Source organism: Rhinoraja longicauda, chromosome 17 (assembly GCF_053455715.1).
Source record: "Rhinoraja longicauda isolate Sanriku21f chromosome 17, sRhiLon1.1, whole genome shotgun sequence".
Classification (NCBI taxonomy): domain Eukaryota; kingdom Metazoa; phylum Chordata; class Chondrichthyes; order Rajiformes; family Arhynchobatidae; genus Rhinoraja; species Rhinoraja longicauda.
This window is the reverse complement of record NC_135969.1, coordinates 26,444,021-27,597,453: the sequence shown is the minus strand read 5'-3', so window position 1 is coordinate 27,597,453 and position 1,153,433 is coordinate 26,444,021. Positions and strand designations below refer to the sequence as shown.

The 1,153,433-nt window shown below is 42.8% G+C and overlaps 10 protein-coding genes and 1 long non-coding RNA gene across 28 annotated transcripts; 4 read left to right on the top strand and 7 right to left on the bottom strand.

The window, feature by feature from the left end:
* Positions 1-41,235: 41,235 nt before the first annotated feature.
* Positions 41,236-70,235, bottom strand: edem1 (ER degradation enhancer, mannosidase alpha-like 1). 2 transcript variants are annotated; one of them, XM_078414448.1, is made up of 12 exons: positions 69,647-70,235; positions 65,236-65,308; positions 59,803-59,906; positions 58,849-59,020; positions 57,901-58,084; positions 56,307-56,481; positions 54,521-54,641; positions 54,255-54,425; positions 51,127-51,200; positions 48,507-48,603; positions 45,771-45,956; positions 41,236-44,188 (listed from the first exon to the last, which is right to left on the bottom strand). In XM_078414448.1, exons 1-12 carry the CDS (start codon positions 70,147-70,149, stop codon positions 44,099-44,101), a joined length of 1,950 nt encoding a protein of 649 aa, XP_078270574.1. In that variant the 5' UTR covers positions 70,150-70,235; the 3' UTR covers positions 41,236-44,098. The 2 variants fall into 2 exon arrangements, 1 of the variants encoding a protein (XP_078270574.1); XR_013548385.1 differs by lacking the exon at positions 48,507-48,603.
* A 2,143-nt stretch (positions 70,236-72,378) lies between these two features.
* On the bottom strand, positions 72,379-105,394 carry LOC144601906 (ADP-ribosylation factor-like protein 8B-A). The gene is made up of 7 exons (XM_078414447.1): positions 105,105-105,394; positions 93,549-93,629; positions 90,935-91,008; positions 87,715-87,808; positions 77,397-77,464; positions 76,029-76,099; positions 72,379-74,733 (listed from the first exon to the last, which is right to left on the bottom strand). Exons 1-7 carry the CDS (start codon positions 105,225-105,227, stop codon positions 74,684-74,686), a joined length of 561 nt encoding a protein of 186 aa, XP_078270573.1. The 5' UTR covers positions 105,228-105,394; the 3' UTR covers positions 72,379-74,683.
* Positions 105,395-186,466: 81,072 nt separating this feature from the next.
* On the bottom strand, positions 186,467-190,756 carry bhlhe40 (basic helix-loop-helix family, member e40). The gene is made up of 5 exons (XM_078414446.1): positions 190,495-190,756; positions 190,323-190,389; positions 189,959-190,066; positions 188,944-189,067; positions 186,467-188,441 (listed from the first exon to the last, which is right to left on the bottom strand). Exons 1-5 carry the CDS (start codon positions 190,569-190,571, stop codon positions 187,609-187,611), a joined length of 1,209 nt encoding a protein of 402 aa, XP_078270572.1. The 5' UTR covers positions 190,572-190,756; the 3' UTR covers positions 186,467-187,608.
* A 13,403-nt stretch (positions 190,757-204,159) lies between these two features.
* Positions 204,160-650,397, bottom strand: LOC144601899 (inositol 1,4,5-trisphosphate-gated calcium channel ITPR1). Of its 12 annotated transcripts, none has more exons than XM_078414430.1 (60): positions 650,378-650,397; positions 596,817-596,908; positions 593,726-593,796; positions 514,448-514,563; positions 500,785-500,871; positions 496,796-496,954; positions 495,642-495,740; positions 493,860-493,943; positions 492,706-492,852; positions 491,887-491,991; positions 491,754-491,798; positions 483,398-483,552; positions 478,982-479,081; positions 478,423-478,583; positions 476,872-477,013; positions 474,944-475,102; positions 472,984-473,156; positions 471,692-471,811; positions 468,321-468,512; positions 466,805-467,056; positions 465,627-465,792; positions 463,834-463,987; positions 463,546-463,733; positions 461,903-462,053; positions 460,560-460,614; positions 459,570-459,735; positions 455,987-456,169; positions 454,618-454,707; positions 454,393-454,530; positions 453,547-453,672; positions 449,773-449,973; positions 447,627-447,968; positions 447,201-447,326; positions 443,434-443,562; positions 432,350-432,470; positions 430,532-430,716; positions 429,141-429,289; positions 427,406-427,517; positions 422,112-422,147; positions 405,042-405,089; positions 400,033-400,165; positions 384,147-384,337; positions 354,355-354,538; positions 350,264-350,517; positions 342,607-342,807; positions 341,466-341,576; positions 335,638-335,733; positions 335,435-335,557; positions 332,892-332,999; positions 329,739-329,931; positions 315,754-315,876; positions 307,080-307,255; positions 297,213-297,377; positions 295,890-296,085; positions 290,508-290,606; positions 290,213-290,346; positions 287,603-287,768; positions 285,749-285,909; positions 221,912-222,073; positions 204,160-204,537 (listed from the first exon to the last, which is right to left on the bottom strand). In XM_078414430.1, the coding sequence occupies exons 1-60, from the start codon at positions 650,393-650,395 to the stop codon at positions 204,451-204,453; spliced, it is 8,406 nt and encodes a 2,801-aa protein (XP_078270556.1). In that variant the 5' UTR covers positions 650,396-650,397; the 3' UTR covers positions 204,160-204,450. The 12 variants fall into 12 exon arrangements, with proteins under 12 accessions (XP_078270556.1, XP_078270557.1, XP_078270563.1 ...); XM_078414431.1 differs by having other exon boundaries at positions 465,627-465,786; XM_078414437.1 differs by having other exon boundaries at positions 447,717-447,968; positions 650,378-650,396.
* Positions 601,447-703,383, top strand: sumf1 (sulfatase modifying factor 1). Its single transcript, XM_078414443.1, has 9 exons — positions 601,447-601,990; positions 606,703-606,876; positions 610,575-610,649; positions 626,867-626,949; positions 630,989-631,111; positions 647,121-647,235; positions 649,835-649,948; positions 677,607-677,666; positions 699,012-703,383. Exons 1-9 carry the CDS (start codon positions 601,676-601,678, stop codon positions 699,123-699,125), a joined length of 1,173 nt encoding a protein of 390 aa, XP_078270569.1. The 5' UTR covers positions 601,447-601,675; the 3' UTR covers positions 699,126-703,383.
* A 4,217-nt stretch (positions 703,384-707,600) lies between these two features.
* setmar (SET domain and mariner transposase fusion gene) lies at positions 707,601-727,721 on the bottom strand. 2 transcript variants are annotated; one of them, XM_078414444.1, is made up of 2 exons: positions 727,342-727,721; positions 707,601-709,027 (listed from the first exon to the last, which is right to left on the bottom strand). In XM_078414444.1, exons 1-2 carry the CDS (start codon positions 727,468-727,470, stop codon positions 708,227-708,229), a joined length of 930 nt encoding a protein of 309 aa, XP_078270570.1. In that variant the 5' UTR covers positions 727,471-727,721; the 3' UTR covers positions 707,601-708,226. The 2 variants fall into 2 exon arrangements, with proteins under 2 accessions (XP_078270570.1, XP_078270571.1); XM_078414445.1 differs by having other exon boundaries at positions 707,603-709,024.
* A 103,059-nt stretch (positions 727,722-830,780) lies between these two features.
* On the bottom strand, positions 830,781-976,381 carry sema3h (sema domain, immunoglobulin domain (Ig), short basic domain, secreted, (semaphorin) 3H). Of its 2 annotated transcripts, XM_078414428.1 has the most exons (18): positions 976,162-976,208; positions 975,454-975,756; positions 921,108-921,262; positions 913,338-913,400; positions 911,214-911,333; positions 886,361-886,454; positions 866,626-866,745; positions 865,324-865,469; positions 863,626-863,740; positions 860,988-861,057; positions 852,100-852,244; positions 851,291-851,510; positions 850,596-850,684; positions 846,395-846,436; positions 844,080-844,237; positions 840,171-840,232; positions 838,553-838,695; positions 830,781-835,322 (listed from the first exon to the last, which is right to left on the bottom strand). In XM_078414428.1, the coding sequence occupies exons 2-18, from the start codon at positions 975,629-975,631 to the stop codon at positions 834,861-834,863; spliced, it is 2,382 nt and encodes a 793-aa protein (XP_078270554.1). In that variant the 5' UTR covers positions 975,632-975,756; positions 976,162-976,208; the 3' UTR covers positions 830,781-834,860. The 2 variants fall into 2 exon arrangements, with proteins under 2 accessions (XP_078270554.1, XP_078270555.1); XM_078414429.1 differs by having other exon boundaries at positions 844,080-844,234; positions 975,454-976,381.
* A 12,074-nt stretch (positions 976,382-988,455) lies between these two features.
* On the top strand, positions 988,456-1,030,252 carry zmynd10 (zinc finger, MYND-type containing 10). Of its 2 annotated transcripts, none has more exons than XM_078414426.1 (12): positions 988,456-988,587; positions 989,831-989,939; positions 991,982-992,098; positions 995,008-995,061; positions 1,003,240-1,003,374; positions 1,009,960-1,010,048; positions 1,011,540-1,011,643; positions 1,013,655-1,013,827; positions 1,022,398-1,022,523; positions 1,024,074-1,024,195; positions 1,026,919-1,027,044; positions 1,028,488-1,030,252. In XM_078414426.1, exons 1-12 carry the CDS (start codon positions 988,478-988,480, stop codon positions 1,028,558-1,028,560), a joined length of 1,338 nt encoding a protein of 445 aa, XP_078270552.1. In that variant the 5' UTR covers positions 988,456-988,477; the 3' UTR covers positions 1,028,561-1,030,252. The 2 variants fall into 2 exon arrangements, with proteins under 2 accessions (XP_078270552.1, XP_078270553.1); XM_078414427.1 differs by having other exon boundaries at positions 988,459-988,536.
* Positions 1,030,253-1,038,017: 7,765 nt separating this feature from the next.
* LOC144601894 (ras association domain-containing protein 1-like) lies at positions 1,038,018-1,102,132 on the top strand. Of its 3 annotated transcripts, XM_078414421.1 has the most exons (7): positions 1,038,018-1,038,489; positions 1,076,190-1,076,314; positions 1,083,200-1,083,313; positions 1,093,310-1,093,414; positions 1,094,879-1,095,182; positions 1,097,770-1,097,885; positions 1,099,592-1,102,132. In XM_078414421.1, the coding sequence occupies exons 1-7, from the start codon at positions 1,038,168-1,038,170 to the stop codon at positions 1,099,736-1,099,738; spliced, it is 1,233 nt and encodes a 410-aa protein (XP_078270547.1). In that variant the 5' UTR covers positions 1,038,018-1,038,167; the 3' UTR covers positions 1,099,739-1,102,132. The 3 variants fall into 3 exon arrangements, with proteins under 3 accessions (XP_078270547.1, XP_078270548.1, XP_078270549.1); XM_078414422.1 differs by lacking the exon at positions 1,083,200-1,083,313; XM_078414423.1 differs by lacking the exons at positions 1,038,018-1,038,489; positions 1,076,190-1,076,314 and adding an exon at positions 1,082,137-1,082,363.
* Positions 1,096,989-1,122,652, bottom strand: LOC144601896 (uncharacterized). The gene is made up of 3 exons (XR_013548384.1): positions 1,122,314-1,122,652; positions 1,106,132-1,106,186; positions 1,096,989-1,097,855 (listed from the first exon to the last, which is right to left on the bottom strand). It is a non-coding gene; the product is annotated as an uncharacterized LOC144601896 (long non-coding RNA).
* Positions 1,122,653-1,122,669: 17 nt separating this feature from the next.
* LOC144601895 (tumor suppressor candidate 2-like) lies at positions 1,122,670-1,137,676 on the top strand. Its single transcript, XM_078414425.1, has 3 exons — positions 1,122,670-1,123,027; positions 1,132,766-1,132,886; positions 1,133,805-1,137,676. Exons 1-3 carry the CDS (start codon positions 1,122,879-1,122,881, stop codon positions 1,133,868-1,133,870), a joined length of 336 nt encoding a protein of 111 aa, XP_078270551.1. The 5' UTR covers positions 1,122,670-1,122,878; the 3' UTR covers positions 1,133,871-1,137,676.
* The last annotated feature ends 15,757 nt before the right edge of the window (positions 1,137,677-1,153,433 follow it).

Sequence of the window (1,153,433 nt, the reverse complement as noted above, 5' to 3'; positions counted from 1 at the left end):
TCTGAAACAGAGCATGCTAAACTAAAACGACTGGGCTTTAAACATCAGTACTCCTCATCATATAGTGCTGGTCATAGGAGGGGGGTGGCAATATTAATCTCTAGCAATATAAGTTTTGATCCCACCTTTGAAAAGAGAGATCCAGAGGGGAGATATATCTTCATGAGAGGTAATTTAGGCGGCTCATTGGTTACTCTGTTAAATATTTACGCTCCTCCCAACTCGGATTGGAAATTTTTTAAACAAGTGTTTGATTTGATAATATCTGAAACCCAGGGAGTATTAATCTGTGGGGGGGGATCTTAATGTTAGATTAAATCCTAAACTGGACTCTTCAAATGTTCATATAGCTCAGCCGAAATTGATAAATAAAAAAATTAATTTGGCAATGAATGATATTGGATTAATTGATGTATGGAGAGAACTAAATTTGTCAAAACGAGACTACACATATTTTTCTAATCCACATTTGGCATATTCTCGGATTTATTATTTTCTTACCTTTGGAAAAGACCTTCATAGGGTTGTAAGCTGCGAGGTGGGGAGCATGGACCTTTCAGATCATAGTCCTGTGTATTTAAAACTACTTCTTGATCGGTATCAAAGAGACAGTTTATGGAGATTAAATACATATGTACTGACTCATATGAAAGAACAGATTAAGAACAATATTACAGTGTATCTGGAACTAAATGACAATGACGAAGTTTCACCTCTGAAACTGTGGGATGCATGTAAAGCGGTGCTTCGGGGCAAGATAATAGGATACAGTGCTCACATAAAGAAAGCTAGACATGAAAAGTTAGATCGGCTGCAAGTGGAACTGAAACAACTGGAACAAAACCATAAGGATGCAAATGATCAAAAAATCCGAGAACTACTTGTGAAGAAGAAGAATGAAATAAATGATATTTATACAAAAGATATAGAAAAAAAGTTGATTTTTGTAAAACAGAAATATTATGATGGGGGAGGAAAAGCCAGTAAATTATTAGCCTATAAACTAAAAAAACAACAGGCAGAGAATACAATTCATAAAATAAAACACCCTGTAACTAATTTTACACACTATAAATTGAAGGAAATACAAAATTGTTTTGATATATATTTCAAAAGATTATATTTACAACCTCAAATCAGTGGGGAGAAAATGGAGGATTTCTTTAAGGAGATTCATTTGCCAAAATTGACCAGTGAACAGAGTAAGTCCCTTGTAGCTGAAATAACAGAGAAAGAAGTTAGGTCTGCTATAGTACATCTTAAACCAAATAAGGCCCCGGGCCCAGACGGGTTCCCTTCAGAATGGTACCGGGTAATGGTGGACTCATTGGTCCCTACGTTACAACGTACTTTCAATTGGGTTCTCAAAGAGAACGTAATACCCCCCTCCTGGAAGGGGGCAGTAATCTCATTGATTCCGAAAGAGGGAAAAGATAAATCTGTATGCAGTAATTTTAGGCCAGTGAGCGTACTCAACCAGGATTACAACATTTTTACTCACATACTAGCCAAACGATTAGAGTGTTTGCTACCACAAATTATTAGCCTGGATCAGACAAGGTTTGTTCGAGGGAGACAAACCCAAGACAACATTAGAAGGACATTGCACATAATTGACCACATAACAAAATTTAACTTAGAAGCAGTCCTAGTGGGGTTAGATGCTGAAAAAGCTTTTGATTGTGTAAATTGGTCTTTTTTGCTTAGAGCTTTAGATAGATTTGGATTTCACAATACTTTTATTAAAACAATACAGGCTCTTTATGATAGCCCAAGTGCAAGAATTAAAATTAACGGAGTAGTTTCAAAACCATTTTTGCTAGAAAGAGGAACAAGACAGGGATGTCCAATCAGCCCCCTTTTATTTGCGGTTTTTATCGAACCTTTGAGTCGGTGGATTATCCAGAATAATAATATCAAAGGAATTGTAATGAAAGGAGGGGAACAAAAGATTTTCTTATTTGCCGATGACGTATTGGTGTATTTGTCAGACCCTGAACAGTCTTTGTTACAGTTATTTTATGTTTTGGAACAATATGGATCCTTCTCTGGCTATAAGTTAAATGTTATAAAAACACAAATTCTTAGTTTCAAATATAGCCCCTCAGTAAAAGTAAGGGAAAAGTTTAACTTGAGGTGGGATGCTGAATCCATGAGATATCTGGGAATAAACATTCCAATAGATCTGACTAAACTGCACTTGCTTAACTACCTCCCATTGAACAATAAGATCAGGGAAGACATTAGGAGGTGGGACCTAATACCTTATCTTAATTTTGGATCTCGTATTGAATCGGTCAAAATGGTTATGTTACCGAGGCTGTTGTATCTCTTTCAATCACTTCCACTAGATATATCAGACCAACAATTTCAAGAATGGGATAAACATATCTCGAGGTATATTTGGCAGGGACAAAGACCAAGAATCAGATACCAGGGGTTACAACTGACCAAAAATAAAGGTGGGGTTGCACTCCCGTGTTTGAAAGACTATTATGCAGCTGCTCAGCTGAGAACATTAATTTATTGGTGCAACCCCGACTATTGTGCTAGATGGGAGGAGATTGAGATTGCTGTAACAGAGGAATTTCCGATTCAGGCTGCAATCGGAGATAAGGAGTTAACAAATAAGTTAATTAATTTGGGAAACTCATGGATTCGATTATCACTTAAGGTATGGAATAAGGTCGTTACCCAAAATTATCTGAGGGATGCTGTGAAGGTTTTGAGATGGTGCACGTTTGATCCAGATTTTGTACCAAAAAGACAGGACACTAGTTTTAAAAGATGGAGTTCTCAAGGTTTGACATCATATTGCACATTTTTATATAAGGGGTCTATGAACAGCTTTGAGAATCTGAAGAGGCAATTTGGTTTGAATAATGATGATTTCTATAGATACCTTCAAATTCGCCATTATATAGTTCAAATACAAAAGGAATGTGCAGAAGTAAAATGGGATAATATTTTGTTAAATGTATTTATTGATGCTTACCATGGAGGCTCAAAACAGAAAACCATCTCAAAATTATACAAGGGTTTACAGCAGAGAAAAGGCAACTCACTATGTAAAACAGAAATGGGAAAGGGAAGGTAATCTGGTTCTAAAGGAAGAAACCTGGGAGAGCTTATGTGAGACACAATGGAAAACTTCAAGTTCAAATGTTTGGCGGGTGTTTTGCTGGAAAACCCTTATTAGGTTTTTTATTACACCAGTTCAAAAAAGGCATTACACAAATTCTTCTTCATGCTGGCGACAATGTGGGTGCCTTGAGGCAAACCATTTTCACATATTTTGGTCTTGTGTATCAGTGATCCCATTTTGGCAGGAGATTCATAAAGTTTTACAAAAAGTTTTTTATATGGATATTCCATTTAAATTTGAGTTTTTATATTTTGGTGCTTTACCAGTACAAAATGCTTCTATTAAAGATAAGTATCTTTTTCAGATCTTAAGTGCTGCCAGCAGGAAAGCTATTACTAGGAAGTGGTTGAAACCTGGAAAACCTAATGTGGATGACTGGATTAACATTGTATATGATATTTTTATAATGGAAAGAATAACTTTTGCTTTAAGATTGCAACAGGGAATATTTTTGAAAAGGTGGGAAAAATGGATGTTGTACATCATGCCCATACGGCCATCATTCGTTTAAAGCGGATCTTTGTATCCTACTTCCGTGTCCTATCTCATTTTCCTTGATTTCATACCGCTCCAGAAGTAGTGATGAAATATTATAGAGGTATACCCCAAATGTTGGTTTTAGTTGTTTTTGTTTTTGTTTTTGTGTGTAGTTAAGTTTTGGATATGATCAAATGTCCAGTAAGTCATTACCCATCCTTGTAGTGCTTCCAATACCTGTGGTATGCTTTATTTTGGGATATGCAGTATTTGTTAACTAAGGAGGGTTTAAGGTGAATGAGAATGTGTATCATTGCGGAATGTATGGAACTGGAAAATCAAAATAAAAATAGAATTTTATTTTTTTTATTTTTTTTTAAAGACAAAAAAGTATATATTTTTATCTAAGCTTTAATCTTGAAATTCAATTAAAACTCTCCAGGACAAAGCAAGGTTAAAGCAATGGGATCTGTGGCTTCCCTTACAGGATAAAGGGGACATGTTTGAGTGGGGACATTCATTACCAGAGAGAGTCGGTCACAAATTAGAGGCGGTTGGATCAAGCTCTTGGTTTCAGATTGATCCTTATCAGCCACAGGACAACAAGGCAGGAAAATGGTGGCTACACTATAAACTCAGAAGGACAGGGTAACGTGGGTGTGCAGGGCAATTTAATGTCCATGCTGTTAAAGGAACTGCTACAAGACAATTGACCCAAGGCACAAGTTCTTGTCTCATGTAGGACCAAGCTTGGACCTTGGTCCTACAAGCTTAGGACCAAAGTACTTTAATTTGTTTTGATATCCCCACTATGATTGTGACTGAGTGTTCAGGCAATAGTAATTATTCCATCATCAAATCACAATAGATGAGATATTACCGTACCCAGCAATTAACTTCCATGCAAAGTTCAGCGGGAGCTTTCAGAGAACATTGATTGGGGGCAATCATAATGTAGATAAATGAAGTTTATTAATAACTGTTCTAAGAAATAATAAGTCACTGTGTATTTTAAAAAAAACGAAATAAATTGTGTGGAAGGAACCAATATGTTCACTAAAAGCACATTTTTCTCCACTTGGAAAAGAATATTGATGGTAAAGTAAATGGTGAATTATTTAACCGGGAGAACAAACAACGAAACACTGCAACTGCAGGCAACCTTAAATAAAATCAGAAATTTCTCTTAAGCAAAAGAAAATGCTGGGAGCACTCAGTAGGCAAGGTGACATATGTGGAAAGAGAAACAGAGTTAATGTTTCGGATCAATAATCCACCATCAGAATTGAGAGAGAGGTTAGTTTTAAGTTGCAAAGGGAGACATTAATCCTTTATGGTATTTTTTTCCATGGATCTCACAGTCCACTGGCCCATTTTCATCTTATCAGCGCAATCCAGAGATATTCGGAAGGTTATCATTCCTGGAAGAAATGCGAGAAAGGGACAGGAAAGAATGACATTGGAAAGAATTTAAGTTTAAAGTATTTTGTTGATCTAAGTATATAAAGAAACTTTGAAACAATTGAGCATTGAAGCCTCGCCCAGAGATTCATGTTTACCTTCACTGTACCTTGCAGATGGATGGACAGGACAAAGGGAAGTTCTCTGACAGGATGGGAGCAGGATTTCTGTGCTGAAAACCTGTTCCATTTAGTTTAGTTTTGAGATATAGCACGGATACATACACCTTCGGCCCAGTGTGTCCGCAACGACCTGCAATCCCCACACACTAACACTATCCTACACACACTAGGGACAATTAACATTTATACCAAGCCAATTAACCTACATACCTGTACGTCTTTGGAGTGTGAGAGGAAACCGAAGATCTTGGAGAAAACCCACGCGGTCAAGGGCAGAACATACAAACTCCGTACAGACAGCGCCCGTAGTCAGGATCCAACCCGGGTATCTGGAGCTATAAGCATGTAGAGCGGCAATTCTACCGCTGCGCCACCGTGCGGTCCTCATGTAGCCATCAGGTCGATAGATTAATGGGGGCATTTAGAGGCATCAAAACCAACACTCTCACATATAGAGCTGTAAAATACATTTTCTGTTGCTTCACTGAGAAGTTCAGAGACATATTTGCCCTTAAATTGTATTCACCATGGTACGTTAAGGCAGTGGAAGCATGGATGGTACAGTTGAGAATAACTGAAGTCACCATTAATATGTAGGTCACCTACACACTGTTCACTGAACACAAGATGCTTTCTCAGTGGATGTAAGCACTGACTCTCCAACAGCGCTCTTGTACATTGTGACAATACTCAAAGGGTTCATTCTGCACACTCAAACCTCACCGTCTGTGTTGATCCACAAACTCCTGGACAGGTCCAAAGAGATTTATCATAACATTCACAAAGCTGCTGCCATACCAGTATGACAACATCCAGAAGAAATCCTCTAAGCCTCTACAGAAGGAACGATGACAACTGCAGGAATGCAGATTTAGACTCATCGAGTATCATCCTATCCAGCTGTGACCCAATTCCCTTTTTGGAAGCCACTGGCAACAAATGAGACAGCAGTTTTAGTGCTGCTACCTCACTGCTCCAGAGATCCAGGTTCAATCCTGATTTTGGGTGCTGACTGAGGAGGGTTTGAACATTCAGCCCAAGCAGCAACCAGCAGCTTGGGAAGTATTGTGTGGGGATAGTAAGGAGTAAGACCTGCATGATCTCCCGGACAAGTTTCGATCGCCTAGCTTGGGGTCGGAGAGGAATTTCCCGGATTTTTTTTCCCAAATTGGCCTGGGTTTTTTATCCGGTTTTTCGCCTCTCCCAGGAGATCACTCAGTTCTTTTGGGTGGGCGGTTGGAGCGGGTGGAGCAGCGGCCGGGCGGTAGGTTTAGTAACCGAGCACGGGGCTTTGTTTGGAGAGTATGAGTGCCAGGGCAGTTTATTGTTCTGGGTGTCAGATGTGGGGAATCTAGGAGTCTGATAGTCTTCCAGACATCCACATCTGCGCCAGGTGCGATGAGATGGGGCTCCTAAGGGACCGTATTAGGAACCTGGAGCGGCAGATTGATGACCTCCGTCTGGTTAGGGAGAGTGAGGAGGTTATAGAGAGGAGTTATAAAGAGGTGGTCACTCCAAGACCACGGGAGGTAGACAAGTGGGTCACGGTTAGGGGGGTAAGGAGCAGAGGAAGGGACGAGAGAGTACCCCAGTGGATGTAACCCTTGTACCCCTTGGCAATAAATACTCCTGTTTAGGTGTTGTTGGGGAGTACAGCCTACCTGGGGGCAGCGACGGCGCCCGGGCCTCTGGCACGGAGTCCGGCCCTGTTGCTCAGAAGGGTAGGGAAAGGAAAAGGAGAGCGATAGTAATAGGGGACTCTATAGTGAGGGGGTCAGATAGGCAATTCTGTGGACGCAGTCGGGAGACCCGGATGGTGGTTTGCCTCCCTGGTGCCGGTGTCCGGGATGTGTCTGAGCGTGTCCAGGATATCCTGAAAGGGGAGGGAGAGGAGCCAGAGGTCGTGGTACATATAGGTACCAACAATATAGGTAGGATAAGGGAAGAGGTCCTGAAAGGAGAATTTAGGGGGCTAGGAAGAGAGTTTAAAAAATGACTAGGTAGAGGATTGAAGTGTAGGACATCTAAAGTTGTAATCTCTGGATTACTCCCTGTGCCACGAGCTAGTGAGTATAGAAATAGGTGGATAGAGCAGTTTAATGTGTGGCTCAGGAGTTGGAGCAGGGGGGAGGGATTCATTTTTCTGGATAATTGGGCCTGTTTCTGGGAAAGGTGGGAACTGTATAGGCCGGACGGTCTCCACCTTAACCAGAGGGGGACCAATATCCTGGCGGGGAGGTTTGCTAGCACTGTTGGGGAGGGTTTAAACTAATTTGGCAGGGGGTTGGGATACAGCATGGAGCTAGTATAGGGGGTGAGGAGAAGGAAAATATAGAGGAAAAAACTGGTCAGATTGGGAGGCAGAACAAGAAAGCCCCAGCACAATGGGGTAGGGCAAGTCTGAATGGCATTTATTTTAATGCAAGGAGTATTGGAAGCAAGGGGGATGAATTGAAGGTGTTACTGAACACATGGGAGTACGACATTGTTGCCATTACGGAAACATGGTTGAAGGAAGGGCAGGACTGGCAGCTCAATATTCCAGGATATAGAATCTTCAGGAGAGACAGAGAGCAGGGAAAAAGGGGAGGGGGTGTTGCAGTATTAATCAAAGAATCTATTTCTGCTGTAAGAAGGGATGACATATTAGCGGGTTCCTCAAATGAGGTTATTTGGGTGGAATTGAGAAATAGAAAAGGGACATGCACCTTACCGGGTGTATACTACAGACCCCCAAACAGTCAGAGGGAAATAGAAGAACATATTTGTAGGCAAATCTCGGGGGTGTGTGAAAACAACAGGGTAGTAATAGTAGGGGATTTCAACTTCCCAAATATTGATTGGGATAGCCAAAGTGTCAAGGGCCCTGAGGGTGCAGAGTTCCTAAAGGTCATCCAGGAGGGCTTTTTGAGCCAATATGTTGAAAGTCCAACAAGGGAGGGGGCGGTATTGGACTTAATCTTGGGAAATGAGGCCGGACAGGTGGCTGAAGTGTCAGTGGCAGAGCATTTTGGTGACAGTGATCACAATTCAGTGATATTTAAGGTGGCAATGGAAAAGGATAAAGAGGGACCAGAGGAAAGAGGAAAATTTCTAAATTGGGGCAAGGCCGATTTTAATCTGATAAGGCAGAAGTTGGCCCTGGTGGACTGGGATCAGCTTCTCGTGGGGAGGACCGCATCAGAACAGTGGGAGTCATTCAAAGGAATCATTGAAAAAGTACAGAGGAAGCATGTTCCCCTAAAGTTCAAGGGTGGGACAAACAAGTCCAAAGAACCTTGGATGTCGAACAATATAGTAGGATTGATTCGAAAAAAAAAAGGGGGGCTTTAGGAAGGCATAAAGAACTTAAGGCACAGACATCATTAGAGGAATACAGAAGGTGTAGGGCGGTTCTTAAAAAAGAAATTAGGAGAGCAAAAAGGGGCCATGAGATAGCACTAGCGGGCAAAATAAAAGAAAATCCCAAAGTGTTCTATAAGTATATCAAGGGTAAGAGGATAACGAGGGAAAGAGTGGGGCCCATCAGGGACCATAGTGGAAAGCTGTGTGTGGAGCCAGAGGATGTAGGAGATGTTTTAAATTAATTTTTTGCATCTGTTTTTACGAGGGAGGAGGGCGATGCGGACTTAGAAATGGAGCAGGTGGGTTGTGATGTTCTTGAGCATATTGCTATTGACAGGGAGGCTGGAGGCTCTGGCAGGCTTAAAAGTGGATAAGTCTCCGGGCCCTGACGAGATGTATCCCAGGATGCTGAGAGAGGCAAGGGAGGAGATTGCGGGGGCTCTGGCACAAATTTTCAGAGCCTCTCTTGCAACAGGGGATGTACCGGAGGACTGGAGGATAGCTAATGTGGTGCCATTATTTAAAAAGGGCAGTAGGGATAAACCTGGGAACTACAGGCCGGTGAGTGACATCGGTGGTGGGGAAGCTGCTAGAAAAGATTCTGAGGGACAGAATCAGTCTTCACTTGGAGGATCAAGGGTTAATTAAGGATAGTCAACATGGCTTTGTTAAGGGAAGGTCGTGTCTGACTAACTTGATTGAATTTTTTGAAGGGGTGACCAAGGAGGTAGATGGGGGTAGTGCAGTGGATGTGGTATACATGGATTTCAGTAAGGCTTTTGACAAGGTCCCACACAGGAGACTAGTCAAGAAGGTAAGAGCCCATGGGATCCAGGGCACCTTGGCAAAATGGATAAAAAACTGGCTTAGTGACAGAAGGCAGAGGGTGATGGTAGAAGGGTGCTTCTGTGACTGGAGGCCGGTGTCCAGTGGGGTGCCGCAGGGATCGGTGTTGGGTCCCTTACTGTTTGTAATCTATATAAATGATCTGGATGTCAACGTACAGGGCATGATCAGCAAGTTTGCAGATGACACAAAGGTAGGGGGGGTGGTGAATAGCGAAGAAGGGATCTGCAAGCTGCAGGAAGATATAGATGAGATGGTCAGATGGGCGGAGCAGTGGCAGATGGAATTTAATCCTGAAAAGTGCGAGGTGATGCACTTTGGCAGAAATAACTTGGAGAGGGAGTACACCATGAATGGAAGGACCCTAGGGAAGACAGGGGTACAGAGGGACCTTGGAGTACAGGTACACAAGTCCTTGAAGGCAGCAGGACAGGTGGATAGGGTGGTTAAAAAGGCATATGGGTTACTGGCCTTCATTAGCCGGGGCATCGAATATAAGAGTAGGGGGGTAATGATGGAATTGTACAGAACACTGGTGAGGCCACAGCTGGAGTATTGTGTACAGTTCTGGTCACCACATTATAGAAAGGATGTGATAGCTTTGGAGAGGGTGCAGAGGAGATTCACCAGGATGCTGCCAGGGATGAAGGGCCTCGGCTATGAGGAGAGACTGGGCAGACTGGGGTTGTTTTCCCTGGAGCAGAGAAGGCTGAGAGGGGACATGATCGAGGTGTACAAGATCATGAGGGGCATAGATAAGGTAGATGGCGGGGAACTTCTTCCACTGGTGGAAGGTTCAACAACGATGGGACATAGATACAGGGTAAGGGGAGGGAGGTTTCGGGGGGATGTGAGAAAGAACTTTTTCATCCAGAGGGTGGTTGGAGTCTGGAACTCACTGCCTGGGGTGGTGGTGGAGGCGGGGACACTCACAACGTTTAAGAGGCATTTGGATGGGCACTTGAAATGCTACAACATTCAGGGCTACGGTCCAAATGCGGGAAAATGGGATTAAAATTAGATTGTGTTTGGTAACGGGCGGCGCGGACACGATGGGCCGAAGGGCCTCTTTCTGTGCTGTAGGACTCTATGACTCCATTCTCCCTGTGACTGCGTGAATTGCTCTTGTTTCCTCCCACATCCCGAATCATTTGCTGGGTAGTGGGCTAATTTTCTGCTCTAAATTGCCCCTAGTGTAGGTGGATGGCAGAAGAATCAGGACAACATACACAGATGCAGGAGATAAAGGGATTTGTTCCGAGCATGATTGCAATTAGCCGAATGGCCTTTACCCGTGCAGTTTAGTATAGTTTATAGATTCAGCGTGGAAACAGACACTTTGGTCCACCAAGTCAGCGCCGACCAGCAATCCCTGTACATTGCCACTATCCTACACACTAGGGACAATTTACAATTAATCTACAAAGACAATTAACCTACAGACTTGTACGTCTTTGGAGTGTGGGAGGAAATCGGAGCAACTCTAAGTTTGCGGAACATCTCTAAGTTTGCGGATGACACGAAGCTGGGTGGCAGTGTTAGCTGCGAGGAGGATGCTAGGAGGCTGCAGAGTGACTTGGATAGATTAGGCGAGTGGGCAAATGCATGGCAGATGCAATATAATGTGGATAAATGTGAGGTTATCCACTTTGGTGGCAAGAACAGGAAAGCAGAGTATTACCTGAATGGTGACCGATTGGGAGAAGGGGAGATGCAACATGACCTGGGTGTCATGGTGCACCAGTCATTGAAAGAAAGCATGCAGGTGCAGCAGGCAGTGAAGAAAGCGAATGGTATGTTGGCATTCATAGCAAGAGGATTTGAGTTTAGGAGCAGGGAGGTTCTGCTGCAGTTGAACAGGGCCTTGGTGAGACCGCACCTGGAGTATTGTGTGCAGTTTTGGTCTCCTAACCTGAGGAAAGACGTTCTTGCCTTAGAGGGAGTACAGAGAAGGTTCACCAGATTGATCCCTGGGACTTTCATATGAGGAAAGACTGGATAGACTGGGCTTGTACTCGCTGGAATTTAGAAGACTGAGGGGGGATCTTATAGAAACATATAAAATTCTTAAGGGGTTGGAGAGGCTAGATGCGGGAAGATTGTTCCCAATGTTGGGGGAGTCCAGAACCAGGGGTCACAGCTTAAGGATAAGGGGGAAGTCTTTTAGGACCGAGATGAGAAAACATTTCTTCACACAGAGAGTGGTGAGTCTGTGGAATTCTCTGCCACAGAAGGTAGTTGAGGCCAGTTCATTGGCTATATTTAAGAGGGAGTTAGATGTGGCCCTTTTCGCTAAAGGGATCAGGGGGTATGGAGAGAAGGCAGGTACAGGCTACTGAGCTGGATGATCAGCCATGATCATATTGAATGGCGGTGCAGGCTCGAAGGGCCGAATGGCCTACTCCTGCACCTATTTTCTATGTTTCTGTTTCTATGTAACTGAGGAAAATCCTCGTGGTCACAGGGAGAACGTACAAATGCCGTACAGACAGGACCTATAGTCAGGATCAAGCCCGGGTCTCTGGTGGTGATTGGCAGCAACTCTACCGCTGCGCCACCGTGCCGCCCTACCCTAGGGCAGTCATTCCGAATGCGCCAGGTTCAACCAGATTCAGTTATACCATTTTCAGCGCCGAAGGAATTTGTGGCACATTCATGGACGTCAGTAGCATTTCCCTTTAAAAGGAAAGAAATCTTGGCAGCAATCCTCTTTAATGAAAGGCCCTGCTGAAGAAAACGAAGGGCGTTTGATCTGTGACTTTTTTTATTATTGTATTAAATAAATAGAAGACAAGGAATAGGATTGAATTTGCCCAAGGAGTTTGTGCAATCAAAATGATTTTTTTACACCACTGTTTTCAAAGGGCTTTAATAATTTATTAATCCTCTACAGCATGTTCTTCCACTGGATCTCACAGTCCACTGACCCATTTTCATCTAATCATCCCAGTCCATCCCAGTCCAGAGATACTCAGAAGGTTATCCTTCTTGGAGGAGATGTGAGAAAGAGACAGGAAAGAATGTCATTGGAACAAACTGAAGTTTAGAGTATTTTTGTTGATCTAAATACATAAAGAAACTTTGAAACAATTTGGCATTGAGGCCTTGCCTAGAGGCATATCATGTTTAGCTTCACAGTACCATTGAACTCAAATATCATCTCATTTTTGAATCAGTTCTATTTGCAAAGAAGGTCCGTTGAGAAATCTTTCAGAAGAAAACATTTGCCTTGAAATGTAAAAAAATGCTATTTCTGTTCAGGGACACCATTAATAATATTGATGGTGATTGATGATAACCAATAAGTGGATGGATGATGGTTTTAATCTGTTGGAGGGAGACATGAATAGATTACAGTGGGATGCCAGGCCCTGTGAGTTCTTACCAGCAACAGGTCATCTCACTAATGAACTATTAGAAATCAAGGGGGGGATTTAAATTCATTTTATTCAAGCTAAAACACATCCAAAGTGCGGCAACGTGTTTATTTCTGTAATTAAGTGAAATATATCTCTTGACCTGGATTTTTTAATATTGGGAGGCACGGTGGCACAGCGGTTCAGTTGCCGCCTTGCAGCGCTTACAGCGGCAGAGATCCGAGTTCGATCCCGACTATTTTTGCACGGAGTTTGTACGTTCTCCCCGTGACCGAGTGGGGTTTCTCAGAGAACTTCGGTTTCCTCCCACACTCCAAAGACGAACAGCTTTGTAGGTTGGTTGGCTTGGTATAAATGTAAAAAATTGTCCCTGGTGTGTGTGGGATAGTGGTAATGTGCGGGGATCGCTGGTCGGTGCGGACTCGGTGGGCCGATGGGCCTGTTTCCGCGCTAAACTAAACTAAACCACCCCTGAAATGCATAACACACCTTGTTCACACTAAGGACCACATGAGGAGTACATTTTCTGCAAATTCCCTTCATCCTTGGCTGACTGAATTAATCGGAATACCAAGACTCGGGACAATTCTAGTCCAGATATTGCTTTAAACAAAAGTCTCGGCACCTGCGGGAAAAAAAAGTACTTCAAATCATACAGTTTCCTCTTGTGCCATTCTAGCTGAACTGCTTTTTGATTAACAGTGAGGTCTGATGACAGTGCTATCAGATTGGACTCGAGGAAACTGCTGAGTTTGACAGCACAGGGGAGGTGAATTAGCATATAAATTGAATTGACGTGCTGCCGAGGCACTGTGTTAATGACTCCGTTTTCACCAAAATTAATTTGCACTGTTTGCCTCAGTAACTCCTGTGAGTCAGTCCACCAATTATGATCGAAGCACTCTTTCAACTAAAGTATTTAGAATCAGTGTGATCAGCCAATAACAACAAAAAGAGCTGTTTTAAGTAATGGTGCTAGGTGACTTTAAAGGAATCCTGATTGGGAGAATTAACCCGAAACTTTATTTTTTTTAAATTCGGAGCAATTACCATCTCAAATTAGGAAAACGTCTGACAGAGGAGTCATTGATATTCAGAGTAGACAGCATCTCTGTTATTGCCTCGGGGGAAGAACTGAAACTGGCAAGATTAAGGTCAATAGGTTTTTGTCAGCTGGAAATATCACGGCATATCGGACAAAGAGATGCCCGAGATGCCTGTTGTTATAGTTCCTTCCAAGTGCTTAGTCATGGAGTCATGGAGTCATACAGAGTGGAAACAGGCCCTTCGGCCCAATTTGCCCACACCGACCAACATGTCCATCTATACTAGTCCCACCTGCCCACGTTTGGCCCATATCCCTCTAAACCTGTCCAATCCATGTACCTGTCCAATTGTTTCGTAAACTTGAGATTGAGAGTCTCAAGCTTGTGGTTTGAGATGGTTCATGTTAACATGCTAGAATCAGAGTCACAGCACGTCAGCTCAACGCGTCTAGGCCCACAGAGATGCCCACCTGCACTAAATCCCATTTCTCCACATTTGCCCCATATCCCTCTCAGCCTTTCCCATCCATGTACCTGCCCAGATATCCCTTAAATATTGCTAATATACCTACCTTCCTATGAAATCTTTGCCTTCTCATCTTAAACTCATGTCTCTAGTTCTTGGTTCCCCAGCCCTGGGAAAAGGACTGTGTGAATTCACCCTAACTATGCCCCTTATGATTTTATAGATCTTCATAAGATCAACCTTCAGTCTCATATGCTTCAAGGAATGAAGTCCTAGTCTCCTAGTCTGCCCAGCCTCTCCTTATAACTTTGTCCCTTATGTTCACAAGTTATAGGAATAGAATTAGGCCATTCGGCCCATCGAGTCTACTCTGCCATTCAATCATGGCTGATCTCTGCCTCCTAATCCCATTTTCCTGCCTACTCCCCTTAACCCTTGACACCCGTTCTAATCAAGTTATGTTCCTGAACTCATATTTGTGAATCTATTGTGCACGCTTTCCAGCTTAATGACATCTTTCCCATTGCTGAATAGCCTAAACTGAACACAATACACCAAGTTCAGCCTCACCAACATCTTGTACAACTGCAACAAAACGTTCAAATTTTTATATTCAATATCGTTACTGATTTAGACCAGCACCACTTCAACACCATGTCCCCAAAACAGAAAATACTGGAAAAATGCATCAGGTGCTCACTTCAGTAACTTCTACCTCAATGTCAGCAAGATAAAGGAGCTGTTATCACCTTGAGGAACCGTAGCGGAATATATGGCCCAATCAGCATCAATGGTGTGGAAGTGGAAATGGTTGAGAGCTTCAAGTTGCTTGGCATAAATATTACCAATGATCTGTCTGTGACCAACCACATTGAAGTGACAACCAAGATGGCACACCAGCGCCTTGACTTACCTCAGGAGACTGACATTTGTATTTTTATTGTCCAAGTGGTCCAGCACAGAGTGGAGTACCTGTGAGATTGTATCCCTCATTTATCTATTGTGGCAGTAGGCAAATAGTAGTGGGTCCATGTTCTTGCTGAGGTAGGAGTTGATGTGCACCACAACCAACCTCTCAGAGCACTTCATTACCACAGTAATTACATTAGTGCAAGTCGATAGTCACTGAGGCATATCACCTTCCAAGACACCAGTTTTATTGATGCTCTTTTAAAGCAGGTGGGAACCTCAGACCTCAGTAATGAGAGGTGGAAGATGCCCACAAAAGCTTTGATTAGCCCTCATTAGGAGTATTGTGTGCAGTTCTGGATGCTCCATTACAGGAAGGATGCTTTGGAGCAGATCCAGAAGAGGTTTTCAAATGTATTCTCGATATCTCAATACACTTGAACTATTGATTGCTCATTATCTACTCTGCCTGTTACAAGCTGGGAACTCCAATAGATTTGTTCAACATGATTGCCCTTTCATTAATCCATACTTCATTGTGTTATAATGAATGAAATATGCCACTTGACATTCCACGATAAACATTGCACCCTTTTTCCAATGACAGCGGTGACGCTACTTCTGGATTTATCTTTTCATCCTTTTTTGAATCGTGTTGTTGTAGCGGTGTCGGGTGTGAAATGAAGCAAGTCGCCGGTTGGAATCAGGAAAGCTGTTTATTTACCTCTACTCAACTCCAAGCCATGAAGCAGACTAAGGGAAGATCTCCGCCCCTTCCAGAAACTCCGTAGCTCAGGGCCATCCGCCCGACCTGTCCATCTTGTGCCAAGTGGTTCGACCCAGGGAATGGCCTAATCCCCAGAGACCGCCACAGTGTTATATTTGCTGTTATCTCTTGCTCTAGGACCTTTTCAGAACCTAATGAATTTAGGGGGAACATAACCTATGAAGCCATTGATGCTGCATTCTTTTTTTAAGATCCTAGGATTCAGGCCAACAGACAAGGAGAGCTGGGAATCATTAGGTACATTAATTTTCCACTTTTCTCTAGTGATTGTGATAGTTTCATATTTCTCAGTCCTTTCCCTCTGCATGTATTTTCTATTAATATTGGGTTGTTTTTAGAATTTTCCACTGTGAAAACAGTCGCAAAATACATTCACCGTCATTTTTTAATTTCCCATTATTAATTCCAGTTTCATTTTCTCAGGAATGTTTACTCACAATACCTTTTCTCTTCCATTTTAGATATTTGCAGAAACGCCTTCCATATTTCCATTTTAATCCATTTTCTCCCTTCATATCACTTTTTCACTCATCCTCCAACATTTTCTGACCTTTCTGAAATCATTGTGTTGATTTCCATTCAGTTTGAAGCAATACACAACTTCCCCAGTTGGTACAAACAAAGAACAGCAGGTGCTGGTTTATACCAAAAATAGACACAAAGTGCTGGAGAAATTCAGCTGGTCAGGCAGCATCTCTGGGGAAAAAGGATGGGTTGTATTTCAGGTCGGGACTTTTCTTCAGACTGAAGAAGGGTCCTGACCTGAAACATCGCCCTTCCTTTTTCTCCAGAGATGCTGCCTGACTCACTGAGTAACTCTAGCAATTTGTGTCTATATTCCCCCGTTAGTCATGGACTGATCATCCTTCTTGTAAATCCTACTTCTAATCAAATACATAATTGTTGAAAATTAGGAAATATCACATTAAAAATCTGCACCTATTTATCTGTTCATCTTATTTTTAATATATTTTCCCAATTCACTTCAGCTAATTCTGCCTTCATACCTTTCTTTGGGTTCAAGCCTACATTCACCACCCTCAAACAAGACATAAAATGTGACCATGTTTAGTTTAATTTAGTTTAGAGATACAGTGCGGAAACAGGCCCTTCGGCCCTCCAAGTCCGCACTGACCAGCGGTCCCCGCACATTAACACTGTCCTACACACACTCAGGGCAATTTTACATTTATGTCAAGCCAATTAACCTGTGAATCTGTACCTCTTTGGAGTGTGGGAGGAAACCGAAAATCTCGGAGAAAACCCACACGGTTACAGGGAGAAGGTACAAACTCCATACAGACAGCACCCGTAGTCAGGATTCAACCCAGGTCTCTGGCGCTGTAAGCGCTATAAGGCAGCAACTCTACCGCTGCGCCACCGTGCCGCCCTTGATGTTATCATTGCTCTTTTCCAGGGGATCCTTTACGATAAGGAAATGATGAGGAATTAATCCAGCCTCACTCATTTACATGTGACCGGATCTAAAGTTGCCTGATTCCTGATTTGTCCCACAATGTACCATTCAACAAGACTATCCAAGCTATATTCATCCTCAAAGCTTCCTGTTCAAACTTAATCTGTCCACAAGCCCCTGCAAGAAATGCACTTTTGCAGCAACCTGTGTGGAGATGCTGTTCAGCAGCGTATATTCGAACACCACCAGTGACTTCTTTCCTGTTGTGTTATTTTAATCTCCACTCAAACTGGTTCTATACCTTGATCTTCTGAAACAAGATTGTTTCTCAGCACTGCACTGACTTCATCCTTTATTAACAGAGATAGTTCCCTTTAAATTTCTGCCTATCCTAAAATGTCAAATGCGAAATAGAGATTGGAATGAAAGGTGATAGCTGAAATATAACAAGTGCATCGTGCAGTGAGAAAAATAACGATTTTAAATCCATCATATTTTAAATTATTAATGAGTTACAATACAACAAAACTATTTTTAGGGCCAGGTATTTTGGTTAGCAGCAACTAGGACACAGTACACCAGTGAAAACTCATACAGCATCTCATATCATATCATATCATATATATACAGCCGGAAACAGGCCTTTTCGGCCCACCAAGTCCGTGCCGCCCAGTGATCCCCGTACATTAACACTATCCTACACCCACTAGGGACAATTTTTACATTTACCCAGCCAATTAACCTACATGCCTGTACGTCTTTGGAGTGTGGGAGGAAACCGAAGATCTCGGAGAAAACCCACGCAGGTCACGGGGAGAACGTACAAACTCCTTACAGTGCAGCACCCGTAGTCAGGATCGAACCTGAGTCTCCGGCGCTGCATTCGCTGTAAAGCAGCAACTCTACCGCTGCGCTACCGTGCCGCCCGCACCATGCAATATTGTTACATTGTTTTTAGCAAAACTACTTCCTAAATATTTGAGAACCAAAAAACTGCAGATGCTGGTTTACAAAAAAGACACAAAGTGCTGGAGTACCTTAGCGAGTCAGACAACATCTCTGGAGAACATGGACAGGTGACGTTTCTGGACAAGACATCTTCAGACTACTACTTCAGTCTGAAGAAGCGTCCCGATCCAAAATGTCACCTCTCCATGTTCTCCAGTAATGCTTAGATTAGTTTAGTTTAGTTTAGTTTAGCTTAGAGGTACAGTGCGGAAGCAGGCCCCTCAGCCCACCGAGTCCACGCCGCCCAGCGATCCCTGCATTAGGAACAATGTTCAATTCTACCGAGCCAATTAGCATACAAACTTGTAAGTCTTTGGGGTGTGGGAGGAAACAGGAGCTTCCAGAGAAAACCCACTCAGGTCACGGGGAGAATTTACAAACTCTGTACAGACAGCACCCGTAGTCAGGATCAAACCCAGGTCTGTGGTGCTGTAAGGCAGCAACTCTACTGCTGCGCCACCGTGCCACCTGCCTGACTCGTTGAGTTACTCCAGCACTTTGTGTTCTAAATAGTTGAATTGTTCACCATTCCCCGAATTGCTGTGATTGTCAATTCAAAACGTTGCTGGCCAAGGGAGGATTGAACCACTAACAGCGACTTTGCGATTTTTACACTCGTTTACTCTTGCGTGGCAATCCAAACTGTTGCTGTCAGATTCACAGAACAATGACAGCGATGCTGATGATTTTGCTGTCATTTTAACAGAAAATCTGACTCCAAATCCAAGATACGTCTCAGGTGGGTTGCTAGGTTTAGAGGTTGCACGCTGCCGTCCATTCAATCTGTAAAATTTTAAAAGGCTTTGGACACAAGACAAAAAACAATTGATTATTGGTAAAAGTGTGAACCCTTTTGGGACAATGGCCCATTCACTGTTCGGTAAGCAAGAGCTGAGCCATTAACTTAGTGAGTAAAGGAAGTGGAAACCCAAACAGTCGTGGGCCAGAGTAGCACACGGCCTGAGTCAGGAGCATAAGCCCAGTCGCAGAGCCACCGTTTCACTCCTTTCATTTCTTGAAGCACAAGCTTACAGAAATAAAACCCATCAGATCATACATTGTAAATCTTCAATAAAATAAACCTGCTCTCTCCTCTGTCACGTTTACACCCGATGCTGACGCCTGGCCTTATAAGAAAATGATCACAAGTTAATTTTATGACTTGCTGCTATTCATAATAAAAACGTGCACACAAATCCTCAACACTTCCTGCAGATATTGACTCCACCCAGGCTTATAAATCAGTCTGAAGAAAGGTCCTGACCCATAACGTCATCTAGACATGTTCTCCAAAGATGCTGCCTGTCCCACTGAGTTACTTTATGTCCTTCCTATAACTCAAAATATGTCTTGTTTTGTTTAGACTTTACTTAAGACTTTAGCGATACAACGTGGAAACAAGCCCTTCAGCCCACCGAGTCCCGCCGACCAGTGACCATCCCATACACTAGCACTATCCTACACACAAGGGAGAATTTAAGAAGCCAACTAAACTACGAACCTGCACGTCTTTAGTGTGTGGGAACTTACTGCACCACTTATGTTCAAACATATTCAATATCTTTTTTAATCAATTTTTTGGAAGGTATATATTTATATATAAAGTACATAAATATACGTATAGGGCATTGCTGGTGTACATGTTAACATATTATGGCTGTCAAAATTTATAGCATTTATTATATTAATACTAAACCAACCCATTAGTCATATCCTTACATGCTAATCTTTCACCAGTCAGGTATGAGACAATGACCTGCTGCTTGCAAAGTTAATCTGGGAAATTGTTTTTTATTACTGTCAAGAGAGCTTTCTAAAATAATTGTACATCAAATCCATCCCATTCACAATTCATTGCGATGAGATGCAAATAAACTAGGCATAAATATTAATGTTGTCTTTACTCTTTTCAATTATTATAAGCTGTGTACAACATTTAGTGCTTCCATATTTCTGAGAAATGATTCATGTATTCTTAATGTACTTAATTGGGTAAACATTGACATTATGTTGCCTGCCCCATTGAAAAATAAACGGTAATGTATAATAGACCATAAACCTGTGCTTTGTATAAACCTTCTTTCTCTATACTGTATTTTGAATGACCATATATTGATATTAATGAAGGCTGTATACTATACGCTGTATATAGACAATAGACAATAGACAATAGGCGCAGGAGTAGGCCATTGGGCCCTTTGGGCCAGCACCACCATTCAATGTGATCATGGCTGATCATTCTCAATCAGTACCCCATTCCTGCCTTCTCCCCATACCCCCTGACTCCACTATCCTTAAGAGCTCTATCTAGCTCTCTCTTGAATGCTTTCAGAGAACTGGCCTCCATTGCTGAGGCAGAGAATTCCACAGATTTACAACTCTCTGACTGAAAAAGTTTTTCCTCATCTCCTTTCTAAATGGCCTACCCCTTATTCTTAAACTGTGGCCCCTGGTTCTGGACTCCCCCAACATTGGGAACAGGTTTCCTGCCTCTAACGTGTCCAGGTGCAGCTCCTGAATGGACGTGTGGTGGAGTTGGAGAGGCAGTTGGATGACCTCAGGGCCATCCGGGAATGCGAAAGTTTCCTCGACAGGACCTATTGTGAGGCTGTCACGCCAAGGGTCCAGGTCGAGCGAAGGTGGGAGACTGTTTCAGGGGGGAGTGGACGTGGACGTGGACTACAGGAGACCCCAGTGGCTGTGCCTATTGCAAATAGGTATACCCTCTTGGGAACTGTCGGGGCAGAAGACGTTTCCAGTCCGAGTGGCGGACCTGTTGGCAAGGATACTCGACAGGGGAGACCGAAGTCAGGAAGAGCCGTAGTGGTGGGTGACTCCATCGTCCGAGGGACGGACAGAAGATTCTGTGGCAGCAGGAGGGACTTGAGGATGGTCTGTTGCCTCCCTGGTGCCAGGGTTCAGCACATCACGGACCGGCTTCAGAAAATCCTAGTGAGGGAAGGCGATCAACCTGAAGTCGTTGTGCACGTGGGCACGAATAACGTCGGGCGGAAGAGGAAAGAGGTGCTACAGCGGGAGTTTAGAGAGTTAGGAAAAAGACTGAGAAGTAGGACGTCGAAGGTGGTTATCTCTGGACTGCTACCGGTACCTCGTGCTGGTGAGGCCAGGAACAGAGAGATAGAGGGTATGAATTTATGGCTGAGGGGCTGGTGCAGAGAGCAGGGATTTAGATTTCTGGACCACTGGGATCTCTTCTGGGCTAGGGGTGACTTGTACAAAAGGGACGGATTACATCTTAACAGCAGGGGGACAAACATTCTGGCAGGCAGGTTGCTAGTGCGACACCTGTGGCTTTAAACTAAGTAGTGGGGGGGAGGGGTTAACAAATTGGGAATATGAAGATGAGGTTAAAGGGAATACAGGAGATATTGCAGAAGACTCTCGGAAGAATGGGAACAGAAGTTCTAGAGGGGAAAAGAGATTAAGGGCAGGGCCATTTGTGACCGATGTGAGAGGGGAGGTAAATACAGAAGTTAAAGTGTTGTACTTAAATGCGCGTAGTATAAAAAATAAAGTGGATGAGCTTGAGGCTCAGTTAGTCATGGGCAAGTATGATGTTGTAGGGATCACTGAGACATGGCTACAAGAGGACCAGGGCTGGGAACTAAATATTCAGGGGTACACAACGTATAGAAAAGACAGACAGGTGGGCAGAGGGGGTGGGGTTGCTCTGCTGGTAAGGAATGATATTAATTCCCTTGCAAGGGGTGACATAGAATCAGGAGATGTTGAATCAGTATGGATAGAAATGAGGAATTGTAAGGGTAAAAAGACCCTAATGGGAGTTATCTATAGGCCCCCAAACAGTAGCCTCGACATAGGGTGCAAGTTGAATCAGCAGATAAAATTGGCGTGTCACAAATGTAATGCAACGGTGGTTATGGGAGATTTCAACATGCAGGTAGACTGGGAAAATCAGGTTGGAAATGGACCCCAGGAAAGATAGTTTGTAGAGTGCCTTCGAGATGGATTCTTAGAACAGCTTGTACTGGAGCCTACCAGGGAGAAGGCAATTCTGGATTTAGTGTTGTGTAATGATCCTGATCTGATAAGGGGACTAGAGGTAAAAGAGCCATTAGGAGGCAGTGATCACAACGTGATAAGTTTTACTCTGCAAATGGAAAGGCAGAAGGGAAAATCGGAAGTGTCAGTATTACAGTATAGCAAAGGGGATTACAGAGGCATGAGGCAGGAACTGGCCAAAATTGACTGGAAGAAGGCCCTAGCAGGGAAGACGGTAGAACAGCAATGGCAGGTATTCCTGGGAATAATGCAGAGGTTGCAGGATCAATTTATCCCAAAGAGGCGGAAAGACTCTAAGGGGAGTAAGAGACACCTGTGGCTGACAAGGGAAGTCAAGGACAGCATAAAAATTAAGGAGAGGAAGTATAACATAGCAAAGAGAAGTGGGAAGACAGAGGATTGGGACTCTTTTAAAGAGCAACAAAAGTTAACTAAAAAGGCAATACGGGGAGAAAAGATGAGGTACGAGGGTAAACTAGCCAATAATATAAAGGAGGATAGCAAAAGTTTTTTTAGGTACGTGAAGAGGAAAAAAATAGTCAAGGCAAATGTGGGTCCCTTGAAGACAGAAGCAGGGGAATTTATTATGGGGAACAAAGAAATGGCAGACGAGTTAAACCGTTACTTTGGATCTGTCTTTACTGAGGAAGAGACACACAATCTCCCAAATGTTCTAGGGGCCAGAGAACCTAGGGTGATGGAGGAACTGAAGGAAATCCACATTAGGCAGGAAATGGTTTTGGGTAGACTGATGGGACTGAAGTCAGGCCGATAAATCCCCAGGGCCTGATAGCCTGCATCCCAGGGTACTTAAGGAGGTGGCTTTAGAAATAGTGAAAGCATTGGAGATCATTTTTCAATGTTCTATAGATTCAGGATCAGTTCCTGTGGATTGGAGGATAGCAAATGTTATCCCACTTTTTAAGAAAGGAGGGAGAGAGAAAACGGGTAATTATAGACCAGTTAGTCTGACATCAGTGGTGGGGAAGATGCTGGAGTCAATTATAAAAGACGAAATTGCTGAGCATTTGGATAGCAGTAACAGGATCATTCCGAGTCAGCTTGGATTTACGAAGGGGAAATCATGCTTGACAAATCTACTGGAATTTTTTGAGGATGTAACTAGGAAAATTGACAGGGGAGAGTCAGTGGATGTGGTGTACCTCGACTTTCAGAAAGCCTTCGACAAGGTCCCACATAGGAGATTAATGGGCAAAATTAGAGCACATGGTATTGGGGGTAGGGTACTGACATGGATAGAAAATTGGTTGACAGACAGAAAGCAAAGAGTGGGGATAAATGGGTCCCTTTCGGAATGGCAGGCAGTGACCAGTGGGGTACCGCAAGGTTCGGTGCTGGGACCCCAGCTATTTACGATGTACATTAATGACTTAGATGAAGGGATTAAAAGTACCATTAGCAAATTTGCAGATGATACTAAGCTGGGGGGTAGTGTGAATTGTGTGGAAGATGCAATAAGGCTGCAGGGTGACTTGGACAGGTTGTGTGAGTGGGCGGATACATGGCAGATGCAGTTTAATGTAGATAAGTGTGAGGTTATTCACTTTGGAAGTAAGAAAAGAAAGGCAGATTATTATCTGAATGGTGTCAAGTTAGGAAGAGGGGATGTTCAACGAGATCTGGGTGTCCTAGTGCATCAGTCACTGAAAGGAAGCATGCAGGTACAGCAGGCAGTGAAGAAAGCCAATGGAATGTTGGCCTTCATAACAAGAGGAGTTGAGTATAGGAGCAAAGGGGTCCTTCTACAGTTGTACCGGGCCCTGGTGAGACCGCACCTGGAGTACTGTGTGCAGTTTTGGTCTCCAAATTTGAGGAAGGATATTCTTGCTATTGAGGGCGTGCAGCATAGGTTCACTAGGTTAATTCCCGGAATGGCGGGACTGTCGTATGTTGAAAGGCTGGAGCAATTAGGCTTGTATACACTGGAATTTAGAAGGATGAGGGGGGATCTTATTGAAACATATAAGATAATTAGGGGATTGGACACATTAGAGGCAGGAAACATGTTCCCAATGTTGGGGGAGTCCAGAACAAGGGGCCACAGTTTAAGAATAAGGGGTAGGCCATTTAGAACAGAGATGAGGAAGAACTTTTTCAGTTAGAGAGTGGTGAAGGTGTGGAATTCTCTGCCTCAGAAGGCAGTGGAGGCCAGTTCGTTGGATGCTTTCAAGAGAGAGCTGGATAGAGCTCTTAAGGATAGCGGAGTGAGGGGGTATGGGGAGAAGGCAGGAACGGGGTACTGATTGAGAGTGATCAGCCATGATCGAATTGAATGGCGGTGCTGGCTCGAAGGGCTGAATGGCCTACTCCTGCACCTATTGTCTATTGTCTATTGTCTATAACCCCTTAATAATCTTATATGTTTCGATAAGATCCCCTCTCATCCTTCTAAATTCCAGTGTATACAAGCCTAGTCGCTCCAGTCTTTCAACATATGACAGTCCCGCCATTCCGGGAATTAACCTAGTAAACCTACGCTGCACGCCTAGTAAACCTATGCTGCACGCCCTCAATAACAAGAATATCCTTCCTCAAATTTGGAGACCAAAACTGCACACAGTACTCCAGGTGCGGTCTCACTAGGGCCCTGTACAACTGTATATGAGTTACAGATACTGTGTAGAGACGTGTCCCCTTGTTCTATCTCATCCATGAAGACAATCAAATGCCTGTTTACACTAATCCTACGATAATCTCTTTTTCATTGGGTTTTCACCATATTCTCATCAGCTCCCCCAGATTCTACCACTCATCCACACAAAGAACAATTTACAGTGGACAGTTAACCCACCATCTGCCCATCTTTGGAATGTTGGTGGAAACTGGAGCACCCATAGGAACCCCAGGTGATCACAATGAGAATGTGTAAATCCACACAGAGAGAACCTGGAGACAGGACAGAGCCCGTGTCTCTGGCATTGTGAGACAGTGGCTCCACTTGTTATCATAATCTTGCAGGACTCTCTACAACTCACTGGAGACATGCCAAACTCCCTCCTAAGGAAGTAGAGGCGTTGGTGTGCCTTCTTGGCTGTCACGTGAGTGTGGTTGGTCCACGACAGATCATTGGTAGTATTAATGCCAAGGAACTTGAAGCTCACAAACATTACCACATCTGCACCATCGATGCTAATTGGGGCATGTACTCCACCATGCTTCCTGAAGGCAATAACTAGCTGCTTCGTCTTGCTAACATTGAGGGAAAGGTTATTGTCCTGACACCATGTCACTAAGTTCTCTTTCTCCTTCCCGTACTCTGACCCATCATTTTTTCTGGTTTGGCCCACCACAGTGGTGTCGCAAACTAGTAGATGGAATTAGAGCTAAATTTGGCCGCACAGTCGTGAGACCGCATCCTTGCTGGGCACTGGTGTTGAGAATCATTGTGGAGGAGGTGTTGTCACCTATCCTCACAGATTGATATCTGTGGGTTAGAAAGTTGAGGATACAGTTCCAGAGAGGGGAACAGATTCCTAGATCCTGAAGTTTGGAGATGAGTTTGGATGGAATTATGGTGTTGAAGGCAGAGCTATAGTCAATAAATAGGAGTCTAATGTAGGGGTCCCTCTTGTCTCGGTGTTCCAGAGATGGATTTAGGGCCAGGGAGATGGCATCTGCTGTGGACCTGTTGTGACGGTAAGCAAACTGCAATGGAGGCTGGAGTTAATGTGCACCATCACCAGTCTCTCGAAGCACTTCATGATGGTGGATGTTGAGCCGCAGGACGGTGGTCATTAAGGCACGCTACTTTACATTTCTTTGGCACTGGGATGATCGTGGTCTTTTTGAAGAAGGTTGGGTCCTCAGAATGGAGTAGCAAGAGGTGTACCCGAGAGTGGCGAGACTGGTGACATTCCTCCATCAACCTTCTGTTCAAAGCAAACGTAGAATGCATTGAGTCCATCAGGGATGGATCCCTTGTTGCCAGCGACACTGCATGCTTTTGGTTACATTCTTAAAACTCTGCAACTCCCTTCCCTCCCTCCCCCTGTCAGAAGATATGTCTTGTCAATATTGGAGCCATCAACTCTATTCTTTTCAGCATAGTTGCTATCTGGTTTGCAAAGCACCACTGACATTATTCTGTTTGATCTTCAATTTTGAGTAAATATTGAATCAACGATCTAAAATCGATTAAGTCTATGTGCGGTTTGCTTTATTTGTACTAGAGAAAGCAAAATTGTCCTATTTTAATTCTGACCATCCCAGTGGACTCTGCTTGTTTGTCTTATTACTGCTTGTTAGGAAAGAGCTCCTACAGGATCAGAATCCTTTAACACGCTTAAACTCATTATACTGCTTCTTATGCAAATAATGTTAATTTCTATGCACAAATCGCACAGTCTAAATATCAGGCAAGGAGGTAATAATGCTAATCTCCCAATAGCGCTCCCTCAAAAATATTTACTTTCTCATTATTCTTCATAATTAAAACGCAGTGGCTGCAAGTTGCTGCCTGAGATCTGAGTACGCTTGGCATACATGTATTTCCATTCGAGATCCAATTTGAGATATCGCCCCAAGACCTTTTCATACATATGGAGAATGACCCTGTTTGACAAAGCCCCACCTGCCCCTTCACACCCTCACACACTTAAAACTACTTCAAATGAAAGATAGACACAAAATGCTGGAGTAACTCAACGGGACAGGCAGCATCTCTGGAGAAAAGGAATAGGCGACATTTTGGGTCGAGACCTTTCTTCAGATGGAAGGAGGGCATGGTCTGAAGAAGGGTATTTTTGCGTCTATCTTCAGTTTAAACCATCATCTGCAGTACCTTCCTACACTACTTCAACTCTTGCAGGCACCTCATAGTTTATGAACAATCCGAAATATTGTTAGGGGAAGTACTTGAAGAATATCTCACATATGCCGAATTTTCATCTCTTTGCCAAATTTTCCACGCCCTCCTTCCATCTGAAGAAGGGTTATGACCCAAAACGTCACCTATTCCTTTTCTCTAGAGATGATTCCTGACCTGCTGAGTTACTCGTGCTTTTTGTGTCTCTCTTCGGTGTAAACCAGCATCTGCAGTTCATTCCATTCCTACACACTCCTTCCATCTCTGTTAGCTTGCTGGAACTAATCACACCATCCATTGTTTACAATTTGCAACCGATTAATCCTTTTCACTCACACCTTTTATTGTCATCTCTGGCCTATCTCCAACCATCCGCCTATCAAAACCCCACGTCGCCTGTGTTCACCTATTTCCTGCCACACTTTATCCTGCCTCTTCTCTCTTCCTTTGAAAACCTCCCACCCCCACAATCAGTCTGAAGAATTGTCCCGACCTGAAACATCACCTAATCATGCTCACCAGGGATGCTCCCTGACACGCTGAGTTACTGCAGCACTTTGTGTCTGTTTTTGTAAACCAGCATCTGCAGGTCCCGGTTTCTATGTCCATTATTTCCTTATTTGTCCAGGTTTATTTTGTTTTTGCATCCACCTTTATCCTTTTCATCACTTAATCAATTAACCTTCAACTCTATTATAGGCTTCTTTGTCCATCCCTGCATGCTTCTTCCCTGCCTCTATACTCACCTTAATCTGTTTTAGTTACAATATATTCTGCTTCTGCTGGAAGGTCAGAAGCAAAAGATATTGTAGCTGAAAATTATTTCTCTCCAAGGAGGTTTCATAAGTACATTAAGGGAAAGATGGTGACTAGGGAGAGAATAGGGACCCTCAGAAGCCAAAACAGTCATCTCTGTGTGGAGTCACAGGAGATGTGCAAGGCCCTCAATGAGTATTTCTGCTCAATGTTTGTTGTGGAGAAAAATGTGAAGACTGAGGAACTTGGGGCAGTTAAGGGAAGTGTCTCGAGGACAATCAGTATTATATTTGAGGAGACGCTGAACGTCTTAAGATGTATGAAGCTGGATAAGTGTCTCGGGCTTGATCAGATATATCCAAGGATGCTGTGGGAAGCTAGAAAATAAATTGCAGGTACCCTGGCTAAGATATACGAATCGTCATTAGATACGGCTGAGGTGCCAGAGGACTGGAGGGTGGGTAATATTGTGCCTCTATTTAAGTAAGGCTGCAATGAAAAGCCAGGGAACTATGGCCCAGTGAGCCTAACATCTGCGATAGGTAAATTACTGGAGAGTATTCTGAGGGATAAGATATATACGCATTTGGAGAGATGGGAGCTCTTTATGTATAGTCAACACAAGTTGTGTACGTAGGAATCAGATTGAGTTTTTTTTAATAAGTAACTAAAGAGATTGATGAGAACTTCAGCAAGCCATTTGATAAGATTCTGCATGGTAGGCTGCTCTGGAAAGTTAGACTGCATGTGATCCAGGAAGAGCTAGCCAACTAGATAGGGAATTGGCTTCATGGAAGGAAGCAGATGGTGATCGTGGTAGGTTGTTTTTCAGACTGGAAGCTTGTGACAAGTGGTGAGCCTTAGGGATTGGTGCTGGGCCCTTTGCTGTTTGTGATTTATATCAACGATTTGGATGAGAATGTACAGGGCAAGTAAGTTTGCAGATGATAGTTGGTGGCAACGTAGATAGCGAAGGTGGTTATCAAATTGCAGCAGGTCTTGATCAGCTGGGCAGGTGGGGTGAGGAATGGTTAATTGAGTTTGTAGATGGAATTGAGCATTGAACATCCCCACATTTGACCTTATAGAAAATGACAAACATTCACATGTAATGGAGAGAATGGCATTTTACCTTGATTTTGGTTACAGTTCTTGTCCTGGGAAGTTTATTGTTAAAATTCAGAGACCTGTCGTATTCTTGTTCCATTGATGACTTCAGGTAGACTCGCCAAATTTAAAGATATTTGCTGAGAGAATCTTCTCAAAACTTGGCCAGAACAAGAGAAATATAAATATGTGTCCCTTACATGTCAACAGTGTTTCCAGTGTATTCCAACAAACTGCTTGTACCAAATGGCTCAATACTTTTATGGACTACCTATTATATGTATACTGAGCTATTGCCAGTAAGGAACCAGGTGTGTAACGGCAAATCAATAAAACAACAGGATGAAAGAAGCAGTTTTATGTCATATTATAAACTGAAAAGCTTCACTGTTGTCAAATTCACTAATGTTGCTCCTAATTATATATCTGGTGTATACTTAGCAACACATTAATCACTGGTACAGACAAATCCACTTAATTTTCCCAGAGAATATTTGATCGTAAATCTGGAAAATCTATAAATTTGTTGGATATAATTGGAAAGGTTTGTTGAAGTACTGACATATTTGATTTATGAGCAGGCTTTTAACTTTACCCACTGCATCACAAATATCACAGGTATTTGCTTTGTAACTATGCATTAGGAAGTAAACCTTTGATAAACTATGAAGTGAGCAAGATGACATTTCTATTAATGTGCAACTTAAAGTCAATTGTGCTGGATGTACTTTCTTACTTAAAATCAAGAGTCAGGGGATGTAAGGTGGAGTAAGTTTGACAAATTGGTAGCACTGGGCACCCCTCCAAGAGCCTGAGTGCAGCCGGCAGCGGTGGAGCAACGACAGAGGAGTGGTGGAGGACACCATGGTTACGCTTGGCCAAGCCGACCCTGCAACGCCACCAGGACAACGGGCCTTCACAGTCAGGGCAAGAACCCTGCACTTACGTCAAAAGGGATTTTAAAATGGCGCCATATCAGGCGACTCTGTATACTGTCTCAGTGTACTGCTGCTATACACCGTATATGAGATGCTTACCGAAGATGTATAGTTATACTGGTACTGAACTGTATACAAACAATGAATTTTGCCATTCATCGGTACATGTGACAATAAAGAACCATTGAACCATTAACTCAGCGGGTCAGGCAGCATCTTTGGAGGGAAGTCAAGAGAAGGGTTCCGACCTGAAATGCCACCTATCCATCCCTTCCACTGATACAGCCTGACCCGCTGAGTTTACTCCAGCACTTTGCTTTTTTTAAAAATTTAACAACCCGGGCTTGCTAAAGTCACAATATAAATGATGGCTGTTCCTCTCTATAAGTATCCAAGCTGGTTAAAAATAGCCCACTATTGTTATATATTTGAAACCCAGAGGTTAGGTTTCTGACTTGGGATACAGAGTGTAAAGTGAAGTCATGCTTCAGACTTCCATCCAATTATCTGCATGACAACAAATATAAAATCTTCCAAAAACCAACAAGCTCAGCCAATGTTAAAAAAATGGTGTTTCTCTTCACATTAATAAATATTCCTCGATGCATTGAGAAATGACAATGTGTTCCTTTACCAGTTTGCAGAACCCTTTAGAAAGCATGCGAAACATTTGTCAGAGAGAATGAAAGACCGAGGCACTTTTTAATCCAGTGGTTACCCACTAGAATGTCCCTGATGCAATTGATTGTGTTAGCAAACACCTGAAGAAGAACACAAATAACCCATCCGTGAAATTGAGCCTGCATCCATAACATCTGAGTGTGGAAGAGAAACTCATTCCTTTTGCTCCCTATCACTCCTGGAATTGTAAATCCCCACTAAAAAGCGTGAGGTTAGAATCGATAAAAAAAAGCACAAAGAACTCTGTGTTGAACTGGAACTAAATGATCATGTTTTCACAGCTCTGGTACAGGAGGCCTTCATCATCTCCATTTATATAGTTTTTGTACGGTCGCAAAGACTTGACTTCATGTTATCACTTTGTACTGTACCCCCATGATTCATTAAAAAAAAGAGGGGTTTTCCATTGCACTTTTCATCCTTGTAACAATGAGACCCTTCTTCACTCTGAGAGGCAGGGGAGAGGAAGATATCAAGATCATATGACAGGAGCAGAATTTGGCCATTCGACCCATCTAGTCTACTCCGCCATTCAATCATGGCTGATCTATCCCTCCTAACCCCATTCTCCTGCCTTCTCCCCATAACCTCTGATGCCTGTACTTATCAAGAAACACCCGTACTACTCAAGATATGGAAGGGTAAAGTGTGAAACACAGATCAAAGGGGGTCAGGGGAGAGGGGGACATAGAGGTATGGAAACCCTGTCTGAAGAAGTGTCTCGACCCGAAACGTCTCTCCAGAGATGTTGCCTGACCTGCTGAGTTATCCAAACATTACTCCAGAATTTTGTATCTATCTTCGGTGCAAACCCGCATCTGCAGTTCCTTCTGCACATTCTGTTTAGCTGGTCGAGGGAGAAACTATAGCTAGTGCACTGCAGAGAAATCATCTGGAGTTCTTCAAACTAGAATGGAAAAGCAAAAAACTGCAGATGCTGGAACTCTGAAATAAAAACTGAAAATGCCCTGTCCATCCAGCGGTGTAAACATTGACCTCAAACTTCAAGTAACTCTTGCTATCCCTCTCTCTCCATCCCCTCCCCTCTCCAATTCTCCGACCAGTCTTACTATCTCCAACTACATTTTATCTCTGTTTGCTTGGTTGTTACCTTCTCCCAACTAACAATGATCTATGTGTAGGAAAGAACTGTAGATGCTGGTTTAAATCGAAGGTAGACACAAAATGCTGGAGTAACTCAGTGGGACAGGTAGCATCTCTGGAGAGAAGGAATGGGTGACGTTTTGGGTCGAGACTCTTCTTCAGACTGATGTCAGGAGTGGGTGGGACAGAGATAGAATGTAGTCAGATCAATGATCTATTCTACATTTTCCTTGATCTCCATTCCCTAGTCCTGTTTTCACACCTTACACTTCTTTATCTATACACTTCCTTTTCTATGTACCTCTCAGTCCCCTGACATCAGTCAGAAGAAGGGTCTCGACCCGAAACGTCACCCATTCCTTCTCTCCAGAGATGCTGCCTGTCCCACTGAGTTACTCCAGCATCTTGTGTCCAGCTTCTACAGTTCCTTGTTTCTGCATCTTCAGTAGGTCAGTCTGCATCTGCAGAGGGAGAAGAACAGAGTCGATGTTTCAGTTTCACGACCTTTCTTCAGAAGTGAGGAGAGTTAAAGACAAATGGGCATCTATGACAGGGCGTCCAATAGTACAAAACGAGAGAGTGTGGGACACATACAGGGACAAAGGTGCACAACTGACAGCGAACACAATGCAGCAGTTCTGGAGCTCACTTTACAGAAGAATGAGCCAGCAAGTATTCAGTGTTGAAGCACTGATGTTCTGCCCTGGGGTGCTGATAGGGATTAAGGAAAAACCTGTTCCAACATAAACATCCAGCAAACTTGTACGGTTTACTGTCAATGGCCCAGTAGCCTTGAATTTATTTATATTTTTTCATGGGATGTGGCTGGCAACACAATTTCCATCTCTAATTCCCTTCAGAAAATGGTGCTGATCTACAGTCTACAGTCATGGAAACATAGAAACATAGAAAATAGGTGCAGGAGTAGGCCATTTGGCCCTTCGAGCCATTACCGCCATTCAATATGATCATGGCTGATCATCCAAAATCAGTACCCCATTCCTGCTTTCTCCCCATATCCCTTGATTCTGTTAGCCCCAAGAGCTGTATCTAACACTTAAACATCCAGTGAATTGGCCTCCACTGCCTTCTGTGGCAGAGAATTCCACAGATTCACAACTCGGCACTGTAAGTAAAGTACAGGAGGAGTTCTTCTGTTAGTCACTCTGTCTCGACACTTGTTCCTCTGTTAGTCACTCTGTCTCGACACTATTACACCCAAAGTGTTGCAGGAAGGTTCAGGAGTTCATCCATTGACTGGACCAGTTGCCATTTCTAAGTCAGGATTGATACATCAGTCTGAAGGATTGGTATGTCAGACTAAAGAAGGGTCTCGACCCGAAACGCCACCCATTCATTCTCTCCAGAGATGCTACCTGTCCCGCTGAGTTACTCCAGCATTTTGTGTCTATCTTCCGTTTAAACCAGCATCTCACTTGTGTGAATGGGTGATGACTGCTCGACGTGGTCTCAGTGGGCTGAAGGCTCTGTTTCCATGTCGTATCTGGCAAAACCTGACCTTGAGTGAGAATTTCACTCCAAAAATCTGCTTGAGACATACTTTCCAGATTTGTATCTGTTAATTGGAACAAGGTACAAAATAATGATTCCAATATCAATTACAGAGATGTAAAGGCCACACTATTACCAAAATACATTTATGTTCGCAATAGCCACCTCTCCTGAGGCTAATGTTTGTCAAATATTAATAATTCCATTACTGGTTTGTATTGATATATTTCCAGAATTCTTTCGTGCTCTGAATAAGACCCTTTTGCATTAAACCCTTATGTGTTATACTCTTTCATACAGCTACAAGCAAAAAATATATATAAATCTCTTAATGACAGGTCTGCTATTTATGAAGAAAATTTAAAGACAAAGTAGAAACTATTATGTTTTTAATCATCATAAAGTTATTATAATTAATGAAACAAAGTAAACCTATCTTCCCAAACTCAATGAGTGCATGTATTGAGATTAATATTGAGCCATTTGAAAGATATATGTCAGATTTGGTTCATGTGCTCAGTTGATTTTTGTCGAGATGACAACTGAACTTAAATGAGGTAACAGGCAGCCTGTTTGATGTTTGTTTCTTATAATTAATCACAAATAACTCACTTGAGATTATCAGTAGGTAAAGAGTTAACATATTTACAAAATATTTATAAAACTCACTTGATCATGTCTGCTGTTGGTACCTGTCTTGCTTTGATTATATAAACACCAGTTTGCAATAAGTAGCAGAATAAATTTTGTGCCAGCTTCAAATTCACAATATTCCTAGCCTATTTAGTGCACAGGACATGCATTGTAGATCAAGCTACAGGCAATATAAATAAATGGCTGAGTAATTAAACTATGGAAATGGAATCAGATTTGAAAGCATTGTCGTCTTTTCATTGACCTTTATGGATAGAATCTTGAAGCATCAAAACCCAATGATAAATATTGCATTAAATTTGTCATTCAATAATATAGGCTCAGTTTGACTGAAAGCACTCTGCAAAATCCTCACTCCATAATATTGGCATCTTTATGCTTAACACTTTCACATGCACATATTTGCTTTTCTTATTTACATGGAAATATCAGTGCAGTTGAAATCAAGAAGGCTACTGACCCAAAACATCATCTGTCCATTTCCATCCACCGATGCTGCCTGGCCTGCTGAGCTCACCCAGCAGATTGCTTTTTGTTCATTTACATAGCAGACAACTGTAAAACTGTCCAGACCAGAGAGCTTTTAAAATGCAAAGTAACCACGTTTTACTATTCACCTTCAATGTTCTCAAAGCAATGGTGTGGAATGTAGTCAGTCTCTTTTAGATGGTGTTTATTAAGGGAAAAATTTGGTTGGGATACCAGAAATTCTTGCTTTTAAAGTGACGTCAAATACTGTTGAACATTATCTGAGCTAACTCATAGCATCTTGATTTGACATCTCATTTGGAGGTTATTTAATGCTGGAGCACTCATTCGGTAAACCTCCTTTAATCCAGCACACAGAACTTTGGTAGATATTCTGGACTACTAGATTCAGACTTTAGAGATACAGCGCAGAAACATGCCCTTCGGCCCACCGAGTCCGTGCCGACCAGCAATTTCCCAGTGCACTAACACTATCCTACACATTAGGAACAATTTACAATTTTACTGAAGCCAATTAACCTACAAACCTGTAAGTCTTTGGAATGTGGGAGGAAACCAGAGCACGCGGAGAAAACTCACATATTTAAAGGGAGAACATACCAATTCTGTACAGACCACCCATAGTCAGGATCGAACCCGGGTCTCTGGCGCTGTAAGGCAGCAACTCTACTGCTGCGCCACTCTGCCACCCTGTTATTCCATTATTGTTCCATCACACATGTAATTCGCTTTTCCTTTAAATGTTATTTAAACATTTCTTCAACAGCAGGAAATCTCACAATGAAGGTCAGCATCGTTGCTCAAACTTACCTCGTCATGTAAACTGGTAAACATGTAAACATTCGTATCATGCTTGTCATAAAGGGTACACACCTAAAGCTACATGTTACAGATGGGCACCTAAACCTAAGATAGACACAAAGTGCTGGAGTAACTCTGAGGGTCAGGCAGCATCTCTGGAGAAAAGGTGCAGGAAAAATGTTCCCAATGTTGGGCGAGTCGAGAACCAGGAGACACAGTCTTAGAATAAAGGGGAGGCCATTTAAAACTGAGGTGAGAAAAAACTTTTTCACCCAGAGTTGTGAATTTGTGGAATTCTCTGCCACAGAGGGCAGTGGAAGCCAAATCACTGGATGGATTTAAGAGAGAGTTAGATAGAGCTCTAGGGGCTAGTGGAATCGAGGGATATGGGGAGAAGGCAGGCACGGGTTATTGATTGGGGACGATCAGCCATGATCACAATGAATGGCGGTGCTGGCTCGAAGGGCCGAATGGCCTCCTCCTGCACCTATTTTCTATGTTTCTATGAATAGGTGACGTTTCAGGTCGGAACTCTTCTTTAGATTGAGTCTTCAGACTGAGTCCGAAGAAGGGTCTTGACCCTTTGTTTCCATCTTTGGTATAAACCAACATCTGCAGTTCCTTCCTAAACCTGTCTTAGTAGAATTTATGTGAAATGAGGAATTAATCTCTCTACATATTCCAAGACCCTTGACACTCTTTTAAGAGTTTTACAGAATGACAAAACAGGGAAACAAGCACCTGATATATAATTATCCTGCTCTAAACTGGCATTTGTTGTTTTATCAGGCCAAAGAAAGCAACATGGATAGCTTCATATTGCCTGCTAATAATTAGAAGATTGTAGAAAAAAAAATCACAAGCTTTTAAAGAACAAAACATGTTGATGTATAATTTCTATTTTTTTATGTTTGTTGTTAGAATACTTCACATAAATTTGTTAAATCTATGAAGAGCTGCATTTTCAGGTAAAAAATAAAATGCGTGTAAATTCCCAGCAAATTATTAGATTATCGGGGTAATAAATTGGTGGCACTATTCAGCTGAAAATCTTTCTGAACTGAATAAGATTTGGTTTATTTCTGCTCTGAAGGTACCTGGAAGGCACAATTTTGCTTTATATTAATGTAATATTTAGACAATTATATCTGTAATTTGCATATATAAATTACTCAAATACTCCTACATTGCAAAACTCCCTAATTAATGTGTTAATAAATTATTCTAATTAGACAATTAAAAATACAGATTAGGAATGTTTTTCTTAGAACTCTAAACAAAATCATGCTTGAAACTGAATTGCATTCTCTTGGTGAACAAAACATGTGTTAACACTCAATGGGATCCCTGGAAAAAAAAAATCAAGAAATTGGGAAAAGATGCATCGTAAACATAGCAATTAAATTCAATGACAAAATCATACACCTGAGCAGGGTCTGTGATATTTCAAACATCATTTCTTTAAGAGCATTAGATATTAAAGTCACCCTCTGCAGAAGAGCTTGCAAATTGCAAACCACTCAGCTCTTCAAATCTGTTCTGTCATTTAACAAGATCATTAAGGTCCACCTGATATTCAGAGGACAGCAAAACCATAAAGGCATGTATAAATAGTAAATAATAGGAGAAACCGCCGAGAATACTCAAGAGCTCATGCAGCATGTGTGGAGGGAGAAACAGGATTTACATGGAGACTAAAGGAACTGCAGATGCTGAAGGGTCCCGACCCGAAACGTTGTATATCCATTGTCTACTGAAGGGTCCCAACCTGAAACATCACCAATCCATTCCCTCCTCAGATGCTGTCTGACCCACTGTGTTACTCTAGCACTTTGTGTTTTGAACATTTCAAATCAAAGACCTTTCATCAAAAGTCAGCACTAAGTTTGCAGAACAGACAGTGATTGAAAGTATAGGAGGCTTTGCAATTGAAAACTAAAGTTCCAGTAAGCTAGAAGAGTGTAGATGCAAAGGGGATAGATACAGAAGTTATTAAACGCCGCAGCATAAGTTAGCAAAGCTATTACAGGTGAAAACAGCCAATGTGGTTACTTTCCACCAAAACAGAATTCAAAGTTAGGGAATTTATGTAAAAATAATTTAGAGCATGGTTAGCTCACTCTTATTGTGTAGTGCAGAGTTCGACAATCCACATTACGGACATCAGCACTGGAGAAAGGGCAAATAAGATTTACAGGGCATATATCCCTCCAAACCTATCCTATCCATGCACCTGCCTGTTTCTTAACTTATATGATACAATACGATATGATACAATAGAACTTTACTAATTCCAGGGGGGAAATTGATCTGCCAACAGTCATCAAACACAAGATCTATTTCTGTACAACTGCTAATTAGAGGTGGTATGGTGATGCTCCACTGGACTGATTGTAAGAAAATGATTTCACTGTGCATTTGCATTTTGCACATGTGACAATAAAGCACCATTTCTTTATGCAGAGAGTGGTGCTGACCGCCACATGATACGGTGCAGAATATTAACACGGATGCCCTAAGGAAGGGTGGTGCAGAAGGCAAGATGGAATGGGATATAATGAAGGGATGAGATAAGTTAGATTGGCAAACCATACACTTCAGCAATGAGCAAGTCCACTAACAGTTAGATTCTACACAGTAGATTTATGAAGAGGGGGAAAAAAGTTGTAATTTCCTTTGATCCAAAGTTTAATAGGGAAGCAAAAAAACCCAAGTTTTAAAAGCAGTAAATCTGAGCATTGGTCTGGCACGTTGTTCATCTCCGCGCATCAATAAAAGGAGTGAAAAATTCAGCGTCATAGAACATGCTCAAGTGTAGCAGGTGCGTCTCCAAACCAGCAAAAACGTCAGTGTGACATTACAATGTGAGAAGCGAATTTTGGGACTCATTTCATGTTATATTTGAAATATTAACTAATTTTGCCAAACTGAAAATACTGGTCCCAGGTTTACAATTAAAAAAATAGACCCTTTTAAAAGAAGGAACAAGCTATCTGATGGCCTGGACAGATTCTCTGAAACATTTCCTTCGCTAATATTTTTGTTCAGTGAGCAAGGCTCGTCTGACCTCTGCTGGAAACGGGTTGTAACTACAGGTGTAGGGAGGTGCACAAGTTATGCGGCTGGCTGGGTCTGACACATAGGATGGGAACAGGCCTACCTGCACCCATCATTATTGTCCCACTCGTCATCTCCAAAGCACCATAAGGACAGTTGCTCTCCCATCTCACTGACCTATTTGCACTGCCTGGGTTGCACGCAAAGTTTACCTCCAGTCCGTACTCCAAAGTATTTGTGTTACTCACATTCCAGTCTTGAGTGGTTAGTGACTGGCTTCTCATTTGAATGGCAAAGTCAGGAGACTGTGAAACTCATGGAACAACCCAGTACTGCTGGGTTTTTGATTGAGCCATTCAAATAAAAAAAACTTTCCTCCTCACCAGAGGCTTAAATGTGTTTTAAGAAGCGAATGGAATACATTGTTGACAAAGTGGAAAGAAGTACCAAAGCCAAAACAGATTGCAGATGCTGAAATCTTGAGCAAAAAAACAAACTACTGGGGGAATTCAGCAGATCCGGAAGCATCTATGGAGGGAAGGAGATAGACTGGGAAAACCCGGATAGGCGGCGCTTTGGGTCAGGACCTTTCTTCAGACTGATTGTTTCAGTCCCACCCCGATACATCACCTATTCATGTTATTTAGAGATGCTGCCTGATTCGCTGAGTTACTCGAGCACGTTGTGTCTTTTTCTGATAAACCAGCATCTCCAGTTCTTTGTGCCTCGGCTGTTCAAGAGCCTGAAGGTTTTCTTGAAATTGGGGGTAATGGTTCCCAGGGTCCTGTACCTTCTTCACAATGATAGCAGTGAGAGCCCGTTGCCATGCTGTATCTTTCAATCAATCACACCCACACCATCCTGACCACCACACTCTCTGGGCAACAGTCTCATGAGTCCCATTCATCCATTCTTCATTTGTCTGCACATCTGAAATGTATTCTCAGACTTAATCGGGCGTGGAAGGAACTGGAGCACAGTGCAGTCATTGAAAGAATATTGACAAACTCCACAGACATTGACTAAGGTCAGTCAGGCCTGCATTGCTGGAGCTACAAGACAGCTTAGATTTGCTCATTGCAAATTACATTTGACCAATCATTCGAAGACTTTTGATTACACAGCACAGAAGGCTGATCAGGGGAATGCAACGGATATGGCCAAAATGCATTTTCAGATTATGTTTAAAACATTTTAAAAGGGATGCTTGCAAAATGAGGCCCTGAAATAAGATCAGTAGCAAAGTGTATAGGAAATTGCTGAAGGAAAGCAACAAATCAGTGGTTACATTAACGATCGAACGACAATGCAAATAACATTGTTAGTAAATTTGCATGTGACACAAAGATTGGTGGTATAGTAAACAAACAAGATCAAAGTTTACAACATTATCTAGATCACTTGCGAATTTCAGTGTGACATGTTAACACTGGAATGTCAAACCAAGACTGGGCTTGCACAATAAATGGTAAAGCCCTAGAGTGATGTAGTACCGAGCAATCTAGGAGGTTCCATGAAAGTGGCAAGTCAGGTGGAGAATGTGGTGAATAAGTGTTTGGCACACTTGCCTTCATTGTGAAGGTTGTTGAGTACAAAACAACAACCTTCACAAGGCAGTCACGGTGGCGCAGCGGTAGAGTTGCTGCCTTACAGCAAATGCAGCTCCGGAGACCCGGGTTCGATCCTGATTACGGGTACTGTCTGAACGGAGCTTGTACGTTCTCCCCATGACCTGCGTGGGTTTCTCCCACATTCCAATGACGTATAGGTTTGTAGGTTAATTGGCTTGGTAAATGTAAAAATTGACCTTAGTGGGTGTAGGATAGTGTTAATGTGCGGGGGTCGATGACCAGCGCAGACCCGGTGGGCCGAAAGGGCCTGTTTCCTCGCTGTATCTCTACACTAAAAGGTTGGGACATCATGATGCAGCCTTACAAGTCATTGGCAAGCCCACATTTGAAGTAATGTGTAGGAAAGAAAACTGCAGATGCTGGTTTAAATCGAAGGTAGACACAAAATGCTGGAGTAACGCAGCGGGTCAGACAGCATCTCTGGAGAGAAGGAATGGGTGAATGGGTAACGTTTCGGGTCAAGATCCTTCTGAAGATGGGTCGCAACCTGAAATGCTACCCCTTCACCCATTCCTTCTCTCCAGAGATGCTGCCTGACCCACTGAGTTACTCCTGCATTTTGTGTCTAGCTTTGGAGTAATGTGTGCAGTTCTGGTCTCCCAGCTATAGGAAGGATGTAATTAAACTGGAAAGGATGCAGAAGAGATTCACAGGGATGTGACTTTGGCTTGTGGGCATAAGTTAAAGGGAGAATGTATAGACTGGGATTTCTTTATGTAGAGCTACTTGATGTTATTCTAAAAAGTTACATGGTGTTTGTGTTTATTTCTCTAAGTCCCTTGTAAAGAGACATTGCAATGTCATATAATTGGTTGAATATTAAGATTACTGTCACATTAGAATGGTTCTGCAAGATACACATAAAATGTAATTTGAGGTACTAGAGAGCAGGAACTGATTTTTAAAATTAGCAATGGGTGAAATTTGGAGAGAAGGTTGGATGTTAAATATTGACAGCCTGACAATGGACAACATGGGCGACTACATAAGACCAATAATTAATGGAGCTGGCATGGTTTTAGGGGATTCCTGTATTTGTGCAGCTGGTGAGAAAAAAGGTGTAATCCATTGCTTCAGATATGTAGCGAGCTTTGGAAATAGACCATTCAGCTGTGGAAAAGCCTGTGATTTCTATGTAAAACTATTAGTGAGATTAGAAGACACAGAGTGCATGTTTAGGCTCAGACACTGGAGAGGAAAAAAATAGCAGCAACAAAAAAACAATGGCATTGCATTTTTATTGACATTTGTTTGGTCCTTTGACAATTTTAATACCATTGCTCATTTCTGGGAAAATAAAATTTATTTTATTTAAAACTTTTTCTTCTATACAACAGTGTATTGCACATTGATTTTGGTAAACATTGATAGTTTAGCATTGTTCTTTATATTAAACATCCTGCTTTTGAGTAAATACTATTATCTGTAAGAAAACAACATTAACGATTCTTTGACAAGAAACCTTTACCTACAAGTTAAAAATGAGGCAGATCTTTTGCACTTTGTCACCTCTACCGCTGCAATTGCTCAATTATGCAAAAGGTCCAATAGGAATAGAAATCATAATTTTGGCCATCATACCTAAACATTTGGCATCATCATTGCACACATTACAGAAAGGAGAGTCTTATATGATCATGCCCTAATCAGACATTTGTTTACCCTCACATAAGTATGGGGATCTGGAGGTTTCTGATGATTGCACAATGGTTAGCATAAAGTCATTGATAACATTAAAACAGCAGGTAAATTATGGGCTGGAAAGGAAACAGGTAAACATTCTAATATATTAAGTAATAATATTTTAACGCAATATTAATTGAACTGCAAAGAATAAATGACATTCTTTAGTGAAGATTGCAGCTCACTCCTGGAGGGAAGGAACAGGGCTGGGCCATGATTTCCCAGTCTCTGGGAAAGACTGAACAGAAACCAAATTATTTATCTTTGGGGAGAACGGATATGGGCCACGATGGAGTGGGGAACAGAGAGAGGGAATGCACAGGCAAGAAAACAAGTTCAGGATCACGGTCAGAACAAAGACGAGGGCCAGGAAATGAACAAGGAAAGGATGTGGGGAATAGGGGAAGTCAGTTTGGTGGAGGGGGGGCTAGGGGTGAGAGAGGTGGGCAGGGCTGTTAATGACAGACTGCATGGCGAGAGGAAACCCAAATTTAAAACGTGAATGGGAGGGGAGAGCAGAGGGGTGTTAGAGCAACAATGGCAAACTGAGAATGCGGTTGAATACAAGAATACAAGCCACTTACATTTTGGAAATACCATGAATGAGCAATGGAGCATTACTAACGTTGGCAAGAGATAGCTGCTGATGCTCAGTTAGAGGTAATCACAGACTGGAAGTAACAGGTGTTGCCATGTGGCGTCATCAATGTTCACCCTAATTTCCTTTGACTAATCTGGATACCCCAAGTCAACTTCCACACTAAGGCACACCATCACCGCCACAAACTACACCAATGTTTGTTCTTAAAATATTAAACTGTAGCTTATGGACTCATCTAGACAGACTTGGGATAAGTTACCTTCCTCCACTCTCTTCACCCTCCAGCTTAGAAAAACACACTAGTAGTGTGGTTGAACACAGACTAGACGTCCTTAAGTATTCATAATTTCACACATGGATTTTATAATGACAGAACAGAGCAAAAAGGTGGGCACAAATGCATGCTCGGACACCCTCACTCAAGAAGAATTATGGTTTAATTTAATCTGAGTGCGCAATTTTAAAGACAGTTGGTCAAATACAATATAAATTGGGAAATTACCAATCAAATGTGCGGGAAATGTAAAAATTCTGCTTTGTGAAGCGGTTAATAAATATTCCACTGCAATAGCCTGATCTATTCCACTTAAACCATCCCCATCCAAGGTCAAAACAACACACACAAAATGGGGATTGTAATTAAGTAATTGCTTATTTGTAGAAAGTTAATTTTCATCATGACGCTTGACAGGTTGATTATTGATGCAGAAAAACATAGAGTGAGTGGTGGAGTTCGCAATTAGCATTTATAATTTGACAGAAGTTATGGGAAGCAAAATGAAGCAAAATGAAATCCAACTATTTTAAGATGGCCTTCTGAGGGAATTGTAAACATGTTGATTTGATCCAAATTTCAGCGCACTCAAACATATTTGCATCAATGTAAGTGAAGTAATGAACAGAATTCCAAAATTCACTTCAAACAATCAAAGTTATGGATGCTTTGTGCCACGTTATAGCACTCAGTGACACCTCAGCTGTTTTTACATATGTATCAACAAGATGCAACCGAGCTTTACTTTCTGAACACAGATCACATAAAATCATCCATAAAAATAAATCATAATGAAGTTAATGAGTATGATTATGGCATACTATGTTATAAACAGTCTTCAATTAGCCTGGAACTGAACAATCTAATTAACGTATATTAGAGTGCTAACATAAAACAATGTCGTTTGTTGCCCAGACAGACATGACACTAGATATTTTTGTTAAATACACTGATAGTTTGAAGGCACATAAACCAAAACCAAAGTTGATTACATTTTCCTTCGCTATAGACATTCAGCACCCTACATTAGACTGTTAGACAAAGTGACTCATGGCTGTATCAATGCTCTTTCCAGTCCAGTTCTTGAGGGCATTGCTTGATTCTTACAGCAATGCAAACGCACCAGTAAAAAAAATTGGATCTCAATGTTCATTGAATCTTTCTTATTTCACGCTGCTGCATATTTAAGATAGGGCACAATTACAAAAGTGGATTTCAACAAATATCTAGCACAAGTCTTTTACTTTTTTTTTCTAGATGAGCACTGCAGACAAATGATTAATCTTATGCCTTCATAGAAGACACCGTGCATCAAAATCCAATCTATTTTAACAAAAACTTTTTCCCCCTTGCATAGAAGCAAGGTGCAGATGTATTTTCACCTCTGCTTTGATATTACAAGTCCTAGAAATGTTTTCAGAGAAGTTGTAAAAATCAATAAATAAATGCTAACACATTTATATACATACAAAAAAATAAAAGTTGCATAGCTGAAGTAAGTCCCTGTACATCTGTGCATAAGAGATGAGGTTGGTTTAAAGAAGTCCCACCATCTGGTCAATCTGCTGCATGTAAACTCCTTTCAAGGGTAGTGCATATCTCCGCTCACTGGGGACTCTGCTACACTGTGGAGACATTTTCAAAGCAATTAGTTTTCATTATAGCAAATTGCAAAAAAGAGCACCCTCAAAAATAATTTGAATTTGGAATATGAATTAAGATTGTAACAAAGTGACCTTGTCACTTATTTTACAAAGCAAATATGTAAATAGCTGTACCTTCTCATGAAGATCATTATTATGTTTAAAAAAACAGATCAGTGTACATGATACCACAGCAGCTTTATGTTACATGCACACAAACTAGAACATAGAGCAGTGCAGCACAAGACCAGGCCATCATGTCTGTGCCGAACATGATGCCAAGACCACGTAGTCCAGATCCCTCCTTATCCAGGTGCCCATCCAATAGTCTCTTAAATGCCACTATCTTAACTGCGTAAAAAATTTGCCCAGCACATCACCTTTAAAGTTTGCCCCTTTCACCTTAAAGCTACGCCTTCTAATATTTGATTATTCCATCCTGAGTAAATGATTATGACTGTCTATCCTATCTATGCCTCTCTTAATTTTATGTACTTTATCAGGACTTCCCACAACCTCTGGCGCTCCTGAGAAAAAAATCTAAGTTTGTCCAACCTTTCACTGCAGCTAACATCCCCTAATCTAGGCATCAGTCTGGTAAACCTCCTCTGCACCTTTTCCAAACCCTCCACATCATTCCATTAATAGTGCGTCCAGAGCTGCACGAAATACTCCAAATGCAGCCAATCCAAAGTTTTATAAATATGCATCATGACTTCATCTGCATTGTACTCAATGCCCCAACCTATGAAAGCAAGCACGCCATATGCATTCTTTACCACTGTATCTATTTGTGTTGCCACTTTCAGGGACTATGGACTTGGATCACAACATCAATGTTGCAACGAAAAGAACAAAAAAGCAGATTGTCCTCAACCAGTGTAGAAGCATCAATGAAATGGATATACTACTAGAACCCACCTCCCATGCTCTTGTCAATCTTGTACCTCTTGCACAATGATAGCAACTTGAAGGGAACATGGCCCGGATAGTGGGGACCCTTGATGATAGTGGCCTAACGGAAGTTTTATAAAGCAACTTGATTTCCTGACTCTTATACTCAATACCCTGAATGCTGAAAGCAAACATACTATACGCCTTCTTTACCTCTCTAACTACTTGTGTAGTCACTTTCAGGGAATTATGTACTTGCATCCCAAGATCGCTCAGTACATCAACACTGTTAAAGAGTCTTGCCATTAACTGCATACTTACCACTTGCATTCAACCTCCCAAAGTACAACGCCTCTCGCTCCATCTGCTATTTCTCTGCCCATATCAGTTAACTGATTTACATCCTTTGACAACCTTTCTCACTGTCCGCAACTTCACCAATTTGGCACCATCTCCAAACTTACTAACTATCCAACTGCAGGAATTGAGTAATTTCATGAAATGGTTCAGGTAAATTATCCCTTTGCCATGAACCCATTGCAATTCAAATATATGGAAACAGTATGTAAAAAGCTGATTTCAAGGAACAGAACTTCACTGCCTAGAAAATATGGCAATATTGTCCAATAATTTTTTTTAAAGTTGTGCATACACAACCCGACTTACTTACATTAATGCTGGAATTGGCAGGTCTGTGGTCCAGCTCACCAGAGTTATCTACAATACCCTCTTGTTTTGAGGTGGTATCTTCCCATGACTTTTCTCTGAAAATTTTATCTATTGGCAAAATATGGCCTTCTGTTGTGAAAAGATATTTGCTCCCTGATCTGTGCAATGGGTTATCTTCATCAAATAGCTATTCATTCATTCAAAACAAAGAAAATATTAAAAGTTAATTTCAATTAGCATCACAGCAGCAAAGGCATCCGATTTAAACAGATATATTTAGAATTAGCATAAGTAACCATCTCAAATATTTAACCATACATTTTTAATGGGCACCAAAAGTAAAATTATTAAACTACACCTCTCACTGCAAGAATGAAGAACTTTCAAATGAAGGTTCCCATGCATGAAATAGATTTTGCTATGAGGAAGGAAAGGAGCTGGAAGATCGATGAAAGCCAAAGAAATTGAGCAGTTTGGCATCTTTACACTGTCCCATGTTTAGACTGTTGTCTAACATTTAAATCTTCAAATTAAAGCCTCTAGTGCCTTTACAAAAGCTCTTTGCAAAAGATCACAGATGGGAATGATGAAGTAAAAAGGACACCCTCAATAAGGGGACTGTGTATCAGAACTAGACCATTGCTGTTTGCAGGAAATGTATTTTTATCTGTTATATGCAAGAATGATTTGGCATTTAGACAAGAATGATTTGATTACAAAGAATCATTGTGGATATGCAACGTGTAAACAATGCTAACATAAATGCTTTTTGCTTTGAAGGATGACAATTGTTGTACATTAATGGCATCAATGAAAGCTATTTCCAGTAGACGTTCAAAGCTGCATACAAAATTATTAATGAGAAATGAATTGGAAACAACCTATTAGTTTACACAGGTGGCACTGAGATGAATGTCACCCAAATCTCACCTACATCTTATTGAATGGCAGAGCAGGCATGAAGGACTGATTGGCCATTTTTTTGTTCCTATTTCTTATGTTGCACTGCAGAAAGATTTGTTAAATGGAAGTGAGATCTGCATATTTATTCTTAATTGTTAACTGTATGTTTGCGTTGTCATTTGCGAGCGGGGCACCAAGGCACATTCCTTGTATATGCATACTTGGCCAATAAACTTATTCATTCATTCATAACTGACGCTTCCAAATACACAAGTTAGGGAACCACAGATGGGGGAAAGAGAATGCACAGCAACAATGGACTGGTAAAATGCAGCCCCAGATTGTGACACATAGAATTCAAAGTGGGGAAAGTACAAGAAGACTCAGTTTGGATACATAAGCATAGTATTTTCTAAATGGTATGAAACCAGATTGCAGGATAAGTAGAAATTTAGGAGTCTCAGTTTTTAAAGTTAATGCAGATTTGCAAACAAAAAGCTTAACTAAGTAGTTTTAATCAACAGCACTGGAGCAGTGGACGTTACACTACAACTGTGTAAAGCTATTGAATACAATCTGAGGCACTGTATTTATTTCTGAGCAAATTTCAGGCACGTTACATAAGCTTTGGAAGAGGTGTAAGGCAGATGCACCAGCATGATGCGTGGGATAGAAAGTAGGATAGAATTATAATTAATGGTTACACCAACTATACATACGTGCAACCTTGGAAAGGAGGCAAGAGTATGCTCGAGATGTCTGCATGAAATAGAGAACATAAAGTGAGAAATTATTCCCTCTGAAGAGAAAAGAAAATAGGGAACTGTGATAAGACATCGTAAGCCACAACGATACTGGAATAGTAACCAAATATCCAGACTACTAATCAATGGTTAAATCCCACTTGGCAGCTGAGGAATTAAAACCAAAGAAAATTAGTCAATATGGACTTCAACAGATAAATTGAAAGGGTATGATGACACCAGCAGATTGCTGTAAAATTCAGCTGGTCTGCTGATATCCCTCAATGAAGGAAATTTCCCTTCCTTTATTGACCTGTCCCATGTGACTCCAAAATTAGGGGCAATGTGGTTAACTCCTGAATGCCCAATGAAATTACCAAGCAAGCCACTCAGCTCAGAAACCATAAAAGACTAGTGACAAAATCCCTTTAACTGGTGGCACCCGCATCCCCCAATACATAACCATTGCAAAATCAGTATTACATTACTCTTAGTTGATGTCTGTAAGTTGTTTCATACAAAGATAGTTCTCATCCTCAAGAACAATATTGTTAGAAAATTCTGTATAAATCCCCAAAGTTGGCGAGTTTCTTAATTGGCATGCACCCAAACCAAGGTTTTGTCATCACGCAACTAAATAATTATCTCCACAAACACGATTCCTTTCTTTGACTCACTTAAAAATCTTCAAAGTATTTAATTTGTACATACCATGCCTTTGATACACGTGCCAAATTTTTATCTCAGAAATTACATTGTCCTCTTTCACAGTGCACATTTTCAATGCAAACTTGTGACATCGCAGTTACAATGTCCCACCATTAACAGCAATGTCGGGCTTAGTTTCATCTCAGTCTTACAGCGATTTCTCTAGCGTTACAAGCTATAATTCAGACAATGCCCCTTGATGGTTTTGTAAACAATAAAATCATTTTGAACGATGCAACACATTAGTAGGCCCTTTGTGATTATTTATCAGAGTTATTACTGAATTAGTTTTCACCACTGGATTCCAAATAACAACAGACTGCATTTACTGTAATAACCAACTACTTAAAGAAAAAATAGAAATGTTTACAGGAATAACATACCAAATACAAATATTTACAGGTCTCACTGAGAAAGAAGCTCTCCATTCGATCTTCCTTTGACTTGTCTATTACATGATGAAGTGTAGCATAACCACATCTGTTTCCAAATAAAACAGCCAACAGTAACTTAAGTACCACAAAATGACATAGAATAGGTTCAAACGATAAGCAAATTGCAGAGAATCAGAGCTAACAGAATCTTGGTCTGCTTTATTATCCTCTGCAATCATGAGTTAAGAGTTGGCAAATCAATTTTTTTTTAAACTGCAGATGCTGCAAATTTAAAACAAAAGCATAAGTTGCTGAAATCACACAATACTTTGGGGAATACCTGTGGGGGGAAATAAAGTTGATGTTTCAGGACAATGAAATTCTGAGATGCAATACCAAATCAATACCCATGTGCTGTCTAACCAACGAAAGAATGTAGGATATCTTGTGGCTGGAGAAAATTTTGAAGAAGTAATGGTAAAAGATGATCATGAGAAATACTGTAGGTAAGAGGAAGCATGAGGTTCTACTGATAGATAATAAATTGATACAGAGCCCCCAATAAAACAAATCCTGAAATAAACGGAGTCTAGCAGTTTAGTGGAAAGAGAAGCCAAGGAGTGACAAAAATTATTGTTTTTTTAAACTAAAATGCTGGAGGAACTCAGCAGGCCAGGCAGATTAGTGGAGGGAAATGGACAGATGATGTTTCGAGATGGGACACATCTATGGACATGAAGAACTGCCCTGATCTAAAACTTCTGTGCAGCTCAGTGGCCCGGTTGGTAGATGTGCCACCTCACAGCACCAAGCTTTTGGGTATTTTTAAAGCAGAGATTGATAGGTTCCTGATTATTAAGAGTGTCAAAGGTGACAGGGAGAAGGCAGGAGAATGGGACTGAGAAGGAAAGATAGATCAGTCATGATTGAATGGAGTAGGCCCGATGGGCTGAATGGCCTAATTTTGCTCTTATGACTTATGAACACGGGTTTGATCCTGACTTTGGGTACTGTCAAAGTGAACTTTGTACCTTTTCCCTGTGACCACGTAGGTTTCCTTCGGGTGGTCCGGTTTCCTCCCACATCCCATAGACGTGTGGGTTTGCAGATTAATTTGCCTGTAAACGTGCTAATGTGGAGAATAGATGAGAAAATGTGATAACATGGAACTAGTGTGAATGGGTAATCAATGGTTGGCGTGGACTTGGCCTGTTTCCATGCCATATCTCTAACCTAATCTATATGTCGTCTATCCATTTCCCTCCATAGATGCTGCCTGACCTACTAGTTCCTCCAGCCCTTTGTTTTTTTGCTCGATTCCAGCATCTGCAGACTCTGGCAAAGATTCAACATTGGTAAAGAAAGGAAAAGGGCTGAGTAGGAATAATCAAAATCAAACAAATCTCTGGAGAGCAGTGAACTAAAGAACAATAATTGCCAGATAATTAGTATGCCAAAAAATATTATAAATCTTTAGAAATATTGAGGAATTGATGTTAAAATCTAATTAAACTCTCTGTAGCGCACAAATTTTCCGTTAACAAACAGGAAAGCTTGCAGCTACAATGCATTGCAAGGAACGAAACAGGCCATTTAATAGTGAAAGGGAAATAGAAATGAAAAAAAGATTAATGGGCAAATGTAATTTACTTTTTAAAAATAAGAATGCCTTCTATAATAAACGCCAATTCTCGCAAGAAAAGTAAAGCAACCAAAAAGCTCCGTTAAGGATGCAAATTAAAAAATGAAGCCATCAATAAATATGATGGTAAATGGGAAATCAACTGCAATACTAATTTGGGGTTGGGACATGCCACTTCTGTCTTTCAAGGGTCCATGAAATAATAAAATAAATAATTATTCCTAGATCACGAGATACATTTCTTATCTTGCTTAGATGGCCTTAATCTTATTACCTGCTTACCATTTACTAGTTACCTACTGAGACAGCTGGTTAGAGGGAGAACATGCCTAATACAAGGCACAAGGAAATGGCAATTTGAAACTTGAACAGCCAGGAAGTGTGAGACATTAGTTTTATGTGGGAGTGGATGGCATTCGCCATATTAACTGTTAACCTGTTTAGCGGATACAAAAGCAGTCCTATATTTTTTCTCTCCTTCCACATTGCAAACCATTTTACTCAGTTGTATCTATCTGAATTTCTCAATCTCATTAGCCTAATCCAGTGAGAAGTGTCACAGGAGTTTATTTCCTATAAAATCCTATTCAGAAAACCTTCACTCTGATAATTAATCTAAAAGTTAACAATACTAATCCAGCAATCTCATGGAGTTTTTACAATCATCTATAGGATTATTAAGCAAGAAACAAAGTGCTGGAAGAACTCAGCGTGTCAGGCAGCATCTGTGGAGAGAATGGACAGATGACATTTTGGGTTGAGACCGTCAGTCTAAAAGAAGGGCCTTGACCCAAAATGTTGTGTGTCCATTCCCTCCATAGATACTGGCTGATCTGCTGAGTTTCTGTAGCACTTGTTTTTTGCTCAAGATTCCAGCATCTGCAGTTTCTTGCATCTCTGTGACGAAGTCAAATTTTAAACTTTTAGAAAATATCACAAATGAACAATAACTTGGAAACAATTCATAAATTATATTCCAACACTGACCTAACTTTGGTGTATTTCTCCAGACTCTGAAGGATATCCATTCCCACATGCAAGTAGAAAGGGTTTTTTGTTGCCTGATATCAAAATAAAAACCAAACTGCATGTCAATCAAGGGCATTAACTCAATGAACAGTGATGCAATAGTACAAATTCAACTGCATAATGTTTAATTCAATAAGTCTGTTTTGTACAAAATAACATACAGATCATTGCCAAACAAAAACACTTCAAAGTTCGAAGGAGACAATTGATAATGGATACCAATTTGCATTGCGCTGAGTGTTCGTAATATGGTATTTGGATACTTCAATCAAGTAATTCAATGGTTTCAGGCCAAGGAAAGTACCCAGAATGATATCGCAATATGAAGGCAAATCTTGCAAACCACAAATGAGAAAATATGGAATTTGTAAAAGCCATCTTTTTCCAATTTTTTGCAGTGAATAAAAGTCAACCTATTTTCCAACATGTTCAGTTACATGGGATCAACGTCAGCAAATTAAGTTCAAGTGGGATCTTAATTCACAATGTATTCAATGAGTGTAAATAGTCTTGGGTAGAGGTACTGTACTCTATAGGTGCCATTGTATAGGTGGGATCCACATATTGGCTTACCCTTAGAAAACAGAGGGTGCTAATGGAAGGGTGTCCTTTTAGTTATCCTTTTTCACTTGGACAAAAATATAGGCGGAATGGCTAGTAATATTGCAGATAATACAAAAAATGGAGTTGCAGACAGTGAAGAAGGCTGTCAAAGCACACATCAAGGTGCTTTTGAGGGCGTGCAGCGTAGGTTCACTAGGTTAATTCCCGGAATGGCGGGACTGTCGTATGTTGAAAGGCTGGAGCAATTAGGCTTGTATACACTGGAATTCAGAAGGATGAGGGGGGATCTTATTGAAACATATAAGATAATTAGGGGATTGGACACATTAGAGGCAGGAAACATGTTCCCAATGTTGGGGGAGTCCAGAACAAGGGGCCACAGTTTAAGAATAAGGGGTAGGCCATTTAGAACAGAGATGAGGAAGAACTTTTTCAGTCAGAGTGGTGAAGGTGTGGAATTCTCTGCCTCAGAAGGCAGTGGAGGCCAGTTCGTTGGATGCTTTCAAGAGAGAGCTGGATAGAGCTCTTAAGGATAGCAGAGTGAGGGGGTATGGGGAGAAGGCAGGAACGGGGTACTGATTGAGAGTGATCAGCCATGATCGCATTGAATGGCGGTGCTGGCTCGAAGGGCTGAATGGCCTACTCCTGCACCTATTGTCTATTGTCTATTGTCTAAGGTCTACTATCAGTTATAGATGTAGACAGGAGAAATGGCAGATGGAATTTAATTCGGGCAGACAAGGTGTTGCACTTTGGAAGGTTAAATGTAAGGGGAAAATATACAGCTAATGACAGAACTCTTAACGGTATTGATGTACGGAGGGATTTTGGAGCCCCAAGTACATAGCTCCCTTAATGTAGCAACACTAATAGTGATAAAGAATGCATGATATGCTTGGATTCATCAGTCAGGGCATTGAGTATAAGAGTCAAGAAGACACAAAGCAGCTTTACAAAAAATTGGTTGGGCCACATTTAGCGTATTGTGTGCAGTTCTGGTCATCCCAATGCAGGAAGGATGTGGATGTTTTGCAGCATGTGTGGAAGAGGTTTATCAGGATACTGCCTGGATTTGAGAGTATTAGCTCCAAGAAGAGATTGGACAACTTGGATTGTTTACGCTGGAGTATTAAGGCTGAAGGGAGAATTGTTTACTGAATTATGAGAGGCATAGATATGATAGACAGCAAGAGTGGATCTTCTTAGGGTGGAAATGTCAAATACTAGAGAGCAAAGATTTAAGGTGAGAGGGGGAAAGTTCAGAGGAGATGTGTGGGATAAGTTAAGTTTTGTCTTACACTGGGAGTGGCAAGTGCCTGAATGCCTAGCTATAGGGGAGGTGGTGGAAGCAGATATGGTTGTGGTGTTTAAGAAGCATGTTGAAGATCTGGATTCCAAATGAGACATGTTTAACTTTAATGCATTGAATTTGCCCTGCTCAAAATTCCAGGGTAGTTGAATCATCATTAGACAATCTGGAACAAAACTAAAGCAAGTGAAAAGACCGCAGGCAAGGATATCATCTTATGGATGTTGCACTTTCACTCATGAAGAAATTCCATCTACATAATAATTCTGTCATTAAACTGACACTGATAGTATTTTTATGGGCTCCAAATGCAGCTAATTCATCAGTCCCCAAACCTGCTACTCCAACTCTTTCCAGGAAGGTCTGACATTTATCATCATGCATAAATACCTCAACTTATTAAAAGTCCTGATCACTAATCTTATTCGCTCATTACTGGGGGGGAGGGGCATAACTTTATCCAGTGCTTTGTTTTGTGACGGTATGTGCCAGTATGGTGTCCGGCCCCTCTAAATAGTCAAATTGTTAGTATAAAAAGATTACTGTCGTTTACCAAATATTTCTGAAGTAAATTTGGCCATCAGCTCCTTAAACAGCTTTAGCAGCTTATAGGATGATGATCCACCATAGGCATCAATGAATGATATGCATACTAGCATCCTTTTGTCTACAAAAAAGCACTGATTTTAACTATCTCAGCTAGAAGGGCTGCAATTCCCTTCCTAAACCACTCTATTAAACTCATTGCTCCTCCTTTAATACACTCTTTCAAACCTACCTGATCTAGCTTCTTGTCCTTAAATGGCTTGGTGTCAAATGTGATTTTGTTGGTATAGCTTGTTAAGGTCAGTAAAGGCAGCTTTTCAAGTGTGAGCCGTTGTTATTGTTCTCTTCTTCTGAAGAGGAGAGAAGGATGAGTTTCATAGGAAACTACTTTGAGACAACGAGAGAAAACTTGATTGCCCAGGGTTTCAACAGGTTCACTTGTTGTTAAAGATCTCCTTTACATTCACACTATTGTGATAACGTTAAAATGAAGCCCAAATACTGCTCTGTAAAGGAGCAATTCTATTCTACTCAGTCAAACAGAAAGTTCTAAGGAGCGAGGTGGGATTCGACATGGCATAACTGGCGATCATAAAAGGGATTTTGAACAGACCAAAGGAATTCTGGTTAATCACTATGAAGTAATATTACATTACTGGTATCGTACCTGATACAGTAGATAAGTCGATTCAACTAATTCAGGCCTTAGTGGGTAAAACATTACATCAGGTGCTTGAAGCTGCCAGTTATATCGTTCCGGAAGAGCTCCGTAACGTTTCCATATGGCATAATAGAATGCATGAAGGCAAATAGCATCTTCTACATCACCTGTCAAAACCTAAAATTTAAAAATATCTTTAGATTTAAAAATCCATACAGGGAAAGATTATAAAATGTCTAGAAAAATAGCCATTTTAAAAGCAATACATATACCTGAAGACCAGGGAAAAACGCCTGTAGTGAATCAATCCATGTATTCATTAGTTGGCCGTTGAACATATTCACATTAACATAAAGCGGAGGATCTCCCTCTCCCTCATTACAAGCTTCACGCCTGTATGTTCAGAAATATTGATACAAATTTAAAACTGCAATCTATCAGTTGTCAAACTAAAGCTGGAGCAGACAACAGGCTCCAGTATTACCTCATAATATTTGTTTCAAATGTTTCATTGTGCAAATAAATATGGCTACTTCATCAAATATTAGTAAAGGCAGCTACATTAGCTACACATGGGTATATATCAGCAATATATCATGCAGTAATTTCTTGTATACTTTGAAAAACGGAGACAAAAATGTTGGATGGGAGCATTCTGATCTTAAGACCAAAGTTGTAGATATAGCATGCATTGAACAGCAGAACAGTAAAATTACGAGGTAGTCTGAATCTACTATCAATCCTATCTTTGTTCCTCATAATTTTTGCCTACCCGTTTAGGCCCCCCTCAGCCTAATCCATTCTAGGAGAATGAACGGTAACATTTGGGATTCAAATAAATTGCTAATTTATTATTCCATGCCTGAAGTCACAACTGGTCCCTGAATATATTGCTAATGGATCATGTTGATGTTTAAGAATTGATTTGATTGATTGAAAGAGAAAGCATGGTCCACAGTCCACACTGACCATCAATCATGCATTCACACTCGTTTTATATTATTCCACTTTCACATCCACTCCATGCACACACACTGACCAATTAACCTACAAACCCACACGTCATTGGAATGTGGGAGGAAAACCACATGCTCACAGGGAGAAACCATCAGAACCAAACCCATGTTTCTGGCAATGTGAAACAGCAGCTCTACCAGCTGTGCCACTGTTGCCCTAAGAAACCGTGTACAAATCAGGCAGCCAGGTCTCAGATATTGTTGTACAGAGATCCTGACAGGCTTCAACATCAGGAAAAATTGGGGATGGAGGTTTATTGAAAATGACCGGCACTTTTTAAACACCTCTGTCTCAGTGTAATGCTAAGACAAGACGGGGCCTCACTTGGGTGTCCAATAACAAGGACTGTTATTATCTGTCATTGATATGGCACCATCTCTCATTCAACCCAGGACTTGCTTTCATTGGAAGAGGTGAATGACAGTTTAAACAGGAGGATTTACCCAGAAAGAGGATTAGGGAAAGGGCACAAATTAGACAGCAGGAATAGATGAGCAGACTGTTAACAGTGGAGTGACTAATGATCAGCAAAAGATCCTCAGGTCTTTCCAACAAAATGAATTAAACGATAGTGCAAGCCATCGCAGATGCTACAAAGCCTGTAGACTGTGAAAAGGAAACCGTGCCACATAGGCACGTTATGGCATGTGGCATAATGTGCATTGGCATGAATGCAGAGAAACATGGGAGAATAAGATTATATGCAGAATGAACAGAAAATAAACATTTTAAGTTACTTAAGAGACTAGTAAAGGTTGTAGTACAAAGGGATCCGGGTGTGCCATTCCACAATGTATAGAACATTAAGTGAAGTTTTTATACTGATTCTACTTTCATCACTGTTCTCAAAATGTACCAGTAAAACTCAAGAAAAATTGCAGATATAACATGAATTATCATTATATTTACTACTGCAGTGAAATCTGTTATGAACAAGGTATCACATTTTATGCATAAAATTAAAAATATTCAAATCAAGGTTGATTGCTTGCAGCAAAAGTAATTGTCCCCAAAACACTCAGAACACATGGAATATCCTACCCTCTTCTCAGATGATTTTGAATGCTCTCATATGCAGCATTAAACATCTCCAGGTCTTCGCTTTCTCCAAACAATATGTAGGATTTCAGAAGATACTCATAGAAAGAGTCCATTCCTGCTCCCAATCCACTCTGTTTCTCAACCCATTGTCCAGTCTGAATATTTACCACATTCCCTGTGTAAAAGATGACAGCAAACTGAATGTTCAGGTGTTCAAGTATACATATCTAAATAGATACAAAAATATATAACAACTACAAAGGATGGTGCATTTGAGATCTTAAAAGATTACTGGCCATGCTACATAACCTGTGTATAGCTGACACCAACTTGGTTATGAAATAGACTTAGCCAAAAGAAAACTACAGAAATAGCCAAAGTCAATTCAATCAAATGATGTGACTGTATATCGTAAGGATATGATGTATTGTCTTCCATTCCTCTTTCTGTTATAAGTACTCACTCACTTTCAAGGTCTCTGAGAACTGAGCGCAATTATCCTTATACAATGCTGGTCTCATCCTTCCCAAGATACGCTTGTTTATTATTCTCATTTTTAATGTATTGTTTAGCAAACAATCCTTCGTGAAATATATTATGTGGAAGAGGAGGTGCTATTCTTCCAGTTTGCTTGTGGCTTAACTGTGGCAATGGTGGAGGGCAAGGAGAGAAAGATTGGCATGGGAAGGACAATTAAAATGGTGAGCAACCTGGAACTCCAACAGGTCTTGGCAGAGAAAGCTCGTGTTCAATGAAACGGTTGCCAAGTCTGTGCTTGGTCTCGCCAATGTAAATAGTATTTTACGATGATTCTCTGCCTCTCTCTCAGACTCTGCACATTCTCAAAAACAGCTCCGAGTTCTGTCAAGCATTGGAACATTAAGGGGACACAGAGAGCATTTCAGTCAATCTATTTTGTTTGGATATGGATTACCAACAGGTAATCAAGCAGACCTTAGCTAAGGTAGACGGTGACCTACTGCAGAGGATCCTACATGAACAAGAGTGAAAAAGACTGAGAAAGGACTGGATGGCAGCAGGGCAATACAACAGAAATAAACATGGCAAAAATCTTGGAAGCGCGCAATTAGATTTATAGCCAGTTTTGGGTGGCATCAGCACTAGCAACGGGTGGGAAAGAGGCCAGCTCCTGAAAAGGGTTTAAACAAAAAGAGCTCTCCAGCCTGAAACTTGCATTTTTGTGGAATAATTTACAATTGAGGAAGGTTTAAAAAAAATAATGTTAAACACGTCACAGATGTAGATACGTTAAAAATATTGATAATTGATACCGTAACAACATAAAATGGTTATCACTTATAATTATTAGCATCCAATTTCCTGCCAAAGTCAACAATTCAACTGACCCATTAAAAAAGGCGATCCTTAAAAACTGCTTCCGTCACTTCTGGTATTCAAACAATGAAAAGATGCCACAGGCGACAGTCCTTTAATCCCCTCTACAAACAGCAATTTGATTTTAAAACAGTTCCAGATTTAGAAAGAGTGACAAAAATGTTGTATTAGACTAGCATTTATTTTGAATTACATAATAATGAAGATATTGTAGTTTTGCAGGTAATGCATTACATACCGAGGAGTCCCGTCTCATCACTTCTCAGCTTCCAGAGAGCTCTCACGGCTTGGCGAGCTACCCACTCAAATGTAGAATCCCCAATGAGGTGGCTGAGGATTCCAAACTCCACAAGCAGAGAACCAGCTCCAGCAGTGCAGGTTTCATTAAGACAAGTAGAAGGCACTCCCTTCTTTAGATTCACCTAAATAGTTTTTTTAAAAAGAAAAAAAAACTCTTTACCAAGATGAAACATAAATTAAATCAACAAAACGTTAAAAAATAAATAAAAAATCTGCATGTGGGTAAAATCAGAAATGAAAACAGAAGACTAAAAATGTCAGTTAGTCATTATCCATGGTGGATAATGTTTTACTTTTTCAGTCTGTTTTTTCTCACTCTCGCTCTCTCCAAGCTTTGACCTACTCTTTTTTTATATCTGAAGGTAGAGCCTTCACTTCACTGTCACAATCAGCAGCTACACGTCATTGCAGTCCGCGCTGTTCTAAACATTACAGATATTTTTGTTCCCTTTAAATGCAGGATCTTCTCATTTTGTGAAATTGTAACTTTAAGCATCTTTCTAGTCAATCTAAAAAGCAGCGATAATGATGTCCAAAAGCCACAAGTCTGTTCTTTGAAGGGGCGTTCTAGTAATTTACAAGCTCTCTATAACATGCTTGTCTTCCTTTCTGTTCTCTCACCCAAATATTTTCACCACCCAACAACAAACAAAAATCAAGCTTGTCAAGTTAAGGTTTTGTCAATACTCTGTAAATATATTATTTGCCAATCTGACATCTTGGTGGCCTCTAAAATTGAAAAAGATTGCTCATATCCCAAGTGCAACTAATACAGCAGCTCAACATATTTGTACTCAATAAATCCATAATCCAGAAGGCCCTTTAGTTTTACAGCTTTTAGCAGTTCTAACAAACACACCGTTTATAAATGAAGCATGTCACATACCCTTGGATGAGGAATGCCAGTTTTGGTGTTTTCAAACGCTGGCAACAATCTCACAGCCAAATCACGAGCTAGGTGAAGCAACTCATCATCGTAACCCTCTGGAGCCATGTTTCCAAATGGCTGAGCAGGATCCATTATGATCATGTGAGCAGAAAGCAGGCTTCCTAAAATCCTAGTTTAACAAACATATTGTTAAAATAAAACCAAAAATAAGAGTTATGAGGAAAAGGGAAGATAGGTCAATGTTACCTTGTGCTTGTAATTAAGATTAAAATTTAAACAAAATATTATGAATATCTATCATTACAGAGAAGGGTGTTTGATGAGGGAAATTCCCTTCCAACAATTTCTATTTCATTCCTTTAACCTCTTAGCACAGGTTATTTACTGCTAACCAGGCTCCAAAACGTAAATCCAGTGGTAACTCTTCATGTAATAGACAACATATCAAGTTTCTAAGGTCAAGGAATGTGACTTGAACGAAAAATCGACGGGCAGGAAAATAAATTTAAAAGGTTATGGGCATATTATTCTTCATCATAAGGAAGCTGGAATACAAAGGAATATGTTTTGCTAATTCTATTGCATTTAAATTTGGACACATCTTTTAAAAGATATGTTGAACTTGGGAGAAGATTCATCAGAAATTACATTATGGCAAATTCTAAAAATAGGGAATACCAATTTGGTTTTGCATTCAAGAATAAGCTGTGATTCAGCAGTAGCCTAACAGATCTTTTAAAATAACTCAATTTAATTCACTTGCATACAATAGCAAATCTACTCCCTTTGTTGGGGAAACTAGAATTAGAGGGCATAAAATGAAACTTTATAATGAAATCATAAAAAAGGTTTTTAAAGTTACATTAAACTGGAACTTGCTCTCTGAACAGATGTTTGGTCAATTGAAATTTGAAGATTTAAAATGTAGGGATTAAAAGATTTGTGGCTCACCTGATTGTTGCTTCAAAGACTTGCACTGTTGAATCTTTATTAAAGGAGACTGTGGTAATTACAAGCTTCACTGCTCTTTTGAACTCTGAAGCATTGCCCAAAACCTGCAAAGTGAAAATAAAAGTTTGATATTAAAAAAATGCATTCATAACTAAAGAAGTCTTAAATAGAAATGTTATCTAATGAGTATTGCCCTTTAAAACCAGGAACAACTTTTTCTTTTACCAAGAATTTTCATGACAATTCAAAAGATACAGCCATAAATTTCAGTAGTAGTTACTAAGAACTGCAGATGCTGGTTTACCAAAGAGACACACAAAATGCTGGAGTAACTCAGTGGGTCAAGCTGCATCCCTAGAGAACATGGATATACAGTATTTTGGGGAGGACATTTAGGTCTGAAGAAGGGTTCCCACCCAAAATGTCACCTATCCATGTTCTCCAGGGATGCTGCCAGACCTGCTAATTATGCCAGCAATGTGTGTCTATCGTAGCCACAAATTTCCACTGTACAACTCGTTTCCTCGGATTTAAATCCAATTTAGCATTGTGCTTGGCATTTCTAGGAGAAAGTATAAAACTAATCAAATTCTGAATTTACAAACTATAATAAATACAACTTTAACCTCTAAGCCCACAGGTGAAGATATGAAAGCAAACACATTAAATGAAGAATACACAAATGCTAGTTTTGGAGTCAGTGGACTTCATAAATGTTAACACATCCTGGGATGGAAAGATATAGGTTTGCTTTTGTTTTCAATCCCCACCGGGAGATGGCCGTCCTGAACACGCTGTCAAAGAAAAACTAGACAAAAAAAGGAAAAAAGGAAAACATCTTCCAATTATCAGATTATGGATTATCACTGCAGACATCCAGTTTCAAATTTTCATATTATAAATTTCATAGAATTTATATGGTTCAACTGCACACTGGTAGGTGAGATCAAAACAGAAACAGTTAAAGTTACAGGACTGCATAAACAGTAAAGGGAGACCTTAAGTGCAGAGATTAAGGTTATTCTCTATCAATTTATCAATGAATAAAAAAGATACCTTTAAGTCATATACAGACGTTGTTAATGAACATTACATTAACCACTACTGCAATTTTCACCATTGCTGCACCAAAATGAAGTTTCAAATTAACCTATGCCCTTAACCCGTCTATTTTGCTTTCTGTCGCAGACTTCTCAGAAGCAGATGGCAAATTCACTTTGTGAAATTCATAAATAAAAAAAACTATGAAAAATCAAATTGCCATATTTTCTGGCAGGCGGCTTTAATGCCAGATGAAATGTGGAGGAATTTAACCTAGGCAGCACTGTCTCATCAATGTCATACGTAATCCAAAAACAATTTAACTACGGGGGAGTCCCTACAAAGGATTAATATTTTCAATAGCTCAAAATCACCAAAGCCACAAACTTTGCATGTTCAGCTGTGATATGAAAACAAACTATGTTAATGATAACCACCACAGTTAGGAAGAGTTATGATGTAATAAGTACAAATTTTATACACTTAAAAAGCAAACCTCGGGTGTGTGATCAACATCTAAACATAAACATTTAAAAAGCAAGACATGTTTTGCCGCGTTAGTTATATGATAACCATTTTACCTGTGGAGGATTTCTGGTCAGTTATGTTGAGACACAACATATTGCTCTTTCACAAGTTTCTCTTTCACATTAAATTTTTAAATAGCAGAGCCAGATTTCAAAACTGTCATCTTCAGTTATAAAAGATGCAATTTTCTATCTTAGTTCCATTGCAGTTATTTGGCTGACACAGCCTTATCTGTCAGGTGACTGCTTCACATTTGAGAAACGGATCAGGAAGTAAATATAAAGTGTTTAGAAATTAGTTGCCATCAGCTCTTTACTTACCAAAATGTATGGCTTGACCACCCCCGACAAACTCCACCACCAGTGACACACAAACTTCTGAATCATTGAATCAGATGGCCGCTGATTCACTTCTAAGTTAAAACCTCTTCACCTAAATCTAGGGTCCACTCTAGATTACCACCATCGGATGGTATTGATTTATTAGCATGTGTACTGAGATACAGTGAAACGCTTTGTTTTGTTAGTTATTCGGGCAATCACACCTACATAAGTATAGGTGATGTAAAAGAGGAAATTAACAGTGCAGAATATTAATGTCACCGCTACAGAGGAAGTGCTAATAGAAAAAAGGGGCAAGAATCATAACAAGGTAGATCCAAAAAAACAGGAATTAGCATTGAGGTCCATTCAAGAGTCTGATAAAAGCAGGAAGGAAGTTGATCTTAAATCTGGTGGACGAGAGCAAAAAAGTCCCCCCTTGTTCTTTCAGGTGGAGAAAAAAAGATCACATGGCTCTCTTTGGAAGGCCAACTGAGTTATCCTGCAGGTGCACAGCAAACTACTACAAATGACATTAGACCATTATTAATAAGTAACGGTAATCCTTGGGCAACTTCGCTTAGGAAAGCAAAGTTTCCCAGGGATTAACTTTACATTAATAAATGGGTTGAATGTCATTTGTAGTAGTTTGCTGTGCATAAGCTGTCTATGTTCAACGGTAATTGTACTTCAACTGGATAGTTAATTGCTCAGGTTGTGGAAAACGCTATGCAGTTGAAACAACAATGCCTATTTGCATATTCCAAATTCAATCCCTGTTGCAGCTCAAACCATCTGCTGAAACTGTTTAGGCCTTTTCGAACTAGCATTTCTCCATAACACTGCACATACTCTAGCATAGGATTGCTGAAATAAAATGTGATTAAATTTTATTTGGTTCCTGATAATGGTTCTAGGTAAATTGACCCCACTGAAAAACTACATCCAATAAATAAAGTGATTTATTCTACACATATTGCAGATTATAATCACAACAAATCTTTATACTAGTAAATCTCCCTTGACACTAATCACCAGTAATTTGCCGAGGCCTCAGGTAGACACTTACCCTCAACCGCTGCTGCTCACTAACCGGCTGCTTCTAATGCTCAGGTTGGAGCCCTGCCACTCCAGTAAGCTGGATTACCAGGCATCACAATATAACTATCGTGGTCAGTTATTCCCCCCCTTTGGCTCTCCAATCTGATGGTCACTGCACCAATTTGAAAGCAATCCTACAATCCAAGAAAGACACAAAAAGGAAAAAAAAATCCAATACATTGGTGTCACATCATTGAAGAAGCATGGCAGGTACGGTTAGCCCTGGCAATTTTTTTCTTTACACACAAATGTAGATAATGAGTTTCACCTATGCTGTTTCTATTGAAAAATTTGACGGTAGTTCCATGAAAATTTACATTTCAACTTCACCATGAGGAAGAAATCATAACCAAAGCTATCAAAATTTAAGTTAAAAAAGATAAAAATTAAAGGCTCTTTATTCTTATGTATCCCCGATAAGATAAATGATGAAAACACATATTTTTAAAACAATTAATGATCAGTTGCATGAGTTTAGTATGATGAAAAAAATTGTTGATCCCAAAAAGAACCAATCACATCACAATGGGTGTGGGACCCAGTACAAACTCAAACACTTCAGTTGTCAGTCGTTGAGAATGCCACAAGCTTCTTTTATGGGTGTGCGAATTAAATCATTGAACAAGTATCAGGGTGTTACTTAAGCACAATGCAGCTTCAACAAACAGAGATACAGAATAAAGAACCCGTGGTGATAGAAAAGTCTGATTATGCTAAAATGAGTATGTACTCTATGTAATTATTTTAATAGGTCACAATTGTTCATCTGCACGATTCCAAAGCAGTTTAAAGTCAATCACCCACTGCCACACTGAAATGGGCAGTTTCCAATTGCCAATGTGGCAGACGTCATGGATTAACTTCTCTTTCCCACCTTTGATCATTTCTTTAACTATTGTACACCTGGTGGTGTTGCTATCAGAAAAACAAGAGCATCAAACGTGATGAAAGATCATTACCAAAACATTACCTCTGCTTCTCTCTTCACAGATACTATCTGATATGTATGCTTCCAACGTGTTCAGTTATTTGTTCACATTTCAAAAAGCACTGTATGTTTGCAATTAATGCATCAACAGATGATCAAAGATTGAATACAAACAATATTGAAATTGTCCATGGTTTCAGGAACATTGTATAACTGACTGTAAACAGGTTAAATATTACAAAAAAAAGGTGAGCTGGGTTATTGACTGGAGAAAAATTCCATCTAGGCAAATATGTTTTTATTAAGGATTTCTGTGTGAGATTTGAAAATAAAACACACAGAAAAACTGCTTTTAATAGTCGCCATGTCAATTTCCAGGTGCATCTTCCCACATACTGTCTGAGCATTTTGTTCCTTCAATCTTGGAGATAAAGCACAGTTCAAAGTTGCTCAGTTGTTCATACCAGTCATTACAACCGCACTGATTCAAGACTATGATGTCAATTATCAGATCTGCACTGTCGAGCAGCTAGTCAGAAATATAAACCACTTGCCTTGCAGCTGAAACTGGGTGGATAGGATGACAAAAATCAGTTACAGCAGTCAGATAGAGTCTATCATAAAATAGAGCTATATATATACTTCAGTTTTGTCATTTTCCAACGGATAAATATCCACGCGTGATTAGGCTTACATATGATTAATTTACTAAAGTTCCTCCTAATCCTGTAATATTTTGCAATAACCCTAATTATTCAACATCTACAGGTTTAACAGGAACATGAATGAGTCATGGCAAAAATACTGCCATTATAACTAAAGAAAATATTTAGACCTCTTAGAATAATCAATAGCTCCTGCAAAATGCACCAGAATTCCAATCATTCCCTTCCTTGGCATCAAAGATTCAGTACCATTGCAGAACAAAATACGAAATTATAGTTTGGAAATATTACGAGACTACAAGTATTTAAGCTACTGAAAACATCTTTTACATATGTGGAACTTCATCACAGAGAGACAAAGCAGGATTCTGCAATTCTTTTAAAAATTCAAACAATAAACCCCTTTTAAGTCAATCGACTTCATAGAACTGGCAAAGCCAACTGTCATGCAAAAAACAAGATGCTGATCCATATACAAGGCAAAAACAGAAAACGCTCAAGTACTCAACTGGTCAGGCAGCATGTGTGGAGAGGGCAACAACAAATATTTCAGGCTGATCACATTTCACCAGATGAAACATTGTTTTCCTCTCTACAAATGCTGCCTGAACTTCTCAGTGTTTCTACTATTTTGTTTTTTTAATAGATTTCTAGCCTGGTTTTTTTTTAATGTTTTTTCCAATTTAACTCATGATGATACCGTATGAAAAGGGATTTCCGTACAAAAACATTTCCAATATTGTGTATAAAATATATCTGAAAAACAGAAAAACATGCACAATGGTGAACACATCATAAAAAAAATCCCCACAGAGCAAAATAATTATTAAATCAAACATCTTTCACTCACCGCAAGTGTATCAAGTGCATCGATCAGTGTTAAAGAATAGTTCCCAAGGACATCATTAATGTTTATGTTTGAACTAGAAGGAAAACAAAATCAATTACAGGTTCCAAAACCAAATTAACTCAAATTGTGAACAGAAGAGAATTACATATTATCAAATCTTAAGGGAGATACCAAAATAATAATCAAACCTCCCTGCTTGAATTTTTGTGATGAAGATCTTGCAGTCTCCATTCTATTCCATTAGATATCAGAACAATTTATAAATTAGAAAGGTATTAAATAATTGCATCAATTCAATTTTTTTCACCTAGCTACACAAATGCAATGGCAGATACTTCAGGGATTGGAGAGGGAGGGGGAGTTGGGAACATTGGAAAGGGAGCGGAACAAAAGCTCAAATGCTTCCTTCTTTTCTGCAGTATCACTGCTGAAGAATTGCCAGAGCTTTTCACTGTAACTGACACAATTGCTTTACAGAAATATATGGCAGCCTGAAATTGGGTTTTCAAGTTGTGATACATGGTCACAATAATTATTTTTGCTCTGTGGTAACATTCCAGTTGAGGCCTTTACAGAATTCAATCAGTAACGCAAGAAACAAAATAGAAAATATTGAAAAACATAAAATCATGCAAGAGTTCAAGCAAATTATCAATTCAGGTGTGAATCATTCTTCAAAAGGGAGTTCTGATAAAGGGTCCACACATGAGAAGTTAACTCACGTAATCATTCCACAAATGCTGACTAACTCCTGTTACACTTCACAATGGCGGCTGCATTTGTAAATCATTCTCATTATTTTCTTGTCCATGAAGCATTACTGCCATCCAATAACTTATGAAGTGATGATTGTAATTCCCCCCCACAAAAAAAATGAGTATCTGCTCAAGGAAAGAAATAGCATTCTATAGTTCATGAACGTACTTTAATCAGTTAAACATTCTACATTCACCCCATGCACACTAAATATTAATTTGGCTATCAATATCAAGTCAAGTCAAGTTTATTTGTCACATACATGTACAAGATGTGCAGTGAAATGAAAGCGACAACGCCTGCGGATTGTGCTAAACTACAAAACAGAATACATTTTTTTTTTAACACAAAAATTAATTAATACAGTAAATTAAATTAGTCCCTGGTGATATGACAGTTAACAGTCCTGATGGCCTGTGGGAAGAAACTCCGTCTCTTCCTCTCTGTTTTCACAGTGTTTGCCTGATCGTAGCAGCTGGAACAGTCCGTTGCTGGGGTGGTAGGGGTCCCCCCCCTCCTGATGTATAGGTCCTGCAGGGGGGCGAGTGTAGTTCCCATAGTGTGTTCAGCCGAACGCACTACTCTCCGCAGAGCCTTCCTGTCCTGGGCAGAGCTGTTCCCAAACCAGATTGTGATGTTCCCAGACAAGATGCTTTCTACAGCCCCAGAGTAGAAGTACTGAAGGATCCTCAGAGAGACTCTAAATTTCCTCAACTGTCTGAGGTGGTAGAGGCGCTGCCTTGCCTTACTCACCAGTACGGCAATGTGTGTTGTCCATGTCAGATCCTCTGTGATGTGGACTCCCGGGTAATTAAAGCTGCTCACCCTATCCACAGTAATATATATTTATTGCTGCTATAATTATATCAATCAGCAAAACTTTCTTAAGGAGGTGTATTTATAGCTTTGTGTAAGAAAATAACTGCAGATGCTGGTACAAATCGAAGGTATTTATTCACAAAATGCTGGAATAACTCAGCAGGTCAGGCAGCATCTCAGGAGAGAAGGAATGGATGACGTTTCAGGTCGAGACCCTTCTTCAGACTTTTATAGCTCAGGATAACGTAAAATTTTAACAGTAAATAAATATTTTCCTGGTGCTCCGACCCAGAATTTTATGCAGATTACCGAGCACAGAATTGGACCATAACATAATGCAGCGTTTATGCCCAACAAGAGCATGCTCCTATATCATTTCACCTAATTCAGTGTTCTCTCATTTATCCTGTGACATTCCATAACAATCCCTTATAATTATGATTTTTGTTGGAACATATGGCATCTTTTCGTTAACTTAAACCTTAAAACGTACCTATTAGAACTTTGTGGGGAGAGGGAGAAATAGGAAAGGATGCCATTCAGTTAAACTACAGCCTTCACATCGCCGATTATGAACAGATTCTGATTTTAGGCATCCAAAAGTCACTTTTGTCCATAAATCAGAAAATCACAAGCACCATGGTGACCATACAGCCACAGTCTTGTAATGAATGGTGTTGAAAAGGGTCAATTAACATAAACATTTGTCTTCCCCGCCTAGTTACCAAGTAGGATTTCCCACAGTCAGCAGCTGGTAGTGATGGGTTTCAGGGGTCAGTGGATGAAATGTTATTTTTAAGAATATTGTTGCACAAGTTTCAAGTGCTTTTGAACGAGCAAAGACACTATCATAATTAGGGTACATCAGTGAAACTGGTAGACTGGTTCTCAGGAGATAATGGTGTCTGATTACAGCAGGAAGGTAACATGTGAACCCATTATTTTTCAAGATTGGTATTGAATTGAATCATATTTATGAAAGTTCATTCCTATGTGCAGGTGGCCATTATTTGGACTTTCATAATTTGCGGACGGCCTCCAGAGTACTAGAATATATTTATTACACAGTGTGTGCATTATTTCAGACAATACACTGTAAAATAAAACTTGATAACATTTGATGATTTGTATTTCCACTTGCTCAACTTTAAAATAGCTCAACACAGCAAAAATCTGCACTGAAAGAAATTTTGTCATTCACAATGTGAATAAAATTCAGATTTTTACGAAAACAAGTGAATTATTTTCCATTTTTGCATGTATATATTAAAAATTGTTGCACTGTGTACTGCACAAAATCTCTGCTGTAAATATTTGTTCTCACAATGCTCCTAGCACAGTCAATTTACATTTAGCTTTGGGACTTCATTTAAATATGTGAACAAATTTGCATTTTCATCTTTCAAATGGTGTGGTAATGTAATCACTGAAGTGGTCATGCAAACTAAACTGAACATTGAATTTTACTAACCACAAAAGAAACATTATCAGTAACAACTAAATAGCAAAGATAGATATAAACTGCTGGAGTAACTCAGCAGGTCAGGCAGATCCCAGTTCTCTGGAGAACATTAATAGTTGATATTTCTACGTACACTAGTTCTACTAAACACACGAGGGATAATATGCAGGTCAATTAACCTACAAACCTGCACGTCTTTGGAATATGAGAGGAAACCAGAGTACCCGGAGAAAACCCCTAACTCCATACAGGCAGCATCAAACCCGGCTCTCTAGCACTGTAAGACAGCAACTCTAACGCTGGGCCACACTGACATCCTTGGGGCCCTGATAAGTTAACCCGTTAAAGCTTCACAAAATGTGATGTTGGAACTCCACAGGCCTCCAATTGCTGCCTGCACTGAAGATTTACATCTTGTGTTACATGAACTAACACACCAAGATCCCACCAACAGTTTCTCGTTATTTAAAAGAGATCAGCATTGCCCAAGGAAAGGGCACTTCCGGCCTATTCAAGTATTGTAATCATTGAGAAAGCACTCATTAGTCTCATCGCGACCATCAATATACAACCCTTGCCATTTACCCATCCTTATCCCTACCACGTCTCCTGATCATTCTCAGTCAATTGCAATTATCCACCTCCCAATTTTTCAGCCACCTTACTCTATTCTCACCCTCCTATGCCGTTGCCCCTCACCACTTCAGATTTTCTCAATCTCATCAGTCCTCCTCAGACTCTCAATTCCTTATCCTTTCTAGACAATCAACCTTCTATCTTTCTCCAGCCACAGGCCTACTCCATACTCTCCAGATGCTATTCACCTCAATCGTCATCCTCAACTCCCCCTAGATTATTAACCAACTCATCCCCAGAATTCAGTCCACCTCACTCATATCTTTCTCACCCCACAACTTTCCACCTCCTACAGAAGCCCTTACCAAACCAATCCCTTTTCCACAATGACGTAAATCATCCACCAACATAACCCACCTACCCAATACATCTTCTTCATCCTCTCCAGGCAATCACATCACCCTTGTCCAACCACCGCCCCTCTCTCCCACCCCACTCCACCTAACCACCTCTCTTCCAACTTTCTTCTTGTCTCTCACTCCACTCGAACATCCACTCTCCCTCTCACTCCATGCACTCTTCACTCAACCCAACCACTCACTCTCTACCCACCAGCTTTCCCTCCCTCTCCACTCCATCCAATCACCCACCCTAGTAACCATTCTTCTTTCATTCCACTCTAACTAATCTCCCTCCCTCTCTCCACTCTGCTCTATCCAATCACCCAACTTCCTTCCCTCCCTCCAACCACCCTCTTTTTCTCTACCCTCATTTCCCCACCCTCCCCTCTCCACTCACGGGTTATCCCGGTCAGGTCCCCGGCCCCGACACTCGATTGGATTGAGTTCGTCCTGAGGGAAAGCGTGCTCCATGTAGTTCTCGTAGCCAAAGTAGAACATGCGAAGGGCGGCCTCCTTCATGCGTCGGCGCTGCAGCTCAGGGAAGGCGCTGTACTTGCGGCTGTACTCCCCGAAACTGTCCAAGAAATTGTAGCCGGAGCCAGCAGCGGGCCTGGGGACGGGGGGCGGGCGCCTCTTACACACCATCGGGTCCCCAATGGTCAGAGGGTGGCCTCCGGCGGCCTGGCCCCACACCCAAGTCTGGTCGAACCATGACGTCTGCTTGGCGGCCTGGGCCTGAGCCTGGGCCTCGACCTGCCGGACCACACTGAAGCCAAAGCGAAAGGGCACGAAGCTCTGGTAGAAGCCCATGCTGGGCCCGAAGCCGAAGAGGAGCCATAGCGTGAGGTGGAGGCCCAGCCTCAAGAGCAGGAGGCCCAGCACTATCGAGCGCCATTGCATTGTCGGATCAGCGGGGGAGACAACGGCATCGCTCGGAGGGCCGGAGGCGGACGCCCATTCCCAGCTCCAGCTCCGCGTCGCCTCCCGCCCCGGGCCCCTCCCCCTCCCCACGTCCCGCCCCCCTGCTCCACGCTGATTGTGCCAAACCCCCGACGCGCCGCCCGCCGATTGGCTCGTCACCCCGTCAATCTAGCCCCCCCCTCTCCCGACAACTCCCCACCAATGGGAGATAAGCACGTCTCTGTCGTCATGCGGAGCTGCCGCTCGCCACACCCTTCGGCCCATCCGTACCTTTCTCATCCGTTCATTCCCTCCACAAATGCTGCCTGGCCCGCTGAGTTACTTGGGCCTTTTGTGCCTATCTTCACTGTGCACCTACTTATTTGTTCTCCGACACGGGTCACTGTACGTGGCAACTTCCCAATGCTTACGAGTGTTTGAAGAAGTGGAAAAGTCCAACAACAAGCAAAAGTCCAAATGTCCAACAACAAGCAAAACAAAGATTGGAATGCAGTTAAGGTTACATAACATGACCTTTCAAATGAATTTATTAAAGTCCTTACCCTAGTTTCCACCTCACATCCTACAGTCCAAATACGTGGTGATGTAAAACTTAAGTCATAGAGCATGCAAACAGGCCCTTCAGCCCAGCCTGCCCAAAACAACCAACATGTTCTATCTATACAAGTGTTGACACAAAAAAAACTGGAATAACTCCACAGTACAGGCAGCATCTCTGGAGAGAAGGAATTGGTGACGTTTCAAGTTGAGACCCTTCTTCTCGATCTGAAACATCACCCATTCCTTCTCTCCAGATGCTGTCCGTCCCGCTGGGTTACTTCAACTTTTTGTGTCTATCTTCAGTTTAAACCAGCATCTGCAGTTCCTTCTTACTATCTATACGACTCCCACCTGCCCATGTTTGGCCCAAATCCCTCTAAACCCGTCCTATCCATGTACCTGTCTAAATGTTTCTTAATCATTCCGATAGTGCCTGCCTCAACTATCTCATCTGGCAGCTTGTTCCATACACCCACCATCTGTTATTTGGAAAAGATTACACAAAAAGTGGTGGGTACATGGAACGAATTTTCAGATTTTTTTTACAAAAACATCTGATCAGTGATAAAAAAAATAGGATTTAAGCACAGACTTGATATTAAAAATTCTAATTTTCAAGGATCTTGCCAGCCTCATCGTCAGGCATATTATCTACATAGTTTCAGGCAAAGTAGACTAGCACAGAATGCCAACATGGTCAACAAGTACACGGTGTGCCATGGGGCTGCTTCCGTTCTGTACAGCTATGACGCCTTACTAACCCATAATCGATTATACACATGGGCAATGCCACATCTTTCACGTTCTCAAACTCAAAGTCCATGGATCGCTAACTTACTTCCATATTCAAACTATGGATTCAAACTATTCATAGTGAACTTGTTCAGTGAATCTATATTTAGTTTTGGCAGTATATTGTAGCCATCTTTCACATGCACAAATGTGTTAGCTTAACATTTAATCTTCAGCACGTGAGCCAATTGGTATCACACACAAGAAAAGTTAAATGAATATAGTCCAAATGCAGCTGCAATCACATTCTCAGTTAGCCTGTTGGGCACTCAGCAGTAACTTAGGTGTGAAATGCAGGCTGACGCTAAGGTACCACTTTAGATATAGATAATACTTTGAACAGAAGCTTGAACACTTTGGGAAGATTTTAATGATTGCATTTCAAAGAAATGTTTTTGTCTCGTCTTGAGACCTCAATTGACATGACTTTAATTTCCTGTATATTTTTAAAGAAAAGCTGATCATGTGACTATTCATTCTAGATGATTAAACTCATGGAATATAGAAAAGCATTTACAATTAGTGCCCGCAAAAAAAAAAATCATCTTTCCGTGTCTTCTCCATTGTTCAAAATATCATTAAGCAGATGCACCAGTTTCATGGGATGTTTGGGTCTGATGTGCAACACTATGCACCCATTTAAAACATGCCTCCTTACAGAACTGGGATTCAAAGATCATGAATAGATTTTAATCTTTTCCAATGACCAGGTGGACTACTGGTTTGTAATGAATCTCAAGGTGTCTTATTCAAGATCCAAGTTTCATATTTCAGGTTTCAACTTCAACATATAATTATTTAAATCTCTCAATGAAACACTAACCAACAATAACTTCACCCACTTTGAGATTAAAATACTTTGTTCAGACAACCCTGTTTGAAAGCAGAAAATCACTTTATTTTTTATACAGTTCAAATAGTTAAAGTGAATATGACACTCACTTGACCCAAATCCTTGTGATACCTTTGTTTCTGATTGCTTAATAAACCAGTTATTTGTTAATGGAATCAGTCGTGCCCCCCAAAATACAATGCACATGATCGCAAACACACAGCTAAATTAAACAGTAAATTCAAACAATTCAGGTGGCAATTGATCTCATCAGCATTCTCCAAGGTGTCAAAATATCAAGGATTTCACCGGAATCATGTCTGTAAATTTCACCCAGATATCAAGGGCAAAACGAAATAGTGCAAAATCTTTTAAGAATTTAAAATGCTTGTTATGCCCAAACAACGTATACTAAGTTTTGTTACCTTTTACAATCGCTCTAAATAACATCGAGGCCTGCAAGTTGATATGATACATTCATCTATCTTGAGTGTTGTGTTCGTCATATTATGTCCATAATTTCCATTGTACAGGCATGTGATCATGTTAATCCAGTGTTAATGACCTTCAGCTAGAGTGACCTACAGATAATGAAGGCACAAGAGACTGTCGATGCTGGAATCTGGAGCAAAAAATGGAGAGCTGCTGGAGGAGTTCAGGTCATGCAGCATCCGTGGAGGGAAATGAACAATGTTTCGGGTTGAGATCCTTCAACTGGACTGCCACGTGAAAGGTTTGGACCCAAAATGTCAACTGTATATATCCCTCCACAGATGCTGCCTGGCTTGTCGACTTCCCCCAGCAAGCTTTCCTTATTTTTGACCTACAGATTATCCAATCTTTTAGTTCCATTTTTAAAACTCATGCTACAATCATTTGAAATCAGTTCAAATTTAGGCAACTGATCTGCCTTTCCTAAATAAGACCTGTGAGGCCCCAGATGGTAGCTGAAGAACCAAACTGATTTCAGTTTAATTCTTAAACTAATAACATCAGCCAAGTGAAGAATAACACTGCTCAATTCCATCAGTTTGTGAGAGATCTGCACTCAGACTGTGTCAAATTAAAGTAATGAACTTGATCTAACAATCTCCGTAAAACTACGGCAATTTTCAGTGCAGTTTCCAGATTGTATTTCTAGCAGAAACTCCAGGCTCAGTCTTCAATTTCCACCCGTGTTAGAGTTAGTAGGTATCACAAAATGCTGGAGTAACTCAGCAGGTCAGGCAGCATCTAGGAGAGAGTGAATGGGTGACGTTTCGGGTCGAGACGTGACCCACCTGCTGAGTTACTCCAGCATTTTGTGATACCTTCGATTTGTACCAGCATCTGCAGTTATTTTCCTACAGTGTTAGAGTTAGTGATCATTACTGGACATTTTATGTGGTCCAGATTATTCACAAGTATCTATGAGCAGGAAGGGCAAATTCAAGTCTCAAAAATAAATTAATGTTGCCCAACTCTATTCAGGGAACAGTTATACAGCGGGCACCTTTGAAACAGAAGTGTTCACTTTAATTTTTTTGCCTTGAACAGATTTTCTTTGCATATAGCTGAAATACCTGCAATACCTGCACAACAACAAATATAACATGACAATATGCTCTCGATAACTCCATTTATTTCAACAGAAGTGAGAGGAGAGCACAATTATTCACAAGTCAACTAAATAGAAAAGTAAACTAATTCCACATAATATTTACAATCTTATAATTGGAAATTTTGCATGCATGTTTGCAGGAAGTTCACATGTTGCCCAATAGTGCCAAGACTTTAAATGTTGAAGCAGTGTATTCAACCAGCACACCCACGTATAAATTTCAGTTAAAGCTTAAGTAAATGCAAGTGATAGCCCCAAATTACAACATACATATGCCACTTAAATGCAAAAAGTTAATGTCTTAAATACAGAGACAGTAAACATTTTAAAAATCCTAGTGATATCTACAGCACCAACACAAAGGGATGCAATACAACATGCTCCATATCCCTATTTGTAAGGACATTAATGGTGAGATCAATAAAAGCTATAAAAAAAATTTACTTGTGATACTGCTGACTCCAAACACGAGGCTGAGAAATAAGCATGATTATTTTCATTGGCTCTTCCTTGTGCTTTTATATCACTGACTTCAACATTTGTTTCAATCATGATTTGTATCTAACTGCATTTGTAAAGCGAGTTTGTCTCACAATGAGAACATACTTTTCAGCGGTATGCGTCACAGGGGATTGGAAATATTTTCATATATTCAGAATAGTGTATTTCTGCTCTTTATCCCATGAAGAATGAATAGTGAATGAAGAAAGGACAGTGGCTGCTCACACACAGGTTTTCACCATTAAATTTCAGCTTCTTCTGGATTTTGAATGCTGAATTAGCCATTGCAGAGTGATATCTAAGAGAAAACAAAAATGCAAATTATTAACTTGAATAATTGTATTTTTTGGTAATAATTAGCTCTGTCATACAATATCAAGATCAATTGAATCTTTTAGTATTTTGATAAGTCAAAGCAACTAGATCTACTCACTAGAAAGGAACATGCATAAAACACATCTCGGATTACAAGCAAAGTAAATGAAATTGAGCCAAACTTAAGTATTGACACATTTATGTTGAACATTACTTACAGAAAATGTATGATTTCAATAGCCTCACAGGTACAGCAAATGCCACAATTAGTTTATATTTTAAACCATCTGCAGCACTTGAGCATCAAGTCTGGGTTGGCCATGCTACATTTATAACAGTTTATGTGGTAATAGTTTGAGGTTAATATTCAAATTGATATTAAATATAACATCCTCCAGTTCATTATGTCAGTTGGCCAACAAAATTGACATCAACTGGCTTCCGCTATTTTTCGAAGCCAGCAGAAACCAATTCACAAAGGGCATAAAACCAAAATTCTTTTATATCATTCACAGTTCCACTCTTAGTCTTACTTTAGTTTAGTGATAAGAGTCAGGGGGAAAAAAAACTTTAACCAAGTGCCCAGTTAGTAAATTAATAAACAGCATCTCTGGAGAAAATTGATAGGTGACGTTTCAGAGTCTGAAGAAGGGTGCCAACCCAAAATGTCACCTAACCATTTTCTTCAGAGATGCTGCCTGACCCGCTGAGTTACTCCAGCATTTTATGTCTACCTTTGAGATCTGTCTTTGTGGTTGTGGTGGTTTATGAAGGTACATCAAAGCAAGCATAGAAAGCATTGAACTCAATAGGGAGTGATGAGTCTGTCACTTGAGTTACTTGGTTTTAGTTTGTAAGAATTGGTGGCATGCAAGCCCTGCCACAGCTGCCTTTATATGTTGGGCATTAATACAAAAGAAAACCGTTTTTTAAAGAGATTAAAACTTCTGCAGATTTTTACTGACACCCAAGTAAAATTTAAGAATGTAATTGAACTGCTTTTAGCCCAAGACTTCTTGGCAGAATTAGCCTTACATTTTCACTGCTGACCCAACTCAATTTGGTATTTTAGTTGGATCTCTACCCCGATCCCACACATATAAATAAGATCCCATGAGTTTGGATTATGCAGAAGTAGTCACGCATGACCCACTCTTTGCAAATCCATGCCAACTCTTGGGTTCATTCAGTAAGCTTGGGATTTAAACCAAAGTTCCAATTAACATTATTCTTTACTTTATTTTGGCCCATATTTCCAAATAGCCTCAAACCTCTTACCTATGTTATCCTTCTCTTTGCATGAAATTGAATAGCAGCAGATTTCTCGGTCCTGAATAGCAGCCAGATTCCTACAATGACATAATCAATTTAATTCTCAAAACACACTGATACAAGTTATGCAATTAAGCATTGATACAAGTCATGCAATTTGTAATGAAGTTTGGGACTGACCATGAAAATACTTCAGTTACATGCTGCCAGACTAACGATTCACTTTACCAATGCTTCCCAAGAACCAAAACATATGATAAAGAAATGAATAATCTACCAACACATTTAAATCTAATTTGAAAAATAGATCACTAACATCCAGCTTCTCCATCAGATTGGTCATAAAAAATTACTAATGTTAATATCCGATTAGCATTCAATAAAAGTGACATACTGCATTATTGCCCATTGGGCTGCAATCAAATGCCTTTTGTATTAAGCAAAATCAAGGTACAAATAATACCTTGGTCTTAGATTCTTAGGAATAGCACTAAAATGGCTTCTGTAATATGACAAAATGATCACATGAGTTTGACAGTAGTGGCTGGGCAAATAATAATTATACTGTCAGCAGACACAGCTAATCTGAACTATGTGTATAACATTTCTAAAACATCATAAGATGAATGTTATTTTATCAACGTGGCTTGGTGCATACTAGCAGTTTCCATACAATAACCAGGACTGCTGGCTCAACAGCAAAAGACATGGCTCAAACACTGTGCTGACTGACAAATTTAGTGTTTCATGTTAGATGGCAAGAGCTCAACACCCAATTAGCTTCCTGGAAGATGCATTTGAGAAAGAACTCACTAAAGCAGTGTATGAGTTTTTACTGAAGCAAAGTAAAATGTGATGCAATGTAGACGGAGGAATTGAGACTACTCAAAAATGTGTGTTACTGCAACTATTAAGCCTTGATACAAAGCAGGAAATGCTAAATCCAAGAGATCTGGTACTCCGAGATTAGACTACTTCAGAATAAAGTGAACATAAATTAACCTGCCATATTTAAAACCTCTGAATTTTTCCTGAACCTTCAAAAGAATGAAATTCGACATGTAATAATATGAAAATAAGAAAGATTTCCAAGCCCCCTTGAGAAATGAGCAACCGCAATTATAAAGTTGCTCCCCTACTTTCTTTAAAGGCACTTCACTGGTTTCTGCTAATGATTGATGATCGTAATAACATTTCTGGCATAACCTCAGATAATTGAGGTTTCCTTGGATCCTTGAAAGTATTTTAATCAGATACTGAATAAATAATTGTGGAAATTAAGCTTTCATTCCCCAACATTATTATTCTTACCACAATTTTGGAATTCTGTAAAGAACCAAAAAAAGGATGCCACCATTCAAAACAACGACTTACATTTTTTCAATGAGCTGTTTTTCATCCAAAGCATTTTGTAGATCTCTCTTATTGCCAAGAACTAGGACCTGAAAAGGTAAAATGAACAACATATATTATTTAAAAGATATGTTTGTCACTAACCTCTCAAAATTTACCTTTTACTGCAAGGTAAAAATAACTTGCATTTCTTTCCACTACAGTCATATTGGTAATATCGTACTGGTTACAGGGGGTTATCATTCTTGTACTCGTTATTCTCTGTTTTTAATCAAGTTGAATAGATCATTCAAAATCACAGTTATAGAGTGATACAGTGTGGAAACAGGCCCTTCGTTCCAACTCGCCCACACCGGCCAACAATGTCCCAGCTACATTAGTCCCACTTGCCTGTGCTTGGTCCATATGCCTCCAAACCTGTCATTTCCATGTACCTGTCTAATTTTTCTTAAACGATGGGATAGTCCCAGCCTCAAATACCTCCTCTGGCAGCTTGTTCCATACGCCCACCACCCTTTGTGTGAAAAAGTTACCCCTCGGATTCCTATTAAATCTTTTTTTTTTTTTTTTTTTTTTTTTTTTTTTTAAATAAAATTTTATTGGGGATAGGTACATAACCTGTTTACATCTTTACAGTCATACATTTTTGAATTGATAATATTGTCAATTATTATTATATACCTTTTACCCCTTTTTTTTAATTTATTTTATATAAACTAAATAAAGCTAACGAAGTAGATGAAGTGAAGAAAGAAAAGAGAGAGAAGAAAACTAAAAACAAAAACCAATTTAAAAGAAAAAATAACTAAAAACAAAAAAAAAAATAAAAATAAGGAAAAAATTAGTTAAAGAAGAATGGAAAAATTTATTAAAATAACAAAAACTTCATTCGAGATATATTCGTACATTCCAAAGTATAGCATTTCATTCATTCTTTAGTCCGAGTGCTAGTCAGGTTCCTGTGCTGAACTATTCTGACCCTTTAAGTAATCAATAAAAGGAGACCATGTTTCAATGAATAATTCCTGTTTGTCCAACAGGGAAAATCTGATTCTTTCCACGTTTAAGGTCTCCGTCATTTCTATAATCCACATTTTAATTGTGGGGGCCGTAGGGCCTTTCCAAAATTTTAGAATTAATTTTTTTCCTGTTATTAAACTATAATCAATAAAGTTTTTTTGTGTTGTTCTGAATGTTTTATTTAATTCTAATTCTAATATTCCGAGTATAATTAATTTTGGATCTGGGTCCAATTGTGTGCTGGTTATTTTAGATATTATACTAAAAATATTTACCCAAAATTTTTTAATTTTTATACAGTTTGCAAACATATGAGATAATGTAGCTTCTAAATGTTGACATTTATCACATTTAGGTGAAATATGTTGGAAAATTTTATGTAGTTTTGTTTTTGAATAATGTAACCTATGTAATACTTTAAATTGTATTAGAGAATGTCTGGCGTTTAGTGAACACTGATCTATATGTTGCAAACTTTCTTCCCAAGTATCTTTCGTTATTACTTGATTTAATTCTTTTTCCCATTTTTGTCTATATAAATCCGTAGAAGGCATGTCACTGTCTAATAAAATATTATATATATAAGATATTAATTTTTCTGTATTAGGATGTTTGTTCCAACATTCGTCAAGAATTTCTGAATTTCTAATTTGAAAATTTTGGGAGTTCGACTTTACGTAATCTCTAAGTTGAAGATATCTGAAATAATCATTTCCACGAAGACCATAAATCTGTTGCAACTCCTGAAATGTCAGAAAGGTGCCTTCCTTATAAAGTTGTCCCATATTTTTAATTCCATAATTCTTCCACTGTGTAAAAGATTTAAGATTCCTATTAAATCTTGAACCTACTGTATGCCCTCTGGTCCTCGAATCCCCGACTAGGGTTGCCGGGCCCACAGGATCGTCAGTTGGGGGAGGGTTGCCCCAGGAGAGATTTGGACCTAACAGGTCTATCTCAGTCCAGTACACAAACAAAATTACTTAGGTTGCCTACAAGAACAACTTACTGAAGGGCAACTCCAAACATTGCATTATGAATTCATCAACAGCACCTGTACTGTTGGTTTTTTCCCCAGTAACAGTAATTGCACCTCTCAAACATGAACATTAGATGCCACACTAGCATTAGGTTACATCAGACACCACTTGATACAGTACAAAAGACACAAAATATCAAATGTTTGAAAATTATGTTTTGTTACTTTGACCTAGTTGGCATTTTTGAAACCACAGAAAATGATGCACCTTGTATCTATATCTTGAACTGCTGTCAATGCCTTCTACACAATGGTGTTTGCACTGAAACAGTTTAGCAATGTGCATTAGAGAGTGGAAAGGAACCAATATAACTCATTACATGCATGTAGCAGTACAGAAGGTGCCAGTTTAACATATAATAACATATATAACAACTACAGCATGGAAACAGGCCTGTCCGGCCCTACCAGTCCACGCCGACCATTCTCCCTGACCTAGTCTCATCTACCTGCACTCAGACCATAACCCTCCAATCCCCTCCTATCCATATACCTATCCAATTTACTCTTAAATAATAAAATCGAGCCAGCCTCCACCACTTCCACCGGAAGCCCATTCCATACAGCCACAACCCTCTGAGTAAAGAAGTTCCCCCTCATGTTACCCCTAAACCTTTGTCCCTCAATTCTGAAGCTATGTCCCCTTGTTGGAATCTTCCCCACTCTCAAAGGGAAAAGCCTACCCACGTCAACTCTGTCCGTCCCTCTCAAAATTTAAAAAACCTCTATCAAGTCCCCCCTCAACCTTCTACGCTCCAAAGAATAAAGACCCAACCTGTTCAACCTCTCTCTGTAGCCTAAGTGCTGAAACCCAGGCAACATTCTAGTAAATCTCCTCTGTACCCTCTCCATTTTGTCGACATCCTTCCTATAATTTGGCGACCAGAACTGCACACCATACTCCAGATTTGGCCTCACCAATGCCCTGTACAATTTCAACATTACATCCCAACTTCTATACTCGATGCTCTGATTTATAAAGGCAAGCATACCAAACGCCTTCTTCACCACCCTATCCACATGAGATTCCACCTTCAGGGAACAATGCACAGTTATTCCCAGATCCCTCTGTTCCACTGCATTCCTCAATTCCCTACCATTTACCCTGTACGTCCTATTTTGATTTGTCCTACCAAAATGCAGCACCTCACACTTATCAGCATTAAACTCCATCTGCCATCTTTCAGCCCACCCTTCCAAAAGGCCCAAGTCTCTCTGTAGACTTTGAAAATCTACCTCACTATCAACTACTCCACCTATCTTAGTATCATCTGCATATTTACTAATCCAATTTGCCACACCATCATCCAGATCATTAATGTAAATGACAAACAACAGTGGACCCAACACAGATCCTTGGGGCACTCCACTAGACACTGGCCTCCAACCTGACATACAATTGTCAACCGTTACCCTCTGGTATCTCCCATTCAGCCATTGTTGAATCCATCTTGCAACCTCACTATTAATACCCAACGATTTAACCTTCTTAATCAACCTTCCATGTGGAACCTTGTCAAATGCCTTACTGAAGTCCATATAGACAACATCCACAGCCTTGCCCTTATCAATTTCCCTGGTAACCTCTTCAAAAAATTCAAGAAGATTAGTCAAACATGACCTTCCAGGCACAAATCCATGTTGACTGTTTCTAATCAGGCCTTGATTATCCAAATAATTATATATATTGTCCCTAAGTATCTTTTCCATTAATTTTCCCACCACAGACGTCAAACTAATAGGTCTATAATTGCTAGGTTTACTTTTAGAACCTTTTTTAAACAAAGGCACAACATGCGCAATGCGCCAATCTTCCGGCACCATCCCTGTTTCTAATGACGTTTGAAATATTTCCGTCATAGCCCCTGCTATTTCTGCACTAACTTCCCTCAATGTCCTAGGGAATATCCTATCAGGACCTGGAGACTTATCCACTTTTATATTCTTCAAAAGTGTCCGTACCTCCTCTTCTTTAATCCTCCTAATTTCCATCACTACTCTACTTGTTTCGCTTACCTCACATAATTCAATATCCTTCTCCTCGGTAAATACCGAAGAAAAGAAATTGTTTAATATCTCCCCCATTTCTTCCGGCTCAGCACATAGCTGTCCACTCTGACTCTCTAATGGACCAATTTTATCCCTCACTATCCTTTTGCTATTGACATATCTGTAGAACCCCTTGGGGTTTACTTTTACATTACTTGCCAAAGCAGCCTCATATCTTTTTTTCGCTTTTCTAATTTCCTTTTTAAGATTCCTTTTACATTCTTTATATTCCTCAAGAACCTCATTTACTCCCTGCCGCTTATATTTATTGCATATCTCCCTCTTTTTCCGAACCAAGTGTCCAATTTCCCTGGAAAACCATGGCTCTTTCAAATTATTATTCTTTCCTTTCCACCGAACAGGGACATAAAGACTCTGTACTCTCAAAATTTCACCTTTAAATATCCTCCATTTCTCTATTATATCCTTTTCATAAAACAACAATTTCCATTTCACTCCTTTTAAATCCTTTCTCATCTCCTCAAAATTAGCCTTTCTCCAATCCAAAATCTCAACCCTTGGTCCAGATTTGACCTTCTCCATAATGATATTGAAACTAATGGCATTATGATCACTAGACCCAAAGTGCTCCCCAACACATACCTCCGTCACCTGACCCATCTCATTTCCTAACAGGAGGTCCAACACTGCCCCTTCTCTGGTAGGCACCTCTACGTATTGCTGCAAAAAACTATCCTGCACACATTTTACAAACTCCAAACCATCCAGCCCTTTAACAGAATGTGATTCCCAGTCTATATACGGAAAATTGAAATCACCCACAATCACCACTCTGTGCTTACTACTAATATCTGCTATCTCCTTACATATTTGCTCTTCCAATTCTCGTTCCCTATTTGGCGGTCTATAATACACCCCTATAAGTGCTGCTAAACCTTTCTCATTTCTGAGTTCCACCCAAACAGCCTCCTTAATCGAGCCTTCTAGTCTGTCCTGCCAAAGCACTGCTGTGATATCCTCCCTGACAAGCAATGCAACACCCCCACCTCTTGCCCCTCCGATTCTATCACATCTGAAACACATACTGAAGAGCAAAAATCCATACATCTGGAAAATGCTCAAACTTTACAGGCCAGCACAGTTTAACCTTTTGACAGCCCCTTTGAATGGCATTGGCATGACACCTCTTGGCATAAATATCCATGAGCCCGTCTTCATCGACAGGTGGTGGTGGAGAGTCAAGAACTTCAAGTTCCTGGGCTTGGATATCTCTGAAGTCTGTCCTGAACCCATCACATTAATGCAATCACAAAGTAAACTTATCAACACCTCCACTACCTTACAAGATCAAGGACTTTTGGTGTATCGATGACCATTGAGCTTCGACATATGCAAGGTAGAAAGGGCACAGAATGATTGAATCAGGGTCTGTTTCGGCAACTCAAACACAGGAAAAGCAATTACAGAGAATGGTAGACACTGCCCAATGATATTGGCATCCGCATCATCAAAGGGTTCTATAGGAGATGCTACTTCAAAAAGCCACCCAATATTGCAGGCCCATAGCACCCTGTCCACACTATCATTTGGCTCCAACCAGGTTCAAGAATAGCTTCTTCCCATCAACCATCACGCTCTTGAACACTACACCACAGTAACCTCAGAAACTATGAACCTCTATGGACTGTCTTTGGTTGCACTTCAGACCGTTTCTTTTTGCACATTAGGGCTATTAATTTATTGAACTATTTTTTGATTGTTTTATTTGCATGTATTATATTTACAGGCCAGTTAAGCTGCAGCAAATAAGAATTTTGTTGTTGGTACGTATGACAATTAAACATACTTCACTCTTGAAACAACTTCCCTTCCTGACCATGAAAATAAAGTTAAAAATTAGGAAGCTTTGCTCACATAAGCCAAGTACACAATTTAAAACGAATTAATCCATTACTGAAGGACACACTGCTGGCTGTCATCCGCTAACAGGGATTTTAGTTGGTTATTAGTTTTGTGGTTGAAATTAAAACTAACAAACCTGCAGAGGATATAGATAAATCTCATTTACAAGGCAGTGAACATAGTTCCAGATATCTTCAGAAATAACTGAAGGCAAGAGGATTTAATTTTGCAAAACGTGACCAGAATCCAACACATAAATGTATAGGTAATTTTCCTATTGCCTTTGTTAATCAACACTAGCATATTGAAGTGCAGAATCTCATGGACAAGTACAACAAAGCTATGCAAAATTACTTCATTTGAAGGAATTGTTTTGTGATGTAGGACACCTTTTAGAGCAGTAAGTTCAGCTATTTTTTTACAAATAAATCAGCCTCAACCAAGTCTCAACTCAGCCAATGAAGTATTGTGACATGCTCAAACACAAGTAAAGGTATGCGTCAGCTTAACTGGAGTTCTTTTAAAATAGGGGTTCTTTTGCAAGGAGTAACTACTCTGATGTCAATCCTCTAATAAAATACAGTGACATTATTCAATAAAGAGATGTGCTGCCACATGTACTGTTGTGACAGGTTGCTTTAGTACCTTATTATCATACACCATATGAGTAACTAAATAAACTACCCTTTTTAAATATTTGGATTAGGTCACACAGATTGAGCCTGATGCTCGCCTAGTGGTTTATGCTTTAAATTTGCCTGTAGCTGAGAGATGTTTTCATTAATCCCAAAGTTAAGCAAAGGTGCCCTTTAAGTGCATCTTTCCTGTAGCAGAAGATTACATGCAGTTGAAGATCAGAAAAGCCCCCCTGGGCACATTTTCTAAACTGAGCCACACCCTGCGACAGAATAATGTCAACTCCGCACTCAAAAACAGCAATAATATATGACCATTTACCATTGGTTAAGAAGGGTCTCAACCCAAAACATCACCCATTCCTTCTCTCCAGAGATGCTGCCTGTCCCGCTGAGTTACTCCAATGTTTGGGTCTATTTACCATTGGTTGTTGAGCATGCTACATTAAAACCCCCAATCAATTTTTAAACTTTTTCAAGCTACAAAATGTTTCTGCAATTGGCTATACATTGAACTCTTGTGATTTCCTGTATTTTAACCGACTATTTGGCAATACATCCAGCCCTTAATTGTAGCCTTTGGAATTTGTTACTTGCACATTTAGAAATACAATGTGGAAAGCGTTCCTCTGGCCCACACCAACCATTAATTACCTGTATACTCATTCTAGGTTATAACATTTTCGCATCCTACACACCAGAGGCAATTTACAGAAGCCAATTAACCTACAAACCGGCACGTCTTTGGAATATAGACGGAAACCAGAGCACCAGAGAAAACTCACAAGCTCTTAGAATAAAGGGGAGGCCATTTAAAACTGAGGTGAGAAAAAACTTTTTCACCCAGCGAGTTGTGAATTTGTGGAATTCTCTGCCACAGAGGGCAGTGGAGGCCAAATCACTGGATGGATTTAACAGAGAGTTAGATAGAGCTCTAGGGGCTAGTGGAATCAAGGGATATGGGGAGAAGGCAGGCACGGATTATTGATTGGGGACGATCAGCCATGATCACAATGAATGGCGGTGCTGGCTCAAAGGGCCGAATGGCCTCCTCCTGCACCTATTTTCTATGTTTCTATGTCTGTTTCTATGTCTGTTTCTATGTTTCATAAGGAGAATGTACAAACTTCAACAGACAAGGTCAGGATTGAACCCGGGTCTCCAGAGCTGTGAGGCATTAGCTGTACTGCTGCGCCACTATGCCACCTTTAACTGCTGTTTCAATGGAACACAATGTAATGGCCAGAGCCTAAACTGTGACAACTAACGAAACTAACATGCAAAAACACTCATGTCAAATAGAAGTCTGTACTCACAAAGGGAGCAAGCTATTTTAGTCTGAAGAAGGGTGTTGACCCAAAACGTCACCCATTCCTTTTCTCCAGAGACGCTGCCTGTCCTGCTGAGTTACTCCAACATTTTGTGTCTACAAGCTATTTTATAAGATCCATGAACTACATTGGGGCATTTCAATAGCACAACTGTAATATACCAGCACAGAAAATGTCTAAATGCTAAATATTCAAACTGGAAACTGCAATAATTTACTTTACAAAGAACCTGAGACATAGCATAGACATAGCATCCTCTGCTGTTCCATTAGGCATACTACACTCATTTCAAACTAAACAAGCCTAGACACAAAATGCTGGAGTAACTCAGCAGGACAGGCAGCATCTCTGGAGAAAAGGAATGGGTGATGTTTTGGGTCGAGACCCTTCTTCAGTCTCGACCCAAAACATCACCCATTCCTTCTCTCCAGAGATGCTGCCTGTCCTGCCGAGTCACTCCAGCATTTTGTGTCTATCTTCGATTTAAAACAGCATCTGCAGTTCTTGCCTAAACAAGCTTAGATATGAATTCATTCATCTGAACAATTGACCGACAACCAGGGGTCTTTTTGCCAGCACATTTGCATATCTAGTTGTAAAACAACAAGATTAGAGTGGTTTGCACGATTATTGACCCAGCCACCCTCTGAATGCAATTTTACCAGCCCCTCAATCACCATGCAGCCAGAATTTAAGCATTACCCCACCATTGCCTAGATTTTTTTCCCCTCACACAGCCCAACTGTTGAATAGGAAGAAGCCATGTGCTGTGGGTTGAACTGGAGGGGAAAATAACTGAATTTGGTAAACAGTGTATCCATATAAATTGCTTGTTCACCATGCCAATCAATATGACAGCTATTGGGCTTTGCAGGGCAGGCCTAGATCCCCAAAATGGTAGAACTCCCCCAATTGATATTGGGTCCAGTTGCACTGTATTCAGGGGGTGGTCTTTCCGGTGAGCAAGTAGTTGGCAAGGCCAGTTGTGACCTTGCCAACACCCAACTGGAAATAAAAATAAGTGCTAGGACATGATCCCAGAATTGTTAGTTTCTGCTCCCCTGGTAGATAACTGACATGGAAACTCAGTGGCATTTCACAGGCATGTCCTTTCCAAAGGGAGGGTGGGGCTGGTGGAGAGAGGAGAAGAGTGGAAAACATGTCAAGTAACGCCCAGTCTCAAAACCCAGTACAGCAGAGAAATGCCAATGTCAATCATGTGAATAAAGAGAATTATGTCCTCAACTGATGCAAACACAGCCACACACCAGCTGATGCAGTTAGTCACAGTTGCTGGATGACTGATAGATGTAAAGTCAGATGATCCAGCACTGTATTGCAGCCACATTACTCCTGTCCAGCCCACAAAGTTTTATATAGCACTGCAGATTCACGAGCAGATATAAAGATGCAGAGTCATGACACTCTACTGACATCTCGTACATGTGATACCAATAATCCAATACCAATATAATCTCCATTTTCTACTTCAATTGTGTATCAATCAGTCACATCATATAGGCATTTTGTTACCTTAACTGAAGCTTATAGTTATCTCCTATTACCAAAGTACCAGCCTTGTCATCAATGCCATGGATGCTTTTGGGGGTGTTTTAGATTATACCCATTATTTCTTATCTCATTGCAGCTTAATGACCATGTCCCAATTCGAGACTTCTTACCAAGGCAAGCAAATTTCCCAATTTCAGACGGTTGCTTTGTTTCTTATCACACGCTGAACTAGTTCAGCCCATGATTACTCAATGCCAGAGGTTCATTCCTTCCTCCTTGCTTACATTGTTATGACATTCTCAGAGAAGTTGCAAATCATTAACCATTCTTGTACTCAACCACCAATTGTTCGTTCAGAAAACAATGTCTATTATTCAGCTGTTTTGAACCCTTTATAAGTCCTCCCCCTTCTGTCGTGTGAGAGACTGACTCCCCTTCCCCCTCCCCAATTTTTGCACATGCCGAATCCTGGACTTTCAACGCGTCACTTTAATTTCATGTTTCATGCATCTTGTTGTGTTCTATGACTGTTGGCAGACCAATTTCCCCCCCGGGATAAATAAAGTTCTATCGTATCATATTTACTACCAAATCCATAAGAAAAATGTAACAAACTCCCACGTTTGTGACTCAATGAAAAAAGTTCTTCAAATTTAAGAACCAAGGAGTCTCATTTAATTTCTAACTTGAAGAGTTGAATGAAAATCTGTCTAGTTTATTGTAGGCACCTTTAACAAGTCAAATATATTTGCCAGATTTAAAATTACATATGCTCTTGCCACAATACATGTTTATATTAATAAAACTGCATTAAGTAAATCTTATGAAACTAAAATATGTAAACAAAGACTGCTAATCAGTTTAATGAAGTCATATGTTCAAGTACTCACAGGGATTCCTTGCAGCTGTGGTTTATCTAACAGATTGTGAAGTTCATTTCTAGAAGCCTCTATTTTATCACGGTCTGCAGCATCCACCATGTAACTTTAAAAGGAAAGACAGCACACACTGAGTATTTATTCTACACAAGTATTAGGCCACATTTTGATTAAATCATATACAATTTAACGGCATAACTCATTTATTTGCAGCCTGCAATTTTGCAACCTGACAAAGATCAATAGGCACAAAGCATTCAAATTATGGAGCTGCAGTGGAAGTCATCTGGTTATTTTTAAACTGTGTAGTTTTAATGCCAGGCTCGATGGCAACTTACCATGGTTTTGTCGAATAAATTAGTTATCAGACTCCTGTGGATAGCTAGAAATCTAAATGGAAATAATCTCTCCCATTTTTTAATTTAAATATTATTGGTATTAGTATATATAGAAATATATATAAAATATATTTATATTACTAAAACTCTCATTGTATATATGTTTGTTTGTTTCTGAAATACAGCCAAAACGGTACACGATAGCGCAACAATTTTAGGCCCACCTTACTCACCATTGGCCTGCGGTGTGCAAGCAGCAAATTTCGTTCAAATTGTTTTATATTTTAAAAGTTATTGACATTTTAAACTTTATTAAATCCCTTTTCCACTTGCCGTGCCCGTCAGCCGTGCCTGCGCAGTAATACCTCTGTGTTCAACGTCACAATGGGAACCCAACGGGTCCGCGCCTGCGCGGGGCCCGTTGATCTAATACTTACGTGATCATCTTGCGTCACAACGGTAAATTAGCCGCCGGATCCACGGGTGCGCAGTTGGGGGATGGTTGCCATTTTGACATCGACATTTTGAGATTGCCATTTGATTGGCTCTACCACCACCCCCCAGTGCTCCAGCACTGATCCTTGTGCCAATCCAATTATAATCCCTTTACCAGAATAATCTGACAATGATAATAATGACATCAGTTTGCCTAGTGTCTTTCTTCTTATAGCTGATTGTTTCAAGTTTCTTCCTCCTTTGCTCTCGGTTTTCTAATTAAAAGGGATGTTTCTGGTGCCTACTGCCATAGAGAAATACAAAATATTTGTGCAAAATCTCTGCCTTTTCCACATATTCCAGACAATTCTCCAGACGCATCCTCCTAGGAACCAAAGTTTACTTTGGCAACTCAATTATTTTTATGAATTTAGAGGAGCCATTTCAAATTTATTGACAGTTTTCTCAATCTATATAGATTAAGAGGGCTGAGGGGTAATTTTATGGAGGTGAATAAAATCACGAGGATAATAGATAAGGTACATGGACAGAATCTTTTACTGTGGAAAGGGGAATCCAGAACTGTAGGTTTAAGATCAGAGGGACAAGATAATAGGAACTGGAAGGGCAACTTTTTCACAATTTGTGTGGTGGGTATATAGAACAAGCTGCCAGAGGAGGTAGCCTAGGGAAGTACTTTTACAGTATTTAACAGACATTTGGACAGGTACATGATAGGAAAAGTTTAGAGTGATGTCGACCAAATGGAACAAGCTTAGATAGGGCAACTTGATCGACATGGACGAGTTGAGCTGAAGGGCCTGTTTCCCTGATATATGACTCTATGGCTATGTGGTCTTTTTGGTTAGAACATCCTTTGCTGTTTTCTCAAGTTTACACAATCTTCAAGCATACCACCAGCCTATTTTTTCATTCAATTTGACAGCACCTTCAACTTCCTCAGTTCATCACAGATAAATATCTCTTATAACATTTGTTGCAATGGAATACTTTTGTTGGAAGCTATGTAATAGATCCATAACTCTTATAAACTGTCCTCATACTTTTAATTCCTTTCATCTAGGTTTATAAGTTTCAGATCCATATATTGATCACCCTTCTCCAGAGGATCCTTCATTACACGATCACTAATTAACACCATCTCACTTCCACATTACCAACTCTAAAAAGGTATGTTCCTCAGTTAATTCCACAATGTAATAGACAATAGACAATAGGTGCAGGAGTAGGCCATTCAGCCCTTCGAGCCAGCACCGCCATTCAATGCGATCATGGCTGATCACTCTCAATCAGTACCCCGTTCCTGTCTTCTCCCCATACCCCCTCACTCCGCTATCCTTAAGAGCTCTATCCAGCTCTCTCTTGAAAGCATCCAACGAACTGGCCTCCACTGCCTTCTGAGGCAGAGAATTCCACACCTTCACCACTCTGACTGAAAAAGTTCTTCCTCATCTCCGTTCTAAATGGCCTACCCCTCTTCTTCACCCACTCACCCTCTTCTTTCCCCTCCCCCCCCCCTGCTGGGAGGGCGAGCTGCGTTGTCGACGCCATTCCGCGCGTGCGCAGTTGGGGCCCGTCCATCTATTACAGATGCTCCCCGACAGTGGGTGAGTGAGGGGGGGGAAGGAGGAGGGGGAGGGGGCTGTTGAGCCCACGAGCTGCTGCTAACTGTAATATATGCGCTCACACCCCCGCCAGGAGTACCGGCGCCCGTCCCGGCGTGCCCTGTACTTGACCTTCCTCCTGTGGTGCAGCGCGGCAGCAGTGGGTCCAACAAGATGGCCGTCGCCGCTGTTCGCCGACGATCGCCGCCGTGCTGCAGGAGAGGCTTTGGGTCCACGGCTCGCCCTGACTGCAGCGCTGGTGGCATGAGCCGAGGTGAAAGGGTCCCTCTCCCCTTCCCTATTCCCCCCCTCGCCCACCCACGGCCCCGGGGGACACTCCCCACCCGGCAATGGGCTTCGCCAGTTGGTTGCCAGGCCTGCAGGATCGTAAGTTGGGGAGGGTTGCCCCAGGAGAGGGCCGCAGGAGAGATTTGGACCCAACGGGTCCACCTCAGTCTAGTAATTTATAACAGTGGACTGATGAAAACTAAACAAACATGTCACACTACTAACTTATAGTGAATCATGATGTAAACGGTTTCCTTGGAAACTTTAAGAGTGTGTTACAGAAAAGTTTGATTGCCTGGTGAAAAGCATTCATGCAAGTACTGAAAGGGGTAATTACATTTATCTATAGCCATTTCAAAGACCACTAGTAATCCAGGACTGACAGGATCGTGGTTTAATTTACTTGTGGTGCAGAAAAAGTGGCAAGGTTTTAATTAAACCTTATGTTCAATTACTTGCACCATTTTCTTGACAGGAACTAAATGATTTCTCCATCACTATGCACCTGGACCCAGAGACTATATAGCAAAGATGCAAGATACTTACACAACTGCATTTACTCCTCTGCAATAACGTTCCCACATACTCCGAAACCTGGGCTGTCCACCAATGTCCCAGATCTTCAAAATATAAAATAAATGAAAATTAAAGACTGCAATATGAATATTGCTATGAACATTTAAAATTTAATACATACATGTGGACATGCCCAGTTGTCTTACATGGGGCTTACTGAACCCTGACAGGAGAAAAGTATACCAACTCAGCAGAGTCTGAAGTAGCCTGCCCCAAAGATTCATCTCAAGATATGCATGGTCATTTAAAATCTAAGTCTCATCCTTCACAGGAATGCTTTTGCAGTGACAAAGAGGCTCCATCTTTCTTATTTCCTGTCCTACGACACTGAAGAACTTAGAGGTCGTACATTGGTGATTGACTACTACATTGATCACGTTCTCTACTAGTATCTTCCGGTTTGGCTTGTCTCCCTCATTTTATCCCAACCTCCCTTCCAAATCTTACTCTAGGCACATAAAGACAAGATTACACATAAAATGCACTCAGAGAGGATCATCCACCATAGCGACCACAGTGCAATCTTCAACAATGTTTACTCATTAACCTGCCAGACTGTTGAATGTTTTGTAAAAACTAGCATCTTCTACCCCTAGAAGGATGTGATGGTTGGCACAGTTATACAAATACCTCCATTCTTCCCCAAAAAGAAAAAAATCCTAAACTGGAAAGATATTGGTGCCGACTGTCATCACTACACCAATATCATGCAAGTTTCCCACAACAACATGAAATTTCCTTTGCCACAAAATTCAGGGTATATTCCAGTTACCAGAAGTGGGATTAGTGAGGGGCTCATATTTTAAGAATCAGTTGCCGAGTAGCACCCAATGAAGTGAAAGCTTCTTATCTTAAATAGGGAAATGAACAACATATTTAGGAAGTGTATACCATTTCCAAGCTAAACAATACAATCATAGGTAAATTTAATTACGTTTTTGGAAACACCCCCTGGGAAACTTCAACCTGCATAAATTCAGACTGGAAAACCCTACTCAAACCTATGAGGAACCGATTAAATGGACTGTGGTTACCTTGGCTTCCAAACAGTACAAGTAAAATATGAGTAATCAATTACATTCACATTTTCAAAGTTACAGCTAAACCAGCATCTGCAGTTCCTTCCCACACATTAAAGCTAGAAATGATAGGGAGAGAAAAACTTGAGATATACAGGTATCTGTTACCCGATTCACAGAATCACTACCATGTCCTACAAATCAAATATGTCAGTTTTCCTCTTAAAGGTTATTTCTGCTTCCATCGGTATTTTTATGACTATTGAAAGCATAGCCCATTCACTTCATTCTCTTGCCCAATTGACAGTTTCTTAATTCCATTCCCCTCTTTGATTGAATACATTTTATAACCATCAATTTCTATCAACCGACAATATAATCAAATATTTCACAAAGATTCAGCAATGTCTGTATAGAAATTCCTTGATTTAACAAGTTAGAGCGATATTTTTGTTAAACAGATAGAAGTACTCTGTTAACTCTATATTCAGATCAAAAATGCACATTTGGTTTCCCAGATTCTTATAGTATGTCTTAAATATTCAACCAAACTAATTGAGACAAGCACAAGGATCCAACCATCCAGCATAATTCTCATGATTGCACCACATTCCAAAGGAAGAAAGTTGCATTATTTCCAAATATATTTCAATAGGCATAACTACTTATAATCCCAAGAGAGATGGAGTATCAATAAAAGTTTTAATCCTTTTTTAAATTAAATGTGTGGTGTACCAGAGTAAAACGAAAGTAACATACCTTATGTTATATCTTTAGATTATATACTTTAGGTGTATAAAATCATGAGAGGAATAGATTGGGTAGATGCACGGAGTCCCTTGCCCAGAGTAGGTGAATCGAGGACCAGAGGACATAGGTTTAAGGGGGAAGATTTAATAGGAATCTGAGGGGTAACATTTTCACACAAAAGGTGGTGGGTGTATGAAACAAGCTGCCATAGGAGGCATGGGCAACAACTGCAGATGATGGTTTAAATCGAAGGTAGACACAAAATGCTAGAGTAACTTAGCGGGACAGGCAGCATCTCTGGAGAAAAGAAATGGGTTACGTTTCAGGTCGAGATCCTTCTTCAGGCAGATCAGTCTCCAGAGATGCTGCCTGTCCTGCTGAGTTACTCCAGCATTTTGTGTCTGCCATAGGAGGTAGTTGAGGCAGGGATTATCGCAACGTTTAAGAAACAGTTAGACAGGTACATGGATAGGACAGTTTTGGAGGGATATGGTCCAAACACAGATGGGACGAGTGTATCTGGGTGGGCAAGTTGGGCCGAAGGGCCTGTTTCCACGCGGTATCACTCTATGACTAACATATATTTAATAAATATCATCAAAAACAACTGAAACAAATTAAACTGATTTAACTTCATCACCCTGCAAAAGGCAGCCTTAATCATCTAAATTTGAACAATGATAATTTACTTTACGTTTAAAAACATTTCTAAAAGCAAACAGCAGCACTGGACACATCCTGCAAATGATTGTTTCAACTGAAACATATTGAACACAGGATGACTATACATTGGTTCTGCCATTTTCATCACATACCTTTATTGTTACGTTGCCTTTGGTGACCTTTCTCATATTGAATCCAACAGTTGGAATCATATCTTCACTGAACTGACCACTCTAGAAATAAAAATAAATGATTAAAATTGGTTATTTTGAAGAGACATCCTTTCAAACCCCTCTGAAAATAGCAATTGTGACTAAATTCAGTATTTTCTTCATGTGATTAACAATTATAGTTTTCACTTGCAAAGTTAAATAATTTTACAAGCAAAACTATTTCAGCATCAGAAATAATTGAAGTGGCATGAAATTGGATGCCATTGTTTTAGCTAGGATGGTCAGATTGCAATCAATATAATGGTCAATAAAGCTGCCCAAGATAATCTTAAGTTACATTCTGAGCAGGAATTATGAAAACCATATCTGGCTTTGATATGGTAAAATACTACAGATAACAGTAAATTTGACTACAGGCAACCCAAGTTACAGGGGCATGGAAGGGGATTGCATTCCTAGAAAACTGCATGTATTGCAATTTTATAATGCAAAGCCACATATTCTATAAATGTGTCAAGAACAAATAAATGGTGTTCATTTTTTTGTCCACAAATTCTGCGAGAGCAAATATTATTATATACCTCAAATTTTTGTGCTGTGAATTCTGTACGGTCGAACTTACACAGTACATGTTCAAACAACCATAATACAGTAGTAAGTGGGGAGGTGGCGGCAACAACATATCCGTGCAGCTAAAGGGAAACAGAGTGTAGGAAAGGTCACGTTTAAACTAACAGGGCAGGGGATGGGACCCAATGTAAGAAGACAGAGGGTCATAAAAGGAGGACAGAAGCAAAAGGTAGAAGGGAGATAAGAAAAACTAACCTGAAAGTTTTGTGCCTTAATGCGAGGAGCATTCGAAATAAGGTGGATGAATTGAATGCGCAGTTAGTAGTTAAGGGATATGATATAGTTGGAATTACGGAGACGGCTCCAGGGTGACCAAGGCTGGGAGCTAAACACACAGGGGCATTCGATATTCAGAAGGATAGACAGAAAGGAAGAGGAGGTGTGGTGGCATTGCTGGTTAAAGAGGAGATTAATGCAATAGCAAGGAGAGACATTAGCTTGGATGCTGTAGAATCGGTATGGGTAGAACTACAAAATAGCAAAGGGCAGAAAACGCTTGGAGTGGTATACAGACCACCAAACAGCAGTAGGGAGGTTGAGGATAGCATCAAGCAACCAATTAGGATGCGTGTAGCAAAGGTACAGCGGTTATCACGAGTGACTTAATCTACATATAGATTGGGCCAACCAAATTAGTAAAAGCGCTGAGGAAGATTTCCTGGAATGTATACAGGGTGGGTTTTTAAGCCAATATGTAGAGGAACCGACTAGCGGGTAGGCCATCCTAGACTGGGTATTGTGCAATGAGGAAGGATCAGTTAGTGATCTTATTGTGCAAGGCCCCTTGTGCAACAGTGACCATTATATGGTGGAATTCTGCATTAGGATGGACAGTGACACGGTTAATTCGGAGACCAGGGTCCTGAACTTGAATAAAGGACACTTTCAAGGTATGAGACGGGAATTGGCTAGGATAAACTGGCAAATTATACATGAAGGGTTGGCAGTGGAGATGCAATGGCGAAGATTTAAAGCTTCAGAAATTGTTCATCCCGAAAAAATAAAACTGGGAAGGTGAATCGACCATGGCTGACGAGGGAAGTGAAGGATTGTGTTAAAAAGCCAAGGAAGAGGCAAAAAATTGGCCAGAAGAAGTGGCAAACAGAGGACTGGGAGAAATTTAGAACTCAGAGAAGGACAAAGGGGTTAATTAAGAGGGGGGGAAAGAGCATGAAAGAAAGCTTGCGGGGAATAGAAAAACTGACTGTAAAAGTTTCTATAGGTATGTAAAAAGGAAAAGATTAGTGAAGACGAATGTAGGTCCCTTGCAGTCAGAGACAGGTGACAAAACCATTTAAAAGTACTCCTTCAATACCCTCTAACAAACATCCACCTCAATCTAATCAAGACCAATCTCCAAACCAGCATCCTGCTTCCCACAATATCAATCCAGCACTACACCACCTTGGCAAAAGCCAAATGCCATTGTTCTCTCCTTCACTATGGCAACTCTGCTGTCCTTAGAACTTAACCAAATATAGGGGTTAGAAATCTCACTATTTATTTTCCATTTCAGCTTGATATCTGTAAAATGTCTTAAGTACACAGGAATTCAAACTCATAGCCATTATACAACACAGCTGCTCGGAGGAAATGGTTATGCTGGAGACTTTCACTTCACACTAACCACCGGAAGGAGGACGTTTTGTCAATCCTGCCAACAATTTGTTTGATGACAATTGAAAGACAAAGAAAATGCACAAAATTTCAAATTAAAAGAACAGAAAAGGACAAGCCAATATAAACTGACATTTCATTTAGAGGTTTTTAAATGCGGTGAGTGGGGGACGGAGGGGGAAGAGGGGAGGATATACAATTTAGTGAAAGCAGTTTCATGACAACATTTAACATCATAATTTCTCTGTATGTCAGAATTACCAAAAATGCAGAGAGTGCAAAAATGTAGAAGTCATAATTAACTAAGTGAATTTGAGCAGAAAATATGTTAGTCATGGAATGAGGTCAAATTCACAAACACATGACTATCATCTGACCAAGTTAACATGAAATGAATATGCAATTTGAATACTGTGGCTACACAGAGCAGGAGCAGTTTGAGCATTAAGATACATTTAAGAACGCAAAATAAAGATTTGCAAAGCTTTTGAGAATCAAATTTAATTTTAACAACGCAATATTGAACATAATATTACTGAATGTGTAGGAAGGAACTGCAGATACCGGTTTACACTGCAGATCGACACAAAATGCTGGAGTAACTCAGCAGGACAGGCAGCATTTCTGGATAGAAGGAATGGGTGACGTTTCGGGTCGAGACCCTTCTTCAGACTCGTCTGATACGAGTCTGAAGAAGGTTCTTGACCCGAAACGTCACCCATTCCTTCTATCCAGAAATGCTGCCTGTCCCGCTGAGTTACTCCAGCACTGTGTCCAGCTTCTCTATAATACTAATGAAATTTAGTGAGTCACTAGACCAAGTGGACCCGTTGGGCCCAAACCTCTCCTACATTGGTGCAGCACTCTCTCCTCCGCCCCCTCCCCTCTCTCCCCCTACCCTCCACCCCACTCCATCCCCTTCCACCCCACTCCATCCCCTTCCACCCCCCTTATCCTCCTTCCTCCCCCTTCCTCCCTAGGAGATAGATTTAAACTTTAAAATGTGAATAACTATAAAAATATAACACTATCATGTACCTTTTTGGCTGTAATTCAGGAACAAACAAACGAGAGTTTTAGTATATAGATGTTGTTAAGACCTGACTATAGAGAAAATAAAATGTTCACCAAGTCGCATTACAGCTCACAAGGTACATCGAGATGGCAGCGAAAAAAGTGAAGGGAAAGTCAGTGACTGTGAACAGCCTGTGATCTCACCTGCTCACAAGGTCATAAGTGATGGGAGTAGAATTAGGCCATTCAGCCCATCAAGTCTACTCCGCCATTCAACCATCGCTGATCTATCTCTCCCTCCTAACCCCATTCTTCTTCTCCCCATAAGCTCTAACACCTGTACTAATCAAGAATCTATCCATCTCTGCCTTAAAAATATCCACTGACTTGGTCTCCACAGCCTTCTGTGGCAAAGCATTTCACAGATTCACCGCCTTCTGTTTAAAGTTGTGCGTTAATGTTCCTTGGTAGGCTCAGGAAGAGGGCCATGCAGCCTCAGTACACAGAAACAGCATAAGGGTTGGCTGGACCAAGCCCGAACTACATCGATCCAATGCTACCAGAACACCCAGATTTAAACTAAGAATATAAGTATTCTCTATCTCCTTAAACAAAGATAGGACTTTTCAGAGACTCGGAAGTTGCAAGATGATGCAGGGGTGTGGCACCTCTGCATGCCTCAAGCAGAAGGGGATTTATTGTACTTATGTATAATATTATTCGACTGGATAGCATGCAGAATAAGCTTTTCAAAATATCTCTGTACATGTGACAGTATTAATAAACTAAAAACTTTAAAAGGCAGTGCTCAAAATGCAAAGGTGGTCAGCCACATACATGGAAAAACAAATGTTTCTTGGGAGAGGGTGGGTTAGAGCAAGAGACTTGGTGGAGTGAAGTATTCTCTTTGGAACAGACTTTAGATGGAGGTTTAATGGAAATGACAAAACAGCACAGCAAATTCCTTTGAGCCAAAAACCACTTCCTCAAAATGGTGGTGGAACTTCCAGAAATTAATATATTAAACCTCCAATAATGCAGCATACTTGGGACTTGTGTTACCAAACTGATGCATTTTCCAGACTATTGGAGAGAGGTTTTGTTGTCACATTTTGTAGTGAAGCCCAAGTTTCAGGGGTGCACAGTGACAAACTATTACCTTTTCATTGGTACAGGAAAAAAAACTGCAGATGCTGGTTTAAAACGAAGGTAGACCCAAAATGCTGGAGTAACTCAGCGGGTCAGGCAGCATCTCTGGAGAGAAGGAGTGGGTGATGTTTCGGGTCGAGACCCTTCTTCAGACTGATGTCATTGTGCGATGTGACCATCCGGCTCAGCAGGACCGGTTCATAGCAGCTATGGCCCTGGGGATGAAGCTGTTCCTGAGTCTGGAGATGCGGGCGTAGAAGGCCTTGTATCGTCTGCCGGATGCAAGGAGTTCGAACAGACTGTTTCAGGGGTGTGAAGAGTCTTTCTGGATGCTGGTGGCTTTTCTGAGGCATCGTGTGTTGTAAATGCCCTCCAAGGCTGGTAGCTGTGTTCCGATGGTCCTCTGAGCTCTATGGACTACCCGCTGAAGAGCTTTCCTTTCTGCCTCCATGCAGCTGAGGTACCACACAGGGATGCCATGCGTTAGGATGCTCTCTATGGTGCAGCGGTAGAAGGTCGTCAGCAGCTGTTGGGGTAGACCAGACTTTTTCAGTGTTCTTAGGTAGAACAGTCGTTGCTGTGCCTTCTTGACCAGCGCAGCAGTGTTATTGGGCCATGTTAGGTCCTCTGAAATGTGAGTGCCCAGAAACTTGAAGCTGGACACTCTCTCCACACTGTCCCCGTTGATAAAGATCGGGGCGTATTCCCCGCTATGTGACCTACGGAAGTTGATGATCAGCTCCTTGGTCTTGGTGGTATTTAGGGACAGGTTGTTATCAGAGCACCAGTCCGCCAGGTTCTGCACCTCCGCTCTGTAATTTGTTTCATCACCGCTGGTGATAAGCCCGATCACCGTTGTGTCGTCTGCAAACTTGACAATGGTGTTGGTGTTGAATGCAGGAACACATTCGTGTGTGAAGAGGGAGTAGAGCATGGGGCTCAGAACACAGCCCTGTGGTGTGCCGGTACTCAGGGTGATAGTGGAGGACAGGTGCGGGCCCATTCTCACTGCCTGCGGTCGCTCCAGCAGGAAGTCCAAGATCCAGTCGCATAATGACGAGCTGAGACCTAGCTGGTGGAGTTTGGTGATGAGCTTGGTGGGGATGACCGTGTTGAAGGCAGAGCTATAGTCAATGAATAGCATCCTCACTTACGTGCCCTGTCTCTCCAGGTGAGTCAGGACAGTGTGAAGAGCCAGAGAGATGGCGTCCTCTGTGGATCTATTTGTCCTGTATGCAAATTGATGTGGGTCCAGTGAGTCAGGGATGCTGGATTTGATGTGTGAGAGGACCAGCCTTTCAAAGCACTTCATGACTATCGGCGTTAGGGCAACCGGACGGTGGTCGTTCAGGTTGGTGATCTTTGCTTTTTTCGGCACCGGCACTATGATAGCCGACTTCAGGCACTTGGGAACCGTAGCCAGAGATAGTGACAGGTTAAAGACCCTGGTGAATACCTCAGCCAGCTGTTCAGCACAGTCCTTCAGTACCCTTCCTTGAACTCCATCCGGGCCTGCAGCCTTGCGTGGGTTGACCCTTTGCAGAGCGCGTTGTACCTCCTGTGTGCTCAGTTGCAAGACCAGTCCCTCCTCCTCGGCTGGGGTTCTTCCACTCAAGGTGGTGTTGCCAGTTTCGAAGCGGGCAAAAAAGGTGTTTAGCTCGTTGGTTAGTGTCATATCGCTGTGGGGGCAGGCAGGGCTGCTTTTGTAGCCAGTGATGTCCCTGACACCCTGCCACATGCTTCTGGTGTCCGTGGTGTTGAAGTAGTCTTCCACCCGTTGCCTGTGGGTGTCTTTGGCCCTTTTAATACCTCTGTTCAGGTTTGATCTGGCAACACTGTATGCTGAGGTGTCACTAGATTTAAAGGCATTGTTGCGTGCCCTCAGCAGGTTCTGTACCTCCTTATTCATCCAGGGTTTCCGGTTTGGAACATCTTTATTTCCTTGTCCTCCGTGACATTCTCCACAGCAGTTGATGTAGGAGAGCACAGTGGATGTGTATTCCTCCAAGTCTACCTCTGAACCGCAGGTCGCCCGTTGTGCAAACAGGTCCCAGTCGGTGCGATCAAAGCAGTCCTGGAGTTGTAGGGTGGCATCCTCGGGCCATATTTTGACCGTCTTTATTGTAGGTTTGGTCTTGCGGATGAGGGATTTGTATGCGGCCAACCCCTGTGGTTGGCTATTTTGGACTCAGCAACATCATTAGTTACAGTCACACACCAGCCCTCTGTTGCAAGACCATCAATGTGCAGCAACTAGAATTGTGGCAACTTTATAGGTGAAAGAAAAATATTCGATTGAAGTTAATACCTGTAACTAAGAAATATTGTTAGTCTTTACCAGTGGGACTGGATAACAGTTCCTTACTGCACTTATACAAGACCCTGGAGTGACAATTGCAACAGTGTGCATAGACTTGGGCCTCCTTATCCATAGGAGGCAGTATCTGTGTTACAGGATGAAGTTTCTATAGAATCTGTGATTAGAATCCTGTGGACCCAGGATGAAGGGTCATCGACCTAAAACATCAACTGTTTCTGCTCCCTCAGATGCAACCTAACTTGCTGAGTGTGTCTGGCATTTTCTGTTTTATTTTAGATTTTCAGTATCTGCATTTTGTTATTTTCACTTCTGTGAATTTGCCTTCAAAGTGATCATAATACTTCTTGCATTTTAGAATTCAGGTGATCACTTTCTAAGAGACTGAAGGAGACAAAATTCTAAGAGACTGAAGTGAAATACAGGCCATCTATTTAAGAATGAGAGGACAAACTATTTCTACACTAAAATGCAAGCGAGGGAGAGCATCTAAAACCTTTCAATTTACAGAAACTATCTACAATGGAAATTTGTGAAGCACAATTAGGAAACAAGACAAGATTTTATTGAACAATTAAATGTCTCAACAGTTGAATGGCTGATTCCTGCTACTTCCTACATTATAACCATAACAGCTTTACAAGATATTCAACATAAGATCAATACTTTAAGATGACCTTAAATGCACAGGCTCGTTTACCCAAGGTAGGCAAATCAACAAACAGAGGACATAGGTTTATGGTAAGAGGGGCAAGATTTAAAAAGGGACTTGAAGGGCAGCTTTTTTGTTAAAAGAGGAAGTAGTTGAAGCATGTACTATAACAGAATTTAAAAAGACTCTTCAACAGGTACATGAATAGGAAAGGTTTAGAGGGATACCAGACCAAGTTGGGCCCAAACTTCTCCTGCATTGGTGTGCAGCAGCCTCTCCTTCCCCCCTACCTCCACCCCCCTCATCTCCCCCCACTCCCCTCATCTCCCCCCCCATCCTCCCTCCCTAGGAGATAGATTTAAACTTTAAAATGTGAATAACTTTAAAAATATATCACCGATTTCAATGAAACTTCTTCCATTAGCACCAAAGGGACGACAGTGAGTAAGGTGGGTCTAAAAGTGCCGCACTATTGTGTACCGTTTTGGCTGTAGTTCAGGAACAAACAAACAAACGCGAGTTTTTGTATATAGATGAGCCAAACACAGTTAAATGGGGCTAGCATAGATAGGGCATCTTGGTCTGCAGAACAAATTGGCCCAAAGGTTTCCATAAAAAAGATTTCCAAAACATGAACATTCAAGAGGTCGGAGTTTGACCAAGACTTTTGATGCTTTGGATATTAAATGACATGTTGGGACTTTACAAATGTTCTGCCATGATCTTCTGAATTAACCTATAATCCTTTACTTAAATTAATTTACTGGGTGTGGGCTTGTCCAGCAAGGCCAGACTTTACTGTCCACGAACAGAGTCTGAACATCTACAGTCCTTTTGCCTACAGTGTTAATAAGTTCAGAACTTCTAGCATTTAGACACAATGTAAAAACACTATATAATGATGTGGATGGTGAACTGCAGCTGAGGGAGCTCCAACGCTTCTGCTGCTCTGGTCCCTTTGGGCAGTATAGGTGATGGGACTAATAAGGTTGCCATAGCCGCCTTGGCAAGTTGCTGAATTGCATTTTAGTAAACTGAATACTCTGTGGTAATTATTTGCCAATGAAGGAGCAAAACAACCTGAAATGTGGCAGAAAGAGCACCCCTCAAACTGACTACTTGCTGTTGAAGTTCTTGGTGCTACACTTAAACAAGTATAGATAGAATACTACTTCATTCTTGAGGTACATCATACAAGCAGAAGGGCAAGAGAATCAATAAGTGAGAATACCCTGTAGATAGACACAAAATGCTGGAGTAACTCAGCGGGACAGGCAGCATCTCTGGAGAGAAGGAATGGGTGATGTTTCGGGACGAGAAGCAAGAGTCAGAGATGCTACCTGTCCCGCTGAGTTACTCCAGTATTTTGTGTATATTTTCGGTGTAAAGCAGCATCTGCAGTTTCTTCCTACACAGAATAGCCTGTGTCTGCTTTGCTCTGATCAGCTTCGAACTGATAGCAATCTCAATGCACTTGGTGGGCAACAAGATAATGTTAATGCCCTTAAATAATTACAGACTATCTTATGGCAAATATTCATTTCCTAGCATTTCTGTGCACCACAAATGTTATTTATAGGTACCTGTCCAAACATTTACAGGTCTTCCTGCGTGCACCTAAAGACTACTTCATCATAAGGTGTTACAAATGAAATTGACTATCGCATTAAATATTCCCACTAATATTAAAACAAAATATTGATGGAGCAGCTGAAGTTGGCTGGGCTAAGAACATTGTCCCTTGGAATTCCTATCGTCACATCCTGGAGCCTGTGACTGACATCCACATATTTTTTGTGAAAAAGAGATATGTTGTTAGGGACAAGAGCCTGCAGACGCTGGAATGTTGAGCATAAAGCAAATTGCTGGAGGAACTCAGTTAGTCATGCAGCATCAATTCCCTCCACAGGTACAATTCTACAAACACCTCTCAAATTCAGCTTGTTGGCCCATGTTTGGCCCACTTCTAACATGACTAGTCCAGAATAATTTGGCAAAATTACAACTAAGTAGTGAGTAGGTTACCAATAATTAAATGCCTCCTGAAAGCAGTGACGACACCAGGCATTTTCCTTATAATTCATAGCAGACTGATATGGCACAGGTTCACCCATTTAGATGTCCCTTGCTTTTTCTGGACAGGGACATAAGTGGATGCTTTTATACATAGTTGGGCAGTGGTGCTCCAACTGTCCTTGAGCAGCTTAGCTTAAGACAATACTTCCAGAGCATGTTTGTCAGTCAATGAGCTTAGTTGCATCCAGGCTCTCAGTCTTTCATGAAATTAATTGGCTGACAACAGGCTTTTGTGATACTGTGCACCCCAGGATGAGGCATTAATGGACCATCCAGTTGGCATTTCAAAATACAAGGATGATTTACACTCAAGATACACACAAAAAACTGGAGTAACTCAGCGGGACAGGCAGCCTCTCTGGAGAGAAGGAATGGGTGATGTTTCGGGTCGAGACCCTTCTTCAGACTGGTTAGGGATAAGGGAAACGAGACATATAGATGGTGACGCGGAGAGGTACAGAACAATGAATGAAAGATATGCAAAAAAGTAACAATGATAAAGGAAACAGGCCATTGCCAGCTATTTGTAGGGTGAAAATGAGAAGCTAGTTTGACATGAGTGGGGGGATAGGGGGGATAGAGAGAGGGGGAAGGCCAGGGCTACCTGAAGTGAGAGAAATCAAAATTCATACCACTGGGCTGTAAGCTGCCCTAGCAAAATACGAGATGCTATTCCTCCAATTTGTGTTTAGCCTCATTCTGACAATGGCGGAGACCTAGGACAGAAAGGTCTGTGCAGGAATGGGAAGGAGAATTAAAGTGTCCAGCAACTGGTAGATCAGGTAGGTTCAGGCGGGCTGAACGAAGGTGTTCCGCAAAACGATCGCCCAGTCTGCGTTTGGTCTCACCAATGTACGAGTCCACATCTTGAACAACGGATACAGTAGATAAGGTTGGAGGAGGTGCAAGTGAACCTCTACCTAACATAAAAGGACTGTTGGGCTCCCTGGACAGAGTCGAGGGAGGAGGTATCACGACAGGTGTTGCATCTTCTGCGATTGCAGGGGATTTACACTAAATGGGCATCAGTGAGTGCAGAAACTCGTGGAGATGGCTCTTTCTGTTAGAGATTCCTTGTCTATGAACTGAATGCAACAGGGCAATTGTTTGCAAGACACTTTTCACTCTTTTGCAAGTACATACGTTTTACCGTTAATATCTCATTTTTAGTTCCATCTGCACTAATCTTAACATTCTTCTTACTCAGTATAACAGAGTTAGCTCCGTGGCTTGCTATCAAAATGTAGCTATCAGGTTGCAAATTCAAAAGAGTAAGATGTTTTCTCATCAGTGCTTACCCTGCTGTCACAAAACTTCAAGGAGTCAGTCAAATAGGGCTCCGAAAACCATTTCCTCCCAATTATTGTGTTGCTGACCTTTGTAGATCCTTCCTGTCAGTTGGACTCTAGTTCCTATTTTTACGATCTCTCCATGTGCAGAGATGTAGATTATGAAAAAATGTCACCCAAGACAAGATTTTTCTACTTAATGGAGGTGAAGCAAAAAAAGGCAAATTAACTTTCAAGATTACAAACCAGCCATATAGAGAATGTTCTTGTCCATACCTGTGGTTACCCTAACTTTTCATCTTATTTGAAATACAGTTCTATTGGTGTCAGCAACCATACCGTATGGATACATTTGGCACCATGAACATGTTATTAAGCTTTTAAGTGGAAAAAAAGCATCTTAACTACATTGTCGGGCCGGGAGCCTTCTCGAAGGGGGCAAGGTAGATACCGAGGGGCAGAGGGGGGCATGGGTGATACCGAGGGGGGGGGGGATATTGAGGGGCAGATTAAAGGCAAAGTAGGGATTGGGAGCAGAGGGAGGGGGGGGACTAGATATTGAGGGGCAGAGGAGGAGCTCGGTAGATACAGAGAGGACAAAGTAAATATTGAAGAGCGGCATCGGGGGCAAACACGACACTGTTGGGGGGGGGGGAGGAGGGGGCAAAGTGGATATTGAGGGGGGGGAGTAAATACTGAGGGGGCAGAGCAGATATTGAGAGATTATGGACAGCTGAAGCCAGCAGAGGAGATCAAGCGGACCCCCGGAGCAGCCGGGCCGCTGCACTCACCGCGATAACGTTGACGAAGGTGGTCTTGCCCGAATACTGCAGCCCCACCAGCGTCAGCTCCATCTCCTCCTTCCAGAACAGCGACTTGATCCAGTCCAGCACCCGGTTGAAAAACGCCAACATCGCGCGTGATACGGGGAGGGTCGGGTCGGAGGGAGAGACGGGGAGGGAGGGAGTGAGTGTACGAGGGAGTGACGGAGAGAGAGCGCTGGGCCTCGGCAACGACCACAAGCGGCCGCTCGCAACGCCGGAAGTGCTGGCGAATCAGATGACGGGGCGCGGGGGGCGCCGGGATCGCGGAGGACCAGACCCGGAGACCAGAGATACTAGAGGAACAAGACAGACCACTCGACCCTCAACACCGTAGTACGTCATGGCGCCATTTTAGTAGGCAGAAACTTGCAAAAACACTTAAAAAGAAAAACAACAAAAATCTGTGAATTAATAGATGAGATATATTCTGCACTTTAATAGTATTATCACACATACTGTTCCCCCAAAACACTGATTACACTGCTAGAGGCATAACGAATGTCAGGTTTTGCCTACTAAAATGGGTCCTTTGCGTTCTACACTTCAGTATAGGCGATTTCAACGGCGTGGTCCATCTTGTTCCTCTAGTATCTTTGCCGGAGACCATGGAGGATGCTGAGGCCGATGGGATACTGGAAGAGTCGCCGGTCTCCAGCGCTTCCCCCATGACCAAGGGCGCAGCGCCAGTGGCCCGGGTTCGATCCTGACTACGGGTGCTGTTTGCACGGAGTTTGTACATTTTCCCTTTTAATCGCGTGGGTTTTTATCCGGTTTCCACCCACATTCCAAAGACGTACAGGTTTGTAGTTAATTGGCTTTGGTAAATTTGTAAATTGTCTCTGGTGTGTGTGTAGGAATGGTTAGTGTACGGAGATAGCTGGACTCGGTGGGCTGAAGGGCCCATTTCTGCGTTGCATCTCCAAACGAAACCTGTTGCCTTTTCATCTTCATTAATTTTTTTAATTACTTTATTTATAACAAGAAAAACACTTAAATTAAAATCGTATCCTCTTTGTCTTTTTTGTAAAATAAACTTTACAATTAGAATTAAAAGCGTGCATGACTTTCTTCACGTTCCTAGTCTATACTTTCATATCTATACCTCCCTTCCATTGACTCCATCTGCACCTCATGCTCCCTCGGCAAGGCCAGCAGTGCAATCAAGGACGTGTCACACCCGCCTAGCCACTCCTTCTCCTCTCTCATTGGGCAAATGGAGTAGAAGTGCGAAAATGCACACCTCCAGATTCAGGGACAGTTTCCTCCCAGCTGTTATCAGGCAACTGAGCCATCCTACCAACAATGAGAGAACAACCTGAGCTACTATCTACCTTGCTGGAGACCCTAGGACTATCTTTGATCGGCCTTTACAGGACTCTATCTTGCACTAAACGTTATTCATGTTGTGCAGGAAGGAACTGCAGATAGACACAAAATGCCGGAGTGACTCAGCGGGACAGGCAGCTTCTCTGAATAGAAGGAATGGATGGTGTTTTGGGTGAGCCCCTTCTGGTTCATGTTATTCCTTTTATCGTGTATCTGCACACTGGATGGCTTGATTGTAATCTTGGAAACATAGAAAATAGGTGCAAGAGTAGACCATTCGGCCCTTAGAACCAGCACAGCCATTCAATATAATCATGGCTGATCATCCAAAATCAGTACCCCATTCCTGTTTTCTCCCCATGTCCCTTGATTCCATTAGCCCTGTGAGAAACAGGATGATTAAACCACCAGGGACAGGACAATTGGACTACCACTCTACCAGGGACAGGGCTATTAAACCGTCAGGGACAGGATGATTGAACTACCACTCTACCAAGGACAGGGCTATTAAACCGTCAGGGACAGGATGATTGAACTACCACCGAGTTCGTTGGGGCACTGATAATGTGGTACAGGGACAGAGACAGGCTGGACAAAGGGCCGTAAATTTAGGAAAGTGTCTAAGCAGCAGGGAAGGGTTGAAATGGGTCATGAAGGTAACTAAGGGTCATGTGGATAACTACTGCGCTTGCTCAATGAGGTAAATGAATATTGCAAATACGCCCCTGATCGGGGAACTGCCAATTTCCATGCACATACAATGTATGATCTGGGGGGGTACCCGGGGCGGTACAGAAGATTGTGCACCTCAGCGCTCTGATTGGAAGGAGCCCGAAGGGGAGGGGGATTCAGCGAAGGGGAGGGAGATTCAACGAAGTTGTACTGTATAAAGATAAGGCACTGTCTTTGTCTCGGTTTGGAGAGGCACCCGGCTCTGCAGACTCGTGAATAAACTTGTCTTGTTTCCACGACTTTGTCTCTGGCATCATGATTGTGAGCACTCACATTTGCATCTCACAGCCCAAAGGGCTAAATCTAACTCTCTTGAAAACATCCAGTGAATTGGCCTCCACTGCCTTCTGCGGTAGAGAATTCCACAGATTTCCAACTCTCTGGGTGAAAACGTTTTTCCTCATCTCAGTCCTAAATGGCCTACCCCTTAAACTTAAACTGTGATGCCTGGTTCTGGACTCCCCCCAACATCGGGAACATGTTTCCTGCATTTAGCCTGTCCAATCCCTTAAGAATTTTATATGTTTCTATAAGATCCCCTTTCATCCTTCTAAATTCCAGTGAATATAAGCCCAGTGGACCCATTCTTTCATCATATGTCGGTCCCGCCATCCCGGGAACTAACCTGATGAACCTACGTTGCACTTTCTCAATAGCAAGAATGTCCTTCCTCAAATTAGGAGACCAAAACTGCACACAATACTCCAGGTGTGGTCTCACCAGGGCCATATACAACTGCAGAAGGACCTCCTTGTTCCTAAACTCAAATCCTCTTCGCAATGAAGGCCAACATGCGATTGGCTTTCTTCACTGCCTGCTCTACCTGCATGCTAGATATACTAAACTTATATACCAAAGATATATATATATATTGAAACAAAACATATATATATATATATATATATATATTGAACTTAATAGTGCAAAGACAAAAAAAAAGGCCCCCAAGTCTATGTAGTTCGGAGTTTATTTGGACATTGTGGTGTTTAATAGCCTGATGGTTGTAGGGAGGAAGTTGCTCCTGAACCTGGATGTTACAGTATTCATGCCCCTATGCCTTCTTCCCGATGGTAGGAGTGGAATGAGAGTGTGGCCAGGGTGGTGTGGGTCTCTGATCATGCTGGGAGCCTGGGAGATCAGTCCCTGATATGGGCCACCACTTTTTGCAATCTTTGTCATTTCTGGGTGTTTGCGTTGTGGTAATGCAACCAGTCAATATCCATTTTATGATTTCAAAGCCAGTTATGACTATACATGGCCCTCGATGAAAAGTTGATGCTAATCACGTGGTTCTTTGCTGCCACGGGAACCATGACCTCTCTGAGGAATAAACTCCAAAGAGGGCATATAAGGCCATGGTAGGTTGAGATGAAAGTTCAGCTCCACTCTGCCCCTTGTATAGTTCACTCAACCTCCATCCTTCAGGGAATTAAAAATGAGGTAAGAATCCATAAGTATAAAGTGTTGCACTTTGCAGGGAAGTGTTACACTAGGCCAACCAGATGGCAGTACGAAGAACTCTTTACCACCCTATTCACGTGCTGCCACCTTTAGTGAGCTATGAACTTGTGGCCAAGCAACATGTCAGTACTTTAATATCAGTAGAATGTCCTTTTAAGTTGTCAGAAATTACCCACACTGACATAATATGGTTCTAGATAAACAGACATCAAAGAAATGCAAGAATGATATACTTAAAATGTTGATCATCATGATCATAGTCATCAAAATCATACTTTATTAGCCACAAGTGCTTTGTAACATACGAGGAATTTCATTTGCCATACAGTCATACCATTAAAAAACAACAGAACACACAAAATACATTTTAACATAAACATCCACCACAGTGACTCCTCCGCATTCCTCACTGTCATGGAAAGCTAAAAAATAGTTCAATCTCTTCCCTTCTTTGTCCTCCAGCGGTCAGGGGCCTCGAACCTTCCATTGACGGGATAATCTTGACTCTTGTAGCCGGCAGTCGGGCCTTCCTCTTCGGGGCGATCAAGCTCCTGCATCGGGGGGAATCTCAGCTCCCCCGCGCCGAGCGATCTGACCCTGGTCGGGGCTAGTCGAACCTTTCTGCATTCTTTGGAGCTTCCCGACATCAGTCTCTACCCGAGACTGCGAGCTCCTCGATGTTGATGTCCACAGGTCGCGGTTGGAGCGTTGATCCCAGGTAAGGGATCGCACGCTCTGATGGTAAGTTCACGGCCCCACGGTGGGGCCCAAAGTCAGTCCCGAGCAAGGCCTACAGCTCCATGATGGTAGGCCGCAGAGCGATCGGCGATATGATCCGAAAAATAATCGCATCTCCAGCAAGATAAGAGATTGAAAGCAAGTTTCCCCCGACCCCCTGCCCATCCCCCACATAAAACAAACGAGAAAATATTAACACATACTTTTTAAACACACTAAAAATAACAAAAAAAACAAACGTAAAAGACAGACAGACTATACTGTTCATGAGCATGAGGATTCCATACATATGAAATGGGAGCAGGAGTAGACCTGTTTGCCATTCAATACAATTATGGGTGTCCAATTATAACATCAGCTACATGTCTCCATCTACCAATAATAACCTTTCACCTCTCTATCCACCTCTGCCTTAACAATATTCTAAAACTGCTTCCTCCTTCGAGGAGATGCAACATTACAGCAAGAAAGATTGAGGAACTGATGGGGCCACAACACAAGCTTGTTTGACATTGGTCTGAAAATATTTGTAAATTATAAAATTGTCCTTTGCCTCCAATACTGACTTCATCTGAAATTCAGTTTTGGTTTAATGGTTCCTACCCTCTTTTACCTGCACTTCCTCTGTAGCTGGAGCTTTGTCGCTCCATGGCACAATATTCTACACTCTGGTTATTTTTCTCTTTGTACTGCCTGTTGTACTTGTATAAGGCTTGATCGTACTTATTGCTATGACTCTATGACAAATGCCGGACAATGGAAAACCCTTAGACATTGTTATTTTAAAAATAATTTAATGGAATTTAAACAGTATTGACCCATTACATGTTCTAACAGCTTCTAGCATTTAACCTTAGACACAACGAATGGCACATCTTGGTTAATACAGAAAAGGACACGAGATGCTGGAGTAACTCAGCAGGTCGAGCAGCATCTCTGGAGAACATGGGGAGGTGATGTTTTGGGTTGAGACCCTGGCATTTAACCTTGCAGCTGTGATCTCAGCAGTCACAGTATAAGTGGGAATCTTCAAGTTACTGGGGATTGTGCTCATATTTAGTATAATTTAACTGGACAGCACACAAACTAGGCTTTTCACTGTATCTCGGTGACCGCAACAATAATAAACCAATACCAATATAAGATGGGATGGAGAATCTTAAATCCATGCATTGGGAATACACATGAGCCCTGATTCATTGTCAGGAGAGATGCATTGCATAAACTGCTGCTGCCTCTGGGTGGCAGTATTGTGCAGCAGACAGTTGAACTCTGGGCATGTGCAGGCATGTGAATCTCACTATCAGTAGCCCAGTCATGCTCTCCACCCTTCTGATTCTTGCATAGCTGTCATTGTGCTGGTGCCCCCGAGACTGCGGTCCCTCAGAACACACCCCCTATAACAGTACATCCAGCACATGCAAAAGCTTAATGTGACTCTCCCTGTACACCGAGCCCATCAGCCTGTCCTATCTACGGAGGAGTCAGTGCCTCTTACATTGCCCTCACCATAGTGTCCAGAGTGGAAGTAAGTCATTTTCGACCCGAAGGAGTGCGTAAGAAGAAGAAATAATAATAAAAATATTATTAGATAAAAATATTGAAACTGGTCATATTTTGCTTGGACTTATCCTAAATGTGTTGGTCCAAAGATGATTAAAGTATGTGACAAATACATTCTCTAGGACCAGGGGCCATAGGCTCAGAATAAAAGGACATATCCTTAGACAGGAGATGATTCCCATGAACAAAATAGTTCACTATTCATGCAGCCAAGGTTTAAAGGTTGACCTGGTAGGTAATTTGTATCAACTTGATGGCCAGAAGGCACAAAAGCTTGAAAGTACATACCACCAGATCCAACAACAGATTCTTCCCTGCTGTTAGGATCATAAACGGGCCTATTATCTGATGAAGATGTAATCTGGATTAGAGGACCACACTGTGGCGCAGTGGTAGATTTGCTGACTTACCACACCGGAGACCTGGGTTCGATCCTGACTACGGGTGCTATCTGTATGGAGTTTGCACATTTTCACTGTGACCGCGTGGGTTTCCTTCAGTCGCGCCGATTTCTTCCCACATTCCAAAGACATGCATATTTATAGGTTAATTGTCTTCTGTAAATTGTCCCGAGAGTGTAGGACAGAACTAGTGATTGTTGGTCAGTATTAACTCAGTGGGCCGAAGGGCCTGTTTCCATGCTGTGCCTCTAAACTAATTTCCCAATCTACCCTGTTGCGGCTCTTATGGGGTTTTAAGTTTTTCACTGCATCTTGGTACACGTTGATAAGAATAAACGAATCACATTTTCAAAAAGTCTCTTATGCTTTATTTGTTGCAGTTGTAATGCCAATTGAACTTGATATAGAGGCAAAATAATTAGATTTAAATGATAAATATTTATATTCCATGCTCATCCAGTGACGTCAGTCATCCTTCAGTGGAAGTCATTAGGAATGTGTGCTTGGTGTCGGAGGATGTAGGTGAGGCACTTGGCATCTGTTTTCACAAATGAGAAGGATATGGGGGACAGTGAGATCAGTGCGGAGAATACCAATGATATAGAACAGTTTGAAATCAAGAAGAAGGTGGTGTTGGGAATCTTAAAGTGCATTAAGGCAAATAAATATCCAGAATGAAATGGGATCTATCCCAGGTTATTAAGAGGAGCATGAGAGGAGATTGCAGGGGCCTTGATGATAATCAAGAGTAGCCAACATTGTTCCTTTGTATAAGAAGGGACGTAGAGAGAATCCAGGGAATTATCGGCCAGTGAGTTGTAGGGATTTACCTCCACTTGCAGGGGACTGGGTTAATGAGAAACAGTCAGCATGGCTTTGTACATGGCAGATCATTGTCTTACTAACTTGATCAAGTTTTTTGAGGAGGTTAATGTCCATTAATGGGAAGGCAGACCTGTGAGGAAATCCATCAACCTCCCTAATGCTCAACCCACTGAATCCATTTGGTGGCCAAGATTAGAAACTTGGGACTGAAGTGTGGTGAAAAATTGAAGAGAAATCTATCAAAAGAAGGATTGTAACATACTATGTAGGAAGGAACTGCAGATGCTGGTTTAAACCGAAGGTAGACACAAAAAGCTGGAGTAACTCAGCGGGAAAGGCAGAATCTCTGCGGGGAAGGAATGGATGACGTTTTAGGTCGAGACCCTTTTTCAGCCCCGACTGAAACGTCACCCATTCCTTCTCCCCAGAGACGCTGCCTGTCCTCCAGTTACTCCAGCTTTTTGTGCCTATCTCGATTGTAACATTCTGTTCTCCACATCTATTTGAAACATGGATTCATCCAGCAACTAAAACTACAGACTCTCTGGAGGATAACAAAGCTGATTAAAATGTACAACAAAGTACCATCCCAGCAGCAGACTTCACCTTCTAGCAACAATGCTGTTTTAATGGCGACACTGCGAACTGCAGATGCTGGAATCTTGAGCAAAACAACGCGCTAGAGTGACTCAGCAGGTGAGGCAACTTCTGTGGAGGGAATGAACAGAGGACATTTCCTGTCGCGGCCCCTTCTTAATCTGTTTTAATTCTCAGCTAAGAATATTAGCAAATTATTTTAATCATCGGGTTTTGGATGTGGCATGAATCAAACATGAAACGCCACAGTTTAAAATGATGAACCATTATGGGAGCTGATTATTATCAAAGCCAAGGAAATGTGTAAGTATTTTCACAAATCTAACAAAATGTACTTAAAGATAGGTACAAAATGCTGGAGTAACTCAACGGGTCAGACAGCATCTCTGGAGCAAAGGAATAGGTAACGCTTTAGGTCGAGACTGAATCATGGGAGTGGGTTTTCATACCTCCAGCTTCCCTCTCTCCTGACTCTGTCTGAGAAAGGGTCTCGACCCAAATTCCTTTTTTTCCGGAGATGCTGCCTGACCTGCTGAGTTACTCCAGCATTTTGTGTCTATCTTCGGTATAAACCAGGATCTGCAGTTCCTTGCTACACTCCCTTGATCTTTCCTCAGTTTATATCCTACCAGCAGCCAGAAGTCGTAGTGCATGTCGGCACAAACGACGTCGGGAAGAGGGAAGATATTCTGCAGCGTGACTTTAGAGAAGCAGGACCTCCAGTATGGTTATCTCCGGTTTGCTTCCAGTTCCTCGTGCTGGTGAGGGCAGGAACAGAGAGATAGGGGATCTGAACGTGTGGCTGAGAAGCTGGTGCAGGGGGCAGGGATTTAGGTTCTTAGACCACTGGGATCTGTTTTGGGGTAAGGGTGAATTGTACAAAAGGGACGGGTTACACCTCAACAGGCGGGGACCAGCATTCTGGCAGGCAGGTTTGCCAATGCTATACGGGTGGTTTTAAACTAAATAGTGGGGGGGGGGGGGGGGGGGGGGGAGATTGGAAAGACAAGGATGGAGTTAAAGGGAAAGAGGGTAGAGGAAAAGTTAAGAAAGACCCCAGAATTAATGGGACAGAAAGCTCACAAAGGGATAGGAGAGAATGGCCAAGTGTAATATGAATTGATGTGAAAGGTGACAAGTGCAATGGATTAAAAGTATTATATATGAATGCGCGAAGTATAAGAATTAAAGTGGATGAGCTTGTGGCTCAGTTAGAGATTGGTAGATGTGACATTGTGGGGATTACAGAGACGTGGCAGCAGGAGGATCGGGACTGGGAACTGAATATTCAGGGTTATATGTCCTATAGAAAGGTCAGGCAGGTGGGCAGAGGAGGTGGGGTAGCTCTGTTGGTGAGGGATGAAATTCAGTCCCTTGGGAGGGATGACATAGGGACTGACATAGGGACTGTGGATAGAGTTGAGGAACAGTAAAGGTAGGAAGACACTAATGCAAGTTATCTACAGGCCCCCAAACAGCAGCCCGGATATAGGGTGTACGTTACAGCAGGAGTTAAAACTCGCATGTAACAAAGGTAATGCCACTGTGGTTATGGGGGATTTCAATATGCAGGTAAAATCAGGTTGGTTCTGGACCCCAAGAAAGGGAGTTTGTAGAGTACCTCTGAGATGGATTCTTTCAGCAGCTTGTACTGGAGCCTACCAGAGAGAAGGCACTTCTGGATTTAGTGTTGCCCAATGAACCAGATTTAATAAGGGAACTCAAGGTAAAGGAACCACTTGGTGGTAGTGACCATAATATGATTAGTTTTAATCTGCAATTTGAGAGGGAGAAGGTTAAATCAGAAGTGTCAGTGTTGCAGTTGAACAAAGGGGACTATGAAGGCATGAGAGAGGAGGTGGCCAAGGTCGACTGGAAAAGGATCCTAGCAGGAATGACGGTGGAACAGCAATGGCAGGAATTTCTGAACATAATCCAGAAGATGCAGGATCATTTCATTCCAAAGAGGAAGAAAGATTCTAAGGGGAGTAAGAGGCAAACGTGGCTGACAAAGGAAGTTAGGGATGGAATAAAACTAAAAGAAAAGATGTATAACAGCAAAGAGTAACGGGAAGCCAGAGGATTGGGTAACTTTCAAAGGACAACAGAAGGTAACAAAAGGGGCAATACGGGCTGAAAGGATGAAGTACGAGGGGAAGCTGGCCAAGAACATAAAGAAGGACAGTAAAAGCTTCATTAGGTATGTTATGAGAAAACGATTAGTAAAGACAAATGTGGGTCCCTTGAAGGCAGAAATGGGTGAAAGTATTTTGGGTAACAAGGAAATGGCAGAAGAATTAAACAGGTACTTCGGATCTATCTTTACTAAGGAAGACACAAATAATCTCCCATATGTACTAGAGGACGGAGGATCTAGGAAGATAGAGGAACTGAAAGAAATTTACATTCAGCAAGAAATAGTATTGGGTAGACTGATGGGACTGAAGGCTGATAAATCTCCAGGGCCTGATGGTCTGCATCCCAGGGTACTCAAGGAAGTGGCTCTAGAAATCGTGGACGCATTGGGGATCATTTTCCAATGTTCAATAGATTCAGGATCAGTTCCTGTGGATTGGAGGTAGCTAAAGTTATATGATTTTTCAAGATAGGAGCGAGGGAGAAAATGGGGAATTACAGACCAGTTAGCCTGACATCGGTGGTGGGGAAGATGCTGGAATCAATTATTAAAGAGGTAATAACGCATTTGGATAGCAGTAAAATGATTGGTCCAAGTCAGCATGGATTTATGAAGGGGAAATCCTGCTTGAATAATCTTCTGGAATTTTTTGAGGATGTGACAAATAAAATGGATGAAGGAGAGCCAGCGGATGTAGTGTATCCAGACTTTCAGAAAGCCTTTGATAAGGTCCTACATGGGAGATTGGTGAGCAAAATTAGAGCACATGGTTTTGGGGGTAGGGTATTGACATGGATAGAGAATTGGTTGGCAGACAGGAAGCAAAGAGTAGGAATAAACGGGTCCTTTTCAGAATGGCAGGCAGTGGCGAGTGGAGTGCCGCAAGGCTCGGTGCTGGGGCCGCAACTGTTTACAATATATTTTAATGATTTGGAAGATGGAATTTGAAGTAACACTAGCAAGTTTGCAGATGACACACAGCTGGATGGCAGTGTGAACTGCAAAGAGGATGTTAGGAGGTTGTAGGGTGACTTGGACAAGTTAAGTGAGTGGGCAAATGCATGGCAGATGCAGTATAATGTAGATAAATGTGAGGTTGTCCACTTTGGCGGCAAAAACAAAGAGGCTTTTTATTATCTCAATGGTGTCAGATTAGGTAAAAGGGAAGTGCAACGAGACCTGGGCATCCTTGTATAACAGTCACTGAACGTAAGCATGCAGGTACAGCAGGCAGTGAAGAAAGCTAATGGCATGTTGGCCTTCATAACGAGAGGATTTGAGTATAGGAGAAAAAAGATCCTTCAGCAATTGTGTAGGGCCCTGGTGAGACTACATCTGCAGTATTGTGTGCAGTTTTGGTCTCCTAATTTGAGGAAGGACGTCCTTGCTATTGAGGCAGTGCAGCGTAGGTTCACAAGGTTAATCCCTGGGATGGTGGGACTGTCATATGAGGAATGATTGGAAAGACTGGAGTTTAGAAGGATGAGAGGGGATCATATAGAGACGTATAAAATTATAAAAGGATTGGACAAGCTAGATGCAGGAAAAATGGTTGTTTACCAGGGCTGTCACCAGATGGCGTGAGTGCACTTTGGACTACCCAGTCCAATGGGACCACCCAGTAATATTGAAAGCAGAGACACATGAGATACCACGTGAAAAATAAATACTGGCTTCCCACATTCACTTTAGCACATTGCTTTCATGGGATTTTTTAATCAGCTACATCACACAGTGTTGTTTTTGATATTCAGTCAGTTTCAAGCCTTCTAACATCCTCACTGATGTGTATCTTGTGATGTGTGGATATTTACCCCATTGCCTTGACTAGTGTGTGGCTAGATCAAGGATCCTAGAGCAAATTCCTGAATGTTTGGGAGTTTTGACCATTCCACGCTTGGAGATTTTTCAGTCTTCTTAAAGAAGCTAATGGCTAGTCTGATTCAGCGCCAAAGGTCTTAAAACAAAAGGAACGTAAAAGGACCTTTTGTTTAATTTAGAGGCAGCACCCTCATTTTCTACATGGTTGCCTTATTAACAGCACTATCAATCAGACTTGCTACCTCATAAGGTCTCCCATTTGTTAAGCAAGGGACACTTTGAGCCCAAGAGCCTGTATTCTGCAGTATGATTCTATGATTCTTATTTCTTCTCTTCAAATACTCTCCTCAATTCTTCAAATATGGTGTCAACATCCCTCTCCTTAATCAACGATAGACGCAAAATGCTGGAGTTACTCAGTGGGTTAGGTCTGGAGAAAATGAATTGGTGACGTCTGAAGAATGGTCCCGGCCTGAAACGTCACCTATCCATTATCTCCAGAGATGCTGCACGACCTGCTGAGTTACTCCAGCATTTTGTCTCTATTTTTGGTTAAAAACCAGCTCCTGCAGTTCCTTTTTATTACTTCTTCTTGATCACTTTGTTTTTGCGAATGTCTTTCACCTCTGAAGTCTTGGGATTTTTAGTTTTCCCAGCCAAATCCATGGCAATCTTTCTTGCAACTCCATGTTTAGACATCAAGTTTGGGCTCCACATAACCTTTGTATTGCAGCTTTATCAACATTTGATACCTCAGTGTAATTGGTTAAATTAGCCATCCGTGTCCTCTCTCTCCTTAACCTGGCCAGAGGTTATTGCCAACTGATCCGATTATCCTCCTACAATGTTTCTTCTCCATTATCCAGATGGATGGGATTGTCCTAGACTGGTTCTATCAATATCTATCCAGTTACCACCATGCAGACATCTGCACTGAACTATTGTTGGCCACTTCTACCATGTAATTGTAGGCAACTGTACCTCAGCACCAACTTTCCACTGTCGCCTTCACTCCTCCACTGCCCAATACCCAGTTCTGGTTGAGCATTTATTTCCTCCTGGGTCGATATTGAGAGGACTGAACTATTGTCTTCATTATCTCTTCGAGAACCGGACGACATAGGTTTAAGGTGAAGGTGAAAAGATTTCATAGGAATCTGAAGGTTAACTTTTTCACACGAAGTGTGGTGGGTGTATGGAATGAGCTGACAGAGGAGGTAGTTGAGGCAGGGACTACTGCAATGTTTAAGAAACAATCAGAGAGGTACACAGATAGGACAGGTTTAGAGGGATATGGGTCAAACATAGGCAGGTGGGACTAATGTAGATGAGATATGTTGGTCGGTGTGGGCAAGTTGGGCCGAAGATCCTGTTTCCATGCTGTATGACTCTATGACTCTACCTGGTCACTCTCTGAAGCTGAACTAATCACAAACTTGAGGTCATGTTTGACCATTGGCTGAACTCTTGATCACAACTGCATTCCATTTCTGAGACCAGCTGCCTGTCGTTATGTTATAGTTTACTAGCTTAATTTCCTTTTAAGAACTTTGTGTGTGCCATACCTTTAAGGATAGTATGTGTGGTACTGAACATTCTTGGTAGCTCAGGTGTGGTAATAAACAAAAGCAAGCATATTACTATTGTGTTCAGTCATGAATCTGTGTAATTAATCAAAACTACAAGGGCTAAAACAGTTGGAGCTGAACCGTCCTTACTTACATGCATTGGCTGTGCAGCAATACAACTGTTAAACATTGCCAGCAGCTAGCGTCTACCATGGAATTTATCCCTACTGCACACACTAAAATCCTGCTGAATTCAGGCTACAGATTCCCTACTAAATCTCCTTCTATGTCTCAGTGTACAATTTTGTTGGTGATGCTTCTAAACACTGGAATGTTTTACTATGTTAAAAGTACCACATGAAAAAAGTTTGTGTTGTAACTGGATATTCCTCAGAACCAATGGCAGGTTAAGAGGCAAATAAACCCTGTTAGCGTGTTTCACAATAAGTTACTCACTAATGCACTATAAAACAGGAGAGCCAATTAATGTATTGCGATCAATGCCATGGCAACCAGTTAGTTTCACCAAATTATTTTCAGGATGAAACTGTGTCTTTTCATCCGTGTCCTGGTTGTTCAACTGCAAAGCACCATGACTTAACGGCTACATAAGGCAAAGTTGATTGTGACTATTTACACTATTTCCAAACATTACCAGCCTAACCATATCGACAAGATTCAATGGTGGAAGACCCCCAAAAATGGTACAGAAGAAGTTGAAAATACCCAGTAGGTCAGGCAGTATCTGTAGAGAAAAAAATGAGTTAACATTTCACGTTGATCACCTGTCACAGACCACAATCTATCCAATTTATGAGTTCAGTTAAATCCAATTCTGAGTTTCCTGCTGACGACCATGAGTTTTTCCGGCACTTTCAGATTTTGAACACTTGGACAGGTTGACGTATGGACAGATATATGAATGGGAAGGATTGAGAGGGATATGAGACAAATGCAGGCAAATAGAATGAGCTCAGAATGCCAACTTAGACAGCATGGACGAATTGGGCTGAAGGGCCCCGTTATACGCTGTATGCCTCTTTGACTGTATGTCTCTATAACAACTCATTTTGTTACTATTCAATAATAAATTCATTTTTTTAGTTCATTGTAATATATTCTTTTTTATAAATAGCAAACTTTTGGGAATTTCACCTTTGGCAATAAGTGATGTTGGTAACACACACTGTTAGCTCTCAAAATTGACCTTGAAGCTAACCCGACTCTCTGTGTATTGCAAGGGCCGTGTGGCATCACAGTCTAATCAGTCCCATGATCACACCAATTCCTCAAGTGTCAGTGGGTTCAGCTTGTTGTACTTATCCTTGTAAATTGGGAAGTTGCGGTTTCAAGTGTCAGTCCTGGGTTCACAAATTTAATTTACACTGACATCCTGCTGCATTGTCCACCTTTGAACCATGCACCGAATTAAGACTCCACCTCTCATTCAGGATGTTAATTATTAGCCGTTGCTCAGTTGCAATAGTATTGCTTGTAAATCAATAAGTTCTAGGATAAAGTCTTCTTCAAGAAATGTGAGGCATAGACCAGGTTGGCCATTCAGTACAGCAACGAGTGCATAGGGAACATTATTAAGAGCTCCCACAATGGCCTCATCAACCAACTCGGGTCACAGAACCAGAGGGAAAGCAAGTCATTTTCAATCCTGGGGACTTCATATAATGAAGAATCTCTGTCCCAAAATTATAATATTGCAACCCAACAAATACAATGTTCACAGTAAAAGATAATAAAATTGCAAGTGTTTTGGTTCTTTTTAATTGGAAGAATAAACGAATAATAGACTAATTGTCAGAGATGTCTATTTGTGCTGGGCCTCACTCTGACAATGGAGGAGGCCCTGGACCGAAAGGTGTGTGTGGGAATGGGAGAGGAAGTTAAAATGTTTAGCAACTGGGAAATCTCCGGCCCAGCGCAAATTGGAGTAACAACACCTTATATTTCGCTTGGGCAGCTTATACCCCAGCGATATGAATATTGACCTCTCTAACTTCAAGTAACCCTTGTTTTCCCTTTCTGTTCACCCCCTCCCCCTTCCCAGTTATCCAACCAGTCTGACTGTCCTCGATTACATTTTATCTCTGTTTGCTTCATGTTACCTTCTCCTAGCTAGCAATGATCTATTCTAACATTCTCCTTGATCTCCATCCCCTTTGTCTCATTTTCACACCTTACACTTATCTCTGTATCTCCCTCTCCCCTGACTATCAGTCTGAAGAAGGGTCTCAACCAGAAACGTCACCCATTCCTTCTATCCAGAGACGCTGCCTGTCCCGCTGAATTACTCCAGCATTTTGTGTCTATTTTTGGTTTAATCTAGCATCTGCAGTTCCTACACAATTAGAATGTAGAACATACCACCTCCTGAAATGCTTGTGGTGAATAGCAAAGATGTGTTTCAGGGAAAGGGAGATGCAGAAAGGGAGAAAAAAGACTATATTGCCAAGGTTAGGTGGAGAGGTTTGAGAGGAAATAAGCGCGGAGAACAAATATTGGCATGAATAAATACTAGTTGGGAAGATTGGTTCTAAGTACCTCCAATAATGTAAATTACCGATTATAACTAAATTAATGCTAAGTTCTCATTAAACCCCTATTTATGTCTATAATGAAACAATTCAAGCTCAAAGACCTTATCAAACTCGCAGCTAAAATAAAGCTAAACTGCTATCGCAGACGAATTTGCAGTATCTGCGCACATCATGAAATTATAATGCCAAAAGAATAATTGTTTTGTCAATGATTGCAGAAGCACAGAGCTAATTAACCTTGGTGACAAAACACTACTGCACTGATTGTAATAAGTGAATAGGATCTAGTGGAGGAAGAAGAAACAAATTTTGTTTTGGGAGCCTGCAGGGAGGGAGGTCTCAAGTGAGTGGAAACAATAAGAGTGTTATGATGAGCGACCAGAACCTGTGAGGTCTGATGATTGCCTCCACAACCTTATTTTTAAGATGATTTAAAATAATCAGACAGTTCAATATTTCATGCTGAGCACAAACAACACTGCTTTGCACGCATTAGATAAACAATCATTACACTGCTTTTCTCTCTGAATAAGGTCAGGCATGGAAAGTCTCAGGACTAACCTTGACCTGACAGAACTCCAGCGGACATGGCGTTTGTTACACTGCAGATTATAAATGGCTGGAAGTGAATACAAAGTAGTAATTCGATTGATCAGTTCTGATACTAAGCAAGCAGACACCAGAGACCGGATTACCACTCTCAGCTCACTGATTGATGTTGACTATTATTATCACTGATTTTTAAAGCTACGTTACTATAAGAAGGCGCCTGCGACTTGATTTCATTGGGGCACCTGAGATTATGTGGTCACTCGGAAACCCACAGCGAAAATGGAGCATCGGAAAACATCACTATTTAAATCACTTTTGTTTCCCTGCCCCACACAGCTCGAGATCCAGCAAATCCCACAAGGATTAAATGGTATTTTGTTTTCCTCGTGTTTCAGACACCATGCACATTCTTCACAATTGAAACAGGCTTTTGTTCGCCCTTCTTGTGATGTATGTGTAATTGGTAAGCCATGCATTTGTTGTCCATTTCGTGTTGCCCCAAGCAAGTGGTGGTGAGACTTCATGACTTCTGCAGTTCATGGGGTTGAAATGCTCTCACGAGCTGTGGGTGTTCAAAGAGTTGCATGGGTTTATTCACCGGACAATGAAGGCAAAATGATGCATTTCCAAGTCAGGCTGAAATGTAACTTTGGGGGGAATTAGAGATGGAGCTGTTGTTCTTCCTCTAGCTCATTGTGTGTCACTGGTTTCACCAAAGTAGCTTTGAAGACTTGTCACATGGTGTCCTATAGAGATCAAAACAGGGTCCGACCTTCCCTTGCAACTAAACCCCAGTGTGCCGCGTTATCACCTTCCCCTCAGCTAACAATGATCCATTCTATATTTCCTTATGCTTTGATCTGTTATTTTCACATCTTACCCTGCTATATTTCTAGATTCCCTCTCCCCTGACTCTCAATCTGAAGTTGTGTCCCGACCCGAAACGTCACCCATTCCTTCTCTCCAGAGATGCTGCCCGTCCCGCTGAGTTACTCCAGCATTTTGTGTCTATCTCCTGTAGATGGTGTACAGTGTGGACATAGAATGTTCATCAGTTCTAGGAGCAGAATTAGGCCCTTCAGCCCATCAAGTCTACTCCACCATTCAATCATGGCTGATCTATCTTTCCCTCTCAACCCCATTCTCCTGCCTTTGCCCCATACCACCTTTCCTGATCAAGAATCTGTCAATCTCTGCTTTAAAAATATCCATTGACTAGAGGTCTAGAACCAGGGCTGCAGTGAATTGTAAGGGAGTACAGGGACCATGGCTACGGTGGTGAGGTGGAAGGGAGGGTGGGCACAGGGGTCCCAGATGAAAGCACATAAACAAGAGACCTGGTAAGCTGTACGAGAGCATGGCTAACAATGCTGAACCATTAGAATCTGAAGTTGGATCAGATTGGGCGGCACGGTAGCGCAGCGGTAGAGTTGCTGCTTTACAGCGAATGCAGCGCCGGAGACTCAGGTTCGATCCTGACTACGGGTGCTGCACTGTAAGGAGTTTGTACGTTCTCCCCGTGACCTGCGTGGGTTTTCTCCGAGATCTTCGGTTTCCTCCCACACTCCAAAGACGTACAGGTATGTAGGTTAATTGGCTGGGTAAATGTAAAAATTGTCCCTAGTGGGTGTAGGATAGTGTTAATGTGCGGGGATCACTGGGCGGCACGGACTTGGAGGGCCGAAAAGGCCTGTTTCCGGCTGTATATATATGATATGATATGATGATATGAACCCGAAACATCACCCATTCCCGTTCTCCCGAGATGCTACCTGTCCCGCTGAGTTACTCCAGCATTTTCTGTCTATCTTCAGTTTAAACCAGCATCTGCAGTTCCTTCCTACACATTAGGATTTCAAAATGGCCAGGAAACGGCTTATACTGTAGTTGCTTTTCTACACATTTTCGTGACTAGGTGTGACAGGGCTGGGTGCTTGGAACTGACCTCAAGAGTGGTGAATCTTTAGAACTCTCTACCTTGGAGGGTTGAGGATGCTAGACTAATGGAGGTACTTAATGATGAGATAGATAACTTTTTGAAAGATCGGGTAATTGAGGGCGATGGAGAACTGGCAGAGAGGAAGCGTTGAGGCCTGGGGCAGATCAACCACAATCAGATCAAATGGTGGGGTGGGCATGAGGGGCAGAGTGGCCTACTCCTGTTCCTCTTTTCTTCTGTTCTTGCGATCCTGGTGTACTGATTGTGAGACTGCTTACTTCTCTCTTTAGCTGCAGTTCCCTTCTTCTCCAGCCTTGGGGTCATGACCCGATTTGGAGTCACAAAAATAAAAACACACGCAGTTGACAGCGTGATATTTATTTGACGTTTTTGTTTGTCAGGATAATTGATTTCCTGTCAGCACAACAACCTTCTCTATTCTACAAAAAGTTTTAAATTAATCCGTTTATATACAGTACCAAGGCCATGCCTGGCATTTGCAACGCATATTTAAGGCAAGTTGATTTCTTTATTATGGGTGCACAGAAGTTTTCCATGTTTAGGTGGGACGTGCCAAAGAAATTGTTGGGAAGCACTGCTCTATAGTGTGCTAGGTTTACACTTGGTTTTATTGCTGTTACATTTATTTGGAGGTAATAATTGAGGCATATAAATATCAGTTTGACTTTTGCCTTTGCTGCAATGAAAGAACTGCTGCTGAAAGCATACAATGGTCAGATCTGTTTGGACCCATGGGTGTATCAGACAATGGTAACTCATTGCAACGTCGCTCCACTTTCTACTCCTGTCAACCTTATCGCTAAAGCTTTTGGGGGAAAAAAGGGAACTATTGAGTGATTTAGCAAATTAGAACATAAAGAGTATTTTGTGATTTATTTTCTGTGCGAAATGGCTTAAGGCAGTTATGAGCACAGAATGAAAGAGCTTTCAGTCCACATGCTCTGCACATCACATACTGACACCCAACCTTAGACTTATCAGCTGTGGCTCAGTTGATCGCCCTCATCCATGAATCAGAAGGTTATGAGCTCAACTCCCACTCCAGAGAGCTGAGTAAAAAAAATATGTGCAAGTAGGAACTGCAGATGCTAGTTTACACCGAAGATAAATGCAAAGTGCTGGAGCAACTCAGCAGTCAGGCAGCATCTCTGGAGAAAAGGAATAGGTGACGTTTTCGGGTCGAGACCCTTGGACAAAATTAGATGGGAACTCTAGTGTACTGGTGAGGGAGGTATAGCCTTCTCAGCAACATTTTAAAGTTTGTCTGTTACTGTGCGAGTGGATGTAAGAAAATCAATGGATACTATTTCAAAAAACATTTGAAGGAGGACCTTATAATCTCTTGGCTATTATTTATCTCTCAGCCAACATTAACAGAAACAGATAATCTGAGTAATTGCACATTGTATGAATTTAATCAGTGCAAATTGGTGCTATGTTTCCTGCATTACAATAGTGATTATACTTTAGAAGCATTCACAATCATGGTCAGCCAGAAGTGCCTCATAAATGATCCCTCTCGGTTTCTCCTGAGATCCCCACATGACAAAAGCCAGTTTCCGTCTGATTGGATTCATTCCAGATGATATCAGGAAATAGCTGTAAGCACCAGATACACAAAAGGCTATGGAACTAGACAACTCTATGGCATTGCATGACTATCTTTGGGCAGCAATGATGACTCATTGTGGATAGGATCATGGATAGGAATGTTTTAGAGGGATGAGGGTCAAATGCAGACAAATGGGACTAGCTTAGGAAATCACCTGGGTTGGCATGGACAAGTTGGGCTGAAGAGCCTATATCCATGATGTTGTAGGGACATAGGGATTGGCTGGAAGAGTTCGAACCCTCGGATTGGCTAGCGATGTCACCAGGTGTGCTAGCGCGGGAGGGACAAGCAGTCTAGTGTTGAACTCCGTGTAGAGAAGACGTTTTGTTGGTTGTCTACAGTTTTGACAGATTGTCACGGAGGTTTTTGCCCATGCAATAAACTCTGTCTGCAACACCCATCCGCTTCCAGACTCGCCACATTGGTGACCCCGACGTGATCAACGATCACAAGAACATGTCGCAAGAAGGAGCGAGCAGTGGGCAGCCGAACGCGGTCGGCGTTCACCTACCCCCGTTCTGGGCCCATCAACCGCACCTGTGGTTCGTGCAGGCAGAGTCCCAGTTCCACATCAAGAAAGTCTCGGAGGACCAAGAGAAGTTCCACCACTTGGTAAGCTGCCTACAGCCCGAGGTGGCCGCGCGGGTGGGACGGTACCTGACCAGCCCCCCCCAAACCGAGAAATACGAGGGACTCAAGAAGCTCCTGCTGAGGACTTTTGGTTTTAGCCAAAACCAGCGGGCTCTGAAGCTCCTGCATTTACTGGAGCTAGGGGATCGGCTACCGTCTGTCCTGATGACCGAAATGCTAACTTTGATCGGCGACCACCAACCTTGTATGATGTTTGAAGCGGCATTCCGGGAGAAATTGCCTTGGGACGTCAGGTTAGTTTTGACGGACGTCTCCTTCGAAGACCCGGTGGCGTTCGCGGAGAAGGCTGACGCGCTCGTAACAGAGGACTCGGCGGGAGACGATTCGGTCAATCGGGTTTCAAGGACTAGGAGCGACCGGCCGCGCGGCCAAGATGGCGGCGCATCGGTCGCCATTTTACAAAAAGCCCGCCAAGACGGAGCGGCAGCGCCCGCCATTTTGCAGCGGGCCCATGCAACAGAGCCGCACAGGCACGGCTGGTGTTTTTTCCACAAGCGATGGGGCAGTGAAGCCCGAAATTGCAGGGCCCCGTGCAGCTTTTCGGGAAATGCCTCGGCCGATCAAATATAGAGGCAGTCTCGGTCGGCCGCAATCGCCGCCTCTACGTCATGGATCGAGGTACTGGCACCGTTTTCCTGGTCGATACGGGAGCTGTCAGCATTGTGCCTCCCTAAGGCTGCGAAGTTCGAGCAGGTAGGAAAGGTCCGTCCCTCATTGCGGTCAATAGACAATAGACAATAGGTGCAGGAGTAGGCCATTCAGCCCTTCGAGCCAGCACCGCCATTCAATGCGATCATGGCTGATCACTCTCAATCAGTACCCCATTCCTGCCTTCTCCCCATACCTCCTCACTCCGCTATCCTTAAGAGCTCTATCCAGCTCTCTCTTGAAAGCATCCAACGAACTGACCTCCACTGCCTTCTGAGGCAGAGAATTCCACACCTTCACCACTCTCTGACTGAAAAAGTTCTTCCTCATCTCCGTTCTAAATGGCCTACCCCTTATTCTTAAACTGTGGCCCCTTGTTCTGGACTCCCCCAACATTGGGAACATGTTTCCTGCCTCTAATGTGTCCAATCCCCTAATTATCTTATATGTTTCAATAAGATCCCCCCTCATCCTTCTAAATTCCAGTGTATACAAGCCTAATTGCTCCAGCCTTTCAACATACGACAGTCCCGCCATTCCGGGAATTAACCTAGTGAACCTACGCTGCACGCCCTCAATAGCAAGAATATCCTTCCTCAAATTTGGAGACCAAAACTGCACACAGTACTCCAGGTGTGGTCTCACCAGGGCCCGGTACAACTGTAGAAGGACCTCTTTGCTCCTATACTCAACTCCTCTTGTTATGAAGGCCAACATTCCATTGGCTTTCTTCACTGCCTGCTGTACCTGCATGCTTCCTTTCAGTGACTGATGCACTAGGACACCCAGATCTCGTTGAACATCCCCTCTTCCTAACTTGACACCATTCAGATAATAATCTGCCTTTCTATTCTTACTTCCAAAGTGAATAACCTCACACTTATCTACATTAAACTGCATCTGCCATGTATCCGCCCACTCACACAACCTGTCCAAGTCACTCTGCAGCCTTATTGCATCTTCCTCACAATTCACACTACCCCCCAGTTTAGTATCATCTGCAAATTTGCTAATGGTACTTTTAATCCCTTCATCTAAGTCATTAATGTATATCGTAAATAGCTGGGGTCCCAGCACCGAACCTTGCGGTACCCCACTGGTCACTGCCTGCCATTCCGAAAGGGACCCATTTATCCCCACTCTTTGCTTTCTGTCTGTCAACCAATTTTCTATCCATGTCAGTACCCTACCCCCAATACCATGTGCTCTAATTTTGCCCACTAATCTCCTATGTGGGACCTTGTCGAAGGCTTTCTGAAAGTCGAGGTACACCACATCCACTGACTCTCCCCTGTCAATTTTCCTAGTTACATCCTCAAAAAATTCCAGTAGATTTGACAAACATGATTTCCCCTTCGTAAATCCATGCTAACTCGGAATGATCCTGTTACTGTTATCCAAATGCTCAGCAATTTCGTCTTTTATAATTGACTCCAGCATCTTCCCCACCACTGATGTCAGACTATCTGGTCTATAATTACCCGTTTTCTCTCTCCCTTCTTTCTTAAAAAGTGGGATAACATTTGCTATCCTCCAATCCACAGGAACTGATCCTGAATCTATAGAACATTGAAAAATGATCTCCAATGCTTCCACTATTTCTAGAGCCACTTCCTTAAGTACCCTGGGATGCAGACCATCAGGCCCTGGGGATTTATCAGCCTTCAGTCCCATCAGTCTGCCCAAAACCATTTCCTGCCTAATGTGGATTTCCTTCAATTCCTCCATCACCCTAGGTTCTCCGGCCCCTAGAACAACGGCAGTCCCATCCGCACCTACGGCAAGAGGGCCATGCCCCTGTCCTTCGGGTCCGAGACCTACCGTTGGGATTTCATTGTTGCCGACGTGGGCCAGGCCATCCTGGGCGCGGATTTCCTCTGGGCTTTTTCGTTTGTCGCAGACGTCCGCGGGAAGGGCCTGCAACCCTCGGGTAGCAGCATGGAGCCTGCTACTCCTCCACCTGCCACCCTACCCTGCCCGTCGATCCGGGCCATCGCCATGGCTCCCGATCAGTTCGCTGCGGTCCTCGCCGACTTCCCGCAGCTCCTCGTACAGTGGTTCGATGCCCCTTCCGCTAAGCACGGTGTCGTCCACTTCATCACTACCGAGGGGCCGCCTGTATTCGCCCGGCTCGGCGCCTGCCTCCCGACAAGCTGGCCATGGCACGGGAGGAGTTCCTGAATTTGGAACGGCTGGGGATTGTTCGTCCTTCAGACAGCCCGTGGGCCTCCCCCTTGCATATGGTCTCTAAAGCATCTGGGGGGTGGAGACCATGTGGGGATTACCGGCATCTTAACGCTGCCACCCGGCCTGACCGCTATCCGATCCCTCACATACAGGACTTCTCTGCCAGCCTCGAGGGCGCTACGGTTTTCTCGAAGATCGATTTGGTGCAGGGATATCATCAGATCCCTGTCCACCCACCGGACATTCCCAAGACGGCTACGATTACTCCGTTTGGTTTATTTGAGTGGTTGCGCATGCCGTTCGGTCGAAAAAACGCGGCTCAGGCATTCCAACGTCTCATGGATCATGTGGGTCGCAGATTGTCTTTTGTGTTTATTTATCTCGACGATATCCTGGTTGCTAGTCGTTCGGTCCCAGAGCACCTGGTCCACCTCCGCACTGTGTTCCAGAGGCTACAGGACCACGGCCTGATCCTCCACCCATCCAAATGCCAGTTCGGCCTGTCCTCGGTGGATTTCCTGGGTCACCAGATCACACCGGCCGGTGCCACTCCCTTGCCCGCTAAGGTGGACGCCGTCCGCTCTTTTCCCCGCCCTACCACCATCAAGGGCTTGCAGGAATTCGTGGGCATGGTGAATTTTTATCACCGGTTCGAGCCTGCGGCAGCCCGGATCATGCACCCCCTTTTTCAATGCCTTGCGGGTAATCCTGCTGAGTTGGTCTGGTCCACAGCTGCCGAGACGGCCTTTGATGCGGTCAAGCTGGCCCTCGCCAACGCCACCATGCTCGTGCACCCCCGCGCCTCTGCCCCCACGGCCCTGACGGTGGACGCCTCAGACGTGGTGGTGGGTGGGGTCTTAGAGCAACAGGTCAATGGTCACTGGCAGCCTCTGGCATTTTTCAGCCGGCAGCTCACTCGACCTGAGCTGAACTACAGTGCCTTCGACAAGTAGCTCCTAGCCCTCTATTTAGCTGTTCGCCATTTCCGTTATTTTTTGGAGGGCCGCTCTTTTGTTGCCTACACGGATCACAAACCCCTCACGTTTGCTTTTTCTAAGGTTTCTGATCCGTGGTCGGCCCGCCAGCAACGGCATCTCACCCTCATTTCGGAGTTCACCACAGATGTTCGCCACATCGCGGGTAGGCTTAACGCCGTTGCTGACGCCCTGTCCCGGCCGGCCAGTTCCTCTGTAGCTGCGGTGGCGAGCGAGGTGGATTTTCAGGAGCTAGCGGAGGCTCAGCGCCTGGAAGATATTGCCTCAGCGTACGCCTCGACCGCCTCAGGGTTGCGGTTGGCCCAGGTGGCGTGCGGCCCCACAGGCCACACTTTGGTGTGACGTTTCCCTTCCCCGCCCTCGCCCGGTTGTGCCGACCGCCCTGCGGCGTAAGGTTTTTGAGGCCATTCATGGCCTGGCACACCCGTCCATTCGGGCGACCTCGGCTATGGTGGCCGCCCGATTTGTCTGGCACAGCCTGCGGAAGCAGGTGGCCGCCTGGGCCCGCGCCTGTGTCCCGTGCCAGACCTCCAAGGTCCACCGCCACGTCCACGTTCCAGAATTTCGTGGTTCCGCCCGTCCGTTTTTTCCACATTCACGTGGATTTGGTTGGTCCATTGCCTTACTCTAGGGGCTACACTCATCTCCTGATGGTGGTCGACCGTTTTACTCGTTGGCCGGAGGCTTTTCTGTTGTCGGACACCTCCGCGGCCTCCTGTGCACGGGCCCTGGCGTTACATTGGGTTGCCCGTTTCGGCGTCCCGGCCATCATCACTACCGACCGGGGCGCCCAGTTCACCTCATCCCTGTGGGTCGCGCTTGCGCAGCTGTATGGGTCCCGCTTGCAGCAGCCTATCATCCCCAGGCTAACGGGTAGAAAGCTTCCACCGACAGCTGAAGGCGTCCCTCTGTGCCCGACTGACCGGCCCTGACTGGGCTGACTAGCTGCCTTGGGTCCTCCTCGGTATTCGCACGGCCCCTAAGTCTGATCTGGGTACTTCCTCGGCGGAACTCGTCTACGGCTCGCCCCTGCGGGTGCCGGGTGACATTCTTCCCTTATCCTCCGCCCTGCCGTCGTCCGTACCGGCAGTTTTGGCTTCTCTCCGGGCTCGGGTAGGTTCCCTGGCCCCAGTCCCGGCCTCCAGCCACGGGAGTACCGCAGCGCACGTACTGGCGGACTTGCATGACTGCGAGTTCGTTTTCCTCCGGCGGGATTCCCATGCTGAAAAGGGGGACGGTCACCTTCACTTTACAAGTGGGCACCCGACAGGAGCTCGTCTCTGTCTCCCGGCTGAAACCGGCCCACTAGGACCAGGACTGTCCCGCGCTGGTGGGTCAACCTCCTCGCCGGGGCCGCCCTCTGGCCGGCCCACCTGGTCCCCCAGCCGCGCCCCCATCGCCTCCCCCTCCAGCGGCGCACCCATCGTCACCACCGGCAGGGCCCTCCCCGCCTCCTTCGTCGCTGGCGGTACTGGCCTCCCCTCTCCGTACTCGTTCAGGGCGGGCGGTCCGGGTGCCCGTTAGGTACGGTATCGAGGGTTCTGGGGGGGGGTCTTGTAAGGACATAGGGATTGGCTGGAAGAGTTCGAACCGTTTTTGCCCATGCAATAAACTCTGTCTGCAACACCCATCCGCTTCCAAACTCGCCACAATGTATAACTCTGTGACACTGTAGCACTGAAGACCTATGCTCTAGGATTACGTACATCTATAGTCAAGCTGTTCCAGTACAGTTACAATATGGGCATTAACTTCACAAGACAGACACAAAATGTTGGAGTAACTCAGCGGGACAGGCAGCATCTCTGAAGAAGAAGGATTTATCATGGTATCACAAAATGCTGGAGTAACTCAACGGGTCAGGCAGCATCTCAGGAGAGAAGGAATGGGTGACATTTTGGGTCGAGACCCTTCTTCAGATCGATGTCAGGGGAGGGGCCGGGACAAAGATCCAGAGATGCTGCCTGTCCCGCTGAGTTACTGCAGCATTTTGTATCCCCCTTCAATTTAAACCAGCATCTGCAGTTCTTTTGTACACATTAACTTCACAATGTTGAAAGTGTGCCCAGGTATGTCCTGTTCACAAAAAAAAGAATTCAAATCCAAGCTGCCAGAGGAGATAGTTGAGGCAGGCACTCTGACAACGTTTTAAAAAACATTTGAACAGGTACATGGATCTTTATGGATTTTTTTTTAACAGGTACATGGATGATTTAGAGGGACATGCTGCTCCACTCTGCTTACCGTTTAGCACGAATGGTGTCCAGTGTTGCTGCTTCTTTGGATTGGCACCTCATTATCAAGTATGCCCGAGGCTGCACTCACCAGTAGTGCTGCAACCTCAGCTTTAAAAAAAAACCCTTGTTCAATCCTGACCTACAGGATTCTGACGGTGTTGGAAACTCTGTCCTCACCGATCTACCCATCCTGGTGGGTAGCATTGGCAGGCATAACATTTGCAGACAGTATTGCAGGCAGATGCACGCAGAACTTCTCTCAGTGAACCTAATCTTCCTCCGAAACCTGGAGGATAATTCCCCCTTTCCACCAACATCTCAGCACAGAGTTTCCCCACCACCCCGTCAAGATTATATCAGGGACTCAAGCCAACCCACGTGACAATATCTCCCTCAGCTCACTGTGATAGTATATCAGGGAGCCCCCCACCCTCTCAGCTCATGTCAGTCCCTATTTTGAAAGTGCAGGAGTTGAAACTAGATTTATATCATCTTGATTTCTCCCACACTACTTCGGTCTCAAGGAGATCCTTATCGCAATTTCTATTCACTATCAACTGAAAGTGGAACCTCAGCTTGAGTCTTCAGCTGAGGACTTGGTAAAGAGCGTATGCACATCTAATAGAGAACACGCCAGTATTTATCCAATTGAAAATGAACAATTGCTAAACTTTTATCTCAACCTACGAAGCCTGCTTGTCATCAGCAAACATGGACTGAACGATTTTGCCGAGCAATTATTAAGGTAACTTTGCCTCCTGCCAATTCTGCTTCAGAAACTGTGATCAGAGATAGTGCACCGCTGGCTTCAAATCAGCAGAACATTAAAGCAATCGAGTCCAAGGTCATTAGGATTAGCTTTTGACATGAGAGAGCTGTTGTGCAAAGGGGTGGTTGGTTCTTCACTCAAGGGAATAGTGTGGTGCAGGTCATTCGACAGGCAATTCAGTAGCCAGGGCTAATAATCCGTAGAATGTGAACATAAGGATGTGAGTTAAGGTCCCGCGGTGACAAGTGAGGTGGTGATTTCAGCTTTTGAAAAGCTGGTAATACCAGAAATGCTCGTGAAGCTGTTGAGCACTAAAATCACAAAAGGTTCTTCTGTGTGGGAGGAAACTGCAGACAGACGCTGGTTTACAACCGAGGTTAGACACAAAATGCGAGAGTGACTCAGCGGGTCAGGCAACGTCTCTGGAGAGAAGGAATAGGTGAGTTATCATGGCATATGTGCATTCAGCATATCGCCAAGAAGTATTACTGATTTTTGAAAGATGCACCCTAGAAAACATCCTATCGGGATGCATTGCTATTCGGTTTGGCAACAACTCTACCCAAGGCCGCAAGAAATCGCAAGGAGGTGTGGATGCAGCCTATCTCCCATCCACACCATTTACGTTTCACCCTGCCTCAGGAAATCAGCCAACAATCAGCCATCACAGAGTCAACGAGCTCATCAGGAAGGCTGGCTCCGTCCTGGAAGTGGAGTTGGATTCATGTGAGGTGGTCCTGGAGGGGAGGATGCTCCTCAAACTGCGGAGCATCCTGGACAATACAGCTCACCCCTTCCATGACACACTGGTCAACCTGAGGAGCACCTTCAGCAACAGACTGGTTCCACCAAGATGCAGCACAGAACGCCACGGGAGATCCTTTTTCCCTGTGACTAGCAAACTGTACAATTCCTCCCCCTCCGGTCGTGGGGTAGACTGACTCGACTGACTCCCCTTACCCCCCCCTACCCCCCCGAATCTTTGCACATCCCCAATCCTGGACTTTCCACTCGTCACTTTAATTGCATGTTTCATGTACCTTGCTGTTTTATGACTGCTGGCGGACCAATTTCCCTCCTGGGATAAATAAAGTTCTATCATATCGTGTTATCAAGAACCACTCATACGCGGGCATCTGATCTTCTCCCCTCTCATTGGGCAGAAGATACCAAAGTTTGAAAGCAACGGCAGCCAACCTTCTTCCCTACTGATTTCAGACTACTGAACAGTCTTTTCATAATCTATCCCTGACTCCCTGTCTATCTCTTGCATCTTTTTTAATCTGCACTTTTGCTTGGTTATAACACTATATTCTGCACTCTATCTCCTTCCTATTGTGAGCAGTTTTGGGCCCCATATCCTAGGAAGGATGCATTGGCATTGGACTGGGTCCAAAGGAGGTTTTTGAGAATGATGCCAGAAATAATTGGGCTAACGTACGATTAGCATTTGACGGCTCTGGGCCTGTACTCGCTGGAGTTTAGAACGATGAGGGGAGACCTCATTGAAACTTATCGAATAATGAAAGACTGGATGCAGAGAGAATGGTTCCACTAGTGGGAGAGTCTCGGACCAGAGTGCATGGCCTCAGATTAAAAGGACGTACCTTTAGAAAGGAGATGAGGAGAAATTTCTTCAGTCAGAGGGTGGTGAATCTGTGGAATTCATTGCCACAAACAGCTGTGGAGGCCGTCACCAGATATTTTTAAGGTGGAGATTGACAGATTCTTGATTAGTAAGGGTGTCAAGGGAAAGCAGGAGAAAGGGGTTGAGAGGAAAAGATAGGTCAGCCATGATTGACTGGAAGAGTAGGCTTGGTGGGCTGCATGGCCTACTTCTGCTCCTATGACATGAATTTATGAACTTTTGAAGTTTATCTCTTTGCACCATCAATTGTACTCGTGAACATTTTGATGTTCTAATGGTATGATTTGCCTGGATAGCACACAAAGCAAAGCTTTTTCACTGTATCTCGGTACATGTGACACAATGGCAAACTAATTCCATGAAACTTTGCCTATCCATTACCTCTACAGATGCTGCCGGACCCATTGAGTTACTCCAGCAATTTGCACTTTGCTCAGGTTTCCAGCATCTGCAGTTGCTTCTGTCTCCGTTGTCAGTGATGAAGTTTGATAGCTATTTCACTGATGTTTTTATAATCTTTATTGGTCATTTTTGGCAGGGCAGGAATTCTTCAGTCTCAGAAACACTATGTTTCCTTAACCACATGACACTCATTTCCACTTGCCTGTTTTCTTCAGGAAATTTAGGGTTCTTCATGGGTTGTACCTTGCCTTTTTTACTGAAGATGAGACATTGGTATCAAATATCAGCATTTTTTGTAGACTTTGGTAGCGCTTTTAAGGCAGGGATAGATAGATTCTTGATTAGTACGGGTGTCAGGGGTAATGGGGGGAAAAGGCCTAAATCAACACTTATGACGTTATCACCTTATGACTATGGTTGTTTGGACATTGAACCCTCGCCACCGCTGCGAGTGAAAGTGAAAACTATTTTTCTTTCCCTTTCCAATCTCCAGATGACACTGCTGGAACTGAATGCTCAGTCATGTGCTGTTGGCAAGGATTCCTAATCTTGGGTGGTTGCGTGAAATTCTCATTTATAGCATGTGATAAAGTTTGTAATCCCCAATGTATCAAGGGACACGAGTCACATGCACTGGAAATGAACTGGAACAATGTAATTATTACTTGCCGCAGGTTTACCAGGCACATTGGATGCAATAACAGCAGCAATAAATATATAATAAATTATCAGTTACTTCCACTGTACTCTCATCGCCCCATCCCCAAGTCCCATATTATCTTTTACCCCATTTTTCTCCTCCCCCCTGCCCTACACCACCCATATCTTCCCTCCAGCTTTACATTTCACTCCTCTTCTTCACTCCCACTGTGGCTCTAACATTGAAATAGACTCAGTCAACAAATCTAACGGCTAGCTTTGGAAATCTCCCACTGCTATACCTTCTTATCTGTGTTAGAAGTGAAATGAGAGTGTGGCTCGGATAGTGGGTCTTTGTGGCATTATGAGACTGTGCCTCCTATAGATCCCTGCGATGATGGGGAGATCAGTATCCCTGATGGCCACTGCACAGGGTGCATGATGGCAGCTTAATTTAATATTGTGTAACATCCCACAATCCACTTGGGTTAGAAATCAAGGGATATGGGGAAAAAGCAGGAACTGATTTTGGATGATCAGCCATGATCATATTGAATGGGGTGCTGGCTCGAAGGGCCGAATGGCCTTCACCGGCACTTATTTTCCATGTTTTCATGTTTCTATGAAATCTGATGCCAGTCACAATCATGACAAGCTTTGCGAGCTTAATTTCATAGGTAAAAATAATAGAATACAAAAGAAAATGTATTATTCCTAGAACCACAGAATATTCATTGTTTTTCGGGAACTCTGAAGATATATTCAGGGTTATTTTCATTTCCCCACTCCAGTTATTATTTGATAATGGGCGTGCAGCATAGGTTTACTAGGTTAATTCCCGGAATGGCGGGACTGTCATATGTTGAAAGACTGGAGCGACTAGGCTTGTATACACTGGAATTTAGAAGGCTGAGAGGAGATCTTATCGAAACGTATAAGATTATTAAGGGGTTGGACACATTAGAGGCAGGAAACATGTTCCCAATGTTGGGGGAGTCCAGAACAAGGGGCCACAGTTTAAGAATAAGGGGTAGGCCATTTAGAACTGAGATGAGGAAAACTTTTTCAGTCAGAGAGTTGTGAATCTGTGGAATTCTCTGCCTCAGAAGGCAGTGGAGGTCAATTCTCTGAATACATTCAAGAGAGAGCTAGATAGAGCTCTTAAGGATAGCGGAGTCAGGGGGTATGGGGAAAAGGCAGGAACGGGGTACTGATTGAGAATGATCAGCCATGATCACATTGAATGGCGGTGCTGGCTCGAAGGGCCGAATGGCCTCCTCCTGCACCTATTGTCTATTGTCTATAATTACTCACTGTTATTCGTTAGGTAATTGTTATTGCCTCAGCTCAGTCACTTCCTGCGATTTGCCAACATGAAATGAGTCAGGGATCCACCCGTTCAGCTTCCAGAAGTCAGGAAAGTTTGATGAATTCCAAGAAAGGGGCATTTTGTAAAGAATATCACGATAGGATCATGTGCGGAGAAGCCGACGCGGAGCGAGTGGTCGAGGCGAGGTGGTCGGGTCGAAGTCCTGAGGTCGGGTGGGGCTGAAGATGAGTCGGGGCCCCGAGCTCAAGTTGAAGCCCAGAGGTCAAGTTGGAGACCAGTGGTCAAGTTGAAGCCCAGAGGTCAAGTTGGAGACCAGTGGTCAAGTTGAAGCCCAGAGGTCTTTGGAGCCCAGTGGTCAAGTTGGAGCCCAGTGGTCAAGTTGGAGCCCAGAGGTCACGGTGGAGCCCCAGTGGACGAGGTCAGGTCGGGCTGAGGACAAGGTTGGCTCGGAGCTTCGAGGTCGGGGCAAGGATGAAGTCCCGAGCTCGGGCCGAGGTGGACGGGCTGAGTTGCTGTGAACAAAGGGGGAGCCAGGGTGGGGGAGGGGGGCTACCGAGCACAAAGCGGTACCCGGCATGGGGGGGGACGGGGGGGGACTGAGAACTAAGGGGGACATGATGGTGCGGACGAAGAAAGGATGAGTACTTTTTATAACTTTGTCGGCACCTCCGTGGCGACTCTTTTGTGTACTTTGTATGCAAAAAGAAAGCATTTCACTGTACCTAGCTACGTATAAGGGACAATGAAGCATCATCGTCATCATCATCAGCTGCATGTGGAGCTGAGGGAAGATAAATGTCTGCTGACATGATCATGCTAAATGATCAGTGATCTTTTCGAATAACAGACCAGGCAGGAGGGACTGAGTGCCTTATTCTTAGATCTATTTCTATCATTACATACCATTGACAACAGGATGTGGCAAAATTGCAAAGAATTGATCTGATCTGGCCGGCTGTGGGATCATAACCAATATTTGTGGGGCTGAATCATGTGATAGTTTTTCTTTATTTTACTCTATCAACACGCAAAATTATCAACAACGAGAGGCTAGATGCGGGAAGATTGTTCCCGATGTTGGGGGAGTCCAGAACCAGGGGTCACAGCTTAAGGATAAGGGGGAAGTCTTTTAGGACCGAGATGAGAAAACATTTCTTCACACAGAGAGTGGTGAGTCTGTGGAATTCTCTGCCACAGAAGGTAGTTGAGGCCAGTTCATTGGCTATATTTAAGAGGGAGTTAGATGTGGCCCTTTTTGCTAAAGGGATCAGGGGGTATGGAGAGAAGGCAGGTACAGGCTACTGAGCTGGATGATCAGCCATGATCATATTGAATGGCGGTGCAGGCTCGAAGGGCCGAATGGCCTACTCCTGCACCTATTTTCTATGTTTCTATGTTTCTATGTTCACCTAGTGAAGATGAATCTTTCATTATATAATCACGCAAAATTATCAACAACTAGCCAATGTTGCTCTCCATCATAATTTAACCGTTAGCTGGGAGAAAGTGCAAAATGACTACAACTTTATTCATATGTTTTATACAATCATTAGCACCAATTCTTATTGTGCCTTCAATACCACCTTTGAGTTTTTTTGCAGCTTACAGCCCAGTGGTATGAATATTAATTTCTCTAACTTCAAATAAGTTGCACCAATTGTGATCCTGAAAAATCATGGATTATCTTTACTGGAACCTTGAGACAGAAAAAAAATAATGAAGCTGTATAACAAACCTTCTAGCTTCATAAGCAGGGTACTCGGGGGATCACGTTAAGCAAATCCACCACTGGAACAAAGTACATTCCCTTTTGATACTGTGCACTCTAGTGGTTTTAACTCCTATGTTTTTGGTTCATTAATGAGATTTACTACTAAGTGTAATGGTTACAAGGTGGTGTTCTTTATTGCCATACCTGAAATACTGGACCTGCTCATTACAATTAATGGAGATACATACACAATCATCTTCAGAGATAGTATAACGTCGTATTACAATAACACAACAGCACAAGAGATATTTCTTTCTGAGTGTTTTCCTATACTGCCCCTGTGTTTCAGCCATTTGTTATTCATATGGTGAGAAGCAAGACCTGTGGGCTCATCCTTGGCTCCAGCCTGGGAAAATTGGAATTTTGTTGCGCAGAACAGAAAAACTGTGTTTTCGTATATGATAAACATTTAGGTAACAGTGTCGTAACACGCATAGCAACTGACTAGGCAAGGACCTTTACTCCAAGAGATTTTGCATACAAGTGTAAAGATGTCTTACTGCAGTTGTGGTCTAAAGTCTGAAGGATCTCGAGCCAAAACATCACCCATTCCTTCTCTCCAGAGATGCTGCCTGGCCTGCTGAGTTACTCCAGCAGTTTGTGTCTATCTTTAGTTTAAACCAGCATCTGCAGTCCCTTCCTACACATTTACTGCAGTTGTGTTCAGGTCTGACCTCCTTACCTAAGGAAGAATCCCTTGCGATTGAGGGAGTGCCACAAAGGTTTGCCAAATTGATGCCTGCAGTGGGGGGTTTTGATCTGTGAAGATTGGGTCAATATTCTCGAGTTAGAAAATAAAATGGAACCTTATTGAAACATAAAATTCTTATAGTATCTGGCAGGGTAGAAGCAGGGGTGATATCTCACATGGTCAGAGTATCTAGAGTCAATGGTTACAGTCTCAAAATAAGGGTTTGACTATTTAAGAATGAGATACCACAAAACGTCTTCACCAAGTGAAGATGAATCTCTCAAATTCTCAACTCAGGAGTGCCATGGAAGCTCAGTCCACTCAATATATTCAGATAGACTTTTGGATATTAAGGAATTGGGGTTAGTACAGGAAAGAGCTGCAGAGCTAAAAGATCAGTGATGATCTTTTCGAATAACAGACCAGGCAGGAGGGACTGAGTTGCTTATTCTTAGTTCTATTTCTATCATTACATGCCATTGACAACAGGATGTGGCAAAATTGCAAAGAATTGATCTGATCTGGCCGGCTGTGGGATCATAACCAATATTTGTGAGGCTGAATCAAGTGATAGTTTTTCTTTCTTTTACTATATAAACACGTGTGGCGGCTCCCAAGGGTCGGGCCATACCATACCACTACCGACCCCTCGGCACGGGAATGGACCAGTCCAGGGGGGCGGTCCTGTACTAGGTATATAAGGACAAGGTTTTGGGCGCAAAGCTATTCCAGCAGACTCGCCCAGCCTGATAACTGAGAAATAAACCGAACGCCCCAAAATACCCGGCTCCTCGCCTTTATTTCGGGACTCTCTCGACGCGCCACACACGCAAAATTATCAACAACTAGCCAATGTTCACCTAGTGAAGATGAATCTTTCACTATTTTCATCACGCAAAATTATCAACAATAGCCAATGTTGCTCTCCATCATAATTTAACCGTTAGCTGGGAGAAAGTGCAAAATGACTACAACTTTATTCATATGTTTTATACAATCATTAGCACCAATGGAAGTAAGAATAGAAAGGCAGATTATTATCTGAATGGTTTCAAGTTAGGAAGAGGGGATGTTCAACGAGATCTGGGTGTCCTAGTGCATCAGTCACTGAAAGGAAGCATGCAGGTACAGCAGGCAGTGAAGAAAGCCAATGGAATGTTGGCCTTCATAACAAGAGGAGTTGAGTATAGGAGCAAAGAGGTCCTTCTACAGTTGTACCGGGCCCTGGTGAGACCGCACCTGGAGTACTGTGTGCAGTTTTGGTCTCCAAATTTGAGGAAGGATATTCTTGCTATTGAGGGCGTGCAGCGTAGGTTCACTAGGTTAATTCCCGGAATGGCGGGACTGTCGTATGTTGAAAGGCTGGAGCAATTAGGCTTGTATACACTGGAATTTAGAAGGATGAGGGGGGATCTTATTGAAACATATAAGATAATTAGGGGATTGGACACATTAGAGGCAGGAAACATGTTCCCAATGTTGGGGGGGTCCAGAACAAGGGGCCACAGTTTAAGAATAAGGGGTAGGCCATTTAGAACGGAGATGAGGAAGAACTTTTTCAGTCAGAGAGTGGCGAAGGTGTGGAATTCTCTGCCTCAGAAGGCAGCGGAGGCCAGTTCGTTGGATGCTTTCAAGAGAGGGCAGGATAGAGCTCTTGAGGATAGCGGAGTGAGGGGGTATGGGGAGAAGGCAGGAACGGGGTACTGATTGAGAGTGATCAGCCATGATCGCATTGAATGGCGGTGCTGGCTCGAAGGGCTGAATCGCCTACTCCTGCACCTATTGTCTATTGTCTATTGTCTATTGTCTAATTCCTATTGTGCCTTCAATACCACCTTTGGGTTTTTTTGCAGCTTACAGCCCAGTGGTATGATTATTAATTTCTCTAACTTCAAGTAACCCTGGCATTCCCTCTCTCTCTCTCTCTATCCCTCCCCCATCCAAGTTCCACTAGCTTCTCGTTTATACCCAACAAACAGCTAACAATGGCCTGTTTCGTTTATCATTGTTTCTGTTTTGCCTATCTTTCATTCATTGTTCTTTATCTCTCTACATCAACGTCTATATCTCTCATTTCCCTTATCCCTAACCAGTCTGAAGAAGTGTGTCGACCCAAAACGTCACCCATTCCCTCTCTCCAGAGATGCTGCCTGTCCCGCTTAGTTACTCCAGCATTTTGTGTCTACCTACTGATTTTAGATCATCAGCCATGATCATATTGAATGGTGGTGCTGGCTCAAAGGGCTGAATGGCCCACTCCTGCACCTATTTTTCTATGTTTTTTGTATGTTTCTGTGCAAAAATTCTAATACCATACTCGCGGGCTTTACATGCATTCATTGGCGCCGTATTGTAGTATTCACAGAAATATCCTTATACCCGGCACCTTTGCCACTCATGTGGCCCTCTGGGGTGTTATCCCTTCCCTTGTTTGAGGGGCATCTCCACCACACCTGCCCCCCAATGTCCAGCAGTGGAAGAACCTTTGTCAGGGGTCCTCCTCCAGAGAGCCTTGGCATTGGCTGCTCTAAGCTTCAGTGCGACCCTCAGCACGTACTCCTGTGAGTGTTTTGTAAACATAGAAACATAGAAAACAGGCGCAGGAGTAGGCCATTCGGCCCTTCGAGCCTGCACCGCCATTCAATATGATCATGGCTGATCATCCAACTCAGTATCCCGTACCTGCTTTCTCTCCATACCCCCTGATCCCTTTAGCCACAAGGGCCACATCTAACTCCCTCTTAAATATAGCCAATGAATTGGCCTCAACTACCTTTTGTGGCAGAGAATTCCACAGATTCACCACTCTCTGTGTGAAAAAAATCTTTCTCATCTCGGTCCTAAAAGACTTCCCCCTTATCCTTAAACTGTGACCCCTTGTTCTGGACTTCCCCAACATCGGGAACAATCTTCCTGCATCTAGCCTGTCCAACCCCTTAAGAATTTTGTAAGTTTCTATAAGATCCCCCCTCAATCTTCTAAAATTCCAGCGAGTGCAAGCCGTAAAGGAAAGAGTAAAAGGAAAGAAAGGAGCAGAGGGGTTCAGGAAAGGAATGCAAAACCCCCTGCGGGTGAATGGATGGTCATCATTGTGGGGATAAAGGAAGTCAGGGGCGCACAGTGGCCAGCTTTGGAGCAATCTCGAGATTTTGGAGGGTTGTCGGGCCAGAGAAGGCTACAGAGACGAAAGGGCAAGCCTTTATTTAACTAATAATTATTTAACTAAAAATGAAGCCGACCCCGATACTCAGTCAAACTTATTGAGCAATAATTGAGCATTGTGCAATATATTGAGCATTGTGCAATATTGGCCTGTTTAATTAACACAAAATGGAAGGTACTTTACACTCAGAATGAATGTATAGCACCACAAAAATGCTACTTCGGGGGCTTTCCTGCACCAAGGTAAATCATACTGAGAATGCAGTGGTTGAGTGCGACTTGATATTATCCTTTAACCATATTTTCCAGCGCTTTCACAGCCTTTCAGACTTGAAAGCATCTTAGATGACCCGACAACTGATCCGAGAATGGCAAACGAGTTCAGCCTCGTACACGGATAATTAATGACCCAAATCCTCACGAAGAAGGATCGACTCTGACCCTTCTGTGCAACCATATGGTAAGATCACTAACAATCTGATGCACATCTACCAAGTAGTGGTATGCAGCAGTATTTCCCATAGAGCTTTGGCTCCATGCTGATGTTTCATTATTGTATTCTGTGAACGGCGCCAACATGCTTGTTACTGATGAAGGCAATGATTAAAGTATTATTTTTAATTAGTTGGAGCCGGAAACACCAATAGATGGCAACAGTGTCATCTAACGACAGGTCTGTGCGGTTTTGCAAACCTTTGGAATTTATGTACCGTACAAGAAGTTTCATTGATCCAGTAAGGAATCCTGAGATACTTCATGGAAGCTTAATCCCAGGCTGAGCTAGTGACGTGTATGGAGTGCAACAAATACGAATATTGAGGATGAAGGAAAGCAATGCTTGTAATTGAAATGGTTTTCAGGTCAGCCGATATCAGCGGAGAGGAAACAGAATTAACCTTTCTAGCTGTTGAACAAGTTTGTGTTGACCAAGTCATTGTTGAATTAAGGTGGCATGGTAGCGCAGCAGTAGAGTTGCTGCCATACAGCGCCAGAGATCCAGGTTTGATCCTGACTACGGGTGCTGTCTGTGCGGAGTTTGTACATTCTCCCTGTGATCTGCCTGGGTTTTCTCCGGGTGCTCTGTTTTCGAAGACATACAGGTTTGTAGGTTAACTGGCTTGGTAAAATTGTAAATTGTTCCAGGTGTGTGTACGATAGTGCTAATAGATGGGGATCGCTAGTTGGCGCGGACTCGGTGGGCCGAAGAGCCTGTTTCCACGCTGTATCTCTAAACGAAAAAAAAGTTACCAAAGGGCTTGTTTGGTGAGGTAGGCTTAATGGAGAGTAATAATGGAATAAGGAGAGGAAGAGAACTTCAGGGAATGTTAGAGCTTGAGTCTGAGCTACTGTTGCATGGATGGTCTTCCGGTTTGAAAATTCTGACAGTAAAATGAAACTTCACCCTTCTTTCAAATCTGTGGAGGAAGTTGCCAATCCCTCACATTCCTGTTCCACAGCCAATCTCAATTCTACTTAACTGCTCATTCCACATTGCTGACATTCATTCCGAGTCAGATGATGACGGTCCAATCTGCCATCTTTTGGCAAGACCGGACAAGAAAGGGGCGATTGTAATCTCCATCCAATCAGAAAAAATTGGCACATTAGCCCATTGGCAACGTCTCTCTGAAAGGATACCATTGGAATTTTGCCAGTGTGAGACTGGCAGGCCTGGCAGAGATCCAGTGATACCTGGGCTCGGCCATTTTCTGTTTGATGTATCATCATCTGCGGAGCTGGCTGCCTTCGGAGGCTGTGGTGGTCTGCGGGAGCGGCTGCAACTCGTCTCCGGAGGCTTCTTCGGCCGCAGGCCATGGGCCGTGTGGGCGTCGGAAGCTCGCAGGCCCCTGGGTGGGGGCCGACATCGGGAGCTCCGGCAGCGGCAGCGTCTTCGCCTGCCCCGAATCGCGGGGCTTGTGTCGGCCCGGCGCGGCCTGAAATAGGCCGCGGGATTTTCTCTGCCCAGCGGGGGCTTCAATGTCAGGAGTCACGACCGCCCCGACATGGCAACTTCAACAGCCTGACCGCGGGAGAAGAGGGCAGGGGAAGAGAAAAGACATTCTGGCCTTCCATCACAGTGAGGAGGTGACTGGAGGAGACTCAGTGTGATGGATGTTTCTTTTTGTTTGGTGTTGGTTTATGATTGTGTTATTGCATATTTTTATTGCTTATTCTTATTGGTCTTATTGTTGGACTGTGGGTAATCTTTCATTTCACTGCACATTTATGTGTATGTGACAAATAAATTGACTATTGACTATTGATGAGAATGAGAAACACAAATAAAACTGTTAGAGACATCAACCAAACCTTAGACTCACCAAAATCAACTGTTTGGAACATCATTAAGAAGAGAGCACTGTTGAGCTTATTAATCGCAAAGGGACTGGTAGGCCAAGGAAGACCTCCACAGCTGATGTCAGAAGAATTCTCTATAATAAAGAAAAATCGCCAAACACCTGTCCGACAGATCAGAAACACTCTTCAGGAGTCAGGTGTGGATTTGTCAATGACCACTGTCCGCAGAAGACTTCATGAACAGAAATACAGAGGCTACACTGCAAGATGTAAACCACTGGTTAGCTGCAAAAATAGGATGGCCAGGTTACAGTTTGCCAAGAAATACTTAAAAGAGCAACCACAGTTCTGGAAAAAAGTCTTGTGGACAGATGAGACAACGATTAACTTATATCAGAGTGATGGCAAGAGCAAAGTATGGAGGAGAGAAGGAACTGCCCAAGAGCCAAAGCATACCACCTCATCTGTGAAACATGGTGGTAGGGGTGTTGTGGCCCGGGCCTGACTAGCCCCCAAAACAAGCAGAAGCTAAAGATGGCTGCAATACAGGCCTGGCAGAGCATCACCAGAGAAGACACCCGGCAACTGGTGATGTCCATGAATCGCTGACTTCAAGCAGTCATTGCATGCAAAGGATATGCAACAAAATACTAAACATAACTACTTTCATTTACATGACATTGCTGTGTCCCAAACATTATGGTGCCCTGAAATGGGGGGACTATGTATAAACACTGCTGTAATTTCTACATGGTGAAACCAAAATGTATAAAAATGGCCTTTATTAAAATCTGACAATGTGCGCTTTAACCACATGTGATTTTTTTTCCATTACAAATCTCAAATTATGGAGTACAGAGGCAAATAAATAAATGATGGGTCTTTGTCCCAAACATTATGGAGGGCACTGTACATCCTTTTTTGACTCAGAGGCACAAGTGTGACCAACTGAGCCACAGTTCACACATTTGAGGACAAGGTATGAGGTGAAATATAATGGCCTTTGACAAAGGATGCTCATGTTCAACAAAACATAGTACGTTGCTTGAAGAAATAACAGGAAGTCTAACAAAGCATAGGCCATGTGATGTAAGGGGCCAGGTAGGAGAATGGTTTAAAATATTATTACAAAGCAAAGCGCAGTGATTGTTATGAAAACTTTATCGGAAAACGAGGACGGGAGAAAAAGGTTCAGAACTCAAAAGAATAGCATCAAAGTTTGCAACTGATTAACATGCTGTGAATGTAAGACTAGTAACGTGGAGGCCTACGCAATTATTTGGGACAGTTTAAATGGCCACAAAGAATGGATAGATAAATATAGCAACTAAAATCTTATCTCGTGAAAGATAAGAGGTCTGTTGTGTAGGTGGAATTAGAAAGGCACATTGGAAAGGCCATGTCATGGAAGAGAGCATTCACAGAATCGAGATACACATACATTGCTGAAAGAAAGGCCATGTCATGGAAGAGAGCATTCACAGAATCGAGATACACATACATTGCTGAAAGTATCATTAAAGAAGTCAAATACAGGAATGCGGAAAGGTGCCAGGCAGGATGAAAGGAGACGATATAAACTTATTGACACAACTCTAAAGGGAATGCGAGTGCGTATGTGCACATAGATTTTGAAAGTAATAGGGCCTATCACAAGTCTAAGTGAATAACTTAGAATTTCTAAATGGAAGCATGAAACAATAAAGCAGATATGTTAGATAGACACAAAACGCTGGCTTAACAACGGGTCAGGCAGCATCTCTGAAGAAAAGGAATAGGTGACGTTTCGGGTCGAGACCCTTCTTCAGACTGAGAGGGAACCTACACAAGCAGATATGTTACATTGAACCGATGCAAAGGCACTGGTTAAACCACAACTGAGGCGTGACACCACTTCTGACTATCACACTCGTAGATCCATGTGAACATGCTTGAGAAGGTGTGAGAAAAGAACCTACAAGAATAGTCACAAGGACAAAGAATTTTACTTACACTGCAGATTCTGGGGCTGGTTCTCCTTGAGGCAATGTAGCTGACAGGAGATTTGATTGGGGTGTAAAAGACCTGGGTACAACGGGAAAAAGCAGAGGTGTGCGGAAAACCTTTTTACACTGAAAACAATTATGATCAGGCACGTCCTGCTTGCAAGGGTGATGGGAAAAAATTGCAATGAAGGCATTCAAAAGGGAATTAGAAAGACATTTGAGGGAAAATGGTTGGTGGAACTGTCAAGAATAAAGAGGAATTGATTAGATTGCTCCACAAAATGGAGAACTGATGGGCCAAATTGCCATCTCCTACGCCCATAATGAAACTATGATTCCATCACAAGTGTACAAAAGCAAGGGAACCTGTAGACCAGTCTTCATAGTCAAAAGCTAAGTAACACCAAGGGTCATTAGCCTCAAATAAACTAATAAAGTAGGTCACATTCTTGTGGTCTGGATTTCACCACCACTCCCTCTTCTCCCGTCTCCCATCGGGCAAAAGGTTTAAAAGTGTGAAAACACACAGCTCCAGATTCAGGGACTATTTCTTCACAGCTGTTATCAGGCAACTGACCTTTCTTACCAACAACTAGAGAGCAGTCCTGAGCTACTGTCTACCTCATTGGAGACCCTCGGACTATCTTTGATCGGATTTTACTGGACTTTATCATGCATTAAACTGTATTCACCTTATTCCCTTTATCATGTATCTATACTGTGGAAGGGTCGATTGTAATCATGCATTGTCTTTCCGCTGACTGATTAGCGCGCAGCAAAAGCATTTCACTGTACCTCTAGTGTAAGAAAATAACTGCAGATGCTGGTACAAATCGAAGGTATTTATTCACAAAATGCTGGAGTAACTCAGCGGGTCAGGCAGCATCTCAGGAGAGAAGGAATGGGTGACGTTTCGGGTCGAGACCCTTCTTCAGTTTGAAGAAGGGTCTCGACCCGAAACATCACCCATTCCTTCTCTCCTGAGATGCTTTCACTGTACCTCGCTCGGTACAAGTGACAATAAACTGAACTAACTAACTCAATTCATTCTCAATGTTGGCTCCTTTCACACATCGTTTCACACATCTCTGATGCCAACCAACAAACTGTGTGACAACTCGTAATACTGAATAACAAGATGCAAACCTGGAATTAAAAAATTTGAATTTTAAAATAAGATCTTAATTATTTGACCGAGTATAAAATAATAGATATAAATACTGAAACATCATAACAAAGGTTAAAAAATAAATCTAATATAATTATTTTGAATAGCATTAAAATATCCATAAATGTAACAGTATTTGGGGCTGAGCAGTAGTTAATGCAGCTTAGTACAGCAGTGGCCAATACTTGAGACAACACTGATGTCTGCCCATTCAAGACTTCCTTGTCTTAACCTAACACATGAATTCTGGATTTACTCTCAGTGGCAGCCCTCTTCCACATGCTCTGCAGTTCACACAATTTGCACCTTTCCACAAGTGATACCCACTCGTTCACATCAAGGGGAACTCATTTACAAATAAGTTCCCACCCTAACATATCTTAAAATATCTGTGGTTCATGCATACGAGGTTTGTGTTAAGACACTCCTTTCCTATTTATTTGTTTTGGGCATTTGAGCATTGTTGAGAAAGCCACCATTTATTGTCCATCTTAAGAAGGGTCCCAACCTGTGAAGGACTATCTTCAGAAGGGCCCATCCCCACTGTGGATGGTGTGATTGTAATCAGGTATTGCCTTTCCGCTGACTGGTTAGCGCGAAACAAGGTCTTCGGACCACCGGGTCTGCGCCGACCAGCGATCCCTGCACATTAACCCTATCCTACACACACTAGGGACAAGTGTTACATTTACCAAGCCAATTAACCTGCAAACCTGTACGTCTTTGGAGTGTGGGAGGAAACCGAAGATCTCGGAGAAAACCCATGGAGGTCACGAGGAGAACGTACAAACTCCGTACAGACAGCACCCTCAGTCAGGATCGAACCCGGGTCTCTGGCACTGCAAGCGCTGTAAGGCAACAACTGTACCGCTGCGCCACTGTGACCGCCCTATGGACTGTAGTCTATCCGGTGAAGGTGTTCCTGTGGTGTTGCTGGATAGGGAGCTCCAGCTATTAGATTATGTGAACTTGAAAAGATGGCAATGTTTTTTTTAAATATTGGGACAACATGTGGGTTGGAGGGGAAACTGCAGGTTGTGGTGTTCCTGACACCTTCTTGATGGTAGAGGTCACAGGTTTTGGAAATAGCTCACATAAGTAATGGCAGAGCATTTTGTGGCTGGTACACACTGCACTCACTGTAATAGTGGTGGAAGGAAGGAATGTGATGAGGTGTAAATCAAATTGAGCTCCTAATCCTGGCTGGTGCTGTGCTTCCTGAGAGTTGTTGGAGCTGGACTCATCCAGGCAAGTGCAAATTGTTTCATTACTTTCCTGAACAGTGCCTTGTTGATGGAGGAAAAGTGTCGGCATGTTAGGGGGATATACCACGGGATTCCCAGGCTTTGACCGCCACAGAATGTATACTGAATATTGACACAAAAAGCTGGAGTAACTCAGCGGGACAGGCAGCATCTCTGGAGAGAAGCAATGGGTGACTTTTCGGGTCGAGACCCTTCTTCAGACTGTCCCACTGAGTTACTTCAGCTTTTAGTGTCAATCCTCGGTTTAATCCAGCATCTGCAGTTCCTTTCTACACAGAATTTATACTATTCCAGTTTTAATGCCTCGCTAACAAATTGGCCCTAAAAATAATTTCATAAATGCATATTGAAATTCCCCCATACAAGCGTTCCAAAATACAGTATTTATGTTTTAAAGTTTAAAACAATGGAAATGTTTACTTCCAACGTTTTTCCTTTCACCTTCAGTTGAGATGTACAAGGAAGTTACCAGAATTGGGGGGATGAAACCTTCTGGCAACATTCTGTAGGCCCAGCTTGTTTGGAATAGACAGTATTTAAAATTATGAAGAAATTGTGAAGAAAATTGATTCTTCAATAAAATATCAAGGGATGCCATCGAGTCATAGAGTTACACAGCACAAAGACAGGTCCTTTGGTCCACCATGACCTCGCTAATCATCAAAAACCCATCTGTATCAATACCACATACCACATACCAGCATTTGCTCCATAGTCCTCTGTGCCTTGGCAATTCAAGTGTTCATCTACATACCTAAATGTTGTTGGAGTATATGCCACCACTACCTTCTCAGGCAGTGTGTTCTAGATTGCAAGCAGCCTCTGGGTAAATAAAACTTTCCTCAGACCCTCTCAAACATTCTTACTCCTCACCTTAGATGTCTGATTAATGGAGAATAGTGTCTCACTCTTCACCGCATCTAAGCTTTCCATAGCCTTCTCATTCCCTCCACCTTTTACAATACAATTCAATTCCTCCACCTTTTCTGCTCGAAAGAAAAGGAAATCCATATATCCAGTCTCTCCTCAGAAATTAAGGGCGGCACGGTGGCGCAGCAGTAGAGTTGCTGCCTTACAGCGCTTGCAACACCGGATACCCGCGTTTGATCCTGACTACTGGTGCTGTCTGTACGGAGTTTGTATGTTCGCCCCGTGACCACGTGGGTTTTATCTGAGATCTTTGGTTTCCTCCCACACTCAAAAGACATACAGGTTTGCAGGTAAATTGGCTTGGTTTTAGTGTAAATTGTCAGGCAACATCTCTGGAGAAAAGGAATAGGTGACGTTTCAAGTCTAAATACTTGCGCCTTCCATCACAGTGAGGAATGTGGAGGAGTCACTGTGGTGGATGTTTATGTTAAAATGTATTTTGCGTGTCCTGTTGCTTTTTATTGTTAATACTCCTGTTTAGGTGTTGTTGGGGAGTACAGCCTACCTGGGGGCAGCGACGGCGCCCGGGCCTCTGGCACGGAGTCCGGCCCTGTTGCTCAGAAGAGTAGGGAAAGGAAGAGGAGAGCGATAGTGATAGGGGACTCTATAGTGAGGGGGTCAGATAGGCGATTCTGTGGACGCAGTCGGGAGACCCGGATGGTGGTTTGCCTCCCTGGTGCCGGTGTCCGGGATGTGTCTCAGCGTGTCCAGGATATCCTGAAAGGGGAGGGAGAGGAGCCAGAGGTCGTGGTACATATAGGTACCAACAATATAGGTAGGATAAGGGAAGAGATCCTGAAAGGTGAATTTAGGGGGCTAGGAAGAGAGTTAAAAAAAGGACTATGTAGAGGATTGAAGTGTAGGACATCTAAGGTTGTAATCTCTGGATTACTCCCTGTGCCACGAGCTAGTGAGTATAGAAATAGGAGGATAGAGCAGTTTAATGTGTGGCTCAGGAGTTGGAGCAGGGGGGAGGGATTCATTTTTCTGGATAATTGGGCCTGTTTCTGGGAAAGGTGAGAACTGTATAGGCTGGACGGTCTCCACCTTAACCAGAGGGGGACCAATATCCTGGCGGGGAGGTTTGTTAGCACTGTTGGGGAGGGTTTAAACTAATTTGGCAGGGGGTTGAGATACAGCATGGAGCTAGTATAGGGGTGAGGAGAAGGAAAATATAGAGGAAAAAACTGGTCAGATTGGGAGGCAGAACAAGAATGCCCCAGCACAATGGGGTAGGGCAAGTCTGAACGGCATTTATTTTAATGCAAGGAGTATTGGAAGCAAGGGGGATGAATTGAAGGTGTTACTGAACACATGGGAGTACGACATTGTTGCCATTACGGAAACATGGTTGAAGGAAGGGCAGGACTGGCAGCTCAATATTCCAGGATATAGAATCTTCAGGAGAGACAGAGAGCAGGGAAAAAGGGGAGGGGGTGTTGCAGTATTAATCAAAGAATCTATTTCTGCTGTAAGAAGGGATGACATATTAGCGGGTTCCTCAAATGAGGTTATTTGGGTAGAATTGAGAAATAGAAAAGGGACATGCACCTTACTGGGTGTATACTACAGACCCCCAAACAGTCAGAGGGAAATAGAAGAACATATTTGTAGGCAAATCTCGGGTGTGTGTGAAAACAACAGGGTAGTAATAGTAGGGGATTTCAACTTCCCGAATATTGATTGGGATAGCCAAAGTGTCAAGGGCCCTGAGGGTGCAGAGTTCCTAAGGGTCATCCAGGAGGGCTTTTTGAGCCAATATGTTGAAAGTCCAACAAGGGAGGGGGCGGTATTGGACTTAATCTTGGGAAATGAGGCCGGACAGGTGGCTGAAGTGTCAGTGGCAGAGCATTTTGGTGACAGTGATCACAATTCAGTGATATTTAAGGTGGTAATGGAAAAGGATAAAGAGGGACCAGAGGAAAGAGGAAAATTTCTAAATTGGGGCAAGGCCGATTTTAATCTGATAAGGCAGAAGTTGGCCCTGGTGGACTGGGATCAGCTTCTCGTGGGGAGGACCGCATCAGAACAGTGGGAGTTATTCAAAGGAATAATTGTAAAAGTACAGAGGAAGCATGTTCCCCTAAAGTTTAAGGGTGGGACAAACAAGTCCAAAGAACCTTGGATGTCGAACGATATAGTAGGATTGATTCGAAAAAAAGGGGGGGCTTTTGGAAGGCATAAAGAACTTAAGGCACAGACATCATTAGAGGAATACAGAAGGTGTAGGGCGGTTCTTAAAAAAGAAATTAGGAGAGCAAAAAGGGGCCATGAGATAGCACTAGCGGGCAAAATAAAAGAAAATCCCAAAGTGTTCTATAAGTATATCAAGGGTAAGAGGATAACGAGGGAAAGAGTGGGGCCCATCAGGGACCATAGTGGAAAGCTGTGTGTGGAGCCAGAGGATGTAGGAGATGTTTTAAATGAATTTTTTGCATCTGTTTTTACGAGGGAGGAGGGCGATGCGGACTTAGAAATGGAGCAGGCGGGTTGTGATGTTCTTGAGCATATTGCTATTGACAGGGAGGCGGTGCTGGAGGCTCTGGCAGGCTTAAAAGTGGATAAGTCTCCGGGCCCTGACGAGATGTATCCCAGGATGCTGAGAGAGGCAAGGGAGGAGATTGCGGGGGCTCTGACACAAATTTTCAGAGCCTCTCTTGCAACAGGGGATGTACCGGAGGACTGGAGGATAGCTAATGTGGTGCCATTATTTAAAAAGGGCAGTAGGGATAAACCTGGGAACTACAGGCCGGTGAGTCTGACATCGGTGGTGGGGAAGCTGCTAGAAAAGATTCTGAGGGACAGAATCAGTCTTCACTTGGAGGATCGAGGGTTAATTAAGGATAGTCAACATGGCTTTGTTAAGGGAAGGTCGTGTCTGACTAACTTGATTTAATTTTTTGAAGGGGTGACCAAGGAGGTAGATGGGGGTAGTGCAGTGGATGTGGTATACATGGATTTCAGTAAGGCTTTTGACAAGGTCCCACACAGGAGACTAGTCAAGAAGGTAAGAGCCCATGGGATCCAGGGCACCTTGGCAAAATGGATAAAAAAACTGGCTTAGTGACAGAAGGCAGAGGGTGATGGTAGAAGGGTGCTTCTGTGACTGGAGGCCGGTGTCCAGTGGGGTGCCGCAGGGATCGGTGTTGGGTCCCTTACTGTTTGTAATCTACATAAATGATCTGGATGTCAACGTACAGGGCATGATCAGCAAGTTTGCAGATGACACAAAGGTAGGGGGGGGTGGTGAATAGCGAGGAAGGGATCTGCAAGCTGCAGGAAGATATAGATGAGATGGTCAGATGGGCAGATGGAATTTAATCCTGAAAAGTGCGAGGTGATGCACTTTGGCAGAAATAACTTGGAGAGGGAGTACACCATAAATGGAAGGACCCTAGGGAAGACAGGGGTACAGAGGGACCTTGGAGTACAGGTACACAAGTCCTTGAAGGCAGCAGGACAGGTGGACAGGGTGGTTAAAAAGGCATATGGGTTACTGGCCTTCATTAGCCGGGGCATCGAATATAAAAGTAGGGGGGTAATGATGGAATTGTACAGAACACTGGTGAGGCCACAGCTGGAGTATTGTGTACAGTTCTGGTCACCACATTATAGAAAGGATGTGATAGCTTTGGAGAGGGTGCAGAGGAGATTCACCAGGATGCTGCCAGGGATGAAGGGCCTCGGCTATGAGGAGAGACTGGGCAGACTGGGGTTGTTTTCCCTGGAGCAGAGAAGGCTGAGAGGGGACATGATCGAGGTGTACAAGATCATGAGGGGCATAGATAAGGTAGATGGCGGGGAACTTCTTCCACTGGTGGAAGGTTCAACAACGAGGGGACATAGATACAGGGTAAGGGGAGGGAGGTTTCGGGGGGATGTGAGAAATAACTTTTTCACCCAGAGGGTGGTTGGAGTCTGGAACTCACTGCCTGGGGTGGTGGTGGAGGCGGGAACACTCACAACGTTTAAGAGGCATTTGGATGGGCACTTGAAATGCTACAACATTCAGGGCTACGGTCCAAATGCTGGAAAATGGGATTAAAATTAGACTGTGTTTGGTAACGGGCGGCGCGGACACGATGGGCCGAAGGACCTCTTTCTGTGCTGTAGGACTCTATGACTCTATGACTCTATGACTGTATGGCAAATGACATTCTTTGTATGTTGCAAAACATACTTGGCTAATAGAAGGTATTTATTCACAAAATGCTGGAGTAACTCAGCAGGTCGGGCAGCATCTTGGGAGAGAAGGAATGGGTGACGTTTCGGGTCGAGACCCTTCTTCAGACTCTGTACCCATACTTGGCTAATAAAGTATTATTGTGATTGTGATTCTGTGGTGTTCTAATAAACTCACACCAAAGTCTTGCTTTCCTAAAACCCCTTTTCAGTTCGCAGGATGATATCAACTGTTTTGGAAGCAATGAAGTACATGTTTTGTTGATACAGTCACTATATTTCATTGAGATCCTGGTCATTCTGTAATGCTCTGGGCTGAATGTTAACTTTACAAACTTTAACTATCCTCCCTTATCTTCTTTCTCAAACTATTGTTTGCCTCGTTCTATTTTGGTCCTTTTCTGTTTTTCAAATGCCTTTATAAATTCAACACCTTCTGAAGGCGATCTCTTTGATCTAATTCTTAGCACACTTTGCCAATTGCCCGCAACTCTCTCCTGCACTCTGCCGACCCGTTTCAATTATGATCAGCCATTCATTTATCATAAGACAATAAATAGACTCGCTGCTCTGCTGTTTTTATTTCTGATAAGTTAGTGTCGTGATAGACCGAGAACCTTTTGCAACGCTGGAAGTTACTTTAGGTCTGGCTTTATGGTTAGAGATTCAAACCACTTACTGTTCAGCCTCAAAGGCTGGTGGAAGGTGGTATTTCCTGTAAGCTAGTGAGTTGCTGTTCTAAACCCCTTTTTGTGTAGAGTTCAGGTCCAGAGGGTGATAGTGGAAGACACTATAATATTACTATGGAAATGACTTTCAGCTGCAATTTTAGAGCCTTTGAAGCTTGCAAAGTGTCACCTCTTAGGCACGTATTTTGCCTCTGCATAGAGTTCAACGACGTAAGCATAGACCATGCAACTCCCTGTCACGCCATAGAAATCTGAGATGCTACCTGACCCTCTGAGTTACGCCAGCACTCTGTGTATATCCGACCTAATCTGATGTCTTTAAACGAGGCCATTCCTTTCATAGAGGATATTATATGTCCCCAGCAAAATGCAATCAGGAAAGAAGCAATAACCCAAAATGACAGATCTCCAGGAGGTTGCAAGCCGTTTGCAATCTACAGTATCAAAGGTATCACAAAATGCTGGAGTAACTCAGCGGGTCAGGCAGTATCTCAGGAGAGAAGGAATGTGTGACGTTTCGGGTCGAGACCCTTCTTCAGACTGATGTCGGGGGGGGGGGGGGGGGCGGGACAAAGAAGGGATATAGTTGGAGACAGGAAGACAGTGGGAGAACTGGGAAGGGGGAGGGGAAGAGAGGGACAGAGGAGCTATCTGAAGTTAGAGAAGTTAATGTTCATACCACTGGGCTGTAAGCTGCCTAAACGAAACATGAGGTGCTGTTCCTCCAATTTGCGGTGGGCCTCACCATGACACTGGAGGAGGCCCATGACAGAAAGGTCAGACTGGGAGTGGGAAGGGGAGTTGAAGTGCTCAGCCACCGGGAGATCAGGTTGGTTAAAGTGGACTGAGCGAAGGTGTTGAGCGAAACGATCGCCGAGCCTGCGTTTGGTCTCGCCGATGTAGAGAAGTTGACATCTGGAACAGCGGATACAGTAGATGAGGTTGTAAGAGGTGCAGGTGAACCTCTGCCTCATCTGGAAAAGGTATTAAAGGTAATGGTAAAATTAAAAATTGAAGGTAATGGAAAAGGTATTAAAGGTTAAATTATCAACGGTAATGGGGCTTTAATGGTTTGCCTCTGAACACAAGCACAAGGCAATAACATGCCCATTGATGGAATGCTTGCTAGCATTAGCCCATCTGCTTATCACAATAGTCTCTGTACCTGCCACTTCTGCACTCCCTCTATTCCCTACATGGATCAACTAAGAGCTAAAAAGGAAGGTGCGATTGGCTAGAACACCACTGGGAAATTGCTCTGGGAATGAATTTGCCTTGACTATGGATGATGTGTTTGTTAGACTTATTTAGGATAGCACAACAACACCACAACCTAGGGCCCATCATGGCATTGGACCAGTTTGGTCCGCTGAAGGGAGCTCTTCTTTTTTCTCATCATCTGGCACGTGTTTTGCTCTCCTGAGCTGACACATGTGAAGATACATTGCACAACACCAAATGAACCACGACTGACTGCAGGAATGGCCTCTTTTGAAGCCATCAGAGTGACGCTGGGAATCCACACAATTGCAACACCTCACAAGCATCAGAGAGGTTCTGAGCTTTGCCTCCTTCTCCCCCGTAAGTCCGGTGTCAATGGGATGTTCCACAAGGCCATTAGTATCCGCAAGCAGCTCATCTGTACACAAGCCTTTAAGGCACTGAAACTGCGGTTCAGCCGCTGATGGTTCACCAATTCTGGATGGTGCAAGCTCAGCTCAAGTTTGGAAACGTCCTCAAAACGCACAACCACAGCCACAGTCTAAAGAAATAATGCAGCAACCAAACTGTAAATAATTGATGATCCCTTTAAATAGAACTGGTGCGCGGAGGTAATCAGTCAAGCTGTGGGAAGTGTAACCATCGGCGTGAGTTTACATGTCATACAACCATAGAGAAATACAACACATCGAATCTGTGCCCCTTTGCCCATCGAATCTGTGCGACTATCAGCCACCTATTCACACTAATCCTACATTTCAATGAACTATTCACAGATTCTACCACTCACTTACACACCAGGGGCAGTTTACAATGGCCAATTAACCTACCTAACCTAAGGACGGGTGTCAGGGGCTGTTGGGCATAATAGACACAAAATACTGGAGTAAATCAGCGGGTCAGGCAGCATCTCTGGAGAGAAGGAATAGGTGACGTTTTGGGACGAGACTCTTCATCAGATTGAGAGTCGTGGAAGGGGAAACTGGAGATATGGGAAGGTGCAGAACAAAGCAGAGCCTGCATCGATGACTCGGGAAAGGTGAAGCCCACAGTGGCGCAGTTTACAAACGTCGACTCTGCAAAGTGAAATTATTGCAAGTTACAGAAATGAAATAATCCTTCCATTGAATATCGAAACATTATAAACAGGAGGAAAAAAAACCCTCTCCTAATTATTGCAACATACAGCTTTAAAAAGAAATAAAATGAAATATGGCAATGCAACTAAGCAGTTGTGGCTCGTTGGAAATGGCCTGGCCACGACATCTTGTTGTTGATGGTGCTCTGCTTCCTGTGGGTAATGTTTTTCCCCTTGAAGCGTTTACCGAAGCACAGTGGGCAGACAAGGTCAAAACTTACCCACGCTAGCAAAGTACTCTTCATTGTGGAAGCTCTGAGGTGTGACTCTGCAGGTGGCCAGACTGAGTTCTTCATTGAGACGACCCATTCCACGTGCGATGTGCCACCGAGTAGACATCAGATGAACTCAACTCCATCTGCCAGGTTGGCACATCAATCATTTCTCTGTTTAGCTTAGTTTTAGTTTGGAGACACAGCGTGGAAAACAGGCCCACGCCGACCAGCGAGCGATCGCCGCACGTTAACATTATCCTACACACACCGGGGACAATTTTACAGGAAACCGAAGATCTCGGAGAAAACCCACGCAGGTCACGGGGAGAACGTACAAACTCCGTACAGACAACGGAGTCTGGATGGAACCTGGGTCTCCGGCTCTCCAAGCGCTGTAAGGCAGCAACTCTACCGCTGCGCCACCCATGAAACACATCACATCTCAGAAACCAATGCTTCTTCTAAGCGCCTGCTAGACATCAGTCAGGAGATCATGAGTTTTGCTTATTTACGAAGTTGCTGAGATTGAAGGGGGGGGGGGGGGGGGGCTCGGCTGGGGGACACATGCTGCCACATGCAGGAGGCAGGCCTGGTCTGCCACTGCCAGCAGAAGATCGGACAGTTCAATTCACTTTTTGTGACATTGCCGGCGCCAGAAACGTGGTGACTCTTGTGTACAGCCGAGGTGTGGTCTGCCTTATGATTTTACCGAGCTGTGTACACAACAAATAATTTCACTGTACCTAGGTACATGTGATAATAAAGTATCATTGAATTTTCTCCTTTACACTGAGGGTGCCAACGTTTGCTTGGCAAGCAGTGTGTCGGGTTTCCTCAAAGAGGCGGCTCAAACTGCCCTGTGCTCCGAAAAGCCAAGTTTCGTGAAAGTAGGTAAAGAATTCTCAAAGATAGACACAAAACTGACTGGAGTAACTCAGTGGGTCAGGCAACATCGTTGACGAAAACGAATAGGTGACGTTACTGGTCGAGACCCTTGCTGGTACATTTTCTCAAATAGCACAGTTTTGCAATGCAACTGTAGTCATCGATGATTCTTCTTTCTCAGTAGCTTCTTCTGTCTCACGAGAGGCAATTATTGTTTCTATCCACAGCAAGCCCCAGTTTGGTGCAAGGGTTGTTAAAGGTGTTTTTCAGTGGTATTGAGCACATTTCTTGCAATGAAACAATGCATAAATTCCCTCAAAAAATCATTAAAATGCTGTCTCATGCTGGTCCACGTGATAGGACCAATCTACTGTAATGTTCTGGCAGGGTTGAACCAAGTATTTTGGTTCTTCTGCACAGACAGTGCAAATGCAAACATACCCAAAATCTTTCTCAGCAAAACATTCCAAGTCAAGTGGAAAACAGCCAATTGTTTGTGGACTGTCACCACAACCAAAATAATTTGATCTGTCCTGGGCCTCCATTGCCGGAGTGAGGCCACATGCAAATTGGAGGAACAGCATTTCATATTTTGCTTGGGCAGCTTAAAAGGGAATACCCTGAATGACGTTTAGTGCAAGATAAAGCCAGTAAAGTCCGATCAAAGATGGAGATCGTCCATTAGATCCTCCAATGGGGTAGATAGTAAGTAGCTCAGGACTACTTTCTAGTTGTTGGTAGGATAGTTCAGTTGCCTGATATCAACTGGGAAGAAACTATCCCTGAATCTGGAGGTGTGCGTTTTCACATTCACATACCTTTTGCCTGATTGAGAGGGGAGAAGAAGGAGTGGCCAGGGTGCGACTCGTCATTGATTATGCTGGCGATGAGACGGAGTACAGGAAAAAGATTGAGAACCTTCAGAAATCTTCATTGACTTCCACTGCTGGTCCCAGCCACAGTGAAAGCTATCTTTAATCATCCCAAAGACGTGCAGATTGGCAGAGGTTAATTGTAGTAGCCAACCCTTATATGGGGGTCCTGTGATAATGCACTAATGTGGTAGCACTGGGCAGTCTCAAAGGATAGGATAATAAACAGGCAGCATGAATTTTAGTTTGCAGCCAGGTCAACCAGTCAAGGGTTAATTACACATTGCAATGCCAGCACAGCATACCCAGTACGATCCAAACCTGCCCCAGAGACATGTCCTTCTGGGCTGATTGAGTTTCAGTGCTATTTTAAGATTGAAATAGAACACAGATGAGAGCCTAGCTTCCAAATGAGATCACCTCTGAAAGACAAATGATCTAGTTTTGGTTCATTTTTGTCATTGTTCGGCCCAAAGTCTAAATAGTGCAACAACCCAGGTTACCGTGAAGTCTTCATGGGGTCTCGTTGTGCCCCTATGGGCTGTGTCTACAAGTTATTAACCTCAATCCTCTTCAGAAACGGATCGGGAGAGTGCCCTTTTAGGAACTGTTAGGTGTGCAGGGATGTGCAGCTGAAATGAATCTACCTTTTATGCTGCTGAATTTTCACGTCTTAGCCAAGGTGTTCCAGTACAAATATAATAATGGCATCTTGCCAACATCATGGAGTACAGTTCCCAGGAATGCCCTTTCTTCTAAAACAGTCACAAATCCTACCTGGTCAGTTAATATTTTATTAATTTACTTCCAATCGTTGGATAGGGTACTTTATACAAAGAGTATGGAGCCAGCACAGTGACATAGCTAGTAGAACCATTGCCTCACAAGGCCAGATACCCCGATTCAGTCATGGCCTCCGGCACTATCTGTATGGACTCTGCAAGTTCCCCTAGCGACCGCATGGGTTTGCTGCGGATGTTCTAGTTATTCCCACATCCCAAAGACATGCAGATTGGATGGGGTTAATTGTTTGCTGTAAATTACCGCTGGTGTGTAAGTGAGTGGTGGTATCTGGGGGAGATGGTGAGAAGGTGGGGAAAATAAAAGATGAGATTAATGTGGGGTTGGTACGAATAGACATTTGATGCTCGGCATGGGCTCGAGGGGCTGAAGAGCCTGTTTCTGCAATATATTTATCTATATTGTGGCACAGTGGTGCAGTGGTAGTGTTGCTGCCTTACAGCACCAGAGACCCAGGTTCAATCCTGACTATGTGTGCTGTCTGTACGGAGTTTGTACGTTCTCCCTGTTCCGTGTGGGTTTTCTCCGGTTGCTCCAATTTCCTGACATATTCCAAAGACTTGCAGGTTTGTAGGATAATTATTTTCTGTAAATTGTCCTTAGCGTGGGCGGCACGGTGGCGCAACGGTAGAGTTGCTGCTTTACAGCGAATGCAGCGCCGGAGACTCAGGTTCGATCCTGACTACGGGTGCTGTACTGTAAGGAGTTTGTACGTTCTCCCCGTGACCTGCGTGGGTTTACTCCGAGATCTTCGGTTTCCTCCCATACTCCAAAGATGTACAGGTATGTAGGTTAATTGACTGGGTAAATGTAAAAATTGTCCCTAGTGTGTGTAGGATAGTGTTAATGTGCAGGGATCGCTGGGCGGCGCGGACTTGGTGGGCCGAAAAGGCCTGTTTCCGCGCTGTATCTGAAATATGAATATATATATATATGATAGTGCTAGGTGTACAGAGATCACTGGTTGGCGTGGACTTGGTGGGCCGAAGGGTCTGTTTCCACGCTGTATCTCTAAACGAATCTAAACTAAACTTAATTCTTCAGTTGACTGCCATCAAGACAAACTCTGGAACCCGCCTGGACTAGCCTTCATCTGTGACAAGAACTGTAACCCAGAGAGTGGCAACCTCTCGTGACGGCATTCAATCCAATGGTAAAACTGCTCAGTATGAGGCATGGTGTGTGACCGCTGGTATCAAGGGGAAACTCTCACAGGTTAAAGTCACACCTCTCAGAAAATCATTTGTTGCAGTCACTTCTCTCAGTCCCAGCTTATGATTACGGTAGTTCCCCAGAACAGCATCTTAAACACACTATCTTCAACAGCTTTATCAATGATCTTCCTTCCATCTTAAGGCTGTAGGTACAACAGCCTCACTGAGGAACAGGCAGTGCATAGTTTTATTTGTAGTTATCTAGATAGCAGTTCCATTCAGTCCGGACATGAACAACATTCAGCCTTGTACGGATGTGAGGCAAATGACAATTCACCATCTACTGTCCGAATGGCTGAATTCTGCTCCTATAACTTATGAACTGATAAATCCTCCCTCTCCACTTTGAGTGGCACAGGTCAATGAGAGGGGATGTTTTGAAGGAAGCTCTGAACAGATCCTTGAATCTTTTCCTCTGTCTATCTGTTAAGAGCATGGAACAGAGTGACGGTTTGGGGAGTCTGGTGTGACACATGAAAATGACATGACCTGTCCAACAGTGCTGACTGGCAATCTCTGGAGAAAAGGAATGGGTGACGTTTCAGGTTAAAACGCATCTTCGACCCGAAACGTCATCCATTCCTTGTCTCCAGAGATGCTGCCAGACGCAGTGAGTTACTCCAACAGTTTGTGTCTGATATCGGTGTAAACAAGCATGTGCAGTTCCTTCCTGCACGTAGACTGTAGTCAGCTTGTGAACCGCCCTTGTCCATTTACTAATTCTCTTCTGCATGTTAACAGCACAGGGATAGAAGTTGACTCATTCTTTAGCATTTGTGGTGTTGCTTCCCATAATCGGGACAATTCTCTTGCCGTTTGTGCAGTTTACCAGAGTATTTGCATACTTTAAACCGTCGCTGACCTTCTGTATTTTTGATGAATTTGCATGGGCAGAATTGCAACTTTTACTGTCCAACTCTTCAGCTTTGGCTTTGAGGCCCTCCATGGATGTGACACACTTGACCAGGTCTGAATCTACTGCTCTCAGCAGACGGTCCCTCAATGCTGCATCTCAAATGCTGCCTACAATCCTGTCACAGAACGACGAGCCTCTCAGACCTCTGATGTCACCATTTGCAGCCAACAACTTGAGTTCAGTCAAGTATGCGAGGAATATCAGCCCATTCCCCTGACGGCTACTTAAAGTCTTGGATCTGTCCAACGTCTCATTTAGTGGGAGTATACAGTACTGCTCAAATGGTTTGAGAACCTCCTCTGTGTCTGATTAGTTGGCCTTATTATTTAGTCAAGGTCAAGTTCCAAAAATAAAACATTATCTTCTCTGTTGTTTTCTCCACTTTATTAGTTGTTGGCAACTTACTTGATTCGGCAGGTTACTTGACTTAACGTCCAGATACTAAGGTGGCTTAATCTACTCCATCCCCCAACAGAGGTGAACTGTGTAATGGACGTAAACCAAGTCTGGTGTTTCCAGTCACTTGGCCATATGTCTACCATGTGCTGTCTCACCGGGGCTTTTTCACTCTGGAGTCTAGTCACACAGCTGACGGCACTCCATTCCAGCAGATGAATCAAGGCCCAATCTCTTTCAAAACTCACCATACACTGTCTCTCTCCTGCAGTTATCCACATGTTATTTCCCAACACCAAGTCTGTTCCAGTCAAACCACACCTAAAGTCAATACAACATGCTCAGCCACTTCCTAACACCATGTTGCATTATGCTGTTCCCAGTAGCTGTACTTTCTGTAAATAGTGAACAAACTGTTACATTCTGTGGGTTGTAGGTGAGTCATTTAATAAGATTGTTTCTGAACTATTCGCAAGCCTGCAATGCGTTCATCCTAATCTGATTAGGCCAACTATTCAGAGGTTCTTTGAGAAGCACTGTAAACTCTCAAACCCAGAATTGTACAAGATGGCGGCGTGTCTTACAAATGCTTAACAACATGGAAACCTGAGGACAATTTTCCAGTAAGTATCCTACAAACACCAAGGCATAGTGAAAATAAATTCACAGACCCATTTGGGTTTTGACGAAAGATACACACAAAATGCTGGAGTAACTCAGTGAGTCAGATAGCATCTCTGGAGAAATGGAATAGGTTGAGACCCTTCTTCCGGTCGAGACCCTTCTCCAGACTGAGAAACAGGGGAACGGCTTTGACTTTTTGGTTTGACTTTTAGGTTTTGACTACTTCGCTCAATATTTCTATCATACTTTTCTTTCAAAGTCTTCTCACACAGTATTCTCACAAGTAAATTATTATTTGCTCTGAATAGCTAAATAACTGACAATTAAAAGAGATGGGGCTGATGATGCAACGTCATGATACCCATGACTGAGAGTTTACAGCAAACAAACAGGCACCAATTGATCCAGAGGAAGAAGGCATGAAAATACAGAACACTCATTCATTACAACTAGTGCAGGATGAGAGAACTGATAACACACAAAACTACACCAGGTTCATACATATATTTACCAAATGCTTTGGATCTTGTGAAAGTGTATACTTGAACTTCAATGCCCAGCTTGAATGCCCAGGAGAGAAGAAGACTGCAAAAAGTTGTGAAAGCTGCCCAGTCCATCACTGGCTCTGACCGTCGAAGGGATTTACCGGAGTCACCCCCTCAAAAAGGCAGCCAGCATCATCAGAGACCCACACGATCCTGGCCACACACTCATTTCACCCCTGCCATCGGGAAGAAGGAACAGGAGCCTGAAAACTGTAACGTCCATGTTCAGAAAAAGCTTCTTCCCTACAGCCATTCGGCTATTAAACTACAACTTCAAATAAGCTCTGAGCTATGTAGACTATTATTGTTATTGTTGCACTTTTATTGTTTGTTTTTTGTGAGCGTGTGTGTATATGTGTTTATTTGTGAGTATGTGTATATATATATACACACATTGAACTTGTTTTTAATCTCATGTATATTATATTGTTTACAGTGTATTTATTCACAAAATGCTGGAGTAACTCAGCGGGTCAGGCAGCATCTCGGGAGAGAAGGAATGGGCGACGTTTCGGGTCGAGACCCTTCTTCAGACTTTACAGTGTACTATGTTTACATATTCTGTTGTGCTACTGCAAGTAAAAATTTCATTGTTCTATCTGGGACATATGACGATAAAACACTGTAGACTCTTGACTCTCTTACTTGTTGCATGTGTTGCATGTAATGTGATAACAGCACCAAATATCAAGAATGGAGATGTCACCAGTGAGGTGAAAAGTATGATAGCCATGAATGGGAAACTGAGAGTGCAAAGTAGCAATGGGAGATAAGTTTGTGACTGAATCCTAATTCATTCCTTCCTAACATAGATACTTTTGATATTCCGTGCATAATGAATAGAAAAAAATAGAACAGCAAAAGGGACTTCATAAACTAGCATCTGCAGTTCTTTTTTCTATACTTAGGTACTTCAGGATTTCATTTCTTTCTGACCTGACATCAATGACCTGCGGTGTTTTACATGGTTGATCATTATTGTCATGTAAGTGTAGGAATATAGCTGTTATCTGTTGTTTCAGCAATCCTGAAGAGCCCTAGTTTGTTTCTCTCTCTCTCTCTCTCTCTCTCTCTCTCTCTCTCTCTCTCTCTCTCTCTCTCTCTCTCTCTCTCTCTCTCTCTCTCTCTCTCTCTCTCTCTCTCTCTCTCTCTCTCTCTCTCTCTCTCTCTCTCTCTCTCTCTCTCTCTCTCTCTCTCTCTCTCTCTCTCCTCTCTCTCTCTCTCTCTCTCTCTCTCTCTTTCTCTCCCCCTCTCTCTCTCTCTCTCTCCCCTCTCTCTCTCTCTCTCCTCTCTCTCTCCTCTCTCTCTTCTCTCTCTCTTTTTCTCTCTCTCTCTTTAGTCTCTCTATCATACCCTCTCTTTATTCCCTCTATCTATCTATCTATCTATCTATCTATCTATCTATCTATCTATCTATCTATCTATCTATCTATCTATCTATCTATCTATCTATCTCTCTCTCTCTCTCTCTCTCTCTCTCTCTCTCTCTCTCTCTCTCTCTCTCTCTCTCTCTCTCTCTCTCTCTCTCTCTCTCTCTCTCTATATATATATATATATATATATATATATATATATATTCTCTCTCTCTCTCTCTCCCTCTCTCTCTCTCTCTCTCTCTCTCTCTCTCTTTTTCTCTCTCTCTCTCTCCATCTCTCTCTCTTTATCTCTCTCCCTCTCTTTATTTTTCTCTCTCTCTCTTTCACTCTCGCTCTCAATTTATCTCTCCCTCACAAGTTGTGATGGATCTGTTGGGCAGTCATGTAGAGAGCTCTCTCAGGTTATCACGAGAAACTGAGAGCATACAGCTCTGAGCCAGCTGACATGTTCAGGCACAGTCATGTAATTCCACATTAACCAGGCAGAGATGGATTCACCAAGCAACAACAAAGCTGCATTTGTCTGGAAGTTAAATAACAATGTTAGCGTTAAGGTTGCTGTGGGTGCCAATGGGCTTAGAAAGGATATTGGTTAACTTCTAAGGGGATAGGGGTAGACTAATCAAGGAAGTAAAAAATAAATTGTGGGAACATGAAGGTGAACAAAGAGGAGAAATTGACATTAAGATGGTGATCTTTTCCAGTGCAGTTTAGGAAAGGATGCGACTGACTGTCAACATGTGCAGGACGGAACTGCAGATGCTGGTTTATACCAAAGATAGACACAAAATGCTGGAGTAACTCAACGGGTTAGGCAGCACCTCTGGAGAAAAGGAATATGTGCCAATTTGGGGTCAGAACCCTTAGAAACATAGAGAAACATAGAAAATAACTGCAGGAGGAGGCCATTTGGCCCTTCGAGCCAGCACCGCCATTCATTGTGATCATGGCTGATCATCTACAATCAGTAACCTGTGCCTGCCTTCTCCCCATATCCCTTGATTCCACTATCCCCTAGAGCTCTATCTAATTCTCTTTTAAATTCATCCAGTGGATTTGCCTCCACTGCCTTCTGTGGCAGAGAGTTCCACAAATTCACAATTCTCTGGGTGAAAAAGTTTCTTCTCACCTCAGTTTTAAATGGCCTCCCCTTTATTCTTAGACTGTGCTCCCTGGTTCTGGACTTCCCCAACATTGGGAACATTTATCCTGCATCTGGCTTGTCTAGTCCTTTTATGATTTTATACGTCTTTATAAGATCCCCTCTCATCCTTCTAAACTCCAGTGAATACAAGCCTAGTCTTTCCAATCTTTCCTCATATGACAGTCCCTCCATCCCAGGGATTAACCTCGTGAACCTACGCCGCACTGCCTCAATAGCAAGGACGTCCTTCCTCAAATTAGGAGACCAAAACTGCACACAATACTCCAGATGTGATCTCACCAGGGCCCTATACAACTGCAGAAGGACTTCTTTGCTCCTGTACTCAAATCCTCTCGTTATGAAGGTCAACATGCCATTAGCTTTCTTCGCTGCCTGCTGTACCTGCATGCTTACTTTCAGTGACTGGTGTACAAGGACACCAAGGTCTCGTTCCACTTCCCCTTTACCTAATCTGACACCATTGAGATAATAATCTGCCTCCTTATTTTTGCCGCCAAAGTGGATAACCTCACATTTATCTACATTATACTGCATCTGTCATGCATCTGCCCACTCACTCAACCTGTCCAAGTCACCCTGCAACTTCTTAACATCCTCCCAGCACTGCCACCCAGCTTTGTGTCATCCGCAAACTTGCTAGTGTTACTTCTAATTCCATCATCCAAATCATTAATATATATTGTAAATAGTTGTGGCCCCAGCACCGAGCCTTGCGACACTCCACTCTCCACTGCCTGCCATTCTGAAAAGGACCCGTTTATTCCTACTCTTTGCTTCCGGTGTGCCAACCAATTGTCTATCCATGTCAATACCCTACCCCCAATACCATGTACTCTAATTTTGCTCACCACCCTCCCGTGTGGTACCTTATCAAAGGCTTTCTGAAAGTCTAGATACACTACATCCACTGGCTCTCCTACATCCATTTTACTTGTCACATCCACAAAAAAATCCAGAAGATTAGTCAAGCAGGGTCTCCCCTTCATAAATCCATGCTGACACGGACCAATCCTTTTACTGCTCGCCAAATGCACCGTTATTACCTCTTTAATAATTGACTCCATCATCTTCCCCACCACCGATGTCAGGCTATACTTCCCATGGTCTATAGTTCCCCGTTTTCTCTCTCGCTCCTTTCTTGAAAAGTGGGATAACATTAGCTACCCTCCAATCCACAGGAACTGATCGACACGAATCTATTGAACATTGGAAAATGATCACCAATGCGTCCACAATTTCTTGAGCCACCTCCTTGAGTACCCTGGGATGCAGAGCATCAGGCCCTGGGGATTTATCACCCTTCAGTCCCTCAGTCTACCCAATACTATTTCTCGCCTAATGCAAATATCTATCTGTTCTTCTGTCTCCCTAGATCCTCTGTCCTCTAGTACATCTGGGAGATTGTTTATGTCTTCCTTAGTGAAGACAGATCTGAAGTATCTGTTCAACTCTTCCGTCATTTCCATATTACCCATAATAATTTCACCTGTTTCTGCCTTCAAGGGACCCACATTTGTCTTTACTAATCTTTTTCTCTTAACGTACCTAACGAAGCTTTTACTGTTCTTCTTTTTATTCTTGGCCAGCTTTGCTTCGTACCTCATCAATCTCTCTCTGATATCTCTCAGCCAATGTGTCACTGCTCCTCCATGTCAAGAATCATTTGGGAGCAGTGCTGAGGGAAGGGAGGTCACAGAGTGAATGCCTTATGGGGATTATATTGTCCATCACTAGGAATCATTAGATAGCACGATTAATACGAGACTGGTCAGTTCCTGCATGGCATAGCTAGAGGTGATTAGACAACCATTATAAGCAAAACACTTTTTGAACTCATTTTTTCACATTCACCTGTTTCTGGTGCACTGACTCATAACATTATTCATAGAAATGGCAACCATGCAGTTCTTCTTGAGTCACACCCTTCCTTGGAACCAGGACACACATTACTGTGGCATGTGGCACTGCCACCTTACACATTCCTTGTGACCACATGGATTTCTTCCGCCTACGCTACACCTGTAGACGTTCAAGAGAGTATCCGTCGACATACCAAATCTTCTCAATTTTCTCAAGAAAGAGTTAGATTTAGCTCTTACGGCTAAAGGAATCAAGGGATATGGGGAAAAAGCAGGAACGGGTTCTGATTCCAGGGATTCTTTGCTTAGCAACAAAGGGGCAATATTACTCAAGGTCGACAGGGTCAAAGATCTCACATCAGCAGCTTCCTAAGATTAGTTAGAGATGGGCTATGCATTCTGGCTGTGGAAGCAATATGTATGCCTTCTTCTTCTTGCGTTTGAGGCAGCAGAAATTATGTAACGCCCTCCAGGCGCTGTAGCCAGTGCAATGTGCTGTTGTCGAGGGCCGTGAGGGCCCACTCCCTCCACCAGGGAGGAGGACAGTGCAGTCGAACATGACGTGCTGCGCTGTTTGCTGGTCTGCTCCACACACGCAGGCTGCTGATGAACACAACTCCCAACGATGCGTGTTGGCGTTGAACCGGCCGACCCCTGTGCGGAGACGGTTCAGGGCGACCCACTCTTTGCGGGGCATGTCCGAGCCGGGTGGAGCTATGGTGTTCGGTGCGACAGTGAATTGAGGAGGTCGCAAAGTCTGTTCCCAGCTGGTTCTCCATGTTCCTAGTATGTTGAAACCGGAGCCACAGAGGGTCGCTGCATGACGGGAGAAAGGGTGACGAGATGACAGGCGTTGAGGTCCCAGTTGCTGTGAATCCTGGGCGAGGTGGTGCAAAGGATGTTTGTCCGATGGGGCCTTGCACACCAGCCTATGAGTGAAGAGCTCTCTGCGAAGCTTGGCGGGTGCGATACCTGCGAGCACCAGCAGGAGATCCGTCGGAGTAGGGCGTAGGCAGCCGGTGATGATCCGCATGGTGTCGTTGAGGGTGGCGTCTAGCTTGCTGGTATGAGCGCTGCGGCACCATGCTGGGGCGGCGTACTCAGCGGCGCTGTACACGAGTGCAAGAGCACTGGTTCGGAGAGTAGATGTCCTGGCGCCCCCTGACGATCCAGCCAAGCAACGCAGGAGGTTGTCCCGTGCCAAGGCTTTAGCACAGAGAGCTTCAAGGTGTTGCTTGTAGGTCAGCTGCCGATTTAGTTTCACCCTGAGGTATGCAGGAAATGGGTTGTAGAGTAGGAGTGATCCATTGAGGGTGACGGTTAGCTGGCGTTGAGCTTCCTTGTTGTTCAGGTGAAAGGCCGTTGTGGTGGTTTTTGCCACACTCAGTTTTAGTCTCCAGGTCTTAAGGTAGCCTGCGACAAGTTCCATAACCGCCGATAGCACATCCTCCACATTTGACCAACTCTTGTCCGAGTGCAGTAGGGCCAAGTCATCTGCGTATCCATACTGGCGCATATGTATGCCTCAAATAGGAATATAAACCTCTATTTTCACTGCATTTTAATAATTTCCCATCCTTTCACCAGTCCAGACATTCATGAATCATTTATGTTCCTTTGTATCTTTTTGACTCTCCCAACATACAAACATCTTGCTTGCAGCTGTGCAATCATCCAAACTTTAAACCTCAAAACAGAAGATAAACCTGTGCCAAGATTTCAATGCTCTTTTCAATACCTTTCATAGAGTTTGGAATGAGTCTGCCTGCAAAAGATGCACTATCAGCTTACACCAATACTTCTCTGCAAATCCCTGAGAACTGTTGAAATGCCCAAAGATATTTTCTACTGATCCACAATGAGAGGAATAGCTAAGTGAAAGCTGCTTATGTCCCATCTACTTTCCATGCCAAACAAGTGAGATTTGACAGTCTCCGTAGTTTGAACTATTGTAAAGGAAGTGGAACAAGCAGAGTCAAAACCACCTGTTCTCAAGGTGTCTAAATCAGGTTGATAAAAGCTATACGCATAATGCTATTCAGAGTAGCTTCTCTTCTTTAAGTAATATCTGCCTTCTACATTTTCGTGGGTTCTTGGTGAGTCATGTTACAAGATTATTTCAGATCTATTCTGTCCATTTTGGCATGGTTCTTTAATCTGGAAATACTTGAAGTTCACATTTGATGCTTTACTATGAGAAAGCACAAAGTTACAGACCTTTTATGACATCCTTTTTAAATGATTTAGGAGTGTTGTGTTCCCAACAGAGTAGACCTGCCAAGTCGACTCTGCCATTCAATCATGGCTGATCTATCTCTCCCTCCTAACCAAATTCTCCTGCCTTCTCCCCATAACTTCGAACACCTGTACTAATCAAGCATCTATCTCTCTCTGCCTTAAAAATATCCAGTCTTGTAATATCTGCCATCTACATTTTTGTGGGTTCTTGGTGTCTCCATCAATTTAGGGGGAGAAGTTTAGAGATCAGAAGTTAGAAGAGAAAATTGGTGTAGGGGAGAAGACGTTGGTGGACTATGGAGAAATTATTTTAGTATAGTTTAATTTAGAGATACAGTGTGGAAACAGGCCCTTCGGCTTACTGAGTCCACGCCCACCAGCGATCACTCATACACTAGTTCTATACTACACACTAGTGACAATTTACAGAAGCCAATAAACCTATATACCTGCTTAGTTTTGGAATGTTGGAAGAATCCGGAGCTCCCATTGAAAACCCACATGGTCACTGGGGAAACGCACAAACTCGGTACAGACAGCACTCGTAGTCAGGATCTCTGATGCTGTGAGGCAGCAACTCTACCGCTGCGCTACTGTGCCTCCCTTAAAAATGAGGGTAAGGATCTTTGCTTTTGTGATGTTAATTAACGGTCAGCATTGGTCAGTGAGATCTGGTGGGACAGTCTAATATAGATTGAGATCAGATTCAGATTAGATTTCTGATGCAATGAAAGTTCTAGTTTGTAATTAGTTGGAAATGTCACCACTCCAAGTCACACACTATCCTGACTTGGAAATATATCGACAATCCTTCATCTTTGCTATGTATACATCTTGGAACTCACTACCCTGATTATTAGGAATGTAGAGTTCAACTTTAGACAATTTGGAATTTGATGAAAGTGAAGAAGAATATAGAGTAATCAGATCCAGATGGTCAATGGCAGAAATATGATATTTAAAGTAATATTGGGGATTGAGTAGTAGTGAAGATATGGAGTTTGAGCTCAGTTTCATAATCATTTGTTTGAACATGTTAGTGGGATGGGATAAGTTTGTCTGTCGAAGGTTTATCAGTTGACTGACATTCATGTAAGGGAAACAATGAAAATGCATAAGGGCTAAGATAGTAGCTCGCACCACAGTCACTCTGACTATATTGGGGAAGCAGAAGAACTGGAGGGAAGCCATCACAGGATTTGTGCTGATGTTTTCAGTCAAGGGAAAGCATCAGTGTGAATGAGTATGTTGCATGCAATCCATTGAATAGAATGAGAGAGGAAGATAATGGTGCAGATTCCCTTTTTGGTTCTATACTGTCCAGCGTTTAATGCCCATCTCTGGTTGCCTTTGAGAAGATGGTGATGAGCTGACTTCTTGCACCACTGCAGCCTTTCCAGTGAACATTCTCCCACTGTGCTGTCAGGTGAAAGCTCCAAGATTTACACCCAGGAAAGATGAAGGACCAGTGATACATTTCCAAGTCACAATGGTGCAGGGCTTGGAGGGGAACATGCAAGTGGTGACATTCCCAGTCACTTGCACCTCATGTGCTTCAAAATGGGGAGGTTCAAAATTTGGGATTTGTAGCCGTGCATTTTGTAGGATGAGAATAAATGAATCAAAATTGAATGAAAGGATGCAATAGTGGGGGAGTTAAGCACAGATTTAGCTTGCAATCTGTTTAAGACTTGCCATAAGCTGAATATTTTTATCTCATTCTTCTCAATGGATTGATGCCCATTGAGTTACAAATCCATGGTTGTTCATTACCATCTGGTACTGTAACTAAAAGGAGTTCCATGATGATGATTGTTAGTACCATTTTACCATAGGACACAACACAGGAAAGCCCAATTGTACTCTCGCCCAAGAAACATACACCATACCTGACCTAGAAGCATTATCATATCATATCATCATATCATATATATACAGCCGGAAACAGGCCTTTTCGGCCCACCAAGTCCGTGCCGCCCAGCGATCCCCGCACATTAACACTATCCTACACCCACTAGGGACAATTTTTACATTTTACCCAGCCAATTAACCTACATACCTGTACGTCTTTGGAGTGTGGGAGGAAGCCGAAGATCTCGGAGAAAACCCACGCAGGTCACAGGGAGAACGTACAAACTCCTTACAGTGCAGCACCCGTAGTCAGGATCGAACCTGAGTCTCCGGCGCTGCATTCGCTGTAAAGCAGCAACTCTACCGCTGCGCTACCGTGCAGTCAGTTGGAGTCAACAAGCTAAAAACTGAACCTCAGGATTGAAATCTGAGATTGTGGCCACTTGCACCAGATTGCTTATAGGTGAGATATTAATTTTGACTGTGCAGTTGGAAACGTTGAGTAAGAAGTGAGGAAACATTGTTGGGTGAATCACCCCAGATCATATAAGGAAGTTATAAGTCCCCTTCTTTGTACATTCTTTATTCTTGCTATTGAGGGCGTGCAGCGTAGGTTTACTAGGTTAATTCCCGGAATGGCGGGACTATCATATGTTGAAAGACTGGAGCGACTAGGCTTGTATACACTGGAATTTAGAAGGATGAGAGGAGATCTTATCGAAACGTATAAGATTATTAAGGGGTTGGACACGTTAGAGGCAGGAAACATGTTCCCAATGTTGGGGGAGCCCAGAACAAGGGGCCACAGTTTAAGAATAAGGGGTAGGCCATTTAGAACTGAGATGAGGAAAAACTTTTTCAGTCAGAGAGTTGTGAATCTGTGGAATTCTCTGCCTCAGAAGGCAGTGGAGGCCAATTCTCTGAATGCATTCAAGAGAGAGCTGGATAGAGCTCTTAAGGATAGCGGAGTCAGGGGGTATGGGGAGAAGGCAGGAACGGGGTACTGATTGAGAATGATCAGCCATGATCACATTGAATGGCGGTGCTGGCTCAAAGGGCCAAATGGCCTCCTCCTGTACCTATTGTCTATTGTCTATTGTCTATTATCTACATGTCCAAGACCAAGAGAACCTTGTCGGGATAGGCAGCACCTCTGGAGAGAATGAATAGATGATGTTTCGGGTCAAGATACTTCTTCAGTCTGAAGAAGGGTCTTGACCTAAAACATCACCCATTCCATTTCTCCAGAGTTGCTGCCTCTCCCGCTGAATTACTCCAGCATTTTATGTCTATCTTCCTACACAGAGCATCTTGTCTGCAGTAAATCTGCCATTTCCATTCCATAGAATTTATTGGAACCATGCAATTATATCCTGCATCTTTGAAAGATGATTGAGACACTATTCGCTAATGAATGTTATGGGGAAATGAACAATTAACCTTGGTGTTGAAAGGTTATTACGAAGATATAGCCTAATAATTTATAACTTGCGTCACTGCCAGAAACAAAAGGGTATATTGTTTGACCTTGCCACGGGTAAGAGTGCTGGGTAGAGTATGACTTTACATCTACAAAACAGAAAACAAATGCTTGCTATTTTACCTTTAAAAACCCCTTACAGCTGGTGAAATGCATCCAAATGTAGTCACAGTTGAGATTTGGGAATAAATGGAACAATCACCATCAGGTACTTCTGTGACAATTGTAGTGTCTCGGTTACTAGTGTCAAGAGAGTCAAGAGACAAGAGTAAAGAGTGTTTTATTATCATATGTCCCATAATGGAACAATTAAATTCTTACTTGCAGCAGCACAACAGATATGTAAACATGGTGCTCAGTAGATACTGTAATAAACAACAAGAAGAAGAACAATATGTAAAAACAAATACACATTATAGTGCAAAGACAAAAAACAATGCCTCGAATCCCTGGTGCAGTCATGGCAGTTTGTAGTTCGGAGTTTAGTTGGAGTTCATGGTGTTCAATAGCTTGATGGTTGTAGGGTAGAAGTTACTTCTGAACCTAGATGTACAGTTTGCAGGTTTCTATACGTTCTGGCAGGTGTGAAATTAGAGTGTGGCCAGGGTAGTATTGGTCCCTGATGATGCTGGCTGCCTTTTTGAAGCAGCGACTTCTGTAGATCCCTTTGATGGTGGGGAGGTCAGTACCTGTGATGGACTGGGCAGTGTTCACCACTTTTAGCAATCTTCTTCAATCCCCGGCATTCGAGTTGGTGAACCAGGCCATGATGCAGCCAGTCGATATGCTCTCTACCGTACACCTGTAGAAGTTCAAGAGAGTATTTGTCGACATACCGAATCTTTTCAATCTTCCAAGGAAGTAGAGGCATTGATGGGCTTAAAATTACCATGCTGTAAATGTTGCATGTAGCACATGTAATTAATGTTATATATAAAAAAAATTAACACCATAAAATGGCATTGAAAATGCAAGGCGACCAAACCTTTTAATATATTTGATAAATAACACACAAGTTAATTAGGTTTGGTTGGGGAACAAATCCCATTCAGCAGAACAAAGCCAGGAATTATGACTTCACCTTGTGTACAGTGCAGCTTTTGTATTCTCCGGGTCATCCGAGGCCTCTGGTTGGTGATAAATGAAAGAGAAAAAGCTCCCCTTTTATTAGCATCTAAATTGGCCGATTTACTTGAGAAGAAATGTTGCAGGGCTCAATCAAAAACTCTGTTTCTCAATGCCAGACCGCATCACAGGCTCTCGGCAATTTGTTATTTATCAAAGTGTATTTAGAAGGTGATTATTATTTGTAGGAAAGTTAAGATTATTAAACGAGACGTCAAAGAATGGAATCCGTTTGTGAGCCAGGGACATAGCTTAGCATTTTAATTAGCACTAGATCAAGTGGACCCGTTAGGCCCAAACCTCTCCTGCATTGGTGCAGCACCCTGTCCTCCCCCTTTCTCTCTGTCCTCAAACCCCCCTCCCCTCTCCCTTCTCCCCCACTCCCCCCTTCCCCCCTCCCTCCCTCCTCCCTTCCCCCTCCCCTCCTTTTAAACTTTAAAATGTGAATAGCTTAAAAAAAGTAAGACCGATTTCAATAAAACTACTTGCATTATCACTAAAGTGACAATGGTGAGTAAGGTGGGCCTAAAATTGTTGCGCTACTGTGTACCGTTTTGGCTGAAGTTCAGTCACAAACAAGATAACAAACGAGAGTTTTAGTATATAGATGTAAAATCTTATGCATTCCAAGTTGCTTATGAAATGCTACTAATATATAAAATAGGGAATAAAAATATCCCTCACGCAAAACTTTGGTGTAGCTCCCAATTAGTGGAAATGGCCATAATTTGTAATGCAGTTTTTTTAATACCTTACCACCAAAGAAAAACAAAAGTAGTATTTTGTTTACAGGGAGAGAGAGGTGGGGTTAATGTTACTTGCTGCTGGTCATCATATCTGAGATAAACTGGAAAGGCTAGTTGTTTTAAGTTCTTGAATCCTGAGGGCGTATTGTATCAAGTCAGAAGATCAGACGCTGCTCCACATGTTTATATGTTGTGTGTGCCTGTGACTTGTATACAACACAAGTGGGGAGCTCTATAACAGGTGGTGCAACTTTGTTGCGTGCTCTGTAGCTTCCCCCATGTGACATAGAGAGCAAGGGAAAGGCAGGCCGGAGGGAGTGAGGGTGCCAGCATGCTTTAGTAATTCGCTGCACTCATCTATTTTAGTGAGTGTCATAGAACAGATACCAATAAAAGCATTTAAGTGCACACACAGACAAGCATGCTTGAAACCACAAGAATACTCAATACTGTGTCAATACATTCAATTGTGCTCACACATACACAGTTAAATGTATTGACCTAATGTTGTCACAGCTAGTGACCAGAGTGCTGCCTGTATAGAGTTTGCACATTCTCCCTGTGGCCTCATGTATTTCCTCTATGTATTTGTTTTCCTGTAACATCGCAGGTTGGTAATATAACTGACCACTGAGGATTACCTCTCATGAATTATACATCTGGGGGGGGGGGGGGGGGGGAATGGATGGTAATGCCGGGACAATGTTTTAAAATGGGATTTGTGTAGAATGTATAAATGGCTGTTTGATGGTCAGTGTGGGTTTGAAGGGATCAAGGGCATGTTTCTGTGCTGTGTGACTTCATGACTCCATAACTATCATATGCATGTATACAAGAACAATTGCCGCCATAACATGTGTAGGAAGGAACTGCCAATGCCAGTTTATACTGAAGATAGACACAAAATGCTGGAGTAACTCAGTGGGTCAGGCAGCATCTCGCGAGAAAAGGAATAGGCGACGTTTCAGGTCAGAACCCTTCTTCAGACTGAAAGAGAGAGGTCAGGACCAAACAGGGCAGGCAACAGATGACCTCAGGAAGGGTGGAGTCCATAATGGCCCCCTGTTGGCTGGGGAAGATCTGCTAATGACAGGGATACAGGGATGTGAACAGTGGAACTAGCAGGACGTCTAGGGTGGGGGAGAGAGGGGGGGGGGGGGAAGAATGAAGTTACTTGAAATTAGATAAATCAACATTCATACCCTTGGATTGCAAGCCACCCCAGCGAAATATGTTGCTATTCCTGTAACTAATCGCATAGAATGGCCGATCAAGTCTAAATAGAATATATTGCTGGGGATGGTGAAATACCTGGTTGTGCACTTGATAAGTAGTTCAGAGATTGAGAGGCATAAGTCAAATTATATTCAAATCCTGAGCAGGACGTTTCAGGTCGGGGCCCTTCTTCAGACTATCTTCGATATAAACAAGCATCTGCAGTTCCTTTCTGCGTGCTTTGTTTTTGTTTGCGTTTGGCCTGAACATCACAGAAGCACAAGTTGGAAAATGGTGGATAATATTTAATGCCTCATAAATGCCAGGCTTTACCTGGTTTTAGCGGAATGGATAGTCAACCCATTTGCCATTGACATTTCCATGACCAAATTCCTCATGGTTAATATCCTCTGATGGGTTACCATTCAAAACAAACTTCATTGCATTGGCCACATAAATACTGTGACTTTGAACACGTCAGAGGTTGCCTGCTCTGCGGTGAGTAACTCACCTCCAGATTCCCCTAAAGCTTTCCCAAAATATACAAGATACAAGACTGTAGTCTGAGGGCATCGTCTCAACCTTCATTGATTAGTGAACTGCAACGATACTTTTAGTTTAGTTTAGATATAGTGCAGGAATAGGCCCTTCGGTCCACCAAGTCCATGCCAACCAGCCCCAAACCGAAGCACCCGGAGAAATCCCATTTGGTCACAGGGAAAACTTACAAACTCCATACAGACAGCACCCATAGTCAGGATCGAACCTGTAAGGCAGCAACTCTACTGCTGCGCCACTATGATATAATGTGACTAAGATATAGTCCAGACACTTCTTGACTATATCCAGAACAAAGAAGCCCAGTTATTATGCATCCCTTTACGATGTTTATTCTCATTATCACCATAAGGATACCACCAACAGGATGCCCGGTAACAACCTACCAAGGTTATCTCCAGAACACTACCCAATCACATGGCTTCCATATCCAAGCAGGCACTGAGGAACAGCATCTTTGCAGCTTCCTTTCTGAGATATGTATTATATTAACTTGCAAATTTGTTTCTAATCATCCAACATTGCTGGCTCAAAATCCTGGCACAGTGGTGCAGCCAGTAGAGCTGCTGCCTCACAGTGTCAAAGATCCAGGTTCAAATCTGACCTCGGGAGCTGCCTGGGTGGTTTGCACATTCGCCCAGTGACTGTGTGGTAATCCTCCAGCTGCTCCCCTTCCCTCCAACTATTGAGTAGGTGAGTGGTGGAATCCAAGACAGTTGATGGGAATATAGAGAGAATAAAATAGATTCAGTCAGGATGTAAAGTCAGGTGTAGGAAAGGGTTCTTGATGGTTGCTGTGCATTTGGTGGACTGAACGGTCTATCTCCAGGGGATGTTGTATTTTGTCAAAGAGGCACTGAGCACTTACACATATCTTTTCCTCGTTCACCTGCTAAGTCCTTTTGTGACAGAGCTTGGAAAAGAGCTCGTTTCAGGCGCCAGGCATTGGGCAGAAATGACATGAGTTGACTGAGTTAGGGCTGTGATGCTGTGGATGTTGCCCTGAAGAGTCCATTAACACTTGTTTCCTTAAACTCAGTGACACAAATCTTCAAGTCCACATGTACACAGACCAACCATATCTCTCTCTCTCTCTCTCTCTCTCTCTCTCTCTCTCTCTCTCTCTCACACACACACACACACACACACAGCCATGTCCAAGGTACTTAGACAATCATGTCCATACATTCACAGACTACTGATTTTGATTATTTTGTTCATACTCATGTAGACTGACTGCTACATTGTAGGGGTATGCACTAATTATAACACGTAAGCAGTTTTTCACATGGGCACAGTTGATAATCATCTATATATATAACATCTAGACAGAGTTCCAACTACTTTGATGTGGCTCACTCACCAATGAAAGAAAATCATTGCAGGTCAAATCACGTATAGATTAGAGTACCATTGTGAATGATCAGCCATGATCACATTGAATGGCGGTGCTGGCTCAAAGGGCCGAATGGCCTACTCGTGCACCTATTGTCTATTGAATTACTGAATCACTATTTGAAGACCTATTGTCTAGCAACAAGAAGCATCTGGGATTATTTTTGCATGTTGGTGTGCATATCTGTCCATGTTTCCATGTGATGCTGTGTACATGCATGTGTATCTTTGCATGTATTGTACCTCTGTGTATCCATGTTTCAGTGTGAGTGATGCATTGGAATGTGTGTGTGTTTTTATGTCTGTGTCAATGTGTATTAATCTCTGTCTCCTTCATTAGTGAGAGTCTGTCTTACCCCCTCAGTGTGCGTGCATGAGGAATAGAGCGTGGATGTTAATGTATGAGTATTCTGCCTGTATGCGTGTGCATCTGTGTGTGTGTGTCTCTCTTCCCCCCTCTGTTCATACGTCTGTGTGTTTATCTCTGTGTGGCCGTACATCTGATTGTGTGCATGTTTGTGAATATGTTCTCATGTCTGTGGATCTGTGAGCATTTGCACGATAATTTATGTTTGTTGATATCCCTGCTGTTTGTGTATGCATTGTTAGGCTTGTGTGTTGGCATTTTTGTATTGTAAAGTGTCTGTGAGCCTGTATCTGTGTACGTCTATCTGTGCGTACGTGTGCATGTATTGGCGCGTTTCTGCCTTTGTGAGTAAGTGCATGTTTCTCTATGTGCATGACTATTTAAGTGTTTTATTGTGTCTCTATATTATTTTACGCCTGATGATGTCTTTCTCCGCCTGTAGTGTATGTCTATGTGTGTGAGAACGTGTCCCCTGTGCTGTATCGTCCAGTCTTAACGTGGGTGTTTCTGTGTCTACTTGTCTGTGCGTGGGTGTGTACTTAATGCCTGGCTACATGTATCTGTGTGAATATCTATTTCAAAAAAGTCCGAGTCGGTCGTTGTGTGTTGAAAAGAGTGTATGAATCACACTCTGAATCTGCCCGTGTCTGTGTGCGGTGCTTATCTCTCTCTGCTTCTAATTGTGTCTGGATCCATGTGTACGTGCACGTTTGTCTTTATCTATGTGGGTGTGGAGAGGGTCACAGAGAGAGTGAATGTGCCCCTTCGCCTACTGTGTGCCCATGTGTTTGGGTGTGCACGTATAAAAAAAATATGTGGGGCTATATCTGTGTATGTATGTATGTAGGTGCTTTACTTTGTGGCTGCTCTGTGTGAGTGCCTGGATCTGTCTTGTTTCTCTGTGCAGCTGCCCAGACACGGGGTTGCTGGGAAAGCTTGCTATGTGGCATTAAGGCGATGTTGAAGCGATGCCAAAGCACGCCTTTTCCAAGAAGCCGAGCCGCCGCTGCGTTATAATACATTCCTTTATTCGCCCCACACCGGGGAGGTTTACATGTAGTCAGCTTGCACGTGAAGTGACCGAGCAGGAAACGTGACATTGTCGGGGCAGCGAGAGCAGGTCAACGCTGGGTGAGGCTGCTAGAGTGCGGATGGGCAGCGAGCGAGGGCCGGGCCGGGCTGGGCTGGGCCGGGTCAGCGGCACCTGCCTCCCCCTCCCTCCCCCCCCCCCCCCCCCCTGGCCCGGCCACAGGTCCCGGGACACTCCCACCCAGCCCGGAGCAAAGCCCCAGCCTCCCTCCCTCCCTCCCTCCCTCCCCTCCCTGCACCGCACCGCTTCTCTGCGCCCCTTGTTATCGACTCAAGACTGCACAAAGCAATCCGAAACGTGTTTTGTTTAATTATAGGGAGCTTATGTTGAAACGTGTAAGGCTCCAGGTTGGCTTTTTTTTCGGTCTTGAGTGAGGAACATTGAACCATTAGGGGTAGGGCGACGGGCCGGGAGGCTCGGAGAGGACAAAAAATGAGGGAGGGAGAGGGGAGAGAGGAAAGGAGAGGGAGGGAGGGAGAGAGGAAAGGAGAGGGAGGGAGGGGAGGGGAGGAAGAGAGAGGGAGGGGGAGGGAGAGAGGGAGGGGGAGGGGGAGGGAGGGGGAGGGAGGGAGAGAGAGAGAGAGAGGTGTGTGCATCCAGTCTGTGCGGTAGTGACTGCCCCCCAAATGTTAGTCGCCTCCTTGCCTTTGGACCCAGGCCTCGCTCTGTTCAGTCTGTGTGGCAACCGGTGCATAATCTTCACCATTCACCTCTTCCACTCCATAATTAACCACTGTGAAAGGAAGTCACCCCCCACCCCCAACGGGAGAACTGGAGGAGAAGCAGTGGTCGAATCTGGGGGGAAGTGATGAGAATGTGGAGAGAAATAACAAAAAAAAGTAGTCGTGTGAATGGGTGGTTGCGAATGGAATCGATGGACCTGTACATCCATACTGTATTCTCTGTATGTCTCTGGAATTTCCATCAAGGCTACATATGTGCAACGGTGATGCTTATCTGTGTGGCAACCATTCTGTACCAATGTGGACAGGAGAGCCTGGTCCTCATTTGGGTTCTCGCTCCTCCTGATGTGTAGCAACCAGATTGATATAGATATATAGCACAGTTTGGGAATTTATCAGCTGCTTCAGAGGAATGTTAGTTAGCAAACCTCCACATGAGGAGATGTTGATGGCCAAGGAATTCTATTCACAGGAGAAAGGAGAGTGAAGGGGGTATGGAGAGAGAATAGTAAGACTTGGGGCGCTGTTGCCAAAGATTGGCAATTCAAGGAATATTCAGAGGTCAAAAATGGAAAAAGTTCATGGCGTCATACAGCATGGAAATAGCCCTTCAGCCCAACTTGCCCACACCAATCAACATGTCCCATGGCGGCACGGTAGCGCAGCGGTAGAGTTGCTGCTTTACAGCGAATGCAGCGCCGGAGACTCAGGTTCGATCCTGACTACGGGTGCTGCACTGTAAGGAGTTTGTACGTTCTCCCCGTGACCTGCGTGGGTTTTCTCCGAGATCTTCGGTTTCCTCCCACACTCCAAAGACGTACAGGTATGTAGGTTAATTGGCTGGGTAAATGTAAAAATTGTCCCTAGTGGGTGTAGGATAGTGTTAATGTATGGGGATCGCTGGGCGGCACGGACTTGGAGGGCGGAAAAGGCCTGTTTCCGGCTGTATATATATGATATGATATGATACACTAGTTCCACCTGACAGCATTTGGCCCATATCCCTAAACCTGTCCTTTCCATGTACCAGTCTAAATGTTTCTTAAACATTGTGACAGTATCTGCAATATATGTAGAATCCACAGATATATAGAAACAAGGAATTGTGGATGCTAGTTTATCAAGGAAAGACAAAATGCTGGAGTAACTCAGCTGGTCAGGTAACACCTGGAGAACATGGATAGGTGACGTCTCGGGTTGGGCCCTTTTTCAGACTGATCATATATCTCAGCTTTATGGGATTTTGAAGGATTGTGTACATTTCCATTGCCCCATTACAGGAACAATGTAGAGGCTTTGGAGAGGGCATAGCGCAGGTTTACCAGAAAGCTGCCTGGATTAGAGGGAATTAGTATTGGACCAACTTGGATTGTTTTCTCTGAAATGGTGGATGTTGAGAGGAGACCTGATAAAAGTATATGAAATTTAGGAGAGGCATATGTGGGATGGACAGAACCTTTTTCCCAGTGTGGAAATGTCAAAATGTGGAATCGTTCCCCACTGTAGGCTGAGCTTCACCATGTTGGCATCCAAAATAATATCTACTCAAAATGACATAAACTATCTTTGCAATTGGGAAACCATTTGGCAAATGGGTTTCAATTACACCAAATGCTTTTCCATGAGAGTTACTCATAAAGTCAAGCTGATCATAAACCGGTACAAGATGGGAGACAACCTGCTTAAAGAAGTTGATCACCACCCATACCTGGGAGTAGAACTCACATCTGGCCTGGCCTGGAACAGACACATAAACCAGATTGCCACAAAACAAACAGAACTTTGGGCCTTCTTTGGTATAAATTTATCCGGTTGTGACAAACCAACAAAGGAGGTAGCATACAAAACACTTGTCCGCCCACTGTTGGAATATTACCAGACAATATGGGACCCTCACCAGAAAAATAACATTGACACCCTTAACAAGGTTCAGAGGGGTGCAGTACGGTTTGTTTGTGACGACTACTCAAGACAGTCAAGCATCTCCGATATGTTAAATCGCCTTGGCTGGGAGTCGCTGGAGTCAAGACACACCAAAGCTCTCTTATGTACTGTCTACAAAGATACTCATGGCATCATCCCCTGTAACATATCTCACTTCATTCAATCCAATACCCAGAAATTTACAAGACAGTCCTCAGGTCACTTCATTTATACTAGAATTTAGAGTAAACAAAAATAGCTACCTACAGTCACTATATGCATGGACTATCCCAGAGTGAAACATCCTTCCTGATACCACCAGATGTGCACCAACCTTGTCACTCTTCAAAGTCACAGCTCGACAACTTGGACATGGATCATCTCACCAAACTTGCCCACATAAATATCTAAATAACCTTTATGCACACGAGTGAAACCTGCACGAGATAGCCCAGCTGTTGGCGGTCGTGCAGTAGAGAGCAGAAAAGCAGAAACATTTAAAAAAAGATTACAGGAAATAGTTTTAAGGTAAAAGAGACAAGGTTTAAAATAGATGTGCGGGGTGGGTTTTGAAGGTATTGGGTGTCTGGTAAGTGGTGCCTGGGGTGGTGGTAGAGGCAGATACAATGGTGGCTTTTTAAATAGCAAGAGTCAAGAGTGTTTTATTGTCATATGTCCCAGAATTCTTACTTGCTGCAGCACAACAGAATATGTAAACATAGCACACTGTAAACAATATAATAAACAAGAGAGAAAAAATGTCCAGTGTGTATATATACACACATACAAATACACACACACACACATACATATATATATATATACACATATATACATATATACACAACTTTTTCAGTCAGAGTTGTGAATCTGTGGAATTCTCTGCCTCAGAAGGCAGTGGAGGTCAATTCTCTGAATGCATTCAAGAGAGAGCTAGATAGAGCTCTTAAGGATAGCGGAGTCAGGGGGTATGGGGAGAAGGCAGGAACGGGGTACAGATTGAGAATGATCAGCCATGATCACATTGAATGGCGGTGCTGGCTCGAAGGGCCGAATGGCCTCCTCCTGCACCTATTGTCTATTGTACACACAAAAACCAAACAATAGTACTGCAATAATAACAATAATAGTCTATTGTAATTCAGAGCTTATTTGAGGTTGTAGTGTTTAATAGCCTGATGGCTGTAGGATAGCACATGGATATGCTGGGAATTGAGGGTTATGGATCATGTGCCATCAGATATAATTGGATTATCTTGGCATCATGTTTAGTTTAGTTTCGAGATACGGCATGGAAACTGGCTCTTCGGCCCACCAAGTCTGCGCCGACCAGCAATCACCCATACACTGGTTCTACCCAATACACACATCGGGACAATTTTACAGAAGCCAATTAACCTACAAACCTGCTCATCTTTGGAATGTGGGAAGAAACCTGAACACCCGAAGAAAACCCACGCGGTCACAGAGAGAACATACAAACTCCGTAGAGACAGCACCCATAGTCAGGATCAAACTCAAGTCTCTTACGCTGTGAGGCAGCAACTCTACCTCTGCGCTACTGTTCTGCCCTTATGTTCAGCACAGACATTGTGGGCTGAAGGTCCTGTTCCTGTGCTGTGCTTTTTCTATGTTCCATCTCAAGGGAGTTGCAGGGCTGGACATGATTGCAAGGGTAAGGGGGGGCAAGGCTAAGATGGAATTTGAAAACAAGGAACACAATTTATGCTCGAGCTATAACCCAAGTGGGATGTAATAGGTCAACATTCCTCGCCTCTTAAGGTCTACACAGTTAAAAAGAAAACAAATTTTCATAACAAAGCAAGTGCAGATATTATTTCTCCTTGCAAATCTGTCTAGACATCACCAGTAAATTACAAAACCACCCCTATGCATTGTTTGCAATGCCAGCTAGACTGACTTAAAGAGCAGGAAGTATTCACCGACAGAAAGGCACCTGAATCTATCTGACACTAGTACATAGTTAATGTCAAGGATTCTCTCAAGGATGTAACCACCTAACCTTTCTGTATATGTGCCCAAGGATTTGGAATATTCACTCATCTATCTTTGTTATCTTATTCTGTTGGGAGAAAGGAACAATGCCCAGCATGACCGTAACCGCTATTAAAAGGGTAGGAGGGGCATCATTGATTGCCCATCAGTACATTTAAGGCATCAGACTTACGTTTATTTCTCCTTCACCTGTTAAAAGAACTTTTAGCTATCTTGAGGTACCTGATTTTCCAGCTTTGCCAGTAGACCTTTGCCAAGAGAAAGGTAACAAAAGCTGCTCAAGCAGAGCCTTGGAGCACTGCAGCTAATGAGGAGCCTTTAACAATGTGAAATTGCTGAAGAATTCCTTGGCTTGGGAATTCTGATAAATTGCAATGTCCATAGTGGAATTATGGGTGATAGACATTGTTGGACGCAGAGAGACGGAGTAACTTAGCAGGTCAGGCAGCATCTCTGGAGAAAATGGAAAGGTGATGTTTCGGTTCGAGTCCCTTCTTCATACTTCCACTTTAGACTTTAATGATACAGCGTGGAAACAGGCCCTTCAGCCCACCGACCCGTGATCACCCCATACACTAGCACTAAGCAGACTCACTGGGGACAATTTAGAATTTACCGAAGCCAATTAACCTACAAATTTGAACGTCTTTGGAGTGTGGGAGGAAACATGAGCACCCGGAGAAAACCCACGTGGTCACAGGGGGAACGTACAAACTCAGCACGGACAGCACTCATAGTCAGGATCAAACTCTGGAGCCGTAAGGCAGCAACTCTACTGCTCCACCCACTGTGCCACTTCCTCATATTTCCATGAGCAACTGGATTATCCTACAAAGTAATTAAAATGTCTTAAGTCTTGAAATTTTACCTCAGGTTTCACCTTTTATGAATTGTTGTTTGAATGTAAACTTTGGCCATTATCAAAGAAAACTGAGATTTTCCAGTATAATTTCCTCTCTCTAACTGCTTTGTCAGTTCTAAGTTTGATGTGAAATTAAATGTCACATTATTTATTGTGACAGAAAAGTGGAAACAGGCTGCCATAATAGTTTGCTGGTGAACTCATTCTTCGCGGAAACTCAAATCCAGAACTTCAATGGGGGTTGGGGGGGGGGGGGGGGGGGGATGGTTGGTGGGAGTGTTTTCTAAATACTTCTGATGGAGTTCGGGCGCTGATGCCGCAGTTCGACCGGCTGTTTTATTTATTCTCCGTGATACCCGTGTGTTTTCCTTGTCTGATTTAATCCCACGTGATGCAGCAGGCATTTTTTTCGTTGCACTGAACTTCCTTCTGTTTTGTTGAGGGCCGGTACACGTAGTTAGTTGAAAAGAAAAACCTGTGTTTCCACAATGCAAGTTGCACATAACACCATCAATGAACTAGGGACCTAGCTGCTGTGAGCCTAAACCCATATACCATGCACCCTTTTATCCACCCATCTTTACACTCCACCTCATTCTGCTGGCACAGTAACGAGAACAATGAAACGCCACATTGTGGTGCTGTCCCCAATCAGCTGATTATTGTGATTTTTCTCAGGAAGCCAAGGATGACAGTGCAGTGATAAATTTAGCTGGCCTTCTTTCTGTAGCGTCAAATCCACTGTTTGTTCTCCTTCGTCCACTCAATACCATCCTTTGGCTTTTCTAAATCTATATTAGATTTTGAAATAGGAAACAGTCTATGCATATCAAATTAAATGATGGCACCTGATTATGCAATGAGCTGTAAAGTGGCCATCACACGGAGGAAAATATTAGCCCTGGGCACAAGATCTTTGCACTGCTTTAGTTACTCGTCTATGTATGATATTTTTAAATGATTTGCCAACTCAAATTATATAAATCAATATTTAACTGCTTAGACACAGATGCTGATGCATGTAATTTTTACTAGTAATTTGCTTAATTGACAAGTGTGGATCCAGTGGGAATGAGCTGCCATATTTTAATTGTACGTACAAAATTCCACCGGAAAAATATTTTATTAATCATATTTTTAAATGAATAGTAACATTTATGTATAAACAAAATATGTACAATACAATATTCCATCTGCTGTAAGTTTCCAAAAATAGTCGGTTTACCTCTCCCTATACAAAACTAATCTTCATCTTTTTTTTCAAAACATTACATTCAACTTTCCCATATTATCTGCAATCCATTATTTACACAAATACAAGCATTTACCAGCAGATCTATATCGGATATCGGAACCTGAAAGGCAACATCTTTTACGAATGGCAAAGAAAATAAAAAGATTCATTATTTTTAAATACATCTTGTCAAAGTACTGTGCGTTAAACAGGCTATCCAGTAATTACTTTGGCATTCCCAAAACCTTGACCAGCTCACCATTCACACTTTTAACACCTCAAAGTTTTCAGCAATTTCTTGCATGTCTCTCAGAACAGCATGCTGGCGCGTTTAAAATACCACTTCATTCATCACTTGCTCACATTATGGTCATCGTTTTGACACAACATCCTTTTTAAGAGCCTGCAAGAATAGCTACTACTGACTTTTATCAATCCTGCAAAAATACAGGTATATACAGAAGCAGTTACATCTAATATTTGGTGCTTTTAAACTGGGTGGGATCATTTAGCAGCATATCAGTGCTATAGGAAGGGCACAGGTCAGTTCCTTGGCTATTATTACAGCAGAAAGCATAAGCAGCATTTATAATTTCACCATTTACATTCATTTCACAGACAGTGCGTATACACCTCTGAAACTATATGAAAACTTTGGAGGTTTCGTTTAGCTGGAGAATAAGAACAGTGAAGGAAAGTTTATTTGTATTTTAATCCATTGCACTTTAAAGCCATTTTATGCAACAACTTCACATCTGAAGAAATCTGCTGTCCTTTTCCTATAATTGTGAATGAATTATGGTCTCGACAGCCATTTCAAACTGTTTACATTAACTGTCAGAAAATGGCGTCAACTCTAAATGTAAACACTAACCAACCTGGGATTACATTATTTTCAAACTAGATTTAAATTGAGGGATTTTTTTTTTTGTAAACACACAAGATCAAAGTTTCTGTTATGAAAATAAATCAGTCTTTGGTTTCCAGGCTCAGGGACGGGACTTGCTTAGCGGCTTGAAACAGACCTGATGTATCCATTGATGGGGAGATGGAGATTGGGGAAGCCCCCCTCTGAGAAATTAACAGAGGGGAGAGTTTATCGGGGTTCATCAGCCCAGTCAGCGCGGCTGAAGCAGGGATCCCAGGGTACAAGACTGGCATGGAGGTCGGGTACCAGCATTTCTCTAGCATTGGCATGTAGGCGGCAGCCGACGGTGGCAACAGGTAAAAAGGCACGCACAGTGGTGGTGGGTGATGGCCAAGGAAGCTGCTGCTCCCAACGAGGTCGACGCTCATCGCGCGCATGTCCTCCTCACGTGACAGCTCCATGCAAGCTTTCTTGATGGGAGGCTCCTCGTACTCTTGTTTAATGGAGCCGATCCTCTCCGCCAGAGGGTGCTTCAACTCGTTTTCTCTCTCTGAGCCCTCCAGGTCATGCTTGGAGTCGCTTTTGTCGGGCTCCCCGCCGTACCCGCTGTCGGTGTCGGTGTCACTGCCACTCTGCTCACTGATGGTGGGACAAGTCCGCTGGATCACAGGCACACAGTTTTTGGCGGGTCCTTCAGCCCTGGACCTGAAATCTCCATCCAGGAAGCGCACTGAGCTCTGCCCTAACCCATTAACGTATGGCCCTGTGTGAATGTCTGCTCCCATCTTCTGCAGGTGATTCACCAAGTGTGCAGGCTTCACCTCTCTCAGATTTTCATACTTTGCCAGGTATTGGAGCACCTCTTTGGCACACAGTTGGAATCCAGACTGAAACATCTCATGATTTGATTCAGATACCTTAGCTGTGTGTTCACCTAGAGAAGTGAAAACAAATTTGCATTAAACACCCGACTCATTTTCTCACAAATAGACTAATCTTCAGTTGCAGCTGAAGGTTGGGTCTGAATTGGGTTTTTTTTTTTTTAAGACTTGGGATTTCTTTCAGAAAAGCTACTTTATTTGTGGCAGTAGATTATCTGTGGAATGAAGCAATGAGCAATCAGTTCAGATTCCAATGGAAGTTAAAGTTGTTTTCTGGGGGAACTTGAAAGCATCAAAACAGCTTAAAGGGAATACGCCAAATGAAATTACCACCATTTTGGACTGTGCCAATCATGTCACTACGATAACATGTTGCCACACTTGCGAATGAATTAAAATTGCAAAATGAGAATCAAAAGAAATCACCAATCTGCTATCGTGTATGGAAAATTAAATGCTTTGTAACCAAATCCAGTATTGCATTAATAAAGGGATAGCATGTTGTATTTATGAAAACAAAAATAGAATGGAAACACGGTTCCGGTCTCCGCTTACCGATTTGTAAACCATTCTGCAAGGCGAGTATTTTCTGTTGCTGCTGTTCAATCAGGCCAGTTAATGCCTTCACATGTTTCAAGGTAAGTTCAAGAACCACAGCCTTTTCCAAATGCCCCAGAGTCTGAAATGGAAACGAGTGTATTATTAAAATCTACATTCAATTTTGCATCCTGCAGAAAAAAAATATTTGATAACTCCCCGGCTGAGCTCCATTAATCCAGTAATGACTTTCCCAACACACATGTGTGAGGGATTCCTAATGATCATGACCAAGCAAACGGAATCTAACTAAGTGGCCTGTAATTAAATGAATAGTTTCCCACCTTTCCAAACTTATATAATTCAGTGAATGTAAGTAACCAAAGTCCTGCGACTGAACCATTAAAAGCCCATATAGCTGTATAAAAATGAACCACTAAAATCCCCTGTAACAAACAGCATCTCACCATTAACACCTCTATAATTAAGTGAATAACAACTTATAGTTATGCTAGTTTATTGTAAACGTTGACCGTACCACACCAGTGCCAGTTTTCTGAACAGAATATAACAGCGAGGTGCTGCATCTCACAGATTTAGAAACCTTTTCTTGGCACCATTTTAACTGAATAATTTAACCCGTAGTGCCAACGAACGACGCTGCAGAAACTGACGAGGAAATCCCAGAAGTCTAACATAAGACTGTTTTCTCTCCCTCTCAACCCACCATCCAAAACACAAGCGAACCCTCCTCCCTGACCTCCCCCGACCCTAGCAAATGATTCTTTACTCAAACGCCGAATTTTGCAACTCTCCCATTCAAATTCTGAGCGCATTCCCTCTCCACATAATATAAACCTTCGGTTCACTTAAAGACAAGACACTGCTGGATAATTTCAGCGTTAAATAAACATGTCCCCCCCACTCACCACACCACACCACATATAAAACACTGACGCGCAGACAGACGGCGCCTTTAACACTAACCCTTTAACGGTTATGCCAAAGCACGTTTAATTTCAGTGTCTCTTACCGTCAGTTTGAGATGTTCGGGCAGCATGTCCTTTAACTGTGCAATGCATTCATTAATCCTGTCACGCCTTTTCTTTTCTATCAGTCGGTGCGGCAATTTATATGTTTCCTGTAATTAAAATAAAATTGGTTACCTTTCAGTTCAGATCTATCAGCAAGAGCTGTCTAGTCTGTCTAGAAACCTAATGTAGATTCAACGCATAGAGAACGCCTGTCCGCCAGCGACACGGCAACGGAGGAAAAAGGAAACACGATAACAGGGGCGAATAAGGATAAATGGTAACAGGGATAAAGTGACACAATAACAGAGAGATTACAATAACAAGGAGGGTCCGCGGCAAGGAATAAAGCAATATAATTAATACCTTGTTATCATCGCCTTTCTTTAGTCCCCTCTTAGTCTTATAAAGAAACATATGGGAGAATTCAATTCTGTGGGGTGAAAAGCAAAATTAGGATTTTTTTTTCTTCATGAGAAAGCCCCTTTTTTTTTAATAAAGAGCAAATAACCTTAGCAATTAAAACTGCGAAGCGTACCCTTGCATCTCGCTATTTTCAAAAGTTGAGATTTTTGCCATCCGAGGGGGAGGCTGTGCGCTCGTGATTCTTTCCATTTCAGTAATTTTGACTTTCTGCCGCTGCTGTTTTGTTGCCGGGGTTTCCTTCCCTATCTCTGGCTCGCTGACTGATCAGTCGAGAGTTTGCTGCAACACACTTGCCTTTAATGAACGTGTGGGTGTTAGAGAGCTACGTGTTAAACCCTGTGACTCCAGGCACGTCTTTACCCTTACAGTAAAAAAAAAAGAGCTCCAGTCACATGAGGCTCACGTGTACAGGAGTCTGCTCACATCTCTCTCACTCTCTCTCTCTCTCTAATCCGTCTCTCCAAAACAAGAAGCGGTGGGGGTTGGGAACGGATCAAATGTTGTTTTTTAAAAAATCACGTCTCAGGATGAGGATTCATCAAATTGTTGACCGGAATGCAGCATATTCAATACATAACGATTAAAACAAACACAGCGACATTTATGCACACGTCAGTGGATATGCCACCTGGAACAGTGATCGGCAGTCGATAGCTTTTATGAATTGATCATAATACCAGATGTCGAAGGTATTTATTCACAAAATGCTGGAGTAACTCAGCAGGTCAAGCAGCATCTCAGGAGAGAAAGAATTGTGAATAAATATCTTCGATTTGTACCAGCATCTGCAGTTATTTTCTTATAATACCAGATGTTTGTGCTGGCGTGGGATATTGAACCAGGATATTGGGGAGGGGGGAAGGGGGGGTCACGTTTTCCTCTTTAATATGAAGAGGGCACTGTAACAGTCCAAGAGCCGGCCACGAACGGCGAATAAAAAAGCTTCTCGTTACTCTCCGAGCCCAAGGGAATCGGGCGCACAAAGTTAAAACAAGCAATATAACACGCAGCCATTACATTAATGGGTGTTGGACACGGGCTTATCTCACATAAGCCTCACCCTTATGTCACATTGGACACGGGCTTATCTCGCCCGCTTGCCATTAAGCAGTGTTTTTTTATTTATTTCACCCCAGTTGCAGTAATTACGAGCCAAGTCTGGCCGTGTCAGTTCAGGGTTGTGCATGGACGGGGTTATTCCAAGGTGCCCCGACTGTGTCTGATTAAAGCCAGAGTGGGCGCACAGCGATGGGAGCACAGTCTGCAGACTGACCGCGGGGTCATGGAGCTGGCAGGCTCAGCGCCGCGGGGAACGCGAGAAATCATCATGAAATGTAATCAGACTCAGACAGTAAACAGGCCGCTGCAGCCTCGCAGAAAGAGGCGTCTCGGGGAAACACCAAGGGACAGGCGGGCAGGCTCCCTCCGTCACGTCGCACCTTGCCGCATGCTCTGGGAGAACCCACTCGGTGTTATTTCAGGGGATTAGCGGGATTGAAGTGTGTTTATTCTACTTTGGAAACTGTTAGTTCAGAACTGCAAACTGAAACTCGCTTTAAGCGCTAGGGAAGCGCCTCTGGTGAAATGAGCCGGGTGTTGCATTAGGGCGGGTTTATAGGGGGTGGGAGTGATTGCATGGAGCGAATGGTTGAAGTGTTAGGTTTGAGGATGTTTGCTGCGTTAGGTTTGAGGATGTCTGTTCCAGTCTCTGGCCCGGGGTAACGCGAGGTCCCGCTGGCTGCTGGAGACTAGCGCCCAGGCAAGTCAGGCACAAACATAACAGGCTTGACCAGAAGGACTCATACTGCTGGCTGCTGGAGACAAGCGCCCAGGCAAGTCAGGCACAAACATAACAGGCTTGACCAGAAGTACGCAAAACGTGACGGCAGAGACTGGAGGCGGTGCAGCAACGCAAGACAAACCTCCGCACCACATCAATAACACAGGCGGGGATTTCAGAACCTCAGCTCTCCCGAGCAAACACGGACAAAAGAAAAATCCCACAGGGAAATGAAAAGAGAGACGACTCTTAACCATTTAAAGACCGCACTGCCTCCGGTACTAATGGCAACAACGCCTTTCCCTTGTCCTTCCCGCTGACATTCATATTATGTTTATGCGGCTGGACTCTGAGCTGGTTAACTCCCTTTTAACCCCCCACCACACACACACCCCTCACACCCTCCCCCCCTCACACACACCCCCCCCCCCCCCCCCTCACACACACCCAAGACAGTCCGTGTGTAGGTTATTTTGAAGGGACTCAATAGCCCGTAGTTAGAAATTCTCCAAAGTTGTTTATGTTGTGCTGGGATGTTTTTTTCCCGAGCGGCGCATACTTTTCGTTGGAGATACACTTGGGTTGTTTTAGGAAGGAACTGCAGATTCCGGCTTACATCGTAGACACAAAATACTGGAGTAACTCAGCGGGTCAGACAGACAGCGTCTCCGGGGAGAAGGAATGGGTGACGTTCCTGGTCGAGACCCTTCGGACTGGCACGTGTATTTACTGCTGCAGTCGGGGAGAAGGGCAGACAAGTGGCAAAAGGCAGTGGCAAAAGACAGTGTCTCACAACGTTTACATTTAACGTTCACTCTCTCGCCCGTTTGACATTTCCGCGGTGGTGGGGAGGAGAAATGGAAAGTTAACCACGCGAACCCCCAATTCTTTCACAGCCCAGAAAAGGGGGGAAATCGGGGTAAATTGGCCATTTGGGCAGAGATGCCAATTTCCTCAACGCCCACACACAGGCACCTAAATAAGGACTAGCTGCGGCGACGCTTCCGGCCCCTGCGATTTCGCCACTAGCTGCAGTTACCATGAATTTTAGTCACGATCCCTGTTCTGGATTGCAGCCAGCGATTGCAGTGCATCCGAGGTAGCCGGCTCCCCATTGGCCGTGTGCACGGAGTGGCTTCGTCGCCTGACTTGCAGTTTCCAATTGCTTCATCCACTCAAAACAGCCTTTTCCACCCCGTTTATCATTAATAAAGTGGCGTGCTTAATGCCGATGATTTTAAACGCTCCAGTCATTTGTATTTGTTGTCGCTTGGAAATGTGTTTAGGAGATGGTTTTTAATCCCAGGAGGATCCTGGAGAGGTGTCACAGATTTATTCCACGCGGGGGCGAGAGACTCGACTCGGCCATGCAGTGAACTCATGAAGAAGGGTCTCGACCCGAAACGTCACCCATTCCTTCTCTCCCGAGATGCTGCCTGACCTGCTGAGTTACTCCAGCATTTTGTGAATAAATCGCAGTGAACTCATTTCTCCCCGACCTTTTCCAACATTTCTCTCCTTAACCAGATTTGCTCAAGGTTGCCAGCTCCCGGCCCACATCACTCCGTGAAATGTTCCCCAAACGGCACCCCCTTTTTGAAAGGTTTCACCCCAAGACGCCACGGATGAGGACGGACGTAGCAACAGACGAGTACTGTCTGCGTGCCAGCGACCCCGGGTTCAATCCCGACCCCTAATCATGTGTGTGTGTGTGTGTGTGTGACCGCCTGTTGTCTCGGTTCTCTCTCCCCCCCCCCCCCCCCAACCCCTTTCCCACATATATGCTGTTGGGTGAATAGCCCGTTGTGTCAGTGAGTGATACAATCCGTGATTAGCCGAAAGGAATAATATGGGTAAACATGTTCCAGGGGTTTAAGAAAAAGGAGAATGAGATTGTGAGTCGGTATGGAGTCGATGGGCCGAACCGGCTGCCGGCAAGGAGATACGGTGGAAGAAAGGTTGGTTCCCTTATCTGCCCACCACTGCACGCATCTACATTGTTCAAGAACATGAATGATCACGTTCTCACAAGCTTAAACTCGCTGTCAGTCCGGGTAGTCCTCCCCCCCACAAACTCAATGGACAGAACTTTCTGGGGGATTTCCAACTGCAGTCGCCGGGGCCACATGAGGCTGAAAATAGCTGCTCTGGCCAGCGCAGTTGTGAACGTGCTTACAACCCCGTCCCGTCTCTCAACTCCCCCCCCCCCCCCCCCCCTCCTCCCCTCCTCCACCCCAACCCCTCCTCCCCAACCCCTCCTCCCCAACCCCTCCCCTCCTTTGGCAACGGAACAGCGTCTTGCCTAACTCGTGTTATGTTTTTATCATTTATCACACCTCACATCCAGCTTTCTACTCGCTGCCCGGGTGCAACTGTTCACCGAAGTCCCTGCGAAATGACATTTGCACTCTCTCTCTCTCTCTCTCTCTCTCTCTCTCGCGCATTATTAAAGTGTTGCAGACACAACAACGGGTTCCCCGCACAGTTTGGCCGGTGCGTTTATTTAGGTGCGTTGAACGTGTTTGTTAATGAGTGAGTGTACCGATGTGTGTTGGGGCTGGTCACGCCCGCTGCACATGTACGCCTGGACTCGCACATTGTCGCCACGTGAAAGTCACATTTCACAGCCACGCGTCAACACAGCGATAATTGGAGTTACTTATTAACCGACAGATATCTTTCTTATCTTTCAAGGAACTGCGCACTTTAATAAACATGCTGTCACCCTGCACATATCCCCTTTACAGCGGCACCTTCAGGGTCTCGAACCGATACCTCACCCCTTCTCTCCAGAGATGCTGCCTGTCCCACTGAGTTACTCCAGTCTATCTTCGGTTTAAACCAGCATCTGCAGTTCCTTCTTACACATTCAGTGGGGAGGGTATTGGATTGTTACAGAGTCGAAAGGTCAGGCTGCAGAGAAAGTCATTCGCCTTCACACGGCGACTCACCCTTCAACTCACCCATTGACACGGACCCCTTTTTTATTCTCCCCACCTTCCCACCAACTCTGACCGGGCACCTCCACACCAGGGGGAAAGCTATTGTGGCCAATTAGCCCACCGACCAGCACGCCTTCGTAATGTGGGTGGATATCACAGCAGGACACCAAGTGTAACTCAGGCGGTTAGGCAGCATCTCTGGAGAACATAGGAAGGTGGCGTTTGAGGAAAGGTCCCCACCCGAAACTTCACCTATCCGTGTTCTCCTGAGATGCAGCCTGACCCGCTGAGTTACTCCAACACTTTGTGTCCTTGTGTGTAAATTAGCATCTACAGTTCCTTGTGTTCACAGGAAATCAGAGCACCCGGAGGAAACCTGGAGCGTCGACACTGAGGTTCATAAGTTCTAGGAGCAGAATTAGGCCATTCGGCCCAATCAAGTCTACTCTGCCATTCAACCATGGCCAATCTAGCTTTCCCTCTCAACCCCACTCTCCTGCCTTCTCATAGCCCCTGACACCCTTACTAATCAAGGTCAGGAACCCCAGTCTCTGGAGCAGGGAGGCGGTGGCTCCACTGACTGGACCACCGTTGTCTTGGAATTTCGAGGGGTCTAGTAATCATAGCTCCAGGGATGAAGTGTGACTGCCTCCACCTGCATAGTTAGCTCACGCCTCCATGTTACAAGTGGAAAGTCTCCGCTTGTGCTGGATCATTTGACCACTGCCTGACAAATATTCAACAGCCTATTGTCGTTTTGATGACTGTGCCTCCAGGATTGAGATAGAAGATGGATATTCTGTGCTCAGTGAATCTTCACCCCAAACAATCTCCACGAATAATGGGAGATACTATGTGACGAGATACTGTTTGCTTGGTTGAGTCTGACAGGACTCAAGATCAACTCCACCCAGCACACAACTATTCATCTGATCCAGTCAAGAATGTTTTATTGTCATATGTCCCAGATAGAAAAATTCAGTGTGTGTATCTTCCTGCACTCCAAGAAATAGAGGCATTTTTCACCGCCCAGCGGGGGTTTCAATATCGGGAGCCCCGACCGCCCCGACGTGGCAACTCCAACAGCCTGACCGCGGGACAAGACGGCAGGGAAGAGAAAAAGACATTCTGGCCTTCCATCACAGTGAGGAGGGACTGGAGGAGACTCACTGTGATGGATGTTTCTTTTTGTTTGGTGTTAGTTGTGATTGTATGTGTTATTGCATTTTTATTGATTAATCTTATTGGTCTTATTGTTCAACTGCGGGTAATGTTTCATTTTACTACACATTTATGTGTATGTAACAAATAAACGACTATTGACTATTGACTATTGATAGCCTGCTTAATCTTTCCCTGTAGCTCAGGCCCCCAAGTCCAGGCAACATCCTCGTAAATCTTCTCTGCACCACTCTGACACCTGATTTTATATTACAACAGACATGCTAATCAAGGTCCCTCAAAGATCAACAAGTGATCGACCAGATAACAGTGACCCATCTCTTACGGGATAGGAAGGGTTGAGGTTGACATAGATAAATTGGGCCAAAGGGTCAGGTTCCATTTGTTTGTATAATCTAATTCTTCACACTGAATGATTCATTTTATAAATGGTACTTGTAACACTGCAGGTCTCCAGGAAGCTTTGGCCTCGATCTGTGTTCCTAGGTTGGAGTCCTTGAACTCAGGGGTGAGTTCTACTACTGAGCTGCAGTTAATACTGGTGAAGAGCGATCATTTTGAAATGTAAAACTAATCAGAATAGTAAAACATTTTCACTCTTTCGTCCATGAATTTTCTTGCTACCTGTCCTGGTCTTCAGTTACTGATTCCTGCCAAGGAACATCAGAAGGAGGGTTATTCCAACTTGAAATGGAATATGATTGGACTATTTTCAACATAGATCTGATAAAAAAATATATACAAGTGCAGAGTCAACTAATCTTTGTTTTCTTAACCAAAGCTGCCCAACCTACAGGGTGTTTCTTGTGGTTTCTGTATTTGCTTCAGACTGTCAACGTCGGAGGTATGGCTCAATTAGAGCACCCTCATCTTTGAATTGGCAAGGTTGTGAGTTTCAGCATGTTCTGGGGACCCGAGTATAATGTGCATGTCGATGCGTAGGAAGGAATGTTGATGTTCCTGCACAGTACAAGAAATGCCATCGTAGGACGTCATTCTTCTGATGAGAAAAAAAGACCTCCCCTACTTTCTCATGTGGACTTTAGCAGAATTTGATGATAAAATGGTCTCGACCCGAAACATCACCTATTCCTTTACTCTCGAGATGCGGAGTTACTCCAGCACTTTGTATCTCTCTTCGGTGTAAACCAACATCTGCAGTGCCTACCTACACATAGAAGTTAACATGTTTTGTGGTCATTTGTCAGATCCCTCTCCCGAAAACTGAGTTGAGTGCACGTTGGGACATACTAAGGTGGTGAAGGGCCCTAAATTAATTCAGATGTTTTCTTCCATCGACAGTATTTTTATTTTCATGCAGAGCTGAAGAAACATCAGCCCGTGTTCCTTTCTCAGCTCTTGGCATTTCTGTCAAATCCATCACTTAAATCAACACAGAAAATGTCCCAGAAAGGAAGTGTGGGTGACTATTCATGGAGATGCCGGGAAGGCAGAGAAGAACATGAGACCTCAAATAAGTTAACCGTTTATTTGTTTTGGTTGCTCCATGTTAACTCTATATTCTTGCCTGCCAACAGTTAACCAGTTAAACCGCTTATTTGCCTTGGCCACTTTTTTAATTTACATGTCTGGATATCAATTATTCAAATTATAGTTCCACAAGATAATATCCCTGTGGCTAACTGCAGATTAATCCTTGAAAAAGTTACTGATTATTTTTTTCAGTAAGGCCTTTATATTACAAAAGGGAAAATCACCCACCAACTTTAAGAAATTAAAAGCTTCTACATAATCTTTCATTACTATAGAAACAAGGAACTGCATATGCTGGTTTACAGAAAAGGACACAAAATTCTGGAGTAACCAGTTAGTTCAGGCAGCATCCCTGGAGAATACGGATAGGTGATGTTTCAGATCGAGGCCCTTCTTCAGACAATCCCAACCCAAAAGATCACCTATCCATGTTCTCCAGAGATGCTGACTGACATGCTGTGTTACTCCAGCACTTTGTGCCTTGTTTCAGTATGATTACTACCTGCTTTCTCTTACCATCATTCTTCTGGTGTAATTTCTATGGAGATAGATAAGCAGTTTTTATAAAGTAAGTAACGGATGCATAACCAATCCCTTGAATAGATCTCAGAAGGTAATAATAGGCGAGGAAGGCCATTCATCCTTCTAAAGATAGACTAACATTCATATTTTGGTCTTGAATTGTTTTTCTAAGTTTGTTTCAGGATTTGTGCATTCCCGAGTTTGAATTGAATTGAATACATTTTATTAGCCAAGTATATTTACATACAAGGAATTTGCCTTGGTGCTTTGCTCGCAAGTAACAACATGATACACAGTAGACAATTAAAAATAAAACATTATAATTTAAACATGTGAAGAATTAAATAAAATACCAGAGCAAAAGGAGGCTACAGACTTCTGGCTGTTGAGTAGAGCTACTGCTCATGGAAAAAAGCTGTTTTTATGACTGGCTGTGGCGGCTTTGACAGTCTGGAGTCGCCTTCCAGAGGGAAGTGCTTCAAAGAGTTTGTGGCCAGGGTGAGAGGGGTCAGAGATGATCTTACCCGCTCGCTTCCTGTCCCTTGCAGTGTACAGTTCGTCAATGGGCGGAAGGTTGCAGCCAACAACCTTTTCGGCTGATCAAACGATGCCCTGCAGCCTCCGGATGTCGTGCTTGGTGGCTGAGCCAAACCAGACCATGATGGAGAAGGTGAGGACAGACTCTATGATGGCAGTATAAAACTGGACCATCATTGCCTGTGGTAGATTGTGTTTTCTCAGCTGCCGCGGGAAGTACATCCTCTGTTGGACCTTTTTGACTGTGGAGTCGATGGTGGCCTCCCATCTAATGTCCCTGGAGATGATGGTTCCAAGGAACTTAAATGACTCCACAGATGTGACAGTGGTGCTGTTGATAGTGAGTGGGGGGAGGTGAAGGGGAGCTCTCCTAAAATCCACAATCAATTCCACTGTCTTAAGAGCATTGAGCTCCAGGTTGTTACGGAGGCACCAGGACGCCAGCTGTGTCACTTCCTGTCTGCAGGCAGATTCCTCCCCATCCTGGATCAGTCCAATCAGGGTTGTGTCATCTGCAAACTTGAGAAGCTTGACAGACCTGTGGAGGTACAGTCGTTGGTGTAGAGAGAGTAAAGGAGAGGGGAGAGTACGCGGCCTTGCGGTGCTCCTGTGCTGAGAGTCAACGGGTCCGAGATGTGCTTTCCCAGCCTCACGTGCTGTTTCCTGTCTGTCAGGAAGTTGGTGATCCATTGACAGAGGGGTTCAGGCACTGTCAACTGGGAGAGTTTGGAGTGTAGTAGCTCTGGCACAATGGTGTTAAATGCAGAGTTAAAATCCACAAACAAAATCCTTGCATAGGTCCCTTGGCGGTCTGGGTGCTGGAGGATGAAGTGCAGGCCTAGGTTGACTGCGTCATCCACTGATCTATTGTGTTCCCCAAGTCCAACTTCCTTCACTCAGGTGAGCCTTCAACAGCCCACCTTGTAAGCCCTGGATTTCCTCTCTCTTCCACCTCCCCCCCCCTACCAAAAACCTCTCGGACTGCTCTTGCTCATTGAAGTCCCAAAATCCTATCACCTTGATTAATCTTTCAGTCACATGTGCTGTTATCTCTTTATGCACTTCAATTTTAGTTTGTTTTCTTGATATCTCTTCTGTAGAGGGCCTTATAAAACAGCTTAATTTAATATCATGTACATAATGACTATTTCCCTATGCTGTGCACAGGTAAAATATCCCTCATCATGTACTCAGAACCAGCATAGGTGGGCTGGCGGGAAAATTAATGGACATCTTCAACCTCTCCCTACACCAATCTGAGGTTCCCATCTATTTTAAGACCATTATCATCCTGTTGCCAAAGAAAAGAATGGTTGTGTTCCTCAATGACTGCTGCCTAGTAGCTCTGCTTTCCGTTGTCATGAAGTGCATTGAAGGGTTGGTCATGACACACACCAACACAGGAAAGAAAATGACGCTGCCTTTATAGGTTTGGTTTGTTGGCTTTCAATACGTTCACCAATTATAGAGAGGGAAGAGGGGTTGGTTCTCGCAAACCAAAGTCCTCCATAAACTAGAGAAGGTCAATCATTTTCTTAAGAATTCTGTAATTTAAAAAAAATACTCATAACTTATTTCTGTCACGAAGTTTAGTTTCGAGATACAGCATGGAATTAGTCCCTTTTGCCCACCGAGTCCATATCGTCCATTGATCAACAGCACACTAGTTCCAGGTTGTTCCAAATTCACACCCGACACACCGGGGGAAATTTACTGAAGCCAATTAATCTGCGAACCTGCATGACTTTGGAAAGGTGGGAGGAAAACAGAACCCCTGAAGAAAATCCTTGTGGTCACAGGGAGAACGTACAAATACCGCACAGACAACACCCGTAGTTAGGACCGAACGCGGGTCTCTGGCACTGTGAGGCTGTAGATCTACCGTTGCACCACTGTGCCACCAGTTCTCAGCTTCGAGATGGTGACAAAGGAAACAAAATGGCAGATGGAATGATTTTATGCTCTCTATTTTTAAATTGTTGTTCAGATGTTTGATTCTTAATTGGTAACAACATTAATGTCAGTTTTTATTTTAATCTATTCCATATGTTCTCATGTGATTGTTACTGTTTTCTAATTGCTGGGACAAATAATATATCACAAAATGTTTAAGGAAAATCAGTGGATATGGGATATGTGTAGTAAAGTGGCATGGTGGTAAAAATCAGGTATGTTGTTACAGAAGTGTAACATCATACCTGTCATCATGATGACAAGGCAGGTGCAAGGGCTGAACACTCTCCTGCTTCCATTTCTTGAATATACATACATATTTGTACGATTATAAAAAAGAGATTCAAAATTCAATTTCAATCATTGTTGAAACTACTATTTATAAAAAAAAACAATTAGGCCCTCAATCAATTGATTGTCTTTTCTGGCTTCCAGCTATGTTTATTGATTTATTTTGCAGAAAACGTATTTTAATCCCGTGTAAACACGAGTGAATTGAATAAATGTTGTGAATGAATATTGCCCAGCTCCCAATTAGCCCACATTTTGCCTCAGCGGATCCAATCCAATATTGAACATTCTAAAACACCATTAAAACAGATTATTTTCTTTGGTATTGATATTTTAAATTGATTAATTGAAAGATATAACATTGAAACAGGCCCTTCAGTCCACTGAGCCTATGCTGACCGTCGATCACCCATTCCCATTAGTTCTACATTATCTCGCTTTCGCATCCACTCCTTACACATTCGAGAATGCCAATTCACAGAGGTCAATTAACCCACAAGCCTGCATGTCTTTGGATGTGCAAGGAGACTGGAGCACCTGGAGGAAACCCACATGGTCAAAGGGGGAACATGCAAACTCCACAGAGACAGCACCCGAGGTCAGGATCGAACCTGGGTCTCTGGTGCTGTGAGGCAGCGGCTCTACAAGCTGGGCCACTGTGGTGGGACCTTGGTGTGCATTCTTGCTTTATTTTCCACATTAATAGTAACTATATTTTTAAAAATGTATTTGGCTTTACAGTAGCTTGGGAGATGAAGATTACACATAAGCACAAACCTTTCTTTCCCTGCACACCAAAGGCAACCAAACAACTTCAGCGCGGAAACAGGCCCTTCGGCCCACCGAATCTCAGCCTACCAGCGATTACCCTTACACTAACCTACATACCAGGGACAAAGTTATACCAAAGCCAATTAACCTACAAACCTGTCTATGGACATGTGGGAGGAAACAGGAGCACCCGGAGAAAACACATGCAGTCACAGGGAGAAAGTACAAACTCTGTGCGCTCTTGGATTGAACCTGGGTCCCTAGCGCTGTAAGGCAGCAACTATACTGCTGAGCCACTTACTATTCAATTAACAATTCAATTTATTAGTCTCATTTCCCAACTCCCTCATCCCTCCAAAAATCATTCTCTAAACCAAACTGCACTTCCAAAAGTCTTAATTCATAAAGTTTCACAAACGCTTGCTACCTCTTTACATGAAGACATTTCCTAACTTCCCAGGAATGAATCGTTGATATCTTGTATCATTCTGATACACTATCACCATGCCTTCTCCACGACTTTTGCATTGGTCCTAAAATCTTCACCAAAGACTTGCAGGTTGGTAGGTTAGTTGGCCATTGTAAATTGCAAAAAGTGTTCAGATTAGTGGTTGAATTTGGGGGGGGGGGGGGGGGAGCTGATGAGAATGTGGGGAGAATAAGATTAAATCAGTGCCGACTAGTGGTTGAAGCTAGAGCGATTTGATAGGAATGTGGAAGAATAAAATGGAATCAGTGCCATGGGTTCTTGATGATTGATGTGGACTCAGTGGGTCAAAGTGCCTTTTGCTATGTGGTATGACCAGAATATGAAGCCAGAATAAATAATATCACTGATGAGATTTCACACGTACTCTTGATTTTTGTACTCAATGCCCCATTTGTAAGCTTAAAGTTCTAATATTCTTCCTTACCCATTTCACCAGCATAGAATATCCTGGTCCGTGTGTCACAAAACACTTAAGAATGGTGTCCATGTTTCGCAACTTTCCCTCCACACATCAAGTTACAATACCAAGAGGCTTTGTTTATAATCTGGCTAGGGAACTGTGCCTTGCCGGGGAGAAGGAGTGTTCTTAATGTAAAGTTCGGGAACTCCCTTCCACAAATGGCAATTGATGTGAGGCCAATTGTATCAAAAAAATTAGAGATTGAAAGATGTTCAATCATATAAACAATAGAATCAAGAATAAGCCATCTGATCCTCTGAGCCTACACCACCATTCAAAACAATCTTGGCCAATGTTGCGTCGTGGTTCGATTTTGCTACGATCCCCAGAGCCTATCAGCTGTCCAAGTGTTCCAAAATCTGATTGATATTATCCTTGATTATGATTAATGAATGAACATCTACTGGGTAGCAGGCAACAAAAGCTTTTCACTGTACCTTGGTACACGTGACAATAAACTAAACTGAACTGAACAGTCACCAAAGATTTACAATACCCACATGTAAAGATATTCTTTCTCTTCTCAGTTCTAAATATATATATTCAAAGTATTTGATTGTTGTTAATTAAAGGAAATGGACAAGGGCAAGTGTGTGAAGTAAAATTATAGATTAGCTGTGATCTCAATGAATGGTAGAACAAGCTGGGGGCAATATGACCTACTGTGACTTTAAAATGAACTAGCAGTAAAGCCACACACCAAAGCAGCATTATATATTTATTAAATAGCTTTTTTCTTATGCATTGTACAACTGTCATATCACACTTAATTTGTATAATATTAGTGCTTTGTGTATGCTTTCAGTCATTAACACTACTCCCTTGGTCACTGACTCGTCTGCCATCTGTAAACTGAGGTACTTATACAAAACTAAACTAAGGCAGCAAATGTACAAAAAGTTTTCCATTCATCCTTTTTCAGCTTCAATGAAAATAAACAAGTATATATTCATTTAGCAAAAGACAATGTGGCTCTTCACAGGTAGTACACTTCAGTGTTCATCTACAAACGCAAAGTTATACTGAGTATTTTGCATATTCATTAGTCATATTGCACATCAACTTACAAAAATAGGACATTAAATACTGGTTACACAGTTTTTTTTTCTGTACATACAAAAACCTCTGCCCTACTCATTATCCTGACAGTCAGTTCTTCAAATGTGCTTTATTTTACTTTGCAGCCACAATGGAGTTAGCAGGGGTGGGAAATCAGAACCCGGTCTTTTCAACCCTCCAGCCTGAAAATTAAAGGGGGTGCATCATTTGCAACTCCCCTCAGTTGTAACGATGGGGCCTTGGAATAAAACTGGACCCCCACCTACCCCCAACTCGACCCCCTCCCCCCCTCGCCTCCCCAAAATGAGAAGCCGCTCCGCCACTGCCCACAACCCTGCTGCTTTCGAATGGAGACTTTAAAGAACATCTATGATTCCATCTTTGGAAGCAATGGAAGCAGAACATCCCGATGAGTGTGACAGGAAACAGTTCCTTAGGAATCTAGGTAACAGTAGCAAGAGACTAAAAACTGTCTTTTATTTCCTATGGTGCACACAAGTAAACATTTTGAACATTTTATACTGGTTCAGTAGTCGGGTGATAGGTTCTGAGCCAAGCTATTTCACTCCAAAATGGCAGCGTCTCCGTCAGGCCGGCTGCTGTGGGTTAATGTTCAAGTGCGGAGGGTGCCCGAGGAGACCAATACGTTGCTTTTGTTTCCTTTGCTCAGTCATCTACAAAAGAAGACACACACACACACGTAACACAACTGAAGTTCCATCAGAGCCCTTGAGAAATTATTATTCTCAGAAACACAACATATTAAAGCTGCTCAGAGGATTTGAGTCAGATGATTTCATAACAGTTTATGTTGGCGTATCAACCTCCTGACATTACTAGTATGCAGCCCGTTTCAACAGATCGCTGAAAACAGGGAGAGGCTTTGATGAAGTCTTGCGTGATCCACATTATAGCAGTGTGAATAAACAGGCAGATGTTATTGCAAATGTACACTCGAGCAAGGCAAATTATAATAATCTTTTTTTAATAAAAGCAGGCATTGCAAACAGCTGCCTGATTATAATGCGTGAGCAATAAGCAATTTAGATTTTTGGAGGAGTCTGTAGGTTTATTCATATCCTCAACTACAGCAGGCGAGGAGCTGCAGTTGTGCATACTATCCCTGAGTGACTGTCTGTTAATACATACACTCTTCCTCATTATGGACAATAGGTGCAGGAGGAGGCCATTCGGCCCTTCGAGCCAGCACCGCCATTCAATGTGATCATGGCTGATCATTCTCAATCAGTACCCCGTTCCTGCCTTCTCCCCATACCCCCTGACTCCACTATCCTTAAGAGCTCTATCTAGCTCTCTCGAATGCATTCAGAGAATTGGCCTCCACTGCCTTCTGAGGCAGAGAATTCCACAGATTCACAACTCTCTGACTGAAAAAGTTTTTCCTCATCTCAGTTCTAAATGGCCTACCCCTTATTCTTAAACTGCGGCCCCTTGTTCTGGACTCCCCCAACATTGGGAACATGTTTCCTGCCTCTAACGTGTCCAACCCCTTAATAATCTTATACGTTTCGATAAGATCTCCTCTCATCCTTCTAAATTCCAGTGTATACAAGCCTAGTCGCTCCAGTCTTTCAACATATGACAGTCCCGCCATTCCGGGAATTAACCTAGTAAACCTACGCTGCACGCCCTCAATAGCAAGAATATCCTTCCTCAAATTTGGAGACCAAAACTGCACACAGTACTCCAGGTGTGGTCTCACTAGGGCCCTGTACAACTGCAGAAGGACCTCTTTGCTCCTATACTCAACTCCTCTAGTTATGAAGACCAACATTCCATTGGTATTACTTAAATAATACCAATAATAATAACTTAAATTTAAGTTATTACTTAAATAACTCGTGCATTGCATCAAAATTAGCGGAAGTCAAAGAGAGGAATCAATGTCTCCGTTTAGTAGCTGATGTCTGTTTGGATGACTCGTTGTCACCTTCCCCTCAGCCAACAATGAATCATTCTACATTTCCTTGCGTTTTATGTGTGTTATATGTGTTATGTCTGTTAGTCAATTTTAGTCATGCAAACCAGGCAAATCAGGCAAATCCTACCTACAACCGAAAGGATCTTCTGATCATAGGATTCCAGTGCAATCGGGACCTTGTGCGCGAATTTCCACACCCGCGAAATATACCGGAAGAGATAGCCAGGACACCGGGCGCTCCGTGGATAGTTGTCGGCGCGAACAGGCGTCGCAGGCGGAGGAGAAACAGGAAGCAAAAGCGAGGATGCCGGTCCGGTATACTTGCCAAGCTAAAGAGACAGCCACACAAACCACCGCTACCCAGCATGTTCCTCACCAACGCCAGATCCATCATCAACAAAATGGACGAACTAAAACTACAGATATCAGCAAACAAACTCGTGGAGGACTGTTGCATTCTCTTAGTAACAGAGACATGGCTTCATCCACTTATCCCAGACGGAGCCATTGAGCTAGCCGGGCGTACAGCGTTTCGTTGGGACAGAAACATCGACTCCGGTAAGAGCAAGGGGGGGGGTTATGCATTTACGTGCACAACAACTGGTGCACTAACATCCAAATCATAGATAGCCACTGTTCTCCTGATCTGGAGTCCCTAACAGTTAAATGCAGGCCTTTTTACCTTCCTCGCGAATTTACAGGGGTTATAGTAACAGCAGTCTACATCCCACCGAATGCTAACGCTAGCACAGCTTTAGGCTACCTGCTCGGTGCAATAAACTCACAACAGAGCACATATCCAGAAGCAGCCCACATCATAGCCGGGGACTTCAATCATGCAGACCTAAAGTCAGTTCTCCCGAAACTTGAACAACACATAAGATGTGCTACCAGGGGGAAAAACACACTAGACAAGGTTTATTCAAATATTAAGAAGGGTTTCAGGTCAGCACCATTACCACACCTGGGGCAGTCAGATCACCTGTCCATATTCCTAACTCCAGCATACACCCCACTCAGGAGGAAAGCTCCAGTCACCATAAAGACTGTTAAGACATGGCCTGAAGGAGCTTCCTCGCAGCTGCAGGATTGCTTCGAAAGGACCAACTGGGATATTTTTGAGGATCAGGACTTGGAGGAGTACACATCAACTGTACTTTGCTACATCCAAAACTGTGTTGACAATGTCACCGTCGACAAACGCATCCGGTTGTATCCCAATCAGAAACCCTGGATGACAAAGGATGTCAGGTCTCTCCTCAAGGACCGTAACACCGCCTTCAGGTCTAGTGATAGAGCTCTATACAGTGCTGCTAGAACCAACCTGAAGAGAGGCATCAAGGATGCCAAAGCGTCCTACAAGAGGAAGATTGAGGACCACTTTACCAACAATGACCCACGGCGGGTATGGCAAGGCATCCAGCACATCACCAACTACAAGACCAGCAACCGCACGACTGCCGACGGCGACGCCTCGCTGGCAGAGGAACTTAACTGTTTCTTTGCTCGTTTCGAGGTGAAAGCTACAGTGGCAGACATAACACCCTCTCCAGCACCTGACAGCAACACCTTCACTGTGCAGGAGTATGATGTTAAGCGCGTGCTCAGAGCAGTGAATCCCAGGAAAGCTGCAGGCCCCGATGGTGTGACGGGCAGAGTGCTGAGGGAATGTGCAGACCAATTATCTGAGGTCTTCACAAAAATCTTCAACCTGTCCCTTTTAAAATCCACCATCCCTCCCTGCCTGAAGTCCGCCACAATCATCCCACTGCCGAAAAAGTCTGTCATCAGCGGCCTTAACGACTACCGTCCGGTAGCACTCACCCCGGTCATCACAAAGTGCTTCGAGAGACTGGTCCTGCAGCACATCAAAGCCAGCCTCCCACCCACCTTCGACCCACACCAGTTTGCCTACAGAGCAAATAGGTCTACAGGGGATGCCATCGACACTGCTCTTCACACTGCACTGATCCACCTTGAACACCAGGGGAGCTATGTGAGGATGCTCTTCCTCGACTTCAGCTCTGCCTTTAACACGGTCATCCCGAGCAGACTGGTCACCAAACTTTCCGACCTTGGATTTTCCCAAACCATCTGCCAATGGATCAAGGACTTCCTGACCAACCGCCCCCAGACCGTCAAAATAGGCCCTCACCTCTCCTCCACCATTACACTGAGCACCGGCTCACCACAGGGCTGTGTGTTGAGCCCCATCCTTTACTCCCTCTACACTCACGACTGCGCCCCCACCCATCCCACCAACACCATCATCAAGTTCGCGGATGACACGACTGTGGTTGGACTCATCTCAGGAGGAGATGAGACAGCCTATAGGGATGAAATCCAAAGGCTGGCAGCATGGTGTTCAGTGAACAATCTGGTCCTGAACTCCTCCAAAACAAAGGAACTTATAATTGACTTTAGAAAAACCAGTGTAGAATACGACCCACTCTACATCAATGGGGTCTGTGTGGAAAGGGTACCCGCTTTCAGGTTCCTGGGTACGCACATCGCAGAGGATCTTACCTGGTCTACCAACACCATCACCACAGTAAAGAAGGCACAGCAGAGACTCCACTTCCTGAGGATCCTCAGGAAAACCAACCTGCAGGAGAAGCTCATGTTGTCCTTCTATCGCTGCTCCATCGAGAGTGTGCTGGCATACTGTATAACCACATGGTATGCCAGCTGCTCAGAAGGCCCTTCAGAGGGTCATCACGACGGCCCAGAAGATCATCGGCTGCTCACTGCCCTCCCTGGAGCACCTGTTCAGCCTACGCTGCCTCAGTAGAGCAGGCAAAATAATAAAAGATCCATCCCACCCCGGCCACCGTCTGTTTGTTCATCTGCCCTCTGGTCGACGTTTCAGGTCGATCAAATCCCGAACAAACAGACTTAAGAACAGTTTTTACCCCAGGGCCATACGAGAACTGAACACTACCTTTGCACTAGGCAACACCGTTAAAAAATCTTGTACTTAATATAATTGTATTTATGTATTTGTTTTTGCATTTATTGCATATATGTTTGTACGCACCGTCAGGATTGGCTATTTTTTAATTTCGTTGTACTCGTTGCAATGACAATAAATGAATATTATTATTATTATTATTATTATATTATTATTATTATTATTATTATTATTATTATTATTATTATTATTATTATTTTATTATTATTTTATTATTATTATTATTATTATTATTATTATTATTATTATTATTATTATTATATTATTATTATTATTATTATTATTATTATTATTATTATTATTATTATTATTATTATTATTATTATTATTATTATTATTATTATTATTATTATTATTATTATTATTATTATTATTATTATTATTATTATCATAGTCTGCTTTGATCTGTCGTTTTCACACCTTACCCTTCCAGTTATCCCTGGTTTCCTTCTCCCTTGACTCTCAGTCTGAAGAAGGGTCTCGACACGAAATGTCACCCTTCCTTCTCGCCAGAGATGATGCCTGTCCCGCTGAGATACTCCAGCATTTTGATGTCTATCTTCGGGCTATAATATTAAATAGCCATCCATAATATCATTATTCACATCATCTTCAAGTGCTTTGACTCCTTTTAAAAGGAATGGGTTTGGGGGTTGCTAATCAGTGTGTAAAAAGACCAAAATAATGAAACATAAGTAGACAGGAAGCTGGAAATTGGAATGCAGTTTGATAGAAGTAAACAAAAACATGGGACCTACTTTAGTGGAGATTGGAAGTGGAGAACTCATCTTTAGTTGTGACTAGACGACCCGTGGACCTGTTGGGTTCCCGTTGTGATGCTAGCGATCTCAAAATGGCACTAACCTTGTATCTTTATATGTATGTTCCCGAAATACAGACAAAACGGTACACGATAGCTCAACAATTTAAACAAAACTTGATACTGCACACCACAGGCGAATGGTGAGTAAGGTGCCCCTAAAAATTGTTGTACAGTTTTGACTGTATTTCAGGAACACACACACACGTTTCTATAAATATATATATATATATATACATATATATATATATATATACACATACATACACACACATAGATATATACATACATATATATACACACACACACACATATATATATATATATTCATATATACACACAAGATGAGACTTATATATATATATATATATATATTATATGTATATATATGTATATATATATACACTAGACCAAGTCAACCCATTGGGCCCATTCCTCATAGAGGGGGAACAGGGAAGGGGAGAGGGTGTCATTGACATCGGCCCCGTGGCGCCAGCGTTGCAGCCAGAGTGAGCCATGGATCCAAAGCCTCTCCTGTATGGTCTAGCACCCTCACCCCCCTACTCAATCCCCCTTATCCCCCCCTCCTCACCCCCACCATACCCCTCTATCCCACCTCCACTTCCCCCTCCCCTCCCCCCTACTCCTCCCCACTCCCCCCTCCCCCCACCCCTTACAGGAAGGTTGAAAGCTTACTGCCTCAAAGTTCAATGCTCATGAAAATCCAGGATGCCAATTAACTACCTGGCAGTCTGTCAGACGGAATGCTCAGCATGTTGTACATTGTCCTCAATAATTGCACAAACAAGTTTTTATTTCCTGATACTTGAGAACAAGCTTGGACGTTCCTTCAGTAAATAAACTCTGAGCCAGACTCTTTGTGAGTATAAAGAGTGAAAGTTAAAAAGAATGAATGGCAATATTGCTATTTCCCGACCTGGCTTTAACATGGAGGCATTGAAGGTATGAATGGAGTTGACTAGATGGATACAAATAACCATTACATCTGGTGAAGTAATCAAGATCACAGGGTGTAAAGTAGAACAGTCAGTTAGGAGAAGGAAAAAAATGAAAGATTTACATTTAATAAATCTATTTCATGATGCCCCACAGCAATTTCCAGTCAAAGAATGACATTATTGACCATACTTCAAAAGTAATGCAGGAAATGATCCAGTTAATTGATTCTAGGCAGACTGCAAAAAATAGCCTTGTGGTAATAAGCAAATAATCTGCATTGTAAATGCTTAATCACAGTAAAATATTGACCAGGGTACAGGGTCAAGTCCTACATACTTTAAAATGCAGGTGTGGGATCTTGTATCTATGTGAGAGGAGAGACAAATCTTTAGTGTTGCACGACACCTGTGGTAGTGGAGCATTCCCTCGATACCTCAGCTTAGATACAGATATTCAACTCTCTGGAATGTGACCTGAACACAGGATGGACACAGACACGGAAGCACATTATGTTCCATAATTGGAACAGCTTTGTTGGACAAGGATCTTGAGGAACCAAAGTCAGAAAATGGAGTTGAGGAGGTGAGCTGGGATCTAAATGAATGATGGAAGATGCTGGAGGGACCACATGGTCTACTTTGGTTCCCAGAAGGAAGCATTTACCTTATATGTAAACAATGTGGATATGGTGTAAAAATCCCTCCCATGCCATCTGACAAGGATTCCCCTGAGCTGATGCATGCCCTGAACAAACTTAGTTCATAAGTTACAGGAGCAGAATTAGGTCATTTAGTCTATCAAGTCTACTGCGCCATTCAATCATGGTTGGTCTATCTTTCACTCTCAGCCCCATTCTCCTGCTTTCTCCCCAGAACCCCTGACACCCGTACTAATCAAGAATTTGTCAATCACCACCTTAATAATATCAGCTCCTTCAGATTAGGAGATCTGCGAACCGAGAAACAGCAATTTGGGATATACTTCAGGCAGATTAACCTTTTGATGTAAAAGACTCAACTGCAGGGGTAGAGGCCACCTGGTGGACAATAGTCACAGACCCAAAACATGTCCCTCAGCAAACATGATTGGAATAGATTTTCTGGTCCTCAACATGGGGCAGTTTGATGGGATCATGCTGTGTATAATTGGCTGCTGCGTTTTCGACGTAACAGTGAAGCGTTTTTGAAAACTATCTAAAGATGCCATGAGATCATGAAATATGCTGTATTGAAGAAGAGTAATTTCTAACAGCATTTTTGCCGCCAAAGTAATCTCAAGGCCCATGACAGATTGCAGCTCTTATCCTCTTGTTTGTAGTGCATTCTCAAGCATTAGATCTGTTCTCAGATTCACAGGCCTTTATCAAAGAAGAGCTACACCCACATCTATGGACTCCTTTTGGCCAAGTTGAACACGGGTTGTGAAAATGCAAACGTGTTAAGATTGGAGGTGGTTGGTGCAAGAGAAAACAGAAACCAAGCCTTTACATTATCGTCATGCAGCATAGAAAAAGGATCTTTGGCGCACAATATCCGTGCTGACCATTTTGCCCATCTGCCATTAGTCCACATGAGTTCTGCAACTCTCCATACCTTCCTGATTCAAATCGCTATCTAAACGTATCATTAACGTAGGGATTGTATCCAAATTCATTGCTCTTCTGGCAGTGTGTTCCAGATAGCAATCACTGTTAAAAAAAACTTACCCTTCAAATCACATGAAAAACTTCTCCCACCCAAGATGTCCATCTAAACTAGTTCATTTCTATGTATAAAATCTACCTTTCTACATCGAGCTTCAAACATTTGAAGTGTTTTATTTCACATTTCAAGGTGAAATGCTCTTAAGGCCTGCAGCAAATCTTTCAACACAGTGTTATTTTGAAACCATGGTATAGCTGATTCACCCCGCCAAGAGGAACTCTATTTCCTTCGATAAGATCTACCACACAGAGCTAGCTAACGTGACATGCCTTTGAAACAAGCATTGACTTTAAATGGAGTTTTGTTAGGGTTTCCTGAAATTTCAGGGTGGTCTCCATAAATCTCAAGAAAGTGCAGAAGGTTTGGTCTGAAGATGGAACCTGGAAATTCTTCAATGCTAACAATTTGCAAATTAGGAACCTTACGTTGTTGTCCATTCCATCATCTCAAGTGTACTGGCAGCAAAATTGTTGGCATTAGTTGGCAATGACCTCTGCTATCCAGGGTATTAGAAGATAGAAGTTTTCTTTTCAAGAAGGTATTCAGAAATAAAAACAAATTGACACTGATTCATACACCAACCTTTTTCATGATCTCAGGACATTCCAATGCATATTTATTTTATTTGTTATATGTTTTCTACGTGATAGCTCCAAACACATGGTCAAATCCTGCAAACAACCCAATTTTGAAGAACCAATTCTTTGCCTTTACAGGGAGTTGCAGAATATACGACATTGGTTAAGCTTGTATTCGCTTGGATTCTGAAACATAACAGAGCATAACAACCCTGGAAAGGACCAGATAATGGTTGGCTCATCATAATCATTACTGGCATCTTTCTGCTTGTGGTCACATTTGCCACGTCTATAGTTAGACAATGAAGAATGAAGCCAGCAACAATTTGCCCTGGTTCACAATAGTACCAATGAGAAAAGTGTTTTTTTCAGTGGCTATTTTAGAGGTGTCTTTTTTGAAGCTAATTAGCACTGAGGTGTTGGCCTTGATGACTATTCTGTCAGAACCCATCAAAGATCTTAGATCTTCTTCGCCTGTCCCTTGAGATTGAGGATGTTGCTTCCACTCTGTGAGTTCTGGTTTCCAATACCATCTGATGACGCCAATACCATAGACTCTTGCGTGGATGAGGAAGCTGGTGCCTGATGGAGGAGCAGGTGCGCTAGATTCTTCAAGAAGGCCTTGAGCAGATTCTTGATTATTTTCTTCTGTCCACCTGCTTTATGTCTTTCGACACGGAATAGAATGTCCGTTATGGTAGTCTGGGGTCAGGCATACAAACGACGTCTAGGAAAGAACTTCAGATGCTGGTTTAAATCGAAGATAGACACAAAATGCTGGAGTAACTCAGCGGGACAGGCAGCATCTCTGGAGAGAAGGAATGGGTGACATTTCGGGTCGAGACCCTTCTTCGGCCAGTGATCGGCCCCTTCTTCGGCCCAGTGTAGCCGAGTGTAACGAGGGCCTCAATGCTGGTGATATTGGCCCAGGAGAGGATTCTGATGTTGGTTTGATTATCCTACTGGTGAATATACAAGGTGATGCAGAGATAGCATCAGTGATTCTTTCCAGTGCTTTAAGGTCCCTGCTGTTTGTAGCGCAGGTTTGAAATGTATACAAAGACATCATCGGTGCACAGAAGTCTTTGTCTTTTGTGCCATGTCTGAAGACTTGATCTTCAGGCACCATTCTCCTTAATTGACCATAGGCAGTGCTGGTGCACTTATGGATGCGGTGTCTGCCTTTTCTGGGAGATGTCTTGTGAGATCTGAAAAATGACTCACTTTTGTCAAGGTATTTACATTTGGTGGGCTGTGTGGTACAGTGGAGGCAGGTTGGGTAGAGGACCTTGGTCTTGCAACTGTTGAGTGTACAGACCACCCGCTCAGTGAACAAGTTGACAACGACTGGTACCCTAGCCTCTGAGTGCAAGCAAATGTCATCTGCATGGTCATGGTTTACATGTCATCATTAAGCAAAAACAAGATGGAAAACAATTTCCGTGAATAGCTGTATTTGAGGAGAGGGCTTTAGAGTTCCTTCTTGCTGATGGAAACAAAAGCTTTAGTGACATCGCAAAGGGCTTAGCGATGTAGCAAAGGGTTTAGTGATATCAATAGAGGCTTTTATGATGTCAACAAAGGCCATGTACCATAAAATGCTGGAGTAACTCAGCAGGTCAGGCAGCATTTAGGAGAGAAGGAATGGGTGACATTTCGGGTCGAGACCCTTCTTCAGACTGATGTCAGGGGGGCGGGACAAAGAAAGGATATAGGTGGAGACAGGAAGACAGTGGGAGAACTGGGAAGGGGGAGGGGGGGAAAAAGAGAGAGACAGAGGAACTATTTAAAATTGGAGAAGTCAATGTTCATACCATTGGGCTACAAGCTGCCCAAGCGAAATATGAGGTGCTGACAACAATCATTTTTTTGCACTTCTGGAACAACATGAGGCATACAGTCATAGACTCACACAACATGGAAACAAGCCATGTCCTGCCTCATGTCCATCTGTACTAATCCCATTTACTTGGTCCCCAACCTTCTCTACCTCGGCAATTTAAGTGCTCATCCAGGCTCTTCTTAAATATTGTGAGAGTCCCTGCCTCCACCACCTTCTCTGGAAGTGTGCTCCAGAGTGCAAACACCTTCTGGGTAAGAAACATTTCCCTCAAATCCTCTCTAACCCTATTTCACCTCAATTGAAACCTATGCTGCTGGTGTCAGAACATCTCTGACACAGTGAGAGGCTTCTCAAAATCCACCCCATTTATGCCTTTCATAATTTGGAATACCTCTGTCAGGTCTCCACTCCAAGTAAAACAAACTCAGCCCTAATTTGCCTCTCCTCACAGCTGAAATGTTCTATCTCAAACAATATCCTGGTGAATCTGATCTGAACCCTCTCTTGAGCATGTGCATCTTTGACCACATCTGGACTATCAGCATTTTAAGCCTTTCCAATTTCCTTACTGGTATGCTGGGGAGCAGAGGATTTTAAAAGGGAGAAAGCATTTAACGGTGCTGAAAAAAAATCATAAATTAAAACTCAAATCCACGACATTTGAGCTGGGGACTAAAACAGACATAACAAGTCTCTAATAAAAATCCATTCAGACAAGTGGAGAGGATTATCCACCTTTATCTGCTGAAAGAAATTCTAGTCAGATGTTGAAAATCAGGATATTGCAGATGTTAAATATCTGAAGTGAAAACCAAATACTCAACAGATCAGGCAGCATCTATAAAGACAGAAACAGAGTTAACATTTCAGGCTAATGATGTAAATCAACCTGAAACATTAAACTATTTCCCTCTGCACAGCTGAAACTCGGTTCGCTGAGTATTTCTAGCAGTTGATTTTCACTTCCGGTCAGTTGTTATTTACTTCAGGGCAGGATTCATGGAAGCAACACTGCTGACCTATGAAACAATTGGCTTTACATTTAAGATTAAATTATGTAATAGCCGACCCTCATTCTTTCATTACTTTTTCAAGAAAATTAACAGGTGAAAGTTATGTCGTACAGATAGCACAATGAGGGATGAGAATGGAAACCTTTCTTTATTTCATTCTGACTATCTCCACTCTTCACTCCTTTCACCTCATGTAAACTTTGGCTGGACAGCCATCATCCAAATCATAGTTTGAACATGGCCACTTAGGACAACAGTTTCACGCCATCATAAGTCACCAAGAGTCAAAAATAGTATATTTGGCTAACAAATTTGGCTGATAATATAGGACTCAGTGGCACTGTGGAATGTGAGGAGAATACAGAGTAGCTTTGTGGTGATAAAGAAATTATAATGTGGAAAAAGGTCATAATTTTTTTTAAAGGTCAGAGATTGAAAACTTTTGGTCTTCATACTTGGGTGTCCTGTCAGAGTGTCCACCAACCTTTGCTGCAAGAGGGTTTGTGGATTAAAGTAGAGACGGCCTGCTCTAATTATATTGGTCCCTGATGTGTCCGTGTCTGGAAGATGGTGCACAGGTCAGAACCTCCATGTTTAAGGATATACTTGTGACATGGAAGGCGACAGATGTTTACCTGATTGATTCTTGGGATGGTGGATATGTAATGTCAGGAGAGACTAAGCAGAATGAGTTTAGAAAAATTCAATGTGATCTCACTGAAACATGTAAAATTCTTGGAGCTTAGCAGGGTAGATGCGGAGAGGACATTTTCCTGGCAAGACCATCTAGAACTGGGGGAGCACTGTCTCAGAATAAGCAGCCAGACATTCAGGATGGATGTGTGGACAAATGATGTCATCCAGAGGATAGTGAATACTGCTATTCTCTGCCAACGTGGACTATGGAGGCACAATCACTGACAATGTTCAAAACAGAAAGATAGGAATTGCCTACTATGGAAATAAAGGGATGTGGGGTTATTACTGGAGAGTGGGGTTAACTGTGATCTCATTGAATTGTAGTTTGATTAAAGGGCCAAAAGGATCCTGATGTAATGGACTTTGTTGGTATTTTGTGATTTCCCACCCTCAAAGCTATTCTTTCCAAACTGATGGCAGCTGAATTCGTAAAATCTGTGGCAAAATGCACTCATAAATAAAATGCATCTTGTATGTAACGGTAATTCAGAAACAACCTTAATAGTAGGTGACTCATTCCTTAACCTGCAAAAACTGAAAATAAATGGCATTTACAGTAAACTCGAGCCTTGAACGTGTAACGTGAAACTGAGGATCTCCTGCCCAATCTTACTCTTGCATCAAATCACAGTTTATCTGTTGTCTCAATGAGCATAGCAACTACAAATTCCTTCACAGTCTAACACACCAAATTGCAGCCTGCTGAAAACCTAACCAAACAAAATGGGTTCCCCATTATGCAAGTCATTCTACTGATTATAAAAGCTACATAAACACTTTTATTCCCTCCTCCCCATTTGCTGGGGTAGGTTTTTTGATTGTGCTATCAGTTGTCTTTGATCTTAATTATTAAGACAAATAGAGTTTTCCTTCTCACCTCAAGAATTTTATAGCATTTTTTTACAAAAGGGGTCCTCTTCCAACTTCTGAAATACATCCTTCATATGGTTTATGGGTTTTATACATCTTATTCTGCTAAAACTAAATTGCATACCGATATTGGTCAATAACAATCGATATCCATCAAACAATGAGGTTTGCTTCAGCCATGGAAGGTTTGAAGTCACTTGCTGAACATAAGGTTTAGAGTGACGGTGTATACGAGTTTGTGGGTCAGATTGGATATAATGTTCCAGGTTACGCTCCCTCACTTCTCTTGCTGTGTCATACAGGTGTACATTACCATCTATGGAGGGAGCGGGGTTATAAAAAAAAAGACAAGGTTTCCAAGATGGCTATGGTCAGATCGTCGGAAATGGTGACTAATTGCAAAACAAATGAAATGAATAGGACTTGTTAGTTTCTCAAACATTACAATGGCACGGAGAAAAGGTTTCTCTCTTTCTTCACTGTCACTGGAAAGTGAACGCTGACTGGTCTACAGTTCCAGTAAACCAGCCTCATGCGAAATGTAGGAGGAACTCTTATTCCATCGTACGAGGAAACCAAAGTCCTGTGCACCTGCTCCATGACAGTGTGGCACCGTTAGTCCATGTCAATGGTGTTTTTATTTTTGAAGAGGAAAAGAGGAAAGGAAAATAATCATGCTGGCAGTTCTGCAACATCTGAGGTCTCGGTTAAAATCTGAGGTTTGCTTATGGCATTTCACCGTTTGATCTCAAAATATCTTTTTATTCCGATTCAGTCACCTGAAATCACCTGGCCATTCTAGATAGAGGACTTGGTGAATTTAATTAGAGTTTAAAAAAAAATTAGGGTCTATTGACTTCATCTCTAACATAAAAAAATGGGACGTCAATTAACCTGCATTTCATCTGGAATGGACATTTCAGATACCATCTACCTTTTGAAAACTATCAGTCACAGCCCAGCCTGTACTTTGTTGCATCTGATGAAAGCTGAATTAAAATGATTGCCAGAAGAACGATCTATTTGTCATTGATCTTGACCCCAAGAAACCTCGAGGCTTACAGGTCATCAGACATGTTAACGAACTCGAATTTGAACTGTTAACTCTCTTCATAGCTGACCCACCAATGAAAACTGGCACATCGTCTCCCTTTCCCCGTCTTTATAAAGTCAACGATTAGGCCCTTGGTCTTTTAACGTTCAGAAGTTATAGGATCAGAATTAGGCCATTCGGCCCATTAAGTCTACTCCCCATTCAATCATGCCTCATCTATCTTTCCCTTCAACCCCATTCTCCTGCCTTCTCCTGCCTCTCCAACCGACCTCCCTCTCCTAATCTTTTTCCCTACTTTTCCCTGTGCACTTCCTGAATACGCAGCCAATTCCCCAACAGTCCTGCCCCCTTCCCCGATCCCTTTACACCTGCATCTCTTCCTCTGGTGTCACATTTCTCTCCTAATCTCAGAGTCTTTTGTCTTCTTTTCATCCGTGGCTTTTGTCCACCCATCTGCGAATCAAACCCACCTCACCGGTATCCACCTATCACTTGCCAGGCTTTGTCTTGCCCCCATCTCTTTTCCTGCATTCTTCCCCCTACTACATTCAGGCTGAAGAAGGGTCCCGACGTGAAACGTCACCTATCTATATCTTGCAGAAATGCTGCCTGACCAGCTGAGTTACTCCAGTACTTTGTGTCTTTTTTGGTAAACCAGCACCCGCAATTTCTTGTGTCTACATCCACCTATATCGCTTTCTTCAATATTGCCTCTGACCCATTCGGTAGTAACAAATCCAATAAAACGATTAAATGCTTTTTTAATAACGGAGCAATTGATACCACAAATTGAACAGGAAAGGACAATAGCTTTCCCAATGTACTCAGCAACGATAAAGTGCCTAACCTATAAAATCCACAACAATAATTTTTTATCAATATAGACTCTGGGGAGGGACAGAGTTGTGAGGATCACAGGAGACATCTTTTGAAATAGCACAAAATTCAGGGAGTTTCTCTATCATAACAAACTCTCAGCAAACATTTTATTTTCTGACTAAGTGCTTAGAATTTTTGAAATCATTTCCTCTTCTTTACAAGAAAGCGCTGTTGCATTTTTAGTGCTTGGTTTAAAAGGCAGAAGGAAGAATCCAAAGAGTTAACAGTAGACAGTACATAGAGAGTAAAATTACTTTTAGGGAAGTATGTCTGGGTGGTAAATATAGGGAACCAATCTGTAGGTTCTGTCGCAGTTAACGTATCACATGAGGTACAACGTCTTGATCCCGTCTAGATTATGTGGCAGGTGAGAACATGCACAAAACCATTTTTAGCACCGTGAAGACGGACAATTTGTAGATACTTCCCTTTTCCTCTTAAATGGATTTTGTTTTATGCGTATTTAGAAAAACTCTGGAAACTGAACAGAAAGTTACTGCAATAGAAATCACTTAAATTAAAGTGAACTCACCAAATTAGAAACACCAGTGCAGCACTGTTAGATTGAATAATTAGCAGAGAGAGCTTGATAGAGCTCTTAAGGATAGCGGAGTCAGGGGGTATGGGGAGAAGGCAGGAACGGGGTACTGATTGAGAATGATCAGCCATGATCACATTGAATGTCGGTGCTGGCTCGAAGGGCCGAATGGCCTCCTCCTGCACCTATTGTCTATTGTCTAAAGCGAAACTCCGTGTTTAAACAAAATCAAGAAAACGTTGGTGTTGGAAAACTGAAATAGAAACAGATAATGCTGGGAACACTCTGCAGGTTAGGTGGCATGTGTGGCAAGAGAAAGAGTTAATGTTTCAAGCCTGGGATATCTTCATCGGAACTTTTGCCTGACCTGCTGAGTGATTCCAGCATTGTCTGTTTTTATTTTGGATTGCCAGCCTCGAAGTTGTATACCAAATTTCTGCTGTCCTTGGTGGGGGAAACACATTAAGCCCTCTTTAGCTGGATATAATTTTTGCTCACAGTTAACATATTCACCTGTTTCCGAAAGTCATTAATTCAACATACCACAGGGCAAAGACGTTAGGGCAGTGCTGTATTATTAGAGGCACTACTTTTCAGATTGGAAATGCCCAGACCTCAACCACCTGCTTGGGAGGATGTGAAAGATCCAGTGTTTAAAATAATAGCTGAAGGAGCTCTCCTTAATGTCTTTGTTGATTTTTATATCTTTCTCAAAGATGCTCATCCCATTAACACAAAAGTGACCAGCAACATTAACACTAAATGATCAGTCTGAAGAAGGGTCTCGACCCAAAACGTCACCCATTCCTTCTCTCCTGAGATGCTGCCTGACCTGCTGAGTTACTCCAGCATTTTGTGTCTACCTATTAACACTAAATGAGGTACATTTGACTATCCCAAGCAGGTAACCAGATCACAGAACAAGTGCGCATTTCTCGTCTTACTGTCACGCTTTCAACATATTCGAAACTGGATTCCAGTGCTATCTCGATAATCAAGTGAAAAGTGTTATGGATACTCTTTTAGATAAAGGGCAATTTGTCAATCGTAGTTTCAAAAGAAAAGGTAAAGTAGGTTCTGAGTAGTCTGTGCATTGACTTCCATGCTAATTCAGGAGAAATTTATTCCTTGCATTACACTTTTTTAATCTATCAATATTTCCGTGCCTCACTATTCCACAATGCCAAATGAGAAAGTTAATCAACACTTATTAGCCTTTGTAGGTCAAATGATGCATACAATAGTCCGCACCCAAGCACCAAAGCTGAACTTTATCCTGTGGAGGAAAGAGATAGTTTCACATCCACTAAATACTTCTGCAACAGCACAAGTCATGATCAGGTGATTGCAAATTCAAGTGAAATGCCATAGATGACTATGACCACAGCACAAAAGCCCCTTCAAGCACTTTGCTGCAGGACCATTGAGAATCTCGTTTTGACACCAATATTCAATCTGAATTGGCACATATGGAATTCTTGAGTGAATCTACAACACAGGAGCAAATATCTGACCCATTGTGATCAAGTGTATGAACCCAATCCCACCATCCAGCAATAGTTTCATAAGCTTGCAATTCGTGGATTATCATAAACACATCCAAATAGATTTTTCAATATAGAATTATAATTATTGCTGTTGGAACGGAGGACTCTTTGGGAGAGGTATCAAGGACCTGAAGAGATGGAAGCAAAGATTTCTTAGAATGGAACAGTAATCAATGACCGCCGGACAGACACAAAAAGCTGGAGTAACTCAGTGGGACAGGCAGCATCCCTGGAGAGAAGGAATGGGTGACCTTTCAGGCCGAGACCCTTCATCAGAATAGTCTGTGAGGCAACAGCTCTACCAGCTGCACCACTGTGCCACCACTGAGTGTTATGCAGCTACCTGGGAACTTGCAATTATTTTGTTTAGAGCAGAGAAGGTTAAGAAGAAAATAAATTAAGATTTTTTTCAACGATAATATTAAATGATCAGAAATTGATTTGAACAGCCGGAAGGTCAGTAACCACAGATTATAGACCCAAAACAGCAATGGCACAGGATCAAACTCGGGTCTCTGGAGCTGTAAGGCAGCAACTCTACCGCTGCACCACTGTGCCGCCCTCTTAGTTATTTGTATCAACAATTCTTGTTGATAGTTGACGCAGAGAAACATGAGACACCACTGTTTACCTGCTCCTTGAGCTCTAACAGTTGGCCAGATAGGTTTGCAACCAGCTTCATCGTAGACTCCAGCTTCTCCTGTAGGTTCCTCAGCTCATTTTGCTCCCCCTCTGCGTCACTGCTAACAAGTGACATGGCACGCATACGCGGAAACCAGTCCAGGTTCCGTTCCTGAAACAGAAGGAGATATCGGAGGTTGTAATGAATTTTGGTATGAAGATTTATAAATGAATGGACCATTGAGAGGACCATCTGCCATAAGGCTGCCATATTCATGGCATGACAGAACATGCTATTCAAGTAATGAAAAATTATACAATTCTGATGAAGGCCCTTTGGCATGAAACGTTAACTGTTTCTCTTTCTACAGCTGTTGTGCGACCCATTGAATGCTCCCAGCATTTGGCTTTATTTCATAATCCCAAACCCACCAACCTTACCTCCTGGAAGATCAAGGGCAGCAGATACAAGGAAATCCCATTACACGCAAATTGCTCTCCAACCCATAAATTGAAAACCTATTTCCCATCCTTCGTCATTAATAGCTCAAAGTCCTGGAGCCCCTTGCTGAACAGTAATGTGGGATCCTATTCATTCATGGGTTGTAGCTGTAGATTACTCTCAGCTTCTGGGGCATGTACACATGGGCAACAGATGCTGGGTTTGCTGGCAGCATAGTTGGAGACGGAACTTACAATCAAATTAGATTTCTGATTCCAAGTATTCCTGCTTGTCCTTTTTGCAAAATGTCACGGAACGAAGAGTAAATGAAAACATTTAACTGCTAAAGAGGAAGTGTAATGACACTCCCTCGATGACTGGTGATGTGCAAGTGCCTCACATTTTCCATAACACTACCTGGAAAAGCCAGCAAGTTAGATCGTGACTGGTGACATCAGCCAAACCTCCTCCAGTATCACTTTCTTTGCCAAAACAAAACAAGGTATATGTGGCATTTTTTGTTCTTCTGCTCATGGTTTAACCTTTTAAACTCTGGAAGCAGAGTTCAAGGGAACTTGAGGGAATGGGGTTAGTGCAGGGAAATAAGATATTGCTGAGATAAGAGATCTGCCATGGATTTATCTAAGTATTATTTCTTGAAACTGTGCAAGGAATTGGCAAATGCAGGACGGGTAAATAATGGTGTAATGCAATTCAAGAAGAAATTATCACCAGATTCACCAGAGGAGATGGGAGTGTGGAAGCTTGGATGATGAGGGAAATTGAGGCTCTGGTCAGGAAAAAAGAGGCATGGAACAGGTGAGGCAGCTGGCATAAAGTTTATCCCTGGACGATTTTCGGGAACTGCGGAGCATGCCTAAGAAGGAAATCAGAAGGGCGATAAGGGGGCAGGAGATAGCTCTGGCAGATAATATTAAAGAGATTTTATAAGTACATTAAGGAGAAAAAGGGTAACTAGAGATAGAATAGGGCCCTTCAGAAACCAAAGTAGGCATCTCTATGTGGAGCCGCAGGAGATGGACAACGTCCCCAATGAGTATTTCTCTGTTTTTACGGTGAATAAAGTTCATGTGATAGGAGCAGAATTAGGCCATTTGGCCCATCAAGTCAACTCTGCCATTCAATCATGGCTGATCTATCTCTCCCTCCGAACCTCATTCCCCTGCCTTCTCCCGATAACCCCCGATGCCCATACTAATCAAGAATCTATCTATTTCTGCCTTAAAAATATCCATTGACTTGGCCTCCGCAGCCTTCCGTGGCATGGATTCCACACATTCACCGCCCAATAAAGACATGAATACTGGGGATCTTGGGACAGTTGATGGAAATGTCTTGAGGACAATTCATATTACAGTTGAAGAAGTGCTGGAAGTCCTAAGACATATGAAGTTAGATAAATCTCCAAAACCTGATCAGATGTATCTTGATCGGATACGATGGGAAACTAGAGAAGACATTGCAGGTTCCCTGGCTGAGATAGACGAGTCATCCTCAGACACGAGTGAGGAGTTGGAGGCCTGGAATAATGTTGTTCCAATATTGTGCCTCTATTTAAGAAGGGGTGCAAGGAAAATCCTGGGAACTATAAACCAGTGAGCCTAACATCTGTGGAAGGCAGGTTACTGGTGAGTACTCTGAGGGTAAGAAGTATATTTATTTGGAGAGACAACGGCTGATCAGGGATTGTGAGCATGGTTTTGTACGTGGAAGATCGTGCCTTACAATTCAGATTGGGTTTTTGAAGAAGTAATCAAAAAGGTTAACAAGGGCAAAGCAAGGCATTTGATACAGTTCGCATGGTGGGCTTCTCTGGAAGGTTAAATCGCATGGGATTCAGGGAGAGCTAGCCGATTGGATGGAGAATTGGCTTCATAGAAGGAAGCAGAAGGTCATGACGGAAGGCTGTTTTTCGGATTGGATGCCTGTGACTAGTAGTGTGCCTCAGGGATCGGTGCTGGGCCCAATGCTGTTTGTGGTTTATAAGGGATGATGTTATAAAGGTGTATAAGATAAGGAGGGGATTCAATAGGGTAAATGCACAGTCTTTTCCCCAGAATAGAGGAATAAAGAACCAAAGGACATAGGTTTAAGGTGAGAGGGGAAAGATTGAATAGGAACCTGAGGGGCAACCTTTTCACACAGAGGTTGGTGGGTATGTGGAACAACCTGTCAGAGGAAGTGGTCGAAGCAAGTACTAACAACATTTAAAAGACATCTGCGATTCCCCTCTTTATCTTTTACACCTTTATAAGATCATCCCTTATAATCCATAACCACAAAGGCATTTGTACAGGTACGTGGACAGGACAGGTTTAGAGTGATATGGGCCAAACGCGGTCAGGTGTAGATGGGACATTTTGGTTGGCAAGGGCAAATTGGGCCGAAGAACCTGTTTCCTTGCTGCATGGCTCTTTAGGATTAATGCTCAATAAATTGTTAATACAAACTACAAATCCAAAGACGCAAGAGAAAGGAGTCTGGTGGGCAAGGCTGAGAGGAGCAAGCACAGGATTTCGGTGGAGGTGGTTAGGTGAGGGGCAGAGGAGACAGAGTGGAAAGGGGTGGTAGAGATTGAGTGAATGGGTGAAGGGAGCAGAGCAAGGGAGGCAAGAGTGAGGAGGGCAGAAAGTGCGATGGTCAAAGGGAGATGACAAGAAGGGGAGGAAGGTCAATTTGTTAACTCTTCTACAAAGCACCTTGAGCCATCTCCCTCTGATATGTGCAGGGTTGCAATGCTGAGAATCTCACTTTTGGGTGTCTGTTTGGAATCTAAGCCAGGTGTCACTGAATAGAGCCGCCTGTGCTCGTCTTGAACCGTTCCAGGTCCAGGAAGTCTGCAATAGTAACACGCTCAAAAAGGTACAATCGGACAGTGTTTATTTCACATCTGGCACTCTCTGAATAATTTTTGCCCTTCCAAGCTACTGTCAAGTGTTGCATTGGGCTTCTCCCTGCAACCCGTTCACAAAGCATTTAGAGATACAGCGTGGAAACAGGCCTTCAGCCCACTCAGTCCGCAACGACCAGCGATCCCCGAGCACTAACACTATCCTACACATACGGGGGACAATTTACATTTCTACCAAGTCAATCAACCTACAAACCTGTATGTCTTTGGAGTGTGGGAGGAAACTCTTGGAGAAAACCCACGCAGTTCACTGGGAGAACGTATAAACTCCGTACAGACAAACACCCGTAGTCAGGATAGAACCCGGGTCTCTAGTGCTGTAGGCAGTAGTTCTTGGAGGAATTTTCAGCAACCCAGCATGAGTCTTACTTGGGAAGACTGACTGACACTGTTGCAAACCTACTGAGATGACCAAGTAACTTGAGTATTGCAACATCTTTACACCTTTGACAGAATACAATAAGATGGAAATTACTCAGCTCTTGCATGAGCTAAACACGTAACATGGTAGCACTTGTGCGTTATTACCCGTTTCCAAAATTTGGTTCCATTGAATTAAATTGGCTGCTTGCCTTCACTGCATGCTGTAACAAAATCCTACCCCAATGTTTTTTCTATGTCCTGTTCGTAAGCAGACCAAGGAAATAATCAGCAAGGCTAGACTAGATATAAATTCTAAAGCTGTTTACTTTTAAAGAAAGCAAGCAAACACAATGAACAATGACTGTATTTGTCTAATTCACCTGATCAAACACCTACTAACAAATAGTATAAAATATTGAACATGACGAACTTGCTCATGTTAGTGGCTTGCCTCGCCTTGCTTATCTTAAAGCAAAATTAACATTGCAAATTCTCATTTCCCCAACCAACCTGTGCTGGGCCTAAGTCCCTTGCAGCCTCCTGTTTTTAAAACAGAGTGACCTTGAGTGCCTTAGGGAGGGCTTGTGCCAGGCAATCCTTGCCATGCAGAAACAAGGAACTGTAGATGCTGGTTTACCAAGGAAAGACACAAAATGCTTGAGTAACTCAACAGGTCAGGCAGCATACCTGGAGTACATGGATAGGTGACGTTTCGGTTCAGGACCCTTCTTCAGTCTGAGTAACGGTCTTAAACCGAAACGTCCCCCATTCCTTCCATCCAGCGATGCCGTTTGTCCCACTGAGTTGCTTCAGCATTTTGTGTCGATCTTCAGTCAGAAGGGCAGTTTTACCCTTTTACTGTTTCAATGCAGTGGTTATGATACAGCTGAACGGGTTGCACGACCAATTCTGAGGGCAGTAAAGACTCAAGAAGTTCTATTGCGATCCTGGTGCCATGCAAGCTGCCGCCACGTGTGAACTAGCTGTGTTTCTGGCAATTTTTCCTATGACTAGTTATTTTGAAAATTCCAAATGGTTAGCTGAATTTACATTCCAAAGCCGCCATAGTAGGATTTGAACTTGCCCGCCTGGATTGTTAGTGCAGGCCTTTGGGCTACAAATATGGTTATGTAACCACTGCATTATGACTCCAGCCAAAGTGCGACACTCAATAAGAGCAGCGTTTTTCAACAAGAGAAATACTCTGCTCGGGGTACGTTGGAACAGGGAACAAAATGACCTCCCATCACGTTATATAACTGGAGTAACCAGGTTGCTGGCAGTCTTTGCAGAGTACTGGAAACTGGTTTCAGCAATGTCAACACCCTCCATGGCATCGAGGACGCAAATATGAAAGTATTTTGTGCTTTTGTTGTGTACATAACTTTGGATGACATTGAAACACCCTGTGGATCAAATTTTGTGTAACTGCCAATGGAAAGTAACTCCACCTATGTTCTATAAGAGAGTTGCTGACTACTTCACTTCAGTGTGCAAGTATAGTTTCAGAGAACACCTTGGAGGTGCAGCACATGTTAGGTGACAGCCACATGTTGGGTGTGAAAACCAGGTGGATCCTACTTTTGGCCACACTGGAATATTCCCCATTCATCACCACCACCCAAGTTTCATCTTGCTGCATCATTGAGTCAAGAATCTTGTGACGAAGTTGCAAACCGTAACCGAAGTTGATAAGCTCATAAGTGATGGGAGCAGAATTAGGCCATTCGGCCCATCAAGTCTATTCCGCCATTCAATCATGGCAGATCTATCTTTCCCTCTCAACTCCATTCTCCTGCCATCTCCCCATAACCCCTGAAACTCATACTAATCAAGAATCTATCAATCTCTGCCTTAAAAATATCCATTGACGGCCTCCACAACCTTCTGTGGCAATGAATTCCACAGATTCACCACCCTCTGACGAAAGAAATTCCTCCTCATTTTCTTCCCTTTTAATCTGAGGTTATGGCCTCTGGTTCTCGATTCTCCCACTAGTGGAAACATCCTCTCCACATCCATTCTCTCCAGGCCTTTCGCTATTTGGTGTAGTCTTGTTAAATCTTTATGAAATAGTAAGAGCATGCCTGATAGAAGAGAAATCATACACCCCTTTGCATCAATCCTCCCTCCACAATCTATTTTTGATAAAATACACAGACTACATGTACAAGATGCAACAACATTCAAGTTCTTGGGGTCCTTTGCATTTAGACAATGCAAAGAATTTTCGTCTTATGTAAGATACTAATTTTATAAATGCACAATAATACAATGGTGGCCCATTTAAAAATCATGTGTACAGGGACACACACCTCTTAACTGCACCTGTCATTATCATCCAAAGCAAAAGAATTAGCAAACTTTCAAAGCGCAGAGTAATCGGTAACCTCTCGAAGACACACAACATCCTATCATGCAGAAACATTTCAGTGGCACTGGAAAAATAATAGAAGTTATGTAACTGATTTTTGGCATGATACATTTCATTGTTCAGTGCCTTTGTTCAACAATCCTGAGGACTGAAGAGCTATGAAATACATTTATTCCACAGAATTTAACTTAAAGACACAAAGTTTTCAACTATAGTACTAACTTTGAGGAAAAATAACTATTATTGGATTGACTTAATTCAATCAATACTGCTTGACCACGTTAAAAACAAAAATATACCCTCTTCGGTCCACATGTTGTAATTGTGGAAAAGTGGTGTCTAACTTCAGTCCACAATCATCCTTTGGCCAACTGCAACCACTGTATTGATGAATCATGCATCTTAAATGAGAAACATACCAAGGAACTACTGGACTCCCACTTAAAATAAATTATTTGCAGCAGTGTTCATTGGTTGTCACTGAGTCCATAGCTTCTTAAAAATGGTGACGCGCGGGTAGATCAGGTGGTGAAGGGGGCATTTGGTATAGAAACATAGAAAATAGGTGCAGGAGTAGGCCATTCGGCCCTTCGAGCCTGCACCGCCATTCAATATGATCATGGCTGATCATCCAGCTCAGTAGCCTGTACCTGCCTTCTCTCCATACCCCCTGATCCCTTTAGCAAAAAGGGCCACATCTAACTCCCTCTTAAATATAGCCAATGAACTGGCCTCAACTACCTTCTGTAGCAGAGAATTCCACAGACTCACCACTCTCTGTGTGAAGAAATGTTTTCTCATCTCGGTCCTAAAAGACTTCCCCCTTATCCTTAAGCTGTGACCCCTGGTTCTGGACTCCCCCAACATCGGGAACAATCTTCCCGCATCTAGCCTCTCCAACCCCTTAAGAATTTTATATGTTTCTATAAGATCCCCCCTCAGTCTTCTAAATTCCAGCTTCTAAATAGTATGCTCGCCTTCATGGGCCCAGGCATTGAGTATAAGAGTTGGGATGTTGAATTTTGTACAAATTGATTCGAGTGGAATTAGAGAATTGGGTATAGTTCAGGACACAACACAACAGGAAGGAGGTGGTAATAGACAGAGTGCCTTACAGCGCCAGATACCCACGTTTCGATCCTGAGTACGGGTGCTGTCTGTACGGAGTTTGTACATTCTCTCTGTCACTGCGTGGGTTTTCTCTGGGTGCTCCAGTTTCCTCCCACACTCCAAAGACGTACAGGTTTGTAGGTTATTTGGCCTCAATAAAGATTGTAAATTGCCTCTCGTGTGTAGGATAGTACTAGTGTACGGGGTGATTGCTGGTTGGCACAGACTCAGTGGACAGAAGATACTGTTTCCGCACTGTATCTCTGAAGTCTAAAGTAAAGATTTATCATGTGTTGCCTGAAATGGAAGTCTTTACTTATATGGAGAGATTGAAAAGGCTGTTTTTTTACCTTATAGGTATAAAGGCAGCTTATAAACTTGAGGGGTATAGATGGTACAATCAGAATCTCTTCTCCATGGTAGTGAGTCTAGAACTACATGGCACAGATAGAGTTGAGAGAACAAAATAACATCCGATGTTGTCCAAAATAACAAAATAATATAAAGGACTTCCGAGAGACAAGATTTTTCCACAGTAGATGACGGTTGTCTGGGACAAGCTGCAGAGACTGATAGAATAACTGCTTTTAAAAGGCATTTGGACAGATGCTTATATAGGAAAAACACAAAAGGATATGGGCTTAATACAGGCAAATGGGATTAGTGTAGATCGGCATCATGAGGTGGGTGGAAGGTTCAATTTTGTGCTCTACGGTTCTCTGATAGGTGCATACAAGCCTGCAGTGCAATATTCACACAGCTGCAGACAAGCCCACAGTTTATTGGCATATTGGCAATGCCATTTTCTCAATTTTAGTTTAATGAAACCGTTCACCCTGATGAAGGTTTGCAGCAGAACCTCACAAACTTGAAGGTTCTAGCTTTTCATCTTCAATTTCAAATGGGTTTTAGAAGAAGGGTACAATATAGAGCTCCTATTAACCATGGGATTCATTTCTTGACACACAATTTCTGGCATTTAAAATCGATCTACCTCACCAGAGATTCCCCTTTGGTTTTTTCCTTCCCTCCCATCATAGCTCAAAATGAAATAGCATCTGAAATCTTCTGGTTGTGATAAAAGGTCATGAACCTGAAACTTTCACCGCTTCTCGGCAGAAGCTGCCTGACTATTTCCAGAAGTGTCTGCTTTAATTTCAGATTTATGTAAATGATGTACTTTGTTCATTGCAGCGCAGGAGGATGAGGGGCGATCTTATTGTGGTGTAAACAATCATGAGAGGATTAGATAGGGTAAATGCACAAAGTCTTTTACCCAGAGTAGAGGAATCAAGAACCAGAGATCATAGTTTTGAAATTGGGGGGGGGGGGGCGAGATTTAAAGGGAACCTGAGGGGCAACGTTTTTACACAAAGGATGGTATGTATATGGAATAAGCTGCCAGAGGAGGTAGTTGAGGTAGGTACTATCACAACGTTTAAAAAACATTTGGACAGATACATGGATAGCATAGGTTGAGGGATGTAGGTTAAACACTGGCAGATAGGACTAGTGAAGATGCGGTATGTTGGTCAGTGTGGGCAAGTTGGGCCTAAGGGGCTGTTTCCATGCTGTAAGACTCTATGACTATTGTTTTTTGCTGTGGATTTTTTTTTCCCCACAATTTGAAAATATTAATGTCATTTAAGTCTGGAGACAACACATTTTATAGTTTTGCCTTTGAGAATCTAACTAGTACATGGAGCTCATAAGATGGAAGGAAGTTCAGTTAAAGAACTCGTGTTTCACTTAGAAATCACAATTAGTTCCACACTCACGTGACCGAGTGTCATTTGCTTTTGATTTAGTTGTTTGGAGATTAGATAGTTTGTGTCATGAGTGGAGATGAATTTAAATAGAGATCAAAAGGACAAGATCAAATTGGGGCAGAGAAGGGGGCAACGTGGAGCTATAACACAACATAATCCATGACACAAAGTGATGAAGGGACACAGGCCCTACCTTTGATAGTGTTGGCCTTATCTCCAATATGAAGGATGGGAAAAGGGAGTAAAAACATGGAAAACAGGGTGCGTGGGTTGTACCATAAGCGAACTCTGGATTTGCAGGGTGCCAAGCAACAAACCCAGGTCACAGCGGCACGTCAGCAACTGGTGGGTGAATGCCTTCCCAGGGCAATAATAGTTTAGCACATTTCAATAGTCCAAAGTTTGTCACAATAGTCACCTGAGCAGAATGTGTGAGAAGCCGTTCATTTTTGAATAGTAAATGTATAGGACACGCACACCAGGATGCAGACACCCCTTTGAACTCCCACATACCAATGTTATTGTGTGATGTCTGATTAAGTCCTCCTACTCTCTCTGCATGCGAGCCCGAGCACAGTGATTAAAAGCCGGTAGACAACCCTCCTCTTTCCCGGCAGCAGATGACTTTGCTAAAAGACTAGAGAAGCCACAAGAGGAAGTTGGCTCACCACAATTCCAGGCTTGGGTGAGTTGCTGCGTGATAGAAAAAAAAAAAGTTGGAAAAATCCCCAGAACACAACATATGTTTACAGATGTGGGGGCGGGTTAACCAGGCTGTTTTTCTCTCCACAGCGTGGGATTATTTGGCAGCTACCACAGTTGCTCAGCTCGTCTGACGCATGATCATAGAGGAGCCTCCTTCAATACATTGGCTTAATTTGTTTTTCCAGCAACTCGACAATTACTTGAAAAAAATACAAATAGCTTAGCTGTCTTACAATGTAACACCAACTTTCCACCATCCACTCTGTCCCACACTGGGCTGTGACTCCACCGATATCCCTGTCTCCACCCACACACACAAGTCGGGATGGATGGAATTATTTAATTTTGATCATAAATGTTGTCAACAATGACCTTTTAAGGTTTGGATCATGAAGTAGGACAAATGAAAAGTACTATGGCAGTTTGGAGAAGAACATTTGCCAGTCTTAAATTGTCACTTTTTTTAGAAAGAAGCCAGACTGAGCAGCAAAAAAAAAAAAAAATCATTTTGTTCAAATTTCTTGCAGAAATTGAGGAAATCATATGCATTTGACCCAGTGATCAATACTACTATAAAATACATTCTGGTTAAACAAATTGAAAATTGTAGCTTTACTTCGCAGAGAGGAACAAATCAGTGTGGTACTGGGTGACTGAAAGAAGACAAGTTCTGTATCTCACCTCCTGGATGTGCCCAGCCATGGAGACTTAATAATAATAATAATGCATTACATTTATATAGCGCTTTTCAAACACTCAAAGACGCTTTACAGGGATTTCTAGAACATAGAGAATTGAATAAATAGATAAATAAGTAAACAAACAGAAAAAGGAGACAGAAGGTGAGGTGACCTTCAGTGGTTGAAGGCAGTGCTGAACAGGTGAGACTTCAGTGATGTTTTGAATGTGGTGAGTGAGGAGGAGTCTCTGACGGTTTGGGGTAGTGAGTTCCAGAGGGTGGGAGCAGCGATGGAGAAAGCCCTGTCCCCCCAGGATCTGAGTTTGGTCCGGATGGGGGGGGGGACAGGAGATTGGCAGCAGCAGAGCGGAGGGTGCAGGTGGGAGTGTGCCTGTGGAGGAGGTCAGTCAGGTAGGATGGGGCCAGGTTATGGAGGGCTTTGTAGGTCATGAGGAGGATTTTGACTTGGTGGAGATGAGGAGCTGGATATCATCGGCGAAGCAGTGGAAGTTGAGACCATGACGGCGGATTAATTGACCAAGGGGGAACAGGTAGAGGATGAAGAGGAGGGGGCCAAGGACTGAGCCTTGGGGGACACCTTGGGGGAGGGGAGCGGTGGGGGATTTACAGTTGTTAATGGAGATGAACTGGTGTCTGTCAGAGAGGTAAGATTTGAACCAGGATACGGCTGTGCCGGTGATGTTAAAGGAGGTTTCAAGTCGGGTGAGAAGAATGGAGTGATTTATGGTGTCAAAGGCGGCGCTGAGGTCAAGTAGGATGAGGATGTTGAGGTTGCCAGCGTCGGAGGAGAGGAAAAGGTCGACTTCACTATTTGGCTGAAATATTGAGAGTGGGATGGAAGAGATCAGCCAATGTTTCTTCTTCCATTCTAACCATCCACATCAGGAAATATGTACATGCGGCAACAGGAATTAACTTGACAGTGCCAGCTACTGGCATATGCTATTCAGACTTTCACAGTGAATGTTACCCTCTGGGAGGCATCTGGATGTCCAGATGTTCAGGAAATATTAGGCAGGCAAAAAAAAAATCAAAAGGAGAGGAACAGCTGAAGAACAAAGATAGAGTTGGGGTTGGGGCGGCCAGAGAAGAAACAATAGGTTAAATATTTCATATTGGAAAGGGTACAGAGAAGATTTACGAGGATGTTGCCAGGACTCGAGGGTCTGAGTTATAGGGAGAGGTTGAGCAGGCTGGGACTCCTTGGAGTGCAGGAGGATGCGAGGTTATCTTACAGAGGTATATAAAATTATGAGAGGAATAGAGATACACAGTCTCTCGTCTAGTGTAAGGGAATCAAGAACTGGAGGACACAGGTTTAAGGTGAAGGGGGAAAGGTTTAATAGGAATTCACACAGAGGATGATGAGTGTATGGAATGAGCTGCCAGAGGAGGTTGCTGAAACAGTGACAATTGCAACGTTTAAGAAACAATGAGACAGGTACATGGATAGGACAGGTTTGGAAGGATATGGCCAAACACAGGCAGGTGGAACTAGTGTGGATGGGACATGTTTGCCGGTGTGGGCAAGTTGGGCCGAAGGGCCTGTTTCCACGCTGTATGACTATGACTCTCTATGACTATGAGTGGCTGCTCATTGTGTGCTCTGCTCATTGTCAATAACTGGAATCTCTATCAGCCATCACTGCGGGAGATCTGTGGAGAATAAGGAGGTACAGCAGCTTCATTGTCGAGGCAATTATGTTGGACACCAAATAGTGAAGTCTCCATGGCATTTAAAAAAAAACTTACAATGTGACTTTAGACAGCATTACAGCAAAGGACAGAACTGCAAAAGGTAGGCTGGGTGTGACTTCCTCGACTGACACCATTTAACCAGGGCCGATACTCAAGCATGGGAAACTGAAAACACATGTGTTGCATTCAGTTTATCTTCCCCTCCTACTACCACACGTCCTCCCCCAGACTCAAACTGAAAACTGGTCACAAATGGCGAGAATAAAAACTGAGCTGAAAGGTTAGAAGAGCAACTGCAGAAAGCAGCTCAGTGAGAGGCAGGATCAATGCATTCAGTGAGGGGAAGAAGCTTCACCCATTTGTAAAGCTAAAGAGCTTGCTGGCCAATGGATAGTCATGCGCTTCTCAGCATCATTTTAAAGGCACTACTGAAAGATTTTTTTAAAGTGCAAATTCAATGTAAAACAGTTGACAATGTGTTTCAGAAAGACTTTTTGTTTCAGTGGGGTAGGAATAAATTGTGACATTCAACGTAAGGGTCGGCGAGCATTTGACTGGTATTCAAATACCAAAGAACAACACAGGACCCAGTTTATACATACTAGTCTGCTTTAAGCGGTGGCTATGACAGGGATACTGCCCTTCCGCAGTAGCTGGGTGTGCCCAGCTATCACGAGGGAATCTCAGCCACTGGCAACCATGCACTTCATGACCCAACGAACTATGTCTCGGGAACATGACTGATCCTTCACCGGGATTATTGCAGGGGGCAACTCTGAATCACGTGACAAGCTATCCAGCTGGCTAAAGAAAGCATTGTTATTTAAAGCGACAGTTTCCAAGTTCCCAGCCCTTTACTCATCCCAAAGCAATTGTTCACAGTTAAGCTGAGATAAGCCAGTTGTTCTTTTCAAACCTTTGGACCACCCGCCTACCAGCATAACAATTTACGGATGCCTAGGTTTAAATAAGTTCTCTTCGGGATGAGTAAATGACTATTCCTCTACTTTGTTTTGTTAAGAGATATTCATGGAGGATGCGGGACTCAAATTCAATCCATTGTAGAAATTCAAATAATCTCCACAGAACAAATTTAACTAAAATAATGGAAATAAAAATGATAGAGGAATTTCACAAAGCCAACAGAACCAAATCACATGTGGGGAAAGTTGCTGCAGGAGGATCATAGGAAGGAGGATTGTCCACATGATTACCTCCATTTAGTGATCAATGATAATTTTACTCAGACGGTAAAGACCCCTTCATTTTCACCTTGTCGTGAGAAGAAACCTTGTGACTCATAGAAATGAATCAAATCTACTTTTAAGACCTGGCATGTCGGAAGGAACTGCAGATGCTGGTTTACACTGAAGATAAACACAAAATGCTGGAGTAAGTCAGCCGGACAGGAGAAAACCAGCATCTCTGGAGAAAAGGAATGGGTGACGTTTCAGGTAGAGGCCCTCCTTCTTCAGACTGAGAGTCAGGTGAGAGGGAAACTAGAGGTATGAAAATATACAGAACTGATCACAGCTCGCACCGATGACTAAGGAAAGGTGGAACCCACAATGGTCCATTGTTGCCAGTTGAAGAGGTGATAACAAAGGGATACAAACAGTGAAACTGGCAGGACGACTAGGGTGGGGGAGGGACGGAGAGAGAGGGAATGCAAAGGTTACTTGGAATTAGAGAAATTAATTTTCATGCCGCTGGGTTGAAAGCTGCCCAAGGGAAATCAAGTACTATTCCTCCAATTTGTGTGTGGCCTCACTCTGACAGTGGTGGAGGCTCAGGACTGAAAGGTCAGAATGGGAATGGGAAGAGGAATTAAAATGGGAATAGGAGTTAAAATTGCTTCCTTAACTAATTTGGCAAAGAGGTGGCACGTGTTAATAAACATAAGCAACGGGATCAGTGACGCAAGATGTGCGTGGGTGAAGGGGCTGATTGCTTTCTCTTCTTCCTCTGTTCCAATAACTGAAAATACAAAAGGCTTTCATCAGACTTTCCTTTCAGTGTTCCATTCTGCAGAGCCTCACTTAAAGTTGGTGATGCCAGTGATGGAAATGCAAAAAAATAAATAAATACACATGCACAGAACAAGATTACATAGTTAACTATGATTGAAATCAACAACAAGCTAATGAGTTAGAAAGGCCCAGCTCTCCAATGCTTATCCTCCGTGTCCCTGGATTTATACCATGCTGCTAAATAGATTTTGAGGGGAATGAGCCATGAAGGCCTGGACAGTGTGGATGTGGAGCAGATGTTTCCACTAGTGGGAGAGTCTAGGACCAGAGGCCATAGCCTCAGAATAAAAGGACGTACCTTTAGAAAGGAGATGAGGAGGAATTTATTTAGTCAGTGGGTGGTGACTCTAAAATTCATTGCCAGAGAAGGCTGTGGAGGCCAAGTCAATGGATATTTTTAAGGTGGAGATTGATAGATTCCTGATTAGTGCAGGTGTCATGGGGAGGAGGCAGGAAAATGGGAAAGATAGATTAACCATGATTGAATGGCAGTAGACTTGATGGGCCGAATGGCCTAATTATGCTCCAATAACTTATGAACTTATAAGAGGTATGATTGTGAGCAAGTGGTTCATATGCCGTAATATACAGTTGCTATTCTGTGACCAAGTCATCTAACATTTCAACTTAGTGTGACAACGAGGAGGAATGTAAAATACAGAGCAACAAATGGACTTTCTGGCTACTGCCTTTCCAACAGTAGCTTTCAGAAATTAGATGCTGTTGATTATATAGCAGATACGAGGACGAAGCAAAAAAAAAAGAAAAGAAAAATTTCAAAAGCGGCTGCAAATAGTTACTGGCAAACATCAGCACAAGACCTTGGAAGTCAAAGTACAACTTGCACATGATATTCAGCTCATGTGGTGTTTTGCTGCTGCACAGCAAGAGAGAGGAAAAAAAAGACACAGCAGGTCTGGCAAATGTTACCCAGAGAGGTTGAATTAGGTCAAATGCCTGAGGAGATTTGAACTCGTGAGTTGCTGGATACGTAATCCATCAACATCACAAGTGCGATCAGGCTCCCTATGCAAGAGAACCCATAACATTGCCAATTTATTTAACCGCTGCAGTTAAAAGTATCCTTTCCACACATCAGTTTTAATCGTTGCATGATACAGCACGGAAGGAAGCCATCCAGCTGGCATGCCTCTGCCAGTTCCCTGAAAGAGCTAACCAATTAGTACCACTTCTTCATGTTTCCCTTATAGTCCTACATTTTGTTTCCACTTCAAGCTTCATCGAATTCCCTTTTGAAGTTCCTACCAAATGTGCTTCCACCATCCCTTCAGACAGTCCCGCAAGATCATCACCTCCGCACGAGAACACAGGAACACGAGCCAGTCATTCAGCCCCTTGTTCCCATGTAATGATTCAACAAGATCTTGGCTGGTCTTTTCCATTTTCTACTCGTCGGTATCACTTTCCTGCATTAGTCTCACATCCCTTGATACTTTCTTTTTAATAAATCTCCCCCCCCCCCCTTTCCTGTTCCCACCCTATCCTGTGTGCACCGATTTCTCCCAGTATCCCGGCTTTACATTTCACTCCGCTTCTCTCTTTATCTGACACGCTTTTGTCTCCTTTTCATCTCTCGCCTTGTCACTTACTCCACCCAAAATCCAATGAAACCCCCTCACCTGTATCCAACAATCATTGGTGAGGGGAGAAACTGGTGATGCTGGTTTATACCGAAGATAGACATAAAATGATGGAGTAACTCAGTGAGTCAGGCAGCATCTCTGAAGAAAAGGAATAGGTGATGTTTTGGGTTGGAACCCTTCTTCAGACTCTGATGTCTGAAGAAGGGCTTTGACCCAAAATGTCACCTATTCCTTTTTTTCCCAGAGATGCTGTCTGACTTGCTGAAATACTCCAGGATTTTGTGTTTGTCTCCACCTTTCACTTGCCAGGCTTTGTCTTGTGGCTCTTTTTTCCCAATTTCTTCCTTCCTACTATAATCAGTCTGATGAAGACTCCCAAACAGAAACGTCACCGATCCATTCCCTCCATAGATACTGCCTGACCCACTGAATTACTCCAGCACTTTGTGTTTTGCTCAAGATTTCCAGCATCCGAGTTCCATATGTTGCCAAAATGCATTGATCTTTATCTTGGATCTTTATCTTGACCCGACCCCGTGGCCGGTCCTCCACAGCTCACTTTGGGAAAGAATATGAAAGCTCCCCAACCATCTGGGTGAAGAAATTTCTTCCATTCTTTCTTCTGAATAATAAGAGCACTATTCTGAAACTAAGAAATTAAGAACTCTAGTTCCAGGAAACACAGCCAGGGAAAACAATGCCACATTGATCCTGTAAATTCCTTGACGAATCTCCGAGATGATGTCTTGTTCTTCCAAGCTATGGTGGATAAAGACACAGTCTGTCCAAATCTTTCCTCACAGAAAAGATCTGACATTATGACCTGACGAGCCAAAACATTATGACCACCTGCCTAATATGCTGTTGGTCCTCTGTGTGCAGCCCCATACACAGCAGGGTGCGATGCACTGTGTATGGTGACACATTCCTCCCGTGACCACCATTAAAATTTTCTGTGACTTGTGCCACAGTGGACCTTCTGTCGGTTCGGACCAGACGGGATAGCCTTCGTTGCCCTCGCGCATCGATGAGCCTTGGGCGCCCAACACTTTGTCGCCGGTTTGTGGTTTGTCCCTCCTCGGACCATTGTCGGTAGTTACTCACCACTGCTGATTTGGAGCACCCCACAAGCCTTGCCGTTTCAGAGACGCTCTGACCCAGTCGTCTGGCCATAAAAATTTTGGCCCTTGTCAAAGTCGCTCAGGTCTTTACTCCTGCCTATTTCTCCTGCATCCAACACATCAACTTCCAAGAACTGACTGTTCACTTGCTGCCTAATATATCCCACCCCTTGACAGGTGCCATTGTAACAAGATAATCAATGTTATTCACTTCGCCTGTCAGTGGTCATAATGTTTTGGCTGATCAGTGTAAACATAAAAGCATGAACAGTGATCCACATGTACTGGGGAATTGTTAGGTGCTATGGAAGTCTATAGCAAAACAGTCAGAACTTTAGACCATCATTAAAGAAAGTCCAATACAGAATTTGAGCACGTAGGGGGATAAGAGAGATTGTTAATCAGAAACCCACAAAATAAACTCATCAGGTGAGATAGCTCTTTAATGTGTAAAAGACCAAACTAATAATAGATATGTTAAAAACAACGTCTGAGGACAATTTTCTTTGAGAGGCAAGATAGGTTAATTGGCTGGGTAAATGTAAAAATTGTCCCTAGTGGGTGTAGGATAGTGTTAATGTACGGGGATCGCTGGGTGGCACGGACTTGGTGGGCCGAAAAGGCCTGTTTCCGGCTGTATATATATGATATGATATGATATGATAGGCACAACAACACAATCGTCCAATTAAATAAAACTTAAGACAGTCAAGTGGTTTTCAATGGGGACCGCCACAAAAGCATGTTTGTGTCACGATCAGAGGCCAAAAGCCTCACATAAATAAATATTAACGGAAAGAGACTCGAGACTACTGAAAGAAAATGGAAGATGGGTTAACCTTATCAAGATAGCAATCAATTATCAAGTTCAACTTGATCTGCGATTCAGAAACATCAAGGCTCTGGAGCTATGGATGATAACAAAGATGTCGGCTGGTTGGGTGCCTTCAGCGATATTTAAGAAACAGTTCACTTACACTTTATCAAAAATATATCTGCTGAGGATGAGGAACAATAATGGGATTTGAAATAGTAGACTGAATAAGGAAAATCTCACAAGTCATACAGTCGAGAGATAGCCACTGAATCCATGCGGACTATCGAATAGCCATTTACAGAAATACAGAGCCATTGTATTCTCTCCACGTTCCCATTGACCACCCCCAGATTCTCCAATGTACACAAGTGGGACAATTTACAAAGGCTAATTAACCTAGCAGCTCACTTGTCTTTGGGACATGGGAGATAACTGAAGCAACTGGGGGAAACCCATGCAGTCATAGGGAGATTGTGCACACTCCACGCAGAAAGCACGAGAGACCAGGATTGAACCCACAGCATGAGAGCTACGAGATAGGTAGCCTTACTAGCTGGGCTACCATGGTGCCTGCACCAAGCTAATTAAATGGGATTAGCATGGCAATCAGAGGGGAAATAAGGGACAAGAGCAATCTCTACCAACCTGCACGAAGATGAAAAGTTCATGGATGTTATCATGTGAACACACAGAGAGTGGCTCTAGGGGTAATGAAAGAAGAGGGAACAAAGCTAGACACATGGTATGTCAGTGAGGAAGTGAATTAGCATTGTAATAATAATGCATTGTTAACAGACATCAGTGAAGATGCATTCGCAGGAACGAGAGCGTTAATAGAATTAGCACTTAAAGGGGTTATCATATTATTCTCTAGAGAGAGAGAGAGAGAGAGAGACATGTTGTTATCCGGTCTGCAGTGCTGGGGAACGGGGTTCGGAGGGAGAGATAGATCAGCCATGATTGAATGGCGTAGACCTGATAGGCTGAATGGCCTAAATCAGCTCCTTTCACTTATGACCTTATGACCAAGACTTGTTCTCCCCTGTTGCTGCTGAGCAAGGAATCTGTCACAAACCCCTGCCCTCTGCTGGTGCTTTCACAGCGAAGCCCCACGGTGCAGCGACTACCCATGAAGGCTGGCACTGGATGGGCTGGGCTAAGTGGCACCAAGGAAAGGGGCTCAGGGCTGTACACTGGCTGCTATGGTGAGTATGTACCACTGTTGTGCATTGGTAGACCTGCCCGACAAGTTGACAGAAGGCCCGAGTCCTACAGTTTCACCCATTGACTCCTACTGGATGCAATGGAAGCTGATGCTACCCTCCCCTCATCCCACCTCTCTCAGACTGCACTGACCCAGAGATTTCCCAGCGGCGACGTTCAATAGCCCCCCATCACTGTTTAACCAGCACCCATCACCAGTGCAATGCAGAGGGAAGGACACTACGCTCCAAGCATATGACAGCATAGATTAATTTAGTTTTGAGATACAATGCAGAAACTGTGAACTACAGTCGACAAGTCCATGCCAACCAATGATCCCATTCACCAGCACTATCCTACACATCCTAGGGACAATTTCGATTTTTTTTTTAAACCAAAGCCAAACTAACTTACAAACCTGTATGTCTTTGGTGTGTGGGAGGAAACCAGAGATCTTGGAGAAAACCCATGTAGGTCATTTGGAGAACATACAAATTCCATACAGACAGCACCCGTAGTCAGGATCGAACCCGGGTCTCTGGCGCTGTTAGGCAGCAACTCTACCACTGCGTCACCATGCTGCCGTTATAATGCAAGCAGAATGTCTTTCTTAAATACAGTTTCAGACTGGAGGCTCAAGAGTGCTGTAATGAAGTATTACCCTGCAAGGTATCGTTAGCTATAGAGAAGGCCATCGGAGAGCACAAACCTAAAAGATTTTGCTGGAATTAAAATGAAATATTACTGAATTACTAGTTAATCTCTAACTCCTCCTCTGTTCATTTGCAATACGTGATAAGTAGCAGAAATCCACAAGCAATTAACAACTTTGATTTTAAGCTGAAAGTCAATAAACAAGTAATGGACAGCTTTACCCTCAAATGCTAAATGAAAGCTGATGTGACTTATGCAGCACATACACCACTATAAAGGACCAGGGAGGAGAGGATCTTCTCCAGTAGAAATAAAAACCTGATTAATGTTAACCAGATATGCTTTAATTTCTGAAACAGCAAAAAAAAAATCAATTGGTTTCATGTTACACATCTGAATGCAATGTGCCACAGAAGATTGAGAAATGAAGCCCTTCCGTTAACTGAAAGTTTCCTCAAAGAAGTGGGCTTTCAGGTGGTTTCGTAGGAGAGAAATAAAATGGCCGAGTCTAGGCACTGCCATTTATAATTGGTTAGAGGGAGCAGAGATAGCATGAAAAAACACAAAAGTGGTAGAGATTACAGATGATTAAGAAAGCTAGTTTAGTTTAGTTTAGAGATATAGCATGGAAATAGGCCTTTCAGCCCACCGAAGATGGACACAAAATGCTGGAGTAAGTCAGCAGGGCAGGCAGCATCTCTGGAGAGAAGAAATAGGTGACGTTTCGGGTCGAGACCCTTCTTCAGACATCATCTCGACTCGAAACATCACTCATTCCTTCTCTCCAGGGACTTGGGAGGAAACCCATACAGTCACAGGGAAACGTGCAAACTCCACAAAGTCAGCACCCGAGGTCAGGATCGAACGCGGGTCTCTGATGTTGTGAGAGAGCAGCTATGCCACCGAAAGGAGACATGATGGCCAAATGTATGTTGGCAAGAGTTGGATGGATAGACTGAAAGCAGAAATTTGGGCATAGTGCATTTTGTGATAGGTGGAATTTGGAAGGGTGTTGAGGAAATAAAGGGCACAGCTGTGAAAAACATGAATTTGAGCATTTTACTGCAGAGAGGGAAAAGACAGAGATGAGTGATGTAGCAAAGATGGAGGAAGTGGTTTTGCTGATGCATTAGATACCCAAGCCCAGGCATAGGGACCTCCACCTACTTGCTCAATCAAACCAATGAGCAGACAAATAAAGCTCTGTTGAACTGTTGAACTGTTGACAGGAAAGGATGAGAACGGGGCAATTTTTTTAGTGAGGAAAAAAAACTTTTCATCTAAAAATTTTATTATCAGATAAGAAAGATTAATATCAGGCAATCTTGCAGCATGTTAGGTTGCGGGCGGTATCACCAGCTGATTTTAGGTACAAACTTTATCTATATTGTATGTTATACCTATGTATACTTTAGCATAGATCAAAAAAGCACAAGTGGGCCTCGATAATTGAACTATCTTATGGTAAAGAGAGAAACAGCAAGGACATGGGCTCTTTTGCCTACTGAATCCATACCCACCATCAACCATCCATTTACCCATATCTTATATTAATTCATTTTTTCTCCTCAAATTCTCTTCAAAATATTACAACTCACCTACACATTTGGGCCAATTTACAACGGCCGATCGACCCACCAATCTACCTGCACATCTTTGGGATGTGGGAGGAAAATGGAGCACTAGAGGAAACCCTCAGTCATAGGAAGACCGAGCAAACTCCACACAGACAGCGCCAGAGGTCATAATCAAAGCTGCCAAGCTACCAGCTACACCACTGTGTCGCCATGAAAGCTCCAATTTATTAGTATCAACTTAAGTCATGGAGTTGTACAGGGACAATTAATGTCCATCATATTCTGCAAGTTAATCCAGTGCAAGAATGTATTTAACCCCAAGTCTGTGCAAATTATAACTAATTATCTTCTAAATTTAAGTCAAGGTATGGCAGAAGATTAAACCAAACTGAGAGCAGTCACAAAATGGAAGCTTCAGTTGACAGGCACCATCCAGAGATTTCAACTGTTAAAACAGTTTTCATAAACCCTTGCAGTCCTTCTGGGCTTATTTTGAAGCGAGGCCTCATGGATTGAATGTAATGTGACAGCTGTTTCCATCATTTATGCTTCGGACACATTTCAAACCCCTATAGGTGTTAATGCAGTCTTCAGCTCAGCTCATCATATCTAACTATATTAAGCCAGGTGACAGCTGCTTTGCATAGGGTGGCAGATCGTTGCATCTGTTTTATCAACACTGTGGGGAATCAACAGGAAACAGACGGATTTTGAAGCCATTACTGGCATTCCCCAAATCCTTGGGAGCAACAGATACCGACAGGAGGAGGTTGAAATCTGTATAAATCCCGAGTGCAGTCATATTCCAGGCTCAGAGGCTTGTGTTCTGAACATGGAGGAAACAATTGCATTGCATCTCACATGTGCTGGCTGCTGAAGACCTGGTTACCATTAGCTCATTGCATTACAGTTGCCACTTTGCAAATCATTTCTGCTGAAGAACAGCTCTTCAAGGAGTTTGTCTATTTTACTGAGAAGTATGATTTCTACAAAGTGTAACTGTAGTCCTAGCCAAGGTCTCTTCTCCTCACATTGTGAGTCGCCACTGACAAAATGGAGATCTTTAACAATCACATGTCTTCTGAAGATCCCACTGCTCCGCGCACCTTATCCGTCCACCCTTACTAATGACAACAAACTTTGTACCCGGCTCCTGTCAACCATAGCCAAGCGAGACACTTCCAGCAATAACTTTTGTCTGATCCTTTTCTACAAAATATGTTCTTGCTCACCTAACTTTATTTTCAAATCTGTTTCAGCCACCCTCCACATATCCCTTAAGGGACCCAATCATTTATTACCAGTTCTGTTACAATCCCTGTGCACTACTGTCTCTCAAAAGAGGGACACCTTATAGGTCGAAACATAAAATGCATGGCATAACTCAGCGGGTCAGGCAGCATCAATGGAAGAAACAGATAGGTGGCTTTTCAGGTTGAGACCCTTCTTCAGACATATTCCTTGCAATTCCAGTTCCTTTTGTTTCACCTTATTGATCTTTCCTTTCTTCCTGATCAATGGGCTCATGAGTCCTCATTTACAGTCACCTGCCTTCAACAAGTTTAGCTTAGTTTAGAGATACAGCATGGAAACAGGCCCTTCGGCTCACCGGGTCTGCAACAACCCCCAATCACCCGTAAACTAGTTCTATCCTACACACTAGGGACAATTTGCAGAAGCCAATTAACTTACAAACCAGCTTGTCTTTGGAAGTTCCAGTTTATTCCAACTTCAAAATCATGTTGACACAGCATTATATTTGAATTCCAATTATACATGTTTTTTTAATCCAGAATAAAGATATATGTATATACTGACTTTCATGACATCCTGAAGCGCTTTATATACAATAAAGTAATTTTGCATTGTGATAATGCTGGAAATAGAGCAGATCCATAATCCTACTTACAACAATGTGAAGATACATGCAATAAAAATAAATGTTTTATTAAAGTTGTGAAACAGTGGCCTGGACACCATTGTTCTTCTCTTCTGCGTTCCATCCTTTTTCACATCCAGTCTACGAGAGTGCTGGTTTAATAACTCCTCTCAAAGACTGCCGCGTTCCCTTAGCATTCCAGGGAAACACCCTAGCCTTGCTCAAGCCACTGGAATGAGACATGATCCCAGAACTCTGATTCAGAGGCAATAGTTCTATCAAGAGAGCCACAGATGGCAGACTAGCAGAATACTTTGATCTGGTCTCCACTGGCTCTTTCCTTTATCACTGTTGAATGAACTTGGCTTTGCTTCTTGGTCTTAAAACAATTTTTACAGTTTCAAGCTTCCCATTCATACTAACTCTCATGCTATCTATTCCCACTGCCTCAGATTTTAATATGATTCCTGCAACACTCTTCTTGTCTCTGTTTCTCCAACCCTAACAATGGGCTGCCCATGGGCACATTAGAAGATGAGACAACCATACTTGCTTCTGCGTAGGAAGGAACTGCAGATGCTGGTTTAAACTGAAGATCAGTCTGAGGAAGGGTCTCGATCTGAAACGTCACCCATTTCTTCACTTCCGCACGCTGCCTGTCCCGCCGTGTTACTCCAAAATGCCTGATTCTTCCTACTTTACTTTTTCTTTTAGTTATTCTGTCCTCTTAACTTGTAACGATGGTGTCATTTTCCATAAAACGTCTTTTATCTCTGGCCCAGGTTTATCTTATTTCCTTGTGGCATGGCTGGTGCTCAGTCGTTCCATCAAGTGAACGCCAGCTTTGAGAGCAATTCCATCACCATTACTTATTTCTCTGCCACCTATTCACACTCACGTGCCCATCACTCCCCAAATTCTCCTGCCACCATTTTAACTAGGGAGTAATTTTCAGTATCCAATTAATCTGCTGCCCAGCTTGTCTTTGGAATATTTGAACAGGAAGAACTTGCAAACTCCATGCAGACAGCACTGGGGGGGAGGGGGTCAGAGTCGAATTTAGGTCACCGGAGCTGTGAGGCAGCAGCTTTGCACTTGATGCCACAGTATTGACTCTAGACTATGTGTACCACATTTAGCACAGCAGAGGTCATCTTGTCCTAATCCTCCACACACCCAACCATTGTCATGTAAATCACTCAGGACTTGATCGTTCCATTTAAGACGCCTTCACTACAACCTGAACAAATCATATACTTTCCCCCTCCCCCTTGAAGAATGCAGTTTCCAACCGATTCTTCGCAAGATATTCTCAAACCTTTGTCACCACCTTACGTTTCGGCCGCCCAACTTACCTCATTACTTTCTATTCCTCACATCCCCACTTCACACATTGCTACCTCTCACCCCACCCCTTTCACAGCACCACACAACCCCCCCATCCATCCTGTATTAAAAACATTGACATTCATATAATATTCACTTATATTGAAGTATATCAGATATATTTTGTTCACAGTTTCAAGATGATCAACATGTTTTTTGTTTTTTATGAAATCGAGGCTGCAACTCGATAGCTGGGTAGTTTGATAATTGTCAGATGCGTAGAACTTTGAAGAAGTTTGAGTACAGAAGTTGGGAGGTCATGCTGCAATTGTAGAAGACATTGGTGAGACCGCATTTAGAGTATTGTGTTCAGTTTTCTGGGCACCATGTTGTAGGAAATATATTGTCAAGCTTGAAAGGGTTCAGAGAAGATTTACGAGGATGTTGCCAGGACTAGAGGGTCTGAGCCATAGGGAGAGGTTGAGTAGGCTGGGTCTCTATTCCTTGGAGCGCAGGAGGATGAGGGCTGTCTTATGGAGGTATATAAGATCATGAGAAGAATAGATCGGGTAAATGTAGAGTCTCTTGCCCAGAGTAGGGGAATCGAGGACCAGAGTACATAGGTTCAAGGAGAAGGGGAAAAGATTTAATAGGAATCTGAGGGGTAACATTTTCACACAAAGGGTGGTGGATGTATGGAACAAGCTGCCAGAGGAGGTAGTTGAGGCTGGGACTATCCCAACGTTTAAGAAACAGTTAGACAGATACATGGATGGGACAAGTTTGGAGGGATATGGACCAAGCGCAGGCAGGTGGGATTACTGTGTTCGAAAGAACTACAGATGCTGGTTTAAATCGAAGGTAGACACAAAATGCTGGAGTAACAGGCAGCATCTCTGGAGAGAAGGAATGGGTGACGTTTCGGGTCGAGACCCTTCTTCAGAACGATGTCAGGGGAGTGGGCGGGACAAAGATAGAATGTAGTCGCAGACAGTAAGACTGGTGGGAGAACTGGGAAGGGGGAGGGGATAGGGAGGGAAAGCAAGGGCTATTTGAAGTTAGAGAAGTCAATGTTCATACCGCTGGGGTGTAAACTACCCAATATAAGGTGCTGTTATTGATCGCGTTATATCCAATTTGCATTGTGGAATCAAACATGATAACAGAACTACCTGTGTTTGCACTGCTTATCACACAATGGAAGGAAAGTCATCGATGAAGTACCTGAAGGTAATTGGGCTGGACGTGTGCGGCTCGGACAACCTTTAACAAGCTTGACAACATCGAGGAAGAAACATCCCACTTGACAGGCACCCATTATGTTATCTTAAACATTCATATATCCCATCAGTGATGCGCTTGACCAAGTATGACATCAATGAGACCGAGTAAAATTAAAATGAAATGGCATCAATGCAATTATTCCAATAGTTAAGAGTTACGCCACTTGCAAAAGATGGATTTTTTTGAGGTTGTTTTGAGGTCGTGTAGTTCTCTGAGGTCAATCATCCCAGCCACAGGATATCATTGACGTTCCATAGAGTCATACGGTGTTGGAAACCGGCCCTTCGGCCCAACTTGCCCAAACTGACCAACATGGTCCGTAGTGCAGTGCCCAGGGCTCAGTTATCTTCATGTGCTTTATCAGTGACTTTCCATCCATCACAATGCCACAAGTGAGAATGTTGTCTAAGGATTGCATAATGTTCAATTCATTGCTCAACTCAGAAAATAATTCAGGCCCTACCTGCACGCAGCAGGACTTAATCAACATTCAGACAGGAATTAGCAAGGGACAAGTAATTTTCATATCACGGAGATGCTACGTAATGGCCATCTAAAACACAGGAGAATATAACCTCCTGCCCTTGTATTGAGCGACCTTCTCATTGCTGAGCTCCCCACCATCCACCTGCTGACTGATCAGTATTAACCAGAAATTCAACTGGACTAGCCTCACAAGTACCACACCACAAAAGCAGGTCAGGGACAAAGTATCCTGCATCAAGTAACTTGCCTCCTGACACCCCAAAACCTTTCTAACAACTACAAAGCACAGCTCGGGAATGTGACTGAATATTCTTCAACTTGCCTGGTTGGGTGTAGTCCCATCGACTTTTAGGAAAGTCGACACCATCCAGGACAAAGCACCCCACTTGATTTGCATCTTAATGCCAACTTAAACATTCATTCCCTCCACCACTGGCACACAGTACCTGCAAAGTGTATCGTCTACTAAATGTTCTGTTGTTACTTACCTAAGCTTTCCATCAGTTATCCTGAATTCACAATCTCTACCACCAAGAATGATAATGGCAGCAGTTATTGCATATCACCCCAACTTGGAAAAATATCACCAGAGTTTCATTGCCGCGCCCAACTCCTAGTATTCCAGGACAGGCTAGATGCAAAGAAAGTGCTTCTTCTAAATGCACGGTAGCGCAGCGGTAGAGTTGCTGCTTTACAGCGAATGCAGCGCCGGAGACTCAGGTTCGATCCTGACTACAGGTGCTGTACTGTAAGGGGTTTGTACGTTCTCCCCGTGACCTGCGTGGGTTTTCTCCGAGATCTTCGGTTTCCTCCCACACTCCAAAGACGTACAGGTATGTAGGTTAATTGACTGGGTAAATATAAAAATTGTCCCTAGTGTGTAGGATAGTGCTAATGTGCGGGGATCACTGGGCGGCGCGGACTTGGTGGGCCGAAAAGGCCTGTTTCCGCGCTGTATCTGAAATATGAAATATGAAAAATATAAATAAAATAAATATGATATAGGACCAGGGAATGCAGTTTGAAAATAAGGGGTTGGCAGTTTAGGACTGAGACGAGGAAATGTTTCTTCAACCAGAAGACAGTGAACTTAGGAATTCTCTTCCCCAGATGGTTGTAGAGGATTAGTTGTTGAGTTTGTTCAAAACAGATGGATAGATTTCTTGGTATTGAAGGAATCAATGATTGTGGGAATACTGCTGAGGTAGATGACCAGCCATGATCCTCGTCAACTCTAAGGACTAGGTGGTCTAAGCCTGTTCCTGTTTCTTATGTTCCTACCCAACAGCTCTCAGAGTGCCTTGACCTTTCGGACTACAGTGGTTCAAGATGACATTCAAACAGCAATTCTCTGAGCCCATAAATGGTAGCCTTGCCACCAAGACCTAGATATCAAAGAGTGAATAAAAAACGCAAAACATCTACACAACCATCTCACTGACAGCAGCCCAAAAGCCCCAAAGCCAAAATTCACTGTCAAATAAAGAATATAAGCTATTGGAAATTTCCAGTGGATAAGTGTCTGGGTACTTTCAGACAGGAATCTATGGAGAGTGGTCTAAGACCCATTAGAGGGCACTGTAGGAGATGTTGATAACAAAGAACATGCAGGGCAGACTGCTGACTTGATATTACGCACTTCACACAACTGTGCAAAGTTAAATTCTCCATTTTATTCACATTTTAAAACGCTTCACATTTTATTTTTATTTCGGCAGCACATTCAAAATCTGTTCAGAAAATGTATAATAAGTAGATTTAGCCATAATTAACCACTTGAGATTTGTACATGAATTCATTATGCCCACTGATCAAAAATTCATAAGGACAATGGGAACAGATTCAATTTTGAGACTGATTATGGACAAGGCTAAATTGAATTTGCGATTTTACAGCTTGCAAAACTGCGCGGCCAAATGCTTGTTTCATGTTGGTCACTGCTTTCTGTAGGATGTGCGCTTAGCTGCCAACCATTCCCCACCTCCTCTTGTTTGTTCATAAACAAATGCTCTGCTGAATAAACCAGAGTGTGGTTAAATACCACAAGGGTAGTCGTGCTGACTTGTACTGCACACGATGTCGGCACTGTTGTTCTGCCATGAAGGTTTGGCCAAAGTTTATGCAAATTTAAGCTCCAAAAGAAATAAGGAAATGACCAAATTTAAGATTCTGTGATGGGTTGGTTGCAGATTTGGCTTTCAGTGGTATTTGAAGAGGCTCCTTCTATTCGAACCTTGGGCTTCCTTTAAATCCAGTCACATGTGTCTAAACAAGGAGATCTCCTCTGACTGAATGCAATGCCGCAAGTATTTTTACCATCGCTTCTGCCAAGGTGGCCTGGTAATCACCGTATCTGTATATCTGTATCTACTTCTAGGCCTGCCCTGCTTGGGAATGACAGACATAAATAACCTTCTCTCATTGAGCAAACACAACTTGGGCAAATAAACTTTGAAATAGGATCCATTTTTGGGCAATACTTCAGTTTGACCTCCACGTTATCTCAGCTGGCTTTTTCTTTCTCTCCCTGCCCTTGGTCACCTGGCCCGCTACATTCTTTTTTTGCACAGGTGTACAGTTAGCACAGTTGAATTTTTTTATCATTAACCAAGGCTTGCAACCCGATTCCAAGCTTTGTGACCCTGAATTCTGTATCCACAACTTGCACCAGACGTGGGAGGAACATAGCAAGCTTTACCAAAACATGATCAGCCCTTTGAGACACTGGGATCTTGTGGCAAAGCATGACACATGATAATCTGTGAAAGTAGGCCAAGGTACCATACCTATTTATTTCCCAATTTGCTTCTTGTAGATAAAGGAAATGTTTCTCTTCTCTAAAAAGGTCAGAATCTTTCACAATGACACAGCATCTGTCTAAATGTCAAATTTGTTATCTGTTTGTTCAGATGAAGAGAAGGTTTCACATCATGCATTAAGATGGCAAAGAACACCGTGCATTTATTACCAACAGCGGGACAAGGCAAACTGTGTGTTTAACATGCTGACAACAAGGGACTGCAGGGGTCGGTTTACAAAAAAAGACATAAAGTGCTGGAGTAACTCAGTAGGTCAGGCAGCATCTCTAGAGGATAGGAATGGGCAACACTTTGGGTTGGGACCCTTCTTCACACCCATTCTCGTAGGAGGCAAAAAGCTACAAAAGAGGTGGGGCCCGGACAGAGCCAGGCAAGTGATAGGTAGATACAGGTAAGGGGAGGGGGGCTTTGATTGGCAGAAGGTTGGACAAAGGCCATAAATGAAAGAAGACAAAAGGCTGTGAAATAAGAAGAGAAGAGATGTGAAATGTGAAGCCAGAAGAAGGGACGGAGATGGAGAGGATGGGAGTGGTGTGGGGGGTGAGGAGGGCAGGATTGTGGGAGAAATGGTTGCACATCCAGGTGGGGCAAAGGGAAGAGAGGGGGGGAAAAAGGAGGGCTAAAGTCTTTCCACATTGCTTCTACTGTCGTGAGTACAAAGGGGAGGAGGAGCAATGATAATGGAAAAGAAAGGGGGAGAACGAGAGAAAAAGCACGTGCAAGAGAAAAATCAATTGAAAAAAGAAAAAGCTGAAGATAGAGTCATAAAGCCAGACACAAGCTACTCTGCCCAATTTGTCCATGTCGACCAAGATGCTCTAAGCTGGTCCCATTTCCCGTATCCCTCTAAACCTTTTCTGTACAAGTACTTTTAAATGCTGTTAAGGAACCTGCCTCAACTATCTTCGCTGGCAGCTCATTGCATTCACTTACCACCCTCTTTGTGAAAAAGTTGCCCCTCAGTTTCCTCTTAAATCTTTTCCCTCTGACTTTAAACCCATGCCCTCTGGTTCTTGATCCCCCTATTCTCAGTAAAAGACTGTGTAATCACTATGTCAACCCCCCTCATGGAAACACGAGAGATGCACAAATAGGCAGTCATGGGAAGAGAAATCTTGAAGCATTATTCCAAATTTATTTTAAAAAATTGATAAAATATCTTTTTTTTTGTGCTGAATTCTTTCTATGCATTTTTGCACACTTTTTGCCATGAAACACGATGACAAGAGCCAGTAACCTTCCAGTGAGCAAAAGCAGGGTTGAAAACCTTCTGCAGGCACTTTCACACCAAATACATCGAACAGAAAGGTTCAAGAAAATAATTGTAATTGATAGTAATACTCAGAGTCCAAGTGAAATTAGCACTGCAAATAGTATCAATCCTTGCAACCTAGCTCGTAAACGTCACAATAGTCCGCGTCTATCAAGATGTGCTTTTTGATCAAATTCATCTCTGGTTTTAAACTGACCTCTATCTGTTAAAGTCAAACAAAACCCAGACTGAAATCCAAGCAGCAAGTTGTTTCTTATCATCAATTCTAATTTATTCTTATGAAAGATTTATTTTTTATCCATTTTGTACTGGATGTTATCAGAACTCAACAATTGTGTGCCTTCTCCACCCTCAAAGTCATCTTTAACCTAATTTATCAAAAATAAAGGGTAATAATTTTCTGAGTTAATATTGTCCAAAGGTTTGCTGTCTGAACAATGGCCAGACCAAAACGACTATCATTTGTGAGCAAATATTGAAGCAACGTCAGGCGTTGGTGGATGTGGCTTGAAATAAAACTATTCAAGAATGTCTACCACTAGTGCATCTTTATCTTTTGAGTTGTGAAATAGCATCATATTCTCTATAACCTCCAACAAAATAAATCAAACGGTAAGGAGACGACATGAACTAAATTCTCCCAAAGAAAGTTGGGACTACTTTGTTTCAACTGATGCAACATTTTAAACAATGTGATGATAATTAATTTCTGCAAGCGAATCTTTGCCAGCACTGTAAAGGAACTATTTAATTGACAGATGTTTTAAAAAGCAAATGATGAAAATTAAACCATGCCCTTCTCTCTCTTTCCCTCCCTCCCTATCCAGTTGTTCTTTCCCTTTCAACACTTGATTTGGCTTCCATTTCTATCACCCATATATACCTGTCTCTTCATGTATTCATTTTACAGTCCTTCAGTTTGGTTGGTTGAGACATATACAGTTTAGACTTTAGAGACTCAGCGAGTCCGCGCCGACCAGCGATCACCCCGTACACTAACACTATCCTACACACCGGGGACAAATTACAAATTTTACCAAAGCTATTTAACCTACAAACCTGTACGACTTTGGAGTGTGAGAGGAAACCGGAGTACCCGGATAAAAACCCGCGTGGTCACAGGGAGAACGTACAAATTCTGTACAGACAGCATCCATAGTCAGGATCGAACCTGGGTCTCTGACGCTGTAAGGCAGCAACTCTACCACTGCGCCAATGTGCCACCCTAAATAGCTGCCTTCTACTTGGTTCTCTGTCTTGGACTATCAACCCTTTCATCTTAATTTTAAAGAACTTAAAAGGGCAAGAATAAGCCTAACCACCAACAGATCCTATTAAATGCCACTGAAAACTATGGCCCATTAAATCAGCATAACTAGGTGCTGCTATTTTCTCCCTTATCCTCATACTGTTAATTCTCGAAAAATGAGGGCACACTTTTCCCACTGATCGGTTATTCAATGTATAAAAGATACACATTTAAGACAGCAATGAAGCCAGAAGTGAGCAAGGCAGATGATTCTTCAAAAAGCATCTCAATTCGAACATCTACGATGCACGACCTGATAAAGGGATAGAGCATAGAAGGAAGAGGAACTGAACATTAAACTGTTAAAAAGGCGAGGATAATGGGAAAGAGCTGGGAAGTGGTACTAATGGATCTCCCTTTTAGATAGCAAGCACGGGCAAGGTGAGTGGTGCAGTCTCTTTCTAGGCTGCAAGCTTAGATGAGGAGGGAGCCTTTCATAGGCAGACTCTTTGAGAGGAATTGATCGGGTAGATGCACAGTCTCTTGCCCAGAGAAGGTAAATCGAGGACCAGAGGACAGGTTTAAGGTGAAGGGGAAAAGATTTAATAGGAATCTGAGGGGTAACTTTTTCACACAAAGGGTGGTAGGTGTATGGAACAAGCTGCCAGAGGTGGTAATTGAGGCTGGGACTATCCCAATGTTTAAGAAACAGATAGACAAGTACATAGACAAGTACAAGTACTGAAACTGCGCTCCTCAAAATCACAAACGACCTTTTCCTCTCCTCTGACGCTGGCAACCTCAACATCCTCATCCTACTTGACCTCAGCGCCGCCTTTGACACCATAAATCACTCCATTATCCTCACCCGACTTGAAACCTCCTTTAACATCACCGGCACAGCCCTATCCTGGTTCAAATCTTACCTCTCTGACAGGCACCAGTTCATCTCCATTAACAACTGTAAATCCCCCACCGCTCCCCTCCCCCAAGGTGTCCCCCAAGGCTCAGTCCTTGGCCCCCTCCTCTTCATCCTCTACCTGTTCCCCCTTGGTCAATTAATCCGCCGTCATGGTCTCAACTTCCACTGCTTCGCCGATGATATCCAGCTCCTCATCTCCACCAAGTCAATCTCCACCACCACACACTCTACACTGACAAACTGCATCACTGAAATAAAATCTTGGCTTCAATCAAATTTCCTCAAACTCAACTGCAACAAATCTGAAATCTGAAATCATTGGTCCAAAAACGCTCACCAAATCCACCCAAAACTTCATCCTCAATATTGATGGTCTCCCAGTATCCACCTCCCCTCACATCCGGAATCTTGGAATCATCTTTGATCAAACCCTCTCCTTCGACAAACACATCAAACACATCACAAAGACACCCTTCTTCCACCTCAAAAACATCGCACCGTCTCCGTCCATCCCTCTCCTCCACAGCTGCAGAAACCCTCATCCACGCCTTCATCACCTCCCGTCTGGACTACTGCAACAGCCTCCTCTATGGCTCACCCTCAAAAATCATCGGTAAACTTCAATACATTCAAAACTCCGCTGCCCATCTACTCACCCACTCCCCGATCCGTGACCATATCACCCCCGTCCTTTACAAGCTCCACTGGCTCCCCATCCCCCAGAGAATCCAGTACAAAATCCTCCTCATGACCTACAAAGCCCTCCATAACCTGGCCCCATCCTACCTGACTGACCTCCTCCACAGGCACACTCCCACCTGCACCCTCCGCTCTGCTGCTGCCAATCTCCTGTCCCCTCCCCCCATCCGGACCAAACTCAGATCCTGGGGGGACAGGGCTTTCTCCATCGCTGCTCCCACCCTCTGGAACTCACTACCCCAAACCGTCAGAGACTCCTCCTCACTCACCACATTCAAAACATCACTGAAGTCTCACCTGTTCAGCACTGCCTTCAACCACTGACCGTCACCTCACCTTCTGTCTCCTTTTTCTGTTTGTTTACTTATTTATCTATTTATTTTCTTCTCTATGTTCTAGTAATCCCTGTAAAGCGTCTTTGAGTGTTTGAAAAGCGCTATATAAATGTAATGCATTATTATTATTATTATTATTATTATAGATAGGACCGGTTTGGAGGGATATGGACCAAACATGGGCAGGTGGGACGTGTAGCTGGGCAGTGTGGGCAAGTTGGGCCGAAGAGCTTGTTTCCACACTGTATCACTGTATGTTTCTATGACTCTTGTGAAAATAACTTGCCCATTAGTTAGATCTGGGGATGGGGTGTAGTCAAAGGGGCTTTTATTACAGAAAAAACAATACACCATCACAAAGTAAAATGACATCTGAATGTCTCGAAAGTTTCCCCATTAATTACCATCTCAGAAGATTTACCTGTGCTTCAGACTTCAATTCAGAGACAAAGTAATTCAAGGGAATTTGTTCTTACATCTGTTTAAAGCTAAATGATCCACGTGGGCGGATTAACACGCATGTAAACCAGAAAAGTGAGTCATGCCAACAAAGAGCTCAAATTGCACCCCCAGGTAATAATTGGAAACATTCAAAAAACACAGCACAAATTCAACACAGATTCAGACTGGGATCATGTTCAGCAAGTATCAACAGCAGCTTTCAGTCTAGCAGAACTGTGTAGGAAGGAAATGCAGATGCTAGTTTATACCAAAGATAGACACAAAATGTTGGAGTAACTCAGTGGGTTGCTCTGGAGAAAAGGAATAGGTGACGATTTGGGTCGGAACCCTTCTTCAGACTAAAAGATAGAGAAGGTCAGAATAAAACAGGGCAGGCAACTGATGACCTCAGGAAGGGTAGAATCCATAATGGCCCACTGTAGGGCCATTCCTAATGGCAGGAAGGACTCCACCCCTCCAGAGGTCATCTGTTGCCAGCCCTGTTTTGTTCTGGCCTTCTCCATCTTTCAGTCTGACGATGGCCTTCCACCCGAAATGCCACCTATTCCTTTTCTCCAAAGATGCAGCCTGATCTGCTGAGTTACTCCAGCATTTTGTGTCTAACTCTAGCAAAATTGTGTTCTCATTTTCACAAGTTTACCCGCAGTGTAAAATGGATGACAAATGAGCTATTGAGCTAGTAAAGCAATTAGTTTGACTGCAATTAAATATTGTGGTGGAACAATGGAAATGGCATCAAAAAGGAAACTTGAAACTTTAGGAAGAAATAATTTCAACAACTATTTTGCACTGGTAATTATGAGCACCTATCATAAAACGAATCATATTTATGCGAGGTATAAATGGCCTAGGAAGAGAAACATCCAAAGCTCCACGGCCATGGAATCCCTGTATATCAGGCATCATAGACTTCAATGTAGGTACTATGCAATGACATCTCTGTAGAAGCCATTCTATGATCAGCAGCCCCTAGTTTGTGTGTATACTCTAGAATCTAAACCAGATGATAACATTTATCCATTAACAGGCAAGTGACTTCCATGTCACGAGCATTAAGTAAATTAGTCTTTTAATGTTGTTTTCAACATTAAGTTCAAAGATGCTCAGTAACTTTATTGTTGAACCCAGATTTGTATGAAAGATGCCAAACCAACAAATCATGGAAGATACAACAAGTCATGAATGTTTTTTTTTTCAAACTTTAAAATTCAAAGCAAATACAATGCGAGACAAAGAAAAGCACAATATCCATTAGGATGATTATTTCTTTTTAGCTCCATATTTGGGATGGATAGCATTAAACCAACAGTTATGCAGCACTTTAGATGGCGATTACAAAACTAAGCAGATTAAGTCCATTATATTGAAAGTTATTAGTTCTGGTGACCATGTTTCCCGCAGTGCTTTGCCACCTTCACATTGTTTGCATGATGATAAGCACTCAAACGTACATGGAGTTAGCTCTTCACACAGCTCCAACCACCTATACCTTCCACGTGCTTCAAATCACTCTTGCTGCGCAAACTATTTGAAATAGACTGGATATTATTAGCAGTCAAATCCAAGATACAAAATTAGTTGTGGCCACAAGGAATTGCAGATGTTGGTCTACAAAAAAAAGACACAAAGTGCTGGGCTAACTCAAAGGTTCAGGCAGCATCTCTGAACAACATGGATTGGTGATGTTTTGGGTCGGGGCCTTTCGTCAGACCCGATCTGAAATGTTGGCTATCCATGTTCTCCAGAGATACTGCCTAACCAGCTGAGTAATCCATCTCTTTGGGTATTATCCAAAGTTAGTTGCACACTTTGCCTCATTTCAATTCAATTCTGATTACAGCACTTAAACAACAGTGTATCAACTGGATTACTGCTTAGTTATTTATTTCTCTGCATCGTTTGTTTTATAATTGGTCATATTATGGATCTCACTCTCTCGATTCATATTTTCTCACTTGCCTTTGTTTTGCATTCCTTATCTGCCTTTTTTTTCCATTTCTCAGTTTCACCTGATAACTTTCCACTATCATCCTTTTAGATTTCTCTTTCATTTACCTTTGCGGCAGCACACTTCTACAGGAGACGGCGGTGGAGAGAGTTAGTAACTTCAAATTCCTTGGCATTAACATCTTGGATGACCTGTCCTGGACCGAGCACATAGGAACATAGAAACATAGAAAATAGGTGCACCGCCATTCGATATGATCATGGCTGATCATCCAGCTCAGTAACCTGTACCTGCCTTCTCTCCATACCCCCTGATCCCTTTAGCCACAAGGGCCACATCTAACTCCCTCTTAAATATAGCCAATGAACTGGCCTCAACTACCTTCTGTGGCAGAGAATTCCACAGACTCACCACTCTCTGTGTGAAGAAATGTTTTCTCATCTCGGTCCTAAAAGACTTCCCCCTTATCCTTAAGCTGTGACCCCTGGTTCTGGACTTCCCCAACATCGGGAACAATCTTCGCGCATCTAGCCTCTCCAACCCCTTAAGAATTTTATATGTTTCAATAAGATCCCCCCTCAGTCTTCTAAATTCCAGCGAGTATAAGCCTAGTCTATCCAGTCTTTCTTCATATGAAAGTCCTGCCATCCCAGGGATCAATCTGGTGAACCTTCTCTGTACTCCCTCTAAGGCTGGAATGTCTTTCCTCAGATTAGGAGACCAAAACTGTACACAATACTCCAGGTCTCACCAAGGCCCTGTACAATTGCAGCAGAACCTCCCTGCTCCTATACTCAAATCCTCTTGCTATGAATAGATGTAATCATGAAAAAGGCACACCAGTACCTCTACTTTCCTATGTTAAAAGTGATCTGGCATATCACCGAACACTCCAATAAACTTCTACAGATGCACAGCAGAAAGTACCCTGACTGGTTGGATCATGGCCTGGTTTGGAGATTCCAATGCGCAGGAATGTAAGAGGCTGCAGAGAGTGGTGGACTCAGCCCAATCCTTATAGGACACAGCCCTCCCCAACATCCAAAGCTTATAGATGAGATGGTGCCTCATGAAGGCGGCATCTATCATCAAGGATTCCCACCATCTGGGTCATGCCTCTACTCAATGCTACTGTCGAGTAGGAGGTACGGAAGCCTGAAGTCCCACACCAGCAGGTTCAACAGCAGCTACCTTCCTACATTCATCATCTTCTTAAACTGACCCGCACAACTCTAATCCTACCTTAGCAACAAAACACTGTGAACAACCTTTTGCACTGCCATGCACTTGAGGTCTTATTGTGTTTTGCATTAACGTCTTGCTTTTTTGCACACTCTTTTTACTGTCTTGTAGAATTTACATATAATTTGTGTATAATTTATATTTTGTGTACTGCCTGAATCTATGTGCTTGTGATGCTGCTGCAAGTAAGATTTTTATTGTACTTGTAGCCCACTGCACTCATGGACATGACTATAAACTCAATTTGACTTGACTTAGCAAAACACAGAATGCTGGAGGAACTCAATACGTCAGCCAGCATCTGTGGAGGGAATGGGCAGATGACGTTTCGGGTCGGGACCATTCTTCAAACTCTGACTCGACTTGACTTAGACTTTCGGTTGGTGACCTTTTGCAGTTTAATGATTAAACAAGGCTGATCCTCCTACGCAGTACTGAACACTGTTGGAGATACTACTTTCAGAGATGTTAAACAAACATTCCACTGGCCCTTTCAGAAGATCCCATGGCACCCTTTGAAGAATACGATGAGGGAAAGTTCACCTGGTGTCTTAGGCAATATTTACCTGAGCATTCAGTTCACAGTTCAGACATTGCTGTTCATAGATATTACCATAATTCCCACCTGCATCAGTGACCCCCAGATGTACTTCTCTGGTTTTGGAAAATAATCTTCCTGAGTTTAGTGCAGATGCATTTAAATGCACATTAATTTATTTGTTTCCTTTTCCAAGGTTCATAAGCTAGGCAAAAATGTCAATCGACCAAATGTAAAATACTTTTACAGATACAAGATATAGCCAAATGGAAAATCATATGGAAGAATTGCACCAAGCCACAGAGCAAATAAGGTTGTCTGGAATTATGGTTCAAAACTATTTAGTACCTTGATAACAAACTCTAACTACTCCAGCCTCCATCCATATCTACTGCTTCGCTCTTAATCAGCTCATTGCACAAGATTATGTAGTCATTATTTCTGAACTTTCTATAGATGTAACCCTGTTGTTTGACTGTATTTATATAAAGTAACCTTCCAGGTAACTGCACGTTTTATCAGCCTACCCAGCACCAACCTGAGCCTGACACAGAGCAGCGATCATCCTGACTTGGACGATGAAGCTTTCAAGTTCAATCTTATTTTATGTTTTCTTTTGCTGTGTTTGACATCGGAAACCAAACAAACAAAGTGGACACATCTGGTGTAAAAATAAAGTGCATCCACTCCAAATGGACAGAGCCAGATTAAGTAAAACAAAGTATTCTCATTGATATTAAAAGGGCAAATCTACAGATGAACATTTACAAAATGAGTATTTACACCATTATAACATATAGGGAGTGGAGGCAGAACAAGAATGATGACCAGTCTGTCAGATGTTACATTACTCAATACTTACACCCTTTACAAAATTACTCTTTAGGAACTCGTGACTTAAACAACAACAAAGGGAAGTCAGGGACAGCATAAAAATTAAGGAGAGGAAGTATAACATAGCAAAGAAGAGTGGGAAGACAGAGGATTGGGACTCTTTTAAAGAACAACAAAAGTTAACTAAAAAGGCAATACGGGGAGAAAAGATGAGGTACGAGGGTAAACTAGCCAATAATATAAAGGAGGATAGCAAAAGTTTTTTTAGGTACGTGAAGAGGAAAAAAATAGTCAAGGCAAATGTGGGTCCCTTGAAGACAGAAGCAGGGTAATTTATTATGGGGAACAAAGAAATGGCAGACGAGTTAAACCGTTACTTTGGATTTGTCTTCACTGAGGAAGATACACACAATCTCCCAAATGTTCTAGGGGCCGGAGAACCTAGGGTGATGGAGGAACTGAAGGAAATCCACATTAGGCAGGAAATGGTTTTGGGTAGACTGATGGGACTGAAGGCTGATAAATCCCCAGGGCCTGATGGTCTGCATCCCAGGGTACTTAAGGAGCAAATGTTATCCCACTTTTTAAGAAAGGAGGGAGAGAGAAAACGGGTAATTATAGACCAGTTAGTCTGACATCAGTGGTGGGGAAGATGCTGGAGTCAATTATAAAAGACGAAATTGCTGAGCATTTGGATAGCAGTAACAGGATCATTCCGAGTCAGCATGGATTTACGAAGGGGAAATCATGCTTGACAAATCTACTGGAATTTTTTGAGGATGTAACTAGGAAAATTGACAGGGGAGAGTCAGTGGATGTGGTGTACCTCGACTTTCAGAAAGCCTTCGACAAGGTCCCACATAGGAGATTAGTGGGCAAAATTAGGGCACATGGTATTGGGGGTAGGGTACTGACATGGATAGAAAATTGGTTGACAGACAGAAAGCAAAGAGTGGGGATAAATGGGTCCCTTTCGGAATGGCAGGCAGTGACCAGTGGGGTACCGCAAGGTTCGGTGCTGGGACCCCAGCTATTTACGATATACATTAATGACTTAGACGAAGGGATTAAAAGTACCATTAGCAAATTTGCAGATGATACTAAGCTGGGGGGTAGTGTGAATTGTGAGGAAGATGCAATAAGGCTGCAGGGTGACTTGGACAGGTTGTGTGAGTGGGCGGATACATGGCAGATGCAGTTTAATGTAGATAAGTGTGAGGTTATTCACTTTGGAAGTAAGAATAGAAAGGCAGATTATTATCTGAATGGTGTCAAGTTAGGAGGAGGGGGAGTTCAACGAGATCTGGGTGTCCTAGTGCATCAGTCAATGAAAGGAAGCATGCAGGTACAGCAGGCAGTGAAGAAAGCCAATGGAATGTTGGCCTTCATAACAAGAGGACTTGAGTATAGAAGCAAAGAGGTCCTTCTACAGTTGTACCGGGCCCTGGTGAGACCGCACCTGGAGTACTGTGTGCAGTTTTGGTCTCCAAATTTGAGGAAGGGTATTCTTGCTATGGAGGGCGTGCAGCGTAGGTTCACTAGGTTAATTCCCGGAATGGCGGGACTGTCGTATGTTAAAAGGCTGGAGCGATTGGGCTTGTATACACTGGAATTTAGAAGGATGAGGGGGGATCTTATTGAAACATATAAGATAATTAGGGGATTGGACACATTAGAGGCAGGAAACATGTTCCCAATGTTGGGGGAGTCCAGAACAAGGAGCCACAGCTTAAGAATAAGGGGTAGGCCATTTAGAACGGAGATGAGGAAGAACTTTTTCAGTCAGAGAGTGGTGAAGGTGTGGAATTCTCTGCCTCAGAAGGCAGTGGAGGCCAGTTCATTGGATGCTTTCAAGAGAGAGCTGGATAGAGCTCTTAAGGATAGCGGAGTGAGGGGGTATGGGGAGAAGGCAGGAACGGGGTACTGATTGAGAGTGATCAGCCATGATCGCATTGAATGGCTCGAAGGGCTGAATGGCCTACTCCTGCACCTATTGTCTATTGTATATTGCCTCCCAACAACAGCAGGGTTTTAAAAAAAAATGTAGTGATAAATTCAGATCTAGTTGGAGGCGTTGCCTTCCAATGTGACCAACAGCTGAGTAACCCAATAATCTCCGAGTGTTTTAGTGTCACGGCATGCAAACACCTAACTGCAGATTAGATTGAAGGTAGACACAAAATGCTGGAGTAACTCAGCGGGCCAGGCAGCATCTCTGGAGAAAAGGAATGGGTGACATTTCGTGTCTCGAAACTTCTTCAATCTCGACCCGAAACGTCACCCATTCCTTCTCTCCAGAGATGCTGCCTGTCCCGCTGAGTTACTCCAGCATTTTGTGTCTACCTTCGATTTAAACCAGCATCTGCAGTTCTTTCCTACACCTGTGGATTAGATTGAACGCCTTTCTAAATAAAAATAAAAATAGAAACGCGTGCACAGCAGGCCACCTTCTCCTCTTTCAAATGTGTGCAATCTTCTTGGCCAGGATTGTACTTGTGTAACTGGGGCAATCTATTTAAGTCATTGTTGCAGTGCTGAAGCAACACAGGGCTACTTGTGTCCTACTTTAGTTCAAGGCTTTAGATTTAGCTCTTAGGGCCAATGGAATCAAGGGATATGGGGGAAAAGCGGGAACGGGGCACTGATTCTGGGTGATCAGCCATGATCATATTGAATGGCTCGAAGGGCCGAATGGCCTACTCCTACACCTATTTTCTATGTTTCTATGTTTCTAAGGGTTAGAGATGAAAATGTTGACTAAAGAAGCAGAGGTGCTCTCTACTCAAATTTATAGTTTTTTTACTTGCGGAATATAGTCTCTTTAAGTAGACTTTGCCTGTTTTTTTTATTCAGCAGCATTTTCATTTGTAGGAAGTTTGTGATTTTCATTTGATTGTCAAACTATCGGGAAAAACAAATGGCTGTTTGAGACCACAATGCTACAACTTTCCAACCAGGGGGCCATGCAGAAGTAAACAAATTGCAGTTGAACCACTTTGCTTCCTTTCGGCTATACTCGACAGCCCTGTGTGAGTGAAGTTATCTATAAGGTTTGAGATGTCAGATAATCTAGTCAAAAGAGAGAAATGTAGATTTACTTTAAAACGATGCCACTAAATACTTACATTTGAAGCTTGTCACTGTGAACTACAGACAGCAGAGGGAACGTCAAGCCACCAACAGCCGTTAAAAACTGTACTAGCAACAAAATGAGTGGAGGGGAGCAGAAGTAGCATTGTGATTCAATGCAAGTTTAAGACTACGTTATTGGGGTCGAGGTGCATGTTGTGTCAAGTTTCAACGCTTCCCGTTAGCAAGGCTTTCTACCACAGGGGAAAACAAAATTGACACCAAGAGTGTTTCCCTTCTACCCACAGAGCAACGCCAACAGCACTTGCAAAGCAACCCAGGTCCGGTTCTGCTCAAAGGTACTGATGCAAAACATATCTGTGCAAAATGAGGAATATTTGAATACAACCTCATTCTTTAAAAGATATGCTCCAAATGCAAAGCGGCTAAAAATGAATAAATGGTAAAACATGGATACTAAACGGATCATGGTTTCATTGTGGTTAAGTTTTACAGCCTATTCTAAACGCGAGGCCTTAATTTGCAATCATGTCTGAGGAGATGGCAGAATTCAAATTAACACAACAAGAAACAAAAACAGTGAGAACTTTGTACGTGTAAATAGAGTCACATTCAAATTTCTTAATCCCTGATAACAGTCTTTATTCTGACCATTGGACCACACATATATAACACGTCTGAGATATGTTGAGATAGGACCAGCATTTGAGCCTGTATAATGCACAATTAACAAAAACATAAAATGCTGGAACACTCAGTAGGTCGGGCATCATCTGTGGAACGAGAAACAGAGTTAACATTTCAAGTTAAAGACCCTTTTGTCATAACCTGCTGATTCCAGCATTTTTTTTGTTTGTTTCAGATTTGGAGTTAAATAAAATTGAGCTAATTAACAAAATAAACAGAGGGAATATACATTTACATTTAAAAAACTGAATTCTTAGATCTAGTGATGGAAGAGAACTTTCAAATTGGCATTGGGTCAAAATTAAATAAGGGGAAAAAATTGCAAGGTTTTGAGAAAAGAGCTAAGTACAAGAATAATTGGTTAGCTTTTTTTAAGAGGGCCAAAAATGCATTGAAAGGCTTTCATATCGTACAACTCTAAGCAGTCAATAACAACAGTAATAATTGTCATCCACATAGTTCATGAGGATATCACTGAGTTCAGTGAGACCCTGTACATAATGACCGTCACATAAAATGTCATCCCTGGTAATTGATTAAATGAAGGGTGAAAGTTGGGTCAAAGTGCAGAGACCAACATAAACTAAAGAAAGTCAGGACAGAAGCTACCAGTAAGATCTGAACCAAAAGGATGGATTGAGTGGCTGCCAAATATCCCTCAAGGCACTGAATGCTGAAACCCATTTATTTTACAAGGAGTGCTCATTCTATAATACAGAAGAACTGAAAATAAATCAACAACAATTATAATCTAGATGACAATTGGAGTTTTTGTATCATACTTTCAAACTTTAAAAAACCCATTAAAGCCTTGTGGGGAATTTGATACAAGCGTTCAAAAAACATCAATGACCGAAGCACACCACTTAAGCCCAGGTCCATGCTGTTGTCAACAGTTCTGCTCTTAGAATAAAACGAACCTAAGAAGACTTTAACATTCTTCGTGATCTATCACAGCTTGGGTACATTCAACTCCAGCTTATTTTATGTGCAGAAAGGAACTGCAGATAGAAACATAGAAACATAGAAAATAGGTGCAGGAGTAGGCCATTCGGCCCTTCGAGCCTCCACCGCCAATCAATATGATCATGGCTGATCATCCAACTCATTATCCCGTACCTGCCTTCTCTCCAATACCCCCTGATCCCTTTAGCCACAAGGGCCACATCTAACTCCCTCTTAAATATAGCCAATGAACTGGCCTCAACTACCTTCTGTGACAGAGAATTCCACAGTTTCACCACTCTCTGTGTGAAAAAAAACTTTCTCATCTCGATCCTAAAAGACTTCCCCCTTATCCTTAAACTGTGACCCCTTGTTCTGGACTTCCCCAACATTGGGAACAATCTTCCCGCATCCAGCCTGTCCAACCCCTTAAGAATTTTGTAAGTTTCTATAAGATCCCCCCTCAATCTTCTAAATTCCAGCGAGTACAAGCCAAGTCTATCCAGTCTTTCTTCATATGAAAGTCCTGCCATCCCAAGAATCAATCTGGTGAACCTTCTCTGTACTCCCTCTATGGCAAGAATGTCTTTCCTCAGATTAGGAGACCAAAACTGTACGCAATACTCCAGATGTGGTCTCACCAAAGCCCTGTACAACTGCAGTAGAACCTCCCTGCTCCTATACTCAAATCCTTTCGCTATGAATGCTAACATACCATTCGCTTTCTTCACTGCCTGCTGCACCTGCATGCCTACTTTCAATGACTGGTGTACCACGACACCCAGGTCTCGTTGCATCTCCCCTTTTCCTAATCGATGCAGGTTTATACCGAAGATAGACAGACAGTGCTGTCTATAGTAGGTCAGGCAGCATTTCTGGAGAAAAGGGATGGGTGACTTTTCGGGTCGAGACCCTTCTTCAGACTAACTGCTGACTTGGTATTACCCCCTTCACACAACTGTGCAAAGTTAAACTCACCCCCACTACACATTTCAATTTTACTTTGGCAGCACATACAAAATCTGCTCAGAAAATGTAAAATAAGAAGTATATTTATCCATAATTAACCACTTGGGATTCATACATGAATTCATTATGTGCACTGAACAAACATTCATGAGGACAATGGGAGCGGGTCGGGATCCTTCTTCAGACTGAAAGTGTCAGCTTATTTTATCCTGGGCCATATAATTTGCACTAGTTCAGCTTTAATATAACTTTGTCAGGTACCCATTTAGATGAGAAAATGGAGAGCTCAGGGCTCACGCTGTGGATAATGTTCTTTACCTCCCACTCTAATGAGAATATATTTGTATTGGTGATGCAACATTTGTGACCCCAAGTTCCTTAAACAGCAATGCGATAATAGTCAGATCACTTGCTTCAAGTATTGGTCTGGATCAACTCGGGCATTGGGTAGACAGTGAGGGACAGCCACTCTGCCCCTATTCACAATATTGAAGTGCCAGTGATGGTACATGGGCCTTGCTTTCATTCATATTGTATGCAGAGTAATTTCCCAGTAATACCCAAGATTCTGTGTTTATATGCCTATTCTCTAAGCCTCAGTAATTGCTTGTCATTTTGCCCTATTCTATTTGCAATTCCAATACAGATTTTATTTGAATATAGAGCGCATTTGTTAAGGTTAGCCCCCCCCCCCCCCTCATTGCCCGCAACTCCCTGCCCCCCTCCCTCATTGGCCGTCATTCCGGTGGGTCCCATTGTAACATCACATGCTGAACATGGCAGGCAATCGGTTTAATAAGGTAATTTTTAAACTTTAAAATCTCTCTATAACGAAAAATATAAGACCAATTTGAATGAAGCTTTGTTGAACACACCCCAGGATAATAGTGAGTAAGGTGGGCCTAAAGTTGTGTGGGTCAAGTACCGTTTTTTTGTGGATATGAAGGGCATAAGGGACACAGAACATGGGGAACAAACACACAGAACAAACAAGATGAGAGTTTTAGTAATATATATATATATATATATAGATATAGATATATAGATATTCTAAATGTAATTATTTCCAGAATCAGAATTACAGAATTACAGCAGGGTTAATCAAATATGGGATGATTTTAAGCTTTAAAAAAAACGACTGCATTATGTGCAAGAGTAGACTGATCAAAAATCTCTCAGTCCCCAGTAAACTGAATTGAACGAGTTTTGTAATTTAGTGCAATGAGTTGTTCTGCTCTTGAACTCATTTACAGAAGCAGTTTGAATCATATCTTCCAAAAGAGAATTTGATAAATATCTGAAGGGGAAGAACTGTAGTATCACAGAGTTTACGCAGGGTAAATCCTTCTCCCTCCCCCCCCTCCCCCGCGCCCACTTCCTCCCCTCAAAATAAAACCAGGCATGATGAGCCAAATAGCATCCTGCAGCTTGAGATTGTGTAAATTGTGTCATATAATTTTTTTTAATTCTGAAGACGCCTGGAATGCATCCACACTCGCAATTAGAAATCAGGTTACACACTTCCTGTAGGAAATGCATCATTGACAAAAATTAAAGAAAAATCCCCTTCAGAATTCTGAGGTCATTCACATTACGGAGGAGGAGGAGCTGTTTTCTGACCATGCACTTCATTACTCCCCACAAATACCCAGTGCTATGCATTTCCCTGCAAAAGCAGCTACTTGACATAGTCCTTGAACAAGAAGCATCTGTTCAACCTTCTGAGGCAACGTCTCCATTCTTGTAAACGTTTTAAATCACAGTACCAGCATCCATCTCTTTAAGAGTCAGGCTGACTGGACAAAAAGTAGAAGCCAAGCATAAATAGACAGGAGCTGTAACCCTTCAGTGCTCTTAATGTGCATTGGCAAACAGACTTTCAGATAACTGTTTCATGAATACATTTTTGGCAGATTTAAGCCAGGAACACCTAAATTAATATATTTCAATAAGCAGGAAACATGCATCATTAAGTTTCTAAAACACTGCATCATGATTATAAAGATTTTTTTCCCCTCTCCCCCTAACGATGAGAGACTAAAGATCAAAATCGAAATCATCAAAATGTTTCACAGTGACACAACTATGGAATTATACTTCATGGGTCGTTTGACTTCATTTTCAAGTGCTGTGTTGTCACTTTGAGATCTTAGTTTTCATTAGTGGGACGTGGGTGTTGCTAGTGAGGCAAATGGCATTGCCAGGGCAACAAGGGATGGGAAGTGCTCTGGGGTAAGGTCCACAACAGGTGCAGAGTTGCCCTACCCAAATGTATCCTGCCCAATTCCCTGCACTGCAACTCTTCCAAACCATTGGAACAACTTCTTGTATAATCATTAAATTAAATCTCATGACTTGATATGATGAGATTTGAACACTTTTTAGATACTTTTTCAATCGCATTACTGCAGTTATTCCTCTTGAAAACAAAAGAGTGTGGAGTCAAGAGTGTTTCATTGTCATTTGGCCCGAAACAAAACAATGAAATTCTCATCTGCGGCAGCACAACAGATATGTAAACAGTACTCTGTAAAACCCAAGTTAAACAACATAAAAATCAGTATATATACATATATGTATGTAAAAAAACAAACAGACAAATAAATAGACAATATAACGCAAAAATAATATCCCCAAGTTGATATAGTTCAGAGCCTATTTGGAGGTTGTAGTGTTTAAAAGCCTGATGGTTATCGCGAAGAAGCTGCTCCTGAACCTGGAAGTTACAATTTTCAGACTCCTATATCTTCTTCCCGATGGCAGGAGTGAAATGAGAGCATGGCCTGGGTCGTGTGGGTCTCTGATGAAGCTGGTTGCCTTTTTGAAGCAGCTATGCTTGCAGACCCTTTGATGGTGGGGAGTTCAGCACCCATGATGGACTGGGCAGAGTTCACCACTTCTTGCAATCTTCTTCATCCCTAGGCATTCGAGTTGCCGCACCAGGCCATGATGCAACCGGTCAATATGCTCTCTAATGTGCACCTGTAAAAGTTCAAGAGAGTATTCGTTGACATTCTGAATCTCCTCAAACTTCTAAGGAAGTAGACACTTTACTGGACTTTCTTTATGATTACATCAATGTGATAGGTCCTCAGATCTTCAGAGATGTGCACACCCAGGAATGAAAAGCTTTTGTCTCTCTCCACCACTGTCCCGTCGATGACGACAGGCTCTTGGATCATCGTTCATCCTCTTCCAAAGATTCAGATCAAGCTTCAAAAGATTTTCCAGTTACAACGTTGGCCTGGTGATTTACACTGCACTCCATATAAATGTATTCAAGAGGCTAATTCGTGGGTCAAGAAGGTTGTCTCATAACGTGGTTTTAGAAATAAGATCTATATTACTTGGAGCTTAAAAGAATGAAGGGCGATTTTATTGAAACAGTAGACTGACGTTGGGTCCAAATCTCTTCTGGGGGCCTCTCCTGGAGAAACCTTTCTCCCATCGCCCCTCAACCCCCTATATCCCCCCCCCTCTCTCCTCCCTTCCCCCACCATATATATATAACAACATATAACAACTACAGCATGGAAACAGGCCTGTCCGGCCCTACCAGTCCACGCCGACCATTCTCCCTGACCTAGTCTCATCTACCTGCACTCAGACCATAACCCTCCAATCCCCTCCTATCCATATACCTATCCAATTTACTCTTAAATAATAAAATCGAGCCAGCCTCCACCACTTCCACCGGAAGCCCATTCCATACAGCCACAACCCTCTGAGTAAAGAAGTTCCCCCTCATGTTACCCCTAAACCTTTGTCCCTCAATTCTGAAGCTATGTCCCCTTGTTGGAATCTTCCCCACTCTCAAAGGGAAAAGCCTACCCACGTCAACTCTGTCCGTCCCTCTCAAAATTTTAAAAACCTCTATCAAGTCCCCCCTCAACCTTCTACGCTCCAAAGAATAAAGACCCAACCTGTTCAACCTCTCTCTGTAGCCTAAGTGCTGAAACCCAGGCAACATTCTAGTAAATCTCCTCTGTACTCTCTCCATTTTGTCGACATCCTTCCTATAATTTGGCGACCAGAACTGCACACCATACTCCAGATTTGGCCTCACCAATGCCCTGTACAATTTCAACATTACATCCCAACTTCTATACTCGATGCTCTGATTTATAAAGGCAAGCATACCAAACGCCTTCTTCACCACCCTATCCACATGAGATTCCACCTTCAGGGAACAATGCACAGTTATTCCCAGATCCCTCTGTTCCACTGCATTCCTCAATTCCCTACCATTTACCCTGTACGTCCTATTTTGATTTGTCCTACCAAAATGCAGCACCTCACACTTATCAGCATTAAACTCCATCTGCCATCTTTCAGCCCACCCTTCCAAAAGGCCCAAGTCTCTCTGTAGACTTTGAAAATCTACCTCACTATCAACTACTCCACCTATCTTAGTATCATCTGCATATTTACTAATCCAATTTGCCACACCATCATCCAGATCATTAATGTAAATGACAAACAACAGTGGACCCAACACAGATCCTTGGGGCACTCCACTAGACACTGGCCTCCAACCTGACATACAATTGTCAACCGTTACCCTCTGGTATCTCCCATTCAGCCATTGTTGAATCCATCTGGCAACCTCACTATTAATACCCAACGATTTAACCTTCTTAATCAACCTTCCATGTGGAACCTTGTCAAATGCCTTACTGAAGTCCATATAGACAACATCCACAGCCTTGCCCTTATCAATTTCCCTGGTAACCTCTTCAAAAAATTCAAGAAGATTAGTCAAACATGACCTTCCAGGCACAAATCCATGTTGACTGTTTCTAATCAGGCCTTGATTATCCAAATAATTATATATATTGTCCCTAAGTATCTTTTCCATTAATTTTCCCACCACAGACGTCAAACTAATAGGTCTATAATTGCTAGGTTTACTTTTAGAACCTTTTTTAAACAAAGGCACAACATGCGCAATGCGCCAATCTTCCGGCACCATCCCTGTTTCTAATGACGTTTGAAATATTTCCGTCATAGCCCCTGCTATTTCTGCACTAACTTCCCTCAATGTCCTAGGGAATATCCTATCAGGACCTGGAGACTTATCCACTTTTATATTCTTCAAAAGTGTCCGTAACTCCTCTTCTTTAATCCTCCTAATTTCCATCACTACTCTACTTGTTTCGCTTACCTCACATAATTCAATATCCTTCTCCTCGGTAAATACCGAAGAAAAGAAATTGTTTAATATCTCCCCCATTTCTTCCGGCTCAGCACATAGCTGTCCACTCTGACTCTCTAATGGACCAATTTTATCCCTCACTATCCTTTTGCTATTGACATATCTGTAGAACCCCTTGGGGTTTACTTTTACATTACTTGCCAAAGCAGCCTCATATCTTTTTTTCGCTTTTCTAATTTCCTTTTTAAGATTCCTTTTACATTCTTTATATTCCTCAAGAACCTCATTTACTCCCTGCCGCTTATATTTATTGTATATCTCCCTCTTTTTCCGAACCAAGTGTCCAATTTCCCTGGAAAACCATGGCTCTTTCAAATTATTATTCTTTCCTTTCCACCGAACAGGGACATAAAGACTCTGTACTCTCAAAATGTCACCTTTAAATATCCTCCATTTCTCTATTATATCCTTTTCATAAAACAACAATTTCCATTTCACTCCTTTTAAATCCTTTCTCATCTCCTCAAAATTAGCCTTTCTCCAATCCAAAATCTCAACCCTTGGTCCAGATTTGACCTTCTCCATAATGATATTGAAACTAATGGCATTATGATCACTAGACCCAAAGTGCTCCTCAACACATACCTCCGTCACCTGACCCATCTCATTTCCTAACAGGAGGTCCAACACTGCCCCTTCTCTGGTAGGCACCTCTACGTATTGCTGCAAAAAACTATCCTGCACACATTTTACAAACTCCAAACCATCCAGCCCTTTAACAGAATGTGATTCCCAGTCTATATACGGAAAATTGAAATCACCCACAATCACCACTCTGTGCTTACTACTAATATCTGCTATCTCCTTACATATTTGCTCTTCCAATTCTCGTTCCCTATTTGGCGGTCTATAATACACCCCTATAAGTGTTGCTAAACCTTTCTCATTTCTGAGTTCCACCCAAACAGCCTCCTTAATCGAGCCTTCTAGTCTGTCCTGCCAAAGCACTGCTGTGATATCCTCCCTGACAAGCAATGCAACACCCCCACCTCTTGCCCCTCCGATTCTATCACATCTGAAACAATGAAATCCTGGAATATTTAATTGCCAATCGCAACCCTCCTGCAACCATGTTTCACTGATCGCCACAACATCATACTTCCAGATGTCAATCCAGGCTCTAAGCTCATCCACCTTTCTTACAATGCTCCTAGCATTAAAATATACACATTTAAGGGACCCATCATTTCTTATTCTCAGTTTATTTCTTTTCCCTTCTTTCTCTCCTACATATTGGGTCTGAGTGTTTCCCTTTTCTGCCTCCTGCCTCACACACTGCCTATTAGCTATCTGTGTTTGAGTCCCTCCCCCCAACCGTACTAGTTTAAAGTCTCCGCAGTTATTTTAGCAAATCTCCCCGCCAGGATATTGGTTCCCCTCGGGTTCAGATGCAACCCGTCCTTTTTGTACAGGTCATACTTCCCCCAGAAGAGGTCCCAATGATCCAGAAACTTGAAACCCTGCTCCCTGCACCAGTTCCTCAGCCACGTATTTATCCTCCACCTCACTCCATTCCTATTCTCACTATCGCGTGGCACAGGCAGTAAGCCTGAGATTATTACTTTGGAAGTCCTTTTTTTTAACTCTCTTCCTAGCCCCCTGAATTCTCCTTTCAGGACCTCTTCCCTTATCCTACCTATATTGTTGGTACCTATATGTACCACGACCTCTGGCTCCTCTCCCTCCCCTTTCAGGATATCCTGGACACGCTCAGACACATCCCGGACACCGGCACCAGGGAGGCAAACCACCATCCGGGTCTCCCGACTGCGTCCACAGAAACGCCTATCTGACCCCCTCACTATAGAGTCCCCTATTACTACTGCTCTCCTCTTCCTTTCCCTACCCTTCTGAGCAACAGGGCCGGACTCCTTGCCAGAGGCCCGGGCACCGTCGTTGCCCCCAGGTAGGCTGTCCCCCCCAACAGTACTTAAACAGGAGTACTTATTTCCAAGGGGTACAGCCACCGGGGTACTCCCTAGTCCCTGCCTCTGTTCCTTGCCCCCCCTAACAGTGACCCACTTGTCTACCTCCCGTGGTCTAGGAGTGACCACCTCCCTGTAACTCCTATCTATAACCTCCTCACTCTCCCTGATCAGACGGAGGTCATCAATCTGCCGCTCCAGGTTCCTAATACGGTCCCTTAGGAGCCCCATCTCGTCACACCTGGCGCAGATGTGGATGTCTGGAAGACTATCAGACTCCCAGATTCCCCACATCTGACACCCAGAACAAAAAACTGCCACTCCACTCCATCTCCCCGAACCCCCCATCTCCCCCCCAGTCACCCACTCCATCAACCCCCTCCTCCCTCAACTCCCCCCCACTAAGTTGGGGAGCATCTATATTACATGGACGGGCCCCAACTGCGCACGCGTGGACTGATGTCGTAAAAAGGAACTCGTCCTCCCGGTTGGGGGGGAGGGGAAGCGCATCCATTGCCGGGCGGGGAGTGGCCCCCAGGGCCATGGGCAGGCGAGGAGGGAGAGGGAAGGGGAGAGGGAGCCACTCACCTCGGCCTCGTGCCACCAGCGCTACAGCCAGAGCGAGCCGCGGACCCACGGCAAACGGTGGCGACGACCATCTTGTTGGACCCTCTGCCGCCGCGCCCTTCACCAGAGGCAGAAGGTCAGGCGTGAGGCACGCAGGGACGGGTGCCAGTCCTACCGACGGGGGGGGGGGGGGGGGTTAGCGCATCTATTAAAGTTAGTGGCGCTCAGCAGTGCCCCCTCCCCCCTCATTGGCTGCCACTCCCATCACTCTGACCAATTTGAATGAAACGTGTTAAACACTCCCCAGGACAATGGTGAGTAAGGTAGGCCTAAAATTGTCTCGCTATCGTGTACCGTTTTTTTGTGGATGAAAACCGCACAAAGAAACAACCGCACACGGCACAAACATACAGGAAGTGGGGAACAAACAAGAAGATAGACAGACAGACAGACTGATAGACAGTTAGATATAAGATCCTTGTGGCCCTTTTTGCTAAAGGGATCAGGGGTTATGGAGAGAAGGCAGGTACAGGCTACTGAGCTGAATGATCAGCCATGATCATATTGAATGGCGGTGCAGGCTCGAAGGGCCGAATGGCCTACTCCTGCACCTATTTTCTATGTTTTCTATGTTTTCTATCCTGAGGTAACACGACAGGATGGGTGGCAAAATGCTTCCACTCATAGGAGAATCTTGAACACGGGGACATAGTTGCAAGATGTTGAGATGGTTAAGCTGAAGTGTGTAGGAACAACTTCTTACAGAAGGTGGTGAAACTCTGGTTTATACTGGAAAGTTGTTTGGTTGGGGGTATTTAAAGAAGAGAGAAATACATTTTTGATAGATCAGGGAATTGAGGGCAATAAGAAACTGAACCAGAAGAGATGAGGCCTGGGGGCAGATCAGCCATGATTGTATTGAATGGTGGGGCAATTTTGAGGGAATGAGTGGCCTAATCGTGCTCCTGTTTTCTTATGTTCTTGAATCCACATATTACAAATTATTGATCAATTATAATCTATTGTGGCTAGTCAAACTCAGTACCCACGATAAATCTGGCTCTCAGTATTGTCAGTCCTAGTATCTCTACCACAGCTCGACCAACAATTTTCCGGCAACTGATGGACCACCACTCCTTTAATCCAGACAATATTACGAGAGTGCACTTGAAATGCCCTTCATCCCCCCCCCCCCCTCAAAAATGTGACACTTTGGCATGGTGAGGTGGCTTCGGCCCAACCTGACATGCCGACAACTTGACCACCTGAGTAAGTCCCATCTGTCTGCATATGACCCCTTTTCTCTGAACCTTTCCCTTTCCATTGAAGAGCCTTATCCTACAACTACAAGAGGCGGGAACTGGCATGAACCTAACAGGGTATTTTTTGGCTAGAGTGGTCCAGGTAGCACAAATGGGCTTCTCCTGTGCTATGATTGAATCATTTTCCAATGGCTGCTCACAGCAGTAGGCAAGAGATTTGGTTTTAATCTAACAAGATGACATTAGAGTCTGAGAAGACATCTCAGTCGAACCTGGAGCACAGGGAACTTTTGAGGAAACACAGTGGTAGAATGGTAGTGATGCTTCCCAAGGTTCTGTCCCGACCCCCGGTGCTGTCGGTGTGGAGTTTGCAGATTCTTCCCGCAACCACAGGGAAACCACTTTTCCCACAGGAAAAAAATCCTGTTTCTTTCCTAAGGGTCAATTGGTAACTGTAACATTATTCCCAGTGTGAGTGGAGAGCCAATGGATTTGAGAGAGAGAACATGGTACGGAGAAATAAATGTGGGAATTACATTGAATGGATTATTCAGCGGCATACTTTCAATGAGCTGACTGATTTCCTGCGTCGTAAAGAACACGTGCAATGAAAGACACAAAAGTACATCATTCCTGTGCACCATGTCAAATCTCATTTTACTGGCTCGAAAAGTGCACAGTGGCATGAATCATCGGAAATGATCTTCGATTGAATTCAAGTTTCACACTTAGGTTCTTCTTTCATTCAGTAACCAATTCCCCCCTTCCCCACAACCCCCCTGCCCACCCATCCCAATCACACCTCCAACAACCCCCATCCCTTCACCCAACTCTCCTGCAGTCTGAACTGCAGCATTACAATTCCATCCATCATCTGTACATGCAAAACCATGATAGCAAAACCACAATCTTGCAGAAGCCGAGTACTTGCTGAGTACCATGCTAATCTGCTCAAGGCACTGCGAACAGTACAGCAACAGCAATGAATTAGAGGTCATCTGTATTTGCTGAAATAGCTGCTACTCATTGCAAATGATATATTATACTTAAATACTAAGTTAAAAAAAAAAAGATTTATCAAATTAAAACCTTATGTCCCAAAAATCATGCCCATGGTGGATTAGTCACCCTGACAAACATTTCTCACCCTGTGAGATGTGAAACTGGACCACAAAACTAGCAGCCAATTTCAAGGTGCGAACGTCAAATACAAACCAATTTCAAATTCAGAAAGTGCAAACGCAGCAAAGCTTATAAAAAAATAGAAATCACCTATTCTCTGAATTAATCAAATGTCTGGGAAGTCATTCTGAGGGTACAGCCCACACACTGGTACCCGAGTGCCATTTGCAAGTTACTGAAGATTCATTTTCAAGTTGTTGGGCAGAAAGAATGGCTTCCTTAGTACACTCATATCAATTACATGGAAATCTTATCAAAGCACTGTAGACAGGTGATGTTTCGGTTCGAGACACTTCTTCAGACTCTGGTCTGAAGAAGGGTCTTGACCTGAAATTTTACCCATTTCTTTTCCCCAGAGATGCTGCCTGACCCTCAGAGTTACTCCAGCATTTTGTGTCAAACTTTGGTGTAAACCAGCATCTGCGGTTCCTTCCTACACAAAGCATTGTAGCCCAGGACTAGCACCGAATATTGTCAAATGCATTCAAAAACCAGGTTCCCCTCCAGCTTGCATTCTATCCTTAACTTGGAAATATATTTCTGTTCCCTCGTTGGTGCTGGGTCTAAATCATGCACCTCCCAATTTTGTAACATTGTGGGTTGCATTCATCTGAAGGTGTACAACGAGGGAAATTTGGGATGGGCAACATACACTGACATTGCCTTTAACCTGTGGGCTGCACAGTGGCACAGCTGGTAGAGCTACTGCCTCACAGCATCAGACACCCGAGGTCGATGCTGACCTCAGGTGCTGTCTGTGCAGAGTTTGTAATTTTTCTTTGTGATGGTGTGGGTTTTCTCCGGATGCTCCGGTTTTCTCCCACATCCTGAAGGCGTGTGGATTTGTAGGTTATTTGGTCTCTGTAAATTATCCCTTGATAGTAGGAAGTGGATGCGAAAGTGGGATAACATCGAACTAGTGTGAACGGTTGATCAATGGTCGGCGTGGACCCAGTGGGCCCAAGCACCTGTTTCCCTGTTGCATCTCCAAAGTTAACATTCACTTCCTGTAAAATTTGTTTTATAACAGTTAGTGCGCACCTCATATTCGATCACTGCCAGACAGGATCTCCGGTGTTGGGCCGTTTGTATTCGTTTGAAGCACTATTCGCTGATGGTTATTCAGCTAAGACTTCACGATTCAAGATTTTAGTATCAGTAAAAAAACAATTGCACTTGATGCCATAAAATCCTGTATCTTGAGTGGACCACACTGCAAAGTATGTGTGCAGAGCAGAATTCCTGTTTCCATTACAACCTTCGGGCAACGTAAGTACCAGCTCCAGTTCTGCGACCAGCCACAGATCTGACTTTGGACAAATAGAACGCACAGGCAACATAGAGCAACAGATCCACGGCAGCCAAGAGTTCAATCACATTCATTCGCCCCACAGCCTCTTGTTTATAGCAAACCGTATCAACCTTCTACGTCAAAGCGGACAGGTCTCTACCTCTACTATGGAAGTGAATTCAACAATCTGACTCATGTCGTCAATTTTCCTTTCCATGCATTTAATCTCATATTCATGGCCACTTGATCTTTAACCAACATCGACTGGAAGCAATCTGGTTGTTTTCATCCAGTTGCAATTTTAAACACCCCTATCAGTTCTCAACATAATCTGTGATGCCTGTGTTTGCAAGTCCTCCCGTCAAGCACTATCCTGGTGAATTGATGTTGTGTTCCACCACAGCTCCAATGTCCTGCTAAAATATGGAAGTTGATACGACACACACCAACCTTGGGTTGGAGATTAATCTTTACTTTCCATATATAGTGATAAAAACATCAGCATTTTCTTTTGAGGCAGCTTTTTCGACATAGCTGCTGCCATTAATGACCAATGAATCTCTACTCAAGAGAGTCAAGAATATTTTATTGTCATATGTCCCAGATAGAACAATGAAATTCTTACTTGTTACAGCATAACAGAATATGTAAACATAGTACACTGTAAACAATATGATATACGAGAGAAAAAAAGTTCAGCGTGTATAAATACACACACTCACAAGGACACACACATATTATATATATATATATATATATCAATACAATCCTATGTTTATGACTGATTGCCAGCATTTGGATTTGTCAGTCTTGTCAAGCGGAAAATTGTTTGGTTCCAGCACCCTCATGGAGTTTTAATGCAAAAGACCTAAAATGTTCAAAATACGCCAATATTATGGTAAGAAGAAAATAAAACGCTACTTTAAAAATATTCAAAATAAAACTATGATATAGATCATTCTGTTTGGCCTCCACCATTGCCAGAGTGAGGCCACACACAAACTGGAAGCACAGCACATCATATTCCGCCTGGGTACCTTAAAACCCAATGAAATGAACTTTGGATTCTCCATTTTCAAGTAATAATCCTCTCTCTTTCCTAAATCACCCCCTTCCAACCATATCTCTTCCACCGGCTTTATATTTAATTCATCTGTTTTTTTCATTGTCTGACACCCTTTTGTCTCCTTTTCACCTCGCCTTTGTCACTTTCTCCACCCATCGTCCAAACAGCAGCCATCTCTCCTGTATCCACCTAGTACTTGCCAGGCTTTGTCCCGCCCCACCTCTCTTTTACCAGCTTTCTCCCCTCTATTTCATCAGACTGAAGAAGGGTTCCAGCCTGAAACATCTTCTGTCCATGTCCTCCAGTATGCTCCCTAACTCGTTGGGGTCCTCCAGCATGTACGTTTTGCTGATATTAATTTAGAATAGAGGCTTCATTTAGCAAATCACCTTTAAAAGGACTTATTGCATATGCACCAAGAAAAGATTCTCTTGAAATAAAAAAATTGAAGAGCATATCACTTATAAGAGTCAGCAGTTACCTAATAAGACTATCTGAAAATGTGATCTTCATTCAGGTTATACTCCCACAGATAAGGGCGGCCATGGTGCTGCCTGACAGCACTTGCATCCCCGGAGACCCGGGTTCGATCCCGACTACGGGTGCCATCTGTGCGGAGTTTGTATCTTCTCCCCGTGACCATGTGGGTTTTCTCCGAGATCTTCGGTTTCCTCCCACACTCCAAAGACGTACAGGTATGTAGGTTATTTGGCTTGGTGTATGTATAAATTGTCCCTAGTGGGTGTAGGATAGTGTTAATGTGCGGGGAATGTTGTCGGTGGGAACTCGGTGGGCCGAAGTGCCTGTTTCCACACTGTATTTCGAAACTAACTAAGATGTCTTGTGGCAGTGGTGTATTTGCTTGCATGGACTCGTTTAATTTAACATTTAGGTTTTAAGTTCCCAGGAGATTAATTTTTTCACGTTTATCATTCGAGTTGGCAAGAGCTACGCTGCAGACACATGAAACCATGGACCTGTTTCCCAATTTCCATTTGCATATTTCGATTCTAATCCCTTTATTCAATTTGCTGATATATACAATGAACAAAGACAGTTCTGGGACTGAATTTTGATGGACTCCTTATGCACATCCAATCAATCTACAATTTTTTCCCTTAACCCAAGTGCCCTACTTAAATTTCATCAGAATCCCAGAAATCAAAGGCACATAAATAAGCTTTTTTACCGTGCATTTCACTGTGCTTTGGTGAAGCTGCTAAGCAACAAGACCAGCACACTTTAGCTTTGTGCAAAACTGAAGGAGTTACCATACCAGAAAAACATATCCCCCAAATTTTACCCTAATACCAAGTGAGGCCCCTGTTTATTCACTGGGAATTTAGTGTTGCTTGATTAAAAGTGATTAAAAAAAAACCCAAACAGAAACCAAAGGGGTTTCTTATTTAAAAACAAGCCTGGGAACTTTAACCAGAATGTACAGATCTCAAATGGAACAAGACCAGATGTCATACACGAGAGCGTTTTCTCAATATTGATGAACCCACACTAACGCAAGAATGAAAAAAAAAATCTTATCATCCTGTTTACATTTATCCAGCCTTTGTACGTTAAGGTTATGGTCCTGATGCAACTGGTCTGCACGCCCACACAATGGGCGCAATAGTCTACAGCAATTACGAATCAGTTACTTTCAAAGTGTCACTACTGTATGAGCTCATTTCTGAAATCTATTCGTGGAAATCCCCTGGGTGATGTCAAGTCTGGTCGTTCCTGATTTAACTAATACTTTAAATGAAACACACTGACTTCTCTATACAGTCCACGAAAGACAAATCCTTAGAATTCAGATTATCCTTTACGTCATCAACCTGAAACATTAAATCTGTTTCATTTTCCAGAGTTATTCATAACCTATTGAGAATTTCCAGCACTTGTTGTAATTCCAAATTATCCTTTTATTTTATAGAACCATAGAGTGTGGGACACTCTTCGGCTGTCTCCAATTGCTCTTTGAAAAAACTATCCAATTAGTCCAATTTCTGTTTTGTCCTTATTGTCCTGCAAAATTTTCCTTGAGTTTATAGCCAATTTTCTGCTTCAAATTTGTTACTGACTCCCCTTTCATCAGCCTTTCAAGCAGTCTAATCCAGATTGCAACAAGGGGAAAAATTAAAAAGTCATTGGTTGTTTTGCTAATTATTTTAAATCTGTACACTCGTTATAGAAATTGGTTTCATCAGAATCGCTCGCTCTCTCTGTCTCTCTCTCTCTCTCTCGCTCTCTCGCTCTCTCTCACTCTCTCTCTCTCTCTCTCTCTCTCTCTCTCTCTCTCTTCCTCCTCATCACAGCTGCATTGCAGAATTTAGTTGAACTGTGCTAACTTTTGGAGGTAATAAATGGAGAAAATTAGATATCTACATCTTGTAGTGAACAGAACTGGCAGGAAACTGCCCGTCATTAATCAAAATATGTTGTTAATAGAAATGTCATGGGTATACTAGGTATTTGGAAATATTGCATTTTCTTTTCTATTCAACACCCATATGAAGTAATTTCCCTCTTTTCCACCACCGCAACACATCTTCCACAACTCCCAACTGCCTTCACATGACTGTTACTGAATTGCCACCTCCCTACATCACGAACCTTAGATTGCTATGGCTGGAGAAGGTTAATGTACCAGAAGACACAAATTAAGTCATCATTTGATGTTGGTAGGTCTGAGCTATAGGGAGAGGTTGTGCAGGCTGGGACTCTATTTCTTGGAGCACAGGAGGAAGATTTAATGCACCCTTATAAGGATGCATAAAATCATGAGAGGAATAGATTGGCACACAGTCTCTTATCTAGAATAAGTGAATCGAGAACCAGAGGACATAGGTTTAAGGTGAAGGGGGAAAGATTTAATAGGAATATGAGGGGTAACTTTTTCACACAAAGGGTGGTGGGCATAAGGAGCGAGCTGCAAGAGGAGGTAATTGAGGCAGGGACGATTGCAACATTTAAGAAACAATTAGACAGGTACATGGATAGGACACATTTGGAGGAATATGGGCCAAACAAAGGCAGGTGGGACTGGTGTAGGTGGGTCATGTTGGTTGGTGTGGGCAAGTTGGGCCAAAGGGCATGTTTCCATGCAGTACGTCTCTATGACTCCATTTGAAGTCATCAATAAAGTAAACTAGGTTTGTCCATATTCCAAGGCATTCTTCAAAGATCTACAATTGCCCTAAAACATTAACTAAGTGTCTTCAGTGATCGCTCAGGGTTGAGGATGACTTGCTCCATTCCAGTTCTGCAGGTTCTCAGCAGGCAGATGAGGCCAACGTAGGTCCCGCAAACTCTGCCACAGGCGGGGCAGACGGTACCTGACAGGGCAGCTGGCTGGCTCGTTTGAGAGGTTGCATATTAATTCCAACACGTATACTGGGTTTCTGTGTGCTCCAGAAGGTTCCCAACCATTAGTGTGTGCTCCGTCAACTCTGCTACTTTGAGATTAGCATCACTGGCCTGACTGAGAGACACTAAGCAGAAAATGGACAACAGAACAAGGAGTGGACATATACATCTTTCTCTGAAGCAAAGAAGACAGCCATACGCTCAAGGCAAAGATGGTCCTCTAATGTGGCCCACTGCATGGTTACTGCTTTCCGTTTTCGTGTCTCTCAGTCAGGCCAGTGATGCTCATCACAAGGCAGCAGGGTTTAGGCCTGCTGAGGGTCAGCATCCTGACCCTCCAGGTCTCAAACATCACATTGACTATTTAAACATCCAGTTACGTGACTGCTTTTAACATGGGATGGCAAGTTCACTTCATCATTGAAACCCCAAGGTCTTATTCCAAGGGCAATTACAAAATAAATATTGTGATTATATCACTAATCATGAATCTTAAGCGCCTGAATTTTTAAGGTTGAAAGATTGCATGGCATGGAAGCTTGGATTTGAATCAATATCTAAAAAGGTGGGTCCAAGCAGGCCGTTAATATTATTATACTCCCCGATTCCAACATACCCTATAACCCTTTAACCCAAGAACAAGAAGGCAGATTATTATCTGAACACAAGAACAAGAAGGCAGATTATTATCTGAACACAAGAACAAGGCAGATTATTATCTGTATGGTGGCAGATTAGGAAAAGGGGAGGTGCAACGAAACCTGGGTGTTCTTGCACATCAGTCATTGAAAGTAAGCATGCAGGTACAACAGGCAGTAAAGAAATCAAATGGCATGTTGGCCTTCATATCGAGAGGATTTGAGTATAGGAGCAAGGAGGTCCTACTGCAGTTGTACAGCGCCCTGGTGAGAGCACACCTGGAGTATTGTGTACAGTTTTGGTCTCCTAATTTGAGGAAGGACATTCTTGCTATTGAGGGAGTGCAGCGTAGGTTTACCAGGTTAATTCCAGGGATGGCGGGACTGACATATGATGAAAGAATGGGTCGACTGGGCTTATATTCACTGCAATTTAGGATGAGAGGGGATCTTATAGAAACATATAAAATTCATAAAGGATTGGACAGGCTAGATGGAGGAAAAATGTTCCCGATGTTGGGGGAGCCCAGAACTAGGGGTCACAGTTTAAGAATAAGGGGTAGGCCATTAGGACTGAGATGAAATAAGGGGTAGGCCAATTTAGGACCTTTTCACCCAGAGAGTTGAATCTGTGGAATTCTCTGCCACAGAAGGCAGTGGAGGCCAATTCACTGGATGTTTTAAAGAGAGAGTTAGATATAGCTCTTAGGGCGAACAGAATCAAGGGATATGGGGAAAAAGCATGAACGGGGTACTGATTTTGGATGATCACCCATGATCATATTGAATGGCGGTGCTGGCTCGAAGGGCTGAATGGTCTACTCCTGCACCTATTTTTTCCCCGTTTCTATGTTTCTATAAAGTTTCCACATTGGAAGAATTAGTTTTCTGCTATTTGAAATTAAAGTTCAAATATTTGTCCTTTACAACTGCAGAATTCTTGTCCTGTGAAAGTCATTAAATGGCACTAAAATAGCCCCCTTACATTCAAACACCTAGCTCAAACCAATGCATCAATTTAACAGGCCAAATGCACATGGAAATATACATCAGCATTAATGTTCAGTGCACTTCATGAACGCAGAAGCTGTCTGAGATTCCGAAGTGTAGATCATACAGAGAAGTCATTTCCACTGGAATATGCATTTAACACAGAATATCGATGGCAAGCCTGGATGTATAAAGCAAACAATGATACATTTTTACCACCCCACCCTGCACCCTCGCATAATAACACAGAACAATATACTTGTTGCACGTATAATAAATGATTGATGCAGCTGTCACCTGCAGGAAGCAACATAGTGATAGGAGTATTTATAACCTCAGCTAAATGATAAGTTAAGGCAATAATGTGCAGACATGCTTTGAAAAACAATCATTCGGGAAGAAATAGCAATGTTGTAAGTTTCAAGGAGATTGGTGATACCAGAGGAACTTGCATTTATATACTGAACACCAAGCAAACTCCAAAGAGATGTCTGACATTTGAGCTGGTGGCGAAACCACACAAATAACTGCCAGGCACCTTCACCAAATGTCACTGCCACTACCACTTGGTTCTTTAAAACTTTCTAATGGAGCCTATGTAGTAAAAGGTTTCAATTTTGGGCATTAGAATGTAAAAAAAACAAGACGAAAGCTAAGCAATACCTAACCCTACTGCAAGAATTGCAAGATCATGGCTTCTCCCTTTCTCATATCCATGTTTTCATCCAATCTCTCCATCCCTCAATTTCCTCACTGTCCAAGAATGTGCAATCTCATTCTTGAGTATTCACCGCAATGAGCCTCCACGGACCTCGTACCACAGACCAGAATTGTAACTGCGCACAGTTCGCTGAGTGACCTCAACAGTCAAAAAGGGTTAAACGCGAGGCTCTAGCCCAGGTTTCAGCTTCTCCTGAAAGGGAAAATAATCTCTCTGCATCTCCTCAGTGACATTTGTTCAGAATCTTATCCGATCTCTCCAAGTACATTCTTGCTTTGTAATGGAGGCCAAAACAGCACAAAGAACGTGTTGTTTCTGAAGACAACTTTTCAATTAGGTCGGCCACTTGCTACCAAGATAGTTCTCTATCCAAGAGACCCATCGTTCAAAAGAGACCCATTTTTTTCAAGACAAAATGGATGTTAGGATAAGGGGTTAGTGAAGGCAAGTGGCAACAAGCTAATAGTTGAGCCTCAGTCTTGCTGAATGGCAGGGATGGAACGAGGAGATGAGCAGCCTCCTGCTGCATCTATTGTTTATGTTCTTGTGTTACCATATCATAATCTGCCTGCATCTCATCCTTCACAATAATGCCCAGAACCCGCTCTGGAACATCCTGGAAGGCATTGAAAGTCTCAGCCTTTTCAGACTGCAAGTACACTCCCCCTTTCCTTCTTTAGTAGGTCTGCAAGATTTTAACCTTCAGTCAACACAACGGAGGCTTTTAGACCAGTTTCCATTGCCTCTTCAATGCATTTCCGGGATGCCAGTCCATGTCAAATCCGAGCTCACAGTTTGTCCAGTCAGACTTATAAGACACAATTCCTGATAAAAATGGATGGCTAAAATGGTGGATAGAAAACATTCACAAGGGGAAATAAACCATCACCAACTAAACTGCACATCCAAGTCTGTGAGAGGCATTTCAACTGGTATCAACCATACTCTTTGTTGCATGCCCAACATTCTAGAGTTTGAAGTGGCTTCATCATCTATAGGCCTTTTGAATTCAATATCTTGGTACACTTGCCTTTGAATTAATTTTTACTCCATGCATTTTACTTTTCAGACATAAATATCCGAAATATATATCATTAAAAAATCTTACCACAGTTCTTGCTGGATGAAATAAGGAGGGAAAAAGACTCTTCTTAAAACAACTTATTGAAAACTGCAAATCATCATTTGTAGCCTCAAAAATTCATTTTGCTCTTTAATTTCAAAACTATTGACTGATACCTTGAACAAGCTTCTTTTGGTGCAGGTAGCTTGATGGTTTATGCTAATTTGCTTGGATCCGAAGAAGCTAAAGGCATCAGCTACTAGAAGTGGTGAACCACTCATACAGTGACACACTCTCTGACACATAGGCAATCTTTCATTGTGGACCAGTGCAAACTATGCAAACTGCAATATCCACCTGATATAATTTGGTGGATTTTCTCTCCTCCAAGGCTCTTAACATGATGGCAGCTGCATAACGTATTGTGCTATACCAATCAGAATGAAAATCATCTCTGCATTGCAGAGCTTTTACTGACCTTGATCATCTCTGCTACGTAGCTCTCTGGCCCAGTGTACTCTGTGGAGTCCTTGACTTTCACCAAGACAATAAAGCACAGATAATGCCACATGTTGTGCTCTTCCTTGATATGTTCTTCAAATGTCACCGTCTTGTTGTCAAATTTATCCCTTTCCAAGCCTAGAAAAGTAAATGAGCTAATCAACAAATCTAAGATTAAATGCATGTGCAGGCTGTGTAAATAGTAGCAGCTCATCATCATTCATGTCGCAAGTTCCCAACTGATAGATGAATCCATTACCTTAAGTCGATTCATTTTCAAGCGTTGGATATTTTACAACCAAGGTTATGCATAAGATATATGTATCATTTGGAAAGCCAGATCATGTAATCCAAAAAAGTAGATGCCTCCTTTAACACCACCCTCAGCAGCTCTGTGTTTTTGCTTGTAACGTTTGATATTGCGACATCCGCTTTTACTGCATACTACTATCAGTTCTAGCAATGCTGAAAAGCTAAATGTATTGCACACAATAAGCTTTCTTGGTATGAGTAGATTATTCTGAGCTTCCAGCAAATGAGAAATTGTGGATTCACGTTTTAATTCCAATTTCCAACATTTGAGTTTTTTTGCAGCTTGACTCAGTAGAAGATAGGAGTACCCCACTCAGCCGACCCCGCCATTCAAAACAATCCTGACCGATCATTTACTTTGAAAGTATTCCTGCTCTCTCCTCATACGCGTGTGACTGAACATTTACCTGTCTTCATCTACATAGTCCAATCAGTCGTTTGGCCTCTACAGCCTCCATGGTAGTGAATTCCATACTCTCACCAATGCTGAGTGAGAAATCTCTCCTCATCTCATTTTGGAATGACTAGCCTTGCAACATGAGGTTGTGAGCCCTTGCTTTCGACCCAAAGGCAGGAGAAACATTCTACTTGCAATGAATCTGCTTAGCCCAGCCCAAATGAAGCATATTTCAATTCAATCCCCCTCCTCATTATTGCAAACTGCAGTGAAGAAGAAAACTCATCAGCTTAATCTCTTCATTGACTGAAGGAGTGTCATGTATGGGCTACACGGGAAAAAGTTAGTTAACATATTTTAACTTGCATGTTTTTCTGAATTGGTTGGGTTCGGCTACTTTACTGGGAGAATTCTTGATAGACGACTGAAATTTCACAAGACATTTTCTTAAGTTTCTCTCAAAAACTATTTGAAATACTTTACAGGAATCTTAACATTTCTGAAGGTATCACAAAATGCTGGAGTAACTCAGAAGGTCAAGCAGCATCTTGGAGAGAGGGAATGGGTGACGTTTTGGGTCGAGACCCTTCTTCAGACTGATGTCAGGGGGCGGGACAAAGAAAGGATATAGGTGGAGACAGGAAGACAGTGGGAGAATTGGGAAGGGGAGGGGAAGAGAGGGACAGAGGAACTATCTAAAGTTGGAGAAGTCAATATTCATACCGCTGGGCTGCAAGCTGCCCAAGCGAAATATGAGGTGCAGTTCCTCCAACTTCCGGTGGGCCTCACTATGGCACTGGAGGATGCCCATGACAGAAAGGTCAGATTGGGAGTGGGTGGTGGAGTTGAAGTGCTCAGCCACTGGGAGATCAGGTTGGTTAAGGCGGACTGAGCGAAGGTGTTGAGTGAAACGAAACGATTGCCGAGCCTGTGTTTGGTCTCGCAGATGTAGAGAAGTTGACATCTCGAGCAGCGGATACAATAGATGAGGTTGGAGGAGGTGCAGGTGAACCTCTGTCTCACCTGGAGAGACTGTTTGGGGATGAGGTTGGAGGAGGTGTTAACATTTCTGAAGATACATTATTTTCTGGCAAGACTGTCCCGTGACCTTTATGAGCTTACCACATATGAAGCAAGTTGTTTTCAAGACTTCTTCCTTCTTCTGCTTCTCGCTCCTCAAGTCAGCAAAAGTGTCAATGATGACACCAAAGATCAGGTTCAGGACAATGATGATGACCATGAAGAAGAAGAGGAGATCGTAGACCACACGTGCAGCAAACAGTGGTTCCTGCAGAAAGTGACAGTCACCTAATGAAGGTAGACTTTACAACAGACAAATGCTGCAGAACATAAGAATCAATGAAAGTGAAATGGGAGTAGACCATTCAGCCCCTCATGTCAGCCCTGCTATTCAATTAGATCAGCGCTGATCGATTAACGCAGCACCACTTTCCAATGCAGGGCAGCTTCTTATCCCTTCAATCCCTCAACAATCTCAGTCAGTTTCGGTACTCCATAGCCCTTGCAACAAAGGCTCTGTGCCTTCACAGCTGCTTGGACAGAGATTTGGACAAAGTGTCATAGGCCTCAGAGAAAATGTTTTGCCTCATCTTTCATTCTTCGAAACCTCAATGAGTGTAGTGGAGATACCCCATATCTGTACCCATATGACCTGTTCTCCTTTCTTATTCCTTTTGATCCCACCCACGTTCCCTCACTTTCCTTTTTCGAAACTCACCCACCAACCCGTCACCCAGTTTAGATCCTCTTCCCCAACCTGGTTATGTATGCCTAAGACGTACACACTTGGGTCTCCTAAGCTCCTTGAACTTGTTTATCTGTCCATCACCTCTCCCTTATCATTACACCTTACCGACTTGTAACATTCCAGCACCCGAAGCCTCCACATCTCCTTCCAGCCTCTGTCTCTAGACCTTTCATTGTATATCAACCCTCCATCTCAGGATTCAACTTGGTGAACTTCTCTACATTTCTACGGCAGCACAGTGGTACAGTTGCTGCCTTACAGCGTCAGGGACCCAGGCTCGGTCCTCATTACAGGTCCTTGCCTATACAGAGATTGTACATTCTCCACGTACAAACCTGTGCGGGTTTTCTCCGGGATCTCCGATTTCCTTCCACACTGCAAAGGCATATAGGTTTGTAGGTTAATTAGCTTGGTGTAATTGTAAATTGTCCCCAGTGTGTGTAGGATAGTGTTAGTGTGTGGGGATCACTGGTCAGCGAGGACCCGGTGGGCCGAAGGACCTGTATCCGTGCTGTATCTCTAAACCAAACTAAACTAAACAATGTCTTCACAGCAAGGACATCCTTCCTTAAATATGGGGATCAAAACTGCATGAATGTCTCACCAGCACACTGTAAAGTTGCATCCAAACTTCCCCACTTTTATAGTCCATAACCATTACAAGTTAGGTCAGTTCAATGAGCATTTATAATTGCTTCTATACTTGTATGCTAACATCTTATACTTCATGTACAAGCAACCCAGGTCTCTTTGTACCACAGCATTCTGTTTTGTCACTCCATTTTAATAGTAATTTACTTTTTCATTCTTCTTTCCTTCCATATGCTCTGCTAACTTCTTACATACTCAATTATGTGATTTATATCCTTTTTTACATTCTTTGTCTCTTCCTCACAACTTCCTAATCCACCCACCTCTGTATCATTAGCAAGTTTGGCTGCAGAACAGGCAGTTTGTCAACCTAAGGAGGACATCTAGTTATAGTAAATTTCACACATCCATAGATTTGACATACTGGCACCATTTTCTCCAAGCCAACTAAAGCACTCAAATGATGTGTGAATTATACATCCTTGAACCATATAATAAAGCGTGCTGCAGCATTTGTGAAAGTAGTTGGTATTTTTAACAGATACAAACAGATGACTTAACAAGGAGTACACAGTATCAATTATTGAACCTCAAAAAGCCCTACAACATTTAAATAGAGAGATCTGGCTATGTAAAAAGGTTAATGATTAAAATTCAACTGGGTGCACTAAAACAATGTTATGCTATAAATTATTGACCGGTTGCTTCTTTGGAGAGGTGGGGCATGCTCTACAAACTGCGCAGCATATCAAATGGAAGCAATATCAGATCCTTGGATTGCAAAAGTAACTAGTTATTTTAGGTATCACCACCAATTTCCTAGCAACCGATGGTCCGGCACCTCCTTTAATCTGGAATCACAAAAGTGCACTTGAAATCCCTTCTGAAAGTTCCCCCGAAAACCTGGTGCCTAGGCCGGGTAAGACAGCCGATCTCAACTTCATCGGGACATCCGCGCATATCGGCAGGTCAAAAATTTGTCACCTGTGGCCGGTGCTCTGGAACTCTGGAGCGGCCGGAGCCGGCAGATCTGTTCTCATAGCCAACTCCCATGACCGACTGACGGATCAAATTTGCCCCCTCCGGCCGGCCGGGGCTCTGGAACAACAGCCTGGCCGGAGCTGGCAGATCCGTTCCCATAGCTGACTTCTGAGGCCGACATTGCGGGCCAGTATCTCGCTCCTTTGGTGGCCTAGGCGGACCGTTCCAGTACCGTAGGACTCCTCTTGGAGGCCATGACCTCTGTTGGTCTGGCAAAATGGAAAGGCTCTGGAACCAACGGTGCTGGAAAATCGGTGGTGAACCTGCATATGATATGGTGTTGTGGTGTTTGTGTCGAATGATTATTAGTTTACTAAGCAGTTGGTTCATACCTCTTTGGAAGGTTTCCTGAGCACATCTCCCACACCTCCTCCACTTCGCAGTCCATGACTGAGCACAGTAATGATACACATAAACAGGGTTTCACAGGTGTGCTCCGAGTCCTCTTCATTCTCAGCAAGCAACTCTGATGGAGAACAATTCGTACATCAGATTTGAGACCACTTCAGACTGACAACTTCAGACTGACAACCAAACTAGGAACTAGCCTTATACCTAACTCACAGCCCAATAAGTAGGTTCATGTTGCTAATCAAATAGAGTGGCTAGTAGCCAAAGTCACCTTACCGTTACTCTCCATGGAGTAAAGTGTAGAACAGTTCTCTCCATTGCCCAGGCGACAGACATCGGCGGTGAGTAATTCTTCGGCCATCGATGCAGCTCCTTCTGAAGAAATATAACAAGCGGGAAACAAACATTAGATCAACACTATTTAGGAAACCATAAAAATATGGTTTTCTCATCCTTGAAGAAGTAGCACACATTATAAAATATTTGTGCCATCTTTAAATAGTGGATGATGACCAGAGTTTCACAAGATCAGAACATTAAATTCTGATTTATCACTTCATGTCAGTTTCATATTTTATACAATACAGTGTGACGCCAACTATCTTGAATACAAGCTCAAAAGAAAATCACAGAAGATGTGCTAGATAAGGCACTGGCATCTTCATATCTGGTCATAATTGAACAACAGGTTAACTTGTTTATTTAACTCAACATTTATGAGAAAGAGGATGAAGGAATAAGTTTAAAAGTTGGTTAAAACATACTCTGTCATTTACTTGACTGATATTCAATTTAGTTTACGGCTTACAATTTGAGTTTCCACCAGTAATTCCCATTAAATGGTTTGTTCTTTCTGTCAATGTATGTTCCTGAAAATAGGGAGGCAAACTCAAGCTAATATTGAACTTGGCCAACTCAGGTCTTGGTGAAACCAGGGTGATTTAACCATTTATGGCAATATGGAACATTTCTACATATTGATCAGCAGAATAGGCATGGCTGAAGAACAGAAGTCCAGATCAGTTTTACCCAACTGGAATTCCCCTATAGATGTTGGAGGGAACCGCAGTGCGATTACTGCAGAGGAGATTGCGCTGATCACTTTATCTTGCATGCATTTTCCAAGCACTTATTAAAGACCAAGTTCCTTCACCAACTGTTGCAAACAAAAATATACAAGAAGCCAGTTGAAGGTTGAAAGGCAATTAGGGATCTTTTTGTAGAAATACGTCAAGGGGATTTTCTAAATCACTTCTTCCAGTTTTATTTTGTTCCCATTTCCAACCATGTGGTCAGAGCTGCAGCTCCACTGACGGCATGTCTCGTTACATCACGGTAACAATAGGGAACACCAAACATCCTTTGCTAAAGAAGATAAATTGTTGTGGGCAGAAGACTGCTCTTTGTACTTCTGCTTCATGCATTGCAACCTTCACCTTGCCATTTCATTGTTAAACTTGTCCTCAGAACCAGCTTCCTGCACCTTTAACCTTGGTGTAGAGGCAGAGAAATAAAACTAAATAAACCTCTGGTAATCCCACACTCCATAGACTTTGGTGGTGCCGGACCAGCGGGTTTTCTGGGTTAATGGATGTTATTCAGATTTATACTCCAACACACTTAGGAATTACTCCTTTTACATAAGACGTTTTCCAAGAAACCCATTAAGTGTACGGGGAACGTGGAAACCATAACCTGACAAGCCAGACCATTGGGATTTCTGATCAATCGGAAACTGGATGATTGGAGTTTTACTGCAGCTCTTTCAGTCCTTTCCTGTACTTCAGTGATGAAATAATACCAATTGTGAACAATAATTACCACTTTAAATCCGCAGTCTGGTCTGCAACTTTAATAGAAAGATGCAAGCAGACGGTTTGTGAACAGCCTTCAAATAAAGATGGCGCTGTGTGTTCTGAACTCCTTGTGTCTCGGGCATATTTGCCTGCGCACTCCGCAAATAAATGTTGTTAGAAGTCAGCAAATTGACAGAGAACACACTCTACAAATCATATCCTGGTCAAACTTAATTTACCCATCGTTGATCTTTTTCCAACATAGGACACCCAACCTCTGCAGCGTGCAAAAAGTGGTTGGGGGTGGGGAGGTGGGGACAGTGGGTGAGTGACTTCTTGGTTTGCAAAACGGTGGGAAGAACGGTTCCTTCATAGACATTACAACTCCAGGTCAGTGACTGTATCTGCTCCCAAGCCTAAATTAGCCTTCTGGAGGTGCAGAGTTTAAGAATGAACACAATCTGTTCAGCAATGCTGCCTGCATTTGTCATGAGGTGGAGCAAGAGATGTCTCATATTACTATATCTCCAATGTAATGAGGTGCTTTCAATTCATAGCCAGGTAAGTGATCTCAACCTTGAGCCTTGTAGACAGTGAAGAAGATTAGTAACTGGTGAATCACTCATCTCAGGTGATGCCGGTCACTCCTGTGTTATTGCAGAGTAGTGTTCATCTGCATGCTTCAGATACATTTCTGATTAGTGGTGTACACCCAAGATGTTAATGGCACAATCTTTTATGAGCATCATGCCCTTAAAGATCAAATGGATGTTATTGGAGCAGCAGGTCCTACCTGACATTTATCAACTGTAATGTTTACTGCCAGGCCTATACAGATCCTGCCTGGATTGGTATGAATTGCTTCTGTACTACAGGGACCAAGGCAATTGCCTTCCAAATCCAATGGTTTCATCAGCCCTGAGATAAATGAGGAAGTAATTCCAAATGAGGCTCGCCACTACTAAAACTTCTCCAACTTAAGTAGTTGTAGGAAATTAACTCTGCGCTGATATTTCTCGCAGCACCCCAGCCGCACGGCTGAAAACACTTTTGTTCTTGAATTGCAAACTGCAGAACCTAGGTGTTCTCTCGACTTGGGTGAATGGAGAGTGTACTTAAGACATACAGGGCAGAGTCCATGTGGGACACTGATATCCTAAATTTCTTAGGTGGATACCTTGGGGATTCAAACATAATACTGATTTAAAATGAAATTGTCAAAGCATTAACACAACATGCTAATTATAGATTGATGGAAAATTTACCCCTGCTGATTTTCTGGCTTATATGAACTGTTCTTTGGGAGCCCAGGATTTCCCAGCATAAGCAAGCGTGTTATCTGATTTCATATGAGCTTGTGTTGACACCAACAGCTTGCATTCAATTCCCCAAAATTCTAACCTTGCCCATGTTGAAGGAACAACACGAACCTTCGAATGGATTGGATAGTACACTGTAGATGAAACCTAATCCTCTCAGCTTTGAGCACCTATAATATTACTTAAGTTCCATTATACTGTGGCTCAGCCTTCATCTCTTTTTAACCTTGAGAGCAGATTTATTCTTGATCAAGTGAACTTGGCTCTTTGCTAAAGGACACAAATAACATACGCTGCTCTTTGCCTGTTCAAAACATGTACCTCAGTATGCATTTGTTAGATTTTGTTCTTTAATCTACTGCAACTTCGGTATTCATGCTTAAGAAGTTTCCTACTTTTAGCATATATTAAACTTCACAATTATCTCATCCAATGATGTCCTTCAAAATGCACGAATGCTGCAGTACTTCCATTTTTATTTTCAGCAATACCAACAACAGAGTTGTCAGCTAGAATCCAAGGCCTTTAATTGGCAATAATGTTCATGGGACTAAAAGGGTAATTAGATTTATTGTGTGCATTGCAAGGGAACATCAAGATTAGGGTTTGAGTTTTATTAATATTATCTGACGTAATGGCTTCTTATGTGCTTTAATTTGTGAACAAATTATTCAGTCAACTACAGTCTGTGTGAAAGATTAGTTCTGTGTTTGAATATAAACACTGCCATATCTAGATGACTCAAAATATAGAGCTTGCAACTCTAAATCACAATTGTTGCACAGGGTAATTCTTATCATTGTAACATTTCTAGATTACATTGGAACAGAAGCAGGCTATTCAGCCAGCTAATATTCAGCTAAAGCTTTATTGACCAATTACATTTACTTAATTTTGATATGTATCCCTTGCGTAACTGAAATGTCCTAGATCTCCACTAACCAATGTCCAAATTTCTTATGCATGATAAAGTAGTTCAGATAGAATTTTGGAATGGATAGCTCTAATTTCAAAATTGTCCTTCATCCTTCTAGGTATAACTGGGCAAAAGGAAACAGCTGCAAATGCCCACTATAAGAAATATAATTTTTAAGGCCTTGATTGGATTGGCTTTACCTTCTAAACTCAAAAGGGCTAAAATTAATGTTTATGCAATGTTTTCATAAGATAACAAATAAGTATAGATGATTCTGATGTATCTACACTGGACCTACCCTAGGCCAATAGATCCATTGGGGTGTGTCACCCACAACTGGTCACAACACAAGAGATTAATTTAGTTTAGTTTAGAGATACAGCGTGAAAAAAGGCCCTTCAGCCCACCAAGTCCGCTCCGACCAGCGATCCCCACACATTAACAATATCCTACACATACTAGGGACAATTTACACTTATAGCAAGTATACAAACCCAAGCCAATTAACCTACAAACCTGTAGGTCTTTGGAGTGTGGGAGGAAACTGAAGAACTCTGAGAAAACCCACTCAGTCATGGGGAGAACGTACAAAATACGTACAGGCAGCATCCCCAGTCGGGATCGAACCCACTTATCTGGCGCTGCAAGCACTGTAAGGCAGCAACTCTACCGCTGCACCAGCGTGCAGCCCAATGATTGTATTTCTTTCCATTTTAAACTCAGTTTTGAAAAGCTCAACTTTTCCAGTAGATTATTAGCACCTATGCATTACGTTTTTGTTACATTTAAAGCTGAAAATGCATTTAGAATTACATGACTTTGATGTGTCATTCCATCACATTCTACCAACTCCAGAGTATTTTAGTATAATGCCGTTGTACAGAAAATCATCAGAGTAAATATTTATGTCATTTAGATTATCAAAGGATGGTTACAAACACCAAGAACCAATGATACCCCAAACAAAAAACAGAACCATTGGGTACAGACATTACAAGTTCTCTATTAAGGTTGAGGGCATATCAGACCTACTTTACACATATTTAGCAAAGGGTGTGCTTTGCCTAGTCTGCTCTGCAAATTTAGAAGTCCATTGATTGCCCAAGACAGTACAAGAGTAGGAACTCATTTTGCAGAGAATCAAGATAGGGAAATGCCAAACTATGGAAATGGTCCATTTAATGAAATACCTCATCTCTTTGCAATAGTTGGCAACCTTCATAAACCCTAACCCTGTTCCCAATGTTGGGGGAGTCCAGAACCAGGGGCCAGTTTAAGAATAAGTGGTAGGCCATTTAGAATGGAGATGAGGAAAAACTTTTTCAGTCAGAGAGTTGTACATCTGTGGAATTCTCTGCCTCAGAAGGCAGTGGAGGCCAATTCTCTGGATACTTTCAAGAGAGAGCTAGATAGAGCTCTTAAAGATAGCAGAATCAGGGGGTATAGGGAGAAGGCAGAAATGGGGTACTGATTGTGAATGATCAGCCATGATCACATTGAATGGCGGTGCTGGCTCGAAGGGCCGAATGGTCTACGCCTGCACCTATTGTCTATTGTCTATTACCCTGCAAGAACTTACTCCATCTGAAAGCACAGTTCTCCCACTTGCTCAATATGGTGATTTTACCTGCCCAAAGGGTCTTGTTTGGCACCTTGTCCACTGCCAGGATGAAGTCATCTTTGAAAAACAAAAAGCCAACTATAGAAAACAGGTAGACTAAGATGAGCGCCAGTACAGCGGTCAGAATGATGGAGCGGCCATTGCGAGTGACACTCTTGATGACATTCAGTAATGTCTCCTCTCTGTAAACCAGGTCAAAAAGCTGAAAAATAAACAGACTTTATTATTCCTATCCTCCTGCTGCCTTAAGAAGAAATCTATTTAACAATTAATGTTAAACAAAAAAACTGTCAAGAAAGGCTAATCAATTCTCGTAATTGCAATTCAGAATTTATCAGCCAACACAATTCTTCCTGTAGTCTTAACACACTTTCCTTCGATTGACACATGTCTTTGTAAAAGTTATTTTAGGATTTGCTTATACTTGTTTATACTATGTAGAAGTGTTACACTAGTATTTGCTTATATATTGTTTGTCCCTTTATCTTAATCCATTTAGGTCCTATATATTGTTGCACAAGGCAAGGAAAGTTAAAATAACTTGAAAGGCAGAAGAAGAAGGATAGCGATAGAAACATGGATAGTACAGAGAGTAGTAGATCATTTGACTTCATCCACCATTCAATAAGATAATAGATGATCCTCTGTCTCAATACCATCTTCCCACCCATACCCTTGATTCCTTTTGTGCCTGGACATCTATCTCCTTATTAAGTATATTTGGTGACTTGGCCTTCAATGTTTTCTGTTGTAGAGAATTCTACTGGCTCACCACTCACTGAACGAAGAAATCTCTCCTCATCTCAGTCCTACACATCTTGCTCTGAGTGCTGAGAGCACTATTCCCAGCCAGGGTTAATACCTTCCATGCATCTAATCTGCTGATCCACATTGGAGTTTTGGTACATTACAGAGGTCTCCTCTTATTCTTCTAAACGTAAGTGATTAGAGGTGTAGTTGATCTCTCTTCAGAAGCCTTTTGGTAAGAATATCATTTTGTTTTAGTTATGGAGATCAAAACTGCATACCACGTGATGCTTAATTTGACACCTCTTTCGGGAAAACAAGCAGGCAGAATAGTGCCCTTTATGCTGTGATCCAGCCTAAGTTACAGTACCACATGAAACCAATTACATTGGAGACAAGCCAACAATCTAATCTTCATCATCTGTGAATAGAAAATTAACTCATTTTTCTGTACATCCTTCCGATGTACATAGTTTGGCCATGTTTGAAGCTTGTTACTGCCACGAGATATAATCATGTCATAAAAGACATTTGTGATTTTATATCTGAAGTAAAATTGAACGAATCTTCCTCAATACATACCAGCAAACTGTAGAAGAATTCATGGGCAAAAAGCCCCATGACAGATATTATTGTGTATACTAGATGATAAAGAAACTCCACATCCAGGATCATGGCAATGTAACCTTTAGTGAAAGTACCTCGATTTCCCACAAAGCTGGTCAGGAATATTACTTTATTACCAACCTGTTAAGAAACATAAAAATCATCGATTAGCCATTCTAATCATTGATCAGCCATTCTAAATCAAGAGATATAGGAGTCCAGAACCAGGGGCCACAGTTTAAGAATAACACGCATAAATGTACTGCTATTTACAGCATAGTTACGTGTGTGTTTAATTTAAGTGTTTTTGAATTGCATACTGCTATTCAAGCACGTGACCCCTGTTTAAAACGTGATGTGCCTGTACTAAGAACTTGCCCCAAGTGTTGCAATACATTAGCTTTACAGCAACTGACTTAAACTAACCAAAACTGACCCAAACTAACCAAAACTGGGACAAGTGCAATAAAGAGAATTTTGAGACTAGAAACATAGAAAAATAGGTGCAGGAGTAAGCCATTCAGGCCAGCATCGCCATTTAATATGGTCATGGTTGATCATCTAAAATCAGTACCTCGTTCCTGCTTTTTCCCCATATCCCTTGATTCCTTTAGCACTAAGAGCTAAATCTAACTATCTCTTGAAAACTGTGCTCTGTATAAATATCTGCAAAATTTGTCTTGACACGAAAAGCATTTCCCTTTAAAGAAGCAAAGTAGTTTAGGGCCAGTTTTCGAAATCAACAGTACTGCAGATGCTGGAAATCTGAAATAGAAAACGTTACAAACACTCAGAGAGTCAGGCAGCAATTGTGGAACAAGAAACAGAATTCATGTTTCAGGTTGAAGACATTTTGTCAGATAGTTAAAGGGCAATGCTTCACAATCTACAGCAACATACATGACTTTGGTTAAGCCATGTACACTGGCTCCAATTCATTTAAAATATATTTTATTTTACAACCCAAGTTCAGGAGCTCAACCTCACACAACAAAATCTGGTTGTATTTCTGTTATTTGAAGCACTCGGGCTTTTTGTATGATTACCCATCCTCAATAAGACAGTCACTGAAAAGTTTATCAGCCACAAATTACTCTGGAAACAACCTGGATCCAGAGCCTCCAGAATATTAAAGTTTTGTTAAACTGCACTGAAAAATGACCATAATCCAAATTAGATGAATCCTCCATGCACCAAGCCCACAGAAACATTTAGCTCACTGGCCAATGTTGGTGTTAAAGGTCTATAATCTACTGCTCAACTCACTACTTCCACATCCTTCGAATCTCTCCATATATGCATTGCTTTTCCTTGCAAAGTAAAGGCTGATCGCCTGAAAACTGTACCTCCTAAATTATTAAACAGATTCTATTTATTCACAAAATGCTGGAGTAACTCAGCAGGTCAGGCAGCATCTCAGGAGAGAAGGAATGGGTGACGTTTTGGGTCGAGACCCTTCTTCAGGCTGATGTCAGGGGGGCGGGACAAAGGAAGGATTATAGGTGGAGACAGGAAGATAGAGGGAGAACTGGGAAGGAGATGGGGAAGAGAGGGGCAGAGGAACTATCTAAAGTTGGAGAAGTCAATGTTCATACCGCTGGGCTGCGGGCTGCCCAAGCGAAATATGAGGTGCTGTTCCTCCAATTTCCCGTGGGCCTCACTATGGCACTGGAGGAGGCCCATGACAGAAAGGTCAGAGTGGGAGTTGAAGTGCTCAGCCATCGGGAGATCAGGTTTGTTAAGGCGGACTGAGCGAAGGTGTTGAACGAAACGATCGCCGAAATAGATTCTATTAATGATTAACCGATATTTATGAACAATTAATCTGTAACTCAAGCACAATTGGAAGCTGGAAATTAGATGAAACACTCAGTAGAGTGAACTGATGGTCAATGGGTTAATATTTTAACAGGCCAAAATATAATTAACCTGAAACATTCACTCAGCTTCCTCTTCTGCATATTGCTCCTTCCCACCCACCCCAGACTTTTCTTCCCTCTGCACTTTAATTTAAAAATATATATATATGCCTGAATATTAATAGGCCTGAATAATGAGTTAACCTTTTCAAAGCAGGAGATCATTTCAAACTCCAGCCTGCCTTATAGTTTATTTTTAAAAATCCCAATACTGACATGTTACATTAAATTAAATCCAAATGGCAGAGGGAATGTTTCTTTTTTTATAAGGTGTGTGAATGTTACTTCCTTTCATGTGCAAAAAACAGGCACAATTAAATGTTGGAAATGCAACAACTAAAGATCAGTGCATACCACGCGCTTAACAGCACCCCCGCATCATCTCACCTTGGCCCTCACTAAGCCACCAAGAACTTCTGGAAAACAAATTCTTCGCTGAGAATACTTTGATGTTATCTGAAGATAGGGTTTACTTTCAATAATAAGATTGTGTGCAGTGGCAGCTTAAAGTAAAGGGGAGTATCCTGCCACATCTACTGTGCAATTGCCTGGCTTATTTCGAGGACACTTAGTGAGAGGTCAAATATTTTAGTTAGGTGGGAGGGTAGTCATGTCAGTTCTTATAAAGCTGTTGCTGCTGTGGTTCCTATGCTGACCAGGCACTTAGTTTAATAAAGTGAAAACACAATGTTGGAAGACTCAGCTGCTGTAGATCAGCCAATTGTGAATGGACTTATTCCAGAGGACTTGATTGTACGCTTGGCTCCAACTGCTGTACTCTCCGCCCCCAACTCCCCCAACCTCCTTGCAACTCACCATTAGACACATGTCTGCCATTTCCCCATGGAAACCCAATTAGCTTTTCTTAATTTGTGTTAGAAGGAACTGCAGATGCTGGTTTACACCGAAGACAGACAGAAAATGCTGGAGTACCTCTGGGTCAGGCAGCATCTCTGGCGAAAAGGAATAGGTGACGATTCGGGTCAAGACCCTTCATCAGACTTCTTGACCCGCTGAGTTACTCCAGCATTTTGTGTCTAGCATTTCTTAATTGATAGTCAAACTCCCTTTTTGCAGCTAAACTATAAAAAAATGTCAGAGTTTAAAATAAAACTTGGTTTAATGCTGTAATGTTTTATATTTCGTGACATGTACCACAGAGTCCTGTTTAGTCTGCAAGTTCAGAAGACTTGGACAGTCTGTTGGAAACCCTAAATAGGAAGATATTTAACAAGGTTTGAGAACAAGTGCTAATGTTACCCAAAATACTGCGGATGCATGTTCAGTAATTCAGTTTGATGGTCTTTCTTTCAAAGTGGACGTGGTAGACTTTTAAAAATACAAATTACAGGACCAGGGAAGGAAGCAAAGATTATGATCAGTGATAGGGCAACAGGAGTGAATAAATGATCAAAGCAACAATGATACAAGGCAAAACTGGGGTGCAGATGTATCAGGAACCGTGCATGAACTTGGTGGAGATGTTGATTTTAGTTTAGTTTAGAGATACAGTGCAGAAACAGGCCATTCGGCCCATCTGGTTCGCACCGACCAGCGATCACCCCGTACACTAGCACTATCCTACACACTAGGGACAATTTACAATCTTTACCGAAGCCAATTAACCTACAGGCCTGTACATTTTTGGAGTGTGGGAGGATACCGAAACACCCGGAGAAAACCAACATGGTCACAGGGAGAATGTACAAACTCCATACAGGTAGCACCCATAGTCAGGGTCGAACTTGACTTGACTTGAACCCGGGTCTCTGGCGCTGTAAGGCAGCAACTCTACCGCTGCGCCACTATGCTGCCCAACACTGGATGACTAAGAGAAAATGCTATCAGTGGTTTTAAAGTGGTGAAGCGCCATTAATTTACCTTGGCTTTTGTATAGTTTAGAAAAAGACAGCAAGGATCCAAGTTATGCAACACTACTCTAACATATTCGTGGGCACATGTGGATTTAGAAGACTTCTGTATGGCTGAGCTCTGAACTGAAATAAATTCTTTTAAAAGAAAAGGATGCAGGCCTCCAGTGTTTAATCTGGCATTATCATACTCTTGTGCAGTGGAAACCTTGGTGAACTAACGAGGGGCTATTTTATCCCACTACTCCAGGGAATGCATTCACAGTCTGTTCCTAATCATGTCATTTCTTCTTTCCCCCCCCCCCCCAGCTGTTGCCAAAACCTTTTTTGGCTGTAGGTTTTTCAAATAGTTATGCTGTGGGATTCTTAAGGTGTTTGTAACCTTAGTGGCCTGAAAGGATGTGCCTTGAGTTTAGCAGCTTGCAGTCATTACTTCCAGAGCATACCACAGCTTATAAATTATTTCACATAATTGCTACTAATAAAGTCCCGATAATACAGAACACAAGCGTTGAGCGGGGAAAAAAAATCCTTGAACCTAGGCCTGGTACAGGGATGTTGCACTGAATTGTTTCCTCTCTTCTGCAATCTCTATGATTCTCGGGGGAAACTTAGTTCCTGAAATAGAAATGCTTTAAAAATCTGGGGTGGGGCAAAGGAAATCTGTTAAAGATTTCATGGATTCATTTTTAACTGCTGTTTCTATATTCTCTTTTTTTTCTGTCCATCCCATTCAGACCACATCCATGACCCGAAAAACATGTTGGCACTGCTATGCTGTATTAGATGGGTGGGGAGTTGATGCAGGTGATTGATTCTGAGCAGCAGGTCAGCTAACTATAAAGTTTAGTGTGGGAAGGAACGGCAGATGCTGGTTTAAACTGAAGATAGACACAATATACTGGAGTAGCTCAGCAGGACAGGCAGCATCTCTGGAGAGAAAGAATGTTTGACTTTTCAGGTCGAGTTCCTTCTTCAGTCTGAGCTGAAGAACTCCAGTGATGCTGCCTGTCCTGCTGAGTTACCCTAGCATTTTGTGTCTATCTTAGCTATAAACGTAGCTGCAAACGTCAGAGAAACCAGCACCCGATGCCTGTACTGGAGCTGCAGGGAAAGCCCACCTTCCAAAACAAGCCCAAGTGCTATTAAGCAAACACTTGCTATTGAGGGCGTGCTGCGTAGGTTTACTAGGTTAATTCCCGGAATGGCGGGACTGTCATATGTTGAAAGACTGGAGCGACTAGGCTTGTATATACTGGAATTTAGAAGGATGAGAGGGGATCTTATCGAAACGTATAAGATTATTAAGGGGTTGGACACATTAGAGGCAGGAAACATGTTCCCAATGTTGGGGGAGTCCAGAACCAGGGGCCACAGTTTAAGAATAAGGGGTAGGCCATTTAGAACAGAGATGAGGAAAAACTTTTTCAGTCAGAGTTGTGAATCTGTGGAATTCTCTGCCTCAGAGGGCAGTGGAGGCCAATTCTCTGAATACATTCAAGAGACAGCTAGATAGAGCTCTTAAGGATAGCGGAGTCAGGGGGTATGGGGAGAAGGCAGGAACGGGGTACTGATTGAGAATGATCAGCCATGATCACATTGAATGGCGGTGCTGGCTCAAAGGGCTGAATGGCCTACTCCTGCACCTATTTTCTATTTTCTATTGCCTAAACCATTTAGTCAATGCTACTCATTTCTCACTCCACAGATGTGCCCCACCTGGAACGATCACGAATTCTTTCTTTCGATTGACGTTAATTGTCCTGTTGACCATTTCCATAATTTTCTGTTTTATTTCACACTTCTATAATTTGCATGTTTTGCTTTCTTTTCTTTCAAAGTGTTTACTTTAGACTTTAGAGATACAGCATGGAAACAGGACCCTCGGCCCACCGAGTCTGCGTCGACCAGCGATCACCCCGTTCACTACCACTATCCTACACATTAGCAATCATTTTCAATTTTACCGAAGGCAATTAACCTACAAACCAGTACTTCTTTGGAGTGCGGGAGCAAACCGGAGCACCCGAGGAAAACTCACATGGTCACAGGGAGAAAGTACAAACTTCATACAGACACTACCGGAAGTCAGGATCGAACTCTGGCGCTGTGAGACAGCAACTCTACTGCTGCGCCACTTTTACCGCCCTAGTTGAGGCAGAGTAGTTAAGGGAATGGATTTCAGAGCTCAAGGCACAGGTAGTTCCATCCATTCCTTGCAAGTATTGGAAGAGTCCAGAGATGGGGCAGAGGATTTTAGGTATGGGGTTGATTAGAGATAGATGTTTGAAGGCTTTGAAAACAAGGATGAGGAGAACTTTAATTATCCAACATAATAACCCCAGCACCCACACAGTGTTTGATCTCATTCTCATGATATATTTCTGTATCCTATTCTCCCGTGCACACTAGCCTGTTATATTTTTCAGTTAAATTAAAATTTCAATGGCAATTTAATACGTCAAGGCTGCACAGTGGCTCAGCTGCTAGAGATGCTGCCTCACAGCACCAGAGACCGAGGTTGAATCCCGAAGTCGGCTCCTATTTGTGCAGAGTTTGCCAGTTCACCCTGTGACCATGTGTGTCCTCCAGGTGCTCCATCCGGTTTCCTCCCACATTCCAAAGCCGTTCCGATTTGTAGGTTGATTGTCCTCTGTGAATTGCCCCTTGTGTGCAGGGAGTGGAAGAGAAAGTGGGATAACATGGAACAGGTGTGAACAGGTGATCAATGGTCGGTGTGGACTTGAAGGGCCCAAGGGTCAGTTTCCATGCTGTATCTCGAAACTAAAACTGAACGTAAGCCATTGAACACTCTGGTTGATAAACCTTGAAAGCAGTGCAAAAACACTCAAAACATTTACAAAATACTAATTGGAACTCATAACATGATGTAGCAATACTATAATATAACTTTGCTCTATTATATCTTGGAGGAAAAACAATTTGCACATGAGTTTGCACGTGAAAGCAGGATTCATTGCGATGTCACAAGCAGATGAGTTTATGAAATTAAGATCCCTGGGACTAAAATTATTTAAATTGCCAATTCTTCCAGAAGTTCATTATCCTACAAATTTCAGCCACAGTTAACGTTTTGCAGGTCAGATGTGAACTGAGGGTCAGCGAGAGAGATTTAGATTTAGCTCTTAGGGCTTAGGGAATCAAGGGATATGGGGAAAAAGCCAGAACGGGATACGGATTTTGGATGATCAGCCATGATCATATTGAATATGGCTCAAAGGGCCGAATAGCCTACTCCCGCACCTATTTTCTATATTCCTATGTTAACAGTGGCTGGAATGACGAAGAAGTGGACTGGAAGCATGTTACTTCCTCACTTTAAGAACAATACTCAGCACATGGATAGTTTTATATAGGTGATTTGTGCATCAAGCTCTGGCAGCTTATGGTGTATGCACCTGGCACTTGTGCTTGGCCATTAAGGTGTGGACTGCTTTTACTTCACAGTCCACATCTTCACTCTCATCGGCATGAAAGAGAGGGAAATTAAATTAACCTTATTTTTGAAAAGTAATGTTACTTTTAATTTCTTCATCTAAATCATTAATGTATATTGTAAATAGCTGCGGTCCCAGCACCGAGCCTTGCGGTACCCCACTAGTCACTGCCTGCCATTCTGAAAGGGACCCGTCAATCCTTAGTCTTTGTTTCCTGTCTGCCAACCAATTTTCTATCCATGTTAATACCCTACCCCCAATACCATGTGCTCTAATTTTACCCGTTAATCTCTTGTGTGGGACCTTATCAAATGCTTTCTGAAAGTCCAGGTACACTACATCCACCGGCTCTCCCTTGTCCATTTTACTTACATCCTCAAAAAATTCCAAAAGATTTGTCAAGCATGATTTCCCCTTCGTAAATCCATGCTGACTCGGAACGATCCTGTTACTGCTATCCAAATGCTCTGCAATTTTGTCTTTTATAATTGACTCCAGCATCTCCCCACCACTAATGACAGACTAACTGGTCTGTAATTCCCTGCTTTCTTTCTCCCTCCTTTCTTGAAAAGTGGGATAACATTAGATACCCTCCAATCTACAGGAACTGATCCAGAATCTATAGAACATTGGAAAATGTTCACCAATGCGTACACAATTTCTAGAGCCTCCTCCTTGAGTACCCTGGGATGCAGACCATCAGGCCCTGGGGATTTATCAGCCTTCAGTCCCATCAGTCTACCCAACACCATTTTCTGACCAATGTGAATTTCCTTCAGTTCCTCTATCACCCTAGATCCTCTGTCCCCTAGTACATCTGGGGGATTTTTTGTGTCTTCAGTGAAGACAGAACCAAAGTACCTGTTCAACTCGTTTACCATTTCCTTGTTCCCCGTAATAAATTCACCTGTTTCTGTCTTAAAAAAACCCACATTTGTCTTAACTATTTTTTTCCTCTTCACATACCTAAAGAAGCTTTTACTATCCTCCTTTATATTCTTGGCTAGCTTACCTTCGTACTTCATCTTTTCTCCCCGTATTGTCTTTTTAGTTACCTTCTGTTGTTCTTTAAAAGTTTCCCACTCCTTTGGCTTCCCGCTCATCTTTGCTGTGTTATATGTCTTCTCTTTTATTTTTATACTGTCCTTGAATTCCCTTGTCAGCCACAGTCGTCTCTTACTCCACTTAGAATCTTTCTTCCTCTTTGGAATGAAATGATCCTGCATCTTCTGGATTATTTCCAGAAATACCTGCCATGGCTATTCCACTGTCATCCCTGCTCGGGTCCCTTTCCAGTCAACTTTGGCCAGCACCTCCCTGATGCCTCCATGATCCCCTTTGTTCAACTGCAATACTGACACTTCTGATTTTACCTTCTCCCTCTCAATTTGCAAATTAAAACGTATCATATTATGGTCACTACCTCGTAATGGTTCCTTTACCTTGAGTTCCCTTATCAAATCCACTTCATTAGACAACACTAAATCCAGAATTGCCTGCTCCCTGGTAGGCTCCAGTACAAGGTGCTCTAAGAATCCATCACGGAGGCACTCGACAAACTCCCTTTCTTGGGGTCCAGTACCAACCTGATTTTCCCAGTCCACCTGCACATGGAAATCTCCCATAACCACTGTAGCATTACCTTTGTCAAATGCTAATTTTAACTCCTGATGCAACTTGCACCCTATCTCCAGGCTACTGTTTGGGGGCCTTTATTGCGAAATTGACTGTTCCTGGGTGAAAAGTAATAAAAACTGCAGGTGAAAAAACAATGGAAAGCTCTTTATAATTGAATTCAATTTTCAAAGTTAGATTGAAGAACCTGAATAATATTATTACTTCTTCTGAAAATCTAGACAGTTTCTGGGATGTGGTTTCAGACTGTTATTTATGCGTGAATACACAGTCTTGTCGTGCAGGGTGTAGATTGGGGCTGAGAGGCAAGGTTTTAGAAGAAGGAACTGCTAGAAGGGTCCCAACTCGAAACAACACCTATCCATTTTCTCCAGAGATGCTGCCTGACCCGATGAGTTACTCCAACACTTTGTGTCCATCTCCGAGAGGCAAGGTGTTCGATGAATCCATCAAAGCAAAGTCTTTGCTCACTTGTAGGAATTCACCAATTAAGGACTACAGCTGCCATTTCAACACACACCATGGCCCAAGCAACGAACCTGAATTAAAGCACCCCAACAGATATTCAGTCACAAATGACCCCTGCTAAGGTCTTAAAACCTGCCACTTTATATTTTCAAGATAGAAACATTAACTTTGACTTCAAACATAAACTGTTTCTCAATCCACAGGTGTAGCCTGATCAGCTGACTGTTTCCAACAATTTATTTAGGATTCTCAGTATCTGCAGGTTTTTTTGTTTGATTTCCACTTTTATTTACATAGTACTTCCAAAGTAGCAAAATATTTCAGTTTTCTTCATGGAACTGTTACCAAATTAAAAAAAACTGATTCAAGGCACAAAGACTAGGACAGGCAAGCAAATATTCAGCTAGAGGAATATTTTAGGAAGAAAGTTAAAAGAGAAGGATACATTTACTCATAAATGTGATTTTTATTCTATGTAAATGGAATACTCACATTAAACGCTCCCAACAAATACAAGGTTGGCTCCAAGCCAACTGAGAATATAAGGCGTAAAATTGTAGATGCGATCAAAGCTCTAATACCATGGGGTTTAGGAAGGGCGATCACAATGGCAAGAGATATACACACTGCTGTCCACAGCAGGCCTGATAAATGTGCCTCCAACGTACCTATACACAAAAGGAATCAGTCAGTACGAGATACAAAACTGCCACTGGCACATGTTTCACAAGAGGTTAATTGCAATTCACCAAGCTCAAATGTGTAACCATGGATTGGATTTTCCTATTTCAGAGTACGTCAGTGAGAACAGTGCATTTCAAGCATTCACAGCAAAAGCTCCCATCTACATTTGAAGAAGTTAAATGTACATCCTTCCACCTCCAAATTCAACATTTTACTCTTAATGTAGAACTACTAAAGCAACATTTTAAGATGTTAACTAGTCATTAGATTATGAAATTATCATTCAAGTGCGAGTTCATTCAGACTCAATGATAATCCTTAGCAGCAAACAAGGAATCAGAACTGTAGCAAAGACCTGTGTCATTGTTAACTCATTCATAAGAGACAAGGTCTAACCAGTGGACTTGTCAACCACTTGATTATTTAGTCATGTGGAAAAAAGGGGAGTAGGATTTCAAAACAAATCCCCCTTTCCCTCTAATTTCAAACTGGTGAAAAAAACCTAAATACATCCATTGGGCAGTGCAATGCTAAAATTCATTCAATGTGGGGAATAGACCATAGGCCTCAGCATAGAATGCCAATCTTCAACTCCTAAATCTACTAAAATTAAAAGACATACAGTGCCAGTACAAAGACCCATCATTTATTTATTTTCCTCTGTACTCCACAATTTGAGATTTGTAACAGAAAAAAAAATCACATGTGGTGAAAGTGCACATTGTCAGATTTTGATAAAGGGTATTTTTATACATTTTGGTTTTCACTATGTAGAAATTACAGCGGTATTTATACATAGCCCCCCCATTTCAGGGCACCATAATGTTTGGGATACAGCAATGTCATGTAAATGAAAGTAGGCATGTATAGTATTTTGTTGCATATCCTTTGCATGCAATGACTGCTTGAAGTCTGTGATTCATGGACATCACCAGTTGCTGGGTGTCTTCTCTGGTGATGCTCTGCCAGGCCTGTATTGCAGCCATCTTTAGCTTATGCTTGTTTTGGGGGCTGGTCCCCTTCAGTTTTCTCCAGCATATAAAAGGCATGCTCAATTGGGTTCAGATCGGGTGATTGACTTGGCCACTCAAGAATTGATCAGTTTTTAGGTTTGAAAAACTCCTTTGTTGCTTTAGCAGTATGTTTGAGATCATTGTCTTGCTGTAGAATGAACCGCCAGCCAATGAGTTTTGAGGCATTTGTTTGAACTTGAGCAGATAGGATGTGTCTTTACACTTCAGAATTCATTATGCTACTACCATCAGCAGTTGTATCATCAATGAAGATAAGTGAGCCAGTACCTTCAGCAGCCATACATGCCCAGCCTATAACACCCCCACCACCGTGTTTCACAGATGAGGTGGTATGCTTTGGATCTTGGGCAGTTCCTTCTCTCCTCCATACTATGCTCTTGCCATCACTCTGATATAAGTTAATCTTCATCTCATCTGTGCACAAGACCTGTTTCCAGAACTCTGGTTGCTCTTAAGTACTCCATGGCAAACTATAACCTGACCATCCTAATTTTTGTGGCTAACCAGTGGCTTGCATCTTGCAGTGTAGCCTCTGTATTTCTGTTCATGAAGTCTTCTGCGGACAGTAGTCATTGACAAATCCACACCTGACTCCTGAAGAGTGTTTCTGATCTGTCGGACAGGTGTTTGGGGATTTTTCTTTATTATAGAGAGAATTCTTCTGTCATCAGCTGTGGAGGTCTACCTTGGCCTGCCAGTCCCTTGCGATTAGTAAGCTCACCAGTGCTCTCTTTCTTCTTAATGATGTTCCAAACAGTTGATTTTGGTAAGCTTAAGGTTTGGCTGATGTCTCTAACAGTTTTATTCTTGTTTCTCAGTCTCATAATGGCTTCTTTGACTTTCATTGGCACAACTTTGGTCCTCATTTTGATAAACAGCAATAAACGTTTCCAAAGGTGATGGAAAGACTGGAGGAAAGGCTAGGTGCTGAGAGCTCTCTTATACCTGCATTAAGGAGGCATTTAAACACACCTGAGCAATTACAAACACCTGTGAAGCCATGTGTCCCAAACATTATGGTGCCCTAAAATTGGGGGACTATGTATAAACACAGCTGTATTTTATACATGGTGAAACCAAAATGCATAAAAAATACCCCTTAATAAAAGCTGACAATGTGCACTTTAGCCACATGTGATTTTTTTCTATTACAAATCTCAAATTGTGGAGGCAAATAAATAAATGATGGGTCTTTCTCCCAAACATTATGGAGGGCACCATCCACTACTTTGTCCCTGGCAAGTAAGATAATGCTTTTCTTTGGTAACCACTGATATGCTACACTCTGCAATGGTCAATGTATTATTCTGTAGCAAGTCTTTAACACCACAGGTTCTAGTTGTTATTAAATAGAACATTAGGTGCATTTAAGTATAATTCAGACAATGGTGCAAGAGAAAGTAAACTACTGATTAAGAGGCTGCTGATTCTGACTTTGACTTTTATTCTCTAATATAATGGTCAAAAGTACAGTGGGGTGGGGTTTCTCTCAGCATAACATCCTTTTTTTAAAGTTTAGGGTGCTATCATAGGTTCACAAGTCTGGAAGGTATCCTACAGCATTCTACTCTGCAGTTCAGAGCTCAACACTGGTTAAACAGGTTAGACATATGCAGCAGATGTCAGAACCACTCATATGTCACTATAATTCACAGTTGACTGGTATTAACAGAATTCCAGCAACTAGGATATCCGGATTCTCACTAATCTCCCCAATGGAGTGCTTGTATCATTATTTGGATGTCGTTTCCCATTTCCATCGATTCACAAATGCTGGAAGTCCATGGTGTGAAGGTGTAGATGGCAGGCTGCATTTCAAATCGCTAATGACAGGAACCATATTACATAATAACACAACATCACAGCGAGCTGACTTAAATAGACCCTTCTGGCATAGGGAAAAAATAACTGCCCTTAAATTAAGGAAAATTAGCAGATCATGCTCTATTACATCTCTATCTAGAGAGCACTGCAAACGATGGAGATTTTTTTTAAAAAGAGTACATATAATGAATGCAGCATTGTGACCAGAAACTAAACGTATGGATGAATACTTCAGAACTGAGATGTAGCCAGACTGGATACAATCTACATTAATGAACACAGGGACACGAGATGAACATGAGTCTTGTCAGAGCATTGCCAATGCTGTTGGTAATGATCTGTCAGATTTATACCGATCCTCTCTGGTTAGTGAAAACAAACACAATGGACAATCTTAAATAGGAGCAACTTAAATACCTGGACACAAGCCGGGGGGGGGGGGGGGGGGGGGGGTTGATAGGCAGATGGTTGGAACATAGGGCAGAGTGTTGTTAGAAGTTACCTTAAATTGGAGAATTCAATATTCATACCATTGGGTTGTAAGCTACCAGGACCAATGAGGTGCTGTTCATCCAGTTTGCACGTAGCCTCACTCTGGCAATGGAGGAACACCACCTCATATTCAGGTCAGTATGGGAATGGGAAGGGGATTTAAAAAGGTTAGCAACCAGGATATCTAATAGACCTTGGCGGACCAAGTGAATGCAAGATGTCCTTGCTCCCTTTCATATCTTATTCGTGTCTTTGCCCGCTGATCGCCGGTTAATCAGTTGCATCTTTTCTTCCTCCAAATCAATATATTGATTATCACTGTCTTCAGCCTTCACAATAAATTCCCTTCCTAAGTAACAAATTGATCTACCGTTCTCCTGGCCACTGTTTAAAGCTTAGTCTGTTCGCTTTCTTCATCCTAGTTGACCCTAACTGAGCTACTGACCCCATTTCCTCACCATAGCACTGCCTGTTTACTTTGAACCCTTTAATAATGTCCACCTCTACCTCTTACTGAAACCCTTTACTGCTCTCAAAACCTCTGCCCTACTCATTTAAAGCTATGCTGCACATATTTAATTTCACAGCAACTCCAGTTATCTTCTTTGCCCGGTGTTGATCGACATACATTGGTCCTGGTCTGGCCACATCTCCGATTTAAAGCATCCATATGTTGTTTGTGCTGTGATCTTGCCCTTCCATGTCCTAACTCTACAATGCTACAGGGGCACTCTTTATTTCAGTCTGGCCTTCTAAGCATCCCAAATTTCCATCTCTCCACCACTTGTGGCCATGCCTTGCCCCGTCACATCATGTTTTCCCTAAACTACAGATCTCCCTCCTTCCTTAAGGTATTCCGAAAAACATTCCTCATTGTCCAAATGCTGGCTCTTTACATGGCTCGGAGTCTGGTTCTATTTGAGAATGTTCCAATAAAACACGGGATGATTAAAAATGTTAACGTTGCAACAGAGTTGCACATTCTTATTGTCCATTACGATTAACATTGGACAATCTGGGAGAATCCAACCTAAGTCTTTCCTCTCGCTCCAGAACTTAATGCTCCTAAAAAAAATACTATTCACATTAAAAAAAAATACATGATTTACAAAACTGAAGAACAACTTCAACCATGATAGAAAGGAAATGTACATTAGACATGACGTACATTTCATTATAGCGCTGTGTGAACCTACCTAAAAGCTCAACCACAAAATTAACATCAAAACAAAATAGTACTTTGGAACTCTTGAAATGAATAATGAATTCTGCACAGGCTGCTTTTCAAGCGTAGATTACATACTCCGCATATGGTTTGAGGCAGGGCTGGAGATGCAAAATGCACAGCATAAGATTGTCAACCATCACTTCGGGCTAAAGGGAATCAAATATTTACAGCAGCCCTCTACAGATCGAGCCGAATTGGCAAGGAAGGTATGCATTGAAGCTTCTCAGAAAGAGTTTCGAGTGGATTCATGCAAATTCTTCAGTAACATGCATAAGCAATATATATATCTCTTTTAAATGTTCGTGCATTAGTGCTGCAATGTACTACTCCACGACAATTAGAAGATTGCTTCATTGTGCCATCAACTTTACGATGGCCTAGAACATATACAGGTCCCACACCGTTGACATTTAAGACAATTATTGGGAATTAATTCTAAACCTGATGAACAATTTTCTTTTAATCCAGGATGAACTGACTTTGGGATATTACATTCATGTCGAAAGTTAGCCCACGTCCAGATTTTTTTTGGAGAGGATAGTGAATAAATTAAAAGAAAATTCCCCAACTATGACGACAGCAATCAACAAGAGGAACAGATTCATGAAACGCAATAGTTTCAGTTCCTCTCCGCTAGAAAGAAATGTGCAGCAATCATTTGAATAAAACCAATCATTTCTGTAAAGGACAAGTCAAGGAGAGTTTAGTAAATAAACATTTCACTTTAGGGAGAGTAAGCAAAGAAACTGAAGAAAATAAATCCACAAAAGTATATAGGAAACTATGAGAACTTTCAAGCCATGTGTGTAGTTGCTTGGAACAAAGCCACAAGCAGTACGCCCTAGGGCAAGCATTGTGCATGAAGAGACTGGCAGACAGCATAAGAAGCATTTCTTTGGTCTGTGCTTGGGGAACCAGAATGACTGCTATCAGGTTTGGTTCAGATTTCTCCTTCCTTATCCAGATAACAATTAAACAGAGAATCTGAAATGCCACCATTATATTGTCGTAGGCTATATATTGGTCAATTTGTAATCATCCTCACAAACAGTAGCAAAATAATGGTTAGCTTGGTTAATGACATTGGATGAGGGTGTGAATGTCAGCCCAAATACTTTTGATTACACCCTAGTTTTTTGAAACAATGCCATGGAATATTATGCTTCCTTTCAAGGCGGCAGACAGGATCATAGTTTAATGTCTCGTGCAGAAGACAAAAGCTGACAGTGCAGCATTCACTCAGTACTTAACTAACTTGAATGTTTGCCAAAGATTTTGGAGGGAGACTTCAGCCTTCAGATTCAAAGACACAGAACTATGATTGAGTCTAAAATCAGAAAATATTCAACATGGTCATAATTTAGTTTAGCTTAGTTTAGAGATACAGCATGGAAACAGGCCCTTCGGCCCCATCGAGTCCGCACCGACCAGCGATCCCTGCACATTAACACTATCCACACACACTCGGGACAATTTTCACTTTTATAAAGTAGCCAATTAACCTACAAACCTGTATTAACAGCATGGTAACAGGCCCTACAGCCAAACTCATCCATGCCGAACGAGATGTCCCATCTAAGCTAGTCCAATTTGTCCGTGTTTGGCCCATATCTTTCAAAACATTTCCTATTCATGTACCTGTCCAAGTGGCTTTTATATGTTGTTAATGTACCTGCCTCAATTACGTCTTCTGGCAGCTTGTTCCATATCTCATCACTCCCCGAGTGAAAAAGTTGTCCCTCAGATTCCTATTAAATCTTTTCCCCTCTCAACTGAAACCTATGTCCTCTGGTTCTTGATTCCACTACTCTGGGTAAAAGACTTTGTGCATTCACCCTATCAATTCCACTCCCGATTATATACACCTCAATAAGATCACCCCTTAGCCTTTTATACTCCAAGAAATAAAGTCCTAGTTTGCCCAGTAACACAGTCCTCGGTTCCTGGCAACATCCTTGTAAATCTCCTCTGCTCCATTTCCAGCTTAATGACATCCTTTCTATAGCAGCCAAAATTGAACATAATACTACAAATGCGGCCTCAACAGCGTCTTGTACAACTGTAACACACAGTTTCAGCGTCTATAATCAATACCCTGACTGATGAAGGCCAATATACCAAAAGCCTTCTTTACCCTATCTACCCTTGACACTAGTATCGAGAAACAATGTACCTGTACTCTTAGGTTCCTCTGCTCTACAATACTCCCCAAGCCCTTCCATTCACTGTGAAAGTCCTGTCCTGGTTGGATTTCCCAAAGTGCAACACTTCACACTTATCTGTATTAAACTCCATTCGCCATTCTTCAGCCCACATGTCCAGCTATTCCAAGATCCTGCTGTAATTTTTCAAAGCCATCTTCACTCTCTACAATACGATCTATTTTAATGTAATCTGTAAACGTACTAATCATGCCTTGCGCATTCTCATTTAAATAGTTTATATAAACCACAAACAGCAATGGGCCTAGCACTGAACCCCAAAGTATAACATTAACCTTCCACCACCACCATCTGCATCCTTCCATGAAGCCAATTCTGTGTCCGGGCAGCTAGTTCTCCCTGGATGCCATGCAATCTAAACTTCCAGAGCAGCCTACCTACCTAATCAAAGGCTTTGCTGAAGGTCTTACTGACGTCTATGGCCATGCCCTTGTCAACCTTCTTGGTTACTTCTTCAAAACTCAAACAAATTCATGAGACACAATCTCCCTCCTACAAAACCACGTTGACTATCCCTAATCAGTATGTGTCTATGCAAATACATATATATCTTTTCCCTCAGAATTCTCTCCAGTAACATGCCTACCACAGATGTGAGGCTGACTGGTCTTTAGTTCCCAAGCTTTTCCTTGCAGCCATTCTTCGAGGCACAACATTAGCCACCCACGAGTCACCCGGCACCTCATCCATGTCTAATGATGATTCGTATATCTCAGCTAGGGCTCTTGTAATTTCTTCTCTAAAAGGTGTATGGTGTTACAATTTTATATATTTTTAAATCCTACTGGCAATGGTCAAAGTTGTATTATTATTATTCTGGAACATACTAAGTGATCTTATTGAACAGAGCTGTGGCTTAAACTGACAATGCATGACATTATGATAAACAAATCCATGAGATTCAGTTATAGGAATTTACAATCTCAAACAACTACCTGCATGCATTTGGTTCTAACTCATTGCAAGCCATTCTGAAAGAAGACAACTTTCCTATCTGTAGGAGAGTTAAAACATCAATCACCTCAGTGCTGTCAGATTGTTTATGTGCCCATCTTGGTCTAAAGCCGATTAATGACAGAGCTGCATGTTTTCAAAATATGTGCTGTTTTCGATATTGCATCGAAAATGATGGTGCAACTTCTGGATAATTAAACGCAACTTTTTCGTGGCAGTAAATCAATTCCTTGGATTATTAATTAAAAATGCTGAGTTATTTAAAACAATGAACATTATATTTAAATACATGTGATGTGGAAGATTAAAATGTAATGTTTATCAAAATGAAATGTCTTTTTTTTCTGGTTCTCTCTCTGCGAGATTGGCTATTCCATCATTTAGATAACAAACCTTTTGCAAGCCTCAGAAATCCCCTTTTGCTGGTATATGACACAGACTCATTTTGGGAACGGTGAAATCCCAGGCACTGTGGTTGATTATTTAGACTGCAAGCCATTCAACCCACCGCGTTACAGTTTAAACCATGCAGTGAGGAAATGTCTCATGTTCTACAAACTGCTTCCAATCCACATCCTCAATGATGAAATACATTGGCATAATCCAACAACTGAATGTTACGAAAGAAGTCTAAAACACAGGTCAATAATTTGGTGTTCCAGTCCCCTTAAGTTAAATGGGCGGCACAAAATATCACACTCAACGAACACACATTAAGTTGACAGTACCTCCTCGGACACCTTCAAAGGGATAGAACAGTGCAACCAACAGGTTCATGAGAACGGCTAGGTTGAAGGAGATGCTGCTCCAAAACGTCATGTTACGGGAGCACCAATACAAAACTGGCTGTCCTGTTTAAAAAAAAAAGAAAATAAGTTTATTGTGGGTTCGGGGCTACAATTAAATACAACATTTTAATTGTAATCTTTGTAAACAATATCTCAAACAGCACAATGACCAGATACAAGACAGAGAAGTAGGATTTGGGGTAAGAATATCATAAAAGGAAAAAATGTTGCATTTCCACTGGACCTCTCCAGACATAGGTTATCCAAAGCACACCGGAGACAAAGTACTTTGAGAAGTGGAGCCAGTCTTGTATTGTAATGTAGCTGAGAGGACATCTGATGTGCACAGCATGCTCCCAAAATTATCATTATGATGATTACCAATCTGTTTTAATGATGCCTATTATCACAATGATTAAGGTGAGGAAAAGGTAAACTCCAATCATTATATAAGTGGCGTTTCATATGGGAATGAAGAGAGGATATTTAGGCCCATGGGCCTGTTCAACTACACCTTGGCTCTTCCACAACTTAATTTAATTTACATGCTCTAGCTTCCATTTTGAATGCTCCCTGGTTTCACTCCCGAATAGTCCCGAAGATAGACACAAAGTGCTGGAGTAACTCAGCGAGTCAGGCATCATCTCTGGATAAAAAGGACGGATGACGTTTCGGATCAGAATCCTTCTTCACCTTCAGTCTGGAGAAGAGTTCCGACCCAAAACGTCACCCATCCTTTCTCTCCAGAGATGTTGCCTGACCCACCTGAGTTACTCCAGCATTTTGTGTCTATCTTAGGTATAAACCAGCATCGGCAGTTCCTTCCTACATATTCTATGGTATCCCCTTTGCCCTGGGTTCCCTAACAAAAATATAGCTTCTCTGTAACCTCCCTTACAATTCTTTTTAACACTGTCTCACTTATAGCAACCCTCTACTTCATCAGTTCAAAGATGTATAAACAAAAAACTTTCAATAAAAAGTATATTCCACAAAGGTTCAAAACAACAGGAGCATCTACCAAGAGAGCAACAGAGTTAATGTATAAGAAATGAAGGGAAGCTGTTTGTAATTTAACTCTTTACGCTGCTTGTATTATTCATTCGCAAGCTCTCTAAACAAAAGCCCATTATTATAATTGCTGAGTGGACCACAGCAATTCAAGGCAGCACCAGTTTAACAGTGGCTATGGGCATTGAATACTGGCCTTGTCAACAGCAACTGCAACCTATAAATGATCGAAAAGCAAATTTGTACGAGGATGTTAGGGACATTCACAATGCTTCATTACTAACGATCAAATGCAATAGACAGAAATCCCAACCTCAGTCTCTGGTTTGTGCTGATACAGCTCAGAATTGACCAAGTCTGAGGGGAGAGTGAACACAATCAGCCACACCACCTACCATTCCCAAGCCAAAAATATCCTTTGAGTTTCAGTACCCGAAAGAAAACACAGTTTTCCAGTTTGACCAAAAGCCTGAATAAATTGAGGAACAAACCTCCTCATTACATGTCCACTGCCTTAAGATTTTGGCCTACCTTTAACAAATCCTACTGCCATTCTGTACTCATGCAGCTCACTAGAGGAAGTGTGAAGGCAGGATTATTAGCCACATCATCTTTGGGTATGTGGAGGACCATGAATTATCTGCTATATTTCCTGCTCCTGACCACTACTCAGATTGGCTATTTCATCTGTGCACCTGGATTGCAAGCAATGCTTGGCTTTCTCGTCAATGAAGGCCAATGGGATGGAATAGCCTCCAGAAATTCATATTAATAAGGCAGAAATAGTAGGAAAAAAGCTGCAGATGCTATAAACTGGAAATTAATATAAGGTGCGGAAATTATTTTGCAGGTCAAATGTTTGATCTCTAACTTCTCCCAGTTCTGATAAAAGGTCAAATTTTAACCCTGCTCCTCTCTCCACACATGCTGCCTGACCTGCACACATGCTGCCTGACCTGCCAGCATTTTTACTGCATGTTATCAAACCATTAAAAATGGCTATTGTGTGAGGTTCTAAAGCCTTATGAGAACTAAGAGTTGGATCTGAGGAAAGAATTCAAGAAAAAAACATTTATGTTTTCTGAAAACTCATTTCATCCCTATTAATTGGAAACAGAATTGTGTGAATTGTGGTTTGCCAAGATGTGATTTTTTGGAGATACCAACCCTGTATTTTTGGTGCTGGCACTATTTTTGAAGATAGAGTAATACATGCCCATCACTTTGCAATATATATTGTAGAATAAAAATCAGATCCGAGCCAATGTTTTCAACTATACATTCAATAGACAGTGTTATTAACTAAATAAACCATTCTCCACATTGCAAAGGCAAATGGCAAACTAAAAAAAGGACCAATTGATAAACGATCATTTCACGAAAAAAGTATTTTATAGCTGCATGTTCTGATTGACATAATTGGAGCTAAATATTAATAACTGCACAGGTCTCCACTCAAATTGCCAAATACACTTGGCAATTGACTGGAGGTTTTGTATTAAGGGTTTTACACTGCTATTACACTGACATTGCGTACAATGTGCTCGAGTCCCCAATCCTATGTTGTTTCCAAATTCCTATTGACACAACAGAAAATAACAATTTTCCCTCAAAATTACGCAGAGAGAGAGATTGAATGCACGGTTTTTGAGTGGCATATTTTTTAGCCAATGTCCATTTTTCCTGATGATGTTGATCTATAAATATCTAACAGTCAGTAATTGCCCAAATGAACTTTACCATTGACTATATTCAATCCAGCAAACTGAACTGGGCCGAATCTGTGTGGTTGGTGATACAAAGCTGGGTGGTAGTGTCAACTGTGAGGAAGATGCTATGAGGTTGCAGGGTGACTTGGACAGGTTGTGTGAGTGGGCGGTGGCATGGCAGATGAAGTTTAATGTGGATAAGTGTGAGGTTATCCACTTTGGTGGTAAGCATAGGAAGGCAGAGTATTATCTCAATGGTGTCAAGTTAGGAAAAGGGGATGTACAACGAGATCTGGGTGTCCTAGTGCATCAGTCACTGAAAGGAAGCATGCAGGTACAGCAGGCAGTGAAGAAAGCCAATGGAATGTTGGCCTTCATAACAAGAGGAGTTGAGTAGAGGAGCAAAGAGGTCCTTCTGCAGTTGTACAGGGCCCTAGTGAGACCTCACCTGGAGTACTGTGTGCAGTTTTGGTCTCCAAATTTGAGGAAGGATATTCTTGCTATTGAGGGCGTGCAGCATAGGTTTACTTGGTTAAATCCCGGAATGGCGGGACTGTCATATGTTGAAAGACTGGAGCGACTAGGCTTGTATACACTGGAATTTAGAAGGATGAGAGGAGATCTTATCGAAACGTATAAGATTATTAAGGGGTTGGACACGTTAGAGGCAGGAAACATGTTCCCAATGTTGGGGGAGTCCAGATCCAGGGGCCACAGTTTAAGAATAAGGGGTAGGCCATTTAGAACTGAGATGAGGAAAAACTTTTTCAGTCAGAGAGTTGTGAATCTGTGGAATTCTCTACCTCAGAAGGCAGTGGAGGCCAATTCTCTGAATGCATTCAAGAGAGAGCTAGATAGAGCTCTTAAGGATAGCGGAGTCAGGGGGTATGGGGAGAAGGCAGGAACGGGGTACTGATTGAGAATGATCAGCCATGATCACATTGAATGGCGGTGCTGGCTCGAAGGGCCGAATGGCCTCCTCCTGCACCTATTGTCTATTGTTTCCCAGAATGACTAAAATAGGATCAACTGTTATCCTCACTAAATTGTCTCACATTTCATAGATTCTAGGAGCAGAATTAGGCCATTCAACCCATCAATTCTACTCCATCATTCATTCATGGTTGTTCTATCTTTCCCTCTCAACCCCATTCTTCTGCCTTCTCCCCATAATCCCTGAAACCCTTAATAATAAAGAATCTGCCAATCTCTGCCTTAAAAATATCCATTGCCTTGGCCTCCACAGCCGTCTGTGGCAATAAATTCCAGAGATTCACCACCCTCTGACTAAAGATATTCCTCCTCATCTGCTTTCTAAAGGTACGTCCTTTTATTCTGAGGCAATGGTCTCATTCTCCAAGACTCCAAGACTCTCCCACTAGTGGAAACATCCTCTCCACATTCACTCTATCCAGGCCTTTCACTGTTCGGTGTGTTTCAATGAGGACCCTAATGGGAGTTATCTATAGGCCCCCAAACAGTAGCCTCGACATAGGGTGCAAGTTGAATCAGGAGATAAAATTGGCGTGTCACAAATGTAATGCTACGGTGGTTATGGGAGATTTCAACATGCAGGTAGACTGGGAAAATCAGGTTGGAAATGGACCCCAGGAAAGAGAGTTTGTAGAGTGCCTTCGAGATGGATTCTTAGAACAGCTTGTACTGGAGCCTACCAGGGAGAAGGCAATTCTGGATTTAGTGTTGTGTAATGATCCTGATCTGATAAGGGGACTAGAGGTAAAAGAGCCATTAGGAGGCAGTGATCACAACATGATAAGTTTTACTCTGCAAATGGAAAGGCAGAAGTGAAAATCGAAAGTGTCGGTATTACAGAATAGCAAAGGAGATTACAGAGGCATGAGGCAGGAGCTGGCCAAAATTGACTGGAAGGAGGCCCTAGCAGGGAAGACGGTAGAACAGCAATGGCAGGTATTCCTGGGAATAATGCAGAGGTTGCAGGATCAATTTGTTCCAAAGAGGCGGAAAGACTCTAAGGGGAGTAAGAGACACCTGTGGCTGACGAGGGTAGTCAAGGACAGCATAAAAATTAAGGAGAGGAAGTATAACATAGCAAAGAAGAGTGGGAAGACAGAGGATTGGGACTCTTGTAAAGAGCAACAAAAGTTATCTAAAAAGGCAATACGGGGAGAAAAGATGAGGTACGAGGGTAAACTAGCCAATAATATAAAGGAGGATAGCAAAAGTTTTTTTAGGTACGTGAAGAGGAAAAAAATAGTCAAGGCAAATGTGGGTCCCTTGAAGACAGAAGCAGGGGAATTTATTATGGGGAACAAAGAAATGGCAGACGAGTTAAACCGTTACTTTGGATCTGTGTTTACTGAGGAGGATACACACAATCTCCCAAATGTTCTAGGGGCCGGAGAACCTAGGGTGATGGAGGAACTGAAGGAAATCCACATTAGGCAGGAAATGGTTTTGGGTAGACCGATGGGACTGAAGGCTGATAAATCCCCAGGGCCTGATGGTCTTCATCCCAGGGTACTTAAGGAGGTGGCTCTAGAAATAGTGGAAGCATTGGAGATCATTTTTCAATGTTCTATAGATTCAGGATCAGTTCCTGTGGATTGGAGGATAGCAAATGTTATCCCACTTTTTAAGAAAGGAGGGAGAGAGAAAACGGGTAATTATAGACCAGTTACTCTGACATCAGTGGTGGGGAAGATGCTGGAGTCAATTATAAAAGACGAAATTGCTGAGCATTTGGATAGCAGTAACAGGATCATTCCGAGTCAGCATGGATTTACGAAGGGGAAATCATACTTGACAAATCTACTGGAATTTTTTGAGGATGTAACTAGGAAAATTGACAGGGGAGAGTCGGTGGATGTGGTGTACCTCGACTTTCAGAAAGCCTTCGACAAGGTCCCACATAGGAGATTAGTGGGCAAAATTAGAGCACATGGTATTGGGGGTAGGGTACTGACATGGATAGAAAATTGGTTGACAGACAGAAAGCAAAGAGTGGGGATAAATGGGTACCTTTCGGAATGGCAGGCAGTGACCAGTGGGGTACCGCAAGGTTCGGTGCTGGGACCCCAGCTATTTACGATATACATTAATGACTTAGATGAAGGGATTAAAAGTACCATTAGCAAATTTGCAGATGATACTAAGCTGGGGGGTAGTGTGAATTGTGAGGAAGATGCAATAAGGCTGCAGGGTGACTTGGACAGGTTGTGTGAGTGGGCGGATACATGGTAGATGCAGTTTAATGTAGATAAGTGTGAGGTTATTCACTTTGGAAGTAAGAATAGAAAGGCAGATTATTATCTGAATGGTGTCAAGTTAGGAAGAGGGGATGTTCAACGAGATCTGGGTGTCCTAGTGCATCAGTCACTGAAAGGAAGCATGCAGGTACAGCAGGCAGTGAAGAAAGCCAATGGAATGTTGGCCTTCGTAACAAGAGGAGTTGAGTATAGGAGCAAAGAGGTCCTTCTACAGTTGTACCGGGCCCTGGTAAGACCGCACCTGGAGTACTGTGTGCAGTTTTGGTCTCCAAATTTGAGGAAGGATATTCTTGCTATTGAGGGCGTGCAGCGTAGGTTCACTAGGTTGATTCCCGGAATGGCGGGACTGTCGTATGTTGAAAGGCTGGAGCGATTGGGCTTGTATACACTGGAATTTAGAAGGATGAGGGGGGATCTTATTGAAACATATAAGATAATTAGGGGATTGGACACATTAGAGGCAGGAAACATGTTCCCAATGTTGGGGGAGTCCAGAACAAGGGGCCACAGTTTAAGAATAAGGGGTAGGCCATTTAGAACGGAGATGAGGAAGAACTTTTTCAGTCAGAGAGTGGTGAAGGTGTGGAATTCTCTGCCTCAGAAGGCAGTGGAGGCCAGTTCGTTGGATGCTTTCAAGAGAGAGCTGGATAGAGCTCTTAATGATAGCGGAGTGAGGGGGTATGGGGAGAAGGCAGGAACGGGGTACTGATTGAGAGTGATCAGCCATGATCGCATTGAATGGCGGTGCTGGCTCGAAAGGCTGAATGGCCTACTCCTGCACCTATTGTCTATTGTCTATTGACCCCCCTTTCAAGACAAGTGAGCTGTAAAGATGTTCTTACTGATTCCTTGCAGCAGAAATCATCTTTGACAGTGCACTAACACTTGGCTGATCTCCTTCAAAGATTTCATCTTGACATGCTCAGGTGATGCTCACATGGGTGTGAAGCGTCTTAAGCCAGCATTCAAACAGAGCAACAGCAAGACCTATTCAGCCCAGCTGTCCAATTCACAGCTTCATGCGAAGGCCCAGGAACTCCAGTCGTGGGACTCCTCTCCCAAAAAAGCAGCACAGTTAAAATATCTTACATCACTGCGGACATCTATAAATAAAACGTAATCCCCTTACACTTACTCAAATTCCAATATTTCTTAACGACAAGCAGAAAACTGCTGATATTAAAAACAGAAATTGCTGGAAACACTCAGCATGTCAAACAGCAAGAGAAACACAGGGTCCGAAATCTGACATACACTGTCCTACTTCACATCAAGGACCTTCTTTGTATGATAACCTACTAAATCATCACTCGTTACATAAGGGTTAGCTCAAATAAGTTATTTTTATTTCAAATACGCGTGAAGAAGAATCCCGACCCAAATCTATCTATTTTCTCGAGAGATGCTGCCTGACCCACTGTTACTCTGGCATTTTGTGACTAACTTTAGTATTAACCAGCATCTGGAGTTCCTTGTTATAAAGTTATTTTTATTGTTTCGCCCCCAAAGGAAATGACTTACTTACTAGAAAAATATGTACAAAAAAATGAAGGGCAATATTTAAAACAAAATATAAATAATAAAAAGTAGAAGGTGAGAGCTTTCATCATGTGAAATAAATCTTGACGCTTATAGCACAGAAGATAGTTGGCCCATCATATCCTTTTTGGTTTTCAGATGTAAAATATATCCATTAAGTTATATTTTCCTTAAGCTCTATTTTCCTAACGTGCCAATTTTTCTTCAACTATTTATTCTATTGCATTTTGATTGGTATTATTGAATATTCCACCATCCTTTCAGATAGTGCATTCCAGATCATAACAACTGTGCAAAAAGAAATCTTCATGCCTTGATGCCCTTCCTTCCAACCATTTTTAACATGCATGTACTAAACTAAAATTGCTTCAGTCTTTAAATCAAGTCAGAGTTTTACATTTCAGGAGTCAAAACAAATTGCCTCTGTGCAAGAGTGGTTGAAAATTGCCTTTGATAGTTTTTCTGGAATAGCCTGCATGAAATGAAACAGAATTCACGCAGCCTGCGTCGGGTTCCTCCCGCAACTCTCTCCCCACTATATTGATAACTGCATCGGTGTTGCTTCCTGCACTCACATGGATCTCAAAAATGTCAGCCTTCCCTGCCAATTTCTATCCTGCTTACGCATTCACATAATCCATCTCTGACTCTTCTCGTCCGTTTCTTGGCTTCTCTATCTCTATCTCAGATGATTCATAAAAAGGCTCAGAGGGACATCTGGACTACACACCAACCACCACCCCCTTCCCCCTCCTTCATGCTTCCAGCATGGATCCCATCCAGTTCTTCTAGTTTCTCCACCCCCATCATATCTGAATGACGAAGGAATTTTCAGTACCACTGCTTCCAAGATGGCTTTAATTTTCATTAAAGCCTTCTCATCACCATTAACAAGATTTTAAAATATATACCTATTTCCCATTCTCACCCTCCCTCCCCCAGCAGAACAAATTGGGGCTCCCCTTCTCCGCCTTCAATCCAACAGGGTCCACATTCAAGTACCAGTATCACACCAGATTCATCTCATTTCAATTTCCAAGGATTCTGTTCCCTCCAAGACTCAGTATTGCTATTCCATCTCCAGCAACTGCTTCCCCTTCTCATTCCACTTTTCCCCATGCAATCACAGGTGGTGCAACACATGTACCTTCACATCCATGCTTTCCACTATCCTGGGGGCCAAACAGTCCTGCCAGGTGAAGCAGCAATTCACTTAAACTTGGTTCAAAGTGTGTATTTCCATTGGTACTCACAATGTGATCTCACAATGCGATCCTGAGCTTCCAGTTGCCCATCACTTTAATTCTCCATCCCATTGTTACCTCCAACAATATTTAAAGGCAGCTCCTCATCTTTTATCTAGGCATGCTGAAGCCCTTGAGACCCAATGATAAATTTAACAATTTCAGACAGCCATCTTTCTCTTTTAGTGTCAGAGCTGACAATCTCTGATGCAGTCATCCACCTGCAATATAACTTTTTTTTCTCCCCCTTGCTTTTGGGCATTTCTAGTTTTCTCATTTGGAGCCATAGAGACATACAGCACAGAAGTAGGCCCTTAAGCCCATCTTGTCCATGCCAACCAAGATGCCCCATCTAAGCTAGTCCCATTTGCCTGTGTTTGGCTTATTCTCTCTAAACCTTTCCTATCCATGAATATGTCCCAGTATCTTTTAAATGTCAAGTCAAGTCAAGTCAATTTTATTTGTATAGCACATTTAAAAACAACCCACGTTGACCAAAGTGCTGTACATCTGATTAGGTACTAAGGAAAAAAAATGAAACATACAGTAGCACGCAAACAGTTCACAGCGCCTCCTCAATGAACCTCAAAAGCTAGGGAGTAGAAATAGGTTTTGAGCCTGGACTTAAAGGAGTCGATGGAGGGGGCAGTTCTGATGGGGAGAGGGATGCTGTTCCACAGTCTAGGAGCAGCAACCGCAAAAGCGCGGTCACTCCTGAGCTTAAGCCTAGACCGCGGGATAGTGAGTAGCCCCAAGTCGGCCGACCTGAGGGACCTGGAGTTAGAGAGGGGGGTTAGAAGATTTTTGATGTAGGGGGGGGAATGTCCATTTAGGGCTTTATACGTGAATAGGAGGAGCTTGAAGTTGATTCTGTACCGTACAGGGAGCCAGTGGAGAGGCCAGAATCGGGGTGATGTGGTCCCTTTTACGGGTACCCGTCAGGAGTCTCGCTGGGGCGTTTTGGACCAGTTGCAGGCGGGACAGGGAAGATTGGCTGATCCCAGTGTATAGGGAGTTGCAGTAGTCTAGGCGGGAGGAAATGAAAGCGTGAATGATTTTTTCTGTGTCGTCGAATTGGAGGAAAGGTTTGATTTTAGCTATGGTTCGAAGTTGGAAGAAGCTGGCTTTTACCACAGCGTTGACTTGCTTATCAAATTTTAATGCAGAGTCAAATATCATGCCGAGGTTTTTGACATGCGGTTTGACTAGGCAGGATAGACTTCCAAGACTGCCTGTTATCGATTTGATGGAGTCGGGGGGGGGGACGGGACGGGGGGACGAATAGGATGACCTCAGACTTGCTCTCATTTAATTGGAGGAAGTTCTGTGCCATCCAACATTTTATGTCCTCAAGGCAGTGTAAGAGGCTGTTTAAATTTGACTGGTTGTTGGGTTTCAGGGGGAGGTAAAGCTGAGTGTCATCGGCATAGCAGTGGAAAGAAATGCCGTGCCTTTGAATGATTTGGCCAAGGGGGAGCATGTATAGAGAGAAGAGAATGGGGCCTAGGATGGAGCCTTGTGGAACTCCGCAGGAGAGGCTAGCTGGAGCAGAGGAATAACTGCCTATGTTGATGGCGAAACTCCTATCTTTGAGGTACGAAGCGAACCAGCTCAGGGCAGTGCCATCAATGCCAACCGTGTACCGGATTGTGGTTATAGTACCCGGCTCAACTATCTCCCCTGGCAGTCCATGAGTAATCATGGGAATTCTTGGGAAGCGGATACTGCGGAGTTCAATGTTTGCACTTGCCCGCCTGTTACCAGGTGTCAGTTGTGACATCACCTCCACTGCATGCTTATGGTGAGAAACCACAGAGAGCAAGATTAACTGCAGTGGCCATCTGGTACTAGATGTTGTGTTTGAAGGTGGGTCAAAGGGGCTGAAGGAAATTGCAGAAGGCTGAATCTTGAACAATGCAAACATCAACATTAAGATGTGGAGGGTAGGGTATTTCTCCGTCCAAGTGCGGTGAGGCCGAAAAATGATTTAAACATCCATTTTAAATTCAAAGCATTGTTAGAGTGGGAGTCTATGCAGATTATAGATGGGCGAGTTGGAACATAACTCGGATCAGTTGCAAACAGAATGATATTAATACACTTTTAAGAAGAAAGTAAGCCTGAAAATAAAATATGTCAAATTTAGAAATTGGTATTTTTCCCATCAATGATTTAATGCACTAATGGTTGTCACATGCAAATTATTTTTTTTTGTTTAAAAAAAAGCAAATAATTGTTTAAAGAACTGTAAGAGAGGCTGAAATCAAAATGGAGACTGGTGAAATGAAGGATATATGAGTTTAACTTTGAAATGGTTGCATCATCAGTGGCGGGGATGAGAAATACAAGTCAGGCGAGGTCAGACATCAGTTTTAGATTTCCAGGAACAGAAGAGGAGGAAGCAGACAGTGAACAAATCTGGTGTTGAATAGATGAGATATTTTTTGCAACGGATAAAGTACAATTCACATCCACAAGTTGCAAAGGAAATATGGTGAAATACATAGGGAGACACATTTTATAAGTTCATTGAGATGCCTCAGAACTGACAGACCAAAATATATCTACTCCTTACAAACCTAGAGCAAATGCACATCCAGAAGATGCTGGTTAACAGTGCTGTAGAAAGGTTTCTCCTTCACTTTTCAACGTTGGACATTCCTAATAAGGTCAGCATTTAATGACCATCCCCAATTGCTTCTGAGAAGGTTGTGCTGACCTGCCACCTTAAACCTGCTGTCCTAGTAAAGGTTGTCCCACATAGCCGTGGAACAAGGAGTTGCAGCATTTTGAACCAGTGACAATGAAGGAAGGGCTATTTATTTCCACGTCAGGATGGTGTGCAACTTGAGAGGGGATCTTATCGAAACGTATAAGATTATTAAGGGGTTGGACATGTTAGAGGCAGGAAACATGTTCCCAATGTTGGGGGAGTCCAGAACCAGGGGCCACAGTTTAAGAATAAGGGGTAGGCCATTTAGAACAGAGATGAGGAAAAACTTTTTTAGTCAGAGAGTTGTGAATCTGTGGAATTCTCTGCCTCAGAGGGCAGTGGAGGCCAATTCTCTGAATACATTCAAGAGAGAGCTAGATAGAGCTCTTAAGGATAGCGGAGTCAGGGGGTATGGGGAGAAAGCAGGAACGGGGTACTGATTGAGAATGATCAGCCATGATCACATTGAATGGCGGTGCTGGCTCGAAGGGCCGAATGGCCTACTCCTGCACCTATTGTCTATTGTCTATTGAAGTGGAATCTGCAAGTGGTGGTGTTCTCATGCACCTGTTGTACCGTATCCTTCTTGGTATAAAGGTATAGGGTTCAGGAGATGTGGTAAGAGTATCCTATACTTATCCCTGCATTTTGATCTTGGCATGAATTGCAGTCATGTGCATTGGTGAAGAAGAGACTGAATGCATAGGCCCATTGAAGGGGTGCCAAATAAGTGGACTGCTTTGTCCTGAGTTTCACGATGGTTGCTGGTGCTGCACTTAAAATTAGGCAAGTGGAGAGTATTCAGTCTGAAGAAGGGTCTCGACCCGAAAAGCCACTCATTCCCTTTCTCCAGAGAAGCTGCCTGTCCTGCTGAGTTACTCCAGCATCTTGTGTGTATATTCCATCACACTCCTAATTCATGCCTTGTAGATGATGGAAAAGACTTGAAATAACAGGTGGTGAGTGTAGCGCAATTGTTACTATCACGTTCTCAGCCCATGTCAGAATGTTCTGGCCTTATAATGGAAGATCATTGATGAAGCAGCTAAAAATGACCAAACCTAGGACACAGCCCCGAAGAGCTCCTGCATTAGGGCATCCCTTTGTGCCAGCACAAAGACTTCAGCACAACGTCCAGGTCAGCATTTCAGGGAAGCTTTGAAGGAGTGCCGCACTGTTGAAGGACCCTGTTTGGGCCGAGACATAAAACAGAGGTGCTCAGACATAAACAATCTTTCATTATTTTGAAAAATATTAATGTCTTTCTCCTTTAAATGACATCACTATGTATATGGAGCTTGAAGTGCACAAAGTGACTGCCACAGATTCTTGTGTTACAGCAACTGCTCTGAAGTTGTAAAGCATGCCAGACAAATACAAGACTTCTTTATCCTCCCCACCTATGTGAAATATGTCAATTTTAAAATAGGCATAAATAACTGGTCACAGAGATAACACCACAATATTTATTATTTGTTGATTAAAATTAAGACATTCAACTTATTCAATAGCCAGTGATATGAATTAGCTGCTGCATGTATCACTTCTCAATCTATGAAGCAACTTGCATCATAAGAGTGCATTCAAATAAAGCAAGTGGAGAGGAAGCCACCGACAGGTTTCGAGACTTTAAAATGAATAACAAAATTGCAAATGCATAAAAAATTCCTCAAAACATAAACTGAAAAAACAGTTATGAAGCAAATAGCTACAGGCATGAGTATTATCAAATGATTTAATTGAAAACCATTTTCCCATGATCATTGCATGTGTGGGAGAGTTCTCAAAGATGAGCCCATAATCTCCATCACCAATCATTGCCCTTGGGCTGTGCTTAGTTTGCCTATGAATATTTACTAACATTGTTACTTCTACAAATTGTGACGTACAATTTGACTTCCATGGTTAAATACCATAGCTTAGTTTAGTTTAGAGATACAGCACGGAAACAGGCCCTTCAGCCCACCGGGTCCATGCCGATCAGCGATCCCCACACATTAACACAAGCCTATACACACTAGGAACAATTTACACATACCAAGTATACAAACCCAAGCCAATGAACCTACAAACCTGTACGTCTTTGGAGTGTGGGAGGAAACCGAAGATCTCCGAGAAAACCCACGGGGAGAACATACAAACTCCATACAGACAGCACCCGTAGTCGGGATCGAACCCGGGTCTCTGGCGCTGCAAGTGCTGTAAGGCAGCAACTCTACCGCTGCACCACCGTGGTTGCATTCTCATTTTAATATTTGAGAGAAAAGTACAATGGCAGACATTTGTCCTTGCTGGACTGCTTCTGTTGTTAACGTGTTATCCTGGTAAGTTTCAAGGATATGTCTTGGGTTTATTAATTGGTAATAATATCAGGAGGATGTTGTGGTGTGGAAGGTGTAGAAGAGGGACTGTTTTTTTAATGCATTACTGCTTATCTTAGCTTAAAAGTAATTAAACCAACCTCGAAGCTTCTTTTGCCAGTTCATTTCATTGAAGAGGTCCTCAGAACTCAGGAAGAAGTCATTTATCTTGCTGCCTTGCTCGTCTCGCTCAGTGGTATAGTACACACGCAATTTGGATTCCTTGGTGAGAAACTCGCATATATTTGGAACAGGAAAGACAATCTGTTCCATTGTGCGATCCTGCCTTACAATCTACAGAAAAGGAGGACATTAAAAAGTTTACCTGTGATAACCATTGCATGTGTAAATTTACTATATACATTATTCAATATGTTCAACCTCAGCACTATGAAAAACTTTGCACTGCAGACATTTCCTGTTGTGTGTTATTTCAGGTAACACCTTTCCAATTACTGCTTAAGAATGAGGCTGTACGTTCGCACTTACAATGAAGAACATTTCCCTACCAACCATATGACTCCAGATAGTTTTAGAACATATTTTTGTTTATCTTTCTTTCCCCAATTCCCCTCAGTTTCTGCATTTTTGAAATCCAAGTTATATTTAAAATAATTATTGGGAAAATAAAAATTCCCATTGTCATAGTTATCAGACAGTAGTTCCATTTACACCAGTCACAGTCCTTCCTGGACTCATAAGAACATCAACCAGTAACTTAAAGTAAGAAAATAACTGCAGATGCTGGTACAAATCGAAGGTGCTTATTCACCAAATGCTGGGGTAACTCAGCAGGTCAGGCAGCATCTCAGGAGAGAAGGAATGGGTGACGTTTCGGGTCGAGACCCTTTTTCAGACCGAAACTTAGTAACTTAGTGTCTACAAACCAATATCGCAACACAATACTTCTTCCAATAGTAGATGGGTACACTTACAGAATGCTGTCACAGGATGAAGCTTATATGGGAATTAGGAAGGTAAGAGGATCACAAAATATCCCTGCAGAAAGGCAAGGGTCAACTCAAAGCAATTGTAAGCATATTAAGGACAAAAGAACAAGCAGGGAAATTGTTGGAGCCATTTGGGGCAAGTCAGCATGTGGAGCCAGAAGATGTAGAGGAGAGCTCCCAAATGGATACATTGTATCAGTATTCAGAAAAGGAAACAGACTTTGTAGTTAGAGAACTCAGCAAAGAGGAAGATGAAATCCCCAAAGCCAGATGAGATTTATTCAGGGACAGATCTAAGGAAAATAGCGCCTATGGCAAGCACTGAAATTGCGCCCCTGGCCAAACATCTGACACAGACCAGGTAGGGCCTGTCCTGTGCGTATTTGGTGGTTTAGAGATACTGCGCGGAAACAGACCCTTTCGGCCCACTGGGTCCGCGCCAACCAGCGATCCGCGCACATTAACGCCATCCTGTACCAACTGGGGACAAATTTTACATTTACAAAGCCAACTATCCTATATACCTGTACGTCTTTGGAGTGTGGGAGGAAACCGAAGATCTCGGAGAAAACCCACGCAGGTCACGGGGAGAACGTACAAACTCCGTACAGACAGCGCCCTTAGTCGGGATCGAACCCGGGTCTCCGGCGCTGCATTCACTGATAGGCAGCAAATCTACCGCTGCGCCACCGTACTGCCCACAGGTCCTACAGGTGCTACTGGTCCACCGCTGATTTTCCGGCAAGCGGTGGTCCAGCCCCCCCCAATCCGGACAGAGGGCGCACTTGAAATCTCCCCCTGGAAGTCCTCCTCCCCCCATCCCTCCCCCCCGAAAATGTTGTGCCCAGGCTGGGTGAGGCGGTCGACTCGACCTCATCGGGACTTCCATGCCAATTGGCGGGTCAAATTTGCTCCCTGCGGCTGGTGCTCTGGAACTCCAGCCCGGCCAGAGCCGGCAGATCTGTCCCCATAGCCGACTTCCGAGGCCAGCTTTGTGGGCCAGTATCTCGGCCCCATAAGACCATGACCTCTGTTGGTCCGACAAAACGGATAATTTGGCAAGGCTCTGGAACCAAGGGTGCCGGAATATCGGTGGTGGACCTGCATTCCAACAACAGCCTAGATCAGAGGTGATCTGCTAGCCTTTGAGAAGTCTATATGTGCATAACTGTGGAGTGGAACAAAACCTCCAGTTAAAAAGCACCATTTAATATTTTACTATGACTTGCGTAAAGGGCTAATGGTATCGCAGATCAGTTGGACTAAAGCACTCATTATCGGCAACGTAGCAGTGGAGCTACTGCCTTACAATCCTGATTACCGGCGCTGTCTGTACGGAGTTTGTACGTTCTCCCCGTAACCTGCATGGTTTTTCGCTGGGTGCTCCGGTTTCCTCCCCCACTCCAAAGGCGTACAGGTTTGGAGGTTAATTGGCTTGGTATAAAATGTAAAATTGTCCTTTGTGTCACTGGTGCCCCCCTTCAAGTGGCATCCAGGGCACGTGCCATTCCTGCCACACCCTAGATACGCCACTGGATTTATTCCAGTTTCATGGTCAGGAAAGCCTAGTGGAGGAGCAAGATTTACCCTTTCCTTCCCACTCACAAAATGGTACTTCCTGTCCAAGTTATTGAGCATTTGACTGGGCAGGTAAATGAAGTCTGGTGGTTACAAACTCCTGAACAGACGCAAACATTCAGGCAAAGTATGCAATCCTTCCACCTAATACTTTCCATGTGTTAAAACTACACCCTGATTAAGGCCATTCCAACAATTTACATTTTGTGTTTGATCACATAAAAACATTTTAAAGCAATTAACCTTGTCTGTTGTCTCCTGCATTTCAAGCAGTGTACTCTTCGGGATTACATGAAAATGGAAGTTCTTCTTTATCTGTTCATTCCATTGCTCTTCAGTCTTTTGCTTTGGCATTTATTTGCCAACCTAATCAATTATTACTTCTCCTTCATTGCTGGGAACATCATATGTGAGAACTGAACGTTACTATGTGACTCAGGCTTATCTTGTGTTATCTTGCTCCACTTCCCAAGATTATTTACTCATTTCCCTCCCTCCCTCCCACCCCCCCCCCCCCCCTCCCCAATCTTCTGAGTCATAACCCAAATGAGAAGGCTTGTCTGATTAGTTTTTTGTTTTGGTTTCCAGACCTTCACCAAACCCTTCATTGGAATGTTTCCGAACTGATGTTAAACATCAGTGCATTCCTCTGTACAAACCAAGGTTGCAACTAAGGATTTTGCAAATATGCCAATATGCCAGTATGATTTTTTTCTGTTTACTGACCTCAATCTGAGCTGTGTGCTTGGCATAATACTCCAAGGCTTCATCTCCCTCACCCATCTGACTGCCTGGTTTCAGCATTTGTTGAAGCTCTTTGTTATGACGTGCCAACTGCAAGAGTGAAGGAGATATTTTTGGGTTAGGAGCACAGGACCAAACCTGTCACATTCCTTAAAGCACGTTAAAAAGTTATCTAAAAGACCTTATTTAAAAATAAGTCATGTCTCATCCGTTACCTCTCGACCACTGATCCTGCAGACATGGGGTAAGCTGATAATTATCACGTAGAACTCTTTGATTTGTTGAACCCAGTTACTTTTCTTGACAAAAAGCCAATTTGCAGTGAATGTTAATCATATCACTGCCACGTTATCACTTCAGTACATCTAACAGATGCTGGAAATACTGGTAACACTCAAGAGGTCAGGCTGCTTTGGTGGAAAGAGAAATAGAGTTAATGTATCAAGTCATGGGTCCTTCATCAAAACTAGGAAGGAGAGAACCCAGAAATTCCTTGGCCTACCTCTTGAATCCTCCATCCCTCTCCGAACTATCTATCGGTGGGCTCTCGCACTGTTTCAAGGAGGTCCCAGGCAAGCTTAAGGAACAGCGCCACATCTCCTGCCTAGGCATGTTGCATCTTTCTGGACTCAATACCGAATTCTTCAATTTCATCTAACTTTGTTTCTGACTGTATTGGTCGCCCATCTGCAACATTGATTCAGCTTGATAGTTTATCTTTTCATTTTCTTTTCTCTTGCTCTGGGAGTGCAGGGTACCCAGCCTGACCATGCAAACTTGTCTCACCACTCTGCATTTCACAATCTGCACTCTGCATTTATATCAATGACCTGCCATGAAATGCAAGGTTTCCAAGTTTGCTGATGATGTGTAAATAGGTGGAAGGCCACATTGTGGTACATTATGATTCTGCAACAGGATATGGAAAGAGTGAGTGCTATAAATGGGATCATTCTTACAAACGTCCATAAGTTGATTTTGTCCATAAGCTGGAAAATTTGTCCACACATCGACAAACTCAGTCTAGAGACGTACAGGTCTGTAGGTTAATTGGCTTGGTATAAATGGAAAAATTGTCCCTGGTGTAGGATAGTGTTAATATGCAGGGATTGCTGGTCAGTGCGGACTCAGTGGGCCGAAGGGCGTGTTTCCTCGCTGTATTTCTAAACTACAAACTAAACAAAACTAAGATATGGTAAGTATATCTCTCCAGTAGTGAGGTAAATGTAACTGGGCTTTAAAGATGCTGCCGAGGTGAACTGAAAAAAAACATTGAACAAAGATTGAATTTTTGCTTCTTTCTTTCCTAGAACTTCTTTGCAACACCGAATATTCATGATTGGCATCCCTGGAAGCATTGGTGTATCTTGCCAAGTTAAGGTCTTGTGTTTTATCAGCATGAGATTCAAGTCAGTCACGGAATGAAAGATCTCTATGTAAAAGCAATGTCTTGGGGTGCTGTTTATCCTGGTGTATTAGGTTGCAACCTTCCCTACTGTAGTTTACATCAGGCTGTGACGACAAAACCGTCACATGGTGATAGTTTTACACTTTGGAAACTAGCATGAACATTGGTGACCAACTTCAAAAAAGGTTGTGGTTGCGGGAAAATGGCTTGCATTTCAAATTGTTTTGGTTTGAAAAAAATAAAGCTCATCCCAAATGTTATATCACAGAGATAAGAGAGGATGTTGGAGGGATGGAAGAGGTTCTGCTGGTGGTATTGGAGAGATGGAGGTGGGAGTCAATGTGTGCATTTGCAAGCGGAGAGCAGCAATTTCGATGAAGAGAGTAGTAATTTAAAGGTGATTGCCGAACACTCCAGTGGGTGTCAGTGCAGTTGTGGACGTTGGTACTGATACGCATATTGTGCAATGTTTTTGAAAAGGAAACAATTAGCTCTAGCTGGATGCAAGGTTGCAGAAAAGTGAACAAAAGAAAAGTAAAATCAAGCCTCCCCTTGTGTGGAACAAATTGCACATCACACCTGATATCAGGAAGGGAACACAAATGGGGTAGTCTGAAGTGTGGAAAGATATTATGAGCATTTTACACAGAGATGAAAATTCAAAAGGAATATTTATCTGTATTGACAGCAAATATTTAATATAGTGGACAATAAATAGCTTTCTCAACTAAAAAATGAAAATCAATTTCGGCTTTTCAATGAAACAAAAATTGCAGGAAACAATCAACAGGTCATTCTCAAAAGAGAATTGGAATTAACATTGGAGGTTGAACGCCCTTCACTCAATTTCTCTTTCTCCAGACACTGTCCTGCTATGCTCCCAGTATTTACTCCTTTTATTTCAGATTTCCAGCATCTGCATGTTTTCCTCTCATTTTCACCCATTTAAAGTCATGCTTAATAAATAAGAAAAAAGTGGAAGAAATATATATTTTTAATCTTGTGCAGCGAGACAGAAACCTAACCAACATCCTGTTGTTCCTGCCACTCCCACCAACACATCCTTTTCCCACCGCATGAACATTTGGTGGCCCCATGTTTAACGTCATTATATTACCTGATGAGCCAGGATGTAAATGTTATGGCCAACATTCCTGGGGGAGGCGGCATGATCCTCACCGTCCTCCGTTTCCTCAAACTCCACCTCTCCCTGCAGATAGGCCTTCTTTATCACCTCCACCTTGGGAATAAATAACTTCATCAGAAATCGTTCTAGGGGAGGCAGGAAATAATATTCAAGAAAAATAAAGACTTCCCTACCAGTTCCTTGGGCCTCATGTTATAGAGTATTCTTTCTGCATTTTCACTGTCATGTCTACTTTCCATGATTGCCAGCAGCAGCTTGGATGCATTATTCTGTTGGAAAGAAAACACACCATGTCAGTGTCCTGAAGACTGCTGTTTCTGGTGTCTTGCTGCACTCTTAATCTTTGACAAGAATGGTGACATTTTAAGATTAACATCAGACCGCAAGTAGGTTTGGCAAACTAGTCAGGTGATTTCATAATGCATTATCCAGAGTTTCGCCCAAACCAGAGGGTTAATAATTAACAAGCCAAATTGAGAGATTTAATGAATAGATGATAAAAGGTTCCATTCATGAAAAAAATAGAATACGGAACAGTACATTCACACAGGAACAGCCCTTCAGCTCACCATGTGTGCCAATCATGATGCCAACTTAAATTAATCCCATCCGCCTGCACATGGGCCATATCCTATTCCCTGCCTGTTCATGCACCTGTCTCAATGCCCCTTAAACTGTGATAACCTATGCGTTATTGTCACCTCACCAAGCAGCAGACTCCAGACATTTTACTCTGTGTAAAATAGCCTTTAATCTCTCAGTTATAGTTCTATGAAAATTAATTGCAATCAAGTATTTCACGTAAAAAGAAATTAAATGTCCATCCGGCAGCTCAGCACAAGGATGGGGCTGTAAGAACTAATTCCACTATTGTCAGTTCTTCTTCTGCTTAGGCAGTCCATTGGGTTTGAGGACTTGCTTCCACTCTGTGCCAAAGTGATTTCATATCACAGCACTTGCATTGCAGTTCAACACATTTTCCAGTTATTACGTTGCTTGCTGAAGTAAGTCCAGAGGTGGCTGATGAGACAAATGTGAGAACTGCAGTCGGCCACACACAGGATGGATTGTGGCTGATGGTGTGTGTGCAGGTCAATGGTTGCTCTGTCCACCAGGGCAGCTGTGTTCTCCCAGTGCATGAAACATTGAAAATAGGTGCAGGAGTAGGCCATTCGGCCCTTCGAGCCAGCACCGCCATTCAATGTGATCATGGCTGATCATCCTAAATCAGTACCCTGTTCCTGCTTACTCCCCATATCCTTGATTCCGTTAGCCCTACCAGCATGGTCTTGTGGTTCCTCACCAGCAACTCAAATGACCCTTCTCCACTTTGAGCGGTTGTAGGCCAGACTATCAGGAGTCAGTATAATTCCTTCCGTTATCTCTGTCTCTTTCTGTGGTGTTATTCCTGACAACCTCAACCCAAAGAGAATCCTTGGTATTCCGTGCATCCATCAATCTTGGAAAAATGCATTATTGGCCCGTCAGTTGTCCTTGGATGCAGTTGAAAAGGCGAGCATCCTGCTGCATTGCCTGAGAATTTCATCACCAACTTATATATTCACTGCTTCCTGTATAAAAGCTGCATAGACTACACTCAATTTGAAAATCCAGATGAATTATGTCAAGTAACCCATCAATTTTGATTGCCTGTTTAGGACACCTCTGCCTTGCTTATAGTTGTAGAGTGATGGATGATGGCAGACATTTATGAATCTTTGGGATGCAAAATGCTCAGGGCTTGAGGTCAGAGTGTAGGTGGGGGGGGGGGGGGGTAAGGGAGAGAAGAGAAACCAAATGCCGATGGAGAAAACGTGCATGGACAGCACACTAAGGCTGGAATCAAACCTGGGTACCTGAAACTGTGAGGCATCTACACTGACATCACAGTTCCCACCAATGTTATGAATGAAAGTAATAAAGAACAGCAGGAAAAATAACGCTAACATTGATGGGATGTTTTCCAAAATGTTAATAAAACAGAGGAGCTGTTAATAGAATGAAAAAAAAGAAATCAAGCCCAGGGATCAGCATTAAGAACACAGTTTTTCTCCAAAGAGAGATCTGGACTTTGATATATGGTGCATGGTCTGAAGATTTACAAGCAACATAATAGCTAGAAATTATTGTTAATTACAATGGAAGCACAATGATACAAAATGAGATTGCTACACTGGACAGACGTCAAATTAAACTGGCAGGAAAGAAAAAGGAAATTTACCACTTTGGAGTAATGAAAGAAAATATATATTAAATAATAACATTTTTAGATATTAGTCAAAATATTAGGTCCAGTGACAAATTTTTAGGTGGATGAAGCTTCACAGAGAGCATTCAGGTTGGGATTTAACTTTCATTTGTTGTCTGCCTAGCCTTTCTCAACATCGGAGGAGCATAGGTGAGTGCATAAGCCTCCCATCACCACCGGGAGCAAGTTGACATTTGGCACTTTGGATTTCTAACATCTTGTCCTGTGTATTTGGAAACAACTAATACATTGATTAAGTCAGAAGTGTGCTGAGATTGGAAGAATATATAGGCCATGAAGGGATACTTGCTAAAACAATATATTCTTAGGCCCCCTCAGTCATGGCTGACCATGGGTGATGCATCCTAGTTGGCTGCTTGCTCCACACCTCGGCTAGAGCAGCATCGCTTGTGGCTGAAGAGACCAATGCGGGAGTGACAGTCTCTGTCGCGAAGGTCACATTTGTGTGTGGACTCTGGTCTGTTGAAGTCGATGCACTCCTTTCTGCGTGCCCGCTTTTCTGCCGCTGCGTTCATCAGTTTCTCTTCCCCCGTTTTGAGATGTTGGTTCAGGGTACCTCTCCACCTTGTACGGTCAGCTGCAAGGCTCTCCCAGGACTCCACATCGATGTCGAGCACCTTCAGATCTCTCTTGCAGACATCCTTGTAACGTAGCTGGGGGCGGCCGATGGTTCTCCTCCCAGATGTTAGCTCTTCATAGAGGATGTCTTTTGGAATACGGCCATCCTCCATGCAGTGGACATGGCCCAGCCACCGAAGCCTGCGCTGCCTGAGTAGAGTGTACATACTCGGAAGGCCAGTGCGAGACAGAATCTCGGCGTTGGGCACTCTGTCTTGCCAGGATATACCCAGGATACGGCGGATGCTTCTAAGATGGAAGGTGTTGAGTCTTCTCTCCAGTCTGGCATATGTAGTCCATGTCTCACTGCCGTACAGCAGCGTGCTGTTGACACAGGCGTTGAAGACTGTTATCTTTGTCTTCACTGTCAGCTTTGGATTGGTCCACACTGGAGTTGTGAGGCGAGCGAGAGTTGTAGCTGCCTTCCCGATCCTCTTGTCAATCTCTGTGTCCAAGGAGAGGTTGTCGGTGATGGTGGAGCCGAGGTATATGAACTGATGGACAGCTCATTGATATGAACTGATTGAGTTCGTAGTCGTCGATGGTGATGACTCTGTATCCTGTCCCATGACATTCGTCTTCTTCAGGCTGATGGTCAGCCCAAAGTCCTTGCAAGCCCGATGGAAGCGGTCCATCAATGACTGTTGTTCCTGCTGGGTGCGGGACACAACTGCTGCGTCATCGGCGAACAACATGTCTCTGATGAGAGCTTCACGTACTTTTGTCTTGGCTCGGAGGCGGATGAGGTTGAAGAGCTTGCCGTCTGATCTAGTACGCAGGTAGATCCCCTCTGTTGCGGTGCCGAAGGCATGTTTCAGGAGCAGAGCGAAGAAAATCCCAAAGAGTGTGGGAGCAAGGATGCAGCCTTGTTTGACGCCATGGCGGATGTCGAAGGGCTCCGAGAAACTGCCGTTGAACTGCACTGTCCCCTTCGTGTTGATGTGGAAGGATTCTATCATGCTCTGCAGTTTTGGTGGGCAGTTGATCTTTGGGAGAGCTTTGAATAGGCCATCTCTGCTGACGAAGTCGAACGTCTTGGTGAGGTCAAGGAAAGCAATATACAGGGGCATCCGCTGTTCTCTGCACATCTCCTGGAGCTGGTGAAGGGAGAAGACCATGTCTACTGTTGACCTTCCAGCTCGGAAACCGCACTGTGACTCTGGGTAGACACGTTCTGCCAGCTTCTGCAGGCGGATCAAGATGACCCGAGCAAAGACCTTGCTGACGATGTTGAGGAGGGAGATGCCTCTGTAGTTGTTGCAGTCGCTTCTCTCGCCCTTGTTCTTGGAGAGGGTAATGATTGTGGCATCCCTCATTCCTGTGGTACAGCTCCTTCTTGCCAGCACTGGCAGAGGACTTCATGCAAAGGAAGCAGTAAGGTAGTCTTGCAGTGCTTGATCAGGTCAGGGGGAATCCCGTTGCTGCCTGGGGCTTTGCCTGAGGCCAGGCTGTCAATGGCCTTGCTGAGCTCTTCTACCGTCGGCTCTCCATCTAACTCATCCATGGTCGGCAGGCACTCGATGGCGTCAAGGGCTGAGGGGGACACAGTGTTCTCTCTCGAGTAGAGGTCGGAGTAGTGTTCCACCCATCTCTCCATCTGCTGGCATTTGTCTGTGATTATTTCCCCAGTGGAGGATTTGAGGGGGGCTGTTTTGCTTTGGATAAGTGGGTCAAGCTTTTTTTGTTACACAGAGTGGCGGGTGCCTGGAACACACTGCCAGGGGCTGTGGTGAAGGCAGATAAAATAGTGGTATTTTAAGAGGATTTTAGGTGGGCACACGGATATGCAGGGAATGGAGGAATATGGATCATGTGCAGGCAGAGGAGATTAGTTTAAGTAGGCATCATGTTCAGCACGGACATTGTGGGCCAGACGACCTGTTCCTGGGCTGTACTGTTCTACGTTCTAATAGCAGTTGTCAGCTGCGATGAGAAACAATAAGAGAAACGTGGTTTTTTTTTTAGACAAAACAGTAGATTTAAAACCAAATTCTTTTTTTTGGTGACAGCACAAGCCAGGGCACAGCATTTCCACTGGTCATAAGTCAGTAATTCGAGTATCTAATTACAACACTGGAAAGATTTGGAGCATATTCATTTGCCGAGTTGTCGTGACATAGATTAGAAGAACTGGGGAGGAAGCATAATTCTTAACAGCAGAGAGAATAGAAGAAAAACATTACAGAGAAAGGAAATATTTAAATGGTTACCAGGCAAAGATTGAAAAATTGAATTAACAGGGCACCACTGTGGAGACCAATGTAAGAGCCATGGGCTGAATAGACTTCTACTGTGCTGTCATATCTTAATTTAGTGTTTTCACAGGCAAACACAAGAACCTAATGACTATTAAAGCTCCACTTATAATAATGAACATATTGACATTTCAAACAATTATATTTTTGGTTTCATATCACACAACTTTCAAAAAGAAAATCTTCTACGTTCTGGAGAAGTAACATAGCTTAGTCTGATTATAGAGGATTCTGAAAAAGATTTAAAGATAAACTAGTAAATAGTGCTGTCAGTTCAGCTGCCAGCTACGCCCAATGTGCACGGTGGTGCAGCAGTAGAGTTGCTGCCTTACAGCGCCAGAAAACCAGGTTCGATCCTGACTACCGGTGCTGTCTGTACAGAGTTTGTACGTTCTGCCCATAGGTTTTCCCAGGGTGCTCCAGCACTATCCTACACACTGGGGCCAATTTACAATTTACAGAAGCCAATTAACCTACAATTTTGTACGTATTTGGAGTGTGGGAGGAAACTGGAGCACCTGGGGAAACTCATGCGGTCACAGAGAAGGCACAAATTCCGTACAGACAGCACCGGTAGTCGGGATCGAACCCGGGTCTCTGGCGCTGTGAGGCAGCAACTCTACCACTGCACCTCCATTATATTTTCCCGATAAAGTATTCAGTTTCACTGACATCAATGGAAACAAATACCAGACAGGACAAATACAAGGCTATCAATACGAGGGTGCTCTACCTTAATATCCATTATCGACCAATATCTGCCCTTCCCAAGATTAAACAATTTAACAGAGGATTGGAATTCAAGGTTTGTTGATCTCCCAATAACATATCTACACCATTAGCAGCCCACCCGACTTACCTTCAGTTCCAGCACAAGGTCCATTCTCTTCTTGCCCAGTGGGTTGATATCATTAAGAATTAGTGCAATGATGATGTCGATTCCATTTGATTCATGGGTGGCAATGCAGTTCTGTGCAAAAAAGATTACATACAGCAATTTTAATTATGATCCCTCTTCCAAATTGGAGAACAGCAGCTCAGGAAAACCAAGACATTTCTTTAACAATGCTCCCATTTATGGAAACAATACTGATAGGACCTATACTTGAAGCTTGAGATTTGTTAACCATCTGCCTGGGAAGAATGTAACAGGATTTCACACACTCCATTGAAGGGGATTGACTCAATTAAATCATGCATGGCTGTAGTCAGTCTTAGTTTAGTTTTGGAGATACAGTGCAGTACAGGCCCTTCGGCCCACCAAGTCCACGCCGACCAGCAAACCCTGTCCACTTATGCTATCCTACACACACTAGGGACAATTTACAATTATACCAAGCCAATTAACCTAAAAAACCTGTACGTCTTTGGAGTGTGGGAGGAAACCAGAGATCCACGCAGGTCATGGGGAGAATGTACAAACTCCGTACAGACAGCACCCGTAGTCTGGATTGAACCCAGGTCTCTGGCGTTGTAAGGCAGCAACTCTACCGCTGCACCACCATGCTGCCCTTCTCGTTACTAATCATAATGGTGGTAGTGGGACTCTTGACTAAGGAGGCTGTGGATAGACACAAAAAACCTGGAGTAACTCAGCGGGACAGGCAGCATCTCTGGAGAGAAGTAATGGGTGACGTTTTGGGTCGAGACCCTTCTTCAGACTGAAAGGAGGCTGCGTGTTAACTTCCCACTTTGGAGGTCCAGGAACAGAATCCAGGATGTGTCACTCCTATTGTAACATTGAAAACATTGTCATATGGATCAGTTCATGTGGTTTAACAGAAACGTTTCCCCTTCAAACGATTAGGGATGGAGAGAATGACGTTAATAGGGCTCCCTGTGCAGCAAACTGTTGGGATTTGCACACTTGTGTAAACATGCTCACGGACTTGGCTGAACCTACTGCAAGTAATTCTGGATTACTAACAAAGAAAGTCTCAAGAAAACAAAGCAGCATTAACAGTGTTCCAGCAGTATCTGGGTGTGAGTGCAATGGATACCTGGTTCTCATGGCAGGGCCCTTGACAATATTCAGTCAAGCTTTCCAGTGTCTGGTTGATGAGGGCCACGTTCTTCTCATTGATGTAGAGTCCCAACAGGCCCAGCCCACCAGTGGTGCTGCCACAAATGCAGTCCAGGAACTGCAGTGTCTCACAGACCAGATTATAATTGGCCTTGTTGTTCTGGCAACGCAGGAAGTTCTGAGGGGATATGAGAGAAAAGAAAAATCAGGAGTGATTAATACATTCAAAAATTTCTTATTTGATTTCCTCCGTCCATTTTCAGACGGATTGTCACAGGGTTAAAAACAATCAGTGGTAGCAGATAGATGAAATGAGAAGCCAATAGACAATAGGTGCAGGATTAGGCCATTTGGCCCCGAGTCAGCACCGCCATTCAATGTGATCATGGCTGATCATTCTCAATCAGTACCCCGTTCCTGCCTTCTCCCCATACCCCCTGACTCCGCTATCCTTAAGAACTCTATCTAGTTCTCTCTTGAATGCATTCAGAGACTTGGCCTCCACTGCCTTCTGAGGCAGTGAATTCCACAGATACACAAGCCGGTACACTCTTTTAAAAATAAAGCTCTGGCAGGGGGAAAGTGATAATATAATTCAATATTATAACATTCATTTCTGGCTAATGTTTATCTTTCAAGTCAACTAACATAGATCATTACTCGTTACTTCATCTGCTCATTACTTCATTGTCGTGGGAACTTTCTGTGATAAATTGGTGGCTTTTCTCCATTTTCTCCACAGGGGCACACTTAATGGGATCAGTAGGGTTGTGAAGCATCTTAAGATTGGGAGCGGAACCCCAGTAAAGGAAAGACTCTTTCCATTCAAGCGTACTGGAATATTAATCAAAAGTATACACTAAATTGTGCTCAAACAGTTACACCGCTAGGGATCCTGTTTTTATTTATTCAAGGGATGTGGACTTTGCTGGCTGATCCCGCAATTAATTGCCCATCTCTAACTACTTTCATGGCATGTCATGGAAAAGCATCAACTGGTCATGCACAGCATTAACAGAAATTCCTGGTTGGGCAACAAATATTTAGTTCAAAACAAATTCCATTGAATTTATTGTTAAAAATGCCCAGCCAATAGTTTATACCCATTATATTTCTAAAGGTACTGAATTACTTTTCATTTCTAAATATTAAGTTTGTATGCCCAAATGATTCCATAAGCTGCTAATTTAGATGAGAGATACACAACCAACAACAATATAGCAAAAAAACACAAAGTGCTGGAGTAACACAGCTGGTCAGGCAGCATCTCTGCAGAACATGGAGAAGCGGCTTTTCGGGTCATGACCCTTCCACTGACTGAAGAAGGCCCTATCTTGAAACGTTTCCTATCCATGGTCGCCAGTGATGCTGCCTCACCCACTGAGACACACCAGCACTCAAGATTGCAGCATCTGCAGTTCCTTGTGTCAACATGTCAACAAAGAAAATTACCTATTAACGTCACATCAATCTTCACTTAGCATTTCATGGTCTAACAGGCTTGACATGGCAGTGCTGGATAAAAAAATCCCCCATATACAGTGCTTCCCCAGGGCTACCGGTTGCTTAGTCACCCTCATTGATAGAATAACAACCAAAGGTGCACTTTGTAATCCCATTGTTATTGTCTCGATTAATTACAGTTCATTTTCATTCTGCAGGCCATATCTGGGAGAGCAGTCAGATAATTATCAGTGATGAGGGAGGCACAATGAAAAAAAACGACACTCGTCTATACTGATACACAGAATGCCTTCACACTGTGAACTGTCAGACAGGCCAGCTACAAGGCAATGTTCCTTGTAGTACAGGTGTCCCTGCGATACAGCAGTTTGAAAAGCAAAAATCCGCCCTTGGGAAATTCACAAAAGTCCCGATCCAAAACCTCACCAATCCACTTCTTCCAGAGATGCTGCCTGAGCGGTTGAGTTACTCAAGGCCCACTGAGTTACTTCAGCTCTTTGTGCATTTTTAAAATATCCAATATACTGAATTAAAATCTGTTCTCGAAAATTTTATGTGAAAAAGGTAGAACACCTTTTTTTTCAACCCTTATTTCTTGGTGCATGCAGAAATGACTTGGCTTCAATGTCACAGAAAAGTCCGATATCAGTTTATTGTCATAAACAGCAAGCTGCAATGAAATTTCTTGCTCACTTGAAGCTCAGAGTACACAGTATACAAACAGTAACGATAAATACAACAATAAATAATACCTGTGCAAAGCAGCAGAATGATAAAAAAGAATATTAAAAGTTCAAAGCATAATAATGGAATGAGGTGGAGTTAAGTGTAGGAATGGAGTGATTGGTTCGGGAGTCTGAAAGCAATGTAGAAAATAGCCTGTTTTTTCAACATGAAAATAGGTGGTATTGTAGGCAGCGAAGATGGTCATCAAGAATTGTAGTGAAATTTTGATTGACTGGGCAAGCAGGCCAAGGAACAGCAAATGGAATTTAATTCAAGGAAGTGCAAATTGATGCACAATTGGGAAGACAAACCAGGGCAGGGACTTCTCAGTGAATGGTAGGGCACTGGGGAGTGTGGTGGCACAAAGGGATCTAGGAGCAGAAGTACATAATTCCCTAAAAGTGGCATCGCAGGTAGATAAGATGGTGAAGAAGGCATTTGGCACCGTGGGCTTCATCAGCCAGGAAATTGAGTATAGAAGTTAGAACATTATGTTACAGTTGTGAGACCACACTTGGAATATTATGTTCAGTTTTGGTCAGCCTACAAGAGGCAAAATGTCATTAAGCTGAGAAGAGTGCAGAGAAGATTTATGACAATGTTGCCCAGCCCAAGCGTCACAATCACAGATAAGGAGTCTGCTCATTATGCTTGAGACTATTAGGCATTTCTTCACCTAGAAGCTGGTGCAATTTGGGAATTGCCACCCAAATGTCACGTGGAGACTGTTATTCAGGACAGAGATCTCTAGATATTACGGGAATCGAAGGATGAGAGCCTCCCGTGGGCGAGTAGCCCGGATGTGAGAGACAGTAATTATCTTGTTGAATGACAGAGCAGCCATGAAGCACTTAATGGCCTTCTCCTAATCTTATGTTCTTATGCTTTGCTTTCCACCCTCCCCACCCCCGCCTGCCCAATCCCTCAAATATTATATGCATTTCTAACATATTTGATTTAAATCAAGGACGATTCTTTATACATTGAGAGGATTTTTAATATTTGAACATGATCTTGGCAGGCTGCTGGAACAATCTTCTCATTAAAAAACGTTATATTTCATTATTCTAATTCTGTAACCCCGTACACTCATCTTTCTGTGGAGAATCAGTGATTTTTGAACAACGACTGATCGTTACTCCTTGAAAATGTGGTTCTTTACTAGTTGTGCAGGATCATGCATACGATGTCCACAGTGCAAATCAAATCTGAGCAACTCCACAGTGTCTACCCCTTTATCCATTCCCTATATTATCTGCAACATGAGGATAATTCTTCAGTTTCAGGTATTCCAACCTCATTGACCCCCCAAATTCCTCCCACCCCCACTGAAAACCTTTCTTCCCACATCCCCGACTCCTTCGCCCAGTTCCTTCCCCCTTGTCCACCTCCACCTTCCACTCATCACTCTTGCTTGTTTCTCTGGATTCCCTGTCCCTCCCCACACCTCCGCCCCAACTTCTGTCCCAGTTCCCGTCTTCCCACCAACACAATCTTTGATCCTGAGTTTTATTTTCCACCTTCCTTTCTGATTAGATTCCACCATTAGCACCCTTTTGTCTTCTCTACTTATCACTTCCAGCCCTGCTTATCTCCTCTATCCTTCTCTTCCCCCACCTGCTTCATCTGCCAATTAACCTCTCCTTAGCTGGACCCAGCAATCATTGGCCAGCTCTTGCCCAACCCTTTCCCCCTAATTTCTATCAGCTTTCACCCTTCTACCCCATTTGTCTGAAGAAGGGTCCCGACCTGAAACAATGTATGTCCATTTCCCTCCTCAGATGCTGCCTGATCTGATGAAAACCCTCCAGCAGCTTGTTTTTTTTTGCTCATGACTCGATCATCTGTAGTCTTGTGTCTGCATGAAACTACTTTGTCTGCTCCTTCCCAGTTCTGACAATTGGTCTTTACGCTGAAACATTAACTCTCATTGGTTCTCTTTCAGTTGGTTAGGCAGCATCTGCGGAATGATTCCAGCAACTGCAGTTACTGATTTTCATTGACCATTTCTACTCCTTACGCAAATTAACAGTTTGTGCTCTTTCTCACTTCCCCCATTTTGCACGTTTATAATTCATGCAGGTGCCATTTCCTCTTGTCCCGTTCCTGCATCTATTCTGCAACCTGTTGGGGACTTTCCCCCTTTTCAGCACTAATATCGATTTGTGCATTGAATTGAAGTCTTTTAAGCAGCAGAGCTTGTGTTGGCTCTGTGATAGACAGATTATTGAAATATTAGAGAATTAAGGACAATGGGGAAATGTGACAGAAGAAGAGTCTAAATCTGTGGCAGATCAGCCAGTCATGTTGAATGGCAGCAGAGGTTTGAATGCACTTTTGGTCTCTCAGATGGACTCAAAGGTCTTATGATAATAGTAAAAAGAGGAACAGAGGTGTTATGCTCAATGTGTTACCCAAAATCTACCCTTTGTTCGTCATTTAAAGATTTGATCACTTGGATATTATTTTTCTCCTGCAGGCATATCCCCAGTCAAAGATAACTTCTTTCTGCTCAGTTACGTGGGTCCCGAGGAGACTGATGCCAATATGGAAACATATGGTGTTGGCTCGAAGGGCCAAATGGCCTACTCCTGCACCTATTGTCTATGTATCTATGTATCTACTCTTCCAGAAATGGGACAGGAGAGTGGGAAGTTCGCACAATGGTGTTTTCCTTCCATTGTTTACACTGGGCTTCTGTGTTCTATCAAGGAATGGACTTGAGGTTCTCAGTGCCATTCTGAATCTTCCACCACTTTGTGCAGTCATATTCATACTGTTTGTGGACACCTATTGTATGTAAATTGGTTATCACTTTTCACACATTTCAAAAGGTGCTTCTCTAGTTGTAAAGTGCTTTGGGATATCTTAAAATATCCCTTGGAGTGTTTTCTATTAATCTTAAAGATAAGGACATTTCAGTGAAGGCATGAGTTAGAACCAATTGTTGAAATAATCAAATGAATTTTCTTTATTACCTACGTATAAGACTATGTATCAAAATAATTGAAATCTTGACTACGTATTTACTGCAAGATTTGAGATCTTCAAATTAATTTTTCCTCAATTGATCAAAGACTGCATTGAGAGCTGAGGTGAATTTCATCATCAATATGTGCCTTCACCGACCGATATGGGAGAGAAGATTGAATCGAATTACACACAACGAGAAAGGCCAGACCTTTTGGAGACAAAAACCAACTTAAGTAGTTACTTGAACCAGAAGCATCCAAGAAAACGTAAGTTGGAATTATGCATCACTGGCTTCTAATATATTTATTCAGCATAAAAAAGGTTCATGTGTTTTACCACAAACAGAGATGAACTTCATCTGAAAACTTTAAAAGGGAAGATCTTGCAACATTATATAAAAACAAGCTCCTTTTCTCGTTTGGCTGTTTTACATTTGCAATTTTGTTACCTTGCTAAAATACAATGATTAATCCCTTTCGGTGTCCATTTATTAGTATTTCAATCAGAACCACAGACTTATTTAATCAAAAAATTTATTTTTGCACTGACTTCACTAAACATCCTTCTTTACACCACCAACCACTCAAAGACTTTTCTAGAGTCAAAACAAACTGCAGATGCTGGAATACTGAGCAAAGAACAAAGTGGTGGAGCAACTCAGTGGGTCAGGCAGCATCTGTGGAGGGAATGGACAGATGACGTTTTGGGACTGGCCCTTCTTCAGACTTCTCTAGGTAGTTCTCCGTGAACAGTTTTTAACCAACTAATATCTGGATAAATGCATTGTAACTCAGGAACAAAAGGAATGTTTACATTAAAGGCATTATTTAACCTGGGTGCTTTCATGTCTAGAAATGTATGCCATCAAATTGCAGCCTGCACAATAACCAATTTATAGACAATAGACAATAGAAAATAGCAGGAGAAGGCCATTCGGCCCTTCGTGCCAGCACCGCCATTCAATGTGATCATGGCTGATCATTCTCAATCAGTACCCCGTTCCTGCCTTCTCCCCATACCCCCTGACTCCGCTATCCTTAAGAGCTCTATCTAGCTCTCTCTTGAATGTATTCAGAGAATTGGCCTCCACTGCCCTCTGAGGCAGAGAATTCCACAGATTCACAACTCTCTGACTAAAAAAGTTTTTCCTCATCTCTGTTCTAAATGGGGATGAGAAATGCAAAAGGCATAGAAGGCTGTGGATTAAAAATGCTGGTAAATGAGATCAGTACAAACGGGTACTTAACGGTCTGCATGAACATTGTGGGCCAAAGGGCCTGTTTCTTTGCTGCATGACACTTAAATAGAAAGTATTTCGTTGTGAAGAAAAGGTACTGCTAAATCAATTAATCTAAAATAACCACTAAACTATTTTTCTCACTCTGTTAAAACATCAGGTATTTCTTCTTGCCAAATCCAAATATTAAATTGATTTGCTCACCCAGTTTTCTTAAACAGAATACTATTCTTTTTGGATAGCTATTTCAAGAACATTTACGAACATGTTAAACCAAAGATCATTGGAAACTACACACCACAAGCCTCCATTAGTTGGTTGGACTAGCAATTGTAAAGGATCCTTGGAGTAAATTGAATGGTTTGAATCATTACTTGATTTTATGTACTTTAAAAATAAAACCTGCTACAATTAGCTCTTATGTTAAACACAATAGCAGCAATTGAACTGTGCAGAGTTATGCTTCCTTAATTATGAATTAAGCTAACTTTCCTCAAGATGCAAGCAGCAGCCAAATCATGAGATATTTATGCATAACTGCAAAAAGAGTCCCAGAGCCATGCCCAGCAGTCAGAATATGATGTGTTTTCTGTGGGCACAATTGTCAACATACATATTATAAAATGTTTAAAATAATAGTTTAAAATAGTCTGAAGTCTGAAGAAGGGTCTCGACCCGAAACGTCACTCATTCCTTCTCTCCTGAGATGCTGCCTGACCTGCTGAGTTACTCCAGCATTTTGTGGTTAAAAATACATACTCCAAATCCTCCATATCATTAAAGTCTATCTTAGCTGATAGTGTTTCCCCTCAATGTGCGAATTATAAAATTAATCAGCTTTGAAATATTTTCCTATGATGTTAGACCATGCCAACCCACAACAATCTCAACGCTGACATTCGCAACACAATGAATTTGGGTAAATTGGCTACATCACAATTTATATGAAATGTAGAAAAGTCTTTAACATCAAACTTTGGAGGAGCCTCCAACAGGGCTCCATGCTGAAACACTTGCAATTTGTGCCCCTTTGGTTACTGAAAGGACAAGCTGAGGAGAGCTGTCCATTCTCCATTTCACTGAGCGTTTTCAACAGAGACCTTATTGCCACACATTTCTAGCTGGGATGTTGCAGATATCAGGAATGCAAACTCATCTTAAGTACTGATTTCAATTTTGAGCACAGGAGCCAAGTGGACACAAAATCTAGCTTTCACGACCGGTTATGTTTTACCTGGAGGTCTCGGTTATGGTTTTCGCAGAGCAGCTGCATGAAGCGAAGAATTGGTTGCATGATGGCTATCACGGCACTCATCTCCCCATCGTCCTTGTTCTTCTCTCCCGAGGCTGGGTTGCCATCTGCACCGGGGAAGTGGTCCTCTGGATCAGCTTCCCTCCGGAAGGTGTTGTAGGCTTTCCGCGTGGCGGCAGAGGCCTCCAGCAGCTGTTCCCGTACCTCGTCGCTAAGCTGCACGGGAGGATCTTTGGCTGCATTTCAACACCAGAAAGAAATGATTAGCCACGGACTGGTCACCACGCTATGAGAGGGATGCGCCTAAACTAGACAGGGAACAAAGAAGATTCACCAGAAGGTTGCCAAGAACTGGAGGGCTCGAGTTGTACAGAGAGAATGGATAGGCTGGATCAGTTTTCCATGGAGCAAAGGAGGCTGAGGGCTGACCTCATGGAGGTTTATAAGATCAACAGGGGCATAGACAGGGTAGAAAGTCAATGTTTTTCCTAGGGAGGGGTGCCTAAAACTAGAGGGTACTGGTTTAAGTTGAGAGGGGAAAGATTTGAAGTAGGTTTTCATACACAAAAGATGGTGGGTACAGGGATTGAGGCGGGTACAATTACAATAATAAAAAGACATTTGGACAGCTCCACGGATAGGAAACGTTTCGAGGGATATCGTCCAAACACATGCAACTGGGGCTACCTGAGGCGGCATCTTGGTTAGCATGGGTGAATTAGGCTGCAGGTTCAGTTTCTGTGCAGTTACTATGACTCAATGAGTTGGCTGGAAATAGTTCTCTTCGGTCACAGTGAAAGAGCAAGAACAAAATAATTGCAGAAACAAAAACATTGATTATAATAGCCAGGAAGTCATGGTGCTGTTTAATAAAACTTTTTGGTTAGGTCGCATTAGGAGAACAATAAACCTTCGTTGTAATGAACCCCTTTTAATGGATTTTGGTTACAGGGGACTGACCTGCCAACGCCACCCCCAGCTTGCACCGCCTCCCCTCCGCTTACAACGCCACCCATGGATCGCAAGCTGCACCAGCGGGCCCTTCTTCACCCTTCGCATGGTCCGGTTGATGCCGCTGTTGTTGCGGTTCACGTTGTAGCCCCTGGCCGCCAGCACTTTCTTCAGGCTGCTGCCACGGACTGGTCACCACGAGGCTCCCTCTCCTCTCACCCGCTGCCACTTCTTCCTTCGCTTTGTCCGCTCTGCCGCTCCTTTGCCACATTCGACTCCTCCTCCCATCTCTCTGTCCGCTCGGCCTCTCCACCACCCCCCCCCTCCACCTTCTCATCCTACTCCCCCAGAGTCGCAGACATCCTCTTGGGAGATGTCGGCGACTGTGATGCTGAAGGTGGAGGAGGCACCAGAGGAGCGGGGAGCGGTCAGAAGAAGTGGCAGCGAGTGAGAGGAGAGGGAACGCCACAATGTCCGAGCGCATCTTGTCGTTGGCAGCGGCCAGAGGAAAGTTATCTCCAGCCAGGTTCTACTACGTGAACTGCAACCACGGCCAAATCAACAGGTGAAGAAGGGCTCGCTGGTGCAGACCAGCGACATCGGCACCTAGTTTTAATGTGAAACGACACTAAGTGCTGGAGTAACTCAGCAGACTGAATGTCACCTATCCATGTAATCCAGAGATGTTGACTGACGGCAGTTATTCCAGCACTTTGTCCTTTTTTTGTTTTAACCATCATCTGCAGTTCTTTATTTCAACTACATACAATGATAATATCTTATTTGGTTTACTTGGTTATAGCGGACACTCAGCAATAAAGGAAACCACCCCACCCCCTCCCCCCATGGTCTGTTATAATGAGGGTTTACTGCAGAAATTATTGCAGAAATTTAAGGACCGCACAGTAGTACAGCTGGTAGAGCTGTTGTCTCACAGCACCAGACACCCGGTTCGATCCTGACCTTAGGTACTATCTGTATGGAGTTTGCATGTTCTCTTTGTGACTGTGGGTTTCCTTTAGCTTACTTTACCTCAGAGGTATAATGTGGAAACAGGCCCTTTGGTCCACTGGATCCACACCGACCAGCGATCACCCTTACACTCGTTCTGTCCTACATACGAGGGGGGATTTACAGAAGCCAATTAACCTACAAACCCGCACGTCTTTGGAGTGTGGAAGGAAGCCGGAGGAACCGGAGAAAACCTATGCAGTGACAGGGAGACCGTGCAAACTCCATACAGACAGCGCCCGTAGTCTTTCTTGTTCAATCTTGTGCAATGTCTTGCCAAAACCTATGTAGACTACTTCAAATTTGTGATTTCCATCTTCATCTCTGCAAACTGAATCTTCAATGACACATTGCCAAGTTGGCAATTACTGAATCCGGCCAACTGAATTAATACATTCTAACACCTTGTTTCAGAATAGCCTTGTAACACTGGTAATGAATCTCAACTGAATTAATCACTGTAGCTCCAAGGTTCATCTGCCGGTCAGCAACTGCGAGCATACGGCAGATACATCCAAAATCAACACTGTGACATTGTTGTAGGGACTCCAATATATATTTGATGCATTGGTGATCAGCTTTATAGACAATAGACAATAGACAATAGACAATAGGTGCAGGAGTAGGCCATTCAGCCCTTTGAGCCAGCACCGCCATTCAATGCGATCATGGCTGATCACTCTCAATCAGTACCCCGTTCCTGCCTTCTCCCCATACCCCCTCACTCCGCTATCCTTAAGAGCTCTATCCAGCTCTCTCTTGAAAGCATCCAACGAACTGGCCTCCACTGCCTTCTGAGGCAGAGAATTCCACACCTTCACCACCCTCTGACTGAAAAAGGGTGGTTAGGAATACAATTTTTAAATTCTGACAATGCTAATCTGTCACAAATAGTATATGTTCATCTTGAGGTGGCAGTCTCCATGGCACAAGGGTTTTTACTGCAGTACTGGAGTGAATAGTGATGTTAATTTTAAAGTATTAATAAAATAAAATCTTCTTGGTCAGAACATGGTGATAGAGCAGGAGTAGGCAAAAGGGAGAACAGTGGGAGACTGTGTCAAAAATCTGTTCTGCAATGTTCTTATCCATAAGCCAATAGAATGAACAATGCAACTATATTCTCCATTATTTCAAGTTCTGAAAACATGTTCTTGTGGCGCACAAACACTTGGAAGAAGATATAAAGAATAATTAAAAATAAAAGTTTCCTTTGTTGTTTCTTACTCAAAATAACCTGCTAGTAAGTGCTAAAAGTCTCTATCTACATCAAAACTGCAAACTGAAATTTTGTGTCTTTCACATGTTCCTGCCTCAATGAATATTAATGTAGCAATGATTCACCCCTTCACAAAATGCTGGAGTAACTCAGCGGGTCAGGCAGCATCTCTGGAGAAAAGGAATAGGTGATGATCGGGTCGAGACCTTTCTTCAAGGGAGATGGAAACTAGAGGTATGAAAAGGTTCAGAACAAATCGGAGCCGGCACTGATGACTAAGGAAAGATGGAGCCCACAAAGACCCAATGTTGGCTGTGGAAGAGGTGATAACGAAAGGATATATGGATGCAAACAGTGGAACGAGCAGGATGAATAGTATGGGGGAGGGGCAGAGTCATCCTGCTATTTCCGCTACCTCTAATTTCCCTCTCCCCTGACTCTCAGTCTGAAGAAGGGTCTCGACCCAAAACATTACCCATTCCTTCTCTCCAGAGATGCTGCCTGCTCCACTGAGTTACTCCTACATTTTGGGTCTAAATCTGTTTTCATGCTTACCTATTGACTGTGGCTTTGCTCAGTTCTCTGAATATTTTGGTCTTCTTAATTTCCCTAAACTTATTTGCATTTTATATGTTTATTTACAACCAGAACAGCTTTTAAATCTGCTACAGGGCATTTAACGTTGATTCATCTGCAGTAAAGTCAAAGAACCACTATAAACAAACTGCACAGGCACCCCAAAACACATTTAAGTGCTACTTTCAAAAATCCTTCACCAAATTAGCAGCTTCACATCCAATTAAAACAAATAATTAGTTCCCGTTATAGATTCATTATGAATACTTAGTCAAAATACACTGGAGTGTACACCAGTTCCATGATTGGGTCTCACCTCTTCTTCGCACAGGCACATCTCTCTCGGAAGATTCATCGTCTTTCTTTTTATTACCAAGGTCACTGGTATTTACGGTCACTGTAGCTTTGATCTCTTGTTGTGCAAGCTTCATACGTTCATAAAACACCTTGAAGAATTTCTCCGATTTTTTGTCCTCCATCAAACGGCAGTAAAACGAATGCTGTCGAGTGAGACAAGGGGTTCAAATTTCAGTGTACAGGATGGTACGCATTACTAATTCAACAACAACACTCTTATGGAAACACTCTCATCACAATGTCCAAAGAGATTCACAGACGAGCTATCATTAAAATTTGACATCAAGCCCCAGAGATATTTGGATGGTTAATCAAAACACTACTCGACTAGGTAGGTTTTTAGAAGGGTTTCGATTTAGAGTTGGAGAGATTTATGGAGGGAATTGAACAGCTCAACCTAATCGACTGATGGTTCAATCGCCAATTGCAATTCCCACTCATCGGGGTGCTGACGACCAGAGATGTGCAAGTGTCCATTGTTGGAGTTGTGCTGAGAGTAATAATATTAAATATAAAAATAATTAATCTGCGCAACTACTCCACATGTAGACATTGCTTCAATGTGGAGCTGATATCAAAATCCACTCAGACAATGGGAGATTCACAACCAGGTTCCCAGCACAAGGTAAATTTAGCCATGAATCACCAGCAGGTGTGGAAGGAACTACACTTGCATATTTAGGTGCACTTCTGAAGAAGATGTTGGTGAGGTAGTATGTTAGCACAAAGCGCATGGAGATAAGACTAAAGGAAGCTAAACCAAAGTATTACGACTGCAAAGGTCGGCACCTGGCGCTGGCATTAAGGAAGCTGTGCAAATGTTTCATTCACCAGCACCAATCTTCCCCAAAGTTGAGCACGATATTTCCCCCTTTTCATGGACTCCATCATGTTCAGAGTCCAAATAATTGTGCTCATTTTCACAAAATGTACGACAGCTGCTATCCATTGCATTGCTGGAGATTTCCATAACGTCAAAAGCACCACTTCTGCTCTGAAACAAGACCGATGCAAGTCCAGCATAATCTGAAGGAGATCATTAAACCAGGAACTATCTTACAGAACATGCAATTCAACGTTAGGTAGCAAGTTCATAAGAATTCTCTTTTCAGGCTTGAAAACTCAGCTGTTATCTAATTTCAAACAGTTGAAGGCTATTGGTATTTAAAAGACACAAGGATAAGCAAGCAATTTTGAGATGAGGGGGTTGGAGGAAAGAGTGTGGGAAGAGTGAGATAGAAGGGAAAGCTCTTGCTATTTTTATTTAAGATTGAAGCAAGAAGGTGTGAACAACTTCAGCACAGATTATACACATGTAAATAAGGATTCAAGGAAATGTTGCCTGATTTTCTGAATGATTCCAACATTTTGTGTTTCTATTACACAAATGTAATGCTGTGCTTCCTGCTACCACCCTCTTTACTTAACACTTGGGATAAAAATAAATGTTTTAAGGAACTGCACATCCCTTGGGGATTTTCCACGTGTAGCCACGTTTTTCTGAAATGATGCACAATGTGATCAGGTTTGGCATTTGCTTTACAAATATTTGAGATTGTGCAGGTCATGCTGTCTATCTTGTCACGACCTTTAAAAAGTCCTGACAAATAAGAGAAGAACAAATAAGAGAAGAGAAGAAGTCTGAAGAAGGGTCTCGACCCGAAACGTCATCCATTCCTTCTCTCCCGAGATGCTGCCTGACCTGCTGAGTTACTCCAGCATTTTGTGAATAAATCGATTTGTACCAGCATCTGCAGTTATTTTCTTATACCATAAGAGAAGAATTAATTTTGCCAGCTATTATTATCCAATTACTTTGCGGCAGCTTTCAGATCAATAGGACGGATCACACAAATCCTGACATCAGTCTGAAGAAGGGTCTCGACCCGAAACGTCACCCATTCCTTCTCTCCCGAGATGCTGCCTGACCCGCTGAGTTACTCCAGCATTTTGTGTCTACCTACACAAATCATGAACTGGCCTGAAAACCCACTCGAACTCAGTGGAAAGAAATTAAAATATCCTGCCAAATTCAACCTCAAAATGAATTACTGCTGGGTTTGGTCTTTCAATCGTACCAATGAAATTTAAAGTCTTGGTTCAAATTTGAAATCCAATGTAAAATTTGTACCCGTGTGTAGAAATATAGTACCAAAAACGAAAGCACATTATCATGTAATATCTACAACTCTGCACTGTACTGCAGAAACCAGTTCTTCAGTTAATTAGATTTCATATTTCTTTTAAGAAGAGGTTAACAGTTTCTTGAACCATGCAAGCAAATGATGAATCGTACAATGACTAACCAGGCAGATTGAAGCAAGTGTGCTTCAGCTTTATGGCACATCATTGATCATGGGAATCACGTTTCATTGCTTCAGCCGTGAGAAACTGGGGTCCCAATTTAGGATGTGCTGGACAGTAAATCACAGAGTTTGCACTGGGGATGTTTAGTTTAGTTTAGTTTGAAGATACAGCACGGAAACAGGCCCTTCGGTCTACCAAGGCCGCACTGACCAGCGATTCCCGTACACTAACACTTTCCTGCACAGAGTAGGGCAATTTACAATTTTACCAAACCCAATTAACCTACAAACCTGTGCGTCTTTGAAGCGTGGGAGGAAACCAGAGCACCCGGAGAAAACCCATGCAGGTCACAGGGAGAACTTGCAAACTCTGTGCGGGCAGCACCCGTGGTCAGGATCAAATCCGAGGGCCTGGCGCTGTGAGGCAGCACCTCTAGCGCTACGCCACTGTGCCGCCCACAAATGTGGAGTGTTACAGATCAGAACAGACTGCAGAGAAGGCTACCTTGACCACTGATGAACCGTGATTACTAGGAGCCCAGAAATCAGTCAATCGTTGGAGGCAGTGAACTAAATTCATTACCAGCCTCCGCTTCTTGCTTTCCACAAGAAAGTTTTAAAATCTTGTTTTGACTCTAGTCTTGAATACAAATTGAGCTGGCTGAACAGAATTCATTAAAGAACCAACCGTGTTAAATTAAAATAGGAAAGTATTTTCTTAACTCCATAATATTTAATTCACACAACTATAGTCATCTCATGTACAGAATTAGCTGGTTCACAACACAGTGTCTGAACCCTTAAATGAGTCATCACTCAATGCTTTGTGCGCCTTGAAAGCCTCACATAGGCCAGGAATTCAGTCTTTTAAAAGCAAACCAGCTTTGAAGCTATTTTCTTGTTTCCTCTGAAATAATTTTATTTGCATTCTGGCCACTGATGACAGTTAGCATAGGGCCCTTGCCTACTCTGCCCAGTTTTCACTTCCTCAGTTCATTGTAACAACCTTTCACAGTGAGCTGCTACTTAAAGAAGAGCTGCTGCTTAAAGCTTCAGAGACCTGGGTTCAATTCCTATTTCTGGCCCTGCCTGTGTGGTGTTTCCCCATTGTCACTGGGACACTGGAGGAAATCTTGGCTTCAGGGAAAACAAGCCCAGCCTTTCTAATCCCTCCTCATAACTAAAATCCCCCAAACCAGGTAAAGTCCCGATCAATCATCTCTGCACTCTCTCCAGCACATTCACATCCTTCCTATAGTGCTCAGACTAGATGTGCTTCTTGCCCTATGACTCCATGACCAAGTCTTTTGTTGGTGCTGATGCCTTTTGGCGATAACCGTTCACTGTGCAGGATTTTGGTGCAACTATTGCCAGTGTTCTCTCAACACAAAATACGCAACTTTCCCCCCCTAGCGGGACAAGAAAAATGTTATTTTATTCAAATTGGTCTTCGGCAGCAGTAGGAAAGGAAGGGCTGCTTTTTCAATTCCAATTGATCTGCACTAACGGTGAACATCACAGTCATTGCCAGATTTTCTTTTAAGAGTCAAATAAACTAAGTAGCTTGGTTTCTTTGACTTTTAAACATCTATAGATGTGCTTCTTGCTCTATGATTCCACGACCAAGTCTTTTGTTGCTGGTAATGTCTTTCGGCTATTACCCTTCACTTTGCAGGATTTTGCTGCAATTGTCACCTGTGTTCTCTCAATACAAAATACGTTGCTTTCTACTGCAGTGGGACAATAAAGCCATCAATGCCCATCTTATAACCGTTTAACCGATTGTTCTGTTCTGAAACATCTATATGTCTCCTCATGATAACAAGATAATTTAACACCAAGATCATTTCCACCTCTCAATATACTTCATCTTCTGTTAAACCAGAGAACGCCTAGACTCTAATTCAACATAAAATCTCGACACACTCATGATCAAACTCATTTGATGGGCAAATTTGGCCTTCAATATAATCACTTAACATTCCTTCTCCACTTTGGTTTAAACGTCTCACGTTATCCTTTAGCTGAAAATGCATCAGAACAACTGCAGTGAATTTTTTATAATCCACTATCCGACAATTAAAAAATCCCAATGATTTGACATGCACCCTTCCCATTCACTGGATCTCTAGTTCCCAAGTTTCCCTTCCCACTCACCTGACCTCTAGCTCCGGTGCTCCCTTAAACTTACTTGGTTCACTGGGGAAAGTGGGGTGCCTCCCTGTTCCCCTTTTGCAGGCTAGGAAGAAGAATGAGCCACCAGGACAAACCTGAGACCACCAACGCCTATGAGATCAAGGCTGAGCTGCTGGGACGAGCCCTGGAGAGCCAGCACCTCATTTCAGGCCAAGACTGAGCAGCTGAGACAAGCCTAAGATTGCCATTGTCTCATCTGCCCATAGAAAATAAGGAACTACGCCCGCACACAGAGTTAAAGACTGGATAAGCCTGATAACCTCTTTTTCAGGGCAAAGACCAAGTGACCAGAACAAGGCGGAGACAGCTGACTTTCGAGGCAAAAGTGAAAGGCAGGGATCATGGTGCCTCCTCCTTTTTGATCTGGGCCGCAAAGTGTCGCAGCGGTACAGATGTTGCCTTTCAGTGCCGGGGACCCAGGTTCTATCATGACTTTGGGTACTGTCTGTACGCAGTTTGTACGTTCCACCTGTGACCGCGTTGGTTTTTGCTTCACTCATCCCTTCTCATTCAAGGTGAAGTCTCCCTAATCTAGGTATTCCTGCTCATGTCTTATTCTGGTGTACTACACTACCATATCTTTTACACTACCATAGGGATGGGGGGGCTTTCCCTGTCAAGAGAAACCAAACAGGTTGGATGAATATTCTTTAGAGTTTAGAAGAATAAGTGGTTATTTTATTGGGACACGCAAAATCATAAAGCCGTCATGACAGCGTAGATATTGAGATGTTTTCATGAGTAAGGGAACTGCAAAGGAGGGACAGTTTCAAGAAGCCGGTCATTTAAAACTGAGGAATAAATCACATTTTCATGTCTGGAATTCTCTACCTCAAAAAATTCTGGAGATAAGATCTTTGCAGATATTTAAAGTGGAGGCAGATGAATTTTTGAAATATTGGGCAATTGAGGGCTGACACAGAGAAGGAGGAGCAGGGGGCCTGAGGTAAATCTGCAATGATCATACTGAGCAGCAGGTAAGCCTGAAGGGTCAGATGGTCTACTCTTGCTCCAGTTTTCTTGCGAATTCTATTCCACGTCTTGCCCAGTGAGAAACAAAAGAAAATCCACATGAAGTAGGGATTTGCTCAGCAAGTATTCAACAAGCGAAGGACACAATGAAAAGCTTAGGAACTTTAAATTTGATTCACTAAATTGGCCGCAAAATGTTATCTTGACCATGCATTTCGACACTATCTGGTGGTCATAGATTTGAAATCAACAACTAACTCTGGAGTAACCAGTGAAAATAGATAGGTCTGCTACAGCCTCCTTGAACAATCGAGAATAGTTGTCAAGCACGATATTTACAACTGCAAGACTCCTGACATGAGTTAAGGATAACATCACAAAGGGAGGGTTGTATTTTACAGTTAAGAAGCCATTGTTCGAATCCAGAACGCCCTAACAAATAAAAAGCTTGCAGCAACAACTCATGCTTCTTCAAAAAGAATGCTTTAACTCCCATTGAGTCCAAACTGCTAATCATTGCAAGTGGTTTCAGGTGGCCTTATGTGGACCATTTGGTTCCTCAAGGCGATCGACCATCAATTAAACCGTGGCCAATCTCACACATCTCTGCATTGTGATGTAATACATGCCAGAGTTTTGCTCACATTAAAATGGTCAAAGCCACTTAATACATTTCTGATTTTATCTGCACCACTGTGCCAACTCATGAAATTAATACAAGTAAGCCTAGAACGTCAATTCTATTATACTGTGTGTAGGTTATTGCATTTCCCCATTATAAATATATGACTATTTCTGTGTACAAGTCACCATTTCTAGTCAAGTCACATGGAGGATGGTTAAATTCTTTATGGAGTGTTATAGAGAAAGTTAAGTCTGAATTTGCCTGGGAAAGACGATATTGGTCACTCCCTGGACATCCATATTTGAGTAATATTCAGCTGAATCAATGCCATTGTAAATTGTCTCTTACTTATTCCGTCCTCTACCATCTCCAATACAGCACATACCTTATCACCACCTCCTGAACCACTTAACAAGCTTAAAACCAACCTTGCAAGAATTGGGATCTATTTAAAAACTCAGAGCTACATAAACTCTTGGCCCCTGTCAATGAATCGATCATCTGAGTCCTCCAAACCTCTTAGGCCCTGATCTCCACATTGGGATCCCACAAAGTGATTGGTAGAGGCTGCAACCTCCACAATAAAGTCCCTTATTCACTTATCCAATTGTTGATCCAAGGTGCTGTCCTTATCAAAGCACCACTAAAGATTGGCAGTGAGAGGGAGGGACGAGAAATGTGGTGAAGATTCAAAAACTCAGATCTCTGATGATATTCCACCCACCTTGCCGTGCGTGCAAAGAATCACCACCCCCTCCACCATTCCCCTTCCTTGAGGTAGACAACCTCCTCAGCCCAAACCCTTGGTGAAGGTTCACACTCCTGGTGCTGAACTTATGCAAGAAGTCACTCCAACCTACTCAATATCCTCAACAGCCCACAGATCCCCAAGGATCCACCCTTTACCCTACTGGTAACCCTCTCGCTACAACTCTGCTCTCTCCTCAAGCTATCATGACATGGCCACTGTGCTAGAGGACTCGTTTTCCAGACATTTTCACAATGTTTGACGCGGTACCAACGATTGAAGTGGCTTTTAAAGCCGTGATTGCTGTCTCTATCCAGGGTGCATCATCCGATGCACTAGATTCTGAAGGTTACGATGTCCCTGATTCACTTTCACATTTTCTTCTGTTGCTATACAGGCCTCCATCAAGATTTCCACAGATAATTCACAAGCCTACTCTCTTTCATCAAAATCATTAACTGCAAACTGGGGGGAAGAAAAGTTCCATTCTTGTTTTGCAAAACAGCCTGCGGTAGGTGCCATATTGAGCCCTTGCACGGCAGGCGAGGTCACGACCCCTGACCCGTACCGTTGCCACGCAACGCCTTCTGGAGGACAAGCGGTGTACTGGAGGCAAGCACTTACTATGGCTGTCAATACAGCGGCACCGTCTTCGGTCCCAGCAGCCGTTGAATTGTCACAGTTTGTTGCCAGAATTTTGCCAGAGACTCTGAAGCCAAAATTGCCACTAAACTTGCAACACCTCAGTCCCAACCAAAAACTTTATGAATGGCACCACATAATTACAGTGCTTAATCGTATCAGGCTGCTTAACGTCATCCCAATAAACATAGTACAGCTGCAAACCTCACGCTACGTACCACACCATGCATACACTGCCTGTTGAACCATGTTCGGCTCGGCCCTGGGACATTCCATCGCCCAGTGGGGGCTTCAAAAAGTTGGGAGCCTCGATCACCTCGTGGCACCACGGGAGAAGAAATCAGGAGGAGATAAGACTTTGCCTTCCATCACAGTGAGGGTGTGCCTAGAGCAATCACTGTGATGGCTGTTTGTGTAAAAAATTGTGTAAAAATTGTATCTGTGTGTCCTGTGCTTTTTGTTCTCTACTGCCGGACCCTGACGTGAGAGGACGCTGGCGTTGTTTATTCGCCGCTTCTCCGTTAGGATAGTTTGTCTGTTTGTTTTTATGTTTGATTGTTTATGTAAAGCGCTTTGAGCACCTGATAAGGTGCTATATAAAATAAATGCTTATTATTATTATGTCAATCTCACCACCACAGTATAATCCACAACACTTCCTCATTCTTGTAGAAGACAAGTTTCTGCAATTAGAGGTAGCAAGAACTAATGGAAATGGGAGACTCTTGCAGGGCCAGACCCCCATGGAGGATACAATGTTGGTCATTGTCAGAGATATTAGACAGGGCTGGATGAACATTTCAATTGCCAAGGCATAAAGACTATAAATGAAGTACTGTAGATGAGAGTAATATAGCTAGGTTGTTGATGATTGGCAGGACATGATGGCCCAAAGGGCCTGTTTGGTGCTATATTCCTCTATGATTCTAAGCAATGCTACTTGACTGCTGAGTGTTCTCACTATTCTTTATTTTTTTGTTTCAAATTCTGTTTTTCTTCTTTTTCCTTTTGGAAATAAAGGCCAAAACACCGTTTGACATACAGCATTTGAATTTTCTATGTTTTATGCATCAGCACTCTTGCAACTCTTTACAGTGATATTTAGCAGAATGTTAACATTTTTCTAAATAAATCTGTTTTTGTTTTAATTCTTTGTATAAAAGTAAATAATTCATCTCATAGTTGAAAATAGACAGGATATATTCCTCAATATTTCTCTCCTTGTGAAGCAGACCTTTTTTTATTCAATTTTTCTATTTTGTTTCCACCTTTCTGGAAATGACTTATGGAATATGGTTCTCTCTGCTCTGGTTCTGAGCTCTGGCTCTGAGCTCTGGTATTTTCTCCATAACCCCCAGCAATTTATTTCCGACATTCTCCCTACCCTTACTCATTGATTGGGTGGACTAATTTGTCCTTGTGTTATTTTGTGCCATTTGGCCTAGCGTTCTTTGGGACCTCTTTCTATGGTGAAGATGATATTTAAGTTTAAGATGCTCTTTTGATGACAGATGATAAGCCAGACACCAGCTGCAGAACTCACAAATCACTGTTCCTTGGGGCTTGTAATAACAAGGAACTGCCGATGCTGGTTTATACCAGAGAAAGACGCTTATGCCAGAATAATTCAGCAGGTCAGGTAGCAACCCTGAAGAAGCTGGATAGGCGACGTTTCGGCTGATCTGAAGAAGGATCCCGGCTCAAAACATCACCTGTCCATGTTCTCTTGGGTTGCTGCCTGACCTGCTGAGTTACTCCAGCACTTTGTGTCTTTCCTTAGGGCTTAATGAAAAAGAGGTTACTTATATTTTACAGTTCCTTTTTCTTGCTTTGGTGCACAGGAGACCAATTGCAGTGGCTCTGGTTAGATTTCAAAAGATATTCGTGCAAAGCCTTTAAGGTTATGGATACCAGTGGTGGAGGGACTTAAATCAGCTCACTTAAATGCTGGAATTGGAAGACAATGAGAGACAGGGGGTGTAGCCAGGCTGGGTGAAGTTAAGGAGAAAAGGATGGCCAAGGGTTTGGCCTGACAAAATTATATAGCGGAATCACAGAGGGGGAGCAGTGAGAGAGGATGTTGCTGAGCTCTCGTCAGAGAGAGGAGGGGATCTTCGTCAAAGTAGACATGCCTTGAGGAGATTTTGCAGTGGAATGGACAAAATGTATAGGAAAGAAGTGCAGATGCTGGTTTAAATGCTGGAGTAACTCAGCGGGACAGGCAGCACAAAAACGTACAATTTTGACGGTATTTTCCAGGTAAGAATGTACGCGTTGCCTGTGTGACGAGTGTATGCCGGAAGCTTGCTTGTCCTCCAGAACGCTTGAGCGACTCCATGCGTCATGCCCTTTGACCTTATGACCTTACGTGCAGGGGCTCTATAGGCATATATTTTATATATTCACAGTGTCCTGTTCCCCTTCACTCAGCGATCATCCAACCACATTCACTTCAGTAAAGAACTGAGTTGTTTTTCATTATATCACTTAAGCATGTTTTGTTCCTGGAGATAGGATCACTATCTGCAGGTTCTGCACAATGTATCCCTATCTGTCTCGATTGTAAGTCACACTGCAAGGCAAAATTACTTACCACTGCCAGGTACTGAAAATCAAACAAACTGCAGATGCTGGAAATCTTAAATAGAAACAGAAAATGCTGGAAACTCTCAGGTCAGGCAGCAGAAGGGAACCACAACTCCTTCCAAGGACACTGTCTGGGCTGAATGCTTCTAGCATTTTCTTTTTCTTTGAATGCTAAGTTTGAAAGTAGACACGATTTTCACAAGACTCACAATTATTTACCAAAGTACAACTGCTGAACACAATAATTGCTGCATTAAGGCCGTAATATATTTAAGATTGCTTGATGTGACTAATTGCTCTCCCGGCTGCAGCAATGTTTGTACAAGGTTCCAGACAGGAAGTCTGCAAGGAGCCCTCCGATAAAGAGGAAGCATGTTCTCTTGAGCTCTGCTCCTTTCATCTCCTAGTGTATATCTATTTCTGCAAGTTACAAATGAATTGTTGGATGAATTGCTGGCAATCCATGGAGAACAAACATCGCTATACCGACAAGGAGGATAGCATGGCTAAGGGCAGCACAGGGGCATAGTCATAGAGTTGCTGCCTTACATCGCCAGTGACCCAGGTTTGACCCTGACTACAGTGCTTGTCTGCATGGTGTTTGTATGTTCTCCCTGTGACAGCGTGGGTTTTTTTTCCAGTACTCTGGTTTCTTCCCATACTCCAAAGACGTACAGGTGTGTAGATTAATTGGCTTCTGTATCTTGTAAATTGTCACTAGCGTGAAGGATAGTGTTAGTGTACGGGGATCGTTGGTTGGTGCGGACTCAGTGGGCTGAAGGGCCTGTTTCCGCGCTGCATCTCTAAACTAAAGTAAATCATAACCATCAAATGAAACATAGGTTTGTTGTATTGGTAGGACAAATCCAGGAAACCTCTGAGGTGCCAAAGACTGTCAACGTGAAAGAACAACTCTTTCTGCAGATGCTGCCAGACCTGATATACATTTCCACCACATTCTATTTTTATTCCAGAAAACTCGTGGTCCATCACTTGGAGTTGAGGTATGGGCCTAAGCACGAGAGGAAAACGTAAAGCATGCAAAATTAATTGGAAATAAAGACCAGTCTAACACCTGACAGAAGGACAATCAACACAATTGCAGGCCAGTCGCAATCTGGCTATCATGGAAAGCACAGAGACTGCTACAACGTGCAGTGATCCTTCAATTTATACATCCAGATAAACCTAATTGAAATATAGCCTGAGGTGGTAGATGCTTGTACAGAACCAAAATCATACTGCCTGGAAACAAGACATTTGGCACAACTCATCCATGCCAACCAATGGGCACCCTTCATGTGTTAATCCCATTACCCAGCACTTTGTCTACAAGCCCTCTATGCCAGAGGATTTATGTGTTCATCTACACATTTCTTAAATGCTGTCAGCAATCCAGCTTCAACCACTCTCCCAGTTCAACCACTCTTCTAGGTACTTAACATTCTCTAGATGACGAAGATCCCTTCATATCCCCTCTTCATCTCTTCCCTCTTATCCTAACCCTGTCTGAGTTTTATCTACCTCTGGAATGGGGAAAAGGTTCCTGCAATCTACCCTATCTGTAACCCTCAACTTTATATACCTCAATTGAGAGTCTGAAGCTCTTGACCCGAAACGTCACCAATTCCTTCTCTCCAGGGATGCTGCCTGTCCAGCTAAGTTACTCCAGCTTTTTGTCTCTCCCACTTCTCTCCCATTTACAGAATTCCAGACTGCCAGTCTCTCCCATTTATAGAATTCCTCCATCTCAGGCAACAAGCTGGTGAATCTCAACATCCCCACCAATGCTATCACATTCGAACTATACCTTGGTGAACAGCTGAATTCTAACTATTATAATTTACAATTTATGTTTTATCAGGATAGAAAATAACCTCTCCACTTTGTTATCTACCTGTGTGGTCTCCTTCAAAGATCTATAGTGGAGGGGGGTACAATGAGAGCATTTAAAAGACAATTTGGAAAAGGTACATGGATAAGAATGGGGGTCAAATGCAGACAAATGGGATTAGTTCAGGAAGATACATTGACCTGTGTGGATGAGTTGGGTCAAAAGGTCTGTTTCCGTGTTGGATAACTCTAACTCCATGGACATATGCTCCAAGATACTTCTATTCCCCAAAATTCTCACCATTCATTGCACAATGTGTTTTTCTAACCTCATTAGTGTTTCAAAAAATGCATTTTGCGTGCCTTCATCTGCCATTTTTCAGCCTAATTCATCAGCACACCACTATCTCTCTGCAGCTAAAGATTACCTTCCCCCATATCAACAATTCATCTATGAATTTGCTGATCATGCCTCCCACATTCACGTGCAATTCATTCACATACATAACAAACATCAAGCGTCCCTCAGCAATCCTTCGGCGACACCACTAATCACAGGCATCCAAATGCAAAAAAACAAACCTTTACCATAATACTCTGTTCCAAACCCATTATGGATTAAATTTGCCCTGGATCCTTCATCCCTAGATAGGCACAAAATACTGGAGTAACTGAGCAAGTCAGGCAGCATCTCTGAAGAAAAGGAATGGGTGACATTTCGGGTTGAGACCTTTCTCAGCCCCAACCTTCTGAACCATGTGGGACCTTGTCAGAGGCTTTATTGTAGTCCGTGTGAATCACATCTGCCTTGCCCTTGTTACACTTTATTACATCACAAAGAATTGAATCAAATTGGTCAGGCAGCATTTGCCCTTGACAAACCCACGTTGGCCAAGTCTGATTAGTCCTGCATTTCTGAGTGGTCATTAATGTTCTCACTCAGAATTGTTTCCATAATCTTCCATACCACAGATATTAGTTTTTCCGACCAGCAGACCGAGCAGCAAGAAGCTGCAGCATCAGTCAACTTGTAATGAGATTATGTGTAAACAAGAAAACTGGCTTGACAGTAAAACAAGGGCTCAGGCAACAAGAAACCGACTCACATAATTGGCGTTTCATGAAACAGAGAAGCTGCAAAATCACAGCAATCAAACCAGAGGTTTGAAAGAACCCATGAAGAGAGTGCAGGTAAAGACTAATATAGAACACAAAATGTTGGAGAAACTCAGTGGGTCAGGCAGCATCTTTGGAGGACATGGATAGGCTATGTTTCAGGTCGGGACACTTCTTCAGACTCAAGGGACCCAAAACGCCACTGATCCAGGTTCTCCAGGGATGCTGCCTAACCTGCTGAGTTACTCCAGCACTTTGTGTCATTTTTTGTAAAACAGCATCTCCAATTTCTTGCTTCTTCATTTGGAAATGACCTTCTGATGGCACCTGCATCCCGATAGATGCTCAGACCTCACAGAAGGAGGGGGGGGGCAGTGATTTCCACAACATATTGGGAGCTACATGGCTGCAAGAATTTAGTGGAGACCATGAGGCATGGCCGTTGATCAATGTGCTCCATCCAAGTCTGTGTGGAAAATCACAGTAAAGCACACAAACTCCCCAGCCACATTGAGCAGTTGGGTTATTGAGAGTCTGGCTCTGAGCATCATACATGAGGAAGGCAGTCAGGGACTAGGACAGAGTGCAGCGAAAGAGCAATATTTACATGGGTGACTAGATAAACTGAGATTGCTTTCATCAGAACAGAGAAGGATATGAAGAGTCTGAACAGTCTGTTCGAACTCCTTCCATCGGGCAGACGATACAAGGCCTTCTACGCCCGCACCTCCAGACTCAGGAACAGCTTCATCCCCAGGGCCATAGCTGTTATGAACCGGTCCTGCTGAGCCGGATGGTCACAACGCATAGTGATCCGGCACAGATCAACTTGCACTTTACCCTGTCTAAAACTGTTACAATTGTTTCGTTGGGTTGCTGTTGTCTAAATTAATTAAACTATTGCATCGTATGGGGGGCGCATTCCCAATCTCGTTGTACCCCTGGGTACAATGACAATAAAGATATATTGTATTGTATTGTATTGTATTGTATTGTATTGTATTGAAGAGATTGATGGAGACATTCAAATACAAGAAGGATAAGTGGTTCTTACAATTTAGCTGTTGATGAACAGAAGAAACATCACCTATCCATGTCCTCCAGAGATGCTGCCTGACTCAGAGTTATTCCACAAGTTCCTTGTGTCTCCAAACACTAAAGCAGCTCAATTTTAGAAGTAATAAAGGTGTCTTGGACATTGTTGCTGTCCTTTGAAAGCCACTGGGTGAACTAAACATAGTTTTAGCCATTCCAATATAACCTCAGGCTCTCTAGCTCTTTGAGTTTGCTCTCCCCACCCTCTTCCTCATGGTACTGAATAGTGCCTTGGCAGTCTCTTAAATCCTGGCAAAAAAATTTTTTTTTCAGATGTTCCTTTTGCAGATCACATGCGTCAGTGCCCCACCCCGTGACCACATATGTCAGCAATAAGATTATCAGAGTCCTGGAAAAACTCCCTTAACGACACTTCCTAGTGTTGCTATATCTTCACTCGCCGAAATACAAGCCCTGGAGTCACTGCCCTGAAACCCACTCTTCAACCTTTTTTCCATCTTGCAATACTCATCAAAACATTTCTCTCATCCTAATATCTGCTCTGAATCCTTGCCAGTATTCGCTATCTTGAAATGCATTTGAGTCTCTTTAACAGGGTCCATGTTAGGCTATCATATTCTGAGTGCATGCAAGTTATTGCACAAAGTTTTTAGTTTAGTTTAGTTTAGTGATACAGCGCGGAAACAGGCCCTTCGGCCCACCGAGTCTGCACCGTCCAGCGATCCCCGCACACTAACACTATCCTACTATTGAGGGCGTGCAGCGTAGGTTCACTAGGTTGATTCCCGGAATTGCGGGACTGTCGTATGTTGAAAGGCTGGAGCAATTAGGCTTGTATACACTGAAATTTAGGATGAGGGGGGATCTTATTGAAACATATAAGATAATTAGGGGATTGGACATATTAGAGGCAGGAAACATGTTCCCAATGTTGGGGGAGTCCAGAACAAGGGGCCACAATTTAAGAATAAGGGGTAGGCCATTTAGAACGGAGATGAGGAAGAACTTTTTCAGTCAGAGAGTGGTGAAGGTGTGGAATTCTCTGCCTCAGAAGGCAGTGGAGGCCAGTTCGTTGGATGCTTTCAAGAGAGAGCTGGATAGAGCTCTTAAGGATAGCGGAGTGAGGGGGTATGGGGAGAAGGCAGGAACGGGGTACTGATTGAGAGTGATCAGCCATGATCGCATTGAATGGCGGTGCTGGCTCGAAGGGCTGAATGGCCTACTCCTGCACCTATTGTCTATTGTCTATTGTCCTACACACACTTGGGACAATTTACAATTTTATCGAGCGACAAACCAGTACATCTTTGGAGTGTGGGAGGAAAGCGGAATTCCCTGACTAAACCCATGCAGGTCACGGGGAGAATGTACAAACTCCGTAAAGACAGCACCCATAGTCAGGATCAAACCCGGGTCTCTGGCACTGTGAGGCAGCAACTCTGCCTATTGTTGGTCTCTAGGTCAATTAAGTTAATGATCAATTTATATAAATCCATTTAAATGAACATTTGCTCGGTGCGTTATGACGTTCATCTGCATTCTGGTACACAACACTTCCTGTACACTTCACTGTCATCGTGGCATGTCACTGCATTGTCATCACCTCAGCTTTATCAACATTTCTTGTGAATTTCAGCAGGTGATATCTGTCACTTAACCAGCTGTCGGTTATAAAACTTCACAACTGCGGCTGATAATTAAGGGATTAGACTTCAGCACCTCGTTAACAGACGTGCTGGTTTGTTCATGCTGTTTTTATGATGTATCCTGGGCAAAACAATGATTTCTTACAATCATCCCAGAGCAGACATCTTGCCTGAAGCGTTTCAGCCAAACTTGGAGAGCTGTGCATTCACTCACTGCGTGGGTGATGGGTAGAAGTTGCAACCCAGTTTGATTTCAACCTGGAAGAACCTGTTTCCATGGCAACGCTGTCTACACACAGAAGCCAGCAGTGTAGGAAAACAAGACAATTTCATCAGAATTATTATGCCCGCTTTCTCTTGTTCACACAAACATCAACCTCCACCAATCTTCCCATTTATATAGTTTTATTTGGGGCGGGGGGCGGGAGGGGGTTGGAGGAGGAAAAGACGCTAGCTAAGTCCTTGCTTTAACAGATCATTTGCTAAATTGCAAATGTATTCTGCAGATTTTCTCAAAATGGAAAGGTTCACCAGGGACATAATTGTGACCAAGCCTGAGGGGTGGGTGGTGGTGGATCTGTAGGACTTGTTGGTTAGCTCATTGAAAGCAGTGTGCGATGGGTTGAATGGTCTCCTTTGTGTGCATTTCTGCAGGCGGAAGGATACACAGGGTGCTTTGTGAACAGCTCCACCGTCCCTCAGTGGGTATTTGGAACAGCCTTTCAAATTTGCCACAACTCGACAATATTCAGGAGTTTGGTGGGGAGGGGGAGATGAGAAGGGGAGGCAGATGGATGTACAGGGGAGAAGGGGACAGGGGAGGGAGAGGGAAGGGTGAGGGAGGGAGGGCGAAGGAAGGAAGGCAGACAGAGAGGGAGGGAGGCAGATAGAGAGAGGGGGGGCAGATGGAAAGAGGGAGGCAGAGACAGAGGGAGGGAGGGAGCTGAGAGAGGGGAAGGTGGAAAGAGAGGGGGAGATGGCGAGGGAAGGGGAGGTGGAGAGGTATAGAGGGAGAGGTGGAGAGGGAGAGGTGGAGAGTGAGAGGTGGAGGGGGAGAGAGGTGGAGGGGGAGAGAGGTGGAGGGGGAGAGGTGGAGGGGGAGAGAGGTGGAGGGGGAGAGAGATGGAGGGGGAGAGAGGTGGAGGGGGAGAGAGGTGGAGGGGGGAGAGGTGGAGGGGGAGAGAGGTGGAGGGGGAGAGGTGGAGGGGGAGAGAGGTGGAGGGGGAGAGAGATGGAGGGGGAGAGAGGTGGAGGGGGAGAGAAGTGGAGGGGGAGAGAAGTGGAGGGGGAGAGAGATGGAGGGGGAGAGAGGTGGAGGGGAGAGGCGGGGGAAAGGGAGAGGAAGAGAGAGAGTATACAGATAGAGAGGTAGAGAGGAATCAGGGTGATGGGATGGGAAAGGGAGTGATTGGGAGGAAGGTGTAACAAAGTGAGCCAGACAGATCATCATTAATGAACTGGAGTGGGTGCATCATTCTGTACCTCATTTGAAGCAGAGATCTCTGTGCACAAGCAGCCTGGTTTTGATAGGAACTGAAGGCCGCACTGAGTGTAAAGTTTTAATGAGGCTGATTTACATCCTACTGCGCTCCGCCAGTCTTCTGCAAAACTGCAGTGTCTGAGTCAGTATAAAACCAGCAGAGGCTGCCAATGGAAAATCCTAGAATGCTGCTGCTGCTGCTGCAGAGTTCAAGGCAGCCCTCTCCTGCCGCTCCCCTATCACACGCTGATAAATCTATGCTCACATGCCCTGCAGTTCAGCACCTCCATTATTCAAGTGCTCGATACATCTGGCAAGTTAACCATTAGTTAGTGATGACTGAAGCGTCTGGGCTGTGGTCCAGTCGACACAGCTGCTCCAGTGCTGTTTACTGAAAATGTTTTCTTTTTTGGGTGTTGGCGGGGTGACTGATTCGGAATGTCGCACCACACAGGGAAGATCAAGTCGCTGGTTGAAACAGCCCCTCCCCTGACAGGAAATCACAGTGCTGAAAAAGTGACTCTTAAATGGTGCATTTTGTTCCAATCTGGGTCAGCTCCAAGGATAAATTTAAGAAAATGACTTCTCCTGTTTCTTCCCGATTTCATTTTTCTCCAAATGGAGGCAGTTTGCAACCGAGGGGAATTGATACTGGAAGTCAGTGCAGAGAACCAGACTTACTGTGTCTTGATGACATGACTCCACTGCTAAAGAGCCCTGGTTTAATCTCAGACGTGATGGTGTTGGCTGTTGATAACTCAGTGACCTTGCACTGTTTGTTTCGGCAATTGCATTGATACAGTTGGGAGTTACACTCCGAAGCAATCTTCACCAAGTTAATATTATACAGATCAACACATATCAGGGATGAGAAGGAATGGGTGACGCTTCAGACTACCTGGAGAAGGGTCTCGACCCAAAACAACATCATTTTGTGTCTCTCTTCGGAGTAAACCAGCATCTGCAGTTCCTTCCTACACATATCAAGGATGCTTCTATTTACCAAAGCTGGCTTCAAAATTCCCTTTTCAAATTCTACTTCCATCAATTGGGGAGCTTTGGAGCGGGTATTGCTGGGAAGAATGGAAGTCGGAGCAGTTAGTTTTTCTGCAATTCTATGTCCGGTAAGCTCTGAGGAGGATGTAATTAATGCAAGGGGCAAAGTGGTCCATGGTTCAATAACTTATTCATTTAGCATCTCTGCAAATCTTTCATGGGAAGATAGCCATTATGGTCCATGTTTTGTCATCAGTCCATTGAAAAGCAAAATCAATTAAGTTTGGGAAAGAATCCCCTCACTACATGGGTACATTGCAAATCCCTTCAATGTACCACATGCATTGATTTTTTTCTGCTCACCGATACAGCAGTCCATCGTTGCATTGGCTCCCAAAATGCTCCATTTTATGACACAGTAGTCTGAGAACAGTGCATGTGTGATTGTTCGAAATGTGTCTTATCACTGGTACCTGCAGACTTACCTTTCAGTGTCATAGGGAATATTTCAAAGGCCATGCCCTCTTTGACAGGACCCAACTATCTGCAATTGTCTTTAGTGGTTGGGGTGGAGGTGGTGTCCAGGTACCAATGATTATTCATCCAAACCCTACAGCAACATAGAAGTTTTTTTATGGAAGGCCTGGAGGTAAGGTTGACCTCTTGTTTTCCAAATTATGTGGGAATATAGACATAATCAGGGATCATTTCGCTCAAAACCTTCGCTCAGTCCGCCTTAACCAACCTGATCTCCCGGTGGCTGAGCATTTCAACTCCCCCTCCCACTACCAGTCTGACCTTTCTGTCATGGGCCTCCTCCAGTGCCATAGTGAGGCCCACCGGAAATTGGAGGAACAGCACCTCGTATTTCGCTGCCCAGCGGTATGAACATTGACTTCTCGAACTTTAGATAGTTCCTCTGTCCCTCTCTTCCCCTCCCCCTTCCCAGTTCTCCCACTGTCTTCCTGTCTCCACCTATATCCTTTCTTTGTCCCGCCCCCCCGACATCAGTCTGAAGAAGGGTCTCGACCCGAAACGTCACCCATTCCTTCTCTCCTGGATGCTGCTTGTCCTGCTGAGTTACTCCAGCGTTTTGTGATACCTGGGAATATTGACGTTCACCCTGGGCACCCATTAGTTAGAGTTGTTGAGTACCACTAATTGTTGAGCAGACTCCGTTATTTTATTTTAGCTCTGCTTATCATGTGATTTATTTTTATCAAAGGTAAAGCAAAATAATATTTAGTTCAGTTTAGTTTAGCTTAGAGACACAGTGCGGAAATTGGCCCTTCAGCCCACCGACCAGCGATCCCCTTTACAATAGCACTATCTTACACACTAGGGACAATTTACAATTGTCACCGAAGCCAATTAACCTACACGCCTGTATGTCTTTGAATGTGGGAGGAAACTGGAACACCCGGGGAAAACCCACGTGGTCACGGGGAGAATGTACAAACTCCGTACAAACAGCACCCGTAGTCAGGATTGAACCGGGGTCTCTGGCGCCGTAAGGCAGCAACTCTACCGCAGCACCACCACCATATTGTTTATTACAATATTAGTCAGGGTTCCTCAATGCTAAAAGTGTCTCCATTTAATGGGGCACTAAGTGGAGACTTATAGAAAAGACAAAATTTACCGTTCCTAGTCCCAATGACCGGACCAGATTGAGACGTGAGCACTAATTGTGCAATGGTGTATATGGAAACCATACTTGGTAACTCACCAAACTCACGTTGCCTTAATATATTCCTTTATTTGTCCCACACCGGGGAAATTTCCTGCAGCGTGAAATTATGAGAGCCTGCTTATTATAGCACTGTCAGAGGCTATTCAGCCCTTTATGTCCACAATGACTCCCAGCAGAGCAATTTGTAAGCCAGTCAATTCCTCTGGTTCTGTAGCCACTTACCCACACCGAAGGCAGTTTACAATAGTTAACTAAACCAACTGCATGTCTCTGGAATAAGAGAAGAAACTAGAGCACCTGGTAGAAACCTATATGTCATGGGTTTCTACCAGGTGCTCTAGATACGAGGGGAGAGAGTGAGGAGAGCCTGCAAATGACAGGCAGCAATGAACACTTATTGTTAACTGCTGCCTTCTGTCAGGACTGAACCTGGGTCCCTGGAACATGGAGCACCACTAACTGTGGTGACCAAGGGAGGATCTTCAGTTCCCTGTTGGTGAGCAGTACCATCCCTTGCCTGGAGCAGTCCCCCAATGAGGAAATGAGACTGAGCAAACATTTCCTGGCAGATTCCTAAAACATGGAAAAGTACAGCACAGGAACAGACCCTTGAACCCATAATGTCTGTTACGAAAATTATGCCAACATCAACTCTTATCTGCCTTCACATAATCCGTATCCTTCCATTGCTTGTTGTGTGGGTCAATTTGCCTATCCAGAGGTCTCTTAAATGTGAACTATCATATCCGCCTCCACCACCTGTTCCCAGATGGGGCAGATATTCCTAAAGAGCTCCCAGAATTGGAAGAAGCAATCGAATCTGCATCATCTGCCAGAGCTGAGGCAATTTGGAAGCAGCTGATCGGCTCAGTGTTAGGCTCTTGTTGTTGTGCTAACAGATACGAGGGGACAAAGTGAGGAGATCCTGCAAAGGTTACTGATTGTAGATGATCAGCCATGATCACAATGAATGATGGTGCTGGCACGAAGGGCCAAGTTGCCTCTTCCTGCACCTATTTTAAGATTATTAAGGGGTTGGACACATTAGAGGCAGGAAACATGTTCCCAATGTTGGGGGAGTCCAGAACAAGGGGCCACAGTTTAAGAATAAGGGGTAGGCCATTTAGAACTGAGATGAGGAAAAATATTTTCAGTCAGAGAGTTGTGAATCTGTGGAATTCTCTGCCTCAGAAGGCAGTGGAGGCCAATTCTCTGAATGCATTCAAGAGAGAGCTGGATAGAGCTCTTAAGGATAGCGGAGTCAGGGGGTATGGGGAGAAGGCAGGAACGGGGTACTGATTGAGAATGATCAGCCACAATCACATTGAATGGCGGTGCTGGCTCAAAGGGCTGAATGGCCTACTCCTGCACCTATTGTCTATTGGCTATTTTTTATGTTTCTATGTAAATGAAATGCTATAATGAACACTTATTGTTAACTGTCGCCTTATGGCTGCCACTGTAAGAGAAACCTCTCACGTAATTCCAATTAGTAGATCAGTCATCCTTCACCTCGAATGCCTTAACGCTTCAAAATGTATGGATGCTGAAGCTCATCAGGCAATAATCACCACCATTCGCAAATTAATTTATCCTTATTTTTTCCCCCTCATTACCACCAACAAGCCAACTCCCATCACTTTCAAAAAGTGAAGACGATGCAAGAGCTCATTAAAAAAACCCTCCTACTTAAAAAGCTCTAGTGTGCTGCCGAGCGAGTGAGAACACAGGATATAAATAGAAGTTATATAACATCTCTTTGTTGATTTCAGTGCTGGAGAGAAATGCGAATGACCTTGTTTTGAGACTCGGCAGCCTGTGTCTAACTGTTCATAGGTTTGATTCCCATATTTGGAGATCATCTGACCAGAGCCCTCCTGTTAAGCATGTGAAAGTCTGAAAGGCTGTTACGCAAGGGCTTCAGGTTTCCACGGTTTTTAGGATTTAATGTGACTAACGTACGCCAAGGCTGTGCAACAGAGAAGGTTCATGGGGATAAATTTAATCTGGCCACGCTCTCAGCCAAGTCTGTGCAGCCAATCCCAAGTGGCCTTTCCTTCATTTGAGACTGTTCCCAGGACTAACAGTTCACCTTCATCCAAACACTGCTTTGGCACCGTGCAGATCTCATTCTCTTCACTGCATTGCTCACAGGACTTTTGTGAAAATCAAACCCATACAAATCAGATCCCGTTCAGAAAGTTGCTCGCCAGTCATTAGCAACTTGGCTCATGTCACTGCTTGTCACTTTATACCATAAGCTCGAAACAATAACCACCCCCTGTCCCCAAGTAAAAATAGAAAAAAATGTTAGGCAAGTCCTTGCTTGTTAAAACTACTCTTCCAGTCAAATCTCCCTTTTTAATCAGGGAGTAGCAATTATCCAGCCAAGTTTCATAAAAAGCAGCTGATTGGTGACCACTGAATCTTTAATCAGCCAGCAACATGGCACAGGACAGTCAGACAATCACACCTTGCAAATATTACATGTGGAAACCAATATAAGCTGCGTGTCAATATTTCACTCTCTGTATTTCATTTTGCCAAGGTTGAGACGGTTTATTTAAAGCTTCACTCTGCACTGCCAGTGCCTCAATTTAAGGGATACTTTTTCCCCTCTCAGGGTTCAAGGGCGTCTAAACCAAATTGCAGGAGTGTACAAAGATCGTGAAGTTAAAAAAAAACTTTGCTAACTGAGCCATGCATTTTCATAGCCTAGATTCTGAGAACTGAACCATATCCTTGATGCTATCTGCATACGCGCATTGTAAACGCTAATCCAAACACACTTGGCCAAATAACATTTTAAAGTAAGTGGCCAGTCTCATGATCTGGACAGCGTGCTTGCAAACCCACATTGGCAGAGCAAAGTGCATATTGTTACCCAGGGGCAATAGTTGAGTATTACCTATGACATGAATAACAGCTTGTGGTGGCAACACGCTGACAGCAAGGCATGCTCTTAGAGCTGGGGGCTTGCTTCAAATCACATGAAGAATGTGTCTCACTCCATTTGTAGCTGGGGCCAGAGAGAGAAATGTGATAGCAATGAGTCATAGAGCCGTACAGCGTGGAAAAAGACTCTTCAGCCCCCAGCTAGTTCCACTGTTCACTTAATTCATTTAAATGGATGCTAGTTCCACTGTTTGCATCCAAATGCCCCTTCATATCACCTCTTCCACTGCCAACAATGGACCATTGTGGACTCTGCCTTCCCTTGGTAATCAGTGCTGGCTCTGATTTGTTCTGAACCTTCTCATAATCTTTAGTTTTCCTCTCCCCTGAAGCTCAGTCTGAAGAAGAGTCTCGACCCGAAACGCCACCTAATCCTTTTATCCAGAGATTCTGCCTGACCCGCTGAGGTACTCCAGCATATTGTGTCCATCTTCAGCCTAACTTGTCCAAGTCATCCTTCTGCATTATTGGCTCAGTTTTTCTCTCGCTATTCGCAGAGCCTGAACTGCTGGGTCACAGCCGTACATTTTTGGCTGCATTTTACACTCTAATTACATTGTCAATCTCCAACTGCCCCCATTAAAACCATAAACTACAACCTATCCCCATAGAACTCTGGTCTTCCCCAATCCTAGACATGACCTTTGTGTTATTTATTTCCCCCACAACTCTGCAACTTCAAACCAACTTGTTTTTCTCCCTTTCAAAGTTGTGCCTGACGATTATTGACCTGAAACATTAATTCTATTTCTCCTTCCAGAGATGCTACCCAAGTTTCCAACATCTTCTGTTTTTTGTTATTTCAGATTTCTAGTATCGCAAATTTTTAACATTTTAATCCTCCCCACAATATCTAGTACATCAATTTGTAATCTCTTCTTTTAGGAGAGGGGAAAAGTAATTAGGGAGCACAATATCATTCTTTTGGCTGTTGTTTCTTTAGTATTAACAACACTCCTGGATGAATCCATACCCAAAGTTAAAAAGTTAACATGATAAGGAGGTATCAAAATATGAACAGAACAAGTTCAGTAACCTTATATGAAGTAAACTTTCTTTACTCTTGCAATTCCCTGTACTGGAAAGATTCGAGAAGTACTAGGTGGCAAATAGTTTCCTTCAGGCAACAAGCAGGGTGAGCTTGCTTGGAATGGGATATTATTCACTCAGTAAAGGACCATAAAATATCTCCTGTACTGGTTGCACAAAAAATTGTTTATGAACATATTCTACATCTTGTTGATATCTAAAAGAATGCCTTTCCCCTGCAGGGGTTTGCCTCACTAAAAGGTAGTACCATTGTACACTATTACATTTTCTCAGAGGAAAGAACAGTGCCAAACATAATATGCAGGGAATTACTATTTTATACCAACTTAATGATGCAGTATTTATTTTGCTCACAGAGAGGATATCTTGAACCAGGAAGAACACATGGAAACCATTGTTTGTACACCCTTGTCCTCTAAGTGGCCAATAACTTACAGTGACGTAATTTTACGAGGAACATTTCAGGGTGTGAGCACTTAAGCAAAGGCTGGCAAGTGTTCTCCACTCCTAGCTATCCTCAAGAGGTGATACTGACCTGCCCTCTTGAAACTCTGCTTGGATTTATGATGCGGTCAGTGAGAGAGACCCAGAACTTTGACTGAGAAAGAATGAAGAAACATTTCTACAATTGTGACCTTGGGCAATGCAAGATTAACTTTGAGGTAACAATCTTTCCGTGCATCTGCCGAGTCTTTACGCTGCCTTTCCCACATTGGCCACATCAATTACTTCAGAACCGGCAAAACTGCAAGTAAGTCATCCTAAATCACGAGGACTGTCCAAGATGACTACCTCTACATTGGTGGAGAGCTTCGGTTTGATCAATTATGCCAAAATCTCCCACAGCTAGCATGAATACTCCTCCTCCCACCCTGCCGCTAGCAAGGACACAATCCCCCACTCTCAATCTGTCCATCTCTGCAGCACCTGATCCCAAGATGGGGCGTCCCATTTTAGGACATCCAAGATGTCCTCTTTCTTCAGTCAACATGGTTTTCCCCTGTGGTTGTGTAAAGATCCCTCGGTGTCCCACAGTTCTGCTCTTGCTTCCCTTAACCCCAGATGGAACAAGAATAGAGATCCTGCTCCTGGTCCTGATCTTTCACCCCACATCCCCTGCGCCCAACACATCACTCCCTGACATTTCCACCACCTTCCATGACATCCCACCACCAGTCACATCCTCCCATCCCCACCACCTTACACTTTCCATACAGAACACTCCCTCAGCAACTCCTTGGTTCACTCATCCCTTCTCATCCAAGCTGCCCCCTCCCCAGGTACCTTCCCCTGCAACCACAGGGGATGCAACACCTGGCCTTACACTTCCTCTCTCACCTCCAGCCATGGACTCCAATAGCACATGAAGCAGAGGTTTATGTGCACCCTCTCAAACCTTGTCTTCTGCAATCGATATTCGCTTTGCGGTCTCATTTACAGCAGTGAGACATGCATAGATCATGCGACCTCTTGCTTAACATTTGCGCTCAGTCTGTCAAGGCTGCTGGATGATCTGGATGCTAATCATTTTAACTCTCATTCCCATTCCCATACTGACCTTTCAGTTCTTGGCCTTCTCTGTTACCAGAGTGAGGCCTCAAACATGAGGAACAGCACCTTATATTTTGTTTGGGTAGCTTTCAATCCAAAATGAACACTGACATTTCTGCTTTCAAGTAAAACTCCCTCTACCCACCATCCTACCCTAGTGCAAAAACACATCCCCACAATCTCCCACCCACCTCAGCCACAATGCTCCTTTCCTCTCTATAGGCTCATCTCCCATCCCTTTGTCCCTATTTTCCCTTTATCCCACTTCATTCCCTTACCTCTCCACCCATTTCCCACCTTTTCGCTTTACATTTTACTCCTCCTTGTCTCTCCTATCTGACACCTTTTTGGCTCCATTTCACTTCAAACCTCTGTCACTTCCTCCACCCATCTGACACCCCCCCCCCCAATCTGTACCCACATATCACTTCCCCTGGCATCAGTCTAAAGAAGGGTCTCGACCCAAAACGTCATCCATTCCTTCTTTCCAGAGATGCTGCCTGTCCCACTGAGTTACTTCAGTATTTTGTGTCTATCTTCCACATATCACTTGCCAGGCTTTGAATAAAAAGAAAAAGAAGAGAGCTTCTCCAGCTTTCTACCCTCTACTCTATTAGTCTGAAGAAGCATCCCGACCCAAAACGTCGCCTGTCATTCACGCTTTCATTTCCTCCCGCCTAGACTACTGCAACTCCCTATACACTGGGATCAGCCAATCATCCCTGTCCCGCCTGCAACTGGTCCAAAACGCCGCAGCGAGACTCCTGACGGGTACCCGTAAAAGGGACCACATCACGCCGATTCTGGCCTCTCTCCACTGGCTCCCTGTAAGGTACAGAATCAACTTCAAGCTCCTCCTATTCACATATAAAGCCCTAAATGGACATCCCCCCCCCCCCCCCCCCCACATCAAAAATCTTCTAACCCACCTCTCTAACTCCAGGTCCCTCAGGTCGGCCGACTTGGGGCTACTCACTATCCCGCGGTCTAGGCTTAAGCTCAGGGGTGACCGCGCTTTTGCGGTTGCAGTTCCTAGACTGTGGAACAGCATCCCTCTCCCCATCAGAACTGCCCCCTCCATCGACTCCTTTAAGTCCAGGCTCAAAACCTATTCCTACTCCCTAGCGTTTGAGGCCCATTGAGGAGGCGCTGTGAACTTGTATGTGCTGTTTATGTTTGTGTGCTACTGTATGTTTCATTTTTTCCTTAGTACCTAAACAGATGTACAGCACTTTGGTCAACGTGGGTTGTTTTTAAATGTGCTATACAAATAAAATTGACTTGACTTGACTTGTCCAATTCCCTCCACAGATTCCGCCTGACCCACTGATTTCCTCCACTACTTTGGTTTAAATAGACAGCTGGTAAAGGTAATTCTGCATCTCTACATTACATTGAACTGGGAATCGGAGCATACTTACAGTTATCCCATAAGCCGTGGCAAAGTTCAGGAATCCACTGTGGATTTCAATGTTATGAAAGCAGGGAAAAGCTGGAAATGGTTTATTGGTCGGATAAAAATGAAAGGGAAGACATCTTTCAATAACTCTGTATATTCCAGAGCAGTGTAAGGTGAACTTATACCACTGAATTCCCACAATTAACACAATGCAAACCAAGCTATTCAAGCATGGTTTTTGCCCACAAGGTAGGTAGACAGATTGGCCTCTAGAACTTCGTGGTCCATTCCAGGTTAGAGGTCCATTTTGTCTTCTACTTCTGTCCTACAGTTAGTTGGGCACTCAAGGCAATAAATGATGGCTGGTGTGCTGTCTGCAGGAAGTAAGCACGTCAAGCAAAGACTTTGAACGTGGGGGAAATGAGGAAGAGAGAAAGTCTCCTTTGTACTGAACCAGGCATGTGGAATAACAATGTAATTTTGTTCAATTGTTGGTGCAAAGTTGTGTGCAAAGAGCAATGATGAAACTAATTGGTCTTCAAACATAATTCCCCGAAACAAGATGTCAGTCACCAATTTTGTACAATAGTTAAAAAACGTAGAATGAAAATTGCATCAACTAAAATAAAATCAAATGTTCTTATTTTCCCCCATTACTTCTTGGGCTGTAAAGTTCCAAGAGTTTGCAGGAATTGCAGGAATCAGCAACTTTTGTATGGAGGGGCAACATTGCAGGTTCAATTATAATATCACCAGCCTGGCATTTCCAGAGTTTGCATGCTTGGTTGCATCCCATTACATCATGCAATTCTTCAAAGGCAAACCTAGTAACTCGTTGGATCCGCACAACTTGTTTTAAGTGCTATTCTAAATGGCTTGAAATACCTGTGACCCGAGTGGGAAGGTATAGCAATATTGCTCTCTGGTTCACTCTTCTGCCCTGTGCAATCTTCTATATACTAAAACTCTCGTTTGTTATCTTATTTGTGAATGAACTTCAGCCAAAATGGTACACGATAGCGTGACAATTTTAGGCCCACCTTACTCACTGTTGTCTCTTTGGTGCGAATGGAAGAGGTTTAATTGAAATCGGTGTTATATTTTAAAAGTTATTCACATTTTAAAGTTTAAATCTATCTTCTAAGGAGGGAGGGGGGGAGGGAGGATAACGGGGGTTGAGGGGGTTGGAGTGTGGGGGAGGGGAAGGGGAGGGGAAGGGCAGGGCAGGGAGGGTAAGGGGGGAAGGGCGGGAGGGGAGGGGGAGGGAGGGGGGAGAGGAGGATGGAGGGGGGTAGGAGGGGGGGGGGGGTGGAAAGGGTGCTGCACCAATGCAGGAGAGATTTGGGCCCAACGGGTCCACTTGGTCTAGTAGCTACTAAATGTGGCAGAGCCATTAACCTGACACCTGCCCATCTTTCTCAGACACTGTGGCCTTGCGAAGCAGGAGGAGAGGAATTGAGAAATAAATACCAGGAATCCCATGGGAGGGGAAGGGGAAAGAGTTTGGGTGAAACACACAATATTGTTAAAAAAATTACATTGAAACCAAACCAGTAATCGTGAATTCTGCATTGCCACTGAAATTGTGAAATGATTATTGGAATATAGCTAAGACTGGCTTTGCGCCATTTCCAACCCCCACAGAAAACCAATGTCATCACTGGAGGTTTGTGGACTGGTCACAGAGATCATTTGTGAGCATGACTTAGTTTTGCAATACACTAGGGTCTCTTCAGCAACTCATTTTAAAAATAGCAGTGGATGTAATTTAGTCAGTGCTTCCTTTACAGCTGCCGAACTTCATTTCAACACTGCATCCTAGTGTGAACCATTCTCTCCAACCCTCCTACTCCCTATCTTTCCCCGCCATCCCACAATACACAACTCTTTGCTATTCAAATTGCACATTACACACGCATTGGGGCCAATAGAATTTCAAACTGGAATTAATGTTATCTCAAAGTAAGATAGTGAAATACCAACACAAAATTAGAAATTATGCAAGCACCAATAAATATTAACAACTTGTACGTGTGCTGTTTTAACATGATAAAAGATTGCAAGACATTTCATAGGAGCAAGATCAAACAAAATCTAACAATCATTCACTCGCTTGTCTAGTGTTTTATGGATCATTAATGAGGGGTAGAGATTGAGGGCGGTAATTCTAATTCTATGGAATTAGGTAGTCATGAGAATGATGAAAATCTGAAGATGGTCAAGAGGCTTGTATAGAGATCTCAGAACATACTGAATAAATTGTTTCACAGGCAAGGAGGAGCAACGTTTATAGAGGGATTTAAAGTGCATTGGAAAGCTATATTTATAGCTTTGGTGAGACTGCACCTGAAATTTGTGTTCAGGAAGTCTGATCATCTTATCTAAAGGAGGCAGTTGTGAAAGATTCACCAGGTTGATTCCTGGAATGGAGAGGCTTGGGAGAATATTCTAAGAGGAGAGATTAAGCTGAGAGTTTTCAGAAGTAATAAGGAATTATCTCATTGAAACATATACAATTCTTATGGGACTCGACAGGCTCAGCTGCTTAGAAACAGGGACTAGTCTCCATGTAGGGGATCAACCATTTAAGAACGAGATGAGAAGCTTGATCTCAGATTGGTAGGCTTTGGAATTCTCTACCCATGAGTGCTGTGGAGGTTTAGACACCAAGCATCTTCCAGAGAAGGAATATGGGATTAGTGCAGGAAAGCAGTGCTGAGGGAGACAATGAGCTATGAACTTGTTGAATAACATGGTGGATGGAATCTCCTGCTTCCTCATCTTACATTCTAATTTGAAGGCACAAATAACAAAAAGTAAGATCAAGGCTTTGCCTAACATTCAAATGGTACAATTCACTGTGCATTTAATTGCAAGGACAACATTTGCCAGTGTACTTACCTGAATTGTAGTGTTGCCTCCTTCCAGCAGAGCAATTGCAAGTAATATGCTTTCATGGAAGACTCGGTCACTGGTTGCATTCATTATGAGGTCTATGACCAGGTCGGATGCTCCTTCCTTATCCAAATGACATTGTACTTCTGCAAGACTCATCTCACCTCGACTCAATGTACCTGGTACACCTCCGCCTCCTGAAAGCACGAACAGGAAGTTCAAACACCCAGTATACGAAACAACAAATAGATTTTCCACGCATAAAAACAAAACTAATGAAAGAGAAACTTTTAGGTTTTCAATATTGTCCTGACCACCCTGAACTCTGTGATCTTCTATTACAAAGATCTCAGCTCACTTCTAGTTTTGGTTTGAACATCTCAAACAGTGAGGCATCTCCAAACTTTTGGTCCTTTGCACTAGAATGTCCTTCACAGTCATTTCCACCACTTTCCCCTTTCTAAGGTGCTCCTCAACACCTATCATTGGCTATAATGTTTCATTCTTAATTGTTTACTGTATATCGTGTTGTTAGTGTGAGCAAAGTACCAAAGCAATTCACTTGCATGTATACGTGGCTAATAAAATTAATTCAATTTATTCAATCTGATCTTAAAGCTCTTTGGCGTCTACTTTCTGTTTAGTGTTTCTCCTGTGAATCCTTTTTTGCCACATTCATCATGCTAAGTGAAAATTGTGGTAAAGTAGCATCTATAGAGGCAAAAGGGATTGTCAATATTTCAAGTCGAGTCCTTGCATGAGGATAGATAGTTCATTGTACTTCTACACTCTCAGTACTTATGCAGGGTCTTGAATCAAAACTTTGAGCATCACTATGCTTCTACAAATGCAGCTTGACCCAGAGTCTTCTGATAGTTTATTATTTACTCCAGATTCCTTCATCTACAATCCCTTGTCTCTCTGTGGAAGTTGTGATATCATAGTATTGTTAATGCTGTAATCAAGCATCATCAGCATTTATGCATTTCTCAGCACATTGGTGGGCGAATAATTTGTGGGCTAATTCTCATCAAACATTATGAAGCTTCTCAATCTGACCTGGAGCTTCCCAAAAGGACAGAGGAGAATAATGTTGTCCCTGATCACCATAATATAAGTTCATGAGTTATAGGACCAGAGGTAGGCCATTCGGCCCATCAAGCTAATGGCATGTTGGCCTTTATGACAAGTGGAGTTGAGTATAGAAGCAAAGAGGTCCGTCTGCAGTTGTACAGGGCCCTAGTGAGACCGCACCTGGAGTACTGTGTGCAGTTTTGGTCTCCAAATTTGAGGGAGGATATTCTTGCTATTGAGGGCGTGCAGCGTAGGTTCACTAGGTTAATTCCCGGAATGGCGGGACCGTCGTATGTTGAAAGGCTGGAGCGACTAGGCTTGTATACGCTGGAATTTAGAAAGATGAGAGGGGATCTTATTGAAATATATAAGACTATTAAGGGATTGGACACATTTGAGGTAGGAAACATGTTCCCAATGTTGGGGGAGTCCAGAACCAGGGGCGCAGTTTAACAATAAGGGGTAGGCCATTTAGACAATAGACAATAGGTGCAGGAGTAGGCCATTCGGCCCTTCGAGCCAGCACCGCCATTCAATGTCTATATCAATATCTAGCTCTCTCTTGAATGCATTCAGAGAATTGGCCTCCACTGCCTTCTGAGGCAGAGAATTCCACAGATTCACAACTCTCTGACTGAAAAAGTTTTTCCTCATCTCCGTTCTAAATGGCTACCCCTTATTCTTAAACTGTGGCCCCTTTTTCAGTCAGAGAGTTGTAAATCTGTGGAATTCTCTGCCTTAGAAGGCAGTGGAGGCCAATTCTCTGGATGCTTTTAAGAGAGAGCTATATAGAGTTAAAGATAGCGGAGTCAGGGGGTATGGGGAGAAGGCAGGAACGGGGTATTGATTGTGAATGATCAGCCATGATCACATTGAATGGCAGTGCTGGCTCGAAGGGCCAAATGGCCTACTCCTGCACCTATTGTCTATTGACTCTACTCCACCATTCAATCATGGCTGATCTATCTTTCCCTCTCTTCCCATAACCCCTGACACCCTTACTTATCAAGTAGCTGTCATTCTCTGCCTTAAAAATACCCAATGACTTGGCCTCCACAGCTGTCTGTGGCAATGAATTTCACAGATGCACTCCTCTCTGACTAAATAAATTGCTCTTCATCTCCTTGCTAAATGTCCTTTTATTCTGAGGCTATGCCCTCTGGTTCTTGACTCAACCACTAGTGGAAACATCGTCTCCACATCCACTCCAACCAGGTTTTTCACTAGTTTCAATGAGGTCCCCCCTCATCCATCTAATCTCCAGTGCATACAGGCCCCATGCTACATTGTTGCAGTGCTCTGTTCTCTGCTTCTAAAATTCCATTCCAATAAAGTTTGGAATTAATTTTAGAAGACAAGTAAAATACGTGTTGTGTATTCACTGAAAGTCAGCAAGCATTACATTTCTAATGTTATATTGTAGGTGTGCTTGCCCAGGGACAGGATTATTGGGAAAACCCAGATTTATGGTTATTCTATTTCAAAGCTCACCCGGAGGAACTAATACAACAGGAACTTATACAACAGGAACTGCAATCCAAACTGGCCAACATTAACATTTGACCAGCATTATGTAACAGTAAGAAATTATGAGTAACTCCACCTTCTCAATCTCAGTGGGTGAAATGGTGGTTTTGTTAGATTTTTGGGATCAGCCTCTGCTAAAATGAGTAAAGATTCTCGACCCGAAACGTCACCCATTCCTTCTCTCCCGAGATGCTGCCTGACCTGCTGAGTTACTCCAGCATTTTGTGAATAAAAAGATTTACATTTCCCAGCTTTGATTGCTGTCAGCCTCAGCACCTTCTTCTTCTGCAAGGTGCTCCAAATGTCCACACCTCTGTACGGAGCAGCCTTTCTTGATAACACCCATCAGCTACCTATTCCCCACAAGAAGAAATGCTTTCTTTCCAATTCACTCAATAATATCACTTTGCATCTTCAAAACCTCTTTAGATCACCCTTTCCTGAAGAAGCCCATATTCAAGATTTGCAGCCCCAAACATTTGGAAGTTGCTAAGAACATAGAACAGTACAGCACAAGAAGACTCTTTGGCCGACAATGTCTGTGCTGAACATGATGCCAAGAGCATCTCTTATCTACCTGCATATAACCCATTTCCCTTCATTCCCTGCAAATCCATATGCCTATCCAACAACCTCTTAAATGCCATCATTTTATTTGCAAATACTATTGCATTTCCAGGCTCTCACCACCCAAATATGGCCTAACCAAAGTCCTATAAAACTGTATATCCTGATTCTTATACTAAATGCCTGGACCTATAAAGGCCAGCATACCATATGACTGCTTTAAAATTCTATCTACTTATGTTGCCACTTTCAGGAAGCTATGGACATGGACCACAAGATCCCCCTGTACATCCATGCCGTTGAGGGTCATGCCAGTAATTGTATATTTTCCTCTTACACCTCCAAATGTGCAACACCTCACACTTGTTCAGATTGGACTCTATCTGCCATTTCTCTGCCTAATTCTGTAGCTGATCTATCTCCCACTGTATACCTTGACAGCTTCTTCACAGTTCGCAACTCCAGTAATTTTGGTGTCATTTGCAAACTTACTAACAAACCCGTCCATGCTTACGTCAACGTCCTTTATAAATATCAGTGACAGCAGAGGCCCCAGCTCAGATCTCTGTGGAACTTCATTGGTCACAGACCACCAGCCTGAATATTGTCCTTCACCCACAACCCTGTGTCTTCCATCAATCAGCCAGTTCTGAATACATACAACCGGGTGACTTCAATAATTATTCTTTGCAATGACCAAATTGGAATGCTTAAAGAGGCTTATGTCAGCTTTGGAGCATTTCTCAATACATCAAGACTGGATAGACTCTTATCAAGAAAAAACATAAGCTCCATATTCATTGTCTTCACACTAGTATTACATTCAGTTGTAAAAAAGGATACGGAACAACTGAAGCCGGGATTCCCTGCAACACAAGGAGAGAGATGTTTTCTCTTGCATCAAACAGGGAAAGAGGCTGCACACATCAAGTCAGAACTGCAGTGTGTCAGAATTGACATTTCCATTTATCTGTGGGTGGCACAGTGGGGCAGCTAGTACAGCTGCTGCCTCATGGCTCCAATTACCCAGGTTCAATCCAGACCGCCGCTGCTGCCAGTGTGCAGTTTACACATTCTCCTTCACTGAGGGAATTTCCTCTGGGTGTTTTGCTTTACACCCAGGTGCCAAATATGCAGTCCATGGTAGGTTAATTGGCCATTAAATTGCCTCGGATGTAGTTGGTGGCAGAAATGGTGAGAATGTAGAGTATGGATTACAGGGGAAATTAGCGGGGGAAAGGAATTGCTCTGAGAGCCAGTATAAATTCAATGAGCCAAATCTTATTCTATGTCAAGAGGAAATATTGATTTGAACCTCAGTTCTGCAATTGATCTTTCAATGATTCAATAGTGGAAGTAACTATAAACTCACAATGTGAATCATGATTCAAGCTGGGCAGAACATTGGTTGACATGGACACCAAAATAGTTCCCAATATACATGAATTGGTGAAGGTTATGACGTATTTCATTGGAAGAAATACAAGACTAGTTGGAATCACACTTCGAGGAACTAAGTGACTGCAGTCAGTTCAGGCCAGAACAATGAGCTTCCACAAGCCATGAATGAATTGGCGATTCCCAAGACAACTGACACCCTACTTTCACTGGAATAACAACACAGACTGACTTATCCATTACATTAGATAGTCTGCACAGATGTGCAGCAGATTCAACTTTAACATGGAACTTCACTTCTGAGCTGTTCTTTATCCCGTGGGGGAAAAATAATTGTATTGGCAGCCAAGGATGAAAAATGACTGGAATATAATTGGGGAAAAAAACAACAATGAGTTAAGACTGGAAGAACATTATGTGAGAGGCCATTTGTTGAAAACAGCAAAAGATTAATTTAGCCAATACATAGATAGCACTTAGGCAAAACCTTGCTCAAACAATATAAAAATTAAGAGAACTGATCCAAATAGAGAACAAAGTAATGGAGTAACTCAGCGGGCAGGTGGCATCTCTGAAGAACATGGATGTGACTTTTCGAGTTGGGATTCCCCCTTCAGACCGATTGTGGGGGAGGGTGGGGGATAGAAAGCTGGAAGAGAGGAGAGGCAGGACAAAGCCTGGTAGGCAAGAGGTTGATACAGATGAGGAGGGGTTTATTGATAGGCAGATGATTGGACAAATGCCAGAGATGAAAAGACTGAAGGTGTAAGACAAAAGGATTGAAGGGTTGCACATTGTGAAGTTAGAGGATGGAATGTAGGCAGAAGGGAGGGGGTGTGTGGGGGGTATATGGGGGGAAAAGGGTGAGGAGAATTCAATTTTATACTGCCTAAACTTGGAGCACTCAATGGTCATACTACCTAAAATATGCCTATCAAAAAAACCCTCCTCGTCTGTAACAACTTGCCAGGCCTTCTTCTACCCCTCCTCTCTTCCAGCTTTCTGCCATCCCCCCACGCCCCCACCATGTTTGAAGAAGGAACCGGACACAAAACATCACGTATCACATTCTCCAGAGATGCTGCCTGACTCGCTGAATTGCTCCTGTATTTTGTGTCTTCTTTTGTAAACCAGCATCTACACTACATTATCCAAAGAGAGCATCAGGAAAAATACATCCAAAACAGGAAATGATGCAGTAATTAAAGGCTTCATTTTGAATTAATGTGCTATTTAAAGATTTTTAAATCTTATAGGCATAGTATTCCTATAATTCCTGGGTGCGCAAGAACAAAACCTTCCAAGACCTTCAGTAAGCAGTAGAGATTGTTTGAAACACGTCACTTCATCAGGCGTGAATGGCAATTTAGATATTTACTGTGTTTCATATTATTCACTCATTCAGAGGCAAAGTTGGAAAACCTTGGAGAAAAATAAGTGTCTTGAACAGCAGCTGGGAAGTTCCAGGATCTTGAACCAAGGTAGGTGAAGTAATTTGATATATTTCTGAGTCAGCATAGCTTGCAACTTGGCTAGAAAGTGGAGTTAAGGGGCTGTCCCACTTAGGCGATTTTAAGGCGACTGCCAGCGACTAGGCTGTCACCGACAGTTCGCCGGGGTGTTGCGGGCATGATTGTGAGGAGTCTTCCAAAAATCATAGTAGATCTCAGCGCGTCGTTGAGAAATCATCCGGTTTGAAATTTCTCGGCGACAGCTGGCTTGTCGCCAGGTATCGTTGCTTATTGCGGGCGCTGTCGCATGCTGTCCCCAGGTTTGGCAGGTTCTCTTGGATGCATTTAGAAGCACATAATATTAAAATAAGTAAAGTCATTTCAAAATACCATAAAATGCTTGTGTTTAACCAATTTATTTACCGTCAGGACATTTGACAGGTAGATTGGAGGCGACAGTTTGACGGTCAGAAAAACGTGGAGAGCTGATCGTTGGGTTATTTGTCTTAGATAGGTTTTCATCTTTCTGAAGTATTCGAGGTAACTTGAACCAAGCAAATGGCTCCTATTGTGTAGATTCTAATAGGGACATGGTGAATCACAAGATGAGGCACGTAGATACCTAACCTTTGTGAACTGCCCTTACAGACAGAGAATTAGTGCAACTAGTCCAGATAGATTTCTGGTCAGTAGTGACTCCCAAGCTGCTGGCGGAGGAGATGTGGTAATGGACTGCTGTTGCCCAAAACGGGGAAATGGTTAGGCCATCAGTGTTGTTGGGTTGGCATGAACATTATTTGCCATTTAAAGATCTAAGTGTGAATATTGTCACGGTCATGTTGCATGCGGATACAAACATCATTATCTGAGGAGCAGTGCAACCAACGGACATGCCCATCTCTCATCCTTAAGAACAAGGATGGGTCATGTAGTGGTCCTGGTTATAATCTGCCATTAAATTTGCTCATGGTAGATCTCTACCTCAACTAGTTGCCTTTGTTTTATATTCCTAGATAACCTAACTTTAAGATCTGTCGATCTCCAGAATTGCAATTATTCCAGCATCCACATACGTTTGATCCCAATGTACCCAATTTAAACAAAGCTATTCGGAACAATATGGGTAAACAGAATCTTAATTGTTTTGTAACTTCTGCTATCATCAGCTGCCTTATCAATGACCTAGTCCCCAGCAGAAGGCATGAGTTGAGGATGTTCAATGATTGCACAACTTTGTTCCATTTGCAACTCCTCCATTTGTGGCTACATGCTGTATAACCTTAAAACAGTGGCAAGCACCAGTCAATGTCCAAAGAGTTGTGGCCAATGGATTGGAGATTGGCATGAGGAAATGTGTTAGAAAATGTCACTAAAGTGTCGGAGATTGCTTCCCGTCTTTGTTCAGTCGTGGCCCGCTCGAATTTTAAAGTTGTGGCCCCAATGTCTTTATACTCCTGAAGAGGAAATGCGTTCTTTGCATTACGCCAATAAATATTTCTAGCTTAATAAATGCCTTCATTGGGTTACCTCTTGATCCAAAAGTAAGGGAACAGAAGATTTTCATTATTTATTCATTTCTCAGGATATGGGCATCATTGGCACGGCCGGCATTATTGTTCAATCTTAACTGCCATCAATCTTAACTGCCATCAGGGTGGCATGGTAGCGCAGCGGTAGAGTTGCTGCTTTACAGCGAATGCAGCGCCGGAGACTCAGGTTCGATCCTGACTACGGGTGCTTCACTGTAAGGAGTTTGTACGTCCTCCCCGTGACCTGCGTGGGTTTTCTCCGAGATCTTCGGTTTCCTCCCACACTCCAAAGACATACAGGTATGTAGGTTAATTGACTGGGTAAAATGTTAAAAAAAAAAAAAAAATGTCCCTAGTGGGTGTAGGATAGTGTTAATGTGCGGGGATCGCTGGATGGCGCGGAATTGGTGGGCCGAAAAGGCCTGTTTCCGCGCTGTATATATATGATATGATATGATAAAAAGGTGGTAAACAATGTTCTTCAACCTCTGCAGGCCCTACCTGTAAAGATATTTCCACAGCACTGCTGGGGCGGGAGTTCAGGTTTTTTTGACCCATTGCCTCTGAAGGACTTGAGATAGATTTCCATGTGTGGGAAGGAACTGCAAATGCTACTTTCTATATCATAGATTTTCATGTCAGGATGATGTAAAACTGAGGGATCCTGCAAGTCGTAGTGTTGCCACGCACCTGCCTCTCTTGTCCATCTTTCAAGTTACTCCAGCATTTTGTGAATAAATACCTTCCATTTGTTGGAGCTGGACTCATCCAGTCTAGTGATGAATATTCCATCATGTTCCTGACTTGTGCCTTGCAAATACAGGAAGGGATTTGAAGCATCAGGAGGACAGTCACTCCCAACAGGTTGACCTGCTGCCTCTGACTGGCTGTTGCCACCATGGTAGTTAAATGTCTGCTCCAGGTGAGTCCTGGCTAATTCTGGTGAAATGAAACTGCAATGGATGCCCCAGCTGTAAAAAGCAAGTACTGTACGCAGAAATGTTTCGTCAGCTGAGCTCTACCCCAGCTAAAATCAGCTTTCAAAAGTTCATCAGCTTTCAAAAGTTCTCTCTCTCTCTCTCTCTCTCTCTCTCTCTCTCTCTCTCTCTCTCTCTCTCTCTCTCTCTCTCTCTCTCTCTCTCTCTCTCTCTCTCTCTCTCTCTCTCTCTCTCTCTCTCTCTCTCTCTCTCTCTCTCTCTCTCTCTCTCTCTCTCTCTCTCTCTCTCTCTCTCTCTCTCTCGTGTGTACCGTTGTGGCTGTATTTCGGGTACGTACAATCAAACAAACAAGATGAGAGTTTTAGTAATATAATATATATATATATATATATATATATATAGAGAGAGACATCTCCCACATAAATCTGGGAAACTGGAGAGGATGGGTGGTCTACATCTGGGCACACAAAGAACCCAGCTTCAGAGTGCAATTGAGGATTCAGCAGCAAGAAGCCAACAGGATGTTCAATGTTTGTACGGTGATCACAAGGGAAAATCTGCAGAAAGCTGAACTGCCAGGACTTCCCAGGAAACTCCATGTTCCAGAGCGGATTTGTGGTGCCTCCCCCTCCTCCCCTCCCCCTTCTGGCAGTTAGGGACATTATTAGATTATTAAATAAAAGCATAAAAAATAATAGGGCCCGAGTGATAATAGTAGGGCTCAAGTGTTATTGCAATAGTGGTGCACAATTCTCTAGGGCTTTCCATGCTGCCCATTGGAAGAATAGTTGATTAGTATTGATAAGTACGGTGTCAGGGGTTTTGGGGACAGGGCAGGAGACTGGTTGAGAGGGAAAGATAGATCATCCATGATTGAATGGTGGAGTACACTTGTAGGGCCGAATGGCCTACTTTTGCTCCTCTAACGTATGAAGAGTACTGAAAATCAAGGAACCAATCAATACTGGTAAAGTAAGGGCACCCAATTACTGACTGGGATTTTTTCCCTCTGAAATTATTCAAGGGATGATCTGCCTGTGACCAAGATCCCTTACAATTTCTGGTTGCAGCAACTTGCTATTCCAGACATATCACAATTAGTACTTTTGCACAAAATGGGTGTATAAATGAAGGCTGGTTACATTAAATAACAGTGGAACACAGAGACAGATGTCTAGTATGATTATAATTACCAAGAACGTGGCACAAATTCTCGGCTCTAATTCTTACACAGCCCACCCACTGGATTTCACCTACAAATAAACCCTTCAACTCATGCCCACACATTACCATGACTTCAAAGACCACAGAATAAGTGAACTATCTCATATTTTCACATGAAAGTGCTCTTGAACATCTGCCAATTATCCTCGTGGAGCTACTTGACTGGTATTTCATCACTGTGTCTATGCAAAAACATCCCTGTAATGCAACCAGGAGTCCAGCATGGGCTGACGGTAATGTCGGCTGTGCCAGGAATAAAAGTCTCTAATGGGGAGTTCCTTTAGTTTAAAATTCTGAGCAAATTGCTGTTTAAACTTTACCCCATTCTCTGAATTGCTCCTCCAAGTTGGCAAATGTGCTAACCTCAGGGAATATACCAGTCTGCAGGCATCCCACTCTCCCCCTCCCCAGCAATCCTGCATCTTAATTTCATGTCTAAATGTGCACTTGAACAAGTCGGTTCTCCTCTGCATTCCTCGGAGGAACTGGCTGAGAATGCAGAACCTGTGATGAGCCTGGCAAATGTTAGCTGAGTTGCATTCAAACATTGGCCTCTTGTGTAATGAAGCAGAAGAAAAGTCTCATTCCACACCTTCACACCCTTTATAAGCATCACTTAGCAATGCATTTCAGAGTATCATAAGATTAGGGCAGGAGAGGGGAGGAGGCCCTTCAGTCCAGCAGCCTCTACAGTCCAGTTGGGTCCACTCCTTTGTGGTAACATTATATCATGGCATATTTGCTCCCTTCAATATTTACCCAATTCCCTGTTGAAGGCTGTTATTGACCTTACATCCATCAGTCAGACAGGGGATTCCAAGTCCTAACCACTTATTGCACAAGACATATTTTCCCCCTCCACATGTTGCCTTTGGTTCTTTTGCCAATCACCTTAAATCTGTGGCCTCCAGTTGTTCACCCTTCAGCCACTGGATCGGTTTCCCTTTATTTACTCTAAATACTGCATCATTGCAAACACTTTAAGCAAATCTCCTCCTGACTTTCCCCAGAGATGTTCACAGTCCATGTCGTGGCAATCCCTCAACCTTGTTGCTGTACTGGTAAAACTCTCCTGTGCCTTCTCCAAAGACTACTTGTGGCTCTAACTACGAGAATCCTGAATTGAGGACAGAACTCTTATTGAAGTCACACTCGTGTGTGAGAGACATTTAACTCCAAGCTTCTGTTTTCTAAAATTCAGGATTTCACGTGCTTTCTTAACTGGTTCCCGCCATTTTTCAGAGTTTGTGCACATTTTGCACATAATTTCCCTTCTCTTCTATCAAAAGATGTCACCGCACACTTCTCAGCACTGAGTCTTATCGCTTATATTGATGCCAAGTGACCGCAAGGTCTTTTACCATCCTCACCACAGTTTAAAAATATATACATGTTGAATTATTTGCAATTTTTAAAATTGTGCTTTCCATCCTTGGGACCAAGTCATCAAGATCCAGTTGCGAAGATGTACCAGTTGTTCCATAAGCAAATTGTCTTTTGCTGCAGTCTCAGCTGATGATTTAAAGCGTGCGAGTGTACAACTGGTTCATAGGAAAGAGCCAAATGTGCAGCAGGCAATGTAATGCATATTTATTCAGAATACATCATAAGGAGCAAAGGAATCAAACCTATTTAAGAAATCACAGTAGATGCAAATGAAAGGCCTGCAGGAAAATCCAGAGAGTGGAGGACAGCTGTGTGCAGATGAGCCTTTGACGGCACAGGGCCTGTACTCGCTGGGGTTTAGAAGGATGAGGGGGGATCTCATTGAAACTTACCAAATAATGAAAGGCCTGGATAGAGTGAATGTGAAGAGAATGTTTCCACTGGTGGGAGAGTCTAGGACCAGAGGCCATAGCCTCAGAATAAAAGGATGTTCCTTTAGGAAGGAGATGAGGAGGAATTTCTTTGGTCAGAGGGTGGTGAATCTATGGAATTCATTGCCACGGTAGGCTGTGGAGGCCAAGTCAGTGGATATTTTTAAGGTGGAGATTGATAGATTCTTGATTAGTATGGGTGTCAGGTGTTATGGAGAAGGCTGGAGAGTGGGGTTTAGAGGGAAGGGTAGATCAGCCATGATTGAATGACGGAGTAGACTTAATAGGATGAATGGCCTAATTCTTCTCCTATAACCTCTGAGTTTATGAATTTACTGCACTTCAATTGGTCACAGTGCAGTTATCAGACAACTGACAGGATGCCGACTCTAATCATGCCGACTCTCAGCTTGGAATGCCATTTTCACCAATATGCAAAAGCCTTTAATAAATATTGCATAACATTTCATGCTAACTTTATTTTGGTTTGTTGTCACAAGTTTTCCTCCAATTAATCTGCCAAGTTTCCCTAAGCCCCATTACAAACTTATTGGACATACTTCAATTAAACTTGCCCTAGACCTACAGCAAGCAGTGGTATCTAATGAGCAGTATGAAGGATATTACTTTCAGTTCTGATTCAATTATTATTTTTCTGAATGTCCATGCTCTATAGCAAGATGAACCTGGTCGATGTATATGACGGTTATTTTGCTGGCCTGTCATTTCACAATATCCCACTAAATATTCTCCACATAGATTATTAATCTTCTATCTTTACAGATCGTCTACTGATTGTCATACAAAAGGAGATACCTAAAATTAGGTCTAAATCCAATTAAACTCAAGAAATGCAAATGTCTGCAATCTTAGTGTGATACGTTCAACACTTTTGCCTTTTAGTGCAGCACACATATTCCAGATTCAGGGACAGTTTCTTCTCAGCTGTTGTCAGGCAATTGAACCATCCCTCGCCAACTTGAGAGTGGCCTTGACATCCCAACTACTCCATTGGAGATCTTTAACCGGGCTTTACCTTGCACTAAACGTTACACCCTTTATCCTGTATCTGACTGGAGAGCAGGCAACAGAAGAATCTTTTCACTGTACCTCAGTACACGTGACTATAATAAACTAAAATAAGGGATCAGAAACAACAATAATCACTGCATTGGAACATCCAGGAAGACCTCAAAGCAATTAGAAGGAAGTAGTGAGTAAGAAGGAACTGCAGATGCTGGTTTAAACCAAAGATAGACACAAAAGGCTGGAGCAACTCAGCAGCATCTCTGGAGAGAAGGAATGGGTGATGTTTCGGGTCTGAAGAAGGGTCTCGACCCGAAACGTCACCCATTAACTGAGTAACTGAGTTACTCCAGCTTTTTATTGTCTATAGAAGGAAGCACTGATGTAACTGCTATACTAGTGATCTCGTAGCTGTCCAGGTCAGTGGTACAAGAGGATTCCTGCAGGGGCTTAAGGCGGTGGCAATAGGTGACCAGGACATGAACTGCATCTTGAACTGTTGCACCTTGGAGTAAACAACAGCTTGAAACCTCCTTTCAAGCTTTGGAGTTAAGTTCCATCAGGGAGACGATGTTTGGGGAACAGCATAGGAAGCACCCAATTCTTATTAATGTCAGTTTTTACTGAGATAAGTACAAACATTGATGATTAATTAGTTAATTTTGCGCACCTTTGACAAAATTAATGAGTGTAGATCACATTTCCAATTATGGCGCTGCACTTAACTTTTTAATCTTGATAAATCACAAAACAATTCCCCGGCCAAAATTTAAGCAAATCTGAAATATGAAAACAGACATGGTTTCCTATATAGTTTGGAAGGCATCTTTATTAATGCTTCCTTGGGGAGTGGTTGAAAAAAAACAGCAGAGATTTATTTAAGGATCAGCCAGCTTAGTCGACGCGGAAGAGTTAGAAGGGTTACAAATTGTAGACTGAGTAGTGCTTGTATAGAGCATAAACAAAGCCACTAGATGGGCTGCTTCTCTGCTGTAACATTCCCGGTTTAAGTTACTGCGGTTATTTTTGTATCCTATTAGTAAGGCTGTTCAAACTTCTCTGGTAACCTGAACTAAGACAGCTGCTCGGTAGCTCATTACTGGCAGATCAGCTCTGTTGAATACATTCTTAGTCTTTCTTAATTACTTGGAGATGCATGCCAGAGCTTTAGGACAGAGTAGAAACTGGCGATATTTATAATCGAGGCAGCTATTCCCTGTGGTCATTTTAAATATGTGTGCATAGCTTTCCGAGGTAAACTGAGCTGCAGAAACCAACTCAAGCTTGGCAAAGCAGAGTGCATATGCAATGCCGACAGTAAGACATCTGATGTTATTTCAGCTACCATAAAGCTATCAGTCTGTTTTCAATTAAGTGACAGGGTGTTAGCAATAATTGGGTCTGAGTAATAAGCCTGGTAATGTGCAAAATCTGCACATTTTGATGGCCAATCTTTGTTAGATTGTCCTCACCGCCTGCTTTAAGGTCCTTGCAATATCCTGCCAGTGATCAATACATCTGTAAGAGAGATGTTCGCACTGAAGGGAGACAAATGAATTCCAGGACATGATTCCACTGTGCTCAGAGTTCGGCAGAAAATGTGATTTGATTTTCAGTACCAACCCTATCATGTTTGTCAATGACCTCGCATCTCGGGAGCAGCGGAGTGAGTGGATTATTGAGAGCAAAGAAAGATCAATAGACAATAGGTGCAGGAGGAGGCCATTCGGCCCTTCGAGCCAGCACCACCATTCAATGTGATCATGGCTGATCATTCTCAATCAGTATCCCGTTCCTGCCTTCTCCCCATACCCCCTGACTCCGCTATCCTTAAGAGCTCTATCTAGCTCTCTCTTGAATGCATTCAGAGAATTGGCCTCCACTGCCTTCTGAGGCAGTGAATTCCACAGATTTACAACTCTCTGACTGAAAAAGTTTTTCCTCATCTCCGTTCTAAATGGCCTACCCCTTATTCTTAAACTGTGGCCCCTGGTTCTAGACTTCCCCCAACATTGGGAACATGTTTCCTGCCTCGAACGTGTCCAACCCCTTAATAATCATATATGTTTCGATAAGATCCGCTCCATCCTTCTAAATTCCAGTGTATACAAGCCTAGCCGCTCCAGTCTTTCAACATATGACAGTCCCGCCATTCCGGGAATTAACCTAGTAAACCTATGCAGCACGCCCTCAATAGTAAGCGCGGAAACAGGCCTTTTCGGCCCACCAAGTCCGCGCCGCGCCGCCCAGCGATCTCCGCACACTAACACTATTAACACTATCCTACACACTAGGGACAATTTTTACATTTACCCAGCCAATTTACCTACATACCTGTACGCCTTTGGAGTGTGGGAGGAAACCGAAGATCTCGGAGAAAACCCACCCAGATCTCGTTGTACGTCCCCTTTTCCTAACTTAACACTATTCAGATAATAATCTGCCTTTTTATTCTTACCACCAAAGTGAATAACCTCACACTTATCCACATTAAACTGCATCTGCCATGCATCCGCCCACTCACACAACCTGTCCAAGTCACCCTGCAACCTCATAGCATCTTCCTTACGGCTCACACTACCACTCAGCTTTGTATCATCTGCAAATTTTCTGAGGTCCTCAGAAGCCAGCTCTGAAAGAAACCCCAAAGCTCTCAATAATCAGAGAGCTTGCTCAGAATACCTTCACCGTTGCAAAGTCATTTACTTTACACTTGTAATTCCATGTTCTTACATTTCTGAACAACTAGGCAGGAGTGCAAGTTACTTTACAAGTTGGACCAAGTCAGTTCAAGTACAGTTAGAGATGCCAATAATTACCTGCATACTTTCCCTTTGTCCTCTAGAAGATAAATTTGGGTGGGCATTTTACAAAGGGTATTCACGAAACTGATGTTGATTATAATCATCCTGCCACTTACAGAATCAGGAATTTAACCAAACAGACTTTTTTAATATGATATATATATATATATATATATATATATATATATATATATAGATATATATTTTACAACCATATGGCCCATTGATAATCTGCCACAAAATTGCAAACACCAATAATTTATCTTGCTGATTAATCACTGAATCTGTCCTTCCATCGGTGGATTTCTCCTTTTTATTATTTGTCTTCGCATTTGCCTATTTATCTCCAATATCTTCTAACACTAACACAAGGTCAGAAACGTGAAGTATTAGTTTGATTTATTTCTCCATGGATGCTGTCTGACCTGTGGTGTTACTATCTTTATTGCAAACTGCACAGCATGACAGTGTATTGTAGCTAGCCTCCAAGACTAGTATCATACGAGAGCGGGACAGTAGTAAAAGGAAATATCTTACCGCGCTCGAGAGATTTGTTGATGCCTCCTGCTGATAGTGGACCATTGTGAAAAGTTGTCAGGCTTTCTCTTCTACCTACTGGTCTGACATTGCCATGATAGCGGTTGACCAAGATCTGCCTTAGAGCTTCACCCTTGATGAGGCAAAACAGATTGTTAGGAAAGATAGGTGCAGCAACTGTTTTAAAACAAAAAGAAAAGTGACACTTATATTATTTGAAATGATTTTGTAACATGGAATATTTGACTCATGACAAAAACAGAATGTAAAAACAAGTCCTTGAAGTTACACTCTTATTAATGGGAAATGATTCTTCCTGACCAGTGCGACCTCAAAAGAACCATAACAATAACCAAGATTAGATAATAATGTGTTCCTTTTTTTGCAATTTACAAACAAAATGATTGCAAGCGTGTCACAAACTTCTGCTTTATTCATTGACTGCAAGAAGCAGCTTAAATATTTATGAAGACAACTTTTACTGGACATTTATCTTTCACCAAGAATATTTTAATGAAGAATATGAATCATGGTTATATATCCTCTGGTGACAAATAGCCCCATCTTATACTTCTATTATATTGCTCAGCTCTGTCCTCAACTTCATCCATTTATGGACTCATCTGATACATGCTTTAAGTCCCTCCAATTTGGCTATTCCAATGTTGATATGGCTGACCTTAATTCAATTATCCAAAGATTGGTCTGACTTGGGATAAGGGCAACTGCGGACTGTTCAACCTGTACTTGTTGACCCAACAGTGGCTCTCAGTTCAGCGACTCTCAAATTTAAAAATTTCATACTTAAATCCTTCAATAGATTTGATCTTTCCCACTTTTGCCTACCTTGTTCCCAAAGGAAATTCCGGTCTCACCAGTTTCCCTGTAACTCAATGGCCATAAACAAATTATTTCCATCTTTATTTATCTTTTCTTCACAGTGTCATTTTTAAACCCTACCCCTCTCTCTAGGGTTTTAGTAACTTAATGGAATACCTTTGAACTGGTTGGTGTTCAGGGAGTTGACAACACCAAACTTCTTTCTAAGATCACATTTCATCCTCTGCAGAGAGAAAGACCACGGCCCCAATGGTGGGATGATGGTCAATTTGGAACAATCATCCAACCATTATAACTTCTCCAAGTGTATTGAATGAAAGGATTTTACTTGACCACAATTTTTTTGGATTAAAAAACAAAAACATGTTGACCAATTTAACAAAATAGTCAACATCCAAAAATGACTTTGAAGCCTTAGCCATTGCATCAAAGAACCTTGAACCACTGCAAAAGGCCATTGACAGAATGGTCCATCTCTGAGTAACCATCTGAGCTTACCTATCACTATCTTGCCTCATAGCTTTCCTTATAGTGGGCCGAGACTCACACTATTCCCCATGGGAAGCTGGCTCCCTGGGATAGGCAAAGCCCCGTAGCAGACAGGGTCTGTGTTTGTAGCTGATATGCACTTCCCTCAATGATCAGTGTTGCCCCCTCCAAATCTACCAGCTGTCATTTTGAACGAAGTTTTGTTAATGCCTTCGTCATTCGGAAATATTCAAAAGTAGTAAAAAATACAGACTTTAAATGTTTTAAATAAAGCAATAGAACCCAATTAACCTCAAATAAATGAGGAAATCAAGCTGCTGCTGTTATGTTTCTGCATTTATGCTGCAGGTGTTTCTTCCCATTGCAAGTTTGTGTGCAGCTCCTTTGGTCTACTTGCAGAGTTCAAAGGCTCAATACAGCTCTCCAGGGTAATTGAGCAGCTGAATGGAAGACCTGTCAGGGAGTTCTGATATTCCACCCACATAAACAGGGACTTGCATCCACAAATGCCAACTTTATAAAAAGAAGATCCGGAGAGGTCAGTGACGAAATCCAGTCACAAGAATGAGTCTGTACCAACTGGAGCCGTTAAAATGCTTACTCGTTTACCTTATTCTATTTACTTTCCATTTCCAAGACATCACATGCATTTTTAGTCCATCTAACCATGATGAAGTTGGCTTTAATTGGCAAATTAAAGCTGTGTCGAGCAAAGCACTTACTTCAATTGGCATTAGGAAAACTCTACATTAATGAAATATCCACAAAAACAAACTTCAATCATTTAGTTGCTCAGCGTCATAACTTTAATTAAAGTAAAACACGCACATCAACCTCCATTCTGTAACTCGATGAACCTGACATGGGTTTATAATAATTCCAGTGACAAATTAACATCAACTGTTTATCTGTTGACTGCTGCAAGTACATGCACCATGGAATTGGATGCCAAGCTATGTCAACTTGGAATTTCCCAGGAATAGCTACTGACTCAATTCATTTTAACCCTGAGACGCTAAGGTTTGGATTCGTGAGCTTGAACTTGTGGACAGAGTTGGGACAACAAGCAGCATGATTTAAATAACCTGCCTTCTAACTCCATACTCTTACCTGTTCCTTGGTTGGAAGTGTTCAGGCGAGAGGTCAACAGCAAAGGAGCAAGTATTGGAGGCAAGGTAGAAACATGGAACTGCAGATGCTGGTTTATACAAAACAAATAGCTCAACAAGCAGAGTGACATTTCAGAACTCTGGTGACAATGGAAAATACTATCCTAAGGTTTCTTGTCATTTAGATGTCCACCGATTTATGTCAAAAGGAAAACATAAGTGCGAACTGTGACTCCCATTAAGTAACTCTAGTTAACACAATGGCCTAACAAATTAATATATTGATGGCCCTAATAACCATTACAATTTCCAATACATTTAGTGAATATCTACAACTAAAATTTATTCAACAGCTAAACAGAATTGGATAATCAACTCTAGGCCTACTTCTGGTTCAGATGTTCAGAGATACTGTGTGAAAGCCTCCTTGTAACTTTTAATTAAACCCGCTAATCCTCAATGCTCTTTCTATTGCTGCTCTTTATAATAAATAAGCTTGATGTGAAAAATTCTCAAGGCATGTGTAAATTCATGATTATTTTATATGCAATCTTTTTATAAAATTCACCTGCAGAAATGAAGAAAACAAAAATAAACAAAATCCATATGTAAAACAAAAAGGTACCCAATTCCATGTCCACAACTTGGTTGAAAGTTGACCCACCATTTTCATGTTTGAGAAATAAATTATTTCAACAACACAAATGAGGGCAACCTCTTCTGCTTTAGGTTGTTATTAACACTTCCCACCGACAAAAAAGGCAACTAATACTGTTTTCTCTCATCTGTAACATGACTGTAAAGTTGTTAGTTTGTGATTCTGGTTTATAAGAAAACACCTAAAATATTAAAGATAAATGGTTAATCATTGTTGCTCGATAAATGTAAAATTCCGATCATGTTCCAATTTTGATAACAGATGCATTTGGTTTTGAAAACAATAAACACTTTATGAAACAAATGCTATTGGATTAAAGGAGATTAAAAATTGAGTCAACACTGCAAATGCTCTAAAGTCACTAAATTACCTGAGACGAGTGGACTGCAAATTAGATGATCGTTTTTCAGCTGCACAGTATTTTAGGATGCTGTTAATCCTAACCTATTAACACCAAATGTCTGTTTTCCTGCCAATTTGTGTCACTGCTTGGAAACCTGTAGTCCAACAATAACCCCAATTGCACCACGAGTGGAGTCTTGAACACAGTGCTTGCTTAACGTATACATCACATGACAAATGGAAAACATAAAAACCTCTAATTTGCACCACCAATTTACTTATCTCAATAAATATAATAGAATCAAGTAAGCAAGTCTTTACAGTATTTCAAACATCCAGTTGGATGCAAATATCTTGAAGCCTTTAGCCATTAATTGCATTGAAAAGAAGTGGTCAACAGCAAGAATTCCATTTTGAATGGGATCCAAACATAGCAAAAACTCTTCCATTTCAGTCTAACTTCCCACTATCACATCTCGGGGATTAATGTGTTACATTGAATTGACTGTGTGACATCGTCCACTCAATAACAGGAGAAATATGTGAATCCCCATCCCTGAGCAAGCAATATTTTTTTTTCACAATGTCAAAATAGTAAAGAACAGACACAAACACCGGTTTGTGAATTAAAAAGAAAAATAATCCCAACATTAACAGAATATCACAGTTAAAAAGAATAAGTGACCAATATATGGCCATGTGCAAAATATGTTTTCCTCATAATTTCATTTCTGCAGCTTTAAAGAACAACTGCTGTCTGAAAGTCCAAGTATAAAATAAAAAAATCCCATCAATAGCCTTTCCAAAGTGCACAACACACCATCAACATTCACAATCAACTGTGTTTTTAAGATAACCAAACAGCTTCTGTTGGCTTCAGTGTCAGTCATCAGTTGGATGTGGGAGTCCACAATCTGCAGAAAGCTCAGGACAAAAACTCGTCATTGTTTTCCTCCTACACAGGATATACTGCACAATCATAATCCAAGCCTCCTCTTCTCAATCTCTCTTCTTTCTCTAGCCTCCCCCTCCACCTCCTTCCCACTGAAATGCAAAGACTGATTCATTCTATAAACACAACTCTGAGCCAGGATTCTGACAGCGAATCAAGATTAGTATAAAAAAGGTCACTTTTTTTGTTCTATGGTCCACAGAAAGTCATTAATTTACACATTCACATAAAATAAACTTCAGAGACATCAAAGCACCTCTATAGCCTTCCACTCGAGGCCTGAATGCTCGAAGAAAAAGTCTTGTGAGCATAACATTCAGAAAGAGAATCATATTCCCAAAATAGTTCTTTTCCAGGTGCAATTGGTATGATTGCACCTCGAAAATAATTATTTTGGTAATGTTTTTCACACAAGACTTTGCCTGCTTCAAGTTTTTTTTTGTTTTCTTTCATGTACAATTATAATTATATTAATCATATATATTGTCATGGATTGGTGTCTATTATCACCAGAAGCAGACAGTCCGTTTTGGTAATCCGCAACAAAGATTTAATTTCCAAAACCATGGGGGGTTCCATCTATTCCTCGTTGTGAATTGTGCATGTGCAGGTTACATACCCGTTTCTGATCTTCCAGCTGTTTCTGCGGCAGGTTTTGATCAGGCTCCTGCAGGAAGTACGGACATGCAGAAAACAAGATTTTCTTTTCAAGATCGTATTGATTAACAGCATTGTTCTAATTCTTCACACCGCTACCAAACAAGGGTTAGACATTAAATGCCACATGCAGTTCAGAACAGTATCCCTTCCGCAGACTTTTGTAAGCAGCACAGTGTGTTTCAACTACAGATTAATAAAATAGTTAATAAGCGTGAGCATTTTACAAAATCTGCTCAAGTATTTTAAAGGAGCAAAAGGGATACTCTCAAGAGATGGGAAGGGGGGGGGGTAAATCAAACACATGCGGGGTAGCAGAAGCAGCATGCAGTTTATAGGTAAAGCTCTTTACCATATCCATTCAGCCTTAGCCCTCCTTCCACCATTTAAAGCATATTGGTGTATTGGTCAAGCCTGTGTGTGGTTAAGGTGAACCAAATTCTCAGATTACACAACCAACCTTTGCTAAGTGTTAGTTCTGGCTTGAATGGTTGGCTTGGAGAGTGATGTCAGGAGGTTGTCCCTGCTCGTTTCCCTCTGCTACTACACAATTTGCCTTAAATATGGCAAAAAGCTGTCAGAAATAAGGATCACAACCGTTACATCCGGGATGCTTATAAACCTTCCTTCCAAGCCCTTTCCGAACCCATCCAAATGTCTGGATCAGCAGTTAATGGAGCAAAAGGGAAAATGGATAAGACAGACTTGTATCATGCATTTCTGCAGTGGTGTGATAAATAAGAATAGATTTAAAAAATCACTTTTTTTTTAAAGGCCAAAATGTAGCATGAATCAGGATGTCTCCTTTTCAATCAAAGACTCAGCATGCACTGAAGTGGAAAAACCACCAGAATGCATTCAAATTTCTTTTGGAAACTTCACATACGTTTTTAAAATTCCCATTTGAACTTGATCCACCAGTTTCATTATCATCGAAAAATAAAAGGTAAATTTATGACACAGAAAGAGGCCATTCAGCCCAATTTCTCTGCACTGGTTAAAAATGACCTATCAATCTGACCCCACCTTCCAACACCAAGTCACTGTTCATCTAGGACACTTCTAAGTCCTTTACAAATGTAATGAGAGATACTGCCCGAACATGCTGTCCGTCTACAAATTCAAGACCACCACTACCTTTTGGGTGAAGTGAAGAACTGCTCCCCAATTCCCCTCTTATACCGCGAATTACTTCAAGTCTCTGGCCCTTGGCTTTTAATCCCTCTGCCAACGGAAATCATGGAATCCTTTCAGGTTTCCTTGTGCCTGTGCCAATATTTTTCATGAGGGATGCAGTGAGATGCACAATCCAACCTCCCCTGCATGGCCACATAATTTTTGGTACATATTCCATCCCTTTAGCTAACTTCTGCTGAACACAGCTTTCTGCTGAAACCATCCTTTCAGTGAATCCATTCCCACACATTTGCCACACAAAACAAAATTTGCCTTTCCCACCAAACCCACGGTGGTTTATTTGCTATTCGTCTGAAATCTGAATGCTTAACAACAAATGGCCTCCATTTTGAGCACAAATTTCCATGAACGAGGAAAAAAATTGTCCACAAAAGTAATTAGAAAGCATAGATCCTGGTCTGGATCAGATCAGAACTTTAGCACAGAAGTTACGAATTTGACCCCTGAAGCCAGTCACTGGCAAAGACATTTCCTTAGTCTCATGAGTCGGAATCAAACAATTAATAGAGTGGGTGAGGTGGAGCACGAGTTTAAAAGAAAAATCATGACTTCATATATTGCCTTCAGACATATGCCTCACCACAATTGCATTCAAGGCTAACATAGAGCATGTTTCCTTATTTGGACCAGAGGATAGTAAATACATTCAACTTGTTTTTGACATTTTGCCATCAGCTAACAATGCACACACTGAACAGCTGAGCTGAAGTGCATCAAAAGGGAACAAAAGTTTCTGACAAAGTCAAAGTACGACTGAAGATGAAGCCATATCTGAACATTATCTGGATTTGATAATCTCCTTAAATTCACTTACTATTCAGTTCAAAGATATAGCCACAGCCTTGATGGATAAAACCCATCTGACGACAACAGCTATACTAACATGTGATGCATTGAGGTATTAAAACTATAGTTATGATTGCAATACCAGAAACAATCCTAATGGGAAAGAAATCAATTCTGCATTTGGAACATTATCTCCAATGGTGAGATTTAAATGCTTGGATTGGATAAATGATCTGCGTTATGTCTTCTACACTGTTGAGATATTGGTATTGTCGAGCCAAACATCTATTAAATCACTGAGCGAGGTCATACTAATCTAGTGGCTGACAGTTTTGGAGAAAAGTACTGACACAAATCAGAAACCTAAATCTGTGCTCTGCAACACGGTCATTGGAGATGGGTTGGAGGTCAGACACAGGGAAAGGATTTGATCCATCGATGCCACACAAACATACTGCGCTGTGGAGTGGTTGCATTTAACATCCAGCCTTCGGCTTTATGCCAGGGAAGGACGACATTAACAAAGCAGTTCCATTCACCAGAATGGGATCACTGACCATCATTAAACGGGCAAATATGAGGAACTAGTTTATTCCATTTTATTGTGCTATTACATTCAAGTCGGGTTTATTGTCATGTGCACAAGTACGGTGCCGTACAGGTACAATGAAAAATTAGCTTTAAACAGAACTTTAATTTAGTGCAAGATACATCCACTTTCAAAGCTTCTTCAAAAGAATCATTCACAAGGCAAAGTTCCCCCATTGAACATTTAATAAAGCAAAATAAACAATGTGTTCACATAAATATGTTCCACTTTATCAGGAATGGTACATGTGAGGTTTGTGATATTACCAGTGACAGCCTTGGTTTGATCCAACATCTGAGCCTGGGGATACAGGCATAAAACATGGGCCCATTTAGCATTGGGGAAACTTTTGGATGAGACAGAAACAAGATGTTAAACCATCAGCTTTTCCAGGCTTCTGCTTGGGTGGCACAGTGGCACAGTAGGTAGAGTTGCTGCCTAACAGCGCCAGAGAACCAGGTTCAATCCTGACATTGGGTGGTGTCTGTATGGGGTTTGTACGTTCCCCCTGTGACCACATGGTTTGCTCCGGGTGGTCCGGTTTCCTCCCACATCCCAAAGACGTGTGGGTTTGTGGGTTAATTGGCCCTCTGTAAATAGTCCCTAGTGCGTCAGATAGAACTAGTGTACTGGTGATCGCTTGTCAGCGTGGACTCGGTGGGCTGAAGGGCTTGTTTCCACGCTGTATCACTAAACTAAATTCTCAAGACAATACACTTCACAGAGGTCATAGCCAATACGTATCATTCAATCAAAATCACATACAGGAAGACATCACGTCTTGTGATACAGCTATTTCTGGAACCTTATTACATGCAAATTTGGTATCATGTTTTCACTTTAAGTACGTAATTTTAATAAAAATATTTAATGAGCATATTAGCTTTTGGGGACATTCTGAGATTACGAAAGATAACATACATGCATGTGGTGAATCTGTGGAATTCTCTGCCACAGAAGGTAGTTGAGGCCAGTTCATTGGCTATATTTAAGAGGGAGTTAGATGTGGCCCTTGTGGCTAAAGGGATCAGGGGGTATGGAGAGAAGGCAGGTACGGGATACTGAGTTGGATGATCAGCCATGATCATATTGAATGGCGGTGCAGGCTCGAAGGGCCGAATGGCCTACTCCTGCACCTATTTTCTATGTTTCTATGTTTCTATGTCCTCCTGCTGTTATCACATAAAATTTAACATGGGCAAAAATGATATTAGGACGTGATTGGAAAAGCTAACTTTTTTTTGAAGTGACTTGCAGGACAGAGATATAGAGATGTGGGAAGCTGGACAGCTTAAGAATAATGCAGGTGAAGATATGCCACAAATGTTGAATAATGAAATCATAATGAAATGTTGAAAAGATGTAGGAGTGCAGAGATCTGAAAAGATCGTCAGTCCAATGAGGTTGTACCATAAAATATGCTGACAGGCACAAAGGTACAGCAAGACTGCACCGTAAGTATTTCAGCAGACATTTAAATCTCTTGCTGTACTACTTGGTCTCAATGTTGACCTAATATACGTCCATATGGAAGTAAGGGCTCAAGGAACCTTTCAAATTGTACTCTATGAATAGCCATCTCAACAGCAATGCAGAGGTTAACCGTTCAAGTCAAGTTTATTTGTCACATACACATACACGATGTGCAGTGAAATGAAAGTGGCAATGCCTGCGGATTGTGCACAAAAAACAGATAATATATAAGTGACAACAATATACTCAATAGGTAACAAAGAAAGTGCCCGCAGAACCACAGAAGGCAGCAAAGTCTACTCAAGATACACAAATAATTTATTTTCTGAAATAGTTATTTCTGCCCTCTCTTCCCTGTGCTCACCAGGGTGCACACCCATTTCTCCATTTCCCTTTCCCCCTGTTCTACTCCACCTATATTTCTTCCTCTGGCTTGACATTTTCACACCTCTTCTATCCTTTTCTCACACTTTTTAAAATCTTTTCTCAGCTTTAGCCTTTGTCCACCCATCTGCCAAAATGCCCCTTTACCTGTATCCACCTATCATTTGCCAAACTTTGTCCTGTCCCCATCCCTCTTCCAGCTTTCTGTCCCCTACCACAACCAGAAAGGTCCTGACTCGAAACGTCATCTATCCATGTTTTCCAGAAATGCTGACTTACCTGCTGAGTTACTCCAGCACTTGGTAGTTCTTTTGTCCCAACTCGTATAAACAGTGCCTCAGCAGACGAATGCAAGCACACCATATGCCTTCTTCACCACCATGTCTACCAGTGTGGCCACTTTCAGGGAATTATGTATTTGTATCCCTAGGTCTCTCTGTTCAACATTTCCTGGGCCATGCCATTCCAAAAATGCACTTGTCTCAGTTCAAGTCCATCTGCCTTTTCTTTGCCCATTTCCCCAGTTGATCAATATCATCATATCATATATCATATATATACAGCCGGAAACAGGCCTTTTCGGCCCTCCAAGTCCGTGCCGCCCAGCGATCCCCGCACATTAACACTATCCTACACCCACTAGGGACAATTTTTACATTTACCCAGCCAATTAACCTACATACCTGTACGTCTTTGGAGTGTGGGAGGAAACCGAAGATCTCGGAGAAAACCCACGCAGGTCACGGGGAGAACGTACAAACTCCTTACAGTGCAGCACCCGTAGTCAGGATCGAACCTGAGTCTCCGGCGCTGCATTCGCTGTAAAGCAGCAACTCTACCGCTGCGCTACCCATTGTAACCTTAGACAACCTTATTCACTATCCACACCACCAATACTAGTATCTGCAAATGTATTAATCATGCTACCTACATTCTCATCCAAATCATTACCATTTCTGACAAACAAAGGCATTGATTCCTGTGGCACACCACTAGTCACAGGCTTGCAATTGTGAAAAAAAAACTTCCATTAGCACATTCTGCCGCCCACAACCAAACATATTTTGCAATCAGTTTGCGACCTTGATCCTATGTTGCAAAGATTAGTGGTATGACAGGCAATTGGAACTTTCATCAAAGCCTGCAAAGAATGACCTCTGATGGAGTTGATCATCTCACTAAAATACTTTTATGTCTTGGAGCTATGACCATTAAAACAGCCTATCTTCTGCTCTGCTGGAACAGTACCATTGAGTTATAGAGCTATACAGCAAAGGCACTTCAGCCCATCTTGTACATGCTGGCCTCGTTGGCGTTCTGGGTTGGTCCCATTTGCCTGCATTCAGCCCTTATCCCTCTAAAGTAGTTCTATCTACCCATTCATCTGTCCAAATGTCTCTTGAAAGTCATAATTGGCTCTACTTCTATAGTTTCAAACAGAAGCCCATTTGTTACGGACTATCCTCTGAGTGAACAAGTTGCCCCTCTTAAATCACTCCCCTCTCACCTTAAGCCCATGCCCTCTAGTTTTAAAATCCTTTACCTTGGTAAAAAAGACTGAGAGTTCATTATATCCATGCAAACCTCAATAAGTGGTACTCTTGCGCTATGAGAGAAGCAAAGTGTTTTGCTTTCAGACATCGGCATTATTTAGTAGTTCAGAAACATGATGCTTGGGAGAAATATCTGGTAGATGTTGGGGCATCTGGTCTGAGGGACTTATGAGAACAGAGAGAGAAAGAGAGAGAGAAAACTCCTAAACCTCATATTCCATATTCACTTCCATCAACTGGTGAAGGCCCATTGTTCCTCACCCCATAAAGAAACCTGCAGTAATTGGGAATATGAAAGTAAATAAAGGCCTTTCAAGTTCCTCCAGAAAACTGGGACAAACCTGCACCTTGAGATTAATAAATGAGGATTAAGAACACCTAATTGGTCTTATTTATCTAGGATTCCAGCAAGCCATTTTCCTTGAGCCACAGCAGTCTATGATTTTAACCACAAGATAATTGGAGCCAAATCCATGCACCACGCTCTTGAAACCAAACTCAATTGACCAATGAAAAACCGGAGCGAGTCGTTACCAAGGCTACCCTGTGGCAAGAAGATGAGCAGGTCATGAGTAGTTTAATTTAGAGATAAAGCGCGGAAACAGGCCCTTCACTCTCCGAGTCCATGCTGACCAGCGATTCCTGTACACTAACACTACCCCACACACCAGAGATATTTTATAATTTACAAAGCCAAATTAACCTACAAACCTGTGCGTCTTTAGAGTGTGGAGGGGAAACCGGAGCACCCGGAGAAAACCCATGCGGTCACGGAGAGAACATACAAACTCCATACAGACAGCACCCGTAATCAGCTGTAAGGCAGCAACTCAACCTCTGCGCCTCCTTGCAGCCCAAGCAATGAACATCTTTGGTGATGCAACCCAAGGTCATGACTGCAGATCATCATAAAGGCCTTCTGCCATATTTCCAGTGGTTCAGGTGTAGTTTAGTTTAGAGATACAGCATGGAAACAGGCTCTTCGGCCCACCGAGTCCACACCGAAAAATGATCCCAGCACATCAACACACACTGAGGACAATTTACACTTATATCAAGCCAATTAACCTACAATCTTTGGAGTATCTTTGTCTTTGGAGTGTGGTAGGAAACCGAAGATCTCGGAGAAAACCCACGCTGTCACGGGGAGAACATGCACACTCCGTAAAGATAGCACCCGTAGTCGGGATAGAACCTGGATCTCTGGCGCTGTCAGGCAGCAACTCTACCGCTGCGCCACCGTGCCACACAGGTTGGCTAACAAGTTAAATCTCATGCATATTTGAGACATGCCACTGAGCACACTGCAACGGGGCCATGTCATAATGTAGCTGCACAACACACAGCCATCGTAATTAGGTTCAGCTAGTACTCAAAGTGAGAGAGATAACCAAGCCGGATGAATCATTTTAATATCGCTTCACAGCAATTAAAGCAATTGGAAATTGGTTTCCCGAAGTAATTATGTAGCAAATTGGAGCTTTATTTTCACGTCCTGTTCCAGCTGTTTTTCTGTTTCTCAGGTGTTTGTTAACTATCATCAATTCACACGGCAAAGCAGCATAATCCAAAGGTACAAGACCGTTAATGAACATCAAGAACCTCCAGGAGGTGGAAACCCAAATGTTAAATAATAACAAAGTGCTGTAAACCATCAGTAGCACAGGTAGCTTCTGTGTTAAGAGAAACTGTTAACATTTTAGGTCTGGGACCCTTTATCAGAACTGAGAAATAGAGAAAGCAAGTTTGGCCATACAGCAGGGAAGGGGGAGGAGGACAACGTGTGTGACAATGGGAATTTCTGTGATAGGGTAAAATAATGTAGCCATTAAATGGACAATTAACTTCATTTTCCTACATGATGTTGTATAGTGTGGCTTACTGGGACATGCCCAGCAGGCCAGGAGTATACCAAAAAATGAAACAAAACTGACCAATCGTGACACAAACAGAAAGAACGAGTAAGTTATCTGAAGTGGAAGGATTTATAGTGTAGTCCTGCAGAGCCCAACCTGACCAGATAGAAAATGGGATCTAGTCTAGTTTAGTTTAGAGATACAGCGTAGAAACAGGTCCTTCAGCGTTGATCAGCGATCACCTGTACACTAGCGCTATCCTATACACTAGGGATCATTTACAGAAGCCAATTAACCTACAAACCTGCATGTCTTTGGAATATGGGAGGAAACCGGAGGAACCGGAGAAAACCCACGCAATCGCAGGGAGAACGTACGAGCTCCACACTGTCAGCATTTGTAGTCAGGATCGAACCCATGTCTTTGGCAGCAACTCTACTGCTGCACCACTGTTCTGCCCTAAAAATACAGCATGGAAACAGCCCTTCAGCCGAACAAGTCCATGCAGATTATTGATCACTAGTTTGATGTTATCCCACTTTCACATCCACTCCCTCCACAGTAGGGGAAATTTACCAATTCACCTATTAATACGCTTGTCTTTGGTATGTGGGAGAAAATCGGAATACGCAGAGGAAGTCCACATGATCAAATGGAGAACATGCAAACTCCACACAGAGAGCACCCGAGGTCAGGATCAAACCCGTGTTCTCTGACGCTGTGAGGCAGCAGCTCTACCAGTGAGGTAGCAGCTCTACCAGCTGCCACTCGGCTGCCCCTTGATGTTATTCCTCAAGCTTATACTGGGCCTCTTTACAACAGTGCAGGAGTGGGTTGGGAATTAAACTGGCAGGTAGGAATATGTAGTACACTCCATACCATGATAGATATTCAAAACCAGAGGGTGTCAAGCTCAGTTCAGAACCACCGAAGATTCAAAAATACCCATAAGCTAAATGATGTTGGTAAAGGAACGAATACTTGGCAGTACAACTGGAAAACCAGCCTCTCATTCTCTGAAGATCCATTTGATCCACATGAAAGGGAACTCAGTGGTAATTTATTACCAGCGGTAACACCCGGTGGTATCGCAGTATCATGATGACATTCTTTCCAGGGTTTGGAGCAGATATTGAATCCTGGACACTCTCAGAAGCAGATGGAAGAGAGCAACCAAGGAAGCAGAGGACAAAACTATCACGACAGATGGAAACACATTCTAATTAGAACTGGTCACAGAATAGAACAAAGAAGAAAAATAATCAAAAAGAAAGGCGACTGAAGTGGAGAACAGTGGTGGGGGCCTGGAACGCTTTGCCTGGGGTGGCGGTGGGAGGCTTTTAGATAGGCACATGGAAGTACAGGGTATGCAGGGATATAGATCACGTACAGGGAGATGAGATCACTCCAACTTGGCATCATGTTCGGCACAAACATTCATGTGTTGTCTAATCATGTATTGTCTTCCCGCTGACTGGTTAGCATGCAAAAAACCTTTTCACTGTACCTCAGTACACGTGACAATAAACTAATCTCAAACTCAAACGTTGTGGGCCGAAGGGCCCCGTCCCTGTGCTGCTTGTATGTCCTAAAGAGACTGGAGAAGGGAAGGGGAAAGGACTGAACAACGACTTGTTCCTGTATCAATGGCTGCTGCCAGCATACTCAACAGCTGCCAAACAAATGTCTCATAAAGGCATGTGAGGGTGCCGACAACAGCAAATCCTAATTTGTGCCGAGGCTTTCTACCACTTTCACGTGCCACATTAAATAGTTAATGTCCCTCGGTGAAATCGGGTCTGAGAAAGCAAGCCAGTTTTCTTGGTTTAATCCCTCCAGCATTGCAACTGGAATCAGTAACCCCCGCAAACAAAAAAATCAAGATATTAACTGTTCTCACAATTTGGTCTGTGTGGATTGAAGAAATGCTGACTTTGAAGCCAGCCAGCTCAGACTAAAAGGAAGCACCTCCTACCCAGAACAGACAAGTCACTGCATCTGTTCTCTTGAAAAAACAGTGTGCATCAGGTGAAGGTTAAAAGTTTACTACACGTACTCAGAAACACAGTACTTCTAACAATAGACCAGGGCAGTGAAATATGAGGAAGCAATTTCTGTTGAAATACGGTTTAAAAGTTTGTTCCCTTTCCTACCGCTCCCTAATTTCATAGAAAAACAGAGTAGATTAGCTCAACATGTCACTTTTACACACAGTTTAATGAATCACCGAAGCTGTCCACTAAGTTGAACTGAAAATTTCTTTTTAAGGGGATTCTATATCAGAGGAGTAAAGACTGCTTTCAAATGAGACAGCACCCACTTTCAATTTCTGGGTCACAAAAGACATACAACCGTTCCAGTTCCAGCTCAGAGGACCCCCCCCCCCACCCCTCCTGAGATCCCAATCCTGAGTTTTGAGCACATAATCTAGGCTGTCACCAGGTCAGCTGTTGCACTGAGGGAGATGATGGCACTTTAAGACATCAGACCAAACCTATGTTTGCCCTCTCAAGTAGCAGTTAAAACTCCCAGGGAGTTAATTTAGAGAGGTAAAGGAGTCCCCCTTGTGTGCTCGACCTTATTAGTCATTCAACCAAAATACTTTAAACTTAGAGATAGAGGGCGCACAGACCAGCAATCACACCATACACTACCACTATCCTACACACCAGGGATGATTGACAAATTGTACTGAAGCCAATTAACCTACAAACCTGCATGTCTTTGGAGTGTGTGGGGGGGGGGGTGGGAACCGGAGAAAACCCATGCAATCAAAAGGGAGAACATACAAACTCCGTACAGACAGCAGCCGTAGTCAGGATGGAACCCGGGTCTCTGGGACAGTAAGGCAGCAACTCTACCACTATGCTGCCACATAATCTAACACTAATTTTCACATTGCCATTTGTGGGACTTTTCTATGCCTTTGTTTGCTGCCATTGTTTCCTTCATTACAAAAGCAGAAACATTTCAAGTATTATACATTAGCTGCATTGTGTTTGGACAAATTGCAAACTTAAAAGAAACTGTAAACAAAATGCGAGTACTTTTCTTCCTTTCACATTCCAGAAATTCAAAAGCAATGAAGGAGGCTCTTCAGTCAGTGTGTTGATGCTGGCTTTCTAACAGAGCACGTTCCTTCCACATGGCAGAGAAAGGATTAAAGTTACTCAGGAAACTGGAGTGACAAACACTCACTGGTATTTGAAACAGATGATCCCTGGTAAAGAACACATATTTGTGGCTCAAGCTGTTTGGTCACTTATCCACGCAGTCAGTTTTGATGAAGGTAAAAGCAAAGGCTTCTTCGAATGAAAATGATGGCATTAAACCAAACAAAAATGGTCTTCTGACCCGACAAGTCTGGGCACCCCTGTGCTATTACAGCATCGGTAATGAAGCGCAGACTCATGAAGCTCTACCATTCACAGCAACTGGTTACCTGGAACACATTTTGGTGACAAGGCATTAGCTACAATGTCCTTTAGGAAGAAGTCCTCAAATGAAGTCAACATTTTAGTTTAGTTTAGTTTAGAGGTACAGTGCAGAAACAGGCTCTTCGGCCCACCGGATCCGTGCCGACCAGCGATCCCTGCACACTAACACTATCCTACACACCGGCAACAATTTACAATTTTACTGAAGCCAATTAACCTACAAACCTGTACCTCTTTGGAGTGTGGGAGGAAACCGGAGCACCCGAAGAAAACCCACGCAGGTCATGGTACAGACAGCACCCGTAGTCAAGATGGAACCCGGGTTTCTGGTGCTGTAAGGCATCAGCTCTACCGCTGCTCTACCACCCATTGTTGCACTAAATATTCATCTTGTGCATAACAAGGGCCCCATACGAAACAATGGAAGTCATTGATATTACTCAAGAATAGGTACTGGCTTCAACAGCAAACAGAATCATCCTGTTATTTAGAAAAAAAAGCTATTTTATTTCTACTTGAGGTTGCAGATGGAATATCGCTCAATGGTCTCATCTGATGGCAACTCGAACAGCAAGGCACATCCTTGGTATTGCACTGGAATGTCAATTTATATCACAGACTCATCTCAGATGGCGCATCGTTAATGCTATCTTGCCTCAAAGGCATTATTGTTACCTGTAAGAGAACTGATAGAAATACCAAGTTAGAAACTGACTGCATGGGATTTTTGAAGATAGACATAAAATGCTGGAATTGAAATATTTGTAATTGACTCTCTGGATAGTTGCCATCAGACAAGACTCTCTGGATAGAAGGAATGGGTGACGTTTCAGGTCAAGTCCCTTCTTCAGACTGCCATCTGCAGTTCCTTCCTACTAGTTGGGATTTTTGTTTGGGAGGTCAAAGCCAGTCATGCTGACTTAGTTTGTTGTGCACATGAAGGTATTTATTTCACAAAATGCTGGAGTAACTCAGCAGGTCAGGCAGCATCTCAGGAGAGAAGGAATGGGTGACGTTTCGGGTCGAGACCCTTCTTCAGACTGATGTCAGGGGGGTGGGACAAAGGAAGGATACAGGTGGAGACAGGAAGATAGAGGGAGATCTGGGAAGGGGGAGGGGAAGAGAGGGACATAGGAACTATCTAAAGTTGGAGAAGTCAATGTTCATACCGCTGGGCCGCAAGCTGCCCAAGCGAAAATTGTTGTGCACATGGGTCACTTTGGAAGTTACGAGAATCAAATCGCACTACAAACTATGGAGTCTCAGCTGGTTCTTCAGGGTAGTAGTGAGAGAAAGCTGAGGTCAGAAGTTCTTGCTTTCAGATGAGCCTGACTCTATTATTTATTTCAACACAGGTGACCATTCAGCCTGTGCACACCAACTCCAACCCCACCAGTCGGAATCCCACTTCTCCGGCAAATTATGCTTGATGTCCCTTTGGTTATTTTTACACTTAACTGCACCAAGGAAGAATTCAGAAAAGCCAACTGACCCACCAGCATGTCTTTGGAACTGGTGAATAACAGTCATGGGGAGAACATACAAAGTCCATACATTGCTCCCGACGTCAGGAATGAACCACAGTCTTGGAACTATGAGGCAGCAACGCTAAGTGCTACCTATTAAACCAGAGAACCGACCTGAAGTTCAGACGAGTAGAGAAGATTCCGCAGCACAATGAGAAGAAATACCAGGACACTTTGGCTCATAATAAGAAACCTGAACAGAATGGTCAAGCATTCAACTGCTTGCTGATCGAATGTTGGCTCATGGGCAAGCAATACTTCAAATGGTAATCCTCATTTTCAAATCCCACCAAGACTTTGCCACTCTCCATCTCTACAACTGCCAACATAATCCTGTGCCTTAAATTTTGGATATTTTGGACATTCCCAACTTTAATTACTTCACTAGTAGCTGTCATGAGCCATAATTGCTGGAATCTCCCCTCTGCCTGCTTCCTCCTTTAAAAACATGGTCCTCAAAACCAATTGCTTTCATGTGGCATGAAGAGGTGGGGGAATCCATTGGAGGAACTGAATAATAAGGGTCTGGCATTGTGTAGGAAGGAACTGCTGGTACTGGTTTACACCGAAGATGGACACAAAATGCTGGAGTAACTCAGCGGGTCAGGTTGCAGCATCTCTAGAGAGAAGGAATAGGTGAGGTTTCGGGTCAAGACCCTTCTTCAGTATTGGTACTGATTGGTAGTGGTAGACATACTATGTAGTGACTATGTATGCCATTTTCCATCTTTCAGAGGACTGGTTTTTAACATGCTTGTGAATTATGTAGCTGAGTAAGCAACATGCCCACCTCGCCAGCAGCATTGGAGTCACAATCAACTTTTAGAAATTTAGTTTTGTTTCACTCTCAATTTTGAAGAAATTCTGATTTCCAAATCAGCTAGAAATACTGAACTCTATTACATAACCGCACTGGATAGGAGGAAGGGGTTTTCTGGAGGAGGAAGAAAAAAGAGCAAAAAAAAAAAAGGCATTTGTCTTGCTCTGAAACTTGCTATTTGTTGTCATGGAAACGAACGGGTGGCAGTCTAATTCCTTGATCAGCCAGTGGCTCAAATAGCATCACGGCTTCAAAGGAACTCAAGAGAAACACCCACTTCCAAGAAAACAGTTGCTGAATTGCGCACAGTAACAAAAAAAAACTTAGCTTCATTGTGGTACTACATTAATTAAGGAGTATCTCAGTTTATGTATGCAAGCATTTGACAGGCTGAACTTCCCACCTCTCTCAGTTTCTCGCATCAGCCTGCGATGCATTGCCAATACATCACAGTAACATTCTCACTCACCGCCACCCCCCCTGCAAATCCACTGGCAATTACTGCTGAAGGTCGCACATCAGCTGAGGGGCCAGATTCCAGGAAACAAGCAGAGCTTATGTAACTGGATGACAGGCGCTGGCAGCCGCCCAAGAATCGTGCAGAAAGCAGAGGCGGATAGGAGGACAACCTTCTGCAGTTACATCAGACTCCACTCGTTTTTCCCCAGTAGGAGGGAAAGAAAAAGCTTCAAACAACCCGGGGATAGAGTGTATAATCTGCATCAACTGCCAATGCTTTTAAATTCACGCAGTGGTTGGTCTGTGATTTGGAAAGAGCCTGTGCTGTGTTCCTGTGCGTGTGACTGGTGGTCTAATCTGCACCTGCAGGTTCAGGTTTTCTACCTTTGAATTGCTCCAAAATCCTTCTCTGCTGCTAACAAGTAAAAAAAACCTAAATTTACTAAAAAAGTAAATTTACTTAATCAACTTACTAAAAAGACACTCCATTTCTTCTCTGCAATTGTTGGAGGTCCTGTGTCAGTCCACAGCTCATTATGAAAGCTGTCCTGGACACCATTTGTCATTACTGAATTAGAACATGCAGCCCATTTGCCAGTCTCTGTTTCATCACCTTGTTGCCAATGATAAACACTGCAAAGGCACATTGTTTTCACGTGCACCAACAGGCAGCCATGGCTGTCAGAACCCACCCTCATTCAGATCTGCCTAGCCTTCACTAAACCCTATCTAATCCACAAAGCCACTACTTTATTTTATTTTATTCTAGTTTAGTTTAGTTTAGAGATATAGGTGCAGATTCAGGCCCTTCGGCCCACCGAGTCCGCGCCAACAAGCAATCCCCGCACACTAACACTATCCTACACACACCAGGGACAATTTACAATTTTACCAAGCCAACTAACCTACAAACCTGTACTTCTTTGGAGTGTGGGAGAAAACTGAAGCTCCTGGAGAAAACCTATGCAGGTCACAGGGAGAATGTACGAACTCTGTGCAGATAGCATCCGTAGTCAGGATTTAACCTGGGTCTCAGGCGCTGTAAGGCAGCAACTCTATCGCTGTGCCACTGTGCCATCCATACTTTACTTTACTCATTGTCATTTCTTGCCGTTGCATGATAATCTCCTGCATGATAAGGAGATCATGTCATTTGCCTGGGCAAATATTACAACCGCATTTAATTAAAGCTCATCTGAGAAATTGGTTGCTAAATTCCAGCACGTGACTAACTTTTCATTGGTCCTAGTGGCATTGGTTATCGAGTTATTAAAGCATCAACTTCCTCAATCTTGTATCAAATTCCATCCTCCCCACACCTTTCCCACCCAAACAAAGCACCACTGTACAAATGCATATTGGGCAAAAGTGGAAAATGGGCAATGGTGAAGAGGCAGGATTTGCAAACAAAGGCCTGAAGCGTTAGGAAAATCGAGACACCTGCAACATTCAGAGCAAGAGATCATCTTTGATAATTGACTAAAATGCATACTGCAAACAAATCAAGTATTTGCCAATAAATGTTACATGAACAAGACTTGATTTCATAAATATTAATTGATTCCTTGGGGATAACATCCCATACATTGATAAGTCAAAGGAAACAAAAGCACAAGAAAGATAGAGCCATAGAGTCTTACAGCATGGAAACAGACCCTTCAGGCCAACTTGCCCATGTTAGTGCTCCCAAAATGCAACAGCTCACATTTTCCTGTAGGTAATATGTTTCCAAACACTTTTTTTTCAAGAAAGCTATTATGGGATTTCAACCTGGCCAGCAAAGCCTGCAAAAGAATGTCCATTCTTATTTGCCCTTGAGAAGGCAAGCCACCTTCTTGAACTGCCACAATTCCTCTGATGAAGGAAGTCTTACAGTATTGTTGAGTCGGGAAATGATGCAAAATAGATCCGGTAAACAGTCTAAACCCTCCAATTGCTTAAAAAAGTAAATTCTTTGATGTAGCAACTCATTGTATCATCAATTCGGAGCACTGTGCAATAGGTTAATGTTGTACGATGTGATTTTCATATAGGTAAACCCTGATTAGTCACAGCAACATTACGTTGGAATGTTTTGGCTTTTTCTCGAGATGCCACCCAAGGTTTTTTAAATGATATAAACACTTTATGGAGGAAGACAGAGGAATAGATAGCCTGAGTAACTCAAGCAAGAGGCTCATCTGATGTCACCAGACTTTGGCCAGGTTTGTGAATGCCAATAGAGGCCAATGACAAGATGAGATTACAGCTCTCACTCCAGTCAAGCTCAAAATACTCAAAACCTTTTCAAAATTGCATGACACGGATTGCCATAATGGGATGTTTGTGATCAGGCAATAAAACCAATACCCACAGACCAAAAATAAAATGCGGCATCATGTGACAGGTGCCATATTACCAACAATATGCAGATTCCTATTCAATAAACTCTTCAGTAAATTACAATATGGTCTCAACCACCCAACGTCAGTACAACCCAATATATCAGGGTTCTAAATTGATCGTCCAGCTTAGATTTTTACCAGTTCAACAGGAGTGGATCATCCACATTATCTCCCTTATTCTCAGCTTGGTTTGTGGATGACCCCTACCCTTAAATCTGCAGACATTTAATGGCTGACAACATTTACATGCAGGAACAGGCACAGCAAATCCAGTTTCTCTTCGATCATGAACACTCATTTCTTGCACTCCATTGAGTCACCGTGGTCACGTTTCTCTCCATCACGCCCCCCACCCGCCCCCAGATGTATATTGCAATCGATGGACAATGCAAGAAGCTGAAGCTTTGTCATTCTGCAACTGAGGTTTATTTGCCCACGCCAAGCAAGGGGGCAACAAGAGCTATTTCAAACTGACAATGAAAACAATCACATGGAACGCAGAAGCACTAAGCAGCAATACTAGAGCAAACAACAATGACGTATAAAAAGGTGAATAAAAATCATCAACCTCTGCCATATCCAATTCATCGTCAAATGCAATAAGCTGTTAAAAGAAAAAAACAGGAAACACGAAAGTTGAGAATAATAATCATTAGCATACATGCTGGTGCAAATCTTTTACTTAGTGTAGGCTGGGTCAAATGATGTTGAAGCTTAGCTAATATAATTTTGAGATTGGGTGTGGAAAGAATGCAATGCAAAATGCAATTTGCTATTTTTCCAAGAGATGTGGAAGTAGGGAACAGCATGTAACAACTGAATTGGGAAACTTAAGTGGAGATGCAAATTCTTAAAACAGTTATAAACGCAGAAGACCAATACAGCCCCTCACCACTTCAGTGAAGGAACCATATGGACTGGAATGACAATTTGAGATGGATTTAATTTTTATCCAGAACACGGCCCACACTGGAATCAAGAGAGTCAAGAGTCAAGGAAACTTTTACTTGCAGCAGCACAACAGAATATGTAAACATAGTACCCTCTAAACAATATAATAAATGATAGAGGGAAAAAAATCAGTGTGTGTTCACTCGAATTCCACATCAGACCCACACATGGCTGGAGCAGAAATGCATTTCAAAAATCCTGTCTGCAATTCTGTGTGAGGAAATGAGACAATGAATCATCTTTGTCTTTATGTTACCTCCCCCCCACCACTCCCCAAATTTCCACTGCTTCCTCACCCCTTCTCTGAACTGTCCCATCAACTCCAGCTCTGAATACAGTTTTTGTGGAGAGCTGGAATTTGATCATGATACTTAGAATCTTTAAGTTAAGATCATTCTATCCTAAAATATCTTCAATTGGAAAGACTTCAAAGTCAACTATAAATTGACTGAATCTCAACTGCTTCACTGAGCACTCGTGGACATTGGACAGATCGAAAAGCTAGGCTGGACTTTTATGTGGTCAGTGAGAAATTTAGCAGTCACTTCAGCACAGAGGTTAAACACGTGTTATCATTTTTTCATTTGTTTTTATTAGAAGCTGTACAAAGTTACCTCACAGGTGTTAAAACCGCAAGCTTTTCTTTTAATAACCTATCACAAATTTGATGTATTGTGACATTAGACACCTAAATTCCAATGCCACATGTTAGTGAATGCACAAGTGTGCATGTTTGTGTAGCACATTGTAGTGTGACCTCCATTACAATCTCCCAAAATCTGCCCCCTTGTGGAAGTTAACTTCTTTACTTCAAGTAACAATAAATGTTAATGAGCACTGCTTTCTTTGCCTTTATCTCTTTATCTCCAGATTGAAATCATGACAGGCACTTGAATTTACACCTTTTCACAACAATATTAATGGGAGCTTGTAAAGTTAGTGTTAAAATTCTAATGCACAATTAGGACAAAGGGTGGTGCAACGAGACCTGGATGTGCTTGGACATCAGTCACTGAAAGTAAGCATGCACGTACAGCAGCCAGTGAAGCTAGCTAATGGCATGTTGGCCTTCGTTGTGAGAGGATTTGAGTTTGGGAGCAAGAAGGTCCTACTGCAGTTGTACAGGGCCCTGGTGAGACCTGAAAAATTGTGTGCAATTTTGGTCCCCTAATTTGAGGAGGGACATTATTGCTATTGAGCAGTAATAGGTTCACCAGGTTAATTCCCAGGATGGCAGGACTGACATATGATGAAAGAATGGGTCCACTGGGCCTATATTCACTGGAATTTAGATGGATGAGAAGGGATCTTATAAAAACATATAAAATTCTTAAAGGATTGGACAGGCTACATGCAGGGAAAATGTTCCAATGTTGGGGGAGTCCAGAACCAGGGGTCACAGTTTAAGAAGGGGTAGGCCATTTAGGACTGATGAGGAGAAATGTCTTCACCCGGAAGGTTGTGAATATGTGGAATTCTCTGCCACAGAAGGCAGTGGGGGCTAATTCACTGGATGTTTTCAAGAGAGAGTTAAATTTAACTCTTAAGGCTAAAGGAATCAAGGGATATGAGGGAAAAAGCAAGAACGGGGTTCTGATTTTAGATGATCAGCCATGATCATATTGAATGGCGGTGCTGGCTCAAAGGGCCGAATGACCTACTCATGCACCTATTTTTGTATGTTTTTACCATTGTTTTTCTTTCCTTGTCTTTGAGGAAAAACATTTTTTTTTTTTGCCAAGAGTTTAATTGGTAAAAATAAAATCAAAAGAAAAATATCCAGTTCTTCAGTTCCGGCGGAGAATGCGTCGAGTATCTCTAGATATTTTTAAATAATTTCTTTAATCATCTTGCCGATACAAAAGCCTTTGTGCAAATATCACTTCTTTCACAATTAAACACTGAAAGTACCATCGCCGCGTTGAGATAATAGTAAGCAGGTGCAACGATGGACATGAAAGGAAAGATAATTTACGGAGCAGAATGATGCAAAGAATAACTATTTCTTCTCTCTCCAGAGATGCTGCCTGTCCTGCTGAGTTACTCCAGCATTTTGAGTCTACCTTCGATGTAAAGAATAACATCCACTAAAGGTCAAAAAGAAATTCTGCACAATTTCATATCTTTCAAAATGAAACAAGCTTTGCTACCTGCAATGATTTTTTTGAATGAAGTTTTCTCACATGAAGTCAGTCTAGTTCATTTGGTACAAAACATGCAGCTTGAGAAGTAAGTGGCAGGAGGGTAAAGGGGTAATTTAGCAGTCTTAAGATAGTGTTCAAGTTTAGACGGTTCCTTCATTGTTGCAGGGGACTTTAATCACCTACGAGCTGCGCTTCGCAAATTCCACCAGCATGTGCAGTGCCCTACCAGGGGCTCAAACATGCTGGATAAAGTGTACACCAACGTAAAGGACGCCTACAGAGCTCTCCCCTGCCCACCCTTGGGACAATCCAATCACCTCTCACTGTTTCTACTGCCCGCATACAAATCCCTCATCCGCAAGACCAAAGCTACAATTAAGACGGTCAAAATATGACCCGAGGATGCCACCCTACAACACCAGGACTGCTTTGACCGCACTGACTGGGACCTGTTTGCACAACAGGCCACCTGTGGTTCAGAGGTAGACTTGGAGGAGTACACATCCTCTGTGCTCTTCTACATCAACTGCTGTGTGGAGAATGTCACAGTGGACAAGGAAATAAAGATGTTCCCAAACCGTGGATGAACAAGGAGGTACAGAATCTGTTGAGGGCACGCAACAATGCCTTTAAATCTGGTGACACTTCAGCATACAGTGTTGCCAGGTCAAACCTGAACAAAGGTATAAAAAGGGCCAAAGACACCCACAGGCAATGGGTGGAAGACCACTTCAATACCACAGACACCAGAAGCATGTGGCAGGGTGTCAGGGACATCACTGACTACAAGAGCAGCCCTGCCTGCCCCCACAGTGATGTCACACTAACCAACGAGCTTAACACCTTCTTTGCCCGCTTCGAAACTGACAACACCACCATGAGTGGAAGAACCCCAGCCGAGGCGGAGGGACAGGTCTTAACATTGAGCACACAGGAAGTACAGTGCGCTCTGCGAAGGGTCAACCCACGCAAGGATGCAGGCCCGGATGGAGTTCAAGGAAGGGTACTTAGGGGCTGTGCTGAACAGCTGGCTGAGGTATTCACCAGGATCTTTAACCTGTCGTTATCTCTGGCTACGGTCCCCAAGTGCCTGAAGTCGGCTATCATAGTGCCGGTGACGAAAAAAACAAAAATCACCAACCTGAACGACTACCGTCCGGTTGCCCTAACTCCTATAATCATGAAGTGCTTTGAAAGGCTGGTCCTGTCACACATCAAATCCAGCATCCCTGCCTCACTGGACTCGCATCAATTTGCATACAGGGCAAACAGATCCACAGAGGATGGCATCTCTCTGGCTCTTCACACTGTCCTGACTCACCTGGAGAGACAGGGCACGTACGTGAGGATGCTATTCATTGACTATAGCTCTGCCTTTAACACGGTCATCCCCACCAAGCTCATCACCAAATTCCACCAGCTAGGTCTCAGCTCGTTGTTATGCGACTGGATCCTGGATTTCTTGATGGAGCGACCGCAGCCAGTGAGAATGGGCCCGCACCTGTCCTCCACTATCACCCTGAGTACCGGCACACCACAGGGCTGTGTTCAGAGCCCCATGCTCTACTCCCTATTCACACACAACTGTGTTCCTGCATTCGACACCAACATCATTGTCAATTTTGCAGACGGCACAACGGTGATCGGGCTGATCACCAACGGTGATGAAACACACTATAGAGCGGAGGTGCAGACCTGGCGGACTGGTGCTCAGATAACAACCTGTCCCTAAACACCTCCAAGATCAAGGAGCTGATCATCAACTTCCGAAGGTCACTTAATGGGGAATACGCTCTGATCTTTATCAACGGGGACAGTGTGGAGAGTGTCCAGCTTCAAGTTTCTGGGCACTCACATTTCGGAGTGGTCACATGGTCCACTAACACCGCTGCGCTGGTCAAGAAGGCACAGCAACGACTGTTTTACCTGAGAACACTGAAAAGGCGGGACACAGACAGAGAGAGGATGGGACACACAGAGAGGAAGGGTGGGACAGACAGAGAGGGTGGGAGACAGCCAGAGAGAGGGTGGGACACAGACACAGATTGGGCGAGACACAGACAGAAAGAGGGGGGAGACAGATATGGAGCGGGTGGGGGGAGCAGGCAGACAGAGATCGGGGGAGACAAACAGGGAGAGGAGGAGACAGATAAAGAGGGGGAGAGAGAGAGAGAGGAGAGACAGATAGAGAGAGGGAGAGATGGACAGAGAGAGTGAGGGAGACAGAGAGGGGGCAGACAGACAGAGATAGGGGTGGCCACCAGCAATTTTAATATGGAACTCACTTTTATTTTATTAAATGGAGGAATGGTTTAGATAAAGCAAGGTCCATAAGAGAGCATTCTATTACTTGGTAAAGGAACATGAGTATTGGAGATACACAATATTGGATGGATAGCAATAAAACAAAACAAAAATATACATCGATTTCAGATCATCACTTATGGTACGTAGATATTAAACGTGGGAAAATATTTTCATTTTCAATATCTGCTCAATTGTCTATCTGGACATTCCATAATTAGTTATAGCCTTTGGGTCATTTGCATCAATCTTTAGAGTAATCAAGCATTTTAAATGAATGGAAATGGATATTTCATCTTGTACTACACAGTACATTTATTTCTGATCAATTAGTGGCACCATTTCACATTGACGAAATCTTCGAAATGCTTAAATTTCAGATGTTTGAAAAAAGAGAGAAAAATGGTTAATGTTATTAGTTAGAGAAATACTTCTGAAGGAGTATAGCAGAAACAAAAGGTACCTTATCTCCATATCCTCGATCCTTGGTCATCATCTCCCGAAGTGTCTGCAGAACTTTGATGCATAACTTTTCTTCATTCTCTTCCAGAAGCTGCTTTGTGTGTTTAATTAGCCTATTAAAAATAAAACCAAGTTCTCATTCGCAAAATGATGCTAACTGGGCCTCTTAAATTTTAATAGCACAATTATCAAGAGAAATTATCAAAAAGAATTAAGAGGCATTTTAACCAAATGCGGAAGTGGTGCATCAACATCACCCTAGAGATGGGCAATAAGCAGCTGTGGGCTGCTGCAGCTGACGACACATGACACAACAAATTTCAGATGGAAGGTCATTGATATGCAATGTTAATACTGCTTCGCTCTTCAGAGCTCCTGCCCAATCTAGTTTTCCAGTATTTTCTGCTTTCATTTCAGATTTCCGTAACCTGCCATATTTATTTATGAACAAAAATCAAAATAGGACAATGAAAGAAAAATATATTAGTGATTTAAGGACACCGCGGTTTTGAATTGACAGCAGCTACAAAATGCTTGGAGTTGAAAACAAAGCAGTGTCTACACTATTTCTCAAACGTGTGCACACTCACACTGTTAGATTCAGTTCAGCTAAAGCAAGGGAGATTGAGGTAAGGGGTGACAAAGACACAAGCACATGTTATAAATTGATAGAGTAGGTAATTTGTCCCTCGTTGCCCATCCCCCTGCCCCCGTCAATAAATTAACCTTTTCCTCAGTGCCATTTTCCTGTACTGACCCCATATTCCCACATATACAACATATTTTGATCTCCTTCATGAACGTATTCAGTGAATGAGCCTTTACAGCCCTCCTGGGGAGAGAATCCCAATGACTCATTATCTCTGGCAGACTACAGAATGATTGTCATGAGTCAAGAGTGTTTAAATGTCAGATGTACCAGCATCACAACAATTAAGTTATTACTTGTTGTTGCTTTGCAGGCCTATTAATGCAATAGCACACAAATAAATACATAAAAATCAATAATAAAATAAATTAATATCAGTAATTCTAGGTAACCAGACCATAATAGTGCAAAACCGAAATCCATTGTGCAACAAAAAACATAGTAGTCCTTAGAAGATCATAATTGCTGAGGTTTTCCAAAGTGAGGGTGAGGGATGGAGCAATAGGTATCTTTGATGGTGGGGTAGCAGTGGTCAAGCCCTCACGTGAGACCATGTTCCCATTTCTTGATATCCCACAGATGGGAAAACATCTTCAATTCAGGCACTGTAAAAAATGTACATGCTTCAATGAAATCACAGACATTCTCCCCAGCTACTTAATTCTCCTCCTGGTAGGAATTGAGTGATTATATTGTGTGTGGTAAAGAGAGCTGAGGAATTTATGTGATTCCTACTTGATCCATCCTTCTTCCTTTCGAAAGATGTTCATCTCCTTGTTGACTCATTGATGCCCAGTATTGACTCAACAGGTCACAGAGCACTGACGAGATGGGAATGAGAAGACAACTGAAGTCAGTCCATTCATCACTACTGCTCCAACTTTCAGTGCCATTTCTTCATTTAATTAAGTCCTTGGATATATTGGGAGGACAATCAATAGACCTGCCTCCAAATCCACTTCCAACCCTAGCATCTCCAAGGGAAAAAATTATTGATACTGCTACGTTCTCTATTAATTGCAGCGTATTCAATGCTACGATTTAGAGAATAAATTATTTCATGTGCAGAAACCGATTGAGGACTTACTTGCAGATAAACCCTCCACTTTCACACTTCCGCCTTGCTTCAGTGTTCTCTGGGAAAAGCAGCTCTGGCCGATGGAGTACATCAACCAGTACAGAGAGTTCAGCCTGGACAAGGGGTCGGAGTCTATCTTCAAGTGCGGACACTATATCCTGCATTTCAACAAATTATGCCGATTAATCTACAATTCCATAGATGCAAGTTAGACCTTCACAACACCATACCTGAAATAGTCGACTCATGTCAATTTTCAATAGAATTCATCCACTTTCATTGGGAACCCATTTAAGCTATTGATATATTGCCATTGCAAGATCATGCCTGAAGGATTATGATTGTACCACAGAAAGCAGTGCAATCATTTGGATGGGTATATGGATAGGAGAGCTTAGAGGGATATGGGCCACATGCGGGCAGGTGAGACTAGTGTAGATGGCGCATCTTGGTCGGCATGGGCAAGTTTGGCCAAAGGGCCTGCTTCCATACTGTATGTGTCTATGAATTCTAAAATATTTGCCAATTCTAACACTATAATTTAAGCAGCAGTAATTGTATTGTATGCATTAATACTAAGAGGCCATTTGCGTGAAAGAAAAAAATTGAAATTAGAATAGTTCCCTCCCTCTCAACTCACTTTGTAGAAAATGACCCTTATGATGAGGATAAACTGGATACAGTACTAGACTAGGAAGAGCTAGATTCCTAACTCAGATGAGATGGCAGATGGGATGCTACGATTTACCTCATCAATCCAACATTATGGATTTAGAACACAGAAATAGCCTGCATTTCCAGCTCTGTTCACACATTTATCCTCAAAGTGCTTTAGCTACATTAATGAATATTGCTGTTATGATCACAATAGATTAGTATTATTGCATTTAAAAATTGTAAATGCAGTATATAGTTGATTAATTTTTGTTTTGCCAAAATAAATAGCCAGGTTTCTCCCAAAAAAGATACGTTTTTTCTCTCAGTGGTTGGGTGTCCATTTTGCTTTTAGTGAGCAATGCTGACCAGGCAAGAACTCAGCTTTTACCCCACTTCCACCTCAAATGCTCAACACAATTCATATCATCATCAGAGTGCCCATGAGGGAAGAGAAACAAACTGGGTGGATTATTGATACAAAGAAGGGAAATGTACCACAAATTAAATAACCAATGAACAAGCATAATAAAGGGAAGATATGCAAACAGACACGGTACCATCAGAGAAAGAAGATCTTCAAAGAAAAAGCACAGAGCTGCAGAAAGGAAAAGAATGAGAGAGTCTTAGGATGACAAAAATATGGAAACACCACCAAATAAATGAGTTGAATTCACTACAAAAATTCATTCAAACCGATGATGTAGGACATTGCCGAGTTTTGAGACCTACACTTTTTTGCTTACCTGCAATCGCTCAATAATATTCCGATAATCTCGAGAGGCGGCAAGAACGGAATCTCTCCGAGCGGCGTTCCGTGCCGACATTCGCCAACTCATTGCGGTCTTCTGTACAATGTTGTGAGACTTGAGGAAGAGATTGTTAACCTGACTGTCCAGGTCTACGGGGATGGCAATGGCTCGGCTCTTGGCTGTAATCGAGATCAAACAAATTAAAGCAATGACGCATTTGAGAACAACATAAATGTAAATGTTTTAGTGACAGCTCTTATTGAGCTCGAAGACAGTTATGCTGAAACATTCTAAACTCAGTGAACAAAGGGCATCAAGCTTTCTCTCAAGTAAGGTGGTGGCTTGCTTGGCCTTGACTACTTTGGCTGGACACCAGGATAATTATGCATTCTAACCAAGGAACTGAGAATTGAATAGTTTAGTCATCAGTTAATTGTCTAAAGCCAATTACAAAGCCATTTAAATAAAATCAGGTTATTTTGTGACAGATAGGGAGGACTCTGGAGGGCTCTGTCTCTTTCCTTCTCTTTCCTTCTCTTTCCTTCTCTTTCCTTCTCTTTCCTTCTCTGTCCTTCTCTGTGGTTTTGCTGCCTTTGAGACTGCTCATTTTCACTCTCTTCTAAGTTTTTTCTGAATTTCCCACTTCCACACCATGCGGCAGCCATTTCTCCAAGGAAAGCTTTGCAGGTATGTGCAACCTTGGTGTATTACTAGAAACTGCTTCCACTAGCTCTGCCTCCAGCAACAAAGTGAAAGGATAATTGACTAGCAGTGGCAATCACTTTATCATCTTTTGGTAGGCGTGGGTGAAGTCAGTGCCTGATTTAACAATGCATACAGTACAAAATCTTGTCCCACATCTCACTCCAAGATCTTACACCATGCCTGGCTTATAACATTTCCAAATATTAGCAAACCATCACTAGCTGCTTATGTCCAATAACTAATGATTTAATCTCCTTCCAGACATTTTGCATTACTCAATTTATGTCATGATACATTCTCACCACCACAGCTTCCACATAACCTGACAATTAATGTAAGACGGTTCAGCAGCACAGTTGCATGCTTTTCTTCTGTGGCACCTGGTTTCATACAGCGCCCTGGTTGATGAGACCTAGAGACTGTAAAGCCATGAAAGAGTTCACACGAAGTAGATTCTGCCGATGCTCTAAATCAGAAGCTAGTGATCAAAGATCTACAGCACCAAAGTGGCCATAGGTTGATGCAGAAATGGGGTAACTTCAATACCTGGCAGACTAGTTTAAAAAAAAAATTAGGATGAAGTAGAGGAAGTTCATTGCACCTTCAGATCAACATCCATTCATCAGAACTGATGACAGATCTGACCTGAAACTTTAACCCTTCACAGATACTGCCTGATAGTTATTGTGTTGTAGAGTCATACAGATTGCAAACAGGCCCTTCAGCCCCACTTGCTATACTGACCAACATGTCCCATCTACACTAGTCCCACCTGCCTGCATTTGACCTCTAAACATTATCCTATCCCTCTAAACCTATCCTATCCATGTACTTGTCTAAATGGGTTATTTTAACGTTGCGATAGTATCTGCTAAGTATCTGATCTGATTGATAAAGAATGTGAACAATGGTCACAAATTAACAAAAGAGACAGAGTAACTCAGAGAATAATGGGTGGTGGTATATTAAAATCAGATTTTTTTCCTATTGCAACAGTACCCTGTGGCTTTAGGTACAGTGATACTCCTCACAGAGTTGTAGCAGAATATAGCATCCTATAATAGTCTTGCTGTCAGCCCACACACCAGCTGCCAGTAAAATACTTACCTACTTCTGAAAGCACCTTAATGCAACTCTCAACCGAAGCCTTCTGGGTGGCAGACAGCCAAGGGCAGTGGTAGACTCTGAACACTCCTTGCAATAGCTGCACGAAGATCGGCTGGCGAGTCTGAAGAATAAAAAAAAAAAACAGTTTGCTTTACACCAAATGTTTATTGAAACAAAAATAACCAAAGGCTACCACTGGTGCACTGTCACAGCAGAAAACACAAATAGTTCCTTTCCCGAGGGAGTTTCCAACCACAACATGCAGCACTGCTGAAATACAGAATTAAAACTTGAATTGTTAAGGGTGAGCTAAGCCCAATTTCTGATACAAGGTTATTAAAACTGAGAAAGTTTTCAAAGGTTGAATATCAAATGTAACACAAGTGCAGTCTAAAAAGGAATATCCACCACAGACCATGTAAGTGGACAGAATCTGCTCCCTCAGAGAGGGCAACTGTGGTTTAGGCGATATCTTAGAAAGTGAATCCACTGCAAATCTCAATTGTTAAGAGTTTCTATCTTAACCTTACCTTCTCGGCTGAGGAAGCTCCAGACAGAAGACTTGGGAAAAAAAAAAAATGTCGCAACGTCATGGTAAAAGAACAGATACCATGGGTCAAATGGTGTCTGATTCTGCACTCTGCTGTCACGTGTCTGTTTGGCACGATCACCGTGCCACCATCTTAGCAAAGACCTGCTTTAAACATACATTATGATATGGAAGTGGCTTGAGAGCAGTCAGTGTTACTGTCGAAGAAGTACTGAAGGTATTGTCGTGTATGAAGGTAGACAAATCTCCAGGGCCTGATCAGATATATCCAAGGACATTGCGGGAAACTAGAGAGGAAATTGCAGGAGCCGTGAAATTTACGAGTCGTCCTTAAATCCAGGAGAGATGCCGGAGGACTGGAGGGTGGCAAATGTTGTGCCTCTTTTCAAGAAGGGCGGCAGGGAAAATGCTGGGAACTGTAGGCCAGTGAGCTTAACATCTGTAGTTGGTTGAATAGGCTGGGTCTCTATTCTATGGAGCGCAGGAGGATCTTATAGAGGTGTACAAAATCATGAGAGGAATAGATCAGGTAGACGCACAGAGTCTCTTGCCCAGAGTTGGGGAATTGAGGACAAGAGGATAAACAGTAGGTTCAAGGTGAAGGGGAAAAGATTTAATTGGAATCTGTGGGGTAGCTTTTTCACACAAAGGGTGGCGGGTGTATGGAACAAGCTGCCAGAGGAGGTAGTTGAGGGTGGGACTATCCCATCTTTTAAGAAACAGTTAGACAGGTACATGGATAGGACAGGTTTGGAGGGATATGGACCAAGTGCAGGAAAGTGGGACTAATGTAGCTGGGACATTGGTGTGGGCAAATTGGGCCGAAGGGCCTGTTTCCACACTGTATCACTCTATGACTAACCTGCAGTTTTCACCAAAAAAACAAAGATTGAGAATTATCATATTGCAAATCTGGGCTCAACCACCTGATGATTAAATGGGACTGGTAATTAGTTTCTGGACAGCAGCTGGAACAATGAACTTAATCGAAAAGTAAATCTTGCATCTTAACACAAAATCCAATTTGGCAATTATTTATAAAGGAACTTGATAATCATATTGACCGAGAACCTTAGAAGATCTAAGGAAAGAACGAACACATATAATTATGATGGACATCTGGTTTTTCAAAAACTACCCACGGGGCACCATGGTGGCGCAGCGGTAGAGCTGCTGCCTTACAGCGCTAGAGACCTTGGTTCGATCCTGCCTACAGGTGCTGTCCGTATGCAGTTTGGCCGTTCTCCCCGTGACCGCATGGATTTTCCCTGGGTGCTCCAGTTTCATCCCACACTCCAAAGACGTACAGGTTTGCAGATTAATTGACTTCGGTGAAAATAGTAAATTGTCCCTAGTTTGTAGGATAGAACTGGTGTACGGTGATTGCTGGTCAGCGTGGACTTGGTGGGCCGAAGGGCCTATTTCCACGCTGTATCTCTCAACTAAGCTAAACCTCAATGTAGACACCACAGTATTTGTAATTGGCCTGACCAAACTGACATAAACCAAGCAGATATCTTAAAAAGCTCAGTATGGGAGCATTTAGTTGATGATATTGTATCATGTGAATCTGGGACGTGCCCCCACCCCCCCCCCCCCACCAAAGAATACTGTGGATTTTAGAAGTCAAAAATAAAAGACAAAATACTGAAGGAAGGCTGTGAGCTGAAATGCTAAATCATTTTTCTCTGCACAGATGCTGCTTTCCCTGCCAAGTATTTTTAGATCTCCTTATTTGTTGATGCATAGGCAAGAAGGACTCTCATTAAACTCAGCTGATTATTTCTTCATGGTTAAGTTTATGGAATGGACCCCTTTCTAATGCAACAAAAGATAGATTTACAACATATTGAAATCGGAAATTAGTTAATTAGGTTTTGATGTATAATAAAAGAAAAATGACCAGCTGGTTAATGGAATGTTGAAAGGCAAAAATGTCTGTAAAAATTTATATTTGATCAACCTTTACTTTGAGATTAACATCAAGCATCGACAAATCAGTAACAGAGTTTAAGTTAGGGTGGCATGGTGGCGCAGCGGTAGAGTTGCTGCCTGACAGCTCCAGAGACATGGGTTCGATCCCGACTTTGGGTGCTGTTGGTACCAAGCTTGTATGTTCTCCCTGTGACTGTGCGGGTTTTCTCTGAGATCTTTGGTTTCCTCCCACACTCCAAATACATACAGTTTTATAGGTTAATTGGCTTGGTATAAAAGTAAATTGTCCCCAATGTGTGCAGGGTAGTGGTCTTAGGCCCTCTCGGTCATGGCTGACCATGGGTGATGCATCCTAGTTGGCTGCTTGCTCCACACCTCGGCTAGAGCAGCGTCGCTTGTGGCTGAAGAGACCAATGCGGTAGTGACAGTCTCTGTCGCAAAGGTCACATTTGTGTGTGGTCTCTGGTCTGTTGAAGTTGCTGCGCTCCTTTCTGCGTGCCCGCTTGTCTGCCGCTGCGTTCATCAGTTTCTCTTCCCCCTTTTTGAGATGTTGGTTCAGGGTACCTCTCCACCTTGTACAGTCAGCTGCAAGTCTCTCCCAGGACTCCATAGTGGTAATGTGCGGGGATCACTGGTCGGTGTGGACTCGGTGGGACGAAGGGCCTGTTTCCGAGCTGTATCTCTAAACTTACCACAAGACCATGAGAGATGGATCACATGACCATCATAATTTGGTCAGATTGTTCCATGCTGCAGCTCTGCAGTCCAAATTGGGATTAATTCACTCACTTTTCCACTCAATCTATTAAAGCTGATTTATTAATAAATTTGTCTCAACTACATTTTTACTTAACAGTTATAATTAATGCTGTTTGCTACCCAGTATGGCACAGCTGGTCGCACATGAATCAGAGGGTTATGGTTTCAGATCCCAATACATGATTTGTGCTGGTAATCAACACTGTACTACATGTACATCTGCTGCCATAGGCAAGTGTCATCTTTTACTCGGGTGGATTTAAAAAAAGGTCCCATACGACTATGCTAGTGAGAGGAGATTTTACATGGTGTCCTGGCCAACAAATTAACCAAATATTATCAGATTAATTATCTCCCTACTTGGAAGGAGGACTTTGGTTTAGATTTATTATTGTCATGTGTGCCAAAGTATAGTAAAAATCTTTGTTTTGCATGTTGTCCAATCAGATCAGGTAGTACCGCACATAAATAAAATCAAGTCAAACTCAAGTACAATAGTGGAGCAAAGGGGAAGATATGGAGTGCAGATTATAGATCTCAGCATGATAGTGCATCAGTTCCACAGACCAAGGCCAATGTCCACAATGGGCTAGAGGTGAATTGGACAGTACCTAAGCTTGCAGAAGGACCATTCAGAGGCATGACAAGAGAGGAAGAATCTGTTCCTGAGTCTGGTGGTGCACACTTTCAAGCTTCTGAATCTTTGTAGTTCATTTATCAATCAATATGCTTCATGACTCTATTGCCACAATTCTCTGAGGTAGAGAATTTCAAAGATTTGTGACCTTCAGTGAAAACTCTCTTCCTCTCCTACATCTGAATTGAAATGGAGGTCCCCTTATTCACTAGTTACGCCTCATCCCACCAAGGAAAGATTCCTCTCACCATCCATCCTGTTAATCTCCCTCACATTTACATTTCCCCCCCAAATTATCTCTGCTCCAATGAGTTCAGGCTTAACTTTTCTTCATACATCAATTCTTTAACCCTAAATTAACGTGATAAACGTTCACAATATTGCCTCCATTGCAAACAAACCCATCCTTAAAGATGGAGACGGAAATATCTGCAGGAGTCCAAGTGTAGCCTCACCAGCTCCCTGTAAACGGCAGGAAAACTTACCTCCTGGTCTACCTCTTACCCCTTTCAACAAAGACCATTGCTTTCTTAATTACTTGGTGGACCCACCTATACCCAGATCCCTTTGTACTCCAACATTTTGTCGGCTCACATTTTTTAATAATAATGACTTACTTTTTCATTCTTCCTTCCCAACTGAAGAAGCTTGTGTCCTTACACGATATATTTAATCTGCACACTACTCAACTCTTCACTATCTATAGCCCTTTGCAGTTCTTTGTTTCTGTCACAACTCTTCTTATTTTGCCACTGTACACATTGTCCTTTCATCCAGGCAATAGAGTGTAAAACGGTGAACTCCAGCACCGTTACCTGTGGCACCCCACTAGTTACGGACTGCCAATCCAAATGCGACTCATTTATCCAAACTCTGATTTTATTAGTTAGCCACAACCTTACCCACACCAATATCTTACCTACTTGCCCAACCCCTTCGAATGGCAGCATGCCACACACATTCAGGAAATCCAAATAAATACATCTCCCTTTTCACCTTATCTCCTTTTTTTTTTAATGTCCTGCTACTACTTCCTTGAAGCCTTATAGGATTTGATCCGTGTTCTGAGCATTTTGTATTAATGCTAAACAGAATCTGTCAAAGCCAATAACAGGGATAAGTGTTCAGGGTGCAGCTCCTTCTGACACTTTCTGAGCCCTTCCCTTCTTTCTGCAGGTGCAGTGCATAGATAGCATTTTCTGCATTCCACCTCTTTGCTTAATCTCCGGTGTTGTCACACAATCATTTTCTTGGCTGCGAAATTCAATTCAGGTTAAGAATAAGATATGAATTCCCCTTTAATAGTCTGGACAGGGTCATACAAAGGGCCAGAGGCTGTTTACTTAAATAAGGATGATAAAATCAGAATTTTAATTCATTCATACTGGTCATCTCCAGTGTCTTTGTGCAATTGTTTATCACGATTGCCAAAGGCAATTCTGTTTGTGATCTGCAATGAAATGCAATAGAGCTGCAGTGTGCCAAGAATGCCTTTTAATCCCACTCCAAACATTAGGTGCATAATGCATGATCCTGCAAAGCCAGCACAGAGAGAATCACTTTAGAAGGATTAGACGGAAGGTCAAGTCTATCAACCAGTGCTCTGGTTCAAACCCGCACATACCTATTACTCTAACAGAACAGTATGGACATTGGATGGACGAGAATAGGTATTTTGTTTTAGAAAGTGAGTTACAATGTTCTGGAATGAAAGGGCAGCTGAGGATAATTCAGCCACAGAAAGGATTTGGTTTAAATTATTGACAATGAAATAATCTGAAGGACTAGGGAATAGAGAAAACTGGAAAGAGATTTAATTGGAGAGTGTTGTCAAGGAACAATAGGCCAAATAGCCTCCACCAATAATCTGAGCGATAACATCCTTCCTGCAACAACTGACAGGCACAGCCAGACACAAAAACTTCTGTGAATTGATTATTTGATCATCACCAACCACTATGTGGCCTGTTGGATCTTGCTGTGAATGACTTGGTTGATGAATTTTCTACAGTATAACAGTGCCTACTCTTCAAAATTATTTCATTGAATGTTTTAAAAGATATTTGGACAGATATATGTAGATAGGAAGGGTTTAGAGGGCTATGGGCCAAATTCAGATGGGACTAGCCCAATATGCCAATTTGGTTAGCATGGCAATATGGGCTGAAGGGCCTGTTTCCATGCTGTGCAAGCTTTATTGCTCCATGTTCCAACATACCTTCTAGCCAGAGGACATGAAAGACACAATATCAACTTACTTCAGAGTCCATTTTTTAAACTTTCACGCATAAGTTTTTGTCAGGTCAGAAGAGACCAAATATCATGGATGAAACTGCATTTTTCCTGAAGTTAAAAAAAGACTGGTGGAGGAACTCAGTGAGTCAGACAGCATCTATGAAGGGAAATGGACCAAAGATGTTTTGGGTCTGGACCCTTCTTCAGACTGATGGAGTTGAGGGATCCCAACCCCAAACCCTGGAAAAAAATAGCCACTTTCTGGATGAAGGAATACGTGGTGAAATTTTCAACCTTTATCCATCTGTGAAACCTTTATCCATCTGCAAGAGAATTTCACTGTGCTGTGCATATGGACAATAAAGAACCATAGAACCATCTGTTGAAAAATGCATTTCAAGGTCAAGATCTTAAACCCAGCATAATGTTTATGGTCAAAAGTAGTGATCCCAACTTCCTGTACCCTTCTGAGACACGAACAGCCTAATAATTTTTTTTTCTAAGCACTGAAGTGGCAATTCAAACTCTAAAATCCTCCAAATCCACTGCCAGGTGAACTAACAGCTCACAGCAGCATTCTTTCTCAGGTTAACATCTCCAGCATCAAATGCCAAAAATTACACACGATCATATCATATCATATATATACAGCCGGAAACAGGCCTTTTCGGCCCTCCAAGTCCGTGCCGCCCAGCGATCCCCACACATTAACACTATCCTACACCCACTAGGGACAATTTTTACATTTACCCAGTCAATTAACCTACATACCTGTACGTCTTTGGAGTGTGGGAGGAAACCGAAGATCTCGGAGAAAACCCACGCAGGTCACGGGGAGAACGTACAAACTCCTTACAGTGCAGCACCCGTAGTCAGGATCGAACCTGAGTCTCCGGCGCTGCATTCGCTGTAAAGCAGCAACTCTACCGCTGCGCTACCGTGCCGCCCTATCTCTGTGGATAGGCTGCATCGCTCGCATGCCTGACAACAGGATCCTAAAACAGGCCCTCTACTACTGCAAGGTTCCACTGGGAGGACAGAGGGAATACTTCAAAGATGTTCTTGCTTCAAGGATATTCTCCAAACCATCTTGAAAAAAAATGCAATATTCCCTAATTCCTGGGAGTCCTTGGCTTAAGATACTGAAAGCAAGAAGCAGCATTGGGAATAGTGCCAAGAACCTCATTCTCTTCATCGGGTGCACAAGGATTCCCACTCAAGTAGAAAGAGTGCACCATCTTCCACACAAGTCAACCATCTGCCAAGTTACTTCTGCCAGACCTATGGTACAGTCCACAATTTAAACATTGGCTCCTTCAACCTCAGAATCAGAGCACAAACAAGTCTGAAGAAGGGTCTTGATCCCAAACATCAACTGTCCATTTCCCTCCACAGATGCTATCTGACCCACTGAGTATCTCCAGTGGTTTTTGTTTACTTAGGATTCCAGCATTTGCAGTCTCCTGACTCCAGAAGCAAGTCTTCCTCGACCCCAAAGGGCTGCCCTCGAAGAACTGAGTCAATCATGCAAGGCCTTGGAGTTAATATGAATGTTGCATCCACATTCAATTTATGGAAATCTAACAAATCTCAGTAGTACAACTCAGATCTCAGAAAGTGAATTGCATCAATTATTGTGAGCATGTTTATTGCGCCTTTGTTAATAAATAGAAAAGCACTGAAACAACGATCAGGAATAATGCGCAGGTAACGTCATTCCTCATTTCTTTATACTTTATGAAAGGTACAAATGTGATCAAATCATAATAAAAGCTCAAACACTGTAGGCATGTTGCTGAGGTGAGACAGGGTGGAAATGCCAAATTCTTCATGGAAAAAGGGAGTGATGAGAAGGAACCATGTGTTGAAAGCAAGGCAGCACAAAACAGTTTCTGCAGAATTTGCAGAAAGTCTAGTGCACAGCGAGATCAAATGCCACAGCTGTTTTGGTTACAATTCACCATTTAATCCCTACAAAATCAAAGAAAGCAGGACCAAGTAGTGCGCTTTAGAGCCAAAAGCAGATTAACTGGAAATCTGATGATTGTGTTCAAAATCGTGAATAGTTTTGACAATGTAAAGAAAAGTAAAACTGTTGCCAACAGTAGGAGAGTCAGTTACCCGAGGATATACATTTGAGTCAACTAGCAGAAGAACCCAAGGCAATATGAGCAGATTGTTTGAATTGTAACCTAGAATGTGGAAACTGAAAAGGTGAAAACAAAATGTATTCAAATGAGAAATGGAACAAATGCTAAAAGGGAACTTGTATCTGGATGATTGGGATGCTTTACTAAAGGGCTGACATGGACACATGGCTTGAATGGCCTTTCTTCATAGGTTCATAAGTGCTAGGAGAAGAATTAGGCCATTCGCCCCATCAAGTCTATTCTGCCATTCAATCACGGCTGATCTATCTTTCTCTCTCAACCACGTTCTCCAGCCTTCTTCCCATAACCCCTGACACCCGTACTAATCAAGAAACTGTCAAAAATATCTGTCAATCTGCCTTAAAAATATCCATTGATGTGGCCTCCACAGCCTTCTATGGCAATGAATTCCACAGATTCACCACCCTCTAACTAAAGAAAATTCTCCTCATCTCCTTCCTAAAGGTACATTCTTTAATTCTGAGGCTATGACTGTTGGCCCTAGACTCTCCCTCTAGTGGAAACATCCTCTCCACATCCACTCTATCAAGGGCAATTCTATACTATCATAGTCTGACATCATAGTCTGTATCGGTGGGCAGGAAGCCATGTTCTAATATACCGGTCGGGCAGAACAGGAAGACAGGAGGCTCCCTCAAGTGCTGGCAGATCTCATTGGGCATTGAAATGTGTGCGTGAACGAATGAGCTGAAGGCTTCTTTGACAGCGGGGCACATGGTGTGGTCGATGTCATCGAACAAGATGCTGAATTGTCCTGTATTCTATAATTCATTGAGCAAATATAATGTATAGTCTTCCTGAAGAAAGATGTTTAGAAGCTTTCTAATCAGTCTGCATCACCAGTGTGGACTAGCCATTCAGGGAGTTTCAGTGCAGTCTGCATCTTAATATTCATCTCCTATTTGAAACCACCAAAGTTCATTAGGGTTAAGGTTAGTATTAATTAGAAGAATTTAGAGTAGCCAGGGATCATTGAAGCAATCTTTTCTTATAGCATGGTGTACTGGGCATTAGAGTTTCTTGCCTTCCTATGTGTTACTTACAGCAGTAATCTAAGGCCATTGGAAAAACAATATCTTCACTAGCTCAGCAAAATCCACCACAAGTTTCTGGAAGTACAAGTGAACCAACCTCAATGTCCTATTCTAAGTTATTACCCCCAGCATTGAGGTCTTTGTTCCACCGAATTCCAAGGTCATGTATTCACAAGCCTTGTATCCTCCTACTGAGTCCTTGGAATCCCTAGCCCTCGGTCACTTCAAGTGAAGGAGGAGGGTTTGGGATGTTCCTTCTACGGAAGAGTCTGCAGTTCCCACATTGGGCTCATCAGTCACTCCAGTGTCTAGAAACTCAGTGGAGGCACGTCATCTGTGTTCTTAAGGGACTGTCTAAGACGAGAGAACAGTCATGTATTAAATGGAGCGTCTAACTAGGATAAGACTGAAACATTTCTGAACGTTTTTTGACTAAATTAAGTGCTCATTCTCCAAACTGCTACTGCAATGAAAATTTGTCCTGTCATCTGTGAAAAGAGTCATAAATTGAGACTGGAATATGAAAAGTTGATGATAAAGTCTGCTTACTCATTCAAATGTGGGATTATAGATCAGGGGATCTATCAGAACTTCACTTGAATTTCAGATTCTGTTGATCATCCCAAGATTCACCTTCCCTTGAACACTGAACCCCATGAGAATCCATCAAATCGATTTTTGAACATTTTAATTTACCACACAAGGGGCAAGCAAATGTAATCAATATGCTTCATTACCCAATTTTAAAATCATAGCTGGTGAAGATCTGGAGAATTAGTACATTGCAATGAAGAGGCCAAAATTCAACTACAAAAAAAAAATCTATAGTTTAAAATAAGTGACTTGTGCAATGCAACATTTCTTTCCAGTTTGCTGGCAAGCCAGGAATTTCCTTCATAAAAAAAACATAATTTTTAAGATGAAATTATAAACACACACTTTACTAATGTTGCATTTAGAGGCATTGATTTGCATGAACAAACAACCTCTTTAGTTTAATACAAAAACTCAAGAGCACATTTCCTCTAATACTTTACAAAACGGATGGCAGAACCTGAATTTATCAATCAAAAACAAATAAAAGTAGCCAGGCTTCTTCTCCGAACTCATGTGTATGATGGTCTGAAGAAGGGTCTTGACCCGAAATGTCACCTATTCCTTTTCTCCAAAGATGCTGCCTGACCCGCTGTGTTACTCCAGTATTTTGTGTCTACCTTCATGTGCATGACTTGCTGTTTCAGTCTCCTCTAAAATGGGAGAGGGATGCAATTCAGTCAATGACTTGCTTCCTTCATTATGCTTCCATAAGCCTGTGGCGAATGACATTTCTGACTGATGCTGCAGATCTGTCTTTGGCTTGAGCCTCAAACAAGAATGCAATGGGTCAGCCTTTCCTCCACTTCCACAGCTAAACATTTGTTCGATGCAGCCAGTGAAAAAGTCAAGGCAGCAAAGCTGTTCTCAGTCTACAATGCAGCTTGATACCCTGCCTCAGGAGTGTAATGAATAATGTAACACAGCAGTACATAACAAAGAAGGAAATCATTAATCCTCAACTTTGCCAAAAGTCTGTTTCTGGGTTGCAAGAAATCTGTAGTTTTTTTTCTATTTCACCGTAGCAATCATATAATTTCCTTTTGCTACATCTATACAAGAACATCCATTTATGCATTAGTTGCCCTGCATCAAAAGTGTAAGGGAGGAAAATAGGTAAGGGAAGTTCAGTAACACACATAACAATTTGAGGTGATGGTATGCCGTACCTGTAAACTTGTGCTTTGATCAGAGAAGGGAGAGCTAAAGAAAGTTGTGACAATGCTCATGACAATTTCAGTGACGTATATCTCCAGGACATTGTCAGCATGTTTTCGGTCAGTGGTATTGTTGCACACCTGAAAGATGAGAACATTTTAATTTATTGCATCAGAACACCAACTCCTTCATAAGACTGCTGCACTTGGCACAAGATTCAGTTAAAACAAAGAATTTGATATAAAATAAGTGATATCACAGACAGTGAAGATGGTTATCAAGAACTACAGCAGGATCTTGATCTGTGGAATTCTCTGCCTCAGAAGGCAGTGGAGGCTAATTCTCTGAATGCATTCAAGAGAGAGCTGGATAGAGCTCTTAAGGATAGCGGAGTCAGGGGGTATGGGGAGAAGGCAGGAACGGGGTACTGATTGAGAATGATCAGCCATGATCACATTGAATGGCGGTGCTGGCTCGAAGGGCTGAATGGCCTCCTCCTGCACCTATTGTCTATTGTAAGTGGGACGAAGAATGGTTAATGGAGTTGAATTCACTTAAGTGTGAGGTCTTGCATTTTGCCGAGTCAAACCAGGACAGGACCTTCACAGTGAACAACAGAGCCCTTGGGAATGTTGTGGAGCAGAGGGATCCAGGAGCACAGGTGCACAGCTCCCTGAAATTTCCATCACATGTAGATAGGGTGCTTAAGAAGGCAGGGAATTAAACAGAGAAGATGGGACATCACGTTACAACTGCACAAGACGTGCTGAAGCTACTCTAGGAGTATTGTGTTCAGGTTTGGTCACCCTGCTATAGGAAATATGTCTTTAAGCTGGAAAAAGTGAGGTGAAGATTTGTAAGGATGTTGGAAGGACTCAAGGTTTGAGCTTTAGGAGGTTGCACAGGCTAGGGGTTTATTCCTTAGAGCGCAGGAGACTGAGAAGAGATCTTACAGAGGTGTATAAAATCATGAGGTTCATCTATAAGATGAATGCACAGAATCTTTTTGTCAAGGTAGGGAACTAGAGATCATAGGTTTAAGGTGAGATGAAAAAATGTAATGAGACCCAGAGGGGCAACTTTTTCAACAGGGGGTATGGGCATATGGTACTAGCTGTCAGATGAAGTAGTTGAGATATGTATAATAGCATTTAAAATACATTTTGACAGGTACATGGAGAGGAAAGGTTTAGAGTGATAGGAGCAAATGCAGGCAAATGGGAGCAGCTTAGAAGGGGCATCTTGGTCGACATTGAGAAATTGGGCCGACGGACCTGTTTCCATGTTTTTGACTCTAACTGGCAATTTGGAAAAATGACAGAGTTTATCTGGGAAAGGTGATGCATTACAAGATAGAAGGGCTTGATGGTATAGATTCGTACAGCCTGGAAACATGCTGAATGAATCTGGGACTCTCTAAAGCACAATTCAGCCTGATCTGGTTATCAAGCATTCATTTATACTCATCATCACTAATCATATTTTATTCTCCTCATATTCCTATCAATTCCACCCAAATTCTATCATCCTGCACATTAGTGACTAATTAACCTACCAATTTGCACGCCATTGGGATGTGGAAAGAAACCAGAAAACTTGGAGAAAATCTATGCTGTCAGAGGAAGAAAATTACAATTCTGTGGATACAGTACCAGTGGTCAGGAGTGAACAAGGCAGCACAGTGGTAGAGTTGCTGCTTTATGGCACCGGCAACTTAGGTTCGATCCTGACTGCGGGTGCTGTCGGCACGGAGTTTGTACATTCTCCCTGTGACCACAAGGATTTTCTCCGGGTACTCCGGTTTACTCCCACACTCCAAAGATTTACAGGTTTGTAGATTAATTGGCTTTGGTAAAATTGACCCTAGTATTAATGTATAGGGTGATTGTTGACCAGCGTGCACTCAGTGGGCCGAAGGGCCTGTTTCCTCACTGTATCTCTAAAGTCTAAAGTAAAGAACTGAATTTGGGTCGTTGAACCTGTGAGGCATATCAGTAAGTTATTAATGACCATTGGGAGCACGTGCAAACTCCACACCAGAATTCGGGTCTGAACCCAGGTCACTGGAGCTGTGAAGCAGTGCCTCTACCTGCTGCATCACTGTGCTGCCTTTTTAATCCATTACAGAACTTGAACTGTGTCTTGCTTCTTTGCAACACTACAGCTTTTTTTTTACTGCCAACCAGGCCAATTCAAGATATTATCAAGGACTAAGATTAGAACTGTGTGGCTTGCTTTTATTCAGCACACCTACATTATGTGGTTTGATCTCAAATGCATTGTTTTCCTGATAAAATAGTGATGTTTCTAGACAGAATTGTGCTCCCATTGCAGTCATCGAGCAGAATCGGGAAGAGTCATTAGAGATGTACAATTTAGCAGGGAAAAGGGTTCCTGGTGCAGGAACTACCAATAATCCGGTTGGGTAAAGGATGTTAGAAATGAGCTGTGACAATGTGCAGTGCTTTCTGGCACTTTTCCGGAAAGTGAGGAGCTAACAATGCAGATCAAGAGGATTAATAAAAGCTACACAGAAGCTAAAAGGATCTGGAAATCAGAGCCCAGGGGTAACCCGAGAGACAGGTGATAAAGTTCCTTAGCAACAGTGATAAATCAACAAGGGATTCATTGGAAGACAGTCTCAAAGCAACTTAGCAACAGGGAAGAGATTTCTGACAATGGGCACAAATTCCCTTGCCTGCCTCCTCACTGTTCATGATCTCCAAGGAGAGCTAACTACAATTGGCTTGTCGTGATTGTTGGGAGCAAGGAGCTTGGAACAGCACCAGGCTGTTTAATTCATGCTGGATAACCAAGCTCCATGCATAACTCAGCATCACGGTCTATAAAATAAATAAATAAATAGGTAAATAAATAGGTAAATAAATAAATAAGACAAATAAGTAAACAGATAAATAAATACAGAGAATTGGAGCAGGAATGGGCCACTTGGCCTCAAGTCTGCCCCAGGTGCTCTGACTTGGGCATCATCTCTGCTTCTGTGCCAGTTGCCCCTGTCCCTCAAGTTAATGTAAGCAAAAATGTATCCACTTCCTCTTTAAATATCTCCAATGATCCAGCGTCCAAACCCGTCGGGGGTAGATAATGCCAGAGATTCACCACCCTCTGGAAGAAATATTCATCTTTCCTCATTCCAAGTGGCAAGATGATGTCTTGTCAGCCAGGACAACTTTAATAATACTTCTGCTGCAGGGTTTCATGACTAAGTGTGACAGAAAATGGCGGTTTTCCCTCAAGCACACCTGGACATCACTTACCGCAGTCCACATAGAATGCTCTCGCAATGTTGAGCAGGCACATTGAGCAACTAGCTGGAAGTAAACAATCTTAATGGATATAGCCTCAAAGTAGGTCAAGAAAGGGTGACCATCAATTTCCTAATATCAGGCAAGTATGCCCAAAGCATATAATTGTGCAAACAGCTGCCTGATCTTCATTTTTGTCATGAATCAGCATCCCCCAACAAGGCAACATAGCACCTCCGTGTTAAGGCATGTGCAACATCTGCAAAGGGACAGATATCATTCCTAATTTGGCTGCAAATGTGATGGCACCCATTTTTTGATAACGCTCTTTTCAATGTTCAGGCCAGAAATCTTAATAAAATGGAGTTATTGGCTGGTTGTCATCTATCCCAGATGAAGGATCACTGCACCCACAAAATATATTCATTGGTGCACAGCACCCTCGCAAGCAACAAGTTGCCACAAACACAGGGCACACAATTTAAGCAGTCTCCAAAGACAAGAATACTTACCCTGCAGATGTCTACGAGGAAGTCCTCAAAAAGCTTCCACATGTGATTGCTGGTATAAATCTCTTTCATCTCCACCTCTGTATCCACATAGCAGTGATTGAGAAAGTTAATGTAAGCAATTTTCACCTAGAAAAAGAAACAACATATTGTCACACACAATCTGTCAGTGAGCATAGAGTTCTGAGGGAAAGTGGCTTGGTATATTGATATTGGGAGATTAATTGACCCAGTAAGACACAATATGGCACACGTATGAATAGCTTATCCCTAACCTACAGAGACAAATTTCACGCTGGTGACAGAGCATGATTAGGTCTTGCAACCATCGTCTTTGGCAGAAAGCAATGGGACTTGGAAGCTGAAGCATTTTCCACTGCAATAAAAGGATGGCAGCAATATCATTCCACAATAAAGCACAACACTTACCATCAGTTCTGACACAGTTCCCGTATCAAAAAGGACATTTGTTATGTATAATCCACACCAGAAAAGCAAGAACCCGGACAATCCACTTACTTCAGGTATACAATCTTCATGGGTCGATACTCTGACAATATCATCCAGGGGTAAAAGGGAGTTGCATTTTATCTCTGTGTAGACATTTTTTCCCTCAGTGCAGACAGCGAGCAGCTCCACCAAGTGGATGTGGTACATGAGGGGACTATTCTCATCCATCCGGTCCCGCTCAGACCGCATCATCTGCACCAAAGTCTGGAAGGAAGCCCGATCGTTGTAGAAGATCAGAACATCTTCTCCAGCATTCACCAGCTGCCAACACATAAAAGGTTCCAGAATAGTTCAGAATAGAGGATTCAAAAGCAGAATAGAGCAAAGGATTTGCAAAATTTGACTCTTCGATTAACCTGGTGAACCTGCTCAATCCTTTGGTGCTTTCTACTCCCAGTTGGCACAGCAGCAACTGGTGTTAAGTTTTATACTGCACCTGGGCATTGAAGAATCAAGCCTAGGAATGGTCCATACTGACACCCAGTGGAGAGCTTGCACCATCCCCAACACACTTATTTATTTCAAGATATCTTCTGCAAACAGCCAGCCAAAACATCTTTTATTTCAATTCAGGAAGAATGGCAATTTTTGATTTGCCTCCTAGTTTTCCCACTCCCTAAAGCCACACACATCATTAGCTGCTGAAAAAAAGATAGCTATTCCAGCTGCTCTAATGTCAGCCTGTTCAAGGATATGCAGCCAGTTCCATCAAAAAGGTGGCTGGGCCGTAAAGCTCAGTGCAGTAAGGGCCATTGTGTTTAGTTTTTACCTTAGTTTATTGTCACGTGTAACGAGGTACAGTGAAAACCTTTTGACTTGTGTTCACCTGTCAGTGGAAAGACACTACTGGATTACAATCAAGCCATCCACAGTGATAGATGATAAAGGAAATATTGTGAATAACGTTTAGTGCAAGATAAATTCCAGTAAAGTCTGGTCAAAGATAGACCGAGGGTCTCCAAAAAGGTAGTTAGTAGCTCAGGACCGCTCTCTAGTTGTTGGTAAGAAGGTTCAGTTGCCTGATAACTACTGGGAAGAAACTATCCCTGAATCTGGATGTGGGCATTTTCATAGTTCTATCCATCTTGCCTGATGCGAGAGGGGGGAAGCGGGAGTGGTCGGGGCGTGACTCATCCTTGATTATGCTGGTGGCCTTGACAAGGCAACATGAGGTGCAAATGGAGTTAATGGAAGGGAGGTTGGTTTGTGCGATGGTCTGGGCTGTGTCCAGCATTAAAGTGCACGGAGGCCGTTAAGTGGTTCTCTGCTGTTTCCAGATCAAAGATTCCTCCTCTCCCAATCAAATACAGTTCCATTTCCCTTTTTATACATGACTGAATCTCTCCACCACCCTGTCAGGCTGTACATTTAGATCAGAGTAACTTGTTGCATTGATTGAAATCTCATAGTTATCCTCCAATTCACCAATTATTTCAAATCTTCAGTTACAAAGCTCAGGTTTTCTCATACTTCTTCCCTCACATAATACAGCACACGTATCGGCAATTGTTTCTCTACCCCTTCCTACCAAAGTCTGGGCAGTTGGTTTTTAATGCCTTTGGGCACCATTTTTCCTCATTTCAAGCATCATGGATGGATCTGAACTTGGCAGCTTGTCATCTCAACCTGCCGAGGCTTGATAGCATAGATCTCCATTGCATACAAGAGCCTTGATTAACCCACAGATTCTGTAGCCCATATCAATGGCTGCAAAGCTCAGATTTAGTTTAGTTTGGAGATACAGCGTGGAAACAGGCCCTTTGGCCCATCAAGTCCATGCCGACCAGCGATCATCTGTATACTAGTTCTATGCTACATACTGGGGACAATTTACTGGACCTAATTAACCTGCAGACCTGTACATCTTTGAAATGTGGGAGAAAACTGGAGCACCCAGGGAAAACCCACTCGGTCACTGGGAGAACATATAAACTCTGTACAAAGAGCATAGATTGAGCCCGGGACTCCGGCGCTGTAAAGCAGCAACTCTACCGCTGTGCCACTGTACTATGCTAATGTTTCAGCGCATTCTGCTTACCTACGATACTTGGCTAACAACACTCACCTCAGCCATTACCATGTCCTGGCACTTCTTGATAAACTTCCCCTCCGCCTTCACGATGGTTTGCAGGAACTTGAGATACTGTACATTGCGGCCGTGTGTCTCGATGCAGTGGACAAAGTGCTGCACCACCCGCTCGTTGATCTCACTGCACAGCTGGAAGTTGTTCATGAAGATGTGTTGCATGGTCACAGCTTCCAGAATCTGAAACATTGAACCTCAAATCAGTACGTCTTCTCACTGAGTAATCATGGACGTGAATGCTTGAAAAGCTGTTGACAGTGATTTGGACAATCGGGACTAATGGAACCTAGGAATATGGGGATAGAGTGGGAATGGGGGAGTTGAAGGCTGGTTGTGAAAGGCAGTGGCAGTGGACGTTTTACCAGCTGCCCGGCTAACTTTGGCAAATGTTTCTTCTATTCACCACGTCCTCTCAGAGGGCACATTGGAGTCATTTATGATCTCAGAATCAGCTGATCGCTGAAATTCAAAACAAAGCAGCGAGTAATTGATGCTTGCTTTGCAAAGGAAACAGTTTAGGTCAGGTATCTTAGACAGGTCTTAACCAAAAGGTGTGGTTAATACAGTACAGTCGCTTGTTATCCTGAAATATCTAGTTGCTTCATGTTATTTCAACAAATTGATGCTGTGATAACTAACTACTTTAAATTCTATGTCTTCCGGACTATTCTTTCAAAGAACAACAGAAAGAATGGCATTCATTTTCAAGATATGTGTCTCACAGGCAAGGCCAGAACATAATGCCCATTCCTGACGGCATTTGAGAAGGTGGTGGCGAGCCACCTCCTAGAATAGCCGCAGTTCCTCTGGTGAAGATATTCACAAAATATTTGGGTTGGGAGCTCCAGGATGTGCGTCCAGCATTGATGAAAGACCAGCAATATACTGACAGGGTTGCATGTTACGTGGAAGGAAAGCACAGGCTGTGGTGCACCTCCACCCTTGTTCTTTATGGAGATAGTGGGTTCAGATGTCTTGGATGTCTTGGTGCGTTTTGTAGATGGTGATGGAGGGAATATATTTTTAGGGAGGTGGTCCGGCTACATTGTGTTAGATGGTGTTCATCTTCTTGCGTTATTGGAGTTGCATTTATTAGGTAAATGTTCAGCATTCCAATACACATCCACCTTGTGGATAATGGAAAGGATTTGATTTGCCAGGTGGTGGGTGTCGATCCAAAGGGGATATCCAGCTTCTGATTCTATTCTAAGACTGATTCTAAGTCTGACCCCTTGGGTGTGAAGTTAAGTTCCACGCATGAATAAATATTCATGAATATTTGTGAATATAAGGGCTGAGTCTGAAGAAGGGTCACGGCCCGAAACGTCACCCCTTCCTTCTATCCAGAGATGCTGCCTGTCCCGTTGAGCTGAGCTGAGCTGAGCTACTCCAGCATTTTGTGTCTATCTCCACCCTCTGACTGCTCTTGTAAATAGGATATCTATGTGGCTGGTTGAGCTGGGATTCTGGTCAGTGGGGACCCCCCCAGGGATAATGATGGTTGGAGACGAGCTACTGATAATGCCATAAGTGATAACGCCGTTGAAAGGTGGAAGTGGAGATGGTCGCTGCCCAAAACTTTTACAGTGTAAATGTCACCTCCCATTTTCAGCATATTAAGCAATAAATATCATTGTAGTGTGCAGGTATGGGCCGTTTCATTTGCCGAGGACTTGCAAATGGACTAGAACATTAATTCCATTAGCCGTTGGCTAATTAGGTTCCGAGCCAACAGCCAATATTCCAATTTCTGTCCTAATGATGGAAGGGAGATCATTGATGACACAACTGGCAATGGCTTGGCCTAAACTCCTGCAGCAACAGTCTGGGGTGATATACCTCCAACAACCATTACCGTGTTCCTCTGTATATGGAAGTACTCCAAACATGTGGGTATTTTCCTGTTGATGCCCATTGACTTCAGTGTCACAAGGGTATCTCGACATCATGTGCAATCAAATACTGCCTTGATATCAAGGATAGTCACTCTCCTCTCACCTTTAATGATTGTTGGCTTGTGCTTCATTCCATCAGGGGCTGTCTACAATCAGCAACGTACAAGAACGATATTTGCCAAAAAGCAGAAGGTCAAAAGAGAAAGAGGGAGAACTGGGAGAGAGAGGAAGGGGAACATGCACTTGTCACCAGCAGGCCCACTCCTGCCTGACTTGGCTCTTTGTACATGCCTCCGAATGGTGACTGGCCCACTGGTGTACATGCATGGATATGGTGCAAGGCAGATAGAAAAGCCCTCGGCCCCTTCCAATAATTACCAATCACATTAAGTGTAGCCTCTGACTGCCCTTCTAACCAGAATATCTATGTGTGTGGTTGAGGGGGGATTCTGGTCAGTGGGGACACCCCCAGGGATAATGATGGTAGGAGACGAGATATTGATAATAATAATAATAATAATAATACATTTTATTTATATAGCGCTTTTCATATACTCAAAGACGCTTTACAGAGATTTTGAGAACATAGGGGAAATGAATAAATAGATAAATAAGTAAATAAATAAATGAACAGAGAAAGGAGACAGAAGGTGAGGTGACCTTCAGTGGTTGAAGGCAGTACTGAACAGGTGAGACTTCAGCGATGTTTTGAATGTGGTGAGTGTGGGGGAGTCTCTAACGGTTTGGGGTAGTGAGTTCCATAGGGTGGGAGCAGCGATGGAGAAAGCCCTGTCCCCCCAGGATCTGAGTTTAGTCCGGATGTGGGGGAATAGGAGATTGGCAGCGGCAGAGCGGAGGGTGCAGGTGGGAGTGTGCCTGTGGAGGAGGTCGGTCAGGTAGGATGGGGCCAGGTTATGGAGGGCTTTGTAGGTTATGAGGAGGATTTTGTACTGGATTCTCTGGGGATGGGGAGCCAGTGGAGTTTATAAAGGACGGGGGTGATATGGTCACGGATCGAGGTGTGTGTGAGTAGACGGGCAGCGGAGTTTTGAATGTATTGAAGTTTATTGATGATTTTTGAGGGTGCGCCATAGAGGAGGCTGTTGCAGTAGTCCAGAAGGGAGGTGATGAAGGCGTGGATGAGGGTTTCTGCAGCTGTGGAGGAGAGGGATGGACGGAGACGGGCAATGTTTTTGAGGTGGAAGAAGGCTGTCTTTGTGATGTGTTTGATGTGTTTGTCGAAGGAGAGGGTTTGATCAAGGATGATTCCAAGATTCCGGATGTGAGGTGAGGTGGATACTGGGAGACCATCAATGTTGAGGATGAAGTTTTGGGTGGATTTGGTGAGCATTTTTGGACCAATGATAATGATTTCATAATGCCCTAGAAGGTTAAGGATAGGTAGCAATTGGAGATAGTCACTGCCCAAAACTTTCATAGTGCAAATGTCACCTCCCATTTTCTAACTGTCATCCAGGTTTTGTTGTGTGCAGGTATGGACTACTTCATTTGCCAAGGAATTGCAAATGGAATAGAACATGCATTTGTGTACATGCATTTGCTTGTTACCTACATGTTTCTCATGCCTTTTCAAAAGCTTACACATTGAAATGGCTACCTATTCAGTCACGAGAAGCAAAGGAAGCCAAGGTAGAACTGGACTCGTTACTTCACTGCTGCCAATTTTTGCAAACCACTAAGTCACCTGATCTGCCTGTGATCTTTCCACAGGAGACAAACAAAATAACACAGAATCCACATAGCCATCAACTTGGATTCTCAGGACCACACCAAGTTAAAATGGCCAGTTCCAACACTGACACACAGATGCCAGCTGGGTTTCAAGGACTGTACTTACCCCTGGATTGAGGAAAAGGTTGATGTGCTTGTGCAGAAGAGCCTGGTTCTGTGGGTTGCCAGCACAGAAATTCTGCAGAAACTTGTGTGCCAGCTTCATAATCTCTTGCATTCGGAGGTCCTCAGCCTGTGGAGAGCAAGAAAAAACCCAAGTTCAGGGTCTAGGGACAACAGCACAGCTGCGCTTTGTTGGGAACTGCAGCATCAAGGCCTGTGGATTGTTAGTTGGGGAGATTGTGCTGGGTTGACAATGCTATTCAAGAGGATTCTCACATCCCTCCCTGTTTTCCAATTCAGTAAACAATACATACCAGTGGCCAAGCAGCTCACTCCACCTTTCTCAAAACTATATTCGTAGCCTGACATGACAGTCCAATGTTTACTGTCCCCTTGGTCTATTCATCTAATTCTTCATTGCAAAGGAAGATAGAATTTGCTTTCATCATCTTTTTCTGGCTGCAAGTTCTACTCCACAAGAACTTGCCACATAAAACATTTGCTCACATCAAATCTGGATTGTTGGTTAATTTTCGCTGTGGTCAGAGAGATTAAAATGTACTGCCCACTCACTACAATCTGAACCAAATCAAAAGTTGCATTTATTTTGATGTGAATATTTATTCATGCATGGACCAATTATTCTGAACTACACACCCAAGGGCTCAGACTCCAAGAGACCGGTTATTCCCTGGAGAACACATTTCTTGCCTCTTCGGAGGATCAGCATGAGGCAAATGCTTGATTCATGCTTAAGACACCATGAGCAAATTTGTTCATCACGTTGGATCCTAAAATGGAAACTGAAGATATGTAACTGCCCAAGTTTGGGCCAAGAATGATATCAGACCTTCTCATAGGGAATCTGCAGAAGGTCCAGGACAACGGCGTGGGCACCCATGTTCCTCAGTAACCTCTGCTGCTGCTTGCGGCTTTTCCTCACGGATGAACCCTCTTGAACACACAGCTTGCTGAGTCGGATCAGAACCTGGAACAGGCAAAGCACGGCTTGGAGTCTTTGAAGAAGCAACCAAGTAACCAAGATAACAAACACACCACAGTTTGAAAGTCTCACCTCCTTTATAACTCGATAATTCTTGCTGCTGGTGCTTTCAATGGTAACCACCGCATCAGAACTGGAAGTCTGCCCCTTAGCAAAGTCACCCTGTATGGGAGGGAAGAAAACACGCACACAAATTGGCTTTCTCTTCTTTTAAAGAATAGTACTGCATTTTACAAAAAGAAATCAGCACGCTTGTGTGAAATGTTTCTCAAAGCTTTGTGGGATTTATGAACAGGCAGCAATTTATTTGTTGATTCTTATAAAAACAAACAAATCACTTTTGCCTCTCCCACTAAAAGACCTAAATGCCCACACGAACACAAGGCTCATGTGAACATGACCCACCTCAGAAACCGTAAAACAAAAATAAACATGTGGTATTTGCAGCTCTGCCTCTCAGACCTGTGGCTAAAACTCTGATTAGTAAATTGAATAGAATCATTCTCCATAAACTTCAGTTTATCCTCTCCTCCAAATACTTGTATTATGCTCCTCTACGTCTCGATGTTATCAACAATACATCAAAACGTTTAAGCAGGTTAATAAGGAACCTTGCCCTCCCTCACAGGGTCACCGCCCTTTATTCCCTTAGCCTCTGCTTCCATATGAAACTGTCCCACACACTTACGATTCAACTCACATTTTCCAATGTTTTCAAATTGCTGTCAAAATATAAATGGATTAGACATCAGAAATTTAAAAAATAAAATGCTGGAGGAACTCAGTGAATCTATGAAGGTAAATGTGCAGTTAACATGGTGTATAAAATCGGGAACAGCATTGCTAGAGTGAATACACAATGTCTTTTACACAGGGTAGGGAAATCAAGTAACTGAGGACATGGGTTTAAATTGAGAGGGGAAGGATTTAATAGGAACCGAAGAAGCAACGTTTTCATGCAAAGAGTGGTGAGTATGGAACGAGCAGCTGGAAGGGGTGATTGAGGCAGGTCTGGACTGAAAGAGTGATCCACTGAGTTCCTCCAGCAGTTTATTTTTTGCTTCAGATTCAGCACCTGCAGTCCTCTGTGCCTTGCACACCTCAGACTTTCCAAATACTGCTGGAGATTCAAACAAGATCTCAGATGGTTCAAAAGAAAAATGCTAGAAATACTCAGCAGGCCAGTCAGCATATGTGGAGTGTAAAATACTGTTAACATTTCAGGTCAATGACCTTTCATCAGAATTGACAAATTATGACATTCTCTCTCTCGTCAGATGCTGCCCATCCTGCCAAATACCTCCAGCCTTTTCTATTTTTGTTTCTGATTTCCATCATATGCAGTGTTTGGATTTTCAATGATTCTCCCAGTTGGGTGCCTTTTGCTGTCAATGCAGGTAGCAATCAGCTTGCTTCTCCTGTCAAATGGAACACATCTTACATCTTTTTTCTTTTTCAATTCATTTCCGCCTGTTGAATTGTCTCCACCTTCCATTGACTCATCATGGGTGTTTCCCTTGAAAACCCACAGCTCCGACTTTTCCACCAGCAGCCTCAGCTGGTCGAGGTCAGCTTTGATTTGTTTGTAGTTTTCTACATCCTGGCTGGTGACAAGCAGCTGGACCTGAGGGTAGCAGAGAGAGGGAGAGATCAAAGTTAAACCTAGAAAACCCTGAAAGAAGAAAGTCATCAGTGCTTCAACGTCTTGCAGTCCAATCTATTCACCACATGAAATCAATGTCCATACATGTGAACTCTGAAGGATTTATGTGGTGTACCAGTGGTTAGAGGAGGAAGTGAAATCATGCCGTTCTTACTCCAAGAATTCCTTCCATTGAAATAATATTTCTCGTCTTCTGACATAACTAATAAGCAGTGGTGGAGATAAAAAGCATGGCCAACTTCTCACAGTCAATGTAATTAACCTCTGCACTCAGAAAGGGAACATTACCCCAATTCAATTTCATTCCCCTAAAAAAAACTATTCCTTTAATAGGCTCACATTTCCAACAAATTGTAGTGCAAAATATTTATGGGCTGCCAAGTACAGATAGAAGTCAGTGAATTCTGTACAGAACAATACTCAACAAATGTATTGGTTCAGACTTCCTGCATGTCAAGGTCAAGAGAAAAGGGCCAAGGATAAATGTTGAGGCACAAAATAACCTTGGTAAGATCCAGCCTCATGGAGATCTGAGTCCACTTTGGAGATAGAACAAATATGCAACAACCAAATTGTTGGTCAAGTCACATTAAATTTATTGTCATGTGCACGCATAGTAAGATACATGTACATGCGTGGTAAGATACATGTACACACATGGTAAGATACATGTGCACGCATAGTAAGATACATGTACAATGAAAAGCTTGCTTGCAGCAGCATCTCGGGCACATATATTCAGACAACACACAAGACACATAAATTATAAAGACAGTGACAAGAAATAGACATTGCAAAACAAGACATTAATGCAAAAACACAATGCGAACACGTCCACAGAGGTGGAAGTGGTGGTCCAAAGTGTTCCATTGCCAAGAAAGGATTAGAGTTGTATAGGTTGGTTCAAGAATCTGATAGTTGTCAGAAAGTCATTATTCCTGAAGCTGGTGCAGTGAGACTTCAGGCTTCTGTATCTCCTGTCCAACAGAAGCACTGAGAAATGAGCATGACCTACGATCCTTAATGATAGATGGCACCATTTTGAGGCAGCCCCTCATGTCCATGCTCATGATGGTGGATAAGGCTGAGTCCATTACCCTCTGCAGCCTCTTGCATTCCTATGAATTGGAATTACAATACCAGGCCATAATGCATCCAGTCAGCATATTTTCGAGAGTGCATCTATGAAAGTGTTCACAATCTTTTGCAGTCTTCTTTGCTCCTGGGCATTCAAGTTGCCGAACCAGGCCGTGAAGCAACCAGTCAATATGTCTCAACTGTACACCGGTAGAAGTTCAAGAGAATCCTCTCCGACATACCAAATCAGGAAATAGAGGCCTTGATGTACTTTCTTTATAATTGCATCAGTGTGCTGAGTCCAGGAAAGATCTTCGGAAATATGCACGTCCACGAATTTGAAGTTTTTGACTGTCTCCACCATCATCCCGTTGATATAAACAGGATTGTGGGTCGTCATTCTTCCTCTTCCAAAGTCCACAATCAGTTCATTGGTCTTACTGATATTGAGAGCCAGGTTGTTGTGCTGGCACCATGTGGTCAATCGATCGATCTCACTTCTTTACTCTGACTCATCACCGTAAATTCGTCTAACAATGGTGGTGTCTTCGGCGAACTTGAAGATGGAGTTCGCACTGTGTCCGACGACACAGTCATGCGTGTAGAGTGAGTGGAGCAGGGGGCTGAGCACGCAGCCTTGAGGTGCTCACATACTGATTCTTATTGATGAAAAAGTGTTTCTGCCAATTCGAACAGACTGTGATCTGTTGATGAGGAAGTAATTGCAGAGGGGTGCGCAGAGACCCAGTTCCGTGAGCTCGGTAACCAGCTGGGAGGGTATAATGGTATTGAACGCCATGCTGTAGTCTATAAACAACAGCTTAACGTAAGTGTTTTTATTGTCCAAGTTGTCCAGTGTCCAAGTATGTAGTGGGTCTGTAGTGTAGTGTAGTGAGTCAGGGTTGTTGTTGAGGTAAGAGTTGATATGCACCATAACCAACCTCGCAAAGCACCTCATCACCACGGACATTAGTGCCACAGGTCGATAGTCATTGAGGAACGTCATCTTACTCTTCTTGGGCACTGGTATTATTGATGCCCTCTTGAAGCAGGTGGGAACCTCAGACCACAGTCATGAGAGGTTTAAAATGTCTGCAAACACTCCAGCCAGTTGGTCTGCACAGGTTTTGAGAACTCGACCGGGTACACCATCAGGTCCAGGCGCTTTCCAAGGGTTCACCCCCCTGAACGTTGGCCTCTGTGACTGTGACTGTAATACCATCACGGCGTATGGGGAATCAGGATGTCACATCAGTGTTCTCCCTATCAAAGCGTGCGTAGAACGCATTGAGCTCATCAAGGAGTGATACTTCGCTGTCGTTTGAGCTGCCTCCTGATTTCGCCTTGTAGGAGGTGATGGCATTCCAGCCCTGCCACAGTTGCCGATCATCCGCCTCATCGTCCAGCTTAGAGCGTAAGTCTCTTTTGGCCTTTTTGATGGCCATGTCAAGGTCATATCTGGACTTCTTATACACCTCTGCATCACCAGACCTGAATGCGTGGGATCAGGTCTTCAAAAGAATGCAGATCTCCTGGTTCATCCAAGGCTTCTGGTTGGGGAACACTCAGATGGTTTTTGGAGGAACACAGTCCTCCACACATTTCCTACGAAGTCTGTAACGACTGTGGCGTATTCCTTCAACATTGCCCAGTCGACTGATTCCAAGCAGTCCTGTAGTTACTCCTTTGACCAGCTCTATGCTCTCTCTCTCTCTATGACAGTAATACCTTGTATTGAAGAAATGTAAACCACTGATCGGCCTTTTCAGAACAGTGCAAGCAGAGAGACACAAGTCTGTGGGCAAATGGAACTGGAGGCTTTGCTCCGTAAAGAGTTGACTAAATGAAGTTATCCTCCTTACAATGGTATTTAATTGAGTTGACCATGTTCATTGCTTCTATCTCATGGTCTCATAACCGTTCCAAATCCGTGAACATCGAAACACAGAAGACTCTGCACAGTTCCCACTGCGAACTATCCCTCCAAGGAGGGAGAAAGTTAAAATTTATATTCCTCGTGGCCAAGTCCTCTGTATTTGTGCGAGTTCAATCAGAACGGGTTTTCTAAAAAATGCTTTAAAATGCTTTACATATCTCACATTGGAAAACACATTGCATATCAATTGGAAAAGGCATGGTAACAGTCACACACCCACAATCCCTGAATGACTATAGGAGATTAGAGGTCTAAAAGAACATCACTATTCCTGCGTGTAGATGTGGCTGGCAAAATTGGAGATTTTTACATCAGCAACCTACAGTAGAAATAGAAATCTTCAAATACCTGCTTAAATGCCTGAAGAACCTCTTGCCTCTGGCTAAAATGTCTAAATAAGAGGTGGAGTGCTCCAGATACCAAAGGTGGGTAGTCGTGCATTGTGAGATGAAGCAGGACGCGTAGAAATGTTCTGCCTCCATGATCGTCCAGATCTAATGGGGTATTTTCATCACTACATTGAAAGAAAAATAGAAATAGCACATAATATTCATTTCCAAACAGAAAACTTGCATTTCTGTTGCATCCTACATGACTTCAGGATATCCAAGAACATGTTACAGGCATTCAATACATATGTACAGTAATTATAGCTAGATTGAAAAAAAATGAAAGGCAAAATGCACAGGATATCAATGCAATAAATTTGTTTTTTTCAATGTTAATCAAACAAAAAGTATTTGCCAGGACATTGTGGAGTACCCTTCTCTCTTCTTCAATATTATACCTTGCATTAATCAGAGGGTATATACATAGAAACATAGAAAATAGGTGCAGGAATAGGCCATTCAGCCCTTCCAGCCAGCCCCGCCAATCAATATGATCATGGCTGATCATCCAAAATCAGTACCCTGTTCCCACTTTCTCCCCATATCCCTTGATTCCATTAGCCATTAGAGCTATATCTAACTCTAGTGCCTCAGTGTACCTAAATATAGTGCCTCAATTTAACATCAAACCTACAAGATGATTCTCTCCATGCTGATGGCTTCCTCTATACTGGTCAAATCCTTGGAACACGAGTGAAGGCTGGACGCCAAACAACCATATTAGAGAGCACATATACACACAATCACAACTCACTATATGTCATAAATGGATTACAACAGAGTGCAAACCCACTTATATCCTTCATTTCTTGTGTCTTACTGTGTTTCAAGCCCTGTATCACTGTGCTGCCCCATTCCATACACCTCTTTTGGGAAGGGATACAGTTTACAACACAGAAAATATAGTTACCTGATGGCTTTTATCAAAACATCAAACATTAATACTCACCTTCCACCAAAGATCCCTTCAGCCTGCTCCTCGATGTGCTCAAAATCTAACGTCCCTGTAAAATAAATGGAAGAACTCAATGAGTTACTCAACCTATCCATCAGTAAATATTTTACAAACAAATCCAAGCTGGCTTACTCCAATCAAATCACACTTGTCCAAGCGATAAATACTGTAATTCAGACAACAATGATCTTTTCTAAAGATTTCCCTCTCATAGAGATTAAATTGTCAGGTTGTAGATGATGGGCTTATCCTTGCACTCTTTTCTGAGCAAGGTTAGAGCATTTGTAAGTCTCCAGAACTTAAACACTATTCCCAAATCTATAGATGTTTTTATTATGTATTGTCTCTAGCAACCGAGGATATATTCCATCTGGACTGAGTGATTTATCCTCTAAATGCAGCTAGCCTTTCCAGAGCCTTCATCAGTTTTTATCTCATTCACCACCTTGGTCCCTTCTTCCTTTGCTGAGACGTGCAATATCACCAGGGTAAATATGGGTCAAATACTTTGGCCGTATACTCTGCCTCAATGATAGAGCATTTTAGTTCACCATCAGCCCCAACTTTTCTCCAACTACCCACTTTGTTATACATGTTGATACAACATTATTTGAATCCCTTTTGTTCACTGCAAGTCTTAACTCATACTCTTCATTTGACCTTCTTGCACACAGTTTAATTTCCCCATCTGAACTTTGTATAATTGGTCTAGTTCTCAATTATGTTCTCCAGTTGTAGGTTGAAAAGTTTAAAAATTGAAGTGCTAACCAAGCGACTCCGGTCATTAAGCAAAGAATAAGGGGGAATTGCAGAGGGCAAGTTCAGGGGGAAGGTGTGGATTGAAGAGACAATTTACAGAAGCCAATTCACCTACAAACCTGCATGTCTTTGGAATGTGGGAGGAAACCGGAGCACCCGGAGAAAGGTAGGATAATGTTGAAGGTGGTGGTCAGTGTTGGTGTGGATAGACGATTCAAAACCCACATATGACACCAAAGCTTGTGGACAATTTGGTTTGGGTTCAGACAGTGGCCTGACAGGGAGAGGAAGTCAGTGGTCGGGGAACGTTTCATGATGGTGACCATGATGGGTTGAGCACGTGGTTTGGGGTTGTGGGAAGTTTGTACTCGTGCAGCGTGAGGTGTCAGCCTTGCAGTCTCTCGCTTTCCGAGACCACGGATGGCCAAGAGCAGTGGTGGGTTGTTGGAGCTGGGTTCTGGCACTGTAACTTGAGAAATGACGGGGCTTTCAGATGCTGCCGCTGTGGGTTGGCAGCAATCTCAAACTTCAGGCACAATGAAACAGGACATTAAGTAAACCAGCCAGTTGTTACAAACCTGGAACATTACTTGCCCCATCCTGAGAAGCCGACCCTATACTCGGTGGAGAGTCGGTCGACTGATGTTGTGCATTGCTTTCATCAAACTCTCGTTTAAATATGGAGAGAAGGCAAGAGATTCGATAATCCAAACGAACATTCAAAATGAACTGAAACAGCAATGGTAAAGATAATGGTTTTAAGAGGTGCTCTTACTTCAAAATTAAATCACATGCAACACCTTAACAAATTCAGGATAGCCCAAGGCATTTTAATTGTCAGTCATGTATTTTTGAAATGTCAAACCTAGCAACACAGTGTGAGACAAATACCAATTAGATTGTTTTCATAGTATTGGTTGTGTTAAATACCATTCAGGTTATCCAGTTGCCCCTCTTCAAAAGCATTGAGGTTTTTATTAAACAAGGTCATCGGAGAGGGCAGTCTTGGCCTTATTAAAAATGCATCTCCAACAGTCCAGCTCTCCATTCATGTCTATCATATTTGTCTGATCCTGCGAATGTGATTTAAACTCAAACTCCTGATTCAGAGCACAAATGTAACCTTAAATTGATGTGGAGATTGAAAAATGTCAACATTAAAGGGACTGTGACAGGTAGGAAAACTAGGCTTGTTATTTTGATGTGTATGAAAGTAAAAAAATGGTTGCATGGTGCCATTGAGGAATGCTGAACAGGGTCTTTGGCCCTCTTTCGTTTGGAACTTTTCACTTAAATGCTTTAACACAATGGACATCAGTGTGATGGTTTGTTTTAAATAGACTACATTTTTACAGATGCTTTGCTTGAGATTGGATAGTAAACGTAAATTGGGCAGAATAATTTTGTATATTGGCAGCCCATTGTTGAAACATCTGCTGACTTGGGGGAAATGGCCTGGACAATGGTGTGATTAGAGTTATGAAAGAGTGAAATACAGACATACGTGGGCTCTGAAATCAGGCTCAATATTCTTAAACAGAACCAGTGCAAAAGATTAAAAAATTACAGGCAGCAGTTTGAGAAACAAATTTTCCACAAATAGCTGGCTGAAGACTGCATCAATGGAGAAATGTTCCAACCCATTTAACAATAACTGCACTGGAGTAAAACAATTTATTATTTTGATAGCATCAAATGTGAATTCTCTACCATTAATCAATAATACCATTAATCTTCTCAACTATTAATTCACATGCACTCTTAGAAAATGGTGGAATGCTTCATATTTCAGCCTATGAACATTATCTTGGATCATTAATATCAGAGGAAAGTGAATTTGTTGCTCTTTTTTATGCTAAGCATTTGTAGGTTACAATTCTCCTGTTGTTGCGCTTCTGTACCAAAAAGACAACATTCAGTTATGGTATCTCCGTGCTACTCCTAAAAAAGCAGGGGAATTTGCTGGGGAAATCACATTACGTTGTTCTAGGGTTGCGTGGAACTTTATTAGAAGTTGCTCAAGATCATGGGCCATGATTCTGTCATATTATGGGCCAGGTTTTTGTGGTGAAAAAAGAAAGCAGAACCAAAAACATCAAATGACCAGCTAAATAAATGTGGAACAATGTAAGCAACTCCCTAAAACAAAATTCCAAAGAATAATCTTCAAGTTGTGAACTGTAATGTCAATGACATTAACGCCAAATTATGAAAATATTACCTGCAGTATTTCAATTGTTTTTAGTTTTGTGTCCATAACTAGAATATCTTCCTTCTCTGGCTCACCCTGTTGCTTAGTTGTTCCATCCAGTGGTGTCATGGGAGTTAGAGGTAGGAAGCCACCTCCTCTCAGCACCACTTGAGTCATCAGCTCGCCGACTCCATGAATTGATCTCATGACATTACTGCCTGCAATACACACATTCATCAGTCAGTACAAATTGCAGAGGAGTAGTTGGCACAACCCAATGGAAACCAATGCTTCAGGACATCAACAATAATGTCTTACCTCTGTTATCATCCCCCTTACCCATCTTGCTGATTGGAAAGACAGTGGCCAAGTGGACACAGTCCAATATGGCCAGCAAGATTTTAGTTAATCTCAGGAGGTCACTAAAACTGTAGAAGCCGAAGTAGATAAGATTTCGAGCCAAATTCACAACCTGTGGAGAGGAAACAATCAGGTAATTTTTGTTCAAGTGCAAGCGCCAACATCAAGAAATTGTATTAAACATTTTTGTTTTTTTCCATTTTGGTTCTTTACACAAGAGTGGACAATGAAAACAGGAATGAAGTCTTAAATGCGTTGTGTGGGAGGAAACTGGAGTACCCGGGGAAAAACCCACGTGGTCATGGGGAGAACGTACAAACTCTGTACAGGCAGCACCCGTAGTCAGGATCGAACCCAGGTCTTTGGTGTGGTAAGGCAGTAACTCTACCACTGCGCCACCGTGTCACCCCCTCATACAATTCCTTAGATAGGAGCAGTACTTTGTTACATGAAGGAATCAGAAAAGTTGGAATCTATTGATTATCAGTAAAATAACTTCCAGGAAGTATGAGTATTCCTGATGGTTCGTTGCTCCAGTGACCAGAGTTCACTTTTGAGCTCAGATGTTGTCTGGCTGGAGTTTACATGCCCTCATATGATCATGTGGATTTGCCCCTGGTGTTCCAATTTTCACCCACATCCCAAAGATGTGCTGGCAGTTGAATAATCTACTGCAAAATTCCCTTAGTGTAGTTGACAGAAAAAAAATCAAAAAGGGTTTGGTGGACATGCGAGAGAGAGAAAATAAGTTTGCAGGGATACAGGGAAAGCATGAATGGGAATAACGGAATTCTCTCGCTATGAACTGGCATAGACCAGCGGCTGAATGGCCAAATCATCAAAGGCAAGTCAAGAAATGTAGCAGTTGAAAGAACAAACTTAATGGAGCAAGAGGATGAGAACCAAGGAACAGATAAATCTAAAGAGACACAGAGTTGTAGAGGGTCACTGTGAAAAGAGATTAAGTAGAAATAGGCAATGCTTTCATGCTGGTCTTTATGAGTAACCAGGCTTCAGATCATGAGATAAGAGCTGGATTGGTCGACAGAGTTTAAGGAGGCACTGAGTGGAACCATTAAACATGGCTTCAGTTTCTTCTGCAGTGAACTGGGAAAAATTGTGAAGTCAGCCAGACAGTAGACAGGCAAAAATGTCTGAAGAAGGGTCCCCGACTCAAAAGGTCACCTATCCACATCCTTCAGAGATGCTGCCTGACCCACTGAATAATTCCAGCACTTTGTGTTATGTAAAAGATTCCAGCATCTGCAGTTCCTTGTGTCTACATCCTAAAAAACAAAACTTGTACTTCTGTTATAAATGGTTTAAACTATTTAGTTTAGTTAGAGATACAGCGCAGAAACAGGCCCGTGGGCCCTCCGAGTTCGCACCGACCAGTGATCCCCGCATATTAACACTACCCAACACACACTAGGGACAATATAACATTTATAACTAAGCCAATTAACCTATAAACCTGTACATCTGTGGAGTGTGGGAGGAAATCGAAGATATCGGAGAAAACCCACGGAGGTCATGGGGAGAACGTACAAACTCCGGACAGACAAGCACCCATAGTCAGGATCGAACCCTGGTCTCTGGTGCTGTAAAACAGTAGCTCTACCACTATGCCACCGTGCCGCCAACACGAGCCGCATTTCATAACGTGTTATTTCAGAGGTGCTTCCTCATCATGTTACAGCCCATCTTTATAGTTGCTGCAGAAGGAAGTCAGAGGCATAGGGAGTATTTACCTCAAATGTCAGCTTGTTCTTCTCCTTGTCTGAGAAAGGAAACCTCTGGCAGACGACGTCTCTCAAATACTCCTCCACAAATGCCATGGTATTAGCAAAACGCTCTTTTATTTCATCTTTGGAAGTTCCACTGGAGTCATAACTAATTAAATAAAACAAACTGGACCTAAATTCCAGAAAATGTACACATGAAACAAATATGCTAATTTTGTAGACTACTCAGTCTGTCATCCTACTAACCCCCCACCTCCACATCAAATAGTTGGTTAAGCACTGAAAGTAACAATTTGTTATTCCAAAGTATAGAAGACTGAACAGAACAACACAAGAGCCAGCCCTTCAGCCCACAATGTCTGGGCCAACCATGATACTAAATTAATCAGCACATCTGCCAGCATATGGACTATATCCCTCCAATCCCTGCCCATTCATGTGTTTTGTCTAAATGCCTCTCAAACGTTGCTATCATTTCTGCTTCCTCCACTTCCCCAGACAGCAAGTTCCAGGAACTCAGTGCGTTAAAAAAAACTTGCCTCAAATCTCCTTTAAAAACTTCCCCCGTTTCACATTAACTTTACCCCTCTTTCTCTATGCCCTCTAGTGTTGGACCTTTGCACCCTAAGATAAAGACTCCATCCACCCTAGCTATGTCCCAGATTGTAACCATCTATCTATGTCTCTTACTGTTGTCTCTATGTTAAAAACTGTCATTTTAAATGTGGCTGCCTCACATCAAAGTTAGTACATAAACATTATTCACTATGGAACAGCTGGAATCGTGTTTATGTGCAAAGGACCCATTGTACACAGTGTAAACACCTGCTTGTGACTAGCCTTCATCTGCAATCCCATCCGAAGAACACTGCGAGGTTGCCTAAGCCACGACAGTCACATATATGTCTTAAGTGTTCATCTGCACATGTTGAAGCCCTGCTGCTATCACTAGTGAAGAGATCAAGAGTGACCAATATTTCCCACACTAAACCTGGGGCACACCATTACACCAGCCTAAACTACAGTGAAGAACCTGTCCTGTAACCTTCTAAATGGGTTAGCTGCTCACAAACAGAATGATACCAAGCCATTAGAGGAACTTTTAACTCATCTTCCGGACTATCAGTACCCAAAGCTTTGGTCCTACAAAGAAAAGGAAATAATCAATAAGCTAGAATACTCACTCATCGATTGCTATCTGGGAAGGTATTTCGGACCACAGGCGCGCATACTTCACTGGAGTCACCTGCTCTTGGGGATCTCTGTCCACGTGCATGTGCAACATCAGGCGACAGAAAGAGGCACGCAAATCATACGGCAAGTTCTCATCTGACATGCAGCGGAGAATCAAATCCACGTCCAGCTGCCCGGACACGGCATTAATGGCCAAATATTGACGGTCCAAGCACATCCGAGCGAAAAGGTTCAGCTGGTACCTAGAAAAAGAAATGTTAAGGTGAGAGCAAGAGATCGTACGTGAACATCAGGCTTTTAGATAAGCAGAGAGATGGTTTAAACATATTCAAGCAATGTCAAAAGTAACAAACATAGAACATTATATTCCACCTTCCGATTAATTTTATATTGGAAAACAATAAATCTTGACCCTTATAATAAGCATTTTAAGGAACCCTCTTGTAGTCAGTGTTGTGAAAATGGAAATACAGTAGGCAATCCATAAACAGAATCCAACACACACCAATGGCCACACATGCGCTCTTTCTAAAGATTCCATTTATCTAGCCTGGGCGAGGACAAAGGAACAGCCATTTATAACCAAGGAGAAATTTCATTATGCAGAGGACTGTAAATTTTTGGAATTCTCTATCTCATAGGATTTGAGATTCAACACTTTTAAGACCTGAATTTGTGGATAATGAGGGAATCTAGGACGCATGGATCAAGCAGGGAATTGGATGAAGCACAGGTTCAACAATACTTGAACACCCAGTTCATTGGATAGCAGAACTGGATCAAGAGACTGCGTGTCCAACTCCAGTTTCTAATTCTTTTGTGATCCATTTACTTTGAATATTAATGGAGGACAAATAGTCGCCAAGACTCAAGTAAACTGCCTCTTCTTTAAATTGTGCAATGGCTTCTTGTGTGTCAGACTGCAAAGATTGATTCAGGTTGCTCAGCTTAATATTAACTCCACAGGTCAAAACTTCCAGCATTTGGAAACACTCAGCTGGACCAGTGGCCTACCTTCTGTGTTCATGGCAGTGAATTAGAAATGAATCCACCAAGCTCCGAAATGTGTGTGTCTTAGAACTGAGCTGGTACTGGTTTGTGCAAGGCTTCAAACCTTCCTACGCAATTTAACTGAATTCCAACACAGGCCATTTGGCCCATCAGATCAATGCCTGGCACCAGCAGGTAAATTCTAATCCCCCGCTTCTATTTTCCTATATCCCTATAACTTATTGTTCTCACATGCCCACCAACTTGCATTCCATTCTTTTTTAACTTAGGGATAATTTACCACAGCCATTGTTACCAACTAGTCCACTTTTTGAGTGCATGAGTAGACCAGATCACCTGGCAGAAGCCAATGCTGCAACAGGGAGAATGTACACAAAAGGGAGCAAGGTCAGAATTGAAGTCAGGTCCCTGGATGCCGAGAGGCAGGCAGCACTAACTACTTCCCCACCCTGCCATCCAGTGATATGTTATTGTGTGCTGTGCAGGGCGATGTACCTGTAATAACTAAGAACTTCCTGGTCCTCTTTTTGGCCCTCTTTGGCATCTTGAGCTAATTCACGGATGCTTTTGCTCCGTAGCTCTTTGCCGCTGTCATTCCAAAAAAGCCACACTTCTTCATCCTCGCCAACTTCAAGACGGCTCTCGCCACCATTCTCCACCTCAAACTCCACTCTGGAGAGAACCAGCCTGCAGCGGAGAAACAGTGGAAGCTCAACTCATTGAATAAAGGTTAACAGCAATAAACAGCCAACAACAGATTATTCCTTCAAAAAGAAATAAAGACACGGTTCCAGTAAAGTGTCTTTGTACTTTGAAGCAACATTCACAGTCAAATGAGGTTTTGAGTTTCTACACCGAACGCAATACTTATTTTATTATTTTTTGTTTGCAGGGAATATTAGGCGACCGACCATCTCTTCTGAAAATACACACAGAATCGCATAAAAAGCTCCTGATCTAAAGGATTTGAGTTAGTGCTGCAAATTATACACTCAAGATTGTACAAAACCTGGCAGCATGATCAATAGAATTTGGGAATTGATCTGGCCTTGCGTTTTAAGTGTGTGATTTAAGAGGAACTTCAGATAATATTTGTGCCATTCCTTAACGAATAGACAAGATAATCAATGCAATTTTCATAAACATTGCTGAATATGGGTGGCGCAGCAGTGCTGCCAGTCGAGCTGTGGATTCACATCTCCAGAAATCCTGACCTCTGGTGCTACCTGCACGTTCTCCCTGTGAGACCACCAGGTGGCGCCGACGATGGCTGCCTCGCCAATGATCTGTCTCGTCTTTTTTGTTCTTTGTTGGTTTTAGTTTGATGTAAAATATATGTTTCAATGTACTTTTAGTTTTGCATTATGTGAGGGGTGGTGGGGGTTGGGGAAACTATTTTAATCTCTTTCCTCAACGGAGATGCAACTTTTTTCTGTGTCATATCGCCGTCCACGCTGCGGCCTAACATCTTGGAGCTGGCGGCCTCTTGCTGGGGACCGACTTTGGGATCTCCAGCTGCAGGAGCCTGTGGATTGAACAATGTGGAGCTAACGATCCCTATGTCAGGGATTGACTTCGGGAGCTCCAACCGCGGGAGACTGCGGACTTTAACATCGTGGAGCTTACGGTCCCCTGGTTAGGGACCGTCTTCGGGAGCTCCAAGCCGCAGGAGCTTTGACTTCTCCAATCGCGGGGAAGCTTTGATCGCCCCGACGCAGGAGCTTCAATCGTCGGCTGCGGGACCATCGACTTCCCCGACCGCGGAAGAAAAAGGAAGAAAGAAGACTTTATTGCCTCCCATCACAGTGAGGAATATGGAGGAGCCGCTGTGGTGGATGTTTATGTCAAATTTTATGTAGTTGTATGTCTTGGTGGTTTTTTGGTATGACTGTATGGAAAATCAAATTCCTCGTATGTTGGAAAACATACTTGGCTAACAAATTACAATTATGATTGATTATGATTGCATGGGTTTCCTCCCACATCCCAGAGATGCAGCAAAGTTGCATAATCTGGGGAACTAATGGGAAAATTAGAAAATTAAGTGGGATTAGTGTAAAATGTAAATGTCGGCACTGACAGTGGGCTGAAGGGCCCACTTCCATGCTATTCCACAATGAATCTATGAACATATACTCAAAGGGGAAATGTCTCAATGGTGCCTGTTGCATTGTCAACCATGGCCTAAAAATGATGTAACATGGGAATGTTCCCCTGTGCACGTACACTGAAGTATAATGAAGCATTTAGCGTTGAACACTCACACATGAAAGTAGATGAGTGCACATGTCTAGTTAAACACCACCATTTCATCATTGAACTGTAGGGGGGGGGGGGGGGTGGGGGGGGCTAACTCAAGTCACCCTTTGGCAAAATCTCACTATCCCTATAAACTATCTGGGGTTAAGTCTAAGAGATCCAAAGTGAACCCAGTTTGTAAAAGCAGAGTTGACAGACCAACTCAGAGTTGTAAAAGCAGAGTTGTTGGACCAAGTTAGCCTGGTTCATAACTCATTTTCAGCTTTACAAGCAACTGCATGGAAATAAAATGGCCATTGCTCACACTTGGGGCCTTCTGCCAATGATCACGCCGTACCCAGCGCCATCCAAAAATCTTCAATCTTGAGCTACAAAAATTACGAGTAACATGTTGGCAACATAAGTGTCTGGATGGCCTCAGGAAGAGTGTGACTGAACCACATCTCCAGTGTTCAACGGCATCATCATGAGAAATCCCTCGGGTTACAGTCACTAATAACTAGAAACTGAACTGGGCCAGTCACCTCAACACAGTGGGCAATCTGTGCCAAGTAGTTATACTGTTCACAAACTAAAGCCTTCCCACTACCGTGTATAAAATCATGAGAGGAATAAATCGGGTAGATGCACAGAGTCTTTTACCCAGAGTAGGGACATTGAGAACCAGAGGACGTAGGTTTAAGGTGAGGGGGGAAAAATTTAATAGGAACCTGAAGGGTGACTTTTTCCACACAGAGGGTGGTGGGTGTAACGAGCTGCCGGACGAGGTAGTTGAGGCAGGGACTATTGCAATGTTTAAGAAACATTTGGACAGGTACATAAATAGGACAGGTTTAGAGGGATATGGGCCAAATGCTGGAAGGTGGAACTGGTGTAGATGGGACATGTTGGTCAGTGTGGGCAACTTAGGCCGAAGGATCTGTTTCTACACTGTATGGCACCATGACCTACAAAAGCACCATTTAGTATGGCAAATCACTATCTGGATTGTGGTAGCCACAGCTGTACTATCATATCATATCATATCATATATATACAGCCGGAAACAGGCCTTTTCGGCCCTCCAAGTCCGTGCCGCCCAGCGATCCCCGCACATTAACACTATCCTACACCCACTAGGGACAATTTTTACATTTACCCAGCCAATTAACCTACATACCTGTACATCTTTGGATACTAACCAGGATACAATCAGACAGGTTTATCAACACTTTATTCAGTAACCTAAACATTCAGCCACTCATCAGCATCACTATTGCTGCAACATGTGCAATCTACAGGACTCACTGCCCCAAGACTTCTATTGCCCCAAGCCATCACTTCATGAATGCCGAGTCAGCCTATTGAACAAGATTGTGAAAGCACTTCAGCGCCCGGATAGCAGGGGTTCAGGAAAACACCTCACCACCACTTCCACAAGGTCAACCAGGGATGAGCAGCAATAAATGCTTGTCTTCTTAAGAATTACTTACCAAAACAGAATAAAATCATATTCAGTCATCCTCCAAACCAGTAAAGTGCACATGCAATAAAACTTTATCCAAGTTCAATAATAACAACCAAATTACATGAGCAGAATACTCCTCTTTTGCCTGCATGTTACATACTTTGTCTCAATCAGAATGTCACCATTAGCTGGGTTCAACACAGCTTTGCAGATGAGTTCTTGGGTAACTGGAATGGCTGTGTTGTTGGAGACACACAAGTCAGAGAGGTAATCAAGAAACCTAGAAAAGAAAAACAGTTCAAATCAGATTTCAATGAAAATCAAATTATTAGAAAATAGATGTTATTATTTAAATAAATTGACGTTTGTCCAATACTTAACCCATAATAATAACCATAAGCTGAATATTTGCAGTACTTGCTTGGGACAAGAAAAGGGAGTTGACTCACAGGAAGGTAGAAGTTACATGAGAAGGAAGGTAAAGGCACCTGGAGAAGTGAAATGAGTATTTGATAGAAGTCAGGGAAAGAGGCAAATTGAAGACAATTGGTAGGGTGGAATCAGGTGGTTGCAGAGAAAGAGAAGACATTACTTTCTTAGTTCAGAAAAAAATTGAGGTTAAACAGAGAGAAAATGCATGTGACAAAAATAAAGTTAGGAAAATAGTTTGTTCAGTTGAGACGAGGAAGTTTACAAGAATGATCCCAGGAATGAGTAGGTTAACCTATGATGAGCGTTTGTTGGCATTGGGCCTGTAGTGGATAGTGAAAGGCTTGGATAGAGTGGATGTGGAGAGGATGTTTCCACTAGTGGGAGTGTCTAGGGCTAGAGGTCATTGCCTCAGAATTAAAGGACTTTCATTTAGGAAGTTGAAGAGAAATTTCTTTAATCAGAGGGTGGTGAATCTGTGGAATTCTTTGCCACAGGCTGTAGAGATCAAGTCAGTGGATATTTTTAAGGCACAGATAGATTTTTGATTAGTCCAGGTGTCAGAGGTTATAGGGAGAAGGCAGGAGAATGGGGTTAGGAGGGAGAGATAGATCAGCCATGATTGAATGGCAGAGTAGACTTGCTGGGCCAAATGCTCTAATTCTACTCCTATCCCTCATGACCTTATGAGACACAGTTGAATCAGTTTTGAGAGATCAATGTTGCAGATGTATGACCTGCACTCTTATCTAACCATATTATACACGGAAAAAAAGCTGGAGAGACATCCCTCATCATGGGTTGCAGACCTGGGCCATAACACATGGGGACAGAACTCAAGCTTCCCCATATATGAGCTCTAGGGTTAAACAGATTATAATCTGCACATCTTCCTTATAATTGTCAGAATTTCCGACAAAACCGAGTATTTATTTTCTTTCAATTACTTTGCTAGTACTTTAGCTTTTAACACAATGACAAAGTTCTATTAGTTTCATTTCCTCCACCCCATAATTAACTCACCTCGGTTCACAGTTCTTCCTGACCAGGCTGACAAAGGTTTCGATTTCAGCTGCCGTGATGTGCTTCTCTAAGAGTTTGCGGTTGTTATGCAGTAGGGCTGTTATTGTGTCTTCAGCCAGGACATCGTATCCAATCTGCTTCTGCATGAAGCCAAACTGTTTTGCTATGTATTCCTGGACAAGAGAGCACATGAGTAGGTACTGCTTTGTGGAACATGGAACACTTGAACAAGGTGTCTGAAAAGCTGCCTCTACATTTACTTGAACATTGGGGTGGAGCAATCAAGTTCTATGCACCCACTAAAACCCTTGACCTGTTGTATGGACATTGGGGGAGGAGACATCTTAAAAAACGAGGCTGGTTATATTTATAGATAATTTTTAAGCTTATCTCTTTTCTGCCCATTATGCCTCCTGGCATGTAGGGCAACAACGAAGGTTCTCCACTCCTGTCTGTTCTGGGCTAGTTTCTGGACACTACCCCAGGTCAATTCCATAGTTTTAATTTCCTCCTCCACAGTTCGACGCCATGTGGTTTTGGGTCTCCCTCTTTTCCTTTTCCCTTCTGGTGTCCAGTGCAGGGCTATTCTTGGGATGCTGTCTGGTTCTCTTCTCAGTATATGGCCAATCCAGTTCCAGCGCTTTCTCATGATGATGGTATCCATACACTCTTGCTGGCATTGAGCAAGGAGATCTTGGTTGGATGTGGTGTTTGGCCAAAATATTCTAAGGATTCTTCCCAGGTTCTTAGTATGGAAGACTGACAGCTGGTTGATGTCACTGGCTGTCATTCTCCAGCATTCCGAGCCGTATAAGAGGGTGGAGAGGACACAGCTCCCGTATATCTTCAGCTTGGTCTTGGTGCTGTATTGATGGGACCTCTATACATTGTTTAGCATTCTGAAAACATTCCTAGCCTTGCTTAGCCGGTTCTTAATGTCATTTTGTGCTCCGCCATCGTATCTGACTTTATGGGAAGGGTGTTTCCATTGACTTGGATTGGTAAGGGGTTTTGAATGTTTAGTGTCATTAATTCTGGTTTAACCTTCAAGCCAATTTGTTGTGCAAAGTCACTAAGACGGGATGTTTTTTTATTGCATGTGTGTTTGTGAGTGTGGGAGACCAGAGCTATGTCATCAGCAAAATCAAGATCTTCCAATGTTGAGAAGAGGGTCCATCGTATGCCTCTTGCTTGATCTTCGGTTGTCTGACGCATCACCCAGTCAATAGCAATATTGAAGAGTAGCGCTGACATCACACACCCTTGTCGAACTCCTGTCTTCACCTGGAATGTGTGGTTACTATTCCCTACTCTGCAAGAGAAGTTGGCGTAGAAGCTCTTAATTACTTTGACTATGTGCTGTGGCTTTCACCATTGACATTCATCCTAGCGTCTGTCGATAGCCCTGGAAGTCCGTCACGCCCAGTAGTGTTGATTCCTTCAGTTGTTGTTTCCGTAACATATTCATTTTACGAGGCGGGGTTGTTAGCCCTGTGCTCAACCCACAACCTGGAGGACCAGTGGATCGCTCTTCGTCTCGTCTCTACCCTTCGACCTGTCCAGCATGGGAAACCCTAACAAGAGACGAATCTCCCGCTGGCATAGCTCTGGGGGTCACTGAGACACCCAAGCCCCCAGACCACGACAAGGTTGCAATCCAACGTGGAGCTGTCTTTGGTGGAAAGCAGCATCTGCAGTTCCTTCCTACACACAGTGTTGAGTGTCTTCTACATCAAAGCACCCAAGTGTAAAGATGTCCTACAAATATTGTCAAGTCAGTGAGATACTCATTAAACTCTGTTCTTATAATCCATGATGATGGAACACAAAATATATCACAAAGGTAGAATGCGACTGATCAGCCACTGGGGTGCTGACTAATACAAATGAGTGATGCTTTAAACAAGTACATCTGCTAAGAGTTGACTGGACAACACGAGTCAGTATTTTGGGCTTGTACCTGGTTTTTGCGGTAGTCTTGCTGGGAGTGTCTCAATACTCGGTAACACAGTCTGCAGATGTGGCGGAATGGAGCATGTCTCTGGTCTCCCAGCTCCTCCAGCCTTAGCATGGGGCCATCGCCACTGTCCGTGAACGGGGCCTGAAGCAGCTTAAAGATCTGTGGAGTCAGGGCAGCAAGATACCAACAGTGATCACCAGCCTGCAAATTGTCCACCGTAACCACACATTACCTATGCTTACTGAAAAATCAATGAAATACTGCTTTCGAATCGAAACAGGATCCAGATACTAATATAAAATAACTGCAAATGGTCAAAATCTGCACCACCGAAAATGCTGGATGTCAAGGTAGCATCCGTGAGAAGAGAAACGGTCACTATTTCAGCACAAGGCCTCTTTAGTTCAGAAGAAGGATTTCAGACCAGAATCATAGACTGTTTCTCTTTCCACAAATGCTGTCTGATCTGCTGCATTTTCCCAACATTTTCGGTTTCATTCCAGGTAATTGTGGGATCCATGAGCAGAAGCAGATTGCTACCCAATTCCAGGCCCCTTTTGCTGTCACATGGAGCTTCAAATCAGCAGCAAAGCCACATTTAACACACCCGACAGAGGCATGAATGGAAGAATACATTGGCATACTGGAATAACGAGAGGAAGATCATGTGGTACATGAATAGCATGGATTAGTAGGGTTGAATGGCCTGTAAATCCTGTGTAATTCATGGTCGGCCTGCTGGTGCTGTATCAAGCGGAGAGGCTGCGGATCTGCTGTGGCAAATCCTTGTGCAGCAAGTTCCTGATCTTTGTCACGATTACAGGGTAATTGGTCTGGGTATTAACCGTAGGAGTTGGGATGTCATGTTACAGCTGTACAAGACATTGGTGAAACCACTTTTGGAGTTTTGTAGTTGTCCTGCTAATGAAAGAATGTCATTATGTTGGAAAGGGCGCAGAACAGAATTACCAAGATATTATCAAGGATTGTGAATTTGAGTTATGAGAATAGATTGCTTCGGCTGGGATCTTTTTTCCTGGAGTACTGGGAGCTGAGGGGTGACCTGGTAGTGGTACACAAATCCATGAGAAGAATAGATAGGGTGAATGGTCAGTCTTTTTCACCCAGGGCAGAATAGTCGAGAGCTAGAGGGACATAGGCATACTCTCCCGACCCATGTCAAAGATACCTCACATGACCTTCGTCTCTTTAATGACTTCTGCTTTCCGAGCCCCCACTCCCACATCTTTACTATGGACATACAGTCACTCTACACCTCCATTCCCACCAGGAAGGCCTTAAAGCCCTCAGTTTCTTCCTCGACCGCAGACCCATCCAATTTCCTTCTACTAACACTGTACTCCGCCTTCGGTTTAATGCGAGTATGATTTCAAAGTAGACGATGCTGCCCCTTTGGGGTGGCATGGTAGCGCAGCAGTAGTTACTGCCTCACAGCGCCAGAGGCCAGGGTTTGATCATGACTACGGGTGTTGTCTGTAGAGAGTTTGTACGTTCTCCCTGTAACCGCGTGGGTTTTCCTTCGGGTATTCCAGTTTCCTCCCACACTCCAAAGCCATATAGGTTTGTAGGTTAATTAGCTTCGGTAAAGATTGTAAATTGTCTTTAGTGTGTAGGATAGTGCTAGTGTGTGGGGATGGCTGGTCGATGCAGACTCAGAGGGCCGGCAGGCCTGTTTCCGTACTGTATCTCTAAACTAAACTAAACTATATTGAATGAGCTGCCAGAGAAAGCTGTGGCGGCAAGTACAGTGACAGCGATTAAAAGACATTTAGACCGATACATGGATAGGAAGGGTTTGGAAGAATATGGGCCAAATGTAGACGAAAGGGACTAGTTAATTTATAAAACCTGGTCAGAACCGACGAATTAAGCCAAAGGACTATTTCCAAGCTTTATGACTCTCGCACCTGTTTTAGAATATTTTGCTCCCTCATGAGTTTCTGTCGCTCTCGGTTTGGTTTATTGATCACCACCTCTAGCACGTCTTGGCCAGAATTTGGAACGTCCGCAACAAAGAACATCAAATCTTCCAGAAGCTTTGTAACAAAACTGTTGAAAATAAACAGAACAAAATAAACGGCTAGGCAGCATAATCCCAGGATTAGCAAACATTAAATTACTTCTAATACATCAATGATTCTGTTCAATGATTCCATGATACTTTATTGTATAATTGAATCATTGAACTACTTCCAATACTGTGGTTAATGTTAACACAATTTTTTTTAATGTTAACACACAATTTTTTCAAATTCTTTCAACTTCTTCCATCTGACATTATTTTGGAACTCATTTTCTACACATTAGTTTTTAAGTTTAATTGGAACAAAAAAAATCTAGGTGCCAGAAACCTGAAATTAGAACAGAAACCCTGAAAGCACTGCAGATTAGGCAGTGTCCACAGGGACAAAAAACAAGCCAGGTCTCTTTCAATGAAGGGAGAAGATTGTTGTGGGGAGGGGTCTTCAATCTGACCAGTTGACTTTGGTGCGTTCCTTTCTAATGCTGCCCAACCTGCAGTCACTTCCAGCATTTTCTGCCCTTGCCTTCATGTTTGATAATTTGGCAACTTTGCATAAAAACAAATCCTTGAAACTCAAAAGATCTGGATGAGGAATCCAGAGATCCAACTTCAAAATCCCACCACCACATCTGTGGAATTCAAATTAAGTCGATAATGTACAATTAGTTGCAATGGCTACAAAACTACCAGATTGTCCCAAAGACCATTTTGAGTGAGTGTACGTTTCGGGTCGAGACCCTTCTTCAGACTGAAGAAGGGTCAGTCTGAAGAAGGGTCTCGACCCGAAACATCACCCATTCCTTCTCTCCTGAGATGCTGCCTGACCTGCTGAGTTACTCTAGCATTTTGTGAATAAATACCTTCAATTTGTACCAGCATCTGTAGTTATTTTCTTATACCACAACCCGAGAGCAGTGCTGAACTATTATCTTCGTCTTTGGTGACCCTCCAACTATCCTTGATCGGAATTTGCTTGCTTTACCCTGCACTAAATGTAATTCCCTTATCATGTATCTCTACACTGTAAATGGCTCGATTGTAATCAATGTATTGCCTTTCTGCTGACAGGATAGCATGCAACAAAAGCTTTTCACTGCGCCTTGGTACACGTGACAATAAACTAATCTCCCATAAAGTCACCTTCAACTGTAACTTTACGATAGAGTTTATAACCACAAGAGTGTTTAAAATATATTCAGTCTGGTCAGTCAGGAAATACCATGCAGTATTCGTTTGCAGTTAATGCAAGTTAGGAATACTTAAGGAGTTTTAAATTATGTTGCAGAGAGTCATCTTTACAAAAATGTAACTTCATGAAAGTGGGGGAAAAAATATAGACATGATTTAAAATGAAAGATGGGAGAGAATTTACACATTTTTCAATGAAAACCTGGGTGGTCAATAGCTGGTTGTGTGCTACAGGGCTGTCACCTACCGTCTTTCATTCTGCGTAATCGTACCCTTCTCCAGTTTGCCAGCTATCGAGGCCAACACTTTACTGGCATCATTGGCAAAGTCCAAGTCTCTCACTTCAGCTGGAGAAACAGGCACTATAGCAAATGCCTCTTTGTCTTCTTTAGTTGGAGATGTGCCGATCTGAAATGGAAGCAGAAGAGGCAACTCTGTCAGTTAGCTTAGTGTAATAAAATAACTGCAGATGCTGGTACAAATCGAAGGTATTTATTTCACAAAATGCTGGAGTAACTCAGCAGGTCAGGCAGCATCTCAGGAGAGAAGGAATAGGTGACCTTTCGGGTCGAGACCCTTCTTCAGACTGATGTCAGGGGGGCGGGACAAAGGAAGGATATAGTTGGAGACAGGAAGATAGAGGGAGAACTGGGAAGAGGGAGGGGAAGAGAGGGACAGAGGAACAATCTAAAGTTGGAGAAGTCAATGTTCATACCGCTGGGCTGCAAGCTGCCCAAGCGGAATATGAGGTGCTGTCAGTTAACTCACAATTTAAGACTTAACATTTACGTTTTATTAAAACTTACCTTTAGCATAACTGGTCTCTCCTCATCTTTGTCGATGGGAATATTGGTGCTGTGAACCCACGTGTTTGTGCAGAGATGCCGGAGTCTAACGTATGAATTCCTAAAAAATAATGTTCAAATCATACGTCATTTGTCATTGATTTTGACTACTTGTCACTACTTGAAACATTTATGTTAATGTTGGGAAATGTTCCGAGGCGCAAGATTATGGTGTTATTAAGCAGAATTTGACACCTTGTCATTCAAGTCCAAATAAAAAGGTTTTGAAGAATATCTTGAAAAGGAGTGTAGGAGGGTGTAAAAAAGTTTAATGATGAAATTTCAGAGTTGAAATCTAACCACCAATTGGAATAAAGAAACTAGAGATACACAAGAGGCCAAAATTCAAGGTGAATCACAGTGTTAGAATAAAACTTCTCAGAAGGATACCAATAGGTTAGCTGACTATGATTTATTTCCCATTGTCACACTGCGTGCGTGTGTGTGAAGTTCACTACATGGATTTTTGTTCCGAATTGAGTGTGAACTCTTGGCATGAGAATACGGTATCGTCAAAGAACACAGATCACTATTATTATGAATTTTAATCAATGTTCACATTTTGTCCCTATTTTCAACCACAATATCATAAGATGGTGTACAGCACATTCCAGCACCGCAGGCAAAATATTATCAGTTGCCATATTTAACTCTTTGTTTTCCCTATATTAAGTGCAGCTATGTTTAAATTAGAAAAACACCAAATAACTTATTCATATGTGGCCAGGCATCAATTTCAACCTTTACACATAATTTATAGTCTCCTTTCAAATTCAAATTTTACATGTATTGGATCAGTAGCCACATATTAAGGTATTTTGTTAGACATTGTGGTTGTGTGTTATTGCTGATTGTCCACTAAAACCGAGGAAGGTATTATCATTGTATGTAGTTAAAACAAAGAACAGCAGATGATGATTAATGTACAAAAGCACCCATAGTGCCGGAATAACTCAATGGGTGGAGCAGCATCTCTGGAGAACATGGACAGGCGACGATGGGACCCTTCTTCTGCTGTCTTAGTTACTTAAGCAGACAGCTGAGTTACTCCAGGAGCCCGAGTCATTTCACAAACTAGATGCTGCGCCTAGGGTCTGCACCAGTGAGTTCTTCCCCATCAGCTACCCTACCATCTGGCTGACGAAAATGCCCTTTCTTATTAACTGTCCTTTCTAACACAAAGAATGCCTCATTGTACAATTTGCAAGGGCACTGCCAGTCCATGTTTTAGCTTTTAGTTTTAGAGATACAGCGCGAAAACAGGCTCTTCGGCCCACCAAGACTGCGACGGTTAGCGATTCCCGTACACTAACACTATCCTACACACTAGGGACAATTTACAATTTTTACTGTATCCTATTATCCCACAAAGCAAAATAACCCTGAGTGAATCTTGCTGTCAATTCCCTAGAAAGTTAGTTAGTATGCTGTCCAGTCAACTAACCATGAAGCTACAATAAATCCAAAACAGTCTAATTGCATTCTGATAAATAAAAAATGAATAGCCAAAATCACCGAGCAATGAACCTCAAAATGCACATTTACATAAGCACATCTACATTAATATTTTATTTCTTTATTAATAAATGATTAAATATGTGCAAGTGTATTTTTGATTATTGATGCTTTAAATTAATGTTCAATAACAGATGTTTGGTCAAGCAAAATTAATATTTATGTCTTCAGTGAGTGCATTCAAGGTGATTTCTGTTAACGTAAGAGTGAATGCTTAAATGGAGTCACAAACACGATTCTACAATTTCTACTGAACGACTGAGGCAAACTTGGATACCAGGATCAAAGGCTATACACTAGAAAATCTAATTCTCCATATGACTAACCTACTAAACTGCAAATGGGCCTCAAATGTTTTATTGTGTTTCCTGAAAATTATACTGGCTAAGAGACTTTTACAAACTACACCTTTTAACAGCATGTTAAAATTGATCTTGGACAGTGGTTGGATTTTACCTTACCTCCTGAGCATTTCAGATATGGAGAGCCCTTTGACTGAAAAATTATCGAAAGCTCCTCTTAAATCTCTCCCCTCTCATCTTAAGACTATGCCCTCTAGTTTTAGAATCCTGAACCCGTGAAAAAGAGTAAGCATTCACGTTATCCATGTCCTCCATGATCTTGTACACATCAATAAAGTTATCCCTCAGCCTCGTACTCTTTTAAAAAGAAAGTCTTGGGCTCTCTCTATAACTCCAGCCCGCCCTCATTGGCCGTCACTCTGGCGGGTCCCGCTCCCGGCGGCAATCGTGGGGCCCCCCTCCCTCATTGGCCGTCACTCGGGCGGGTCCCATTGTGATGTCATATGCTGAACATGGCAAGCATCGGTTTAATAAGGTCACATTTAAACTTTAAAATCTCTCTAACTTAAAAAATATAAGACCAATTTGAATGAAACTTGGATTAAGGTTTCCCCAGGACAAAGGTGAGTAAGGCAGTGCTAAAATTGCCATGCTGTGGTGTACCTTTATTTTGTGTACCGTTTTTTTGTGGATGAAAAGCGCACAAACAACCGCACAAAGAAACAACTACGGAACAAACAAGATAAGAACTTTAGTAATATACTAGACCAAGTGGACCCATTGGGCCCAAACCTCTCCTGCATTGGTGCAGCGCCCTCTCCTCCCCATCCCCTCTCCACCCCCTCCCTCCTCCCCCTCCCTCCCACTTCATCCCCCTCAACCCCCCTTATCCTCGCTCCTCCCTCCCCCTCCCTAGGAGATAGATTTAAACTTTAAAATGTGAATAACTTTAAAAATATAACACCGATTTCAATGAAACTTCTTCCATTAGCACGAAAGGGACGACGGTGAGTAAAGTGGGCCAAAATTGTTACGCTATCGTGTACCGTTTTGGTTGTAGTTCAGGAACAAACAAACTAGAGTTTTAGTATATAGAGATATAGAAGATAAATAGATAGATATAGGTGAGTAGCGGCGTCAATTTGGTCATGTGTTAAATGTGTGAATTAAAAGCAGACTAACCGTTGTTATATTTATTGGGGTTTTTTATAGTTTATATTTTGTGTTTAAGCTTTCCATTGAAATACTTAATAATGAATAGAACTTAAAATCATGAAATAAAAATCTAGTTTGCTCACCTATTTTAACGATGTCTCATTCTGTTGTCGCACCCCCCATTGAATAACGTTGTGAATGCTATTTATAGTGCTATAACGGTGGTTTTTGCACGTCGCAATTTTTTAAATATTCAAACAATGCGATTATAATGACCCTGGCGTGAGCTACGGGCCTCGTGGTGGGTTAGGTGCTGACATTTTGTAAGGGAGCTTCGAAATCAGTAAGTGTACCATATGTCTTTTATGTCTTATAATTTTTTTTAAATTCTCTTTTTTTCCCCCAATTTTGAAAGTATTAAATTTTGATCTACGGGTTTGAATCCAATTCCACAGCTTTCAGCCTGTAGACTGACCCTTCACCACAGTTCACGATCTACTGCATTGTCAGGAGGCGGCACCTTTGGGATAGGATCTTAAAAGAAAGTCCTATCTTCTTGCTCAGGTATACAACAGTGTGATTTAAGATATCCTGTTTGATATTTATTCAGTTGGACAGCTGGAATGGTACTCAGAAAACCGAGCTGTGTGCAAACTGTCTGTAATTTCCCCAACATTACAAGAGTGAGCAGTTCAGGGACAGTTCAGAAACAGGGACAGTTTCTTCCCAGCTGTTATCAGGCAACTGAATCACCCAACCACAACCAGAGAGCCGTCCTGAACTAATCCCTACCTCATTGGTGACCCTCGGACTGTCCTCGATCAAACTTTCTGGTTTTACCTTGCACTAAACGTTATTCCCTTATCATGTATCTATACACAGTAAATGGCTCCATTTTAATCATGTATTGTCGTTCCGCTGACTGGATAGCACGCAACAAAATCTTTTCAGTGTACCTCGGTACACGTGACAATAAACTAAACTGTAACTGTAGCTGACCACTCTTTCACAAGATCCATTAGCTCTAAAATACTGAGCCATCCAGAGGTTAAAAAGGGCAGGAGGAAAACGCATGTCTACCTTTCATTAGATCAGTGCACAAATTGTCTACCAAATTAGCAGCAAAAGGTTATTATCATCTTCTTTTAACAAATTTTTCAAGATCAAGTGTCTTTTTCTATTATGAATCTCATCAAATTGTATTTATAACTCCAACACTGCAGATTATGAGGACAATATGTCAGCAAAATATTTCACCAGATGTATGTAAACATTGCTCTATTCACCAAAAGATAAATTAAAAAAATTATAATATGGCAAAAAATATGCAGCCATTCCTTGATTACGTCATCTGTAAAACTCTGTATATAAACTTGCTCTCCAGCAAGTCACAAACCAGCCATACCTCGGAACAAGCGAGTCTCCTCTTTGGAGGGTGGTTGTGTCGAGTTCAAAGATGGAGGAGATGTGATTGCCCTCGGGTACAGACACCAGCATGTACATCACCTTCTCCTGGAAACTGCCTATTCTGTTCCTCAAGGCTTCCAGCTCAGAGTCCATCTGGTGAAGACATTGCACACAAGGGTTTTGCGATAATATGGTAAAGAACTGTAATGAGTATATCTTAGCAATTTAAATCACAAAAAATATTTACAATGCCTGCTCACCTGTTATCTTCAGCAGGTCTCTCAAAATCTATTAGCTCACAGTTAGTATTGGTCCACATTAAGACCTTGCAACATTTAGCTTTTAAACTTTGAGCCGTTAAGTCATACAGCACAGAAACAACCCCTTCAGCACAACTTGTCCATGCCCACCAAGATACTCCATCTAAGATAGTTTTATTGTCCACAGATGGCTCGTATCCCTCTAAACTTTTCCTATCCATATATCTGTCCAAATGTCTTTTAAACGTTCTTATTGTACTCGCCTGAACAACTTCATCGGACAGCCAGTTCGATTTAATGTCAAAGAATAAAATCATAAAAGGGGAGAATGTAAAAAGGAAACAAAACATTTCGGAGAGTGGTCATGGGGATTGGTTGTGAAGAAAACCCAAGCACGTGAATGAGGCTGTTGAAGGTGCTGATTCATGTCTGCTGTTGATTCATGTCTGCTCCTCGGGCATTCTGATAATAGAGGAATGCTGGAGTGCCTTTGTGAAATCTGCTATGGGTTAATTAGTGCAAACAAACAACAGAGAAAAAAACTGTATAAAAGGTCACATGAATCTCTGTTTGGGGAACATTCCAGACCAAAGATAATAGCGCGGAGTAAGATAGACCACTCCTGCGAGATCGCCTATACTGAAGTGCAGTACGCAACGGAGCTGAATGTCCGCCATTTTAGGAAGCAAAACCCGCCATTCTTTATGCCTCTCGAAGTGTAATCAGTGTTGTGGGGGAACAGTATGTATGATGATACTATTAAAATGCAGAATATATCTCGTCTATCAATTCACAGATTTTTGTTATTTTCCCCTGCTTAATCTCTGATTTTATTCTTTCTTACTGCCCATTTCCCTCCCATCCTGTTTTATGCATTACCAGCATTGATTAGTAAAGCCGAGTCAACAACATATTTGAACTAAATGTCATCATATCAACTGGAGAGCAGGCAATAAAATGGAAGTTGAATACCCAAAAGGAATGAGAACTGACAAAATGCTTCTTACATTCTGAGTCTTATTTACAAATCTATCTATCAATCTGGATAGTGGGATACGGTTATTTATAAATCAATCTGCAATTTGTATCATTTGGTTATGGGGGGATTGGAGAATGGTGCTGTGGAGCAAATCGGAAAATAGAGATAAAAAGTTCTCAAGAGGCAGCAGGGAGAAGGCTACATTACCTACTGGAGAATGGTAGTTATAAGATTTGAAGCAAATAGGTTCTCCGGCTAATTTTATGCTGAAAGTGTACAGTGGCTGTCCTGTGCCCAGTCACGTATTATTGCTATGAGGAATCTCCCCTTGCATTTGTTTTGTAGCGTTATGAATTAATGGAGGAATTTCCATCTTCTTTTTCAGGAGAATGGCCTTCTCTGCAACTACATGTACTCCATCGTTCAAGGATGGAGTTCTGCAGGATGTGATCTCTGCAGATTTTTACCCTCCTCCTCCCAATTAGGATCAGATATCTTTCTCTTGTTCACATTCTCTCTCCAATCCTTTAAAAAATTGTTCTCCTCATTTCACCCCAAGCACTTCTGACAAATCTTACTCGAGAGGAATATTGTTTCTGGCAAACTTATCAGTAAGTGCTCAGACTACCAGTAGCAACGGTGGTCTGAAGTCAATATTTCTGAAGGCAGTTTACCATTTGCCCAGAGTAAGCATTAAATGTTCATCCATCTGGAAGATCTGTCTCACAGTAAAGCCATGAGTTCCAAGATCAATGCAGTCTGTGTATTACAGTTGTCAAATACCAACTTATTTCAATTAAACATGTTTTCCAATTTAGTACAGAGCAATTACTTCAACCTTCATGTGGACAGTCATATGACAGGCATTTATTTCATTGAGATCTAGCATGAGATCCATTTGATATGCATCATGGCAACAGGCAAACTGTATCCATCTGACATTCCATTTTATCCAATTTTTGCAAACCTCCCTTAAACAATATAAAAAATAATGTATTGCTATTTTCTACTTGAACTTTCAACAATTGTTCTGAAGCAACTTCCACTAGATGAATGCAATACCTTATCAAGCTAAGTGGAATGGCCTTCTTTAGCCAAGTGGAAGCCAACCAGGCTTATCAATGCTCAGCTTGTTCATTGATGCAGGATCGGTTTATATAATACCAAGGATATTTGTATTTAGTCAAATGACTTGTTTAAGTATTCATCAAGTGAAACTTGCCAGAACAAGTCTAATGATTGTTTCCACCTTGGGACACTAGGTCATGGCCCACAATTATCCTGATAAACCACACATGATCTAACTGAGGCACATGAACAAGAATGGAATTAAGCCAAAGAGCTGATTAAATGCTCGGGCAAAGGTTGTTCATAAGGAAAAGCATTTGAAAAGAAAGGGGAGAATGTTGGGGGGAAATTGAAGAGTCGTTGGACATTTTGAGGCATAGATTATGGACAGACATAGATAATACACAGTCAAGGCATAGGTAATAAGGCATGAAAACAAAGAGCTTCTACAAGTCTGGATTGAGGAGAACACAATTCAGGAGCAGTTGGGATCATTGCTAGAGATGGATGGGGTGAGATGTTGGAGGCATCAGGAAGCCAGCAGCTAAGACAAACATGAGTGCAGAATCGGGGACAAGCAGCAGGATCACTTTAGTCCTTTATTTTAAATATACTTGAAATGGTTCCTTGGTTAAATATTTGTGCAAATGAGCAAAAGCAAACAATTCTCAATGCTCAATAAAAAGAAAGTTTGCTATCCAGAATAAGGTGTCTCCTCCCAACCACAGTTCCACCATTTTAAGTTGTGAATGGTGGTGAACAATTAAGCAGCTCACAGGCAAGGAGGATTCAGAATATTAGCGCCCTCTCAGACAGCACAATACAAGCGCAGGAGATGAAACTGGGTGCAAACAAGTGCATTTGCAACCATCTCCCGAAGGAACAAGTGGATGATCTTCATCAGCTTCCTTCCAAAACCCCACCTCCACGGAAGCCAATCTTCAGTTAATATGCTTCATTTGATCAAAGGTTGCCCAGTGCTATTTGATAATCTACAATGCTGAAGATATTAAGAACTAGATATGATTCTATCCAAGCGATTCTATTCCAGTAGTTACAACACTGACTGACATCAATCCAACAATGTGATAAGGAGCTGGTCATCTTCCATGGTCCTGGTCCTGAGCTGAGGGTTCTTGTATACCTTGTCCAAACTGTCTAGATTCCACCCTGTCAGCAAGGTGCCATACACTGCACCGAGTTATCAAAATGTATTATGTCCAGATATCTATACAGTCTTTTCCAAACATGGAGGCAAGGTGTAAATGTCAACCCATGAAATCAGGGCACATTTGACTAAAATGTGTCACATTTGACCTGAAAATCTGAAGTCAGGAAGAAAAGAGATGGGTATTGTTGTTGGAGGACAGCACTCTCAGTCCAGGTCCAGGACCATGGAGTTAGTGTCCAAACAGACACTATCTACCCACAGACATAGCAGAGTTCCTTCACCAAAAGGACCATAATGGTTTCACCATCATGACCTAGGGTGATCAAGTATGGGCAGTAAATGTTGACCTTCCCATCAATGTGCACATACATCATGCATCATGCAAATAAAAGATAATTCATGTAGCAAATACAATAAGACAAACATTGACAGTATTGCAGCCTTTCCCTTCAGGAGGTTCAGCATATGTTTGTTCAGAGCAATGGTGAATCTGCAATCGGTAAAACTAACATTGCCGCCAAGATCCAATTCCAGTTGGCAGTCAACTTAAAATCCAGTAACTATTCAGAACTGATCACATTCAGCCATTTTATGTATAAATAGGGATGAGTACAGACATCTCCACGTTAAGAATTTTGTCGGATTGTAAGGGACAGATCGCTTCAGCACCCATTTACGTGCATTGAGGTTTAAAAAGAACAATTTTGAAGTGAGCACAGGAGCAAGTGAGAAAGAGTAACTACTCCCCCTGCTGCTCAAATTGTGTCTTTCACCAGAAGTGGAATCCAGGTTCAGCGGCCTCAGGCAAGGGAAAACTAATTGCATCTTTAGTTTTGGAGACACAGCATGAAACAGGCCTTCGGCCCAGCGAGTCCACACATACCATTGATCACACATTCATACTAGTTTTATGTTATCCCATTTTCTCATTCACTCCCTGCACACTAGGGGCATTTTACAGAGGTCAATTAAAGAACAAACACACACGTCTTTGCGATGTGGGAGGAAACCCTTGAACCCAGAGGAAACCCACATGGTCACAGGGAGAATATACAAACAGGTTCGAACCTGGGTCTCTGGCGCTGTGAGGCAGCAGCTTTACCAGCTGTGCCACCTCATCCTCATCAGAGGAGCTAAAGGGTTGGGAAAACTATGAAAATTACCAAACTTGATTACCATCAAAGAAACCCAACTGGCAAATGTGGGAAATAAATTGTATTTATTGTACTAGAAGATTGTACAATTTATGGTAACAAGAAGATTGTAAGGTCTCCCATTGATCGATCCCTTGATATGCTCATTCGTGTGAAAAAGAAACCTTTCAAATATGAAGCGGTTAGCCAAGTGGAAATCCATGTTAAACTCAAGACCCAATTACCTTTGAGCCACATGGCCTTTCACCCAATTTGTCAGCAGTCCAAATATTACAAAACTATGTCATGCTATTGGAGAATTATTAGCAACTTTTTTTAGCACAGAAAAACAAAATGAGGGTAAGATTGGTAACGGGGAACATGGTGGGGAGTTGGGAGGTGGGGTGATAAGATTGGAACTTGGAAGTGTCCTACATTATCTTGCTGTCATTTGTACATGGCCAGACATCTCTTAATACCATGTAATCCTAACACAAATGCAATGGCCTTTTAGCTCATTGGCCTTGCACTATTTCTCTGAAAGGGCTACCTATTCCTCTAATCCTTTTTTTCCACAGCCCTACAACATTTCCTCCTTTCAGCCATTTACTTAAATCCTTTATGAAAGCCATTATTGAATCAGCTGTCTCTACCATCCCATGCATGACAAATCAAATTAGAAGTGGAGGTAGACACAAAATGCTGTCTGAATCAGTCTGAAGGTCTCGACCCGAAACGGCACACATTCCTTCTCTCCAGAGATGCTGCCTGTCCCGCTGAGTTACTCCAGCATTTTGTGTCTACCTTTGATTTAAACCAGCATCTGCAGTTCTTTCCTACTCAAATTAGAACTGGTTCTTTTGCCTTGTGTTTGTGCCCTCGGCGTCTCTACAGCTTTGCTTACAGAATCCCACTATTTATCACAAATTCAAATGTTTGATTAAATCTTCTTAACCCATAATGCTCGGGAGAGAATAAGCTGAAATTGTTGAGCTGAGATAGATGTTTGGATACAAGGGAATCAAGGGGTGAGAGCAGGAAGGAGGCATGGAGGTAAAATATCGACCATGATCTTATGGAAAAAATGAGCAGTCATGAATTATCCACTCCTCCTTCTATTCCTTATTGTAATATTGAAGCACACTTTTTGCTCAGTTCCCGTGTCCATCTTAAATTGTGCAATTAGATCAGATTAGATCTTCTCAAAATTTCCACAACTAATGTACCAACTTCACATTTCTTTGTTGAACCTCAGCTGCCAGGTGCCCTCCCATTACTACTAGGTTTACCTTGGTCTTCCCATATTGTCATTGATAATTATGTTTCCAAGTTTTCAGTCCTCTCCGAAAGTTGCAATGACATTTTATGAGCAAATCACAGTCCAGGGCCATCAACACAGGAGAAAGAAAACAGCCCCAGAGAAGTTGTCAACAATTGGTCATGAGAATCATTAGCCTTTAGAATTCTACTACACAGCAGAGGCTTCAGCTCATTGACCACATCAAACCAGGAATGGACTCTAGGTTTTATCACGTGTGTCACAGAATGGAAACAGGTCCTTTGACCAAATGAGTGCATGCTGAGCATCAAGCACCATTTACACTATTTTATTACTCTGACATTCCCATCAACTACCCTCAGTTTCTTCTACTCATCTATACTTTATGAGCTGAAGAAAGGTCCTGACCCAAAACTTCGCCTATCCATGTTCTCCAGGGATGCTGCCTGACCTGCTGAGTAATCCAGAACTTTGCGCCTTATTTTTGGTACAGGTGTTTCGTGGAGTAATAATTGACACCTTAAGTTCGTAAAATGAATGAGGCTTCAACTCTAAAGGTTCCATTAAAAAGTTAGTCTCATCTATCAATCTGAATACACGAGCATTTGAAATCTTTATTCAAAGGAAACCAACTTCCCACTACAAGCCTCCTCTTTATTAACAGTTCTAAGTTGTTCTCCTTTTAAATTATTAGCTTTCAGAAGGTAGGATGTGTAGGAAAATAACTGCAGATGCTGCTACAAATCGAAGGTATCACAAAATGCTGGAGTAACTCAGCAGGTCAGGCAGCATCTCTGGAGAGAAGGAATGGGTGACGCTTCGGGTCGAGACCCTTCTTCAGACTGATGTCAGGGGGGGCGGCACAAAGAAAGGATATAGGTGGAGACGAAGACAGTGGGAGAACTGGGAAGGGGAAGAGAGAGACAGAGGAACTATCTAAAGTTAGAGAAGTCAATGTTCATACCACTGGGCTGTAAGCTGCCCAAGCGAAATACGAGGTGCTGTTCCTCCAATTTGTGGTGGGCCTCACTATGACATTGGAGGAGGCCCATGACAGAAAGGTCAGACTGGGAGTGGGAGGGAGAGTTGAAGTGCTCAGCCACCTCAGGTTGGTTAAGGCGGACTGAGCGAAGGTGTTTTGTGAAACGATCGCTGAAACGAAGTTTGGTCTCGCCGATGTAGGGAAGTTGATATCTGGAACAGTGGATACAATAGATGAGGTTGGAGAAGGTGCAGGTGAACCTCTGTTTCACCTGGAAGCTTTCAGAAGGTTATATTTTTGCGAGATAATACAAGTACAATTGGAAACTCAACATGGAGCGTTCAGCATTCTTTACTGTAATAAGCTACTCTGAGCCTTCAGTTCCTATATCTTTTCAGGATGTTATGGATGTTCTTATGGATTAATCACTTGTAATTGATTACCAGTGTGAGACAATAAATCATTCTAGTTTATCATGTGTCAGGGTGATTGAACAAACTCAAAATAAATGAATCTCATCCCTTTCCATTTAGCAATTGCTTTGTTCCTATTTTTAAACTTGAATACAAAGGGTAAGAGTTTGATCAATTCCACCTCCCTCTGAAGATGGAGGAATATTCAATTCCATCACTGCGTGGTGACACCTTAAAATCCATTAGGAGTTTACACCAATGATGAATTTCATTGAAAACTTTATAATTAGCTTGAAATTCGATACTTCCTCATCTGGAAACATTGTTGAAAGCCAGGGGAATAACAATGCTTTCAGGAAATTCTTGGCAGAGTGGTTCAGCTAGTGGACCTGCTGCCTTCACAGCACCAGGTTCAATCCTGACATCCAGTGCTATCTAATGAAACCTTATATGGGCTCCCTATGGCAGCGTGGGTTTCCTCCAGGTGCTCCAATTTCTCCTACATCCCTAAGACATGTGGGTTGGTCAATTAATCGGCCACTGTATATTCCATCCACCCCCCCCCCTCCCCCCCAAACCTACTCACCCAACCCCAAGCACATGTAGATGGTAGAATTGGGGGAATGTTGATGGGTATGTGGGGAAGTTAAAATTGGATTAATGAAGGGTTTATGTAAATGGGTGATTAGTAGTTGGCGTGGATTCAGTAAGATAAAGGTGGACACAAAATTCTGGAATAACTCAGCAGGTCAGGCAGCATCTCTGGAAAAAAGGACTAGGTGACGATTCAGGTCAAGACCCTTCTTCAGACGCTCGCCCCGAAACATTGGTTCAGTCTCGACCCGAAACGTCAGCTAATCCTTTTCTCCAGAGATGCTGCCTGACCCAATGAGTTACACCAGGATTTTGTGTCTATCTTCAGTGTAAACCAGCATCTGCCGTTCTTTTCTGCACAGTAAGCTGAAGAGCCTGGTTCATTGCCGTTTGGCTCAATGACGATCATAGACACTACTCGTGAATATGCAGTGCCTAGCTGTCTCGTATCATGAATGACATGAACTTCACTCACCGATGATCGGGATTCTTGACACTCTTCCTGGTAATTTGGATTAGCCTGAAAAAAAAAGCAATTCAACGTTAGGCCCTGTAGAGATCGCAAAGTAGTTAAATTTGAAAAACTCTGATGTAAAGGAAACACTTACATCACCAACCTCAGCAGCCAAGTAATTGCCCGTGGCCAAATGCTTGAAGCGGAAGAGACTGTTCCAGTGCCCAGCTCCACCACGGCAAGGGTCATGTTGAACAACCTAGTAAACAATGAAAACAAGCTAGTTTAGCTATTTTTGTCTCCATTCTTTCCTTTTTGCCCAAAGAATAAGTGTAAGTTTTGATTAGTACAGAGGTTGTGGGGAAATGGCGGGAGAATGGGGTTAGGAGGGAGAGATAGATCAGCCATGATTGAATGGTGGTGTAGAGTTAATGGGCCAAATGGCCTAATTCTACTCCTATCACTTATGACCTTATGAATCCAAGCGCAAGTAGAATGCTGATCACAATCCAAAATCCACCCAGCCAGGAAGCAGCATTGTATTTGGCCAGATTCCTGAAGAAATGAAAATACAATGGCAACAACATTTCAAAAGGACATTAATTGTCACTTTACAGGGTGTGGAGAAAATGCTGGTACAAAAGGCTGGACGATGAGACAGCTGCAACATTGTACACCCGCTCATGCATCCTTGCATCTATTTATCTGTTTTCACCAGGCTTGACTAGATCGATGGAGACCATCAACCTCAAGCTGAGGAAATTGGACCCTCGATCCCAGAAGTTTATTGGGGTCTGGGATGCTATTGGCACATGGGAGATGGAAGTTATGGGGAGAAAGGATTTTGCTGATTAACTGAAGCAAATGTCAGACCTCGACTGGAACCAGTTACAAGTTTCATCCTGTGTGGACATTTTCATGGTGTAAATATCACCTTACTACAACGAGTGATGTTTTAAACACAATGCCATACCTCAACCTCCCACAGTGCCTTGGAACTGGTTGCTGATGTAGCAGACTGCCGCCCTGTAGTCCGGAGAAACACATACTGCTTTTTCCGATATTCGTCGCAGGTGAGAAACTTTTCCTGCTCCGCGTGAAACAGTCTCACAACATCACCCTTGGAGAGAGAGATTAAAATAATGGCATTAATAGTTTGGTGATGGTAACCGAGATACCATCAATTAGGGTTTGTTTTAAGGCAATGGTTCGCAACTGGGTGACACGAAGGCGCAGCGGTAGAGTTGCTGCTTTACAGCGCCAGAGACCTGGGTTCGATCCTGACCACAGGTTCTGTTTTTGAGGAGTTTGTATGTTCTCCCCATTGCCTGCGTGGGTTAACTTCGGGAGCTCCAGTTTCCTTCCACAATCCAAAGACGTACAGGTGTGTAGGCTAATTGGTTTGGTAACATTTTAAATTGTCCCTCGTGCATGTAGGATAGTGTCAGTTTCCAGGGATTGTTGTTCAAGTTCAAGTTCAAAAACACTTCATTTGTCCCCGTGGGGCAATTTACAAAGGCACGTAGAGTAGTACAAAAACTATTGGGGGGGGGGGGAAGCAGCGGGACAGGGGGAGTTGGGAGTTGAGGAGTTTGGCACGGACTTGGTGAGCTGGCCTGTTTGCGCACTGTATCTCAAAACTAAACTACTGTAGCCAAAAGCCCTGTATGCTCAAAGATGATAAAAATCACTTAGGTTCCCTTTGGGGTTAAGGATGAATTACTTTCAGGATCTGAAATGGATTATGAGTCTAAGGTGGGATCGACATACTGTCTCATACATAGTGTCGATAAAACAGGCAGGTGGGGAGATTGGTTGGTTGCTCCCTTCTTCTGCACACTCTCAAAGGGACTCAGCACCATCACAAACACTGCTTCATTATTTAGAGCAGTCCCTAGACAGGGATATCCATTCTGTTGATAGACACAAATGCTGCAGTAACTCTATGGGTCAGCAGCATTCCTGGAGAACATGGAAGACAATGTTTCAGGTTGGAACCCATCATCAGAAGAATCTGTTACTTGGACAATGTCATCAACAGCTTCCACCAGGAGCCATCTGAAAATATGCCACATCAATGTTTATAATTCAATCCAGATAAATTGTAGGCAGTGCCAATTAGCTCACCCCTTTCAAGATGTCTTCCTTATTATCCAACCATTTCATGAACAGCACGATTTTCCAACTAGTGTTGCAATTCACAGAGTTAACCTGGAACAGACAGCATGCAAACATATCTTGATTAAAACAACTGCGTGGGGTTGCTTTTCAACAGAACTTCAATTGAACTGATTGCACTTGATAGATTGTTGCAAAACACAATTTCCAAATAATGCAAGTTTGTTATTCATGTTCCTATTGTCCTAATCTCAGCCTCCAAAAAGGTAGTTTTGTCTATTCATTGCTTTCCGTTGTGTGTAAAAATGTCAATTTTTTCTCTAAAATGAGTTGTGACGGCAAGATCCCCAGCATTATTCAACCAGTCTTCTTCAGTTGACTCTAACCACTCACACAGAATCTGTGTTCCCAATCAGTACAAGCAAGGCATTTCCAGAATATGGGCAGCTTCATAAGTCAACACCCTTGCAATTGCGAGGCCAACTGATGATGGAATCAGTTATCATTTGTGCTTATCTAATGTAAAATATCCTAATGTGGTTGTCCCTTTTCGTCATCTGTATTAATTGTTTGGATGAGAATGTAGTTGACATGGTTGATAATGTTTGTTGATGACACTAAAATCAGTAGAGTGGTGGACAGTGTATAACATTTTCTGAGATTACCGTGGGATTTGGATCAACTCGGCTAAAGGGCCAAAGAATGACAGATGGACTTTAAATCTGACACGTGTAAAGTGATGTATGTTCACAAGTTCAACTAGGGAAGAACTTACATGGTAAATTGCATGGCCCTGGGGAATATTGTGGAATAGTGAGAGGTACAAATACATTGTACACTGAAACTGGCAACATAGGTAGACAGAATGGTGAAGAAGGCATCTGCAACACCCATCTTCGTCGAGTACAAAAGTTGGGACGTCATATTCAAATGTACTGAGGTTTAGGTTTATTATTGTCACATGTACTGAGTGAGGTACAGTGAAAAGCCTTGTTTTGCATGGTATCCAAACAGATCAGATACACCATATGCAGATACAATCAGTTCAAACTCCAGTCCAATAGAGCAATTGGGATGATAGAGTATCGTTCTCAACATTTGTAACACATCAGTTCCTTGGACAAAGTCCAATATCCTGAATGGGTTAGAGGTGAATCGAACAGTACCCTAGCTTATAGAAGGACCATTCAGAAGCCTGAAAATGGGAGGGGGTGTGGGGGGGGGTGGGAGAAGAAGCAGTATATTTGCGATGGTTAAAAGATATTTGGATAGGTGCATGAATTGAAAGGGCTTAGAGGGATATGGGAGAAATGCAGGTGAATGGGACTTGCTCATGTAGGCAACTTGGTTGGCCTGGACAAGTTGGATTGCGGGGCCCGTTGTCAGTGTAAAGCTCTATGACTCTGTGGTCCATGCCATTAGCAAACCTGTCTTATTTGTAAGCCCTCAGAAATCAGGAGATTGAGGGTTACAATCCTACAGCAGGACATGAGCATATAGTCCGGTGCAGTACCCACTAAATGCTACATCATAGTGCCTTTTTCTAAATAATAAACAACTCAGTTCAAGTACAGAATAATCACCTGGTGTTTTGAAGCACATAGAATTCTCTTGACAGGTAAAAATTCTCCTTCAAAATTAGTCCTATTAAAACCACTGAAACCTCATCTATCTGCTGGATGTTCTGTTTACTTCCCATTAACACAAAATGTCCACTGCATATACTGTTTAATGAATAACAGTCCATATGAGGTATAGTGTCACGAAAGAAATAGAACGTTTATTCCTTGCCTCTTTGCATCCAGGATTGTCGACCAATTCACAATTGCTGGCATGAAGTGGCTGGCCAGCATTCACTGGGTTCAGCACCACTTTATCTCCAATCACAACCTTTGGGGTGAAAAAAGAGACCATTTAAGAATGGATATACGTTTCATTGCTCCAGTATCTTCATTCAATTACAATATGTTCAAATTGAGTTCTTTGGACTAAAGGTTCTCTGGAATATGCCAGAGGAATCTGGTTTAAAAGGGTCGGCCTTTTACAGTAGCAGGTTTCTTGCTTGTTTGGCTCATAGATGCCAAATCTGTATTTGAATACAATTCTGAGTGTTCAATGGCTTCTCTGAACTCAATGCGACTTTTGAGGTGTTGCTGGAATAACAGTGAGACAGCAGGAAAGCACAATCCTCCTGTGCACCAAAGCACAGTAGTCCATGGGGGACTACTAACATCAATTAGGAGTGGGATATCCTTTCTTCTGAAAGTCACTGCATTTATTACTGCCTCCAGAGACACCGGGATCACAAGGGATCAAAACTAGAACTTTACTGATCTGCCAAATCTTAATGAGACAGATTAGGAAAAGGCAACAAATTAAAGTCTGGTTTTAATATTGTTTGTAACTTCCATGTCATATTCTCACGGGATGCTCCAGTGTTTCCAACTATAGCACAGCAGCACGATGGCCCAGTTTATAAAACAGCTCTTTCAGTGCGAGAGGTCCAGTTTCACTCTGACCTCCAGGCTTGTCTATGTGAAGCTTGCTTGTTCTCCGTGCATCTGTGAAGGTTTCATCTAGATGATCCACTTTCCTCCCAGATCTCAATGACATGCAGGTTCTTGGTTAATTGGCTGCTGTGGACAACCTTTGTGCAGAGGGAAGTGGTGGAATCTGGGCATTTAATGGGAATGTGGGGAGAATAAAGTGGTGATGGCATTAGCGTAAAAATGAGTGACTGATAGGCCAGAGGATCTGCTTCCGTACTGTATCTCTCTGTAGAACTTGAACAAAACAATATTCAAGAGAAAAAATTAAACCAAATTAAAGCCATGTCGAGAGCAAAAGTTTAAATCTCACCATTTGTTAAAAGCATCCTAACCCATTGTGGTTCAAGCTCATGTTATTCTGCATTTCACATTATGTAGCCAATGTCCTCTACTTACACTATCACCTATGGACCGCAACTTGTAGAATGGCTGGATATAAAACCAGGAGCCTTCATTGCCAGCAGCATCCAGTTTCACCCTCATGGCATTCTTCTCCAACAGAGCTGGCAGCCTCTTGTTTACCGTCAGATACTTGTTGCTCTTCAGGTGCAACAGCTATAGAGTCACAAGGTCACATAAAATGTAGGAAGACAATTTGCAACAGCAACAATAGTATGAATTTGGAAACACCATTTGCATTCTTATTGGAGATCATGAAAGATGCTGGACAGGACAAAGAATGGCACCATAGAGAACTGGTTACAGAACACACTGAAAAAGGACGGGCAACTTAAGCACTCAAGGATAACAGGGTCAGATTTTTGCTGGGCTATGCATACAATAAGGAGCAAATAAGGACAGTAATTGGGACTAAAACGGGCGCTCAACCTTCATCCAACTCAACAGGTTTGAGCAACACAAACAATGGAAAGGGCACTTGCCACAAACATAGTTTGCCATTTCACACCAAACACTGGAAGCCATGAAAATACGACCAAACCCTTCTAAGGTGAAAACCACATGACCCGTCTAACAAGTCCACGCTAACTGCAATGATGCCAGGGAAGAGAGAAAATAATCCAACTGCATCTCTTTTTAAGTCGTGTATCTCTTTAAGTCATGCATCTCTTGCAAGAGGCCAACCTGCTCAGGAAGCATGCTAATTATACGTTTTTCACACTGAGACAAGAACTGGCAAGTTTACAGCATTGAACTAACATTCAATGCTGTAAACAATTAGGATTTTTTTCAGTTAGTTATCGTTTGTTACTTTTTTTGGCAGTTTCATTCATTAACAAAGAACACTTCATTTTAAGTTTTCTGTTTAATGGATCCAATTTTAGGAACATGCATTTAATTGTTATACACTCAGGCACAACCCCATTTGTTATCTTTAGCTGTGCGCAGGGAAGCACACAAACGTTGGGCGGGAGAAACCAATTGGTGCACGGAATGTGTCCCGCATCACCATGAAGCACAACATACAGAATGTTCATAAGTTCATAAGTTGTCAGAGCAGAGTAAGGCCCAGTTTCCATCACCATTCAATCATGGCTGATCTATCTCACCCTCTCAACCCCATTCTCCTGCCTTCTCCCCATAACCTCTGACACCATTGCTAATCAAGAATCTGTCAATCTCTGACTTTAAAATATCCATTGACTTGGCCTGCACAGCCATCTATGGCCACAGATTCACCACCCCCTGACTAAAGAAATTCATCCTCTCTCCTTTCTAAAGGTACATCCTTTCATTCTGAGGCAATGGCCTCTGGTCCTAGACTCTCCCACTAATGGAAACATTCTCTCCACATTCATTCTATCCAGGACTTTCACTATTCGCTAAGTTTCAATTAGGTCCCCCCTCATCCTTCTAAACTCCAGTGAGTGCAGGCCTAATGCCTTCAAATGCTCATCATATGTTAATCCGATCATTTGTGGGATCATTCTCATAAACCTCCTCTGGACCCTCTCCAATGCCAGCACATCCTTCCTCAGATATGGGTCCAAAACTGCTCACAATACTCTGAATGCGGCCTTACCAGCATTACATCCCTGTTTTATGTGAAATGTGGTCTTTACTACACACCTTAAAGGAAAAATGAAAAGATAATGTGTGTATGCACAAGTGGTTCTGTGTACCAAACATTACTCATGCAAATAGCAATAGAGTTTATTTACCCTATTCACTGATAAAAAGGAATCACATTACACCAAGCAAATCATTCACATACATGCAAGTCATGTTATGTTTCGAGACATCAGGGGCAATCTGTTGAAGGATATCATGCAATACTAATCCTTTATTAAAATATCTTTATAATGTGGGCGGCACGGACTTGGAGGGCCGAAGGGGCCTGTTTCCGGCTGTAGATATATGATATGATGCGTGGAAAGGTGCAAAACCAATTTCACTGGGCAATCACGCTATCTCAGATCCAGAGCTATAATTTCTCCCAGCACCCAAAGTATCTGTTCTGTTCAGGCTGGCACAAGTCTAGATTAATATATGTATTAATACATGGAACAAAAACCAGTCCTATCCTGGTACCATTCAGTTGTTGTGCGAATGAATCCTTGGATGCCAATAGAAGGAAATGAGCACAATGATTGTGTTCTGTGTGACTACACCTTCCATAGGATTCATTGCATTGATGCAAGATTACTTATGAAATGCCAACGCCAACTTCTCTCACTTGAGCTGCTGGGATTTCCCAAGAATTTCAAGTATTTTATTTTGGATTGTCGAAAGGCGATTCTCTTCAATCGACTATTTTAATGGGTTTGCAAATGTGGAAGCATTTTTGAAAGGTAGCACCCACAAAAACAACACCATTAGTTTGTTGGCTAACTTCAATGTGCCAACCCAATCTTTTGCCCCACCCCTGAACTTGTTAAAAAAAAAAGACAGGACACTGCTCCATAGAGACCTTTTTACAGACTACACCGGGGAAAGAAGGGCAAATGGAGAAGGGCAGATTTACGTGAGGCCAGTCTATCCCCCTGATGCGGAGAAAAAAAAGGACAAGTGCGTATCAGCCTTGATCAAACTGAATGGCACAGCAGGTTTGTTGTGCTGAATGGGCTCCTGTTAATGCAGGTTGGGAGATTAAAAGGGCAAAATTAAAATAGTATTTGGCCCAAGGCCATGTATTAAAATCCATGAATGTTTTCTGATCATGCTCAGTCAAGGGGGTAGGATCTATTAAGATAGGTATCACAAAATGCTAGAGTAACTCAGTGGGTCAGGCAGCATCTCTGAAGAGAAGGAATGGGTGACGTTTCGGGTCAAGACCGTTCTTCAGACTCTGAAGAAGGGTCTCGAACCGAAACGTCACCCATTCCTTCTCTCCAGAGATGCTGCCTGACCCGCTGAGTTACTCCAGCATTTTGTGATACCTTCGATTTGTACCAGCATCTGCAGTTATTTTCCTATTAAGAAAGGTACATCTTTTAAAAGCAAAACAAACCTGTGGTGTAAATTAATTAAATAAGCATAGTTGAAGTTTATTTTTCTAATTGAATTTCAATAATTGTTAAACGCTTCCAATCAGCAACACAGGAAAGACCATCAGCAGCACATAATTTCGGAGATGATCACATGGCACAGCAGCAATGAAGAAAGCTAATGGCATGTTGGCCTTCATAACGAGAGGATCTGAGTATTGGAGCAAAGAGGTCCTTCTGCTGTTGTACAGAACTCTGGTGAGACCACACCTGCAGTGTGCAGTTTTGGTCTCCTAATTTGAGGAAGTACATTCTTGCTATTGAGGGAGTGCAGCGTAGGTTTACAAGGTTAATTCCCAGGATGGCGGGACTGTCACATGATGAAAGAATAGAATGACTGGGCTTGTATTCACTGGAATTTAGAAGGATGAGAGGGGATCTTATAGAAACATATAAGATTATTAAGGGATTGGACACATTAGAGGCAGGAAACATGTTCCCGAAGTTGGGGAGTCCAGAACCAGGGGCCACAGTTTAAGAATAAGGGGTAGGCCATTTAGAACTGAGATGAGGAAAACTTTTTCACCCAGAGAGTTGTGAATTTGTGGAATTCTCTGCCGCAGAAGGCAGTGGAGGCCGATTCACTGGATGCATTCAAAAGAGAGTTAGATAGAGCTCTTTGGGCTAGTGGAATCAAGGGATATGGAGAGAAGGCAGGAACAGGGTACTGATTATGGATTATCAGTCATGATCACATTGAATGGCCTACTCTTGCACCTATTGTTTATATTTCTATGAGAGTCTGGAAATGGAGCTTCAGATTCCACAATCTGTGGCCTAGTTGCTGTTTTTGACGCACCCCACTTTGTGGGGTCACAGTGACTGTGACACCTCCAGGATACGTGGAGCTACATGGCTGTGGGACTAGAGGGGCAGCATATTGGAAGCACGGTATTGCAGGGTGTTAGTCGGGACACCATCAACATGTCCTGCACTTGCCTGAATAACATTGCCATATTGAATGATTGTTCCAAGTAACTTCCGGTTCTCCGATTCGTTCTGCTTCTTTTCCAGATCTGAAGCATGCTGTGGAGAGAGGCACAGACATCAGATCAGTGGCTGCCTCAGACCTTTAGATTAGCCCAAGCACAACATGGCTTGAACAGAACAACATTCTCAAACATACTCAAAGGTGAGAGAGTACTGGACACATATAGCTCCTGTTCCCCTGGAATCATGAATTCCATTGGTTTTGAGACCCTCTCTAAAATCTACATGAAGTTTGTTCAGGCTTATGACAGAAGAACTGATAAACTGCTGAAGGTGCCAATTTGCAAACAAGGCATGAGTTCATGAGTTCTGCTTGCCCTCCAAAGGGCAATCAGAACTACATAACTGGACTGCATAGATGCGTGCATGTGTGTGTGTGTGTGTGTGTGTGTGTGTGTGTGTGTGTGTGTGTGTGTGTGTGTGTGTGTGTGTGTGTGTGTGTGTGTGTTACATAGTATGATATTTACATATTCTGTTGAGCTGCTGCAAGTAAGAATTTCATTGTTTTATTTGGTACGTATGACAATAAAACACTCTTGATTCTCTTGACAAGAATGTGTGGAAAGATATCCACTACATTGCTGTCCAGGGATAATAATTTATTCTTCAAGCAACATCACTGAAATTGTATCGATCATCATCCTGCTGCTGTTTGCAGAAACATTCTGCATTTAATTTATGTTGCTGCACTACCCACAGCACAATGTGGCTATCTTTACAAAGTAACCATGGACATCCCCCCGAGATTGCGATGAATGCTTTACTTCATCATTTACATTATCATTGTTAACTTTTAAAGATTATCATACTACTCCGCATTTTGCAGAAATGGTCAGATTTATATTTATTTGGGCAAATAGGAGAAAGTTGTTTTATTGCGAATCAGGCGGAAAAACAGAAAGAGTTATGAAACCCTGTGCTCAATATTACTGGAGTCAGGACACCCAGGCGCCAGTATGGAATTTCAATGGACATTTCCACACGAAAAGAAATATTGCTTTATCACATCTGGAACGTGAACAAATCAGCTGGTGAATGAGGAGCACACAACCCAATTATCAAAAGCGTCATGGCACCAATGCCAAGAGAGTTTTGGCCAAACTGCAACAGTCAAGATTAAAAGCCAAAAAGAATATTGCAGAGAAGACATCAAATTAAAGCCTCAGCTTTTACAACATGTCCAAGATAACTACTTAAAAGTGCACGTCACAAAATAAATGGATTCTTCTTCTATATATAGAGGACCACAAATCTACTGGTTTGGTATACAATGCCATCTAGTTTAGTCACAGCCTTTAGTGTAGAACATTTGGCTCAGCTTTCTCTAAGCAACCTTAAAGTGCTTTTAAACTGACTTGATCTGGGGAAAAATGAGCCATTAAGTTCTTCCTTTACAAATATACCAAAAAATCAAACAATTTGCAACTTTCAATGTCTAAACCTATTAACCAACCATTATAGGATGAAGATGTATTTATAAGGTGACTTTCACACCTTTTGACATTGCAAAATGTACATTGAATGTGTGGTTGCTGCTAGATTTAGGGAAACACTGGACCAAGTAGAACTGTTGGGTCCAAAGCTCTCCTGCATTGGTGCATCACCCTCTCCACCCCCCCCCTTCCTCTCCCTCCCCCCCCTCGCTCTTTCCCTCCCTCCTCTCCTCCTCCCCCTCTCCAACCTCCCCCCTCCCTAGGAGATAGATTTAAACTTTAAAATGTGAATAACTTTAAAAATATAACACCAATTTCAATGAAACTTCTTCCATTAGCACCAAAGGGACGACGGTGAGTAAGATGGGCCTAAAATTGTTGCGCTATCATGTACCGTTTTGGCTGTAGCTCAGGAACAAACAAACTAGAGTTTTAGTATATCGATAGCCAATACTTTTTTCTTTAAAAGGTAGCACAATAAGATAGTGACCAAGCAATTGGCTTCAGTGATTTCAGTTTTTGGATGAGTAACAGCTGCAGAACTTCCACACACTTCTTTGACAGTTTAGTTTAGTTGAGCTTAATTTCCTTATTGTCACATGTACCGAGATACAGTGAAATGATTGTTCTGAATGCTACCCAGTCAAATTATGCTGTACACAAGTACAAGGAAACCTCTTCTGGAACAGCACGCAGAGAATTGGCATCTTCTGGCACCATCTTGCAACTTGCGAGTATTTAAAAAGTCCGGCCTTAGCCCAAGGAGATATGCATTGCTTATATTCTCCTTTAAGGCCTGGAGTTTTGACAGCAGAGGATCGATGAAATAGGAATTAGCCTGACCTAGTGTAAGGCCATCGAATCCTTCCACCACCACTTTGTGCGGCTGCTGCAGGCTGTGCCCAATACGTTCGCTCACCTGACTGTTGAAGGGTCTCTCATGGCCGCCTCTGCCATCACCATCATAAGAGATAGGAGTAGAATTAGGCCATTTGGTCCATCAAGTGAAAACATATAAATAGATGCAAGGATGCATGGATGCAAGGATACAATGTTGCAGCTGTCCCATCATCCAGCATTTTGTACCAGCATTTTCCCCACACCCTGCAAAGTGACAATTAATGTCCTTTTGAAATGTTGTTGCCATTGTATTTTCATTTCTTCAGGAATCTGGCCAAATACAATGCTGCTTCCCGGCTGGGTGGATATTGGATTGTGATCAGCATTCTATGGATTCATAAGGTCATAAGTGATAGGAGTAGAATGAGGGCATTCGGCACATCAAGTCTATTCCACCATTCAATCATGGCTGATGTATCTCTCCCTCCTAACCCCATTCTCCTGCCTTCTCCCCATAACCTCTGACACCCATACAGCTACCGCAAACTTGTCTCCTGATCCCTCCAGCAGCCGCCTGTCCACTTCCATGTACCATGTCCCAAATCGATTACGGCACTTTAAGGTGTTTTCCAAGGGCACACGAGGCAAGTTCACAACTACTCACACCTAAGATAGACACAAAAAGCTGGAGTAACTCAGTGGGACCAGCAGCATCGCAGGAGAGAAGGAATGGGTGATGTTTCGGGTCGAGACCCTTCTTCAGACCCGAAACATCACCCATTCCTTCTCTCCAGAGATGCTGCCTGTCCCGCTGAGTTACCCCAGCTTGTGTCTGTCTTCGGTTTAAACCAGCATCAGCAGTTCCTCTCACACCTGTTGGGTTTCCCCTTCACCTCCCACCACCACCACCATTTGCATTTACGCAAGGCCTTATGATACTGAATTTCTCTCATGTTGCACATTGGCCATCACAGATCTTCAATGATGCTTATCTTCATAGATACGTTCTTGATTCGTACGGGTATCAGTGGTTATGGGGAGAAAGCAGAATGGGGTTAGGAGGGAGCAATAGATCAGCCATGATTGAATGGCGGAGTGGACATGATGGGTCGAATGGCCTAATTCTGCTCCTATCACTTATGATAGATAATGAAACATCTCCAAGATTAAAAAAATACTCTTGGAATTGTGCTGTGAAATGCTGAGCTAAGATAGAGAAATATACTCAGCATATCATTGTTTAAATTCTACTAGAATTTCAAAGTCATTACTTACAGCACAAATCATCTCCAGTAGAGGTCACTGCCTGTCAAGATAGAAATGTATACAATCCAGTCTCAAAGTTAACCAATGAGAAATTTAAAGTAGCAAATTTGTAATAGGATCCACAGACTGCAAATAAATCCTGTTCCTCAGAATCCCTTCCAGTAACTTTTCACCAGTGTGATACAAGACTTACCGGACTGTGGTTCCCTAGCTTGTCTTTGCAATATAATATAATACAATACAATACAATATATCTTTATTGTCATTGTACAGGGGTACAACGGGATTGGGTTGTACAGGGGTACAACCTTTCTAAAGTAAAGGCATAACAACAGCCATCCTACAAGACTTCACATACCTCAACCATCAGAAACAAACATAAAAATCTCTGCCAGGAGATCACAAATTTCCTCTTATGCTTAGCGCAACATTCTTTATTACACCTGGTCAGACTGTGGGGATTTATGGACATTTGCTCCCTTTCAAGGCTGTCAACACATCTTCTTCATAACATTGATATGCTCCAGGACATCACTGCCCTCTTCCCTGAACTCACTAGCTTCCATTCCCTTCTCCACAGTAAATAAGTTAAGTATTCATTTAACACTTTGTCCATCTCCTGCGGCTTCAGAGATAGATGACACACCAAACATGAAGATTCTTTATTCTCTTTGGAGTTACCCTTTGGCATTTAACACACAAAATCATTCCTTCATCTTCTCTGCCAGGGATAATCTCATGTCCCCATTTAGCTCTCCTAACTTCCATCTTAAATGCACTGCCATATAATGCAAGGGTCTCATTTGACCCCCGGTGCCTATATCCAACATCTGCAATCTTCTTTCTCCTGAGCAGTTTCAATATCCCTCATCAATCAGAGTCGGTATAATCCTGCCCATTACTCTCACGGCAACGTGCTGGCTCTGAGCTCATCCTATCTCACTTTTAAAAGCCTTCACTTGCCAGATTTCCTTTACCTGCCAACAGTCTATCCTAATCAACTTTTTGCATTCCAGCTTAATGCCACCAAAATTAGTTTATTCCCAAATTTGGAGTTTGACTTGAGGACCAGTCTTATCTTTTTCCATATCTTGAAACTATTTATGGCCACTAGTCCCAAAGTGCTCCCCCACTGACATGTCAGCCACTTTCCCAGACTTATTTACTGGGAGGTCTAGTATAGTCCATTCTCCAATGTGACCATCTACGTGTTACTTCAGAAATTGTTTCTGGTTTAACAAATTCTGTCCCATCGAATCCCTTAGAACTATGGCAACATTACAGTGCATCAGAATAGTACAAACGTACTGTGCTTAATTCCGCAAAGAGTTACTTCTGTTTAAGTTTCCAAAGGTTACACATGTAAAATGTGTAATCATCCACTCTATTAACCTTGGGGTAACGGTTCCCAATATATTATATAATACAATTAAAATTTTCACTCCTTAATCTATTTCTTTCTATATATAGGCCTAACTTGAAGAGCTTGACATTGGTCACATCTTTGAAAGATAAGGAAGTCTCTGTTTCCTTTGAAGGCTTAGAATGTAGAAATATAGAAACATAGAAAAATAGGCCATTCGGCCCTTCGAGCCATTCAATAGGATCATGGCTGATCATCTAAAATCAGTACCCCATTCCTGCTTTTTCTCCATATCCCTTAATTCCTTTAACCCCAAGAGCTAAATTTAACTATTTTTGGCATGTCCCCTACAACTCTCACCAACTTTTACAAATGCACCATAGAAAGCATTTTATCAGGATGCATCACAGCTTGGTTTGGGAACAGCTCCATCCAAGACAGCAAGAAATTGCAGCGAATTGTGGACGCAGCCCAGACTATCACACAAACCAACCTCCCTGCTATTGACTCCATTTATACCTCACGCTGCCTCGGCAGGGCCAGCAGCATAATCAAGGATGAATCGCACCCTGGCCATTCCCTCTTCTCCCCTCTCCCATCAGGCAAAAGGTATAGAAGTGTGAAAATGCACACCACCAGATTCGGGGGGAGTTTATTCCCAGCTGTTATCGAGCAACTAAATCATCCTATCACAACCAGAGAGTAGTCCTGAACTACTATCTATCTCTTTGATGATCCTCGGACTATCCTTGATTGGACTTGCTGGCTTTACCTTGCACTAAATGTTATTCCATTATCATGTATCTAAACTAAACTGATAGCATGAAAGAATACTCATTGGTTGCACCAGGCAGATTAACAGGATGTGAAATATTTTGTGGCAGATTCACTAATGTGTAAAAAAACAACCACCAATCTGTACACAGCAAGCTCCCAGAAACAACATTAGGTGATCAAAGTATTTTTCAGCTAAATTAGACTGTTGCTTCATGTTCCACTCTCGTGAAGATCAAAGTCTTCAGACTGATGGATTTATGTAATAAGCTTTGCTCATGAAATTAGCAAGATTGGATAAAAGCCAGAATTCGGCTCCCAAGAGATTTAAGAAAGACAGCACTTTTTTAATTCATTTTGAAAATCTAAAAGAAAGTTGCCAGGAGCAAATCTAGCTACTTACCTGTGTGTACTGTACTCAGCATTCAATCCTTGACAGACCCAGTGGAATACATAAGTAGATCTTGCCCTAAATTCTGACAATTCACTCCTTTCAGTAATGAGCAAATCATGCAGCAGTTTAGTTAAGCCATCTCCCCCCCCCCCCCCCCCCCAAAAAAAAACATGGGATAGAAACATAGAAAATAGGTGCAGGAGTAGGCCATTCGGCCCTTCGACCCTGCACCGCCATTCAATATGATCATGGCTGATCATCCAGCTCAGTATCCCGTACCTGCCTTCTCTCCATACCCACTGATCCCTTTAGCCACAAGGGCCACATCTAACTCCCTCTTAAATATAGCCAATGAACTGGCCTCAACTACCTTCTGTGGCAGAGAATTCCACAGACTCACCACTCTCTGTGTGCAGAAATGTTTTCTCATCTCGGTCCTAAAAGACTTCCCCCTTATCCTTACGCTGTGACCCCTGGTTCTGGACTCCCCCAACATCGGGAACAATCTTCCCGCATCTAGCCTCTCCAACCCCTTAAGAATTTTATATGTTTCTATAAGATCCCCCCTCAGTCTTCTAAATTCCAGCGAGTACAAGCCTAGTCTATCCAGTCTTTCTTCATATGAAAGTCCCGCCATCCCATGGATCAATCTGGTGAACCTTCTCTGTACTCCCTCTAAGGCAAGAACGTCTTTCCTCAGATTAGGAGACCAAAACTGCACACAATACTCCAGGTGCGGTCTCACCAATGTCCTGTACAACTGCAGTAGAACCTCCCTGCTGCTTTACCCAGATTGATTGTTTTGACTATTACCAAAAGGGTTGTCAAGATTACCATCACTGGAACGTTTATGCAGCCAGTAAAAGTTAAGAAGAAATGTCAAGGTGAACATTGTACACATCACATTTGAATAAAAGGTCAGCTGCAGCATTTCCCTTATAGTTTTGTACATTGTTTAAATAGTTGAATGCCAAATTAGAGCACATACCCCAACTCCAGCTGTTGCATCTTTCTAAGCAAGGTCCCTAAATTACTTAGTTTAGTTTACTGTCACAAGGCACAGCAAAGTTTGTTGATGATACTACACTATATAACAGTGTGGATATTAAGTGGCGAAGTAACTCAGTGGGTCAGGCAGCCTCTCTGGAGACCATGGATAGATGACGTTTTGGGTCAGGACCCTTTGTCCGAATATAGATCGGCTGCCTGAACAGATATGAACATGGCAGTATGTGTGGTATTGGTACGTATGACAATTAAACACGTTTGACTCTTGAGATTTTGACAGAAATCATCAATGGACTGGCAGGTTCCTCGCATCTAATTTGGATGTAAGAGATTACACTGCAGAGAAATTTTATAAATTTGGAAAAGCAGCATGTTTTATGCAGATCAATAGTTAAGCTGAAATGAGAAAATGTGTCAACCTTTCAGCCAACCAAAATAATTAGTCTTAAAATGATGGAAGAGCTGCAATTCTTCAATATTTTCTGGCGACGATATGATATCCTCCAAGATTACTGCACTGCTGTTCTGTGCAGCACTCCAGAGTTCAGAGACATTATTAAATGGATCTGAAAACTCACTGAAATGTAATGTAACCGCCCCAATTAAAACACATCAAAACAGTTCTCTAGTCACAACATTTACTGACTACCAGTAATGATCTTCAGCGGTATGAACATTGACTTCTCTAACTTCAAGTAACCCTTGCTTTCCCTCTCTCCATCCCAACCCCTTCCCAGTTCGCCGACCAGTCTGACCGTCTCCGTCGACACTTTATCTCTGTTTGCTTTGTAGTTGCCTTCTCCCAGCTAATAATGATCTATTCTACATTTTCCTTAAACTTCATCCCCTTTGACCTGTTTTCACACCTTACACTTCCTTATCTATGTATTCCCTCTCTCCTGACTACAGTCTGAAGAAGGGTCTCGACCTGAAACGTCACCCATTTCTTCTATCCAGAGATGCTGCCTGTCCCGCTGAGTTACTCCAACATTTTGTGTCTATCTTCAGTTTAAACCAGCATCTACAGTTACTACACATGATCTTATTTAATTGGTAAATATTTAATTGCTAGTATGTCATTGTAATCCTGATGTCAACAAGTCATGAGTAGTAATTAAGAAAATTCAGACATACCCTCCACACAATCTGCTCACAACTAAATCAAGCTGATCATGTGAGAAAGCGGTCTGAAAATAGCCCATCTTTATTTGAAACATTAACATTTAAAAGACTGAAAAGTGATTGACTGAAAAGTGTTTAAAGAAAGAGAGAAATTCTTTTGGGTGAATCCAAGAATGTACTCCCTCTATAAGTAGAACATTAAACGAAAAGGTGCATCTTAGAATTTCATCAGTGTCGAGAGAGGTTTGAAGACACTTCTTCTGCAAGATTAGCAAAATCTAACTTTATTTGCCCAAACAGATGTTACTGGAAAGAGCTTTGGTTGGAGAATCTTACAGCAATGCAGGAGGCAGTGAGTGAGACCATGTTGGGTCCAAGAAGGAAAAATCGCATGAGTTCCAACAACGCACTCCACATTTCCCTGCTTTTCTGCAAACATATTCTCATCAAATACCCATCAACTCTCCTTTAATTATTTTTGCCATTAACTTGCTGTAAAAAAATAATTTCAGGAACCAATTAGCCTACCAGCACATCTTTGTGCTAAGGAAGGAAATTTCCCACAGAGCTCTTTGGGGAAATGCACTGAACGACAGGGAGAACACGCCAACTCCACACAAACAGCTCCAAGGTCAGGATGGATCCTGGGTCACTACAACTGTGAGGCAATGGCACCACAAGCAGTTGTTAATGCCAAGTCAACCAAATTACGCACAATGGGGATCAATAGCTTTTAACAACGGTTCTTTGATCTGAGGTAACAAGTTCTTCCTCATGCACCAGAACCACTCATGGAGCAAACAGCATTGTGATACTTCTAGTTAGACATGTGGGGGGGTTGTGCACTACTACCGAATGCACTACACTGGGCATCTTCCTGGACTCTCTAGCAACATTCAATTCCCAGCGAAGGAAAAAAGTGGAAGGAAAAAAAAATAGGAGAAAAGCATGCAAGCATTAACAGAAATATTTTTATCCCTCAATTTCATTTGAGTGGTTTGCTTATTTTTTAGAATATTAGAGATGGAGTGAATGTTTGAGACTGAAAATAGGAATGGATTATTTCCCCTTTGTAATAGGAGCTGGTGCACTGGCAGGCTGAAAGTGCCTGTGGGCATTGACCAGTGACAGCACGAGGACAGGACATCGGGTGGCAGGAGACATGACAAAATCATGCTGCAGGAATAAACGCAATGAATTCTACATCAAAGTCCAACAGTGTTCTTGATTAGCAAGGGTGTCAAAGGCTATTCGGAAAAGGTAGAAGAATGGGGCTGAGAGGGAAAGATAGATCAGCCATGATTGAATGACCTCAATGGAGCATATGGAACAAGCTGCCAGAAAAAGTGATTTAGGCTGGTACAGTAACAACATTTAAAAAACATTTGGACGGGTACATGGATAAGACTCAATGGGCCGACTGGCCTTAATCTGTTCCAATGACTTATGCACATGAGTGTTGAATAACAATCCAGCTATGGATCATTGTAACACAACTATTCATGGAAGGTTATTTCAAAGCTAATTTACAAAATAATACCAAAACGTTAGCAGTAATGATCAATTCTGTCCCACTTCACAAAAGAGATCTTGTCCAAAGATATCAAAAACTCTCGAGACATGCAACAATTACAGTGGGATCTTGATCAACTGGGCAGGTGAACCTAGGAATGACTAATGGAGTTTAATTCACATAAATGCAAGGTGTTGTATTTCGGGAAGTTGAACTAATGAAGAGGAGGGCCTTGAAAAATTTTGTTCGCTCAAAGTGGCGTGGCAGGTAGATTGGTTGGTGAAAGCGGCTTTTGGCATGTTGGTCTTCATCAGTTTTGGAATTGAATTTAGAAGTTTGGATGTTATGCTACATTAGTACACGACATTGGCAAAGTCACACATGAGGTATTTATTGTGTTCAGGTTTGGTCACCCTGCTATAGCAAATATGCTATTAAACTGGAAGGGATGCAGAGAAGACTTGCAAAGTTGTTGCCAGGAGTAGAGTGTCTGTGCCACAGGGAGAGATTGGGCAGGCTAGGTCTTTATTCCTTGGAGTGCTAGAGGCCAAGGGGTGATCTTAGGGAGGTTAAAAATCATGAGGTAATGATCACGATTTTATACAGCTCTATAAGATCATCTCTCAGCTTCCTGCGCTCCAAGGAATAAAGACCTAGCCTGCCCAATCTCATGATTTTATGAATGATCATGCACATAATCTTCTTCACAGGGGAGAGCAATCAAGAACTGGAGGGCATAGGTTGAAAGTGAGAGGGGAGAGATGTAATAGGAATCTGAGGGGCAACTTTTTCACCTAGAAGGTAGTGGGTATATGGAACAAACTGCTAAAAAAGCTTAGGGAGATACAGTAACAACAATTAAAAAACATTTGGACCGGTACATGGATAAGAAAGGTTTAGAGGGATTTTGGCCAATCGCTGGCAAATGGGACTATCTTTGATGGGACATAGTGGTCAGCATCGACAAGTTGGAAGGAAAGGCCTGCTTCTGTGCTGTATGACTCTATGACTGACATATCCATTGAAAAGGAAATTTCCCTTTCAAAACAACTCAATCCTCTGCAATAATTTTGGGTAGTGACTCAATTGGGAGCAATGAAAGTATTATACTAATGACGATGATAATCAAGTCAAGTCAAGTCAATTTTATTTGTATAGCACATTTAAAAACAACCCATGTTGACCAAAGTGCTGTACATCTGATTAGGTACTAAGGAAAAAATGAAACATACAGTAGCACACAAACATAACAGCACATACAAAACAGTTCACAGCACCTCCTCAATGAGCCTCAAACGCTAGGGAGTAGAAATAGGTTTTGAGCCTGGACTTAAAGGAGTCGATGGAGGGGGCAGTTCTGATGGGGAGAGGGATGCTGTTCCACAGTCTAGGAGCTGCAACCGCAAAAGCGCGGTCACCCCTGAGCTTAAGCCTAGACCGCGGGATAGTGAGTAGCCCCATGTCAGCCGACCTGAGGGACCTGGAGTTAGAGAGGTGGGTTAGAAGATTTTTGATGTAGGGGGGGGAATGTCCATTTAGGGCTTTATATATGAATAGGAGGAGCTTGAAGTTGATTCTGTACCGTACAGGGAGCCAGTGGAGAGAGGCCAGAATCGGCGTGATGTGATCCCTTTTACGGGTACCCGTCAGGAGTCTCGCTGCGGCGTTTTGGACCAGTTGCAGGCAGGACAGGGAAGATTGGCTGATCCCAGTGTATAGGGAGTTGCAGTAGTCTAGGCGGGAGGAAATGAAAGCGTGAATGATTTTTTCAGTGTCATCGAATTGGAGGAAAGGTTTGATTTTAGCTATGGTACGAAGTTGGAAGAAGCTGGCTTTTACCACAGCGTTGACTTGCTTGTCAAATTTTAATGCAGAGTCAAATATCACGCCGAGGTTTTTGACATGCGGTTTGACTAGGCAGGATAGGCTTCCAAGACTGCCTGTTATCGATTTGATGGAGTCGGGGGGGGGCGAATAGGATGACCTCAGACTTGCTCTCGTTTAATTGGAGGAAGTTCTGTGCCATCCAACATTTTATGTCCTCAAGGCAGTGTAAGAGGCTGTTTAAATTTGACTGGTTGCTGGGTTTCAGGGGGAGGTAAAGCTGAGAAATGACGTGCCTTTGAATGATTTGGCCAAGGGGGAGCATGTATAGAGAGAAGAGAATGGGGCCTAGGATGGAGCCTTGTGGAACTCCGCAGGAGAGGCTAGCTGGAGAAGAGGAATAACTGCCTATGTTGATGGCGAAACTCCTATCTTTGAGGTAGGAAACGAACCAGCTCAGGGCAGTGCCATCAATGCCAACCGCGTACCGGAGACGGTCAATAAGGATGGTGTGGTCCACTGTATCGAACGCTGCGCTGAGGTCGAGAAGGAGCAGCATTGCACAGTCGCCGGTGTCGATGGCGAGAAGCAGGTCGTTGTGTACCTTCAACAAGGCAGACTCTGTGCTGTGTTGGGCTCTGAAACTTGACTGGAAACTTTCCAGGATGGTGTTTTGTTGTAGGTAGGGCACTAATTGGTTTAGAATTGCCTTTTCAAGGACTTTTGACAGGAATGGCAGCAATAACAACAATAATTAAATTGATAATTTTTCCAATGGGATTTTATTTTGAGTTTAGGAGTAACACATATTCCAAGTAGAAGGTATCACAAAATGTTGGAGTAACTCAGCGTCAGGCAGCAAAATGTTGGAGTAACTCAGGGTCAGGCAGCATCTCTGGAGAGAGAATGTTGTCATTTGTGAGCAGAGCACCAAGGCACATTCCTTGCATATGCACATACTTGGCCAATAAACTTATTCATTCATTCATTCATGTTGTCCCACTTTTGCATCCTACACCAGAGTGGAAATTTACAGAAGCCAATTAACCGACAAGCCTGCACGTCTTTGGAAGATAATGTCAAGGAGTAAAGATCTTATAGTTCATTATTGAAAAGTGCTTTATTTAATATGTAGTGCTTCAGATGTATAGTCCCATTCATAGCAGGAAATATAACATCTAGTTTGTCTAGAGGAGACTCCCACAAGTCAAATTGTGTTAAAGAACAGTTCGTCCTGCTGCAGTAAGAGTGAAGGATAAACATTGGGTGGGACAGTACAAAACATTTGCCTGTCTATTTAAAAAACGAAACCTTACCTCTCAACTCCAGGCTTTGGATAGGTGCATACAACTTTGGACAGGTGGGTGATCTGCTGAACTACAATCTACCTCTTTGGTGACCCTCGGGCTATCCTTGATCAGATGTTGCTGCCTTTACTGTGCACTAAACGCAATTCCCTTATCATGTATCTACACACTGTAAATGGCTCAGGTATTGTAAACAGGTATTGTCTTTCTGCTGACTGGATAGCAGGCACCAAAAGTTTTTCACTATACCTCGGTACACGTAACAATAAACTAAACTGAACTGAACATTAAAATCATAGCTTCAGAGTCTTACAGCACAGAAACAGGTCCTTCGACCCATCCAATCAGTGCCAGGCCAGCAAACATCAGTTCACACTATCTATATTTTGTTTTCTCCACATTTCCATCAACTCCCCCAGGTAGCACCACTCAGCCACACAGAGGGGACACTTTATAATGGCTAATTAATCTACCAACCTGCACATTTTTGCGATGTGTAGCCTCTGGTGGAGGCCCAAAAGTTCATGGGGAAACATGTAAACACCATATAGACAGCACCAGAGATCATGATTGAAGCTGGGCAGTGGAGTGATGAGACAGCAATTGAACAAGCTGCTGCCCAATTAACTTACATTCTTCCTCACTTCGGGGAGAAATCTCTTCAAGCCTATCCTGATAAAGAAAAAATATGCCTCCAGCCACTAACTCCAGGCTTATTCACTGGGGAGAGAACATCAGTCGGCAGCACAGTTTCTGGATTCTACTTACATGCAGTTTATTTAGCAGCACTGCGTCCGTAGTGGTGTTGCCTCCGGGCTTTGCTGCTTTCCAGAACTGTTTCTGAGCAGAGTATCGGTTCATGGGACATAACTTAAAGAGGCAGTCTGTGGAAACAATGAGGGGATGGGGGAAGAGAAAGGGAGAAAGAAAATGGCATTATTAAAAGCATACGATTTTAAAGCAATCAATCCCCAACCCCCACCATTCCTAATAGGTGAGGGATGAATTTCAGTGCATTCTAGTAGCAATCTCCCATTGCTGTAGGATGGAGGCAAGGAAGGTGCAGTGTGCTTTTTTAGAAATCCGCCGTCTACCATGTCTTTTTATTGGTACCAGAAAGGATAGTTTTACACTGTCTGGGGAAAACTGAGCACAGCATAATTGAGTGAAGCATTGGAAATTCTACCATGAACTTCGTAAGTTCAAGGCACAGAATTAGGCCATTTGGCCCATAAAGTCTACTCTGCTATTCAATCATGGCTGATCCATTTTTCCCTTCACCCCATTATCCTACCTTCTCCTCATAACCCCTGACACTCTTACTATTCAAGAATCTCAATCTCCGCCTTCTAAATATCCATTGACCTGGCCTCCACAGCCGTCTGACAATGTATTCCACAGATTCACCAACTTAATCAATGTCACACTGTACATGGAAGTCAAACAGGTACATGATCAAGAGAAGTACGAGCATTACAAACATTTGTTTTTTGCCTCATTTACCTTAAGGACAGACCTTAACAGGTATTTCTTATGAAAATAATGTGTGGAATGTTGCTTCCCCTTGTAAATCTTTGGAATATAAAAACATGGATGTAATGCTAAGGCTCTATAAGGTGTTCGTCAGGCCGCATTTGAAGTATTGTGACCAATTGTGGGCCCCATATCTGAGGAAGGATGTGCTGGCTCTGGAGAGGGTCCAAAGGACGCTTACGAGAATGATCCCAGGAATGAGTGGGTTAACATATGATGAGCGTTTAATGGCACTGGGCTTCTATTCGCTGGAGTTTAGAAGGATGAGGGATGACCTCATTGAAACTTACCGGAAAGTGAAAGGCCTGAATAGAGTGGATGTGGAGAGGATGTTTCCACTAGTGGGAGAGTCTAGGACCAGAGGTCTTATCCTCAAAATTAAAGGACTTTCCTTTTGGAAGGAGATGAGGAGGAATTTCTTTGGTCAGAGGGTGATGAATCTGTGGAACTTATTGCCACAGACGGCTGTGGAAGCCAAGTCAATGGATATTTTTAAGGCACAGATAGATAGATTCTTGATTAGCACAGGTTTCGGGGGTTATGGGGGAGAAGGCTGGAGAATGGGGTTAGGAGGGAAGAGATAGATCAGCCATGATTGAATAGCGGAGTACTTTTGATGGGCCGAATGGCCTAATTCTGCTCCTATCACTTATGAACATGTCCGTAAGCAAAACTCATTAACATATTCATAATTAGAAAATGTAACCTACACAGAAAAAGAACATTTAAAACAGGTCCAAGAATGGAGTATCCTTGAGTGACTCTGCCAGCCCCTGTATTCTCACACAAACACAGCATACATTTTGTCCAAGGCCTAGTTCTATGTTTCACGTTACACAAATGCAATTAAAATTTGGTATGCCCACAATTGCATCAAAATTCTTAATTTTAAAACTCTGGCTTGTATAATTTTCATAAATTCTTCTTGTAAGCAGCCCTTGTTTATTTATTTTATTCTATTTTTATTTAAATTACAGAATGATGAGGGAGATGGGGGAGAAATGAGCACACGTGTGGGCAGAACACATCAAAAGAGTAATCACAATCCATGAGGAAATTTTAGAAGCAAGTCACCAAACATTATCATTCTTTTCTTTAATAAAAGAACAATTTGCAGCCAGGTTTAAGTCAAGTCAAGTCAAGTCAATTTTATTTGTATAGCACATTTAAAAACAACCCACGTTGACCAAAGTGCTGCACATCTGATTAGGAAAAAAAAAAGAAACAATATACAGTGGCAGGCAGCCATTGCTGGATCCATTCACATCACTGTTTCACCTAAATTAGGGTACAGCGGTAGAGTTGCTGCCTTACAGCACCAGAGACCTGGGTTCGATCCTGACCACGGTTGCTGTCTGTATGGAGTTTGTACGTTCTCACTGTGACCGCATGCGTTTTCTCTAAATGCTTCAGTTTCCTCCCACACTCCAAAGACGTACAGGTTTGTAGGTTAATTAGCTACAGTTAAAATAAATTATAAATTGTCCCAATGTGTAAGATAGCACAAGGGGTGTACAGGTTGATCGCTGGTCGGCACGGTCTTGTTGGGTCGAAGGGCCTGTTTCCACGCAATATCTCTAAAGTCTAAATGGTCATCTGTCGCACATGGGTCTTGGGCAGTGAATGCCCAAAGGCCACATGGTCAGTAACATTAACAAGGCAGCTCAAAAACCATCTTAATGTCTCCATGCTCGTAGGAGTCACTTGGATATTGTTCCCATCTGACACCAGAAGTAATGAAACCCATTAGTGAATGTCAAAGATGACTTTATAAAACAAATCATGGAGCCACACCACCACCAAAGAATTCAAATGTGAATCAAAACACTGTAGGCATATCAATACCATGAACATCCTGAATGTTATTATTTTACTTCAAAATGTATCTTTTCCTTTTCAAAATTGCAAAGGTTAGAAAAAGCACTATTGAATAAGCATTATTTTCCTGAACAGTTTTAAGTTCATAGTTTTTCTTTAATGTGATCATGATAATATTTCATGATCCTTCACACTCACATAGCTTTCTAGGCTCTCGTTGTTTCATCTTTACCATGGACGCTCAGTCCCTTTAGAAACATAGAAAATAGGTGGAGTAGGCCATTCGGCCTTATGAGCCAACCATTCAATGTGATCATGGCTGACCATCCAGAATCAGTACCCTGTTCCTGGTTTCTCCCCATATCCCTTGATTCCGTTAGCCCTAAGAGTTATATCCAACTCTCTCATGAATACACGTTATACCTCCATCCTCAAGGCCCTCTGGATGGAGGTATAACGTGTATTCCTCCATCGTTATACCTCCATCCTCAAGGCCCTCTGGTTCTTCCTTGAGCAGAGACCAATCAATCTCCTCTATTAACCCTCTCCTCTGTCCGGCAGAACTTGTCCTCACCCTCAAGAGCTTCTCTTTTGACTCGTCTCACTTTCATCAAGTTAAAGGTGTTGCCATGGGCACCAGCTATGCCCGCCTTCTTGTCGTATACATTGAATAATCTTTGCTCCAAATGTACACAGCCACCATCTCCAACTCTTTTTCCGCTATATCGACGACTGCATCGGGGCTGCCTCCTGCACCAGTACAGAACTTGTTGAGTTCATTAAGTTTACCACCAACTTCCACCCTTCCCTAAAATTCAATTAAGACTCTCTCTGCACTTCTCTCTCCTATTTTGAATCGCTCTGTCTCCATCACAGCAGACAGACTACCAACTGATGTCAAATACAAACCAGTGACTCTCATTTATCACGACTGCACTTCCTCCCACACTGCCTATTGGAAAGACAGTATCCCCAGCTCTCATTTTGTCCGTCTCCACCGTATTTGCTTCCGAGATGAGATTTTCCGTTCTGGCACATCCGAGATGTCCTCTATTTCATAAACAATGTTTCCCCTCTGCTGTCATAGATGGATCCCTCAACAACATTTCCTCTGCGTCCTGCACTCTCACTCCCACTTCCCCCAGACGGAACAAGGATAGAGATCCCCTGGTCCTCACCTTTTACCCCACGAGGACTCTGCATCCGACACATCATTCTCTGGCTAATCCAAGTTCAAACCAAAAGTGGGACAATTTCAAGGTAGCTCATTGAAGTAGGTTTGAATATCAGTTCACCAGCTTAATAGGAAAACATGAGTTTTATAAATGTAGCATAGATTGGAATAAGATTTGTTTCATTAACTGCCAAGTAAGTGCAAAAGCCTTAACTTGCAATCACCCTGACATCCACATCAGATAGCACAGTTCTCTTTGGAAGAGTGCACTTCCTTTGCCATAGGAATAAGGGCCAGAAAGAAAACACTCTAAGCATTCTGATCCTCAAGCAAATGTAGGCGTATTGCCAGAGACCATGTAGCAGAGTGCATTGTCATCTCTGGCCTATAATGTTATTACATAACACAAGCTCACCACAGTCAATACCAGCATTTAATATCCTTCCTAACTGCCGTTGTGAAGATGCTGAACGGCCTCTTGCTGTACTCAAAGATATTCCGACTGTGCTATGGATTAGAAACTGCAGGGTTTGTGCATAATCATTGAGGAACACGATTGCACACCCACCAGGAGCATTCTGGAAAGGGCAATAGACCATACTAGACCAAGTGGACCCGTTGGGCCCAAACATTGGTTCAGCACCCTGTCCTCCCCCCCTCCCCTCAATCCCCTCCCTCCCTCCCTCCCTTCACCCCCACTCCCTCCTCCCCTCTTTTTAAACTTAAAATGTGAGTAACGTTAAAAATATAAGACCGATTCCAATGAAACTACTTACATTAACACTAAAGTGACAATGGTGAGTAAGGTGGGCCTAAAATTGTTGCGCTATCGTGTACCGTTTTGGCTGAAGTTCAGTCACAAACAAGATAACAAACGAGAGTTTTAGTATATAGATGAGAGCATCACTCCCTATGTTGGTGACATAATTTGAGCTGACAGATGCTGTCCAAGGAGCTATGACAGGTTGATGTTGGTGCATCTTATGAAGGGTGCACCACGATGAAAGGAACAAACGCTAAGGTGGTGATCGAGTTGGCCAAAGGATTCTGAGAACTTCTCAGAAAGGTCCTCAGAAGTGCACACATCCAGGCAAGTAAATACCATTCCACCACACTCCTGGAATATGTGCTGTCAGTGTTGGAAAAACCCTGATGAGTCAGATGCAAGATTAATCGTGCAGAAAACCCAGCCTCTAGCCTGATCTCAGCTACAATGTAGCTGCTCCAGTTATATTTCCAGTGAATGGCAAATTCTTGAAGATTGATAATCTGAAAATCTGATTGAACAAGTAATGGGTGGAATCTCTTCATGGAGATGGCCTTTGATGGTTTCCAGATTTACACCTCATGTAGTATTCTTCTCCATGATGCAAGGATAAGATGTAAAACAAGCATTGGGTCCAATGCCAGGAAGCTTAGTTTAAAGTGACCCTTGGTGATTTCTGTCATCTTAAATTTGACGTGTTGAAGTTATCTGTCTAGACTTTAGGTTGTCACAGTGCCAGAGACCTGGGTTCAATCCGCTGTCTGTGCGGAATTTGTATGTTCTCCCAGGGATTCCAAAGACGTGCAGGCTTGTCGGTTAATTGGCTTCAGTAAATTGCCACTATTGTGTAGGATGCGAAAGTGGGATAACAAGAATGAATGAGTTTATTGGCCAAGTATGTGCATATACAAGGAATGTGCCTTGGTGCTCCGCTCACAAATGACAACACAAACATACAGTTAACAATTAAGAATAAAGCATAAACACATCAAAACAATAAGGATACAACATTACAGTCTAAACATGTGGGTGAAAATAAACCAGAGCAAAAAAGAGACTACAGACTTTGGTTATTGAGAAGAACTACCACTTGTAGGAAAAAATGTTTTTATGTCTGGCTGTGGCTGCTTTGACAGTCCGGAGTCGCCTTCCAGAGGGAAGTGCTTCAAAGAGTTTGTGGCCAGGGTGAGAGGGGTCAGAGATGATCTTGCCCGCTCGCTTCCTGGTCCTTGCATTGGACTGTTCATCAATGGTGGGGCAGGTTGCAGCCAACAACCTTCTCAGCTGATCGAACGATCCGTTGCAGCCTTCGGATGTCGTGCTTGGTGGCTGAGCCAAACCAGACCATGATGGAGAAGGTGAGGACGGACTCAATGATAACGGTATAGAATTGGACCATCATTGCCTGTGACAGATTGTGTTTCCTCAGTTGCCGCAGGAAGTACATCCTCTGTTGGGCCATTTTGACTGTGGAGTCGATGGTGGCCCCCCATTTAAGGTCCCTGGAGATGATGGTTCCAAGGAACCTAAATGACTCCATAGATGTGACTGGAGTGTTGTTGATGGCGAGTGGGGGGGGGGGGGGAGGGAACTCTCCTAAAGTCTACAATTGTGTATACATGGAACGAGTATATGGGTAATAAATGGTTGTCATCGACTTGATGGGCTGAAGCACCCATTTCCATGCTGTACCTCGAAAACTAAAAGACATGACCCAAATAGCAAGACAAATTGGTAGAAAATTAAATTCTTGGAAGATCATAGTAGTAGAGGAGTGAGAAGAGTTGTTTATGCAAGGAAGTTCAATGAGAGGGGAAGAATGCATTTGAATCCAGTATTTCAGAAAGCATGCAGACAGGGAAGATCAATATGACACGTGGCTTAAGCTCACTCACAAAGACATACACTGTCACTGTGAAGGCCCCATTGATGAACAGCAAACATGAAGATTGATGAAGCTTTGTACCACTGGCCTTGCAAATGTTTAATGTTTTTAGCCTTAACCCTAACCCATTTTCAGCAAAGTAGTCTCAATTGATGAAATGCAAGTTCTCTCACTTGGCAGCATGCATGTAGTTTTGCAGTTAAGTCTTGAAAGAGGTTACTAGATTAAAAGCAACACCCAACCACTCTTTGAGAAAAATGAGCTAAATAGCCCAGGTGACCAAACTGTGCTTGGAGACTTGGAGACTGTGAGTCCCCAAGAGCAACAGCCAAATGCTCCCGATTGGAGATTACCAGGGAAATTTCTGCAAGGACAAAAGAGCAGTTTGTTCTTTCTTTGTCCAGCACAGGAATAGACCTTTTAAGTTGCAAGTAACATTCATGGTACAGAACTTCCTGGCAATGCTCAGCTCTAATCAGATAGAACCTAAATAACTACTCTGCTTCAATGCTACCTGATCTTCAGTTTATTATTGTCATGTGTCAGTGAAAAGCTTTTTTGCAGCATGCTGTCCAGTCAAGTATCTCCAGTATTTCCTTGGTATATATTTTTTCCTCTACAGGGTTGAGCTGTTCAATGTGAAGGGGAAATCAGAAGCCTGCAATTTTTATTTTTTTTAAAGAGTGCTGGTCAAAAATGTAAGCACGTTAAGCATTCTTGATTGAACAAAGCATCATACAATACATATGCAAGTTATTTACATTAACAGCAATTAACGAAACTATTGTACATTCCAATATGTTGACCCATGGAGCAGTGCTGGGGTTGCGGATTGAATACTCAATTATTTCTGGTCGGATTCCTTTGGATAATGCCAAAAACAAACTTATCCATTTGTAATATAGGATCACTTTCAGTGGGGAGTCTGAGGGGGATGTTTAATAGTCCAGCCCCAGCCTCACCCCAAATAGATAATATTAATAGATTATATTAATAGTCCACCCCCAGCCTCACCCCAAAAGTTACCATGCATGGCAGTTGTTCAAGTGAAAGATGGATGATGGCAGGCTGAAGAATAGGAAAGGTTTTGGAGAATAACAGGATATACCCTGGAACTTAATATGGCAACAACTGTTACCTCCAATATTATCTTCACTGTGTTCCTGGTATGGTGGCACTAAAACTCATTTTAAAGGCCTGGACATGGCTGCTCGCCTATTTTAAAGTGGTTTGGACTGAGACAATAGACCATAGGTGCAGGAGTAGGCATTCGGCCCTTCGAGCCAGCACCGCCATTCGCCATGATCATGGTTGATCATCCACAATCAGTACCTCGTTCCTGCCTTCTCCCCATATCCCTTGACTCCTCTATCATTAAGAGCTCTATCTAACTCTCTCGAAAGCATCCAGGGAATTGGCCTCCACGGCCTTCTGAGGGACAGTTCCATAGCTTCACAACTCTCACCTCTCAAGTTTTTCCTCAGTTCCGTTCTAAATGGCCTACCCTTTATTCTTAAACTGTGGTCCCTGGTTCGGGACTCCCCCAACATCGGGAACATGTTTCCTGCCTCTAGCGAGTCCAATCCCTTAATAATCTTATATGTTTCAATAAGATCCCCTCTCATCCTTCTAAATTGAGACCAAACGCAGGCTCGGCGATCGTTTCACTCAACACCTCCGCTCAGTCCGCCTTAACCAACCTTAACCAACCCGGTGGCTGAACACTTCAACTCCCACTCCCAGTCTGACCTTTCTGTCATGGGCCTCCTCCAGCGTCATAGTGAGGCCCACCGCAAATTGGAGGAACAGCACCTCATATTTCACTTGGGCAGCTCAGCAGTATGAACATTGACTTCTCCAACTTTAGATAGCTCCTCTGTCCCTCTCTTCCCCTCTCCCTTCCCAGTTCTTCCACTGTCTTCCTGTCTCCACCTATATCCTTTTTTTGACACGCCCCCTTGACATCAGTCTGAAGAAGGGTCTCGACCCGAAACGTCACCCATTCCTTCTCTCCTGAGATGCTGTTTGGCCCGCTGAGTTACTCCAGCATTTTGTGATACTATCAGTGTTGTTTGGATATATGCTGCATATCACAAAGTTCCACCGGAAAGTATTAATCCTAAGTGGACAATCTATATGGCACTCAGTCGATAGGTATTTGCAGAAGGATTTGATGACCATCCTCTAAGAAGGGAATGAATCATTAAAATGCAGGCAATTCATTTGGAAAAAATCCATTGTTTTTGTTTCAAAGTATTAAGCTGTGGACTAGATTCATCAGCACCCACCCAGAACCTTGTGTGTTCCCAATAAGAAACCAAGTATAGTAACCGTCAAACTTTATCCAACAAGCATGGTTACAACAAAACAGGAAGTTGCCTCTCAAAATCTCTATCTTCAGCTGTCTATGTTCATGTTATGGCAGAAGAGATACCAATGCCTCAGGAGAATGGAATATCTTGGATTTTATCCAAGCAAATCGAGGTTGGGCAGGAAATCCAATTTAACTGCAGAAATTGTATAAACACACAGCAAACTGGTTCAAATCTGAAGCCTATTCCATCTGCAGCCTCCCTTACACGGCAACCTAGAAAGCTCACAAAAGGGAACAAAACAACTGCAAAATTGCAGTGACTCCCAAAGAGATTCATGTCCAAACCAACCACTTTAAAATCATTGAAGTTTAAATTCTGATTTTAGTACAAGCCATATTCCATCGTCAAAAATCAAATTTAAATATATGGTAAGTAGGGGGAATGAAACAGCAGGGAATGAGTACTCTTCTCCATTCCCAGGGATCATATTGCTTCCTGTGGGTTGATGTCGAGGGCTCAAGCCTTGTTCCACAGACTGAAGCACACAGATGACACAGACTATTCAGCACAGAACTGAAGTGCTGCACTGTCAGAATCACAGTCTTGAAAGGACCCTGCCATTCCCCATTCCACAGGCATAGAAGGTTCCGTGGGCATCACAAAATACTACATATGCTGTAAACCAAATGGCTGGAGGAACAAATAAGGTCAAGCAGCATCTGTGGAGACAAAGGGATAGTCAGCATTTCAGATTAAGACAGTACATCAGGACTGTTTTTTTCTATTTCTCCTTCCAAAATGGTTCTCATATCTTTTCACAATGTATTCCATCTGTCATGCACTGGCACATTTACTTAACTTGTCTATATCCTCCAAAGCAGCTCTGCATCTTCCTCACCACCTACACTGGTCACCAAGCTTAGAATTACCAATACATTGAATATACTGCATGATCCAACCATTCAAAATCAGTGATATTTATTGTCAATGTTGGGGCTTCAGCTGCTGACTGGTGAGTCTGCCAAACCAAACCTAACCCCATTATTCCTACTTTGTTTTCTGCTCATAAATGCACCTTCAATCCATACCCCCAATTTCATTTAGTATCGCACAGCATCTTAAAGTCAAAATACATCATACCGCAGCTTGACTAATTCTGCTAATTAAAAGCTCATAATTCAAATAGCATTGCTGAATATGATGTCCCTTTCATAAATCCATGTTGACCAGCTCATTTCATTTGATTTTTTTTTTTTGAGTGTCCTGTTGCACTTAATAAATTCCAGCATTTTTCCCTAGCATTTCTGTCAGCAACTAGTCAGTAATGCTCTGATCTTTGCAAAAATAGTGGGGCTAAACTTTCTACCTTCCAGACTATCAGAAAAATTTGAATATCTATAGGATTTTAAAGCATTAACAGCCTGCGTACTCACCATCTCCACATGCATCCTGCAAAACCACCAGGGTAAACTGGATTGGAGAATAAAGAACATGGAAGAGGAATTAAATAGGGGTGAAGATCGGCAAGCCATTGGGTTTTTTCACCATGTCCCTATGAATTTACCTAATATTAATAGCAATGTTACTTTCTTTGAGTTCCTCACCTGGAGCCCACTGCTCAACCACTATTTCCAGCTATTTGGTGTCAACTTTCATGACAAAATATTTAATTTCTCTTCCATGCTCTTTATTTTCCAATCCAGTTCATCTTGGCAGTGTGCAAGGGAGCCACCGACCATTGCTTATCATTTCCTTTCCATGCATCTGTCGAAGCTTCTCATGCAGCTTCCATTACATGTTACTTTTGTTTGTCAATGCCCTGGTCCTTCTTTTGAAATATTCCTAATCCTCATGCTTTGTGGGGGGTTTTGGGAACATTTTAAACTTTTTCTTTTGATATAATTATTCATAAATTATGTTAATAATAACCACAGCTAAAAATCACTTCAGCCGTGTCTCTTCCTCTTTCCACCCACTGTGCTTTAAACAAAGGAAATACTACTTGTAAACTATGCACTATTTCTCTAAACATTAACTTGTTTACTGAAAGATTAGGGTCAGCCAAAAGGTTCTGGAGCTTTAAAACTCAATACTCATAATCGGGCAATAACTTTAAACCTAATTTCTATTACCTCCTTCACTTTGTTGAATACAGTGCAGCCTAGACAGTGGAAGCAATGTTACTTCCACTGAAAAAGCCTACTGCAGCTTTAACTGCAGAAGCCTTACCAAATAAGGTTAAGTGAAGGCAAAATGCAAGGACAGAAATTATCCTAGTTTAGATGTCAGCCACAATGCCAGTCAGAAAAGGTATCTGACCTTGGATCAGATGATTAAATGCTGCGATGTGCACTAGATTATCAAAACGGTGACAAGCACAAACAATAGCCTAAAAGTCCAAAGTCTCAAACTTAAAATAAAAAGTAACTAACTTCAATTTCTTCCATAGCAATACAAAACAAGAGCACATTTGAACTACTTCTGAACATCAGGCTGATTACTTTAAAAACACTGCCACCACATAAATCTATTTATTTTACATATTTCTTGAACCAAGACTGAAGTTCAAACAGTATTCGCCCGATCAGCTCTCCATTAGAAATACCAGACTACAAAAGGTTTTGCTGCAGCATTCAGAAGAAATTCTTTTGAATGTGCATGATGCAATTATTGCTAGCAAAACACCTCTCTAGCCCTGAAAAATTACAACGCAGATTTCCATCAAACGGAATCAGTTATTTTAAAATTCATAAAAGCTCTCAGAATTACTTGTCGATCCGTAGTTTCTATTAATTCCTTTTATTTTTAAGAATCTTTTCTCTTACTGCACATCTCATTTCTAATTCTTCTTCAGACAGTGTCCCTACAACTAAGGGCAGCAATCGGATAGACGCAAAGCAAAGTTGTCAAAAATCTACTCCAATACATCGGAGGTTCCTTAGGTCAGCCACTTCCTGGCAATTAAACACAGAAGGATGAACTTGCCAAAAAGGAAATGCAGCAAAGATTCCTTCATCAGTCAGGGAATTGAGTATAGAAGTCAGGACACTGTGTAACAGTTGTACAAGACATCGGTGAGGCCACACTTGAAGTAATGTGTTCAGTTTCAGTTACCGTGCTATAAGGACGATGCCATTAAGCTGGAAATAGTGCAGAAAAGATTTTAAAGAATGTTGCAGAAGTTAAAGGCTTGAGCTGCAGCATGACGATGGGCAGGATAGGAGTTTATTCCTTGGAGCTTTGGAGACTGTGAATGATCTTATTGTAGGAAATGTACAAAATCACTAGCAGCATTGATAAGGTGAATGTGCTGTCTTTTTCCCAGGGTAGGAGACATCACAAACTCAAGGGCATAGGTTTAAGGTCAAAGAGGAAACATTTAACAAGGCCTGTTTCGGTGCTGTATGACTCCTTAGACTTTAGTGATATGGGGTGGAAACAGGCCCTTCGGCCCACCGAGTCTGCACCGACCAGCAACCACTCCATACACTAACACTATCCCACATACTAGGGACAATTTTACAACTTACCGAAGCTAATTAACCTACAAACCTGTTTTTGGAGTGTGGGATGAAACGCATGTGGTCACAGAGAGAACAAACATACTCCGTATAGACAGCACTCATAGTCAGGATGGAATCTGGGCCTCACTCAACTCTATCACTGTGCCACCCCAACTCTATTTGCTAGATGTTGTATGGATGAATTTCCCCATATGAAGAGATTAGATAGGGCTGGATTCCTTGGAGGATATATCAGTGAAACTTAAAATTCTGTGGGACTTGACAGACTTGAAGCTTGGCTAAGTCATCTTGAATCATAGCTCACTGCTTCATAATAAGGGTTAGACTGTTTATGACCAAGACATTTCTTCATGTAGTATTCATAGGCTTGAGGAGCAGTATAAGGCTATTCAGCCCATCCAGTCTACTCCGCCATTCAATCATGGTTGATATATCTTCCCTCTTAACACAATTCTTCTGCCTTCGCCCTATAACCCAACACCCTTACCACTCAAGAATCCGTCAATTTCACCTTCAAAAGTGTCTGGCCTCCAGAGCAGTCTGTAGCAATGGAATCCACAGATTTGCCACCCTCTGACTAAAGAAATTTCTTATCTCCTTTCTGAAGGTACGTCCTTTTATTCTGAGGCTATGGCCTCTGGTCCTAGATTCTCCCATTAGTGGAAACATCCTCTCCACATTCACTCTATCCAGGCCTATAGTGGCACATATTTGAAAATTTCTACCCTGGAAGTTTGTTCGTTCTCTGTGTGACCACATGCCTTTCATCCCACACTCCAAAAATGTACAGGTTTAGAGGTTAATTGCCTTTGGTAAGCTGTAAAATTGTCCCTAGTATGTAGGATAGTGTTAGTATACGGAGTTATTGCTGGTCGGCGCAAACTTGGTGGGCCAAAGGGCCTGTTTCCACCGTGTATCTCTAAAGTTTAAAGAGTCACACAGAGAGTGGTGAATCTGTGGAATTCTCTGCCACAGAAGGTAGTTGAGGCCAGTTCATTGGCTATATTTAAGAGGGAATTAGATGTGGCCCTTGTGGCTAAAGGGATCAGGGGGTATGGAGAGAATACAGGTACGGGATACTGAGTTGGATGATCAGCCATGATCATATTGAATGGCGGTGCAGGCTCGAAGGGCCGAATGGCCTACTCCTGCACCTATTTCTATGTTTCTATGTTTCTATGAGTCATACAGCACCGAAACAGGCCCTATTAAATTTCCTCTTTGACCTTAAACCTATGCATATTTAATGTTTATGTCAAAAACATATGGAAAGATTTCTGGATATTAAGGGAATCTAGCAATGAGGAGAATGCAGGAAAATAGCAAGCAGTGCTTAAAAAGTCTGCCTTGAATGAGCTCAAAGGGTCAAGTGAGCCATCCCTTCACCCATTTCTTATGAAGCTATGCTCCTTACGTTTTCTCAAACTGACTGCCTTTCCATTTCTGATAGAATTTGCAGCCTGTACAGAGCACACAACTCTCCAATGAAACAGACAACAAAATTGTACATAGTGTCTGCAGTCCACAAATATCTCAAAATATCCTCTTAACTTCGACTTAAATGCCACTTTTCCGGTTGCGTACCCAAGATTTGTTTGGTTCAATTGGTTCTAATCAGCACGCTCCAAGTGAAATCCACCTGCAGCGCAAATTATCACTGAAACTGAAATGCAAATTGCACCAAGCAGGGATTGAGATTCCAGTCTTTAATGCTGGTTTACAAAGCTCTGCAGCTCCACCCACAAACCGTCACACATGCTGATTAATTAATGAGCAAGGCCACTTTCAGCACCGATGCTCAACAAACCTTCAAATGTTTTGTGTTATAAAAATTAAGAAAATACTGGAAAACTTGACAAACATAGAGCAATGAAGTGGTTGAGCTTTCTTTCTTTATTTAATTCTCTTACAATCAGACTACTCACAGATGGAGTAAGCAGCTATTCAAAGTGCTCATTTTATGTTCAATTCAATTTTCTCGTCGATTGTAGCAACTGCACCAAGGTCATCACTCAAACACGTCAAGATTACATTTAAGAATGCAAGCAAAGATAAATAATTGAGTGCTTGGTACAAGGTTAACCCAGCAGTTCACAACACACGCCACAGATTACTGGTGGCCCTTCTCAGAATCACAATTACCAGCTACCATTTTGCTGGATTCATTTGCCACTGCCTTGACATTGGGTATGGACCAGGGGCAGCTAACCACCAATGTTCCAGCGTGGCTCGCAGCTCTGCAGCCCGGTTCATTATGCAGCCACTGGAGTGAGAAGCCACTGTTGGAGAATTAGACCCGTGTGCCAGGGACAATATTGGAATCTGTAATGTTTAGTAATAATGGTTCAGAGCACTTAGAACATAAAGGATCAAGCAGAAAGACCATGGATTTATGCAAATGAGATTAACCATGACAAACTTGTTAAGATTTTAGTTTATGAAATGGATCTGGACCAGCATGTTAACTCAACAGTCAGTGATGCTTCCTCACCTCTCCAAAGACCCAGGTTCATTTCTGACCTTGGGCATTAGCTCAGAGGAGGTTATAGTCTCTAACTGCAAGGAGCTCCAATTTGCTCCCAACATCCCAAGCAAACGCTGGTACAATAATTGGGTATTGCAAATTACCCCTTAAATGTAGGTTAATGGCAAAAAAAATCAAATGGTAGCTGGGGGGATAAATGAAAAATAAGTTGCAGTGGTAGAAAGGAAAAAGGGGGTAGAAGTAATTATAACACATTCTCATTTAAGCAGCTGGAAAAGATGTCCACAATTTCAAAGAAACTTCTAAAAACAAAAGACATGCCATGTACCTCAGCAGGTCAGGCAGCATCCCTGGGTACAGGGATAGATAACATTTTGAGTTGGGACCCTTCTTCAGACTGATTGTGGGAATGGGGAAGAAAGCTAGAAGATAGAGGAGCAGGACAAAGTGTGGCAGGTTTTTCCTAGTTAACTGAAATGGGGACCAGCTGGGTTGTGGCACGTTCACTCAGCAATGCCCAAGATCTGGGAGATCCATGGATCGTGCTCCCCTGTCAGACTCTGGACAGGAGCAGCCAGTAGCAGGAGAGAAAAAAAAAGGTCAAGGGAGCATTTAATTGGCATATGTACCAACAATGGAGCAATCAAATTCTTACTTGCAGCAACATTGCAGACCTGTAAACACAATAAACATAGATAATACATAAACATTTTCAATAAAATACCTTGCTGCAACCAAAGAGAGTCCATAGTCCACAGTCGAGGTTAGTGTTGTGCAGTAGTCAAGAGCCTGATGGTTGTCATGAAGTAGGTATTCTTGCACCAGGTGCTCACTGCTTTCACACTCCTAAACCTTCTTCCCGATGGCAGGAGTGAAATATGAGTGTGGTTAGATTGGTGTGGGTCCTTGCTGATGATTGCTGCCTTTTTGAAACGGGGCGTCCAAAAGATCCCTTTGATGCTGATGTCGTCCATACCCGTGGTGTACCAGGCAATCTCCAGCATTTTCTGTAATCTCCTTTGCTCTTGAGCGCTCAATGTACCGAACTAGACCGCAATGCAATCAGCCAACATGCTCTCTACCATTTACCTGTAGAGGTTCTGGAGAGTATTTGTCGCAGTTCAGAATCTCTCCAATCTTCTCAGGAAGTGGAGGCATTGATGGGCTTTCTTTATGATTCCATCAATGTGCTGGGCAGATGATAGGTCAGATCTTCCAGGGATGCTGCCTGTCCCGCTGAGTTACTCCAGCTTTTTGTGTCTATCTTCGGTTTAAACCAGCATCTGCAGTTCCTTCTTACACAGAGATCACATCCCCTGTTGATCTATTGTAGCAGCAGGTAAATTGTAATGGATCCAGGTCATTGCTAAGATAGGAGTGGATATGCATCATAACCAACCTCTGAAAGCATTTCATCACGGCGGACATTAGTGCCACCGATCAATAGCCATTCACATGTATCACCTTCCTCTTCGTGGGCACCCATACTAGGATGTCCTTTTAAAGCAGGTAGGAACCTTGGATCTTAGTAATGAGAGGTTTAAGATGTCTGCAAAAACTCCAGTAAATTCATTATCTGAAATCTTGCTGAATGGAATTTGCGGCCAGTTTCAATGAGCATCATCTGGATAAAGATGCAAACAAGTACTACTCTGCATTGATGAAGCAAGGTGCTGCTTGCATTCTGTAGCTTGCACGGCACACTTCACAGCAAATAACTCATGTCTTCACTGACATGCATCCAAAAGTACTGGCTGTTGGATTCCCGTAACAAGTCATAGCTAGAGCCTGCAGGAACAGTCATAACATTGCAGCATCCAACTCGTTTCACAATTAAAAGCAATCATAGAGACGAAAGCAACATAATAGTAGCTCAAATCAACTCATGTTTTTCTGATCGTCTTTTTCATGGGTCCATCAATATCGAAGAGAAAATCTTTTAATTAACAAAGTTTATTGGTGGAGAGTTTGGCATATCAATGTGTTTAGGACTCAATGTAAAAAATGTTTTTTTCTTTTTATAATGTTTGCTACATAAAGTTACTTCATTCAAGGCAGCAACTGAATTACATCTAATCATATTCGTATTTACATGAAGTATCATCAACCTCAAGTTAACGGCTCTGTTTGCATTGCTATTTTATACGGTTCACTACATTATCATTACATGTTTCACTTCAGTCATATACAATCCAGGCAATTTTCATCTGGTATCGAAGATTTGCAGTAAGCATTAAAATACAGGTCAATCTGCATTGCATCTCTGGTAGTGGTTACCACATGAGTTAAAGAAATTATATCAGTTACACTAATTAGTGGAGCTTTTCACTCTCACATCCGTCAAAGGAAGTGGTTGAACCCAAAATCAGAAGTGTTTTTTTCTAAAATGTTAAGTGATTGTCTTTTCCTTCTTCAGAAATCATTGCTGATAAAGTGTGGCGAAGGTGTAAGATATGCAAATAGTAATCTCATGAACAAGAGTAGGCAAAACTTTAAAATAACATCTTGTTTATTCATTGTTCAGCATCTCATTTTATATTGCAGGCCAATGCTTGCAAATACCTTAATGTTAATGGGAGCTCAGTACAACATCTCTCATCTGCAGTATTGCGTGCAATTATGGTTTCCTTACCTAAATGTGCAGGTGTGCAAAGATTCACTGGACTGGTTTCCAGTTCTTATGGCAGGACTGCCAAAGATGAGGTTGAGGAGGCTCTATTCCTCAAAAACAGATGATCGTATTTAGAAAAACAGATGATCGTGTTGAAATGCACCAAATGTTTTAGGAAGACTCAATGGGATACTTATGGGGAGGATGTTTCCCCTGACTGAGGAATCAAAAATCAAGAGTCAGAGACTCCAAATGAGCAGGCCATCCAGGACCGAAACAAGAAAAGTCATGAATTTTATAAACCTCACAGGTCACCCTCAACCTCCAATGCTCCAGTGAGAATAAGCCCAATGTATCATATGTCTCCTTACAGCTGCAGCCTCCATTCCATGCATCATTTGGGCAAAGATGCAAGCAAGGTAAGTGCTTTGAGATAAAGCCATGTCCCTGATTGATATGCTACTGCAGTTCAATTATTTATTGGTCAATGGGAGCATGGAACTTAAAATGGAACTTCACCTTCTTGCATTTGAGGCAGCAGAAATTATGTAACGCCCTCCAGGCGCTGTAGTCGAGGGCTGTGAGGTCTACCCCTCCACCAGGGGGACGGAGGACAGTGCAGTCGAACATGACGTGCTGCGCCGTTTGCTGGTGAACTGAACTTCACCCATCTGCCAAGATCTGACTATGAAATTTAAGATGATCCCTGGCATAATTGAAGCACAAACTATTTGATACATTATTAAACTACTGGAATGTCTTAGAATCATGCTTTCAATGGTCACTGCACTGGAACAAAAATTCACAAAAATTGACAATTACAAATTAAGGGCATCAATTGTCTAGCAATCTTTCTACAGAGAAGCATTTTGGTTCTCCTCAATATCTCTCAACCACTTTGCCCATATTCAGAATGTTAGCAGAGTCTTTGATGAATCTCTCACCTTAAATAAAACTTAAGCAGCTTACAGCCAATAATCAAACATCATTGGGATGGACGGGGTCAAGTGGAACACTGGCTGGATCTTGAATCAAAAAAAAAGGCCAGCAATTATTTTAGCAGCCAGCCAAAGGGGTGATCAACTCCTGTCAGATGGAGGGGTCAACCTGCCCAGCAAGAAGAAGGACCTTCTGTACTAATCAGATCAGCCACACAGATACGCAAGCAGGATGCTAATCACTCAGCAGGTGCTCTACCCATGTCTGCCGAATGATGGGAATGTACTGCAACCGGCTCACTAAATATGCATTCCCACATGGAAATCTTTTGGTCACGCTGTATATGCTCAGACACTGGATCAAGGATCAGCTTTTAGTGTAACACTGCACCAGAAAATTTGCAGATCTGTAACTGACACACAGACTATATCAATTTACGGTGCTAAAAAAACTCCTTGTCAAATGATCAAATATTTAAACCATAACTCTGTATCATCAGAAAAACAAGGCCATATTTGATATACCGTAACCTTTACACAATCAACTTTGGATAGAGATTACTTTATTGCAATGATTATAAACATACTTGTATATGTTACATTGCACACTGTGTACATGGCTTCTGGCACACTATTACTAGCAATGCAAGACATTAGTTATTTTCAGGAGGGAATTTGAAGGTTGAGTACACATGGGGTGTGTTTCAAAAATATTAATTTAGTTGTTCTTGGGACAATTCCCCACCGACACGGGAAGACCAGCTTTCCCCAGAGTTAAAATCCCCCTCTTGTTAATGCTTTCAGTCTCAGTCAAGATTAATCCATTGTTTTATGAATACAGTTTTTTCACCCAATTTCCACATGTGCCACTTTTAAAGTTTTTAATTTTAGAGATGCAGTTTGGAAACATATCCTTCAGCCCACCAGGTCCATACCAACCAGCAATCCTCACACATTAACACTGTCTTACACACACTAGGGACAATTTATACCGAGCCAATTAACTTGCAAACTTGTACCTCTTTGGAGTATGGGAGGAAACTGAAGATCTGAGAAAACCCACTCGGCCATGGGGAGAACGTACAAACTCCATACAGACAGCACCTGTAGTCAGGATCGAACCCAGGTCACTGGTGCCGTAAGGCACCAACACTCCAGCTACGCCACCGTGCCGCCCTTTTTTTCTGAACAAAAGTATAACTATGAATAACAATCAATTTAAAATTGGAAATTTGTTACTTTTGAGCAAAAATGGCTCACAGGTTCATCAGCACAGCTATCTCAGACAGAAGATTAATGCTGGAGCAGCGATGTACTCAAACACAAATACTTGGGCGAGCTCCATACACAAGAGTCAGCGCTGCCAAATAGAGAGAAACACCATTTGGTGTTTTGAAATAAATGTTCTACAATGGAGTTTAAACATTGTTCTTAAGACCACTGGCACCCATGAACACGTTCTGTACCATATTGATACAAGACACAGCTTGTCTGGCTGAAGTTTGAGCATTTACAAATTTAAATGCAAATGACAATGAACACCACTTTCAAAAAGGCCCATGTTATTTATCACAGCACTAAAAAACACTTTTAAATGTCCAAAGCACTCACACCACATTAAATATTCCTATGAATAAATTGACTGCTTTATTGCATATACAACAGAACTGCCCCATCAGATTAAATTACAAAAAAAGTGATCTTTGTATTATAGTCATTCGTAATGTTCCAAATTTGAGGACAGATGTTTCATCGACCCCAACATGGTAATGTTTTTCCTACAAAGATGAGAGGCAACAAATTACATTTGCATGGTGATAATAACGCGTTAAGTGGTAGATCAAACGAAACCAGGAGAATCAGCATGGCTCAAAACTGTTACATGTTTTCATAGCGCCATCTGTTCTTTCAATAACAGATTCAAGTACAAGTACAGTTCTTTCCTTGTAAAACGCCACAGAAACGCTGGCTGCAAAAGAGCCAATTCCCATCCTTCACTACTTCAAATCTGCTGAACAAGTAGTGAACATTGTTCAGGAAAAAGGTGTGGATTTGAGATTCATCTTTCAGAGACTGAATGCACTTAGCATCAGAGTCCTACATCATTTGCCCCAACTTACCCATGCATTCTAACTTGTCCCATACATTAGTCCTACCTTCCCACACTTGGCCCATCCCTCTAAACCTTTCCTACTCATGTACTCGTCCAAATGTCTTTTAAACAGTGTTATAGTAACTGCCTCAACTGCAGCTCTTTCCATATATCTACCACCGCTCTCACCTTAAACTTTGCTCTGTGCTCTGATTTTCGATTCTGCTACTCTAGATAAAAGACAGTATTCACCCCATGGTTTTATGCACTCCCTCTCATGATTTTATACACTTTTTATTTTACAGTTGTATACAATTACAAAGCCTGGTCCTAACACAGTAAAGTACCTCAACTTTCAGTACATCCGAGGGGTCAAGTTCCAAAGAACATGAACAAAAACTTGGCCTGGCCTCTTGCTCAACTCATTCATTCCCTAATCTATAATACTCATGCACAGAAGTCATCTATCCCAAATGGCAGAAACTAAAGTCCCCAGGAAAGTCCTCTGTAAACACCAACTTTACAGTCCCTGTAAAGACCAACTTTCCCACAAGAAATGCAACAGAAGGACACCCAGATTGTCCTAGGATAGTGCTAACATGCAGGACAACTGGATTTTGAATGACTTAACATCTAGCCAAACCTGCAGTACAATTGCAGAGGAATAAAAGGGCAAATCACTAATTTAAAATAATCTTTTGCCAAAACTGAATTACACATGAACATCCACTTTAATCAAAAACTATGCTCCCAAAACACAATTCATTTTTCTTTTAACCAGGTTCTAAACACAAGCACATCTTAAACTGACATTGCAGTTATTAATCTCAGATGCAGTGCTGCCATAGGTTGCTTTCACTACCCAGTTGTGAATGGTTTCCAAAGACATGGGAACAGAATTATAGCTGAGAGTTTAATCAAAACCACAACTTCCTTATCTTTGCACTCAACTGAGCTTTATGCCAAAATTACATTACGAGTTAGGCACACACTGCATGTTGAATGCCACTATGATACAAACCAATGTCTGTGATAACACCATGCATATTTTGCCAACATGAAGCAGAGGGGAATAATAGTTTGATGTATCCCCCTAAATTACCTTTTCATTAAAATTATATATTTTTTATTAAAATTGATCTGTCAAATCTTAGAATGTGGTGAGATGACACACTTTTTCATTGTTGCAAAATATCAATATTTTGTTATTAGCATTTTCCTGGCAGACAGGACTAAGTGCCGACCGATGTGATAAGGAAAAGTGAAATTTATTTAAGGGGCTGCTGGAGTTTTGTCACAGGAAGTGGTTGAAGCAGAAACTGTCACACGTTTTGAAAAATAAAATTGGATAAAATATTGTAGCAGGGAAGGATGCAAAGCTGTGAGGAGATAACAGTAGATAGACACAAAATGTTGGAGGAACTCAGCGGGACAGGCAGCATTGCTGGAGAGATGTGGGTTTGATCTCGAAACGTCACCCATTCCCTCTCTCCAGAGATGCTGCCTGTCCTGCTGAGCAAAGATACTAGAGGAACAAGATGGACCACTCTGTTGAAATCGCCTATACTGAAGTGTAGTATGCAAAGGAGCCATTTTAGTAGGCAAAATCCGCCGTTCAATATGCCTCCCGCAGTGCAATCAGTGTTTTGGGGGAACAGTATGTGTGATGATACCATTAAAATGCACAATATATCTCATCTATCAATTCACAGATTTTTGTTATTTTTCTTTTTAAATGGTTCTGCAAGTTTCTGCCTACTAAAATGGTGCCTTAATGTACTACGGTTTTTGGGGTCGAGTGGTCTATCTTGTTCCTCTAGTATCTTTGCTGCCGAGTTCCTCCAGCATTTTGGGTCTATCTTTGGTTTAAACAAGCATCTGCAGCTCCTTCATACACAGATAACAGTAGTTTCCGAATTTAAATATGGATATCTGGCAGTGACACGATGGAGTGAGCGAGATCCTTCTGTGTTCCAGTTGACTATGATATTTCTGATGAGTTAAAATGGATCAGCCAGCAAACAAATATACTAACCCTTAGCATAATCAAAACAGCTGAATTTCTTCTTCTTTTAGATCAAGGTTCTTAAATTAGTCAGACGATTGAAAAATTTATCACCAGAGCCTCTTCAACGTCTCTCAACCTTTGCGTGCAAATAATAAAAAATAACTGAGGGTGCTGTCCCCCAGAAGAACATTGCAACAGATGTGCACACCAATACTGAATGCATGATCACTCCAAGCGTCAGAGTTGCTGTCCTTGAATCTTCCTTGCAGTGCTCAGGTAGTGAATGCAGCAGCACATTATAGAAATGGATAACATTTGCTTAGGGATAGTTCATAGTGTAAAGGATGAATGCTTGCCTTCTCTGGACATATACTCCGTCTGAGTAAGAACAAGAAGCTATGTCACATATTAGTGTACAATTGAAAGCAGTGAGGTTGGGGGCTGGGCAGGTGATTTTATGCTTCCTGGTTGAATACTCTCCAAGACACACTTGACAGCTATGAGACAAAGAGGAGCACAAGGTGCTCAGAATTCTAAACTAAGAGTAAATAAACTCACAAAACACTTTCATTTGCTGAAAACAAACATAACAAGTGAACAGTCATAATGAGAACACAACTGCAACTTGAAGGTCTCACTTTAGAAATACACTGCAGAAACCATCAGACTACATGGTGAATAAACTAATTGACAAGAGACAGATAAGTCCCAGCCATGACCAATGCAACTTACAGCATGTTTGGTGAAGAGATGGCAATGGTGTTCATTTGGACAGGTGAAGTAGTTGGTTTATGGTAGACCAAAAAGCATGGTTCAGAACTGGAAAATTGAGAGGCCTTTCCTTTTCTTGCAGATTAGAGTAGAGCTTATGAAAAATAATGGGCATCCAGGATTGTAGCCAGATGGATCAGGAGCAGTCAACAAATTGACAATTCAGAACAGTGGTCAGCTAAAGATTAATTGCTTGGGGGCTGGTGTCAGTGGTCAGGGAAGCAGATTGCTGAGGGAGTAGTGCATTGCATGCTTTTGGACATCACAGCAGGAGCCTCATGTCCCCTCTGTATCAAACATACAGGAGCTCACGATAAAAGCAGACGATAGGCATCTCTGATGAAAAGTCCCAACTTGAAACGCCACCTATTCGTGTTCACCAGAGATTGCTGCCTGACCCGCTGAGTTACTCTAGCACTGTGTTTTTTTTAGATGATAGAAATCTCGTGAAGTCCCACTTCATTGAAGCTCAACGTTTTCCTGCTGAAATTCTAACAGTGCATAAATGGTCAGCAGTCCACTTTCTAGATTTGTAAGTCCTTTGGGACTAATGCTTAATTCAGAGTCCTCACTTTTTACCTTATTACCTTCCACATCCACCACATTGTCATTTGTCATTTCCACCAGCTGTAATGGTATCCACCACGAGGCACATAGTCCCCTCCCCACCCCTTTCCACCTGCTGCAAGGACCACTCTCTCGGTAACTCACCTGTGCACTCATTACTTCCCACCCACCCCTCCCTGACCCTTTCCCATTGAAACCACTGAAAATTCATCTTATTTCTAACCCAGGAATCAAAACAGATATTCCAGGTGCGGTATAATTCACAGGAACCTTCTCCAACCTTATCTAGCTTTTGGTACTTCCGATGTGACCTTCATTACATTGGCGAGACCAAGCACAGACTAGGCGATTGACTTGCAGAACATCTGTGTTCTGTCTGCAATGGCCTGTTGCACATCATTTCAAATAATTCCATTCCCATACCAATCTGTCCATCCACAGCCTTCTCCACTGCCAGGATGAGGTCCAGTGCAAACTAGAGGAACAATACTTCATGTTCTGCATGAGTAGTCTGTAAACCCAATAATATATGAACATTGAATTCTTCTATTTCAGGTATCTACCTGTATTCCTCATTCTCTCTGTAAATCTATGTCTGCTCCTCTCATTTCAGATCGTCTTCCCATTGCTCTGGATTCCAACATCTGCCATCTCTTGTGTCTAACAACTTAATGGATCTACCTTTCCAATGAGAGTTTGTCAAACTGATGAATCAGGGATGAATGCCTTTATTTACCAATGCATTGCAATTAGAATAGCAATTTGCACAAATCAATAAGATCCAGGCAACATTCAAATCTAAACGATAAGTTTTGCACAGCATTCTTACCACACCAATGCGAGCAGATAATGATGACTGATAGACAAAGTCTAATCTAGGGTATTGAAGGGATAAGGGGATAGTGCAGGAAGATGGCACTACAGTAAAAAGTTCAGCCTTGGATCTTTGAATTGAAATGCGGATAAGGGCAAAATAATCTGCTCCTGCTTCCGTTCCATGACCACCCTATTCTCCATGGTTAACAGCATAGAAATTAGATAAAGAGCTACCAATTGGAAAGTACCTTGAGAGTCAGTTCCATGGAGAAAGTTTGAGTCATAGCATAAATGTTGAATGAACGTCGATCAGCGGAAGCCTACTATCAGATTTTTTTTAAAATATGAGCAGGCCCATTGAACCATTGGGGCATCTATGGCACAGATGGGCTTTCAAAAATCATGTTTGTTCCTCAAGCAGCGCAGCTGAAGTGGGTCTAAACTGCAATAGATCAACCGCACACTTTGTCTCCAGATTCTCAATGGTAATCAGGTTGGCAGACAGTGCTGGCTTAGTCAACACTGACCACGTATCACAAATGAATTAAAACAAAGCAATCATAACGTGTATGATAGTAAATCTGCATCCTAACTTCTTGCCCTGTATAATCTCTCTCCACCACACCTAGTAAACAGGATTGTCTTAGAATAATCACAACATTTTCAACTCAACAGATGACTCAACCAGATAAATATTTATTCAAGTTGTATTAAGAATGCCAGATAATATGCTAACAACATATTACTGAAGTTAATCAATTGCTCTCAACTTTTTACTGCATAGGTTCTCAAGATTCAGATGCCCTCGGGAGGCAAAATCCTTTGTATTGCAAGTCTTTTACTCACATATGGTTAAATTACTTTTTCCAAATGGCATTAAGTGACATGAGCACATTAGCACGTCAGTCACAGACTTCCTCCGTGAAAGACACTAATGAACCTACCAAATTCTAACAGCCACAACCCTATTGCTGCAATCTTTTTCCTGATTTCAACCAACAAATTACCCCTTTTATCAACTTCAGATTCACCAAGTTTCCATGGTGGGATTTGAACTCTTAACCTCTTGTTTTGAGCCCAAAACCATAATTACTACCGTCACATTCTTCTTAGCATTTCAAGTGAACAAACGTAGCATTTTTTTAATGCTTTCAGCTCCGAGCCTTTCAGTCTAAACAACCTTTACAAATTCTACAGAAACTGATGAATACATAGATTTGCTTGCTCAAACCCAGTAATTTTTGAAAATATCTCTTTAATAAAGCAGTAGTATTTTAATGTACAAAAGTATAAAGCTAGTTGCCACGACATTTCTTGAAGATAACTTCATGCAGTGGTAATAAGAATGTTAGCACACCAGGAATATTAATTGACCAGCCTCCGACTGAACCTGCCAACAACAGAATGGCGACACAACTTGTACTCGGTCTACCTGGATATCGTATAAAGACTGAGGTGCCTACTCCACTGAAACTTGCTGCCCAACCATTTCAGCATTAAATGTCAATACCTTGCTCTTGTCCTTGCCTCATTACCTGTTGAATTACAGAGGGTGGCCTAATGTAAATTTCAAGCTGTACCATTAGATGCCACTGCCAATGCTTAATGAAAAGATTTTTGCCATTTTTTCCCTCTGCAAATTCAACAGCAAAAGTAAAAAAAGTCAAAATAAATTAATATTTTCACTAAGAATGACTCTACCTATGCTTTTAAAGAGATCTTGTATTTCTATGGCACCTTTTCAAACTCTCAAATGCTTGACAGTCAGCGAGTCATGTCTCGCTCCCTGTAGTAACAAGGAACTGCAGATGCTGGTTTACAGAAGAAGACACAAAGTGCTGGAGTAACTCAGCAGGTCAGGCAGCATCTCCGGAGAACATGGATAACTGACATTTCAGGTCAGGACCCTTCCTCAGACTGATTGCAGGGGGGGGGGGGGGGGGGGGGGGGGGGGGGAGAAAGCTGGAATAGGCTAGCTGCCAGTTTTCTTTCCACTAACACCTTCCCCTCCACCACCCAACAATCAGTCTGAAGGTTCCCACCACAAAACATTACCTATCCTTGTTCTCCAGAGATGCTGTTTGAGCTGCTAAATCACTCCAGCACTTTGTGTTCTTATGTGTGTTATTCCCTGCCTGATTAAATCCTTCCCATCTCCAAACTTTTAGCTTAGTTACTTGTAGTAATGTTTGGAAGCATGCCATATCTCACCCTTGAGACGAACCATCTGCTTCTGAGGAACTTAGACAAAGTTGGGCAGTGGGGAGAGGCACGGAAGCCCTGCATGCTAAGAGCCAGATCTAACTGCTCCATCTCCTCCCCCATCTCAGACATTAACGCAAACAATCTTGTATCACCATTTTGGCACAGAGGAACGCATCCCTGACATGAATTCCAAGATTGTGGTCAATTAAATTGTTTTGGTTCTTGAAGTTGGCACTGGTGCAATGGTTACCAAAAAGGGCAAACACATTGCCAACAGCCCTCTGGGAAATGCTGCTGGAATGCAAAACATTCACTTCTAATTTAATGCCATGTGTTTTGATTTGCATTTCTTCATCCTTACATTAGAACAAACAATTTTAAATATGCTTTGATGTCAAAGCAGAAGCTACTCAAAATGCAGGGACATACTATAACACAGAGGATACATTCTTTCACAAAATTAGTTCCTTTTTATATAATTTAATCCAAACAAAGCAAACAAATTTAATAAAAGTTTTAACACACATTCCATCGATAGGTCATTTGATAAAGCTTGTGGAGATCCTGCCTCATAGCTCCACAAACCCTAGTTTGATTCTGAAGTCCAACGTGGAGTTTAAGAGTCAAGAGTGTTTTATTGTCATATGTCCCAAAATGGAACAATTAAATTCTTATTTCCAGCAGCACAAGAGATCTGTAAACATAGCACTCGGTAGACATCCATAATAAACATAAAAAGTTCAATATATAAAAACAAAAAGTATAGTGTAAAGATGCAGCACGGTGGCACAGCTGCAGAGTTGCTGCCTTCCGGCCCTTGCAGCGCTGGGGACCCGAGTTCAATCCCGACTACGGGTGCTGTCTGTACGGAGTTTGTACACTCTCCCCGTGGCCTGCATGGGTTTCCTCCGAGATCTTCGTTTTCCTCCCACACTCCAAACGATGTACAGGTGTGTAGGTAAGTGGCTTGGTAAATGGCAGGTGTGAAATGAGTGTGTGGCCATGATGGCGTGGGTCCCTGATGATGCTGGCTGCCTTTGAGGCAGCGACTCCTGTACATCCCTTCAATGGTGAGAATTCAGTACCCATGATGGACCAGGCAACGTTAACCACTTTTTGCAACCTTCGTTCCCGGGTGAACGTTTGCATGTTCGTCCCGTAAACAAATGGATTGTCCCACACGTCCCAAAGATGTGCAGGGTGTGGGAGGTTAATTGGCCATTGTAAATTGTACAATTTACTTGCATAAAGGGCGATTTGCAGTGAGTCACTGGGTATGGGAAGAACCCACATGGTATGGGGCCATTTCTATACTATGATTCCAAATATTCTGCAGTAAAACAGAGTTCCCAACCAGTTCACTCCTCCTGGAACTCCACTCCAAATGCCACTCCTCCCCATTCCAAGTTCCGTGACCCCACCCCCCCAGCCGAGGGTTCGCACCACTCACCACCAGGGACCGCCACAGGACACCCCTGACCCGACCCCCTCACCCTACCCCAGCCCCCACTCCTCCTTCGGGGTGGTCTGAATACCCAGCAAAACTCACGGCAACTCATCCATCCATTTGGGGTCCATGAGGCGTGCCTTCAAAGAGGCCTTGAGATGGCAGTGGAACCGCTCCACCAACCCATTAGACTGTGGATGATACGCCATTGTCGTGTGGTGAAGCTGTGTCCCCAACAGGCGAGCTATTGTGAACCACAGCTCAGACTTGAACATGGCAGCCAGGTCCTAGGAAATGTCCAGCGGCACCCCGACACGGGCAATCCAGTGGCCCACGAGAGCGCAAGCACACGGCAGGGCAGAAGTGTCCACGATCGGAATGGTCTCCGGCCACTGCGTAAAATGGACCACCACCTTCAGAAGACGCGAGGCACCCGGGATGGAGGCAGTGCCCCCACAATATCCACGTGAACATGTTCAAAGCGCCGGCGAGGCACTGCAACCTCCTGCACTGGCGCCTGGACGTGCCGCTGCACCTTTGGTGTTTGGCACGGAATGCACGCCCGGGCCCAACGACCGACTTGCTTCCGCAACCCATGTCACACGAAACGTGCAGCCACCATCACGACCGTCGCACGGATAGACGGGTGGGCCAATCCATGAATGACATTGAAAATCCGGTGACGACAGGCAGCCGGGACAATGGGCCGCGGCTGCCTCGTGGAAACGTCGCACAGGACAGTAACGCCGGAGAGACCCAACGGCACGTCGTCCAGCACCAAACCAGAAACCGCAGTTCGATAGGCTGGTATCTCCTCGTCCACCAGTTGCGCCGCAGCTGATGCAGAATAATCTATGCCCAGGGCCACGTCGAGGACGGCCTCATTAGCTGGGCGGGACAGGGCGACAACAACCAGGTTACATCTGCTATTTCTTCTCATCTCACCTCAAATGGTCAATCCGTTACTTCAAAGCCACGACCGCTGGTTACAGGCACCCAAGCAGGAGAAATACTACCTTTATTTCAAAAACAAACTTACTTCGGAATAAAATATATATACAAAATAAACATTTTGTCATACATTCTCAGTGTCATACACTGTAGACCTATCTTTACACAATACACCCTTGCCACTCATGTGGTCCCTTGTGGTGATATCCCTTCCCTTGTTTGAGGGGTGTCCCCACCAGGACTCAGATCTTCAATGTCCAACAGCGGAAGGACCCTGGACTGTGGTCCTCCCCTGCAAAGCCTTGCCGTTGGCTGCACTAAGCTGCAATGAGTCCTTCAGCACGTACTCCTGCAGTCTGGAATGGGCCACTTGGCAACATTCCCTGATGGACATGATTCGATCTTCAACTTCCAAGGAATTGGTTATTGTTTTTTTTCCCTTCTGTACTACTCATGACCTAAAAAATACTGTAATTCTGTGCTTACAAGTTAATTAAAACCCAAATGTTCTTATTGAAAAAACTATTCACAGTGAGACGGCACAAGTCAATCTCATTCAAATACTTAAAACACTGCTTGCAGCCTGCAACGTGACCGACTCCAGCTAGTCAAGTCTCATGACTGCCATGTATTTGAAAACCCATGTCCGGTACCCAACTCAATACCCAATCAACCTCCTCGAGGTTGTTAGACAAGTTTCACAAGTGTTTGGTGGCATTTGCAACAGCAGCGTGTTAGCTCCCAATGTGGGATGCTCCATTCAGCTCTCCAAATTAAAATCGGTAAGTGATGACAGGAGAATAATTTACATTAAAAGTCACACACTACCATGGGAGGGGCGAGAGGGATTAAACATAGATCAAAAGAAGAACCAGCAGTATAACTCTGAATATCTGTTCTCAGACAATCTGGAAATCCTAACTGTTTGGCATCTGGCTCATCAGGTAATATTTGCTACACTTTCACTTTTTATCAAATGGGATCCATTTCCACTCTCCAGGGTCACTGGAAAATGAATTATATAACTGTTAGCTTATAAAGCTGAACAAATATGTGTAGTATTAATAGAAACAAGATCCTGTTGTCTGGAAAATCTGCCTGTCCAGCACCCAAGTATTGTGGATGATTAGAATTTTATTATACTTGACTTTTTTTTAATTTTTAAAGTGAACAACCATTTCAAATCCACCAGAACACTTCAGTTTCTCCTGCTCGTTCCCATTTCAATCACTGTGACAGCAGTTCAGAAACACACGCCGTGAGAGACACCTTTCCCTTAGTGAATGGCACATGCAGACATCAAGGCATTGCAAATCTCACGCTGCGAATTGGAATGGCCAAGCTTAGGGGAAAGGGATAGCACAGAGATGGTAATCTCATTCTCTCCTGGATCATTCTACGGCCATGTCACAGAATTTGACTTAACAGGGAATTTATTTGGAGGATCAATCTTTTGTCAATTGCTTCAGTTGCCATATACACATTTGTTCAGTATTCTACTGACAGCCACAGGTTATCATGATTGACATCATCCGTTAAGGTGCATACCAGAGCTTCATACCATAGCTGCAGTTTGCCTTTGCGTGTGGAGGAACAGTTGGGAAACACATGATGAGCGTTTGACGGCATTGGGCCTGCATTGGCTGGAATTTAGGACGGTGGTGGGGACACACACACGCACGCCTCATTGAATCTTACTGAATTGTGAAAGATCTAGATAGAGTAGATGTGAAGCGGATGATTCCACTAGCAGGAGAGTATAGGACTAGAGGGCACAGCCTCAGAATAAAACTACTGACCTTTGAAAAGGAGATGAGGAAGAATTTCTTTAGTCAGATGGTGGTGAATCTGTGAAATTCATTGACACAGACGGCTGTGGAGGCAAAGTCATTGGATATTTTTGAGGCAGATATTTACAGATTCTTGAGTAGTAAGGGTGTCAAGGGTTTATGGGGAGATGGCAGGAGAATGGAGTTGAGGGGGAAAGATGAATCAGCCTTGATTGATGGGCCAAATGGCCTACTTCTGCTCCTATGAACTTATGAAATAAGGTACATCCCACAAACCTGTGTTTACCTGGACATTCTCTTCCATCAACCTCAATGACTAGAACAGGCATGCAATCTGATAAATGCCACAGTATTACTCTACCACCAACACATGTGCTTCCAAGTTGTTAATGTCTCAACATACTTACATGATCTGTACATTTCAATGAAATATTAAGTTCATAGAAACTACAGCCCACATTTTGTTGCCATAATGCTGTTGGAACTTGGATCGCTGTCCTTAAATGGGAGCAATTTCAAAACTTCTGGGCACGCACAAATCTCAAAAGCTGCAGCTGGTAATTGAGCCAGCTTTCACTGCCTGCTCTGGTTCACAGTTAAAGCAACACATTTTTCTTTCCCCAAAATCTCTTCAAATATAAAGATTGCATAAAACTTTAAAATTAAATTCCACTTGCCAGTACCAAATTTAATCAGGTGTTTCTTTGTTGGAAGTGCAATTTGATCAGCACCAGGGAGTAATTTGCCAGACAGAGAGAGATATTGGGCTGAAACCTCTGGACCATCACCACTGCCTGGTGGGTCATCAGGGTTTCCTGCTTTCTGGTGCTGGGGCATGGGTACTTCTGTAAAGAGGAACTCCTTACCTAGTCATAGAAAGCAAAGTAAGCTCACCTGTCAGACTGATAACTTTTTCTGCAGAACCTACCAGATTTAACCCAGTGCACGTACTCACAGGCAGGCATTCACACAGCTTTAATTGCGGGCGAACCACGCCTCACAGACGATCAAATCCATTCACGAGTGCAACTGGCTGCTTCCCCGAGCAGCCCCCATGAAAGCGCAGGGCTACCAGAAATAACTGCAGCAGAGCTGGAATAAGCAGCGTGGCCCAGGCGGTGGCTGATCTTCCCCATTGGATAGATACATTGGGAGCGAGGCAGGCAGGTGACCCAAAGCCCCACCTCATTCCAGAAAATAAGAAAGGAAAGCTATGCTGGTAGCATTTAGTTCGGGGCCAGGTGCTCAAAGATTGGTGCAATTTTGGGCTCCTTCCAGATGTTGGTGGGAACATCAAAAACAGGGATGAGCAGGGAAGAGCAGTGACAACAATCATGGAGGAAGGGTTGGGCTGCCCAAAGAGTGGAGTCCGTGGGACGTGAAGGTTAGCCTATCACTGATTGAAGAAATTATGCTTGCATTCTTTTTAGTTTAGGTGAACGAGGGGTAATCATTTTGAAACATACAAGACCCAGAGGACTGGGTCTGAATAACATTGTAGATATTGAGAAGGTGGTGTTTCTCTGGAAATCTCTTTCCTAGAGTATTGTAGAGACTAAATCCTCTATGCAAGAGGATGTAGATACATTTTTCAAAGATTAGGGTCTTGAGGGCTACTCGAGGGAACCAGCACAAAAGATCCGAGGCCTGGGACAGACCAGCCATAATCGAATGGAATGATGGTACAGACTCAAGGGGCCGACCTTCTCCCATTTCTTTGTGCAATAAACAAATCTCGTAAATAAAAACTGAAGATTGGACTTTGCTGGGGCCAACAGCAACGATGAGCCTCTTGACCATTAGAATGCAGTGATATTAATAGCAAACAACAGTTTGCATATGGAAAGTCTATAAAAATATTTGTGAACAATGGAATAACAAAATGGCTTCCAGAAGAACGCTTTCTACTTTAAATATAGATGTTGAAACAAACTTAATTTCTCCAGGAAGATTCTGTACAGAAAATACAGACTGCAGAAGATTCAATAATAGTTATTTATGCTCTTTCCTCAAAAGTATTATAATTTCCGGATGCATCTTTGCAAAATGGCGGCGCTGCCCTAGCAGCTGCGGCTTACCTGCGGTCCGTTTGTCTTTGTGTTTTTGTTGTTTTTTTTGTCTTAATCGTAGATGTGATGTTGTGTTTTTGTGGTTGTAGTACTATATGTGTGTGTGTGGGGGGGAGGGGGGAACTGTAAAATTGTAAATTTGTCTCTTCATAACGGAGACCCGACCTTTGTTTTCTGGGTCGGGTCTCCGTTCCTGCTGCGGCCCACCATCGGCCCAACTCCTGGAGCTGGCGGCCTCCGGGGCTCTGGTTCGCAGAGCCCGCGGACCGGACTCACCATCAGCGGAGCCGGCCGTCTTCGGAGGCTGTGACTCGCCTTAGGCTCGGGCCGCGCGGATGCCATCATCGGGAGCTCCGGCAGCGGCAGCGAGTTCGCCCGCCCCGGATCGCAGGGCTTGGGTCAGCCCGCTGCGGACAATTCACCGTCCGGCGCGGCCTGGAACGTGGCAACGACAACAGCCTGACCGCGGGAGAAGACGGCAGGGGAAGAGAAAATACATTCTGGCCTTCCATCACAGTGAGGAGGGGACTGGAGGAGACTCACTGTGATGGATGTTTCTTTTTTGGGGGGTTTTGTGTTGGTTGGGGTTGTGTAATTTGCTTATTTTATTGCTCTTATTGTTGGACTGTGTGTTACGAAATTTCGTCCAAAAAACTTGTTTTTTGGATGACAAATAAAGATATCCTGATTCCTAAAATGTTTAAATCCACACCACAATATATGATATTCAGCTGAGCGCCCATGAGGCATTTGCAAAAAGCCATATTACATTAATACTTATCTTTGCAAATACTAAGTGTAAAAGCAATAATAAGGAACAGGTTGAACAGTCAACCACTAAGGAATCCTATTATAGTAGCAGAAATACCAAAAATAAATTAGAAGAATTTTGGCATAACCATAGATTCAGATGCAAGGTTGCAAGAATTTTATTTACAAGATGTAAATGATCTTTTATTCCACAGCCATGTTGGTATTGACTGAAACAATTCATGACAAGGCCATTTCTAGTTAAGGAGATTAGACGCCAATAAAATTGGAAATTCACACATTGAGTTGGTTAATTGAAATTTACTTATTTACTTGAGAGATCAAATATAGATAATGACTGAAACGACGGTGCCAAATGCTTCTAAAGTTGATTCCAATAGAAAATCTACACATCAGAAACAATAAAATCCACTTTTTTTTTTAAAGTACAAAATGGTGCCAATAGAAATTGGACACATTTATAAAATGCACATGTTCAGAAATTCTGCTTTATCGGAAAAAATGGTTACAAAATATATCAAAGTTGTTAAACATTTTAGATTAGCTTTTATGATCGAAGATACTACAAACATCCAATTAATATTGAATAATGAAGGGGAGGAATTAAATACAATACAATATAGCTTTATTGTCATTGTACAGGGGTACAACGAGATTGGGAATGTGACTTCCATTCGATGCAATCAACAGAAATTTAGACAACCCAGAGAAACAAAATTAGAAACAGTTAAAACAGTATAAACTGCAAATAGGTCTGTGCCGGGTCGCTGTGCGACGTGACCAGCCGAAGGAGACAGTTCATGGGGGGGGGACGACACTCAGCAGGACTGGTTCAGAGCAGCTATAGCTCCGGGGATGAAGCTGTTCCTAAGTCTGGAGGTGCGGGCGTAGAAGGCCTTGTAACGTCTGCCGGATGGTAGAAGTTCGAACAGACTATTGCAAGGGTGTGAGGAGTCTTTGTGAATGCTGGTGGCTTTCCTGAGGCATCGTGTATTGTAGATGCCCTCCAATGCTGGAAGCTGCGTCCCGATAATCTTCTGAGCTCTATGGACTACCCGCTGAAGAGCTCTCCTCTCTGCCTCCGTGCAGCTGAGATACCACACAGAGATGCCATGCGTTAGGATGCTCTCTATGGTGCAGCGGTAGAAGGTCGTCAGCAGCTGTTGGGGCAGACCAGTCTTTTTCAGTGTTCTTAGGAAAAACAGTCGTTGCTGTGCCTTCTTGACCAGCGCAGCGGTGCTATTGGACCATGTGAGGTCCTCCGAAACGTGAGTGCACAGAAACCTGAAGCTGAACACTCTCTCCACACCGTCCCCGTTGATAAAGATCGAAGCATATTCCCCATTATGTGACCTCCTGAAGTTGATGATCAGCTCCTTGGTCTTAGAAGTGTTTAGGGACAGGTTGTTATCTGAGCACCAGTCCGCCAGGCTCTGTAGTGTGTTTCATCACCATTGGTGATCAGCCCGATCACCGTTGTGTCGTCTGCAAACTTGACAATGGTGTTGGTGTCGAATGCAGGAACACAGTCATGTGTGAAGAGGGAGTAGAACATGGGGCTCAATACACAGCCCGGTGATGTGCCGGTACTCAGGGTGATAGTGGAGGACAGGTGCGGGCCCATTCTCACTGCCTGCGGTCGCACAGTCCCTAAGTACCCTTCCTTGAACTCCGTCCGGGCCTGCAGCCTTGCTTGGGTTGACACTTCGCAGAGCGCGCTGTGCTTCCTGTGTGCTCAATGTTAATACCTGTCCCTCCATTATAGCTAGGGTTCTTCCACTCATGGTGGTGTTGCCACATTCGAAGCGGGCAAAGGTATTAAGCTCGTTGGTTAGTGTGACATCACTGTGGAGGCAGGCAGGGCTGCTCTTGTAGTCAGTGATGTCCCTGACACCCTGCCACATGCTTCTGGTGTCCGTGGTATTGAAGTGGTCTTCCACCCGTTGCCTGTGGGTGTCTTTGGCCCTTTTTATACCTTTGTTCAGGTTTGACCTGGCAACACTGTATGCTGATGTGTCACCGGATTTAAAGGCGTTGTTGCGTGCCCTTAACAGATTCTGTACCTCCTTGTTCATCCACGGTTTGGGAACATCTTTATTTCCTTGTCCACTGTGACATTCTCCACACAGCAGTTGATGTAGGAGAGCACAGTGGATGTGTACTCCTCCAAGTCTACCTCTGAACCACAGGTCGCCTGTTGTGCAAACAGGTCCCAGTCGGTGCGATCAAAGCAGTCCTGGAGTTGTAGGATGGCATCTTCGGGCCATATTTTGACCGCCTTTATTGCAGGTTTGGTCTTGCAGATGAGGGATTTGTATGCGGGCAGTAGAAACAGTGAGAGGTGATCGGATTCATATCATATCATATCATATATATATACAGCCGGAAACAGGCCTTTTCGGCCCTCCAAGTCCGTGCCGCCCAGCGATCCCCGTACATTAACACTATCCTACACCCACTAGGGACAATTTTTACATTTACCCAGCCAATTAACCTACATACCTGTACGTCTTTGGAGTGTGGGAGGAAACCGAAGGTCTCGGAGAAAACCCACGCAGGTCACGGGGAGAACGTACAAACTCCTTACAGTGCAGCACCCGTAGTCAGGATCGAACCTGAGTCTCCGGCGCTGCATTCGCTGCATTCGCTGTAAAGCAGCAACTCTACCGCTGCGCTACCGTGCCGCCCTAGGGGTGGGCAGGGCAGAGCTCTGTAGGCGTCCTTTACGTTGGTGTATACTTTATCCAGCATGATTGAGCCCCTGGTAGGGCACTGCACATGCTGGTGGAATTTGCGGAGCGCAGCTCGTAGGTCGACCTGATTAAAGTCCCCGGCAACAATGAAGGCACCGTCGGGGTGGGCATCCTGCTGCTTGCTGATGGCCGAGTGCAGCTGTGCTAGCGCTAGGTTAGCATTAGCCTGTGGGGGAATGTATACGGCCATGATGACAACCACAGTAAACTCCCAAAGCAGATAAAACGGCCTACATTTAAGCAGTAGGTACTCCAGATCTGGGGAACAGTAGCTCTCTATTGCAGTGTGGTTGGTGCACCAGTCATTGTTGATGTAGATACAGAGCCCTTCGCCCTTGCTCTTACCGAAGTCCTTTGTTCTATCGGCCCGATGTAGTGACCGGTTCATTAGCTCCACAGCCCCGTCGGGAACCAGCGCGTTGAGCCACGTCTCCATGAAGATCAGTGCGCAGCAGTCTTTCAGAGATCGTTGGGTGTTGATCCATAGCCTTACCTCATCCAGCTTGTTGGTCAGTGACCGGACATTGGCGAGAAAGACGCTTGGTAGGGATGGTCTTTGTGGGGCCCTCCGTAGCCTGGCCTGCACCCCCGCTCTCCGGCCACGTTTTTGCTTCCTCTCCCTGCGCTGACTCCGTCTCCTTCCCTCCGGTGTGGTGATCCAAGGGGCTGTTCTGCCTGGTTCCATCGGGATTTTGGCGAGGTTTCTGTAGTACTCACCAGCCAGTCTCTCGCAGCCACGTCCGATGTTGAGCAGCTCCGTGCGGCTCCATGTGTGATCTGCCTTACGTGAGCTGCAGTGCCTTGGGGAGCGCGCTGCCGCTGTGTCCGGACTCACCGCCACGAGCTCCGTCGCGATTTCAGTGGAGGTAAGTGTAGTGGATTTTAAATGAAAATTTAATGATCTGATTAATACCATCATTCCTGCAGAATTTGTAATTAGTTGAGATTTTGTAGACAAATTACTGAGTGGTATAGGGTGGCAGGTATCTAAAGGCCAATAAGTCTCCAAGACAGATGGCTTGCATCCTAGGATCCCCAAAGAAATTGCTACTGAGAAATACTTAGTTTGGTTTGGTTTAGAGATAGTGTGGAAACAGGCCCTTCAGGCTACCAAGACCACGCCAACCAAAGATCACCGGTAAACCTGTTCAATCCTACACACTAGGAACAATTTACAGAACCCAATTAACCTACGAACCCGCACATCTTTGGAATGTGGAAGGAAACCAGATCACCCGGAGAAAACGCACACGGTCACAGGGAGAACATACAAACTCCGTACAGACAGCACCCGTGATCAGGATCGAATCCGGGTCTCTGGCGCTGTAAAGTTGCAGCTCTACTACTGCGGTACCGTGTTGCCCCCAAAGTTCTGGAGAAGTGCTGAAAGGTGCAAAACTGACAATGTGACAAACCCATTCAAACAAAAAAGGAGTCCAACAGTAATTACCCCAATATCTTTGTTGGATAAGTGTTTCAATCAATTATTATTTAAAGTGTCTGTATCAATTATTAGAAAAAAGTAGTACATTTGGAAAATCACATTCTCATCATACATTCTCAAAACCACGTCACAAAGTGGAAAGAACAGTGCAGAAATTTGAAGTCATAAAGTCAAACAACACAAGAACTGGCCTTTCGGCTCACATTCCTACTGTAGTTTTTCCACCATTAACAATAATCCCTTCTGCCTACATTAAGACCATATCCTTCTATGCCTTGCTTATTTAAGTTTCTGCAGAATTTGCGGTTTTATGTATAACTCTCCCTATCACCAAGTGTTGTCCCCTTCATCCTGCTTCTGTGCAGTGTGGACGGCTTGATTGTAATCATGTATAGTCTTCTTTGACCGGATTGCACACAAACAAAAGCTTATCATTGTACCCCGATACACATGACAACAATAAATCAAACTAAATAGAGGGGAACCAGATGTATTGCATTTGAACTTCCAGAGAAGCATTTAAAAAAGTGTCTGACAAAATGTTAAGTCACAAGAGTTGCGGTATTGAGGAAACAGATAAAGGGCACATTTTCCGTGCAAAAAACTGCAACTAGTGGCATAAGACAGGGATCAGTACAAGCAGAGCACTGTTTAAATATTCAGTTGTGACATGGAGGAAGCAAGCAAAGATATGGTTGTCAAATTTGTAAGTGACACAAAAGCAGATGGAAAGTTGAGCTGCAGTCAGTGTGGACTCAGCAGGCCAAAGAACCCTTTTCTGTGCTGTATCACTATTGCAAGGCAAGGCTTCTAATAAGATATCATTTTATTTCCTATTTTCACTCCCAGTGGACCAATACTTTGCCTACACTGCCAAGGTTTCAGTTCAGAGGATCATTCTTTAGAAGTTGAAGCGTGTCATTTCCCAGTTCCCTTCTCCCAATATTGTCTAACTGTGTTGGCAAAAAGGTTCTGCAATCACCTCTTCCACCTGCCCTCATTGTGAAGTTGCCCAAATCTAATACTTTACAAGCTTCAAAAGAAAATCATGATAATCTATTTGCCACAAAAATCTGGTGCAACCTCTTTCTCCCTCAACCCTCCCCCAAAGTTTCAAAGTAGCTGAGAGCAGCCAGTGTCAAGGTTTTAATTTGGGTACATACAGTGCATTCAGAAAGTATTCAGACCCCTTCACTTTTTCCACATTTTGTTACATTACAGCCTTATTTTAAAATTGATTAAATTTATTTTTTTAAATCAATCTACACACAATACCCCAGAATTAAGAAGCGAAAACAGGTGTCTAGAAATTTTTGCAAAGTAAGTAACTGAAATATCACATTTACATAAGTATTCAGACCGTTTGCTATGACACTCAAAATTGAGCTTGTGTTCATCCTGTTTCCATTGATTATCCTTGAGATGTTTCTACAACTTGATTAAGAGTCCACCAGTGGTAAATTAAATTGATTGGACATGATTTGGAAAGGCACACACCTGTCTATACAAGGTCCCAGAGTTGACAGTGCACGTCAGAGCAAAACCAAGCCATGAAGACGATGGAATTGTCCGTAGACCTCCAAGACAGGATTGTGTCGAGATACACATCTGGGGAAGGGTATAAAACAATTTCTGCAGCATTGCAGGTCCCAAAGAGCACAGTGGCCTCCGTCATTCTTAAATGGAAGAACTTTGGAACCACCAGGACTCTTCATAGAGCTGGCCGCCCGGCCAAACTGAGCAATCGGGGGAGAGGGCCTTGGTCAGGGAGGAGACCAACAACCTGATGGTCACTCTGACAGAGCTCCAGAGTTCCTCTGTGAAGATGGGAGAACCTTCCAGAAGGACAACTATATCTGCAACACTCCACCAATCAGGCCTTTATGGTAGAGTGGCCAGATGGAAGCCACTCCTCAGTAAAAGGCACATGGCAGTCCGTTTGGAGTTTGCCAAAAGGCACCTAAAGGATTCTCAGACCATGAGAAACAAGATTCTCTGGTCTGATGAAACCAAGATTGAACTCTTTGGCCTGAATACCAAGCCAAAAGTCTGGAGGAAACCAGTCACCGCTCATCACCTGGCCAATACCATACCCACTGTGAAGCATGGTGGTGGCAGCATCATGCTGTGGGGACATTTTTCAGCAGCAGGAACTGGGAGACTAGTCAGGATCGAGGGAAAGATGAACAGAGGAAAGTACAGAAAGATCCTTGATGAAAACCTGCTCCAGAGCGTTCTGGACCTCAGACTGGGGCAGAGGTTCACCATCCAACAGGACAACGACCCTAAGCACACAGTCAAGACAACGCAGGAGTGGCTTCGTGACAAGTCTGTGAATGTCCTTGAGTGGCCCAGCTAGAGCCCGGACTTGAACCCGATCGAACATCTCTGGAGGGACCTGAAAATAACTATGCATCGATGTTCCCCATCCAACCTGACAGAGCTTGAGAGGATCTGCAAAGAAGAATGGGAGAAATTACCCAAATACAGGTGTGCCAAGCTTGTAGCGTCATATCCAAGAAGACTTGAGGCTGTAATCGCTGCCAAAGGTGCCTCAACAAAGTAATGATTAAAGGGTCTGAATACTTATGTAAATATGATATTTCAGTTATTTTTTTAATTACTTTGCAAACATTTCTAAACATTATTATGGGGTGTTGTGTGTAGATTGATGAGGAAAAAAAAAAGAATTTAATCCATTTTAAAATAAGGCTGTAACATAACAAAATGTGGAAAACGTGAAGGGGTCTGAATGCACTGTATGGAGGGTTGGGTCAGATGGAGAAAGATCATTTGTGGAAAGTAAAGGCACAGTGGTACAGTTGCTCCCTTGCAGCACCAGAGACTCTGGTTTGATCCTGACTACTGGTGCTGCCTGAACGGAGTTTGTATGCTCGCCCTGTGACTGCGCGGGTTTTCTCCGGGTGCTTCGGTTTCTTCACACACTCCAAAGGCGTACAGGCTTGTAGGTTAATTGGCTTTGATAAAATTGTAAATTTTCCCTGATGTGTAGGATAGCGCCAGTGTACGGGTGATCACTGGTCGGCGCGGACTCAGTGGGCTGAAGGGCCTGTTTCCACGTTGTATCTCAAAGGTCTAAAGTAAAGTAACCTCAAACTACCATCCTCAAAGAACAATCAAGTGTCCCATTATCTGGGCTATTAACATAAAACCTCACGCGCAAATTACGAACTGAGCAAAACCAACAGTAGCACTACAAATTGGACGCCTTATTTATATCAGATTCCAAAGTAAGAGTCAACCCTGTTTAACTGCAGAGCTCAATTCGACACACAGCCAAAAGTTAATACTGTCATACATGATTGGCTTTACTTGGTATTACAAATAAATGGGTACATTATCTACTGTTTTAATTAGACTGACAAATGTGCCGAAGTTAAGTCTGTAGTGACATCAGGGAAAACCCATGAAAGAAACTCGTCAAAATTCAAACCACAATACAAGATGTCAATTACAGATTTTTCCATCTCACAAATTGGCAATTACTGTTAATGACTGCTTGGGTTGTGATACTGCACAATAAATGATGTCACTTGTAATCTTAACAGAGTAATCAAGTGCAACTTTTGCCAATGCAGTACACCAAAGGGTCGGTGTTCGCCTGGCCTTCCACTATCCCCCTCAACAAGCTGCCAGTCCTTCAAGGGAGGTACAGGATGGACTGGTTATGGAGTCAAAGCACAGAAATAGGTACTTGGCCCATAACCTCCATGCCCACTAACAATTATCCATCCCCACTAATCCCATTTACCATAACTTGGTCTGTAGCCTTTTATGCATTAGCCATCCACCTAGATACTTCTCAAAACGTGACAAGTTGTGCCACCACCACCCATTGGGGCACTATTCTTGAGTAAAAATTGCTTTCTCAGATCCACTCTAAAGTGCTTTCCCATTACACAAAACCCATGTCCTCTAGTTTTATACGTGCGTATGATGGAGGAGGGTTTCCAATTTTTGCCCGTTTTGTGCACCTCTTACCCAATTGTAAAAACATGGAATGTGATTGAATGGAGCAAGACAACTAGATATGGCTTAAGTCGTGCCCAACACCTTCAAAAAGGAGGGTAGAGACCAAAGAAGCAGATTCATAGAGATTACACAATAATACCCAATCGAGTCTGCTGAAAAGAGTGAATTATGAGTTACAAATATCCAATTTCAAGCTAAGAAATGGCAATCAGCTTCAAAACAACAAAACAGTGTGCAGCTTCACTGCAAGTTAATAGGAGGCAAGTATGACATTTTCATTTTGATTTTTAATTTATTTTATATTGTTTTTCAACAATGGGAACATTTTAAGTTGATTTGATACAGCAACAGCAAATTAGTTTGGGGTAATAAATTGGTTTGTAATTGAACGCAAAACAGCCATTTGTTTACCAGCAGTTTTCTCTTGCACCTACTGGACTATTAAGTAAACCAGGATGATACAAATTTGAGCTGAGTATCAAGAACACAATCAATAAACAGGAATGCTTGCACAACTGGAATTCAACATTAACAGGGATACAAACTGAGGGACTTTGGGCAGCTTTGGCTTCATTCAGACAGAAATTAATCCCAGTGTGAATGAGTTTGTAGAATTGCCTGACAATCAGGTAATGCTCATGATTAAGAGACAAGATCATATATAATACAATTTAAGTTGTTTAGCATGTAGAACATAGACAGTGAAGGCTAAACAAAATCCCTTATCTTCTGTTAAACAGGAAACCATCCAGGCTCCAAACACTTCCTCTCCAAACCCAGCCTCAACATGACTAGGCCACTGCCAACTCTTCCAAAAGTACCCAACGTCTTTGAGCAATGACCGGAGAAACACTTTGCAATCTGGTTAACCCCCTCTACGGCTTGCCTCTTCTCAAGCAGATTGCATGCCTATAGATGTATAGATTTATACAGCCGTATAAATAAAATTACTACAAGAGCAGTTCGCAGGCTGGATACCCTCTGGCAGAAAATCACACCTCCTGATATCCCAAGGCATTTCAACCATCAACAGGGAACAATTCAGAAGTACGATGGAACATTCTCCACTTGTTTGCATGAGCATGGCATCAATTACATTAAAGACAACATCCAGGACAAAGCAGCCTGCTTGATTGGACCATATTAACAACCATGAACATTCATGCCTACCATTAACCACAATGTGCACCAAGTATAAAATCACATCACGGTTAATTGCCTTTGACAGCACCTACCAAACCCTTGCTCGCTATAGCCAAGGACAAGGGGAGGTAGTGCTTGGATCAGCACCTGTATGCTCCACTCCATTCTGCCAATCATTCTGACTTGGTAATATAGCATGGAAAACATAGAAAAATAGGTGCAGGAGGAGGTCTTCGAGCCAGCACCGCCATTCAATATGATCATGGCTGATCATCCAAAATCAGTTCCCCGTTCCTGCTTTTTCCCCATACGCTGGACTCCTTTAGCCCCAAGAGCCAAATCTAACTCTCTCTTGAAAACATCCAGTGAATTGGCCTCCACTGCGTTATGTGACAGAGAATTCCACAGATTCACAACTCTGGGTGAAAATGTTTTTCCTCATCTCAGTCCTAAATGGCCGACCCCTTATTCTGAAACTATGACCCCTGGTTCTGGACTCCCCCAACATCGGATTCATCACTGACTCTTCCTCATCACGGAGCCCAATTCCTACAACTCCCTCCTCAACAATACCATGAAGGTGGCTTCACCAGAAAGACTACACCATTTCAAGGTGCCTATTCGTCATTACCTTCAGGCAATTAATGGCCTCATCACTGATGTTCAGATCCCATGTAATGAAAATGGAAAAAACAAACTGTTCAGGGCTGGAAGAATAAAACGGATCACAATAAAAATATTATTCCTGTGACAACGTTGAGTAGACCAGAAAATCCAACAATTATTTTTTCAATTTATTGTCAGCTCAGCTCATTGTTGCAGTTACATGAATATTAAACACAAATGCCTCAATATTTCAAATATAAAGTACAAACTGAGACAAAAAGAGAGCAAAAAAAAGAGCTATATTAGGCAATCTTTATTCTTTGCGAAATTTGTTTTGGCTTTGTGCAATATAGAGCAACAAATCATAAGAACATTGAAGGCACTGTTAGATCTTGGCATTGCATCTATCCTCTACACAAAAGCACTCACTATCCACTCTTTATAACCCAACACATCATGTGCATTTCAATAATCCAAAGACAGACTTATTGCATCTGTCATATTGAATGTTGACAACTGTTAGAACACAGATTAACTGCAAATATCAGTTTTACAAACCTAACCTACATGTCAGCTCTGAACCAGAGAATAATATTACTTCAGCAAGAAGCTCGCCTGTTGCTTACAATACCATTTGTGCTATTGCTTAGTCAACTGAGAATGACCAATTGACTCAAGATCGCCTTCGGCAAGTATCACAGATGTTCTATCTTTCTGGAAAGCATAGCACTCAGATGACCTTCCCATTCTTTTACTTCTGGAATTTAGCAATGGGATTTGCTTTAGTCACTTAGGTCTTATGATCACATTACTCGTGAACCACATCATGGACAACAGCATGGCATATCCTTGAGGCAGTTTCTGTAGTTGAGATTCACATTGTCTTTATTCATGGTAAATAGCATCTGATGCTTAAATCATTTGTTAGTTGCTATAGCAAGCTTACAAAATTACTTTGATGCTTTAAAAAAATAGTGCAAGATTCCAAATTATAGATTGTACCTTTCGCCTGCTAAAAAATATTATTTTAATGGTGCAAAATGTTTATTATAGAAATAGAATAGATGCAATTTATAAAAATGTGTTGTACATGAACATTGCCATGCAATTCCCATGTCCCTTTTTCCAGCTTTGCCTCAGACCCGAGCAGTCCATCATTGTGAGATCTGTGTATTTATGCTTACCCTAACTGTAATTTGACCCCAACTACAGTTTTCTTGACACCTTTACCATTTTCAGTTGGAGTACAAAGAGCAAGAGACAATAATCAATGGAAAAGGAAATATTACAAGTGTTGAACATTAAAAGAGAGAACTACAAAGGCTCAGTGGTAGAGCTGCTACCTTACAGTGCCAGAGACCCAAGTTCGGTCATGACTACGGGTGCGGTCTGCATGAAGTGTGCACGAATTCCCCGTGATCGCATGGGTTTTCTCCTGGTGCTCTGGTTTACTCCGGCACTCCAAAGACGTACAGGTAGTAGGTTAATTGGCTTCTACAAATTATTCCTAATGTGTAGGATAGAACTAGCTTACAGGTGATTACTGGTTGGCGTGGACTCTGTGGGGTGAAGGGCGTTTCCACACTAAAGGTTATCTCTAAAGTAAATTGGTTTAAGGTGTTCCAAATGAATTGGAAGAATCCTGCTTTAAAGGCTTTTAAACTGTTAATACACAAGCATAAAAGGTCGGTTTAAATAAAAGGTCATTTGCCGACTTAAAAATATGGTGAGCACAAAATAAAATTGAATGAGGAGACTAAGTCTTCAAAAAAAAAAAACAGCCCCCAAATGTCTTGTGTAGCACTCCAGGAGGTCATTATTACTGGGGATGCTGAAACCAAGCTCCACTTCACCAAGACTAAGGTTATTTGGAGGTAACTGAACTGGAGAAGTACCTCATCGGGATGTGAATCAGGGCCTCAACTTACCGAAAGTCAGAACAAATATTTTTTTATCCAATTTTGGTGTGGCAGTCCCAAATTCAAATAGCCAAAATTTCTACACAGTTGTTGTAAATCAGTTGAAATGTGATAAAGCTGGCAAGAATTCATCTTTGGAAATATGAATGTCTCAATACCTGGAGAGAGATATTGATATATGGCACTCCAATTAATCCATTATAACAAGACAAAAACAGCAGCTGGTTAATTTGAGTTTGTCCTTGCCTTCCCCTCACTAGCCTCTGCATCCAACACATCATTCTCTGACATTTCCACCACCTTCCATGTGATCAGACCACATCTTTCCATCCCCATCCCTCTCCAGTTTCAGATTCCACAATCTGCATTTTTATTTGTTTTTCATGATCTGCCCAGAGTGCAATAAGTGTGTGTACAAAGCCCCTCCCCAATGCAGAATCGATCACTAATCTTCAGAAGGATGCACCCAGTGTGCAGCCATATGGGCCGTGTAGATCAACACACCCGCACCAAAAAAAACATTGCCACAGAGATTCAGCTGAAAGAAGATAACCAGGCGAGATCGACAAATTCAATTGTTAGCTTCAATAACCTGCAGGAACTGCATGCTTAATACCAAAAGAGTTGAAATGCCTTGAGCAGAATCTTTTACAATATTTTCCTTCCAATTACTACCACTGTAGAGCTTGCCTGTAGGAGGGAGTATTAATTATTTTTATTTAAACTAGGACAGAGATCACATCACATGGAAGACAAATGGATAAATAGATAGCAAACAAATTCATGCAATCATCTGGATTGGTTTCAATTCCTTAAAGTCGTTGAGAGAGGATATTTTTCTCTATTGACCCTCTCCATTCTGTTGCCTCTCCAAGCAATTACATGGGTGCAGAAGGGACAGGGATGTGGGAAGGGTTGGGGATGTGGGAAGAGTAGGGGGAAATAAAAACTAGCAGCATTCACTGATGAATGTTCTGGTTATTATTGGAAAAGTTCCAGCGACCCAGCTGTTTGTTTTCCTGCCTATCATTTCATTCATGTTCATTTATGTGACGTGGTTCCTCGAATTTGCGGCATTGAAGATGTCCATATTCAAAAGAACCACACTAACCTGAGCAGCTGCTGTTGTGGTCTTTTATTTTAAATAAAAGTAACAATTTTAGGAGAATTAATGAAGTCTGAAATCTTTTCTCCTGGCACCAATCCAATACTTCCAAGGGCAGTATCAGTACTCAAATTCCAGTACTGAAAGATTCACATAAACCCTGCTATTTTAGTAGAAAACAGAATATTAAGGTCAAGTCGCTGGGGAATTCTACAATCATAAAATACATGTATAATTCCAGCTGTAACTTCCTCCTCGATATTTTTCCCATGTTGAGCTTATTTGCCATCACGTCCAATTGTCATGCCAGGTTTTTTTTAAAAATAATGCAAAAAAGGTTATTTAAATTAATTCTTATAGTGCATTAACAAAAACAATTGTGTGGGCTGCTTGCTGTGGGATTTTCTTTCAAATGCCACTAATTTTTGAACGGCTGACAACTTATGTTTGCCTCTTCTCAGGACAGATTTGAATCACCATTTCTGAAGAAACACAAAGGGCTAGAGTAACTCAGCAGATCATGCAGCATTTCTGGAGAACATGGATATGTGACATTTTGGGTCAAAACAATTCTTCGGACTGAGTCTGAAAATGAGCCTGCTGAGTTACTCCAGCACTTTGTCCCCTTGTGGGCATTCACCAGCAATTACAGTTCTGTTTCTACCGTTAGTGCAGTGCAGGGCAAAAAACAACTACAACTCTGACAATGCAACTACCTGCAAGTCACATTTCACAGTTGCCACTACTGTTACCTGCACTTTCCTTCTTATCCTGTTATCTCAGGCTCATAACTACAAAGAGTTTAGAAAGAGCATTCAGAATAATATCCAATGACTTGCCACTTTACAAGAACCTTGAGTCAATGGATTGGATGCATGCAGAACCCCAACATATCCAAATGGGGCACAGCACCTCTCAATCTCTCAACCTTTGGAGGGAGTCTATGGTTCCCACGTTGGCCTCATTAATCACATCAGAAATCACAAAACTAGCGTGGACACGTCATTCTTGATCCTGGAGGACTGTCCAAGACGACAATAACAACTTATGTACTCGGATTTACTTTCTTTTACTTGCTCCATAACTATTCTTCTTGGGCTTATTAGACAAGAGGCAAGAAGGGATCCCAAGTGCATTTCAACATTCATTGCAATTTATTTGGGGAACTTGTTGGAATCTCCTTAGATTTATTCACGACCATCGAGTTAGTTTGGACTGAAATGAAAGCTCTGTGTTGGCACCAAGTCAAATTTCCTTGCACCAAATCCAAGCTTTTTGGTGCGAATGCATGATTACCCCTCTAATGCTACAAATGTGAACAACAAATTGAGCAACACTATTATTTTAAATCAGGCTCCAGTAAAGTGACAAGCCATAGGAAACTGGCAGCATTAACATTCTATTCAAACATAACTCATATTAGGTAGAAACAAGGAACTGCAGATGATAGTTTGCCAAGGAAAGAAACAAAGTGCTGGAGCAACTCAATGGGTCAGGCAGCAACCCTGGAGAAGATGGATAGGTGATATTTTGGGTTGTACCCTTCATCGGTCTGAAGAAGGGCCCTGTTACAAAATGTCATCTATCTATGTAATCCAGCAATGCTGCCCGATCTGCTGAGTTGCTCCAGCAGATTGTGTCTTTCCACAATTCATTATTATTTTCACATTGAAGTAGAGCAAAGTTATATTCATGCTGGATTGTTAATAGGCCATCCTATTTAATCTACCATTTAACTATTTTTTTGGGTGATAACCCTAATATTTTTTAGCACTGGCAAATCCAGTGCAGTGTGTACATCAATGATTCATGCAAGTGACATGATTAGTATTGACATACTGACAATTTTGTGAGTGGAGCAGGCATCATACAAACAGAGATGCTCAATGTTCCAGAAATAGAGAATATAGATTCCAAATCATCAACTTAAAGCATGTTGGCCGTTTCCACCAGGGAAAATAAAACTAAAGCATTCTAACATGCTCTGTGAAACCTCTATTGCAGTAGAATTAATTTGTTCATGAATATAGCATCTATTCCATTTTGATTTTTGTTTGTAACTGTTCATTCTGAATCACTGCCCTTCAGTTTTGCAAAAAGCCCATCATTCTCCAATTGGATAATTTTATTTGCTTGACCGTTGAGTTCAATAGTGGGCACAGTAATCTATGAATTGTCGTTTCCAATGATACCCTGGATCACACATCAAAAAGATAAAGTATACCAAGATCATCATGCAAGTGACGACGCAAATACACAGAGTAGGCAAGCTACTAACATGATGCATTCAGAAATAAGCATTCCAATTGCAGCTCAAAGACTGGTAAAGGAAGCCACTATTAGAACCAGATATGAACAAAAGTTTTCAATTTGGACAATTGAAGTGGGTACATTGTGTAATCAAAAATGAACAATCCTATCTTTAAAATGCTCTAAGGCTCTACACTCCCCCAAGCACCAAGCCAAAGACCCTGTTCCTTTTAGAGGTCCCACTGAGACAAAGGCCCCTGCCATTCATCAGCCGTGTGTTGCCTGGATTGTTGGTGGCACTGGCCCACAGGCAGCTGAGAATGGCACATGGAACGGTGGGGCATATACATGGTGGGCAGCTTAACAATCAGGCCCAAGACAAAACAACATTAATTGCTGGCAGCTCCACACATATCTGCCCAGTGTCTGCATGGGAACAATCTCTAACTTTGTGCTAGAATGATCATGAATTTTTGCTCCAGGGGACATGAACAAATGCCACCATTGCCACTCTGTGACTGCTAGAGTTGAAGCAACAATGCATTTTGATTTATTCTCTCCAGCAGACAGAAAGCAACAAACTCGAATTACAAGCGGAGATTACTTTTCAGCAAGAAATGTAATCCTCACTCCAGCTTCAAGATTATAAATTTAAAAACTCCCAAACCAACAAGCACTCCTCAAACCTGTCAAGCACTCATCCTACTAAATAGAATGAAATAAATATTTTTCTACTTTGCTGGTTTCCACCAAAAGCCATGAGAAATTCTTATTCTGAAACCTAGATGAATGATGCACAGTGCAGACTCTTGACAAAAAGTTAATACAATCTGCATTTCTGGTCACCTCTTTACACGAAGGATGTGGAGGCTTTGGAGAGGTTACAGAAGAACTTTAACAGTATTATTCACAAAATGCTGGAGTAACTCAGCAGGTCAGGCAGCATCTCGGGAGAGAAGGAATGGGTGACGTTTCGGGTCGAGACCCTTCTTCAGACTGATGTCAGGGGGCGGGATAAAGGAAGGATATAGGTGGAGACAGGAAAATAGAGGGAGATCTGGGAAGGAGGAGGGGACGGGAGGGACAGATGAACTATCTAAAGTTGGAGAAGTCGACGCTCATACCACTGGGCTGCAAACTGCCCAGGCGAAATATGAGGTGCTGTTCCTCCAATTTCCGGTGGGCCTCACTATGGCATTGGACGAGGCCCATGACAGAAAGGTCAGACTGGGAATGGGAGGGGGAGTTGAAGTGCTCAGCCACCGGGAGATCAGTTTGATTAATGCGGACCGAGCGCAGGTGTTCAGCGAAGCGATCGCTGAGCCTGCGCTTGGTTTCGCCGATGTAAATAAGTTGACATCTAGAGCAGCGGATGCAATAGATGAGGTTGGAGGAGGTGCAGGTGAATCTTTGTCTCACCTGGAAAGACTGTTTGGGTCCTTGGATGGAGTTAAGGGGGGAGGTAAAGGGACAGGTGTTGCATCTCGTGCGGTTGCATGGGAAAGTGCCCGGGGTTGGGGTGGTTTGGGTAGGAAGGGACGAGTGGACCAGGGAGTTACGGAGGGAACGGTCTCTGCGGAACGCAGAGAGGGGAGGGGATGGGAAGATATGACCAGTGGTGGGGTCCCGTTGTAGGTGACGGAAATGTTGGTGGATGATTCGTTGGATCCGCTGGCTGGTGGGGTGGAAGGTGAGAACGAGGGGGATTCTGTTCTTGTTGCGAGTGGGGGGAGGGGGAGCAAGAGCGGAGCTGCGGGATGTAGAAGAGATCCTAGTGAGAGCCTCATCTATAATGGAGGAGGAGAGCCCCGTTTCCTGAAGAACGAGGACATCTCTGAAGCCCTAGTGTGAAACACCTCATCCCGGGCGCAGATGCGGCGTAGACGGAGGAATTGGGAATAGGGGATAGACTTTTTGCAGGGGACCGGGTGGGAAGAAGTGTAGTCCAGATAGCTGTGCGAGTCGGTGGGTTTATAGTAAATGTTCGTCACTAGTCTGTCTCCTGTGATGGAGATGGTGAGGTCCAGAAACGGGAGGGAGATGTCGGAGATAGTCCAGGTATATTTAAGGGCAGGATGGAAATTGGAGGTGAAGTGTATGAAGTCAGTGAGTTCTGCATGGATACAATGCAGTCGTCGATGTAGCGGAGGTAGAGTTCGGGGATGGGGCCGGTGTACGCCCAGAACAGGGATTGTTAGACGTACCCGACATGCGAGTGCCCATAGCTACGCCTCTGGTTTGGAGGAAGTGGGAGGAGTCAAAGGAGAAGTTGTTGAGGGTAAGAACCAGCTCTGCTAGGCGGAGGAGAGTGTTGGTAGATGGGGATTGGCTGGTTCTGCGGTCGAGAAAGAAACGGAGGGCTTCGAGACCATCCTTGTGGGTAATGGAAGTGTAGAGTGACTTTAACAGTATGCTGCCTGGATTACAAGGAGAGGATGGACTAACTTGGACTGTTTTCTCTGAAGCATCGGATGTTAAGGGATAGACCTATGAGGAAAGATTGGAAAGACTGGGCTTGTATTCACTGGAGTTTAGAAGGATGAGAGGGGATCTTAGAGACGTATACAATTATAAAAGGACTGGACAAGCAAGATATAGGAAAAATGTTCCCAATGTTGGGAGAGTCCAGAGCCAGGGGGCACAGTCTAAGAATAATGGGGAGGCCATTTAAAACTGAGGTAAGAAGAAACTTTTTCACCCAGAGAATTGTGAATTTGTGGAATACTCTGCCACAGAAGGCAGTGGAGGCCAATTCACTGGATGAATTTGAAAGAGAGTTAGATAAAGCTCGAGGAGCTAGTGGCATCAAGGGATATGGGGAGAAGGCAGGCACAGGTTACCGATTGTGGATGATCAGCCAATATCACAATGAATGGCAGTGCTGGCTCGAAGGGTTAAATGGCCTCTTCCTGCACCTAATTTCTGTGTTTCTATGATCTGATTGTTTAGTTTAGTTTAGTTTATAAATGCGGCTTGCAAAGAAACCCTTTGGCCCACCAAGTCTATGATGACCAGATCGCCAATTCACAATAGTTCTATGTCATCCCACATTCGCATCCACTCCATACACACTGGGGACAACTTACAAAGGCCAATTCAGCTACAAATACACACATCTTGTGGGAAGAAACCAGAGCACTGAAGGAAACCAATGCATTCACAGGGAGAATGTGCAAACTCCAAGCAGATAGCATCCACGGTCAGGATTGAACCCAGATCTCTGGCATTTCTTGCCGAAGCAACAGCTCTACCAACTAAATAATTGTGCTACCCATAAAGGTGTACAAAATTATGCAAAGCAGTGGAAGACAGTGGGAATCTTTTTCCTCGGAGTGGAAATGTCAAAGACAAGAAGACAAAGCTTTAAGTTCAAGCAGGGAAAGTTTGAAGGAGATGTGTGGAACAAGTTTTGTTTTTAAGTGGTGGTGCCTGGAACATTCTGCTGGGGATAGTGGCAAAAGAAGATATGAAAGTGGCATTTAGATAGGCACATGGATATGCAGGGAATAGAGGGATATGGATTATGTGCAAGCAGAGGAAATTAGTTTGGTATCATGTTCGGCACAGACACTGTGGCCCAAGGCCTGATCCTTTGCTGTACTGTTCTATGTTTTAATGATCAGTTTACCTTGTTCGGTTTGTTTGGTTTTCAGGCAGTGCAGCACTCCCTCAGATCACATGCTCAAATTATTGGCAGCGCTTTTCATCTCCATTGAAAGACTCTGAAGCGAAACTGCCCAGAACCAACAGTTGCGGTGCTGCTAGCACAAAGTTGTGGCCAAACTATTTGCACAGTATTAGTAACCACATTGATGGCTGATGTTCCTCAGAAACGAGTTGAAATTCCGAAATGGCTGCTCATTTAAAAAAAGAGAAATTTAAGTAGTGAATGAATTCAAAACATATTTCCCTTTGGCACCTCACTTCAAAGGGAAGTATGCTTTGAACACGTTCACTACTTTTTGATAGCGCTTCAAAATAGCACAAATGCGACGTTGCCCAAATAAAACTGGCAGCAGCACACACAATTTCTTTAAATACAGCTCATGTCGCTTTACAACAATAAGATCGACTGACCAAAGAGCCTGCTCTGTGCTCTCTTGGCATTTGCAATGGTGCTTTCAGAATATAAACTTCTTAATCAAAGCTTCCCAGAAGATCAGTACAACAACAACAAAAAACATGCAACTGTCGAAGCTTCTCCTGGATGTTTGCTCCAAGAAAACAAAGGCAATGCAAAATTAAGGAAACGATTAAATGCATTTTATCAAAAATAGTAAAGCAAGACAGAGCACAGAAGGCTTCAGTTGACCAAAAATATCTCCAGAAGTTCTCTTTTAAAGACTAAGAGGGTGACGTACCAGACAGTTTGGGATAAAGGTTGTGAATTAGTCATTTGTTTTTGTTCCCCTATCCCCGCAAGTTATAAAATTAACGAAGGGCAACCTATTCTATATATTTTTCTTTGTCTTGCAGAAAACCTCTCGTGAGATCTCATGAAAATAAACGCCATGTAATGATCTCCCATGGGTTGCAGTAATTTTCTCAATGAATTGAGAAAGGACAAATAACAAGAAACAGAATAATTTAGCAATTGTATTGGATCTGCTTGAAGAACAGAAATCAGTATTGGGATGTTTTGCCTTGTCTGAAAAAGGGTCCCTACCCAAAATGTTACCTATCAATGTTCTCCAGAGATACTGCTTGACCCACTGATTTAATCCAGCACTTTGTATCTTTTTTTAAACCAACATTTTCAGTTTAGTGTTTATCCATTGGGATATTTTCTGCATGGATTCCAATTCATAGGCTCTTCATCAATATAGGTGTGAAAGACACGAGTTGCAAATTTACCAGTAATCCCAACTACATGGAAAAATTAATTATACTACCAATAGCTTTGGAAGTGACCATTGGCATTTGATTTGCGACATCAAGCAAACCCTTTGCTGAACCTTATCCACCAACCAACAATGTGCATATCTAGAAGTGGCTGAATTGAAATGAAGAGCAGAAATGGTCATTATTTCCCCTTCCTCATTGGAAAAAGTAACAACTCCCAAATTATTTGGCAAAGCTAATTGCTGGATGTAGATGTTGAGTCACCATGGGATCTCTGGTAAACACAAATCTCAATGACATCATGGCTCTAATCCACTCTCGCTCCAATTTTTTTAATTTTTTTTTGTAGCATTTAACAATATAACTAAATTACATTTTCCCCCCTTAAAATTATGTCCCACTGTTGCATATGGCCAAACGGGCAGGAAAGTCAGAGTATCAAATAGAAACACTGACAGTCAGTCAATGGCCACTTCCATGGAGGATGGTTGCAATCGTTGGAGATCATGTATACCATTCCCAGCACATCACTGCAGGATTCAAAACACTCAAATGTTTATTTATCACATGCTTGTACTGGAGGTAATGGTTCTCGTACTCATGTACTCTTCCTCCTTCCCACCCCCCCTCCCCCCGATTGTAGCAGGAAGAGCTACCTTTGATAATATGAGCTGCTTCCTTGAGTCAGTGCTTCATGTAGACCTCTTCCATGGTGGAGAGGTTAGTAATCGTCATGGACAGGGCAATGTCCACCATTATCTGAAGCCCCCTTCATTTTTGGGTGTTCCAATTTTCAGGCTGTGATGCAACTAGTCAATATACCCACCAGCAGACACCAATACAAGTTTGATAGAGAATTTAGCATCACCCAGGAACGTGAAGCTGTTCACTCTCTCCACTACCGAAGCCAAGTACATAGTCCCTCGGCTTTCCCCTTTTTGCAGTCAACAATTAACTTCCTGGTCTCGTTGACATTGAGAGCAAGATTGTTATTCTGGCATCGATCAATTAGATTATCACTCACCCTCTTGCATTCTGGCTTCTTGCTACTGGATGGAGCCTCAAGACAGTGTGCGAACCCCAATCATCAGCTACGTATGATCAGAGACGAGACACTTGATCTCATTTTCATCGCCTCATCAAATGAAGTAACCATACAGCAAGATCTGGACAAAATGTTTACATTAATGCGAACTAAATCGCATTTCCAACAAGAGGGAAAGTAATCACACCTTCAGCATTCAATGGTAATACTAAATCCCCTACCATCAACATGCTTGGGTCACTGTGGACTATCGCATTGCAACGAGTTTGATTTCACCCCCCACAGCCGACATCTTTCCCCTCAACTTCAAGAATGTTACAGAATACTCACAATTTGTCTGGACGAGTCCAGATCTAACAACATTCAAAAAGGTGTAGGACATCCAGGACAAGCTGGATAGGTGTCCTAAGAACAACGCCAAACATTATTTCTTTCACCACCAGCAGCAGGTCTTTGAGGTAGTATGCACCATGTACAAAATGCACTGCAGTTCAACACTGAGTGCATTTAACCAACTCCAATAACACTTTCCAGACATAAGATTTCAACGACCAATGGACAAGGGCAGCAGATCTGCAGTTACTATTTCAAGCTGCATAGCACCTTCATTCACTGTGGATCATTATTCATCATCGCTGCTGGGTTTAAATCCTGGAACACCTGTCCAAACAGCATTGTTGGAGCCCCATTACCACAAGACCTACAGCAGCTCAAGGTGGCTCAGAGGGTTTCTTAAGGATAATTAGGAATGCATAATAAATGCTGACCTTGCAAATGAAACGCACGCCCTAAAAATGAATAAAAGCTCTTCTTCCAACAGACTTGAAATGAGTATAAAGGCTTTGTTTAAATAGGTCACTTGGTTTGTCATGAAGAACAGTGCTGATTAGAATAAAATCAGTTCACTTTGAATGGCAGAGGAGGGATGTAATAGGTCCCACAAGCAATTCAACCAAAATAAAATTATGAAACAGAATGATGAAGCAATAAATTTAGTGCAGAAAATGAATGTTTTGCTTAAGAGAAAGTGTCCAACCAGCCGTTAAGTGTGTGCACTTGACTATAATGAAAAAAATATCCTGATCCCATCCCCTGCACCATTCCCTGCATTGAGAGAGAAGTATATGGAGAGATCCAGGAGAATTCAGAGACAAAAAAAGGGCAAACATGATCAGCAAAAAACTCACTTGGTAAAATGTTGGGAGGCCCATAGAGAAACCACTCACCTATCCCCTCAGTTATGATAATGTTTTTTAGGGGAACAGAATTTAAAGGCTTTTTCCTCCAAAAGAGGTAACTTCAATTAATACAAAAATCTCAAACATAATTTTAACATGAAATGTCAATGTACATAACGTTTTAAATTGGGGATTAACATGTACAGCTAAAATGGCAGCAGTGGATGTTTATTTAGGCCTCTGCTACGTTCTCACTGCCACTGATCCCCTTCAAAAATATCCCCTTCCTATTGCCACCCTACTATTCCACTGTGCCCTGAAGAGACTGCATCTGGAAAACTGTGTACAAGCCTGGTCTCCCTACTTAAGGGAGGATACAATTGCAAAAGGAGTGCAGCAAATCCTCACTAGATTTAGTCCTGGGACTGTGTGTTCTCCTTCAAGGCTAAATAGACTGCACCCATACACTGCAAATTTTAGAAGAATGAGAAAGAATTTCTTTAGAGCATCCAAAATTCTGAAATGAAAAGAGATGTTTCCCTGAAGATAGACACAAAAAGCTGGAGGAACTGAGCGGGTCAAGCAACATCTATGGAGAAAAGGAATGGGTGACATTTCGGGTTGAGACCCTTCTTCAGACCGAGAGTCAGGGGAAAGGGAAACGAGAGATATAGAAGGTAAAGCTGACCAGGGAAATATCACGTGTAGAAAGGAACTGCAGATGCTGGTTTACACCAAACATAGACACAAAAGATAGAACAAATGAAAGCAAGATATGCAAAAAGCAACAACGGTGGGCTCCGCCGTTCCTTGATCATCATTGCTTTTCGCATATCTTTCAATCATTTGTTCTATTTCTTTTTTGTGTCTATCTTTGGTGTAAATCGGCATCTGCAGTTCCTTCCTACTAGAGATGTTTCTCTGGTCAGCTTATCCAGAAGTAGCAATAAGTCCCAAAATGAGAATTGAGATGAGAAACAAAAATCTGCATGCAGAGGGTAATAAATCTGTACAATTTTCTACCCAGCTGGCTGTGGAGGTTCAGACACCAAATATATTCAAGTGATCAATTATTCTTTAGAGATTAAGAGAATCGACAGATGCAGTGTTAGGGCTGAGATAAAAGACCAGCCCTGATGGATGGAGCAAGAGACTGAAGTTATAAAGGTTGGTGCCCAGAAGCAAGATTCACCATGAAAATGCAGATTTTTCTGATAAACTGAAAGGACATACTTTTCCTGTTTTTAAATAAAATCATCAAAGTCATGGCTAAACTATTCATTGACTTGGATTTAGAGGCCCCCTTAATCTATGACCAGAGAGCAGCATTCAGAACTGAGCAAGAAATAAAGTTCTCTGCTCATGTAGAGGAACATTTTTTAAATTGTTTTATCCAAATCAGAGCATTTGAACCAGCAAGTGCACTCCAAAATCATAAATACCCTAATCATTTACATCAGTGAACAGATTTTCAAGTACAACGTGATGTTTATACAAGCTACATTTCCTGCCAAAATTCCATCTCATCTTAAACAGCAACAGCTTAATTTTTTTTGTTTTAACACACAATTGCGGTTTATGATTTGGTCTTACAATGGTCTTACAATGAACAAAATTTACTTTTCTTCACAATCCTCCCCCAGTTTCTCACTTAATTTGTGACTGAAGATTGATGTATATGCAGATACAATCCATTTCACTAAAATTGCAAAAGAAAAAGATCCACATTAAGATATTCCAAAAAAACTAAATTACCTCTTCTACAGACAGTGCAGATTTGGTTCACCACGTTAAACACCTCGAGAGAGAGAGAGAGAGAGAGAGAGAGAGAGAGAGAGAGAGCTATAAAGAGATACAGCTAGAAAGTAGGCCTTTCAGCCCACCAAGTCTGCATCAACATCAACCGTCCATTTTTACAGAGTTGAGGAACTGCTATTGGTGAAAAGAAAACCAGATTCTGTATTTAAAAATACATAAAACAGATAACCCAGAAAATATGTGTAGATAGGAACTGCAGATGTTGGTTAATACCGAAGATAGATATAAAGTGCTGGAGTAACTCAGTAACTCCAGACTGAAGATGGGTCCCGACCCTAAACGTCACCCATCTTTTATCTCCAGAGATGCTGCCTGAGCCACCGAGTTACTCAACACTTTGCATCTAACCCAGATAATCAGACAGTTCTCTTGGGACTTTAGTGGTATTAGACTAGCAGACTTTGCAGAATGTTTAATATGATACTTATTCATAGTTGATTTTTTAATTTAAATGCTGCAAAATAAAAGTATGCATGTTACACGGTGGTATAATAAATGTCCTGCAAATCCAAAGTTTATTGGGAGTTGGGTTTCAGCTGCAAACAAAGCGACATTCCATCCTAGATATTCAAGTCTTTAACTCTAGCACGGGCCACACACCCCTCTTGCACTCTGTGACCCCAGCACTCACCTCAGACTAATGAGTGAGCCAGATAATCAGAGTTTTACGTTATGGAAATATCCTTTAGATACTATGGTTTCATATGAAACCATTTCCTTTATACATATTCTGAAGTCCAATAACCAAAGGTTAGAGGGTTTCAACCCATCTCTAAACCAGATTTTCTCTCGTCAGCCCAAGGATGTAACAAATTTTAGCGAATAGCCTTCTGGTCCAATGCTGCAGGAAGGAGCTGCATTACACATGAGATCAGAGATTGTTTTAAGCATTGGGGAAATCAGAGTAAAGTTCAATGACATGATGATTGGTTAACCACATTAGTATAACTACTGTTCAGTGCTGTTCTCCACACGAACTAAGACGGAAAATATACTTCTAAATTAGGGAGGTGCATAATGAATGAGAATAGCCCACAGCCATGCCAGCGATCGCAAAGCCTGGTCTTCCAAGCTCTGTGTAGGAAGGAACTGCAGATGCTAGTTTAAACCAAAAATAGACACAAAAAGCTGGAGTAACACAGCTGGACAGGCAACATCTCTGGAGAGAAGGAATGGGTCTCGACCAAGCTCTCTTCCAAGCTCGGTACTATGTGATCTGCTTGCCCTCATGGTAACAGCACATGATAAAACAGACAAAATGTTTTAAACCAAGCTTAGCTGTTGGGAAGGATGGAGCTTTTAATCACATCTACAGCTCTAAGCCAACAAAGAACCTCCTCTCCAGATCTTGGCAGATCCCAGCTCATATTGTTCGCTATCCAAGAATCTTCCTGTTTACAAATCTTAAAGGAAATGGACAGACGATGTTTCAGTTTGGGACCCTTCTTCAGATTCACTGAAACAAAACACTAAATATGTCCAAAGGCAAAGATTGGGGGAACCTTTCACAACCTCAAGATGTCCTGAAGTACTCCACAGGCAATGGAGAAATTTGTAAATTTTGGCAACTGAATAGTAGGAATGAGATGACAATGCATGCAAAAGAACGTTCTACAAATGGCAACACTAATAATAATGTCCAGATAATCATTAGTCAAAGGAAGAAAAAATCTTGGCCAATTCAAGTAAATTTTTTAGCCTTCAAAAAGGTGTTATTGGATCCTTTAGGTCCACTGGAGAAGACAGGAAGAACCTCTGTCCAGACAGAAGACAACACCTTGGACAGCCGAAACTTGCATGCAGAGGTCTCTAGTGTCAACAAGCTCCTGACTCAGAGGCAAGGGAGCTACTATACGAGTCCGAACTAATTCATTTCTTTACAGCATGACAGCTTGAAAGTCCTTCATGGGATGCAAAGCAGATTGTGACATAGTAAGGAGATTGTGAAATATTCTACAGAAAAGCACGTTTTTTTTCTTGCATTCCAAAATGCCTTTCAGGACAATTGTCTTTGAAGGTTAAGGAAAGAACAAGCTATGAGTAAATCTCTCATGTTTGATAATTAATCTGAACGGAGAACTCCTGTAAACAATATCTTATCAGCACAAAGATATAGTTGGATCTTGTGAGTGAGCTCAGGCTGCAAAAAAAGTCTAACACTGGCATATAACCTGAAAGTGCACAAGGGAGGGATACAGTAAAACATTGCACCCAGTTTTGGGAGCTTTATTTTCCTAACCAAGACCATTGATAATGCAAATAAGAGTTTTTGGGAAGCAATTAGGCGGACTTTTTTCACAAAGTACCGTTAGTAGCAAACACCCAGAGATGTTGCAGAGACTCAGTTACTTGATCTAAAGATCCATTTTAAAATCCTCTTTTTCATCAATACACAAATATTTTCATGGTAACATGCAATACACCCCATCAGTGACCCCACACCATGTGATATCATCATGGATCAATGTGCAGATCAAGAGGTAGCATCTATTTTTTTTAAGTTCAATACCTTCCTTAAATGCTGATGAAAGGAATAATGACAGGAATAAAGGTGAAGACTATTTTCTAAATGGGGCGAGAATCCAGAAATCAGAGGTGCAAAGGGATTTAGGAGTGCAGGTGCAGGATTACCAAAAGGTTAATCTGCATGTCGAATCGGTAGTAAAGAAAGTAAACTCAATGTTAGCATTTATTTCAAGAGGGCTTGTATACAAAAACAGGGATGTGATGTTGAAGCTCCAAAAGGCGCTGGTAAGGCCGCATTTGGAATATTGTGAGCAATTTTAGGCACCATATCTGAGGAAGGATGTGCTAGCTCTGGAGAGTCCAGAGGAAGTTTACAAGAATGATCCCAGGAATGAGTATGTTAACCTATGATGTCAGCACTGGCCCTGTCTCACTGGAGCTTAGAAGATTGAGGGGGGACCTCATTAAAACATACAGAATAGTGAAGAGCTTGGATAGCGTGGATGTGACGAAGATGTTTCCACCTAGTGGGAGGGTCAAGGACCAGAGGTCATAGCCACAGAAGTAAAGGACGTTCTTTTAGGAAGGAGATGAGGAGAAATTTCTTTAATCAGAGGATGGTGAATCTGTGGAATTCTGCCACAGAAGGCTATGGATATTTTTAAGGCAGAGATAGATAGGTACTTGATTAGAACAGTTGTCAGAGGTTTTGGGGAGAAGGCAGGCGAATGGGGTTAGGAGGGATAGATCAGCAATGATTGAATGACAGAGTAGACTTGATGGGCCGAATGGCCTAATTATTCCTTATGACCTTATGAAAGACACATGTATGAGATAAAATGTGGCTGCATTCACCAGTGAGAGCTCTGCACCATTATAACATTTTCCATCATAAACAATGGTCCCTTAATCTCCCCTTCAGTTAAATTGGCATTGTTCTTATGATAACAACAGGATTCTGAGAAGGATTAGAGAGTGGTGCTGACAGACAATGTGGGTCTTCGTGCTGCATTGTTGACTGCAGAAACTTGTACAAGCCACGTTAGATTCTTCTGCCAATTCTCGAGGTCTGTCATCAAATGGAACAGTCGCACAAAGACTTCAGTATTTATACAAATTAAGATTAATACACGACTCCTCAATAGCACTCAACTCAAGTCTGTGGCAAGAGGGTCAATGAACAGAAATGAAAATTGAAGTATTTCAGGGTCGTGTCAGTTGAAACAAGAAAGCAAAGTAAAAAAATTAGGTTTGCCCATTATGTCATTTTGAGGGGCACAGTAAATTGCTCAGAGGCTGTTCTCCCCACCCCACGCCCTGAAAAGTCCAGTTACTGCTGCAATGCAAGAAATACTGCCACTTATTTATGAGAACCAGTTCTAGCAAACTGTAGCACGAGAAAGATTGGTTGAGGACTATATCGTCTTCAGCATCCCACGCAACTCTTGCCACTCTTCCAAATTTTGTCAAGCAGCTTCCATTTTTAAGACTCATCTGTAAAATGGCATCTGTTACCATGCAATGCTCCCTTGCTAAAGGCACAAGAGTGAAAGTCTAGATTTTTGAGCTACAGAATAGCCAAATCTGCCCCCCCCCCCCCCAAAGAAACTCGCCAGCAAATGCAAAGATCCTCCCAATGGAACACATTCATCTATGGCTAAAGGTCAAAATAAATATTCCATACTTGGAAGATAATGCGACCATTGACTACATACACAAGCAACATTACTGCTTTCCTTTAACAAATTATGCTTTCAAAAGTATTTAGGAGGATATTCATGAGGAGTACGGAGGAGGTCATACAGAAAGCAAAAACTACAAATGCTCAAGATCCAATATAAAAACAGCAAGCGTTGGGCAAAAAGAAAACAAAGCAGACAACGTCCATGAAAAGCAAAAGTTACAGGTTGGTGATATAAACACCATTTATCTCTGCCCGTTACTGGACATTTCCAATATTTGTTGTTTTAATTTGAATTTCCTGCATCTGCAGTTTATTTTGTATTTAATATTTTTTACTGTTGAATGCATGGTTATTTCTCTTCCAGGCATCACCTGATGGAGTTCCATCCCTTCGCTGAACAGGATTTCTGTTCACCTCTTACCTTGTTCAACCTCAAATGGTTTCTGCTTCCTTTCTTGTTTTTGAAAGAAGGATAAAGATACTCTCAGTTTTGTTGGTCTCTCATCGTAAGTGGAATTTCAGAAAGCAAAAGTGCATAGTTCTACTTTGAATCAATGGCTGGCTGTGTGGATTTAACAAAAGTTTTAGTCCATGAAAATGTAAACATTCAATTTCCCCCAAACATGCATTAACGTGGAATAAGGTGCGTTTTAAAATGTCAACCAGGTTCATGCTCAAGACCAGTAAATGCAGAGGCCCTTTGATAACAACGCAGATAATCAATGATAAAAGGCAATGTTTCATGGCTTTGACTTTGAATCCATAATCTTTAAGAACACAAATTAAACTGAAGTTTCAAAGAGCATCAAGTTCCTCCAAGATAGCATCCTCTCACACTTAACAAAAGCATGAAATGGCACATATTAGTGGCAAAGAAGGAGAAAACATTGACTTTATAAAATGGAGAACTGCTTAAGAGGTTAATTATCTGAGTTTCACTGGTCATCCATCTAACTGTCAATGAACAGCGAGTGTTTATCCTCAAACCTTTGTCAATTACTCCACCCATCTGGAATCGGTCCCCATCACGTGCATATCCCGATGACTTGTCAGGCTTTGCCCACTCCCACATCTAATTATTCACAAAATGCTGGAGTAACTCAGCAGGTCAGGCAGCATCTCGGGAGAGAAGGAATGGGTGACGTTTCGGGTCGAGACCCTTCTTCAGACTGATGTCGGGGGTGGGACAAAGGAAGGATATAGGTGGAGACAGGAAGATAGAGGGAGATCTGGGAAGGAGGAGGGGAAGGGAGGGACAGAGGAGCTATCTGAAGTTGGAGAAGTCGACGTTCATACCACCGGGCCGCAAACTGCCCAGGCGAAATATGAGGTGCTGCTCCTCCAATTTCCGGCGGGCCTCACTATGGCACTGGAGGAGGCCCATGACAGAGAGGTCAGACTGGGAATGGGAGGGGGAGTTAAAGTGCTGGGCCACCGGGAGATCAGTTGCGTTAATGCGGACCGAGCGCAGGTGTTCAGCGAAGCGATCGCCGAGCCTGCGCTTGGTTTCGCCGATATAGATAAGTTGACATCTAGAGCAGCGGATGCAGTAGATGAGGTTGGAGGAGGTGCAGGTGAACCTCTGTCTCACCTGGAAAGACTGTTTGAGTCCTTTGATGGAGTTGATGGGGGAGGTAAAGGGACAGGTGTTGCATCTCGTGCGGTTGCAAGGGAAAATGCCCGGGGTTAGGGTGGTTTGGGTAGGAAGGGACGAGTGGACCAGGGAGTTGCGGAGGGAACGGTCTCTGCGGAATGCAGAGAGGGGAGGGGATGGGAAGATATGGCCAGTGGTGGGGTCCTGTTGTAGGTGACGGAAATGTTGGTGGATGATATGTTGGATCCGCTGGCTGGTGGGGTGGAAGGTGAGTACGAGGGGGATCCTGTCCTTGTTGCGAGTGGGGGGATGGGGAGCAAGAGCGGAGCTGCGGGATGTAGAAGAGACCCTAGTGAGAGCCTCATCTATAATGGAGGAGGGGAAGCCCCGTTTTCTGAAAAACGAGGACATCTCGGAAGCCCTAGTCTGAAACACCTCATCCCGGGCGCAGATGCGGCGTAGACGGAGGAATTGGGAGTAGGGAATAGACTTTTTGCAGGGGACCGGGTGGGAAGAAGTGTAGTCCAGATAGCTGTGCGAGTCGGTGGGCTTGTAATAAATGTCCGTCACTAGTTTTTCTCCTGTGATGGAGATGGTGAGGTCCAGAAACGGGAAGGAGATGTCAGAGATAGTCCAGGTATATTTAAGGGCAGGATGGAAATTGGAGGTGAAGTGTATGAAGTCAGTGAGTTCTGCATGGGTGCAAGAGGTAGCACCAATGCAGTCGTCGATGTAGCGGAGGTAGAGTTCGGGGATGGGGCCAGTGTACGTCTGGAACAGGGATTGTTCGACGTACCCGACAAAGAGGCAGGCGTAGCTAGGGCCCATGCGAGTGCCCATAGCTACGCCTCTGGTTTGGAGGAAGTGGGAGGAGTCAAAGGAGAAGTTGTCCCCTCTGCTCCAGTCAGTACACAAAACATCAACTCCTCTGCTCCAGTCAGTGCCCAAAACATCGCCTGCCCATTCCGTCCCCAGATGCCGTCCGACCCAACGACTTCCGCCAGCACTTAGTGTTTTGCTCACAATTCCATCATCTGCAGTCTCATGTCTTTGAGAGCTTACCCTCTATTCTTTCAAAATAGAATCCCAATCAAGTGCCTTTGATAAAAACGAATGCACTGAATGCATGCTAAATTCATTACCCTGGCAACCAACTGGTAGAACACCAAATGAGAGCAAGACGACTTGTCACCCTACTGTGATGACAGCGTAAAGATTTGGAACAATTAATTACAGCAAGGAGTTGGATCAGCTAATAATCAAATATTCCTTTTCAAGGAGCAAGACCCGTAGAATTTCAAAATTCCTTTCAAGGACCAAACACGGTGCTAATTGATTGCAGAATAACGATCCTGTGGAGTTGCAAAAGCTGTAATTATAGAAAATCTCTGAAGCCAATTGTTCAAGATGTTAATGAACACCAATAACACCCACAGACTGAATTGCAGCCTTTACCTCTCTGCACAGCATGCCATTTAATGCACGATATATTCGAACAATAGCAATATGCATCATGCTCCTGAAGTAGACCACCAGGATTCCACAATAGCGTTTAGAATTGGAAACCATGAAACATCCAAACCAGTGACACAAAGTTGGATACATTAAAGCAGCCACTCAAGTGGTCAATGAACCATTGAATTGTGTTACAATAAATATTAACTGAAGTTGTGGCTGTTTTTTTTCCATTAAAATGTTAACTTGGATAACATCATTGGAATCTTGATAAGTCACCTGTCATTTAAAACAAACACCAAATTAGTCAATTTGCTGAAAGTATTCATGGTGAGCCATGATTCAGACAATGATCCAAGCACTCAGTTGCTTTTTTTTTTTTAAAGCAATTATTTTTTACCTTGTGTATAATTTATTTTCCAAGAAAAGGATGCTGTTCCTTAACAATGTTAGGGCTGTATTGTGTGCCAACTTCACTGAATTTCTGATGAGCAAAGCATATTATTCAAGATTGGAAGGAGAGAGGGAGACATCATGTTGAATTCCACTCTGGGTGTTATATGACTTCTACATTCACAGGAACCCGAATTAAATAGGCTCAAAAGTGCAACTCTGGGTCCATCACTGCTTATTTATCGACAAAGGATCTCAAATATTACCGTGTCAGAAGGAACTGCACAGGAAGGATATTCTTGCTATGGAGGGCGTGCAGCGTAGGTTCACTAGGTTAATTCCCGGAATGGCGGGACTGTCGTATGTTGAAAGGCTGGAGCGATTGGGCTTGTATACACTGGAATTTAGAAGGATGAGGGGGGATCTTATTGAAACATATAAGATAATTAGGGGATTGGACACATTAGAGGCAGGAAACATGTTCCCAATGTTGGGGGAGTCCAGAACAAGGGGCCACAGTTTAAGAATAAGGGGTAGGCCATTTAGAACGGAGATGAGGAAGAACTTTTTCAGTCAGAGAGTGGTGAAGGTGTGGAATTCTCTGCCTCAGAAGGCAGTGGAGGCCAGTTCGTTGGATGCTTTCAAGAGAGAGCTGGATAGAGCTCTTAAGGATAGCGGAGTGAGGGGGTATGGGGAGAAGGCAGGAACGGGGTACTGATTGAGAGTGATCAGCCATGATCGCATTGAATGGCGGTGCTGGCTCGAAGGGTTGAATGGCCTACTCCTGCACCTATTGTCTATTGTCTATTGTCTAAACTGAAGATAGACACAAAATGCTAGAGTAACTCAGCGGGACAGGCAGTATCTCTGGAGAGAAGGAATGGATGACGTTTCGGGTCGAGACTGAAGAAAGGCTTCTTCAGTCTGAAGAAGGGTCTCAACCCAAAATGTCACTCGTTCCTTCTCTCAAGAGATGCTGCCTGTCTAGCTGAGTTTCTCCAGCATTTTGTCTATCTCAAACAGTACTTCTTTCCACAATTACTACATCAGCACAAGCAAGGCAGTTTTAATGTAAACTTGCTCCACAAGTCATTGTGAAACAAACTGAAATTTAATGCCAGTCAAAGAGTGAGAGGTGTTTGCAACTGATGCTTGGTTAATTGTTAAAAGATAACAGGAATATGATTTGACAAGTTGTGACATTGTTAAGGGGTAGTGATTGAAAGTAGTAGGTAGGCTGAAGTTAAACGTTAGCCATGATCTCATTTAGTAACAGGACAGGTTTGAATGGCCAAATCGCCCAAATCTTTTCCTTTGTTGTCACTTGTGCATCTCTTCTATATTGTCCCATTTATGTGCATGTAAAGTGGGAAATATAATGAGAAACGAATGCAACAGTAAAAGACTGCAAGGTATGACCTAGCAGGCTGAAGTTGCCTTGCATACAGGAGTCAGAAAACTGTAACGTCCAGGTTCAGGGACAGTTTCTTCCCCACAGCCATTAGGCTATTAAACAGCACAAACTGAAGCAAAGCCGAAGAGACAGGCAGAGGCATGGTAGTAGGGAACTCCATAGTGAGAGGTACAGATAGGGGTTTCTGCGGCAACAGGGGGGATTCAAGGATGGTGTGTTGCCTTCATGGTGCCAGGGTCCAGGACGTCACAGACCGATTGCAGAGCATCCTTAAGGTGAGCAGCCGGAAGTGATAGAGCATGTCGGCACAAATGACCAGGAAGAAGAGGAAAGAGATTCTGCAACGTGACATTAGAGAGGGAGATATGGGACCTGAATGTGTGGCTGAGGAGCAGGTGCAGGGGGCAGGGATTTAGATTCTTAGACCACTGGGATCTGTTTTGGGGTAAGGGTGAATTGTACAAAAGGGACGGGGTTGCACCTCAACAGGCGGGGGACCAGCATTCTGGCAGGCAGGTTTGCCACTGCTACACGGGTGGATTTACACTAAATAGTGTGGGGGGGGGGGGGGAAGAGACAAATTGGAAAGACAATGTTGGAGTTAAAGGGAAAGAGAGTATAGGAAAAGTTAAGACACCAGAATTAACGAGACAGAAAGCTCAGGGTTATAGGAGAGTATGGCCAAGTGAAATAGGAATTGATGTGAAAGGTAAGGTGAGTAATGGATTAAAAGTATTACATCTGAATGCAAAGTATAAGAAGTAATGTGGATGAGCTCGAGGCTCAGTTAGAGATTGGTAGGTATGACATTGTGGGGATTACAGAGACATGGCTGCAGGAGAATATCATCCCTGGGAACAAAGGTTATGCCACTGTAGTTATGGGAGAGTTCATTATGCAGGTAGACTGGGAAAATCAGGTTGGTTCTGGACCCCAAAAAAGGGAGTTTGTAGAGTGCCTCCAAGATGGATTCTTAGAGCAGCTTGTACTGGAGCCTACCAGAGAGAAGGGAATTCTGGATTTAGTGTTGTCCAATGAACCACATTTAAGAAGGGAACTCAAGGTAAAAGAATCACTTGGACGTAGTGACCATAGTATGATAAGTTTTAATCTGCAATTTGAGAGGGAGAAGGTTAAATCAGAAGTGTCAGTGTCGCAGTTGAACAAAGGGGACTACGAAGGCATGAGAGAGGAGCTGGCCAAGGTCGACTGGAAAAGGATCCTAGCAGTGGAACAGCAATGGCAGGAATTTCTGGGCATAATCCAGAAGATGCAGGATCATTTCATTCCAAAGAGGAAAAAAAGATTCTAAGGGGTGTAAGAGGAAACCGTGGCGGGCAAGGGAAGTTAGGGATGGAATAAAACTAAAAGAAAAGGTGTATAACATAGCACAGAGTTGCAGGAAGCCAGAGGATTGGGAAACTTTCACAGGATAACAGAAGTTAACAATACGGGCAATACGGGTGAAAACATGAAGTACGAGGGGAAGCTGGCCAAGAATATAAAGGATAGCAAAAGCTTCATGTATTTTAAGAGAAAAAGATTAGTAAAGACAAATTTGGGTCCCTTGAAGGCAGAAACAGGTGAATTATTAAGGGGAACAAGGAAATGACAGACGGGTTCAACAGGTACTTTGGTTCTGTCTTCACGAAGGAAGACATAAACAATCTCCCAGATGTACTAGAGCACCTAGGGAGACAGAGGAACTGAAAGAAATTTGCATTAGACAATAAATAGTATTGGGTAGACTGATGGGATTGAAAGCTGATAAATCCCCAGAGCCTGATGGTCTGCATCCCAGGGTACTCAAGGAGGTGGCTTGAGAAATTGTGGACGCAATGGTGATCATTTTCCAATGTTCTATAGATTCAGGATCAGTTCCTGTGGATTAGAGGGTAGCTAATGTTATCCCACTTTTCAAGAAAGGAGCGAGAGAGATAACGGGGAATTATAGACCAGTTAACCCGACATCGGTGGTGGGGAAGATGCTGGAGTCAATTATTAAAGAAGTAATAACGGTGCATTTGGATAGCAGTAAAATGATTGGTCCAAGTCAGCATGGATTTATAAAGGGGAAATCATGCTTGACTAATCTTCTGGAATTTTTTGAGGATGTGACAAGTAAAACGGATGAAGGAGAGCCAGTGGATGCAGTGTATCTGGACTTTCAGAAAGACTTTGATTAGGTCCAACACAGGAGATTAGTGAGCAAAATTAGAGCACAAGGTATTGGGGGTAGGGTATTGATATGGATAGAAAATTGATTAGAGACAGGAAAAAAAAGAGTACAAATAAACAGCTCCCTGTCAGAATGGCAGGCAGTGGCGACTGGAGTACCGCAAGGCTCGGTACTGGGGCCGCAACTATCTACTGATTGTGGATGATCAGCCATGATCACAATGAATGGTGGTGCTGGCTCTAAAGGCCAAATGGCCTCCTCCTGCACCTATTTTCAATGTTTCTATGTTAACCTTAAATAAGCTCTGAACTACACAGACTATCATTATTATAATTGCATTATTGTTTGTTTCTTATGTATACGTATGCATGTGTGTATAAATATATATGATCTGTATATATACACTGAACTTTTTTTCTCATTTATTATATTGTTTACAGTGTATATGTTTACATATTCTGTTGTGCTGCTGCAAGTAAGAATTTCATTGTCCTATCTGGGGCAAATGGCAATAAAACACTCTTGATTTAAACCTTACCAGCACCTGAAAACTCCTACATTAAGGTAGAGAGGGAGAGAGAGGGAGAGTCTAACAATATAAAACTGAACAAATTCCAGTAGATAGAACACACTGCTTTAAAGGGAGACCACAGAATGATAGCTAGACCAGTATTTGCTTGTTTTTGTTCTGCAGGGGGGCAGTAAATGAGGGAGGAAGAGCCTTGAAGAGCTACTAAAAATCAAAAGGTTTTCAGCTCTAAACCACACCAATGTGGTTATTGCACCTGTTAATGACAGATTCTATTTATAACATACTCATTTTCAATGTAAATGTATGTTCACCTTCTGACAGTCCATCAAAAAGATCAGTAACAGTTTTCTCTTTACTCATTCCTGATATAGACGTACCAAAAGAAGCAACACATTCTTTTCACACACTAACCTCCAGAACTAACCAAGCCACTTGCCATCCCACCAAGCCCATCTTCAAGACACCTCCTTCTCCAACCCATGTCTTTGCAACACAAACAAAACAAGCAGTTCAGCTCAAATTATATACTGAGTCAAGTGGAGACAGTGGCAAATATTTAACAGAATCTGAAACTGGTATTATATCATTGGTCTGAAAGCACAGCTACTACCAAGAGAACTACTTTGATTACATTTGACTGAAGCTTTTTGTTTTTAAAAAATCAGATTAAAAATAATACACCAACTACAAAGAAAGTTAGACCATGAAGACCTTATCTTCATCGGGCTCAAAAGGGTTACATTTCCAGGAAGCATCAGACTGGTGTGTTTTAGTTAATAACTAGACCAAGTGGACCCATTGGGCCAATTCCTCGTAGAGGGGGGCAGGGAAGGGGAGAGGGTGCCACTCACCTCGACCCTGTGGCGCCAGCGCTGCAGCCAGAATGAGCCGTGGACTCAAAGCCTTTCCTGTATTGGTCAAACACCCTCACCCCTACTCAATACCCCTTATCCCTCCTCCTCCCCCCACTCCATCCCCCCTACCCCACTTCCCCCTCCTCTCCCCCCAACCCCCACTCCCCTACCCCTCACCCCCTCCTCACCCATCCCTCAACCCAGGCATCAGTTAGACCTCCCACATCACCCTCCCCTGCAAGAGATTAATATATATTGAAAGAGATACGGGCGGCACGGACTTGGAGGGCCGAAAAGGCCTGTTTCCGGCTGTATATATATGATATGATATGATATATGGCCCACTCCAATACCCCACCCTTCCCCCACTCACCCCTTCCCCCCTCACCTCTCCATCCCCCTCACCCACTCCCCCTCCCCTCCCAACTCCCCCCCACTCCCCTCCCCCCACCCCATTTCCCCCTACCCCCCACTCCAATCCCCCTCCACACCCCCCTCCCCATTCCCCACCTCCCCCTCCCCCTCCACCACCCCCCCCCCCACTACCCCTACCCCTCCACTCCATAAGCCACAATATCACGTGTGCATGGACAGCTCTGGTTTGGTGCCATGGGCTGTCCTGCAGTTGCACATACTTCCAGCAGAAGCCGTAGACAAGATGTACCTCAGCAGTTCTCACACAAGGGATGAGGGTCTACTGAAAGTTTTCAATAAGAAAATTGAGATATTTTATTGTGCAAGGGGATCAAAGATGAATAAACAAAGCTGCATCCATCATCTGTAGAAGTGGTTGATCACACTTGAGTGGTCCGCTCCTTACCCAAAAGAACAAATTAGTCAGTGAGCCACCTCGAATCAGACAGGCACTCTACCTTCCATTTGTCACTCTGCCCCTATACTTCACAGACAATAGAATCATTTATTCAGCTCTTGTAGATGAGGACCAACGTTTTACCATGTGTGAATGGACCCTTGGCCATGTGATCACATGCAGAAGTCCATGAGAGCTGAAAATTCAGGTGCTGATGTACCAGAGATCCTGCTCTGCCACTGGACTCACCTAGGCTAGACAGCAGAGCACAATGTGCCAAGGAGGGAGACCAGATTTACTATATACCAGCTCCTTCTCATTTAAACCAGGCTGATGGCATTACAACTTTCCCCACTCATCTGTATCTCGTCTCTCACCCGCTAAGATAGTGATGATCGAGTTGGGTTTTTTCGGAGGGGGCGAAGTTAGATACCTCTAGTTTCCCTCTTCATGACTCTCAGTCTGAAGAAGGGTACCTAAACATCACCTACTCTTTTTCTCCAGAGATGCTGCCTAACCCGCTGAGTTACCCCAGCATATTGCGTCTAAGATAGTGACGGTGACTGGTTTAAATAATATTTAGTATCATTTTAGTATGTTTTTTTATTACATTTTTCATTTATGAAATTTAAAGATGACCAACTTAAATGCTTTCAACTGGAAACATTTAAAAACAGTTCCAAAGGAACTGTTAACTCAGCTGTCAAAGATTATCAGGTACATCAGGATTTGATAGCAGAGGCTGGCATGAAGCCTACCATCATCGTGTGCTGCTCTCAGATTAAAAAACGAGGGCTGGCTGATCTCCATTGCAAGCAGTTTCAAGGAAACAGACAGGCACTGTGGATGGTGTGGACAAATAGCAACAGGGGAGATTCAGACCGTCAATGTTAGCTGTCCATTTAGTATCCTGCATACCCAATTTAGTTCACTGACAAAATGAGCCACAAGCAAAATTGACCGACCATTGCCATGATGATTATTGGATTATGACACAGGAGAATCAATTGGCCCCAGCAGTCAGTATGGAGGAGAGGAGGCAAAAGACACTGGTGAAGGAAGTGGCAAGCACCCGGCAAACAGCCAGCCAAAGCAATTTAGAATTGTGGAGTATTAGTAAAACTGCAGCAGAGACAAAGAATACCAGGTGGAAAGTAGGTGGGGTTTTTTTAAACTTGAATTATGCTTTGTACCTGGAATGCCTGCACCATCCAGGAATGTAGCAGATTACACATTTTTAATTGGTCTGATCAAAACAAGGGAAGAAATGGGAAATCAAAGAGCACAAGGTTTATTTTACCCCTATAATAGCTTAAAAATAAATGGGCTAGTTTCAAATTTGTAAACTTTTTCAGTTACTGAATTTCTAAAAATAATGATGCACGAACCCATCTGTCAATTCCCCACCCTCCAGCACAATGAAGAGCCGCCAAGGACAGCATACACACAGGAACACTACTAATCAAGTCACGTACTATCCTGACAATGAAATAGAGTCATTATGTCCTCATTGCCGTCGGGTGAAAATCTTGAAGCTTCCAACACAACACAGCCTGCAGCAGCTCAGGAAGAAGTTCAGCACACTTCTCCTCAGGGGAAGATGGGGAATGAGGTCTGAGCTCATAGTAGTGGCTCCTTCAAGGTTTTTCAGCTATACTAAGAATAAAATGGTTTCAAATTTGGACCGATGGTTGCTCTTTGGATCTGTAATTCAGTGAATCAGCAAGCAGAAATTAGCTATTTAACCAATGAGAAAGGTGCAATATTTGTTAAATCAAGTGCAAGACAAAAATTATAACTATAGTCATTTAGTTTTTAGAGCTTAGTTTAGTGATCCAGTTGGCCCACTGAGTCCATGCCAACCAGCAATCCCCATACATTGTGGGCCAAAAGGCCTGTTGTTGTGTTGCAATGTTCATTGTTCCCTGTCCTCACATCTTTATCAATGGTAAAAACAGAGGCGACATAGTCAGAGGATTCCGGCTATCTCCTGCAGCTCCAACCAGAGATGTTCACTTTGAACTTTGAGGGGGCCCGATTCTCTTCCCAATTATTCTTTTTCCCTTCCCTACACTCCCATGAAGCCTTTGCATCATTCTCAGTGCTCAATGCACGTAGCTTGCTATCAGCAGCAAATCTGAATATATTACACTTTAATTTATTCACAAAATGCTGGAGTAACTCAGCAGGTCAGGCAGCATCTCGGGAGAGAAGGAATGAGTGACGTCACCCATTCCTTCTCTCCCGAGATGCTGCCTGACCTGCTGAGTTACTCCAGCATTTTGTGAATAAATCGATTTGTACCAGCATCTGCAGTTATTTTCTTATATTACACTTTATTTGCTTGTCCTAATCATTGCTCTAGATTGTGAAATCTGAGCCACAGCAGCAATACCAAGCATCACAGCTTTTCAACCAGAAAATGATCAGTATATTGTCCTATTTTCTGAGAACTAACTAATCATCAATACATTGCTACCAATACCCTGAGCTGTAGGTCTGTTGTATGATCCTATGTACCACCTTAAAGTTATCTGAAAGTCCAAATACACGTAATCCAGTTTGTCTCTTTGGACTGGTGACAACTTCAAAAAATATTAAATTTCTTAAACATGACTCACTTTCATAAATATATTGGCTCTGACCAATCCTATAAGTTTTCAACTTTACTACTTACCACTTAAAAATAAAAACAAGCATTTTCCCTACTACTGACATCTGACTAAAAGGTCTATACTTTCATAATTTCTCTCTTCCCATCTCTTTTAAATAGCGCAGTTACATTTGCACTTCTAATCTTCAGGAATTGTTTGAGAGAGATGGAGGAATTTCATAAAAAGTCAACAGCATCCTCCTTTAAGATCTTAGAATGCAGCTCATCACATCGTGGGGATTTGGTGCCTCTCAGTCGATTAATGTTGCCAACACAAGTCTTCTCATAATTCCTTTAAATCCTTCATTCAATTCCTGTATCTATTGCCATTTCTAGAAGGTTTTTTCTGCGTCATCTTCCACAAAGTCATACAAAATATTTGTTCAGTTTATCATTCCCCAATAATTTCTCCTGTCGTAAAATGCAAGAAATCCACATTAAAATGTGCTAATCAGTTCCTTATTTTGTATCTACAGAAACTCTTTCAATGTTTCGGTGTTTTATTGAATTCTGATTTTTTTCTCGATCCTTGAATTAACTGCTTTGTTTTTGGTAACATTACGAAATCAAAAGGAAAAGCCTTACAATGTCTTCAATATTTTTGATAGGCATAGCTGAACCACCTTTCCTGTTATTTTTGCTCACTCCAAAAATGGATAGGCATTCATTATATAAAATACCAATTGCAGGTTCACTGTCAAGCTTACAACAGATTCCTAGCCTTCTATAACAAGCTCATGCCTTTGTAATTTATTTTATTCAAAGATTTCCCCCCTCCCCTTCCCCTTCCCCACCCCCTGATTCCCTTTGGTTTCTCAACATATTGTTCTCAAGTAAAAACATTTCTTACACTTTTCATAAATTCATCCCCATACCATTACTACAAATTTGCTTCGCCCAGTGTACGTGTGGATACAAGTCCCCCGTGATTACTGCATTACCCATTGCATCAAATCTCTAATTTGATGAAATGCAATCTCTAAGACTGTGGAACAGCATCCCTCTCCCCATCAGAACTGCCCCCTCCATCGACTCCTTTAAGTCCAGGCTCAAAACCTATTTCTACTCCCTAGCGTTTGAGGCTCATTGAGGAGGCGCTGTGAACTGTTTGCGTGCTACTGTATGTTTCTTTTTTTTTTTTCCTTAGTACCTAATCAGATGTACAGCACTTTGGTCAACGTGGGTTGTTTTTAAATGTGCTATACAAATAAAATTGACTTGACTTGACTTGACTAATTTCTTGATTTACATGTGCTCTACATTTTTTTCAGTGACCTATATTTTAACACCCGGTAGTATTTTAATCCCCCTTGATATTTCTGAGCTCCATTTTGTTTCTCCTTGATGCCCGAGTTAAGTTCCTTCCTTTACATTGCCTTTAGCTCACATGCAGGAGAAATTTGAAGCAACAAGGTAAACCTTACTGAACATTGTTTGATATTTACAAACTATAAATGGCACAAGTAAAACTATCAAAAGTATTATGCGAGGGAAATCATATCTTTAATTATTCTCAATACAGTCACTGATGCTGTGAGTTGTTAAATCTAAGTCTACTGCATCTTCCCAGCTAAAATCAAGGCATTTTAACTTCATTGCAAGTCCCTTCAACCTGGTCTCTAAATTGGTTCTCGAAATTATTTTTTTCCCCATCAGCCAATACCTAATATCCAATACCCAAACTGTTTTCATTTGTAATTTATTCTTAAACATGGGGTGCCAGCTGTGACTCAGTTGCTCATTCGCCTGACACATATTTGTATGGCAAGTTTCATATCAGAAACAAGCAAAACCATAAGTACAGGATGGAGTGAATGTGTCATTAACAGATGCAAACATTTAGGTCAGAAGGTAATCTGCAGCCCCATCTACTCTCTCAGAACTGTCGGCCTAACACCAATAAGAGCAGGCAAGTTATTGCTCGGTGCTCTGACTGATAACTACCCATTGACCAACATCTAGGCACAGATTATCTGGCTACCTTCAACAATCAGTGTGAGGAAGCTTAGTACACACACAAAAGATAGACACAAAAAGCTAGAGCAACTCAGTGGGTCAGGCAGCATCTCTGGAGAAAAGGAATAGGTGACCTGTTAGGTTTCAGGTCGAGACCCTTCTTTCAGACTGAGAGTCAGGGAAGAGGGGGGAAACAGGAGGTACGAAAAGGTACATAGACAAATGAATGAAAAGTATTCAAAAGGACAAATCAAAGGCAGCAATGATGATCAAACATAGAAAATAGATGCAGGAGTAGGTTATTTGGCCCCTCGAGCCAGCACTGCTATTCAATATGACCATGGCTGACCATCCAAAATCAGTACACTGTTACTGCTTTCTCCCCATATCCTTGATTCCGTTAGCCCCAAGAGCTATATCTAACTCTCTCTTGAAAACATCCAATGAATTCACCTCCACGGCATTCTGCAGCAGAGAATTCCACAGATTCACAACTCTAGGTGAAAAACTTTTTCCTCATCTCAGTCCTAAATGGCCTACCCCTTATTCTTAAACTGTGACCCCCTGCTTCTGGACTCCTCCAACATTAGGAACAATTTTCCATCAAGGAAATGTGGAGCCCACAATAGTCCATTGTTGTAGGGAAAAAAAACTGCAGGTGCTGGTTTAAATCGAAGGTAGGCACAAAATGCTGGAGTGACTCAGTGGGTCAGGAGCATCTAGGGAGAGAAGGAATGGGTGACGTTTCGAGTCTGAAAGGTCTCGACCCGAAACGTCGCCCATTCCTTCTCTTCCGAGATTCTGCCTGACCCGCTGAGTTACTCCAGCATTTTGGTCGATGGTTCATTGTTGGCTGTGGAGAAGGTGATAACGAGTGACAAACAGTGAAACGCAGCAGGACAACAGTGAAACTAGTACGCCGACTAGGGTGGGGAAGGGACAGAGAGAGGGGGATGCAAGGGCTACTTGAGGTTAGAGAGATGCAAGGGTTACTTGAAATTAGAGATACACACATTCCACTTTCACTATATCACATTATTTCCATAGTATTTTTTTGTCTTTAAATAAGTTTAGATTGCTAGACTTCATGAAAGGTGCTCTGCAAATGGAAAACTTAAAGTAAAATACAATCAACATTACTAGAGTAGGTTCCTCTGTCACTAACAGATGCAGAAATACTAGCGTATTAAAAATAGAACACATCACAGATCAACAGGATCCCAATTGCCATTCGGCTGAACAATCAGCTTTTAAATAGGTCTCCAAAATGAGATTAATTACCTAAATCACATTGCAGTGGTACCAGTTTTAAAACAATTTCAGAAAGGTCGTGAAATATTCTCGAAGGATGTGGGAAAATAGTACAGAGTGCCAAGCTTGGTTACTCCTGAGAGATTAATCTGCATTAAACAAAATGTCCAAATCTGCATATAGAAATTGATCCAATTATTTTTTAAACTGCAAGTGGATAGGTCTCTAAAGCATATCCTTGTGCATATTGTTCTCCACTTGCAAAGATCCTTGCGGAGCAAATGCCCATAGCAAAAGCAGACATTTATATTAAGATCAGCTCTTGTTACTTTTGTCTATTATACACGGATACGGGCTTGCTTTCTCTTGCGTGCATTTGGAGGGAACTCTAAATGTCTGTGCTTGGCTACATTTTGGACAAGGCCTTCTATATGGTGGGGGGTTGAATGAACTATTTGTATTCAAATTAATAGTAGATACTCTTTCATTTAAAAAATATTAAGAATAGAGGGCTGATAAACATCATCCACTAGCTTGGAGATGGGTGGATATTTCGTGGTACAAGTGACTTCCTCACCCTACTGCAGATTAAATGACCCATTTATAATACATTAGTGTTGACTTAGCAATAACGGGAAGAGCAGCAGGTTGACCCAGCACATCATGTGTTTACACACCGTCGTCATTCACAATAATTCAAAGGCTCACATTGCTACACTTTATCAACTGAAATCTTGATTAGTCAAGCCACTTGATGTTTAATCAAGGAAATGCTTTTCCACTTGAATACAATAAAAACTATCAAAAATACAACTCCACGCACACATGGGTTGAAAGTTGTGCAGTGGGGCAAATGAACGAGGAGAAAATTTCAGTAATGTTCTGGTCAGTTCAGTAATGAAGTAACATGAATGTTCCCATTTTTTTATTGCAATAATAAATGCTGCCAGCACTTAGTTTTCTTGTGGTCAACCCCTGCTAATCTAGTCACTTTTCACAAGGGAACTGACATTTTGCCAATTCAAATACAAAACCAACAAGGCTCAAATCCCCAAATTAATTGACACAGTTAACCAACATTAGAAAATAAACACACCAACCACAATGAAACTTGCACTTCAATGAAATGTTTTCGCATTACAAACTATGCAAGTCAATACTGTACTAATTGAGGGTTTTACACTTACGACATCCAGCTTGACGACAGAAAAACAAAGATCAGCAACAGCTTCTGCCCCTTTGTTATCAGGCTTCTGAATGGTCCTTCCACAAGCTACGGTACTGTCCTATTCATCTCCACCAATTTGTGGGCATTGGACTTTGTTTATGGAATTGATATACAATACAATATATCTTTATTGTCATTGTACCCAGGGGTACAACGAGATTGGGATACAACAATGCTGAGAAATGTATTCTGCACAGTGCATCTGCCCCTATACTCTATTTATTGAACTTTAGTTTGACATTATTGCATTTGTGTAAAGTACAAATTATCTATCTTGGATAGCATACAAAACAAAACTTTTCACTGTACCTCAGTACATATGACAATAATAAACCTAAACCTATAATACTAATCTGCTTAGGTTGCCAAAAAGCTTAAATGTGTTCATTTGCTGTTAGTCATAGTCGTAGAGTCATTGACCTTCAGCCCAACTTGCCCACACTGATGAACGTGTCCCATCTACACTCGTCCCACCAGCTTGCTTTTGACCCATATCCCTCAACCTGTCCTATCCATGTACCCATCGAAATGTTTCTTAAACGTGGCAATAGTACTTGCCTCAACTACCTCCAGCAGCTCGTTCCATACACCTACCTTTCAGGCTCCTATTACATCTTTCCTCCCTACCTTAAACCAATATCCTCTGGTTCGCAATTCCCCAACTCTAGAAGTAGTTCTCAAAAGCAATCCATCGTCAATGACACTCCCCTCCCCATAACAACTTGGTATCATCTTTCCAAACAAATTGCCATACAGTACAGCAATTTTTAAGTACATATAATTTCACAATTTCTGAATGCAGCACTATGAAATTCAAGATTAGTGGGATCAATTTTGACAAATTCCATCCAGTAGAATGCAGTCATACAATATTGAGTATTTTAACTCAAGCCCAGTAAATTAGAACTTCCACAAGGTGGGAACTTTGAAAATTCATTACTCACCTCTAAACTTCTTAGGTGGGTTATTCAAGTCTCCAGCGTCCGGCTGCACCACACATCGGTCATCCACGAGGCTTTCAAACAAAAGAAAATGTCAGACAAAATTTCAAAACATTCATTTTATGGCTGTATCGCCAGGCCACTGAGAACAAAGGCAGGGGGCTATTGAGAATGAAGGGGAACCTGGTAGGGAGCACCCTGCAGTGGTGGCAGGCAGATAGGACTGTTTGATGAACTTTTTGTAACTTTGACAGAAACTTGGTGACACGTGTGTACTGCCTAGGTGAGGTCTGAAGTATGATTTTACCGGGTTGTATGCAAAAACAAAGCATTTCACTGTATCTAGGTACATGCGACAATAAAGTATAATTGAATCAAATTCAGGCTATTCTCTTAATTTCAGTGTAATTAACTCAGGGAGTATTCTGAAGCCCCAATTGACAGCACACTGTGCATAGAGTACAAGAATGGACCAGACCATTTTATTCCTACTGATGATCTTTCTGCCAACATCATTGCGAATGCTTTGAATGCAAATTCACAGAAAAGTGATCAATTTAAAAATTAAAGTTGTTGCCTAATCACAGCACAGTTGATTTGGGAATTAACATGGCTAAAAGATTGGTCAGATTTTTTAAAAGCTGCAGAGGTTAGATAAAATATTTCAACAAGCCATGCCAGGAAGCTGACGGTTTGGTCATCTTTAGTGGGCCGATGGAGTGAGGAATGTACATGATGCCAGAATTGGCAGAACTCAATTCCTGAAAGATTACTTGGCTCGTCGTAGTTATGGTCATGGTATTTATCTAATGACCATGAACAGAAACAGTAGGAGCTGGAGAATTGTCCTTTTCCCAGCACAATGTCAAAAGGACAATTATGATACCAAAATTTGATGTGGCCAACATTGGGGTATCTATGGAGCGAGTAATCTTTTAACCTGGTGTAGTTTTTTTTTCTAAATCTATGGAGGAAGACAAAAAGTAGATTGTCCTTTGTTGCATGAGGAATTAAGCACACGAGTTGAAATGCTTTGCTGTAAATGTACAGAGTCCCGAGTTCTAGACTTTTGTGTACAGATTTGATCTTGCTACACCATACACGTATAATTGCAGTAGAGGGAATGCAATAAATGTTTTCTAAGTTGTCCCCTGGGGTGGTATGTTTGACATAAGAGGAAAGATTAATCCATCTGAGCAGAGATGGATCTGACAGACCCTTAAGGGTCTGACAGGGCCGATGCAAGGATGATATTTATCCTGGCTTCAATGTCTACAACTGGACTCACAATAAGGGGGATATGCATCCTTGGATTTTTGTATTTAGGAGGGTTGTGGGGAATAAAATCGTAGAATACATTTAAGAAAAAAAAAAGATGATTTTTAGATCAGTGGTCGCTAGTGCCGGAAAGTGAGCAGTGAAAGCTCTCTCTGACTGAAGAATCCACAGAAAACACACTCCTATTTCAGGATGTTCCAGGGGAAGAAGGGATACAGGTGTCATAGGTTATGGGGAGAAGGCAGGAAAATGGGGTTAGGAAGGAGAGATAGATAAGATAAGTAGACTTGATAGGAGCAGAATTTGGCCATTCGGCCCATCACATGATAATAATCTTATAGTAATGATGTGGACATGATGCAGAGCATGCAGTTTACATGGCTGGCAATGGTTATGCTTTACCACATTTGCAGCTGAAGTCTGACAAGAATATATTTCCAGATTCAACTCCACTTGCATCATATCAACTTTGTTGGGATATTTCAGTTGGAGAGATGGGAGAGCTGGGTTCATAAGGGAAACCAATCGAAAACAGGCAAAAGCTGCCAGCAGACCTTCAGCAAGGTAACATTTTAATTCATCTGTAGTGTGAAGGTCATAATTAGCTCAGTATATTTAATTACACTTCAGAGCCTTACTGAGCAAACATTTACCACGTTCCAATGTGTTCCTGGGTACAGGCCACCTTTGTGGACCTTGGTAGACACAAAATGCTGGAGTAACTCAGCGGGACAGGCAGCATCTCTGGAGAGAAGAAATGGGTGACGTTTCGGGTCGAGACCCTTCTTCAGACTGATGTCAGGGGAGTGGGCAGGACAGTGATATAATGTTGTTGGAGATGGTAAGACTCGTGGGAGAACTTGGAAGGGGGAGGGGATGGAGAGAGGGAAAGCAAGGACTATTTTTAGTTAGAGAAGTCAATGTTCATACCGCTAGGGTGTAAGCTACCCAAGCGAAATATGAGGTGCTGTTCCTCCAATTTGCCATGGGCCTCACTCTGACAATGGAGGAGGCCCAGGACAGAAAGGTCAGATTGGGAATGGGAGGGAGAGTTAAAGTGCTGAGCAACCAGGAGATCAGGTAGGTTAAGGCGGACTGAGCGGAGGTGTTCAGCTAAATGATCGCCAAGCGTGCACAGAAGTTGACACCTGGAACAGCAGATACAGTAGAGGAGGTTGGAGGGGGTGCAAGTGAACCTCTGCCTCACCTGAAAAGACTGTCGGGGTCTTTGGATGGAGTCAAGGGGGGAGGTAAAAGGACAGGTGTTGTATCTCCTGCGGTTGCAGAGGAAAGTACCTGGGGAGGGGGTGGTTTGGGAGGGAAGGGACGAGTTGACCAGGGAGTTGCAGAGGGAACAGTCTCTGCAGAAAGAGGTGGAGATGGGAAGATGTGGCCAGTAGTGGGATCCCATTGGAGTTGGATGCTGTATTATATGCTGTTGAAGGACTTTTGGACCCAAAGAAAACTCAGTTTACTTGTCAAAATCCACTTGAGCAATATTACCCACGTTTAGTATTATGACAGCTTACTTCTACAAGGAATTTGCAGTTGCCAATTTATCAACATCACAACCTAAATTCATGGTTTCATTTACTAAAATCATGAATGAGCTGTACAGTTGTTGCCTCTGACCGCTACGCACGATTCCCGTTAAAGGAGCAACCACTTGAGGGCAAGAGCATTACACTTCTCTTTAAGATGCCCGATAAGAACGTCATGGCGAAAGAAAGGTTGGGAATATTCCGCCTCACTCCGGCGGAGAGAATCACTGCTTCAGCGAAGTAAGACAAGAGGAAGGCTGCCGTAACATACTCACCCTAACGTGCTGATGAATCCATTGACCGATCCTTCGGCGTACAAGGAGACGATATCCCCAATGTGAAGAAAACTCGACATCTTGTCAGACATCTGTCAAACCAAACACAATAGTCCCGCTAAGAAACTGTATTTCTTCCACTAACACAAGGCAGAAGTTCGCCCGTCAAAAGCAAACAACGGTTTAATTAATAATGCTTTTCACATATTAAAATGACAAGCGTCAATTACGAGTATTTTGCAAATAGCAAAAGTAAGATTAAATCAATGCTGTTCAAATCACTCTCAAACGGCACCACCACGAAAATAAATTGGTTCCATCTTCTAACACGACAATTGGAAACCACATATCAGTACAATGAGAGACCAGCAAGATTTAAAGCGACAGATCCTAAAGAGGTAGGGTGGGGAGTTTGTAGAGGAAGAGGTGGGAGCTGTGTAGCAGCTGCATTCCATACAGTGACCGCTCCATTTGTTTTCCTCCAATGCAGGCACATTAGCTTTATTCGCCAGAGAAACAAGTTGCAGGAAAAAAAAGCCCTCCGCCGAACACAAAATTACAACATTGTTTCAACCACAAGCTCGCTGATCTCCTTGCGTAGACTTTGTTCCATTTTAGTTGCAAGTCTATAAAAGTTGATTAATCGTTTTTAAAACTGAATGTAAAACAATAGCAGATTGATATGCCACAGCCAGTATATGTTTCTATCTAGCGTTGCGTGCTGCTGAGCTGCGCAAATTTTCTCTGCTCCCCTTAAGTTTATTTAAAGTTAAAGCAAGAATACGCTACAAACGAAAATCACTGACCTCAAAGTCAAGAGAAGAGCTGGATGCAGTGGAAACTCGAGATGATAGTGGTGCAGAAGTAGTATTTCGGCAGTGCAGATGTAGTAGTTAGGCTGTGCAGAAGGAATCCATGGTTGCTCGCCTTTCTTTGACCCTTTTTTTTTTTTTTGCAGCGAGACAGTTCCCGTTAGATAACGTCTCTCTCTCTCTCTCTCCCAGCCCCTCTCCAGTAGCAGTAGCACTAGCAGCAGCAGCGCTGTCGCCTATCAGCGATCTGCCCCCGACCCGCCGTGCACCCTGGGAATTATAGTCCTCCTGCCCGCGGCATGCAATGAAAGCGAGGCGGACACGGACTACAATTCCCAGCGGGCGCCGCGAGCGCGGCCTGGTCCCGCCCTCCTTCCCAGAGGCATTGTGACGTCGGTCGACGCGCGTTCTTTCCCAGGGCACCGCCGTTTGATTGGTCCGCCCTGGTCCGTCAGTCACGCCCTCCTGCCGCCTCCCCCGAAGAGCACTTCAAAAAGTTTCAGCGCAGGGAGGAAAGTTTTTTGCCTGCGCTGTTGCCAGGAGTCACTGAGTGGTATCAGAATGCGAGCTGCAGACTTCAAGAGATTGTGTACCTGTCCGTTTCATGTTTAGTATCACTTTTTCCTTCACCTACTTTAGTCGTTTAAAAATGGCAAATACAAGTGCAGGAGGGAGCTGGAGTTGCTGGTTTGCAACGAAGATAAGACACAAAAAGCTGGAGTAACTCAGCGGGACAGGCAGCATCTCTGGGGAGAATAAACAGACGAGTCCCTTCTTCAGTCTGAGAGTCAAGGTAGAGACTAGAAATGTGGACGGATAAGGTGTGAAAACGCCTGATCAAAAATATAAGTGGACATGTTCAATGTGCGGCAAAAAAAATGCTTGGAATAAAGGATAATTACTTCGTACTTTGGAGGTGACGGGTAGCTGGCAGCAGTTCCAGCGTTTACTAAAGCACGCCATCCCAATTCTGCACATGTAGATTATCAGGCCGTGTTTAAAAAAAGATCGCAGGTCTTCCACCTGCATCGTTAACTCTTTCTCTTCCTGGTCTGTTGAGCGTTTCCAACATTTCTTACTTTTATTTAAAATAAAGTCAAATCTTGGTAACAGATCGAGACTCGGCTGTCCTGTTCATGACCAAATGGACAGATATCAATAGTATCCTGCAACATTCAGACATCAACAGTGTCTTGCAATTCTGCCGACTTTGCTCTGCTTACGATTGAGCGGAGTTTCTTTGACATCCCCGGGGATTCACTTTGACAACCCTAAAGAGACTCGGTATAACTTCACGGGTAGTTATGGTCATTGACGCGGGCTTGAACTTCCCCTCTATAAGAAATTCCCCAAAGGTTGTCCACTTTGAAGTGTTCCTATGCTCCTTGGGGCAGCACAGGCATACACTTAAATGAACATCACATCTATCAGTGGGAAAAACAAAATGTAAGAGAATTGTCGAGCACATTTTCCTCAATCATCTAAGTATCATCATTCAGAATCATCCAAACCAAAGATGTGGCATGTGGCTTCCATGTTAGAAGGATCCATTGACTGATACCAGATACCCTATTGCCTTAAGCCATTTTATTAAATCCAGGTCCTCGCATTTGTAAAATGATCTATCATGAATATATTATACCCATGACAGTGAAGCCAGGCAAATCCAGTCATCTTTAAATTCAGCAGTGATACCAGCATCATTGGACAAATAATCACTAACAAGTCAGGGTATAGGAGGTAGATTGATAATCTGGGTGAGTGGGTGCAAGAACAACAAACTTGCTCTCAACGTTAGGCAGAGTGAGGAGCTTATTATTGACACCAGGAGAGGAAAGCTGAGGGCCACACACCTGGCTTCATTGGTGGGACGGAGGTGGAGAGAGACAACAGCTTCAAGTTCCTTAGCGTACATCTCTGATGATCTGGCCCGGATTCAGACCATTGATGCAATCACAATGAAAACACACTAATGCCTCCATTTCCTCAGAAGTTTGAGGGAATTCAACATGTCACTATATACTCTATCAAACCTCTACAGATGTACATTACTAACTGCAACTGACGTCCCACCCTCAAAGGGATCTCAAGAAGGCAGCTAATATCATCAAAGACCCTGACTACCTTGACCATGCTCTCGTCCTGTTGTTACCACTGGGAAACAGGTAGAGGCAACTAAGAACCATCGCCTTCGGGTTCAAGAATAGCTTCAGACCATCAACCATCAGGTTATTTAATCACATTGCGCAACACGAACTACAACCCTAGCTCTGTATCAAACCACCACGGACTTTATGCGACTATAGATGCTCTAGATCTATGCATTTTGCACTATCTCGTCTAGTTTACTTCGAATATTTCATAATTTACTGCATATTTTTGTTATTTTGTTATTTATCTAAAGCCTGTTGAGCTCCAGCAAGTAAGAATCTCATTGTTCTCATTGTTCTGGTCATATCTAGAGCAGATGACAAATACATTTTTTGACTCTCGACTCCTTCAAGGTTCGCAGTGACAGCTTATTAGTGCTGCTCTCTCTTTTAAGATTTCATCTGCATTCCACAATTAAGAGTCAGTTACAGGTTGTCTAACTAGACTACAAGAATCCTTAGATTGCATCCCAACAAGTTCAGAATATCAAAGACTGACAGGCTCTCTAGACAATATTCTAAAAAGGACAATTCCACAAGATCAGCTGAACACATTTTAATCATTTTCATCTAATTTAATAAGATTATTTTAGAAGTCATCTAGTATTTTAAGACTTAAATACAGGGCTCCTTCCAGTCAGACCAAGTAAAACCGGGCTTAATACTATGTAGATGTCCAGCAAGGACCCCATCATTATAAAAGAAGGTGGGAACTCATGTTGTAAACACTAAAAACACTTTGAAGATGAAAACCATGAGTAAGGCAATAGCCTGAAGAAGGGTCTTGACCCGAAACGTCACCCATTCCTCCTCTCCTGAGATGCTGCCTGACCTGCTGAGTTACTCCAGCATTTTGTGAAGTAAGGCAATAGTAATCAATGTAATTTATACTCCTCAAAGAAACAATGCAAAAATCTCAATTTAGCACCTTACCTATCACATAGATGGACAATACTAATCCTGATGCAAAACTATTTACATTGCCACAGTAAAGATTACATGCATTCAAACAAATCACAATGTCTTAACTTACACATTATTTTATTTATTCATTCTCCATCTCAATTTTCCATTTTGTGAAACGATTACATTATAATTGTGTATAATGCTACAATCAGGTAGAGTTTGTTAAAGCTGGTACACACTTTCAGTGATACGACTGTGCTCTAAATATACATTAAAGCAAGTTTAAGAACAATTTTTATTAAACAGTCAATTCAATTAAAGCAATTTTAGTCAAATACCGATTCTATAAAACATGTAAGATAGCCTATTGCATTTAAGTAAAATCCTTCAACACAAATTCCCTTTTCACTGAAAAAAAAAATGCAATATGAAATTCATAAACACAGAATGTAATGTGAGCTGAGACAACATTCGATCATCAAAAAAAAACTAACCTTTAAAAAGAGCAAACATAACACAGCGAAGGTATTTATTCACAAAATGCTGGAGTAACTCAGCAGGTCAGGCAGCATCTCAGGAGAGAAGGAATGGGCGACGTTTCGGGTCGAGACCCTTGTTCAGACTGAACATAACACAGCAGTAGCCACAAGGTGCTCAAGCAGCGGGTTAGCCGCAGCCAACGCCGAGGTCCTCCCAGGTGGTGGGAGTGTTGGTGGAGTGGCAGCGCTCTGCCGCCCGGGGGAGACTCTTGCCCGCAGCCGCGGCTCTTTGTGGGAAGGATGCAACGCGAGCTGTCTGATTAGTTGCTCCACAGCCGGAAGAGGCTGATTCCTGCCATGTTTTGGTTCTTTATAAATAGCCTTTGAGCTGTTCATCTAAACCCCGATGAAACCTTGAATGAACGGATGGGCTGTGAACCCCAGCGCAGGGGGAGGGGCCGCGGCCACGACGCCGGATCGACGTCAGCTGACCGCCACGTGACCAGACTGTCATGGCGGCGCCCACGGCCCGGGCTGCGGACGCGGGCGGTTTCATTCTTTATTTCTACCCCGCGCTGATCGCCCTTTCCTTAGGACTGAATCATGCCCACGAAATTACCGAGGCTCCACGGCCCCGCTCCGGCTGCGGATGCGGATCCGGCTCCACGAGTCGCCCCGAGGCCGCCGGTTCCCTCCCCGAGGCTGCGAGCGACAGCATCTCCTTCTTGGCCAAACAGGCAGCTGTCAAATACTCCAGGGAGGCCAATGTTGAGGCTCAAAAGATTGCACAGGACCACAGGTCACACCCAAAACCACGCACTAATCAGGTAGAGCAACGCATTGCACAACTTTTGATATTGAAGGGTTATTTACGTTCAGTATCCCATCAACGGTTATTGCATAAGCCCAACAATGCTTCAAACTTGTAACAATCATGGTTACAGTGTTAACTTATTATTAGTAGAAGTGTCAAGTCGGGCACCAAGCAAAGTGACAGACATCAGTACTCAAGATAGACACAAAATGTTGGAGTAACTCAGCGGGTCTGGCAGCATCTCTGGAGAAAATGGATAGGCGACGTTTCGGGTCCGGACCCGACTACAGACATTTAATATATACTAATACATTTAAGGCATTAATACTTTCAAATTTGATCATTTTTGTAACGTGGGAAAGCCGAAGAAGAATGAGATCAATAAATCCAAGTCCAGTTTATCTTGCTCAGAGGCAATAATCAAAACCCACGGCTACAAAATAAAAACAGAAGAGGTGGGAAATAATCAGGTTGGGCTGCAGCTATGCAAAGGGCACAGTCAGTGCTTCCAGTCAGTGACCTATCATCTTGATCTGTACTTCACACAGTGCTAGCATATATTCACGTATAAAGCCCTAAATGGACATTCCCCCCCCTACATCAAAAATCTTCTAACCCACCTCTCTAACTCCAGGTCCCTCAGGTCGGCCGACTTGGGGCTACTCACTATCCCGCGGTCTAGGCTTAAGCTCAGGGGTGACCGCGCTTTTGCGGTTGCAGCTCCTAGACTGTGGAACAGCATCCCTCTCCCCATCAGAACTGCCCCCTCCATCGACTCCTTTAAGTCCAGGCTCAAAACCTATTTCTACTCCCTAGCGTTTGAGGCTCATTGAGGAGGCGCTGTGAACTGTTTGCGTGCTACTGTATGTTTCATTTTTTTCCTTAGTACCTAATCAGATGTACAGCACTTTGGTCAACGTGGGTTGTTTTTAAATGTGCTATACAAATAAAATTGACTTGACTTGACTTGACTAGCATGAAGATGGTCATTTTAAATATTCTGCTGTAGCTCCTCACTCTAGCCTAACCCCTCTTGAACTTGCAGCACTCAACATTTGAAGGACAAATTGCACACAATTTTGAATTGTTTTAGGAAATGCCTCTCCATGTTTTCTGCTCCAAGGAGAAATACCTCTATAAAGAGGATTTATTACTTGGGTAATAAAAATGAGAAAACTTCAGTGGTATAATGCTTGGAGGTAGAAATATATACATCAAGATCCTGCAAAGATCTGCACTAAAGATAATTCAATCTGTTAACTCTGGTTGACATGAAGAGAGGATGTTATCTGGGATGGTTTGACATTTTATAAATTCTGAAAGAAAGCGCGGTGTTAACCTGACTAAGATTTTGGTGGGCAAGAAAAAAGAAGCTAGATCACAAAATTTAAAAGTTTGCAGAAATGGCAAGCCAGTGATAGCTTCAAAAAAATGGTGGACTGCGGGTCAGTACAATAGATATGGAATGTAAGTAAAATCTGGAACAAGAGAAACCATTTGGTCATAAATCAATTTACTGCCCTATCAATTTACTGCTAGATAAATTGTTGGTTCTATGCAATAAATCACAAGAATTGGTTTCCCAAATCTCCAGAGAAACTTGGATGAAATTGAAGTATCCCCATAAATTCAAACTACTATTATTGAGGCTGTTTTCAACATCCCCAGATATTACTGTGTCTAACAAGCATAAACCTACTTTTTCAAGAAATATTAAACTTTGTAAATCAAAAATCTCAATTCCAATAAATAGTCTAACCTTAATTCAAAGTGAAAATAATTATCTGGCTTTTATTCTTTTTTCCAATATAACCACCTTATTTAACCATCATTGTCTTCATACCTGTGGTTCACTCAGTCAAATCCAGATGGTGTTTTTGCTGCTCAGTCTTGTTAGCTAGCTAAAACCATCATTTGACCCGCTTCATCCTTGCAAACCTTCAACCCAATTTCAACCAACCTATCTCCAAAGTATTTGAATGTGTTGTCACCAACCACATTTGTGCCCCTTGTACTTGCAATATTAAAGTTGATTCTTATCTAGCCACTCGTATTGTCTCCAAAGGTGTGTCACAATGCCCCCCAGACATCTTTGCCTTACTTCCCACTGACACTCTACTCCTCAGACACGTGCTACTCTATCTCATTGTATCTGGTTTGGCTGCTTTGCTATCTTGTCATTTGTAAAACACAGGGGTGCGGTGTTACCGGAGCTCACCAGCATCTCTGGGGAAAAAAACCCAAATAAACGGGGGAATTTTAACTGGCGGGGAATTTAACAGCAGCCGCTCCGGCACTAGTGATAGCTCCGGCACCTAAATAATTAGCACTGCAACACTGGTAAGACAACAAATTCATCATTCATTGCAGGATCTGCTGAGATTTTATACAGCTAAATAATAGGTAAATGGAAACTATTGGTTGCAGTTTGTAACACAAACTCTTTTTTCTTAGCCAATTATGCCTCTCCTGCATCTTGACATCTGCGCATTTATGTGTATGTGACAAATAAATTGACTATTGACTAATTGTGCTACAATGTTCACAAACTGGCTGATGAAATGAACCTGAGGCCAATTTCAATCAACACTACCATGCTATCACTTTGATTGTATTTTTTCAGTTCATTTCTTTAATATTTCCCGGCCCCACTGCCTCTCCAGCTTACACTCTGCCTTAACATTTTCAATGTCTTTGTTAGCTCTAAAATTGACTATTCCAACACATTTCTGTCCTGCCTCCTTTGTTCTACTCCGTACAGAGATGAAATCATTTAAAAATCCGTTGCACATGTCATAATGTGATACCTCATTTGCCCATTAGCCCAGTGTTTACTAACATACGAGGAACAAAACGTGCTAGAGTCTCTCAGCAGGCCAGGCAACATTTCTGAAGGACGTGGATAGGTGACATCTCATGTCAGGCCCTTCTTCAGTCTCACTAACATAAATTATCTCCTATGTAAACAATACTTTAATTTAAAAACTCTTATTCTTTTCAAATCTTTCCATGATCTTGAGATTTTTTTCAATATTTTCCATTTTGTTTCCTGTTGCAACCATTAGAACCAGGAAGTGCTTGCCGAAAGTAAAATTTGTTGATTCATTTTCCTTCCTTGGAAATCAGTGGTCATTTTGAATGTTAAACTTTTGCTGCAAGATGACTGCGAACTCCATAAGAGGTGAAGTAGAAACATAGAAACATAGAAAATAGATGCAGGAGTAGGCCATTCGGCCCTTCGAGCCTGCACCGCCATTCAATATGATCATGGCTGATCATCCAGCTCAGTAACCTGTACCTGCCTTCTCTCCATACCCCCTGATCCCTTTAGCCACAAGGGCCACATCTAACCCCCTCTTAAATATAGCCAATGAACTAGCCTCAACTACCTTCTGTGGCAGAGATTTCCACAGACTCACCACTCTCTGTGTGAAGAAATGTTTTCTCATCTCGGTCCTAAAAGACTTCCCTCTTATCCTTAAGCTGTGACCCCTGGTTCTGGACTTCCCCAACATCGGGAACAATCTTCCCGCATCTAGCCTCTCCAACCCCTTAAGAATTTTATATGTTTCAATAAGATCCCCCTTTAACAGCCCAGAGAATTAGGCTGGTGAATAATTAAATGGATTTGCTATCGTGTATGAAATAGCTATATCAATATGTGCAGAATGGCTGTTTTTACCAGAGGAATATATGTATAGAAATTGCACACATGCATATCAATTGTTGGTAAAATCAATTGCTGTTGTTAACAAATAAAACAGAAATGCTTGTAATCTCTGGGATCTGAAAACGAATTGGATCAAAATCTGTTTGTTCCAGGAAAGGAAATTACATAATTGCATGACAAAGCAGAAGAAGTAATGTTAATTTGCAGTATTTCCAATTTGGCACAATCAATAAAGTTCACCGTGTCCTAAAGGAAGAGTAATTTACATTTATTTGTAAAATAATCAAATTTGGATCTTCCAGTTTTTTTGAGCCAGAGATGTTAGACATTTTTAGGTCTTTCACATCCTTGAATTCTATATTCTTGATGCTCATTGATCAAAGGAAATAACAGCATATAATCAATATGTGGCTAATTGGAATTTCAATTATGGTTTTGCTATGTCATCGTAAAAATTGTCTACTCTTAGTTGGCCAACATGACAAATTTGTCATTTTGCATATTTATCCTTCCTAAGTTTATCATAAAGTCCTTAATTATTCATTGGTACATTTGGTCAGTACCATATGCAATAATACATGCACCATTCAGCATAAAATATAGGATAGTTTAATACTGTTCTCAATACCATAATTATTTAGAAAATTATTATTTTATTCTAAATAGCATGGTCGAGGAGAACAGTGCTACACCAAGTACTTACAGAAAATAAAACAGAATTAGTTTTTTTTATATTACGTTTCTTATTCTCATTTATTGGCTGTTGGCTTATAACCTTCAGACAATTGGTCAAAGATCATTTGTATATGCTTTATGAAGTGATTAGTAACGTGTTAAATTGTGTGTCTGGTATTTCTTCAGTTAAGTTGAAGAAACGCTCAATGCAGATTCAACGAGTAAAGTTCCTGACATTTCGTCTTCAACCACTTTATTTCTTTTTTGAGTGGTTAATATTTGGTTTTGGTCATCAATTGACGAAAATCTACATCACTCATCATCGATTTAGTGAAATCCAATAATTGGCTTTCATCGCTGATATGTCTTTTTTATTTAAGATGGTGCTGATACCAGGTGGAGTGTTCACCATGGGAACTAATGACCCTGCGATACCTCAGGATGGAGAAGGCCCAGCCAGAAAAGCACACATTAAGCAGTTCTATATGGATATGTACGAAGTCTCCAATGCTGAATTTGAGAGATTTATCAAAGCTACTGACTACATCACAGAGGTAGGAAATTCTGTCAATAGCTTTATACATTGTTTATATCATATTTTTTGAATAACGTTAGCTTAGAATGTTACAGTATTTATGCACGTTTAATAATTACTGTTTAGCTTGAGCTGAATTGCAGCCTCTTTTTTTAAACTATTATAGCAATGACTTGCACTTAAATGTAGTGCATTTAGGAGCAACCAAAACTTTACAAGGTGCTTCACAGAGATGTGTCAACGAAGCATTGATTAGAAGGGCTTTTCTGGAGGTAGATTTCAAAGACAGTCTTAAGAAGAGCAGTTTTGCTTGGGAGAGGAAATTGAAGAGAAAGAGAACCAGACAGCAAAACGTAAGATGGTCAGAGGTTTGGTGAAAGAAGTGGAGTGGATCACATTTGGAGTCAGAAAAGTAATTTGTTATGGGCTGTGAGTTATAGATCTGGAGAAAGATGCACCAAAAGGGAGTGGCGTGGCCCCGAATGGCATAAAGATGTAGATGTTAACTTCAGGCACCAGTTCTCTGGAAAAAGTCCAATGTCCACAATGGGGTAGATATAGAATACTGCAGCCTGTCAAAGACACTTGCTGAAAAAACTCATCTCTTGTTCCTCAGCTCTCAAAATCTATGTGCCACGTCTGAGCAATTTTACAGAGGCCAATTAACCCATAACCCCACACATCTTTAAGATGTGGATGGAAACCTGAGCACCCAGAGGAAACCCATGCAGTCACAGGGAGAACGTACTGACTTTATATAGACAACACACATAGTCAGTATTGAACCCGGGTCTCTGGCGCTGTGAAACAGCAGCTCTACCAGTTGCTCCACTACGTCACAGTCTCACAGGCAGATCAGCCCAATACATTTTATTTGGTGGCTTGTGGAAATTTAAACAAAATTCTCAATAATTTTTTTATTTTTTAAATAATTTTTCTGTGAAATACTACTATGAGACAAGATAATTGTTTCAGCGGTTGCTAATAATTATCTGCACAACTCCCACTGAGAAGAACTGGAACAGCCGGTGTATGTACTGTGATTAATACATCCTCACCCACCTCTGCATGAACTCAGGCACCTGTGCCCTTCGTTAATCCCCGAATGGAAAATTAAGAAGGTTGGGGTGAAATAGGGAAGTGATCTGTGAAAAAGTAGACTATTGAGTAATATTGCGCTGAGTGGGAAGAAGAGTGGTTAGGATGGAAGATATAATTAGTGGTTTTGCTGTAAAGTTTACCTCAGTGGTTCGTATTTACAAAACCGTAGAGACTAAATTATATTGTGTGGGGAGGGGTGTGGAATGAGAGCCATATGTTACACAAAGATCTATGATACAATAATTTTGAAATTTGCTCAAATTGGTTCTCTGGGTCAGCACTCTTTTGAGTGAGTGAGTGAGTGAGTGAGTGAGTGAGTGAGTGAGTGAGTGAGTGAGTGAGTGAGTGAGTGAGTGAGTGAGTGAGTGAGTGAGTGAGTGAGTGAGTGAGTGAGTGAGTGAGTGAGTGAGTGTGAGTGAGTGAATGAGTGAGTGAGTGAGTGACCGACCAATTATCAAGGCTGACTCATTCCAACGTATGTTTCTGTCTTTCCTTATCAAATATTTAGTTGCATAGTGTACATAACATTATAAATCTGTATGTGTTGTGGGTGGCGACGGATGGAAGGGGAGCCTTCCTCTCTTTAGGCAGTGTGTGCGTGAACACGCACCCTTTGGGCAGCGTTTATGGTCTGTCTTTAATTACCAAAATAAATGTGATACGATACGATAGAACTTTATTTTTTCCCAGGTGGTTTCCATCCACATCTTAAAGATGTGTGGGGTTGTGGGTTAATTGGCCTCTGTAAAATAGAAACATAAATTGCAAAACAAAATTGTATCTTTATGAAAATAAATTCTAAACAATTCTATCCTATATTCATGTGTTGTTCATTTGTTAAAGGCCGTTAACAAGATGACACTTAAACGGTAAATTAGATTTCTGATCAAAATCTCATGCTACTCGAGACAAATTAAATAGTAGAGATAAAAATGAAATGTGGGAACACCAGAGATTTGCCAGCATCTGTGAGAAGACAATTCTGTGCACCTCATTTTCAAATGATTGCCACCTATATATTATTGTAAGTACAGATCATGAGTTGAATATAGTGCCTCTGAGAAGGACTCAACTGATAGGAATTTGGTCATGTTATACTCTATATTTGGAAGTACAGATGTACAGACTTTGGAAGCAGGCTACTATAGACTGCCTGGATGTAGAGTCCATAGCCTGATTCTTGTACTGGAGGTCTGCAATGCTGTATGATCTAATACAGTGTGCTATCTATGTAACCCACAGACTAAACAATATTGATGCTCTATATACATTAAATTCACAGGATGATTTTGTGGAAAGATTTCCATTCATAGAACTGCACTTTTGTGGGTAGTTAAAGCTGCCTCCTGGCAATGATTATAAACAAGAAAAGACATGAAGTACTGAAGTAACTTAACAGGTCACGCAGTATCTGGATAACATGTGTAGGGGAAAAACTGCAGTTGCTGGTTTAAATCGAAGGTATCCAAGTTCTTCAGAGATGCTGCCTGACCCTCTGAGTTACTCCAGTACTTTGAGTCTCTTTTGTAATCTGCTGCTCCTTATTTCTCCAGTGATCATTAACCGTTTTCTAATAAACTTTATTAGAGCACAATAGTACTTGTTAAAATAATCATTAAATACAGAAAATGTGTTACGTAATGGATGGTGGGATTAAAATTTGGTACAAATTACAACTAGATGCCAGAAAATTTGGTACAATTCAAGTGGAGTCCTTCTAAAAACCTGTTCTAGTTTTCTCAGCAATAAATAGTGCCACTCATGTAAGTTGAAGGTGTGTCCATACACCCACTGTAGCATCTTCAGGCCATGTGCCTCTGGTAGTTTTATTAAGAGAAAGGAAAAAACCTCTGGGAAGGTCCTCTTATTAGGCAATTGTATTCAATTGAAGTTTATTTTTGCAAATATACTTTCCGACAGCAACGGGAGATGTTGAACTCTCTCATTAGCATAAAACAACTCTAAAATTAAGTGCATGGATGAACAGGAAAGAGCAAACGCGTGAATGAATAGGAGAAGGTGACACGTGGCACAGTGGTAGAGTTGCTGCCTTACAGTGCCAGAAACACGGGTTGGCTCCTGACAACAGGTGCTGTCTGTACAGAGTTTGTCCGTTCTCCCTGTGACCGCATAAGGTTTCCCCCGGGTATTCCAGTTTCCGCCCACGCTCCAAAGACGTACAGGTTTGTAGGTTAATTGGCTTCGGTAAAAATTGTAAATTGTCCCTGATGTATAATGTGTGCTAGTGCAGCGGGGATTGCTGATTGGCGTGCACTCAATGGGCTGAAGAGCCGAGGAACATCGGTTCGCGGGAACTGCCCCAGTACATTGAGCGCGCGGGCCGACCGGACTTTGAATAATGGCGCCAAAACATGGCAGCGCCTGCATGTGTAATATACGCAAAAATAATTTCACTGTGCAGTTGCATGTGTGACAAATAAAGCACCATTGTTTCCACGCTGCATCTGAACTAAACTGAGTTACAGGGAAGTTGTGTTTGTAAGAATATAGGTGCAAGATGTGACTGAAGCCATCTAAAACAAGATGCATCAAAATAGCACTGGCAGGATTCTAACTTGTTGCAGGACATAATCAATTGTTTCTTTGCTCCTTTAGGCAGAAACATTTGGAGACTCCTTTGTGTTTGAGGGACTACTGAGTGACAAGGTGAAGAGCAGCATTTCCCAGGCTGTAAGTGATGTGCACCTCATACACACTCATTACCCAGAGTTGTGATGTTCTGCCAGTGCTGAAATGTGATATCAATAACATAGGATTGTGATTTGCCCTCCGATGTTGACACCACTGCTTTCTAAAATATATAATGCGTCACATTGCAAGAGGCGTATGAATGTGCACAATTCTGGTTGTCTTATTTATCTTTTAACTACAAAAATGCTGTGCCATTTTCAGTAATTACAATTTTTAGATGCACTTTCATGCCAAGTGTCCTTGTAATGTTTAGAATGGAAATTTTATATGTAAACAATTTGCCATTAAGGAGCTGTTATGTTATTAGCCAGGAGGTGGTGCTGTGGAGCACATTTCCACACTCCCTCCCCATTACAGGTGGACCATGGGGGTGGGGCACACGGGACACCTGAGGTTGCGCGATAATTTAGTATTTTTATTCGTTGCTGAACTTTAACGTTAACTTCTGAAGACGTTCTATTGCAGTTTTGAAAGAGAGAAACAAACATTCATTTCCAAATGGTCCGTCGTGTAGAATTTGGTTTAATTATTGCTTATTGCTCAGTATCTGTTCCCAGATTTTATTCATCGTTTACGTAGTGTGAAACTGTTCAAAACATGATGATAGTCAGAAAGATGCAGCTGTACACCATTGATTGCCCTTTTCAGGTACACAGCTTCCACTAAATGCTATGCAATGAGCTACACAGTAACTCATTCCAGTTGAGATGCAGTTAGAAGAATGATCAAACCATTTGATATTGATAAAGTGAGCAGAATTGGTTAAAACATCAGCCTCAAAACACCAGAGTACCGGAAGAAACCCTGGCAAATGTCAGATGGAGTTAAACCCTTCAAAGACAAAAGACTCAGAATAATACATGTGCTCCAGTAAATTTTGTGGCTTTTGCTAAATTTTGCCATTATTGATCAAAAATTCTATTTCTCGGAGTGTAGTTTCTGAAAATTATGCATCGCAACACAAATCATTTAAATGTTAATTTCTAATTGTGATTAAATTATGTATGGCTTAAATTTGCCAAATCAAACATTTTCATTTTGCAGGAAACTCGGGTTTACTAACATTGATATTACCGGTGCTCAAATTCTCAGAAACTCACAAGCAATTACATGAAGATAGCTAAGACTGTGTAAGGAGGGTTCAGAGTTTGGTAAATCAAATAGCTGGGATGAGATGATGGTTTGTGGAGTGAAGGCATAGTGGATACAAGTTAGTCTTAGTGTTGTACAACACAGAAATGAGCCCATCAGCCCGCTACATCCATGGCTTCCTTTCATTCCATCTACATTAATCCCACTTGTCCACATTAGGCCAGCATTCTTCTATTCTTTGCCTAGTTAAATGTCTGTCTGAATGCTTCTTAAATGTGGTGATTGTAGCTGACTCCACTACCAGTCAGTGCATTCCATTTATCAACTATTCTCTGTGCATTAAAAAATCTTACCCCTCAGATCCCCTTTAAAATCCTTCCTCTTGTCATAAACCTACACCCTCTATTTTTAGATACAAAATGGTGGAGTAACTCAGCAGGTCAGGTAGTATCTCTCGAGAAAAGGAATGGGTGACGTTTCGGGTCAAGACCCAAAACATCACCTATTCCTTTTCTCCAGAGATGCTGCCTGTCCCGTTGAGTTACTTCTCCATTTTGTGTCTGTCTTTGTTGTAAACCAGCACCTGCATTTCCTTCCTACGCTCTATTTTTTGATACACTTACCATGGGGAAAAAGATTTTGACTATATACCTAATCTATGCCTTACATGTGTACCCAACATGTGCATGGAGATGGTATTCCAATGGTGGACAATGCATAGAAACCTAGAAAAATAGGTGCAGGAGTATGCCATTCGGTCCTTCGAGCCAGCACTGCCATTCAATATGATCATGGCTGATCATCTAAAATCAGTACCCTGTTCCTGCTTTTTCTCCATATCCCTAAGAGCTAAATCTAATTCTCTTGAAAACATCCAGTGAATTGGCCTCCACTGCCTACTGTGGCAGAGAATTCCACAGATTCACAACTCCCTGGGTGAAAAAGTTTTTCCTCATCTCAGTCCTAAATGGTCAAACCTTTATTCTTAAACTGTGACCCCTGGTTTTGGACTGTTAAAGAATTTGTGGAATGTAGTGTTCAAGAATTTGACTGGTTTCCCAGTACTTGGAAAACTAAGTTGAGATTTTGCACAAGATGAAGTCCTTTCTCGTAGATTCTAATGGAAGTGAAAAACTGTTAGAGATTTAGGTAATGGCCTGTTAATTTAAAATGGCTTTCCCTTGGCTCAATATTGTAAAACTTATTAGCATCTCTCTAATGGCTTGTTAATTTAAATTCATTGAATGTATTTTCAATTCTTATTTTAATATTCCCATATGTTTCTCGATGTGATTGAAGGTTTAGTTTGAACACTTCCAACTAAGTTTGAGGTCATATCTTGTCCTGACATCCAGGTGTTTTAGATTTTTTTGGGTGGGGGTGGGGGGGTTGTATTGGCACTAAATTTGATAGTTCCATGATTTGTTACTTTTAAACCTGCAGTGCATATGTCAAAATGTGTGCTGCTGGAAAATAATAGCTAAATTTCATGCTGAGAGTAGAAGAGTTAATGAGGAATTTTTATTGGAGTTAGTGACAAGTGCCATGTGGTCGATACTGTCCTTTGGCAGATGACTTGTGAAAACGGTGGGATTTTAACATGGAATGGTGGGCAACTGTTTCGCACAACTACATAGCTCTTAACGTCTTTTTTATAGCAAGAATAACATGCAATATGTCGACGTTTATAACAAATCATTGAGCCTGCAACAGTTCATGCTGTGGATGGGCTGTGTGTACTGACAGTAATTTGTCCATTTGACTACAGATAATGTGTGGGTGGGTTGCGGTTTGGCCTGTTTGGAGATGACAGCCACTAAGAACCATTTCAACTTTTTCACAGCTGCAGAGTCCCAGTCACTCCCAAACAAATATGGTTCATCATTCCCTCCGTTCCACAATAATAGTTCCCTCACAAATTTTACTCTGAATGCCCAATTTGCTGATGTTTCCAGTAATTTCTACTTTTTCATTTTCTACCACTGTTATCACACTTATTTGATCCAGTGGAAGGAATTTCCACCCTGCCACCCACTCCATCTCAGCATTACTGAAGTTTTGTCCCTGATGCTGGTGCTACAAGTAAACCCCATATATTGTTCTCCAAAAAAAAAGCTCCTGTCTCACAGTTCGATTGACCGTGGTTCTTCTGTCTACGATTGTGTTGGTTTAATCCCACATTCAAATTCGGTTGGTGGGTTAATTGGCTTCTAACTCTTCCTCAGTGTGTTGGTGAGTGATAGAATCTGAGGGGAGGTGATGAGAATGTGGGGAGAATAAAATGGGATGAGTGTTAAAGAGTGTTTGTTGATCGGCACAGTCTCAAGGTTTACTCACATTTAGACAATAGACAATAGCTGCAGGAGTAGGCCATTCGGCCCTTCGAGCCAGCACCACCATTCAATGTGATCATGGCTGATCATTCTCAATCAGTACCCCGTTCCTGCCTTCTCCCCATACCCCCTGACTCCGCTATCCTTAAGAGCTCTATCTAGCTCTCTCTTGAATACATTCAGAGAACTGGCCCCCACTGCCTTCTGAGGCAGAGAATTCCACAGACTTACAACTCTCTGACTGAAAAACGTTTTCCTCATCTCCTTTCTAAATGGCCTACCCCTTATTCTCAAACTGTGGCCCCTGGTTCTGGACGTATGATTTCATGACTCTAATTGATCTTAAAAAGAATCCACAGTCTTGCTCTGAGAAATCAGACTTTCACATTCGTATATATGTTGGAGATGGACATTAGGGAAGAGAGGGGGGAGCAGCAATCTGCAGAGCTACTCTTTGTTATAGGAGCGATCTAATATAAAATTATTTCATGTAAATGAAAATCAAAACACTACAAATACTGAAAATCTGCAGCCTTGTACAGTTATTAGCTGTTTCTTGGCGAAGTTATGAGCACATAACAATCTTCCACCATATATTTGCTAAATAAGACAGTGGAAATTGTCAAACTGAATTCTTGATTAGTACGGGTGTCAGGGGTTATGGAGAGAAGGCAGAAGAATGGGGTTGAGAAGGAAAGATAGATCAGCCATGATTGAATGACGCAATAGACTTGATGGGCCGAATGGCCTAAGTTTGCTTCTATCACTTATGAATTTATGAATTGGCAATTTCCCAGGCAAAGCTACAAAGGACCATTCACAGGGAATCATGCGCTTCTGGTGTTGAAATTAACTTTGGTAGGTTTGATCTGACAAGTACATCAAGGCCCAGAAATTCATTAGCACCAAGATATGTGTTTCAAAGTGTCATTGCATCACATACCAATCTCCATTTTGGGCCCGAGCTCACTGCAGTAATATTCTGCTGCCCCTCATGTGTCAGGCACTGCAGGATGCCCAAACACCCTTAATGCGCTGTAGAGAATGGAAGGAACAGGGTGGTCCAGGACTGAAGCTGAATATGGAAGATAGACTGATGAAAGCTAGAGTAACTCAGCTAGTCAGGCAGCATTTCTGGAGAAAAGGAGTAAGTGCCATTTCGAGTCAAGACCCATTTTCAGGCTGAGGCATCTATTCAGACGGAGTCTGGAAGGTTGTGTGGAGGTCAAGGAGTCAGAGCTTTGATTGGGGGTGAGATTGATGGGAGGGGAGGGGTTAGCAAAGGAGAAGTGGTTAGTTCAGAAATCCACCCGAGTGTGCTTTCCCATCCTGGGCTCCTACCTGTCCAAGGAGCAGCACTTGCAGTGCTGTGCCAAATAATGGCCTCACCTCAGAATAATGGGATCTAATTTCCTGGATGGTACTCTAAATTCCCATCTAAAATATGTTTACTTTCTGTTACAGGCACTGTGTTACTTATTTCCCTGTTTTCCTTTAATAATGAAACATATCAGGATAGTTGTGTAAAATCAGTAAAATGACCAATCTGTTCAGCCATCATTTGTCCCCAGCCCTATTAAAAATAATGGTATTTTTAACTGCATGTTAAAGTGACATCAGCACTTAATCTATGTATATTCCACAATGAATGGCACCAACGGCAAAACGTGTTTACATCCTCTGGGAGATTAGACATCTTATGTCTGTTCTATTCCATATATTCTGTAAAAATCGGTTTCAATATCACCCTCATGAAGGCTATGGTTTACAGTCTCAATCTGTCTCTCTCCCCCCCTCTTTCTCTCTGCCCTAGTTTTACATTCACTTTACTTCATGTTGTCAGTATCTATTAATAATTTCTGTGCCTTTAAGTATAACCTAATTTAAAATCACTGCAATCATTAATAGGTTATTATCTTTCTCCATGTATCCCAGTTCTTAAATCACTCGTCTCTTAATTAGATTCTCTCTCCCCATCTCGTATCTCAGCGACAGGAAGTGAATTGAAAGGGGAGAAGGGGAGAATCCAGTTTGATGGGTGGGTAGGGTGGGTAATTCTCTAAAGACTGTGTAGATTCATTTTCTTTGTTTTATGGAGTGGTGGTATCAGACGATTAGTTAAAGTACCATACTAACAATCTAAAGACCTGGACTGTCAATTAAGAGACTCAAGTTCAAATCAAACTACATCAGATGTACAATTTAAATTCAGATCAAAAATCTGGAAATTGGAGAAACAAACAGTTACTCTTAATGTCAATTAACACAAAAATTATGAGATGAGAATTAAAAAAACACGTAGGTCAAAAATACTTTTTTTATGGGCAGCAAATCTGCTGTCTTTAACTGGTGTAGCCAATATATGACCCCAGACAATGTGGACACAAGCAACTGCAGATGCTGGGTTTACTAAAAAGGACACAAAGTGCTGGAGTAACTCAGCAGGCCAGGCAGCATTTCTAGAGAACATGCAAGGGCAACGTTTTTGGGACCCTTCTTCAGATCACCCATCCATCAATCTAAGCCCTTCCTCACCTGTATCCATCTACCATTTGACAAGCTTTGTCCTGCCCCCTCTTTTTTTTCCAGCTTTATGCCCCCTACTGAAGAAGGGTCCCAGCCCAAATTGTCTTCTTTGCATGTCCTCTTGAGATTCTGCCTGTCCCGCTGAGTTACTCCAGCACTTTGTTTTTTTTGTGCCCAGACTATGTGGTTGACTCGTAGATTCATCTGAAGTGACCGAGCAAGCTTGTCAGTTATGTTATGATTGCTGCATTGAAACAGAGGAAGAATAAAACCAGATGCACCCATTCTGATCTGCTAAAGGGAGGTCACTGCATAGAATACATTAAGTTGATTAACAGACGTCTAAAATACAGTCTCTGACCATACCTGTTTAAGACAATGATTCTTATTCTTTGCAGTGACAGAATTGAATTTTCAAGACGATGGCTTCTCCCCAATGCTGATGAAAGTTTCTTTGAAACTATATTTTTATTTGTCTCTGCACCTATGCTGCTTGACCAGCTGAGTGTTTGCAGCCTTCTCTTGTTTCAGATTTTCAGCAAATGCAGTGTCATGCTTTTGCTTTTCTTTCCAGAGTGGTTTGCTTTTACTTTAACAGTCGCAGTGCTGTTTCTGTTCAGAAACTTACCAACCAATATCATCCCCAAATTGCAAGTAGTACGTTTAACTGGCAGCTTGACTCTTAACTTGGTCAGCCTTGATTTACTTGATTTGTGGCACTTTTAACGTTGCTCATTTTCTGTGCCATTGTACTACTTTCTTCAGACATTTTTTACTTAATCCCTTAGCTACATATTTCCTTTTCTCATGATATTGGACTGGGTATAAATGTAAACTCATCATCAAATTATATTGTGTTCATTCCAAAGTTGCAAAGTAAGCATAATTGACAATAGGCCTCATCTCAGCATTGTGTTCATCAAACTATTTTTGTAATGATGGTATGGTACTTTATTTGTCATGTTCCGGGGTACAGTGAAATTTATTTTTGTATACTGTTCAGTACAAGTATCACTATACATACTCACTTGGATACATCTTAGATAAGCATCTCAGATAAAGTACAAGTTTATAGCAGTAGTGCACTGAGACAGTACACAGAGTCGCCGGTTTGGCACAATTTTCAAGTCCCAGTTGTTGTAAGTGCAGGGTTCTTGAACTGACCATGAAAGCCCATTGTCATGGTGTTGTTGCAGGGTCGGCCTGGCCAAGCGTAGCCATTGGTGTCCTCTGCCACTGCTCCACCTCGGCAGGCCGCATCCGGTCCATGCGCTCGGCCTCTTGGAGCGGCGGCCAGTCCAGCCGAGCTCCAGGCTTTTACAAGGCCTCCAGTGGCCCACCACCATCGAGGCACTGCACTCCCTCCCGCTGCCGATCTGCTTACCTCCCCTTCGTCTGACTCCGTCCACTCTGGGCGGGTGAGCCGAGCCTTCCAAGTGGGTTCCCAGTCCACGACGCGGGTCCTCGATCCGCTGCGGGCGAGCTGGGTCTTTCAGGAGGGTTCCACTCTGCGGGGCACATCCTCCGTCCGCAGCGGGCAGGTCGGGCCTAGTGGGTGGGTCTTCCATCTGCGGTGGGCGAGTCCCCGGTCTCCGGCAGGCAGACTGGGTCCTCAGTCGTCCGGCTGCGGCTTGCCGAGAAAATAAATTATTAAAAAATGCAAAGATTGTGATATCCTGTACTCAGAAAAAGGGACCTGATTGATGGAGGGGTGTGATAACACTTAACTACTTACTGAGCGGTAAAGATATTCTCCAGTTTGTGTGCCTACTGGGTCCATCTACAAGGGATATTGAAGACAGCAAACCTGTAATAAGTTAGGTAATAAGTAATGGAACCCATGTTTACAGAGCAAATTGTGAAATGATTTCCAGGGTTTGTGTTTGGTCAATGAGTGAACTTTACTTCGGCACAGATTTATGTTTGATATGAAATTTTGGTAAATGTTGGCATCTCAGACTGGTATGGTAACTGCTCTACTCTTGAACACCTGTAACCTGCAGAGAGTGGTGAACAGGGCCCAGTCGATCATGTGTTCGTCATTTCCTTCCATCCAATTTATTATCACAGTGCATTACATCGGGAAGTCTGGAAGTATCGTCAAGAATGCCGATCACCCAGGCCATTCCTGTTCTACCTTCTGGGTGAAGATACAGGAGCTTGAAACCTAGGACGTCCAGACTTCATAAAATGTTCTTCCCCGCTGCTGTCTGGCTCCTGAACCATTCATCTCTCTCACACCCCGTTCCCAGAGATGCTGCCATGGACCCTTCCTCCTAATTCAACCTCAACCAGTTATTCTGTTGTTGGACTTTAATTGCACTGCTCAGATTCTGCACTACAATCTTGCACCATGCTGATGGTTTGCACTCCTTTATTTATTGTTGTATTTATAGTTATTTTATGTATACTGTGTATGCTGAGCTTCATGTGAACAAGGAATTTAATTGCACCCTGATGTATGTAACAATAAACTAATCTAATCTAATTTAATATCATTCCACTGAATGCCAATTACACAAGGTGCCTTCTGCAGGTAGTACAAGCTTCAGAAGCATATGGAAGGGTAGGGTGCTATCTATTGTTTTTTTTCTCTGAAATGATCTAGTGAATCAGAATCAGAATCAGAATAACCTTTCTTGTCATTCATTAAAACAAGTCTTTTGGACGAAATTCCGTTACCCACAGTCCAACAATAAGAGCAATAAAAATAAGCAATAACACACACAACCACAAACCAACACAAAACAAAAAAAAAGAAACATCCATCACAGTGAGTCTCCTCCAGTCACCTCCTCACTGTGATGGAAGGCCAGTATGGCTTTTCTCTTCCCCTGCCGTCTTCTCCCGTGGTCAGGCTGTTGAAGTTGCCACGTCAGGGCGGTCGGGGCTCCCGATATTGAAGCCCCCGCCGGGCGAAGAAAAATCCCGCGGCCTATTTCAGGCCGCGCCGGACGGTGAAAGGTCCGAAAGCGGGCCGACCCAAGCCCCGCGATTCGGGGCGGGTGAAGACGATGCCGCTGCCGGAGCTCCCGATGTCGGCCCCTACCCAGGGGCCTGCGAGCTTCCGATATCCAAGCGGCCCGCGGCCGAAGCCCCCGGAGCCTCCGAAGGCAAGTCGCAGCCGCACTCGCAGCGCCACCAAAGCCTCTGAAGGCAGCCAGCTCTGCAGATGGTAAGTCCGGTCCACGAGCTCTGCGAACCAGAGCCCATGTGGTCCCAGCTGGAGGCCGCCAGCTCCAGGTGTTTGGCCGATGGTAGGCCGCAGCGGAAACGGAGACACCACCCAGAAAAAAAATATCGGGTCTCTGTTCGGAAGAGACAATTTTACAGTTTCCCCCCCCCCCCCCCCCCCCCCCCCCCCCACACACACACATAGTACACAACCACAAAAAACACTACATCACATCTACACACTACAAAAAACAACAAAAAACACAAAAGACAAACGGACTGCAGGTGAGCCGCAGCTGCTGTGCAGCGCCGCCACATCCTGTTATGTGATCATTCAATGATACTTCATTGTCACATGTACCTAGCTACTGTGAAATATTTTTTTTTGCATACCATACACAAAGTAGACAAGAGTTCCCACGTTTCTGGTGCCGACAAAGTTACAAAAGTACTCAGAGTCATGTTGGTCCTACTTCATTCTTGGCGTCCCCGTCCGCCCCTTTCTGCCGCTGCCTCTGTTCTTGGTGCCCCCCCCCCTCCCTCCCTCCCTGTTGGGCGCCCCTTTGTTCTCGGCAGCACGGCCTGATTGCCTCTCCGCAGCCCATTCCCGACCTGACCATACAGAATGAAGACAGAGGATGCTGGAAATACTTAGCAGGTTAAGAGTATCTGTTGAGACAGTTAATATTGATGACCCTTTGCGGGCTGCAAATTGTTAGATGTCGCAGGTTTTAAGCACATGCGGAGGCAGGGAAGTCAGAGAGGGGAGGACAGAGCATTAGTGAAGTTCTTTGACGGGATGGAAACCTGGAGAGATTAAATGGCAAAAGATGACGGTGCAAGGCAAAAGGGTATCATTATGAAACAAAGGTTGGTTTTAGAAGAGCTTTGAATGTCAACAGCAGATTCTGTACAAGAGTGGCTGCACATTAAATGAATCATGCTGATGGTCTGAAATGAACAAGTCTTCAGCCTGGGTGGCTGTTGAAGTATCTTATCAAACGTTATTTGCTGTCCTTTGAGTCAATTGATAAAGTTTAGGATATATAATGGGTGTATGGTGGGAGATTAAAGTAACAGAAGACCGAAAATGTGTCAAAAACTGGTATTCGCAAAGTTATCACCCACTCTACCAATGTAGAGGGGAACATGCCATAAGCAGGGAATATGATATATACTAAATTAAGTTCTATAGTTTGTCTTTTATCGTCTAAATAAACTGCGATCCATAAGAGGGTGGACTACCTTGTACATGAAGGGTAATATTCGGCTAAATGATATCCTGCAGTTCTTAAAGTTTGTTGTCTTTTTTGAGGCAGAATAAATACTTCAGCGATATCAGGCTGTTACAGTAGGTTCCTGAGTGTGATGTCTCTGCAATCAACGTAATTTTCATTGTGAAATTTACCACAACTGATGTTAATTTGTTAGTGCTGAGTTACGCTATCTTTCCCTGGACAGGATTAGTAAATACAACATAATCTAAAAAACTATACACAAAGGAAATTAGCGTGTTATTAGTTTAAACCAATGCCAATATTCGCTTCATCTGCTAAATCAAAATGAGATCCCATTTCTCAACTCTTAATGGCTATTTCTATCTCTTGGGTTCTTGATTTTGTTCTTAACTTGTCTTTTGAAACTAGCTCACATTGTGGTGCCAATTTTATCGCAGGATGACTCCTGTGATCTTTAAAAAAATCATAGATTCAAAGCAAAGATATAAAATGACTTCTTATGACGTGCTCTGAGTAAAATGGAGATGTATTTCCCAAACCCTTTGGTTGCCTCTCCTTCTGTCTTAATGGTTGGCACATTACTCATTTTATCTTGTGCTATAGAGTGCATTCTCCAAGTGCGAGCCAAACTCTAAGCCAATCCACCATTTCTCCACATTAAGTCAGGTAAATAAAGGTTGGCATTTGTAGAACATCCATCACATCCTTGGAGATCCCAAAGTCCATTGCGATCAATTTGAGTTGTTGTAGAAAACTGTTAAATAAATGGCCGCTGTATTTTGTTTTTCTATATTTTTTACAGTGGGGACTGCACCAGTGAGGCCAGTATTTACTGCCCTTTCCCAGGAATGAGTAAGTTAAGTTAGGATGAGCGTTTGCCGGCACGGGGCCTGTACTCGCTAGAGTTTGGAAGAATCTCATTGAAACATACAGAATAATGAAAGGCTTGGATAGAGTGAATGTAGAGAGGATGTTTCCACTAGTGGGAGAGTCTAGGACTACATAGCCTCAAAATTAAAGGATGTTCTTTTAGGAAAGAGACGAGGAGAAATTTATTTCGTCAGAGGATGGTTAATCTGTGGAATTCTTTGCCCCAGAAGGCTGTGGAGGCCATCAGTGGATATTTTTAAGGCAGAGATAGATAAATTCTTGATTAGTACATGTGTCAGAGGTTATGGGGAGAAGGCAGGAGATGGGGTTAGGAGGGAGAGATAGATCAGCCATGATTGAAGAGCAGAGTAGACTTGATGGGCCGAATGGCCTAAGTCTAATCCTATCACTATGACCTTATGACATGCCATTTGAAATGATTGGTGGTGAGCTCCTTGAAGCTGCAGTGCTTCAGGTGAAGGTACCAACACATTGCACTCGTACTGGAATCTCCAGGTTAGCAGAGTAAAACAGAAGGAGGCCATTCAGTCTTCAACCATTAAACTTGATCATCCCCCAGTTCCCAGTTCCTGCCTTCTTCCCATCTCCCCAAGTATCTTCAGCATTATAGCTATCCATCACCCTTCTGTGTGTATTTAATAACTTGACTTCTACTTTCTGTTGTAGATAATTTCTTTATGTATGTGTCTAGAAGAAGGGTCCCAACCCAAAACCCACTCCCCTCCACAAATGATGTTTGACCCGATGAGCTCTTCCAGCAGTTTGTTTTTTTGCAAGAGAATTTTACTGGTTCATCACCCTCTGGGTGCAGAAATGTCTCTTGACCTTGATTTAAATGGCATACTGTGTATTCTCAAGCAGTGATCCCAGGTTCTGGACTCTCCTGTCATAAGGAATGTCCTCCCTCCATCTAGTCTTAGACTGGATAACATTTTATGGATTTCTACAACTCTTGGTTTTCTATACTCCAGTAAATAGGAGCCTAACTGACCCAAAACTCTCATCACACACCAGTCCTGCCATCCCAAGAATCAGTCCAGTAAACCCCTTTGCATTCCCTTCATGGCATGAACATACCTCTTAATTGGACCTTGTGTGGGTTGGTTAGTGCATCAATCACATTTGCACAATTTTCTTTTCTTTTCATCTGTGGTTACGCAGTTAGTCCTGAGCAGTATGCAAGTATAGGTGCAAATTATTTACTCCCCTCTTCACCACCTTTAGAGATTGCTATCAAGTTCACTGAGTAAGTTGTGAATGCCCTTTCTGTTTGAAGATCCACTAATGTATATATTTTGGTGCCTCGCACTGATGTAATTAAACACCTCAAGTACATAATGAATCATTAAATCCAATCTTAGAAGTTAGTATTGATATTTGTAATGTGTGACTGGTTTCTCCTAATTATATGCAAGCTTCTTTTTTAATAAATGACCCAATAACAAAATTAATTGATCAGAATGGGAACTATATACTCATCGTGTGCCACCAATGCCTTCGTCTTTTGTTGCATTGTTGCTTATTAGTTTTTAGTTTTTGGAGATACACTGTGGAAACAGACCCTTCGGCCCACCTAGTCTGCGCTGACCAGCGATCCCCACACACCAACACTATCCTACATACACCGAGGACAATTTTACCATCTCACAAAGTCAATTAACCTACAAACCTGAAAGTGGAGTGTGGGAGGAAACAAGAGATCCCAGAGAAAGCCCACACAGGTCACAGGGAGAACGTACAAACTCCGTTCAGCCAAACAACCGTAGCCAGGATCAAACCTGGGACTCTGGCGCTGTAAGGCAGCAACTCTACCACTGCGTCACTGTGCCGCTGTAATTCCAAGAAAGTATGTGTTCCCTTAGAAATGTTACTATTGCTCTCTTAGGAGATGTATTATCCTCTTAACTGGGATGATGGGTCGCCTATTTAAATGGGAGTTTTGATTTTAAATTACTTTGATTGGTATAAGGTTACCAATTATAGTTGGAACATTCCTGGAGATTTTCTCTCATTGCATGAGGTTCAGTATAAATGTAAATTAATATGAAAAGCCCACTTCCTTCAACAGTCTAATCAGTCAAATTATCCTTTACCCCTTCTGCAATAATAGTTTATTTTCTAAATACTACATGTAAATGAAACTGGGGAAAGAAAACTTACTTGAATGCACTGATATATTTATTTTGCTGGTAGTTTGCTCCGGTGTACAGATTCATCTTTCAATGGTTGGAAGAGCTATGACAAACATGATCAGGTGGCAATTGTAAGAGTTAAACTGCAATTCAATAGTGTGATAGCCATGTCTGTCTCCAATTTCTTTCTAATCTGGTAGATTTGCAGTCATAATTGTGACATGACAATCCCTTATCAAAGACTGGTCTGCTTGCTGAGTTTTGTAGAGCATACAAAGTTAGCTCTGTGGTATTTAGGTTTTGGAGCCATGGTGATAGAGAATAGTTGACACTTTGAGTATGAGAACATTACTTGTGAAATGCAAAATATTTTAACCACTCTAAATTGGAGACAGAACATGTAAACAAATGGAGAGGAGGAATCCAAAGTGGGAGTTCCTAGATTCCAGACGGCAGCATGAATCTTTGAGCTGTACAGTGATGAGATTATTCCTGGATCACCAACATTGTACTTCAAACATTGGAATAATTCTGCAGCTTGGAATTCTTTTGCAACCTGCAACCAGCTAGGGGGTCTTACAATACAGCTGTGTTCATTGTTCGGTTAGCACTAAATGGCTGACAATGTCAGCACAATGTGTGAGAAAGACTGGGAGTTCAGTATGAATTCATTGCTTTTACACTTCTACCGATAAACAGCACTTAAGAAAAACACAAAATGCTGGAGGAATTCAGCGGGTCAAGCAAAATCAGGAGGGATGTTTTGGATTGGAACCCTTCTTCAGACTGATTGAAGAGTCCTGACCCAAAACTCTGCCTGTCCTTTCCCTCTCCAGATGCTGCCTGACCCACTGAGTTACTCCAGCACCTTGTGTTTTGTTCAAGATTCAAATATCTGCAGTCTTTTGTGTCTCCATTTTAACATTCTTAAGAAGTGTGGTCACAGACTACACTATAATCCCAGGTTGTTAGAAACTGCTGCTTTGTCTGTTGGGTAATTAGATTGAGATATTCAAGTGATTTTTTAAATTATGTCTTATTTTGGAAACTGAAGAATATATCTTTATTCAGGTTGAACGAGTTTCTGGCACCCTGGCCTGGGTTCCAGAGCCTTTTTGGATTACCCGTTTTTCTGGACCAACAGAAGTTGCATGATAATGAAATGACAATACACCCTTCCTGTGTCTCTAAAGCACCATGGAGGGCCAGAAACTTAAATAAAACTAACATAAAATGTAAATTCTTTGGGAATTAAGAGGAAATCGGGGAACCTGGCCCTGGTTGTAGAGGTGGCATGAAGGATTATTGTATCATTTAGTTGATATTAAGCTGGTTAAATATCACAAAGCCAGTGTCCACATATTTAAGCAAATTTATCTTTGGAAGCGATAGTGAGATCTGTGCACCATCTGCATCCATTGTACCATTTACAAGTTGGCGAACTATAGTGACAAACTGCTCTTCCTGCAGAAAAGGACCAGTCCTCTATTGCTAAATCCTTGAACTCCCCAGCTAAGAAACCATATTGAAGCAATGGCCAATAAAGTACACCAATGCCTCTACTTCCTTAGAAGGCCTAGGAAGTTCGGCATGTCCCCAACAACTTCCACCAAAACTTCTACAGATGCGCCGTAGAAAGCATTTTATCTGGGATTCATCACAGCATGGTTTGGGAACAGCTCCATCAAGACCACAAAATCTGGCAGTGAATTGTGGACGCAGCCCAGACCATCACACAAACCAGCCTTCCTCCATTTACACCTCACGCTGCCTCGGCAAGGCCAGCAGCATAATCAAGGTTGATTCGCACCTTGGCCACTCCCCCTTCTCCCCTCTCTCATGCGGCAAGAGGTATAGAAGTGTGAAAACATACCTCCAGATTTAGGGTCAGTTTCTTTCCAGTTGTTATCAGGCAACTGAACCATCATACCAACAACTAGAGAGCAGTCGGAGATACTGTCTACCTCATTGGACACCCTTGGACTATCTTTGATCGGATTTTACTGGACGTTATCTTGCACAAAACAATATTCACGTTATTCCCTTTATCAAGTATTTGTACACTGTGGAAGGCTCGATTGTAATCATGTATTGTCTTTCCGCTGACTGGTTAGCACGCAACAAAAGCTTTTCACTTTACTTTGGTAAGTGTGACAATAAACTAAACTAGACTGAAGAGGGGTCTCGACCTGAAATGTCACGCATTCCTCGTCTCCAAAGATGCTGCCTGTCCCGCTGAGTTATTCCAGCATTTTGTGTCTACCTTCAAACTAAACTAAACTATGGAAACGGATTCACCAGAAGATGGGTCAAGAAGGCAGATTTGCCACTGCCTTCTCAGGGGAAATCCAGGTGGACAATAAATGTTGATCTTCACAGAAATGTTCACATCGTGATGAATAAATTTAAAGAAAAACCTCTTGACATTTTTGGTGACATTAAGCCCAAACAAAAAATGGTGCATGAGATGATGTTCAGTTGATGAAATACATAGTCAAACTAGGATTGTGTACAAAAAGAAGGAAGAGGTCCAGTTTGTTCAGTGGATGGCACAATGGCACACCCAGTAGACCTGTTGCCTTGAAGTGTCAGATACCTCGGTTCAAACCTGATATCCAGCGCTGTCCACGTTGTGTTTGCACATTCTCCCAGTGAACATATCATTTCCCAGGAGCCATTGTGCCCGTGAAAATGGGAGAATCGAAATTACTGTAGATAAAGGCCAAATTCTGGAGACTTGAGAGATGGGCCAATAGTTTCTTGGTTCTGCTGCACAATTCTAACCCCAAGATGGTCTCTTCCCGTTCCAGGTCGCAGCAGCACCTTGGTGGCTTCCTGTTAAAGGAGCCAGCTGGAAACATCCTGATGGTCCCGACTCCAACATTACAAAGAGGTAACTCTGACACATAAGCATTCCTTGTGTCCGGGAGATGTTTTTTTTTCTCTCTGTGTTTGATGCAATTTACAAAGTGACAAAATCGTTGAAGAAGTTTATTAGCCACACTCCTGGTTCATTGTCATTCCTCCCTTTTCCCTCTGCTCCTCATTTTATTCCTGCCCAGGCAATAGTTAGCTCTGTTACCTGAGAAGTTACAGTTGATCTGGGGAAGTGAGAAACAAAATTTAACATTAGTTTCCAAACAATCTTCCATTCGTTCTTTTGATCAAAATTGAGAGTGGCACAAGTGGTTTAGCTAGTAGACTTACTGCTTCTCATCTCCAGTACTCGGGTTCAGTCCTAACCTTGGGAACTGTCAGTGCGAGTTTTTCCCTTTGACCACATGTGGTTCTTCCAGGTTCTCCGATTTCCTCTTAATTCCCAAAGATGTGCAGATTATAGGTTGACTGGCTATTGTAGGTTGACTGGCCATTGTAGATTGCTTCTGGTGTGTAGGTGAGTGGTAGAATCTGGGGAGGAGTTGATGAAAGTACATGGCACCAATAAAATGGGATTAGTGCAGGATTAGTGTAAATGGATGTTTGATAGTCAGCATGGATTTAGGGGGCTGAAGGGCTTATTTAGTGTGGTCTGATTCTATAATGTTTTACTTGTTTTGCAGGGAATCGGGTAGATGTGGGACAACTGCAAAGAAATAGTGTCCCTAAAGGCTGGGGTGGTATCAGATGACATAACCTTGATGTCCGCTTGCTAATATTTCTGTGTAGTTTGCACCATGCACAATTAGTGAGGGGGAGAAGGAAGGAAGGAAGGTTGAAAATGATTTTGCAAGTCTGGGTTGCTGCACTTTACTGAGCTGGGAATTCTGTGTGCTCCATTTCTTTGAATTAAACAAAAACTCGTTAGAATATCAGCAGGAGGCCGGGAATATGGATGAAGATGGGAATGCATGTTAGAGAATTATATTATGTGTGGCTTAAATCCTCAGAGGGGGAATTAGCCAAAAGGTGTTGAAAATATATTAAAATCTCATAAAAGGCATAAAGGTTTACCAAAATATTGTTCTGTAAACTACACATGTAAATACTTGCAGCAAATTTGTGTAGGCTGCATCACCTGATTATTGATTCAGTAATTCATTCCAAACATTACATACAATGTACATGTTACATCAATCGGCTGATGTGATTTAAGGGCCTGTCCCAGTTCGGCAATTTTTGAGGCGACTGCCGGCAACTGTCAAAGTCGTAGCAGATCGCTGAAAAACTTCGATTTTTTTAACCCTACGACAATGTCTATGACTCCCCCTACGACAATGCCTATGACAAGCTAGGACAACCTACCACCTAGGCGATGGCAAGCTGCCGACAACCGGCGGCACAGTCGTTGCGACCTAGGACGTCCACCTACGACAGGGACTATGACAAGCTACGACAACCGACGTCAACCTACCTCCACCCTCGACAAGCTACGACCCTGTCAGGCCACAACTGATGACAAGGGGGGTAGCCATTTCACGTAATTTTGGCGCCAAAGGGATGTGGGTAGGGTCACCGATCGTTCTGCATTATGTATACCAGGAAGCAAAAAATGCTGGCATTGCTCTTACATCAAATGCAAGCCCTGCTGCTTGCAGTGGCCCTCACGCTTCAAACTCTGATAGACAGAAGAGAAAGAAGAATGGTGAAGAAGAAGCCCAAGAAGAGGTCTGTGTGGTTGAAGCCCTTGTCCGTGAAGAGACCCAGGTTGGGCCAGTATGACAACCTGATGACTGAGCTCCAGCAAGAAGATGAGGCTGCCTTCAGAAACTTCACTAGGCTACCTCCTGAGCTTTTTCACGAACTGAGGGCACGGGTGGGTCCTCTCCTGGAGTGTCTGTCGCAACTTGTCTTCTCCTGATCCCAGTACCTGTCGCCGGTTGACGTAGGTAGTCGCCAATGAAATTCATCCGTCGTCAGTACCGGCGGCAACCTACCTAACCTGGTGACAATCTGCGACAATGCCCACGACAAGCTACGATCATTGGCGTCAAGCCAGCTGTCGCCGAAAATTTTCGAGCAAAGAGAAATTTCCGCAACGACCCGAGAACAGCTACGACTCATTGGAGACGACTCATGATCATGTGAGACTACTCACCTGGCGACACCCCGCGACAGCCTAGTCGCCGGCAGTCGCCTTAAAAAACGCCAAACTGGGACAGGCCCTTTAGTCCCCGAGTCGTCCAACACGAAAACAGCCCCTGCGCCCAACTCATTCATGTCAACCAAGAAGCTCCACTGATTTGCCCGCACCCATATCACTCCAAACCTTTCCCAACCATGTGCCTGTCCAACTGTCTTTGAAATGTTGTTATTGTACCTGCCTCAGCTATTTCCTCTGGCACCTCGTGTTTAAAAAGTTGCCCATCGGGTTCCTATTAAATCTTTCTCCTCTCAGCTTAAACCTATGCCCTCTAGTTCTTTATTCCCGTACCATGGAAAAAAAGACTCTATGCATTCACGCTACATATTCCCCTCATGATTTTATGCTGAGATAAGATCAATAGATGATTCTTCAGCAGCCTGAAATCCAAGGAATAAAGTCCTAGCCTGCCAACCTCTCCCTGCAGCTCAGACCCTCATGTCCTGGCAACATCCTTGTAAATCTTCTCTGCACTCTTTCCAGCTTAATAATAACTTTCCTATAGCAGGGTGACCAAAACTGAACACAATACTTCAGGTGTAGGAAAGAACTGCAGATGCTGGTTTAAATCGAAGGGAGACACAAAATGCTGGAGTAACTCAGCGGGACAGGCAGCATCTTTGGAGAGAAGTAATGGGTGGCTTTTCGGGTCAAGACCCTTCTTCAGATTGAATAAACGTCACCCATTCCTTTTCTCCACAATACTTCAGGCTACTGTACAAAATCTGTACAGCTATAACATAATGTCCCAACCTTTCTCAAATAATTCTCAACTGATTTGTTGCTTATCTAAGAAGCTTGGCAATGTTTTGTATGTGCTATTTAGCAAATTGTATTTGCTGTTTAGTATTTCTCAGCATTCTCGGCTTTTCAAATGCTAGGTTTGGCTCATTGTTTTATACAGGAGGAAATAGCAGAAAACAACTAATTGTCAGCCAATCATTTTGTTCATTTCCGTTGATTGCACCACACTGGGAATTAAATAGGATGCTTCTCAGTAGTTATAGTTTTTTTTTGTTAAATGAAGAACACAAACAGTTTGAGGAGACATTGCAATCTATAAAACGAGGTCTTGAGAAACAAACTGCAGTTTTTGCTCCAGGTTATGATGATAGCAATCTATGCAAATCTGCAGATCACTTTCAGAGAGAGATAGTTGAACCTTTCACCTGCACATTATGTCTCTCTGAGTTAAAGTAAAAGTAAAATAGAAAATCACAGTAAAAATCAAAGTGCTGGGGGAACTCAGCTCGTCAGGCAGCATCTATGGAGGGAAATGGATAGATATGTCAAGACGGGATCCTCCGGAACTCTATTTTTTGCTTAAGATTTCAGATGATATTGTGTCTCCAGAAATTCATGTACACCCATTGCTGATTAGAATGGAATATTTGGCCTGTTGCCATAATTGCATGTTTCTATATTTGCCTCGATTCTTGTTCTCTTCCCTACGGATTTTCTGCTGGAAGTTCAGAACTGACTGGTCATCCATTTAACGAGGACTCCAGGACAATATTCTGTGGGTTATTTACATCAGTGGAAAACCTGCAGCAGCATATTTGTGCTTAACTGCAGATAGATCAAGTTCAAACGATTAAGATCAAATGATTAAGAATGATGTTATTAGAGTCAAATAATCAGACAGCAGGGAAACAAGGTGAGATTTAGATCTGCATTCCACGGGATGCAAATTCAGGCCTCTGGATTACTGCTCCTCTCCAGATTTGAGACGGATTTTGGACTATGGACCGATAATATAGCCAAAATGCATGGCAGTTATAGTTGTCACAACATATTTTTGTTGGAGTACTTTATGTGGTTATCTGTATTAATGGGCTTTGCTCTGCCTCAGGATGGATCACCCTGTTGTGCACATCTCCTGGCACAATGCAGTGGCCTATTGCGCTTGGGAAGATAAACGGCTGCCCACTGAAACTGAATGGGAATACGCCTGCAGAGGTGGACTTGAGAACAGGTAATTCTAAGATTTATTTCTATAAATTGTACCAGTGTAATGGACCTTATGTGTTTTGTGAGGGACTTTTGGTACAGAAGGCAAAGATTCCTATTGACAGATGAGAGATGCTGCCTGACCTGCCGAGTTATTCCAGCGCTTTGTGTCCTGCTATGTTTCGACATACTTTAGATTTTAGATTTAGAGATACAGCGCGGAAACAGGCCCTTCGGCCCACCGGGTCCGCACTGCCCTGCAATCCCCGCACATTAACACTAACCTACACTAGGGACAATTTTTACATTTGCCCAGCCAATTAACCTACATACCTGTATGTCTTTGGAGTGTGGGAGGAAAACGAAAATCTCGGAGAAAACCCACGCAGGTCACAGGGAGAACGTACCAACTCCGTACAGACAGCACCCGTAGTCAGGATCGAACCTGAGTCTCCGGCGCCATCTTACCAATTGACACCATCTTAAGAAATAAACTATTCTTTGAAGAGGTGAACATACTGTAGAATGATCCAATTTTGGAAAAATATAAATATTCATAAGGTCATAAGTGATTGGAGCAGAATTAGCCATTCCACCCATCAAGTCTACCCCGGCATTCAATCATGGCTGATCTATCTCTCCCTCCTAACCCCATTCTCCCACCTTCTCCCCATAACCCCTGACAGTGTCCTTCAGAACTTGTCTTGAAATCTGTGATGAGTTGCGATTCAGATTAGTTTCAGTTCCAACAAGACAGGCAATGTTATACAATGTTTCAAGAAGTTATATAATGTTTCAAGGGGTACTTGTTTGTTTACAAATCACCATTGCCTAATCTGACCACGAATATTTTTCATGGAATTGGAAACATTCAATACAATACATTGTATAACAATTTTTCCAAGTAACTTCCAGACACAGAGCCAGTGTCTTCTTGAGTGGTTTATATACTTATGATCCATAGGCAGCTACTGTTGAAACTTCATGATCCGTGATTTATCTATTTTCTACGATAAAGACGGGTCACGCATTTAAATACACAATCTGCAATCAGTGATCTTATTTTCACTTGATTTACTGGTTAAAGATCAGAAATATCCGAAAAAAATATTATTTTACATTTGCTTCATTTTAATTACAAGATGTATTTTTGGTAAGGTTTGTAAGGAAGTAATTAATCAAAATTATCAACCCAGCTTTTGTGGTAATAACGAGAGAGGAAGAAGATCATTTACGTCCATTATTTTTTGAAACTGACACTACCTTTGGGAATTATGAACTGAATCTGAAGAAGGGTTCCAACCCGAAACGTCACCCATCCTTTTTCTCCAGAGATGCTGCCTGACCCGCTAAGTTACTCCAGCACTTTGTGACTGACTGTGGGAGGTTAGAATTGAACCCAGGTCTCTGGTGCTATGAGACAGTGTCCCTAACAGCTGAGCGACCGTGTAGCTATGATTTTCAACTGTGTATAGCGGCAGTGATAATTGTGAACCGTTCGATGTCTGCAGAACCGGTGGGAATACAAAGATTGGCCGTGTCACCCGGAGCTCTGCTGGAGCACAGGCAGGACAGAGTGGCAACTCATCCCCTTCTGGCACCTCTATTAACAGAATGCTTATTTATGGCCCATTCATTCGAGAATCTAATTTGCCCTGTAAATTATTCCATGAATAATAACTTGAGTTCAAGTAACACAGTGAATTCAGCAAAGAGTTCCAAGGCAGATCACAGGAGCTTTATGAAGGAAAATAGGACATTGAGGAGACATTCTGGAAAATGACCTAAAGCTTAGAAGAAGATGTAAGTTTTAAGTAGTATCCTAAATGAGGTAGATGGATGGCATGAGCTATGTAGAAGCCTCCAGAGTTTAGGACGTGAACTATTACAAAGGATGGATCAGAATGGATAAGGAAGAGGTTAGAATTGGACACATGAAGTATCATGGAAGATTATGGTGCTGGAAAAGACTATGGAAAGAATAAAGGCACTGAGTGATTTGAAAAATATTGTTGCCCTGTATGGAGCCGGTATAGATCAGGAAGCATCGTATTGGTGAGTGAATTGGACTTCATGTGCAGGCATGGGTAGGGACATTTTGTATGGTCTCAAGTTCACAGACAGTTGCAGTGAGGGGAGCAGCCAGAAGCCAAATCTAGAGGTTAATAAAGGGAGAAATTAAGTCTGCGGCAGTAAATATTGCAGCATTGATTTGAAGCCATATAGACAGACAGCATGGAAACAAGACCTTTGGCCCGTCGAGTCAACACCATCCATCTAGCACCCATTTCCACTTATCCCATTTTAATCTCACAACATTCCTATCAACTCCCCCCAGAGTCTAACACTACCGGTGATTTACAGCGGCTAGTTAACCAACCAACCTTCATGTCTTTGGTAGACACAAATTGCTGGAGTAACTCAGCGGGACAGGCAGCATCTCTGAAGAGAAGGAATGGGTGACGTTTCGGGTCGAGACCCTTCTTCAGTCTGAAAGATTTTTTTTTCCAAATTCCAATTGCTGATATTTACTGCTAGCTGATGAATATGCAGTGTGTGCATAAATGAGCTAAATCCAAGGGCGATTTGAATTTGCACTTTGCTCCAGAATGCATTCTCTTTCATGTGATTAATGTGGATCTGTAATGAATAATGTTACAAACTTGAAAAGCAGTACATCCCCCATTCCCTATGTTTCCTTTATTAGTCAAATGATAGTTCTTTCTGCCTTTCTGTCTTCTCTCAATGGGTGCTCTATAGGCTGGCTAAGAACAAGTAAAGAGCCTTCAAATGACATTCTGAGGCTGGTGGCAAGATTATGAGTGAGGGTTTTGCTTGCCTTTCCTGAGTAGAACTTCACTTTGTGCTCCCTCAAATTAGCAGCTGAAATTACCTTTCCAGCATACCATGCCTCCCTCCATTTTTAAATGCACAACCCCATTGATGTCACAATAACGCTATCTTTTTATTTAGACTGTGCATCGTGCTGGATGAAACAGCTTCATAATTATCTCAAATTAGAGATTAGCTGCTTGTTTTACTTCAAAGAGTGTGAAACAAATGCAGTTGGTTCAATAGAGAGATGAATAACAGATGAATAAAGCCAAAGATTACAGCTCAACAGCATAATAATCAACTATTCTGTGGGACACAATTTTTCCTCAACCACTAGGTCTGAGAAATGGGATGTGAAAATAGATTTGGCATTTGCCTTGTGTGACCCAAGTTTATCAATTGAAGCTGATGAAATGCCCTTGGCCTGCAGACAAATTAATAAAGGTAAAAGCAGCTGCTATAATTGTGGAGAATGAAATATAAAAATAGTACTGACGCAAGCAGTCTGAAGATTTGCTTTGGTCGCATTAGTTATACGATAAATAATGATAAAACATGGGGAGGATTTCCCTGCTGCTCTTCACAAAGGTACAGTGAGATCCTCTAAGTGCCTAAGGAGACAATTGGAGGCATGTATTGCCTGAATAACCGTAGCATGGCTGACCAACATTCCCACCCCGCCAACACTATACCCACATTTATCTGACTCAGTGGGAAAATTTACCACTGGCCCACTTCTGACAAATGAAAATAACCCCTTGATTTCCCCAACAGTTTTATGTAGTAACCAGGTGTTTCATCATTTTATTATCTTTTCAATCAGCTACAGATGTGTCATTGCCAAATATGGCTTGATTAAACGAACCATTTCGTCTTCATGTGCAGGAAGGATCTGCAGATGCTGGTTTCACAACAGATAGACACAAAATGCTGGTAGAGCCCAGCGGGTCAGGCAGCATCTCTGGAGAACAGGAAGAGGTGACCCTTCTTCAGGTCTCGACCCAAACCATTACCTATTCCTTTTCTACAGAGATGCTGCCTGACCCACTGAGTTATCCCATAATTTTGTGTCCATTCAGTCTTCACCCTGCTCTCTATCGACATGGACATGAAGCTGTGCAGTACTGAATGGTGTTTACAACAAATGTAATCCAGGATAATCCTGGAGATTAATTACAAACCGGGAGACAGTAAATAGTTGCACTAAAAAGTGGATTCCTAAAAGCGAAGTCATACTTTCTCTGGATAATTTTCAGTAAATAAATTTTGAAGCTTCATTTCAACATACTGAAACCTTCATTTTGTCCTGCTGAATACAAAATAGTTGCATTCACAATCTTTGCATCTTCTAGCTGCAGGCGAGGTCCCAGAAGAATAGAGAGTGGCCAATGTTGTTCCTTTGTTTAAGATGGGAACCACAGATAATCCAGGAAACTATTCTTGTGAGCCTCACATCAGTGGAGATGATTCTCCGGGACAGGATTTATTTGCATTTGGAAGGGAATGGCCTAACTAGGGACAGTCAGTATGGTTTTATCTGTGACGTGTCATGCCCTACGAACTTGATCAAGTATTTCGAGTGATCGATGAAGGTAGGACTGGATGTTGCCCACTAAGTCATTTGATAGGGTCCGTTTTGATAGTCTGATCCAGAATATTAAAATGCATTAAATCCACGGTGACTTGATCATTTGAATTTAGAATTGGTGTACTCATAGAAGATAGAGGGTTGTGGTGGATGTTATTCTGACTGGAGGTCTGTGACCAGTGAAGGTCCACAGGGATCTGTGGGATCTCTGTTGTTTGTGATATATACGCTGATCAGCCAAAACATTCTGACCACTGACAGGTGAAGTGAATAACATTGGTTATCTTGTTACAATGGCACCTGTCAAGGCAGCAAGTGACCAGTCAGTTCTTGAAGTCGATGTGTTGGATGCAGGAGAAATGGGCAGGAGTGAAGACCTTAGCGACTTTGACAAGGCCCAAATTGTCATGGCCAGACGACTGGGTCACAGCATCTCTGAAACTGCAAGGCTTGTGGGGTGCTCCCGGTCAGCAGAGGTGAGTGCCTACTGACAGTGGTCCGAGGAGGGACAAACCACAAACCGGCGACAGGGTGTTGGGCGCCCAAGGCTCATCGATGCGCGAGGGCAACGAAGGCTATCCCGTCTAGTCCTAACCGACTGTGGGAAGACGACAAGCTCGTGGAGGGAGTGCGATGCCCTGGGCAATGTTCTGCTGGGAAACCCTGGGTCCGGCCATTCATGTAGATGTCAATTTGACACGTGTCACCTACCTAAACATCGTTGCAGACCAGGTACACCCCTTCATGGCAATGCTATTCCCTGATGGCAGTGGCCTCTTTCAGCAGGATAATGCACCCTGCCACACTGCACACATTGTTCGGGAATGGTTTGAGGAACATGATGAAGCATCTGTGGGATGTGCTGGATCGCTAAGTCTGATCCACGGCGGCTCCACCTCACAACTTACAGGACTTGAAGGGTCTGCTGCTAATGTTTTGGTGCCGGATACCACAGGGCATCTTCAGGGGTCGTGTGGAGTCCATGCCTCGGCGGGTCGGCGCTGTTTTGGCGGCACACGGAGGACCAACAGCATATTATGCAGGTGGTCATAGTGTTTTGGCTGATCGGTGTACAAATGAATTGAAGGTAAATGTAGATGGATTGGTTAGTAAGTTTGTAGGCAACGCCAATATTTATAGACAATGAGGATTCAAACTATACCATGGGATATAGATAAGATACAGAAAGAGCCGGAGAAATTACAGATGGAGTTTAATCTGAGCAAGTGTGAGAGTTTGCACTTTGAAAGGGGATAGTACGCAGTTAATGACTAGAGTCTTAACACCATTGATGTACAGAGGGATCTCGGGGTCAAAGTCCACAGCTCCCTGAAAGTGGCAAACAAGTAGATACAGTGGTAAACAAAATGTAGAGTATCCTTGCCTTCACAAGTGAGGGGATTGAGTCAGGAAATTGTGTTGCAGCTTTATAGGAGTTTGATTAGGCTGCATTTTTAGTATTGTGTTCAATTCTGGTTGCAGCATTACAGGCAGGATGTAGAAGCATTCAAGAGGATGCAGAAAAGATTTACCAGAATACCTGGATAAGAGGGCAAGAATCAGGGCAAGAGTAAAAAAATAGCAGATAATTCAAACTTAACTACAACAACTGTCTGTAGCAGAGTAAAACTCCGATAATGCAGTATCTGATTGTTCGGACATCGGGCAGGTCCGGCATTTGGCACTCATGTCTGGAATGTGTGCTGAGAGTCTAGATTGCAGGTGAAATATCCTCTAATGTGCCAGTTCCCTACAACCGGCAATTCCTCTATCTCTATCTACTGATCCGGCTTCCAGCACCATCAGGGCAGAGAACTCCAGAGATTCCCTACTGTCTGAGAAAATACGTTTCTGGACGCCTCAGTTGAAAATGGTCAGACATTTATTTTGCAGCTATGTTCCCTTGTTTGTCAATCTCCAACGACCCTCGAACTACAGCACCTGCGAACAGTTTGTACCCACTGCTCTTCCTCACTTAAGATCTGTGAAGCACCAGGTGAAAATCCAACTACCATTTCTTACTAGAAGCCAACAGAAAATGCTGAAAGTACACGACTAGTCCAGCAGTATCTTCAGAAGAGTTGATCTCAGGAAGAAGTACGCTAAATGACTTTCACGTTGAAGCCAAAATGGAGATCGCCGGAAATATTACGGAATTGGGACGTGCCTGCTTTAGGGAATTGCCATTATAGTTTTCTCCCTTGAAAAAGGGGTAGAGTGCAGTTTAAGCGCTCACACGTGGCAGCTGCTTCCTGAGTCTCACAGACCTGCTGTCTCATTCGCATGCTGCCTGCACAGATAAAGGGAAACAGAGAGGGGTAAGGAGGGGGTGGGGGGCAGAGGAGAGGGAAATACCAAGAGAGAATGAGGAAATGAGCAGGGTGGATGAAACTGTACAGTGGTTTATGAGGGGGTCCCCCAAACTACAGAACAGACCAAAAAAGACACAAAATGCTGGAGTAACTCAGCGGCTTAGACAGCATGTCTGAGGAAGGGTCTCGACCCAAAACGTCACCCATTGCTTCTCTCCAGAGATGGAGTCACTCCAGCATTTTGTGTCTATCTTCGATTTAAACCAGCATCTGCAGTTCCTTCATAAACATCTCTGGGCATCATGGATAGGTGACGTTTCGGATTGGGACCCTTCTTTAGACTGATCCATGATTTCGAGAAATGCTGCCTGACCCACTGAGTTACTCCAGCACTTTGTGCCTTTTTTTTTGTTGTAAACTAACATCTGCAGTTACTTGTTTCTACAAAATGGCCCAAGCAGACTACTACCACAGCAGTATTCAGGTCACAGTTCACAGATACTTCTCTGCGTTGTCCGTCTACTAAAGCCCAGGTACATCCACATGGAGAGTCAATGAAGGCAAACGTAATGTCCCGTTGGATGTCCTTCACAACACTCATGGTTCCCTAGTTTCTGCATAGATTGGTTAAATTTCATAGCTTGCAGCTTTTTATTCCGATCTGTCAGTGGGTCAGAAACACAAACTTTGATGTCACCATGCGCGTGAGATCCAATGCAGAAATCATATTGGTTTAGGCTATATCTCAACACATCATTAAATTGACTTCCTTCAGTCACTTTGTGAGCATCAGGAGCGTGGCTGAGATGCATGAAGGCATGGATACCCGAAAAGTCGACGATCCATGTTCTCCAGGGCCGCTGCCTGACCTGCTGTGTTATTCCAGCATTTTGTGTCTTTTTTGGTAAACGGCATCTGCAATTCCTTGTGTTTACAGTATTTGCACCCCAGCTTTGTTTCCCTTTGGAAGGAGGTCCTCCAGAAGTGGAAGTAAATATTAGAAACGTGCTGAAAATGATCTCTCTCTGCAATTTCTATGTGAAAATCTAATGCCGTTTTTATTTGTATTCCAGATTCTAGATTTCTAAATTCACAATTGATGACCTTTGATTTCTAATTTCCATGTCCTTAATGCGAGTTATCAGTATTGAATGTAATAGTCAAATGGGTCACCAAGTAACTAAATCTTTTGGCAGCCTTTGTGCATTTACAATCCCTATCTTGTCTTGGGTTATAGAGAGATATAGCACAGAGACAGGCTCTTTGGCCCATCGAGTCCATGCTAACAATCAGCCAACCATTGACACTAATCCTACTTTCATCTATTTTTTATTCACCCCACATTCTTTTTTAGACTTTTAGAGATTCCTTTGGCCCACTGAGTCTGTGCCGACCAGTGATCACCCCGTACACTAACACTGTCCTACACACGAGGGACAATTTTACAATTTCTAATGAAACCAATTAACCTATAAACCTGTACATCTTTAGAGTGCGGGAGGAAATCAGAGCACTTAGAGAAAACCCATGTGTTACAATAGACAATAGACAATAGACAATAGGTGCAGGAGTAGGCCATTCAGCCCTTCGAGCCAGCACCGCCATTCAATGCGATCATGGCTGATCACTATCAATCAGTACCCCATTCCTGCCTTCTCCCCATACCCCCTCACTCCGCTATCCTTAAGAGCTCTATCCAGCTCTCTCTTGAAAGCATCCAACGAACTGGCCTCCACTGCCTTCTGAGGCAGAGAATTCCACACCTTCACCACCCTCTGACTGAAAAAGTTCTTCCTCATCTCCGTTCTAAATGGCCTACCCCTTATTCTCAAACTGTGGCCCCTTGTTCTGGACTCCCCCAACATTCATATAGAGAATGTACAAACTCCATACACTTAGCACCCGCAGTCAGGATCGACATCAATTATGAAAAAATCTACCATGCATTGAATACTGATTTGGGTCTTAATTGGGAATTTTTACCTCCCCCCCCCCCCCCCCCCCCACTTCTAAAATCCCATCCACCACCCCAACCCCATGGAATCTCTTACCAACTCGCTTCCTTTATTGCCTCCACATTGGCATGTGAATGCAGGAGAAGTGTTACCATGCAAGACACCTAGACCTTATGCACAGTAGAATATGGAAACCAGGCTGGTAGGAATTATAACAGTTATTATCCTCTATGCCATAGTTTGGGCGTACCTGCTCTTTACTTCATGGTAATATTGCTAAATGGCTAGGCTCAAACCAGATACCAGTAACTGAGCCTTGAGATCTGATTAAATGTTGCATTTAAAATTCTTTAGTTTCAAGATGATTAAAAATGGCTAGTATATCAAGTACATTTTCCAATTAATGATCTTGACTGAATAGTAAATTCTGCTCGAAGGTAGACACAAAAAGCTGGAGTAACTCAGCGGGACAGGCAGCATCTCTGGAGAGAAGGAATGGGTGACGTTTCGGGTCGAGACCCTTCTTCAGACTGATGTCAAGGGAGTGGGCGGAACAGAGATTGGAAATTTCTGAATAGAGAATAGTAAATTCTGCTCATACCACTACACCAAGATGATGCTAATCCATCATCCAGAAAGTGTAAATTGGAAATGTGGCTATTGTAATTGATGAAAAAGGAATCCAAAGCATTCTTCATTTCAGACACATCCAGTAATGGATCTCTTACTGATTTCACTGCGTCAGTTTCACATTTAATTTGAGCTTTCCACAGGCTGGATAATCATGACAGATTTGAAATCTGATTGAGGTTGACTGCGTTGTTTTAAAATGTTACACCTCTGAGCATTTACAGTGTTATGTATTGAATCTTACTTAAAGCTTACTCTGTTACACAAACCAGGAACTGAAAACGGCTGAATTTTAGCTTGCAGATTATTTAGGATAACGTAACAGCGGCTATCTTGTATCATGGATCATTGTAGATGAACTAATAGGTCAGAATGGATGTGGTGAGCCAAAGCGCCAGTTTTTGTGCTTCATGACTCTATGACTCTATGTCAGGGCAAGACACAGTAAGTAGCCTGTATTTCAGCCCAATCAGTATTCACAACAGTGTGATTGTGATGGGAAATCGGATGTTTTTTGCGTTAAAACATTTTGAAGATCCACAGCTTCATGTTGGGAATTTTCTGAGAGTGAATTCCAGATGCACAAATGAATGCCAAATTTAGATTTTGTAATTCTATTGACCACTCCACATGGTCTTCCAGTCCCCAAGCGAAGGGTGAAAAGCTGGGAACAATGAAATTGGAGCAAAGGGAAAAAACCCAGCAGGAAACTGACCAGTTTTGTTACACTCTGAGAAGGAGAAACGAGATAGTTTGTGAGTTCATTAAAAAAAATGAATAGGGACTTGCAATCAGACTCAACAGGATAGATTATCTAGAAGTAGAACCAAGGAACTGCAAATGCTGGTTTACAAAAGAGTACACAAAGTGCTGGAGTAACTCAGCGGGTCATGCAGCATCTCTGGATTGTTTACAGTGTCTCTTCATTGTAGTGCCTTAGCAACTGACATCTGATGCTTTTCTATTTCTCCCCTGATCAATGTTTATTTGTCAATTTGGCCTTTTTAATTTGTTTCTGTCACAATTTCCAGTGCCATAATTCTCCTTAACTGTATTTGAGTTCCCATATTTCAACCAGTTCCCCTGAGCCCTGAATCTGTTGTCAAAAAACATTCATTTGTTTTATTAATACTTGCTCTCCATCCTCTTCTTTTATTGTATATCTCTCTGCTCAATATCAGCCTTTCTCTGTCCTTTTAATGTAGCAGATTTTATAGCAAATGAAAATCCTTGTATTTATATTGCACCTTTAACACAATGCAAATCTCCCAAGACAGTTAACGAGGACTTTGCCAACAATATTTGACACTAAACCACACAAGATATTGGGGCAAATAATCAAGGGTTTGGTCAAAAATATAGTTTTTAAGGATATCAAAGGGGTCAAGAGATAGAGGGATCAATTCCAGTCCTTACAGCCATAATATTAAGAGCTACAGCCAGTATTGGGATAGTTAAAATCAGAGATGCACAAGGAATTAGAACTGGTAGATTAGTTGAAACATGGAGGATATAACAGAACCGGGGGGGGGGGGGGGGGGGGGGAGCTGTGGATTGATTTCAAAATAGGGCTGAGAGGAAATCCATTTAGTTTGCTAAGCTTGTTTCTTCTTTTGGCAATTTCTCTCAAATCCTTCTCCTTTACTTTATCCATGCTAGACATGGAGTGCATGTTAGATTTCTAATAAAACCTTGTCGAAGTATTTCAAACTGTAAAGGTAAGCTTTCAGTTTCATTAATGTAAATGTCTGAGGTAGATAGGAAAATGTTAAGTGAGATTTGAAAGCATTATAACCAGTTCCAAAATTCCTGCTGTGTTTGTTATAATCGCGAACTTATTCACAGTGAAATCATTGACTTCAGCTATCAGCTCTGAGACCGCTTTTGCCATTTTAGCATTTTATTTTTCATTGAATAGTCCCTGCTGTGGCATCCCCTTGATGAAGAATCGTGTCACTGACTGGCTGTAATCCAGGGTATAGTTTCTTCCACTCCTTGCGTACCACATCCAAATGACACATGGAATGTGTCGGCTTGGAATAACAAATATCATGAGGTTGTCTGACCATGGCGCCACATCAGGGCACCTTCTCCATTTTTCTACCATACTTTGGCAACTTAATTGGTGCCTCTTTATTATTGAACGTTCCACTTTTTTTCCCTTGCAATTCTGGCTTGGACCAGTTTCTCACGCAAGATCCTGTCAAAGGCATCACTGAAATCCATGTAGACTACATCAAATGTACAGCAGTATATTTTATTGCATCTTCAAAAAATTCATTCAAACTGAGAAGAGCGGATTTCCCCCAAACAATCCATGTTGGCTATCTTTGATTACTGTCTGCCTTTCCAAGTGTAAATAAATCCTAGCGCTCAGAATGTTTTGCAATAACTCCCAAACCACTGACGTTAGGCTCACAGGCCAGTAATCTGGCTCATCACTGCAACCCTCCTTGAATAAGGGCTCCATGTTTGCTGTCTTGTGGACATTTGGTGCATTAACTGTGGCCGGCCACGATTTAAAGGTCCCAGTCAGGGCCCCAGTAATCCCACAGCAGCCTGCGATACATCTCATTGATCCCAAATGTATCCACCTTAAATGCACTAGAACACTATTCAACCTTCTTCTTACTGACAAAGATAATTTATGACGTGGGGGTAGTCAGACTACAGTAATGTACAAATTATCACTCTTTATGCAAATGTAGGCATCACAGTTATCACTTTGTGACCATCTGAAATGCTAGAGCTTTCAATTCTCTCTTTTCTCCTTGTTAAGCCAAATCATTATTTCCTCCCAACGTCTACAGTAATAATTTACATGATGTGTAAATGCACGCTTTTCCAGTCAAAGCTGTTACACATAATCGCTTATGATAGGCTAATGTTGCCCATGTATAAAAATAAATCAACTTTCCCTTTTTAATTAAACAAAATTTTTGTTACCTCTTCTGAATTGTTTACTTTGAAAAATTGTCAACCCGTTGGGGAGGGGGGAGTCTTATTGCCCAATGTCTGGTTCACCCATAGATGCAAGAAACGGCAGATGCTGGAACCTTGACCAAAAAACAAAGTGCTAGAGGAACTTTGCGGGTCTGGGGAGTCAATGGATAGACGACATTTCAGGTCGGGACCTTTCTTCTGACTAATTCAAACAGATGAACTGGATTTGCTCACGTCAGTTGAGGGATAAATATGAACCATTTTGGTCTCACTGTTGTGTGATTTTATTTTTTTAATTCTTCAAGCCACGGGGCGTCAGTTTAACATCTTACAGCAACTTCAAATGTATCGCATTCCTTCAGTACTGGAGTTAAAGTGTCACAGAGGATCCCAGAGAGGTGCAGGAACCCTCTTTCTCCTGCCTGAAATGTTAGAGTGCTCCCTGCCAGGCTACCGATCGTATTTCTTTCAGCTTGTTACATGTACTAAAGAATTCACACTATTTCAAATATTGTGCATGTAAGTCCATTTATGAGTTCTGATGTACTTCCATTAAATTGGTCTGTTCTTCACTCCTGGAATTGTATAAGTAGTTAAATCATCCTGTATTTTATGAATTACTAACACTTTGAGATTCACAACAAAGCGACAACAGACCTTGGAGATCGGCACGATGGAGCAGCGGTAGAATTGCCGCCTTACAGCACCAGACCCGGGTTCGATTCTGACTACGGGTGCTATCTGTACAGAGTTTGTACGTTCTTCCCGTATCCTGCGTGGGTTTTCTCCCGGTGCTACGGTTTCCTCCCACACTCCAAAGACGTACAGGTTTGTAGGCTAATTGGCTTGGTATAAATGTAAATTGTCCCTAGTGTGTGTAGGATAGGGTTAGTGTGCAGGGATCGCTGGTCGGTGCGGATTCTTTGGGCCGAAGGGCCTGTTTCTGCGCAGGCTCGGCGATCATTTCACTGAACACCTTCACTCAGTCCTACCTGATCTCCCGGTTGCTCAGCACTTTAACTCCCCATCCCATTCCCAATCTGACCTTTCTGTCCTGGGCCTCCTCCATTATCACAGTGAGGCCCAGTGCAAATTGGAGGAACAGCGCCTCATATTTCGCTTGGTTAGCTTACACCCCAGCGGTATGAACATTGATTTCTCTAACTTCAAATAGCCCTTGCTTTCCCTCTCTCTCCATCCCCTCCCCCATCCAAGTTCTGCCACTACTGTATCCGACTACATTCTATCTGTCCCGCCCACTCCCCTGACAGTCTGAAGAAGGGTCCGAACCCGAAACATCACCCATTCCTTCTCTCCAGCGATGCTGCCTGTCCCGCTGAGTTACTCCAGCATTTTGTGTCTACCTTCAATTTAAACCAGCATTTGCAGTTCTTTCCTACACTTTCTATTCTGTTATCCTGGATGTTTGTACAACACACACACCATTAATCACGAAGGACAATAATGATGCATGCATTTGTGCATAATATACACCTGTTTAAAGAGCATCTCCTAAAGCAGTTGCATTTATTTATATTTCTGTACAAGCCGTTGACACAGTACTATCCATCCCTGCTTATTACAGTATCTATTCCTAGGAGACATTTATTTTGCCCTTCAGTGTTCTATTGCCTTACTGAGCAAATGCTGCTTTTGCTGGTTTTTATGTGGTAAGGTTTTAAATGCAATTACTTACACTGAGCTAAACATGTAAGCAACACAGCAAAGAGTGGCACAGGCATGATGAATCAAATAACACTGTATATTTTCTACTTTAAGATGAGGAATTTAAGAATATGTTTGGCAGCATCGTTCGACAATTAAATGAACATAGCTAAAATGGAATGATCGGTAAATAGGTTAAAGAGGGAATCTTATAAAAGCACACCCCCGCCATCCCCGCAGTCTCCAGCTGCAGTTATTATTAAAATACATTGTTAGATTGGTAAATATAGACCTGGCATTTTGTTTCCTGCTACAACAGAACTGTTGGAGGTTTTTGTTCAAGGCAGACATTGTAATAACTTTGGTTATAATATTCCACTGTCAGCATTTCGGTCAGGCAGGTCTGCCTTGAAATAAAAGCCTCCAACAGTTCCTTCGCAGCTCAATATTACACGTTAAGCTCAATAAATGTTAACCTTCTCCAGTTTTTAGCTAAAAATAACTGATACCAAGAGGGAACTGTTGTCACTGTGCCTGGTATACAAAGACAGATTTATGCAAAATGAAGTTACCTTGGGATTCTGAAACAGACCACAGAAGAGCCATTTCTACTTACAATATTTTGCTTAGATAACTCAGTAACTGCACAGGAATAGCTTTTGAGATGAGTTTACTTTTGTACCCATTTCTGAGCTGCAGCAACAAATTTGAGAGAATCTGCCATTGTCAATAGACAACAGACAATAGGTGCAGCAGTAGGCCATTCGGCCCTTCGAGCCAGCACCGCCATTCACTGTGATCATGGCTGATCATCCACAATCAGTACCCCGTTCCTGCCCTCTCCCCATATCCCTTGCCTCATGGAGTAGCCGGAAAGAAGAATGGCAAAAGGTTGCAACAAAGCAGGGTAGGGTGGGAGCAGGTCTTAAATCTGAGGTCAGTTCAGATTTTGGTGGTCAGGGAAGGCTGGAAGGCTTTTGTGGGGATGATATAGGAGTGATTGCGTCACACTGATCAGGTATAGGTTCTTGTGTAGGAAGGAACTGCAAATGCTGGTTTACACAGAAGATAGTCACAAAGTGCTAACTCAGCAGGACAGGCAGCATCTCTGGAGAGAAGGAATGGGTGACGTTTCGGGTCAAGACCCTTCTTCAGAAGCATGTTTTTAATGCCCGATTGTATAAAAAGATGGAAGAATAGGGAAAAGTAAAGGATTTCAGGATTCCAGGGAAAAAATGGTGGGAATTAAAATGTGCCCCGCTTTTGCAATAATGCAAATGGATGATTGACAGTCAGGAATTGTCAGGCAGATGTTTGCATCTAAATCTATTAGTATTCACTGTTGACTTAAAATCAAGGGATCTATCGGAATAATTTACACGAGACGTAAGTGACAGTTAACTTCTTCCTTATACGCAATAACTTGTCAAAAAGGAGAACAGTCAAGCAAGAGATTGTTCTACAGACTCAAAGCATGCAGCCTTTTTATGTCATAATTAATAGGGACGTATGTACAATGGGTCACATACATTTGTTCACACGTCTGGGTATTGTGATCCAATATTCTACCCTTACCCATAGCAGCACAGCCTTATCACTAAAAAACAAGACATGCATGTGTCTAACTTGTTGACTTTGTGGGTAGGTATAACCAAACATGTTTAGCCTTGCCCAGAAGGGAAACTTTACTTCAATTCCCAAAGTACGAAGTGCTGCCCATGAACATATCAAGATGGAAGAACAGTTCAGTTCCCACAATTCCCACAGATCCTTTCACCACGAAGACAAAGTCAACAAAGTGAAAAGTTGTTGTGCTGGTGCCACTTGCTGCTCAGCTAATAGAAATCCCTAACTAAATGATCTTTGTATTGGCTTTTCTCAGGAAATATAACATGTGTTTAATTTTATGTTTCCATGGATTCCAGCTCATGGTTTCTCTCCACTAACATGAACCAAAGTAGCTGAACACATGAGAGAGAAAGTGAGAAAGTATGCGTGTGAGAGAGAAAGGGAGAGAGCGGGAATAATGCAGTTGAAGAATGTTGCTTTTATCTGTTTGCCAAGTGAAACAGACTAACAGTTGGATTAACCTTAACATTCCTATAGACTCTTCCCGTGGGGCAACAAGCTGCATCCTAAAGACCAGCACTACATGAACATCTGGCAGGGAGACTTCCCTAACCACAACACTGCAGATGATGGATTTGTCAACACTGCCCCTGTAAGTGTCACTCTGTCTGAATTATAGTTGATTGTCACATAATCTAAAATGGTAATGCCCCAGGAGAGTGTAAGTGTGCGGTTGGAGTAGAACAAGGAATGCATCCAGTATCAGAACTGCTTTCTGATTACCAGCAGTAGATAATAAGTTGGAAAATATGACAATTTCTTCATACCTTCTTCCAAATTCTTTGTAATGCCAAATTCATAAGTTTATCAGTTCTAGGAGCAGAATTAGGCCATTCGGCCCATCGAGTCTACTCCGCCAATCAATCATGGCTGATCTATCTTTCCCTCTCAACCCCATTCTCCTCCATTTGCCCATTAACTCCTGCTACCCTTCCTAATCAAGAATCTGTCAATCTCCGCTTTAAAAATATCCATTGAATTGGCCTCCACCAATGCAACCCCTGATCCTTGACCTCCGTCTTACCCCTCCCACCTCCAGTTTGACTCATATACTGCCCCCCCCCCCATTTCCCTTTTGAAGCACAAAGCATGTCTGAGATAAACAATAAATTCAATCTGACAGAACTGTGATGTCACGATCTGTGAAAGGAGAACTAATTGCCCTGGATTTTGAATTTCATTTGTGGACCAGACTTTATGGGAAAACAAAGCTTTCAAATACAATATAAAACATTAAATGGCACAGAAGAAAATTAAATGGATAAATGTAATAATTTTACTTATGAAAAAGTGCTTGTTTGTTTATTTTGTCTTTCTTTTCTTATTTTGCATTTTGGTTACATAAGTGAAAGTGGTATAGTGAACATATTAATGTAGTTTTATGGTCTGATAGTAGAATTAAAATTGTGGTGCCTCTTAAGATCAAAGATTCTCTCTGCTGACAAAAAGCTTAAATACTCAGGCAAGGTGCTAATTACTGGGGTAGGAGCATACTTGCCTCCCTTGTAATTAGGTGTAAATATACAGTCATAGTCATACAACATAGATCAGGCCCTTCAACCCAACTTGTCTATGCTGACCAAGGTGCCTTCGCGAGCTTGCCCCATTTGCTTGCATTTGGCTCTTATATCTCTAACCCTCCCTTAACCATGAATCTGTCCAAATGTCATTTAAATGTTTTATCTGTACCCGCCTCTGCCACTTCCTCTGGCACCTTGTTCCACATTCCAACCAACCGCTGTGTGAAAAGCCTGCCTCTCAGGTCCACTTTAAATCATTTCCCTCTCACCTTAAACCTATGTCCTCTGGTTTTAGACTCCTGTACATTGTGAAAAAGACTGTGACCATCCGCCTCATCTATGCCCTTCGTGATTTTATATACCTTTTAAAACGACACCCATTCAGCAACCCAAAGTTTTCAAAGGTCTTTTATTGTCACATGTACCATAAGGTAAAGTGATATGCGAATTACCATACAGCCATACGGAAAAAAAAGCAACAAGACACACAACTACATAAAAGTTAACATAAACATCCACCACCACGGATACCCCACATTCTTCTCTGCGATGCAAGGCAAAAAGTCCACCCTTCTTCCTCTTTACTCTCCCGTGGTCGGGGTAGTCGAACCATCCGTCGGGGCGATCGAAGCTCCCGCAGCCAGCGGTCGAAGCTCCAACGTCGGGACGATCGAAGCACCCACGTCGGGACGATCGAAGCTCCCACAGCTAGCGGTCGAAGCTCCAACGTCGGGACGATCAAAGCTCCTGCGTTGGGACGATCGAAGCTCCCGCAGCTAGCGGTCGAAACTGCCACGTCGGGGCGATCGAAGCTCCCGCGTCGGGACGATCGAAGCTCCCGCAGCTAGTGGTCGAAACTTCCACGTCGGGGCAATCGAAGCTCCCGCGTCGGGGCGTTCGAAGCTCTCACGTCGGGGCGATCGAAACTCCCATCCAGACATTTACAAGAAAATCCACTGACAAGCATGCACACCTCAACAGGCAATCATTGCATATTCCTTTTGTTTCACGAAAAAGTTTCGCATAGATATGCAATCATTCTGCTCCAGTTTATATCTATGGTCTCTAAGTGCAAAAGAAGAAAATCTGCCCTCCAAAAACCATACTACGGTGAGACCATACAAAAAGGGCAAGGACTTGGAATGGGGAGAAAGGCAATTTTAACAATTTGCCCAATTGCATAAGCCGCAGCGCAAATTAATACACACATCTACTTTCCATGAAACAGGTTTTCAGTCTTTTCACTGGGCGTTTTAATTTGGGTGAGTTATCTCAGTTTGGAAGCAGCTTTGTAAATATAGCACCACGCTAATCACCACTCCCACATAACTATGTGCGTGTGAACACGCAGGAACTGGATAAAAATGATTGGAAGTGTCATGCAAGATTTTGATTAATTTTCTTGTTAATATATTTACTGTTGCCATAGCCAAATAGAAAGTAATATTTGGCATTCAGGCTTTTTGACAATAATAGGAGTAAAGTGAGGAAAATAATTTGGGCTGCTTTGCCGCGATCAGCATACTTTAAGTTCAAAAATATTAATATATTTGGTTATATATCTGCTTAAGTTATTGGCATTTCTTCTGTTGTGATGGGTTAGTATTACCATGAAGGGAGTGTGATGTGTTGATAAATGCCCCTCTCTTTACCTCACTGTCTATCTCACAGGTCACCAGCTTTCTTCCCAATGGATATGGTCTCTTCAATATGGCAGGAAATGTCTGGGAGTGGACATTGGACTGGTGGACTGTACACCACACCACTGATGAAGTAGAGAATCCTGTAGGTATTTCAATCTCTCTGATCTCACTACTGGACCCTGTGTGTCTTTAGTGCAATAACCAGACTGTTTTATGGAGTCGGTGTGTTGCTTATGATGCAGGGGGCTCTTGCCAAAGGCAAAATCAAAATTGTGCCACCCGTGATCTTCTGTCCGTCGACACTGGACGGAAACTTTTGGTTCATGGAGTCCCATCTTTCCCCTCAGTTTGATGAATGGTTGGTGTTGGATGAATTCAAAACTGAACACTAGTGTCGTTCCACCAACAGCAAGGCATTTTTTTGTTTTCAGAGCTCAACCTAACTGATGCATCAAGAGAATGATCCAGAATGTTTCTTACCTGTTCTGCCTGACTCGTGGCAATATATACTGTTACAGAGCTTGCGTATGCGATCAATGTTACCCAAACACAACGCCATCAGCATACTTACTGCATCCGTGCCTGGCATCTAGCTGTTGCGTCCCATTTGTTCAGCAGTTGCTATCGTAAGGTTGTGACAATACATGTTATTGCAAACCATGGTCACATCGTCCTTATACCACAATGTCTCATTTTCACACCTTACCCTTCCTTATCTCTGTGTCTCCCTCTCCCCTGACTCTCAGTCTGAAGAAGGATCTCGACCCAAAACGTCACCCATTCCTTTCTATCCAGAGATGTTGCCTGTCCCGCTGAGTTACTCCAGTATTTCGTGCCTATCTTCGGTTTGAACCAGCATTCAGCTTCCTTCACATTGTCCTTACATATGCAACCACACTATCGTTAAACCTGCCTAACTCTACTAACCCGAAACATCACCCATTCCTTCTCTCCTGAGATGCTGACTGACCCGCTGAGTTACTCCAGCTTTTTGTGTTACCTAACTCTATTAACCTCTCTATTTATATTATTAGCATAACAATCACCCATTACTATCCCTACTATACTTGGTATTCCCTGTTGATTGTGCAGATTTGGAAGAATCACCCCTTGCATGTGAAGACAATGTACTGGGTAAAAGTTTAAAAGCACAGGAAAAGAAGAAAAGGGAGATGATCTTCTTGTTTTTGTTCTTCATAATTATGATTATCATCATTTAACGTAGATGTTTAGTATGACTGAGGGCACATCTGAGTGGACAGAGTCAACTACATTGCTGTGACTCTGGCCCTACCACATTGGGCGGAGTGAGTGAGGACAAGAGATCGTCTGCTCTGAGTCGCATTCATAAGTTGGCTAACTGTTTCTTAAATGTTGGGATAGTCCCTGCCTCAACTACCTCCTCTGGCAGCTTGTCCCATACACCCACCACCCTTTCTGTGAAATGTTACCCCTCGGATTCCTATTAAATCTTTACCCCTTCACCTTAAACCTATGTCCTGCGGTCAGCTTGCAGTATTGTGCACAGGTTTAATTGCCACACCACAAGAGGAGTATGATAGCAGCAGAGAGAACGCAGAGGAGATTCACCAGGGACCTTGAACAGTGAGCTGTAGTTATAAGAAGAGATTGGATAGGCTTGGTTTATTTTCACTGGAATGTAGGATCTGAGGGATGACCTGAGTGAGGTTTATAAAATTATGAGGGACATGCATGCACAGAGAGAATCTTCTTACAATGGGAAGAGGAGTCAAGAACTCTCCCCTCTCAGGTTTAAGGTGAGAGGGGAGAATTTTACAGGAAATCTGATGGGTATGTTTTTTCACACAGAAGGTAGCAGTTATCTGGAGCCGACTTCCAGACAAGCAAGTCAAAGATATAATTACAATGTTCAAAAGGCATTTGGACAGGTACATGGATAGGAAAGGCATGGAGGAATATGGGCCTAATTCAAACAGATTATTGTAGATGCGCATCTCAGTCCATGTAGACGATGTGTGCCATAAAAACCCTTTCTGTGCTGTAGATATATAGATGATGTTATGCTGCTGTTCCCTAAAATGAATTGCCCTCAATGTATTGCCCACACATCCTCTTTTTTTTAATGCAAAATAAATATGATACAAAGAAATATGTCCAAATATAAAAAGGCTCAATTAATGTAACTTAATACCAGCTTCAAGAAGGAACGCATATTTTTGGAAGATTTTATCTCTGTAGCAGTCTGAATAGTTCCTACTGTAAATGACTGACTTTATGAAAAGCATCTTCTCAGACCGGCCCACTCTGCATGCAAACTACATAACCCGCAGCCTCTTCTTTCACAGAAGGAGAAGGTTCTGTAACTCTCAAAAGCTTTTCCTACAAAGCACCTAGGAAGTGTGAAAGAATACCTGGATGGTTGTGGCTTTAATATTAATTCAAGAAGATCAATATCCGAGAGAAAGCAACGTACATAATTAGCACCACTGGAGTATCCTTTTTGCTGCACTTATGGTGTAGAAAGCATTGAAGCAATCTGCCCGAGTTGATCCCAAATTCTGCGGCAAGGGTAGAACAGGCACATGTTATATCCCCCCCCTCAATCCAACTCTGATATGGAAACGCTTCAATGATCCCTCATTGAGCTTGGATCAAAATCTTGAGAATTCCCAGATATTTATATAATTGGATGAATTTTAATTGCGTTTCTTTAGGATTTGAACCCACCATCGGATCACCTGGAACAAAAGGAATCAAATATCCATTGCTCAAGAATTGTTTTGTTTCAGGCAGTCAGATATTCACAAGAGATGGCTGAAATATTAATGTTAAAATTAATGATTGAAGAGAATGCAATGTCTCTCCTGTTTAACTTTTGTTTCAGATGTGAGATAGCCATTGAAAGTTGATGTATCCACAAGAACTTTGGCTTAAATCAAAGGCAAAGTATGGCCCATGTTAGAAAACAATAAAAGCCAGAAGTATTCATAAGGTCAGGAAGCAGCTTTAGAGAAACACCAGTCAATCATCAATCAATGTTTCTGGTTTAAGACACTTCCTTGAGGCTAATATATTGAAGGTGTCTTAAATCAATCATTCTCATAATTTGGTAGATTTCCATTCAGTCATCGGTATTGCGGTAATTGTTTCTTCTTAGATAGACATAAAATGCTGGGGTAACTTAGCAGATCAGACAGCAGCATCTCTGGAGAAAAGGAATAGTGATGTTTCGGGTCGAGACCCTTCTTCAGACTGCTCAGTTGTTTCCTCTTAGTTTGTAGGGAAGTGACCTACATTGATATACAATGTAATGCCTACTCCAAATTCTAAAGAATGCCAGCTTGCATTAATCATACCCAAATGCACTAAGATAAAGTAAACTTTCTTAAAATCCAAATTGTTGAAGAGTAATTTATGTATGTAAAGAGTATTTCTACATAGTATTATCTGATCTAATTGGATAGCATGCAAAACAAAGCTTTTCACTCGACCTCAGTAATAAATAATAATAAACCTAAACGTAAGAATTTCCCAGCGCCATGTGAAGTTTTCTGGTTTGATTAAAGATATTATGGAAATATAATTGCCACATAGTTAAGAGACGACACGAACTACTGTCTGGCATTCATTTGTTAAGCTCCATTGGGTGCTTTGGTCCATCATCAAGTGGTCCTAATTTGGAGTGTTTTTTTCTGAGCCTCCTTGTATGTAGTTAGTTCCATTTATACATTCCAGCACACATTTATACATTTATACAGTTATTCATTGCTGATGAGATCTCACAACCAGAAGTGGAAAATCGGTTCCAATTTTAAAGAAGCCAAACTATTTACATATCTTGTTCAAATTTAGCACCGCCAAATTACACAGAATCGTCCATGAAAAAAGGCCAATGTTCATCAATATCACCTTCTATCTCTCTCAGTTGATCTATGGCTGACACATACTTGATACAAGGGGAACTAACATACTGCTGAAGGAGGTTATTGGGTCTGAAGAAGGGTCATGAACAAAACCGTGCCTGCCCATTCCCACCACAGATGCTGCCTGACTCACTGAGTTCCTCCAGCACGTTGGGTTTTGCTCAAGATTCCTGCATCTGCAGTTCCTTGTGTCTCCATGGTACCAATGTTGTACAAGATACAAAATTACACAATTGCTTTGTACACACTGCTGGTTCACAATCTTCATTGAGTTTTATCAGTGTTTTGTGTAAGACTTTTCATTCTATTTGAAACACCCTATTCACCGACTTATTTTCCCCTTTTCCTAGCCTTTGCAGTACAGATTATCAGTGCTTCATATGGTGCAGTTGCATCATGAACTTAACTCAATGGCCATTCTATCTATTGGTACGATGCACTCCACTGAGGGGCCAAACAATATCCATCGATAAATTTTGGAGCAGGGATCATTAAAAAGTATTGGATGGGAGCCTTGGCTGTGTTTTGTAGTTCAGCTTTGTAGTTTCGTCGTTGCGCTCCCTCGTCTACTCCCTAGTTGTTTATTAATTCAACCTGGAACCTTCTAATGTATCACTAGTTCTTTTCTGAGAATCAAGAGAGGAGGAGCAAGGCTTGGTTTTTAAAGATATAAATAGGCAGCAGCTTTTCATGAAAGAATAAAGTATTTGACCTAGTTCCAGGATAGCCTATTTGAAGCAAGAAAAGATAAATCCAGGTCTCAATCCCTCAGTGATTGATCAACCGTTAGCACAATTTGATATTGTCCAGGATTAGGCTGCCTATATTTAGCTTCTGGCCTAAAATTTTAAGTGCATTCTTGTCATAATCAAAGGTTCTTAATAACCTTGTATATGCCGACTAAATCTATATATTACTAAACCTCTCATCTTGTTTGTTTGTCACTTTGTTAGTTTGATTGTACGTACCCGAAATACAGCCAAAACGGTACACGATAGTGCAACAATTTTAGGCCCACCTTACTCACCATTGGCCTGCAGTTCAAATGGTTGTTATATTTTAAAAGTGATTCCGTTTTTAAACTATAAAAAATCACTTTTTAAAATTTAATAAATCCCTTTTCCACTTGCCCTGCCCGTCAGCCGTGTTTGACGTCACAATGGGAACCCAACTGGTGCGTACCTGCGCAGTTGGGGCCCGTTGATCTAATACAGAGGATCCCCGACTTACGATGCTTCGACTTACGATATTTCGACTTTGCGATGGTATCGAAACGGCGTCTTGCGTCACAATGGGAACCTGACGGGTGCAAGTCTGTGCAGCTGGGGCCCGTTGATCTAATACTTTTGTAAGACGGCCGCCAGATCCGCGCGTGCGCTCAAAGCCCGCTGGTTGTCCGCCAGGACTTCTTCCCACCGAGGTGAGTGGCTCCCTTTCCTCTTTCCTCTTCCTGCCTTGTCCCTCCTCCCCCCCCCTGACCCCGGGGGAGACTCCCCGGCTGGCAACAGGTCCACGGGTCGTCAGTTGGGGGAGGGTTGCCGGACCCGCAGGAGAGGTTTGGACTCAATGGGGGTTGCCGGGCCCGCAGGAGAGGTTTGCACGGATGGTTGCTGGGCCCGCAGGAGAGGTTTGGGCCCAATGGGTCCACGCCCGGCTAATAGAATTTAAAATCATAGAATAGTGATCTGCTTTTATGGAGACATTCAAAGCAGATGGAGCAGAAAATACGTTATAGAATGAACTATTTTAATCAAAGTGTTGGTTTTGGGCAGTTTACAACCCAGCGGTTAAAATATTGATATCTCTAACTTCAAGTAGCCCTTGCTTTCCCTCTCTCTCCGTCCCTTTTTCTGTAACGCATCTTCACCTAGTCCACAGCTAACAATGGCCTGTTTCCTTTATCATCATTACTTTTTAGTATATCTTTCATTCATTTGTTCTACATCTCTCTAAATCACCGTCTATATCTCTCATTTCCCATTCCCCTAAATCTCAATCTGAAGAAGGGTCTCGACCCTAAACGTCACCTATTCCTTTTCTCCAGAGATGCTGTCTGACCCACTGAGTTACTCCAGCTTTTTGTGTGTATCTTTTGGCCTCTCTATACACTGTGCATTAGAAGAGTAGTAAATGTGAGTAAGGAAACCATCTTGATGAAACAAGAAACGGGATATACAACGTCTTGAATTGGAGTAGTCAAGTCAAGTTCCATTCCTTGTAGAGACGAGTGTCTGATCTCTTTTGTTGTATGGTAAATTTTAAATCCAAATTCTTTCTCTGCAATTCCAGTGCTCAGAGGACTAATATCAATAGAAAGTTTCCTATTCCCCGTAATTAATGTTGCCATGAGACGGTTTCCAAAGATGACAGCAATTACATTACTACCTTTTTACAAGCCGTGTGGAGAGCTGCCTTATTGCAACTTGGGTTCTTCGAATGGATGTGATTTTGCATCTTAAGGTCTCTTTTAAATTATCTCAGATTCAGATTAGTTTATTGTCATATCCACAAGAGTGCAATGAAATTCATGGTTTGTATGAAGGTTACAGAGTAAACAATAAATACAGTGTATACAATAATTACAACGATGAATGCAAGATCAGCAGAATGATGCAAAGATTGTGGTGCAAATTGAAGTGGCACAAAAACTCTTAAGTGCAATGAGAGAGTAACCAAAAGAGGTAGAATTAAGAGTAAGAATACATAGCAGGAAGGGAGTGTGATTTGTTCATAAGTCTATAAAAGTGGGGAAGAAGTGTTCTTCCTGAGAAAAAAATATCACATTGAAGATCAGTAGTGTTGAGGTGCTGGGGTGAAGGAAATGTTATGACCAATTCTAACTGACTGAGGTCAGCCGGTTAGGAAGTCCAGAAATCTCTACAGATGGAGGACCCAAAACTGAGGTCCAGAAGTTTAGAGGTGAGTTCATTCCTTATTATGGTGTTGAAAGCTGAGCTGTAGCCAATGAATAGCACCCAGGTGTAGGTGTTCTTCATGTCAAGATGATCCAGATCTGAATGTAGAACAAGGGAGATGGCATCCTCTGTAGACCTATTATTCATGTATGCAAATTGAAAGGGGTCTAGATTGTCTGGAAAACTGGTACAGATGTGGAACATTACTGATTTTTCAAAGATGGTTGGTCATCATTCAGGCTTATTGTTCTTGGGGACTGGAATGCTGGAGATTTCCTTGAAGGAGCAAACAGTTAAAGATGTCGTCAAATGCTGTGGCCAGTTGATTGACACACAATTTCAGAACTCCGTCCATCAAGGCTAGAGCTGCTTTCCAGGAGTTTAGTGCTGAATAAGGCAGGTCAATTTTTACTACCCAAGATACTAGTCCTGAGCACAATGGGATTAATTTCTATCCTGCAATAATGTAGATTAGCACAAGTGCACATTTTTTTTTCAGTATTTCATATTGTAACAGTGATGATATTTCAAGTATTGCATTCTGTAACATACTTTAACAGATCTTGATATCATAAAAAAGCTTACTCTGAATACCAGGTTCTCTGAAGTTTCAAGATTGGACACCATTAATATATGTAGAGAAAGAAGCTTCCTACACTGCAAAAGTGAAGATAAATTGCCATCTACTTCCCACATGTCACATCCTTTCATCCTTACTCTGCCAAAACAACATGAGAATTTAAGAACATTAACTATTGCAAAAAGATTATTTTTACATCTATTTTTAATCTGGTAGAGTTGCTGTGTCCCTGCACCAGAGACACAGGCTCAATCCTCACCTCAGGTGCTGTCTGTGTGGAGTGTGTGTGCACTCCCAGTAATCGCCTGGGTTTTCTCTGAGTGCTCTGGTTTCCTCCCACATCCCATAGCAGGTTAATCAGCCTCTAAATTGCTTCTCATGTAGCAGGAATAGATGAGAAAGTGGGAAAACAGAACTAATGTGAACAGGTGATCAACAGTTGGCGTGGACCAAACGGCCTCCGGTTTCCATGCTGTATCTCGAAACTAAAACTAAAGTAAAATTTATTAATTGAATTAGGTCATCAGGCCCATAAATAGATTAATCATCTTAAAGGACGATAATCCTGCATAGTCACCAACAGCAAGGAACAATATGCGTACCAGCATCTTTTTGCCTACACAAAATCAGTGACTGGAAATATTGACAATATCCATGTATTTGGGTCAGCAGTCTGATGTTTCTACTCCCCTGAGGTTCTATTACTACATCTATTAATAAACCCTGTCTCACTGCACAGTGCCAGATCTAACGTCGCCTGTTCCCAAGCTGGTTCTTGACATACTGATCTAGAAAACTATCCTGTGTGCATTTCATTACATCCCCTGCGAGATCATGACAGCAAATTAGATTTTCTCAGCCTACATTATGATTACTGTTCCCCCATGATCACTGCATTACCCTTGTTACTTGTAATCTAATTTAATTTATATTCTGTTCAATGCAGCAACTAGTGTAAAAGTCCCACAAACTACTCCTGTTAGAGTTGGCTTTTTGATTAGACCAGCTCTTATTGCCCAATTTTAATAACTTCTGAACTTAGACAGAAGACAGTGAAAAGTAAACGACATGGGGTTTTGTCTGAAATCCGATATTTGCCATACCGGGTAAAGGTAAGGTTATGGCGAGTCTGGAGGCTCGTTCTTTGTTGAAGAAGTTTATTGCGACAGCAAGATTCGATCACAAAGTTTACTTAACGAGATTACAGACAACCATTAATACTAACTGTTCTCTTCGAAGAAGTCTCCCAACTGACTCTTTTGGGCGCCAAAACCGCATGTGACGACGCTGTCCAATCAGCGGTCTCACTCCCTGGACCAATCACTACGGTCGCACCCACACGTGACCTTGCTGGCCAATCTGAGGGTTCGACACCCAGGACCACTCTCTATGGTCGCTACATGACCCCCCCCAGAACCCGAGGTACGGAACTTAGCAGGGAGTCGGATTTCGCGACCAGAACGAGTGACAAGAGGAGCAGCCGGAACCACAGGAGCGGGGGATCCTGGACCGGGTGGAACTTCAGGAGCGGGGGGTCCTGGACCGGGTGGAACTGCAGGAGGACCGTCCCTTTACACAAAACCCGGAACGGCCCTTCATAGACCCTCTGCAACGGGGAACGATGGGCATCCCTACGCAGAAATACAAACTCACAGTCCTTCAAGGCAGGCGGTTCGTGCACCATGAGACACCCATGACGCGAAGTTGGAACCGGAGCCATGGAACCCACGCATGCCCCGAGTGATGCTAAAACCGACGGAACTGAAGGCAGCTGATCAGAGGACTCCGGCAGCAAATCTCTGGATACTCGAAGTGGCGAGCCATATACTAGTTCCGCGGACGAAGCACCGAGATCCTGCTTAGGAGCGGTCCGGATGCCCAAAAGGACCCTGGGAAGTTGGTCTACCCAGTCCGGGCCCTCCAGCCTCGCACTGAGGGCCGCCTTGAGTTGTCGGTGGAACCTCTCCACGAGCCCATTAGCCTGAGGGTGGTACGCCATGGTGTGTTGCAACCGGGAGCCGTACAGCTCTGCTAGCGTGGCCCAGAGGGTAGAGGTGAACTGTGGCCCCCTGTCGGTGGTAATAACAGACGGAACCCCAAAACGGGCCACCCAATGGAGGGCCAGGGCCCTGGCACAAGAGGCAGCGGAGGTATCTGACAATGGGAAAGCCTCCGGCCACCGGGTGAACCGATCCACCACCGTGAGCAGATGGGTGTAGCCCCGGGAGGAAGGTAAAGGTCCGACTAAATCCACATGAATATGGAAAAAACGGACCGCTGGGACCGCAAACTCTTGTACCGGGGACTGGACATGGCGTTGAACTTTAGCGGTCTGGCAGGGAACGCAGGAACGAGCCCAAGCGGCTACCTGCTTTCACAGGCCATGCCACACAAACCGAGTGGCTACTAAGGCAGAGGTGGAGCGGATGGACGGGTGCGCCAGCCCGTGAATGGCATCAAACACCCGGTGCTGAAGGGAGGGCGGCACCACCGGCCTGGGACGGAGAAGGGAAACATCACACCAGACTTTTGTGCCCGCCGGCCCGCAGGCCACCTGAGCCAACTTCAACCCTGAAGTGGCAGACTGGTATGCCGAGGCGGTGTCCGCCAGGAGCTGTGCCTTCCCAAGCTCCTGGGGATCCACCTCGCAGTCTACCGCTGAAATGGGGGAAACAGCAGGCCGAGATAGGGCGTCAGCAACGGCATTAAGCTTACCCGCGACATGACGGACATCGGTGGTAAACTCAGAGATGGCAGTCAGGTGCCGCTGCTGGCGGGCCGACCATGGGTCGAACAATTTGGAAAAAGCAAAAGTTAACGGTTTATTGTCCGTAAAGGCCACAAACGGGCGGCCTTCTAGGAAATACCTAAAGTGACGGTCAGCTAAGTAGAGAGCCAGAAGCTCTCGGTCAAAGGCGCTATATTTCAGCTCAGCCGAACTCAGTTGCCGGCTGAAAAACGCCAAGGGCTGCCAAAGGCCACCGACCTGCTGTTCCAAAACCCCTCCCACCGCCACGTCTGACGCATCAACCGTCAGGGCCGTGGGGGCGGAGGCGCATGGACAAGCATGGTGGCGTCTGCCAAAGCCGCCTTAGCTGCTGCAAAGGCCGACTCCGCGGCCGAGGACCACACCAACTCGACAGGTTTACCCGCGAGGCACTGGAAGAGCAGGCGCATGATCCGTGCTGCTGCCGGGACGAACCTATGGTAGAAGTTCACCATGCCCACGAACTCTTGCAGACCCTTCACTGTGGCGGGCCGCGGGAATGCACGGATAGCCTCCACCTTCTCGGGCAAAGGGGTGGCGCCGCCAGGGGTGATTCTGTGCCCTAAGAAATCGAGAGAAGGGAGGCCAAATTGACACTTGGAGGGTTGGATGATGAGCCCGTGGTCTTGGAGCCGCTGGAATACAGTCCGCAAGTGGGCCAGGTGTTCCTGCTCCGAGGGGCTGGCGACCAGGATATCATCTAAATAAATGAACACAAAAGGCAAATCTCGACCAACACGGTCCATGAGTCGCTGGAAGGCCTGTGCCGGTTCTTTAATCCGAAAGGCATGCGCAACCATTCGAACAACCCGAACTGAGTGATCGTGGCAGTTTTTGGTATGTCCTCCGGACGCACAGGGATCTGGTGGTAGCCCCGCACCAAATCGATCTTGGAGAACACCACGGCACCTTCCAGTCCAGACGAGAAGTCCTGGAGGTGCGGTATGGGGTAGCGGTCAGCCGTGGTGACGGCATTGAGGCGTCGGTAATTGCCGCATGGTCTCCACCCTCCAGATGCTTTGGAGACCATATGCAACGGCGAGGCCCACGGGCTGTCGGACTGACGGACAATGCCCATTTCTTCCATCTTCCTGAATTCTGCCCGCGCCACCACCAGCTTGTCGGGCTGTAACCTCCGGGCCCGAGCGAAAACGGGGGGGCCCTCGGTGCGGATGTGGTGGACCACGCCGTGCCTTGCCGAAGGGGCGTCGAAGCGTTGAATGAGCAGCTCTGGAAACTCCGCCAGGACCTCAGCATACGGGTCGGGAGCCGCGACGATGGCCTGGACAGTTGGGCTGGGCGGGGTGGCGGCCGGCGGAGCGGCGGGCTCATCGCCGCTGGCGGCTGGTCGAAGGTCGTTACCGCGGACATCGGGGACTAGTGACGTCCGCGATAATGAATGGCCATTCGTACGTGCGGATGCCTAAAGCCAGGGACATTGTCCGCGTACCATACGTGCGGATGGGGCTGCCGTTAACCGCGATGAGGGTAGGACCTGTCTTACCCGATCTGGTCTCAAGGGCGGTCGGCGGTACGATACTGACTATGGCTCCCGTGTCAACCAAAAATTCTGTGTCCGTGAATCGATCTCGGACGTAGAGGCGTCGGTTCTGGCCAATCGCAACCGCCTCTATGTACGATCGGCCGAGGCATTTCCCGAGAAGGTACAAGGTGAGCGGCAGTTGTGGGATTCTCCACCCCATCGTAGATGGTAATAGCACCAGCCGCGCTTGTGCGGATCCTTTTGGCGGGCTTTTGGAGAAATGGCGGGAGACGCGGCGCCATCTTGATGCCGCTGTGGCGCGGCCGCTGTTGCCGAGACCTTGTTGATCGAACTGCTTCTTTTTGATTTGGACGCCATGAGCGCATCGGCTTTTTCTGCATATGCCACGGGGTCCTTAAAAGAACAATCCGTGAGCATGAGTTTGACATCTTCGGGAAGCTTCTCTCGGAATGCCTGCTCGAACATGAGGCAATCCGTGTGTTCACCTGCTAGCGCTAACATTTCAGCCATGAGAACGGACGGCAGCCGATCTCCGAGATCCGGTAGGTGCATAAGCCTCTTAGCTCGGTCATGCCTGCTGAATCCAAAGGTTCGTAACACCAGTGCCTTCATGGCCTCGTACTTGTCTTCTGCGGGAGGGTTGACGATGAACCGCATCACCCGTGCGGTCGTCTCCGGCAGTAGAGCGCTGACGAGGTAGTAGTACTTTGTCGCGTCTGCTGAGATGTTTCTTAAGTGAAACTGGGCTTCGGTATGGACAAACCAAGATTGTGGTTGATGTGCCCAAAACGAAGGAAGGTGAACGCTGACCGCGCTTAGCTCCGGTGCGCCGGGCGTAGAAGCCAAAAACGAGGCGTCTTGTTCACTCATGGTAGGTGATCGGCTGGATCACGTCGGGGTCACCAATATGGCGAGTCTGGAGGCTCGTTCTTTGTTGAAGAAGTTTATTGCGACAGCAAGATTTGATCACAAAGTTTACTTAACGAGATTACAGACAACCATTAAAACTAACTGTTCTCCGAAGAAGTCTCCCAACTGACTCTTTTGGGCGCCAAAACCGCACGTGACGACGCTGTCCAATCAGCGGTCTCACTCCCTGGACCAATCCCTACGGTCGCACCCACACGTGACCTTGCTGGCCAATCTGAGGGTTCGACACCCAGGACCACTCTCTATGGTCGCTACAAGGTAATAGATTTCCTTCTCTCAAGGACATTAGTGATTCTTATTAAATGTTATATAAATGCTAGATATACATGAGATTGCAACTTGGGGTACTCTTTTAAGATTTTAAGAAGATTAAAACCCTCTTTTAAGATTTAAAAACAATATTGGTGCTATATTATTGCTTCTTCATTCTTACCAGCTCAATATCCACCTTATATGCTCTTTGCAGAATTAACAAGTGAATTGCTATGGTTCAAGGAAGAGGCACACCAATACCTTTCTTGACTGACTTGCAGAGATCTGGCCAACATTCCCCACATCTTGAAATCATTTCTTTAAAATTACAAAACACATTTTTCCCTGTGATTACTAACATTCATGTAAAGGCAATTTTTGTGGTGGTGGAAAAGCCTGAATAGAGACTATATAGTACATTTATATAACTCTCAATTCACTTTCAATTGAAAATGATGAATGCATTGACTCATATATCCTTCAGTCATTGAAGTTGCCCCTGTCTCCTAGTCCAGCAAAAAAATATTTTCTTTCAGGATACAAGGACTGGAAATTACAGCACATTACTCTCATTCCCACTGTTATTTCTATTTTTAGACAATAGACAATAGGTGCAGGCATACGCCATTCGGCCATTCGAGCCAGCACCACCATTCAATGTGATCATGGCTGATCATTCTCAATCAGTACCCTGTTCCTGCCTTCTCCCCGTACCCCCTGACTCCACTATCTTTAAGATCTCCGTCTAGCTCTTCCTTGAAAGTATCCAGAGAATTTCCCTCCACTGCCTTCTGAGGCAGAGAATTCCACAGATTTACACCTCTCTGACTGAAAAAGTTTTTCCTCATCTCCGTTCTAAATGGCCTACCCCTTATTCTTAAACTATGGCCCCTGGTTCTGGACTCACCCAACATTGGGAACATGTTTCCTGCCTCTAACGTGTCCAACCCCTTAATAATCTTATATGTTTCGATAAGATCCCCTCTCATCCTTCTAAATTCCAGTGTATACAAGCCTAGTCGCTCCAGTCTTTCAACATATGACAGTCCCGCCATTCCGGGAATTAACCTAGTAAACCTACGCTGCACACCCTCAATAGCAAGAATATCCTTCAAAACTGCACACAGTACTCCAGATGCAGTCTCACTAGGGCCCTGGACAACTGCAGAAGGACCTCTTTGCTCCTATACTCAACTCCTCTTGTTATGAAGGCCAACATTCCATTGGCTTTCTTCACTGCCTGCTGTACCTGCATGCTTCCTTTCAGTGACTGATGTACCAGGACAACCAGATCTCGTTGTATGTCCCCTTTTCCTAACTTGACACCATTCAGATAATAATCTGCCTTACTATTCTTACCACCAAAGTGGATAACCTCACACTTATCCACATTAAACTGCATCTGCCATGCATCCGCCCACTCACACAACCTGTCCAAGTCACCCTTCAACCTCATAGTATCTTCCTCACAGTTCACACTGCCACCCAGCTTTGTATCATCTGAAAATTTGCTAATGGTACTTTTAATCCTTTCATCCAAGTCATTAATGTATATTGTAAATAGCTGCTGTCCCAGCATCGAGCCTTGCGGCACCCCACTGGTCACTGCCTGACATTCTGACCCTTTCATGTTAATGAAAACTGTGTACTAAATAGTATTTGTTTGAAAAGTGAATATTAAATGGCTTTGGTTTCTGTTTTGTTGCTCCTTTTTGGAACAAAGTATTCCCTGACATGCTGCAAAAATGAAAAAATAAATAAACTGAAAGCAGTTGCAAACAATCGTCCAGCTTTGAAGATACAAGAGACTGCAGATGCTGGAATCTTGAGCCAAACACAATGTGCTGGAGGAACTCAGCAGGACAGGCAGCAGCCGGGGAGTTATTGGACAATGGTATCTAAAGAAGTGTCCCAAACCAAAACATCGCCTGCCCATTCCCTCCAGGGTTGCTAACTGATCCGCTGAGTTCCTCCAGCACTTAAGTGTTTTATCCACCTTTGAAGGGAAATTTGTGGTTCAATTTTGATTGTTCAGCATTGAAACTAACAGCACAATTCAGTAAAAAGTCACTTTAGAATAGCTTCAGTAGACGATGAATGAGCCTGCTTCCTCAGACAGGAGGATTGACAATTATTGCCAAAAGAACCGTATACATAATAACATAGAAGTAGGCCATTCAGCCCCTCAGATCCATGCTGGCTCCCATTGGAGTAATCCCATCAGACCTGTTCTGGCTTTCTTTAATTTATTGTCCCTTTGTAACGTTTTCTCCAACACACGTGCCCATTCAATTCCCCTTTGACTGTTTTTGCCATTGGCCTAGAATCGGGGGAAGTCTACAGTTAGCCTCTTGGCCTACCAGCACATCATTGAGATATGGGAGGAAGCCGGTGCACCCAGATGAAACCCATGCTGAGAATGTGCTACGCAGAATGTGCCTGAGGTCAGAATAGAACCTAGGTCCCTGGAACTGTTGAAACAGTAGCACTAATTGCTATCCATGTGCAACCCGAAGGAGAAATTATACCTCAAAACCGTCACCTATTCATTTTCTCTAGAGATGCTGCCTGACCTACTGAGATACTCCAGTATTTAGCATCTATCTTCAGGGAAATTATAACTTTGTTTTAAACATGGTGGGGGTTGTAATGCGCTGCCTAATAGAGCAGTAGAAGAAGATTCAATCCTAACTCTTTAATGAGAAAAATATATCACAGAGAAACAAAATCTACAATCCGATAGGGAAAGAGGAAGTGACAATCATCATATAACACTGGCAGGAAGTCTCTAGTGATCAGCTCCATTTTTTCTGTGATAACAGAACAGATCTTGCACTGACTATGATATTGAAGCCCTCCTGCCCTTGAACATTGAACCAATGCTTTTTCGTCCAGTGTGAACTCAAGCACTATCTAAATGTAAATGAAGGAACTGCAGATGCTGGTTTAAACCAAAGATGGACACAAAATGCTGGAGTAACTCAGCGGGATAGGCGGCATCTCTGGAGAGAAAGAATGGGTTATGTTTCAGTTCGAGGCCCTTCTTCACCATCTTTCGAAAGCAGACTGACTCCATCATTCAGCAACATGGCCCAGTGCACAGTGATGGAGCTCGAGCCTCTCCCAGTCCAGGTGGCTCAATGTGCTCATACAATGGCCTTGACAACTCGCGATGACCTCCCTGGTGCTCGCTGGCTGACAAAGCTCTTGCCTGCTGAAAATTAAAAATAAATATAAAAAATGAAAATTAAAGAGAATGTTTAAAAATAACGTAGGTTAATTTTGTTTAGTTTAGCGATACAGCACGGAAATAGGCCCTTCAGCCACCCCGACCAGCGACCCCCACACACTAACACTATCCTACACACATTAAGGACCATTTACAATTATACCAAGCTAATTAACCTACAAACCTGTACCTCTGGAGTGTGGGAGGAAAATGGATATCCCGGAGAAAACCCACGCAGGTCACGGGGAGAATGTACAAACTCCATACAGACAAGCACCGATAGTTAGGATCGAACCGGGGTGTCTGGCGCCATAATGCAGTAACTCTACCTCTGCGCCATCATGCTGCCTTGCTTCTGTAAATTGTAAATTGTCCCTATTGTGCTAATAGGTTGGTCACTGGTCTAATTAAAACATTGAAACTATTGAAATTAAATCCCCCAAAAAAGACTACTTGCTGTTCTCCTGGCAACTATTTCTTGCCATTGGTTTATGCAGAGCCTCTGTACTTGTGCCAGGTTAAATCTGGCACAGATTCAGGGGGCAGGTTTCCCAGCCTAAGGGCTGGGAAGTCTGTCGAGGTGCACGTTGCCCTTTTTGGGTGCACAGGATCAGCCAGTTACACATGCAGTGAAACAGAAAATATTCCTTCCGCACCTGCACTGGACATTGGGAGTGCTGTCGGCCAGATGGCCAACATGCCTCAAGATTTTAAAATGTAATTTTCTCTCAGTGCAGATGGCTTCTCAACAGTTTACAACATACCATGAGATGACATGGTTCAGTGGATGGAGTTCAAACATGCTTCTGTGCAGTTATGATTACCAGATACTAAACAGCAGTACTCGGAAACCCAGTCATTTTCTTAAAAACAGGATCATTTAAAACCGAAGGTCCTGTCAGAATTTTGACTTTGGTGTCATACATAATGGAGTTCTGAAAGGATCCTTTTGGCTTTGGTTTATATGTTATTGCTGGCCACCAACCATTTCTTAATTTATGAAGGGGAGAGGGATGTGGAGATAGATACTTCTGCACTTCAATAAACTTTTGATTTTCGCTGGAGGGCTTCCATGAATATCTCCTCTGATTTTACACTGTATCTCTGAGGATGGTTTCTGTTGTTGGGTCCCACTACCCTGTACAAATTTCCACAGAGCGGATGCACATGACTTAATTGAAAATAAAAACCTTACTTCAAAGATATTTTCGCAGACTCCTCGTAAAGACCAACGGTGCTGTCAGCAGGCCATTAGTACTTTGGAGTGCAGCCAGCGGAGGGAGAACTACATATCTACTATAGTGTGAATAAGCAGAGACAAAGGCTGTCGCTTTTGGAATAGGTAGCCTGTTCTTTGTCCATTTCACAGAATAACCACTGAATTAAATTTCCTAACAAGATTATGCTGAGATTCCAGATAAAAATTAATTTACAGAGTCTAAATAGATTTACAGACATTCTCCTCTAACTGCATCACTTGTTTCTCCTTTCACCCACCCAAACAACTAGAGAATCCCAACCTCCTTCTCCCTATCCCATCTCCATTCTAGAGATCATCAAAAATCTGAAAATACTCTCTCTGGCCATGCTGCTGGTCACCCCTTCTTCTTTGTCAACTATTATCCTGTTGAACATCCCTGAACTCCCTTGAGATACCTTTCCATATTATAGTGTTGAGGCAGGATTTGCGTTTTCAAAGACATTCACAGGACTATGGAAAGGATTACGTTAGATCTTTTTATTTCACAGACTTAACAAAACATAGACTCTAGCATTTACTTATCATGGAGAGGAGCTGCCAGTCCATTTAGCAGCTTTTCTTTGACTGCTTTTATCTCTCTTTCCTTATGCCAGAAGCACTAAACCTTCCCTCTCTTCCTGTACTTCTGTGTCCACTCCAAGCCTCCTCCGAGACGCCTTGTCAAAGACAAGGCCGACTACTCTCTGCCTTTTTGACAGTTGCAATTTGCAGATGTTTTTACATTTTTTTAATCATTACAAATATTATTTTTATTCTCCACAACGCTACTTTCGTCGTCTGATGAAACATTGCCTCTTTCACTGGATTGAAGATTTAACAAGCAAAAAAGCTAACATTAAAACTGTTGCTATGGGAACCAGCGCGGTTCCCAACGATGTTTGCCACTTCATGAAGCGTTCTTTGTTCCGTTCCAACTCAGATCTCCCTTGCCCCTTTTCCCACTATATTGATGACCGTATCAATACAATGTCCTGCCAGCGGTCTAATTAAAGGTCATAGATCGAAATTGTTCATGCTCTTTTCTCTACGGATGCCACCTGACGTGAATATTCTCAACATTTTCTGCTTTGCTTCAATTGGTACAAAGGGCAGCTGGAAACTGTCGAGTCGTGTGACTACTGCTCGTTAAATGTTCCGATGAATTGTGGTTGAGGGGAAAAGGTTGGGGGGTGTAATGAGCAGAATCTACAGGAGTTATATTGTGCACCATGAAAGGTTAAATCTCTGCAATGTATTCTGTGCCTTGGATCTCCATTTGTACTGTGATGTTTTGTAGCAGCTTGATTTATTTGATGATATTTGCCAGCAGGTAGGGAGTAACAGTATCTCCCTGAACTCTGCCACGATGACATGGAAATAATGCAATTGAAGATCTGACTATTAAAACAGCCGCTCCTTGAGGACTAAAGGTCTAATGACCATGTAAAGGACTAATGACCAAGTTTTTCATACATAGAATCTCGCAGTTCACCCGTTTAGCTTTTGCCATTTTTGTAAATCCTATCAATTGCCCATCAAGATCTTTTAAACAGCAAAGCTGGTGACTATTTTATTTTCACTTCCTTTATCTCTTAAAAGTGTAATTCCCAAAGGGAGATTCATCTCTAAGCATTTAGATGTCCTTGCTACCTTGTTTATTTGTCTTTTTTTTCTGAACCTTGACAGTTGCCTCATTGGAAGATAAATTTGATATGGGTGTAAAATCAACATTGGATCTCTTATCAGTTTCTCAGGAAGAAGATTAGATTGAAATAGGCACCTCGCTGATAGATGGCCTTTTTTCCCCTGCAAAACTAAGTTAAGCTTTTTGTTAACTGAGTTTTCAGAGGGTCTGGTTCCTTGTTTCATCCCTGAGTGCCAATATTAATGGGACCAGATCGATTCTTCACTCGGAGGTTCACATGCAGGGATTTGCAGCATGGGTTGTTGGATAGTGATTGTGAATGGCCACTCTAAATGTTGTTCCCCTGCCCCTCATGTACCCTTTTGGATGGTTTAGGGTGACTGAAGAACAGAGGTACAATGGCGCAGCGGGTAGAGTTGCTGCCTCTCAGCGCCATAGGTCCGGTTTTTGACCCTGACCTCGGGTAATGTCTGTGTGTGAAAATGTTTGTTATGTGGAGTTTGCACGTTTCCCTGTGACCACTTGGGTTTTCTCCGGGTGCGCTGGTTTCCTCCCACCTCCCAAAGTATGTGCGGGTTTGTAGGTTAATTGACCCTATGTAAAAAAAATGTGTGTGTAGGAAGTGAATGTGAAAGTGGGATAACATAGAACTAATGTGTGAAGGGGCGATCAATCGATAGTCGGCATGGACTCAGTGGGCCAAAGGGCCTGATGTTGCCTTATAGCGCCAGAGACCCAGGTTTCCACACTGTATCTCTAAACAAAACTAAACTAATATCTTCAGCTAAGGCCTTAGCTCAGCTACTCACTTGTTGAGCCATTAATCAGGTTGGGGATTGATTACATTTCTAGAAATGCACAAGGGTACATTTCTATTATAATGTGCAAAAACGTAAACATGAAACCTTTAGAAAATCAATGCAAACAGAACCCACACACACTGATGCATCGCATAGATCAGGCTAAAGTGTCACAACTTTTATTGTGAGGAAGTAGGATATACAGAAGCAAAAATAAATCACAAGATGAAAATAATACTACTTTCTCATTGACTGGTGCCATTTTTTAATGTAAAAATATCAGTAACTCTTTGAAAGATATTGAGTTCAGGTAGTTTGCTGCTTCAATGTATTTACACACATACAGTGGATCTGTGCAGCCCCAACTAAAGGTTTAATAAAAGCTTGTTACATTTCTCTGCAGTTCCAAGCAGATACCGCCTACAAATTGTCAATTGTGGTAGGTTTCAGTGGTATCAAGTTGAACATCATCCAAAATGTATTTACACTACCAAGGCACTGTAAAACTGACATTGCCATCATCACTTCCAAAGAGGCAGCAAATGTCAACTTAGTTTGGGTGATCTGTCTGCATTTAATCTTCAATAGACATGAAAAAAGAACAAATGCAATTAATCCTAATTATAAGCAGCTAACAGTTTGGTGGCTCATATTAATTAGTTCCATCACCTGATTAGAATTTGACCTCATTAAACTTGTTCACCAATATAAATAACCCAATGCGAAGTGCCAAACTGAATTTAATGGCAATCTATAAAGTAACTTCAATCAGCGGTCCAATTCCTGATGCAATTTAAAACATTGAAATTCTGACACCAGAGTGTTCATGGATATAAATAAAACTCATACATTTTACACAGGCGAGTTGTAATTTGTGTAGGGAGGAACTGCAGATGCTGGTTTAAACTGTAGACAGGCACAAAAAGCTGGAGTAACTCAGCGGCTCAGGCAGCATCTCTGGAGAACAGGTGACATTGTGGGTCGAGACCCTTCCCTTTACCCTGACTTTCAATCCCTAGTTGTAATTTGGCTATTTTGTGCAATTTATTCTTTTTCAATAAGATTTTTTATTTACATCTGAAAGGAAGTGGGGTTTTTGTCACCCACATTCCTGGGCATCAACCCACCAACTGTTTCTCAGGTGTCCCCAAGTGAACAGTCTTTCCATTTCTCCTTTTGTTGTGTAAACAAATGCTTCCTGTGGGCTGGTGTTGGTTTGCACCAGTTTAGTGTCTGTGTAAATAAAAAAATAAACACAGTTGCTTGAGTGTTGTGCCAACTGTGTAGCGAGATTCTGGCCATGTACAATCCCATATTAGACAGTGGATTTATCACATAAAATATAATTAGGATTCCTGTGGTTTGCCACTTGATAGTAAACCTGTAAATTGCTTGGTGCTGGCCGTAGCTCAGTGCCGTATTTCCACTTTCACTTGTGGATTGCAGTCCAACCAATTTAAGCACAACATTTAGACTAGTTATTCAAATGCAGGTATCTGCAATTTTGAAAGTGCTGTATTAATGTGGAAAAGTTCACAAGGCATTGGAGTGGGATGAAATGGATGTCTTTCCTGTATAGCCAGCAGAACCCACAGGTATCAAATGGCCTCATCCACTAACAGCTATTTCACAAGGGATAGTTAGCCACACTAGAACCTTATACCTGAAAATTCTGGCATTGTGCAAATGATCAACCTGGTTATCAGTAATAAAAAGGGAGTACAGAATTCCAAATATTTGATGTTTAGTTTAGTTTAGTTTAGAAATACAGCACAGAAACAAGCCCGTCAGTCCACCAGGATCTCAACCACCAGCGATCACCCTGTTCACTAGCACTATCGTACACATACCACGGACAATTTTACAGAAGCCTAATAACCTACATGGAATGTAGGAGCACCCGGAAAAAAACCCATGCAGGTCAAAAGTAGAAACTCTGTACCTGTAGTCAGGATCGAACTCGGGTTTCTGGTGCTTTAAGGCAGCAACTCTACCGCTGTGCCACCGTGCTGCCCCCAATTGTAATAAACACCAGAGATCTTTAAATGAACCTTATCCCAGGCTTAGAAACTTAAGTCCTGAAGGGTAATAACACTAAAAACTGACAATCATTTAATATTAAGCTGTTTCTGTGAAGCGTTTAAACGACGCCTTTAAATAAACTAACTATAAATGAGAGGTTTTATTGGGGTTAGCCTGCGCTCAATGTTACATTTAATTTTTAATAATTTTGAAATATGACTGAGAGGTTACTAAAAGGAGATGTTTTCTCCCAACTGTGACTTATCCCTCTATTTCCAATTGCCATTGCAAATGTAACAACATGAGATTTGTTTTGCTTGTTATCTTTGCTTGTGAAGACATTTTTAATAAGTACATCTTCCTATTATTACATGGGAAGACTCCAAATCTGTTCAGAGCAATGTAAACTGATGAAGTAATTGAGATTACAGACCCTTTTTGTCAGGCAATCTGTGCTGGCAAATACAAGTATCTATGGCATGTAAGAAAAGAAATATCGCGATAACACCATTCATAATCTTGAGATCTCTTAAAATCCTTTTCATCAAATGCATTACTTCTAATCAAATGTTTTAATGTAAGGGAGCGCAACAAAAAGGCAATGACTGTGTTCTAAGAATGTCGGTGAACACATCAAGTTTTTTTCCTTCCATCCACCTGGAACTGGCCCATCTTGTCACTGAAAAGATGCTACTTCCAATTATGCATGAATGCCTAAATACTGTTCTGGAGCATCAGTCTATAGATATGGTCAAGTCTCTAGAGTTGTTTTTTTTCTGATCAGTTATCATATCCTATAGTAACAGAAAAGATGATTCAGGTCATCATAGAGTCAAAGAGTAATACAGCATGGAAACAGGCCCTTCGGCCTAACTTATCCCTGCCAACCAAGATGCTCCATCTCCATTAGTTCCACCTGCCCACATTTGACCCACATCTCTCTAAACCTTTTCTAGCCATGTACCTGTCCAAATGTCTTTTAAATATTGTTATAGTACCTGTCTCAACCTTGGCAGCCTGTTCTATATACCCGTCACACTCAGTATGAAAAAATGTTGCCCCTCAGGTTTTTCCCCATCTCACCTTAAACATATTTTTCGATTTCCCTACTATGGGTAGATGACGCTGTGCACTCACCCTATCTATCCCCCTCAAGATTTTATACACCTCTGTAGGACCACTCTGCAACCTCCTGTGTTCTAAGGGATAAAATCCTAGCATGCCCATCCTGTCCCAATATCCCAGCCACTCAAGTCCTGGCTACATCCTGGCAAATATCTGCTCTCTTTCCAGCTTAACAAATTCAGGTACAAGCCAGTTCCAAGCGAGCAAACCCATTTCTCCCATTTCCCCCTACATATTTCCCTATAGCGTATCATTTCCCTTTTTGATTATTTTTTGCAATTAATCTACTCAAACCAGTAATTCCAATAGCAAGTGAACTTGGAGCGCAGGAGGCTGAGGGGTTTCTTTGGAGTGCAGGAGGATGAGAGGTGAACTTATAGATGTGTATAAGATCATGAGGGGAATAGATAGGGTGAATGCACAGATCTTTTACCCAGAAGATATAGGTTTAAGATGAGAGGGGAAAGATTTAATAGGAACCTGAGGGGCAATTTTTTCACACAGAAGGTGGTGGGTATATGGAACAGGCTGCCAGAGGAGGTAGTTGAGGCAACTACTAAAACAACATAAAGACATTTGGACAGGGAATGGATAGGAAAGGTTTAGAGGGATATGGGCCAAACGTAGGCAGGTGGAACTAGTGTAGATGAGACATCTTAGTCGGCATGGGAAAGTTGGGTCGAAGCAATAATCAGCAGGACCATCCGACACTTATCAGATGAACTATAAACTGCCTGCTGGTTTCCCTCACTTTAAGTAAGGGTTAGGGATACAAGTAAATGTGGCACAGAGCCAGTGTTGCGAGATGCATAATGAGCTGTCAGCAATTATCTGTCTTGAGTTTTAAACATAAAGCAAGTTAATAGAGAATCTTTCGAAATAACTAGTCTGTAAGAAATGTGAAAGGCATTTGGAAAATAAACCATTGTTCACTGAAAGATGTTTATAATTCAACCTTTTGCTCATTCCCATGGCACCTACCCCAAGATCAGTAGGAACCTTTTAGCCCCTCAGGCATGGCCTTCTATTCAACTAGATCATGGCGGACTTGCATCTAACTCCAAACAACTTTCTTGGTACAGTCGCTATCAGAGTTCCTGCTGATCAAAAATGTACAGTACTCCCTGCTTCCAGTGAAACAATGCAGAGCCGGCATCGCGGTTCAGATCCAAAGAACGATGGGGGCACAGTGGCGCAGCGGTAGAGTTGCTGCCTTATACCGCCAGAGACCAGGGTTCGATCCTGACTGCTTGTCTTTGCGGAGTTTGGACATTTTCCCTGTGACCACTTGGATTTTCTCCGAGTCCCCCGGTTTCCTCCCTCTCTCCAAAGGCCTACAGGTTGGTAGGTTAATTGGCTTCGATAAAAATTGTAACGTGTCGCTAGTGTGTAGGGTAGGCTACTGTATGGGGCGATCACTGGTCGGCACGGGCTCGGTGGGCTGAAGGGCCTGTTTCCGCACGGTATCACTAGGGTAGGGGGATCAAGAACCAGAAGACATAGGTGAGAGGGGAAATATCTAATAGGAACCTGAGAAGTAACTTTTTTTATTCAGGGGGAGGGTATATCTGTATCTTCAGTCTAAAGATGTTCTGTTGGAAATATCGCTGCTTGAAAACGGAGGTGTCAAGCTGACAGGGTTCAAAAGCCATGTTGGCGTGATAATGTGGTGGCTGAGGTTTGCCAGATCAGTGACTTCTGATAGTCTGCTCTGAAAGACACAGATGCCATTCACAGCAACTTCAAGCAGTGCTTCCCGCTGATAAGCATCTACACTCACTTAAGCGAAATGCATCCAGCACAGAGAGCAGGCCTGGAGTGACACGCACACAGGAGGTGCTGAAATGGAAATTTAAACTAGCAAAAAATGACATCTTTATAGAGAAACTCTTCTTTATACTTGTTTTATAAATCACAACACCAAACTTGAATTGAGCTTTCTATTAAGGTGAGCTTTGTATTAGCTTTGTATTCATTCATGATTCACTGATACTTTATTGTCACATGCTTTGTTTTGCATACAACCCGGTAAAATCATGCAGCAGACCTCATCTAGGCCATACACAAGAATCGCCACGTTTCTGGTGCTGACAACGTTACAAGAGTTCACCGAGTAGAATTAAGGTGGCTTCTTGCAGTTAAATATTTTTTTGAAGTAGAGCTTCTTACAATTTGCACTACCTATAATAATTAGATTTTGAATCATAATGGCTTTGATGACTGGTCAGACTCATATATTTGCATAAATTGGGATATAATTTACATAAATTAAAGTAAGTAGGCATTAAATACTGTGCCATGAATCATGGGAATAATCAGTTTCTATCTTCTCCGATACAGCTCTAAATTTGAGATTCTCCCATGATGGAAGTGTAACGACAGGGTTAGTGGGATACCCTGCCTCTGCACTACTCCCTTATCATCAGCTGTGGGGCATCATGACAATAGGAGGGAGGGGGGAGGTGAGAGAGGGGCAGCGATTTGCATTCAAAAGTTGTCACTCACTTTCAGTAAAGAATGTACTGCAGTTATGGTACAGAGAATCCTACATTTGGTCAACCTTGCCTTCTCAAAGAACTCCATGCATAGCGTAGATGACTTAGAGATTGCCAAAGAGTCATAGAGTCATACAGCATGGAAACAGGCCCTTCAGCCTGAACTACATGTAATAAAGTCCGAGCTTGCCCAATCTCTCACTCAACTCAGGTGCTCAAGTCCTGGCAACATCCCTGTAAATGTTCTCCGCACTCTTTCCAACTTAATGACATCCTTCCTACAGCAAGATGACCAAAAGTGAAACAATACTCATCAACAACATGTACAAAATGCAGCCTCACCCACATCTTGTACAACTGTAACATAACGACGCAACTTCTACACTCAATACCCCGGCCGATGAAGGCAAGTTACCAAAAGCCATCTTACCCTTTGCCATCTTACCCTTTATCCTATATCTGTGCACTGTGGATGACTTGGTTGTATTCATGTATAGCCTTTTCTTTGACTGGATAGCACGCAACAAAAGCTTTTCACTGTACCTCAGTACACGTGACAGTAATGAAGTAAACTAAACTATCTACCTATGATGCCGCATTCATCCTCAGCCAAAACATATTTTATAATTTGAGAAATCATTTCATTGGTGCAGAGATGTCTAGATGCAAAGTTTATTTCAAAACTTTGTAACGGTGAGAGCAGAGACAGTCCCAGAACATTGTCAAATAGCTTCAGAACATCTTGACATGCTGTGGACATTAACAATTTATGCAGCATATTTGGCACCTGAAGCAAGTCAGATTAGAGACACAAGAGACTGCAGTTGTTGGAGGATCCAAGAAACTGCTGAAGGAACGCAGGTCAGGCATCAGTGGAGATCCTGCATCACCACCACATTGATTCCAAATATTGTTTAATGGTCTGATGGCTATAGGGAAGAAGCTGTTCCTGAACCCGGACGCTACGGTTTTCAGGCTCCTATATCCTCTTCCCGGCGGCAGGAGTGAAATGAGTGTGTGTCACGGCCAGGGAGGTGTGGGTCGCTGACGATCTAGGCTGCCATTTTGAAGCTAAGGTGGCAGTAGTGATATTCCATCACTCTCCACAAAACCCCTGCCCTCCCCTTGAGAATGATCCTACCAACCTTGTTAATTTTCTGATCAGCATGATCCAGCTTTCCTCATTGTACTCACAAATTATCACCCGGTATTTTGCCAGCAGCAGTTCCCTTTGTAAGTACACCGACTGCATGAATAAGTACATCAGGGAGCAGACTGTCTGATTCTGTTTAAGTTGTTTCAGATACCTTTGAAAGATTATTTAATATTTGTAGCATTAGATAAAGCTGCATTCAGCAAAAACTAACAGTTTATCTTGCCAAAAATAAATAGCATAACCCTCATGGGTAGGGTTTAAATGGGATTAATTCGAGGGACATAATGCACCGTGGGTATCAGAAGCAACAACTCCAATGGCTAAGCTCTCCGGCCAACCTGTTCAGTCATTGCCCTCAGCATTAGTTAGTATTGCAAGAGCTTGGCACACATTCTGGCATTTGCCTTCAAACCTATAGGAAATAACCTTTTCCAAAAAACTGAATAACGATACAACAGCAGGAAGCTCTGTTCTATTTTCCTCATCTCTATCCCTATATCTCCACTGCTGTTCCAGATAGCACAGAAGCTTTGTTAGCTAGCATATGCCTATCTTGACAGGTGCCAGTTAATCTAATAAAAATTACATTGGGAAATAAGAATATAGATTGTACAATAAGGACAGAAGAGGATATGGATTCGGCCCTTGTGGCTAAAGGGATCAGGGGGTATGGAGAGAAGGCAGGTACAGGTTACTGAGCTGGATGATCAGCCATGATCATATTGAATGGCGGTGCAGGCTCGAAGGGCCGAATGGCCTACTCCTGCACCTATTTTCTATGTTTCTATGGATAGAAAAGAACTGCAGATGCTGGTTTATACCGAAGATAGACACAAAGAGCTGGAGTAACTCAGCGGCTCAGGCAGCATCTCTGGAGAAAAAGGATGGGTGACGTTCTGGGTCGTGACCCTTCTTCAGGCTTTTTCTGAAGAAGGGTCCTGACCTGAAACATCACCCATCCTTTTTCTCGAGAGAGTATATGGACTCTGAAAAGGAGATCTGGTAGAGCCCTATGAATGCAACCAGCTATATGCAATGCTACACTCGGTGAACTTGCCACAGGGAACTCCTGTCATTAGTTGAGTAGCTCTGAGATGCAGCCCAGCTATTGCAGAATGGTGAAGTGCACTGAAAGGTTTCCGGTGCTACGGATGTCATGATCCACTGCCTATCTAAATCCGACTGGCATTCCAGAACGAGTTCACTCACTGTGCATTCCATGTGTTTCTCTGCAGACCGGACCGGCCTCAGGGAAAGACAAGGTGAAGAAGGGCGGATCCTACATGTGTCACAAGGTAACATTTGAATATCGTATAATGCAATCTATCTATATATTGCTAAATCTCTCTGTTTGTTTGTTAGTCTGCTGAGGGATGTTAGTCTGAGGGATGATTGGCTGAGGGATGTTTGCCGATGCCTGTAAACTGTATTTGTGCCCCCATCACACGATAGCGCAGCAATTTTAGGACCTTACTCACCTTTGTCCTGGGGACACCTTCATCCAAGTTTCATTCAAATTGGTCTTAGATTTTTAAAGATAGAGTTGATAGCCAGTTCTGCTCACCCTTCTTTCAGAAAGATGTCATTAAACTAGAAAGTGCGCAGACAAAATTTACAAGATGTTGCCCTGGCTCAAGAGGGTGGCACGGTGGCGCAGCAGTAGAGTTGCTACCTTACAGCGAATGCAGCACCGGAGACTCAGGTTCGATCCTGACTACGGGCGCCATCTGTACGGAGTTTGTACGTTCTCCCCGTGACCTGCGTGGGTTTTCTCCGAGATCTTCGGTTTCCTCCCACACTCCAAAGACATACAGGTATGTAGGTTAATTGGCTGGGCAAATGTAAAAATTGTCCCTAGTGGGTGTAGGATAGTGTTAGTGTGCGGGAATCGCTGGGCGGCGCGGACCCGGTGGGCCGAAGGGCCTGTTTCTGCGCAGTATCTCTAAATCTAAATTAAAGAGACTGAGTTATAGATTTATCTCTTTATCTTTGTTGATTTATTTATTTATTTATCTATTTATCTGCTTATTTATTTATTTTCTTGTATGTCGAGGTACACTGAAAAGCTTTTTTACTGCTGGCTATCCAGTCAGCAAAAAGACAATGCATGATTACAATCAGGCTGACCACAGTGTACAGACAGAGGATAAAGGGAATAACGTTTAGTGCAAGACCAGTAAAGTCTGATTTAATATAGTCCGAGGGTATAGCTCAGGACCGCTCTCAAGTTGTTGGTAGGATGATGTAGTTGCATGCTAACGGCTTGGACGAAACTCTCACTGAATGTGGAGGTATGCGTTTTCACACTTCTGTAACTCTTGCCTGAAGGGATAGGGGTGACATGGGTGCCATTCGTCCTTGATTATGCTGGCGGCTTTACCAAGGCAGTGCAAAGTGTAGATGGAGTCAATGGAAGAGAGGTTGGTTTGTGTGATGGTCCGGGCTGCGTTCACAAATCTCTGCCATTTCTTGCGGTCTTTGATGGAGCTGTTCCCAAAACATGCTGTGATGCATCCCGAGAAAATGCTTTCTACGGCGCTTCTGTAGAAATTGGTGAGAGGTGTTGGGGACATGCCAAACCTCCTAAGCTTTCTAAGGAAGTAGAGGCATTGGTCTGGTCAGGATTGGACATGTTTGGGTTTTATTCCTTGGAAAGTTAGAGACTGAGAGGTGATAGTGATAGGAAGTTAGAGACTGAGTAGTGTATAAAATCGTGAAGAGCATAGATCAGGTGAATGCAGTCTTTTTCCTAGGGTTCCTAAATTAAAACTAGAGTGAAAGGATTTAATAGGAACCTGAGGAACAAGTTTTTCACACAGTGGATATATGGAATGAAATGCCAGAGGAAGTGGTTGAGAGGCAGGTACAATAACAATATTTAAAATATATTTTGACATACATATGGATAAGAAAAGTTTAGAAGGATGTGGGTAAAATGCAAGCAAATGGGACTAGGTAAGATGGGTATCTTGGTCAGCATGGACAGGTTGGGCCAAAGGATCTGTATCTCTGCTGTATGACTACATGACTCTTAACAAACTTAACACATGGTAAAGTACTGGTCAGTCATTCTGAAGGTGGAGGGATAATAAATGGCACAAAAATGCCCATGAACATTCAGCTTACCTCAAGGCATGGTAAAGAATTGACTAACTCACTCCTTTCACTCAGTCATATATAGACATTTTCTCCAGTAGTCCAACTGCCTTCCAAAGACATGCAAGAAAAGCCTGGATAGAACTGGAATTCAGAACACAGCGACCTGTTGCCAAAAGAACAAAACTGTGGTTCTTCACACTGGCTCCTGAAAAATATGTTAAGATGAACCTCTGGAGTCTCACAACATCCACTGATAACAACTAAGCCCTTCCAAGTCGATTTATTCACAAAATGCTGGAGTAACTCAGCAGGTCAGGCAGCATCTCGGGAGAGAAGGAATGGGTGACGTTTCGGGTCGAAACGTCACCCATTCCTTCTCTCCCGAGATGCTGCCTGACCTGCTGAGTTACTCCAGCATTTTGTGAATAAATCGATTTGTACCAGCATCTGCAGTTATTTTCTTATATAAGCCCTTCCAAGTGCCTGGAATATACCACAACAATGTTAAGTCAAGTCAGGTTTATTGTCATACTAGACCAAGTGGACCCGTTGGGCCCAAACCTCTCCTGCATTGGTGCAGCACCCTCTCCTACCCCCCTCCTCCCTCCCTCCCCTCCCCCTTCCCTCCCCACTTCCCCTTCCTCCTCTCCATCCCCCTCAACCCCCCCTTATCCACCTTCCACCCCCCTCCCTCCCTCCCCCCCACCTCCCTCCCTCCCTAGGATAGATTTAAACTTTAAAATGTGAATAACTTAAAAAATATAACACCGATTTCAATAAAACTACTTGCTTTACCATTAAAGCGATGACTGTGAGAAAGGTGGGCCTAAAATTGTCAAGCTATCGTGTACCGTTTTGGCTGTAGTTCGATCACAAATAAACAAACAAACGAGAGTTTTAGTATATAGATGAACAAGCACCATGGGCTACATGAACAATAAAAATGTTGCTTACAGCAACATCACAGACACGCAGACTCCGACAACACATGAAAACATATTATACATAAATTCCACAAGGTAGTGAAAAAACAACCTGCAAAAATAAGACATTTGTGCAAAAAAAATATTCCTGACCTCATTTCAAGAGGCAAATGAAAAAAGTAAGTACAGAAAGAAACCTAAACATTTGAGGGAGACTCACAGGGTGGATGTCAAAGGAATGGTTGCCCTCGTGAAGCTATCTACAGTTAGTGTGATAGTTTCAGAATAAGATAGAGATGAGGAAGAATTAATTTTATATTAATCTTAGGAATTCTTTATCCCTGTGGAGGCGAAGTCATTGAATTTATTCAAAGGAAAGATTGACATTTAAATTGTAATGGAGTCAAGGGCTATTGGTGTGTATGGGAGACTACAGATGAGGTCAATGATTTTAGTGAGTGGCAAAACAAGCTCAAAGAGGCTGATTGGTCTCTTGCCCATGTTTTTATTATGTGTAGTGTGTAGAAGGAACTGCAGATGCTGGTTTACACCAAAGATAGACCCAAAATGCTGGAGTAACTCAGCGGGACAAGCAGCCTCTCTGGAGAAATAGAACAGGTGACGTTTCAGGTCGAGACTCTTCTGCACTCATGGTTTTATTACGTTCATATGAAGTGCAAAACGAGTTAAGAGCTGCTTTTTTGGGACGATTAAGCCAGTAAATTATCACCTTTCATTTGTGAATGAGTGGATACGAGCGACTTCGCCAGAATGCCTATGACTCCGAGGCAGCCCCTGACTGTGCTGCTCTCTGACAATGAACTGTGTTTTCCTGAACGCTATTTTTAGAAGTGCTGTTTTTCACACTTTGCTGTTCGCCCACGGATTTAGCTCAGTTGCAGTTTCAATCTAATAAATATTTTGCTTTTCTAGCCTCCTCAAAGATAACCTTCTTGCCCTGGTACACAGCTGCCTACAACGAGCCATTTCCAGCCATTGGTATGGGGCAACCAATTTGACGCTTCCTGATTGCCCTCCTGAGGTGGTGACAGTGGGAAGCATGGAGATTTCCTTCTTAGTTCATCTTAGTTTGGACATACAGTGCGTAAACAGGCCCTTTGACCCACTGAGTCCACGCTGACCAGTGATCCCCATACACTAACACTATCTTACACACACTGGGGACAATTTACAATTTTCCCAAGCCACCTAGCTTACAAACCGATAGACACAAATGCTGGAGTAACTGATCGGGACAGGCAGCATCTCGGGAGAGAAAGAATGGGTGATGTTTCGAGGCCCTTCTTCAGACTGCTAACCAACAAACCTGCACGTCTTTGGAGTGTGTGAGGAAACCGGAGATCCTGGAGAAAACCCACACAGGTCACGGGGAGAACATACAACTCTGTACAGACAATACCCATGGTCTGGATCGAACCCGGGTCTCTAGCACTACAAGACAGCAACTCTACTGCTGCGCCATCTTTTATGTGGGGAAGGAACAAGCTTTCAGCTGGAGACACAGTTTCTGTCCAGAAACCGATTTTTTTTTCAGAGTAACTGGTTCACTCAAACTACAGACCTCAGAGTAACTGGTTCACTCAGATTCTCAACCTCAGAGTAACTAGTTTACTCTCACTCTAAATCTTAGGTTCATTAGCAATCTCAATCACAGAATGACCCATTCACCCAAAGTCTTGACCCTAGAGTGCCCAGTTCCCTCGGACTTCAGGCCTGAGTGATAGGTCCATGTGAACATCCGGCCTCAGAGTGATTCTGTTCACCCAGACTTCAGATCTCAGAGTGGCCGACTCGTGATTGTCAGAGTGGTCAGTTACATGAAATGTCAGCATGCTCTTGGTGCTGTTATTGAAATTGTGCCCCCAATCCAATTAGAATTTGGATTGTAAATTAAATTTGAAAATGCACCAACCTCATTTATGTTTGTCAAAAAATGATAAAGGCAATGATATTGCTTTGGGAGAAAGATCAGAAGCAGGGGATAAATTATCTCACACAGTTTATACTACTGTGGTCTAAGCATTAGGCAATCAGATGTAAACGGCTGGCTCTGCAAAATGGATTCTTTAATATGAACAGCAAATTAAATTTATTAGAAATTTAAACCACATTAGTAGCCTCAGGTGGGGTTAGGCATTTACAATCTTGTTGGCTTAAATGTGGGAATGTGGAAATGTGAGAATCTGAAAGTCACATGATTCAGCCCATGCAGCAGGGCAATATTAGTTATATTAGTAAGCAAAGAGATCAAATAATAATCGGCAGGAATAAGGTAGGTATGAAAGAGACTATTAAAGCCGGTTGCAACTTGGTCCCCAGTAATACTCCTAAGTAATATGAGCAGAATTAGACCATTCGGCCCATCAAGTCTGCTCCGCCATTCAATCATGGCTGATCCATCTCTCCCTCCTAACCCCATTCTCTTGCCTTCTCTCCATAATTCCTGACACCCCTACTATTTAAGAATCTATCTATCTCTGCCTTAAAAATATCCATTGATTTAGCCTACCACAGCCTTCTGTTGCAAAGAGTTCCACAGATTCACCACCATCTGACTATAGAAATTCCTTCTCATCGCCTTCCTAAAGGAATGTCCTTTAATTCTGAGGCTCTGACCTCTAGTCCTAGACTCCCAATAGTGAAAACATCCTCTCCACATCCACTCTATCCAGGCCTTTCACTATGTCTTACACATTTACATGAGCCACATCAACAGAGGTTAGAGAGCAGTCATCTGTCCACCCTTGGGTACTGTTGATATTCAGCCTTTTGGAGACAAAAAACAATTGTAAAGCACTAATTCCCCAGCGATCCTTTGCTCAGATTGATATTCATGGCAAAGGCTGCAATCAGTTAGATGTCCCACAATGGAAGCAGCTTTGTGCCAATCGGATTGAAATGCCTTTCATATCTCAACTCACATTCCATATCTGTGATTATCTGGCAATATTATTCTATTTATTTCACCAAATTTACACAAACTGTTCTCTATTATGCTCCAAACTTTAATGTTTAATCAAATGTAGGGGGTGGCACAGTGGCGTAATGATAGAGCTCCTGCCTCACAGTGCCAGGGACCCGGTTTCGATCATGACTGCAAGTTGCTGACTGTGCGCAATTTGTATGTTCTCTCTGTGACCATGTGGGTTTTCTCTGGGTGCTCCGGTTTCCTCCCACATTCTGAAGACGTGAAGGTTTCTAGGTTAATTAGCTTCTGTAAATTGTCCCTAGTGTGTAGAATAGAACTAATGGATGGGTGATTGCTGGTCGGCGCGGACTTGGTGGGCAGAAGGACCTGTTTTTATTCTGTATCTCTAAAACTAAAATTAAAATCTTAAAATAATTCACATTTTAATAGTGATGCATGCACTGATGAGTATATTTTTGGATCTTATCATAAAGCCTACTTAGCTGACTACAATATTTGCATGAGATGGACACGAAGAACCAGCTAATATTAAGTATTTGCCTTTTGCCTCTTCATTTTTAAATTGTTTACCCTCCACTTCAAACCATGCAGTTTAATGGGCAAGGTGCCTTGGCAGTGATTTTTCAATGCCTGTGGATCCCAAGTCTTTGAACACAGTGGAACAGACCTTGCATTATGAAACTCTCCCAATTCCCCAAAATTGTGGGTAGTGGAGACTGCAGAGGAATAGTTCGACAGTAGACTGGTGGCACAGAAGTCGTTTGTGGGGCATGGATCACAGGGGAAGGAGGAAGAGCACTGGTGGTGGGGGGACAGAGGAGAAAAACAGAAGATCAGTGGGGTAGAAAAGGATAAGCAATTGGGAGGGAGAAGAGCAGAGGCCAATGGGAATCTCCAAATCACAGCAACCTCTCAGAAATGTTAGGTACAGCTGCTAGTAACACACAGTAGCATGAATAGGTATGCACATGTGACTTAATAATATGATTTACAAACTATTCTCAGCGATCTCCATGTGCATGAACATCACGCTCACACAGAAGCCACATCGTTTCACACTGAAGCCAATTTCCATGCACTGAGCGTGGTTTTTAATAATTCCATTGTGTGGCACACAAACCATTGCACCATGTGATGAGATTTCCGGACCACATCATAATTGTTCCTGTAAGCCTGGAAAAATCACAGCATATAACGCGGCAGCTGAGGAATGAGCCCGGGGCTCAGATCACCAGCCTGACCAGGCAAGCAAAATGTGGAACAGTTGTCCAAATTGTCCAGCTAAGCAAGTACTGGACATCAGAAAGCAAGGAAAGTGGAGACAAGTTTTAAACGCAGAGGCAAAAGGAAAATAATTAGCGATAGCTGGTTCTCAATGAGGACAGTGCATTGTCGTAACTGAGTACAAGAAGTCGCCAGGTAAAAGATAGGGTTCTGTCCTAAAACTTGTTCATAACTGAACTGTTCAACAGTCAGAAGTTAACAAAAGATTTGAGGGAGAGGCTCATAGAAAGAGCCTCGCTAACACAGTGAGCGAGCAAACAAGTCTGCTCTGTGCTCCCAGTTTTACCCAACTGGAACCAACCCCAAATTGTTGCAGCTTGGGTGTGTGAGGGGAGAAGGAACATGTAAAAAAATACCAATCCCACCGAGCAGAAGATGCCAGCTGCCCTTAGCAGCCAGCAAATCCATCCTCATCCATCCCGCCAGTCTCCCAAACACTCGCTCGTACATAGAGGGTGTCCATAACTTGGCTGTTCCTAAACCAGGGAGGACCTGTAGCCTGCCGCGTAATCAAATACATATGTAACATAATGTTCTCCTTTTGTGTCTACCTCATGCAAATATTGTACTGAACTAAGCAAGTATTCCTATGTGGGATGACTAAGAAGGCAATACGGGGAGAAAAGATGAGGTACGAGGGTAAACTAGCCAATAATATAAAGGAGGATAGTAAAAGCTTTTTTAGGTATGTAAAGAGGAAAAAAATAGTCAAGGCAAATGTGGGTCCCTTGAAGACAGAAGCGGAGGAATTTATTATGGGAAACAAGGAAATGGCAGACGAGTTGAACCGGTACTTTGGATCTGTCTTTACTAAGGAAGATACAAGCAATCTCCCAGATGTTCTAGTGGCCAGAGATCCTAGGGTGACGGAGGAACTGAAGGAAATCCACATTAGGCAGGAAATGGTGTTGGATAGACTGATAGGACTGAAGGCTGATAAATCCCCAGGGCCTGATGGTCTACATCCCAGAGTACTTAAGGAGGTGGCGCTAGAAATTGTGGACGCATTGGTGATCATTTTCCAATGTTCTATAGATTCAGGATCAGTTCCTGTGGATTGGAGGGTAGCTAATGTTGTCCCACTTTTTAAGAAAGAATGGAGAGAGAAAACAGGAAATTATAGACCAGTTAGTCTGACATCAGTGGTGGGGAAGATGCTGGAGTCAATTATAAAAGACGAAATTGCGGAGCATTTGGATAGTAGTAACAGGATTGTTCCGAGTCAGCATGGATTTACGAAGGGGAAATCATGCTTGACTAATCTTCTGGAATTCTTTGAGGATGTAACCAGGAAAATTGACAGGGGAGAACCAGTAAATGTGGTGTACCTTGACTTTCAGAAAGCCTTTGACAAGGTTCGACATAGGAGATTAGTGGGCAAAATTAGAGCACATGGTATTGGAGGTAGGGTACTGACATGGATAGAAAATTGGTTGACAGACAGAAAGCAAAGTATGTAGATTAATTGACTGGGTAGAATGTTTAAAAAAAATTGTCCCTAGAGTGTGTAGGATAGTGTTAATGTGCGGGGATCACTGGGCGGCGCGGACTTGGTGGGCCGAAAAGGCCTGTTTCCGCGCTGTATCTGAAATATGAAAAAAATGTGAAAAAAGAGTGGGGATAAATGGGTCCCTTTCAGAATGGCAGGCAGCAACTAGTGGGGTACCGCAAGGCTCGGTGCTGGGACCGCAGTTATTTACAATATACATTAATGACTTGGATGAAGGGATTAAAAGTACCATTAGCAAATTTGCAGATGATACAAAGCTGGGTGGTAGTGTGAACTGTGAGGAAGATGCTATGAGGTTGCAGGGTGACTTGGACAGGTTGTGTGAGTGGGCGGATGCATGGCAGATGCAGTTTAATGTGGATAAGTGTGAGGTTATCCACTTTGGTGGTAAGAATAGGAAGGCAGAGTATTATCTGAATGGTGTCAAGTTAGGAACAGAGGACGTACAACGAGATCTGGGTCTCCTAGTGCATCAGTCACTGAAAGGAAGCATGCAGGTACAGCAGGCAGTGAAGAAAGCCAATGGAATATTGGCCTTCATAACAAGAGGAGTTGAGTATAGGAGCAAAGAGGTCCTTCTGCAGTTGTACAGGGCCCTAGTGAGACCGCACCTGGAGTACTGTGTGCAGTTTTGGTCTCCAAATTTGAGGAAGGATATTCTTGCTATTGAGGGCGTGCAGCGTAGGTTTACTAGGTTAATTCCCGGAATGGCGGGACTATCATATGTTGAAAGACTGGAGCGACTAGGCTTGTATACACTGGAATTTAGAAGGATGAGAGGAGATCGTATAAGATTATTAAGGGGTTGGCACGTTAGAGGCAGGAAACATGTTCCCAACGTTGGGGGAGTCCAGAACAAGGGGCCACAGTTTAAGAATAGGGGGTAGGCCATTTAGAACGGAGATGAGGAAAAACTTTTTCAGTCAGAGAGTTGTGAATCTGTGGAATTCTCTGCTTCAGAAGGCAGTGGAGGCCAATTCTCTGAATGCATTCAAGAGAGAGCTGGATAGAGCTCTTAAGGATAGCAGAGTCAGGGGGTATGGGGAGAAGGCAGGAACGGGGTACTGATTGAGAATAATCAGCCATGATCACATTGAATGGCGGTGCTGGCTCGAAGGGCCGAATGGCCTCCTCCTGCACCTATTGTCTATTGTCTATTGTGTGCAATTCTATTAAAATATAAATTATTTTAATCTTTTGTTTGAACGTTACAATTTCAATTTGTAATAGAGAACAAATTTATTGGCATAATTCATGGAAAATAAAGTAATAACATTGCCAGGTCATCACAGATGTATTAGAATTGTTGACTGTCCTATCCAGATAGGCACAAAGGTCCCTCTATTTTGCAGCATCTCCGATTTCACTCTGTGTGTCAGGGATCATTCTTCATGAATACCGCAAAGAAAGCTGGAGAAGAAATTGCCATTGCCTTGACCAATGCTCACCCCGCAGTCTACTGCACAAATGCCAGATTTGGTCAGTTTTCACATGATTGTTTGTAAGTCGTTGCCGAGGGCAAATGGTTTTGCATCGGCTGCTAAGATCTATTGCAGCTGCTGAGTTGTCCTGAAGCTGGACAAAAGTGGGTGGTGTTGTAGATGGTGAAGAAAATGGAGTCAAAAACTGCAGCAGGATCTTGATTGGTTGGGCAGATGGGCTGAGGAATGGTTGATGGAATTTAATACAGAGAAATGTGAGGTGTTTCATTTTTGGTTCACTAACATGGGCAGGACCTACATAGACAATGGTACGGCTCTGGGGAGTGTTGTAGAGCCGAGGGATCTAGGAGTGTAGGTACATCGGTCCTTGAGATAAGCGTCACAGGAAGATAGGGTGGTCAAAAAGGCTTTGTCACATTGGCATTCATCAGTCAGAGTAGTGAATACAGATGTTGGAAGGTCATGTTGCAGTTATGTAAGATGTGAGGCCACATTTAGAGTCTTGTGTTCAATTGTGGGCATAAATATTATAGGAAAGATGTTGTCAAGCTGGAAAGGATGCAGAGAAGATCTACAAGGATGTTGTCAGGACTCGAGGGCCTGAGCTATAGGGAGAGGTTGAGCAGGCTAGGACTCTATGCCTTGGAGCACAGGAGGATGAGGGATGATCATATAGAGGTGTACAAAATCATGAGGAATAGATTGGGTAAACGCACAGTCTCTTGCCTAGAGTTGGGGAATTAAGAATCAGAGGACATAGGTTCAAGGTGAGGGGGGAAAGATTTAATAGGAACCTTTGGTTCTACAAGGTGTGGTGTGTGTATAGAACAAGCTGCTGTGGGAGGTAGTTGAGGCAGTTACTATCGCAATGTTTAAGAACCATTTCGGCACATACCTAGATAGGATAGATTTAGAGGGATATGGGCCAAAAGCAGGCACGTGGGACTAGTGTAGATGAGACATGTTGGTTGGCGTGGTCAAGTTGGGCTGCAGGGCCACACTGTATGACTCTGTGACACTAAAAAAGATGAAGTCTAGGATGAGATGGCAGCTACTGCTCTTGACTTTAATATATCACCTGATTGAGTGAGGCATGATAAATCGGTGAAATCGGACATGGTAAAAAACAATAAATGGAGATCAAGGGAGATCGTCTCCACTGCTTGGCAATTGCTTTTCACAATGGAAGATAGTTGGTTGTGCAGATGGATTCCTCCTTTCGCAGCTTGGGACATTGCTGCAAGAGTTCCTCTGGCATTGTGTTGTGCTCAATCTCATTTAGTTGCCTCATGAATGGTCAATCATTCCAGGCTATGGTCAGAATTGGGGATGGTCACTGATAATTATGGAGGACACCCCGGTGCAAGGCTAGGGTTATTATGCAGGCCTTACCGCGGGTCTCCGGTGGCCACCGCCTTCGCCCCGCCACGCTGCCACGGGCGCCACCCCTCCTCCAACGCGGGCGGGCAGGGCCAGGGCCAGGGCCAGGACGACCCTGCCTCCCGGGGGCAGCACGGCCGGGTTGGAGGCGACTGGAGGCCGGGTCTCCCGGGCCAGGACAGAAGCCTCGCCGGCGCCCCGGGGAGACTCGAGCCGGCAGCCTGGGGCCCGTACCCGGGGCCTGAGGAGCAACAGCAGCCGGCGGACGGCACTCCCCTCCCCGCCCGTGGGGCTGCGGACCACCACCCGGAGAGAACCGCCCCGGTCTCGACCATCCCCCCAAGTCATGGGATCAGTCGCAGGACTACCCCCGCCCCCACGATGTCTCCACTGTCTTGTGTGCATGCCACAAGTACAGTCTGCAAGTCGTTGGTTCCAGTGGCTTAGGGCTTGTCTACCTAGCATGTGAAGCCTGGGTTTGGCGGATTGCGCGGAGGAAACCACCAGAAGGTTCAACGGGCAGAAAGACAATCCCAGCAAAGCGTCGTGGAGCGCAAACAGGGCAGAGTGAGATACGTAGGACACTACTGACCATCCACTGCATCCTGACCCGTCCCCAGCCATCTCGACTATGTCTTGCTGCTGGAACCCGATAGGCCAGGACGAGAGAGTGAGGCCGACGATCTGCGCAACTCCCCCTCACTTAAATCCAAGTCAAGCGCAAGTCATGACTTCAACCTCGGCCAGCATACCGCGGCTGGCGGGGATCCCAATCAGCGGTCGAAATAATAAGATTGAAAGTGAAGTCATGGTCATCTTCGAACCCGAAGGACTTACAACAACATTATGCAGAAGTAAACTGAGGAAGAGCCATAAAACCATCGGCCCACTGCCTGCTCTGATAGATGTTAATGATCCCATGCAACTGTTTCGAACCAGAGTAGCAAAGTTATCTCCAGGAAACTGGCCAAGATTTTTATCCATCAGCACCAAAATAGAGCAATGAGTGTATTATTACATTCGTATATACAAAGCTTCCCTTGCACAAGTTGGCTGCTGTGTTATCACATTGACTTATCACAAAGGTTCTTTAATGACTTAAAGCATCTGGGATTCATTCAGATCACACAATCTGCTATATAATTAGTCCTTTATTCTTTCACCCGGTATGCTGAAGCTGAAGCTGAAACCATAGCTCAACATCGCTCTGTTTCGAGTATATCTGAAGGATAAAACTATTTAGTTAGTTTGTTTAGTTTATTGTCACGTGTACCGAGGTACAGTGAAAAAGTTTTTTGTTGTATGCTACCCAGTCAATGGAAAGACTATACATGATTGCAATCAAGCCATCCAAAGTGTACAGATGCAGGATAAAGGGAATAACGTTTAATGCAAGATAAAGTCCGATTAAAAGTAGTCCAAGGGTCTTCAATGAGGTAGAAGAAGGGTCTCGACCCGAAACGTCACCCATTCCCTCTCTCCTAGATGCTGCCTGACCTGCTGAGTTACTCCAGCATTTTGTGATACCTTCGATTTGTACCAGCATCTGCAGTTAGTTTCCTACACTTCAATGAGGTAGATGGTGTGTCAGGACCGCTCTAGTTGGTGATAGGATGGTTCAGTTGCCTGATAACAGCTGGGAAAAAAACTGTCCCTGAATCTGAATGTATTCATTTTCACACTTCTGTACCTATTGTCTGAAGGGAGACGGGAGAAGAGGGAGTGTCTGGGGTGAAATTATGCTGGTAGCCTTGCCGAGGCAGCATGAACTGTAAATGGAGTCAATGGAAGGGAGGTTGGTTTGCGTGATGGTCTGGGCTGTGACCACAATTCTCTGTAATTTCTTGCGGTCTTGGATGAGGCTGTTTCTAAACCATGCGGTGATGCATCCTGATAAAATGCTTTTTACATGGCATCTGTAGAAGTTGTAAGATTTGAGAAGTTTTCCCTCATTCTACAATCAACAAAACCAAAGAGCTGCAGTTTGGACATTTTATACGGGACTGGGGCTGATAGCAGAGAAAGGCTGCGGTCAGTTTTTAACAAGGGATGTCACAATCAGTGGGTCCCAAGATGGCCGCGGGACCTCGTGACCAGCCACAAAAGCGAAACCCCACAGCCCAGTCTCTAGGTTTCTGCGAAGTCACGGCCAGAACAATAGATGGATATTGGTCGTGCAGAAACCCGCGAAACCAGGTCGAAATCCAGACACTGGGGCGCTGACATCAGCATACTCACAATGCCCCAAGCCGACCTACACAGTTAATCTCGTTAAGGGGGCACAATAGCCCATAGAAACCTACCTGGCCGGTGTTGGGAAACCAGTTAAACCCATCACCTCTTGAGCATGTACCCCAATCCTGCACATCCTGGACATAGTTTAGTGTAGAGGGGAGGGTGGTTTTTATTAACGTGGGTGTAAGTGAATATGTGCTGGCCAATTTTACGATGTGTCGTACGTTCCCCATCTTACACTCAAGTATTGTATCATAGTTATTGCGTTTATGATTCAGAAACAAGAACTGTAATTATGCATATGTCTTATAAAACTGTGTCAAAGTATTCATGTACCATAGTCCCAACCGCTCAATAAAAGCTTTTCCGTTTAAACCCTGGTCTTCAAATCTGGTCTGGTTGAATTTTCTGCACTATCAACACTCCTGCATCTAAGTCCAGTGTCTAGAACCGTAGGGGGTGAGTGGGTCGAGCCACTCACGGGGAACCAGTGTGCGCGGCCTGGTCGAGGGACCAGAGCAAGGCACAGGGACCTTAGGTCGGGCGAAAGCTCGGCGCAGAAACCCCTTACAGATTATGGCGACCACGAAGGGACACTGGCAGCAGGACGATAAGGTGCCAGAAAAAGATTTGAAGACTAGGGACGTAATGGATGAGCGCATGTTTTTAGCAAGGTCAATATTACCAAACAGTGGATTTGTGATTTATTGGAGGACAAGCGCCCACTGGACGCAGCGATCCGGTGGACGGCCAGCAAAGCCCATAAGAAATCTGTGGAGAAGGCGGTCTGGCTGACATGTTACAGAAAGCAGGTCCAGCTCTTGGACCGCGTGATTGTGGCGCAGGCAGCCCAGATCAGGGACCTTCTTGAGGAGGTAGAGGAGAAGGTCGCGGGTGGGTACCGTTTGATTGAGGCTCTGGACTCCTTAAACCAGGAGCGCCGGGTCGTGACCAACCGCCACAAGGCCAGGGTAGAGCTGATGGAGTGCCAGATCACTGAGGCCATGCTCAGTGAGGGCAAGCTCAGGGAGCAGTGCGCTTCCCTGAGCCGCCAGCTGGAGGCCCAGGAAGAGAACCTCAAGGGGGTTAGGGCAGCCTACAAAATGGCTTTGGAGGACAGGTCGGAAGGGGCCGACCACGGGGCCTGCCTGCAGGAGATAGAGGGTCTGCGGAGTGCTTTAAATAAAGCAAGCGGGCTGGTCTATCTAATGAACCCCCCAGCGAGCCAGTCGCTGGCGGTTGCGAAGGTCCCGGTTCCGGTCCCCAGAAAGACTGTGGTGGCTTCGGCCCCCAGACTCCACGATCCCCCTAGCTACGAGGCATCCTGGGAAAGGGGTAGTGTAGGGGAGAGAGAGGCGGGGGAGCTCCCGGTCGAGGACTCGGCACCGGCGCCCATGTGCCCGGTCCTGGAAACCAGACGGGGACCCACCGCGCCGAATGGGGACGCCGGACCCATTCAAAGCGAGATCGTGGTGCCCCACAGATCCCAGCAGTTAAGGGCCATGATCGGGCATGTAAAGAAATTGTCCGAATCAGGGGACCCTTCGCTGCATTTTAGGGAGATAGAGCAAACCGCGGCAATCAACGGTTGCGACGAGGGAGAACGGGCAAAAATGTTGCTGTTCTCCCTGGACAGCTTTAGAAGGATGAGAGGAGATCTTATCGAAACGTATAAGATTATTAAGGGGTTGGACACGTTAGAGGCAGGAAACATGTTCCCAATGTTGGGGGAGTCCAGAACAAGGGGCCACAGTTTAAGAATAGGGGGTAGGCCATTTAGAACGGAGATGAGGAAAAACATTTTCAATCAGAGAGTTGTGAATCTGTGGAATTCTCTGCTTCAGAAGGCAGTGGAGGCCAATTTTCTGAATGCATTCAAGAGAGAGCTGGATAGAGCTCTTAAGGATAGCAGAGTCAGGGGGTATGGGGAGAAGGCAGGAACGGGGTACTGATTGAGAATAATCAGCCATGATCACATTGAATGGCGGTGCTGACTCGAAGGGCCGAATGGCCTCCTCCTGCACCTATTGTCTATTGTCTATTGTGTGCAATTCTATTAAAATATAAATTATTTTAATCTTTTGTTTGAACGTTACAATTTCAATTTGTAATAGAGAACAATTTTATTGGCATAATTCATGGAAAATAAAGTAATAACATTGCCAGGTCATCACAGATGTATTAGGATTGTTGACTGTCCTATCCAGATAGGCACAAAGGTCCCTCTATTTTGCAGCATCTCCGATTTCACTCTGTGTGTCAGGGATCATTCTTCATGAATACCGCAAAGAAAGGTGGAGAAGAAATTGCCATTGCCTTGACCAATGCTCACCCCGCAGTCTACTGCACAAATGCCAGATTTGGTCAGTTTTCACATGATTGTTTGTAAGTCGTTGCCGAGGGCAAATGGTTTTGCATCGGCTGCTAAGATCTATTGCAGCTGCTGAGTTGTCCTGAAGCTGGACAAAAGTGGGTGGTGTTGTAGATGGTGAAGAAAATGGAGTCAAAAACTGCAGCAGGATCTTGATTGGTTGGGCAGATGGGCTGAGGAATGGTTGATGGAATTTAATACAGAGAAATGTGAGGTGTTTCATTTTTGGTTCACTAACATGGGCAGGACCTACATAGACAATGGTACGGCTCTGGGGAGTGTTGTAGAGCCGAGGGATCTAGGAGTGTAGGTACATCGGTCCTTGAGATAAGCGTCACAGGAAGATAGGGTGGTCAAAAAGGCTTTGTCACATTGGCATTCATCAGTCAGAGTAGTGAATACAGATGTTGGAAGGTCATGTTGCAGTTATGTAAGATGTGAGGCCACATTTAGAGTCTTGTGTTCAATTGTGGGCATAAATATTATAGGAAAGATGTTGTCAAGCTGGAAAGGATGCAGAGAAGATCTACAAGGATGTTGTCAGGACTCGAGGGCCTGAGCTATAGGGAGAGGTTGAGCAGGCTAGGACTCTATGCCTTGGAGCACAGGAGGATGAGGGATGATCATATAGAGGTGTACAAAATCATGAGGAATAGATTGGGTAAACGCAGCACGGCCGGGTTGGAGGCGACTGGAGGCCGGGTCTCCCGGGCCAGGACAGAAGCCTCGCCGGCGCCCCGGGGAGACTCGAGCCGGCGGCCTGGGGCCCGTACCCGGGGCCTGAGGAGCAGCAGCAGCCGGCGGACGGCGCTCCCCTCCCCGCCCGTGGGGCTGCGGACCACCACCCGGAGAGAACCGCCCCGGTCTCGACCATCCCCCCAAGCCATGGGATCAGTCGCAGGACTACCCCCGCCCCCATGATGTCTCCACTGTCTTGTGTGCATGCCACAAGTACAGTCTGCAAGTCGTTGGTTCCAGTGGCTTAGGGCTTGTCTACCTAGCATGTGAAGCCTGGGTTTGGCGGATTGCGCGGAGGAAACCACCAGAAGGTTCAACGGGCAGAAAGACAATCCCAGCAAAGCGTCGTGGAGCGCAAACAGGGCAGAGTGAGATACGTAGGACACTACTGACCATCCACTGCATCCTGACCCGTCCCCAGCCATCTCGACTATGTCTTGCTGCTGGAACCCGATAGGCCAGGACGAGAGAGTGAGGCCGACGATCTGCGCAACTCCCCCTCACTTAAATCCAAGTCAAGCGCAAGTCATGACTTCAACCTCGGCCAGCATACCGCGGCTGGCGGGGATCCCAATCAGCGGTCGAAATAATAAGATTGAAAGTGAAGTCATGGTCATCTTCGAACCCGAAGGACGAACAACAACATTATGCAGAAGTAAACTGAGGAAGAGCCATAAAACCATCGGCCCACTGCCTGCTCTGATAGATGTTAATGATCCCATGCAACTGTTTCGAACCAGAGTAGCAAAGTTTCCTCCAGGAAACTGGCCAAGATTTTTATCCGTCAGCACCAAAATAGAGCAATGAGTGTATTATTACATTCGTATATACAAAGCTTCCCTTGCACAAGTTGGCTGCTGTGTTATCACATTGACTTATCACAAAGGTTCTTTAATGACTTAAAGCATCTGGGATTCATTCAGATCACACAATCTGCTATATAATTAGTTCTTTATTCTTTCACCCGGTATGCTGAAGCTGAAACCATAGCTCAACATCGCTCTGTTTCGAATATATCCGAAGGATAAAACTATTTAGTTAGTTTGTTTAGTTTATTGTCACGTGTACCGAGGTACAGTGAAAAAGTTTTTTGTTGTATGCTACCCAGTCAATGGAAAGACTATACATGATTGCAATCAAGCCATCCAAAGTGTACAGATGCAGGATAAAGGGAATAACGTTTAATGCAAGATAAAGTCCGATTAAAAGTAGTCCAAGGGTCTTCAATGAGGTAGAAGGGTCTTGACCCGAAACGTCACCCATTCCCTCTCTCCTAGATGCTGCCTGACCTGCTGAGTTACTCCAGCATTTTGTGATACCTTCGATTTGTACCAGCATCTGCAGTTATTTTCCTACACTTCAATGAGGTAGATGGTGTGTCAGGACCGCTCTAGTTGGTGATAGGATGGTTCAGTTGCCTGATAACAGCTGGGAAAAAACTGTCCCTGAATTTGAATGTATTCATTTTCACACTTCTGTACCTATTGTCTGAAGGGAGACGGGAGAAGAGGGAGTGTCTGGGGTGAAATTATGCTGGTAGCCTTGCCGAGGCAGCATGAACTGTAAATGGAGTCAATGGAAGGGAGGTTGGTTTGCGTGATGGTCTGGGCTGTGACCACAATTCTCTGCAATTTCTTGCGGTCTTGGATGAAGCTGTTTCTAAACCATGTGGTGATGCATCCTGATAAAATGCTTTTTACACGGCATCTGTAGAAGTTGGTGAGAGTTGTTGAAGACGTGCCGAACTTCCTAAGCCTTCCAAGGAAGTAGAGGCATTGGTGTGCTTTCTTGGCGATTGCTTCGATATGGCTGGTCCAGGTTGCTGGTGATCTTTACTCCTCAGAACTTGAACCTATTTTGTTGTTCACCGTAAACCGGCCAGAATTAAACAATTGAGTGTTTCAGTCACGAGCGTTTTCTTTCTTTCTCAGTCTAATATTGCATCAAATACTTGGAAAAACTAAGCAGTGCCAAACTTCTTAATTAACAATCTAATTTTCCAGCAATTAACTTAGTTCTTTTAAGTGCAGTTAAGTGTGTTGCTTTTGGCTGCAAGCCTTAACTGAAAAACAATCCCACAAAAGTTTGCTTTTATTTTAAACGTATCACATCAGCTCAGCTTTAGATAGAAATCTATTTGTAGCCTAAGCATGATAAGGGTCTGTGTTGGAAAAACTGACAGGAAACCAAGTGTTTAGCTGTGAAACAGAGATGTCGTTGCAGGGTGATATATTTCTGCACAAAGCTATTCAAATTAAATTTAAAATAATTGATCATTTGGATTTTTTCCATTATGTTTATGACCTCTGACACTTATCTGGCAAGCTTATGGCTGATTTTGATGGTTCTGTTGCTGAAATGTCTTACTGGTGGATAACTGGTGGAAGTGGGAAAATTATACTCTTTATGCCTTTAATGAAACCATTTTAACGTGTAACTTCAAATATAATGAGCATTTTAAATAGGAGAGTGCTCAAGTTTTTTTTAGGAAAAGCTGTGAATTTGCCACTTTATATCTGAAGGCACAGATGGTGTTTAACCAGCTGAAAGTCACAACATTAGAAAACCAGAAGCCTTTAGGTCACACATTCCAAGAAAGATTTATCACCTCCATGTGTGCAAAGGGTTAAGATTTCTAGAAGTTAAAATTTAGTTCTTTTGGAATTCCTATTTAAATTTGGAATTGCCATTTAATTATTAGAATAGAATTAGCATTTTCTTTTTCATTTTCCTTTATCCCTTTTTCAGTTCGCTGGTGATGGGGGCCATTTATTGATTTGGCAGTGAAGATGGCTATCAAGAATTATAGTGGGATTTTGATCAGCTGGAAAAGTGGTCTGAGGAGTGTTTCATTTGGATAATTGGGAGGTGTTGGAATTTGGGAAGTCAATCCAGGGCTGGACCTTGAGAGAGGACAGTGCAGTGTTGTAGAGCAGAGAGATCATGTACAAGTCCACATTTCCCTGAAAGTGTCTTTGCATTTAAATACGGTGGCTTTTGGCGTGCTGGCCTTCATACAGCGTGGAAACAGACCCAACTTGTCCACGCTGACCTACATGCCCCAACTACACTAGTCCCACTGCCTGCATTTGGCCCATATCCCTCTAAACCTATTCTATCCATGTACTTTTAAAAGTCCAAATGTCTTTTAAAAATTGTGATATTACCTGCCTCAACTACCTCCTCCGGCAGCTCATTCCATATGCCTACAACCGTTTGTGTGTAAAAAAGGCAATTTGGATTCAGACAATGAATTAAGGGATGATACAATAAAGCTATCTATCATCCGATTGATGCTGGTAGATGCACGGATGCTAGATCTTCTGATGAGGGAATTAAGAACAAGGAAAAATTGTTAACTTTGGAGCCAGGCCATTTAGAAACAAAATTGCAAGCTATTGTTCACACAAATTATAATCAAATTCAAACCTCCTTCTGCAAAAGGCTGAGGACACATACAAGACATTAGTGACGTCACACTTGGAGTACTGTGTTCAAATTTGGTCGCTCTGCCATTGGAAAGATGTTAAGCTAGAAAGAGTGCAAAGAAGATTTACAAGGAAGTTGCCAGGATTTGAGGGCCTGAACTACAGGGAGAGGTTGGACAGGCTAGGACTTTATTCTTCGGAGCGTAGGAGCTCCGAAGAATAATCTTCGAGTGATCTTTTAGAGGTGTATAAAATCATGAGGGGAGTAGATAGGGTAAATGCCCAGAGTCCTTTGCCCAGAGTAGGGGAATCAAGAACCAGAGGACAGAGGTTTGAGTGTGGAAAGATTTAATAAGAACCTGAGGGACAATTTTTTCACACAGAGGATGATGGGTATATGAAACGTGGTGCAAGGGGAGGTAGTTGAGGAAGGTACAAAACCAATATTTAAAAGACATTTATACAAGTATTACATGTATATGGATAGGAACGGTTTAGAGGTTAATGGACCAAGTGCAGGCAGGTAAGACTACTGTAGATGGGGCATCTCAGTCGGCATGGGCAAGTTGGGCCGAAGGACCCGTTTCCGTTCTGTATCACCCTATGACTATACAACTCTTATGACTTCATTTGTACCATACGTGTCTGTGATCAGTAGGCGTTATTCGTATGGGACTGAAGTAGGTAATAGATCACCAATCTAGTTCATATGTAAATGGCAGAGTAACTAGTATTGTCCAATCATATTCCTATATTCCTAGTTAGCCCCAAATTACATCTTCTCCACAGTCAGTGGCTGCTGCTAAAGCTATACCTTCAGTTAACTATTTCAACCCAATAATCTCAATTTTCGGGCTTCTGTGCAAATAAATTTTAACAAGGGTACAAAGAGCTCCAGGTTCACATCTGCAAACCTTCAAAGACAGCAGGATAGGTTTAAAAAAAAATAAAACTGGAGGCAGAGAATGCAAAAACAAAGAGATTATGTAAAACCTTTACAAATCCGTGCGCAGGTCACAGTTGGAATTCTGTGTCCAATTCTGGGCAAAGCTTTAAACAAGTTGGCACAGATTTATTCTTAAACAAAAGGTGCAGTAATAATCTGGAATGCACAGACTGAAAAATTAGATTAAATGGTGATGTTCTCAAGGATCTGGATGTACATTAGTTTTTTGCCCAGAAAAGAAAGGGTGATGGGATGGGGCACGTGCTCCAGACTGGTATTCAGAGTGTATGAAAGCCATCCTTTACCCACCTCTAACATTCTGATTTATATTTAGTCCTATTGCTACAGATATCGGTGTGCTGCTCGAAGTCAGAACACTCCAGACAGCTCTGCTTCCAACCTGGGTTTCCGCTGTGCTGCCGACCATTTGCCAGACTACCTGAAGTGATTTCTTTCCGGAGAACTGTCAGGAATCCAAAGATCAAACATAAATAATAGCTCTCCCATAACTGAAAATGTACAAAATACGTGTCGAACGGATCTGCTTTTAAAGAAGCCAGCAGCCAAAACTTACTGGATGACCCATAAACTGATCCCGGCCACTGATCTTTCTGATTAGATGTTTTACATTTAAAATATACAGTGCCAATAACATTAGTCACCAGCTTCAATCACTCTGGAATTCTCTCAAGTACGATTCTGCCTTTATTAATGTTGCAATAAAATAAACCAACTGGCTCAGAATCATGATCACAGATCCCAATATGGAATAGCACAGTGAATTAATTTTGAGCCATTTTTGGCCCAAACTTTTATAATGTAGATAGAGGCAAAGATGTCTGCTCTTCATTTCACCCTGAGATCAAATATTCCGGTGGAGATCTCTTGGCAATCTGGTGAAGGGTCTAAACCTGAAATGTCACCTATTCCTTTTCTCCAGAGATACTGCCTGGCCCGCTGAGTTACTCCAGCGTCTTGTGTCTATTTTTGGTCGTCTTGATGGTTTTACAACTGGTAAATCTAAACAACACAAGATTAGATCTGATGTATTGCCTTAGCGTGTTTCAAAGCTTCTCCCAGCCCAAGAATAATGTTTTAAGTGTAGTCTCTTGTAATGCAGGAAAAATGCCACAGTAAAATCGTACAAACGATTTGAGAGGTGAGAGTCCCAGCACCGAGCCTGGGGTAATCATTGTCAAGGTGTTCTGGAGCCGTACGTTCCTACCCCCAGCCTCAGGCGACTAGGGTAAATGTATGGCAAGAACCATGTCCTCAGAGAGAACGTAGGGCAGAGCTTTAACATTAGACGAATAGTAAGCAATAAAGATATTTGCTTGCCGTATAAAACAAAAGGCGATGAGTACCTCACTGATAGTTTCACTAGTGATACAATAATTTCAAGATAAGCAGGAATACTTCCTAGTTACTATCTTTAATATATTTTATGGAAGGCTTAATCATCAAATAAGTAATTATGTACAATGCACCGAAGGAGAAAACAGAATCTGGGCAATGTATTTTCTCTGCTATCCGAGGGATTTATCATCTTAATAAACTATGTGAATAAAGGGGGAATGGAGCAGCAGGCAGTTCTAAAAATACAAGGATTGCCTTAAGATCCACAAATGATCTCATCAGGACTGGACTAGACTGCTAATATCAGCCAGAAAACATAAGTAACCCTTTGAATGATACACTGCTCCACTTATTTTAAGAGGTTCAAAACACTTTTTTTTTAACACATTCTTCCTTTCCACCATTGTTCAATTCGACCACTACTAAGACCCTGTGAGTGCTCCTCACTAAGTATTGATGAGAAAGTATGGTTAGAAAATAGCTAATTTCTCTGTGAATTATAACCAATAACCCTCCCGGCCACTGTAAAATCTTGACATGAGGTCACTGCAGCTGTTTTGGTCAGCTGGATGGCTCAGTAGCGCAGCAGTAGAGTTGCTGCCTTACAGCACCAGATATCCAGGTTCGATCCTGACTAGGTTGCCGTCTGTACGAAGTTTGTACGTTCACCCTGTGACCACGTGGGTTTTCTCCTGGTGCTCCAGTTTCTTTCTATAATTTTACCGAAGTCAATCAACCTACAAAGACGTACAGGTTTGCAGGTTGATTGGCTTTGGTAAAATTGTCCACAGCACATAGGACAGAGCTAGTGTACAGGGATTGCTGGTCAGCGCGAACTCACTGCGCTGAAGGGCCTGTTTCCGCACTATCTCTGAAGTCTAAAATCTAAAGTTAGATTCATCATTTGGGCGAAGCTATTCTAAAATTATCTGATTTTCCTGAAATGTGCTAATAAATCTTAACCAGAGATATGTTAGACTGTGGGTAACTGTGTTAGACTCTGTGTTTTATTGGCTAGTTCATTTCCTTTAGACAAACAGAGCCCGTTGCCTTCCCTTAAAATCACCAGGTCTAAGATTTTTTATTGTTTTTGTCGCTCAGATGCTGAACTTCAGACAATTAATCCTTCAGAGTTCTGAACCTGACTTCATTTGTAAAGCATAAAATAAACAAAAATATCTTCACACTTAGTGCTCACTTTCGCAAGACAGATAAAATGATCCATGTACGGAACATAAAGTCATTCACTACAACTGGTCATTCAGCTCATTGTATTCATATCAGTTCCTTCTAAGCAAACAATTCAGTCCTATTTCCTTGATTTTTCTCCGCTGATGTACAATGTTACCTCAAGGGCTATTCAATTCTCTTTCGAAAACCTTGAATGAATCTTCCTACTTTCCTTGCAAGTGAAGTGCACAACATAACCTGCTTCTGCATAAACAGGTTTTATCTCCCACTGCCTCTCCCCCATCTCGCCCAGCCCAAGGGGTTTTGTTCATTAGTTTGAATTGTTATCTCTTCATTGTCAAACAATCCACTGAAAGGAACAGTTCTATATTTACTCTATCTGATCCCACCATAATCTTACACACAGCCATCAAAATTCATCTCAAAACTTCCTTACTCTAAGGAAAACTGCTCAGCATCTCCACTGTATCATTCTACCTGAAACTCCTAATCCTTGGAATAATTTCTTGAGATTTTTTTTCCAAACTTTTGAGGACCTTCACATCCTTCTTAAAGTGTGGTGATCAGAATTAGATGCAGTATTTTAATCTATGTTTATAAAAGTCCATCATAACCAGGGCCGTCTTAACGCATGGGCCTGATGGGCACTTGCCCGGGGGCCCCACGAGCATAGGGGCCCCATGCTGATCTGTGTATGTTACGTGCCTTGCAATAAATAAATACTACTTTAAAAATCTAGGTTCAATAAGTGCTTTTTTCACAACATTTTCGGTCTGTTTCGCAACAATTAGCTCCCTAAGTGCTTCTCACAGCGATCTGTAAGTGCTTTTCGCAACAATGTAGCACCCTAAGTCCATCGCTAAGTGCTTTTCAGTATGTGCTTTTCGCCGGCACGACAGGTAGGGAAAGGGGGGTGGGGGAGAGTAATGGTAGGGGCCCCAGTACACTGCTTTGCCCGGGGGCCCATAATGCTGTAAAAACGGCCCTGATCATAACCTCCCTATTGCTGTATTCAGGGTCTCAGAATCCCATGTGCTTTACTAATTGCTCACTCAGCATGCCCTGGCATTTTCTTACATAAAGGTCGCTCCATTCATACACACCCTGTGGAGCTGTGCCCTTAAGTTAATATTTACTCTCCTCGTTCTTGCAGCCAGTCTATCATTTCTCACTCTGTAGAAGATCACCCCCAGTCTCACATCTAATGGTATGCAAACCATGATTTTAACAAATGGGTCCACCACAGACCAATAATGTCAGTACAGACCACTATCAAGCAAGGCTTCATTATCACTCCAACACGTTTCTCAGTCTTCCCCACCACAAAACTACACTTCATTTCCAAATGCAGTCTAGCTAATCTATAGGACAAATAGGAAACTACTCTAGACTTTAGACTTTAGAGATACAGTGCAGAACCAGGCCCTTCAGCTCACTGATCTGCGCCAACCAGCGATCACCTCGTATTCTAGCACTATCTAACACACTAGGAATAATTTACAATTTTATTTTACTTAAGCCAATTAACCAACGAACCTGTACATCTTTGGAATGTGGGAAGAAACCGGAGCACCCAAGAAAAACCCATGCAGTCCCAGGGAGAATATACAGACTATACAGATAACACCCGTTGTCAGAATCGAACCCAGGTCTCTGACACTGTCAGGCAGCAAATCTACCACTGCGCCGAGCTAACCTCCATAATCAAGGTCACTCCATCCTCAATCAGATCATGGACATGTAGGTAGCACTTGCAAAATGCCCATGTTTGCAGGCTGAGTTCCAAGTCATTCTTGGCTTATTTACTGCAGTGTTGTACACTAAACATCTGTAAAGCAAATGTCCTCAACCAACCTGCATTCAAGATACACCACTACCTACCGTCAATAAAGGTCCCAATGTGACCCTGGAAAGTGTGAATCACTTCATACCCAAGGAGCCACCATTCAATTAAGGAACTTCACCATCACCTTCATCACCATATCCAACTCATTGATATCATTAAAAAGTAGTGATCCGAGCACTGATTTCTGGAGAAGTTCACCATTCTCCAATCTATACAACCTTCTGCCAAAACTTGGTTTTCTGCTCCCAAGCCTATTGATTTACATGGCTACTAACTTGCGATTGGATATTTCACTTGGGCAGCTTACAACCCAGTGGTATGAGTATTGATTTCTCCAATTTCAGGTAACCCTTGCATTCCCTCTTTCTCTGTCCCTCCCCCCCCCCCCCCCCCCAATCACACCACCCCCCTCCCGCCCTGCTAGTCGTCTTGCTATTTTCACTGTTTGTATCCCTTCATTAACACCTCTTCCACAGCCAACAATGGACCATTGTGGGCTCCACATTTCCTGAGTCATCGGTGCCGGCTCTGATCTGTTCTATACCTTTTCATACCCTCTCCCCGACTCAATCTGAAAAAGGGTCTCGACTTGAAACATCACCTGTTCCTTTTCTTCAGAGATGCTGCCTGACCCACGGAGTTACTCCAGTATCTTGTGTCTATCTTCGGGCTAGAGGATTTTGCAGGTTAAAGTTTAAAATAATAACATCGTTTTTTATGGTGCCATATGAATGAATGTACAAAATTAAAGGGTTGTGGAATAATCAAGAGCCAATAATGCTCAATTGTCACCAAGAAGCCACCAGCCATTTCTGCAGACTCGGCAATGATAAATGCTACCACATCACAGGGCAAGCACAGAATGTACATCAGTGGCCAACTGGAACCTGAAACATGCAAGTTTATGGCAATGGTGAATTTTACCACTCATGGCAGAAGGAGCACAGAAAAATTCCTAACACGCTCTTCCTCCCAATAGCACTTCCTAACTTCACCAGCGATTGAACAGGTGGTTAGGTGCAGGGCTGCTCAATTGTTCAGCTGCAGATGCCTCCACCAGATATTCTTGTTTCCTTTCATGTGTGTCCATTACTTCTCCATCTCTTTAACTCAGGTTGTGGCTTTTGCAGGTTTCTAAAATCATGTTAAATTATAGTTCAGGCTGCCCTCATCCCAATCGTCCCTCTTCCCTTTAATTGCTGCCACCCTTTTAAATTTGATAATGATGCAATTTTAATTTTGTTCCTCATAACTACTTGAATATGTAGCCAGGGCTGCAGCTAATTAATCGAATAAACTGTTGGATTGAAAATAATTATTTCATGTCCTCAGGACTTCTCAAAACTAGTTTACAGTGAGCTTGTGAAGTGTAGTCATTACTGTAATGTAGGAAATGCCCGTTGCACATAGCAAGATTCCACAAAACAGCAATAATCAGATGGCCTATTTCAATGATGCTGGTCAAACAATAAATGCATACTACTCAGACATAATGGAGAAATCCCTCACTCTTCTTTCAAATAATACCATGGGATTGCTTATGTCACCTCAGCTGACTGGACCCTTAGTTTAATGTCATCCAAAATTTGCCTTTCCAACTGTGCAGCATTCCAGCACCCCTGGATTGAATGCATGGACTTTATTGACAAGGTTCCACAACGTAGGCTGCTCTGGAAGGTTAGATCACATAGGATTCATGGAGAGTTAGCCAACTGGATAGATAATTGGATAGATAATTGGGCGGCACGGTAGCGCAGCGGTAGAGTTGCTGCTTTACAGCGAATGCAGCGCCGGAGACTCAGGTTCGATCCTGACTACGGGTGCTGTACTGTAAGGAGTTTGTACGTTCTCCCCGTGACCTGCGTGGGTTTTCTCCGAGATCTTCGGTTTCCTCCCACACTCCAAAGACGTACAGGTATGTAGGTTAATTGGCTGGGTAAATGTAAAAATTGTCCCTAGTGGGTGTAGGATAGTGTTAATGTACGGGGATCGCTGGGCGGCACGGACTTGGAGGGCCGAAAAGGCCTGTTTCCGGCTGTATATATATGATATGATGATAATTGACTTCATGGAAGGAAGCGATGTTGATGGTGGAAGGATTTTTTCAGACTGGAAACTGTTAGGTTCATTGCTGTTGGCGGTTTATATCAATGATTTGGATGAGAATATACAAGCATGATTAGTAAGTTTGCAGAGTTTGTAGTAAGTTAGGGTGTTTTTGTAGATAGCGAAGATGGTTATCAAAAATTACAGCAGGATCTCGATCAGCTGGGTAAGTGGACTGAGGAATAGTTAATGTAGTTTAATGCAGATAAATGCAAGGTATTGTATTTTGAGAAATCAAACTAAGGCTGGACTTTCACAGTGAATGGCAGGGCCCTGGGGAGTGTTGTAGAACAGAGGGATCTAGGAGTGCAGGTTCATAGTTCGCTGAAAGTGGCGTCAGAGGTATGGAGGGTGGTTAAGAAGGTTTTCGATGCATTGGCCTTCATCAGTCAGGTATTGAGTATAGAAGTTGGGATGTTATGCTACAGTTGTACAAGACATTGGTGAGGACCATTAGTGCAGATGGAGTATCATTGTATTCAGATTTGGTCAACCTGCCATAGGAAGGATGTCATTAAGCTGGAAAGAGTGAGCGAACATTTATGAGGTTGTTACCAGGAATTGAGGGCTTGAGCTCGAGGGAAATGTTGGGCAAGCTAGGACTTTATTCGCTGGAGCACAGAAGGCTGTGAGGTGATCTTTTAGAGGTGTGTAAAATTAAGAGGGGAATAGATAGGGTGAATGCACAGTCTTTTACCCAGAGTAGGGAAATCAAGAACTAGAGGACATTAATTTAAGGGGAGAGAGAAAAGATTTAATAGGAATCTGAGGTGCAACTTTTCACAGAGGGTGGTGGATAAATGCAACGAGCTGCCTGAGGCGGTAGTTGAGGCAGCTACTATAACAACATTTAAGACATTTATACAGGTATCTTGATAGGAAAGGTTCAGAGGGATATGGACCAAACGTGGGGTGGTGGGACTAGTGTAGGTGGGATATCTTGGTCGGTGTGGATAAGTTGGGCCGAAAGGCCTATTTCCGTGCTGCATGCCTCTCTGTTGATAAAGTAGGTCTAAAACTGATTAGGAGCCGAGTGTTACCGTAGACCTATGGTTGGATTGATTAGCAAAATATTTTTGGTCAGGTTTCGGACTTGCCTTCCGATTCCTGCTGAGATATTGCTGGCCAGTTTTCTGTGTTTTGCAAACCTGCAGCTTCCTCTCATCGTGTGCTCCATGCGGAGGCAGTCATTTCCATGATGATGATATGGCCATTCAATTGGAGGTGAACACTGCAAATTTCCAATGCAAGCCTGGCATTATACTAAAACTGAATGAACTACTTTACAAATATTTGAAAGACATACCTGTATTGACCTGACTATTTCAGTCTTCTCTCATGGGCTGCTGAAACTGGTGCTTGGTGCTATTTGGGGAATGTGGAACAGTATCTAACGTACACAGCTAATTAAACAGCCCAGTGCCCTACATCTCTTCAGCAATCATTTCCAGCACACAGTTATGAAGAGGAATATTTTCTTTCATTGGCACCACATCACCTCTTCCAGAAATAATGAGCTTTGTTTGAAAAGCAGATTTCACATCCTTAAACATTTACAATTCATAAGATTAAAAGTTAGAAGAAATAATGTGCCTATAAATTAAAAACATCCCTATCCTGTTACCTCATGATGAGTTACAAAGCAAACTAAATCTCAAGTGTTGCAGGTGCGTGAGATACTGACACCATATTCAAATTAGTGTACATGTATTGGTCTTGAAGGAAAGGAAGGTTGAATAAAGGGTAATAGCAATATTTATATGACTGAATGGCCTAGATAAGGAACAGGCTCCCCAGAGATACGGTGAAAGCAGTAAGCATCATTCCAGTTGACTGCATATTAGTTAGACTTCATTCACAAAAACCTCTCGACTACAACAGACAGTAGTTTGAGCCATGGTGTGATAAGTGTGTCTCATTTTGTGTGAGACAAATGAGAGCGGACCCATAATCTCCAATGTTCTGTAACACTAGGGCTCTCCTTCCCTCAGGTCCCTGGTGATCGTAGACTGATTGCTTAAGTTGCGCTTAAGTTAACCTCTCCATTATTGTTTGTCATATGAATAGCAAGATGGATGGGTCACTGTTTTAATATCTAGCAATTCCAACGTTCACAGGTGGGTTGCAGCGAGATCTATTTACAATTTATCGGAGAAAGAATCGCAGAGACATCGTGGACAAGCATGCTTCAATGGAAATGACTAGCCACAGATACAGCATTGACAACACTACTTTAACCACACCCATTAAATCTAGTAGCAAGTGCCTTACTACACTCAAGTGGTGAGTAAATATATTCCAGTGTGTACTTAACATGTAGCATTCACTAACCAAGTATTTGACAACCCAAAGCAATTAAAAAAACACACATACAGTGCCTTTTGATTTAACATTTTATCAACAAAAGGTAAAATTTTACTTGTAGACGCCACCCAAGATGGGTGCTGAAATCCCAAGATGAACAGGGTGTGTGGCCCATTACTTTTTATTAATTAGAGATGTGATCTTCCACACCTCCAACTGCATGGTGGAAGGTGTCTTTGACAACAATGAATAAGACAGCTGTGTGTTGGATGTCTTTGAGGTCCAGCTTCTGCCTTAATTCCTTCTGTTACAGCATACATGATAACAGTGTGTCCCAAAATGCCCAGTGTATGATTCACCATGAAACCATTTATGAAAATAACATGGATGAGAGAAAATCAGTTCAGCCACACAATTTAATCAGATGCTTGACATGAGCAAAAATTAAGCAAATATTCTCTCAGGTTTGGACAAATTTCTCCAATTCTCCAATCAAATGGATCTATAAATTTAAGGAAAATAGGAAAAATGACCATTGAAAAATGCAATTTGAGACAACATTGTGATGTTCTTGCTGTAAAGTAAATGCAAATGACTGTGATGAATCATAAATAACCCAACACTGTTTTCACATGTGGAGATTGCAAATGTAAATGGCTGACACACACAATACTACAGCATCAACAAGTATTAACTGCAAACTCAAACGAACTGAATCAAAAGCTAAAAGTATATAATGGCCAAAGCTAAGTTACAGTTAACTTGCCCTTTTGATTATAGAGTGAGCTATCAAAGGGCAGGGAGCCAATACATGTCCGCGCACCACAATAACATGGCTTAAGGGAAAGAGTCTGTCCACCAGTCACTTCCTCAGTTTTGTCTTCCTTCACAAGACTATTGAACCTTCCAGAATAGTCATACGACAGCTCCTCCTCTGCTGCAATATCACGAGCTGCAAAAAGGGCCAATCTTGGAATCATGGAGTTAACCCGAACAGGAACCATGTAGAGATTAGGATCGCAAGAATGGTTGAGGAAACGGCCAACGTTGCCAGTGTGGGAAGGGTCGACAAAAGTCTGCAATATTTCTCCAGTACTCAGGTGTTCTCTCAATGCGATGATATAGTTCATGTCGACCGAGTTTTGGCACTGGATCCGCCTGCTGGCTTCCAGAAAACCAATGATCTCACCCCCATACTCACAAACAAATCTCCCTTTCGTAATTGGTTCCAGTGTCCAAAGGCCCCATCCTTTCATTAGAGTTCTGAACACCTGCAGTTTAAAGACAAGACCGTTTTGGACAAGTCTGTTCTTACAGGCCTCACTGCATTTACACATGATGTTGCACTCAAAAACAGGCCTGGAGTAGCTTGTCTTATCTTTAAGGTCCACAAGGCACATGCTTTCATCATAAGCTCCTTTGAAGCTTTGCAGGCAAGTGCACGTATCTGCCTTACAGGAAGCGGCTAAGCAGTCACATCCTGGAAGATTTATTTCCATGGGATCAAGATCTTCTCCTGGCCCAGCCACATTTTCAGGCGTATACTGCTGGGGCAAACACAAAACAGCCTTAATGTGATTCCTCCCACACAGCCTTCTGTTATCTGGCTTCTTAAAAGGGTCACTTTAAATGCTTTTTAGTGACCCTTTGAAGTCAAGGGGTCTTCCTTGACTATTAAATGCCTAAACCAGTTGGACACTATACCTAGTAATATGCTCTCTAACTCTTCAAATTCTGTACCATTGAAAAACTTAAACAATGTTTAAGTATACCTAGTCCTACCTAAAATGCCTATACTAAAAGCAAAAATCAAATATCTATATACTAAAACTCTCGTTTGTTTTGTTTGTTTGTTCCTGAACTACAGCCAAAACGGTACACGGTAGCGCGACAATTTTAGGCCCACCTTACTCACCGTCATCCCTTCGGTGCTAATGGAAGAAGTTTCATTGAAATCGGTGTTATATTTTTAAAGTTATCATATTTTAAAGTTTAAATCTATCTCCTAGGGAGGGAGGGGGGGAGGGAGGGAGGGAGGAGGAGGGAGGGAGGGGGGGGGAGGGAGGGAGGGGGGGGGGGGGGAGAGGAGGGTGCTGCACCAATGCAGGAGAGGTTTGGGCCCAACGGGTTCACTTGGTCTAGTCTAACATAAAAGACAGACAGCATGTACATTCAACAGAGCACAGATCAATTTGCTGCTCCTCTTGCTATGAATCTATCTGCTGACAATGTTTACCATGTTAAAAGTTTTTAAAAAAACATTATAGCAAATTAAAACAACAGGGATCCTCAATAATTCTAATCTTTATCAAGCGCAGAAAGCTGAACTGCATGAGTGCACATATTATCCCATCACCCCATGACCTGTAAAATAATGTTTACCTCTTCACTTGAATGTAAAATTACAACACCGTGATCAGGCAACCTTCGATTCCAATTTAGCAAGAGTTCATTATCCATTTCCAAACTGGGTCTTCTGTGTCTCTTGACACAATCTTAACAAGTATGTCTTTAATTGACTTACGTATATATGGGTTTCATATAAATGCCCCTGGTCTGTTACCGCTGGTCCCTGTGTTCATTGTGCTAAATGAAGTATGAAAAGCAGGCCAGGCATATTAACTCCAGAAATAGTGCTCTTTTCTTGAAATAGAAATAAGGGGTAAAAGTACAATCATGATAGAGTCCAAATTGCCTAATGTACAGTTAGATTCATGGATGAAGGTTTACATCATAGTTACAGTGAAGTAAACAAGTAGAGTGATAAGCTCATACATTACAACTTCACTTTAGAAGTTGATCATTGACAGTGGGGCACACACACTGGGGCATTGGAAAGCAGTGAAAGGCATAATATATCAACTAAACCAAGGAACTAATTTTTGACTAAAGAATGTTGAGAGACCATATGCCAGTTTTCATGATGCCACTTTTATCGGTGGTGGAGAGAAGTAGCAGCTACAAATTACTGGGTATTAACATCTCAGATGATCCATTCTGAGCCCAGCATAGATGTTAGCATCAAGTAGGTGACTAGTGTAGATAGGGCATGTTAGTCAGCATGGGCAAGTTGGGCAAAATGGCCTGTTTCCACACTGTATGACTCAGGTGCGCCAGCGACTCCACTCTCTTAGAAGCTTAAAAAGTTTCAGCATGTCACTGAATATTCCAAAAGTCATCTACAGGGGAACTGTAAAAAGTATCCGGACTAGTTGCAATTAGGCCTTGTGCAGCAATTCCAATGCACGGAATGCAAAAGGCTGCAGGGAGTGGTGGACTCATCCCGATCAATACGGACACAGCCTCCCCACCACACGAGACACCTCAAGAAGGCAGCATCTGTCATCAAGAACCCCTGCCATCCAGGCCATGCCCTCTCCTTGCAACTAGAAACATAGAAAATAGGTGCAGGAGTAGGCCATTCGACCCTTCGAGCCAGCACCACCATTCAATATGATCATGGCTGATCATCTAAAATCAGTACCCCGTTCCTGCTTTTTCCCCATATCCCTTGATTCCTTTAGCCCCAAGAGCTAAATCTAACTCTCTTGAAAACGTCCAGTGAATTGGCCTCCACTGCCTTCTGTGGCAGAGAATTCCACAGATTCACAACTATCTGGGTGAAAAGGATTTTCCACAATTCAGTCCTAAATGGCCTACTCCTTATTCTTAAACTGTGACCCCTGGTTCTGGACTCCCCAAACATCTGGAACATTTTTCCTGCATCTAGCGTGCATCTAGATGGTTCTCCTCCCAGATGTTAGCTCTCCATAGAGGATGTCTTTTGGAATACGGCCATCCTCCATGCGGTGGACATGGCCCAGCCACCGAAGCCTGCGCTGCCTGAGTAGAGTGTACATACTCGGAAGGCCAGTGCGAGACAGAATCTCGGCCTTGGGCACTCTGTCTTGCCAGGATATACCCAGGATACGGCGGATGCTTCTAAGGTGGAAGGTTTTGAGTCTTCTCTCCAGTCTGGCATATGTAGTCCATGTCTCACTGCCGTACAGCAGCGTGCTGTTGACACAGGCGTTGTAGAGTGCTATCTTTGTCTTCACTGTCAGCTTTGGATTGGTCCACACTCGAATTGTGAGGTGAGCGTGAGTTGTAGCTGCCTTCCCGATCCTCTTGTCAATCTCTGTGTCCAAGGAGAGGTTGTTGGTGATGGTGGAGCCGAGGTACGTGAACTGATGGACAGCATCGAGTTCGTAGTCGTCGATGGTGATGACTCTGTATCCTGTCCCATGACATTCGTCTTCTTCAGGCTGATGGTCAGCCCAAAGTCCTTGCAAGCCCGATGGAAGCGGTCCATCAATGACTGTTGTTCCTGCTGGGTGTGGGACACAACTGCTGCGTCATCGGCGAACAACATGTCTCTGATGAGAGCTACACGTACTTTTGTCTTGGCTCGGAGGCGGGTGAGGTTGAAGAGCTTGCCGTCTGATCTAGTATGCAGGTAGATCCCCTCTGTTGCGGTGCCGAAGGCATGTTTCAGGAGCAGAGCGAAGAAAATCCCAAAGTGTGTGGGAGCGAGGATGCAGCCTTGTTTGACGCCACGGCGGATTTCGAAGGGCTCCGAGAAACTGCCGTTGAACTGCACTGTCCCCTTCGTGTTGATGTGGAAGGATTCCATCATGCTCTGCAGTTTTGGTGGGCAGGCGATCTTTGGGAGAGCCTTGAATAGGCCATCTCTGCTGACGAAGTCGAACGTCTTGGTGAGGTTAATGAAAGCACTATTCAGGGACATCCGCTGTTCTCTGCACGTCTCCTGGAGCTGGCGAAGGGAGAAGACCATGTCTACTGTTGATCTTCAAGCTCGGAAACCGGACTGTGACTCTGGGTAGACACGTTCTGCCAGCTTCTGCAAGCGGATCAAGATGGCCCGAGCAAAGACCTTGCCGACGATGTTGAGGAGGGAGATGCCTCTGTAGTTGTTGCAGTCGCTTCTCTCGCCCTTGTTCTTGGAGAGGGTAATGATTGTGGCATCCCTCATGTCCTGCGGTACAGCTCCTTCTTGCCAGCACTGGCAGAGGACCATGCAAAGGAAGCAGTAAGGTAGTCTTGCAGTGCTTGATCAGGTCAGGGGGAATCCCGTCGCTGCCTGGGGCTTTGCGTGAGGCCAGGCTGTCAATGGCCTTGCTGAGCTCTTCTACCGTCGGCTCTCCATCTAACTCATCCATGGTCGGCAGGCACTCGATGGCGTCAAAGGCTGAGGGGGACACAGTGTTCTCTCTCGAGTAGAGGTCGGAGTAGTGTTCCACCCATCTCTCCATCTGCTGGCATTTGTCTGTGATTACTTCCCCAGTGGAGGATTTGAGGGGGGCTGTCGTGCTCTGGACTGGTCCTAGTGCCTTCTTAATGCCATCGTACATTCCCCTGATGTTCCCTGTTATGGCGGCCGTCTGGATGTCCCCACTAAGCTGTGTCCAGTACTCATTGGCGCAACGCCTGGCAGTCTGCTGAGCCTTGCTACTGGTAGCCCTGAGGATCTGCAAGTTCTTTTCGTTGGCTGACCGCTTGTACTTCATTGTAGGGCGGCGGACTTGGCTTCGATGACGGGAGTCATCACAGTCGACTTGGCCTCAAACCAGTGATGTCTTTGAGATCTTCTTCCCAAAGCTAGCCAAGGCTGTGTGGTGCATGGTGTCCCGCAGTTTCCCACTTCTCGGTTGCAGAGTCTCCAGGACACGAGGTGCCAAGTTCTCTCTCAAAAGCCTCTGCAAACTGTTGCACGAGGTCTGGATGGGGCATCTTGCTGACATCGATGCGGTGTTTCCCCAGCTTCTTGGTATGGTAGAACCTCTTTGGTTGCAGCTTGATCTTGCAACACACCAAGGAGTGGTCTGTGTCGCAGTCCGCACTGTGGTAGGAGCGTGTGTGGAGAATGTGCTTGAGGGCGGCACGTCTGACTAGGATCAGATCGTTGATGCCAATGCTTTGAGCGTGGATGCCTCCAGGATACCTTGTGCTGGGGCTTAGTCTGGAAGTACGAGTTGGCAATGCACAGGTCATGGTAAGTGCACAGCTCGAGCAGTCGCTGTCCATTCTCATTCATTTTGCCCACACCAAACGGCCCAAGGCAGGAAGACCATGATTCGTGGTCTGCGCCCACTCTGGCGTTGAAGTCGCTCAAGAGAACAAGTTCTTCCTTGCTGGGGATGCTGCTGATGATGGACGCAAGGTTCTTGTAGAACTCGTCCTTTGTGTCTGATGTGGAGGACAGTGTCGGGGCATACACGCTGACAAGGGTGACCGGGCCTGCGGTGGTGTTGAGGCGGAGAGTCAGGAGTCGCTCTGAGCTATTTCTGCCTGGTTCCACCATGTTTGGGTTAAGATGCAGCTTAAAAGAGTTACCCCCTTTGCATCAATACACTCTCTTTTATTATCTTTCAATCAGACTGTACATCATTAAAGCAGATTATTTGGTCAGTTATGATACCGCTGCTTCTAAGAACTTTTTTTTAGACGAGAAGATGCTGTAATTTCTCCAACTGCACTTCAAAAGTCCTTCTTTGACAATGAAGTACATGAGGCATTGTGAGGGTGTTGAAGACAAAATTATTGGCTGGGTAAATGTAAAAATTGTCCCTAGTGGGTGTAGGATAGTGTTAATGTACGGGGATCGTTGGGCGGCACGGACTTGGAGGGCCGAAAAGGCCTGTTTCCGGCTGTATATATATGATATGATATGATATGATAAATGCATGTTCTTTCTTATATTTGGTGCCCAATTGCTGCTTGGAGGTGTCAACACGTGCTTCACCTTGTACATTCACGGCTGGTGGGATGTCTTTTTCTTCATTCAGCATTGCATCCTAAGTGCCAGAGATCACTTGAGCACCAGAAAATCCAGAAATAATTTTGGTTATCCATTGGAAGCACTCACAATACTCACATCTAATGGAACCCACTACAATCTTATAACATAAAAACAAGTGAGGAAGGCTGCTTATCCCATCATCCAGACATGAAAACCGTCCAGAGTCAAGAGTGTTTAATTGTCATATGCACTGGGACCGGAACAATGAAATTCTTGCTTGCTGCAGCTTGACCGACACATTAAACGCAATAAATAAACAATAAATTACCAGTTCTTCTTGGTAAACCAGACCATGATTGTGCAAGCCAAAGTATGTGCAACCTTAGTAATGCAAAGTCTTCAATGATTCAGTGTAGAGATAAGAATCGTGGTTAGGGCTGTGCTCGGTTCAAGAATCTAAGATGCTGTTCTTGAAACTGGAAGTAATGGTTCTCATGCTCCTGTAGCTTCTTCCCGACGGTAGCAGCGAAACAAAGGGTGTGGACAGTGTGGGGTGGGTGCTGATGATATTAGCTGCTATATGCTCTAGTGAAAGAAGCCACAGCCTATCCCGCCTCCCCTTACAATAAGACTCACCATTAATCTCACTCCCCCGTTATTTCCCAACAAAGCTGTAATATGTTTCCTTTGCAATTTTGCCAGGTTCTTCTGAAAGCTGCCCATGAATCTGCTCAGGGTGTTATTAAACCATGTTGCTCATTCCAATGTGTATCCAAAGTACTGAATTCAAATACATTATTGAAGGGGTTAAATGTTTTAATTAAATAATGTATAAAGGGTATTTACATGGTATTTTCCTCCAGGACAAAATAGATTTACTAAATTTTGCAAATTATCACTATTAATAAGAAGTCAGAAATTATTTTCTGTAGTATTACCTGGTTTTGTCTGCAATTCAGCCACAATCTTTGCCGTTTATCTTACAATTTAAATGTGGTCTTCGAAGTGAGTCGTATAAATGCACGCCTTTCTTTCCTGTGTGTCTGAAGCTATAATTTGCTGCGGTTTTATGATACTTGAAGAATTCAAAAAGGAAACCAGAGGCAATCAGCTTGGCATTGGTGCTAAACTCAGAGAGTATACATTTATTTTCTACTGTTGCATGTCTCGTATGCAACAAGCAGTTCTATGCCAATGGAAGAAGCAAACACTTCTTTGCATTCACTCTCTATTCAATCATTGTTATTTTCCTGTTCCATATTTCTTTTGTTAGTTTTATTGACGCCTGTTTTAGAGTGTTGCTGCATCAGTTTATTTTTTGGGACTGAAGTATGTTCTCAAGAAGGGTCTTGACCCGAAAGGTCACCCATTCCTTCTCTCCAGAGATGCTGCCTGTCCCGCTGCGTTACTCCAGCATTTTATATCTATCTCTTGTAATTAGTTCCCCTGCCCTGTAGTCTTATGGCCGACATCAGTTATAATGCTGCCTCACTCCAGCAGGATGTAACAAACGGTCGATCGGACAGTTTAGATGCAGTACTCAAAACCACATATTGCTTCTCATGTATCTGTGGTTTAAAACATCAGAACTGATCGTTATCCCATGAATCAACAAACAACCACCTGATGTTCAGAACACGTGGCAAAATGATCTTCAAACTGACAAACTGATCTGATTCTGAGGAGACGCAACATCCTGAGGAATGTAGCACAGTGGCGTAGAGGTAGAGTTGCTGCCTTACAGCGCCAGCGACCCGGGTTCAATCTTGGCTACAGGTGCTTGTCTGTACAGAGTTTGTATGTTCTCCCCGTGACCTGTGTGGGTTTCCTCCGGGATCTCCAGTTTCCTACCACAGTCCAAAGACATACAGGTTTGTAGGTTAATTGGCTTGGTATAATCTTAAATTGTCCCTAGTGTGTGTAGGATTGTGTTAGTGTGCGGGGATCGCTGGTCGGCGTGGACATGGTGGGCCTGGTTCCACGCTGTATCTCTAAACTAAAAAATCTAAACAACCATATGTGTCATCTTCATCTAGGATCAGGATATGCAAACCCATCTCAGTACTTTATAGAGGCCAGTCCTTATCATTGAAAGTGTAGCTATTACTTATGTCATTAGCTATTTAGTTGGATTAAAAAAAATGTGAATCATAAGTTAATGTACTGCAATGTTGGGGGAGTCCAGAACCAGGGGCCACAGTCTAAGAATAAAGGGAAGGCCATTTAAAACTGAGATGAGAAAAAACCTTTTCACCCAGAGAGTTGTGAATTTGTGGAATTCTCTGCCACAAAAGGTAGTGGAGGCCAATTCACTGGATGAATTTAAAAGATAGTTAGATAGAGCTCTTGGGGCTACCAGAATCAAGGGGGTATGGGGAGAAGGCGGGGACGGGTTACTGATTGTGGATGATTAGCCATGATCACAATGAATGGCCTCCTCCTGCACCTATTTTCTATGTTTCTATTTTCTCTGTTTCTATAGGAACAACGTTATAAAAGGTGACAAAACAGATTACAACGATCTTACTGAAGGATTCAAGTTATCAGGAGAGGCTAAATAAACTGGATTGTCTTTTCCTTGGAGTGTAGGAGGCTGAGGGGTGACCTCATTGAGGCATATGAAATCATGAAGAGCATGCATGAGGTGAACAGCCATTGTTTTTCCCCCCGAGGTTAGAGGAGCCTAAAACAAGAGGGCATGGGTTTAAGGTGAGAGGGCAATGATTTAAAAGGGACCTGGGGGCAACGTTTTCACACTGAGGGTGGGGCGTACATGGAATAAGCTGCCAGAGGAAATGGTAGAGGTGGGCACAATTATGATATTTAAAAGAGACTTTGACATGTATATGGATAAGAATATGGGCCAGGTTCAGGCAAATAGGACTAGCTCAGTTGAGCAACTTTGTCAGCATAGACATGTTGGGGTGAAAGGCCTGTTTGCGAGATGTCTATGACCCTGCCATTCAGGGTAAGGTCTTGGAACTCTTAAAAGACAGTTCCCAACTCAAACTCCCAGGAAGAGAGAAAAAGGAGTGGAGTAAGCCATTTGATCCTTGAATCCATTCAGCATTTCAACAAGATCATAGCTGATCTTCAATCTCAAAAAACTACAAATTACTATTTCCCCGATGTTAAATTTTATGAAATCCAATTTTTTTGTAAGATACTTCTAAATAAAAAGCTAAATTACAATTATTTAAAAATATCCCTGGCTTGTCCACGTTTTATATTATAAATCTACATATAGGCCTGTGGAACCAGGTTTCATTTGGAGGGGATAACAAATGAAAGTTGGGCAATCTGCTAAAATACAAATGTTTACTCGGTTTAATTACAGTCATGTTTGTTTAAGCACAAACTGTGCTGCTCAGAGAGATTCCCAATGCAGCTCTGGAGATTTGACCGTAACATTTAATCAGGTTACAATTATTTGACATCCGTCATGCAATGTTTCTCCACGATTTACTGTAATGAGAAACGTCAAATAAAAAACACACTTCCAACAAAAACATGATGAATAAAAATAACTTCTGACAAAAACATTAACACAATGTTCATTGATCACAATCACAATGATCATTTCTCCAGTTTCGAGGTGCAACTAATTAAAGTAGGTCTAGCCTATCCCCTCTTAATTGTTCTTGTGTATCGCCCACCAAAAATGCATAAGGACTTCATCACCCAATTTGCTGATCTGATTTCTAGCATTTTGCCCAAATTTGACCGGATCATGATTCTTGGTGACTTTAACATTCATGTTTGCTGTCCCACTAAGCCTCTTGTGAGTGAATTTATGCACCTGGTTGAGTCCTTCAATCTGACTCTTCACACCACGAGACCCACTCACAAGTTAGGCCATACTATCGACCTAGTGTTATCGTCCGGATTCCCAATCTACAACATTGAAACTACTGAGGCCTGTCTATCGGACCACAGCGCTATCATTTTTGACGCATCTCTGCCTTTATCTCCCGCAAAATCTCATCTCCCTGTTCGTTACTCCCGCGACATAAATTCATTGACTGCCAGTAAATTCTCCGAGGCTCTCACAGCTGCCCCCAACATCTGCACTATTGAGGCTTCTCCCCCCCCCCCCATCTCAGCACTGAGGATCTCACCTCTTTATTTAATATCACTTGCTCTTCCATCCTGGATTCTATCGCTCCCCTTAAAATGAAAAAGCCTAAGCCCAAAGGTCGGCCTTGGCTCAATGAAACCACCAAACCCTAAGAAGGGAGTGCAGAAAATCAGAACGGAGGTGGAAATGTGACAAGCTTCAAATTTCCTTCGAAATTCTGAGAAACAATCTTCTCAAATACCAGGAAGCAGTAAAGTCTGCTAGAGCACAATACTTCTCCGACCTTATCTCCAAAAACTCTCATAACTCCAAGGTCCTATTTAGCACAATTACCTCTGTCATATGTCCCGCCCCCAGTACCAGCTTAGTTGGGTCCCCTGCTAAGTGCGAAGAATTCGCTAAATTTTTCACCAGCAAAGTTGAGAACATTAGAATGAACATTTCCCCTCCCACCCGTGACCTAGCTGTCTCACTAGTCTGTTCATCTAAATTGGACTGTTTCCAACCCGTCACTCTATCCTCCCTTGCAAAGCTTGTCTCCGCTATGAAACCTGCAACCTGCCCCCTTGATCCTGCCCCCACTGCCCTTCTGAAGGATGTCATTGCAATAGCCGGTCCCAGCATCCTCTCTATTATCAACAGTTCTCTGGTCACTGGCACTGTTCCAACCTGTTTCAAGCACGCGGTGGTCCAGCCCCTACTGAAAAAACCTAACCTAGACCCCACCTTGCCTAGCAACTACAGACCCATTTCCAAACTGCCATTCCTGTCAAAAGTCCTTGAAAAGGCAATTCTAAACCAATTAGTGCCCTACCTACACCAAAACACCATCCTGGAAAGTTTCCAGTCAGGTTTCAGAGCCCACCACAGCACAGAGTCTGCCTTGTTGAAGGTACACAACGACCTGCATCTCGCCATCGACACCGGCGACTGTGCAATGCTGCTCCTTCTCGACCTCAGCGCAGCGTTCGATACAGTGGACCACACCATCCTTATTGACCGTCTCCAGTACACGGTTGGCATTGATGGCACTGCCCTGAGCTGGTTCGTTTCCTACCTCAAAGATAGGAGTTTCGACATCAACATAGGCAGTTATTCCTCTGCTCCAGCTAGCCTCTCCTGCGGAGTTCCACAAGGCTCCATCCTAGGCCCCATTCTCTTCTCTCTATACATGCTCCCCCTTGGCCAAATCATTCAAAGGCACGGCATTTCTTTCCACTGCTATGCCGATGACACTCAGCTTTACCTCCCCCTGAAACCCAACAACCAGTCAAATTTAAACAGCCTCTTACACTGCCTTGAGGACATAAAATGTTGGATGGCACAGAACTTCCTCCAATTAAACGAGAGCAAGTCTGAGGTCATCCTATTCGCCCCCCCCCCCCCCCCCCCCCCCCCCGACTCCATCAAATCGATAACAGGCAGTCTTGGAAGCCTATCCTGCCTAGTCAAACAGCATGTCAAAAACCTCGGCGTGATATTTGACTCTGCATTAAAATTTGACAAGCAAATCAACGCTGTGGTAAAAGCCAGCTTCTTCCAACTTCGTACCATAGCTAAAATCAAACCTTTCCTCCAATTCGACGACACTGAAAAAATCATTCACGCTTTCATTTCCTCCCGCCTAGACTACTGCAACTCCCTATACACTGGGATCAGCCAATCTTCCCTGTCCCGCCTGCAACTGGTCCAAAACGCCGCAGCGAGACTGCTGACGGGTACCCGTAAAAGGGACCACATCACGCCGATTCTGGCCTCTCTCCACTGGCTCCCTGTACGGTACAGAATCAACTTCAAGCTCCTCCTATTCACATATAACGCCCTAAATGGACATTCCCCCCCCTACATCAAAAATCTTCTAACCCACCTCTCTAACTCCAGGTCCCTCAGGTCGGCCGACTTGGGGCTATTCACTATCCCACGGTCTAGGCTTAAGCTCAGGGGTGACCGCGCTTTTGCAGTTGCAGCTCCTAGACTGTGGAACAGCATCCCTCTCCCCATCAGAACTGCCTCCTCCATCGACTCCTTTAAGTCCAGGCTCAAAACCTATTTCTACTCCCTAGCGTTTGAGGCTCATTGAGGAGGCGCTGTGAACTGTTTTGTATGTGCTGTTATGTTTGCGTGCTACTGTATGTTTCATTTTTTCCTTAGTACCTAATCAGATGTACAGCACTTTGGTCAACGTGGGTTGTTTTTAAATGTGCTATACAAATAAAATTGACTTGACTTGACTTGACAATCTTGTAACTTAGCACAAGCAAATGATAATAATAATAAATAAAACAAAAAAGTAGATTGAATTCTATTCATTGAATTCTGTTCCAGAAAGCCACAGGCTGTTTTTAGAAGGAAACATTAACTTGCCTGGCACAACCCAAAACACATTGGCCTCAAAAATCAATTGTGTATACCTGTATTTTCAGAGTTATATAATTGGAAATGTTTGTACTTCTGGAGTTAAACACTGTAATTACAATTCCAGGTCATTTTGCAGCAATGCAAAAATGCCACAAAACTCTTTCTGGAATGAGTCACTCTTGCTCCCCAAAACAAAGCACAGCAGTAGAGTTGCTGCCTTACAGCGAATGCAGCGCCGGAGACCCGGGTTCAATCCCAACTACAGGTGCGGTCTGTACGGAGTTTGTACGTTGTCCCCGTGACCTGCGTGGGTTTTCTCCGAGATCTTCGGTTTCCTCCCGCACTCCGAAGACGTACAGGTATGTAGGTTAATTGGCTTGGTAAATGTACAAATTGTCCCTAGTGGGTGTAGGATAGTGTTACTAAACGGGAATCGCTGGTCGGCGCGGCCCAGTGGGCCGAAGGGCCTGTTTCCGTGCTGTATCTCTAAATTAAACTAAAACTTTGTGGCACACCGATTGCATAATTTCTTGTGCAATCTGCAGGAAAATTGAACAATATAACCCTGACAGCCAACATAACTAAATGATGCAGGGATAACATGGTCTGCACAGTATGGAATGAGAATCATTGAGGTCCCCTAGTTACTCACCTTTCTGGCCTCCCACCCACATACTGCATCCCACATCAATCACCCCTTTCCTGCCTCCCACCATTTCCAAAGTCGTTTATCCAATCTCAAATTCACAATCATACGCAAGATCCAATCTGCCATTTTACAATCCTCCCAACTCTTCAATCTACCTAACTCCCTAAAACCCCGTGAATCCTTCTGATTCCCCCACAACCACTGGTCCAACCTTCCTCTCCACCAATCCTACTGATTTAATCACAATTCAAGTACAGTTCGAGTGAGTTCAAGTACAGAATATAATCTGATTCTTAACCACTAACAGAGATCTGATCACATGGCATTCAATTATAAAACAACTAGTCACACTGCAATCATTTGACATTGCTCATGCAATATTTTCCCTCTGACTTCAGTCACAAGCAGCACATTTTCTAAGCCCTTGCTCATTTACACAATGTTTAGGTATCAGGTATAAATAACATTTGTAAGACCTCAGTAAGCAATATGGTCTTTACTTTCCACTGCAACACCAGCCTAGAATAACCATTTGCTGCACTAAAATTTCTCAGACATTATGTTATTTGTTGACCTAAACTCTCCTTTCTTGCATGATTTATTTTTGTCCCTCTCCAGTAGTTTGTTCCCTCTCCCACCTCCAATTTACATTACTTCTCTTGCCCCGATTTATTATTTTTTAACTCTCTACTTCCTTCCAATGGGTTATATTGTTCTCTTTCACCCACCAATGTATGAGCTCATCTTGAGGACTATAATAGTGAAGTACTCTCACAGTATGTACCAAACAATTTGTGATCTAGTCTCCGCATAGGGCTTCCACTCAAAGCCAATGGCTCAAGAGACAAGAATGCAACCAGCTGAGCAACAGCTGATTCTAAATGAACAGTGACTGCAATTGAACTTAATGGTAGATAGAGACACAGGAGACTGCAAATGCTGGAATCTGGAGCATTAAAAAAACAAACTGCAGAAGGACTGAGAAAGTCAGGCAATACATCATAGTAACCTATCCCTTTCCTAAATTTTGGGAGATGTGATACAAATGCAAGTTCTTCCTCTTCTTGAAGGCAGATTTACTTTTGGCATGCATTACCACTTGCAGTTTTCATAGTAACGCTACAGCAATCTGTTATGACAATGCTCTCCATATAGTCAAGTCTATATTTTTACACAACCTTTTCTCAGACAGTACAGATGCAGTCCATGTATTAATTCTCCTAATCAGTGCAATGTCTGTTTTCAGAAGTTTCTCCCTTTCATTAAATTAAACTCCAGATTCCTCGTAAACATCACTACAACCTGGAGCTATCATCATCCTCCATCTTCTTCTATTAGTAGCTCCGAATTACCAACAACGCCCAAACACTTTGTCATTGCCCTTCAGGATAAGGAAAGGTGATCAATAAGATGTCCCACAGGCCAACTCAACAACAGTTGATCATAGATGATGATCCCACAACATATAGAAAATTGTCAGTGCACGGGTAGATACCAAATATTGTTACATTCATTAACTCATTGCCCTTATTCTTTTCTGGCTGGGAAGGGTGTTTCATGTAGAAGTAATTTATTATGCATGTAATTTCTCCTTTATGACGGTTTATTTTTATATTTTTAGTCTGTAATTGAAACTATTGCATGTGGCATTTAGCACCATCTGGGGTCTGAAACCTGCACTGACGTATTACACAGCCATTCCTGGTCACTCCAGCTGGACCAAAAGCATCAATGGAAGTATCCACCACTGTCACTGACTTAACTGCGATTTGGCACAACCATATGGGGGAAACAAAGCTGATAACTGCAGCTCATTACATCAGAGGAATCCAGTGCCGCACCTGGCTACACCATTCTCATGAAATCCAATCTAACACAGTTTTTGCTGCACTACCTGAAGTAACCTCACTCTCCAGCTTGACACACAATCCTACATCTGGTTTTGCACCAAGGAGTCATACAGTCATCGAATCTTACAGCGTGGAAACAGGCCCTTAGGCCCAACTTGCCCACACCAGCCAACATGTCCCATCTACACTAGTCCCAGATGCTTGCATATGTCCCAAATCCTTCAAAACCTGTCCTATCCATGTACCTGTCTGAATGTTTCTTAAATGTTGCAATAGTAACTGCCTCAACTACCTCCTCCGATAGCTTGTTCCATACACCGACCGCCCTTGTGGTTCCTATTAAATCTTCCCCCCCTCACCTTAATCTTTCCCCCTTCACCTTCAATATATTTTTTTATCTCTGCTCCTAACTCACACTACTGTTGATGAAATTTCTATTTCTGAATTTTCACTTCAATTATATTGTTGGAGTTTAAATGGCCACCACCACCACCTTCCTTGTTGACCACTCAAACTGCAACCCAATAAAATTCCACAGTCTAGACTCTGACCCACACAGAGTCTTGCTCATCTACCTAAATGACCGTCACCAAATTTCATGCACTGTGTGCTCTTAAGTATCAAGTTCACCATCCTTATCTCCATACACCATTTCCTCCACAGCCTTCCACTTTCCACAGTGCTCAGTCCCAGGTGATGCCTAACTGAACTCTGGTCTACTGTGTTTCAAATAAACATATGAATTTGTAGCAGGACTAATCTGTTTCCTCTCATGTCTATGTACAATACAATACAATACAAAGCTTTATTTGTCATTCGGTACCGAGGTACCGAACGAAATATGTGGTCATTTAATAAGAAAATGTCTCTGCCCAAGCCCAACAACCTTTCGTCTCTATGCTTATTCAGAGTCTATTTCCCTCTGCCACAAAAATAATATAAACTCTGCTTCCACCATCCTTTGGGGAAGTGAGTTCCATAGACTCATGACCCATTTCTCTGTTCAACAATTGATAGCTGAATCTTCAATAACCTTGTTTCCATACTTATTTTCCCATTTTGCTTCATTCTGAGCCCCTAGTTACCTCAACGTCCCAGCCTGTTATTATCTCCAACTCTTTGTCCCCACCCGACTCCATTCAGCAATCCACACCTCCTTACCTGAATCCATCTACCACTTGCCAGCTCTCATTTTACTCCCCTCACCTCCACACACACACACACAAAGGGTGGTGACTGCCTGGAACGCACTGTCGGGGACGGTGGTGGAAACAGATACAATAGTGTCATTTAAAAGAATTTTGGATAGGCATATGGATATTCAGGAAATGGAAGGGTGTTGATTATGTGCAGGCAAATAAGAGTTGGTTTTGGCATCAGACATTGTGGGCCAAAGGGCGAGTTCCTCATATAAGAAAATAACTGCAGATGCTGGTACAAATCGATTTATTCACAAAATGCTGGAGTAACTCAGCAGGTCAGGCAGCATCTCGGTAGAGAAGGAATGGGTGACGTTTCGGGTCGAGACCCTTCTTCAGACTGATGTCAGGGGGGCGGGACAAAGGCGAGTTCCTCATGTTCCTCACTCGGCTGCTTATAAGGGCAGTAGAATGGCGCAGCGGTAGAGTTGCTGCTTTGCAGCGGTAGAGTTGCTGCTTTGCAGCGGTAGAGTTGCTGCTTTGCAGCGGTAGAGTTGCTGCTTTACAGCGTCAGAGACCCAGGATCAATCCTAACTTTGAGTGCTGTCTGCAAGGAGTTTGGACGATCTCCCAGTGACCACCTCCTGCATTCCAAAGACATGCAGGTTTGTAGGTTAACTGGCTTCTACAAATTGTCCTTAGAAAGCAGGATAGAATTAGTATGCAGGTGATCACTCTGTATGAAAAACTTGCCCCTCGGACTCCTTTTAAATCTTTTCTCATCTTAAATCTATGCCCTTTGTTTCAGACTCTCCTACCCAGAGGAAGAGATTGTGACTATTCACCTTAGCTCCTCATAATTTTATAAACCTCTACAAGGTCCCTTCAGCTTCCTATACTTCAGGTTAAAAAAGACCCAGCGTATCCTTATAACTCAAACCCTCTGATAACATCCTTGTAAATCTTCATTTGCATCATTTCTAGTTTAATTTGCACCTTTTCAGTTTAAAGTGAAACTAATTTAGTAGATTTTCAAGTGATGTATTCAATGGTCAGGTTTACTGCCCAATCTAAGTAATATCACTTCATTAACTTAAATCCATCAATATTATTTGGCTCAAGTACTTTCCCAGATCAGAAGACCAATACGTAACCTCAATTAGCTGCCTTCTAGCATCTAATTTTCAAAATGGTCAACTGACCATTTTTTTGGTTTTCATTCTTTAGCTCCACGCACACATATTTAATGATCGCAAACCTTTATTCCCCTGCATCTACTTTCCTTGCACAGAAAACTGCCTTTAAAAAGCAAACTCTGTACACTGCCATCACAGTTCAGATCATGTGCCACAGCAACACAACTTGACTTCAAATCAACAGCATTCCATAGCTTTACTAAATGCACCCATTATTAATTGAACTTTTTCTTGAAAATGGTCTAGGATGCAGTTTGAAATCTACCAAGGCTTCAACAATTCTACTATATTTTAAGCTTGAATACATTTCACACATTCAGGTGTCAATCCAAGGTTGTGGGGATCAAATTGCCTTCAAATCAGAGAATTATGGATTCATGATTTGGGCATAATGGCAAGCAAAGGGATTGTTTAGTTTAAAGATACAGCATGGAAACAGCCCCTTTATCCCACCGTGTCCATGCTGACCATTGATCACCCATTCACACTAGTTCTACGTTATCCCACTTACTCATGCACTACCCACACTCGGGGCAAATTTAAAGAGGCCAATTAATCTACAAACCCACAGTCACAGAGAGAACCCACACAATCACAGGGATGCAAACAGCATCCACACAGACAGCATCCGAGGTAGAGATCGGACCCAGTGCTCTGGTGGTGTGAGGCAGCAGCTGTATCAGCTGTGACACTGCCTTTCAGAGCAGACATTAGATTAGCCTAACTAACATGAGCCAAATGCCATCATAGGGCTCACAGACCCATTGGAAACAGATTGTGGGTTATCTAAAAAAAAGCACAATAAATAAACAACCTGATGGTTAATTAAAGAAGGAAAATATTTGTGCAATTGGAATCTCTTAACCAACCCAAGATAATTTGTTCACAGCCTCATTGTTGATGAGAAAAATTTCCACTCATCCAAATCCATCCATTTCGAGGAATCCTAACATTATATCTAATTCAATTATTTTTTAATAACAGGAGAATATTTATTCCCAGTGGTTTACCTAAAAGTTTACTTCAGGCAGTGATCGTTGCTAAATTTGCTTTTTATTCATTTAAACCTCTGATCCTTGCCTTACCCACATACTTATTTCAAAGAATATCGCTGATATGGTATTTTCATCCACTATCCACTTTGCCATGTGTGTATGATCATTTCTCAGAAGCCACCTATCTAAAATGAATAGTCCCAAGTGGGTGAAATTCACCTTTGACCGGTGGGTCTATCTATCAATATTGCCCGCCCTTGTTCTTGTTTTACTGTTCTCGCAGAAAATGGCACAACAATTTGCAGAAACGAGGAAATGTGGTGGAAAAAAATAACTGACAGGTTGATTATCCATTCAACCTGTCTCAAGAATGTTCTTCCTATCCCCCACTCTAAAGATTCTTATATATTGGTTTCATTGTTGAGAACAGATGTGATGATCAAGGTGTGGTCTGACACTAACCAGAACCCAGCCCAGGATTACTGATATAAAAATGATGCTGGAAACACTCAGCAGGTCAGGCAGCAACCGTAGAAATAGAAACGATGTTAATGTTCCAAGTTCGAGACTTTTTCGCTGACAAGTGACACCTGCATACTGATAATTTATTGTACCTTCCATTTGTGCTGTTGCGTTTAATGTGTATGTTAAGCTGCAGCAAGTATGAATTCAATGGTTCTGTCTGGATGCACATCACAACAAAATACTCTTGACTCCCTTGACTGCACAAGTGTAAGAGACCTGGGGAATGTTCCTTCTCTCCAGAGATGCTGCCTGTCCCACTGAGTTACTCCAGCATTTTGTGTCTACCTTGAATGTAATAAACGCTGCTCTACCTGCAAGACAGGCAACCCCTCATCATCCACTCCGTTAATGACTGGCACTGGCAGGTTCTCCAGGCCGCAGCAGATGTCAGAAGCCAAGTCCGGGCCTGAGCCGACTGCCCGGGGACTGGAAGCAGTCATGCAGGGGGAACGGTGCGGACTCCAACTCCTCGCTCGGGTCCTGGGCTCTCTTCTCTCCTCTCTCCTCCCTCCTCACTCTTCACTCTCCTCTCCTCACTCCATTCTCCTCACTTTCCACTCCACTCTCTCCTCACTCCATTCTCCTCACTCCTATCCACTTCCGTCCCTTCCTCCTCTCTCCTCCCTCCTCACTCTTCTCTCCCCTCCTCTCTCTTCGCCACTTCCTTCTCTCCACTCTCCTCACCACTCCTCACCCCTCTCTCCACATTCCCTCCCCTCTCTTTCCCCACCCTCTCTTCTCTCCTCCCCACCCTCTCTCTCTCTCTCCTCCTCTTCCTCCCCCACCCTCTCGCTCCTCTCTCCCACCCTCTCCTCCCCTCCCCCAGTGCTGACGTCCAGCTGTCTCGCCCCACCCCCCCCACCTGGCTCCACAAACGGATTGGCGGAGAGTCGTGTCAGTCAATGCATCGCCCTTCTCGAATCTTCGTCCAATCCGGTAAAAGGGCGGGGTTTTCTGCGAAGGGGCGGCGCCGGGCGCAGGCGCTCCCTCTCCCGGCCGGAGGTCGCCATTAACTGCAGTTCCCCAGTCACGATTGGTGACTGTGGGCAAGGGCCAGGTTATATGCTGTTTTTCTGACAGTATAACCAATAAAAAATATTGGATTGCAGACTTGGGAAATTTTCCACAGACAGCTGTGGAGACCAAATCAATGGATATTTTTAAGGCAGAGATTGACAGATTATTGATTAGTAAGGGTGTCAGAGAATGGAAGGGTCTCAACCCAAAACGTCCCCATTCCTTCTCTCCAGAGATGCTGCCTGTTCCGCTGAGTTACTCCAGCATTTTGTGTCTATCTATAGTGTCAGAGATTATGGGGAGAAGGCAGGAGAATGGGGTTGAGAGGGAAAGATAGATCAGCCATGATTGAATGACAGAGTAGACTTGATGGGCCGAATGGTCTAATTCTGCTCCACGAACCTATGACTGACATTTACAGAATTTTATTTATTTTGTTCTTAAATTTTATTCCATAACATTTCTTTGAACTCTGCCATGACACATCTGCATGCAGAAATCCTCTCCAGTGTTGACAACCCTGGACTACCTCAACCTCCAAGTGTCACCAGGACAAGTTGAGCTGTTCCAATGCTCTATAACTCTCTGACAGTAGCTAATAAACAGCATTTGTGATTCAGACCAAATTATGGTGGGCATAGATGGGATAGACACAGCAAAACTCCCCCCCCCCCCCCCTCCCCCATTAACAGTGGTCTTTAATTAGCGGGCAAAGGTTAAATAAGGGTGATTTACAGGGGGTTTGAAGAAGAATTTTTTGTCACCTCAAGAATGTTTGAAATCTGGAACATGCTGCTTGAGCAACTGGTGGAGGTATGTACTCTCACAGTTTCTATGAAGTATTTAGATGACGACTTGAAACTCCTGCAGCCCTGCCTGAAGGCCAAGGGCTGGGAAAATGGGATTTTTCACACATCTGTGTGTTAAAAAAATGTTTCTTGTCATTTCAATATTTAGTGGCAGGAAAATTATGCTCCTATGAAATATACCCTTTGCATATTGATTGGCTTGATTGTTATCATGTGACTTTTCGCTGACTGGATAGCATGCAACAAAGAGTTTTTCACTGTACCTCAGTACACGCAACAATAATAATAAACTAAACTAAACTATTATTCAAGTAGTTTGAAAAGTTAAGAGATACAGCATGGAAACAGGCCCTTCGGCCCACCCACGCCAAGCATCGATTCGCCCATTCAAATAAGTTCCATGTTATCCCACTTTCCCATCTACTCTCAACACAGTAGGGGCAATTTACAGAGGCCAATTAATCTGCAAGTCTTTGGGACATGGGGGGAATCCGGTCTGCACAGAGGAATCCCACACGGTCACAGAGAATACGTGAAAACTCCATACAGACAGCATTTTCCTATAGCAAGGTGACCACAACTGAACACAAATGTGGCCTCACCAACATCTTTTACAACTGCAACATAACATCCCAATTTCTATTAGTGTAAGAAAATAACTGCAGATGCTGGTACAAATCGAAGGTATTTATTCACAAAATGCTGGAGTAACTCAGCAGGTCAGGCAGCATCTCAGGAGAGAAGGAATGGGTGACGTTTCGGGTCGAGACCCTTCTTCAGACTGATGTCAGGGGGGGCAGGACAAAGGAAGGATATAGGTGGAGACAGGAAGATAGAGGGAGAACTGGGAAGGGAGAGGGGAAGAGAGGGATTGAGGAACTATCTAAAGTTGGAGAAGTCAATGTTCATACCGCTGGGCTGCAAGCTGCCCAGGCGAAATATGAGGTGCTGTTCCTCCAATTTCCGGTGGGCCTCACTATGGCACTGGAGGAGGCCCATGACAGAAAGATCAGACTGGGAGTGGGAGGGGGAGTTGAAGAGCTCAGCCACCGGGAGATCAGGTTGGTTAAGGCGGACTGAGCAAAGGTGTTGAGCGAAACAATCGCCGAGCCTGTGTTTGGTTTCGCCGATGTAAAGAAGTTAACTTCTTTTAACTAAAGAAGTTAACTTCTGGCATTTAGGAGACCTTTGAATAGGCACATTGAAATGCAGGAAATGGAGAGTTATGGATTAGGTGGAGCCAGATAGAGTTGGTCTTGTCATCATGTTTTACACAGACATTATGGGCCGAAGGGCCTGTTTCTATGTTTTTGCTGTTCTAAGTTCTAAGAACTAGAAAACCAGGGTTGTTTTCTCTGGAGTGTACCGAAAACAAAACAAAAATTAAGATTATGGGGATAAATGAAAGAATCAGTTATATAAAGTAAAAATAAATCTTGACATAAAGTGCTGGAGTGACTCAGCGGGTCAGGCAATATCTCTGGGGAACATGGATAGGTGGCGTTCTGGGTCGGACCCATCTTCAGACTCTAAATCAGTCTGGGAGATGATGGCTTGTTGTTCGCATGTGGGGTCATGGTCAAGGGATAGGTGTGAGGAGATGTCCGAGAGCTGGTGCCTGGCTTCAGCATGGTAGAGGTCAGCCTGCCAGACTACAACGAGTCAGTGAAAATGGGTGAAATAAAAAAAGGTCCAAAGAGGGTAAAAGGCCAGCAGGGAGGAAAAAAGTCTGAAGAACGGTCTGGACCGTAAACCACCTATTCATATTCTCCAGAGCTGCTGCCTGACCCGCGTAGTTACGCCAGCGCTTTGTGTCTTTTTTGGTAAACCTTATTTGCAGTTTCTTGTTTCTAAAAATAAATCTCCAATGCTAATTTTATTTGAGAATAAAACTCCCTATTATTGAAATAGTTTTCCTATTACAACTTGGGAGGCCAATCAGCTCATTGGGTCTGTGCTGGTTCCCAGTCTGTTCCATTTTCTCTCTCCTGATTTCCCTGTAATTCTGCAATTTACTTTCCCTTTCATCTGCTCATCAGCTCGCATTTGATTATGTTGCTACTTGCCTCCACTCAGGAGTCATTTTGAAGCCAAATAATGTATCAACAGGTCTCTAGGATGCGGATGGAGATCAAATCACCCGGCTAAAACCCTTGTAGTCATGTGTAAAATGTGCAGACTTCACCCAGCATCCAAGATCAAGATTATTTTCAGAGTGGCGTAGCGGTAGAGTTGCTGCCTTACATCACCAGGTCCTGATGCTCTGATGGTCCTGATCCAGGGTGCTCTCTGTACAGAGTTTGTACGTTCTCCCCGTGACCGTGTGGGCTTCCTCCGGGTGTTCCCGTTTCCTTCCACACTTTAAATCGGTTTCTGTAAGTTGTAAATTGTCCCTGTTGTGTAGGATAGTGTTAGTGTGCAGGGTGATGCCTGGTCGGTGCAGACTCAGTGGGATGAAGGACCTGTTTCTCTAAAGTTATTTGGGTCCCTGGAGTAGCGTACTTACTGCAATGCCACCTAAACTTTTAGGGCCAGAAAACTTGTTAAGTAATAATTTTCACACATCACTTCATTAAGGGTGTAGGTGTGAAGAAGTAGGTTAATGTTCAGCATGGGTTTCATTTGTTTTTTATTATTACTGATGACTGGAACCAATTCCTTTTTTATGATGCAGCTGTATAGTTCTATCATCAAGACCGATTTATGAATAATATTTCTACTCAGATTACTACCCTTAATACTGATCTTTTTATTGCAAGTATTCCCTTCTCCCCACCACACACTGCTGAAATCACTTATGTTAAGTAGCATGTATAATTCTCAATTTTATTGATCTCGTGACTGTAATAAGCATCTCAACCTAGATCCAGTTGTTGAAACTACATTGATGGAATGTTTTACAATTGGTCTGTTTTATATATCAGTGAGAGTTCTTCGTTCCTCTCCCTTATTACAAAGATTTCACCCATTTTCCCCACTTCCCTGCTCCAGTGTTTCTCTAATTTCAATCTTCACACATTATTGTCAATACCTTCAGCTGCCAATATCCCAACCAGAATTCCACTCACCCCCTCCCCTCCAACCTATTCCCGACTCATATTTAAGACATGTTGTAAAATCTATCCCTTTTTTTCAACTCTGAGTTTACAAGAGCTAATATCTTGTTACAATCATTGGTATGAAGTGTTATCACATAATACTTAATGAAACGCCTTGAGGTGTATTGGTGAAAGCAGTTTGTAAATGCGAGTTAAAGAAATACTTGGGACTGTATGTAAAGGGATTGTGGCAGAGAGAGGATTGGTGGGAAATCAATGTGGCTCCTGTCTTCAGATCAAGAGATCAGAATATCCATGGACTGAAGAATGGTCTCGACCCGAAACGTCACCTATTCCTTTTCTCCAAAGATGCTGCCTGACCCGCTGAGTTACTCCAGCATTTTGTGACTATCTTCGGTGTAAACCAGCATCTGCAGTTCCTTCCTACACATATCCAAGGACAGGTTGGTAGGGACCCAGTAGAATTTTTGCCAATTAATGAAATAACAAGGCAATTTATTCCACATGAGGATTAAGAGGCAAATAAGAGACACTTGCTGCCCTTAGCTTGTAGATCACTGGGATATAGGAGGTCTGTGATACCCGCAGCAAATTTTTCCTCCACCCAAGGAGCTTATGGGTGAGGACAGCCAGGCACAAAGTGCTGGAGTAACACAATGGGTCAGGCAACATCTCTGCAGAACATTGATAGTGATCTTTCCCTTCTTCAGCTTTGCTTAGTGTGGTGAATACTGAGGCTGATTCTTCCCCTGGCACCACACAAACAAGAAATCAAACCTGGAATGTCCCGGCACTCACATTATTAATTTATGAGGACAGGATATAATAGTACAGCTTGTCTTCCCAACACTTTAGATGTTCAATGGGGGTTTAAAACAAAGGAAAGATTTAAGAAGACAGATGCAGGGAAACTATTTTATCTGATGGGTAACTCAGTACTCAACGAAACAATATTACAAAAGTAAAATTGGAGTTAAGTTGGGAAGCATTTCTCAACACAGATTTACGGTGAAAATTTGGTGCCTTCTCCCTGAAAACACTAAGCTTATATGGAAGTGAATTTATAAAATCTAACATGAGTAGATTTTTGTTGTGTAGTGTATGAAATGGCCGAGATCACATAGACCAGATGCCGGCTCTCGGATACCTCCTCATACCTACCCCTTGATCATGACTCCACAGCCGAACACTAGGCCATCATCTCCCATACTTAGAAACATAGAAACATAGAAAATAGGTGCGGGAGGAGGCCATTTGGCCCTTTGAGCCACCACTGCCAATCATAGTGATCGTGGCTAATCATCTACAGTCAGTAACCTGTGCCTGCCTTCTCCCCATATCCCTTGATTCCACTAGCCCCTAGAGCTCTATCTAACTCTATACTGCTGCTGATCTCATTACTTCTGGCGATCTGCCCTCCACAACCTCCAAACGTATCGTTCCCCAGCCCCGCACTGCCCACTTCTATCTCCTCCCCAAAATCCACTATCAGGACTGCCCTGGTAGAGCATTGATTTCATTAACTCACCACTAACTTTCAGGCTTTCCTCAAATTCACCTGGACTATCTCAGACACCTGACCCCCCTTTCTTGATCTTTCTGTCTCCATCACAGGGGACAGACTATCAACTGACATCTACCACAAATCTACCTTCTCACACAATCACCGGGTCTACACTTCCACCCTGCCCCTTGCAAATATGCTATTCTCAATTCCTCATGTGTAGGAAAGAACTGCAGATGCAGGTTTAAATCGAAGGTAAACCCTCCACCTAGCAGAGCTGGTACTTACCTCAACAACCTCTCTTTCAATTCCTCCCACTTCCTCCAAATCCAAGGCGTAGCTATGGGCACTCGCATGGGCCCCAGTTATGCCTACCTCGTTGTAGGGTACGTCGAACAATCACTGTTCCAGGCTTACACTGGCCCCATCCCCGAACTCTTCCTCCGCTACATTGACGACTGCATTGCTGCTACATCCTGCACCCATGCAGAACTCACTGACTTCATCAACTTCATGACTAGTTTCCATCCTGCACTCAAATTCACTTGGGCCATCTCCGACACGTCCCTACCATTTCTAGATCTCACCATCTCCATCACAGGAGACAGACTATTGACCGACATCTATTACAAACCCACTGACTCCCATAGCTATCTAGACTACACTTCTTCCCACCCTGCTTCCTGTAAAGTTTCTATCCCCTACTCCCAATTCCTCCGTCTACGCCGCATCTGCGCCCAGGATGAGGTTTTCCATACCAGGTCATCGGAGATGTCCTCATATTTAAGGAAACGGGGGTTCCCTTCTGCCATTATAGATGAGGCTCTCACTAAGGTCTCCTCGATATCCCGCAGCTCTGCTCTTGCTCCCCATCCCCCCATTCGTAACAAGAGTCCCCCTTGTCCTCACCTTCCGCCCCATCAGCCGTCGCATACAGCACATAATCCTCCAACATTTTCGCCACCTCCAACAGGATCCCACTACTGGCCACATCTTCCCATCTCCACCCCTTTCTGCTTTCCGCAGAGACCGTTCCCTCCGCAACTCCTTGGTCAACTCATCCCTCCCCATCCAAACCACCCCCTCCCCAGGTACTTTCTCCTGCAACCGCAGGAGATGCAACACCTGTCCCTTTACCTCCCCCTCAACTCCATCCAAGGACCCCAATAGTCTTTCCAGGTGAGGCAGAGGTTCACTTGCACCTCCTCCAACCTCATCTATTGTATCCGCTGTTCCAGATGTCCACTCCTGTACATCGGCGAGACCAAGCGCAGGCTCGGCGATCGATTTGCTCAACACCTCTGCTCAGTCCGCATCAACCAACTTGATCTCCCGGTGGCTCAGCACTTTAACTCACCCTCCCATTCACAATCTGACCTTTCTGTCCTGGGCCCCTCCATTGTCAGAGTGAGGCCCAGCGCAAATTGGAGGAACAGCACCTCATATTTCGCTTGGGTAGCTTACACCCCAGCGGTATGAACATTGACTTCTCTAACTTCAAATAGCCCTTGCTTTCCCTCTCTCCCCATCCCCTCCCCCTTCCCAGATCTCCCACCAGTCTTACTGTCTCCGACTACATTTTATCTCTGTCCCGCCGACTCCCCTGACATCAGTCTGAAGAAGGGTCTCGACTCGAAACGTCACGCGTTCCTTCTCACCAGGGATGCTGCCTGTCCCGCTGAGTTACTCCAGCATTTTGTGTCTACCATTTTCAATTCCTACGTGTCCTGTAGCTCTGCTCTCGCTCTCCCTCCCACTGGACGGAACAAAAATAGAGTTTCCCTGGACATTACCTTTCACCCCACCAGCCTCCGCATCCAACATATCATACTCCGTCATTTCCAGCACCTCCCTCGTGATCCCACCACCCATTATATCTTCCCATCTCCGCTGAGTGCAGTATTTACATATCAGCTGTGCAGCTGCAAGCAAGAATTTCATCGTTCCATTTTAGGACATATAATGATAAAACACTCCTAACTCTTTGATGAATGAAGTTTCATTGTGATTCTGTTCAGTGCTGGAGTTCTACTGTCTTTCAGATAAGATATTAATTGAGATCCTCCCTTCATTATCAGGTAATGTAATAGATCCCATGGTACTGCTTCAAAGAAGAGCAGGGAAATTCCCCTTGTGTCATGGTCAATGTTTAGCCATGACTTAACAATTTAAAAATAGATTATTTTGTTATTATCACCCTGTTATTTAGGGAAAGTTAATGTTTGAAAATTAATCACCCTGATTCCTTCATGATAGCATTTGAAAAATATTTACTTGACTGCAAAGCGTTTTGGTATCATTAATGGGGTTTTTTTAACTGAAGGCCATTTTTCAGTATGTATCTGGAATAACATGTATTTATTTGGGCATTGGTTGCAGGGGTTGGCCCCAGTCCGCAGGCACCACTTTAGCCAGCAGATGGCAGTAAAAACCTAGGAATGCTTGGAAATCCACCCAAAGTATCCTTGGAATGATTTGTAAAAGGCTGGAATATACTCATGAATTGACATGAGTGAGCCTTGTCCCATTTCAGTTGCTAAACCTCAGAATGGCAAGCCATTCACAATCTTGGATTAATAGGAGCAGTGTGAGTGACAGGATGAGAAGGGGAGAGAGTTGGGTATTGGGGACAAATATTGATCTATTTTCATTATTACCAAAATGGTTTCCTCTTTTCAAAACAGCATTACACCAGCTCCAATGCCTTGCAAATTACAAATTTAAATGTCCAGTGGTTTTTGTCCCATATGGATTCCACAGTCATTTGTCTGGTTTTAAGTATCCATCCACTTAAGTCAAGTTAACGGATTATGGAGTTATATATAACTCTATATAAGTTTTATATATAAAACTTTTAAAAATATATATTTTGGGGATATAAGAAAATAACTGCAGATGCTGGTACAAATCGATTTATTCACAAAATGCTGGAGTAACTCAGCAGGTCAGGCAGCATCTCGGGAGAATTTTGGTGATCTTGACATTGCTGGCAAGGTCAGTTTCTATTACCCATTCTGCCATTGGAAAGGTGATGGTGATAAGCCACTTTCTTGAAGGTACTCCCAGAGTCTTTTGTGGATGATGTTCCAAGATTTAGACCCAGCAACAATGAAGGACAGAGCCATGTTCCAAGTCAACATGGAGTGCAACTTGGAAGGGAACCTGCAGGTGGTAGTGTTCCCGTACACCTGCAGAACTTGCCCTTCTTAGTGGTTTGGTTTGGCAAAGACCACAATAAATTGCAGAGTTGTGAATGTCGCCCAGTTCATCAAAGAGACCAGACTCCCCACCATTGACTCCATTTAAACTTCACGCTGCCTCGGGAAAACAGCCAACATTATCAAAGTCCTTTCCTACCCCAGTCATTCCTTCTTTTCCCCAATCCCGTCAGGCAGAAGATGCAGAAGTTGAATGTGCGCACCACCAGACTCAGGAACAGCTTCTTCCCCTCTGTTATCAGGCTTCTGAATGTTCTGAAAATAAGCTAGGGTACCGTCCAGATTTTCCAACCTACCTCTTTGTGGGTGTTAGACCTTTTCTCTGGAACTATTATGATATCTTACTGAGAACTGTATGAATGATGAGAATTATACTCTGCACATTGTTTCTTTACCTTTGCTCCACCTATTGTTCTGGAGTTTTACTTGATTGCATTCATATACTGCATGGTATATTGGATAGCATGCAAAAACAAAGCTTTTCAGTGCACCTCGATACACATGACAATAATTAACCTAAACCTGGAGGTCAAAGTTTTGGGAGATACTGCTAGGGTGGCCTGGATGAATAACCGCAGTGTATTTTGGAGATGATCGACTGTGACTGTGGCCACCATGTGGAGGCCTGAAGTGGAGGGAATGAATGTTTAGAACGGTTAATGGGGTCCCAGTTTAAATTGGCATTAGGGTCGAGGAAGACATGAAGGGCTGAAGGGTCTGTCTCTGCACTGTATTGTTATAGTCTGAAGAAGGGTCTCGATCCGAAAAGTCACCCATTCCTTCTCTCCAGAGATGTTGCCTGTCCCGCTGAGTTACTCCAGCATTTTGTGTCTACCTTCGATTTAAACCAGCATCTGCAGTTCTTTCCTACACACTGTACTGTATGTTCTGTATGTTTTAAACTTGGAGTTTAACAAGATAAATAAATTCTTCCATGCTTCCTGCAAGTTTTTTCTCTAGGTTTACAACTCAACACAATAGCTAGTTCCAATCCTGCTTATTGTTAGCAGATGCACAGCAAGAGGTAATTCTTTATTTAATACTTTCCTTTCTACCTCCTTGATGTATCTTAGATCAGTAACTCACACGCAAGACACCCCAGCTCTGAACTCTGGAGCTCCCTGGAGTCGGAGAGCAATCAGCGTGCGAAGCTCTTGCACAGCACACAGAAATATTCCACTTCTGTCAATTCACTTGCATGGGAATTCCATTGGGAGGTTTGAGTGAATGAATGAATACTTTATTGTCACATGTGACAAGTCACAGTGAAATTCTTTGCTTGCATACCCAAGGTAAGCAAATAGTCACCCATAAAGGGCGCTTACAAAGTTACAAAGTACCCCCTTGCCAGGTCCCCCTTTGTTCTCCCTCCTCCCCCTCCCTCACGGTGGTCACCCACGCCAGGTCCTCCTTTGTTCCTTCCTGGCTTGGTAGAATATTACAAATGGATGATCAAAAGTCCCGCTCAAAAGATTAAGAAATTAAAGTAAATATTTGACACTTAGCATTGATTTAACTCCGGGATATTGGGCACCAGTTCACTGGCATGTTGATATCTTGGCTCCACACCCCTTTTCAATAGTCAATAATCAATAGTCAATTTATTTGTCACATACACGTAAATGTGCAGTGAAATGAAAGATTACCAACAGTCCGACAATAAGACCAATAAAAATAAGCAATAAAAATAAGCAATAACACACACAATCATAAACCAACACCAAACAAAAATAAACATCCATCACAGAGAGTCTCCTCCAGTCACCTCCTCACTGTGATGGAAGGCCAAAATGTCTTTTCTCTTCCCCTGCCGTCTTCTCCCGCAGTCAGGTTTGTTGAACTTGCCACGTCGGGGCGGTCGGGGCTCCCGACATTGAAGCCCCCGCCGGGCAGAGAAAATCCCACGGCCTATTCCAGGCCGCACCAGACGGTGAAAGGTCCGCGGCGGGCTGACCCAAGCCCCGCGATTCGGGGCGGGCGAAGACGCTGCTGCCGTCAGAGCTCCCGATGTCGGCCCCCACCCAGGGGCCTGTGAGCTTCCGACATCCTCGCGGCCCGCGGCCCGGGCCGAAGTAGCCTCCGGAGACGAGTCGCAGCCGCACTCGCAGCGCCACCACAGCCTCCGAAGGCAGCCAGCTCTGCAGATGGTACGTCCGGTCCGCGGACTCTGCGAACCAGAGCCCCAGGTGGTCCCAGGTGGAGGCCTACAGCTCCAGGTGTTTGGCCGATGGTAGGCCGCAGCGGGAATGGAGACACCACCCAGAAAACAAAGGTCGCGTCTCCGTTCGGAAGAGACAATTTTACAGTTCACCCCCCCCCCACATAACACACAACCACAAAAAACACTACATCATATCTAAACACTACAATTAAGGCAAAAAGCAACAAAAAACACAAAAGGCAAACGGACTGCAGGCAAACCGCAGCTGCTAGGGCAGCGCAGGCAGCAGTCCAAGCAGTGGCACCTGTAGACACAGCAGGCACAGTCAGAGAGTTGTCAAGTATAGGAGCAGCCATTTGGCACACCACATCTATGTGAATCATCATGCTTATCTATGCTGATCCCACTTGCCATCATTAATTCCATATCCCACTAAGCCTTGCTCATTCTGGTAGCTGTCCAGTTATCAGTGCAGGAAACCCTGCTGTTTGAGATATACACTAATGACATGGATATGCATATTGGAAGTATGATTAGTAAGTTTGCAAGTAGTACAAAAACTAGTGGTGGTGTTGTAAATAGTGGGGGAGGGGAGGTTGTCTTAAGCTACAACATAATGCAGACCACCGGTTGGCAAGTTGGATAGAGCTTTGGCAGATGGAATTTAATTCTGACAAGTGAGAGGTTATGCATTATTTTTCAAATAAAGATATGACATGCTCAGTAAATGTTAGGGGTCCCTAAAGTGTTGATAAAGAGTGGGAAATGGGATACTCATCCACTGAACCCTGAAAATGCCAGATGGGGTGGTTGCCCTTCTCAACCCTGCATAAAATATAAAAGCAGGGACTTCATGTTACAAGTTTGTAATACATAGGTTAGGCCATATCTGAAGTACTATTTGGAGTTCCAGTCACCACACTGGGAAAGATGTGATTTTGCTGGAGAGGGTGCAGAGAGGATTCACTAGTATCTGAATATTTCAATAGGAATGAGATATTGGATATAGGTTGTCTTTTCCCTGGAGCAAAGGAGGCTGAGAATTGACCTCACACAAAATTGTGAGGGAGATAATTAGGGTAGATAGTAAGACTCATCTTCCTTCACGGAGAGGGCATAAGATACAAGGTGAGAGGTAAGAGGTTTTGAGGGAATCTGATGGATTCTTTTGCACAGTCTTTGAAATCTGGAACAAGCCTTCTGAGGCAGTGTTGTAGGAGATAGTGATAGTGGACAGTGTGGTAACATTTAAGAAGCATCTGGATAAACACTTGAATTACCAAATCCAGGTGAATGAGACGAATCTAGATAACCATAATGATCAGCGTGGATGTGGTAGGACAGAGGGCCTGTTTCTTTGCTATTTAACTTTATGACGTGACTGAACATTGCAGAGGCAGAAACCTTCAGTCTTAAAACATTGGAAGAAGCCTCGGCTATTCAGTCTGTTGAGCCTGTTCTATATTGCTACAGGTTTCCTTCATTTGACTGTGAAAGATGATGGGTTTTGTGTTTTTTTTAGATTTAGATTTTAGATTTAGAGATACAGCGCGGAAACAGGCCCTTTGGCCCACCGAGTCCACGCCGCCCAGCGATCCCTGCACATTAACACTATCCTACACCCACTAGGAACAATTTTTACATTTACCCAGTCAATTAACCTACATACCTGTACGTCTTTGGAGTGTGGGAGGAAACCGAAGATCTCGGAGAAAACCCACGCAGGTCATGGGGACAACGTACAAACTCCGTACAGATGGCGCCCGTCGTCAGGATCGAACCTGAGTCTCCGGCGCTGCATTCGCTGTAAGGCAGCAACTCTACCGCTGCGCCACCGTGTTTCTTCTATGTTCTAATTGGAGACTTTACCCAATTTGTGTTACTTCACACAGTCTTCTCTGCGGGGTGACACATGTGAAGTGTTTTGCTTTCTGTTGCTGAGTGATTGGATCTGTGTAATTTGTGTTTGCTTTAGTTAACTGTCAATTGGCTGCCTAAGTTCATAAAGCTAAACAATACCATACATTCCTGAATTTATTAACCAAATACTCCTTAGCACCCAGCGACAATTGAGTTTAACATAAATTTGATGTAACTTGGTACTGGCGACGATGCCTCGCGAGTCGACCCACGGTCGATGGTCGATGAGAGCATGGAGGATCCCTGTGAGGGGGTGGGGGAAAGAACAATGGAGGACCAGGCTGGGGGGAACTGTTGGCGGTGGGGGGGACAAAAGGGGGAGCAGGCGTGCTTTGTAACTTTGTCAGCACCGTAGGTGGCTGCTATTTGTATACGTTGTGTAGGCAAGCAAAGAATCTCACTGTGCCTAGTCACAAGTGACAATAAAGTATTCCTATTCCTATTTCTACCCTTTCTTAATTGTTAACTGTATGTTTGTGTTGTCATTTGTGAGCAGAGCACCAAGGCACATTCCTTGTATATGCACATGCTCGGCCAATAAACTTATTCATTCATTCATACCATATATTCATTAATCCCCGTAAAGTGTGGTTAGTTGCATATCAGCTATTTGTAAGGTCAAAACGAGTTTGTATTTAAAGTCTGGAGCAAGCAGAAGTTGAAGGTGCAGCCAAGATGTTATGTTCATATCAGGACAAAATGCTGGATATACTCAAACAGCCTAGGTGGAAAGAGAAACAGAGTTCATCTTCAAGTTGAAAACCCTTCGGTACAACTGGGAAAGAGAGAAACACTTTTGCCTCACCATAGGAAGGACAAGATTATGCTAGAGAGGGTGCAGAAAAGATTCATAAGGGTGTTGCCTGGATTTGGACCGCATGAATTATCAGGAGCGATTGCAAATGCTGGGTCTGGTTCCCCTGGTGTGAAAAGATGTACAAAGATATATAAAATTAGGAGAGACATAAACAGGATAGATAGCCAGTGTCTCTTTCCTAAAACAAAAGGCATAGATTTAATCTAGGTTTTTAATCTAGGTTAAAAAAGAAAATCTCAGGAGGGGAGAGTGTATTATATAACCCTTTACCTAATCCACGTCTCTACCTAACAATCCAGCAGAGTGGTCCTGGGTAGGATACCCCATTGCCCAGAAAACAATGTGGTTATTCATTCACAAAGGTTGAATTAAACCGGGACAAAGGTCGTGTTAGAGTGCACTGTGCAATTGAGCATGTGGCAAGATCATGGAAGGTAGATTTTTATGAAAGCCATGTGCAACAACTTTCTTTCTTTGACGTCCCACTGACTGGATGTCAATTGATAATTCCAAAGTTGAGGTTGTCAGATTTGCGTTAGGTTAAGGTTTACAGAACCCAAGACTTGAGTGAAAAGGCAGAGCAGTCAAGATCACCTAGAGCAGTCAAGGTCAATGTCACAAAGAGCCAAAGGGCCAACTCCTGTTTCAAAGTTTTTATCATCCTTCCATCCAAGGACTGTAAGGAATAGCACAGGGGAAAAAACCCACTATACGTAAGGATTCTTAACCCCTGCCAATGCACTCACTTCCCCCAGTATGTTATTAGTATAACACATCCATTTCCAACGTAGTGATCTACATGTCTGATGGTCAGGTTTGCTTATTCGTTCCAAAATCTTATTGGAAGGAATGGATGCAGTTATAAGTTAATGATGTGGAAAATCTTGAGGAGGTCAGCACTTTGCACCAAAGTAAGTCAATTTCCTGACAGAGATGAATTTGCAGATGTCCCAGGAGTGTGTGCAAGCAACAAGCCGTGCCGAATGCCTGCTCATCCTGCTGCTAACAGAGACTCACACTAGCATTTTCATTGGCAACTGCAGCTACTGTGATTTAGATTTCTAAAATATATTGGCTGGAGGGGAACGTTCCTGTTCTTCTTCGAACTAGTATCTCTTGTACTACAACTCCCCGAGTCAGTACCCCCGGCAGAAGCACATTTGCTCAGCACGACACAGGAACTTCTTACTAGCTTTTGTGCACAACTCTCTGGAGTGGGGTTTAAGCCCATGACCTTCTGTGTTAGCTATCAAAGTGTTAGCTAAGCTAATACCCAGTGCATAACAATCATGTAGACAAATACATTCAATTTGCTTTCTGGCCACACAGCCCAACAGGCCCATTTTCTAAATATACTCCTCTAATGCCTCTTCCTAAACTGCATAGTATACCTGAAATAGGAATGAAAGTAGTCCACTCAGCCCCTCAAGCTTGCTCCTATATTTATTAATACCAGGGCTGATCAGACTGAGACGTCCTGGCCTCAACCCTGCATTCCCTTCTACCCACAGCAAGCCTTCACCCTCTTTGCTTATCATCTATCTACACCTGTCTTATAAATAGTCAACGGTTCTCTTGCCACCACCCTTTGAGAACGGAAGTTCCAAAAATTCACAGCCCTTTGAGAGGAAAAAAATATTCAACCTCGTCTGAAGAAGGGTCCCGACCGAAAACGTTGCTTATCCACGTTCTCCAGAGATGCTGCCTGACCTACTGGGTTACTTCAGCACTATGTGTATTAATTTGTATCTGCAATTCCCTGTGTCTACAATAACCTCATTGTAAGTTGGAGTCGTACTTCATAAAGTGGAAGATGGTGTTTCATGGTAGGAAGCAATGGAATTTGTTTTTATTCATTCATTTTTTTTGGAATGTGGATATTGTGTGGATTGATTACCCTTCCCCATTCGCCCCATTTGCTAGGTTTTCAACTCCTCATACTTGTTATTGAGTTCACCATTTAACAAAATGAGTCACAATCAATGTGATTAAAACACAGTAGACTTTAAATCTGCTTAAAATCCAGCGACTCATCCAAAATAACTCTGTTGGTGCTAATCTGCGCAGATCTCAATGCACAGTAGTGCTGCAGTCGGGCAGTTGTCTCAGAGCTCTCACAGCCCTGGTTGATCCTAACCTCCAGTCTTGTCTGCGTAGAGTTTAATTGTTCACTCCGTGATTACATGGGTTTTCTCCAGATCAGTTTCCTCCCACATCCCAAAGACGTGATGGTCGTTGGGATAATTGGCTAGTGGAAATTGCCTCAGTGCAGGTGGGTGGCAGGAGAATTGATGTGGTGTCAATGGGCATGCGTGGGAGAATAGATGGGAGAATTAGATTGAAAAGAATGATCTGGCATAGACTCAATGGGCTGAATGGTCTCTTATCTTGTCAGGAAATATCACAAGCAAAGTAGGGTGATGTAGTTGTGCACCTAGTAGAGCTGTTGCCTCCTAACTCTGGGAACCCACGTTAAATCCTGACCCGTGTGGCTGCATGGCTTTCCTCCAGATTTCCTCCCATAACCCAAAGATGTGCAGGTTGGTCAGTAAATTGGCTGCTGTGAATTGCCCGGGATGTATAACTAAGTGGTATAATCTGGGGGGAGTTGAAGGGAATGATGGGGAGAATATGCTAGAGGGAAATTATGGGCGGCACAGTGGCGCAGTGATAGAGCTGCTGCCTTACAGCGCCAGAGACCCGGGTTTGATCCTGACTATGGGTTCTATCTGCACAGAGTTTGTACGAGATTTTCAGTTTCCTCCCACACTACAAAGACGTACAAAGAGGTTAATTAGCTTTGTATGTGCCCCTAGTATGTGTAGGATAGTGTTAATATGTAGGGATCGCTGGTCAGTGCGGACTCATTGGGCCGAAGGGCCTGTTTCTAAACTTAAACTAAACTAAACTTCTGGGAGAAATCGAGATTGCACTAAGAGCTCAAGTTTTCCTCGATATTGGGAAATTGCTTCCTATCTTGAAAGGGAATATAGAAATAATATGGAAAATATGGCACAGTGTGAAATAGAATCTCTGCAGTCAGTAGCTACCCACAAGAACTTTTATGGCATTATTGGTTTGCTGTTTCTGCTCTTTCATTACCTAATAGTTTTCATGTGTTCAGATAAAAAGGGACTTCCATCTGTTCTCTGCTCCTCAATAATTAAATCTAAAAAGAGAGCGCACAAAATGTTTTTCATTTACTTTTAATTGTTATCATTGTGGTGGATGAGTTTCTGAATGCAGCTCTATTTGGCTGGGCTATTTGTTTCGTGACAAATATACAAAGGTCAATCAAATTGTACACATTCCGCAAAGAAAACAAATACATCGCGTTATAAGCTGTGATCTGATATGCTGCACCTATTAGAGTTGGTTACAGTGCGTCAGCCTTCAGAACAAGAGCTGTACTGACAGATGGGATTGTGGTATCGGCCTTGTACTTTTAGTGTTTGATCTCAGGCTATGAAGGAAGTCCCTTGGCCATTGGGATGGACAGCTGGGCCACACATTTCTGACTGAGCAATGCCTCGTCACTCAGACAATCTGTACACAATTCAACCCTCACGCATCTTACTCGCACCGAGGTCGTAGTGCAACAAAGCTGGCCTGTGGCAAGATTAAAACAACGATTGTAAAGAAGAAGGATGAGATGACACCTCAGAAAGCAGGAATAAAGACAAAAAGAAAAATATGAGATCCTGGAAGTCAGTTGCCTCTGAAGCTTCAGGAAGTGGTGCTGGCAAAGGTCTCTTAGAAGTGTGCGCTAGACAAGAATTGTCATCAATTGTCATCAATTGGAACTTTGTACAAGGGACAATAAAGTTACACATGGCTTAGGGGTGGCACACTGGTAGAGATGCTGCCTTACAGCGCCAGAGACCCGGTTTCGATCATGACTACGGGTGCTGTCTGTATGGAATTTGTACATTCTCCCTGTGACCGTGTGGGTTTTCTCCAGGTGCTCTGATTTCCTCCCACACGCCAAAGACATAGAGGTTTGTAGGTTAATTGGCTTTGATAAAATTGTGAATTGTCCCTAGTGTGTACGATAGTGCTAGTGTACGGGGATTGCTGGTCTTTAGTCTGAATATTGCTTATCAAAAAACTCTTAAATGGCACTACTGTATCTGCCTCACCACCACCCTGACCAGGGACCCCACCATTCTGTGTAAAAAAAAATGTCCCCCTCTCATCTCCTTTAAACTTTGCTCCTCCTATATTCAAGCTGTGCCCTCTGGTCCTTAACATTTCCACCCTGGGAGAAAGGTTCCGACTGCCTATCCTATCTATGCTTCTCATAATTTTATGCAGTTGTATGAGGTCTCCCTTCAACCTCTGACATTCCAGGGAAAACAATCCAAGTTTGTCCAACCTCTCTTTATTGTTAATGCCCTCTAATCTTGGCAGTGATCTGGTAAGCCTCTTTTACACTCTCTCCAAAGCCATCACATCCTTCCTGTTATAGGGCGACCATTATGAGATGTTGTTTAATCCCTGTAGGATATTGTGCATTCTTCTTTTATTCTGCCAATCTGCTTTACATAAGCACTCTGATTGACAACATCAAGAAAACACAAACTTTATTAATGACAGTTGGTCTACAATTGAATTGAAAACATGTTACAAGTCGTCACGGATTACGAATGCCAGACTTATGGACCCAAGTACATATCAAAAAAAATCCTATCATCTTGTTAAATTCAAGTCTGATGTATGTTCAGTATGTACAGTCTTATGAAGTGCAGAACTAATTTCCAATCTCTCTCTTTCTAATTGTTCTTTATTTCCAGTCTTATTTGCTTTTGATGCCATTCATTACAATACGGTCAAGGTATTGTTACCATATTGTGTATTTTCAATAAAAAATTGTTATATACGCCTGTATAAGCATTGTAAGAAGATGCAACTGCAGAACACTGACTAATAAGGTAGCTAAGTAGCTAACAGACATGTCTTGTGGACCTTGCAATGTCGAACAAGCTCAAACATTACTTGACATCTAAGCAAGTGAACAGTGGCTGAACAGTGGTTTCTGTGATGTTGGAGCCTCAGAAGGATCATCCACATGGGATGTCTCGCTGGTGGTTGCAAACTTACCTTTTGAACCTATGCCAACACTGATGATAGGATGTTAATAAAGGTTTTCCCTTGTACTTGTTTAATTGCCCACTGCAGTTCAACACTGTATGTGGCAGGTCTGCAGAGCTTTGATCTGGTCTGTTAGTTAGTGGCATCACTTGTCTCAGTCTGCTTCGGCAGTCCACAAATCTTTAGATCAGATTGTGCATCTGCTTTAAATCCAAGGGCCACCCATGTTAACGTTGTTTTATTTTGACCATATGTAATGATATGGCAAAATGGCACAAAATGTTCAGATTTTCCAACCACCCAACTATACCGATGAGACAGCACTAATCTGATATGCGCCCAGTCTTGAACAAGCCGTTGTTGTCTATCCCCGCACAAACTTCATAGCCTTGCCTCAAATTCCATTCTTTCCTGCGATCACCATCTTAATCACCCTTAGAATATCATTCAACCCTGAAATGAATTTCATAAACAAAATCTCATTTCAAAGATTACCCATTTCAGCCTCTGTAATGTAGAAACTATAGTAGACATTCACTTCCTCAGCTGCTCCACCTTCTCGTTATATCATGGTTTATCTGCATTCCAAATTCATTTATCTGGCTTGGTGCAGCAATCTTTAGCAGTTTTCTGTTAAAAGACTTCCACCTCACCTGACCTTAGGCAAACTATTTCTAATCTCACCTTGTCCTGGTTGCTGCAACCTCAGTTGTTCCAATCGAAAGGCAACAAACTGCAATTGCTGGAGGACTGCATAAAAAACAGGCTCTGTTCTGATGAAAAGTCATCTCTCTCACACTCTTACCTATTCCTGCCCTCTCCCTCTCTGTAGAAACTGCCTGATCTGCTAAGAGTTTGTAACATTTTCCGACCACTTCAGTTATTCCAGTGCTCATGACTAATCAGTCACTCTCCAACCTCCACAACACAACACAGGAACTGCCTTAACCGTGGTCCCAAAATCGACCTAGTTTTAGTTTAGAAAAACAGCGCGGAAACAGGCCCTTTGGCCCACTGAGTCCGTGCTGACCAACATTCACCCCGTACATCAACACTACCTTACACACTAGGAACAATTTACCATTTTACACAAGCCAAATAACCTACAAACCTGTATGTGTTTGGAGTGTGGGAAGAAACCTGAGCACCCGGATAAAACCCACGCAGGTCATGGGGAGAATATACAAACTTCGTTCAGAAAGCACCCATAGTCAGGATCGAACCCCGGTCTCTGGCGCTGTAAAGCAGCGCTGTGCCCTAACTGTATAGAAGTAAGAGTTAACCTTGCAGCAACAAATATGGCCAATGGAGAGAAGTGTCTCCTAAGACAGAGCAGCCAGTGATTCAGGAGCTGGCACAGCAATGCAGGTTGCAATTCATGTGCTGCCGTGTCAAGCCATGAAAGATCATCGTTGCACTTCAAATTAAAATCACTGCTCGTAGCTCCAACTCAAAGTTGTGTTCCAGAGAACCGCATCAAATTTCAGCAGATTGAAAATGGATGACCTACATCAAATTCCTTGTTGGTAAAAAATAATGAGGGCATTCAGTGTCCTATTCCGTCAACACTTCCTGTGGAAAATCACATGTGGCATATTTTTAAAAAATAGAATGACAAATGAAAAAACAATATTTCATTCCAGCAGAGAGCAGTGGGTTCCAAACGAGAGCTTCTGAGAAGAAGTAGTAAATTCTGTAATAAATGTAAACCCCATTTTACATCTGTGTAAACCATTTCACTGTTCTACTGATCACGTTCACTCTCCAGAGGAAGCTGGACAGAGACTGCATGTCGGATGTGGTCCATGCCGTGCTTCGTGGAACCATTATATTAGGATCTCTCCGTGCTCAGATGTAGTTCCTCGACACCAGATGAACTAAATGCAGCTTGGGCGACCACTTTGTGGGGCACCGGTATTCAGTCCTCAGGAGTGAGCCTGAGCCGATGACATTTCCATCCCACTCCCACACAGTGCCTCCTGCATTGTTATAATGAAACCTGACAGAGGCTTGAGAAACACCTTCTGGCTGGGCATATTAGAGCCTAACATGTTGGGCATGTTACAACCCTACAACAAATTCAACTTGTGTAGGAAGGAACTGCAGATGCTGGTTTACACTGAAGATAGACACAAACTGCTGGAATTACTCAGCGGGTCAGGCAGCATCTCTGGAGAAAAGGAATAGGTGACGCTTTGGGTCCGGACCCTTCTACAGATTGAGAGTCAGGGGAGGGGGAAACCAGAGCAGCATACTCGCTTTCTCTTGTATCCGCACTGTCCAGTTCTGCTGTAAGTCATCCAGCAGTTCTCTCTCCAGAGCACAGCTTGACGTGCTGGGCCTTTCCTTCAGATCCACATTTCCCAGCTTTTCCATGTCCCTTTGTCCTGCTTTTCCTTTCTTTAGCTACCTCATTAACCCGTTAAGATGATTGCTTTACCAACCTGACATGAAATGTTAACTCTCCACAAATGCTGCCTGATCTGCTGAATCCAGCATTTTTATTTCCTATTTCCAGCACCTGCAGTTGTTTACCTTTCATCCTTTTGGCTGGATTGTGTTGGGAATTGCAAGGGCTTTTGACCCTAATATCAACCCGGCAGTCACCAAACCATGATCCAAGAGGGAAAGGTGCTTGAGAAAGAGCGGGTGACTACTTGAAAGAAGCTAAAAGCAAAATAGCCTTCAATACCCAAATCCGGTAGAATTGGAGAGTATCAACATTTCAGGTCGCCGATCTTTAAAGGTTCATTGACTTAAAACATGAACTTTGCATCTCTCGCCTCACACTTACTTGTCTTGCTGAGTATTCCCAGTATTTTGTCTTTTATTTTAGGGAGTGACTCCCTTCACTCAGTCATTTGGGGCCTTAAACTGGGACTGTATTATCACTGTGACAAGCAAAACTGAGTAGGAAATGTTGACAAGGCAGGATAGGGCACCCACTGAGATTTGCTTGGATCTGGAGGACAACTAGGTTATTCCTGCTTCCATTCAGCAAAGCATTGGTCCCAAGACACGTGCACTATCCCCGTGGACTTCTCCTAGAATGCAGGAGAGTGGCAACATCTTCCTCAGATTTCCAAGTTCTCATGCTTGGAACTGAATCCAATGCAGTCCAGTAATCCTGATAAAATGAACAGGCAAATTCAACTGTCAAATGTGCGATATTCAGAGCTTTTTATTTGATTTTATTGCATTTGTTTAAATGTTTTTAGACGTTAGAAATACAGTGCGGAAACAGGCCCTTCGGCCCACCGAGTCACGCCGACCAGCGATCACCCCGCACACTAGCACTATCCTACACACTGGGGACAATTAAAAATGTACACAAGCCAAATAACCTATAAACCTGCACGTCTTTGGAGTGTGGGAGGAAACCTGGTGAAAACCCACGCGGTCACAGGGAGAACGTGCAAACTCCATACAGACAAGCACCCGTAGTCAGGTTCTGGCACTGCAAGGCAGCAACTCTATCGCTAAGCCACTGTGCCGTCCTGGCCTGCTTTGTCTATACAGTATATTGGTTTGTAATTTTTAATCATTTAAATTTTACTAGCAATATTCTATTTCTAATATTCTATTCTAATTAAGTTGTGTGATATAGATATTTGCAAGTATCAGTAATTCACAAGCATTCAATAGCAGTGTCAGCCTTGATGGCTGGTGGGCCCAGGGGTGGGCTGCTGGACTTCACTGGCTGTCAAAGCATTATAGCAGCACGCCCACTAGTCTGGGCTACTTCTATGTGCTGCGAAATGTCCCCTTGGACCATAATGGGAGTCCAGGGGCAAGCAGTTGGCAACCACCACATCAGCAAGAGTATTAGTTCACAAAGTTGTAGCTAACATTTGTGAGGATAACACAAGAGATGAATAGAAAGTGTTGAAGAAGCATTGAAGTTCCTTGGAAGTGGCGTCACAGGTAGATAGGGTGGTCAAAAAGACTGTTGGCACCTTGGCCTTCATCAGTCGGAGTATTGAGCATAGAAGTTGGGAGGTCATGTTGCAGTCATGTCAGATGTTGGTGAGGCCACATTTAGAGTATTGTGTTCAGTTCTGCGCACCATGTTACACGAAAGATGGTGTCAAGTTGGAAAGGATACAGAGAGGATTTACATGGATGTTGCTATAGACTGAGCTATAGGGAGAAGTTGAGCAGCCTGGGATTCTATTCCTTGGAACACAGGAGGATGAGGGGTGACCTTACAGAAGTGTGAGGAATAGATCTGATAGACGCACAGTCTCTTGTGCAGAGTAGGGGAATCGAGAACCAGAGGACATATGTTTAAGGTGAAGGGGGAAAGATTTAATAAGAATCTGAGGGTAACTTTTTCACACAAAGGGTGGTGGGTGTATGGAATGAGCTGCCAGAGGAGGTAGTTGAGGCAGGAACTATTGCAGCAATTAGATAGGTAGGTGGAAAGGACATGTTTAGAGGGATATCGGCCAAACACAGGGAGGTGGGATTAGTGTAGATGGGACATGTGTGGGCAAGTTGGGCAAAGGGCCTGTTTCCATGCTGTTTGACTCTATGACTTTTCACCCAGAGAATTGTGAATCTGTGGAATTATCTACCACAGAAGGCAGTGGAGGAGAATTCACTGGATGTATTCAAGAGAGAGTTGTATGTGGCTCTTAGGGCTAACGGAATCAAGGGATATGGGAAAGCAGGAACGGGATACTGATTCTGGATGATTAGCCATGATCATATTGAATGGCGGTGCTGGCTTGAAGGGCCGAATGGCCTACTCCTGCACCTATTTTCTATGTTTCTATGTTTCTAAAAACAAAAGAAAATGATAATTCCTGTCAATTATTTGAAATTAAATCAATACTCTTGGAATTTATTTCATCTTATTATCTTGGAATAGCTTATGTCATTCAGAAACATTCTTGTGTTACATGGTATCCATTAGCCTTTCAAGCCCCAAAAGTACTGAAACCAGAGCCAGGCAAAAAAAACTTTTATGATCATGTTTGTACAAGGTCAGTCATTTCTGATAAACACACTAGGAAGCCTGGAACCATCCTGCTTCATGCTGCTTAGTTGCCAAAGGGATTGATTTACTTTTGCGATTATTCTCTCCTCCCTCTGGCAGAAAGAAGATGATCCTATCAATGTTAGACTAAACAGTACGAAGGCAAGCAAAACATATGGTTTAAGATGCGAATGGGATGCGAGAATGCTTACAAAAGACATTTTGAATTTATAGCGCTATTTAAAAGGAACTTGATTGTCTTCAAATCTGGTCTATTCCAGCTCATAGTCACCCCTTCTGTTTACATTAGGAAGCTTGCAGCTGGCATAATTGATAACTACAGAACGAATCTGGAAAAGGCATTATGTCCTAAATGGGAGCCCAAGGTATTGCGGAAATGAGAAAACAGAACACGGAGAGCCCCTTCCGACATGACCCGTTGAGCTCATTAACAACAACTTGACAACAACTTTGTGACGAAGTATTGAACAAGCTTTGCATCACACGTGTGAGAGTGCTTGGAGCCCTTTTCACCACCAAGATGTCACTTGCAGGCAATAAATTTAAAAACAAATTTATTTCACTCTGTCATGAGATAAACAGATGTGTAAATAGTTGGTAAAAGGTTTGGCATACACTTCATCCATGATAGAATGTCAATAATTAATGGCCACTAAAATAATTATCTTCAGTGTAAACTTCATGTTGCCAATCTTAAATAAACACAAAATTTAAGTAGTTTGATGAAATTTTAATTTATACCTTTTAGGTTAATTATGTTAGCAACTTACAGAAAATCACAACTTACATAAAATTGAGATACAATCCAAAATACGAGTTTCAGGATATGACAAAAGCTAAGGAGAGTTTTCTTTGCAGTTATATGCGTAAATCTTATCAATCCTGTCCATGCACATTCCTTCATTGTTATTTTATGTTGTAAAAATATTTGTTGCTGCTATTTACCCAATTAAAAAAGATTCTAGAGATTTGTTGAGGCTTTCAATGAAGATATTCTATGTGGGCCCACAATTGAGGTTAGGGTTAAAGGAAGATAGACACAATAAGCTGGAGTAACTCAGTGGGTTCGGCAGCATCTCTGTAGAAAAGGAGAGTGAAAAAGGGTCTCAACCTGAAACGTCACCTATTCCTTTTCTCCAGAGATGCGAGTTACTCCAGCTTTTTGCGTCTATCTTCGGTGTAAACCAGCATCTACAGTTCCTTCCTACACACTGAGGGTTAAAGGAACATTGTTAATGCAGTGAAGCAGGCTTATACTGAGGCATCATTAGTCTGATGTCCCGCCCCCCTGACATCAGTCTGAAGAAGGGTCTCGACCCATTCCTTCTCTCCTGAGATGCTGCCTGACCTGCTGAGTTACTCCAGCATTTTGTGAATAAATACCTTCGATTTGTACCAGCATCTGCAGTTATTTTCTTACACTTAATCTGAGCAAGCTTAGAGGGAGCAATAAGTAGCAAAGTTACAAAAGATGAGAGAGTAATTGGATGTATGTCCATATCTTATATTTTCTCACATTTGCTGCAAGTTCGGCCATCACCTGCATCTGCTATGAGCTTCTGGGCAGATTTCATATTTCTGTGTATATCTCTTGTGTACGTGTCTGCTTCTTGAGATTGCGGATGACCTGCTTCCACTCCACTTTAATGGGTTTCTGTGGTGGTGGATGAGGATAGTGTGGGGCTTGTAGACTCTTACACAGGTGGATAAGGAGTTGCCTGAAAGCACGGATGGACGGTAGCTCGTGAGTTGCTGTGCTCTCCCACTGCTATCCATGCTGGGTTTCTGAGCATTCCTGAAGCATCTACTTAAAGTTCTCAATACCACTGAATGCTGCATCTCCACTTTCTCATTCCTGGCCTAGAAATCCCTGGGAGATAATGAGCATATTGTACAGTATATTAATGCTTTTACCACATCCTTGAACCTTTTTTGTCTATTTACCAATCTCTTCTCATTACGGATTCTAGAACGGAGAGTCTGATGTCAGGCATGTCTAAAGGCATCTTTATTGGCTCTCTCAATGCCATTACAGTATCCACCTTCCACCCTCTCCCATGAAATTGTAATATTTTACGGGGAGGCCGGGTGTAAGATCTTACATGAGACAACACAGGGGCACAGTTGGTAGAGCTGCTGCCTCATTGTGCCAGAGACCGGTTTCAATCCTATCCTCGGGTGCTGTCTGTGTGGAATTTGCATGTTCTCCCTATGACTACTTCGGTTTCCTCCGGGCACTCAAGGTTCCTCCCACATCCCAAGGATGTGTGTGTTTGTAGGTTGATTGATATCTGTAAAATATTCATCTGCCTTAATGTGCAGGGAGTGCTTGAAGAAGTGGGTTAAAATAGAAATTCTGTGAATGGATGAATGATGGTCAGCATGAATTTGGTGGGGTGAAGGGCCTAGTCCCGTGCTGTATCTAAACTAAACTAAAGCAAAAGCAAATAGATGATCATAACTTATCTGGGCCATCACTATGACTTGACTTAATGTTTCAAAATACGCACTCCCTAAACAATGTGACCTGGGCTCAGCCAGAAGCCAGTCGAGCTCCCACTTGAAAGAATTCAGTGCATGAGTGTACACCACTCAATCTGGCAGGCTGTCCAACAGTCTCTGAAACAAAAAGACCTTCCAACAGGCACCCTAACTGTTCTTAAACGGCTTGTGAGTGGCTTTCTCATCTATCCAAATCTTTTGTATAAGAAAATAACTGCAGATGCTGGTACAAATCGAAGGTATTTATTCACAAAATGCTGGAGTAACTCAGCAGGTCAGGCAGCATCTCAGGAGAGAAGGAATGGGTGACGTTTCGGGTCGAGACCCTTCTTCAGACTGATGTCAGGGGGGCGGGACAAAGGAAGGATATAGGTGGAGACAGGAAGATAGAGGGAGATCTGGGAAGAGGAGGGGAAGAGAGGGACAATCTTTAAATCAATTGGCACATACAGACACAACCTATGTTCCTTCAAGATCTTGAAGGAAGGTTTCTTGAAGGTAGATAGACCCTGATCTTTGAACCAATCTGGATAACTAAGATCATTGCTGAACACTAGAAATTGCTTTGTGAGTGCTGTCTTAAAGTCTCCGTAGGGAAGTGAGTATTTAGTCATAGAGTCCTCCAGCACAGAAAGATGTTCTTCAGCCCACCATGTTCATTCTGACCATCAAATTCCTATTTATGCTAATCCCATTTATCAGCATCTAGTTTGTAGCCTTCTTTTAGGGGAATTTTGAACCAAATATTCATCGATTGAAAAAGAAGAGTTAGTATCATTGAGAGTTGGCGTCACCAACCAAGTGTAAAGGTTGATGAAGTTGAGAGTTGATAAATAAAATATATTAATTTGCAGGCACTTTAAAATGGCAATTGTATTAATTTGGTCAGGGGTTTAATTGTCAATTCTAGTCAGTTTGAGTTAAAAATGCCTTTATATTCTCCGCCTGTTTAGGAATCTGCTCGTCCATTGGGAAGAATATGCTCGGATCACATGCAAAGCTGAAGCACAGTTTTTCAGAGGATAACGGCAAGCAAGGATGAGATGGGGTAATGTCGCCAAAGCTTAACTTTACCCCTGGCTTGAGAGCACAAAATACAATTGATTTCTATATTTCTGTATGAAAAAATATTCTTCTTGAGTATAGGCAGCTCCAGTGGGGAGGATTGTACAGAGCTGGTCAGGGGAGGCAGAGGAGTGACTTCATGACTGCTTGGATGTCAGTAGACTGGATGATGTTCATGGACTTGCCACAAACCTGAATGAATACGCCAGAGTTATTACCGACTTCATCAGGAAATGTGTGGAGCAGTGTGTTCCCACCAAAATCATCCAAGTGTTCCCTACCAGAAGCCTTGGATGAACCACTGGAAGGTGGTAATGTACTGAGGACAAGTTCTTGGGCATTCAGGTCCGGTGATAGAGGGTCATATAAGTAGCCCTGGAACAACCTTGTGGTCTCTATCGGCTCTGATCATGTTTAAAATTGGAACTGAATGACTCCAATTTCTTCATGCGTCAGTTACTCCAATTGAATCACTAAAAAATATTTATCTTTTAACACAGACAGAAAATAGATTTGGAATAGGTGGAGCCTTGGTCTATTTGTTACATAATGCCAAGCAATAGATACTTCATTATATTCTATGGAACAAGTTCACTAAAGATATGTAACTTAGTTAAATTGGTGCCCGCTAGTCTCCGGCACTAATTCCTATCAAATTGATTTAGAATAAATGACAACTACAAATAGATTTTGAATAGGTTGAACAACCCTTTTGTGTGGGATCAAAATATTCAGCATGAAAATCGATGGAAGGCGTGGGATGAATTTCTCATCAAAAACAGCTTGAACATAACAATTTCCTTCAGCAGTTTGTGTATGCTCTTCTCAATTGCTACCTACTGTATTTCTCCATCCAAAAACATCTGTTAATGAAATCTATTAAACAGGATAAGACCACTGTAAAAACATGGAGTGGAATTCAGCAAAGCAGTGGAATGACATCCATTGGAAGGAAACCATTGGATGAAAGCTGGTGAACACTAACAACTTAAGGTACCATATACAATGATTGGGCACTGTCACATTAAATTGCAGGCGCAACCAGTATGGAGTTTGAACAGAGATGCCAATTCTGTCACTTTGCTCCTCTGCTGAAATTTTCAGGCAAACGCAGACCCTATGTTAGAATTTAAACGAGGCCATGAGTGAGGGGAGTTGGGAGTAAGGTTGTGGGTACCTACCAGAATTCTGCCATGTCCCTCAATGACGGAACCTACTGCATTTGAGGGAATCCAATGAAACGCTTACCTTGAAAAATGTAACAATCAGATAGTTCTGATGAAAGGTTATTGACCTGCAACATTCACTCTGTTTCTCTCTCCGCATTTGCTGCCTGACCTGCTGAGTATTTCCAGCAATCTCTGCTTTCATTGCCGGTGATCAGCATCTGCAGCACTCTGTTTTTGGAATCAGCTGGTTCTTGTTCGTACCATTGTTGCTGCCATTCCTTCCCTGGGCTTTCCCCTGGGGTATCAAGGATCTCACCTGACGTGGGTTTGGCCCACTTAATATGTGAACAAGACTTGGCCCTCTAAGCGATTGGGTCTCGGCCCACACCATTGTGTACAGGGCTGGCAGCTGCCGCCCGCTACCACTAGGTGAAGATGGCATAAGTGGGAGAGGTGAATGGGGCATGGACACATGAGGTGATATGGGTGGAGTAATGTCCACCCACACTGTTGGTTAGGATTTGAATGAAGGCATGGTTCACCCAGAGAACACAGTGAATTTTGAGCACAGGAATCACAGAAGGTTGTGAAATCATATTGGCCCTCCTATCCTAACTATTTCTAGCTCTGAGCCCGATATAACGCATACAGGTTTCTCTATGATCAACAAAATTGGTGGGTCTGCATAATTATCGTAAACATGAATTTGAATTCACGTAGAATTAATAATCTGGAATTCACTGTAGACTGTGGAGATTCAGATACTGTGTATGTTCAGGACAAAAAAAATGTATGGGTGGCACAGTGGTGTAGCTAGTAGAGCTGTTGCCTCATAGCGCCAGAAACTCAGCTTCATTACTGACCTTTTTAGTTTTAGTTTAGTTTAGAGATATAGTGCTGAAACAGGCCCTTTCGGCCCATCGGGTCCTCGCCGACCAGTAATTCCCGCACATTAACACTATCCCCACCAGGGACAATTTATACATTTACCAAGCCAATTGACCTACATACCTATATGTCTTTGGATTGTGGGAGGAAACCAAAGATCTTGGAGGAAAGCCATGCAGGTCACGCGGAGAATGTACAAACTCCGTACAGACAGCACCCGTAGTCCGGATCGAGCCCGGGTTTCCTCCGGCACTGCAATCGCTGTAAGGCAGCAACTCTACCGCTGCATCACCGTGCCACCCTTAGCCGCCCACACCTTGGCTGCTATCTGTGTGGAGTTTGCATGTTCTCCCTGTGAGCACTTGGGTTTCCTCTAGGTGTTCTGGTTTCCTTAAGTTGGTTGGTAGGTAAATTGCCTCTAGTGTGTAGATGAGTGGTAGAATCTGGGGGGGGGGGGGGGGGGAGTTGATGAGAATGTGAGAGAAGTAAAAGATTAAATGGTATTAATGTGTGAATATTAATGTAAATGGATGGTTGAAGGTCAATGTGGACTTAGTGGGCCAAAAAACTTGTTTTGTGACTGTGTCACTATGACTCTACAGTTATGTTCACTCTCACAGCAACAGCTCACCTCCAGGGCCACATGTGAAGAGAAAAAAGGGGCAAAGCTGGCATTCAGAAAGGGCAACAAGTGAATTATTTCCCAGACTCATACTTGAAACATTTTGATGATTATCTACCCATCACAATGGGAAGCCATACAACCCTTTGTTGTATATAAATAATGATATAGCTAGCTCATATTAAGGTGCGTACAATCATGGGCGAAGTGTGCACAATGTAGTCTGTACATCCACCTGCAACTCTCCTGTCTGTCTGTATCAGGAGATCCCTCCAAGTCAAGTTGCTGCCTTACAGCGCCAGAGACCCAGGTTCGATCCTGACTACGGGTGCTGTCTGTACACAGTTTGTACATTCTCCCTGTGACTGCGCGGGTTTTCCCTGGGTGCTCCGGTTTTCTCCCATATTCCAAAGACATACAGGTTTGTAGGTTAATTGGCTTCGGTAAAAAAAGAACATTGTCCCTTGAATGTCGGATAGTGCTAGTGTACGGGGATTGCTGGTCAGCGTGGACTCGGTTGGCTGAAGGGCCTGTTTCCGCGCTGTAATCTAAAACTAAAAACGAAAAAATAAAATCACAGAGGCAGAGGAATCAACAATGATATATTTTACTAGAGTTTTAGTGAAGCTTTATTATACCCTTGCTATCTTGTGTCATTTCAAGTTCAAGTTGATCAGATGTGACCAATTGTGCACACATACACCTATGGACTCGTGTCTACCTGTCTTTTAGTAAAGTACCTGACTTAATTTCCTGACTTTTTCTACACTGCTGTTCCAATCCTATCATTGGACTGTGATGTCCTGTATTTATGAACTATACAGCAGTAATATGCCCAGTTTGCCAAAAAAAGTGTGTTGAAGACAAATTAATCATGCTGTTGGAAGATGTGTGTGTGTGTGCACTCCAGTAATTCCTTCAGTTTGAAAAGTATTCAACCTTCCTGACTGTATAAATCGAGTTGTGGCAAAGAATCCTCCTGAAGTTCTAGATTTATACAAAAATACTCATTCGTTTAATTTTAGATCAATAAACAAAAACACTTCAATCTTACAGGAGTGAATTTGAGGGAAAGAATATTACTGGAGTTTTTTGTTTTTGATTAGGAGGTTTAGATGGACTATTGAACAAAGCAGATTGAAGGAGCATCTTGCAAATCATTTACACTGGATTTCAACACCATACAAAAGAATAAAATATAAGAGACTCTGCAGGCTCGTTGATCCTTCCAACTTCATGCACTTTTCCCATCCAACATTCAGAGACTGCTGAATAAACACAGGAATATGATTTTGCTTTGTTTCAAATTCCAAAATATACTGTTGGTTGCGTAACCCACTGCTGGTGGGTGGTGGAAAGGAGAAGACAGCTTTCATGACAAGTGTAGTACGAATACACAACTGGTGGTAAAATGATATGTGCTGGTTCAGAGATTAAATCACATCTATGACAGTTTTCACTGGCTTACTTAGAAAGGTTCTCTTCATCATTGTTTTCATATCATTACACAATTTCCTTGTATAATTGTCCGAAACGAAGAGGGAGTTGCAATCTGATTAACAGTCTGCATTGTGAGTTCTCTGCCCTTGATTGTAGCTGAATATGTGATTACTGTTGTACATTGGAGGGTTATGCAGATTCCCTCAAAGATGAGTAACCCCTTCGAACATCAATCAAAAGTTCTGAATGGCTTCCTATCTTCTCTGGAGAAGGATTCAAATATGTACCTGCTGCATGCACCTTTATCATGTATCGGTACACTGTGGATGGCTCGAATGTAATCATGTATTGTCTTTCCGCTGACTGGTTAGCACGTAACGAAAGGTTTTCTCAGTACACGTGACAATAAACCAAACAACTTCTGAAATCTAGCTTTAAGCTCTCTCTTTTGCAGTGTTGTCATATGTCCAGTGGATATTGGATTTCAGTGTGTTCTCTTCATTGGATTGAAGTTCTTGGCTGCACAAATGCTGAAGCAATTCAGTGGAAGAATATCCCATCAGATCAAGGGATATCTGGTGGATGTTTGGAAATCAGACGATTTGCACCTTTTTCCCCTAAATGGAAAACACATGTTAAAAATCCTATTAACTCAAAATTGGAATTGCAATTGTAATTAATTTTATTAGCCAAGTATGTAAACATACAAGGAATTTGAAAACCACGTTAAAAAACCATTCTCAACATTTCCCCTTCTCCCCACGGCTGCCTTTTGTACAGTTGCTGTGCTTGCAATGTAGAGTGTACTGCAACAGTGAGACCTTCTTCCTATGACCCCTAGTATCAATGATGCTGCAACTGACATTTCAACTAGTAATTGTATTAGGAATTATTCAGGTTATATTTTAGTGCACAAACATGGGCAAAGCTACCCTGGTTATTTTCTTTAAGGTAGATTTCACCACACTTAGCAATTGTATTGGGTTAGGTACCCCAACTAGGTATCCATACTAAGCAGAGCACCCATTTTGCACACCAGAATTGGTGAAATCAAAATTTCTGCATGACAAATCCCTATTTTGAAAACCTCGAGAGTGTTTCTTGTTTAGTTTAGTTTGGTTTGGTTTAGAGATATAGTTAGGAAACAGGCCCTTCGGCACCCGAGTCCATGCTAACCAGCAATCCCCGTACACTAGCACTATCCTGCACACTAGGGACAATTTGTAATTTTACCAAAGCCAATTAACCTACAAACCTGTATGTCTTTGGAGTGTGGGAAGAAACCGGAGCACCTGGAGGAAACCCACACGGCCGCAGGGAGAAGGTATAAACTCCATACAGACAGCACCTGTAGTCAGGATTAACCCGGGTCTCTGGCGCTGTAAGGCTGCAACTCTACCCCTGCGCCACTGTGACGCTCTGCTTCCTGCTATTTTTTTTAACCTGGTGCTGCAGAGTTTTAAATAATAAGCAAAATCTCGATGGAATGGTGGAGATGGGGTAGGGGACAGACACTCATAAAATTAGTGTGGAAGAAAACGAAATGTATTGGTATCAATGAGGTATTGCAGACATGCTTTACTAAGTTTGCATGAACTGATGTGACTAAGGGCATTCTACTAACTTTAATAACGACAGTTTTAGTGCCTCCTGGGTTTTAAAAAGGAGACCCATAAATACGGATGACTAACAAAGTTCGTTAAACAGACTGCCATATTGAAGAGATTAAGGTGAAGTATTTTGTAATCTGTCATGTGATCAGAGTTCTCTATCAGAAGTTACCATTGCTTTATTCTCTGCAGAATATCAACCTCACTCTCTTCCAATCTGTCCATTCGTGATTGAATCTGTTGTCCTGAGCAACCATTTCTCAGCACCAGCAAAAGACCCATCCAGGCATTATATATCAAAATGCTCCCTCATGCCTGTCCTCAGTTACCTCCTCAAGGCGATGGTTCTATTCTGCTGTTCTTGTGTTATCCTAAGCTTTATTTTAGATCCCTTTCTCTATCAAATATCCTATCTTAAACTTAATTTCTAAAAATCTGTTCTAATGAAAGGTGTCAGACCTGAAATATTCACTCGGTGTCTCTTGCCATAGAAGACTGCCAGACCTGTGAGTGTTTATAGAATTTTCTGTTTTAATTTCACATTTTGTTCATCGCCAAGAGAGTCTCTGAATTATTCACTCAGCGAGCCTTAGCTCTTCCCTCTGATACTGGGTATCTTCTCTGTTGCCTCCTCATTCTAGGTATCCCATGCACTAACAACAAATAACATTTGTGGCTAATTAAAAATTGGTGAATAAAAAGCAAAATGGGGTGGCACAGCAGTGCAGTTGGCAGAGCTGCTGCCTCACAGTGCCAGAGTCCTGGGTTCGATCTTGACCTCATGACCCCATTTCCTTTCAGAGCTCCAGTTTTTTCCCACATCCCAAAAACATGTGGGTTTGTAGGTTAACTGGCCTCTGTAAATTGCCCTCAGTGGATGTGAAAGTGGGATAACATAGAACTAGTGTGAATATGTGAATGATGGTTGGCGTGGATTAATAGGGCCTGTTTCCATGCTCTATCCCTAAACTAAACTAAACTAAAATTGTCTTAAACTTAATTGGATTGCACATCACTTGCTCATCTTGGGAAGTTTACAAAACTGCTCCACCAAAAGCAGGCAGGGTAAGACACTGTAGCTCCTTAACTAATCTCACAGTCATTGTCTGTCCCTCTCTTTTCCCTCCCCCTTCCCAGTTCTCCCGCTGTCTTCCTGCCTCCACCTATATCCTTTCTTTGTCCCGCTCCCCCTGACATCAGTCTGAAGAAGGGTCTTGACCCGAAACGTCACCCATTCCTTCCCCCCAGAGATGCTGCCTGACCCGCTAAGTTACTCCAGCATTTTGTGATACCTTCGATTTGTACCAGCACCTGCAGTTATTTTCCTTCACAGTCATTGTCTGCTGCCTTTCATGGTGTGATAATTCCCTCCTCCCAAGTGAAACGTGTCATCAGTAAAGAAATTAAGCAAGCAAAGAGCAATAACATGAGGAGAGATGCCCACATATGCTGAACCATGCTAATCTCAGATTCCAATACATTATTTAGCATGGTTGCATCTACCTCCAGTAAGAATCTCATGCTCTGGTCACTTCTAGTTCAATCAGCATCTTAAATAAAAGGACGGAACAAGCAGTAGGTGGTCCACTCCTACTTGGTGCAGATAATAGATCATCCTTCTTTTCTAAGGACAGTGTATTGACATGGCGCTGTGGCTAGAGTCACTCAGTGATCAATTGCAGCAGCTAAAAGCCACATATTCTGCAGAATAAGTGCATGTCTTGTCAACAGATACTTGACTGATAAAAGCTGGTTTAAGAAGACATCAACGCATGAATTATGAACTTCTAAAAATGAATATCCCACTGGGTAATGCCACACTTGTTGTGGCACTGTGTCAACCTGCTTTTTACCAGTTTATTCATCACGTTCCCTGAATGGCTTAACTGCTAGCCCTCTCAAAGCATTTCATTATGTGGAGGAAAATAAGTGCAGATGCTGGAACAAATTGAAGGTATCACAAAATGCTGGAGTAACTCAACAGGTCAGGCAGCATCTTGGAGAGAAAGAATGGGTGACGTTTCGGGTCAAGACCCTTCTTCAGACTGATGTCGGGGGGGCGGGACAAAGAAAGGATATGGGTGGAAACAGGAAGACAGTGGGAGAACTGGGAAGGGGGAGGGGAAGAGAGGGACAGAGGAACTATCTAAAGTTAGAGAAGTCAATGTTCATACCGCTGGGCTATAAGCTGCCCAAGCGAAATACGAGGTGCTGTTCCTCCAATTTCCGGTGGGCCTCACTATGACACTGGAGGAGGCCCATGACAGAAAGGTCAGACTGGGAGTGGGAGGGGGAGTTGAAGTGCTCAGCCACTGAGAGATCAGGTTGGTTAAGGCGGACTGAGCGAAGGTGTTGAGCGAAACGATCGCCAAGCCATCGGTGCTATCAGACAGTGGTCATTGAGGCAGATCACCATACTCTTCATGGGCACATGTACGATAGATGACCTTTTGCAGCAGGTGGGAACCCGAGACTGCAGAAGCGAGATGTTGAAGATGCCTTTAAATACTCCAGGCAATTGGTCCGCACCCAGCCAGGTTACCGTCTGGACCAGAAGATCACATCAAAAGTGATTACCCCAGTTTCCCTTTTCAAAGCTTGCTAAAAGGCATTGAGTTCATCTGGAAGTGATGAATCGTTTGCACTTATGTTACCCAGTTTTGCAGTAAGAGATGATAGGATGTGAGCCCTGCCACAGATGTTGAGCATTCATTTGGGACTCCAATTTAGTCCTAAGTTGCCTCTTCATGCTCCTGGTGGTCTTCAGGAGGTCCTATTTGGATTTTGTCTATGACTCTGGATTGCCAGTCCTAAATACCAGAGATCTAGCCCTCTCAGATTACAAATGTCCTGGTTCATCCATTGCTTCTGGTCGCGGTAGATGCATTAGGTCTCCACTGTTACAAACTTGTTAACACATTTTTTAATGCCTTTGTTATAAAGGCCAAGGCCATAGCCACTGGCCAAGGTTGTAACGATGACCTGAGGCCGTTAGCCTTAGCTGTGCATGGTGTCTTTAGTCACAAGCTATCAAAGGGATAGCGGCTGCTTTCTCTCACTGTAACTCAACAGGATTTGGATGCCGGGTTCACTTCCACTTTATTTTTCCAGCAGTCATGTAGTTTACAGACATAACAAGTAATGCGCTTTTGGCTTCAATCATACTCCATCTTTAAGAGCTGTTGCAGAAAGACAGATTGCAGGTACAGAAGCATAAACACCTAATGAGTAAACCATATTTATTTTGTCAGACCCTTTCTTGTGGACCTCACAAGACGCTTTCCTTGTAAAAGGCTACCATATCTTGTGCAGGCAGTTGACTGCTTGATTTGATTCTGTCCCCAGAGGTGCGGTCAGCCTTCACCCAGAGCTCATGAAGGAAGAATTCACACGAGGCCTCCATCGAGGTGTGATCTAACCTTGACCAAGTGCCAGTGAAAGTTGCTGCAACTCTCTGGGGTTTAGTAATCCTCCTGTGTTTAGACTGCCCTCTGAACACACAAATGTAATTGGTCTTCTTGGATCTACAGGTTTAAAAAAGCATAGAGGCGTAGAAAATAGAGCAGGAGTACACTATTCGGCCCCACTTCAACACCATTATTGTTGATCATTTATTGTAATGCAACCAGTACAGCTGCTGCCTCACAGCGCCAGAGACCCCCATTCAATCCTGACCTTGGGTACTATCAGTGTGGAATTTGTGCGTTCTACCTGTGACCGCATGGGCTTCCTTTGGGTGCTCCGGTTTGAGAGTCAAGAGTGTTTTATTGTCATATGTCCCAGATAGAACAATGAAATTCCGGTTTCCTACCTTATCCAAAAGACAAGTAGGTTTGTAGGTCAATTGTGCTTTAAAAATTGCCCCCCTAGTGTGTAGGGAGAGGATGCAAAAATGGGATAACATAGAACGTGTGAATGATGATGGTCGCTGTGGACTCGGTGGGCTGGAAGGGTCTGTTTCCATGCTGTATCTTTCAATCAATCAATCTTCTCCCCATTTAGAAATACGTCCATCTCCGTCTTTTCTGTATGAAAGGGATACAAAAAGATGTTGCATTTATGTAGTTTCTTCCATCTTCTCAGGACATCGTAAAATGTTTTAACCCCCCCCCCCCCTCGAAATAAAGTTGAATGTAATGATTCTATCAATTTGGAGAAACATACCAGCAAAACAAGGCCCCACAAATATCAATGAAATAAATTACTGCCTATTTTAGTGATATTGGTTGATAAATAACTGCAGGCAAGAACAAAAAAAATTCTTCAAATAATGCAATGGAATATATTCCATCTGGATTAATAAGAACAGCAGGGCTTCATATCTAAGCAAAATTAAGATCTGAGTAGTGACTTTCCAATATTGTGCAGAACTGTGTCATCCTAGACCACATACTAAAGTTATTACATAGGCTTTGACCCAGAACTCGCTGATCCAAAGAGAGTTATAGCTGAACCGATTTGATAAAAGACATCGTTAAAAGCAATGTACTGTAAGTTCAGTATCTTGCAGTTCTATTAAGAGCAATTTAACTGCAAAGCTGCTGCCAACCATTCAATCGTCCATTCATTACCAGACAGTGAACAGCAGGCAACCAGTTGAATCAGAAGACTTTTAAATGTTTATTAGATGGACATGTTGCGCACACAGATTTGCATCACAAACCACTAAAATTAAATGTTTTCTTGGAGTCACGGCTAGCTTTTATCTAACATCGACAAACAAATATAAACAGAAAGTGCAGGAAACACTCATTAGATCAAGCAGCATCTGTGGAAACAGAAACAAAGGTAATGATTCAGGTTGATGACTTTTCTGCTGCCTGATTTGCTGAGTCTTTACAGCAATTTCGTTTTTATGCCAGATTCCCAGCAACTGCAGCCTTTTCACCACCAGAGCTGCATAGCAAGCAACCTTTAGTGAGTTCTTGTGATTTTTGAGTGCTTCGCAACAGTGACCACTCAAGGAAGTGATATAGTAAACAGGAAGCCTTTGCAATGCATAATGAGACATCAGATAAACGTAGGTTTTTCATCTTCCTCAAAGTTATGACAATGCCACACAAATAGAACATAAAATGGTTCAAATTATCATCGCGTAAACATAAATCTATTTCCTTTGGAAAGGAATAAAAGGCACAATTTCCTCTCACTTTTCAAGACAAACCTCACCATATAAATCAAATACTTTTTAACTGGAATGAATGGCCCCACTTGCAGTGATGCCTCCCAGACACCCATCCAAACTGGACTATTGCCAAATAAGTATCTCCCATCATCAGGTGAATGAACCACAAAGACAGCACTAACAAAGTCGAAAAAGATTTGCGTATTTTTGAAGAACTCAAATGCATTTAACACTTTGTTAAAGTTTAATTACTTCAACTTTATTCAATCTCTTTATTGTTTTGAAAATCTCATTGGTTTCCATTCCATAAATAGCATACTAAGACTGCACGATGGAGCAGCTAATGGATCTGCTGTCTAACAGCTCCAGTCGTGTCTGAAGAAGGGTCCCGACTCAAATTATTGTCTGTCCAACTGCCACAAATGCTGCCTAACCTGTTGAGTTCCTCCAGCACTTTATTCTTTGCTTAAGTTTTCAGCATCTGCATTTTCGTGTGCTCCATCGCAGCTCCAGTAACCAGGGTTCAGACCAAATGTCCAGTGCTGTTTGTAAGGAGATTACACATTCTTTTAAAAATTTTTTAGAGATACAGCGCAGAAACAGGCCCTTCGGCCCACCAAGACCGCGCCGACCAGCGATCCTCGCACGTTAACACTACCCTACACGCACTAGGAACATTTTTTTACATTTATACCAAGCCAATTAACCTACAAACCGGTACGTCTTTGGAATGTGGGAGGAAACCGAAGATCTCGGAGAAACCGAAAATCTTGGAGAAAACCCACGTAGGTTTCCTCAAAGACGTGCAGGCTTGTAGGTTAACTGGCTTCGGTAAAAAAATTGAAAGTTGTCACTCGTGTGCAGGATAGTGCTAGTGGACTGGGTGATCACTGGTCAGTGTGGTCTCGGCGGGCCGAAGGGCCTGTTTCCACGCTGTATCTCTAAAGTCGAAAAGGTTCACATCCACTGTGATTCTACAAGGCTTTCAGATCATTGAAGAACAAAATAGTTTCTTGTTATCTGAAGTCAAACCACTAAAGACACCAAAGTCACTTTTGCCCAGGGCTGGCAAAGACCATGGAAATGTTCAACCTTCTCCATAAACTCCTGATAAGGAGATCCCAGTAGTCTCCAGCATAACTCTGTATCGGCAGTGGTATACTCATTATCCTCATTAAAACTGGGTTATGTTCAATACTGAATCATGTTGGATATTCCAAACCATATTTTTCTATTCTCAATCATGCCAGGGTTGCTCAGCTGTGTCCAGTTATCCTGTTCTCTTACACTCACTTTTGTGTGTCCTTACATCTGGTTATTCTCAATAATATTGTGTTGCTCCAAGCCTGTTTCATTATCCTCAGTTGTTCAGTTACACACAATCATGTCTGCATATCCAAAGTACTCTGAAAATAATTTTTAAACCTCCGTACTTTGGAGTGTCCTTAATCCATTTAGAATATCTTGAATCACAGTGGGGTATCCTGAATTGTGTTTGGATAATTGCAGTGACATATTCTCCAGAATGGAGTTATGAAGAGAGACTGTTTAGGCTGGGTTTGTTTTCCTTACAGGAAGGATGAAAAAGGGATCTGATAGAGGTGTGGAAAATTGCGAGGGACATTAACCAGGTAGACAGTAGTAATGTTTTCCTCATGACACAGTTGTCTTTAACCAGAGGGCATAAATTTATGGTAAGAGGTTTAGAGGAGACATAAAGAATATTTCTTTTGATATGGTGGTGATCTCAACATTTAGGAAGTATCTAGAAAAGCATTTGAATAATCACAATATGGAAGGCCATGGACCAAGTGCTGATAAATGGGGTAAGTGCAGATGGCTGGCATTGGTAGGCATAAGAATCTGTTTCTGTGCTGCATGACTTCAATGAATCTCTCTAAGGCGGCTGATGTTTCTAACAATCATTTAATCTTCAAATTGAATGGAACCCAATGTCCCTCAATATAGCAGTAGAATACAAATGATATACATGCAACACATACCCAAGATCAGGAGATTCAGACCAAACAAAAAGAATCATGACTAGACTAACTGCGAATTTAAAAGAAAAATTGAGAATGAACACAGTTTTGACAGACCCTCAGAAAAAGGAACGTTATTGGAGAAGATGGAAGAACATGTTGGATGCCCTGAGAGACAAAGGGAGAAAAGGAAATAAGGCCCAGAACTCAAAAGTAATGATGCAATAACTTCTAGTAGCGAGAAGGCAAGGTGCCCATCCTAATAGAGATGAAAATAATAAAGTATGCAAGTAAATTTGAATCAAAGGATTGATTGGTTCACTCCTTGGTTCACTGCCTTTGTGAATGCAATTAGATTTTGTGGGATCATCGGCCAACATAGAGCATAGAACAGTACAGCACACGAACAGGCTCTTCGGCCCACGATGTCTGTGATGAACATGATACCAAGCCAACCATTTACCTACTGCACATGACCCATATCTCTTCATTCCCTGCATATCAATCTACCTATCCAAAAATCTTTTAAATGCCCTAAGTCTATCTGCCTCCACCACCACCCCTGGCAACGCATTCCAGGAACTCACCTCCCCCTGTATAAAAAACTTGCCCCACACATCTCCTTTAAACTTTGCCCCTCTCACCTTAAAGCTATGCGCTCTGGTATTTGATTTTTCTATCCTGAGAATTTTTTTTTGACAGTCTACCCTATCTATGCATCTCATAATTTTATATATTTGTATAAGGTCTCCCCACAAGCTCCAGTGTTCTAGAGAAAATGACCCATGTCTGTCCAAACCCTGTAGTTAATACCCCCTGATCCAGGTATAATTCTGGTAAACCTCCTCTGCAACTTTTCCAGAGCCTCCACCTCCTTCCTGTAATGGGATGACCAGAACTACATGCAATACTCCAAATAAACATCTCCACTTTGAATGTAGTATGGAAAAAAAAGATGTAGATGTATGGGCCACTGTCCTGAGGAACTCCTTCAGTGATAAGAATGTGACATAAGAAATTGTAACAAGAGTAGACCATCCAGCCCCGGCACCTGCTCATGACTGACCTTTTACTTTAGGGTCTCTGCACTAACCACATATCCCTTAACCACCAGGGGGCGCCGCACAACGGCTGCCTCGCCAACAGTCTGTCTGTCCTTTTCGAACTTTTTGTTATTTTCTGTGTGTTTTAAAAGTTTGTGTAAATGTTCTCTGGTTTGTTTTATGTGGGGGGTGGGGGAGGAGGACCGGGGAAACTTTTTTTCAATATCTTACCTTGCCGGAGATGCGATTGTTTTCCGGATCGTATCTCCAGTCGCTCTGCGGCCTAACATCGTGGAGCTGGAGGTCTTGCCTGGGACTGACCTTGAGCCCCCGCGGGGGCGTAGACTTACCATCTGAGCCAATTCCTTGCCTGGAATCGACGTTCCAACACGGCCTGCGGACTTACCATCAAGGAGCTCGCAATCTTGGGTTGAGACCGGTCGGGAGCTCCAAGCAGCACGAGGTTCGACTGGTCCCAACCCGGGATAGATCGCTGGTGTGGGGGAGCTGAGATCTCCCCCTCTCACCCCCCCGCCCGATGCAGGAGCTTGATCGCCCCGACAAGGAAGGCCCGCCTCCGGTTACAGGAGTCAACATTGTCCCGTCAATGGAAGGTTAGAGGCCCCCGACCATCGGAGAACAAAGAAGGGGGAGATTGAACTTTTTTTCGCCTTCCATCACAGTGAGGAATGTGGAGGAGTCACTGAGGTGGATGTTTATGTTAAAATGTATTTTACGTGTCCTGTTGCTTTTTATTGTTATGACTGTATGGCAAATGAAGTTCCTCGTATGTTGCAAAACATACTTGGCTAATAAAGTATTATTGTGATTGTGTGATTAATTCTCTTAATATTCAAATTGCTATTGATCTCTACTTTGAATATGCTATGTGATTGAATCCCCAAAGCCCGATTGAATACTGAATACTGAATTCCAGATAATCATATCTTCTGGGTGAAGAAATTTCCACTCATCTCTGTCTTGAATGACCCATCCCTTATTTTGGATTGTGACCCATTGATGTAGACACTCAGGCCAATATCAAACCCCATAAGAATTTTCTGCTTCAGTTATATCATCTCTTATTCTTCTAAACTCCAGAGTATAGGGGTCCCGTCAGCTTATAAGTCAACCATCAAAGCTGCTCACCCTATATCCTCTGTCACATCTTTATCCTGCGATAAGTAGAAAGACTAGGTTTGTACTCTTGGTATGTGTATGTATGTAAGTCTAAGGGATGGTGGGGGGATGGGGAGAGACTGTGTTAGGATGAGGTAGTGGGGTGGTTTGCATTCTTTGTAGACTGTTGAATTAAGAGCCCTTTTTTATTTTAATATCTGAAATATCTGTCTGCTTAGTTTCTATCAAAGCTACACAGCTGCAGTTGTATCATTGATTATCGTTCGCATTTTTGGATAGTTGTCTTTTATTATGTCTGGATAGGAAAACTATCCAACAATCTGGCACACTTGGGACTATGGTGGTGCTGAATTGGCAGCCTTTCTGGACTGTTGAATGTTAATCCTGTTAATATACCAACACCTTTCTACTTCAGTTTTTTTTAAGTGAGACAGCCATTTTCCAATGAACTAGGTGAATTTAACTTGGAGCGAAGGAAGCAAAACCGAATGATTTTAAAGGGAGCACAAGGAGCAGGGCTCTGGTGAGTTTAAAAGGTTCATGGAAAATCAAACCACCAGGATTTTCAAACAACAGGAAAATGGATATTTGGAGATTTACTGTATCTGCCATTATGGCAAATTGCTCTCCATTTTATCTGGAATGCCCCTATATTCATTATGTCCAATTTATGGTCTCAGAACAACTTTTGCTTCTGAGTCAGTATATTATAGGTTTATTACCCGTCCAGATACCAGTCCACATTGGCTCTTCTGTGCAGCACGAAAGAAGAAGTGCTGCATCAATTGGTAATGACAGCAGAGGCCTGCAGTTGATGATGGAGCTATACCCTAGCAGGAGTTGATGGCCTATATACTTCCAGCCTCCCAAGAAACCAGCAAAGTGGCCAGAGAAATAACATAAACAATGTTAATTTGGGACGAAAAACATAAATTCTTCACCACAACCTTTTGGAGGGAGGGAGCTATTTGTTTTTAAAGAACCAAATACACCACTGATCCCGCAATGCACCTCAGTGAGTGAGTGGATCTGGCTTTGGGTTCAGACTATAAGTTGCTGCTCTTCTTGAGCTAATTCTTTGGCTGCAGTATGTAGAAGGAACAGTTTCCTGGCTCAGCCCAATAGCTTGCTCAGGGCCTGTCGAATGTCTCTGTAGTGAGAAACGGTCTGAATGTACAGACATTCAACACTTTCTCTTTCTTGTCCAATTTATGCGTAAGCACAGGAAACCTTTCTGAGGAATGAACACGCTAATGCAAAGGTTGACTTTGAGAACATTTATAAGATTGCTTGCAGCTGAAATCTTTATTTTTCAGAGTGAAGAGTGCACCATTTTACATTGAGCATTAGGGTTGTAATCCATTTGTGTCTCACACATCTTGTAGAATGGAGGGTGCTGAAAGGGGCAGTGTGATGTCTTGCAAATGAGAAAGCACTAAACAAACACTAAAGTAGGAAATGCTTCTTTTCCACTTCCCTTTCACCTCTTCCCTTCCCATCATTCAGGTCTATAAGACACTTTCCAGGTGAGAGAGTGGCTTACGTGCAATGCTATCAATTTACTTTTCATCTATCAACAGCTCAAGAGGTGGTCTCCTCCACTTTGGGGAGAGGAAAATAATATTGGGTGCCCACTTTGTAGAACACATGAATCCTGTTTAAAAGCATGAACTCAAGCTTTGCTTCACCTGTCATTTTGTTTATCCACTCTTCTATCATTTCAACACTTTAATTCTCTATCCATTTCCCACTCTACCTTCTAGTGTTAACATAGAAACATAGAAAATAGGTGCAGGAGGAGGCCATTTGGCCCTTCAAGCCAGCACCGCCATTCATTTTGATCATGGCTGATCATCCACAATCAGTATTTATTCACAAAATGCTGGAGTAACTCAGCAGGTCAGGCAGCATCTCAGGAGAGAAGGAATGGGCGACGTTTCGGGTCGAGACCCTTCTTCAGTCTGAAGAAGGGTCTCGACCCGAAACGACGCCTATTCCTTCTCTCCTGAGATGCTGCCTGACCTGCAGAGTTACTCCAGCATTTTGTGAATAAATACTTTTGATTTGTACCAGCATCTGCAGTTATTTTCTTACATCCACAATCAGTAAGTAACCTGTGCCTGCCTTCTCCCCATATCCCTTGATTCCACTAGCCCCTAGAGCTGTATCAAACTTTTAAATTCATCCAGTGAATTGGCCTCCACTGCCTTCTGTGGCAGAGAATTCTACAAATTCACAACTCTCTGGGTGAAAAGTTTCTTCTCACCTCAGTTTTAAATGGCCTCCCCTTTATTCTTAGACTGTGGCCCCTGGTTCTGGACTCCCCCAACATTGGAAACGTTTTTCCTGCATCTAGCTTGTCTAGTCCTTTTATAATTTTATACGTCTCTATAAGATCCCCTCTCATCCTTCTAAACTCCAGTGAATACAAGCCTAGTTTTTCCAATCTTTCGTCATATGACAGTCCCTCCATCCCAGCGATTAGCCTCGTGAAGCTACGCTGCACTGCCTCAATAGCAAGGATGTCCTTCCTCAAATTAGGAAACCAAAACTGCACACAATACTCCAGATGTGATCTCACCAGGGCCTGACACAACTGCAGAAGGGCCTTTCTGCTCCTATACTCAAATCCTCTCATTTTGAAGGCCAACATGCCATTAGCTTTCTTCACTGCCTGCTGTACCTGCACACTTACTTTCAGTGACTGACGTACAAGGACACCAAGGTCTCGTTGCACTTCCTCTTTACCTAATCAGACACCATCGAGATAATAATCTGCCTCCTTGTTTTTGCCGCGAAAGTGGATAACCGCACATTTATCTATATTATACTGCATCTGTCATACATCTGCCCAGTCACCTGTCCAAGTCACCCTGCAATCTCCTAACATCCTCTTCGCAGTTCACACTGCCACTCAGCTTTGTGTCATCTGCAAACTTGCTAATGTTACTTCTAATTCCTTCATCCAAATAATTAATATATATTGTAAATAGTTGCGTCCCCAGCACCAAGCCTTGCGGCCCAAGCCAAGCCAAGCAAGCACTCCCCACTGCCTGCCATTTTGAAAAGGACCCGTTTATGCCTACTCTGCTTCCTGTCTGCCAACCAATTCTCTATTCATGTCAATACCCTACCCCCAATACCATGTGCTCTAATTTTGTTCACCAACCTCCCGTGTGGGACCTTATCAAAGGCTTTCTGAAAGTCTAGATGCACTACATCCACTGCCTCTCCTTCATCCATTTTATTTGTCACATCCTCAAAAATTTCCAGAAGATTAGTCAAGCAGGATTTCCCCTTCTTTCTTTCTCTCGTGCTTTCTTTTTCTCTCTCTCTTTCTTCCTTTCTCTTTCTTTCTTTCTTTTTCTTTCTCTCTTTCTTTCTCCTCTTCTCTCTCTCTCTCTCTCTCTCTCTCTCTCTCTCTCTCTCTCTCTCTCTCTCTCTCTCTCTCTCTCTCTCTCTCTCTCTCTCTCTCTCTCTCTCTCTCTCTCTCTCTCTCTGTCTTTCTCTCTTTCTCTCTCTCTCTCTCTCTCTCTGTCTTTCTGTCTCTCTCCCTCTCTCTCTCTCTCTTTCAATCTCACTCTTTCCCCTTTTGTGAAAACGTGTGCAGACATCATTTTGTTTCTTAGTTTGCTGGTTTAATTTCCATTACACAGAATAGATGTTACTTTCACGACAACCCAAGGTTCTGGTAGCCGATGATAACCCCAGAGTTCCCAGCCAGCTTGGCTGGACCTCATGTCTGGAGTTCTTGGCTGTGTCAAGATTTCCACAGGTCAGATGATTTACAGTCTGCATTCAAGTTTAATCAGCTTTTTAGAGTATTCCTGTCTTTTCTTCAGAAACATGTTACACATTTGCTGTAGGCCTGCGTCTTTCAATCTGATTTCTTTTCCTGGTTCACAACAGTTGGCCATTAGCCTGTTTACAAGCTTCTGCGAGAGATTCATTTCCTGAGTTCAGACCAGTCCAGGATGACAATACTTGCTGCTTTCCCCTGTCTGAAGATAGTAACCCACTTATTCATTTCTTCCCACACCTTATCTCTCTTTCATTAGACACAATTCATCATCTGTTTCTCCCTCTTCAGTTGGCAGAGCGCAGGAGATCATTTGGCCCTTCAAGTCTTCTGCTAGCTCTTTGTAGAGTGATCCAATTTAATCAATCCACCTACTCCTTACTCATCAGCCTGAAATGGCTTTACCTTCAGATAGTTATCCACTTCTCCTCTGAAAGCTGCAACAAAATCTCCATCCACTCTTTTAGGCAATGCTATCAGACATCCACTGAATGGGAAAGTTTTGGTCAAGGCAACCGCAAATCATTTTCCAATCACTTTAAATTTGTACTCATTAATTGTTAGCCTTCCACAAATGTGAATTGCTTGCCACCATTGTCTCTGAACTCTCCACTCACCATTTTAGAAACATGTGTACCCTCCCCTGTAGAGATTATTAATTTTTTATTCATGATGAATCTAACTTATTTTTGCTTTGTTTTACTATTTTAACTTCACAATAAACCTTTATTCTAGTTAGGGGGGAAATATTGTTGGGAAGAAAAAGCCATTTTGTAGTTTTCCTCATTGATTTTAGGTTTACCCCTGCTTAAGTCTGCCTCTAGTGCCCTCTTGCCTGTTGTCAATCACTATGCACATATGAACTTAATCAGCTGCTCACTGTATCCCTCAGTCATAGTGGTAGTTCTAGTAACTTTGGCTGATTCTTTTAAGAATATATAAGAATTAACAGTTCATACATAGCATATCCAGCTTTTCTTCATGTTAAAGTTAATGACAAAGAAATAGGCAGAGCGAATAGGTTTTATTCCCACCATACCTTTTCTCCCACAAACTAGAATAATGTTTAATTTTGGTATTATCTATTTTTACACTTGGTCGAGAATCTGATAAACGGCTCAGTGTAGTTTGAGAGTCCGATGTACAAATCCCTTCAGGGGGATGTGTCGAACTCCAAAATATAGAAGTCTAAATTTGGATTTGGTATTGTTCCATAGTGATATGTGACTCATACCACAAGAAAATTCAGCTCATGAATATATTGAGAATGAAGAGGGATCTGGTGTGGTCAGTGCAGGAATGAGATGCAAGGCAAAAGATCATCATGATCTTATTAGGCAATGGAATAGGCTTGAGGTCCGGAATAGGCCTAATCCAGCATCATCGGAATCTTTCCAGGGTTTCAAATTCAGCATCAAATACCATTGCCAAAGGAAAAGGATGCAACATACAAAGTCAGGTTGAAGGTACTGGCAAAGAGGCACGATTTCCGTACCTTTTTAGATGGAGCATTGCAGGATGAATTATATGCACACTGACAAATCAGAAAATTCAGACAGAAATGTTTGATATGCTGAACTTAACTGATTGGGAAACATATAGAACAGCATTGCGGTGTGGAGATGGTGCTTGTTAAGCGGTTTTACTCAGAATACCATCCCGGGGTATGAGCATGGAGAAATCCCATGGCAATGGTAATGGCAGCCAAGGCATGTTATCACAACAAGAAGTCCAGTAAGGAATCTGTTGGTCAGAAAAACAAACTGCAGATAACATGTTCCCAATGTTGGGGGAGTCCAGAACAAGGGGCCACAGTTTGAGAATAAGGGGTAGGCCATTTAGAACGGAGATGAGGAAGAACTTTTTCAGTCAGAGGGTGGTGAATGTGTGGAATTCTCTGCCTCAGAAGGCAGTGGTGGCCAGTTCGTTGGATGCTTTCAAGAGAGAGCTGGATAGAGCTCTTAAGGATAGCGGAGTGAGGGGGTATGGGGAGAAGGCAGGAACGGGGTACTGATTGATAGTGATCAGCCATGATCGCATTGAATGGCGGTGCTGGCTCGAAGGGCTGAATGGCCTACTCCTGCACCTATTGTCTATTGTCTATTGTCTAACTCAGCAGGTCAAGTAGCATCTGTGGAGAGAAATGGACAGACGGCGTTTCAGATTGAGACCCTTCTTCAAAACCAGTGGGAGGATCCTCACAGAAGCCCGTGTCATTGGGCTATGGAAGAAACGGGAGCGTCAGGAGGAAACCCAAGCAGTTGCAGGGAGAACTCCACCCAGAGGTCAGATTTTAACTAGGTCACTGGAGCTGTGAGGCACTGTGTGCCACTGTGCTGCCCTGCGAGAGGAGTCACAGCAGGTGGATTTACTAATGTCAGCTCAATACAGTGCAGTTGAGGGGAGTAGGATTTGATTTAAAACAGTTATGATGGGGATGAAATCACTGGAAGGGATCCAGAAAGGAAAGTCAGAGGAAACAACTCTGTGGCTTCAATAGCTACGGGAGGAAGGAAATGTCTGAAGTTTACAGAATGTCAGAGTAGATTCAAGATGGAGTGAGAGCAGGTGTACAAAGAGGGAGCAAGAAGAAACCGCCAAACTCAAGATTGTGTCTATCTTCCATATAAACCAGCATCTGCAGTCCCTTCCTACACATAACCATTTCTGTGACTGATTTCATGGTATTCAGAAACATACAAAATACAAAGTGTCATTTTAACCACAGTATAGGTTTAACACTTTAAAAAAAAATTGGTCCCAAAACTTTCTTATCTCTATTTAGAAATACCACCTCAAACTTGTAGATACAAGGAAATGCAGATGCTGGTTCACCAAAAAAACCCCGCACAAAGTGCTAGTGTAATTCAGTGGGTCAGGCAACATGTTTTGGGTCGGGATCCTCCTTCAGTCAGAAGAAGGGTCTCGACCCAAAACATCACCTAGCCATATACACCAGATAGGTTACCTGATCCATTGAGTTACTCCAGCATTTTATGTCTTTCCTGAAACTTGCACCTTTGATCATACCTTTGATATCCCCCACTCTGCAGGATCATCTTCTCTGGTGCAAGTATCCTTTCCTCTTTGTATTGCACTCTCTGACTTCCTGCTCCACAAATGCAAAATGTATCAGTCTCAGCAAGGTCTGCAGACTGCATGATATGGGAAATTAAATCATCACGTGTGCTTTGGTGCTGGATTTCAAAGTCAATGTCTTCACATCTTATGTCCTTGAAATGCCTGGTTCTTATATTTTCCAAAGCTGGCGTCTGTTGGCTTTGTGGGACATTTTAATCAATTTGTTGTACATTACAACTCTCTTTCAATTATGATTCCCTTTGAAGTCATTGTAAGTGAAAATTAGAACTGGAGTGTAACAGACTGTGGATTTAATTGCAGCCATATTACATTACTGCCATCGCCAACATTAAGTGTGGTGGAATAAATGTAATAAAAAGGGTCTGCAGATGTTGGTTTATACGAAAGATAGAGAGAAAATGGAGCAATTCTGCAGCCAGGCAGCACCTCTGGAGAAAATGGATAGGTGACGTTTCAGGTCAGTAAAAAGAGACTGAAGAAGGGTCCCGACCTGAAATGCCACTTATTCATTTTTTCCAGAGATGCAGCCTGACCCATTGAGTTACTCCAGCATTTTCTGTCTAGCTGAAGAGTGTTGGAATTCTATTTCCCCATGCAACATTTTTAATGGCACTGGGAAAAAGGAATCCAAGGTAATGGTAACCCCAGTGCCCAATATCATACATCTGATTCTCCGCCTGCTGTATTCCGAATGTGACCCGTGTTGATGAAAAGGAAAGAGGAGATATTAAGAACAGGCATTGCTTAAAATTACTGATGGTTCAGTTCTACCATATGGTTGGTTACTGGTAGTTTTCCCCGGCAGTCTGAAATGTGATTTCCACGCCTTCATTCTTACTGAAAGTTCACGACTCACCTACTAGATTTCTAAAAAGTAGTTCTCCTTTCATACCATCGCTATTATGTTTATTCGTTGATTGATGTTCCTACATTCCAGGGTGGAACAATACATAATAAGGCAAAATACGAATCTCGATCAGCCAGCACTTGTTTGAAATGTGGCTTATCAAAGCTTGAAATGGTTGGAGCCAGTGATGTAATGGTTTCTTTTCATCACACTGTTAAATCAATGGAGTACAATGTTTGGCATGTTGGACTGTATCTGGACAGAACAATGAACTGTCGTGCGGTGAGAATGTGGTCACCCAAGGATAGGATGACTTGACATGATGTAATCCAAACCTTTGACCCAGCTTTTGCAAACAGTGCATTTTACTTGGAAGGGCTGTGTGTTACACTTCCAAACTGTAATTTTACCACCGAAATGAATAGGTTTTAAATCCATGGCATTACTAATGTATGGGCGCCACAGTGACACAGTGGCGCAGTGGTACAGTTACTGCCTTATAGCGCCAGATACCTGGGTTCGATCCTGACTATGGATACTTTCTGTACAGAGTGTATACATTCTCCCTGTGACCATGTGGGTTTTCCCTGGGTGCTCTGGTTTCCTCCCACGTTCCAAAGCCGTACAGGTTTGTAGGTTGAAGATAGACACAAAATGCTGGAGTAACTCAGCGGGTCAGGCAGCATCTCTGGAGAGAAGGAATGGGTGACGTTTCAGGTCGAGACCATTCTTCAGACTGATGTCAGGGGAATGGGAAGTACAGAGATAAAATGTAGTCGGAGACAGTAAGACTGGTACGAGAACTGGGAAGGGGGAGAAAGAGAGGGAAAGCAAGGGCTACTTGAAGTTAGAGAAGTCAATGTCATATCGCTGGGGTGTAAGCTACCCAAGTGAAATATGTACTGCCCACTCTCCTGACATCAGTCTGAAGAAGGGTCTCGACCCAAAACGTCACCCATTCCTTCTCTCCTGAGATGCTGCCTGTCCCGCTGAGTTACTCCAGCATTTTGTGTCTATCTTTGATTTAAACCAGCATCTGCAGTTCTTTCCTACTGGCTTAATTGGCTTTGGTAAAGATTGTAAATTGTGTAGTCTAGTGCTGGTTTATGGAGATTGCTGCTCGGTGCAGACTTGGTGGGTCGAAGAGCCTGTTTCCACAATGTATCTCTAAACGATATTATTTAATTGTCAGATTTGAGGGGTCAACAGATAATAATTTGTGGACCTCTCCGTGGCTCATAGGGTACAATCTCCCAATTGTACCGAACAGCTTATCAGGAAAATCCCAGGACTGACCCCCAGCTTTCAGTCATGTCTCGGTAACAGAATTCTCACAGAAATCCTACTCCACAAACTCAAGCACAAAGTCCAGGTGACTCTCTGTGCAACATAGAGAGAGTGCAACACTGTTGGAGTTAACGGATACATTAGAGCGAGGATTTGCACTGATGAATGTATAAAAGACTCATTGGCCCTATTTTAAAAAAGTAGAAAATTTATCTCTGTTTTGAACAGTACAAATCAATCAATCAATAAATTAGGGACAGCACAGTAGTGCAGTGGTACCATTGCTGCCTTACAAAGTGAGAGACCTCGGATCTATCCCGACTACGGGTGCTGTCAGTGCGTAGTTTGTACGTTCTCCCCTTGACCGCGTGCGTTATCCCCGGGTGCTCCAGTTTCCTTCCACATTCCAAAGCCGTACAGGTTTTGTAGGTTAATTGGCTTTGGTAAAGATTGTAAATTGTGTGGGGTAATGCTAGTGTGCGGGGATCGCTGGTCGGCATGGACTCGGTGGGCCGAAGTACCTGTTTCTGTGCTGTACCTCTAAACTAAATTGGGAAAGTTTTCCTTTATCATTAAGGGGGAGGGCTGATATGAATTAAATATTTTCAAGAGATACAGCCACTTTACCACCCTCCCTGAGAAACTGTTTAGTTTACATCAGTGTGGAATGTGTGAGCCAAATGAATGGAAGTGGCTGGATGTAGTCACTGGGCTTTTCCATCCTGTTCTTCATGCCTTTAACACTGTTGTGGTCATGTTGATCTATTGTTTACCCCCCATCTATTGAACCTTACCATTAACAAAGAATGTCAATATCCAGTAATGATAGAGTAATAGAAGAGTTTTGTTGTGATTGGAAATTGTATGCATATACTACTTTTTATCTAATTTGGCAAAAGCCATCTGCAGAAGCCATCATGATTAGAAGTAAGCTGATACCCCTGTTGGGATTACCGTCTCATTCATTTCCTTCAACAATTACATGGTTAAAAAGACATATAGGTCAAGTGGCAACAAATGTAATACTATTTGAGGCACACATCTCACCAGGTGCTTTAGATTTCATAGTCACAAGAAAGGGAATACCGGCTGGTGTCAAAACTGATATGGATAGCTCGTAAAATACTTCTTCGGACTGCTGCAGGTTGTGACCTTCGGGGAGAGTTAGCTTGAGGCTGGATCAGTGCAGCAACACTAACTAGGAGCATCAGTCAGCACATACGGAAGAGTTTCTGTGTAATTGGCAGAGGCACCCACTGCGAAGTGCATGAAGCCATCTATGAAGGCCATGACAGAGCACAACCCCACCTCACAGAGCAGCGAACAGTTATAAATCAAGTGGTTTTGTGCGATGGATCCATCACATTCTTCATTTCAGTCATTACGTTTACTGAAAGAAAAAAAAAACAGATGCCTGGACGTTCTTTATTTTTCCCAGTGTGAAGGCTGCCTGTGGACGCTGCCCATCGGAGCCAGCCGTGTGCAGGAGTGTTCCCCTGCTGCTCCGTTACACGGTCATGATTGATGATTGGGGCTTCTGAAGGAGTGCAGAGCCGCTGGGGCCGATGGAAGGGAGGCTGAGTACACAAAGACTGGACCCAGCCGGCAATCCCAGGTGGGACATGGCACAGCAGTGAAAGCCCTTTCCACCGACAATGCTGATCCTAAACCTCAAGCCTTTCTGGGAAATGCTGGGCTGGAGAAGGTCGGAAAGTTAATGACATTTACAGCCACTGTGCTGGGCCTGGGCTTCTAAAAGTAACCTTTCTGTCTGCAGGACATTGGACAACAGTGAGATGGATGGGCTTCCCAACAAATAGACTGTATCCAAAAGGTGGTGATGGCTTCTGCTCTGAAAAATATATTCATCCTCCTGAAAATGACCACATTCACAACAGTGCTATGGTCTGTTGCAAAAGCTTTCAGTATAATATTTATGTCAGTACCGGGTGCTCGTCCACTAAAAGGTTCCCAAACGTAGTGGCAAATGAACACATCTCAGCAGAGCAAGGGAGTTGTCATTCTGTCATTCCTTGTGTGATTGACGCAGATAATCTGACATGGGCTTACAAAATGATTCATAACTATAGTTCCATGAAGCATTGCCCAGCAAAATTAATTGTTTCTTTTAAGTCTAAGGTGGTTTAAGCCTCAGATTTTGATTCCCTTTTACATTGTTAACAGAGACATTTCTCACCAACTTAGAGTCATAGAGTCCACCAGCACAGAAACGGGCCCTTCGGCCCAACTCATCCATGCCGACCAGGTTTTATAGCCGAGATAGTTCCTTTGACTCAGTGGGCCGAAGGTGCTTGTTTCCGCACTGTATCTCTAAAGTCATAAGTTAAAAAAACGTAACCATTACTGGAAATCTGCAGTAAAAACAAAGAATAAAAAGATAAAATGCTGGACATACAGATGGTCATCCTGACCTGGCAAAAAAGTGAAGTTGTGGCCAAAATCAGATTGACAATCCCATTAAATGGCAGTGCAAGCTTGAGGAGTATTGTGGCCCATTCCTGATCCTATTTGTGTGGCACAGTTCAGTAATTAGTGCTGCTGCCTCTCAGCTCAAGGGGCACAGGTTCTTTGGTTTATTGTCCAGTGATACAGTGTAGTGTTTGTTCTAACCTTGGGAGGGGCACAGCTAAAGCATAGTATGTCACACTGGATATGTGAAGAACTGATCAATTATTCCCATATAACAGTTCAGCCCAAAATCCTTGCAGGCTTTTTAAACTCCAGTCCAGTATTTACGAGGCGTGGTCAATAGTAGAATCATTACATTTAGGAATGCACAAGAGGTCAAAAGAGGTGGAAAAAGTTACAAGTTCAGAGAACACTCAGGTTGTAGTAGGATTTTAAAACAAGAGTTTGAAATTGATGACACTGGCAGACGTGAGGCAGAGGTAGAGGTGGAAGTAGGTGACGTTGGTGATGAGGCAAATACATGGCAATAAGCTCAGCCTGGGGTGCTGTATGAAACCAAGGTTGCAAGCAGACTATTACAGCAGAATAGGTGACTTTTCAGGTCGAGACCCTTCTTCAGACTTCTTCAGACTTCAGTCTTTGAAATTTAAATGCAAAACTAGCATCAAACTGGAATTGGCCAGAGCAGATAGACACAAAGTGTTGGGGTAACTCAGTGGGTCAGGTAGCATCTCTGGAGAAAAGGAATAGGTGACATTTTAGGTCAAGACCGATCAGTCTGATGATGGGTCTCAACCCGAAACTTCACCTATTCCTTTTCTCCAGAGATGCTGCCTGACCCGCTGAGTTACTCCAGTTTTTTGTGTCTACCTTTGGTTTAAACCAGCATCTGCAGTTACTTTCTACACATTGGTGTTGATGAAATCTTGCTGTGCACAAATTGGCTCCAATATTTCTTGCTTTATGTGTACACCGCAAAGATGTGTTTTAGAACATCCTGGGGCCCTGAGAAATAGCATATAAATGAAAGTTCTCCCTTTGTTATCACTCTTCAATGTGGTGCACACTAATACAGTCAAATAATTAGAACCATCCCTGATGATCCAAATGGCACTAAATTCCTATCTTGAGGTGTTGAATAGGTAATAACATGAAATTTTACCTTATTAAGCACCAATGCTCTACATAGCTAACTGACTAAAGAGCTGTTTTTTTTCTTCTGCTGTCTCTGTTTGTTGTCGTTTGCCTGACTGGGGTCAGTTGACAGGGCTCACCATGAGGAGGTCAACAACATTAGGCCCCATCGGATGCCAAAGATCCTTTGCACCACCTCACCCAGGATTCACAGCAACTGGGACCTCATCTCGTCACCCTTTCTCCCGTCATGCAGCGACCCTCTGTGGCTCCGGTTTCAACATACTAGGAGCATGGAGAACCAGCTGGGAACAGACATCGTGACCACCTCAATTCACTGTCGCACTGAATACCACAGCACCACCCGGCTCGGACATGCCCCGCAAAGAATGGGTCGCCCTGAACCGGCTCCGCACAGGGGTCGGCCGGTTCAATGCCAACACGCATCATTGTGGGTTGCGTTCATCAGCAGCCTGCGTGTGTGGAGCAGACCAGCAAACAGCGCAGCACGTCATTTTCAACTGCACTGTCCTCCGTCCCCCTGGTGGAGGGGTAGACCTCACGGCCCTCGACAACAGCACGTTGCACTGGCTACAGCACCCGGAGATCGTTACATAATTTCTGCTGCCTCAAACGCAAGAAGAAGACTAAAGAGCCCATGTTAGTTCAATGATTCAATTATATTTTATTGTCACATAAACCTAGGTACAGTGAAGTGCTTTGTTTTGCATACAACCCAGTTAATTCATACAGAATACCTCACCTAGGCAGGATTCAAGAGTTTCTGGCACCACAATGATGACGTTGTCTCCATAAATAGTGGGATCTGTATACAGTGGGACTTCATGATCATGCAATGAACCAAACTTGACAGAGCCCAGAGGAGTGAAGAGCAACTCAACACATCTAAATGAAGATGTCAACAAAGCCTTGACAAGCGTGACCCGAGACACACGACATACAGGGTTCAATGGTGGTGAAGGAATGCTGCTGCAGTACATTTTCCTGCAAACACAATAATTCACTCCTCTGTGGCTCTTTTGGGATTTTCGTACCTTTCAGCACTAACCTTTCCGTCTGCTGTAAGCTTCAAGTAAAATGCTAACCGTTTAATTCTACATCTGGCCTGGTTTTCCCTTTCCTACTTACATCTTATTCTAATTCTTGGGTGTTAAATTAACTTCAATAGAAATAATAGGGTGTGAGTAATCAGTGAAGATCTAATAAAACTCCGACAATCCAGCATACTCGGGATTTTGGTGCCGTTGGACTGTAAGATTTTTCGGACTATCGGTCTTTAATTCTGGTAATACTTCTGTACACTTCACTTTGGCTGGTGAATCCGTGGAATTCACTGCCACATACAGCTGTGGAGGCCATGACATTGGGTATTTTTAAAGTATAGGTTCTTGATTGGCAAGGGTGTCAAAGGTTACAGGGAGAAGGCAGGTGAATGGGGTTGAGACGGAAAAATAGATCGGCCATGATTGAATGGTGGAGTAGACTCAATGGGCCAAATGGCCTAATTCTACTCCTATGTCTAATGGTCATAAATTCCTCAGCTACATTTTGAAGGCTCATCCTTTTATCCTAAGGTTGTGCCCTCAGGTTCTAGACTCTCCCATTATTGGAAACATCCTCTCCATGTGCACTCTATCTAGGCTTTTCATTATCCAGTAGGTTTCAATGAGATCCCCCTCCCTCGTCCATCTAAACTCCAGCAGGTACAGGCCCAGAACCTTCAAATGCTCCTGTTTACTATAGATGAGTAGAAAAGACTGATGGCATTTTCATGCTTCAGGTCCATAAAAGCAATGAATCAATTTGAACATGCACATCTAAAACAGATTATGCTCATTTTTCTTTGGCCCCATGGATGCTTCTTTGAGAGTGGAACTTAAGTCCACAAATGCCCAATATACCACACCCATCTGTGGAATATCACATGCAGGGTCAGAGCCTAACGTGTGTGTAATGGTAACAGGTTTATGCTTATGAAGTAGGAGTTTCACTCAACTGTGATCCCACTGGGTTTTTTTCTGAGGTTAGTACAGGATTGATGGCATAATGAAATCAACTCCTCGAATAATTCATATTCAATGTTGCCTGACAATTGACAGCGAAAGTAAACTATATTTTGAGGAATACAAAGATATTTTTAAGCCAGCTTTTAAAGTCATGTCTAACTGTCATTCAAAATGATTTTTTTTAATGTTATATAAGAAAATAACTGCAGATGCTGGTACAAATCGAAGGTGTTTATTCACAAAATGCTGGAGTAACTCAGCAGGTCAGGCAGCATCTCAGGAGAGAAGGAATGGGTGACGTTTCGGGTCGAGACCTTCTTCAGACTGAAGAAGGGTCTCGACCCGAAACGTCACCCATTCCTTCGCTCCTGAGATGCTGCCTGACCTTTTTTAATGTTATCTCATTGCAAAAAGCACCAGAGACTCGGGTTCGATCCTGATCTTAGGTTCTCCCTGTGTCCACGTGGGTTTCATCCATGTGCTCTGGTTTTCTCCCACAACGCAGGTTTGCAGTTTGGCCTCTGTAAATAGCCCCTAGAATGTAGGTTGTGGATGTGAAAGTGGGAAAACATAGAACTAGGGTGATTGATGGTCAGCGTGGACCTGGTGAGACACAAAGCCTATTTCCAAGCTGTTTCTTTCAATCATGCTGATTGTTCACTGCATATTGCCCAACAACATTCAGCAGGTTGCAAATGTGGCGAGAGTAATAGAGTTAATATTTTAGGTTAAAAAACTGGCCCTTCTGAAGAGGAATGTAAAGATAATGCTAAAAGGTGAACTAGGCAACTAAATACAAGGCCTTCCCAGGAGAGGGTAAACTCGGAGATGGGCCAATGCACGCAATGATAGAGAGCACGGGATTGTAAAACAATGCAGTGATGAACAGCCCAGGGTATGGTGAAATCACATCGCAGTGAAGAGAAAGGTGATAGTCCCAGAAGTGGAATTTGTCATGTGGGTTGGTAACATCGATGATGAATTCACATTTTGGGATATTAGAATATTAAGAGTGGTTTTGCAGAACCTGGGATTTTCAGTATTGACTGTTTGGGCATCTGCCAGTAAGTCTGTATACTTCATTGTGGAGCAACAAGGAAAGTAAATATGCTCATATAAGGGCAGTGAGACACAAAGACAGAAAGTGCCCATTATTGGGATATATTGGGGTAATTGTGCAGGCCCGCACAACATGTTAAAAACAAAATGGCACTGTTGCCAGATTTAATGGGATTCCCTATGGGTGTTCATGGAATTATTAATCAATTATCAGAAAATGTCAGAACATTTTGCTATTAATTTCTATTTGCTTTTTACCATTACATCTTCCTTCTCTGATTCTTCCCTTCAATTTTTCCATCTCCTTTAGCGTCATAGATTTATACAGTGTGGAAACAGGCCCTTCGGCCCAACTTGCCCATGCTGACTGACATGACCCATCTACAAAGTCCCATCTGCCTGCTATTGGCCCATATCCTTCTAAACCTATCCTATCCATGTACCTATCTAATTGTTTCTTAAATGTTGCGATAGCTCCTGCCTAAACTACCTCCTCCAGCATCTTATTCCATACACCCACCACCCTTGGTGTAAAAAAGTTACCCCTCAGGTTCCTATTAAATCTTTTCCCCCTTCTTAAATCTTAAACCTATATGCTCTGGTTCTCGATTCCTGGAGATTGGCTAGAAACTAAAATCCAGTCCGAGACCACATATTCCCAAAGATACACAGACTCTAATGCCGCCCATTTTGTCTTCTGAACCATGGTCCATTCTCACTTCCTCAACCACACCCAATTGTTTACAATGCCACTTTCCATGACAGTGCTTTCAATTTGTCTTTGTTTTCTCCTCTCCAAGGAGTCCATACCATTTCCTGCGCACATTCGCTCACTCTTTTCCAAACTCAGCCCAAGCTCTTCAGCTTTCAGACACAAGGAACTGCAGATGCTGGTCTACAAAAAAAAGGAGAGACACAAAATGCTGGAGTAACTCAGCAGGTAGCATCTATGGGGAACATGTACAGCTGACGTTTCGGGTCGGGATCTTTCTTCATACTGATTGTGGGGGGGAGAAATCCAGAAGACAGGAGAGGCAGGACTAAACGTGACAGGTAATAAGTGATGACAGATGAGAGGGGTTTTTGATAGGCAGATGGTTAGACTATTTCTCCCCTTCCTCTCTACCTATATTTCTTCACCAGGCTTCACAATTCGCAACTCTTAAATCCTTTTCTCTCAATCATTTTTCATTATCTCTAACCTTTATCCATTATCCAACTCATGTTCCTATCAGAACCCCCCACCCCCCAAGCTGTGTTAACCTCTTACCTGCTACGCTTTGTCCTGGCCCTCCTCTTTTCGTACACTCCATAGAAACAGAACCCACCTCCCACTCACCCAATAGGTTTCCAGAAGGTAAGATGGGTCAGTAACTCCATCACCTTCTCAGCTGAGTGCAACTTTCACACCTCCGCCTTATAAAAGAAGTCTTGATTCTGGTAGTCAATACCTTTACTTTAGAGAGAGAGATAACAGCGCGGAAACAGGAACTTCAGCCCACCGAGTCCACGCGACCACCCCGATCACCTCGTACATGAGCACTATTCTACACACTGGGGACAGTTTACTATCATACCAAATCTAATTAACCTACAAACCTGCACATCTTTGGAATGTGGGAAGAAACCGGAGCACCCGGAGAAAATCCATGCAGCCATACGGAGAGCATACAAACACCGTACAGACAGCACCCATAGTTAGTAGTGAACTCGGAACCTAGCGCTGTAAGGCAGCATCTCTACCGCTGCGCCACAATGCTGACCCTAACGACAGCTAAAAGAGTGCTTAAGGCTGACCTGTCAGTGAAATATGGATGGACTGCTCCATCACTAGATGTCCAGACCAGATATGAAATCAAACATACCTCTGCACCCCCAATAGTTCCAATGGACATTACTCATCCCATGAAAAAGATAATATAGTCCGCAACCTGTTAATGTTCAATAGAAAAATAGAAAATGCTGGAAATACTCAACAGGTCAAGCCACAGCTGTGGAAGGAGAAACAGAGTTAATGTGATCTGATGAATGGTTTTTGACTTGAACATAAATTCTATTACTCTTCCCACAGATGGAGACTGGCTTGCAGAACTTTTCCAAAATGTTCTGGTTTTATTTTTGATTTTCAGCATCTGCAGTTCTTTTTTTCTGGCAATATTCTTTCCACCACCAAAAAAAGCATCAATGAACCTATGCTACACCTAAAATCCATGTGAAACTGATTTCCATAGTTCCCTGCAAAACAATACCTTGTCTGAGCTGTGATGTAAATGGGGAGCTGCCCTGCCAATCTGCCTGTCTGGGTCAACCAGGGTAATCAATAGACATCCACAAGCATCAGGTAACAATGCAAGGCTTCAATTTCCAATCCATCCATCAGGTGAAGATTCCAGAGAAGTAAATACTCTTTCTGCCAATTGCCGTCCAGAAACATTATGGTGGATGATTGTGAGAATCTTCCATGGAAATTACTGGTGAGAGTCTGGAACTCATTTTGATAAGAACTCAGCCAGTCAAGTAATATCTGTGGGAAAAGAAATCAATCAACAATTCAGGTTAAGGACCTAAGGATTTGTTTCAAATCCCAGCATCTGCAGTTTTCTTTGTCTTTCACTGCTATTTTAGCTGTTGACAGCCCAGCCTGTTTACTGGAGGGAGATCACAGCATTTCCAGATTTTGGCCAGCTCAATGGGAACACTTCTACCAGTAGAATCAAGATCCGAATCTTTGCTCCATCCTTTTGATTACTTAGAGCTTTCAGACTAGACATATTTCGGAAGAAAATGTTCGTTGGGCAATATACTGTTAACTCCATACTTTTAAGTATAAATGTTCAATATTCAGGAGCAAATTGTTGCAAACATTGATTCTGCTTCACAATTGTGCTGGAATATTTCCATAGATCTTATTACAGACTTGCAGCAATGGCGATCAGCAGGTTGTTTGCCCGTGATGTTGACCCAACTATAGTGTGCATGAGTAAAGCTTCAGAACAACACATTGATTCTCTCCAGGGATTCTCCTTCACATTATCCACTTCTTACGATGAAGAAATTGCAGGATATTCCCAGGTTTTTTTAGACGAGCATCAGCAGGATTTTTCTCAGCCGCACGTCAAAATGATTACTTCATTCGGCATCGCTTCACATGTAACGGTTAACATGTCTAGTTAGATGGACTGCAGCTCTACTTTTTCCAAATGACTCTCACTTTAGTGTGTACACTTCTGGCAGGCCTCAGTTATAATATAACTTCGGCCCTTTCACAACCCTGAAACATCTCACTCTGGGAGCATTTTCATCCTTCTCACTCATGTTCCAATTTCTCTGTTCCACTTGCCAGCTCTCACCAACAAGAACGCTGCTTATTGCCGGGAATTAAAGGATCAAAAATATTTGCTGACAGCTTGCTCACAGGCCCAATAAACAATAAATAGCAAAGGGAGTAAATGAATCACAAGAGAACAAACAACCAACTCCCATTAATGTTAAAAGCCAACACCAATATCCTGCCAGATTAGCTGTCTCGTGCTGTTATTCGGGAGTAAGCTAAGTCTCTGCTTGGTTTATCAGCGCTGCTCTATGCCAGCTTTCGTTTCTTTTGCAGTTAGTCAATTTTGAGATAGTAATACTCACGATGTAGATCAAGCCTTCTCCCTTGAAACGTCGCCTTAAAAGGGAAGAATGTAAAGCCTTTGGAAGAATTAGTCTGTTGAGACGATGTGTTACTGATGCTTTTCAGCTTACAAATCAGAGTCTTTGTTATTTTAACCAGCTCCTCTTGACAGCCAACAATGTAATGCTGAGTAAAATATAGCATTAAAAACACGCACAGGAACCAAAGTCAATTGATTCTCAATCTGTTCAAACCTCAGCTAATCTCAAATAATCATCATTCGATTTTAGGGTTAGTGGCCTTGTACAAAAATTGGTGGGTGGGGAAAGAGGGCAGTGACTTCTGCTGATGTGTGGATCATGTGTTTCTGTTGTAAAAGATTCAGGTGTGCAGCCTGGCTTCACTTCACTTGCTTCACTAGGGCGGCACAGTGGCACGACGGTAGAGTTGATGCCTCAGGGCGCCAGAGACCCCAAACCGGTTCAACCTTGACTACGGGTACTGCTTGTACGGAGTTTGGACATTCCCCGTGTGACCACGTAGGTTTTCTCCGGGTGCTCCAATTTCCTCCCACACTCCAAAGGCATGCAGGTTTGTAGGTTAATTGGCTTTGGTAAAAATTGTATATTGTCCCTAGTGTGTAGGATAGCGCTAGGGCACAGACTTGGTGGGCTGAATGGCCGGTTTCTACGCTGTATTTCTAAATAACATCCATTACATTCATCAACAGGCATGGAATATGCTTGTGGGGCCCAAGGACATGGAATTCATGAAGTCACTCCATTGGGCAAAGATTGGTGCATTCAACAGCGCACAGAAGAAAATATAGGGCGAAGGGAATACTTTCCATCTTGTACTCTACAATGATGCAAGGACTGACATCCAGGTTACATTTAGGTTATTATGGCTCATTGTCTGTGTCAGAGCCATTGGTTACTTTACTATTCAAGTTGCCTACTTTCCCACTCTTCTACCAGTCTGTTGCACGTGATGTTGCACAGTCTGTTTCACTTGGTTTGCTGAAACAGCCCAGCGTCAGATTATTTTATAGGGCAAGGGGCATTTCGAGATCCTCCAGCATGTATAAGAACATCATTAGTCAGGAAATACCTTGGAGATCACTGCATACAATTCACATTCAAAGGGGCTAAAGGTGGACCAAAATTATACCAGGCCTGAAATGGTAAAACGATGGGAGTTAGAAGCAACGGAAGAGTTAGCAGAGAATGAAGGTACCAGACAGAGGAGAGACAAAGAGGTGGGCAATAAAGGGGAACCAGGGAGAGAGGAGCATGAAAGGGTTTGAGGAGTTTTCGGAGGGGGCAATCCGTCTGACATGGACACTTCACGGCTGCCCCTGATTTTGTCATCTCCTCGTGCTCGAATGTGAAGCAAGGAGGGATGAGGAATAATAGAAGCGCCACAACCTGAGCTAGGTTGCATGATTCTTGGGCACAATGGACCCGTAAAACAAATTAACATCTTGGAGCATTTGCATTCAGAAGTGTGAAAATGTCAATGGAAAATAAATCTGCAGCGGATCCTTCTGATTACTTTTCACTCACTCTTTAAATTCAGTCAGCAGGATGTGTGTTGAATGACTAAGTCTTCAACTGTGTTAGCAACTGTCTGGGATTGTGAGTGGGGAGTCCCTCACTCCCCTTCTCCAAAGGTCAGGAATATCAAAACGCCATTGCTTCCTAAAGCGTTCTGCTTTGCAGCTTGGGAATGTATAAAATGATCACCTCCATGTCCCACTCATCACCAGAAATGCTGTGGTCTCCAAACACCAGTCATTAACAGGGGGCCGTCGAGAACAAAGGGAGAACTGGCGGAAGATCGCCTGCTGCCACGTGCAGTGGCAGGCAGAAGATAGATAGATCTGTTTGGTGAACGTTTGCAACTTTGTTGGTGCCAGAAACGTGGCGATTATTGCGTATTGGACAGACTAGATGCAGGAAAAATGTTCCCCATGTTGGGGGAGTCCAGAATCAGCGGTGTAAGAAAGAACTGCAAATGCTGGTTTAAATGTAAGGTAGACACAAAATGCTGGAGTAACTCAGCGGGACAGGCAGCAGTCTGAAGAAAGGTCTTGACCCGAAATGTCACCCATTCCATCTCTACAGAGATGCTGCCTGACTCACTGAGTTACTCCAGCATTTTGTGTCTACCTTCCAGAACCAGAGGTCACAGTTTAAGAATAAGTCAAGTCAAGTCAAGTCAATTTTATTTGTATAGCACATTTAAAAGCAACCCACGTTGACCAAAGTGCTGTACATCTGATTAGGTACTAAGGAAAAAAATGAAACATACAGTAGCACGCAAACAGTTCACAGCGCCTCCTCAATGAGCCTCAAACGCTAGGGAGTAGAAATAGGTTTTGAGCCTGGACTTAAAGGAGTCGATGGAGGGGGCAGTTCTGATGGGGAGAGGGATGCTGTTCCACAGTCTAGGAGCTGCTAACGCAAAAGCTCGGTCACCCCTGAGCTTAAGCCTAGACCGCGGGTAGGGGTAGACCATTTAGGACTGAGATGAGGAAAAACTATTTCACCCAGACAGTTGTGAATCTGTAGAATTCTCTGCAATAGAAGGCAGTGGAGGCCAATTCACTGGATGTTTTCAAGAGGGAGCTGGATATAGCTCTTAGGGCTAACAGAATTAAGACATGGGGGAAAAGCAGGAACGGGGTACTGATTTTAGATGATATGCCATGATCATATTGAATGGCGGTGCTGGCTTGAAGGGCCGAATGGCCTACTCCACATATTTTCTATGTTTCTATGTACTGCATAGGTAAGGTTTGCTGTATGACTTTACCGGGTTGTATGCAAAACAAAGTATTTCATTGTATCTAGGTACATGTGACAACAAAGTATCATTGAATCATTGAATGCATAATATAGAAATGCATAATATAGAAACAAATTCTTTCCTGGTATCATAGTTGATAATTGCCAATAACTAAGTCTTAACATGGTCTTAATGTCCTACATATTATGTGGTGCTTAGAAATGTATCCCCTCTTCCAACTATGCTGTAACCATTGTCGTATATGAATTTTGTCTTAATAAAATCTAGAAGTTTACAGTTACCTATATCTGCAACACTTCAAGATCTTTGCATTAAGAGAAGTGGAATCACACCGTAACAGAGACTGCCCGCCTGTGTTTACGCATGCAGTCATCAATAATAGCAGAAAATACTAACAGGATTAAAGTCTTGGGCATAATTGGATTTTGATATTCTTTATTCTCTATGTAATTAACTACTTTGTTATCAATCACTTTCGATATCTGCCGATGAACATGTAAAAATTGGACACAGCAAATCCCGTCATCGTCTCTGTTTATCTTTGAGTATTAGGGTGGCCAATTGGTTGCTATGACAACACAACAGCTGTGACTAAATTTTTGCATGGTGAGAGAGCAAACTTGGCAAAGGTTGCCACTTTGAAAAGTGCAAGCATCCATCGTGGCAAATTCTGCAGGTATTTGTCACATCATTTGTTAAAGTGATGCAGACCATATCCTTCGGGTAGACACAAAATGCTGGAGTAACTCAGCAGGTCAGGCAGCATCTCGGGAGAGAAGGAATGGGTGACGTTTCGGGTCGAGACCCTTCTTCAGACTGATGTATCCTTCGGGTACATCTGTGGATACTTCCACTGCTATGTTAAAGTTTGTCAGTAACGCAAGTGTTTGTGACATTCATTTTAAGGTTGTGACATTCATTTTAAGGTTGGGAGGGTAATTTGACCAGATCATATTATATTTAGCACAAAATATCTTTTTTGAAGGGAATACTCAATTAATAGTGTAGGAAGGAACAGTAGATGCTGGTTTAAATTTAGACACAACATGCTGGAGCAACTCAGCGGGACAGGCAGCATCTCTGAAGAGAAGGAATAGGTGACATTTCAGGTTGAGACCCTTCTTCAGACTCAATTAATAGTAGTGACCAGCACCGCAATTTATCGAAAGTCATAAACTTGGCTCACAGGGACACTCACGTTCACTGCTTCTACTTAAAGATCATAAGGAGCCCACACAAACCACCTACTGTACACATACAATAAATCATACCAATATTTAATTATTTACAAATGTGAAATTGTAAAATTACTGTGCACATATGCATATACGTTCTTTGATTTAACTAAACGTAAACTTATTCGGTTCTTTAGTCCTCCAAATACCACATGCAGCCATTATTAAACAATACTTCCAAAGCATCTATTCCAAGCACGGACAGGTAATTACCATAAATCACTTCTCCAAATGAGAGCTGTGCAAAAGTAATCTCACATTCTGTACTACAATTATTATGTTTGCTGCATTTAATCATAATATACAGTATTACATCCTTTTTAAAATCTCGATTGCAGTCCCAAACTTACCCAAGAGGAATAAATGGCGGCACTGTTGCGCAGCGGTAGAGTTGCTTTACAGTGCAGGGTTCGGTTCTGATCCGGGTGCTGAGTGTACGGAGTTTGCACATTCTCCTTGAGTCCACATGGGTTTTCGCCAGGTGCTCCGGTTTCCTCCCACATCCCGAACACCTGCAGGTTTATAGGTTGATTAGCTACTCCAAATTTTCCTTAGTGTGTACGGCATGGTGGCTCAGCGGTAGAGTTGCTGCCTTACAGCGAATGCAGTACCGGAGACTCAGGTTTGATCCTGACTACGGGCGCCGTCTGTACGGAGTTTGTACGTTCTCCCCGTGATCTTCGGTTTCCTCCCACACTCCAAAGACGTGCAGGTATGTAGGTTAATTGGCTGCGCAAATGTAAAAATTGTCCCTCGTGGGTGTAGGATAGTGATAGTGTGCGGGGATCGCTGGGCGGCGCGGAACGGTGGGCCGAAGGGCCTGTTTCTGTGTTGTATCTCTAAATCTAAGTCTAGATGATCGTTGGTTGGCGAGGACTCGATGGGCCTAAGGGCTTGTTTCCACGTTGCATCACTAAAGGAATACACACATTAACCACTACAATACGTCCCGGTTTGTAGGCTAATTGGCGTGGTAAAATTGAAAATTGTAGATTGTGAATTGTTCCTAGGGTAGGTAATATAGTGTTAGTGTGTGGGGATCACTGGTCGGTGCAGACTCAGTGGGCCAAAGGGCCTGTTTCCACACTGTATCTCTAAAACTAAAAAATACTAATGGTCGCCAGTATACATTGTTTGCACTATATTTCCAAATGCCATAAACTCGTATAAAAAGATTTCCTAATCTAAATCATCCTTAAGGCTCCTCATCTTCATTCTTTTGCACCCACTCTATCTCACATCCTCACTTCTACTTTGGTATCCCAAAGACCTTTTCTCTTCCCGAATGAGCTTTTTGAGGTTGGAAAGTTCATAAGGTATAGGAGCAGAATTTAGCCATTCGGCTCGTCAAGTCTACAGTGCCATTCAATTATGGCTGACATATCTTTTCCTCTCAACCCCATTCTCCTGCCTTCTCCCCATAACCCCTGACACCTGTACTAATCGTGAATCTGTCAATCTCCGCTTTCAAAATATCCATTGACATCGCCTCTGCAACCTTCTGTGTTGTTATAGCCGAGCTTTCCACTCTGGATTGCTACCAGTACACTTCGCTCTGCCTGCACTGTACTGAATTGACATGGGCAAGTCCATCCATGGGTAACATTATTCATAGTGACCTCTGTACTCACAACACTATAATCCCTGAAGACAGTCAAGCAATCTGATCCTTTGTGAACAACGCAAGTGAGAATACACCACTAAAAAAGACACAAAGTGCTGGAGCAATGCAGAACATGGATAGGTGACGTTTCGGGTCGGGACCCTTCTTCAGACTGATTGTGGTGGAGGTGGTGGATTGGGGGGAGGGGTGTTGGTGGGGTAGAAGAGGTGAAAGCTCGAAAAGATGAGGGCCAGGCCAAAACGTGGCCCTCATCTTGCTTCCAAGCAAAGGGGGAGGGAGAGGGGTGATAGACAGATGGTTGGTCAAAGGTGAAAGATAACAAAGGTGTGAGACAAAAGAACTGAAGTGTTGCAAATTGTGAAGCAGAGGAAGGAATATAAGTGGAAGGGGAGGGGAAGGGGAGGGGAGAATTAGATGGGAGTTTAGATTAACAGTAAATTAAAAACCTATTATTAGATAAACCTGGTATTTGTAAGGAAGAAGCTGTTCTTAAACCTGGTGGTCATGGTTTTCAATGTGCAAATTATGTTCCTTCAAAGTAGGTGGGAAACTCCAACCTTTGTAATGAGAGTTTGAAGATGTTTGCAAAACTCCAGCCGGTTGGAGTTCATTTTTGTCCCAGTTTCATGCAATGGAACAAATCAACTATCATTGTGAATCTGTGGAATTCTCTGCCACAGAAGGCAGACGAGGCCAATTCACAGGAGGTTTTCAAGAAAGAGTTAGATTTAGCTCTTCGGGCTAATTGAATCAAGGGATATGGGGAAAAAGCAGGAACGGGGTACTGATTTTGGATGATCAGCCACGATCATATTGAATGGCGGTGCTGGCTCAAAGGGCTGAATGGTCACTTCCTTCACTTATTTTCTATGTTTTCTATTCCATGAAGGATTATATTCTGTATGTGATAATGTCTGGGTCAATACCGACATGGGAATGCAGAGCTCCCCACTTCTCTAACAGCTTCTCTCTGGCAAGTTTGTTTGAAAACTTGATGCTTGTATGCAAAGCAACAAACATCTCCATGGCATTTCCAAACATGTCACATCATCTTAACAGTTTAATAGCCGCACAGATTACTGTGGCGGGCACATCAATCATTTTTAGAAGCATATGTACAGTTACAAAGACGTCTTTTCGTGTATTTCTCACAGTGCAAATATGACCCAAAAGGTGGCCCTCGTCAGAAATGTATGTTCATATGCCAGAAAGAAAAGTGTTTACTCTTTCCAGTGCAATGGTTGCAGATCCAGATTTTTCAAAGTACTTTGGCATTGCAGTTGTACTGAATGCTAGTCAAAGCTCACATGGAATATTGTGTAAAGGTTTCGTCACCCTAATATATGAAGGACATTGTGACCTTTGAGAAAGTCTAAAGGTAATTGACCAGAATTGGATCCAGCATGAAGGCACTGTTATTGAGCTACCCTAAGTTATATTCCTTGGAGATAGGAAAATTGATAACTAGTTAGAAACAATTCTCTCTTCTGATTAGAAAATCCAAATTGAAGGAACATGATCTTCTATTCAAGTTATGCCTGTTTAAGTTATATCGTTGTCACGATATTTAGGATGTCTGTGATATGGATTACTATAAATAACATATAATTAACAAGCATTAAAAGTTAGGGAGAAAGGCTATCAATGTAGAAAAAATGTAAAGAAAATGACTAAAAGACAGCACACCAACATGCTTACAAAGTGCTTATTTCTGCATTTTCAGGTGAAAGAATCATAGAATTGTCCGGCACAGAAATTGTCCGGCCTTGACCAATTGAGTTTGCATGGACCATCAAACACCCATTTACACTAATCCCCTTTTATTTTACCCACATTATGGTCAACTCCCTCCAAATTCTGCCATTCACCCGTACAGCTCCAACACTTTGTGAGTTCCACCAAGTCTTTCGGTATCTCCAAGATACTGGTTTTGCTTGAAGACTGCAAAAGGACTGAAATGGGATTAACAAACTGAAAGATACATATTACCTGCCATGGAATATTTTCACTCACATAACTACGAGTGAAACCTTGAGCAAAAACCCAAGCAATCTCTTCAGATCTTAAAAGACTACAGTATTGGAGCAAGGCGCAGACTTAAACAAACTTTCAAGATGGATTTATTGAAGAAAATTGTTTACATGAAATACCCTAAGTCAAGCCTTGTGATTTCAGGTATTGTTCGAAATTTCAACAAAATTAAACATACTTTGTTTTAAAGATGACAGATTTTATAATGTCTTGGTAAATCCCTCTCAGAAAGGAGGAAGTGGAAGGAACTTAGAATAGTCTAAACATTTCTGGCGTGCTGTTTAGCCCACCAGTGTTCAATGCGTACTTGTGCCATTCAATGTTTTAACTCAAGTTTAAACTATTAAAAAATAACATTTAAGAACATCTTAAAATAATGGACAAGTGCAGGCGATGAACGGATTAAGTATTAATCCTTTATTGATTTAATGAATTAAATAACCAGAATTACCAGACCAATAAAATACCTTTTTTTTCTCTCATACATCATCCATACAGACCGACTCGCGTATAGACACGGACACATGTCCACATAGATACCATACCAGCATGCACATACAACAAGCACATACATGATGCACCCTATCATGCACATATGTGCATGCACACACATTAACAATACGGAAAAGTACACATATTTACGCAGATATGCATGCGGGTAAAGATTCAAAAATCTGCACGGGTAATATATGAACAAAAACCTGAGTAAAAGAACCAAGCTGCCAGCCTACTGCTGACCCAGAAAAATCAATAATTTTAAACATAGCGCTGTGCTTGCAGAGTGATATGTACTGTCAATAAAAGGAGTAAATTACATACCAGACAACGTGCTCATGAGGCGATGGACCATGTTGATTTGTGGTTCTGTATATTCCACCTTATGACCAAACCATCAATCTGAATGAAGCAGTGCATTTATTAGAAAATGAATTGACACTTCATCACTAACGGCTGTGCTCATAGGTGACTCACTGGTGAATCACTGTGTTCCATGGCACTCCACATCAAGAGAACAGTCAATGTGTCAGGCACACAGTTTTTTCCTGATACATTGACTGGATGGTGTATACTGTTTCCACCGTAACAGCCTCAGCCCCTGCTGGATTGCTAGAATTTGATTCAGTAGGCTCTAACTTCAAAACTCATTCCAGAGACATAGATGGAGGCCATTCAGCCCATTGAGTTTAAACTGGCACACACAACAATCCCGTTCCCCATATGTCCCTGGAAACTATTCTCACCACATTACTATCAACTCCCCCAAAATTCTACCATTCACCAACACACACTAGAGAAAACTTATAGTGGGCCATTAACACAAAATGCTGGAGTAACTCAGCGGGACAAGTCCTTTCTTTAACCCAAAACGTCACTCATGCCTTTACTCCAGAGACACTGCCTTTCCTGCTGAGTTACTCCGGCACCATGTGTCTATCTTCGGTGTAAACTAGTATCTGCAGTTACTTCCTACACAGAGAAAAAGGAGGGTCTGAAAAAAGACTTGAATGATGCAATGCAAAATAAAGTTACGTCATTAGTTGCTTCCTTGGTACATTTTATGGAGTGTGAACCTTTTCGCTGTCCTACATGGAATGGATGCCTTCCAGGCACCCGAAACATTGGTGCACAGGGGTATTCCGTAAAAACATTGAGTGAAGCTGGAAACACATCACCTGTTATTGAATTGAACAGATACCATGAACACAGATACATTGAATGAAGGACACCCAATCCTATACGTGGGAATTATAGATCAGTCTCACATCACTAGAGAGGATTTTAAGGTTGGGAGGGTAATTTGACCAGATCATATTATATTTAGCACAAAATATCTTTTTTGAAGGGAATACTCAATTAATAGTGTAGGAAGGAACAGTAGATGCTGGTTTAAATTTAGACACAACATGCTGGAGCAACTCAGCGGGACAGGCAGCATCTCTGAAGAGAAGGAATAGGTGACATTTCAGGTTGAGACCCTTCTTCAGACTCAATTAATAGTAGTGACCAGCACCGCAATTTATCGAAAGTCATAAACTTGGCTCACAGGGACACTCACGTTCACTGCTTCTACTTAAAGATCATAAGGAGCCCACACAAACCACCTACTGTACACATACAATAAATCATACCAATATTTAATTATTTACAAATGTGAAATTGTAAAATTACTGTGCACATATGCATATACGTTCTTTGATTTAACTAAACGTAAACTTATTCGGTTCTTTAGTCCTCCAAATACCACATGCAGCCATTATTAAACAATACTTCCAAAGCATCTATTCCAAGCACGGACAGGTAATTACCATAAATCACTTCTCCAAATGAGAGCTGTGCAAAAGTAATCTCACATTCTGTACTACAATTATTATGTTTGCTGCATTTAATCATAATATACAGTATTACATCCTTTTTAAAATCTCGATTGCAGTCCCAAACTTACCCAAGAGGAATAAATGGCGGCACTGTTGCGCAGCGGTAGAGTTGCTTTACAGTGCAGGGTTCGGTTCTGATCCGGGTGCTGAGTGTACGGAGTTTGCACATTCTCCTTGAGTCCACATGGGTTTTCGCCAGGTGCTCCGGTTTCCTCCCACATCCCGAACACCTGCAGGTTTATAGGTTGATTAGCTACTCCAAATTTTCCTTAGTGTGTACGGCATGGTGGCTCAGCGGTAGAGTTGCTGCCTTACAGCGAATGCAGTACCGGAGACTCAGGTTTGATCCTGACTACGGGCGCCGTCTGTACGGAGTTTGTACGTTCTCCCCGTGATCTTCGGTTTCCTCCCACACTCCAAAGACGTGCAGGTATGTAGGTTAATTGGCTGCGCAAATGTAAAAATTGTCCCTCGTGGGTGTAGGATAGTGATAGTGTGCGGGGATCGCTGGGCGGCGCGGAACGGTGGGCCGAAGGGCCTGTTTCTGTGTTGTATCTCTAAATCTAAGTCTAGATGATCGTTGGTTGGCGAGGACTCGATGGGCCTAAGGGCTTGTTTCCACGTTGCATCACTAAAGGAATACACACATTAACCACTACAATACGTCCCGGTTTGTAGGCTAATTGGCGTGGTAAAATTGAAAATTGTAGATTGTGAATTGTTCCTAGGGTAGGTAATATAGTGTTAGTGTGTGGGGATCACTGGTCGGTGCAGACTCAGTGGGCCAAAGGGCCTGTTTCCACACTGTATCTCTAAAACTAAAAAATACTAATGGTCGCCAGTATACATTGTTTGCACTATATTTCCAAATGCCATAAACTCGTATAAAAAGATTTCCTAATCTAAATCATCCTTAAGGCTCCTCATCTTCATTCTTTTGCACCCACTCTATCTCACATCCTCACTTCTACTTTGGTATCCCAAAGACCTTTTCTCTTCCCGAATGAGCTTTTTGAGGTTGGAAAGTTCATAAGGTATAGGAGCAGAATTTAGCCATTCGGCTCGTCAAGTCTACAGTGCCATTCAATTATGGCTGACATATCTTTTCCTCTCAACCCCATTCTCCTGCCTTCTCCCCATAACCCCTGACACCTGTACTAATCGTGAATCTGTCAATCTCCGCTTTCAAAATATCCATTGACATCGCCTCTGCAACCTTCTGTGTTGTTATAGCCGAGCTTTCCACTCTGGATTGCTACCAGTACACTTCGCTCTGCCTGCACTGTACTGAATTGACATGGGCAAGTCCATCCATGGGTAACATTATTCATAGTGACCTCTGTACTCACAACACTATAATCCCTGAAGACAGTCAAGCAATCTGATCCTTTGTGAACAACGCAAGTGAGAATACACCACTAAAAAAGACACAAAGTGCTGGAGCAATGCAGAACATGGATAGGTGACGTTTCGGGTCGGGACCCTTCTTCAGACTGATTGTGGTGGAGGTGGTGGATTGGGGGGAGGGGTGTTGGTGGGGTAGAAGAGGTGAAAGCTCGAAAAGATGAGGGCCAGGCCAAAACGTGGCCCTCATCTTGCTTCCAAGCAAAGGGGGAGGGAGAGGGGTGATAGACAGATGGTTGGTCAAAGGTGAAAGATAACAAAGGTGTGAGACAAAAGAACTGAAGTGTTGCAAATTGTGAAGCAGAGGAAGGAATATAAGTGGAAGGGGAGGGGAAGGGGAGGGGAGAATTAGATGGGAGTTTAGATTAACAGTAAATTAAAAACCTATTATTAGATAAACCTGGTATTTGTAAGGAAGAAGCTGTTCTTAAACCTGGTGGTCATGGTTTTCAATGTGCAAATTATGTTCCTTCAAAGTAGGTGGGAAACTCCAACCTTTGTAATGAGAGTTTGAAGATGTTTGCAAAACTCCAGCCGGTTGGAGTTCATTTTTGTCCCAGTTTCATGCAATGGAACAAATCAACTATCATTGTGAATCTGTGGAATTCTCTGCCACAGAAGGCAGACGAGGCCAATTCACAGGAGGTTTTCAAGAAAGAGTTAGATTTAGCTCTTCGGGCTAATTGAATCAAGGGATATGGGGAAAAAGCAGGAACGGGGTACTGATTTTGGATGATCAGCCACGATCATATTGAATGGCGGTGCTGGCTCAAAGGGCTGAATGGTCACTTCCTTCACTTATTTTCTATGTTTTCTATTCCATGAAGGATTATATTCTGTATGTGATAATGTCTGGGTCAATACCGACATGGGAATGCAGAGCTCCCCACTTCTCTAACAGCTTCTCTCTGGCAAGTTTGTTTGAAAACTTGATGCTTGTATGCAAAGCAACAAACATCTCCATGGCATTTCCAAACATGTCACATCATCTTAACAGTTTAATAGCCGCACAGATTACTGTGGCGGGCACATCAATCATTTTTAGAAGCATATGTACAGTTACAAAGACGTCTTTTCGTGTATTTCTCACAGTGCAAATATGACCCAAAAGGTGGCCCTCGTCAGAAATGTATGTTCATATGCCAGAAAGAAAAGTGTTTACTCTTTCCAGTGCAATGGTTGCAGATCCAGATTTTTCAAAGTACTTTGGCATTGCAGTTGTACTGAATGCTAGTCAAAGCTCACATGGAATATTGTGTAAAGGTTTCGTCACCCTAATATATGAAGGACATTGTGACCTTTGAGAAAGTCTAAAGGTAATTGACCAGAATTGGATCCAGCATGAAGGCACTGTTATTGAGCTACCCTAAGTTATATTCCTTGGAGATAGGAAAATTGATAACTAGTTAGAAACAATTCTCTCTTCTGATTAGAAAATCCAAATTGAAGGAACATGATCTTCTATTCAAGTTATGCCTGTTTAAGTTATATCGTTGTCACGATATTTAGGATGTCTGTGATATGGATTACTATAAATAACATATAATTAACAAGCATTAAAAGTTAGGGAGAAAGGCTATCAATGTAGAAAAAATGTAAAGAAAATGACTAAAAGACAGCACACCAACATGCTTACAAAGTGCTTATTTCTGCATTTTCAGGTGAAAGAATCATAGAATTGTCCGGCACAGAAATTGTCCGGCCTTGACCAATTGAGTTTGCATGGACCATCAAACACCCATTTACACTAATCCCCTTTTATTTTACCCACATTATGGTCAACTCCCTCCAAATTCTGCCATTCACCCGTACAGCTCCAACACTTTGTGAGTTCCACCAAGTCTTTCGGTATCTCCAAGATACTGGTTTTGCTTGAAGACTGCAAAAGGACTGAAATGGGATTAACAAACTGAAAGATACATATTACCTGCCATGGAATATTTTCACTCACATAACTACGAGTGAAACCTTGAGCAAAAACCCAAGCAATCTCTTCAGATCTTAAAAGACTACAGTATTGGAGCAAGGCGCAGACTTAAACAAACTTTCAAGATGGATTTATTGAAGAAAATTGTTTACATGAAATACCCTAAGTCAAGCCTTGTGATTTCAGGTATTGTTCGAAATTTCAACAAAATTAAACATACTTTGTTTTAAAGATGACAGATTTTATAATGTCTTGGTAAATCCCTCTCAGAAAGGAGGAAGTGGAAGGAACTTAGAATAGTCTAAACATTTCTGGCGTGCTGTTTAGCCCACCAGTGTTCAATGCGTACTTGTGCCATTCAATGTTTTAACTCAAGTTTAAACTATTAAAAAATAACATTTAAGAACATCTTAAAATAATGGACAAGTGCAGGCGATGAACGGATTAAGTATTAATCCTTTATTGATTTAATGAATTAAATAACCAGAATTACCAGACCAATAAAATACCTTTTTTTTCTCTCATACATCATCCATACAGACCGACTCGCGTATAGACACGGACACATGTCCACATAGATACCATACCAGCATGCACATACAACAAGCACATACATGATGCACCCTATCATGCACATATGTGCATGCACACACATTAACAATACGGAAAAGTACACATATTTACGCAGATATGCATGCGGGTAAAGATTCAAAAATCTGCACGGGTAATATATGAACAAAAACCTGAGTAAAAGAACCAAGCTGCCAGCCTACTGCTGACCCAGAAAAATCAATAATTTTAAACATAGCGCTGTGCTTGCAGAGTGATATGTACTGTCAATAAAAGGAGTAAATTACATACCAGACAACGTGCTCATGAGGCGATGGACCATGTTGATTTGTGGTTCTGTATATTCCACCTTATGACCAAACCATCAATCTGAATGAAGCAGTGCATTTATTAGAAAATGAATTGACACTTCATCACTAACGGCTGTGCTCATAGGTGACTCACTGGTGAATCACTGTGTTCCATGGCACTCCACATCAAGAGAACAGTCAATGTGTCAGGCACACAGTTTTTTCCTGATACATTGACTGGATGGTGTATACTGTTTCCACCGTAACAGCCTCAGCCCCTGCTGGATTGCTAGAATTTGATTCAGTAGGCTCTAACTTCAAAACTCATTCCAGAGACATAGATGGAGGCCATTCAGCCCATTGAGTTTAAACTGGCACACACAACAATCCCGTTCCCCATATGTCCCTGGAAACTATTCTCACCACATTACTATCAACTCCCCCAAAATTCTACCATTCACCAACACACACTAGAGAAAACTTATAGTGGGCCATTAACACAAAATGCTGGAGTAACTCAGCGGGACAAGTCCTTTCTTTAACCCAAAACGTCACTCATGCCTTTACTCCAGAGACACTGCCTTTCCTGCTGAGTTACTCCGGCACCATGTGTCTATCTTCGGTGTAAACTAGTATCTGCAGTTACTTCCTACACAGAGAAAAAGGAGGGTCTGAAAAAAGACTTGAATGATGCAATGCAAAATAAAGTTACGTCATTAGTTGCTTCCTTGGTACATTTTATGGAGTGTGAACCTTTTCGCTGTCCTACATGGAATGGATGCCTTCCAGGCACCCGAAACATTGGTGCACAGGGGTATTCCGTAAAAACATTGAGTGAAGCTGGAAACACATCACCTGTTATTGAATTGAACAGATACCATGAACACAGATACATTGAATGAAGGACACCCAATCCTATACGTGGGAATTATAGATCAGTCTCACATCACTAGAGAGGATACTGTGGATTGAGGAATACAGGTATTTGAAATAATAGGGGTTGAATAGGGACAGTCAGCATGGCTTTGTGCATGGATAATTGTGTCTTACGAATTTGATCGTTTTTTCTTGAAGTAACCAAGAGTATTAATGAGGACAAGGCCATAGGCATGTCTATATTAATTTCAGCAAGGGCTTTGATGAGGTTCGGCAAGGTAGGCTGCTTTGGAAGTTAGATCGCATGGGATCCAGATAGGTAGTATCCTATCAATATCAATAGACAGTGGTATCATAGACAGTGAAGATGGTTATCAAGAATTTCAGCGGGATCTTGATCAGCTGGGCAAATGGGTTGATGAATGACGAATGGAGTTTAATTTAGATAGGTGTGTTACATTTTGGGAAGTCAACCAAGGCAGGACCTTCACAATGAATGACAGTGCCCTGGAGAGTGTTGTAGAGCAGAGAGATTGATGGATTATGGAGTTGATCTCAGGTGCTATCCATGCAGAGTTTGCACGTTCTGCCTGCGATCACGCGCGTTGCCCAAAGTCATGAGGGTTCGTAGGTTAATTGGCCTCTGTGAATTACCCTTTGCATCTAGTTAGTGGATGGAAAAGTGGGATAGCATAGAAATAGTGCGAACAGGTGATCAATGGCCAATGTGGACTCATTGGGCTGAAGGACCTGTTTCCATGCTGTATCTCTAAACTAAACTAAATTAATACCTTGAAAGAAATAGATATCTCTCCTTCAATACAAGAATGTAGTTGTGACCTTGTCAATATGAAACGTTGGTTAGAGCAGGGACCCTGTCACCGTGATACATTGAATGGACTGAGAACTTAGAGACCCTGATATATTGAATGGACTGGCTTGCTGTGAATACCCGCCTGGTTCCCCCAATGTCCTACGGGGAGATAGACCTGGCATGCTCGCTTGGTCTGGTCAATGTCGCCCTCACACCTAATTAACTCCTCTCTCAAGATAAATGGCTGAATAGGACTCTCAGTTAATGGGCAGTAAATAGTGGGCATTATATGCTTACCCTGCCAGCAAATCCAGTATCCATTGAGCAAATAAAACATGTCATCAACACAGTTGTGTTAAATCTCCTTTGCAACCCTTCTACAGCTTTGATGTACCTATGATTTGGCCATAATGCCCCTCCACAAACAAACTGGCTTTAACCCTCCTGCACAGCACTTGTAAACCATGGAAAAGAACAAATCTGTAATGAGAAGCGAGCTCACAGCAGGGTTGGAAATGTTTCAAATGGTGCCGTAAAAAAAAACTTGAAGGCTTGGTTAGGCTAAGTTTGTGTTGCCTACTAATTATGGTTGTTCTAAAATCAGCTCTTAGTAAGTTATACAGTGTCTGAAAATCTCTTGCATATGTATGTCTGTCAGCTGCAAATTAGATAAATGTAAAGTACAGTTCTGTGGTACAGAGAGAATGCGCTCTACTCTGGCATTTATTGCTCTCCAGCAAAATAATTATTTATTCTACCATTTCTACAGTCCCAAAAATGAATAATGTAACAATCACATTTGTGACGAAAATTTGTGTTAATTTAACAGTCATGGTGCTGTTTCAGGGAATGACTAGAATTAACAATGGCCTGCTTCCTTTATCGTTGTTACTTTTTTGCATATCTTTCATTCTTTGTTCTTTATCTCTCCACATCACCATCTATATCTCGCGTTTCCCTTACCCCTAACCAGTCTGAAGAAGGGTCTCGACCCAAAACGTCACCCATTCCTTTTCTCCAGAGATGCTGCCTGTCCCACTGAGTTACTCCAGCTTTTTGTGTCTATCTTCGGTTTAAACCAGCATCTGCAGTTCTTTCTCACACATTTCAGTGCATCGTCTGTTTTTGTATCTCCTTTAAATCAGGTCATACTACTACATGAAATTCCTCTGTGGGTTGTTTTTTTTCATATTATGCACATTATATGTATACAATATATTCATATTATACCATGTCTCAGCCTCCCACTTAATTGCTCACCTTTATGTCAGAAGGTTATTGGTTTAAAAAAATCAATGAAAATACTGCAGATGCTGGAAATAAAAGCAGAAAATGCTGGAAACACTCAGCAGGTCAGGCAGCATCTACGGAGAGAGAAACAGCTAACGTTTCAAGTGGATTTGTTAACCCTGCCCCAATCAGGCAGCATCTCCGGAGGCAATGGACAGGCAACGTTTCGGGTCGCGATCCTTCTTCGGAGTCGGAAGTAACTGACTGGTTTGCCCAAGGATATTTCTTCTCCTCACTTTGTGAACATCTAAGTTATGCCTTTGTATATGATAAATTTGCCATCATCACCCTTTGTGGACCATGTAAATTATCATAAGATCTTTTGTGACATAAAATGGACCTTTGTCCAAAATATATTTCACAGCTATGTGAGACAAATTGGATTGATAAACAACTGTTACCTGGGCTGAAATTCGACCATCCTGACTGGTAATGCTTCCGAGACATTGACTGATAATCTGCTCCTTACTTCATATGAATCTCCTGTGACCCTTCACTGATACTGTACTGTTCACCATCATCCCCCATAGGTAACTAGCCAAATTATGGTGGCTGTCAAGCAGAATCCTTGTGGGGGATTCCTGACATTACTGTTGTCTGGCATGGGGCTACTTTAACAATGACCTTCTTAATGTAACATACATCCTAGGAACAAAGTGAAGGATAAATATAGTACGACAACTATTCTGAACAGCAAAAACGAGCCTTTGGAGAATAGGATTAGAAGGTCCATATTGGCGAGTCAGTGAGCGATTGGGGGTACTATTGCTATTATGTTGATGTCCTATTTATACAAATATAACACACTCCAGTTGGGACTTAAGAGTGAGGCAGAAGCACCAAAACCAGAGGCTCATGAACACTCTCAGATTCATATTGGTTGGGTATCAAAAGAAATCCTTCCCAATGACGTAACGTCAAAAGCATTTGTTGGAACAAAGCAGCCTTTTTAATTCTGAGAATTCTGCCAGATTTTAAATAAATCCTTCTTCACTGTAATAACCCTGTGCTCTCCCTTTATACTTTTGGAATAATAATTGATTTTGAGGAAAATGATGAAGTGTTGAAACAAAAAATCGTACAGGCATTTCAGCTGCTGAGTAGCATTGACAGTTTGACAAATGAAACGGGAAAGCGAATGGCACAAATAAAACACTTTCTAGTTCAAAATGGAAAGAGGCTTTGAAACTAAAATGCTCATTGTTATCCTGAATCATTTCTGCATCAGACTGTGCCTGAAGTGTAGCTGGGCAGTGCTATTACTCACATATAACTACACCACCATCGTTTATCTTTTAAGTTAGATTTACAGCTGGGAAATGGAATCTAATATTTTATATATGTAAGGACCCATTGTAGCAGTACAAGGTGACCCATCTCCATCTATCAGGACACAGTGGCCATCCCTTGAGCCTGTTCTGCTGTTCAGTTTGATCATGTTTCAATTGCACATCTTCTCCAGTTCCATGGCTTTCTCCTGTGTAGAAGATTGTCTCGAACAGAAGATTTTGCACCCATTTTTCAAAATATCAATTGTTCCAGCATCAACAACCTTTGCGAAAGGGAGTGCCATATATTCCCAATCCCTTAAGTGGAAAAGCGTTTGCAGTTTCTGCTCTGTTTCTAAGATTCTTCCCTCAGGTCCAAATGAAATTCCATATCATTGTTGAGTCTATCAAATACAACCCCCACCAACCCATCTAAATCCAACCTGCCTTTATGAATTTTGGACTGAAGGTTTGATACTCTAAACACTGGTGCCATTCTGAAGATGGATGCTAAATGCAGCCTGGTTATATTACAAAGTTTAAAAAGGAATTAGACACAAAAAACATGAGTAACTCATGGCAGCATCTCTGGAGAAAAGGAATTGGTAATGTTTCAGGTCGAGACCCTTCTTCAGGCTGAGAGTCAGGGGAGAGGGCAACTAGAGATACAAAAAGGTACAAAGGACAAATGAATGAAAGGTGTGCCATAACACAAATCAAAGCCAGTAATAATAATCAAGGAAAGGTGGAGCCCACAATGGTCCATTGTTGGCTGTGGAGAAGGTGATAACAAATGATACAAACAGTGAAATTAAGCAGGATGACAGTGAAAATAGTAGGATGACTAGGGTGTGGGAGGGATGGAGTGCGGGGGAATGCATGGATTATTTGAAGTTAGAGAAATCAATATTCATAGGGTTGTAAAAAGGAGCTGTTGATTAACCCGAATAGTATTATTTGTTCTAGGCCTGCTAACAGTTTGTTTACTCTGGTTTACTAAGGTGTTAATTTTGATTACCATATGTTTAGCCTCATATCTGCTCTCTCTCCCCTGAAGCAGTAGCACGTAGAATCATTAAACGCAGAAACAGGCCCTTTGGCCCTTTGAATGGGTACCAACTATTAAAGCACCAATTTACACTAATCCTACAATTATTTAATTTTATTCACCCCACATTCCCCTCAACTCAAATTCTACTCTCTGGCTGCCTTAGTTTTTGCAGGCATTAAAAAAAAGATTTGTAATAATAATGCTGGTCATGAAATCTGTGAATTATTGTATATCCACTCTAGATCGCCAGGGAAGATTAGCTGAACCAGACCTTTGTGTGGCTCATTCCCATCTGGTCAATTTAACTACCCTCCAAAATATCTCAGCAAGTCCTTCAGTACAGACTGTGTATTAAACGCTGGCCTTGCCTAATGTCCACCTGCTGAGGGTACACTATAAAAACAAGCTACAAATAATGCCAGAAACGAAAAGTTCTTGCTCTTCGAACTTGCCTCACGTAACTGTGAACTTTCATAGTTCATCCCATTCAGAATCAGCTTTCCCATCTTCAATGATTGACTTGGAAGCAGCGTGACTTGGCAGCGTGGAAACAGGCCCTTTGACCCACAGAGTCCACGCCCACCAGTGATCCCCGTACACTAGCACCATCCTGCACACTAGGGGCTATTTTATAATTTTACCAAAGCCAATTAACCTGCAAACTTGGACATCTTTGGAATGTGGGAGGAACCCGGAGCACCCGGAGAAAACCCATGCAGTTACAGGGAAAATGTACAAACTGTACAGACAGCATCCGTAGTCAGGATCGAACCCGGGTCTCTGGGTCGGCAAGGCAGCAATTCTACCACTGTTCCACCGTGCTACAAAGGTTAGGTTGTAGGACTTAGATGTACTGTCTGTACTGGAGTTTATATTATACATAACTCTGTGGTTTCTTGAGATTCCCTAAACCTACTGGATGGATAGATGATACACACAGGCCAACAACTTTTTAACTGAAACCAGTTTTCAAAGCTGTTGTTTAATGGAATGGTCTGTTCCGGAAGATTCTTTAGCAAATATGTGCAGTACTGACTGCTATTAATAAAGCTTAGATTTACAAATTAAAGATACTTAGATACCACCCAATAAGGTTATACCTGATCCAAACCAGGGATTCCAGTGCAATAATTGTTTGCAGTTGTTTGCTCAGCGTAACATTTTGAATGTGTGATCCTGTTCCAAGTATATATTCCACATGATTCTGCATTCAAAGTTTTCGATAGCCTTAAACGCTAGCAGTTGATGCAAAACTATTTGAAGTTAATCATTCCCATATTAGTGGGAGTCTGTAGCTCCATTCTTCGCGGCCACCTTGTTGACATTGCAGTTTAATCCATCAATGAAAGGTGTATTAATTCTGCCTTCCGCTGTTGGCACTGAGGGTAAGTGACACAAGGTGTTCTGCCGCAAGGTGATAGAAGGGTATATAATGTGTACAGAGGCAAGCCTGCTATTATACGTTCCTGGCTGGTGTTGAACTTCATGTGTGTTGCCATGATCTATCCTGATCAGAAGCAAGTATTCCACCACACTTCTGAGTTGGGTCTAACTGCAACAGAACAAGAATTGTCCAGAATTCTTTCCATATTAGCAGCAACAATGTGTGGGTAATTTAGGAAGGTAAAAGATCCCAGGTACTTTGTCGAACATTGCGGAACAAAATTGAAGCAGCTACAAAAAAATATATTGGAATCATGGAGTTGCAATACAGTTTGGAGGAGACCATTCTGCCCATCCTGTCCATGCTGGCTATCTGGAGGGTAAACATTTAATCCTATCTGTTGTGATATTGCTGGGACTACTTTGTGTATCCCAAGGACTACTTTGTTTGCATGTGCAGGAATGCGTATATAAGAGGTTGGTGTGATTGGGTGGTCACTCTGGATCCAGATGACCGCGGAATAAACAGCCTGGAGTTGAGCTCCAGCATTGTAACCTTTTATACACGTGTACTTGTGGTCCGTCCAGAGTCACTAAAGGTACAACAGGTACCGGACCACGAAGTACAACATGGTGGCAGCGGTTTGGTGATTTGCCTAGAACGGTAAAGAGAAACCCAAGCGGAAAAGATTCACAAGTCATTAAAAATAAAAAAAGATTTTTTTTAAATGATGATTTTTTTTTGGTGAAAATTATACTACGTAAATAATTAAACTAGTGCCCTAGGGGAAAGAAACAGAACTAAAAAGTAGTTTCCAGCTCGTACGGGACGCTGGATTGCCTCTCGACAGGGCCAACCATGTATGTGCACTTACCTGATCTGTAGTCAGCGCTGAGCTGCCGACGGGACGTTGCAAGCTGCTGAGGGAGGTGTGTGAAGGCCCACACCGACGACGACACCGTCACCGACAGGGACCGGCGAGACCCGACATCGCTGGGCAGTGCAGAGTCCGGTGAGACCCGACGTCGCGGGGGAGTGCAGCGTCCGGTGAGACCCGGCATCGCGGGGGAGTTCGGCGACCGGAGGGACCGACCACCCACGGAGGCGCGACGACTGGTAAGGCCGAGGCACTGCATACTTACCCAGGCCCGGCGACCGGTGAGTCGGGAAGGCCCTGGGCCCGAGGCAGCGGCAGCACGTGTCGACTGAGCAGCAGCGGCCGGGAGCACCTGTGGGCGGGGCCAACGCGCACCGCAGCCGCACCGCAGCCGAGTTCTCCCTGTTCAAGGAGAGGTTGCAACTGTGCCTGGAAGACTTAGAAATCGCATCGGAATCTAAGCAGGCCACGAAGATAAAAATCGCTTTGGGAGTGGAAGGACTTCGTCGTTTGAATGTGTCAGGTCTGAGTGTGGAGGATCGGAACAAACCGGAGTGCATATGGGCATTTTTTGAGGACCAGCTGAGGACGAAGGTAAATTTCAGGGTCCACAGGTTGGAGTTGATGCGGTATCGCCAGAAGCCGGGGGAGTTGCTTGCTCAGTTTGTGACCCGGTGTCGCGAAAAAAGTCTCCAGTGTGACTTCACTGAGCATGAGCTCACTGACAGAGTCATGGAGTTGGTAATCACGTCCACGCCCCATGAAGGTCTACAGCGAGAGCTTTTACAGAAGCCTGCAGGTGACACCATTCCAGAGGTGCTTACGTTAGGCAGGCAGTATGAGGCCATTGCAGCGGGCAGACAGTGCATTGCAAATTTAGAGCCCGGGTCTAGCCATATTGATGCTGTCAAGACACGAGGGTCGACGAAACAGAAGTCGCAGGATGAGAGACAAAACCCTTGTGGCCACTGTGATTTGTTTCATAAGCCCAGGCAATGCCCGGCGTATCACAACACATGCAAGAAGTGTGGCAAGAAAGGGCATTGGGCAAAATGCTGTAGGTATAAAGTGGATCCTGTGCACCCATCTAAATGGTCCAGGGGCAAATACAAGCGAGTTGACGAGGTGCAGCAGCAGTCCCATGACGGTGATGCATCGTGCTGGAACAGTCAAGAGGAAGGATCGGATATGTATTTCCATAATATCACCATTTCAGGTATGGACAGGATGCCTCCAATAGGTGATGAGGCATTTGCGGTGTTGAACATCAAATGCCCGTCAATGAAGGGGCAACATCGACTGAAGGTGAAGATAGACACCGGGGCTGGAGGAAATACCCTTCCCCTTCGGATCATACGAGACATGTATCCAAATGACAAATACAAGCAGCACCTACGACCAAGCAAAGTCCGTCTGACAGCATATAATGGGACGGAAATCATGTGTGTTGGAACTATATCCGTTTCGTGCCGATACCAGGGGTCGATGTGGTGTCCTCAGGAATTTTTCGTGGTAGACGTGACAGGATCCGCTGTCATAGGCCTCCCAGGTATTAAGCAACTTCAGGTTGTCACGATACATGCTATGGGAACAGAGGGGCACCCATCAGACGCTCGGAAGGAGCAAGACAGTTTCAACTCGGTGGGGGACCTAATGAAGAGGTGGCCTAATCAGTTTGATTGGATTGGCAACTTCAAGGGGCCAGCCACCCTTCATCTCAAGGAGGAGGCCACACCACACATTGATGCGCCAAGGAAATGTAGTATCCATCTCAAAGACAAGTTGCGGGCTGAGTTGGGCAAGATGGAGGATGATGGAGTTATCCGAAAGGTGACTCACCATAAGGACTGGTGCTGTTCAATAACCACCTCCGTTAAGAAGGATGGGTCAATCAGGGTATGCCTAGACCCGAAGCGTTTGAATGCAAGTCTCAAACGTTGCCCACACAAGATCCAGACACTTGAGGAGATCAATCCGGCTTTTGCCAATGGGAAATTGTTCTCCAAACTCGATGCTAAAGCGGGTTATTGGTCTGTCCGACTTGATGAGGCTAGCCAGGAACTTACCACGTTCCGCACGCCTTTTGGCAGGTATTGCTACAAGAGGTTGCCTTTCGGTTTGTCGGTGAGTCAGGATATATTCCAGCAGCGTATGGGCACGATCATAAAACAGGTTCCTGGATGCGTCTGCATTGCGGATGATATTGTCATAGTGGGATCCACAGCGCAAGAACATGATTATAATCTAAAGAAGCTGTTAGAGGCAGCGTCCCGGGAAGGCCTAGCTTTCAACAGTGCTAAGTGCGTAGTGAAGGCTACCTCCATCAACTTCTTCGGGACAATGTATTCAGACACAGGCATTCGGCCAGATCTTGGTAAGGTGCAGGACATTCATAAGATGCCAACACCACAAGATAAGGAAGATTTACAACGGTTCCTGGGGATGATGAATTTTTTATCGCCATACATCCCAAAGTATGCTGACCTGGTCGCCATTTTGAGGGATTTGCTGAAGAAAGATGTCCCATTCTTGTGGCAAGAAGACCACCAAACGGCGTTCTGTAACCTGAAGAGCTGCATACAGGAGGAATCTGTCCTCCAATACTATCGCCCTGATGCTCCTGTCACCCTTGAGGTAGATGCGTCAATGAAAGGAGTGGGAGCATGCCTTTCGCAGGAAGGACGGCCTGTTGCGTACGCTTCGAAGGCACTGTCTTCATGCCAGTCCAACTACTCCAATATTGAACGCGAGACCCTTGCCTTGGTTTTTGGCATCACAAGGTTTCATACGTACCTATTTGGGCGGGATTTTAAGGTGCTGACTGATCACAAGCCTCTTGTCACTATCTGCGGCAAACCACTCACAAGTGCCCCACCCCGACTGCAGCGGTTGCTCATCAAGGTGCAAGGATACAACTTCACCATAGAGCACAGACCTGGGGCTGAGATGATCATTGCTGACACTCTCAGCAGGCTGCCCAATCCGGAGAAGACAGAGAGCATAGATCTCGATGTACATGTAGAGAGCATCTTCTTCGACAACATCGAAGACACACTAGATGTCGACTTGATACACCGGCAAACTCAAAAGGGTGGAGCTGCAGACAGAAACTTGTCGTGACCCTATACTGCATAGGGTTATGCAGTATGTCCATTCCGGATGGCCGGCGACCCTACAGGAGATACTTACCGACCTGCGGCCCTACTGGCCTTTTCGAGATGAGTTGGGCATGTCAAATGGGGCCATTTTCAAAGGACGGCAAGTAGTCATTCTTGAGTCGATGAGACAGGATGTCTTGCAGCAACTTCATGTTGGCCACCAAGGCATTGAGAAGACAAGACTTCTAGCGAGACAAATGGTCTATTGGCCCAACATGAACCAACACATTGATGACCTTGTCCAAAGGTGTAGTCCGTGCCAGGTGCACATGCCAGAGCAAATGAGGGAAACACTCATGCCACATGAGATACCAGTCACACCTTGGACCAAAATAGCAATGGACATGTTTGAACTTGACAACGTTCAATATCTTGTCATGGTGGATTACCATTCCAAGTTTCCGGTGGTGAACCGACTGACTAGCACCACGAGTGCCATGGTTGCTAATATGGTGACTGCAATGTTTGGTCTCCTAGGAGCACCGACGGAGATCATCTCCGACAATGGTCCACAATTTGTGGGTGAAGCTTTCCAGTCCATGTGCAAGCAATGGGGAATCACCCATACAACGTCCTCGCCTAGGTACCCTCAGTCGAATGGGCTGGTTGATCGCATGGTACGAACGGTGAAGTCTGTTATCAAGAAGTCCTTGGCAACGGGACAGAGTGTAGCAGCAGCTTTACTCAACTTGCGCACTACACCGATTGATTCCAAGTTACCGTCACCGGCGGAGATGATGTTTGGAAGACAGATTCGGACGCCTCTCCCCACGAACCTTGACATGAACAAGGCATACGAAGGGCAGAGGACCTTTGAGCGACTTGAGGAGCGTAAGCAGAATATGAAGGCACAGTTTGACAGTTCGGTCAAGAGACATGACTTGTTGCCATTACACGCTGGACAGAAGGTCCGGGTTCTGGATAAAGCGAATCAGGTCTGGGTTCCAGCAGAAGTGAGATCGGTCTGCGACGAACCCCAGTCAAGGTCTTACATTATTGAGACGCCGAATGGACATCGGTTCAGGAGGAATCGAGTGCAGTTGAGAGATCTTCCACTGGAGAAGCCAGGGGTTGGTCCCCATTGTGTCCCCCCAGACAGCGATAGGGCTGAGACCCAATGTGAAGCGGAGGAACGACCGGCCCGTAATGATGATGGGGATTATGTGACACGCTCGGGATGTGCCAGTAAGAAAACTGCACGTTACCGTTGATATTTGTTAATGTTTTATGGTGTTTCAAAAAAACGTTTGTGTTTAGAGTTTGTTGTTCCATATATATATATATATATATATATATATATTTCTTTTATAAGACAAGGGGGATGTTGTGATATTGCTGGGACTACTTTGTGTATCCCAAGGACTACTTTGTTTGCATGTGCAGGAATGCGTATATAAGAGGTTGGTGTGATTGGGTGGTCACTCTGGATCCAGATGACCACGGAATAAACAGCCTGGAGTTGAGCTCCAGCATTGTAACCTTTTATACACGTGTACTTGTGGTCCGTCCAGAGTCACTAAAGGTACAATTGGTACCGGACCACGAAGTACAACACTATCCCCTCATTCTGTTGGTGATTGATGGACGATGTGGACTTGGTGGACCAAAAGACCAGTTTCTGTGCTGTATGATTCTTTGATTGCACCCCCTAATCCTTCGGTGCTGGAGTAACTCAGTGGGTCAGGCAGCATCTCTGGAGCAAAAGGATAGGCGACTTTTTGATAGGCACAATCCTACTGATTGTGGATGATCAGCCATGATCACGGTGAATAGCGGTGCTGGCTCGAAGGGGCAAATGGCCTACTCCTGCACCTATTGTCTATTATCTTTTGTATTTTCGGGTATCTCTAAAATAAATTAAACTAAACTAAAAATGCTTGGGAATTCACTCCTAAGGCAAGACCAGTATTTACTCTTCAATAACGACACAATACACTGTGTAGTTTATATAATCATTGACTCATGGGGTGGCTTTCGGCAGGCATATTGGCTGCCTGGCTACCCTACATTGCAATAGTCACTACACTACAAAATGACTATTATCATTAAAGGAATCAGGGACACCCTGAGTCCGGAAAGCTTCCATATCGATGCAACCTCATTCTTTTCTTTGTACCTACTGTTGGGAAGATGGCAGTTTGACTGAATGGCTGACCACATCTAAAGTCCAGCTGTACTCTGACTCCCAGCGTGCACAGAGTTTATTGCCACCCCACTCTGAAGTCAACCACTCTCATCATTATTCCTCCATATGTTTAAAAGGCAACACAATTCTCTGTGTGTGTCTAACTGCACAGTCGCTTATTTTCTTTCTTTGCAATTACCGTGCCAAGTTGGTGAACATTGAAAACCTAGGTCTTCTTTGATAGTAAGATTAGCTGCTGCAGCTGAAATTACTCTGCTGGTAATTGCTGCTTCTTACACTGCTGGTCACAATGGTTCCTCTCTCATGTGTTGCAACTAATCCTGGTTTTAATTTCGCACCACCCATTTTCAGATTCTTGTAAATTGATCATTTACTCATCAGCTTTATGGTTTGTTCGTCCTTCTGCTGCTCAAAGAGATCCATTGTTAATCACCCATTTTCTGAATTCCTGCCTCTTGCTTTTGCTCCAAGTTTTGTTGGCATTTACAATAGGATGGAAGCAACTCTCTGCTCGATGCCAGTCCCAACCAGCATTCCAAAGTGCTTGTTAGCTGAATCAATGATTCTGGATCACTCCAACATTGGAGAAGGTCATACCCCTGCAGAGATGTTATGAGGTCCACAGGACAAATGCAGAAAAAAAGAAGGTTATTATTGTATAGAAAATAGAATGGTACAGTGCAGGAATAGGCCCATCTGCCCACAATGTCTGCCAAACAACTCTTATCTGCCTGCATGTAATTCTCTGACACAGAAGGCAGTGGAGGCCAATTCACTGGATGTATTCAAGAGAGAGTTGGATATAGCTCTTAGGGCTAACGGAATCAAGGGATATGGGGAACGGGGCACTGATTCTGGATGATCAGCCATGATCACATTGAATGGCGATGCTGGTTCGAAGGACCGAATGACCTACTCCTGGGGGAACATATTTTCTATGTTTGTTTCCCTCCATTCCCTGCATATATTCAAAAGTCTCTTAAATGCCACTATTCTATCTCCCTCCACCACCTTTCCTGCAAGTACAGTCCAGGCAATCACCACTCTCTGGGTAAAAAACTTGAAACTTTTTCCATCTCATCTTAAAGTTAGGACCTCTGGTATCTGATATTTTCAACCTGGGGAGAAAGGACTGACTATCTACCTTATCTATGCCTCTCATAACTTTATGGACTTCTATCAGGTATTCCCTGTAGCTAATACCCCCTAATCTAGGCATCAATCTGGTAAATCTCCTCTGTATCCTTTCCAAAGCTTCCTTTATTGCGGTGGCCAGAACTGCACTCAATACTCCAAATGCAGCCTAACCACAGTCCTACAAAGCTGCATTATGATTTCCTGACTGTTACACTCAATGCCCCAACCAATGAAGACAAGTATACCATATGCCTTCTTTACCACTCTATCTACTTGTGTAGTCACTTCTAGGGAGTTATGGACCTGGACCCCAAGATACATCTGTAGTTTAGTTTAGTATAGTTAATTTAGTTTATTGTCACGTATACCGAGGTACAGTGAAAAGCTTTTATGTTGCGTGTTATCCAGTCAGCGAAAATACTATACATGATTACGATCAAGCCATCCACAATGTACAGAAACATCAATGTTATTAAGAATCACGCCGTTAATTGTATATTTTCCCCTTACATTCATAATATCACAAACCACAGAGAACCTAGCACAGTTCCTTGCAGAACTCCACTGGTCACAGGCCTCCATAACAACCCTCTGTTTTCTATCAATGAACCAGCTCTGAAGTCTTTGTGCATCTTAATTTTCTGGATCAGCCTACCATGGAGAACTTTATCAAATGCTTAATGAAAAATCCATGTAGGCAACATCCACCGGCCTACTTTCATCGATCTCCTTTATCACATTCTCAAAAAACTCGATCATGTTGGTGAGACAGAACCTGCTGCACACAAAGCCAAACTGACTATTCCCAATTAATCCATTTGCTTCAAAATGGGAGTAAATCCTAACCCAAAGGATTCACTCCAATAGCTTCCCTAACACTGACATGAGGCTTGCCAGCCTAGAATTCCCTGGATTCTCTCTACTTCCCTTCTTAAACAAAGGAACAACAAGCCTCCAATATGTCTCATCTGTGGCCAGAGAAGATATAAAGATCTTCATCAAGGCTCCCACAATCACCTCCCTTGCCTCTCTCAACAACCTGAGATAGATCCTATCAGGCCTGGAAAGTTATCCATCATAATTCTCTTCAAGAGCCCCAATACCACCTCTGTATAATCTCAAACTGCCCATGTATATTAGTATTCTTCACACTGATCTCACTATCCTCCATGTCCTTCCTGGTGAAAATAAATGCAGAGCACTTGTTGTTTAGTACCTTGCCTAGATTCCCTTTATGAAAGTTGGCTAATGTATAATGAGTGAAGGAAGACGATGCAGTCTAAAGGACAGACGGATCCTGCCCCATATGACATTGGTGGGTTGCGTTTAGCTACACATACTGAGTTTACTTCAGTAATTCAACACGGAAACAGGCCCTTCAGCCCAATTCTTGCATACCGACCAAGATGCTCCATCTAAGCTAGTCCCATTTGCTTGCGTCTGACATATCTCTCCAAAACATTCCTATCCATGTATCTGTTCAAATGTTTTATCATTCAATTTTTATTTAATTTTACTGCAGAGGTTTTGATTACTTCCTGTGTACCCAACCCACAGAAACTCATTGGCATGTTTTTCTCTCACAGGGGCATAGATTAATCAATTTTATGCACAATTCCCTAAAATATATTTTACAATTATGGACCCTGGTGACACAATGGGTCTTATTATCAGGGATTAAGCCTTCTCTGGACCATATGCTTTAGCAGATGAAATCATGGGAAATCATGCCTCACAACTCTGAAATAATTTTTTGAAGAGGTCAATAAGATGATTGATGAGGGCAGGGTCGTGCACAATGTGGGCTTTAGCAAGGCTTTTGACAAGGTCCCACATTGTAAACTTGCCTGGAGGGTTAGATCACATTGAATTCAAGGCAGGCTAGCTAACTGGATTCAAAATCAGCTTGAAAGTAAGAGTCAAGGGTTGTTTTTCTGATTGGTGGCCTGTGCCCAGTGATGGCCAGGCCTAGCGTCAAGAAAGAGTGAAAGTCAAGAGTGCTTTATTATCATGTATTCCAAAACAGAACAATGAAATTCTTACCTGCACCAACACTACATGTCTGTAAACACAGTACTGGACTCAAAGATAAAATAATAAACAAACAAATAAAGTTCAATAAATTAAAAAAAACAATACTGTGCAAACCATAACAAAGTCCAAAGTCCTTAGTGCAACCAAGACAGTTTGGAGTTTGAAGTTTAGTTGGTGTTTGTGATGTCCAAGAACCTGATGATGGTTGGGAAGAAGCTGTTCCTGAACCTGGACATCACAGCTTTCAGACTTTTATGCCTTCTTCCCGATGGCAGGAGTGAAGCAAGAGCATGGCCAGGATGGTATTGGTCTATGATGTTGCCTGTTGCCTTTTTGAAGCAGCACCCTTAGATGGTGAGGAGGTCAGTGTCCACCATTTTTAGTAATCTCCTTTGTTTTGGGAGTTTCCTAACTGGCATTGTTTCCAAATAGACAATGGACAATAGACAATAGGTGCAGGAGGAGGCCATTCGGCCCTTCGAATGAACATTTAAACTGAAACATTGGTTTTTTTTGTCCACGTTTTGATGTTTTCATTATTGTTCTATCATGATTCCACCCTGTAGATTACTGAGATTATGTCATTACTGGGGTGATCAGAGGAAAACTAAGTTACATTTAAAGGGTTTGCAAGCATTTTATAAAAAAGGTCAGTGAAGAATTTACCTTATTTATTAAATTCACCAATTAAGCTATGCTTCATGTTTAATGTTTCTGGATAAACTGCAAATTAAATGTATGCCCATCGTATGCCCTTCCACTGCCCAACACTCTCCTCATCCTGGCATCATCCACGTGAAAAACATGAACAATAAATCATTTCTGCAGTCAATGTATTTATTCACAAAATGCTGGAGTAACTCAGCAGGTCAGGCAGCATCTCAGGAGAGAAGGAATGGGTGACGTTTCGGGTCGAGACCCTTCTTCAGACTGAAACAATAAATGAACTATGAATTACCGTTGGAAAAAAAAAGTATAAAGAACATGTGTTTGGGTGTATGGACCTCACTGGTAGATCAGCTTTTGTTTTCCATTCCTATTTGCTCCCTGAAGTGAATGGATGGCAAAGCCATTTGAGGGAATTTAAGAGTGAAATTTTGTTGGTGGATCTAGAAACACATAAGCCAGACAGGCTGAAGACAGCAGATTAATTCCCCTGAAAGGCATGAATAATAATAATAATAATATTAATAATAATAATAATAATAATAATAATAATAATAATAATAATAATAATAATAATAATAATAATAATAATAATAATAATAATAATAATAATAATAATAATAATTATTATAATAATAATAATAATAATAATAATAATAATAGCCCTTTGGTCAAACGTGCCTGAACCGATCATCAACCACCCCTTTACACTCATCCCATATTTTATTCTCCTCACATTCTCATCAATCCTCACTCCTCTCATCCCCCCCCCCCCCAATTCTATGCACACCTACATACCTGTGTTGCTACCTTCATGGACTATGAACCTGTATCCTTAGATCTCCCTGTTCCACAGCACTCCCAAAGCCCTACTATCGACTGTGAGAATCCTGCCCTGGAGTATCCTACCAAAATACAACATCTGGCATTGATCCAAATTGATCTGCCATTCGTTGGCCCATCGGCCGAGTTAATTGTGATCCCATTGTAACCATAGAAAACCTTCTTCACTGTCCACTAAATGATTAATTTTTGTGTCTTCTGCAAACTAGCGAACAATGCCAGCACTATTACTAGCTTTTACTCCTAGTTTTATTTAACAGTTATTTAGTAAAATGTCCCCATCTTCCATGAATAAATTCAAACCCATGTCTACCAATCAATAGTGCTGGCTTTTGGATGCCAAGCCAGTAGTTCATCCACCATGCCCGTGCTGTGAAAATTGCTCAGGTACCAAAGAAAGAAATGATAACCCATGTTCGTATTCACTAGATGAAATAAGACTGGAACCATTTTAACCACATTTACCTTGAGGATAAATCATGGTCCCAGTGGATTGCAAAAGAGACAGAGAGGCCATTATATATCTTTAATAATTGATTAGAAAAATATGCAGTGCCGGAGGATTGTTCGATAGTTAATGTACTTTTATTTAAAGAGGCAGATGCAAAATTTTCAACGAACTAAATTATAACCCACTCAGCTTGACATTGACAGCAAGGAAAATGTGGAAGTGGAAAACAATTAGAAGCGAAAGATAAAATGAGCAAAAGCTCACATGCGTTACCAAATGGAACATTTTTCATGACTAATCTCCTTGAATTCTTTGAGGCAATAATAGAGAAAGTAGACAAGAATGATAAAGTGGCGTTAATCCATCTAGCTAAAAGAAAAAGAGCTAGATATTTTTAGTGACTTTCACAGCCTCACCCTAAAGCACTATATCAAAAACAAACTTTCAATATAGTACTAATGTAAAGTAGAAAATCCGGCAGCTAACTACCACACAAAGTGGCAATGAAACCCTTGCTTCAGTGACATTGATAGGGGGATAATACTCCTGCTCACTTTCAGTTTGTGCCATGGGACTTTCTATCACATTCACTTGAGGAAGCAGAAAGTCCAAACAGTACAGGAGTCCTTTGATACTGTGCTGGAGTGTCAAGTTACGTTTTTGTCCGATAAACCTCTGATCTAGAGTTAAGACCTCAACATACTGAGCCAGATTTCAAAAAGGCCTTTGGTAAAACATCACACAATCAACTATTAAGTGGATTCAGTGAAGCCAAATCACGATAATAGCTGACTGGTTGCAAGGCACAAGACAGAGAAATTAGGCAAAAGGTGGAGTCAAGGTTCTGTAATCTGCAGTCAATGTTGTTCACAATTCATACCAGCGATTTATTTTTTCTAGAATCAGAAGAGCAATTTCTCAGTGTACAGATAGCCCAAAATTACAAGGATTGCTTCAAATTAACAAGGGAGCATTGTTAATTAAGCAGCAAGGGCACATAAGGTATAACTGAACCTTAACAAAGATAAATGCAAGGTATTAGATCCCGGTGAGAAAAAATGGGGGTCATATATTTCGGGCAAATGTAGAATCTAAGTGGGTAGAAGAGCAAAAGTATCTGGAAATAAAAATATACAAATCACTGAAAATTGTGACCCAGGTCAAGAGGACCATAACAAAAGCAAACCCAGCACGAGGGTTTATTTCTAGAGGGATGGAATTGAAAAGCAGAGAAGTTATGCTAAACTAGTATGGAACGTTGGTCAGACCACAATTAGAGAGCTCTGCGCAACACTGGTCACCCCATCATTAAAAAGGAGAGAGAGATGTTGCAGATGGGGCAAAATTATTTACAGGTAAAGCAGCGGGAATCTGGGATTATACCAATAATGGATGGTAAACAGGCTGGGTCATTGATCTCTTGAGAAGAGAAGTATCCAAAAGAGATATTTTAAGATTATGATTTTAAGTGAGGTACAAAGTGAGGTACAAAACTAGACCATAAATATGACAACAAGGAATCAGATTTGAAATTGAACAGTAGTTCCTTTATCTACAGACTAAAGTGAATGTAGAACTTAAAGCACAACAGCAGTTGCATAGTCTGGAAACATAAGGCAAAGCTAGACAAGTTTCTAAGGGTTAAGAGAATAGGAGTTCAGGCTGATAGAGGTCATGTGTTAAGACGTACAGGTATGTAGGATAATTGGCTGGGTAAATGTAAAAAAAATTGTCCCTGGTGGGTGTAGGATAGTGTTAATGTACAGGGATCGCTGGGCGGCACGGACTTGGTGGGCCGAAAAGGCCTGTTTCCGGCTGTATATATATGATATGATATATGATATATACATTACCAGACACTGGCTGAGTTGAATACCTGCATTGTCTGTTATATTACTTTAATGGTAAATGTAAGGCACCTTGTAGAACGGAGAAATGGAGAAAGTAAAGAGAAAATCTAAAAAAAGATTTAAAAAAAGACAATGTGCTGGAATAACACAGTGGGTCTAGCAGCATCGCTTGAGAACATGGATAGGTGACGTTTTGGGATAGAAACCTTCTTCAGATTGATTATGGTAGGGGAGGGGGAGAAAGCTGGAAGAGAGGTGGGGTCGGACAATGCCTGGCAAGTGATAGGTGGATACAGGTGAGAGGGGGGTGTTTGATAGGCAGATGATTGGACATAGGCCATAGATGAAAAGCAAAAGGTATGAGGTAAGGTCAGAAGAGATGTGAATTGTGAAGCTGAAGGAAGGAAATAAGGTGGAAGAGGAGGGGGAAGTGGAGAAATGGGTGCGAGTCCATGTGGGCCACAAAGAAGAGAAGGGGGGTTGGGAAAGGGGGAGGGGAAGAAGGGGGGATGGTTGTGTGGAGGTTTCATCACGTGGCGGCGCCTAACGGCAGCGGCTGACTAGCAGTCTGTCCGTCTTTTTTTTGTTGAGTGTCGGTGTTGGGATGGTTTTTGTATATTTTTTTGGTTGTGTATGTGTGGGAGGGGGTGGTGGGGGTGGGGGTGGTGGGGGTGGGGGTGGGGGTGGGTGTGGGAGGGGGGGGGGCTTTTCTCTTCCTCACGGCGCGGGCTGCGGCTCGGCTGCGGGGCCTAACATCACCCGCTGCGGCTCGGCCGCTGGACTTTACACCCCGGTGCGGCTCGGCCGCTGGACTTTACATCCCGCTGCGGCTTGGCCGCTGGACTCAACAGTGCCCGGTGCAGCTCGGCTACGGGGCTTAACATCCCGGTGCAGCTCGGCTGCGGGGCTTTTCATCGCTGGTGCGGCTCGACTGCGGACTTAACAGTGCCCGGTGCAGCTCGGCTGCGGAGCTGAACACCGCCCGGTGCAGCTCGACTGCGGGGCTTTTCATCGCTGGACTGCGGACTTAACAGTGCCCGGTGCGGCTCGACCACGGGACTTAGCTGCGCAAGGCTTGGTCGCGGGCCTTTCATCGCCCGGTTCGGCCGCGGGACGTTTCAGCGCCCGGTGCGGGGACTGTGCGGGTTGGTCGGGGACGAGCTGTCTGTCCGTGGGCGTGGGGAAGAGAGGGGAAGTTTTGTTGCCTCCATCACAGTGAGGGGGTGTTTGGAGTCACTGTGATGGACGTTTGTGTTGGGGTTATGTGTCTTGTGTTCTTTTTTTTTTCTGTGACTGCTATGTAGTTTCGTTCGGTACTTCGGTACCGAACGACAAATAAAGCTCTGTTATACTGTTATATTATAAGCTACTCAAGCAGAACATGAGCTGCTGTTGCTCCAGTCCCTCAATAACACCTCACACACCCTTCAACTTTTCAATATCTTTAAATTTCTAGTTTCCCAATGCCTCATCTTTACCATGGACATTCAATCTTTTTACACCTCCAACCCCCAGAAGGAAGGTTTCAAGTCCCTCCAGTTCTTCCTTGAACAGCGACTTGCGTAGTGCGGTGAATCTGGGTGGAAGCTGCATCAGATCAGTCTCACCCACCACACGTGGACATTTAGATTGAGGAGATTGCGAAGTTACAACTATATTTAAATATGTGAAGCAGCTAGCTATTATAGTCTAGTCAGTCTAATGTCAGTGGTGGGGAAACCTTTAGAAACAATAATCTGGGTCAAAATTGATTGCCTTTGGGTGAAGTACAGGTTATTTTAGAAATGCAACGTGGATTTGTCAAAGGCAAACTACGTTTGTCCAGGGTAGACACAAAATGTTAGAGTAACTCTGCGGACAGGCCGCATCTCTGGAGAGAAGGAATGGGTGACGTTTCGGGTCGAGACCATTCTTCAGACTGATGTCAGGGGAGTGGGCGGTACAGAGATAAAAGGTAGTCAGAGGCAGCAAGACTGGTAGGAGAACTGGGAAGGTGGAGGGGATGGACACAGAGGGAAAGTAAGGGCTACTTGAAGTTAGAGAAGTCAATGTTCATACCGCTGGGGTGTAAGCTACCCAAGCGAAATATGAGGTGCTGTCCTCCAATTTGTGCTGGGCCTCACTCTGACAATGGAGGAGGCCCAGAACAGAAAGGTCAGATTGGGAATGGGAGGGGGAACAGCACATAATCCTCTGACATTTTCGCCACCTCCAACGGGATCTCACTACTAGCCACTTCTTCCCATCTCCACCCCTTTCCGCTTTCCTCAGAGACCGTTCCCTCCATAACTCCCTGGTCAACTCGTCCCTTACCACCCAAACCACCCCGTCCCCAGATACTTTCCCCTGCAACTGCGGGAGATGCAAACCTATCCCTATACCTCCTCCCTCGACTCCATCCAAGGACCCCGACAGTCTTTTCAGGTAAGGCAGAGGTTCACTTGCACCTCTTCCAACCTCATCTACTGTATCCGCTGTTCCAGGTGTCGACTCCTGTATATTGGCAAGACCAAGTGCAGGCTGGGTGATCATTTCGCTGAACACCTCCGCTCAGACTGCTTCAACCTACCTGATCTCCCAGTTGCTCAACACTTTAGCTCCCCCTCCCATTCCCACACTGACCTTTCTGTCCTGGGCCTCCTCCATTGCCAGAATGAGGCCCAGCGCAAATTGGAGGAACAGCACCTCATAGTTTACTTGTGTAGCTTGCACCCCAGCGGTATGAACATTGACTTCTCTAACTTCAAGTAGCCCTTGCTTTCCCTCTCTCTCCATCCCCTCCTACATAGAAACATAGAAACATAGAAAATAGGTGCAGGAGTAGGCCATTCGGTCCTTCGAGCCTGCACCGCCATTCAATATGATCATGGCTGATCATCCAACTCAGTATCCCGCACCTGCCTTTTCTCCATACCCCCTGATCCCTTTAGCCACAACGGCCACATCTAACTCCCTCTACGTCTTCCTGTCTCCAACTACATTTTATCTCTGTACTGCCCACTCCCCTGACATCAGTCTGAAGAACGGTCTCGACTCGAAACGTCACCCATTCCTTCTCTCCAGAGATACTGCCTGTCCCGCTGAGTTACTCCAGCATTTTGTGTCTACCTTCGATTTAAACCAGCATCTGCAGTTCTTTCCTACACACTATGTTTGTCCAGTGTCTTTGGTGCAGTTACTTGATAGAAGTACCACAGCTGATATGCACATGGACATTGAAACAATGTTTGATAGTGTACAGTGAAACAGATTTCCAAGAATCACCAAAACCTGCAGGATTCTACGGGCATTGGCAGAGTGGTAAAAAATTAGCACTGGAAGAGTAGTAGTGAACAGATGTATTGCAGATGGAAAAGATGTACAGTTGTTTTTCATAACAGTCAGGATCATGGCCCTTTTTATTTATTTTTTACATGGTATTGGGAATGCAGAGCATAATTTAAAAATCTGCAGGGAATGTTGCAAGAAAAAAACAACAGTGACTATAGCAACAAACTTCATATTACAGACATACTAGTGAAATGGGAGAACATGGGAGATAAATGTAATGAACAATGAAGCAAAATGTTTTGATAAGAAGAATTGAGAAGGGACAATATTCACTAGATGGTAGAATTTTAAAGATGGTGCATGATTAGGGAGTTCTTGATGAAGTAAATAGCAGGACAGACAAAGGAGAGTGAGTGGATGGTGTTTACCTGGATTTTCGGATGGCCCGTCATGAGGTGCCGCATGTGAGGCTGCTAAAAAAGATGAGAGCCCATGGTGTTTGAGGGAAGATACTAGCATGGGCAGCAGGTTGGCCTAATGGCAGAAGGCAAAGAGTGGCAATAAAGGGGACTTTTTCTGGTTGACTGCCAGTGACTAGCAGTGTTCTGCAGGGGTTGGTGCTGGGGCCGCTACTCTTCTCGAAGTATATGAATGATTTGGATGAGGAGATTGAAGGTTTTGAGGCCAGCTTTGCAGATTATACAAAGATAGATGGAGGGGCAGGTAGTGCAGAGACTCTGCAGAAGGACTTGGACAGGTTGGGAGAGTGGGCAAAGAAGTGGCAGATGGAATACAGTGCAGCAAAGTGTGGAGTCATGCATTTTGCTAGTAGGAATAAAGGCATAGACTAGTTTCTTAACGGGGAAAGAATTCAGAAATCGGCGGTGCAAAGATACTTGGGAGTGTTGGTGCAGGAGTCACAATAAGTTAATTTGCAAGTCGAATCAGTAGGAAAGCAAATGTAAAGCTGGCCTTTATTTTGAGAGGACTAGAATATAAAAACAGGGATGTAATGTTGAGGCTTTATAAGGCACTGGTCAGATCACATTAGGAATATTGTGAGCCGTTTTGGGCCTCATATCTGACAAAGCATGTGCTGGCTCTGGAGAGGGTCCAGAGGAAGTTTACTAGATTAATCCTAGGAATGATTGGGTTAACATAAGATGGGCGTTTGATGGCACTGGATCTCTACTCGCTGGCCTTTACAAAAATGAGGGGGGACATTGAAACTTACCGAATAGTAAAAGGTCTGGATAGAGTGGATGTGGAGAGGATGTTTTCACTACTGGGAGAGTGTAGGACCAGAGGCCATAGCCTCAGAATGAAAGGCCAGACGTTTAGAAAGGAGATGAGGAAGAATTACTTTAGTTAGAGGGTGGTGAATCTGTGGAATTCATTGCCACAGAAGGCTGTGGAGGCCATCATTTTAAGGTGCATTAGTAAGGGTGTCAGGGGTTATGGGGAAAAGGCAGGAGAATGGGGTTGAGAGGGAAAGATCGATCAGTCATGATTGAATGGCGAAGTAGGCTTGATGGGCCGACTGGCCTAGTTCTGCTCCTATCACTTATGACCTTATGAACTTCTAGGTGAGTACATACATTCTGGAGAATGCTATTAAAATGTGGCTTCATTATTAGCAAGGACACTTGGCTAAACTTTTTTAACAGCGGTTTGGCCTCAACACTGTCTCAAGTTGAAAACGTCTCAGTTCATCTGCCCCATCTCACATGACACTTGAATTTAACTCTTGCATCTTTACGTCTTTTGAGATGCCTAACCACAGGGGGATATGAGTTTGACTATCAGCTGAAAACAATTAGGACATACCCAAAGCTAGCCAGAGGAAAACAGGAATGAATAACAGAATCGGATGGATGCTCAAAAGGCTAATTAGTTCAAGAACCTAATCCGAACCAGATTCTCAGCATTCAGGGAAGCAGTTTTGGGCCGGATAGCAAGCCTGGCTCTGATTAATCCGGCACAAGCCATTGTGATGCCACACTGGATGTATAATAACGAGTTAGGCTTCTGGGCTCACGCTTTGTTGCTATTGTTCACAGAAACATTCAGCACAGAAACTGTCCGTTTTGGCCCACCTCATCTAATGCCAATCACGATGCCTATCTAAGATAATTCCATTTGTCGGGATTAGGTCAGTATCACTCCCTTTCCTATCCAACTATCTGTCCAAATGCCTTTCAAACATTGTAATTGGATCTATCTCCAGTACCTCTGGCAGCTTTTCACCACGTTCTGTCTGAAAACCTTCTCTCGGAGCTCCTTTCATTTCTTTCCTGTCAGTATAAATCTCTGCCGTGTAGTTCTAGGCTCCACTGAGCAAGGGAAGGAGTCTCTAACTATCAATTTTATCCATGCATCCCATAATTTTATAAACCTCACTAAGGTCACCAGTCAGCCTCCTAAGGTTCCAGTGAGAATCCATCCAATCTTTTCACCAGGATGGAGACAGACATATAAATGGGCAAGGACATGGAAACGTGGAAATGTATTACTTGATATATTTTGACGGAAAAAATGGAAATGTGTAGTAATTTTTAAATGGAAAGAGAATGTAAAGCATTGCAATCTGCCTGATAGGCACCACAAGCATTTACTGAAGGTGGGGCCGAGGTGCCGAGGTGCCGCGGCCATACCCGACAGTAGGCCTGGCTTGCGGCCACGGAACTAGGAACCCGCCCGGAGAGGGAAGCAGCCGTGCCCGGCCCCTGCTCGCCCCGTGGAGAGGAGAGGAGAGGAGAGGAGGGAGTCGGGGCAGAGGGCCGTGAACCTCGAGGTGGAGAGTGTTGCTGGAAGCCAGGCAACAACCTGGGGCTTGGTTGGACTGGGCGCCAAAACAAAAGGCCGAGGGTGTGTACCAGACGTGGCCTGCAGCTGTGCAGAGCAGTGGAGCACTGAACAACAACTGGGACTTAAAATGTCGCTAAATCTGGCGACTCTGGGGTATGGGGAGAAGGCAGGAACGGGGTACTGATTGTGAATGATCAGCCATGATCACATTGAATGGCGGTGCTGGCTCGAAGGGCCGAATGGCCTACTCCTGCACCTATTGTCTATTGACTGTATACTGTCTCAGTGCACTACTGCTATACACTTGCACTGTATCTGGGATGCTTATCTAAGATGTTATCTACTGTAAGTGCTTATGTATAGTGATACCTGTACTGCGCTGAATACAGAAATGAAGTTCATTGTACCTCGGTACATGTGACAAATAAAGTGCCATTGAATCATTCATTCTATCACCAATTCACCGTGGCAGCAGTGTGTACCATCAACAGGATACATTGCAGCAACTCACCAAAGCTCCTTGGGCAGCACCTTCCAAACCCATGACCTGTACCAGATCGAAGGATACAGCCTGCAAAACCATAGGAACACCATCACATGGAAGTTGCCTTCCAAGCTACAAACAACACTGACTTGGAAACATCTTGTGGTTTCTTCGTTGGGTCAAAATCCTGGAACTTCTTTGCCAAACCTGTGGAACAAACGTGGACAGGCGAGGAGGGGGATGTGGCGTCCAAGGAAGGAGATGGCTGGAGGTTCACAACAGCCTGGGACTTGCCGGGAACAGGCACCAGTCATAAGGACTGGCTCATAAACGTGGACTTTTAAAATGGTACCAAAACTTGGCGCCTCTCGTACGCGGGCTCAGTAGACTATTTCTGTACACTTGATAATCGAGGGTCGGGGTAATGGCAATACTCGACTGGTCTGTTAGTAAGGAAAATAATTTCACTGTGTTAGCACTTCGTACGTGTGACTATAAATGCACCATTGACAATAAGAAGAGCAAGCAAGTCAATTCTATTTTATTTCAAAGCTAAGATGCAGGACACATTGGCATTATTAATAACACATGTCATACATAAAACTAAATATGTACACATCTCAAAGCAAAAGAAAAACAAATGTACAGTAAAAAATACAAATAAAATTAAATAATACTAACATAAGCATTTAATACCTTCAGAACCCGGCAGCTGACACCGTTTGAACCCTTGTCCTTAACAATTTTCAGAAAAATGCCACCCAGGTAATATATGACTTAAATAGCTTTACATTTACACTTTGTAAATGAGGTCATATTGTAAGCTGAAGCTGTTCACTACATTAGTTAAATAGCCTCTGACCTAAGATCCATTATCATCTGAAGACTATAACAATGTTTCTGTAACCTTGTAATCATTAACAGGTGAGCTTAAACCACAAATTCAAAAAGTAAAAAACTCAAGACCTGCATTAAGTTGTTTAATCCCCACTAACAGGAATCTCTCACTGTCTATAACTATTATAAAATTGTTGCAAAGAAACTGAGAAACAGATATCATTGGAATGTTAAGACAGTTCCCAAACCTTATATCAGTGGAAGATACAAGAGTGATGCAGCGGTTAGTGCTGTTTCCACCCAGATCCAAGGACCTTAGTCTGACGCTGATCTCGGGTGCTGTCATTGTGGAGTTACCACGTTCTCCTGGTGACTTTTGAGTTTTCCCGGGGTACTGCAGATTCCTCCCACATCCTGCCAATGTGCAGCTAGGTTCATTGACCACTGTACATTATCCTTTAGTGTAGGTTTGTTGCAAAATAATGAATCAGCAAAAGGGAGTGAATGGACATCTGAGAGAGAGAACAAGTTGGAGGAGTACTGGGAAATGTGGAGAGATATATGAGACTGGTAGGTTGCACCTCTGGAAGAGTTGAATGGCCACCTTCTGTTAGAAGAAAAGGGTAGCACGTATAAGCAAACAACACTGCCTCCAAACCTCATTCCATCCTGATCTGGCATAATATTGCCTTTGCTTCCAAATCCCAGAATAACACAACTTCAAAAATAGAATAAATATAAAACAATAAGTTAACAATGCTTCAAAAAACCCCCACCTCCCCAAGTGTGACATTGTCAGTGCCACAAGTTCAAACTTTGGACTTGCAGTCATGGTCATACAGCACGGATACAGGCTTTTCGGACCAACCTGATCAGATGCCCCATCGAAGCAGGTGGTCACATTTGCTCATATTTGGTTCATACCCCTCAAAACCTTTCTTACCCTGTACTTGTTTAAATGTATTTTAAATGTTGTACCTGCATCAACTGTTTCCTCTGGCAGCACATTCTACATACTCACCACCCTCTCTGTGAAAAAAGCTGCACCTCAGTTTAATGTTAAATTTTTCCTCTCTCATCTTAAACCAACTGTAAGCCCTCTAATTCTTGATTCCCCTATCCTGAGATATGGAGTCTGTGCATTTACCTTTAGTTTAGTTTAGAGGTACAGCGTGGAAACACCGAGACCGCACCGACCAGTGATCTCCGCACATTAACACTATCCTACACACACGAGGGACAATTTTACATTTATACCAAACCAATTAACCTACAAACCTGTACTTCTTTGGAAGTGTGGGAGGAAACCGAAGATCTCGGAGAAAACCGACGCAATCACGGAGAGAACATATAAACTCCGTCTAGACAGCACCCGTAGTCGGGAAGCGCTGTAAGGCAGTAACTCTACAGCTGCTCCGCTGTGTCTATGCTCTTCATGATTTTATACACCTCTATAAGATCACCCCTCAGTCTCCTATGTTCCAAGGATAAAATCCTGGCCTGCCCTATAACTCAAGATCTTGATAGTATCCTGGTAGTATCCTCACAAATCCTCACTGCATTCTTTCCAGCTTAATGACATCTTTTCTGTGGCAGGGTGGCTAAACCTGAACACAATACTCCAAGAGAGGCCTCACCGATATCTTGTACAACTGTAACAGAACAACCCAACTTCTGCACTGAATTCCCTGCCTGATGAAGGATTGCATGGCAAAAGCTGACTTCATCATCTTATCTGACTGTGACACAACTTTCAGGGAACTATGTACTTGTACCATCAACCTTCTTGGTTATTTCTTTAGTAACCATAAAATTTGAGAGTCATGATTTCCCATGCACAAAATCATGTTAACTATTCTAATTAATACTATCTTTCCAAATGCACGTACATTTTATTCCTCAGAATCCTCTCTAGTAACTTACCTACCACAGATATTAGGCTATTGTTTCATGGTTTTTCTTTGCAGCCCTTCTTAATATGATTTGGAGTTGAGCCCAGATCCCCTAATTTAGCCCCTTCGATCAAAGACACAACCACAGAGGTGCTGTGTCCCTCTCTGCCCAAACCTGTTCAATACGTCTGTCCCCCAATAGCCCACAGCCTCAGCACTCTCTCCACCCCAACCACCTGTTATCTCCATTTCTGTTACTTGGCTTTGTCTCTGCTTATCGTCACTGAATTCCCTTAATGGGAATTTCTTTCTAAATCCATAAGTGTGGGTAAGAAATGGTAGTCAAATGAAAGATTATCTGCCCAGTGAAAGATAATCTAGTGCAAATATTGACTATATCTCTCTCTCTCTCTGGAGATGCAGCCACTTTAGATTTCCAGTACACACCCAACTTTGTTTTTCTATTAATTTACAAAATACTATTTTGTATTGTGTTGCAACAAAATCAAGGTGGCAATTATCAAAAGGGAGGGATGAATGGAAAGTGTGTGGGTTTTAATATTGAATGGCCTAGTTCAGCAATTAGAGAAGATTTTGAACAGTTCTTTTCAATTCAGGTTCCAGCAGATTCTCAAAATTCAGCGCGATCGAAACACAAAAGTACTGGTACGTACATGGAAGATACATAACTAGTGGTTCAACAAATGGTGCAACAGGTACTCTTGCCTTGCCTGGAGTCCATGGCTTACAATGGTGGAAAACTGGAAAGTGTGTGCCCAATATTCCCCAATATCAACAACCAGAAGGCAGCCTCCCGCTGTTCGGAAACTTATTCCCGAAAAACAATTAAAACTGAGCAGTGGTAGATTCTATTGAGTTAGTCTAAATAATATTTCAAGAATATCAATAAACAGTAATTAGTAATATTTTGCATGCAAATGTAATGTTCTTTATCCCCAAATTTGCTGAACTGATTCTGGCATGAGCTTGTTTATTTTTATAATAATGTTTAGATATTGATTTTTTTTTAAAGATTCTTATTAATTTTCTGTCCACTTCTTGTTTGCAGAAGGGCTTACAGATCATTGGACCAGCAATTCATTGGTCCTGTCTTCATTGCGAGCTTATACGGTTAACATTGACAGGGACACTATTGTTGAGCCTGACTTTGACTTTCACATCCACTCTATGCCACTTTTAACTTTTGGGTAGTGATTAGGAATCAGGCCATTGTTACCTGGCTTCAACCCCGCATTTTTGCAGTCAGTAATAATGCCTCCAACTGCCACCATATGTTTAGGTCTGTTCACTCTCAAATCCAAGAATTGAACATAAGCAGGTCTGCTGACAATTGACTAAACCCAATGGGTCACGGGGAAAACCTAACACCAGATTTAGTTTAGCAGTCTTTGGTTCTTCCATTGCAACAGCCTGGAGTTAGGAGAAGCCCCTTGCATTTCATGAATTGTGACAGACTCAAGACATTTTCTCTGTGTTTGAATAGTTGCATCCAAAATCTTACAACAGCTAAATATTTACAGTTGTGGTTTAAAGCTATTCGAATAGCTTCTCTTTAATACAGTAGAAATTGTTTGTGGTATTTCTCATTGCCAATAAACTCTTTAAATCCTTAGGCCCACAAGCAGATGACCAACTTGTATTATATTTAAAGACTGTATATAAAAGATTTATATTTTGAAAGTACAGTTGGCTGGGAACACTCACGTCAATGCATTTCAAACATGGATTGATTATCCCTCCCATTTGTAGAAAAAAGAAGAGATAGACAACCATACATTTATCCTCAGCCAAAAGCAGGCCAAGGATGGTGTTGCAAGCTAAGCCTTTAGCTTATCAGAGTCCAAAGGGTTTTTGAAAGATTTAATAGTTTGTTGAGCCTTCTTTTACTTGACTTTGCATGAAGGTTATGGGACCAACTCTGCTAGATACTGCGAGGTGATCGCTGGAACTTGGTGTGTTTGTTCTTGTTCCTTCTGCCTCCTGTGGGCGGTTTGTTTTTCCTGGCAGGCTCCACGCTGCGGTGCTTTTTGCCCGCCCGCAATTTGTTGCGTTTCTTCTTCAAGTCTCTCTGCCAGACCTGCTCACAGTAGAAATCCATTTTGGATGGGTAATTGATGAGGGTCATGATGTTCTTGTACCAGGGCTGAACACCGTGACTGGTGCCCAGAAGAGACCGGTCTTTCATGGGGCCAGCTGACTGTCCCTCACCTTCATACAGATTTGCCAGCAGGTCAGCGGTCACCACATTGAGCCGCACCTTCATCAGTGTCCAGCGCAAACCATGGTCCTCAATCTGGCAATGATAGACGCCTGCATCCTGATGATCTATTTGGCGAATTAGCAAGCCTTGCTCAATTGGAATGATCCGCTCCCCAAAGTTAACCTACAAACAAATATTATATTAAACCCTTCCAGTGTTAAACATCTCATTCTCAAATATGCATATACATTGGACAGATAGAGCAGATATGGAGAGACAAGGGACTGCAGATGTTGGAACCTGGAGCAACAGACAAGTCAAGCAGCATCTGTGGAGGGTAAATGGGTGACACAGCGATGCAGCTGGTGAAGCTGCTGCCTCGCAGCGCCAGCGACCCGCGAGTGAATGTGTGGAGTTTGCACGTTCTCCTTGTCACCGTGTGGGTTTCCTCCGGGTGATCTGGTTACCTCCCGCATCCAAAACACGTGTTTGTTGATTGATTAGCCTCTGTACATTGCATCTAGTATTCGGGAGTGGATGCAAAAGTGGGATAACATAGAAATAATGAGAATGGGCAATTGGTCGGCATAGTCCCAGTGGGCTCTAGAGCCTGTATCAACGCTGTGTCTTTCAATCAATCAATGAGGAATAAAATGGACAGTGAATGTTTCAGGTCAGGACCCTTCATTGTGACTGGGTTTTGTAAGGGAGGTGCGTGGGCTGATGATTATTAGGCTCTGGGTATTCCGCAAGCACTCATGTATCGGGTTTCCCAGTTCATGTGTCACTCCCTGGAAGGCAGCTTGTTTCAAAACATTTGCCTGTCAACGACTACAACAGAGGAATGGAGTCGACCAACTGCATACGACTCTGATCTAAGACAGAGAGTGCTGAAAACAACAACAGGTCTGACAGCGTCCGTGAGGACAGAGACAGAGTTGGTGACCCAGTTGATAACTTTTCATCAGCACTAATGGTGTAAAAAACACTCCATATTTTACGGAGTTCTGATGAGATGTCCTTGACCTGAAAATTGAACTGTTTCTTTCTATCTACATGTTGTCCTATTTGCTGAGAATTCACAAAATATGACATTTGATTTTGGATTTCCAGCATCTGCAGTAATTGTGTGTGTGTGCGCGGGTGTAGTGTGCATGGTTGCGGTTTGCCTGTGTGTGTGTGTGCGCGGGTGTAGTGTGCATGGTTGCGGTTTGCCTGTGTGTGTGTGTCGGTGTGTGTGTGCGTGCCTTTTCTATCTGATAGTTTCGTCTGGTATTACTTGAGCTGAGCCTGAATCAACTGGTTTTGATAAGGAGTGAGCCTGTGGTTGGTGCTGGAATATCAGATGTTGGTGTAGTATGTTATTCAGATGTCAAGGTTATTCAGAACTGTTAAGGAGTTGGCAAAAGCCATTTTCAGTTCTACTTTCTACAAGGACAGATTGAGTAGAAATAATTTATATTCACTGCAGTTTAGAAAATTAAGAGGTGATCTCATTGTCACATTTAAACACCTGAGATTCAGAGAGGCATTGGCAGGGGATGCTGTCTTTGGTTGGATGGTTTGGACTGGTGGACACAGGATGTAGCATTGCTCTTTTAGGCTGAAATGAGGAGGAATTTCTTTACTTGGAAACTCTCCACCTCAGCGTGCAGCTCAGTTATCAAAGGTGAGACCGATAGGATTTTGGACAATAAGAAATAAAAGGTTACTGATGTTAGCCAGGAAAGCATTGCGGTAGAACAGCTGCCTCTCAGGCCGAAGGGTCAGATAATCTCCTGCTACAGCTGGCCCCTATGTTTGTAAAAGGATCTGGGACCACAACACACACATAGTTTTTTTAACTATCCACAGGCAGCCAGGAGTTGAGGAAATGGATAACCAAGCCCCACATGGATAGTTAGACACTTCCTGAGTTGGTTTAACCATTCTATCTAATTTTCCTGGAAACCTGACCTCCACCCCACTCCACCACAGCACCACTCCACCACAGCACCACTAGTGTTTTCATGCATTCCACTTGAGACGATGGTGGTTAACCACCTTACTGCATCACTCCAGTCCGAGTGGTGAAAGCAAACCCGCGGTAATTGCTGGGGAAGATGTTTTAGGATCCAGACCCAGCAACAATGAAGGAATGGTGACATATTTCCAAATCAGGTTTTTGTAACACCTAGAGGAGAACTTGGAAGAGATGGCGATCCAACATACCCACTCTCCCTGTCCTCCATGGTGGTAGAGTTGTGGGTGCTGAATGAGCCGATGGCAAGTAACAGATGCCATGATGCCATGGTGAAGGGGCTGAATGTTTAAGATGGGTGATGGCGAGCTGGGGGACATAGGGATCCTTAAGAGTTGTCGGAGCTGCACTCATCCAGGCAAGTGGAGAGTATTCTATTATGCTTCTGACATCTAGATTGTGGAAAGGCTTTGTAGGTGAAGGAAGGGAAAGTGGTTTCATAGGAAAATGCAGCTTTGTAAACACCGCGCCGACCTGGGAACGCCATGGTGTCAAAGATTCGTGAGGATTAAAGGAAGGTGTAGCGATAGGTGGGATGTTTGGGAGTACTGGAAGATTGAAGTACATGGAAGAATCAGGTCATGGATCTACTGCCTGAGCTAACTGGTGGTGTTTGAGATCACTGAGAAGGTGTCATGGTTGTGGGGGGAGGGCAGTAAAATAGGGACATAGGAATTGGGGATGGATTGCACTTGATCAATATTTTCCAGGGAGTTTCCATCAGGTTGAGTACTACAGTCGAATAGGTCTCATATCTACCCACGCCTAATTTGTTTTCAATGGTCATGTACGTGAGGTGAACTGAGATACTAGTGTTGTCCACCTCACCTGTACGGATGCATCAGATGGAGATATGAAAGCCTCTCCCGTTAAAGGACGGTAGCTGAAAGGGAACTAATACTGTGGGATTTGTACAATTCTCACACACTCACTCCACTCCCTCTATGCTTCCATTCTGTCAAAAAGCCCAGCAGATTTTCATTATAAAAAAGCTTTTGTCAATACATGACAATAATAATACATGACAATGCTAAAGGAAACTTTAGCTTTGTCATGTATTATTATTGTCATGTATTGACAAAAGCTTTTTTGTTGCATGCTATCCAGTCAGAGAAAAGACTAGACCTGAATTACAATCTAGTACATCCTTCCAAAGAAAAAGGACAGAAAGTGCTGGGGTAATGCAGAGGGTCAGGCAGCATCCCTGGAGAACATAGATAGGTGACATTTTGGATCGGGCCCTTCTTCAGACCTTCTTCAAACCCGCTGAGTTACTCCAGCACTTTGCGTCCTTTTGTGTAAACCAGCATCTGCAATTCTTTGTTTCTACTTCCTTCTAATGGTTTGCTGCATACTTGAAAGTCTACAATAAAAGGACAGAACCCATTTTTACCTTCTGCATTATCCCGTTTTGTTCACTCGGCTCCAGGAACCATGTGATTGTCGCAAGCCGGGATTTGGGAATGCATTCCAAGTATGTGTTGTTTCCCTCAACAACAAACAACGTCTTTTCTTCAGTCCAAGTGTACATGGCTCCTACGGAAATCACAACGAAAATCACTGAGGACAATTTCAGTCAAATGTCCAGGATCACTAAAACTGCAACTTAATGTGAAATGACAAATAATTGTGGCAACATTTAATTCTATAATACACTGTGAGTTATTTTAAACAAAAGTTCTGCACTTACAAGAATTGTAAATTGTGAAGAATGCCGGAGTAGACAGCAAAGCACCTTTCACTGCACGTCCGCAGGAGAAGGTGCCATGTTTCACCATGTGGGAATTTGTCCCACCATCTAGTGTGAGATTCAACATAAGCTATACTGGCCACTGGTGGGTTCCCATCATCATTGGAAGCTTAAAGGAGCAGCTTCAATAATGGGGAGAAGTTGAAGAATTTAGAAGCTGACAGCATCTTAAGATGATAAATTCCTGGAGACTTTGCTGAATTCACCTCCACTTTTTGACAATTTGTCCAACTCTAATGATTTGTCAAGGCCTCATCATGACTCTAGTTTTACGTAATGTTGGTCCATGAGTTAGACTGGTGGAAGTTCCACCTGCCCTTTGTCTAGGAAACCAAAGCTCAAAGCTAAAGGATATAGAGTAAGCCATTTACTTTAATTAAGTTTAGTTTATTATTGTCATGTATTGACAAAAGCTTTATTGTTGCATGCTATCCAGTCAGAGAAAAGACTAGACCTGAATTATAATCAGACCGTCCACAGTGCACAGCGATACGGACACATTTTTTCATCCAAGGAGGGGTGAACATATGGAATTCTAACACAGAAGAGCATTTGAGGCCAAATGAGTAAATATATTCAAGAAGTAGTCTTTATTTGAATTTTTGTGACTAAATAAATTGAAGGATATGGAAAGAAAGTGGAAAAAGGATACTGAATTTGGATGAATATATTGAATGACAAAGGGCCAACCTCCTAATCGTTGGCCAATATTTCTGAGTATAGAATCCTCAAAAGGTACAAATTCCTTCACCTTTGCAAAAGGAATTGTCTTCCCATCAACTCTTATCTCAGAATTGAACGTCAGACTCAAAGTGATTGCATATTTTATTTCTACTGCCTCCATCGCCATATTGCCACAGGGGGACTGAACCTTTTTAAACACCCTCTACAATTACCTAGCTTTAATAAAATGCTGTGCTATAACAATCCTCTCTGAATGCTTTCCATTTCCTAACTTTTAACGTTTATTTTTCCAAACGTCTTAAGTTTCCGTGTATGTCCCAGCCCCACCCTGTTCAATTCTGCATGGCCAGCCAACTTGACATTTGGAGGCAAAAGAGCTGTACTGAGCTCCTTTGTCTTCTGCATTTGTAGAAAGCAAACCTGGAAAATTACTTGATTATTTGTCAGAAGAAAAAACCCTCTAAAGAATTCTAAATAAACCTCAAACAGTTTGACAGGCTACTTCTCATGTGCAAGAGTTTCAATGATTGCACTCATGAATAGGCTGACCTCCTGGCTTTCTCTTTGTGACACTTACCTCCCTGGTTGAAGCATTGGGTCAAAGGGTCTCCATTCAGAGTGACCTGGCGAGTGAGTCTTCTGCAAGCAAACATAGCAGCAAGGGGTCAGGTTCAACAGCAGGCTATTGAAGCCTCAATCCAAAGCACTCCCTTTTATCCTGTGTTTTACTTGAATGGTATCCAGCAACAAAGAATTCAGTTGGCTTGTGTCAATGGTCATATCTGTTGCCTCAGAGAGGTTTTTGAAAGCTACCCAAACCATAGGATTTACTTTTACAGATAGAATCATTATATGGTGAAATTAGAGAGCAATAATTACAATGAATACAGGGCTGGGTTGGTTTATGTGCAGATTTTATCCCTGTGTGTATTGTAGTCTGAAATCGAATTAAAACTTTCACGTGTTTTATAATTTCTATGAAAAGTATATATACTAGTCCATTGTTCATTTTTTGTCTATATACACACACAGATGTGGGTGTGTGTGTGTGTGTCTATATAAATATATCAATGGACTGGTATTTAATTGAAGGATTAATATAGAGTAAATCTCGAAAATAGGGTATTGAGTGGTAGCCATAGCCAGGAAGATTTTCTTTAAAGTTATTGATTTTGCTGTGCTTCTCCAGAATGGCCAGTATTTATTGCTCATCACTAAATGACGGTCATTTGACAGAGCTTTTGACTTTAGACATTACTTTAGATATACAGTGCGGAAACAGGTCCTTCAGGCCACTGAGTCCGCACTGACCAGCAATCACCCCATACACTAACCTACACACACTAGGGATGATTTTACAACTTATCAATTAACCTACAAACCTGCACCTGTTTTAAAGAGTCAAAATCATTAGCGTGGTGGTGGGGGGGGGGGGGGGGGGGGAGGGCGGGGGCAGGGGGGTAGGTGGTAACTTTAAGCTTGGCCTGTGTCCAGTTTTTGTTGGTCGTGGGGATCAGTTCAGGCATCACAGGTTGCCACATCTCATCTCTGTTATAGAAGGGTGTCGTTTTGTTTTGGACCAGCATTATAGTATATTGTTTGGAGCACATTACAGGGCACTGATAAACAAGGGGATTGAAGGGCATAAAGTGTAGTTTCCACATTAAAGGGTTAATAATTGCACAGCATTATGATAATCTGCAGTGAATAAATGGTTTAATATATTTGAGGTACTCACAAAACTTTGAAGACATATGGTACAGTGGCATGCTAGGCATGAGTCATGTAACACAATGAATGTCTTTTATTTATAATGAGTCCAACAGTTCTGATGTGTCTTCTGTCTGTGTTAACATGTTCTGGATTTAGTTTAGATGTACAGTGTGGAAACAGGCCCTTCGGCCCACGAGTCCGCTTCGACCTGCGATCATTCATTCACTAGTTCTATCATACACACTAGGGATAATTTATAGAAGTCAATTAACCTACAAGCCTGCACATCCTTGGAGTGTGGGAGATAACCGGAACAACTGGAGAAAATCCACACAGTCACAGGGAGAACGTAAAAACTCTGTAATACAGCACCCTTAATCAGGATGCAACCTAAGTCCCTGGCACTGTCAGGCAGCAACTCTACCACTGTGCCACTGGGCCGGCCAAACTTAAGGCAAAGTTATCCAACTGTTCTAATGACCTTTTGTGGTAAGGTGCTGTCTTGATGTTCTAGTGCCTTGTTAAGCGCCTGATGTAATATGATGGTGTGTATGAAGTAGACCAGCACATTTCTGACTACATCTTAGGCATCCCTGCTGAAAAAAAAATATTTCACATCTGGGATCAAAACTAGCCAAGACTGAAGGAGTAATAAACCCAACAGAGAATTCATATTTACTCAGACACTGTGTGGAAGGAGGAAATTACCATGTGGAGCAGTTAAAGTAACTATTGTAGAAAGTTTGAGGCTAACGAGGGAGGGAGAATAGGAGGTAAAAGGGAATAGAAGCTTATGCCAATACAGTGAAATATAGATGGTTGTGTGGAGGCCTTTGTAGTGAATCCGCGCTGGCATGGACCTTTTTTGGCAACAGCTTTATTTCTGCTGTGTGCTTCCTATGTACTTTTATATAAACATTAACCTTTCTGTCTCTTCCTTGTCCTTCATGAGAATGTGCCAAGTTACACTTGGCATGTCTGGACCAAATGGAATTCACACTTGGACTAATCAGAAGACCTGGTTCACAAAATATAAAAGTTGCATCCTGGAGAGAGGAAAGGGAGTTTCTGAGACTTAGGATTAAAGCACATTAGTGGGCAGTGAGAACATTCTTTGTATGATCTGGAAATTCATGCTACTAACCAAACTCCATTAAAGTCACAATGTAGCACAATACTTATGGTAGATTTGTGGCTGATTTCATTAGATGCTTGAATGAAATCCACTTTCCCGGTAGGAACCTGGATTGTAGAGAACAGCTGAGATAGTGAGCATGCAAGATGGGATTGGATTTACCCTAATGGTCCTTTTAGACCACTGCTCACATACCCCTGGAAAGTGGGGGAGGAAAGGTGCTGCAGAAAGGGCCATTTTCGTCCATTGTTATGGGTGGGCAATTCCTGTATTTGCCTGCAGTTTTGAGTTTTAGATTTAGATATAGAGCATGGAAACAGGCCTTCAGCCGACTGAGCCCACACTGACCATTGATCACCCTTTCACACTAGTTCAATGTTATCCCACTTTCTCATCCACTCCCTACACAGTAGGGGCAATTTAAGGAGGCCAATTAACCTACAAACACGCACGTCTTTGGGATGTGGGAGGAAATGGAGCACCCGGAGGAAACTCGTGCAGCGTAGGTTTACTAGGTTAATTCCCGGATTTGCGGGACTGTCATATGTTGAAAGACTGGAGCGACTAGGCTTGTATACACTGGAATTTAAAAGGATGAGAGGGGATTTTATCAAAACATATAAGATTATTAAGGGGTTGGACACGTTAGAGGCAGGAAACATGTTCCAAATGTTGGGGGAGTCCAAAACCAGGGGCCACAGTTTAAGAATAAGGGGTAGGCCATTTAGGACGGAGATGAGGAAAAACTTTTTCAGTCAGAGAGTTGTAAATCTGTGGAATTCACTGCCTCAGAAGGCAGTGGAGGCCAATTCTCTGAATGCATTCAAGAGAGAGCTAGATAGAGCTCTTAAGGATAGCGGAGTCAGGGGGTATGGGGAGAAGGCAGGAACGGGGTACTGATTGAGAATGATCAGCCATGATCACATTGAATGTTGGTGCTGGCTCGAAGGGCCGAATGGCCTACTCCTGTACCTATTGTCTATTGTCTATTAAACTCTCAGGAAGACTGTGCAAACCGCACACAGACAGCACCCAATGTCAGGATTGAACCTGGGTCTCTGGCACTGTGAGGCATTGGCTCTACTAACTGTGCCACTGTGCTGGTGCAAAATAATACAGAAATGGGGTCACTTCATGAGAGGTGCTGGGAGTGAAGTAATAGGTTTGCTTCAATTTAATAAAAATATTTAGCATCCTTCTCATGAGATTGGTCATGAGACAGAGGTGGTAGAGGAGGCCTTTTACACAGGCAGGGAGCTGTTCAAAAACCAGAGGGCACAGGTTTCAGGGGGAAAGATTTTATAGGAATCTGAGTAGTAATTTTTTCACGCAAAGGGTGGTGGGTATATGGAACGAGCTGCCGGAGGAAGTACTTGGAACAGGGACTATAGCAACGATTAAGAAGCAATTAGACAGGTACATGGATAGGACAGGTTTAGGGGGATACAGGCCAAATGCAGCCAGGTGGGACTAGTGTAGATGGGGCATGTTGGTCTGTGAGGGAAAGTTGGGCTGAAGGGCCTGTTTCCATGCTGTATAACTCTATGACTCTAAGTAATGAATCCACGCTCAGGTGTAATGAGAGAACAAACACTGCAAAATGTTCAAGTAAACGGGTTATTGAAGGGCTGCACTGACCTGCGTGCACCGGGCACATAAGTGCTGCAAGAGCTTCCATTCCAAGTGCAGTAAGGATCTCTCGCCAGGCAGCATTCCGCACAACCTTTGCCGTACAAATCACACTGGTACAGGGAGACCTGGGCCAGGCCGCTCTTTGAACCTAGATACAGCCACTGCTGTGGTGAAGACAAAAACATGTTTGTGACTAAAAGATGACATTCTTTCAGCTTTGTTCATAGAACCATGGGACAGGAAGATTCATTTGTCTTATTTTGCGAGTATCAGCTCATGAAAAATTGCCAATTCCTCTGTCCACCTTGCCCAGAATGATATGAAGTGCTGGAGTAACTCAGCGGGTCAGGCAGCATCCCTGGAGAACATGATGGGTGACGTTTCAGGTCAGGACCCATCCTCAGACTGACCTTGCCCAGAATTATTTTGCCTTTCCGAGTATGATTCCAATTCCTTCACTGCTGAATCCATTTCCGCCACCCTTGGGCAGTGGATTCAGATCACAAATGATTGCGTTTAATAAACCTCTCACTATTGCTTAGAACACCAGCTGGACTCATTGCTCTGTTGAATTAGTGCTGCTTCATATCTACCACAGCAAGTAAATGGGGCCTTGTCTTAACATGTCATCAAAAATACAGTGCAATATCTTTTCTTTCCACAGTCGGGGTAGCAAAAGCAAGAGGGTAAAAGTTTAAGCAGACTGGAAGGAGTATTACAGGGGATCCGAGGGGTAGGTTTTACTTTACAGAGTACGGTTCATATCTGGAACATGCTGCCGAGTAGTTGGTGGAATCAGATACAGTGCAATTATTACTTTTAATAAGCATTTGGACGGACTCTTAAATAGGCAGGGCAAAGAAGGGCAAATGGGATTAGTTTAGATGGGGCAAAGGTTGGCATGGGCATGGTGGGCCGAAGTGTCCATTTCTGTGCTATATGAATCTATGACTATAAGCCTTAGTTGTTCAATATGCCCTCAGGGGGGGTGAAATATTTAGAGTAGTGTTCAGTTTTGCTCACCAAGTTGTAGGAAAGATGTTGTCAAGCTGGAAAGGGTGCAGAGATGATTTACGAGGATGTTGCCAGGGCTCGAGGACCTCAGCTATAGGGAGAGGTTGAAAAGACTGGGAATCTATTCCTTGAAGCGCAGGAGGTTGAGGGGTGATCTTATAGAGGTATATAAAATCATGAGAGGTATAGATCGGGTCAACGCACAGAGTCTCTTGCTCAGAGTAGGGGAATCAAGAACTGGAGGACATAGGTTTAAAGTGAGAGGGGAAAGATTTAATGGAAACTGAAGGGTAACAAAGGGTGGTGGGTGTATGGAACAATCTGCCGGAGGAGGTAGTTGAGGCAGGTATTATCGCAACATTCAAGAAACATTTAGGCAGGTACATGAATAGGACAGGTTTATAGGGATATGGGCCAAACGCAGGCAGGTGGGACTCGTGCAGATGGGACATACTGGTCGGTGTGGTCTAGTTGGGCTGAAGGGCCTGTTTCCATGCTGTATGACTCTATGACTATGTGTATATATATTGTACTGGAGTCCTTGAACCCGCAACACGCTGATCCAGAGGTTGTCCACCCAGCAAGGACAGGCAGTGCAGGATCAGAAGATAGAAGAGCATTGGCCAGGGCTCCCACAGCTATTCAACAAATCATGCAAGTCCCATGGGTAGGTTGGGTTCTTGGGAGGAATTGGTCCAAGGAAAATTAACGAGGGAGGGGTTCAATTACTGCTCTGACAACCATACAGTGAGTGATTTATGAACTCTGAGCCCCATTTAAATGCTTTTGCCTGGAAGACCCTCTCCAGTTTCACTTTGTGTTTTCCATTATACATAGCACAGTTATATGGCCTTTGCTTTAGCTGTTCAAAGCATGTACTGCTCAGCAAATTGGCCTGCTCTCCCCTTTGCCTGGTGTTTATAAAAGATAATCACCCAGGTGGTTACTGCCCGGAAGATAGCAAAATACAGTTCAACCACAAGAATGAGCAGAGACACCAGTGACCCAGGAACATCTTAAGATCCAAGAACTGTGGCTGCTGACTTCTCTGAAGTTCGATATGGTGTCAGCATTCCTCAGTATTTGGTAAAATTGGATAGGGTTTCAGAGATGCTGTTTTGGAGATTGCACAAACAGATTGATTGCACCAGCAGTGGGAAGAGATTCTCTTCGGATGCTCTCTGACCTTGTTCCAAGGAAAATAATTTTCACATCTATCATTCTAAACATTCTGATTTATTTCAATCCAAAAAATGTTGTCACTTGTCACCAAATGAGCATCGGATTTCCCGGATGTGCGTGCTTACCCGTTTTCTGGACAGTTGCATTGAAGTGATAGGTGATTTGTCCTGAAGAGAGATGAAACACTGGTTAGGAGGCATCCATAATATTAACAGGAAAAATATTATTCAGAATAATTCTGTAATTCATTTTACTTTACATTGAGATGAAACAAAACAGAAAATGAACTTTAGAAAACACAGATTTCAATCTGTTCCAGCAACTTGATCATTTGGTCCTGGCTTTCATGTGGAATAAATTATATTCATGATAGACACAAAGTGCTGGAGTAACGCAGCGGGTCAGCAAGAATCTTTTATTCTTTAGAGGTACAGTGTGGATACAGCCCCCTCGGCCCACTGAGTCCACACTGACCAGCGATCCCCTCCGTACACAAGCACAATCCTACACACTAGGGACAATTTACAATTTTTACCAAAGCCAATTAACTTACAAACCTGTAAGTCTTTGGAGTGTGTGAGGAAACCGGAGCACCCAGAGAAAACCCACGCGGTCCCAGGGAGAGCATACAAATTCTATGCAGACAGCACCCACAGTCAGGATTGCACCCGGGTCTCCGGCGCTGTAAGGTAGCAACTCTACCGCTGCATCACTGTGCCAGCCCAAAAGGATAGGTGATCTGGAGAAGGATCCCGGTCCAAAACATCACCATCCTTTTTCTCCAGAGATGCTGCCTGACCCATTGAGTTAGTCCAGCACTTTGTGTCTATCTTTGGTATAAACCAGCATCCGCAGGTCTTTGTTTCTACGCTCACAATGTTAATTCCAAAGCTATTTTGAATTTAGCAGTCTTAAATGTGCAGCATTTAGAGTGCTTCTCCATGGCACTGTCACAGAGAGGGACATTGGTCAGGACATTGGCAATTCCCTATGCCATAGGACATTTAGCAGTAACCTGAACCATTCGGATGAGAGATAAGCATTTGTATTTTAATGTTTCATCTGAAGAATGCAACTTCAAACAACACGACTCACTAAGTACTGCAAAGCAATCTCAGGCTGGATTTTGTGTTCAATTCTACATGATCCTTTCAAAACCAGCAGCAGAGTATATCAAATCTGCAAAGCATGGACATGATTACAATCTTCCAGAAACTCTCCGAAAAAGAAACAGTATCTGAAATAGTGTATTTCTGATGTCAACTTCAAACTGGCCCACCCACAACTATTTACTTGGGACAAATGACAAAAACAGAGATTTGGATCGACAGTTTCTTGTCAAAAAATAGATGGCTTTGTAAAAGAATAAAAACAGAAAATTTTGGAAGGACTGAGCAGGTCGGGCAGCATCTGCAGAGAGAAAAGTTAACATTTCAGGTCAATGAGCTTATGTCAGAGTTCTATTTTTTCATTTCAAACTCATGGGCAGCACTTTGGCACAGCTAGGAGAGCTGCTGCATCACACCACGAGAGTCCTGGGTTCAGTCCTGACCTCAGGTATTGCCTGTGTGGAATTTACACGTTCTCCCTGTGACTACATGGGGATTCCTCCAGCGCTCCACTTTCCTCCTGCTTCAAGATATGTGGGTTGTAGGTCAACTGCCCATTGAATGTCTCCCCTAGCGTGTGGGCGAGTGGTAGAATCTTGGGGTAATTGTTGGGAATGTGGAGAGATTAAAAATTGGGATCAGTGTAGCACCAACATAAATGAGTGTTTGATGATGGGAATGGATTTGCTGGGCTGAAGGATCTGCTTCTGCATTGTATCTGTCTGTGACATAACTTATTTTAGTGGTTATGTCACTGGAATAGTAATCCAAGAAGGCTAGATTATTCATCCAAAAAATGGAAGCTGGCCCTTGGGCCCACCAAGTCCATGCTGACCAGCAACCCCCGGACACTAGTTCTATCCTACACATTAGGGCCAATTTACAGAAGCCTATTAACCTACAAACCTGCACATCTTTGGAATGTGGGAGGAAACAAAAGCAGCCGGAAACACCCATGCAGTCACGGGGGGAATGTGCAAACTCCATGCAGACAGCACCTGTAGGTTTGAACCCGAGTCTCAGGTGCTGTATGGCAGCAACTCCACCGCTGTGCCACTTGGACATGTACTTTTAAAAAAGAATGAAATAAAATTGTTGGTGTCTGTTGGGTTATAATAAACAACTAGCCCATGAATGTTGTGTAAGAGAACTTGGCCTCCTCAGTCAGTCTGATTTGGACAACACACCAATGTCCCAGGTGTACCACTCTCATTGGAACAATTGGAGCAGAACAAAAGATACAGGTGTTACCTGAATCAATTCACAAAAAAATAACATTATTTTCCCTTGCTGAGCAAAACATGATATTATTCTTTTTTACCTCAGCCCATGCTCTGGACATCAAAGGACCTAAACAGGGCTCCTCACTCCTGATGCTATGTAGGAAGGAATCTCACATTAACTCTTACATAAAAGGGAGGCCTTCCTGATTAGCAACTTCAAAGCCCAGAAAAAAAGAAAATTAAGAGACCCTAAAAAGTTTACATGGAAGTACAGAAATCGGAGTAGAAAAGTTAATTAAGATGAATATTCCAAATTCTTTATCCCTGATCAAAAGAGCAGACAAAACCTTGCATCATTACTCTAAGGCTGTTGTCTATGTTTCTTATAAATTAACTGTGAAGCTTTCCTTGACTTCTAATTAATGAAGCATTGTCACAAATCATGAGATGGACAACTTGGTCAGTGACTCAAATCTTTTTTTCTTATGAGTTCAGAAGATCACACAACATTAGCAAATAGATTTTAAAATGTTTCATCAAAAAAGATTTTTGACTGAAAAAAAAAAGATTTTTGATGAAAACGTGTGCCTTTTCTAATCTCCAGGCAAGAATACCAGTGGGCAGTATTCATGTAGGTTTTAGCACAACGGGGCTTGGCTTGAGACTTTTGATAAATCTCTTGCCAGACTGGTCCCTTGAGTGTTAAAACTCACATCTTGGGCTGCCTGACTGAAACATCATGAATATATAAATGATTTGCCAAGAAATGTTCGTATCAGGGCCATACACGAATCAGAATTCCTTTTTCACAGCTGTTTTGAATTGAATCTCCATTTTGTAAAATTCTTTGTTACTTAGAACAACAAATCTGAATTTCTTCCAAGGGTCTACACTGTCTGATCACTCCTCAACGTCACTCCACCCTGTCTGGCTCACTCTCAACTTCCTCACAAGTCTCAGTCTCCCTTTATACTTCCCCACCATATTTGGTCTTCCCTCACCTTTCCTCACCATTTGGCCTTCACTGACTCTTCTTCGCCCTCCTTGATCCCCCCTTACCCTCCCTCACCCTTCCTCAACATTTGGGGTCCAAGTCCATTGCAAAGCACCAAGGCAAATTCCTTGTATGTACTGTACTGTATGCATACTTGGCTAATAAAATGTTTTCAATTCAATTCAAATAGCAACACAAGTAAATAGAGTGGTAAAATTGAAAGTATCTGGTATGCTTGCCTTCATTCGTCAGGCCATTGAGTACAAGAGTCAGGAAGTCATGCAGTTTTGAAAAACTTTGGTTAGACTGCGTTTGAAGAATAGTGAGATTTCTGGTTGCCCTATTGCAGAAAGTATATGGAGAAGAGGATTACAAAGATGCTGTCTGGATCTGGTTAGAGAGTATTAGCTACAAGGAAAGGATGAACAAATTAAAACTGGTTTCTCAGGAGCATCTGAGGCTGAGGGGAGACCCGAGAGAAGTTTATAAAATGATGAGAAGCAAAGATAGTGTCGACAATTAGAACCTTTATCCCAGGGTGCAAATGTTAATTACTAAATGGGCATGGGTGTAAAGTGAAAGGGGGAAAATCTAAAGGAGATGCGCAGGGCAAGTGTTTTATGCAGAGGGTATCTGGAACGTGCTGCCAGGGTTGATGGTGGAAGAAGATAAATTAGTGGAGTTTAATTGGCTCTTAGATATGCACATGAATGTGCAGAGAATGGGGGGGGGGGGATATAAAATGGATTAGAAGTGATTAGTTTAATTTGGCATTATGTTGGACATTGTGGGTCAAAAAGCCTGTTCTTATCTTGTACTGTCTTATGGCCTATTTACCAGGGCTGTCATCTGTTTGCTGTCACCTTTCAAACCCATTCTACCTCTCGGAATATTGTAAGTGGATCATTGTTCTGCGAAGGTGAACATGATGCGGTTTGATCCTCTAAATATGATGCCAATCCGCATGAAATTATTTCCACGCTACTATTTTCCAACTTACCTGGAAAACCTCCAACTCTTCTAGAATAATCTCTTCCACCTCTTGGTTTGCTTTAGGAGTGTAGATAGATTTCTGGACCACCCCAGTATCTGTAACAAAATAATAGTAAGGCTGTTGGTCCTAGTTTTACAAATACAGCTTCCAACTACCAATATTCAATGTCGAAACAAAGAACTGCAGATGCTGGTTTTTACTAAAGATAGACACAAAATGCTGGAGTAACTCAGTGGGTCAGACAGCAACTCTGGAAAAAAAGGATAGGTGACGTTTCAGGTTGGGACCATTCTTCAGACTCAGTCTAAATGTCACCCATCCTTTTTCTCTAGAGATGGTGCCTGACCTGCTGAGTTACTCCAGCACTTTGTGTCTTTTACCAGTATTCAATATCTGCTTTGTGAAGGAGGAACAGACTTTGCAGCTGCCAACATATACCAGGTCCCTCAGCTTAGTTTAGTTTAGTTGAGTTGAGTTTAGTTTAATTTAGAGATACAGCGCGGAAACAGGCCCTTCGGCTGACCCAGTCCATTCTGACCAGCGATCCCGGCACATTAACACAATCTTACACACAATAGGGTGAAATATGGGGGGAGTTAAAGGGAATGTTGGGATAATAAAATGGGATCAGTGTGAATGGGTGTTGATGGTCAGTGGGCTGATCTGTGCCGCAACAGCTTACTGTGGTTAAATCTACCTACCTGTTCCAATGAACAGGACGTCGTATTGTCCATCCACTGCCTCAACGTGATCCACAGCTATCTGAGTAAACTTGTAGTCCACGCCAACGCGTACCAGCACTGGCCGATGATTCACAGGATAGACCACGTCGTGCATGAGCGGATGGGTGCGGATAAAGAACATTGCCTCGTCTGGATATTCACGGGTTGACCTGTAGCTCCCATAGGTACTGCTGGGGCACTACACATAAGCAACAGGTGTAAATATAAGACGATGATAGATAATTGTTTGAAGGTTTACTGAAAATCTCACAAAAGATTCACTGTTCCTCAATGATGGCATACTGTGGAACAAATTACTAAGCTTTCAGGGTTTCTTGCTCTGAAAATTTGACATATATTAGACCATTTTCCTTAACGTATTAGCTTAAATTAATCTTAACTGAAAGAAATTCATTACCTGCCTTGGTCCATAATTTTCTTCCAGAGCAAAGGTTAATCCTTATGAATACACATTTGTCAATGGATTCACATTTAAAATAGGAATTGTTTCCAGGTTGATTGATTGAAAGATCCAGTATGGAAACAGGCCCTTCGGCTCACCGAGTGCATGCCGACCATCGATCACCCATTTACATTTGATCTACGTTATCCCTTGTCTTTTCTTAATCTCCCTCCTCTTATTTCAAATGCCTCACTTGCTTTATTGATGTGATTCACCAGCCTCCCCAAAAATTGACAGAGTCGAGAGGTTCAGTTTTAATAAAGAGCAGGTTGTCTGTTGGCACAATACTTAGTTCACTCATTGCTTGGAGATTAACGTCACTCACCGTCCCAGGGCGAGGATAGGGCACGCGTCCTGGATAGGTCACCCACTTGTAATCAGGACCCTCTTTGTGTGCAAATTCTCCTTTGAAGGCCATCACAATGTCGGCCATCTTGTAAACACAGACAGCTGACCCATTGAGAATATTGCTGCAAAAGAAAACATAAACGGGATTCAATTTCCTCTTGCAATGTTTCAAGTAAATCTATATCTGTGATGACTAAATGAACTACAAATTGAATCATGAATCATGCCCTAAAGTAATGCTGAGACACTCTCCCCAATTATCCCCCAGCCATGCCCCTCAGGTAGCTGAGGTAGTTACGTAAAACTAAAATGAACATTAAATGTTAATATTACACAGTGTAGGAGTACATTATGTTGAAAGGCTGGAGCGATTGGGCTTGTATACACTGGAATTTAGAAGGATGAGGGGGGATCTTATTGAAACATATAAGATAATTAGGGGATTGGACACATTAGAGGCAGATAACATGTTCCCAATGTTGGGGGAGTCCAGAACAAGGGGCCACAGTTTAAGAATAAGGGGTAGGCCATTTAGAACGGAGATGAGGAAGAACTTTTTCAGTCAGAGGGTGGTGAAGGTGTGGAATTCTCTGCCTCAGAAGGCAGTGGAGGCCAGTTTGTTGGATGCTTTCAAGAGAGAGCTGGATAGAGCTCTTAAGGATAGCGGAGTGAGGGGGTATGGGGAGAAGGCAGGAACGGGGTACTGATTGAGAGTGATCAGCCATGATCGCATTGAATGGCGGTGCTGGCTCGAAGGGCTGAATGGCCTACTCCTGCACCTATTGTCTATTGTCTATTGTCTACATTTACTTTTCTCTCCAGTGTTATCACCAACTCAGTCAAAGTATTACACCCATTAGTGGAAGGACCCACCTCGATGGATGGACGCAAGAAGAAAATGTCCGTCTTTGATGATAGCAAAGGCCCAATATCGGTTGTGTGTATGCTGTGCAAATATGATTCAAAATATCCAGGTATACATCATTAAACAATGGCTTCCTCACATTTACATGGGAAAGCCAAAGCAAACAGCAAAAATGGATTGCAGGCCTACATCGACCAGTTATTTACAACTATGTTGAATGAATTGATCCACAGACAAACGACATCGTTTTGTTATGTGAAGACCTGAAGCACAATCATGGGTAACTAGGGATAACTTGGTAATAAATAACAAACACCAGGATCAGGAACAGCAACGTTCCTACAACTATCAGGGCCTTGAACAAATCCGCAAAACCAAAATCCTACCTGGGCAACAAAACACTACCATGGACTTTTTTTTTCTCTGATTGCACTTTGCATGAATGTCTTTTTCTTTGCACTGTTTTCTTTTCACTGGGTTTATGCATTTTTTCTCGTGTTTATCTGAGTCAGTGTTTAGGTTTTGCTTTATTATTGTCATGTGTACCAAGATGTAGTAAAACACTTTGTTTTGCATGCTATCCAATCAAATCAGAGAATACAATACATAAATACAATCAAGCCAAATTCAACTTCGAAAGGTAAAGTGAAGGGAAAGATGCTGTGTGCAGAATATAGTTTGCAGCATTATAGTGCAATATTTTTGAGTCATAGAGTCATAGTATGTGGAAACAGGCTCTTCGGTCCAACTTGCCCACGTTGGCCAACATGCCCCATCCACACTAGAACCATGTGCTCATGCTTGGCCCATAACCCTCTAAGTATTAGAGACAAAGTCCAATGTGCAAGCAAGATTTTCATTGTATCTATTCCTCGCTGCATGTGCATTTGATGTACATTTGACGACTTGACTTGAAATAAGAGTGGTGCCCTTATCCCAGAAGGGCTGGCGTTTGGATAGGTTTGCAGCACTCTGGAGTTGCAGGAAGCATCTGAGGATACCGTTAGTAATATACTTGATGCCGACTCTGACTGACCCACAAATGCCACACACCTCGTGGCAGCCTGAACATAACGCTCGGATTTCCTGTTTATACTGCCAGCAATGTGCCCTTCCTGGAATGATAATTGCGGTCTGTTTAGAAACTTTATCTGCTCTATCAGACAGAGATGCTGATAGCTGAAGTCAAACCCTGCTGCCAAGCACTGCAATAACGTATCAGAAAATCAGCAGACAAAATATCAGCAGATGTGCTGCTGGAAAGACAGCTGACTGACCCACATTGACAGCCGGTGGGTGACATCCTGCCTCACACGCAGCCGACAGTAAATTCCAGTGGTTGCACATCTTTGTTTTGAGCTCCACCTGGATCTCTTACAGGTTAAAATCGGCACCAACGTGGGAGAAACCACCTCCCTTTCTGACTCGCCGATATCACTGTACTCTCTCACCCACGCTTTTACCTGTTTCCTCTGATATCTCCAACTTAAAATTACTGTCCGAACATTCAAACAACAGCCTTTTAAAGCCCCCCCCCAACTTCCCATTCACGTGTCCCGCTCGGTCACTGCACCATTGAAGGTTGTGTCTTCAGCATTGTCGGCCTGAACTCCTGCATGTCCACTTTACATTCATGATCCACCTTAGAATCTACCCCATGACCAGTTTCATCTTCAGTAATTTGAGGTGATCCTGTGTTAAATTCAGTGTGTAAGTGCAAGTTACTCGTGTGTCTGGAGATGCAAGAGACTGCAGATGCTGGAACCTGGAGAAAAAACCGAACTGCTCGAGGAATTCCGCAGGTCGGGCAGCATCTGTGGGGAACGGAATTTTGCTGTTTCGGATTGAGACCCAGCATTGACCCAAGATATCGCCACTCACAGCTCTTCACCTTCCACCCACATCGACTGATCAACGCTCTCAGTTTGTTTTTTGCTCATGTCTTCATGTGCCCATTACCAACAAGATTTTTAATATCCATTTAATAAGAAGGGACAAATGACCACTAGATATAATAGCACTATTGTGTCCGAATTTCAGTGAAAAACCTAAGCAAGAAACAATAGGTTGAGAAAGATGCGATCAAAGAAAGGAAGAGGTAATATCTCAAATCTGATTAAAAGCTGGAAGTCCATTCAGAATGGCTGGCTGGCTATTACCCATGTAACTGTGGGAAGGCTTGGGACCTTTGGGTTGAAGAAGAAGTCTTAAAGTTCTACACAGCCCCTCGTGGGACAACTGTGTTCCAATGTTGGATTCCTCATTGGTTTCCTGTGGGAGAAATGAGAACTTTCCACAGTTTTTCCCAGCCACTTATATTGGAGAAATTTGGCTTTTTATTTATATTTCTTAATAACTGAAACAATTTTTTGTCTTAATTGGTTGAAAGACACAGCAAGGAAACAGGCCCTACAGCCCACCGCCCACGCCTCCCATTGATCACCCATTCATGTGTAGGAAAAAAACTGCACATGCTGGTTCAAATCGAAGGTAGACACAAAATGCTGGAGTAACTCAGCGGGTCAGGCAGCATCTCTGGAGAGAAGGAATGAGTGATGTTTCGGGTCGAGACCCTTCTTCAGACTCATTCATACTGGTTCCATGTGATCACCCATTGATACTAGTTCCATGTGATTCCACTCTCTTACCCTCTCTCTGCACTTGGGGCAATTTACAGAGGCCAATTAATCTTTTAATATGTAGAATATTATTCATTATTCTTAATTATCAATTGTTTGTAAAATAATTAAATGTAAATTATTTATTGGTTATTTACTAACAAAATATTAGTAATTTAAAAATATATTTAAATATAATAAACAATCACATTTTAATTATGTATTAAAGTAATTAAATTCAAGTTATTTATTTATTAAATGACTAACACTGTTAATATGTATTAATAATTGTAATTAATAAATCATTTAATTTAATTATTTTAATTAATAATTACACTTTAATTATTTATTAAACAATTAAATTCAATGTATTTATTTATTTATTTAAATCTATAAAACATTTATTATTAATATAATAAATAATTGCATTTTAATTATTATATTAATAATAAATGTTTTATACATTTTGCATGTTTGTGAATGTCAGGTAGGTGGGGTCTCAAAATATTTCTGTGGGTGGAGCTTACCATCTGCAGTTAGAAAGGCTCAAAATGTTGGATCTTTATCAATCAACAGGTAGCTCCATTGGCAATCAACAGGAAGCTGGTTTACTAATATAAGACTGGGACAGGGGACTTGATCTAGATGAGAGCAGTTTCCAGGTAGTAGAAGAACAAGCTCACTGTGCATATTTTTTTTCCCACAAGATATCCAAATGAAGTGTTAATCCCTGACTAACAGCAGTGCCACCAAGGACAGAAAGACTGAATGGTTACATCAGGAAACAGTGAAGCCTGTAAACTGCAGGAGGGTGAAGCAACTGAAAGAGTTAAATGAAGACCAAAGAAAGCCTGAAGAATATGACGTGATGGGTGGTCGGGTGGGGAATAAAGAAAAGACCAGGAGGAAAGTTAAGTGGTAATTTTTGAGGATACAATCATAAAAACTGAGGGAAGCATAGAGTTGGAGCCATTTGAGGATCTGGGAAAGATTGAGTTAAAAAGGAGATTGTACAGTGAAATGGTTTAAATAATTGGGTGAAAACCTATGGAGCAACAGCCAGAATTATGCAGCTTTAAAAAAAATTAAAATTACACTATACAAACATAAGCAAATATAAGTAGCATAGCATCAAAACAATGCTTCGCTAATATTAGTGAATATGATATCAGAACAAAATGATTCATTCCCCTACTGCAGACGGTGTTAAGTACCTGAGATTGATTTCATGTCAAAGATTGGTTGTAGCTATCCTTTTTTCTCTGCAATTTTGCTGACAAAGTCACAGCACATTGATCTAGAGAACACCGAATTTTGTGATCTTTAACCTGTAGTTTGGCCAGACTCTGTAGTCTGCTTGCTGCTGTTAACGGTACATGGGTAGGACAGGCTTGGAGGGATATGGGCCAGACACAGGCAGGTGGGACTAGTGTAGGTGGGTCATGTTGATTGGTGTGGGCAAGTTTGGCCGAAGGGCCTGTTTCCACGCTGCATCACTCTATGACTGTTAAAATAGACTTTGTCTGTTGCAAGACCGACTGCTTGCTGCAAGCCATGTCCTAGGTTCCTCCTCTCTTTGAACACATTGGTTGGCACAGCAGTGGCAATTGTGATTGAGCTGTTTCATATTCTCAGGCGGTCCCTCGGGTTTAAGGATAAGTTGCTTCCCCTCCAGTTTTGTTGGATTCTGAAATGGTTTGATGAGGCAGTGAGGCTGTGCACTAAAGTGTGCACACAGCCACCCAGCCCCCTTCACACCCAGGAAAAGTACAAACATGCAATTTATTTCCAGGCTCTAGCTGAGTTGACCATGAGTTCACTCACTGCTCACTCCCTTCCTATAACTTAGACGCCGTCCTGTCCATAACAGCCTGGAGAAGTGCGGCATATCCTTGTGTTTAGTCAAAGAGGCTGTGTGCCAGCAATCTTGGCAGTGCTGTCCGTTGTTACTCATATGAGAGACAGCATCTCCTCAATAAAAACGACTTATCTGTGAATCCTGTTTTAGAAACAGCAGTCTTAGAAAAAAATCTATCTTAAAAAATAACAAAGGGCGTAATTATAAAAAGGAAACAAAAATAAAGTGACTCAAATAGCCTTATTTTACTGTGGTGCAACAATAAAAAAAAAACAAGGTCTATGATGGCGGATGCTAAAGACAGACACGTGATTACAGATTGTTTTAAAGCTCACTGAATCGTCCAAGTGAAAGATGGGGACCACAGACTATAAGTGCCTATTACGTGGCTAGACTGTACAAGACAAGGAGTGGACGCTGTAAACTGCTCACGAAGCACCCCCACAAAATGAGCCAAAATCAAGGACTTTGCTCCCTCTCCCTTTACAGACTCAAAGATAAACAGGCTTCTTATCACCAAATCATAACCTTTTGAAGAGATACTTTGTAGTTCTAACAGCCCGCTGCCTGTTGGGATTCAGCATTGAACTCTCTGATAAGAGACTGCAGGTTCTTTTGCAGCTTGTTTACTTTAGCCAAAGTTAAACTGTGGATGGCGTTATTGGTTGCTTTGCTATCTGTAACCTTTGAGTTTCTAGTTTGAAGATGCCGCATCGTGCTGTAAAATTGTCATGGGTGCCAACAGTCAAATAGGTATGAGCTGGCATTTAGTCTTTACTAGACCAAGTGGACCCGTTGGTCCTAAACCTCCTGGATTGGTGCAGTGTGTGTGTGTGTGTGTGTGTGTGTGTGTGTGTGTGTGTGTGTGTGTGTGCCACGCTGCACACTGGGGGTTGTAGTCCGATGATGGTCCGGGGCGCTGGGGCCAGGCGGGAGTGGGGACTCGACGGCGCCATCGGTTGAAGTGGGCGCTGGAGGCGACAGAGGGGAATGATGAGATGACGGGGGGGGGGGGTGACCATCTTCCTCCCGCTCGGAGTCTCCCCCAGGGCCGGGGACGGGCATCCGTCGGTTGAAGCGCGCACTGGAGGAGATGCGGGAGGAGGAGGCGAAGAAGCTGCTCGCTGGGGGTTGTAGTCTGGTGATGGTTGGGGGCGCTGAGGCCGGGCGGGAGCGAGGACTCGACGATGCCATCGGTTTAAACGGGAGCTGGGGGAGACGGAGGGGAACTCGAGCGGGTCCCGCCTCCCCCCAAGCTCGCATTGGTCAGATCCTGTCCCACCCTCAACCCTCATTGGCCGAGCAGCTGTGGGGTTCTCATTGTGACGTCGAACGCAGCTGACAGGCAGGGTAAGTTGAAAAGAGATTTATTAAAGTTTAAAAAGTGATTTTTAAAGTTTAAAAAGTGATTTTTAAAGTTTAAAAAGTGAAAAGCTTTTAAAATATAACAAATTTTTGAACTGCAGGACAATGGTGAGTAAAATGGGTCTAAAATTGTGCTTTCGTGTACCATTTTGGCTGTATTTCGAAAACAAATATATCCACAAACAAGATGAGAGTTTTAGTCATATAAACATAGCAAAAAGTAAGGAAATTTGTGTTTGGTAGATTATTTCTTTATCATCATATCATATATATACAGCTGGAAACAGGCCTTTTCGGCCCACCAAGTCCGTGCCGCCCAGCGTTTTGTTTTGTCTTTGTTGTAACAATGCTTCTTGGCAATAAATCTTATACCGTTGGAAAGCCTGTTTATTTCCCTTTTAAATGGTGCCACATTTGTAAGGAACATGCATTTGTGGGATGAGCAGCAGAGCTGAGTATGTGGGTTGCGCCCATGAAAAATCTGCAAAATCTTCTCTGCCAATGCCAAACAGCTTATTCTGCCATTGACTCTTGTTCGGTGTTGTTTGGTGGATTGGATGATTGAAGTCTGAAGAAACAAGACATATTGGCAATTTAACAATTTATTCATTTAATAAACAGGAGCCTCAGTAGCGTGTGGAAGAACCATACACAGCCACAACAGCCTGGCACTTCCTCCTCATGCTGGTCACCAGCCTGGTCACACACTGTTGTGGGATGACATCCCATTCTTCAACCAGCATTTGTCGCAAGTCAGCCAACGTGGTTGTGTTGGTCACTCTGGCACGAACAGCACGCCCAAGCTGATCCCACAAGTGTTCAATGGGGTTGAGGTCAGGACTGCTGGCAGGCCATTCCATCCTCTCCACTCCCAAATTCTGGAGGTAGTCTCTGAGAAACCCTGCTCTGTGGGGGCGAGCATTGTCATCTTGGAGGATAGAGTTCGGTCCCAGACTGTGGAGATATGGGATTGCCACTGGTTGCAGAATCTCATCTCGATATCTCTCTGCATTGAGATTGCCTCCAATGATGACAAGCCTCGTTTTTCCAGTGAGGGAGATGCCGCCCCACACCATCACACTGCCTCCACCAAAAGATGTTACTCTATCGGTGCAGCAATCAGAAGAGCGTTCTCCGCGTCTTCTCCACACTTTGACCCTATGATCCAACTGCCGTAGGCAGAATCTGGACTCATCGCTGAACATAACGTTCCTCCACATGTTCAGGTTCCAGTGCACGTGTTGCCGACACCAGCGCAAACGGGCCTGACGGTGAAGGGCAGTCATGGCAGGCCTCCTGGCAGCCCTATGAGACCGGAGATCGGCTGCGTGCAGTCTGTTCCGAATTGTTTGGGCAGAGAGCCATCGGCCATATCGTCCTGCAAACCTTGACTGCAAATCTGTAGAAGACAGCCTATGGTTCCTAAGTGCTGACAGGGTGAGGAAACGGTTTTCTTCGGGTGTCGTCTTCTTGGGACGCCCACTTCGCGGCCTGTCTCTGACATCCCCCGTTATATGGAACTTGGCCTTCACTTTGGAGATGGTACTAGGGCTCACTCCAAATAATGCCGCAACTTGGTTTTGCGGAACACCAGCTTGAAGTTGCCCTATCGCACGGGGCCTATCCAGATCAGTCAAACGTGGCATGCCGATTCTTGGAGCAGACACCTACTGACCACTGTAGCAGGGCCCATGCTCACAGATGCTGCCAATCAGGTGCCAATCAGGTACCTGATTGTCAGCACCTGGGGTACCAGAAGCTCAAAACAAGAGTCAATAGCAACAGCAGAATAAGCTGTTTGGCATTGGCAGAGAAGATTTGGCAAATTTTTCATGGGCGCAACCCATATACTCAGCTCTGCTGCTCATCCCACAAATGCATGTTCCTTACAAATGTGGCACCATTTAAAAGGGAAATAAACAGGTTTTCCAACGGTATAAGATTTATTGCCAAGAAGCATTGTTACAACAAAGAAATAATCTACCAAACACAAATTTCCTTACTTTTTGTGCTATGTTTATATACAGGTGTATAGATTACAACACATTCAGTAGAGCCTAGCTTTCACTGAATAATACTGGCATGGTTTTGTTGCTTTCTCAACAGCACTTTGGTGAAACCATCCACCGTCCAACATTCTCTTTGAATAAGGCCCTCACCTGGATGTTGTGAAAACTCCATAGATCAGTGGGTTCTTTTTGTCTTTCCCGTTGAGAATGAAGACATCCTCTGCGGAGAAAACAGGGAGAGTTGGCACCAGTGGAAAATAAACTCAAATCTTGACTATTAGGCTAGTAATTAAAATTACCAATCCAGTATCTTACTTAGGGTTATCCCAAGCATGCTGCAAGTAATAGATCACACTGGTAAAGCTGGCAAATTTGTCAGTTATATTTTCCATCACAGGAACATGATCAGGGGGATGACTGGACTGTGTGTGTGTGCGTGCGTGTCTGTGCACGCACGTGGAGGTGGGGGGCAGTGGTGCCACATACACATGCGTGGGGAGGGGGAAGTGGTGAAATTCACTGAGAAACTAGAAGACATCGGTTTTTCATAAAAACATTGCAATGACACACATTTACATTGAAAAGGCAAGGATGAGTTAACAGTCTCGGACAAGTGAAGGCCACTTCTGAGAGTGTATCATCCTTTGCACTGTATTAAACACTGTCAACTCTATTCATGCATAAGTAGACTCGAAGCCACAGGACTCAATGATTCACTCAGAGATATGAGTTCAAATCCCATAATAGGATTTAAGGAATTTAAATTAAATAATTAATTAATTGTGTGATTTTGTTTTGCAAAAGCAAATCTGCCAATTAGTTCTAAAACCCTATTTGGTTCATTAATGTCTGTCAGGTAATTAAATCAGCCATCATTACCAAGTCTGGTCCGTACATAACTCCAGGCCTTCAGTATGGTTAATTACTTGCTCAGCTCCAGGACCATTAGGGAATGGGCAATGAATGTTGGCATTGTCGGTGAGGAGAAGAAATAGGTTTTGAAAATTGTATCTTAAATCCACAATGTGTTAACTCAGCGACGAGAGTCTATGCCAACACTCCTCCCCAGAATTCTATAAGACCACACAGCATAGGAGCAGAATTAGGCCATGTGGCTCGTATAGCATTTGGCCGTTCAATCATGGCTGATCATTTTTCCTTCTCACCCCATTCTCCTGCCTTCTCCCCATAAACTTTGATGCTCTTACTCATCAAGAAGCATTGATTCTACTCAGTCTCTCCCCCTTCATCCAAGGTCATGGTTACGGCAGCGTGTTTGCCCGCCCCGAATCGCGGGGCTTGGGTCGGCCAGCTGCGAACCTTTCACCGTCCGGCGCGGCCTGGAACAGGCCGTGGGATTTTCTCCGCCCGGCCGGGGCTTCAATGTCGGGAGTCCCAACCGCTGCGACGTGGCAACTTCAACCGCCTGACCGCGGGAGAAGAGGGCGGGGAAGAGCACATTTTGGCCTTCCATCACAGTGAGGAGGTGACTGGAGGAGACTCACTGTGATGGATGTTTATTTTTTTTGTTTTGTGTTGGTTTGTGATTTTGTGTGTTATTGCTTATTTTTATTGCTCTTATTGGTGGACTGTGGATAATGGAATTTCGTCCAAAAGACTTGTTTTTTTGGATGACAATAAAGGCTATTCTGATTCTGGTCCAGGTTGGGCTAATGTAAATTCTTCTCTTTGTGTGTTGGGGTGGTAGGAGAATCAAAGGGAGTTGATCGGCAGGTGAGAGAGAATAGGTTGCAGGGAAATAAGTGGGTAAATGGGAGTGACGGGAACGTATGGGAGCAATCACACCCATGCCAGCAATTCACTGCACTGAAAACCTTTGCCAGCACCGCTGGAGCTAAGAAGGAATGTGCCCCATCAAGAAAGCAAGTATTTAAAAACAAGAGGTGAAGTACACTGAGGTCCCAAGAGTTCTCTTTTCCTTTCACACATGCCCACATGCTTCTATCAGAGTGGAGGTGTCAGGTATCGGAAACAATCTTTCAATTCACTGGATCACTGAGGAATATTATCAGCTACAGGCAGAAATCTCTGTAGATTAACACTAACAAAGACAATTAGTTGTCAAACAGGGCAGCTTGGCGAAGGGCTTTAAGGAACAGAACTGACTAGTATTAAGAAAGGTGAAATAGCCCTCATTATGTTATAAACCAGTGGATAATGATGTTTACCAAAGACTGTGAAAAGGTAATGTTCACTACCAATATTACCTTTTATCTAAGATGCCACTACATATTTCTGTAACTCTTTTTTTCTGAAACCGCCATGAGTTTGTCATCTTTCAGGATTGTATTTCGGGAATTTTGGGCTGCAGTGTATCTGCAGATTAGTTTCCCCACCATTGACCGCCAGTTTGTCACGCATCTTAGTCCTAATCTTTGGAAGGTTATCCTGAAACCCAGCCTCATCTTTAAGACATTCCTTACAGATCTTGCTGAATGTTCAAAAGTCTCAGCAGCTTACAACTACTGCTACTTTATGCACGTATAACATACATCACTTTGGAAAAGTTTTTGGTAATATGTTCTGATGTCCAAATGAAGGCAAATTAAACTCTTTGCCTATGGACAATCCTAATATTTACCAGGGGTCAATACACAGAAATACAATGGCCCAATGCCTTAATTTGATGACAATCACAGGATGGCTCTACCTTAGATCATGTGTGAGGCGTTATAATGTGTACAAAATATAGCCAAGAATTACTGTTATATTATTGCATCCCAATATTTTCCAAGCACATTGGCCATTTATTTTGCGCAATACTCACGTAATACATCGAAATGTGTTTGAATTCCCTCAGAACTCGGAATGGAACATACAAGCCTTGCCTTGAGGAAGGTGCTCCATTTATTGACCAGACTGCGTTGCCCACCAATATCATTCTGGGGAAAAGACAACATGTCCATCAGCTGGGAACCCATCTCCACATTTAACATCCTGACTATTTCACTTGACCTCAGTCTGATTGTCCATCATGAAAGCACATGCTCAAATCTGTTATTAGATGGGCATCGTAAAAATAGTTCAATGATCAGCATTGTCGCACATTTAAAATGCGAAAATACGCAGTTTAAGGAAGTTAATTTTGCTAATTTGATCATTAATCAGCTAATTTGGGGATCTTGTGCTGGTGGGTTAATCCCAAGGTCTGGCAACCTAAACTGTAAAATAGGTTTTAAGAGGAAAAGATTCAGTTATAAACTAGAATTATAAAGATTTTCATGAGAGGAGAGAGGATCCAAATAAAGAGTGTCTTTATTTTCATGTTACAGATATTAGAAGCAAGGTTATCAGAATATATTCAAAACACAAAGACAATTGAGTCAAATATAAAATATGCAGAGAAAATATGCAAAGATACTAAAGAAGCCAATGACCTGAAATTAAAATAGATCAGTGGGTATCATAAAAGGAGAATAAAAACTCATTATACACTGTAAAACGATATGGATGATTAAAAATTAAAAGGGAAATGTTATTATGAAGGCATGAGGGATCAAATCAGTACTATACTTTGTTCAAGAGGCTGCCGTCTAGGTCACAAGCAAGGCGGCAATGGTAATATTGGACAGGATTAAAATAAAGAGGAAGTGCTTGAAAGATTGGTCGGCCTCAAGTGGAAAAGTTGCCTAGTGTCCAGGTGAGAGGTATCCAAGGATTCTGAGGAAAGGGTAGGTGGACATTTCTGAAGAGTCTGGGTATCATCTGCCAATTGTTCTCAAACAATGGGTGTTTCAAGAGAACTGGAGGCATGTAAATAATACATCCATGCTCGGAAAGGTGAAGATGAAAACCTAATCATTACTGACCTAATGGTCTGCCTAATAGACCAGGCAGACTAATGTCAGCTATTGACAACTCGGCAGGGGGCAGCACAGTGGCGCAGCGGTAGTGTTGCTGCTTTACAGCGCCAGAGACCAGTTTCGATCCTGATTACGGGTGCTGCTTGTACAGAGTTGTACATTGTCCCCATAACCTGTGTGGGTTTTCTCCGGGAGCTCCAGTTTCCTCCCACGCTCCAAAGACCAACGGGGTTGAAAGTTAATTGGCTTGGTAAAATTGCAAATTGTCCCTAGAGTGTGTAAGATACACTTAATGTGCAGGGATTGCTGGTTGGCCCAGACTCGGTGGGCCGAAGGGCCTGTTTCCTTCATTTATCTCTAAACTAAACTAAACTCTGCATTTTCAATGATGACTTGAGACTTGGAAACATATGGGTTCTTATCCAAACTAGTTCCATTTGCTGCCATTTGTTCTGTAGCACTCAATGCTTTGGAAATTCAGATGCATGTCTAGATGCTTAAAGAATAGTTCACCATCCCGTCAACACTGTTTAATTTGAATCTCAGAAACAGCAGAATGCATTGTAAAGTGTGGGGTGTCATTACAATGCCTGGTGCAGAAGTATGGATCAATCCATGTGGAGATACTCTGGCTCACGACCATTCCCAGTTAATCTCCGTACCTTGCAAACCCGAGCCACTCTCGAATAGACCACCTTCCCGTTACCACTGTCGACCTCTTGAGCACGCTCGGTGAAAAACAAATACACTTTGTCGTCCTCTTCATTGTTGCTCTCTGCGATGGCATGAACCTTCACAAACTTGGGGTCTGGAGAGAAACAATGTGGATTTAACCAAAACAGTTAGAGGGAGAGTGAGGGACCAAGCTGAAGTTTGGTCTGTCCGTGAACATAACTGCACAACTGGGCCATTCTTAGTCACGTGTGTGACCAAAAAATGTGAAAAATTGTGGAATAAATATCTTCTAATTCCGAAAGCATTGCAGGTATATTGTTTTGTACTGTATATATGACTTATATATGTCGAAGTTTATCAAGTGAAATGTTTGTATGTTATGCTGACAATGTTTGTTTAGGGTCAGAGGTCAAATATGACTGGTCACATGTGTGACCTCACATGGTCACACCTGACCAGTCATATGTCAAATATGACTGGTCACGTGTGTGAGCATGTGAGCTCTGACCCTAAACAAACATTGTCAGCATAACACATAAAAATTTCACTTGATAAACTTCAACATATATAAGTCATATATACAGTAAAAAACAATATACCTGTAATGCTTTCAGAATTAGAAGAGATGTATTCCACAATTGTTCACTTTTTTGGTCATACACGTGACTAAGAATGGCCCAACTGATGCTAGTATCACTTTATAAGTAGTAGCAGGACCCTGGCTGAATTCACATCCACTCTATCAGCTGCAGAGCATGACCATTACTTGTTATGTCTTACTTAATTGATGTAAAAATTAAATTGAACATTTCAGAAGCAGAGAAAAACAAGTAATTGCTACTCTTTAGCACTGCTGACCATGAGCAAATTTCTAGACATACCCAAAACTTAATCTGAGATGATCAGGACCAACTGATTGGAGAATTATTTCCAAAATGGGAATGTTTCCACAATGTCACTCATATTAAAGCTGTAGAGTCACAGAATGAAGAAACGGAGGAAGCTCTTCATCGTAAAGTGCAAGAGCCAGCAACAAAGGCCCAATAACCTGGTCTATTTTCAGAGTACATTTCATGTATTTACCCATTCCCTTTGTTTCAATGTTCTCTACTCTGTACATGAATAAAAGGCCGACTTTCCCCCATTCCCAGTTTGCACAGTTCAAACTTCAAGTTGATGCTCTTGTTTGTCTTGACATCAGTGCGCACTGAATGAGATAAGTTGCTCACCAAATTCTTATAGGAGAAAGCTTTTACTGGCAAATGGAGGTTGCTCTAATGGTCCCTCACCTTGGAGCCATGTTGAATCGTACTGTTCAGTGCGGATCACACGGCGGTGCCCCAGGCTGCGGAAGAACGCCACATCCCGACTCATGAAATCAGAGGAAATCCCGGCATACAGCTCTCCCTCTGCAACACAGTCAGGATGCAACAATTAACTTACTAAAAAAACATTTCAGAAACACCCACCTGGAATATTAAGTGTAAGAAGGAACTGCGGATGCTGGTTTAAACGGAAGATAGACACAAAATGCTTGAGTAACTCAGCAGGACAGGCTGCATCTCTGGAGAGAAGGAATGGGTGACGTTTCAGGTCGGGTTGTGACCCTTCTTCGGACTCCTTCAGTCTGATGAAGGGTCTTGACCCAAAACGTCACCCATTCCTTCTCTCCAGAGTTGCTGCCTGACCTGCTGAGGTAGTCCCGCAATTTGTGTCTACCTGGAGCATTAAGATGGGTCAGGGAATGAAGAGCATTCAGTTGCACCAACACGATAAATAGTCAAGTAGCATCTTGGACTTTTGAACTGAACAATTTATTGAATCCTTTCATAGAAACAATCTGAATATGCAACAGTACAATACTGTGTAGGTAATAAAAAATGTAAATCGAAAACTTAAAATCTAAAATAGAAAATGCTGAAGACACACAGAAAAGATGATGAGTCTTCAATTTGAAAGGAGATACAAGGAGCTGCAGATGCTGGTTCACAAATAAAGACGCAAAGTGGGGGAGCAATTTAGTGGGTCAGGCAGCATCTCTGGAGAACAAGGATAGGTGACGTTTCAGATCTGAACGAAGCTCCTGACCTGAAATATCACCTATCCATGTTTTCTAGCAATGCTGCCTGACTTGCTGAGTTACTCCAGCACTATCTGTGTTTTTTCCTTTGATTTGAAATGTTGACTCTGCTTCACCTTTGCAGAAGTTGCCTGACCTGCTGACCATTTCCAGCAGTTTTGTAGTAATAAGTAGACTAGGGCACAGTTCATCAGATCAGCAGTGCTTCTTATCCTTGCCAGAGACACATCCAACTCTAGTCAGGTTGCAGAAGACTGTAGAAATGGAGGGGATGACGGAGATAACGGCGGGATTAGACCATGAAATTGTTTGAAAATAAGCACGACAATTTTAAAATTGAGGCACTGATTCACTGATGTCATGCACGATATATACTGAAGGACACATGGCAAGCCCCATGCTCATTAGAGGACTGGAATAAGTAATGGGTTTGAATTCAGAGAGGCTCACAGAATCTCTGCTATTCTCTCTCTCTCTATGTAAGAGGTTTATGGGCTGACGCTAAATAGTTGATGGTAAAATTAGACCTCCATCTAATCTATAAATGGGCATCAAGTGGTCCAAAAGATGAAAGGTTTGAGATTTTAGAGCAAAATGAAGTACTGGTAGTACTGGTCAGTACTGGTAGGCATTTTTAACAAAGTGCAGGGACAGACAACTGCAATGATTCAGATTGTCAAGAATCTAAGTTTTAAGGAAAGTTTTATAAAAAAAGTTGTTTCTTTATTTGAAAGAGTTTGTAGTGTGCAAACTGTGGTTTTCAAGTTTATGAAATGAATGTAATTAGATGTAAAACCTCTCACTAATTGTTGGGTTCAAATACCAAGAACTTATTAAAGTTTATAACTTACTAAATACTTGAATAAGTTCACCCATGATGTGGCCAAACCATGCAGACAGAGCAGGAATAATCCCCTCTCAATACAATTATCTTCAGATGGGGCCACTAAAGGATGTTATGGGCCGAGGGTTAGGAAGGACAGATGTCCACGGTTCCGATCGTTGGTCAATATCTTGATATCTTTGATGGACGCGCGTGAAAATGGCCATTGGATACGGCTATCACCTCCCAACTCACAATGACAACTTATTCATGAGAAATGACCAACAAACAAATCAGCAGAGTTTATGGCTTCAGAAGCAGTCATCACGAATTCCTAGATAGTAATTGTTGTGTCTTGTAAACAGCTCAAGTATATGGCAGGTTAAGAGATCTGCCCTGGCCAAATGGTATCAGAATTCTCCGAATCTGCTGTTGCCTTGAGAGTAAATCTGGAGACCCTCTTTTGTAAATACTGTTCAGAATGAAAATGTCAACCAAGGTAGAATATTCCCGAGGTGTTAGCATCAGGACCAAGGACGGAATGCAGGAATGAGAAGCGTTTTGCATAATAAATGTATATATACTGGATGGTTCTAAGTATCAGTGCAAGTTTAGTTTAATTTAAAGAAATAACATCAAAAACAGGTCCTTCGAACCACCGAGTCCACGCTGACCAGCGATCCCTGCACACTGACACGATCCACACACACACGGGACAATTTGCCATTTTACCAAGCCAATTGGCCTACTAAATGTATGTCTGTGGAGTGTGGGAGAAAACCAGAGCACACAGAAAAACCCACACAGGTTAGAGAGAAAATGTACAAACGTACAAATTCTGTACAAATTCTGTACAGACAGCACCTGTAGTCAAGATCGAACCCAGGTCACTGGCGCTGTAAGGCAGCAACTACCGTTGCACCACCATGCTGCCCACAGTTCCAAGTATCAGTGCAACTTATAGTCGATTGGATTTATTATACATATAAATAAACTGTAACCTGACTGACTGTGCAGGCTATGATTTATTAAGGTTTCAAATACAAGCTAGGTAACCAGGTCATCCTGGCTGTCTAAACAGGACAGTGTGCTATTCATCAACGTGAATGTGCAAGCTCTCTTTTAGATTTTGTCTCAGACCTGTCAACAGTAGATTACTCAAATGTTTTTCACTTCAAACACACTGCAGCCTTTAGAGTATGCATGTGTGTCACAGACTCTTTTTATCCTTGAAGCAAATGGAAACAGATGCAATTGCTGGAGCCCAACATTAACCTCAGAAGGGAACATTTTCACTGAAAGACAAATTTAATTGTAGCTTAATAAGGCTGGGACCTAGGTATGTTTGGGTGATGCGGTTGGACACAGAAAACACACACTTACAAACACACACACATATTCAAACATATGCAGAAACAAACGCATTCACACGCAAACAGCCTGTGAGATCTGAGCTAAAATTGCAAGGTATTAGTGCTAATACATGCCCAGCCACAAACTATCAGAATATCGTTGTTGGACAACGTTAGCTAGCTCACCCAAAGCTGATGGACTCATATTTTACATCCGCATGTCAGATTCCAGTAATGTTCAACTGAAATTTTAATGTAATTTAATCAAGGAAGACATTACAACTGAGGCGGATCAGCAGAAGATTGGTCCCAAGAGAGGCTGAATAAGTCAATTATTTCTTTCTCTTTGAAGGAACGAGAGCAGAAAGAGAGCTCCTATGAAGCAGCTCGGACATCTCTCTCCCAGATATTTTAAAACTGCAAATATAGTACTTCATTCAAGTAAGGAAGTGGGAAAGAAAGACCGATTAGCTTTTACATTGAGCATTGGGAAATTCCAAAATTTATTACTGAGGAAGTAGAAGCTTAACTTGAAACACATAACATGATTCAGCAGGGTTAGAATGACAAAGGGAACAGTGGCTTTTGTTATAAGGGGATGGGGTACTAATCAAATATTCCCAGATGTGTGGCCAAAGACATCTTTTCAATTTGTGCGTTTTTTTTTTGCTCCCTTGAGCTGAGGGTATGAGCAGTAAAGTAAGAAAATAACTGCAGATGCTGGTACAAATCGAAAGTATTTATTTCACAAAATGCTGGAGTGACTCAGTAGGTCAAGCAGCATCTCAGGAGAGAAGGAATGGGTGACGTTTCGGGTCGAGACCCTTCTTCAGACTGATGTCAGAGGGGTGGGACATAGGAAGTAAATGCAATGAGTATCTAATGCCCTGATGCTGTAACAGGGGTGTTGACCTCACTCACACCACAGCTGGAGGTATTACACAATAGCTTTAATAATTTCCATAAGTCATAATGATTCAGCAAAGATTCAGGGTGGTGAGTGGAATGCCAGTCAAACAATCTGCTTTGGCCTGGATGCCATTAAACATCTTAAGAGTTTTTTGGAGATGCGTACATCCAGGCAGGTGAAACATAATGCATCGTAGTCTGGAGAGCAGACGTGACCCAAAACATTCCCCTCGCAGATGTTGCCTGACCAGCTGAGTTGCTTCAACACTTTTCATTTTGTTGCGAGATGCACTTTTCATTTTGCTGCAAGATGCATCTGCAGTTTCTTGTGTCTCCATCGTAATCTTGATTTGTACCTTGCAGATGCTGGAAAGGGTTTTTGGAAATCAGGAGGTGAGTCATTCCCTGTTGGATACCTGGCCTCCAACATTCCCCATCGGTCAATAGTGACCTCCATGAGAAGAAGTTCTCCTCTTCGACGAGAGTTTAGCAACATGCTCTCTCACTGCTCCCCCCTCTGATTCCTGCCCCTGCCCTCCTACTCTACAACCACATTATCTAACTTCAGATAGCTCCTCTGTCCCTCCCTTTCCCCTCCCCTTTCCCAGTTCTCCCACTGTCTTCCTGTCTCCCACTACATCCTATCTTTGTCCCGCCCCCCTCCCCTGACATCAGTCTGAAGATGGGTCTCGACCCGAAAAGTCACCAATTCCTTCTCTCCTGAGATGCTGCCTGACCCGCTGAGTTACTCCAGCATTTTGTGATATCCAGGATATTGATGGTGGGGGATTCAATGATAATAGTGCCAGTGAATGTCCATGGTAGGTGGTTGGACTCTCCTTAGTTGAAGATGGCCATTGCCTCTGGTTAGCACCTGTTGTACAAGGGCTGCTTCATTTGCTGAGGAAATGTCAATGGAATGGATGTTGTTACATAAAGGAAATACTTATCTGTGGAGTGAGGATAAGTGATTTATGTCTAAACTCCATCACAGTGAGGGGGTGTTTGGAGTCACTGTGATGGATGTTTGTGTTGGGGTCGGGTGTCCTGTGTTCTTTTCTTTTTGCTGTATTTTGTGTGACTGCTGAAATTTCGCTCGGTGTTGTGCCGAGTGACAATAAAGTGTTGTTATGTTATGTTATGTTATGTTAGAGAAAAGCTTAGTTGTGAATCTTTGCTGAAACAGTGGACACTGGAGGTAGTGCACGCAATACACAAACTGTACTACAGGTTTTCAGCCAGGCTTTTCTGGCATTAGCTCCCAAATCCACAGCCTCGACCACCATAAAGCACAAGGACTTCAGACACTTGAGAACACCATTGACGGAATGCTCCCATTTATGTTATGCACATCTTCGCTTGATGATATATTGCTGTTCTTTCATCATCACTAAATCCTAGAACTCCTAACCAGGGGCAAAATAGGAGTACCTTCACCTGATGAAAATAATTTCATGTACAGGGGGATCTTGAGATCCAAGTCCATAACTCCCTGAAAATGGTTACACAAGTAGATAGAATGTAAAAGACAGTGTATAAATACTTGGATTCATCAGTCAACGCAGTGAATATAAGATCAGGAAGTCATGAAACTGCCTTTTAAGCTTTGGTTAGTCCCTATCTGGAGTAGTCTGTGCAGTTCTGGTCGCCCGATTACAGGAAGGATTGGGATGCTTTGGAGAGGGTGCAGAAGATGTTTACCGGGTTGCTACCTGGATCTGAGAGTATTAGCTGTAAGAAAAGATTGGGCAAATTTGGATTGTTTTCTCTGGAATGTTCGAGGCTGAGTAGTGACCTGAGAGAAGCATATAAAATGATGAGAGGCGGAGGTGGGGTTGACAGTCAGAACCTTTTTCTAAGGTGGAAATGTCTAAGACTGGAAGGCATAGCTATAAGATCAGAAGGGGAAAGTTTGAACAAGATGTGTGGGGAGTTATTTTAAAACACAGAGCAGTGGAATACACTGCTGGTGGTGGTGGAAACAGGTACAATAATAGCATTTAAGGGACTTTTATACAGGCACATAAATATACAGGGAATGGAGAGATATGGATTACATGCAAGCAGAGGAGATTAATTCAACTTGGCATCAGGTTCAGCACAGACCTTGTGGGCTCACCACTACCTTCTCAAAGGTGATTAGGCATCAACATTAACTTGGCCTTGCCAGCATTGCTCAGATAGCAATAAATAGAACAGAGAGCATCGAACATAGAACAGTACAGCACAGGAACAGTCCTTTTGGCCTACAATGGCTGTGCTGAGCATGATGCTTACCTAAACTAATCCCTTCTGCCTGCATCTGCTCTGTATCCCTCCGTTCCCTGCCATTCATATGTCTATCTAAAAGCCTCTTAATGGAACAGAGATGAAAAATAAATTGTGTAGAGGACGTAATGTGCTGGCGATCCCCAGTAAAATCTTGAACAGTGCCGAGTACCGTGAGTCTCTCTGTTGTTTTTGTTGTTGTTTTTTTGTCATTGTCGTCGTTAAATGTACGTTTTGTTTTATTTTTAACTCTGTGTATGTGGGGGGGTGGTGGGGGGGTTGGGGGAAACCTTTTTTCAAATCTCCTCCTCAACGGAGATGCGACCTTTACCGTGTCGTATCTCCGTTCGCACTACGGCCTAACATCGTGGAGTCGGCGGCCTCCAGCTGGGATCGACCTCGAAGACTCCGGTCGCAGGGCCTGGACTTACCATCTCGGAGGCTTCGGCCGTGGGCCCTGCAGACCGCAACATCGGGAGTTCGCAGGTCCCTGGCTGGCGACCGGCTTTTGGGAGCTCCAGCCGTAGCAGCTAGGACCGCCCCGAAGCGCGAGGTACGATCAACCCGCCCGCAGGCCCTTCATCACCCTGCGTGGCCCGGCCGCAGCACTTTCCATCGCCCGGTGGGGGCTCAGGACTTTCATCGGCCTGCTCGGCTCAGCCCTGGGACTTTCCATCGCCCGGTGGGGGCTCAGGACCTTCATCGGCCTGCTCGGCTCGGCCCTGGGACTTTCCATCGCCCGGTGGGGGCTCAGGACCTTCATCGGCCTGCTCGGCTCGGCCCTGGGACTTTCCATCGCCCGGTGGGGGCTCAGGACCTTCATCGGCCTGCTCGGCTCGGCCCTGGGACTTTCCATCGCCCGGTGGGGGCTTCAAAAAGTTGGGAGCCTCGATCACCTCGTGGCACCACGGGAGAAGAATGACGAGGAGATAAGACTTTGCCTTCCATCACAGTGAGGGTATGCCTAGAGCAATCACTGTGATGGCTGTTTGTGTAAAAAATTATATCTGTGTGTCTTGTGCTTTTTAATGTCTACTGCCGGACCCTGACGTGAGAGGACGCTGGCGTTGTGTATTCGCCGCTTTTCCGTCAGGATAGTTTGTCTGTTTGTTTCTATGTTAATTGTTTTTGTAAAGCGCATTGAGCATGTGATAAGGCGCTATATAAAATAAATGGATTATTATTATTATTATTATTATTAGTTATCACATCCATTATCACTGCCACCTTCCCCTGGCTAAGGCTCAGCCACTTCTGGCCAATTGCAAAGCTCGAATAAATAACTGCGGCTGCATAAGTATTATGTATTCTGCAATCTGTCTACTAATTCCCTGGGCCATTTCTTTAAGGGTGATCTTATAATTACTGTCACACTGGAGGTTTGTTTCTACTGCTGTGAAAGAATTTTCATTTTTCAGACTGGGTTTAGTTTTTGCTTACAATGTGCCGATCTTGGGAACGAATGCACACTAAAGGTTCGCATTAAAATGTCCCTTCAAACTTTTTATGATTTCCTATTAAGAAATCTTGACCATTTTTCACGTAATGGTAAATTCCACAATGCTTGTAGATCTCCAGCCTTGCTGCCAGTTGAGCTTCGCTTTCCTCTGGTTGAAGATGGCCACATTGTGCCCCGTCCGGGGACATCAATGACATCTCTTTATCTCAGGAACATTTCCACTCATTGCAAGCACTGGACAAAAGGCTGATTTTATCTGTACTTTGCAAGCTTACAGTGTATGTGCCACATGTATGGAATTGTCCTCTGAGCTGACATCGACTCAATGGACTGAGCAGCCTTCTTCAGCGTCATGTGGAAACATACAAATAAATAGAGTAATAGAGTTATATGGTAGTGAAATAGGCTCTTCGGTCCAACTCATCCATGCACACATGTTGCCCATTGGAACTAGTCACGTTTGCCTACGTTTGCTCCATATTCCTCTCAACCTTTTCTATCCATGTACCTGTCCAAATGTCTTTTAACTATTGTAATCGCACCTCCCTTTATCACTGGTTCTGGCAGCTCGTCCCATATACCCACCACCTTCTGTGTGAAAAAGTTGTCCCTCAGACCCTTTTAAACCTTTCCCCTCTCACCCTAAATCCATGTCCTCTAGTTTTAGATTCTCCTACCCTGGGAGAAAGACTGCAACCAGTCACCTATTCACTGATAATTCTGATTTTTAATGATTTTGATCATCCTCATAATTTTACATACTTCCATAAGGTCCCCCCCCTCAGCCTCCAATGACCCAGGGAATAAAGCCAGTCCCATTCAAGTGCATAAACATTCATCATCGGTCTAGCAATGGCTCTTCTCTGTTGATGTTCAGTTAGACGTAGCAAGCTTCGAACCATTCTTTAATGAAAGTGAAAAATAGTAAGCTAATGACAGAGGCTGATACCAAAGCTCATATCGTACGGTACACATAATTCTTAAGGACACAAGATATTACCAGGGATTAGGTAAGAAAATGGTTTTGAATCTGAACTCAAACCTGCAATGATCTTATTGGGAGAACAGACTGAACTGGCAACTTTGTTTATTTTTGCTTAATTTCCTTTGTTTTAATGTTCCTTTTAAATCTAGGAACGTGGGAATGTTTCTGACACTGCTAACCACTATCTCTGAGTCAAAATCATGCCCACACAATGTGGATAGTATTGTCCTGTCTGGTTCACATGGTTCCTTTTGAAAATGGTGACAATCTTCAGCCAGCCAATTTCAAAAGCCGAGGCATTACAAAATATAAAGTTCCCAGTCTTTGATTACAGACTTTGAGGGAGTGAGGCAGCTGTGAACCTATCATTCCTTTCCGAAACACAGCACATCGCAAAGAATGTTTCAATTAAAACAACTGGGAGATGTGGATTGAAATTACTAATATACAAGTTCATCACAGATCCCGTTCATTAATGTTTCTCTTGGAGGTGAACCACTTGCTTGCTAATTTGTGTGGCTCCATTAACAAGATGGCATTCCATATTCTATTGAACCTTAGGGCGACACAATGGCATAGCAGTAAAGTTGCAGATTCACAGTTCCAGCAAACCAGGTTCGATCCTAGCCTCAGGTGCTGTTCAAGTCGAACGAAACCGGAGCACCCGGAGAAAACCCATGCGGTTGAAGAAGGGGAGAACATACAAACTCCATATAGACAGCGCCCATAGTCAGGATCAAACTTGGATCTGGATCGGGTTGCATCTGAACTGGAGTGCCACCAACATCCGTGGCAGGAGGTGTGCTAGTTCTACTCGGGAGGCTTTAAACTCGAATGGCAGGGGGGTGGGAACCAGAGTGGCAGGTCAGCAAATGGAAGGGTTGATAAGAAAGAGGAGGTGATGATAAGTAAGTCTTAAAGAAAGGACAAGCAGGGAATGGTTCAAGAATACGGGGATAATGAAGGGCTGAAGTGGGTTTACTTCAGTGCAAAGAGTATTGTGGTAAAGCTGCTAAGCTTGGAGTCTGGTTCAGTGCTTGGATTCATGATGTTGTGGCCATTACAGAAACTTGGTTGCAAGAGGAACACGACCGGCAGCTCAATGTGCCTGGGTTTCGATGTTTCAGAGAGGGAGGTCGAGGTGGAGGAGTCACTTTACTAATCAGGGGAATGTCACGGTAGTACTCAGAGAGGACATACTGGAGGATACGTCTACTGAGACATGATGGGCTGAGCTCAAAAATAAGAAATGAGCAAGCATTTAACGGGATTATGTTATTGACCACCCAATAGCCAGCGGGAGATAGAGGATCAGATATGTAGACTTCAACTTTCCTAAGATAGACACAAATGCTGGAGTAACTCAGTAGGTTAGGCAGCATCTCTGGAGAAAAGGAATAGGTGATGTTTCGGGTCGGAACCCTTTCTCAAACTTTCCTAATAGTGACTTTCCTAACATTGGCTGGGAGTGCAAGAGGATTAAACAGAGAAGAATTTGTTAGGTCTATCCAAGAAGGTTTTCTTAAACAGTATGTGGATATTCCAACTCTGGGAGGGACCATACTGGACCTTGTATTGGGAAACTAGCCTGGTCAGATGATTGGGGTTACGTGGGAAAGAGCATTTTGGGGATTGTGATCACAACTTGTATGCTTTCAGATTGGTTTGAATAGGGATATGACTGGATGTTGGGGGAAGGTACTTAATTGGGGGAAAGGCAGGAGCTCGGGAGGGTCAATTGGGAGCAGTTGTTATTGGGTATGTTTACAGCTGACATGTGAGAGTCATTTAAAGGCCAGCTGGTCAAAGTACAGGATCAGCATGTTCCAGTAAGAAGTTGATAAGAAACAGCAAGGTAAGGGAAAAGTAATTAACAAAGAAAGTTGTTAACTTGGTCAGGAAGAAAAAGGAAAAATGTCAGGTGGCATCAGACAGGGCTTATATAAAACGAGTATAAATAAACTCATGTGGGTAATGGGAAGGGCAAAAAGAGTCCATGAAATGTCAGATTAAGGAAAATCCCACTTTTTTTTATACGTATGTTAAAAACAAGAGGGTGATGAGGAAGAAGGTGGGACCGCTTAAGGATAAAGGAGGGAATCTATGCTTGGAATTCGAAGAAGGAGATGAGGTGCTAAATGATTACTTTGCATCTGTATTCATCGAGCAGAAGACTTGGAGGACAAGGAGATCAGTGTGGAACATACAAATATGTTTGGGCAATTTGAAATTGAGAAGGAGATGGTGCTTGTACACCACGCGTTGTGTCTTACTGATGATTGAGTTTTTTGAGGTGACGAAGGAGATTGATGAAGGTTGGGTGGTGGATGCTGTAGGTATAGATTTTAGTGAGGCTTTTGCATAGGCTAGTTCCTTTTTTTTTAAACTGCAAAATAATATCTACTTAATGCAGTAAAACTTTACGGAGGACTTCAATGGTGCAACATCAAATAAGATTTGATACCTAGCTTATAAGGATATTTTTGTCAATGGGTCTGGTTTTATGGAATGGGCTTAAGCAGAAAAGAGGAGAGGATTAGGTAGTGCATTCCTCCATTTGGCAGCTAAGGACACAGTCACCAAGAGCAGAGGAAGGGTGAGAAGCCAGAGTTTAGGGAGTATGCAAATCACAGTGAGTTAGAAAAGGTTACACAGAGATAGAAAAGTGAAGAAAACATCACAGTTCTTTTTATCAATCAAACCAGCCTGGCCAGGATAGGTTTTGTCAATGTTACAGGGTTCAGGACCAGAAACACACGGGCATTTGGCCAAGATTTTTGCACCGATCTGCCTGCCATGTGTCTCCATTCTCTGGTGCATCCTATCCTCGGGTTCTCGTGTGGGTTCCTCATCATCTCTGTTTCCTTTTGCTGGCTCCTCATCTGTTCCAAAGGTGTCTGATTTATTTCCCTGATTCAATCACACTTCATCAAATTTGACATTGCTATGTGAGTCACAAAATCGACTGAATCTCAACTCTGTGCCAGTGTAAAATGGATGATTGTGGAAAAATACTAATTTGTGTTGACTTCAATACACATCTTTGGGAAAGATGTGAAATGAAGTCTTGCACAAAATCAATGTTTGCTTCTGAATGGCCCTATTTACCGGTTGGAATTGGTCATAACAGTTCCTGCACCCCTACCTCACCACTGGTACCCATCAGGATTGTGTGCTCAATCGCTTGCTGTAGTCACTGTATGTCCATGACTGTGTGGCCCAGTACAACATCAACTCCATCTTTAAGTTTGCCGATGAATGCTGTATTTATCATTACCCTGTATACCAGGGATGTCAAACTACCGGCCCGCGGGCCGCATTTGGCCCGCAAAGGGGTCCAAGATGATGGTCCGCATTTGGCCCAAAGGGGTCCAAGGGGTCCAAGCCAAAGGGGTCCAAGATGATGTGGGGGAAAAAAAGCTGCGTTGTCACGCATTGTGTGGAGGGCGGGCGGCATTTATTGCGGCATGTCGGGGTTGTAGTTCGGGGCACGCATGAGTGGTAGCCGGGAGGAAGGTTGTGGCCTACAGTTCCCGGTGGGCAGCGCGACGGGAGGGAGGGTGCGGGCGGACGGGCGGGCAGGCGGGCGCAGTGCCAGTTACTGTCCCATCCGGCTCGGCGACGAGAGCCGCGAGTCGGTGGCTGGAGCGGAGCGGGGTGTGGCGGAGCGGGGCTGTACGACGGGCTGGAGTGGACTGGAGGCACCGACAAGAGGAAGATTAACTACTACAATCTACCTGGTTTCTTAAACATAATCTTTAATAATCACCATTGCAAACCTTATCACCTATGACTCATTCAGCTCTGGGTACATTAGAATGCAGCAGCCTGCTTTAACTGGATGTGACTTTGCTCACAGCAGGCAAGGATAACGAAGTGTAAAGCAACATTAGCAATGAATTAGTAATTCAGAATAAATCCATTAACTCACAGGTAAAGGGGTCTGTAAATACTGTCTTTGTATAGATATCCACAAATCCAACTAATTAAACTGCTCACAGACATCAAGCTGCCATCATGAGCTGGCCTTTACCTCATTTCTTCTCAGTTTCCATTCACTTCACCCTTACCACCCAAGCACACAGATTGCTGGTTACTCCCATCCCCTTCCATTTGTGATTTCCTCCTGTCCCGTTCTCTAATTCCATTCTAGCATCTTTCCTTGAATTTACCAACAAGAGAACGAACGTACAGTGCCCTCCATAATGTTTGGGACAAAGACCCATAATTTATTTATTTGCCTCCGTACTCCACAATTTCAGATTTGTAATAGAAAAAATCACATGTGGTTAAAGTGCACGGTGGCAGATTTTATTAAAGGGTATTTTTATACATTGTGGTTTTACCATGTGGTTTCACCAACAACCCCAAGGAAGAACGAAAACACCGCAGAAGTCTGTGCATTTCACCCCCAAAAAGGAAAACAGCGTGAAGAAAACAAACCTTTTCATTTCCTCTTTTTTTTACATGAGAAGTTTCAACTGAGACGCCGGCTGGTTCTTTATTTCTTCTGGGAGGTTGGAATCGGAATTAAAGAGAACTTATTTTCCAACGTATAACTAACAGACAACAGGTCCCTGATGGTTAGGAAAAAGAAACTGCAGATGCTGGTTTAACTCGAAGCTAGACACAAAATGCTGGAGTAACTCAGCGGGTCAGGCAGCATCTCTGGGGAGAAGCAATGGGTGACGTTTCGTGTCGAGACCCTTCAGAAGAGTCTGAAGAAGGGTCTCAACCCGAAACGTCACCCATTCCTTCTCTCCAGAGATGCTGCCTGACCTGCTGAGTTACTCCAGCATTTTGTGTCGACCTGAGGTCCCTGAGGCTGGTTAAAGCCAAGAGATGTCAGGTGTCTGGAAGCAGCAAGTGAAAAATGAGTGACACTGTTCGATGCACTGCGACATGTAAGCAAAATGCATTTTGAAAAATTGAGTGTCACAATATTGTGATTCATTCATTTTCTGACTATTCTATTATTGTAAATGTGATCACTTCAATAAAAATTAGAGGCTAACAGTGTTCATTGTCTTAGTTTGATTGCTGGAAGCAGGCTAATAAAAATTAGTTGCAGTTGTGTAGCCTACATTTACAATTTGTTTCGTTAGGTCTACATTTGTGTCAGCTAATGTTCAATTTCAAGTGGTTTATTAATGGAAAGGGTGTTGTTCCCAAAACAATCTTAGCCAAAATAGCATTAATTTTTCTGTCTCTCATCACAACTTTCTTGTAGCCTAAGACTGTAAGGTAATACCAATCATAAAAGTAATGCTTGCTTGCCAGGCTATCTTCTTCATAAGAAACGAAATTCGTAAAGTGAAACACTTTGTAGTTATAGCAGAGACTGAGACACATGAGAGCAGGTTGAAAAAACATAGGCAACAAAAGCTGTGTGAGCACACGTGCGGGCGGGTGGGAGTTCACCCGTGCACAACTGATCTGGCCCGCATGAAGTCGCATTTTGCCTATTCCGGCCTCTGACCTAAAATAAGTTTGACACCCCTGCTGTATACGGTTTTAGAAACATAAACATAGAAACATAGAAAATAGGTGCAGGTGGAGGCCATTCGGCCCTTTGAGCCAGCACCGCCATTCATTGTGATCATGGCTGATCGTTCCCAATCAATAACCTGTGCCTGCCTTCTCCCCATATCCCTCGATTCCACTAGCCCCTAGAGCTCTATCTAACTCTCTCTTAAATCCATCCAGTGATTTGGCTTCCACTGCCCTCTGTGGCAGAGAATTCCACAAATTCACAACTCTCTGGGTGAAAAAGTTTTTTCTCACCTCAGTTTTAAATGGTGTAAGAAAATAACTGCAGATGCTGGTACAAATCGAAGGTATTTAATTCACAACATGCTGGAGTAACTCAGCAGGTCAGGCAGCATCTCAGGACAGAAGGACTGGGTGACGTTTCCGGTCGAGAACCTTCTTCAGACTGATCAGTTTTAAATGGCCTCCCCTTTATTCTAAGACTGTGGCCCCTGGTTCTGGACTCCCCTAAAATTGGGAACATTTTTCCTGCATCTAGCTTGTCCAATCCTTTTATAATTTTATATGTCTCGATCCCCTCTCATCCTTCTAAACTCCAGTGAATACAAGCCTAGTCTTTTCAATCTTTCCTCATATGACAGTCCCGCCATCCCAGGGATCAATCTCGTGAACCTACGCTGCACTGCCCCAATTACAAGGATGTCCTTCCTCAAATTAGGAGACTAAAACTGTACACAATACTCCAGATGTGGTCTTACCAGGGCCCTATACAACTGCAGAACCTCTTTACTCCTATACTGAAATCCTCTTGTTTTGAAGGCTAACATTCCATTAGCTTTCTTCACTGCCTGCTGTACCTGCACGCCAACTTTCAGTGACTGGTGTACAAGGCCACCCAGGTCTCGCTGCACCTCCCCCTTACCTAACCTAACTCCATTGAGAAAATAATCTGCCTCCTTGTTTTTGCCGCCAAAGTGGATAACCTCTCATTTATCTATATTATACTGCATCTGCCACGCACCTGTCCACTTACTCAAACTGTCCAGGTCACCCTGCAACCTCCTAACATCCTCTTCACAGTTTACACTGCCACTGTGTCATCTTTATGTCATCCGCAAACTTGCTAGTCATTCAAACTTCCAAATCATTAATTTCCCCTTGTTTTCCCTTGTGAGCTTCAAGGGATTCCATCGCCTTGGCAATATGACAATAAACGAATCCAATCTAAACTAATCTACTGATCCTACATTAATCCCATTGTTTTATTCTCAATTATATTTTATTGTCACATGCACCTAGGTACAATGATATGCTTTGGTTTACAAACAACCAGATAACATCATACAGCAGAACACAAGAGATGCTGACAAAATTACGAAGTTCACCAAGCAGTTTTATCTTCTGCTCACAGCTGCGAACCAGACCCGTTGCCACATGTGACCACTCACTGGGCCTCCCTATGTTCTCGGACCCCCCCCCTTCTCCCCACATTCCCTCAACTACTCCCAGATTCTCCCACTGTCTACACATCACCGTGCGCAATTAATCGACCAGCCCACGTAGTGCAGGGACGTAGGAGGAAACTGGAGCATCTAGAGGAAACCCACACAGTTAGCACCTAAGGTCGGGATTGAAAATGGGTTCCTGACATTGTGTGGCGGTAACTCCACCAGCTTTAAATGCTTTGAACATTGAGGTCTTACTGTTGCTGGCGTCATTTTGAGACTAAAGGTGGTAAGGAGGTCATCAACACAGCTGAGATTAAGTCACAGATGACTAAGTTCATAAAGTTCTTGCTGGTGAAGTTTTCCATACTCCCAAGGATCTGTGATGCCAACTCTGAAACCAGATGAGTGAAGCTGTGAGAATGCAAGAGTGCAGCAGAAAACAGGCTGGATCTTGGGTCAGGAGGGGGGTGGGTAGGAAGGGAGGAGTAGTCAGGGGTGATGTCTGCCAGCTTCTGCTTTCTGCTTGCCTCAGTTAAGACTAAGAGTCAGCAGACTATAGGTGACATACAAAGGTGAGCCACAGGAGAAGCACAGTTGGTCAATGAAGCCTCTCTTCTCTGTTCTCCAACCACAGCAGGAGTGCCATGAATCAGCAACTACACTCACCCATTCACACAGCCACCTAACCCACCCGCGAGGCCATTTCTGACAATAGGATTCAGGCCGTCACGGTAACCACAATGCTTTTTACCAACAAGGACATAGCTAGATCATCGTCCATTATAACAACCACCCCAAAAGAATGACAAGATTGTTCCTTGTTGGGCAACAGTGTCTAATCAACAGTTTTTCTGCATAAACTCTATTCACTCACGTAGATTCCTCAAAAAAATCCTGGAGGTTAGTTACACAGCAATTCCATTTATTAACTGCTACTCTAAAGGGAGTTGTCTGACGTTTCTCTGCTCCACTGTTCGCTGCCCAGGACCTCACTGTCAACTCGCACTAACCCTTTAATTTCTGCAGCACTCGTAAGGTCATAAGGAATGGGAGTAGAATTAGGCCATTCGGCCCATCAAGTCTACTCTGCCATTCAATCATGGCTAATCTATCTCTCCCTCCAAACCCCATTCTCCTGCCTTCTCCCCCCAAACCTCTGACACCTGTACTAATCAAGAAGTACCTGTACTAATCACTCTTTCCCTCTTTAACACAATTCTTAAATCATGCCATCTTTAATCATGTTTGGCTCATTTGCCTAATGTGGCATGGTGTCAAGTTTTGTCTGCTAATTGCAAAATGCTGGAAAATTTCTGTACTACCAGTAGATAAACACAATCATTGTGGTTGCAATTTCGAGTGAGTTCCCATTTTCAGCATGGACGAGTTGTGCCAAAGGGTATGATTCCGTGCTGTATGACTCTATGACTATTTTCAGCTATGCCTCAGCCCTTCCACCCAGATTGACTGGACATTAATCGTTAATCCAACCCTAACTTAATGTGCTAACACACATTTTATGTGGGATTTCTGCAATGATCCAGTGTGCTCATGGTGAGCTTCGCAATCCTCTGGTCCTGTGATGTGTAAGCAAGTCATTTCAAGAATTTGATGTCTCCAGTACACAATTGGTAGCCTAATGTGACTCTCAGAGCTTATGTACAGCATATTGTGGAGCGTTAGGTTGCAACCCAGCGACTCCATGGATGACAGCTGGCAGGACAGCTGCTGCTCTCCTTAAGCCAGCAACAGTCAGCCCTCCCTCACCAGACCTGGCGATAAATAACAAGATCTTACGACAGGACACCAGAATTGGAGATCCCTGGGAAACAGCTGAGTCTGTGGAGTGTAACAAAGAAGAGGCAAGCGGAGATTAATTCTTTTCTCCTTTCGTGTTACCCACCGACCATCCCAGAATGCAAAATATCACCCACCAGCTGTTTAGGCGCCAAACTAGAAGTTTTTCTGAAAAGCAAAAAAACTGCAGATGTTGGCAATTTAAAATTAAAACAGAAAATCTGGAAACACGCAACTGGTCAGGGAGAATGTGTGGCGAGAGAAAAGCTGAGTTAACATTACAGATTGAGGGCCTTTTCGGAGAACTAGCCTATTTGGACGCTGGTTATCCAAAATTGTTGAATGAATTCAGTGTTGAATTTGATGAGATGTAGTGTGGCAGATGGAAAATAAGATGCCATTCCTTGAATTCACATTAGGTATCGTTAGAATAGGACAATTGGCCACAGACGGAGAGGCTGAAGTAAGAATGGGATGAAAAATTAAAGTAACATACAATTGGGTGCTTCGGGGCACATTAGGGACTAACCAGATATGGTCACCCAGTCTATGTTTGGTTTCTCTGAAAGATCACATCACGAGCACCGATTGAAATACACTCAAATAGAAGATTGCCGTTCACATAAAACAAGTGTTTGGGTCCCCAGACATTGTGAAAGGAAAATTGATTGTGACATGTGACAGTGAAATTCTTTGTTTTGCATACCATATGCAAAGAGTCATCACACATAGGGTGCCAGCAATGTTATAAAATGTTTAATGTAGTTGCTCTCGGCCCAACTCAAGATCCTTGAGGTTACTGATTGTAGATGATCAGCCATGATCACAGTGAATGGCGGTGCTGGCTCGAAGGGCCAAATGGCCTCCTCCTGCACCTATTTTCTATGTTTCTAAGCAGTCCTGCGCTGTGGTCTGCATTCATCTCAAACATAATAGAGAGCAGAAGAAAGAAGTGTCTGTTACCTTGAAGATTGTACATGAACTAGGTTATTTTTTCATTTGATTCAAAAAGTGACAGGGGCAAAATGCAGACAGGGAAAGAGTGCGGGATATCATGGTACAATGATATGGATCATATCACCAAGAGCCAAGCATGGACCATGTTATCAATTTCAGAGACATCGAAATGTGTGAACAACTGGAGCACATTAACTGATGACAAGATGTAAAGATCCACAGTCGATGAGTCAAATAATATTGAGGTTAGCTCCATCAACATACTGTACACTGCATGTCATTGGTAGTTTTCTAGCTTCTGTGTCAGAAGGTTGGATATCAAACCCAACCCAGAGACTTGAACACAAGCATTTCCACCGAAACTCCCACATGGTCCTATGGCAGAGTCATGCATGATATCCTTCAGACAAAATGTTAAACTGAAGTCCTATCTGGCAGCTTAGGTGGATGTAACAGATCCCCTGGCACAATTTCTGAGGAGAGTTTGCCCATTGGTCTGGCCAGTATTTATTCCTCAATCACCAGCTCAAGAAGAAGCTGTCCGGTCAGTACCACAAAACCATGGGACTTTCCAATCTGCAAATTGGCGGCAATATTTCTTGACTTCCTCATCCAATATTGCAAAAGAAACGGAGTAAATACACGTCCTTCTTTCTCTTCATGCACTGAACGACCTAGACTTTAGTTACAATGCTGGCATTTCTGTTAATGGAGTGAACTGTTTGCCTTTCAGTTCTGAGGACTGGTTCAAGACAACCAGGCACACATTTGGATGTGTGGTGCACAGAGCTACATACCATCATTTCCCTTTTGGGCTCTGTATTCAAATTCTAAGCTAAAATTTCCATCTGTCAGACAATCTCAAGTCTGTTTTCTGCAAGAACGAAGGCCAAGTAATGTGGTGATGAATGGGCTACGTCACTCAGAGCCTGCAATGATATGTAACAGGGGAAAATGGAAAATATCACTGAAGGTTAAAGGGTTGACATCAAACCATATTTTTGCGATGATGATGAAGGAGTGTTACATTGCACTTGATCTGTCAGTGAATGAAGTGGGAGATCTCAGACTCTGGCTGGGGTGGTCCATCACTGTAAGCGTGTTCCATTACATGTATGCCTGCACCTTTGTAGAATCATTTTTCGGAACAATCAGTCAGTGTGAGCTGAAATATCAAGGCACTTGAGACTGGCACCGAACAGGCCATGCAACCTCTGATGCTGACATGAAATGCACAAAGGAACAGTGCTTTTACACCCAGCATGAAGCCTATACAACCCATTAATTGCACAAAAATAAAAACAAGCCAAGCACTTGTTGGGAGAGCGAAGTGCCGTTTTTAACTGACTGTTACCAACTGTGACCGCAAGGTTCGCCAGCACAAACATTCCCGAAATGGCAGAGCGTCCCACTCACTTTCCACTCCGCTATCCACATCCCGTCTATACTTACTCACCAATCATTGCCGAGGCTATTCGCTGCTGAGGGTCGTATGGACACTTTCCTTTGCCACACTCCGTCTGATCGTGGTACAGCATGAGCTGTTCATCCTGCAGCGGTGGATAAATAGGGGAGGGGACAGAAGAAATGCACAGTCAGACACAAATACCAGCTACATACGAATCACCGGCCTGCCACCCCCACCCCCTCCCGTCAGCCCGTCACTCCCAAAGAGATGCAAAAAGCATCTCTACATAGCTTGTAGAGAGGATGCAGCTGCCAGCTTCATGTAGAGTGCAATGGTTACAATTATTTGCAAAAAACCGAGGAAGGACATTCATATCTTGTGAGAATGCAGGAAATTAAATTGTCCCAATATGCCCATCAATGCTGGAGCAAAATTGATATAAAAACAAGGAAGGGGATAAATGGTCAAATGCCCAGTAAAAGAAGTGGTGGCACAGTGGCGCAGTGGTAGAGTTGCTGTCTTACAACGCCAGACACCCTGGTTTGATCCAGACTATGGGTGCTGTCTGTACGGAGTTTGCATGTTCTCCCTGTGATCATGTGGGTTTCCTCCCGCAATCGACAGTTAAAAATGTTTTAGTTTAGTTCAGTTTAGAGATACGGCACGGAAACAGGCCCTTCGGACCACCCAGTCTGCGCCAACCAGCGATCCCGGCACTCTGTGGTGCTGGCTTGAAGGGCTAAATGGCCTCCTCCTGCACCTATTTTCTATCAACACTACCCTACACACACTAGGGACAATTTTACACTTATACAAAGCCAATCAACTTACAAATCTGCATGTCTTTGGAGTGTGGAAGGAAACCGAAGATCTTGGAGAAAACCCACGCGGTCACGGAGAGAACGTACAAACTCCATATGGACAGCACCTGTAGTCGGAATGAAACCGGGTCTCTGGCGCTGCAAGTGCTGTAAGGCAGCAACTCTACTGCTGCATCACCATGCCGCCCCAGTTAACTTTGCTGCTCTCTCCACAGCTGCTGCCTGACCTATTTCGTATTTCTGGGAGGAATTCAGTGGGTCAGGCAGTGTTTGTGGAAGGAAATTGACGGAAACAATTTTGGTTGGGTCCCTTCTTTAGACTGATGGAGTCGAGGGAAGATAGCTGGTAGAAAGGAAACCCAAACTTTCATCTGTCCATTTACATCCACTGATCCAGCAGGCCTAGACGGACAGAGCGCAAGTATCCGGCGAAACGGTTGTCAAGTTATGCTTGGTTTGGTTGATGTAAAAGAGGCCACATCGGGAACACTGAATGCAGTGGATGAGTTTAGAGGAGGTGCCTGTGAACCTCTCTCTCACCTGGAAGAACTGTTAGGCTCCCTGGATGGATGTGAGGGAGGAGGTATAGTTTTGACTAATAACTGAAAAGATATGATTCTGCTAAGCAATAATAGGAACCAAATTGAACTAAAGATAAAATAAAATATATTCATGCTCCATTTTAGTTTTTTTCTAAAACAGAAGTCTGAATATACTTTGGTGCTAATATTTCCTTCTGAGTACGCTTAACGTTGTGATATCACTGATGAAATCTTGAGATATTTTAAGACTTTAAAGGTTCTATATACAGTAAATATATGTAATTGTGGTTTTATTTGAATGACCCTAAGAGACACTTGGAACGGTCATATGTTGAGTGAGAGACAGCTCTCACTAGAGAGCAGCAATTTTTGGAGCTTTATGTGCCAGATGGAAAAGAAGTCGCAGTGACATAAGATGGACCGAAGAGCATGAAAGTTATTGCCCTTAAAGGTCTTGCCTCAAGGGATTATAAATTTGTGTGCTGTGTGTTATGTCATTGCAGGAGGGCAGCCAACTGTGTTGTGTCAGTGATGCTCTGATCCAGAGTCGTTCATCCATTGCCAAAATGGCAGCTGGCTTGAACTTTGACCCGAGCAGAGTCTAGCAGCTTGTGCGACATTACACAGTGAACCCCAACAGCTGCCTTTGCTGGTTGACAGATTTTCTCCGTGGATGCTAAATACTCATTTTACAAGGTGCATGACAGGTTAGATGTAGAGTGCGCATTTCCTTTTGGGTGAGAATCTAGAACGAGGGGGCTTCGTTTAGATTTTAGTTTAGAGATACAGCGCAGAAACAGACCCTTCAGCCCACTGTGTCCGTGCCGACCAACGATCCCCGCAAGCTTACACTATCCTACACATGCTTGGGACAATTTACAATTATACCAAGCCAATTAAGCGACAAACCTGTACATCTTTGGGATGTGGGAGGAAACCGGTGCACCCAGAGAAAACCCACACATGTCACGGGGAGAACTGATAAACCCCGTACAGACAAGCACCCGTGGTCAGGATGGAACCTGGGTCTCTGGCATTGTAGAGCAGCAACCCACCATGTCGCCCAAAATGTGATTGTATAAAAGCAGGGGTCACTCACTGCAGCAAGAGATTCGATTACATTTATTTTCCTGCAGTATCTTTGGAACCTTTTTCCTCAAAGGCTGGCAGAAGCAGTCTTCCAATATTCTTAAGTTAGAGATGGGTAGATTGTTGGTAAGCAAAGGTTAAGGGATATCAAGGGAATATGGAGCTGAGGTTATAACGAGATCGCCCGTGATTTTATTAAATGAGGGAGCAGGGTTAAAGGGCTTAGTAACTGACCCTAATTTGTTGGTGGTGAATTACACAGAAACAGGTCCTTCCACCCACCGAGTCCTCTCTGACCATCAACCATCCTTTACATTCATCCTGTATTAATCCTATTTATTATCCCACCAACTCCTCTTAGATTCTGCCACTGAAATCAAGGAGCAATTTGCAACAGTCATTTAATCTACCAACTAGACTCATCTTTGGGATGTGGGAGAAAAGCGGAGGACCTGGAGGAGCAACTTGCAGACTCCACACAGAAATACTGGAGGCCAGGATTGTAATGGGGTCACTGGAGCAGAAGCAGCAGCTCTACCCACAGTATATTTTTGAAAGAATCTCCAGGATAACATCTATCAATGGATCTTCTCATCAAATTCACAGGCTGAGAGAAATGAGGTGTGGCTGGGTGAAGCATGCAAACCTATATTGAACGTCCTAATCAAAACTTTCCCACAATCAAGGTCGCCCCTTTGAGTCTTCTTATGGTTACAGTGAGTCTCAGATGGATATTAGATTAACTTCAAACTCAAACTGTTGATGTAGAAACATTAGCAGCAGCATCCGATGATTAGTAATGACTACATTCAAATGGATTGGAAAGGCAGCTGTCGATGAGTGTGAAGAGCTCGACAAACACAGACAAAGATCAATGGGCCGAATGGCCAGTTCTAATCAAAACTCAGCGGCCTTATTTTCCCCTCAAAGAGATAATTGTACCAAACGGTAACAAAATTATAAAGGTTGCACTTTAATACCTAACTGATATCAGTATAGGTTTAAAACTTGCTGTTTCTGCATGTTTCTGTTTCTCTCCACCTGGGGATGCATTTTTCAAAGTGCTCCGTCATATTTTTAATTAACTTATTTTCAAGATGGTTCTTGTTCTCATTTAGGTCCAAGCGATGTAATAGAATTGGGGGTGGGCAGAGAAATATTCCAAACTGACCTCACCTTCCTTGCTAAAAGTGAATCTGGCACATTTGATTCTATTTCATTCTTTCAACACGGCCAATGGTTTTTCACATAGAAACATAAAACACAGAAAATAGGTGCAGGAGGAGGCTATTCGGCCCGTCGAGCCAGCACCGCCATTCATTGTGATCGTGGCTGATCATCCACAATTAGTAACCCGTGCCTGCCTTCTCTTCATATCCCTTGATTCTGTTAGCCCCTTGCGCTCTATCTAACTCTTTCAAATTCATTCAGTGAATTGGCCTCCACTGCCTTCTGTGGCAGAGAATTCGACAAATTCACAACTCTGGGCGAAAATGTTTGATCTCATCTCAGTTTTATATGGCCTCCCCTTTATTCTTAGACTGTGGCCCCTGGTTCTGGACTCACCCAACATTGGGAACATTTTTCCTGCATCTAGCTTGTTTAACAATTGTGGCTAGACACAACTAACTTTCCTCCCCCACCTCCCCCCCCCCCCCCCCCAATCTCCCAATTGCTACAATGTTTTAGGATCAGTACAAACTACCACAATGTTATTCACAGAACATTGCATGCAAGAGCAGCAAACTCTTCAGTCCTTTTAAGAAAATAACTGCAGATGCTGGTACAAATCGAAGGTATTTATTCACAAAATGCTGGAGTAACTCAGCAGGTCAACTTCAGTCCTTTTCACAGTTACTTTCACACACCCATTGTATGCAAGCATGCATACTGAAGATGCACACCCAGTGCTGAAAATATACATCACATGCTGCTCTTCCCAATAGCCAGCAGCTTGGCCTACGTGATTTCCCGGTTGCCAAACACTTTAACTCCCCTTCCCATTCCCATACTGACCTTTCTGTCCTGGGCCTCCTCCATTGTCAGAGTGAGGCTAAATGCAAATTGGAGGAACAGCATCTCATATTTTGCTTGGGCAGCTTACAACCCTGCAGTATGAATATTAATTTCTCTAACTTCAAGTAACCTTTGCATTCCCTCTCTCTCCGTCCTTTCCCCGCCCTAATCATCCTACTAGTTTCATTGTCGTCCTGCTTAGTTTCATCTTTTGTATCCACTCATTATCACCTTCTCCACAACCAACAATTGACCATTGTGGGCTCCACCTTTCCTTGATCATCGTTGCTGGCTTTGATTTGTCCTTTTGCATACCTTTCATTCATTTGTTCTTTATACCTTTTCATATCTCTTGTTTCCCTCTCCCTGACTCTTAATCAGAAGACGGGTCTTGGCCTGAAACGTCACTTATTCCCTTTCTCCTGAGATGCTGCTTGACCCACTGAGTTACTCCTTCCAACATTTTGTGTCTACCTTCGGTGTAAACCAACATCTGCAGTTCCTTCCTGCACAGTTTAACTTTCATAATGCTTAACTATAGTTGATTTGAACAAATTTATGTTTGCAATTTCTTTTCTTGATATCTTGAGATTTATGTTCAAGTGTCTGGTGAAATGTTTTCTTTTGTGCAGAGGTGAGCATAAAGTGTTGTTTCTCTTACTTCAATTTATTTAAGCAGGAAAGCAGATTATCTATTTACTAGTTTGCATGAGTCATGATGGTATTTTGTAAATGTAACCAGATGAATCCAGTTCTGCCTCTTAGTCTGAATTGCACGTGTCCATGAGGTTTGGATTTGCAGAAAAATACAGTACCAGCAATTATTGGCTATTTCCAGGACAAATTGCCAGTTTGCTGCCATTAATCAGCTTTTATTACCATGCAAGATGTCGGTGGTAAACTTAGGTCAGTTTTGCTGGTTGTTTGATATGCAGTTTAGTCTGAGTGTGGTGGTTGATTGCATGCTTTCCAAAACTGTTTTCAAGAATGTTGGTAAAACTCACAAGCTTGTGTGAAAAGAAATTCATAAAAAAACATTTCCCACTCAAATAAACTTGCTATGGCATGTCCTTGTTTATACTTTCAGGCAGCATAATATATACAGAGTCATATTGAAGATGTAAAATATCAATAATGCATGTTTTTTTACGGGGCAATGTTTTGTGGATTTATTCCATCAACACTGAGCAACACTGAAGGGCATGAAGTAGAAGGAATATATCTAGGTTCGACACACGTTCTAGAAGTCTCCCTCGTGAACAGCATCATTGATACAGCGAGTGCGACAACACATATCTGGAACATAGAACAGTGCAGCACAGGAAAAGGTCCTTCAGCTCACAAAGCCCATGCTGAACAGGATGCAAACTTATACTTGGGTGGCACAGTGGCGCAGCAGTAGATTTGCTACCTTACAGCGCCAGAGACCTGGGTTCGATCTTTCAGAGAGCTATGGACTTGAACGCCGAGATCACCCTACATATTAATGCTGTTGAAGGTCTTACCATTAACTGTGTACTTTCCCTTCACATTTGACCTCACTACCACTTCTCCGCCCATTTCCGTAGCTGATCTATCTGCTGTATACTTTTGACAGCCGTTCGTACGGCCCATAACACCACCAATTTTGGTGTAGTCTGCAAATGTATCCATCTACATTCACACCAAGTGCTGTATGCACAGCACAAACAACAGGTCATAGCACAGATCACTGCACAACTCCAATGGCCAGAATTATAAACTTCCACCACAACTCTTTTTTTTTTAAAGAGTAAGCCGGTTCTGCATCCAAATAACCAAATCTCTGTGAATCCCATGTATCTTAATCTGCTGGATCAGCCTGCCATAATGGACTTTATCAAATGCCTTAATTGTAAACAACATCCACTGCCCTACCCTCTGCGACCACCTTTGTCACCTCCTCAAATACTCAATCAAGTTTGTAAGACAGGACCTGCCATGGACAAAGTCATGCTAATTGTCCATTTTTCTTCCAAATGCAATCAGATTCTATCTCAAAGAATCTTCTCCAACAGTTTCCCTACAACAGATAAGTGGCTCTCTGGCCTATAATTTTGTGGAATATCTCAACTTCCCTTCTTAAACAAATGAACAACACTCTCCAGTCCAACTGGAACGTGCCTGTGGCTAGAAAGAATACAATGATCTCAGTCTAGGCTCCCGTAATTTCCTTTGGGGATTTATCCACCTTTGTGCTTTTCAAGTACCCCAACACCACTCCCTTCTTGAATTGCCCTAGCATATTAGTATTCACCACACTGATCTCACTGCCCTCCACGTCTTTCTCATTGATGAATACAGATGCAAAGTACTCATTTAGTACCTACATCCACTGACTCAGTGGCCCAAATGGCCTGTTTCCATGCTGTAGCTTTAAACTAAACAAGTTTCCCATATTTCTGCCCCTTCTGCTAAAGGCATGGGAGATGATATCATGAATACCAATAGAGAAAATGCTGGAAACTCATCGGGTCAAGCAGCATTTGTGGAGAAGGAAATATTTCAGGTTCATGAACCTTTGTCCTAACCTTTACCTGATGAATGGTTGTTGAACTGAAATGTTGACCCTGCGGCTCCCTCCACAGATGCTGTCTAACCAGTGAGGACTTCCAGCAATTTTGCTTTTTATTTCAGGTTTACAGCATCTGCTGTTTCTTATTAACTTTCCACATCCAATGAGCTTTCTGCCTCAAGACCTTGAAAATTCCTGAATACTCGTCGATGATTCCAAGTTCTCAGCATGTTTGGCAACATTGACATTGTGAATGTGTACATCAGGTTAAATTACATTAGATTGTGTTCTAAAATAGGCAAATAGTGGCAGCTCCAATTCATCCAGTTACATTTCCCTGGACTCATTCCTGGACTCACCATAATTCAGCAATGCCTTATGTCTAGGATTTCTTTAAAAGAAAGCACTGTTTGTTCGAAGAAACAGCATGTTTTTCATCCTACGAAAGTTTATTCTTCCATCATTCTCCAGCTTAAACATGGCAGAGAGGCTGCTGCTTTTCCAAGACTTCTTCAACCCTCAGCTCCTTTAGATTTCACTTTAGATATACAGCATGGAAACAGGCCCTTCGGCCCACCGTGTCCACGCTGACCAGTGATCACCCTGGGAACTAGCACTATCCAATGCATTAGGGACCATTTACAATTTTTACTAAAGACAATTAACCTACAAGCATGTACATGTTCGGAGTGTAGGAGGAAACCAGAGCACCCGGAGAAAACCTACATGGTCACAAGGAAATCGTGCAAACTCCGTACAGACAGCACCCGTAGTCAGGATCAAACCCGGGTCTCTGGCGCTGTAAGGCAGCAACACTATCGCTGCCCCACTGTGCCGCCTCCAACTCCTAACAGCAGCCCAATATGTCCTTGGTCCTCTTGTACCCACTGAACCTACAATATGTGGGTACTTCGGCTGTGGTCTTGGAGAGAATGGCTTGATAGATTATTTTACAAACAGTGGTTTGCCTCATTTGAATGCCTCATTAGCTGCTCCTTGGGAGACCCAGTGGCCTGATGAGTAGAGCTGCCGTCTCATCGCACTGGAGACCCAGGTTCAATCCTGACTTCATGTGCTGGTTGAGTGTATTTTGTAGCTTAACCCTTTGACTGTGTGGATTTTCTCCTTGAGCTCAAAGATGTACCGGTTGATATGTTGATTTGTCACTGTAAATTGCGCCGAGTGTGTAGGAGAGAGGTAACATTGGGTGGATATGGTGTTGATGAGAATATGGAGAGAATAAAACATTGCTTTAATGTAGGATCAGTGTGAAAAGTTCATTGATGGTCAGTGTGAATATGGTGAGTTGAGGGTCCTGTTTCCGTACGATCGACTTTAATCCAGGTATCACTGAATAGTAATCAAGCATTGCAGCCAGGGTCAATGCCCAAGGAGTAGCTCTCCTGCTGAGGCTCCTACTGATTGATCTCAACAGATTCGATGGATAGGCTACTCCAGCAGTGCATTTGCACCATCCCTGAATTTACGGGAGCAGGGCATCTCCCAGTGTGTCCTGTTGGCCTTTCCTCACTGACTTGCACAGCTCGATGTGTTTTTATGCCGACAGTTTCTTCGAAGTGAGAGCTGACAAATGTGCAATGGGACAATGGGTTCAAGGCTACAATGAAACCTATGGTCTCCTACCTGAACCATTTGTCATCAAGAAAGAAACCAGCAGGAAATGCAAGGAGAATTAGGTACAGAAAGAGAACTAAAAAGAGGAAAAGGAGAGCTCTTCGGGATAGCGGAATCACGGGATATGGGGAAAAGGCAGGAACGGGGTACTGATTGTGGATGATCCGCCATGATCACATTGAATGGCGGTGCTGGCTCGAAGGGCCAAATGGCCTACTCCTGCACCTATTGTCTATGTACCTACGTCTATGAATACAGAGAGGAAAAAAACAGGGATTAAAAACAGAAAGAAATTGAATTCTGAATGTTAGAAACCTTTAGGAACAATTTACCATCTGTTGGAATGAGACTTGTGAATCTCAATTGTTCCCTAAATGTGACCAGAGTATTTCAGTGGTAGTGCAGGAACCCAAATCTCAGAATGAAATTGGACTCAGTAGCTTTAACTGTTGATCCTCTCCTTCTGCAGGGAGTTGAGTTTGTTTGAACAGTAGAGATTCCTTGGAACTCCCAGAAAAGTTGATGGTGAGCTAATAGTGAAATACTGCAAATCATCCAGCAAACTGTGCTGATTTACCACTCATGAGATATCTCCCCTTCATCACAAATTGCTGAACAAATTATACAACAACAGAATGCACAGTAAATAATTTTTCTTTCAAGGAAAAGGCTTTTTAAAAAGGAAAGTCAATTTGTTTCACTTTCTTTCCAACATGGTGTCGTTTCCAATATGTTTTCATCTACAGAAAAGTAAATAAGGGACCGAAAATACACACTCTTCTATAAGAAAATAACTGCAGATGCTGGTACAAATCGAAGGTATTTATTCACAAAATGCTGGAGTAACTCAGCAGGTCAGGCAGCATCTCGGGAGAGAAGGAATGGGTGACGTTTCGGGTCGAAACCCTTCTTCACACTTCTTCACCCTTCTTCTCCCTGACTGACTAGTTCATTAGTAATAGGAGCAAAATTAGGCCAATCGGCCCATCGAGTCTACACTACCATTCAATCATGGCTGATCTATCTTTCCCTCACAGCCTCATTCTACTGCCTTCTCCCCATAAGCAATGACACCCTTATTAATCAAGAGCGTATTAATCTCCGTTTTAACCAGGAAATATGGAAATCTCAGAGGGAATTCCAGTGGACTTTCACTGCTCTTTATCTACCCCTTACCACTGGCTCCTCACCAACCTTTGAGAGCTCCTGCGAAGACCCTTTCTAGTTGACGTCAACATCAGAAGATATTGCGTTACTCAGGGAACTTTCAAGGAGCATAATCTTTTGCAAATGTGAATGGAAAACAGACGTAAAGATGACAAGTGAAGAAAACAGTCAGCAGTATTAAATGTTTCCATAGAATATACATACATGCATGCATGCTTTTGTTATATTGTTTTCAGAATTTAACGAGAAAATTAGTTGAATTTTGAAGCAGGGTGCTTTGCATTAAGAATCATATTGAAGTAATATTATAATCAAATAAATGTTCTACCCAATTGAACATACCAGATGTCGTGAATAATATGTAAACTATATTATTTCTTAAACTGTTATCTCAAACCTACATATAAACTTAAAATATCTTCAGAGTTCCAGAATCAGCCTTTCTCAATCTGTTTACCCAACCAGACGATGAACCAATGCCAAATATCCTCCCTGCAGCTTTATATGCACATTAGTTATTGTTGAGAATTTAATTAAAGCACTGGAGTTTTTGAATTGTCTTGGCTCGTTTGAAATACCTACGCTCTTAATTTATATTGAAAAGGAGAGAATGGATCCCATTAACACCTCATCTACCCTGAGGATGGATTGTGTTTTGGAATTCTTGAATATCCCTATCATCTGCCACATAATCGTTTCTTCAGCCTGAAGTGTTGTTCCAGTCAATAGATATACTGGTGCTCTGGCAATCCAGCTGTAATCTATCCAAACAAATGGGAGCAGACATGCTGTATCACTCATTAGGATCACTAATCACTCACTTTGGCTTAAAGGGGTATTTTCAGAATGTGGCCCTCAACACAAAAGCAACCGTACATGTTTGAATTCATTTTCAGTCTGTGTCACTCCTGGTGATTGTAAATGTCATTTCTAAAGCTTTGCCAATCCATTCTAATGGAAAGGAAATGTTTGTTGAATATTGGTGCTTTGAATTCCCTTGAATAAAAAGAATCCTAACCTTTTCCTTGGTGGTTTAGACTCTGCTTCAGTAAACTGATCAGAATATCAGGAATTCCAACTTTAAGTCACAATGAAGCTTCGGAGAAGGGTTGAACATTATAAAGAAATCTTAACACATTTGACCATCAAAGAAAAGCAGCAGCAAAGAAATTCCACAAACCATCAGCACAGGGTGGATGGTGCTGGTGGTTGAGCAATTCATTGATGAGTTAGTGAGGGGCACAGCATGTGGCTGGATCATATTGATCATAAGGTAACTCATCGTCTAAATTGTGCTGGGTACAGGGTGGCTGTTTGACCAAGCTGAGGTGGTGGCATGGTGACTCAGCAGTAGAGTTGTATTCTTGCCAGTGCCAGAGTGCCACATTGTTCGATCCTGACAATGTGTTCTCATATCATATATCATATCATATATATACAGCCGGAAACAGGCCTTTTCCGCCCTCCAAGTCCGTGCCGCCCAGTGATCCCCGTACATTAACACTATCCTACACCCACTAGGGACAATTTTTACATTTACCCAGCCAATTAACCTACATACCTGTACGTCTTTGGAGTGTGGGAGGAAACCGAAGATCTCGGAGTAAACCCACGCAGGTCACGGGGAGAACGTACAAACTCCTTACAGTGCAGCACCCGTAGTCAGGATCGAACCTGAGTCTCCGGCGCTGCATTCGCTGTAAAGCAGCAACTCTACCGCTGCGCTACCGTGCCGTGTTCTGTCTGTAGAGTTTGTGCATTCTCCCTGTGATTTTCTCCGGGTGCTCCAGTTTCCTCCCACACTAAAGACGTACAGGTTTGTAGGTTAATCGACTTCTGGAAACTGTAAATTGTCCCTAGTGTGTAGGATAGTGCTGGGGCACAGGTTGTTCGCTGGCTGGCGTGGACTCCGTGGGCAGAAAGGCCTATTTCCACACTGTATCTAAACTCTAAAGTATGGCACATTACATGGAACAAGTTTCCTGCCCCCTTGGCCACAATCTGCTTCTCATCTCACATTATAATATCTCTTCTTCCATTGAGATAATATGAAGCCGCATAGCCTTCGGACTTTACTCCATCTGAGAAAGGAGAATGAGCCACAAAAAAAAAGATCTCAATTGGAACCAACGCGGCCGATTCCAGGTGTAAACAACTGGAAAGGATTGACTCAGTGTTGCAATTTAAAGGAAGGTTACTTATCTGTTTATTCATTCTTTGTTCGTGAATCTGAGCTTTGGGGCAAGGCATTTATAACCCAGTTCTAACTATCCTTGAACTGAGCTGGTGAATTTCAGGGGGCATTTAAGTGTCAGCCATGCAACAGTTTTATCCCTGTTCTGATTAAATGAACACACAACATTGGGTAACCTATCAGGCTATGCAAAGGACCTCGATCAAGTCTAATCCGATTATCCCTTGCACATCTGAAAGCATTTAACAAATTGCAACTGTGCAAATTAACATTTGCATTTATTTTGTTCCTTTAACGTAGTAAATTATGCTAGAGCACATCGTAGAATCATTATGGGACGTTAAACTATGTAACGAGATACCTGAAATTAAAACAATATGCCAGCCTGGAGTGAAAAACAGAATTAATGTTTCAGATCGAGTTTTGAAGTTCTGATGAAAGGGCATCTCGTAAAAAATTAACCATTTTGATATCCACAGATGCTGCCTGACCTGCTGGATGCCCCAGCAACTTCTGTTTTGAGTCGACATAGATTCCTGTCAGATGCTATTTTACAATGCTTTATTGATGCAAGATAATGAAAAGTAGCATTTGTAATGAAATGGTAAACTATTGTCTACCTATTCTCTTTACGCCTCTTAGGCTCAGGCATGGGTTAGAACAGTGAATCACTTTCATTAGCCCACTGCTGATCCCCTACTCATTCCAATCAGCCCAACTACTTGTTGGGACATTTTGGATCGATCGCCATTTCTCTCCTCGCATCTTGGGAGCTGGGTCACTGCTTGGGATAACAGGACCTTTCCTCAGCTTTCCATCCTCACGTCACCTCATGGTAACACTTTCACCTCAGAATCTGAAAACTGTAGCTGGACTATCTGCCCACAATCCCAGGCTGGGACTGTAAGGTTGTGAAAGGTGTCGGCCTTCAAATTGGCAATGGTGGCTGTAGTGAATCGATAGACCCAGAACTGTCCAAGAGTTTGGAACCTCAGCACCATGCCCAGACCCCTCTTCATTTTTCCCATTGTGACTCATGAGGAACTGCTTTCAATGCAATTGGGCTGCATGGTGGTGCAGCGGTAGAATTGCTGCCTTACAGCACCAGAAACCCAGGTTCGATCCTGACTACAGGTGCTGCCTGTATGGAGTTTGTCCATTCTCCCCACACCTGCGTGAGTTTTCTCTGGGTGTTCCAGTTTTCTCACACACTCCAAAGATATACAGGTTTGCAGGCTCATTGGTTTGGTAAAATTGTAAATTGTCCCGTGTGTGTGTAGGATAGTGCTAGTGTGTGGGGATCGCTGGTCGGTACGGACTTGGTGGGCCGAAGGATCTGTTTCTGCGCTGTATCTCTAAACTAAACTGATAAACTAAACGGATGGTCTCCAGAAATGACCAGCAGCTGAAATGCCTCCCGAACACAAATGCAGCCTCTCACTCACGATAGAGCCGACATGTTGACATGTTAAGCCTTTGCTTCAGGGTGTAATGAATTCTAGAACTTACCAGCAGTTGACACATTGTCAGCTGGGATGGACGCTACTGGTGGTTTTGAGTTTTGGCTATCCATACATGACAGGGTCAGCAAGAGCTAATTCACAAGTCGTATAACCTGGCCCCCAATCACTTGCAGTTGATGGAGTGGGGGAGGAGCAATGCTTATAGGATTGCTGCACCCTGTGGTTGTCAGCTCGGAAAGACGTAATTAATTTATCAAAAACTTTCCCACGGTCTTTGTCCATGTTAAGACAAAGAATCAGTACAATCTGAGCCATGAACTACAACGGAGTGGCTTCATCTTTATTGGCATCTGGGATCCTTATAAGTCCAATCATGCTGCACACTATCATGCACAGGCACCTTTTGTGTCTGTATTATCGGTGGATACATTATTTAGTCTGAAAGCCTGCACCAACAGTCATTTCCATCATTGCTGATTGATTAACTCACCATGCTTGTATACCCCAATACCCTTGTCAAACAAAGATTTGGTTGTCCAGTTTGCCCCACCCACAGCAACTTTGTGGGGATGCCTTCTTCTCAGGGTCCTGCAGGGTCAAGGATAATTTACTTCCACTCTGGTTTCATGCGTTCTGAGGTGGCTAATAATGCCAATAGAGCATAGAATATGGTAGAGGAACAGGTCCTTCACACATGATGATTGTGCCGACCGTGATGCCAAATTAAACTAATCCATTCTGCCTGCATGTGATCCAACATGCCTGAATGTCAGAGATAGTGAGCTCCTTCTGGCATGTATGTGAAGGGCTTCCGTACGCTCCCGATGCATAATCACAAAGTTCTTAATATCAGGAATTTTCCTCCTCGACCTTGAGAGGCTAATGGGTTGGAGATCCCCAGGAGTTAGTGAAGATGTATTTTTTCAAGGAAGCTTTCAGATATAGTCATAGAATCATAGACTCATACAGCGTGGAAGCAGGCCCTTCGGCCCAACTTGCCCACAATGACCAACATGTCCCATCTACACAAGTCCAACCTGCCTGCGTTTGGTCCATGTCCTTCTAAACCTACCCTATCCTTGAATCTTTTCCTGGAAATCTGTTCCCATAGCAGAGCTCAGAAAATAAAACATTTGGAGAATTTATTGCCAGGGGCAGGCAAATGACACGACCTGCCCAATGTTGTCAACTAAGTGGAAGTCAGACATGGGACGTTGGCCAGAGAGAGGACGCCAATGTTGGTTCATTTGCACTTCCAGTGAATTGAGGCTTTTTGTAAAGAGAGCATTGGCAGTGCCCTCCTGGTGTGGGAACGTGGAAGTGGTAATGAGGTGGATGAAAGAATCCCACATGCACTTCCAACAAAGCTGAACACATGCAACATATTATCAGCTTGACATCTGGTCATCCTGACTCACAGCCAGCAGTTACCAGAAATGCTATATGACCATCTGAAAACCAGAAGGTTGAATTAAGTGAGTGTCAGCCATCTTATCCAGGGCCATTCAATATACACAGTATCAGATTAAAGACTTCCTTCTAATGAGGAATTAGCCTCCTGGAGTTTTAATTTAAATCTTTTTTTGGTAATTTTCTCTCCTCCACCCCAAAACCAAATTAAGCTACAAACCTGTATGTCTTTGGAGTGTGGGAACAAACCGGAAAACCCAGAGAAAATCCACGCAGTTCACGGGGAGAAGGTATAAACTCCGTACAGACAGCACCTGTAGTCAGGATCAAACCCGGGTCTCTGGCACATTAAGGCAGCAACTCTATTGCTGATCCACCATGTTGCCCCATATACATGACTCTGGATAAAATATACGGGTGGGAGATAAGGTTCTTCCTTCGCAGTGACACCACACAGATTATAGATTGAAGGCGCTGTCTGAGTCAATGATCCTAGAAACTGTTTATTACTCATGCCTCTTGTGCTCATCGCCTTCCTGGGAGGTGGTGTTAGCAGCTTGGAGACTAATCCATCATTCGATAAGCACTGATACCAGATTACATTCATGGCACCTCTGGAAGGAAGGCTGCTCCTTATTTGAATGCCACTTGACAAATATCAATGATCACAACCATGATTACCGAAATTAACCCCTTGCAGACTTCAGCGGCAAGTTTAGGAGCAACGCAGGATGCCAGGGTGACGAATAGCAGAGACAGATAACAAATTATGGTTAAGTAGTGGTCAGTGCATAGGTTAATGAACAGGGTGATAGTTGAGCATGGGTTGAGATAATGCAAACAACAGATTGGAGACTTAAATGGACTGCAAGTAAAAGAACTAAAGCAGATCACTTCAGTGATGTCAATCCACTATTTAACTGTGAACACGCAATCTGGTTTTTGCTGCCCCTTCCTTGCATTTTATACAAATCCAGAATTCTTACTAGGTGTAGAAAACAGAGCAGTCCTTGAATCAGAAGTGTCTCTTAAATAAAGCACGAGATTCTAAATAATGTCATCTGTGGTATTGCATTCTCTGAGAATGTTATTGTATTTTTGACCTATAGTGTCACTGCACTCTGATAAACTTAATTTTTACTCTGACAATTTTACTGACATAATTGATGTAACCTAACGAAACTTGAATTTTACTCTGACATAGAGTATGACTGTAATCTGATACAATAATCATGTCCTGAGAATTTATGGTGCCTTAATATACAGTGCTACTGATCCCTGGTACAGTGTATAACATGCTGCATTATATACTGTTGCAATGACTTATATGGTGCCCTGACATACAGTATTATGACACCCTTCATTTCACTACGTGCTAAGTTACTATTATATGGAGGCTGTTATTTTCTGCACTTTTCCCTCAAATCTTTTGGCAACTATTTTTAAAGTATTGCTTGATGACGTCAATTCTGAACACTCTTTTATTAGGAGCACATTATCTGAATTAGTAGAAGTGGATTCAATGTAGCTTTTGCCAAAGATAGCTCTGTGCCTTTCCTTATCCCACCTCACAACCCCTTTACACATACACATTTACCGTGGAAACACCCATAAGACAGATGAGCTACACTGGCAAAGATCTGGACATTTTTATGAACGTATCATGAAAAACTACTCTGAATATTACTTCAATACCATTCAAACCAATTAGTTGTGCTTTCCCATGTGTGAATTAATCAAGAAGATTTAATATCGGGAGGGCTAAACCCTGCTTTTCCCTCCTTGCAAATGCCAGAACTTATGTTGCTGGTAAAATTCATCCATCTGTAAGATAGAATCATCAATATCAGAGTTTCCACCCATAGATCTCTCTACCCTGACTGGAAACAAGAATCTTCCCAATGCCATTATAGAACTAATTGAACATAAAGGGGCTTTTGGGACAGTGTGAGAGGGAAAGATAAAGCAAGCAAGAGAAAGAGAGTGTGTGTAAGAGAGAATGAGGGAGAAAGAGGGAGAAAGAGAGAGAGTGTTTGTGTGAGAGTGATGGCGAGAGTGCGAATGTGAGAGGGTGAGAGAGAAACTGAGCAAGAGAGAGTGCTGAGGGAAAGTGAGAGAGAGGCAAAAAGGAGTGAGGCTGCATGAGAGGAAAAGTGAAAGAGAGAGGGACAGAGAGAGAGAATGTGAGCAGAGAAACCCAAAATAAATCTTTGCAGACCTCCCAGATTGTCACTGGACAGTAAAAACTCCAGTGACCGCCTCCCACAATAAACAGCATAAATCTCTGGGATGCTCACCATCAGGAAGGTCTTAGACGAGCTTGTAGATTAGGACGGTTCAATGATCTAACAGAACCATGGTGATGATGTAATGGTTTTCAAAAGGACTCGGAAGATAGATGTTTTTATAGCCCGAGCTTTAGCAGCTGCAGCTTTTATCTTTCCACCCCCACCTCCCCTCCAAACAGAGACACTAGTAAATCCAAATGCTTGCAGATACTTAAAGGACAATCTTCCAAATGTTTACAACTTCTAATTGAGAATCTCTGCAACAAACAAAACTTAACACTGACTCACAAAGGATATTTGCAGGTGGACAAAATCTTCAGAGTGCTAGAGAGCGCAGAGAGATATAAAGAGCAAATACTAAAACTCAGGACTTCTGCGTCTTAATAGTGCTGTTTAAGTAGCAAAGATATTCAAGAAGTTAAAAATAAGATGACCATGAAGAATCTAATAGACTAAAAACCAATCAACTCCTGAGTCTGAGTAATAAAAGAGGTAGTCTTAGAAATAGTGAATGCATTGGTTTTCATTTTCCAAAATGTCATAGATTATGGGATAGTTGTTGCTGATGGCAGGGTAGAAAATGTCATCCTGTTGCTTAAAAAGGGAAAAACAAAAGTGGGAACCACAGACTGATGAGCCTAACATCAGTGGTTGGGAAAATGCTTGTCTCTTATCAAGGATATGATAACATAGCACTTTGAAAATATTAAAGGGATTTGACAAAGTCAACATGGATTTATTTAAGGGAAGTCATGTTTGATAAACCTTTGTTTGTGGATGTGATTGGCAGATAAAGGAGAACCCGTGCCATAGAGTCATACAGCATGGAAACAGGGTCTTTGGCCCAATTTGCCCACACTGACCAACATGCCCCAGCTACACTAATCCCACCTGCCTGCTTTTGGCCCATATCCCTCCAAACCTATTCTATCTGTGTATCTGCCTAAATGTTTCTTAAATGTTGTGATAGTAATAATAATAATAATATTCATTTATTGTCATTGCAACGAGTACAACGAAATTTAAAAATAGCCAATCCTGACGGTGCGTACAAACATATATGCAATAAATGCAAAAACAAATAAATACATAAATACAATTAAATACAATTATATTAAGTACAAGATTTTTTAACGGTGTTGCCTAGTGCAAAGGTAGTGTTCAGTTCTCGTATGGCCCTGGGGTAAAAACTGTTCTTAAGTCTGTTTGTTCGGGATTTGATCGACCTGAAACGTCGACCAGAGGGCAGATGAACAAACAGACGGTGGCCGGGGTGGGATGGATCTTTTATTATTTTGCCTGCTCTACTGAGGCAGCGTAGGCTGAACAGGTGCTCCAGGGAGGGCAGTGAGCAGCCGATGATCTTCTGGGCCGTCGTGATGACCCTCTGAAGGGCCTTCCTGTCCTTTTCTGAGCAGCTGGCATACCATGTGGTTATACAGTATGCCAGCACACTCTCGATGGAGCAGCGATAGAAGGACAACATGAGCTTCTCCTGCAGGTTGGTTTTCCTGAGGATCCTCAGGAAGTGGAGTCTCTGCTGTGCCTTCTTTACTGTGGTGATGGTGTTGGTAGACCAGGTAAGATCCTCTGCGATGTGCGTACCCAGGAACCTGAAAGCTGGTACCCTTTCCACACAGACCCCATTGATGTAGAGTGGGTCGTAATCTACACTGGTTTTTCTAAAGTCAATTATAAGTTCCTTTGTTTTGGAGGAGTTCAGGACCAGATTGTTCACTGAACACCATGCTGCCAGCCTTTGGATTTCATCCCTATAGGCTGTCTCATCTCCTTCTGAGATGAGTCCAACCACAGTCGTGTCATCCGCGGACTTGATGATGGTGTTGGTGGGATGGGTGGGGGCGCAGTCGTGAGTGTAGAGGGAGTAAAGGATGGGGCTCAACACACAGCCCTGTGGTGAGCCGGTGCTCAGTGTAATGGTGGAGGAGAGGTGAGGGCCTATTTTGACGGTCTGGGGGCGGTTGGTCAGGAAGTCCTTGATCCATTGGCAGATGGTTTGGGAAAATCCAAGGTCGGAAAGTTTGGTGACCAGTCTGCTCGGGATGACCGTGTTAAAGGCAGAGCTGAAGTCGAGGAAGAGCATCCTCACATAGCTCCCCTGGTGTTCAAGGTGGGTCAGTGCAGTGTGAAGAGCAGTGTCGATGGCATCCCCTGTAGACCTATTTGCTCTGTAGGCAAACTGGTGTGGGTCGAAGGTGGGTGGGAGGCTGGCTTTGATGTGCTGCAGGACCAGTCTCTCGAAGCACTTTGTGATGACCGGTGTGAGTGCTACCTGCTTAAACACTGCGATAGTACCTGCAGTGGATATATGTACAGTAGATATATTTGTATTTTCAGTCTGCCTTTCATGCAAAATCAAAGTTCATTGGATTGGGGCTCTATACTGGTGTGGACCGAAATTTAGTTGACAGGCAAGAAATATGGATTAGGAGTAAATGGTTCAAATTCAGGATGCAGACAGTGACCAGTGGGTACTCCAGGAATCTACTCACAACATGTATTGATGATTGGGATGAGGGAACTCTGCATAATATTTCCAAATTTGCTGACAACACAAAACCAGGTGAGATTCTGAGCTGTGATGAAGATGTAAAGAGGCTTGGTTTAGTTTATTGTCACAGGTACTGAAGTAGCACTGAAAAGCTTTTGTTGCGTGCTATCCAGTCAGCAGAAAGACAATACATGATTACAATTGAGCCATTTACCGTGTATAGATACATGATAAGGGAAAATGTTTAGTTTGACAAATTGAATCATACAGTACGTGCAGAATAACACTAATAACTGTAGTTATTCATATTGCTCAAAAAGCAGAAAAGCAGGATATTACTTCATTGGTACTTGATTGTGAAATGGTCTTGGATGATGGGATTTGAGTGACCTCATACATTGATCACTGAAAGCAAGTAAGCAGTGCAGCAAGCAGTTAAGGTGGCGAATAAACTGTTGGCTTTAATTGCAAGAGGTCTTGAGTACAGGAGCAAGCATGTTTGCGGCAATTACACAAGGCCTCGGTGAGATCAAACTTAAAGTACTGTGAACCTTTTTAGGTTTCCTTATCTAAAAAATTGGATAAATTTCCAGAGGGAGTGCAACAAAGAATCACCAGACTGATTCCTATAATGGCTAAACTGTTTTATGTTGGCAGATTTATTCGCTTGGGCCTGTATTCACTCGAGTTTAGAAGAATAAGAGGTTATCATTGAATTATACCAAATTCTGATGATGTTAGGCAGGCTGGATAGACAATAGACAATAGGTGCAGGAGGAGGCCATTCAGCCCTTCGAGCCAGCACCGCCATTCAATGCGATCATGGCTGATCACTCTCAATCAGTACCCCGTTCCTGCATTCTCCCCATACCCCCTCACTCCGCTATCCTTAAGAGCTCTATCCAGCTCTCTCTTGAAAGCATCCAACGAACTGGCCTCCACTGCCTTCTGAGGCAGAGAATTCCACACCTTCACCACTCTCTGACTGAAAAAGTTCTTCCTCATCTCCGTTCTAAATGGCCTACCCCTTATTCTTAAACTGTGGCCCCTTGTTCTGGACTCCCCCAACATTGGGAACATGTTTCCTGCCTCTAATGTGTCCAATCCCCTAATTATCTTATATGTTTCAATAAGATCCCCCCTCATCCTTCTAAATTCCAGTGTAGAGGGAGGGTGATTTCCCTGGCTGAGGGTATAGAGCCCTGGGTTACAGTCACAGGGCAGGATGGCAGAATTGAGATTATGTGAAATGTCTTCATGCAGAGGGTGGTGAACCTGTAGAATTCTCTACCAGGAAGACCATGGTGGCCATTGCTGTATATAGTTAAGAAGATGATGGGTACATTTCAACTTCAAATTCAACGGGCAGAGAGCAGAAAATTGTGAATAAGATAGATCAGCTGTGATTGTATTAAAAGGCAAGGCAGACTCGAAGGGCTCAATGGCCTCCCCTGCTCCTATTTTTTGTTTCTACATTAATTTCTAATGTTTGTACAGATGTAGGGAGGGGAAAAGGGATGGGGAGAAGGGTGTCAGGTAATGTGAGGCATGCTCCCAACCCTCCAATGACTGGTTAGGCAGGAGATTGTTCAGCTTTCCACTTATTGTTCAGCTTTCCACCTTTTGTTGCAACAATTGTGCGATTAATTTCTCTATCTAACACAATCGTGTCTTTCCTTTCCTGCACAGGAACAGCAGTAGCCCATTCGGCCCCAACATGGCTCCTCTCCCAATAGAACTGATATGTTACCAACTCCATTTGTCTGTCTTTGCCTCCATACCCATGACAATAAAAATCTTCCCACTTCAATATTTCAACTGACCACCACCCCAAGTATCTCTTTATGTTTAGGAACCAGTATTCCCAACTTCATGTACGGAAACAAGGTTTATGGTTTTATTCCAGAGTCGCCCAGGATGAATTGTAAAATTCAGATCTGCGACGTGGGTAATCTTTTCTTAGCTTTACACAGAAGGTTCATCCAAACCATACAATGCATTTCTTTCTCTCTCTTGCTTTGAGGGTTTTCAGAACATCATTAAGAACTTATTCCGTCTGGAATGCCCTGAAGGGTGGAGAGGCAATGACAGGAGGGCCTGACCTTGAGGGTGGTGCAGGGGGCCAGGGAGGCGGGTGGGGATAATAAATTCAAGCTGAATGTTTCCTTTTAGTCATTGACTGGTCTACAGGGTGTGGCTGCTTGTCACACAGATTCTCCTTCTGCTAATGAGTAATTTTCAGAGTGTATGTTGATTACAAATAACCATTGCCAGCCACAGCATTCAGTTCATGATAAGAAGAAGCAAATGGCCCCCATGCCATTCAATCAATCACAACCTGAAAATAAATCAACATTTGAACCCATGAGTTAGGTTGCCGGGTGAGGCGGAATAGGATGCAGCTTGCAGCGGCACAGAGCCACCGAGTAGTAGTGGTGCAGTTACAGTTTAGTTTATTGTCATACGGTCATAAGTGATAGGAGCAGAATTAAGCAATTCAGTTAATCAAGTCTACTCCGCCATTCAATCATGGCTGACCTATCTCTCCCTCCTAACCCCTTTCTCTCCTGCCTTCTCCCCATAACCCCTGACACCCTTAGTAACAAGAATCTACCTATCTCTGCCTTTAAAATATCCATAGACTTGGCCTCCACAGCCTCCTGTGGCAAAGAATTCCATAGATTCAACACCCTCTGACTTAAGTAATTCCTCTTCATCTCCTTCCTTAAGGAACATTCTTTAATTCTGAGGCCATGACCTCTAGTCCTAGACTCTCCCACTAGTGGAAACATCCTCCCCACGTCCACTCTATCCAAGCCTTTCCTTATGTTTCAATGAGACCCCCCCCTCATTCTGCCAAACTCCAGTGAGTACAGTGCTGTCAAACGCTCATCATATGTTAACTCACTCATTCCTGGGATCATTTTTGTAAACCATCCTTTATAATGGACTCTTAAAATCTTACCAACCATTGGTATATTATTGTCACATGTACCGAGGTGCAGTAAAAATCTTTGGTTGTGTGCTATTCAGTCTGCGGAAAGCCAATATGTGATGACAATTGAGCCATTTACAGTGTAGAGATACATAATAAGGGAATAACGTTTAGTGCAAGGTAAAGCCAGCAAAGTTCGATCAAGGATAGTCCGAGGATCACCAATGAGTAGTTCAGGACAGCTCTCTGGTTGTGGTAAGATGATTCAGTTGCCTGAGGACACCAACTACTTCGCTTGGCCAGGCCAACCCTGCAACGCCACCAGGGGCCTTCAGTGGGGGCCTGGCTGCGTTCTGCAGCTGCGGCTCACCGGCAGTCTCTCTGTCTTTTTTTTTTTTTTTTGTCTTTGTTATCGTTTAAATGTATGTTTTGATTTATTTTTAACTCTGTATATGTGGGGGGTGGTGGGGGGGTTGGGGAAACCTTTTTTTCTAATCTCCTCCTCAACGGAGATGCGACCTTTACCGTGTTGTATCTCCGTTCGCGCTACGGCCTAACACCGTGGAATCGGCGGCCTCCAGCTGGGATCGACCTTGAAGAGTCCGATCGCAGGGCCTGGACTTACCATCTCGGAGGCTTCGGCCGTGGGCCCTGCAGACCGCAACATCGGGAGTTCGCAGGTCCCTGGCTGGCGACCGGCTTTCGGGAGCTCCAGCCGTAGCAGCTTCGACCGCCCCGAAGCGCGAGGTTTGATTGACCCGCTCGCAGGCCCCTCATTGCCCTGCGTGGCCTGGCCGCGGCACTTTTCATCGCCCAGTGGGGGCTCAGGACTTTCATCGGCCTGTTCGGCTCGGCCCTGGGACTTTCCATCGCCCGGTGGGGGCTTCAAAAGTCGGGAGCCTCGATCGCCTCGTGGCACCATTGGAGAAGAATGAGGAGGAGATAAGACTTTTCTTTGCCTTCCATCACAGTGAGGGTGTGCCTGGAGCAATCACTGTGATGGCTGTTTGTGTTAAAAATTGTAATTGTGTGTCTTGTGTTCTTTATTGTCTACTGCCGGACCCTGACGTGAGAGGACGCTGGCGCTATTTGTTCGTCGCTTCTCCGTCAGGACAGTTCATTTGTTTGTTTTTATGTCTTGACTGTTTTTGTAAAGCGTCTTTGAGCATTTGGAAAAGCGCTATATAAAATAAATGTTTATTATATTATTATTATTATTATTATGACAAAGTTAAGAACTACCTTTATCATGTATCTGTACACTGTGGATGGCTCGACTGTAATCATGTATAGTCTTTTCGCTGACTGGTTAGCATGCAACAAAAGCTTTTCATTGTACCGCAGTACACTTGACAATAAACTAATGACTAATGACTATAACAGCTTTCAGTCTTGAATCATGAAAAATGGCACCAAAATATGGCGACTCTTGTAAACTGTCTAATTTTATATACTGTACTATTCCTATACACATAACTGTGATGGTGCTTATCTATGGCAATATTTTTACTGAACTGTATGCAAAAAAGGAACTTCACTGTTCCTTAGTACATGTGGCAATAAAGTACCATTGAACCCATGAGTCAGGAGCAGGACCGGGTGCTCAGACCTTCAACCCCCTCCATCATTTGATAAGATCACCACTGATCTAATTCAACTTCATATTCCCAGCCATTCCAATAACCAGTCACTAATCAAGAATCTAGGTGTCTTAAAAACACACAAAGATTCTTCTTCCACTGTCCTTGGTAGAAGAGAGTTAAAAAAAAATCCTCATCTCTGTCTTGAATGGGCATCTCAGTCTGAGGGAGGGTCTCGACCCGAAACGTCACCCATTCCTTCTCTCCCGAGATGCTGCCTGACCCGTTGAGTTACTCCAACATTTTGTGTCTACCTTCAATTTAAACCAGCATCTGCAGTTCTTTTTTTCCTACTCTCCTTTTTAAACAGTGACTCCTAGTTCTAGGTTCTCCCACAAGAGGAGACATCCTCTCTACATCCACCCTGTCAAGATCTCTGAGAATCTTACATATTTCAATTAAATCCTCTCTCACTCTTCGGATGTCCAGTTGCTGCAAGCAAGTTGGTGAACAGAGAAGAGAATGGAGATACAAAGGGCTGCAGATGCTGTAATTGATACCAAGTGGACCTTCTTTTGAAAGGGATACATTCCTTTGACCTATTCCAGGTCAGAAATAGTCTGAACCCAGGTCTATTAGGTGGAATTGGGCAGTGTGACTTTCCACCTGTGACTGAGACACACGGTCAATGAATGAGATGCACCTCTTGTACTCACTCTGTTGAATATGGACGTGTCGATGTAAGCACAGCGTGGGTGGAAAGCTCCCGTACCACAAACATACAGATGAGTTTGGTTGTAGAAGTGGAGAATCCTCAGGAAGTTAGCACAGTCCATCTGCAAAGAAATCATTATCCTTCAGTTAATTTTTTTTGTTGGAATACAGCATGGAAACATGTCCTTCAGCCTATTGAGTCCACACTGACCATTGATCGCCCGTTTACACTAGTTCTATGTATCCTACTTTCGGATCTACTCCCTGCACGGTAGGGGCAATTTTAGAGGCCAATTTACCTACAAATCCGCATGTCTCTGTGACGTGATGGGGGGGGGGGGGGGGGAGAGAGAGAGTGGGGTAACTGGAGCACCAGGAGGAAACCCACATGGTCACAGGGAGAACGTGCAAACTCCACACGGATAGCAGCTGAGATCAGGATCGAACCCGGATTAGTGGGGGAGGACCTCTACCGACTGTGCCACTGTTCCGTCCCTTTCTCTCGTCTTCCACTGCAGGTTGTCATTGGCTATAAAATGAAAGGTGCTGTACAGATCTGAAGAAGGGTCTCGACCCGAAACGTCACCCATTCCTTCTCTCCCGAGATGCTGCCTGACCTGCTGAGTTACTCCAGCATTTTGTGAATAAACAGATCCAAGTCTTTCCCTTACCATAACAAAGTAGGTTTTGTTTAATTTTGTTGTAACCGCAGAAGATTACTGTTACACCCTTATGACCTCTTGGTCTCCTACATCAGCCTTCATTAAAAAGACACAGAGTGACTCAGTGGTGCTGAAATTCCTACTACTTCTAACTGCTATTTTAAAGACAAGATGTTTCCCCAGGAGGTTCACCAATGCTCTGGTTTCATAAACTCATGGAGACAGTTTAGTTTAGTTTAGTTTACAGATACAGCGTGAAAACAGGCCCTTTGGTCCACCGAGTCCACGCCGCCTAGCGATCCCTGTATACTAGTGCTATCCTACACACTACGGACAATTTACAATTTTCATTGAAGCTAATTAACCTACAAGCTTGGACATCTTCAGAGTGAGGGAGGAAACCGGAGCACCCGGGGAAAACCTACATGGTCACAGGAACAAACTCTCTACAGACAACACCCACAGTCAAGGTAGAACCCGGGTCTTTTGCCCTGTAAGGTAGCAACTCCACCGCTGCGCCACCGTGCCACCCCTAGTTGCAGAATGGAGGCAGGAGAGATAGTCATTGCTTAATCTGGCAAACGTTATTCAATGGTGGGAAACAGAATTCACAAATTAATTCAGGAGAGAATTGTCTCTCTTCTCAAAATGAAAGTGGTTGTAGGTTAGCAGAGCTGTGTTACTTTCCCACTTACTTAAGATCATTATTGGGAATATTCTTTACTTTAATTTAGAGATACAGGCCCTTCAGTCCGCCGAGTCCATGCTGTCCATCGATCACCCATTCACACTAGTTCTATGTTATCCCATTTTCGCATCCACGCCCAAACACACATGGGGCAATTCACAGAGGCCAATAAACTTACAAACCCGCACGTCTTTGGGATGTGGGAGGAAACCGGAGCATCCAGAGGAAACCCACACGGTAACAAGCAGAACGTGCAAACTCCACACAGACAGCACCTGAGGACTCGACCCGGGTCTCTGGCACCGTAAGGCAGCAACTCTACCAGCTGCACAACTGTGCCACCCAAGCACACTCTGAGCACAAGCTGTATGAGGGCCGGAACAATTTAAACTTGAAGTATGAAACTCTTGTAGTTTAACAATTCCCAAGGCCACAGGCAGTCGGCTGACCGGGAAACTGGAGTCAGTGGTGGAGATGGAGCATTCACCTGAACTGGCAGCAGACTGAAAGGATCCAAATCTACACTGAACTCTGTCTCACCAAATAAAACCCAGGTCTATCATCTGCAGCCCCATGAGCCTGAAAAAGAATGATGTGCCACTCCTCAGTCTCTCAACCTCATATTCAACCACAAAATTCTCCTTCAAGACCTAATTTTACTGTATATTTATTCTGATAGGTTTTATCTTATCTATTGTCATTAAGTTTACATTTATGTAACTATACATTAAGTTTACATTTCCATTTGTGTACCACTCTGATTTTTCAATACTTACATCAGGATCTTTCCCAGCCATTTTGCACTCGTTTATTCGCTCAGGAGTAGCAGGCCAGTGTAACTTGGGAGGGAAATACAAGATACATTAATAGAATGAAAGGCAGGTTTGGTATTGCATTCATGACGTCAGCATCATACAGCACAGAAACAGGCCCAATATGCCCAAATGACCTTAAAGATTCAAGTGTTCATCCAGAAACTTTGTTAATGCTGTAAGAAACCAGCATGCTGTAAGAAACCATGCTCCCACGCCACCAACTCAAGTAGTGCATTCATACTCTAATTGCCTCTTCCTAGCCTTCAGTTCATGGCATCTGGTTTTAAACATCTGTGGCATGGGGATAAAGTTTTTTTTTCCTCACTCTTTACCAACCTAGGTCCTGATAATAATCAGATCTAGCTGGCTCTAATAAGAGTATCTGCACTCTGGAGTCCAGAGAACAAAATCCTAACTTTATATGTTTTTTAATTGTTTTTAAAAAGTGATATTATGCAGCTGTTAGATTGCCAGGAAAATCAGTGCCTTTTTTGCAGAGGAAATTGGCCCATCATAAACCAGTTGTATGAACCATCCACCAGTGCGAGTGGCTCTCAGCTCTGTTCTAGACGGGCTATCAAGCCACACGTTATCAATTTGCTCTGGAGAATATGTTCATTTGTTGTGCGTTTTCAATCAACGAATGAAAATCAGAAAGGTTAACAGCAGTTGAACTGATTTCACCCACTACCCCTCAAACTTCCAACTTCACCTTCCCAACTCTTCCTCCCTTTCTCCCTGATCTTCTTGCTTTTTAATTGCATTCCTTGTGCGTTGATGTTTTTCACTTCCAATTGCAGTACCTGACCCTGGGCAAACCAATGACATTCTACTGGCAACCACTCCCATGAACTATTAACCCCAACTTTAAGACCAACCCCACCACTTGCCCTCTATTTATCATTACTATATGTATAGTTTACCATGTGGGCTTCATGTGAACAAGGAATTTTATTGCACCCTGTGGTGTATGGCAATAAATTAATCTGAATCTGAATCATGGCTATCTATCACCTGTCTGCCTTATTGCATCTACCGACATGTAAACAGCACATTTAGTCTACCTGCAGGTGTTACTGCTTGCTGCATTCATTTTATGTTATTGCATGAACTGGAAAGACCCCCAGGCATTTAATCAGATCAAACCAACAGAGACAGTGATGGTGCTGGAACATGGAATGTATGGAATGAATGGGCATGTGATTAAGATATCTGTGGTTCAGATTTAGCAGTACAAACATATTCCAGCATTGTACTGATAATGTCAACAACCCCTATCCAACACCACTATCTCATTCTTTGCATCTCTGCCTTGTCATGTCAGACAAACCCATTTACATTACACATCAGATATTACACTCAGACCATTCAAGGGGATGTTGGATTGTAAATCAGCTGATTGGATTTTAATTGGAAATGTGAAAGGAGGAGAAACTCAGCAACTCAGGCAGAATCTCAGGCAAATACACTGGAATTTAGAAGGATGAGAGGGGATCTTATCGAAACGTATAAGATTATTAAGGGGTTGGACATGTTAGAGGCAGGAAACATGTTCCCAATGTTGGGGGAGTCCAGAACCAGGGGCCACAGTTTAAGAATAAGGGGTAGGCCATTTAGAACAGAGATGAGGAAAAACTTTTTTAGTCAGAGAGTTGTGAATCTGTGGAATTCTCTGCCTCAGAGGGCAGTGGAGGCCAATTCTCTGAATACATTCAAGAGAGAGCTAGATAGAGCTCTTAAGGATAGCGGAGTCAGGGGGTATGGGGAGAAAGCAGGAGCGGGGTACTGATTGAGAATGATCAGCCATGATCACATTGAATGGCGGTGCTGGCTCGAAGGGCCGAATGGCCTACTCCTGCACCTATTGTCTATTGTCTAATCTGTGGAGACACAAAGATAAAACAAAGACAATGATTCAAGTCAAGACCCTTCACTAGAACTGCAGAGGTGAGAAAACAAATCTGTTTTAAGTTAAAGAGAAGTGGAAAGAACAAAAAAGTGAAAGATAGGGTGAAAACACCCCAAGGTAACTCAATGTTTTTGGGTCCACCTAGTTAATAGATGAATGGAGCATTAGAGAACTGGAGAAAAAGAAAAGATGCCAGAACCATGAGATGCAGAACCAAACAGATGCTGTAAATTGGAAATAAAAGGAAAAGCTGGAAATAACATCTTACAACAGAACTACCTGGTTCTGCCATAGATGGGAAAAACTGGTAATCTGAAATTGTTGAAGTAACTGTATCCCAAGTCTTGAAACATGCCTGAACGGAAGCTGAGGTGCTGTTCCTTGAGCTTCATGGGAATAGTGTAGGAGGCCATTGACAGAGAAATCAAGAGTGGAAGTGGAATCGAAAATTAAAGTGACAGGCTTCCAGAACCTGGCGAACTGAACGGAGATGTTCTTCAAAGTGATCACTCAACCTCCCTTTGTTTCTCCATTGTAGAGGAGACAACATCATTTGTTTCAGCTTTTCAGCATCTACTGTGCTGCATCTCGCACTTCCAACATGTTTGTCTGTTTTTCTCTCTCTAAATTAAAAACATTTGTTTTCTCACTTTTCCAGTTCTTTTCATGGATCATTGACATGAAACATTAACTGCTTCTCTGTCTCTCTCTCTCTCTGGATGCCCCCCGAGTAGATATTAATGCTCTTGCCGGGTGGCAATCGCGAATGACCAACTGTTTCGCATTGCTAACCGTGACTTTGATGGAATGGGGATGGTTGAGGAATAGCTCGATAGCCCATTTCAGATCATAGCTGAGAGCCACTCACATTTGTGGACAGCTCAAGCAATGTTTATGAGAAGCCATTTTCCTCTGCAATGTATATTTTCCAGCAAGGCAATGAGGTTACATTTGTAGATCACCGGGATTTCTTTTCATATTCATTCCTGGGATATAGGTATGGCATGCTAGCCAGCATTTATTAACCATCTTTAATCTTCCTTGAGAAGGTGGTGGTATTTGATCTTTTTGAACTACCATTGCCTCTGTGGTAAAGATCTTCCAAAGTGCAATTGGAAAAGGTCTGTGATTTTGACCACAAAACAGGAAGGATTGTGCCTTGCAAATGGTGGAAATGTTTTGTGGAGTAACTTGTCACAGGATACCTAGCCTTGAGCTTGTACATCTAGCCATGGTATTTATGGGTTTGGATCATTCCAATTTCTAAGGAAAGCTCTCCTGCAGAATGTCTATAGTGGAGGATTTGGTGAGAGTTGCTAAAGGTTGTTAGATCATTCTTGTAAGAGAATGTTTACCATTTGTGTGGCCTTTCCAAGCCCGATTGTTGTGCCACATGTGGTTACAGATTGATCCTAGTTTGAAGCTTCCAATGGACTTGAACACTGTGCAATCAGCAGCAAACATCCCAACTTCTAATCTCATGACAGAGGGAAGGTCATTAATAAGATAGCCGTTTTCAACATCTTAGGTGTGAAGTAAATATTACCGAGGAGAATGTCATTACTTTTGTTAATGCGCAATGGGATATTTTCTTAATCAGGACAAACAACATCTTAGTATAAGAAAATAACTGCAGATGCTAGTACAAATCGATTTATTCACAAAATGCTGGAGTAACTCAGTAGGTCAGGCAGCATCTCGGGAGAGAAGGAATGGGCGACGTTTCGGTCTGAAGAAGGGTCTCGACCCGAAAAGTCGCCCATTCCTTCTCTCCCGAGATGCTGCCTGACCTGCTGAGTTACTCCAGCATTTTGTGAATCAAACATCTTAGTTAAATTTCTCTTCCCCAATTTGTGCTTAAAATTTATGAATTTAGAGCCCTGTTGAGCAGGACCTCAATTTATATTGTCCTAATTCCAAGCAAGCGTGCTGACAAGTGAACCAAGGAAAACAACTAATGGCTGTGCAGAAATAAGATATTGGGCAGAACAGTTCACCTTCCCATAACGTTTAAAGGATCTCTCCAAGGTCCGGTTGGGGAATTAAATGTAAGTATTTTCTTGATATGTCGAAACAGTGCTTTCCCGAGGCACATTTTCTGTCAACAACTTGTTAGCCAGGTAGCCAGAGGAATGGTTGATGGAATTTAATACAGAGAAGTGTGAGGCGTTGCATTTTGGGATGTCAAACAAGGGCAGGACCTACACAGTAACTGTTAGGCTTCTGGGTAGTGTTGTAGAGCAGAGGGATCTAGGAGTACAGGTGCATGATTCCTTGAAGGTCGAGTTGCAGGTAGATAAGGTGGTCAAAAAGGCTTTTGGCACTTTGGCCTTCATCAGTCAGAGTATTGAGTATAGAAGTTGGGAGATCATATTGCAGTTGTATAAGACGTTGGTGACACCGCATTTAGAATATTGTGTTATAGGAAAGATATTGTCAAGCTTGAAAGGGTTCAGAAAAGATTTACGAGGATGTTGCCAGGACTAGAGGGTGTGAGCTATAGGGAGAGGTTGAGTAGGCTGGGTCTCTATTCTATGGAGCGCAGGAGGATGAGGGGAGATCTTATAGAGGTATACACAATCATGAGAGGAATAGATCGGGTAGATGCACACAGTCTTTTGCCCAGAGTAGGGGAATCGAGGACCACAGGACATAGGTTCAAGGTGAAGGGGAAAATAATTAATAGGGATCTGAGGGGTAACTTTTTCACACAAAGAATGGTGGGTGTATGGAACAAGCTGCCAGAGGTGGTAGTTGAGGCTGGGACTATCCCATCGTTTAAGAAACAGTTAGACAGGTACATGGATGGGGCAGGTTTGGAAGGATATGAACCAAGTGCAGGCAAGTGGGACTAGTGTAGCTAGAACATTGTTGGCCAGTGTGGGCAAGTTGGGCCGAAGGTCCTGTTTGCACACTGTATCACTATGATTCTAACTTACTAAAATAAATTGCTGACCTCTTCCTCTGATACAAAGCTGTAATATTGGAATCAACTGAATTGAAAATGAGCTGTCCCAGGGGAAGTCAATGGGTGTATAATTGACTGAAATTACATCTAATGGACTCCAGAATTCAAGTACTGACAGCCTCGGATGTACATTGAGACACAGTCCCAGGAGTCGCACTTCAAACAACATTATCTGCACGTGGTTACAATGTCTGTGTGTACGTGCTGGCCCAAATGTCGTCTGTTATCTGTACGTTGTACCAGTTCATTATCTCCTTTGGTTATGAGATGAGTTGGGAAGACAAAAGTGCCTCGGAGGAATTGGCTGGGCAATTTCATTCATTCTCACCATGGAAACTGAACTCTGTTTGACCCAATGGTGTTGTTTCCTCCAGCTTCAAGTTCAGCTGAACATGTCTGTGTCCGAATCACACATTACTCTAAAGGCTCCAAAACGGTAGAAAAGAGAGCTTACTTGGTCGGATGAATTTCTTCTTTGACAAAAAGATAAATAGTTATCTAAGTGCTAGATTCAAGCAATACTACTAACTACACGTGCTGATTATTTTTGCGGTAATGAGGATGTTCAGATATCACAAGTGGAACAACAGAGGAGCAGGTTGGCTTTATAGTTGCACTTCAAATGCCATTGGGTATTGATAGCATATTGGAAAGAAATAACGTCATGACGTCTGCCAATTCATTGATATGGGACAACTACAGAAGGTTGATTGAGTATTTATAAACATTCAAGTGACTGGCAAAATATAATCATACACAACCAAGCAATCACATATACCAGCAGCTGAAAAGTAAATGTTCACTTTTTGGTGAAAATTACATTTAGAAATGCCACCAGGATCTGAAGGCAGAAACTACACATTGCAAATAATTGCATGCCAGTGTTTTCATTCATTCATCGTACAGAAAAATCAATTGAGATTCATTATAGGCACATTATTCCAATCCACCACCTCTTTCCGAATCTCAAACACCCTCCATTAGGACCACAGCTTGATTTTGCACAAATTATTCCCCAGGTGCTACAAACATAATCCAACCCAAAGGATTTATAAGCCTGGATTGTTCAATCTGGCATACATTTGTCTCATAAAACCCACATAAAATGCATCTGCAATGGAATTAATTTGATAAAACCCTTGAAACCAATGTCCCGAATATTAATGCTCACTTGAAGTACCCTTTGCTTTCCCTCTCTCTCCATCCCTCCCCCTTCCAGGTTCTCCGACCAGTCTTACTCTACCCGACTACATTTTATCTCTGTTTGCTTTGTTGCTACCTTCTCCCAGCTAACAATGATCTATTCTACATTTTCTATGATCGCCATTCCCATTGTCCTGTTTTCACACCTTACACTTCCTTTTCTATGTATCTCCCCCTCCCCTGAAGAAGGGTCTCGACTCGAAGCATCACCCATTCCTTCGCTCCAGAGATGCTACCTGTCCCGCTGAGTTACTCCAGCATTTTGTGTCTATTCCCGAATGTTAATGCATCTTCTGACCACCGAGTGTTAATAGAGAAAGATCAGCTTGTTGGACCAATTTTAATATTCCATGGTTGCTAATACGTAATGCCACATTCCCATCCAACATACCCATTTTTCCCCCACCACTCGTCCCTCCCCTATTTTCTCTAATATCTGTGCAAAAAGTTGATCATTTAATTCCTTACTCTTTTTCTCTTGGTCCTTCTGTTGCTTATGATCCCTTATCCAAGGACAAATTGCATCTGACCCATTCCTCAGCCTCCCTCTGCATTGTTTTGGGAAGCATGCGTGCTATGAGCCTTAAGCTGTGATAAGCAACTGATGATTGTTCCTTTGCCACTGAATATAACACATGCTATTCACTAAATCAAACTCAATTTTGAGCACTTGGCAGACTGGTATGACAGTCCTCTATAGGCCTTTTCTGGTTAGATATTAAGCTGATTGAAATAAACAGATTAATGGCACGCAAAGCTGAAAATAGAAAACAGGGGAATGCAATGTTTGTCACAGAAACAGGAATATGCAATATCTGAAATTCACCAAGACTTCCATCTGTCTTAAGGAATCATTTGTCCAGTCTTACGCAGAAATTTTATTTGAAAAAGATAACTTCAAAGAACATAACAGAATTTTCTGTCGTGTCCATAGGCTCCACATAATTCGCCATCAAAACCAAACAGCGGCATTAGCCATCCAAAATATGTTCTTAACCCATGTGTCAAAGGCTGATGTGATTAGCTTTATTTCCTATTCAGTGATTAGCTAGATCTAAATCACAATCATTCAGTGATTAGCTAGATCTAAATCACAATCATTTCCACTGCAAAGCAATTCTGGGAAAGGTGCACTTTACCAGTTCAATGTTAATTGGTTCTACAAAGAAATCCTCCCGGCCTCTCCTAAAAATAAGCTAGAATGTGAAACTGCACATTCAGTGCTTCTGTTTTACCAATCTCAGAGCCACCCTCAATGGAAGACCTGATTTTTCATTCCAGTCACACATTCCAGTCACACGTCTCCCAGTGGTAACATTTCAGCAATGAACTTATCCTTCAATTAAGGAATCCTAGGATCCTCGAGTACTTTGCCCATTTGCTTTACTTATACTTGATATTGCTTTAATGATTCTCCTTATAATGATTTAAGTATCTCTTTGTTCCTTTGCTCCATTAGTTGTTTCCTCTTTATTCTCCCTGACCAAGGATACCACTTCTAATATTGCCAGGTTGAATTCTGTTCCCTACTTGTCTACCTACTCTTTGAGGCTATTCATTTTTTCCCTGTGTTTTGATGCAGCCCATATTTCATTATCTATGTCCCAATCTGTCGTCTTAAGACCAGGCCAAGCCATGGACCAAAGTTTACCTTTTTCACCCCATTTGAGATGTTGTCCAGGTTACAGGTCAGGAGGTAGTCTTTTGCAGCTGCGTACAATCTGCGGTTGTCCTCATCCAGGATAATGGAATGCAAGTTTGAGGCACTGAAGCTGAGGGGGATGATCCTCTTATTCAACATCAGCTCTAAGAAACAAGATCAGTGGTAGAAAATATGACTTAAAATACACCCAGAGTACACAATTTCAAAAACATTAGTTAAGCACATCCTATCTGCTCAAGGTTGGTAAGCATGCCATGTATAATAATAATAATATATTCCTATAATAATATATTCCTTTATTCGACCCACACCGGGGAAATTTACAGTGTTACAGCAGCAAAGTGGATAGCAAGTGATCATTCATTATAAATAAAAGTAAAGACAAGGATAAATTGTCATCAGTTTACTGTGTATTCCTTAACTGTTACTGTTGACTCGTCTGTTGGGAGCAGTGCTGGTTGTGCAGTCTCACAGCAATGGGAAGGAAGGACCTCCTATATCTCTCCTTCACGCACTTGGGGTGAAGGAGTCTGTCACTGAAGGAGCTACTCAGTGCAGTGACAGTGTTCTGCATGGGGTGGGAGTCGTTGTCCAACAGCGATGTTAACTTTGCCATCAACCGCCTCTCTCCCACCGCCTGCACTGTCGAGGGGGCAACCCAGGACAGAGCTGGCCTTCCTGACCAGCTTGTCAAGTCTCTTCCCCTCCGCCGCTGAGATGCTGCTGCTCCAGCAGACCACATCATAGAAAATGGCTGATGCAACCACCGTGTTGTAGAAGGTCCTTAGGAGTGCCCCCTGAACTCCAAAGGACCTGAGTCTCCTCAGCAGATAAAGTCTGCTCTGGCCCTTTTTGTATAGCACATTGGTGTTTTCGGTCTAGTCCAATTTATTATTGAGGTAAACACCCAGGTACTTATAAGAGTCCACCCTCCCGATGTCCATTCCCTGGATGTTCACCGGTGTCGGGGGAACCTGGCTGCGCCTGCGGAAATCTACCACCATCTCCCTGGTTTTCCCCGCGTTGATCCGGAGGCGGTTCCGCTGGCACCAGTCCACAAACTCCTTGATCAGTTCTCTGTACGCCCTGTCATCATTGCCTGTGATGAGGCCGACGATGGCAGAGTCGTCAGAGAACTTCTGTAGATAGGAGTTTGCAGAGCTGTGCCTGAAGTCCGCAGTGTACAGGGTGAACAAGAATGGAGCTAGCACTGTTCCCTGTGGAACCCCTGTGCTGTAGACCACCATGTATAATGGCCATAAGTAAAATCAGTTGACTACATCGGGCAGATGATGTTGTTCACCTGCCTGATATGAAATTTTGAAAACAGACGTACAGTGCCAAGCTTTTAACGTAGTTTAGTTTAGAGATACAGCATGGAAACAGGCCCTTTGGCCCACGAGTCCGCACCGACCACCATCACCCTTACACTAGTTCTTATCCTGGACACTGTAGTCAAGGAAAGTGTATCCACGTCGCAGCCCTGTTTCCACCAATCTTTCCACAAGAAGCACAAGCACAAGATGCCATTGTATGCAGATGCCGAGAAGAAGTGTGTTCAGCTCTGGCGGAACAATTTCTAATCTTGTAATGTGGACTCAATAAGAAGATCTTAGACACTCGGACCAATTTACAGAAGCCAACTAACCCACAAACCTGCTTATCTTTGGAATATGGGAGGAAACTGCAGAACCCGGAGAAACCCCACATGGTCACAGGGAGAGCGTACAAACTCCGTACAGACAGCACCCATCGTCAGGATCAAACCAGGGCCTCTGTCGCTGTAAGGCAGCAACTCAACAACTTTGCCACTGCCGCCCTAACTAGCTATCATGGGAAGAGATTATCAAGTGGACAGAGGAGATCCTTGATGAAATGCAACATCCCCACCAACTCCTGGGAACCCCTGGTATTTGACTGTGCGATGTGGAGAAGGAACATTTGGAATGGTATTGAGAAGCTTGTCCATGCACTGGGAACATAGAGGCCCTATATAAGCAGCAAATAGAGTGGACCGCATCCTCAACTACCCTACTATCCAAGTCTCAGGTGCCTTCTGATCTACCTAGGGAAGAGACTGTGGTTCCCACATTGTCCTCTTCAGTCACCTCAGAACCCACATAAACAGAATGGAAGCAAGTCGCCCTCGACTAGGAAGTACTGCCTGTGAAGACTATATAATAGCATATAATATATATATGATTCCTTACACCTGTAATCAAATCCTTTTATCACATAATTTTACATGCTTTTCACACTCCTAATTGCTTCTTGCACCCAGTTTTATATCATGTGTTATAACATCTACCAATGGAAATGTTGGAACAAGAGCACTTTGGGGCAGGCAGAGGGAATACCATTATCTTACTCCATAATCCTGGGTTGGATAGAGAACGTTACATATACATAGATACATAGACAACAGGTGCAGGAGTAGGTCATTCGGCCCTTCGAGCCAGCACCGCCATGCAATGTGATCATCCACAATTAGTACCCCGTTCCTGCCTTCTCCCCATACCCCTTGATTCCACTAGCCCTAAGAGCTCTATCTAACTCTCTTTTGAATGCATCCAATAAATCGGCCTCCACTGCCTTGAGAGTCAGAGAATTCCACAAATTCACAACTCTCTGAGTGAAAAGGTTTTTCCTCACCTCAGTTCTAAATGGCCTACCCCTTATTCTTAAACTGTTCTGGACTCCCCCAACATCGGGAACATGTTTCCTGCATCTAGTGTGTCCAATCCCTTAATAATGTTATCGCTTAATTATTTTCATCTTATATCCTTTATCTTTGACATTTCAGCAGAGATAAGGATAATGCTTGGCAAATTCTTCTTTCCACTTGATTTAATTATTTATTTGAAGCAACAAAATTGATGTGTTTCGTTAGGGAGTAATGGTTTCACCTGATTTATTTGGGCCAATCTCCTTGTTGTAAATCATGAATTTTTTGTATACACAATTTTGCTTTAAGATTTAAAAACAAAGATGATGTTGCACAATTTCCTAAGAATTGAGCAAATCAGGTCTTGCCATCAAAAACGTATTTTCAATGAAAATCTTTCATCTATCATTGCTTGTTTGAACAACTATAATAATGGCTTTGTGATTAATGTAATCTGTGATCTGCTCCTTTGGGACAAATAATGATAGCACAGCTAATTTGGAGATTCTTTAAGCATTCATAATACCTGATACCAAAAGAAAAGTAATTGTTTTATCTTCAAGCAACATCATACAACAGCCCTGCATCGTGCAACTTGCCTACTGACACCTCCAGTTCATAATGAAACATGGAAATTCTCCCCTTAGCCATTCTATAATATACCAGCTGCAGCTAATCATAGAATGTGGGTGAAACATCCCATCGGTGTAAACTGGGATAAAGAATGCTTCAAGAAATTGGCACATTATCCGTTGACCTTTCTTGATTGTACTGTAATTTTCCAAATGCCTTGCTATTACTTGCTCAACAATAGTTTCCAACACTTATGCAATGACAGATGTTAGGTCTGTAGTTTCCCGCTGTCTATCTTTTCTATTTTTCTTGAAACAGAAAGGTTGTAATTGTGATATTTTACCGGGATAGTTCCTGGATGGTTGGCTGGAAGCTTGCCAGGATCCAGGAAGTATTGAAGATCACTAAAACATGGCATTCATCATCTCTGCAGCCAATTATTTCAAGGTGCAGGTCCAGAGAATTGATCAAACTTTACCCCCCTCATGTGGTCCTGAAAACTTTCTATGGTGACGATGCTTGTTTCCCCATCAAGTCTACTCCACCATTCAATCAAGGCTGATCTATCTCTCCCTCCTAACCCCATTCTCCTGTCTTCTCCCCATAACCCCTGGCACCCGTACTAATCAAGAATCCCTGTCTTAAAAATATTCATAGCCTTGGACTCCACAGCCTTCTGTGGCAAAGAATTCCACAGATTCATCACCCTCTAACCAAACAGATTCCTCCTCATCTCCTTTAATTCAAAGGCTATTAACTCTAGTCCTAGACTATCCCACTAGTGGAAACATCCTCTCCACATCCACTCTATCCAGGCCTTTTACTATTCAATGAGGTCTCCCCTCATTCTTCTAAACTCCAGCATGTACAGGCCCAGTGTCGTCAAACGCTCATCTTATGAGCCTTTATGAGTGTTTCATCATTGATTTAGTGTCTACCACCCTGAACAGAAACAGATACAAAATATTTGTCCTTGTTCTCTGCCATTTTTTAAATTCCCATTATTATTTTCCCAATTTCATCTGTAAAGGATCAATGTTTACCTTAGCTGCTCTCTTTCTTTTGGAATAAGAGTAGGGTCCCAAAATGGCTCCAAACAAGATTGATCAGTAGACAGACATATGGTATTTACAATATTGGTTATCGAGTTATTTCTGAAAGATTGGAAACAATGGCCCATGTCTTCAAGCCATTTCCTTTATCATTTTTATTTTGAAGGAAGTCTATTCAAAATCAGAACACAAGCACCTAGTGCGGCACGGTGGCATAGCGGTAGAGCTACTGCCTTACAGCGCCAGAGACCCAAGTTTGATCCTGACTACGGGTGCTGTCTGTACAGAGTTTGTACTTTCTCCCCGTGACCTGCGTGGGTTTTCTCCAGGTTCTCCAATTTCCTCCCATACTATAAAGACAGTCAGGCTTGTAGGTTAATTGGCTTTGGTACAATGGTAAATTGTCCCCACTGTGTAGGATCGTGTTAGTGGATGGGGTTCACTGGTCGGAGCAGACTTGTTGTTTCCACGCTGTATCTCTAAATTAACCTAAACTAAATACATGTAGATCCATCAGGCAGCTGTGAATTGCAAAGACAGTGATCACAATTTATGCTAATACTTTAGAGTTGCCCAGATCAAGCTACCACGGTGGAATACTACAGAAGCACAACTGTTGGTTGAAAATCTCATTTACTTTACTGTAAAGGAGAGTAGGGAGATCTCCCAATCTCCTGGCCAATGTTGCCCTTTCATCAATAATACTTAGAAATGGATTACTTGGACACAGTTATGTTGTAGATGTTGAAACTTAGTGCGCATAGCAGCTGCTGAATATCCTCAATAGCGGCTGTTCTTCTGAAGTATTTGATTGACTGTAAAGCAAATTTGGATATCCCGGAGGCCAACACAATGAAAAGTTTATTTTTCTCCTTGTTGCTCTGAATGTTTTGCCTACCCTGGGATAACGCAGTTTACCAGTTAAACACAATGCTCTCTCACTCAGTGTTCCCTCAGTCTGGCTTTGAACTGGTTGAAGGGGAACTCTTCTTGTAATATGACTTAAATTGCAATTAGCAAGAGAGATTCTTTTTTTTTGGTGAAGATCAATAACGCTGCAGATTCAGGAAAGCTGAAATAAACGGAAAAAGATTCTGGAACCTGAACTAAACAGAAAAAAAAAAAAACAGGAAACACTCAGCAGACCAGGCAGCATCTGTGAAAAGTTAACATTTCATCTGACTAAGGGTGGACCTGAAATGTTACCTCTCCTTCCTGTTCCACAGATGCTGTGTGGTCTGCTGAGTACTTCCAGCATTTTTTCTTTGTATTTCATTCTTTAATACTGGTTCATGCTATTGCATCAAATCAAAACAGGCCACAAGGAATAAACCTATATTGAAAAGCAGGTAGCATGAGCACTTGTGTGAGCAACCGACACAACTGAATTCAAGCAGAGGTGACGAGTTCTTGACTGAACTGTAATGGCTATTTGCTGAAGATTGAAGGAAAACCGGTTTTACTGTGAAACTGGGTCTGAAAAAAAACCCGACTGGAAATGTTGCCAATCCACGTCCTCCATAGTTGCCGCCTGACCTGCTGAGTTACTCCAGCACTTTGTATTTTGCTCAAGATTCCAGCATCTGCAGTTCCTTGTGCCTTTGGTTTTACTTTGGACAGATAGTCTGTGGTTTCATAAGAAGCGCTTTCCATTTGATGGCAAGGGATGCTTGGAGCGTTTTAGCCAGATCAGAATGTTTTCAGATTGTGATATCACGTGTAGCTCACAGGATACAAAGGGAAAACTAAACACAAATGGGTGTAGGAGGAATTAAGAGGGCAACGGATATGTACCATAATTATTTCAGAGTGTGGCCTCTTTGGGATTTGAGCCAAGCATATTGTTTCACTGATCAGAGAATCTTTTTCTCTGCACCTTTGCTTTATTCCAAACATGGTTTTTTTCACTCTCTCTTAGCTCTCCACCCCTTGGCTTCCTTTATTTCCATTATCTGACAAAGTTCGTTGCTCACTCATCATTACCTTCAAAACAAAAGGCAGACAATAGCTGGAGAAATTTGGTACCCCCCCCCAACTACATTTCATGACCAAAGCTGTGGCCGGAGGGAATGTGTGATCAGTACAATGAGCACATTACAATGAATGACTGTAATTGCATGTCTGTAACATAATTTCCATGCAATTAAAGACCATAAGATCCAAAGTTTTAAGAAATGTCTTGGCTAAGATACAGCTGGCCAACAACAGAGGGGAAATAAACAAAAGAAAATAATAAAAACAATATAGAACAATAAAAAAACACCCATAGGTTTTATCTACAAACAACCTTCTTCCCTTCCCCTCACCCGCCCCCTCCGTGTTTCCAAACTGGTTGCACACCCATTTCTCCTCTCCCCTCTCCCATCGTCCCTTTTCACCTATATTCCTTCCTCCAGCTTCACAATTCACCTCGCTTCTATCCTTAACTCAGACTTTTTGTCTTTTGATCTCTGTCCTTTGTCCAACCATCTGCCGGTCAAAATCCTCCCTTACCTGTATCCACCTATCACTTCCCAGGCTTTGTCCTGCCCCCACCTCTCTTGCAAACTTTCCTCACCCCCCTCCCACCACAGTCAGCGTCACCAATCCACATTCTTCTGGGACCCGCTGAGTTACTTTGTGTTTATTTTTTGTAAACCAGCACCTGCAGTTTCTTGTGTTAGCAAAAGATTTATCTTTAACTGAAAAGTATGGAAAGATTTACATACAAATCCTAATGCAAAGGGAAATCCTCAATGAGCAACTGTTACCAGCCTAAAAGATGAAAAAACAACTCAAACCTCCTCCCCACCAAGCCCCTGAGTCTGAATAAAGATCCAGATACCAAAACATCCATTCCATCCACAGATAGAGGAGGTAGTTGAGGCAGGGACTATCGCAACGTTTAAGAAACATTTAGACAGGTACATGGATAGGACAGGATTAGAAGGATATGGGCCAAACGCATGCAGGTGGGACTAGAGTAGATGGGACACTTTCACTTTCTTCAGTATCCAGCCCTGGACAAAAGTCCTCTCCCAATTCAATTACATCTTCAGTTCTAACTGTACGGCGTTCTTCATAAATTGATTTCAGCTTTTAAGATCTGTTTCCTGCACCCATTCCTCTACCTTCCTGTACATTAATATCATTAATTCCTCTCACCATTGATTGTCACTACATTTTAATGTTTTTTAGAAAATTTTGTGTTTTAATTAATTCCTTATGTTTTAGAATACGTTTAGTTAATGACTTCAATGTTACAGTTCTTACAGTAAATGCCTCCAAATGTAAGAAAAATACCTAGGCCCAAGGGCGTGGTCACCATCTGGACAATGTTGCCCCAGCCAGGGATACGAAGGGTCAGTTAGATTGGCCATGCACATCTGGTCTGGATGAGTGTGGGGATTGCAGGTGCTGACTTGAGGAGACAGGCCAGGCCCAGTGGTACCCAGGCCAATTCACCAAGAACAAAACATTTGCTGTCGTCCTACCTCAGCAATGAAAACATGCAGCGTGCCAGATAAAATAGGAGAAAATGTTCCAAATCAGAGTAAGGTCAACTTTTCTGAATGGGGAAATAATTCAGCATGTGTAGATTGAAAAAAGCCCTCCATAAAACCAAAATGGCCTCAAAGCAGTGGGAGTTATTGCAAGATTCAATGGGTTCAGGGTAAATATTTGCACACAAAGATTAAGGGTGGGGCCACCGGATTTAGAGATCGATCAGTGACGAGATGCCTACAGGGTGTTATAAGGTGAAAAAAAGAAAACTTGAGTACGATACTGAAAGTTTAATACAGTAAAATTTCTGTAATTTGCCATCCAACCTTTCAGAAATGGTTTGGATCTTTGCAACTAAGTGATGTTTGAGACATTCCAGTGAAAACCACCGGAGCCCCAAGACCTTTGTTCCCCCAAAAAACAACTAAACAAATGATACCTGATAGAGAGTCAACAATACAAATGATACCTGATAGAGACAAGGTGGTGCTTAGTCCCCTGCTCTACTCATTCTCTTCCCATGATGAGATATAGTGGTCGGATATAGTTCCAAGTCCATCTTTAAATTTGCTGTTAGCACCAATGGTGTTGGGCAAATTACAGGTAATGATGAGCCAGAGAGTAGGAGGGAGATCAATCATCTGATTGAATGGTGCCAGAACAACAACCTTGCTCTCAATGTCAGTAAGACCGAGGAGCTGATTGTTGACTTTAGAAGAGGAAGGCAGAGGATCCACGAACCTGTCTTCATCGATTGGTCTGGGTTGGAAAGAGGCAACAACTTCAAGTTCCTGGGCATGAATATCTCTGAAGATCTGTCCTGGGCCTAGCATACTGATGCACTTGTAAAGAAAGCCCATCAACACCTCTATTTCCTGAGAAGATTGAGGAGATTCAGTATGTCAACGAATACTCTCTTGAACTACTAAAGGTATATGGAAGCGGGCTTGTTGATTGGTTGCATTACGGCCTGGTTTAGCAACTTAAACATCCAGGAACAAAGCAGATTACAAATGGTAGACATGGCTCAATCCATCACAGGTACTAACCTCCCCACCATAGAAGGGTCTTTCGGAGGTGCTACCTCAAAAAGGCAGCACAATCAAGGACATCATCAAGGACCCACACCACCCTGGCAATGTCCTCATTTCACTCCTGCCATTGGGAAGAAGGTATAGGAAAGAGTCTGAAAACTGATCAGATTCAGAAACATCTTCCCAACAACAATCAGACTATTGAACGCTACAAACACCAACTAAACTATGAACTACAAAACATCTTGATTGCTCTAGGGACTTTGGGCTTTTGTTTTGCACTACTATTATTTTTTTTGATTTATTGAATTTTTGTTTGTTTATCGTGTAATATACGTGTACTCTGTTTGCAGCCCTGTTATGCTGCTGCAAGTAAGAATTTAATTGTTCTGTTTTTGGTACACTCTTCACTCTTTTGACTCTTGAAATATTGGGTCAGATAAACACCCTGAAAGAGGAAATGTTACGAGGAGAACAAATAAAGGGATACTCTGCAGTTCAAACTGGGTTAGACTAGGTGCCCTTTATCTATATGATCACCCCTTTAATTAAGTGTCTCTTAAAAACTTATCTTAAATGCAACAGTAATCATATTCTAGGCATGAAGCTATAGCAGTAAGCTGACCTTGTAATATTGGGTGCAGGCAACACAGCCATTTGGGGCGTGTATGAAATGGATAAATAGCCATTTCAGCATAAGTTATAGCAAAAGAGGTGACATGTTTATGTATTTCTAATAGATAGCAAATTCAATCAGTTTCTGAGCATCATATGAGATTAAATGGGTGATAAATGCCTACATTTATTCATGTGAAGCAATGGATATTGATCCAGTACAAAAGCAAATCACTTTAAACTGCACCAGAGGGCTCAGGGCTTCAAGCAAAGATTTTACAGACCTTTGATCACACAAACATTTCGTTCCCTCAAGTCACTGATTTGTAGATGAACAATCATGAAAAAGAATTAAAGCAAACAGGATGCATTTGGATCGATTTCTACAGGGAGATGGGTTTGAGGGATTTGAAGACAAAGCAGGTAGAAAGGATTGATTTGGAACTTACAGCATGGATGGTGGGACAGGTCTTTAGTGTGGTGGCAGGGGTTGGTTGCTGTGCTTATTCTGCATGCTTGAACAAATTATTCAATTAGTCCCTCTCATTTTCTTTCCTCATGTCTCTGGAAATCAATATTTTCCTTCTATAGTTTTCCAATTTCTTTCTACAGGTCCATCACTGATCTTCAGCCCCCCTTGGTTCCAGAGCTTGGATTATCTGTTTTGCCGGACCAACAGAGGTCACAGCCTCCGAAAGGAGTTCAATGGTACTGAACAGTTCCCCTAAGCTGCCGATGGGCTGAGGTACTGGCCTGCAAAGTTTGTCTCAGAGGTCAGCTATGGGAACAGACCCACCAGGCCGAAGTACCAGATTCGAGGCAAATTCGATCTGCTGATCGGCGTGGAAGTCCCGAAGAGGTAGAGATTGGCCGCCTCACCCGACCTAGGCCCCACATTTTCGGGGGGACTACAGGTGGTGATTTCAAGTTCGCATTTGTAATTTTGTCCGGATTAAAGATGGTGCTGGACCATCAGTTGCCGGAAAATCAGTGGTGGACCTGTAATTGTTTGTGCTGAATCAGCTTCCAGAGACTCATCTTTTGGAACAGTTTGCATCAGATAATAACAACTTCCAACATAAGAGCAATCTCTGCCTCCTCACATAATTTCTTTAACCAATATCTTGATTGTGTTTCAGGGAAGATAGAATGAAGAATTCTCTGTGGAATCTGTGGAATTCTCTGCCTCAGAAGGCAGTGGAGGCCAATTCTCTGAATGCATTCAAGAGAGAGCTAGATAGAGCTCTTAAGGATAGCGGAATCAGGGGGTATGGGGGGAAGGCAGGAACGGGGTACTGATTGAGAATGATAAGCCATGATCACATTGAATGGTGGTGCTGGCTCGAAGGGCCGAATGGCCTACTCCTGCACCTATTGTCTATTGTCTATTGTCTAAGAATAAAACAACAATAATGTTACATCCTCAGAAATTAACAACCCGACATATGGGAAGGATGAGGACATAATATGAAAATGGGGATAAAAGTAAATAAATTAAAATATTAAAACATTTTATAATGCACCTTGCATATCCTCATATGATGTGATTATTTGTGCACAGCAAATTATACTGGTAGATAAAGCCAGCTCAAGTCCTACAAAATCTTCCAGGTATTCAAAATACCAACAGGGCTACATAGATTGGATGTGGGTAGAATCTTTTCCCTGGCTGGAGGTCAAAAACAGTCTCAGGGTGCAGGGTTAGACTTATTAGGACTGAGATAACGATACATTTCTTCGCTGTGGAAATGTCTTCACTCAGGCATTGGAGATCATGTTGAGTCAATATGACTAAGGCCATTTTTAAGGAAGTAGAGAGAAGATAGTACGCATATGGTGTGGTCGATCATATAGAATGGTGGAAGAGGTTTAAGTTGAGTGAAATTTGAGTTTAATTTATCGTCATGTGTACTGAGTGTGCTAACCAATCTGGGGAAAGAAACTGTCCCTGAATCTGGAGGTGTGCGTTTTCACACATCTATATCAATTGCCTGATGAGAGAGGGGAGAAGAGGGAGTGGCTGGGGTGCGACTCATCCTTGATTATGCTGCCGAGGCAGCGCAAGGTGTAAATGGAGTCATAGAGTCATAGAGTCAATGAAAGTGAGGTTGGTTTGTGTGATGGTGTGGGTCGCGTCCACAATTCTCAGCAATTTCTTGCGCTCTTGGATGAAACTGTTCCCAAACCATGCTGTGATGCATCCCGATATAATGCTTTCTACGGTATATCTGTAGAAGTTGGTGAGAGTTATTGGGGTCATGCTGAACTTCCTAAGCCTTCGAAGGAAGTAGAGGTATTGGTGTGCTTTCTTGTCAAGGGCTGAATGGCTGACTCCTACTCCTATGTTCATGTTTCTATCATTACCTCTGATACATGACAACTCTTTGAATACTGTATAAAAGAGCCAGCCTACTTTAGTTGTTACTTGGGGATAAGTGAGTGGTTTCTCAATTTTCAGTCAGAAAGTTGGGTGTTCAACTCCTTCCAGAGATTGAGAAAACTGGATTGCAGAGAAAACTGCTTGGCACTTTGATGAAATGAAGGAATGTCAAACAATGTTTCTTATTATTTTATCCCTTTTGTACTTCTCATCTGGATAGAAAACAATCCATGGCTTTATTTTGAAGAAAAGCATGCAAGGTATTCCCCTGGCATATACTTATTTTGCAATCACAACATTATTGAAAACAGGTCATTCGGTATCATTACATGTGCTGTGCTCAAATTAACTGTATGTTTGAATAAATTATAACAGCACCCACGCTTTAAATATAATTTTTGAGCAAACGGGGGCATCATAATGTCCTGAGATCATACAAGACATAACAGAATATAAAGAAAGATTTGTACTTTTGCTTTTAAATTGTGGATTAGATAGCAAAGTCTTTTCAAACTCAAGGCTTTGAGGTCTAATCCGTGATTTGGAAGGTAAGAACTCTCCAGCTGCACCAAGTTGAGTCTAAACCAACAACATTAGATATCCCATCGGATCTAACTGGCCTTTTCATGATCCTTAAACGTCTAATGTTCTCTGGGATAGTTAGCATGATTTAACTTCGTCCTGTCAAGTTAGGATTGTCTTAATTATGAGGTGGGTCAGTTCCAAGTGTCTCAACCAGATGTTCTGAAGCAGGGCCTTGTATGGTTATGTTTTGCTATTCTCCATAAGTTCACCTCTCTGAAAGAGACCAAGTAATATGGGGCAGTGTGGGGTCATTTGTAGTTATCAATCAACCGTGTTTCCCAATGGGGGCATGATAGATTAATCACATTGGACCACTTCTGTGATGCACTAATCAATATAGTGTGATGTAGGCTCAAATGGAAGCAGATAAAAAGGAGGAAGAAAATAGAGTTGCTCAAGAATTAATTAGAACAAAGAGAATTTTGTGTACAGGAATAACATTAGCTTTTTAACAGAAAGCATACTTATACGTTATATAAAGTGAACCAGATGAATTGGATCACCTCCTTCTGTGCTGGAATGATTTTAGTGTCTCTGGTAAAATCTCTCTTGCTCCCTTCCACAAACTGATTGCATGCAATCCAGAAAGCGGTCATCTAATTCTCATTTAGTTTTGCCAGTCTATCTATAATTTTATCTTTTTCTGTCCCAACTCCAATAATACTCTTGTTCATCCACTGCTGAAGTATTTATTTAGTTACCTTCTTTAGTAATAGCTGAGGAGAAACAGTTGTTTAATATTTCTACCTTTACCTTAGGCTTAATGTGCCCATCATTTAGCACAACTGTATCTTTAATTCTCATTTTATTACGTGTCGAAAGAATACTCACGTATTCACATACTCACGTATGTCTTTTCATACTCACGATAATTTGATTTTGTATTTCCCTTTCTGATCCATTCCATTATCTCTAAAGTTCTTCATGTTCCCTTTTATCATTTTAATACTTAAATATTATTGTATGGTTTTTGCTATTTCAATCTTTTCTTCTGTTTATTCATGTGTCGCATTATTATTCTTGTTTTAATTCTGCATTTAAAAGATGACACTTCTCTGATATTCTATCAATCCTTTAAAAGATTTGATAACTCTTTACAATCACATTTTCAATTTTTTTCTCCCAATTGCCTTTTTTTTAGTTTCACCTTCACTTCCCAATCCCTTTTACAGTCTATTATCTTGTTTTATCCTATTATATCACCTTTAATCTAAATTGTGAAGTTTACCAAATTATAGTTTCTGTTATTAAAACGTTCTCCCACACTTATTTATTCTAGTTCATTACCTATTACAAGGTTTAAAAATATTTATTGTTTTGCTAGACTTCTTATGTATTAAGTGCAAAGTAAATTCCTAAATGAACATTAAAAACTCATTTCCTGCATTAATACTTCCTGACAATATATTTGGATGCAGCTGACTGCTGCCATCTTTATTATTTTATGCCTACAATTCGCATCAGATTGTGTATTATTTCTTCTAATTCCCTTCCACATTGATGACCTATGATACATATCTGCAAGGATGAGTGTTTCCTTTTTTTAAACCAGTTAACTTCATCCACATGGATTTTATATCCACTTTATTGTTACAAAGTATTATTTTTCTTTCCTGTATGCGTCATGTCCAGCCATATATTATTCTTAATATGTTCAGATCCTCTCTACAAATTATTGTCGCCAATTCCTCTATTTTAATTAAAGTACTCTTGAGGAGGTTCTATTTAGAATCAACACCCAGTGTTTTGGTGCCCAAAAAATGAGTGAAACCCAATTTCTAGTGATATGCTCATTATCGTGTTCACAGATTCAAGAGGCAAGTGTTTCATATATACTGACACAGAACAATGAAATTCTTACTTGCAGTGGTACAATAGGTTTTTAAAAACAGTACTGAATAGATAACATAATAAACAAACAAAATATGTTGATTTTTTAAAAAGTGTTAAACAAAACAAAGCCCGAAGTCCCTAGAGGAACAAAGACAGTTTGTAGTTTAGGGGTTCGTAGTTTATTTGGAGTCCGTGGTGTTCGATAGCCTGATGGTTGTTGGGAAGAAGCTGCTCCTGGGCGTCACACCTTCTTCCCGATGGCAAGAGTGAAATGAGAGCATGGCAGGATTATGTGGGTCCTTGATAATACTGGATGCCTTTTTGAGGCAGTGTATCCTATAGTTCCCTTCGGGGTATGCTAATTGATGCTGATCATACTAATTTGAATATTATTCCTCTCCACTTGATTTGCACAATAATTTTACCGCTGCATCTTTTAATTCAATACCAGACAAAGTGGATCCGTTGGGCCCAAACCTCTCCTGCATTGGTGTAGCACCCTGTCCTCCCCCCACCCCCTCTCTCCTCAATCCCCTCCCCCCTCCCCTCAACCTCCCTTCCCCTATCCCTTCCCCTATCCCTACCCCTAACCCTTCCCCTATCCCTTCCCCTATCCCTTCCCCTATCCCTTCCCCCCCTTTTCCCCTATCCCTTCCCCTATCCCTTCCCCCCCTCCTTTTCCCCCCTTCCTCCCCTCCCCCTCCCTTCAAACTTTAAAATGTGAATAACTTTAAAAATATAACACCGATTTCAATAAAACTACTTGCATTATCACTAAAGTGACAATGGTGAGTAAGGTGGGCCTAAAATTGTCGCGCTTTCGTGTACCGTTTTGGCTGAAGTTCAGTCACAAACAAAATAACAAACGAGAGTTTTAGTATTATAGATATTACCATTATTTTTTTCATTTACTTTATCTTTTACTCTTTTCCCAATTCATTTTTCATTAATTTCCCCCATTCGTTTTAGCTTAAAGTCTAACTTATAATTTGAATTGCCTGGTCCATAGAGTCTTTTTTTTCAGTTAATATCACAGACTATTGTGCAAATCCTTCCTATCCCCGCACTGATGCCAGTATTCCTGATTATTACACTGATCCTTTAGTCAGGGGTTAACTGTCCTAATCCATTGGGCCCTTTTCCAAATATATGTGGCTCAGATAGTGATCACAAAATGATTAACTGTGAGGTCCTGCTTTGCAATTTCACTCCTAATTCTTGATACCTCCTTAGCTTGATCTCTTCTTTAATCTTTTATGGATTGGTTATTGGGCTTCATGGTGAGACAAACAAAGTCAACAATTTTCATTTTTATAGTATGTTTTATGATCTGGGAAACTTCAGTGCAGTTTGCAGCCCACTCTTGTAAAGTGTAGTCATTGTAGTAATGTCAAGTCAAGTTGAATTCACACATACATGCGCACATATGCAGTGAGGTAAAGATACAATAAAAAATTTGCTTGGAACTGCATCGCAAGCACATACACTAAGACAACACACAAAAACTTAAATTATGCACAAATTAATTACAAATTACACATTCTGCAAAACAGTAAAAAAATATGATAAGTGTGTAAAAAAGCCGTTTGTACAAAACACAATTAGAAAACAAAGTCCATGGTGGTGCAAGAGATGGTGCATATTCTAGTTGCAGAGGTTGGATTAGGGGTGGTATGTGTTGTGTGGTTCAGTTCAAGAATCTGAAAGTTGCACAGAAAGTATCCATTCATGAATTTGGGCCCACAATGTTTGTGCCGAACATGAACATATATAGTTACATTGATCTCATTTGCCTGTACATGATCCATATGCCTCTACTCCCTGCACTTCCATGTGCCCATCTAAAAGCCTCTTAAACACCATAATATCACAACGTTTAACAAGTAGTAAATATTAAAAGTTAAACAGCTAGTTTTGCAGTGATGCTCGTGTAGGTGCTGGTGATGCTCTGATATTGTCCAGAACATCAGAGAGAGACCTCCACGGTCTTGGTTTAGTCAAGGGCTTGGTTTAACATGTGTAAGAAGGGACTGCAGATGCTGCTGGTTTGTACCGAAGAGCGACACAAAATGCTGGAGTAACTCAGCAGGTCAGGCAACATCTCTGGGGAAAAGGAATAGTCAAGGCCCTTCATCAGAGTCCGTGTCGGGTCAAGACCCTTCATTAACAATTCAACTGAAGGGTCGCATATATGAAAGTTTAGTACACCATCAGTACTGGAGCCTCAACCCGGCAAATATTCAGTCTTACATACAAAAACACCAAGATGTTTGATGAAACCGGGTAGTAGACCCTATGGACTTTAGTAAGTCATTTGCAAGGTCCTGCATTGTAGGCTGATCCGGAAGATTAAGGTACACAGGATGCGAGGTGACTTGGCTAATTGGATATAAAATTCGCTCCATGATAGGAGGCAGAGGGTGGCATAGGTGGTTGCTTATCTGATTGTAATCTATGACCAGTGGTCAGTGCTGGGACTTTTGTTGCTTGTGATATACTTTAACAATTTGGATGTGAATGTAGGAGCTATGATAAGTAAATTTGCTGATGACACAAAAATTGGTGTTGCGGACAGTAAGGAAGGCTGTCTGAAGCTGCAGAGAAATATAGATCAGAAGGAAAGTCGGGCAAAAGGTTGCCAGATGGAAATTAAACATGACAAGCAAGGCGATAGGGGTAGTTAAATAGGGGTAGAACATCGTCAATAAATGGTAGGGTGCTTGGGAATGTTGATGAGCAGAGGGACCTGGGGGTCCATGAAAGTGACATGGTAGATAGGATGGTAAAGGCAGCATATGGCATGTTTTGACTCATAGGTTAAGGATTAGAATATAAAAGTTGGGACATTATGTTGAAACATTATGAAACACTTGAAACTGCATTTAGAATATTGTGTGCAGTTCCACTCACCGCACTATCATGAGGATGCGTTTGCAGTGTTGGGAATGCAGAGGAGATTAGCCAGAAGGTTGCGTGGATTGGAGGATTTTATTAATGGAGAGAGAGTAGATAGGATGTGCTACTTTATCCTGGAGCAGAGGAGGCTGAGGGGAATCTGGGAGGAGGTATATTAGAGGCACATATGTGGTTATAGTGTCAGAATCTTTTTCCCATGGTAAAGATATCAAAAGAGGGCATAGTGTGAAGGCAAGAGCTAGTCTGCATTTCCTTGATCAACATCTGCTTTGATCTGTCATTTTCACACCCTGCCCTTCCATATCTCTAGTTTTGCTCTCCCCTGACACTCTTGACCCGAAACGTTACCCATTCCTTCTCTCCAGAGATGCCTCCTGTCCCACTGAGTTACTCCAGCACTTTGTGTCTACCTTCGGAAGAAGCTTTAAATGGGTTTTCAAGGCAATCTTATTTGTTGTTACAGTGAGAGTGATTGATACCTGGAACCTACTGCCAATTCTACCACAGATACAAGCACTATGTTTAAGAGACAAATTGGCAGGCACTTCAAAAGACACAAGGAACTACAGATACCATTCAAGTCAAGCAGCATCTCTGAAGATTATTGGTAGGCGACATTTCGGGTCAGAACCCTTCTTCAGATGGACAAGGCGCAGATGGCACTTCAGTTTAGTTTATTGTCAAGAGTAGCGAAGTACAGTGAAAAGCTTTTTTTTGCATGCTTCCCAGTCAGAAGAAAGATTTTCAATAGGCAAGGTGCAGAAAATTGTGAACCTCATGTAGACAAATGGAATTATTGTGGAAGAGCAAACATATCAGCACGAATGTGATTGACCAAAGGGTCTCTTTCTGTGTGGCAAAACCCTATGACTCCATGACTAAGACATGTAACTAGACAATGATTTAAGATAAATCATGTTTTTTTGCCAGTGAAGGTGTTTTGAACAAGGCATATCAGATATTGAAAATCAAGCAGTGGAAATTAGAAATAAAAGAAAAATGATGGAAATATTCAGATCTCATTCCAAACACACTGCTTGGCCTGTTGAACGTTTCAAGCATTGTTCTCTTTTTTTTTAAATCTTGCATTCGACACTGATTTATCTGACTACTTTGGTGAGTCAGTTGTATCCTTCAGAAGTTTATCTGAAAAATTGCGATCAACAAAATCCTATCAAAGGAAAGGAAACTGTCGTCACAGTGTCATCAACAAGGGACCGACGCCAAGCTGTAAGTAATGCAATATTAAGTTGGCTGAGAATACAATCAGATTGACCCCATCAGAAGAAATATCTGAAACAAGAACAAACAAGCACATCCTGCAGCTCATCATATCAGCGAAGAGATTTTATAGAATGGTTGAAAGAAAGCAGCATAATCCCTTCCCGATACCTTGAAGAAACCACCTCATCATTAACATTGGTGCAGAGACCTAAATGTGAGAGGTTGAGAGTGTTGAGCACATGGAACTCGCATGAATGCATCAGACAAATAATGTTGATGTATTTTAAGAGGAAGTTAGTTAAGTACACCAGGGACAAAGGATCAATAGGTTATGTTGAAAGGATGAAATGAAGTAATGAGGGAGGTGGCAAATGTGGAGGACAAACATTGGCATTGATCTTGTTGGTCCAGATGGCCTGTTTCTGTGCTGTGCATCCCACGAGAAAATTAAATGATTCAATTTTCACTAGGAAAATCGTTAGTCCGCTTGAATGAATAAATAAACACAGGAGAAAATTAGTGTTCCATCTAGTTTTACCTTCCTGGTGGTTGACACATCAGTAGTGGAGTCGTGGTTTGATGAATATAATCAATCCACTGCCATTTTGAGTAGAACCAGCTCCGTGCAAAATGAATAAAGCAGAACAGTTCACCGGCAGAGGGACTGGGTAGCAGGGGACACGTATTTGAGCTGATTCGCAAAAGTGGCACAAATAGATATTTTTCATACAACAATGATCTGGGATTTGCTGCCTGAAAGGTGCTTGAAATACAATGAATTGTTGCTTTCAAAATAGAACGGGACACATGCTTGAGAGCAAATATAAAATGGCAGCACTCCAGGGTGGTTAGGGTCTAGGAATAGTGTAAAGGTTGCTGGAGAAAGGGATTGCAAAGTCCGAATCCAGGCTCGATGGCTGAAGTGCTTTGTTATGTGCTATAATTATTATAGGGCCAAATGTAGTACTTGCCAGTTAACCCAGCACAGGAAACAGGGATTAAAAGTGCGCTCCTGATCTATACTTTATATTATATCACATGAATAGAATTATTTTCTTGGGGATTTACCCTGAAGATAATTCAGAGTGAACAGCAAGCAATGCTGGATTTATCGTGCTTTCTTCAATTCATTTGCAGAGATTGTTTTTTCATTGTTGAGAAATTAAACTATTCAGAGGGTAGCATGTGAAAAGTCACGACTTAAAACCCAGAGCCATTTTAACAATGAACAGAAGAGAGATTTTAATACAATTGCTTACAGATTACAGAAGCCTAAGAGGGCATTTCAGTCTACGAAAGTGAAATATTTCTCACTGTTATTGAGACAGGGGCTAACTTTGACAAAGGTGCTTTGCTGGCATTGCAATATGGTATATGCCATGTTTAAATTTACAAAAGGACAGTGTTTTGTGTAGCTTAGTGATTTCTATGTGAAAGAGAGTTTAGTTCATAATTCAATTGTTCCTTTCGTTTCTAGGATTTGGGTTCAACTAATCTGAAGAACGGTGCGTCTGTTAGGGTTGTCAATGCCATGAATTCCCAGCTTGAGTGAACAGCACAAAATGGTTAATTTGTGTGCAAGCAGACCCTGACCCATAATGGCACTCATGCAGGAAGTGGAAGTTATTAAACTGATGTAATAGTCAGTGTTATTGGAAGGTTGATGCTGAGTAGAGGGAGCTTTCCTTCTATTTGACCTAAGAGTCCCTCTTGCAGACACTTGAGTGGAAAATGTTTCATGTTTCATTCGCTAGCACTGACATCCCTCTCCTTAATGAGCAAACACATGTTAGATTGGTCTGAATGGGGGTTGTTCATAACTAATCTGCAGATGCACCATTGCAGTTATTGAGCAGTCACTATGTGAGACATGCACCTACTGGGAATAACAGAGTTGGTACATTTCTATTCAAAAAATACTATTTGGGGAAATAGTACAGGAATGATTTGAGATGTAGCATGTGGCAAGTTGTGCAGTTTCCAAGGAGCAGGTAATTTTGCAAACTCCACACACTGGGGATTTCCTCACCTTATGTCTGAGCCTGCTGCAGATGAATTGACAGTGATTAATTATACTTCTTAGTCAACAGCTCGTTTATAATTGTATATATGAATACCATGGATAGTGAAACAAGATGAATGTATCTTCTTTATCACATAATTTCATTGTTTACTCATTTAACTGATTTAATATTTTAAACTAAAGTTTGAATGTTATCACTTTTTCATAGCACAAACAGCAGAGTGATATGCTGTCTGACTAACTGGAGAAATCTGTGTTCAAATGCCAGATTGTTCAGCTCATTCCTCTTCAGCTTGTCCCAATACTCTCTCAGACATACTCATGTAAAATCCACTTATATCCATCTACATTATTAGCCTCAAGCATAACATATAGCAGTGAATGCCACATTGTCGACACTTTTGGTCTGGGGCCTCATACAAAAAGAATTGGTAAATGGAGCAAAAGTCTCTTTATTCTATAAGGGGTTCTTTTTACTTCCAGATGCTTCTATTTATTTTACAAAATCTCGGTCCCCATAATATACTGCTGAAAAAGCTCACTTACATTCAACCCCCAAGTTTCTTTTCTACTGGGATCAATTCTTTCCAGTCTACCAGATGTAGCACCCCAATTGGTATCATCCTCACTTGGAGTAGCTTGGCTTAGTTTTGTTTATTGGCTCATGTACCAAGGTACAGTAAAAAACTTTTATTTGATTTAGTTTAGTTTAAGGATACAGCGCAGAAATAGGCCCTTCGGCCCACTGAGTCCGGGCGGACCAGCAATCCCTGTCCCCTTACACTATCCTACACACACTTGGAACAATTTACAATTTTACTGAAGCCAATTTACCTACAAATCTGTAGGTCTTTGGAGGGTGGGAGGAAACCGGAGCTCCCAGAGAAAACCCAAGCAGGTCATGGGGAGAATGTACAAACTCCATAGACAGCATCCGTAGTCAGGATCGAACCCAGGTCTCTTGCGCTGTAAGGCAGCAACTCTACCGTTGCGTCACCATGCCGCCCAGTCAGCGGAAAGGCAATAACATGACTACAATCGAGCCATCCACAGTGTACCGATATATGATAAAGGGAATAATGTGAATAACGTTTAGTGCAAAATGTAGTGCAGTAACTAACAACACCTTTCTCTTTCTCAAGGCCTTGTTTTATATTTGGCTCAGAATGAAAAGATGATTAAGCACTAACCAGAACTGGAAAATCGCTGCCATGTAAACAGGAGGAAGATCTCCCATGATATTTGTCGCACTCAGAAACCCCATTAACTATTGCTGCTCATGCTACCAAATAAGTAAAGGCAATTTAGATACCAGTGGAGAAATGAGACTGGTGTGGGTCAGTTTGAATGCTAACATTCTTTATAAGATGTCGTATGGCTAAGGCATTTAGTTTTGAAAAAGACAGGAGGAAAGTTATTGCTCAATACATTGGCAACAGGTGTCTTAATAAATGGATATCACCAGCGATTGCACCAAATGTTGCTCCTTCTTTCTCTCGCCGCGATGATTCAAACAACATTACCGTCACATCATAGTACATAACGGGTATGGAGCCATTAACGGCGTTGGACTAGTACCCAGAGGTTTGATAATTAATCCAAAAACACAAGTTTGGAATTTCACTTCTGCAGCCAGGCAATTTGAACAAATGTAATTAAATAGATATGAGTGAAAGGCTGGTATCATGAGGGGTGACAATGATCCGTTTAAATACCAAATGAAAATAACATTAAAAGAAAGTAGTAGTTGCTGGAAATCTGAAATAAAAATCAGAAAACATTGGAAACAACCGGTAGGTCACGCAACACCCGTGGAAAGAGTTATTATTTCAGGACAGGGCTCAATGGTGGAACTGGGAAAGAAAAAAAAGTTAGTCTGCAGCGAAGAGTTAGCTAGAACAAATGAAATATCTGTGATAGGTTGGAGTCATGGCTGCTGTGAGGAAGAGTTGTTAATGGGGCATTGGAAGGTGACAAAGATTTAGATGAGAATTGTTGTGAATGTGGGGAGAATAAAATGGGACTAAGGCAGGATTTGTGCAAATGGATGCAGATTCCGTGAGTCAAATTACCTGATGCGGATGTTATATGGCTCAATGACATGGTCAGAGTGCAATTGATGTTGTGTATAGCACTGTAACACATTAGAAGTCTGACCTTGCCAGCATCCCTTAACAACATGTTGGGGAGGGTTTTGGTTGGGCAAGGGAATAAAGAAATAAAATTTCCTGTAATCAACTCATAAGGAAGCCATTTGAAAAGCGCCGGGAGAAAACCTTCCTTCAATGCTTCCCATATATCAGACGATATTTGCAAAGGGTCTCTCTTTTAGCAAATCCTTTCCCCTCGAATACAAATAATAAACTCAATTAATTTTCATCAGGTAAATTGAGTGTTGCAGTTGTGGAGGAAAAGGCAGTTTTTATGGTTTAATAGCAAATTGTGAGGGAAATCAAATATGATAAACTTGTAACAGAACAACAGTGAGAACCTGTCACTGTGAAAAAGGGAAAGCTAGCTGATAAGGCAGCAGCCAAGGGGTTTGTGGAATAAAAAGGAATTTCTACATTACCTCATCCCTCCCCATCTCACCATCATCCACCACTCCCTCATACCTCTGTGGACTCTCTTCCAGCCCAGCCCCTTGAGCATAACGCCATTTCCTTCATCTAATCTTTGCTGGTATACATTCCTGTCTGGCTCTAGAATTCACATTTTAAACCTCTACATTTTTCTCCAAAACAAAACCAGCCTTTTGACCAAAGTTCTGGTCATCCATTATAACATCTCCTTAGATGGCTCAAAGTCAAATTTCGGATGATTATATTTCCACCAGGGACATTTTACTGTGTTGAAAGTTGCTTTACACACAAACCATTGTTCATGTTGCTGCTACAGTAATTATCAACAATGACCTTCTACCAGAAATCAAGCTAAACTCATACCATTCAACAATCTTCATAACTTTCAATTTGAACTTACTTTCTGTTGCTAAGTCATAGAGTGATACAGTGTGGAAACAGGCCCTTCAGCCCAACTTGCCCTTTGGCCCAACTTGCCCACACTGGCCAACATGTTCCAACTACATATCCCTCCAAAGCTGTCCTATCCAAGTACCGGTCTAACTGCTTCTTAAATGCTGAGATAGTCCCAGTCTCAACTACCTCCTCTGGCAGCTTGTTCCATACATCCACTACCCTTTGTGTGAAAAAGTTACCCCTCAAATTTGTATTAAATCTTTTGCTCTTCGCCTTAAACCTGTGTCCTCTGGTCCTCGATTCACCTACTCTGGGCAAGAGGCTCTGTGCATCAGAATTAAATCAAAATGCCAATATCATCTGAGAACCATTGAAGCTACTAATCTTAAACTATGCTCGAGCTCACAGACCTTGTGAAGCTAAGCAACAGAAAACAGGTCAGAATGCAGATTTTAAGAGCTAAAAACCTCCATGATAGATTGCAAACTAATTGTAGGACTTCAGGTCAATGATCTCAATGCAAGTTCTGGCATCCAGCATGTTAAAATAATTAATCCTGTGTATTTTCAAAACTTGTTATGTTTTGCTGTGACATACATTTCCTCAGAGTCAAATGTTTACAAGTCAAATTATAGATTCAAACCAGGATTTCAAAAAAGGAAAATGACAGCAAACATATGGATTAATTTAATAAATGAACTGGATTGGATGGCAATCAATTAAAAAATAATCCTGTAACATTAGCAGCTTTGTGAAACTAAAAGGTAGTCGTCACTCAGAATTACGTTTTATGAATCAAGGAATTCCTATTTTTTGTCCGGCTATGATTCTCACACATGCCTCCTTTCAACACGCACACACTCTCAACCAGTTGAGACTTATTCTGTTGTATACTTAGTTATTTGTTTGTTCAGCATGTCCATACAGTCAAAATCAGCCTAGTGCAACGTCTTTAAATAGCCAGCATCAAATACAGAATACAGTCAGATCCCTCTTTCACCAAGGTGGTTGCAACTTAGGTCAGTGATTGGGTGTGACCAACAAAATGTCATAAAGAAAACAGATGTAATTATTTGCAGAACGTGGAATATTGTTTGAGTGCCAGAACATGTGGAACGTAGTGAATGACTAATCCACACCATTCATGAGCCACTCTCCCAGGCAGACGGTCTCTCGCTCTCTCCCCCCCTCCCTGTCCCCCTGGACTCCATTCTTTTCATTTGTTTATGACTCTGTTTGAAGTTTTCAATGTTGTTTAGTTTAGTTGAGAGATACAGCACGGCCCTTTGGCTCACCAAGTTCTTGCCAACCAACGATCCCCATACACTAGCACTATACTACAGATGAGGGACAATTTACTTTTACCAAAGCCAAATTAACCTACAAACCTGTACGTCTTTGAAGTGCGAGAGGAAACCGGAGCACCCGGGGGAAACCCACACGGTCACTGAGAGGAGGTACAAATTCCGTACAGACAGCACCCGTAGTCAGGATCGAACTCGGGTCTCTGGTGCTGTAAGACAGCAACTCTACCGCTGTGCCACCGTGCCACCCTTCTTGTCGTCTTGCTTCATCTTCATCTTTAACTTTTACTCTGTTGACTGACCATGTCTGTGATGTAGTCTCAATCTCTGCTCACCATCCTTCTCTCCCTCAAACTATCTATCTACTCTCATCCAAAATGGACATTGAAACCAATGCTGAAACGTTTAATTGAAAAAAGTCCTGAGTTATAAACCAAGAGTGGATCGCAGTAGTGTAGGATTTCCATTACATTCGCCCTCAGTTTAGCCAATGCATTTTGCATTAACTTACACACTAACTCAAATTACAATTACACCATCAAAGCAGAGGTTTCTAGCCTGGCATTGATAACACTCTGACATTATCCCTCTACCACAAAAAATCAATAACGTGGCTTTTCCCTTTAGAATCATTGGCTCATGCAGATTGGTTTTGAAGAATCCTTAGTCTGAGCTAATCAGCCAGTGCTCAATGCCCCGAGTTTTCAGATGAGAAGATGGATCAGGCGCATTGTTCATGATCACCATCTACTGAATGAATTAGGGTGCATCTAATAAAGCATTGGATGAAGACAGGGTTGTGTATGCCAATAATTATTCCATTTCACACCTAATCATAATGTTCACTGTCATCTGTGACCATTGCAGTAGGTTATAAGGGGGTATCATATCATATCATATATATACAGCCGGAAACAGGCCTTTTCGGCCCACCAAGTCCGTGCCGCCCAGCGATCCCCGTACATTAACACTATCCTACACCCACTAGGGACAATTTTTACATTTACCCAGCCAATTAACCTACATACCTGTACGTCTTTGGAGTGTGGGAGGAAACCGAAGATCTCGGGAAAAAAACCCACGCAGGTCACGGGGAGAACGTACAAACTCCTTACAGTGCAGCACCCGTAGTCAGGATCGAACCTGAGTCTCCGGCGCTGCATTCGCTGTAAAGCAGCAACTCTACCGCTGCGCTACCGTAACGGGTGGGGCAGTCAGCGATGGCAGCCTCACCAACAGTCCGTCTGTTTTTTTGTCTTTTTTGTTATTTTTAGTGTGTTTTAAAAGTATGTGTTAATGTTCTTTGGTTTGTTTAATGTGGGGGTGGGCGTGGGGGAGATCAGGGGAAACTTTTTGTCAATCTCTTACCTTGCCGGAGATATGATTGTTTTCCGTATCGTAACGCCGGTAGCTCTGCGGCCTAACATCATGGAGCTGGCGGCCTTGCTCAAGACTGAATTTGAGCCCCACCGCGGGGTCGTGGACTTACCATCAGAGCCTGAGATCCCTTGCCTGGGATCGATGCTCCAACTGCGGCCTGTGGATTTCAACATCAAGGAGCTCGCAGTCTCGGGTGGAGATCGATATCGGGCAGCTCCAAAGACGCAGAAGGTTCGACTAGGCCCGACCCGGGATAGATCGCCCGGCACGGGGGAGCTGAGATTCCCCTCCGATGCAGGAGCTGAATTGCCCCAACACGGAGGGCTTGACCACCGGCTATGGGAACCAAGATCATCCTGTCAGCGGAAGGCTCCGGGCCCCCGACCACGGGAGAACAAAGAAGGGAGGAGATTGAACTTTTTTGTTTGCCTTTCAACACGGTGAGGAAAATTTAAAGAAAATTTTAAGGCAAGGACAAATACTTTGAATTCAGTGGATTACTGGGAGAAAAAGAGGTTGACAAGAACTGGGCTGGTGACATGAAGCATGGAAAATGATAAGAGGTTGGTTTCAGAGTTTGGTCTGAATTGAAGGTAGACATGTCAAGCCTCAAGGTAATGAAGCCACGGGCAAGAGTATCAGTAACAAAACCAGGGAAGGTCAAGGATCTTTTGCTGAGCTGTGCAGCTTACAACATCCTCTGTCATTTTTGCAAGAGGAATCAATGTAGCAAGGACATAAGAGTGAGGCACAAGTTTTCCAAACAAGAATTATCAGGATGATTTGGGGTTTTTCTACATTTAACTAGAGCAAGTTCTGACTCATCCAGAACTGGGCATGAATAAGTGAAAGACACAAAATGCTGGAGTATTTGGAGTCTGAAGAAGGGTTTCAACCCGTAACATCACCTATTCCTTTTGCCCAGAGATGCTGCCTGACCCGCTGAGTTACTCCAGCAATTTGTGTGTATCTTTGGTGTATACCACCATCTGCAGTTCCTTCCTACACATAAATAAGTGATGTCTGAAGGGTTTCCCTCCTTCCTGCGTCCACAGTGGGATTAACTTGCAGCAATACTACTGACGTTCTCAAAGCAGGAAAACAATCTGACCGATTGAACTCTAAAAGCAAAGCCACCCACCAACAAAATCAAAGTCATGGCTTCAAGATGAGAATTTTCCTTTTCATATCTTCCTATTTTCCACTCAGATGGCTATGCATAAATTCTGCCAATGCGTCACACAGTTATCAATGAGATACGCAAGATAATCTTGCCAAGTTACTGCACACAGGCAGCATTAAGGGATTATGCAAGATTACATCAACAAAACCAAGGTTTTCAATGAATTTGACGCAACAGAAACCCAAACAAGCAGCAAAAGCTGCTAGAAATCCCCATACGTTAACCCTTTCATGATTGTGTACTTACTTCTGATACAATATCTGGAACCATGTGAAGGAAGCAAAGCAAGTGTTTAGTAGATGTAGCAACATGAGCAAGCATTTCCTAACACAAATGTCTCACGCACTTGTCCTTCCTAGCCCTAAGACAAACACAAAAGCCTGGAGTAACTCGGCGGGTCAGGCAGCATCTCTGGGGAAAAGGAACAGGTGACGTTTCGGGTCGAGACGCTTCTTCAGACAGACTCAAGTTACCCTAGCCCTAAGACAGACAATGTCTGGCTTCGGTTTAAACCAGCATCTGCAGTTCCTCCTTACACATCTCCTTCCTAGTCCTGATCTTCTAGCATTTTCTGGTTAGCAAATTTGACTAATGCTGTAGCATGAAAGTTGTCAAAACCCAATAGAGGTGGAATTCATATTCAGTCATTTCGATCTTGAGTATTAAATGTTATAATTAAGCTTTCATTTTACAGATAATATAAACAACCAACTGGAACTTATGCTTTCAGTGACTGACAGGGATGTCATTAATGATGAACACAACCAGTGTCATTAAAAACAGATTTAATGGTCATTATCGCATTTGCTATTAGTGAGAGCTTAAAGGAATGTGCCGCACAATGAGTACCTATACAATACAATACAATACATCTTTATTGTCATTGTACCCAGGGGTACAACGAGATTGGGAATGCGCCTCCCATACGATGCAATAATTTAAGTAATTAACAGCAACCCAACGAAACGAAACAATTGTAACAGTTTTTAGACAGGGTAAAGTGCAAGTTGATCTATGCGTTGTGGCCATCCGGCTCAGCAGGACCGGTCCATAGCAGCTATGGCCCTGGGGATGAAGCTGTTCCTGAGTCTGGAGGTGCGGGCGTAGAAGGCCTTGTATCGTCTGCCCGATGGAAGGAGTTCGAACAGACTGTTGCAGGGGTGTGAAGAGTCTTTGTGGATGCTGGTGGCTTTTCTGAGGCATCGTGTGTTCATAAATACTTCAGGAGGCCAAAGATGCTATAGAAATGCGTCTGAAGAAGGGTCTCGACCCGAAACGTCACCCATTCCTTCTCTCCCAAGATGCTGCCTGACCTACTGAGTTACTCCAGCATTTTGTGAATAAATCTAAGAAATGCACATTCTTTCTGCTTATATTTTGACTTAGACTTTAGAGATACAGTGTGGAAACAAGTCCTTTGGACCATCGAGTCCACGCCGACCAGTACACTTTAGCACTATCCTACATATTGGGAATATTTTACAATTTACAGAGGCCAATGAACCGACAAACCTGGACGTCTTTAAAATGGGGGAGGAAACTGGAGCACCCAGAGAAAACCCAAGTGGTCGCAGGGAGAATGTACAAACTTTATACAGGCAGCACCCGAGGTCAGGATTGAACCCGGGTCTCTGGCGTTGAGGCAGCAACTCTACTGCTGCACCACTGTGCTGCCATAATAGATTCTTGAAATCTATTTTTACAGCCAAAATCAATTTTAATTCTGTATAGCTTCCTTGCGATAATATTTCTCTTGCTGCAGAGAAAGAGGGTCAGCAATGTAGAGTTAAACCTATCCGAGCATTGAGTGTGGCAGTGAAAATATTCTATTGAAAAGTAGATGGCGGAAAGGCTGTGAAGAAAAGACTTGGCATGAACAGCGTAAAACTCCTTCAACTAGCTGACAGGTTTATGAAAGTTTGCACCTCCTGCAACTGTAGTTATATCGCTGATTATATTATCAGCTCAATCCGTTTACTTTGATGTTGCACCTTTGCTTTGAAAATTTCCCTTGTGCTGTAACATTAAAGGAGTTATAAAATAGCAGCTGTAGACTGCATTCCTCTTACTAAATCCCTTTCCATTGAACTCCGTGGATGCACGTTACAGACGTGGAGTGCAGTGCCCAGCTGTCCCTGGATGCAAGTTAGTCTTCCCAACTAGAATTTCTTGACATGCTGTAGTTATACAAGACGTTGGTGAGGCCGCATTTAAAGTATTGTGTTCAGTTCTGGGCACCATGCTATAGGAAAGATTTTGTCGAGCTGGAAAGGGTGCAGAGAAGAATTATGAGAACGTTGCCAGGACTAGAGGGCCTGAGTTATAGGGAGAGGTTGAGCAAGCTAGGACTCTATTCACAGGAGAATGAGGGTGATCTTCTAGAGGTGTACAAAAACACAAGACGCTCTGGTAGACGCTCTGAGTCTCTTGCCCAGATTGCCCAGGGAACCGAGAACCAAAGGACATGGGTTTAAGATGAGGGGGGAAAAGATTTAATAGGAACCCAAGGGGTAATTTTTTTTACACAAAGGATGGCGGGTGTACGGAACAAGCTGTCGGAGGAGGTAGTTGAGGCAGGTGGGCAGGAACATGGATAGGACAGGTTTAGAGGGATATGGGCCAAATGCAGACAGGTGGGACTAGTGTTGATGAGATATGTTGATCGGTGTGGACAAGGTGGGCCAAAGGGCCTGTTTCCACACTTTATGCTCTATGACAATCATAGAAATAGATGGAGTGAGTGGGCAAAACACTGACAAATTAAATTTAATGTGGGGAAGTGCAGGGTCAAAGATAAATCAAAAAGCAGATTATCATCTCAAGTACTGAGGGATCGAGTGCCTGAATCACAAAAAGTTAGCAGGCATATCCAACATATAGTTAAATATAGTTTTGTCTTTCATTGTAAAGGGACTGGAGTTTAGAAGGAACTGCAGATGCTGGTTTAAACTGAAGATTTAAGCAGAGACCTGAAAGGTCACCCATTCCTTCTCTCCAGAGATGCTGCCTGTCCCGCTGAGTTACTTCAGCTTTTTGTGTCCATCTTCCATGACAATCATTATTGGGAGGAGGATTGGCAATATTTAATCTCTATGTTTTAAAACTCACCATAACCTCCAGTTTCCCAGCTCTACAATTTTCTTCAGCCATGTGACTGCTTCACTGTAATGAGGCACTGAACATTAGAATTCCTTCCCCCAACACAGCTCCTTTCCTTGAAACCCAACTCTTTGGTTAATTATCCCAATCATAAAATCGCTGCATAATAAATTAAAGAAGAAAGCCATGTAGAGTCATAGATTGTGAATGAAGAATTTTTCTGAAGTCTTGTGCACCTGTTCATTCAGAATAACCCTCTATTATTTCTCTTTAAGTATTTATCTAATTCCCTTCCTGCACCTTTTTTATCTATTCAAGTCCATAATAACTGGAACCATAGAAACAATATTTATCATCTTGTATTGTGATGAGGGTACTGTGATTCTGTAATTGGAAATAGAGTGGGCAAAACACTGACAAATTAAGTTTAATATGGGGAAGTGCAGGGTCAAAGATAAATCAAAAAGCAGATTATCATCTCAAGTACAGAGGGATCGAGTGCATGCGTCACATAAAGTTAGCAGGCATGTACAACATATAGTTAAGGAGATGAATGGCATTGTGTCCTTCATTGTAAAGGGACTGGAGTTTAGAAGTAGATAATTTTGCTGTAATTGGAGTGTGTTGGTGAGGCCTCACCTGGAATATTACACAGTTTTGGTCCCCTTACCCAATTACATTAGAGGCAGCACGAAGGATGCTAATTCTTGGAATGAGAGAGTTGACCAAGAGAGACTAAATAATTTTGACCTGCATTCCGTAGGAGTTTAGAAGAATGAGGGGGTCATTACAAATATTTAAATTGGAGGTGGATAAATATTTGATAGATCGAGGGATACAGAGGTCTTGTGAACTTCGGGCAGAGAGAGAAAATAAGGCAGGAAGGGATGATGGAATAAAGGACAATAAACAGAGAGAGAAGAGGAAAGGTTTTTTTTTAAGTAAAAGTTACACAGTGGAGATATGTCAAATATGTCAACCAATGGCATGGCACCAATATTTTTTTGCAGAATGGAAATGAAACAAATTGCTAAATGAGAACGAGCCTGTGTGTGTACGTGTGTGGAACGTAAATTGCTTAATTTGTTCTAGGATTTCCTTTTTGATTCATGTACACTTGCAGCGCCCAAACATGTGCACCGATCAAGCAGTACATTTGGTATTGTGTGCACAAGATTCAATTGCACAGCCTTGACCTATAAATGGCAGATCTGAGTTTAACAAGGCTGCAAAACTTGCTTCAACGTCACTTACTGGGGATTATCCTTACTTTATGACAGGAGAATCCAAAGTTCCGCTCTGCATAAGATAGGTTTCCTTTGATTTTGTTTTTGTTCTTATTGCTCAGTTTTGTGCACATAGGGTCTTTCTGGTGCATACAATGCCTTGGCCCTTGTGTACTGTGGGTAGAGTGGGGAGGGACCTTGTAAAGCCAGTGTGGATTCCCAAAGCTACCACAGTATTATGAACCAAGGTGCAGGAGAATTTAAGCTTTTATTACCTTGACGTGACATTTCTGCCTGCAATTCCAACAAAGTGTTAACTCTTTAAAATAAACCACACTTTAGAAAGGGAATAGAAACAAAGATCAGAGAAACACAGGGAAATAAGAGATTGGAGAAACAGATGCAGCAACTAAGAAACGGAGCAAGTTAGAAATTCGCATAATAGTTATGTTAGTGGAAAAGCAAACAATACGAGTAATAACCTCGAGAAAAAGGTTAATCCGATCTCGACTGCCCGGAAACTTAAATGTAACTCTTTAACCAAGTACAAATAAAAAATTTAGATACAGCCCACAAGTGCAGCAGAATTATATTCTCTCATCGTCCCTTTAACTACCATTCCCATCAAACCAGGAAACTTCATGGTTCATTGAGAAGTGTAGAAGAGTATATCAAAGCAGAACCAGGCACATTGGAAAGAGTGGTATTGATATAGAATTATACCTGACTGGGCACTGGGAATGGAATAAACACTGCTATCAAATCTGCCTCCATCATTTTACCTTTAAGCTTTAGAGATACAGCACGGAAACAGACCCTTCAGCCCACTGAGTCCACGCCAACCACCGATCATCCCTACACTAACGCTATCCTACACACTAGGGACAATTTTATAATTTTAACAAAGCCAATTAACCTACAAACCTGTACGACTTGTGTGGGAGGAAACCAGAGCACGCAGGGAAAACCCATGTGGTCACAGGTAGAACGCACAAACTTCTTACAGACACCACCCGTAGTCAGGATCAAACATAGGTCTCTGGCGCAGTAAGGCAGCAACTCTGCAACTCTGTCACTGTGCCATCCCAGTCACTTCCTTTAGCAGAATGTCCCAGGATCCTATCACTTTGTATAAAATAAACTTGCCCTATAAATCTCCTTTAAACTTTTCCCCTCTCATCTTAAAACCATGATCTCTATCACTGCCAAGGTCAGAGGCAGTAGAGATGGAGAAAGCCAAAACCTGCAGATTTAGCTCCAAATCACACACCATCCTGATCGTAAACACATCAATTTTGTTCCATTCCCCTCCAAATTATTAATCAACAGCTCCATGGGTCTTCTTTAAACACACAGGAATTCAAACAGAGCTTAGTTTAATTTAGTTCAGTTTAGAGATACAGCGTGGAAACCTGCTCTTCGTCTCACCGAGTCGTTGTAGACCAGCAATCACCCCGTATATTCTGAAGAAGGGTCTCGACCCGAAACATCACCCACTCCTTCTCTGCTGAGATGCTGCCTGACCCGCTGAGTTACTCCAGCATTTTGTGTCTACCTTCGATTTAAACCAGCATCTGCAGTTCTTTTCCTACACCCCGTATATTAACACCATCCTACACACTAGGGACAATTTACCGAAGCCAATTAACCTATAAACCTCAATGTCTTTGGAGTGTGGGAGGAAAGCACCCAGGGAAAGCCCATGCGGTCACGGGGGAGAATGTACAAACTCTGTACAGGCAACAGCTGTAGTCAGGATCGAACCCGGGTCTCTGGTACTGTAAGCCAGTAACTCTACCACTGTGCCACCCATCAACAGAATTTTTCACAAAATCTTTGAGTGATATTTTGGGCGGGACCCATCTTCAGACTGGCAAAGGGTCTGAAGAAGCCTACCAAGCCTGAAGGAAGGTGCCGACCTGAAACATCACCCATACATGTTCTCCAGAGGTACTACCAGACCTGCTTTTTTTTGTCATTTCTTGATGGCAAAGAAAGCTAGCTTTTCCAATGACATCTAAATTCTGACAATTAATGCAAAAAAAAACCCAAAGGAAGAACAGTAGTTAAAAGTTCTGCACAATTGAAAGACACGAGTCTTCAGCAGGATGATGAATGATAGGAAAATTTATGGACAGGGAGCAAAGCGGAGAAGAGGGAAAAGGGAGCAAGAAGGCACAGGGTGGGGAAAGCTTAAAGGAATGAGTAAAAGCAGCAGGGATTTTATCCCTTTGAAATTGCACACATATTTCAGTCCATATGTGAATCCTGAGAAAGTGTTCCCTGATTGCACCTGTTGCGACAAGTATCCATTCCAATCCAACTGGGGCAGAATAGTACTGCAGTGCAATGCCAAGGCTGGGGAATGCAGCACATTGAGTGGAACGAACCAGTTCCATTGAGACCATAAGCGAGCAGAAACAGAGGCAGCAGCTGTGGAGCTTATAGCACTACGACCCACACAAACCAATAAACCGTTTTACGTTGACACCCATAGTCGCGTGTTTGAGGCACAAGGTGGGGTCTATGCGATTCATTTAACATTTCTGGCACCGAGTTTTACTGGTGATCTTGAGTTGACATATGATTATTTACAGACAAGAAACTTGGACAGCATCCTGATTTGCAAATCCAGAAAATTCTAATTCAACCCAACTAAGCATTTAAACTAGGACCATCTGTTATTTTTCTACATTATGGTTAAAATGAATGGCCAACATCAATTTATATGATATTAACACTGGGATCCAGAATCATTTGTCCATGCCATGGCGGTGATATGGACTACCCGCTAGCTGTGCTGTCGTTATAGTTAGTTACTTATTCCTTTGCCCCATTGATTCCTTGGTAGCTCCCAGCTGTGAGGTCCCATTCAACTATCCCCTCTTCCTGAACCTTAGCTTCGTTCACATGCTCATCAACAAATCTGACCTTTTCTATCATTTAGCTCCGGCGGCACGGTAGCGCAGCGGTAGAGTTGCTGCTTTACAGCGAATGCAGCGCCGGAGACTCAGGTTCGATCCTGACTACAGGTGCTGCACTGTAAGGAGTTTGTACGTTCTCCCCGTGACCTGGGTGGGTTTACTCCGAGATCTTCGGTTTCCTCCCACACTCCAAAGACGTACAGGTATGTAGGTTAATTGGCTGGGTAAATGTAAAAATTGTCCCTAGTGGGTGTAGGATAGTGTTAATGTACGGGGATCACTGGGCGGCACGGACTTGGAGGGCCGAAAAGGCCTGTTTCCGGCTGTATGTATATGATATGATATGATATGAACTAGGGGTACGTTACAGGGTTCTTCCATAAGCAGGGGTGCTGTTTGATTTACCTCTACCCCATTGAGGACATTGGACTTCGTCTGAGGAATTGATGCACTACAATGCGGAGACCTATATCCTGCACTCTGTATCTTCCCCTTTGCTCTATCTGTTGTGTTTGAAATAATTGAATCCATGTATGGTATATATGATCTGTTTGGATAGCATGCAAAACAAAGCTTTTCACTGTACCTCAGTATATGTGACAATAATAAGTCTAAACCAATTAACCAGAATATCTTTGGGATGTGCAATGAAATCAGAGCACCCAGAGGAAAGGCACACAGTCACAGGGGGAACATGCAAACTCCACGCATATATCACCAGAGGTCAGGATTGAACCTGGGTAACTCAAGTTGGTTGACAACACTAATAGCTGCACCACAGTGCCATCTGTAAAGTATCGACAAAGATTTAGATTGCAAAACCAGAATGGATATTGTGTGGAGTTTGTATGTTCTCCCTGTGAAAGGGTGGGTTTTCTCTGGATGCTCCGATTTCCCTGCACATAAGCTGACGATATACTCCTTCATTCTTCAAGTAAAACTTTTACATCCCGTGACCTATCTACTGAAGCTTTGTTTTAAATTACAGTTACTCTCAAATATAAACATGCTCCTTAAAGTGAAGGTATGGTTAAAAAAAATGACGATTTTTGAGATCAAGCACCCATAAATGGAATATTGTATGCCAGTTAGAAGTACAGCACATTGACTCTTAGCCCAACTTCTCCCTAGCATTTGTAGACAACTCCCATGGCATCAGTCTGAAATTAACATTTGCACACAGATCATCTCTGGGATTCCTCTCAAGATGCTCAATGGATGTCAAATTGAATTTTCATTAGCAGTTTTGTTTGTGGAGTCATGCCAACTAGAAACCATATTGAATATCCCAAGCTGATTTTATTTCGAGACCTTGTAGACATTAGAGAGAATAAAAGTGTAATTAATCAGTGCTACATGGAATCAAGCCCAGGTCCTGGTGGTGGAAGGGGGCCATTTGCAATCACCAAGCCACCCTTGGGACCTGGGCTTCTTTAAATTTGAAGTTAAAAAGTGACATTCGGAAAGTCTTCAGTCTGTGATCATTCATTCGATGGCACAATTAAAAGCAAAATAAACAAACGCAGCCATAAAACATGAATTTTACAGACAAATGATTAACCGCTGTCTCCTCTAGTTGAGTATGGTGAGGAGATTAATTGGCTGTAATTTATCCTCAGAATGGAAAACCATCATGTTTGGATCAACATCTTGTTTCCCACTATTCAACAATAATCTCCACAATTAGAGAAAATGGGTAAGTATTTAATTAATTAATTTACCATTCCAAAAAAATGGGAATCAAGTAGTTTAACCCAATCTCATTCTGTACAAGCGGTTAGGAATTTTGGATCATCTTCCAAAGGAAATTTCAAAAGGTATTTGTTATCAAACAACATAATACAGTGAGAATTTCAATGGAATTTTGCAAGTACACAATGAATTCAGTTGTGACTCATCCATTGGAATTCTCAATCCCATTGAATTAGAAAAGATACTCAAAGTTTAAAATATGACAGTAAAATATGACGATAAAGCACTTGATTCTTTTGTCATCCTTGCCTCCATATTTTTCCTTTATTTTTGCAGGCCCCGTCTCCCCAGACTTCTATGTCACAAGTTTTCAAGGGATGGTGGAGTTGGTAGACCTCCACTTCACAGTTCTAAATAACTTGCATTTAACCCTGACCTCATGTGCTATGTGTGTGGAGTTTACACGTTCTTCCTGTGATGGTGTATGCCTTTCCTCTGGGTGCTCTGATTTCCTTGCACATCCCAAAGATATTCTGGTTAATTGGTTTAGGCTTATTATTACACACACATGTACTGAGGTACAGTGAAAAGCTTTGTTTTGCATGCTATCCAAACAGATGATATATACCATACATGGATACAATTAGTTCAAATTAGTACAATAGATAGAGCAAAGGGGAAGATACAGTGTGCGGAATATAGGACTCAGCATTGCAGTGCGTGAATTACTCAGGCAAAGTCCAATGTCCTCAAAGGGGTAGAGTGAATCAAACATAGAAACATAGAAAATAGGTGCAGGAGTAGGCCATTCGGCCCTTCAAGTCAGCACTGCCATTCAATATGATCATGGCTGATCATCCAAAATTAGTACCCAGACATTCTGGCTTCTTCTCAGATTCCAAAGACAAAAGAGTGGGTTTAATGGTCATTATATATCTCTCCTGATATTTAGGTAAAGTAGGGGAGAGTTATTAAGATTGTTGGGAAAATAGGTTTCAGAGAAAACTAGTGGGGGGGAAATGCTGTGTGAGCTGGCATAGACTTTTAGAACAAAATGATGTATACTACAAAATAACAAAATACCGCAGCATTTGTTCTGCCGTATTATGACTCATGACTTTAATCCCTCCATTACTCATAACAATGCCTTCAGATTGCCTTGGCTCCAGGCTCTAATTCTTTCTGCAAATCTCTCTACCTCCCTAACACACTCTCCTCCATAAAAACACTAGTTTAAACCTCACATCTGTCAAGTAGCTCTGTAAAAAATTGTTTGGATTGCTTCTGCTGGCTCCTGAGGACATTTGTAAGTGCAGGCTATTGGTATTGTTGAAAGAAAGGTAGCTTGGCTCAATTCCCCATAATGGGAGTAAGTGGAAGATTTGTTGGCCCATTTGTACTATATAATAGGAGTCAGGGGGGAAGCTTCCAGTATTGAATTAGATTTAGCTTCATTCACACTTGAATGATAGTTATCCATGATAAAGTGCATTCAGACTCTTTGCTGTAAGAGTGCTAAGATGTGAGCTATTCTTCACAAGCTTCAGAAGCCCTAGCTTGAACTCTTGGAACAAAAAAATAAAATGGCCAACTAATTCCCCAGAAGGACTGCGTGGAAAATGCATTGATGTGCCAACAATGAATGGCCTTCAGTGAAGAATTTGGCCGTGTGTATTTTTCAACTAGATGAAAGTATTTTTTTATCTAGTTGAAAAATGCTTTCAAATACCACTGGGACCTTTCTTCATTACCTTTTTAAAGAACTGTGTTCTCCACCACTTGCAGATCATTGTAATTTTTTTAAATTCATATAAAGCCATTTTTCACAGTTCATTGGAACAAGATGTCTATCTAAAGTCTAAGCATTTCAAAAATGTGCTTTCCATCCCTGGAATTCCAATCTGGACAAATCTGTATAATTTTACTTGGTATTTACAGTCATATGGTTTCAATATGTTGTGCATTCAGCCAAGTTATAATGGCTTATAATTTAAATGAAAAAGATACAAAGGTACTGATTAAGTGAGCATGAATGGTAGCCTCTAGGTATTTTCTATATTACGTGAAACCTGTGGGTATTTTCTATAGATATTACTTTTTATATCAAGAGTCAATGGGTTCCCAAAACAGTGGCATAGGTAACTTTCCATTTTCTTTTCCATATCCTCAGGAACAATCAGCAGCAGTTTTATTCTTGGCTCAAACTGATGAAGCTTGGACAATACCTATGGAATCGATCAGCATTAATACAAAGAGTTGGGAACGCTAATGCCTTGCTTCCTGCAACCTCCACGCCTCACGTCACTTGACTTTCTTCCCTCATTACTTTCATTCAGGCTTTTATCCCGAAACTGGCATGATAAAATTTCACACACTAGCTGCAGCAGTTCAAGTAGGTGCAGGGCAATTAGAGATAAGCAAAAATGGGGAGGGCTGGACAGAAACTCTCATAGCAAGTGTGGTGTTGGGGATGATGCAGGATTCGACACACACAGTTGGGTGATCTCACGTGATATGTTTTATATACAGTGATAAGAAAGTGCAGGACCGCATGTGGGGCTGTGTTTCGCCATCAGGGTGCATGTGCCGTGGCACTGGCAATCTCAAGCTTGTCCTGGCAGCTCAGTCCTGGTCTTCGAAGGATGCGTAGTTATCCCAGGCTTCTTCCCACAGTTCACCCTTGCCCCGAGAGGAAGCACTGGCAGTCCCAGGTTTATCCTGGCAGTCCCAGGTTTATCCTGGCAGTCCCAGGTTTATCCTGGCAGTCCCAGGTTTATCCTGGCAGTCCCAGGTTTGGGATTGAAGAGGCGGCATTGGTGGTCTCTTTATTGTGTTCAGTCTTTGCCTCAGTGTGTGGGTGCAGTCTCTCGTTGTCCATGGGCAGGAAGAGGCAGTGGAGCCTCAGCTTGCCCCAGCCACTCAGTCTTAGCCTCAGTGTTATCAAATCATTGGGAATAGGCGAGATCCAAGCACCGATTCCTACAGCACCTCACTAGTGACTGCATGCCACAAGGAAATAGGTCCATTTATTTTGTTTCTTTTTTGTTGACCTATCCTAAATCCATGCTAATATATTACCACCAATCCAATGTATTTTAATTTTTGTTTAGTTTACTTATTGTCATGTGTACCGAGGTACAGTGAAAAGCCTTTGTTGCATGTTTTGCACACTAACTTCTTATATGAGACCTTCTCAAAAGCTCACTGGAGGTCCAAATAGAATACGTCTACTGGTTTATATATTGTACTAATAAAATCTCAAAAAAAATTCCAGCAGACTTGCATGATTTCTGTTTCATAACCCTATCACTTTGTTCAATCCCATGAATACTTTCCAAATGCACTATAATTACAACATTTATTATTAATTCCACTATCTTATAAAACATGCAACTACGATGCAAAGTAATTAATTTGTTTGGAAGCACTTTGCAACATCCTGAAGGTATGAAAAGTACTATTTTGCAATAGCTTGCATGGTGGTGGTGGTGGGGGGGGGGGGGGGTGGGAGGAATGGGGAGGGAGGGAGTGGAGAAAACTGGAGATGGGGAGAGGCAGGACAAAGCATGGCAGGTAATAGGCCACCATAGGCAAGGGGGTTTGATAGACAGATGGTTGGAACATAGGCCATAGATAAGAAAGAAAGTTTCAAGGCCAATGAAGTTATGCATTGTGAAGCCAGAGGAAGGAAAGTAATGGGGGGACGAAATTGGTGGCAGCCCAGGTGGGGCACAGCCTACTTACAAGAAGTGTGATCATTTCTTAATTGTTACATTAATTTACCTGGCCTTACCCTAGGCATTGGTTTTGCTCAAGCCATTTACCTCCCCAACCTTCTATGTTGTCTGAAACTAGATTACTTGCTTAAGCATTTGAAGGACCGCTAAGCTGAAAATCTTAACTGGTTTGTCACAAGTGCTACCTGACCTACTGTGTGTTTCCAGCATTTTGTGTTGGCTGGCCCAGAAATTATTTTTCTTTGCAGACTTTGAGCCATATGAAAAACCATCTTTGGCCTCCCAGCAGTAGATAATGAAAGCACTGCTCAATTATTTACAATAACTCACCGCATCAGCCAAGTGCCTGCTGATATATTCAGCCTAATGGTCCGTGACCCAAACAAAGAAATAAAAACTCATAGAAGGAATGAAAACAAACACAGAAGACAGATCCATTCTGTATGACAGGATTTGAAAACTGTTTTTTTTATTTTGAAAAAGCAAAAAGGCCATTGAGTGGTTTGGGCTGTTTATAGAGTTATCTGGCCTGATTAGACAACCCCTTTAAACGACTTCAGTAACACCCGTTCAACATTCCATTCCCACTGTTTTAACTTCACTGTCACATTTCTCCTTAATTGCCTTGCTGACAAATGCTATAGTCTAATTCTTTAGAATTCTCTACCCAGGAGGACTGTGGAGACTCAGTTGTGGTGTGTTCATTGATTGTTAGATTCTTGGACATTAAGCAAATAAAGAGACACGAGGATAGTGCAGGAAAATGGCCCTGGGGACAGTAACCATAATCTTGATGAGTGGCAGTGTGGGAGGGAAGGAGTCGATGGCATTCTATTGTTTTTGTCTCCATGTTCTTACAATGGATTAGATGTTTGCCAAGAGTGACTCAGGGCCCAAAGAACAAGATCGAACTTTGGCAGCAGAATGGGGCAGCTGGTAGAGCTGCAACCTCAGAGCACCTGTGACTCAACATTAAACTTGACCTTTGGGGCTGTCTGTGTGGAGTTTGCACATTCCCCCCCATGACTGCAATGACTTCTCTTGGGGTGCTCCAGTTTAGTTTAGTTTAGTGATACAATGCAGAAACGGCCCTTCGGCCCACCAAGTCCACGCCGACCAGCGATCCCATACACCAACACACTAGGCATTTTACAATTTAACCAAAGCCAATTAACCTACAAACCTGTCTGTCTTTAGAATGTGGGAGGAAACCGGAGCACCTGGAGAAAACCCATATGGTCACCGAGAGAACGTACATATGCCACACAGAGACCACTCGTAATTGATCGTACTCAGATTTGTGCCGTTGTAAGGCAGCAACTCTACCGTTGTGCTCCCATATCATTGGTAGTTTCCTTCCACATCCAAAATAAATAAGCTGATGTGAAGGTTAATTGCCCATTCTAAAGTGCCCCAAATATAGGTAGCAGAATCTAGTAAGAGTTGCTTGGAATAAACAGGGAATTAAGCAATGCCTTTAATATTTCCGGGATGTTTATGAGAGAAGGATTTGAATTAACATGGGTAATTTTGTATCAATGTGTGCACACATAGTAGTTAAAAATGCAAGATAGGACTCAGGCTGGTCTCTTGGAAATGTCACCAGATATGTATACGAGGGCCATTTGTGGGACCATTCCTGCACTTAAATCAATAACTCATAGAAAGGAGGAGAAATTCGAGCAAATAGTTATTTACTTCATGATCCTTTGCCCATTGACTCACATCTGGGTAAAGGATCACGATATTCATAGAATATCACGAATAATGATGATCTTTTGCCCATTGACTCGCATCTGTTCCTGGCCTGCCAATTAATACAATTTTGCACTCTTACATTTGTGTTCAGTTTCCCAAAGGACATCGCCAACCTCTTCCAATGTATCCAGACCTACAGCCTTCTGAGACTTGTGTATTCCAACTTTGGATTCTTGCATCTTACCTGTTTATATTTTGCATAATTACTGCAACAATAATCTCAGTCCTAAGCTCTGGAGTTTCTTTCCCAAACTCTCTTTTCTCTCTATCCTCTTTTAAGTCTGCCTCTTTAGTCACTATAGTGCTGTGACCAAAATCATAGAGTCATACCGCAAGAAAACAAACCCTCAGCCCACCTTTTCAATGCCAACCAAATTGACCTACTGGTTTTGTTCCACTTGCCTGCATTTGGCTCAAAGACCTCTAAATCCTCCCTATTTTCTGGATCCAGTGGACTGGAGGGTAGCCAATGTAACTCCACTTTTTAAGAAAGGAGGGAGAAAAAAAACAGGGAATTATAGACCAGTTAGCCTTACATCGGTAGTGGGGAAGATGCTGGAGTCGATTATTAAAGATGTTATAGCAGCGCATTTGGAAACCAGTGACAGGATCGGTCAAAGTCAGCATGGATTTATAATAATAATAATAATAAGCATTTATTTTATATAGCGCTTTACCAGGTGCTCAAAGCGCTTTACAAAAACAGTTATAACATAAAAACAAACAGACAAACTATCCTGACGGAGAAGCGGCGAACAAACAGCGCCAGCGTCCTCTCACGTCAGGGTCCGGCAGTAGACAACAAAAAGCACAGGACACACAGATACAATTTTAACACAAACAGCCATCACAGTGATTGCTCCAGGCACACCCTCACTGTGATGGAAGGCAAAGAAAAGTCATTATCTCCTCCTCACTCTTTCTCCACTCTTATGAAGGGGAAATCAAGCTTGACTAATCTTTTGGAATTTTTTTGAGGATGTAACAAGTAGAATGGATAAGGGAGAGCCAGTGGACGTGGTGTATCTGGACTTCCAAAAAGCCATTGATAAGGTACCACACAAGAGATTAGTGTGCAAAATTAGAGCACATGGTATTGGGGGTAGGGTACTGACATGGATAGAGAACTGGTTAGCAGACAGGAAGCAAAGAGTAGAAATGAACAGGTCCTCTTCAGGAAGGCAGGCAGTGACTAGTGGGGTGCCGCCAGGCTCGGTGCTGGGACCGCAGTTGTTTACAATATATATTAACGATTTAGATAAGGGAATTAAATGTAACATCTCTAAGTTTGCGGATGACACAAAGCTGGGTGGCAGTGTGAGCTGCGAGGAGGATGCTATGAGGCTGCAGAGTGACTTGGATAAATTGGGCGAGTGGGCAGAAGCATGGCAGATGCAATATAATGTGGATAAATGTGAAGAAAGTCAATGGCATGTTGGCCTTCATTGCAAGAGGATTTGAGTTTAGGAGCAAGGAGGTCCTACTGCAGTTGTACAGGGCCCTGGTGAGACCGCACCTGGAGTATTGTGTGGAATTTTGGTCTCCTAATTTGAAGAAGGACATTATTGCTATTGAGGGACTGCAGCATAGATTCACCAGGTTAATTCCCAGGATGGCGGGACTGGAATAAGATGAAAGAATGGGTCGATTGGGCTTGTATTCGCTGGAATTTAGAAGGATGAGAGGGAATCTTATGGAAACATAAAATTCTTAGAGGATTGGACAGGGTAGATGCAGGAAAAATGTTCCCGATGTTGGGGAAGTCCAGAACCAGGGGTCACAATTTAAGAATAAGAGGTAGGCCATTTAGGTCTCAGATAAGGAAAAACTTTTTTACTCAGAGAAGCCAATTCGCTGGATGTTTTCAAGCGAGAGTTAGATTTAGCTCTTAGGGCTAAGGGAATCAAGGGATGTGGGGAAAAAGCCAGAACGGGATACTGATTTTGGATGATCAGCCATGATCAAATTGAATGGCGGTGCTGGCTCGATGGGTCGAATGGCCTGCTCCTGCACCTATTTTCTATGTTTCTATTCATATATGTCCAAATGTCCAAACACACCTCTATTAGCCCAGTGTTACATTTTCTTTAATGAAGCGCCTTGGCTCGATTTATTCTGCCCGAAGCAAAAGTCTATGACACTCCTATTTTTTTTCTCAGTCCGCGCAATAAGTTCGAGTTGAAGGATATCTTTTCATGGCATATTTCAATTTTCACAGGCTTCTTTTCTGAACGGTAGAAAAATTGTACAAAGACTGTAGAAATTTTGTTCACACAAAACATCTGCTTCCCTATTGGCAGTTAGATATTTGTCCAAGAATTTCTGAAGTACTGTAACGTTATTTTCTGTTTTATTTGGCCTCTAAGTTAACAACTGTCAGTCTTTCCACACAAAGCAAATCCAGTTTCTATTATATCATTATAGGACGAAAAGCAAATAAAGGAGAGAAGCATATAAATAGGGAGTAAACATTGAGCGCAGGCAGTGAAGATGGAATAGAGAAATTACAAATGTAGCTGAAGAAAATGATTCATCATAATGGAAGGGTGGTGATGGGTAGGAGGGGGACAGTCAACTAGTGGAGAGGAACATGCAAGAAATTGCAGATGTTGGAATGTTGATTAAAAGAAGCTGATGAAGTAACTCAGTGGGTCAAGCATCGCCAAATGGACAGATAATGTTTTAGGTTGGGACCAGTTTGAAGAAGGGTTCTGACCCGAAACATCAATGATGTGCCTCTCCATAGATCCTGCCTGATCTGCTGAGTTCTTCCAGCAGATTTTTTTGTTGTTGAGTGGAGTGGGAATGGAAATGAGGGATGTGAAAGGGCAGATAGAGGTGTAAGAAACAAACAAGGAGGTGAAGGAAATTATACTGGGGAAGTGGTAGTTGTAAAATGTTGTCAGATAATGAGGCAATAAAGGGGAAAGATATTCCAAGAGTGATAATATGGAACTGCCAAGTCAGATAACAAACAGAATTGATACGAGACGACTGGGGTCACAAGTTATTTGGCCAGGTAGGAAAATGTACAAATGCTGTGGAGGGGAATGTGGGGAATAGAGAAAGAAAGGCCAACAAATGGAAAGGAAGTTCATTATGGGTGGAGGAAACTGCAAAGGGCATGAAGAGATCAAGGGGGAGAGCAAGTGTGAGGAAAAAATATTCTCAAAGACAAAGGGGGGCATTTTATCCAGCATCACTGGACCATTAATAAGAAGCCACCAATTCAAACGAGAGGCCAGACTTTTGACCAGGAAGAAAAGAAGAGCAAAATTCCAAAATGAATAAAGTTTATTTTTAAGAATAATTCCCGAGATTGCAGGGCTCTAGATTCCACAATACATTCCACATGATTGGAATCTGTCATTGAAAATCTCTGTTCTTGTGATACATTGTCCAGAAAACAACAGCCTTATAGCAGACCTGTGTTCATGGGGGTGTGGTGGGGGAATGAAAGGTTGAACAAAACATTCCTGGAGGTAGGAAAAATTAGCACTCCCCCTTCTATTTAGGTCACTTTATATTATCATATCATATCATAAATATACAGCCGGAAACAGGCCTTTTTGGCCCACCAAGTCCGTGCCGCCCAGCGATCCCCGTACATTAACACTATCCTACACCCACTATGGACAATTTTTACATTTACATTTACCCAGCCAATTAACCTACATACCTGTACGTCTTTGGAGTGTGGGAGGAAACCGAAGATCTCGGAGAAAACCCACGCAGGTCACGGGGAGAACGTACAAACTCCTTACAGTGCAGCACCCGTAGTCAGGATCGAACCCGAGTCTCCGGCGCTGCATTCGCTGTAAAGCAGCAACTCTACCGCTGCGCTACCGTACTATAAGATTTCTCATAAACTTGAGTGATAGTAAATTTATGAATGGACTTTAAGATTTGTTGTGTTTGCAGGGTGCGTCCGATAGTATTCTAACCTCTGGAATAGAAGGTCCTCGATTCACATCCCCACCCCTCACTCCCACAGGAACTGTATATAATCTAAGATGCTTTTCTAACAGTGTCGTACTGTTGTGTAGTCCAAACTTTCAGAACATGTATTAAAGCAAGCTCCTGATCACATTCTCAAAACGTGTCATGGTCATATAGTATGGAACAGACGCTTCAGCTCATTGGCTCTGCACTGACCATCAAGTACCAATTTATACTGATCCTACACTAAACCCATTTTATTCTCCCAGTATTTCCATCAGCTCCTCCCGTGTTCTACCACTCACTTTGCTCTACGGACAATTAACTTAACAATATACATGACTTTGGGATATGGGAAGAAACCAAATTCAGAAGGAAATCCACGCAGCAAAAGGGAAAAACATGCAAACTCCAAATGTACCGTGGCAAAGGTCAGGATTGAACCCGCGTCACTGGGACCCTGAGGCAGTTGCTCTAGCCTGATCATCAAATCTGCCTCAAGCAACAGCACAAGCAGCACAATTTACCTTTCAATTCAGTTTTTGTCATGGGATGCACTTGTGCAAGTTCTCAATTTTCCATAAGCAACAATAACTACTCTCCAGTGAGTTTACCGTACACTTATGATATAATGCTATGTATAAAACAAGGCCTTACTTTCTTAGACAATAAACAATAGGTGCAGGAGTAGGCCATTCGGCCCTTCGAGCCAGCACCACCATTCAATGTGATCATGGCTGATCATTCTCAATCAGTACCCTGTTCCTGCCTTCTCCCCATACCCCCTGACTCCACTATCCTTAAGAGCTCTATCTAGCTCTCGCTTGAAAGCATCCAGAGAATTGGCCTCCACTGCCTTCTGAGGCAGTGAATTCCACAGATTTACAACTCTGACTGAAAAAGTTTTTCCTCATCTCCGTTCTAAATGGCCTACCCCTTATTCTTAAACTGTGGCCCCTGGCTTTGGACTCCCCCAACAATGGGAACATGTTTCCTGCCGCTAACGTGTCCAATCCCTTAATAATCTTTTATGTTTCAATAAGATCCCCTCTCATCCTTCTCATCTTTTCTGGATGATTGTTCTGCTGTTAGAATGGATTTCTTGAATACAAAACAAGATAAATTTTACATTAGTCACTGAGAATTGTTTCAGCCCAGACTATGATATTCAACTTTGCCTTGATGCTTGAGAGGAATTGCCAACTGTTTCTTCTGCAAAGGTTAATCTGTCTCATGCAGCCACAAAACAAAGCACTACATTTCAAGCTCAGTGTAAAATAACCAACATGTCCACAAGCCTTCAGAGTAACATTAGTCTCCTTGACAAATGATCTTTCACTACCCAAAGCTGAGGCAAACAAAGATCTCATGCGTGCAGTGAGGCAGATTTTAGATTCCCTGTAGGCTTCTACTTTCTGAGGAAATGCAGAAGTAAATTTATTACGGGTAATCTTTAAACACCTGTGTTCATTCAGGTCAATGCAAATATTGCTGTGTAACAAGAAAGTACTTAAAAGATCGAAAGCCGAATGCTCCGTATGACAGGATGTGACAAGTGGTGTCCCTCGGGTACTATTACAGGGGCCTCAGCCTTTCACCTTATGTGCAGTGCAGTGATGCATGAAGGAGTAGCATGTTCTAAATTCAAGTTTACAGATGAGATGACTTTTAGTTCAAAGCCACCTTACGTTATGTAGATGAAGAAAAGTTCAGGGGCATGAAATGAACGGGAGGGAAGTGGAGATTTGGAGAGGCTATGTTCATTTACTTTTAGTTGAAAGATAAATTGAAATAGATGGAAATAAGTCTTAATGGTGCGAATTTAAGGAACAGTGAAGGGATCCAAGGATTGACAAACATACATTACCATAAGCTATTACATGCTTGTAAAATGTATCAGAAAGGTCAACACAATCTCAAAGAAGTTGGAATAGAAAGTTGAGGAAGTGACGCTTTAATTATTTATAGTAGAGTATTGATTTGATTCTATCTAGAGGTCCAGATTAGCCACTGAATCAAAGAAAAGATACAGTCCTTAAAAGGACTCCAGCTCAGATTCAGCACAATGTTACTAGTAATTACCAGGTCAAGTTTCATGGAGTGGTTGCATAAACAAAGATTGTATTCCCTTGATATCAGAATGTTAATGGAGAAACTAATCAAACTAATGGATATCTGAAACTCCCTTTTTGGGAGTCGATTCTGCTCAGTGTCATACATTCATGCTCAGATAATTCAGCAAATCTTTTAATGCCTTCTTTCTTTCGATGCTTTCAAGTTTTTTGCCTCTGCTGCCACCTAGAAGCTTATTGTGCATTTCACCACAAATTTCTGAGACGTTACCCCTTTTTCTATTCTAATAATCCTTTATATTTTATTTGACAATCCCTCATTTTCTTTCTATGATTATAAAATTCCTGCAGTTATATTCATTACTGTAAAGTCCACGTTTCCCCAATTCTTACATCGGGCTGCCATTGGATCTGGGTTTATGGCTATTTTCAGAAATGTCTCGAGTATTTGAATGACTCTCTAGCTTCTGTTCTGACAGAACTAGACACCTCTGCTAACTTATACTTTATTGCTTTGGTACAGTTACTCAGTCCCTATTGATTTTGCTGACACTATTGGTTAGATCTGTTGAACATAGAGTTTCCAAAAGGTTCTACGTCTGGTTCAGTTTCACCTTTAGCTATTATTCCAGGAATGACTGTGTAGGTGATGCCTATTTTTCCTTTTTAGTTAGAAAAAATACACATGCCTGCTTTAAATTTAATTTGTAATTCAGCTGCCTAGTTAAATAGCATGCGTCTAGTAAATGTTTTATATGTTACAAGCTCCTTTTATTGATTCCACTGCTTGGGCGAATGTTATGCATGTTAGTCTCAATTTCAGCATCAACTGCACTTGAATTGTATTTGCATCTCCTATAAACAGCCTGAAGAAGGGTCTCGACCCGAAACGTCACCTATTCCTTTTCTCCAGAGATGACCCGCTGAGTTACTCCAACATTTTGTATCTCTCTTTGGTGTAAACCAGCATCTGCAGGTTACATCCTGTAAATACCAGTTGATTTTGACCACTCTATATTGAATTGACATATTAGGTGTAATCCATGACCTGTGTCACTGGATGCCAGGTTTGAACCCTAATTCAAATTAGAATGCTTAAAATTCAAATTAGAACACAAATTTGTACTCCTTTATTACAAGCTAAATATTGGCCACAATCTCAGAGGTGAAATGGGTGTATGCATATTAACACATTGTGCCACATGATACAAAGGATCTTCCAGCCACATGGGAGATAAATATCCAAGCTGGAACAGTACATCCAGAATTATCTGCCCAAAGTCCACAGTGTTGACAGACAAAAGCCCACAGCTGAATCAATATGATTTAACATGTGCTGTGAACAAATGAATAGTTCCAAAGGACCGACTTGAAGGTTTATTTTGATCACTTCATATTCATAATAAAATTGCAAGGCAACTATAAGATATTTATATAGTGCACAGCTACATTAAATGTTATCCTTTCGTCCAGTGTCAGTCATTCTTCCCACCATCTTCTCTCATACTGTCTGTATCTCATTCACCTTCGAACGTCAAAGGTGGAACAACACTCCACTCATGTTCTGCCTGGCCCTGGGTAGTCTACCACCTAACGGTAAGAACATGGAATTTTCCAGATTCAGGTAACCCCACCTCCTCTGTTTACACGCCTCCTCCTAACAATCCACTCCAGTCCTCCCATTGTGTCCCTTTCTCAATACCAATCATCCAACCCCACCCCACTCACCCATTTTCATTACATCCCTTCTTGGTTCCAACCACCTTTACCAACTTGTTTCACCCTCTAGTTCCACCCCTTTTTGTCCATCTGTTTCTGGCTCTATCTGCCATTCATCGCTCACCATGGTTTCCTTTACACTTCCTCGCTTATTGGATTCCAGCAATGGTAGCCTTCGAGTTCCATCTCATGATCCCCTTAGCTGCCTCCAATTTCAACCTCCCTCCTCCGACTTGACCCCTTTGGCCTCTATTTATCATCCACCTGCCCATATCCCAACTCCATCCCTCCCCATACTCTACCTGGTTTCACTTACCCATCATCTTTCACCCCTCAGATAGACACAAAAAGCTGGAGTAACTCAGCAGGACAGGCAGCATCTTTGGAGAGAAGGAATGGGTGACGTTTCGGGTTGTGACCCTTCTTCAGAACATTACATAAATATCTTATTGTCGCCTTCCAATTTTATTATGAATATGAAGTGATCAAAATAACCTTCAAGCCGATCCTTTGGAACTATTCATTTGTCCATTTCTGCTGTGGGCTTTTGTCTGCCATCACTGTGGATGAGGTTGCCGAGTAGTTAAGGCGATGGACTGCAAATCATTGTGCTCTGCACACATGCAGGGCCGTCTTAACGCATGGGCCTGATGGGCACTTGCCCGGGGCCCCACGAACATAGGGGCCCCATGCTGATCTGTGTATGTTAAGTGACTTGCAATAAATAAATACTACTTTTAAAATGTAGGTTCAATAAGTGCTTTTTTCGCAACATTTTCAGTCCCTAAGTGTTTTTTTCACAACATTTTCCATCCCTAAGTGCTTCTCACAGCAATCTGTTTCGCAACAATTAGCTCCCTAAGTGCTTTGCTTTTCCATCCCTAAGTGCTTCTCACAGCGATCTGTAAGTGCTTTTCGCAACAATGTAGCACCCTGTCCATCGCTAAGTGCTTTTGTTGGAAGTGCCAATAAAATAAATATATGTTTAATTTTATCGACCATTTACATTTTTATTCCTGTGAGTAGTTGTCGTAGGGGCCCCAGTACACTGCTGTGCCCGGGGCCCATAATGCTGTAAAGACGGCCCTGCACACATGGGGTCGAATCCCATCCTCGTTGACAGCTTTTACTGCTGTCTTTACTGCACATTTTCTATCTTCCTACATCCTTCACCCCTCTTTGGTCTACCAATCATCTAGAAGCCCTCTTTTACCCTTCCTTCTCACTTTATACCATCTTCCTACCATTGCCACTTTCAACTGATGCAGGATTTTAACCCAAAGCATTAACAATTCTCTCCCCCACCACAGATACTGCTTGACCTGTGGAGTTCCCCCAACAGCTTGTTTGTGGCAGCATCTGCATTCTCATGTTATAGGAATTGTAGAGTGACGGAAGTGCTAGGACATGTGTTTGCAACTGGTGATGGTATAAAATTCTGTTGAAACTAATGACTGCCGTTGCCATGTGGGTGACCAGATTTGAGCTGTTAGATCTCTCCTGAATCTATCGCATTTAGCGTGGTGGTAGTGATAGAATGCAGGAGTCCTCAGTGTAACAATGAGTATTCAGTTCCCCAGGAACCATGGGATGGCCACTTGTACAAATGCTGCCATGAACAAAAGCATCTGTAATAAATAACCACTGAGGATTAAATCAAGTATGTTTGGTTCATTCACCATTTACTCCAGATCCTGTCTTGTACCTAGGTCCTCACGATTAAGTCATAGCAATTCAGAGTCACCAACAAATGAATTATTGCAACAGCAATTGATGTGGAAGTAACTGGGCTGGGTGAATGACACCATGTCTAAATCCAGTATTGAGGTCAACGTTTAATATACTTCCCTCATTGTGGTTGTATGCGATTAAATGGTTTGCTGAGCAATTTCAGAAACAATTAAAAATCAACTACTTTGTTATAGTTCAAGAGTCACAGACAGAACAAGCACAGCAAGGGCGAGAAATGTAGATTCTGTTCTTTCAACAAACTTGTAAAACTACAGGGAAGATGTTGTATTTCCAGAATAATCAGCAATTCTATATCACCACCTTGTTTTTTTTGCATTTATATTCTTTGAACTCAAGGCAGACCAACCACACAAGGATAATATTTTTTCTTCTTTAGAGGACCCAAGAACAAAAAGGAGAGCTGTTCCATTTTGGGGTTCAAGCACTTACAGGATCACAAGATTCCTGCCACAGATTACCATCTGGTTGCCATTCTCATACAATTCAGAAATTCCGTCCAAAGATATTAATACGGCCTTCAATGTGTGTAAAACTAAACTGTATGATCCATCTGCAAGTGACCTCGCTTTACATCATTTTAGTGATACTGTGCGGAAACAGGCCATTCGGCCCACCGAGTCCGCGCCAACCAGAGATCCCCATACAATAGCACTATCCTGCACACTAGGGACAATTACAAACTTACTGAAGCCAATTAACCTACAAACCTGGAAACCGGAACACCCCAAGAAAACCCACACAGTCACGGGGAGAACGTACAACCGCCATACAGACAGCACCCGTAGTTAGGATCAAACCCGGTTCTCTTGTGCTGTAAGGCAGCAACTCTACCACTGCGCCTCTGTGCCATCCCTCTTAAAGACCTGAACATTTTGTAGAAATCTAAACAAGACCAAAAATGAACTTCAGTTTGAATAACTGTGACATTCACTAGATCACCAAAATTACCACCCCCACCCTGCTCAAAAGAAGTTTTCTGGGGGCCACCCAGAGTGTCATAGAAAGATGTGAATTAAGGTAAGATTCTCTTTAAGATTCAACTTTAGATAGTTCCTCTGTCCCTCTCTTCCCCTCCCCAGATCTCCCACTGTCTTCCTGTCTCCACCTATATCCTTCCTTTATCCCACCCCCCTGACATCAGTCTGAAGAAGGGTCTTGACACGAAATGTCACCCATTCCTTCTCTCCTGAGATGCTGCCTGACCTGCTGAGTTACTCCAGCATTTTGTGAATAAGATTCTCTTGTATTTTGCCCTCCAGGGCATTCTGCTCTTGCTCAAAATGGTTCTGCTCAAGAGGGATTCTCAATTAGAGGAGGATTCCATTTGAAAGGAGCCTCAATGCCCGTGTGGGACCTCCGCTGAAGAACTGTTACTAAAATTGTCCCTTTTCAGGTTCAGTTGCTCAGTGAATGCCTGACAACAACAAATTTATCTTTAAGCATCATCACTGGAGTTTTACCCAAAATAAATTACGTCGCTTAAATATTTTGCCATATATTCACTAGCTATGTTTTTAAAAAATTGACCAACAGCACAATTGTAGCTTTCAAAACGAGTTTATATTTTGTAGACCATTAAACAGTAGTATAATATTAGAAGCTGTAGGCAGTCTGTAAGAGGAAAAGCAATTTGCAATGAGAGTATCATAAGACACATATGGATGCAGATTAGAGATCAACAGCTTGAGTTCAGTGCATCTGTATGCAGATGATGAATTCTTCTTAAGCCTTAGCCAACATTTATCTTTCAAATGATATCTACAACAAACCATCTAGATATTATCTTATTTAGAGTCATAATCATACAGCATGGAAACAGGTCCTTTGATCCAACACCAACCAACATGCCCCAACTACACTAGTCCCACCTGCCCGCACTTGGCCTATAACTCTCTAAACTTATTCTATCCATGTACCTGTCTCGATGTCTCTTAAGTGTTATGATAGTACCTGCTGTGGGAAATTCAGAGATGGCTGTAAAGCAGTACAAAACATTCTGGAGGCAAATGAAAGGTGCTGTTAAGCTCAAAGTCTCTTTCTTGTAACGTAATTGTCACAGGATTATGAGGTAGGCAATAGTTAATAAGACTTGGAATTTCTATTATGTGGTCAGTTAACACTTAAACACACCAAGTGCACCCAAACAGTAATAAACTGCCAGAAAAGTATCACCAAGCTATAAGGTAACTGTCCAACAAAATTAATTATTTCATTAATGGGTTTCAGAGAGAAATTGAGCTGGTTTCAAATACTATATTTCAATTTTAATAGCTTTCCATAAAACACATGTTAAGCATTGGTCTTATAAAAACCTTTGGAGACTGTAAGATTTTAACAACTAATGAATAATGGACAGGGTGTGGTCTTAAAAAATGTCTGGACCAAGAGACGATGCACATCTGCAAGATTACGTGTGGAAACAATATCCTGGGGAAGGGGGAGACGGGGGAACTAACGTCAAAATAAATCAATAGATTTTACAAATAGAAAAAAAATCGATTAAGGGAAGCTAGAATACATACAGGAGGTAAGGGAAAGACAGAGGGAGGCACGAAAATAGAACTGAGAAACACACAGATGCTGCTTCACCCACTGAGTTCCTCCAGATTGTTTGTTGTTGAGAACTACTACAAAGTTGTGAACAAAGCAAAGAAGTACAGAAGCAGAATCAGGGGGAATGGGAGAAATGAAGAGATTCAGTCGGATGGAACATAATTGTTCACGGGATGGAGAGGTGGTCAGTGGTCGAAAAGAACAAAACAAACACACAGATAAGGGGTGTGCAGGAAGGAACTACATATGCGGGTTATACACCGAAGATAGACAAACATGTCTGAAGGGTCTCGACCAGAAACGTCACATAGGTAAGGAGATAAACACAAAATGTTGGAGTAACTCAGCGGGTCAGTCAGGATATCTGGAGAAAAAGAATAGATGACGTTAAGGTTCGAGACCCTTCTTGAGTTAGTCCAGCACAATGTGTCTGTCTGTCTTCGGTGTAAACCAGCATCTGCGGTTCCTTCCTACACATAGATAAGCTGATAGACACAAAGTGCTGGAGTAACTCAGCGGGTGAGGCAGCAAAGGGAGATGATAAGGAGACACTGGCAGGTCCACGGAGGCACTGGAGGTCCACGAGAAAGAGAAAATCATAGACACTGACAAAAGATCAATACATTGAATAGTACCTGAGAAGGTGAGCCGAAGCCGGGCCGGAGATGGTCTCCATGCGCTCGCGAGCCTGTCCCCGAGAAGAGACAGCAACAGTACCTGGAGGACGAAGGTATTGAACCTGCGGAGACCGAAGGTGACCCAACATCCACTGGGATCCGGAGATAAACGATGCGCACAGTTGATCCGCAACATTGTCTTTCAGTCTTTCCAACGTCTGTTTCAATGTGTCACAAAAGCAATCCTTAAAACCTTGATGTGGTCCCGGTGCACAGTGGGCAAGGGGTTGACAGGAGAGATGATAAGCGAAGAAAAGTCAGCTGCAAAAAACAACACTCGGGTTTCAGTTTGACTGACCTTTGTCAACCCAAAAGGTCAACCACAGAAGTTTCAACTCCAGTTCCTCTCAATTAATCTCTTTGGATACAAGGGTCACAAGCTCGCGGTTGGAGGCTGTCGCCAGGTTTGCAACAACTGGCTGCCTTGAGCCGGTCGGGCACACACTAAACACACACCAACCAGTCTCTACTCCGCGCCTGCTATGTGTGTCTCTCTCCTCCGCTGTGTAACGTGAAGCTTGAGACAGGAGTTGCTGCCGCCCTGCTTTGATTCTTCGCTGTTTCTTTTGCCAGGTGGTCCCGCTGTTCCCGCTGCCTGCAATGCACGTGTTCTCCGTCTGTGCCGAGCCGAGAGAGAGAGAGAGAGATGGGGAAACGCCCTCTCACCTCCTTCAGCCGTCAACGGGACCCCGAGACTGTCACTGACCGCCGCTGAGGTTTAAATCCAACTCGCAATTCCCTTTTCAGCCGCAGAATCCTCCCATGTTATTATCACGCAGACAACTTGCGGTTAAGTTCACCCACTACCTCCCCCGCTCCGCATGTGCGATCTCCACATAGACCAGTTCAGATCAACGCCGGTCCGCTGACACCAATGAAAGGCTGAATGTCCTTTGCTCGCTCTCTTTTTATTTGGAAATGAAAGCCAGATAATCCCAGATGCCCGACAGTATCCCGTGTGCGTGTGTACAGGAGAGAGAGGGGCGTGTGTGCAGAATGTGGTCAGCGCAGAGAGATGGATGTCCTGATGTGTTTGCTGGTCTCTCGCTGCCTGCACTTGTCTCGGCTCGCTGTTTGAACTGCTTCACTGAGGCCGCGTGGGACTGCGAAGGAGGTTCCGGAGGCACGGATACCAGATTAATTAATTGTTTCCTTCCACGGAAGCACTTAACAGCGTTCATTGATTTTAAGGCCAATAACACAAAAGGACTTCCACCCCCTAATCGACTTGGACACGGGTTCCACAGAATGATATCGGAGTTTAAACAGTGTATATATATACTGTTGGATATATATGGTGTGGATATATATATATATATATCGTATAAGAAGATAACTGCAGATGCTGGTACAAATCGAAGGTATTTATTCACAAAATGCTGGAGTAACTCAGCAAGTCAGGCAGCATTTCGGGAGAGAAGGAATGGTTTTCTGGGTCAAGATGTGACCTTTCCTTCTCTCCTGAGATGCTGCCTGACCTGCTGAGTTACTGCAGCACTTTGTGTATATATATACTGTTGGATATATATGGTTTGGATATATATGGTGTGGATATATATATATATATATATATATATATATATATATTTATATTTTAAGCAACCCTTGAATGAAGCAAATGTATCCAATGTACTTTAATGCATCCAATCTGCCCATGTATGTATGTATGTATGTGTATATATACATACATACATACATACATGGGCAGATTGGATACATTAAAGTACATTGGATACATTTGCTTCATTCAAGGGTTGCTTAAAATATAAAAGGGGTTAAACCCAATGAATCGGTTTCCTCGGATAGGTTACTTCAGAAGCTGAGGCGTATATTTACAACCAGGGCAAGCTCGTGTCTCAGTTAAATCATGAAATACAACATAGAACAGTACGGCACATGAACGGGTCCTTCGGCCAACTATGTTGGTGCCGAACATGATGCCGTTAAACTGATCTCATCTGCCTCTACATGATGCATATCCCTCCATTCCTTGCACTTCCGTGTGCCTATCCAAAAGTCTCTTAAACACCACTATGTTATGCTCTAGGGCACACAGGAACTGGACTCAAACGCACGACTCACACACAAGTCAATTTGGAGAAAATAAAGGTGTTCTTTAATTTTCACCTTAAAGAACACTGCGATTCGAACCAAAAACTCTAAACTTACTCAACTACAAAAACATTAGTTACAAAAATTACTTATTAGCTATACTACGACCGAGAGCACATGAATCACAATACAAACTGGCACAGGACAAAGGGAGGCGTGGACTATATATTCATGAGGTAAGGGCACACAGGTGGAAACAATCAAGGCGGGGCTGACAATTACAATGGCAGGAAGTCAAGGGACCTGAAATGAGAATCTAAACACAGAACATGACACAAGACTAACAGATCTGACGGGACATTACACACTATCATCTGCCTCCGCCAGCATTCCTGGCAGTGCGTTCCAGATCCAGACCCCCACCGCGCTGTGTAAAAAACCTTCACCCGCACTTCTCCATTAAATGCCCCCCTCTCACCTTATAGCTACTGTTGGACATTTCCATCCTGGGAAAAAGGTTCTGGCTGTCCACCCTATCTATGCCTCTTATAACTTTACATACTTTTATCAAGTCTCCCATCAACCTCCGACGTTACTGATAAAACAATCTGTCTAACCTCTCCCTGTAGCTGAAACCCTCTAATCCAGGCAACATTCATGGTAAACCTACTCTGCACTCTCTCCAAAGCCTCCACACCTTTCCTCAAATGGGGTGACCAGAACTGCACGCAAAACTCCAAATGCGGCCTAACCAAAGTCCTATAGAGCTGCATCATGACTTCCTGGCACATATATTCAATGCCCCTAGCAGTGAAGGCAAGCACACCATACGCCATCTTTACCGCCCTATCTACTTGTGCTGCCATCCTCAGTGAGCTATGAACTTGGACTACACGATCCCTCTGCACATTAATGCTGTTAAGGGTCTTGTCATTATAATTGAAAAGGGTTCTGTGTCCTTTGACAACTAATGCTTTCGAAAGAAGGTTTTCGAACTGGAATTAGGTGTGGATATCAAGAGGTGTGGGATAAAGACAGCTGAATGTGGTTTTGAGGCAAAGGCTCTCTTCCATCATCAGAGTTATTGACAAGGTTGGCATCCACAATTTTTGACCTCGCAAAATTAAGGAAGATGATATACTTCGATGTCAAGATCCTGATGAGGAGTCCTGGTAATGTGATGGTGGGCAGAGTTTAGTTTAGTTTAGAGATACAGCATAGAAACAGGAACTTTGACCCACCAGGAGTATGTCAACCATTGATCACCCGTTCACACTAGTTTAATGTTATCCCACTTTCCCACTCCCAACACACTAAGGGCAATTTACAGAGGCCAATTAACCTCTACAAACTTGTGCGCCTTTGATATTTGGAAGGAATCCTGAGCACCTGGAGTAAACCCATATGGTTATCGAGAAAAAATGCAAACCACACAGACAGCGCCCGAGATCATAATCAAACCGTGTCTCTGGCGTTGTGAGGCACCAGCTCTACCAGCTGTGCTGCCCTCAAGTGGATGATCAGATTAAGTAATGGGACATCCTCAATCACCTGAATGCTCAATATCTTTTACAGGGACAGAGGGCGATTATTAAATCACTTTTCTCAAATTCAAATCAAAATTCAGTAATATTGTCCAGTGAAGTAAAACGCTACAGAAACTCCCACCCACACTGATGTTGTGGTGGGTGTTGTGAAGACTACGTTCATGAGGCTGGGGTTTTGGCATGTGAAAGGAAATGCTGCTCCATCTAGTACCTCAAGTTACGCATCCTGGGATAGATCCTGATTTAGAACAATCCTTGAACGAGCTCCGTACCACTTTTCCAACTCTCCCATTTTTTTAATCAATAAATATGGGATAGTGATGCAGTGGCAATCTGTTAAAACTATCACTCAAAGTCAAGTAAATCTGTAAATCAAGCTTTGTGACAATTTGCCCTTTTCAACAAGTGGAAATGTTCTAGATTCACAATACAATATAGGAAAAGGGCTTCAATCCTACTGTTAAACCATTAAAAGTTCTGATTGCAATTTTGACTCTTCTGTGACTCCTGCAAAAGATTGTGAGTTTGAATCACACATTTGTAAACTAGTTTCACGCTCCAATGTAATATTAGAGGTTAGATGTGGAATCCTTTGCCTCAGATCCGATGACTGAGTGGATGTAAAAATTCTAAAGCACCATTCAAATAAGGCTAAGAAAATATATTCCATTGTGCTAGCTAGTATTTAGCCTTCAATTGGCACCATTTAAACAGACAATCTGGTGATTATTTCATTGTTGTTCATCAGTTTTTGTTTTGTGCAAATTTATGTGCATAAGGCAGTAGTTGTGAGTTCAAATCCTACCCTGGCACACTAGCATCTAGACTGACACTCTGGTGAAATTCGGAGAAAATACCACACTGTTGAATGAAATGTCGCACTGAAACCCGATCTGCTTTGTCTGGTAGACATAAAAGTTCTCACACCACTATATCGAGAAAAAAAGCTGGGGATTGTACGTTTGTTAACACTTGCTGTATTGTGCACAAATTAGCTGCTATATTTTTAGCATAAACAGTGGCTGTATTTCAAAAAAAATTCATTGGCTATAAAAATGCTTAGGTCTTAAAATATGCTATTTAAAGCAAGTGTTCCTCTCGCGTGAAGGTGATATTCCCAGTGAGTCCCACATTTGTAAGCTAAACCTAATTGCTTTGGGAAGGTAATGGCAAGTCTCTCATTCAACTTTTCATTGCTTTGATATCTCATCGGAAGACCGTTAAGAATCAACCAGTTGCAGTGTGCTGAGAGCACAAAGGGCAGACCCAAGGATAGACAATTTCCTTCTATAAAGAACATTAATGAACTAGATGGACTTTCAGGAACAATCAATTAATGACACTATCTCCCATTACCAAGATTTTTACGGAAGACCCTAAAGAAGGGTCCCTACCTGAAACTTCACGTTTCGTTTAGTTTAGTTTGGATATACAGTGACGAAACAGGCCCTTTAGCCCACCGAGTCTGCCCCGACCAATAATCCCTGCACACTTACACTATCCTACACACACTAGAGACTATTTATAATTATACCAAGCCAATTAGGAAAGCTCCCCCTCCCCTTACCCCACTCACCATCAAGAACACCACAGTAACATCTGTGGAGTCATTTAAGTTCCTTGGAACCATCATCTCCAGGGACCTTAAATGGGATGCCACCATCGACTCCACAGTCAAAAAGGCCCAACAGAGGATGTACTTTCTGCAGGTGCTGAGAAAACACAATCTGCCACAGGCAATGATGGCCATCATAGAGTCTGTCCTCACGTCTGGTTTGGTTTGGCTCAGCCACCAAGCATGACATCCGGAGGCTGCTGCGCATTGTGCGATCAGCCGAGAAGGTTGTTGGCTACAACCTTCTCCCTGTCCAGGAAGGTCCAGGAAGTGAGTGGGTAAGATCATCTCTGACCCCCCCTCGCCCTGGCCATAAACTCTTTGAAGCACTTTCCCCTCGAAGGCAACTCCGGACTGTCAAAGCCGCCACAGCCAGACATAAAAACAGCTTTTTTTCCCCAAGCAGTAGCTCTACTCAACATCCAAAAGTCTATATAGCCTCCTTTTGGTCTGGTATTGTATTTCATTCTTCACATGTTTAAACTATAATGTTTTATTCTTAATGTTTTAATGTTTTATGTTTTATTCCTAATTGTTTACTGTATGTCGTGTTGTTACTTGCGAGCAAAGCACCAAGGCAAATTCCTTGTATGTTTACATACTTGGCTGATAAAATGTATTCAATTCAATTCAATTCAATTAACATACAAACCTGTACGTCTTTGGTGTGTGGAAGGAAACCGGAGATCCCAGGGAAAATCCACGCAAGTCATGGGGAGAATGTACAAACTCCGTACAGACAAACACCCGTAGTCGGGGTTGAACCCAGGTCACTCCACCGAGCTGCCCATATCCATGTCTTCCAGAGATGCTGCCTGATCCACTGAGTTACTCAAGCACGTTGTGATTTTTGTAAACCATCTACAGTTCCTTGTATCTACCCATCTATATCTAGATTAAATAATGAACTAGTTTTATATAATAGAACTAGTGTGAACGGGTGATGAGCATGGACTCGATGGGCCAAAGGGCCTGTTTTTATGGTGTATCTCTAAATTAAATACTATATTTAAATTCTTCAGCTTCCCTGGTGGGAGTTGAATTATTTTCTCTGGATCATTAGACCATGCCTCTAAATTGATAGTCCAGTAACATAGCCAGGATGTTAATGTTTACATTACTGCACTTTATGTGACAACACTTTAAAAGTACTTAATTGATTATAAAGTGCTTGGAGACATCCTTAGGTCCTAAAGAGACATAAATGTAAGTTCTTTCTCACTGCTTTTATCTATAAAGTTGCAGTTCAACCACACACGTCCTTAATGTGCATCAAACTGAAGCCAGTCAAATTATACACAAGTGCTTATGCATTGCAAGCAAAAGAATACTTAATTGCAAGTAAGTTTCTTCAGAACATTTTCTCCGCATGCAGGATATCTCATGATATCAGTTGCTGTTAATGACTATTCAAGCCTTGTCACGTGAGAACCATGGATCAATACAGGGACTATTCTTAGATTGCAATAGCAACCTTGTAAAACTAAAGTAAGTCTCACATTTCAGATAAGTCTGAAGAAGGGTCCCAACCCAAAATGTCACCTATCCATGTTCTCCATGGATGCTGCCTGACCCGCTGAGTTACTCCAGTATTTTGCGTTTCTTTTTTTGTAAACCAACATCTGCAGTTCCTTGTTTCTATAAAATAATATACCATCTGGTATTGTGCATTAAATTTCATAATGGCAAACTCATTGAGTGAGGTTCAATGGCCTGAGATACTTGCAAAACTTGGGAGAGAAACTAAAAGGATTGGAGGTTAGTTTATCACTAGTTGTGGAAAAGCTTATAAATCCTCGTGAATCAATGTAGGAAGCAGTGCCACCTGTGTTTTGGATTATTAATTTTTTACAAGGATGATCTTGTTCAAAGAATCAGGTTTGAAGGAAACCAACTCTCAGCCTCTTGTCCTCTTCCTGTCGATAAACACAAGAGGCAAATCTGTACTGTTTCACTGAGCAGCATGTAGGGTGAGAATCTACAGGCAACACCAAGTTCAGTCTCAGGAGGAGGTTAGTTATCTATTTCCATAGGGAGTTTTCTCTCAATATATATGCCCTACAAAGAACAATGCCTCACTGCCATCTGCAGGACAGAATTAGACATTTATCTTCAGGAATAATTTTGAGGGAAGGGCAAATATTTAAAGGCACTTTCTTTGGGCACTGTGCGACAGACTGTGAAAATGATATGATTTCATTTATTCAGGTTTATTTATCCTTCTTACAATTTTTTTTTCATTGGCCTCAATGTTTTTTAAAATTTCTTTTACCATTAACCCCTTGTGGGCTTATCAATAAAAACTTAACAAAAAGAGAATTTGGTGAATAATATATAAATTAAATTATTCTTTTGTTTATACTGATCCCTTGCTGTGTAATTGTTCTATTATTTTTCCTCTCTTAAAAGAATACACTGTTGTTAGTTTGTGGTGTTTCTTAATTCACGTTGTGTTTTGATGAAAGTTTATTAAGATAAAATGTTAACTGTTTCTGTTTCTAAATATGCTGCCTGCCCATCTAACTAATTCCAGAATTATCTGTTTTATTTTAGATTTTCAGCATCTGCAGAATTTTGCTTTGGGATGGAAATGCACAGACTGGTAGAATGAATCCTGTTTCATTTGCTTCCATTTGCATTTCCAAGACTGCTGTATCTGAGGGACTGCAGTGCACCCCGTTTCACAGAGATATGGCTTATCCCCACTCTCCGCACACGGTGCTTCAGCCCAAGGGTTTTCCCATCCACTGCATGGACTAGACGGCAACATCAGGAGAAAGATGCAGCTACATAGAATGTATAACAGCACAGGAACATGCCCTTCAGCCCACAATGTCTGTGCCAAGCATGACGCAAAGATCAATTCTTATCTGCCTGCATATAGTTCACATCCCTTCATTCATTGCATATCCATGTACTAACATCATGATCAACGTCATGATGTTCCGACCTGGCCTTCTTGTCCCAGTCCTACTCCCTGACTTGTAACATCTGGTAGTTAAGGGCAGATTATTTTACCTACTGAAGGAGTTCTTCGCCGACTTCCTGACTGCAAACCAAATTCCACCACAGCTTGAGATCAAGCTAGTACTTGAAGAAATTAGTATTGTAATCAACAAGAATGAAACAGCATGCCCCAGTTTTCCTCATCATCACGGGGTTTTCGAACAGACTAGCTGGAAGAAAAAGATGGTGAACTGCCATCAACACATAACCTTCGACACTGTTTGCTGTCTGGTAGCACTTACGTCACTGCAATGAACTGCTTCAAGAGGTTGGTGCAAATCCACTCCTGCTTTAGAAATGACCTGATCTACTTCAATGTACCTATCACCACAACAGGTGCCTTTCCATTCTGTTCGGGACTATTTTGAAAAGAGGAACACAATTGTCAGACTACTGTTTATTAACTACACTTGGGTGTTTAACACAATCATCCCCTCCAAACCTATCACAGCACCAACTCTGGGCATCTACACCTCCCTTTGCAACTGGATCCTTGACTTCCTCATTGGCATACCTCAATCAGTTTGGATTAGTAACAACATCTTATTCTCACTGACCATCACCATAGGTGCACCTCAAGTCTTAGTCCTCTGCCTGACTCTCTTTACTGCCATGACTGTGTGGTTAAGCACAGCTCCAAAGCCATCTACACATTTGCCGACAACACCAGTGATGTTGGCCAAATCACGTGGTGATGGTCAACATATAGGAGAGATAGAACATCTGATGCCACAACAACAACCTTTCACTCAATGTCAACAAAACCAAGGAACTAATCAATGTCTTCAGTAATAGAAGTCGGGAGAACACATGCCAGATTTCATTGGTGAGTGTGCAGTGGAGAGAGTTAGCAACTTTAAATTCCAGGGCGGTAACATCTGGGATGACCTGTCCTGGACCCAGCATGAAAATGCAATCACAAAGAAGACGTACCAGTGCCTCTACATCCTCAGAAGTGTAAGGAGATTGTGCATGTCGCCCCATGCTCTAACAAACCTCTACAGATGCACTGTTGAAAATATATTGACTGTTTGCCTCATGGCCTTGTATGTTAATTCCAACGCAGCAGGAACACAAAAGGATGCAGGAGGTGGCGAACCTGCTCTATCAGGGCACAACCCTAACCGACATCATATGCGTCTATGTGAGGCACTGCCTCAACAAGGAGGCAGCAATCATCAAGGACCCCCCCACCCACCCACCCACCCATCCGGGCCATACCCTCTGCTAGCTGGAGGCACAAAGCCTGAACTCCCATAGCACCAGGTTCTGGAACAACTACTTCCTACAACAATCAGGCTCTTAAATCAATCTGCACACCCCTTATTCTACTTTAGCAACAGAACACCACGGGCCACTTCTTGCATTCCCATAGACTTGGTTTCAATGGCATATTTTGTATGAATGTTTTTTTTTGTTTGCACTGTCTTTTTCTTTTCACTGTCTTATTGAATTTATGTGTAATTTATGAATAATTTATGTTCTTGCATTTGTCTAAATCTATGTGCCTGTGATATTAATACAAACAAGATTGTCATTGTACTTGTACTTCACTGTTCTTGTGCATTTGGCAATGCATTTGACATGACTTGTTTCTCATTAATCAACTAATACATTTCTAATTTGATTAGCTTGACTTGTTGGACTGGTAGCGAGCTGAGCATATGGGTTTAAGTCTTGCTCTAACAGATTGAGTACATAATGTTGATTAACAATTAAATTGAAATAAATGCTACATTATGAAGGTCATAAGTCCTTAAAATAATGTTCCAACACCCCTCTCAGGTGAACATAAAAATCTTTAGTTACTGTTGTGAGCAGTTGTTTTTATTCTCTAGAACACGAGGCAAATTTATCTTACAAATATTTCAAGGAGAATATTTGGTTATTATAAACTCGCTGTTTGTACAACATGAGTATTTTACATTACTAAAGTAGATATAGTCTAAAAGCAATTGCCTGTAAAATGCTTTGTGAATCATATAAATACGTTATTTCTTTTTTATTTTATGATAAGTCACTCTAATAGCACTCTAAAAGAAATACCAAATGATGTCATTAAATGAAATAAAAAATTTCCAAGCAGATGTCACCTGAAAGAAATTTTTTAAAGTTAAAATCCTATGAGCATTTTAAATGTTCCTAACTTCAGCTTCCAATCCATTTTCCAGATTTGGAATTAAATAGCTCCTGGGACATTCTCCCTTTGGTAACATTAGTAACTGAGACAATCCTTGTGTTACTGCAGCAGGACAGTTGTACAGCGCCATGCTCAGTGTTGCATAGAAGTACAAGGCTAATTGTGTGCTTAAGTGCATGGCATAGGATTGGGGCATAAAACGATGAGCTCTGAAAAGCAAATAAGGTACAAAGCATTGTCATGCTGATCAACTAGAGCTTCTTGTTAGATACAGAAGAACCAGAATCTGTATGATGAAGAATAGAAAACCTACAAATTAGCCCCATTTGTGGTTTTGTAAGGAAATCTCCTGAAGACAGACCCAGCCATGATGGAACCTCATTTACCTGTAAAATTATTTCTGGTTCTCTTTCCACTGACGTAACTGAATATCTCCAGTAGTTTTTCTTTACTTTCTTATTGTTGATTAGAGTTTAATTTTATCAGGTGTTGAATTTAAGAATGGCAGATTTCAAAGTAAAGCATTTATTTCTTACCTCTTTGCATTGCTTTACCTCTCTCGCCATCAGTCAACTTTTTTTCCCCTCCATTTACTTCCCTTGCGATCCTCACTGTGTAGGCTGGACCAGCCATCTGGCAAATGCCTAAGGGGCTGGAGCACTTGAGGGCTGGTGGGCTTGTCTTCATGAACAAATTATATAAAACAGCAATGTAATCAATGTCAAAATAGCAAACACTTTATCCGTTGCTTGTTTATATTTATTTTTATTTACTTTGATTTGTATGTGTTATTTGCAAAGTTGCATACCCTCATCTTTCAGCAACCAGTTTGGCCTGGTTTGCTTTAAATGCCAGGGCTGATTTTAGTCCTGGTCTGTCTTTGTTTCTGTAACTCTAATTCATCTACGTTTTCAGTCCCTTTTGAATGATGTGGGAAACAGAATCATTTGAAAAGTGTAATCTCTACCCTTGTAGCAAACCAGAACTCTGTTGGTTTCTCTCTCTCTCCATGACTAAGATGCCTGCTTCTCCCAATGTTCTGTTCTATTTGTGGCCAAATATGGTTTAAGCGCAAGTTTAACTAATGACGTGAACAGGTAAATACACTGCTGCAGCATGATTTGCCCTTTGCATTAATCACCATACAAATTCATGGAATACCTGCATAAAGTATTCTAGCTGGTATGTCATTATGACCTGGTATGGCAATTCCAATGCACATGGACACAAGAAGCTGCAGAGTGGCGGACTCACGCCTGTCCATCACGGGCACAGCCCTCCCCATCACCTACAGCTTCTACCCAAGGTGCGGCCTCAAGAAGCTGGGATCTATCATCGAGGATCCCCATAATCTGGGCCTTACACGTTTCTCACTACTACCGTTGGGCAGAAGATACAGAACCCTGAATACCATTAGGTTAAGGAACAGCTACTTTCCTACAACTTGAGCCAAACTGCACAACTCTGAACCTACCTCGACAATGGAACACTGCGAACCATTGTCAATCTCTTGCAATATCATAGACTTATTTCTATGACAAAAACAACATTTATTTTGCACTGATGTCTTTTTATTTTGCAGTCTTTTTTTCCTGTTGACTGCCTTTCAGAATGTTATGTGGGATATATTTGTAATTTATGTTTTTTAATGCTGGGCATGTATGATGCTGTTGCAATTTTGCAATGTATTTGTACTTCACTTTACAGTACCTGTGCACGGGCTATGATTGGAGTACTGTGTGTAGCTCCAGCCACCACATTTTTTACAATTTGTAACTTCACAAGAAAGGGCACAAAGAAGATTCATCTGAATATAGCCTGGGATGGAGCGTTCCATTTGTGAAGAGAGACTGGGTGGACTTGGTTTGTTTTCGTTCGAGCAGTGGAAGCTGTGTACCGGATAGAGTTAAATAAAATCATGTGGTGCATACATAGGGAGCAATGCTTCTCCAGAGAACAAGTGCATTTAAGCTCTCTGTGAGCTTGCCCTTTGTGGGCGTGGCTGCAGGTGGACCCGCGTGGGCGTGGGCGGGACCCAACGTCAGCTCGCCCGTTGTGGGCGTGGCTGCAGGTGGACTCGCGTGGGCGTGGGCGGGGCCAAACGCGAGCCCGACTGTTGGGGCGTGGTACACGATTGACACGCCCAGGTGTGGGCGTGGTTGCGGCTGGACGCGCCCTCTTGAGGGTGTGTGCTCGGTAGGCACCGCCCCCGCCCCCCCCCCCCCAGCCGCCTCTTCCCATTTGCCGCCTCTGCCCTTTCTTGTGAAGTTACAAATTGTAAAAAATGTGGTGGCTGGAGCTACACAGTACTCCAATCATAGCCCGTGCACAGGTACTGTAAAGTGAAGTACAAATACATTGCAAAATTGCAACAGCATCATACATGCCCAGCATTCAAAAACATAAATTACAGATATATCCCACATAACATTCTGAAAGGCAGTCAACAGGAAAAAAAGACTGCAAAATAAAAAGACATCAGTGCAAAATAAATGTTGTTTTTGTCACAGAAATAAGTCTATTCCCATTCGTTGTCTCCGTGCGTCGTTCCGCCCGGCGGCTGCGCGTGCGCGACCGCTGGTGTTGGAGTTGCCATGGGAACGGCGTCGGTTGGGATCAGCCATGGCGGCGGAGTTGAGCAGCCCGACCATGGCCGTGCTCCTGCCGGCGGAGGCCGCCGGGTACGCTGGCAGCCTGCAGGAGTTCCAGCTGAGAGACATCGGCGGCCCGCGGTGAGGAAGCGGGGCGGGGGGGGGGGGGAGTTAACGGGGATCCGCCGGAGAGACTCCGAGGTTATGTAGGGAGGAGAGGGTGAGTGGTGTAGGGGAAGAAAACGGGGGAGAGCCCAAGGGGTGGGCAGAGAGGTCAGGGAGTGGGGAGAGAGGTCAAGGGGTGGGCAGAGAGGTCAGGGAATGGGGAGTGGGGAGAGAGATCAGACAAGGGGTGGGGAGAGAGGTCAGGGAGTGGGGAGTGGGGAGAGAGATCAGACAAGGGGTGGGGAGAGAGGTCAGGGAGTGGGGAGAGAGATCAAGGGGTGGGCAGAGAGGTCAGGGAGTGGGGAGAGAGATCAGACAAGGGGTGGGGAGAGAGGTGAGGGGAGGGAGGTCAAGGGGTGGGGAGAGGGGTCAGGGTGAGGGGAGGGTGTCTAGGGGAGGGAGTCTGGGAGAGGGTGAGAGTCCTGGGGAGGATGGGGCGAGAGTGTGAGGAGGAGTGGGGTAGAGGCTGGAGAGGTGGAGAAGAGAGCTTGGGTCAAGGGGTCGACACAGAGAGAAAGAGAGTCCAAGTGGGGGTGGGGAGTCCATAAGGGGAGCAGGTGAGGAGCAAGACAAGTGGAGGAGAAGAGTCCGGGACAGGGGAGGAGGGAGTCTGGGGGTGGGGGTGGAGAGTCTGGGATGTTTTCACTAGTGGGGGAGTCTAGAACCAGAGGCCATCGCCTCAGAATAAAAGGACGTACCTATAGAAAAGAGGTGAGTTGGTATTTCTTTAGTCAGAGGTTGGTGCATCTGTGGAATTCATTGCCGCAGACGGCAGGGGAGGCCACGACAATGCAATCCAAATGGAGGATATAACAATATAACAGCGCAGAAGGCTGTGGAGGCCATGCCAATGGATATTTTTAAGGTGGAGATTGACAGATTCTTGATTGGTCAGGGTGTCAGGGGTTATGGGGAGAAGGCAGGAGAATGGGGTTGAGAGGGAAGGATAGATCACCATGATTGAATGGTGAGGTTGATTTGATGTGTCGAATGGCCATATAATGACGTGCTCAACATTTTTAATAGATTAACAATGTAAGATGTTGCTTTTTCTCCTTATAAATCTGTAATATGCTCAAATATTCTTGTGCATAGAATTTCATTCTTTGTACTATGTCCGCTGAAGATTGTGACTCACTTTCTCATCTTTTCATTTTCATTTTCTCTTTTCATTTTCATTTTCTCTTTTCATTATTCTTCCCTTCTGTTCTGTTCATAGGTGGTTCAGACAGCATGAATATATTGAAAAGTTGAATATGCAGGCCATCATCAGTGCCACTGCTGAAGAAGATGAATTTGTCAAAGAACACATTTACTCGCTTGGGAAGGTATTTGAGTTTATTAAAGAGATAAAAATAAGCTAAAGTGTATGACGTGGACCATTTGTCAAATTCTGACAGCAGAACTGACATCTAGTTCCAGATGTTTGTGGATGTTCACTCTTCTCAACATTTTAGATATCCAGGATTGGTCTTTTTCTCTCCATTAATACGGCTAACAAGTTTAATGATTTGAACTAATTATTTAATGATCCAATGTAAGGATCATTTGAATTCCTTATCCGTGAAATGGAAAATTCAGTGAGCATTTTGCTCTTTTTACTGTGAGGTCATTGGGACATATACCAACTATTCCCCTTTTTTGTGGAAGAGAAGTAATCCCTCCATTGTTTTTCAACATTCATAAGAAAAAAAACGTGAAAGCCCCATGACCAGATTTTTTAAACCACATAAACATTTGGTGGTTCAAGGCCTAAGAATAAAAATAGAAGGAAATTCAGTTTTGAAATCTAATGGAAATAGACAATGGTGTTCTTTTTTTTCTCTTCATGTGAGAATGGTGTGAAGTAGACAAGTCTCCTGACACATATGTGCTCAAACCATGAAGATTTTTTAGGAAAAGATGACATGGCTTTTGTAATTTCTCTTAGTATTTTTATTTATTACAAAAAAATTAAATAATTTAAAAAAATTAAACCAGCATGCCATAAACCTGGACTTATTAAGTTAACAATGGTTGGACTGGGAAGATGGACATTTTTGTAAAGTTCTTGGTCTATAAATTCTATCATGTGGCACATCCATTTCTAAAAATAATTTGCTCAACATTAATTAATAGCCCCCTGCAAAGTACCTTTACCATCTCTGAAGAGTATAAGATGACAATCATTTTCTAGGTAGATCCTTCCTTAAATAGTTTTCCTTGTGTTCAATCCCACAATCTACTTTGCTGTTGATGGCCTTTGACTGACCTTCAGAAACCAACATGTTTCACGACACCTTCGCTCATCGTCTTGCCTCCTGCCTGACTGCTTGTCTGCTTTATCTTGTCTTTCACTCAATCTTCAAAACACCCAATCATAAACAAGCTATTACTGCTATCAACAGACCAGCAATCAACTGATTACTGCTATCAACAGACCAGCAAACCTTTTACAGCTTGGCGATAAAATCCTTTACTCCCAGTCCATCACAAATCACTTTCACGAACAACCTCTGCCAAATCCTCCTAGTCACTCTTTCTAATTCATATCTACTCAGATTTCTCAACTTCACTACTCTTGGATTTAATATGGTTGCCAGAATTTCTCAGTCAAGGCAATTTGTGGACTTGCACAAAACTGGTACTTTACTATTTTGGACACTTTTTTATTAATTTACATAACCTTTTCATTTAATCTTTCCTTCCTTCCTGTATTTCACAGAGCTTCACTTTTGATCTTACTTCTCCCTCCTTCTGTTCTTACTTTAAAACCCGTTACAACACTAATTGTTTCCACATTTGACGATGTCATCATCTGGTACATTAATTTTTTTTCTCCCAATACATTTCTTAATTTGCTTTTCTACTAAGCACAAATAAAGCTGTTCGATTTTTATTTTCAGATGTTGTTTAACATTTTGGGATGCAGGAAAAGGTTGAAAATATTTCACTGAATAACAAAAGCAGACTATTACCCATGTTAGAAAGCTGAATAAAAATATAAAGTACTGTAAATACAAGAATGGATTCTTTTTTTTCTGATGTGTGGGTTAAAAATGCGTCAGAATTCTATCAATCTTGCCTCTGCAAAAAAAGCGATACTTTTCTGCTGAATGCATTATCTGCATGAATCCTTCCTGCCAACAGGAATGTCAGGCTGTTAAAAATAGCTAAAATATTATCAGCGGTAAATTGATTTTCAAATTCAAAGCAAGTGAAACTAATCAGTGTTAGTTAAGAGAGAAGTATTTTTTCCTGGTCACAGGTTAAGATACCCGATTCCTATCCTGTTGCAATTTGAATTATTGTTTGATCCTTTTACTATATGCTGTTTTGAGGGCTCCTGTGGGGTTTTATAGCTGTCATTTAGAACTTGATTTCATTGCAGGCCCCCATACTGATTCATGAGCTCATTGCTGTGGAAGTTTGGAAGCAGAAGGTGTTTCCTATATTGTGTCAGCTCCAGGACTTCAATCCAAAGAGCACATTTCCAATATATATGGTGGTGAGTGAGATTGTTGGCTTTTTTTTGGATGGAATAAGTGGAAATAACCTTGCCTGCATTAGTTTCGATCGGATAGTTTTAGCAGCCAATGTTTATAAATTTAGCAACTAATCAAACCTCAAGAAGCCTACTCTACTTCCACCTGGAATCGGAATATTAAATACTTTAATTGTGGAGCAGGAAATAATATCCTTGATAGAAATAATACTTCTCCACGGCATATATTGAAATTGTCATTGAAAAGGTGTTGATGAACAGCTGTCTTGGCTAGTCCAAATATTTTGAGGGAAAGGGTGGCAGTGAGTCGGGGATGTCTATGCCAAGCAGGTAAAGGCGCTTCCATTTGAGATGCTATTGATATTAATTGTGAATGATTTTTAATTGTAATGCCTTTGTTTGAAAAGGGGAGATGGTTAGATTCTCTTGGTGGAAATAGACAATCCCAAGGGCTTGTAGTCATTAGTGTTACTTGGCATTTATTAGCCAAGCCAAGGTGATGTCCCGTCTTATGTACGTCGGCATGAACTGTTTCTTCTCTGAAGAGCTTGATTGGAATCGACCAAGGTTAAATTGGACCTTCTACCTTGGTGCCACATTCCTCCACTAATTACTTATCTCTTGATTCCCTTAGTGATGGAAAATACATCCATCTTTTTATTAACTATATCCAGTGACTGAGTCTCCCCAATCAGTGAATTCCAAAGGTTTGCAACTCTTTGGATGAAAGAATTTCATCTAATTTCTTCACTGAATGGTCTTATTTTGATACTGGTCTTATTTTTAAACACAGAACTGCAGTTAATTAACTGCAAGAATAATTAAATGATAGATAAATGAAAAACAAACATGTGCCTTGTCTACATTTTTAAGTGGTTCAACTGAACACCATGAGTGCCAGTTTTGGCTAGCATGAAGATACTAAAATGTATCTATTTGTTAAACATCTTGCATAATAGCCTAGACTCTGATCCATGAGTGTGCCCACCATCGCTAGCTGGCATTTCCTCATGGATCCACCAGTTTGCTATCAACATTACACTTGCACGAGGACAAGATTTCCACATTGTACACAGTGCTGCATAAAAATACTCTTTTGGTATAAACTATACCACGTTTAACACATTCTCCTTTTTTTTTAAAGGACTGAAGACAAATTGTTACAGAGTCCTTCCATTTAATTATTTTGTTTTTACACATCTTCTGTTGTACATTCTCCTGATCCATCTTGGGATCTGCACAAAGTTCTTTTGAAGAGGGAATCATTTTTTTTCTTCAGCAATGTCAGTTTCAATCAAATTGATGCATGTAGAAAGAAGACCAAGAGAGCAATAGAGTGATCTGTTTACTCAAAAGGTTATGATTTTTACATTAATTCGATTCATAGCATTTTTACGAAAAATATCACAAATTGAGAATGACTTCAATCCTGAGTCATACATAAGTTGTCTTTTCAATCACCCAAGTATTTGTAAAATAGACAAATTGCCAGTGTATTGACATTTATGGATAAAGACCATACCAGCTCACAGTAATGGGGGAATTTAAACGTTTTGTGCTATTTTGTACTGAAATTGTATAATTTATGGATATGTTTAGACAGCATTTTACTGTAATAAGTTTTAATGCTGACATGAACAGTCAGTTCAGTGATATCCCCTCAACACTGGCAATTCAAAAATAAAATGCCATAATATAATATAATATATTCCTTTATTTGTCCCACACTGGGGAAATTTACAGTGTTACAGCAGCAAAGTGGATAGCAAGAGATCATTCATTATAAATAAAAGTAAAGACAAGGATAAATTGTCATCAGTTTACTGTGTATTCCTTAACTGTTACTGTTGACTCATCTGCTGGGAGCAGTGCTGGTTGTGCAGTCTCACAGCAGTGGGAAGGAAGGACCTCCTATATCTCTCCTGCACGCACTTGGGGTGAAGGAGTCTGTCACTGAAGGAGCTACTCAGTGCAGTGACAGTGTTCTGCATGGGGTGGGAGTCGTTGTCCAACAGCGATGTTAACTTTGCCATCAACCGCCTCTCTCCCACCGCCTGCACTGTCGAGGGGGCAACCCAGGACAGAGCTGGCCTTCCTGACCAGCTTGTCAAGTCTCTTCCCCTCCGTCGCTGAGATGCTGCTGCTCCAGCAGACGACTCCATAGAAAATGGCTGATGCAACCACCGTGTTGTAGAAGGTCCTTAGGAGTGCCCCCTGAACTCCAAAGGACCTGAGTCTCCTCAGCAGATAAAGTCTGCTCTGGTCCTTTTTGTATAGTACATTGGTGTTTTCGGTCCAGTCCAATTTATTATTGAGGTAAACACTTAGGTACTTATAAGAGTCCACCCTCCCGATGTCCATTCCCTGGATGTTCACCGGTGTCGGGGGGACCTGGCTGCGTCTGCGGAAATCTACCACCATCTCCCTGGTTTCCTCAACTAGTTTGTTTAAAATGTTTATGGACAATTTGGAGGCTGAATTTTAATTTATATTTCTGAATAACTTTTCATAATATCATTAAAAATGCAAATTGATGAGAAATTAAGTACATGCATAAAATAAGCTGATCATCCAAACCATGAGTGTGAAAGTTTATTTACTGTTTGATGAATCTTTTGAATCAATTTTCATTGTTCAATTCTCATTGAACAATTTCATTGTTCAAGTTCAATTCTCTTGAACTTGAACTTGGTTTTTACAGCCAGTAAAAGACAATGTTGCAGCTGTGGTGGACTGATATCATCGGTGCTGGATAGACTACTCACTTTTCAAATATTCACCGTTTTCTATAACATAGTTTGTATGTAATCTTCATAAAGACCGTGTATAATATGTAATATTCTTTACCTTCAGAATGTTCACACTAACATTATATTGGGCTGTCTTAATTTAGTTTATCTTGCCTTGCATAGATCCATCATGAAGCATCAATTATTAACCTCTTGGAAACTATCTTTTATCACAAGGTAGGTATGGCATGCTTAACCATTAAGTATATTGTATAACTAATCCTGAAGCAAACAAATAAAAATGATCTTGGAAGTTCAACTATTGTCTTATCATTCACCATAGTGCTGTTATTTTTTTTACCTTGCATTGAAAAATAATTGCAAAGCAAAAAAATCTATACTGGGGTTTTCCAAAAGCTCATGTGACATGTTACTGGAGTCCAAAGGTTTAGGGACTATTGAACACCGTTTCAATTACTTAGATTTGCTGATCGAGAGGAGGCTAGCATTTTGACAAGAATGTAAAAGTCCTGATTGTGCCGCCCAAACTCCTCCCAGTGCATTCTGTCATGAACTTTGTGTGAAATCCAGTGTTGGAGCCGCTTTTGTTCTGAGGAAGCAGCTCCTGGATCCAAACATTTATTTGAATACTGATTGCAAGGTTGCTGAGAAGAAAGGAAAGAATAAGTGTTTTTTAAAACATTATTTGTGTTAATCTTAATGTTTGTATGTTTTGAAACATTAGGAAAAGAATTAAAAGTCTAATAAATGTATTTTGGTTTTTAGTCCCTTAAGGTTTGTGAGATTCAGAAACACTGGATAAACCTTGACGGCTTTGACAGATGGTAGTACTGGAGAGAGGATTTGGGCATCTGTTAACATTTTAAGGATAGGGTTAGTTTATGGGCCGCGACATCATATGATTACGTGACTTGAGACCCTGCTACTATACAGGGTCCCACCTCTTGGTTCCAGAAGCGTCATCATAGCCAAGATCACCTCTCAGAGTTAAAACAGTAAGATCAGATTAGTGGGCATACAAATGGTGAGGACAGATTTACGTTAAGAGCACTAAATTTCTAAAAACGTTATATATTTGGGCAAAATTTCTTTGAAACCGTTTTTGGAGCTCTGTCCCTTCTCGGGTGTGAGATGCAAATGTGAGTGCTCACAATTACGATGCTCGAGACAATCTAGAGAAACAAGTATTTTATTTGCAAGTCTGCAGAGTTGGGTGCCTTCCCTCTCAAGACACACTGAGGTCGGGAAAATCCCTTCTTTTTATTCACTTCACTTTACAATTGTCACATCTTAAATTCCTCCCCTTCGGGCTCCTTCCAATCGGAGCACTGAGGTGCACAATCTACCGTCACCGCCCCTGTTGCCTCCCACATCATACATCGCATGTACATTTAAATGAGGCATCTTGTCATGCGGGGCGTTTTTGCAATATTCATTTATCTCATTAGGCATGCGCAGTACAGAGTAGTTCATGCCCTCTCCCCTAGTGCTCTGGTCATCTTGCCCTCTCTCCTAGTTCTTTGGATATCTTGCCCTTATCCTCGGAATGTCACTATTTGTTCTTGCGGTTCTTAGTCAGGTCAGCTATTTCTCATGGTCCTTAGTTTAAATCAATTAACCCTTTTTACTTCTCTCTCACAATCCACCCTTTTTCTTATGCCACGCTACTTTGATTTATACTATTTCCTCCTTTTCTAGTGCTAACAGCAGAGTCTTTGCCTCTCTATATTCCTCCTGCTGGTCATACTCTACTCTACAGGCCATCATGGCGATGTCGTTCTTTGTCAGGGCTGTCTCTATCAATCGCTGAGACAACCCCCGTATGCAGGGAATGATACAACATCTGAATAGACACATCAACCCCATCACAACTACCACTGATGTTAGGGCTGATGTAAAGATGTGCTTCCATTTCCCAAACCAGGAGTCTAGAAACCCGGTCCAGGAGGGAGGTGAGACTTGCTAGGGCTCTTGACACAGACCCATCAGGAGCAGTGTTGTTGGGGATGTAGGTGCAACATTGTTCCCCAAACATCACACACACCCCCCCTTTCTCAGCCAGGAGCATGTCCAAGGCTATGCGATTTTGCCAGGCCATTAGGCTGGTAGCTGTCAGTTGTTCCGCTAATCCTTCAACCGCATCTCGAGTGTAATTTATAAAGCGTTGTTGATTGTAGTATAGGTAGTTTATCCAGTCCACATTTTTATTAATTGTGGACCACCAGAAGAGTATGGACTCAAAGCCTGCAGCTATCTGGTTTCTGGCTTTGAATTCATCGGGTACCTCTCTTGGCACCCCTATTGCATCGATAGTGTGTGTCAAATGATCCTCTCACCTCTCTCCTTTGTCGTCGGCCTCCTTCATTGAGTTCGACCGCATGCTCTACTGCTATGGTGAAGGGCATCATTAGTTGTGTAAGGGTACAGGTTCCCGTCCATGACCCTGGTAGCCGGGGCCACAGGGTATCCTCTCCGCACCACCACCAGACATCGGCTCTACTGACTATCTGCTTTCTCAGCCAGGAGCTACTGAACAGTGACCCCTGTTCCTCAGCTGTAATGTTATACATCTGATTGCAGTTTAGCACCTCCCCCATTTCCTGTCCATCTGGGTTATATCTTGTATAGCACTCAAATCCCTCCTCCCCGAGGGGAATGGTGAATGGGGGAGGTCGAGGGTCTTTCCTGCAGCTCTTCGTGTTGTTGTTGTTAGCCGGGAATAGGTAATGGTAGCTCTGGCAGGTCTCATTCTTTGGTAGTATGGGATTCGTGAATAGTTGTAGTATACATGACATAGCCCCAGGTGTCCTATTCCAATTCAGGGGAAATGGTACTGGGACCAGCTGAGGCTTAGCTCCGGCGCAGGCATAGCAATTGGTTTGTTGCATACTTCTGGCCGTGTACATCATCCAGGTAAGCCAGGTGTTGGTTCCCTTTCCCCCTGTTGGTATTCCCTCCCCATACAATTGCATTAATTCTATTTCTCCTGTTACTATCATTATATTTAAATCCTTAGGTTCATATTCCGTGGTGACATTGTGGACTACAGGTGGTGCTGGGGTTGCCCAGGGATCCCTACTCTGACTGTCTTCTATCTGGAACATTGCCCCCTTATCCTCATATTTTACCATATATCCGTCCCGTTCTACCTTTATTTCAAACCTCAGGCATGCGTCCTTCCCTGTTTTATCTGCACATATCCAATACCTACCACTTTCCTTCATTTGAACCCTCTGTATGCTTACATATACACGTCCTGGCAATCCCTCATTTGGGTTTTGATATACTCTCCACCTATCAGTTTGATAGGTGGGCTTATGCCACCCTTCTCTGGATGAAGTGAATACCTCGTGCCAATCTTTACAGGGATGGGTGCATACATACATCCTATGACCACACCACCATTTTCCTTCACATACATCAAATGGGATGGTGGTGGCCCTTCTATTCTGTGGTATAGTTATTTTTATGCATGTTACATTACTCACAACCTGGATAACCACCCAGCACCCGATCCACCAGCACAAAGTCTTCATTTTCCGTGCGGGATCTTGGTGAATACCAAAGTCAATGGCTCCTTTCCTCCACGTGCCGTCTACGGGCTGATATTGTCTGGTGGGGCCTCCACGGGACCCTTAAATCGACTTGCGTGTGTCCACCCTTTTTCTTTTGTTCATACTGCTGTCTCGGTGGTTAATAACACAAGGTAGGGTCCATTCCACCTAGGTCGCAACTTTTCTTCCTTCCACGTTTTTATTAGTACCCAGTCTCCAGCCTTGACTGAGTGAATCGGAAAATCCAGTGGCGGGCTCTGGGCCAATAATCCTTTAGTTTTTAGTTCTGCAAGAGATTGAGATACTGCCAGTAAATAGTTCCTCAAGAACACGTCGTTCCCTGGTATTGTTGGGATCCCTTCTATCTTTCCTAAGTACGGGAGCCCGAATAACATTTCATATGGGGATACCCCTATATCTTTCCGAGGTGCCGTTCAGATTCTTAACAAGGCTATCGGAAGGCACTTAGTCCAGGGGAGTCATGTTTCCTCTACTAACTTGGTGATTTGGATCTTCAAGGTGCCATTCATTCTTTCCACCTTTCCGGAACTCTGGGGATGCCATGGTGTATGTAATTTCCATTCAATTCCTAATGCTTCACATATCATTTTATGTGTTTTAGAGGCAAAATGGGTCCCTCTATCTGAGTCTATTGTTTCCACAATCCCATATCTGGGTATAATTTGCTCCAATAATACCCTGGCTACCGACTGTGAGGTGGCAGTTACTGTAGGGAATGCTTCTACCCATCTAGTGAAATGGTCTACTACCACTAACAGGTATTTCCATCTCTGTATCCGGGGCAACTCGGTGAAGTCTACCTGTATTCTTTGGAAGGGCCTTATTGCCAATGGTTGTCCTCCTCCTGGGACTGCTCTCATGATTTTTTTGTTGATCCGCTGACATATTACACAACCCCCTATGACTTGTTTGGCCATGGTATACATCCCACGGCAAGCGTAGGTCCTGAGGAGGGTATCACAGAGGGCTTGTGTTCCCCAATGGCTTTGCCCGTGCAGCCTCCCTAATAACTCCCTTATAATTTCTTTGTTCAATAGCTGCTTTCCATCCGGTGTCCACCATTTCCCATTTGGGGTACGCCGGGCTCCCATTTCTCTCATGTGTTCCTGCTCTTTTTCACCAAAGATAGGTATCTTTTCCTCTGGTTCCCTTAAAGGTATCAGTGACATCATTTCTACCGTCTGATCTGTGGCTGCTCTCTTTGCCACCTCATCCGCTGCCCTATTTCCTCGGACTTCCAGGGTGTTACCCTTCTGATGCCCTGCCACATGTGCTATGGCTACCCGTTCTGGTTTCTGCAAGGCCTCCAGTGTCTGTCCTATCAATTGCTCATGCGCTAATTCTTTCCCCCGAGCTGTTGTCATTCCTCGCTCTTTCCAGATCTTCCCAAAGGTGTGTACTACCCCAAAGGCGTATTTTGAGTCGGTATACACTGTTCCTTCCTTTCCCTCCAATAGTTCCAAAGCTCTCATTAGTGCATATAATTCACAAGATTGGGCTGACCAACTATCAGGCAGCCTGCCACTTTCAATTTCCTCCATAGTTTCCCCATTCACTATACCGTATCCACTATATCTTTTTCCATCTATACAGAGTATACAACTGGACCACTACTCTTCCCTCTACCGGTGCTGTGCCTATTCCCAATTGTATTTGTAAATCTCTGCCCATTAAATTTACGCCAGCCTGGGGTACTAAGATCAGGTCCTCTACCGCCTCCCCGTTTCCATACCTTACATTCACTCCTCCTATCTCGGGAGCTACCATCACAGTTCCCCATACCCCGGTTATTTTTACTCTCCCTTGTCCTGCCTCCGTACCTGTTGGTACTTTGGTCACACTTGATCGCTCCGCTCCTGAATCTACCATGAACACCGTATCTTCTCCTTGGGGTCCTATTTTTAAATTTACCAGGGGCTCCCTTCTATAGTCTCTCGACCCCACGGACAGGAACCCCTGACCCCCCCTATTCATTTTCCATCATACTGTACGTGCGGGACTCCGCTACAAGCTCAGGGCACTCCCTTTTGAAGTGTCCTTCCTTATTACAAAAATAACATTTTGAAGGCCCTGTCCTCCAACCTTGTCCCGTACCCGTATTTCCCCGGCCCCTGCCGTAACCTTCTCCATATCCCCCTCTTCCACGGCCTCTGCCGCCTCCTCTCCCTCTGCCTTGGGCGTAACTCCCCCACCGTCCTGTACCTCCCTGTTCCTTGTCTACTACTTGCTTTACTGCCTGTAACATAATCTTTGCCTTTCCCTTCTGTTTCTCCTCATCCCTCCGCACGTACACTTTCTGGGCCTCCGTAAGCAACTGAGGTAGTGATCTCTCATTCCAATCATCCAGTTATTTTATTCATTGTATTCGTCTTATGTTAGTGCACTTGGTCAGTCAGTTTAAATGCAGTCCTTGTTCTCACTCCGTTCCGTCTCTATAGTCACTGTGCTACCTATTACGCTATTTCTATCTTCTATAGTTCTACTATATTCCTTTAATATTTATTCCGAGGCATCGGCAAGCCTGTGATTTATTCTTCGCTTTCCCCTTACAAGCATAACAACTTTCCTCCAGATTAGGGGAAGCTTTTGAATTAACAAACACATTTAGTGCCTGCCGTACTCAATCCTCATCGGAGCCCAGTCGTGGCCACCAGACTGAACTCCCTTTTATTGGTTCCTTTGGCCAATCAAAATAACAGAACTTAATAATTTTTGTCTTCTCCAATCCCTGGGTTTTCCCTGCCCCCAATGGCTCAGCATTCGCCCCAACGGACTATCAGGCGGAATGCGGGGGTTGGGCTTACCGCCCTTCCCCTCCCTTTTGGGCTTTCCGTTTTCACTGCCCATCCTCCCGATCGGAAATTCCCCTCTGATCTTTTATTCTCCCGATCGGAATTCCCCTCCGATCTTAGCTGTAATCGCCCGAGTAGCACTTAATAGTCAGTTTTCTTACCCGGGTCTTGTGCACAAGAATCACTCGATTTAGCTCCTCGCGATTTCCTGGTCCTCCCACTTGTTTCTCGAGTCTCTGGTCCAGGTATCACTCGCTCAAACCGCTGACGGCAAGCAAGGAGTCTGAGACCGCTGAACTCAGCGGGGTGCACCGTCCCTTCTTCCGTATACTCCCGTCAGCCGGCCGGAGTGGCGATCCCGGACGAGCCCCCAAGCTGTGAGATGCAAATGTGAGTGCTCACAATTACGATGCTCGAGACAATCTAGAGAAACAAGTATTTTATTTGCAAGTCTGCAGAGTTGGGTGCCTTCCCTCTCAAGACACACCGAGGTCGGGAAAATCCCTTCTTTTTATTCACTTCACTTTACAATTGTCACATCTTAAATTCCTCCCCTTCGGGCTCCTTCCAATCGGAGCACTGAGGTGCACAATCTACCGTCACCGCCCCTGTTGCCTCCCACATCATACATCGCATGTACATTTAAATGAGGCATCTTGTCATGCGGGGCGTTTTTGCAATATTCATTTATCTCATTAGGCATGCGCAGTACAGAGTAGTTCATGCCCTCTCCCCTAGTGCTCTGGTCATCTTGCCCTCTCTCCTAGTTCTTTGGATATCTTGCCCTTATCCTCGGAATGTCACTATTTGTTCTTGCGGTTCTTAGTCAGGTCAGCTATTTCTCATGGTCCTTAGTTTAAATCAATTAACCCTTTTTACTTCTCTCTCACATCGGGTCTCTTCATACAAAAATAAGTCCAAAAGTTTCCATTTACACTGTATTAACAGATAAGTATTTGACGTTCCTGTAAAGTTCTCTTTTCACCATTTTGAAGCCAGTGTGGTTTAGTTCTGCCAAAATGTATTTCATTTTTAATTGATATTTCACCAATTGGTTATGGAGAATGGAAATTAATATTACCAATTCTGAATTAATTATGAATTGACAATTTCACCAAAGTTCAAAGATTAAACCTGCAACATTGCTAAACTTTTGGTTCTCAACAAAGCAACAATGAGTTATCTATCAGTTCAAATTTATTGTCACATATACCAATTAATGTACAGTGGAATTCAGATTGCCATACAGTCATACCAATAAAGAGCAATAAGACACCCAAATATATTTTTAACATGAACATCCACCACAGCGACTCCCCCACATTCCTCACTGTGATGGAAGGCAAAAAAAGTTCCCTCTTCTTCCCTTCTTTGTCCTCCCATGGTTGGGGCACTCGAACCTTCTGTTGTCGGGACGATCTTAGCTCCCGCAGCCGGCAGTCGAGCCCTCCCCGCTGGGGCGATCAAGCTCCCGCATCAGGGGAATCTGAGCTCCCTGCACCGGGCGATCGGACTCTCGAGTTGGGGCTGGTCGAACTTCCTGCCGCTTGGAGCTTCGCAACATCAGTCTCTACCCGAGACTGCGAGCTCCTCGATGTTGAAATCTGCAGGCTGGAGTGTTGATCCCAGGCAAGGGATCGCAGGCTCCAATGGTAAGTCACGGCCTCGCGGTGGGGCTCAGCCAGTCCCGAGCAAGGCCACCAGCTCCATAATGTTAGGCTGCAGAGCAACCGGAGATTCGGTCCGGAAAAAAATGGCATCTCCGGCAAGATAAGAGATTGAAAAAAGTTTCTCCCCGATCGCCCCACTCCCCAGCCCCTACATAAAACAAACCGGAGAACATTAACACATACTTTTTAAAACACAGTAAAAATAACAAAAACGACGGAAAGACAGACAGACTAGGCGAGGCTGCCATCGCTGACGGCGCCACCCGATGTTAAGGATATATTTGGATTTAATAAAGTTGTGAACTGTACAACCCTTTTCAGCCATCGGTGAAAGCAACTCTATTGTTTTATATGCAGGATGTGTGCGAGTCTGCAGAGGAGGCAGTACTGGATCTTGCTGATTACTGCCATCGAAAGCTGACTCTACTAGCTGCACAGAGTGAAAGCTGTGAAAATCAGGAGCGTGATCTACCTACAGCAACATCCCTGACAGTATGATATATGGTTATGCTTCTATAAATGTTAATTCCGGAATAATGTAGATTCATCTATGCTCCTGGAGAACATAAATTAATCTGACACCTCGACTTTTATGGGGCATTGGAGATGCCATCAAAGATCCCATTGCTTGAATAATGGTATGGCATATTTCCCAATCTACATCCCCAGATAATAGATTTATTTACGCATTGCTGTACACAGATGGTTTGCCAGGCTTTTCTGCATCGTAACGTGGAGCACACTCCCAAATGTTGTTCATTGGGTGGAAAGTGCTTTGGGATCATTGGAAGTTATAAAAGCAGGAATGTCATATTAGGTTTTTTTTCCCTGAGTTTTCTCTGAGTACACTACCTTGTTTTTCTTCGGCACCAGGATGATAGTGTCTTCTTAAAGTAGGTGGGAATCTAAGATTGGAGAGGTTAAAGATGTCTTGCTAGCTGGCCGATGGAAGTACTGAGAACACAGCCGTGACTCCATCCGGGCCAGTTGTTTCTGCAGGTTCCCTCTCAGAAAGACCTAGGTGACTGTGGGTACACGTACACCCGAGGCTGTTGGGATGCATGACGTTATTCCACTGACTCTCTGTTAATAAATTCCATGCTTTGAGCTTGTGGAAAGATACGCCTTGCTAGTGATTCTGCCTGATTTCACTTTGCAGCAAAGCTTTCATGTTATAACAAGCTACAATCAACAGATGTTTGGGACTCTAAGTTGGTCTGTAATGGTCTCTATGCATTCTTGATGGCTTTGGAAAGGTCATAGCCAAGTTTCCAGTGCAAGTTGGGATCATCTGACGCGAACATATCAAAATTGGTGTTCATTAGAGAGCACATCTAATGGTTTAGGAACCTCAGATTGGATTTTTGGGTGCACAGACCTCTGCAGACCTACTGATGAGGCCTGTAAAACGTAAAGAGCTGGAGTAGCTCAGCAGGTCAGGCAGCATCTCTGAGGACATGGATAGGTGACATTTTGGGTGGGGTCCCGAGTTACTCCAGCATTTTGCGTTTACCCAAGGTTCTAGCATCTCAGATACGTTGCAACAATTTGCATCTCTTCAATCCTGTTCAGACCTCTGCTTTTATCTCTGTTCTTTGTTCCAAACATCTGCCCATCAACCCCATCCTCCCCCCCTTGCCTGTGTCCACCTATTACTTGCCACGCTTTGTCCTGCCTCCCCCTCTTCCAACTTTCTACTCCTCCCCTGCAATCAATCTGAAGTAGGCTTTCAACTTGAAACATCACTTATCCATGTTGTCCAGGGATGCTGCCTGACCTGCTGAATTACTCCAGCAATTTGTCCTTTTGTGTATTAAATCGCAACTACAATTCCTTGTTTCTACAAGGAACTGCAGATGCTTGTTTACAAAAAAAGACCCACTGTTGGTGTAACTTAGCAGGTAAGGCAGCATCTCTGAAGAACATGGATTGATGACCTCATAGAAACATAGAAAAATAGGTGCAGAAGTAGGCCATTCGGCTCTTCGAGCCAGCACTGCCATTCAATATCATCATGGCTGATCATCCAAAATCAGTACCCCGTTCCTGCTTTTTTCCCATATCCCTTGATTCCTTTGGTCCTAAAAGTTAAATCTAGCTCTCTGTTGAAAACATTCAGTGAATTGGTCTCCACTGCCTTCTGTAGCAGAGAATTCCACAGAATCACAAGTCTCTGGGTGAAAAGGTTTTTCCTCATTTCAGTCTTAAATGGCCTACCCCTTATTCTTAAACTGTGACCCCCTGGTTCTGGACTCCCCCAACATCGGGAATATTTTTCCTGCATCTAGCCTGTTCAATCCTTTAAGAATTTTTTAATGTTTCTATCAGATCCCCTCTCATCCTTCTAAAATCCAGTAAATACAAGCCCAGTCGATCCATTCTTTCATCATATGTCAGTCCCGCTATCCCGGGAATTAACTTAGTGAACCCACGCTGCACTCTCTCAATAGCAATAATGTCCTTCCTCAAATTAGGAGACCAAAATTGCACACAATACTCCAGGTGCAGTCTCATCAGGGCCAGTACAACTGCAGTAGGACCTCCTTGCTCCTAAAACTCAAATCCTCTCGCAATGAAGGCCAACATGCCATTAGCTTTCTTCACTGCCTGCTGCACCTGTATGCTCACTTTCAGTGACTGATGTTCAAGCACACCCAGGTCTTGTTGCATCTCCCCTTTTCCTAATCTGACACCATTCAGATAATAATTTGCCTTTCTGTTCTTGCCACCAAAATGGATAATCTCATATTTATCCACATTATACTGCATCTGCCATGCATCTGCCGACTCCCCCTACCTATCCAAGTCACCCTGCGGCCTCATAGCATCCTCATTGCAGCTCACACTGCCATCCAGCTTTGTGTCATCCGCAAACTTGGAGATGTCACATTTAATTCCCTCGTCTAAATCGTTAATATATATTGTAAATAAACGGGGTCCCAGCACCGAGCCTCGCGGCACCCCACTAGTTACTGCCTGCCATTCTGAAAAGGACCCGGTAATTTCTGCTCTTTGCTTCCTGTCTGCCAACCAGTTCTCTATCCATGCCACCCTACACCCAATACCATGTGCTCTAATTTTGCACACTAACCACTTGTGTGGGACCTTGTCAACGGCTTTTTGAAAGTCCAGATATACCACATCCACTGGCTCTCCCTCATCCATTCTACTTGTTACATCCTCAAAAAATTCCAGAAGATTAGTCAAGCATAATTTCCCCTTCATAAATCCATGCTGACTTTGTCCAACCCTGTCACTGCTTTCCAAATGCACTGGTATTACATCTTTAATAATTGACTCAAGCAGCTACCCCACTACCGATGTAAGGCTCACTGGTCTATAACTTCCCATTTTCTCTCTCCCTCCTTTCTTAAAAAGTAGAGTTACATTGGCTACCCTCTGGTCCACAGGAACTGATCCAGAGTCTTGGGTCGGGACCCTTCTTCAGACTGATTGTGGTGGGTGGGGGCATGGGGGGGGGGGGGAAGAAAACTGAAAGAAAAGAGGTGGTGGACAAAGTCTGGTATGTGATAGACGGGTAACATGGTCTTGGAGCAGGAGAGCAAACTCAAGTACATTAGGTTTAGCAAAGCGGAAGATACAGAGTACAGAATATAGTTCTCAGCATTGGAGTGCACCAATTCCACAGACAAAGTCCAATGACCGCAATGGGATAGAGGTGAATGTGACAGTACCTAGCTTATGGAGAGACAATTCAGAAGCTTGATTACACAGGGGAAGAAGCTGTTCCTGAGTCTGGTAGTGTGCTCTTTCAAGCTTCTTCTACCCAACAGGAACAGGGAGAAGAAGGAATACTTCCAGGGTGGAACAAGCCTTTGATTATGTTGGTTGTTTTTCTGAAGAATTCTGAAGTGCAGATGAAGTCAATGGTGTGCAGTCTGGTCTCTGTGATGGACTGTGTAGGAAGGAACTGCAGATGCTGGATTAAACTGAAGATAGACACAAAAAGCTGGAGTAACTCAGCATCTCTGGAGAGAAGGAATGGTTGAATGTTTCGGGTCGACACTTCAGTCTGAAGGGTTTTGACCCGAAACGTAACCCATTCCTTCTCTGTGATGGAGTGGGCTACATCCATAACTCTGGAATGTTTTGCGGTCTTGGGCAGAGCCATTCCCAAACCAAGCTGTAATGCCACTCGACAGTATACTTTCTACGGTGCATCTGCAGAAGATTGTAAGAATCATTGGAGACATGCCAAATTCCCTCAATCTAAGGAAGTAGAGCCATTGGGGTGCCTTCTTGGCTGTCACTTAAATGTGGTTGGACATGACAGATCATTGTTAATATTAATGCCAAGGAACTTGAAGCTGTCAACCATTTCCAAATTCGGTGCCATTGATGCTGAATGGGGCATATACTCCACCACGCTTCCTGAAATCAATAACTAGCTACTTCGTCTTGCTGAGTCCTGGGTCCAGGAGTTTGGTGATGATTTTGGTTGGGGTTATAGTGTTGAAGGTAGAGCTATAGTCAATAAATAGGATTTTGATATAAGTGTCTTGCTATCTAGATGTTCCAGAGATGAGTATAAGGACAGGGAGATGGCATCTGCTGTGGACTTGTTGTGACAGTAGGCAAACTGATGTGGATCAAGATTGTCTGGATTGTCTGCTGCAACCATAGGTTCCAGTTCCAGTGTGGCTGTCAGATCCTGTTGGTTCACACTATCGGTCGGATCTACCAGGAGGTCACTACCTCTATATGGTCAGGTTCAATGGTCTGGTCGTGAGATCGGCTGCTCCAGGTGAGCGGTATTTACATTGGGGCATGGTGTTGGGTGCTTCATGAGGCAGGTAGGCCGCAGGTCACATAAGGTGCAATACGTTTATTCCAGGCCTAGCTGTTGGGGTACAAGAGGTGGGTTGGGAGGTCAATTGTTCCTGGTCGATGAAAGATTGCCAGACCAAAAGTAGATTTAAAGGAATTATTCACAAAATGCTGGAGTAACTCAGCAGGTCAGGCAGCATCTCGGGAGAGAAGGAATGGGTGACGTTTCGGGTCGAGACCCTTCTTCAGACTGATGTCGGGGGTGGGACAAAGGAAGGATATAGGTGGAGACAGGAAGATAGAGGGAGATCTGGGAAGGAGGAGGGGAAGGGAGGGACAGAGGAGCTATCTGAAGTTGGAGAAGTCGACGTTCATACCACCGGGCCGCAAACTGCCCAGGCGAAATATGAGGTGCTGCTCCTCCAATTTCCGGCGGGCCTCACTATGGCACTGGAGGAGGCCCATGACAGAGAGGTCAGACTGGGAATGGGAGGGGGAGTTGAAGTGCTGGGCCACCGGGAGATCAGTGGCGTTAATGCGGACCGAGTGCAGGTGTTCAGCGAAGCGATCGCCGAGCCTGCGCTTGGTTTCGCCGATATAGATGAGTTGACATCTAGAGCAGCGGATGCAATAGATGAGGTTGGAGGAGGTGCAGGTGAACCTCTGTCTCACCTGGAAAGAATGTTTGGGTCCTTTGATGGAGTTGAGGGGGGAGGTAAAGGGACAGGTGTTGCATCTCGTGCGGTTGCAAGGGAAAGTGCCCGGGGTTAGGGTGGTTTGGGTAGGAAGGGACGAGTGGACCAGGGAGTTGCGGAAGGAACGGTCTCTGCGGAATGCAGAGAGGGGAGGGGATGGGAAGATATGGCCAGTGGTGGGGTCCTGTTGTAGGTGACGGAAATGTTGGTGGATGATATGTTGGATCCGCTGGCTGGTGGGGTGGAAGGTGAGAACGAGGGGGATCCTGTCCTTGTTGCGAGTGGGGGGATGGGGAGCAAGAGCGGAGCTGCGGGATGTAGAAGAGACCCTAGTGAGAGCCTCGTCTATAATGGAGGAGGGGAAGCCCCGTTTTCTGAAAAACGAGGACATCTCGGAAGCCCTAGTCTGAAACACCTCATCCCGGGCACAGATGCGGCGTAGACGGAGGAATTGGGAGTAGGGGATAGACTTTTTGCAGGGGACCGGGTGGGAAGAAGTGTAGTCCAGATAGCTGTGCGAGTCGGTGGGCTTGTAATAAATGTCGGTCACTAATTTTTCTCCTGTGATGGAGATGGTGAGGTCCAGAAACGGGAGGGAGATGTCAGAGATAGTCCAGGTATATTTAAGGGCAGGATGGAAATTGGAGGTGAAGTGTATAAAGTCAGTGAGTTCTGCATGGGTGCAAGAGGTAGCACCAATGCAGTCGTCGATGTAGCGGAGGTAGAGTTCGGGGATGGGGCCAGTGTACGTCTGGAACAGGGATTGTTCGACGTACCCGACAAAGAGGCAGGCGTAGCTAGGGCCCATGCGAGTGCCCATAGCTACGCCTCTGGTTTGGAGGAAGTGGGAGGAGTCAAAGGAGAAGTTGTTGAGGGTAAGAACCAGCTCTGCTAGGCGGAGGAGAGTGTTGGTCGATGGGGATTGGCTGGTTCTACGGTCGAGGAAGAAACGGAGGGCTTCGAGACCATCCTTGTGGGGGATGGAAGTGTAGAGTGACTGGACATCCATGGTGAAAATGAGGGAGTGGGGACCTGGGAACCGGAAGTTATCCAGGAGATGGAGAGCGTGTGAGGTGTCTTGGACGTAGGTGGGGAGGGATTTGACCAGGGGGGATAGGATGGAGTCGAGGTAGGTAGAGATAAGTTCGGTGGGGCATGAGCAGGCAGAGACAATGGGTCTGCCGGGACAATTGTGTTTGTGGATTTAAAGGAACATTGTTAGTAATTCCGACAGTCTTAGAATTAAGATGCAAAAGAGAAGAATGATTGTGATAGATGTAAGTAGATCCGTTGGGGCCGGCAAGCAAAGGATTGCCAGGCTTCAGCACCGTCTCGTTGGAATCAAACAAGGAAGAATGTAGCAAGAGCACAGGGTAGTACGGATATTTAATTATTACTAATATGTTCTAATTATCAAATGATAATGGACCAGCAAGATTAGAGCTGTTAGAGATGTTGTCTTTCAAAATCCATCTTGTTCTTCATAAATTTTGGAAATCCTGATGACTAGTGAATGAACTTAAGCTTGGATTCCTTGTGGTTTTCTGCTTCAAAGGTAAAATGTATGGTTGAAATGTGTTATTTTTAAATTAAGGAATTGAAAAAGCAGAGTCAAGATTTGGAATTTGATATCTCGGTAAAGGCTGTTTCCATTCTTCGCTATATAACTGATCACATTGACAGGTGAGTAACAGGATCATTGTTTGTAATATTGATTGTTGATGAAGGATCACATTTAGAAGCTGATTGAATTTTTAAAAACTTTTCTAACATAAGAAAGAGTATCAATTTTGTGCTCATTGAGATGCTGATACGGGAATTGAAAGCATGATATCCCAGAATTTTATCCCATGAAACACTCTCAATGTCAAAAATCATGCTCCTTTAACTATTTCAGAATGCTCTCTAATGTCATCATTAATGTCATTTCTACAGCAATATGATTGTATTATAGCTTCATTTAATTAGTTGTTAATTTAGCACCTGGTTGGTGCTAAAAGGTGAACTATATTTACGATTTTGCTTTTTTCAACACAGTTGATTGGTGTTGTCATTTTTTTGCTTTGTGCACCATAAAGCTCTTATATTCTGTACCTATTTATACTTGTGTAACCACATTGTTGCGAGCAGCATTTCATGAAGACTTTTATGACTTTATTTGGTTGGGATATATACAACCCTATTAAGCACTGAGTTCTTGGGATCCTCAAATTAGATTTGTTGCACCTTCCTGTCTTTCATAGTTGCTCAAAGGTGATTGTGTTTTCAGTCCCTTGGCCTAAATCTTTATATTTCCTCTAAGTGGAAATAAATTATACTCCATAAGACATCCTAACTCCTCAAATTTTATTTAATAATTCTCCTTTGAAGCACCTTGCAACATCTTAGGACTCACATTAAAGACCATATGTAAAGTTCTAGGCATTTTTGGTTCTTTGCAGTTGCATCAGTTTTCTTTTAGATAGTTAACATGTCATTTTGAATCAAGATGTGGAGCATGCACTTGAAGACAACTCCTCAAACTGATTTGTGCATAATAGATCTTCCCATTGTCTGGTTGTTACTAGATTACTGTTTATAGGAACCTGCTGTGCTCAAATGAACAGGTTTATTTTCCACAGTGACTATATTTCAAGGTTTTGTAAAGCACTTCAAAATGTTCCCAGTTAATAAAAAGTTATATATATTTGCAAGTCTTTATCATATCATATCATATCATATATATACAGCCGGAAACAAGCCTTTTCGGCCCTCCAAGTCCGTGCCGCCCAGCGATCCCCGTACATTAACACTATCCTACACAATTTAGGGACAATTTTTACATGTTACCCAGCCAATTAACCTACATACCTGTACGTCTTTGGAGTGTGGGAGGAAACCGAAGATCTCGGAGAAAACCCACGCAGGTCACGGGGAGAACGTACAAACTCCTTACAGTGCAGCACCCGTAGTCAGGATTGAACCTGAGTCTCCGGCGCTGCATTCGCTGTAAAGCAGCAACTCTACCGCTGCGCTACCGTGCCGCCCATTCCTTAATTCCTTATTTGAATAACCCAGCCAAATCCTTGTAATAACTCTGCAATAAGATGGGCGACTGCGTATGTGAACATCTGGTTTTCATTAGTGATGCTATTTTGTTTAACTTTATTGTATATTGTGTCTTTTTACGTCAAGCTTGCCAATCAGTGTTCAGACACGGCTGCTGAACACCCACAATGTGCCTTGCCTGCTGGTTCATCTGGTGGATCATTGCCCCTGGAGGCGATACAATTCCAAAGGTAAATGTCCTGATGTTAGCTGCTACAACAGTGGGTTATTTTGACAATCCAAACATGCTAAGGATTCCAATAAAAAGGAACTGCAGATGCTGGTTTATACCAAAGGTAGACACAAAATGTTGTAGTAGCTCAGTGGATCAGGCAGCATCTCTGGAGAAAATGGAAAGGTGTCGTTTTGGGATGGGACCTTTCTTCAGAATGCTAAGGATTCTGTTTCCCTTCCTTAATGAGTAATCACTGAAAATCTGTGTTTGAGGTAATTACGCAGAGGATACAGTACAAATGTGGAAAATTTGAATTATTGTAGATGGGCAAAAAGGTGGATGCGATAGGTGAAGGAACTCACTTCTGTGCTGCACAACTATGTGACTCTGAAACCTTGAATGCAATGCTCTGTAGTAGGGTTTTATCTCACATTTACTCACTTACGAAATTGTGTTCCTGTGCTTATGCTTTCTCCATGCATCCTTCCTACGGATGTCTAAAGCCTTACTTTCATGTTCTTGGAACTGTAGGAAAATATGAAATTTTGATCATGCCAAATGAATCAAACACAAAAAATCAAACTCTGTATTGTTTTGTAAAATTAAAACAAAAATCCATCCCTACTTTGAGTCTCAATCATTTTCAGAGCTATAGGAAGAGGGTATCCGAGTGAGACTAGCTGGATTGCTCTTGTTTGAGCAAAGAGAAACTCAATGGTCCAAATGGACTCCTTCAATCAAATGACCTATCTATAATTCTCAAATGTAATTAAGAGTAGATATTATCTGTTGACCTTGGCCACAATGCCTGTATCATATAATTGAATAGAAAACATTTGTGCAATATATAGTAAACAGATGTAGTATAAATGAGAAATTAATTAATTCAGAAAATTATAAACAGCAGAAGAAAAGAGATTTTCTGAAGTGATTTTTTTCAAATACATTTTTTGAATTCCGGTCTCTAAAGATTCTTGCTGAGGCATTTCCTTGAGGGAAAGAGTAATGACAGTTCAGCAGATTCATTTTCTTGCTCTAGGTTCAAAGTCTGTACATGATTTGCAGCGGACATCATTGGTGAGCAATAGGGGACAGACAATTGAGTGCAGCATTATTTAAATTATTTTGTTTCCTGTGTGGTAAATCTCCCACATGCAATTTTAAACCTAATCGTCTCAAAGTTATGAAAGGCAGGGAAGTGGCCTATAGGACACATTTTGAGTATTGTATGAAGCTCCAATTGCCACACCATATGAAAGATGTGGAAGCTTTGGTGAGGGTGTAGAAGTTGAAGAAGGGTCTCGAAACGAAATGTAAACCATTCCTCTCCAGAGATGCTGCATGTCTCGCTGAGTTACTCTGCTTTTTGTGTCTATCTTCAACAAGATGTTGCATGGAGTGGAGTGTATTCATTATAAGAAGCTGGACAAATGTGGATTGTTTTCTCTGGAGCGTCAGATGCTACTGGGTGACATGATAAAAATGCATAAAAATTGTGAGTGGCAAAGATGGGGCTGATTGTTTTGTTCTCAAAGTAAATGCCTGGAATGTGCTGCCAGGGAGGTGATAGAAGTAGATAAAATTGCAATATTTAAGAGGCATTCAGATAGACATATGGACAGGCAGGATACAGGAGGATATGGACCTTTTGTAAGCAAATGGGTTTAACTATATTGGTATCATGGTCAATGCAGACAATGTGGGCTAAAGGTCCTGTTACTGTGCTATTCAATGTTCAGCGTTCTTTATTCCACCGACCATCTAATTAAGCTAGATTAATCCAGAGCTGTTATAAATTGTTCTGGTCTACTGGTGATTATGCAAGGTAATTTGAACAACATCCTTTTCTTCAACCAACATGCAAATCTCTTCATTCCCTGGACAAAATAATTAATTAATGTAATATCCAAAATATTACTCTGGTCATTCACAATATTGTTATTTACTTCATATAAATTTTATATTATAATACTGCAACTTTTACTAAAATAGCTTCCCCTTCTTTGAATGTATTTGTGTCCCAATAGGTGAATTACAGAAATATGCTGATGGCAAGTGGTATACGGTGCCCCTTGAAGATCATCTAAAACTAACAAAAGTGGATGGACAGGTCTGGATTGCATTGTACAACCTATTGCTGAGGCCTGATTGCCAGAAGAGTTATGATTTCAACAACTTCAACAAAACACAGTTGCTTAAGGTATAGTTTATCAGAAGGTATTGCTTGCCAATTTTGGTTAATCGGTCTAAAAAAATAGTTTCACATATAAACTTTCGTTGGTATACTAGGATGAATTGTGTGGGTGTTTTTTCCCCCTCTGCATATTCTTTGGGCGCTTTACTCTTGTTTTATTTATCCCATGTAGTTAAGGTAACAGGGAATGATTACTCCAATTCTCTATCAATATTTATCCAGCCAATAATTGAGATACATTGGCAAGAGTGGTTTCCAGTTCATTCTTTGATATTTGCTGAAATAATTGATCTCAAGTTTTATTTTATTTTTTTTTTTTATTTTTTTTTAAATAAAATTTTATTGGGGATAGGTACATAACCTGTTTACATCTTTACAGTCATACATTTTTGAATTGATAATATTGTCAATTATTATTATATACCTTTTACCCCTTTTTTTTAATTTATTTTATATAAACTAAATAAAGCTAACGAAGTAGATGAAGTGAAGAAAGAAAAGAGAGAGAAGAAAACTAAAAACAAAAACCAATTTAAAAGAAAAAATAACTAAAAACAAAAAAAATAAAAATAAAAATAAGGAAAAAATTAGTTAAAGAAGAATGGAAAAATTTATTAAAATAACAAAAACTTCATTCGAGATATATTCGTACATTCCAAAGTATAGCATTTCATTCATTCTTTAGTCCGAGTGCTAGTCAGGTTCCTGTGCTGAACTATTCTGACCCTTTAAGTAATCAATAAAAGGAGACCATGTTTCAATGAATAATTCCTGTTTGTCCAACAGGGAAAATCTGATTCTTTCCACGTTTAAGGTCTCCGTCATTTCTATAATCCACATTTTAATTGTGGGGGCCGTAGGGCCTTTCCAAAATTTTAGAATTAATTTTTTTCCTGTTATTAAACTATAATCAATAAAGTTTTTTTGTGTTGTTCTGAATGTTTTATTTAATTCTAATTCTAATATTCCGAGTATAATTAATTTTGGATCTGGGTCCAATTGTGTGCTGGTTATTTTAGATATTATACTAAAAATATTTACCCAAAATTTTTTAATTTTTATACAGTTTGCAAACATATGAGATAATGTAGCTTCTAAATGTTGACATTTATCACATTTAGGTGAAATATGTTGGAAAATTTTATGTAGTTTTGTTTTGGAATAATGTAACCTATGTAATACTTTAAATTGTATTAGAGAATGTCTGGCGTTTAGTGAACACTGATCTATATGTTGCAAACTTTCTTCCCAAGTATCTTTCGTTATTACTTGATTTAATTCTTTTTCCCATTTTTGTCTATATAAATCCGTAGAAGGCATGTCACTGTCTAATAAAATATTATATATATAAGATATTAATTTTTCTGTATTAGGATGTTTGTTCCAACATTCGTCAAGAATTTCTGAATTTCTAATTTGAAAATTTTGGGAGTTCGACTTTACGTAATCTCTAAGTTGAAGATATCTGAAATAATCATTTCCACGAAGACCATAAATCTGTTGCAACTCCTGAAATGTCAGAAAGGTGCCTTCCTTATAAAGTTGTCCCATATTTTTAATTCCATAATTCTTCCACTGTGTAAATCCCCGGTCTAACCATGAAGGCTTAAACAAAGGATTATTCACAATTGGAAGAAAAAGCGATAAATTATCTAGTTTTAATGTCTTTTTTAATTGTTTCCAAATTCGTATAGCACTAAATATTATAGGGTTTTCCCTATAAATTTTTTTGTTTAATTTAGACGTGGCAAATAATATCGAACCAATATCAAAAGGCAAACAATCTTCCTTTTCCATTTTTAACCAGTCTGGTTGAAGATCTATTTCTTCCAACCAGAAATTCATATTTTTAATATTAACTGCCCAGAAATAAAACAAAAAATTGGGTAAAGCCAGGCCTCCATTTATTTTTGATTTACACAAGTGTCTTTTATTTATCCTATGATTCTTATAATCCCAGATGAAATCATTAACAATAGAGTCCAATTTTTTAAAAAAGTTTTTTGTCAAATATATCGGAATTGTCTGAAAAAGGTATAATATTTGCGGTAAAAAAATCATTTTTATGGCATTAATTTTGCCTACCATTGAGATGGGGAGTGTTTTCCAGTATTGAATATTCTTATGTAGTTTGTTCAGTAACGGGGGGAAGTTTGCTTTAAATAATGATGTATATATCTTAGTTACATAGATACCTAGATATTTAAATTTTTCATTTACTATTTTAAATGGAAATTGTTGTATTATCTGTTTGTTATGTTCCCTTATTGGCATAATTTCGCTTTTATTCCAATTTATTCTGTATCCTGAAAGTGATCCAAATTGGGTTATTAGCTTTAATAAGTTTGGAATACTAATTTCTGGTTTTGTGATGTAAATTAATACGTCATCTGCATATAGAGAAATTTTGTTCTCTGTGTCCTTTGTGTTATATCCATGTATTTCCGGATGCCCCCTAACTCTTTCTGCCAGTGGCTCAATAGCAAGCGCAAATAATAATGGGGATAACGGGCATCCTTGTCTACAACCTCTAGCTAGGCTAAATTTCGATGACAACCTTTGGTTTGTAAATATTCTAGCCGTGGGATTTGTATATAACAGTTTTATCCATGTACAGAATTTCTCCCCTAGCTGCATATTTTCCATCACCAAAAATAAATAAGACCATTCAACCTGATCAAATGCTTTTTCAGCATCTAGTGAGATTATTGCTAGATCTTCATTAATAATTCTCTTGGAATATATAATATTAAATAATCTTCTTAGATTATAGTATGAGTATCGTTTCTGAATGAAGCCTGTTTGGTCAGGGTGTATTAATTTATTCATCACCGTACTTAATCTATTCGCTAGTATTTTAGTTAAAATTTTTTGATCTGTATTTAAAAGTGCAATTGCTCTGTATGATCCCGGGTCTTCCGGATCTTTATCAGCTTTAGGAATCAGTATTATTATAGATTCATTTAAAGTATCTGGAAGTTTCTGTTGAGTATATATATACTCATACAGTCTATGTAAACGTGGGCTAAGCAAATCATAGAATTTTTTATAAAATTCGGAGCCTAAACCATCTGGTCCTACTGCTTTACCGTTTTTTAAAGAACCAATAGACTCCTCAATATCCTTTATCGTAATCTCCCTTTCTAATAATTCTCTATCGTTTGAATCTAAACCTTTTAAATTACATTTTTTTAAAAAGTCTGCTATTCCTTCTGATTGTGCTACGGTTTTATAAGGATAGAAGTCATAAGTTCAGTTACTCTGAGCTGGAAGGAGAAAAAATGAAAGATAAACACAAAGTGTTGAAGTAACTCAGCGGGTCAGGCAGCATCTCTGGAGAAAAAGGATCGGTGACGTTTCAGCTCATGACCCTTCTTCAAACTGAAAGTTGGGGATGGGGGAGAGGAAGAGCTGGAGGTTCTCGCTTCAATTACATAAGAAACAACAGCAGGAGTAGCCGGTCAACTCCTAAGCCTCCCCTGCCATTTAAGTGATCGAGATTTGTTTAAGTTCCTCCCTCCATATAGCCCCTTGCTTATCGGTTATTGTTGATAGAAAAGGCATAGAATGCTGAAGTTGCTCAGCAGGTCAGGCATCCCTGGGGAACATGGATAGGTGACATTTCAGGTCGGGGCCCTTCTTCAGACTTCAGTGTGAAGAAGGATCCCCAAAATGTCACCTATGCATAATCTCCAGGTATGCTGCCTGACCCTCTGAGTTATTCCAGCATTTTGTGTCTTTCCTTAGTAAACCAGCATCTGCAGTTTCTTGTTTCAACTTTATATGCTTTTTCATTTTGATACTATCCTTAAATTCCTAAGTTAGCCATTTTCATCTTTCTCATTCCTTTACTGGAATTTACTGAATTTGTGAACCATCAGTCAATGTTGGGAGGTTGAATATGAATCTAGTTTAAATTCCCATCCCAAAGTTTTCTCTCTAAAATTGGTGGTTGTAATGACCACTTATTGGCAGCAGATGGAGGTATTCTTGCATATTTTCAGCTACATTCTTGTATTTTAATAGCATTGCTTTCAAGGGAATATGCATGAATTTAAATTTGGCTGTTTTTAGACAAGTATGCACAAATTCATTAAAAATATATATTTGAAGTGATAAATAACTACTGGGGGACCTATACCCGAGTGGCTTGCAAATCAAACTTGACTATTCTTTCCAGAATGTGTTTTCTGATTTGTTTCATCTTCAGTGGCTAATTTTTGCCATAAAATGACTTTGATGGCATTCTTCTACAGTCATACCCAATTGTTTTATAATATATAATTTTGGAAAGTAATTATTGCAAAAATCATCAGTTTTCTGATGAATGGACCAAATACCGTTCCTTGCCATGCACCATGTAACGAATAGTCCAACAGTGATTGCGCAGAACTCCTTTGGGTAAATGGGTGAGATTTAGATAACAACCACCTCTGTGGCCACTCGCTGACAGGTGAATATTTATGTACTTTGTTCTTTTGCTACCTAGCTCAAGATTTTATGTGGTGAGCATCAATTCACCTGGAGATTTGCATTTGCTGGCAGATTACCATCTCAGAAGCAAACTGTGTTTATTTTACTGTCATGAACAGTTTCCTTTGTGTCTCAGCATGAGTTCTATGAGATACTATACAGAGCATTCAGAAAGTATTCAGACCCCTTCACTTTTTCCACATTTTGCTACTTTACAGCCTTGTTTTAAAATGGATTAAATTCATTTTTTTAATCATCAATCTGCACACACAATACCCCATAATAAAAAAGCAAAAACAGGTGTTTAGAAATTTTTGCAAAGTAATTAAAAAGAAATAACTGAAATATCACATTTACATAAGTATTCAGACCCTTTGCTATGACACTCAAAATTGAGCTTATGTTCATCCTGTTTCCATTGATTATCCTTGAGATGTTTCTATAACTTGATTGGAGTCCACCAGTGGTAAATTAAATTGATTGGACATTGTTTGGAAAGACACACACCTCTCCATATAAGGTCCCACAGTTGACGGTGCATGTCAGAGCAAAAACCAAGCCATGAAGACAAAGGAATTGTCTGTAGACCTCCGAGACACAGATCTGGCACAGATCTGGGGAAGGGTATAAAACAATTTCTGCAGCATTGCCGGTCCAGAAGAGCACAGTTGCCTCCGTGATTCTTAAATGGAAGAACTTTGGAACCACCAAGACTCTTCATAGAACTGGCCGCCCGGCCAAACTGAGCAATCGGGGGAGAGGGGCCTTGGTCAGGGAGGTGACCAAGAACCCGATAGTCACTCTGACAGAGCTCCATAGTTCTTCTGTGCAGATGGGAGAACTTTCCAGAAGGACAACTATATCTGCAGCACTCCAACAATCAGGCCTTTATGGTAGAGTGGCCGGATGGAAGCCACTCCTCAGTAAAAGGCACATGACAGCCCACTTGGAGTTTGCCAAAAGGCACCTAAAGGACTCTCAGACCATGAGAAAAAAGATTCTCTGGTCTGATGAAAGCAAGATTGAACTCTTTGGCCTGAATGCCAAGTGGCACCGCTCATCACCTGGCCAATACCATGGTGGTGGCAGCATCATGCTGTGGGGATGTTTTTCAGCGGCAGGAACTGGGAGACTAGTCAGGATTGAGGGAAAGATGAACAGAGCAAAATATAGAGAGATCCTTGATGAAAACCTGCTCCAGAGCGTTCTGGACCTCAGACTGGGGCGACGGTTCACCTTCCAACAGGACAATGACCCTAAGCACACAGCCAAGACAACACAGGAGTGGCTTCGTGACAAGTCTATGAATGTCCTTGAGTGGCCCAGCCAGATCCCGGACTTGAACCCGATCGAACGTCTCTGGAGGGAGCTGAAAATAGACAATAGACAATAGACAATAGGTGCAGGAGTAGGCCATTCGGCCCTTCGAGCCAGCACCACCATTCAATGTGATCATGGCTGATCCTTCTCAATCAGTACCCCGTTCCTGCTTTCTCCCCATACCCCCTGACTCCGCTATCCTTAAGAGCTCTATCTAGCTCTCTCTTGAATGTATTCAGAGAATTGGCCTCCACTGCCCTCTGAGGCAGAGAATTCCACAGATTCACAACTCTCTGATTGAAAAAGTTTTTCCTCATCTCTGTTCTAAATGGCTTACCCCTTATTCTTAAACTGTGGCCTCTGGTTCTGGACTCCCCCAACATTGGGAACATGTTTCCTGCCTCTAACGTGTCCAACCCCTTAATAATCTTATACGTTTCGATAAGATCCCCTCTCATCCTTCTAAATTCCAGTGTATACAAGCCTAGTCGCTCCAGTCTTTCAACATAAAAAAAAAATAGCTGTACATCGACTCTCCCCATCCAACCTGACAGAGCGTGAGAGGATCTGCAGAGAAGAAAGGGAGAAATTACCCAAACACAGGTGTGCCAAGCTTGTAGCGTCATACCCAAGAAGACTTGAGGCTGTAATCGCTGCCAAAGGTGTCTCAACAAAGTACTGAGTAAAGTACTGAATACTTATGTAAATGTGATATTTCAGTTATTTATTTTTAATTATTTTGCAAAAATTTCTAAACACCTGTTTTTGCTTTTTTATTATGGGGTATTGTGTGCAGATTGATGATTAACAAAATGAATTTAATCAATTTTAAAATAGGGCTGTAGCGTAGCAAAATGTGGAAAAATTGATGGGGTCTGAATACTTTCTGAATGCACTGTATGTGGTAGATATATGAACTCTTCATTATTTCCCAAATGTTTAATTGATTCTGCATTTAATTTTTGGCTTTATCTTTTCAAGTTTGGAGAAGGGTTTTACAGGCTATAAATGTACAATAAGAACATACCAAATAGAGTCAAACGTAGGCCATTCAGACCTCGTGTCTGCTCGCCATTCAATAAGATCGTGGCTGATCTTTAATGTCACTGCCATTTTTTTTCTACTACCATATCTCTTGTTTCCCTTAAGCTAACAATCAACGAACCTTTATTAATGGTTCAGTGAAGCGTCATTGTGGGTTTTTCAAGGATAGTGGATATCTTGTTGTGGAAAATGTGTGTTGCACAATATTACTGTTTACTAGTACTCACTGTCTACACTATCAAGCTTATCGCAGTGGTTTGGTTCAAGCTACACCACAGGCCCTGAACATGCAGCGACGTGAAGCACGGTTATTCTGTATTCTTATTCTGCAGAAGTTCAGGTTTATTGTTAAATATACCGAGTTACAGTGAAAAGCTTTATTTTGCATACTCTATAAACAAATCAGATAATACTATACAAAATAAAATCAGCCAAACTTAAGTCTAAAGAAGGGTCTCGACCCGAAACGTCACCCATTCCTTCTCTCCAGAGATGCTGCCTGTCCCGCTGAGTTACTCCAACATTTTGTGTCTACCTTTGATTTAAACCAGCATCTGCAGTTCTTTCCTACACAACAAGTACAATAGGTACAGCAAAGGTAGAGCGAAGCAGGGATTATCATCCATCATTACTTACTATTGATCCTGGTTGTTTCCAAAACTACATACAGAACTTTCAGTTGCACTTATGTTGTCCACTATGCTCCAGTTACCTCCCACATACCTAAAACATGTTGGTTGGTTGGTTGATTAATTGGACAAAATAAAACAGCCCCAATATGTGCAAACAAGCAAATGCAGATCTTTTATTTTAAAAAAGTGCTGGAGTAATTCAGCGGGTCAGGCAACATCTTGGGCAATATGGATAGGTGATGTTTTGAGTTGGGACCTTTCTTGAGACTGATTGTAGGGGGGGCGATGGAAGAGATCTAGAAGAGAGGAGGGGCATGACAAAGTGTGGCAGATAAGAGGTGAACACAAGTGGAATATGAAGTGTTGTTCCTCCATTTTGTGTGTGGCCTCACTCAGGCAATGGAGGACAGAAAGGTCAGTTTGGGAAAGGGAAGGGGGGATCTGGTAGGCCTTGGCAGACCCAATGGGTAGATGAGTGTTAGAATCTGCGATGGAGGTGGGGTGGGAGAATGTTGATGGGAATGAAGGAAAAAGAAATGAGATGAGCATAAACATGTGCTTTATGGCTGATGGTCCTGTTTCTTGGCAGTATCGTTCTATGACTGCTTACTGTATGGTTGTACTGCGAATATTTATTCATTTGGCAGTGGAACATTTTGGCACATCTTAAAAATATGAATGTCACTCTAAGCTTTCTTTTAGTCCCCTCCCTTTTACCTCCACCGAGAACAAAGGCAAACCCGGTGGAGGGCCGCTAAAGACGAAGGGGGAACTGGCGGGGGTTGGGAAGTGGGGGGGTAGTAGATTCTGTACTTTTGTTCATTCTCGACATGTGTATTGCCTAGGTTGTATGCAAAACAAAGCATTTCACTGTACCGAGCGAGGTATCCTAGGTACATGTGACAATAAAATATAATTCATTCATTCATATACTTTCCTTTCTGGTGGGAAGTTGCATATTGTGTACCTTCACAGCCAATAGTTTACATAAATTTGTGATTTATGAGGTTTAATAAACAGATTCCAATTCTAGTGGTCCCTAATGATCTACTGTCACATTCAGCTATTTGAATGAAATATTCCACAACAATATTCTCTATTCTTCAGCTTCAAGGATTCCTAACTGAAGTTCTCATTGATCAGCTACCCAACCTGGTGGAATTACAACGCTTTCTAAGCCATCTTGCCATGGTAGATCCTCCTCTGCCAAAGAAGAATCTCATCTTAGAACAGGTAAGATGTTAGATGTTATGCTACAATTCACCACCATAAAAAGTGGTTGAAAGGCAACAACTTTTGAATAAACCGAATCTCCTATAAATGACAATTATAGCATTAATTTTATAAAGATAAAATTATTATATCCAAATCTTTTTTTCCAAAGTCTTTGTCATATACCTATCCTGGACTAGTTAAAAAAGATTTTCTCCTTAATTTGAAAAACCTTTTCTCACTTACATCAGGAATTGGGTACGGAGAAATGCTTCCATTACATACGATTTACATGGTCTGCTCACACAAAGCTGAATTCACATATGTGTTACAAGGGACCCTTTGTGTACTATTCAGTAAAGTAGACGTGGACACACAACGTATAATGTTAGAGTAGAAAATTCCCACATACGTGATTACCAGTGTTAGTTGTAGTCCTGTGTGGTGTATATATTTTGTACAGTTAGTAAAGTTAGTTTCAAAATGGGCATCAAGATTGACTGATGCACTGTAGTGTTATTATTAGCAGATAGCTTGGTAAATATTTGATTTCATAGAGGAAACGGTTTCTGATTCTTCTATTGAAAGAATATTCATTGGTGTTTGCTAATTTATATTTTACACATTTTCTGCCAGGTATTTAACCTTTCTAGTCCAGATGCAATTATAAGGCTCTAAACATGTTTTTGAAAAATGCTTAGCTTATTATTTGAAGCCCTTGTCACCAAGATTGCATGACAATGTCAAGTCTTGTTCCTGCCACAGTGGGTTGTCATTTAGCTGAACTGTGCCCTTTAAAAAAAAAAGGTTTATGTTTCTTTGGGTTGTTTGGGACACAATATTTATCATCTTGATTTGCAGTCTGCTTTTGGTATTAAAAATAGAACCTGAATTATAAATTCTAATGTTTTATTTAATTCAGCAACAGAAACTGTGATTTAACAATCACTATTTTGGCCTAAAGAAATTTTTTAGAGTTCCATGCTTCTGAAATTATTTGTGCCTGAGATATGAATCTCACTTGGGAGTATTTTCATCCATCCTACTTTACCAAACATGTTATTCATCGTGAACTTATAATCAACAATGGACCAGGATTAGTTTGGTTAACTTGCCCAGAAAATTCCAATAAACACACTAGGGAATCTCCAGTTCAATCTAATGTATTTGCTAAATTATTAGACTGGGCCAGCAATATTCCTGCTGCAAGCTGATTTCATAAGGAAGTAAGAAGGCAATCTTTTTTGGTCACCCTCTATCTTCAATTAATGACAATGATATTTTGGATTCAAACATGGACTTTATTAATAAGGAGATAGCTCTAATGATGAGATGAGATGAGAGGCCTTCTCAATTAATATTGTGTCAAGAACATTGAAGCATCTTTCTGTGAAGAATCCATGCAAACAGCATAGCAATTAATTGGTTAGATTCTGAGATGAGTAAAAATATTCCACAGATTATTAAGGTGAGTATTATGTACCAAAAGATGTATGCATCAATCGTTGTGCTATTTAATTTGATATGATGTTTACGTTTTACGTTTGTCTCCTTCTCCTTTCTGCTGCAAGGTTCCTGAAATCCGAGATAGGATTTTTCGTGAGAACTCAAACAAATGGAAAGCTATTGCCAAGCACCAAGTGAAAACTGCATTTAACCCTTCTGAGCAGGAGTTGCTTCAACAGGCACACAGGTATGATTGAAAGTTTGTTGTCTCACTTCTGGACTTAAAATTAAGGATATGGTTCTATACACATAGAGATTGTATTTACTCAGTGCTAGAATTATGTAGAGGGTTGTATTGAGAGGAACTAAACATTAAACAACAGGTTTTTATTATGGAATACAGAGAAATGTATTTTCAAATCAGTATAGTACTATCTGTATATTACTAAAACTCTCATCTTGTTGGTTTGTCAGTTTGTTTGATCCCGAAATACAGCCAAAACGGTACACAATAGCGTGACAATTTAAGGCCCACCTTACTCACCATTGTCCTGGGGTGGGCTGGAGGAAGTTTCATTCAAATTGATGTTATATTTTTAAAGTCATTGATACTTTAAATTTAAAAAAAAATCACTTTACCATTTTACCCTGGCGATCAGCCGCTTTCGACGTCACAATGGGACCCACCCAAGTGACGGGAGTGGCGGCCAATGAGGGGGGGGGGCATGATGGCTGCCGGGGGCGGGACCCGCCAGAGTGGCAGGAGTGGCTGACAATGGGGGGGGACGGACTGTTGAGCCGTCGGGCTGAAACTTTAACAAATGCACTCTGCCCCCCCACCCCACTGGGAGGAATAGCACCCGTCCCAGCATTCCCCGCGCCTGACCTTCCTCCCGTGCTGCAGCACAGCGGCAGAGGGTCAAATAAGATGACCGCCGCCGCCGCTTGCAGCAGGAGAGGTTTCGGGTCCACAGCTCGCCGCAAGCCGCACGGGGCCGAGGTGAGTGGCTCCCTCTCCCCTTCCCTGTCCCCCCTCGCCCGCCCACAGTCCCGGGGGACATTTCCCGGCTGGCGACAGGTCCACGGATCGCCAGTTGGGGGAGGGTTGCCGGGCCCACAGTAGAGGCTTGCACCCACCGGGCTTGCTGCTCCCGCAGGAGAGGTTTGCACGGAGGGTTGCCTGACCTGCAGGAGAGATTTAGATATCACTTTTAAAACTTTAATACTTATGTAAGATGGCCGCCTCATCCGCACATGCGCAGTTGGGGGAGGTTTGCCGCGCGGAGGGGGTGTGGGGCCCGCACAAGTGACGGGAGTGGCAGCCAATGAGGGGGGTGGGGGGGGGAGGAGCTCTCCTGCTGCTGGCCGCTGGAGAGGTTTACACGGAGAGTTGCCGGGCCCGCAGGAAAGATTTGCACCCAACGGGGGTTGCCGTACCCGCAGGAACGCTCTAGGGAGAGATTTGGATCCAATGGGTCCACGTCCATCTAGTTAACAACAAATGTTGGATGAGAATATGATAAAAAAAATTAGAATTGGTGGGAAAACTCAGCAAGTCAAGCAGCAATATTGGTAATAGAAGCCACTTAATGTTTTAGCTCAAAGACCCTTCATTAACCAGTTTATTTTTTGTTTCAGATACCTACATCTGTAGTTTTATTCATTTTCCATTTTAGTTCAGAATATGTAGCCACATAACAAGTTTTAATAATGCTGTTTAACTCAACCCATTCACTCTCAACTTTAGTTGAAAAGACCACATATAGAAGGAAATAGTTTGTTCTTTTAATTTTAAGTCTCAAACATGATCTTCAAACTTGTTTCCTTTTAAATACATTTGTATGCACGGTGAAAATACGGGCTAGAAAACGTATTCTTCCATGATAGACATTGAAAACCTTCAAGAAACAAGCCTCCTTGCTTAGATGAAGCAATATGACGTAGACACAAAAAAGCTGGAGAAACTCAGGGGGTCAGACAGCATCTCTGGAGAGGAATGGGTGACGTTTCGGGTCGAGACCCTTCTTCAGACTGAACATTTTGTGTCTACCTTCGATTTAAACCAGTATCTGCAGTTCTTTCCTACACCTGAAGCAAAATGAGACCCGCTTTTTGTTTGATCGGCAGGAAACTGAAGTTTAGATGAGGCAATAGCTTGAGTAATTCAAATTTGCTTGAAGGACTGTATGTCTGTCTCGACTCCATTTTCCACTTATGATGGCTCCAATTCCAGCACAATATTTGATGGAGACAGACCCAAGCTCCTTTTATCCTGACCTATCATGGTACATTTAATGCAATTTTTAAAGAGTACATCCTAATAACACATTTGAGATTTCACTTCCATGCTAACTACTCTGGTGTTACTTGTGCAAATAGTAAAATTTCAAAGACAGGATAGAGTTTCGGTTCAATACCCACTATTGCTGGTTGTTGAATAACCTCATTAACTAGGACCTTAATAATTACGAGACTGGAGAAAATCCCTTTAGTTTAAGGTGAACTGATCAATTGACCCAGAAATGAAATTAAAATGCAATAATTCTTTACACTCTCTGACTTTCATGCTTTATAATCACTAATCAGTGTGGGAAAATATATTTCTGTCGATTGCAATTCCTCCTGCACTGATATTGTGAATAGTCAATGGTTCACAGGTGGCCATCAATGCATAAATGACATTCAATTTCTACCACAAGTCTGAAGAAGGGTCTCGACCCGAAACGTCACGTATTCCTTTTCTCCACAGATGCTGCCTGACCCCCTGAGTTACTCCAGCTTATTGTATCTATCTTCTATATTTGCTGATCAGAACTAAATTACACAAAATACGAACCAGGGAGAATTGGAGGTGTAACTATGAAACAAATTGCCATATTTGTTAATGTCATTATCAAGCTGTTTAACTGAAAATTAATTCAGGCTGCAGAATCTCACAATGAAACATAAGTATCCTTCTCTGATGCACAGATTGGCAGAAACTTACAATCTGGATGTGATGGACAATCTAATTCCAGAGCGCCCAAAATGTGGATTTTGTGGAGTAGAGGCAGCAAAGCGCTGTTCCCGATGCCAGATTGAATGGTACTGTGCGAGGTAAGAGGGTCAAATTTAAATAGCTCAGTGAGAAAATGATTCTTTGCTTGCTAGGTCAATTCCTACAAGAAAATCAAAGTAAAATTATATGTTACTTCTTGCTCAAAGCTAATGTGGAGTTGTGGACAGTGAGGAAGGTTGTCAAATTATATGGCAGGATGTTGATCAGCTGTAGAAACGGTTGGAGAATGGCAGATGGAGTTTAATCGGAGCAAGTGTGAGCTGGTGTATTTGTGGAGGTTGAAAGTAAGGGGAAAGTGTACAGTTAATGGCAAGAACCTTAACAGCATTGATGTAGAGAGGGATTTTAGGGTCATAGCTCCCTGAAAGTGGCAATCCAAGTAGATGGAATGGTGAAGAAGGCACATTTGGTATGCTTGCCTTCATCAATCAGGGTATTATTCAGTATACGAGTTTCAGGAAGTCATGTTGCAACTTTACAGCACTTTGTTTAGGGCACATTTGGAGTATTGTGTGTAGTTCTGGTTGCTGCATTATAAGGTGTGAAGACCTTAGAGAAGGTGTAGAAGAGGTTTACCTGAATGCTCCCTGGATTAGAGGGTATCAGCTATAAACTAGCAAAGATAGGCTTCAGCAGCTCAAAGCATTATAAGATACATCAAACGTATCTCTTGGGATTTCTAGCAGGCAAACAACATGCTAAGCATCTTCTTTGGATTCCTCGTATAGGCTAGGTTAATTCTCATTTGATCTTCCTAGCAGAACCCATGTAGCTTTACCTTCCTAAAGCTGACATAATGCTGTCTCTGGCCATCTACCCTAGCTGCAGACAGATATGTCTGTGCAAAACAAACAGTTCGGAAAGATGGCGCTGATGTCAAAGATCATATTGAATGGCTGAGCAGGCATGAGGAGTTGATTGGCCTTTTCCTGCTACTGCTTATTGCACCTCTATGTTAGCTTCAGTTATTAGTGCAGGTACTTGGAGCTGACAGATACAATAATGCAGGGAACATCTCCTCTTCTTCACCTCTGTTGTCATCTTCAGTGGTTTGGGTTCGGCTATGGTGCCAAGCTAGTATATCCTCTCAGTTCTGCAATAATAAAGGTCAAAGAACCTGTGAAGGAGAGGACATTGGTAAATGGAGTGTTCATGAATGAATGAATGATACTTTATTGTCACGTACCTAGGTACACTGAAATTCTTTGTTATACAATACACAAAATATGCATGTATTTTGGGGAAGTAGTGTAAGGATGATGTGTGTGTTTGTATTTGAGTAATTAAAAGTGAGCTCTAATGAATGCTGGGCAATGATTTAAAAAAATGATGATTGTCACATTGTACATTTGGCCTTTAGTCCATTCATGTGAGGCACAGGAGAGAATCTTAAATCTATGCTAATCAATTCCATGGTTTGTTGGTCAAAACACTAATTAATTGGGATACTGTTTAATAATGAATGTTTAATTCTTTTTCAGAGAGTGTCAGGTGAAGCATTGGCCGAAACACAAGAAAGCCTGTGATCTGATGGCTGGTGCCGTAAAAGCATGACTGTGGTATTGGAAATCATTCAGCAGAAACCAAACTAGAGAGGGCCTGATTGTAATTTTTGAGAACTAGGAACTGAAAAGAACTATGCAGTTCCAATTGCTGAGTTGTACATCCGTAGGGTATTCCCATTATTGAGCAAAGCAGATACACTGTATGCTGAACTAGCCATCTAAATTTCCCATTTGTTCAGAAAAGGTTAGCAGGTAGCAATGGATTTTGAACAAACTACTTATGAGGCAGGCCACTAATATTGAACTGCAGAATGGCAGTCTCCTTCATATCATTGTGGATTTAGGAGAGCAAGCTTAATATATAAATTAATTTGATTTCTGATGCAAGTTTCTTCTACAAAGTTCAAAAGAAAAAGTGATTTTCTAGAAAATACTTTTTAGTTATTAAGGAAGTTGAGTTTCATGCTTTTTAAGTGGTTTTTGCCAAATTGCTATTATTTTTGGGTCTGTGACAGCAATTTGAATAGTGACATGGGACTGGGGATTTGTGAGATTGGAAAGATGGTGCTTAGAGCATTGCAATGAAATTCACATTTAAATCAAGTTAAATGTTTCCAACTGCTAGCATTTCAAAGACCACAGAAATTGAAGGACTATTTGGTTCCCTCAGCAGTTTTCGACGTGCACACATCAGTTGGTGCTGCTGGTGGGAAAATGTCTGAAACCAGGCAGTGCATACAAAAAGACAAATCTGTACATTTTCTTAAATATGTTAACATTTCAGGTATCAAGATTATTTTATTTGTGGAGTAACCTTTGGTACTGTAAAGTTTTGAATACACAGTGAAGAGGGATGTAGATTTCCATCTCTGTTGTCAGCAGAAGTGTTTGAAAGGGGGTTGTTGGTAGCATCACCAACATTATTAGGTAAATTCTTGTCTGCAATTTAACCAAAACAAAATTAAACAGATTGAGCTGAAATGAAAATCAGAAATATTGTGTTGTGGTCTTTTGCTGCTAAATTTCTACCAGTGACATAAGTTTACAGGTTAACGTGAAGCCATAAATTTACATGCTGGCAATTTACAATATTCATCTTATAAGCAATTAACTTCAATGCCTAGTTAGGGAGCTGGTGTCATAAGATGGAAGACAGATATGCAGCTAATAATATAGCAGGAACAGCAACATTGGATAGTGAAGGTATCTCTGAATGGCCATTTTGAAATTTTGAATTTATAGAGAAATATCGATGAGATTACTACTGACCCTTAATCAGTTGTGATGCACCTATCACATTCGTTTTTGAGATCCTATGAGATGCTGGGTCTTATACATCAGTCTAGCAAGAAAAGCTACCTGAAAACCTATAGACAAATTAAATTGGCAAAAGAAGGATATTGCCAGAAAAATATCTGATAACAATTATCATTACTTGATATCCTGTATTTCCTACAGGCCCTTCAGCCCAACTCATTCATGCCGACCAATATGCCTATATACGCAAGTATCATTTATCCATGTTGATCAATATCTTTCCAAATGTTACCAGTCCATGTACCTGTTCAAATGTTTTTTAAAATATTGTTATTGTACTTGCCTCCACCACTTCCTCTGGCAACTCATTCCATATACGTATCAGCTGTTGTGTGTGGGAAAAGATGCTGTTCAAATTCCTATTAAATCGTGCCCTTCTTTCCTTAACCCTTTGCCCTCTACTTCTTTATTTCGTTACCTTGTCGGGGGAAAAGACTGCAGATTCATGATTTTATACACCTCTATAACATCTCCTGCAATCCAAGAAATATTTGGCATCCTAGCCTTCCGAGCCTCTCCCAAAAACTCAGTCCCTTGAGTCCTGGGAATGCCTTGTGAATCTTTTAGGCATTCTTTACAGTTAAATAGCATCTTTCCTAAAGCTGGATGACCAAAACTGAATGCAATATTCCAAGGACATGCCTTGTACAACAGTGATCATTGCAGAGCAGTGTTTAATATTGTAGAAAAGACCTTGATACAGAGATTGCCTTTCTCATTTTATAACAGAGAGTGCCTGTTGTTCGGAGGCCCTGTGAAGGGAAGAAAACAAAGATTTCCTGCCTCTGGAAGCTGGGCGGCAGAGAAACTGAAGATCTACATTTTGGCAGACTACACAAATTCACTGACACCACTTGAAATATAGGACAATTGTAAACAGATTTATAAGATCAATTAACTGAATCACTTAAGATTCAGTCCAGCCATCTCATAGTTGCTACATTACATAATTGCAATCCTTACTTATTTTTGGATCTTGCCTGAAATTATGAGCTCAGTTTAAATGCTTAAATAATGAGCAGTTTAATATGTAAGTATAGCTTTTTGAAAGGAGAGTAAAACTATCTTGGCAGCATCTAAACTGCTGAGGTAATGATGGAGTGCTTTGGAGTAGAAGGGGTAAGGATGTTAGTGGTGGATGGCAGAGAGCAGGGATGAGGAGAAATGAACGACAATTAAAACCTTCAGAAAATACTAGGAGGCAGGGATGGAAAAAGGGAAATACTAAAATGATGGCAGTCTTACAATCCTGAAGAGAAAAACCTAGAATATCATAGTTAATCACTTATTAAAATAGCCCTGGTCTAGAAAAGCCCTTCATTGTTGCTGTGAGTTAAACTGCGTGGTTTGTCTTTCCTTCCGGTTTCTGTTGGCAGTTCCCTATTTAGTCAATGTCTTTTAATGCTGAAAAAAAATAAACATTTTATACCAAATGTTTATTATCAGATAACCAGCAAGAGTATTTTTAACAACAAATTCAAGTAGGAATTGGAACCAGCTCCTTAAATGGAATGTTTGTTGGGAGAACAGAGGTAAAGGTCATGAGTCATTTCTGCAGCGGTGAAGGAATTCAGTTATGTCATCTACAGAACATGAGGCAACGCAACTACTATTAGATTATGTCGCTAAATATGATTTGTAAGAAAAGAATGACTTCCCTTCCCTCTTTTCCTGGCATTTTGTTTGCCCGGTATTCCCCGAGTGCAGGGCCAGATGCCCATTCATCTTGTCAGCTTAGATGGGCTGTTTGACCATGTAGAATATCACTCAAGGTAGTTCCTATCCTTGCCCAATGTACCCTATCCACACAAAATTAGCGAAATGATTCCACTAATAGTAGGATCTCAGACGAGTGAACATACTTTTAAATGACCACCTGATCATATTGTAACTGTGGTATGTAGGAACTACATACCACAGTTACAATGTGATCAGGTGGTCATTTAAATGAGATATTCACCTCCTCCTCTTGCAGAAGGAGGTGAATCTCTTAGTATCCTCTAACCTGGAGGGTTGAGAAGGCTTGATCACTGGGAGTGTTTGGAAAGGAAGCAGATAAATATTTGAATGTCAAAGAGCTGTGGATTTGGCATAGCTGAGGTCTGGGCCAGGTCAAAATGATTATATTGAATGGCGGGACAGGGTTGAAGGATCGAGTGGCCTACTTCTTCTTGTGTTTTTGTGTTTAACTTGCAAACACCAGCTTCCTAATTACAATTACAACACCACAGAAGGAGGCCTTGTGGCCCATTGAGAAAGCTGCCATGCTGGTATCTAAATTTGGTGGTTGAAACCTTAGGATGCCAGTCCAGCAACTGGTCTTCATCTCCAAACTGATAAACATAGGTCCAAAAAGAAACTGTGAGAAGTCATGTAACAATAAGAACGGGCCCAGCACAAGGCCTCTAGTTTGAACCAACTGGTTCATTGGGACAAGACAGGGCAAACTGCTTCTCTGGTTCCAGGTGTAAAATGGTGTTCCCATAAAGGGAGATTCTTGCAAATGATTTGCTGTTTCCCAGACTGAGGCAGAAAGGCAGCAATTCAGTTACTGGATTCACAAAATGATGGCACCATCCAGCTGGTGATCACAAGAACACAACCTCTTCAAGGGCCTTTAGAGACTGACCAGTTCAATTAAGCAGTTAAACACTCAAGCTGTTATCACTATATGGCATCTTTTCCAGTGGTCTGGGACAATTAATATGCATTTGGCAAACTGCAGAGAATATTCTGTCCTTGACGGGATTAAAGGAGATTTTTCAGTAATTGGAATTCACAGAGGAAAGTTACTTTGTATAATTGCCAAAGTCTGGAACTGCTGCCATATATTAAATTCTGTGAAAAACATTGTTAATCCAATTGGAAACGTCCTACAATGGTGGAATAAAATTATAATTTAATCTTAGTACATTTTTAGAAAAATATTGTTCGATCAGGAAAGCCTTCTTACTCCGACGAAATTTAATGTCCGGTTAATCCAATTCAAAAAGTATTTCCATTAAACTTCATGAACCCCAAGGCTGGTTACAGTCAGAGAAATTACTGTGCCTTGACAGCATACAGCTGTGACATTAACTTCAAGATCCATTAATGAATGATGTTTCATATGCTTTATGCAGTAGTTCAGGATCTTTGACACTTGATCCCACTGCTTCACATTCTGAGCTAGAATTTGCAAAAGGCTTTGAAGAGAAAACAAACAGCAGATCCTCAAAATGTTAGAGGAAAAATAAAATTAACATGTTGATAGTAGACAGCATATGTATTAGAATCCCTATTGGTGGGTTAACATTTTGACTGGAGGCAAGCTATATTTTTCGCATTTCTCATTTTCATCTTGCAGTTGCGGTGTGAAGATTTAATGTTGGACATAACTCATCCAACCAAATGCTGGTACAGGAAACCATGGAGAGGCTCAAGCTGAGGCTAAAGGTCTGGTGCCAAGAGGAGGGTTTTCATTTTGTGGCAATGGCACAGCTCCACGGGAAATGGAAACAGTTCTATAAGGATGTATCGCATCTGAAAAGTGAAGGATTTAATTTGTTGAGAGGGCAAATTACTGGCCTGCTGTGACATCCTGGAACTCCCTTTGTGTACTTTAATCCGCAGCCCAATGGGCAGAGTCAGTAAGCTGATCAGTCTGAACAATCAGTGAACCACAGAAATGCTGGCCTACTGTGTACTACATTAGAAAGTGAGGACATGTTTAAAGAAAATGAGAGTTAGGAACAACAAATGTATTAGAGTAAGAGAATCATACAGCAGGAAACAGGCCGTTCAGCACAATTTGTTCATGCCAACCTAGATATCCCATCTATGTTGGGATTCCACCTGTCCACATTTGGCCCAAACCTTTCCTATCCATGTACCTGTCCAAATGTCTTTTAAATATTGTTGTAGTATCTGCCTCAACTACCTCCTTGGCAGCTCATTCTATATACCCACCACCCTCTTTGAAAATGTTGCCCCTCAGGTTCCAATAAAATCTTTACTCTCTCACCTTAAACCAATGTCCCCTGGTTCTTGATCCTCTACTCTGGGTAAAAGACTCTGGGCATTCACCACTTCTCTTACACCACTATAAGATCACCCCTCAGCCCCCTGCGCACCAATGAATAAAGTCCTAGCCTGCCCAAACTCTCCCTTGATTCCTAGCAACATTTGTTGAAAGTACTGGGGCAAAATTGGGCAAAGAATGGGCAATGGACTGACAGCAAATCTCAAGTTCAGATGTTGATAGTGTGAAGATGATAAGAGTTTTTCTATTAATGCGATCAAGTATCAGTCCTAACTGGGAGATACAATCAGGAGAAACAATATGTAGGAGGGGGGGGGGGGGGGTGAATGGAAATAATGGTTACTCAGGAAGATTTTAATTTCGTTGTTTCAGGTAAATGGAAAAAGGTTTTGGAACTCTTAAACTATGTGCATGATGCCTACAAATGTTGTATTTGCAAATAAAGAAGTAAAGTTCTTTCCAGTATTAGATAATAAAATGTTAGGTAGATTAGTTAATTGTAGTTGAATACTTCAAGGGAAATATGTTGACGTTTTATCTCTTTTTCTGATAAATTGCCTGTATTGTGGTATAAACCACTCACCTCCATGTGTGTCTATTGATATCCTGCTTAGCCACAACATACACATGCAGATATAGTGCAGAAACCGGCCCTTCGGCCCACCGAGTCCTCACCGACCAGCGATCACCCCGTACACTAGCACAAGGCTACACACTCGGGACAATTTACAATGTTACCATAGCAATTGACCTGCAATCCTGTATGTCTTTGGAGTATGGGAAGAAACTGGAGCACCTGGAGAAAACCCATATGGTCACAGGGAGAATGGTTAACTCTGTACAGACAGCACTGGTAACAGGATCGAACCCAGGTCTCTGGCGCTGTCAGGGCCGTTTTTACAGCATTATGGGCCCCCGGGCAAAGCAGTGTACTGGGGCCCCTACCGTTACTCTCCCCCATCCCCCTTTCCCTACCAGCCCCCCCCTGTCGTGCTGGCAAAAAGCACTTACCGAAAAGCACTTAGCGATGGACTTAGGGTGCTACATTGTTGCGAGAAGCACTTAGGGACCGAAAATGTTGCGAAAAAAGCACTTATTGAACCTACATTTTTAAAGTAGTATTTATTTATTGCAGGTCACTTAACATACACAGATCAGCATGGGGCCCCTATGCTCGTGGGGCCCCGGGTAAGTGCCCATCAGGCCCATGCATTAAGACGGCCCTGGGCGCTGTAAGGCAGCAACTCTACTGCTGTGCACCATGGTAGCATCTGCGGGGCATTCTGTAAATAGTGTGAACTGCAAGTTAAAGCTTAAATAAAGATTGAAGTAATGAGTTTGGTTTGATGTAATACAGTTCAGTCTTTAACAATATTTGTGATGATTTGAGTAATTAGGCAATTGCCTTTCTGTTTACTTCACCACTCCAATCTCTAGCTCCACAACACACAAAGGACTCTGCCTCTTGTTCATCCCCACTTCCTTCATTTCTGAATTCTAGCTGTAACTTTAACTGGAAGGCCCCAAATTCTTTGTTCCTCACTGCACCTTTCTGAATTTTTATCTCACTTTTTGACCCTACTAAAAATATCTTTGACCAAGATTCTGGTCATGAGTCTAATTGACTCTTTTGCTCCGTATGAAACTCCACATCATGTTAAACTCTATTAAAGTCACGGTGCAAGTTCTCCTGCTTATAACATTGGAGCAACCCAACACTTCTAATGGGTTAAAGGAGGCAATAACACCTTGACTTTGGCAATGTTATGTCAGAGCACTGCTGATCATACAGGAAATGCATGCGTCAGCATCACACAACCACGGTTTAACGGCCTTTGCTCACTAGATGCAGCTCCACTGAGCAGAGCCACAGACTATGGGATGCACATTGTAACGGGCAGCAAATGCAATTTCTAGTCCAAGAGGCTTATTTTTAAATGATTCCTCTGCAGTATTTTACCATTGTAGTGGGTCTGGACGCAACAGGGGCCTAATTCCCGGGCACCGCCACACCATAACTATTATACCTCCCACCCCAAGCTGCACTGTTCAGGCCTGGAAACTCCCCAAGGTAGCTGGCCGTTCACAGGCTTCAAATGACATGCGCAGCCACTCAAGTCAGGACCACAGGAACTGGAACCTGTGGCTGCATGAACACCCAGACAGAGACAGCACCCACAGGGCAGGTGCACACACTACTTGGATGTAACAGGTAAACCTCACATGCTGGCCAACGGTTGGGCATGGTTAATGGGAACACAAGCTGGCCTTCCCACCATCAAAGAGATCTATAGGAAGTGCTAACCACTTATCCACTATAGGAAGGCAGCCAGCATCATCAGGGACCCACAGAATCCTGCCGACACTCTCATTTCACTCCTGCCATTGGGAAGAAGTTATAAGAGCCTGAAAACTGTAACATCCAGGTTCAAGAACAGCTTTAAAGGGCGGCACAGTGGCGCAGCGGTAGAATTGCTGCCTTACAGCGCCAGAGACCACGGTTCGATACTGACTACGGGTGCTGTCTTTATGGAGTTTGCACGTTCTCCATGTGACCGCATGGGTTTTCTCTGGGTGCTCCAGTTTACTCCCACACTCCAAACACGTACAGGTTTGTATGTTAATTGGTTTCAGTAAAATTGTCCCTGGTGTGTGAGATAGTTTTAGTGTATGGGGTGATCGCTGGTCGGCGTGGCCATGGTGGGCTGAAGGGCCTGTTTCCATGCAGTATCTCTGGTCTAAAGCTTCTTTCCAATAACCATGGCTAATGAACACAACGAACTTCAACTAAAACTCCAGACTACAAACCACCGTGATTGCACTAGGGACTTGGAGGCATTGTTATTGTCTTTGCACTCTACTGTTTGTTATTATAAATTGAACATATTTTTGTTGGTTATTAAGGTGCTTACTGAGTACAGTACTACATTTACATTTCTGTTGTGCTGCTGCAGGTAAGAATTTCATTATTTCACTTCAGGACATATGACAATAAAACTTGACTCTTGACATCATGCCAAATGCTGATAATCTTTCTCACAGGGCAGAGGAATCAAGAACTAGAGGGTAGAGATTTAAGGTGAGAGGGAAAAGATTTAATAGGAACTGAGGGGCCACATTTTCATACAGAGGATAGAAGGCATATGAAACGAGCTCCCAGAGGAAGTAGTTGAGGCAGGTACAATAACAACATTTGAAAGACATTTGGATAGGTATATGGAAAAGAAAGGAAAGGGGGTTTGATAGAATTGGGCCAAACATGGGCGAATGGGATTAGTCTAGATGGGGCATATTGCTCAGCATGGATGAGCTGGACTGAAGACCTGTTTTGTGTGGCAAGCTCTATGGCTCTATGATTGAATCCACACACAGTTTCTACCTCAGAGACACACACTGGGTAAACTTGCATGGTCCCAGGTCAGGTGTACACTCTGGGTACATACACACATCCAAAGTCAGGTGGCCAATATGTATACAGTGTGATCCTAAGTCTGATACACACAGTGGTGCACACGTGGGCACACAGTTAGGTAGGCATACTATGTATACATTGTGATCCTAAGTTTGATGCACAGTGGCTGCACACAGACACAAAGTCAAGTGGGTATACCATGTATGTATGTATACACTGACCCAAGGCAGATGCCTACTGTGAGTGCGCACACAGACACAAAGACTCGCAAAAGCCTGAGGTTGATGGCCCATGTCGATGTACACGAACAACAGGGGTTGTCCATAAATGCCCAAGACTTTGGCTCAAACCCGGAATCCCGGGTATGTGACTGGATGAATTACCGGTGCCTTGTACCCGCCATGCCGTGAGGTAGCTCCAACAGCGGGTGGGGCGGCTGGGATGATGGTGAGTGAGTGAGCAGAGAGACCTTGCCCGTCTCAGCGCTGCCCCCGGGGGGCAAGCAGGAGGGTAGGAGCGGCCCTGAGAACCGCTGTGAACATTTGCACCGACGCGGACCCCGACCGCTTCTTCCCCCGGCTACCCTTGCCCCCTCTCTGACGGTAAACTGCGGCGCTCGCTGCCGTTGGTTGCCTCTGGCACCGGTCGCGGGTTTCTGATGTGAAGTGTCAGTTGTTAAGTTTGGTGGGAGCGGCGCTGGGGAGGGGGGCGGATCACAAGGCAGAACTTGGAGCAACGGGCCAGTGAGCGGCCACTTGGTCCGGGACAGCGCCAGATGTAACTTCAACCACAACTGGACTGCAATTGCAACCCCGGGATACATTTCAACCCCAGGCTGAAACTTCCCTGCTGGAGTTCCCTCTCCTCTATCTCGGGGGTGTCAGACCCTCTCCCCGCCCCCCAACCATGGCCGAGTTGATAGAGCTGCGGAACCTCAGGGACAGTAATCGGGCGGGCGACAAGTCTCTCTGCCGCTCTCCGGGTTTGGAGAGGACCAACGCCATGAGGATCAGCCCGAGGGTGCGGGCGGCGAGCGGCAAGGAGCGGGCCAAGAGCCCCAGTGAGGCGGGGAAGAAGCGCCTGTTGCTGGTGGAGCCGGACCCCAGGTTGACGGCGAGAGCTGGGGAAGGACACGACTTCAGCCCCTGCACTCAGACCCAGCCCAGCTGGTGCGACCTGTGTGGAGACTTCATCTGGGGGCTCTACAAGCAAAGTCTACAGTGCGCAAGTAAGTCAGGGAGGGGGAGGGTGCAGATGGACACAGCATGCTGGATGGAGTAACTCAGCGGGTCAGGCAGCATCTATGGGAAAGAAAGGGGGCCTTAGAAATACTTAGTTGTGCTGCAAACATCTCAGGCTGGCGCTGGTGACAGAGCGGGCCAGCACTGTGGCAGAACGACATCTCCTCGCTGCTCCACAGTGAAGGCAGCTGGGTATCAGGGCAAGGAATACCAGTGTGCAGGAAGCAACTGCAGATGCTGGTTTAAATCGAAGATAGACACACAAATGCTGGAGTAACTCCGCGGGACAGACAGGCAGCATCTCTGGAGAGAGGGAATGGGTGACTTCAGACTGATGTCAGGAGAAGGGAGCGTCACCCATTCCCTCTCTCCAGAGATGCTGCCTGTCTGTCTGTCCCGCTGAGTTACTCCAGCATTTTGTGCCCATCAATGAAAGCCAGTGTTGGCCTCGGCTGCCGCTGCTCGTTCAGCATCGCGGAAATCACAAACATAACGGCCTCTGGAAATAGGGACAGAAAACCCGAAGGCACACTTGAGGTTTTGAGCGAGCTCGGATATTGAAACAGTTGGCCGCGGCTGTGCTTAGTTGCAAATCGCTGAGCACTATATTCTTGGTCTGTTTAGAGTAAGTAGTTGGAAGCTTGATGGGCAATGTTCCCCGTGGGTCCACTCACAAGAGGAGGATGTCCACCAACGGCGAGACGAAACGCTTGCGCTTACATGGAGCCTGAGGGGGAACCTCATTGAAACGTGCAGAACAGTGGAAGGATTGGATAGAGTGGATGTGGAGAGGATGTTTCCACTGGTGGGAGCGTCGAGGAAAAGAGGTCATAGCCTCAGAATTAAAGGACCTTCTTTTAGGAAGGAGATGAGGAGAATTTTATTTAGTCAGAGGGTGGTAAATCTGTGGGAGATTCTATGATGAGCGTTTGACGGCACTGGGCCTGTCTGTACTCGCTGGAGTTTTGAAGAATGAGGGGGACCTCATTGAAACGTACCGAATAGTGAAAGGCCTGGATAGAACGGACATGGAGAGGATGTTTCCACTAGTGAGATAGTCTAAGACTAGAGATCATAGCCTTTGAATTAAAGGAGATGCGGAGGAATTTGTTTGGTCAGCGGGTGGTGAATCTATGGAATTCTTTGCCACAGGAGGCTTTGGAGGTCAAGGCAGTGGATATTTTAAAGGCAGAGATAGATTCTGGATGAGTACGGGTGTCGGAGGCTATGGGGAGAAGGCAGGAGAATGAGGTTAGGAGGGAGAGATAGATCAGCCATAATTGAATGGCGAAGTAGACTTGATGGGCCAAATAGCCTAATTCTACTCCTATCCCTTATGACCATCCTACATAGAAGATAAATGCTAATTGGGTTAGATGTAAAGGAGTGAGGGATGGTCCATCTGGGTCATGGACATTGGTTTCAATGCTGGGTGACTCAATGCTATACATGACTTCTGTAGCACTCTAGACATTAACATTTTTAAATAAAACATTGAACAGTGCAGCACGGGATGTTGTCAAGCTGGAAAGGGTACAGAGAAGATTTACAAGGATGTTGCCTGGGCTAGAGGGTCTGAGCTAGAGGGGATGTTGAGAGGCTGGGAGTGCAGGAGGATCTACTATAGACAATAAACAATAGGTGCAGGAGTAGGCCATTCGGCCCTTCGAGCCAGCACTAGCATTCACGGTGATCATGGCTGATCATCCACAATCAGTACCCTGTTCCTTCCTCCCCCCCCCCCCCCCCCCCCCCGTGTCCCTTGACTCCGCTGTCTTTAAAAGCTCTGTCTAACTCTCTCTTGAAAGCATCCAGAGAATCGGCCTCCACTGCCTTCTGAGGCAGAGAATTCCACAGATTCACAACACTCTGGGTGAAAAGGTTTTTCCTCATCTCCGTTCTAAATGGCCTACCCCTTATTCTTAAACTGTGGCCCCTGGTTCTGGACTCCCCCAACATCGGGAACATGTTTCCAGCCTCTAGCATGTCCAATTCCTTAACAATCATATGATTCAATAAAATCCCCTCTCATCCTTCTAAATTCCAGTGTATGCAAGCCCAGTCACTCCATTCTTTCAACATATGACAGTCCTGCAATATGACAATTTGAGGGGTGAGCTTATTGAGGTGCATAAAATCATGAGAGGAATAGATCGGGTAGATGCACAGAGTCTCTTGCCCAGAGTAGGTGAATCAAGGACCAGAGGACATAGGTTTGTGAAGGGGAAAAGATTAAATAGGAATTTGAGGGGTAACTTTTTCACACAAAGGGTGGTTGGTGTATGGAACAAGCTGCCAGAGGAGATAGTTGAGGCAGGGACTATCCCAACATTTAAGAAACAGTTAGACAGGCACATGGATAGGATAGGTTTGGAGGGATATGGACCAAATGCGGGCAGGTGTGACTAGTGTAGCTGAGACATGTTGGCCGGTGTGGGCAAGTTGGGCCAAAGGGCCTGTTTCCACACTGTATCACTCTAAGACTCTATAACTCTAATAGGCCCTTCGACCCACGATGTCTGTGCTGACTGTGATGCCAAATTGAACTAATTCCTTCGGCCTGCATTTGGTCAATATCCCCCCATTCCCTGCAAATCCATCCGCCTACCTAAAAGCCTTTAAATACTATCATATCTGCAACACGTTCCAGACACCTATCAATATCTGTGTAGAAAAAAAGCCCCAGAAACCTCCTTTAAATTCATCCCATTTCACAAAACAAAGCCCTCTAATATTTGACATTTCCACCCTATGAAAAGAAATCTGACTGTCAATCCATCTCAAAATGTTATGAAGTTCTATCAGGTCACCCCTCAGCCTCTGACACTCCATAGAAGTCAACCCCAAATTTGTCTAACCTCTCTTCATAACTAATTCCCTCTAATCCAGCCAACATCCTGGTGCACCTCTTCTATGCCCTCTCCAAAGCCTCGACATCCTTCCTGTGATGCAGTGATAACAACTGCACACATTACACGAAATGCAGCCTCATCAGAATTTTAAGCAATTGCAACTTGACTTGCTCTTGCTGTTATTTTCTTGTGCTCTGATCCATTACCGCTCTTAAAAAAAAATCCCTGGAGCCGTGAGGTGAAAAATGCCAGCAGTTCCCTTTCTCTCCTCAGCGGCCAGCCACAGACTTCTTCCTGGTGTGTGCTTATGAAGAGATCGCAGCAATGTACCGTGTATGCAAATGGATGTCAAAAACCTCTGTATTGAAACTTTCACTAAGTGACTATAATTACCATTCTCAGAAAAACCCCACACTGCTGACATCAGTGCCACTATTTGCGGCTGCTATTACAATAAATGACCAATTGCTCAATGGTTTCTTAATTATCACGTGTACCAATGTACAGTGAAATACTTTTTTTGCATATTGATCAGCAAGACTATCACATACAGTACATGAGCACAATCCCCAGGTTAGTGCAGCCCACTGATTCTATATGCTGGTGTCATTTTGGCGCCATTTTCCAGTTCCAGCTGCAGCTGGCCACTCAGGCCCGTTGCAGCCGTTGCCTCCATTCCAGTTGTCCTGCGATCCGTTGTCCCTCTCCTTGCACAGCTCCCTCCAGCCCTTCTTCAGCCCTTGACCAGAGATTAAAACTGTTAGGGCTGTTTGTTTCCACAAAGCCAGTGTCTTGTGGTTAAATGTGGAAGCCACAGCTGCTGCAGTATATTTTCCCCAAGGCCTCTATAGTCACTGCCCCCCTACTGCAGATTAATAATGGTGTCCGTTCACTTTGAATCCTGCTCCATTGCAAATACTCCTGTCCCTTTGGTGTCAGCGCTTTTTACTGAGGAGGAAATGCCTTAAAGTATTTGTCATTGTTGTTTCATTAGTCTCAGGTCCCTACTTCCAGCTTGTGTTAATTAAATTAAGGAACTTGTCGGCCCTGAGTCCTGGTTGAACCAACTTCTAAGTTTCTTATACTAATCTATCCAGATAGTGAGATCAGTGGAAGATTGGCCTTTACCTGGTTAAGCTGTGCATTATTAAACTGTTGCATTTACAAGTATTTAAGGTTGGCAGTATGATTATTGTCAGGCTTGGTAACTATTCCCAGCTAGCATTCACATAATTTCTATCTACTGGTCTACATGCCTTTAATCCATTATTGGAGTCGTGCCTTTAGCTGAGCAAGCTACGGCGCTGGAATTTCTTCTCCAAACCTGACTTTCAAACCTACCTCTTTGACCAACCTTATAATGCCTCCTCATAACTCAGAATCCATTTTTGCCTGAGTGTACCACACTGTAACAACGAGGAACATTTTACCTCCTTTAATGGCTTTGTAGATATAGGTTAATGTTGATTCTGAAACTAAAAAAGGTAAAATGTATTCTGTTGTACCATTGGATCGAAGGTCATAATTATCCTTTGCAAAAAATTGAAATGCTGGAAGAACTCAGCGGGTCAGGCAGCATCTGTGGAGAGAGAGAGGAACTGTCGATGGTCTGGGTCAAGACTTTGCACCAGGACCTGCCCGACCCACTGAGTTCCTCCAGCAGTTTGCTCCAGATTCCTCCATCTGCAATCTTTCAGGTCCCCATAACTTTCTTTTGAATTGGGCAGCTATTTTTATTGTTTTCCCTCTGGAGATTGGAGATTGGCTTAATTTGGATATCTCTACTATGACCATTTGTTGATTAAATTTCTGAGAATGCAACAAATGTCTTTTCCTGGAAAAAGGCAAAGGAAATTTTGCCTCTGGAACAGCTGACCAAGTACAAGCCCCTCCCACCGATTGGAGGTCATTGGTGTCTTGTGTGTGGGAATATTTTCAATGCCAAGGGGGTGGGGGCAGCAAGATAAGGGGTTGCTAATTTAAAACTGGAAGAACAGCACCTCATATTCCGCTTGGTTAGCCTACAACTCAGCAGCATGAACATTGAATTATCCAATTTTAACATCCATTAATCCCCCCAATCTCATTTCCCCCATTCCACCCCTGGTTTGCCGTCTTTCTCCCTATCACTCTGTTCCTTGCCCCTCCTCCTTCTGCCCATCTCTCCCATCCGTGCTCCCTAATCTTCCTTTTATCCCCCACTCTTTCTTCTCCCCATAATCCCCTTCCTCCCATATCCCTCCCTCCGGCTTTACATTTCACTCCTCCTCTTCTTTCATTATCTGATACCCTTTTGTCTCCTTTTCACCACCAGCCTTTTCCACTATCTCCGCATATCATCAGAGGCTTTATGCAGCCCGTTCATGGGGATCAGAGACCTAGCAACCACTTTCCTTTTCCTAGCAGGAGATCACCATCTGAACGGTTGTAAACCAGCTTTACCTCCTGCCTCTACCCTGTAATATTTATTGCTTTGGGTACACAGTGCTGGCTCTGAGTGGCATTGGGCTAAGTATTGCACTGGTTGGCCAGCTACTGAATGGCCATTGCCAGACTCAGTCACAATACTACAAACTCTGATAACAACCAGAGCCTGGCCATCTAACTCCAGCCCAATTGAACCATACTCCCCATATAGGCTTGGTGTTAGATAGGAAAAATAATGTTACCTGGTTGGAGTGGGATTGGGCCAAACTGCATCCTTTATTAGTAATTGGATGAAGGCAGGGTGCTTTGAGATTTCATAGCCGGGGCTGCCTGCTACAAATTGTCAGACAGTGCAGAAAGCAGAGGAAGTGGCTTCTGTTTCAAGGTGGAGTCTGGACTGCCTGACACTAGCAGCATAGGACCCAACTATAAGTGGAGAAACTACAGAGGAAATAACAAGTCCTCAGGCTTAGGCCAGGTTCAGATTGGTCATGAATTGGGTTTGGGCTGAGTTTAAGTGTAATACCCAAGTGGACCTTAATAGCAATATGTTGGGAGGTTTATCATGAGCACAAGGTATATATAGTACAGCCAGCTCTGTAATAACTCACTCAGAAAGTGTGAGATTGGAACAATTGTTGTGGATTGATGAGCTCCAACACGACCTGACTTTAAGTGAAATGAAAAGCTTGAGGCCCGGACACTTTTATTCCACAAAATCAGGTCAAGTGGGAGGGATGTAAAACAAGATTTAAAAATGGGAAAGGGGAGTGTGACAGCTTTGGACCTTTAGAGACAATCAATAACATAGAATCTAGGGTCTCTGTCTATTAATTACATGAGCAATGAGGATTCAGAAATCTCCTTTTGTGTAACTTAGGAAAACTGTCAGATAAATAACAATGAAATAGTAAGACCTGTAGGGAGAGGAAGGGACAGAGCTGTCATCCAGTTGGTCCAGTCAAAGGTGAAAGAAGAAGTAGAAACAAAGAACTGGAGATGCAGGTTTCTACCAAAGATAGGCACAAAGTGCTGGAGTAACTCAGCGGATCAGGCAGCATATCTGGAGAAAAATTGTGTTTCGGGCCAGGTCCCTTCCTCAGACTGTCATCAGAAAAAAGATTCATGTGAAGAAATTGTCATCTACATTAACTTTCTTTCACCACTGGTCTACTCAACTGGAACAGAATTAAAAGAGGAAGATTTTGAATTGGTTCTAGGAAGGATAGCAGAGTCCTTTGCAATGGTGAGACACATTAAAGGAATCAATATAACTACTGGGAGAGGGAGAGAATAATGGCTGTTGCATGTCCATTGGGGTTATGTTGGGATCCCCCAATTGTGTGCAGTAATGAAGTCATGGCTGACTTGAAGAGACATCCAATTTCAGCCCTGCTGCCATTAAGTTACAGACTTAATTGAACCTTTTTATGAGGTTTCATTGTACGCAGGGCCCACCACACTCAGAGAGGACAGGTGCAAAGTGAAGAAGGCACAAGCAGCACATGCCCATTGATTGTAACAACTTGCCCTGAAAAGTTATTGCAAGATGTATAGAAATGAATGTTGCTTGCTGCAAACAGTGTTTTCAAAGCAATAGAATGGGAGGAAAAGTCGCAGATGTTTAAGCTCCGTTATCCCCTCACTTCAAAGCAATTCAGGATATAATGCAGTAATAAGATATAATTAAGAATGTGAGTCACAGGTTGGGCAGGATCTTAGGCCGGGCGATGTGTACCCGATCGGGTCTCCTGGGTCAGTTTTGACTGGGTGAGTTCAGCTTCAAGCAGCCAGAATATTCCTTGCCATTGATATCGCTTCCCACGACATTGATCCTTACAGAACGCCATGCAGTGAACTAGGGATTGGCATGGTCAAGTTTGCTGCTTGGAGCCCTCATATTTCCAGTGACGACTTGTTCAAAATCTTTACTTGGGCTAAATTTGAACCCAAGTCACCAAAGTCAAATGGCAACATCTGTTTGGTGACTTAGTGCCATCATGTATCTGTGGTCCAGGAGTGTTACGTGGGTTGTGAAGCTGGCCCGTCCTGCTCCCGAGCTCTGCATCCATTGTATTGTGATTGTGAGTGTGGAATATAAACCCAGCTGTATAGCTATACTTGAAGCATTTATGAAGATCCAAGGCCCATCACAGAGGCGCACTGTACTCAGTTGTAAACAATGCAACTTGCAGCGCTATCTGTCAGCCGTTCCATTGAGTTGGTAAAGAATTTATTTTAGGAAGCTACAGCTGTTTGATTCATTTTCTCTTCAGAATGTGTTCATTGTAGAGAAGGAATTGATGTTTCTTAGAATATGTGGGTCTTAAAGAGCCAGTCAGCCAGGGTTTGCAGCTATACTTTGAAAAAAAAAGCTTTAGAACTAACTCCCCCCCCCCCCATTATTTTAAAATGACTTTCCAGAATGGTAGCACAGTGACGCAATGGTAGAGTTGCTGCCTCACAGCATCAGAGACCTGTGTTCGATCCTGACTACCGGTGCTGTCTGTACAGAGTTTGTACGTTCTCCCTGTGACCGTGTGGGTTTTCTCTGAGTGCTCCGGTTTCCTCTCACACTCAAAAGACGTACAGGTTTGTAGGTTAATTGACTTCAGTAAAAATTGTAAATTGCCCCCAGTGTGTAGGATAGTACTAGTGTACAGGGATCACTGGTCAGTGCGGGCTCAGTGGGCTGAAGGGCCCGTTCCTGTGCTGTTCCTCTAAACTAAACGTAATCTTTCAGTATTATTTTCTGCTTTTGTTTCTCTGCTGTAGGAAGTAAGAAGAGGTTTAAAGAGTGAAAATCCTTCCTCCCCTTTTCCCTTTTGCCTCCCTTCCCTTCCTGAAAGTGGGAGTCATGTGTGGGCAAGAACATTAAAAACAATACTTAATTAGTTGTGACATTTTTTGGGCACCCGGAGGTTGTGTTCTGGCCCTCAGATCCTCCCAGACAAGTTGGAATATCTACCCATGTGACCATTGCCCTTATTGGTGTTGCTAATCCACCTTCCAGAGGGAAATTTTTAATCATTTCCAAATGGAATTCTTTCTATAATTCCACTACCTCCCTGGCTTCAAGTGTGTTCATTTTGCAATTCCATCCTCTGGACCTGCAATAATCTCTAGCATCCTGGATAAAAACAGAAAATGGTGGAAATGGTCAGCAGGTTAGGTAGCATCGAAGAGAAAAGGAATAGTTACAGGCTTTTACCAGAATTGTTCAAGTCTTAAATGTTAATTCAACCAAAACTAAACTGAAGGATGACTCACTACCTTTCAGAATGTGGGGAAGTACATGGGACATGAAATCTGTAGCTATTTCTTCGGCCCTAATGAGATCTTTACCATCCTGTACTGATAACGGAGGCAGTGTTGATATTACAGAGGGACTTAGATTACCACCTGCCACAGTCCATGTCCATGTGACATAGGAGCAGAATTAGGCCATTTAGCCCATCGTCAGCTCCACCGTTCGATCATGGCTATTCTATTTTTCCCTCTCAACTCCATTCTCCTGCCTTCTTCCCGTAACCTTCTGAAAGTTTGGTACTCACTGTCAGAGGAGAAAAATTATGTTTGATCAGTTGTCGATTTTAAATGGTTCTGTTGGATTTTATTTTAGCAGCCAAAGGTGTTCCACAGGAAGGAGATTTCCACACAAGCATGTGTTTCTGTTCATTCACGGAACGACTTCTTATTTGACAAATAATATTGCAATGTGAAGGTGGTCTCTGAAGAAAAAGAGAAACTGCATTTATGTAGTCCCAAACGCAGGAGAGCTTTATTGCCAATGATGCACATTCAAAGTGCATTTATGTGTAATGTGTTTAGTTTAGTTACTTTAGAGATAAAATGCAGAAACAGGCCCTTCAGCCCTCCGAGTCCACACCAATCAGCGATCTGCATACACTAGCACTGTCCTACACACTAGGGACAATTTTACAATTTCTACTGAAGCCAATGAACCTACAGAATGTGAGAGAAAACCAGAGCACTTATGGTCAGGATCGAACCCGGGTCCTTAAGGCAGCAACTCTACCGCTGTGCCACCCTAGCTTGGTAGTTGCTTTTCACACAGTCAGGTTCCTGAAACAGCACTAGCATACTAACAAAGAACTGCAGATGCTGGTTTATACCAAAGATAGACACAAAGTGCCAGAGTAACTCAGCGTATCAGGTAGCATCTCTGGAGAAAAAGGGTGGGTGATGTTTTGGGTCAGAACCCTTCCTCAGACTGATGTCTGAAAGAAGATTCATGTGAAGAAAATGTCATGTACACAAATTTCTATCACCACTGGTCTACTGGTGTCAGCTTAAACTGCATGTTCACATCCTTTGAACAGGAATGCAGGGAACGGAACCATGATTGGATGGGCGGGAGGTCAGTCGAGGACATTCCGCCGAGAGAACAAAGAGGGACCCAGTGTGTGGGGGGGGGGGGTCACCAAGAACAAAGAGGGACCCAGCATGGGGGGGGGGGGGGGGGTCACCAACCTAACAAAGAGGGACCCAGTGTGAGGGGGGGGGGGGTGTCACCGAGGACAAAGAGGGACCCAGCATGGGAGGTCACCGAGAATGAAGAGGGACCATTGGGACTATATTAAACACTTTGTAACTTTGTCAGCGCCCTATACCTGGCGACCCTTTACATACTTTGTGTATAGCAAGCAAAACAAAGAATTTCACTGCAACATGTCACATGTGATAATAAAGTATCATTCATTCATTCCAACTTGAACTGAGTTGGGTTGTTTCTGAGAACTTCCCTAAGACCAGGCCATCAGCTCGGGCTGGTGAAGGATAAGCCTGTGTGTCCAGATTATAGTTGGTATGCCTCCTGCCCCCACTCCTGTGGCTGTCCTATCAAGCACATCCGACACTGGCAATCAGATGTGGCCAATATCCATATTGTTGAGATCAACCAAAGGCTCCTTGCTCAAAATAACCCATTATCCTTACACTTGATCTGTTTGAACTCTGCACCACACCCTGGGTTTCCTGTTCACTTAGCCTGACCCGGCACCTCTCAATGATAACAGCTACTGTGAGAGTGGCTATTCAGCAAGGCTCGACATGAAAATGTTCAGTCACACACTCAGTGGGACCCTTCCCTCATTGGGTCTCACTACATCCAGCACGGATTCTTCTTAAGATAGACACAGAGTGCTGGAGAAACTCAGCGGGTCAGGCAGCATCTCTGGAGAAAAAGGATGGGTGACATTTTGAGTCAGGACCCTTCTTCAGATAGATTCTTCTTATCTTACTTTAAGCTGCTTTGGCAAAGAACTTTGAGCAGTTCCATCTGGATTCCACATCCCCCACTTGTGGAAACAGTTTTGCTTTATTCACTCTTTGAAAAGTCCTTATTATCTTGCATGCTTCATAAATCTTTCCTCCACCTTCTCTCCTCTGGGAGAGATCCCAGCTTTTGTAGACTTTCTGTGTAACTAAACTTCCTGGTGTCATTCTGGTAAACCTCTATATTTTATGCAGATCCATGGCAATCTGCCAAGACCCAGGCACAATCTTCTTGAAGCCTGACTAGTGATTTATAAAGTATTAACTTAACTTTTATTTAGCAGGACTCAAGAAAATAGGAATTGGTGATGTTTCGGGCTGAAACCCTTCTTCAGACCTGAAAAGCAGCTATTCTTTTTCTCTAGTAATGCTGCCTGGCCCACCGAGTTACTCCAGCACTGAGTGTTTATCTTCTGCAGTTCCTTCCTGCATAAGAAAATAGGAGCAGGTGCAGGCCACTCCGCCCTTCAAGACCACTGTCTTTATTTTACTCATGGCTGATCTCTGCTGGTTTCACCTCCTCCTTTGTACCACTTCCCCACAATCCTCAATCCCTTGAACTTTCAAATATGTATCTTTCTCCGACTGAATTTATGGAATGATCTGACCTCTATCACACTCCGGTGCAGAGAATTCCAGAGATTCACCACCCTCTGAAAGAAGAAATGTCTGCACACTTCAACTTTTTAAGCCTCAATTGCTCAATCATGGAGTTGTTTTATGTGAGGTAACTTCAGAGAAACAATGAGAGCCAAAGAAGGCATAAGTTTAAGGTGAGAGAAAGGAGCTTTAAATGGGATTGGAGGGGTAAGTTTTTCACACCAAGAGTGGTTGATTTCTAGAATATGCAGTCAGAGGAGGTGATAAGAATCAGATGTAATTACTACCTTTTTATCGGCATTTAGACAGACACAAATGGGCAGGCATAGAAGGACACAACCCTTATGCAGGCAAATGGGATTTGTGTGGATGGGCAAGAAGGTGGGCATGGATACAGTGGGCCAAAGGGCATTTTCCACACTGTACACTATGACTTTAAGGCTGTTTGGTTGTATGACCAAATATATGAGTCTACAGATGTGTTGTGCAAATTTTAGAACTGAAGAGGTGTGTGGAGAAAATTCTAGGGTGTTAACTTCAACCATCGAAGGCAAGTTACAAAGACATAAGGGTTTGTGGATGGGCCACTGTTTGCGGGGGAAAGGGTGGGTTGGGCTACAGAGATGGAAAGACCACAATTTATAATAAATGTATAACTGAGTTGAGGTTCTGGGACCCCAGGGATAATCTGGGGCACGGTACGAGTAGGAACAGTGATGCATTGTATGAACTAGTCTGTCTAGAAAACTGAAACAGACCCAAAACCACAGATGCTGTAAACACTATGTTAAATTTAAGTTTATTCAATTGAAAGCATGGCCTGCCATGGATTTGTAATTAACTGTAGGTATTCGCAATGCAAGATTTGCTTTCTTGTGGATCCTCTGGCCAAGTTAGAGTGTTAATACTTCTCATGATGTTGGAAGCATTCTACATCTAAGTTTAGAGACGCAGGCAAATCTTCAAAGTTGCTTGCTTGGGGCAATCTGGTATTGATTGGGAAGTTGGAAGGAATGTGCGGGTTTGTACTGAGAATGTGCCAATCCTGGTTCAGCGAAATCGTCAAAATGTTTTTAATTTAGTCTTTTTCCCCAAGAACCTTGAATTTCTGAAAATAGCAGGAATTAATCTGCATGGAGCGCCATTGGAGAACTGTTGTTACAAAGGAGCCACTAGGATAATGGGAAGAAAAAGAGAGAGATCTATGTTGAGTGGATGTACGGTTACAACATTTAATAAGATACTTGAATGGGTTCATGGATAGGAATGGTTTGGGTGGTTGTGCACCTGGTGCATGTAAGTGGTACTAGTTCAGTTTAGGTAACTTGGTCAGCTTGGAGAAGTTGGGCCAAAGGGCCTGCTTCCATGCCCACTTTTCAAGAAAGGAGGGAGAGAGAAAACGGGAAATTACAGACCAGTTAGTCTGACATCAGTGGTGGGGAAGATGCTGGAGTCAATTATAAAAGACGAAATTGCGGAACATTTGGATCGCAGTAACAGGATCGTTCCGAGTCAGCATGGATTTACGAAGGGGAAATCGTGCTTGACTAATCTACTGCAATTTTTTGAGGATGTAACTAGGAAATTTGACAGGGGAGAGCCAGTGGTGTACCTCGACTTTCAGAAAGCCTTCGACAAGGTCCCACATAGGAGATTGGTGGGCAAAATTAAAGCACATGGTATTGGAGGTAGGGTACTGACATGGATAGAAAGTTGGTTGACAGACAGAAAGCAAAGAGTGGGGATAAATGGGTCCCTTTCAGAATGGCAGGCAGTGACTAGTGGGGTACCGCAAGGCTCGGTGTTGGGACCGCAGCAATTTACAATATACATCAATGACTTGGATGAAGGGATTAAAAGTACCATTAGCAAATTTGCCGATGATACAAAGCTAGGTGGCAGTGTGAACTGTGAGGAAGATGCTATGAGGTTGCAGGGTGACTTGGACAGGTTGTGTGAGTGGGCGGATGCATGGCAGATGCAGTTTAATGTGGATAAGTGTGAGGTTATCCACTTTGGTGGTAAGAATTGGAAGGCAGATTATTATTTGAATGGTGTCAAGTTAGGAAAAGGGGACGTACAACGTGATCTGGGTGTCTTAGTGCATCAGTTACTGAAAGGAAGCATGCAGGTACAGCAGGCAGTGAAGAAAGCCAATGGAATGTTGGCCTTCATAACAAGAGGAGTTGAGTATAGGAGCAAAGAGGTCCTTCTGCAGTTGTACAGGGCCCTAGTGAGACCGCACCTGGAGTACTGTGTGCAGTTTTGGTCTCCAAATTTGAGGAAGGATATTCTTGCTATTGAGGGCGTGCAGCGTAGGTTTACTAGGTTAATTCCTGGAATGGCGGGACGGTCATATGTTGAAAGACTGGAGCGACTAGGTTTGTATACACTGGAATTTAGAAGGATGAAAGGGGATCTTATCGAAACGTATAAGATTATTAAGGGGTTGGACATGTTAGAGGCAGGAAACATGTTCCCAATGTTGGGGGAGTCCAGAACCAGGGGCCACAGTTTACGAATAAGGGGTAGGCCATTTAGAACCGAGATGAGGTAAAACGTTTTTAGTCAGAGAGTTGTGAATCTGTGGAATTCTCTGCCTCAGAGGGCAGTGGAGGCCAATTCTCTGAATACATTCAAGAGAGAGCTAGATAGAGCTCTTAAGGATAGCGGAGTCAGGGGGTATGGGGAGAAAGCAGGAACGGGGTACTGATTGAGAATGATCAGCCATGATCACATTGAATGGCGGTGCTGGCTCGAAGGGCCGAATGGCCTACTCCTGCACCTATTGTCTATTGACTATGGAGGGGATTTGAATGCTGGATAATGGCAGGCCTGGTAGCACGGATGCTGGGTCCACTGTACTGATTGCGTTCTTTTATGTAATTGATGCTTTTGGCAATACAAGCATAAATAACTTAGAAACGGAGGACACGGATTTCATGTCACTGGATGATGATATTGGAAGAGGCATTCCCTCCTAATTGAGCGCTGCCCATTGTCAGGAATTGTCACAGCTCAGAAATGTAAAGCTCATCGTATGTGAAGCACATACATCTCACAAATGGGTGATATTCCTGTTTAAATGGAATTCATCCTTTGCATTTGCAGATTAGCCGCACATCAAAAATAACATAAATAGGATCATTTATCTTGTAATTATGTATAATTGTTTATAAATCAAGGTTGAAGGGTTGGTTTAGACATAAAGGCATCAAATTATTTTTTTCACCAAGGAAGAAATAGATGATAAATAAATTATTTAGACCTCTTCCCACCCCAGGATTTATATCTTCTCTAAAGTGTAAAAAATGATCTGCTCCTTGTTGTGTGGCTGGCCCCAAGGTGGTTGGGAGTCAGAATGTTACCTGGAGATTGTAGTCTGGGGGAGTGATCTACTGCTTCATTACTTTTGGGGACCAGCATTTATCAAGGCAGCACTTTTCAGCGGAATGGATTGAGTAAGTTAAATACAGGCTAACGATAGTGAAGTGAAATGGACCGATGGTAATGGTTTGCTAAGTGATGTTATTAGTGATAAGGAACATGTGCCCAGGGTCACAGGATCTTAAGAAACATGCCCTTCAGCCAACATGCCCATATTGACCAGCAGATGCTGGTTTAAACCGAAGATAGACACAAAAAGCTGGAGTAACTCAGCGAGACAGGCAACATCTCTGGAGAGAAGGAATGGGTGACGTTTCGGGTTGAGACCCTTCCACAGATCCTAGGAGATCTTGGGATCTTCCTCAGGTCTGAGGAAGGGTCGCGACCCAAAACGTCACCCATTCCTTCTCCAGAGATGCTGCCTGTCCCGCTGAGTTACTCCAGCTTTTTGTGTCTATCTTCGGTTTAAACCAGCATCTGTAGTTCCTTCTTACACACCCATCTGTTCTAATCATATTTACCAGAGAGAGGAATAAGATGGTTGTTTGGGCTCTGCCGGTTCCTTGTGACATGTTAAGGTCGGATAAGTCTACATTTTGTTGGGCAGGATGTGCTCATCTGCGTCTCATGGTTCTATAAAACTGCTGTAGTTTATGGCTGATGCAACCTCCGTGAGATTATCTGATCTGGTCAAGACTTTGAGATGTAAATTGAAGGCAGCACAATTCGTGAGGGCCTCACACAGTAAGCTTCGGCTGGTGATGAGGACTGAAGGGTGCATGTGTTAAATATATATTTACCTTGTTTCAACTCTTCACCACGAAATATTGTGAGGGGGGAGTTTAGTTAACATTTAGATTGAGAGAGAAATAAAATTTTCATGTGAGAACTGGTTTTAAATGAAGGAATCTGCTTCACATAAAATGATTGTGCACATTGCTGGCATGGCATTGAAGGAGCAAGCAGTTGTTGACATTTACCCGGAGCTTGCCTGGATCGGGCACCACTCACAACAACAAGAGCACTGACTGGACTTTGAAAATGGTGCCAAAATATGGCACATCTTGCATGCGAGATCATTAGACTATTTCTTTACAATCTGCTAATCGGGGATGTGCTTATGTATGGCAAATCGTTTGTAAGAAAATAATTTCACTGTGCATTTGCACTTCGTACCTGTGACAATGAACCATTGAACTGTAGGTGGTGTGCTCTGCTGAAGTAGTACTCTACTCTTGAATTGGTTATGTAGTGGAGAGTGGTGTAAAATGTTACAGGGTCATGAAATCCCACACCATCATGGATACGACTGTTCCTTCACTGTTTAGTACACCACCAATATCTCGGAAATCCTATCACCAGCAATGCAAGGAGAAAGCCAGTCGCTACCATCCTTGAGCTGCAGGCAAGAAATGCTACATTGCTCAAAGATCAAGAGCAAATGTTAAATGCCTTGCATTTTGGTACCTTGCTGATCATTGCTCCTGGGTTAATGTCTGATTTATTTTTCATTGACCTGAAACATTTACTCTGTTTTAGTCTCCACAGAATATCCCTGACTTAGGACATAAAAGCAAAACAAAACACATCCTGGTCAGCCTGGATGAGTTGGGCCAAACGGCCTGTTTACCTGCTGTATTACACTATGACTCTGTAACAGTAGCTTGGTCTAAAAGGTTATGGTCAAAATAATAATTGCCAGCCCCCTATTATGTCCTGTTTCATATTTGAGATTTCCTTATGATGTGAGACTATTTGGCCCAGTAAGTCTATGTTGACCCTCAGGGCAATTCCATTAACTGTATTCCCTATTTACTTATCTGCAAACTATTCATTCTCCCACGTGCCTCTGAATGCCCCTTCATTCTCCTACCTACACTAGGGGTAATTTACAGTGACCAGTTCACCTAACAGCCAGCACATCTTAGTGATGTGGAGTAAACTAGAGAAACTGGAGACCATTCACATGGCCAGATGGAGATCGTGCAAACTCCACACAGCCAGCAGAGGAGGCAGCAGTGATACTGAGTTGCTAATACATAAGCATATGTTACTTAGAAACCATCTGCAGTCGGACTGGTGTATGAATGTATTTGTGCTCCCACAAGCTTCCTCCTGGCCATATATCATCTCATTCCACAGACCGACCCTCAATCCTTCCTCCCCTTGTACCAATCCAGGTTCCCTTAAGCAAATCTATAGCCGAGAGAATGGCTTTGCATTGTTGTAGCAGCTTTCATCCTGATGTGCTTCACAGCAAACCGCAGAATGCAGAGGAAGAGGCCAGGCCTATCCATTTCAGCCTCGTTCAGACTGAACCGACAGCTGTTGAAATCAGTAGCCTGGGTGCAGTCAGCACGATTTCATGGCATTAACATTATTGCGGGCCTGTTCTGGCTTTGCAGCACTGCTGTGAACCAGCTCACGGACAAATGAGTCGCAATCTGCCTCAGCGCAACATTCGGAGAGGATTTTCCCGGGAGAGCCATGCAGTCTGGTGCAACACTGTCTGGGTCAGATGGCTAGACTTCCATGTGATTTGGCCCAGGATCAGACAACCTTTTTTGAATTCACGTCCGTAAATCTAATCCCACTCTCCCAGAGCAGCAGCAGAAGTGATTAACACATACTTCTGGATCTCACGCTGTGGTTGCATTTGTTTCCCAACCGCAGAATTCCACTTGTTAGACAAGTTTGATTCAGAGTCCAAAGCATGGTAATTTGTTGCAGATTCTGAGTCTCTGATGACAAAGACTTTCTGCAGAGTCCTTTTTCACCGGCTCAGCATTAAAACGAACATATCAACCCCAAAACTTCAGCCAGATCTGCTTTGAAAGTCAAAGCAATCCTTTGCATATAGTCAGTCCACAAGAAAATGATTCATTTCAAGCAGATATGATCTGCTTGGTTAACAGTGAACTTGTGTTTATGATACCTAAACTTAGATATAAGAGATGTGGATTTGACATTAAAAAATCTGTGTTCAGCACCTAAAATAACATGGCTTAATTGTTCTCCTACTTAGCAAATTGTATTAAGATCTCCATGATACAAGGCCATTTCTGATCCAGTTAATGGATACTGGTGGCCTTGTCAATGGGTGACCCAGTTAGGTTAGATCCACCCCTACATGGAGGCATAGATGTTATGGATCCAGATGTCATTGGAAAAACCAGCATTTATTGGCTTCTCTACTTGCCCTTGAGTTGAGTACCTTGCTAGGCCATTCGGACAGCAATCATCAAAACAGGTTCTGCAAGTACAAAAAGGCCAAGCACAAAGGTCACAAAATGCTGGAGTAACTCAACGGGTCAAGCAGCATCTCTGGAGAACTTTGAGAGGTGATGATTTGGATCGAGATCTTTCTTCAGACCGACCCGAAACATCACTTATCCTTGTTCTCCAGAGATGCTGCCTGACCCACTGAGTTACTCCAGCATTTTGTGTCCTTTTGTGCAAACCAGCATCTGCAGTTCCTTGTTTCTGCCGTTAAATATATGACAGATTTTCTACCCGAAACCATATTAGGAAATGATACAAGTAACCAATAGTTTTTGTTTCCATTGCCTACGAATAGTATTGTTTCCAAAAGCCAGATGATAATGAGTTTAAATTTTGCAGATGCTGTGATTGGATTTGATTACTGTTCTCTGCATTACTAGTCTGATAAAGTCTGCTAGAGCACAATACTTCTCCGACCTTATTTCCAAAAACTCTCATAACTCCAAGGTCCTATTTAGAACAATTACCTCTGTCATATGTCCCGCCCCCAGTACCAGCTTAGTTGGGTCCCCTGCTAAGTGCGAAGAATTCGCTAAATTTTTCACCAACAAAGTTGAGAACATTAGAATGAACATTTCCCCTCCCACCCGTGACCTAGCTGTCTCACTAGTCTGTTCATCTAAATTGGACTGCTTCCAACCCGTCACTCTATCCTCCCTTGCAAAGCTTGTCTCCGCTATGAAACCTGCAACCTGCCCCCTTGATCCTGCCCCCACTGCCCTTCTGAAGGATGTCATTGCAATAGCCGGTCCTAGCATCCTCTCTATTATCAACAGTTCTCTGGCCACTGGCACTGTTCCAACCAGTTTCAAGCACGCGGTGGTCCAGCCCCTACTGAAAAAACCTAACCTAGACCCCACCTTGCCTAGCAACTACAGACCCATTTCCAAACTGCCATTCCTGTCAAAAGTCCTTGAAAAGGCAATTCTAAACCAATTAGTGCCCTACCTGCACCAAAACACCATCCTGGAAAGTTTCCAGTCAGGTTTCAGAGCCCACCACAGCACAGAGTCTGCCTTGTTGAAGGTACACAACGACCTGCTTCTCGCCATCGACACCGGCGACTGTGCAATCCTGCTCCTTCTCGACCTCAACGCAGCGTTCGATACAGTGGACCACACCATCCTTATTGACCGTCTCCGGTACGCGGTTGGCATTGATGGCACTGCCCTGAGCTGGTTCGCTTCGTACCTCAAAGATAGGAGTTTCGCCATCAACATAGGCAGTTATTCCTCTGCTCCAGCTAGCCTCTCCTGCGGAGTTCCACAAGGCTCCATCCTAGGCCCCATTCTCTTCTCTCTATACATGCTCCCCCTTGGCCAAATCATTCAAAGGCACGGCATTTCTTTCCACTGCTATGCCGATGACACTCAGCTTTACCTCCCCCTGAAACCCAACAACCAGTCAAATTTAAACAGCCTCTCACACTGCCTTGAGGACATAAAATGTTGGATGGCACAGAACTTCCTCCAATTAAACGAGAGCAAGTCTGAGGTCATCCTATTCGGCCCCCCCGACTCCATCAAATTGATAACAGGCAGTCTTGGAAGTTTATCCTGCCTAGTCAAACCGCATGTCAAAAACCTCGGCATGATATTTGACTCTGCATTAAAATTTGATAAGCAAGTCAACGCTGTGGTAAAAGCCAGCTTCTTCCAACTTCGAACCATAGTTAAAATCAAACCTTTCCTCCAATTCGACGACACAGAAAAAATCATTCACGCTTTCATTTCCTCCCGCCTAGACTACTGCAACTCCCTATACACTGGGATCAGCCAATCTTCCCTGTACCGCCTGCAACTGGTCCAAAACGCCGCAGCGAGACTCCTGACGGGTACCCGTAAAAGGGACCACATCACCCCGATTCTGGCATCTCTCCACTGGCTCCCTGTACGGTACAGAATCAACTTCAAGCTCCTCCTATTCACGTATAAAGCCCTAAATGGACACTCCCCCTCCTACATCAAAAATCTTCTAACCCCCCCTCTCTAACTCCAGGTCCCTCAGGTCGGCCGACTTGGGGCTACTCACTATCCCGCGGTCTAGGCTTAAGCTCAGGGGTGACCGCGCTTTTGCGGTTGCAGCTCCTAGACTGTGGAACAGCATCCCTCTCCCCATCAGAACTGCCCCCTCCATCGACTCCTTTAAGTCCAGGCTCAAAACCTATTTCTACTCCCTAGCGTTTGAGGCTCATTGAGGAGGCGCTGTGAACTGTTTGCGTGCTACTGTATGTTTCATTTTTTCCCCCCATTGGAACCTAATCAGATGTACAGCACTTTGGTCAACGTGGGTTGTTTTTAAATGTGCTATACAAATAAAATTGACTTGACTTGACTTGACTTGATAATTTAACTATTGCACCATTACTGCCATATTTAAGCAGCTCATTTCTTACCAAACTCCCGAACATCAGCATAATATTTTAACGTGAGCCAGTTTTAAACACTAGATGTTAATTTTCCTTAATCCCTACTGTAACTGACAATGAGCAGAAGCAGTACAAATGTCTGTTTAATCCACTTCTCTGATAGAAGGTGGTGGGGTAAAAGAGTGAGTCAGTCAAATGTTCTCTGTTTCATTTACATTGAGATTGGGTAATCAGAAGTGGAATATCTGCCCTGTTCTGTTTTTTTATAGGGAGTTTAAGTAGTTCATGAAAATCCATAATCCTTTGAAAATGAAGTTTAATGGGATGGTGAGTGCAGTTGTGCCAGTAACTGTAAAGCTGTTTGAAGTTTTTAGTTAGGATTTGTGTATTTTCCATTGCATCAGGAATAACAATGCTACAGAAATGCATTTGCGGGGAACCTTCTTACCCACCTGCTCTGCTTGTCCTGCTGCCTTCTGGAATCTGTGGGTATCGACTCGTCATAATATGGACAGGAGCAATTCTGCTCCTGCCTATGTGTCCCTCTGGTTTTAGTTTAGTTGAATTTAGAGATAGCGCGGAAACAGGCCTTTCGGCCCACCGAGTCCGCACTGACCAGCAATCCCCCTACACTAACACTATCCTACACATGCTCGGGACAATTTACAATTACACCCAACCAATTAACCCACAAACGTCTACATCTTTTGAGTGTGGGAGGAAACCAAAGATCTCGGAGAAAACAATGGGTGCTGTCTGTAGAACGTACAAACTCCATACAGACAGCATCCGTAGTCAGGGTGGAACCCGGGTTTCTGGCTCTGTAAGGCAGCAACTCTACCGCTGCGCCACCGTGCTGCCCCTTGTTTGTTCCGCACCCATCATTACCTCTCTGGAGGTGTGTGCATGGAGAGGGGGGCTGGGATTAAGCAGGAAACTCTGGCCCCAGGAATCTACAGGTTATGAATGTGCACACAAGAGTTCATCGAACTACATGAAGCATGTGAGCTTGTGAACCTCCACAAGCCCAAGTGCATCTTCACAGTCTGGCACTTCCTCTGAACCTCCCAGTTCTCTTGACTGAATCCCTTTTGTCGTTCTGCTGCCTTATCTATGGATGATTTCCTGTGGTCTACAGTGTGGAAGACACTGTCAACCAACCACACAACCAATGTTTCACGTGAAAACTGTGTGGGGTTCAATGGATTCCCATTGAAAGAGCCTCCAGTCACAAAAACACCTACCTACCTCCTGTCTGTTTTGGATCCAGCTTTCAATTCTTGCTTCACTAACTCTTTGCAACCTGCTTAACTAACTCAATGCGGAACAGTTTGCTAAAATCTAAGTAGAATGTTAAATGTTCTACTTGTGTAGCTTTCCTTAGTACACTTCAGAAACAATTGTGTTGAATTAGACATACATGAGATTCCCATGATACATCCATGCAGTTTGCCCTTGTTTAATCTGTGCCTTTGACATTTGTAAATAAGCAGTGGCAGAATTGGTGCAGAGGAAACAACCGAACAATTGCACTTGGGAACTTTACTCGTTGAGTGCTGTGTAGTCTGACTTCCTGTAAACTATCTCTACCCTCAAACCTATGAGGTTTTATCATGCGGTCCCACCTTCAAGCACCCTAATCTCATGTCCCGTCCCACAGCCCTTGTGCCACATCCACCTTCTCAGCTGATCTGTCTGTGGACTTTCCAAAGTGAACATACTTTTGAAACCCAGATTGGCTTTTAAATTAAATATATCTTTTTCATAAATAACAAAGGTATTCACAGAATAAAATTTAAAACATCTTTCATGATGCATTTTCAAAGGGCGGCACGGTGGCGCAGCGGCAGAGTTGCTGCCTGACAGCGCTTGCAGTGCCAGGAACCCTGGTTCGATCCTGACTACTGACTGCAGGTGCTGTCTGTACGGAGTTTGCATGTTCTCCCTGCGACCGCGTGGGTTTTCTCCGAGATCTTTGGTTTCCTCCCATACTCCAAAGACGTGCAGGTTCATTGGCTTGGTTTTAGTGTAAATTGTCCTAGTGTGTGTAGGGTAGTGTTAATGTGCGGGGATCGCTGGTCGGTGTGGGCTCGATGGGCCGAAGGCCTTGTTTCCGCACTGTATCTCTAAACTAAGTAGCATGGCCGATCAATTCCTGAAACTTGTCAGCACAAATGTGATGAGCCACATAACCACTTTTGGTGCCACAAAGGCTCCAATACTGTATGATGAAGATAGTTCTTACACTGGTATGGCAGGGTGGATGTTGTGGTATGTCCATTAATGGTAGAATCTTAAACCAGGGTTACAAGAGTAAGGGAGAGTCATTTAAAATGGTGGTACATGTGGAGATTTTACAGAGAGTAGTGAATCTCTGGAATTCACTGCTCTGGAGGGTTGTGGAGGTTGGATCGTTGTGGGAATTTAAAGAGAAAGTAGATGAACATTTAAAAGATTAGGGAATTAAAGGCCATGGGGAACTGGGACAATGATTCAATGATACTTTATTGTCACATGTACCTAGCTAGGTACAGTGAAATGCCTTGTGTAGGAAGGAACTGCAGATGCTGGTTTAAATCGAAGATACACAAAATGCTGGAGTAACTCAGCGGGACAGGCAGCATCTCTGCAGAGAAGGAATGGGTGACGTTTCTGGTCGAGACCCTTCTTCAGACTGAAGATAGTGAGATGCTTTGTTTTGCATACAACCCGGTAAAATCATGCAGCAGACCTCACCTAGACAGTATACAAGTGACACCTCGTTTTGTCGCCGACAAAGTTAAAAAGGTTCACCGAACAGTCCTACTGCCTGCGCCACACATGGCAGCAGGCCCTGGCCCTACCCCAACCCCGCCAGTCCCCCCTTTGTTAAACGTTGAACGATGCGGAGGATCAACCATGATCATATTGTATGGTGGGAATGGCTTGAGCGGCTGAGCAGCCTACTGCTCCTGCTGCCTTGTGTTCTTACATGTGCATCGCGTGGTCTCTTGATCTGCTGTTCCACATGGGCTGCAGATGCATCTGTTATGCACTGCCACTTCTAAGTGCTTACTTAGTGGAAATCAGGCCATGGTTACACTAGCAGAGGCAGGATGCAGACTCAAGCTGGCGGAGGAAATTTTAAGACTCACCTAATTGATATGAGGGAAGTGGTCCGTATTGTACAGGAAGTTAGTATACGCGGTACTTCGTGGGTGTAGGTCTGAAGCACAATTGCTTCTACGACGCTAGGTTTTAACCACATCACATTTATGGTTTACTTCACAGTGAAGGAATCTCGAAGAATCTCTATGTGCTGGTAGCATGCTTGGATGAGTTTCTCCTCTTGCAGTTTAAGCCATATGGGGCTCTCAAGGGATTTGTGTTCAACATATCATCATTCCCATTGCGGTCTCCAGCTCAAATCCTGGCACATCCATGCAGAAGAGATTTGCATTTATGTGGATCTGCACAGCTTGTAAATACCACTTTGAGGTGTTGTCATTTCTGTTCTGCAGTGATAGCTAAAACTGAGCAAGATCTGCAAAACATGCAGGGTAAATATTGAGCAGGGCCCCCAAAGCACTGGATAGTGGATTGAGTTTTGCTTTGGTCTGTTTAATGTTCATCAAGGAAGTTTGTACTGAAATTCCTTTCCTAACACTTGCCCCTCCTGAACAATCCACCCAAATCCACTTCACCCTTCCACCCCCAATACCCATCTTTGAATCCCGCATTAAAACATAGAAAGACACAAAATGCTGGAGTAAGTTAGCGGGAAAGGCAGCATCTCTGGAGAGAAGGAATAGGTGACGTTTCAGGTCGAGACACTTCTTCAGTCCAAACGTCTCGACCCAAAACTTCACCCATTCCTTCTCTCCAGAGATGCTGCCTGTCCCGCTGAGTTACTCCAGCATTTTGTGTCTATCTTCGGTGTAAACCAGCAGCTGCAGTTCCTTCCTGCACATTGAAGCACAGATCTTAGACTGAATGTCTGGTTTCTTTTTGCTTGAATGCAATTGACTTTTTGTTTAATTACCCCTGTGACAGTGCATTAAAACACCGTGTAAATGCACTTTACTGTTGTACGTTGTATGTAAAAGAAAATAACCAGAACCATTGACTATTTGAGTGAAGATCATCCTCGGCAGCCAGGGGAAGAATGCATCATGCGGTTCGGTGGTGAGTCATACAATGTGGACGTCCCAGTTGCAGATGCTGGCAGTTACACTCATGCAAACGTGCTTTTTAAATTAAAGTCCCGTGAGTACATGAGGAGGAAAGTCAGCCCTGCAGCTGTTGCTGTTAAGTGGCCTTTGCTTGAAAGCAGGTGAGGACAGGATGAGTACAGCTGTAAGGCTCCATTACTTACTTTACAAAGGCTACAAGAACACAATGAAAGGTCCCAAAACACTCTGGGTTTGTGGCATTATGTGGCGTATGCCGCCGAGCAATTAGAATGGATGATTAAATGCTTGGTGAAAGAGTTCAATTTTAGTGGATATCCAAGAAGTATAGAAGAATTTTAGAGCGGTTGGAGTAGCGGCCGGGCGGTAGGTTTAGTAACCGAGCGCGGGGCTTTGTTTGGAGAGTATGACTGCCAGGGCAGTTTTTTGTTCTGGGTGTCAGATGTGGGGAATCTGGGAGTCTGATAGTCTTCCAGACATCCACATCTGCGCCAGGTGTGACGAGATGGGGCTCCTAAGGGACCGTATTAGGAACCTGGAGCGGCAGATTGATGACCTCCGTCTGATCAGGGAGAGTGAGGAGGTTATAGATAGGAGTTACAGGGAGGTGGTCACTCCTAGACCACGGGAGGTAGACAAGTGGGTCACTGTTAGGGGGGGCAAGGAACAGAGGCAGGGACTAGGGAGTACCCCGGTGGCTGTACCCCTTGGAAATAAGTACTCCTGTTTAAGTACTGTTGGGGGGGACAGCCTACCTGGGGGCAACGACGGTGCCCGGGCCTCTGGCAAGGAGTCTGGCCCTGTTGCTCAGAAGGGTAGGGAAAGGAAGAGGAGAGCAGTAGTAATAGGGGACTCTATAGTGAGGGGGTCAGATAGGCGTTTCTGTGGACGCAGTCGGGAGACCCGGATGGTGGTTTGCCTCCCTGGTGCCGGTGTCCGGGATGTGTCTGAGCGTGTCCAGGATATCCTGAAAGGGGAGGGAGAGGAGCCAGAGGTCGTGGTACATATAGGTACCAACAATATAGGTAGGATAAGGGAAGAGGTCCTGAAAAGAGAATTCAGGGGGCTAGGAAGAGAGTTAAAAAAAAGGACTTCCAAAGTAATAATCTCAGGCTTACTGCCTGTGCCACGCGATAGTGAGAATAGGAATGGAGTGAGGTGGAGGATAAATACGTGGCTGAGGAACTGGTGCAGGGAGCAGGGTTTCAAGTTTCTGGATCATTGGGACCTCTTCTGGGGGAAGTATGACCTGTACAAAAAGGACGGGTTGCATCTGAACCCGAGGGGAACCAATATCCTGGCGGGGAGATTTGCTAAAATAACTGCAGAGACTTTAAACTAGTACGGTTGGGGGGAGGGACTCAAACACAGATAGCTAATAGGCAGTGTGTGAGGCAGGAGGCAGAAAAGGGAAACACTCAGACCCAATATGTAGGAGAGAAAGAAGGGAAAAGAAATAAACTGAGAATAAGAAATGATGGGTCCCTTAAATGTGTATATTTTAATGCTAGGAGCATTGTAAGAAAGGTGGATGAGCTTAGAGCCTGGATTGACATCTGGAAGTATGATGTTGTGGCGATCAGTGAAACATGGTTGCAGGAGGGTTGCGATTGGCAATTAAATATTCCAGGATTTCATTGTTTTAGATGTGATAGAATCGGAGGGGCAAGAGGTGGGGGTGTTGCATTGCTTGTCAGGGAGGATATCACAGCAGTGCTTTGGCAGGACAGACTAGAAGGCTCGATTAAGGAGGCTGTTTGGGTGGAACTCAGAAATGAGAAAGGTTTAGCAACACTTATAGGGGTGTATTATAGGCCGCCAAATAGGGAACGAGAATTGGAAGAGCAAATATGTAAGGAGATAGCAGATATTAGTAGTAAGCACAGAGTGGTGATTGTGGGTGATTTCAATTTTCCGTATATAGACTGGGAATCACATTCTGTTAAAGGGCTGGATGGTTTGGAGTTTGTAAAATGTGTGCAGGATAGTTTTTTGCAGCAATACGTAGAGGTGCCTACCAGAGAAGGGGCAGTGTTGGACCTCCTGTTAGGAAATGAGATGGGTCAGGTGACGGAGGTATGTGTTGAGGAGCACTTTGGGTCTAGTGATCATAATGCCATTAGTTTCAATATCATTATGGAGAAGGTCAAATCTGGACCAAGGGTTGAGATTTTGGATTGGAGAAAGGCTAATTTTGAGGAGATGAGAAAGGATTTAAAAGGAGTGAAATGGAAATTGTTGTTTTACGAAAAGGATATAATAGAGAAATGGAGGATATTTAAAGGTGAAATTTTGAGAGTACAGAGTCTTTATGTCCCTGTTCGGTGGAAAGGAAAGAATAATAATTTGAAAGAGCCGTGGTTTTCCAGGGAAATTGGACACTTGGTTCGGAAAAAGAGGGAGATATACAATAAATATAAGCGGCAGGGAGTAAATGAGGTTCTTGAGGAATATAAAGAATGTAAAAGGAATCTTAAAAAGGAAATTAGAAAAGCGAAAAAAAGATATGAGGCTGCTTTGGCAAGTAATGTAAAAGTAAACCCCAAGGGGTTCTACAGATATGTCAATAGCAAAAGGATAGTGAGGGATAAAATTGGTCCATTAGAGAGTCAGAGTGGACAGCTATGTGCTGAGCCGGAAGAAATGGGGGAGATATTAAACAATTTCTTTTCTTCGGTATTTACCGAGGAGAAGGATATTGAATTATGTGAGGTAAGCGAAACAAGTAGAGTAGTGATGGAAATTAGGATGATTAAAGAAGAGGAGGTACGGACACTTTTGAAGAATATAAAAGTGGATAAGTCTCCAGGTCCTGATAGGATATTCCCTAGGACATTGAGGGAAGTTAGTGCAGAAATAGCAGGGGCTATGACGGAAATATTTCAAACGTCATTAGAAACAGGGATGGTGCCGGAAGATTGGCGCATTGCGCATGTTGTGCCTTTGTTTAAAAAAGGTTCTAAAAGTAAACCTAGCAATTATAGACCTATTAGTTTGACGTCTGTGGTGGGAAAATTAATGGAAAAGATACTTAGGGACAATATATATAATTATTTGGATAATCAAGGCCTGATTAGAAACAGTCAACATGGATTTGTGCCTGGAAGGTCATGTTTGACTAATCTTCTTGAATTTTTTGAAGAGGTTACCAGGGAAATTGATAAGGGCAAGGCTGTGGATGTTGTCTATATGGACTTCAGTAAGGCATTTGACAAGGTTCCACATGGAAGGTTGATTAAGAAGGTTAAATCGTTGGGTATTAATAGTGAGGTTGCAAGATGGATTCAACAATGGCTGAATGGGAGATACCAGAGGGTAACGGTTGACAATTGTATGTCAGGTTGGAGGCCAGTGTCTAGTGGAGTGCCCCAAGGATCTGTGTTGGGTCCACTGTTGTTTGTCATTTACATTAATGATCTGGATGATGGTGTGGCAAATTGGATTAGTAAATATGCAGATGATACTAAGATAGGTGGAGTAGTTGATAGTGAGGTAGATTTTCAAAGTCTACAGAGGGACTTGGGCCTTTTGGAAGGGTGGGCTGAAAGATGGCAGATGGAGTTTAATGCTGATAAGTGTGAGGTGCTGCATTTTGGTAGGACAAATCAAAATAGGACGTACAGGGTAAATGGTAGGGAATTGAGGAATGCAGTGGAACAGAGGGATCTGGGAATAACTGTGCATTGTTCCCTGAAGGTGGAATCTCATGTGGATAGGGTGGTGAAGAAGGCGTTTGGTATGCTTGCCTTTATAAATCAGAGCATCGAGTATAGAAGTTGGGATGTAATGTTGAAATTGTACAGGGCATTGGTGAGGCCGAATCTGGAGTATGGTGTGCAGTTCTGGTCGCCAAATTATAGGAAGGATGTCGACAAAATGGAGAGGGTACAGAGGAGATTTACTAGAATGTTGCCTGGGTTTCAGCACTTAGGCTACAGAGAGAGGTTGAACAGGTTGGGTCTTTATTCTTTGGAGCGTAGAAGGTTGAGGGGGGACTTGATAGAAGTTTTTAAAATTATGAGAGGGACGGACAGAGTTGACGTGGGTAGGCTTTTCCCTTTGAGAGTGGGGAAGATTCCAACAAGGGGACATAGCTTCAGAATTGAGGGACAAAGGTTTAGGGGTAACATGAGGGGGAACTTCTTTACTCAGAGGGTTGTGGCTGTATGGAATGGGCTTCCGGTGGAAGTGGTGGAGGCTGGCTCGATTTTATTATTTAAGAGAAAATTGGATAGGTATATGGATAGGAGGGGATTGGAGGGTTATGGTCTGAGTGCAGGTAGATGAGACTAGGTCAGGGAGAATGGTCGGCGTGGACTGGTAGGGCCGGACAGGCCTGTTTCCATGCTGTAGTTGTTATATGTTATATGTTATATGTTATGACGTCCACAGCCTGGACTATGGCTGGTGAAGCTGAGAGCTCACGGGGCATGTATAACTAAAGGGTATCACAGTGAAAGTGATGAAATGAATTTGAAAAGAAGCCTGAGAATTTAAAAACAAGACATTGTGCGAAGATTTATAACCAAAGATTTATGTATGTTACCTGAAGGCCTTGTTGTTATCACCAAAGGTCTTTGTCATTTGCAGAATCCTTTAGACTTTAGAGATACAATCTGTAAACAGGTCGTTCGGCCCACCGAGTCTGCGCCAACCAGCCATCACCTCATACACTAACACTATACTGCACACTATGGACAATATACTATTTTACAGAAGCCAATTAACCGACAAGCCTGTCGGTATTTGGAGTATGGGAGGAAATCTGAGCACCCAGAGGAAATCCACATGGTCACAGGGAAAATGTACAGCTCCGTGCAGGCAGCACCCACAGTCACGATCAAACCCAGGACTCTGGCTTTGTAAGGAAGCAACTCTACCACTGTGTTACTATGTTGCTCACAAGTTGCCTTTCTAACAGACAATATCTGTTCAGATATTCTTTTTGCTCCTGGGCTGAACGTAAATCCAAATCTCAGGACGCAAGGAATAAACTGAAAATTTGATTCACCTCCTGCTTTATTGAAAGTACGAGGAGCAATTGGAACCATATTACTGATGGGAAATTGTGGACAGCTAAGACTAAATTCTTGCACGCTGTGATTGTGGCTATCTGATAAAGCAGTGACTGCATGGGGAGGGAAGCCAAAAACAGACCGAACAAAATAAGGACTACGGAACGTCACCCATTCCTTCTATCCAAAGATGCTGCCTGTTCCATTGAGTTACTCCAGCATTTTGTGTCTGTCTTTAAAGTATTAATTGGTGTTTGGGAAATTGTAGTTAACCAACATTTCCACTTGAGGGCAGTGTCTCCATTTTATTTTGCAACACTGCTTCACAAAATCTTGGCAACTAGTTCATTTATATCACAGCTCACTCACCTCTGGGAATGGGTGAAAACTCCCTTTAGTAATCATTATTTCAGCAGAACCTCTCACCAGCTCCCTGTCCAACTTTCCATCTTCAGTCAAATAAAGAGAGCTTTTCCTCTGGTTCCCAACAGCTCCAGGTTACTTGAGTACTGGCAAATTATAACTGGGAACTTCATATGGTACTAGACCAAGTGGACCCGTTGGGCTCAAACCTCTCCTGCATTGGTGCAGCATCCTCTCCTCCCCCTCTCCCTCCACTCTCCCCCCTCCCCCTTCCCCCTTCCTCCCCCTCCCTCTCCCCCTCTCCAGTGTGCATATACATTTATACCTATAAGTACATATATATACACACACACACACACACACACATATATATGTGTTTTCAGGGTCCCTTGAGACTGTGGTGAAACCATCAGTCTGAAGTAGGGTCTCAAGCCGAAACGTCACCCATTCCTTCTCTCCAGAGATGCTGCCTGTCCCACTGAGTTACTCCAGCATTTTGTGTCTATCTCCGGTGTAAACCAGCAGCTACCTTCAGATATGATAATGGCATGTAACAGCCTTTCAGAGAGGCAATGGATACGCAGGGAATAGAGGTATATAGACCACATAGGCAGAGGAGATTAGTTTAACTTGCTATCACGTATGACATGGACATTGTGGGCCGAAGGCCCTGTTCCTGTGCCGTACTTTTCTATGTTAGATTAATTCAGGTGAGTGGATCAATGATCCTTTCAGCTTGCAACGGAAAAAGGAGAGAGTGGATCTGAGCCCTGATCCCTGGTGCTTTTCATAAATTGCTGGAGACTCCTGGGGACAATGGAAGCTTGCTGTGTGCAAATTAGCTGACAGACTTTCCCACTTTTCTATCCATAATAGGCTACAAAGCACTTTTCCATCTTCAGAGTGAGAAGAGGGAGATACGGTAATGGCCATCTGTTTTTCTGATGAAGTGCTAACTTAGAGTTGGGTTTCTTCAGGATTTTTAAAAAGGTTGTCCAAAGGTTCTTGAAACTACTGCTTAGGCAACAAGTCTGTCATAAATAATGTACAAGCGATGCAGGGCAGGAAGGAAGGATAGCACAGCACATGTCTGGCTGGCTATAACGGGTCAGACTCTGCAAGCTTGCTCGATCAGGCTAACCCCACACTAACCACAGAGCATTCAACTGACCTATGTGCACACATCCGCCTCATAGGAGATGACAGGAGAACAGTTACCATCAGTCACCTGCCCCACTCTCCTCAGTGATGGAACAAATTCCAACTGTCCTCCTGCTTACTATTCCACTTCATACTTCTATTCATATTGCTCCCTGCCCTTTTCCAAAACGTAAATGTTCCTCCCTGCTGTCCTCTACAGGTTTTGACTCTGCATCCACCACTATTCTACACAACCTTGCAACCTCTTCTCATTCACAATCCAAACATTCTACAGAAACAGCTCCCTGGTCACGCTAGTTTGTCCATCAGTTGACAAGATGCCAAGTTTCTGTAGACAAAGCCGATCACACTCCACTTCTGCGTTCTTGGAAAAGGTTTAACCACTCAGTGACGCACTACATCCTCAAGCTCCCATTGTATTATTACATTCAAAATGTATAGGTGGCACATTCGTGCAGCTGATAGAGCTACTTCCTCACTGCTCCAGACACCTGGATTCGATCCTGACCTTGAGTGTTGGCAGTGTGGAGTTTGCACATTCTCCTTGTGACCATGTGGGTTTTCTCTGGCTGCTCCGGTTTCCTCCCACATCTCAAAGGGATGCGGGTTTGTAGATTAATTGGCCTTTGTGTCAGCCATGAATGAATGGCAGAGTAGACTCGATGGACTGAAAGGCCTACTTCTGTTTCTGTGCCTTATGAACGTATGAACTTGTAGGTTGCCCCTGATCAAGTCAAGTCAAGTCAAATTTATTTGTCACATACACATACACGATGTGCAGTGAAATGAAAGTGGCAATGCCTGCGGGTTGTGCACAAAAAGAATTACAGTTACAGCATATAAATAAAGTTAATAAGTTACTATTAGTGTCGACAAAAATTTAGTCTCTGGGGTTATAAAAGTTGACAGTCCTGATGGCCTGTGGGAAAAAGCTCCGTCTTATCCTCTCCGTTTTCACAGCGTGACAGCGGAGACGTTTGCCTGATCGTAACATCTGAAACAGTCCGTTACTGGGGTGGCAGGGGTCCCTCATGATCTTGCTTGCTCTGGATCTGCACCTCCTGATGTATAGGTCCTGCAGGGGGACGAGTGTAGTTCCCATGGTGCGTTCTGCCGAACGCACTACTCTCTGCAGGGCCATCCTGTCCTGGGCAGAGCTGTTCCCAAACCAGACTGTAATGTTGCCGGACAGGATGCTCTCTACAGCCCCAGAGTAGAAGCAATGAAGGATCCTCAGAGACACTCTGAATTTCCTCAGTTGTCTAAGGTGGTAAAGGCGCTGCTTAGCCTTACCCACCAGTGCGGCAATGTGCGTTGCCCACGTCAGATCCTCTGTGATGCGGACTCCCAAGTATTTAAAACTGCTCACCCTATCCACAATAGACCCATTTATCTCCTTGGACGTGTACGTACGTACGTATGTACGTATGCATGTACGTCCTTGGATGTTTAGCCCTTCTGAAGTCCACAATCAGCTCCTTTGTTTTAGTGACATTCAAGAGGAGGCTATTGTCCTGGCACCAGATGTGCAGGGAGTGGATGTCAAAGTGGGATAATGTAGGACTAGTGCCATCGGTGATCGATGGTTGGCGTGGACTTGGTGGGCTGAAGGGCCTGTTTCCATGCTGTATCACTCTGTCATATGTACTACGTTCATTCATATGAGCAGCAGAACTAATTTATTCTCTCTCTCTCTCTCTCTGCCTGTCTGTCTCTCTCTCTCTCTCTCTCTCTCTCTCTCTCTCTCTCTCTCTCTCTCTCTCTGTCGCTCCACTTTTAGTCATTATTCTTTCTCATCAGTCTTATATGCTTTTGATGTCATTTATTACAAAACAATGGAACTGTGGTTACCAAATCAAGTAATCTTTATGTATTTTCCAACTTATGGACAAAATCAACCAAAAGACATGTGTAAAAATGAAACCCGTTTGTTACTCAAGGGCAGCCATTATCCGTGCTTTTTTAACACGATTTACCTGTGACAGGATCAGGATATCTAACTACAGATGGTTTAGAGATGCGGCAAGGGAATCCTGCAAGTCTGCAATTTAATTAAGAGATTCATAGCCAGATAGAGAGACAGATGCTTCCAAATCCAGTAGTCTGCAAAAACTGATTAAGCTCGTCTAATCCATTATCCTCCTCGCATGGTTTATGTAACCTGACGAGCATTCACGTAGAAGGCAGAGTCACACAGGACTACGTGCACACTCCAAATGTGCCAGCTTACTGCTACATTTATGGATTTGAGATCAAATGCACTAGAATCAGGCCTGTATTCTTCCATGTCTTTGGGGCGTATGTAGAAACAGGAGCACCCGGAGGAAACCCACACAGACACACGAAGAACATATGAATGTCACAGGTTGTAGCGTGTGGAGCTGCATGGCAGCAGTACTAACTGCTGCATCACTCTGCTGCTGCATCTCAACTTCCCAGAAACAAAGGCGTCTCTAAAGTAAAAAGATCAGAAGTGGCTTTGCTCTTTGTACAGATCCATCCATCATTCCTAAGGAAACAAAGCTGTCTGTAGCTGTACCTAGCAACATTCAGACACAGGCTGAGGTGGGCAAGAATCATTCGTAGATCACAACTGCATGGGAATAACCAACACGAGAACTTAACTGTCTAATCTTTGACATTCAATAACTTCAACAGTGTCAAGTTTCCAAACATTAACCAGAATTCTTAGTGCATCAGTGGTTGAGTATTTTGCAGCAGTTGATTTAGATCCAACATTTCTCTGGTCCTGTTTGTATGTTCTGAGTCTGCTTAGATTGAGTCTGAAGAAGGATTCTGATCTGAAATGTCACCCATCTTTTTTCTCCAGAAATGCTGCCTGACTCGCTGAATTACTCCAGCGCTTTGTGTCTCAATTCACGGTTAATCCAGAATCTTCAATAATTTTCGATCGTTACTAGGGCTCTGGAGATTATGAAATGGATCGGTATAAATGTTGGAATGGACTCAATGGGATGAAGGGCCTGTTTCCATACTGCACAATTCTATGAAGCAATCACCAAGCACTACAGCTGAGAAGATTGTTAACTAAATCTCAGATGTGCCTTGCTGCAGCCTCCTGCCCCGAACTTTGACCTGAGATGGGAGCCAAAACCTCGGCTCAAGGTCTCATCTGAAAACCAGCACCTCACACAGTGTAGAGCTCCCTCGGCTCTGCCTTCGAGCTATCAGCCTTGAAGAAGCATTGGAGCAGGTGGAATTGCTGAGGCGGCGGTTGAGAAACAGGATTATTTTTGGTTGGTTTGTGTAGGTAAGCCCAAGTTAGAATACATACAGTTGGCACTGTGTGGCTGGCTCTGTAGACCAGTGATGTCACTCTGCGGGATGGCTCAACATTCCATGTGGGCTTGGCTTCGATCCCAGCCCATCCGTGTGCCACAGTTCGCAATGAACTCTTTGTCTATACAGGGGAAATATTTGGGTGTATTAGGGTAATGTTACGCTCTGGGCAAGTCTCTCCATGATTCAGAGTACAGCAGGCTTTTCCTGCTCTGTACAATTGATCTCCTTAAAAGTTGTCAGCTAAGTGGGATGTGATCTCACGGCAAGGTGCAAAACTGTTACAGGGGTAGATGTGGAGCTGATGTTTTCTTTGGCCTGGTTGCTTCCTGTCCAGAACCAGGTCCAGTCTGGAAATAAGGAGTCAGCCCTCAGCATAAAGATGAGGAAAAACGTCCGCCAGAGTGCCGTGAATCTTTATAACTCACTGTGCAGATGGGCTGTGAAGGCTGAAGAAGGGTCTCGACCCGAAACGTCACCCATTCCTTCTCTGCAGAGACGCTGCCTGTCCCGCTGAGTTACTCCAGCTTTTTGTGTCTATCTTGGGCTGTAAAGGCACTGTGTACTCATGGCCCAGAGTTAAAGATCTTCAGATATTAAGGCAATTAGGAGTTATGGAACTAGTGTAGGAAAGTGTCGCAGAAGTGAAAAGTCAGTCATAATCTTAGTCAAAGAGTAGTCCGGCTTCTCCTAGCCCACAAGAAATGGTGGAATGCTGTTAGCTGCCGGAAGGAATGCTTTGTGAGCCTTAACTCCCTTTTAAATGGGGTTTCTGAGCATACAATCTAAACCCAAATGGACAATGTGAACCCCGGCTGCCCCATTCAAATAATTAAATGAGCCAGTTGCCTCATTGGAGTGGGCTGGTTTGGCCCGATGCTGAGGCACATCTGTTCAGATCAAGGTGACAGATTGTGTTTAGGATTGAGATTTTCAACACATTAATGTCCCACCCACTTTCAGGGAATATTGAGCATTGGGGGAATGCTCAACTTTCAAAATCAGGTGAATTTGGAACGATAGTTCCAAAGTATTTTGAACACTGGAATGTTCTTTGCCTCATGACTGGGTTTGTTGTGAAATAATGAATACTGATGAATACAATCATCTAATGACACTATTAATATAATACTGTTTATTATAGTTGGAAGAGAAATAGCAGGTCCTTGGTCTTTCCATTTTATAATTCCTTAGTCCCTGCTTTCTGTTAAGTCACATTTAATTAATTTATGTGGCCAAAGAATGGATGTATCCCAGCCAGACTTTGTACAAAGCACAGCATGTAGTGGAAATCTTGGCTTGCTTTGTTTCATTCCTGAAAAGGCTGGTGATGAGTAAACAAGGGTCAAAGTTCCCTTCCTTCCTTCCGACCCTCCCAACCACGCCCTCTATTGTGGCAGAGAGCAGCCAGCTCAGCTCATCGCCACCGTGGGTTTACAGAGTCACTCTAACATAGTCAAGCATCTTACTCGTGTTTCATAGTAAGGGAATTTTTACATTATTTGCGCTGACCCAAAGGAGTTTAGTTTAGTTTGGTTTAGAGATACAGCGCGGAAATAAGCTCTTCGGCCCACCGAGTCTGTGCCAACCAGAGATCTCCGCACACTAACGCTGTCCTACACACACTGTAGGAACAATTTTCAATTATACCAAGCCAATTAACCTACAAACCTGTACGTCTTTGGAGTGTGGGAGGAAACCGGAGAACCCGGAGAAAACCCATGCAGATCACGGGGAGAACGTACAAACTCCGTACAGTTAGTTAGGATCGAACCCGGGTCTCTGACATCTTAAGGCTACTGCTGCGCCACCGTGCCGCTCATGAGTTGTTAAGACTGGACCAAAAGCTTTTAGAAAAATCTACAAAAGAAAGAGGTTCCTCTATTGGTAACTCTGCTTACAATGGTACAATTGTACGGATGTTCAGCGGGAATTGATTCAAAGCTAGAAATTAAATGGTATGAAAAGGGAGAGGTGGGGGGGCTCAAAAGTTAAGCCATAAGGTCCAATTTTGCATCTAATTCTAGTAACTTGATGGGTCCAATGTAGTTGTCTCCTATGTGACTCCTGTGTAGGTTAGTATGGCACTCAATTCAGGAACCGTTTCATGTGGACATTAAATGCTGGCTGTGTCAGAGACACCCAGATTCTGAACTGGGAATGAACTAAGGAATAAAATAGATATTTTAGAAATAGAATCCTCTTAAATCTGCCTAAACAGATAGATAGATAGATACAAAATGCTGAAGTAACTGCAGCTCAGGCAACACGTCTGGGAAAAAGGAACAGGTGACATTTTGAGAGTCAGGGGACAGGAAGATGGGTTTTAATTTAACATCTGACCTGGAAATTACTTTCAACAGTGCCTTGCAATGATGTGCTATCTTAAGTTATCGTTGCAAGTCATGAAGTGGGATTTGGACTGCAAAGGCTGCCAATTTCACTGAATTATCTCGCTGAAAGATAAATTTCCTGTATACTCCCACAAGTAACGTGGGAGAAAAATAAGGGGAGCATTTTCTTCACCAATATTTGTAATTAAGCAGCAAAGACACAACGCATCCAGGATGATGTGGGACCGAGGCATAAACGTACGGCAGTAAGAGTGCACAATCTGGAATGCAGTGGGCATCAAAGCTACCATTGTTCATTGTTTGATATATGGCAACGAATGGAGGTATTATGCGAGCTTTGGGCAGGGGTGTGGGGTGGGGGAGGGGGGAAGAAGGTCCGTGGTGAAACATCCCAAGAACAATGTGATATTTTCAGTGATGGATAGATGATGGATGGATTAAGTAGTCAGCCTCTGCTTTAGATTAGTAGCCAGGCAGAAATATGCCCTCTCTGTGATCATTCATTGTTTTTGTTTGGTCTCAGACAGATATCGCTAAAAATAAATGTTGTAATGTACTCTCTGGCTAACTCCATTTAAATATAAACCATCTGGTTTGCCTTCTGCTATCTTGGTAGACACTGCGTGATACCAGCAGAACTGCTAATCAATTTCGGTAGCTGATCTCTATCAACTAGTTGACTATAGACCCAGATATGAGAAGAAAAACCACCAGTGGTGAAGAGTTTGAGAGCCAAAACCACCTCCCGGAAGGGTTTTTCCAGGACTAATTGAAACATAACATTATCTCTAACTTTGTGTGTCTTAGTTTCACTTAACATGTCAAATTTTGTTTTATAATATCAAGCATCATAGACTCGTACAGCAAAGAAACAACCCCTTTGGCCCACAATGTCCATAATTAATGACCATCAAAACCCTACTGATCAAATCCATTTGATCCATGGCGTTTTCTATCTCGGTGATCCACATTCTTACCCAATTCAAGTGCTCAGCCAAAATGCTTTTGGGAGATTACATAGCACATTCCGATGGTGGAATATTGCAAGTTGTTTATTGTGTACGTGTCTACTGGTGACTAGGTTAACATTGCTCCTGTCTTCCTGTTTCAGACTGCAAGTTCCGGTGCCATTACCGCTGTCAATCCCTGATCCAGCTGGACTGTAACCGGCCAAAGGTCAAGAAGTCGAACCTCATGGACGGCACAGAACAGGCACTCGAGCAAGACACCAATGTGGTAAGGGACTGTAGATCTGTGTGGTAACCTATGGAGCCTGAGCAGGGGGGAGGGGCGACGGAGGAATGCAGGGCAGCAAAACATAGGCTTCCTTAGGAAAGCTAGGACAAGGCAGGCCCTATGAGACACTATGACAGTATGCCAAGCACACTATGGTTGTGTAGAAACTAATAGTATATTTGATACTCTAACATAACATTGATCTTATTTGATTCCTAGCTCAGCAACAACCATATCTCCAGTCAGTTTCTGATAGTAAGCTTGTCAGAACCAGATAATCAATGTCCTTAACCCTGCCCATTGTAAAGAATATAAAATCTGATCAATTAACTATCCTCTCATTCTAATTCAAAGTAAATGTACTCTATGAAATGAATACTGTTAACCTTTAACCTATGAATAATCTTTACTGTTACAAAAGCAACCGTGGGCAGCACGGTGGTGCAGCGGTAGAGTTGCTGCCTGACAGCGCCAGAGACAGGTTCAATCCTGACTACGGATGTTGTCTGTTCGGAGTTTGTACGTTCTCCCTGTGATCACGTGGGTTTTCTCCGGGTGCTCCGGTTTCCTCCCACACTCCAAAGACGTACAGGTTTGTAGGTTAATTGGCTTCAGTAAAGATTGTAAATTGTCCCTACTGTGTAGGATATTGCTAATGTACGGGGTAAATACTGGTCGGCAAGGAATGGTCAAAATTTTGATGGTTAACAACTGATGGTTAATGTTCAGGGAATATTTTAAATTCAGATTTATATTGATTGAATTTCTGAATGTCCCATACTGAGGGTGCTATGCCATAGAATATGAGAGAGGCTATAATTACTTTTAAATACACACCAAAGTTTTTTTGACTTTTAGCTTAGAGATACAGCGCGGAAATAACCTTTCAGCTCACCGATTTTTCACTGACCAGCTTTCACTAACACTATCCTACACACCATTTACAATTGTACCGAAGCCAATTAACCTACAAACCTGCCACAAAATTCGCAAATGCTAGAAAATGACAGGCGACTGGGTTTTGTATTTGTTTTGCACTCCTTTTGGAAAACAACATCAATGATGTAGTACAGACTGGCTGAAAGACAGGTTGGACTGGTCTCAGTACCAAAGGTTCAATGTGCTTGTTGGAACATGTTCAGGGAGTCGATCACCATCCAAGACTCACAAGAGAACCATCACCACAATCTGTTGGACTCAGCTGGATATTCAATAGAGACTGCTGCCAGTTATTCAGTAAAGTCTGCAGCCTGTTGGCCATTTATCACTGGGTTGAAATCCATGAAGTGTCAAGTACCTCCAACTGAAAGTGGTTTAAGAAGGTGGCTCATCAGGAGGGCAATTAGTTTAGTTTGGTTTCATTTAGTTTAGAGATACTGCGTGGAAACAGGCCCTTCAGCCGACTAGCAATCCCCGCACACTAACACTATCCCACACATACTTGGGACAATTTATAATTATACCAAGTCAATTAACCGACAAACCTACGAATGTGGGAGGACAGCTGAGATCCCGGGGAAAAACTATGTAGGTCACAGGGAGAACGTAGAAACTCTGTACAGACAGCACCAGTAGTCAGGATCGAACCCGGTAAGGCTGCAACTCTACCACTGCACAGCCAAAATGATGGCCAATAATTACTGGCCTTGCCAGCGACATCCAGATCCTAAAGAATGTATGAATAAAAACTGCTCATGTACACATTCCTTGAAAGTGACCTAATGTGATCCACAGCAGCACCATTGCGACATAGATCCACAGAGACAGTAGAGTTGTTGAGCAGAATCACTGCAGCAGTTTCTGAGGAGAACTGAAGAACCTCAAGAAATTGAGGAAGGGAATTCCTGAGCTTGGAAGGATCTGAGAGATGAATGGTGAAAATAAGTGATGGACAAAAGGACAGCTAGGAGAAATACAGAGATCACATAGGGCATTAGCGGCTCATAGATCCGGGAGGCAAGGCTTCAGAGGATTGAAATACCATTTTAAAACTGTGATGTTGATGTATAAGGAGCCAATATGGGTGCACAAATTTGGGTGCAAAATGATCGGAATTTGTTACGGATTTAGGTACGGGCAGAACTTTATGTGGAATCACCAGATTCTTGAACCTTAGGAATCTTAAAACTTTAGGTTGAACTGCTGATATATCACGGTGGCTCCGTCTGAAGGGACATGTGTTGCTTTAAATAAGCTACAGTCGGAAGAGGCCCAGAAGGCAGTTCTAGTAGAGGGGTAGAGGGAAGTAATTGATACACTGGAATTGCGTGCATTCCTGCCAGGGCAAGGAAGGATAGCAACATACCAGCCGTGTTTCTGTGCTGCTGTTTTAATTTTTTCCCAGTCATTCCCAGAGCACATTGAGCTTCATTCGTGGTAATGGAAGCAGTGTCTGGGAGACTCTCTCGCTGCACAGTGTGCTCATGGGGACGTGGCACCTTGGGGGAAGGGCAGATTAGCTGCCTGTCAGCGCTGCTGGGAGCTCTCCGTGGAAAACCCAGCCCTGACAGGGAAGGGAGAGAGGCCTTTGCTGAATCCACAGCTGCTGCATGTACGCAAAGTCTCATCCCTTTGGGACGGGACAGGGGTCATAATACTGAAACAGCCTTGTGTAACGTACTTGCTGTGTCTTCCCAATTTTTTTCTTCCCTTTTGTAGATTAACTGAAAACAGCTGCGACTACCAGAGCTCACATTTTTCTCTTTCATTCTCTCTCACTTTCTTCTTGGGCTGTGGACTTCATATCATATCATATCATATATCTACAGCCGGAAACAGGCCTTTTCGGCCCTCCAAGTCCGTGCCGCCCAGTGATCCCACTATCCTACACCCACTAGGGACAATTTTTACATTTACCCAGCCAATTAACCTACATACCTGTACGTCTTTGGAGTGTTGAACTGCTTGTTATCTGGTTCCTCACATAAATTTCTTTATGTCCTTCAAAAATACCTGTGTTACAGCCTAGGTGGACACAAAATGCTGGAGTGACTCAGTGGTCAGGCAGCTTCTCTAGAGCTAAGGAAAAGGTAGTCTGAAGTCTGAAGAAGGGTTCTCTTCCTCAGAAGGCAGTGGAAGCCAATTCTCTGGATGCTTTCAAGAGAGAGTTAGATAGAGCTCTTAATGACAGCAGAGTCAGGGGGTATGGGGAGAGGGCAGAAACGGGGTACTGATTGTGGATGATCAGCCTTGATTACATTGAATGGCAGTGCTGGCTTGAAGGGCCGAATGTCCTACTCCTGCACCTACTGCCTATTGTCTATTGGTTCCGACACGAAACGTCACCTATACCTTTTCTCCAGAGATGCTCCAGCATTTTGTGTCTATCTTCGGTGTAAATCAGCATCTGCAGTTCCTTCCTACACACTGTGTTACAGTCTAATCCCGTACCTCTGATGTGCAGATATAATGTGAAAAATCCTTATCATCTGACCACAGGATCAGCCTGTTTTGGATTTGGCAATAGGTGGAGTAGTCTTTACTAACTGTCTCTAACAAGATGTCCTACATTGTTCCTCTAATTTCCACCCACAGCTCTGGGCTCCTATTCATCTCGATTTTCTTTGCTTTACTCCTGGGGACAGGCAGAGTGGCTGTCACACATTCTATCACTGTGAGCAGTGGTGGACATAGTCGCCAGAGGCTACAGCTCTGACCATGAATCGACCACCGTCCATGCATCTATCTGCTTCTGAGGCAGTCCTTAAGCAGTGAAGATGACTTGCTAAGGGTTCTGAGGTGACTGAGGCCAATGTGGGAACCACAGACCCTCCCACAGAGGGGCAGTCTGGCTTGTTACGTGGTTCACTCCTTCTGCTCTGTGCAGAGTGTGTCTGTGTTTCCCAGTGCATGGACTTGGGCTTCTCAGTATCATCCAGAATGGATTTTCAGCAAATATTAGCCAGATATTCATAAGAGTTGGTGGGAATGTTGCATTTCTTCAAGTAGGCTTGCATCTAGCGTTTGACGGCACTGGACCTGTACTAGCTGGAGCTGAGAAGAATGAGGGTGGGGGGGACCTCATTGAAATGTACAGAATAGTGAAAGGCTTAGATAGAGTGGATGTGGAGAGGATGTTTCCAATAGTGGGACAGTCTAGGACTAGAGATCATAGCCTCAGAATTAAAGGACGTTCTTTTAGGCAGGAGATGAGGAGGAATTTCTTTAGTCAGAGGATGGTGAATCTGTGGAATTCTTTGCCACAGAAGGCTGTGGAGGCAAAGTCAGTGGATATATTTAAGGCAGAGATAGATAGATTCTTGATCGGTATGTGTGCCAGACGTCATGGGGAGAAGGCAGGAGAATGGGGTTAGGAGGGAGAGATAGATCAGCCATGATTAAATGGCAGAATAGACTTGATAGGCCAAATGGCCTAATTTTACTCCTATCACTTATGATCTCATGACCTTTTTCTCTGTCCACCTGATAATCTTTTCCAGTGACAGAGCTCAAAATAATTGAATTGAATTGAACTGAATTGCAAGATACAGCATGGAAACAAGGTTCTTCGGCCCACCAAGTCCACATCAACTATCGATCACTTATTCACACCAGTTCTATGTTATTCCACTTTTGCATCCACTCCCTACCCACCAGGGGCAATTTTTACAGAGGCCAATTAACCTACAAGCCTGCACATTTTTGGCATATGGGAGGAAATACAAGTAGATGCAATGAGAAAGTGTAAACTCCATATAGATAGTATCTGAGGTCAGGATTGATCCTGGGTCTCTGGCGCTGTGAGGCAGCAACTCTATCAGCTGTGTGGACCTTATGTAAAATGAAAGTGGGAATTAGACATGGACTACTCCGTCCTCGGAAATACAAAGTAATTTAAAAATACTCAGTAGGTCAGGCCACATCTGCGTGAAGAAAAATGAAAGATAGACACAAAGTGCTGGAGTAACTCAGCAGGTAGCATCTCTGGAGAAAAAGGATGGGTGACGTTTCAGGTTGGGCCCCTTCTTCAGACTGAAACTAGGGAGTGGGGGGGGGGGAGGTTAGAGCTGGAGACAAGAAAAGACTGGGACAAATCAGAGCCGGCAACAAATGACTTCAGGCAGAGAAATCAAGTTCCCTGAAGTTGCCGGGATGAAAATATCAAAGACTGGAGTGCTTTAAGGTGAGAAAGGAAAAATTTAAAGGAGAAATGCAGGGCACATTTTAACATAGAAAGTTTTGGGTACCTGCAACTTGCTGCCATGGATGGATGGGTGGAAACTGGTAGGATAGTGGTATTTAAGAGGCTTTTATATCAATGCATGAAAATGTGGGGAATGGAGATGTAGAACACATGAAGGCAGAGATTAGAAGAAAACACAAGCTGCTAGAGTAACTCAATGGATCAGGCAGCATCTGTGGAAAACATGGAGAACTTACGATAGACACAAAAAGCTGGAATAACTCAGCGGGACAAGCAGCAACTCTCAAGAGAAGGAATGGTTGATGTTTTGGGTCGAGACCCTTCTTCAGACCCGAAACATCACCCATTCCTTCTCTCCAGCGATGCTGCCTGTCCCGCTGAGTTACTCCAGCTTTTTGTGGCTATCTTATGTTTAAACCAGCATCTGCAGTTCCTTCCTACACATGGATAACACGGTTGGGACACTTCTTCAGACTGATTGTGGGGAGGAGGGAGGAGAGGGGGGGGGGGGGGGGAGAGAGAAAGCTGGAAGAGAGGAAGGGCAGGACAAAGCTTGGCAAGTCATAGGTGGATACGGAGAGATTAATCTGAAGGCATCATGTTGGATACAGACATTGTGGACTGAAGGGCTTGATCCTGTGCAGTATTGCCTCCACGCCGAGCGGGACACGTCCAGTATGATATTGGCCGGATAATCTGTGTGACCTTGTCTGAACAATATCATTGAAGGATTTCACGAGACAACAGCCAGGCGGGGAAGCGATTTTGACTGGTCCTGATTTCAGACAATTCCACTCGCACCCCACCGGAATGCATCTCGGCAAAAAGGAAAAATAATGGTTTAGACCAAATGCCGGCGATGAAATGTTTGGATCTAGATTGAGTATCTCTGCAGCGGTTTGACGGGTGAGAAATATTGGACATGGAAATGTGGCTGTGATTTCGTTTCGGGGTGTGAGCGGCTGGTCTGTTTGGTTATAAATTCCTTTCATCTCACTTCTCCTGGTTGGATTAAGGCCCAAGGGGTTTCCAATGTTTTGGAGTTTGCAGATCAAATGCATGTGTACGATTGAATCCCCTTCCAGTAACTGTATTCGGGTATCCTTGTTCAGCACCCAAATCCAACGTCCCCAATCACCTTCCGGTATTGCTTCTGTTTTCTAACCGAGAGGCTTGATAGAATGAAGACAGGCACAAAAAGCTGGAGTAACTCAGCAAGTCAGGCAACAACCCTGGTGGAAAGGGACAGGTTTCGGCTAGAGACCCTTCTTCCGACTGAGAGTCACGGGAGAAGGAAACGAGAGATGTGAAAGGAGTTTGGCAGGGCAAGGGTTAAAGCTGCTATATTTAGCCATTGAATAGTTCGGAGATGAAATCAGCGGCGTTGCACATTAAAGGCAGGAAGAAGGCGGGGTCGGGTTACATCGCACATCCCCCGGACTTCCCCCTTCCAGCAAATCAGCACCAGAGATTTGCAGTGTGTGTACTTTCCAATTTCAACGGCCGTGAGCGAGAGAGACAGAGGGACAGAGAGAGTCTAAGCTGAGTTCAGACAATACAGGAGCAGCCCAGAAAGCCAGCGAGAGGGTCCACTGTTGTGCACAGAGGCGGGGCGGGCGGTTGAGATCGGGGTTCCTCCACTCTCCCAGGGCACTTTTATTCCCCCCCCCCCCCAAAAAAAAACCACCCATAAATTATTTTCATTGTAAAGAGTGAATTCCCCCTCCCCCTCGTTGTTCCAGATGACGTGGACCAGCACTAGCAGCAGTGGCTACTGCAGTCAGGAGGAAGACTCGGAATTCGAACAGTTCTTCACAGCTAGGACCTCCTTCATTAAGAAACCCAGAAAGTACAAGGTGAGTCGCGGGACGTTGGGAGCCAGTGTGGTGAGGGGGTGAGGGGAGAGGGGCTTGGAGGCGTGGGAAAGGGGAAAGAGCCGGGGGGGGGGGGGGGGGGGGGAAATAAGGAGCGGAACGCTCCAAAGGGCTTTCACAGTAAAACAGGACACAAAAAGTGCTGGAGTAACTCAGCGGCTCAGACAGCATCTGTGGAGAATATGGATAGGTGACTTTCGGATCGGGGTCTGGAGAAGGGTCACCCATTCCTTCTCTCCAGAGATGCTGCCTGACCCGCTGAATTACTCCAGCTTTTTGTGTCTATCTGAAGTTCCTTGTCTAGGAAGGATCTACAGATGCCGGTTCAAAACGGAGATAGATACAAAATGCTGTAGTAACTCAGTGGTCCATCTGCAGCGGTGTATCGGTCTTAAAATTCACAGGGCATGGAAAGAGGTCATCTGGCCCACGCGGACGAGTGATCACCATCAGATTACTACCATCAGATGTTACTACCATCTTCCAGCACTTGACTCATAACCTTCTATGTCTAATAAATTCAAGTACTCGTCTAGACTGCTCTTAAATGCCATCAGTGACTCTACTTCCAGCACTTCTGCGGCAGCTCGTCACTCTCTAAGTTAAAACAAAAAGTCCTACCGACCTCAAATTCCACAGTGAGCTCGGTTTCACCACCTTCAGCGACTTCGGTGTGAAGAAACATTGGCTGGGGAGGAAGGGGCGAGCTCAGACGTATAATAGTTCCACCACATGGCAGAAACTGGTCATATGCACTGACCCTGCCTAGACTGACATAACTTGTCCCCATCCCTGTCTCCAACCCCACCACTTGAGGGAACAATGCTGGTTACTGCTGTTTGAGAAAATCTCAACTGGAGGGCGTGATTGACTTGCCACCTTTTTCTTCCTGCTGCCCCCACATATAATTCTAGAGTGGCTTGATTCCGGTTATTTTGATTTTGTTTTAAATTTAAATGCAAAACGTCTTCGATTTAAACCAGCATCTGCAGTTCTTTCCTACACAATCCAACTGAAATTGGCCAGAGCAGATAGACACAAAGTGTTGGGAGTAACTCAGTGGGTCAGGCAGCATCTCTGGTGAAATGTGATAGGTGATGTTTCAGGTCGAAACTCCTTATTCTAATCGGTCTCGACCCAAAACATCACCTATTCCTTTTCACCAGAGATACTGCCTGACCCGCTGAGTTACTCCAGCATTTTGTGTCTACGTTCTCTGTAAACTAGCATCTGCGGTTCCTTCCTACACACATTGCCCAGAGTTAACTTGGAATTTACAAGGTTGCTAGGTAACCAGTCCAACCAAAGCCTCAATATCTGTACAGAGGGTCCTGATGAAGGCCCTGGTTTCCAGAGAAGCGCTGAGACCGGTTTGCACTGAGGATTCCACGTGTGCACAGCTTGGATTTTCATGGTCCAGCTCACTTTTGCTTTATTTTTCTTGGCCAACCCTCTACTCCAAAGCACCATTTTTCCTGTGCGTCATTCGAATAACACATTCTGCATGCGTGTGACTATTTTGAGAGCAACAAAGGCAATTATGGTACTTCTGTCAATTTCACAAAAAATAATCTGCATTTTTTCAATTTTCTTAAAATATAGTATCCTATGCGTCCCTATAAGTAATAGAGTTAAGAGGAGAGATGCAGGAGAATTGACATCGTAGATCTCCATAAATAGACACAAAAGTGCTGGAATAACTCAGCGGATCAGGCAGCATCTCTGGAGAACATGGAGAATGATGTTTTTGGTCGGGACCCTTTTTCAGACTGATCTCCATGCGCTCTTGGCACTGTTCTTCCTGTTCTAACTCTTGAACCTCTCTCTACTGCTTGCACTGGTGCTTTCCTTGATGCCTCGATCCTTTTCGGACTCTTCTAATGTTCAGTTTCACATTCATGTCGCACTTAACAGGCAATTAAAAAGTACGAGCAATGTTGCGGAACTGGTTGGCCTTGTGTTCGCTTTTGGGGAGGGTCAGATTACCAGACCACATCCACCATGAATCTGGAGATTCAAGAGACAGCAGACTGCAGTGTCTGTGGAGGGAAAGGAATGGTTAACATTTTAGTGCTGGAGTAACTCAGCAGGTCAGGCAGCATTTCTGGGAAACATGGATAGGTGATGTAGATAGGCACATAGTGCTGGAGTAACTCAATGGGTCGGGCATATTTGGTGAAAACGTTCTCCAGAGATGCTGCCTGACCCGCTGAGTTACTCCAGCTCCTTGTGCCTATCTTTGGTATAAACCAGCATCTGCAATTCCTTCTTATTACATGGATAGGTGATGTTCCGGGACAAATCTGAAGAAAGGTCCCGACCCAAAACATCGTCTATCCATGTTCTCCAAAGATGCTGTCAGACCTGCCAAGTTACTCCAGCACTTTGTGTCTTTTTTTGTAAGCCGGCATCTGCAGTTCCTTGCATCTACAATGATGAATCTATGTGTTCTCAGCGAGAGGTCATTTTCATTTGGAGTCCATTTGTGAAGTCCTGCAGTGTTAAGGAGTTGCTCTTTTATTTGCAGCCCCAAGGCGAAGATTCCACACTGTTCCTGAAATAATTGATTAGAGGGATATCAATGTGACAGGGCAAGTGCACAGAATGACTGTAATCACTCGAGGGCCTCGAGTGTAATGAGCTCATTCAATTTCAAAAGATTCTTCCGCTGTGGTCAGGGATGAATGAGTTCAGCTGTATTTTTACTTGAAGCAGTAGGCCTAGTGAGGGTGGTGCAGTCAGCAGGATGTGTGATACCAGATAGCCTGAGGGTGTTCCACGTGGACTGCCCATCCTCCCGCTGGTATGTGATGATCTAATAGTCGAATACAGTGCAGCCGGAAGTATGGTCCCAGGCTGTGTGAATGCAGGCAGTCAGCAGATAGTCAGTGTGGGAAGTTTCGACATCAAAGAGTATAAGATCATGCGAGGAATAGATCGGATAAATGCAGTCTTTTACCCAGTGTAGGGGAATCAAGAACCATAGGACATAGGTTCAGGTTTCAGGTGAGGGGGAAAGATTTAATAGGGAACTGAGGGGGAACTTTTTTTACACAAGGTATATGACCCTGCAAAGTCCTCAACCAATTGGGCATTACGAGGCTGGCAAAGAAGAGGGCCATTCAATCTGCAAGCGAAGCCGCAGAGAAAGCCACTAGATGGCTTTGGATTAAGAGGGCTGATCCGTGGGCGGTTGCTGCTGGGATGCAAGTCGGGGCCTGATCAACCCTGGCTGGGTCGTCTGGGCGAGGGTGTCTGATGTTGTGAGACCCGAAACACCCGATGGCCCCAGGCCACATCACTGAGGATGCGTCCCAGTGCATCCAGAAGATGTATCTTGCACATGGATAGGTATATGGAACAAGCTGCCAGAGGAGATAGTTGAGGCAGGTACAATCACAACATTTAAAAAACATTTGGATAGGTACATGGATAAAATAGGTTTAGATGGACAAGAGCCAAACGCAGGCAGGTCAAACCAGTGTAGATGGGGCATGTAGGTCGGCATGGGCAAGTTGGGCTGAAGGGCCTGTTTCCAGGCTCTATGACAAAGGCAAGTGGTAGGTAAACAAGCAGTTGGAGAAACTCAGTAAGTCAGACAGTGTCTGTGGAGGGAAAAGAATACATTGACATTTCAGGACAATACTGACTCTTTAAAAAAAGACAGTGCTGTAGTAACTGAGTGGGTCAGGCTGAATACACTCTCTCCGTATGCATTCCTTATCTACATGCTTCCTTCCTTTCCCCTCCCAGAATGCTGGGAACATTTAGATTTCCCTTGCCATTTTCCTCAACTATTCACATTTTAAAGACAAATAGAAGCCTTAATCTAAGCATGCCACTCATTCAATTCAAGTTGAGTTTATTGCCATATGAGTAAGTAAAGTGAGCTGCAGGTTCATTGAAAAATCTTGCTTGCGGTAGCATCACAGGCTTATACAAACACATAAGCACCAAACAACACACAAAAACATAAATTCTACAAGACAGTGAAAAGGAAGAGATGGCGAAAACACAGATTTTGACATAAGTGCAAAGCACAATTAGAGAACAAGTCCATGGTAGTGCAAGAGTTGGTGCAGTGTTCTGTACGATTCTCCCACCTCTTTACGCACAGTGTCGGTCTATGTCCTGCTCAGCAGGGTGATCATTCAGTTCTTTATAATATTACATTTTATGGTCCCTCATACTAGAGTTGGGTTGAGTGCCCTCGGGGTAAAGGGCTCAGTTGTGTGCAGTACAACTCTGACCTGTTTCAGTTTTGTATTGTTACTTTGATAATGGTATTTACAGTCTTAGGTTAAATCATTGTGAATAAATTGGGGAAGTTAATAATTTGCCTATCCCATCTATATACTAAAACTCTCGTTTGTTATCTTGTTTGTGACTGAACTTCAGCCAAAACGGTACACGATAGCGTGACAATTTTAGGCCCACCTTACTCACCAGTGTCACTTTAGTGATAATGCAAGTAGTTTTATTGAAATCGGTGTTATATTTTTAAAGTTATTCACATTAGCGCTACAAGTGTGGCTTTAAACTAAGTAGTGGGGTGGAGGGGTTGACAAATTGGGAATATGAAGATGGAGTTAAAGGGGAAGCGAATACAGGCGAAACTGTAAAGGACTCTCGAATGAATGGGAAGGGAAGTTCTAGAAGGGATATGAGAGTAGGGTCAGGGCCAATTGTGACCGGTGTGAGAGGGGAGGTAAATACCGAAGTTAAAATACTGTATTTAAATGCGCGAAGTATAAAAAATAAAGTGGATGAGCTTGAGGCTCAGTTAAACATTGGCAAGTATGATGTTGTGGGAATCACTGAGGCATGGCTACAAGAGGACCAGGGCTGGGAGCTGAATATTCAGGGGTACACAACGTACAGAAAAAACAGGCAGGTGGGGAGAGGGGGCAGGGTAGCTCTGTTGGTAAGGAATGATATTCACTCCCTTGCAAGGAGTGACATAGAATCAGGAGATGTAGAATCAGTATGGATAGAGATGAGGAATTGTAAGGGTAAAAAGACCCTAATGGGAGTCATCTACAGGCCCCCAAACAGTAGCCTCGCAAGTTGAATCAGGAGCTAAAATTGGCATGTCGCAAATGTAATGCTACGGTGGTCATGGGAGATTTCAACATGCAGGTAGACTGGCAAAATCAGGTTGGTAATGGACCCCAGGAAAGAGAGTTTGTGGAGTGCCTCCGAGATGGATTCTTAGAACAGCTTGTACTGGAGCCTACCAGGGAGAACGCAATTCTGGATTTAGTGTTATGCAATGAACCTGACCTGATAAGGGGACTTGAGGTAAATGAGCCATTAGGAGGCAGTGACCACAATATGATAAGTTTTACTCTCCAAATTGAGAGGGAGAAGGGAAAATCGGAGGTGTCAGTATTACAGTATAGCAAAGGGAATTACAGAGGCATGAGGCAGGAGCTGGCCAAAATTGACTGGAAGGAGGCCCTAGCAGGGAAGACTGGAACAGCAATGGCAGGTATTCCTGGGAATAATGCAGAAGTTGCAGGATCAATTTATCCCAAAGAGGAGGAAAGATTCTAAGGGGAGTAAGAGGCACCCGTGGCTGACAAGGGAAGTCAAGGACAGCATAAAAATAAAAGGGAAGAAGTATAACATAGCAAAGAAGAGTGGGAAGCCAGAGGATTGGGACTCTTTTAAAGAGCAACAGAAGATAACTAAAAAGGCAATACGGGGAGAAAAGATGAGGTACGAGGGTAAACTAGCCAATAATATAAAGGAGGATAGTAAAAGCTTTTTTAGGTATGTGAAGAGGAAAAAAATAGTCAAGGCAAATGCAGGTCCCTTGAAGACAGAAGCAGGGGAATTTATTATGAGGAACAAGGAAATGGCAGACGAGTTGAACCGGTACTTTGGATCTGTCTTCACTAAGGAGGATACAAACAATCTCCCAGATGTTCTAGTGCCCAGAGATCCTAGAGTGACAGAGGAACTGGAGGAAATCCACATTAGGCAGGAAAAAGTTTTGGGTAGACTGATGGGACTCAAGGCTGATAAATCCCCAGGGCCTGATGGTCTGCATCCCAGGGTGCTTAAGGAGGTGGCTCTAGAAATTGTGAACGCATTAGTGATTAGTTTCCAATGTTCTTTAGATTCCGGGTCAGTTCCTGTGGATTGGAGGGTAGCTAATGTTATCCCACTTTTCAAGAAAGGAGGGAGAGAGAAAACGGGAAATTATAGACCAGTTAGTGAGACCGCGCCTGGAGTACTGTGTGCAGTTTTGGTCTCCAAATTTGAGGAAGGATATTCTTGCTATTGAGGGCGTGCAGCGTAGGTTTACTAGGTTAATTCCCGGAATGGCGGGACTGTCATATGTTGAAAGACTGGAGCGACTAGGTTTGTATACACTGGAATTTAGAAAGATGAGAGGGGATCTTATCGAAACGTATAAGATTATTAAGGGGTTGGACACGTTAGAGGCAGGAAACATGTTCCCAATGTTGGGGGAGTCCAGAACCAGGGGCCACAGTTTAAGAATAAGGGGTAGGCCATTTAGAACAGAGATGAGGAAAAACTTTTTTTAGTCAGAGAGTTGTGAATCTGTGGAATTCTCTGCCTCAGAAGGCAGTGGAGGCCAATTCTCTGAATACATTCAAGAGAGAGCTAGATAGAGCTCTTAAGGATAGCGGAGTCAGGGGGTATGGGGAGAAAGCAGGAACGGGGTACTGAATGAGAATGATCAGCCATGATCACATTGAATGGCGGCGCTGGCTCGAAGGGCCGAATGGCCTACTCCTGCACCTATTGTCTATTGTCATTTTAAAGTTTAAAAGGAGGGGAGGGGGAAGGTAAGGGGGGAGAAGGGAGAGGGGAGGGGGTTGAGGAGAGAGGGGAGGGGGGGGGACAGGGTGCTGCACCAATGCAGGAGAGGTTTGGGCCCAACGGGTCCACTTTGTCCAGTATGGATTAAATCTATCTCTCACAAGAAGGTAACAGCAGCTTAGCGTTTTGCATATTATGTATGTATGCAACACATACAGATCTTTGTGTTTGCAATGCTAGATATCTCATGCAGTATTAATGAGTACTCGATCTTTTTTATATATTGTTTATGAATTTGGATATCACACATGTAACAGTCTTTCCTCCAGAACTTGTGTCTCCAAATCAATAGTTCCATAACAACCATTGTTTTCATACCCTGAATTCTTGGAGATTCTCGAGGCAACAATGAAATGTATTAGCAAGGGATTGTTATTATTCAGATGATTAATTCGATCAGATGGAACGTGGTGTTTATCAAGCAGCGGGGAGCTCTGATGTCCTGGCTAACAGTTATCTTTAGAGCAACATCATCAAAGAAAAAAACTAGCTGATCATTCATCTCTTTGCTGCTTGTGATGAAACAGGCTTGTAAATTAGCCACGTATAAAGAATAATAATTTATAATTCATTGGCTCTCATAGACTCGATGTCCTGACTGTGAAAGACAGTGTATCACACAAGTTCTTTTCAGAGATTGAGATTGTTAAGAATATTGCAACAAAAATAGTGGGCTGTTTAGTTTCAGGAACTCCATTCCAACAAGCTTAAATAGTTGGGGGGGGGGGGAGAGTTGGAGGGGTGGCAATGAGGTGGCAGATTCACTAGACTGATTACCTGGGCTAAGAGATGGTTAAATTGAGGACTATTTACAGGGAATAGATTTGTATTCTCTTGAGTACAGAAGAAGGATAATCAGATTGAGTTGTTTAAGATAATCAGATTGAGTTGGTAGTAGGCTGGAAAGTGTTTAGTTTGGGGGAGGTCAGAATAAGGATGTTAGAGCTGGTCTTTTTGGGAGTGATTGACAGAAAGCATTGCTCCCTACAAAGGGCTGGAGAAACCTAAAACTCTCCCCATGAGAAACCATTGAGGCTAGGGCATAGTGAAAATTTGAAGACTGATTTCATAGATTTTGATTAGACACGGCTATTATGGAATATGAAACTAAAACTGGTAGCTGGATGCAAGGTACAACAAGATCAGGATCTAAGTAAACGGCACAACACTTTGACCAATCCATTGGTCACCTGTCCTATTTTCATGTTAAGTGATTGGTGTTGAATTTAGATTGATCATGTTTTGTAAAGCCATCTTTGGCCATTTTAGTACATCATTAAAGATGTTGGGTGATGTGGAAAATGGGTTCATCGTGTGTTCTATGCACAGGGTGTAGCTTCAGACTACCAGTGCCATTTGCCAAAACACACTACGGTTTGCTTCGTGTGTGCTGGGAGTCAAGCAATGAAATCTCCTGAGATGTGATGTGAACCGGATGTGGCTTTTCTTTCGATAACGGACCCTCCGGGAATTGTTTGACGCATCCTGAAGACATTGACAAACTGCCTGGCAGTTTCTTCCTTCCTGAATCCTTCAGCTGTGGCTGATTTTAGTGTGAGCACATTTGACTTTACTCACAGCTAAAACGAAACTCTTAAGTTTTTGTTCCTTTCTTTTGATCAAATATGTTTTTGTTACTGGTCTGCGGTCCTGTGACGCATCAAATGACACATTCTCCGCTGTTGTTATCACCACTGCTATGAATCCTTTTTCCTTGAGTACAAGTCAGACTAGTCAAGTGAAGGCTATTGTGAATCTGGCACATCTACTAGAGCCACTGTGTCATACAGCACCATGGGCCTGAGCTCGGTACTGACCTTGGCTGCTGTCTGTGTGTTTGCCCGTTCGCTCTGTGATGCACAAGTTTCCCCAGCTATTCTGGTTTCCTATATTACCTCAGAGACGTGTGAGTTGGTCTGTTAATTGTCCATCGCAAATTGCCTCTAGCATGCAGGTGAGTGATAGAAACTGGGGGAAGTTGAAAATGTGGGAAGAAGAAAAATGAAATTAGTAGTTGACAATAGGTGTAGACTCGGTGGGCACAAGTACAACCTGTATGTATGCTGTGATGTGAACTCTTAAACGATCCAATGATTCTATCACAGTGAAACATTGGTGACCATCAATTAGTCTATGCAATTTGTGTGGTGGCTGATGGCAAAAGTAATTGTCGAACGTTCTCCCCAATCTTCCTCTTGCTTCCTCTCTCCTTTACGATGTACTGTACTGTTCTTATTAAACTTTTGATCCCCTGTCATATTCTTTTGCTTTGATTTAAAAAAAAATTGAAGGCATTGTAAAGGGTGAATTATTGGACCAGCAACAGAGTTCTGGATCACTGGTCCAGAAAATGAGTTTAGATCTCACCACGACAGCTGGGGAATTTGAGGTCAAGCTCATAAATAAATCTGGAAACTGGAGAAAAAGAACCTAGGCTCAGTAATTGTAACCACGAGCAAGCAGTTTGCTGTAAAGAACCCACACTGTTCATCTGTTCTTCTGGGAAGAAGTCTGCCAGTTTAGCCAATTTCTCACAATTGTGATTAATACAATTTGTGACTGAACTAGACAGCGAAGGCCAGCCAACAAAGGTTGCCATTACCAGTGATGTCCACATCCTTTGGACAGAAAAATAGTTGTTCTGAGGCAGTTTGGGACACATTGTGCTAAAGGTGCTGTAAAATTGTAGCCAATGAGTGTGTAAAATGGTGCAAAAAATAGTATTCTAAATATCAAATGTTAATAGATAGCCTTTTTGACCACCAAAGGCTCTTCTAAGCATTTGTATGCTAAAGATGGAAAGGATGTATTGTTAAGAAATTAGAACATGAGAAACAGAAGCAGGTGAGCCATTTGGACCATGTTGACTGCTCCAAGGGGGTTGGATGTGGCGCATGGGAACTAGTCACTTGACATTTGGGTAAACCACCACATTTAGTCTGGAACCAGTAGGCCATGTAATCTCCCATGAAAACTGGAATAATAAAACTAATTCCAGCAACGCCTCCCACTCTCTTCCCCGCATCACCCTCCCATTCCTTTCTGTAAATGGCTTGTGACAGGTTAATGGAGGCTGTGTGGGATACTCCTCAGCATAACTAAAGTGTCCCTATTACTCTGCAGGATGAATACATTAACTGGGAGAAGCAGGTCCTTACACGTGATGAAATCGAAACCAAGATTCGAGAGTACAACTCGCAAATCAACAGCGATCTCGTAATGACCCTGGTAAGTAACCCGGTCGGCCTGCTGGTTTCACTGTTCGGATCCTTTTCTTATCATCTCCTCCACAGCCACCTATGGACCAATGTGGGCTCCTTGGCTATCGGTGCCGGCTCTAATGTGTTCTGTACCTTTCCATAACTCTAGTTTCCCTCTCCCCTGACTCTTAGAATGAAGAAGGGTCTCGACCCGAAATGTCACCTACTCCTTTTCTCCAGAGATGCTGCCTGTCCCGCTGAGTTACTCCAGTATTTTATGCTTATCTTCGGTGTAAACCAGCATCTGCAGTTCCTTCCTACACACTCTGTTACAAGTAACAAGTGATGTTTGGTTCTCCTGGTATTACAAGCTGCATTTTAGATAAAGGTCAAGTTGCTTAACTATTGTGCGAGCACCTTCATCAGATGGATTGTAACGGTTCAAGCAGAGACTCGCCAACTCCTTTTAATAAGTTGAATAATGCCTTTATCCCCAAAATAAATAACTTTTTGTTGTAAAAAAAACTGCTTGCCTCCCATTATCATATCTTAACAGCCTTTCTCCTGTTTCAGCATCTGATCAATCAACATTCTTCTGCCTTGTGTTTTTTTTTTATAACAAAGTCTGTAGGATATGATGGGTGTGGCACATGGGGAGAGTTTACAATGCTGGGTAAATTGTCTCCATGCCTGTGATTTGTCTTCGGTATTCTAATGTGCTTTCCGGCTACACTTCTTCCTAAGTGTGCGTTGTTTTGTTCTTTTTTCTCTATTGGGAATTACACATCGCAAAATGCAGGGTAGGAGCAAAGGGGAGGGAGTGCATTTGTTTCCCACTTTCATTGAATGATGCCAGAAATCCTCCCACTTCCTCCACTGAAACAGCTGGGCTTGGCTGATGTAACCTTGGGCTGAGATTACTGATTCTTGCCAACTATCTTTGTCTCTGTTGGGTACATTGGCACAGGGACATCCAATTCAAACAGCACCCCAGACCAGCAGCTTCCTGAAGATGAAGCAGACAATGGAATGTTCATCCAATGTGACAATTACAACTTGTTGGGACCTCTAGTTTAGTTTAGTTTAGAGATACAGCGTGGAAACAGGCCCTTCGGCCCACCGAGTCTGTGCCGACCAGCGATCCCTGTACACTAGTCGTACTTGGACCGAGTTACCTGAGTGGGTGGTTTGATTTTTCATTCTTCTAGAAAACTGCAGCCGTCAAATGGATTTCATGGGCATTCTGATCCTTCCAGTTCTTTAAGTGCCTGCTCCTCATGCACAGTGAATGATGGCAAGTGGGCAACATTACAGCCAGACTGTATATCTTAGCAGAAGCCAGTGCATTGCTTCACTAGGAGATGATTTGCAGAAGCAGGAAGGAGACCGACTTTCTATTCAACATGCATTAGAGCAGGGCACACAATGTAAATGTGGTTAGTAACGGCGCCTCTCATTTTTTCCTCTTTTCATCAAATCTGCATCTCCACAGAATAATGATGGGACATACACAGGATTCATAAAGGTGCAGCTGAAGTTGGTGAGGCCAATCTCTGTCTCTGCAAACATGAAGCCTCAATCCATTTACGATGCTAAGAAAACGGCAGCGCCGGCACGGCCGCAATCAATAAAGCGCCGCACGTCCTTCTACCTCCCGAAAGACACCGTGAAGCATTTGCATATCAGCAGCCACACAAAGGCCAGTGAGGTGATCAAAGCTCTGCTCAACAAGTTCATGGTGGTGGACAATCCTCGCAAGTTTGCCCTGTTCGAGCGGATTGAGAAAGAGGATCAAGGTATGTTCAGTGGGAGGAGTTGAGAGTGTTAAGAGTGTTCTATTGTCATATGTAGTGACAACACAACAATCAGATTCTTACTTGCTGCAGCATACAGGCCTGTAAGCATGGTATCACAGAAAACATAAACAAAATAAAATGAATACATAAAAAGTCATTGGTCCTTAATGCCACCAAGACAGTTCATACCAAAGATAGACACAAAAAGCTGGAGTAACTCAACGGGTCAGGCAGCATCTTTGGAGAAAAGGAAAAGGTGACTTTTCGGGTCGGGACCATTCTTAAGACTGAAGAAGGGTCTCGACCCGAAACACCATCTATTACTTTTCTCCAGAGATGCTGCCTGCCCTGCTGAGTTACTCCAGCTTTTTGCATCTATCTTCGGTTTCAACTAGCATCTGCATTTACTTCCTACACAAGACGGTTCACAGTTTAGTTTGTGTTTAAGAGCCTGACAGTTATTGGGAAGAAGCTGATCTTGACATAGAAGCCACTGGCTTTCAGACACCTATACCTCCTCCCTGATGGTAGGGGTGAAATTAGAGTGTAGCCCGGGTGGTGAGGATCCATGATGATGTTTTATGCCTTTTTGGGGCAGCACCTCCTAAAGTTTGGCCTCAAGCCCAAGGGGGTCCTTAAACTTGCATTTATATAACGCCTCTCATGATCTCAGAACAATGTGCTTTCCAACCAATAAGGGCACATCACTGAGGTGTGCTATGAGGTTAGGTGTTAGTCAGGGAATGAGGAGAAACCCGCCTCAACCTTTAATTGAATTAGTTAAATGGGCTCTTTTCCACACACATGAGAAGACCTCTCTGATTTTTGTCATTACAGAATCAGCAGTGGTGCCTCCCTCAGTGCTGCAATGAATGTCAGCTAGGTTATGTGCACATTGTGACCCTGCAATGTTGAGTCCAAGTAAGTGGACTACTCAGTGAGTGATGTCCTGGAGAGGGAGGTTTGCAGGGAAGATAAGGGAGGAAGAGAGATGTGAGCTGCAGCCAAATTGCCGTCTATGGGGGAGCAGTGAGGAGGGGGGGGAGGGTGTTTGGGAGGGGGGGAGGGTAGGTAGCACAATTAAGTAAGGCCGCCAAGATTGAAATTGCAATGTTCCACTTGCAACAAGGTTTTGCTATACCAGCACCCGGCCAAGAGAGGGTCTCTCCAGCAGGGATAAGGTATTGTTAAGGATCTGGATTCTAATGCGAGAAGCAATGTGGTCGATGGGTCTCTGTTTTAATCATGCTAACAGAGTACGGGCAGCTGAGCCAATTGTATACATTCAGCAATCCAAAGAGTGAGGCATGTTTGAGAGCCAAATGGTCACTTCCTGATACTAAAAATGCTGTGTTATAAAAGGCAGAGAAAGGCAGATCACATCCAGGTAGTGCTAATCTGGAGGTCCGCACGTTCACTTCCACTGAGGAAATCCTGACATAAATAGAAATTGTGAATTTACTGATTCCCTGCCAATTCCAAGCTGAGGATGTGGATTTATGGCTCACCAGCCGCACCCTTGGGAGTTGGCTGCAACGTGCTTCCTGTCTCCTCCCTGAATTTGTTGCAAGCAAAGCTGGACTTGAGAAGTGCATACTGGTACTTTCTCAGCAAGTTTTTGTTTAATGCTGTTAAATCTTTTTTTAAAGATCTTTATGCAGCCTTTTTACTCAAACGTTGCATGTAAGAATCACTTCTGAAATTTGGTTTTGTGGGTAATTATTCTTAAGACATCACCGTCTTTGAAACTTTAAGTCAAGCAAACTTTTAATCAACTGGGTTACATGATGATGCAGTAGTCGAGTTGCTCCCTTACAGCACCAGAGACCCGGGTTCCATCCTGACCACGGGTGCTGTCTGTACGAAGTTTGTACATTCTCCCCATGACCTGCGTGGGTTTTCTCCGGGTGCTCCGGTTTCCTCCCACACTCCAAAGACGTACAGGTTTGTAGGTTAATTGGCTTCGGTAAAACTGTTAATTGTCCCCAGTGTGTGTAGGATAGTGTTAGTGTGCGGGAATTGCTGGTCGGTACGGACTCAGTGGGCCGAAGGGGCTGTCGCTGTCTTAAGGCTTCAATTACAATGTACCCTCTGTTACTGCTAAGAAACATGTTCTTCGTTCTGTGTCGTAACTGCCATTTCTCAACTGCAGGATATTAAGCTATTGGTATCAAAGCCATATATCCTAACGTGCACATTTACTGGGATCAAACCTGCATGTCCAAATGCTGGATGATAAGCATTCAGTGATTCATTGTTGATGAGCAAAGAAATGCATAGGCTTTGAGTCTTGTGGCAAGGAGAGACGTTGTAATGATAGGATGGGGATGTAAGGTCAAAATATGATCATCCTTAACTTGATTGCATATGTATGGTTCATTTTCTGAATGTTTCAGGCTGTTCAACACAATATGTTGAGTTAAAACTTGGTAAGCGGGAGTATTGGCTCTGCAAGCAGGCCCTAATTCGGAACGCCACAGAAGTGGGAGGGGGAATTCCTCATACATCCCAGGAGTTGAGGCCTTGATTCTATAGTTACGCCATTAAATAAAATATCTGAAGTTTTTGCTTTTTTTTCTCTCTGCAGTTTATACTCGGAAACTTTCTGATGATGAATGCCCCTTGTACCTGAGATTGTTGGCTGGGCCAGATGAGAAGATATTAAGTCTTGTCCTGAAAGAGAATGAGACAGGAGAAGTGAACGTAAGTTAAAATGTTTTTGATCTTGCTGGTGGAATGGGTGTAAATGCCAGCTAAAGAGTGAACTCTCCTGAATTTGGTTCAATTACAAATCCAGGAGAATTCAAATTGGGAGAACTCGGTTAAATAATATGAAATGGGGTATTGAATTGGAATCTGACTGGAAATATTTTTTCCGCCCACTGGGTCGGCTTTCCAAGTGCACAAGTCATATTGTTTGATTAGTTCTTCAGAGGCACAAACTAATCATTGAGATAATGTAGATTAGAGAATTTTGAATTTAGTTCTTAAAAATTCAGGAATGAACAAATTGATAGTTAAGCTGTCAAAGTTTTAACAGAAGCTATCATGGTTTTGTGCATATCTGGCAGTCTGACATTTATGTGACTCCTGCCACACACCATCGTGAATGACCCCTAATTGTCCTTGAGTTGCCCAGCTAGCCAAGCTGCTTCATCAAAACAGGTTGAGGATGGGCAATAAATGCCAGCCTTGATGGTTATATCCACGCCTAGGATCAAGGCACACTGAATGTATGTGAGCCACCCCGTCACTCTCCAAAATTGTTATTTAGTTTGGAAGTAATCTCCAATGTGTAACATTTTCCTGCTTAAATGAGCTTAGAAATTGGAATAAAGAAGAGATTGGCAGATTCTTGATTAGCAAGGGTGTCAAAGGAGAAGGCAGGAGAATAGGATTCAGAGGAAAGATGGATCAGCCGTGATTGAATGGTGGAGGAGACTCGATGGGCCGAATGGTCTAATTCTGCTCCTATGACTTATGACCTTATGGAAATGCTACAAGTCTGACGAACTCAATGTTTAGTCACAGGAAATGAATCACAGAGCTTTCAAAATGGTTTCAATTTTGTCATAGGGCTGGGGCAACAAAATATGTTAATTTGGTAAAACTCTTTCCTCTGAGACATAGTCATGATTTCAAATCCCACTCCACATAACTTGAGCACATAACCTAATAAAATATTCCAATTCAGTGTGAGAGAATGCTACACAAGATGTTCTCTTTCAATTGAGATGTTAAACCAAGATTCGGCTGTCTTTCACAGGGACAAATTTGGAGGAAAGCAGGGTAATTCACCCTGCCGCAACATTCATCTCACAACCAGAATTATAAAAACAGAATCATATGGCCATTATTCCAGTGCTGTTGTGGGAGCTTCTTATTTACAAACTGGCATCGATGTTTCTTGCATCACAAGGGGTGTAGCGGTAGAGTCACTGCCTTACAGCACCAAAGACCCAGGTTCAATCCTGACTACAGTGCTTGTCTGTACGGAGTTTGTACATTCTCCCCGTGACCTGTGTGGGTTTACACTGGGTGCTCCGGCTTCCTCCCACACTCCACAGATGTACAGGTTTGTAGGCTAATTGGCTTGGTATAATTGTAAATTGTTCCTAGTGTGTGTTGGATAATGTTAGTGTGCGGGGATCGCTGGTTAGCGCGGACTCATTGGGCCAAAGGGCCTGTTTCTGCACTGCATCTCTAACCTAAACTAAACAATTGTGACAATACTGAAGTTGTCAGATACTTTCAGTTGGCCTGAAAGCAAAGGAAGCAGAACACAAAGTCCAACTTGCTCTGTTTCACCCCAGGGCAGTTACAGATGTGTCATTGCGATTAAGGAGGATTGAAGGTCAAATGCACTTATGGGGTCAAGTCCATGAGTTTTTATTTTGTTTTCTGTTCAGTGGGACGCCTTCTCTGTACCAGAGCTGCAGAACTTCCTGCGAATTCTTAAGCGTGAGGAGGAGGAACACATCAGGCAGATGTTTGGGAAGTACGCCCGGTGCCGGAAGAAGATGCAAGAGGAACTTGCCAACCGCTCACCAGGCTGACTGGAGGCCCTCGCCACCACGTGATGAGAGAGAGAGCGAGAGAGAGAGCGAGAGAATGAGGGGGGGGAATAAAAAATCTTGCGCACGTGCTCACATGTATGAATGTGAGAAGGTCTTGAATTAATGTTACCTGGCTTGGCCAGGAACAAAGTACGAACTGTGGAGAACACAAGTTGTGAGTGGGGTTACTACAAGCTGAGTGGGATATTGTGTGGTATACAAGCTCTGCCTGACATTAACAAGTGCGAATGAGACCTTTACTTGATGCTGAACTGAACAGTTGAGGGCAATTTGTGGGAAGTTTCTGTCCAAGGAGAAATGTCCCTTTGTCCTGTTAATCTGAGCAGTGCCAGTGCAGATGAATGTACAGAGCTCCATAATTTGAAGTTGTTTCCATAAATTATCTGAACACTTCATTCAATAGTGTAATGTAAGATGGGGGCAAGGGTCCTGGAGGGATTTCTTTGTTTCTTGTATTGCATTCTCATCAACCACCAAGACATCTTAATGCACCGATGTATACTGATATGTGTGTATTATAAATAATGATTCTAAGGACATTTCATTTTGGAATTGATGAGACTCCGTGTAGGTGAGAATCATTAACCAAAGCCGGATAACAGGATCAGGGGGTAAAGTTGGTGAACAAAGATTGGGTGCTTAAGCAAAAGCCAGTGGCAATGAGATCTTTCCTATCAATCGCCTACCTTCATTAACACATCCACCCTCTCACACCAATGCCACCTGAAAGCGAAATAGTAGGATCGGGGACATGGCGGCGTATCGCTTCTGTCAGTCAGAATGTAGCGCGTGCTACATTTGAAAGAGGGAGAGAATTGGATTTAAGGAGTGCAATTGTATTTGGGCTTTTGGAGTGGAGCATAGGCCTGGCTCGGTGTGGGTCCAACCTACAGGGGATACACATATAGGGGGTCCAGCCTATAGGGGATATAGATTAGGATGGGGGCACAGAAAGGGGGGAGCTGGCCTGGTATGGATATGAGTGAGATGACCACCTTGCAGTGGATAGAATTGATTTGCTGACCAACGGTGCAGTGTAGCGAGTATGAGAATTAGATCGGTGTGTTTGCCGAATTGTTTGGGGTGGGGGTGGGAGTGGATTGATGAAAGGGCAGTGTGTCTGAAGTTTGAGAAGGGTGGGAAAGAAAGGTTTTGGCTTAGAATGGGGATAATGAGTGGAGAGCAGCATGGTCTAGGTTGCACTTGAGTGAGAAGTTGGTAGTGATTCTTGTTTATTTTAGGGCAAAGGTTAGAATTAATACAATTTATTTCTGTTTGGAGTAATCACTGTGAGAGGACATTTGAATTCAAGGCTGCAATTAAATAGCAGAATGCAGATCTGGACACACTTCAATGCTAAATTGACTAGGCAGGTATAAATTTGTTGGATGTATTTAGTTAGCAATATTTTTTTCTAAGTCAGAATAATTCAAAGAAATGCCTCTTACAACAGAAACTCATTTCCCAATGGCTATGGGTGAATGTTGGGACTTGTGTATCATAGAGTTGAGCTTGAAATCCTCAGTCTAAGTTGATTTAGCCTGAGCAAAGAAAATAAAAATAATTTAAGAAAAACTGCAGATGCTGAAATCTGAAATTAAAACAGAAAATGTTATAAGCACTCAGCAGGTCAGACAGCATTCGTGGAAAAGAAAAAGTTAATTTTTCAGAGATACAAGAGACTACAGATTCTGGAAATTTAAGCCAAAACAAAATGCTGGAGGAACTCTGGTCTGAGGAAGTGTCCTGACCTGAAACATCGTCTGTCTATTCCCTCCACAGATGCTGCCTGGCCCCCTGAGTTCCTGCAGCAATTGTTTCATTGCATTTTCTTTTCAGGTCACTGATCTGCATCAGAATGGGCTGAAAAGAAGACAAGTTGGTTTTTGGTCCACAGTTCTGAGGTTAGGTCTCCTACCTGAAACACTGTCTTTTTCTCATTCTGACGTTGCCTGATTTGCTGACTGTTCTGGTATTTTCTGAACTGATTTAGATTAGCTGCGTTACAAGTTGTAAGCTTGATGCAGTTGGCTTAGTCCTAAATTACTCATGATTGCAGGGTGGTAATTCATGGAAAGTTTCACTGTGTGAATTAAAGGTGAGGTTAGGCTCAGATTTGGCTGTGACACTACAGTGCAACGGACTGGCAGCTAAGCTTATGAAAAAATGGGTGAGGTGTGGAAGAGGCACAACACAGGGGGATGTGATGATGTGGAACTGCTTGCATTGCTTTTCGCGCAATTCTGTGTTAATCTAATCGAAAAGCAGGACCTGACATCCTGAGTTGTATGGACTACTAATAGCAGTCCAAGAGAAATGGGCCTGTGTTTGAGCTTGTGCTATGATCTGAGCTGAAATAGTTCACCCTAACTAAATGAGTTTATAAATTATATTTGTATTTTAACTTTTATTCAATAAAATGTGAAATGCGTACTAGCTTTGTGACCTTATTTTCTTAGATAAAATTAACATGATTTCTATTAATATCTCCTCCAATCTGAAAGATGAAGATATATGATATGATATGATATGAAGCAAAGTTCTGGTTCAAAGTTTCTAAATTTACATATTTTAAGGACTACGTTTTAAAAAAAGTATCCAAATAGCTTCCATTTCCTCTTTCCAATTCCTTTTGTCGTTAATTTATTGTTATGCTTTTCTACCACTTTATCATTGTCTCCTGCAATATCAACACTTCCTATTTAAGTTTGCTATGGCATCTGTCATAGATGGTTTCAGAATTTGAATTTCAGAACTCGATTGAGTAAAATTATGAACAGCCGTCCTAGCTTTTAATAACAAGAATTGGCCTGTTAATCCTTTTGGAGAAATATTCTATCAACTGTGAAATGTTCATTTGAAAAGTCGTATTGTTGGAATTGATGGTTAATAGTCTGATGTAATGTGAATTGTTAATAATTTAGAGACTGATTAGCATCAGTGCCATGCACAATAAGCATCTAAGTATTTTTCAAATTGTAAGCATTATCACAGGAGATTATGGTCCTCTGTCATTCTGCTTGTTTGAAAGTTGTTCATATTTTGGGCACATTTTTGTATCTCATTTTACTGCCTTCAGTACTAATGATGCCAGCTGGCAAGAAAAATGGGGTGGGGGTCTAAACTAAATGTTTGAACCCAATAAAGTCACTCGAGATTATAGACAGGACTGATAAAACTGTAGAAATGAGAAGTTTTAACAACTTTTGCAATTTGTTTAAAAAAATAATCAGGTAACAGCTACAACACTCATGGAAGTTGAAAGACAACAGTTTTTATTTGTCCATGTTTGTAACACGAATTACAAATTATTTTTGGTGCCTGTTTTCAGGGAATTTTCAAGCATGATTACCTGCATGTCACAATGATACTAGTGTATCGTTGCAGTTTAACATTAATTGGTATTAAAGCATGCAGCGAAAAAAATCACTTGATTGTTCCTTGTCCATGTACAACTTGCTTACTGCCTTTAGGAAAAAAATTTGGACGTATTTCCCGTGGCCAGCCCAAAAAAATCACACTCTAAAATTTCCGTTCATCTTGGCTAACTACTTAAACAGTCTGAAGAAGTGATCCGACCCAAAATGTCACCTATCCGTGTTTTTCGGTGATGCTGATTTACTCCAGCACTTTGTGTCCTTTTCTTAAACTTGAGTTTTCTAAAGACATAGCGGATCGGGTACATCCTATTCCATAAGGCAATTGATTATGCTTTTCATTGTTACCCGGTCCACATAACTAATACATCATCTTCTCCTTACACAGTCCTCAGAATCTGATATATACTTCCACTTCATTTCTGAGGTGATTGAGGCCAATGTGGTACTTGCAAATTGGTATAGGAGTAGTTGATGGAATGGATGGGTGGTTTGGCTAGTGGTGTGTACTTTTCCCCATTTACTCCGGGCTCTTGCATGGTGTCAACCTGTGGATTACAGGTTCTCCTGAATGATCCAACATTTTGAGCAGTGATGCACTCAGAGTTAGTGAGAATGTTGTACTGTTCCAGGGAGGCATTAAACCATCCAAGCATAGTTTCCTCCGTCCACTTGGTAATTTAGTGCTATTTTTAGAACGTAGTAGTGTCTGTTTTTGGACTCTGCTAATGGCCATTTGAATGAAAAGGACACAAAGTGCTGAAGTAACTCAGCGGGTCAGGCAGCATCTCTGGGGAACATGGATAGGTGACGTTTTGTGTCAGGGCCCTTCATCATTTGAATGATATGGCCTGCCCAAGAAGACATCTGAATGTAACAAGGGCATCAGTGCTGGGGTGTTGGCTGGAGAGGGGAGGCTGACATTGGTTCACTTATCAACACAGTGCATTTGTAGGATTTTACAGAAAAATCATTGTTTTTTTCTATACAGTACTTTGAAGACCACTTGCAGGTAATCCATATTTGCTGGATGCAGGGATCACACAGGTAGACCATGCGTTTTGTGTCAGGTTTGAGGTCTTGAAGCATATTTTTGCAGATAAGCAAATACAGCGCTAAGGCACAGAAAGGCAATGATAAATTACATGATTAAAGTCTGCCTTTGAGACGTGACTCCATAGACACCACGATTGCTGCCCACATTCTCCGATGTTTCATTGTGGATCTTTGAGTCAGAGGCCACTGTTGAACAGCAGAATCAGATTAGTAGAAGACTTTGTTTTGTTTACACAAATGTTATGTGTAAAATCCATAAGATTCCGAGAATGATTTGTCAACGGCTTGGAGCTTAGCCTCTGAAGATGTGCAGATGCTGGCACTGACGATGTGCTGCAGCTCTGATTGATCTTGGTTCTGGAATGGAGGCAACATAGGTCAGATCCACTGCTGGTGGAGGTTGTTACACTTATTTGTGATAAAATGCAGCATTGCAGTTTGTAGAAAAGTGTTGTGGCAATGATGGGGTTTTTATTGACATGATTTTGCACTGAAATTGGATCTGATTACGATTATGACTGAAAGACCATCGTGAAATAGATATAAAATGGAAACTGATTTCTGCCATAAGCTCCACAGTCTCCCTCAATTAAAAATCAAAGGCTTTTGTTCGGTCAATAAAGATCAACTACAGTTGTTGATGCTACTCCCTGCATTTTTCATGAAGTTGTTACACGATGGAGATCATGTCTTTTGTGCTCATGGTGCAGCTGAGCTGATGATGTTCAACTGCCCAATGGTCTTTTATTTTCCATCTATGACCTACACTAACAATTTATGCAGTAAAATGTCCCAAGTTATTTTGATTATTCCATAAAGATTGGTTCCCTCTGAATGGCCTTCCCATCCAACAATAGTCCTAAAATATTAGAATGGTCCTCTCTTCATCTTGGGAGTAATCCAAGGGTCAGAATCCAATCCATCACCATCATCTATCTACCCTGGTCCTCTCTCACATCCCCTTCCCACAATACCCTCAACTTGCAATCATCCTGTATCTTTTCCACTCCCCCACAATCCTCCAATTGATCCTCTTCCATCTCTACTGTTCACCCCGCCCCTCCCTCTGTTTTTCCATCTGTTACTACTCCCCGTTCGGTTCTACACCTTCCTTTCCCATCAGATTCTGAAATCTGTAGCCTTTTGCTCTCTATCATATACACTATTTCCACTCTTACCTTCCCCACTTGACATTTATCTGCCAATCCTGTGTCTACCTATTGCTTGCTCGCTTCTTCCCCCCCACACACAAACACACCACCACCACCCTCCATACACATTCTTTATATTGGCTACTTACACGATGGAGATCATGTCTTCAGTTTAGATTGACTTGACATGAAACAGTGACTTCATTTCTTCCACAGATGCTGCCTGACTCGCTATTTCTCTAGCTGCATTCCTGTTCTCATTACAGATTCCAGCATCAGTTGTCTCTCGTGCCTATATCTCTTTATCCATTTCCATTTTGAGATTCCCTTGCGATCCATATGCATATCTCAAATTCTTGTGTATTTTTGTGGCTCTTTAAGTATCTGTGGAGAACTAGAGGACATCTTAGTAGCCTTTTCTAGCTTCAATATTTAAAAACTTGATTTTCTTGCTGCAGTCAGCCTGTACATTTCTTGGTCTGAATTCTCTGAATCTGAATACGGAAAAGCAGGATCTTCTAACTCGTAACATATTTCTTCATATGTTTGTACACTTTATGGTGGTACAAACCATGTTTGATTTGTATTTCTTGGAGTTCAGCATAGAGTCTGCAACAGCTGTTAATACTTCTGGCTGGTGCTGCTATCTGCTCTCAGTACTTGCATTTAGATTGTAACGTTTAATATAGAAAAATTACCCAAATATTTCACTGAAATGTCATGAAACAAAATTTGATACATCGTCTCATGGGGATATTAAATCACAGGAACAAATGCTCAGTACATACCAGATATATGTCCAGACTTATTCAGTCCTGCTCCTAATTAGGTAATGGTTCATCTCTAAAAGAAAATGAAATGAATTTGAGCCATCTGAGAAACCAAGTTCATGTTTAAACCTTTCATACTTTTTTATGTACTCTTTCAATTTATGCTCCCACAAAGACTTAGCCTATCCATGTGAATGTTGTCTATTTGTATTAGCATTTAAAAAAATCTTAATCGCCCCCCTCAAATATCCTCTATGGGGTGGGTGAGGTTCAGCGCTCCCAATCTCGGACAATTTAAAGTTGTTTTTCTCCTGATGTGCTCTGCTGCAATATTCTCAGGAGATTGTCTTGGAATGAAGCTCCTACCAAACTATATCAATGATATAATCTAAAAGAGAAAATTGCCAAACACATCAAAACTTCCACGTTTGGTGGATAATTAGATACATGTGTGAGTTGTTTGGCTGCATTGTGCGTCTGCTTCTCGTGACTAAATATGATGCCCGTACTTAAAATGATATCATTGTGGCTACATCTATGAAGCTTGTCCACTTCATGGAGTTTGACAGTGAAGCCTATGTTAACAGACTCCGCAAGGCTTCGCTCTTGTAAAATGAGAAATAATTATGATGCCTAATGACGTTCAAAACAAGCATTCCAAAAGACAGTAGAAGAATGGGATCAAGCTGCCTGGAATCTCTGTGAAGAGGATAGTTGTTCAATGGTGGAATATCAATGTCAATGGTGAGACAGCATTAGTGATTCAAGTGAGCCGATCTTGCTTTCTCTTTAGGGTTCCTGTGACCTTGTTGAGAAACAGCACAACCCTGACCCCCACACCAATCTCCCATCCCCAAAGTAATTTGGCCCATGCCCAAAACAGGTAAAAGTAGTAAGATAAGCAGAGTTGGGGAAAAGTCTGTGTGCCTGTGATGCTGCTGCCAGCAACATTTTTACTGTATTTATACATATGACAATAAACACGATTTAACTTAAAGATGTATAACTTGAAGTATAAGAAGTAAAGTAGATGAGCTTGAGGCTCAGTTAGAGGTTGGTAGATATGACCTTGTGGGGATTACAGAGACCGTGGCTGCAGGAGGATCGGGCCTGGGAACTTAATATTCAGGGTTATACATCCTATAGAATGGACAGGCAGGTGGGCAGAGGCGGTGGGGTAGCTCTGCTGGTGAGGGATGAAATTCAGTCCCTTGCGAGGGAAGACATAGGGACTGACGAGGTAGAGTCACTGTGGATTGAGTTGAGGAATTGTAAAGGCAAGAAGACACTCATTGGTGTTATCTACAGACCCCCAAATAGTAGCCCGGATGTAGGGTGTAAGATGCAGCAGGAGTTAAAACTGGCATGTAAGAAAGGTAATGCCACTGTGGTGTTGGGTGATTTCAATATGCAGGTAGACTGGGAAAATCAGGTTGGTTCTGGATCCCAAGAAAGAGAGTTTGTAGAGTGTCTCCGAGATGGATTCTTAGAGCAGCTTGTAATGGAGCCTACCAGAGAAAAGGCAATTCTGGATTTAGTGTTGTCCAATGAACCAGATTTGATAAGAGAACTCGAGGTAAAGGAACCGCTTGGAGGTAGTGATCATAATATGATTAGTTTTATTCTGCAATTTGAGAAGGAGAAGATTAAATCGGAAGTGTCAGTGTTGCAGTTGAACAAAGGGGACTATGAAGGCATGAGAGAGGAGCTGGCCAAGGTAGACTGGAAAGGGATCCTAGCAGGATTGACGGTGGAACAGCAATGGCAGGAATTTCTGAGCATAATCCGGAAGACGCAGGATCATTTCATTCCAAAAAGGAAGGAAGATTCTAAGGGGAGTAGGAGGCAACCGTGGCTGACAAGGAAAGTTAGGGGTGGAATAAAACTAAAAGAAAAGATGTATAACACAGCAAAGAGTAGCCAGAAGCCAGAGGATTGGGAAACTTTCATAGGACAACAGAAGGTAACAAAACGGGCAATACGGGCTGAAAAGATGAAGTACGAGGGGAAGCTGGCCAAGAATATAAAGAAGGACAGCAAAAGCTTCTTTAGATATGTTAAGAGAAAAAGAGTAGCAAAGACAAATGTGGGTCTCTTGAAGGCAGACACGGGTGAAATTATTATGGGTAACAAGGAAATGGCAGCAGAGTTGAACATGTACTTCGGATCTGTCTTCGCTAAGGAAGACACAAACAATCTCCCAGATGTACTGGAGGACAGAGGATCTAGGGGGTAGAGGAACTGAAAGAAATTTTCATTAGGCGAGAAATAGTATTGGGTAGACTAATGGGAGAAGGATGATAAATCCCCTGGGCCTAATGGTCTGCATCCCAGGGTCCTCAGGGAGGTGACTCTAGAAATAGTGGACGCATTGGTGATCTTTTTCCAATGTTCAATAGATTCAGGAGCAGTTCCTGTGGATTGGAGGATAGCTAATGTTACCCCACTTTTCAAGAAAGGAGCGAGAGAGAAAACGGGGAATTACAGACCAGTTAGCCTGACTTCAGTGGTGGGAAAGATGCTGGAATTAATTATTAAAGAGGTAATAACGGTGCATTTGGGTAGCAGTAAAAGGATAAGTCCAAGTCAGCATGGATTTATGAAAGGGAAATCATGCTTGACTAATCTTCTGGAATTTTTTGAGGACGTGACAACTAAAATAGATGACGGGGAGCCAGTGGATCTAGTGTATCTAGACTTCCAGAAAGCCTTTGATAAGGTCCCGCACGGGAGATTGGTGACCAAAATTAGAGCACATGGTATTGGGGGTAGGGTGTTGACATGGATAGAAAATTGGTTGGCAGACAGGAAGCAACGAGTAGGAGTAAACGGGTTCTTTTCAGAATGGCAGGCAGTGGCGAGTGGAGTGCCACAAGGCTCGGTGTTGGGGCCGCAACTCTTTACCATATATATTAATGATTTGGAAGAGGGAATTAGAAGCAACACTAGCAAGTTTGCGGATGACACAAAGCTGAGTGGCATTGTAAACTGTGAAGAGGATGTTAGGAGGTTGCAGGGTGACCTGGACAGGTTGAGTGAGTGGGCAGAAGCATGGCAGATGCAGTATAATATAGATAAATGTGAGGTTATCCACTTTGGCGGCAGAAACAAGGAGGCAGATTATTATCTCAATGGAGTTAGGTTAGGTAACGGGGAGGTGCAGCGAGACCTGGGTGTCCTTGTACACCAGTCACTGAAAGTTGGCGTGCAGGTACAGCAGGCAGTGAAGAAAGCTAATGGAATGTTGGCCTTCATAACATGTGGATTTCAGTATAGGAGTAAAGAGGTTCTTCTGCAGTTGTATAGGGCCCTGGTAAGACCACATCTGGAGTATTGTGTACAGTTTTGGTCTCCAAATTTGAGGAAGGACATCCTTGTAATTGAGGCAGTGCAGCGTAGGTTCACGAGATTGATCCCTGAGATGGCGGCACTGACATATGAGGAAAGATTGAAAAGACTAGGCTTGTATTCACTGGAGTTTAGAAGGATGAGAGGGGATCTTATAGAAACATATAAAATTATAAAAGGACTGGACAAGCTAGATGCAGGAAAAATGTTCCCAATTTTGGGTGAGTCCAGAACCAGGGGCCACAGTCTTAGAATAAAGGGAAGGACATTTAAAACTGAGGTGAGAAAAAACTTTTTCACCCAGAGAGTTGTGAATTTGTGGAATTTTCTGCCACAGAGGGCAATGGAAGCCAAATCACTGGATGGATTTAAGAGAGAGTTAGAGCTCTAGGGGCTAGTGGAATCAAGGGATATGGGGAGAAGGCAGGCACGGGGTATTGATTGGGGACGATTAGCCATGATCACAATGAATGGCGGTGCTGGCTCGAAGGGCCGAATGGCCTCCTCCTGCACCTATTTTCTATGTCTATTTCCAAAGCGGGGTGCTAACAGCTAGATGCAGAATAAGGTAATTTGTACCCTTGCAAACCTCCCCCAATAAATAATGTAATGGCTGATCTTCAACATTAGCACTCTGTTCCTGCACTAACGATGTATTCCTTTACAATACAATACAATACAATACAATATATCTTTATTGTCATTGTACCCAGGGGTACAACGAGATTGGGAATGCGCCTCCCATACGATGCAATAATTTAAGTAATTAACAGCAACCCAACGAAACGAAACCCCTTCAATGCAAAAACTTTTTGTCTTGCATGTGCTTGATGACTGAGCCGCCTCAGTCCTCAAGTAGAGAATTCCATAGTTTAGTATGTTCAGGGTGTAGAAACTCCTCCTCATTTCAGTCTCGACTGGGCAAACACAAATTATAAAATTGTGACACCTGTTTGAAGATACCAAGCCAGGAGTAACGTGATTCCCTTCATCTACTCGTCACATGAGAATGATACAGGAGACAATTTCACAGAGGTGTGGAGAAAATTGACATGTGCACTGGAGCCAAAATAATTGTGAATAGGTCAAATTATTAGATTCACAGAATATAAATTTTAAACAGATATTGAAAGGGACTTGCTTTCCCTTCATTATTTGCCCTCTGGACATTAACCTTAATCACCCATATTGATATTCGTTCAGTCTTTGCTCTTGGCTGCCTTTTGACACAGCTGTGGTGCAAATACATAGTTACTTGTTCTCGCATTCCCATGTGATGAGAATAATACACACATATGCGTAGGAATGTCTGATTTAGTGCACTGTCTTGTGGAGAAATTCATTGTCTCTACAAAAGTAACCAAATCCATTGTCAGGTAAGGTACACAAAGAGCACAGTGCTAACATTAAATTCAGTGAATATACAGCGCTAACAAATGAGTTCAAATATACCACACTAACATGCAGTTCAAACCAAGGACAGCCTTAATGTTGGCGAGCTCAGAAACGGATTCGATGGAAATTTTCAAAAGAGAATTGCTGAAATACTTGAAGGGAAACATATCAGAACTATGAGGAAAAAACAAGGCAATTATACCAAAACCAAGTAGACATGATAGCATAATTTTGTACATTCAATAATCTGAGGTTTTCAGCAGCAATTACAGCAGGACTAAAAAGGATAATGCTTCAGAAATAAAGCTTTTTTGTAAATACTATATTCATGCAATAGTTTATCCCAATAATATGCACTGTAAATGTTGCAGATTGTTGTAATCCACATAATTTGACAAATCACTGTATTAGTTATTTGACATAAATTAAACTGCATGTTTGGTTTGCTGGGGTTCATTTCATTCATTGAATAGGTGAGGGTCAAGTAATTGATGTTGCAAGCAGACCCATAGTTTTTTAATATGTACCCAATATTTGACCATACTGGGTGGTATTTATTCACAAAATGTTGGAGTCACTCAGCAGGTCAGGCAGCATCTCAGGAGAGAAGGAATGGGTGACGTTTCGGGTCGAGACCCTTCTTACCCATACTGGGTGGCATGATATCTGTTCTATGATCTAATCAAGTGGCCCAGTACTTTCTCTGTGGTGCTACTGGATGACCTGGCTTCTATTCCATCTTTCATTGTGTTGATTATAAACCAGAACACTAGACTACCATTCATTTCTGACAAAAGGCTACTTTGACTGATTGTGAAAGAGTTAATGGCTATTAACTTTGCATGAGGGGATGCTTGGCCATTGTCTGCAAACCTGTTTGTATGCTTTTGGGGCTTCTATATTGTTGAAAGTGGAGGAATGCTAATTGCTTTGGTGCTTTGGTGGCAAGAACAGGAAAGCAGACTATTATCTGAATGGTGGCCGATTAGGAAAAGGGGAGATGCAACGAGACCTGGGTGTCGTGGTACACCAGTCATTGAAAGTAGGCATGCAGGTGCAGCAGGCAGTGAAGAAAGCGAATGGTATGTTGGCATTCATAGCGAGGGCATTTGAGTATAGGAGCAGGGGGTTCTGCTGCAGTTGTACAGGGCATTGGTGAGACCACACCTGGAGTATTGCGTACAGTTTTGGTCTCCTAATCTGAGGAAAGACATTCTTGCCATGGAGGGAGTACAGAGAAAGTTCACCAGATTGATTCCTGGGATGGCAGGACTTTCATATGAAGAAAGACTGGATAGACTCGGCTTGTACTCGCTGGAATTTAGAAGATTGAGGGGGGATCTTATAGAAACTTACAAAATTCTTAAGGGGTTGGACAGGCTAGATGCAGCAAGATTGTTCCCGATGTTGGGGAAGTCCAGAACAAGGGGTCACAGTTTAAGGATAAGGGGGAAGTCTTTTAGGACCGAGATGAGAACGTTTTTTTTCACACAGAGTGGTGAATCTGTGGAATTCTCTGCCACAGAGGGTAGTTGAGGCCAGTTCATTGGCTATATTTAAGGAGTTAGATGTGGCCCTTGTGGCTAAAGGGGTCAGGGGGGTATGGAGAGAAGGCAGGTACAGGATACTGAGTTGGATGATCAGCCATGATCATATTGAATGGCGGTGCAGGCTTGAAGGGCCGAATGACCTACTCCTGCACCTATTTTCTATGTTTCTATGCTCATAAGGATGTGTCTGGTAGCTGAAACTTACAATCCCTGGAAACCACAGAAATAATAAAATGGTAGAATTAATGAACAGGATGAGCCTGAACTTTGGGCCCTGAATAGCTGATGTTTGCAAAATTGCACCAGGCAGGATACAACTATGTGATTCCTAAAGTTTCAATGCCAGCTTCGACACTATATCCTGCTACGCCTGGGAAGGATGTCTGGGAAAGATGATGGACAATGCTCTCGTTAAGATTAGGATGTGGTTAACTGTTGACTATTTGTGGGAGTGTGTAAACAGGATCTTCTGTGGTATGATAAGGGTCCTTACCTTCGACTCATGACTTATTGTGTAAGAGTAGTTTATGACTTTAGGGTGACAAGTATATTGTGTTCTAATATAATGTGATTGGTTTGAAGGATATGTGTTAAATATTCTTGCAGCAAATTATGTATAAAAATGCTGCGAAAATGCTGTATCTTTGAGTGGAAGCACGGGGAGTGCTAAGTATGGTCATACACCCTTAGCACTGATCCCCCCACTGCCGTCTGACGATAATTAAAGCTTTGCTTGGTTTACCTTTAACTGTTTGTGTTGTTGTTTGTTTTAAGAACCGAACTTTAACAATTGTGGCACTCAATTCCCAAGGTATGTCAGTGCAAAGGTGAAGCGATGGAAGGAGTGCCGATGCACTGCACTTTTAAATTATAAAGTGATTGTGACAATGTCACGACATATGTATTTTGGATTATTTGGTGAAGTCATAAACTTCACATGCTTCACACTTTCTGAGAAATTCTCACAATAGTTCTTTGCTAAGAGTGTAAAGAAGGTTCTAACGAGGCTGGGTGGTAAAGGGAGAACTTAATATCTCCCTCCCTCTATTCCCTCAACCACAACCATCCACTCCCAATCCAATCTCTACACCCATTTCTCACCACCCACCCTTCCTCTTGCCAGGCTGCATATCTCCGATATCAATCATAGCGCCTCCAAACATCGCTCCTTTGGGGATTATAGAACCCAGAACAGCACAACACATTCTGCCCACAATTTCTGTGCCCAACATGATGTCAAGATCAACTCTTATCTGCCTGCACATAATCCATAGGTTAATTGCTTTTAGGTAAACAATAGAATTTATCGGAGTTGATGGGAATGTGGGAGAACAAAATAAGGTTAGTGTAAATGGGTGCACCACAGAGACTTAATGGTTCAGAAATTTGTATGACCCATAGAACAGTACAGGATCAGGCCCCATGGCCCACCATGTCTGTGCTGACCATAATGCAAATCTAAACTGATACTCTCTGCTTGTACATAGTCTGTATCCCTCTATTCCCTCCATGTTCATGTGTCCGACCTGACGACTCCATGGCTCTCTAAGTCTTATTATTTATGAATCCATATCACTAACAAAACTAGTGTCATTCAAGCCACTTCATCTATTAGGGTTATGGAATGAAGCAGATACTGTTCAATATTCAAGAAGAGAATAGACAGATGAATGAAGGAAAGGTGCTAAAAGAATATAGAAACATGTCAGGAAAACATTAGTTTCATTTCATTTTCAAGATGTATTTTCAGTAATGCCAGCAATGCTTGTGTCTGATTGCCATGAGAAAAGCCAACTCTTGATCAGCAGTGAGAGTATTTTGATATTCAAGGGAACCCTAGTTAGCTGGAAAGAGTGCAGAGAAGATATACAAAGACATTGTCAGGACTTGAGGGCATGAGCTATACAGAGAGGTTGGGCATAGGATTTTATTTCTTCAGGCTGATGGGGTGACCTTAGAGATGTATAAAATCATGAGGGGATAGGGTGAATTACAGTCTTTTAACCAAGGTAAGGAAATCAAGTACCAGAGGACATAGGTTTAAGGAGGAAAGGACAAGATTTATTAGGAACCTGAGGCTCAACCTTTTCACTCAGAGGGTGGTGGATATATGGAATGAGTTGCCAGAGATATAGTGTTGAAACACATACTATAATAACATTTAAAAGACACTTGGACAGATATATGGATAGGAAAGCTTTAGACACAAAAAGCTGGAGTTACTTGGCGGGTCAGATAGCATCTCTTCCTACACAGGAAAGCTTTAGGCGTATATGGACAAAAGGCAGGCAAATGGGCCCAGCTTTGATGGCAAGGATGAGTTGGGCTGAAGGAGCTGTCTTTTTCTTTTTTTCACTTAAAATTTCATTGTAATTTCAAGTTTTCGTGTACCTAGTTGTGTGGTGTGACTGTTGGCAGATCAATTTCCCTCTGGGGATGAATAAAGTTCCATCGTATCGGATCGTACTTACATCAATCCTGAGAGAAAACAGGCTAGCTTTTAATCCCGATGAAAGACAGCATCTTTAATGCAGCACTCTGATATAGAATTTAGTTTTGAATCTCTGAATTTTTATAGAATTGTACAGAATTTAATTTTGAATCTCTGAATTTTTATAGAATTGTTTAGCATTGTTATTTTCAACTTGCAGTGCTTGGTTGAACTAGCTTCACATCACTTTAATTGCACTTTATGATTTATAAGATAATAAGTGCTATTGTCCTCAATGTAGTGTTCCTGTACTTGAATTAAGTACTTGCACTTTGTTTTACATGTGGACCTATGCTTTATTTTAAGCATCAAAGAGAGAAATATTTGGATAACCCGTCCAAACAATCTTGGCAGTAACTCATCCTGTTGTTGCCATCTGCTGGTATTAATCCACAATGCAGGTTAAAATCCACATTTGCACAATTTCTCTAACCATGGAATGGGAAACTCTTCTAATCTTAAATAAATACACAGAAGTGGCACTGGTGATGGGGGTGTCCTAAAGCTGGTCTCTATTACATTCCTCATGCAACAGTGTGTGTGTCTTCAATCTTCATTCTTACTTGTGCAAAATATATACAACTGTGAACATGATCCTGTACTATTTGTTACCAGGATTTAAGGGGTGCTGATCAACAAAGCATACCACTGCCATAAGTTGTTATGAAGCTTTGTACTTGCATTACTAAAATACATCATCAGTTGTTCCAGGATCAGGCTCTCAAATTTATTGGCTGTTATCGTATCACCTTGTTGATGAAGTGGTAAGCTAAAGCAAACTTCCACAAGACTATTAATCCCCTTATTCCTCTTGGAGAGAAATTAAGTGAATTTATGAAGAAATTGCCAGGTGAATTTATGAAGAAGCTCACCAACAAGAGCGAACCCATGCAGACTTATAACAGTGCAGGAAAACATTCCACGGCTATTTTATTAGATGAGGTGTCAACGAATTGTTGTGCAATGAATGGGAGGGGGCTCCTATTTTAGGAAAATATTTTGCCTGTCTGGAACCACAAGTGCAATCAATTAAGGGTTCAGAAACAATAGAACAATAATCGTGCATAATCAAATGATAATAGGTATTGGATGCAAGTAACAAATGTATACTTTCCAACATTTCTCCCTTCACAGCATTGCATGTTTTGTCACTGCCCATGTATCGTAAAACTCCAATAATCCATCACCCTCAGGACCTACTCGGCAGGTTTTCTGGACTATTGGATGCCATTTGGAATTAATATTTCAACACACTTTCAATTCACCATATTTTATGTTACACCATAGTGTAATATTTCTAATGTACCTCTTAAGGTTTCAAGGGAGCATGAGAAACAGAAATCGATAAGTTCAAAGGCAGTGCAGGAACTGGTGTCCTGTTGTGTAGATTGAGCTTGGTTACTGAGGCTCTGGTGTATTCGTAGAAGCACAGGAACCATGGCCCTGGTATATTCGTGGGCTCGCAGGAACCAGGCCCTAGTGCGAATTAGAACTTAGCAAGCACATACCAAGCTGTCTGAATTTCTGAATGTTAGGATGCCAGCTTATTAATGTTTTACCAGGCTTATAAGTGCTCCTATTACTTAAGTGTTCCCTCTTTTTTGCTTTTGAGCACGGCAGATGTGCAATCTATATACTAAAACTCTCGTTTGTTTGTTTGTTTGTTCCTGAACTACAGCCAAAATGGTACACGATAGCGCAACAATTTTAGGCCCACCTTACTCACTGTCGGTGCTAATGGAAGAAGTTTGGGGGAGGGGAAGGGGTGGGGGGAAGGGGAGGGGGTGGAGGGAGGGGAGGGGGGTGGAGGGAGGGGGAGGGGAGGTGGAGGGAGGGGAGAGGGGGTGGGGGGAGGGGAGAGGGGATGGAGGGAGGGAGGAGTGGGGGGGAGGGGGATGGAGGGGGAGAGGGGAGGGAGGAGGTGGGGGGAGAGGGGAGTGGGGGGGAGTGGGGAGGGAAGAGGGTGCTGCACCAATGCAGGAGAGGTTTGGGCCCAATGGGTCCACTTGGTCTAGTCTATATACTAAAACTCTCGTTTGTTTGTTTGTTTGTTCCTGAGCTACAGCCAAAACGATACACAATAGAGCGACAATTTTGGCCCACCTTACTCACCGTCATCCCTTTGGTGCTAATGGAAGAAGTTTAATTGAAATCGGTGTTATATTTTTTAAGTTATTCACATTTTAAAGTTTAAATCTATCTCCAAAGGAGGGAGGGGGAGGGAGGGAGGAGGAAGGATAAGGGGGGTTGAGGGGGTGAAGTGGAGGGGAAGGGGGGGAGGAGAGAGGGGGCAGGGGGAGGAGGGAGGGAAGGGGAGGGGTGGGGGAGGAGAGGGTGCTGCACCAATGCAGGTTTGGGCCCAACAGGTCCACTTGGTCTAGTATATCCTACCTGGCCAAACACTAGCCATCACTCCCATTCCCACATTCCCTCCAACAGTGAAGAGGAAGAATCTGGGAAGGCAGGGGATGAGACGATTGCATCATTGCCCTAACACCTTGATGCAAAGATCATGTGGTGAGATATCTGGCACCAATGGACTGCAGCCTTGCGATGGGATGTGGTTGTACATTAGACAGTCTAAAAATCATAGATGAGGACTGTGATATGGTGGCAATGTGAGAAGACATAGAAATTCATAGTACATGGTCCAGAATGCAGGAAAGCCCATGAGTGACAAAGCGGAATGAAGCAGAGCCAAATTTAACAATTGGACAGTGATGAGATCCTTCATGATGACCAGGTACAAACAAGCCATCAACCTGTTGAAAGAGATTTATCATCCACTGAGACAAACTAAAATTTGAATGCAGCAGTGGATGCTCAGTCAGCTACCACCATGGTCTGTTTTGCAGAAGCTGCCAAGCTGACAGCTACCATCATGGCATTGTTGGAAACTGTCGGAATAGGATGAGGCAGTGAGAGTAGTAGCCAAAAGTGTCCTCCAGCTCAGAAAGGCAATGCAGTACTCCAGCCATCAGAGGGCTAGAGACCTTTCCAGTCCAGTCAGAATTTGCTGGAAGCTCTCATGCTTCCGCTCCCGCTCCCTCAGTATCCAGTTGCCAATCATTTTCAGGGAATGCATGGCCAATTAAGTCCAATTCACCTTCACAGTCATCTACTTTCTGCCTCACTGCTTGGGAGCAGCTTTCCCCATGTATCGCTGTGGCCAAATGTGCAGCACAGAAACAGAGAAAGATAGAAAAGTAGGTGCAGGAGTAGGCCATTCGGCCCTTCGAGCCAGCACCACCATTCAATATGATCATGGCTGATCATCTAAAATCAGTACCCCGTTCCTGATTTTTCCCCACATCCCTTTATTCCTTTAGCCCTAAGAACTAAATCTCTCTTTTGAAAACATCCAGTGAATTAGCCTCCACTGCCTTCTGTGACAGAGAATTTCACAGATTCACAACTCTCTGGGTGAAGAAGTTTTTCCTCACCTCAGTCCTAAATGGCCTACCCCTTATTCTTAAACTGTGACCCCCTGGTTCTGGACCAGTGGACTAGCAACAGCCACGAAGACCAACGTGGAAAGCTCTCACTAAAAATTAGCAGAAGGATAGATAATATTAAACACATGTTTTAATGTCAAAATTGAATTGATTAGTTACAAAACTTGAGTTGATTATAAAATTCTGAGTATACAAAAATAAGGAAGGATTGTACAGTCAGGCTTACAGAAGTGACATAGTAGTACATAGTTGATTGGGAAGAACTACATTGGCAATTAAACATGGTGCACATATATATTTTCTATTATTCAATAACTGTTTGACTTTGCTCATTGCAGGTGAGGAGTTTGCTCGGATGATGGGCACTTCAATTTTCTTGATTAGAAAGGGTGTCAGGGGTTATGGGAAGAAGGCAGGAGAATGGGGTTGAGAGGGAAAAGTAGAACAGCCATGATTGCATGGCGGTGTAGACTTGATGGGCTGAATGGCCTAATTCTGCTCCACGACCTTATGAGCACGAGGTTGTTAATCAATCCACTTTCACACTTGTAGTAATCCTTGTGAAGAAGTAAATGCCTCTTAATCTCTAGGCCTTACTTTAACATGTATAGATTCCACAAAGGAAGGAAAGCCCTTCATCAAGACAAGTACATGGCTCTGTCCACTGTGTGCTATACCATGGACCCAGGTGGTGCATTGCTTCCAGTTCAAAGCTGCAAAATGTGGAAGCCTGTTTTGTGGTGGTATTTAATCTTCCACCTGGCCTTGACTTTCTTGTATTAAATTCTGAAATAGTGTAAATTGTAGATTGGCAGGTGGCCTGATTGTATAGTTGCTGCATTTGTCATTGTGAGGAAGTACCATTTTCTTGTAGGCATCACAGAGCCAAATTAGACAATAGACAATAGACAATAGGTGCAGGAGTAGGCCATTCAGCCCTTCGAGCCAGCACCGCCATTCAATGCGATCATGGCTGATCACTATCAATCAGTACCCCGTTCCTGCCTTCTCCCCATACCCCCTCACTCCGCTATCCTTAAGAGCTCTATCCAGCTCTCTCTTGAAAGCATCCAACGAACTGGCCTCCACTGCCTTCTGAGGCAGAGAATTCCACACCTTCACCACCCTCTGACTGAAAAAGTTCTTCCTCATCTCCGTTCTAAATGGCCTACCCCTTATTCTCAAACTGTGGCCCCTTGTTCTGGACTCCCCCAACATTGGGAACATGTTATCTGCCTCTAATGTTAATTCATGTTACATTTTGTACAATTGATTTTTTTGAACAGTCCTCTTTGCAGGTAGGTAAGAGCTGAGCTACAGAATGCTTCCTTGGTCGTTGGATACATATGTTGGTGCATCACAAATGAGGACCTAATGACACATGGTATTGACACATGGTCCTACCATCCGGAAGCGGCGGCGCCTAACGGCAGCGGCTCACTAGCAGTCTGTTCGTCTTTTTTCCTTTTTTTTTGTTTGTTGTGTGTCGGTGTTGGGATGGTTTTTATATATTTTTTTGGTTGTGTATGTGTGGGAGGGGGTGGTGGTGTGGGGGGGGACTTTTCTCTTCCTCACGGCGCGGGGTGCGGCTCGGCTGCGGGGCCTAACATCGCCCGGTGCGGCTTGGCCGCTGGACTTTACATCGCCCGGTGCGGCTTGGCCGCTGGACTTAACAGTGCCCGGTGCAGCTCGGCCGCGGGACTTAACATCGCCCGGTGCGGCTCGGCTGCGGGTCTTTTCATCGCTGGTGCGGCTCGACTGCGGGACTTAACATCGCCCGGTGCGGCTCGGCCACTGGACTTAGCTGCGCAAGGCTTGGTCGCGGGCCTTTCATCGCCCGGTTCGGCCGCGGGACGTTTCAGCGCCCGGTGCGGGGACTGTGCGGGTCGGTCGGGGACGAGCTGTCTGTCCGTGGGCGTGGGGAAGAGAGTGGAAGTTTTGTTGCCTCCATCACAGTGAGGGGGTGTTTGGAGTCACTGTGATGGACGTTTGTGTTGGGGTTATGTGTCTTGTGTTCTTTTTTTCTATGACTGCTATGTAGTTTCGTTCGGTACTTCGGTGCCGAACGACAAATAAAGCTCTGTTATACTATTTGCCTGAAATGCAATACTGGATGCTGAAATATCTAAGACAACCAAAACACCATCCATCGTGACAATTAGTCACAATGTCTCTGAAGTCCAAATGATACAAATGAACCAGAAGAACTTTCATTAATTCTTTATTAATGGGAGGCAAGTACATGTGTGCCAATCCAATCAATTTTTGTCTTGGTTTCAAAAGCATATTTCAGGAAAATCAGAACATCTCTGAGTAGGCTGTTCACTTAAATACATGCTTAAAAGATTATCAATTTAGATATTCAAATCTGTTTTAATTTCAAAATATACTTTAAAAGATTCAAAGGCACAATGCATTTAAGTCAGCATTTTTATAACAAGTCATGTTATTCTTGTTACTCAGCATTTGCACGTCATCAATTATTATTCATTTACAACCCAAAATGAAATAATTTTCATAGGGTTTCAAATTAAATATTTAAATTAATTTCAGCTATAGAGGGATAGGAGGAAGGTGTAATGGAGATGTCCGGGACAAGTTATTTTTACAGAGTGGTGGGACCTGGAATGCATTGCCTAGGGTGGTAGTGGAGGCAGATATGATAGTGGTTGTAGGACCCATTTGTGTTTGTACTAGCTGTTTAGCATATTATATTATTTTGTATGTTGCTATTTTTATTTTTTTGACACTTAGGTGTTGTCGTGAGATGAATACATATATGGGCATAATGGACTGGGAGGAGCCAGAATTAGAAGTATATCTGGGAATGCAGAGACATGAGGCGTCAGACAGTGACTTATTCACAAAATGCTGGAGTAACTCAGGTCAGGCAGCATCTCGGGAGAGAAGGAATGGGTGACGTTTTCAGTCTGAAGAAGGGTCTCGACCCGAAACGTCACCCATTCCTTCTCTCCCGAGATGCTGCCTGACCTGCTGAGTTACTCCAGCATTTTGTGAATAAATCGATTTGTACCAGCATCTGCAGTTATTTTCTTATACTACTTGTTGCTCCACTGCAATTTCTCCTCAAGGTATGTCCACTTTGTCAGACAGTGACTGATGTACAAGCACACCCAGGTCTTGTTGCTTCTCCTCTGACACCATTCAAATAATAATCTGCCTTCCTGTTCTTGCCAACAAAATGGATACCCTCACATTTATCCACATTATACTGCATCTGCCATGCATCTGCCCACTCACCCAACCTATCCAAGTCACCCTGCAGCCTCATACCATCCTCTTCGTAGCTCACACTGCCACCCAGCTTTGTGTCATCCGCAGATTTAGAGATGTTACATTTAATTCCCTTGTCTAAATCGTTAATATATATTGTAAACGACTGGGGTCCCAGCACCGAAACTTGCGACACCCCACTAGTCACTGCCTGCCATTCTGAAAAGGATCCGTTAATTCCTACTCTTTGCTTCCTGTCTGCCAACCAGTTCTCTATCCATGTCAATACCCTACCCCCAATACCATGTGCTCTAATTTTGCACACTAATCTCTTGTATGGAACCTTGTCAAAGGCTTTTTGAAAGTCCAGATACACCACATCAACTGGCTCTCCCTTATTCATTCTACTTGTTACATCCTCAAAAAATTCCAAAAGATTAGTCAAGCATGATTTCCCCATCATAAATCGATGCTGACTTTGACGAACGCGTGACTGCTTTCCAAATGCGCTGCTAAAGCATCTTTTATAGTCGACTCCAGCATCTTCCCCACTACCGATGTAAGGCACGCTGGTCTATAATTCCCCGTTTTCTCTCTCCCTCCTTTCTTAAAAAGTGGAGTTACATTATTGGCTTCCCTCCAGTCCACAGGAACTGACCCAGAGTCGAGAGAACATTGGAAAATAGTTGCACATGTGACAAATAAAGCACTATTGAACTATTCATACCTCTAGATTCCCTCTCCCCTGACCCTCAAACTTCTTCTTCTTGCGTTTGAGGCAGCAGAAATTATGTAATAACCTCCAGACAATCCCCTCAAACTGAAGGGTCTCGATCCGAAACGTCGTCACCTCTTCCTTTTCTCCAGAGAGAGATGCTGCCTGGCCCGCTGGGATACTCCAGCATTTTGTGTCAACAAGCAGCTGCAGTTCCTTCCTACCCAAGTAACGTGATGTTTCGTTCTCCTGGTATCATAAGCTGCATTTCAGAAAAGGTGAAGTTACTGAAGTAACTATGACGGGGGAACCTTAGTTGGACGGATTGTAACCGGCGAGTTTTTCCAGCATGTTCTGTCCCGCCCACGGAGCGGAAGTTGTTTTACCCGTCGGGCCCCGCGACCGGTCGCAACTGCCGAGTGAGGAGAGCGGTGACCGGTGACTCTGCTTCAACCCCGCCGCCCGCCCGCCAGCCCGCCCCAGCGGCCACGGCCACCCGCTGCCCCCCCTGCGGCGCCCGCCCGCCTGTCCCCGAGGCGAGCCCGGCCTGGCCGCTCGGGGATGGTCTCCCGCTGACATGGGCGGCAGCAGTTCCAAAGGCCGCGGCTTCTGGCCCTTCGGATCGGGTGCGCCCGCGGACGCCGCCAACGGGGAGCGGCAGCAGAACCTAGCCCGCTACCGTGCCGCACGCCAGAGCGCCACCCCGTTCATCTTCAGCCGCAGGAGGTAACATGCCCGCTAGGCTAGGCCAGGGAGAGACGTCCCGGGGAAGGTTGGTGGCTTGGAGGACATGTGGAAGGAGAGAGGGGCAGGGAGGGGATAGGGAGATGACCGGGTCTGCGGGCAGGAGGTGAGCCGAGAGGTGGCAGAAATGTTATGTGTGAGGGAGAATGAAAGCCAGGGTTGTTTAACATCGGAGGAGAGAGGGGATGGGATGCAGGTGCCTGGGAGAGGTTATTGGGTAAAGGGAGTGGAGGTGCTCTGGGGAGTTGTGTTGTTGGGGTAGGTAGGTGCCGTGGGGTAGGCGGATTTGCATGGGCGAGGGGACCCGGAATGAGTAGGAGGGGTGAGGTTGTGAGGAGGGGAGTGGGGGCACTGACAGGGGCGACTGTTTGAATGTATTGGGCGGGGATTGTTTGTGTGGGCAGGAGACCCTGGAGAAGGGTGAGGAGTGTTTAAATGGGCAGGTGCTGGGGTTTGAATGGCTAGGGGGTCGGGTGTGAATGTACGTGAAAATTATTGAGGTGGGAGTGTTTGTATGGGCCTGTAGAGGTGGGGTGTGTGTGTGTGTGTGTACGAATGGGGATCATTAGGGTGGGGAGTGGTGGGATGGAAGTGTGTTTGTATGTGTTGAAGCTGCGGGATGGGGAGGGGTGAATAGAAAGGGGTTGTGGAATTGCTTGAATGGGTGGGGTTCCTGGATTGGGGGTGTTTGTATGGGCAGGGGGCCCTGGTTGAGAGGGGGTGGTGTTTCTGTGAGGGTGGGGACCTTGGTAAGGTAGGTGGGGGGATCTGGATGGGTGGCCCTGGGTGAAGGGGAGGTGTGGTGGGGGGGCCTGGTTAAGGTGGTGAATGGGTTGGGGACCCTGGGTAAAGGGAGGTGTATGGGGCAGAGCCTGGGGGAAGGGTGGGGATATAAGGGTGGTGGCCTGGGTATGGGGGGTATAGGTGCGGGGCCTTTGGTAAGGGCGAAAGGGGTGTATGTGCATTGGGCCTTAGGATGTATGGGCATGGGGGCCCTGGGTTGGGGGAGTGTATGGTGTGGGGCTCTTGGGAGGAGCGAGGTTGTTATATGGAATGGGAGTTGTGGGAAGGATAGGGGGTGAAATGGGTTTATGGGTGGGGGTCTCTGGGTGACGGGGGGGTGTTTGTGGGGGCAGGTTAGATGAGGCAGGGAAGGAGCAGGAATAAAGAATGTTTTACAGTGGCAAGATTAGGAAACATCCAGTTGTCTGCTGCCCAGATCTGCCCAGAATGGTATTAGATCTCAATGCTATTAGATGCTGATAGTGCTCTCATTTTGATGGTGCTCCAATTAGCTTTCACATTCTTGTAGGAGATCCCTTTTGGAGCAGCACTTGGACGAGATGTTTACTCTTGACCTTACTCGCCTGTTTACCTTTCGTATAGTTGCCGCTCTGATTAATTCCCATTGGGGACCCAAAAATTCTGCAGTTAATTAGGAGGGAAAATAAGTCTCGGTGTTTCGCTGTTATGAGATCAACAGTCATCAGCTTTAGATTGCTGTCGTTGTTACTCAGTGTAAATACATTTTCTCATGAAGATTCCTATTTGCTGCAGCACAAATCTCTGCATTTCCAAATAAAAAGATTTGTCAAAGGTGTGCTAGGTCTGGGCTTGAAAAGGCACTTTTCTAACTAAAAGTTTGTACAGTATTTTGGATCTTAGCTGTAAAAATTCTACCTTCCCATGAGAGGCCCAAATAACCTGTAGTTAGTTGGGAGGGAAAGCAAGTCTGTTTAGTTCTAGGCAATAACATTTTGGGGAAAGTTGTCAAAATCATCGATATAAAACATAGAAGATATGACCTGACTAGCTGTTACTGCGGTACTCATCAAGCATCAAAGTTCACAATTTTAAAAAAAAATTGTGCCTCTTAGTACAACTGATTCACAGAATAGTTTTGTTTATTTAAAAATCTTTGCTAGAGTGGCATTTTTATTACAACCTTTAATTTGAGTGGGGTTTGGCATCTATGAATAGATTAATAATTACATTTCTTGTTTTGATGGTATTTGACAATGCGTTACTGCCGAAGTTCTTTGCGGAGTTGTCAGCTGAAAGTTCATCAGTGCATTGGAGCTTGATTCCACAGCCTTGTAACTGAATGATGACAGTACCATTGCTGAGTGAACACTGATGTGCAGAAGCATCTCAACCCATGAAGTCATGATTTGAAAGTTTAAAAATTGTAGTATTGTGTCAGTTTGACAAAAGAGTAGTTTTTTTAAATACAAATAAAACGACTCTTTTGTCAAACTGACACCTGTTCCTATACACCTATTGTAACACCTATTCCTATACATCCTCTCATGTCCACCCAGAGACCCCAGTTTTTGTGGTAGTGGTCATAATTCAGGTTTACCAGAGTTATAAGGAAAGACAATTTAATTGGAAGTGATTTAACAAAATGGATAGGATATGGCCACTTGAAATATATTCCAAATGTATACAGGCACCGTCACTAACTCTTTCTTCGCTATATTGATGACTGCGTCAGGGTAGCCTCATGCACCGATGGAGAACTTGTGATTTAATCAACATTATCACAAATTTCCACCCTGGCGTCAAATTCACTTGGACGATTTCTGATACATCCGTGCACTTCCTCAATCTCTGTCTCCATTGAAGACAGACTATCAACTAACGTCCACTATAAATCCACTGTCTCGCAGTTATCTGGGCCACACCTCCTCCCACCCTGTCTCTTGTAAGGAGGTCATCCCGTACTTTCAATTTCACCTCTGCTGCATTTGCTCCCAAAGCTAGGTTTTCCATTCTAAGACATCTGAGATATTCTTTAGTAAATGTGGTTTTCCCCCATTAATGTTGAAGATCCCTCAGTGGTCCCACCTATGTGGTGCGTTGTTCTGCTCTTGCTCCCCTTCCCCCGAGGTGGAACAAGGATAGAGTTCCCCTGGTCTTTCATCCCCACCAGCTTCTACATCCAACACATTGTTCCCTGACATTTCTGCAACCTTCAATGATTCCACCACCAGTCACAACTTTCCACCTCTGTCTTCATGCTTTCCATAGAGACCATTTCTTCTACAACTTTTGGGTTCACTCATCCCAAATTGCCCCCTCCCCAGGTACTTTCCCCTGCAACTGCAGAATATGTAACACCTATTCCTATACATCCTCTCACGTCCACCCAGAGACCCCAGAAGCCCTTCCAAATGAGACAGAGGCCCACGTGCACCTTCTCTAATCTACTGCTTTTGACGTTTCCTATTTGGCCTCCTTTACATTGGTGAGATCAAGTGTGGCTGAGGGGACTCTTTTGCTAAATACTCAGTTCACCTAGGCCACCTTTCACCTGGTTGCTTACCATTGTAACTCACTACGGATTGCCAAACTGACCCCTGGTAATAAAAAGGAACTGCAAATGCTGGTTTATACCAAAGATAGGCAAGTCTGAAGAAGACTTCCGACCTGAAACATCAATAATCCATTTTCTTCAGAGATGCTGCCTAACCTGTTGAGTTACTCCAGCATTTTGTGACTGTCTTTTCCATACTGAACTTTCTGTCCTGGGCCGCCTCCATTGCCAGAGCGAGGCCACACGTAAAGTGGAGGAACGACACTTCATATTCCACTAACAACACTGTATGAACAATGAATTCTCCAATTTTAGGTAAAACACCCTCTTCTTTCTCCCCCCCCCCCCCCCCCCCATTTCTCCCACCATTCCATCCTATACACCAAACCCACTTTCACCTACATCCATCTATTTTACCACTTTTTTCTCCTTTTTGCATTCTTTTGTTTTCTTTCCATCTCCAACCTTTGTCCATCCATCTGCCAATCAAACCCTCCTCACTTATATCCACCTATCCCTTGCCAGGCTTTATCCTTCTCCCATTTCTTTAGCTTTCTCCCTCTACAACAAATGTAGAAGAAGGGCCCTGACTGGAAACGTCACCTATCTATGTCCTTCAGCAATGCTACCGGACATATAGGTTCTCCAGCATTTTCTTTTGGTGAACCAGCACCCGCAGTTCCTTGTGCCTTCTTTATTCTAAATCCTCACTGATGGTGGCCAATGTCCCAAAAGCCTTTACCACCGTATCTACTTGTGACAGCACTTTCTGGGAGCAGTGTACCTATACTCCTAGATCCCTCTGCTCTACAATACTCCCCGGGGGTCCACCAGCACTACGAAGGTCCTGCTTCAGTTTATCGTCGCTAAATGCAATGCCTCTCACTTATCTGCATTAAACTCCATTAGCCATTCCTCAGCTGACTTGCCCAGCTGATCAAAATCCTGCTGTAGTCTTTGCTAACCCTCTTCAATGTGATATAATTCACTTTAGATTCAAGGTGGTGATTCAGATGAAACATTTTCACTAAGAAAAGTGGTGGGATATTCAAAATAGAGCATTCTTCATGTCATACCATAGAGGTAAAATTACATAAAGGGTTGTTAATGAAATAAATAATAAAAGAGTCAAAAGTCTGAAAGGTGTTCGAAGTGTAGAAGTGAAATTAGGCCATGAAAGAATATCGGTCAATCAAAAATGGAAAGATATTATTCAACTACGTAAACAACAAGAGGGTAACTGAAGGAAGAATAGCCTATTAGTGACCAAATTATTGCTGTGTTTATCTCTGTGGAAGTGGGAAATATTAATAAGGCTCTTAATGAATACTTTACAGTTGTCTTCACGAGGAGATGAAGTCAATAAAGTAGGCTATTCAAAAAAACTAAGTCCATGGAATCCAAGGTGAGGATGATAATTTTATATTTGGCTCAGTAGTAGGATGCAGGACATTTTTGTGATGACTGGAAGCCCTTTTTCAGTATGTTTCTAAAGGGTTCTTGTGCTTCTTTTTTAAATATAAGTTAAATGTAGAATGAATGATAAAGAATTTGCAGAGAATAAATAAAAGCACGTTGACATTATGCAGGAGAGCCGAAGATGGCAGTATTAAAATATGGACTCACTGGCTGGAGTCGCTGACTTCCAGGCTAGGGGTATTGAAGCTGTTAGTTCCTACAGCTTCCCCAGCTGCCCATGGGCCAGGACTGTTGAATCTATTGGGTCCTACTGCTCCTTGGCCACATCTAGGCTAGGGCAATTAGCATTGACACCAAGGGGTCCACCTGCCCTTCTAATGTTAACTGTCACTGACCTTATTCCCCCATCTCCCACCTCTTCCCTCTGTGGTACTCACCTGAGAACCCCCCCCTTCCACAGTACCTCCTCTGAGCTCCCCTGTCCTCCCTCTATGGACATCCATTCTCATTATACCTCCATTCCCCATCAGGATGACCTTATGGTCCTCTAGTTCTTTCTTGAACAAAACACAAGCAATTCCTCTCAGTTAACACTGTGCTTCTTCTACTTAGTGGAACTTGTTCTCATCCTCAACAACTTATCCTTTGACTCCGCTAACTATCTTCAAGTTAAGGCTGTAGCCAGGGGCACTTGCACAGACCCCATTTATGCATAGCTTTTTGTTGGTTACGCTGAACACTCCTGTTCCAAATGTACACTGGCATCATTCTCCAACCCTACAATGATTACTGCATCAGAGCTGCCTCTTGCAACAGTTACCACTAACTTCTAATGTGAGTTTCTGATGGAGTCTTGACCATCAAACCACTTTATGGCTTTTTAAATATATGATGCGGGTTTTCTGTGCTGGTTTTGTATGGTGCATCTATCCTAGTTGAGAGGTGTATGGTTCTTTGGACAGAATCTGAAAATGCTTCCTTTAAATGCAGGACAAACTACATGCAGGGCAAGCTTTTTGAGGGAAGACTCATATAAATCTAGAAAGATGAGAATATCATCTCATTGGGGAAACATTTGTCATTCAATGCAAGGTTCCCAAATATGCTATTTTCTTTTCGCACTGATCCGATTGATACTCTAGTTTCGTGCTATGCTGAGAACCTTGGCCAAAACCTCAGTGCTGCGAATTTGGTTCAAATCCTGTCATGTACCACCCTAACTAGGTGTTTTTTTTAGTTTAGTTTATTGTCGCGTATCCCAAGGTAGAGTGTAAAGATTTTTTCCCCCTCACTGGTGTGGAGAGACTGCTTACAAGGGCTGATGTTGGATGGGCCTGAGTGAGCTGTGTGATGAGTGGACTAATGCTAACTATTGTTGAGCATGTTACCATAGGAAAATGTCTGTGCTGCGGAGAGCTGTGCAGCCAAACAGAGGGGGAGAAAGCAACTCAAAACCTTTCCAACAGGTGATGAGACACAGTAGGATCTGAGTGATCTATTAGCAAAGGTCTGCGCTTATTTTATTGCACTTCTCATTGCTAAGTCGCCACACCACTCTCTTAGTCCAAACATACCTAAACCTCTTACACAGGTTCTCTAAAGTAGGTTATTGATAAGTGCTCAAAGAAGGCAGGAATTTGCATCAGGTTACTGGTGCAGCTAAGAGGAAATGCAAAGTTCCAAGCCAGTTTATCAGCACAGCAGTGTGCAGTCGAGCCATGTCCTGTTTTTAAAATAATACAGGGTTAAGTGCCTGTAGTGTTTGTGCTGGAGGATGAAAAACTCCATAATGATTCAGCTTTGTGGAGTAGGGTTCCAGTGAGCTAATGCTTTGATATTAAGCTCTCTGGAGGTTTACAACAGAAGTTGATTTTTGTAATCAATTTGCTGTTGCAGTGTACATTACTTAATGGAAATCTGCTCATTGTTATTCAAGGGCAGAATGGCTGTGCTTTTAATCAGCCTGCTGCCGATGTTCACAAACAAATTAGAGTTATAGCAATTATATTTGAGTCAATTTTAGTTCCAGGTGGACTTCCAAATGTAGAAAATTGTTTCTAATGGTATAAAACAAAGTGTTGGAGGAACTCAATGGATCAGGTAGCATCTGTGGAAGGATGGACGGACATTGTTTGAAGTGTCCCAAAGTCTTAAAAGTGCAACGGTTTTGCGGGCGGTTTTTGCCAGAGTATGATTTCCAGCCTGCTTTTTTTTGATCAATTCCACGTAATATCCATATTAACTGGCCTTTGCTCATTTTTCCCTAATTCTGCCTATTTGTAAGGACAAACATGGGTGTGTGTAACAAGGCATATCGCTAAGTGAAATGTATTGATTTCTAGAAAATTGAAACATTTTCATTCTTCAGTTAAGGCCATGGTCTCATTTATTTTTGATGGCTTGAAACAAGCTGCAAGTTATTTCCAGCATTTTCCTTATTTGTTGCACATGTAACAAACAATGCCAATTGCATTGAGATGAAGTGGGTTACCATACAAGTGAGTACTTCACAACATGGTTTGCTTACCCATTTCTAATTTCAGGTGTGATCAAGTATAAGGAGTAGTAGATTCTCTTTTCTGAGTGACACTGAATCGTGTGGTAGTTTGTTGCTGCTTTAATCATTTTTTACTGCTGTTAATCAATCAACAGTAAATAATGATCATAGTTGATAGCTGAGCAATGTAAATGTATAATTATTCATGTGCAAAAATGTTTAGGGCAGTGGGAACAAGGTACCAATCAAGCAGCCTGCTTTATTTTGAATGGTGTTGAGATTCTTGAGGGAACTTCGCTCATCCAGACAAATGGCAAAATGTTTTACATGCTCCCCTGTGTCTTGGAGTGTCAACCGAGTCAGAATATCAGCGTCACGCCTGCTCGCTATTTATTGCCCTGTCCAGTTGAGGTTCAGGTCAATCCTGCCACGACTATTCCCCCGACCACTTTTTTTGCTCTTCTCAACCACTGGAACACATTTTCAAAAATGGTAAAGCTCAAAAGAAATGGTGGTCTTTTGAACTTATTTATGCTGTGTATTAGTGGTCCATTATAATATTGTCGACTGGTTTAATTTATTTTTATTCATTCATCTATTTTAATACTTCTATATATAGAACTGGGCTAACAGATGCTTAATTGACAAATACAAATTGAGATTGTAGACCTGAATGCTCAAGGTTAAGTTTAAGATCTCTTTTCTTAAACGCAAATACTGGACCATTTACAAAGGCAGAAAGCATAGCATTTGAGGTCTGACAGTTCATTTTATCCCATGCTTTGCTCCTTGGTAAAACTATGCTGGACCATTACAAAACATATGGAGATTTAGTACGGCATAGTAAATTTTCTCGCATCTGTCTTGCCATTCTGATGTTTTCAACATTTTACTGATTTGTTGCCTTAGCTAACCTGTATTTGTTATTTAAAACATCACCCATTAGTGACAGGTTCAGAGAGATACTAAGACTTTACAGTTACTACAAAACACATCATCCAACATTTTAAATTCCTTTCATTTGCCAAGTCATGAAGTAAACTCGTATGTTAATTTGTTTTGGTCAGATTTCAGAATAAGTCCTTTCATTTGAAATTCTTATTTTTTACTTCACTCTTGAGTAGGGATGGAATATAGATAACAAATAACATTGTTTCAAGTGCAGGAGCCAGTTCTCAACGTGACCCAATGTCGCTGAAATTATTGGGAACCTATTGGGTTTTTTTGCATCTGTTTGTTACAATATATTTTGAATATTTTTATTTAAGATGTTTTTTTGCATAATTTTTTCTCCAGTTTTCTTCCCTCCTGAAGGCGCTGACTCTTGATGGGCACGGTTCCATGAGTGCTGGCAGCCATCATCAAAGTGGCCATTCTTCATGTGTGAGCCTAGACAGTGAGTGTTCCAGGCTGTTTAACTGCGGAGGGTATAACAGGCAAGCCTGATCCTGTTCTCATCTGGTATCCAATATAGGCACTTAGTATAGGGAAGTGGATAGCAGTTGGGAGCTTAGATCTGGCTGATTTATCTTATTCCTCTTTCTACCTCCTTATTCAAACTGTATATATTTTGAGGCCAATTATATGGCCACAATAAAAATCAACGATTTGATAAAACTTTATTGTCCCATATTCCTAGGTACAGTGAAATGCTGTTTTGCATACATACCCGGTAAAATCGTACAGCAGACCTCACCCAGGCAGTACATAAGAGTCGCCAGATAACAAAGTTAAAGACAGATCTTGAGATTAAACTTGGGTATGCTGATTGATATGCATTGAGTTACGTTGAGCAATTTCTTTGCCAGACAGTCTACTGTGGGCTGTTTTTGTAATGGTAATGAACAAGCTCTATAGTTCAGATTTTAACATTTAGAATCATTCAGCAAAGTATGGAAAATATTAAACTGGAAATATTTTAAAATGCACATTTGCTAACATTAATGAAACTTTCCTTGGGACAAAAATTCAGTCATTAATCCAACATGTGTTAATGAGCAGATGACATATAATTCAGAATTTAGCAAACTTGGCACCATTTTCTTTTATAATTGAGCTGGCATAACTGAAAGGTTACCGGGAAAGTTGGTAATATTCCCAGGAAATTTGAACTTTTGCTTGGAAATTCACTCCAAGAACTGTCCGTCTTTAGGAGTGCCATCAAATCTTGAAGCATGATCAATATCTCTTAACATATATCAATCTGGATGGGTACTTTTCTTATCTGTACATATCAGGATGCTTCACATTACTGAAAAATAACTTATTTTATGTTTGGATGCAAAATCCTTTTTTGCAGCCAATCCCAACAATTCAATCAATGTATTTTTTCACCAGAAAGATCATTTGTTATAGAACTGGAGAGGTTTAGAATTTTCAGCTGTAACAGCCACTTATCATTCATATAATTACACAAAGCTGCAGTTTTGGTCACGAGTGGAAGTATAAATATTCTCAACTTAAAAAAATTATTTTGTCCTTGTAGCTCAATGTACTATGATGAAGATGGCGATTTGGCACATGAATTCTATGAAGAAACCTTTGTCACAAAAAATGGAAGGAAAAAAGCAAAACTGAAAAGAATTCACAAAAATTTAATACCTCAGGTGAGAATATTTTGAAGTAATTTTATTTTCTTAGGCTAATGGACTGACTTAACCTCATTCATAAGAAGGAATGGATGCCTAAAGACTACCTCAAGCTCCATAATTTGACAATATGCTGACTGCTATTTTCTAGTTAAGCAGAGTGAGCGTTGCATACATGGCATTCTGCACTTACTGGACTGTGGCATTGGAGTGTCTATCTGAATTATGTTTGTTCCTGGAAACTTTTCAAATACGAGGACCAGTTATGTAGGTGTTTACATTTTCCTTTTAAGCTAATTAAGAATCCAATGTGTTGCAGACTGCTGAGCAATACAGCATTTTGCATTTATGTGGAATAACACATTTTCTGAGGCGTAAAATTGCTATGTTAGCCATTTTCAGCCTCCTGTGATAGTTGGGGTTTTTGCAATTGGCCAAGAACAAACTCTGTGAAATGGGCGGTGCCTTCTCTGGATGAAGACTCATTCATGGGTATATGATGTTTTATGAATGTATATATGGTAATCAAAGATCTTTTATTTTGATCAGTTTCAATGCCACTGAGGTTTCGTGGCACTCAAATCTGTCAGTAACTTCCTCCCCTTGCTACAAAATGGTGGCTAGAAATTAGACCTTGCATCATGTGAAATGCTGAAACCATCCAGTGGTACAGTTGAGCTTGTCTTTCCAGCAATGAAATGTGCGGCAACTTAATCCTCTAAAAAGCTCTTCAAATGACAAACCATTTGGTTGCTTAATACTAAATGTGCATACGGTTACAGTGAAAAGGATAATTATTCATTTAACAACCATCATAGTGCATTGAAACATATGTCAAACTGGTAGTATATAGCCATGTGTTGAATAATCAATGAACACTGGATATTTTGATCTTCACTCCCCACAATGGCTGATCTTATTTCTTTGTTTTGACAGGGGATGGTTAAGCTGGACTATCCGCGAATCCATGTGGATTTCCCAGTGGTTTTATGTGAGGTGTGACCGGAATGGAAGTTTCTGTCACAGTAAAACTGGACTGTAGGAGTTTGCCAGTTGCTGAACCCTTGATGGTCCTTTATTTTGGTGATGGAGACTGGCCTGATGAGTGTGTGGCATCTGTTTAATTTCTGTGTAGTTTTTAATGCTAGGAGCCAAACACTCAAACGTTCCCTCTGTATGATTGTCTGTAGAGTGATCTGTTAAATTGAATCCATTTATAAGAACACACAGTACGGATGTACATGGGAACACCTGCTATTTCAAGTAATTGTGTTAGATTACTGTGACATATGTTAAAAACCAATGTAAATAGTAGCTTTAATTTAAAGCAGTCATCAGGGGTGTTTATACATTTGAGCTGTGTATATACACCTGGACAATGTTCAGCAGTAAATATAATGGCATATCTATGAAAATTGATATAGTTGCAAGGTTTTGTTATTTATGAATGACTATTTTGTTTGTTAACTTTCTCATACTATATAATAAAAAATTCCAGTGAGTCTCTGAATTTGTTCTTAAATGCCATGTGAAAAGAAAATTAGTTGAAAACTTGAAATATATATTCCTAATGTACATGTATTTCCATGTTCAGTGCCCTCCATTATGTTTGGGGCCAAAGACCATTTATTTGCCTCTAACTCTACAATTTGAGATTTGTAATAGAAAAAATGACATGTTGTTAAAGTGCACATTGTTAGATTTTATTCAAAGGTATTTTTAGACATTTTGGTTTCACCATGTAAAAATTACAGCTGTGTTTATACATAGTCCCCCCATTTCAGGGCACCATAATGTTTGGACACATGGCTTCACAGGTGTTTTTAATTGCTCAGGTGTGTTTAAATGCCTCCTTAATGCAGGTATAACAGAGCTCTCAGTACCCAGTCTTTCCTCCAGTATTTCCATCACCGTTGGAAACTTTTATTGCTGTTTATCACCACGAGGACCAAAGTTGTGCCAATGAAAGTCAAAGAGGCCATTATGAGACTGAGAACCAAGAATAAAACTGTTAGAGACAGACATCAGCTAAACCTTAGGCTTACCAAAACCAACTGTTTGGAACATCATTGAGAAGAAAGAGAGCACTGGGGAGCTTACGGATCGCAATGGGAATGGCAGGCCAAGGAAGACCTCCACAGCTGATGACAGAAGAATTCTCTATAATAAAGAAAAATCCCTAAACACCTGTCTGACAGATCAGAAACACTCTTCAGGAGTCAGGTGTGGATCTGTCAATGACCACTGTCCGCAGAAGATTTCATGAACAGAAATACAGAGGCTACACTGCAAGATGCAAACCACTGGTTAGCTGCAAAAATAGGATAGCCAGGTTACAGTTTGCCAAGAAGTATTTAAAAGAGCAACCACAGTTCTGGAAAAAGGTCTTGTGGACAGATGAGATGAAGATTAACTTTTTTTCAGAGTGATGGCAAGAGCAAAGTATGGAGGAGAGAAGGAACTGCTCAAGATCCAAAGCATACCACCTCATCTGTGAAAACAGTGGTGGGGGTGTTATGGCCTGGGCTTGTATGGCTGCTGAATGTACTGGCGCTCTCTCATCTTCATTGATGATATAACTGCTGATGGTAGTAGCATAATGAATTCTGAAGTGTATAGACACATCCTATCTGCTCATTCAAACAAATGTCTCAAAACTCATTGGCCGGCAGTTCATTCACTGGGGGACGGGGGGGACGGGACGACAATGTATAAACACTGCTGTAATTTCTACATGGTCAAACCAAAATGTATAAAAATGGTAAAATCTGACAATGTGCACTTTAACCACGTGATTTTATTCTGTTACTAATCTCAAATTGTGGAGTACAGAGGCAAATAAATAAATGATGGGTCAATGTCACAAACATGGAGGGCACTGTACATGCATGTAATGTATCTAGGTGTGTGCAAGCTGAGACTGGAAATTTAGAGGAAGCGGAAAAAGACTGAGAAAATAACTTGGCTGCCTAGCTCACTTCATCAATTTTGAATTATTCATTTCCTACAGTGGCCCAACAAATAGTGCTCCTGCCTCACAGCTCCAGCAGTCCTGATCTCTCACACTGTTTATTTTGCTTGCACATGCTTGAACGGGCTTGCTGATGCTCAATTTCCTCCTCCATCCCCAGAAACAAGCTGGCAAGTTAATTGGCTACTGCAGTATAGGTGGTTAGCAGGTGAAACAATGATGGGGAAGGGGGCCTTTGAAGGCACGTGAGATGACAGGTTACAGGGAATAAGTGGGAATGTGATTCTCCTGAGAGCCAGCATGGACTTGATGGGCTAAATGGAGTATGCCATAAAGGCAAATGAGATATCCATCAAAGAGTGATCTGGAAAAGGTACTCCTGTTTATTTCCTTCCTCTGCATTTGCTTTAATCTTTCTGAGCTAAAATCAGCTAATTTAATATAGATAAGTATGCTGCAAATTACAATTGCCAATTGTAAACCATTATGATCTCTCTCACCATCAGATGGGAAGCTGTATTTGACCATGGATATAAATTTTGATCTGATACCTACAAAATCTGGCACTGAATAGAACTGGAACTCTTGGCATTGGAAAATACTTAAATCCTATATATTTTTCAGACAATGAAAACAAATTGGCATTTTAATTGCAGATATTATCACAGCAAAAAAAAAAGAATTAAATCATTTAACATGAATAAGTAGCTTTAAATTTAAACTCGATTTACTTTGTGACAGGTGAGCTGCCACTGTCTGTTACATACCAGATGTTGAAGTTGAACCACATCATGCTAGTAAGTACAATTTGAGCATTTTGATTTAATGCTGGGAGAGAATTTCATCAGGATTGTGTGTGCTTTGATGGGGAATCTTGTAGTTGACAGCAATCCCATACTTCTGTCTTTGTCCTAGGTTGAGAGAGTGTATGGGATGTTTTGCTGCAAAACATTTTCGCAATACTATTAAAAGCAAGAATTCTGCTTTCATTGATAGATAAGAAATAGAACAAAACTCCTGGCCCTGTACAAACAACCATACCCCTGACCAAGACAAGGAATTAGTAATCCAAAGTTACAAATTGCAGTTTGAATGTGGAACCATACCCTTTGCCTCAACCTGTCTATTTTGCTTTCTGGGTTAGTAGTCATTTAACTGCCTCTGGCAGTTCATCGAGTTAGGGACTATAGTTTGAGTGGAAGAAGTTGCCCCTGAGGTTCCTCTTAAATCTCTCCCCTCTCACCTTAAGACTATGTCCTCTAATTTTAGAATCATCTACTGAGATAAATAAACTGAGCATTCACTTTATTCATGCCCCCACATGATTTCATATCCTTCAATAAGGTTACCCCTCAGTCTCCATGCACCAGGCAAAAAAAAAGTCCCAACCTCCCTAAATCACGTCTGCAAGTACAGGTGATATCCTTGTGAATCTTCTGCATTTTTTCCTTGCTACAGCTAGGTGACTGGAACTGCACACAGTGCTCCAAGTGTGTCTCACCTGGTTACATTTGGGACTGCTGAGTGCCACAGGGGCTTGAGTGCTTCTTAGATGAAAGTAACAGTGTTTTGGTTTAATACGTATGTATTTTCCTTATTTTAGATAGATGTCTCCTTAGAAATGACATTTTCAATGTCATTTTGTACCTGTAAATAAACACACTTATAAAAAAAAGTTGCCTTACTAGCACCTTGTACAGCTATAACATGCTGTCCTATCTTCTGTACTCAACACCCTGACCGATGAAGACAAGTGTGCCGGATGCTTTCTTCATTGTCCTGTCCACCTGTGTCACCTCCTTTATGTAACTATGTGAGAGGAATAAAGTTTCTATGACTAGGAAAAAAAAAGTGTGGTTTCACAGTGACTTGTGCAGTGGTATGATGTCTTAACTTTTGTATTCCATACCCTTCTGAATGAAGACAGGTGGGCCAAAGGCCTTCCTCATCACCTTGTCCACCTGATCTCATTTTCAAGGAACCATGCACCTTTATTCTTTGATCTAGCTGCTCCACGATACACTCCAAGTCTACAGGTTACTGTGCGGGCACTGCCCTGGTTTTCGACTGGTCAGTTATTTGCCATTCCTTGACCTGCACTCCCAACTGATCTAGATCCTGTTGTAAACTTGGATATCCTTCCTCACAGTCCACTACACCAATGTTGGGGTCATCTGCAAATTTACTAACATTGTCATCCAAATTGTTAATTTAGATAATAAGCAACAGTGGCCCCAGCACAGACCCCTGTGGCACACTGGTCTCCAACCTCCAATCAGAAAAACAGCCCTCAACATTGACACTTTGATTCCTTTCTTGAAACCAATTTTGAATTGCATTTTTATTGCTTTTTGATTCGTATATATGCTTAAGGAGGGCCCCGACCCGCAAAGTCATCATTCTACATTCTCCAGGGATGCTGCCTGTATCTTTGAGTACTTCTGCACTTTGCTCTTTTTTTTTGCAAACTAGCACATGCAGTTCCTTATTTTTTTACATATCTAGGCCAGGTCAGGTAACAATAGGAAATTTACTTCATAGGTAAATATTTTTTTTGCGGAACAATCTAATATTTTGTAGTCACCATTAATAACATTTGCTTTCCCCCGTAGAATCAATAATTAGCTAAATTTGAGTTCCCTGTCACGTCACCTCTCTCTAGACTAGTTACTTGTAGACTACATTCTTCCTTGAAAATGTGGACACAATTAGGATTGCTCAGAGTATTCAGTAGCTTTGAATATTGGGCAGGAGGTGACGCCAAAAGAACTGAATTACCCCATAGCAGTCAAACATCTCATTTGGCTTGGGGGGGGGGGGGAGAGTCTCAGGAAATGTTCATTGTACTCAAACGTCAACTAAAAATTCAGCAGGTGAAACATTTTGCTCTGTGTTATTCATCCACTAGAGGGCATTGACAATAGAATTACAATATAGAAACAAGGAACTGCAGATGCTGGTTTGTAAAAAAAAAAAGACACAGTGCTGGAATAACTCAGCTGTTCACACAGCATCTCTGGAGAACATGGATAGGCAACATTTTGGGTTGGCATCGTTCATTCTTAAGAAGGGCCCTGACCCGAAACGCCACCTATCCATTAGATTTGCCATATCTGATACATCAGTGCTCAAGCCTTGAAAAATTATCAATCAGTTCATGCTGAATTTCAATGAAGCATTAAAAAAAAGTTTTAAAATATCCAATGTGGTAGCAAAACCATAAAACTAACATTTCCCTATTGACATATTCATCTTGTGGTTTTCTCAAATGTTGAAGCTCAATTTACACTGGCAAAACACTTAGAGCCTGTTTTCCTTCACTCTATTGGTTTTTAAATAGAGATGCAAATGTTTTTGGTTCTGGCAAATTGGGAGTATAAGGATGGAGTTAAAGGGGAAGAGAGCACAGGAAAAGTTACGAAAGACACCCGAATTAATGGGATGGAAAGTTCATGAAGAGATAAGAGAATAAGGTCAGGTGAAATAGGAACTGGTGTGAGAGGGGAGGTGAATACCGGATTAAAAGTTATATATAAATGTGTGAAGTATAAGAAATAAAATGGATGAGCTTGAGGCTTAGTTAAAAATTGGTAAGTATGATATTGTGGGAATTATAGAGACATGGCTGCAAGAGGATCAGACCTGGGAACTGAATATTCATGGGTATACGTCCTATCGAAAAGACAGACCGGTGGGCAGAGGGGATGGGGTGCTTTGTTTGTAAGGAATGAAATTCAGTCCCTTGCGAGGGATGACAGAATCAGAAGATGTGGAGTCATTGTGGATAGAACTGAGAAATTGCAAGGATAAAAAAAACAGAATGGGAGTTATCTACAGGCCCCCAAACAGTTGCCTGGAGATAGGGTGCAAGTTGCATCAGGAGTTAAAATTAGCATGTAACAAAGGTAATGCTACGGTGGTTAAGGGAGATTTCAACATGCAGGTGGACTGGGAAAATCAGGTTGGTACTGGACCCCAAGAAAGGGAGTTTGTTAAGTGCCTCCGAGATGGATTCTTAGAACAGCTTGTAGTGGAGCCTACCAGGGAGAAGGCAATTCTGGATTTAGTGTTGTGTATTGAACCGGATTTGATAAAGGAACTCAAGGTAAGGGAACCATTAGGAGGTGGTGACCATAATATGATAAGTTTTAATCTGCAATTTGAGAGGGAGAAGGTAAAATAAGTGTCAGTATTGCAGCAGAGCAAAGGGGACCATGGAGGCATGAGGGAGGTGCTGGCCAAAGTTGACTGGAAAGGGATTCTAGCAGGAATGACAGTGGAACAGCCATGGCAGGTATTTCTGGGAATAATTGAAAAGATGCAGGATCATTTCATTCCAAAGAGGAAGAAAGATTCTAAGGGGAGTAAGAGGCAACCGTGGCTGACAAGGGAAGTCAAGAACATAAAAATAAAAGAGACGATGTATAACATAGCAAAGATGAGCGGGAAGCCATGGATTTGGAAACTTTTAAAGATCAACAGAAGGTAAGTAAGGCAATACGGGGAGAAAAGATGAAGTAAGAAGGTAAACTAGCCAAGAATATAAAGGAGGATAGTAAAAGGCTGATTCACTGGACGCATTCAAAAGAGAGTTAGATGGAGCTCTTAAGGCTGGAGGAATCAAGGGGTATGGGGAGAAGGCAGGAATGGGGTACTGATTGTGGATGATCAGCCATGCTTGAATGGCAGTGCTGGCTTGAAGGTATGAATGGCCTACTCCTGCACCTATTGTCTATGTATCTATGTAGTATAAGAAAATAACTGCAGATGCTGGTACAAATCGATTTATTCACAAAATGCTGGAGTAACTCAGCAGGTCAGGCAGCATCTCGGGAGAGAAGGAATGGGTGACGTTTCGGGTCGAGACCCTTCTTCAGACTGATGTCGGGGGTGGGACAAAGGAAGGATATAGGTGGAGACAGGAAGATAGAGGGAGATCTGGGAAGGAGGAGGGGAAGGGAGGGACAGAGGAGCTATCTGAAGTTGGAGAAGTCGACGTTCATATCACCGGGCCGCAAACTGCCCAGGCGAAATATGAGGTGCTGCTCCTCCAATTTCCGGCGGGCCTCACTATGGCACTGGAGGAGGCCCATGACAGAGAGGTCAGACTGGGAATGGGAGGGGGAGTTAAAGTGCTGGGCCACCGGGAGATCAGTTGCGTTAATGCGGACCGAGCGCAGGTGTTCAGCGAAGCGATCGCCGAGCCTGCGCTTGGTTTCGCCGATATAAATAAGTTGACATCTAGAGCAGCGGATGCAGTAGATGAGGTTGGAGGAGGTGCAGGTGAACCTCTGTCTCACCTGGAAAGACTGTTTGGGTCCTTTGATGGAGTTGAGGGGGGAGGTAAAGGGACAGGTGTTGCATCTCGTGCGGTTGCAAGGGAAAGTGCCCTGGGTTAGGGTGGTTTGGGTAGGAAGGGACGAGTGGACCAGGGAGTTGCGGAGGGAACGGTCTCTGCGGAACGCAGAGAGGGGAGGGGATGGGAAGATATGGCCAGTGGTGGGGTCCTGTTGTAGGTGACGGAAATGTTGGTGGATGATATGTTGGATCCGCTGGCTGGTGGGGTGGAAGGTGAGAACGAGGGGGATCCTGCCCTTGTTGCGAGTGGGGGGAGGGGGAGCAAGAGCGGAGCTGCGGGATGTAGAAGAGACCCTAGTGAGAGCCTCATCTATAATGGAGGAGGGGAAGCCCCGTTTTCTGAAAAACGAGGACATCTCGGAAGCCCTAGTCTGAAACACCTCATCCCGGGCGCAGATGCGGCGTAGACGGAGGAATTGGGAGTAGGGGATAGACTTTTTGCAGGGGACCGGGTGGGAAGAAGTGTAGTCCAGATAGCTGTGCGAGTCGGTGGGCTTGTAGTAAATGTCCGTCACTAGTTTTTCTCCTGTGATGGAGATGGTGAGGTCCAGAAACGGGAGGGAGATGTCAGAGATAGTCCAGGTATATTTAAGGGCAGGATGGAAATTGGAGGTGAAGTGTATGAAGTCAGTGAGTTCTGCATGGGTGCAAGAGGTAGCAAATGGTAGTCTATGTATCTATGTCTATGTATGCAAGAGGTAGTCTATGTATCTATGGCCATGCTCATCCATTTGAGACAGTGATCATGAACACACTGCTCAATCTTGTTCCTCTAGTCAGTATGTTTGATTCATCAAATCCAAATGGATTCTGAGATGTTGTTTGTTAGTAGCTCTGCAGATGCCTGCCCTCTCGATGTTCATTATGTGTTCCAGTAGTAAAAAAAGAAATAGTATGCACCATGTTTTCATTTCTCCTCTTGTCACTTTTTTAAACAATACTTCCAGTATTGGGTTGTCTTTCACACGTGGTCCAATCCCAGCGAATGCCGATCACTCAATCTCACTTTTATTGAAGGGTTTCCCTTAAGAGAAATGTTATTCTGTATCGTGTGAACAATTGTTGTTAATCCAGTAGTTCAGGTGACCACCATGGATACGATGCAACTCTTAGATTGACGACAAATAGAAATGTGCGGAGTATTTTCTTCGAGTAAACACGGGTCAGCAGTGTGGAATTCTGTACTGGGTAAATCCAATAGAAAGGAACACAACGGGCAACAACTTGAGAAAGAGGAAAGCCGCATTGCCTCCATTGATGGCAAGAGTATGCTTTTACACACAGTTTGAAAAAATGGATCTCGTGCATGCATGTGGAGCAGACAGTTCTACTGCAAGGGCACAAGTGTGGAAGCTTCATCAATGGCAGAAGAAAGAGAATTGCCTTTTTGTACAAGAGAGAGTTAGATTTGGCTCTTGGGGCTAAAAGGGTCAAGGGATTTGGGGAAAAAGCAGGAACAGGCTACTGATTTTAGATGATCAGCCATGATCATATTGAATGGCGGTGCTGACTCCTGCACCTATTTTTCTGTTTCTATGTATATGTACCATCTGCTGAATGATTTAGTGAAGGAACTTTCAGCTTGTGATCCAAGATGCATGATACTCATGTTTTTACAGAGAGACTGTAAGGTTTGCAGTTCAGAGCAAAGAGCCATTGATGTTTGTGAATGGAAAATCTCCTCCTCCAAAAGAAAATATCCCTCACAGAAACATTATAAGGCAGACACTGTTGTCAGAAAAGTGCTGCATTCATTTTAGGGTGGCACGATGGTGCAGCGGTAGAGTAGCTGCCTTACAGCGTCAGAGACCCAGATTTTTCCTGACTATAGGTGCTGTCTGTATGGAGTTTGTACATTTTCCCTGTGACCGTGTGGGGTTTCTCTGGGTGCTCCACACTCCAAAGACTTGCAGGTTAATTGGCTTTGGTAAAAATTGGAAATTGTCCCTAGTGTGTAGGATAGTGCTAGTATAAGGGGTGATCACTGATCGACGCAGACTTGAAATGCCGAAGGACCTGTTTCCGTGCTGTATCTCCAAACTAAACTAAGCTTCAGAAGCACAGCCTCAAGATTCTTTGTTCTGTGACCTGAAGATCAGGTAGAAAAAACCCTTCTGAGAACCTGAATGCTCCCATTGCATTCTAGTGGTCTTCTCACAAAGACATGCCAAGAACTAAAGACCCAAGAACTCATCGCCCCTTCATGCAAACTAGCCCCTGAATGAGGTTTAACGTAAATAGCATGTGGATCTAGAAATGTTTAGGAAGCACACTTCTTCAGTTGATTTGTTCTTCTGCCTTCATTCAAGAAACATTCAGAGGGCTGGAGCTACAGAAGCCCTTTAGAAGCAACATTGTAAGTGTGAAATGCGAGTCAGAAAACAATTATCATTGAGGGTGAGGTTTAATTTGTTAAATTAAACGTTAATGGTTCCTATACAGCAGGCACAGTGGTGAAGGCGAATGGGTGGTTAATGAATTTTCAATTATTGGAAAACATTGGCAGTTGACAAAAAGAAGCATCTCCCGAATCCACTCTTCACAAAAAATGAGTAATTCACTTCATTAGCTGCACTGAAAGTATAAAATATTTATTTCTTGTAATTTAAGATGAGTTCTGGTGATGATGAACACGAAAACACTGTATTGTTGTAATAGCCTGCCTGGTTCTCCGAGTCCCGCGACGCCATTGCTGCCAGGAGAAGCAGCACCGATCCTCACCGCGTCCCCGGCCGGTCCCAGTGCCGGACCACCGAAGCTGCTGCTGCTGCCGACGTCCACCACCTCCCCAGGGCCACCACCGCCGACTTCCGAGGCCTACCTGAGGCTACAACCGCTGCCGCCGCCGACTCCCACCGCCTCCCCGGGGCCGCTGCCTTCGGCTTCCCAGACCTTTTCGCTGCCTCCTCCCCGGGGCCGCCACCGCTGACCTCCTCGTCCTACCTGAGGCTTCCACCGCCGCCGACCTCTACCGCCTCCCCGGGGCCGCTGCCGCCGACGTCCAAGGCCACTTCACCGCCGCTGCCGCCGACCTTCCCCTCTTCGCCGCCGCCGACATCCTCCCCGGCCATCCGCTGACCGGGCCGACCGCCACTTACCCGAGCTCCAGTTCCCCGTGGGCCTCCACCAGCGACAGTGTCGACCCGCACCGCTCCACCGCCCAGCAGCAGGTCGCAGTCGTCATTGTACCCGGCTCCCAGGATCAGCAGCGGGTCGCAGCCGTCGCTGTATCCGGATCCCAGGCCCAGCAGCAGGTCGCAGCTTCACCCGGCCCACAGATACCGCGATGGGCCCACAGCCCCCACCAGGCAGAGTCCCACAGCACCGCTGGGTCCCACTGCCCACCCCCTACTACAGGGAACCACAGCAAGTTTTCCACTGGGTCTCCCCCTTCTAGCCAGGCGACCCTTACTCCCCACATCGGTCCTCATGCCCCCCTCTGCTCTGTTAACCCACCACCCCTTCATTATACATCACCTCCGCCTGCCCCCCTGCCTTCACCCGACCCCAACCCCCACACTTGCCGGGTGTTCACCATCCCCCATGACATCCCCCTTTCGGACAGCGGATGGTATGTCCTCAGCAGAGGCCTCATTTTTGTTCCCCTCCACCCCCACATCAACGAGTTCCGGGTCCGCCATGACGTGGAGCTCTTCTTCCTCCGTCTCCGAGCCTTTTTCCATTGGAAAGAGTCCTCACCCTCCAGTGATGACCCCTTCTCCCGTCTTCAGCTGACCCCCTCCTCTTGGACTCCCCCCGGTTGGCCAACTACCCTCACTAGAACTTTTCATCTCCAACTGCCGGTGTGACAATAACCGCCTCAAATTCTCCACTCCCCTGACTAACTCTAACCTCTCCCCTCCTGCCTCCACTCACTCTGCAACAACCCTGACTTAGTCATCAAACCCGCTGACAAGGGAGGTGCTGTGGTAGTCTGGCGGGCTGACCTCTACCGGACCGAGGCCAGACGACAACTCTCAGACACCTCTCCTACTTATCCTTGGACCATGACCCCACCGACGAACACCAGACCTTAATCATCAGCACCATCACGGACCTCACCATTTCCGGCGCTCTACCCTCTAATGCCTCCAAACTTATCGTTCCCCAGCCCCGCACGGTCTGATTTTACCTCCTACCTAAAATCCATAAACAGAACTGTCCCGGCAGACCCATTGTTTCTGCCTGTTCATGTCCCATCAAACTTATTTCCACCTACCTCAACTCCATCCTATCCCCCCTGGTCAAATCCCTCCCCACCTACGTCCAAGACACCTCACATGCTCTCCATCTCCTCGATAACTTCCGGTTTCCAGGCCCCCACTCCCTCATCTTTACCATAGATGTCCAGTCACTCTACACTCCCATCCCCCACAAGGATGGTCTTGAAGCCCTCCATTTCTTCCTCGACCATAGAACCAGCCAATCCCCATCTACTAACCCTCTCCTCCGCCGAGCAGAACTGGTTCTTACCCTTAACAACTTCTCCTTTGACTCCTCCCACTTCCTCCAAATCAGAGGCATAGCTATGGGCACTCGCATGGGTCCTAGCTACGCCTGCCTCTTTGTCGGGTACGTCGAACAATCCCTGTTCCGGACGTACACCGGCCCCATCCCCGAACTCTACCTCTGCTATATCGACGACTGCATTGGTGCTACCTCTTGTACCCGTGCAGAACTCACTGACTTCATACACTTCACTTCCAATTTCCATCCTGCTCTTAAATATACTTGGACTATCTCTGACATCTCCCTCCCATTTCTGGACCTCACCATCTCCATCACAGGAGACAGACTAGTGACTGACATCTACTATAAACCCACTGACTCGCACACTGACTATCTGGACTACACTTCTTCCCTGTCTCCTGCAAAAAGTCTACCCCCTACTCCCAATTCCTCCGTCTACGCCGCATCTGCGCTCAGGATGAGATGTTTCACACTAGGGCATCAGAGATGTCCTCATTCTTCAGAAAACGGGGCTTCCCCTCTTCCATTATAGATGAGGCTCTCACTAGGGCCTCTTCTACATCCTGCAGCTTCGCTCTTGCTCCCCCTCCCCCCATTCGTAACAAGGACAGAATCCCCCTCGTTCTCACCTTCCACCCCATCAGCCAGCGTATTCAACAAATCATCCTCCAACATTTCCGTCACCTACAACAGTACCCCACTACTGGTCACATCTTCCCATCCCCTCCCCTTTCTGCATTCCGCAGAGACCGTTCCCTCCGTAACTCCCTGGTCCACTCGTCCCTTCCTACCCAAACCACCCCATCCCCGGGCACTTTCCCCTGCAACCGCAGGAGATGCAACACCTGTCCCTTTATCTCCCCCCTCAACTCCATCCAAGGACCCAAACAGTCTTTCCAGGTGAGACAAAGGTTCACCTGCACCTTCTCCTACCTCATCTATTGTATCCGCTGCTCTAGATGTCAACTTCTTTACATCAGCGAAACCAAACGCAGGCTCGGCGGTCGTTTCGCTCAACACCTTCGCTCAGTCCGCCTTAACCAACCTGATCTCCTGGTGGCTGAGTACTTCAACTCCCCCTCCCACTCCCAGTCTGACCTTTCTGTCATGGGCCTCCTCCAGTGGCATAGTGAGGGCCACCGGAAATTGGAGGAACAGCACCTCATATTTCGCTTGGGCAGCTTGCAGCCCAGCGGTATGAACATCGACTTCTCCAACTTTAAATAGTTCCTCTGTCCCTCTCTTCCCCTTCCCAGTTCTCCCTCTATCTTCTTGTCTCCACCTATATCCTTCCTTTGTCCCGCCCCCCTGACATCAGTCTGAAGAAGGGTCTCGACCCGAAAATTCACCCATTCCTTCTCTCCTGAGATGCTGCCTGACCTGCTGAGTTACTCCAGCATTTTGTGAAATAAATACCTTCGATTTGTACCAGCATCTGCAGTTATTTTCTTACACTATTCTTCAGGGAGGAAGTCTGCTGTCCTCATTCTCTCTGGCCTATACATGATTATCCCTCTTGTCTATACAGGGCTCGAGGGACTGAGCTATAGGGAGAGGTTACTCAGGCTGGCGTTTTTTTTCTATGGAACACAGGAGGCTGAGGGGTGATTTAATAGAGATGTAAAAAATCATTACAATAAATCGGGTAACGCACAGAGTCTTTTGCCCAGAATTGGGGAATCAAGAACTAGAGGACATGGGTTTAAGTTGAGGGATGAAAGATTTAATGGGAATCTGAGGGGTGACTTTTTTTACTCCAAGGGTATGTATGGAACAAGCTTCCTGGGGAGGTAGTTGAAGCAGGTACTAATGCAATTATTATGAAACATTTAGGCAGGTACATGGATAGGATAGGTTTAGAGGGATATGGGCCAAAATCAGGCAAGTGGGACTAGTGTGAATGGGGCATGTTGGTCGGCATGGGCAAGCCGGGCCAAAGAGCCTGTTTCCACACTCTATGACTCTATTTCACATTTGGAACAAGGGAATTGATTTGTAACAGTCTTCTGAAGTGGCTTAGCAAACCTCATTTGCATCGTAGTTTGCACAATGAAATAACAAAACCATAAAGATGAACAGGCACCTGATATTAATGTAGGCTCCAATATCGGACATCCAAAAGCATTCCCTGCTCACAAACATCCGGGACTAGTGTCTACATTGGGAAGACAGACTCACTGACTGGTCAAGCACACCCTGATATGGTTATACTTAAACTCTGAGAAACATTCAGTGGACTGGGTCTGCAGCAACCTTTTCAGAAGCAAATGTGTGAGTGTGAAAAGTGACTCTAAAAATAAATAAGGACAAGGTAACATTTAATTTGTTAAATTAACCACTAATGATTCCCAAACAGCAGGCACTGTGAAGATAAATGAGAGATAATGGATTTTCAATTACTGGAAAACATTACCGGTTGATGAAAAGCACTGCTCCTGAGTACATCATGTCCCCTCCTGCTCAACTGAGCCACCAGAGGGAGTGGCGCAGTGGGGCACCAGAAGGAGATAGTGCTGTGGGAGTCTTCAGCAATTGGAGCTAATGAAATCGTGTGGCCGCAGGTCAAACAAGAAACCTCTTCCCGAATATTATTTACCATCCTCCCTTAGTTGATGAATCAGTGCTCTTCCAGATTAATCAGCACTTAAAAGAGACACTGAAAGTAACAAGAGCACAGGATGAGCTTTAATGTCTATTACCAAGAGTGACTTGCTATCACTGCCACCAAGCTGATCCCAGATCACTATCTCCTTCCTGAGTCCCAATGGACGAAAATGTAGATGGGTTGATTAGTAAGTTTGCAGACGACGCAACAAAGGTGGAGTTGGGGACAGTGACAATGGCTGTGAAGGATACAGCAGGTCATAGATCAGTTGCAAATTTGAGTGAAGTAATTGTCAGACAGAGTATAATCTGAGCAAGTGTGAGATATTGCTCCTTTGGAGGTCAAATGTAAGAGAAAAGTGTACAGTTAAGGACCCTGAACTACATTGATGTACAGAGGGATCTTGCAGACCGTCCACCTAAACCTTTCCTATCCATGTGTCTGTCCGTGTCTTTTAAATGTTACAGTACTGCCTCAACTACTTCCTCTGGCAACATGTGTAGGAAAGAACTGCAGATGCTGGTTTAAATCAAAGGTAGACACAAAATGCTGGAGTAACTCAGCGGGACAGGCAGCATCTCTGGTTGGGTCAAGACCCTCCTTCTGAAGAAGAGTCTTGACCCGAAACATCACATTCCTTCTCTCCAGAGATGCTGCATGTCCCGCTGAGTTACTCAAGCATTTTGTGTCTACCTCTGGCAGCTGGTTCCATATACCCCCCCCACCCTTTTGTGAAAAGGTTGCCCCCCATGCTATTAATTTTCCCTCTCTTATCTTAAACCTATGCCTTCTAGTTCTTTATACCCCTATCCTGAGAAAAAGATACCGTGCATTCATCCTATTTATCTCCCTCATGATTTTCTACAACTCTATATGATCACTCAGTCTGCTCTCCAAGGAATAAACTCCGAGCCTACCAGACCTCTCCCAATAACTCAGACCCTTGAATCCTGTAAATCTTCTCTGCACTCTTTCCAGTTTAATGGTATCTTTCCTATGGCAGGGTGATCAAAACTGAACACAATACTCTCAGTGCAGACTTACTGACAGCTTGTACAACTGTAACATAATGATCCAACTTATATACTCAATTCCCTGATTGATGAATGTGCCAAAAGTCTTCTTCACCACCGTCTCTGCATGACAACGCTTTCAGAGGGCTTGTTGTTTGCAAATTGGTGGCAACATTTCCACATTACATCAGTGAATACACTTTAGAAGTATTTCATGGGCTGCCAACTGTACCTTGAGGCAGTGCAAGCAGGGCACAATTTCAAATCTTTTCTACACAACTTCAAATCAATCCCTTACATCAGGCAGCCTTAGCCAATTCTGGATCAAGTATCATAACTCCTCTTTCCCAGCAGATGGTGCTAAAACTGCATTCTGCTCAGGCCGTGGATGTGCCTGAAAACATTGACCCAGGGTGGAGAAAGGGTCCAAATCTTATCTGAAGCTATATGAATATGATTCCCACAGTAGCACTTTCCCATTAGTGAGGCAAGGGATTGAATGATGTTTTTACCAATTAATCAATGAGGGTTTTTATGGATAACTATGTTAGGAATATCACTGAAAGCATGAAGAATATGGGTCCCATTGACTCCTTTATTATGGGATACTTCAGTAGCATGTGCTAGGTTTAAATGTTTGTCTAGATGTAAAGGTAGCCTTTTGGGATCAGGGAGTATCCATGTGAAACCTTTTAGGAAGCTACAGGGTGAATTGCCTATGTCTATGGAAAGCCAGGTCTTGAAGAAGTGAGACACTTGTCTCAGGTTACATTCAGGAATAAGTTGGGTGAACTCACACAGGCTCTTCTTAATGTTGAACTCCTTTGATTCTCTGTGTCAAATTGTTTTCAATGTTATGGTTTGGAATGAATACGCTCATTCCAACTTTTACGTATATAATTTAAAAACAAAAACATGTTTGCAGTTTTATTTTAGTTTAGATTGGTTCAGAGATACAACATGGAAACAGGACTTCACTCCACCGAGTCCATGTTGATCATCAATCACCTGTTCCACTGGTTCTATGTTATCCCACTTTTGCACCCTCCCCTGATACATTAGGGGCATTTTATAGATGACAATTAACCTTTGGAATGTGGGAAGAAATCGGAGCATCTGGAGGAATCCCACTCGGTCACAATGCAAACTCCATGGTGTCTGTTTTTTTCTGTGTTTGTTTCTCTACAATGGGAAGTAAGACAAAGTTTTAAAGAGTGAAAGTCCTCCAGCGCTGTGAGGCAGAGGCTCTACTGTGTTAATGATCTGATTAATGGTCACTTAATTGAGTGTTCAACCTCAAGTACCCTTTTTCTCTGCAATGTTTTCACTTGTTTCTGATTCTCTTCTTTCCCCCCAAAAAACCTAGATAGACATTCTGGTGTTCTTGCTCATTGGTGCAGTGGCACTGGGTACTTTAGTCAACACCCCCAGCATCGGTTTCATACACAGTTGTGTCGTAGTTATACCCAAGGATAGTAATACATTGGATCTAGATCACTAATCCAGTGATAGAGAGCTGAAATCTATACCAGGGCAACAAAATGAAGTCTGAAACTAGATGTGGTACCAGTTAAAACGATCATACTCTATTGAATGCCATTAAAAAACCCCATCTGCTGCATTAATGTTATGTAGTTATAGAACCTACTATTGATGTCTGGTCTAGAAATGATTCATTCCAGACTCTTACAAATGTTACCATCCTCTGAAATGTCCTAGCAAAGCAAGTCAGTGTCAACCAGTGATAAACAAAAGACACCAGCCTGGCCAGCAATGTGGGAATGATTAAAATTCTGGGCTATGCCAAAACTTCAAGAGTCAAGAGTGTTTTAGTGGCATATGTACCAACGCAGAACAATAAAGTTATAACTTGTTACTAAACATAAAAATACATATCTGTATAAAATGCATCTCTCTCTAAGAAATCTAATAGAAATACTATCAGTTTTTAAAATAAATCTTTGACAGTGTAGTAAGATTTCAAGTGCCAATCCCATTTCAAACCTCAGTTCCTACCGCTTGTTTTATGCAAGTGAGGGTTAGGCCATCCATGATTAGTGAGATGATCACAATGATCTTCTTCAGTCTGAAGAAGGGTCTCGACCCAAAATGTCACCCATTCCTTCTTTCACGAGATGCTGCCTGACCCGCTGAGTTACTCCAGTATTTTGTGTCTACCTTCGATTTAAACCATCATCTGCAGTTTGTTTTCCTACAATAATTTTTTTTTTAGATTTAGAGATACAGCGCGGAAGCAGGCCCTTCGGCCCACCGGGTCCGCGCCGCCCAGCGATCCCCGCACATTAACACTATCCTATACCCACGAGGAACAATTTTTACATTTGCCCAGCCAATTAACCTACATACCTGTACGTCTTTGGAGTGCGGGAGGAAACCGAAGCTCCCGGAGAAAACCCACGCAGGTCACGGGGAGAATGTACAAACTCCGTACAGACCGCGCCCGTAGTCAGGATCGAACCTGAATCTCCGGCGCTGCATTCGCTGTAAGGCAGCAATTCTACCGCTGCGCCACCGTGCCGCCCGTTATCTGTTTGCTATTTTCTTCCCCATAATTGTCTTCATTGGTTCCTCATTGGACAACATTACTTCTAATTTATTAACTTAGCTAATTTAAAGGTTTTGATTAAGTTAAATAAGTTAAATTATTTTACCAGCTGCTTATCTGTACCCAGTCGCTCTATCTCTCTCTCTCCAGAAATCAAGATACAAATGATGCCAACAGTCACTATAGTATAAATGCAACACAAGTTACAATCAAAATATGCAATCAAATTTGCATTATTACTTTGAATTTTGTGTTTATAACTTTCTAGAAATCGTAATAGATTGTGAACTGGAATTTGTAGTCAATATTGGCCTCAATTACTCCGTTTTCAATCGTAGCTTGTACTAGAAAAATCCACAATTGCAATCCATCTCAGGAACTCAGGAACTTGTCAAATGTTGAGTTTAGTTTATTGTCATGAAAAAAATTTGATGCGGGCTATTCAGTCAGCTGGACGACAATGCATGATTGCAATTGAGCCATCCACAGTTAATGTTTTAAAGCCAATTTTGTGCTTTGAACAGTTAGCACTGTTGAGTTATCGCAGCCAATTAGTCATGTCAAGTTCACACGTTTTTTCCAAGGGAGATAAATATTGGCAAGGAGAAATAGGGCCATGGGATCTTCAATGCCCAATGCTGCCCCTCCCCTGTTCAACATCTTGTTAAAATGATGGTAACACTGACAGTGCAACTTTCCCTCATTACTAAAGTATCTGTCCAGATTTTCTTACCCTCAAGTCTCTGCAAGGGAATTTGTTCCTGTTCCATTCATGAGGCTGGAGAACAAAAATCTAGGTTGACATTGCAGTGCAGTGGCGAGGTAGCACTGCATTGCCAGGGGCACTGTCTCTTTGATAAGCGGTTGTGACTAAAGCACATTTGCTCTTTCATTTGAAACAAGAGTTCAGTTTATGTGATATTTGCATACACGATAGACATCTAAACCTATTCTGACACAGATTGATAGGGCTTCAGGCTTAAGGTGTCAGCTAAAATATATTTTGTACTGTAGAGTTAAATCTTCCTCACCCCAGACCACAATATATTGCACAGGAAGACTGTCATATCTACTTACCCAAACTCTTAATATTAAAAAAAACTATTTTCTCCTTCCTCTGATCACCAGCTTGGTCCACTGAACTGTGAAAAGCCAACAAATAGAGTCAAATATGTGCAGAGAGGGAGGGTATGCTATAGGTTCTGCAACACAATAGTGGAAGACTGAGAAGCTGAACTTGAATGGAATAAAGCGTAAAAGGTAAAAGCTATTACAACTGAGATTGCAATGAAATTGTATGGTGTTGCACAGGTTTTAATTTATTGTATTATGACTGAATATTAATCTGATTTTCTGTCAGGTACTTTTGGATGTTATTAAGTGGTGATATCCTGTGAGCCTCTATTCACGCTGTGTTTGGAAAGTTGCATGAATCTCTCCATTAGTCATGAATCAAGTGTGTTTATTTATCATGTTTAGTTTGTGACATTTGCTCTTCCAGTGGTTTCCACAGATTTGGGCTGTGACTTTGCCACAGATTTAATAACATCATTAGCCACGAGCAGTAAGAATTATTGTACGC

Bases quoted from the DNA above. Each gene is read 5' to 3' on its own strand.
- edem1 (XM_078414448.1), bottom strand. From the start codon at position 70,149: ATGCAATGGCGCTCGATAGTGCTGGGCCTCCTGCTCTTGAGGCTGGGC. The intron at 59,907-65,235 runs GTGAGTGAAAGA...TTCACTTTGCAG, and splicing joins ATGCACTTGATACACTTGCG to GTTTTGGGCAATGCTTCAGA. The intron at 44,189-45,770 runs GTAAGTAAGTCG...ATGTCTCCACAG, and splicing joins CTGCCAATTCCAGCATTAAT to TGTAGCAGAGTCCCCAGTGA.
- LOC144601906 (XM_078414447.1), bottom strand. From the start codon at position 105,227: ATGTTGGCGTTTTTCAACCGGGTGCTGGACTGGATCAAGTCGCTGTTC. The intron at 87,809-90,934 runs GTAAGTATCTTG...TTCCTTTTAAAG, and splicing joins AGAGGAGTAAATGCAGTTGT to TTACATGGTGGATGCTGCAG. The intron at 77,465-87,714 runs GTGAGTACTTGA...TTACCTTTTCAG, and splicing joins CACAGCTGCAAGGAATCCCT to GTCCTAGTTCTTGGCAATAA.
- bhlhe40 (XM_078414446.1), bottom strand. From the start codon at position 190,571: ATGGAAAGAATCACGAGCGCACAGCCTCCCCCTCGGATGGCAAAAATC. The intron at 190,067-190,322 runs GTATTAATTATA...TTTTAATTACAG, and splicing joins AGAAAGGCGATGATAACAAG to GAAACATATAAATTGCCGCA. The intron at 188,442-188,943 runs GTAAGCGGAGAC...TCACTTCTCTAG, and splicing joins GCAGAATGGTTTACAAATCG to GTGAACACACAGCTAAGGTA.
- sumf1 (XM_078414443.1), top strand. From the start codon at position 601,676: ATGGCGGCGCCCACGGCCCGGGCTGCGGACGCGGGCGGTTTCATTCTT. The intron at 610,650-626,866 runs GTAAGTGATGTG...TTCCCGTTCCAG, and splicing joins AGAGCAGCATTTCCCAGGCT to GTCGCAGCAGCACCTTGGTG. The intron at 631,112-647,120 runs GTAATTCTAAGA...ACATTCCTATAG, and splicing joins AGAGGTGGACTTGAGAACAG to ACTCTTCCCGTGGGGCAACA.
- LOC144601899 (XM_078414430.1), bottom strand. The intron at 491,799-491,886 runs GTAAGTGTTTCC...TTTTTTTTTCAG, and splicing joins TGGCTGCTGAGGTTGGTGAT to GCTAATCCAAATTACCAGGA. The intron at 463,988-465,626 runs GTAAATACTCCC...TCCTCTCCACAG, and splicing joins AGAACAAGCTGACATTTGAG to GTTGTGAATTTGGCTCGAAA.
- setmar (XM_078414444.1), bottom strand. From the start codon at position 727,470: ATGACTGCTTCCAGTCCCCGGGCAGTCGGCTCAGGCCCGGACTTGGCT. The intron at 709,028-727,341 runs GTAGAGCAGCGT...TGTTTGCCCCAG, and splicing joins AGGGGTTGCCTGTCTTGCAG to CAGTATACGCCTGAAAATGT.
- sema3h (XM_078414428.1), bottom strand. From the start codon at position 975,631: ATGTTGCGGATCAACTGTGCGCATCGTTTATCTCCGGATCCCAGTGGA. The intron at 866,746-886,360 runs GTGAGTAAGTAT...ACTGTGTTGCAG, and splicing joins AATAGCCTCGGCAATGATTG to AGGGAGAGCTGTATGCCGGG. The intron at 844,238-846,394 runs GTAAGCACGCAC...TCTTCACCACAG, and splicing joins TGCAACTGTCCAGAAAACGG to CAGTGGCTGTATCTAGGTTC.
- zmynd10 (XM_078414426.1), top strand. From the start codon at position 988,478: ATGGCGGCGGAGTTGAGCAGCCCGACCATGGCCGTGCTCCTGCCGGCG. The intron at 1,003,375-1,009,959 runs GTATGATATATG...TTTTAAATTAAG, and splicing joins CTACAGCAACATCCCTGACA to GAATTGAAAAAGCAGAGTCA. The intron at 1,024,196-1,026,918 runs GTATGATTGAAA...TCTGATGCACAG, and splicing joins TTGCTTCAACAGGCACACAG to ATTGGCAGAAACTTACAATC.
- LOC144601894 (XM_078414421.1), top strand. From the start codon at position 1,038,168: ATGGCCGAGTTGATAGAGCTGCGGAACCTCAGGGACAGTAATCGGGCG. The intron at 1,076,315-1,083,199 runs GTAAGGGACTGT...TCGTTGTTCCAG, and splicing joins TCGAGCAAGACACCAATGTG to ATGACGTGGACCAGCACTAG. The intron at 1,093,415-1,094,878 runs GTAAGTAACCCG...GCATCTCCACAG, and splicing joins GCGATCTCGTAATGACCCTG to AATAATGATGGGACATACAC.
- LOC144601895 (XM_078414425.1), top strand. From the start codon at position 1,122,879: ATGGGCGGCAGCAGTTCCAAAGGCCGCGGCTTCTGGCCCTTCGGATCG. The intron at 1,123,028-1,132,765 runs GTAACATGCCCG...TTGTCCTTGTAG, and splicing joins TTCATCTTCAGCCGCAGGAG to CTCAATGTACTATGATGAAG. The intron at 1,132,887-1,133,804 runs GTGAGAATATTT...TTGTTTTGACAG, and splicing joins ACAAAAATTTAATACCTCAG to GGGATGGTTAAGCTGGACTA.